Source organism: Lissotriton helveticus, chromosome 1_2 (assembly GCF_964261635.1).
Source record: "Lissotriton helveticus chromosome 1_2, aLisHel1.1, whole genome shotgun sequence".
In the NCBI taxonomy this organism is placed as follows: domain Eukaryota; kingdom Metazoa; phylum Chordata; class Amphibia; order Caudata; family Salamandridae; genus Lissotriton; species Lissotriton helveticus.
In genome coordinates this window covers 98,454,956-99,608,388 of record NC_136058.1, presented here as the reverse complement: position 1 = coordinate 99,608,388, position 1,153,433 = coordinate 98,454,956, and the positions used below count along the sequence as shown (strand labels likewise).

At 44.4% G+C, this 1,153,433-nt stretch overlaps 2 protein-coding genes and 1 long non-coding RNA gene across 4 annotated transcripts; 2 read left to right on the top strand and 1 right to left on the bottom strand.

The window, feature by feature from the left end:
• Window positions 1-495,286: 495,286 nt before the first annotated feature.
• Window positions 495,287-497,140, top strand: FOXD3 (forkhead box D3). Its single transcript, XM_078673432.1, has one exon. It carries the CDS (start codon window positions 495,443-495,445, stop codon window positions 496,508-496,510), a length of 1,068 nt encoding a protein of 355 aa, XP_078529558.1. The 5' UTR covers window positions 495,287-495,442; the 3' UTR covers window positions 496,511-497,140.
• A 157,832-nt stretch (window positions 497,141-654,972) lies between these two features.
• LOC144807777 (uncharacterized) lies at window positions 654,973-806,936 on the bottom strand. Of its 2 annotated transcripts, none has more exons than XR_013606438.1 (3): window positions 806,911-806,936; window positions 687,885-688,048; window positions 654,973-655,651 (listed from the first exon to the last, which is right to left on the bottom strand). It is a non-coding gene; the product is annotated as an uncharacterized LOC144807777 (long non-coding RNA). The 2 variants fall into 2 exon arrangements; XR_013606437.1 differs by lacking the exon at window positions 806,911-806,936 and adding an exon at window positions 787,555-787,660 and having other exon boundaries at window positions 687,885-688,045.
• A 284-nt stretch (window positions 806,937-807,220) lies between these two features.
• On the top strand, window positions 807,221-1,137,302 carry ALG6 (ALG6 alpha-1,3-glucosyltransferase). The gene is made up of 14 exons (XM_078669299.1): window positions 807,221-807,311; window positions 877,974-878,058; window positions 935,675-935,764; window positions 948,384-948,472; window positions 976,856-976,938; window positions 977,264-977,328; window positions 1,051,787-1,051,972; window positions 1,087,307-1,087,442; window positions 1,126,228-1,126,313; window positions 1,127,415-1,127,499; window positions 1,128,798-1,128,868; window positions 1,133,776-1,133,844; window positions 1,134,042-1,134,240; window positions 1,135,216-1,137,302. The coding sequence occupies exons 1-14, from the start codon at window positions 807,230-807,232 to the stop codon at window positions 1,135,411-1,135,413; spliced, it is 1,524 nt and encodes a 507-aa protein (XP_078525425.1). The 5' UTR covers window positions 807,221-807,229; the 3' UTR covers window positions 1,135,414-1,137,302.
• The last annotated feature ends 16,131 nt before the right edge of the window (window positions 1,137,303-1,153,433 follow it).

Below are 1,153,433 nucleotides of genomic sequence, written 5' to 3'. Positions count from 1 at the left end.
TCTGTTTACCGTTTGCGTTAAAGGGATTGCTCAGAATTAAAGTAAAGTAAAGTCCACATTTGTAAAGCGCACAATCACCCGTAAGGGTCTCTAGGCGCTGGGGGCCGTCGGGAAGATTAAGCGAGCTATTGCCCAGAGTCACATGGTGCTGGGCTAACCTGCCGCCGGAGCCGGGGATCGAACCGGGGTCCCCAGATTCCAGTGTCAGTCGCCCTGGCCGCGGCGCCACACCTCTGAAATAAAGTGTGGTTTACAATGTTTTGCTATTACTTTTCTTGTACATTTCCTTGTCTTTTACCCAATTCCGAAGCACTCATATTGCTGACTGTGTCTCGGTTGTTCAGTTTTGTAAGTCCCTTCACTCATGCACATAAATACCAGCAAATATTTCATCCTTTCCTACTGTCTCTTTGGTTTTCTTACTCTTCCTTTTAGCTTTTTCATGCTCTCTCATCCTCCACTAATCCTCCAACTGTGAAAACTAGTTAGCCTTCAAACCCTCCTGATATTTTTCTTCACATACTGCCTCTTTTCCTATTCTTGTCACTTTACGATCTTTGTAAAATCTGACAATTGCTAATCACCTCTGCCAAACTCCTTATTTAAAGTAGTTTGTTCTCCCACCCAGACTGATGTTCTTTTGGTTTTATTGTAATGTATTCTGTGTTTTCCATTCATGACTTTTTCCATTTTGTTCTAAACTTCAGCATCTCCTTCGCCACCCATACCTCTGTCACACATCTCCATGGGACACTCTGTCTTTTTCTGCTTTAAAGTTCAAATCCTATGTCTGGTCTTCAAAGTTATTCATTTTCTATCACACTATTAGAATACATACCCTTATCTACTGCTAATAACCCTTCTTAGCTATCCGCTCTTCTTCATAATTTCTGCATGGTTTACTAACCCATTTCCTTTGTTAGCATTGGTTTCCACCGCTGCTGCTTCAACATCATCACCACAAAATGTTAGAACTCCCTCTCTATTTATTTGCACCGTTCACCTTTCATTCAGATATTTAGAACTCAATTAAAAGCTCCCATTCAGCCTTACACCTTCTGATTTGTTATCATCTCCCAGAACTCTTTGCAATATACAGGTTTGTTTTCAAACAAAGCGTGATAGAAGGGTGCAGAATAAATGACCAAGAAAAGATAGACTGTGATGAATTATGATCACTACGAGAATCCCAGAACACCTCAAACTCCAGCAATGAAGTAATCAAGCCAGGAGAGACAACAATAAAATCAAGTCAGAAAAGCAACCTCTCCCTAACAAGGTGGTTAAAGGAGGAATAGAGTAATCCTCCTGGACCTCTCAGCTGTCTTTGATTCCATCTCCCACCACACCCTCTGTGCAAGACTCCACGACGCCGGCATCCATGACAAAGCACTAGAATGAATCCTCTCCTTCCTCACTGGCCGAACGCAGAGAGTCGGACTTCAACTCAGAACCCTGAGCCCCACCCTCTTCAAGATCTAGATGGCCCAGCTTGCATCCATGGTCAAAAGACACCGACTCAACATCGTCTCCTACGCCAATGACATCAGCTGATTCTCTCCCTCACAGATGAACCCACAGCTGCCAAGAGCAACTTCCACAACAGGATGAAGGCAGTCGCCACCTGGATAAAGGACAGCTGCCTCAAGCTTAACTCAGGCAGACTGAAGTCCTCCTCCTGGGCTCCTCCCCCTCCACCTGGGATGACTCTTAGTGGCCCACAGTGCTCAGAAGCTCCCCACACGCACAGACTAAGCATGAAACCTCTGCATTATTCTGGACTCCTCTGTATCAATAAACCAACACTGTTTCATCCTCCTGCTTTCACATGCTCTGTCTGCTTCATAAGATCTTGAAGTGGATCCCCACTGAGTCTAGGAAAATGGTCGCCCATGCGCTCCTCAGCTGCAGGCTCGACTACGGCAACGCACCCTACTCTGGCACCACCCAGAAACTCCAGAAAAAAACTGCAGAGTGTCCAGAACGCCTCCGCTGAACCTCCCACGCTGCAACTACATCACCGGCCACTTGAGAGACCTACACTGGCATCCTGTCAACAAAAGAATCAGCTTCAAGCTCCTCACGCATGTCTACAAAGCCCTCCAAAATGCCGGACTGCATACCTCGAACACAGCCCCACAATTCCACCAGACATCTCAGCTCCGCCCAACTAGCCTTAACTACCATCCCACAGAGCCGCTAGACCACGGTTGGAGGACGATCCTTCTCCTACCTCACTGTGAAGACCTGGAACTCCCCGCCTCTGCACATCAGGCAATCACCGTCCCTGCAGCAGGTCAGGAAGGACCTCATGACCTGGCTCTTCGACTGAACCGCAGACTCCCACACCCCCACTTAGTGCATTGAAACCCTCATGGGGGAGTAGTCGCGCTTTATAAGATTACTGATTGACTGATTGAGTTACTATTAAAATTAGCAGTCTCAATAAGGACCAAGTTAAAGTCACTAAGAATAGCATTGAGGAGTTCGCCTTGGATAGAGTGGATAGAGTGACTAAAATGGTGAGTGATTGGTGGCATGGGTGGCCAATTGAGAACTTCATAGATTGTACAGGATTTGCATAAGCAAGTATTAATGTCACTCAATAACACAATGGACCCATATCCTTTAATGGAGCAAGTATGTTTGTCCATGAGGCCTCTCAGCTGTGAGACACTAGCATCAAGAGGTTTAGATGGGTGACCATTGTAAAAGTTAAGAAGTAAGAGTTTACAAGAATTCCAACAGCTAAGATGCACAGAAAGTAAATTGGGAGAACCTGTATCCACTTGCTTAAGATCACAATTAAGGCTTAGTTAGATAAAAACCAAAAGACACCACCTTCCTCCTGGCTCTACTCGAACTAAACTCCAAGACAGGAACAAAAAAACCTTAAAGCCTTCCAGAAACAAACTATTAGAAGTCTCACAGGTCTCATGTTGTATTTTTTCTATAGAGATATCCATCCAGCATCACCCTTATTCCTGACCACCCATGCCACATTCCAACTCAACATATCAAGGCTGACATGAGCGGAGGGTTTCAATAACCTTTTACTAGCAGCATCATCAAGAGTAGGGTGGAAACTGTTAGAAAGCCAATCATTAGTAGCAAGGGAACTCAACAGAACAAAGGGATACCTTTAGGAAGAGAGACATCAGTAGCTCCAGATAAAGAAAAAGATGGCAGGAGGCCGGATGCGGAAGAAATAAAAGGCTTGAACAGTGATCTATAAAAGAAACCTAAAGGAAGTGTCTAGACATCAGAAGATACACCTAAACTATGAAGATAAGTCAAAATTATCCCCATTTGTAGAATTGTTGAAAAGCACCACTGCCCAGTCGTCAGCCCTGGTTAAACAAGTTCACGATTTTTCCTAAACATCCCTCGAACCAATGTATTATTTAATTTTAAAGCTATGGAAAATATTCAACCTTACCAGGCTTCAGATGGGCACATTGGCAAATAAAATAACATAGGGAGTGGCAGTTCTTCTTTCGCGGTGATGCTCATCGAATAAGTGGTTGATGAATAGCAGATTTGACAAGCAGAGAAGGCAAGGGCGATTTAGCAGAAGGATCAACTACAGAGCACCCCCAGTTGGTGTTGTACTAAAATCTGTGGTACATACGGAAGTTCCTGGGACAGAAACACCAAGGCCCAGATCTCCCTCAACTGAAACTATCTCACTGGTTAAGGCCCCAACATTAGGTGTCAGGTATATGAGGATGCTGGTACCACAACACAAAACATTTTGAGAGCCTTAAAGTGGACAATTTGTGGTTCCCCATCGCCCAGGTAGGCCCTACTTAAATAGAAGGCAGGGATCGATCTTATCAGACATACAGTTAAAAAAAAAAGATTTGTCAAGGTGCATCAATACTTAACCCACCGATTCAGAACCATAATGTCAATTCACATTTCACAGCAATTCAATATGCATTCCAAAAAAAGTGGATTTTGTGTATATGGAGTGCGATGTGCAAGTGCAAAGTGCTTCGAAATGCTTTTCAATAGCATTTACTCCAGAACGTAAATTCACATTTCACATGTGCATTCTTTAAAAAGTGCATCTTGGACATATAAATGCAAAGTGGTTCGAAATACTTTTCTATAACAATTACTCCAGTCTTTAATTCGCAGTTTTAAAGAAAAAGAAAAGGCCAGCCTTCGAGAACAAGATTGCGGTACCACTTAACCTACAATTATTCCCAATAATGCCATATAGCATTGAACATCTTTACGCTCCCCACCCACATTGCAACGACTCTTTGAATTTCATAGCGCGAATCATCTTTAACTTCCAGCCCTGAACCGATGGAATCAGGCTCATTCTCTAATTTTGCGGGATAAAGGATCCAACGCATTAGATAGAAAAAACTGTACTCCCTTATTAAACCACTTGCTCTCCGTGGAACCCCACAGTAACACTAAGCTTGCTTCTGGGATTATTCTAGAGTGTAGAGACTGACTAATGATATTAAACAATTCCATCCAAAAGTTTTTGGCAGGTAAAAAACGTATTGAGCCACTCCCCTACTCTTTATTATCAGGAATCAGCAGGTATATTTTTTGAAGAGTTGTTGGGGTATAATACGCCATCCAGCGAGATAGGAATGACATTCTTTTATAATTTGCCACACTAAAAGATTTATATCCTATCTCTGAAATAGGCATGGGGTCCCACAGGGCTCAAGTTTGAGCCCGACATTATTTAATATTTACATGGGACCCCTGGCTCACATTGTGGAATCTTTTGGAGTAGATATCGTCACATACGCTGACGATACCCAACTGATGGTCACACTTACTCAGGGACAGGATGATGCTGCAATCAACTTTTCCTCCTGCCTTTCGGCGGTGGCAAGGTGGATGAATGAGAATTGTCTTCGCCTAAATGGGGACAAGACTGAGCTGCTGATAGTCGGAAAAATTCCATCTATCTGGTCAACAGCGTGGTGGCCATCTGAACTTGGACCGATACCTTCTCCTTCGGAGACGGTTAAGAACTTAGGGGTTTTGCTAGACTCAAGCTTATCTCTTAAACAACACGTTGGCAAGGTCACAGGAAGATGTTATGGCATTCTTAAAACATTACGTAAAGTGCTAGATCTCCTGCCTATTAGTACTAGGAAAACCTTAATCCATGCTTTAGTCACGCCCCATCTTGATTATGGCAATTCCTTGCTCACAGGCCTAAGTAAGAATGGGCTCCATCAGTTGCAGTGTGTGCAAAATGCTGCTGCACGCTTGGTGCTGAATTTGCCCCGGAAATCATCAGTGAAACAGGGCCTATCATTGCTGCACTGGCTCCCTATTAGGTTCAAAGCGCTATGTATCGCACATCGCATTAACCAAGGGAAAGGCCCAGCATATCTGCAAAAGCTTCTGACTAGTTACTGCCCCAAACGCAATTTGAGATCACTTGGAACTATGCTTTGCAAGGTTCCTCGTATCCGTAAGGCGAGAATGGGGGGTCGCTCATTCAGGTATTTAGCAAGCAAATACTGGAATGAGCTCCCCATTGAACTCCGCATGGAACCTTCAGAAGTGAGATTCCGCCTGAAACTTAAAACCTACCTTTTCCCATGTATTTAATTATTTGTAGCTGGATTTTGTTATTTCTCTCAGCTTATGTCAACTGCTACTTGGGGGTTACCAGCATTCATAGCGCGGGGACACACAGTGCTTTGTGTAACCAGGCGCTTTATAAATGGTTTTATTATTATTATTATATTATTATTATTATTATTATTATTATTATTAAGTAGAATGCCAGTCCCTTTCTGATAAGTTACGTTGCGTTTTTTCAAGAATCCTGGATAAATATAAATATAATCGTTCGAAGACTGGTTCCTTAACAGTCTATACCAGTTTCCTATTCCAGTTCATTTACTTTTAACCAATGAGAAGATGATACAATTCAAACCTTGACTGCCCCCCTTGCCATTGACTGCTGAGAAGGGGACAAAGCTTTAAAAAAAAGCTTGCACTGTTTCCCACTTCTAGAGGGAAACATCTCCCAAGAAATGCATTTACCCCGTAATCAAAACATTTCCAAACTCTTTAAAACCTTTCAAATTCCAAAACGTAATCGCCCTGTTAGATAGCAACAGCCCTAGGTCTACTTACTTACTGATCAGTTAACAATCAGAAAATTACAGAGGTTAGAGTGGTGGCCCAGCCCAGCTTCCTCTGGGCTCCAAGGAGCGTGGACAGGCCCGCCCTTGGCTAGGCTTTGCCCGGGCGCAACTTGCCCGCGTCCTGTACAGCAGGAGACTGATGATCACCACATACCACAGTAGAAGTGAGGCCCCTCCTCCTCCACAATAAATAGGGAACTTGGGACTTGCAGTCTTACAGTGGCACCAGCTCTGGTGTCTGACGAGCGCTATATAGCAGTGTATGAGTGCGGTCCCTCCATCCAATGCACAGGGCTTCTGGGACATGCAGGGCTCCTGGGACTTGCAGTTCTGCAATGGCAGCAGCTTTAATGTCCTGCGCAGTGGGAGGCTAACGAGGGCTATAAAGCGTGGTAGAAGGGTGGCCCCTCCTCCTCCACAACAAACAAGGCTCCTGGGACTTGCAGTCCTGCAATGGCAGCAGCTTTGGCATCCCGGGCAGTGGGAGACTGACGACTGCTATATAGTGTGGGAGAACAACAGCCTCCTCCTAGTTCATGACAAACAGGGCTCCTGGGACTTGCACTCCACAAATGGCAGCAGCTTACTGACAAGCACTATATAGCACTGGAGAAGTGTGGTCCCTCCTTCTCAACAATATACAGGGTCTTGGGACTTGTAGTCCTGCAATGGAAGCAGCTTTGCATCTCGCACAGTGGAATACTAACGAGCGAATATAGCACAATAGAAGTGCGCCTCTCCCTCCTCCACAACAAACAGGGCTCCTGGGACTTGAAGTCCAGCAATGGCAGCAGCTTTGGTGTCTCATGCAGCGGGCGAATGATGAGCACTATATAGTATAGTGTAGTAGAAGTGTGTCTCCTCCATAACAAACAGGGCTCCTGGGTCTTGCAATCCCACAATGGTAGTAACTTTGGTATCCCACTGGGTAAAAGTGAATGATGGGGATATTTTTCCCTGAGAGATTCTGAATGACATCAAAAAGACAACAAGAGAGAAGCTTGAGTTGCCTATGATGTCACTGAGAACCATAAGGTAAAACACATCTCAATAATCCACTTTTTGGCACCTATTGGACTTTGCCTGTTCTACAGAGTCATCACAAGATGTTTTGCCTTCTTCCTCCTACTTTTTGCTGAATTCGCTTTTGCTGGATTTGGACTCTGCACACTTTAACCATTCACCCGTGCTAACGTGAATGTGCTCTCTTTTCTAAAAATGGTAAAATTGATTTATACCCAATTTTATTTATTTGTAAGTCCCTACTAAATCTGTACTATGTGTATCCAGGGCCTGTAAATTAAATGCTATTAGTGGGTATGCTGCACTGATTGTGCCACCCACCTAAGTACCCTCTTTCAAGCATGTCTTAAGCCTGCCATTGTAGCCTGTGTGTGCAATTTTAAAACTGCCATATCGACCTGGCAAAATAAACCTTTTGCTAGGCCCAAACCTTCCTTTTCAATACAGAAAGGATACATCCCCGGGTAAGCCCTGAACAGTCCAGAGGACAGGGTGCAGTCTATTTAAAAAGATGGACATGCACTTTTAAATTTACATGTTGTGGTAGTGAAAAATTCTTAAATGCATTTTTTGCTAATGCAAGATTTACCTTTCCTAAAGAATGACATTGAAGTTGCCATATTACATTTAATAAACTGTAACGTCCTAATTGGATCAGTTACCCAGTTCATGTTTGGGGTATTTGGAATTGTAATGAAAAACCCTATCTTATGGTAAAGTCAGGTTTTGAAAATGCCACTTTTAGAAAGTTAGTGACTACCATACCCGACTGATACTTGTTGGTGCTCTCAGTTGTATATTTAAAATTGACCAAATATTTTTGACTACTTTCTGCATGACCACATCTGTAGCTATTCTCTCTTTGCATAATAATTCAGTTGGTTACACAATACATGTTTTTCAGTATTGTAAGGATTCATATGTTAGCTCTTACCCTATTGATGCCTTCTGGAACATTGTTGAATGATGCAAAAACATTTAGAAAGTTGGCATTTTCCTGCCATAGCCATTTAGTGCCAACAGCCTGGCTCTGGGTCACATGGCTGGATGTAGCTACCAGTTGGGCTTAGTAGATTCCTCCTAGAAAGCCACACATATTAGAGAGCTTAAATGTACCTGGATGGACCATTACTGGTTGTATAGGAGGGAAGAGCTGGACACAGTACTACTTACACTTGAATAGGCTGTGTGTCCTGCCCCTATTGAAAGGGCTGCATACCCCCTTTCTGGAGCTAGGGCACGGGAGGCAGGAAATAGGTGCAGTTCAAAGGGAAACCTCTAGAAGCTTCTCTCACTTCAAAGGAGGCACCTTGTGGAAATATTGGACCTCAGATCCCAACTCTTCAGTACACTTCTGGACCTGTAGAACACTTTGCTGGGAAGAAGGACTGTTGTCCTGCTTAAAGGACAGCCACTCTACTGGACTTCTGCCCTGAAGGACGACTGGCTTATGTGCTGACCTGTTGCCTGCTGCCCTCTTGGCTGGATGGGAAGGACTGTATCACCAACCAGTACCCAGGACCACCAGACAGATTCCAAGGGCTAGTCTCTGGTTGCCAGTACCTCGATCTGTGAATCCTACCCTGCCAAGTGGTGCCTCCCTAGTCCTGGACCCTGAAAATAGAGCCTGCAAGCCAACCTGTGGATCCAGCAAAGGCTACTCCTCACCTCTGTTGCACTGCGCAACCCAGAGCAGAACCAACTCCTCTGCTGCGAAGATTCTACCACTGCAAGGACTCCACACCGACCTCGCAGCCCGCATCAGAACCGCTGCTGTGTGACACATCACAGACGCAGGCCCACACATTGCAAATCTCTCATCAACTTTGCAGGTTCTCACATTGCAACCTCACAGCTCCTTGGAACTAGTGCTTCACCTCGGATGTGTTAGGCATCCTCAATGCCAGACTTCATATTGCAGGTCCTCATCTATAGGATCCTCAATGATGACTCAGGCCCTCACATCACAACTCCGCAGCTCCTCAGAACTGACGCCCCACCTTGGTTGTGCGGCACACCCCCGGCACAGGACTTCGCAACAATTGGCAACCAGGACTTAAGGTACTCTTGTTTAGCTGGCCTAACTGGGTCCCTGTAGCTGGCCATGCTCCATAGCCGTCAGCCTGAATTTGTGACTTTATCCTAGGCTGGACTGACCAGATATCCACAGTTGGCGCTTTGTGCTTTTTGGAGCAATTTTCACTTAAATCTTTAAACCTGCATATCTCTAGTAATATTGAATTGATTATTGTAATTTAGTTCTTATTTAATTGATCAAAATATACTCTATTTTTCTAATCTGGATCCTTTTGTGGCCATTTTTCATTTTATTACTGTTTGAAGTGTTGCACCAGTATTTTACACATTGCCTCTAAGTTAAGCCTAACTGCTATGTGCAAAGCTACCAAAGGGTTGAGAACAGGTTAATTTGGGGTTTGCTTGCGACTTGACCCTGACAAGGATTGTGGTTCCTCCTTGAGTATGGTTTTACCCCCCTCAAACAGTAACCCAATTTCTTACAGCCCCAGAAATCATCTGCCCCTGCTTTCATCTGCTAAACCGAGGCAAAGGAGTAATGGGGGTGCCATACATAACATGGCCTCTCTTCCCTGACTCAAATAGGAAAATTAAATACCTTATCTGCCATCCATAACAAATCCCCACCACTTTCCCTGCCTTCCTCCCCCCTCCTGCAGCTTTTCTGTCTGCTTTCTATCAAAGCAGACAAGCAGCACTGAACTGACAGGCACTCAGAGAGCTTTGCCAGCGTGACCTCAAAGGCTTTTATGACATAGCAGCAGTGGGTAACGAGTTTTGTTATCTGCTGTTGCTACATCATAGCAGTGAGTTACCAGATTTCGAATCTGCTGTAAGTAATAGAGATTCTTGTTACATATAACAATTCTTCATAAGAGCCATATATCACAAAGAAATATTTTCAAAGTCCAAGTTTGCTTTTGAAATTATGTCTGCAAAGTTGCAAGGTGGTTCAATATCTGAGCAGTTAACACACTATAATTCAAAAGATCTATTTCATGCATTTAATTTGACATGAGACCGTCCATGTAGGAGGTAAGTCAAGTTGTCCTCTATGGTCACAAAAGTGGCTTCCCCAGATTCCCTTCTTTGAAGGGTCAGGCAGTACAGCAAGATCTAATATGAGGAACTTCAGTTTAAAAGAGTCTAGCAGGGAACCTTTACCAAAGAGTGTCACTCAGTCTGAGAAGAGTCCACAAAAAATGCTTATTTTAAGGCATGGCCATAAAATAGGCTCCTTTGGCAGTGAGTAATGACACAGGGTCGGGTGTAAAAGTGGCCATTATGTGCCACACAAGGCTCGTCAAATGCTTACATTTTTTATCCATAAATATTCGAATGCTTCCAGAGCTACACAAAACATGGACACTATAAAAGGCTCCGGCTTACCACAAATAATACGGAATAAATCAACAGAGGTGTGTTCTGAGACAATGGTCAACATACAGAAAGCAATCAGGTGTGAAGGAAAGATTGAGAGGCCGGCCAGGGATCTCAGCAAACCTGTCACAAGAAAGTCCTTGTTCAAAGTGGGACATCTATCATATCTGACTGCATGATTCATCGCCCTTGCTCCTCGAGCCAACCAGGAGCAATTTCTCCACTATTTATTTCTAATTGGTACAGAATCCTGCTCTGTCCCAAATTTTATAAATAGTTTTCCTTTATGAATCATCTCTTAAATATGAGCAATAACTCTTTAAATAAAAAGAAAAATGGACTGCACTGCTTGGTTATGCATTGGTAATGTCTCTGTTGTAGAACAGGTCTTACAGTCGCTCGACCTCCTTGTTAGGTGTATATTACAGCTCGGTTGCCTCTCCCTGTGCTGAATACAAATCTATGCAATTAGCAGCCCTGCTTCTCATCACGAGCCGCCTGCGATCTTATATCATCGCACATTTTTCTCCATTAGGATTGTTCACAGTCAGCAAAAACTGTTTCTGCAATGTAATGAAATAATGAAATAATCGTATGCAAAGGAGGACTTGTGATCTTTTTAATTATTCTATTCTTCATTTTTAAAAGGGCTATTCGAAAACGCACTATTGTAATTGATTGCTATAAATCAGTCAAAGCTTTCCGAGGGCCATAAATATTCAAACTTTTAAAAGACAAAGAAATGCTAAATATTCAATGAATCCCTTCAATATTCAGGAATCGTGATCCGGGGTAGAAAGAGAGCCTGCGCTCTCGAAAATAAAAAGTAAATTTGTTGTCCTGCGAAGAATAAAACCTCTTGAATGTCAGTAACGGAAATTGAATGAACAAGAGATCTTTTTATTGTTTTTTAAGGTCATTAGGCTGTGAATTCTATAATTATGCAAATTGTCAGTCCAGTTCTGTTGAATGTTTGCTCCCATCCATAAGGTGCAGGAATGTTCAATCAGCCTCTCTCGTGGGAAACTTGGGTCATAACTGCAAGTGTACCAGCAAAATTGAATTAAGCAAAGAGATTTCATTAGTGTTTATAGCCAGGAGGCATCTGTAAAAGTACAGGGCAAAGAAGTTATGTGGAAGTCAAAGGAGAGGGAAAAAAATGGGTTTCTGGCGACAAAGGCGAATCTGAGAGAGAGATCAGTGTATAATGAATAGGAGCTATTGAGCTGGCTTCCAAAGAGGGAGTCGCAAAGATGTCAAATATTGATTTTCTTCTGTATGCCTTTGGACTGCACACACAATCATTTGGATTTGCTGTCTTTATGATACAACAATATGTTTTGCCGGAGGTTACAATAGCTGGGCGTGACGCGTTCTCCCTCCAAAAGCCCTGAATGGCCTGTAGCTGGGGCTCTGGTCTGCATTTATACACATTCCAAGCACAAATTATCACAGAGAAGCATCACAAGGGGTCTTATTTACTATAAGATGCCACCCAGAGCATTTTACAGCCTGGGGCTGACTGTGGGTGGCACACATTGTCCCTCAGTCGCGAGCATTGTGCAGTATACAGCAATTTGTTAGTATTAACAAACATTTCCAAAGCCCCTTCCCTCTATTCAATTCTTTTAATAGATTTATTGGGCCTGATTCACAAAGGTAAACTAACACTTTTGGTGTAGGTTTATTATTTTCTTTTGCTATTCACAAAGGTAAGTTGAGAGTAGTATATAACGACTGCGGAGTCTCCGCAAATAAGTGGAGTCACATCTCCTGGGGTGGAAAAACCGCACATAGTTCCTGGTCTCAGGAGGTGTCACAGATAAAGTGGCAAGAAAGTCAACTGGAAAACAAAGAAAGGACAAAGAGGATGGTAGGTTTGGTGTTGTTTTATCTAAACAAAAGGTGAACCTGGATGGCAAGGAATATGTACTTACACACGCTAACAAAGCGCATAAGCTCCTAGAGGCTCATCCTAAACATGCCAGCTTATACCGCATACAATGTGCTCTGAGTTTGTATGAGTTGTTCCGTGCATGTGTTCTGCTTTGGCGATTTTAGGATTTGGCCTGAAGATTCTCCAGTAGTGGCTGGCATTGATAGGGGGTAATGGAAGGGTGGGGTGTAGAAAAATAAATATAAACTTACCTCTCACGGTGTATCTCCTCCATCCTCTCTCTGCGTCCGGACGGAACAGACGCAGGAAGCATACAGGCTCCCCTAAGCCAATCACGATGGTGTTGTTAGCAGCGCCGTGATTGGTCTGAGCACCGTGGTTCCATGCTCAGATGGGCACTACGAACATGTGCATAGTCTCCAACCAGGCTATAATACAGCCTGGGTGGAGAACATGCTAAGTGTACTTGACTCTTGGGCCGGCCAAACCGTCATGTGCACTTACAGAGTGTCCACCACTCCTCCCCCTGCTCTATTAGCAGAGCAGCCCAGCCACTCCCTGGCCGCCCCACAACCTTTCTCAGTTGGTAAAAACAAAATGATAATAAAATCGAGTTATAATGATTTTATTTAAATTTCTTTTTTACACTGCTGAAAAGCAGTGGGGCAACCCTCCTCTGCCTCAACGGAGGAGCCGCCACTGAGATATTCCCTAGACTGTTAGGAGAGAGGAGAATGTTTTTATTTCAGTTTCCATGCAGTGTTGGTGACATGGATGATGTATTTCACAGTTTAGGCTCTCAAGAGCTCAAGAGATAAACATAAACTCTCCCTCCCTTCTACATTTAGATTTGTGGTGTAGCCTGGATCGTACGATCTGTGTTGTGTAGTGGCATCAAATATGCTTTGTATGTTTTACTAGGCATGAGTAACATTCTATACTGTTGATCTACGGCCACGAAGCTGGTATGTATATGTTGCCACTGTTTGTCTCAGACAGATATATTTAGAATTAAAATATGTTAAATGGTCTCTCCATTACAATGAGTGCTCCTTGCCTGTTTTGGGGGGTATGGAACTCCATCACAAAAACCCACCAATTTTGCATACCTTTAAAATGAGTGGTCTCCTGTTCAATAGAGAGATTTGAGAATTACTGAGACTGGTAACACAGCTTCTCCTCACCACCTCGCCACCCTGTAACTGAGTCCCTCAAACCCCAGGTCTTGAAACAAAAGAAGGCACGGCGATATTGACTTCAATTACCACTGTCCCCGGAAATGCAGGAAAAATGTGTATAAAGTCATAGGCAAAGATATATAGAATTTTATTTTGAAAAAGATGCTGTCAAGCAAACTTCTGGGAGTTCTAATACCAAGAGGGATGGGTCATCATTAACCCTGTTACTGTTAATCAAGCATCCCTTTCTCCACCTGTCATGCCTCTCTATAGCCAGGAGCTACAGAGGAGGCCCCCAAATCTTCACCAGGAGGCTCTGTGTCACCTTTGACCTCGTTCTTGGGAAGAATCTCTTCTAGACCATGCCTCTTCATATGCCAGGCGCACTCTACAGCAATTGAAGATTTTGCCAAGTATTGTCATTAAGCATAAAGAGCTGAGTAAATAAAATGAAACGTTTCTCCATATTGAACTGTCATAGAGTTTACTATAATAATAATTATTGCAACGTTTGTATATACTTCTTAATATCAGTTTTGTGGTTTCTAAGCGTTACAAATCTTAAGGTCACTTTTAGGCAATTTAACGGTGCACAGATGTAAGCAGTCAGCTTTAGATCAGTGGGCGTGAAGGCGACTGTACACAAATAGTCGAGTGGCTAACTGTGCATTTTGCCGAGCACAATGGGAATGATTTATTTGTGAGACAAGTTGTGACTACCATAGACAATAAAACAATTGCTACTCAACTATTTTGGGATGGAGCACTGAAGTTCAAAGTTTCTCTAATGGGAAGGGCAGGGGAGAGTATATGCGTATCGAATTAATGCAATTAGGTCATTGTGAGATTGAAAATGTGTGCACTTTGAAACGATTCACTTCCAGGAGCAGCAAATCATGCATAGACTATCAAAAAGACTGCCACTTAGTAAACATTGTGTAGTGTAGTTCCTATTATCCCAATAGGCTCTGCGCATTGGAATAATACCTTCAATAGTATAGGCCTAGACCAGACGTTAACTAGGTCTACTACTGTCGATATTAGACTTAAAGTTTTGGGTTTGCCAGCTAGCTCAGAGTTCACTAGAAACTTTCTCGAATAGGCAAGGAGGAGTTGAACCTCCCTGGATAGACAAGAAGGGATTTAGTTTCTGACAACCATAGAACATGACAACTTTGCTCTCCCCTAATCAAGAGTGTATCTCGAGAGTCGTGTGAAAACAAAAGGCAATTTATTTTACTCAGTCAGTACGTGCATTCTTAGTCTCATCAGATTGTAGAGAAAAGGAAGAGACGGGCGTGTTCAATAAAAGATGTTATTTATTGATCAGTCTCTTTTCTCATACAAGAGAAATGGATCGATATTATTGCAATACTTATGGTTAAGTAAAGTGCATACATTAAAAGCAGAAGTATAAAATAATACTGTAAAAACATTGATATGGTTTCTAAGCCATATGAAGGTTTAAAATGAATAAGATATATTACATACACATATACATTTGACTAATCGTACTCAACTGGTGTTTCTAACTACGCCTACCCCGTGTACCTGACCTAAGTCTAATGCGTAGGTGGGAATAGAAAGTTACAGTTTAAGTTAAGTTTGTTTTGCCAAGTGACTGACTAAAGAATTCTCTGTGAGGGGTTATTCAGTTCTGTACCTGGAATCTAGGATGGATGAGGGATGGTATCTCTCGTCTCTGGTCTCGATATTCCAGGCTGCCTGTGAGGGCTACCCGGAAGCAGCGTCTCGTTCTCAGCGCGTCAGGAAAGGCGGGGCTGCGCCAGCGGGGTCTGCTCTGCTCTGGGCTTCGGCAAGTCTGGCTGCTCCGATCTCGTCACCACCGCGTGTGTTTGCATAGGGCAATATCGGTAATATTTATACCTTTAAGGTGCCGAGATTGACGTAAGGATGGACATAGATACGTCAATAAGGATGTCATACGACCAGGTCGTTAGCACATTCTTTTGCTGAAGTTCTCGGTGAAATCAAAACAATGGCCGCAGGGTTTTTCCCAGGTTGTCATAGGTTTGATTTGTTTTGAGAACTCCGTATGCCTTATCAGGGGCTGGAGGAATATCGCTTGTCTAATTAGATGGCAAGCGTTATGACCTAATCAGATAACACGCTCCTGTGCCGTAGTGTGGCTTTATCAGATAACGGTTCCTGCATCATGGGGGTTTTCTGCCTCATGGGATGGCTGCTAGTTAACTTGTTAGTTTGTTAACCAGAATAGGGTCAGGAATAGGGGGATCGATACAGAACCTATAGGAATACATCACAATTGTGAGGCTGACTTTTGGGGATGAAACCCCTTGCAAATTGATGGCATGGATTGGTATCTTTATAATCAATACACATTTCACCATTTGTCAAAGGATTTCATCATAAAATGATTACTCTCAACTCTTATCTACCAAGGTTTACAGACGTACAAGTAAAATACCCTCTGACATTGAACCCACTAGTTTTTAATGTGTTGCAACTTGTGATCGGAGTCCTTGACTACTGAGTACCAAGTCAAGTGATGGAACACATTCTAGATTTTAAAATCTCTCTGGTGTGTTAGCTGCGTTGGGCTTTGTGGTGCAGTATTGTCTCCATTATAGTTCGTTTAATATACTTTGATCCATACTCTGCACCGAAAAGCTACTTTAGCACTTACAATTTTCAAAATACCATGGCAGAATCCTTCACTGCAAGTGCAACTGGAATTTGGGACTTTCTCCCCCAGGTCTATGAACCACCACCTTTTTTCCCACCTTCAAGAACCATCTAAAACTGCACCTCTATCAGAGATTCATCTTGAATGAATGAATGAATATCTATACTACTGTTATAAAGAGAGAACACAAACATTTGAGCCAGGTAAACTCGAGAACCACAGCGCCAATCCACACAACCGATACATCGTTGTAATCCTCAGGGTGTGCAGATGGACATAGGCTATATAAATTAAAAATAAATACGTTAGTAAAAAATATAAGTTAAAAAAAAAAGTAGTCCCTTCTGAAGTAGCGCCGGCCGCGACGTGCATGCTGACATCAGGAGTGGCGTACAGGAGTGGCGGAGATCAGCTCGGGGAGGAGCGGCGGAGATCAGCGTGGGGAGGAGCAGTGACAAGGAGCGGCGGAGATCAGGGGAGCAGCGGACATGACCGCCGGACAGGCGGAGAGGATCGGCGGGCAGACAGTGAGGAGCGGCGGCGGGGAGGAGCGGTCAGCGGCGGATGAAGTAGGGCGCCAAGTTACCTGTCAGCAACGTGAGGGAGGAGCGGTGAGGGAGCCACAGGTAAAGGAGCAAAAACAAACGTGTGCAGGAAAAAGTAACGTGGGCAGGTTAACAGGAGGAAAAACAAACATGTGCAGGTGACAAAAGCGTACAAAGTGGAGCGGGGAGCAAACCGGCCATTACAGGACAAAAAAGTGAAACAGGGCATTACAGGAGGAAAAAGTGACGTGGGCAGTGACGTGGGCAGGTTAACAGGAGGAAAAACAAACGTGTGCAGGGGACAAAAGCATACAAAGTGGAGCGGGTAGCAAGCGGGGCATTACAGGATGAAAAAGCGACGTGGCAAGTGACGTGGGCAGGTACCAAACGGGGCATTACAGCAGGAAAAAGTGACGTGACCAGTGAGGTGGGCAGGTTACACAACGTCAGGGCGGGCGGGGGCCCTGAGCCATAATTGCTCCCGGACAACGTCGGGATGGGCTGCTAGTCGAACTTATAAAGTGCTAAACTTTGCCCAAGGGCGTCAAGGCGCTATTGCGGAGCTGATGTGCAGACAAAAAGGCATGCTCAAACTGAAATCTGTGTAAAAAGCCAGGTCTTCAAGGCTTTATGGGAGAGAGGATGTGACACCTGACCAGAAAGCTCTTCCTGAAGGGAGTTCCACAGCTTAGCAGCAGCAACAGAGAATGCTCTACAGCCCAATTTTGCCTTTTTAAACCTTGTTACTGTTAACAGATTTTTATCTGCGGACCGGAGCTGTCTGGTGGGAGCATAACGATGGAAAATTGCCTTAATACCATCCGGGCCTGAGCCATAATAAGCATTATGAGTTATGCACAGTGTTTTGAAGAGGATCCTACGGTCCAAGGAAGGCAGTGCAGCATCATAATGGAGGTTGAGACTGAGTGGTATTTCGGTAGGCTCATCACCCGCCTGGCCGCAGCATTCTGCACTAACTGCAGACGTCGCACCAGGCCTTTATTAATGCCCAAATAAAGGGCATTACAATAGTCCAATCGGGACATTACCAAGGCAATAACAGCCTGCTTCTGTGAGTCATTAGAGAGAAAGTGGGAAATTTTTCTGAGGATCCTGATAATCCCAAAACAGGGAGACACTGTCCTGCTGACCTGCAGGCTCACTGAGAGTGAATTGTCCACTATGACCCCTATATTTTTCCCATGGGACACAGGGCAAGGACAGACGCCAAGCATGTCAGGCCACCAATCCCTGGACCAAATGTCCAGTTTACTGCCGAAGAGCAGGACCTCAGTCTTCTCACTGTTCAATTTCATGAAGTTTTCCACCACCCAGGAGGAGACTGACCGCATACAATTCCTAGAATTAAGGGCAGAATCCCTGATACTGTGAGTGACGGACACCATTATTTAGGTGTCATCCGGATAGGACAACACCTCCAACCCAAAGGATCTCACAACCTTAGCCAGTGGGGCAACATAGATATTGAAAAGTGTTGGGCTCAGGGAGGAGCCCTGAGGAACACCACATGACAGGGGGTTAGAGGCCTAGTAGAATTGGCCGCATTTCACTGTCTGTGCCCGATCACCTAGATAAATGCATTTTCTGATATCTCTCTCTCTCCCTTATTTTAGCCTATCTTTTCGCTCATTCTCTATTTTAGCCAATGCTGCCCACCCTGCACCATCCCGCACACCACCTTTCTTTCTCCTCCTTATCTGTTTTTTTGTTTCTGTTCTGCGTAGCCTGCACCCTCCTTATAATTACTTTTCTCCTTAGGTTTGCACCACAAATGCCCACACCGATGGTCTATATCTATGGACTAGTCCTGATTGCATTGCAATCTACTCCTCCTCTTCCCTTATTCTGTTATTCTTTGCTTTCCTGTACATTTAACCATTGTTTTTGGCCATGAATACTGACTTTCTAATATGTTTTTATCTATTCTTTCGGGAAGCTCTCTAAAGCTTTTGTGCCACGTCTCTACTATACAAAATTGTCTGAACTGACAGCCTTTGGGTGGTATTCCCCAAACTTTTTGCCTGTTGTTTCACTTTTTTGATGATTTCTTTTTGTTAGCCCTAGGACTTTGAGGGGCATATTATCAAGGAAACGCGATAAATATTGCATTTCTTGCTTTGTGCGATTTTGTTCAATGTCGCGTTTGGCAGGTTTTAATTGGCGAGAGATCGCGTTATTATCAACGCATATCGCCACGGCGATAATAAATCCCGCGATATTATGCGCACATCACTGGAAATCCAGTATTAAAACAGCAGCGATTACGCTCATCCTTGGGGATAGGAAGATGTTGCCTCAGCCGTACACTCCACTTGCCATTATAAGTATGGCTAAGTCTGTTTCAAACCAGGCGTTACAAACCTGCGATAACCGCTGTTAGTACTGTTTATTTTATCGCATCGCGAGTTTGCTCGAGGCTTGCTAATATTGCGATGCCGTGTCAGCGCAGAGTTACATGGAGTGATGGAAGGGAACGCCTACTTTGCATGTCATTAGCGATATTCATCGCTGACATGCAAAGTGGAGTACAAAGGGCTGCTTACTCAATGAAACACGTGTTAGCGTGTTCTTGATAATTGACTGTAAAGAAATTTGCCGCTTTTCAGCCAAAAACGGCCACTAACGCAGCGGAATTCGGCTTGATAATATGCCCCTGAGCACTTTACCACTACCAGCCAGTGCTAAAGTGCATGTGCTTCTCCCCTAAACATGACTTATCCATAACCGACATATTTATTTATATATGGGGAGAGGATGCAGCCTTACGGCTAGAGAAATCGACCTTGAAGCTGGTGAACTGGCTTCGAGTCTCGGTAGGGATGCTCAACATCCTGTGATTCTGGGCAAATCACTTAATCTCCCAGTGCCTAACAGAAAATGAATGTGTCCTTCTGTAACAAAACCAGTGCTCATGTAAAGCGCTCTGATACCTGATATCTTTAGGTCAAACAAAATATATATATAAGCCCCTAGTAGAGTGCACTACATGTGCTTAGGGCCTGTAAATTAAATGCTAATAATGGACCTGCAGCACTGCTTGTGCTACCCACAAAAGTAGCACTTTAAACTTGTCAGGCCTGCCACTGCAGAGCCTGTGGGTGCAGTTTTACTGCCAAATCGACTTGGCATTTGAAGGCCATTGCAAGCCTTACACTCCCCATTTAGTGTATATTAGTTAACCCCTAAGGTAAGTCCTCAGTATGCCATAGGGTAGGGGCCTGTGTAATTAGAAAGTTTGGACATGTATTGCTAAGTTTGCAATGTCCTGGTAGTGAAAAACACCCAAATCAGTTTTTCACTACTGTGAGGCCTACCCATCTCATAGGTTAACATTGGGAACTCATTATTGCACAAATACGCTGTAATTCCTGATTGAGAAGGAGTAGCTCAGTCATGTTTCAGAACATTGAGATGGTAATGATAAATCCTATTTGCTGGCACAGTTGCATTTATCATAACTATTTTAGAAATGCCACTTTCAGAAAGATCAACAGGAACACATGATGGACAGAATGCTGAATAATTCAAACGTTCAGCCCCAGTCACAAAGATGGGTTTAATCCATCGTTCTTTTTCTCACCACGCCACTCCAGTTTGCTCCCACCCATATGCAAATCAGTCTTAACCTTGCTCCTCATGGGAACAGTCCAGCCTGAACTGCCGAGCCAGGTTCTTCCTGGACCAGAAGCAAGCATCCTGGGACCGGTTTCGAGGCATCACCCCATGTAAACCAGGCTGCTTGAATCCAGTGGTACAGTGAGCATGGGACCCACGTCAAGGCAAATCTCTGTACTGGGAAGAATGTTTGCAATTGTTTCAGCATTTTGTCCATCAATTGTTCTTTTGGCGTTTGTCGCCCTAAGTGGGAAGGGTATGTCCACACTTGGGCTCCATGCTCTCCATGCCACTGGAGTCAAGCTAGCCTGGCTAGTGATAGATGATCCGCTCCCTATTTTACAACTAAAGCAAGCACTATCAGGTATACCTGGGCAGATTATATGGGGAGGTGATTTTAATTTTCTACTAGAACCCGCTGTTGACTCAACAAAAAAAGAGCGAAGACAAAATAAACCACAAGTTGCCATCGCTCTGTCTAGTTGTAAGACAGATTTAGGTATCCTAGATAATTGGCGTCTCAACAACCCGGTTAAACGTGGGTGCTCCTGTTATTCGGCAAAATATGAATCAGCATCAAGGCTAGACATTTTCCTAACTTCTCATAATCTTGAAGTTAGTAAATATGAACAAATATTAAATACCTTCTCAGATCATGCCCTGATCAAGATAGAAATCCTTCTAGGTAAGACAGTTGAAGAAGCATCAAGGAGGTGGTATTTTAACAAACTTAATTTAGCAGAAAAACAATGGTGTGCAGAAATAGAGAAGGAGATTAGTTTACTTTTTAATATTAATAAGGACTCCGCCCCAATTAACGTAATTTGGGATGCTTTTAAGGCTACATTAAGAGGCATAGTTACTTCAAAAGATATACCAAAATAGAAGGCTAAAAAGGAGGAGAGAATGGCGATCGGAAATAGGCTGGCCCTTACGAATCAAGACTATTTTAGGAATAGGAACCCAGACACTAGACAAAAAGTACTGAATGCAAAACAGGAATGAGGGAATTCTAGTATGATCTAGGGGACATGGCAAGTAGGATATATCTTCAGACAGGCTATGAAGCTAGTGAGTATACAGGAAGACTGTTAGCCTGGAAAGCAAAGGAGAAGCAGGTTTGAAATAGAGTTGAATGTATTCATAACAAAGCAACTAAAACCTACGTAAAGACTGCGTCACTAATAGGCGAGATTTTTCTTAAACACTATAAAGACATCTATCAGACATCTCACCAGGTCTCCCTTGAAACAATTAATGAATTCGTACAGGAATTGCCAATCTCAAATCTGGGAAATAATATTAAAGAGCTGTTACTAGCCAAATTCACAGAGAAAGAACTAGATGTGGTCATCAACTCCTTGCCTAACTGTAAAGCTACCGGGGAGGATGGCATTCCCGCAGAATTTAAAAAAAACAAATTTACAATACTTTGTCGCGAGCTTTTAAGAGTTGCAAATTATTTACTACAAGGAGGTGACCCGCCAGTATCTTTCCAAACTGCAGTAGTGATCAATATTTTAAAAAAAGATAAAGATAGTGAAAATGTGAATTCTTATAGGCCAATAAGCCACTAAATACTGACCATAACATTTTTACTAAGCTCCTCGCCAATAGTTTAAATAAGATGGTGGGATCACTTATTGGGAAGGATCAGTGCGGTTTTGTAGAGGGAAGGCAGCTTTATACTAATACACATTTTTTACTAGAGGCATTGGATTTTTTTAATGTCAATAAGGTTGATGCACAGGTCTGGTTTTAGATGCCGAAAAAGCTTTTGACCTTGTCTCTTGGAATTGTCTTTTTATGATTTTAGAAAAGTTCGGCTTCCCAAGTGAGTCCATAGGGAAAAAAGAGCTCATACAGTCCCTGTTCATGGAATGACGTATTTATAGCTTTACGCCAATGACATTTTTCTTTTTCTGGAATAAAAAACAGACACCCAGGCGGAAGTTATGAGGGTTTTTGAATACTTCCAAAAGATAAGAGGCTATACAATCAATAGGACCAAAACAGAAATTATATTATGCAAGTGTGGTGTTAGTTCCCTATGATCAGAATTTAGACAGATATACAATACTCGCCCAAAGAGATATTTAGGGATTTATGTAATGGAGAGAGTAAAAGACCTTTTTTCCTTAAATTATACTCCATTGCTGAAAAAGGTGAAATCTCAGCTAGCACGATGGAACCAGCTCCCGCTATCAATATTAGGGTGAATTGCGTTAATTTGAATGTTCATTCTTCCACTATTTAATTTCCTTTTTTAGCGCAGTTCCGTGTTCAATGCATACCTCTTTCTTTAACGAGATAGACAGTATGTTCTCCTCTTTTCTATGGGCAAATAAGTAACCCTGGGCAAAGCACTCCGCTATGCTCGTGTAGTTTGCAAAGTTTTCTGTACTTCGCACTACAAAAATTGCACGTAGCACAGTGCAAACACGCGTAGCGTAGTACCGTGGTCATTTTTTGCTTGCTCGCGGTCCTTAACCTCAAGTTGGCGACAGTGAGCAAGCAAAATACCATCCCGGTGAGACTTTTTCCTCGTTCGTGATCAGCAACATCAATTTGCCGATTGAGAGTGTGGAAAATAAACCTCCCAGCAACATACTCAACGCACGGAGGTCAGGTTTCTCATTGCAAGTGGTCGCGTATGCAGTCCGCGTTGAGATAGTTGCAGCTCGAATAAAAATCTGCTTGAGCTGCAGAAAACTACAGCTCGCACTGCGCAAGATGCCGTTTTCACTGATTGCACAGTGCCGGATGCTTGTCCGCACTGTGTAATCATTGAAAACGGCATCTTGCACAATGCGAACAGGCTACTACGCAGTTCACGTAGTGCTACGCGTAGCTCGCGTAGTGCGAAGTGCACTTTACTTAGCTTCACGTAGCGCTACTTCGCAAACTCTGCCCAGCCCTACAAATAAGGTACCAAGATTGGCACTCAGCACTTTAAATTATCCTGTTGCAGAAAGAGGATCATCCCTTCAGAATATTAGAAATTACTATTATGCGACATTTGCACATCACAGTTTTAGATTTTTCTTTTTAGATCCTCAAGAGGCAGATAAATTCTTTATGAAAAAGATCCTAAGGGAATATAACATCATTGATCCTACAAGACTTACTAAGTACCTGAAGAAAGTACGTTACAACACCCTCCAATGGTTACTTAAACAAAAAACCCAGCTTTAGGATACTAAATTATACTAGGCTCTCGAATATATTTACGGGGGAAGAAGGTATTTTGGAGAACAATATCCTAAGGTTGAGGGGAGAAAATGTGTATGTCCAGATCCAGGATTTCATCAGGGGGAACTGTTGGAAAACTTGGACGGAGATTGAAAGGGGGCTACAAAATTCTAATACAATTTTAAAGTGGTCATTTATTAGATTAAAACCTATATTGGAAAAATTAGATATGGAACATTTGCTCTACAAAACTAGTATCAGCGAAGCTCTCAACTGCCCAATACAACGGAAGATTAGCAACTGGATTACAATCTTCGATGAGAACAAATCTCTCTCGCTATATGAAAAAGTTAGGAAAAGATGGAAGAAAAGGAAAGATATACACATGTTTAAATCAACCTGGAATAGGATTAATAAGCTTAATGCAGTTATATTCAGAAGGGCGAATTTTAAACGCATGCAATATTATTCGAAATGGTTGATATATAGAACACCCTCCTTTCTTCATAAAATATACCCGCGAATAGAAGATAAATGTTTCCGTTGTGCAGAGGAAGGCACTTGGACGCATATTATTTGGGAGTGCCCAAAAATTCAGAGTCTGTGGGAGGAAATCAAGAAATCTCTCAGATTTGCAATAGATCCCCTTATTTTAATCGATGAATCCATTGCAGTTTTGGGTTGCTCACCTGCTATCTCTGTGCACGAGGAATGCCTGTTTATTGCAGCATTAATAGCAAGATCTTTAATCCTGCAACTCTGGAGAACAGAGAAGGTACCGACCTTCAATGTATGGAGAGCAGAATTGTGTAAAATACAAGAATTGTTAAAGAAATATACAATAAGATCAGGAGCAATAAGAAAGTATGAGAAATATTGGGGTGTGTTTAAAATATAGGATAGTATGTTGTATTTGGTATAAAAGGATAGAACATATACGTACGCACGTATCCTGATGTAGCGCTTTGCACTTTACTTTAATGTGATTTTTTTCTGTACTTTTGTGGTATTTGGTATAAAAGGATAGAATATATATGTGCGTATCCATCCTGATTTAGTACTTTGCACTTTAACTTAATATGATCTTTTTCTGTATCATAGGAATATCATGATTCCACTGTTGAGCACTTTTGAAACGAGTATTTATATTTTTTTAAAAATGCATTGGATAATATTTAGCACGTTGCACTTTAAACTTAAGCCAATCTCTTTTTTTTCCTCAATATTCTGGAACATGTATTTCTATATGATATTATTGTATGTTTGTAATACCTATGAACTCTCAATTAAAAGAATTATATTAAAAAAAAGACTGATTTGTATATGGCTCGGTCTAAACTGGAATGGCATGGTGTGCAAACAAAATGATAGATTTAGGCCCAGAGCTCTGTACTGGGGGTGAATGTTTGACATTGTTTCAGCATTCCGTGCATCAATTGTTCTTTTAGCATTGGTCGCCATAAGTGGGAAGGGTATGCCCAGGCATGGATCCGTGCTCACCATGTCACTTGAGTCAAGCTAGCCTGGTTAATGAGGGGTAATACCCTGAAACCAGTCCCAGTATGCTTGTTTCCAGTCCAGGGAGGACCTAGCCTGGCAGTTCGGGCTGGACTGTTCCAATGGGAGAAGGGATATGACTGATTTGCATATGGCTGGGTCTAAACTGGAAAGGCATGGTGTGCAAAATAACAATGGGTTGAGGCCGAGATCACTGTACTGGGGGTGAATGTTTGACGTTGTTTCAGCATACCACCCATCAATTGTTCTTTTTGCACTTCTAGAAAGATGGTATTTGAAGAAGGAGTGATGTGCAGCTGCAAGGACTGCTACTCTGCTGGACTACTGCTTTGGAAGAACTGCTTTTCTGCTGTGCTGCCCTGTTGCTTACTACCCTCTGCCCTTCTGAGGAAGAACTGGACTTTGTCTTGAACCCAGAGTGATCTCCAAGGGCATGCTGGCCTGCCTCCTCTTATAAGACTCAGATATAACCTAGATTGATCCCCAAGGACATGCTGACTTGTCTCCTATTTTTGAGACTCAGGGATATCAAAGTCGTATCGCCTGTTCCTGTGCCTAGTCCATTTAAAGTGGATCCAGGTGCTTGCTCCAGTGGAACCGTCGTATCCTCTGCTGCGTGAGCAAAATCAATGCATTTCTGCTATTGCAGAAACAGAATCAGAGCATTTCACTGGGAACCAGTGCATTGCTATCAGAACCAACATGTCAGAACCACTGCATCACTGCCACTGCAGAGAGACAATTGACGTATCTCCTCGACTGCCTGAAGAAACCCGGTGCACTGGCTTCAGAACCAACGCGTTTTGCATCACAGGGATATGCTGTGTATAGGGTGAGAAATAGAGTAGTGCATTGGAGAGAATAGTGGAAGGAGGTTTGGTGTGAATAAGCCAGTGGCGGTAGAGGATATGTTGAAAGAGGTGTAGGATGAGATATAAGTTAGTGCATTGGAGATGCTGAATTAGAAGTAAAGTAATAAATATAAAAATACATAAGTACATGGAAGGTGTATATAGATACATATATATATGGAAGGTAATATATATATATATAGATTTAAGTTGTATTTAATAAACTCAGACTTTCAAATGTTGCTGTACTTTAGTATAATTTATTTGTTTTTATCATTTATAATATATTTTATTTGTGTAATCCAATAGTGAAACAATTGTAGATAAATAGTTATGATAAAAATGTACTTATTTATACAGTATCATACATACATGGTAAACATAGAATAATATAACCATAAGTAATTTGTACATTTGTTAAGCAGAACTAACGAATATCTATATATTTATAAACATAATTATTATACATGTTTATACAAAGGAATACTCATATCTAGATACATAAACATAGTCCAAATAAATGCTTATATGCACAGGGATATGCTGTGTATTTATGTTTGAGTATGTTGGTTATGTGGGGAAGACACAACTCTTGAGTAGTATTCTGAAGATAAGGTAGTTATCCATGGATCTTATTTTTGGGAGTAAAGATTTCCATAGTTTGGCTGCTTAAACAGAGAAGGGTGTGCCACCTATTGGTTTTTTTCTTGTATGTTGGGATTTTGAGGCGGGGTGCCAATCTAAAGTGGAGGTTGCTTTGTTGAATATAGTTGGTAATATTATTCCTGATGAAGAGCAGCCCTGTTCCACGTATCACTTTGTGGGTGATGCAAAGCAGCGTGAATGTAGATCTTCTGGCAGCCGGTATCCAATGAAGGGTCTTCAAGGCACGGGAGAGGTGGCTTTCTGGTTTTATATGTAAGAGTAGTCTGGCAGCTGAATTCTGAATCCATTTTAGTCTTTTCATGGTTGTTTTAAGATGGTTTGTGGTAGAGACTATTGGTGTAATCGAGTTTAGACAGAACAAGGGACATAGTAGCCTGGAACTTGTGTGGAAATCCCAGGCTGGGGAAGATGCATTGCAGAGTTTTTATAGTTATGAAGCATGATCTTGCCAGCTTGTTCACATGGGCATTCATTGATAGCTTGGAGTACATGGTAATTCTGAGGTTTCAACTTCCTTAGATACTTTAGGCTGTGTTCCCAGATCATCAGGGTAGGCGATACATGTGAGTATTTCTGTTCTGAAAGCATTCAGTTTCAGATGGCTCCAGGTCATCCACTGATCAACGGCTCTGAGGCAACTGAAAATTTGTAAGTTTCCAATATCTTTGGGGTTCCATTTTAAGGAGTATTTGTGTGGCATCTGCACAGTTTTAGCATGTGAGGTGAAATTCTTTGATCACTTCAGGTATATGTTGAAAAGCATGAGTGCGATGATAGAGCCTTAAGGGACTCCTGCTTTTGTGAAGTACAGTCTGGATGATAAAGGGGGATATAGATGACATTAGTTCTGTTTTGAAGATAGGATGTGATCCAGTTGAGAGCAGTCCTCTCTATGCTGAGTTCATATATTTTTTGTATTAGAGTGGCATGGTCAACCACGTCAAAGGCAACTGAGAGGTCCAAGAGAAGTAGTGCAGCAACCCTGTTCCAGTCAAATGTGTTCTTAAGGTCTACCCAGATGGCAATGAGGACAGATTCTGTGTTGGGTACAAAGCAATGCTAGGTTTGTGCAGGAAGCACAGAAAGGTAACTGAACAGTAATTTACTGGTGAAGAGCTACCACACAAATGAAGGTGGTGCACATGAACTGAGCACTTAAACACACAAACAAATGATTAGAGGTGGTGAGCGACTGAAAGCTTGAGCCAGGCTTGAGCCTGAAGCCTGGCTCTGGCTCAGCCCAAGCCCATAATGAGCTGAACTTTCATTTTGCTTCTCCCTATCTCCCTCTATCCGGACGTGGTGTTACAGCCAGAGTTGCTAACTATTGAACACAAGAACCAGGTTTGAGTTTCGGCATTGGCTCAACATCATGTGATTCTGAGTAAATCACTTATTTTCCCCATGCCTATAAACAATGCATGTGGCATTGTGTAATGTAAAGCGCTCTAATAACTTTGAGTTGCCTTTGCACTATATTTTAAAAACTGTAGAAGAATGCACTAAGAGGTAAAACAAAGCCTTAACACAAGGAAAAACTAATAGATATCCATTTACTGGCTGATTTGTTCAGGGTGAAACCAGAAAAAGTGAATAAATCGCAGCTTTCCTGCTTAAATTGTGTGATCATAGGTAATCATTTATTTCACCAAAACTCTTTTTTCTTCAGCACTTTCGAATATGTGAGTTTAGACTACCAGTTGTAAAACATTATCACTTTTAACAGGCACTTCTCAGAGCATTGATACAATATATCTTATTAATATCAAAGCTTCCACATGTAAAAAGAAATACACTTTTATGAACTTTGAAGAGACTGCATTATATTTTACATGGTCAGTTGTATGATTTACATAACACATGTTTTCAGGATTCAACTTGTGCATGGATTCTAAGATCCGAGCCGGGCCCTTGCCTCGGCTCTGGCTCGGCTCGCCCACCTCTACAAATGATGACTGTGGTGGTGAAATTATTCATGACACCTAAGTGGGTCACGTTTCCATAAGCCAGTGACATATGTGATCCCTGCACACATTAAAGACCTTCACGTGCACAAACACGGCTACTAGGTGGGTTCCTATTCATTACATGTAGTGCTTAACCTTGCAGAGGACTCGGATGGTGCTCTTCAATTCTAGAAAAGGTATGATTGACACAATAAACAACAAAGCCCGACATTGCACAATTATGACAAGAATACGTAATAAAGTACTTCACTGCTACATGCTGACAAAGTTATGCCATCTGATGTGAGAGAATGTGCAAGTAAAACCATGTGTACTGTAAACAGTGACACGCGTGTTACACTTACTCTATTTTCCATGTGTTTTGCTTATACTGGCTGGCACTAGTGCAATTGTCCTAGTGTTGACCTAGAAACAACACAAGGGGTGCACTAACAGTGAACGTGTACCTTAGCAAGTGTAATCAGGCAAGCAGTGCTACACTTATCCAGAGTGATCATTTGCCCCAATGGTAAATATACACAGCAACATTTACTGCATGCAATATTTACGTATGTATCTCGAATGTAGCAAACACCGTTTTGCATGCAGTACAAATTGCAAAAACAATTTTTATGGCATACAACATGTATTGCATGTGATGTGTACCCCATCCAAATGTGCATGTATGGAACAGCTGGAAATCTGTGTTTACTACCTCAGGCTGTCACTGTAGTGCAGCACAATTGTGGATGAACCAAAAACCTTGTTCATCCAAGGTAATACGCTCAGGACCAGAGTACTGCAATCTTTCTCTGCTTGACAGAATCCATTTTAGGGTAATCTGGTATTAATGTTTTGCTACCAGGTTTCCGTCTTAAAACAACAATACATACCATTCAGTATTTGGAAGGGATACCCTAACATGTCCCTTCCAAATACCGGATTGGTTCTGGGTCACACACCCTAATTGCGATTCTGTATTAAAGTTTTTGTTTCTTACATACTAAAAGGCATTTTTGCTATCACAAATGGCCTGACTACAAAAAGCCTTTGTACATCTGCCCCTGTGTTCACCCATAAGAGAACAACTACTGAACAAAAAGCAAATTAAAGCAAACGTTAGCTGAATTGGGAGCTCTGATATGCTTTGGTACGTTTTGGGAATAGCCTCCTTTCACAATTATGGGGAAAGGAGAACACTATTTATAAATGTTTCAATCTTGGCCCGGGAAAGCACAGACATAAACTATAAGTTCATGTTTTTTTAAATTAATTTTAGAGTTTGCAAGAGTTTAGCACAATGTTAAATAAAAAGCGTTTCAACTGTAATGTTAGATAATCAGAAATCATTTCACTATAACCAGTATAAACCACACAATGCATGGGTAACACTGCCAGAAATGTGATCACATTTGCTGAATTGTATTATGGTCTTACAATGTATTTAAACCCTCCATACCCAGAGGTCCCTACTCAAAAACTAAGAATATGGAAACTCTGAGTGGTGCAGTTGAAAATGACTAGTATTGCTGTCTTTGTTGCAAGCTCACTGTGCCACTATAACTAATAGTTGACCAGGGCCACTGGAATTATGCGATTCTGCGGCCACTGCGATTTTTGAATAATTATGGATTTGACACATTGGCCACATAATTTATCATCTGCAACACAATCTACAGATTTTAACAAAAAAATATTTTCTAGCTAAAATTAATCAAAAGTTACACAAAATATGGCAACTCAGGTTCCTGTGCACAGGATGACTTTTTGCATAGGTTGGCTAGGGCATCTTTCAATTGCTAATTGTTGTAGTTGTGGGTTCAATTGGTCTAATTAAGGTAAACTCTTTTCTTAGACACTGTTACCAGGTGATAAATGTCAAAATAATACAGTAATAATATATACAATTGAGGTGCATTATACAGCATAATTTGCCTTTTCTTCCCACATAATATGCTCAATCTTGCTGCATAATTTGGTCCTCCTTCGCCGCATAATTCCAGTGGCTCTGCAGATGACTACAGAACCATTGTCCTCTGAGTCAGTATGAAATACCACTGACACTGTCTAGTAGAAAGTAGAAAAACGGGCATTTTCAATAAAGGGTTTTATTGAACAGTCTTCTTTCTCAAGCAAAAGAAATGAACTGCTACAATCGTAAAACTGTTTGTAAAATATAATGCATACAGGATAAATAGTAGTAAAATAATACTGTAAGAGCATTGTATGGTTCCTAAACCATATATAAATACATACATAAATAACAGAAGCTAAAAGTACTCACCTGGTGCTTCTAAAATACGCCTACCCCAGTGTACCTAACCTAAGCTTAGTACGAGGGAAGAAGTAAGTGAGGTGTAGCATAAATGTAGTATTCTTTTGCCAAGAATCTGCTCAAGATTTCTCTAAGGGTCTAATCAGCTCCGTACCTTAGTTTAGAATGAAGAAGGTCAGGCTCAGGACTCGATTTCCCAACAACCCGCAAGGGTAGCTTGGAAACACTGGAGCTGGATTTCTCAGCAGGAGAAAAGACAGTGTCTCTCTCAGTGTGTCTGCTGGAGGGTTGGTTTCCTTTGGCACTTGCTGTAGCGGGGCGCGTCAGGCAAGTAGATAGTCGAACTGCTCCAAACCACCGTGTGTTTGCTTGGGCAAGTGTGGGCATATTTATACCTTGAAGGTGTCGACTTTGACGTACATTTGGACATAATACCGTCATCAAAGAGTCTCAGTTCTTTGAAAACTCCATGAATTCTTGGACAAATCAATATTCAAGCAAGGGGAAGTCCCCAGCTGCTGAAGCTGAGTTTTCCAAGAAATCGTTGTGGATTTTCGGAACTAGTGGAAGTAGCCCTGCCGTATTTGGACTGCATGAGCTATGCCTAAATATGGTTATGATTTCTATGCCTATATAAGGATATAGTGATTTATACCTATAAAAGGGCATGAATCGGGAAACTTACAAAAGGGTCCTAAAATGATACATAACAAGGGGGCATTGTGCCTTCTGAGACAGCCATTGGAGAAGCCTCTAAAAGAAGCAATGGACAATGTGCTGGACAATGTCTGAGGCCTGAGGTCCTGAATGACAGAGTACATGTGCAAGGCAAGCAGAAAACTGGAGGCTAGACAGGGGCTCATGAAGCACTGGTATGATCAGAAGGCTACTATGCCTGAGTATACTCCAGGACAATTGGTGTGGGTTTTGGAGCCTGTGGCTCCGAGGGCGTTCCATGACAAGCGGAGTGGGCCCCATCTAATCTTAGAAAAGTAGGGTGAGGTCACCTATTTGGTCAACCGTGGCACCCCCAGGGACCCTCATGGAGTCCTGCATGTGAACAAATTGAAACCCCACCATGACAGGGCAGATATGACCAAGTCAAAATTAAGTGCACAACAGATAGTGATCATTTAATTCAGCACATAACATACATCCGGAGAGATACCAGTCTGTTTTAACAAAATACGAGGAAAGTGCAGTAACTACCCATAAATGAGTGATTTGGTCATCTAATCGACATCCAGAACTCGCAGGCAATGCAAAAACAATATTGGAGGATAGTACAGCGTTGTCTACTACTGTATTACATGCCTGGATCAAATTTGTGATTGAAATATCAAACCCAAAATCAAATTTAATATTGGGATGGACCAAAAGCTATATTCACCCATCATTACAGAAAATTAAAGAGCTAAAAAAAGTACTGAGAGGAGAAATAGGGAAGGTAAAAAAATGAGGTAACCAACCAGATGCATGGGGCAAGCTAAAACAACTTAAGAAGGAATTTAAGAAACATGTTTAGGAAGAAAAATTAAAAATAACAGACAAGTTCTGGGCAAAGTTGGTCTACAATTGCAAACAATCAAATGCCAAAGTGTTTTGGAAAACAATAAGCGGTTTAAACAAGACTTACAAGGTAACTGTATCATCGAATGTTACAGAACAAGATTGGGTAGTGTATCTGAAAAAACATTTTATTGATGAAGAACAACTGCAAGTAAATAAAACTAACAAAATTAAGAAATGGATTGAAACTAGAGTATGTACCCACTTTAGATAATACATTGTGTGCGCTTGCAAGAGTCAAAAACATGATAAAATCAGGAAGAAGTGACAGTGCCCCATGACCTAATGGCATCCCACAGGCCATATTTAAATTAGACCCAAAATATTGGGCCAATCCGATAATGCTACTATTTAAAGTGGTGGAAAATACAGGTATGATTCCAGATAGTTTAAGGGATCAATAATAAACCTATCTTTAACGGTGGACACAAAACAAAACCATCTAATTACAGATTAATAGCCCTCATTGACTCAGAAGCAAATATTATGCATCAATAATATTGGAAGATCTAATAGAGTGGTCAAATTCTAAGAACCTGATTCCACCCCAGCAAACAGGATTTCGGAAAGGGTATTGTACCTCAATTAATATGATAACAGTAGCATTAATTGCGGAAAAAAGCAAACAGCTAAAGAAAAAACTACAACTCAGCTTTATAGATCTGAAAGCTGCTTATGATCAGGTGGATCGACCACTCCTATGGGCTAAATTAAGATGGTGAGGTATACAAGAAATTTTTTTAAGAGCAATCGAATTGTTATATATAGAAACATGGATTCAAATCAAGGTAGGGAACGGGACAAAACTATCAAGGAAAATACCAACCGCAAGAGGTCTCAAGCAAGCGTGTGTGCTTGCTCCACATCTATTTAACCTCTTTACGGCGGATTTAACCACCCACCTGGACCTAGTTAACTCACATGCTCCAGGGTTAGGTCCCCCAACAATATCCCATCGATCATACTCTGATGTTTTTGTGCTGCTGAGTCATAAAGAAATCGGACTTCAAAGATTGATCAAAGAAATAGCGGCGTGTAAAAACGTAAAAAAATAGAAATAAACATTGCCAAACCAAAATTCATGCTTGTTGGGAATAATCCCCATGCTTCTTTAAAGATCAAGCAGGATAATGTAATCGTAGAAGAAGCCAGTACCTATAAGTATCTGGGTTTTAATTTTGATAAAAAATGTCACCTTTCATGCACACCAACAGTATATGATTAGGAAAAACAATGCTTTAATACATGCATTCAGCTTGCTCGCAAAAAAACTAGACGGTCCATCCTACCAACCACTTTTCTCTGTTATTAAAGCAAAATTGCTTCCTCATGTAAACTACGCAAGTATGGGTATGCATGGTAGGGATTCCAAAATGTTGGACAGACTGCAAATCAAAACTAACAAACAGGTTTTTTGTTTTCCCTGTAATGCTTCCCCGGCCCAAATTCACTTGGAATTCAGACTGACACAGCAAAACATAGCAAGAAGGTACCCGTCCATTAAATCCATGCATACAATATGAAATTATCAGTCTAGCCATCTAATCAGCGCTTTATGGGAAACCATGACCGACGATGAGAATTCAAGTTACAATAAATATCTGTTTTCATCTTTACAACTAACCAATGCAGGTGACCTGTGGGACTTGAATTTGTTGCATCCTACATTTTGTCAAGCCATGAATAAAGCAGCAAAAATTAATTGGCTAGTTGATGGTAAAAGCATATTTTCGTGGCGAGCCCATGCATGGATGACAATTCAAATGAATGTCACATTGCAACCGGCAACTTACTTACATCTAACCTATCCAGTGTATTCTAAGAAAAAACTATTGGCCATGCGCCCAGGCGATCTACCGACTCTGTCAGACAAACCAGTAACGGGATATAAAGGATCAAAAATGTGCAGACACTGTGATGCCCCAGACGAGGACTTTGTGCATTTGGTCTGTATATGTCCCAAACTGAACAATGTGCGTCGCGCACTTTTAAAGCACTTATTTAATTAGCGAGGGATTCGAACCTGTAGAACAGAAGTCTGGACTCCACATACCCTCAGTTAAATTGTAAACTTCTGAAGTTTTTACAATCTCATGACAATGCAGTAAAACAGTATTATTAGTAGTATACCAGAGCACAAGGATCTTGTCCAGACGTAAGACTATAAGATATTGATATGATGACAAAACAATAGCAGGATGTTGAAATCTAGAACTGCGGAATGTTCTTCTTTTTCTACAGACGCATACGCTACATTAACAAAATGGTGAAGTGTACCAACAATTAAGAATTCAATGAATTATATTACGTTCTATTTTAACAAATCTAAGATATTCTTCAGTGTTGCACCAATATTAATTAATGTTTTTAAGAAAATTGATTTTTTTGTTTTTTAAAGCAGATCTTTTTAGATGTATTCAACTTGTATTGTGATGGTTTTTATTAACTAATAACAATAAACAATAAACTAACTAAACTAAACTAACTAACTGCTGGTCACTGATGATGTAGTGGAGGAGAAAACTAGTCTGGTGCCTGACCACCTCTCCAATAATGTGCAAGATGGATCATTGGAGGGAGTTGTCCTCTCTCCAAAATTGACAGGTCAACAGCATAGAGACTGCAAGCAGGTGCTGGAGCAGTTTGCTGGCCTCTTCTCTTTGACCCCAAGCATCACTGAGAGGTGTGTTCACAACATTGACACTGGTGACAGCCTACCTGTTCAAAACAAACTGTACCGGTTGTCTGACTATCTCAGAACCAGCATTAAGGCTGAGGTAGCTAAGATGCTGGAGTTGGGGGTAACTGAACCATCTGAAAGTCCATAGGCCAGTCCAGTAGTGCTGGTGCCAAAACCTAATCTCTAGGGGGGACAAAAATAGTTAAGGTTTTTGGTGGACTACAGACGACTGAATGCAGTCACAAAGATGGATGCTCACCCTAAACCTTCAGCTGATGAGCTCATTGACAGGTTAGGGGCTGCTAAGTACCTGAGTACATTTGACTTAACTTCATTCAGGTTACTGGTTGATTGCCTTCACAGATGGAGCAAAGGAGAGGTCAGCATTCCCCACACCAGAGGGACATTATCAGTTCAAGGTAATCCTTTGACTTAAAGAATGCACCTGCCGCCTTCCAGAGGTTGGTGAACAGGGTTTTGTATAGGTTGGAGCTATTCAGTTCAGCCTATCTGGATTATATAGCCGTATACAGTTCTATCTGGCGGGATCACTTAAGCCACCTGAGGAAAGTGATTCAGGCCATGCAGCAGGCAGCCATAACTATTAAGGCAAGTAAGTGCCATAGGGTGAAATTCTGTGGTGTACCCAGGCCACCTGGTAGGTGGCGGCCATGTACAGCCTCTCCAGGCCAAGATTTAAACTATTTTGGATTGGACAGCTCCTGCTACCTAGACTCAGGTCAGGGCCTTCCTTGGACTGACTGGGTACTATAGAAGGTTTGTTCAAAATGATGGGACCATTGTGGGGCCCCTAAGAGAACTGACTTCTAAGAAGTCGCCCAAGAAGGTGGATTGGACCCGAGAATGTCAGAAGGCTTTTGACAGTCTGGAAGCTGCTATGTGTTCAACACCAGTGATGCTGGCCTCTGACTATACAACTGAATGTGTGGTTCAGACAGATGCTTCAGAAAAAGGGATTGGGGCAGTGTTGTCACAGTTAAATGAAGAGAGGCTTGATCAGCCAGTTACCTCTATTAGCAGGCAGCGTCTTCTCAGAGAGCAGAAGCGGAGTGCCATTGAGAGAGAGACTTTTGCTGTGGTTTGGTCCCTGAAAAAGCTGAGACCATTTGGTTGGGTCTCACTTTTGTGTTCAAACTGACAACAGGCCTCTCATATGGCAGATGAGAGGGGAGAATCACAAGCTGCTAAGTTGGTCCATTTCCCTACAGGGAATGGGCTTTACAGTGGAACACAGATCTAGGGTTGCCCATGCCAATGCTGATGGACTTTCCAGGTCTTTCCACTTAGCTGATGAGGACTACCATGGTGTAGGGTAGTAACCCACCACATTTCGTTTGGGGAAGGTGCTATGTTGCAAAGTCCTCCTTGTGCCCTGGGCACCCCTATTTCTTGCTGACTGGTACTAGTGGTAACTGACTCTGACTGTCCCTGGGCTCTGCCTAACAAGGCCCAGGGCCAGTGCTATGCTGAGAACACACTTAGAATACTGGGAAAACACCTATATACACTAGGGAATACTATGGGTTACTAAGATTGATATGACCTCCCCTATAAGGCTCTGGTACATAATAGGGCAAGGGGATTAAAACTACCTTTAAGTCCCTAGTATATAATAGGTCTGGCAGCTTAAAGGCCAGCAGCCATTTCTGCACTTGCATGTGTGCTTTGCTGAGGCCTGAGGTCAGTTTAAAAGCAGCCCTGTGTTGCAGGACTGCTTTAAAAATGTAAATTGTGCCCAAACTCAACTTTGGTGTTTGGGCACTTAGAAATTAATATACTATAATATTAATAAACTATAATATTTTGGCATATTAGGTACCCGGGTCTCCCGTAGGTGTCCCAGTGGTGGGGGGGGGGGGGCAGGAACCTATAAGAAATAAGGAACCTATAAGAAGTATGTTTTATATGCCCTGAGGCTAATGAAATTGCACATTTCACTTCCCACATTGTAGTAAAGTAATTCCCAAAATCGACTCTTGTGCTAGGAGCACTATGGAGTGAATTTCTGCAATATTGTTTTACATATTTAGAACCCCTAAAGTCTCCCCTAGGTGTTCCAGGGGTGGGGGGCCTTGTAGATATGGGCAGGGTCCTTATACAAGATGTTTATAAACCCTGCTGTTTGAGAAATTGCTCAGTTCATTTTCCCCATAGCAGACTCCAAGCCCAATAGGTTAGCATGACAAAAAGTTATTAATTAATACCTCCCTCTAGGAAACACAGAAATATCCTTCAAGTACTTAGTAGAATGGTACTGATCATTCCAACAATATGCTATTGTTGAATTTATCCTAAAATGTACAGACAAGAAGTTATAAGACTTTGATGTCAGCCAAAATTCAGCCTTCCATTGATCTCTCCTGATTGATTGAAGTGAAGTGGATTAGCAAGGCTGCTTTGATGAAGTGATAACTGGCACCTGGGTGAAGAGCCATTCTGGGAGGAGAGGGTTCTGCTGCATAGGAATGCCAATGCAAGGAGGAGGGGTGGTAAACCACGATTTTCGAATGATGGGGGACAGGCAGAAGAAACCAGTTTCATTTACAACCCTACCCTATGAACCCAGTCAGATTTTAGGGTTCAGGAAGGAATGTGAAGATACCAGGGGGAGGCAGAGTATGGCGAAGGGCTATCCTGCGGGTTGGTTAATTCAGCTCTTGTCTATCTGCTGAGACTTCAGCCATATTGAATTTTGGAGGAATAGTGCTTTCTGGGAGACTTTGGAGTAAATGGTCATGCTCTAGAGTGTTGCTTTACACCTCATTGGACAGGAGTGCCCTCTTGTGTGACCCCAGAGAACACTGACTACGTACCTGAAAGTGGCAGTGCCTCTCAGATCTGCTGCTTGAAGCTAAAGAAAGAAGAAGGGTCCATACTGGAAGTGTGATTTACACCAACAAGGCCCTGCGCTCTGACTGCGCCTGCTGCTCAATCAGAAACTACAGCCCTGTGGATCAAACCTGCTTCAATAGGACTAAAGAATGGACTCCCTACAAGCTACTGGTTAACAGAGCTCACCTAGACTATCACCACAAGAATTCCCAACCTGTAGTACTATCAGTGGATTTGAAAAGGTTTTGTCCGAGTGGATTGTGGGAATTGTAGTCCCAAACTTTTAATGACCTTCTTGGAACTTCCAGGCCCTTGGAGTAAGTTTTGGACATGTTGAGATCCCCAAGGGACCTTCAGGAAGGAGTTCCAGATGTTTGGAGAACTTTGGAGCAACTTTGAATAAAAGCTCCATAAGTGCACCGATTCGACCTGGCCAGCAAAGCCGGAGATGCTCAACTGCGAGCCGGCCTGCCCTCCATGTTAATCCCTCTGAAAAGCTCCGGAGGTTCAACTTCCAGAGTTTTTCCAGGAGCTGGTTGAAAACCATGCCAGTGAACCCTCACTGAATCTAGCCTGGTGAAGAGCATTGAAGGATCCAGGAGAAAAAGCTCTGTAAATGTTTCCAAGTCAAGTGTAGAAAATGTGACCGGGACCAACTGCGAGAGTCAAGCCACCCACCTTCAACCGCGAGCCGGCCTGGATCTCTGGTTCACCCCACTGGAAAGCTCTGGAGGCCTGACTGCCATAGAATTGACGGGAGGTGGTTGAAACCCAAGCCGGCGATCCCTCACCGAATCCGACTGGCTGAGAGTTTCTAGGGACCCAGGAAGAAAAGATTCTAAGTCAGAAGGTAAAAACGTTTACCGAGGCCTACAGTGAGGGGTAACCGCACAGGGCTCCATCGCGGTCAGCCTGAAACTTTTACTTTGTCCCAGTCTAGCGTGACCAGATGCCCCAATAGGCCTAAAGGTTTCCAAGAGCTATTGTTGGAAATGGCCCTTTTTGCAGGATTATCCCCAAACTTTTTGCTTCTTCCTCCCATGTTTTTCCTATTGTAAATTGATGTATGGATTAGTGATTCAATGATTGGCGTGTTTGGTTTACTTGTCAGACCCTAGTAGAGTGCACTGAGTGTGCCCAGGGCATGTAAATCCAAATGCTGCTGGTGGGTTTGCAGCACTGGTTGTTGCATCCACAGAAGCAGCCTTGTAAAATATGTCTAAGACCTGCCATTGCAGAGCCTGTGTGCAGTCTGGTACTGCCATGTTGATTTGGTAAGTGCACCCACTTGCCAGTCCCTAAACCTTTCCATTTCTTCATATCAGACACCCCTATAGTAGTCCCAAGGGCAGGGTGCATTGTAAGTATACGGTAGGACATGCCCTGGTGTGTGTGGCATGTCCTAATAGTGAATTACAGCCATTTTCGTTTTTCACTATTGCAAGGCTAACTGTTCCCCATAGGCCAAAATGGGCAGTTAGATTATTACATTTTATAATCCTAACTGACTCCGGGAACATGGCAGAAATTCGAGTTTAGTATGCCTGAACTCAGAATGATAGAAAACATCTTTTAGTGAAGTTAGTTTTAACATTCTGTGTTTGAAAATACCACTTTTAGAAAGTAGGTATTTTCTTGCCTAATTAGCCAAGCTTGCCTCTGCTAGGTTGTGTATTCCTTGTCTGGAGTTTGAGTGACAGGGTTGGTGGATTCCAGGAGACAGAATGATTCTGCCCAGTGGTGAATAGAGAGATCTGCATCTAGATGGGAGGGAGCAGTTGTACCTGGGACCTGAATAGGACTGTGCCTGCCCCCCACAGTGCTGGCTCCACCCCCTGTGGTGCGTCTGATATCTCTGCCCTGCACTGTGAAAGGAGAGAAGGATTTTGGATTTTTGTCGTTTTGGTTTTGGGTAGTTTAGATAAAGATACTTTACTTTTCTAAACTGGTGTGGAGTCCATTTGTGGTGCTTTCACTGTGTTACTGTGAGTGTTGGTACAAATACTTTACACATTGCCTTTGATAAGCCTGTCTGCTCATGCCAAGCTACCAAGGGGGTAAGCAGGGGTTATCTAAACAGTGTATCCCCCTTGCCCTGACTAAAAGCAAGGGTCCCTATTTGGACATTTGGTACCTACCTCTACCAACTATAGACCCACAGATCTAACAGCTATATAGTAGTAAATCTTTAAAAATTCACATTGGTTCCCATTATTGGATGTTTTTCGTTTTGGTGTCATTTTAAAGATAAAAATATTTTCTATTTTTAAAAATTTGTGTTGGATTTTTATTGTGTGTTGTGTTTTAATTATTTACTGAATTGTTGTTTCTAAATGCTTGACATACCTGTTTCTGAAGTTAAGCCTGCCTGCTCACAGCCGAGCTACCAAGGGTTGAGCATGGGTATAATTTTCTGAGCCCTAGACTATGTTAGTGGCCTTAATGCCAGTGGAAGATATATATTTACTACTACTAATAATCCACTTTCCAACAATCCACATTTCCCAAATCCTCTGGGAAAATCACATATATAGATTACACACGTTTTGAGATCAGCACTCTAATACATTCCCTTCACCCCATGTGCCCATCCACTGGTAATGTGGCACATGCACTTTCATTGTCCCACCTCTTTTATATTCGATATGATCTTTGCAGACCATGACAGAGCAGGCTTTCACGATTCCTTAAACTCCTTTCGAAGCATGTATGAGATTAACTACAGATCATTTCTGAATTTGACAGGAGTGGGAAGTAGTAAACATTGTGTGCATTGTTTAACAATCGACCAATAAGAAGAAAATTGCAAGCAACATCTGTTTAAGAATCGTAGAGCATTTCTTTTACAAAAGCTAGAAAGTCGATGTTCTGTTTTAGGAGTAGAGTTGATCACTCAACATTTTTAAAACTTATCAGACATCTTATACACCACTAGATCAAATGATCTCAAGTAAAACTCACTAAACCCAGAGTCTGCCAACTAAACAGCAGCTTTGAACATATCCCCAAACCAAGCTTAAACCTGGGAGATGCTTGGAAGCGGTAGCTCCCTTTGTAGAGTGACTCCGGGCAAGTCAATGCCCTCGCATTGCTGGACTCATTTGATTCACCCTGCAAAAGTGAAGAAAAACACTGTTCCAAAAAGTCTCAATACTATACTCAACAACTGTGGGTCTTTCCTCTGAGGGAGCTCACTCATCAATGTCTCATTGTTTCTTCTTGGCCTTCAAGCACCTGACCATGCACAAATTGGAATGGTTAGGAAAGTTCAGCTACGCGTCTGTCTTGACATTCATCCTAATCTTTCTAGGAATACTATGCACTTATCCTTTCAGTGTGAACACCCTACAACCCTCATTCAATGGCGAACAACCCAAATCTCTTTAACATGAGTTTAAACGCAACAGCATTTTCAGCTACAGCATAATCAGCTTATCGGCGATCTCCTTTAAAGAAAAAATCCTGATTTAAGGCTTTACCCTTCCAAAAAACTTGAATACATACCTTTGGAGGAACTGGGATAGGAAACAGGTTTAAGGAGATGATAGGCATAAGAGAAACCATGCATTCCTGAATGACTGGTAACTCTTCCTAGTACCCAGGGACCCAGGGAGAATTGTAGAATGGCTGCTATAGACCATGATGGGGAAAAGACCAAAACATAAATCTGAAAATATGACCACAATTTAAGAATGCATCATTATTGGGTCAAAGTAGCTGTAAGGATCCGAAGTAGTTTCCGCAGGAGTGCCAGGAACCGCAGACTGGCCCAACCCCTTCCCCCCTACACCGGTTGTGTCTATCAAACCCTAGAACACAATGGTGATATGGAGGGAAAGGAGGGAACAAAATAAGGGAAGGCAGGGAAGAACAAGACTCCTCGGACAGGTACCCTCAAACTGGAAGCAGTAGCTAGAAAGAATGTGTGCAGGTTAATATGCAACAAGTCACAATAAAGTACAAAAAATTGTATAACGTCTGTCTATTCACCTGAATACATGTATGATGTGCAGGGTATTTCACCTCAAGACTTGCAGGATGTGCAGTAACTAATTCAAACCTTTAAGTGTATTATGTTTCTCTTCTCACTGACAGTGAAAATGGACTGTCTCCTGCCTGGTTAGAGGGATTATATTTAATTTTCTGCTTAGTACTAAGTATGGAAAAAAATGAGTCTAGATTCTGTTGTCTCTTACTTTGTAGATGCAAGGCTAATACTGGGAAGAGCAACTTGTTTAATTAACGGGTCTCAAGTCTGCCATTTATCTGAAAAACAATATCACCAACATTAATATTGTCACAACTTAATGTATCTTATATAATCATAGAAAGAGGCGCTAAAAGCGCGTTACCCGGTCTTCATGTGTGAAACACTGTGATGACTGCCAGTCTGGAATGCCAGGGAGCTCGAGTCAACACAAAGAAGAAAACAAAAATCAGGAAAATCCTCCAAGCGGGCCACCCCAAATGCCCAACCGCCTAGACACCCGACACCTGCTCCCAGCTAGTCCGGCTAACTGGCAGAACACCAGTCCGGCCAGTGAGCGGAACAGTGAGACGCAGGCTGAGGCTCCAGAGGCACGGGGAGAGGAAAGCCGGCAAGGGAAAATCCTAGTAGGAGACAACTTCCGAGTCCTCTGGGAACTTAAGGACGGAGGTGGAATGGGGGGGGCCCGGTTCCTGGGAAGTGAGCGGAATGACCCCCAACAACTATGCGGAAAGCAGGAAAAAAGTCCAGAAACAGTAAATACGGACGCACGGGTCCGGTCGCCAAGAATCCAGAGTGTGCAGTGAAAGACGGCTCAGCGGAAGTGATGTGACGAAGTCCCGAAACACTAGAGCGCGAAGCATCGTAAAATGGGGGAAGTTAGGTTTTAATCTCTGCTTGACCTCCCTCGCGCATGCGCACCATCGGGCAGTCAACATTATAAGCGATCTCGGATCTTCCCGCGAGCTGGCAGGCGTGACAGTAGCATGGTTGCTCTAAGATTCTAAGATTCATTTGCCATATTGCCCAAAGTTATGTTATACACAGAACTAATGCTTCTGGCAAACAGTCAGACTGCCTCAATTCAGAGGTTGTCAGTGAAGGTGGTACTTTCACCGAGTGGAGTGAGTGAGACTACACTCTGCCCGGGTACTAAAATAAGTAATCCCCTTACTAATGGAACTAATTAAAACAGGAGACGATGTGCTGTAATTAAAGATGTATTAGCACTACCCTTTCCCATGGTGCTGTCACGGAATTGCCAATCTCTATTTCAGTGGCATAATCCTATGGTGTCTTCATTTCAGAAAATTTGTACACCTTACTAACATGCAAAAAATGCGATTTATTGAAAACAAAAAAGAGATGCAGATCTACAGTGTTTGTGCTTGTTTTGAACTAGGAAATATTCGAAAAATCAAGTGATAAAGCTCTTACTTATGACATTAGAGTAATTCAAAATGACACACGTTAATACTCTGCCCACAAATTCTGATGTCTGCGATTGAAGACATAACATGAACTGCCATGAGTCCACAACCCAGAACAAGTTGGATTTGAAAAATATAATGGGCTCCATGCAGAAAATAATACAACAGAAAGAAAGCAAAACTCATACCATCATATAACCTCCAGCCTTCCAGCCACGCTTTTCTTTTTGCAGAAAAAATTATGATGCAATAGTGTATCCAAAATATTCAATAATATGAATATTTAAAATAATAATAGCAGACAAAAATGTGCAAATTTTAAGTACATTTAATCATAAAAACAGAGAATTGGAACACATATTTTGACCAGGATTTCATTGAAACGTACTTTTTCTGGTAGAGCAATTTGCATCCCCTGTACAAAATGCCTGTCCCTTTCGTGGAAAGCTATGTTCCTCAAAAATTCTCAGTTTTAGGCAGCTGTCTTATTTACTAGCTTAGAAGTTCCCGGGCTGGTGACAATAAAATGCTGTTTTGTTGTGCTATCAAATTGCTCATATGATCATGTCTCGGGAAAACACGAGGATAACATAGCTGTTTTTATTTACTGAGCTGTAATTAATTGCTACAATGATAAATGTAAGAAAAACAGGGCCATATTGAAATAAACTCATCACTGGACAGACGGCAGCAGGAAGCAGCGACTGTGCAGCATGGAGCAGATGGTGGTATGATAGGTATCTGAGCATGAACAAGCGACTGCAGATAGAGTTCGTAGGTCAACTCTGCTGCTCAGAGGATGCAGGGACTGGAACAGTGAGTAGAACGGCTTTGTCAACCACGCTAGTTTCTGACGCTTTTTCACCATATATTCAATAACATGCTGTTACTTCCTGCTGCTGTGAGCTTCACCGTATCTTATTACATTTGTTGTGTGTCATCTCTGCAGGTGAATGCGCATTTTTATCTTCTAGATTTGCTAGGAAGTAGAAATCACTGTCACTGTAAAGAACTTTAAAAAGAACTTTGCTACAGTATTTTTATACTTTGACTTTAAAGAACTTCAAAAATAACTTTACTACAATATTTCTATAGATTTCATCTTGAGTCCTATATAGAAAAAATCTGCACTTTATTTAATTGGACAATTTTCTTTATTTTGTGTGTTTTTATGGAATGCTAGCACCATTGTTTGTCAGTGCCGCAAAGGATTTTGCAGATTTGAACCTCCGGGTTCCCTTATTGGGTAACAATGCTAACGTTCATATTTTTTTGCATTACCTTCATTACTCCAGTTCTTACTCTTTCAGGTAAATATTCCTTCATCAGACAGGCACAGTATTGTCACGTCTAATCCTTTTCCTTTAGAACAAAACCGAATCCTGGACATCCCTCGCCGCAGCCACATCTCTGCCCACCTGAGAGACCTACACTGGCTCCCCGTCAACAAACGGATCACGTTCAGACTCCTCACCCACGCACACAAGGCTCTCCACGACATGGGCCCAAAGTACCTCAACAGCCGCCTCAGTTTCTACACACCCTCCCGCCAGCTCCGATCCCCCAGCCTCGCCCTCGCCTCCATCCCAAGAATTCGGAAATCCACCGTCGGAGGAAGATCCTTCTCCTACCTGGCAGCCAAGACATGGAACTCCCTCCCCACTCACCTACGGCTGACCCGGGATCACCTCTCCTTCAGGAAACAACTCAAGACGTGGCTGTTCGAGCAGTAGTGACCCGCCCCCCAGCGCCTTGAGACCCTTACGGGTGAGTAGCGCGCTATACAAATCTTGTGATTGATTGATTGATTGAATTTCTTTAAAGACCGGAGGCTACCATTATGCATACAACTTTTAATGCAGTCCAAGCACAGCCGCATATGTCACAAAGCAAAAGTTCCAACTTAGAATACAAAAGAACCAACAACATCAGGATGTCACTGGACAGGGGGGAATCAGTGATTCTAGTGCTATTAGACCTGTCCTCTGCCTTCGACACGGTATCACATGAACTTCTTCTCGAAAGACTGAGTGATGTGGGGGTAGGAGGAACAGCTCTATCGTGGCTGCATAGCTTCCTCTCTGACCGAACTCAAGGTGTCAGACTGGGCTCTCATTCCTCACCATCAAGAGAGCTAACTAAGGGAGTGCCACAGGGCTCGTGCCTCAGCCCCACGTTGTTTAACATTTATGTGGCCCCCTTAGCTAATTTGATAAGATCTTTCGGATTTACTCCTGTATCATACGCTGATGACACCCAGCTGCTATTCCCCTTCCAAACTCTCACACCGGCAATTCAGTCATCATTTGCCGACGGGATGAGAGCAGTAGCACACTGGATGGCTAAAAATGTTCTTCAATGCAATGTGTCCAAAACAGAGGTCATGCTATTTGGAGGGGCGACTCTTCTTTGGTCCCCAGAATGGTGGCCTCTGGAGATGGGCCCCGTTCCCAACCCCAAACAAACAGCAAAAAACCTTGGTGTCAAATTAGACCAGGCGCTCCTGCTTAAGGAGCACACCACGCAAGTGGCAGGTGCTTGCCTCCATGTGGTGGGGCTTCTGAGACGCGCCTTCCCTTTTCTACCCGAAAGCCATAGAAAAACTCTCATCCAAACTCTTATTATAAGCAGAATGGATTACTGCAACGGTCTATACATCTCAGCAAATGAAGAACAGCTAGATAAACTTCAGGTTGTCCAAAATACGGCAGCTAGACTGGCCCTCAATGCCCCTCCCAGAACGCCTTCCCGTCCTTTACTTCGCCAACTTCACTGGCTACCAGTAAAGCAGCGCATTAAATTTAAAATCTGCAATATTATATACAGATGCCTGTTTGGTACCAGCCCCAGTTATCTAAAAGAAAAATTCCTGCCCTACATCCCTGGACGCACACTACGCTCCAGCAACCATCTACTGCTTCAGGTCCCAAAGATAAGAAGAGCCAGACAGGGAGGTCGTGCACTGTCTTATAAAGGACCTATCCTCTGGAACTCCCTACCCACCGAACTGAAACAGACCAGGAACTTAGAACTATTTAGGAAGAAACTGAAAACCTACCTCTTTACCTTGCCTTAAATTTGCCAGATTTCCCCTCCTCAGCTCTAATTCTTACAGTAATCTGCCTAAATGCAAGTAACAGCGCAGAGATATCCCTTCGGGAATTGACTCAGGCGCTTAACAAGCAAATAAATAAATAAATAAATAAATAGCATGTATCACTAGGCAATCAGCCTCTTTTAAATGCGGATCCAAGCAAGATAAGTCAACATCTTTTTACCTCCTGAGAAGCCTTGAAATTTAGAGTTTGTTAAAATTATTAGCGCAATGATAATTGTTTTAGCCTTTTTAATATCTTACTGTGAGTAACCCCACTCTTATCCCTACAGCATTAGGAGTTTAGATATATCGCTTTTACAGTGTAAGTATTATTTGTTTGATGTGAATAAGGTTTATTTTCACCTTTAGACTCCTTGTGCTCGGGCTACCAACCTCCAATTTACGGAGGTTGGCTTCCGCTTTATGTTCACTTGCTCGCAATGTATTTCATAATCATTTGAGCCCTTTCGAGTTCGCGCGGGTTCCCTCTTTTATGTTCACACGCGTTTAAAGCAAACACGCACTGACCCGTTTTATGTAGTTCGACGTCTGCCTTATTGAGAATCCCATCGTTATTGAATCTTTCTCTAACGCTGTGGAGCGAGGCTTCATGAGCGCTTCCCAAAGCTCGAGTTTCACGATTAAGAAGGTTTTGAGAAATGACCCTTAGCAGCACACGCGCTCCATGCGCTGGCTGCCAGGGTACTTTCTTACACTGCCATCAAGGTAAACAGTTGTCAGGAGCCGAGCAATGGATTTTATCTCCGCTCGTGCCTCCAAACAGTCCTTGTTAAGTGCGCTTGCGTTTTTTGGCCTCATTTAGTGCGTTTGGGATATTCCCTAGCCCACACCCCCCTCCCACCTCCCAATATTACTATTTAGACAAATATAACTGTTTTTTATTTGAAAATACATTGGTTAAGATATTAAAAAAAGGGTGATTATTTACAATTTATTAGAAAAGACATTATTATAAAAAATATTTTTTTTTTAAAAAGGAGCTCAGACTTTTATAATATTTATTTAAGAATCATGTCTGAGTCAGATTCGGATTCACTCCATAGTAACACTATTGAATCAAATTTTAATAGTGATGCCATCAAAAAACTTATACATAAGGAGATGAGATCTTGTATGTCCTCTACCTTATCACAAGTTATGTCATCTAAGAGATCCTTGATCCATGATAATGATGATCTTTCGGATCCGGACATAGCAGAGGTTGATGATCTAACGCAAGAAAGGGGTAAGAGGCATAAAAAAGTAAAAATATTGAATATATCCCAGAGAGCACGGGAGGTCCCAGCACCTCAAGTTTAACAGGAGGTCCTCGCACCTCATTTGCCTCAGGTGTCCCTCGCGGCACAAACTGGAAAGGTGTCCTTAGCGGCACAAATTTGATGGGTGACCCTCGCGGCACAATAAATCAAAGTGCTCTAGACAATGGTGATGGCTCAGAATTTCCTGACGAATATATTTTTGATCTTGATGAGGATGATCAAGATATTAAATCCTTTCTCTCAAATGAAATTGATGGTCCTTCATCTTCAAAAGATAATATTTTGGATCCTTTGGGAGAGGAAATATTTTCCCCCTTTAACATTAAACACCCTAGGAGCTCTGAGTGGACCCCACACGAGCACGTATCCAAATTCATAACCAAATGGATTAGGAATCCGTTAGAGAGAGAGACTCGCAATCTCTTGAGAGCGGAGTGTAACAGACCTTCTATTGAAGGTAAAGTATGTCAGACTCCGAACCTTGACCCGGAATTGATTACCTATCTCTTTAAATTAGGAAGAGACCCTCGCAAAGGCTTGGAAAGATCACTTAAGATCTGCCAGGATAAAGTCCTTGACATCCTAGGTCCTCTAACAAAAATAATTGACGCAGCAGAGGAGAGTTACCTTAATGGTTGCCCTCTTGATACACACTCCATTTGCGGATGGAGCCAAAGGGCTCTAGTCCTTCTAGGAAACGCAAATACAGGACTTAATTGCGAAAGAAGAAGAGTGGTTCTTACTAAAATCAGCCCCAAACTAACCTATATGGCTGAAAAAGAAACCTCCATCAATCGAAAAGGTTTACTTTTTGGAGAAGATTTAATAAGAAGTCTGGGCAAATATGTATCGACCTTTACAGCCTTGGATAAAGCGTACCAAAACATGAAAAAAGTTTTCAATTACAACAGTAACCTTTTTGGAAAGGCCGGAAGAAGGGGGCAATCTTCCGGCCGCTTTAATCGACGCCCCTTCCCAAGAAACAGAGGAAATTTTGGTAGAGGTTACCAACCATCCAACCAGCCACAGTTCTATCCACCCAGAGGAAGAGGTTTCCGCTCGAGAGGATTCCGGGCCAGAGGAGCATCTGCTAAATCTACCCCTCACAGTGAGTACTCCTCCCCCATCCCTTTCTTCCAATCTAAAAGTGGGTGGGAGACTGAAGTTCTTTTACAACAATTGGAGAAATATTACACAAGACCCTTGGGTTCTAGACACCGTTCTTGGTTTTTCAATAGATTTCATCCAGATTCCTTTTCAGAGCTCGTATCCAGGACCGATTCCCCTCACACAAGATCAAGAAAAAATCATAGAAGAGGAAATTTCCTCAATGCTAAAAAAGGGGGCAATTTTAGAAGTTCCCATGGAATTCATGAAATTCATAAGTACCTTATTCCTTGTGGAAAAGAAAGACAAGGGTTGGAGACCAGTATTAAATCTCAGGGAACTCAACAAATTCCTTGTCTATCGGCATTTCAAGATGGAGGGCATCCATCTTCTAAGAGACCTCTTACTAGAAGGCGACTGGTTGGTCAAATTGGACCTGAATGACGCCTACTTTACAATTCCCATGGCAAAGGAACATCAACCCTTTCTTCAGTTCCTTTGGAAAAACCATCTCTTTCAATTTCTGGCTCTGCCTTTCGGCCTCTCCTCTGCCCCATGGTGTTTCACCAAGGTATTGAGAGCAGTTGTCTCATGTCTAAGAGAAAAGTGGATTCGTCTCATCATTTACTTAGACGACATCCTGATTCTTTCTCAGGATTATACTCAGATCATCAAAGATCTCAAGACGGTTATAGACCTTTTAGAAAATCTGGGTTTTATCATAAACAGAGAAAAATCCATTCGAGTTCCCTCAAAGAAGATGGACTTCCTGGGTTTCACAGTAGACACAACAAAATGTCTTCTCCTTCTCCCTCCCAAGAAGATTGCCAAAATCAGAAAGGAGATAAGACATGCATTAAAACAAGAAAATCTCTCCCTGAGAGAACTAGCCAGACTTTTAGGCCTTCTATCTTCTTCCATTCAGGCCATTTTTCCGGGACCACTGAATTATCGAGCCCTTCAGAGAATAAAAGCAAGGGCTCTCAGGTCGGGCCTTTGGTACGGAGATCGTATTTCCTTAAACCAAGAAGCGATCTTAGAACTAATTTGGTGGTTAGACAATCTAGATGCATGGAATGGGAGAGCGATTTTTGGTTCAGCACCAGATTTTATTCTAGAATCAGATGCCAGCCTTCATGGCTGGGGTGCTTGTCTTCAGAATCAGAATACGGGAGGAATTTGGTCGCAAGAAGAGTCCCTGCACCACATCAATTATCTAGAATTAACTGCAGGTCTTTATGCTTTAATGAGCTTCAAACGATTTCTTCAAGGAAGGTCGGTTATACTAAAAATGGACAACATGTCTGCTGTAGTGTACATAAACCGCTTAGGAGGGACCAAGTCAGAAGACCTCTCCAATCTAGCAAAGAAGCTTTGGTTTTTTCTGCCTAGAACACAGAATCTCTCTCAGAGCAGAATACCTTCCCGGGAAATCCAATATTTGCGCAGATTGGAATTCAAGATTCATCTTGGATTACAGTGACTGGAAGCTCAACACTTCTGTTTTCAACTCGCTCAATCATTTCTAGGGCCCTTTCCAAATAGACCTATTTGCAAGCAGATTAACTACCCAATTGATTTCCTATTTCAGCTGGATGCCCGATCCTGGTGCTCTAGCAGTGAATGCTTTTCTCCAATCTTGGCAAGGGATCAACGCTTATGCCTTCCCTCCATTCGCAATGATTCAGAGGCTTCTTCAGAAACTGAGACATGAACAATCCTCAATTGTCCTAGTAACTCCGTTCTGGCCTTCTCAAGCATGGTTCCCAACAGTTCTGGAACTAACGTACGATTTTCCGTTCCTAATTCCTCCTCTGAAAGATCTTGTCACAGACGCAGACGGTCAAATTCACCCTCTTATACAGACAGGGAATTTGAACCTTCTTGCCTAGAAGGTGTCAGGAGATCTAACAATCTCGCAAAACTTTCGTCAACAGCTTCAACTCTCCTTGGAGAGTCGTGGGCCCCTGGGACTCATTACAGGTACAACAACATTTGGAAAGTCTGGTCACGTTGGTGCTTGGAAAGGGACTTGGATCCCGTGGAGGCACCTATTGTTGATATAGTCAATTTTCTCGGAGAAGAATTCGATAGAGGATTAAGTTACAGATCTCTCAATTGTTTTAGATCTGCTATTTCTGCTGGACACTCTCTAATTAACAATAAAACGGTAGGTAAAAATCCTATTATTTGCAGAATTCTTAAGAGTATTAGACTTAGAAGACCTCCTCGACCTAGATATCAATCTTTATGGGATGTTAATTTAATTCTCCAGCTTTTCTGTAGTTGGCCTGTTAATTCTCTTCTTAGTAGGAAGAATCTTTCAATTAAACTAGCTACTCTTCTTTGTTTAACTTCATGCAGGAGAGTCTCTGATGTTAAAGCTCTGGATATTTCTTACAGATCTTATGATATGTTCGGAGTTAAATTTGAAATACATAGAAGAACTAAGACTATGTCTGATTCTATTTTCTATCCTCGCTTTGATAGTTGTAGTAAACTCTGTGTTGTTCAATGTATGAAAGAATATGACGTTAGAATGAATTCTCTTCGTCCTTTGGATGTTTCTCAATTACTCATTTCTTTTGTTAAACCCCACAGAGGAATTTCTTCCTCTTCTATTGCTAGACGGGTTAAGACAGTCATGAAGCTTGCTGGAATCGATCTGAATATTTTTAAGCCGCATTCTATTAGAGGCGCAATGGCCAGTAAGTCTTTCTGGTCAGGTGGTAAGTTAGATGATATTCTTAAAGCAGCTGATTGGTCTAATTCTAGAACCTTTGCTCATCATTATTGCAAACCTGTGTCTCATATGTCTGATGTTGTGTTACATGGCTACCAACATGCATAATGGTAGCCTCTGGTCTTGTAATGAAATTGCGATTCTCCTATTACCATGACCAGAGAATCTGGATTTCATTAAAGACACGGAGGCTAACATTATCCCTCCCACCCTTTCCCTGGGTGGTTGACTAATTGATTAAATATGCTCTTTTCTTTACAGGAAAAGTTGGTTATATGCTTATTTATTTTTTGCTGACAATCTTTCCATTCGCAGAAATGTGCTTTCATAATGTTGGGATTTATTAACATCCTTTCTTTTCTTTACAGATAATCTTTCTGGATGAATTTTCCATCTTTTGGATCAGTCATGGATGGATGATATTTTCGGTGTATTCTTTCTTCTTCTTCTTCTATCTTTGATGTTACTCTGGAGTTTATTGGACTTTTCCTTTCCTTTGTCACCACATTTAAAAGAGGCTGATTGCCTAGTGATACATGCTATTCTTGGTTCTTTTGTATTCTAAGTTGGAACTTTTGCTTTGTGACATATGCGGTTGTGCTTGGACTGCATTAAAAGTGCATAATGTTAGCCTCCGTGTCTTTAATGAAATCCAGATTCTCTGGTCATGGTAATAGGAGAATCGCAATTCTTCCTTATCCTTACCATGGCTTATGAAGGAAGATCTCTCCTCAACACCCTTTGTGCTGACAAAACCCCATGTTTGACGAAGGGCGAAATACTCAAGGATGTGTGATAAAGATAGAGAAGAGGAAAGAAAACTCAGAATAATGAAAAGTTCTGGTAAGTAATTTGAGATTTATCTCCTGAAGCTCTTTCTCTTCGCTGTCTTTTTATGTGAGGATAACTTTTACCACTTAAGTGCACATGCGTTACAAAAGTGTTGCCTGCTCACGTGTTCACTGTGAACTTTGTTATACCCTTCTCAGTTATTTTTGTTTTTTATGGTATTAACATTTTGGAAATGTAACTTTACTAACATGCATTTTTATTTGTTGTTTAGTTTGGATTGACTAATCATCAGATTCATACATTATGGAAATGCCTTTAAAACATCCAATTTTAGTTTATGTTATGCTGACATCATGGGCCTGATTCACAAAGGTAAACTTGCCCCTTTGTGTGAGTTTACAACTGTTTGCTATTTGGAAAGGTATTTTACAAGTAGTATCTTTACAACTGAAAAGCCCCCCCCCCACATAAATAGAAAGGACAGTCCTTTGTGCATCTGGCCGTGTGTACCCTTGCCTTTCTTCCTAACCATCACATAATTGTTAACTTTTACCTTCAAAGTTCACACAAATAATTAATAATTTTGGGACAATTTGAGGCTAAAAAGTAGAGCAGTGTTCAAGTTCAAGCTGAAGGAAGCAGACTCCAAGGTAATTCTACAAAGGTAAGTTTATTCAAACTTCTTCACCATACGGAGTTCCCTGCTTCTGCCTTCAGCAACCACCTCTCCTAGAATGACCTGACACTCTCAGAACGCAACAACATTCCAAGAGTGACATGCCATCCCTGAGGAGCAGTGAAGCACGAGAACAAAGAAGATACCATCACAACACATCTCCTTCTCTTACAACAAAAATGAGAAAGGATGGCAAATAACAATGACAAAATGCAAAAAAAATATAAAATTGAACAAGATAAAGAGAATCAATATACTGTTAGACATGCCACTGAATATAGTAAAATATTGCAAAGCAAATAAGAAAAGGAAGGAAATAATAAATGAAATATAAATCTTAATACTATAAATTAACTACAAACAAAGAAATATGAACAGCATAAAATTCAATACATTACAAAATCCTTAAATTTTTCCTGGAGGGCGAACTTCACGTCGCTTTCTAAACTCAGGACATGTTTTCCAAACATCTTGTATTTGCATTTTACGAACATTCTGTTGCTGAAACCCTGCATTATCACCGGGGGGTTGGCTACTTTTTTTTAGAATAAAGAGCAATCCTCTTGAAATTCCACTTCTGTCCATTCTCTAATACAACATGCCGCCTGTGCACATCTTTTACTTTTAGTGGAAACTTGTTCATACCTTGCTCTCTCCTGCCAAGCTTAACTTTGATAAGATCACCCACTTCAACTTTGTTACTACTGCTAGGACGAGGATCTGAAAAATTAGACACTAAGTCCTCAAGCATCCACTGAGGAGAGAGTTTAGTTTTGGGTGTTCTCCTTCTCATTTTTGCAAACGCAATTTCATTTGTAACACTATGCCCAGTAGTCTTATAAGACCACACCATGTCATCCATACATCTTTGAATATCACAACCTCCCTGAACCGCTAATTGAATAGTGCCTTGGACAACTCTATTCATATGCTCGACTATGCCATTGCCTTGAGGGTTATATAATGAAGTATACATGTGCCTTATCCCATTGCTCAAAAGAAAACTAAGCATGGCCAACGAAGTAAGCTGAGTACCCTTATCTGTGATTAAAATGCAAGGAAAACCTTCCTTCAAAAAGATGGATCTTAAATGTTTGATAACAGTATTAGTAGTGATGTTTTAAAAAAAACAACAATGACTCATCGTGAAGAAATATCCACCAAGACCATATCAAAGCTATATTTAAAAGATAGAGAATCCATGGGACCAATAAAGTATAAACAGACCTTTTCCCACTGCAAATCAGTTTGACCAACTGAGATAGAGCCTGATTCTTGAGAATTAACCTTTAATCTTTTCTCACTGTCCATACACAATGCACAATTCTCAACCCAACTTCGTACGTCATCGTCAAGACCAGGCCACCAAAAATTGTTTTTACGACTCTTAATAGTAATGGTTTGTCCAAGGTGACCTTCATGGGCTAAAAGAAAAAGTATTTTCCTGATTGATCTGGGAAGTACAAATGTATCCCCTCTCATAACGAAATCATCAATAAGACAAATGCTAAGTTCTTCTTGTAATTTAACAAAACTGCGTAAAGAATGCTTGACATCACCCTCACGTTTCCAACCCAAACTGTTGAAATTAACATGTTCAAAATAATATGGATCATCAACACAGCTTAATGCCACTTATCCTGGGAAATAGGCTTAAATTCCTCAGAACACGCATCCTCCGCACTGGCCTCAACACATACTACTTGATCCTTTTCTGATTCCCAATATTTTTCATTCTGAATTGGTAGTCTAGATAAAAAATCAGCCTGAATGTTCTTAGCCAGAGATGTACTTGAGATCATAGCTAAACTCTTGCAATCTAGCAGCAAACCTCAGTAAATGAGGAGAAGCATTGTTGACACCAGCAGGACTCTTTCGGGGTTGAAAAGGGGTGAGAATACCTGCAATAATGATCTCATCCTTGATACTTTTGAAAGCTTTAGCCTGTACTGCTTGCCAAGAAAAATGAACACCTTTTTTGAGTAAAAGATGTGATGCTTCAGTTTTATGTGCATAATTGCTGATGAATTTGGAATAATATGCAATTAATCGCGAAAAGATTTAAGTTGATCCTTATTGGAGGGGACAGGTGCTAGCCTGATCGCCTTCAATACATCCTTGTTGGGGCGTAAGTCCATTCTCAGAGATTATATAGCCTAGGTAATCTACCTCTTCCATCAAGAATATACATTTGTCTTTTCTTAACGTAAGACCTGCATTGAGTAAAATTTGAAGTACTTTAGCTAAATTGCTGTTGTGTTCACTTACATCTCTACCAGTAATCAAAATGTCATCTTGAAAATAATGCATATGTTCTGAACATTTCAAAAAAGTCTGCATCATGCGCTGGAAGACACTAGCTGCTGAGGCTAGCCCAAAAGGAAGCCTCTTAAACTGAAAAACACCTTCCATGGTTAAAAAAGCTGTAAGTTTGTGAGAGTCAGGGTGTAAAACTACCTGATGATAAGCTGATCTCAAATCAAGTTTGCTAAAAAAAATTGCTTTATCCATCAGGAGCACCATCTCAGAAATATTAGGAAGAGGAAAATTATCCACAGTGATATTCTGATTAAGGGACCTGAGGTCCACACAGAAGCGAAATTTACCATCTTTTTTTTTGGGTGACTATGACTGGAGAAAGCCTCTCAGAGACTTTGACCGGTTCAATGATATCTTGTCTCTACAGGCCCTCAAGGCTATCCTTAACTTCCTGATGAATGGCAATGGGTATTCTCCTAGGAGAATGTTTAACAGGATGGGCATTATCCTTTAGTTTAATTTCATGGACAAAACCAATTAATTTCCTTAGATCTGTTCTGAATACATCCTTATATTTAGATAAAATAGAATCCATAGCGGGAAAATCATTAATAACCAAAACCTTTTCATCAGATCTAGGATCTATCTATAATAATGTGAATGTCATGTTGTTGTGCCCAACCCAGTATGGCAGGCCCATTGCTTGAAATATAAGCTTTACCTAAAGCAGATCTGCCTTTAAATTCAAATTTAGTTTCCATGACTCCCTTAATATCGATAACTTCACCACTGTATTCTTTAGGTGTGACATTACTACCTGTAGGAGGAGTATTAGGCAAATATTCATTGAAAATGTGAAATGGAGTAATAGTAAACATAGAACCAGGATCAACCATAAGTGTGATAGGAACATTATTCAGAATGAATGTGGCTCTAGGTCTCTGCAAGGAAGAAGAACAATTGTCTTCTACTCAAAGTGAAATGTCCGGAGAAACATAATCATCATCAGCAAAGGTCACTCTGTTTCTAGATGAGTTATTGCACACACTGCTAACATGACAAGCAATCAGCAAAATCAGCAGCATGGCCCATACTGCCACACGTATAACAACCAACAAATTTGCTTTTGCTGTCAGAAGAATATTTTGACTTAAATTTTAAATTTGGAACTGTAGATGCTTATTTTTAGTTTCACAGATTTTAGCTTCATTTTCAGAGTCTTTTTCTTTTTTTCCAACGATGATCACCGTATCTTCTTTTTTAGATTTGAGCAAATGCATCTCTTGCATGCACTTATCCGATTCCTCAACTACTTTTGTGATGGAGATGGCTTCAAGTAAAATTGGATTTTTGGCAGCCCAAAGTTTTTTGTTGCATACATTTATTTTTACACTGAACAAGCAGTTGACCTCCAATACCTTGATCAGTCATAGGACCAAAATCGCACTTGATGGCAAGTTCCCTCAAACGAGTAACCATCTGAGCAACAGATTCTTTGTCTTTTTGAGGCCCAGTATAGAATTTATGCCTTTGCATGACGATGTTAACTTGCTGCTCATAATATTTAGCTAGTCTTTGCTTGGCTTCAATGTAAGGGTTGTCATTAGGTTCACCATCAGCACCTAAAAATTCTGGTAAAAATTTTAAAACATGTTGTCCAGATTTTCCCAGAGAATTAAGTAAGATGGCTTTATTCCTTGATGCTTGAAATCTAAGACCATCAATGGCTTTGAGGTAATTTTCGAAGATACCAATCCACTCTTCCCATTCAATGGAAGGAGAATCACCTTCAATAGGAAAAGCAGGAGGAGGTGCAATCGTTTGATTGGCAGCCATGGCTGAATGAATTAATAAAACGTGACAAACGTGAAACAAGGAAAGGTGGGCAAATCACTGTGAGATTTGCAAAGGAATAACTATGCAAAGTAATGCCGATATCAAAGAAATGCACAACTTAATCAACTGAATGTTGCAAGTGGTGTGCAAATCACCAAGAAATATGCAAAGATAAAACAAAGCAGGTGTGTAGATCACTGTATGAATAATGCAGGAGGTGTGCAGATCACCGTGAAATCTGCCGCATCAGAATAAGTAAGCTGAAGCCACTGAAGAACTTTAGGAGGAGAAAGGGCGATGAGGCATTGGAGGAAAGTGTAAATAAAACAAAATTGTGACAAGCGGCAAAGTAATGAGGCTTTAAATAAGTGCTGAAAGTACGTGGTTGGCAATGGTTGGCAAACATTTGTTGAGGCACAATATGGCCGCACGCTGCATAAGATTGCGTGCAGCGCGATGATGTAATGGTTGGCAGAAACTGCACAATTGGAAAGTTGTTGAAGCTCAAAATGGCCCCACGCTGCTTACAATTGCGTGCAGCGTGATAATGAAATGGTTCGCAGAAACTGCGTGGTTGGCAAGCAGTAGCGGTTCTAGGGAACGGCACTAACGAGAACAGTGCTCGCGCACGCAACCAATCCGCATAAAGAAAGATTACATTTTTTTTTTTAAAACACAGTACCATCACGGAAATCGTCATGAGGAGCGATACTTGTCACCATATGCCCAAGGGTAGCAAGACGAAGGCGTCACAGCAGGTAGCCGTTGACAACAAGGTGACACAAAGCTGGTGGGCTCAAGCTCTGCAGGAGAAGGAGAAGAGAAATTGTTGCCAAAATGTTCAAGTTCAAGCTGAAGGAAGCAGACTCCAAGGTAATTCCACAGTGGTAAGTTTATTCAAACTTCTTCACCATACGGAGTTCCCTGCTTCTGCCTCCGGCAACCCCCTCTCCTAGAATGACCTGACACCCTCAGAACGCAACAGCATTCCAAGAATGACATGCCATCCCCGAGGAGCAGTGAAGCACAAAAACAAAGAAGATACCATCACAACAAGCAGTTACCCATCCTTTTCAATGCTCTGTAGCCATGTTTAAAATATATCTCCTGTCAGAAAACCTATGTATAGAACCTGTTAAAAACTTGAATTTTCCATAGATTTAACCACATTATTCGTATACATAAGCTCTTACTATCCCTTTCCTCCTGAATACCTGATTGCATGGATATGTTTACATTCCTGTTTCATTGTAATTATTTGTAATTTTCAACATTTATAGCTAAAGTTAATTAGATATCCATAACTGACCTGATGAACTAAAAAAGTCTCTCTTTTTAACATTTCTTTTCAGTGGGTTTTGCTGACCAAGAAAGATCACAGCAGAACAGGCTCAAGAGTATAGATGTTCAGCTTGGAGGCGAGCACGACCACTTGACACCACCAGCAAGGAAGAGGAACCCATCACAACCCGGAGATTAAGGCTGAGGCTGAACAGGCAACTGGGGAGAAATGGAACTGGACACCACCTTCCAGGAGTAGTAAGATTGTGGGTCTCCTCCTGACCTTGAACAAGACCAACTTGTGGTGTCACTAGAGCAAGCCTCTGGCCCTGCACCCAGTTCCTTCTTAATTCCTTCGGCCCCCATTCAATCAAAGTCTCTAGCTGCAACCAGTGTCCTCGGATCATCTCCTCTTCACAGTGCCTGACCAGAAGCACTTTAGTACTGAGACACTTGTGCCCACACAACCCTCTTTTGCAGGCAGCCCAAACCCCTTCTCTCTGAATATGTGCTCTTAGATGCTCTCAAGGAGGCCCTAAGGCCAATCAGAGAGGTTCAGGAATGCAACCTCTCGTGATATCTGGGACTTAACTGCCAATGTCCAGATACACAGAGATATGGTTTCTTAGCAGCTCGAAACTTTATGTGGCCTCATGATCTCCTTGATAATAAGTCTTATGCCATGTTTATCTACCCAGCCTGCCCCACCTCTTGTTATCCTTTCTCCTAGTTTGTCTGTTCTCCCTGTTTCCCATGCTACCCCTGATTTGTTCTTCCAGAGTGTCTCATCCTGTAATAGTCAGCCATTTGATGCTCGACTCTTAGGAGGATTTGAACATTGTCATGATGACTGAGAGTAAAGATAACCAGGAATCTTTCCCCCAAGCCAGGAACATGTTTCAGAAATGCCCTCTGGCCTGGAGAGCATGACTTTGTTATAATTTGGGACAAATAACTCTTGTTTTGAGACTTGTTATGGACTATGGGCTTTTTATTTTCTCCTTTGTAAATAAACTGGTTCCCTCGACATTTCTTGACGTGTTTTTATTAAGTGTGGCCAAAATTCATATAATTTGCTTTTGTGTAGCTACACAAAATTATGGCAATAATATGTGGAGTTACACAAAATGCAAAGCCATAATTATGCACTATATTTTAGGGCTTAATGCATCCTGCCATCAATTTTTGGTGCAAGAACGCAGTAAAAGAAAAGGAGAGTGAACAACAGCTGCTCACTTTCTGTAGTTCACCTGCATCTGCAAAATTATTGCACATTCATGTTAAATTGCTACAGAATGGTACTTAATTATGACAACTGGTCTATTAGCAGAATTTGAGGTATTTAGCGTTACAAGCAAAAGGTGAAATTCCTGAAATAACGCAAATTATGCAATGAAATTTGAATTTTGTCTTGACATGCCTAGTTTTATTTGCCCAACTCCTTTCAGGTCTGCATTTCCTCTCTGATTAAAGTCTCCATTTTTGTTCATTTTGGCCTCTTCACTAGGACAGATTTTCAGCACTCCATAGTACATGTATATAATTTTAACGGCAGGCAGGGTTAGCGGAGGCTTGCCCCCGCACTTCGAGAAGAAGAGAAGGAATTAAGCGGGCAGACACAAAAGGAGTCAAAGAAACATCATGAAAAGTGAGGTGGAATGCCCTTGAGATGAATGTGAAAATTAACTTGCCCCCTGCATGACATGGAATTTACTCCTATGAGGCAGGAGAAGGTGGGCATTTGGGGGCATATTACCAACAACTAGCAATATTTATCGCTAAATGGGCTTGGCGAGTATTTTTTTTAACGCCAAGCATCGCCGGATATTATGGCAGAGTTAACATGCTATTAGCAACGTTTATCTCTAAAGCGATATAATATCCGGCGTTAGCGGCGAAATGCGTGAATATCGCTGGTAATCCAGCGATATTCACGCATTATCGCTAATGAGGACTTAGTAATAATATCCAACTCCCATTGGATATAATGGCTAAGAACTGGTCTGAGCAGGCGTTAGTTTTTGGAGATATTGGCGCTTAGCGCGAATATTTCCATCGCTACGCCTGCCTTGCTAATAGACGATAGAGACGTTAGCGACTGCTTTCAGTCGCTAACAGGTTGCGTATGCCCACTTTGCATGTCATTAGCGATAAATATCGCTGACATGCAAAGTGGGCCCCAAACCGCTCGCTATCGCTTACAAGCTGTCGCTAACTGCTGTTAGCGACAGCTTGCTAATAGGGCGATAGAATTATCGCCGCTTAGTTGCCGAAAACGGCCGCTAAAGCAGCGATAATCACATATCGCTCGCCCTCGTAATATGCTCCTTGGTTTTTAAGTTTATCTACTCTGGCAGAAAACTGCAATGAGTGAAAATTAGAAGGACGCTATGCTGCATTTTTGGAATACAGCCACTATGCATTATGGACATGGTAGTCCTCATAAGATAGTTACTGGAACTGAGACTTAGCGAACTCAACATTTCTTTAAATAAATGCAACAGCAATGAATAGAATAAGAGTACCAGTTGAAAGAGGTGTTTCTTGGTCCCAAACTGTGAATAAGAACAAGAAAATCAAACTGAATGACTCTCTTTTTCGAGTTTACCATTTACATACAGTGTCCTTCCTCACTGTCTATGATCTAAGTGTATTTAAAATCAAGTACAACTGATGCTCAGATTTGCATATGATTAAGACCCTGTGAAGGTCGAAATGCATTATGTTGCTACATTGGGCTGCCTGCTGGAAATAAAAACTTATTTTTACTCACTTCTTGATAGGATGGGCTTCCTTATCGCACTGTGAAGACAGCATGATTTTCATATGAGCTATATATATATAGATATAGATAGATAGATAGATAGATAGATAGATAGATAGATAGATAGATAGATAGATAGATAGATAGATAGATAGATAGATAGATAGAATTAAATACATAAATTATACATAGACATCACTGATGACATCATCAAGTGAGTGAAAGTGTTTTTCAGAGTTTATGGGTGTTAAACATATATACTAACCTACTACAAAAGTTAGATTAGTATACGAGTTGTGCTACTAATGAGCTATACTATCTCTAACGTGTGTGACTATCTGTATCAGTGTGGGAGTGTATGCATGAGTGACTGCGTGGGTGAGTGGATTTCTGACTAGGTCTGTAGGTGTGCGAGTGGTTGTGTCAGTGGATGTATCGGTGTGTGAGTGAGTGTGTTAGTGGTTGTGTGTGTATGAGTGAGTGTGTTAGTTATGTGTGGGTGTGTGAGTATGTGGGTGTGTGAGTGGTTGTATGGGTATATAAGTAGGAAAGTGAGTATGAATGAATGGATTAATTTTATTTATATTGCACAGTTACTTAAAACCATTTGCAATATGACACAAGGGAGTCACGGCCACAGCTCACCGCAGCCCACCGCAATCCAACGCAACCCAGTGCAATCCACAATCGGCCACAGCCTATCCCCCGCCGACCGCTAATGAAAGTGGGTGGCTGAAGCTGGGACGAGCTGAGATAATTCCGATGGGGGAGCGGGAGCTGCAAAGCGTCTTCCTCATCCTTGAATGCCGGGTTGCGGTGAAAATGCGAACTGGATTACTCTCTCTGCTAGCCTCATGCAGCAACACTGTCAACGCAATAATCGGTAACGCCTAGGAAAGTACAGTTATGTGGGTGAGTGAATGGGTGTGTGAGTGACTCTGTTGGTGAGTGAGTGTGTGTCTCATTGGCTGTGTGGATGAGTGAGTGGCTATTTGAGTGACTGTATGGATGGGTGAGTGGGTGTATTAGTGGATCCATGGGTGTCTGAGTGAGTATTTGGTTAAGTAAGTTAGGGTGAGAGTGGTTGTATTTCAGAGTGAGTGTCTTTGTGAATGACTATGTGTCATTGAGCAGATTTGGAAGTGCTTACATGGTGTGTGGATGGGTATGTAAGTGGTTGTGTGGGTGTGTGAGTGACTGTGTGAGTACTTGTATGGGAGAGTGAGTGGCTGTGATGAGAGGCTGTAGCAGTGTGTGCCTAAGTGTATTATTGGATGCATAAGTGTTTGGCTGGATGTGTCAATGTCTGCATTGCTGTAGGCTTGGATGTGTCAGTCAATGCATTGTTGCAACCCTGGGTGTGTCAGTGTGTACATCAGTGTGTGCCTGGCTGTGTTATTGGATGCATTCGAGTTTAACTGGGTGTATCTGTGTCTGCATTGTTGTATGCATGGGTGTGTCAGTGTATGTGTCAATGTGTGCCTGGGTGTGTCAGTGTATGCATGAGTGTGTGCCTAGGTATGTTAGGGTATGCACTAGTGTGTGTCTGGCAGTGTCGGAGCATGCATCAGTGTCTGCCTGGGAGTGTGAGAACATGCATTAGTGTGTGACTGAGTGTGTTAGTGTATGGCTAAGTGTCTGCCTGGCGGTCTCAGTGTATGAATCAGTGTGTGTCTGGGTGTATTATTGGATGCATTAATGTTTGGCTGGGTGTGTCAGTGTCTGCTTTGGTGCATGCATGGCTATGTCAGTGTCTGCATTGGTGTTTGCCTGGGTGTGTCAGTGTATGCATAAGTGTGTGTCTGGGTGTATTATTGGATGGATTAGTGTTTGCCTAGCTGTGTTAGTGGCTGCATTAGTGTGTGGTTGTGTGCCTAACTGGCCGTATCACTATGTATAGGGGTGTTTGAGATGCTGTATCAGCGTTTGACTGACTGTCTAAGTGGCTGTACAAATATGTGACTAGGAGTGTCACTGCCTGTATGAGTATGTGCCTGGGTGTGTCAAGTTCTATATCAGAGTGTGGCTGGGTGCATCTGTAGTTGTAGTATGTATCTGGGTTGTTAGTGGCCACATCAGTATGACCCTAGGCAGTCAGAGGTTGTACCAGGTGGAGACTGGGTCTGGCAGTGGCTGATCAGTGAGTGCCCGAGTGTGTCAGGTGCTGCATTGGTCTGTGTCAGTCTCTGTGTAGTGTTGTCAGTGTATGACTGGGTATGAGAGTAGATGTATTGGTGTATGTTTTTGGGTGTGAGAGTGGGTGTATCAGTGTATAACTAGGTATATGAGTCACTGTATCGGTGTGTGCCTTGGTGAGCAAGTTACTGTATGAGTGTGAATGACTGCATTGGTGTGTGAGCCATACGTCAAATAGTGCCCAGAGCACCCATGAAAACCTATGGGGACCGCAGGGTGAGCCTCAAGGTCCCTGCGGTCCCATCTGTCTCCCCTCACTTGTGGGACCAAGATTTGCTCCCACAAGCAGGGAGATGCTTTAAATAGCAGCTCCTTGCTTGCGGGGACAATGTTTTCACCTGTTTCAATATGTAAGTAGAAACAGCACTTGATGTGGGATCCGGGAGTCATAGGACTGAATGCAGCCCCATTACATAGGTGACTCCTGCCCCACTCGCAAGGTTCACTATATATTTCTAGCAGAGAGAAGCCATTTTCTCCTAGCCATTACTTTCCTATCAGGCGCTTTAAATGGCCAAACTGTTACAACCCATCTAGTAATATCGGACTGCCTGTTGAAGACTCCACAAATGTGGCTGACATCTTGGAATGGCTACCACCACAACAGCAGCCACCTTGTAACAGCTCCCAACCAATGCACAAACTGTTCTACCTATTGATGACTCCCCTAATTTGGCAGACATCTTGTAATGAGTACCACCATTACAGCAGCCATCTTGTAATGGTCTCCAACCAAAAACGGCAGCCATCTTGTAATGGCGAAATCTTATTTAACTAACACCAAAACAGCACCCAGCTTGTAACTAAAATGGCAGCCATCTTGTAATGGCTAAAACTCATCTTATAGTACTTCAGAGCATGGCTGGGCCGAGCATGATACCGAAAGGAAACAGCGCATACTCGATTCAATACCCCCATAATCTATTGAAAAGTGCCTCTAAAACCTTTAAATACAATCTTCTCAGAAAAAAACCCTGATACCTTATTCCTAGACCCCTCCTTCAATGCCAAAAAAGGCATTATAATCAATAACCTCATATTTTTCACAAGAAAAATAGCCCGATGGCGAACGGCCTTCTCCAAGCTACTAACCAACCAAGACCATAAAAACATTCCCGACAACCACACAAATCCTCAAGCTACATTGAATATAACATCCTACAAAAATGGCACCGTTCTCATTCAAGCAGCTAACAAAGACCTAGAACTATTCGACAAATACTTCCTCACTCTAAAAATCCACACCATCACATCTCCCAGGGTCGCTCAGGACATAACTACTCCCACCATCCCTTCATCTCCTGATGATCAACGATCCCTACATCATCCAGAACCGATGAAAGAAGTATCAATAACTCTCATCATCTCTGCACACTAAAAAGCCACACCATCACCCCACCCAGTGTACCTCAGGACCCAACTACTCCCACCGCCCTAGCCTCAGCATCATCCCCTGATGATCAACGACCCCAACCTCCACCTAGAACCGGGGAAAGAAGCATAATCAACTCTCCTTCCTTAACATGCACCGCATTGACATCCTCACCTATATCTGTCTGGAGAATCAACAATAATGTCCCTCCCTCATTACCCTACATCTTCTCGCCCCCTCCCTATCAGTAGGTGCAACAGGACTCACCCAAAGCCCAGTCATACATTACCTCCCGGAATTTACAAATCGTTGTCTTAGAAATCAGAAACATCTTACAACTCGCTGCAAAATCTCTTTCTACACTTTAACATCTTCAAAATTCTCTAGCAACAGTCGACAGGGTGATAGAAACTATCCTCCTGCCCCTTACCAACCGACTCCTGCACACTAGCATGCTCCCTCACAAAATAACAGACCAGGAAATCCAAACACTACTACTGCTATATGAAACTCCTCCCTGCCCTACCGAAAATAAAGAAAAATACGGTATTCTCCCGGTCCCCATCAACCCAAGCAGAACATCCTGTCTAATACACAGAGGAATAAACCTGAATAACCTTCAATCGTTAACATTTAACACCGAGATTCTTGAGCCTATCTTAAAGAACCGCTCAAACTCGATCTCCTGCCTTCTACTGTACTGCCCATCAGCACTAAAACACACCTCTGACATTGCCGACCTCGTCCTTAACACGAAAACGGAGCTAATCATCCTCACAGCAAGCTAGCTCAATGACTCATCCTCACCATGCTCAGACCTTCTAGTCCCACCAGATTACAACATTATTAGACTGGACAGAACTCACAAAATAGGCGGAGGCTTAGCCTGCATACATCGTTCTGACATCACCATTTCAAAGTTTCACTCGGAACCCCTGGACACTTGTGAATACTTGGGGATTTCCATTAAATCTTCAAGCATCCACCCCCACAAACTACATAGTCTCTACCACCCTCCAGGTTCAAACGCAGAGTTCACAGAACATCTTATGGAAATCATCCCCTCTAACTCTTCCCCTCACTCCAATGACATATTCCTTGGCAATTTCAATCTCCATTGGGAAAACTCCTTGGACAAGCAGGTTAATGTCCTCAAAACCTTCCTAGCAGAGCACTCCCTGATCCAAGGAATCTCATAGCCGGCTCACACAGTGGGTGCTACACTTGACTGGATCATCTCTAAACAAAATATGATTGAATCGCTCTCAGTTACCCCTTGTGACAGGTCAGACCATTACATAATCACCTTCCAAATTCCCTCAGCTCACAAGAGAACTTTCGTGAAACAAATTAAGCCAAAACAATGGATAAGAGACACAAAAAGCACTGATTGGAACAACATAGCCTCCCAATGTGAGAAGGCTCTCACTCCCCCCAATAACATGTCAGACGTCAATGACCTCACTGCTCTCTATAACTCCTCGATGACCAAAGACTTCGACCAAGCTGCCCCACCAAAACTAAAAAGAGTTCCGGACAAAGACAAAAACCCATAGTTCAGCAGATCAACGGAACGGAAATGGAGGCAACATCCTTTCCCCCACCATCTTAAACTTCTCCGGAAATCTAGAAACTCCTGCAATAAAAGCATTCTACAATCAAAAAAAGACTTTTTCAGATCAGAACTAGACAAGCCTAAAAATAGACCGAAGAGACTCTTCGAAATTCTGAAACAACAATCCAACAAATTTGCCAAATCCTCAATCCCAAAAGCAAAATCACAGCTGAGCAATGAAGAATTTTCCTAATTTTTCTCAACAAAAACGAACTCTCTCCAACTCGAGCTTAGTGCGGCAGCTTTTAACTCAGTCACCCCAATGATCATTCCAGCCGATTATTCTGTACCACTTGAGCTACCGCTGCCCAAAAATGACTCTCACTGATCTACTTTCAAACTATACGATCTGAATGGCATCACCAACATTCTAACGACCATAAAACTCAACAACCACTTCAATGACCCTGTCCCCTCAAATTGCCTTCCCCACCTCTACCATATCATTGCACTTCCCTAGAACAAAAATCATCAATGCCTCACTAGCACAAGGTCACATCCCGGATTGCCTGAAAACAGGACAAGTTACCCCTATCCTAAAAAAAAACCACAGCAAACACCTCCGACCCCAAAAACTTCCGACCAACAACCAACATTCCCATGCTAGCTAAAGTCTTGGAAAATTTGTTCAGCAACAACTAAACCAACACATCATGAATTTCAATCAATTGACCATCCACCAATCGGGTTTTAGACCTGGCCATACCACAGAAACAGCCATCCTGCACATTGTAGATGATGCCCTTCAAGCTCTGGACCGCAATGAAACCTGCCTACTAGACCTCTCATCAGCTTTTGACACGGTCAATCATGACAAACTACTAAGAAGACTAGAATACAGGATGGGTTTATCTGGGAAAGTCCTTCAATGGTTCAGATCCTTCGTGGAAAATAGAACAACAAAAATCTTACCGCTTACTCAACTAACCTACTAGGAGTTCCACAAGGCTCTACCCTATTCCCCACGCTATTCAACCTATATGTCGAACCATTTACTGATCTACTACAGCAGGCGAACATCTCCTTCCACATGTACGTGGATGACACCCAACTGTACATCAAGATCTCCTCCATTGAAGAGATAAAGACAATTAATCTAACTCTCAAAAAGAACGTCCAATGGCTAACAACCAACGTCCTCAATCTAACCTCACAAAAACAGAATTTCTTCTAATCTCCCCAGCTAATAACACCACGGTGACAAAGGAGTTGATCAAAATGATCACTGCTCTGAACTGCACGCCGACTCTGGTAGACTCCACCTTATCACTTGGAATCACACTGGATAACAACCTTAACATGCATAGTCATATCAACCTGTTGGCTAAAAATGCCCGGTTCCACCTCAGCCGTCGGACCTCAAAACTAAAGTTCAGTCCTTAGTCATCTCTAGGATGGAATACAGATGCACAACCCACTCAGGACTTCCCAAAATCTCTACCGCCCCTCTAAGAGCCTGTCTCAGTGCCACAGCAAGACTCATAATGGGATCTAGGAAATATGACCACATATCACCACAGGTGAAGGCACTAAACTGGCTACCCTTAGAAGCTCAATCCACCTAAAGATGGCTTGCATCACTCACAAGGCGCTACACCACAACACCCCCAGTACCTTGCCCAAAAACTTACCTTATCAGGAAGAAGCAGACACTCTAGGAGCGCAGACAATCTACTTCTGAAACCTTCATGTTTCAACAAGACTAAACCCTCTAACAGAGCATTTTCCGGAGCGGCACCAAGAATATGGAATTCGCTTCCTTCATACATCAGAAAAATCTCCTCTACGCCTTTCTTCAAAAGGGAAGCAAAATTATTCTTGATGAGCAAATTCCTACCTTGAATTTACACAATGATGACCCCAGCTATATAACCTCCTAAATTCCTTTACTGTTGAGTTAATGAGGCCGCGAAGCGAAGACCAACACTAACTCGATCTTGTTTTTATTGTTTAAGGACAATTCCCACTGCTACTATTCACCCGGACCCTTTTCTTATATGCTGCTACTTTTATGCTATGTTTTTGTATACAATGTTTTTCACTATTATGTTTTACACCATGCTCTTTATGTAAAGTGCTCTGATACCCAACTTTGGGTCTGGTTCGCGCTATAGAAAACGCTAATATTTGTTTTATAAAACCCTGCTTTCTGCAAGCCAGAGCTGTTTGACAGCTCCTGCTTGCAGAAATCAGAGTTATGTTATGTTTGTTTTTGATTTTTGGGAGCTGTCAGCTCCCACCAACCAAAAGCAAACAGCTACTTCCCAAGGGTGGGCACCTCTGGAGTTAGCATGGGCCGGCCATGGTGGTTGCAGTCCCCAGGGCCATCTATGGCACCTCGAGGAAAGGCGTGCAGCCCCCTCCTATATTTATTTTAGCCCTGGTGGGTGGTGGTCCCTGGGGCCAAGGGTCTGCGATGGACTCCATTAATTTTTAGCCCCAGGGGGTGGTGGTCCCTAGGGCATGGGATGGCCGAGCAGCCCCCGATACAATATAATGGTTGCCCCGGTTAACTTTGCCCTGGTGAGGTTGTGGTTGCCAGAGTACGGTGGCTATCTTAGTCTAGAGGAGGTGGTGGTCCCTGGGGCTATCATCAGACTTAGGTGGGGGTCCCTGTGTGTATGGCTTTTTATATTTGGAAAAAACATAAAAAGCTGATTTGTAGAGTACACGTTCAACCTCTAGATGGTCTCTTGGCGCTATTAACAGTTAACATATTTTTATTGTTATATAAATCAAGGCAACTCATTTTATCAACAAGGCTTCCACGAGCCTCTGATGAGTGACTTCTCAATGTTTTAATACTTTCCAGTCTCATGCATGGTAGCCTTGCACAATCTGATGACACGGATCCGACCACTTTTGACCGAAGATACTGGCAGCTCTATGGGAGGGAGGAGCAACTTGTAATCTGTTTATGTAATGGGACAATAGGGTATCTTTAATGTTCTTATATATTTAATTTGCAAAATTGCAAATCATTGTAAGTTGTCTCATTCTACTTGAGAAAATAGAAGAATATCGCTATCTCACTACATTATTTACTTCTAAATGTTGCTATTTGCATATGCACTGACCCCTCCACCCCCAGGCTCCCCCGCGCAAGAGCATTTAGTTTTTTGGAAAAATTCATCCTTTGCAAATTGTGAGCATGTCTGTAAAGTGACAAGCCTAAATGCAATTCAGTCTTTTGTGTCTGCCACTTTAAACTCTTAATAGCCGTGACTTTTTTGTTTGTATTGTTGTGGTGCATCAGCAGTTTAATATTGTCTAACATAAATAAGGTTTCTTAAATACGATTTCCATCTATATTGTCCCATTGGGTGTAGATTTTCTATAATTAAACTTGGCAATTATGCGGCAATATTATTGTAAATGATGTTCAGCATGATATTATGTCATGTAATAATCGGGCGAGGATATTCAGGTGCCTCAGCAATGTGACAACCCACCATGCATTGCTTCCCTGGGAAGTGCTGCTCTCACAAGCTTTGATTTGCTGTGGAACAGTTAGGCCAAGCAAAGTCCACACATCCTGCTGTCTCAGTCTCATCTCCTCCAGCCCCCTCCCCCCACCTGAGCCCTTAATACTGCAGCTTTGAAATTAGGAGAATTGCCATAATACATTTTTGATAGCCCTGTTTTGATCACTGCATGACTATGCAATTATAGGTGAAGCACAAACAACATCTTTTGTGTTTAATGCCTTCGCTTATTATATTTAAAGATGGAGCTCATTACTATTGAATATTTTATGGATACTTTCATATCTGTAATAATCTCTGTCATTCAGAGGATTCTCATTCAAGGGATTTCCTTTAAGTGACAGGTATAAGGCTCATATGGCCTGTCTCATATACTTGATGTACCATGTCATCACGTCCGCGTCTCCTCTACAGGCACCTTCGCCCAGAGAATCCTCCATGCTTAGATATTGCGTCACAGTATTGTGTGTGTTGCAGATGGAAAGGACAGAAACAGGATTTAAGCAGCCGCGGCCGGTGGTGGGAATACCGGCCGGGCAGTGACGTGGAGAGGGGGAGGGGCAGGTTGGAGGGTAGTAATGTATGGATAACGGAGTTTAACAGGTAAGTAAACATAAATAAATAAAACGAATTTCATTGCGTGCACTGCATCACCAAATGCGATGCCCCCGTACCCCCACCCTGCCCCTACCCCCCACCATGCCCCTCCCCCTCCCCACATCCCTGCCCAGCCGTTACTCCCACCACTGGCCGCGGCTGGATTTAAGCAGTGGCAGTCTGTGATTGACCTGCAGGGAGAGGGGCGTTTCAAAGGCGCAGGATGGGTTGCAGAGGCCTGTGGTCGATAAAGTTAGCTGTGGCCATGACACACGAACAGGGTTGGATTGGGAAAAGAAAAATGGCCCACATTTGCATATTACTTTTCCGCAAAACACTGCTTCAGTGACATTTCATTGGAAAAAAAAGGGGGGGGGAGAGGTAAAGAAAATGCAAGGATTAGTTTATACTGGTAAACCACACCTGAAAACAAGTGCTGCCACTTTTGCTCAGGCCCTCTGCCCTCGCTCAATATGCATACATTAATAGGCCGGCCCAGCGAGAGAAAGGGAGTGACGCCTCTGCCAGTTGATACAAGGGAGGTAATGGACGCCCATCTACCTCCAGAAATGCCACTCAGGCACCCACTGGGCTGCTGGGGGCATCCGAACAATGCAGAAACTGCCCAAATCAGGCCCCCTGGCTGCTCAAAAAAGGATCCCACACCCAGAATTCGGATACCGGCCCCTTGGGCATTTACCTAGTGCCCGCATTACCAATCCGACCCTGCGCACAAAAAGAGTTTTTTTAAACTTTTGTTATTAGGAAAATGGAAGCTACCTCTGCAGAGACCTACTTCATGTCTTCTAATGACCACTTTCCTGCACGTGCGTGAAAACTTACTTTTTCAGAGGATATTGGGCCTCATTTACAAGAAAGTGCCACAGTGCGGCAGCACAAGCCCTTTAGATATGCCACATTCTAAGCACAGGGATGCATCATATCTGCAAGGATATGACAGGTATCTTTGCTCTCCCCTTTACTGGCACACAATTTGCAAATGCTGGCAGCAATGGTGCCTGCGTAACGGGGATGATTGTTGAAAGGGACACCTTCCTGCACATAAACAATCTGAAATGGCATTTTTCAACTCCTATGTGTGCTACAGTAGCACACATAGAACATGCAAAACTTAATTTTTTTAATGATTGTTTATGTGAAGGAAGGAACACCTTCTTGTACATAAACAATCACCAGAGGTGATTTCCATGTTCTATGTGTGCTGCAGAATGAAGCACGCATAGAAAGAGGAAATAAATGAGGAGAAATTACTACATATAAGCCGTTCCCATAACCTTAGGTCTACGTTTCTTGTAATAGCTGGGTTCTAACTGTCTTAGCAGTTGATGGAACACCCTGTATAGAAGCTGGTGTTTCCTCTCTATTACTCATAAGAGCCTCCACATATGGTAGAACTGCAGCTAAGCAATAAGTTTTGAAATTTGGGAGCGCCCAGCCCCCCTTTCTCTGGGTAAGATCCAAAATATGGTTGTCCTCCTTGTTTTGCCATGAGACCATATAAATTTGGACACAAGAGTATCTAATGCTTTAAACCAAACATTCACAAACTGAACCGGAATAGATCTAAAAAGATATAAAATCTTTGGAAGGAGAAACATTTTTACAATGCGGCCAACAATAAATAAATGAAGATTATGCCATCGCTGAAATCTTGTTTTGCTTTGGCTAATATAGCTCCAATATTCTTAACCACCTGATCTACTTTTGCCGCTATCTTTATTCCCAGACAATCGGCCTGGTCTACCACCATTGGTTTCTGTGTAACTACAAACTGATTCGCTACCAGTTGCGTTTTTTGTAGGCTAAGGTAATAGCCTAAGGTTTTACCAAATTCAAATGTCTTCTGCTCCACTATTGACATAATGGACGTTGAATCTACTGATGCAACTAGGATATCATCTGCGTAAGCTAGAATTTTAGTTTTAAAACCTTGAAAATTAACAGGGACTATGGCTGAATTGACTTCTAATTTACGAAACAAAGGGTCTATATAGATAGAAAATAGCAAAGGAGAGCAGGTACACCCTTGCCTTGTTCCTCGCTCAATATCAATTAGTCCTGACTGATCTCCCATAATTTATAATCTGGCCACTGGACGTCTATTTAGTGCTTGTATTGCTTTTATAAAGCTCATCCCAAAACCAATCCTTCTCATACATTCCCACAGATATTCCCTATTGGCCCTGTCGAATACTGTCACGGCATCCAACAAGGCCAAAGCCATTGGTTCGCCCACAGCCTCCGCTACGTCGAAGAGCATAATTACCCTTTGTATATGATCCATGGTACTCTTGTTGATTCCTGAATACCAGCTTAGCAATAATTTGACTCATATGGGTGGCAAGCATTTTGGAGTACAGCTTCATATCGCTGCCGATCAGAGTAATGGGGCTATATGACCCTAGATCGGGTGTCTTAACTTGTTCAAAAAGACTACAATATCGTCACTCATCCAGGATTCAGGAGCTATAACCTGAGCAAAGAGTTCCATCATATATGGGATGAGGACTGAATACTTTTTTTTTTTAATTCCAATGGAATTTGATCAGTCCCACAGGCTTTCCCCGAGGGTAAATCTTTGGGAGATGCTCTTAATTCCTCAACAGTAAACCCTGCCCCTAACATGTCAGGTTCCTCTGGTGTTATTCTTTCCACTGGTAATGAGGCCAAAACTTGCTCAATGCTAAATCCATCCTCTTGAGATTGAGCATGACAAAGATTTACATAATAATCACAAAATACTTCCTGTATGTCCTCAGGATCGGGGACCATTTTACCACCTGTATCTTTAATTTCCTTTATATGTGCTCCTGCTACCTTCTGTTGAGTGCTGATTGCTAATAGGTGGCCAACACCATAATTAAACTCATAACATTCTAGTCTTTTAGCGAGAACATTTTCTGCAGTTTTTTAGCTGTCATTTCATTGATTTGAGCTTTGACCATAGCTATCTGTTGTTGGGCGGCCTCGACATTAGCTCCCTCAAATTTTATTTCTAATATTAGCGAGATTTCTGCTTTAATGAGGTTTTGATATAGTTCTGCTGTCTGGAGTTTCTCTTGTTTTGCCGATCCAGCCTGAACCTCAAAGTTTCTCCCCTTATCCCTGCCTTAAAGGTGTCCCATACCATTCCCGGAGTAGCACTCTCCTATTTAAATAAAAAAAATTGGGGATCCAAACTTTCATATGGGCTCTATGGCTAGGGTCTCCCAACAGGGCTCTTGCAAAGGTCCACCTACTAATATCCCTAGCATTCCCATCCATAGCCAGGTTATGGCCTGACACAACTTTCGGTTATAATTCGATGTTAGCATCCCTTAACCATTCTAATAATATCATAAAATAAGCCAACTGGGCAAAAGATTGGTGAGGAGCTGAATAGTACATGTAACCTGGATTGAATGCCTTTAACTCCTCCCAAACCCAGCGCCTCCAACATCCTCATGATTAAGCTCTCTAAATGTGTTTCTTGCAGGCAGTAACGGTCTGTACTTAGGGCTTTTAAATCCTGCAATACCTTCCTTCTTTTCCCACTGTCATTGAGGCCGTAAGTATTTACGATTGCGATACAAATCTTAGCCATTAATTTGTTGCACCTTCATCCAACTAGCCGACTATACCCTTATCCTGCTTAGTCCTTTCTGAAATAGGCTACAAGGCAGCCACATGTTCTGCAAACTAGTATTTGTTCCTGCATTTATCAAGCAATATATCTTACTGTCCCTCTTTGGATTAAAAATGAACTCCTCTCCTTTCCCTCCTTCCCATTGAGAAACCAAACTGTGTCCAATCCCCTAAAACTCAACCCCCCCTCCTGCCCTTCCTACCACCTCCCTGCCCTATTCCCTGCTTCCCCTGCCTTCCATTGGAGGCAGACAGGCCAGTTGGTTCCTCCAAATGCCATCTGCCGCCACTGTTGAGTCCCCTATCCAGGCACCCCCGCGATAATAGTTGAGAAGAAAAAAAACATTTCAAGAAATTAAGGTTCAAGATATATCTGGACGGTTGGCTTTGCGGGCGGCTTGTGAGAGTCCAGCCTCACACAACTTCAAATAATAGAAGGCCAAATAATAGAAGGCCAATGTGCTTGCCTGCCTGAAACATGAAGAGAATGTTGCGGCCACCATTTCAGGACACAGGGGCTTTGACCCTGTGTCCTGGCAGCTAAAAAAGTATAAGGTATAAGGAGGGTACGGTACGGTTACCCTGACCCCCTGGGCCTGGTGGGAGGAGGTGTAAGAGGGGCCAAATGAAAAAAAAATTGGGGGGGTTTCTGTTATCCGGTGAGACTTTTGCAGGAGTCAGCAAGGCTTCCGTGCTCCCGTGAGCACCCCTCCGCAGCACAGGTGCCATGCTGGCTCCTGCAAGAATCTCGCAGGATCAGAAAAATCCCTTAAAATATTAAAAGAGGGGGTTGAGTGTCTATAACTACAACTCACACCCTTGCCGTGCCCTGCTTAGTACCTCACATATTACTACACTCATGACATATTATGACATCATTGATAGCAGCTATGATGACAACTGAACTTACATCATTGAAGCCAATCCTGTGCATGGTGGAGGCACAAGTTATAGTTATTTGAAATAGCTATAATTGGTGAATTTCAGGTTTTTTTTGTTTTAAACGTGATGTTTAAACTGACATTATCACCAAACTATAACGTCACTTAAGTTTTTTTTTTAATTCAAAACTGTATTAAAAAAAAGATGTATATATATATATATATAAATATATATACGGAGAGGCGATTGTATAGGAACAAGAAGAAATTTTGGTGCAAAAATGATTAATTCAATTCACATGGGTCGCAGTGGCAGTGCGACCATGTGACTTGGGGCTGAACTTTGACCCTCCAATGGGGGAGAGCACAGGAGACCTAAAAGGCGGGGGCGGAGCTACAACCGGACTTACAGCGGTATCTGAGGAAGGCCACAGTGCCGAAATGCATCATGCCCATGCTGTTTCTTAATAAAGGCTTTCTCTGCTGTCCCCGATGTGGCCTCTCACCTTCTTTATTCAGAGTGGTGTGAATTGGATATTTCGCGCGCCTGCCAGAGGCGTGACAGAGGCCCCGCTCCTTCAAAGTGACAGGAGATTCTGGCATCAGCTATTGCAGCTTGTTTTTGTTCTCCAAGGAATTGGATTCTCTCCTGCCCACCTATGTTGCCGACGATACCAGGGATGCTGCTAGGAGCAGCTCGTGACTTCACGGGGAGCCGTCTGCACTGACAAGTCGACTCACAGCCCGGCTGAATCGTTGACGCAGGTTGGGAGCGTTAAGGGGACCCAGGGAGGCCTTAACTTATCATTTCTGTCTGGCCTGCTCAACTCCATACAACGCGCCTTTCCCTAGTAATTTTGCTCACGGCACCCACAGACCGAAAAAAATGCATTCTGGGACTTGGAGTTTCACATGGGTCGCAGTGGCAGTGCGACCATGTGACTTGGGGCTGAACTTTGACCCTCCAATGGGGGAGAGCACAGGAGACCTAAAAGGCGGGGGCGGAGCTACAACCGGACTTACAGCGGCATCTGTGGAAGGCCACAGTGCCGAAATGCATCATGCCCATGCTGTTTCTTAATAAAGGCTTTCTCTGCTGTCCCCGATGTGGCCTCTCACCTTCTTTATTCGGAGTGGTGTGAATTGGATATTTCGCGCACCTGCCAGAGGCGTGACAGAGGCCCCGCTCCTTCAAAGTGACAGGAGATTCTGGCGTCAGCTATTGCAGCTTGTTTTTGTTCTCCAAGGAATTGGATTCTCTCCTGCCCACCTACGTTGCCAACGACGCCAGGCATGCTGCTAGGAGCAGCTCGTGACTTCACGGGGAGCCGTTTGCACTGACAAGTCGACTCACAGCCCGGCTGAATCGTTGATGCAGGTTGGGAGCATTAAGGGGACCCAGGGAGGCCTTAACCTATCATTTCTGTCTGGCCTGCTCAACTCCATACAACGCGCCTTTCCCTAGTAATTTTGCTCACGGCACCCACAGCCCGAAAAAATTGCATTCTGGGACTTGGAGTTTCACATGGGTCGCAGTGGCAGTGCGACCATGTGACTTGGGGCTGAACTTTGACCCTCTTATGGGGGAGAGCACAGGAGACCTAAAAGGCGGGGGCGGAGCTACAACCGGACTTACAGCGGCATCTGAGGAAGGCCACAGTGCCGAAATGCATCATGCCCTGGCTGTTTCTTAATAAAGGCTTTCTCTGCTGTCCCCGATGTGGCCTCTCACCTTCTTTATTCGGAGTGGTGTGAATTATATATATGGAGAGGCGATTGTATAGGAACAAGAAGAAATTTTGGTGCAAAAATGATTAATTAAATGTAGGTATATGATGCTCTGTGGTGACAGAGCTATACATGGAGCACAGAAGTTGTTACTAGGTGTCCCTCACGAGTCAAATGCAAAACATTGAAACCCTTTCATGAAGCTGCAGTTCCACTAGTAGTTAATAGGAGTCCCTCATGAGTCAAATGCGAACACATTTGACTTGAGGGACACCTAGCAACGACTAGTTCAACAGCAGCTTGATGTCATAATTTCAATGCTTTTGCATTTGACTCATGAGGGACACCTAGTAATGACTAGTTGAACTGCAGCTCTTCGTAGAATTATTTTGATAATGGATACTATTATGTTCAATGCCCACTGCTAATCTTGTCTCATAATGCTTTGCAGGGCCTTTGGTTGGGATTGTATTTTTGCCCATAGCTGTGCTTGGGGTGGTCCTAAGAGGATGAGACCACCACTGAATCATTCAGCATGATATGCTCTTTGTGTTAAAGGCATCTGCTAGGTCCTCCCCCTAGGTTAGGGGGACCCCAAAATCATCACCTCTCTCATTGCCTGATATTTTTCATTTTCAACGTTCACTTTTGTGAATTGGTTATATGCTTTTTGGCATGTAAAGTTGCTTTATCAAAGCATTTGTGGGTGCTGTTTAGTAGCTGACTCTGCTACGTGGAGGAATGGAGTTTTTGCCTGAATTCCGTGTTTTTAATGGAATGCGTAGTTAACAAATCTCCACAAACTCCGGTTGCGTAGCAGAGTACATTGCCCAGGGTTAATTTTTTGGTGTAGAGGAAGCACATCATACTTTTAAATCTGTGCTTGAAGCACCTGAAAACATTTGCCGGATCCAAAGATTAACATTCTCCTGGTGTCTTGAATTCGATGTCTTCAATGTCACAGTTTATTTGTGTGAAAAAGTTATGTAAGTTATCCCATATATATTCTGCACAGCTCAGAGTTAGACATCAAGTTTTGGGGCAGGGTGTACAATCTTTATGATTGTTTTTTCCACACTGTTCATTGATGATTCTTTCAACAGTGCATTACTTTTGGTGCATGAGCATAGAACCAGAGAACAGTCAAAAAAAAGGAAAATGCACCCACTGAAGACATTTATACGGTGAGAAGCATGTGGCATTTCACAAAGTAATTACACATCTCACTTAAATCTTTGAAGGCAGGTACTGTTATAATGACTGCAGCTAGTGGGGGTTCTCACAAGGGTACTGGATAGGTGGACTGTCCTCATGCACCTATTTTGTCCTGCATTATTTAGTTGTGACCCCTTTCTGGAATTGTTCTTAGGTGCTTCACATGGAAGCTGTTCCATGTAAACAATGCTTTGTCGTGCCCCTGGATAACTGCTTGCTGCATGTATTGCAGTACAGATATTTATTTATAACCTTTGACGGTATTGCAAGATCCTTCAAAACATCACTTTGTTTTGTGGTTCCTGAAACACTTGTGCACAAAAGTGTATTTATAAATAGTTAAATAAGTTATGTTATGTTTATTTGTTAATTGTTTGGGTTAAATTATTTCCTAATGTTTTAATAACATTTATTTGTAAAGTCATAAACATTTATTTGAGTAATTTTAGTAATAGGCCACACATACCCACACAGGTACTCATATATGAACTTGCATACTTATAGAGTCATTTACTCAGGTACTATCACACCTACACATACACTCATACAGCCACTCAAAATCCCATACAGTCAGTCACACACGGACCTCCATCACCCAGGCTCATTCTATGTGTAATGGGTTCTCAGGGACCCACCCGGGGGCCCTAGGACCACCACCTCCCCCGGGGCCAAATTCTATTTTTTAAATGGGAGGGGTCCCCCCTTCTGTGCCTTTCTCAGCCCTGAGGACCACCACCTCATCGGGGAGGCCGTACTAAATCAGGAGGACCCTCTCCTAGAGCCAATACTGGCCCTGGAGCCAGCTCATGATTTGTCCTGCGGTGCCCACCCCAGGACATAGCTGTTTGCTGTGACAGCTTCCGCCAAGTCACAGCAAACACTCCACTTAAAGCAAGCAAGAGCTGAGAAATGCTCTTCTTGCTGGAAGCAGAGCTTTCCTCTGTTTCCCTGCTCGCTGTCAAGGATTGCTTTCACACACAGGGAGCTGTTACCTGTGTGTGAAAGCAATGCTGGCTCCCGCAGGAGGTGAGGAGCCAGCATGGACTGCAGGGGCCTTGGGGCTTCCCCTGAGATCTCATAGCACACTTAGTGCCCCAGGGGCACCAAGGAAAAATGGTCATGCCCTGGGGGATGGGGTCTATTAAACCGACAGTGGTTCAGGGAGGGGGACATGTGGCCCCCTCCCTCTATTTATGAAAAAGGAGATAGAAGGCCATGCCCCGGGGATGGGGTCCCCAAGGCTGAAATCAGCCCAGTCAGGAGGGCCGCCCTCCCTCATTTGTGCCTGAGTTGAAGCTCTACTTCTGCAAACAACTGATCATCCTAACTTCGTGAGCATGGCCAAGGCAAAGCAAGTGTGTTTTCTCTGCATTTCCACTGTGAAAAGTTATCTGCTAATCATGTTGGATGTGTTTGCATCCTTGCTTTTCTCAAGCGCAATATCTCATGTAGTGTCTGTGATGAGGGAGTTCTTTCTTGTCATATGCTGCTGAGAGCAGGATTCATGTTCTAAAATTTTAAAAACTATAAACATGTAAACTTGCCAAGAAACCCCAACCATTTGGCACTGCCACATATACATTTGTGGTAGGCAACATCTTCCCATGTTTTTCCCAGGATGTTGGACAGCTTACTAAACGGCCCCTGAGCGCCTTTCCTTACGATTTTGGAGATGGGGTCTTGATGCCTAGGAATATGAATGCATCTCCACCAAACAAAGAAGCACTTACCTCTGTAAAGTGTGAATCATCGTAGTGTGTTTCTCTGCAATTCCCCCTTGTGAAGTTATCTGATGAAGACACTCAAGGAGCAATCACATTGACAAAGGTAAAAACACACAAGGTCCCTGGAGACATTTCCTCGACGTCCCTTACACAGTTGCAGTGTAGGAGACGCACTATACATTTACCCAACAAGGTAGCATTTACTAATTATCCAGCAGAAAGTACTCCACTTGGATAGAGGTGTTGCACAAAACGGAGGCGTCTGCTTGGATAAATACCCAGGGTAGGATTGATTCTGGCACAATGCTAATTTCACGGAAATGAAACTTCAATGGGAAGCTCTTACAGACATAAACACAGCAGTTGCCCGAGTTGAAGCTCCACTTCTGCAAAGTACTAATCATTCTAACTTCATGCACATGGCCAAGGCAAAACAAGTGTATTTTCTATGCATTTCCATCATGAAAAGTAATCTGTAATCCGTGATGGAGGGGGTTGCATCCTTGCTTTTTTCGAGCGCATTATCTCATGTAGTGACAGTGACGAGGGGGTTCTTTCTGCTGCTGAGAGCAGAGTCCATGGTTCTCTCTTTTAAATACCATAAGTAATGCCCAAAATCCATAGCATCACACACTCACAGATACACAGGCACTCACACATCCACTCACAGACCAGCATAGCTACTCACACACCCACTCACAGGCACATAGCACCACTCACAAACCCGAACATGCACTCACACAACCACTCATAGACCCACACAGGCACTCACAGACCCACACACCCACTTACATACCCACTCACAGACCTACTCATGCACTGATAGCCCCACTTGTAGACCCACTCAGACACTGCCACACCCCCTAACGGACCCACTCAGACACCCAGTCACAGACCTACACTGGCACTCACACACCCACTCATGCACCCACTCACAGACCTACTCACACACTGATGGACCCACTCACAGATACACACAGGCACTCACACACCCACTCTCAAAGGTTACAGGTTACAGTTAGGAAATACAATTAAAATAAAACCTTAGAAATTCACTGAAAAAAACAAAGGTTAAAGGGACGTTAGAGTTAAGAAGTAGAACATTAAAAAACCTTCGAAATTCACAGACAAAACCCAAAGGTTTCAGGGAAGTTATAGATAGGCTCAAATTTCACCCATCTAAAAACCATTGAAAACCAGCAGTTATAGCTATCTGAACTAACTATAGCTTATGCCCCGCAATGCACTTCTTATGACCTCACATATTACGTCACTCATGACATGGTCGGTAATATCACTGATGAAATCACTGATGACATCTCAAAAGACATCACGGATGACCTTGTTTATAACCTCAGATAATAAATTACTCATGACACGTTAAATGACGTCATTGATGACATCACTGATGGCTTTGACCATGATGCTACTACTCACATTACTCGATAAATTCTAACTTGGCTTTAAAAAAGAAACATGGTAGTTATGGGACTGCAGTATATATTTAAAAGAATTATTGTGTGGACATGTATGATTGCACAGATATTAAACAGCTTAAATCTGACTGTGCTTGGTGACATTTTAAAGTGTTTCACAGTTTATATACCAATGACATTTCAGGTGCAATTAGTAGTCCATATGATACAAAAAAGAGGCTAATGGAACTGATGTTGGTTGCAAAGGCATATTTCTAAGTAGCTAGTGGCTTAAAGCCAAAGCCTATTAATAGCCAGAGTCGTTGACTTTGGAACTGGTGACCAAGTCCGAGTCTCAGCATCAGCTCAACATCCTGTGATTCTGGGAAATTCACTTAATATCCCTGTGCCTAAACAAATACCATAGAAATGAATGTGTCCTTTTGAAGGTGCTCATGTAAAGTACTCAAATAACGTTAGGTCGAGTTTGCGCTATAAAAAAACTGCAATTAAACAACAAATCTGTTAGAAAAGCCAAGGCTTCTGTTCACAATGAATTATTCACCAGTGGTTCTCTGAGCATGCAATAATATTAAGCACTTGTTATACAGTGCTATAGAGAAATTCTCTGTACATAGGATATTTATACGGTGTGGATCTTTATTTGCAGAACTTCTACGAATATTTTGAGACACTGCACATTGTTGAATAATGTAAACTATAATGTTGACCGAAAGAGAGATGTTTTTATTCACAATATGGTTGTAAGCGTGACCATATTGTGTAAATAAAGATACATGGGAAACCCTCATTCAGTGCAGTGTTCAATTGGTATACAACAGCTCAGAGGAAGCCAACATATTGAATGCCAATTCAAAAACAAATGCCATAATATGGACAGCTTTTATCTGTTTCAAAATCCTGACTATACCAAACTTACATTAAGAAATTACATTGGTATCAGTAGAGAACTGAGTACTGTCAACTGAGTTTCTCTATGGGAGAGTACTCTTCATACCACACTGTTTACTAATAGTGAAAGTCTCATTAGAAAACTAGACCACAGAGTTTTGGAAATAATCTACTAAAAACAGTGCACATTCAGTGCAGTGTTCAATTGGTATACAACAGCTCAGACAAAGCCAACATATTGAATGCCAATTCAAAAACAAATGCCATAATATGGACAGCTTGTATCTGTTTCAAACTCCTGACACATACCAAACCTACATTAAGAAATTAAGTTGGTATCAGTAGAGAACTTGGGCCCAGATGTAGGTAAAGGTCATTTCCCGATTCATAAATACCGAATTTTACCGATTCGGTATTCAAGAATCGGTAAATGAGATGTAGGGGAAAAATCAGTATTTTTTACCGAATCGGTAAAATTCGGTATCGGACTTTCGGTAGTTACCGAATCGGTATACCGAATCGGTAAATTCTGAATCGGAAAGCAAGCAAAAGGGAAACTGAAGAAAACAGCCAATCAGGTGCTACCACCCCCCCCTCCCTACCAGGAAGTGGCTACCCAGGCAGCTGCAACTAATTAGAAGGTTCTGGAGAGGCAGTCAGAGCTGAGCACAGTCACGAGCATAGTCACAGAGCAGCAGGGAGAGCTCTTTTGGAAACTTTACCAACTGAAAAATGGCAAGCAGCAGTGAAAGCCAGAACGCAGAAAGAAAGAGGAAAATAAAGTTCAGCAGCATGGAGCTGCAGGTACTTGTGGAGGAGGTAGTGAGAGTGCACAACAAACTTTTTGGCAGGCACTCCCTCACTGTTCCCGAGTCTGCCAAAAGGAAAATCTGGCAGGCAATATTAGAAAAAGTGAATGCTGTGTGAGTCACGCCCAGGAATACTGAGGATCTCAAAAAAAGGTTCGATGACCTCAGGAGCCTCACCAAAAAAAAGATGGCTGAAATCCACAAGCAGGCAGGCCTAAATGGTGGAGGCAGGAACCCAGCGCCCCCCCTGACTGACCTGGAGGAGATGGTGGCATCAACCATTGAGGCAGACAGCGTCTGCGGACTGGGAGATGTGGACAGCTCAGCCAGAGCTGCAACAAAAAAAGGTAAGACGCATGCGCTGCATTATACCCCATACCAACCTGCTTCCCTTTACCCTTTGTGGACAAGCAAACCCCAGTCCAGTACTGCTATCACTATACAGGAGCAATGCATTATGGGAAATGTAGTCAGCAAAAGTCAGATCATGTGTTACAGCGCAGACATCAGCAAGTTATTGAAATGAATGCAGTTAAATGAAAGTGACATGTGTAAAGCATTTATTGTAGTGACAGTGACACAGTAGCACTCAGTTGACATACGCTTATTTATACCTAGGGGCCAAATCAAGCAGTGGACCCACTGACACAGAAGGGACTACACCAGCGAGGGAGGAGAGTGAGGATGCAGGTCCAAGCCAAGTGCAAGCCTCGCAGGAGGAAGGTGACACGACTGCCATCTCCCATGAAGATGACAATGTACAGACCCCAGAGTTGCTGCACTCCCCACAGCTTTCCCAATCACCTCCCTTGGTATTCTCACCAGAAACTTCACCATCACTGCTCCAGTCCACTCCTGCAACCCCACCAGCCAGGAGGCGTGTCGTGGCCTCACTACCATTGATGGAGGCAGCAGAGGGTGAGGGGGAGGCTCAAGTCACCGTAGATGTGAGGTCAGCAGCACTGCAGTCCACAGGTGAGTCAGTCACTGCTCGCAGAAGCCAACGCAGACCCAGCAGTGCAGGTGGACGTGGTGAGGGCACTTTGTTCCGTGGGCTGGAGGGGCGCATGGTGCGCATTCAAAGGATGCAGGGAAAATCCATCCAAGCCTGCCAACGCCAACTCTGCACCCTGAATGTGCAAATAGGAGACATGGGGAAGGGCATGAGAGACATTGTGGAGTCAAATAAAGAGGTTGCAAAAACAAATTTGGACATAGCAGCAGGGATGCAGCAGATGAGAAACGCAGCTATGCTCCAAACTTGATAGTCAGTCACACACAAGGCGCAGGGATGCCCGTGCCCACAATGCGGCCATCAATCGTTTGGCCACCGCCACATCCCTGCTATGCAGGAGGGGCGTAAATATGCAGGAGGCTTTGAATACAGCTGAGGTCACCAGGGGCATGGCCAGAATAACGAGTGCACTAGAGGCAATGCTGATTTCGCAGACAGCACAGAATCCTGCCCTGGACGTGGCAGAGGCTGATGACACCAGTAGCCGGAGCAGCATAGCAAGCGCTATTGTGGAGACACGGAGGAGTACCAGGTGCCAAGCTGAGGCTGCAGGGCACGCTGAACAAAGCGAACTACATCCTAGTGGCTCAGGGAAGCGCGGGCGCAAGTGAAAATACCGGTCATGGGTGAAGTAACCCGGGACAGACAGTCCCCACCTGTATATTGTTTAATCTGTTGCACTTAAGTGCTTGAACATTGTGGCACCATTAAAATACTTTGGTCCCATACACAACCTGTCTGTGTCTCATTACTTACTCAGAAATAGTTGCGTGTAATCTCCTCACGTCTGTATCTGCCATCACGTGGTGTTGCCACTCCAGCAGGTTGTGTTTCAGGCACAGCAATGTCGTAATCATGATCCTCAAAGTCTGACAACTCCACCTCAGTGCCCTTCTTCACAGCAAGGTTGTGCAACATAGCACAGGCAGCAATGATTTTACAGCAGGTGATGGGGGCATACTGCCGTGCACCTCCACTCTTGTGCAGGCACCTGAACCTGCTCTTCCAAATACCAAAGGTACGCTCCACAATATTTCTTGTGCTCTTGTGGGCCCCGTTATATCTCCTTTGGCTGGGTGTTGAGGGGTTGAGGTAGGGGGTGAGTATGAAGGAGCGGAGGGCATATGCACTGTCTCCTAAAAGAAAATGGGAATACACTACTCACATGCATACCTGTACTTCTTACTGCAATAGGTGTTAATGGGGTCGCACACTGTGTCTTACCTAGGAGGTATCCTTCACCAAATTCACCTGCTGTCAGCCGTGCATAGATACCGCTGTTTTGAAATATGAAGGAGTCGTGGGTACTCCCAGGAAATTTTGCCACAAGGTCAGTGATGGCGCACTTGGCATTGCAGATCACCTGCACATTGATGGTGTTGGGTGGACTTTCTATTCCTATATATGTATTCGGTGGCAGCAGGGGGACAAATGGGAATGTGGGTGCCATCAATGCAGCCAATGATATTGGGGAAATGCGCAATCAGATAAAAGTCAGTTTTTGTTTGGAGCAGTTCTGCATGGGTTGTAGGGAAAGTTATATAATGGTCCATCCTCTGTAACATGGTGTCAAGGAATTTGTGGAAAAAGCGTGAAAGGCTGCTCTGGGTCACACCACCTACCGCAGCAACCACACTCTGGTAGCTCCCAGACGCAATCAGGTGTAGGCTGCACAGCACCTGCACGTGGGGTGGAATAGCGTGTGCCCTTGGGATAGTGTGCTCCAACAGTGGTTGGAGGTCCCTGATGAGGTCCAAGATGGTGTCTGGGTCCAACCTGTACCTCTGGAGTATCTCTGCCTCTGTGAGCATGAACAAGGTGATCCTCTGTCTGTAGACCTGCTCCTGTCTCTGCCATTCACTCTCTCCTTCCTCCCGTAGCCGTAGCCGTCTCGCAATGACATAGAATGCCGCCATTGTGAAAAAAATTGCATTTTGGGTCCTTTTTTATAGGCTGCACCTGGTTACCACCTGAGTTCAATCCATGGTAAATACCGACTCTTAAATACCGAATTTCAAGCAAATTCGGTATTTAAGTTCTTACCTATATCTCAATATACAATTTTACCACTTCTTATTTTCCAATTCGGTATTTTACCGATTCGGTAACTTTACCGATTCGGTATATTTACCGATTCGGTAAATTTACCTATTCGGAAACTTTACCGAGTCGGTAACTTTACCGATTTGGTAAATTTACCGAATCGGACGATTTTCTGTCCTCTACTTCCCAAATGACCAATACCGGTCGGTAACGGCCGAAATTACCGAATTTCGGCAGTTACCGACCGGTATTGGGCCACCTACATCTGGCCCTGAGTACTGTAAATTGAGTTTCTCTATGTAGAGAGCGCTCTTCATACCACACTGTTTATTAATAGTGAAAGACTCATTAGAAAACTAGACCATAGAGTTTTGGAATTAATCTACTAACAGCAGTGCACATTCTATGCAACAGTTGTCAAAAACACTATTTCCTCAAAATAAACACAATCTGAAAGTGCTTAAGATCATACTACATGCAGGCTTTATACTGTGGTAAAATCTTTACAGATAGCCCTTCTTCTGCAGCAAAACAAGCATGTGTACATAGGTTAGTATCTGGTTCACACATTCTTCCATGTTAAGTATAAATGATCATGCTGACATGATTCACTCTAATGACTCAAGGCTGCTTACAAATGTTCGTATCTACTACTTATAATCTTTCTTCTGTTGGAAACGTTTCCTGCAGAACCTAAACATTGAGTGGAGCATAATGAATACAAGTCAACTGTCATTCACATAGATTTACACATGAAAGCCTACATTTATAGCATGTTCAATACCTCTACACAGGTATGGGGCATGAGGAGCACACGCGTTTTATAAACACTTACACCCATTAGCTGCACACATGCTGTACAAAATTACATAGAATTAATATGGTAGTTACTTGCCACTATTTAAACTGTAAAACAAACAAGCACACTTATTGGATAATGTCATCAGTGATGTCATCCATGATGTCATTTGAAAAATAATCAACAATATCATAAGTGATGTCATAGAACATGTCATGAGTGATATCATATGTGAGGTCCCAAGCTTTGCATGGCAGTGACGCAAGTTAGAATTAGTACTGTTAACTATAACTGCTAGTTCAAAACGTTAACATTGTCGAAAACTCATATTTTCATTACACCTAACTATAGTTTTAAAAAAAAATTAAAATATATCATGAAAAACATAAATACTAAGTACTGTAAACTATTTGTTTTCACTATGTACATGTATTTTTAAGGCGTGTGATCACTCTCACGCGAGGCTTGCGAGATTGCATAGTTATACATTTTTTTCTAATCTGTTCTATAGAGTTCTTTTTCACCTGGTCAGTTATTATCGAATGCTAATGTCTTGGTCAAAGATTGCTCAAACGGTGCCAAAGTTATTAGCAAAACAAACAAGCATTGGCAAAGCCAATAGGTCTCTGCAATCTGAGAGCTATAGGCATTGTCAATGCTAATGTCTTTTATCTATGTGTTACGTAGTGGAATGGATGTATGTTTTGTGGAGTGGAATTATCTAGGTTGGAGTGGAACTGTTGTGAAATTGTGTGGCATGAAAATGCATAGCTTGGAATTGTGTGGTGTTGAGTGAAGTATTTGCATTGGAATTATGTGGCTAATAATTATGTGGTATTAACAGGAGTGGAATTATGTGGAGTGGGATTTTGTGTGTGGAGTGGTATGTAGTGGAGTGTAAGTATACGGGCAGTGGTATAGGTAAACTAATTTGGAGAGAAATTAAAGTGGAAGAGAGGATGAATTTCCAGAGTCATGTTTGAGCTGATTAAGATACACATTGATTCCTCTAAATTGCGTTTCATTCCTGCAGATGCTGCTGAGCTACCGCTTGTTTGAACCAGTGGTCAAGCCGGTCTGCTTTAAAGGGTACATTACTTTTTAGCCATGTGTGCTCTGAAAAAGCAATCAATTTGACCTTTCTCAAGCAGCACATTGTGCATGTTTATAACTTTTTTGTATTATTAAAATATATTAATATTTTCAAGCATTCACCCCATTAGAATCCAAAAGATTCCAGGTCTACAAAACGATAAGTCAAAATTAATTTGAGAATGCTAAAAATATTTAGAAAATAACCTCCAGCAAAGACCACCACTTTAAAATCCCATACCAACTGACACCCTAAGAGGTCCACTTTAGTCCTGAGGCTCTCCGGAGTAAATTGGAATTCATTCCCCAAGCAGTAGTGTACCACGAGGAGCGTCGGTGGAGTGGTGAAGAAAGGGGGCGGGGCCTCTGACGACTAAGCCGTTGTTTACATTTTATTGTTTTTAGGTAGTGTGGGCCGGTGGCCACCCTTCCCTGGGGTGTTTTGGGGCCCAGGAACCCCATCCCACGGGGCTAGCCCTTTTTTCAATGGTGAGGCGGGACATGCGGCCCCTCTTTCAGGCCAATTTCGGCCCTTGGCTACCAATCCCCTGCGGCCTGGCCCCTTTTTTTCATTGGAAAAATAATAATAACAATAATAACGGAAGGGGGGCCCAGCCTCTAGTCTGGGTGCCCTGGTCCCACCCAGGGCACCCAGAGACCCTGACACTTTGTTGGGGGCCGTGGGGGAAGTCTGGAGGCCCCACGGTCCCTGCCGACTCCCCACCTCCCGCGGGAGCCAGCATTGCTTTTTGACAAAGGGAACTGTTTAGCAGCTCCCTCTGTCAAATAGCAATTCTTCTCTGCTTCTAGTAAGCAAGAGCATTTGTTTCTGCTCTTGCTCACTAGAAGCGAGTTTGCTATGGCTAAGCCATAGCAAACTGCACTGTCCCGGGGGTGGTCACACTGTGACATTGCTGGAGCTGGCCCTGAGGCTGATGAAACTTCGAGGGCCAGGTTGGTTCTAGGAGGTGGGCTGCTTGGCCCTCTTCCTTTCTTTTTATTTGCCTGTGGGAGGAGGTGGTCAGAGTGCCCCCACATTATGTCTAATTAAATCCATGGGGAGGTGGAAGCCCCAGGGCTGCAGGGGAGTTCACACAGACTCAATGCATTATATATAATTAAAGCCCGGGCAGGTGTCAGCCCCTGGGGCTGTGGGGGGGCCACACGGCCCCCGTATTATGTGTGATTAAAGCCTCAGGGAAGTGGGGGCCCCAGTGGCTGCAAGGGGGGTTTGCACAGCCCCCCTGTATTATGTCTAATTAAAAACTCTGGGAGGTGGTGGCATCCAGGGCTGTGGTGAGGTCCGAGCAGCCCTCTTGCATTATTTTCAAGTAAAGCCCCAGGTATCAAGAGGTTCTCCCATTTATAAAATGATAAGCCCCGGGGAAGTTGTTGTCCTCAAGGCAGCAGGTGAGGCTGTATGGGCCGCCCCGCATTTTTTTTTAAAGAAGCCCCGGGGAGGTGGTGGTCCCTGGGGTGTTAGTAAGCCCTCAGGACCTGGCCCACCCATAATGAAGAAACCGCTTTGTTTTTTTAAACATTTTCAGCCAGATTCAAGGATCCACTTGAAAACTGAAAAAAAATTATGCTTTTTTAGGCCCTGCAGGGTCACGGTGGCAGCCCCCCCCCCCCCCCCCCCCCACCAAGAGACCTCGTAGTCCGGGTGTTTCTAACCTGCCCCCTTTTCTTTTTTTTACATTTTTTGTGGGACTTTGAGTTCAACTGAGTCCCTAGATGCCTAGGGTAGCGCAGTGGTCTTTGGGTAGTGTAGCGGATCGTGCTGAGGGTAGTGTTTTAGGGTTTAGGGTAGCACAGTGGTGTATGGATAGTGTAGGGGGTCGTGTTTTAGTTTTTAGGGTAGCGCAGTGTTGTTTGGGTAGTGGATGGGTCATGCGGGGGTAGTGTTTTAGTGTTTAGGGTAGCGCAGTGGTGTTTGTTTAGTGTAGGGGGACATTCCTGGGGTAGTGTTTTAGGGTTTAGGGTAGCGCAGTGGTTTTTGGATAGTGTAGGGGGTCATGCCGGGGGTAGTGTTTTAGCGTTTAGGGTAGCGCAGTGGTGATTGGTTAGTGTAGGGGGTGATGCCGGGGGTAGTGTTTGATGGTTTAGGGTAGCGCAGTGGTGTTTGGGTGCTGTAGGGGGTCGTGCTGGGGGTAGTGTTTTAGGGTTTAGGGTAGCGCAATGGTGTTTGGGGAGTGTAAGGGGTCGTGACGGCGGTAGTGTTTTAGGGATTAGGGTAGCGCTGTGGTGTTTGGGTAGTATAGATGGTCATGCCGGGGTTAGTGTTTTAGGGTTTAGGGTAGCGCAGTGGTGTTTGTGTAGTGTGGGGGGCCATGCCGGGGGTAGATTTTTAGGGTTTAGGGTAGCACAGTGGTGTTTAGATAGTGTAGGGAGACATGCCGGGATTGTGTTTTTACATATTAGGGTAGTGCAGTGGTGCTCAGGTAGTGTAGGGGTCGTGCTGAGGGTAGATTTAAGGTTTAGGGTAGTGCAATGGTGTTTATGTAAAGTAGGGGGTAGTGCTGGGGTAGTGTTTTAGGGTTTAGGGTAGTGCAGTGGTGTTTGTGTAGTGTAGGGGGTCATGCTGGGTGTAGTGTTTTAAGGTTTAGGGTAGTACAGTGGTGTTTGTGTAGTGTAGGGGGTAGTGATGTAGGGTTTAGGGCACTGCAGTGGTATTTATGTAGTGTAGGGGGTCGTGCTGGGGGTCGTGTTTTACAGTTTAGAGTAGTGCAGTGGTGTTTGGGTAGTGTTGGGGGTCATGCTGGGAGTAGTGTTTTAGCATTTAGGGTAGTACAGTGATGTTTGTGTAGTGTAGGGGGCCGTGCTGGGGATAGAATTAGGGTTTAGGGTAGTGCAGTGATGTTTGTGTAGTGTAGGAGGTCGTCCTGGGGTAGATTTAGAGTTTAGGGTAGTGCAGTGGTGTTTGTGTAGTGTAGGGGTCGTGCTGGGGTAGTGTTTTAGGGTAGTGCAGTGGTGTTTTAGTAGTGTAGGGGGCCGTGCTGGGGTAGATTTAAGGTTTAGGGTAGTGCAAGGGTGTTTGGGTAGTGTAGGGGGTCGTGCTGGGGTAGTGTTTTAGGGTTTAGAGTAGTGCAGTGGTGATTGGGTAGTGTAGGGGGTCGTGCTGAGGGCAGATTTAAAGTTTAGGGTAGTGCAGTGGTGTTTTTGTAGTTTAGGGGCTCGTGCTGGGGGTAGTGGTTTAGGGTTTAGGGTAGGGCAGTCTTGTTTGGGTAGTGTAGGGGGTCATGCTGGGGGTAGTGTTTTAGGTTTTAGGGTAGTGCAATGGTGTTTGTGTGGTGTAGGGGGTAGTGCTGGGGTAGTGTTTTAGGGTTTAGGGTAGTGCAGTGGTTTTTGTGTAGTGTAGGGGTCATGCTGGGGGTAGTGTTTTAGGGTTTAGGGTAGTGCATTGGTGTTTGTGTAGTGTAGGGGGTCGTGCTGAGGTAGTGTTTTAGGGTAGTGCAGTGGTGTTTGGGTAGTGTACGGGCCCGTGCTGGTGTAGATTTAAGGTTTAGGGTAGTGCAAGGGTGTTTGGGTAGTGTAGGGGGTCATGCTGGGGTAGTGTTTTAGGGTTTAAGGTAGTGCAGTGGTGATTGGGTTGTGTAGGGGGTCATGCTGAGGGTAGATTTAGGGTTTCGGGTAGTGCAGTGGTGTTTTTGTAGTGTAGGGGGTTAGTGTTTTAGCGTTTATGGTATTGCAGTCGTGTTTGGGTAGTGTAGGGGGTCATGCTGGGGGTATTGTTTTAGGGTTTAAGGTAGAGCAGTTGTGTTTGTATTGTGTAGGGGGTCATGCTGGGGGTAGTGTTTTAGGGTTTAGGGTAGTGTAATGGTGTTTGTGTGGTGAAGGGGTAGTGCTGGGGTAGTGTTTTAGGGTTTAGAGTAGTGCAGTGGCATCTGTGTAGTGTAGGGGGTTAGTGTTTTAGGGTTTATGGTAGTGTAGTCGTGTTTGGGTAGTGTAGGGGGTCATGCTGGGGGTAGAGTTTTAGGGTTTAGGGTAGAGCGGTTGTGTTTGGATTGTGTAGGGGGTCATGCTGGGGGTAGTGATTTAGGGTTTAGGGTAGTGCAATGGTGTTTGTGTGGTTTAGGGTAGTGCAGTGGTGTTTGTGTAGTGTAGGGGGTCGTGCTGGGTGTAGTGTTTTACGGTTTAGGGTAGTGCAGTGGCGTTTGTGTAGTGTAGGGGTAGTGTTTTAGGGTAGTGCAGTGGTGTTTGGGTAGTGTAGGGGGCCCTGCTGGGGTAGAATTAAGGTTTAGGGTAGTGCAAGGGTGTTTAGGTAGTGTAGGGGGTCATGCTGGGGTAGTGTTCTAGGGTTTAGGGTAGTGCAGTGGTGAGTGGGTAGTGTAGGGGGTCATGCTGAGGGTAGATTTAGGGTTTAGGGTAGTGCAGTGGTGTTTTTGTAGTGTAGGGGCTCATGCTGGGGGTGGTGTTTTAGGGTTTAGGGTAGTGCAGTGGTGTCTGTGTAGTGTATGGGGTAGTGTTTTAGGGTTTATGGTAGTGCAGTCATGTTTGGGTAGTGTAGGGGATCATGCTGGGGGTAGTGTTTTAGGGTTTAGGGTAGAGCAGTTGTGTTTGGATTGTGTAGGGGTCGTGCTAGGGTAGTGTTTCGGGGTTTAGGGTAGTGCAATGGTGTTTGTGTGTTGTAGGGGGTAGTGCTGGGGTAGTGTTTTAGGGTGTAGGGTAGTGCAGTGGTGTTTGTGCAGTGTAGGGGGTCGTGGTAGGTGTAGTGTTTTAGGGTTTAGGGTAGTGCCTTCTACATTGTCTACTCCCGCTAATCAGTACTGCTAGTACTGTGCTTCAACCAAAAACTGCATATCCCATAATGCAGTAAACACATGGGGGTTCGTAGAAAATCGCCTCAATCACGATGCTCCATGTACCACGTTATCTGCGAATCAACATTTTCGAAACATTGTGACAGCTGATCACCACATTATGCATAAAGTGTATTCTTTAAATGTTAGTTTATATATCAAACTAATTTCCATTTAATATCAACTCCGACTTGTACGACAAATCCAAGATGTTTCACCGGACATGTGGACTCAGGACAGTTTGCATTTTCTTCATTTCACCTTTGTTTTCTGTTGGGTGCAATCCCAGTTCAGAGCAGACTTCATGAAATGATTTAATTAACAGATGAGATGCACTCCTGGTTTTCTCATTAAATCCAACTTATCCATAATTATCACAAATGCGTGCGGACTAAGCAGGTGCCCTGCCCAAACGGCCCCTATGTAATAAACAAGTTGAAAGAGAGGAATTGGAAACGAGTTTGATATATAAACTAACATTTAAAGAATACATGTTATGCATAATGTGGTGATCAGCTGTCTGCAGTACTGATAGCGGGAGTAGACAATGTAGAAGGCCAATCAGGGAGTTGCAGGGCGGTAACACACCAGTGAAATAGGGGAGGGCTAACGTAGTGAATAATTACTTTGTGAAAGGCAGAGGAGACCTGGCGTTTTTTAAACGTGCACAGCAGGTATGTTAACTTGGTCGAGGGGTAACAGCGGAGTTAATACAGCAGTTTCGGGAGAGTGAGAGTTAGGTAGGTGATGATTGTTGGTAAACCGGGGTTAGAGATAGAGGGATGGCGTATATTTGAGTGTAAGTAATCTTTATTAACTGTGCGATTAATTAAAATCTTTACAGTATAAAACACATGAGCGACCCCCCCCAGAAAGCCCTTCGCCCAATAAAACCCTATGTACAATTTTAGAATAACATAACGAGTATTTTCACTGCTTTATGTCCATTAAAACTTCTGCAAAAAAAAAAAATGTGTTTGGTCATTGTCTTCACACCTTCGAGAATTTAGAGCTTGTGTAGGAGTTCGGCGTGGTTGTTCTCGACACAATACCAGCTGTCAGTCGGAATGTTCTTCATGAGGCCCTAAACCTACTCTGCTTTGATTTTTAGGTCCGGTGAATCCACTTACTTTGCAAGCTAAATTAACCGACAGCTTGTATGGTTGGGGTTCCATATGGTACTCCTTGCACGATATCAGGACCCTTTGGGTCTGTGGCCTTTTGGTGGAGCTCAAGTGCCATTCTGACTTGGTGGATGAACTTGCCGACCCTAGCTAGTAGGCAGGTCGTAGTTACCGAGAAGCACCAGTCCGAGGCCTCTCTACAGGTTCTGTAGCCTAGGTTCCGTAGGGCCAGGCGCAGCAGACGATGTCGATGGCTGTCCAGCTTGGTACAGCAGCACAGAATATGCAACCAGGATTCTCTGCGGTGGCTGCATAGCCGGCAGGCGATGGCACCATCCGTACGGCCCATTTTGGGTTGAAGTCCACAATCCTGAGGGCCAAGAGATGAAAATGCAGAATTTTCATCCTCGCTTGAATTGATAGCGAGTCTTGCTAGTATGGTTGAGGTCTGCCTGGGATATAAGACTTATCCAGGGCCAGAGTTGATGTATTGTGCCGAAGTGTTGAGCAGTCAAGCTCAAATGAGATGATCTGGACTTGGCGCTTTATGGCTTGGGCCCAGGCAGAACAGGGAATTTCAAGGAGGGGTAAGCTCTTGCCCTCAATTTTCAGTGAGGCAATACCTTTTTCCAACATAGCGTACCATGGGGTGCCCGCTTGTCCAAAAATTGATTTTAAAAAGTGTTTAAGGTTATTTCCGGGCGCTTTCAGCACTCTGATGTAATATTTTAACAAGTTCCCCTGTAGTGTAAGTTCTGGGCGTTTCAAGCCTATTTCTAGCCTTAGCCTGTTGTTCCTTGCCTGTTTTGGGGCATGTAGCATGAGTTTATACGCTTTCACCTGGGCCACGTTGATCTTTTTCTCAAATGCTCCTGGATAGGCTATGTGGCTGTACGTAATTGAGGGGATCAGTTTTGCCCTAAGTACGGTCAGCATGGGTTCTACTGAAGAGCTGGCTAGGCGATGGCTTAATCGTCTCAGGGACAGAATTATTCTATCGATTCTAAGTTTTAACTCCTTTAGATGTTTGAATGCTGTGGCCCTCTCTGACACCCAGACACCCAGATAACTGTAGGAAGGGGCTGTACTGATTTGGTGCTCCCCCAAGGACCATGTTGTTTGTTTTTTGTGGTGGTATTTGCCGAAGATTACTATCTTTGTCTTGCTCTCGTTGACCTGAAGGCTATTTTCCTTATTGTATGTTGCCAGACTGTTTAAAGCTCTTTGGAGCCCCACCCTGGTGTGGTCCATGACCACCGTATCGTCTGCGTACTGAAGGGTACCCAGGGCCAGCTTCCCCAGTCTTGGGGGTACTAAGTTTGCATCTTTCAAAGCTTGCCCCATGTCTGCTGTGTACAAGTTGAAAAGTAGGGGGGCCAACACGCACCCCTGCTTGAGTCCAGAGTTGGTGTCGATTCTTGCTGTTGTAATTGTTGGACTTAATTTCACCTGGACCCATGTCCCCTCATAAAGAGCTTTTATGGCTTTAAGCAGAATTTGAGGGAGCCCCCAGGTCTCAAGCTTTGCCCATAGCCGGCTCCTGTTTACTCGGTCGAAGGCGGTAGAATAGTCTATGAAACAACAAAACAGGGGCAACTTATTCCTCATGTTGGCTTGCTTCGCAAGGTAAGAGAGCGCTATGATATTGTCCAAGGTGGAACTATTGGCCCTAAAGCCAGTCTGTGAGGGCGGGAGAATGCCGTTCTTATCTACCCAGGCCTCCAGGTCCCTTAGTAGTAGGCGGGCGTATACCTTGGCTTCTATATCAAGAAGCGCTATGAGCCTATAGTTGGCCGGATTCGAGTGGTCACCCTTCTTATGTATAGGAAATAGGACCGAGCCTTTTCAAGCTGTTGGCAGGATTGAAGTAGCAAATGAGTGATTGAATAGCGGGGTGAGTATGGTTGCAAAAAAGGCAGGGGCAGTTTTAAAGACCTGGGCAGGAATACCGTTTGGGCCGGGAGCCCCATCTGTTCTTATAGCCCTAATGAACTTTAAGATCTCCTTCTCTGTGTACTTTACGGATTGACTGGGCCCTGGGGAGTCTTTCGGCGTGCTTTGAGTTTTAAAAGTTACAGCAGTGAATAATTACTTTGTGAAAGGCAGAGGAGACCTGGCGTTTTTTAAACGTGCACAGCAGGTATGTTAACTTGGTCGAGGGGTAACAGCGGAGTTAATACAGCAGTTTCGGGAGAGTGAGAGTTAGGTAGGTGATGATTGTTGGTAAACCGGGGTTAGAGATAGAGGGATGGCGTATATTTGAGTGAAGGAGCGCGGGATAAACCAAGCAGCGTAGGGAGCGGTTTGAACACAGGTGTGCAAAGCGAAGGGATTGACATTGAAGCAAAAGGTTATCAGCTTGAAATGAGGCGTACAATGGGTTTGAACAGTTGCATGAATAGTTGGATGAAGGTGGGAATATATAGTAGGAGTTGGATTAGATTAAGTTGGAAGGGTTCTTTACGTTTACTGATATAGCGTTTGGGCCGTAGGTTGGGAGCAGGAAGGAAAAGAGATTGTTTAGCAACACAAGAGTGACTAAGGAAGAGTAGTTTAGAGATAGATTGGTTCGTTATGGTTACTGGCTATGCAGGGACTGATTGTGGGGGGATAAGAGAGGGTTGTATAGTATCATGGCGTTTAAAACAATGAAATAATGTAAAATGAAAAAATGAATACTTATTTTGAAATGTAAATCTGCATAATCTGATGTTGGTCATGTCGCAAATGCTTATTGTTTTGTATTGTTGTTTTTTATAGTGACCCCTGATGAAGGGCGTTTTCCGCCCGAAATACATTGGGCTTTTTTAATAAATACACTGCCTTGGACGAATTCGGCTTTTGTCATGTTCTTGCAAGAGGTCCGGAGAGGCACAGCGCGAACATAAGAAACTTGGGAAAAGGCTTATTATTTGGTATGTGGATCCAGATATAAAGCATGAATTAAATTAAAGGCGCAGAATGATGGAGTAAATGTGATAAAAAATAATTAATTTATGGTTTACATGGGAGTAACACATGGCCGCCTAGATGGCGCCAATCAGCAGTGCGACTATTTGGGGTGAGAGGAGGCCCCTCTCTTTCAACTTGTTTATTACATAGGTGCCATTTGGGCAGGGCACCTGCTTAGTCTGCTCGCATTCGTGATAATTATGGATAAGTTGGATTTAATGAGAAAATCAGGAGTGCATCTCATCTGTTAATTAAATCGTGTAGTGTAGGGGGTCATGCTGGGGGTAGTGTTTTAGGGTTTAGGGTAGTGCAGTGATGTTTGTGTAGTGTAGGGGGTAGTGTTTTAGGGTGTGTGGTAGTGCAGTGGTGTTTGTGTAGTGTAGGGATTCGTGCTGTGGGTAGATTTAGGGTTTAGGGTAGTGCAGTGGTGTTTGGGTAGTGTAGGGGGTCGTGCTGGGGTAGATTTAGGGTTTAGGGTGGTGAAGTGGTGTTTGTGTAGTGTTTGCGGGTTTGTACTGGGGTACTATTTTAGAGTTTACAGTAGTACAGTGGTGTTTGTGTAGTGTAGGGGGGTCATGCTGGGGGTAGTGTTTTAGGGTTTAGTGTAGTGCAGTGGTGTTTGTATAATGTAGGAGGTAGTTTTTTAGGTTAGTACAGTGGTGTTTGTGTAGTGTAGTGGGTCAGGCTGGGGGTAGTGTTTTAGGGTTAAGGGTAGTGCAGTGGTATTTGTGTAGTGTAGGGGTAGCGTTTTAGGGTTTAGGGTAGCGCAGTGGTGTTTCGGTAGTGTAGGTGGTCATGCTGGATGTAGATTTAGGGTTTAGGTTAGTGCAGTGGTGTTTGGGTAGTATAGGGGGTTGTGCTGGGGTAGTGTTTTAGGGCTTAGGGTAGTGCAGAGGTGTTTGGCTAGTGTAGGGGGTCATGCTGAGGTAGTGTTTTAGTGTTTAGGGTAGCGCAGTGGTGTTTGGGTAGTATAGGGGATCATGCTGGGGGTAGTGTTTTAGGGTTTAGGGTAGCACAGTGGTGTTTCGGTAGTGTAGGTGGTCATGCTGGATGTAGATTTAGGGTTTAGGGTAGTGCATTGGTGTTTGTGTAGTGTAGGGTGTCGTGCTGGTGGTAGATTTAGAGATTAGGATAGTGCAGTGGTGTCTGTGTAGTGTAGGGGGTCATGATGGGGTAGTGTTTTAGGGTTTAGGGAAACGCAGTGGTGTTTGTGTACTGTAGGGGGTAGTGTTTTAGGGTTTAGGGGAGTGCAGTGGTGTTTGTGTAGTGTAGGGGTCGTGCTGGGGTAGTGTTTTAGGGTAGTGCAGTGGTGTTTTAGTAGTGTAGGGGGCCGTGCTGGGGTAGATTTAAGGTTTAGGGTAGTGCAAGGGTGTTTGGGTAGTGTAGGGGGTCGTGCTGGGGTAGTGTTTTAGGGTTTAGAGTAGTGCAGTGGTGATTGGGTAGTGTAGGGGGTCGTGCTGAGGGTAGATTTAAAGTTTAGGGTAGTGCAGTGGTGTTTTTGTAGTTTAGGGGCTCGTGCTGGGGGTAGTGGTTTAGGGTTTAGGGTAGGGCAGTCTTGTTTGGGTAGTGTAGGGGGTCATGCTGGGGGTAGTGTTTTAGGTTTTAGGGTAGTGCAATGGTGTTTGTGTGGTGTAGGGGGTAGTGCTGGGGTAGTGTTTTAGGGTTTAGGGTAGTGCAGTGGTTTTTGTGTAGTGTAGGGGTCATGCTGGGGGTAGTGTTTTAGGGTTTAGGGTAGTGCATTGGTGTTTGTGTAGTGTAGGGGGTCGTGCTGAGGTAGTGTTTTAGGGTAGTGCAGTGGTGTTTGGGTAGTGTACGGGCCCGTGCTGGTGTAGATTTAAGGTTTAGGGTAGTGCAAGGGTGTTTGGGTAGTGTAGGGGGTCATGCTGGGGTAGTGTTTTAGGGTTTAAGGTAGTGCAGTGGTGATTGGGTTGTGTAGGGGGTCATGCTGAGGGTAGATTTAGGGTTTCGGGTAGTGCAGTGGTGTTTTTGTAGTGTAGGGGGTTAGTGTTTTAGCGTTTATGGTATTGCAGTCGTGTTTGGGTAGTGTAGGGGGTCATGCTGGGGGTATTGTTTTAGGGTTTAAGGTAGAGCAGTTGTGTTTGTATTGTGTAGGGGGTCATGCTGGGGGTAGTGTTTTAGGGTTTAGGGTAGTGTAATGGTGTTTGTGTGGTGAAGGGGTAGTGCTGGGGTAGTGTTTTAGGGTTTAGAGTAGTGCAGTGGCATCTGTGTAGTGTAGGGGGTTAGTGTTTTAGGGTTTATGGTAGTGTAGTCGTGTTTGGGTAGTGTAGGGGGTCATGCTGGGGGTAGAGTTTTAGGGTTTAGGGTAGAGCGGTTGTGTTTGGATTGTGTAGGGGGTCATGCTGGGGGTAGTGATTTAGGGTTTAGGGTAGTGCAATGGTGTTTGTGTGGTTTAGGGTAGTGCAGTGGTGTTTGTGTAGTGTAGGGGGTCGTGCTGGGTGTAGTGTTTTACGGTTTAGGGTAGTGCAGTGGCGTTTGTGTAGTGTAGGGGTAGTGTTTTAGGGTAGTGCAGTGGTGTTTGGGTAGTGTAGGGGGCCCTGCTGGGGTAGAATTAAGGTTTAGGGTAGTGCAAGGGTGTTTAGGTAGTGTAGGGGGTCATGCTGGGGTAGTGTTCTAGGGTTTAGGGTAGTGCAGTGGTGAGTGGGTAGTGTAGGGGGTCATGCTGAGGGTAGATTTAGGGTTTAGGGTAGTGCAGTGGTGTTTTTGTAGTGTAGGGGCTCATGCTGGGGGTGGTGTTTTAGGGTTTAGGGTAGTGCAGTGGTGTCTGTGTAGTGTATGGGGTAGTGTTTTAGGGTTTATGGTAGTGCAGTCATGTTTGGGTAGTGTAGGGGATCATGCTGGGGGTAGTGTTTTAGGGTTTAGGGTAGAGCAGTTGTGTTTGGATTGTGTAGGGGTCGTGCTAGGGTAGTGTTTCGGGGTTTAGGGTAGTGCAATGGTGTTTGTGTGTTGTAGGGGGTAGTGCTGGGGTAGTGTTTTAGGGTGTAGGGTAGTGCAGTGGTGTTTGTGCAGTGTAGGGGGTCGTGGTAGGTGTAGTGTTTTAGGGTTTAGGGTAGTGCCTTCTACATTGTCTACTCCCGCTAATCAGTACTGCTAGTACTGTGCTTCAACCAAAAACTGCATATCCCATAATGCAGTAAACACATGGGGGTTCGTAGAAAATCGCCTCAATCACGATGCTCCATGTACCACGTTATCTGCGAATCAACATTTTCGAAACATTGTGACAGCTGATCACCACATTATGCATAAAGTGTATTCTTTAAATGTTAGTTTATATATCAAACTAATTTCCATTTAATATCAACTCCGACTTGTACGACAAATCCAAGATGTTTCACCGGACATGTGGACTCAGGACAGTTTGCATTTTCTTCATTTCACCTTTGTTTTCTGTTGGGTGCAATCCCAGTTCAGAGCAGACTTCATGAAATGATTTAATTAACAGATGAGATGCACTCCTGGTTTTCTCATTAAATCCAACTTATCCATAATTATCACAAATGCGTGCGGACTAAGCAGGTGCCCTGCCCAAACGGCCCCTATGTAATAAACAAGTTGAAAGAGAGGAATTGGAAACGAGTTTGATATATAAACTAACATTTAAAGAATACATGTTATGCATAATGTGGTGATCAGCTGTCTGCAGTACTGATAGCGGGAGTAGACAATGTAGAAGGCCAATCAGGGAGTTGCAGGGCGGTAACACACCAGTGAAATAGGGGAGGGCTAACGTAGTGAATAATTACTTTGTGAAAGGCAGAGGAGACCTGGCGGTTTTTAAACGTGCACGGCAGGTATGTTAACTTGGTCGAGGGGTAACAGCGGAGTTAATACAGCAGTTTCGGGAGAGTGAGAGTTAGGTAGGTGATGATTGTTGGTAAACCGGGGTTAGAGATAGAGGGATGGCGTATATTTGAGTGTAAGTAATCTTTATTAACTGTGCGATTAATTAAAATCTTTACAGTATAAAACACATGAGCGACCCCCCCCAGAAAGCCCTTCGCCCAATAAAACCCTATGTACAATTTTAGAATAACATAACGAGTATTTTCACTGCTTTATGTCCATTAAAACTTCTGCAAAAAAAAAAAATGTGTTTGGTCATTGTCTTCACACCTTCGAGAATTTAGAGCTTGTGTAGGAGTTCGGCGTGGTTGTTCTCGACACAATACCAGCTGTCAGTCGGAATGTTCTTCATGAGGCCCTAAACCTACTCTGCTTTGATTTTTAGGTCCGGTGAATCCACTTACTTTGCAAGCTAAATTAACCGACAGCTTGTATGGTTGGGGTTCCATATGGTACTCCTTGCACGATATCAGGACCCTTTGGGTCTGTGGCCTTTTGGTGGAGCTCAAGTGCCATTCTGACTTGGTGGATGAACTTGCCGACCCTAGCTAGTAGGCAGGTCGTAGTTACCGAGAAGCACCAGTCCGAGGCCTCTCTACAGGTTCTGTAGCCTAGGTTCCGTAGGGCCAGGCGCAGCAGACGATGTCGATGGCTGTCCAGCTTGGTACAGCAGCACAGAATATGCAACCAGGATTCTCTGCGGTGGCTGCATAGCCGGCAGGCGATGGCACCATCCGTACGGCCCATTTTGGGTTGAAGTCCACAATCCTGAGGGCCAAGAGATGAAAATGCAGAATTTTCATCCTCGCTTGAATTGATAGCGAGTCTTGCTAGTATGGTTGAGGTTTGCCTGGGATATAAGACTTATCCAGGGCCAGAGTTGATGTATTGTGCCGAAGTGTTGAGCAGTCAAGCTCAAATGAGATGATCTGGACTTGGCGCTTTATGGCTTGGGCCCAGGCAGAACAGGGAATTTCAAGGAGGGGTAAGCTCTTGCCCTCAATTTTCAGTGAGGCAATACCTTTTTCCAACATAGCGTACCATGGGGTGCCCGCTTGTCCAAAAATTGATTTTAAAAAGTGTTTAAGGTTATTTCCGGGCGCTTTCAGCACTCTGATGTAATATTTTAACAAGTTCCCCTGTAGTGTAAGTTCTGGGCGTTTCAAGCCTATTTCTAGCCTTAGCCTGTTGTTCCTTGCCTGTTTTGGGGCATGTAGCATGAGTTTATACGCTTTCACCTGGGCCACGTTGATCTTTTTCTCAAATGCTCCTGGATAGGCTATGTGGCTGTACGTAATTGAGGGGATCAGTTTTGCCCTAAGTACGGTCAGCATGGGTTCTACTGAAGAGCTGGCTAGGCGATGGCTTAATCGTCTCAGGGACAGAATTATTCTATCGATTCTAAGTTTTAACTCCTTTAGATGTTTGAATGCTGTGGCCCTCTCTGACACCCAGACACCCAGATAACTGTAGGAAGGGGCTGTACTGATTTGGTGCTCCCCCAAGGACCATGTTGTTTGTTTTTTGTGGTGGTATTTGCCGAAGATTACTATCTTTGTCTTGCTCTCGTTGACCTGAAGGCTATTTTCCTTATTGTATGTTGCCAGACTGTTTAAAGCTCTTTGGAGCCCCACCCTGGTGTGGTCCATGACCACCGTATCGTCTGCGTACTGAAGGGTACCCAGGGCCAGCTTCCCCAGTCTTGGGGGTACTAAGTTTGCATCTTTCAAAGCTTGCCCCATGTCTGCTGTGTACAAGTTGAAAAGTAGGGGGGCCAACACGCACCCCTGCTTGAGTCCAGAGTTGGTGTCGATTCTTGCTGTTGTAATTGTTGGACTTAATTTCACCTGGACCCATGTCCCCTCATAAAGAGCTTTTATGGCTTTAAGCAGAATTTGAGGGAGCCCCCAGGTCTCAAGCTTTGCCCATAGCCGGCTCCTGTTTACTCGGTCGAAGGCGGTAGAATAGTCTATGAAACAACAAAACAGGGGCAACTTATTCCTCATGTTGGCTTGCTTCGCAAGGTAAGAGAGCGCTATGATATTGTCCAAGGTGGAACTATTGGCCCTAAAGCCAGTCTGTGAGGGCGGGAGAATGCCGTTCTTATCTACCCAGGCCTCCAGGTCCCTTAGTAGTAGGCGGGCGTATACCTTGGCTTCTATATCAAGAAGCGCTATGAGCCTATAGTTGGCCGGATTCGAGTGGTCACCCTTCTTATGTATAGGAAATAGGACCGAGCCTTTTCAAGCTGTTGGCAGGATTGAAGTAGCAAATGAGTGATTGAATAGCGGGGTGAGTATGGTTGCAAAAAAGGCAGGGGCAGTTTTAAAGACCTGGGCAGGAATACCGTTTGGGCCGGGAGCCCCATCTGTTCTTATAGCCCTAATGAACTTTAAGATCTCCTTCTCTGTGTACTTTACGGATTGACTGGGCCCTGGGGAGTCTTTCGGCGTGCTTTGAGTTTTAAAAGTTACAGCAGTGAATAATTACTTTGTGAAAGGCAGAGGAGACCTGGCGTTTTTTAAACGTGCACAGCAGGTATGTTAACTTGGTCGAGGGGTAACAGCGGAGTTAATACAGCAGTTTCGGGAGAGTGAGAGTTAGGTAGGTGATGATTGTTGGTAAACCGGGGTTAGAGATAGAGGGATGGCGTATATTTGAGTGAAGGAGCGCGGGATAAACCAAGCAGCGTAGGGAGCGGTTTGAACACAGGTGTGCAAAGCGAAGGGATTGACATTGAAGCAAAAGGTTATCAGCTTGAAATGAGGCGTACAATGGGTTTGAACAGTTGCATGAATAGTTGGATGAAGGTGGGAATATATAGTAGGAGTTGGATTAGATTAAGTTGGAAGGGTTCTTTACGTTTACTGATATAGCGTTTGGGCCGTAGGTTGGGAGCAGGAAGGAAAAGAGATTGTTTAGCAACACAAGAGTGACTAAGGAAGAGTAGTTTAGAGATAGATTGGTTCGTTATGGTTACTGGCTATGCAGGGACTGATTGTGGGGGGATAAGAGAGGGTTGTGTAGTATCATGGCGTTTAAAACAATGAAATAATGTAAAATGAAAAAATGAATACTTATTTTGAAATGTAAATCTGCATAATCTGATGTTGGTCATGTCGCAAATGCTTATTGTTTTGCATTGTTGTTTTTTATAGTGACCCCTGATGAAGGGCGTTTTCCGCCCGAAATACATTGGGCTTTTTTAATAAATACACTGCCTTGGACGAATTCGGCTTTTGTCATGTTCTTGCAAGAGGTCCGGAGAGGCACAGCGCGAACATAAGAAACTTGGGAAAAGGCTTATTATTTGGTATGTGGATCCAGATATAAAGCATGAATTAAATTAAAGGCGCAGAATGATGGAGTAAATGTGATAAAAAATAATTAATTTATGGTTTACATGGGAGTAACACATGGCCGCCTAGATGGCGCCAATCAGCAGTGCGACTATTTGGGGTGAGAGGAGGCCCCTCTCTTTCAACTTGTTTATTACATAGGTGCCATTTGGGCAGGGCACCTGCTTAGTCTGCTCGCATTCGTGATAATTATGGATAAGTTGGATTTAATGAGAAAATCAGGAGTGCATCTCATCTGTTAATTAAATCGTGTAGTGTAGGGGGTCATGCTGGGGGTAGTGTTTTAGGGTTTAGGGTAGTGCAGTGATGTTTGTGTAGTGTAGGGGGTAGTGTTTTAGGGTGTGTGGTAGTGCAGTGGTGTTTGTGTAGTGTAGGGATTCGTGCTGTGGGTAGATTTAGGGTTTAGGGTAGTGCAGTGGTGTTTGGGTAGTGTAGGGGGTCGTGCTGGGGTAGATTTAGGGTTTAGGGTGGTGAAGTGGTGTTTGTGTAGTGTTTGCGGGTTTGTACTGGGGTACTATTTTAGAGTTTACAGTAGTACAGTGGTGTTTGTGTAGTGTAGGGGGGTCATGCTGGGGGTAGTGTTTTAGGGTTTAGTGTAGTGCAGTGGTGTTTGTATAATGTAGGAGGTAGTTTTTTAGGTTAGTACAGTGGTGTTTGTGTAGTGTAGTGGGTCAGGCTGGGGGTAGTGTTTTAGGGTTAAGGGTAGTGCAGTGGTATTTGTGTAGTGTAGGGGTAGCGTTTTAGGGTTTAGGGTAGCGCAGTGGTGTTTCGGTAGTGTAGGTGGTCATGCTGGATGTAGATTTAGGGTTTAGGTTAGTGCAGTGGTGTTTGGGTAGTATAGGGGGTTGTGCTGGGGTAGTGTTTTAGGGCTTAGGGTAGTGCAGAGGTGTTTGGCTAGTGTAGGGGGTCATGCTGAGGTAGTGTTTTAGTGTTTAGGGTAGCGCAGTGGTGTTTGGGTAGTATAGGGGATCATGCTGGGGGTAGTGTTTTAGGGTTTAGGGTAGCACCGTGGTGTTTCGGTAGTGTAGGTGGTCATGCTGGATGTAGATTTAGGGTTTAGGGTAGTGCATTGGTGTTTGTGTAGTGTAGGGTGTCGTGCTGGTGGTAGATTTAGAGATTAGGATAGTGCAGTGGTGTCTGTGTAGTGTAGGGGGTCATGATGGGGTAGTGTTTTAGGGTTTAGGGAAATGCAGTGGTGTTTGTGTACTGTAGGGGGTAGTGTTTTAGGGTTTAGGGGAGTGCACTGGTGTTTGGGTAGTGTAGGGGGTCATGCTGGGGGTAGTGTTTTAGGGTTTAGGGTCGTGCAGTGGTGTTTGTGTAGTGTATGGTCGTGCTGTGGGTAGGGTTTAGGGTTTTGCAGCAGTATTTGTGCAGTGTAAGGGGGTTATGCTGTGGGTAGATTTAGAGTTTAGGGTAGTGCAGTGGTGTTTGTGTAGTGTAGGGGGTTGTGCTGGGGTAGTGTTTTAGGGTTTAGGGTAGTGCAGTGGTGTTTGGGTAGTGTAGGGGGTCATGCTGGGGTAGATTTAGGCTTTAGGGTAGTGAAGTGGTGTTTGTGTAGTGTTTGTGGGTTCGTGCTGGGGTAGTGTTTTAGTGTATAGGGTAGTAGAGTGGTGTTTGTGTAGTGTAGGGGGTCATGCTGGGGGTAGTGTTTTAGGGTTCAGGGTAGTGCAGTGGTGGTTGTGTAGTGTAGGGTATAATATTTTAGGGTTTAGGGTATTGTAGTGGTGTTTGTGTAGTGTAGGAGGTCGTCCTTGGGGTAGTATTTTAGGGATAAGGGTAGTGCAGTGATGTTTGTGTAGTGCAGGGGGTAGTGTTTTAGGGTTTAGTGTATCACAGTGGTGTTTGGGTAGTGTAGGGGGTCATGCTGGGGTAGTGTTGTAGGGTTTAGGGTAGTGTAGATGTGTTTGGGTAGTGTAGGAGGTTGTGCTGGGGTAGTGTTTTAGTGTTGAGGGTAGCGCAGTGGTGTTTGGGTAGTATACGGGGTCATGCTGGGGGTAGTGTTTTAGGGTTTAGGGAAGCACAGGGGTGTTTGTGTACTGTAGGGGTAGTGTGTTAGGGTTTATGGTAGTGCAGTGGTGTTTGTGTACTGTAGGGGGTAGTGTTTTAGAGTTTAGGGTAGTGCAGTGGTGTTTGTGCAGTGTAGGGGGCCATGCTGGGGGTAGTGTTTTAGGGTTAAGGGTAGTGCAGTTGTGTTTGGGTAGTGTAGGGGTAGTGCTCACCAAGGAGTTAAATGGAAGTCTATTGCTGATATTGAAAGTGATTGTTCAGTCTGCATGTCAGAATTTTCAAATTAAAAAGAAGAGGATTTGAGATCTCTCTTAAAACATAGCCTAATTTTTCTTTCTACAGCACTAACCATCATTTCTATGACAAAATGAACCCCCTCATTTTGTTCCTTTGCAAATTAAATGTTTTAAGTGTTACCACTTTATTCCAATCAAGATGGCTTCAGGTGTTCCATACTTTTGTCATAAGTAAGACTGTTAGCGCTCTAGTTGTTCTTTAGAACACTCTGGGACATTCTGTCATTGGGCTATACTTGGGCTACATATGGGTGATATTTGTGCTACATTTGGGCTCTTTTGTCTCTGGTGGCCATCTTGGGAGACTTATTTGTTATGAAGTTTCCTAATTTCCTCATTTGCTACAGTCTCCTCAGTAGGAAATACTTTCAGTTTTTTACTTTGGTTCCATCAAGAAGGCATTCAGATGTGTCACACATTTGCCATACATTCTGAATGTTAGCACTCTAGTTGCCTATTAGATCACTGTAGTAAAGCTACTGCTCACCAGGGAAGTCTGCTGCTGGTATTCAAAGTGCTTGTTTCAGTCTGCATGTTAAAATTTTTTAATGAAATAGAAGAGGATTTGAGAAGTCACTCAAAATGTGCCTTAATTTTTCTTTCTGCAGCACTAACCATACTTTCTATGGCAAAATGAACCCTCTCATGTTGTTCCTTTTTAAATTAAATGTTTTAGGAGTTACCACTTTATTCCAATCAAGATGGCTTCAGGTGTGCTATACATTTGTCATATGTAAGGCTGTTAGCACTCTAGTTGTTCTTTAGAACACCGTGGGAAGCTGCAGTAGAACACAAAGGAATCAACTGACAGTCTCTGCCCTTGTTGGATGTACATGTTTTACTGAGAATGTCAGACTTCATTCTCACATGACTGAGAAAGATAATGTGAATTTACAGAAAATATGCTCTCAGTTTAGCTTATAGATCACCTTCCAACGCTCTGTGGGAAAAGCATGAGAAAATGGTTTTCTCTCAAACATGAGTCATGATATCCCAGCAGAAGGCTTTTTCACATGGTAAAATCACCTTAGAACACACCAGAGTACCTAAAATGAGTATGGTACCATCAACAAATGATTTATAATGTAACTAAAGTCTTAAAACCTTCTATTAACTGCAATGCTTTTTAATGAGGTGCTATCATGTATATTGGTCCCAAGATGGCTGCCAACACTTCTTGGATGAAATGCTGACAGCCAATCAGATCTCACGAGGAGATGTGTCCTTAGGCTCCGCCCAGATATATATATATTTTTTCCTTTAATATCTAAAAAACTACTGAACAGATTTACACCATTTAACAGAAAGGCATGAGTATGAACCAAGGACTACCTCTTTACCAAATTTGGTGTAATTCTGTTCATCAGTTCGGGCTGAAGCTGCAACTAAAGGTTCCTACGGGAAATTGCATTGGGAAAAGACATTTTGGGACCCCCTTTTTTCTCAGTCCCTGCTTGATGAATCACCCTCAAACATTCCGGATAGGAGTGGACCTCACGAGTTTTGAAAATTTTGCGAAGATTCGTCAACCGGCGCCAAAGTTATTGCAAATAGAATGTTGCAGATTTCCTATGGAAAATAGGTCCTAACTATAACTACCTACTGGTGACCGCAATGCTGGGCACTCACATCAATTGACGAAGGCCAGGTGGCCGAAACGCGTTTGTCAGTAGTGGTTGCACTTTTTGTCAGTAAATCTTAATTTGAATGCCCGTGAGTGCCCAGCACTGTATCTGAAGACTGACTTCGTCATGGTACTCCAGCAACCTCGAAAATAGGATTGCAAGAGAGCAGCAGTGAGAGAAAATAGACTATTTGAATATGGATAACACCCACTTGAGGGTTTGAAAAAACGTTGTTACACACTACAAGTTCCAGCATGCTGTGCAAATGTCCCATCAGGGTGGCCACTAGGGGCCAATAAATTATAAATTGCAGCAGTCGTATTGTGGTGTGTGGATGCCAAGGCTTCACCTTCAAAAAAGGTCAAATGTTGACCGAAATGCGTCAGGATTGCCTAGAGACACATTATCATTAAATATAGGAATTTACCTTGACCGCTGGAGTCTGGCTCATTTCTTTCCGTGAGGAGAGAGTTGGAGGATATATATATATATGACAGATTGCTGGCACGATTCTGCACTAATAAAGCACTAAGGATTAGCACCTAAACGGCGGTTTCACTCCACGTTATTTGGTCTCCATTGGAACAGGGGACATGGCGAATGGCGTTTTTCTACATGTATATATATATATGTATATATATATATATATATATATATATATATAAAAGGGAAAATCGCTCCGGGAAAGAGAGATCAGAGGCCAGAGAGGATTTCGTGGGAAAACAGCATGTTTATTCAGCAAAAAAGTGGCGGCGGATGCATTTCGGCTACATGCCTTCTTCAGCGCCCAACACTTTGAAAGAGTCATTCAGTCCGATATCCCACTCCTGCTCCTCTTGAGGTCGAGTGCAACTAGCTCCTCCCCCTTGCTGATAGAGCTCACCTGTTGTGTGTTCGTTATGAGTGAGCAGAACTTCAACTCCCAGAATGCACAATGTGGATACAACTGGGTCGGCGGTGTGGGGGAACTAGTGTCCGTGACAGCGAGCCTGTTGATCTGTTGCAGGTAGTGGCGGATGAAGCCCCAAAAGCATGCCAAAGTCCACATACAGCTCCCTTGAGTCCTCTCGAACTGCTGCAGCCCGTCCCATCAGGTAGGCGAATGAGCAGGGGCAGCCATGAATGTCATATCGCCCGACTGGCGGTAAAATACCGCCAACTGCTCGTGCTGTCCTGACGGTATTGGCGGACACCGGCCTTTTCGGTACCCCGAATTTCCAAATTACTGCAAGCAGTATGATGCTAGTAATTAGTCCGGGTCACTTTGAACAGCAGGGCCATCTGTGCTGCGCCTCTGGCCGGCGCAGTAAACATGAGGGAAAATCGCTCCGGGAAACAGAGATCCGAGGCCAGAGAGGATTTCGTGGGAAAACAGCATGTTTATTCAGCAAAAAAGTGGCGGCGGATGCATTTGGGCTATATGCCTTCTTCAGCGCCCAACACTTTGTAAGAGTCATTCAGTCCGATATCCCACTCCTGCTCCTCTTGAGGTCGAGTGCAACTAGCTCCTCCCCCTTGCTGATAGAGCTCACCTGTTGTGTGTTCGCTATGAGTGAGCAGAACTTCAACTCCCAGAATGCACAATGTGGATACAACTGGGTCGGAGGTGTGGGGGAACAAGTGTCCGTGACAGCGAGCCTGTTGATCTGTTGCAGGTAGTGGCGGATGAAGCCCCAAAAGCATGCCAAAGTCCACATACAGCTCCCTTGAGTCCTCTCGAACTGCTGCAGCCCGTCCCATCAGGTATTATTTATATATATATATATAAAACCTACTGGCAGTTGCCAGTAGGTAGTTATAGTTAGGACCTATTATCCATAGGAAATCCGCAACATTCTATTTGAATTAACTTTTGCCGGTTGACGAATATTCACGAAATCTTCAAAACTGGTGACTCCGTTCCGGTCCGCTCCTATCCTGAAAATCTTGGGGTGATTTGTCAAGCGGGGGCTGAGAAAAATGTGTTTGCCCCATACAATTTTCCATAGGAACTGTTAATTGAGGCTACAGCCCGACTGCTGAACGGAATTACACCAAGTTTGGCAAAGAGGTAGACCTTGGTTCAGACTTGTGCCTTTTGGTTAAATGGTGTAAATTCGTTCAGTAGTTGCTGAGAAAATCAAAAGTCAAATCATAGATATATCTATGGCCACAGTGGATCCGCGCATTCTGAGTGCACCCTGAGCACACCCTTACGGTCACGAGCTGCAATTGGCTGTTAACTGTTTGTTAACATTCAAAACCAGGAAGTGTTGGCTGCCATTTTGTGCCTCAGTAAAAGCGAGGCTCAAGAAATCAGTGGGACAAGTGGGCAAAAAATGTAAAGGAGGCAGGGTAGAAATATCCTGACCCTCTAGACCTGCTTAGGGGGTCCCACAAGGACCCCTTGGGCCTCAATTTTTCTTTTTTGAAACAACAGAAAAATGTGCGTAGGGTGCGCGGATCCTCTGTAAAAAACATAAAAACAAAGCGTGAGCCTCGTGGCTCCCCTCTTGGAGCCGTTGAGGGCCCTAGGGACCGCCACTCCCCAGGGGCAGCTTATGCAGTGTCTCCGGGTGCCTAGCTCTGCACTGTTGTTTGCTATGGCAGGGTGGGAGCCGAGGCTCCTGCCCTGCGATAGCAAACTTGCTTTGGATTTTGAGAGAACAGGGAAAGTGCTCGCTCTTTCAAAATGCAAAGCAGATTCCTTTTCCCCACGGGGAGCTGCATGTTACCAGTTCCCATGTGGAAAAGCAATGCCGGCTGCCGAAGGACGCGGGGAGCCAGCTGGGACCGTTGGGGCATTGGGGCCCCCCCACGGTCCCTAACGTTGTATATAGGCCCTGGCGCTGGGGGTCCCCGGGGAGAATAGAAATTAGTGGTAGGTGGTAATTTGTTTTATGGTAAGATTAGGAGTCTCTAAGTTTTGGAATGTCGACAATCCCATCTCCCACTTAAATTGCCACAAAGTATTTAGGGAAGCCCAAGCTGTGAAGCATTTCACAAAACGTGAAACAGCAGTGTCTGATTGGGATCGATAAAGAATTTCCAGCTGTTGAGTACAGAGTAGGCAAATTGCACGTGGGGTTTTGTAACGCCAGTGGCTGCTGCTCGCACCCTCTCTTGAGGTTAATTGGAAGAGTTGTGTATTGCTTTTGGTCTTAATGTACGCAGCGCTCCGTCGTCTCTGTTTGCTCTGACCTCTGTCATGTAGAGGCCCCTGGGTAAATACGATGGCTTGCCTACAAGCTGGCACCTCTGAAAAGGTAGAAGAGCTGCTAAAGAGTCAGCCCGGGTATTACACTTCAAATCATAAATACCATTATTTTCTTAGTAAAACCTTGAGCCTCGGCACTTATTCTTTTACAAATTAAGTACTGTCTTAATGTCACATGTGAATTGGGCGCGGACGGGTACAAAGACATTTTGCAGTCTAGGAGAGCATCACCTTACTGGGTATTACTTACTAATTGTTCGAGGAGCTCGAGGCTAACTTAAGTCCGCGGATCGTTATTCTCAGGATTTTATTTAAATATGCAGGGTGTGCCTCGGCCTAGAGGAAGAGAGAGAAAGAAAGAATGAGACAGAGAGAGGAAGAGACAGAGAAAGAGAGAAAGTGTGAAAGAGAAAAGAACAGATGGAGCAGGATAGGGAGTGTTGACACCGGAGAAAATCTTCGCAGCTCACCTTTCTGCACCGGTGTGTGTCCAACCACGTGCTGGGTAATAGTGCCCCCTCAAGTTTAGTGATCTGAAACATAGTATACAATTAGTAATTGCAGAGTACATACAACTGCACACGCATATTTCTATGTTACGCCTCTACGCACCCAGGCTGCTGTATTCCATCACGTTCCCCTGCGCTCTTTTCCTCCTAGGGTGCTGTATCCCATCCACTCCCACTGCACATCGGTGACTTCCCATTACTGCACACCCAGACTTCTGCACCTCATCCACTCCTAGTGTCTGGAGGTGAGTGCCCATTCCTGCTCACCCAGACTACTGCACCCCATCCACTCCCACTGCCCGGAGGTGATTGTTCATTTCTACGCACTCAAGTTGCTGCACACTATCCACTCTCTCACTGCTCAGAGGTGACTTCTCGCTGCTGCGGAAAGAAGCTTCTCTGCTCAACTTCTGCCACTGTCGTGTTCCAAAGAGGGTCCACCACGTGCTGAAGCAACCTTCTTATTATAAAACACAACGGAGTCAGGTCCTGTGACGTGTAGGCGGCTGGACCATAAGTTACTGGCACAGACATCAGTTGCCAAATAAGCCACGCAATAAATTTATGGCTTATGTTTGAATAGCGTAATATACTTTGTTGACTGCATTTATTTGCTGTTAATTTTGATCCTGAGTCTAAAGCGTGACTCTTGTCTTTTTGAGAAATCAAACACTTGTGTATAAATTTAAGGAAATTTGTGTATATATTTAAATGTTGTATTTGTGTTGTAGAATTGTACAGTCTTTATGTGTATATGATACTGGACGTTAGGGTGTTCCTTTTGTACATGTAAATATTCAAAAAATAGAAACTAAAATTTCAAAATAAAAGGGTAAGAGTAAAACATACCCAACTAACCTAGTAGTTTCACTTGGTTTGTTCCTTAAAAGTGAGGATATAAAGTTATGTGTATGAAGCAACCTTCTCAGGCATTGTTAGGATGGCCACGTATCATCGCAGATTCCACAGGTGTTGAGCTCTGGTGGTGTTGGGGTGAAACGCCAATTCGTGAAACACAACCTGTTAGATAGAAAAGAAGATAAGATTGTGCATCATTCGTTCATCAAAGGAGAGTAGAAGAGAGAGAGTGACACTGAAGAGAATATTCGCAGCTCACCTTTCTGTCACCGGTGTGTCTCTCACCAAGTGCAGGGACATACTGCACCCTGAAGCTCCACATCTAAAAGATAGTAGAGAATTAGTAATTGTAGAAAAGTCCAGTATGCAGGAATGAAAAGACAGAGACAGTAATTCTGTTCATGTGAATTGATCATCAGAACATGTCTTGTATGCAACAAATTTGAAACAAGAATGACTGAACAGTCGTTAATTTCTACTTGTCAACCTTTTCATACTTAAAACATCACATTCCGAAAGTGACGCGAAGGAGCCACGAGTTGTGACTAGAATGTCATGCTCGTGTGTCCATACTTTGCTGCTCGTAAATCACCTTACCTCTTTAAAAACAAGCATTTGCAATGCAATAGGTCTCGCATTATTAAAGTTTGAGCTAATGGTGTTGCATTATTCAACAATGCCAATAGCTCAAACTTTAATAATGCGAAACCTATTGCATTGCAAATGCTTGTTCTATGATAGAGTTGAACTTAAAATGATATTGCAGAAACCATTATGTATGACACTGATTCTTTAACAGGAATAACACAAAGGAAGATGTTATGACTGGTAATTGCCACAATCTTAATGTGGAGTATAATAACACCGCCTTCTCACACCACTCCCCCCCCCCCATTAAAAACACAACCATCTGTACGGTCCCAAGTATTTTAATGGGCTTCGATTTATCAATAATTACTAGAATTAGTAATGTTTTTCATCCAGTTATAGAAAACAAGTGGTGCACAGCCACACACGTGGTTTCAATTATCACGCCCGTGTCTGGGCACGATAATTGAAACCCCATGTCCTATTGATGTCTATTACGCGCAGGAAGAGCGTAATAGCCTCCAATAAGCCATGGCCCGAGCAATGCGTCCACCTGTGGCCAATTGCGTTCAGTCTTTTAGAATAAGTCGCATGCAAAGGGCAATGGGGTAGCACGGCAGGAAACGCACACGCACAACCGTGTGTGATTCCTAGGTTAGGTTCATATCTCGGTTTTTTCACTTGCAAAATATCTCGAACTGCGCACTGCAATGAAGGCACGAGCCGTTGCATACAGCAACGCAGGCGCGAGTCCTAAAAGAACTGAGAAAGGATAGGTTGTCAAAATAAGACAGTAAATTTAAGGGTACATAGTATAAAAAAATAAATACTCATCTACTTTGCTAGAGATGTGGGATCGACGGACATTTGGCCGACTATAAAAAGTGTCCTGCTATTGGAGAAAAAAAATCAAAATGCAATAAGACAGGGTATATAGGACTGCGTACGCCTAAATCGCTGTGTCGCCTTTTTTTATCCAGTCTGCTGTACCCAATCTACTCCCTCCGCTGCGCACCCAGGCCTCACTGCTCACCTTTTCACGGACAGAGCACATTCTACATCATGCAGTCCTGCTGTGCCACCAAGAAGTCTCACATTTGGTGCTGAGTCTTGATATCACTATGGCAAAGGACATACTTGTGCACCCATCATCATTGCAGATTGCTCACCCGCTCAGTCCTTGCGGTACTACTAACTCAGTGACCAAAGAGGGCACGCACGTGGTGGTGGGGCCCCTGTTCGATTGTTCGGGCCTACATGAGGTGTCCGAACCACCAGGACAGGCCATCACAGCGCATGGGATGGGAGCAACTCTAAAATGGCATAGAGCATGTGTGCCCCGTCTTTTTGGTAGGGTCACGTGTCTTGTGATGTCTGTGCTGGATGAGTGTGGTGTGAGTGTATACCAGCCATGAGGTAGTGGCTGTGGCATTCTGACTACTAGACCTGTGACCAGCAGATCACTACAATGAAAAGCTTGGCCATGTAGCGTTGTTGTCTTTTCCTGTAAGCGTAAGCGGAGTGGGCTGGCCTGGCGTATGCCAGTGCTGCGTGCGGCTGTGAAGAATGAGTCCGGAGCTATGGGTGTGGCTCTATCATGAGCTATATGAGAAATCAACTAATTCAAGTGTCTGTGTTGTAGTGCTGCCGACACCCGGGTCTTAAACGCAAATGTGTCATTATATCTGTGAAGTCCCTCGACATGGCCAACATGGAAGGTACGGGGTATCACTGACCCTATATTCATCCATAGTTCCATACATAGCAGATGGTGAACATGACGCATTTCTGTGGATATGAATGTTTATTGAACATGTTGTACCCATACAGGGCTATGAAAACTTCAGGTTGCAGTTTTTGGCACATGCAGAGCAGCTAATTAGAGTGAGGCTCATGGTCGGAGTTAGGCTGCACCAACATATATACTTATGTGGTCAGTCGGGTACACTGTCGAACTTGGTGCTGCAAATCAGTGTTTGAGCCTCGGAGTCGCGTCCACATCCTGTTATTGTAGACAAATCATGTAATCTCCGCGAGCCTGAAAGTGTAATGTAAATACGGTGCTCATGTAAAACACTGAAATACTTTTGGGTCGAGTTTGCGCTATATAAATATGCTTAAAAAAAAACTCCGGCAATCGCAGGCACTTATACATTTACTATACATTTTGCTTGCAGTACTGTAATGATCCAGTTTCTACATTCATACTTGTAGAATGTGCAAGAGAAAGTTACATAACCAAAGTATTTGCTACTGCCAGAGGTAAGATGGTTGCATACGCTGTTTACAGCACAATGTAATGTGGTTGGGCCCCGGAGCCGCATTTTACAAACATAATAAATACACAGACACAGATAGATAGTTGAACTGGGTATGGGCGCGTGTGCTCGACTCTATTTTATTACCAGGGTCACAAGTCCAGTGATGTCTGTGCTGGGTGAATGTGGGGTGAGTGCAAGCCATTCTTTCGGGAATCGTTGCTGTTGTTAACAAGTACAATAGTAATCATCAAATCATACACAAATATTCCATCATAAAGGGTTTATGACTTGTGCTGCACAAAGGTAGGAGCAATACATGTGAAATAATACACAAATGATTCTATCGTAAAGGGTCCATGACTTGTGATGCACTGAGGTAGGGGTGGCAGATCTGAAATCATACACAAAACATTCTATCATAAAGGGTCCGTGAGTTGTGCTGCAATGACGTAAGGTCATCAGAAGCATTCAGCGTCTGGGGACCCAGCTATGATACGTGATCTGGGCGGGTCGCACTAGGAGCATTGTCTGTTGCCTACTGGACTGCGCCATCTGTAATCGCGATTCGAACAGAAGATGCAACATGTATGCAATATATTGTCGAAACATGTAGGTTTCAGGGACATTATAGTTCAAATTGTGAGCTGTGCTGTCCGCAGTGTAGAGTGCCATTCAATGTTCCTTTGGACTTGCAATTTGGTCATTGTACTAAACCTATAACTGATATAAAACAAGTTCTTGAAGGAAGGATACTAAAAGGATATTGTGTAGGTTTGAGGGACGTTACACTTAGTTTGATACTGCAGTCTGCAATTAATGAGTGAAGAGTTAATTTAATTGTGAGCCCTGATGACCGCAGTGTAGGCAGGTGGCAGCGGTCAGCAAGGGCCCATGGCTACATGGCGTTGAGTAAAGCTGGACAGTATTAGTAATTCAGCGTGTGTGCAGCCAGTGATGATAATGGTACATTGAGTTAGTGGCACCTGAAGCAACTAGTTTGTGTGGAGCCTGCGATGATGCGTGGTTCGGGCAGGCCTCACTGGTAGCAATGTGTTTTGCCTACTGAATTTTGTCTTAATAGGCCACGTGGTGATGACTTATGGTGCACTGAGTTAGTGGTACGTCTGGGGCTCAGCGTGTGTGCAACCTGTGATGATGCGTGGTCCAGGCGGGCCGCACTAGGAGCATTGTCTGTTGCCTGCTGGACTGCATCATCTGTAATCTCAATTCAAACAAAAGATGAAACATGTATGGAAAACATTGTCAAAATATGTAGGTTTCAGGGACATTATAGTTCAAATTGTGAGCTGTGCTGTCCGCAGTGTAGTCTGCCATTCAGTGTTCGTTTGGACTTGCAGGATGAATTTGGTTATTGTACTAAACCTATAACTGATATAAAACAAGTTTTGAAGGAAGGATACTAAAAGGATATTGTGTAGGCTTGAGGGACGTTCTACTTAGTTTCGTACTGCACTCTACAATTAATGAATGAAGAGTCAATTTAATTGTGAGCCCTGTAGACCGCAGTGTAGGCAGGAGGCAGCGGTTACCAAGGACCCACGGCCACGTGGCATTGAGTAGAGCTGCACAATATTGACAATTTAGCGTGTATGCAGGTGTAGGTGCACTGAGTTAGTGGCAACTGAAGCTACCAGGTTCTGTGGAACCTGCAATGATGCGTCGTCCAGGCAGGCCGCACTGGTAGTAATGTTTTTTGCCTAGTGGATTCTGCCTTAATAAGGCCACATGGCGATGACTTATGATGCACTGAGTTAGTGGCACCTGAAGCAACCAGCCTGTGCACAACCTACGATGATGCATGGTCCGGGCTCACTAGTGCAATGTTTCTTGCCTACTGGACTGCTACATCTGCGATCGCCATTCCACCTGAATCGTGAGCCCTGCTGTTCTTAGTGTAGATCAGTCAGCACAGTCATCGAGGAATGCTTTTTGTCACATCATTTAACAAAATCTGAGGACATAAAGTACAATTGTCTCTGCATTAAATAAAGCAAGGCTTAATTCCATGCTGTCCATAGTGTAGCTCCAAAGCTGAATTCAAGTTGTGAACCCTGCTGTCCGCAGTGTAGATCGAAGGCAGTAGTCAGCACAGACAACAAAGAATGCTTTTTGTCACATCCTTTAACAAAATCTGAGGACATTGAGAGTAAAATTGTCTCTGAATTAAATAAAGCATGGTTAAATTCAATGTTGTCCGTAGTGTAGATCCACATCTGTATTCAAGTTGGGAATCTAGCTGTCCGCAGTGTAGATCGAAGGCAGTAGGCGATACAGACATAGGTCTGTGGTGCTGTGTGGTGGGTTCGCAGGGGGCGTTTGCAGAGTAGGCCCGTGGTCATGGCGGCAGCCACGTGGCTGAGTGAGGGCCATCGTTCCGGCAGACTCTTTTGTCTTCGCATAAGTGAACCACCCCCAAGGCGGGGCCTATGTATTTATACTCTTACGCTGGAGTTGCGTACATTGGACCAGCCCACTCTGCTTCCACTTCAAGGGGAGGACAACAAAGCTACATGACCGAGATATTCCCCAGTGTCTGAGATAATATGGTTGCGTCCACTGTGCAGTACACTACACGTATCAATACTGTATCTCCACATGGAAAGGTTTGTTATTTGTATAATGAGTTGTGTACAGCATATCACCGGTACACTTGGGATTGTGTGAATTATTGTTGATGTGCGAGTTTCCTCCCTTATACATAGTTGGTTGTCGCATCTCCCAACATTCCGCTATTGTGCGGTTGAGGGGATATGGTATTTTGGGAATGTTCGTTGTCCTGTTTTGTGCTGCCTCTGAGGTAGTAGAGGGGGAGTGGTCTGGGGGGGGTGGTTGTGGTGGCGCTGGGTGTTGTGATTTTGCTGGGTGTCGGAGCTGCATGATTAGTACCTCTATCACATGTTCGTCTTTAGATATGGGTGTGAGTTGGGTGTAATTCACGTAGTAGATAATCGACCACCTTGCACCAGTTAAATGTTGATGTTAATTTGTTACTGGTAAGTGGGGCTATCGTCTGTTTTTAGGTAGCATTGCAGATTTGGCTGGTTGTTGAAAATATGGGTAAGTGGTGTTTTCCTGTTTTTTTTCAAGGGGAACGCCTAGTTTGTATATCATTAGCGTTAGTTGTGGTTCTGGTTTGTGGCGATTTTTTTGGCGGAAGGAATCAATGGAAGAGTGGGGAAATTTGCAATTTTTACTAGGTTGAGAATGGGATGATTATTAAAAAAGACGGAAAAAACAGATATGCATAATGAACATTATAATTAGAAATTAGCATTTAAGAAAACCTTTGAACTTCACTGAAAAAAACATAGGTTTCAGGTATATTATAGTTAGGAATTAGCATTTAAAAAACTTTGAAATTCACAGAAAAAAACATAGGTTTCAGGGATGTTATAGTTAGCTGGACATTTCACTCATACAAAACCATTGAAATTCCTCCGTTATATTTAGTTGTGCTAACTATAACCTGCACACCCACAATCCACTGCTGATGATGTCACATATAGCATCATTCATGACATGGTCAGTGACATCACTGATGACATCTCAAATGACATCACTGATGACATCATCCAACTGACAAACTGATACACCTGATCATACACTAGTATAACCTTTCATCACTCACTAACAAATATAGAGTACCATCTTTAAAACAATGACACACCAATACAACTTCATAAAAACCCACTCACTGCTTTGTAGATCTACACACACATCTAAACACTTACGTATACATTTGCTCATACATGCTGACAAAGATCAATAGAACACTATTAAATATACTTATACACCTATATTGACAATACCCACCAGCAGACATTTTATTGACTTATATGGTCATTCTACTCACTTATGCAAATAATTCATCATTCTTACATTTACTCAGCTACACACTTATACAAAAACCACTTTATTTATTCATATAGATAGTAACTCATACTTAGTGTTTTATAAAATCTCTACTACAAGTATACAGTTTTCCTTACAGTCAGTCAGACAATGACTGACTCTTATATATACATAATTAAATACAACAACTGTCACATACACTGCCTTTTACATTTCTACTTTCTTGGACATGTATCATTGAGAAATATATTTACTCATCAACACACCAATAAAGAGATTCACCCACCCAAACAACTATTTCCACATGCAGTCTTAACCTCATATACCTACTAAATCAACTATTTACACATCTTTGGACAGTCACACACCTCCCACCCAACTACACACACATTCACTCACTTATACAAATACTCACTTAACTAATTAAAAACGAATATAGAGTTTCACATAGATAGTAACCAATGTATGCAGTAGTTTACACAACAAGAGAAAGAGTGATACAGATATTCAGACAGTTAAATCACTATGCCATACATTTGGTGAGACACTTTAAATTAGTCAGTTACATAGTCATTCACAGTGCTACAAAATCCTCCATCCAGATACTTATACATCCACTCAGTCTTCAATGCAGATTCCTATATATATATAAAACTTATGTAAATATGGGACCAAACCACATTCAATGTCATCAGTGATGCAATTTGATTTTTTTTAAATGTTTATTGAATATTAGACATGGTAACAAATTCATTTAAATATTCAAAGTTTAACATAAAGAATATCCATGTCTAACATCTCACAGTTTTTTCTATTTTCGCCCAATAAAACCACCCACCATCCCAGGAAGCGCCGCAGGAAGATAGGGAGGAAGGAAAAATACAATAAAGAATACTTGATTAGAATAAAGAAAAGAAGAGAGGAATCAAAAAATCTGGCAGTTTCATCTGAATATCTTTAGTCTTAATTTTCACAAGTCATCCATTCATTTAGAGGTTCCCAGATTCATTCTCCCTCCCTCCGGGCCCTAGGTCCTCTTCTCTTGAAAACAGATATCTCCCACCTGCTCACATTAATAAATTTACCCAACCACTCATGCACATTCGGGGGAGTTGGATCCAGCCAAACAGTGGCAATTGCAAGCCGCAAAATAGCCATGGCAATAAAAAATAGTTTGCGCTCCGGTTCGGTCATGTTCTGATCCACTACACCCAACATTATAGCCTGAGATGTCAATAATACCCTACATTTAAACATTTGTTCCAAATATTGCTCAATCTTATTTAGAAAAGGTTTCAGGCTAGGGCAAGTTGCAAACATATGAATGCTATCCACCGCGTATTCTCCACACCGGGGGCAGTTTACCCCTGCCGTACCTCCCCATTGTTGTATGCGATGTGGAGTTATATACAAGTTGCACCATGTCTTAAAGCAATGGATCTGAAGATTTGCGGAGATAGTGGCAGTTTGACTATAGCCTAGAGATTCTTCACATGACTCCTGTCCCGCATCTAATCCAATCTGCCAACGACTAAACTGTTTGTTTAAATCAACACTCCGCCGGTCATTTAATAATATATAGATCTTAGAGATGGTTGATTGTCCCCCCTTAATTGCATCTATTAGCGAAATTTGATTCCAAATGGCAGTTTTTCTGGAGAAGAAATCTCGAATCTGTAGAAATTTTAAAAAGTGTCTATTACTAATTCCAAACTTCTGTTTTATTACTTTAAAGGTCATTAACCCGGATTCCGACAATATATCTCCAATTACAGTGACCCCCTGTAATGTCCAGTCTCTAAAATATCCATCCTGAAAACTTCTCGGTAGCAGAGTGTTCCCTGCAAAAGGGGAATATATATGAATCCGACCAATATTACATAATTTCCGGACCATAGACCAAACTTTAAAGGCCCCCCACAAAACCTTGAACCTAACCCGTTTAAAGTAGGCAAAATCTATATGTCTAAATAAAAGCCCCCGAGCCTCCTCTCCATAAATTAAATGATAAATTGAAATATCCAAGCAGTCTTGATCCTGAACATCGAATAGTTCGGCAATATGCCTTAGCATTATTGCCCAATAGTATATCTGAAAATTGGGCACGGACCATCCCCCCCTCTCCCTTGGGAGTGTCATATATTTCAAAGCACGCCTGGGTCGTTTCCCTACCCATAAGAGCCAGGAGATTATCCGATCCAGTTTTCTAAACCAGCTTTGATCAAACAGTAAAGGAATGGCTCTTAAATATTACAGAACTTTAGGCAAAAATATAATTTTAACCACATTACATATGCCCATTAATGTTAATTGAAGATTATTAATCCGACAGGCATCAGCATTAATTTTATCTATCAAAGGGGGTAAATTAATCGAAATTATCTCGTCTGGATTAGCACAAATTTCGATCCCCAGATATTTAGCATGATGCACCACCCGTGGATCAGCCAAGACAATTTTATCATTATGTATGATTTGAGTTTTAATAAAACTCACGTGGTGTCCCACACTGTCAGTCCAAGTATTAATCTTGGGGACTTGTGTATGTAGATTTTTATAAGTCTTATCACACACAATTTAAATGTCTGATAATGCTTGAGTATGAAAAAAGGCGAGAGGTAAGAGATACTAGTTCACACAGTACAGCAGAATCATAAGCTCTCACATTTTTCTAGACTATCATTCCATAGTGAAACTAGAAAAAAATAAAATTAAAATAAACGAGGATGTTTTCAGAAAGTTTTTGTGAAAACATTTTTTATAAAAATGTATTTAAAATTACATACGGTTTGATTTATCGATGCATTAAAACATATATGAGTGCACATCTCAATGTATTTGACAGTTTGTAAAAAAGTTATTAAAACATATTGCTAAAACAAGAATCAGAAAATTGTCGACGCGGCGTTTCGGCTTTCTTTCATAAAAGCACCTTCTTCAGGACAGATTCTCGGGAAAAGAGTGATTTGATATGATGAACTCGAAGTTCGTGTTGCCTCAGGATCCCTTTTGGTATATGGGTCTGTTGGCTGTCAGTGCTTCTTTTGTGGATAGTAGCAACTGACTTAAGTAATGATAAGTGCGACAATACACACTGTCCAGGGGAGCCACCGATTTGGATGAGAATACTTCTTAGTGATATTTCATTTTTTAGTTTAGGCAATTGTTGCGAACACAGACCTTCTTTTGCTGCATTCAATGGCACAATAGGACTCAGGGGTTGACCTCCAGTGTTTAAACTAATGCAAACACAATCTTGAAGGTGTGCACCGGCCTCCCTGCTCCTGGCTTGGACAGCGCCACCCGTCTCTTCTTCTTGATGTGAAACGACACGATTTGAGTTTTAGCCTCATTCAAATGATATCCGGAGATCAGCCCAAACTGCAATGTAATAATCTGAATTTCTTGTAGGGCCACCTGGGGGGAATCTGTCAAAACAGCCAGGTCATCCGCATAACCAAGGACTTTAGTAACCCCCCCTTGGACTGAAATGGTTTTTAATTAAGGGGTCTATATAAATTGCAAATAATAAGGGGGAGCAGGGGCAACCCTGCCATGCACCTCTCTGAATATTAATTGTGCCTGTCTGAATTCTCATAACAGAAATTTGGGCTGTAGGTTGTTTGTACATACTCTGAATGTCTCGGACATATCTTTCCCCAGGCCATAATGCTTCAGAGTAGCCCATAAAAAAGGCCAGGAGACCCTATCAAAAGCTTTCTCCGCATCCAGCAGAATTAAGGCCATAGGGTCCCCTGAAACCTTGGTAAAATCAAACAGCGCAATGGTGCGACGTATATGGTTAATCGTTTCCCGCCCGGGAACAAACCTGTGTTGTTGAGGGGGGACTAGTTTTTTATAACCCCCAACAGCCGATTCGCCAAAATCTTGGCATATATTTTAATATCACTGTTTATCAGGGTAATTGGGCGATATGACCCTGTATCAGAAGGTTCCTTACCTTTCTTCAAGAATGTAACTATTCTGGTTCTTCTCCAAGATTCAGGGGGCATGTGCCCATTCTGGATCTTACCAAACATTTCCATCATCACAGGTGCAAGCTGAGATCGGAAACATTTATAAAATTCCCCCAGCAGGAAATCCGGACCCACAGCTTTACCCGCAGGGAGGGAATCTATAACTAGCAAGATTTCCTCCATTCTGATATCTGCGTCTAATGAATCGATCTCCTCAGAGGATAATGCATCAACCTCAATATCCCTAAGATATTCTTCAATTTCCAACTTTATTGCCTCATTTTCACTAATATCCTCTTTATAGAGCTTCTGATAAAATTTTTGGAAAGCTAACGCAATGGGACCTTCTTCCGAAACTAAACCTACATCTGGATCTAGGATGTTTTTAATACGCATTACAGACTCTCTCTCTCTGGTTCTAGCTGCAAGTAGATGTCCTGCTCTTTCACTATTTTCAAACATCTTGGATCTTCAAGCTACATATTTACTTGCCGCCTTAGTTTGTGAAATCTCTGTTATAGCTGATTTGGCCAAGATAATTTGTGTTAGAGCAGAATCACTATCCCCAGTCCGAGAAAGAGCCCGGGCTAGATTCAGCTCCGCCTTCTCTAGGTCGCCATAGGGCGCCAATAGTTCTCTTTTTTCTTTTTTCTGGCTTTCCCATCCAAAGCGGGTGGTCTAGCCCCTTATCCCAGCCTTGAGTGTGTCCCAGACATTTTTTATTCCAGTACTGCCCAGATTTTCTTCTACAAATCTTATGATCCAGACAGTCATGGACTCTGTATACAACCAGTCCCTGAGCAGGCCCTGATTAAACGTCCATAAATCCGGTTTATCCCCCCTTAATTGCACATTAATTTCAAGTAAAAGCGGATTATGATCAGACAACACTCTAGGATACTTCGTAATATTAGATTTTGAAACCAAAACTGAAGAGATTAGAAAATAATCTAGTCTGGAACAAATTCTATGAGGTACCGAAAAATAAGTGAATCCGGGAGCCTTAGATCTAAAAAACGCCCAAGCGTCTATCAGACCATGTAGATCCATCATATGCCGTAAAGCCCTATACACCTTTGGTTTTTGGCCCCCATATGTTGCCCCTGATTGATTCATCACACTGCACTCAATATTTATATTGAGATCCCCACAAACTATCAACAGGGCAGGCCACCCTACCAACTCAAGATTCAGCCATTGATATATTTCTGGATCATCAAGTACAGGGCAGTATATTGAACATAAAGTCAACTCTTTATTCAAAAATTTACCATGCACAATGACCCAAATGCCATAAGAATCCGCTGCTGATCGAATAATATTAACCCTACCACGTCTTGCCAGAATGGCGACCACTTTAGTCTTGGCTTCCAGTTTAGTCCAGGATACTAGCTGCAACCCCTCAAACTCCAAAAATGTATGCCGACTGGCTTCTATATGCATTCCGCAAGAAACGAAGATCTTCTCTCATCCGGCGATGTTTATTTGGGTCATTAAGCCCACAAATATTAATAGATGCTATTCGAATATTAGCCATTCCACTAAGAGCAAATTTCTAAAATTAAACCTGCCAGTATACTGTGTCACATTAAACCAAATTCCTCCTTCTTCAAAACCTGCCTTTCTCTCCCCCTGGAGAGGCAAGATGGCGGCCGCTTGACCCGAGTAAGCGTTACTCCCTGACCTGCTCTGGAATTAATGGCTGTTTGAGAGCGTGGAGAAGAGGATTAGCAGAGGAAGATCGAGAATTCGATCTTTTCTACTCCTGGGGCTCTGTCGAGGATTTTGTGGCGGAGGAAATTAAAAGAACAGAAGAGATCTATGCTTACGGTTCGGCGGAATCATAGGCTCTGGTTGCAGGCAGCGTGGCTCGCTGTAATCTCCCTCCAGAGCCGGGCTCACCTGTGGGCTTGGAAGGTGTGGGTTGTGGAGAGCCAACCGCGAGGAGCAGCGGTGTGCGGGACCCTGGGAGAGCGGATGCCGCAGTACAAGAACGGGACTGTCAAAGCGATGGAGGGCTCGACCCCGCCTCACGAGAGATAATGGCTACTCCGGCATCAGAGAAGGAGACAGCCGCGAAACCCGAGAGGACAGAGAGAACCGGGCTCAGGACTGCGGCGGTGAGTCTCAAGAAAGGCTTTTTAAAAGGGAAGCCCGTGGAAAAGACACAGCCCCTTCCTAAATTAAACGATGGTAGACTAAGGGGACTGGGGCTGTGACATCGGCTGTAGCGGGTGCAGTGGGTGTAGGACGGGGGAAGCCAGTAAAGGTTCCTGGGATGTTCTCAGGGAAGGCTAATGCCACGAAAAACCTCTCTCAAAATGCTAAAACACCGCCAGTGGTGATAGGCTGTACTGGAACTGGTAAAAATAGTGAGAAGCCAGGGAAATCTATAGAAGGACTAAAAGACTTAGTGAGAGACTCAAAGGACATTGCAGGTCCCATGGCTGAAAGTATGTTAAAAAATGGGGTTCCCTATATTGCCACACCGGACCCCCCTGTGGATGTGGACCTCGAGTCTGGAGGGAGCGATGGGGCCAAAAGTACTAGCTCCTTACAGAATGCAGAGAACTCTGAGATCGATGAGACTGATCAGGGCGATACATCTAATTTTTTATCCCCTTTTGGAGAGAAGCTAGATCCTGGATTAGCTAGGGGCGGCTTCCAGGATACCCAGGAGGGCGATAGCTTTTTTTCGGTGGCAGAGGAGTCTAAATCAACTGTGGACTCTTTTAATGAAGATTCAACATCAGGTGAAGAGAGTGGTAGCCCTCCTAATACTGGTGGTACTTTAAAGAGGGCGACCCAGTGTCATAGGAAAGGAAGGAAGATGACTAAACAGAAATTAATGGTTTCTGACAGTGATGGATTTGAGGCTGGCAATAATCTCAAGTGGGATTATTCACATGCTACTACCAGCCTCGCTGGAGCGGAGGAGCCAAGCACACCGGACGTACAAGTACCAAACTCTGTGATATACATGATGTTGAAATCTATACAAAGTGAAGCTCGGCAGGAGCATAAGAGGGCCCAGCTTGCTACCATGAAAATACAGGGGGCCATTCAGAAGAATACGAAGGCATGTTCTGAGGTGATTGCTAGAACAGCAGTCCTGGAAGAACGGATCGTTGGGCTCGAGGCCGGATTACAGGGGGCAGAAACAAAAACTACTGCCAATGATGAAAAGCTCACTGATATAATGTGGAAGCTGGAGGATTCCGAAAATCGGCTGCGTAGAAACAACTTACGATTATTAGGAATTGAAGAGAAGGCCGAGGGGCAGGACATCAGAGGATTTGTAGTTAATTTGTTTAAAGCGGCATTTCCGCAGCTTTCACACTGGTGTTGGGAATCAGAGATTCAAAGAGTTCACCGTTTCCCGTTTATGTTAAAGAAAAACCCAGGCTCTGAAGCAAAACCACGTGCAATATTAATATTCTTTGGCAATTTTTTGCTGAGGCAAGCCATTTTTGAGAAGGCCCGCCCTGATGCTAAAAGATCGGTAGAGGGACACTCATTTTTTGTGCGACCCGATTTTTGCCACGCCACAGTGGAGCGGAGGTGGCGACTCCGTTCCTTGATTACTCCCTGCCAGAAGAAGGGATGCGAGGTTTACTTGATGAATACGGTTAAAAGTTATTTATCAAGACACGGGTATTTACTTCTGAAATACAAGCTGGAGATTACCTGAATTAACTTTCTGATGGTTAATGGGCTATAAGATTAATTGACTCTAAATGATTTCGAATTAACCCTTTAATGGTTTCTACCACTTGTATTTCTGAGTGGTTGTATATATCTGTCCCTTATATTCTTTTCTGTCGATCCTTGTTTGATTCTTGTCTCTCTTCGCTCTCATGGATGGTTGTGCTCTGGACAGGGAGTGACCACGGGCATTTGGGAAGCGGGAGGCATCGCACGGGTCCGAGGACCCCTTTTGCCTGTTTTATGGGTGGGATTGAGAGGGTTGGGAGGGGGAGTAGTGGGTGTAGGGGGGTGGAACCAGTGATGCCATTTGAGATGTTATTAGTGATGTCATCAGTGATGTCACTGACCATGTCATGAATGATGTAATATGTAACATCATCAGCAGTGGATTGCGGGTGCGCGAGTTATAGTTAGTACACCTATAACAGAGGAATTTAAATGGTTTTGTATGAGTGAAATGTCCAGCTAACTATAACACCCCTGAAACCTATGTTTTTTTCAGTATATATATATATATATATATATATATATATATATATATATATATATATATCCAAAGAAAAACTCCGACCACCTCCAGTAACAGCTGGCGAAGAAGGAGACCCAGACCTCTGCAGCGTTTTTATCAGGCGAGAATTTCTTTATTAATCACAACCTGCGACAACGCGTTTTGGGCTGTCAAGCCCTTGATCACATACAGCGTTTAACTGCGCCATTTCTTTTTTATACATGCTATAAATGTGCACTCCTCTTTTGGCATTCATTATAGTCACATGGTCATGGTCACTAAAAACAGACTATAATCACAGTATATAATACTCAGATAATACGCCCTACAAAATGCATGTTTGCTGATTATCTGTTAAAATGTCAGTGCATTTTTAACAAAAGCAAAACACTAAAATTTAAAGTATAAATACAACTGAATCTAACCAATACATAGGTATTTGCAGATTTTAGCAATGCAATGGATAAATCCATACGTAGACCGTTCTCTAATGAATTGTGCCTATTAATGTTTATGACGTATACTATATAAGGTACAATATAGTAAAATGGATAAACCAGAATGCCAAATACCAATAAAGTGCCTAAGTGCTCTTTGTCTTTAAAGTGCAAATACAGAAATAAAGTGCATAATAAATGGTGCAAATAACAAACCTAACCCCTTCTTGAAAAGAGGAACGATAAATTGCAGTAATAAATACGTTAAGACCATAGTTAATATAATTATATCTCATAGCAAACATACATTCCCACTTATTAATAAGAAAATTCTCCGAATCGGAGAATTACAATCATTAAAAAAGATGATAAAAATTGGTTAAAAGAGTTTGCTAAAAACATTCAAAGACATTAACAATTGGTCACAGAAAGAATCATCGTGAAGCATAAATATGGGAATAATAGAAAAATACATTATTTACATATCATGAAAAACACCATAAAGCAGCAATATATGTTCTCACAACTCACAACTCACAACTATATATATATATCCAGAAAAGCTTGTGCAAGAGAGATGTCCAACTAACTATAACGTCCCAGAAACCTATCTTTTTTTCTGTGAATTTCTAAGGTTTTTTAAATTCTAATTTCTAACTATAACGTGCCTGAAACCTGTTTTTTTTTGTGAATTTCAAAGGTTTTTGAAATGCTTATTTCGAATTATAATGTTCATTAAACCTATGGTTTATTCAGTAATTTTGAATTTTTTTGGTGATATTTTGTAACTTTAATATCCTAAAAATAGTTTTTGTAATTAATAGTTTTTTGTTTGTTATTGTCATTGTTATTGTTGTTTGTTTTTTATTAAAATAATAAATTGTCTTCTGTTTTCTTAAATATATCTTTTTTGGGGGGGAAAAAAGTGGAGTTGCACACCCATCATGTACCTATCTCGTGGGTGTGCGGATTCAAGCCGCCATATTGGTAAAGTCGTGAAGGATGCTCGTTTCAGCCAGCCCACTCTGGTTACGCTTACAGGGAGGGAACTACAACGCTACATGTCCCGGGTCTTCCCTGTAGTGATCTGCTGATCACTGGACTAGTTGTCAGCATGCCACAGCCACTCCCTCACAGCTGGTTTACACCCACACCACACCCATGCAGCACAGGCGTCACAAGATATGTAACCTGCCAATAAAATGGGCCGGGTGCACGTGCTCGAGGCCATTTCCATTCTTTATCTGGGTGTGTCCATGTGGTTGTATGCATGAGGGCCTAGGGACCTACCAAATCACATTCCCCACTGCCAGAGGTGACATGATGATGTCCGCACCATGATTTTCAATCATAAAGGGTCCATGAGGTGCACAGAGTTAGCAGCAGCCAAGGCACTATGACCGTCATGGGCCTCCCACAATATGGCGATGACTTGAGGTGCACAGAGTGGGTGGCAGCCGAAACACTCTGCCGGACACTGGCCTCCTGCCACGTGCCGATGACTTGAGGTGCACAGAGTTGGTGGCAGCCGAGGCATTTTGGCCAACACGGGCCTCCTGCCACGTGGCGATGACTTGAGTTGCACTGTTAGTGCCACCAAAGCTGAGCGGGTGTACAGCCTGCGATGATGCGTAGGCCTCAATATACAATCCTGGCAATCAAGACCCAAATTGAATTGTGAGCTCAGCTGGACAGTGTATACCCCAAAGGCAGGTGGTTGTATAGACATGGCTCCGCGGCGTGGTGCAGCAGGATGTGCTGGGGAGCTGTGCCGCGGAATCACCAGGATGCATGCTTCTGGACCAGAAGCATGCATCCTGGGACCGGTTTCGGGTACATAACCCTCAGCCAGGCTATCGTGAATCCAGTGGCAGAGTGAGCAAGGGGCCCATGTCTAAGCATACCCTGCCAACTTAGGGTGAACAAAGCGATACCAAAGAGGATGATGGACAGAGCGTTTGAGCAAATCATGTAGTGTAGTTCCTATATTCCCAATAGGCTCTGCGCATTGGAATAATATAAACAGCAGTGTAGACGTAGGACTGAGGTCAACTAGGTCTCTACTGACTATACTAGACTTAATTAGTTTTGCCAGCTGGCTCAGAGGTCACTAGAAACTTTCTCCAATGTTCATGAAAAAGTTAACTCTCCTGATTTAGACAAGAAGGGATTAGCTTCTGACAACCACATAAACATGACAACTTTTCTCCCTCAGAATAAAGAGTATATCTCTAGAGTCGTGTGAAAACAATAGACAACTATTTCACTCAGTCAATCGTGCATACTTAGTTTCACCAGAGTGCAGAGGAATAGAGAGACGGGCGTTTTCAATAAAAGGTGTTATTTATTGAGCAGTCTTCTTTCTCATGCAAGAGAAATGAGTTGTCACAATTGCAATATTTATCATGAAGTAGAGTACGTACAGTAAAAGGAGTATTATGAAATATTACTGTATAAGCATTGATATGGTTTCTTAGCCATATGATACTTTAAAATGGATAAAATATATACATACATAAAAACATTGACTAACGTACTCAACTGGTGCTTCTAATATACGCCGACCCTGGTGTACCTGACCTAAGCCTAATACGTGGGAAGGAGTAAGTAAGTTGCAGTTTAAGTTAAGTTGGTTTTTGCCAAGAATCTGAATCAAGAAATCTCTTAAGGGTTTAGCCAGCTCCGTACCTTGGTTCTAGAATGTAGGAGGTATTGTATCTCTCTCTCAGGACTCGATCTCCCAGCAACCCGCAAGGGTGACTGGAAATACCGGAGCTGGATTTTCTCGGCTGGAGAAAAAGACAGCATCTCTCTCAGTGCGTCAAGGGAGGGTCGGCTTCCTTCGGCTCTCGCATCAGCTGGGCGTCGGGCAAGTAGATAGCCGCTCTGCTCCAAACCACCTTGTGTTTGCTTAAGGCAACGTTGGTATATTTATACCTGAAAGGTGCCGTGTTTGACGTAAGGTTGGACATAAGACGTCACTAAGAACTAACAGTTCTTTCTGGACTCCAGGAGTTCTTGTGCAAATCAAAACAAAAGCAGGGGGAATTCCCGGGCTGCTGGAGGCTTGGTTTGTTTAAAGAACACGTTGTGCTTTCTAGGAGTCTATGGGAGTAGCCTTGCCGTATTTGGACTGCATGGGCTATTACTAAATATGAATATGATTCTTATGCCTTTATAAGGATATTATTTATTATAACCACATAAGGGCATAAATCGGGAATATTGAATTAGGGTCCTAGATAGAAACACAACACCCACTCCACGTATTATGTCAAGCATTACTAAAAATACTAAGCAATAGTGAACATATAATAATGCATGTGTTTTCCAACCCACCCCAAAATACATAAATTGCTTCTGAAATGGTGTATGGTATATACACGAAAATGAGTATTGTTACTGTACGTTTTTTAAGCAGTGGTATCATTCAGTTAAATGCATATATATCTCAGCTGAATGAATTGCGAAAATTACACATGAAATGGCTCTAAATACAGAAAAGAAGGTCGAGACCATTCCATCACATATTTATACAAATGCTGTACATGTACTAGAGGCTGAGGTAAAATATTGTCTCTAGTTGTCCTAAAAATAGAAGCTCTGTTCTCTAAGAATAGTTCTTCTTTAAGCAGAGTACCATGTGCCAAAAAAAGTAAATATTTTGGAAGTGGAAAAAAAATAATTTCGCTTTCAGGGGAAAAATAGTTCTAAATGTTTTTCAGTAGCTGTGTTTATCAAAAACTGAAGGCCGAATTCAGAGTTCAGGGAACGCTGTGTGCTCGTTGTTTTAAAAGTTAGTCTTTTTGTTCAGGGGAGAACATCATATCAGACAGGCTTGCAAACAATTGGTCTACAACATCAGGTGAAAGTTCGACCAAGTTCGAAAATGCTGAAATTGTGCATATGTGAGAATGATTGCTATCGTCGATGTCAGGATCAGCAATGCTCACAGCAGGTTGTAGCTGTTTGGTGCTGCTTTCCTCTCGTACTTCACCGCCACCTACTCGTAGTGGTGAAGTCTCAACGAATGCCGTCATCAGAATAGGTAACCGCTGGGGACAACACGATGCATGAGTCGTTACCGGACCTAGCAAGGTATCTATATCCATTGGTACTGCTGATGGTAGTGTAAGACAGACGTACAGCAAGCATTCTTCTCCGCATAGCAGACATCGAAGCACAGGTAAGATGCAATCTTGCCAGATAGGTCTGAATGAAAGAAACCAGGTTGCACTTAGATCTCTTAGCCGGGCTAATCCAAGGACTTTAGTGATGCGGTCCCGGTAGCGTATAGCTAGGATCGTTTCTTCCATTGTAGCTGGAGTTCTGTCTGTGGCTTGGCTTGCCATATCGGAGCAGAAGGATCAAAAATAGAATTCCTGCTAGGAGTCCCAAAAGAAGAGGCAGGCCGCTGAATACAAAATGGACAAAATTCGGAAAAATGCCCAGAACTGTTTCAAAGGGTGTTAACAGTCCCGAAAAAATTGTCTTAAATACATGTGCAATGCCACTGGTATCAGACATGTTTAAAATTTGGCTTAACATTTCTACAAAATGTACGGGGCAATTTGTTGATAATAGGGAATGTATCTCTGCTGCTGTCCTTGCAACTTGCAGATCATATGTCTCTTTGGACGAGGTTAAAGGCACAGTTGTCTGTAAAAGAATGGATTTCATTCTGCTTAAAGTATCAATTCGAATAGAAGAGATATTCAAAGAAGGCCATAACGTAGTCTCCATGTCTGGATTGCTGTTTGGATACAATACTTGCATACAGCAAATGACCCTGGAAGTGACGGTTACGAGATAGGCTTTTCCAGGCACCATGCCACAACAGCTGTGGTCACTTATTAGAACATAACTGCTGTTGGAAAGCTGTCTGAAAAATGGCTCTATCTGTTTTGCAGGAGTGCCATGCAGGTGACATGAAAGGTTATTTGAAGACCCTTCGCAGGCTCCATGCAAGTTAATACCTTGACACAGGAGTGTACCGCTTAGTGATTTTTTACAATTGTTACCACTAAGGAATACCTCTTTTTTCCCTTCACTATAACATTTGTGTGTGTAGGTTAAATCCCAGGTTGATTTGATGTATCCTTTACCAAACCTTTCATACAGGCCTGCTGGTATATATTTTTGGCAATACTTAGACTGAAAAGTTGTTATTGGGATTGTAATCGTTCCATGTATTATCCATTCAATGACAGGTCTCTCTGACATTGTCAATGGTAATCTCTCAAGTTTTTCAATGCTCAGAATCGTATAGTCTGCTCCTTTTTGTGCCAAACTGATTTGTTTATCAGTAAGGTTAAAGATAGAGAATAATGACGTTACATTGATTAAACGCCATGGCAGGTAGCCTAAATGCAGATTTTGCAACGTCCAGCCAAGCTGTACAATAGAACGTAATTGGGACTTACCATGTTGTAACATTAGTAAGTCCTGCTCTATTATATCAATAGCAGATGATACAATGCTGTCCAGTGAATATATTCTGGAGGACAGAGTCGTTAACCCATTGTCCACTACAGAAAGTGATTTTTCCAAATTTATACGATCAATTTCTCGTATTTTTTCAGCTGTTTCAATTTGTGTTACTTTCCAAGCTTCGTTGTAAGCAGCGTATATACCGGCGAATATGAAACGTTTTTGAAGCTGTTTGCGTGGTCCCAGTATGAAATCCCGCAAGTCAGCACCGTCTTTAACTAAAGTCAAGTGTTGCTTAATTTCAGCCAGTGTGGATTTCTGTAGCCATTCGAGGCATAGTTTCCCTACACTGTATGTTGTAACTATCCCTGGATGTTGTCTCTGGGAGTATCTAGGGTCTGGCCTGGTCTGTTTAAACCCCTGTGTTTTGTTCAGGAATCTATCTTGACAGTTATTTGTGTCTGTTGTCCAGATCAACCATTTTTTCCAATCAGGATTTGTTCTGTTTTGGTGTAGAATATGGGATACGTCTATCTCCACATCTGTAGTGCTATTACTATCAGGCATGGGCTTCGGAATAGACGGTTTGTTTAAATCTTTTATCTTGGCTAGGCCAAGACAGGTTATCTGTTGAATGGTGTCATTCAAGAATATTATTTGTTCTGAGATCATGCAGGTTCTAAATAATGCTTCTAAACCTTGTACCTGGCAGTCTTTTGAACCCCAGGTGTTTTTTGTTTCAATGTTGTTTTTTCAAAATTCAAAACCAAATGTAGACATTTTGTCATAAAACTTTTCAGAATAAATCAATTTAGTATTTGTCAACATTGTTTTCATTCCTGTCTTATTTAACATTTTAAAATAAAACGTTTCTGGATCACTGTTGTTAAACCCTGAGAAGTATGTGAATTTCTCATAAAATGTTTTTGAACTGCCTTTTGGCGGTGTTGGACAATGTTCCCATTGATTATAATTGAAAACATTTCTAGGTTGAGCAGATATATGTAAATAGTGATCGCCAAAATGATTATAACAATATAACTCTTCATAATTTGATGAACCCTGCAAATAATCATGTTCTGTAAATTTTGCTGACATTACTAAATTGGTGTGGATATTTCAAGAGCTCAATCGGGCCATAGATTTCATAATCCGTTTTGTCCCATGCTACCCCACCGGTTTTGGATTGGCTGTGATGTTCACTGGCGACAGTTCTCTTTTCTCGATGTGAGAGGATGTGTGAGGCTTTAGGACCAAGTTGATGTTCTGACTTGCTGTATCCATTGTACTATATGTTCCATCAATGAATCTTCCCAAGCATAGAACCATGATGAGCCAAAGCAGGAGGAAAAGTACACCTAACACAATCCAAAATTCAATCCATGGTGAAATCAGATAAGTTTCTTTCAGTTGGTAAAAAAGTTCAGTCATTTTTTCTTTGAAAGTTTTTGTTGCTGGCGTTTCTTCATGCTCGCTTGGATCTTCAGAAAAGTCATTGAAATTGATGAAGTAGCCAGATTCAGTTCTGTCAATTGTTGGAATTGCTTCCGGATTTTCATTTGCCTTTGGATTTTTCTATGTTTCATTAGCATAGTCTGAGGCTACATCGTTGTAGACAGGTGTTTCTTGACGAACTGTTGCAATTTGGGTTTCAAGAGGCACAAATTCCATGGCTTTGTTGCATAGTCCTTTTTTATTCACTGCAGGTTTATCAAATGTGATTAGTCTCTCCGTTTGAACCTCTTGGATTGTAGCATGATTTGGTCTTCTGCTATTTCTTGGGAGTCCACTGGGCCTACTACTTATTATTGGCCACATGATTGTAGTTTTACCAGGTCGATGGATACAACTCGGTTCTCCTTTTTACCAGCAAGGAGCGGTAGTACAACTGATCTTGTTCCGCTGACAGCTAAGACAGGTACTGCTTTTCTGTAAGAAGGCCCAAATTCCTTCTTCACCGCGATCTTCTCTCTGACTAGATCCCCAATCTTTAGAATCCAGACAGGTCTAGCTGGGACAGGTGGTTTCTCTTCAGTGGCTGTTGGCTTGAACTTTATATTACTCAGACTTCTTCTTGTTTCATTTAAGTCCTGTAAAACAGCCAAACGGTCTTTGATATCAAAGGCTTTTTCTTCTACCACTGAAGTCTGACAATCTAGATCCTGGATGTGCATTCTAGTGCCGAACAATAGTTTGTAAGGAGTGAAACCTTTTAGAGAATTTCTTGGCAGATTGTTAAGACTACGTTGGACACTTGTTAAATGTTTGACCCACCCATCACCCGAACCTAATACCCTCGCCGTTATAGATTGCTTTATGTCACGGTTTTTCTTTCCACTACCGCATTTCCCTCAGGATGGAAGGGAGAAGAGTACCACAATGCAATGCCCATGCTGGCCATGGCCTCTTTGTAAGATCGAGAGCTAAACGCAGGACCCTGGTCAGAATGTAGCATGCCAATTGCGTATGTGCCGATAAAGACTCGCAAATATTTTATAACAGTTCTGGTGTCAGCCGAGCGCTGGGGCCACATCCAAATGAATCTCGTGCAGGAATCCACTGCGACCATGATATATTTATAGTTGCCATCCCTTTGTAAGGGACCACAGTGCTCCAGGTAAACACACAATAATGGTTTATCTGAGATTAGAAGGGGCGTCTGTGCTGGTCGTTTCACTGTTGATACTTTCATTCTTTGGCATTATTTCACAGTCTAGAACATAGTTCCTAGTTTGTTTTCTCATGCGCGGCCACCAATATCTCTGTTTTAATAGCGATATTGTGGCAGAAACACCAGCGTGTGCAGAAGCGAGCCCTTCGTGTGCCGCTAAAATTAGTCCTAACCTGTGTTCCATGTTTGGAATTCCCTATCCCCCACTCCCACTCCAGGGATTCCAGCTAAAGGAACATTATTTGCATCAGTTATGTATGAGTACTTTACTGGAAAGCCTTTCGGGAGTGTTTTTCTATCATCTTTTACTGAAGCACTGACAGCTTGCATTATATCGCTGTCTATTTTTGTTTTTGACCGGGTGATAGCAGCTACGGAAGTCGTTTGCACAGCTGCCTTCGCGGCCTCATCCGCCAATGAGTTCCCCGCAATGTGAACGCCATCACGTTGATGACTCAGTGTATGTATCACGTGAGTCTTTTGTAGTTCTTTCTGTAAAAGAACTACTTGTTCCCAAAGCGTTTTATGCTTGATTGTGCCACCTTTCGCATCTTTTAAGCCATTTTGAACCCAGTTCTGCATGTATTCAAGACTGAACGCAGTAATATGAATCGCACACTATTAGTGTGGGGAATTCGCGATCGGTATTTTCAAGCGCCATCTTAAAGGCTAGTAGTTCAGCTCGCTGAGCTGTACAATCTCCTAGAGATTGGGTTTTAGTGACCAGTGGTCTAAATTTTCCTTCATGCCAACGACCTTTAACAATCGCGCACGTAGCACTGTAAGCTTGTTTACCCCCAACTGCGGGTTGTGCTGATCCGTCTGTATATATTATACAGCCGTAATGTTCCAGAGGCAGGATTTCGGTCAGCAGAGGACATTCATATTCATATTGGAGAAATTCTTGTGTTTTTAAATTAGGATCAAATTCGTATATTACGTCTGTTGCAGCAAGAGAATTAACCCATTGTATCCATCTCGGATGTAGTGCTTTAGCATTTGGAATGCTTGCTTTTGTTACTGCTTCTAGGGTAGGTACTGGTGTAACGATTATTATTCGTTTACCTTGTGCTAGAGCTCTTTCTTTTGCTACAGCAGTTTGAACCGCAGTTAGAATTTTTTCAGTAGAACTGAATTTCATTTCAGCTTGTGTGTACAAATGTGATTTGTAAGCTATTGGTACTGTTTCTCCCTCATTAGAGGTTAGGTACGTGAATCCGAATCTTCCTGGGATGACTCGGATTACAAGGTTGCGTATGTTTTCGCGTGTTTGCAGTTTTGTTTTAGTTAACATGTCTGTTTGTAATGATCCTAAAATTTCTGTGTGTTTCTGAGTCCAATTAATTGGTTTGAAATCAGGTTTTATTAATTCATAGAGAGGTTTAACCCTCTCTGCATAATTTAGAATGTATGTTCTTCCGAAATTCAGGAATCCTAGTATTGATTGTAAATTCTTCAGCGTTTTAGGTGCTTGGAGTACAGCACATTTCTCTAAGAAATTGTCTGCTAGGCTTTTGCCTTGACTTGATAATTCATATCCTAAAAGCAGGACAGTTACATGGGCAATTCTTGACTTGTTAAAGTTGAATTTGTAACCCTCAGCTGCGAACCCAAGTATTATGGTGTTCACTCTTTTCAAGTGAGTCTCCAGGTCATCATCTGTGAGGTAGATGTCATCGACATAAGATAATGCCTCATCATCATATATTTGTAATAACTCGGTTACCCTTGCTGAGAATAATCCTGGGCTATTCTTGAACCCCTGTGGGAGTCGACAGAATTGTTTTTGCGACCCCATTATTGAGAAAGCGGTCAAATACCTGCTTTCAGGTGCAATGTTTTGACAAAAGAATCCATTTGAGATATCTAATGTTTATATTTTTTGCGCACGATGTTATTCATTAGTGCTGCACTGTGTGAGTTTTGTACTGCAAATGTTTTGCAGCAGGATTTTAGGTGTCTGTAGTCCAAAACTAGACGATATGAATCGTCTGGCTTTGAGACAGGAAACAAAGGATTATTCATTTGTGAGGTGCATGTTTCAATCACCCCCTGATATTCAAGTTGATCTAAGATCGCCCTGACTTGATTTTTAGCTTCTTGCTTAACTGGGTACTGCCTTTGTGCAGTGGGTTGATTTTTTTAACTGGATTTTGTGAGGAGGAGAATCCTCCTCCCATCCTACATGATTTTTATATAATTCAGGAGCTTGTGCTACTGCCCATTTTCTTGCAAATGTATATTTTTTATGAATTGGAATATGATTTGAGAAGGCAGGCATAATCATTTCTTCGCCATTAGGGCACTCCCTGACAAACTCTGGTGGCCAGTCTTTCTCAGCTAACATGATGTCATAGCCTTTCGAAAGGTTATCCCAAAAGAGACCCCTTACTTTCCTAGTCTTGTCCCCCTCTATACGTAATGTTATTTTGTATAAGTTATGGTGTTTGCTAACTCTGGTGTCTGCAGTTTCCACTTGAATGTATTAATTTGTGTCCACTGTCTCCAGAAGATTCATCAGGATCTTGCGAGCTATGGTTACTCCTGCTGCGCTATCTAGCATTGTCTGGGCCCACTCTCCGTTTTTCAGTTGTGTCCTCAGTATCCTCGGCATGTTTTATTTTAATACTGGCTACCTTCTTTCTTGGAAATTGTAATTTTTTACTTTGATAAGCAGGTTCCTTGTCTTTGGACTTGACGTGCTCTTCCTTGTGTTCTGACCGTCCTCTTCTTTCCGATTTCTGTGAGGAAGTCTGAAAAGATCGAGAGGGACGTGTATCAATATCTTGATATCTGTCAGGTTTCCTCAATTTATCCCTATCTCTAAGGTTGTATCTTTTCTCAGAGGGCTCCCTCTGGGGAGACTTGCCTCCTCGTTCTGGAGATCTATCCCTCCGTTGAGGAGACCTTCCTCTGGATTGGAATCGTTTTTCTTTGGGAGTGGATTGTTTATTACGCTCCCAACTCTTTTTTGGAGTGTTCAGATTATTTTTAATAAATGTTTTTTCAGGATTTTCAATTAGTTGGGGTTTTACTGGTTCCCCACCCAAACTATCTCTTCCTAGTTCTTCATAGGATTTTTCTATGATTCTGGCAAGTTCAAAAGGTTGTTCTGCTATATCTGTTTCTTTCAATTTCTGGAGGTATGTTATATCGTCCATAGCCAATTGAACTAATTCTCTATATGCCTTTGTTAATTCTTTTAGTTTAACTAAAAGTTCTTCACTTGACATCTTCTCAATGTCGGGATGTGGTGTGTAGCTGGCTAGAACCGTCCACGTGCTCCTGGTCTACCTAGTGGACCGAGCCTGGTGATGTGATTTTGATGTTTTAGGGCGCCATTAAACCAGAGCAGGTGCTCTTGGTAAGTTAGTGGAATTTCAACGTCCTCGAAAGGAGCGTATTCTTCTGGAGGTTCCCCTATTTTGTAATTTGTGTGTCACAGCGTGTGCTGCTGGAAGATTTATCCATGAATAGAATACCTCTGTATGCCGATATTCATGTGCCTCTACCACGAATATTACTGTACCACCTAGTGATGATACTCTATTTTCTATAAGTTTTTTAGTTAGAGTTCTTCTTACATTTATCGGAATGATTACAGCATTCGGGTCTTCATCTTGGAGACTTGTGTCATCCGCTAGGAGTTGAGCTGCTATTCTAGCTTTCTCCCTATTATCGTCACTTTCCGCCATTTGCTGACTGAAAAGTTTTGTTGCAGATCAAGTTTCAAGGAAACAAAGATTAGGTGCACAATATTTTGGAACACTGTATCCTTCAACGTTGACTAAACCAAAAAGCTAATACATAGGAATTTCTTCCTACTAAGTTCCGGCAGATATTAACCTTTTACAGACTCCAGACGTCTATTGGAGTTTTTACGGGAAAAGGGGTCTGTGTGAAAAAGCACGACTGAGTTACTCTAATGTCTTGCGTTAGATTATCGCCTTACCAAACGTTGGGTGCCATGTAGTGCAGTTCCTATATTCCCAATAGGCTCTGCGCATTGGAATAATATAAACAGCAGTGTAGACGTAGGACTGAGGTCAACTAGGTCTCTACTGACTATATTAGACTTAATTAGTTTTGCCAGCTAGCTCAGAGGTCACTAGAAACTTTCTCAAATGTTCAGGAAAGAGTTATCTCTCCTGATTTAGACAAGAAGGGATTAGCTTCTGCCAACCACATAAACATGACAACTTTGCTCCCTCAGAATAAAGAGTATATCTCTAGAGTCGTGTGAAAACAATAGACAACTATTTCACTCAGTCAATCGTGCATACTTAGTTTCACCAGAGTGCAGACAAATAGAGAGACGGGCGTTTTCAATAAAAGGTGTTATTTATTGAGCAGTCTTCTTTCTCATGCAAGAGAAATGAGTTGCCACAATTGCAATACTTATCATGAAGTAACGTATGTACAGTAAAAGGAGTATTATGAAATAATACTGTAAAAGCATTGATATGGTTTCTTAGCCATATGATACTTTAAAATGGATAAAATATATACATACATAAAAACATTGACTAACGTACTCAACTGGTGCTTCTAATATACACCTGACCTAAGCCTAATACGTGGGAAGGAGTAAGTAAGTTGCAGTTTAAGTTAAGTTGGTTTTTGCCAAGAATCTGAATCAAGAAATCTCTTAAGGGTTTAGTCAGCTGCATACCTTGGTTCCAGAATGTAGGAGGTCTTGTATCTCTCTCTCAGGACTCGATCTCCCAGCAACCCGCAAGGGTGACTGGAAACACCGGAGCTGGATTTTCTCGGCTGGAGAAAAAGACAGCGTCTCTCTCAGTGCGTCAAGGGAGGGTCGGCTTCCTTCGGCTCTCGCATCAGCTGGGCGTCGGGCAAGTAGATAGCCGCTCTGCTTCAAACCACCATGTGTTTGCTTAAGGCAACGTTGGTATATTTATACCTGAAAGGTGCCGTGTTTGACGTAAGGTTGGACATAAGACGTCACTAAGAACTAACAGTTCTTTCTGGACTCCAGGAGTACTTGTGCAAATCAAAACAAAAGCAGGGGAAATTCCCAGGCTGCTGGAGGCTTGGTTTGTTTAAAGAACACGTTGTGCTTTCTAGGAGTCTATGGGAGTAGCCTTGCCGTATTTGGACTGCATGGGCTATTACTAAATATGGATATGATTCTTATGCCTTTATAAGGATATTATTTAATATAACCACATAAGGGCTTAAATCGGGAATATCGAATTAGGGTCCTTGATAGAAACACAACAATCAAACACTCACCCCCAGTCAACTGATCTGGGTTGGTACCGTCAGCCTGTGGACAATGTGGCAGTGTGCACCAACTTGAGAATCAGGCGATAATTCTTTCGCCACTTTGCTGCACTAAAGTGCCAATAACTCAGCGATAAGTAACCACTGTTGGTTTATATGGTGACTCTAAAATGAGCCCTTGTGTTTATTTGGACTTTGTTGTAGCTACATGGGAATCACAAGAAAAAAGATGAAAAAACAAGAAAAGTGGGCAGGGTACAAACACCCTGACCCCCTAGGCTTGCTCAGGGGATACCACAAAAACCCCCAGGGCCCAAAAATGATTATTATTTTTTAAAAAAGTGGCTGGGTGCGCGAATCCGGATGAAAAAATAAAACAAACGATGGGGTGTATTCTCAAGGACTTATCGCCGAGCCATTCTCAACCTGGTGCAAACTGCCAATATCACCAGTTTTCCAGTGATAGCTTCCGCAAAAAACATCACCACGAATGAGAGCAACAACTAACGCTAATGTTATGCAGAGTAGGCGTTCCCGTGAAAAAAAAAACCACCACTTCCCAATATTTTCAACGACCAGCCAAATCTGCGATGCAATCCAAAAACAGGCAATAAGGCATGTCAGCAGTAAGAATTTAACATCTGCCTTTTACTGGTGTAAAGCAAGATGACTACCTACAGTATGAAAGGGAGCCCAGCCCAGAGCCACAGCTGAAGACCAAACACATGTCACAGAGTTACTGATCATGCAACTCTGACACCCAAGAAGGCCACAACACCCACCGCCAACACCCCCAGGTCCTCCCCTCCGGACCACCAGGTGCGGCTGGTATTAATGGTCAAAATGGGTGCTGCCCTCCCAACTTTAGGAGAAAGAAGAGGAGGATGAAAAATAAATAACACTGGGCAGCTTAAAATACAATTTAGGTTTGCATTTAATTTTATTTGATTCTTTGTTTTTTCTGAGGGCGGGGTGAGGGTCCGAACGAATGGCCTTTGAAAGGATAATCCTGCCCTTTATCAGGGGCCAGGGCAAGGTGCTGCTCGACCTGCAAGCATAAGCTTGAAATGTGACGTCAATAGTGATGGGAGTGGTGATTGTTCATTGCCATTGCCGTACTTCGCAATGGCCCAGGGCATGTCTGCAGCAGTGAAATTAAAGTAAATGGCAAGGGACGGGGTAGGTCTATGGAGAGAACGAGGCTGGGCGTGTCACTGGCCTCTGAAACTGCTGTTGCTCACTTTGATTGGCGGGCTGGGGCCTACTGATTGAACAACCACATCGCAGCAGCGTGTACTGCTCTTTTACGTGTGTTAGGAATCGAAGAAAAGAACCAAGCAGCAGTTTTACTAAATCAATGGCCCAGAACAGCCCGCTAGTTGTTTCACCCTGAACTGAGCATTTTGGGTTACTGCCCGGGCCTTTCAAGGTCTTGTCTTGCCAGCCTCGAACTGAAGTGCCGGCCTTAGCTGCTCTAACACAGGAGCTGCCACAGATTAGTGAGTAACCGTCCAGACCTTCCGAATTCAAACAGGAGCCAGTGCAGCTAAAATGCACCTCTAGCCGACCCCTCAAAATCATCCTGTAAATTAAAGGTAGGTTTATCACAGTTACGTTTATTCAATTTATTGTGCTACATATATTTTTTAAATAAAGGAGTCTGCGCATAGCTTCACTAAATGAAAGTTAATTGAATCATTTTCATGTTAATATATAAACATGTGAGCCATCTGTTGTGTGTCCTGAAAATGGGTGGAGCGCCATGTGTGGGAGTACACTGTGTATGGGTTCTAAGTGCACCCATGGCTTTTGATATCCGAACACCATCAGGAAACGTGGGCCCGTCTCAAGCCGCATCAACAAAAAGGTTCCGTGGTGCACAAGATTTGTGCGTGAATAACTGTGTGAGCACCCCACTGCTGCAACCCAGCAGCTGGAATTTGTATACAGAGAGGCCTACCACATAGGGCAGGAAGGGAGGGCCTAACCAGCTAGAGGCAGTGAATGTGGGGATGGACTACAATAAAATGGAAGGGGTACCACGCTTGTATACTTGTGTGTGTGAGGCTGCAGGGTGAATGATTAAGAGAGCGAGAGAGAGGTGGGGAGAGACTAAAGGGCACGAGTGAGGGAGCCAGGGAAAAATATTGAGAGAGAGACTTACAGAAGAGAGAGTGCGTACAGGGCATGAGAGAGCTAGACAGACTGGGAGAGTTGGTGATAGAGACAGAGAAAGAAAGAGAGTGAGAGAGATTGTAGAGGGCATGAGAGGGGGAGAGGAAAGAGAAGGGGCAGAACGAGAGTGTAGAGAGCAAGAGAAGCAGCCAGAGAGAGAGACTGTGCCTTGTTAAATAAGATTGGCACTAGTCTGTTGGCACATTGTTCAGAAGCTGCCCTGAAGGATTGCTGTTCTGCAATGATGAAGCAGCCAAGCACGTGTGCAGATGGAGATCTGCAGTGTAACTTAAAGGCACCTTCTCCACTTGGTGTTTAGAGAATAACATGAGGCCTAATGTTTTGCTAACGAGGTGAATAAATCGGGCTGAGAACACTATCAGTTAAAGCATGATTTTCATAGCGCTCCATTGGTTTCAAGGTGCTAGAATTGAGTCACGCAACAACCTTATAGGAAGACCCAACATCCCACAAACATAACAGACAGTGTGCCCTGCACAAAAAAGCATTCCCAATGCTTCCACACACACTTTTCTATAAAAGGCCACTGCAGGATTGTATTGTGATCAAAAGTAGGCACGGGCTATACTGAATAAGCAGATATGTATGTCGTTGTATGAAATCTATTTACTAATGTCAGAACTACACTTTCACAATTGCCTTATTAACCTTCTTGCTTGCTCAAATATGCTTTAAAATGCACCATTTGCCCAAGCTTTTTATATTTTTTTGCAGGGGGATAATCCCCTCAGACCCCCATTATGACAGTCGAGCTTGCTCGCTACAGGTCACTGATCCCGAACTTTTACGCCCTACCACTTTCAAATGTCACCAGCCACCCCTGTGGATCACCCCCCACTACTACCACCGAGGCAGCGCAGAACAGGCCAGCGGACCTTCCCAAATCAGCATGGCCACACAATAGCTGAATGGTGGGCAAGGTGGGAACCTAGTATGTGTGAAGGAGGGAAGTCACCCATCAATAACAATGCACACAATGCCAAGTGTAACGGTGATGTGCTGGACAGACCTCACTATGCAGAGCACAGACCTCTCCATGTGGACATATACTGCTGGTGCTTGTAGTGTTGTGGACAGTGAATGCAACCATGTTACCTCAGACAGTGAGGAAGATCTTGGTCATGTAGCTGTGTTGTTCCCCCCTGTAAGCGGAAGCGGAAGTGGAGTGGGCTAGTCTAACGTACGCCACTCCAGCGTAGGAGTGTGAATAAATAGGCTGGGGCTTTGGGTGTGATTCACTTCTGGGAAGGCCAACATGTCTGCCAGAGCGGCGGCCCTCACTCTGCCACAAGGCTGCCGCAATGACCCTGGCCTCCTCAACACAGGCCCCCTGTGAACCCAGCGGCACAGCACCGCAGAGTTATGTCTGTACAGACTACTGCCTTTGATGTACACTGCAGACAGCAGGGCTCACAATCCAGATTGAGTCGCGATTGCAGATGACGCAGTCCAGTAGGCAACAGACATTGCTAGCAGTGCGGCCCACCCGGACCACGCATCATCGCAGGCTGCCACACGCTGAAGGCTTCTGGTGCCACTAACTGTGCAACTCAACTCAACATCACATGGCTGTGGGCCCTTGCTGACCAATGCCTCCGACCTACACTGTGGACAGCAGGGCTCACTATTCAGATCGAGTCGCGATTGCAGATGACTCAGTCCGGTAGGCAACAGACATTGCTACCAGTGCTGCCCAACTGGGCCACGCATCATCGTTGGCTGCGCACATGCTGAATGCTTCTGGCAGCACTAATTGTGCAGCTCAACTCAACGCCACATGGCTGTGAGTCCTTGCTGACCACTGCCTCCGACCTACTCTGCGGACGGCAGGGCTCACAATTCAGATTATTGAGTCGCAATTGTAGATGATGAAGTCCAGTAGACAACAGACATTGCTACCAGTGCGGCCTGCCCGCACCATGCATCATCGCTGTCTCTGCACACGCTGAGTGCTTCAGGTGCCACTAAATGTGCAGCTCAACTCAATGCCACATGCCTGTGGGCCCTTCCTGACCGATGCCTCCGGCCTACACTGCGGACAGCAGGGCTCACAATTCAAATTCAGTATTGATTCATTAATTTTATAGTCCAGTAGGCAACTAATTTCAACGTCCCTAAAACATACATATTTCGACAATGGATTCCATACATATTTCATCTTTTGTTCCATACCCCTACACTGCGGTCAGCAGGGCTCACAATACAAATTTAGTCTTGATTTATTAATTGCAGAGTGAATTGTACTTTATGTCCTCAGATTTTGTCATGAGGAAGTGACAGAAATAATTCCTCGATGTCTGTGCTGACTACTGCCTTTGATCTACATTGCAGATGACACAGTCCAGCAGGCAACAGACATTGCTCCCAGTGCAGCCCGCCCGCACCACGCATCATCGCTGGCTGCGCACACGCTGAATGCTTCTGATGCCACTAACTCAGTGCACCACAAGTCACCGCCATGTGGCCTTATTAAGGCAGAAATTATTAGGTCCCCAGGGCCATCAAGGGCTCCAGGAGGGGGGCCGTGGCCCCTTCCTCTATTTTCAAAGCCCCAGGGAGGTGGTGGTCCCCTGGGCTTCAGGGGGCCAGCGAGGCCCCCCTGCATATTTAATTAAAGCCCCAGGGATCGCGGTCCCCGGGCTTAGGAGGGCCTCGGAGGCCCCCACTCATTACAAAACAAGCCCCAGGGAGGTGGCAGTCCCCGGGGCTGCAGAAGGGCTGTGTGCCCTCCTGAACCATAATTTACATAGCCCCGGGGAAGTGGCAGTCCCCGGGGCTGCGGGGTCCCCGCAGGGCCCGCAATATAATTATAGGATTTCCCCGGGACCTGCCCACCTGGGGACTTTTATAAATGAAATGGGGGAGCACCTGCGTCATTTAACAAAAAGGGGGGTCATAAAACGTGTTTTCCCCATGCAATTTCCCATAGGACCTTTAGATATGGCGACAGCCTGAACGGCTGAACGGAATTACACCAAATTTGGCAGAGAGGTAGTCCTCAGTTCCGACTTGTGCCCTTTTGCTTATATAGTGTCAATCTATTCAGTAGTTTTTGAGAAAATTGTGGTTAAAGTAATTTATATATCTATGGGCGCGGTGGATCTGCGGATTGTGTGAGGATTGGCATGGTAGTATAAGTGCACCGTCCCGATCACGCGCTCAATTCTAATTGGCTGTCAAGCGGTTGTAAACATTCAAAACCAGGAACTGTTGGCAGCCATGTTGTGCCTCGGTAGAAGCGAGGGTGAAGAAGTCTGTGAAATATGTGTGCAAACCACGCCAAGGGGGCAGGGTAGAAACACCCTGACTCCTTAGGCCTGCTCAGGGGGTCGTACAAGGACCTCTAGGGCAAAAAAAGGTACATATATTTTTTTTTTTAATCGCGGGATGCGTGTAGGATCCGCGCATTTCGGCGTCGAAAAATTAAAAACCGAAGTGCGGGCTCCCGCGCTTTACAGGTTATTTACAGGTTATTAGTCCCTGGGGCAGCCACATTCCGGGGCATTTAAAAAAAAATAGTGTGGGTGTCCCAATCCTCCACATAGTGCCCCGGGGACCGCCACCCCTCGGGGCTCCCACCCTGTTATTGAAACTGCTTTCCTATTTGGAAGAGAGAGTAGGAAACCTGCTCTCTCTTCCAAATAGGAAAGCAGATTGCTTTTCCTCAGGGGAAGCAACATGTTAGCTGCTCTCCCTGAGGAAAAGTAATGCTGGCTCCCGAAGGAAGCGGGGAGACCGTGGGGGCATTGGGGCTTCCCTCACGGTCTACAATGCATTATATAATTCTCCAAGAGTGTCCTTCATAAGCATTTTTGTTGTAATTTGACCAAGGGGGGGCCCAATTACGGGGGCATTAATAAAAGTGTTGGACAATAGTGTTACCCCAGCGTCTTTGTCATCACTGATGACATCTTTTTGAACTTTTGTTTATTTGAAGTCTGTTTTTTACAGTATCTTTCTACATCTTATCGCAATCTGTTCCACAGCGTTTGTTCGTTCCAGTGTTCTTAGTCTTGTTCACTTGTTGTTCTTTTGCAGACTTACCTGTTTGTGTACAAGATCTGCCTTTTTTCTTGTGTAGCATTCCCTTGTGTAACTTTTTCTTTTATATGTGACCTTTGATCTTCAGTTCTTGCTCTAGTGTTCTGAACATACTAGTACATTTGTAGATATGTTGTCTACCCCTTTCCATTTCCTTCCTCTACCCTAATTGATAAAATAATGGAGGGACACAAAGTAAGGGGCTCTGTTTGTTTCTGTGTCTTAAGCTTGCAAAATAGTGGGTAAGACACAGATTTAGAAATCCAGTCTCCACCACCCATGGACCTTACTCTCCGTTGTTGCTACCTCCTTTGCTATGTCTTATCAATCAAATCTGTTCACTTGACCTGGTCCTCTTTCAGTATATTCTCTTGATAGTCCAAGTCCATACAGTTCATTAATTCATGTGCCCTTGCTCACTCGGTGCGTGGTGGTACTGCCATTAGATATTGCACATTACACACCACCTTCGGTGTATCCGCTTTCAAAATGCTTGCACTGGCTATTGTACTGCGACATTGGTCCGTCCTTTTTATCCATTTTTGCACTTTGAGATATAATGTCCTACCTATGTTCTTCATCTTCTACTTTCTCCTTTTAAATTCTCTTGGAAAGACCTTATCAACACTTCAAGAGAAAAAGTTAGAAGGCTGGGAAAGTAGTTTATATGTTAACTCTGTATGCTATCGTAATACCCAATCATAAAATTGCATGGTTGCTATCTTTCTGTAATGCAGTTCAGTTGTTCTGTCTACTCTTGTCTAGCTGTGTGTGTCATGACAATTAAAGGGACCATTTTTTCTGCTTAAGCACTTGATACAATGCATAGTGATACAGTATTTATTTGTTGTAAATATTTATTAAATGTTTTCAAACTAATTTCTACAAGTACAAACTTTTTTGCTTTATTTCCAAAATTAATATTAGATACATTTTATAGTAAGCATCACAAAAGCAGATATTACAGTACATAAGTTGTAAAAATATTTTCAATGTATCTTATTTCTTTTTCTGATCACGTAAAACACTGATATTACAGTAAAGATGTTTTTGAAATAGTTTCAATGTATCACAAAATAGTGAATATTTTGAAAATAGTTTCCACAAGTATAAACTTTATTCCTTTATTTTCAAAATAAATATTAAATAGATTTTATAGTTAGTACCACAAAGGCTGATATTATAGTAAAGAGGTTGTAAAAATATTTTCAATGTATCTTAATTTTTTTTCCTAAGTATCTCAAACAGTGATATTACAGTAAAGAAGTTTTTAAAATAGTTTCAATGTATCACAAAATATTTTATATGAGTGCCACAAATGTGGATATTACAATAAAGAAATTGTAAAAACAGTTTCAGAGTAGCTCAAAATATTAAACGTGAGGACCACAAACACTGATAGAACAGTAAACAAGTTGTGAAAATAGTTTCAATGTATTAGAATAACTCATTTCACTTCACTGAGAACAGATTTGTTTACTTCTGATAGATTTTACATCTTACTGATGGAAAATGTCAGTTACTCAGTAATCATTTGTCCTTGGCATGTAGTGCTGTACATTGAAATGGTTTCCATAGTTCTGTCGTCTTGTGTTGTGTTGGGATGTTTGCGAGTTGTTTTTCTTTGAAGAAGTCTATCTAGTCACGTGGGTAGGCTGTGTCGTCCTTTCGATGATATTGTGCATGGGAATCAACTCTATTATTATTATATTGGGATGCAGACTGTGAGAATGGAGTTATTAAGAGTATAATATAGTTGTACCTGTGTGTCTATATGTATATAGGTCAGTAAATTCTGCAGGGGAACTTGCTTACTATACAGTGCAGGCCTTGTGCATGCGTGAGTTGGGTCGAGCAAGGGTCTCAATATTGCGAGGGGTGCAGTAGGGAGCTGCCTGTCTGAATGTCATACAAACAGCATCTTACCCATCTCACTTGTTCTCAATGTGGTTTCGTTATAGACTTTGTATTAATCTTTTAATGTACCTCAACGTAATTATTATGACCCCATCAATTTTCTGCCTTTCTCACATCTTCCTCACAACTTCTTCTGTCACACCATAATGACCCTTCCGCCACCTCAACAGATGCAATAAGACCGCCATGAGACTAACCCCTCAAGTATGTAGAAACTTTTAATGAAGCAGAAGTAGCACTACCTTTAAATGGTGGCATTAGTTTGCTCATCTAAACCATGTCTGTGGATGATAAGCTGAACTTACATATCGTTGTATTTCTTAGAGGTTTGATTTAAACTGAAAAAACGATTTGATTTTTTCAGAACTGTCTATAGCAATCTCAGTTGCAATTGTAGCTTCTTGATCAATTTCATCGTTCAACATTTTCACATAATTAGCAAAAGCACTGCTTGGTATGCTATCTTTATAAGCATTAAAGGATTCTTCATAGCTCTGGAAGTCTCCAAGTAATTCCAGTTCTGAATGCCATGGTTGGAATAGTTGTAAAAGAGCTAAATAGTAAAATTCCCTTTTATCAGCAGTGTCACAACTCAGCTTCCTGTGATTAATCAAATTTCCTTTCGTTTGTTTCACCAAACATCTTTCAGAAGCAATGACTTAATATTTTCCATCATTGATGTTCTCTGTAGTCTTCTGTTTAAAACTGTAATTTTGCAGCACTTCATAGAGACACACATTCTCAAGATGATGACTTCTGTTTGGGTAATATGTATCCAAAATATTTGTTTTTCAAATATCTGTACTTTCTGTCTCAACTATGAAATGTACTGGTTGTCTCAAGCAGATACGGGAGTAGCAGCCGACAGACAGAACCTGTCTATATCAGCTCCCCCATGACATAGGGGGGTGCACAGATACATAGGGGTCCATAGATGCATAGAACACCAGCCCTGGGGGGTGGCAAGTATATCTCTGTTTTCCAGTTCATTACACAGATGCATCAACTATGGAATGTACTAGAAGTGAGTAGCAGATATGGGAGCAGCAGCAGACAGACAGAACCTGTCTATATCAGCTCCCCCGTGACATAGGGGGTACACAGATACATAGGGGTCCACTGTAATGTTCATAGATTTCTTCACATCTTAACATATCCACTTCTTCAATTTGTCCACTTGACGTTTTAGTATCATCTGCTAAAACTATTTCTTCTTCGGCTGTATAAAAATTATTTTAGTATGTATTGTTTTATCAAATACAGTGTTGCCTTTTGCACTTTTCTAACATCCACTTACTCCTGCCAGATTTTTTTATTATTAGGGGCTGATTAGGATTGCAGTTTTTCCACATCCTCCGGGCCGATGGAAGTGTCCGCCGGCCCGGAGGATGCGGAAAAACCGCTGCGGAGCCTTCAAAGACCCCCCTCCAGATTAGGATGGCTGGGGGGTCAGGAAGACCGTCCGCCGCTTTTCCGCCGCGGTCGCCTTCCGACCGTGGCGGAAAAGCTCTAACATGTCTGGCGGTGTCTATTAGACACCGCCAGGCATATTAGGATGTCTGCATGTCTATGCCTTTCCACGGCGGCATTTCCGCCGTGGAAAGGCCTACGGATTTTTGTTTGGGGGCCCGTTGCAGGCCCCCAGGGGTGAAGGGGGTGGTGGTTGCACATGGGGGGTACCTATTGTACGCCCCTGCCTTTGCGTGCACGAAGCTCCAGGCACCACGCGATGCCTGCCGCTTCGTGCATGCAAAGGTATAAATAAAAAATTTTAACCTTGCGGTGGGTGCTGCTTCAAGCAGCACCCGCCGCAATGTTAAAAATACAGGATGTGACCGACAGGGTGGCGGTCACATCCTAATTGCACTGGAGGGAACACCGCAGCCCCTGCAGACGTTACCTCCTCCTCGGGGGTCGCGGACGGACGCAGGTCCGTCCGCGATCCTAATCGGCCCCTTAGTTGGCACACCATTAACAAGAATAAGTAGTGGTTCACTTTCTTCACTGTCTATACCAATAGTTTCAATATTTTTCTTTACATCCTACGGTAAATACAAAACTCTTCCTTTTAATCCTCTTTGTAAATCTGAAGGAGGCAATTTACCTGTTTTAGGCTCCATTTGAACAATAGCCTGAAACGGGTGCACACATTGAATGAGAATAGACTCATAGGTATTGAGATCTGTCAATTCTGGAGGAATAGCAACTAACTCTAAATTATTAGGCTCAGCTTTAGCAGGTGAAGTAATCTGATAGACAGGATTGAAGTAGAAAAGTAGTTTAATGCTGGCAAACAGCTTATACATCCACCGAGCTCTGAAGTCTCTCTCTCAGTGTTGAACTCGTAGATACAGAATGTTCAGGCACCGAAGAAACATAACAATTCTAAATGATCTACTAACAGAGAATACTACACACCTTCCCCCTTAAAAAAAATAAAAAACAATTAAAAGAAAAATAAAAAAATAAAAAAATTAATGAACAAAATCCCGCAATTTGACAGGAGTATGTTTGATATGAGAACTTTTCCTCAAATCAATCACATTGCTAGGTTCTACAATAATATTACCCACATGTTTGTCATTGTCATAAGATAAGCTAGGAACAGGATCTTGAGAATTGCTGGAACTCATAGAATTAGACGCTGCAGAATCAGAAATTGATACGTCACCTCCAAATGTATCTAATATGGCAGAATAACTTTCAGCATTGTCACCAGATTTGGATGAGCAAGGTTTTTGCGAATTTTCCATTTTACATAAAGAAATGCGTCTAAAATTCCAAATTTTGCCACCCTCTACTCTAACACCCTTGCTAAAGACTTCCAATACTTTGCATGGATCAGACCATTTAGCCCACTTATTCCCATGAAAACCTCCAAATTTGACATGTACAAAATCACCTGCATTAATTTTCGAACCATGAGTAGACGTTCGTGGCGAATTACCTCTCATCTTTTCCTGATACTTTAAAACTTTATTTCTAACTTGAGAAAAATCAAAAGACGAATCACAGGGTATTTTAAATTTCATCCACCAAGGTAAAAGTTTTGAACCAGGTTTTCTACCCCGTAACATCTCAAAGGGGGAAAAACCCGTAAAAGAATTAGGAGAAGTGCGGTATGACAACAAAGTCGCACGTAATGCTTTTCTCCACTCCAAACCACTTCTGACTGCTAATTGAATAGACTCTTTAATAACTCTATTAAAGCGTTCAATTTGACCATGGGCCTGAGGGTTATAATTGGAAACTCTTTTATGTACTATCCCACATCTATCAAGCAACAACTCAAATTCTTTGCTGATAAACTGACGACCATTCTCCGAAACAATTTCTGCAGGAATACCTTCCCTACAAAAGACTTCATCCAAAAATTCAATCACTTGTACTGAACCAATTTTATCAACAATCTTCATCTCTGGCCATTTAGAGAAATAATCGATTAACACTAAAGCAAATACATCCTTGTTGGCAGAAAAATTCAGTGGACCGATAATATCAATACCAAGTTTTTTCCACGGACTTGTAACAAGTTTAATGGGAGAAACATCAACAGCAACATGTTTGACAGATTTGTCACTCTTAGCACATGGAGGATATAACCTAACCCATTTGTCAACCATGCCATCGACTCCTGGTCACCAAAAAAATTCCCTTATATGCCTTTTTGTGCTGGACATGCCCATATGGCCTTCATGAGCCAATAAAATTATCTTTTCTCTTAACATTCTTGGAGGAACAATTGTATCACCTCTAATTAAGAAACCATGATCAAACATAAGTTCATCTTTTATTTTATAAAAGGATTAAAGATCACCAGATAATTTGCGTTCCTCAGGCCAACCTAATTGCATAAACTTTACAACATCAGACAAATCAATGTCCTGACACATAGCAGTTTTTCATTCAATTTCGGAAATAACATCAGACAAGACTTTGGAGTTCTCACCATTAACATCTTCAATCGAAAATGCTACGTCAAAGTCTGTACCAATATTGGCAATATCCAGGGTGTCAGATAACGGTAACTGAGACATACAATCGGCATGTACATTAAAACGACCAGGAACATATTCGACCACACACTGAAATTCTTGTAATTTAGCAGCTAAACGTGCCAAGCGAGCAGTCAAAGTTCTACCACCACCAGCTGCCAGCATATTAATCAATGGCTTGTGATCAGTTCGCAAACAAAACTTGGTACCCCATAAAAACTGTCTAAAGTGTTGCACAGCCCAAGTACAAGCCAATAGTTCTTTTTCGATGGTGGAATAATTATATTCAGCACCACGAAGAGTTCTTGATGCATATGAGACTACATACTCTTCACCCATGTTTCTTTGCATTAGTACAGCACCCAACCCAACATTTCTAGCATCAACTGATACAATAAAATCTTTACCAATTTCAAATGGTCGTAGAAAAGGAGCGTTCACAATTTCTTTTTTAAGCAAATCAAAAGAACACTGTTGTTCCTTGTTCCAAACCAATTTGAAATTTTCTTTAGCAAAGATCTCAAAGGATGAACTTTGTAAGAGTAATCTTGTACAAATTTACTATAAAATTCTGTGAGACCAAGAAATGATACAAGTTGTTCCTTTGTTGATGGAGCTGGGGCAATGGAAATACTCTGAATATGATTGAATTAGGGCTTGATACCTTGGGAAGAGATTTAATGACCAAGGTACTCCACTTTACTTTGTCTAAATTTACATTTAGAGAATTTTAAGGTCAAACCTTTTTCCTGTACACATTGTAATACTTTATCCAAATTTTTATCATGGTCTTCGTAGTCTTTTCCAAAGATCAAAATGTCATCCTGGAAGGTGATAGCACCCTCACACCCATCCAGAACTTCCTTCATGAGTCTTTGGAAAAAAGACGCTGCGCTGGCTAAACCAAATGGCATGCGACGATACTGAAACATACCTTCAGGTGTGATAAAAGTAGTTCAAAATTGTGATTCCTCATGCAAGACCACCTGGTCATATGCACTAGCAAGATCTATCGTGGAAAACACACAAGCACCAGAAAGTTTGGAAATTAATTCATGAATATGGGGTAAAGGGTGCCTGTCAATCCAAATTTGTTTATTTAAGCTACAAAGATCTACACACAAACCAAGTTCGCCCTTGCTTTTGAGCGATAAAACCACTGGAGAAACCCAGGGCGAAGATTCCGTAGGCTCAATTATTTTTTTTTATACTAAATCGGATTAATTTCAGTTTGTCCCGGAATGCCAGTAGTACATTCCTAACCCTATGTCGAACAGGAACTGCACCCTCTTTGAGGATAATTTTATGTTGGAAATTAACAAATTCCCCTAAATTGTCGGTGAAAATTGAAGGAAACTTATTTCTTATATTACCTGTAAACTCATCTTTCTCAGGAGGCACAACATACACAGGTGGAGATGCATTAGGATCAAGCTTAATGCCCATTTCTTGTTGATGCGGCCAACCAAGAATAGATGCCCCTTTGGTTGCAACGTAAACCTTCCCTCTGGTTGTCCTGTTCTTAAACTCAAGATCAGCCCACATAAACCCATCAAGGTCAATTTTGTGACCCAACTAACCACCTGGTTGAACATCAGGTGGTAATAATTTTGTTGCATACCAAAATTTGTTAAATACATTCCTACCTATAATAGTGTACCAAGCGAATGAGTCAATTAACATAGAAATTTCTTTACCATTTATGAAAATGTTGTCACTTGGAAAACTTTTACACTTGGTATCCCCAATACACAGTAAACTGTTGATTTCTGTCACTTGTTCAGAGTCTTCACTTTCTTCAAATGACACTAAATTAACTTTTTGCAAAGTTCTACACATCTTGCTAAAATGTCCCGGCTTTTTGCATTTAATGCAAATTTTATTCCAAGCAGGACATCCTCTGTAGCTTCCTACATGGTCAGTACCACTACATCTATAACAAATTATTGAGTTTTTTTTCCAGAAGACTTATTGTCCTTTCCAAAATTCTTATTAGGAATGAAAGGAGTTTTCCTAATATTGGGATGGTCTTTCACTACCGCCACTTCAGGAGTTACTTCCTTACTTTTAACTGCTTGACCCCTAATTTCGCTAACAAAAATTTCTGACTGTTCAATTCCTTTAGCTATATTAAGTACAGCGCTTAAGGAAGATTCTGTTCCCATCCATAAGCGCTCCTGAATTGTCTTACTCTTCGTCTTCATCATAATCTGATCCCTCAAGACTTGTTCAAAATTAATCGTTTCAAACGCACACGAACCTGCTAAAGTGCGCAATACAGCTACATAATCTTCAATAGATTCATCCACTTTCTGTGCCCGGGAATAAAATTTAAATCTCTCCATAACTGTATTGATCTTTCTACCAAATCTAATGCTCATTTGTTTGACTGTCACCTCAAAAACATTAGTATCACCAGAACCCTCTACAGGAGGTAGATTAGCTAATTCTTTCAAACCTGCTCCTCCTAAAGAATTTCTTAAAAGTGCACGTTTTCTCTTAGGAGAACAACCATATTCCTCTAATACATCTACATAGGCTAGAAACATAGGGTACCATAGGTCCCATTCCATTTTTGGTTCACCTGCCACTGCTAAGAAATGTGGAGGAGCAGTAATATTGGACATATTAAATAACCTTTGGCAAATAACCTTAAAAAAATAATTTGTTAAAAATATGCTATACACAATAAATTCCAATTTAAAAGATAAGGTTAAATGTTAAAACAATAATTTAAAATAACAAATGTAATCACCGATGTCCATGCAGTTGAAATCAGAATGTTTTCATGTTAAAGTTCAAGTCAAAGGATGATAACAGGTAGTACTCTTGCTTAATCTCAGCGTTGAGAGGAAAACGAAGTGTTGTAGACTGCTACAGAACGCTTCAAATATGTGGTACAAATTTCTTTTAATTGCAACGTTAAAATACTGATGTTGCAAAGTTACCGTGTTGCTCCGTGCTCCGCATTGCTAGGTGATAAAAACAAACACAAAATGGCAGCCAAAACGTAACGTAGTGCGTACAAATACGCGCTGATGTCACCAGGTTAGAAGACTACCTGGCGAAAACGCTGTGGCAATTTCAAACAGGCAGCGAGGCAAACCTTCGGACCACGCGATGAACAGTAAGTGTTGAATGTGCTTTTTAAATGATGCTGCATAAACGTTGTCATTAATGATTCCGCTAGATTTCACAGCAAATATCCTGCACCCACACGAAAAATAGCTTTGCCCGATAATAATGACAGCCAATGCCAGGTCATAACAATTGAGTGCATTAAACACAGATTTGGTGCATTTCAAAGACGTAGTAACTGATCTCCGTCGGACGAACGTTGATCAAACATCCGATAAGCCAAAAAAAATAGATTTCGAATGCTGATCAAGACACAGCACTTGGACTATTACAATAGCGCTTCAAATACAAGTGCTCAACAGTGCTTCAAATCAAACATATGAACGTGACAAACTTCAAAACTTCAACAAAAAAAATAAGATGTAAGTGATCAGCCGCTGGTGCAATCAAAACACAGACTCAATGAACAGCCGCAGGTGCAATCAACACACAAATCCAATAAATTAAATACCTTAGAGAGAAGTGAACGCTGTTTGCCAATAAAAGAGAGAAAAACAGTGAAAAAAAATCTTCTTGTAAGGTTCTTCTTCTTTGTGAATCCCGAATCGTCGCCAAAATTGTGAAGTACGGTAAATACAAAACTCTTCCTTTTAGTCCTCTTTGTAAATCTGAAGGAGGCAATTTACCTGTTTTAGGCTCCATATGAACAATAGCCTGAAACGGGTGCACACATTGAATGAGAATAAACTCATAGGTATTGAGATCTGTCAATTCTGGAGGAATAGCAACTACCTCTAAATTATTAGGCTCAGCTCTAGCAGGTGAAGTAATCGGATAGACAGGATTGAAGTAGAAAAGTAGTTTAATGCTGGCAAACAGCTTATACATCCACCGAGCTCTGAAGTCTCTCTCTCAGTGTTCAACTCCTAGATACAGAATGTTCAGGCACAGAAGAAACATAACAATTCTCAATGATCTACTATCAGAGAATACTACACCAGGCATTCTATTCTTATCTAATTTGTTATAACAATATTTACAAATATACTGATCAGAACCCAATTCAAAACAATTCTCTACCAACAAATAAGTTGCAGATTCATTCCACATATCATTATTTTCTTTTTCACTTTCTAAATACAGATCAACACTCCTAGTCTGATTTTTGTAGTGAGTTCGGCGACAACAAATACAAGGAAAATTTGGCCTTTCACCTAAAATCTCCAAGTAATTCTAGTTGTGAACGCCATGGTTTGAAGAGCTCAGTAGTAAAATTCCATTTTATCAGCTGTGTCACAACTCAGCTTCCTATGATTAATGAAATTTCTTTGCGTTTGTTTCACCAAACATCTTTCGGAACCAATGACTTAATATTTTTCATCATTGAAGTTCTCTATAGTATTCTATTTAAAAGTGTAATTTTGCAGCACTTGTGTTTGGGTAATCTATATCCAACATAGTCTTTTTCAAAATATCTGTACTTTTTGTCTAAACTATGGAATGTAGTAGTTGCCACTAACAGATACAGAAGCAACAGCACACAGACAGAAGCCTTCTATATCAGGTCCCCCGTGACACATGGGGGTACTCAGATACATAGGGGTACAGAGATGAATAGAACAACAGCCCTGGGGGGTGGCAAGTATATTTGTGCTTCCCAGTTCATTACACAGACATCTCAAGTATGGAATGTACTAGTCGTCACAAACAGATGCGGGAAAAAGCAGCAGACAAACAGAACGTATCTATATCAGCTCCCCCATGACATAGGGTGGTACATAGATATATATGGGTCCAGAAATGGATAGAACACCAGCCCTTTTTTTAGACTAGTGGAACGATCCACTGACTGCTCTCCATATGCTATCAGCCGTCCATACTTTGAACAGGTCATTCTAAGTATCCCAAACTGGGAACGAATATCACAAGCAGATACGGGAGTAGCAGAAGACAGATAGAACCTGTCTATATCAGCTTCTCCATAACATGGGGGGGTACACATATACCTAGGGGTCCAAAGATGGATAGAACAGCAGCCCTGGGGGGTGCAAGTATATCTTTGCTTCCTAGTTCATTACACAGATGTCTCAACTATGGAATGTACTAGTCGTCTCAAGCAGATACGGGAGCAGCAGTAGACAAACAAAACGTGTCTTTATCAGCTCCCCGTGACATAGGGGGTATACAAATACATAGGGCTCCACAGATGGATGGAACACCAGCCCTGGGGGGTGGCAAGTATATCTCTGCTTCCCAGTTCATTACAGAGATGTCGCAACTATGGAATGTACTAGTAGTCACAAGCAGATACGGAAGGAGCAGCAGATAGATAGAACCTGTCTATATCAGCTCCCCCGTGATATAGAGGGGCAAACAGATACATAGGGGTCCACAGATGGATAGAACACCAGCCCTTTTTTAAGTCTAGTCGAAAGATCCACTGACTGCACTCCATATGCTATCAGCCGTCCATACTTTATACAGGTCATTCTAAGTTTTCCAAACTGGGAACGAATATCACAAGCAGATACGGGAGTAGCAGCAGACAGACAGAACCTGTCTATATCAGCTTCTCTGTGACATAGGGGGGTACACAGATACATAGGGGTCCACATATGGATAGAAAAGCAGCCCTGGGGGGTGGTAAGTATATCTCTGCTTCCCAGTTCATTACACAGATGTCTCAACTATGGAATGTACTAGTTGTCACAAGCAACTACGGGAGCAGCAGCAGACAGACAGAACATGTCTATATCACCTTCCCCGTGACATAGGGGGGTATATAAATACATAGGGGTCCACAGATGGATAGAACACCAGCTCTGGGGGGTGGCAAGTATATCTCTACTTCCCAGTTCATTACACAGATATCTCAACTATGGAATGTACTAGTCGTCACAAACAGATATGGGAGCAGCAGCAGACAGATAGAATCTTTGTCTGCAAGTGCTTCCGTATACTTGCAGTTCCACATGAGTACTTTTTATTACGGTCTCGTTTTGAAAGCTCAGTCTTACATTTGCGGCAAGTAACTTTTGTTGCATTCACCTTTTTTAAGCCAGGTGGAAAGGTGAAAAATTTCCAGACAATGTTGGTATATTTTTTCTTTGGTGGAGGTTCAGGAAGAAATTCTTGCTTTGATGAGTACTCTGAATCAGAGGATGATGGTGGATTAGCAGCCATAGTATCTTTAAGTAAATTTGTTATCCAAAAAAGAAAAAGCAGCAGATCTTCTCAGGAGGTCTTTCCCTAAGAAAAATTCTAAGAAGAGTGATTGATATGGGTGGGGTCCTTCAATTGGCTATGTAATGAACCAATCTGTAATGAACCTCTTTTTGAGGTCACATGGGGTGCGCGTAGGATGCACCCAGCGCAACTTTGTGAAATTGCATTAAAAAGTGATATACTTTTTAATAAAGTTAAACAATATTCAGATAATCTCTTGTCTTAATATTTCTATTAAATATATATATAAATAAGTTTTTCAACAATAAAAAAATCGCGGGAGTTGCGCACCCACCACGTCCGATATGCATATTTCATCACGCGCTACCGTACTTCATTCACATAACGTAATTCGTACATCACATTATACCATGGGAGAATAGATTCTGAAAGCTAATGAGGGCTCTTGCTCATGCTTGGGCACCCTCTCACAAAAAAACCAGCTTTCAGCCTTCAGGATTGTTAATGCCTGCCATAGGAGTGACTGATGACTTTATATATGTCAGTGATGAAATCAAACTAGTGATGGTTGTACAAACGTGAAATATTATACATCTAAATCCATGGAAAAAAGTTCTGGGTGTATGAAAGGGTGCTTGGAAGCAATAGTGTTGAACATAAAATTTGTACGATTCTTGTTTTTGTTCACTCAAAATGCAACAATTGAGTTGAATTTTTGGGTTGTAGACAATGCAGAACTGTTCAATAGAATGTAAACGTAAAAGAGATGTACATTAGCACATATTAACTGCTAGTGTAAAAAGTGTAAAACTTAATTTGGGCAATTTGGTACACGTCTTATGTTTGACCATGTAGCCATTCTAAACTTTGTATTAACTACAGTTATGGTCTGCTTGCATCATAGAACAGCCTTATAGTAGGGATTCTGAAACAGTTCTTTAGCTTTCTTCTTTTTGTTATTAAAAAACATGGAGAGCGTGCTAAAATACAGCATTGGCTAATAAAGCATTGGCTGTTGACTTATGTAAGAATCTGCAAACATGGTCAATACCTAGGGCATTATCAGTGTCAGCTTCTATTCTTCGAATGTTAAATATTGATTCATAAGTGCCCTTCTACCTACCCACCAACACCTGTGGTTGTTTCATGGTATTTATTTTACATACGCAATGGGTACTCTATATTACGCTTACGTACTTCATTATAAACCTCATGTGTGAATAGAATATAACAATTGAGTCGATGCCTAAGCAGATTAATTAAAAAAGGAGGAGTGACTGCACTCCAAACTTGAAAGACCTCTTCAAAGAAATACTACTTATCATAATCTGGACATAACACTAGATGGCAGGATTATGCAGAGTATGTAAATTTACAACTAGCATGCAAACTCATCTTTACCATGGAAAGAAACTTATATTAATATATACAATTCGTATATTTGTAATTTGAATAAGGTAAGTAGGATGTTACATTTTTTTCTATGCATGAAATGTGCACCCATCGGCAGTATTCTTAACATAGAGCCTTTTGGGAAGAAACTGAAAATTGATTTGTTATTCTGTACGGATTGTATACAGGTTAATTGTTTTTTTTTGGTAACTTAAATTTATTTACATGCTAAACATAGCTCACTGTCCCCAGTCAGTGGCAAAGTCGTAATGACTCTATTACTAGGAAGAGTGTATAGCCAGTGAACCAACATGGCGGATGCAACTCAGAAAAGACCCTTGTAAATCCATTAGTTATACTGAGATCCACCCTGTATTAGATCCATCCACACAAGTGTGAATTGGAGATTATCTGCCACCAAAAAAGCCTCAAGTACTTATATCCGTTACGTTTTAACTTCGTCGTTTAGTAATATTAAGAGTATTTACCTTCACGTTATCCTCAAAAATTTGTGTCTTGTTGTCTGTATACAATACAGAAAGTTTCATCAGATTCTAAATGTAAAAAAAGATATACATTAGCGCATTATAACAGCAATGGTAAAAATTGTAAACTTAATTGGAAATATTTTCTACATGTTTCCAGGGGTTTGCGTATGAAGTACATAGGATAGTCACAACTGTTCAAAACAATTTCTAATGGCAGGATAACAAACATAACTTTAAATTCACAAACATAATTAAAATATCTTACTATACTATGTTCAAAATTTAAGCTGTGCCTTTTTATAAAAAACATTCAAAGATGTAACAAAGTACCCAGTAATCTGAAGTTTATGAGACCACTAGGGTATTATAGAGTTTGTATCATAAAATGTTAAAGTCAAACCTGATGACTCCATTAGGTCCATTGCAATTTTTATTTAGCCTGTGGCAACCAGTTTGTCCGATGGTTGAGACATCTGTATAATAAGCTAGAACAGGGGGATATACTTTCTTCAATCTCGGCAGTTGGCTGCTGACTTATGGAACATTCTTCAAACTGAAAAAAGTTATAAAAATGTACAAATGTCCAAGCTTAATTTTAATGTACAGAAAAACAATTGTTCTCAATAGGATTGGGGTTGAAAAGCAATCATTCATTATGGAAGTATCATTACCAGAATGCAAAAAACATCACAGTTGTAGCTGTCTTGTTATCTTTGGTTAGATTCTATCACTAACTGCCATTGGTTATATTTGAGACGCTTCAATATTTGTAGTAAAACCTTTTAGAGACATACGAATGATTATGTTAAATATTTTGCTTTGATTCAACATGTCGCGATTATAAGTTGTACGTAAAGGCATTTTGCTAGCATTATTGACTAATTTTACAAGCTTTTCTTGCATATCGGCAATACTATACGGTCCAGTAAAGTTATGCTCTGAAATTTCTCCTTTTCTTGTTGTTCGCTTGCAATTTGTCTGAAGTACTAACTTTCCTCCTCTGAAAGTGTACGGCTTATATATTAGTATTGTCTTAAAAATCATTTGTGGGTGATAGGTTGCACTTACAGAACGTTCTAAAAGCTTAGATAACTCTCAATTAACCTACAAAAAAATAGGTATAATTATATTTGGCAAGCAAAATAGGAAATAGCGTTGTATTATACAACTGTTAGGCCGAGATTGGTCACTCACTTCATTCACAAACTCCTGGCCTTGATCTGATAGAACCCTTTTTGGACTTCCATGATCTAGAAATAGAGAAATAAACATCAAGGAAAATTGAAAGACTCGTCTTCAAATAAAAAAATTCAAAACAACATTTTCACTTTGTATCTGAAGTGCAGGCTAAAAACGTGTAACGAGCATTTAAATGAGAAACATATGGGTTTCAGAAACAAACTTCTATAAGACTATCACAATGGAGATTTATATTTTATAAAAATATTTATAGAAGCAAGAACAATTATAATTCATACATTGTTCAATTTCAAATTACATATGTTGCCAATAAAATCGGGAGGATATGCTTTTTTTTCGTTTTCTTTATACCAGAATGCCCACTAAATCTACCAAAACATGACAGCAGCACAGTTCTGTCTTCAAACACATAAAATACACAAATGCTTATCTCAGAATGCTTTTCTATCATGAAATATTGAAAGTCAAACCTGATAACTCCATTATGTCCATTGCAATTTGCGGCTGATAGCATATGGAGAGCAGTCAGTGGATCTGGTGTGTCGAGTTGTTGACCACTAACTGGTATAGTGCATAGGCAGGAATAAACAGCTTGTGGCGACCAGTACGTCCCATGGTTGAGACATCTGTATAATGAGATAAAACAGGGGGCAAATCAAGTTTAAGGTTATTAAAAAACTTGGAGAACTTGCTAAAATACAATATTGGCCAATCAATTACATGTACATTGCATGGGGAGGAAGCAACACGAGGCACACTATTTCATAAATGATATGCGGCAGGAAAAAGTGATTTGCCCAGAAAAAGCAGCCACCAAGGTAAGTTAATCGACATAGAAGAGCTGGAAACCGTGTTAAACTACACTATTGCCATAAACATTACTTTTGCAATGCATGGGGCAAGTAATGCACTACTTACACGAGAAAAACTACATCGCATTAACTTGAACAGCACGTAGCACACTGCTGCTGGAACGGTCACGTGGTGCTTGGCAAATTAAAGAAACGTGGCAGGATTAAGTGATTTGCACAGAACAAAGGATAAGAAATCAAGTTTAACATTATTAAGAAAATATGGAGAGCGTGCTAAAATACAACATTGATCAATCGATTACATGTGCAGTGCATGGGGAGGAAGCAGCACGTGGCGCACTACTTAAAAAATTAAAGGCCGCAGGATTAAGTGATTTGCCCAGAAACATCGCCTACCAAGGCAAGATATTTGTGGTATAAGAGCTGGAAACGTGCTAAAATACACTATTGCCGCAAATATTACTTTTGCAATGTATGGGGCACGTGACGCACTGCTTACACGAGAAAAACTACATCGCATTAACTTGACCAGCACGTAGCACACTTGTGCAGGCACAACCATGTGGCGCTTGGCAAATTAAAGAAACGTGTCAGGATTAAGTGATTTGCATACACCAAACAATAAGAAATCAAGTTTAACGTTATTAAAAAACATGGAGAGCGTGCTAAAATACAAAATTGGTCAATCGATTACATGGTCAGTGCATGGGCAGGAAGCAGCATGTGGCACATTATTTAAAAATTTAAAGGCAGCAGGATTAAGTGATTTGCCCAGAAACAACGGCTACCAAGGTAACTTATTTGATATACAAGAGCTGGAAACCGTACTAAAATACACTATTGCCGAAAACATTACTTTTGCAATGCATGGGGCACGTGACGCACTACTTACACGAGAAAAACTACATCGCATTAAGTTGAACAGGACGTAGCACACTTGTGCGGGAACGGTCACGTGGCACTTGCAAATTCGAGGATTAAGTGATTTGCACAGAAACAAAAGTTCCGAAGTCAACTTTAACAATATAAAAAAGCAGGAAAGCGTGCTTAAAAACAACATTGTCAAATGGCAGAAAAATGTGCATTTACGTGGTATTTAAAGATCATTCAGATTAATTACTTTAATTACTCTTTAAAAAAGTGCTCACCTACGAAGAAGTGGATACGAACACTATCAATGGCTGTGACTGCGGAATAGTAAAAGTTCGAGAAGGTTGGCAGGTTATAAATGTTTGCAGGACGATGATTGGTTGAGCATGATGTCACTGGGTGTGAGAGCTGTGATTGGGCATGTTGTAATTGAGCATGCACAAATAAAATGAAATGCGTTAGGGGTACATAGCCAGACGTTGGGACGTATTGTGCGCATGCTTAACATTAACACGCATACGCTACCACAAACATGCGTGCACCAAGTGAAGGCAACTCCTAGGGGGTATATACATAGATGGAGTTCAGATGACGTTTGAACACCGGCTCCTGCAGAAGGGGGGGAGCCGGTGGGACAGTGGGGGAATTGGAGACCCTCCCACGCTCCCCAGCGGTGTCTGACAAAATACAATTTAAAAAAAGGCTTTCCCCGGGGAATGGGGTCCGCGGGACCTTCAAGTGGATTCAGGATGGGGGCTATGTAGCCCTCCTCCATAAAATAAAAATATATAATTAGCTATGCCCCGGGGGAAGGGGACCCCGGTGCCCAGAATTGGCCACGTGAGGGTTACCACGCAGCCCCTTCCCATAAAACACTGAACACGGATACTCCGCTTATTGTCATCGTACCATAAGCGCACCCTTCCGATCACGCTCTGAATGCTAATTGGCTGACAAATGGTTGTCAACATTCGAAACTAGAAACTGTTGGCAGCCATTTTATGCCTCTGTAGAAGGGAGGCTGAAGAAGCGTATGAAATGTGTGTTTAAAATGTGAAAAGGGGGTGGGTAAACACACCCTGATCCTCTAGGTCTCCTCAAGGACCCCATTTTTTTTGGGGGGGGTAAAATCGCGGGTTGCACGTATGATGCTCGCATGATAGCGATATTAGAAAAAAAAGAAACGTGGACTTCGGCGCCTCTTTGGTAATTTGCATTATTTTAACTGTTTAGAGGAGATACAGCAGTGCTGGATCCAGGATCCACCCCTGAGTAAGAAACGGTAATGATAACACTATTTACCTGCTAAGTCAATTTCCTTTCATAGGCTAACATTCACTGGTTTCACATGCAAAGTGTGGAGTTTTGGAACTTTGAAGTATTCACCTAAAATCATTGAACAACGAATTCCAATTTACTCACCTGTTATCAGGAGAGAACCCAGTGCTGCATCATTTAGCCTAGCACTGACCCTGAAAAGTAGTTCTAAGCATACTTACAAGTAACTTGTATTTCCTTCCATAGGAATCCCCTTCCTATAAAAAGAAAATGAATATAGTTAGATTTGGGGGTCAGGCTCTAGGGGATGGGGTTCCCAGGGCCCCCAAAAAGTAAAAGGAAGGGGGGCCACACAATGTAATGTAATTTAAAAAATAAAATATCTAAGAATAAATAGTTTAAAAAATAAATAGTAAATCAGTTTAAAAAAAATAAATATAAGAATAAATATATTTTAAAATTGTCATTTACAAAACCTTTAAAATTCATTGAAAAAACCATAGGTTTCAAACAGGTTATAGTTAGGAATTAGCATTTAAAAAAACCTTTGAAATTCACTGAAACAAACATAGGTTTCAGACATGTTATAGTTAGGAATTAGCCTTTACAAAACCTTTGAAATTCACTGAAAAAAACATAGGTTTCAGACATGTTATAGTTAGGAATTAACATTTAAAAAACCTTAGAAATTCACTGAAAAAAACACAGGTTTCAGGGGTGTTATAGTTAGTTGGACATTTCACTTGTACAAAACCATTGAAATTCCCCCGTTATAGTTAGTTGTACTAACTATAACTCATGCGCCGGCAATCCACTGCTGATGATGTCACATATTACATCATTCATGACATGGTCAGTGACATCACTGATGACATCACTGATGACATCTCAAATGGCATCACTGATGACATCATCCACGTGACAATCTGATACATCTTATCATTCACTAGTATAACTTTTTAACACTCATTATAAAATATGAAGTACCATACTTGAAAAGCATTGACACACCAATACAAGTTTCTAAAAAGCCACTTAGTGATTCCTAGACCTGCACACACATCTAAACATTTGCCTATAGATTCATTCATACATGCTACCAAAGATCAATACAACACTATTAAATATACTTAAACACCTACATCAACATTGCACACCAGCTCACATTATATCCACTTATGCAGTCATCCTACTCACTTATGCAACCAATTGATCATACTTATATTTACTAAGCTACACACTTACACAAACACCACTGTATTTATTCATGTAGATAGTAACTGTCGCATACACTGCCTTTTGTATTTCTAGATTGTTGGACATGTATCATTGAAAAATATATTTACTCATCACCACACCCATAAAGAGATTCACTCACCCAAGCACCTGTTTCCACATACAGTCTTAACCTCATATACCTACTAAATCAACTATTTACACATCTTTGGACAGTCACACACCTCCCACTCAACCACACACACATTAATTCACTATCCCATACAAATACTCACTTAACTAATTAATAACTAATTTAGACTTTCACATAGCTAGTAACCAACTTATGTACTAATTTATACAACAAGAGATAGAGTGATACAGGTATTCACACAGTTTAATCACTATCCCATATATTTAGTGAGACACTTTAAAATTGTCACTTAGACAGTCAATTTCATTGCTACTAAATCCGCCATTCAGACACTTATACATCCACTCAGTCTTCAATGCAAATTGCTATATATATATATATATATATATATATATATATATATATATATATATATATATATAAAATAGTGCGCGCAATTGGCATGTCTTGCAATCTGATCCAGTTATAGGAAAAAACTTGTCTAACTACCCTAAAATAACTTATAGGAGATGTAGATCATTAAAAGACAATTTGACTCACAGTCATTTAGAACAAGTTAAAAAGAACCCGCGGATCAGTGATTTAACGGGATTCTTTCCATGCACACAATATAAGGCATGTAAACACAGTGGCAAGAGAATAACGTATCCATTACCAGGATCGAAAATACAACGGAAAATAAATAAATGTCTTACTTGCAATACACCATTCTGTGTTCACGTACTCATATGTCCATGAAATTTATGGTACATAGGCAGGATGATTAATCCTACTAAAAAAGAATCCTTGAACATGCCAGAGCAATTGAAAAGAGAGATCCAACATATCCTGTTGCTAGGCATTTTGCGGAATGCCATTTGAGTAACAGAAATGTATTAAATTTATTTTGCATTGACCATGTACCATTTACTGAGGGGGGTAATCGTGAACTCCGGCTAAGAAGATTAGAGTCCAGGTATATAATAGAACTTCAGACAAAGAATCCGGGAGGTCTGAATACGGAAGAGGAGTTAGCCATTCACTTTCGGTTGATTAGCAATATAGAGCCAGTATCTTACTTTCTTATGAAGATAACTAAGAAATGTATTATAAGTTTGTGTCCCATCTGTAATGATGCAATGTTATGTATATTAATTTTGTTTCCTTACTATTATCCATATTTTCTTAATTATTCGATTCTAACTTTTATAACATTCTGAGTTGAAGGATCAAGCCGATAAATTGTAAATATTCAACAAATATTTAAAGTGAATATTGCTTGCATGCCCATCCAGGGCTTAATCACAACTCCTTCACGCAGATTTAGAAAAGGTGTCTTCATGGATTTTTGGAAATGAAAGAGTCCGTTTTTGATGTTGTTTCATGTTTTTTCATGGTTGATAATGTGAAGAAAAGAATATAAGTGAGTACTGACCCAGAGCCCATCTAAGGCCTAATCACAGATACATAACAAATATCATGATTGTCAATAGTATATATAGCTTAAGTAAGTATCACTGCACATTATGAAATGACACTGATTTACGGGAATGAATGTATCCGTCCTTTGTGTTAATGAATTGAATGTCATGACGCTCAGCGCTAAGAATAATAAAATAGCGATGCCTATGTGTTATGCATAGCGGTGGAAAAAGGCTTATGCTGAAACGCGTCCCGCTTTTTGAAAATAAACCTTTAATTTACATCACCCGTGAGGGCGGCACCTTTCTGGGGAACAAGGGAGTTTGGAGCATATATATATATATAATGGCGGACTGGCTGGTCGATATATAATGAAATTTCACGATTGGCACAAGAAACTGGGTGTACTCTTCGTCTTTGCTTACCACAGGCAGTTATATATATATATATATATATATATATATATATATATATATATAAAAGCTCCGAGTTACCCACAGGTTAAGGATGCACTCATCCAGCAGCCCTTGCTTGCTATTTAACCGCCCTCCGATGAGCAAACTCGTGTGAGTTGGAACGCACTGCCTGCACGCGGCAGCCCAGCCGCGAAGGGTGCAACCCCCCCCCGCGGAAGATCCATGGGGGTCACGGGTCGGAAGTTGCCGAACCTGTTGTGAAGCAGCAGCCAAGGGATCTATGGACATCTGCATCCCGGGGCCCATCCAGGGCTATGAAATGGCAGAACACGCACCCATACAGGGAAGAGACACGAACTACAAGTCCCACAAGGCAGTGCGTTCCAACTCACACGAGTTCGCTCATCGGAGGGCGGTTAAATAGTGGGAGTGTCAAAGCGTCCAACTCAAGTCGAGCCTCTGAAGACGAGCGTAGGCTCAGAAACGCGTCAGGCTTTTAATCGAGACATGAGAAGCTGCAGACTGGGGTGCGGAGATGTCTTTACCCGTTTGAAGCAAGGGCTGCTGGATGAGTGCATCCTTAACCTGTGGGTAACTCGGAGCTTTCATATATATATATATATATATATATATATATATATATATATATATATATATATATATATATATATATATATATATATATATATATATATATATATATATATATATATATATATATGTATATGTATATACATGTGTATATATATACATATATAAATAGATATATAATGAATATTTATTCGCTGAACCAATTAATGTGTTTTTTGTATATTTAAATGTAATATGTACACTACAATTCCAGTTCAATACAATATTGCATATATTATGTATTTTCATTTGAAAATGCTGGTTTATATAGATGTTCTAGTGTACTTAAAGTGACGTGCTGATGCTCATGCTAGAATTTGGCAGACCATTCCTTATCATATAACAAATGCTCTGATCACTATTAGCTGGATTACTATAAAGTGCCACATGTATTCTAATTATAAGGTGCTGGTGTATGTACATAATTCAATGTACTGAAACTGATGTGCTGATATTCAAGATGTTCATTACACCATTTGAAATCCTACAACGGGAACTCTAATCACTATTGGCTGGGATGTCATTAAGTGCCACGTGTGTTTGCTGTCCTAGACCAATTATTGTTATTCCACAGGTTAAAACATTTTACGACATGTGTCAAACATCAATAACACAATGATTAAATGTGGAGAACTTGTAAGATAAAATAGCCTGAGGTAAAGTATCAAATTTCATAGGGTGCTTAACTGAAATAATTAACAATCACAAATCCCATTGAGGAGCATACCCTACAAACAACAATCACAACACTATTGTGTGGGGATAGTGTTAGAGAGGGCACGATTCTTTAGCCATACACTATTGATCAATTATTCATTGTCCACGATGCACCTGGGGACTCCTAGGCTCATAACTGAACATATAGTTCTGAATTCGTATTGTGTCCCCAGGGGGTCTCTGTGCCTAGTGTCCTGATCAGTCATGACTCCTCTCTCCTTAATTCTTTCTCTCTCCTCCTCGCGGGTGGGCCTCACATGTTTTATTCCAAAATACTTAAAGCTTGCCAATGATCGCTTGCGGACTTGTTTGAAATAGGAATCCATGGAATAGCTATTATAACCATTCTTAATGGCTTGCATATATTGTAGGATTCTGAATTTCAACTTGTTAATGGTGCTACTCACATAAAACCTGTTGCACCCACATTTCAATATGTACACCATGTGATTGGTATTACAGGTGATCCTATATTGAATTGTAATACTTCGACCCTCAAATGTATGGTATATCTTCTGGTTTAACTCATATTGGCAGGCTTTGCAGGAATTACATTTGGTAAAGTCTTTAGTTTTGTTCAAAAGCCAATTTTTCATGTATTCAGGATGAAAATAAGTACACATTTAAATGTTGCCCGGTGAGTTATTTTTTTTTAGATGTTATTTGTTGACCAGTACAGACTATGTCCATCAAATACTCATTCTTATTCACCCCATGCCAATTTGTTTTGGGCTACATTATACTCCAGAAAGAGCCTTCTCACCACTTCATCTTTTTGGCCCTGATCATTACTATGTTCATTACTCTGTTGATACAACAGCTGGTCCATTTGTTTCTTACCATTCCTTTCTTTCTCATTCTCCAAACCACTCGAGGGGTAACGCTGTTTGGCAAATCCATTCATCATGCTCAGGATTTCATTGTTAAATTCCTCATCGGTTGAGCAGATCCTTCTTGCTCTCAGCATTTGACTGTAGGGAATGCTCAGTTTTAAGAACCCTGTATGACCACTATTAGCGTACAGGATGGAGTTCGTGGCAGTGGGTTTCCTATGAATCTTTGTTACCAGTTTCCTCTCAAGTACATCCAGTTCAACATTCAAGAAGTCACAGTGAGATTTACTGTACATGCTGGTGAATTGAATATTAAATTAATTTGAGTTCAACTTCTCTATAAGATACCTTAATCCAATCTCTTCTCCTTCCCACAAAAGGAACAAATCTTCAATGAAATATGTCCATAATGCAACCTTTTTTACGTTTTGTTCATTTTCTTTGGCCCAGGCTACCTCGTTCTCCCACCAACCAATGAACACGTTTCGGTAGGTGGGGCGAAAGATCTGCCCATTTCTGTACCCTGCTGTTGTAAGTAAAAAATGTTGTTGAAAATGAAAACATTGTGGGTAAGATATAAACTTAGCATGGCAATCATCATCTGCATGTGGTCAAGATGTTCTATGGGTCTGTCTCTTAAGAAGTACTTGCATGCTAGAATTCCATCCTTGTGATCAATCAAGGTGTAAGTTGACACCACGTCAAGTATGCCCATATATTATGTTATGTTATTAACACTTATGGAGCGCGCGATTACCCTTGGGTGTCCTGGCGCTAAGCATTGGTCTCCTGCAGTTATCCGGGGGTATCATTGTGAGAAAAGCCACGTCTTCAGGCTCTTCCGAAACATGAGGAGATTTGGAGCATTTTTTAAGGTCATTTGCATCTCATTCCAAGCTCTTGAAGCACAGTAAATAAAGCTCCTACCTCCCCAGTTGAGTCTTCTTATCCTGGGAATTTGTGTTAGTTTGGCACTGGTGGATCTCAATGTCCTCTTGGGCACATACCGTTGGAACTTATGCCTAAGGAATTCTGGACCAGTACCTTTGGTAGCCTTATAGACTACATACAGCGCCTTAAAGCGAGATCTTTATTTTATAGGAAGCCAATGTAGCTTCCTAAGCACACCTTTAACAGAGGCATATTTGGGGGTGCCAGACAGCAAACTGGCAGCTGTGTTCTGAACTAACTGAAGCCTATACATCTGACAGTTTTGCAAATTCAGGTATAGACTATTACAGTAGTCCAGCCGTGGAGTAATCAGAGCCATGACCACTGTCTTCAAGCTATTCTCTGTAAGAAAGAACTTTATTTTCCTAATGATTCTAAGTATCATGAAGCAAGCTGAGGTCACCTGGCTGATCTGGTCCCCCATGATAAGCCTATTATCCACCACTACCCCCAGATTTTTAGCTTTTTTGGTTGGTGTAGGGCAGAGCCCTAATTCTTCTGGCCACCATTCTGGTGTCCACACCAGAGGATTGTTCCTAAACTTTAACACCTCAGTTTTACTGGAGTTAAGTTTCAGACAGTTGGAGGTCATCCAACGAGATATAGCACTCATACAATCATGAAAGTTCTCACTAGTCTCTTTCTCACCTCCCTTGCTTATAGACAACATTATGGGGTTGATTCCGATCCGGTAAAAAGCGCTCCAAATTGCCGTTCAGAGTGTTTTTCCCGTACGAATCGTACCCTGCAACGTCCCCCGTACGTACGACGAAGTACGATCCATACCGGGAGCTGGACTCCGTACGAATCGTACAGGGACCGTATGAATGAAATCCCCGTACGAATCTCCCTTGGAACCCACTGTACGCGACATCTGTACGGTTCGCGGCTGCTTTTTCCGAACCGGCAAGTACGATTCGTGTCGGGTATGCACCGTACGACCCTTTTTCTACAGGAGCTGAAAACCGCCGTAAAAGCAGAGTTCGCCCCGAAACAGGTACGGAACAGCCCCTCCTGGGTACGTTGCGTACCCCCCATGATCGCAGGGGTACGCCCCATACCCCTGCGATCACTGGGTGTACGCACCGTACCCCGCGATCTTGGGGTGTACGCACCGTACCCCATGTATGCTGGGTGTACCGTGCGTACCCCATGTCTGCTGTGTGTACGGTGCGTACCCCCCATGATCGCAGGGGTATGGGCTTACCCCTGCGATCATGGAGGGGTACGCACCGTTCGGTGTGTATGTGAAGGTGCACTTTTCCGTACGAATCGCCCTTACCTGACGTGGACCGTACGAATCGCGTCCTGATACCCCGGTCCAGACGTACTCAGCGAGTCGTACGGTGTGTGTACGAGTCATATGGAAATGGCTCCGGATGCGAATCGTACGGACGGGAATTTTACCGGATCGGAATTGACTCCTATGTGTGTGTCGTCGGCATAATATACGATTTTGGAAAAGGGGGGTGGTGATGGACAGAGTTTCTGAATGATGCAGGATACTCTTACCAAGTCAAGAGATCATGGTTTTAATCCATCACCGTTTTTTAGCTCACTGCACCATCCCAGCTCAGAAATTGGCTATATGCAAATTAGTCTGTTCCTGTCCCAGTGCATGATGGGAACAGGGCAAACCAAACTACTAAACCAATTCTTATACTGGGAAGGAAACAAGCTTCCGGGGCATAATATACTCCTGTTATCAGGGGATCCTATCCAATTTCTTTAAAAAGTTAGTTGAGTCCCTCAAATAGGAAGGAAAACTGATAACATATTGCTGCAGGAACAAGTCTGGATACCTTAAACTGTTGTCCAGGAGAGGTCCAATAGAGCTTACCAGGGGCCTATCTAGTGGTACTTTAGAGTTCTTATGAATTTTAAGGAGGAAATATATTGTTGCAATCCTCGCATGTTCCACTCGTAAATATTGATATTCATCCAAATCCAGGAGATTATGATCATACCACATGCTACATTTTGAGGTTATATTCTTCCTCAATCTTGTTCATGGCATTTTGTGGAAGGCAATTAAAGTGAATTGAGTTACCTAATTGCCTCTTTGCTTACATTAAATATGCATCCTGATCCATCAGCACAATTTTTTCCCTTTGTCCGAGGGCTTAATAATCAGCGAGGTTTTCCTTCTCAGGCTTGAAATATTGTTTCAATCTTCCGGTGAAAAGTTGCTCCTTTAGTTGTTATTCTGCCATTTCTTCCTCAAGTCATTCAGATCCTCTACCACCAATTCCTGAAAAAGGTCAATCCTATTGACTAAGGGCAATTGGGGCCAAAATTGAGCTTTTGGTTTGCACACACTTTCCACTGGTTCATCAGTAATAAATTTCATTTAATTTAGGGCAGCAACCTGAGAAATTCTCTTTTCAGGTCTCTGCTTATTTCCACCATTTGCTCCTGTTTCTGCTCCACTTTCAACATATGCTGTCAATGTTCTCACTTGTTAAGATCTTATGGTTTCAATATGGACTGAAGGGGCCCAATTCACAGAATGAGCTTAAGACTCAATCCAAAACTTACTACTATTTTGGTATTCACAGAATGCACTTACTACTTTTGGCATTCACAGAATGTACTTACTACTTTTGGTATTCACAGAATGAACTTACTACTTTTGTCTTAAGACAAACTTAAGACAGACTTAAGTTAGGATTTTTTCTTAAGTCTGTCTTAAGTCTGTCTTAAGTTTGTTTTAAGTCTGTCTTAAGTCTGTCTTAAGACAAACTTAAGACAAATTCCTAACTTCTGTGAATACTAAAAGTAGTAAGTTCATTCTGTGAATGCCAAAAGTAGTAAGTGCATTCTGTGAATACCAAAATAGTAGTAAGTTTAGGATTGAGTCTTAAGTTCATTCTGTGAATCGGGCCCTATGTTCCTCTGCTGGTTCTGATCCTAATGCCTTAACGCCTCTTCCAACATATGCTATAGACCTCATACTTCAATCCAGCTCCAACTCGGCAGAGGGAAGTGTGTTACCACCAAAGTCCTGTGCGGTCTCTTCTGCAAGGTTTGGAATAGCCAATCAGTTAGGTACATCTGCAATTTTGAGCATGGAGGGCTTAGATCTAATATTGGTATGTGTGGTAAGTTTTTTTGTCTTCATTTGATAGTATTAGCGTAATGTAAGTTTCCTGATATATATTTACACAGTTCAATTCTAGCGTCTGTAGAATTGGGTCCTGGGGTTGCGCAGAATGTTAATCCCAGGTTAAGTATCCTCTCCTGATTTTGGGTGAGTTTGGTTGATGAAATATTTACAACGACGATTTTTTTTCCCCTGGAAGATTATCAGTATGTACAGCTCTTATTTCCTGCCTCTGTTCTTATATATGTCTATACATGTGGTGTGCAGAGTGCACTATGCTTTGTATTACCATTGTGGTCGGTGGGCAGAAACAGCATGTTGTCTATTTATTTGTATCCCCTCCAACAAGTCTTTCACTTATGACTGAAATAGTTAGCAGGCTTTTGGCAGAATTCTTGGGCAGCAACAACAGTAGTAAATAGAGAGGTAGATTGGGTTAATGAAGAACAACAGAGGACTGGGCCTGAGCTACACTTATACAGAGGTTGTTGGCCTTCTGTCTGGATAAGAAAAGGGGAGAGAGTATGGGCACAGGGCAGGGCCAAGGGCTGTTCCTTGTGTGCCTTAGATTCAGGCCTGTAATTGGCTGCTTTTAGTAGCTTTGTGCACGTGCATTTCCGCACGGCCCCTTCGTGTCAAATATTCAGCAAAAAAGAAATTACGGATGTGGTGTACACCAATATTGCGTGTGTGCGCCTGTGTGTGTGTCTGTGCGCCTATGTGAGTCTGTCTGTGTGAGAATCAGTTACATATGGTTCAATAAACTGTAAAGCAGGAATGAAACGTGAGTAAGGTAGTCTACAAGAGTATCATTTTCGTTGCAAAGGGGCCTGCTGGTAAGATTAATCCATATATATTTAACTGAATTGTATGTTTATTAAACTTGCAAAACAAAAAACAAACGCATTGAGTGCATCATACCATAAAAACGATAAAGTGCTCATTTTAAGCTATTGCTTCAGGCCTACCTTTGGACTGTCATGCTGACAGAGTCTCTGATATGTAAAATAAACTCTTTATGCTTTATTTTGTATCATGTACTTGGTGTGTCCAATTCAGAATTTGAAAGCTACTTTGAGAACATCTATGGGGAAATGTAGGCCAGGCATTTAACCCTAATTGAAATGCATTGGACTAGATGCATTCGGACTGAATAGATTTTCAAAAGGCAGAGAGCAGAGAAAATGTAATTGTCTCCTGTGTTCCACCTGGTTACCATAGCATCCCACTGTCACCAGAGACAGCCTCGCTGGTGCCCAGAGCTTGAATCCATTCAGGTTTCATAAACAGACTGGATTTTGTTGGTCTTCACTTCAGGTATTATATCTCAGCACCAGTCGTGTTATCACCCTCTCGGGGCACGAGAGATTTTTACCAACATAAGCTCCAGTGAATTACAGGAAAATTATTTGAGGGGTTCAATGAATTTCTAAACCGTGAGGGCAAAGTTCAAATGGACTGCAAGTTGTCTTCTTGAAACGTAAAATTTGATCCGCCATTTTCTATAGAGTTGTTATTGTAATATGGTGTATGTTTCCCATCTCAAATAATGATCAATCATGCTGAATTCGTATTACGCTTTTATGCTGTATTTTTTGTTTATGCGAGGATCATACATTCACCTTAAATTTGCTTCAAAGGCTATTGAAAGGTTTTAGGATGAGAACGTAGTGACCATTCGAATGAAAATTATGCTGCCACCTAAAAGTTGACATTAGGTAGGAGAAAAAATAAGCGAAGTATTGAAACCTATGGTGGAGTATAAAGGCAGGATTTCTTACCTTCAAATAAAAGAAATCAGAAGGAATCAAAAACAAAGTGATTACGGTCTTGGTTGCAAATTTGATCTTCGTTTTTTAGAAATTGCAAATGACCTGTGAATCGTTTTCAAATATGTCATATTTAAATATACAATGGAGAGCACAGACTTCCTTGCAAAGATTTGCTTCAATTTCCTTTCAAGTGGGTTCCTATGTAATCCAGGGATTTTCATTAACCCGAAGGGGTACAGCTAAACACACAGACAGTGGTGACTGGTACGGAATGGTGGCGGGAGGGCAGGTAGAGGGGAGGAGATGAAAATAAAAAATTAAAAATAAAATAAAGAAAACTTACCTGCTGGTCACGTCGCCAGCCGCCGCCTCTCTGTGTCGCAGGAAGGACCCGGACTCTTTAAGCCAATGACAATGCTTCAATGCATCATTATAATTGGTTCCCATAAGTTCCCCTAAGCCAATCACAATGCTGCATTGCAGCATTGTGATTGGTCTGAGCGCTGTGGTTCGGTACTCAGATGGGGACAGAGTACCTGTGCATGTTCCCCACCAGGCTGTGTTGTGCAGCCTGGTGCGGAACATGCAAAGTACGCATGAATGTTTGGCCGGCCCAAGATGGCCAGTCAAACATTCATGTGCACTTTAGGTACTCTGGCCCATGACCTGGCCAGAACCGCCCCCCCCCCAAAACTAACGTTTAGTTATTATAATAATAATAATAATAATAGCACTTATAAAGCACATGGTTACACCAACTGGTGTGTCCCAGCGCTAAGGCAAAACTCTACAGGGAAAGAAGATAGAGTAAAGGACCTAAACCTGGAAAGGCCATGTTATCATTTTATTTTTCCTCTACACTGCACTTAAAGCAGTGGGGCAATGCTCCTTAGCGGAGGAGCCGCACCTGCACCCTGAGCAGCTTAGTGATACGAGTATTCTGGTAATAAGTCCTTAAATTTAAAGCCATATTAAAAAATCCTCCACGAGCAGACTCCAGAATTAGAGCTCTTGCAATCGAAATCTTCGCCAGCAGTCATGCCATAGCAGGCTGTCATTCCCACAGGGATTTGTAGCATCTTACTGCCATGGATATTGTTTATTGGGGTGCCCCACTCTTCAATCAGAAAGGCATAGGATCTCAAATTCTTATTGTTAGTTAGGGTGTGGATCAAAATCATTATGCACATGGTATCTTCTTTGGATCCTACTCAAATATAAGCTCTTGTGTGCTACTTCTAATGGCCACTAGGATGCTGCCTTTAACTATGATCTACCTAACTTCACACTCCTCCCTGTACATATGCTGTTTGTATTTCTTCTGTTGCTTGTTTTCACTCTTAGGGGCAGACAGAAAAAAGAGATGTGGCTGCGATCTGTCAGCCATAAAAGGTTTATCAAGGGTGTTGGAAGGTGGGTTCTTAGTAAGGGTAAGTATGCACAAATCACTAGCAATAAGGCCATCAACACAATATAAGGCCCAGTCAAGGTCTCAATAAATTATTCACATGTTCAACCCTTGGTAGCTGGCTGAGTGCAGGCAGGCGTAACTTAGGGGACAGGTGTGTAAAGCATTTCAGGACACCAATACAGTAAATAAGTAAGACATAACACACAATAAAAATGCAAAACCAATTTATAAAAATAGGAAACAGGAGTATCTTTAAAATGACACCTAAATGACACAAATCAAAGTAGGGAACCGGAGATATGAATTTTTAAAGAATAAACATTTTCTAGTACTTATAAATCAATAGCACCAAGTTGGGACATCTCGTCGCGCTTGACCGGGACAAAGTCAAAGTTTGAGGGCGACCATGAATAATCCCTGGTCGGATACACTAAGCGAGAGGCTTTGATCAGAATTTTAACTTCACACTTAGAAACATTTCTGGAGGATTTTGTCTTTATGTTGAGCAGGCCTCTGCCACAAGTCGGATTCGCAGCGGATTCATCGGGAACCCCTTGTCAACTCCTGGAAGTCTTGAGCACTGGAAACTTCAGTGGGATGAACCTGAAATACAAGCCGGTCGTGGTTCGATGTGGTCAGCATGACTCTCGAATTTGGGTCAGTCACCTTATGGAGCTTTTTCACAAACTTTCTCAAACGTTCTCCAAACTTCAAGAGGTGCTTCCTGAAGTTCCTTTTGGGGGGTTCAAAGTGTCCACAAATAAAATCCAAGGTTCCAGAATCTCTGAGTTGCTCCTCGAAAGTTGGGACTGTGCTTCCCCCAATGCACCTGGCCAAATCCTTTAAAGTCCATCTCAGGGTGATCAGCTGGGTTCTTCATGCTGGAGTTGATACAGGTGGAACTCTTTTAACCTGTCGCTTTCACCAAGTCCACTTCATTTCTTTTCGAAGTAAGGCAAAGTCCTTAGGGCTATAGTTCTTTAGTGTACAGTAGGTGCAGTCATTCAGAGTGATTTCCTCTTGGTGCAGGCCATGGTTTAGGCAGAGCAGTCCTTCTTCTTCTTGTAGTTTCTGTCAGAGGATCTGAGTTGCTATGCAGCTCTCCCATATTTATCAAGTGGGTTGGGGAGACAAGTAGGGGTACCCCTTACCAATGGGGTACAGGGTGCCACCCAAAAGCATGAGAGCTTCTTCCAAATTGTGGCATATTCTTTCCACAAAGCACTGTACTTCACAATTCAAGATAGAGAAGCTTTCTCCTTGGGGTTTAGATCTGTCTAAGCCGACTTACTGGTGTGGCTCATTTACCTTACCACTCCCCTTCCGGGCCTTCTGTGCATTCCATTCCTGGAGCACCCATCTGGCTGGGGAGTACAGAAAGAGGGAGTAAGCCTGGCTTGCATCCTCACTGTCCTGCACTCTTTGAAGACCAGTTTGTTTACCCAGCCCCGTCCTGGCCTTTTCTCTGCAGCTGCTGATCTCCCCACACCAGATGTCCTTTGTCCCTGTGCAGGCCAGGGCCAGACTGGGAACACTAACCAGCCCTGGCTATTTCTTTCGAAATGGGGTTTGGTGGAGGGGTGGGGAGCTTATTTTGTGGGGGTTTGCAAGTGAGAAGCACTACTGCTGCTTTTATTACAGGGGGCTGATATTGCAGGACTGCTTCAAAACCGCCCCAAATAACAAAAACGGCCCTACCACTTCAAAAACGCCATTTGGCTAAGCCTTTCAAGGCTGCTAATCAGGAGAGGCTACAAGAAGGCTGGATTTTGGCTCACAGAAAAGAACAGTGGAAGGCTGTTGGATTTATCATTACCAATCTTATAACTCCTTGAAATATTATTTTAGCTACCTCCTGTCAATAGATATTCTTTATTACAGTATTCCTATGTTAGCCTATGTAAATAAAATGCAAAAATGGGGGGAAAACAAAATTGATAACTTTTCCCTCACCAGGGCATATAACATTTCTTTTATAGTAGCATCATGCCCTACCCTGGGGCACCTAGGGTAGATCTTAGGGGTGACATATGTAAACATAAAGTAGTTTAATACTATGGGAGTACCTTTAAATCCAAAATCCAATTTGCATCAAATTTCAATTTAAAAGCAGTGTACGGGGTTGACTTTAAAATGAAAAAGCAGGGCTGACTTTTAAACTGACAGCAGGCAGCACAACAGTGCACTCTTACATGCATTAAATCTGCTGGGGTACTAAACCTACATGCCCTATCATATACTAGGGACTTACTGGTAGGTTTCAGTACCAATTATAAGTACACCTAAATTGTAATTAAAGCTAATCTTTGCATACCTTTTAATCAGAGCACCGGCCTCGGGCCTGGTTAGCAGAGCCCAGGGCACAGTCAGAGTCTGTTGTCCGCAGTGCCAGTCACAAAATAGGGGAGATCTAGGCAAAAAGGATGACTTTCTCACAAAGGCAGTGTCCTTTTTGCATTACATGTATTATTGACCATCTTGCACATCATAACAATGAGCTCATAAGGACAAAAAGCAGAAGAGTTACTTACTACAAGATTAGTGAAAGTCTCCTCTGTTCCAGACATCAAATACCTCTAACACTGCCTGCACCTCGCCCAGACCTGGATGTTGGGTGCCTAACTGAAGCTCATCCCTTTCCTCGCACAAGCCATATAGTCCCTGCTATGTTGGTAGGGTTTACATGATCATTGCCCCCTTATTCAGTACTTGCTGACGGTAATGTGACACAAGATGTTGTTGTTTATTTTGCTTGATGAACTACAATGCTTGAGAATGAATGAAATAATTGTAACATATATTGAAAGACAAAACAAGACAGCATGCCTTTCCCATCTATGCACCCGGGATCTGGAATAGTATCGCTATATTGATAAGGACTACCCCAACGCTACCCCTATACAGGTAAAAGTTGAGGAAGCAACGCATTATAAAAATAGTACATTATAATGCATTAACCATACACTTCTGCTCCCAGAACTCAGCTGCCACTCTTATCACTGGATGTTCTTGTTGGACCATTACAGTACACTTCAGGCTTTTGGCTAGGTTTGTGCTATTCAAATCTCACATAAAATATCTACATATAATACAAATTCTAACCCTAGATGTCATGCTTTGTGTGCTCTTCTGCGCAAATCATAGAGTTTAGTGTAAAGAGATCTCATTCTTCTACTATATGCAAAAGACAATTCTTTTATTTTATGAATTCACCTATTCTCTTATTTATTTGAAGAAAGTAATGTCAGCTTTCCTGACAAAAAGATATGCACCCTGATAAACAGGGAGTCCCTCTTGAGGTGTTAAAGACATTTCTGCTACCCAAGTGAGGAGCAGATGACAAAGATAGAGAAACGGACTTGGTGAAGCTGAGAAGAGTCTGGCTGAAAGAGATGTCACGAATAGATATGCTAATGAAGATGATACATGGTGAAAAAAAACCAGCATTAATGTCCAAAAACCTGAATGTCCCTCGCCATCTTGGCAGCAGGTGGTTCGCAGCTGTGATGACCTCACAAGCACAGATGTCCCCTCACCCTCCTTTCCCATTCTAATTCTGATTCAAGGAAAACGAGAATACAATTTGTGAGGTAAGCCCAGCATATTAGGAATGTTCCCTTTTCACATTTCACCAGTGAAAATCTTGCAACTTTTGGCTGGTGAAAACAACTCACAATGGGGCAAAACAAGGGCGGCTCTAGGCTCATGGCGGTCCTGGGCAGGGAGCGTAGGTAGGGGGCCCCGGAAAAGGGGGTCCGGGCAGGGTGGAGCCCCCGGACAGGGGGTCAGGGTGTTTGGAAGTGGAACAGAGCCGGGGGCCGCCAAATCCCTGCCAGGGGCTGCCACGCTAATATGTATCCATCCTCAGAGGATTATTATATTAAGGATATATATTGGCCTGGTGGCCCCTGAGGTTTGATGGCCATGTGCAGGTGCACAGCTTGCACATGCCTAAGGCCTCCCCTGGGGCAAAACATGCAGCATCTGAAGCACAAAATCCCGATTTCGAATGCTCCGGTCTGAGCACAACAGCTCGTAATGATGTGGTGATTCCACAGCCCTGAAAAAATGTAACCTTGAGGTTTCGGTAATACCCTATACAGTATTAATGCATCATGTTACCACTGTACCTATGATGAGCATCCTAGAGAGGAACGGTGATCTGAGTACGTGGGCTGAGATATGTTGTGATAGCGCTGCATTGTGGCGCCCCTGTTGGAGTATGTGCAGATAATGAATAACAGCCATTTTCAGAACTGATCCTGGACCAGATCAGTCAATCCATCCCAGATGTCCACTCCTACCTGATGAATGCCAAGCTGGATGACCAAACCCATTAAGCTCTAAAATGGTCTAAACGACTCTACGTGGCAATCAAAGTTTAGCAATTAACTAAGCTACTTCAGAAGACATGTTTGAAATCCCAAGCATATCAGACAATATTTGACTTCTATTTGGCACCATCTAATATAGCTAAGTGAAGCGGAAGAACAGAAAAGGATCCTAGATATTAGACAAACAGAGCAGGTAGGATGCATACGTTTGTCACTAGCACAGCGCTGGAGGAATCTCGGGCTTCGATATTCCAGAAACGTAGCGGTCTAAAGCACCAGCAGATTTGACTGAATCTACTATTAAATTACTGAGATTCGAAATCATATTTTATGAGATGAAAATAACCTGCGTTTTAATAGCAAAAAAATGAAAACTAGTGCCGTACTGTTTAAGACTGGTGGAGAGAAGTCAAAGAGGTGTATGTGTTGGAGCATCAGGTAGCCAACACGTGGGGGATGCTAGTTACAATACAAAGCTATTGGGGAATTATGGTAAATCATGATACATCTTTCTCTGAGCAAAATACCTAGACATTCCTACTTTCCAAAATGCTCCTATTTTTGTGTGGATGTTTTTGCTTTTTTGTCTCCCTTGACATACTTTTGTAATAATGATTCGAGAAATGTGTGAATGGATTCCTTTCCGTGTTTTTGATAATAGCTTTAGGAATAGATTCTTCAATTGAAAAAATAAAAAACATTTTAGCAGAGCATAGTATCTAAGGAAAGAAAAAAAGAAAAGCAACACAATAGTTTCATGAATAAATATAATTCGATTTCTAAAGTCTGAACAAACAAAATATTTAATATTATACCAAATAGAAATGAAAAGATATGTTGATATAGATATACCAGATAAAGATTGATGCTACAGAGCTGTAAGTCCGTAAAGCAACATGCCTGGGATGTCATTGTTCGTGTGAAATGTCTAGTTCAGAACTCGAGGGGCGCATCGAGCAGAAACTGGTGTTTTGAGGTCGTTTTCGTGCTTTACGAGACTGTAAAACATTAGGAAGCAGTTCAGATGGGTGAGAGGCCACTGTGCTAATGGAGTGAGATTTAGTGGAACAAAAAGGAAGGTATGGCCAAGGTTCAATCCCCCTGAACTACAACAGGAAGAGTGGGTGGGGACAGTCAATCTGTTGACATATAGCTGCCCTAAGGGGGAATACTGTACAATAGCAAACAGTTTAAAGATTCTTCCCAGAAAATTGTAATGGTAGCAGTTCTACAATTTAGATTAAAGGTCTTCTCAGAATGAGCCTGAAGCCCCTATTCAAGCATTCTATATTGTTCATTGTGCTTGGGATGATTGACAGCTAGTTGCTGAGGAAAGCTTGTGACTGCCAATGGGTGTTTAGTACATCTGAGGGAGCTCCCACCCTTCCTGAGAGGGTTAGACAAGGCTTGACTGGGGTCCAATCATGATCGAGCACCCTGCCTCCTTCTCTTTGTACAGTTAAATCTCTGTTCCAGAATGCAGTATACCCTAGCTCAGGCTAACCACATTGTCCAGGTTTGTCCGGGAGCCTATCCTGGTAGAACGCAAGTCTCATGTGTTCCCTGTGATGGACAAGAGAACATGGAAAACAATCGTACTGCCTCCCAACATAGCCTGCGTAAAGGAGGTTCTTAAAAGTAGTGTGGGTTGGATCTTTTGTCGAGGCTGACCCAGGGCTAGTAATTAGTGCATTTCTGCTTCGCTAGGTTATGGGGGTGCAGTGAAGATGGGGAGTATATCCCCCTCCCTCCAAGGTTTACCAGCACCAGTGAGTTACAGTTCTGGCCATGCCAGGTCTGGACAATGGGTGAAGGCCCATGGGCAATTAAGATAATGTCGGCACATGCAGAGACAGACCCTTTTGACTCTCTGCTGGGCCTCTCAGGTCATTTGTGAGAGGAAATGTGGTCCACTACCTGAAAAGAAGCACGCTTTGTGGCAAACTGCTTTCCAATGCTATTACCTCCCATGGATGTGCAAACTGCAGAACAGTGGTGAGGATGTCTCCATTGGGGTAGGCACTATTTACCAAAAACAAGGTGTATGCTGGCATTGTGGTGCCTGGCCACCAAATAACACCACCTCCCCTCATTTTTAATTAAGGGTTAACTACTTTGATAGCAGTCTGAGATAAATAAATAACTAATGAGTGGGCAGACCCTGCCCTTACTTAACCCCTGACCCCACTTCTGTGACTCACCATTTTACTCCACTCTTCAAATTAGCATTGGAATGTGTGTGAGGCTGTGCCAAGCCTCATATCCCAAGCTCATCTTGTGCCTTATCAGTGAGAATCATATTTTTCATAAAAAGAGTTTAAAATGGGCTCTATATTTTTAACTACTTTACTCCTAATAAAGTCTATTCTATTTTTATTGGTCTGCTCCTGTGTGCCATCTCCCTGGTGGCTTATTTTTAAGTATGTTAAGCCTAGTTGGCGTTATGAATATTAGAAGAGGCCTAATGCATTTCTTGAAACAAAACCAAATGTGCTCTAGTTTGTCTAAATGAAGTCACGTTGCCGTTAATACTGTTCTTTTAAAATGTGTTCGAGGAGCTTTGTTAGACAAGACTCATTTATTGGCTCCGTTTTTATCTGAGGAGTGCGAGCGATGAAAATACAGAGCAGGAAGAAGTTCTACATTTTTTATATAATTTAAAAAGGCATTATTTAAGATCAACCAAAGAATTACATAGAAGGCATGGTATTTTAGACTTTGAGTCCACGACCTCGATTTACTAAGGGTTGCGCCCGCACTGGTGAGGCGCTGCTCAATTTCGCGATGTGTCAGGTTTTTTTTTCTTTTTTCAGTTGTGAGTAATTCGACGGCAATGCTTTTTTGCACCATGTGAGCAACCGTGCAAAAATTAAGTAAATAAACCTTACACAAAGGCCTTATTCAGACGGCCTTTACCATCTTAGCGCTGTTTTTGACAACCCAATAATTATGTGACCTTTACCATGGAGAATTATTAGAAGAGATATACAGAAACAAATACCTCAAATGGACTTGCTCCACCCTAGATAAATACATTACAAATCAATAAAATACACATGCATTATGCATGTGCGGTAAACTATGTGAGCTGTGAACTAGTGCCCTTTTAAATAGAAAGGGCACTAAATAATGCGTGAGGAATGACCAAAAGTAAGCACACATGCTGATGGTCTCCACCCATTGTATTGTATTGTATGTAGTACTTGTAAAGCGTACTGTGACCAAACATGGTATCCTGGCACTAGTTATTACCACTATGTAAGAAAAAACGACTGATGGAGATCTGAAGCTAAAACAGGTTATTAATGTGGAAACAGCTAGGTTTACAGTGATCTTCTGAATTTTAATAAGTCAGAGTGAGATCTTAATGGAGCTGCTAATTTGTTCCATAACCGAGCTGCATTCGCGGTAAAAGCATGTCCTCCTTGTCGGACTTTTTGAAATCTGAGTTCTTGGACATAGTTGCCGGTGGCCGATCGGAGGTGTCTGCCAGGAATATATTTTATTAGTTTGGCTTTTAGCGGTTTTGGTCCTTTGTTGTATATTGCCTTATGTACAATACAGAGAGATTTAAAAATAATTCTCTGTTTGATGGGCAGTCAGTGGAGATCTTTCAGAGCCTTTGTGGCAGAAGAGTATTCTTGGTCAGTTCAATGTTAACTTTGATGTAATTATCTGGATGCGTTCTCGCTTCTTTAATAAATAGCTGGAGGCTTCTAGTAAAAGGGCATTACAGTGGCCCAGCTTACTAATTATTACACCTCTAGAGATCAGTGATCTAGCTGGCAGGTCTAGCAGAGGATATAACTTCTTAAGGACCCGGATCAGTGCAAAGGAAGTCCCGGTAAGTCCATTCACTTGTTAATCCACAGGCAGACGTTCATCTATATTCACATCTAAGTTTCGTACTGCGCTAGCTTGCCCAATGGCAATTCCGTGGGTAGAGGCCAGAAGTTTAGGAGATAAAGATACCAGGATTTTATTGGACGAGCGACAGAGGAACTACATTTTGCTTCCATTCATCTTGAATGAATTTGCATTCATCCAGTCATAAAATGTCAAGGATACATGACTGAAAGTTACATTGAGTGTCCTCCTGATCTTTGTTCAATGACAGAATTAGCTGAGTATCATCTGTATAATTAATCAGCTGCATCTTGGGGGACTTAATAAGAGAAATAAGGGGTTTGATATAGACATTGAATAAATTAGGGCTGAGGGAAGAGCCACGGGGGACACTATTTGTTGTCATTCTAAATTTGGATAGAAACGGGGTGGGATACCGCCTGAGAGCAGCCTACCAGCTCATCTTCCCATTTTAGCCATTGCTTCAGTGGAAAGGGTCCAACGGAGACCCTGATTTAATGGACCTATACAAAGTTTTAGAAACCTCAACAGAGATAGGATCCAGCCCAGTCAATGTGGTGGAAGAGAGAGGCGGCCCAGACTGAGCAGGACTATTAGTGTGTGAGATAGGATGTTTTAATGCACTAGGTTTGTCAATCACATCTGAAATTGTATTGGTCTTGTTGTTAAAGTATTTCGGTAGATCATCACATAGTTTCTGTGAAGGTATAATTTCTCGCTTGAAATGGGATGGATTTGTGAAATCTTTAAGTATTTCAAATGTTTTGTTTTGCTTTATTAGGGGCTGCAGTGATCAGCTCACAATAATAATTAGTTTTTGCTTTTCTTAACTTATTAGATTGATCTTATCTTCCTTAAGATACTGACGCCTCTATTTCCTTCTCGAAAGGGGAACAAACCAGTGGCGGCTCCTCCGCTATAGCGGAGCACCGTCACCACCCTTAAAAGTTGAAAAAGGAAACGATATTAAAACAAGTTATTGTCGTTTCTTTTTCAACTTGTAGGTGCTACGTCCTGGGGGTGGGGCCATCGCAGGGCAGTCAGGAATGGGAGTGGTGGGCAGCGCTGCTATCAGTGCGCATATAGGTTTGGCCGGTCCTCTCAGGACGGCCAAATCCACATGCGCACTGAGCTGTCTCCAACCGAGTTGCATTGCTGGGCTGGAGACAGCAAAGCACAGGCTCCAAGTCTCCCTGGGTTAGCAAATAAATTCCCAGCGCTCAGGCCAGTTCTGACGTTGCTTTCTAACATGAAAGCACCATCAGGATTGGCCGCAAGGGAGGCTGGCGTCAGGTGGCAGGCGAAAGGTAAGTTCTTTTAATTTTTTATCTTTAATGTTTCTTATCGTTTCCCCTCCGTCCCCCACCTCCCTATCATCCCTCGCCCACCCCAGCCACCACCCCGCAAGGCCACTACACCCGCACAGAAGCCACTACTGGAACAAAAGTCACAACTGAATTAGAGATTTATTGAAGCAACATATTTTCTACAATTTTTCTAGTGTTAAAGTTCCAATTTGGAGCAAATCAGGCAATTTCCTGAACAAAGTGAAGAAACGATTGTGAACATGTCAGTATTTCCTGTATCAGAAGAATTTCCACACTGTAAAATGGCATTTTTGTAGGTGCAGATAAATATGCAACTTTTTCACTTTGCACTTGGCTATATGTGTAAGATAGAGCCCTGTGGCAGGCCCGGTGGCATGGACTATGGGGTTGCCAAGGGTCATAGTTGAGACCTTGGCTTGCTCTTTGTGACAGCTAGCACTGCCTGTGCGGTGACGTGGCCTCAGACGTAGCATAGGGAATGCCAGGTACATGGTGCTGTGTTGTGCACGGTTTACTTTCTGTAGGTTCAGCTGCAAACTGAGGCTTTTATCTATTAGCTCGGTTCAGGGCCGGACTGGGAACTGAAAGCAGCCCCGGCAAATTTTGGCAGACCAACCCCCATCCAGCGCTTAGCGAGCGTGTGCAGCAAGCGATCCTGACACAACTAGGGGGATTTGGGGGGGTTCTTCCCCCAGGAAAAGTTTGGAAAACGACAGACCCAAATGGTGAATTTTACAGCACATTTTTCATCACATATTCAATTGTATCAACTTTCAAAGCACAGTAAATAGTAGATGATGACCTTAAAGAGCACCAGGTTACCCACCCAGTCAAATGTACCCATAGACATTCTTTCAGAGGGTCCTAAATTGTGGGGTGGTACACAAACAGTCAATATGACACCGTAGACTAAAAGCAGAGGGCTGCCAGTGAAGATCGGCGAGGAGCTAAGGATTTACACACTTGAAGGAAACAACGTTCAGTTGCAAGGCTATGAAACAGGTCAGGTGAAAAAGAATCACAAGTAGTGGCACCCCGTGGTACAAAATACATTTGCCAATGTTAGAATATTACCTATAGGTGTAAAAAGGACCCTACATGCTTCTGAAGAGGAACAGACAGGTAGAATGTTACACAACGGTGCTAAATGGCTGCTGTAATGATTTAGCAGTTGAAGTCAAGCATCTGGCGTCCCTTGTTAATTGCTGGTACCGCAGTCTCTGAGGCGCTGGGAGGATTAAGTCATACCGTGAAATAAGAGTGAATCTGCTTGTGTGCAGGGCCGGGCAGTAGTCTCTGGTGAGGTCTCAAGTTAATCATAGGGTGTCCAGATAGAGAGGGTGCCAGGATTTTGAAGGCAATTGTTGGTGCCAGAATGGGACGCCAGGGCTAGACAAGGCCTAAGATTTGCCGCAGAGACACGAGACTGGGGCACAAGGGTCAGTTCGGGCCCAGGCCTATACATAAGGGGGATGTTAACACACACATCACTAATCCGGTCTTTTGTTACAGTAAAGTGAATCCTTCATTGTTCGCAGCCCACGCCCACCTAAGTGTTTAGGCAAAAAAATAAGCTATAAATAGAATGTCTGAGTCCTTGATGTACCACAAGCAGTGGCGTAGCATTGGGCCTAAGGCTCACGGGCTCGAAAGCAAGGAATGCCCTCAGCTACCACCAAGTGGTTAAAAAAATACAGCCATCTTTGGGGTGCAGAGGACCCCTTGTCTCCTGAACCCCTGCTTCCGGATCACAAGCTGAAGCTTTCACTACACCCTTGATGTTCAATTGGAACAAGCTGTGTGATGTGAAGTGTCAAGTTCTGTCATGTGAGCAAATAAGCGAGTGTATGTATCCATCCCGTAGAGTGATCACTGGAGGGAGTTGTGACAGTTTAAGGGTCTGATTCATTACCTCTATGGCCCTAGTCCTCGCCCAATCATTACTTATGAGGTAAATCCCACCTCCTCAACACAGACCTCCATGGAATGCTGCAGTTAAGCCACTCCAGCCATGACTGTGTGCAGTAAAGGGCTACCCTTCCCAGCATAAGCATTCCTCCTGTGTTTTCCTGTCTCGCATTGATACCAGGTGCCACCCTAAGATTCACCAACTGCAGCGAGAAGGGTGAGGGTCCAGGTGAGTGACAACAACCTGCGCATCTACATTGCGGATCTCGATAAGAGGCAGACCCATTATGCTCAAACAGCAAAACATACGACCTTCCAATGCCCGCTGGCCCCTTCTGACACCCTGTGGAATTCACAGACAAACTGATAAAAGCATTGCGAAAAGCACAGGCCCTTACCGACGGCAACATCACCTACCACTACATAACAGACACCTAATTGAAAAGCAGTTCCAGCTGGCGCTCGAGGACGAGGAGATGGTTAGCAATTGCAGAGTAAACTCGATTATCGCCCCTGGAGTCAGAGAAAGGGCGGAGATGTCGAGTGTCACTCAAGCGTAAATCGGCTGTGCAGGTAGGTAGGAGTGTGCAAGCATGTTAATACGGAGAGCAGGGTTCCGAATGATATTTGGCTGAGTGACATGCCTTTTATTTATGTTCCATCTCTCACAAACATTTCCTGGCTGTCAACAAGTAATGGCCAGTTTCCATTTCTTGTAAATCGGTCACGTACGCGGCGTGCCAAGCGTCCCAGTAAGTTGCTCCTCATATTATCTCACATCACATCTCGTATCTGCGCACTGTGCATTATCTGAGATAATGCACAGTGCGCAGATACTAGATTATCTGATTGCAAATTCAAAAATGCAAAGAACACTCACCTGGCGGCGGGTGGCACTGGCAAACCATCGGCAGCAGCGAGGGACAGTGGGACACTGGGACTGGACACTCATACTGGGACAGGCAGGGCAGGGGCCAGGGGGTTACTACGGCTAGAAATAATGAAATACTTGGGTGGCGACGGCGAGATAGGGTCTCTCGTTGTCACGGTCTCACTCTCAGTCTCTGGGTTCTGGAATCAAGGCGTCATGTGCACTTTTTTATTGTGCGAGCCCCAATGCGCATGTGTCACTACCAATAGCCGCACCCGCTCCACCCCCATATTGTGGGTGAACTAACTGTGAACTGAAGACTGAGCAGGCCGCGCATATGTGGCGGTGGAGCCATCTGCGAACCGCGCGCAACCCGACCCGACCCGACCCACCTCCTAAAATTGCCCTTACTGCTGCTGCTTTATTTATCCAGCCCTGACCAGCAGAGATTAATTAAATTGTACTTTTTTCCCTATGGAGCGAGGAGATAGTGAGAAGCAGCAGACGCAGCAGTACAGTTGTGAGTAAGTGACTACTGTACTGAGTGCAGTACAAAAAATTGGGCCCGGCCACACCCAGCAACAGAACCGCCCCCGGCCAAAAAACAACGACCCCCACCCTTGGCAGCCTACCGGGGGATTGCCCGGTGCCTGGCATTGCCAGTTCGGCCCTGGCTTGGTTAAACAAATACGTTTCTAGTAATGCAGCGTACACTCTGCTGAATAAACTGTAAAAAATAGAACAGAAAATAAATTTTTTAAGCAAGATTTTGCAAATTTTTATTGTTGTTAACATAAAGAAAATCATGTTTTTGAATAAAAGCCTGGACTATGTACTGTAGTGTGGCCTTTAGTTACAAGTGATTTTAATCAAAATACATTAACAATGCTAAGTAACAATTTATGTCAACTACATTGTTTACAATGGTCTAATAAAGAATTACAGGTGGATAAAACCAATAATGTAAAGGAAGAGGTGTGGCGCCGCGGCTAGGGCGGCTGACTCCGGGATCTGGGGACCACGGTTCGATCCCCGGCACCGGCGGCAGATTAGCCCAGCACCATGTGACTCTGGGCAATAGCTCGCTTAATCTTCCCGACGGCCCCCAGCGCCTAGAGACCCTAACGGGTGATTGTGCGCTTTACAAATGTGGATATTATTATTATTATTATTTTTATATCTTTTTGTGCGTCTTTCTGTAATATTACAGTATATTTTATACTTAAGGTATACACTAGGGAAACAAATCTTGAGTTTGAGGTATAAATATTTTGTGTTTCCAGTGCCATTTTGTGTATTAGTGGCACTATATTTTCCAACAAACACATACTTGTTCATTCAAAATATAGAAATGTGTAATGTTTTTGTCATGTCAGACCTCTATTTAAAATGCAGTGGCATATAAAATTGGCATTTATGTGTATTAATAACTTGTGTTATTATATCATTGTGCACTTAGGAGACTCTTAACTTCAGCAATGTCCGTTATTGTGATGTCATTGGGATTAAGGAGTTGTAACAACACTTTCTGTGAGGATTCAGTGTCAGATCATATGATGCCACTTCCCTTTGATGTCATTGGGTTATATTATGTAACTTCTACTACTGCTGACATTTTAGTGAATTGTCACCTATGCCTGTGGCCTCAAAGCTCTTTATTTATGTGAATTACCAATATTTTTTCATGTACATCACACGACTTGCACTTCGCAATGTTTTATACATATATATACACACACCCCTATAAAGTTTATAACCAGTTTTTGTGATTATGCAGCACATTCTCTGGGAGTATTATTTTCATCCATCTGAGGTCAAAACAATATTTTTGGTGAAATCTGTACATTTTCCAAATTTTGTTGCAAAATATGTCACAAATACAATAAATCCATTCTTATGCAGTAAACGGTGCAGCCAATTACCTGAATCCATTGACTTCACGCAAGCCATACCTCACTGGACTTCCCAGGGTCTATAGTTTTCAGAAATGTGTGGGTTTTGTAGATTAACCTAGATGGCCGCGAGCCAGGGGCTAAAAAAACAGGTGCCCCCTCCTCCCCCTGCAAAACCAAGTCATTTTATGATAGGTAATTTTGAAGTCGCCTCTTCAGGTTTAGGGCATTTCCTGTTGTGGTCACTATGCCTACCCACACAAGTGAGGTACAATTTTTATCGAGAGACTTGGGGGAACGCTGGGAGGTAGGAAATTTGTATCAGCCTGGTGATCCTACAACTTTTCCATACAAAAATTAGGGGAAAATGTGTTTTTTTTCAGCAAAATGTGAGTTTTGCAGGGGATTCTGGGTAGGGAACCGATGGGGGATCCATGCAACCCATAGTTCACTTGGCTCCCCAGGGTGTCTAGTTTTCAGAAATGTGTGGGTTTGGTAGGTTTCCCAAGATGGCCGCTGAGCCTGGGCCCAAAAACTCAGGTGACCCCCCCCCATGCAAAACCAGGTCATTTCGAAATAGGACATTTTGATGGCTCCACAATATGTTTTGGGCCACTCCTTGCTGTGGGTATTTAGCCCACCCACACAAGTGAGGTACCATTTTTATCCGGAGACTTGGGGAAATGCTGGGTGGCAGGAAATTTGTTGTTTCTTTCTTAAGCATGAAAATCATGGTACAGTAATGCAAGGAAAATGTGACAGTCACATTTTGAAGTTTGCAGGACATTGTGGGTAAGATAACTTGTTGGGATCCTCAAGAGAAACATCATCATGTACTCCCCTGGGTTTTAGTTTACGAGAATATCTAGAGTTGGTAGGTTTTTATTAGATGGAATGTATACCTTGGCAAAGAAAGACAAAAAAGAAAAAGACAAATATTACTGCACAACCATCTAGTCCTCAAGCACACACACATACTGGTTGGATTTGGCATGAGGGTGAGTGATTGTTCATTATATATTATATATATATATATATATATATATATATATATATATATATATATATATATATATATATATATATATATTATATATATATATATATATATCCAAAGAACAAGAAAAGTTCGTCTTGCGCTCTCAGGCAAAAAGGCAAAGGGATCCAGATATCAAGTATGCAGTTTTATTACACAACGCGTTTCAGCTAAGAAGCCTTGTTCACGTGTAACTTCACATCGAGGAAGCCGACATTAAAATAAAGTTTCAGTATTGCAAACCTGTAGTCAACATAGACGTAGGACTACCCAACATAAATGGCAGACATATTGGAGTGGTACAAATGTTGTCAACATGATTCTCAAATAGTTTAAACACATTCGACTTACATACGATGTTACTCATCACATCTTAGCTCAGAATATGTATATATATACAACAGATAGACAGTCTCTGTAAAATACATTATGAGTGAACATAAATGAACATAAATCAATGTCGTTACTTCCAAGTGCCATATCTCTAAAATAATAACAATTAGTAATGGAATTGATATTGCTCCAAAATGAGAGGTTCAAAAAATTATTTGTGCCTTAATGGAAAACATGTTACAGTGGCACTGGAAGGCTCCTCTTAGAACAAGATGGGTAATACATTGTCAATTAATCGACATAGTGCCAGAGGGCGAGCTTCTGAGTATAAACGTCCAAAAATACTTCAACAATCCGAGTTAAATACTCTCAGAAAACACCCGCCCCGAATTTCAAAATCTGTAATATTACATTTCGATAACTTGAACGTTCGCAGTACCTGGGTATAACGATTGTAAACCAAAATGTTCCTCCAAAAACTCAATAGAGTTCTACTTTACAAGGAATATATATGTCCCCAAAAGTCCATAGTGGTTCCTATGGTGTTCTCATGGGGAAAGCCCCTAACATCTCGGCACGCCACAAAGACTCCATATTAGAGTGTTCTGTCATGTATGTTCATAAATCTTAAGTGCACATTATAATGTATCTGTACATTCCTTCCAAAGTCTTATATATATATATATATATGCAATCAAACAAGGTTGCCTGCTGTAAGAAGATCCACACAGGTGAGTAACAATCCGCCTCAATTTTATTAAAGAACACAGCGGTGTCAAGCAGCAGAATGTCTCGCCATAATTCACTGTCCTGCCCAACGCGTTTCGTGCGCTGAAGCACTTTGTCAAGGGCTGCGGGCATCTCAGAGACATACAAAAGCACAGCAGTTTCTAGAAGCACTTATGAACAAATTGTCCCCGCCCATGTGGGCGTGGCCGTCAACACAGCCTGATGGTACTTGTAGTGCCTCTCTCTTTGCTCAAGTGAGTCGCCAGCTTTTGCGCTCTATTTGAAAACCACTTGGGTTTAAGAACAATGTTAGAACACGATTGAAACCAGCCAACTCACTGGAGTAAGAAGTGCACTACATCTCCCAGCAGGCCAAAGCAGTGGCCACGCCCACAAGGGCGGTTAAGAAAACGGTGATATAGTGGTGTGAAAAGAAGCCAGTTTCATTCCTGTGATGTCCTCCTTCCTTTGAAGAAGTGCGCTCCATGCACGAAACGCGTCAGGAACGACAAGAAAGGACGTAATTTTTGGTGCCAAGATGTTTTGAAGCAATGTTTGCCCTCGCAGAATAAAAGAATGACACATTGAAACCTAACTGGTGTTTGGACATCTCACAGCAGGCAAACTGTTTGAGGTTTGTTATTAGCGGCCCCGCCTGAGCCGCGAGATGACCCCGCTGCCTTCACGCAGCCTCGCTCGAGTGTCAACCGACATTTGAGCTATGAGACAGGAAGGGTCGATTTTGCAAGAAGGAGAGACAAGCAAGCAACGAGCATACGGTGCACACCCCACTTGGGTTTAAGAACAATGTTAGAACACGATTGAAACCAGCCAACTCACTGGAGTAAGAAGTGCACTACATCGCCCAGCAGGCCAAAGCAGTGGCCACGCCCACAAGGGTGGTTAAGAAAACGGTGATATAGTGGTGCGAAAAGAAGCCGGTTTCATTCCTGTGATGTCCTTCTTCCTTTGAAGAAGTGCGCTCCATGCACGAAACGCGTCAGGAACGACAAGAAAGGACGTCATTTTTGGTGGCAAGATGTTTTGAAGCAATGTTTGCCCTCGCAGAATAAAAGAATGACACATTGAAACCTACCTGGTGTTTGGACATCTCACAGCAGGCAAACTGTTTGAGGTTTGTTATTAGCGGCCCCGCCTGAGCCGCGAGATGACCCCGCTGCCTTCACGCAGCCTCGCTCGAGTGTCAACCGACATTTGAGCTATGAGACAGGAAGGGTCGATTTTGCGAGAAGGAGAGACAAGCAAGCAACGAGCATACGGTGCACACCACACTTGGGTTTAAGAACAATGTTAGAACACGATTGAAACCAGCCAACTCACTGGAGTAAGAAGTGCACTACATCGCCCAGCAGGCCAAAGCAGTGGCCATGCCCACAAGGGCGGTTAAGAAAACGGTGATATAGTGGTGAGAAAAGAAGCCGTTTCATTCCTGTGATGTCCTCCTTCCTTTGAAGAAGTGCGCTCCATGCACGAAACGCGTCAGGAACGACAAGAAAGGACGTAATTTTTGGTGCCAAGGTGTTTTGAAGCAATGTTTGCCCTCGCAGAATAAAAGAATGACACATTGAAACCTACCTGGTGTTTGGACATCTCACAGCAGGCAAACTGTTTGAGGTTTGATATATATATATATATATATATATATATATATATATATATATATATATATATATATATATATATATATATATATATACATATATATTACCTACTGGCGGTCGCCAGTAGGTATATATAGTTAGGATTTTTTCTCTATGGGATTTTTGAAAATTCTTTGTCGAATAACTTTGGCGTTTGAGGACGGAATTGGCTGAAATTTTCAGGAAAATTGAACATTTTCTTTCTGAGCAGCCCCTGAAACTTTGGGGGGGTTTCGTCAAGGGGGGGCTGAGAAAAAAGGGGGGGTCCCAAAACGCGTTTTTCTTATGCAATTTTCCATAGGGCGGTTGGACTCACTTTTAGCTCGAACGGCTGAATGGATTTCCACGAAACTTGGCAAAATTGTAGATATTGTTTGCCTGATGTGCCTTTGCTAGGTCTCAATATATGTGCTCCAGTGGATTTTGATAAATTAACGTTCAAAAAAATATATATATCTGTAACAGCGCTCCGGTTAGCGCCCCGGTTCGCGTACTTGACGCGTAACGGAACTTCCGGTTAGCGCCCCGATTCGCGTACCTGACGCGTAACGGAACTTCGCGAAGCAAAGCTGATTGGCTCTCCGGTGTCTGTCAACATTCTAAACAGTCCGGAGCGGCCGCAGTCTTGTCTCTCGGTAGGATCGAGAGACAAGAGGTGAAGAAAAACGAAGGGGGAAATTAATGAAAGGGGGCAAGGTAGACCCCTCCTGACCCCCTAGGATTGATGAGGGGGCTATTAAAGGGTCCCGCGGGGCAAAAAAAAAAAAAAAAAAAGTCATTTTTTCGCGGTAGAGGCGCTACCCGGTACGCGAACCGGGTAGCTAACCGGTAGCGTAACGGGAGTCCGCCATCTTGTGTTTCGGTCGAATTTAATCACAAGATGGAGGAAAAACAATGTGGGAAATGGGTATAAGGGGGCTCGGGAGACGTATCCTGACCCTCTAGGTTTTCTAAGGGTGGCTGAGGAGGCTCATATATGTCGGGGAAAAAAAATTGCATTTTTCGCGAGGTTAGCTGCCAGTTCGCGTACAGGGGCGCGAACCGGGAAGCGAATCAAAAGAAATAGAGGTTGCCAGAGTGCTAAACATTCTAGCAATTTTTTATAAATGGGAGGTAGTTCTGAAAAGAACTTTTTTTTAAATTGTTTTTGTTGTTTTATATTTTTTTTTATTTTTCTGAATTTTTTTTCACTTTTTTTGTATTTTTTGAACGGTTTTATATTTTTTTTGTTTTTTTGGGGGGGGAACGAAAATGATTCATTATAAAGAGCTCAACAGGAGCAACAAAAAAAAAAGATAATTTACTTTCTGGGGCATTTTGGACATTTATGATTTTCAATAGCTCTGTTGATTAAAGTGATGCTGCTCTCCCTATAGCAAATTAATTTGCCGCAAAAAATGCAAACTTGCTTCACGACCCCGAACTTCAACTGAATGTTTGGGACCGTCTCCCTCGCCTCTGGTCCCGTCACTGCCTGTTCAGTTGATGTACTGGCCACAGGAGGGGGGTGCCACCTCTCCATGTGCCGATGCATGGTGTAATTGCCAAAGCTGTACTTTTTGTCAGTCCCTCTGGACAGAGTTTTGCCACAGATGAGGCATGTGACATAGCGGGCATTTACTTTTTTTTGGCCCCGGGGAAATGTATAGAATTGCCAGATGTAGCTATCCTTCACATGGGACCTCCTTGGCTCTTCAGGCAAAAACTGTCTCGTCCCTTGCTCCTCTTCCTCTTCTTCCTCTTCTTCCTCCTCTTGATTAAGGATGACCTGAGGAGGTGGTCCTTTCTTCCTAGGAGGTGGTGGTGGTGGTGGGGGTGCACCAGCTGCAGCTACTAATGAAGCCATTTCTTATCAATCAAATAGGTCTTCCTCTCACAAAGTTGAAAGTCAGAGTGAGAAAAAAGGTGGGGGCTTTCATCATTTGGGAAAAAAAATGTTCTAAACCAATGAAAAGTGTTATTTTTAGGTCACATGACCTAGCCTTACATCATTAGGAAACCAAAAGTGAAATGAACCAATGAAAAGTTTTATTAACAAGTCACATGACCTGTTACGCTTACGTTACGCGCTCCGCGCCGCGCCCCGGATCGTTCCGGGGTGCTGCGCTTCGCGCCTCGGATCGCTTCCGGGGTGCTGCGCTTCGCGCCTCGGTTCGCGCTCCGGAGCACTTCCGGGTGCGCTAACGCGGCGCGTCATAAGACGCATTACGCGACAACGCGATACATCGCGCTTACGCGATGCGTCACGATGTTGTTTTCTAACGCGACAGTTGCGCAAACGGAACGTTTACCGGTTCGCGGACCGGGTCGCGGCACCAAATTGAGCTCACGGGAAGCTACCCGGTGCGCGGACCGGTAGCGAAACAAAAAAAAAATATATATATATATATACATAAAAAATTTGTATTAAAAACATACAAAATATATTTTTCGATTTAAAGAAGAATACATTTTAAAGCTTTTGATATTTGCTATTAAAAAACCATTGAAATTCACTGAAAAAACCATAGGTTATAGACCATATATAGTTAGGAATTAGCATTTACAAAACCTTGAAAATTCACTGAAAAAAACATAGGTTATACACCATATATAGTTAGGAATTAGCATTTACAAAACCTTATTTTACTCACACAAAACCATTGAAATTCGCATATATAGTTAGTTGCACTAACTATATTTCGCGCACCCGCAATCCACTGCTGATCATGTCACATATTAAATCATTCATGACATGGTCAGTGACATCTCTGATGACATCACTGATGACATCTCAAATGACATCACTAATGACATCACTGATGACATCACTGATGACATCTCATTTGACATTACTGATCACATCACTGATGACATCATTCATGTGATAATACGATGAACCTCTTCAGACTCTAATATAACCTTAGATACACTCAGTGTAAACAGACACTCAGAGACTGTCACTCATCCATGGAGTTACACACACACCTAGTCAGTCATGCAAAGAATCAATCACACCTCCATTTTCTCAACTATACAGTTATACACACCTTACTTATTCAAACATATACTAACACATATTTACTCTCTTATACAATCCCGGATACAAGTTCACAATGATCCATACAGCCACTCACACATTCACTGGCTCTTATGCACAGTTATTGATATATGTCAACTCTCAAATGTACTGTGTTTTACATATGTACTTACTTTGACATGTAGCACTGAGATATCCATTCACTCACCAATACACTCATGCACACAGTCAACCGCCCATGTAGCTGTTTCCACATGCACTCTTGAACTCATACACCTAGTGAATCAACTGCTCACACATCTATGCACAGAGTCACACACCTCCCAGCCACCCCCACACAAACTCAATCTCCCATACAAATACTTGGGCAACCAATCAATAACACATATAGCCTCTCGTATAGCTAATGATCAACACATGCAGCAGTTTACACCACAACGGACATACTGATGCACACATTCAGACAGTTTAGTCACTAACCCATGCATTTTGTACGACACATTTATTCACTCACTCATACAGTCAGTCACGCACCTACTAAATCCTTCATCCAGACACTTATACATCCACTCATTCTTCAATATGTAAAACATATTTAAACTTTACAGAAACACACAGTCACTGGATGTTGTCATCAGTGATGTCATCAGTGATGTCATTTGAGATGTCATCAGTGATGTCATCAGTGATGTCATTTGAGATGTCATCAGTGATGTCATCAGTGATGTCACTGACCATGTCATGAATGATGTAATATGTGACATGATCAGCAGTGGATTGCGGGTGCGCGATATATAGTTAGTGCAACTAACTATATATGCGAATTTCAATGGTTTTGTGTGAGTAAAATAAGGTTTTGTAAATGCTAATTCCTAACTATATATGGTGTATAACCTATGGTTTTTTCAGTGAATATATATATATATATATATATATATATATATATATATATATATCAACAAAGTAGGAGCACAATACTGACAAAAGGTTGGTTTATTTCAGCTTAAAGCACCGCAGCACACTTCCAATCATCTAACGTTTCGACCTCCTGGCCTTGCTCACAGGTGGAAGTCATGACACCATTACGCTCATGTGATGCTTTTCAGAGTTCTTTAGAGTCACATGGCTGGATGTTAAAATATAACTCCCATAGTGCATCACCAATAATATTAAAATATGTAAACTGGAAATCCTCATAGTGATTAGTATCAACATTCTAAGTTTTTACCTTGAAGGCTGTGCACTTATTTTGGTGTGGAATGATTCGCTTTGAATAGGCAGGTGAGTATGTGTCAGCGCGCATTGCTGCATTCTTTTCGAAAGTCTGAAAAAACTCAATTTCACCAGCACAATCAAAAAATGAAAAAATCAATTTCTGAATCCCTTCCAACATGCACACAGTTGATTTCGCCCCATTGGCTTCTCCTAAATAGGCTAGGCGCGTGAGTGAGTCATGCTTCTCCATCACCACCCCCTTTTGCACCGCTTTGGCCACCATAAGTGTGGCAGGGTAAGCTCAGACGTGAGTCCCTTGCTCACTTTGCCACTGGATTCAAGCAAGCCGGGCTGAAGATGGCTGGAATGCCAGAAACCGGTCCTCGGAAGCTTGTTTCCGGTCCAGGGTAGGCATGGCTTGGCAGTTCGGGCTGGACTGTTCCCATGAGGCACAGGGTCAGACTGATTTGCATATAGCCATGTCTGAACTGGGGTGGCAGAGTGGGCTAAAGAACGGTGATGGATAAAACCCAGATCTTTTGACTGGGTGTGAGTGTTTGATTGGTTTGGATGCTCCGTCCATCACCACCCCCTTTTGTACCGCTTTGGCCACCATAAGTGTGGCAGGGTATGCTCAGACGTGAGTCCCTTGCTCACTTTGCCACTGGATTCAAGCAAGCCGGGCTGAAGACGGCTGGAATGCCAGAAACCGGTCCTCGGAAGCTTGTTTCCGGTCCAGGGAAGGCAAGGCTTGGCAGTTCGGGCTGGACTGTTCCCATGAGGCACAGGGTCAGACTGATTTGCATATAGCCATGTCTGAACTGGGGTGGCAGAGTGGGCTAAAGAACGGTGATGCATCAAACCCAGATCTTTTGACTGGGTGTGAGTGTTTGGTTTGGATGCTCCGTCCATCACCACCCCCTTTTGTACCGCTTTGGCCACCATAAGTGTGGCAGGGTATGCTCAGACGTGAGTCCCTTGCTCACTTTGCCACTGGATTCAAGCAAGTCGGGCTGAAGGCGGCTGGAATGCCAGAAACCGGTACTCGGAAGCTTGTTTCCGGTCCAGGGAAGGCATGGCTTGGCAGTTCGGGCTGGACTGTTCCCATGAGGCACAGGGTCAGACTGATTTGCATATAGCCATGTCTGAACTGGGGTGGCAGAGTGGGCTAAAGAACGGTGATGGATCAAACCCAGATCTTTTGACTGGGTGTGAGTGTTTGATTGGTTCGGATGCTCCGTCCATCACCACCCCCTTTTGTACCGCTTTGGCCACCATAAGTGTGGCAGGGTATGCTCAGATGTGAGTCCCTTGCTCACTTTGCCACTGGATTCAAGCAAGCCGGGCTGAAGACGGCTGGAAAGCCAGAAACCCGACCTCGGAAGCTTGTTTCTGGTCCAGGGTAGGCATGGTTTGGCAGTTCGGGCTGGACTGTTCCCATGAGGCACAGGGTCAGACTGATTTGCATATAGCCATGTCTGAACTGGGGTGGCAGAGTGGGCTAAAGAACGGTGATGGATCAAACCCAGATCTTTTGACTGGGTGTGAGCGTTTGATTGGTTCGGATGCTCCGTCCATCACCACCCCCTTTTGTACCGCTTTAGCCACGATAAGTGTGGCAGGGTATGCTCAGACGTGAGTCCCTTGCTCACTTTGCCACTGGATTCAAGCTAGCCGGGCTGAAGACGGCTGGAATGCCAGAAACCGGTCCTCGGAAGCTTGTTTCCGGTCCAGGGAAGGCATGGCTTGGCAGTTCGGGCTGGACTGTTCCCATGAGGCACAGGGTCAGACTGATTTGCATATAGCCATGTCTGAACTGGGGTGGCAGAGTGGGCTAAAGAACGGTGATGGATCAAACCCAGATCTTTTGACTGGGTGTGAGTGTTTGATTGGTTCGGATGCTCCGTCCATCACCACCCCCTTTTGTACCTCTAGAAATACAAAACACAGCATCTCCAGTTACTCAAGCCTCCGACCCTTCAGGGCAGCCTCAAAGTCATGGGTATGGAACAGCCCATTCAATTAAATAGCAACGAAGTAGAGGCCCAATATTGTCAAAAGGTTGGTTTATTTCAGCTTAAAGCACCACAGCACACTTCCAATCACCTAACTATTCGGCCTCCTGGCCTTTCTCACAGTTGGAAGTCGTGACACACTGGACGCCATTGCGCTCATGTGATGCTTTTCAGAGTTCTTTAGAATCACGTGGCTGGATGTTAAAATACAACTCCCATAGTGCACCTCCAATAATATTAAAATGTGTTAACTTAAAGTCCTCATAGTGATTAGTATCAAAATTCTAAGTTCGTACCTTGAAGGCTGTGCACTTATTTTGGTGTGGAATGATTCACTTTGAATAGCCAAGTGAGTGTTTGTCAGCGCACATGTCTGCATTCTTTTCGAAAGTCTGAACAAGCTCAATTTCACCAGCACGATCAAAAAATGAAAAAAATTATTTCTGGAAACGTTTTCAGTATCCACTCCACACCCTGGAACACCAGTAAAGTCTGACAATGGGGACTGCATCATTCCTGGGGCAGCCCAGAAGTCAGCACTTCCAGATCCCTCTTGCTGCACTATCGGCACATTAATGTCCTCCTCTAAGACAAAAACACCAGTTGATGGACAGAATGCAGAACAATGTCATACATTCACCCCACAACAGAGATCTGGGCCTAAATCAATTGTGTGTCTTTTGCCTCCTCTAAGACAGGCACTTCATCTGCACTAAGAGTGACACCATCATCCGATGATTCCTTGTGGTCAGACAACTCACTGCCAGAATCTTCCACTGCCTTCTCTGCCTCAAATGCAGAGTCAGTCCCTTAACCATGGTCAGAGAAATACTCAAAAAGCATACCAACAACCTGCAGAGCAGTAATACTGCGGCTGTCCATAGTCCTTACAAAGAAAGGAGACTTCACAAACAAGTCAACAACAACCAACGCTGTGGAAAATAAGTAATAAGCAAAGTGTGGCTTTAGCACAAAAACCTATATACTCAAAAACAATATGACTTACTTGCCCAAGATTGCTACACTCACCGGCACCTACTCTCCAGAGACACAGCAAAAAGTAACGATATCCCACTAGAAGGAAAAAACAAAACCAATTACTCACAAAGACAACAAAATACACATCGAGCATTAATGCAAAAAGATTTTAACATTCAAAAAACAGAAGACAAATTATTATTACACCATTTGCAAAAAACACATTCATAGTGGTGAATGAAACTCATTTAGAGTAAATAGCACAAACAAAGTCTCTTAACAAACACATGCAACTATACAAACTGAAGAACCACCAGTTACGAAACTGCAACCTGGAACATCAGTCTAAAGAGCAAAAGCCTTGAACTAGAATAAAAAGGTGTAATAAAACATTACAATTGTAATTCACAAGCAATAAAACAATTAACATTATAACACACTATGACACTACCCAAATGGTCAATCTGCCAGATGGGCCTTCAAATATGGCCGAGAAAAATGGGGTTGATCTTGCCCAAGGGATCTGATGGGGTTTTCTGCCAGGCTGATCAGTCACCAGGTGGGGCAGGAATGCAGGCATGAATGTGCCCCATTGCAAAAGAAATAGATCCTTGGTGCCTAGTAGGGTTTTCTGCCCCCCTCCCATCTGGGGGCAGAAAGGCCAAATAAATGGGCAGATCTGTCCCCAAGGGGGGACAGAAAATACATAAACATAATTTAAGCCCCTTGGAAACAACCCTTGGCCAAGGGGTCGCTTCCATCTGCAATAAAAAAAGAAATATGGTGCCTAGTGGGGTTTTCTGCTCCCCTCCCCGGATGGCAGAAAGGCCAAAAACTAGCTGATCCGCCTCTGGGGGGCGGGGGGGCAGAAAAAAAAACATAAACTTAATCTAATCTCTTTGGAGGTACCTGCAATAAAAGCAATCCCTGGTGCCAAGTGGGGTTTCTGCCTCCCATGGGGGCAGAAAGGCCAAATCAATGGGCCGATCTGCCGCCAGGGAGAGTAGAAAAAACATCCATTCTTTATTACCCCCTTAGGAAGCAACCATTGCCCAGCGCTTCCCCCATGGGCAGGTGCCATGATGGAGTGGTTCCATCATAAGCACACGCCCACCATGGCTCAAGACGGAGCCACTTCATCATGATCATAGAAAGGGTTAACAAAGTTAAACTAAACCTATCAATCAAATCAATGCCCATTGTTAGCTGTACTTTGAAAAAAACAAATTTTTCAAGTCAACTATCCCTAAAAAATGTAATTTAAAAATACATTAAGGGTAGCATGTGTATTATGGTCCTATATTGCCATTTTTCAGTTCTAGTGACATTTACAAACCACTGAGCCTTCAACCACGTGGTTTATGATATTGCAGATGCATTTTAGGTCTAGCTGAGTTCTAGAAAGGTTGCACGCGTAGTATTGTGTCTGTTTTATGTTTTTTAATTTTTCTTTCACATTCACAGTTATTGTATTTTCGAATCGTGAAACCTTACAGCTCACATTCTCTAAATACATTGGGGCCTTTTGTGATCGCGGGCGGATCACCACTGCCCGACCGGCAGTGGCGATCCACCCGCCAGAACTTCCCCGCCCGATGCCCATTTACCCCCCACCACATTAGCATGGCGGGGGTACCTCGGCAGATGGAAAGACCATCTGCTGCATTTCCGCCGGCAGGCAATCGTCACAATTGCGTGCCGGGCAGAAAAGGCCCACAATATGATGGCAGTGCCTTGCAGACACCGCATTCCATATTAGGATGGGTGCGTGGGGAATGCCTTTCCATGGCGGAGATTCTGCCATGGAAAGGCATGCAGAGAATGCCTTTGGGGACCCATTGCGGGCCCCTGGGGGGGGTGGATGAATGCACTTGGGGGGTACCCATCATTGGCATACACAAGGTGGCACGCACCGCACGGTGCCTGTCACGTTGTGCATGCCAATGCACAACACACATATTTTGCATTGCGGCTGGTGCTGCTGAACGCACCGCCCACCGCAATGCATAATATGCAGGATGCGACCGCCAGGGTGGAGGGCGCATCCTATCATATTGGGCCCCATTATATTTTGAGCTTGGTTCGCCATTTTTATGGTAATGTCATGACTACTTGTTAAGCCTCTTGACTTTTGATAAACATGCTTCTCCTGGGTATTATCAATTTAATTCCAAATGTGAATATATCTTTGTATTAAACATGTGTGACCGAAATGATGATAACACACTGCAAAGCCATATACAGCTGATATTTGCGAAATACCGAACAATATTTTTAGTTGGCTGTACTCCTTTGTCATGTTATCATGCTCCATTTTATCTATTTCTTTTGACTCCAATATCTGATATTAGATATAACATAGTTTACATTATCTGCAGGCACACTGGTGCAGCATTGCAGTAATTTGTGAAATATCTTAACTGACTTGCAGTGTATGTCAGAATCACAAATGGTGCAGAGACAGAATATTGACGTGCAAATATCAAGAAGCCTGAATATCGAGGTAAGAATATCGTTGGTGTTAAATATCGAGGTAAGTAATATCGATGTTAAAAATATATAACTTGTTTTTTGTATTTATTTTGATGTGGAAAATATCAATGTAGAAAATATTGATGTAAAAATATTGAAGTTAGTGATATAGATGTTATTTTTTTATGTAATTTTTTACTGTGTAATCTTTTTAATGTTATCTTTTGTAAACTTATAATGATTTTATAATAATATTTTGTTTAAACATAATTGTAAATGTATTTATTATTAATCAGTTTAACATTTTATAAATTATTTTTAAAAAATAGACTTAAAATGTAATAATGAAATTGATTAAAATATTCAATTGTCTAATCATTTATTAATATTTTTGGGGAAATTGTATGAATGATGAGTAATTATAATTTAATAGTATTTGTGAAAAATGTATACAATGTAATTGAATTTTGGAAAGAAATATTACATTTAATAATGTATATTTTATTTAATTAATTTTATTGATTACATTTTTAATAAAAAATTGGGGTATTCTTTAATTTTTATTTAGAGTTTATTTTAATTTGGAGTTGGAATACTAAATATTTATAGTTTAGTATCCAGAGCTTTCCCTGAGTTTAGTTGGATTTGGAGTTAGAATAGTAAATCATCATGGTTTATTATCTAGCATTTTCCCCTAAGTTTAATTGGGTATGGAGTTAGATAGTAATTTATTATGATTTACTATCCAGCATTTTTCATGAGTTTAGTTGGATTTGCATTTAGAATAGTAAATTATTATGGTTTACTATCCTGCGCTTTCCCTGAGTTTAGCTGGATTTGGAGTTAGAATAGTAAATTATTATGGTTTACTATCCAGCGCTTTCCCAGAGTTTAGTTGGATTTGGAGTTAGAATAGTAAAGTATTATAGTTTATTATCCATCTCTTTCCCTGAGTTTAGTAGGGTTTGGAGTTAGAATGGTAAATTATTATGGTTTACTATCCAGTGCTTTCCCTGAGTTTAGTTGGGTTTTGAGTTAGAATAGTAAATTAATATTATTTACTCACCAGCTCTTTGCCTGAGTTTAGTGGGGTTTGGAGTTAAAATAGTAAATTATTACGGTTTACAATCCAGCGCTTTCCCTGAGTTTAGTTGGGTTGGAAGTTAGAATAGTAAATTATTATGGTTTACTTTCCAGTACTTTTCCCTGAGTTCAGTTGGATTTGGATTTAGAATAGTAAATTATTATGGTGTACTATCCAGTGCTTTCCCTGAGTTTAGTTGGGTTTGGAGTTAAAATAGTAAATTAATCTGGTTTACTCACCCGTGCTTTCCCTGAGTATAGTAAGGTTTGGAGTTAGAATAGTAAATTATTATGGTTTACTATCCAGCGCTTTCCCTGAGTTTAATTGAATTTGGATTTAAAACTGTAAATTAATATGGTCTACTATCCCGCGCTTTCCCGGAGTTTAGTTGGCTTTGGAGTTAGAATTGTAAATTATTACGGTTTTCTATCCAGCGCTTTTACTGATTTTACATGGATTTGGGTCTGTAGTAGTAAATTATTGTTGTTTAGTATTTATTATTTTGTAAGCTTATTTTTAAATTGTAATACGTAAATAGATGTATGTGTGTATTCTTTTTTATATTTTTTTAATATAAATGTATTTTTATTTTCATTCACAATTATATTTTTAATATTGTTTTTGGTTAGAGACTGTATTTTTACATAAAAAAAATATAAACCAGACACATTCATGCTATTCACATTTTATTAGTATTTAACATAATTGTAATATTTATTTATTATACAAAAATGTGAAACAAATCATATATTATTACTAGGGCTCCCGGTTTATGGTATTTATTTTTTTGTCGTTTCCGTCTGTATTTATCCATATTTATTTTTTGGGCATTTTATCTGTATTTATCCACATTTATTTTTGTGACAAGCAAAAGACGACGCAACAGCTAGTATTTTTCCACATTTATTTAAATTGACACAGGAAGGAGGCTGTAGGACATAAACACCGGTTGTGACAGAGTGAAATTAAGGTGCTTTTTACGTGGGAACATGCTTGCTGCGTCACTTATCCAGTGTGCGATGGGGGTTCACCCCAAATGAAGGTGCATTTCACGTGACAACAGACTCACTGCAGCCCTTACCAGCCTGGGGAGGTGGGTGAGTGGTGTGTTGGGTAGGGGAGGGATTTTAATCATTCGATTGGGGTGCACTCTGAAATCAAGGTAAATTTCCAGTGACAGTAGACACTTTGGGGCCCAACACCGGAGCTTCTGTTCAAAGTCCATGTGCGTTTCACATGAAAACAGACGATTTGCGACATTTACTGATAGATTTTGCTCCAAAATCGGGTACATTTCCTGCGATAAATAGACCTCTTTCCGCAGCGGCCTACCGAGAGTTTCACCCCAAAATGAACAAGCATTCGCAATGCAAAAGGTCTTGCATTATTAAAGTTTGAGCTATTGGCATTGCTAAATAATGCAACACCAACAGCTCAATCTTTAATAATGCGAGATCTATTGCATTTCAAATGCTAGTTCTGTTAAGTTGGTGTAATAACCTGTTCGGTCTGGCTTGACGACTCAGATGTACTATACCCATTGTTACCAAGTAAAAAAAATATATACACAGATTGGACTGCTGCTCCGACCGGAGCAGTATTTCTGTCAACTGATGCTAGTGCCTCTTATAGAGTGCATTCTTAGAAATGCAGAAGAGACCACTTCACATCTCAGAAGCACACTAAGGCATCATATTTTACATTTTTAATTCCACAGATACAGAACTTCAACTTATTTTCGCTGCAGCAGGTCTTTTAAATTTTGTAGTCAAGACTAAAAATGCAATCCCAACCTATTGGCTTTGCCAATGCTTGTTTAGATCTGGGTTAAAAGCACAGCCATCAATATACAATCACTCCTTGGCTGAGCCCAGTGGACTATTCCTCTCTCGCCTTTACAACTCCAGGCGTGTATACTCGTGCTGGTTTGCTACTGTAGATCTCGTTCTTATGCTAATGCGTGCATTGCCATATTAAACTCAGGCGGATTAGCTTTGTAAATTATTTTTTTTATATATATCACTTCTCAACTAGTCCAGTGACTTTGTAGGATAGTATGCAAGGTGCGTTCGATTTTTCTTCAAAACAGATGTGATTTTGAGAATTGGACCAAAGTTTGGTTACTAAAGGCTGCCTTCCCGCAGAGCTTAGAACACATCACGCCACCTGTGGTTTCACAATTCTCTGAAAACCCTTTCAGGTTTCGTTTTATTGCATATAGGTCCCAGTTGCTTACAGAACTGTTGTGCCAGTAGAACCCAGGGCAATAGTGTGCCATTTAAGACTCCAATAACAACAGACCAAACCTTTCATGTGGCCTCTGAAGGATGAAAGGCCGAACAGAAACCGCCAGTGCTTGAACCTGTGCACAAGCTACCTCCTCGTGTTCAGATTCATTGGGATGCTCGTGGTCTTTACCACGGAAGACTCTACCCTGCGGGCTGACGTGTTTCACCGCTCCCCCTGGGCTGCGCAAATCCCCACTCCACCTGCAGAATCCCGTTCGAGACATAACGGTGGGGACCATCACCAGATGTGCATTCCAAGAGCAGGGGCCTGGAGGGTTGTGTATTAAGTGCCCTCCTCCCAGACACCTTCCTGGCTGCAGTATGATTACAGACTGGTCTCCCCTCTGATCGTGGGCAGCTCCATTGTGCCCTTTTTTAAAAGTGTGATGTCCCGCTGTCAGGAAAGCGGTTGCCCAGCCCTGCCAGCATCTGCCTATCAGCAAATCTAACTCAAGGACCAGCAGGGAGCTGTTGAGAGATCTCCAGGGACCTTAGTGGGAGCAATGGCTACCCCGCACTCCGTATTCCGTACTCTTCTCTGTGGCATTCGCCATTCAGGGCACAGAGCCTTCAAGGCCCCGAGATGCAACGCCTCAGAGTCCCGAGGACGGCTTAGGAGCTCATCAGGAGCTCATCAACCCGCTGATGTGAACATGGCTTACTACCAGTATCCATTTGAGTTTGTGTTGAGTTAGCTCAGAAGGCTGCGTGTCTGCTGCCGAGACTACAGTGTAACCTTTGGTCACAGGTTCTCTCCTCACAGGATGGAATCCACCATAAGCAGCCGATACAATAACGCCCTATTATGTAAGAGCATGTGTCTTGTGATACCAAGCGCCAGCTCTGTTTCTTGCGCCTGTTAAATAACCAAAGGATGATGTGTGACAACACCGGCATGCGTGCCTCTCCCCCAAGAAGGATGTGCATGACACGACACACTGGTGCTCGGCGAGGGTGCCTGTGGCACAGAGGAAGCTGTGTTATTTAGTGGGAGGAATGTTTCTGCTCTGCTGAGCATATTCGCTTCAGCACGGCAGATAAATGTAAAAAAAAAAAACAGAGAAAAAAACGCATTGGACGTGATAAATGGACTCGCCGCCGATATTTATGGGGGATGTTACCGCAACGTTAGATTGCACCTCTCATGCTATTCAAACAATGGGCATTTGTGCGGCCTCCGTTTCATATTGATTCATTGATAAATGTGTCTTTAAAAGTGCATGTGAAATTTGTATAGCCATAAAGTGACATTTAGCCACATGCTGATAAACATCTCAAAGTGTGATTGACCGCCAGCCGCACCCAAGTACTTAACAGGTCTTTAAAAAGACCATTCACTAGATAACAAGGCTTTGTTGTTTTTTCCCCTCTTCACCCCTTCTTACTAGACTGCGGGTAGTGTCTACGGGACCCCCCCTGTGCTCAGAGGCTTAAACACAGAAACCTAAAGAACTGCCTTTTGCACGGGACAGCAGCATTGTTTATTTGGAACATTGGAGGCAAAATACCGGACTGCAGCGCTGCAAAATTTAGTAGTATTTTTCCATTTCTAAATATAAATACAGACAAAGGAAATATAGATTTCCGTCTGTATTTATATGTAAAAATCCGTAAAAACGGAAAACCGGGAGCCCTAATTATTATATATCTTTTTTTCTGGTACAGTTGTCAACAATTGTACATTTGTTGTAGCATAGTTATGTAGTGGTAAAGTAAAACATTTCAATTATTTTATTAATAAACATTTTCATTTGTATTGTTAATTTTTTTGTTAAAAAAGAAAAAAATGTGTTTAAATTTTAACAATATTTTTATATACATGTAATTAGTTTCAAAACATATACAGTTTAAAATGTACAAGATTATATTTCATTATTTAGTATATTGGGTGTTATTTTTTATAAAATAATATTTAATATATTAAATAATGTACAATATTTTTACATAATTCTTTTGAGTAATGCATATTTTTTTCAACAAATGTATATTATTTTTAGGTTAACAATGTATTGGAATAAACATATATTTTAATGTATATTAAATATTATTTTATATTTTTCTTGAATAATATAATATTTAGGGGGCGATTAAGATCCGGGTCTGAAAGCTCTCCGACCGAGCCGGATCCAAAGTGTTTTCCGACCAAGCCGGAGTCCTGCAGTACGACCGAGCAAGTACGATGCGCCCATATGCTGCCGGACTTGGTTCGGTCGGACTCCCATAGAAGTCAATGGAAGACGGTCGTACGACGCTTACATGGGCGCCCAATGGCTGAATGGGTGCCGCTCGCACAAGGGCGCCCCCTACACTGAGTATTCATCAGTGCCATCCGCACCGTACATGCCTGTGTTGGAGAGACCCTTGGGTCTCCCCCTGTGTCCAAGTCGTAGGGTTGCAGGTGACAGGGGGTCCGATGCGGACACCCAAAAGCAACTTCCAGGACGGTTTGCGAGCCTGACACTCCGGCTCTCACAAGCTGTCCGACGCGTGCATCTTACTGGCTCCGTCGTAAATCACATCCATTGCACGCAATGATTAGCTTACGGTCGAGACGTACGGAGCTGTTCGGACCCGGAAATGACTCGGTCAGTGAATTTAACGAAGCTCGCATCGTACTTGCTCGCTCGTACAGCTGTACGAGTTGGGGCGGAACACAGGAGTATGGCTCGTAGTAATCCGGCCAGATCTCGTTCGGTGCCCTTGAGATCGGAATCGGCCCCTTAATGTATATTTCACAATTTTCTATGTTTATTTTAAATATTGTGATAGATGAAATGATACATACATATATATTTTTTAATTCAATATTTTTCATAGTTGTCTATGGGGAGTTAGTCCTATTTTCATTTTAATTATGTGGCCATTTTGTTTTCTTTTTCTAACTTTTGTATCTATCTGTTTTGTTTTTAGGTCATTTTGGAAGACGGAACCTTGCGGTTGGGAGCTGCTTTTCGTCCGTGCGGGTAACTTTAGTTTTATATATTTATAAGTTAGTTTTAAGGTAGGGGTAAGTTAGTAGTAGTGTAAATGTATTTGTTAGGGCGTTATTTGATAGTTTTCGGGAGAGTTAGGTGTTGTTTTGGTAGTTTAGTGTTTTATGTGTTTGACTTAGTGTCGGATATAATTAGAATGTAATGTGGTTTTAGTTATATGTTTATTATATGTGTTTTTGTGTATTTTATGTTGATATTTGTTGTTGTGGGTTTGTATTTTTGGTCTGGGTGGGTTTTGTTTAAGTTTTATTTACAGGTCCTCAGTTTGGTGCACGGATGGAGATGTTCACAAGTTGTTGTTTTTTTAAATAAAGGACAATGTTGTTTCTTGTTTTATTATAACTTACTATACATTTTGTTTTTTTCGGGTGGTTGGAGCGTTTTTTTATAAACTATTTTCGGGTTTTTAAGGGTTAAGTTATTCAGAGGATGCGGCGTTGGATTTCCCTTTTCGACAGTTGTATTTTTATATGCTTGGAGGAGTTTCCTTATTTAATGGATTAATTTTTCCTTGGATTGGTGTGGATTTTATCGTTTTTGAGGACATTCTACAGCTACATAACTGTAAGTATTTTTTCATTGTTGTGGGTGCGAAATGTTTATTTTTTCTTTCTGTTCTATTTATATTATGTCATATCATTTTGTGTTATAATTTAAATTTTATGACATAATTATATTTATTCATTGGAAAAAAGAAAAAATCTTTGTTTTTATATTTTCTATGTTTCAAAAGTTTGCTTTTTTGTTTAACTTAAAGAATTGATTTTGCAATTATGTCTAGATATTCTGGACCTTGGGTATTTGGATACATTCTAGTTTTATGTTGGAGGTATTCATACATTGTTTTGATTTGTTTGCTTAGTTTAGATACTATTTTGCTTAGAGATTGCTCTAGTCTGAGCTCTTGGTAGCTTTGGGACTAATTAGGATGACGGGTAGACCTGAGTGTACCCGCCATCCCCGCTTAATTGGGACATGTGACGGTCCCGCACCGTAAATTAGGATGCAACCGCCACGAAGCAGTTGCATTCTGCAATTTAACATTGCGGCGGGTGCTGCTGACAGCAGCAACCGCCACAATGTTTAAATCGCATAAATGGCATTTCACTGCACCACATGGCAGGCACCACACTGTGCCTGCCACTTGGTGCAGCAAAATGTAGGGGAGTACCATCGTTACCCCCCAAGTGTACCCCCCCAGACACAAGGGGGGCCCGCGACTGGCCCCTGAACCCAATCCCCGCCAGACTTTCCATGGCGGCAAAAGTCTTTTCAGTCCCCACATCCCAATATTGCAGACGGTGCCTGCTAGGCACCACCACCATGTTAGGGGCCCTGCTCCCGCCCCAGGCAACCGTTACAACTGGACGGACTTTGCGTCCGCCACAATACCTACCGCCATCCTAGTATGGCGGTGGGTAAATCTCATTACAATGGCGGAGCAATCATGATCGTTCCGCATCATGAGCCTCTTTGTTACCTTTTAATAGCTTCAATAAAAGTATGTAATGTTGGCTGCCCTCTTCCAATTGTGGCCTGGAAGGCATTATCCCATCCTTCCACTGCGTTGTTTGTTTTGGCTTTTTGAGCCAAAGTACTGGCATACACATTCCACCAGGGTATTGGAAATTTAGGTTGTCTACGATGCCCTGATCTATGTAATCTTCCCAGGTCTCTTCAAAGTAGTCCATCAGGGGACTTGATTTTGTTTCATTGGTTTGATAGATAGGACTTTCTATTAGGAAGTTGTAGTGATTGGCTACTTCAGTAGTAGGTACGTAGGCCAGGGCAATTAATGTGTTAATTTGGTAGGCAAAGTTGCTGTTAGTTGAATATTCTGTGCTTAAAGTATATTTGTGTAGGTGACTCCATATGCTTTGGCTAAAATGGTAGTAGCACCCTTGTATTGCAGTGTGTGCGTAAAGTTTGAGTATTGCCTGAATCATTGCCTGTTCAAAATCTATTATTATTCTTTGGGGATAGTAATTTTCTGTAAATTGTTTTATGGTAGTTAGTACTTTTATGTAGGTGGTGTTATTTTTATTAGCGAGCAATGCGTAAATGAAAGGGATATTTGTCTCTTCAAATTCACCATGAATTGTATACAGTTGATAAAATGGTTTGGGACAAACGTTAAAGGTTCCGGCCATCATCCATGTTTCGCAGTTTTTAAGTTTTTGCAAATTAGTGTTAGTTGCACAGATAATAATTATTTTCTTGTGACTTTTATTGTCATAGAGTAAGAAGCTTTCTTCTTTGTGGGTGATGGTGTATTCTGGGATTATTTGGATTTCTCCAAATGTTTGGGGGTGGGTGGAGTTGGATCTGAAGTTCTCTTAGTTTTTGCTATTAATCTTTTTACGTTGGGGGCAGAAAAGCTGTGGACGGTCTTTCCGTCCGCCGCGGACCCTCCAGCCATGCTAATATGGCGGGGGCCATTCCAGTACGGATGGCGGGGGCGATCCGCCCGCCATCCTAATGGGGGCCATGGTGTCTCCCAGTGCTTGTGGTGAAACACTGACGAAGGAGCACTTCCGAAACGCGTCTGTTGCTTGAAAAAAAAACACTGCTGTGTTAAAGAAATACCGTGAGTGCTGGTATCCTTTTTTTCAAAATAAGAAGGGTTGAGGAGGGAACTCTGCTTCACACATTGTGGGTATGCCCTCTGGTAATGGACTTCTGGAAGCAAATTATGCGCACGATCTCCCAGGCTATTGGGCTCTCAATCCTACCTGAACCCCGTAAATGTCTGTTGAACATTTGGGATCCTAGTGACCTGGACAGGTATGGCAAGCTATGGGTCACATTGGCGGTCACAGTGGCCAAAAGGGACATTGCACAGAAATGGGGTGCCCCGGAATTGCCTACGGTGGCTGGCTGGATCAGGAATATTGACCTCCTCATGGTGAAAGAGAGAGCAGTTTACGTACTGCGGGCATGCCCACGTAAATGGAATAAGGTGTGGACGCCTTGGAATAAATATAGGGGAGAACCGTGTGAACTCCTGCCGGAACATGAGGACTTGGACTCTGAAGAGGAGGAGGATTAGTGAGGGTGGGCATACATATTGCATCGGGTAGATGTTGGGGTGGTGCGGGAATGTAATGATATCTTTGATGTAGTGCTGGACATGGAAATGGCTAACACATGAATATGGGCGGGATTAGCCCTCTAACAAGTGATGACTTTAGTTGGGTTTTAATGTTTACTTTTTATTTGATATAAGTTAATTTTGCCAGGAAGAAATTGTTATAACAAACTAGGGAGGAACACGAGGTGGGACATGGGAAGAAACTGATGATGTGATGAAGGACGAGAGTCTTAATAGCGAATGTCTCCTTTGTATCCGTATGAACAGGATATCCTCACCCTGTAAGATTGCAATCTAATGACCACAATTCCTATGATGTTAACTGTATTCGATGTGACGGTGTTCACTAGCAGCAATAATATTATTGTACACTTGAATTCCTGACAATAAAGAGTTTAAAAAAAATAAATAAAAATAAGAAGGGTTTCCTGGAGCTGGATATATATATATGGATATAGGGATTTACCATTAGGGGATTTACCATTAGGGGTCCCTAGGGTAAAATCTCTCTCTATATATATATATATTCCACAAAATGCAGGTTCCCATTTCGAGGTACGACCACACTAAATTCAATAACAGCTCACAGTTATTTATTGAAGGTATACCAGCAAGCCCCTAAGAGGGCACAACCATCTCTTTCATCTGCCGCCAGACGCGTTTCAGGATTACCTTTCTTCAGTGGCGTAGGCAAAAAACAGAGCTGCTGCTTGTGCACCGTCCTTTTGAATACCTGCCTCAGTGGGCGTGGCTGTATAGCATTCTGGTTCTTGTGGTGCGCAGATATTGATTCCCAGTGGATGCGCTGTTGAAATAAATAAAACTTCATCTTAGATGTGACAGCCCCTTCAGGGGACTTGCTCCGCTTTATTACAGTCAATAGGAGCTGGAGCTTTCACAGCCTGCTTCAGTTTCCACTCCATTTAGTTCCATCAACACCGCACCGGAGTGGTGCATGCACAGACCCGCTGTGATGTGGTGGGCCACACCTCACGACCGGGGAACGGCCGTTACTTATTCCACAAAATGCAGGTTCCCATTTCGAGGTACGACCACACTAAATTCAATAACAGCTCACAGTTACTTATTGAAGGTATGCCAGCAAGCCCCTAAGAGGGCACAACCATCTCTTTCATCTGCCGCCAGACGCGTTTCAGGATTACCTTTCTTCAGTGGCGTAGGCAAAAAACAGCGCTGCTGCTTGTGCACCGTCCTTTTGAATACCTGCCTCAGTGGGTGTGGCTGTATAGCATTCTGGTTCTTGTGGTGCGCAGATATTAATTCCCAGTGGATGCGCTGTTAAAATAAATAAAACTTCATCTTAGATGTAACAGCCCCTTCAGGGGACTTGCTCCGCTTTATTACAGTCAATAGGAGCTGGAGTTTTCACAGCCTGCTTCAGTTTCCACTCCATTTAGTTCCATCAACACCGCACCGGAGTGGTGCATGCACGGACCCGCTGTGATGCGGTGGGCCACACCTCACGACCGGGGAACGGCCGTTACTTATTCCACAAAATGCAGGTTCCCATTTCGAGGTACGACCACACTAAATTCAATAACAGCTCACAGTTATTTATTGAAGGTATGCCAGCAAGCCCCTAAGAGGGCACAACCATCTCTTTCATCTGCCGCCAGATGCGTTTCAGGATTACCTTTCTTCAGTGGCGTAGGCAAAAAACAGCGCTGCTGCTTGTGCACCGTCCTTTTGAATACCTGCCTCAGTGGGCGTGGCTGTATAGCATTCTGGTTCTTTTGGTGCGCAGATATTGATTCCCAGTGGATGCGCTGTTAAAATAAATAAAACTTCATCTTAGATGTGACAGCCCCTTCAGGGGACTTGCTCCACTTTATTACAGTCAATAGGAGCTGGAGTTTTCACAGCCTGCTTCAGTTTCCACTCCATTTAGTTCCATCAACACCGCACCGGAGTGGTGCATGCACGGACCCACTGTGATGCGGTGAGCCACACTTTACGACCGGGGAACGGCCGTTACTTATTCCACAAAATGCAGGTTCCCATTTCGAGGTACGACCACACTAAATTCAATACCAGCTCACAGTTATTTATTGAAGGTATGCCAGCAAGCCCCTAAGAGGGCACAACCATCTCTTTCATCTGCCGCCAGTTGCGTTTCAGGATTACCTTTCTTCAGTGGCGTAGGCAAAAAACAGCGCTGCTGCTTGTGCACCGTCCTTTAGAATACCTGCCTCAGTGGGCGTGGCTGTATAGCATTCTGGTTCTTATGGTGCCCAGATATTGATTCCCAGTGGATGCGCTGTTAAAATAAATAAAACTTCATCTTAGATGTGACAGCCCCTTCAGGGGACTTGCTCCGCTTTATTACAGTCAATAGGAGCTGGAGTTTTCACAGCCTGCTTCAGTTTCCATTCCATTTAGTTCCATCAACACCGCACCGGAGTGGTGCATGCACGGACCCGCTGTGATGCGGTGGGCCATACCTCACGACCGGGGAACGGCCGTTACTTATTCCACAAAATGCAGGTTCCCATTTCGAGGTATGACCACACTAAATTCAATAACAGTTATTTATTGAAGGTATGCCAGCAAGCCCCTAAGAGGGCACAACCATCTCTTTCATCTGCCGCCAGACGCGTTTCAGGATTACCTTTCTTCAGTGGCGTAGGCAAAAAACAGCAGAAATATTGGAGAGATGCAAACTACCCACTGCATTGACAGTGAAGTGGATCTTTGGATTTCCAGGTCATTACACAGATAGGGTGTTGGATTCCACAGTGGGAGCAAGAGAAACTAGTACAACAACTAAGGAAGAAAGCTAGTGCATAAAGTACACACAGTTGGGCAGATTTACAAGGTTGTGGGAAAAATAATGCAAAAGTGGCACAAGGGGCTTGTAAACCTGTCGCAGTGTGTGGTAGAAAAGACGCAAGAAAGGACAGAACTCTGCAATTTACCCACTGCTATTCACGGGTAGTAGTTACCAAGAAGGATGAATAAAGGGCCTGCACTTTGAATTTGAATTAAAGAAGAATAATTGATAAGCTTAGGCAAGAATGGTAGCAAGTAGATGTGTGTATTTGTGGTTGTTGTGTTCATTGAGTGGAAGATGACTAAGGTGAAAAATTAGAGAGGTTGCACAGATGCAAACTTTCCATTTCTTTGTAAAGGAAGTGGGTGTTTAGTTTTCCAGTGCGCATATATATTCACAGAAAAAACATAGGTTTCAGGCACGTTATAGTTAAGAATTAGCATTTAAAAAACCTTAGAAATTCACTGAAAAAAACATAGGTTTCAGTCACGTTATAGTTAGGAATTAGCATTTAAAAATCCTTAGAAATTCACTGAAAAAACCATAGGTTTCACCCATGTTATAGTTAGCTGGACATTTCTCTCATACAAAACCATTGAAATTCCCCCGTTATAGTTAGTTCAGCTAACACTGCAATGCACTGCTAATGACGTCACTTATTACATCACTCATCACATGGTCAGTGACATCACTGATGACATCACTGATGACATCTCAAATGACATCACCGATGACATCACTGATGACATCTCAAATGACATCCCTGATGAAATCATCCATGTGAAAGAGTGGCAGACCTCCTCTCACCTTAATATAACCTATAGTACACACATTCAAAAATAGATACTAAATGTTAGAAGCAGCTGTCTCTAGTTGGCAGAGGTATACACTTCTGACAAATAGGGACACACCTTTTCTAGTCAGGGCAAGGGGATCACACACTTAGATAACCCCTGCTCACCCCCTTGGTAGCTTGGCAAAGCAGACAGGCTTATCTCAGAGGCAGTGCGTTAAGCATTTATGACCACATACAGTAATAAAGTGAATACACTACAAATGGACACAACACAGTAGTATTATAAAAATAAGAATTTTTATATAAGGCTTAGCACAAGACCAAATAACGACAAAAATATACCACAGTCTTAATAAATACTCTTGGAAGGAAAAATAATAGTTCAAGCACGGTTTCTTCTTAGCACAAAGTCTTTAGTATCAAAAGCAACTCTTCTTCTTTAAAACACAGTTCTTGGCAACAATGTAACCCACACGGGAGTCACACGACGTCGAGGCAAAGTTAATCCAAAGGTTCGGCGTCGACCGCGAGGAGCGCTACGTCGAGCCCGGAGTCGCACAGACCCCCACAACACAGTACCTTGGAAAAGTGAAGCACTCGATGATCAGCGGCGTCGAGATGTCCGGCGTCGCGCCTCCGGCGCCGATCGGGCCTCGGAGTCGGGGCGATCTGCAGCGGCGTCGACCGAAGTCAGGCAGGAGCAGCGCTCACAAGATGAAGCAGGATACGGCATCGTCGATGTCGATGTTGCAAGAGTGAGCAGCGCTCACGGCGTCGAGAGGGCTCGAAGTCGATGCGATCAGCAGCGGTGCAGACACGAGGTCACTTGGAGCTGGAGCCGAACTCACTACTCACTGGCGTTGTTGCTGGCATCGATCGGGCCCGGCGGCCGGCGTCGAGGAAGCGGGACACTGGAGCCGTTACTCACGATGTCGAGCTGGATTCGGCGGCGTCCGTCGGCGTCGAGGTTGCTGGATTCTTTCAGAGGGGCTGGATTCACAAGTTCCAGCAAACAGCACTTTAAGCAGATGAAGTCCTTTAGCCCTGTGACTTCAACAGGAGACTGGCACTCTTCCAGCCCTTGGAGATTTTCTTAGCAAAGATTGAGAGTACACACACAGTTCCTCTCTCCTGGTTCCTTGGCAAAAATAAAGAAGCAATGCAGGATTCCCCCAACAAACAGCACTCTGGCAGAAGGGGTAGGCAGTCCTTAGATCAGCAGGCTTCTTGTCCTTGGTTCAGGTTTCCTTGTCAGAAGTGATCTAAATTCTTGGTTCAGGGGTCCTTCTCTTATACCCCTTTTTGGCTTTGATCCCTTTGTCCATGCGGGGGAATTTCCCCCCATCTTGGGTTTGTTGTGGGTGTTACCAGGCCGAAGCACCTGGCCTATTCACTGTGCAGGCAGAGTCTTCAGCCGCCCAGCAGGAGCGGAGCCAGCATTGTCACTGGCAGGGGCAGGGCCATCAAGTGCCCGGCAGGAGGTGGGCCAGGAAAGTCCCAGGCAGGCACAGAGTCATCAGCCGCCCGGCAGGGGGGCGGAGCCAGCATTGTATCAGGCAGGGCAGGCTATCAGGAGCTACTCTTCCCCTACTCTCAATGCAAATGCCCCACTCATCCCACACTGACTCATTCAGACCTCTGGAGCCACCCAGCTCCTGTCACACGCACACCAGAACCAGCAGAGACCGGTAGACAGTTAGACAAGAAAATAGCTACTTTCTAAAAGTGCTATTTTCAAACACAGAGTCCAAAAACCATCCACACAAACGGATGCGTTATTAAACCCTGAGTTCAGGGATACCAAACTCGACATTGCACCATGCTCCCCGAGCCCGCTAGGATTATAGCATTAATAATCCTGGCAGCCCATTCTAACTGATGGAGAGCAGGTTACCTTACAATAGTGAAAAACGAATATGGCTGTAATTCACTATTAGGACATGCCAACCTTGTCAGGCTTGTCCTACCTTATGCTTACAATGCACCCTGCCCTTGGGCCTACCATAGGGGTGACTAACATGAAGTTAAGGGAAGGTTTATGGACTGGCAAGTAGGTGTACTTGCACAGTCTGCGTGACAGTACCAGACTGCACGTGGTCTAGCAATGGTAGACCTTCAGACATACTTTTAATAGGCCGCTCTTGTGGGTGGCACAACACGTGCTGCAGGCCCACTAGCAGCATTTGTATTTACAAGCCCTGGCACTCCTTGTGCACTCTACTAGGGACTGACAGTAAACCAAATAAGCCAAACATGGAATTCAATCAATACAGCAATTTCACATAGGGAGCACTTGCACTGTGGCACTGATCAGCAGTGGCACAGTGCCCAAAGCATTTACCAGCAAAAACATCGTAAACAGAGGAGGCAAACAGAAAAAAATGGAGGAGAGACTCATGCCAATGATGCCAGGTCTAACACTAAACTTTAAAAAAAAATGGAGATACCAATACCAGTTACAACAACCTATTCAGTAATTCCAACGTCTACATACACATCCACTCATCCACTAACAGTTCTATATCGTCACTTAAACATGTACTCACTCATCATATGTACTCATACACCTATACATCCTGTTACACACCGATATTCATCCACACAGTTACTCACACACATACTCACACATGCAAATAAACTATCAAACATCCATTTGTTTGCATATACAGCTATACACACACCAGTACACTTACTTTTACAGAAACGTACACATACTTACTCTCTTAAACAATCAGTTATAGAAACACATACTTATTTATACAGGAACTTTTTCAATCTGTCACTGTCATATATCCTTAGTTATATACATCAATACTCACATACACTAGTTTAAAACATATGTAGTTACTCAAATACACTATTGAGGCAGTCAATAACTCACTAGCACACCCATACACACATTCATCCACCCGTACAGTCCTGCACACAGGCTGTCTTCAAAACACATACAAACAGTGAATCAGTCATTAATGTATCTGTGCCCTAAGTAATACCCGCCACCAAACCATACAGACACTCATTCTGATACTCAAAAAACCAACTAATAACCCATATAGACACTCGTGTAGCTACTCACCAACCCATGCAGCCACTTATACACAAAGTGAGACACTGATACAGATATTTACATATTTAAACATTACTTGCTAATACATGTCTTCACTAAGATACACTTAATAAGTCAGTTATACAATGAAATTTACAAAAAACATCAATTTAGAGTCTTATTTACCTATGTATTCTTCTATCGACCTTTAGATATACATATATCAAAATATTTATTTTTCAGAAAGATACACATACAGTGGATGATATCATCAGTGATGTCATCAGTGATGTCACTGACCATGTGATGAGTGATGTAATATGTGACGTCATCAGCAGTGCATTGCGGACGCGTGAGTTATAGTTAGCTGAACTAACTATAACGGGGGAATTTCAATGGTTTTGTATGAGAGAAATGTCCAGCTAACTATAAAATGGGTGAAACCTATGGTTTTTTCAGTGAATTTCTAAGGTTTTTTAAATGCTAATTCCTAACTATAACGTGGCTGAAACCTATGGTTTTTTTCAGGGAATATATATATTACCTACTGGCGGTCGCCAGTAGGTATATATAGTTAGGATTTTTTCTCTATGGGTTTTTTGAAAATTCTATGTCTAATAACTTTGGCGTTTGTGGACGGAATTGGCTGAAATTTTCAGGAAAATGGCACATTTTGTTTCTGAGCAGCCCTTGAAAATTTGGGGGGGGTTCGTCAAGGGGGGGCCGAGAAAAAAGGGGGGTCCCAAAACGTGTTTTTAACATTGAGTTTTCCATAGGGCGGTTGGCCTCACTTTTAGCCCGAACGGCTGAATGGATTTGCACGAAACTTGGCAAAATTGTAGGGACTGGTAGCCCGATGTGCCTTTTGTAGGTCTCAATATATGTGCTCCAGTGGATTTTGAGAAATTAACGTTTAAAAAAAGATATATATCTGTAACAGCGGACCAGGCAGCGCTCCGGTTCGCGTACTTTACGCGCAACGGAGCTTTGTGAAGCGAAGCTGATTGGTTCTCCGGCGTCTGTCAACATTCCAAAAAGTCCGTAGCGGCCGCCATCTTGTCTCTCGGTAGGATCGAGAGACAAGAGGAGGTCAAAACAAAGGGGGAAATAACTATAAGGGGGCATAGTAGATCCTCGCTGACCCCCTAGGTTTGATGTGGAGGTTTTAAAAGGGCCCCGCGGGGCAAAAAAAAATAATAATAATAATAATCGAACGGCTGAATGGATTTGCACGAAACTTGGCAAAATATTAGGGACTGGTAGCCCGATGTGCCTTTGCTAGGTCTCAATATATGTGCTCCAGTGGATTTTGAGAAATTAACGTTCAAAAAAAGATATATATCTGTAACAGCGCTCCGCTTCGCGTAACGGAGGTTTGCGAAGCTGATTGGTCATTCTGTCACTGGGCTATAGTTGGGCTACATCTGGCTGATATTTGGGCTACATTTGTTTTTTTGTGTGTCTGGCGGCCATCTTTGGGCTACATTGGGCTACATTGGGCTTCATTGGGCTACATTGGGCTACATTTGGGCTCCAACATATATATAGGCCAATGTAGCCCAATATATATTTTTCAAAGTTAATTTTCGTAAAAACCACTGGAGCATATATCTTGAGACATAGCAAAGGCACATCGGGCTACCAGTCCCTACAATTTTGCCAAGTTTCGTGGAAATCCATTCAGCCGTTCGAGCTAAAAGTGAGTCCAACCGCCCTATGGAAATGAAGGAAATGAATGGGTAATTTGTAATTAGCAAATAGCTAATCGCAAACTAGGAATGGTAAAGAATCGCTATTTATTCCTTAAAGTTCGCTATTTAGGAAATGCAAAAAACTTTGATGATACATATGGCGGTTCATCTCTAACAAGATAAGAAGCATAGGGATACATTTATGATGACTGGCGCATCACCAGGGATGTGTTAGTCATTCTGTGCCGCTGTTCCGTCACCTATGGTGTGCTGCATTTACAATGCGGCGCATCATGGGGCAAAAACAGCACAGATGCGTGATGTATCTGTGCCGTAAAGGTGGCGCATTGCTGGAGTTGTATCGCAAGTGTGATGAAGCTCCAGCAAGGGTCGGGGGTGCCCCTGTCGCAGGGTTTCTGTTCTCACACAGAACTGTGGACAGAGGATTGGAACCTCGGTGAATTAGGGTGTCCCAAAACTCACGTTAGTAATCAAAAACTCCTTAGCAAGCTAGGTACAGTGTCACATTGGATATAACAAACTCTCAATGTTTAGACAATCCAGAATATGAACTTATAGTACCTCAGGATACGTGGAACTCATGAACAGTCGGTCGTTATATATTTCTTAGAAACCAGAACATGGAGTTAAGAAGAACACATGTGTATTTGAAATGTTTATTTACTAATGCCGTCTTCTCAGGCGTAGTATCTTAGATAATAGAAGTACACATATTATCAGTAGCAAAATTACCAGCATAGTTACTAGTACATAAAAAGCGAATGGTGACAGTATGTTAACATGCTGTAAATGAATAAGAGTTAGCAACACTTATAAGCAGCCGCGGGCCGTGGAGGGAGTTACGGTGGGGCAGGGAGGCGGGGAGGGGGAGGGGCAAGGTAGAGAGGGCTCCACCCTGCTTCTCCCCCTCCCCGCCTCCCTGCCTCACCGTAACTCCCTCCACGGCCCGCGGCTGCTTATATCTCACCCTCCCTAATACACATATTATATTATTTGCTAAGAAGGTCTCTTTGTGTTGGTTTAGGGCGTGCCCATACTTTAGTGTCTTAGATTTGAAGGAATCACATCAGCATACACCAGCTCTCTCTTCATGTGAACCGCATCAACTGTTGTGTATGTGTGTTCGGCAAAGCAATATAAAACTCGCCTCATGCCCAGAATTGGCAGAAGTTGCACTTATGTTATGAGTATGAAGTCGTGGAGATCAGACCTCATAACAATTCTGTATCGTGTTGTTCTTGAAACTTTAGCACTCGCTGTACAGATATAGTTTAACAAGCAAAGCAGATAGTAGAGCAATAACATATTATTCTCATGTAAACCACGATGAACTACTAGGTGGAAAGCTAAAGCAACAACTAAGTGTCGTGTGCAGAAGTTGCAAAAAAGGAAAAATGGCGTTTAAACCGGTAATGAGCCCATGCTAACTTAACACGGTGTAAAGATATCCAGGACCTAGATGACACCTCCCCATGATCCGGAAACGAACTGAATAAGATAATAGAAGTGCCATCTCATGAGAGCAGATTGCAAGTTTATATGTGGACGGTCCGCAAGGTAAAGCATTAAAAACTAGGAAAATTTAATGCTAAAGAAAAATAAAACAGCCAAGTACTTTATCGAGTCTTAAGCCAATAGGCAAGGTAAATAATAAAAACTTGACAAATAAGTCAATGAATTGTCAATGAAATGCTAGTACTCAGCATATCAAACATGAAAAAGGTCTATGACATAACTGTGTATGCAAAATAAGCTGCAACAGCCTCCAATAGGAAGTCACCGTCTTCATCCGAAAACAGTTCAGCCATCCAATTTAAAAGCGGAAAAGAACATACGTGCTCTCCCAGCACCGGATCCTCTATCACCATCAGAGGACAGCTCGGTGGGTTTTCAAGAAAGCTCTGTTCCAAGAAAGACTGTGCTGCCGCCAGTAAATTCCAGGGACCAAGTAGTCCATGCATCAATGCCACAGCCATAATCCTTTCGCCAGGACAAACCAACTCGTGAGTAATGATAGGAGTCATCAGCTGATTAAAGTCGACGTCAGGAGAAACCGGTCCGCAGAGACACAAATCAATGGCCCAATCGAAATCACAGGTCAGGCAGTGAAATACAGGCTGGACACAGGTGAAGTAGGAGAATCGAAAAGATAATCCATATGCCGTGCTTAATATCGCCAACGGCATTGTGCCATAATATTCTAGCATGCGATTGCGGAACAGTGTCAGCAGCTGCAGGGTGGGAGGTTGCATAGGAGGGATATCCATATTTAAAAATGTAAAAAAGCACAAGAGCGTCCGCTGGTAATGCAAGTAAAAATGCCAATCCACGAACCGGAGTGGAGAAAATGGAATGAAAGGAAGCAGGGATGACTCCAAAGATTTTCTCAAATGAAGTCACGAGACCACTGGTAACAACTTTAAAAAAGTGCGCCAGGGTCTTTGTGGAGGATGCGTTAAAGATAGTCGGAACCATCTTGCTGAAATTGAAAGGCAAATCTGAATTAAAAGTATTCCTTTTATCGTAACAGTAAGTGAACGGGTTATTTGCTGCAGAAATGTTCTATTTCCTCCCACACATGAACATAGGGAGTTTTCAATCTGGCCACAAATACCAACCTTGGGACAGATTTCAACGGCATGGCAAGAATAAGAGCTCTTTTGTCTCAGAGAGAGGTGGCCTTGAGTTCGGCCCGTGAAACTTTCGTGCTTCACATAGCGAACACCCGTACAGAGGTGCAGACCCTTTTCAATTAACTCAGAACAATCTTCATTATTGAGCATCAAATAACTACCATTTTCCAACAACTTGAACGTGGGGATGATAGCAGGAACTGGCGTGCCTTGCAACACGCAAGCCATATTTGGTCGGTGTTTGTTGCATGAACCGTGTAACTGTATGTGCCTACACATTAGTGAATGATCTGGCGTCTCAGTGCATTCCTCTCCATTCAGATAAACTTCTTGATCATCTTTGAAACATCTGTATGTGTATGGAAGCGACCAGACCTCATGAAGAAAAGCACTACCTAAAGGTTCATAACGACCTATTGGTATATATTTCATACAATTTGAAAACTTATATAAAGCAAAAGGCAGCGTTATTAAACCGTGGATAAGGCACGTTGCCAAAAAACCCGCAATCCTCTGCTGATGATGTCACTGAGCATGTCATGAATGATGTAATATGTGACATCATCAGCAGTGGATTACGGGTAATAGTATCTCTAGTTTACTCCCCTATAGCTGTCTTTCTTTTAACATAAGTGTCTGTTTCCTTCCCTTATACTTACTGTTTTTGGTTCGCTTCTAGTTCGCGTACCGGCGAGCGAACTGGGAAGCGAACTAAGAGAAATAGAGGTTGGCACAGTTCCAAATATTGTACCAATTTTTTAATAACGGGGAGGTAGTTCTGAAAAGAACTTTTTTTTTTATTGTTTTTGTTGTTTTATATTTTTTTTATTATTTTTCGGAACATTTTTTTACTTTTTTTGAATTTTTCTGAAGTTTTATATTTTTTTGGGTTTTTCTTGGAGGGGGCAATGAAAACGATTCATTGTAAAGGGCTCAACAGGAGCAACAAAACAAAAAAAGAAGTATTTATTATTTTGGGCGTTTCGTACAAACTTGCATATGATAGTCAATAGCTCTGTTGATCAGAGTGATGCTTTTTTCTCCGTAGGAAATGAATCCATCGCAAAATACGCAGGTGTGTTTTACTTCACCAAATTTCATTTGTATATTTGGCACCATCTCCCTGCCCTCTGGTCCCGTTACTTCCGGTACAACAGATCTTCTGGCCATAATAGGGAGATTATCTAGGTCGTTCCGAAACTGTGCAGCACTGTAGTTGTTAGGATGCCACCTAGTCATATGGCGATGCATTGTGTAGTTTCCGAAACTGTATTTTTTCTCGGTTCCTCTGGACAGTCTATCTTGACATATAAGGCAAGTTACGTATCTTGCATTTACTTTTTTCTGACCTTTGGGAATTTTAAAAAATTGCCAAATGAAGTTTTCTTTCCGGTGAGACGTCCTGGGCTGCTCAGGCAAAAACTGCCTCTCTTCGTGCTCGTCGTCCTGTTCCTCTTCTTCTTCTTCTTGTTGAATTATAACTTGAGCAGGTGGTCCACTCTTCCTTGGATGTGGTGGAGGTGGTGGGGAAGCACCAGCTGAAGCTACTAAAGAAGCCATTGCTCAGTGATCACAAAGGGTCTTTCTCTCACAATGATGAAAGTCAGAGTGAGGAAAGAAGGAGGGATTTTCATCATTTGGGAAAAACAAGAGTTCTCAACCAATCAAAAGTGTTCATTTTAGATTATATGACCTAGTCTTACATCATTAGGAAACCAAAAGTGAAATGAACCAATGAAAAGTGTTATTACCAAGTCACATGACTTGCTGTGTTTACGTTAAGCGCTTTGCAGGGCCTCCCGGTTTGCTTCCAGAAACCTGCGCTTTGCGACTCGCTTCGCGTACCAGTTCGCTAACGTAGCACGTCATATGACGTATCACGCGACAACGTGAAACGTCATGCGGACGGGAGGCGTCACGATGTTGTTTTCTAACGCGGCACTTGCGGTAAAGAAACGTTTACCGGCTCGCGGTCTATTTCGCGGCATCAAGGTCAGCTAACGGGAAGCTTCCCGATTCGCGAAGCGGGAACGAAGAAAAAAATATATAAAAAAAAAAAATTATTCATAAACATATAAAATATATTTTTGGATTTAAAGAAGAATACATTTTACAGCTACAGATATTAGCTGTTAAAAAACCAATGAAATTCACAGAAAAAACCATAGGTTATAGACCATATATAGTTAGGAATTAGCATTTACAAAACCTTGAAAATTCACTGAAAAAACCACAGGTTATAGACCATATATAGTTAGGAATTAGCATTTAGAAAACCTTATTTTACTCACACAAAACCATTGAAATTCCATATATAGTTAGTTGCACTAACTATATATCGTGCACCCGCAATCCACTGCTGATGATGTCACATATTACATCATTCATGACATGGTCAGTGACATCACTGATGACATCACTGATGACATCTCAAATGACATCACTGATGACATCACTGATGACATCTCATTTGACATCAATGACCACATCACTGATGATATAATTCATGTGACAATACAATGCATCTCCTCACATTTTAATATAACCTCTGTTTCACCCAGTGTTAAAAAGAGAGTATAATTTTTGAAACCATTGACACACCAATACTAGTTACTACATACGCACTCACTGATTGCTACGTCTACACACACCTTCACTCATTCACCCATACAATCATTCATACATACAATCACTCATCTTTACAACACTATCATATGCACTCATACACCTATACAGACACTCACAGTCTGCCACTCATCCATGGAGTTACTCACACACCTAGTCAGTCCTGTAAAGAATCAATGACACTTCCATTTTCTTGTCTATACAGTTAAACATAGAGCACCTTACATTTTCAAACATATACTAACACATACTTACCTTCTTATACAATCATTGATACAAGTACAGATTGATCTGCACAGAGTCACACACCTCCCAGCTAGCCACACACACACTCAGTCTCCCATACAAATACTTGGGCAATCAATCAATAACCCATATAGTTACTCATATAGCTACTGATCAACACATGCAGCAGTTTACAGAACAACAGACATAATGATGCACAAATTAAGACAGTTTAGTCACTAACTCATGCAGTCAGTGAGACACATTTAATCACTCACTCATACAGTCAGTCATGCACCTACTAAATCCTTCGTCCAGACACTTACACATCCACTCATTCTTCAATATGTAAGACATATTTAAACTTTATAGAAACAAAAAATCACTGGATGTTGTTATCAGTGATGTCATCAGTGATGTCATTTGAGATGTCATCAGTGATGTCATCAGTGATGTCACTGACCATGTCATGAATGATGTAATATGTGACATCATCAGCAGTGGATTGCGGGTGCACGATATATAGTTAGTGCAACTAACTATATATGGAATTTCAATGGTTTTGTGTGAGTAAAATAAGGTTTTCTAAATGCTAATTCCTAACTATATATGGTCTATAACCTGTGGTTTTTTCAGTGAATATATATATATATATTACCTGAAAAAACGATAGGTATATATATATATATATATATATATATATATATATATATATATATATATATATATATACAAAAGAAACCTCCTTTCAAAGAAAGAAGCGGGAGCCTCAGAGGGGATTGACGAAGCAACACACTTTAATCTTCAAGAAATGGCGAATGCATTTCGGCCTGGATTGGCCTTCATCAGCGCCTGCAGTGTGTGTAATAGGAAGTCCCAAAAGTCCTGCAGTGAAATACACCCCACCGCACACTGATAGGTGCAAATTATTGGCTCCGCCCCTCACAGGTGAAGTTTTCAGCCGGTCCGGGGAAGTCCACGGACTACATGACCCAGGATGCACTCGTTGTTCCCAGGTAAGTGTGGCTGAGGGACGTTGCTGAAAATGTCCAGAATAGCATTGGCGGGGGTTGATGCAGGAAAGGGCACGCACAAGAAGTTATATATATACATATACATATATATATATATACATTTTACCCTAATGGCAGTTGCCATTAGACACTAGATAGTTGCAGTTAGGTATGCTTTTCCATACACTGAAGGTTTTTTCGTTCCCCAATAACTTTTGCCGCGTTTGATGAATCTTCACAAAACTGTCCCAAAAAACAGTTCATTCAACTGAGTTACATCCTGTAAAGTTTTAGGGTAATCTATCAAGTGGATGGCAAGAAAAAAAGGGGGAGTCCCAAAACACAAGATCCCCATGCATTTTCATAGACATATTTAGACAAGGCTACAGCAATACCTGCTCTATGGCTTTGCACCGAATTCGACAGAAAGATAGATCCTGGTCCACGGATTTAGCTGTTTGTGATTTGGTGTATATCTGTTTTGTAGTTTTTGAGATGTTAAGATAGAGATGTATTGTATATTTTGTCAGTTGGTTTGCGAGAGTCCTGCAGGCGTACTGCGAGAGGGCGAAATAAAAAATGGAACTCTGTGATGGGCTGTTTTTCCCATGAGCCTTCCCATCCCGCAAGTGTTCTGATTGGCTAGCTGTTGAATGTTAGAAATTAAATGGATGCCATTATTGTTTTCTTTTTAATTGGAGGTGTTGTGGAAATGAAGTAAAAAAGTTATGTAGAAAGGCATACTGTACCCCTAGATTTAGAGAGGAAGTGTCTAAGGAATGGGTTCTGTGAAGAAAATAAATGTATGTTGTTTTTAACTACTTTTTACGATCTTTTTGGACTCTTGAGGGATCGTGAATAGTAAAAAGGAGTAGATGAGTTCTCAATACACTCTATTAGTAGGAATACATATTGCTGTCCTTGTTTTTGAGAGGAAGTGTGTAAGACATAAGTATTATTTTGATTATAATGTTAATTATTTTTCTTTTATTTATAATCTTGCAAAACTCTCACAGGATAGTGAAAAGTAGAATAGAGTGGCTGATCTTTGAATAGACTGTAGTATGCACATTTGCTACTGTAGGAAGGAGTATTACTGGAGGCGTTGTGTATGAGAGTCTACTATTTACGCCCATCGGCTTGGTAAGAGTTGTGAGTATAGTACAGTCTCTTCTCTCACCCAACTATGCACACCTATTATCAGACATAGGGATGTTAGCAGTGAAGACAGACTATCTCTACTCACTGTTACACACACCCATAATTTTGAGAGAGAGGTGTCAGAAGACAGACCAGTTTCTCTCAACATAACCCTACTATGCATACCCATCATCTGAGGGAGAGGTCTGAACGGACAGGCCTGTCATTCTCCACACACTACTATGCACCGATGTCATTTGCGACAGAGGTCTAAAAGGAAAGCCTAGTCCATCCACACTCTACCTTGCACACCTGTCAACTGAGACAGAGGTATTAAAGGAGAGGCCAGTCCCACTCCACACACTACTCCAGTCTCTTGGGAGGGAAATCAGAAAGGAAATGATAATCCCTCCCTGCAGACTACTGCACACACCTGTCATCTGATAGAGAGGTCTAAGTGGAGAGGCTAGTGTCTCTCCATACACCTGACCACGCACACCTGTCATCTAAGAGAGAGAGGTCTGAAAGAAGAGGCCTGTTTCTCTCCACGCCCTACTATTTACATCCGTCATCTGAGAGAGAGAGGTCTGACAGGAGAGAGCAGGTCCACTGTCGTGTATTTCTATAGGTTCTGAATCGATCCCCCTATTCCTGACCCTATTCTGGTTAAACTAACTATCAAGTTAACTAACAGTCAGCCCATGAGGCAAGAAAACCCCCATGATGCAGATACCGTTATCTGACGCAGTCACACTACGGCACAGGAACGTGTTATCTGATTAGGTCATAACGCTTGAGATCTAATTAGACAAGCGACATTCCTCCAGCCCCTGATAAGGCATACGACGTTCTCATAACAAATCAAACCTATGACAACCTGGATAATCCGTGCGGCCATTGTTTTGATTTCACAGAGAACTTTAGTAAAGAATGTGCTAACGAGCAAGTCGTATGACATCTTTATTGACGTACCTATGTCCATCCTTACGTCAATCTCGGCACCTTTAAGGTATAAATATTGCCGACCTTGCCCTATGCAAACACACGCGTGGTGACAAGACGGCGCAGCCATACTTGCCGAAGCCAAGAGCAGAAGCAGACCCCGCAGGCAGCAGCCCCGCCTTCCTGACGCGCTGAGAGACGCGCTGCTATCTCAAGCCGAGAGACCCAGCACCGGCGCTTCCGGGTAGCCCTCGCAGGCAGCCTGGAATATCGAGAGCAGAGAAAGAGATACCATTCCTCATTTCATCCTAACTTCCAGGTACAGAACTGAATAACCCCTCCTAGAGAATTCTTTAGTTATTCACTTGGCAAAAACAAACTTAACTTAAACTATAACTTTCTATTCCCGCCCACGCATTAGACTTAGGTCAGGTACACGGGGTAGGCGTATTTAGAAACACCAGTTGAGTGCGTTTAGTCAAATGTATATGTGTATGTAAATATATTTTAATCATTTTAAACATCATATGGCTCAGAAACCATATCAATGTTTTTACAGTATTATTTTATACTATTGCTTCTAATGTATGCACTTTACTTAACTATAAGTATTGCAATAATATCGATCCATTTCTCTTGTACGAGAAAAGAGACTGATCAATAAATAACATCTTTTATTGAACACGCCCGTCTCTTCCTTTTCTCTACATTCTGATGAGACTAAGAATGCACGTACTGACTGAGTAAAATAATTGCCTTGTGCTCACACAACTCTCGAGATTGACTCTTGATTAGGGGAGAGCAAAGTTGTCATGTTCTATGGTTGTCAGAAACTAAATCCCTTCTTGTCTAATCAGGGGATTTAATTCCTTCCTTGAACATTCGAGAAAGTTTCTAGCGAACTCTGAGCTTAGCTGGCAAACCCAAAAATTAAGTCTAGTATCGACAGTAGTAGACCTAGTTAACGTCTGGCCTAGGCCTTTACTGCTGTAGGTACTATTCCAATGCGCAGAGCCTATTGGGAAAATAGGAGCTACACTACATGGCGCCCAACGCGTTTGGAAAGGGCGATAAAACTAACGTAAGACATTTAGAGTAACTCAGTCGTGCTTTCTCACTCAGACCCCTTTTCCCAAATACTCCAAAGACGTCTGGAGTGGGTGAAAGGTTATAATATCCTCCAAAACCTCGCAGGAGGGAACTCCTATGTATGGTTCTTGGTCTAGTCAACGTTGAAGGATAAAACAGTTCCAAAATATAGTGCATCTAATCTCTGTTTCCATAAAGAAACCTGATCTGCAAATAAACATAATACCATCCTGTCAGCAAAATGGACAGCGATGAAGAACGAGAGGTTACTAGATTAGCTACTGAAATAGCAGATGCTGATGCTACCATGCAAGCAGCAGACGCGGATATAATACTCATTCCGGTCGCCAAAAGGAGATCTATAACCTTAAAACTTATAGAAAATGGACTGACACCTAGAGGTGGCACAGTCATATTCGTAATCGAGGCACACGAATATCGGCAGACAGAGGTATACTATACATGGATACATTTTCCAGCAGCTAATACTATAACAAAGTACTTCCACTATTACAAAGTAGAGGAACCTCCTAATGAGTACACTCCTTTCGAGGAAGTGGAAGTACCACTCAAATTCCAAGAGCATTTGCTCTTATTTGATGGCGCCCTAAAACATAATAATCACATTACAAGGCTCGGTCCTTTAGGAAGACCAGGAGCAACGTGGCCGGTCCTAGCCGGATACACACCATATCCAGACATCGAAAGAATGCCTGCAGCAGAGCTGTTAATACAGCTAAAACAACTACTAAAAATTCACAGACAATTAGTTCAGTATGTAATGCGGACTTCAACAATTCAGCCAGCGATTAAACTTCCACAGCTGACCCCTCACCAGGGGAACACAAATAAAATTACACCACAGAACATCCAATCCTGCCTAGGTAAAGTTCCAGCTAAACGGGAACAGATACCATTCTGGTTGGCACAGAAAATTACCCAAATAGAGGCGGTGTTTCCTGACACCACCCCATTAGAAAAACACAGAATTCTGACTATATGTCTCCCAATGGGAATCGCACCACACATTGAGGACTGTGACACTTGGGGTACAGTCTTTGCTTCCATCTACACAAAAACGCACGGTGTTCCATCCATTTCGGTAATACCAGATGTGCTAAAACAAATTCAAGATGAATACGGTCCAGAACCTGCTTTAACTCTTGGTATGAAATTACTAAAAGACTTCAAGCAGGTCTCGGCTATATTACTAGCCAACATAAAGGGTGAAGCAGCAAACGTGGCGATCCGCCAGAGGTTAAAAGAGACAGATATAGCAGACCAACCAGCTGAAATTGCCAGAATCATAGAAAAATCCTATGAAGAACTAGGCAGAGATAGTCTAGGTGGAATACCAGTAAAACCGCAACTGACTACAAGTCCAGAAAAAATATTTTTTAATAATAATAATTCACCAAAAAAGAACTGGGATGGAAACAAACAATCCAATCCTAAAGAAAAGAAATTCCAGTCCAGAGGAAGGTCTCCTAGGCGAAGAGAGAAATCTCCAAACCCGAGACAAAGGTCACCTCAGAGTGAACCCTCTGGGAATAGATATAACCTTAGAAATAGGGATAATATTAAAAAACCTGATAGATATCAAGACATTGATACACGTCCCTCTCAATCTTTTCAGACTTCCTCGCAGAAATCGGAAAGAAGAGGACGATCAGAAGAGCACGCCAAGTCCAAAGACAAAGAACCTGCTCAACTGAAAAAGAAATTACAATTTCCCAAAAAGAAGGTAGCCAGTATCAAGGTAGTTAACAATGCCGAGAATACTGAGGACACAACTGAAAAACGGAGAATGGGCTCAGACAATGCTAGACAGCGCAGCAGAGGTGAGCATAGCTCGCAAAGTCCTGATGGATCATCTGGAGACAGTGGACACGAATGAATATCTTCAAGTGGAAACTGCAGATACCAGAGTTAGCAAGCCCCACAAAATATACGAGATAACATTACGTATAGAGGGAGATAAGACTAGGAAAATAAGGGGACTATTTTGGGATAACCTCTCAAAGGGTTATGACATACTTCTAGCTGAAAAAGACTGGCCACCAGAGTTTGTCAGGGAGTGCCCTCATGGCGAAGAAGTAATTATGCCTGCCTTCTCGAATCAAATACCGATTCATAAAAAATATACACTTGCTAGAAAGTGGGCAGTGGCCTTAGCACCTGCTTTATATAAAAATCATGTAGGATGGGATGAGGATTCTCCTCCTCACAAAATCCAGTTAAAATCACAACCTACTGCACAAAGGCAGTACCCAATTAAGCAAGAAGCTAAAAAACAAGTAAATGAAATACTAGATCAGCTAGAATACCAGGGGGTGATTGAAACTTGCACCTCACAAATGAACAATCCTTTGTTTCCGGTCTCCAAACCAGACAATTCGTACCGTCTAGTTTTGGATTACCGACACCTTAACACATGTTGCAAAACTTTTGCAGTGCAAAACTCACACAGTGCTGCACTAATGAATAACATAGTGCGCAAAAAATAAAAAACAACCTTGGACATCTCCAACGGATTCTTTTGTCAAAACATAGCACCAGAGAGCAGATATTTAACAGCTTTCTCAGTAAATGGCACTCAAAAACAATTCTGTCGGTTAGCCCAGGGGTACAAGAACAGCCCGGGGGTATTCTCAGCAAGAGTAACAGAATTACTACAACTATATGATGATGAAGCATTATCTTATGTCGATGACATTTACTTAACAGATGATGACTTGGAGACTCACTTGAAAAGAGTGAACACCATAATACTTGGTTTCGCTGCAGAGGGTTACAAATTCAACTTCAAAAAGTCCAGAATTGCCCATCTGACGGTCCTATTCTTAGGATATGAGTTATCAAGTGAAGGCAAAAGCCTGGCAGACAATTTCCTAGAGAAATGTGCCGTAATCCAAGCTCCTAAAACACTAAAAAACCTACAGTCAATTCTAGGCTTCCTAAATTTCGGAAGAACATATATTGCAAATTACGCAGAAAGGGTCAAACCCCTTTATGATCTAATTAAACCAGACTTTAAAAGATCCAGTTGGACTCAAGCACACACAGAAATTTTGAGATCCTTACAAACAGACATGCTAATTAAAACAAAATTAGAAACCCGTGATAATACACGCAACCTTGTGATCCGAGTCATCCCAGGGAGATGCGGATTCACATACCTAACCTCTAATGAGGGAGATAAGGTACCAATTGCATTCAAATCACATTTGTACACAAAAGCTGAACAGAGATTCAACAACAAAGGAAAAATTGTTCAAGCAGTTCAAACCGCAATAGCTAGAGAAAAAGACATAGCTGACGGTAGACATATCACAGTCAGAACAGCTGAATCAGCTTTTGAGGCATTAACAACACCGTGTAATTTACCAACAACAACATTGGATCCAGAATGGTTACAATGGGTAAATTCAATCACAACGGACAAAGTATATTACTTCTTTGATCCAGAACTAGAAGAATTGAAAAATCTAAAATATGAAAAGACGTATCCTCTGCCAATCGACATTCTGCCTCTACGACATTACGCCTGTGTAATATATACAGACGGACATGCTCAACCCTCAGTTTGGGGAGAACATGCATACAATCCCACATGTGAGATTACAAAAGAAGTGTGGCACGGAGGTAAACTAAGACCTCTATTAACAAAATCACACTCAGTAGAAACTAATTCAGAACTACAAACTGAAATATTAGCTTTGAAAATGGCGCTAGATAATGCGGATCGCGAATTCCCGACACTTATAGTGTCAGATTCATATTTCTGCGTCAAAGCATATAACAAGGATTTGCAGACCTGGATTCAGAACGGTTACAAAGATGAGACGGATGCACCAATAAAGCAGAGACTGCTCTGGGAACAGGTAGCTCTTTTGAAAAAAGAACTACCAAAGACTCACGTGACACACTCACTGAGTCACCAGCGTGATGGCGTTCACGTTGTAGGGAATTCATTGGCTGAAACAGCCGCAGCGGCAGCCAGTAAACCGGCTCCCGTAGATCGAAAAAAGCGTACATTAAAATACATTGACGGCGAAACATTGCTGGCGGTGAAAACGTCATCAAAAGGCGACTGCTCAGCGTTACCGATCAACTATCCACTCAATTACACATACATCATAGATGCAAACTCCATTCCTTTTGCTCGAATCCCTGGAGTGGGGGATAGAGTGATTCCAAACATGGACAGGAGAAACTTGTTAATCGCAGACGCACACATGGGCGAGGGTCTCAGACACCATAAATTAAAAGATTCTCTGGAAGAATTACAATCACGGTACTGGTGGCCAGGCATGAGCCTGCACTACACCATGTTTGTAAAAAACTGCCCAAACTGCAACAGAGATCGCAGTGGGGAGAGAAGCAGTTTAATACCTCGTCGTAGCAAGGCGGATAATATTACCAACAAAAAGAATGGCTTGCGATTAACATATACAGGCTAGTTTCCACTTATAATGTAGATCAACAGCACTCGGCTGACGTCCGGACTGTTATACAAGATTTGCGAGTCTAAATGGCATATACGCTAAGAGCATGCTACGTTCGACCATTTTTTTCTTTTTCTCAGGCAATCCAGCCTGGGGGGGGGAAAGAATGGCCAAATGAGCACAGCCCAGCGGGAATCTTCTCACTTCCTTCCTGAGGGTATGGGATGGTGTAAAGAAAAAACCAAGACAGAAAGCAATCTATAATAGAAAGGATATTAGGTTCGGGAGCTGGGTGGGTCAAACATCTAATAAGTGTCCAACGTAGTCTAAATAACTTGCCAAGAAATTCTCTGAAGGGATTCAGTCCGTACGAATTATTATTCGGAACTAGGATGTTGATCTCTGACCTTGATAGTCAGACTTCAGTGGTAACAGAAAAAAGCTTTGATGTCAAAGACCGTTTGGCTATTTTGCAGGACTTAAACAAAACAAGAAAAGACCTGAGCAACATACAGTTGAAACAACAGCCAACGACCACTGAAGATTCACCACCTGTCCCAGCAAGACCTGTCTGGATTCCAAAAGTCGGGGATCTAGTCAGGGAGAAGATCGCGGTAAAGAAGGAATTTGGGCCTTCTTACAGAAAAGCAGTTCCTGTATTGTCTGTCAACGGGACAAGATCAGTTGTACTACCGCCACTTGCTGGAAAAAAGGAGAACCGAGTTGTATCCATCGACCTGGTAAAACCACAACATGTGGCCGATAACCAACGGTAGGCCAAGTGGACTCCCAATAAGTAGCAGAACACCAAGGTTTGCTACCAGTACAGAGGTCCTATCAAAGAGGCTCATCACATTCGAAACGCCAACAGAAGAACAACAAGGACTATGCAACAATGCAATAGAACTAAGACCTCTGAAAACCCAAATAAAGACATTTAGCAGAGACACACCAATCTATACAGAAGTACCAAGTGAAAATGCAAGAAACAAAAATCCTGAACCAATTGGAACAATTGATAGAACTGCATCTGGTTACTTCATCAACTTCGATGATTCCTCTGACGGCTTCAGCGAACAAAGACACAGCCATCACCAAAATCCTTTAAAGACAAAGCAAAGGAACTTTTGAAACAACTAAAAGAAACATATCTGATTTCTCCATGGATTGAATTTTGGGTGGGTTTTGGTGCATTTATCCTCATACTTTGGCTCATCATGGTATTTACCTTGGGACGCTTCATTGAGGGAAAATATGCTAAAATGGACACAGCAAGTCAGAACATCAACTTGGTCCTCAAACCACACACATCTTCACACGTCGAGAAACGAGAACTTTCTTCAGAACTTTCTTCAGCCAATTTTACAGCAATTCCAATACCTGGTGGGGTAGCCTGGGACAACACTGACTATGAAATTTATGGTCCGGTCGAGATCCTGAAATATCCACACCAAATTAAGATCTCTTTGAGTGACTTTGCAAAACCAAACTCATTTGCTGATGATTGGGACTTTGAAAGTATTAACAATATGATGTCTGACTTAGTAATGTCTGCTAAATTTACAAAACATGATTATTTGCAGGGTTCTACAAATTATGACAGCATGTACTGCTATAACCATTATGGTAACCATTTCTTGCATAAATCTGCACAACCTAGAAATGTTTTAAATTTTAATCAATGGGAACATTGTGCTACACCTCCAAAAGGGAGCTCAAGAACCGTGTATGGCAAATATTCATATTTTTCAGGTTTTAACACAAGTAATGCGGAAACATTTTATTTTAAATTGTCAAACAAGACAGGGACCAAAACCATGATAACCAACACAAAATTGATTTATTCTGACTTATTCTTTGAACAAATGAATACTTTTGGATTTAATTATTGGGACAAAAATGTTGATTTGAAAAGTGTTTGGGGTACAAAAGAATGGCAAGTACAGGGTATAGAAGCTTTGTTTAGAGCCTGCATGATCCCAGAACAAATGATATTTTTAAATGACACTGTTCAACAAACCACCTGTCTTGGCTTAGCCAAAATCAAAGATTTAAATAACCTGTCTATTCCAAAGCCAACAATGTTTAGCAATAACTCTGATACAGATGAAGAAATAGACATAAACCATATACTTAACCAAAACAGAACACATCCTGATTGGAAACAATGGTTGATCTGGCCCACAGATACAAATAACTGTCAAGATAGATTCCTGAATAAAACACAGGGTTTCAAAATGACCAGGCCAGACCCTAGATATCCCCAAAGACATCACCCAGGGATAATAACAACCTACAGTGTGGGCAAATTATGCCTTCAATGGCTACAAACTTCCACACTGCCTGAAATTAAGCAACACCTAACTTTACTTACTGATGGTGCTGACTTGCGTGATTTCATAATGGGACCACGCAAACAGCGTCAAAAGCGTTTCATAGCAGCCTCTGTATATGCAGCATACAATGAGGCCTGGAAGGTTACTCAAATTGAGACAGCAGAAAGAATACGGGAAATTGACCGTATTAATTTGGAAAAATCCCTTTCTGTAGTGGACAATGGGTTAATGACTCTGTCCTCCAGAATTTTTTCATTGGACAGCATTGTGTCTTCAGCAATCGATATATTATCGCAAGACTTACTGTTATTACAACATGGTCAGTCACAATTGCGTTCTATTGTACAGCTTGGCTGGACGTTACAAAATCTGCGTTCAGGCTACGTGCCTTGGCGTTTAATCAACACAACGTCACTATTCCAAATCTTTAACCTTACTGATAGACAAATCGGTATGGCGCAGAAGGGTGCTGATTATACAATCTTGAGCATTGAAAAACTAGAAAGATTACCAATGACAATGTCAGAACGACCTGTCAGTGAATGGATAATCCACGGAATCATAAATATTCCAATCTCAACCTTCAGGTTTCAATACTGCCAAAAATATATACAGGCTGGCATGTACGAGAAATTGGGAAAGGGGTACCTTAAAACAACATGGAACCTGCCCTATTCACATGCATGTGTCAGTAATAAAGGACAGAAAGTGTTTCTTAGTGGCAACAATTGTGCTATGTCACTAAGCGGCACGCTTCTATGTAACGGTATTAGTTTGCACGGAGCCTGTGAAGGGAATTCATACAACCTTTCATGTCACCAGCAAGGCGCACCTGCAACTGAAATAGAACCATTCTTTCAAAGACTCTATAATGGGAGTTACATTCTTATTGTAGACCGCAGATGTTGCAGTCTTATGCCCGGGACTCCTTATCTAGTAACTACAACAGCGAAGGTCAAGTGCTGTGGACGTTCTTTGTTCCCCAGCTCCTTTCCAGACAGGGAGGCGAGGGCATGGCCCAGTTTGAAAATTACTTCTATTCGAATAGACACTTTAAGCAGAATGAAAACAGTGCTTCTTCAGACGCCTACAAGGCTCACGTCATCAAATGAAACGTATGATCTACAAGTCGCAAGGACGACTGCAGAGATACATACATTATTATCAACCAATTCCCCCGTACATTTCGCGGAAATCCTGAAAGAAATCTTAAATATTTCTGATACCACTGGGGTCTCAAAGGTATTTAAGACAGTATTTTCGATGGCATTAACACCATTCAAAGCCATACTGGGTATTTTTCCAGATTTCGTCCATTCGATTTTTGGCGGACTTCCCCTGATCCTGGGACTAATTGCAGGAATCCTATTCCTAGTCCTTATTTTTCGTTATGGTAACCCATGTCACAGACCAAACTCTGACGACAATGGAAGAAACGATCCTAGCCATTGGATACCGGGACCGGATATAAAAAATCCTGGGACTCTCCCGGCTTAGAGACCTGAACATGACTTGGTTTCTATCATTTCGACCAATGTGGCAAAGGTGTGTTTTACCTGTACTAAGGTGTCTGCTATGCGGAGAAGAATGCGTGTTAGACACCTGTCTGACGCTACAATCGGATGCGCCGGTGGATGCAGATACACTGTTGGTTCCTACCAAGGTTCACGCACTGTGCTGCCCTCAAAGGCTGCCAATTCTGATGACGGCATTCCTGGAATCTTCACCACTGCGATTGAAGAGTAGTGAAGTTCAAGATGAAAGCAGCATCGAACAGGTACGACCTTCTGTCAGCAATGCAAATCAGAATGTCAATGGAGACAATCATGCGCATGAATGCATGGTTACCCCTATTTCCGACTTAGAGGAACTTTCCCATGAAGCTGTTGACAGTTTATTCGAAAGCCTGAATGATATGATGTTCTCTCCGGAACAGAAATAGAGACTTTTGAGTAAACTCGCACACGGCGTTCCCTGAATTCGGCCTTCAACTTTAACAATAAAGTCACATGAACAATTACAATCCAGTTCACGGACAGCAACTTTTTTCAGCAAGCCCCTAAAATATTTTTCTATATATTTTTTCCCGGGACACTGATCTTCTGCTTAAAGTAAGAAACTATTCCTAGAGAACTAAGATTTCTATTTTTTTAGATACTTTATAGACTTTATATAGACTTTAGCTGCCCGCTGGTATGTTCACAATATATTTTATGTGATGAAATGGTTTCGACTTTTTTTCTGTATAGCCATATTAAGAGCCATTTCATGTGTATTTCTCATATACCAACAAGCAATAATGCATAACAATGCGTGTTTACTTTTGCATTTAATTCATAGCTTAAGTGCATACATTATATGACTGCAATTTTTCAGTATATTTGAAAATTTCGAAATGCATTTATGTATTTTGGGGTGGTAAGGTATACACTATACTCTATAGTATGTTGTACTATGTTATACTATGCATAGATTAGTAGATATGACCATAGTTAGCGTGGAGTGGGTGTCGTGTATTTCTATAGGTTCTGAATTGATCCCCCTATTCCTGACCCTATTCTGGTTAAACTAACTATCAAGTTAACTAACAGTCAGCCCATGAGGCAAGAAAACCCCCATGATGCAGATACCGTTATCTGACGCAGTCACACTACGGCACAGGAACGTGTTATCTGATTAGGTCATAACGCTTGAGATCTAATTAGACAAGCGACATTCCTCCAGCCCCTGATAAGGCATACGACGTTCTCATAACAAATCAAACCTATGACAACCTGGATAATCCGTGCGGCCATTGTTTTGATTTCACAGAGAACTTTAGTAAAGAATGTGCTAACGAGCAAGTCGTATGACATCTTTATTGACGTACCTATGTCCATCCTTACGTCAATCTCGGCACCTTTAAGGTATAAATATTGCCGACCTTGCCCTATGCAAACACACGCGTGGTGACAAGACGGCGCAGCCATACTTGCCGAAGCCAAGAGCAGAAGCAGACCCCGCAGGCAGCAGCCCCGCCTTCCTGACGCGCTGAGAGACGCGCTGCTATCTCAAGCCGAGAGACCCAGCACCGGCGCTTCCGGGTAGCCCTCGCAGGCAGCCTGGAATATCGAGAGCAGAGAAAGAGATACCATTCCTCATTTCATCCTAACTTCCAGGTACAGAACTGAATAACCCCTCCTAGAGAATTCTTTAGTTATTCACTTGGCAAAAACAAACTTAACTTAAACTATAACTTTCTATTCCCGCCCACGCATTAGACTTAGGTCAGGTACACGGGGTAGGCGTATTTAGAAACACCAGTTGAGTGCGTTTAGTCAAATGTATATGTGTATGTAAATATATTTTAATCATTTTAAACATCATATGGCTCAGAAACCATATCAATGTTTTTACAGTATTATTTTATACTATTGCTTCTAATGTATGCACTTTACTTAACTATAAGTATTGCAATAATATCGATCCATTTCTCTTGTACGAGAAAAGAGACTGATCAATAAATAACATCTTTTATTGAACACGCCCGTCTCTTCCTTTTCTCTACATTCTGATGAGACTAAGAATGCACGTACTGACTGAGTAAAATAATTGCCTTGTGCTCACACGACTCTCGAGATTGACTCTTGATTAGGGGAGAGCAAAGTTGTCATGTTCTATGGTTGTCAGAAACTAAATCCCTTCTTGTCTAATCAGGTGAGTTAATTCCTTCCTTGAACATTCGAGAAAGTTTCTAGCGAACTCTGAGCTTAGCTGGCAAACCCAAAAATTAAGTCTAGTATCGACAGTAGTAGACCTAGTTAACGTCTGGCCTAGGCCTTTACTGCTGTAGGTACTATTCCAATGCGCAGAGCCTATTGGGAAAATAGGAGCTACACTACACCACCACACACCCTACTACACATACCCGTCATCTGAGAAAGAGATCTCACTGGAGAGACCAGTCTCTCTCCGCACAACCTACTATGCCCACCTGTCATCTGAGAGACAGGTCTAACAGGAAAGGCCATTCTATGAACACACTCTAATATGCACATCCATCATCCTAGAGAGTGGTATGACAGGAAAGGGCAGTCCCTCTCCAGTCACTACAATGCACACCCCCAATCTCACAGAGAGGTCTGGGAGTAAAGGGTAGTCCTTCTCCACTCACTACTGTGCACACCCATCATCTAGGACAGAGGTCCCAAAGGAGAGTGTACTCCATACACACACCCTAGTACACACCTCATCATCTCAGAGAGAAGTCTCAGAGGAGAGGCCATTCCACCCACATACCCTATTATGTACACCTGTTATGCAAAAGAGGGGTTTCAATGGAGACGCCAGTCCCTGCAAATGCCCTATTAAGCATAGTTATCATTTGAGAGAGGGGTCCAAAAGAGAGGGTAGTCCCTCCTCAAACTCCAGTATACACATCCATTATCCAAGAGGGGAGGTCTCAATGGAGAGGCTTGTGCTTCCCATACACTGTTTCCTTACAATTGTGTTACGATCCTGTGAGAGTCTTACAGGAGTGAGTTTTTAAATGTTTTTGCATTTTTTAAGTTTTTTAGTATGGTAGGAAAAAACATACAACTTGAGGTATTAAACAAACACCAACAGCATCTCTTTAAAAACAAAAACAAACTAATAGCTGGAGGCACTTGTGCTCTTGGGCAAGCCTGTCCTGAGCAGACCTGCTTGTCTCTGAAGAAAAAATTATCTGCTTGTGCAAGCAGCAAAATAGCAATTTATTTTAAAAAGCAGGATTAATGTCTGCTTGGTCACTTAGAACTCACACTGGCACAGTATCCCCTGGAGCACATGATGTGGAAGCCCATATAGAGATGTCTAGCTCCCCAGCTCTGCCCATTCAAGCCTTTGTCGATGCATAGATCTAAGGTATCTCCACATCACTGTGGCACTCATTCTGTATTGTTAATTTCTGCCTACCCAACCTAACTCTTTACTGCAAAGATTACAGGTCACATACTTCGCAGATAACTTCATGGCACCTGGCCTCATTTCGAAGAATGGCCACACCAAGGATTCCTTGGGTGGCTGAGGTGGTGCAGAAGCCCCTATCTGTTCATCTGAATCAGATGAAGACATATTTCTGCTCAAAGGGAAACAGGATAGGGGAGCAAGCCAAATATGTCTATTCTCACCACAGCCCAATAATGAAATAAATCAAAAAGAATGGAATCTTTTTCTCCTAAATAAAGACAGCCATATAAATCAATCACAATCCTTCCTTAGGGTGAGATTCCTCTCCTGGGCCTCTCATGAGCTACCCGTGAGCGTCTTGCAAGATTGTACAAATAGTATTGCTTTATATCTTTCATGGAACAATTAATAATAATGTTTTCAAAGCTAATCAACATCTCTAATTTCTTACTTTTTTCAGAATTACAAGAAAGCACTGTTATTAATTTAATTCCAAATGCACAATCTTGAGAGTATAGTGCGATAGCTGAACAGGAGGTATAGCCCACTAGGAGTCCGCGCAGTGGATTGTATGTTCGACACCCACAAGTGTATCGCAAAAGTCACCCCTTTTAAAAAAAACACAAAAATGAATATTACAACCATATTTTAATTACTCTCTTTTTACATATTAGGATTAAATAATAACTGAACACGTGAAAAATCACTCTAAAGAGTTGAATAAAACAAAATACAAAAGTCTAGAGAGTAATCACACACATGCAGAATAGACTAACATAATGAAACAATGCTATCCAATATTAGAAAAATTGATAACTCTCTTTGTAAATTATAATTTCGACCTTAATGTAAAAACACATACAAAGGCTATGAAAGGTATGCTATTACAATATTATTTGACTTGCTTAGAAAATATCTCAATATTAGAGTCAGACGAACTTAGGAGACAGACATTCTCAATGCAAATATTGATGTATTACTCTGTTTTATACTCAAACATCGTTTTTTAGAAACATTTTGCAAAATGTGCATCCTTTCCTCTAAAGGTACACAAGGAAAGCAATTCCCTTTCAAAATAATCTGCGCACCCAGGATATATTATTTAGTTATTCTACAATACATAAACTTAAAAAAGCATTAAAAAAACATAGAAATTCACTGAGAAAAGAAAGGGTAAATTGATCTTATAGTTTGGTACAATAAAAGTACCTCTGTATAAACACAACTTAGAAATTCACTGACAAAACCAAAGGTGCAAGGTAAAGTTAGGTGAATTTCTCAGTGACTGTTAGATCTCACATGTAGTTTTGCAGGAGCGATATGCAAGTTCTGAAGGAAGGTGCCAACTTACCTCACCCACCAAACATGCCCACCAGAGTCAAAGCAAAGACTGGTAAGATGGGGGAAGAGGGGAAACAAAGGAAGCGAAATTACAAATGTCCCATGACTTATTCAGTGAAGAAGGTAGTTTCAAGGTAGTCCTATGTGTTACCTGCATCTAAAGAACAGAATAAGAACATTAGGGCCATGTGCCAGTATTCTAATATTAAACACAACTTATGCCTTAAGGTATATATGTTGTACTTGCTGTTGCTACTAGTTAAACTCCCCTCTTCCACATATAATTCATTGACTGCATTTTACAGGAGCAGTGTGCAATCTATAAAACAGAAAAGAGAAGTATTTTATATACCCAGCGCAGTAGAATAAACAGAGGGTAGAAATGAAATAACAGTATAATCACACAGCTAAAATCAGGATATAGCAGGGACACAAGTATAGCACAAAAAGGTCAGACATCAAAAAGAGGAACAGAAGGAGGCAATTACTACTTGCATTATTCCTCCTATTTAAACAAAATAATACACACAAGAATATGCAGGGCTATGTTTTGTACAGCTCCTAAAAATCTCAGGAGACATTAATGAGCTGTTTCACTCTATTACAGTTTCCTCAACAATGCACACAATGAAAATGGGATCTCCGAAGCCGTGAGGACTACGATCAGATAAGTACTACTGCATATATATATTGAGCTGAGCACAATTGTGTGTTGCCGCATTACTGCTAGAATCAATACTTTAATTGTTCTCCTGTATTTTTCTTTCTTTGTCTTTTTTAGATTAGGAGAACAAAGCACCGTCGATGAAAAACGAGAATTGAACAACAGGAGCTAGGAGGAGCGGTCAAACAAGCAGCCCGACAAATGAGTCAAACTCAGAAGGAACAGGTGAGTGAGCTCAAAGTGGAAGAGACGGTGCATCAACTAGAACGCAAAGCGCTCTTCTGCTGGTACGGACCGACTTTATGCCTGCACCGCTCCTCCTCCACCACAGAACAGGCCGGAGGCAGAGCAAGCCTGTCAATGACAATGTTAATTTTTTTAACTAAATAAAACAGAAATTTAGATAGCAGCACTAACTATAACCTGTCCCCCTGCCATGTACTTCTTACGACCTCACATATAACATCACTAATGACAAAAGAATCTACTAAGGACACTGTACTTTGTATGCCACAGTATGCCACAGTTTTCAAAAATTTGATCAAAATAGCCAACATCTGAAGGTGCTAAAGATCATAATAAAGGCACCCTTTATACTGTGGTGAACACTTCAAAGATGGCCCTTTTTTTTATAAAACAAAACAAGCATGCATGCAGAGTATCCCAGTACACATACTCTTCCATGTATATGTAAATGTTTTTGAGCTTGTAAAGTGCACTGCTACCCGTCCATAGGTCTCCTGGTGCTGTATAACTCTGTGGAACCCGTCCTGGCTTTCTCTGTGGGATGGTCCCTTGCTGGGAGTCCCCAAGGTGGAGCCAGGTATCCCCGGAATTGGTGGGGCCGTTGTGGAGATTAGGCAAGCTAATGCCCAGAGTTGCCGAGTGGAACCCCTGGTTAGAGTAAGCACCGAAGCGAGAATTATCGAGTCCGCTGACCAAGGTCCACGACCCTGCCGCGTCAGGAATTGAACCCTGGTCCCGGGCCAACTTCTGCTCTCGGGCCTGCCGTCTCTAACCAGTGAGCCACACTACTCCACTCCTCTTCCATGTTAAGCATAAATTATCATGGTGACACAATTCCCTCCAATAACTCAAGGCTGCTTACAAAAGTTTGTATCTACTAAATAGAATCTATCTCCTGTTGGAAACTTTTTATACAGAACCAAAACTTTGTGTGGAACATAATGAATACAAGTCAACTGTTGCTTGCACACAGAGTTACTTTTGAATACAAATTTTTATAACATATTGAATACCTAAACACAGCTCTTGTGCATTAGTAGCACATGTTGTGTAAACACACCCATAAGTTGCACTCATGCTGTCCAAACCCTACATAAAAAAGTGATATGGTAGTTACTCGCCATAATGTAAACTGTAAAACAAACTTGCACACTCATTGGATGAAGCCATCAGTGATGTCATCAATGATGTCATCGGATATTCCATAAATGATGTCATAGAACATGCCATGAGTGATGTCATATGAGAGGTCATAAGCAGTGCATGGCGGGGGCGCAAGTTATTAGTGCTGCGAACTATACCTGCTGGACTGTGGGTTTTTTTTGCTTAAAACTTTTACATTGTTACTGAGAAATCCACCTAAATGTAATGTTGATTTAACCTTTGTTTTTTTCATTATATAGTTATATATATTTATATACATATATACATTATTGATAATATCAGTGCAACATTTGCTGTCAAATTATTGATGAGAAAACTGTGCATGGCAGGGGTGCGAGGTACAGTTATCTTAGGACACTTGTTATACCTACTTGAGATAACTAACTGAAACAGATGAATTTTTATGGTTTTGTATATGGAAAATCGGAACCTAACTATACATCCCTGTAACCTTTGCTTTTTAGTGAAAAAATAATATATATATATATATGCCGCCAAAACCTGCCTTGCTGTTTTGTTCCATTCACAATCCCCTGAGGAAGTAAATACGAAACGCGTCGGGAATGAGACTTTTGAAATTCAGTGGACTGATGTTTTGCCTCACTGGTGCCATTCATTGAATAAACGTATGAAGGCTGATTAAATCTCTGTGGTGTAGCTGTCTTCTACCAGCAGGCAACTTTGGATGTTGTATATATATATATATATATATATATATATATATATATATATATATATATATATATATATATATATATATATATATATATATATTTAGTTAATATATATGTATACATACACACACATATATTTGCGTGAATATATATATATATATATATATATATATATATATATATATATATATATATATATATATATATATATATATATATATACATATATATATATACAGACCAGATTCCTATCAAAAGGATTTGATGCGCACTCAGATAGAGGGTAAAACTCGCCAAAGTTTTATTTTTCAGAAGTCGCTACGCGTTTCGAGACCCACCGGTCTCTTGATCACACGATAATTGCTTTGTCTCCCAAAACGTGCATACATAAAGTTTCAAAGTGACTGCGTGAGTAAACACAAAGAAAAGACAATCATAACCACATGCTGCAAGCTTGAAACCATAGCGGCCATTTTGTAATGGAGTATATAATGCATAATTTCATAGTCAAAGTGATATATGTCTAAATGTTTACTCACGCAGTCACTTTGAAACTTTATGTATGCACGTTTTGGGAGACAAAGCAATTATCGTGTGATCAAGAGACCGGTGGGTCTCGAAACGCGTAGCGACTTCTGAAAAATAAAACTTTGGCGAGTTTTACCCTCTATCTGAGTGCGCATCAAATCCTTTTGATAGGAATCAGGTCTGTATACATAACGAACCGGCACAATGGATCCTGCCGGATTATGCGCCACCTGACACGGGAACCATTCAAGGAGGATCTTTTCTGTATCTGGATATATATATATATATATATATATATATATATATATATATATATATATATATATATATATATATATATATATATATATATATATATTCTCCCAATCCTGGCTTTGATTATAGAAGAACAGGCACCGACTCCGTGGATGTGATCAAAGGTTCCTTTATTCACCAATAACAAGCGATCATATATATATGAAGAAAAGATCACTCCTGTAGAGACGACCAGAGGACACAGTGGGGAGTAACAAGGCAACCTTTATTCACTATTCTGCAGGGCATAATGCATTTCGGCACATAAGCCTCCCTCAGATGCTGTTGCAGTAGGTTTCACTCTGTCCCTCCTTTAAACATTTCACGGCCCTCCCATTGGCGGGAGTCTAGCTGGCTCAGCTTGTTGATTGTTCACGGCTGCAGCTCATATGAAAGACTTCGATTCCCAGCTTACATCACTGTATCAGCAGCGGAGCCAATTCATGCTTTAATAAGCGCTGTTGTGCCTTTTAGTTATAGGGAGGAAGGGGCTTACTGTCAGCCAAGTGAATCCCAAAATTAAAGTGTTGTTTGCTGGCTCGGATGGCTAACGCCTCAGCCACACATCCAGGGACCAGGTCAGGCCGTGATGCGAAGATGCAGTCATCAGGCGTCCCCGTGCAGTCACGTACTGCTAATAGCAGCGGCTTCTTTTTGAGCTCCCTTTGAGAGGCGGGCCTGTGATTCCCAATAACTTGGATAATTACGCCACACTGCCAATAATATCCCAGACCACTTGCGAGACGGGTCCTCGTGCACAAGCTATTGGCAAGCGCGTGTAAACATGAAGAAAGGATCGCTCCTATAGAGACGACTAGAGGACACAGCGGGGAGTAACAAGGCGACCTTCTTTACTATATATATATATATATATATATATATATATATTTATATATATATATTATCGCTCCAAAAGTTGTCCACCTTTAAGTAGCACACGACCAGCAGCTTGATTTATGTGTAGGTAAGGACGTGGATCCGCTTGTAGATGCCGGTCCGTAGATTCATCTCCCATAAAGCCACGCTTTAACTCATACAGAGTAGCCAATCAGGGGCATGCAATATTGCTTGAAAATGGAGGTGAGAGACAACATGCACTTTCCTACTGCTCCATCCTTTGAAAAAGAGGACTACTCGAAACGCGTCAGGATTGCAGTCACATGCTTATAACTTGCTGGCATGTGTTGCTGTTTGACCGATAATAAAAGCTGTTTGGGCAAAGCTATCATTTGTCTGAGTGCAACTTACCTGTTGGACAATCCCCTCTGAGCACGATATATATATATATATATTACCTACTGGCGATAGCCAGTAGGTATATATAGTTAGGATTGTTTTCCATAGGGAAATCGCAACATTCAATTGGGAATAACTTTGGCCCTGGTTGAGGAATCTTCCTGAAATTTTCCTTAACTTTGCCTCGCGGCGCTCCGGTCCTTCCCTGAAAGTTTGGGGGGGATTCGTCAAGCGGGGGCCGAGATAAAAGGGGGGTCCCAAAACGTGTTTTCCCCATGTTAATTTCCATAGGGCGGTTGGACTCACTTTTAGCCCGAACGGCTGAATGGTTTTCCACCAAACTTGGCAAAATTGTAGGGACTGGTAGCCCCATGTGCCTTTGCTATGTCTCATGATATGTGCTCCAGTGGTTTTTACGAAAAGTAACTTTGAAAAAATATATATTGGGCTACATTGGGCTATATATATGTTAGAGCCCAAATGTAGCCCAATGTAGCCCAATGTAGCCCAATGTAGCCCAAAGATGGCCACCAGAGACAAAAAAAACAAATGTAGCCCAAATATCAGCCAGATGTAGCCCAACTATAGCCCAATGACAGAATGTCCCAGAGTGTTCTAAAGAACAACTAGAGCGCTAACAGTCTTACTTATGACAAAAGTATGGCAGACCTGAAGTCATCTTGATTGGAATAAAGTGTTAACACTTAAAACATTTAATTTGCAAAGGAACAAAATGAGGGGGTTCATTTTGCCATAGAAATTATGATTAGTGCTGAAGAAAGAAAAATTAGGGCACATTTTGAGTGACTTCTCAAATCCTCTTATATTTCATTAAAAAATTCTGATATGCAGTCTCCCAAGATGGCCACCAGAGACAAAAGAGCCTGTGCTTAAAAACTCTGTTAGCAAAGCAGGCATTTGAGATTTAAAAAATGTTTTAATATATAAAAACGTTATCCGCTAATAGAATTAGCATTTAAAAAACCTTGCGAATTCAATGAAAAAACCATAGGTTTCAGGCCTTATATAGTTAGGAATTAGCATTTAAAAAACCTTGCGAATTCACTGAAAAAACCATAGGTTTCAGGCCTTATATAGTTAGGAATTAGCATTTAAAAAACCTTTGAAATTCACTGAGAAAACCATAGGTTTCAGGCTTTATATAGTTAGGAATTAGCATTTAAAAAAACCTTGCAAATTCACTGAAAAAACCATAGGTTTCAGGCCTTATATAGTTAGGAATTAGCATTTAAAAAACCTTTGAAATTCACTGAAAAAAACATAGGTTTCAGGCCTTATATAGATAGGAATTAGCATTTAATAAACCTTGCAAATTCACTGAAAAACCCATAGGTTTCAGGCCTTATATAGTTAGGAATTAGCATTTAAAAAACCTTTGAAATTCACCGAAAAAACCATAGGTTTCAGAAGTTATATAGTTAGGAATTAGCTTTTAAAAAACCTTTGAAATTCACTCAAAAAACTATACGTTTTAGTGGTGTTATAGTTAGCTGGACATTTTACTCATACAAAACCATTGAAATTGCTCCTATATAGTTAGTTGTACTAACTATATTTCGCGAACCCGCAATCCACTGCTGATGATGTCACATATTAGATCATTCATGACATGGTCAGTGACATCACTGATGACATCTCAAATGACATCACATCCATTTGGCTGTGGACACAAACGGTATGCGAGGTGCAGGCTAACCTTTAATAAAGGTCTATGTTAGACTGAAACGCGTCAGGACTGCCATGCTGTTTCATCAAACATTGAATTAAATTAACTCAGCAAGTTACGTGTGCGGCTCACCTTCTTTCTTTGCGGGGAGAATTGTGTTGATGTAATGTCGGCTTGGTCCTGCTGAGGAGCGACGCACCACCAACAAGAGCGCCACCATTGCCCGTCTGGGACCGAATTACTGCTTGTGAAAATGTATCAGGGTAATGAGGTGCCACGGAAGACTGGCTTCGGTATTGGACCTGTACCAACCTTGAAAATGGGTTTGGATGCGGGGTAAATAATGCTGCCAAAAGTTCAAAATTAATGAAGCAAAAGTGATCTCTTGAAACAGCGTAAAAAGCACCACCCATTGGAGGGAAACACAAGCAGGCTGCCGCTTGGAACCACATGCCCCAGAATGCAATAGAAAAATAAGACACTGGAGACGAGAATTATAAATGGAGGGCATTTGGTTGTGGACACAAACGGTATGCGAGGCGCAGGCTCACCTTTGATAAAGGTCTATGTTAGACTGAAACGCGTCAGGACTGCCATGCTGTTTCAACAAACATTGAATTAAATGAACTCAGTAAGTTGCGTGTGCGGCTCACCTTCTTTCTTTGCGGGGAGAATTGTGTTGATGGAATGTCGGCTTGGTCCTGCTGAGGAGCGACGCACCACCAACAAGAGCACCACCATTGCCCGTCTGGGACCAAATTGCTGCTCGTGAAAACGTATCAGGGTAATGAGGTGCCGCCGAAGACTGGCTTCGGTATTGGACCTGTACCAACCTTGAAAATGGGTTTGGATGCGGGGTAAATGATGCTGCCAAAAGTAAAAAATTAATGAAGCAAAAGTGATCTCTTGAAACAGCGTAAAAAGCACCGCCCACTTTAGGGAAACACTAGCAGGCTGCCGCTTGGAACCACATGCCCCAGAATGCAATAGAAAAATAAGACACTGGAGGCGAGAATTATAAATTGAGGACATTTGGCTGTGGGCACAAACGGTATGCGAGGTGCAGGCTCACCTTTGATGAAGGTCTATGTTAGACTGAAACGCGTCAGGACTGCCATGCTGTTTCAACAAACATTGAATTAAATTAACTCAGCAAGTTACGTGTGCAGCTCACCTTCTTTCTTTGCGGGGAGAATTGTGTTGATGTAATGTCGGCTTGGTCCTGCCGAGGAGCGACGCACCACCAACAAGAGCGCCACCATTGTCCGTCTGGGACCGAATTGCTGCTCGTGAAAACATATCAGGGTAATGAGGTGCCGCCGAAGACTGGCTTCAGTATTGGACCTGTACTAACCTTGAAAATGGGTTTGGATGCGGGGTAAATAATGCTGCAAAAGTTAAAAATTAATGAAGCAAAAGTGATCTCTTGAAACAGCGCAAAAAGCACCGCCCACTGTAGCAAAACACAAGCAGGCTGCCGCTTGGAACCACATGCCCCAGAATGCAATAGAAAAATAAGCCACCGGAGGTGAGAATTATAAATTGAGGACATTTGGCTGTGGACACAAAAGGTATGCGAGGTGCAGGCTCACCTTTGATAAAGGTCTATGTTAGACTGAAACGCGTCAGGACTGCCATGCTGTTTCAACAAACATTGAATTAAATGAACTCAGCAAGTTACGTGTGCGGCTCACCTTCTTTCTTTGCGGGGAGAATTGTGTTGATGTAATGTCGGCTTGGTCCTGCCGAGGAGCGACGCACCACCAACAAGAGCGCCACCATTGTCCATCTGGGACCGAATTGCTGCTCGTGAAAACGTATCAGGGTAATGAGGTGCCGCCGAAGACTGGCTTCAGTATTGGACCTGTAGCAACCTTGAAAATGGGTTTGGATGCGGGGTAAATAATGCTGCAAAAGTTAAAAATTAATGAAGCAAAAGTGATCTCTTGAAACAGCGTAAAAAGCACCGCCCACTGTAGCAAAACACAAGCAGGCTGCCGCTTGGAACCACATGCCCCAGAATGCAATAGAAAAATAAGCCACCGGAGGTGAGAATTATAAATTGAGGACATTTGGCTGTGGACACAAACGGTATGCGAGGTGCAGGCTCACCTTTGATAAAGGTCTATGTTAGACTGAAACGCGTCAGGACTGCCATGCTATTTCAACATACATTGAATTAAATGAACTCAGCAAGTTATGTGTGCGGCTCACCTTCTTTCTTGGCGGGAGAATTGTGTTGATATATATATATATACACTTTCCACAATTCTTCTAGTATTGAAGAATGCCCGGACACATGGATGCTATATATCAGACTGAATTTATTCGTCCAACACAACGCGTTTCGGCTTGCGCCTTCATCACGTATATATATATAATTCAGTATAGTTATAGTCAGGTCAGAATGACGCTAGTTGATGAATTTTCACAAAACGTTCCAAAAAAGTTAATCTACCTCTGCTCCTAATTAGAATATTTTGGGGTGCAGCATCAAGTGGGAGCCGAGAAATATGGAAGGTCTCAAAATGCTTTTTCCCAATGTTGACCAGAATTACACCAAATTTGTCAGAAAGCTTGATCTTTATGCAGAGAGCAAGCTTTTAGCGATTTTGGTGATTTGGTGTTATTCTGTTCAGCTATTTCGGAGAAACTAAGGTTCAAAATGTATAGACATCTGTTGCTGCTTGACTCCTGTGGGTCTAGATTGGCAAAAACAGTGATCGGATTGGCTGGTCCCACTGGACTTCCTATGCTGTTCTGCAGGACCATTCCTGCAGAAACTAAAATGTGGCTGCAGCAACTAAAATGTTGTTGTCACCATTACATGACTCGGTCCCTATGCCCTGAAAAACAAAAAGAGAACAATAGGGGGCAGGTTAGGAGTACACTGACTCCCTAGCCCTTGGGGAGGGGTCCCAGTCAGACCACCCTGGGGCCGTAATTTGAAATACAAAATGTAAAAGTCATCATGGTCCCACAAAACTCCCACCCATGTGAAAGTCTTGTGGGTAATGCTACTACGTACGGCCTTCATCATATATGAAAATATTCGCGGCAAGGCCATTCTCTCAACAAACCCTACTATGCACAGCCTTTGCCCTGTACAAGCGTTTATACTGACAGGAAGGTCCCTCACCAAACACTACTACACAGCGTTCTTCTATACACATGTCTTCACAGCGAGGCTAGTCTGTTATGATAAAAAAAAGTCCAGTAGCCGAGGTGAGGTTACAGATGATGGTTTCTTGATCTTATTTGCAGGGCTTAAATCTCAGGATATCCCCTCCTGCTCAGCCCATCCTCCAAATGACAATCTCAACCTCAAAGGCACCCAATCATTCCATTCCATCACCATGAACTCCAACATTCCAAACAGTACAATCATACTGGCTGAGCAGCATGGACCAGAGCACCAGGGAAAATGCATAATACAATACACAGATATAACATGTCTTCTAAGCGTGCCGTTCCGTTCGTGGAATTTGCGGATTTTTGGCAATTTCACGGTCTGCGAATCCCGCAAATGTGTCCAAAAATCCGTAAATTCACAAGCTGGTGGATTTTTTTGCTTGGTCGCGCTTGAAAAATGCAATATCGCGCGCGCGGCGTTGACTTACCGTGATTCTGTGTTCGCCGAGTTGTTTTTCTCCCGGTTTGCGTGTGCTGCGCCATTTTGGATCTTGCTGCGTGATCGCGTGAGAGTTTTTTGACCGCAATTACTTCATCGCGGCCCGCCATCCTGCACAGCGAGAGTTTGACAACGCGAGTACGTCATAAGAGCCCGCGATCACGCATCGCGGGAGTAAACAATGCCGAACACGTAGATGCGGCGCGCAGCTGACTTCCGTCGGGAGATTTCAACAGCTCGCTTTCCCGAACTTGCAAAAATTGCAATTCTGCACAAGAAATCCACCGCAGGCAGCATAAACCCTTCTGAAAATCATGATTTTGATTAGAATAACTCCTCAGATTGACATTTGGCTGCACTTTTTTGTGCAAAGAGTCCATTTTTGGGGGGGGAGTGGGAGGAAGGAAGTGCCCCAGGGTCTCCAACTTCCTGTTCCTGTCCATCAGGCTCCTCCCAGTGCTTTGTCAATGTCCTGGTCACTTTAGATTTGGATCTGGAGCTGGAAGGATTACTTTTTGTGGATGCTGCTGGATATTTGTATTTGAGGACTTTTTGTACTTTGGAGTTTGGATCACTTTTGGATTTGAGATTTTACAAGTAAGTTGGTGTTGTTTGTTTGGGGCATTGCAGTTGCTGCCACTACAATTTTAAAACTTTTTCACAGCTTTAAAAAAAATATATTGTGGGTAGCCACAGTATCCAGTAGGCCCAGGCCCATCATAAAGTTGATTCGTGCAACAGGACTGTCAAATGTAATTACATCCCAAGACATCACTTCAATAGAATTTGTTGCACCGTGTCAAGGACACACAAATGAAACCACAAAGGTCACCTGGACTTCAGCTGAGGTAATGAACATCATTTTAGGGCAAGCTGACACCTTTAAGCAATGGGGCATACTGATACAACCCGGCAGGTAGGTGAGTTACCCCCACGTTTTACAGGCACATAATAGTGAGCATAACAGACGTGCGAAGAGCGGAGCGGTGTATTCAGTACTCAGGGGTGCATGCAATAAAACCCCGACCATCAACCAAAAACTAAGGATAACAAGAGACAATGGGATCTCACCATCCAGGGATCGGGAAGAGGTCAGCACATGGTCATGGTTGGCAGGCACTCTGAACACAACTCGACTTTTACAATGACAGCCCCACACGGAACACGGCCAAGAAACGCCTCCTCTAGGGATCTGTTCATGGAACATTAACGGTCTGACAAACAAACTGGAGGACAAATCTATAATATCCTACTTTAGGGAATTTGAAATACTATTATTACAGGAGACATGGCTCTTTAAACCGCAGCAAATAGAAGGCTATATAATCCACCACATTCCTGCACAAAAACTAAACCGCTCAGGAAGAGGGAGCGGGGGCCTAGCTACCTACATATCAACAAAAAATGCAGCCGCCTCCCGGGACCTTTCAGGTTCGTCACACAGCCTCCAGCGTGTGGGAATTTCTTATACTACTAGGAAAGGTCAGCATTGGTCTCTGATTCTAATGAATGCCTAGGTTTGCCCAAACTCTGCATCAAGACAATCCTTTGCAGAAGAAGTACTAAGTGTGAAAACAGGTCCTCTTAATCAAGAAATACTTTTATCTGGCAATTTTAACATGTGGCTAATGTCAGACTTCGAGGTCACCGAATCACACGATAGCATCTGGGAGATACCACCGCAGGTTCGGCCAGGATGGCACAAGGACGACTCGAAGGGACGTTCCCTGCAAGGCAACGTAGAAAACCTGGGCCTTAGAGCCCTCAATGGGCGCTGTCCCTTAGACAAGCCTCCTCGCTTCTCCTATCTATCGAAAAATGGTGCTTCATTAATCGACTACACCTTCGCTAGCCTCCCACTCCTCCATCTAATAACAGGCTATTGTCTTGGGAGCAGAACAGAAAGTGACCATTGCCCCCAAGAAATATCACTGAGGACCAGTCTTATTCAGCACGAAGAAGAAAGGGGATTGCCATCCGAGAGCTCCACAATCAACCTAAAACGAATCAAAAATTCTGTTACGCTCAAGAGTTTGCAAATTTTCGGCAATTTCGCGAGATTCTCGGATTGTGAATTTGATGCCGGAAAACAGTAAATTTTGCGAGCGGAACTGATTTTTGGCCTATGCTTGCGGCAGGGCCATGCAGACGGTCAAGGCAGGCACCACTGAGTGAAGCAACCTGGTGTAGCATAACTAGGCTCTTTGACCGAGACAGACAAAGCATATCTAGGGTTTAGGGTTCAGTGCGGTTTACTAGGGTTTTTGGGTTTAATTAATAATTTGGTGGGGTTCCCGGAGTCTAGGGCTCAGGGCCCGATGCAGGCTCATTCATAATGATGTTGGCAAGGTTTTAGGGGGGTGTGGCGTTTTTTCAGAATTGGCCGAATTGTGGCCTTTTTTGGTGCTTTGCGGGCGCGTGTGCTGGAGTGAACTAGTCGTACACCTTACAGTGGATCGATTTTGTACTGCCTTGCTGAGATTCTTGGGAATCACTGGAACAAGTGTCCTGGTAAGTTCCAAGTGGATCAAAGTAGTGGAAGTGCTGAAAACAGCACTTTTTTGTCAAGGCACGATTTGCGATTTCCCATGTTTTGGGGACAGCAGTATTGCATGTTTTTGGGGGGCCGCTTGGGGGGTTCTATTTGTTTGGGGGTGGGTTAAGGGGTCTGGGAGCACTACTGTGAAGGTCTAATTTGATTGCAAGTGGTTTGAAGAAAATCCATGGTGGAAAAGGGGGGTTTGGGCCTAGTTGCAGACAGCGTTTTGGCACAATTTAAACTGAGGCCTAGCAGTATTGCATGTTTTGGGGGTTCTGCTTGGAGTGTTTCTAGATGTTTGGGGTGGGTTGAGGGGTCTGGGGGCACTTGCTGATTGCAAGTGGTTTTAAGAAAATCCATGGTGGAAAACGGGGGTTTAGGCCTAGCTGCAGAGTGCGTTTTGGAGCGATTTAAACTTAGGCCTCTGGAGATTCTAAGTGTTGCATTTCTGTGATGGCCTGTTTGGGGGGTTCTACTTTTTTGGGGCTGGCTCGAGGGGTCTGGGAGCACTGCTGGGAAGGTCTAATATTGAATGCAAGTGGCTTGAAGAAAATCCATGGTGAAAACGTTTTTTTTTTTTGGCACTCCTACATGTATTTGGGGAGCTGTTTGGGGGTGTTCTCCATTTCTGGGGGTGGGTCGAGGGGTCTGGGAGCACTGCTGGGAAGGTCTAATTTTGATTGCAAGTGGTTTGAAGAAAATCCATGGTGGAAAAGGGGGGTTTGGGCCTAGCTGCAGAGCGCGTTTGGCACGATTTAAAGGTAGGTCTTGCTGAGGATAGCACTCCTGTGTGTTTTTGGGGGGCTGTTTGGGGGTGTTCTCCATTTCTGGGGGTGGTTCGAGGGGTCTGGAGCACTGCTGGGAAGGTCTAATTATGATGGGGAAAGGTCCGCAAATTTCGCCCACACTTATTTATCCTTGAAAAGGAGACTCAGAGTACGCACTTTCGAAATGATGCTTGTATGTATTGTAATATTGTCAACTCTGAAAGTGAGAGTGTTATTTTGCACTACACAGCGTACCTTATATTTTTTTCTCCATGGTGTTTTAATATCACTTCCTGTTTTTCCATCAACAATTACAGGCTGGCTTTTACCCTGTGCAATGGGAAAAAGGATGAACTCAGGCTTACCATTAGCGAGCCGCAATTCAGCATCCGCCAGGCAGGCAGTGGACAAGGTGTCTTCTGGTCCCCAACATTGATCGACGGAGCGTCAGATGGAATGGAGGAGTATCGCGAAAAAGAGGAATGGCTGGATGCATGCAACTTCCCAAATTCAACAGGACAACTACAACAACTTACAGTTACAGTATCCATCTTCATTTCTACTTATCTTTTAAGTAATGTTATTGCTGTGAACTTCTATGAGTGTGACTCTGTGCATTTGTTTGCTCTCTGCTTCAATTCATCCCTCCAGCCATTGTATACTTTTTTCTTTGCTATTTTTTAAACTAATGTAATGTACTAAGTGGTTCTTCTCTCTAAGGGCAGATAGGCAAGTGAAATTGCGTAATTACTGCAGCCCTGTACTGTCACATTGTTTCCTCATAGTTAGTACATTGTAGAAAGTACAACTTACTTTGCAGTAACCTATCCATTTAGCAAAGAACTTCATGCATGCAGTAGTGCATGCACTTCCTTTATGTCCGTTAAAAGATGTATGGCTAGCTTTGTATCCAAAGATTTGTTTATCTTCATTTGTTGTTTCTCCATGCTGTGCTTATTTTTTTCCTCTCTCCACAAAACTTTCCCCACAAACCCCATTCCCATCCAAGTTTCAAACCCTAACCCTCTTCCCCCGGGCTGTGTGGTTTTCATTGAGGTGTGAGTAAGTTACAACAATAATTCAACACACTTGCTGGGGAGGATAAGGTGCAAGCAACCTCCTCAAATCAATTTTAAGGCAGCTAGATGAATCCTAGGATATTGTAATTCTGGTTAAAAAACAACGAGTATTTTAAAATAAATTCTGAATTTCATGCCCACCATCGATTGGATCCATCGTCAACATCATCCTCCTACATGTCAAGAAGACTTGTTACGCTGCTGTGTTACTGTTCTTGTTGTAGCCATAATCATCTATGCAATTCTTTTTTCCCCATACTTATCTTCAGCATTGCTTAGGCTACGGTTCCTTCTAATACTCCTCTCAGGCCACTCAATTTCTCAATGTTTTACTTTGTTTTTCATATGCTGCTACTGCTAGTGTGGTACCACTCCTACTAACACCACAACAACGGAATTTTGGTCCGGGGTGGCGTAATCGCCATTTGCCATGCAGCCAGCGCTGTGCCTAGCTCTATTCTCAAACACGAATCACAGGTAAGATAAGCATTTTGGGGAGGAAGAATAATGGGCTAGGACTCGGAGGAGAGACAGTAATACTAGTAAAGTACTAGTAGGCCAATTGAATTCACTAACTCTGTTAGTGGCACTTTTGAACATTTTTAGACGTTTTGGATAATTCATGCTGGTAAGTTTGAGGAAACCAAACGTGCCGTAACCCCGTCCACCACCCCACAAAATAACATCAACGCGTACACTATGTTGAAGTATGTAAAATAAATAATTATATATCTACCCTAACAAAAATAAACTAGTCCCACCCCTCCCTAACCCAAACAATTGTCCATTTCAAATAGTCCTCTGAAAATTCCCAAATAATCCTCAACTCCCGATTCCCACCCCTCCAACAGTCTTTAAAAAAGGGGCAAGGGACACAGTCACTTCCGGCGGTGTCTGGACAGGTGGTCCCGCCGATCCTTGCGGAGGTCCCGGAGCTGTTGCTCTAGATTGTCCACCTTGCGCTCCAGGTAGTCCACTCTGAGACGTAGGCGGCGCAGGCGTGCCATCCAGGCTCTGGGGGGCCAGCTGCTGGTGTTGTTGCAGCTGAGCGGTGGCGAGAGGCTGTCCGAGCACGGCGCCGTGCTGGAGGCTGCTGGCTGGTGGACACGTGGGCCCTGGAGGAGGTTGTTGACGCCCCCTCCTCCTGTTCCCGAGCCCACAGCCGGCGATATTCCACACAAATAGCCTCCAGCTTCCGGGTCCTGGCCCGGACAGCCATCTCCTGTCTGGTGAGCTTTTTTTGGAGCATCTATATGAAGAAAGAAAGAAAAATAATGTAACCAATACTCTTTAACAATAACACAAAATAATTCAACAGAAAGTTGTCTCACAGTAAAACTAGCAATTTGCAAGTCCAGTATAACATTTTGGCATGTATCTTTCCGCCGTCTTTGTAGGCCTGTAACAGTGGGAGTTTCAGGAATTCTACTACAAGGTAGCACTATGGACTCAATACATAGTCAGAGAGTCAGAGAGTACACCAGTATTCTTCTTTTTTTCTCTAGTTTTGCGAAAGAAATTACTTGTAAGTGAACTTGTGGAATCGGCATAATGCCAGCTCAGTTAGCTTGCACCCAAGAAAAAGAGACACAGGCCATGATGACGCAGACTTGCATGCATTACTTTAAGAAGTACATGTAGGTGGGGATAGGGAAGCTCTTACTTTTGTATAGGGGTGGCCCTGGCCATACTCGGTTACATCAAGGGCTACTGCTCAATGTAATTTATATTTCGCACTGCCCCCCCTGGGCCTTCAGTACTACAAAAGGAAAATTAAGATTATTCATTTCTGATCATGTATCCAGCCGATCACATGATCTCTTTGCTTATATGATGGATGACTTTAGGTGCTTTGTTGTGATAGATTGAGTGAACAACAGCGATGACCCATGATTAACACAGCAGAAAGAAAATTATGAACATAGGGAGTGAGTGTGGTAACCATAATTGCCGGAGGAAAGGACTTGCCTTGATATAATTGTCAACTATACAATACATACACAATATATGCTGTGCTTACAAAGTAAACTACAGTACTGTTACTTTAGGCAAGGGAGAGTTTCTGAACAATCACAACTTGTAGTATTTGGATTTCCTCTGCTTTGCTACTCTGGCACGGACATGCTGTTCGAACAAAGTAACACTTCATGCACTGAGCCTCTGCTCTACATACACCTCTGCTATGTATGAGGAAGAAGATACCATCCAGGCTTCCAAAGTAAACATCTATCATTCTTCTTAATGTCTCAACTGTAACAACTTTACTTTTTCTCAACAACCAAATAACACCCTTTTCATTTTATTTGGTAAACGACCGTCTTGACTTACATTTGAGTTTCACCCAAATGATACATTGCAATGCACACCACACATGAATTTTCGAATTCACCCACACAGGCAGTCATTTTTTCTTTCTCCTCCAACCATCCTTGCTTCAAGCAGCCATGCATCTGATTCCTTCCTATCAGCCACCTCTGCCTGCATTCAAAAACACGTATCATTCTTTACAGTCATAAATGTTACGACTTGCTCGTCCTTCCATTGACCCTAAGTTCTTTCCCTTTTCGTTCATCACATCCCTCAAGTTCATCTGATATGACTTGGCTTCACGATAAAAGTTTCCCAGCTGATTTGAAGTCAAATAGAGGGGGCCATTGCTTACTCAAGAACTACCGCCGCTAATGCTATTGCTAAGTCAAGGGTGACTGTCTTCTCTGTGATTGGCTAAAATGTAGTTCTAAATCAGTAACTTTTCTTAACAGTACAGTGTACTTGTAGTAGTGTACTGTCTACTGTACAGTACATCATACACTCCTTTGCGAGCCTACTCTAAAATGTCAATAAGTAAGGAGTATAATAATAACTTACCACCGTCCGCCGCTGCTGAGCCATCCACCTCAGCTCCTCCTGGTGGCACTTGTGGCGCCGCCACATCCGCCCCTGGAGTGGACTCCACTGCGCTGCTGGCCCCAGCACTGGTGGTGGGATGTGCGGCATCCGATGTTGTGACGCCTAGAAAATTCAAGTCATATTTTTAGATGCCATACACCACCCCCTATTTCGTCTCGTAATGGAAGAGAAAATGTTAAACAATTTTTAACTATTGGGACTGAAAAGAAGTCACGGTTTTGGGGAGGGTGTTAACTTATATGCTTAGCCATAACATGCAACTCTTTTTGGCACAACTAATGAATGCTTGCTCTTTAACGTGTAACATTTTTATAATTACAGACAGAACCAACTACTCCTCATCACCACCAGGAGGACTTGAAGTTCCAACAAGGTGAGGACTCCCGAGTCCCGCACAGTTACTTCTGACTGAGGTATGTGGAAAGTCGAACTGCACCTCTCATCAACAATGTCCTATTTCTCTTGTCCATACTTCTGTATGTGCAGAATAGTCCCTGAAACACTAGCGGTATGGTATATGCTTCTATCAAATCAAAAAGCCAAGTACTAAGCTTATTCTTGGTGGACATTGACATTTTGTTGTTGGAAATTGTCAAAGCACTAACATTAAGAAGACTGGAATAGACAGCAAGGGCAACCCAGAGGACTTCACTGAGTGCCTCTAGAGCTATTGCTGGATCAGAGTTTTGTTTAACACCGTTTGCCGACTGGGCAAGCTTAGCTACCTACACAGACCGACTCATAATATTAGTAAATAGTAGTAGCACAGAGAGTGATGGTAGAGGGGCAGGATAAGAATGTAGAAACAGTCTACAAGAAGATCAAAGACTATTTTGTAAAAAATAGAATTAGGAAACAGTTTGGAATGAATAGGAGCTGTAAAAGTTAGGGAAGTATAATTATATTAACAACAGAACAACTTACTGGGGCCAGCAGAAGAGCCTGCAGAGGACCGTTCCTGCCCACTCTGTTCTGCCGGAGTCTGGGGTGTTGCTGTCTTCTTGCCCCTGGGATGATTGTTTTTTTGAAATATTTGATTTCTTTTACCACAATATAAAATTATCTCAGGGAAACAAATTAGCAACAATTGCACTACATGTATTGACCTATCTGATCTGGTCAACTAGGAGGGTACTAGTACAGTATTGCTGGATTTGCAAACCGTCTACTTGGAAAGTTATGTAAATCATTAACTAAACCAACAACAAAAAGGTTCTACTACGACTGCCAGCACTCAGCAGCACGCGACGTGACAGACACAGTCTGTCATCATGATTGCAGACCACTGAAACATTTCCTACTACTAATAACAAGTCATAATATACTCAACCTATCAATCCATCATTATCTCTTCTTCTTAGTGGCAGCAGGAGTACAAAGGACTAGACTTGAGTCTCTAGTCTCTCTAGCATTACGCAGTTCTGTAAAGTACTACACTCATGCATATTCAGGCCAAATGAGCACAAAATTGCAAACAAGTAAGCATAGTAGCAACACCACTGAGGAGGCGAGCACCTGCAATCACAGAAGCTATTTAAACATTATTTTACCTGCAATGTAATTGAATAGGCAGCATTCTTGCTCTTCGGGAAAACCATATATTAGCAATATAACAAAGAGCATAAGAAAACAAAGTAGTTATTAAATAGCTACTCACCAAGGCCAGGGATCTCCACGCCTAGCAGGTCCTGCTCCCGGTCGAGGACGTCGGGCCACCGGTGCATCGCTTGGTCATAGGTGCGCCGGACCCCCAACTCCCTGCGCATGGCCCAGCACACCTTATCCCACCACTGGCGACGCTCTTGGACGGGCCTGCCCCCTGCTGCCACGGTCTTAGGGAGGTGGAGCAGAACAAAAAATATAAGAGCGGCCATCTCCACCGCGGTGAAAATCTCCGTGGCCACTACATCCTCCCCCCTCAATCGCGCGCATGGGAGCCGGATACGGGGTGCGGGACCCTTCCCCTTGCTCTTCCGGGCTCCCTTTGCCATGGTCCTGGACAGCTGAAAAAAAAATAGGAAAGAATAGGGAAAAAGTAAAGAAAAGTAAAGAGTTTAAAAAAGCAGCTTTAAAAGTAACCAAACGTAGAAAACCCCCCACAAATTATAGATGTAGAAAGAGAGAGGGATAGATAATGAGTAAAAAAGATTAAAAAAAAGTTCAAAGAAATAAAGGATTGGAAAGATTAGGGGAAGATTGAAAAAGCATGCCCAGAACCATAGCAGCGAATGAAAACCAAGATGGCCGCGCCCAGTGAGGACCGCGTGGGTAAGTTTGCGTGATATTTTCCCCGCGAGCACGCAAAAACGCACGTGAACACGTAATCGCGCCCCGCGCACAACACGAGCATGCAAATAGCGACCGGAAACGGAAATACGCAACGCGAACAAGATGGCCGCGCCCATGTACGACCGCATGGGTAAGTTCACGGTCGATGCGCTGCAAGCGTCCTGCGAACATGCAAAAAAGCCCCGCGAACACGCAAACAGCCCTGCGAACACGCAAAAAAAAATCCGCAAATTCGCGGATTTTGCAGGTCACAAATTCGTTTTCGCCCATACTTAATGTCTTCCGCTTTTACAGAAAACACAAAAATATTGTGAATACAAGATGGAAACATCGCATTTACATAAAGAAACATACATATGAAAATATTGCAAATACCAAAATGAAACAATGCATTTCATAAGAGAAAATGCATAGAAAACTGTTGCGAGATGAAAACAACCCATTTGAAAAGACACCAGATGTAGCACACATCTTCACCTCTTACAGAGCACCTAAACATAATTTGGATGCAAGATGGAAAAATGCAATTAAATTATGATCACGTCTTGCAAAATAAAGGACTAGAGATGGAGCACAACTAAGCCTGGGCAGAGTTCGCGGAGTGCAAAAATCTCCATCGCGCCCCGCAGTCATAGAGTGCATTAGAAAAATGCTGTTTGCTGTAATTTGCAGTGCCAGATGTTTATCCACTATGTGAAATTATCGCAAATGGCACAGTGCACAGTGCAAGTGGGAGCTGCTTCCTTTGTGCAGCTCGAGTAGATTTTCTACTCAAGCTGCAGCTTTCTCAACGTGAATGGACAGTTTCTAATGTGAATGGTCATCACTCAAGCAAGGGCATTTAGTATAAAAGCAATAAATGTGTGACCTCTAACAGAAAAATCAAACTAACATGACAGTAACATCAGTGACGATTCCATGCACAGGAAACTTGTGCACTGGTAGGAATTCACACTATCACAGGAAATCCATATATCACGTCACACCTCAAGCAAGGCAGATACAATGACAGCGAATATCACAAACCTTAAACCTTCACTTGGGTATCTCCATCTCTCAGCGCATCTTATGCACAAGCACCTATACTGGGGATTCCACTCCCATTTACCTAGTCACCGTTATCATCCCCAAAACAACTAATAAATCACAAACAGAATTTCGGAGGAGTACTCAGGTATTGCACATGAAGCTAATCAATACTTAAATACAACAAAATACACTTAGGCAGATAACGTACATAAAGTGTGGCAAAATACACATAGGCTGGAAATATGTACATAACTTCTATACATCCACGTATCAGATATAACAGTGAAGATGGCAAAACATGGCAGCAGACCGTGGCATATGCAGCAAATCATTAAGTAGTAAATACACTATGAATCGTTACGCTGTAAATACATCATGACAAGAAAAAACACCATAACAGCAACATGTCCAGAAAACAATATCCAGTTAAGGCACTCAAAGTCTCCAGTGAGGTATATCTCAACGTAATTGGTAATAAACATGAGTGGCCCATCCTTGCCAGCATCCATAGGTAGAAAATAGCTCTGGCAGTAACATGTGTCCAGCAGAAAGCAAGGAACAAAAAGGTGATTTTCCCCTCATCAGATCCGAGTTACAAACCAAGAAGTGTGATTGTTTTCCGAACACTGCCAGAAAGCTTCCAGTGTGTGTGTCCACCAATTCAATCAAAACATATTCCAGCTTTTGGCAATGACTTGACAGCAGCCAATCAGAGAAAAGAGGCAATCCACCCTTGCATGCTCTAATCCCCCTGATCCTGCTGAATATGCTACAACTGCTGTGCGAGTGTACTGAAACCACTTCATCATGGCCACTCACACACCGCAGAAGTGCATGCAGCAGACCACGCAGGAAGTACCAAACATTGCATCATTACAGTAGGTGGACACGTGCTCCACAGCATTCCACAGCAGTCCTAGGAAAAGCGCACCACCGCAGATGACCAGAGCACCAGGGAAAATGCATAATACAATACACAGACATAGCATAGTCCGTTCACATATGCAAGCTTCCTTACATAGCCAAAGCCCTTGCACATACAGTTAGGTATGATAGTAATATCTTATTTCACTTAAAAAAAAACTAAAAATAGACAAAAAAAATACAAAAGGTTAAAATGACATTATAGTTAGGTCTGGTAACAATGTATTACTTTACATTAAAAAAAACTAGAAACTCACTAAAGAAAAAAGGTTAAACTGAGATTAAAGTTAGGTCTGGAAATAATGCCATACTTAAAAAAAAAACTTAGAAATTCACTTAAAAAACCAAAGGGTAAAGTGTTGTTATATTTAGGTAAAAATGTAAATTAAAAGATGCCATTTTAAACTACAGAGTACACTGCAAGTCATCGGCTATAGTTTACTGAGCTAACTCTAAATTTTCCCCCTCCATGACCTGCTTATGACTTCACACTTTTCCGGTGGTGAACATGGCGGGCACAGACCATGAATTATTTCCTCTAGAAATAGTTTTTTCCCTATCAGAGGTGGAATTGGTTATTGTAGAAAGTTCTAATAGTAAGGCCCCAGGACCAGATGGGATTCCCATTGATATTTATAAGGAAAACATCTCTTTATGGGCACCGCTCCTGACAAATGTGCTAAATAGCTATAATAAAGTTGGATTTCCATCCACTTGGCAGGATGCGATAGTAGTGCCAATATTTAAAAAGGGCGATCGTAATAATCTCAAATGCTACAGGCCCATTTCACTGCTTGACTCCCTTATGAAGGTAGCAGGTCAAGTTATACTAAACAGACTACAGGGATGGGCTAGGGATAAAGGCATTTTATCTAAATTTCAATATGGGTTTAAGTCCGGTTTGGATACTGTTGAGCAAGCACTTAACTTGGCATTGTTGATAGGGAAATATAAGACCGCCAAAAAGGGAAACTTATTTATGACATTTGTTGATCTTAGTTCAGCATTTGACTGTCTAAATCACGATGTCTTGTGGGATACCCTGTTGCGGCTGGGAGTGGACCCAAATATTCGGAATTTTTTAATGGAACTTTACAGAGGGGCAGGGGCGAAGGTGCGCTACGGCAAGAAAGGCGAATGCTCAGAAAAGTTCCCAATAATGAAGGGCGTCCGCCAGGGATGTATCCTGGCGCCCTTTCTTTTTAACCTTTATATTAACAGTGTAGCAGATCACCTACACGTCTGGCCGTGGACTTTCCTCAAATTGATGGTACTGTGGTGCCTATTTTACTTTACGCAGATGATGCGGTTATTATGTCAAGAACTCAAGTAGGTCTCCAGAAGGCTCTAACTGGATTCTCAGTATATATGGGCTCTAGGGGCCTAAAAAGAATTATAGGGAAAACCTACACTATGTGCTGCTCATCTAAAAACAAGGTTTCTTGCTACACTTTTTTAGAGCAGTCAAAGATAGAAATGACAAACACTTTTTCATATTTGGGGGTTGTTATTAATAATAAATGTTCATGGATGACAGCCATTACTACCAGGTGCCTAGCTTCTTCGCGATCCATTGGGGCATTAATGCAGTTTGCAAACAAGCTGGGTGGCAGGTCTGTACGCATTTTGCTCGATATTTATAAAGCTAAGTGCGTATCGACCGCCATATACGGGGCTGGCATCTGGGGTATCTCAGATTGTCAGGAAATTCAGGTGAAGGAAAATAGTTTTTGTAGATATTTGTTAGCCGTTCCTAGGTCTACCCCAACCTATACCTGCCATAAGGAACTTGATTTGATCTATATTACTGATTTAATTAGGACCAGTCCAGTGCTGCTCTGGTATAAAATCTGGACCTCCACTGAAACTGATCTTAATAGGGCAACCATCACAGATTGCATGAGGCTTGAGGGGTCAAAAAATATAAAGTGGCTTTCTTATGTGCAGGATTTTCTAACAAATATAGGGCACCCAGAATTTTATCATACGCCCTTATTAATAACTTCCATTTCCAAAAAGACGCTTAAAGAAAAATGTACCTCTTTCCTGGCCGATCAACGTTGGTATATTGAGGGTAAGAAGGCTTCAGTGCTTCATCACCATTCATTATTGCAGGAACCTGGTCTATAGCTTTATTTGGGCCCCGAGCTGGGTTGTTATGATAGAATGTTATTGGCACGGCTGAGACTGGGCATCTTCTTTAGGATGGTTACTTTCCCAGACACAAATGATTGGTGTAAAAACCTAAGTAATTGCCCATTCGATGATCGTTCAGTACAGTCTACTATTCGTTGTATTCTTTTTTGTAACCTTACGGGTGGGGGAGGAGAAGATACCTAACTCCATTATTAAAGAGTTGGGACCTAAGGCAGTGCAGACCAGCTCTCTTTAAGATTCTTCTACACCAGGATGAAAAAACTATCATTACTGTGTCAAAGTTCTTAAAATTCATCATTAGATGCACAACTTCGATGAGCCAATGAATTTTGAACTGTACTAGGCACTTTCTGTAAATAGTCTGAAAATGTATTGATGTAGTAGAATTGTATTTGTTTATCTTAAATCAAAATGTAAATTTTAAATGTCTTAATGTTTTTATATGTGCTTTTATGGTTTCTATGAAATCGAATAAAGCTATCTTTGACTTTGAGTAAGTGAAGATGACTTCACATATTACATCAGTCATGACATGTTCAATGAAATCATTGATGACATCACTGATGACATCTTATCACATCTGCTACTGAACATTTCCTGAGTGATGCAATATGTGAGGTTGTAGGCAGTGCATGTCATCGGCACAACTTATACGAACCTCAGTAAGGTATAATGGGTGAATTACAGTGTTTTTTTGGTTTAAAATGGTATGATTTACCATAAATTTTCTCTTAACTAGAACAACACTTTAACCTTAGTTTTTTAAGTAGATAGATAGATAGATAGATAGATAGATAGATAGATAGATAGATAGATAGATAGATAGATAGATAGATAGATAGATAGATAGATAGATAGATAGATAGATAGATAGATAGATAGATAGATAGATAGATAGATAGATAGATAGATAGATAGATAGATAGATAGATAGATAGATAGATAGATGGATAAAATAATTGTACTCCAACTGCCTTATACGCTTTGGCAGTTTTCTACAGTTATATGACCTGTGAATCAAGAATTAGGTTGTAAATCACACTTTATTTTATGTGTCCCTTTAATCATTCAGGGAGAGGGAAACACTGTAAGAGTTTCTGTATTAAAGTGTTTTAATACATCCGACATATGAGGCCACGATGCTACCTCTTAATTTCACTCAAGTGTAATTTCTTTTGTAGTCAAAATCCCTTTTTTCTATTTCGAACTGCCATAAAAAGAAACTTATTTATTGTTAACACATTCAAACCAGCCATGAAGGGCTGGACTGTGGAGCTTAATGATTCCATCACATATGGTGGGATGTGAGGTCGACCTTGTGGAAGTGAAACCCAGATGCTGCTTGTTCTTTTAGAGTTCAAAATGTGTGAGCTTTGTGTATCTTGACAAATTGCCCTGTTGAGTATTCATATAAAAGGGATACACTTGACTACTGTTGCTCTTTTGAGTCAGACTCTTTTTTATTGAGGAGTGGATCACTGAATCTTTTTTAGATCGAGCCTACGACAGGACATGCGCTGCATGCGCTCTAACTTAGTAGATGCTGTTGTTTCAAACCCGCCCATTGATTGCCATTTGTTGGCTGCAGTGCCACTCTCCTTTGTAGCCTCCTAACTTGCCAATGCAGGCCAAGCATCACTTGCGTTCTTTCTGTGTAGTAAGGACCAATCAAAAATGAATTCAACTTAATTAGTGCCCATCTGCTGCTGGGATTTAAATAAAATGTTTCCCCCATCTCACTCTACCTTCTGGTACTCTCTCCCTCCTCCCCTGTACGCCCCTTGTTTTGTTTTCCCCTATACCCCACTTCTCCAGCTGTCCGTTATTGCTGCTCCCTCCCCTTCGCACCTCGTGTATCTTCCCCGTCCCATTTTCTTTTAACATGTTGCACAGCAGGGCGGGCTGCTATGCAACATGGAATAAAAAGCAAACGCCATCAGCGCTGCCCACGTTATAACACGTTGTTTTTTCTTGACATTAAGTCATGTAGTACTGTTGTATAGCGTTTTAGGACCCTAGTGTAATTTTCCCGATTCATGCCCTTATATAGGTATAAAGTACTGTATCCTTATATAGGCATAGAAATCATAACCATATTAAGACACAGCTCAAGTAGTCCTAATACGGCTTGGCTACGTCCACTAGTTCCGAAAATCTACAACGATTTCTTGGAAAAACCCAACTTCAGCAGTCAAGGACTTCCCCCTGCATGAATATCCAAGAACTCATAGAGTTTTCGGAGAATTAAGTCTCTAATGAGGTTTTTATGTCCAACCTTACGTCAAACTCGGCACCTTCAAGGTATAAATATGCCCACACTTGTTCAAACAAACACACAGTGGTTTGGAGCAGTTCGACTATCTACTTGCCCGACTCGCCCTGCTGCAGCAAGTGCTGAAGGAAGCCGACCCTCCAGCTGACGCACTGAAAGACGCTGTACTTTCTCCAGCCGAGAAATCCAGCTCTGGTGTTTCCAGGCTACCCTTGCGGGTTGCTGGGAAATCGAGTCCTGAGAGAGAGATGCCAGACCTCCTGCATTCTAAAACTAAGGTACGGAGCTGATTAGACCCTAGGAGAATTCTTGGATTCGATTCTTGGCAAAGAATACTGAAACTAAGCTACACCTCACTTACTTCTTCCCTTGTACTAGACCTAGGTTAGGTACACCGGGGTAGGCGAATTTTAGAAGCACCAATTGAGTACTTTTAGTCATTATTTATCAATGTATGTATTTTATGTACTATATGGCTTAGAAACCATATCATGCTTTTACAGTATTATTTTATAATATTCTTCGTACTGTACGCATTGTACTTTACAACAAGTATTACGATTGTAGCAGTTCATTTCTTATGCTTGAGATAGAAGACTGTTCAATAAATACCTTTTATTGAAAACGCCCGTCTCTCTATTTCTCTGCACCTCTGGTGAAACGAAGCATGCACGATTGACTGAGTGAAATAACTATCTATTGTTTCCGCGACTCTAGAGATATATTTTCTAATTCTTGGGGAACAAAGTTGTCAAGTTTTAAGCGGTTGTCAGAAACGAATCCCTTCTTGTTCATTCAAGAAAGTTTCTAGTGACCTCTGAGCTAGCTGGTACATACACAATTAAGTCTAGTATATTCAGTAGAGACCTAGTCGACCTCAGTCCTACGTCTAAGCTACAGGATATACTATTCCAATGCGCAGAGCCTATTGGGAATATAGGAACTACACTACATGGCACCCAACCTTTGGTAAGGCGATAATTTAACGCTAGATACAAAAGTAACTCAGTCGTGCTTTTCACACAGACCCCTTTTTCCCGTAAAATACTCCTATAGGCGTCTGGAGTGGATTAAAGGATAAAATATCCGCTTTAAACTGAGTAGGACGAAAGAATCCTATGTATTAGTTTTTAGTTTGTTCAACGTTGAAGGATACAGTGTTCCAAAATATTGTGCACCGAATCTTTGTTTCCTTGAAACTTGTTCTGCAACACTTCCAGTCAACGAAAATGACGGATAGTGACGAAGAATTAGAAAGAGTTGTAGCAGCAGCTCAAGCAGTTTTAGATGACACAACTCTCCAACAAAATGACCCGGGTGCTACACTAATCCCGATAAATATAAGGAAAATATTTACTATAAAACTCATAGAAAATGGGGTATCACCAAGAGGTGGTAAAATAATATTTGTTATAGAGGCACATGAATATCGGCAGACAGAGGTATTCTATTGATGGATTCTGTTTCCCGCAGAAAATGCAGTAACACACGAGTTCCACTTCTATAAATTAGAGGAACCACCAGCGGAATACATTCCTTTCGAGGACGTTGAAATTCCACTAACTTACCAAGAGCATCAGCTCTGGTTTAATGGCACCCTACAACAGCAAAATCACATTACCAGGGTCAGACTGATTTGCATATAGCCATGTCTGAACTGGGGTGGCTGAGTGAACTAAAGAATGGTGATGGATTAAACCCAGATCAGTTGACTGGGGGTGAGTGATTGATTTGTTCAAATGCTCCGTCCATCATTCTCTTTTGTATCGCTTTGTTCGCCCTAAGTGTGGCAGGGTATACTCAGACGTGAGTCCCTTGTTCACTTGGCCACTGGATTCAAGATAGCCTGGCTGATGAGGATTATGAATCCGAAACCGGTCCCAGGATGCTTGTTTCTGGTCCAGGGAAGACATGGCTTGGCAGTTTGGGCTGGACTGTTCCCATAAGGCACAGGGTCAGACTGATTTGCATATAGCCATGTCTGAACTGGGGTGGCTGAGTGAACTAAAGAATGGTGATGGATTAAACCCAGATCAGTTGACTGGGGGTGAGTGTTTGATTTGTTCAAACGCTCCGTCCATCATTCTCTTTTGTATCGCTTTGTTCGCCCTAAGTGTGGCAGGGTATACTCTGCCGTGAGTCCCTTGTTCACTTGGCCACTGGATTCAAGATAGCCTGGCTGATGAGGATTATGAATCCGAAACCGGTCCCAGGATGCTTGTTTCCGGTCCAGGGAAGACATGGCTTGGCAGTTCGGGCTGGACTGTTCCCATAAGGCACAGGGTCAGACTGATTTGCATATAGCCATGTCTGAACTGGGGTGGCTGAGTGAACTAAAGAATGGTGATGGATTAAACCCAGATCAGTTGACTGGGGGTGAGTGTTTGATTTGTTCAAATGCTCCGTCCATCATTCTCTTTTGTATCGCTTTGTTCGGCCTAAGTGTGGCAGGGTATACTCAGACGTGAGTCCCTTGTTCACTTGGCCACTGGATTCAAGATAGCCTGGCTGATGAGGATTATGAATCCGAAACCGGTCCCAGGATGCTTGTTTCCGGTCCAGGGAAGACATGGCTTGGCAGTTCGGGCTGGACTGTTCCCATAAGGCACAGAGTCAGACTGATTTGCATATAGCCATGTCTGAACTGGGGTGGCTGAGTGAACTAAAGAATGGTGATGGATTAAACCCAGATCAGTTGACTGGGGGTGAGTGTTTGATTTGTTCAAACGCTCCGTCCATCATTCTCTTTTGTATCGCTTTGTTCGCCCTAAGTGTGGCAGGGTATACTCAGACGTGAGTCCCTTGTTCACTTGGCCACTAGATTCAAGATAGCCTGGCTGATGAGTATTATGAATCCGAAACCGGTCCCAGGATGCTTGTTTCCGGTCCAGGGAAGACATGGCTTGGCAGTTCGGGCTGGACTGTTCCCATAAGGCACAGGGTCAGACTGATTTGCATATAGCCATGTCTGAACTGGGGTGGCTGAGTGAACTAAAGAATGGTGATGGATTAAACCCAGATCAGTTGACTGGGGGTGAGTGTTTGATTTGTTCAAACGCTCCGTCCATCATTCTCTTTTGTATCGCTTTGTTCGCCCTAAGTGTGGCAGGGTATACTCAGACGTGAGTCCCTTGTTCACTTGGCCACTGGATTCAAGATAGCCTGGCTGATGAGGATTATGAATCCGAAACCGGTCCCAGGATGCTTGTTTCCGGTCCAGGGAAGACATGGCTTGGCAGTTCGGGCTGGACTGTTCCCATAAGGCACAGGGTCAGACTGATTTGCATATAGCCATGTCTGAACTGGGGTGGCTGAGTGAACTAAAGAATGGTGATGGATTAAACCCAGATCAGTTGACTGGAGGTGAGTGTTTGATTTGTTCAAACGCTCCGTCCATCATTCTCTTTTGTATCGCTTTGTTCGCCCTAAGTGTGGCAGGGTATACTCAGACGTGAGTCCCTTGTTCACTTGGCCACTGGATTCAAGATAGCCTGGCTGATGAGGATTATGAATCCGAAACCGGTCCCAGGATGCTTGTTTCCGGTCCAGGGAAGACATGGCTTGGCAGTTCGGGCTGGACTGTTCCCATAAGGCACAGGGTCAGACTGATTTGCATATAGCAATGTCTGAACTGGGGTGGCTGAGTGAACTAAAGAATGGTGATGGATTAAACCCAGATCAGTTGACTGGAGGTGAGTGTTTGATTTGTTCAAACGCTCCGTCCATCATTCTCTTTTGTATCGCTTTGTTCGCCCTAAGTGTGGCAGGGTATACTCAGACGTGAGTCCCTTGTTCACTTGGCCACTGGATTCAAGATAGCCTGGCTGATGAGGATTATGAATCCGAAACCGGTCCCAGGATGCTTGTTTCCGGTCCAGGGAAGACATGGCTTGGCAGTTCGGGCTGGACTGTTCCCATAAGGCACAGGGTCAGACTGATTTGCATATAGCCATGTCTGAACTGGGGTGGCTGAGTGAACTAAAGAATGGTGATGGATTAAACCCAGATCAGTTGACTGGAGGTGAGTGTTTGATTTGTTCAAACGCTCCGTCCATCATTCTCTTTTGTATCGCTTTGTTCGCCCTAAGTGTGGCAGGGTATACTCAGACGTGAGTCCCTTGTTCACTTGGCCACTGGATTCAAGATAGCCTGGCTGATGAGGATTATGAATCGGAAACCGGTCCCAGGATGCTTGTTTCCGGTCCAGGGAAGACATGGCTTGGCAGTTCGGGCTGGACTGTTCCCATAAGGCACAGGGTCAGACTGATTTGCATATAGCAATGTCTGAACTGGGGTGGCTGAGTGAACTAAAGAATGGTGATGGATTAAACCCAGATCAGTTGACTGGAGGTGAGTGTTTGATTTGTTCAAACGCTCCGTCCATCATTCTCTTTTGTATCGCTTTGTTCGCCCTAAGTGTGGCAGGGTATACTCAGACGTGAGTCCCTTGTTCACTTGGCCACTGGATTCAAGATAGCCTGGCTGATGAGGATTATGAATCCGAAACCGGTCCCAGGATGCTTGTTTCCGGTCCAGGGAAGACATGGCTTGGCAGTTCGGGCTGGACTGTTCCCATAAGGCACAGGGTCAGACTGATTTGCATATAGCCATGTCTGAACTGGGGTGGCTGAGTGAACTAAAGAATGGTGATGGATTAAACCCAGATGAGTTGACTGGGGGTGAGTGTTTGATTTGTTCAAACGCTCCGTCCATCATTCTCTTTTGTATCGCTTTGTTCGCCCTAAGTGGGGCGGGGTATACTCAGACGTGAGTCCCTTGTTCACTTGGCCACTGGATTCAAGATAGCCTGGCTGATGAGGATTATGAATCCGAAACCGGTCCCAGGATGCTTGTTTCCGGTCCAGGGAAGACATGGCTTGGCAGTTCGGGCTGGACTGTTCCCATAAGGCACAGGGTCAGACTGATTTGCATATAGCCATGTCTGAACTGGGGTGGCTGAGTGAACTAAAGAATGGTGATGGATTAAACCCAGATCAGTTGACTGGGGGTGAGTGTTTGATTTGTTCAAACGCTCCGTCCATCATTCTCTTTTGTATTGCTTTGTTCGCCCTAAGTGTGGCAGGGTATACTCAGACGTGAGTCCCTTGTTCACTTGGCCACTGGATTCAAGATAGCCTGGCTGATGAGGATTATGAATCCGAAACCGGTCCCAGGATGCTTGTTTCCGGTCCAGGGAAGACATGGCTTGGCAGTTCGGGCTGGACTGTTCCCATAAGGCACAGGGTCAGACTGATTTGCATATAGCATGTCTGAACTGGGGTGGCTGAGTGAACTAAAGAATGGTGATGGATTAAACCCAGATCAGTTGACTGGGGGTGAGTGTTTGATTTGTTCAAACGCTCCGTCCATCATTCTCTTTTGTATCGCTTTGTTCACCCTAAGTGTGGCAGGGTATACTCAGACGTGAGTCCCTTGTTCACTTGGCCACTGGATTCAAGATAGCCTGGCTGATGAGGATTATGAATCCGAAACCGGTCCCAGGATGCTTGTTTCCGGTCCAGGGAAGACATGGCTTGGCAGTTCGGGCTGGACTGTTCCCATAAGGCACAGGGTCAGACTGATTTGCATATAGCCATGTCTGAACTGGGGTGGCTGAGTGAACTAAAGAATGGTGATGGATTAAACCCAGATCAGTTGACTGGGGGTGAGGGTTTGATTTGTTCAAACGCTCCGTCCATCATTCTCTTTTGTATTGATTAAAATATACAGGCAGTTGGTTCAATATGTCATGAGGACTTTAACAGTCCAACCAGCTGTAAGAATTCCACAGCACATCCCTCGCCAGGGGAACACAAACAAAATTACACCACAGACTATACAGTCAGTCATTGGTAAATTGCCCGCAAAACGGGAACAAATTCCATTCTGGTTAGCTCAAAAAATGACTCAAATAGAGGCAGTATTTCCCAATAGTACACCTCATGAGAAACACAGGATTCTAACAATATGTTTACCAATGTGGATTGCACCACACGTAGAGGAGTGCAACACTCTTTGCTTCAATCTACACAAAAACTCAGGGTGTCCCGTCTATGGCAGTAATACCAGACGTTCTGAGACAGATTCAAAATGAATACGGTCCAGAACCGGCCTTAAATTTAGGTATGAAATTACTGAAAGATTTCAAACAGGTCTCGGCTATACTATTAGCCAACATCAAAAGAGAAGCAGCATCAGTGGCAATCCGCCAAAAACTAAAGGAAACAGATATAACAGAGCAACCTTTTGAACTTGCCCGAATTATTGAAAGATCATATGAAGAGCTAGATAGAGATAGTTTGGGTGGGAAACCAGTAAAACCCCAACTAACTGACAATCCTGAAAAAGTTTTTATTAAAAATAATCTCACCACTACTAAAAAGAAGTGAGAAAATAGCAAACAGACACTTCCTTGAGAGAAGCGTTCTCAGTCCAGAGGAAGGTCTCCTCAACAGGAGCCCTCTGAAAAGAGGTACAACCTCAGAAATAGGGATAATTTGAGAAAACCTGATAGATATCAAGATAATGATACACGTTCCTCTCGTACCTTTCAGACTTCCTCGCCGAAATCCAAAAAAAGAGGACGATCAGAACAAAAAGAAGAACGAGTAAAGTCCAAAGATGAACAACACGTTCCAAAAAATAAGAAAACTTAATTCACCAAAAAGAAGGTAGAAAGCCTAAAGATCAGACATGCCGAGGATCTTGAGGACACAACTCAAGAACGGGGAGTGGGCCCAGACAATGCTAGACAGCGCAGCTGAGGTAACCATAGCTCGCAAGATCCTGAAGGATCATCTGGAGACAGTGGACTTGAATGAAAGCATCCAAGTTGAAACTGCAGATACCAGGGTTAGTGTACCACATAAGTTATCTGAAGTGACACTCCGGATGGAGGGGGACAAACCAAGAAACTTTAGAGCACTCTTTTGGGAGAAGCTCTCTAAGGGTTATGACATCCTTCTAGTTGAACAAGACTGGCCACCTGAATTTGTCAGGGAATGCCCACATGGCGAAGATATAATTTTGCCAGCCTTCTCAAATCACATTCGAATTCATAAAAATACACCTACGCCAGGAAATGGGCTGTAGCCCAGGCTCCAGCACTGTACAAAAATCATGTAGGATATGATGAGGATTCCCCTCACCATAAAATCCAGTTGAAAACTCAAACAACAATGCAAAGGCAATATCCTGTAAAACAGGAAGCTGTTCAATGCGAACAGACAAGTTAGCAAAAGCACAGTTACAAACAGGCGTCAACGTGTGTAACCTAGTGATCCGAATCATCCCAGGGAGATGCGGATTCACATACCTAACCTTTAACGAAGGTGAGACGGTACCAATAGCATACAAATCACATTTGTACACACAAGCTGAAATGAAATTCACTTCAACAGAAAAGATTCTGACAGCGGTTCAGACTGCTGTAGCAAAAGAAAGAGCCCTCGCACAGGGTAAACGCATTAAAATCGTTACACCTGTACCTGGCTTAGAGTCAGTGACAAAGGCAAGCATTCCAAATGCTAAAGCTCTACATCCAAGATGGATACAATGGGTTATTTCTCTTGCCGCAACAGACATTGAATACGTTTTTGACCCATATTAAAAAACACAAGAATTCCTACAATACGAATTAGAATGTCCTCTGCCGACTGACATCCTGCCACTTGATCATTACGGCTGTATAATATATACAGACGGCTCAGCACAATCCGCAATTGGGGGTAAACAAGCCTATAGTGCTGCGTGCGCGATTGTTAAAGGTCGCTGTCGTGAAGGTAAATTTAGATCTATGGTCACAAAAACTCAATCTCTCGGAGAATGTACAGCTCAGCGAGCTGAACTACAGGCGTTCAATAGGGCGCTTGAAAATACCGATCGCGAATTCCCCACACTAATACTGTGTCCAGTCTTACAACGAATATTTGCTGGGTTCAAAACGGTTTCAGAGACGCTAAAGGTGGCACAGTTAAGCATAAACTGCTATGGGAATAAGTAGTTCTTTTACAAAAAGAACTACAAAAGACTCACGTGATTCATACACTTAGTCATCAGCGTGATGGCATTCACGTTGAAGGGAATTCATGGCTGATGAGGCCGCGAAGGCAGCTGTTTAAACGGCTTCCGTAGCTGCAATCACTCGTTCAAAAGCGAATATAGACGGTGAAACAATGCTAGCAGTCAACTCCTCAATGAAAGGAAACTATGCAGCATTACCACTGAATTATCCACTCGGTAATACAAACATAATTGATGCAAAATCAGTTCCATTTGCTCAAATCCCTGGAGTGAAGGATAGAGTAATTCCAAACAGGAACGAGAGAGGTGCTTTGGTTCACGAGGCACATATGGGAGAGGGTCTGATACATCAAGGGATCTTAATGTCTCTAATAGAGTTAGAAAAGAGGTACTGGTGGCCAGGAATGACCGTCCAAGTCTACGAATTTGGAATTAACTGCGATACCTGTCACGAGGACCATAGCTTTGAAAACAAACAGATTCCTGACTACAGTGTAGCCTGCCCAGTACAGACACCATTGTTAGACAGCATTAGACTATCTACATGCAGACGTCATTATAGAAAAATGTGGTCCCACAAATATTAAGACAAGATTCATTTGGATGTGGCCCCAGCGCTCGGCTGACGCCAGAACTGTTATAGAAGATTTGCAAGTTTTTATCGGTACATACGCAATCGGCACGCTTCATTCAGACCAGGGTCCTGCGTTTAGCTCTCGAGCTTACAAGGAGGCCATGGCCAGCTTGGGCGTTGCATTGCGGTTTTCAAGTCCCTTCCATCCTGTGGGAAATGCGGTAGTGGAAAGAAAAAACCGTGACATAAAGCAATCTATAACAGCTAGGGTATTAGGTTCGGGTGACGGGTGGGTCAAACATTTAAATAGTGTCCAAGGTAGTCTTAATAATCTGCCAAGAAATTCTCTGGGGAGAATCACTCCATATGAATTATTATTTGGTACTAGAATGTTCATCCAGGATCTTGATTGTCAAACTTCAGTGGTGGAACAGAAATCCTTTAATATCAAAGACCGTTTGGCTGTTTTACAGGACTTAAATGAAACAAGAAGAAGTCTGGATAACACAACACAAAGCCCAACGACCACTGAAGGAAAACCACCTGTCCCAGCAAGACCTGTCTGGATTCCAAAAATTGGGGATCTAGTCAGGGAAAAAATTGTGGTAAAGAAGGAATTTGGGCCTTCTTATAGAAAAGCAGTACCTGTCTTAGCAATCCTTGGAACAAGATCAGTGTTACTACCGCCGCTTGCTGGAAAAAGGGAGAACAGAACAGTATCAATTGACCTGGTAAAACCACAATCATGTGACCGATAATAAGTAGTAGGCCCAGTGGACTCCCAAGAAGTAGCGGACGACCAAATCTGGCTACTATTCAAGACAAGAGGTTCAAACTGAAAGATTTATCACCTTTGATAAACCTGCAGTGAGAAAAGAAGGACTTTGCAACACAGCCATGGAACTCGTCCCTCTTGATACCCAAATATCAGTTCCTCAAGAAACTCCTGTCTACAATGATGTACCATCTGACTATACAAACATGTCAAAGGAGGAAGCAACTCCAGCGATTTCAAAGAATCCGGATGCAATACCAACTATTGACAGAACTGCCTCTGGCTATTTTATCAACTTCGATAATTTTTCTGAGGATCCCAGTAAACCAGAAATAACGCCAGCAAAAACACTTTTTAAAGAAAAAATAACAGAACTCCTTAATCAACTTGAGAGAACATATCTGGTTTCGCCATGGGTTGAATTTTGGATTGGATTAGGTATACGTTTTCTCCTGCTATGGCTCATTCTTGTTTGAGTTTGGGACAAATTATAGATGCAAAATACAGTACAATGGACACAGCAAGTAAGAACATCAACTTGCTCCTGTAACCTTACAAGGCATCTCATCGTGAGCGAAGAGACCTGTCATCAGTGAACATCACAGCCGTTCCTATACCTGGTGGTATAGCATGGGACACAACTGATCATGACATTTATGGCCCGGTGGAATTGTTGAAAATTCCATACCAGTTTAAGGTTTCTTTAAGTGGTTTTGTTTCATCAAGCACTTTTTCTGATGATTGGGACTTTGAAACTGTTAATAATATGATGTCAGACTTAGAAATGTCAGCAAAATTTCTAAAACATGAACACCTAGAAGGTTTAACAAGTTATGAAGAACTGTATTGTTATAATCATTTTGGTCACCATTATTTGCACAAATCTGTAAATCCTGGAAATGTTTTTACTTACAATCAATGGGAACATTGTCCAATGCCACCAAAAGGCAGCTCTAAAACATTTTATGAGACATTTCCATACTTTACAGGTTTTAATGTGACAAATCCAGAAACGTTTTATTTTAAAAATATAAATAATACTGGAATGAAAAACATGTTGACCAATACTAAACAAATTTATTCTGCGAACTTTTATGCTCATCTGTCTACATTAGGGTTTAACTTTTGGAAAGACAATATTGAGACAAAAACTGTCTAGGGCACAAAAGAATGGCAGGTGCAAGGTTTGGAAGCCTTGTTCAGAGCCTGCATCATCCCAGAACAAATAATATTTTTCAATGACACTGTTCAACAAACATCATGTCTTGGCCTAGCTAACATAAAATATTTAAACAAACCGTCCATACCTGAAGCCACACCTAACAGTAATGACACTACAGTTGAGGAGCTAGACGTAGAACAGACTTTAAAACACAACAGAACCAATCCTGATTGGAAACAATGGTTAGTTTGGCCCGTAGACACGAACAACTGTCAAGATAGATTCATGAACAGAACACAAGGGTTCAAAAAGAATAGGCCAGATCCGAGATATTCCCAGAGACAACATCCAGGGATAGTAATAACATACAGTGTAGGAAAACTATGCCTTGACTGGCTATAGAAATCCACACTTCCAGAAATTAAACAACACTTGACTTTACTTATAGAAGGTGTTGACTTACGAGACTTCTTACTTGGGCCTCATAAACAACGTCAAAAATGTTTCATATACGTCGGTATATACGCAGCGCACAACGAAGCTTGGAAAATAACACAAATGGAAACTGCAGAAAGAATACGAGAAATTGACCGTATTAATTTAGAGAAAGCACTCTCTGTAGTGGACAATGGGTTAACGACTCTGTCCTCCAAAATTAATTCTTTTGACAGCATTGTATAATCTCCCATTGACATAATAGAACAGGATTTGCTAATGTTACAACATAGCCAGTCTGGACGTTACAAAATCTCCGTTCAGGCTACGCGCCACGGCGTCTAATCAATACCACGTCATTGTTTACTGTCTTTAACCTTACAGATAAACAAATCTCTTTGGCACAAGGAGGAGCAGACTATACGGTGCTGAGCATTGAAAAACTGGAAAGATTACCATTAACAGTTTCTGAGAAGCCTGACGTAGAATGGATAATACATGGCACCATCACGATACCAGTGACGATTTTCCAATTTCAGTATTGTCTACGGCATATACCAGCAGGCCTGTATGAAAGGTTGGGTAAAGGATACATTAAGTCAACCTGGAATTTACCATACACACACAAATGTTGGAGTGGGGGAAAGGAGGTATTTCTTTGTACAAAAAATTATAAAAATTCACTAAGCGGTACACTTGTATGTGAAGGTATTAATTTACATGGAGCCTGTTAAGGTTCTTTAAATAACCTTTCTTGCCACATGCACGTTTCTCCAGTGGCTGTGATAGTCCCGATTTTCAGGCAGCTTTCCAATGGCAGCTACGTTATGCTCAACGATCACAGCTGCTGTGGCATGTTGCCAGGAAAAGCCTATCTGGTTAGTGTGTCGGCCAGGGTCACTTGTTTTATGCAAGTATTGTATCTAAAAAGTAATACAAACAGGGAGACGGTGTTATGGCCTTCAATGAATATCTCTCCTATACGAATTGATACTTTAAGCAGAATGAAAGCCATTCTTTTACAAAAAACTGTGCCACTGACCTCGTCTCTAGAGAAACGAATGAACTGCAAGTTGCAAGGACTTCTGCAGAGATACATGCATTATTATCAACAAGCTGCCCAGTACATTTCGCAGAAATGTTAGGTCTAATCTTAAACATGTCTGATACCAGTGGCATCGCACATGTATTTAAGACAATCTTTTCGGGACTGTTAGCACCATTTGAAGCAGTCCTCTGCATTTTTCCAAATTTCGTGCACTCTGTGTTTGGTGGTCTGCCTCTCATTTTGGGACTCGTAGCAGGAATTCTATTTTTGTGTCTTCTGCTCCGAAATGGCAAATCCAGTCAACGACGTTACCCAGAATACAATGGAACGGGCCCTCCTGGCCATGCGGTATCATGACAGAATTACACAGATTCTTGGCTTGGCTCGTTTAAGAGATCTGAATACCACTTGGTTCCTTTCATTCAGACCAATCTGGCAAGATTGCATCTTACCTGTTCTACGATGCCTGCTTTGGGGAGAAGAATGCGTGTTAGACATTTGTCTTACACTTCCATCAGCACTGCCATCGGATGTTGACACTTTGCCGGGTCCCGTAACGACTCATACATCGCGTTGCCCCCAATGGATGCCAATCCTGATGACGGCATTCATTGAGATCTCACCGGCGAATCCAGCTATTGGTGAGGTATGTGGAACAACTGGCACACAGGTACCATCTACAGCGAACATTGCTAATGCGAATGACGCTGACGGCGATGCTTCACATCTATGCGCATTTGATCTACTTGATGAAGTAGTTCCACTTTCACCAACTGTGGTAGACGGTTTCTTTGCCAGCTTAGATGATTTGATGTTTTCTCCTGACAAAGAGAATAACTTTTGAAAAGTGCACACAGTTGGTTCTGTTTGTAAAGCGCGCATTACTGCTAGTGTGTGTCTAGGCTCGCAGTGCGGCAATTTTTAAAAATAATTTCTTCGTTTTTACATTTAGTTTAAAAGTTAAAATCGTAACTAGTGTATTTTAATCCCTACCTCTCTGCCCACATACCTGCAGTTAAAACGTGCCCCCACCGCTTTTAGAGCGGATTACAGTGCTTAATCAGTGGTGTTCGAGGCGCCCGGCCGCCATCTTGGGACTGCCATTGGATTCAGTGGGCCACCTGTGAGAGCGCTCTAGTGCTCCGCCTGACATCAGGTGAGCCTGTATTTAAGGCGAGCACCTGGTGTAGCTCGACCTTAGGGAAAGCTGTTCTGTTTGTAAAGCGCGCATTACTGCTAGTGTGTGTCTAGGCTCGCAGTGCGGCAATTTTTAAAAATAATTTCTTTGTTTTTACATTTAGTTTAAAAGTTAAAATCGTAACTAGTGTATTTTAATCCCTACCTCTCTGCCCACATACCTGCAGTTAAAACGTGCCCCCACCGCTTTTAGAGCGGATTACAGTGCTTAATCAGTGGTGTTCGAGGCGCCCGGCCGCCATCTTGGGACTGCCATTGGATTCAGTGGGCCACCTGTGAGAGCGCTCTAGTGCTCTGCCTGACATCAGGTGAGCCTGTATTTAAAGCTCACACCCTCCCGCGCAGCGGTGACGCGCAGCGGAAACGCCTGACTCTCGCCTGAGTCAAGCCAGAGTCTGCCCGTCTGCGCCCGTCAGCGCTAAGGAGGCGCGAGAGGCGGGAGACTCTGAATATTGTAGGGTCGCTGCCCATCCGGACACCATGGCTCCAGGTATGTCACGTGACTTCCTACTATCATTTCAAGAGCACCAAACATTCTGTAATTGTGCCACTTCTCCCCCCAGCTGGCAGGCACTTTCCTGCTATGCTCAGTGTCACAGGACTTTATCTCCTGAGCCGGCGCTGGATACACCTATAGGAAATGTATTAATACGGGGCGGACTAATTAATGCTCGCTCTTTAGCAAAGAATGCCCAAAACATATGTGATCTCATCACCGAATCACACTTGGATTGGCTACTAATTACAGAAACATGGCTTAAGCCGTGGTGTAATCCGGACGTTGCCATAGCCCTTCCTCCTAACTTTCGTATTTTGCGGCAGGATAGACCTGACAAAAGAGGAGGAGGTCTTGCTATCATTTTTCGAAATACCCTCAAGTGTTCTATCCAAGAAATAAAGGACATAAAAGAGGCTGAAGCATTAGCCTTTTCTCTGAAAATACTTGATACCTTTGTTTTCTCTGGGGCTTTGATATATCGCCCACCAGGCCCCCCGCTAAGTTCTTGGACTCAGTAGGGGACGTGTTGAGTGACCTAACACTTAGGTTTTCTAATTTCTCACTGTTGGGTGATCTCAACATGCATCTTGAGTCCCCCAGTGCCCTTGGGGTGAATTGCTTTATGGACATAGTGGAAGTGTTGGGCCTTACCCTCAGAAACCGTGAATCCACCCACCAGGCAGGACACCTTTTAGACTGTGTTTGCTCAAACTATCAGAACTTGATGATCAAATCCCCTCGCCCCCAATTGTGGACAGATCATTACTTCATCCCCTTTAATATATCTGGAGTTGTGAAATCTAGTACAACTTGCACAAAAGGTAATAATTGTCACAACATTAACATCACTACAGACTGGAAGGCACTAACTAACAGGCCTGATGTTATACAAAAACTTAATGACAGTACGCCAGTCATTACTGGCAATACCTTAACAGATAATCAAAATTTATGCAACTGGATTACCGGAGCGGGTTCTTTGCTAAAAACGCCTAGAAACCAGAATTTGTCTCCTGGAAAAAAGAATGCCCCCTGGTTTTCGACAATTTTAAAACTTGAACTTGGGGAAGTCAAAACCCTTGAACGCAGGTGGCGTAGAAACTACGACATTGAGGCTCGCAAGGTCTACTTAACAGCAAGGCGGAAGTACCACATAGGTATCAAGACGGCAAAAGAAAACTACTATCTTCAGGCCATAGCTTTAGCAGGACAGGAGCAAAAGACCATTTTTAAGATTGTCAAGGAATTCATGGACCCTTCAGCTCTATCGCAGGAAATTCCTCCCTCACAAGAGTTATGTAATGCGATATCTGACTACTTCGTGAATAAAATCCTTGACATTACTAACACCTTTCCATTAATACCTGCCACTACGTCGATGGTCGAAGTTACAATGAGTACGACATCTTCTTCCTGTTTTGATAACTTTGTGCCAGTATCCCTGGAGGAAACTGCTGCACTGATTTCAGCCAGTAAATCAGGATCCCCTTTCGATCCCTGCCCCCCTCCGGTGTTGCAGCTTTTAATTGAAATGGTGAACCCAATGATCAATCGGATCATTAACTCCTCTTTAGAGACGGCAATTATCCCTAATGAATGGAAACTTGCCGCTGTTAAGCCACTCCAAAAAAAGGCCATTGCCGATCCTACTACCCTTGCCAATCTACGCCCGATTTCCCTGTTACCCATCTTATCCAAACTGACTGAAAAGGTTGTCAATAACCAACTTACCAACTTCCTGGAGAAGAATAACGTTCTCCACCCTAATCAGTCAGGATTTCGGTCAGAACATTCTACCGAATCTGCCCTACTTTTTACCGCTGAAACATTAAGGGCAGCAATGGATCGGGGAAACAAGGCTGTCCTTATTCTATTAGACCTGTCGGCAGCCTTTGATACGGTTTCACATACCATCTTAGTGGACCGTCTGGCTGCCGCAGGGATAGGAGGACAGGCTTTGGCGTGGTGTAGGAACTTCCTTACCAACAGACGCCAAATAACAGTGCTTGGCCCATATCAATCTGAGGTAAAAGAAGTCAGGTCAGGGGTTCCTCAGGGCTCTAGTCTGAGCCCTGTCCTTTTCAATCTTTATATGGTGCCCCTGATGAAGCTGATTATGTCATTCAACATCAGCTCTATCTCATACGCTGACGATACCCAATTGATATTGGAGTTGGATAGGGAGCGGCCTGGTGCCGAGGAAGAGCTAAAGGACTGCCTTACAGCAATCTTTAAGTGGATGACCATCAACCATTTAAAATGCAACACCGGAAAAACTGAAATCCTTCCTGTAGGCAAGAATAATCTTTTTTCTCCAACAGCCTGCTGGCCAGCAGAGGCTGAAGTGCCCCCTAATACTATCACATCTGCCCGCAATTTAGGCATTAAATTTGACCACCAGTTGTCTTTTAAACCCCAGGCCGTGGCAGTAGCAGGCATGTGCTTTCAGATCATCAAAGCACTAAGGAAGTTTTTCGATCTCCTTCCATTACCAGCGAGGAAAACTGTCGCAGTGGCCTTAATTAGCTCTAGGCTAGACTATTGCAATGGACTTTATGCTGGAGCAAATAAATCTGTTCTCCACAAATTGCAAATGGTCCAAAATGCGACAGCCCGTCTGGTACTGCGCCTGCCTCGTAGGTCATCGGCCTCTGCAGCCTTAAACACCCTTCATTGGCTGCCAATAGGAAAAAGAATTCTGTTCAAAATTCTTTTAATCACATTTAGGGCATTCCATCAACGTGGCCCAACCTATTTATATAATGGGTTTAAAAGACATCAACCAACTCGCTGTCTGAGGTCTGCCCATCTGAATTTACTCACCCCACCTCATTTTAAGTTGACTACAAAGGGTGGCAAATCCCTTTTTTCTCTAGGAACAAAGGCCTGGAATAAACTCCCTCCGCAACTGCGACTAATCTCCCAAGAAGCCCCATTCAGAAAAGCACTGAAAACCTGGATTTTTTCCCTGCCTGATTCCATCGTTAGAACCCTAGTGTAATGTGTGTGCAGAAACTTAGTGACATCTTTCTCCATTCTCACAACTCTTCCATCTGAGTTGTCTGGGCGCCAAGATACTCCTTGGAGTGAAAGTTGCGCGGTAGAAATGTCCCTAACATTACATTACATTACATTACACAGCGTTTCATGAACTCTGCAATTCGGCCTTCGGTTTTTCAAAAAAAAAACTCTAACTTGGGAACTCTATGTTTCTACAATCTACATTTGAAAAATGTTTCTCTCCATCCCAGAATAGAACTTTTTTCACTTGGCACAAAGTTATCTGCTTAAAGTAGAACTATTCTTAGAGAACAAGAAATTCATTTGATACTTCCTATAGACAATATTTGGCATTTTATATATTATGCTATGGAATGATCTAGACCTTTTTTCTTCTGTAAATTTAGAGCCATTTCATAAATGTCATTTCATAATTCATTTAGATAGCATTCTTTAATGACAGCTATTGCTTATAAAATACGTGCAAGACAAATACTCATGTATGTGTAAAAAACATGTTTTGATGCATTTCATGTATTTTGAGTGGGCTTATGAACACATGCTTTAGTTATGTTTTTTATGCTTATAGATTTAGAAATATTAAACATAATACGTGGAGTGGGTGTTGTATAGCGTTTTAGGGTCCTAGTGTAATTTTCCCGATTCATGCCCTTATATAGGTATAAAGTACTGTATCCTTATATAGGCATAGAAATCATAACCATATTAAGACATAACTCAAGTAGTCCTAATACGGTTGGCTACTTCCACTAGTTACGAAAATCTACAACGATTTCTTGGAAAAATCCGCCTTCAGCAGTCAGGGACTTCCCCCTGCATGAATATAATATATCCAAGAACTCATAGAGTTTTCAGAGAATTAAGTCTCTAATGACGTTATTATGTCCAACCTTACGTCAAACTCGGCACCTTCAAGGTATAAATATGCCCACACTTGTCCAAACAAACACAGGGTGGTTTGGAGCAGTTCGACTATCTACTTGCCCTACGCGCCCTGCTGCAGCAAGTGTCGAAGGAAGCCGACCCTCCAGCTGACGCCGGAAAGACGCTGTACTTTCTGCAGCCGAGAAATCCAGCTCCGGTGTTTCTCAGGGTTACTGGGAAATCGAGTCCTGAGAGAGAGAGATACCAGACCTCCTACATTCTAAAACTAAGGTACGGAGCTGATTAGACCCTAGGAGAATTCTTGGATTAGATTCTTGGCAAAGAGTACTGAAACTAAGCTACACCTCACTTACTACTTCCCTTGTACTAGACCTAGGTTAGGTACACCGCGGTAGGTGTATTTTAGAAGCACCAGTTGAGAACTTTTAGTCATTATTTATCAATGTATGTATTTTATGTACTATATGGCTTAGGAAACATATCATGCTTTTACAGTATTATTTTATAATACTCTTTGTACTGTACGCATTGTACTTTACAAAAAGTATTACGCTTGTAGCAGTTCATTTCTTATGCTTGAGAAAGAAGACTGTTCAATAAATACCTTTTATTGAAAACGCCCGTCTCTCTATTTCTCTGCACCTCTGGTGAAACGAAGCATGCACGATAGACTGAGTGAAATAACTATCTATTGTTTCCGCGACTCTAGAGATATATTTTCTTATTCTTGGGGAACAAAGTTGTCATGTTTTAAGCGGTTGTCAGAAACTAATCCCTTCTTGTTCATTCGAGAAAGTTTCTAGTGATCCCTGAGCTAGCTGGCACATACACAATTAAGTCTAGTATATTCGGTAGAGACCTAGTCGACCTCAGTCCTACGTCTAAGCTACAGGATATACTATTCCAATGCGCAGAGCCTATTGGGAATATAGGAACTACACTACAGCACAGTAGCTCGCGCTCCTTGCAATATGTCTTAAAAACATTGACAAAGCTAATAGATCTTGCTTAGGCGAGATCTATTGGCTTTAGCAATGCTTGTCGTTCATATCTTCAAAAGGAAACCGGATTTGCTGGCTGACATCTCTGCCTCATCTCTCCTTGATCACACACTTTATTGAGGCTGGACTTCCAGCTAAAGGAAGAGAACCCGGCCTTCACAGGCTCTAAACTGTACATGTTTATGTAGGTCATTCAAGCCACGTTGTATTCCACTAGACATCAGTTAGAGAACCAGTAAAGCTCTTTTGTGATACAGGGCCCTCTACAGGACCCAGCACAGCATGCCAATGCTTTTTGGCTAGGTTCACTCTATAGAAATACCAGATACAACCACGCTTTTCGAAGCATGTTGTACTAGCTTCTAAAAGCATTAACACCTTGACATTACAGCTTACAGCAGAACTTCTATAAAAACATAAATGTATTTCCCCTCACTTCCTTAGGACCTTTGCTTTGTGCTTTAAAGCACCAGTGATTAGCAGGGCTGTACAAAAGACTGATTGATTGAGTGATCTTCGTAAAGAAATATTGGGCCATATGTACAAAAACATTTTTGGGGTTAGAAACGGCCCGAATAGTTGAATCAAGCCATTTACGACTGCAAAAATGCTTTTTCATTTGTACAAAGCACAAATTGCACTTCAGTGGCATGTTATAGATTCGCAATTGTGTTAAGCGATTCCGTATTTGAATATGGCATGGTTAGGCCATCTCTTCGAAACATCGCATTACAGGGCTATGTACGAATGTTTTGAGACTGAATTACAGTTGCAAAACATTCATTTTTTATTGACACCTCAAGGAGGTGGTAACTATTCGTGGATGAGATGGGGTCCCCAGAGGACCCTTTCCCCTTTGTGAATGTGGAAACAAACATTTTTTAAATGTCACAATGGTCCCTTGTCCAACTGCATATTCTTAAAAAGTGAAACAAAAATTTTTTTATTTTTTTTTAAAACATCCAACTTTTCTGAAAGGAAAACGGACTGCCTTTCAAAAAAGAAAAAGCTTTATTAAAAAGTAGTCACAGACATGGTGGTCTGCTTACCCTAGCAGGCCACCCATCCCTTGTGATGGCGCAGTTCCTAATGGGTAGCAAACTAAAGTCACCATAGTGATTTTCATGAGGCAGTTCGATTTGCGACCCACTATCAGACGTGTACGTTTTCATACATTCCTATTTTCTGTATACATGGCCCTTAGTTGGAGATGAAGGCAGGCCCTGCTGCTTAAAGTGATGCCAGAAGCTTCACACAATACTCTTGTCTGATAATGGGCAGAAAGACACCTTGTACCTGCTTGGAATGTAGACAATACAAACACTGGCTTGGGAAAGCAATTATCTCTTTTATTTCAGACCTATGTTTGTCAACACCCTGAAGTACTCTCTTGGTAAAATAGCTTTGACATTTTGATCTCAACTTCCAACATTTGTTATTGTACGGATCATATTCCAGATTTGCCTGGTACTTTGGCCACATGTCTGCAAAGCTCTACGAAAAGGTCATTTGATGACTGAACTATGTTTGGGATCGAGGCCACATATCTTCATATCATAGCACTGGAAATTTGAGAACTGTACTATGCCTGTTATTTCTACCACGTCTGCCAAACTCCTACAACAGTTATGTTGGCACCTGAATTTGGATGTTCCTACCACGTAGGTGTTTAACATGTGAACATGTTAATCCGAAAATTGCTCTTCATCTGATGTGAACAACATATCAGCCTGTATACAGAAGATATTAATTTGCAACTGAACTGTGAATTTTTTTTTTTATAATGAATCTGTCAATCTCCTGGAATCGTTAATTTGGAAAACAATCTTTGTGTGTTAATTTGGCTACATAACTGGATAGTGACTAAACTAAATAATGAGAAATGGCATTTGCTTGCTACTTAAGGACTTTAACGTATAATTTTGATAGGGACCTATTATGGAAAAGATTTCTGGAGCAAAAGCAGTGACAAACCTGGTGTATATATATTTCTTTGTTGAGGGTTCTATTAGCTATTACATAAATTACCTTCCAGGTGTTCCAGTAAAACGAATCCTTCTAGTGCCAGTTTCACAGAGCACTGAGCTCCTTGCAAACACCCTTCCCGAGATGCCACTGCTTAGTGACAAAGAAATTGTGTCACCAGGCACAGCTAGAAATAATTCTCATAATTTGTAGAATATTTTATGGAAGATCTACAAAGAACAGCATGCCAGGTGAGACATTTCTAGTAGGCCTGCTGTGCCCAAATGGAATGGCGCTTGTATACCCCAATGAGGGAGTTCTGTAAGGGACTGTACCATGCTGATACCTGTACTCTGATATCCCAGCCAGCAGGAGGGTTCTGCCAATGTGGGGTGATCTCTCACAATGTTTGTGCTCTACAGGTATCATTTGACATCAATAAGGGCAAGCTCAAATGTGGTCTTGTTAGGACCAGGTAGTTCCAAGTGCTAATACTTCATCCATATTGCAGAGTTCACTGCACTCCTGTACACCAGGCATGTGCCACCTATGCTCCTCACCATGAACCATAAACACCATCTTATGTACCACCAAACACTTCAGCAACATGCACAGTGCACAGTCAAACCCTTATCTCATTCACATCTCCATCACCACCAACCAAAGCTGTCACATGGATAACATCGGCACTGTATGCTCTTCAAGCCTCACTCATTTTCAAAGCTTAGGGCAGACATTGCAGGCAGCATAAGTCACACCCAGGGCACGATTACCAATTCATAACCTTGGCTCTTCCTCACCTTCTTGCACATTCTTGATCTTGTTGTTCTACCCAGATACTTTATCAGGTACTTCAATCGTCCACTCGAGACTGGAGGAGGACTCATAGTCACCAAAAGACCTTCTTTTGCTGCACTCCTAGGCACTCCCTCCCCACCAGATCTGGCAAGCTCACTCATCTCAGTTCTTCTGGATGTAACTCTTCTTCAAACATTAGCTGATGTTTGTGTAGCAATTTGAATGAAGGGCCGCAGCTACTATTCTCTCTTGTTCTGTATGCAACTACTCCCTCATCCCACTCTGTATTCTGTTATTGCCCACTCTGTGAAGACAAATGGTCACATTGTACCAGGTAGCAGGCCTTTTGTAGCTAACCTAACCGTATGTACTAGAATCTCTACAAGAGCTACTTTAAACTACCCAAATGCCATTTTCATTTGTAGTTTGAATGTCCTGGTAGATGCCACCACCAAGAACAGGAAAGATACATTCCTCAACTTCCTGAAGATTTCTTGCATCAGTCACTACATCACACTTTAATTTCACACAAAAGGCAACACTTTGGACTTGCTCTCCTTTGTCATCACTGCCTCTGGGCAGACAACACAGCTATCCATATTGGGTACCAGCACACAATACAAGTACACCATGATCAGCCACACACTCCAAGCCATAAATGAATCTCATTAATTGATGAATTGCTACATTATTTGAACATTTTTGTTGTATCACGGAATCCGGATACACCAACATTCATCTCAATTGCCTCAACCATAGACTCAAAGTTATCTTGGTTACCCATGTACCCTTGAGTATCTAGTCAGCTAAGACAAGTCATCAGTAATTGGCACACCCTATAACTCCGGGAAGATGTATAGAATCAAAACACACTACTGAGGTACAGTGCTTATCCATCGCAGGTCTGAATTCAGAGGAAGAACTTGTTCTACATCTCTAAATCAAACATGTAAGTAACTGGTCATAAATACGTCCTTGCTGGATTACCTTACCAAGTCAACTTTGTTTTTTACTTTGTTTTAATCGTTACTTACTTTTGTTTACTTTTAATGCGCCACAATGTGGATGAAGGACTGATGTAGATTAAATCATTTTGTTACGTGAGAATTAGACAAAATATGACCCATTTTTGGTGAGATTTTGATATCATTTTCAGGTCAATATTCCATGGCACATAAACATGAGAGCATGTTCTGTCAATGTTTCATTAAAATCATGCCCACAGAGGCCATAGTTATATTGCCACACACCTGATATATATGTTTTTGCCATTACCTTGCTCATGAAACCATAATGTAATTGGCCAAATTGGACAACATCAACACAGTTACACGTAGGCCAGTGAAATACGGTCAATGCGGCAAAGATCACTACTTATTTTTGTAAGATTGAATTCACATTATTTACAATTCACCCACAAAAATCATCCTTAAATTTTTATTTATTTATTTATTTGTTTGTAGAGCGCCTGAATCACCCCCGAATGGGGTATCTCTGCGCTATGGACGTGCTACAGTAGGCCAATAAGGGGGCACTAAGTAACTTGAGTTAAATAAACGAGTCACTCTTACCTTTATCCTTGCTACTGAAGTGGTAAACCATTATGGTTTGGTTCGACACATGCACCAAACAGGCCACAGGCGTCAACGAAAGTAGAAAATATTGTTAATAAATTAGATAACACAAACAATGCAATAGAAGGGTGGCACAACATATTTCGAGGTTCACTGTGAAAACACTGCCCTACCCTTTACCAACCTATAGAGTTAGTACAAATAAAATCAGAATCAATGTGAAGAATAATTAGTTGTAGAATATGACAATACTGATTATATGTTGCTAGATGAGCTAATATGTATCAATTAATTAGCGATCATGAAACATAATTGGGTACTTTCTGTCTATTTAGGACCTATATTCAAAAGTAGTCATGACGATGCATTTATATTAATTTGTGTAATGTATTTGAAATAGTGTGAAAATAATTGTAATTTATCTAAAAATAACTCTTACTATTATACACTATATTCTAATAGATATCACATGAGTTTTATTTCAAATGAAGATGGAAATGGTTCCCTGTTCTCTTATGATAGGATAGGATTGATTTGTGAGTGCCCATAGTTATATTCAATTATTCCAACTATAAAACTATGAAAAGCAGTTTGAATCAATGTAGATATTCATGAATTTAAGATGCTATATTAATATTTTTTTGTGATTATAAAATGTAGTAGTTTATTTTGCTATGATTCTTAGTGGTTATGGAGATGTGTATTATATCCCTATATAGGTTGGTTATGTTTACATTAATGTTTAGCATATGTGAGAATGTTGTAAATATATGTCTTAAATTGAGTATCCTATCTATTCTTTGTATGCCTATTTCTATATACAGTCCTGAAGAAGTGGTATGGTGAATGCATAAAACACATTTTGGCTCTTTTCTAACCGATCAAAAACTACTAGGGTTCTTCAATGAAAAGTATTGTATTATTTTGACTTCATGCAATTACGTATGGTCTCATGTCTTAAAATGTAAATTAGCTAATTTTCTTCTGATAATTGAACATGCTTAATTAATGGAAACTTTTTATAAAATTGTAAAAGAAGTGTTAAGTAAAAGTAAAATGCCAATGCTGTGATTATAATGGTGATACTCATACTGGTACCAATCCTCATAAAGCCGGGACGCAAGATTGGCACTGGTGCGCCTAAGGGTTGAAGAACCTTGAATTGGCTAAATCACCTCTGATAGCCTTAAAAGGCACAAAAGTGCACACTCCCGTCAAGTAGTTACAAAGGTCCAAAACACTCCAATTCAATTCATGTTGAGTTTATTACTCTAAATGCTGAAATTAACCCAACGTTTTTCGTCGTCTCCTACGCCTTGCTCATACATTTGGAGTAGTAAACTCAATATGACTTGAATTGGAATGTTTTGGATCTTTGTTACTGTTGGACAGGAGTGCGCATTTCCATGCTGTTTAAGCTGTTGGAGTTGATTTGACACATATCTCTATTTTTTTTTAATAACTGAAAAAAACAAAGGTTTGCAGCAGCAATAGTTACCTAAGCTAACTAAAACTTATGCCCCCGCAATGCACTGCTTACGACCTCACATGGTCAGTGACATCACTGATGACATCATTGATAACATCTCAAATGACAAGGCCCCCCTCCTTCTGTATTCATGGGATGGTCATGTGGAAGTGGTGGGCATTGGGGTGTATATGGCCCAGGAGGGGAGGTCGCACAGCCTCCCTCCCACATGTTTCTTATAAGCTGGCCCCAGGGAGGTGGCAGTCCCCTGAATGTGGGGGTCTTTGTGGCCCCCACAATTTTTTGCCATGAAGCCGAGGATGGTGGTCCCAAGGGCTCAAAAAAATCCACAGAGTGGGGTCCACGTGGCCCCCCTCGAATATGTAGATTAAACCCTGCTGAGGTGGGGGTTGCCAGGGCTCGAAGAGCCTTAGGAGGGGGACCTGTGTCCCCCCTCCTTTTTAAAAAAATTGCTGCATGCCCCAGGATGGACCCCAGCAACCCAGGGGCACATTTCAAAGCAAGTACAAAAGACAGCCACCCAATTATCCCACAAGGACTGGGTATAATAATGACTAATCTACATAAATGTCCCCTCAGGAATTAATACAAAGCTCATTTACTATTTAGAAGTTGTCACAATAAGTGAACATAAGTTATACAATACATGGGATATATCACAATTCTTATTTATTCATAATGAGATTTAGTTAAGGCAACACCAATACTACTAACAGTTCAAAATTCTCTTGTAAGTAGTATGAAACATCTTTTGCTTGTTTTTGCATAGACAAATAATATACCATACAGCATATGATTTTGATACAGTATAAAAGTTGTTTTCAAAACAACACAAAGGTTCACTTCTAAGCAAATCGATGTTAGGAAGCGTCGACGTTTCGGTCCACTATGGTGAAAACATTCCCAGGACCATCCTCAGGATGAAAAATTGTTGCACATTCCTAATACTTCCAGCCGGAAGTATATATTTAATCAACTGGACCTCAATGTCCAACAGAGTTCAAATTTCGTGTTCACAATAGTTGAACGTGCTCCTGCCGTATTTGTCACTTTATACGGGGCTCTGTGTCTTTAAAGTACACTTCAATCAGGAAACAATTGCTGCCTTCTCTGACCGACGGATAATGCTCGTCCACGAGCATTATCCGACGAAATTTGAACTCTGTTGGACATTGAGGTCCAGTTGATTAAATATATACTTCCGGCTGGAAGTATTAGGAATGTGCAACAATTTTTCATCCTGAGGATGGTCCTGGGAATGTTTTCACCATAGTGGACCGAAACGTCGACGCTTCCTAACATCGATTTGCTTAGAAGTGAACCTTTGTGTTATTTTGAAAACAACTTTTATACTGTATCAAAATCATATGCTGTATGGTATATTATTTGTCTATGCAAAAACAAGCAAAATATGTTTCATACTACTTACAAGAGAATTTTGAAATGTTAGTAGTATTGTTGTTGCCGTAACTAAATCTCATTATGAATAAATAAGAATTGTGATATATCCCATGTATTGTATAACTTATGTTCACTTATTGTGACAACTTATAAATAGTAAATGAGCTTTGTAATAATTCCTGAGGGGACATTTATGTAGATTAGACATTTCAAAACAAGCAGCAATTTTTGCAAATTCATAGTAAAAACAAATGCAGAATGTTTTTTTTTTTTCCTGCCAAGGTCATCAGGAACAAGGTTAGGGGATTAGGACAATCGTACCCTGCCCCTTTTCTATTTTTTTGTTCAGGACTCAGCTAAAGCTTATTCCCAAGATGGCTGCCAACACTTACTAGTTAAAGTATTGGCAGCCAATCAGAGCTCTGCATTTCCCTAACTGAGCTTGTTATTATTCATGAATTTATCACGATCGCAGATATCCTTATTTGGTTGTCCTTTAATTTCTCAACAACTACTGAATGGGTATACACTGAATAACTGAAAGCGTGATCTTCAAACCAAAATCTCCCTTCCTCCCACATTTTGTGTAATTCCGTCCAGCGGTTTGGGCTGTAGTCGTATTCAAAGCTCCTATGGGAATTACCTTGGGAAACACTTTTTTTGCATGCTCTTTTTCTCAGCCCCCATTCGAATTCGGTATCCACGCCGGCAAAGACATGTATAAATATATATATATCACAGTTTCCTCAGTTCGCAGCGCGTTGCAAGGGATGATGACACTCTGTTCCGGCCTCAAGATAATTTATTGGGTCAGATACAAGGACGCGTTTCACCTGACCAGCAGGCTTGTTCACCAAGCCTGCTGGTCAGGCGAAACGCGTCCTTGTAGCTGACCCAATAAATTATCTTGAGGCCGGAACAGAGTGTCGTCATCCCTTGCAACGCGCAGAGAAGAAGCATATATAAAGTGCATATATAAAGTGCAAACAACTGTTTGATTCAAGAAGTGTATCAATATTCATAACAATAATCCATATCAGAGCCGTGTAATGGATTTGCTAAAATCATATAAATAACCTTCTAAAAATTCATCAGAACAGTATTATTAGTACTTAAGAAAGGATCATAATATAAATAGGAACAATAAATATGTACAAAACGTATTTATGTAAAAAGAAGGGGGGAGAAAAAAGGGGGGGAATATTTTCTCTTATTTCATATTATATACAAGTTAGTATCAAAAGCACATCATAATTATACAGGCACAGTATATGAATATATTTGATTATTTTTGAAGCTAGACTGATGATTTTGATAACGTTGGCCTACTACTCTAGTCCCTACATGTTATTAAACCTCAATATTAGAGAACCTATATATTGGGAATTTATATAGTGGCGAAAAGTAGGACAATTATACAGTTTTGTTATGTAAATGAATAGATGCGGATTATGTCAAGAGATTCCATATGCATAGATTAAAATATTAAATTATATTATAAAAAATATTTTTTTAAATAAAAAAAACTATAAAAAACTATGCCTCTCTTCAGTATTATTCAATCCATTTTGCCATTTGCTGTCAAATTCTAAAATCATTATGGTCTCAAGTTGTCTTAATAAGCGCTCACGATTACCTCCTCTTTTAAGTTTGGGAATGGCTCCAACCACATAGTATTTTAAACAGGCCACATATTTGTTATGAATATCTTTGAAATGGCGGGCCACCGGATAAGCCGGATCGCTATGCAGTACGGCTCTTAAATGTTGTAATATTCTCACATGCACCTGTAGCTTAGTACTTCCGACATAATTCAAGCCACTAGTGCATTTGAGAACATACACTGCGAATTCTGTTTTGAAGTTGAAGTTGCCTCTAATGGGCACTTCACATGAATTAAATGGAGTTGAATAATGAGACGCATTGAGGCCAAATTTACATGCTCGACAACTAGTACATTTTCTAAAACCATTAATAGATTGCAACCAAGATCATTTTTGTTTCATTTCTGGTGCTGCCTTGTCCAAGACAGACCCCATATTCCTGGCTCATCTAAAGGTATTAGCCGGACTCTCCGGAAGTCTACCATTGAGTACTGTGTCAGATAAAACAATTGGCCAATTTTCTTGACAATAGCTTCTAGTTTTCTTTCCTCACTGCTAAAGGTTGTTATTAGTCATGGACATTTATTAGTAGTGTTGGATTTAGATACCACATCAGAAATTTCTGTTTCAACATTTTCCACATCAGTCTGTTTAAACAAGCTATCTCTAGATCTAAGCTTGGCTTTATTAATAGCTTTTTGTAGAATTATATTCGTATAGCCTCGTGCCTTAAATCGTGCAATCATATCATTAAGACAGAGATCAAAATTGTGAGGCGAACTGCAGATTCTTTTCAATCTTAAGATCTCGCCGTATGGAATGCTGGATATAAGGTGCTTGGGATGCATACTGGTCGCATGCAAGGTAGCATTCCCAGCGGTGGATTTCCTATGTAAGGTTGACTTGATAATTTCATTTTCTACATATATTTCTACATCCAAAAATTCTATTCTATTTTTATTTATGTGAGATGTGAAATGTAGATTAAGGGAGTTTTGGTTGATGTCTCTCACAAAGTTTAGAGCTTGTTGTTCTTCTCCGCTCCACAGAATAAAAATGTCATCTCTATAGCGGAGGTAACAACAGATATTATTATCTGCCTAATATTTGTGTTCAATAGCCAGGACCTGTTCCTCCCACCAGCCTACATGTAAACACGCATAGCTGGGGGAGAAACAGGATCCCCTTGCAACTCCTCTTAATTGTTTAAACAAGTCTTTACCAAATACAAAGAAATTGTTATTCAAGCACCAGTCAATCAGACGGACAATCATTTTGTTGTGTTCATAGTATTCAATACTCCAACTAGATGAAAAGTGTTTAACAGCTTCAAGTCCTTGGGAGTGATTGATACTTGTGCAGAGTGATTCTACATTTAACGTTATTAAAAGCATGTTGGAATTCCATTTTAAGTTTTGAATTTTACTTAAAAAAGCACTTGTGTTACGTACATAGCAAGGTAATGCCTTAACAAAATCCTGAAGAAAATAATCTATATATTCTCCCACATGTTCTCTCATACTGTTGATGGCAGAAATGATTGGTCTGCCGGGAGTTGGATTTACTAGCTTATGTACTTTTGGAATTAAGTACAGAGAAGGCAAGACAGGGAATTCAATATTCATGAATCTATATTCTTCAAGAGAAATTAAGCCTTCCCTGCGCCATTGTCCCAACATCTTTTGTAAATTTTCTTTGGCTTTAGCATATTTCTTTTGATTTGTCTTTTCATAACAAGTATTGTCACTCAATTGTTTGTTGGCCTCTTGTATATAGTCTTTTTTTTGGCCAAATAACCAAGTTACCACCTTTGTCAGAATTCTTTACTACAATTTTGTTGTTTTCTGCAAGTTTTTTCATCAATTTAGCATATTCTCTTGTCATGTGTAGATTTTTCTTTCTCTTTTTGTTATTGATAGTTTGATACAACTTCTTGATATCATTGGTTACGCATAGCCAGGTCAATATCAGATTCAGATGATTCTGTGGAGTCCTTTAAATCATGCATTGTTAGTAAAATTTGAGCATCTGATGATTGAAAAGTTGCTTTACGCAGTTTTTCACATTTATCTATTTCGAATTCCACCCTGACCTTGGCATATATATATATATACACAAAAAGTCCATGGTCACGCTCAATCAGCCTAGCATAGCCGGTGCCTGTGACAGTCAGCCTTCCCGTCCAACATAAGCACAGAATTGTCATCACTTCGAGACGTAGTAAACAGGAGGCTGCACACCGATGCAGGTATACAAACAATTTGTTTGTGCTCAACCAACGTATTTCGGCTTCACAGAAGCCTTTCTCAAAGTGAATTGGAAGACTCAAAAACCCTTAAAAATATACGACTTAGTACATGAACATAAACAAAATACTATGTAACGATATGTCACATCAGAAAGTAGAACTTCTAAATAAATTTATAACAATGTACATAATTCAACTAAATCAAGAAGCATATTATCATAAATCAATGCTTCTGAATTGGAATATTTAAATCTACTAAAACTTTTTTAATGAGCATAAACAAAATATTATGCGATAATATATTATTTAGACAATGCACATGTATTGATAATAAATGTACGTAATTACATTCATTCCGAACAGCCAATTATTATGAATCAATATTTATATATATATTACTCAAATAATGTCCACATATATTGGTAATATGTGGCATGCAATAATCCATTAATACATATCTTCACAGTGTATCTCGCTCAATTGAGCATAGTAGTTTTGGGAATATATACAGTACATTCAAGCATTCTCATTTTGAATACAGCATGTAAGAAAAAGAACAAGTTGCATAAAATTATAGCATGTGGCATCTTCTCTTGCAAAAGTCAGAGAAATCACATTGATCTGAATGGAATACAATTCTACTGTGAAATTCATATATTAGTCTTCAATTATTTATGCACGGAAACTGAATCGTAGAACAAATCAAATTGGCCAGCATAAAATTTCAACCTGCTGAAATATCTAATCACTGAGCATGTGTGAGATACTGAAATGCAATACAAACAATATCCTTGGAAGGTTTGCCATATACATTTTTTCATCACGTGTTTCAAGTTGAAAATAAATCTGAAATCCATAATAGATGTGAATGTATCATTGATCTAATGAAGTGCAATCTGACCTGTATTGACTGTGAAGAGTGGTTTATTTTTTGTTGTCTCCTGATAAGAGCAGAGTCCAAGGTTCTTCCTTTTAAATGCCCTAAGTTTTCAAAAGACCCAAAATACATAGTACCACTCATACATCCACTCACAGAAACACACAGCCACTCACAAACCTACCCACAGACCCACATAGCCACTCACACACCCACACACTGACCCTTAGTACCGCTCACAAACCCAGTCACAGAACCACATGGCATTCACACACCAAGTCACAAACCCGCACAAGTATTCACACATCCACTCACATACTAACACAGTCACTCACACATCCACTCACAGATCCATACAGCCACTCATACACCCACTCATAGACCCATATAGCCACTCAGACACCTACTCACCGACCTCTACATCCACTCACACACCCATTCTCAAAGTTTACAGGTTATAGTTAGGAAATTAAAAACATTTTAAACATAGAAATTCACTGAAAAAAACTAAGATTATAGGAACGGTATAGTTAGGTTCAGATTTCACTCGTACAAAACTATAGAAATACAGCAGTTATAGTTACCTAAGCTAACTATAACGTATGCCCCCACAATGCACTGCTTATGACCTCACATAATACATCACTGATGACATGGTCAGTGACATCACTAATGACATCTCAAATGACATCACTGATGACATTACCCACAGAACCACTCATACACCTACTCACACCCCCATAAAATGTCTCATACACACACTCCCACCCCAACACAACCATTCACATGCCCGTTTACAGACTCATGCAGGTATTGACACAACCACTTGCTAATTCATAGAGCCACTCACACATCTACTCACTCATACAGCCATTTATAAAACCACTAACTCACCCAAACAGCATTCCATGCACCTACTGACTCACTTATGCAACCACTCACACACTGAGTCAGTCACCTATATAACTATTCAGACACCTACTCACTCAACCATAGTCACTCACATAGCCACTCATTCACCCATACAGTTAGTCACACACCCTCTTACTTACTCATACATATACTAACACATTTACTCACTCACCCATACAGTCACTAACACAAGCACACGCTAACCCAGACAAAACCCAGTCACTCATACAGCCACTCACATAACCCATCGCTTACCTATACAGCCTCTCACTTACCCACTCACCCTTACACCATGGACACACCCACACAGCCACACACACAGTCGCTCACTCGCCCATACTGTTACTCACACACCCATTCACACAACAATACCATAGAGTCACTCAGACAGCTACTCACACATGGATATACACACAGTCACACAGCCACTCACATCATATGTGTTACAAATAGTATCATTAGCAGTACACAAAGTTTACTGATTGAACACTTGTAGTATCTCACTATATTTCGTTCACACACAGAAACCTTAAGAAGACACTCACAATCACTGGATGATGTCATCAGTGTTGTCATTGGTGATGTCATCAGTGATATCATCAGTGATGTCACTGACCATGTTGTGAGTGATGTAACATGTGAGGTCATAAGCAGTGCATTGCAGGGGCGTAAGTTATTGTATAACTGCTGAAATTCTATGGTTTTGAACAAGTGAAATCTGGGCCTAATTACGATGTCTCTATCACTCATACATGTATAGCTAAAATGATATTTAATTTTTGAATGTACTTAGAAATATGTACAAATATTTTATTTAAAAAATAGGGAAAGAAAAAAGTTATCTAGAGGTCTTATTACATTTATTAAATTATTATCCTCATTTTCCTTATTCTTAATGCTCTTTACAGAACACAATATATTTTAAATACAAGTTTTTTTATAACCTACACATAAGCTATAACAGATTTATTTTTAATATAACAGTATATATAACTATATTTTCCTATTTCTATGACATTACAAAAGGTCTTAATGTTCATTGCAATTTTTTTATATCACTACATATATGTATATATGTATATATTTATACACATATATGATGTGTGCTGTTCCTATTCTATGTAAATTAAATGTTTGTATCATGTTACTGTTTTTGATTGCAATAGTAGTTGTTCAATTTCTAATTCAATTATTATCTCACCTCAAGTTTTAATTAATGTTATTTTACATCTAAATGTGTCCACATATTTTTTTTGCAATTATTTTATAACATTACAGCTTCTAAAAAGCTATTCATATGATGTATAAATCTCTTAAATTATGAACATATAATTTATATTTCACAGAAGTCAAGTAGAAACCATACTCAACCACCAAGAGAAATTGTATTTAGACACAGCTTGGGGTAGTTATTATAGGAAAGAGGTGTATGTGTGTGTATAGATATATATATACATATAGATATACAGATTAGATATATAGACATAGATATAGATACATATATAAATGTAGATATAGATATTGTGATAGATATATTTATTAGGGCCAGGTAAAAGGTAAATTAAGCTGGTGAAATCCACATTATTTCAGGCATTCTGCGATAGGCTCGCTGTAAGAAATTCAATAAATTACTCCATTACCCCATCTTGCATAATTAGACTGTGTTTGTAGCAAAATTAAAGTGTTGGAACAACACAAACAACCTAAAGAGCATGTGATGTTTGCGGCACTTGTGTTTTTCCCACTAATTCGTTAGCATGAAATGCACAATTTGCATTTCGTGCAATTACGTGTAATTTTCCTGAAGTATTACATATTTATATAAAAGCACAATATGAGAACTCTGCACAGTCCAATATGTGTGTGTGTGTCTATACATAGATAGATAGATAGATAGATAGATAGATAGATAGATAGATAGATAGATAGATAGATAGATAGATAGATAGATAGATAGATAGATAGATAGATAGATAGATAGATAGATTCTCTGAAAACCCTAAAGATTAAAGTAACGTGTTATTTATGTGTGATAAAAAAATCTGTTTTTGTTTAACAAAAAAATTTAAAATTCACTGAAAAAAGCAAAGGCTAAAGTAACGTCATAGCTAGGTAGATTTGTCAGTGACAACATTAACATTTTGAAATAGAAAAAACACTGAAATTTGCCAGTTAGAGTTAGCAGCACTAACTATAATTTGCGCCCCTGCCATGCTCTGCTTACGACCTCTCACAAGACGTCACTCATGGCATGTTCTATGACATAATTTACATACATGCTAATAGACTCGATTCAGGTGGGAGAGTCCCGATTTGCCAAGCCAAAAATGGCTTTATTCTAGCTGTCTCCTGCCTGAAATTGCATTTTCTTCAATAGAAGTCAATGGGGAAATTACATTCTCCCAATTTCTGTTTCACAATCCCCCACTTCCTTGTCCTAAAATGACCACTTATGACATCACTCATGACTTCATCCAAACTTCGTTTTCCTGTAAATTGCTCTAAAAATTACTATGGCATTAGAGGCCTGACAGTAAATATAAAATAGCCATCATTAGTGCCATTTCAGATACAACTCCCTTAGGTATAGGATCTACAAGTGGATCCCGACTGAAACAAGAAGAACGGTGACACAGGCCCTCGTCAGCAGCAGACTGGACAACGGCAACGCACTCTACGCAGGAATCCCAGCCAAACACCTACGACGACTACAGCGCATCCAAAACGCCTCCGCCCGACTGATCATCAACATCCCCCGCCGCAGCCACATCACCCCCCACATCTGAGAGACCTACACTGGCTCCCCATCGACAAGAGGATCACCTTCAAGCTCCTCACCCACGCACACAAAGCACTCCACTACGCCGGCCTAGCCTACCTGAACAGCAGACTCAGCTTCTACACCACCACCCGCCAGCTCCGCTCCACCAGCCTCGCCCTCGCCGCTGTCCCCCACATCCAGCAAACAACCTCAGGCGGCAGATCTTTCTCCTACCTTGCCTCCAAGACCTGGAACACCCTCCCTACCCACCTACGGCAGACCCAAGACCTACTCGCCTTCAGAAGACTCCTCAAGACCTAGCTCTTCGAGCAGTAGCGGCACCCCCTCCCCTCAGCGCCTTGAGAACCTCACAGGCAAGTAGCGCGCTTTACAAGTACTCTGATTGATTGATTCACAGAAAGCCATGTTCCTAAAAATAGTGAATGTCAGTTCCAGAAAAAATGACCTACTAGCACAGCTTTTATCTGTATCAAACCCCTGAAACTCACCGTACCTACATTGAGAAATGAGGTTGATATCAGTAGAGAACTGGGCACTGTTATCATTGCACACTCTATGAAGAGGGTTTACTCTATACCATACTGTTTGCAAAACAGTGAAACTTTCATGAAAACCTACACCACAGAGAATTTAAAAGTATCTATCAAGAATATATGAACACTCTATGCAACAGCTACCTGCACCGTTCATACTGTGATGAAACCTTTACTGATAGCTCATCTTCTCAAGCAAACCAAGCACATATATGTCATGCTGACATGATTCTGTCTAATAACTCAAGGCTGCTTACAAAAGTTAATATCTACTATGTAGAATCTCACTCCTGCTGAAAATATTTTCTGCAGAACCAAAAAACCTCTGTGGAACATAATGAACCTAAGTCCTGCACACAGAGTTCCAAAGACTTATAAAGTGGTGCACTAGGAGCACATGTGTTTTGTAAACACTTACACCCAATAGCTGGACACAGCCTGTACAAAATTAGGACGACAAGTAAGATGCTGCTTACCCTCCACTATGTAAACTAGAAAAGAACGAACACACTCATTAGATGATATCATCCGTGATGTCATTAGTGATGTTATCAATGATGTCATTTGATATGTCATCAGTGAAGTCATAAATGTCACAGAACATGGCATGAGTGATATCATGTGTGAGGTCATGAGCAGTGCATGGTGGTGGCAAGTTATAGTTATTGCTAATAACTTTAACTGGTGAATTTCTGTGTTTTTTTGTTCAAAATGTTATTGTTGTCATCGACAAATTTACTAATTTTTAAAAAGTGCTACATCTTTGGGGGGCATGGCACTGGGGCCCAGGACCGTCATGGGCAGGGTCCTTCCTGGCTCTTGTGATGTGCCATCAAATTGAAAAAGGTCTATAGCTAAGTAAACAAATAACAATAAATAAACTAAACTGATAACCTACAAAGTAATGGAAGGAGCCCACATAGGAAAGACTAATCACCAAATTGATAGAAAAATTATTAAATTTTTTATTTTATTTTAAGTCAATATTTTTGTTTTATAATTCTTTGTTGGATTTCATGCTGTTAGATGTTGTGAGAGTAATCAATTATAAATACAACAGCAACATAAAAATTTATAAAAAACATGACAAACAATAACATCGCATTAGACAAGAAAGACAATGGAGGCAAAGCGGTAAATGTAGAACACTACGCGCGTTTCGGCTTGTCAGCCTTCATCAGGTGACCGTCTATTGCACTACAATTAAAAATGGGTGATAGTCATTAATATACAGTGGGCATGACAGAAAAATAATAAGTCCGCCTAGAAATATAAACTCACTCAAAAGACATATATAATTACATATTTACAAAACTGCTTCAGTAGAATTTAACGGAGTCACATAGAGCATGAATTTATATCTAGCTGATATGTACATTACACATAAAAACATGTATTTAATGAAAAAATTAGGAAACACCGATCTGTTATTATCAGAACCACAAACATTACATGCATATGAAGAACTAGTACATAAAACGTGAAAACATATGTGTGAAACAGATTTCCAGGTTCCAATTGTCTGCTGCACATAGTATATATATATATATTTTTTTATTTATTTATTTATTTATTTGTTAAGCGCGGCTGCCACCCAAAGGGTATCCTGGCGCTGAGACTGCGTCTGTACTACAGGCAGGACTGCCATTACATTTTTCTTGGGAACAAGAACGTTTTAAGATCCTTTTTAAAGGAAGGGAGATCCTGTCTGCTCCTCAGCGCCAACGGGAGTGTGTTCCAAAGAGTCGCGGCCGTGAAACCAAACGCCCGGCCGCCTTTCCTCACTCTATTAATCCTTGGGACCGTCACTAAAAACGCGGAGGAGGATCTTAAGGATCTAGTGGCGCAATACCAAGAAAAAAGGTTTTGAATCGGCGTCGGCCCCTGTCCGTGCAGGGCCTTAACCACATCGATGCTATGCATTTTCCCGCTGTGTGCTGGAAACAACAAAAACACATGTTACATGACGAGCTGGGCTCGTCATCAGCGTAGCAGGAGGCTACCTCATGACGAGCCCAGCTCGTCATGAGTGTGGAAGGGGTTAAAAACAAGACATGCTGCCTTGAACGAGATTCTCTGCTGGACAGGTAGCCAGTGAAGATCAGCCAATGCTCCCGTGGAGGAGGCGGATCGAGGACGCGCTAGGGCCAGCTTAGCTGCCATATTTTGTATCCTCTGGAGTTTTAGGATTAAGATTTTTGGGGCCCCCAGAAGCAGTGCGTTGCAGTAATCTAAACGACTAAGAATAGAACTGCGCACTACTTCTGTTCTAGCCTCTGCAGGGAGGAGTGGTAAAATCTTGCGTAGGGCGCGGAGTAGGCCCATACAAGTCGCTATGGTTCTGTTCACTGAAGCATCAAGCTGCAGGTTGAATTCAAACAGGACTCCCAGATTACGGACCGACTCAGCGGCCTCTACCGTACCAGGAATAGAGGTAGGCCAAAAGTCGTCCGGGAGCGGGCGCGGTGAGCGGTCTAAGGAGCAGTGAACCACTTCCGTTTTTAAGCTGTTAAATTGGAGCGAGTTCGTGCACAGCCACTCGGCTGTAGCCGACATACAGCGATGAAATGTGTCTATTGACACAGCCTTGGCGCCCTCAAATGAGAAAATCAACTGGGTGTCATCGGCATAATTGATGACCGATATGCCGAATGACTTTATCAAAGCGACCAGAGGTTGGAGGTACAAGTTGAATAAAATTGGGCTGATCGCCGATCCCTGGGGGACGCCTTGTTCCACACGGTGAGTGGCAGATTGATAAGGTGGTAAAGCCACTGCCTGCTGTCTGTCACTAAGATAGGATGTAATCCAGCTCAAAGCCAAGCCAGTTACTCCTGTCATCTGCAGACGGCTCAGCAATACTGCATGGTCTACCGTGTCGAACGCGGCCGACATGTCAAGCAGCACTAAAAATGCTGATTTGCCCATGTCGACTCGCGCTCGTAGATCGTCCAACACGGCGACCAATGCAGTTTCCGTGCCGTGCGCCGGCCTAAAGCCGAACTGTGATGTGTCCAAGCAGGAGTTGTTTTCCAGGAAACTGGATAGAGTTCTTGTGACCCACTTCCCTACAACCTTTATTATAAAAGGCAAGAGCGAGATGGGCCTGTAATTGGCCGGAGTTGAGGGGTCCAGAGAAGCCTTCTTCAGCAAAGGTCTAACAATTACCATTTTCCAGCTTTCTGGAACCACTGCTGTACTTAGTGACTGACAGCAGATGGTGTGGAGCGGCGGGAACAGCTCATTTTGGAAAGCCTTCCAGATTTTGTGAGGCATAGGATCAAGTGGTGATCCTGAGGACACGCCGTTTGCCAGAAGGCAAAATTCTTCCAAAGAGGGGCACGGAAAGCAGGACAGCTGAGCCACCATGACGGGTGATTCTATCGGGGAGAACAAGGAAGATGTTAACTGAGCAGAACTCTGAAGTCCACTCAGAATTTTCCTAATTTTCTCCTCGAACGCATCAGCCACCGAATCACACAAGTCCTGGGAGATGGGAATGGTCGAGGCAGCACAAGGCGGGTGGGCTAGGTTGTTTACCAATTTAAACAATACCTGCGATTTATTGGCGGCCCTGGTCAAAGTGTCCGCCAAGAACTGGGCCTTGGCTTTCTTCAGCTGGATCTTATATTCCTGCAAGGTCGCTTTATATGCAACCTTGTTAGCTTCCCTATATTCTCTTCTCCAGAGTCGTTCCGCCTGCTTACAGCGAAGTTTTTGCTGGCCCAGCTCCTCCGTAAACCAGGCATTGGTTCTTCTAGGTCTGTCCCCCGCTTTTCTTAGAGGGATCAGTTTATCCAGAGATGTTACAATCTGCTGACAGAAGACCTGATAACTTTTATCCACATTGTCCTCCACCACAAAGGGCCTAGACAGCAAGGTAGGTCTAGTTGAAGATTTCAAAAGACGAGACCACTGCCTGCCAGTCCTAACAGCACCTGGGCCGCCCGTCTTCCGTGTACTAGGTAAGAGGACAGACAGCAGAACCAAAGAATGGTCGGTCCAGCATTGAGCCATGACTTCTCCCACAGAGACTAACTCACTGTTGGCAAATACAAGATCTAGAGTATGTCCTCTAGCATGAGTAGGTGCCTTAACCAGCTGTGCAAGTTGTACATTGCTACATGCTTGGCATAGTTCTCTATATGCCAGATCTTGAGGGCCAGAAGGCCAAAGGTTAAAGTCACCTAACACTAATAGTCTAGAGTGGGAGTTTGAGAGGTCGTAAATCAGGTCAATCAGAGGCTGGACATCCGTGGAGGTTGGTGAGGGTGGTCTATAACATAAAAGACCCGCCACCAAGGTACCGCCTTGGGCCATGATGGAAAAACCCATAAGCTCAAACCCTGCTACCTCCTTCACCTCCAGCTGTGTAAACGCGATTGAATCTCTGAAAATGTACCCTAGTCCACCACCTCTGCCAGTTGTTCTAGGCGAATATTTTATAAGGTACCCCGACGGGCAGGCCCATCCAAGCTCTACTTCACAGTTAGAATTTGTCCAGGTCTCTGTTACGAAGAGAACGTCAAGATGTAAAGAGTCTATCAACAATGCAATTTCCGCATGATGTTTTACAAGAGAACGGACATTGAGTAGGCCACAAGTAAGGGAGGCGGCAAAAGGGCGAGTCATGGTGCGACCTCTGACGGGGTCCCAAGGCTGTACTAAGGGATCCAACTCGCCTAGTGAGTCCATAACGGACGCACCAGACGCGCCCGAGACGCGAACGGGCGCAAACGGGCTTACCTCTGGCGCACCTCCGGCGCGCACCCGCTGCGCGTCATCGCTGCGCTCTGACCGTCTGCCCATCCTTTATAGCCCTACACGTGGAAGGAGTGTGAGGGGAGGAAACTATTCCCCTCTCTAAGATGGCGCCCGAAATTCGGCTGCCACAGAAGCCCTCTCAAAGATGGCGTCCGCAAGAGTCCCCGGTATCAGTCCCTGGCTGCCCTAATTCCTGCAAATGCAGGGTGAAACACCTTTAAATGCAAGTAAGGAGCTAGCGCTATATTAAGCACAAGGTACACGGCGCAGGGGTAGTGAGCGGCGCAATTAAAATATCGAGTGACAAGTGAGGGAGTTTTAAAATTAAACAGCAACCAGCGCGCTGCACATAGCAAATCTACCTGAGCGCGATCGTCCTGGCGCTTACATACACTCCTACACCACTCCTACACACCCTTTCCAGACGTGGGAGGAGTGTGAGGGGAGGAAACTATTCCCCTCTCAAAGATGGCGCCCGAAATTCGGCTGCCACAGAAGCCCTCTCAAAGATGGCGTCCGCAAGAGTCCCCGGTATCAGTCCCTGGCTGCCCTAATTCCTGCAAATGCAGGGTGAAACACCTTTAAATGCAAGTAAGGAGCTAGCGCTATATTAAGCACAAGGTACACGGCGCAGGGGTAGTGAGTACATAGTAACGTCATGTAAAGAAATATCATTGACAGAAAAAAAGCTAAAAAAGTAACCAATAAACACATAAGCTACTATGCAGCTGATATAACAGATCATGATGGTAGAAAAAAGGGGGGGAGATGTGCCAGCCATCACAGGAGTTTCCTGTCACCTTAGATCGCAAGATTCGGATGTGGTGGCAGGAAATGCAGAGTCGCACGTTGTGCGTGTCACTTCTACCAGCCACCGCCATGACCTTTTTTAAGCAGAGCATCGTTGTGGGAGAGGGTAAATGGTGCTCAAGTCTACACATTTTCCAATCCACCCATCTCTTTACTTTCGACTCACTGTTAGTCAGCAGAGGAATGGCAAGAACTCAAGACTTCTAATCCCAAGTTCTTTTCTAGTCACCAGAGGGGTCCCCTGGTGCATATGTATGAGAACAGTGCTGAGGGTCGGATGCAGCAGTTGTGAGCCAGCCGTAGGATGTACCCTCTGGCTTTGGGGCAAGGGCCCACTGTTTACCTGGGGTGGGCATGGGGCTGTAGCTCCTGGTCACCTAATTGCAGCTACTCTGGCAACCTGGTGTTTGAGGTTAGGTACCCCGGAAGGTGAACAAGGGTACAGAAAGGTGGGGAGCACTCCTCATTGATGCAGGTGGTTACACCTGTGTGGTCCAATGGTATTTGGGATTGCAGAATACCCCGTGGTTGAATTGTTCATTGCCAGATTTTATATGTATTCTGTAGTTTGCCATTGGATCCTAGGCCTGTTTTGATTTTGGACACATTTATCACTTTATTACCAAAATGTACTGCATTGCCTATTGTGTGTCATTATCTCACGTGAGCATTGACTTTCTATGATCTTAAGCTAATTTGGGTGTTTTTTACTTACCTGTAATGACTTTACTTACCTGTAATAAATATGTCTCTCCCACAAATCGATGTATGTCTTCTGTCAGCGCCTTGCTTGGGTTGAGTCAAGTCACCAATCAGACTGCGGGTTTAAATGAAAACAGATTTTTTTATCACACCTAACTACCAAGTTACTTTACCTTTGTTTTTTTCTGTGAATTTCTAGGTTTTTTTTAACATAAAGAAATACTTAATTACCATAGGTAAATGCAACCCCCAGCCACTCACGTTCAAAGTAGGCCTTAAGGCATGGCCCTGAGGATCCCATCACCCGTGACCTTTTCTTTTTTAATTAAATGGCCCTCCTTCCCTGAGCCTTGTTAGGCCCTAAAGACCTGATCCTCCCGGTCGATTCTAAAAAATAAAGAGGAGGGGGGCATGTAGCCCCTTCTCTGAGCCTCTTCAGACCCTTAGGACCCCATTCCCCAGGGCTGTGTATTTTCTTAAGGACAGGGTGCTACGTAGCCCCTCTCCCAAGCCACTATAGGCCCTAGTAACTCCAGCCCATGGGACTCGGGGAAGGGGCTATGCCTCCCTCTCACCATACACATTGTTTTCAGCCCCAGTGGTGGATTCCCTGAATTCTCTGGAGGCTTAGGGAGGCAGACCCTGTAGCTCCCCCCTTATGAATACAGCACAGGGGGTGGGCCCCCGGGGCTTATAGTAAATAAATACGGCTTGACCTTACAGTTTTTGAGATTTTTTTTTATTATGCCAGAGTCTCACATAATTGTGCCATTTTTGCCAGGTTTTTACATTTTTGGGGCACTGCAGGGGTCTCTCTGGTCCCCACATTAGGCCTAGGGTGTTAGGGTATCCCTACCCTGCTCCCTTTCATATATTTTTTTAACATCATGACAGGGGACTAAGTCCCTGAGTCTTTTAATGGCTGCCAGCAAGATTTTTCTCATGTTGTCAGCCAATCAGAGCTCTTACTCTCACAGGCGTCTGACTCCCATAGGAGTTAGGTGGCCAAAGAAAAATATAGCTCCCTGGACCAATCTTGAATGCCCTATTTTTTTAATTGCTGTTCTAGCTAGATTCTCTCAAGACTCTTGCAGACCCAACTGCCTAAACATATAATTATTTTTTACCCTAAATTTCTGTAAAGCTACTAAACAGTTCCCACCAAATAAAAAAAAGCACAATCCGGGGACAAAGATCTAACTTCCTGCCAAATTTGGTGTAATTCTATTTCTGCTTCACGGATCACGCCAAAACTTTCCAGGAAGGAGCTGAGGTGGATGAGCTTTGTTTTAGAAAGGAAGTTTTGTAAAGATTTGCCAAAGGGGGCCAAAGTTATTAGCAAACCAAAAAATTCTCTTTCTATGGAAAAGCAGAACTAACTATATAATCATGTAGTGGCAACCGCCAGGTAAGATAGATAACTATAACTACTTACTGCCGACTGCCAGTAGGTTTTATATATATATATATATATATATATATATATATATATACACACACACACACACACACACATATAGGTGTGTGTGTGTGTGTGTGCATATACATATATTACCTACTGGCGATCGTCAGTAGGTAGTTATAGTTACAACCTAGTTTCCATAGGGATGTATGATGTTACAACGCACACTTTTACAACGCATACCTTTACAACGCATTTTTTACACCGCAACATCCATTACAACGCACACCTTTACAACGCATACCATTACAACGAATTCTTAAAAAATACCTTTACACCGCATTCCACTACAACGCATACTACATTTACAACGCATACCATTACAACGCATTACATTACATTGCATATAAGGTAAGTGTTGGATAGTGTAGGGGTTAAAATTACTATTCTAACTCCAGGGGGTGCAACAGTAGGGAAAGTTTTGGATAGTGTAGGGGTTACAATTACTATTCTAACTCCAGGGGGTGCAACAGTAGGGTAAGTGTTGGATGGTAAGTTTTGCGTTGTAATGGTATGCGTTGTAATGACTGCGTTGTAATGGTATGCGTTGTAGTGGTGTGCGTTGTAGTGTCATGCGTTGTAATGACTGCGTTGTAAATTTATGCGTTGTAATTGATGTTGCGTTGTAAAAGTTTCATTGTAATGGTAGTGCGTTGTAAAAGTTGCGTTGTAAACGTTGTATACCTTCCATAGGAAAAGCATTTTTTGATTTGCTAATAACTTTGGCGTCGTTTGATGAATCTTTGAGAAATTCTCCCAAAAAAAAGTCTATCCAGGTCAGCTCCTAACTTGACAGTTTGGGGGTGATTCGTCAAGTGGGGACTAAGAAAAAAGGGGGGTCCTAAAACGCGTTTTCCCCAGGTTCATTTCCATAGGAAATTTTGTGACGAGCTACAGCCCAAACTGCTGAACGGAATTACCCCAAATTTGGCAAAAAGGTAGAGCTTGGTTCAGAAAGCGACCTTTTTTTGAAATGGTGTAAATTCATGAAGTAATTTTTGAGAAATTCACATAAATAAGAGTCTAAAAATAATTTTCCCATAGGAAACTTTGTGCAAGGCTACAGCTGAAACTACTGAACGGAATTACTCCAAATTTGGCACAAAGGTAGTGCGTGGATCAGAGAGCGATTTTTTTTAATGGTGCAAATCAATTCAGTAGTTGCTGAGAAATTAGAAGAATAAAAGTTTCATATCTGGGTGGAGCCTAAGTTGCGTGCGTGAGCTTCACTGTAATTGGCTGGTAGTAGTCCAAAACAGGAAGTGTTGGCAGCCATCTTGTGGCTCAATAGAAGCGAGTCACCCAAAAACGGAGAAACAAAGGTATAAAACAAGGGAAGGGTCAGGGTAGAAACACCTTGACCCCCTAGACCTGCTCAATCAGCTTAATTTGCGCTGGGGTTGGCGTTTTAATTTAATGAGGCCCTTGGGTTGGCTAGGTTCCGGGTGCATTTGTTAAAAAATAATAGCGGGGGCTTGCAGGGGTTGCGGTGTCCCTCTGTGGTCCGCGCATTTTGGGAGGTGGGTTGCGCGGCCCCCTCCTGGAGGCCTGTATGTGCTTACAACTTTAGTGTTGTTTGACAAATCTTTATGACATTATCAAAACGTTTCTCTTTTTTTTATTAGGTCCTATATTGAAAGTTTGCAGGCGAATGGTGTAGGAGGGGCTGAGAAAAAAGGGGGTCCCAAAACGTGGTTTCTCCATGCAGTTTTGATACGAAAGTTGACAGAAGGCTACATGTGAAACTGCTGAACAGAATTACGGCATATTTGGCAGGGAGAAAGGTGATGGTCCAGTAAGCACACTTTTGTTTAAATGGTATAAATGTGTTCAGTAGTTTTTAAGAAATATCTAATTTTAAAGAAATCGATATTTGAGAATTCTGACATGTGATTGGCTGTGGAGTTACAAGCACGAGCGTGCGGCTCATTGGCTGTGAACTGTTGAAATCAGGAAGTATTGGCAGCCATTTTGTTATTTACTCCGTTAGCTCGCATGTCTCTGTGTAGAAGCCATCGGGTCTGCAGTTTTACCTCTGCTAGGCAACACTGGTATCTGTGTGAGAAATGCCTTTCACTCTGCCTCTCCTGATATCACTAGGTTGGAACTATGGCTTAAGAAGCCCGTTCGTCGGCTCCCACCTCTCTACGATTGCAAGCCAGTACTTTGCTGTGGGGCGCTGGTGTCCCCTTGCGAGACTGGGTGTGAACTGTTGATAAGTCACACTATTTGAGCATTAAAAGCCATTTTGTGATGGAGTCCGTCAGCTCGAACCTGTCCGAGGCAACTCTGAAAACATACCGGAGCTCTGCCTGTGAGTGATACCTCTTTCACGCTGCTTCTCCCCACATGAGTAGGTAATGCACCCTGTTCCCATATAAACAGCATACCCTCAGTAACCGTATTAGGCCGGCAAGTCTGCCTCTGCGAACTAGTGGTGGGCTTGCAGCTGTTCCTGTGGGACTTCTTGGGGCAGCAGTTGTATCTGTGAAGTCAAGACTGGAAATATACCGCCTGTCTCTCTCTGCGAGATAACCCATTCACGCCCCCTCTGCCCAACATGACCACTTCGCAGCTATGCCTTTAGAAGCCAGTGTGTTGGCTCTGAGCTCTCTACCTTTGCGAGCTACCACGCTGCTGTGCCTCTACCTCTGCGAGCTACTACGCTGCTGTTCCTTTGGGAGCGGACGGCCCGTAGTTCTCCCTCTGCGAGTCGAGCCCATGGGCCACAGCTGTCCCTCTGCAAGCCTGGTTGAGAACTGTTCATAAGTCACACTACATGAGTATTGAAAAGCCATTTTGGGATTCAGTCCGTCAGCTGGCATCTGTCTGAGACATTTCTGAAAACATACCGGAGTTCTTCCTCTGAGAGATACCCCTTTCACGCTGCATCTCTCAACATTAGCAGGTAACATACCCTCTTCCCACATCACCAGAATACCCCAAGAGCCTTCATGGACCCGGAAGTGTCCCTGTGTGGTTGGACAAATAAGAATCTTAGTCATGTAGATTTACATATAAAACATTTTATTTAAACAAAACAAAAAACAAATAATACTATGTACAGCCGTGGCGTGTCGTCGCTGGTCCATTTGTGATTCACAGCCTGCAAGACAAAAAAAAGATAATATGGTGCGTCAGGCATCTAGCAAAGGAGATAGAGAGAGAAGGAAAGTGAGAGAGAGAGAGGGAAAGGAAGAGAGAAAGAGTGAGAGAGAGGAAGAGAGAAACACAGTAAGATACAAGAAAGAGAAACAGTGTGAGAGAGAGGAAGACAGACAAAGAAAGAGTAAGAGAGAGTAAGAGCGAAAGAGTGAGCTACAAGGAAGAGATAAACAGTGTGAGAGAGAGGAAGAAAGAGAAAGAGAGGAAGAGTGAGATACGAGGAAGAGAGAATCAGTGTGAGAGAGAGGAAGGCAGAGAGAAAGAGTGAGAGAGAGGAAGAGACAGAGAGAGAGAGTGAGGGAGGAAGACAGAGGGAAAGAGTGAGAGAGGATGAGAGAAAGAGTGAGAGAGAAGAAGCCAGCCAAAGAGGGAAAGAGGGAGACAGAGAGGAAGATAACGAGAGAAATAGTGTGAGAGGTAGGAAGAGAGAGGTATAAAGAGAGAAATAGTGTGAGAGAGAGGAAGAGAGACAAAAAGAGTGAGAGAAAGGAAGAGAGAAAGAAAGTATGAGACAGAGAAAAAGAGAAAGTGTGAGAGAGAGAAAGGAAGAGATGGAGAGGTAGTGTTGACACTGGAGAAAATCTTTGCAGCTCACCTTTGTGCCACTGGAGTGTCTCCAACCACGTGCCGGGAGATAGTGCAGAGATCTGTGCAGAACTGCGCAGCGCGCCTACTGCTCAAAATCCCCCGTAGACACTCAGTGAGGGCCGGACTGACTAGCCTTCATTGGCTACCGGTTCGGCAGAGAGTTCTGTTTAAAGCATTATGCATAGCCCACCAAGCCTTCTGGGACACAGGCCCCAGCATCACCCGCGATCTGGTCACTCATTACACCCCTAACCGCAGTCTCCGTTCCGGCCAGACCTTCTTAGCAGTGGTACCAAGAATAAAAAGATCCAGATCTGGCGGAAGGACGTTTGCATACAACGCCTCCAAGATCTCGAACACTCTGCCACTCCATCTCAGAGCCAACCCGAACCTCAATGTGTTTCATAAACAATTAAAGACCTTTCTGTTTACATCCCCCCACTAACTGCCGCTCTTCCTCCCTCTGCTCAACAGTAGGTCCTGGTTATCCTAGTGCTTGGACGCCTCCGGGCAACAATTTGCGCTATATAAATCTGCAAGTTTACAGTTTACAGTTTAGTGCAACCATCAAGTTTAGTGATCTGAAAGAAAGTATAGAATTAGTAACTGCAGAGTACATACAACTATATACACGTTTTTCTTTGTTTTGCTAGTGCTCAATAAGGCTGGTGCACCCCATCCACTCCCACTGTTCGGAGGTGTCTGTGTGCTCTTGTGCGCCCAGACTGCTGCACACTATCCACCCCCACTGCCTAGAGGTGACTGCCCGCTACTGCGGAAAGAAGTCTCTCTGCTCACCTTGTGCCATCGGCGTGTGTGTAAGAGGGTCCACCACGTGCCAAAGCAACTTTGTCGTGCAATCAGGATGGCCACGCATCATCGCAGATTTTTTGCGCGTTCAGCTTTGGTGGTGTTGGGGTGGCGGGGTGAATGCCTATTCGTGATTCACAGCCTGTTAGATAAAAAGCAAGATAAGATTGTGCGTCATGCGTCCATCAAAGGAGAGAGGTAGAGAGAGAGAAAGAAAGAAAGAAAGAAAGAGTGAGTAGAAGACAGAGAGAAACAGTGAGAGTGAGAGAAAGTGAGAGAGAAAAAGATAGAAAGGGAGAAGAAGACAGAGAGAAAGAGTGAGAAAGACGAAGAGAGAAAGAGAAAGAGTGAGGGAGGAAGAGAGAGAAAGAGTGTGAGAAAGAAGAACAGAGAAACAGAGGCAGAGTGAGAGAGAGAGAGACACAGAGAGAGAGGAAGAGAAGGATAGAGAAAGAGACAAACCGTGTAAAAGGAAGAGGGAGAAAGAAAGAGTGAGAGGGAGAGAAAGGAAGAGATGAGTAGTGACACTGAGTACCCACACGGTGTACAAAACCGTCACAGCTTACATTTACACCACCGCTCTGTCTCCAACCAAGTGCCGCGACCTAGTGGAACTCTCAAGCTCCCACATCTGAAAGATAGTACAGAATTAGTAATGGCAGATTAGGGTTAGATTAGGATTGAAAATCAGCCCGGGCACGCTAAAAAAAGTGGGCCACATTTGGATATTGCCTTTCCTCAAAACACTGCTTCTGCGATTTTTTTTTTAAGGGGGGGTGGGGGAGATACAAAAATGCACGGATTAATGTACACTGATATCTTAAAAACAAGTGAGGCCACTTCTGCTTAGGCCCCCTACCCTGCTAGGTATGCATACATTAATGGACGGGACTGCGAGAGAAAGAAAGTGATACGTCTGCCTGTTGTTAAAAGTGAGGTAATGGAGCCTATCTGCCTCCAGAAAGGCCATTAAGACACCCACTGGGCTGCTGGCTGTATCCAAAAAACAGCGACATCGCCCAAATCTGCCCCTCAAAAGTAAATGGAGGCAGCACCAGAATTGAAAGTAAATCAATGAAGCCAAAAATTTATTCCAAAGGTATTTTCTTTTTATTTTCTTATTTCTCAAGGTGCACAAGACAGCCAACGCGTTTCGCTCCGAAAGGAGCTTCGTCAGGGCTGAAACAAACGTGAAATATACATGTATATTAAAAAAACGTACTGACACAAAGTACAATAACATTTAAAAACAGATACAACATACACTGTACATAAAAAAAACCACCAAAAAGGAGATGACACATGTTCTACAAAGACTCAATAAGTACAATAACCACATTGTTTAACAAAGTTTATATAAAAAGAATCTTCTCAGGGTAATAGGGTCATTCTGGTCGTTGACCCACTTAAGGAAGCAGGTATAAGCAGAGAAATGAAATAAAAATGATGATGAAAAAGGAGAGAAAGAGAGAGGGGGGGTATAGAAGGGAAATAGCGCAGAAAGTCTTAAATGGAGGGAGGAAAGAAAGGCGAAGAAACAATAAAATGACCAATCCGTTATGCAACAAGAGTCTATAAGCATAAACATATTTAGTAGGGGAATAGTTCTTATACGGAAACAGTGTGGACTCTAAAAGTCCTAAGGTCAAAATTGACCAATAACAGGTAATCCCAAGTGTATACCGTAAGGTATCTTACCGATTGTGATGAATGATAAGTCTTTCAATAGTGCAGTCAGGATGAATAGAGAAGTTCTAACCGGTATGATAAACCACAGAACTATAAAGAAAATATTTTTTGGGTAAGTATATTAACAAAAAACTTTTTAAAAAAATAGAAAAAAAATATATAGATCACCAAATAATAAAATCCACAATAGCATGAGCAGTGACAAGAGCATCAATAGTATAGAGAAATGCTTGAACAATACGATAATCAAATAGGAATTATTCGATAGTGTGAAACAAAGTAGCAGTCTCTCACCTATGATAATTAGTCCTAGTCAGAAGTGAGATTATCACATACAAACGACTAGTCAGTCTAGATGTCATGGGAAGTCATAGGCGGACTGTTCCAGATTATGTCTGAACAAAGAAAAAAAAACAAATTGAAGATGCAAAAATGGAGAAATAAATAAAAAGTTAGGTGGGGGAACATGTGGATACCGAAACGCTTCCATATAATGACAATTCCAAAATGACTAATACCAGAAAAACACAGGCTGTGTGGTTGTAAATATACTGATAGCGTCGGGCCTGCTTGGCAATATAAATTTAACAAATAAGTCATCTTTAGCTTCATTACCCAAGTAGAGTCAATAGTTCTAAGTTTAAAAATACTCACATTAGTGTTCTAAGTATAACGCATGGAACAATGTTTGCGCAGTCCTTGATAAGCTGCCATACCACGAGCTGTAATCAACAAATAAATCATGGACTTGAATGATTGTAAGCTTTCTAGTTAGAACAAGTGCAACATTTATAGTCATTGCACGGATACGTAATTTGAAAAGAAGCCCAAGGTACCTCCCCATAGGCTTGAATAAATATAAACTTTCTAGTTGAAAAAATTGCTGCATATATAATCATCACATGAAGACGAAAAATAATCAAAACCGTTCTAGTTACTATGATCGATATACATGGCGTACATATCCATGAGCCATGTATATTTTAAGGAACCAGTTACCCCAGACGTTTAGAAATGTGACCGACAATTTCATAAGAAACGCATACAAAAAAGAACGCCACAATACTATTGTATGAACAGGGTCCATAATCAAAAAAAGAGAAAGAGGGGGGGGGTTCCCAGGGCCCTTAAAATACAGCCAATCTAAACAAAAAGAGTGGCTCGCTCAATTTAAAAGGATAATCCGAAATGGAGCCCCACAAAGCAGCTTACCTGCAGGAGAGGATTGAAGCACGAACAGCCCAACGCGGAAAAACTCGAACAGTGGCCGCGAAGACGAGACGGCTTTTTGAGAACACCCGCGCCTTAATCATGTGATCCCGGAAACCAATCCTGAAGAAAATGAAGGACAGATATATCGCGTGGGCGGCCCCACAGTATAAGGGGCATTTATGTAAGAACAAACCTTGTGACATAAATATGTTTATGCTTATAGACTCTTGTTGCATAACGGATTGGTCATTTTATTGTTTCTTCGCCTTTCTTTCCTCCCTCCATTTAAGACTTTCTGCGCTATTTCCCTTCTATACCCCCCCCTCTCTCTTTCTCTCCTTTTTCATCATCATTTTTATTTCATTTCTCTGCTTATACCTGCTTCCTTAAGTGGGTCAACGACCAGAATGACCCTATTACCCTAAGAAGATTCTTTTTATATAAACTTTGTTAAACAATGTGGTTATTGTACTTATTGAGTCTTTGTAGAACATGTGTCATCTCCTTTTTGGTGCTTTTTTATGTACAGTGTATGTTGTATCTGTTTTTAAATGTTATTGTACTTTGTGTCAGTACGTTTTTTTAATATACATGTATATTTCACGTTTGTTCCAGCCCTGACGAAGCTCCTTTCGGAGCGAAACGCGTTGGCTGTCTTGTGCACCTTGAGAAATAAGAAAATAAAAAGAAAATACCTTTGGAATAAATTTTTGGCTTCATTGATTTACTTTCAATTCTGGTGCTGCCTCCATTTACTTTTGACATTTTTCGTCTGGGATTCCAGTGGGACCCAATCACAGCAGGTCCTGGAGGTTTACAGCACAACTATATATACAATTCATGGGACTTTGGAAATCTGAGGTGCTTGCTAGTTGATCCGCTGTGGGACATTGTATTTGGATCAAATCTGCCCCTCAGACTGTTCCAAAAAGCAGCCAACAGTTGGAACTCAGCACCGGCCCCTTGGTGATTGCACCAGTGCTCACGTTACCAATCCGATGCTGTGGCAGAGTATATACGAGTGCGAATGCCTAAATCGCCCTGCCGTCTTTCTGCATTCAGGGTGCTGTACCCCATCCACTCCCGCCGCCCAGAGGTATCTGCCTGACGCCGCGCACCAAGGCCTCACTGCTCACCTTTTCGCGATCACGGCACCCTCTACATCATGCAGCTCTGTTCTGCAAGCTAACAGGTTTCACATTTGGAACTAAGTTTTGATATCGCCATGGCAGAGGACATAATAGTGCACTTATCATCGCAGGTTGTACACCTGCTCAGTGCTTGCGGTGCTACTAACTCAGTAAGAAGTGAGGCCTCGCACTCAAAACTTTAAAATGGCATAGAGCATGTGCTCCTGTTTTTTAATATTAGTAGGGTCACGTGTCCTGTGACGCCTTTGCTGGATGGATGTGGTGCGGGTGTATACCAGCCGTGAGGGAGTGGCTGTGGCATCAGTGTTGTGCCAGATTGGGCTAGATCATGCACAATTGAGCACTGTGAGCCAAGTCCCACAATATGGCCAACATGGAAGGTACGGGGAATTAATGACCCTATATTTATCCATAGTTCCACACAAGAAAGATGGTGGACATGAGATATCTGTGTCGATATGAATGTTTATTGCACATTCAGTGGAATGTTGCAGCTGTAGCAATACAGGGCCATGGAAAGTTGTAGTTTCCGTTTTTGGCACATGGAGGGCTGCCATTTAGAGACAAGGTCGTTGTCAGAGTTAGGCTGCACCAACTTATGTACTTATACAATCACTCGGACGATCCTCACGCACTTTTAAATTCAGTATACACTCTCCTTGCAGTACTGTAATGCTGCAGTCTCTACATACGTACTTGTACAATGACCGAGACAAAGTTACATAACTAAAGTTTTCCACCACTGTCAAAGGTAAGATGGTTGCATACACTGTCCAGAGCAGTATGTAATGTGGTAGGGCCTAGGGGCAGCATGTTGCATACACATTGAACACACGGACACAGATAGATAGTGGAACTGGGTACGGGCATTTGCGCTCGACTCCTTTTTATTAACAGTGTCACATGTCCAGTGACGACTGTGGTGGACGGATGTGGGGTGATTGTAAGCCAACCCTCCGTGAAATGGTTGGTGGTGGCAACAAGTACAACAGTAATCATTGGATAAGACACAGAGATTCAATCATAAAGGGTCAATGATTTGTGCTGCACTAAGGTACGGGTACCAGATATGAAATCATACAGAAAAGATTCTATCGTAAAGGGTTCATGACTTGTGATACAATAAGGTAGGATAGCAGATGTGAAATTATACACAAAATATTGTATCGGAAAGGGTGCATGAGTTGTGTTGCAGTGAGGTAGGGGCATCAGAAGCATTGAGCATGTGCACGGTCAGCGATGATGCGTGTTCCTGGGGGGGGGGCGTACTGGAAGCAATGTCTCTTGCCTATTGCACTGCATCATCTGCTATTGTGACTCAATGTGAATTGTGAGCTCTGCTGTCTGCAGTATAGGTAGATGGAACAAAAGATGAAACATTTATGAAATACACTGTTAAAATATGTAGGTTTCAGGGACATTATAGTTCAAATTGTGAGCTCTGCTGTCCTCAGTGTAGACTGCCATTCAGTATGCGTTTGAACTTGGAAGATGAATTTGGTTATTATAGTAAAGCTATAACTGACATACAACAAGTTCTTGAAGCAAGGATAATAAAAGGATATTGTGTTGATTTGAGGGACGTTATATGTAACTCTATATTATTACAAATGTATTTTTTACCCTTCATATTAAAACTCGATTTTGTGCTGCAGCAAGACCCAGACTTATTCAGATGATTCCTCTTGACTTTAAATATGAAATTGCAGATGTCTATCGATGCCAACATTCATAGGATCTAATTTCTCGATGTGAAAGCATCTTTAAGCTGAAGCTGTACTATTTTTTGCTAAGTGTACAGCAATTCGGTTATCTGCAACATATTGTATGTCCATATTTGCATTCCACATCTTCAAAGTCACCGCATTGTAATCATTAATGTACTTCGATTGTTTTGTTCTTTTTATATTATAAGTATTTTTGGGTAATTTTCGAGTGATAGTATGCCTCACTGCTGACATAAAACTGTTCACTGTTCCTTGCGATGACTTATGGAGCACTGAGTTAGTAGTACCTTTGGCGCTCAGTGTGTACGTACCCTGTGATGATGCGTGGTCCAGGGGGGCCGCACTCAGACCAATATCTTTTGTCTATTGAATTCTGTTTTAATAAGGCCACGTGGCGATGAGTTAATGTGCACTGAGTTAGTGGTAACTTTGGCACTGAGTGTGTACGTATCCTGCGATGATGCGTGGTCCGGTGGGGCCGCACTCGGACCTATGTTTTGTCTAATGAATTCTGCTTCAATACAGCCACATGGCAATGACTTATGGTGGAGTGAGTTAGTAGTACCTTTGACGCTCAGCATGTACGTACCCTGTGATGATGCGTGGTCCAGGGGGCCACACTCAGACCAGTGTCCTTTGAATTCTGCCTTAATAAGGCATGTGCCGATGACTTGTGGTGCACTTAGTTAGTGTCACATGAAGTACTCAGCATGTGTGTATCCTGCGATGATGCGTGGTCTGAGAGGGCCGCACTGGGAGCGATGTGTCTTGCATACTGGACTGCGTCATCTGCAATCGCTACTCCATCTGAATTGTGAGGCCTGCTGTCCGCAGTGTAGATCGAAGGTAGTAGTCTGTATAGACGGTGCTGTGCTGCTGGGTTTGCAGCGGGTCTGTGTCGAGGAGGCCCGCAGGCATGGTGGCAGCCACATGGCAAGGTGAGGCCCGACGCTCTGGCAGAGTTGTTGGCCTTCACAGTTCACAAGTGAACCACGCCCAGAGCCCCGGCTTATTTATTCATACTCCTACGCTGGAGTGGCGTACGTTGGACGAGCGCACTGCGCTTCCGCTTCCAGGGGAGGACAACACAGCTACATGTCTGAGATCTTCCCCACTGCCTGAGATAACATGGTTGCGTATATTGTGCACAACGCTACAAGCACCAGTAGTCTATACACACATGGAGAGATTTATCATCTGTATAGTGAGGTCTGTCCAGCACATCACTGCTGGTTGGTGTTGTGTGCATTATTATTATTGATGGATGAGTTGCGTCCTTCACCCATACTTGCTTGCCATATCTGGCAACATTCAAGTATTGTGTGGCTGAGGGACCATGCCGTTTTTGGAAGGTCTGCTGTCCTGTTCGGCGCTGCCTCGGTGATAGAAGGGAAGGGGGTGGTCCGAGGGGAAAGTCGTGAGGCTGATGGAAGTGCGTGTTGTGGCCTTCATGGGTGTTTGAGCTGCGTGATCAGTGACTCTATGACATATGTTGCGCTTCAGATGTGATTCTGGGCTACGATCCCTTGCTCGAAAACTGGAGATATTGGCTGTTTTCACTAGGTTGACAATAAAGTGATAATTTAAAATCACTGAAAAAACTATAGGTTTAAAGAAGAAAATCATTTTAAAATTAGCATTTAAAAAAACATTGAAATTCACTGAAAAAACCATAGGTTTCAGGGACGTTATAGTTGCAAATTATCATTTAAAAAACCTTTGAAAATTCATTGAAAAAACTATATGTTTAGGCCCGTTATAGTTGTAAATTAGCATTTAAAAAACCTTAGAAATTCACCGAAAAAAAGCATAGGTTTCAGGGACGTTATACTTAGTTGGACATTTCACTTGTACAAAACCATAGAAATTCCCCTGTTATAGTTAGTTGAACTAACTATAACTCGCACCCCCGCCATGCACTGCTGATGACGTTACATTTTACATCATTCATGATATGGTCAGTGACATTACTGATGACATCACTGATGACATCTCAAATGACATCACTAATGACATCACTGATTACATCATCCACGTGAAAACCTGATCCACCTCCTCACACTGTAATATAACATTTCATACACCCACTGTACCAGTTACTACATACACACTCATTGATTACTAAGTCTACATACACATCCACTCATTCACCCATAGAATCGTTTATAGATGTAGTCATTCATCAATACAACACTATCATAAGCACTCATACATGTATACAGAGACTCACATACCACCACTCAGCCCGACTTACTCACACACCTACTCAGTCGTGCTAAGAATCAATCACAATTCCATTTCATGACCTATACAGTTATACACACACAACATTAGTTATTCAAACAGAAACAAATCCATACTTACTCTTTTCTACAATCAATGATACAAGTACACACTCATCCATGCAGAGACTCTCACAATTACTGACTCTCATGTATAGACATTTGTACACTTCAATTTTCACATACTCAGCCTTTTATCTATGTAGTTACTTGGACATGTAACATTCAGACATCCATTCTTTCACCAACACACCTTACACACAATCACAGATACAGCTGTTTCCACATGTACTCTTGAACCCGTACACACAGTGAATCAATCACTCAAACATCTATGAACAGAGTCGCACACCTCCCACGCACTGCCACACACACGCACACACCCACAGGCACTCATACAGATACTCAGACAACCAATCAATACCCCATATATATCCTCATTTAGCTACTCACCAACCCATTAAACCGCTTACACACCAACTGTCGAACTAAACTCTGCTAATGTCTGTATCAGTCACTAACCCGTGCATTCAGTAAAACACATGTAATCACTCACTTAAACAGTCAGTCACATACCTACTAAATCCTCCATCCAGACACTTATACACCCACTCATTTTTTAATACACCTTGGCATATATATAATACATATTTAAACTTTATACCAACACACATTCGCTGGATGATGTCATCAGTGATGCCATCAGTGATGTCCTTTGAGATGTCATCAGTGATATCACTGACCATGTCATGAATGATGTAATATGTGACGTCATTAGCAGTGCATGGTGGGGGCGCGATTTATAGTTAGTTCAACTAACTATAACGCGGGAATTTCTATGGTTTCGTATGAATGAAATATCCAACTAACTATAACGTCCCTGAAACCTATGTTTTTTTCTGTGAATATATACATATTCATCTCCAAAGTTACCCACATGGTGGGAGTGCACTCGGAGACCAACAGATGCCCTGTAGATGCCCCAGTTCAAGAGATGTAGCCTGACATGTTTTGTGTAAAATCTCTTTCTCAAAGGCTGTTAATCTGCATACCACGGCGTCTTGTGCCACACCTTATGTTTGTTGCTGCTGCCTTCTGATAGGCTGTTGCTCAACTGAGCGTTCTCTAGAAGTTCGCACCGATTTGTGGTCCTCGTAGGTTAGTACTCTTTTACCCAAATGGGTGCCGAAAATGCAGGGTCACTAATGCTCGCCCTGGATGGGCCCCATGAGCTGGTGCATCTTGATTCTGGTGCTGCTCTCCTGGAGTAGCTGGGAAGATTCCCAGCCGCCATCCCGCTACCAATCTAGCAGTGGTGCACTCCCCGCGGCGGGGTCTGCCGCGTACAGATTCAGCTCCAAAGTTACTGGCGTGGTGGGAGTGCACTCGGAGACCAGCCGATGCCCTGTAGATGCCCCAGTACAAGAGATGCAGCCTGACGCGTTTCAAGTAAAATCTCTTTCTCAATGAATCGTAAATGATGTAATATGTGACGTCATCAGCAGTGCATTGTGGGGGCGCAAGTTACAGTAAGCTCAACTAACTATAACAGGCAAATTTCTCTGGTTTTGCACGAGTGAAATGTCAAACTAACTATAACGTCCCTGAAACCTGTGTTTTTTTCTGTGAATTTATAGGGCTTTTCAAATGCTAAATTCTAACTATAACGTCCCTGAAACCTATGATTTTTCAGTGAATTTCTAATGGTTTTTTAAATGCTAATTTCGAACTATAACGTCCCTGAAACCTATGGTTTTTTTCAGTGAATTTCAAAAGTTTTTTTAAATGGTCATTTCTAACTATAGTATCCCTGAAACCTATGGTTTTTTCAGTGAATTTCAAAGGTTTTTAAAATGCTAATTTCTAACTATAATGTCCCTGAAACCTATGGTGTTTAAACTGAATTTCTAAGGTTGTCTTAATGCAAATTTCTAACTATGCCTACATAGATAGGACATGTGCAGAAAGAGGAAGAGAGGCGCAGAAAGAAGCAAGAGAAATGCAGAAAGGGGCAATAGGAGTACAGAAAGATGAAAAAAGGTGCAGAAAGAAGCAAGAGATATGCAGAAAGAACCAACAGAGGTACAGAAAGAGGCCCTGATGCAAAGTCATCCTGTGCCCGCAACTTTTTACTGGCTGGTACTGGTGGTAACTGACTCTGCCTAACCAGGCCCTGAGCCAGTGCTATGCGGAAAGACACTTAGAATACAGTGAAAACACCTACATACACTAGGATACACTATGGCTTGGGGTACCCCTGTGATTGGCATGACCTCCCCTGTAAAGCCCTAGTACATAATAGGGCAGGGAGATTAAAACTACCTCTAAGTCAGAGGTGCAGAAAGAATCAAGAGCAGTACAAAAAGAACCAACAGAGGTACAGAAAGAGGCAAGAGGGGTACAGAAAGAAAGAAGAGAATTGCAGAAAGAAGCAACAGAGTTTCTGAAAGAGATGTGAAGGGTGCAGAAAGAGGCAAGAGAAGTGCAGAAAGAAGAAACAGAGGTACAGAAAGAGGCAAGAGAGGTGCAGAAACAGGCACGAAAGGTGCAGAAAGTGGGAGCGGGGTGCAGAAAGAGGTAGAAGAGATACAGAAAGAGAGGATAGGAGTGTAGAAAGGGGCAAGAGGAGTGCAGAAAGAAGCAAGTGAGGTACAGAAAGAGGCAACAGAGGTGCAGAAAGATGCAAGAGGGGTACAGAAACAAACAAGGGAAGAGTAGAAAGAGGAAAAAGAATTACTGAAAGAAACAACAGAGGTGTACAAAGAAGCAAGAGAAGTATAGAAAGAAACAACAGAGTTGCAAAAAGAGGCAAGAGGGTACAGAAAGAGGTAGGAGAGGTGACCAAAGAGGCAATAGAGGTACAGAAAGAGGCAGGAGGGGTACAGATAAAAGGAAGAAAAGTGCAAAAAGAAGCAACAGAGGTGCTGAAAGAGGCAAGAAGGGTGTGGAAAGAGCAAGAGAAATGCAGAAAGAAGCAACAGAGATACATAAAGATTCAAGAGAGCTGCAGAAACAAACAAGGGAAGTGCAGAAAGAGGAAAAATAATTGCTGAAAGAAGCAACAGAAGTGTTGAAAGAAGCAGGAGAAGTGCAGAAAGAGGCAAGTGTGGTACAGTAAGAAGCAGTAGCAGTGCAGAAAGAACCAACAGAGGTGCAAAAAGATGCAAGAGGGGTGCAACAGAAAAAGGTGGGAGATGTGCACAAAGAGGCAAGAGGGGTATAGAACGAGGCAGGAGCAGTGCAGAAAGAAGGAAGAGAAGTGCAATAAAAAACAACAGAGGTGCGGAAAGAGACATGAAGGGTTCAGAAAGTGCAAGAGAAGTGAAGAATGAAGCAACAGAGGTACATAAAGAGGCAAGAGAGGTGCAGAAACAGGCAGGAAAGGTACAGAAAGTGGGACCAGGGGTGCAGAAATAGGGAAGCAGGGTGCAGAAAGAGGCAGGAGGGGTACATAAGGAAGCAAGTGAGGTGCAGAAAGAGGCAACAGGGGTGCAGAAAGATGCAAGAGAGATACAGAAACAAACAAGGGAAGAGCAGAAAGAGGCAAGAGAACTGCTGAAAGAAGCATCGGAGGTGTAGAAAGAGGCAACAGAGGTTCAGAAGGAAGCATAAGGGGTACAGAAAGAAGGAAGAGGAGTGCAGAAAGAAGCAACAGAGGTGCTGAAAAAAGTACAAGGGGTGCAGAAAGAAGGAAGATAAGTGAAGAAAGAAGTAACAGCGGTGCTGAAAGAGGCGCGAAGGTTATATACCAAACTGGCCAATGCCGTAATCGTTATTACGTTATTTTGCTCGATGCCGTGATGACAGATTGTATGTAAAACTTTATTGACAAAATTGGATCACTTGACAAAGGCTAACACCAAAACGCGTCGTCCTTAATTTGGAGCACAATAAACTTAGTGTGCTGTCTTCTTGTGTGCCGCATCTTGGTTATTGTCGATTGGGGCCAATTTATAGGAACATATATAAAGTGGATTATTGGTTGGGGCAAAGGTAGGTCTGCCACTGGCAATAAGGCCACTAACACATGATAGAACTCAGCATAGAACTTAGAAATGTATTCCTATGCTCAACCCTTGGTAACGTGGCTGCGAGCAGACAGGCTTAACTTCAAAGACAGGCATGAAAAGTATTTAAAAACACCATTTCAGTAACTAATTAAGACACAACACAAAATAAAAATCCAACACCAATTTATAAAAATAGAAAATATTTTTATCTTTAAATTGACACCAAAACGACAATAATCCAATGTAGGGAACTGGAGATAGGAATTTTCAAAGATTTAACAAAATATAGCACTTTGAAGATTACAGCACCATATTGTGATACCTGCTCGCGATAGACCGGGCCAAAGTCAACATTTCAGGCCTGGCGCAATGGAGCCCTGAGCGGCTACAGCTCGCTGCAGGTCCTGGTCTCAATTTCTACCTACACACTTAGAAACTTTTCTGGAGCTTTTCTCCTCGAGGCCCCTCGAAGCTCCCAGCCAGTCTGGATTCGGTGAGGGTTCACCGGCTTGACCTGTGACGAGGTCCAGCTCAACTTCCCTAGAGCGGACTTAGAAAATTTCTCAAGATTTCTTCAGCAAGGCCACCCAGGAATCCAGGCCGACACGCGATGAAAGGCAGGTGGCTTGGCTCTCACGGTTGCTCCCGGTCACCTTTTCTACGAGCGGACTTAGAAACTTTTCAGGAGCTTTTTCCCGCAGGGTCTCTCGATGCTCCTTATGCTCCTCATGTAGCCGGATCCGGTGAGGGTACGTCGGCTTCAGATTTCTTCTACTCCCAATTAATCTCTGGAAGTTGGAGCAATAGAGCTTTTAGCGGGACAAACCTGGAGGTCCATTAGGATGGCGGACGGACGAAGTCCGTCCGGCATCCTGTCGGGGGCCGGTACCATCCGCCACAAGGGCAGAGGAACCGTGCCCCCAATTAGGATGCATCCACTACAGTGGCGGGTGCATCCCTCATTTTTAACATTGCGGCGGACGGGTGCTTAAAGCACCGGCCGCCACAATGTGAAAAATGCTTCTTGTGCGTTTCACAGCACAACATGACAGGCACCGCGCGGTGCCTGCCATGTTGTGCTGTGAAACGCAGAGGGTGCCATTGGTAACCCCCCATGTGCAACCCCCACCCCCCTTCAACCTGGGGGCCCGCAATGGGGCCCAAAAGCAGGACCCCTATGCCTTTTCGTGGCTGCATTGCCGCCACGAAAAGGCATTCCTCCCAGGCCATCCTAATATGGCTGGCAGTGTCTGATAGCCACCGCCACCATATCAGGCCTTTTCCGCCGCGGTCGCAAGGCGACCGCGGCGGAAAAGCAGCAGACGATCTTCTCCTCCGCCACGGTCCCCCCCGCCATTGTATTATGGCGGGGGAAGAAAGGTGGTGGACGAGCAAGGATGTTGGACGGATCGCCACCACCTGCATGGCGGTGGCGATCCGTCCGCCATCCTAATGGACCCCATAGTTGGCTTGGCCAGCTCGCGGTTGAAGGCAGGCGGCCTGGCTGGCCAGGTTGAGTCGGTCCTTCGATGGAGTTTTTTTTCAAAGTTGGTCCAAAGTTCTCCCAACTTCTTGAACTTCTTTCTGAAGTTCCTCAAGGGGTCCCAAAGTGCCTCAAACTCACTTCAAGGGTCCTTGAAAGTTGAGGACTTCAGTTCCCACAATCCACTAGTCCAAACCCTTACAAATCCACTCATGGTTCACCAAGGTGTAGATTTAGTTGGTGATGTTCCAGATGAGCTCTTTTAACCTGTATCTTTCAGGGAGTCCACTCTTTAAATTATTTTCAGCAAGATAATCCACAGGGCTGTAGTTTCAGATGGTGCAGTCTTCAGAGGTCAGGCCTTGGAAATCTTTGCACAGCAAAACTTCTCAACAGGGCACTTCTTGCTTCAGTAAGTTTCAAGCAGCAGATCTGGAGGACTCTGTCCCTCTCAGATACTTATTCCTAGTTCTCTGAGTCAAGCAGGAGGTCACTTCTGACCAATAGGACTAGGGTAACTTCTCCAATATATGACCACATCCTGTAGAGTGTGGCATTATTTTGTCCCAGAGTGCATCAAATCTTCCAAATCCAAGGACTTACAAAAACATATTTTATAAGTACGTGCCTTATATCTACAGGAACCCCTCCCCATGTGCAACTAGGGGAGACTTTAGGGGTTCTAAATCTGTAGAAATATTGCAGATTCTCCCTCCACAGTGCTCCTAGCATCACAGTCGAATTTGAGCAGCACTTTACCACCATGTGCACAGTTACGCTACTCAACAGCTGGTGTAGGGGTTGTTTGCACGACTGTTTGAATTACTTATCGGAACTGGTGTGAGGTGCGGCATCGAGGGCCCGCTGTTGTTCTTTATAATCTGGTTTTGTACTGTCCATTTGGGCCAGCAAGCACTCAGTACCATCCGTTGATACCAAGATGCCAAGATTTGATGATAAACGTGCAGAGATGGCCCAAGATTTTTTGGAAAGAATACGGACACTACTCCTGTAGGACAAGCTGGACAAAGGACTGCGGGACTACATACGTGCTCAGTTTCTGAAACTGGAACGCCTCAAAAAACAAGAACTTTCGAGGTCGTGGGATGGTGTAACCCTACAACAATACATTGATAACAAGAAGGTACCAAGAGGGTTGCGCATCCTTATCTTCCCCACTTTTGAGGATTTGAGCGATGAGCTCCTCCAAGAGTGGGAAGCTAATCTGGAAGGTGCATCTCTTGTTATGATGCAAATCTTGATAAGACATGCTATCGAAAAGGGGGCAAAATTGTTATCAGAAATCGAATCTATTGAGAAAGAATTGGAATCCTGTGAAAATAAGGAACTAGTAGATAAGATCTTTGAGATCCTTAAGAAGGTTATAGAGGGCCACCAGTCCTATCTTAAGGATGAAAAGCTACGTAAAATAAAACGTGATGATAGAGACTAGAGAGATGGACGCATTTATACGTTTGCCAAAAGATTTAACAATATCTCCTTGACAGATGATGTCAACAAAAAAAGAGTTAGGGAAGATAGTGAGGAAATGAAAAGAGGCAGCACATCCCTCTCTTCCCTTGATAGCGTCTCCTCCAAAGCTACCTCTAATGGACTCCCTTTAGGGGAAGGTCCATCTACATTTCAGAAAGAAATGGCCAAATTGAGAATAAGCGGGAACCAGGCAAAGAAGGGACAACAGTTAAAAAGACATGGAGAGGGGGTCATAGGAAGTAAAGGGGCAATGGGGGACGCAATTGAGGATCCCCTAAGGAGGTCCGAAAGGGCAAAGAACAAGCCAAAAGACCAGGGGAAGTAATAGAGGTAGGAGAGTCAGGCGAAGGGCCGGATGTCCCTCTCAACACAGAGCTCAAAGTAGTCCATCTATCGAATAGGGTGTTGGATGTAAATTAAGAAAATGTGTGGAAACTAACTGGGGGGCACTACCAACCAGAATATAAGATCCTTAATTATTGCCCGGCGGTGTCGCCTCTTGAACCCACAAAGAAGTTAAACTATTGAAGAGGCAGGCGCTGGAGACTGGAAGGCAGGAAACAAGGTTTTTATTCGCTCCGGAGGAGAACACAACGAAAACGGACAGAAGGTATCGTTCTGAGGTGCTCTAACTGCATCCCTGAGGCCTGGCCTCTTATACACACGTTTATCTGTTTATTGCATGTAACACATTCTCGTTGATACTTTGAAGTACGGAAAGACATCCTCAGAATCCCCCCTTTCCCAGCCCGTTCCCACGCAAGGTTACAGTGGAAGTCCCCGCCCCGTTCACAACAGGTGATGATCATCGCGCAGCTGGATATTCCGCCGGTCCACAGTGTGTGTGGGTTTCGATCGGATCTCGTGGGATGGGGGGGGGCTTTGATCATCTCGGGGGTCCTTTGAGGAGGAAAGCTTTCTATTGTATGGGGAGGGGCAAGGGATTGGTATCGGCAGAGCTGGGTGTCGGCCTGGGAACGGGGAAGACAAACGGGCACACGGGGAAATGGGGTTTGCATCAAAGGGCCGGGGATCATAAATGGGAAGAAGGGAGGTGTCGCGCTGGGAACAGGACGAGGGTCTGGGGCAGAGCAGCGCTGAAGAGGGGTTTTATGATTCGCGGCAGGTGCAGGCGGGGGGTTGTCAGTATGCGGGGGATGCCGGCGAAGTTAGGAATGGGAGAGAGGCGCGCTGGCTCTCGGCGGGAGCAGGGAAGCCATGGTGTTCAAAATGGCGGCTGTTTTACGCGCACAAAAAGGTTAAGGAGAGCAAGAGGGCGCCGATAATGTTGACGGTTTCAGCCTAACTTTCAACAGTCCTCCCTTTTCAACATATCTAGCCAACTTGCTTACTCAATGTCAATTTTCATCAAATTCCTAACTTCGGTATCATACAATGCTCTCATATGTTCGCTTCCAATGTCCACAGTTTTGGAAAAAATACAACTCGCACATAAAGAACACATAGGTGGCAAACATTGAATTCCTAAGCATAGGCCACATATTACAACTACGGGAATCAGGATAATGGTGAGCAGTCTCCAGCCCCAGCTTTTGACGGTGTCCCAGAACCAACCACCAAGCGACCATTCTTCTTGCTCTTGGTGAACTTCCGAAGAGAGTCTGTGAAGATGTTCGATGGCTTTGTACACTGAGGGTGAGTTGTCCGGTATGTATGTACAACAGCTGGCTCCAATAATGCGGCATGCTCCTCCACGGTCCGCCAGAACCACATCTAGAACGAGGCGGTTCTGGAGAGCCACCAAACGGACCGCTTGGAGCTCGGCAGTGTTGTTGGCAAAGATGCCCGCTGTGATGTTCATGGTTGTCTCGACTGCCTGAGTCAAATGTCGGATGGCACGGCTGTTTGCCATCGGGCCCCAGAGGGGGACGAGTCCTTTCATAGCATCGAGGAACTGTGCCCCTGTTGAGTCGGCTTGCTCAACGTCTTTGGCCCGTTTTTGTCTGTGGTGATTCGCTGGGGCCACATAAGTTGGAGGAAGGACGAAGGAGATGTAGCAAGTGCCCCCCCAGCCTTTGGGGAGCCAGGTGTAGGCCTTCGTGCCGCAGATGAAATACATGTTTGGAGATGACACAAAGGAAGGTGGATCCGTGGAATCCAGAGTGCTGGTAAAACGGCAAGCGCTGCGACCCACCAGCTGTGTCCCAAGTCCTTCTACACACATGTGGCCTGTGACGTTGATGACCGTCAGGGCCACAGTCAGAGTGGCAGCCGTTCGTTTCCGCAGATAGGAGAAGGTGGGTCTGGTTGGATTGTTGAACACCTGCATTTCGATTCGTTCTTTGGCCGGGATGTCCATTTGGATCGAGTCGCTGGGGGTCAGCGGGCAGAAGTGTGTCTTTGTCTTGTTTCGCCCGGCCCCATGAGAAGAATGTGCTGCAGTTCTGCTGGAGGTGGCATTTCCCGTATAGCTCTCTTGCAGGAGGATCAGCCAGGCAAGGCAGGAGCCGTGGACAGAGAAGGGTGAAGGGATGAATGGTATTGAATGTCCAGTGGCATGGGGTAGCAACCCACAGATCCAGCAGTTGGAGGCGTTGGTGGCAAGATTGTGCTGGTGAAGTAGCTGCACGAAAGAGTTGTTCCAAAACTCCTTTCGCCTCTCTCTTAGTTGAGGAGAGAGCGAAATTAGATAATGTTCCTTCATGGTGGTAGGCTGAGCAGTGGTCAGGAATGTTTCGTGAGCAGGTGCGTGTTCTTCCATAATCCAGAGCGTAGTCATGAGGAGAAAACAGAGGAGGATTACGATGAAGAGTGCAATTGTCTTTGAGCTATGGAGTCTGTCTGTTCTCGGATTTCTGTAGTGGGTATTTCCTGTTGTCTCAGTCGGCTTCTTGTTTGGCGCTTCCATCATCTTCTTATCTGGCGCTTCCATCATCTTCGTCTTCAAGGTGCTCGGTAGTGGGCAGGACCACAGACTTAGTTTCAGCCTCTCTCCAGGTAACCCTTGGTAGTTTGGGTCACCGTTCTGAGATCCTTTAACCTAGTCCGTGGCCTACTTAGCCGAAGCTCCCTCCTTTCGACGCAGGAAATACCCTTCTCGAGATGGCACAGTGGGGTCAGGATGTTTTGAAAGTTCAAGTGTCTCTGTGTCAGGATAGCAGTTCAACGATGGTCGGTCCTGGTTCAGGAGCTCTTCTTGGGTGTTGACGGTGTCTGTCGTGGCCAGGGTTGGAGAGACCTTTTTGCAGTGATGGGCGTGCAGCCAGTGTTTCTTCCCCTCCACTCGAAGTGCGGTCCGAGTGGTGATCAGCACTTGCCAGGGGCCCGTCCACCGGGGTTCCAAACTCTTTGATCGCTGAAAATTTCGGATCAGCACGAAGTCCCCCGGCTGGATGGCGTGGCCCGGACCCCTGGAAGCATCGGGGATGGCCTGCTGCACCTGCTGATGAAGGACAGACAAAGTTTCAGTCAATTTGTACAGATAATCAGACATTAGGACATCCGGAACGTCATGAATGGAAGTTGGTTTCGGGGCAGACCAGACGCTCATGGGTCGACCGAAGACAACTTCATAAGGGGTTAAGTGATGTCGGGTGGGGGTGGAGCGCATCGATAGCAATGCCAGTGGGAGGGCGTCTGGCCATTTCAGGCCCGTCGTAGCCACTATTTTGGCCAGTTTAAGCTTTAGTGTGGCATTGTGTCGTTCGACAAGCCCAGCAGATTGAGGGTGGAAGACTGCGTGGAATTTCTGTTTAATACCCAGCCCATTTAGGATGAGCTGGATAACGTTGGCTACAAAGTGGGGGCCATTATCACTCCATAGAACACGACAGAGGCCATAACGGGGGAAAAACTCCTTTAACAGGACCTTTGCAGTGGCCATAGCGGTGTTGTCACGGGTTGGATATGCTTCCACCCATTTGCTAAATGCGCACACCACGACAAGTACATATTTCAGGCCTTGGCATCTGTCTAGCTGGATGTAGTCCATCTGCAGGACTTCAAATGGGTGGTTTGGGACCCCAAATCCCCCCCGGGGTACTACAGTTCCTTTCCCGGGGTTGTGTTGCAGGCATATTAAGCATTGTTGGACCAGGCGTTTGGCGGAATCTGGGATCTTGTCATTGTGCCAAACCCTGGAGACAAGTTCGATCATGGGGGCTGATCCTATGTGGGCAGGGGAGTGTGCCATGGTTAATATGGGAATCAAGTACGAATCAGGTAGTAGCCATTTGTTCGTGTCTTTTGTCCGCCAGCAGCCTTCATCGTCTTTCAATCCCACCCGTGTCCATTCAGTCAATTCGTGCTGTGTGCTAGTCGTTTGTATGTCTCTAATTGTGTCTTTGGCGTCAGTCCAGTTTTCTGCTTGTGACCTGGTCACGTACATATGTGTTGTCGTTCTATTTTCAGCTGTCGTTCGGGCGGTAATGTCGGCTAGTGCATTTCCCTGTCCGATAATGTCTGTCACTTTCTTGTGTGCCTGGCATTTGATAACGGCAAGTCTGTTGGGGAGGAGGACAGCTTCGATTAAGGCGGAGACTAAATCCCCGTGCAAAATGGGTGTGCCGTGTGAGGTCAAGTATCCTCTCTCCCTCCAGAGGAGCCCAAAATGGTGAACCACCCCGAAGGCATACTGGCTGTCAGTGTAAATGTTCGCTGTGGTTCCTGTTGCCAGGATGCAGGCTCGCGTCAAAGCAATCAGTTCCGCTGCCTGGGCAGATCGCTGGGTGATGCGGGCTGTTTCTACTACAGTTCGAGCCGTGGTGACTGCATAGGCAGCGGAAGTGGTACCATCGGAGAGTTTGATGCAAGAACCGTCCACCCACAACTCCCCGTCGGGGTCAGGGAAAGCTGTGTCTCTGAGGTCGACCCTACTCCTGGTCTGTTCGTCCGTAAGAGTCACGCAGTCATGTACGGGGTGCACATTGGGATCGTTCTCTGGCAAGGGTAACAGAGTTGCTGGGTTCAGTGTGGTGCATCTTTTCAGGGTGATATGGGGGGCAAGCAAGGTTAGTTCGTATCCAGTCAGTCGTGCACTCGTCAGATGTTGCGTCTTGGTTTGGTTCAGGAGGGTGTCGACTGCATGGGGTACCAGTACCGTGAGGGAATTCGAGAGTACAATCCCCTCACTCTGTCGGATAGAGACTGCAGCAGCAGCTACAGCTCGAAGGCAGGCAGGCAAGGCTCTGGCGACAGGGTCAAGAGTGGCAGAGAAGTAAGCGCACGGTCGTTGCTTAGGGCCGATGGCCTGGGTCAGGACAGATAAAGCGCACCCCTCCCTTTCGTGAGTGTAAAGGGAGAAGGGCTTTCTGTAATCAGGGGTACCCAGGACAGGGGCTGAGCAAAGGGCATCTCGTAGTTCCGTGAAGGAAGTTTGACACTCAGGAGTCCAAGGGAGTGGGAAAGGGACGTCTTTGTTTAGCAGAGAAAGCAGTGGTTTTACAACGAGGCTGAAGTTTGGCAACCATTGTCGGCAGAAGGAGGTGAGGCCTAATAGGGAGCGAACCTGCTTCTGGGTTTTAGGGACAGGGGTATCTAGAATGGTTTGGATTCGATCAGGGGTGAGTTTTCTTCCATCTTTGGACAGAAGGTGGCCTAGGTAAGTGACCTGGGGTAGGCAGAATTGCAACTTCTTCTTGGAGACCTTGTGGCCATTTTCCGCAAGGAAGTGCAAGAGTTGAATGGTGGCGGTAACCGCTAGAGGGGTGGTGTCGGCTGCCAAAAGGATGTCATCGACATATTGTACCAACACCACCCCATCGGGTAACCGGACTTGGTCTAGTTGTCTTTTGAGGGCCTGGCTGTAGATGCTAGGGCTCTCCGTGTAGCCTTGAGGGGCTCGGCAAAACCTATATGAGCGGGATTTTAGGGTAAAGCCGAAGAGATATCGGCTGTCTGGGTGGATGGGGATGGAGAAGAATGCGTTCTTGAGGTCGATGACGGAAAAGGTGGTGGCAGTGGATGGAATCAAGGTCAGGATGGTGGTGATGTCTGAGACCACAGGGTACTGGGGTACCACCACTTTGTTGATCTCTCGGAGGTCGATGATGAAACGGTATGCTTTCTCATCTCCCTCTCCCTGCTTCTTGATAATGGGCAAGATAGGGCTGTTGCAAACGTTGCTAACCACTTCCTCTACCACTCCTGCGTCCATCAGTGACTGGATAATCATTACCAATGCCTTCTCGCCCTCTGGCGATATCCGATATTGTGGGAGTTTTGGGAGTGTTGCGTCTGGTCGGACAGTAATGTGCACTGGGTCAATTAACATACGCCCTACGTCCGAATCCGCTTTGGCCCACAGATACGGAGGTAGAGTGTCAAGCAGGGACGCGTCAACGTCGGTGATGGAAAACATGTGTCGGGGGGAACAATGTCTAAGCAGAACGGGGTTGTCGTAAAGAAACACTCGAACTCCATCTTGAGAACACCTAATCGTCGCTCGGAAGTGTTTCAGTAAGTCAAGTCCCATAATGGCGTCAGGGCTATTGGAGGAAAGCAAGAACGTGGTGTCGGTGGTGTTGTTTTCTACGTCAAAGAGAATCGGGGCAGACAAAGGGTTGGTGGAGGGCGTTCCATCGAAACCTGTCGATGTTATGAGTGAGCCAGACAAGGGTGCCCTTGGAATCAGTCGTTTAGATAACGCACTACGTGTTGCGCCAGTGTCTACCAGAAATGGAGACTTGGTACCCAGGACCTTAGCAGTGACATAAGGGCCCTGCTGGTCAACATAGAGCTCGACTGGATCCCTCCCTCGCCCTTGGCTGTCCTATGCAAAGGTGTGAGTGTCGTCATAGTCAGATTGTTGATATTGGTTCTGTCTGGGTCGATCGAACGTATTTGGTCTGCTTGATCTGTCGTTCGTTGCGTCATTTGGGGGCCCTCGTGGTGGTCCCTTAGGTCTCGGTCCGTTTGCTACATCCCTGGGGTCTCTGTTTCTGATCATTTCCAGAAGAACTGGGCATTGGGATTTCCAATGGCCAGTCCCTTTGCAGAAAGCGCACTGGTCTTCTCTAAGGTCTGTGCGTCCACTGTAGGGAGTCAGAGTGCGGTCCTGGGGAAATGTAGTCTTAGGGACATTTGTCTGGTAGTTTCCCCGGTATTGGTCTCGTCCTATAGTCACCCCTTGCAGTTTGGCAATCATCACCCTCTCTTTTAAGTCTTTCTTCTTTCTCTCTGTCGCCCTATCGTTTTCATTTTTCTGATGCTCATAATATTGGGCCATTTGGAGAATCGCTGTAGGTTTGGAGGCTGCCCAACTACTCTCGCTGGCCTGTAGTTTCTGGGAGATTTCCAATGATAGGCCCTTAACATAATTCTGGACAAACAGATGGTGTCCGGTTGCAGTGGTCATGTCCTGGCCGCTGTAATCGGAGAACACCGTTTCAAACCGGGAGAAGTACTCCGATACGTCCTCCTGGGGTTTTTGGCGACAGGCTGTTACTATCGACCAGTCCACTTTCTTTTCTGGGATTTGGGTTTTTAATTTCTCTACGATTTTATCTGGGAGGTCTAAAATGGATTTCAACGGCTTTTGTCCTGGTCCCCGTTGTTTGTCCAGTTCATCGAGTTGTGACCAGGTATGTCCGAACAGCTCAAGGTGGTCGACTTTCCGGATTTGCTTCCACACATCAGCTGGTAGACATAACCCGAAGAACAAGTCGATGTCAGCCAGGGTCATGATAGTTGAACCCAGGGCTGTACCCAATTCAGTATAGAAGGCAGTGGGGTTTTTACGTAGGTCGGGTAGAGATTTCCGGAATGTCAGTATCTCTTGCCGGTCCCATGGCTGGTAGACCCAGTTGTATACTACCCTTCCCTTCGCATCTTGGTTGTTTGCATCATCGTGAGTCCCTGTACCCCGAGGAGGAACCCAGTAAGGGGCAGCCTCACGTATCGGCATCATGGTGTTAGATTGCTCGGTTGGTGGTTCGGTCACTACGGGGGCTGCGGATTTAGCTCCCGGCTTTCGTTCAGTGAGGTGGCGGAAAACCTCAAGCGTACGCGTAAGGAGGTCCGACACATCACACTCGCCCTCATCCCCGATATCGACCTTCCGGTACAGAGTCCTTAGGCTCTCGGGGCCTTTGTCTCGATATCGGTCCTCGTATGCATTCAAGACATGATAACACAGTCGTACGGTAAAATGTCGTCTGTGACTCCCTGTATACGAGCTGAACATATCTGTGATGTACTCTTCATCGTCCTTCCTTTCTACCAGTGTCCTTGCTATTTTGTCGATCCCCGCTCGCTCATCTTTGTCTAGCCTGTTTGTTCTTGCAGGGCCAGCCCCTCGAGTCTCATGGTCGTCTAACGTCGTTGTTGATGCGGGTTTTAATACAAGGGGTTCGGCCGGCACAGAGGCCATTGGGGCCGACGCTGTGGCGGTACCTTTGTTTGTACCTGGGGGTGGCGCGTGCTGCGCCAAGGGTTGAGAAGGGGCATATGGAGGGGGCATGTAGATGATAGGAGGACCTAACAGCAGGTCCTCATTGGCTTGTCGTTTCGAGGGTAAATCAGGGTAGAGCATGGAGGGGGTTCTAACCGGACACTGGCTTGGCGTTTCCCTTTCTAGTTTCTGTTTAGCTTTCTCTCTTTCCTCTATCTCCTTTTTTAGTTTCTGAGCAGCTAGGTGGGCTGCTTTTTGCAGCTCTTTTTCCAACCTACTCTCAGTTTTCTTTTTACGCTGTTCGGTTTCTTTTCGCCACATGCCGAAGCTATCAAGCATAGTAGGTGTTGTCTTGTTTTTACCCAGGGCAGTTTCTAGCGTTTTTATTTTATCATCATCGAAGGATCCTATCAGGGGCCATTGACTTTCTTGACCCTTTTTTGTATATTTATGCCATAGTTTACTATAGGCAATAGCGGTCAATCCATGCTTCATGAACATGTCCTTATTAGGGGTGCCTTCCAGCGGGGCTGGATGGTCCACCTCTAATAAGCGGTCCGGGCTAAACAGGCTACTAATCAGTGGGGAGAAGACAGACATGACGGCTCGTAACGAGGGACTAAAAAGTCAGCACTGCCTATCTTATCACTAGGTGCAAAGACTGGACAGAATATTTCTATTCTACGTTGTTTGCAGGCAGTGAATACCTCATGGATCAAAAACCAAAGACCAATAAATAACAATGGGGAGAATGAGCAGGTCCGCAAAGATTTGCGTTACCTACCCTTTTCACTATCTGCAAAAAGGGTGGTCTCTTCCCTGTTTGCAGACAGGGAATCTCCAGGAAACAATAGTTTGCGAACAACAGTTCAATTTCAAGTGATTATTGGGCGGGGGAAAAAATAAGCACGGCTGCTGCCCTACCTATCCTCCACTGTTTGCAAAGAGAGAGCCCGTTGTTTCTCCGTTTGCAGACAGTGAATCCCTCATAGATCAAGATAACAAAAGACCGATAAATAACAATGGGGAGAATGAGTTGGTCCGCAAAGATTTGCGTTACCTACCCTTTTCACTATCTGCAAAGAGGGTGGTCTCTTCCCTGTTTGCAGACAGGGAATCTCCAGGAAACAATAGTTTGTGAACAACAGTTCAGTTTCAAGTGATTATTGAGTGGGGGAGAAAATAGGCACGCCTCTGGCCTACCTATCCTCCACTGCTTGCAAAGAGAGAGACCGTTGCTTCTCCGTTTGCAGACAGTGAATCTCCAAATCAACAAAAAGAGCAATACTAGTATTTTTAAACAAACAGGCAATCAAACAATTATTTCGTGACTTGTCGTGGTTACACGACCTTACCCGGACCGCATGGACAGTTTCCTGTCTTCCGAATCCAGCGCCCGATCGTCCTCTCTTCTCCGTTATCCTCGCGGCACTCCTGATGGTTCCCAGTCAGGACCGTAGATCACTCGAGAGAGGTCTGTTCGGAACCAGTGAAGTTCGGATGATCGGCTGTCAGACGAGGGTCTATCGGACAGACGCGTTCCCGATCGTTGCAGTCGTTCACTTTGTCGTCAGGACCTCTCCCACTGGATCCATGGGTCGCTGATGGGCCCCACGTTGGGCGCCAATTGTGGAAACTAACTGGGGGGCACTACCAACCAGAATATAAGATCCTTAATTATTGCCCGGCGGTGTCGCCTCTTGAACCCACAAAGAAGTTAAACTATTGAAGAGGCAGGCGCTGGAGACTGGAAGGCAGGAAACAAGGTTTTTATTCGCTCCGGAGGAGAACACAACGAAAACGGACAGAAGGTATCGTTCTGAGGTGCTCTAACTGCATCCCTGAGGCCTGGCCTCTTATACACACGTTTATCTGTTTATTGCATGTAACACATTCTCGTTGATACTTTGAAGTACGGAAAGACATCCTCAGAATCCCCCCTTTCCCAGCCCGTTCCCACGCAAGGTTACAGTGGAAGTCCCCGCCCCGTTCACAACAGGTGATGATCATCGCGCAGCTGGATATTCCGCCGGTCCACAGTGTGTGTGGGTTTCGATCGGATCTCGTGGGATGGGGGGGGGCTTTGATCATCTCGGGGGTCCTTTGAGGAGGAAAGCTTTCTATTGTACGGGGAGGGGCAAGGGATTGGTATCGGCAGAGCTGGGTGTCGGCCTGGGAACGGGGAAGACAAACGGGCACACGGGGAAATGGGGTTTGCATCAAAGGGCCGGGGATCATAAATGGGAAGAAGGGAGGTGTCGCGCTGGGAACAGGACGAGGGTCTGGGGCAGAGCAGCGCTGAAGAGGGGTTTTATGATTCGCGGCAGGTGCAGGCGGGGGGTTGTCAGTATGCGGGGGATGCCGGCGAAGTTAGGAATGGGAGAGAGGCGCGCTGGCTCTCGGCGGGAGCAGGGAAGCCATGGTGTTCAAAATGGCGGCTGTTTTACGCGCACAAAAAGGTTAAGGAGAGCAAGAGGGCGCCGATAATGTTGACGGTTTCAGCCTAACTTTCAACAAATGTACTTTCTAAGGGTCTGGGGTTCTGCCCCACCCAGGATGGTGATTTTTCTAATGTCCATGTGGATTTATTTAAATTATCTCGACAATTGAAATTAAAATATTTTTTCAGCGACAAAACACCGCAGAATGTGCTTACTGGGGTGTCAACTGGTAATGCTATAATGACAATAGCCGAGATAAAGAATTTGCATTGTTTAACATCATTGAGTGAGGAAAAAGAGGTGGGGTTGGATACGATTCGGGCTGAACATTACATATCAGAAAATGTTTTGGCGGACAGTGGTCTGCGTCCTAAATCAAGATTCACACCAGGTGTTTGCCACCGCAATATTGGCATCTTTACTGAATGAGTGAGTGAGGGGTTGTACAAACTTGAAAGGGAGAGTAGGGATCGCCGAAATTTACAATACAATCTATCAAAGGGGGAGAGGGAGGCTCTCAAGACTTCAAAAGTGACAAAAGTATAGCCATCCGGGAGGCGGACAAAGGCGGGAACGTCGTTGAGAGGAACACCTCAGATTACAATAAAGAGATTGACAACTAGGGGACTGTGATTTTCTATGAAAGAATACTACGCAATCCCACAAAAGAATTGACGATTGAGATTAACTCTAAACTCACCGATTGGAGAGATATGGGTCTTTTAAATGATTTAGAATTCCGTTATCTCAAGATCGACAATCCAAGGTTCCCCTGTATCTATATTTTGCCCAAAGTCCACAAGCAAGGCGACTTCCCCCTTGAGACACCTATCATCTCTGGAGTAGGCTTAGCAACTGAGAGACTATCCGAATGTATTGACCTCGAACTGAACAGACACTTCCTGGATTTACCATCATATATCCAAGGACAGTTAAGACATTCTAACAAAATTTCAAGACTTTGAGTGGTCAGATGACCTCTTCTTTGTGACATTCAATGTGATAAGTCTATACACCTGTATCTAACATGAGCTCGGCTTAAAAGCTGCTAAATTTTACTTGGACAGGGATGAAGCTGATCTTTTGGAACAGAACCAAATGGTTTTAGAAATGATGCAATTGGTCCTCACTAAGAACTACTTCTTGTATGATGCTACTTGGTACCACCAAAAGAGAGGTACCGCAATGGGAACCAAATTTGCCCCGTCCTATGCTTGCCTGTTCATGGGGCAATATGAAAGAGGGCATGCTTGGAGTAGAAGTGCCTCCCCCTGGACAGATTACATTGTCTTTTGGGGGAGGTACATTGATGACATTATTTGCTTGTGGTCTGGCTCAGAGACCCAGCTGCTCGAATATTTTGAGTATCTAAACAACAATGCTCAAAATGTAAAGCTAACAATTGACTACAGCAAGAAATGTATTAACTTTTTGGACCTACATTTCTAAGTTAAAAATGGATACATCCACAGCACACTATATCGCAAAGAGACGGCATGTAATGCAGTCCTACAAGTGGAAAGTGCACATGCAAGCGCCACCATTAACAACATCCCCTATGGGGAAATGGTGCGTATAAGACGCAATTGTAGTGAGGATGACACCTTCAATGCCAATATCTGTAAAGTCAAGACAGATTCCTGGCAAAGGGATATAATGAAAAAACTATATGCTCAGCTGAAACCAGAGCACGGGCGATTTCAAGGGAATCAACCCTTGTAAAGAGACCTACAAACAGTTCAATGAAAAGCGATACATGTGTGAGATTTGTAACTCAATATAATAGACATAGCAATGCCATTTTTAAAGTCCTTAAAAGTAACTGGCACCTCTTGGGAGAAATCCCTAATATTTAACCTATTATCAGATTTAACCCATCAGTTACCTTCAGGCGAGAGAAGACGCTAAGAAATTATCTGAGTCCCAGTTATGTGGTGACGGAACCTACAAAAAGTACCACTTGGCTTCCTGCCAAACCAAGCGGCTTTTTATTTGCAACACCTGCAACATCTGTGAATCTGGTTTGGACAAAACCAAGAGCTTCTCGTATAACGGCTCACAAAAATTTTAAATTTGGAGTTTCATTAACTGTGGTTCCACCTGTGTGATCTATGTGATAGGCTGTAGTTGTGGATTAATATACATTTGCAGCACCAAACACAGCTTGAAAATACGAATTCAAGAGCACAGAAGGGCCATACTTAACAGCAATATGAGATATCCACTAACCGAGCACTTTGCGAAATTGCACTGTGGGAGGCCAGAATTTTGGTTTCATGCTCTAGAACAAGTGGAAGCCGACGCAAGGGGTGGTGACCGATAGCTTCTATTGAGACTAAGAGAAGCCAAATGGATTTGTAAGTTATGTAGTATCCCATGCGGTTTTAATACCGATCATGAAATGCCCTACTTTCTAATGTAAATTGATTTCCGTATGTAGCATTCAGCTTGCCCCGTGGCTGTTATTGAGCCTACTGTTACACTCTAGAGGGCATTCTGCTTGTAAAATAATAAAACGTGGAGCTAACTGTTTTGATGCACCCGGCATTGTAACTAAACTTGTATAATTTGTTAAACATATGTTATTCGAAAAAATCGTTTTTGTAAACTCCGATGTGATCGTGGCTGAGTACGATGCTGTAGGTTGTAGAGACTATTGGGTGTAAGCTATTTCTTTGTTTCATATCATTCGTATCATTGATCTATGCCTATTTAGATTACAATCAGGGAGAAGGATTGATACTTTGGAAAAGTCCAATGACTATCCTGTTGTATGTTTACTTTGTTTCTGTCTCACCTCATTGTATGCTTCTAACCTGTTCGCACAAGTTTTCGGCTCTACCTTGAGTATTCTACTTTGGCAGCAGTAATAATATTGCATATGAAACATATGCTGAGTTCCACTATTTTCTTTCATTTCTATAAATTGCAGGGTGTACATATGTGCGTGCATAGTGTGCGTATTTTACCCCGATGGCCGCTGCGCCACTAGTTGTTTTAGTCGTGGGTGCACATATTATATTGTGCCCCTTCCTGGCGATTGCTGCAATTTAGCTTCAATAGGAGCTGCAACACGGTGTTACGTTCTTGTAGTTCAATTTTCCTTAACTACTTCGGCGCTGATGACGAGCTCAGCTCGTCATCAGTTGCGCCGCTCGCACGCTGATGACGAGCTGAGCTCGTCATGTAACGTGGCTTTTTTTTTAAAAAGCAGCGCAGCGCGAAAAAAGCCGCCGCACGCATGCGGTTAATAGGGGTATCTGCCTGATGAAGCAGAAGCTCTTTTGAAATATTATTGAACCGGCAGTCTACGTCCGCTGCAGGCAACTATGCCGTTATATTCCCTTCTCACCTATCTTCCATATTAACCCCTTCGTACATAACTGTGCGTGCGCAGTGCATCCTTGTTCGTCATGGCAACTTAAAGGTGAAGCATGGGCGCATGCGCTATCAAATGCACGTGCCCATGACAACGTATACAACAATGTATGCCGGATGTACCTTTTGTTTTTGTTCATATATACTGTTTTTTATCAATTTTTGTGTTTGTGGTCTCTGACTGGTCTAATATTTCGTACCACGCTCTTATTATCTACGTGACGATTTTTATTAATAGGTTAATAGTACCTATTTTGTGTAAACATTGCGGCCATTTACCTATACCTTGTGATCAGTATCTCTGCCGTTTTTCTATACGATCTGATATCCATCCTTTCTTTGGATATCGGCCCCACGGTCATCATGTTGCTATACTCTATTTTTGGGGGGGGGGCTGTCCCACTCTGGGCAGGGACCATGGGCATGCACAAATGCTGCCTTATGAGTAGACGAAATCTTCCCAATGAATACAGGTCCTTCCATTTAAATAAGGAGGAGCCTGGGGGTTCAAATTTATCCACGGAGGCAACACGCTACGACACGCCGCGCCACTCTGAAACTACAGGTATTTTTGGGTGTAGATTACCTTGACTGTGAAGGAACTACGATCTGTTACCCTATAGCCTGGGGCCATCCTACATGCCACTGCTGTTGGTCCCGCCTAGATTATAAAACTAGAAGGTCTCTCATGCCCTTTTTGGCTGTTAATGTAGAGGCTAAATATTGCCACATAGCTTGACACGACCCAGGTACATGGCGTACCATTGTCAGATGCTCGGCTTTTTTCTTCCTCCCCCTGTTGTCTTTGAGTGGATATAACCTGTTTATAGTTCTTCTCTTTTTTAATATCCTTCTGACACGAGTAAATGTGAGGGATTTTTTTTAGTGACTTTATAAGCAGCGGCGCATTGCTACTGCATTCCGCTCTCATCTGTGTTGGATAATACATCGTGCAACGGGGCATGTTGAGACTTGTTGTTCAAGTGGGTTGACTTTTACTGTTTGTTACAATGAGTGACCACGCGGACCGTGTCCCTTTGATCGCTTGTATTTTTCACCAATTTAAGCACGCACTTTGATGTATTTTTACACTTACACTCAATTTGTTTCGGTTTACAGATTTCTTTTGATTTCAACAGGTTCGGAGGGTTGGACAACAATACGATACAATATATGCAGATCCTATTCACTACAGGTACAATTTAACCTTGTATGCTGTGCAATTGCACTCCTTAGGCAGGGTCTGAATGTATGCCTGCTATATATGTGTTTTCTTTAACCATGGGCGAATTTTGCGAATTCGCAATTCGTGAATTTGCGTATATTTGCATATTCGCAATCCGCAAAATTCGCGGGGCGCTTTGCGTGTTCGCGGGGTTTTTTTTGCCTGGTTCTTCACTGCCACCTTCTCGTTTTTTATGCCCTTCTGCCCTCTGTACCACTTGTTTTTGTGCTTTTCTGCCCTCTGCCCCACTCTTATTTGTGCCCTTTTGCCCTCTGCCCCACTGGTTTCTGTGCCCTTCTGCCCTCTGCCTAACTCATGCCCTCTGTCCCATTTTGTGCCCTTCTGCCCTCAGCCATAAGTCAGCTTAAACAGGAAGCACTAATAGATAAAGTAAAGCAGGTGCTCGAGTTGAAGGTCAAATTAAGTTACACAGTCATTAATCACCCCAAGTTTGGGGTGATTAATGATTGTGTAACTGAATTTGAGCTTCAACTCTAGCACCTGCTTTACTTTATCTATTAGTGCTTCCTGTTGAAGCGGACTTTTGTAACTATTTTAGAGGCTCTGGCAGCTTGCCGGCGCCATTCTAAAATAGTTACAAACAGTCAGCTTTAACTTTTGACCCAATCCGTTCCGCTCGCGGATTTTGCGGGAAATTCACAAATCTCGCGGATTGCGAACTTACCGAAAATCCGCAAAATCCGCAAGCGGAACGGATTTTCCGCCCATGCTTAGTTTTCTTCAGTAGTACCACTTTTCCTCTTTCCCCTAGTTCCCCCTACCCGTGGATCAACACCGTGAAGATATTAATCCTGGCTTGTTACTGCAAGCGCACGTCTTGGACGCTTTTCCCTAGACATTTGCTAGGTATGATATTTTATTTTATACTTTTTATGGTGGTTCTGTGGTGGCTCCCTGTGGTGGGCCGGTGTCATCACTTCAGACCATCTGATGTGACTACAAAGTACAGCCATGTAGCTGCTTGGACTGGGATCTATTCTCCCCCCTCTTTTTTATAAAAAATATATTTAAAAAAAATTCTTTATAACTTACTGATATGATTTTTAGTATTTGCTGTTGCCAGTGGTGCCAATTTGGGTATTTTATAGTTTCTTGTTTTCCATTCTTGCTATTCTTTGTTTTCACTATTTTGCAGTTAACGCAAAAAACATTTTTGGTTTGCTGATTGAAAGGGATATAAACTAGTGCAATCCCTATGCACCGCCAAGATGCGGATCACTGTCTATAGATGCTCTGGGCCGGATTATCAGGTGTGTAGATCCAGGATGTTGTGCCGGGCTTATTACAATGGCCTGCTTCTCTTTCAGAGATGCATTTGGAACATAGATTAGATCTGGGATATTGTGCCGGGGCCTTTTCAATGCCCTACATTCCCTATAGAAATGCACATGTAACATGGTTTACATCTCTAGCTCATGCATAAACTCGTACCCTGGGTGTTGCATATTTGTTTTCTTGATTGGTTTTCTCTATTCCCCTGTAGAAGCACATGATCACTGTAACAGGGAATTGAGCTAGAGCCTTTCTACTGTTGTCGATACTGCAAGAACTCTATCTGGCCGCTGATAAACTCTAAGGTACGTCCATTCCCTGACTGCCCCCTCTGTGATTATGTTGTTTGTGCTTCATCTTTGACTGTCTCGTGATTTTGCTGTTACTTTTCTTTCTCCTCTTTTTTACTTTCACACTTCATAGGATCCTTTTGGATTACGGCAGGTCTTAATACTACCAACCTCGTTGCCTACGACCGAAATAGCAATTGCAACTCACGTATTAACTTTTTTTGAAACTGACTGATTGCAGTTATACTTTTGTGGTAAGCAGTCTGTCATGATTTGCACTGTACTTTGGTTAACTGATTTAGTCGTACTGTTTCTGTGCCTTGGGTGGGCCAAGAGTAATTTGCTACTTACATTAGATCTTTTCTTCTTGCCTGCCTTCGCCTTTCCCGCGGCCTCAATTTGAACTTTCTTCTTCTCTTTTTTCACTTTTGTCCTTTGCATCTAGATTTTCCTTGAACTGTTCTCTCGCTAGGAATTTTTCCTTTTTTTCCCGTTTTCTCTAAAAATCCTGGCAGGAGTTCTGATCTTTGACAGATGCAAGTATTACAATTCAGAAGGTCGGATGAATAATTCTGCCTATAAGTACATCAGCTTCAAGTACAATGCTGTTCTTTGCGTCTCATGTCATTTCACAGTCATGTTTGACGGCTATATGATGGATGTATCAGATGCACTTTATGTTTCTCCAATCAATCTATCATTTGGTTCATGACAACATTTAGAAATATTGTGATGGCTCTTGTTGTTGCTGTTTTTTCATTGTTCTTGTGCCATTTTCATGTCTTTTTGGACTCATGTCTATACATGTTGTTTTTATAATTGTTATTTATATATTTGTATGTTTTCTTCTGGTTTCAGCCCTGAGGAAGCTCTCAATGTGGGAGCGAAACGCGTTAATAAATGGCTGATTTTCTGTTTCAACTGGTTTTAATACTTTGAAATATTCCGATCTAATAAAGAAGTGACTTTTTTTTCATACATCCTTGGTCTACTGGACTTCGTAAAGTTGTGCACCCCCATCATTGTTCAACTATTTTATTAATCTCTACCAGTCTGAAAGTGCTCAGTGCAAGTGTTGAAATTAAAATCACAATAATTGAATTAACTATTAAGGATTAAGAGGTTTGTCGCATAGACTTCGCAATTCATTTACAAGTGCGTATGAAAGTTCTCTTCTATAGTCAAGGCCCCTGGGGTCTTGGTGTACAGCTCAATAATGTAATGGGACTCTAACTTCCTTAGCTTCTTTTCTGTTTCCTCCCCTGAGGTTTGATGCCACTGCTTCTACCATGAAGTATGTCAAACCTTTAACACTCTTATTATGACATGCTGCAAAATGGTGTGCTACTGGATAAGTTCTATCGCCATTTTTGATGGCCCGTAGGTGTTGTAATATGCGTTTGTGTACCTCAAGAATTGTGCTGCCCAGGTATTGAAGGCCACAAGGGCACTGCAGCACATAGAAAGTAAACTCTGTTTTGCAGTTGAATTTGCCTTTTATCTTTTTTGTCACACTGGATAGACCGGATATATATGTCTCTGTATTCTTGCCATACATGCAAGCTTTACATTTAGAGCACTTCATAAATCCCTGTTTCCGGCTTAACCATGTTGTTTTGCCTTTTTTCACATCCTTATTAGTGTTGCTCACTAGTGCTTGTTTTAATGATCTTGCCCGCTCAGATGCTTCTACATGATAGAGAGATGCCTCATGAGTAATTTCCTTCTGTTTAATTAGGAACTCTTTTATCAAGTTTGCGGTACAGCGATGAGCACCTGCTACAAATGCTGACAGTTTATGGATATAAAATGTACTATTCCCAACACACACTTAACCACATTGGAGATAGGGTTATACTTTGTGGAGGGTCTAAATTTCTACTTCCACTTTAAACTTAACTACAATGGCTAAAGTATTGGACGCTTAGTTGAAAATTACTATTCCAACTCCAAACTTTACCACATTGCGGAAAGTGTTGACTGAGTCACATATGCCATATCCACTGCACACCTAACCACATTAGGGAAAGTATAGGACTTTGGGGGGGTTCAGAGTTACTATTTTCACTCCACAATTGTCCATGTTTGGGAAAGTGTTGTACTTTGGGGATGTCATATTTACTATTCCCACTCCAAACTTCATCACATTGGGCAAAGTGTTGGAATTTGGAGGTTTCACATTTGCTATCTCTACTCCAAACTGAACCTCACTGGGGAATGTGTAGGACTTTTGGATGAGAGGTCAAATGTACTATTCCCACTCCAAATTTAAATCACATTGAAGAAATTGTTGGACTTTGGAGGAGTCTGATTTATTATTACCAATCCAAACCTAACCACATTAGGGAAACTGTTGGGCTTTGGGGAGGTTCAAAGTTACAATTCCCACTTCAAATGTAACCACATTGGTGAAATTATTGGACTTCAGGAGGGTTCAAAATTACTATGCCCTCTCCAAACTTTAAAACATTGGGAAATGTGTTCAACGTTGGGGAGTCTAATTTACTAGTCCCACTCCAAATGTAATCACATTGGGGAAAATGTTGGGCTTTAGGGGGTCAGATGTACTATTCCCACACTGGGGAATGTGCGATTGCCACTGTGTGGTTATACATGAGTCCGAACTACCACAGAAAGAGTGTTTGTTGTTTTGGTAATAACTCTGGAGGCATTTGATGAATCTTCACAAACCTTTCCAAAAAGAAGTCCATCCACCTCAGCTCCTTCCCGGAAAGTTTTATGATGATCCATCAAGCTGGTGCGGAGAAAAAGTGGGGTTCCAAATCACTTTCTCCCCCCACGCATTTTCCATAGGAAAAATTAGATTATGATACAGCCAAAATGAATGAACAGAATTCCACCAAATTTGGCAGATATCTAGATATTTATTCAGAAAGTGTTCTTTTTGTGATTAGGTGTAAATCTGTTCAGTAAATTTTGAGAAATTGAGGTACGAAATCTACAATATTACTTTACATTAAAAAACTGAAATCTACAAAAAAATAGAAAGGTTAAGATATAGTTAAAAGTGAGGAACGTAATAAAATGTTATCTTATATTAAAAACTTTAGAAATTCATGGAAAAAAACACTACCATCTAAAAATAGGGACATTTGCCAGTTATACATAACTGGCATAAGTATAACTTGCACCGCTATGAAGCTCAGCCCATGGCCTCACATTTTACAACATTGATGCAATCTGAAAATCGGGCCCTGTTTGAAGAATCATCACTAAACTTTCCACAAATAAAAGTTAAGCCAACTCAGCTCCTTAATGGAAAGTTTTAGGATGGTCCATCATCTGTGGCCAAAAAAAAAGAGGTGGGGTCCCAAAACCCGTTCCCCCCATGCAACTTACCATAGGAAAACTGAACAGCACTACAGCGAAAACGGTTGAACAGAATTACACCAAATTTGGGGAAAAAATAGCTCTTTACCCAGAGGAGAGTGTGCTTTTTGTGGTTTATGTAAATCCATTCAGTAGTTTTTGAGAAATTAAGGTTGAAAATGTATGTATATATACAACTCAAAACAACCACGGAACTACTGCAGAGTACCACTGTACCACAAGCTCAAAACATGTGGTCTGATTGTCTGGCTGCAACCTTAAAAGAAAGTTGCAGCTGCCATTTAATGACTCAGGGACTCGGTTCCTGTATTTTAGAACAAAAAAATAAGAAATAAAGGGGCAGGGTAAGGGTAACTCTATCCCATGGCCCTTATAGGGGTGGGGGCCCAGAGAGACACTCCCTGAGGTCAAATTAAAAGGAGTTTTTTAAGGTTCCGCAGTACTACTGTGGGGCTCGGTGTGGCACCCATGTAATTTCGTAGTAGTTCTGCTGTATACTGCAGCCCGCAGGGAAAAAAAGAGTAGGACCATGGGGCACTGCAAAACAATGGAGGTTAGCCAGCAAAGTGGTCTTGGTCACCCATGGGGGGGTTGGGTGCAGTGCCTACCCGCAGGCCAGGCAGTGGTGTAACAAAATGTGACGAACCCCTGCAAGATATGCTTGAGTGGTATACCTTTTTACACAAGATCAACCTAGATGGAACCTCCTAAAGTAAACTGTTGAAATCTGGAAAATTTGGGGTATCATGATTATTGGGGTACAGTTTGAATTATCGGGTACGGAGTTTCACTTCCACAAGGTCATAAGTAGTGCATGGTGGGGCACAAATCACAGTTAACTCAGTTAACTATAACTTGTAAATTTCAGAGGTCTTTTTGAGTTTTTAAATATTGGTGTTTACCTTATTTCAACACCTAACTGTAACCTCCAGTGAATATCTCACAAGCATATAAAGCTGCCAAACTAAAACAAAAACATACCTTTGCACTCAAATAGCCAGTTCCAATATACAACTAGTAGCAGCTGGAATACTCTCCACGGCAGGTCATTAAATGTCCCAAAACTTTATGTTAGCAACTAACTGAACCAGAAAGTAATTTACTAGTCTATTGGAATTCTCACCAGATGTGACATGTATCTTTGTGTGGGACTCGTGCCCATGATTGCATTGTCCTTTGCAAAAACTGCTTGCCTCCATTCATCTGTTAATGCACGGAAATCAAGTGAAATAAGAGGGTGCAAAGACGGATATCCAATCTAAGTAAACACCGAAAAGGCTACAAGTATTTGTCTCACACCAAGCTTTGCTAGGCTCTTATAACATCTGTTTGTGAAATGCGCGTTTTGCGTTTGTAAGGCCTCCCTCTGTGCGCCCATTACCGCTCATTGACATGGAGATGCGGGTAATGGCGGCTGGTCGGTTCTCAGGGGAGGCCGTGTTTGTGCTGCGCTGCTGCATCGGGAAATGTGAGCGCATCTCAAACACCTCGGGGAGGAGTTTGAGACCATTGACTAAAGGGCCGACACCTTCAGCCCCACGGGAGTTTGCATGGATTAAAAGGGATTGGTTTGGATAAATTCAAAAGGCAAAAGAGAGCTAATGTTCACAGCGAAGAAAAACCACAAAGCCCCCCGACAGACACAAGGCTGGAGCTTGGGGCTCCGCGGAGGGAACAGCCGCCTCATACTTAAGGGGCTGACCTTGAGAGTGCACACGTGCATCCTGCTATTACAATACAATGCTGTGAGTATCTAGCAAGACTGACACCTCCAATAGGTTAGGTTTAAAAACTTTTTGTCAGAAAGACATGGTTCTGTGTAACTCAAATGGAAGGTGCCACAACGGTGTCAAGTTGTTCCGAGTCTCGCGTGAGCAGTTCACCGGTCCTGTTGTGTTCTTTGCATTCTCATACGTACGACTCTGGTCTTTTCTCTGCAAGAACATAGAACAATACTACCAGCACCAAACTGTGGAGAAGAAAAGATGATGCTTGGGTGGTGGGCTACTCCCACCTGACAAGGGGCTGCGAGGAGCTGCAGATGTCCTCATGGGAATGTCGCAGCTTCCACCCCTGTGTTTGTTTACCACAGGATAGGGATGGATTGAGGGGGGAGATTTAAAACAAGACATGAAAGGTTCCCGTGGCGTTCTCTGGTGCTTCCTGGCCTGCTTTTTTTGGGGGGGGGGGGGGGGGGGCTGTCTTTTACGATAGTGGGTGAGTTGGCGATATCTTCATAGCGCTGTGAAACTCGAAACTACGACAGATAATATTTAGAATTGTGGCTTATAGATATTCGACTACCTCGAACGACCTGGAATGCCTCCCAACCGGAAGGTTCTTTTAACACAGTAAATGCGTGCATGTGGCACAGCCCCCCTCTCTCTGAGGAAGGTTCTACGGGCGCGCACTGCCTCAGCTGTCCTCGTTCAGTGGCACAATGGCTGGTATCCCGTATGATGCTCTATTCTCTGCAGCGCGTGCAGATGGTCTTGCGCTCTAGCTTTGATACACGTCTCAGCTTAGAGCGACCATTCACTTGAGATGGAGGAGCAGCGCCTCTAGAGGCCGTGCCGGGTGTTTCTAACACACCACCAGAGGTAACGCTTTCAGAAAGAATCGGATTATCAGCCTGATTCATCAAGCCGAATTGCGCTCGCAAAGGGCCAGATTCTGAGAATCTGGCCCATTGCGAGCGCAATTTTTGCATTTGGGATTCATCATCCCAAATGCAAAAATCGGTAATTGCTAATTCGCTAAATTGCGAGGAATTAAATTTAAGGAATCTCTATTTGAGATTCCTTAAATGCAATTCATCAACCATTTTTAAATTGCTAATTCGCAATTTCGGGCCGCTATTTACCGAGAGGTCAGACCTCTCGGTAAATAGCAAAAACTTGGGAAAATGCTTTTAAAAGCATTTTTCTAAGTTGCATGTTGCACACACACATGTGCTTTGGACATGTGTGTGCACAACACCAGTTTCAATTTGCATTTAAGGGGTGCTACAGGGTGTCCTTTGGACACCCCTGGCACCCTTTAAATCGCTATCTTATTTGCGAGTAGCAAATTGCTAATCGCAAATAAGGAATACTCCCCATTCATTCCTATGGGCCTTTTGGCCCATAGGAATGAATGGGGAGTTATTCCTTATTTGCGATTAGCAATTTGCTACTCGCAAATAAGGAATGTGTAGGAATCGCTATTTATTTAGCAATTCCTACATGAATACCGTTTTGCGAGTCCTTAATAGCGATTCGCTATGAATCGCTATTAGGGGCTCGCAAAACGGCCCGTTGATGAATAAGGCTGCTAATCTCTTAAGAACATCTTGCTGCGGCCTTCTGACCTTGCTACCTCACTGACTGGCCATTAGTTTACTTTATAGGACTTTCCATTTACAGTGTGAATGCATATTAAGTGAAACATTTTGGTCCTTCAGTTTGTTTGATAATAACGTGCATTTTGGTAAATGTGGTCTCATTTGCCAGCATAAAACAAAACATTTGTATTTTGACACCAAATTGACAGCACTAGTGAGCTGTAAAAAACACTTTAGTACTGGTCAGTTTATTGTTTCTCATTTGTCTGTGAAGCAGGATGAAAGCCCGAGGCACCCCTGTCGAGATTAATGTACATTCATGATGAACCATCTATCAGCGCCTAAAGAAAGAACAGAAACTTCAGATGCAGTTTCACAAAGCTTTTTTTCCAGAAGTAGGCGCGACTGACACCTTGGAAAGGCCTTTTGGTCAGCATACGTGGTCTGCGCTGTTCACTATGCGTTGCTGGTAGGTAGGATGGGTGCTTACACATTTTGCTGTTTTCGGTTTACATCTAAGAAGAACGTGTACCTTGCAGAGTGCCTAAGATAGTGCTATGCAAAAGAGCTTCCGCTCTCATATTGGTTTATTTTTACGTAATCAACTTACAGGCATGAACCTACGGGGAGTGTAGCTCAGCGAGTAGAACGTGGGCCGTGTAGCGTTTTTGAGGGCTAGCGCTATGACATGCGGCCCCGCATCGCTAATAAAACACAGGAGCCGGTATTTGCAGTTACACGCGGTTCCGACTGCCGTCCGGTAGCCCCGCCTCTTTATTTATATCATCCGGCGTCTGACGTCACGCGTCAGCGCTGGTGCACTCCGGCAGCGCGGGTATGCTAGACCGCTACCACATGCGCCGGAACACTACATTCCTTCTAACCTTTATTAAACAGAAAAATATCAAAACACAGTAGAAAGGAATAACGATGGATCTGTTACCAGTCTGTCAGTCTCAGTTCATGGAGCCACTACACCAGATAGTCGGCTAGCTAAGAGGAGGGTGCTGGGTTTCTTCGCAAACCATATCTGGACTGTCCTCCTCGTGGCAGGACCACCTCCGGCGTCATGCGGATAGGGGTGTTGTGGATTGGGGTGTTGTTTCCCCCGACTGGTAAGGGAGAGTTCGGCAGGCTTTCCCCGGGGGTGGTAGGCAGGGATTGAGTGTCTTGATCCATCGGGCCCTCCTCTTCGGAGGGATACTGGGCTGTTTCTTCTTCCTCTCTCAGTTGACTCGGGCTAGCTCGCTCTGCGTCACACCCTAGATGAGGTGGTGTACTGGGGTGTGCTTTCTTGAAGAACGAGATGTCCCTAGTGACGGTTTCGGCTCCTCTCTGGGCGGTCACCAAAGTGCCGGTCCGGTGAGTGACAGTCCATGGTTGGTGTTCAAACGGGAGTCGGAACTTGCTTCCTGGGTAACGATCTTTAACGTACACCTGGTCTCTTGGCTGTATGTTAGACTCTCTGGCTCCTTGCCTTTTGCTGGCTTGGTCATTGGAGTAAGTCCGATTAGCTAGGGTCCTTTCCTCACTCGCTTGTGCAGGCCTCCACGTTGGGTGGTTTGGGAGTGTGTCATTCACTATCGAATTTTGCAATTACATCTGTGGCTGTCTGGCTTCCTACGATCTCTACTTCCGGATACTTTGTGAAATCATCAATGATCACCAAGGCGTAGCGTCCGTCAGGGAGGTGCCCAAAATCGGCACTCACGCATTCCCACAGTCTCTGAGGGTTGTCTTCAGTCACGACTGGGTGGGGACGATCTGGCTGCCCCGCCACCTGACACCATTTGCAGGCTCTGACGGTTTGTTCTACCATTGCGTCCATCCCGGGGAACCACACCTTGGCTCTCAATCTGCTCTTGGTTTTCACCATGCCCTGGTGTCCTCAGTGCGATAGTTCCACTGCCTGGTGGGTTAGGCTGGCTGGCATGACAAGTCGGGGACCTCGTAGCAGGCAACCGTGGCTCTCGAAGGACAGTTCTTCCTTGACTCGCAGGATAGATTCCAGTGTCGTTCTGGCTTGCGGCGTCCTCCTACTCAGAGATTCTTGGATGGGGCGCCAGTTACCTGACCGGACTGCGTCTGCGGCTAGTTGAATGCACTCATCACTCTGGGAGGCTTCAATGATGGTGGCTAGGCTCATGGGTAGGGGTCGTGATCTTTCCGTTACCAACCGGACATACTCCTCTGTGTCCTCAGCCTCTTCTTTCTCCTTTATTGTGGCTTCTCGGGGGTGCCGCGATAGGTAGTCTGCCGGATTTGATGATCCCGGCTTGTATTCCACTCTGTAATCGTACCCTTGCAATTGGAGTATCCACTTCTCAATTCTTGGTGGCGGTTTTGACACCGAGCCCTAGAACAGGGGTATGAGGGGTTTGTGGTCCGTAGATACCGTGAAGGAATGGCCATACACATAAACATAAAAATGTTGGCAGGCCCAATGGATGGCGATGGCCTCTCTCTCTATCTGCGAGTACCTCTGTGCCATGTCCGTTAAAGAGCGGCTGGCATAGGCGATGGGCGCCCATTCTCCGTTGCTCTGAATTTGAGCCAGTACCGCTCCTAGGCCGTAGGGGCTGGCGTCCACGGCCACATTGGTGGGCTTGGAACGGTCAAAGGAGGACAGGATGGTGTCCGCTGACAGAGCTGCCTTCGTGTCTCGGAATGCTTTCTCCTGTTCCGGGCCCCATTGCCACGTGGTGGCGGATTTTGTCAGTTCCCTAAGGGGTTTTGTGAGATTGGAGAGGTCGGGGATAAAGCGTCCACAGAAGTTCACGATGCCCAGGAAGCGTCTCGCTTCCGAGACGTTCGTTGGGGCCGGGGCTCCTTGGACGTCCTTCACTTTGTCTGGGTCCGGCGCCACTCCTTGGTTCGAGAATGTGTACCTGAAAAAATTGATCTTGTTCTGCAGGAATTGAAACTTTTCTAGGTGCAGGGTTAGGCCGGATTCTTTGATCCTTTGGAGGACTCCCCTCAGCCTCTGGTGGTGCTCTTTGATTGACGATGCGTAGATTAGCAGATCGTCGCTCACATTTAAGACCCCTGGGAGTCCACTGAGGACCTCGCGGATCGTATTTTGAAATACCTCTGCGGCACTTGATATTCCAAAATTGAGGCGCCGATATCGTCTGAGGCCTACATGTGTGGAGAAGGTGGTTATGTATCTCGAGTCGTTGTGGAGTGGTAGCTGATGATAACCGGAACGAAGATCCATCTTCGAGAACCATTTGGCTCCGTTGAGTTCCCCTAGGATGTCGTCTATGGTGGGGGTTAGGTGTCGCTCTCTTTTTACCGCCCCATTTGGGAGGCGAATATCCACACACATGCGGACCTGTCCAGGCTGTTTTAGTTTCCGGGCGACTACGATTGGGGATACCCATGGGGTGGCTCCACTGACCTTCTCTATAATTCCTTGTTTCCCCAGTGCCTCCAATTCATCCTCGACTTTCTTCCTCAAATGGAATGCAATGCGCCTGTGCCTCAGCGCAACTGGTTGGTCCGACGGGTTGATGTGGAGGGATACTTCTTTCCCTTTTAGGCATCCAATGCCTTTGAATACTTCATCAAACTCCTCCATGATGGTGTCTAATTCCTCCTCCAACACTGCCATGGCGAACGATATGAGCTTCAGATCTTCGGCTGACTGTCCGCTCAATAGCATGCTGCTGCCTTCTTTCGTGACATAGATAGTGGTGGGTACTTTTGATTCTTGGTGTTGCAGTTCTGTTTTGAAACACCCTATCAGGGGGATGGGTGTCTTCTGGCCATACGCGAATACTCGGATCTTGGCCTCGTGTAGGGGAGGTCTTGCGCGCAGTTGGTTGTACACGTTCGCGGCCATCAGCTCAATGGACGCCCCTGTATCAATAGTGGCTCTCACCTCTTGGTGGTGAATCTTGATGCGGCACTTCGGGAGGCGGCGTTTCTTTCTTTTTGGCTGGTCGATAGCGAACACATAGTGTACTGGGTAATCTTCTGCGTCGTCGTCCATTTCTTCACTGTCCCGTTCTTCCTGTACAGCGTGTGCGGCCTCTTTCTAGGTCCTCGTGGACCTGCATACCGCCTCCGCAATATCCACACTCCTTCTTCTTGTCAGGCTGCCTTCTTCCTCCGCTTTGTCTCACTTTGGGTCTTACCACATTCACCTTCTCCGCCGTGTTGACTTGTTCTGTCTTGATGGGTCGGTGTAGGGCTGCTTCCATGTGAGAGGCTCTCGCCTGGGACAGTTCTTTGGAGCTGCCAAGTTTGAGTATGTCTGCAAGGGGCTTGCCATCTTCTTGGAGGATGGCGACTCGGAGTTTGGATGAGAAACAGCCTTGGATGATCTGTCCTCGGATTTCCTCTTGTTCGTCCCTGAATTCACACGAGCTGGCCAACTCCTTCAATCTGCCATGGAAAGCGTCTAATGACTCCTCGGCATCCTGCTTTGCTTGGTGGAAGATGAACCGCTCGTAGTCTTTGCTCGCCATTGGCTCAAAGTGGGCATTCAATGCAGTGAGGAGTGTGTGATATGTCTTCGGCGTTGCTTCTACTAGTGTCTTGTAGATGCGGTGAATATCCTTACCCCCTAGGTGGAGTAGTAGGGCTCTACGCCTCTCCCAGGATATTCCTGCCCCCTCAAAGTAGATCTGGAGGTGATCAGTCCAATCCCTCCAACGCGGGGCAAGGGACGATGGGGCTCCAGCGACGATTAATGGTTCAAGGGCAGGAATTGACGCCATTTGGCGCGTACTCAGCGCGCTGTGCAGGTTGTTCGACGCTCCCCACTTGCGTGAGACAGTATCGACCTGGTCGGTGGCGGCCTTCCTTTGCGTAGTCCGTCTTCCGTCTTCCCCTTAGCACAGATCACCTGCCAGACCCCTGGCCCCGGAGTCAGGACGGCGTGAGGTGCTTCCGGGCCTTGTGCTGCCTCGTGGCGTGGGGTGATGGCGGTCTGCGCAGCTCCTACCAACCTTTGGGCTGGGGTAGTGCTGCTACGGTCCAGTAAGCGTGGCCTCCGCCTCACTTCTGTCACACCTCCCAAACAGGGCCTTCAAGGATTGCTGCAGGCCAGAATGCTGTTGTCCCTTTTGACAAAACACCTTCAGAGCAGCAGGGGGTCTGTGCAAACAGCTTGGTGGGCTCTAAAAGACCCTCGTCGCCTGTGAAGCGTTTTTGAGGGCTAGCGCTATGACATGCGGCCCCGCATCGCTAATAAAACACAGGAGCCGGTATTTGCAGTTACACGCGGTTCCGACTGCCGTCCGGTAGCCCTGCCTTTTTATTTATATCATCCAGCGTCTGACGGCACGCATCAGCGCTGGTGCACTCCGGCAGCGCGGGTATGCTAGACCGCTACCACACGCGCCGGAACACTACAGGCCGCTACCAACTGCAGTGTTCTGAAACTCACAGATTCAAATCCCGCCAAGACAGACAACCTTCCCTCCTTCAAGGTTAGTAAACTGAGGACCATAACAGTAACATGCGTTATTATTTACAGCGATTACAAACCACAGAAGTTCTAGTTGGAAAAGCACAGTTATTTCTGACACGCATCTTTACGTCCCGTTTACACATAAACGAGCAGGCATAAGTGTTGCACAAAATGTGAGAATGCACCGGCTTGTTTAGTGTTGCTGGGGGATGAATAGAAAATAGTACAATTTCTAGATCAAAAACGCGCACTCTGACAAATAGCATAATTAATTGTTTATTATTTCTATCCCAATGTGTGTGGGGTGTATGCATCACTTTCAGCGTGCAACCACAAGATTTTCATAACTGCTCTAAATCCGCAGCGTACATCCATGCTTGAGGCAAGGACGCGTACCCCAGTGCCCACAGAGTAATACATCGGGTACGTGCGCAAATGTCATTGCGCGTGGCGTATTTTCTACGTCTGAAGCATGGCGGTTTTTTCGAACATCGTATTTCAGAAAATCTCAACATATTCCCGCCCAGCTTACCTCGTTTTACAATAGGATGCATAGGGGTCCATAACGTGAGTAGATTTAAGTATGCTGTTTGGCCCTGGCTTCTGTGCTGCACGACTCTGTTGGCAGATACCTAGCCCAGCATGTACATGTGGCCGCTCTCTCACAGCTGAGAGTGTGAGGGCTGTCAGTGGCACCAGTTGAGGGATGAATGTACCAACGGCACGCGCTAACGGATGCAGGGATCCATCCCCCATCACCCCAACCTTCCTTATCACTCACCAATCTGTTTTTAAGGCCACCACTCCAAGGTGCGGTCCAAATAGCCACATGTGACAACGTCAAGACAATGTTGGCCCAGTACAAAATGGATTCCATAGAGGTCGAAAACACAATCCATTCACAATACTATTACTAACTAGATGTGGGAAGCACATAGGTATGATTTGGGGGTGCAAGAGGGCCTCCTTTTTCAAAGAAGAATCATTTAATGTAATAGCTCAGCGCGCAATTAATCTAGCGTCAATTTTATTTTATTGGGACGTATAAAATCACAAAATCACAAGAAGTAGCTTATAACGCATACACAAATTACCGGTTCCTTGTGCATTGGAGTAAAATCCAAAATGCATACCTTAAAACTGTGCGTGTGTGTGTGTATGGGTGCGTGCATGTCTGGGTACATCTAAGAACACCAGTGTATTTTGTAGTTTACGTTTTGCTTGGCTATCTACAACAATGTTTCGCTGCTTAATAAAGCAAAGTTTGATCAGAGCTATCACTGACCAAGTAAAACATTGGGGGTGACGCAGATGCAACAGGAAATCCACAAGCCCAGCTGTGCGGCCTCTGGGGCTGGCATGTGGGCTGGTTCCTCCCCCTTGTACCCCAACAGTCACGGACATGGGATGTCTTCTCAGAACTCATTAGTTCGCAAACTCCCTGGAAGGGCTCGACACACTGCAAACCCTGGACATAATTCCATGTACACCATTGAATGGGGTAATACACGTGAGAGTTTCAATATTATAGATCTTAGGGCCTGTGGGCCTTGGGGGGGTGGTGGGGGGGAGTAGGGCTTGTTTGTGGTCTTGGTCTGTGATGTCATAGCGCGGGGACACTCTGTGGGAGTAACCAGGCGCTTTATAAGCTTAATAATAATAACAATAATAATTGTTAAATTATTGTGTTATAATGCTTGAAATATTATCAATGCATACACACTAACCCAAGTACACTTCACCACACATTCTGCACAGTGGCATAATTCTATATTTCAGAGAGCGCATAACATAACACCAAAAAGGCTCTAGTGCCATTCAAACACACATTTATACTATTTCACATACAAACACGCTCATGTACTCTCACAACCAATCTGCCCTCTCTATCTTTTGTGAGTGGGCTGTGAAATTGTAATGCTCTGGGAGCTCTGTGTGTGCGTCACGGGAACATGCAAAGAGTTTATTACTAACTCAAATGTTTGGGTCCACTAGATGGTCCAAAACAAGCAAGTATTGGTAAAACCAGTGGGCCTAGCTGGATTCTGCCAACACATGTAAACACAATCATTCGCAAATGGCTGCTGACATCTGACACAGGCACAAATGTTGTTTAGTACATTGAAGATTGCCTCATTGATTTTGCCATTGCTGGAGTAAAAGTAGCAAAAGTATTGCTTTAGCTGTAGAATGTAAACAGGAGATTAAGAACTGAATGTGACAAACAGAATGGTGATTATGTGTAATTTGCAGATATAAACTAGTCCCCATGCATTCCAATGGAATCATTACCTGGAAGGTGGAATCTTACACCAAATAGTCAATAGCAAGAGATGAGAGACTATTGATCCTCAATGTGAGACCCAAGTCCACTGTATATATATTTAAAAGGATTGGTAAAAATATGTTTTCCTATCTTCACTTAGAGGATGAGCTTGATACAATAATATTAGGTATAGGAACATTTTCATTGCACACTCATTTTTCATCATTATACATTTCATTTCGTTTTATTCGACAATTTTGCCATAAAAGCAGAAAAACACACAATATTATGTACAAATATAAAACATAGCTATAAAATATAGTAGGTACAACACTTTCCAGATGGGAAGCCTTTACATCACATCAAACCATAAAATGACGGTGAAGTTAAAACATGCAGGAAAATACCACACACATAAAGACAGCGCAATAAAATCCCTGTGGCCAGGCACTTAATTAATCTTATCTGTTCAATGGGCAGCATACAAATAAGAGGAAATGCATAAAGAATGTGACCACTAAGTGGCATTTTTTCCCTAACTCAAAAAAAAAAGTATGACCGGGGTCACTGGAATTATGCAAGCGTGCGGCTGCGATGATGTTTGCATAATTATTGATTTTCAGCATTTGACACATACTCCACCATCTGCTGCATAATCTGCAGATTTTAACAAAGACATTTTTATTTCTAGCTCAAACGGGTCAAAAGTTACTAAAGATGCAGCAACACATGTTGCCGCACAGTGGAAGGTCTTTTGGAAAGGTTCACTGGTCTCCTTTCTGTTGCTTATTGCTATATTTGGATGTTACTGGTACTAATGAGGTGCACCCAGTACGCAGACAGTGTAAAAAATACAAAATGATAAAGAAACACCAAACAAAAAATTGCCGCTTTATGTTTCTTAATTTGCATCTACTTGCCACATAATTTTCTTAACCCTGCCACATAATTTGTCTACCTGTCTCATAATTCACGTAGCTCTGAGTGTGATTTATATCAATTAGTTGTTTTCACTAATTATGGTATTATAAAGATCGGACAGTAGTAGCCAAGGTCCTGGCTCTGATAACCCATATTTTGCCCCAAAACTTTGCAACTGCACACGCAAAAACCAAGTTAGAATCTGATCTTAAAATTCTTAAAGCAACTAGGCTACGTCAAGTCCCAATAGCCTACAAATTGCTTTAATCCATGTTTGGCATATAACAACATAATCAATACAAGCAAATAGGGCATGGGCAGTTGTTTCAGGGGAGATGTTGCAAGTAGGGCATAATATAACATGACCTTGGGCCCACCTGATAGTGAATGTTTTAAGGGGTAATGTGCCAAACCTGAATTGAAAGTACAGTTTCCTATCTTGGGGTGCCCTAATGGCACCCAAGTAGGTTCCCAGGGAGGCTTTACATGTAAAATCGTAGAAAAAAAGAATCAAAGGATGGCCAAGACTAACCCTGACTGCATTTTCATCAACCCATTGCCAATAGCGTTTCTTTAGCAGTTCGGCTGTCAAAGGTGGGCTGGAATGGGAGTGTTCCCAAAATTTCCCAATTCCTATGACAGAAAATAGCTTTTGACAAATTTCGATTTGAGGCCAACAACATTCCAAGATAAAATAGATATGCCCTTTCCAGCCAAAACAGACTGGACAGAAGCAGGGTTTCTGACATTGGTCATATTATTTGAGTCAGAACCAGTATTACTGACAGGTAAAACATGACCAGTAAGAGCTGCGTGGGTCGAGTTTGTGCCTCTTAATACAGGGTAGGAATACTTGAAAAAAGATTCAGCCTGCCTGGGTCTTGGCTGATCAAATTAAGTACATTCACTTCACCTGGTGTACTGAGCGGTGGTGGTCAATCTACCAACCGAGTGGGAGAATACATTTGTAGATATATGCCTGAATACCAGAATAGCTAGGGTTAGCAGGCAGAGTCTATGTAAAGCGAATGTTTGTCTCAAACAGTGAACATGTATGTAATTCACATGCCATCAGATTGTCCACTAGATCGCTACTAGTTAGGATGAGTTCTATGTTATCAAACTTAGCACTGACAGTAGAGTTTCTTACAGCACCCAAAATGTCCTCCCGTATAACAGATCGGCAGCCTCGCACCGTCCTAATCCAGTGTTTGGATTTGTTAATTAAAGGGTCCTCACCTTTATGCATTCACAGTTGCCTGTTTTTTGGAATGTTTGTTAGGAATACCATGTCATGTCCTTTAGGTTAGTGCCATTATGTACATACCAATTACATACAATGTGTCCCATCCACATGACATAACAGTCGTACATAGGTGACCTTTTACTTAGTAGATTACTTCTGTCTCTCCGACATCAGGCTATTGGTACACAGATACACTGACTTTTTCTTTATCCATTTGTATTCTTAGCTTTCCTATGCCAAAGATCTGCATTGTCCATTCCTCCAAACGTTTACATCATTTATCGTGTCCATGTCCAAAAAGTTGAGCATCCTCAGATCCGGTGTGTGCCCACGATCCTGATCTAACCCATATGGACCTAGGGGATGCCTTAGGTCTTCCCACCCCAGAATATGGGGGTTTCTATGCCAGAATATCATGAATATTGTGGTTTACATATGTTTACAAAAATGTTGCACCATAGGGTATAGAGTTTCTGATATTGACGTCAGTGGGGTAATATTGTTATAAACAACATTCATGACACAATATTTTTGTCAGACGATATTTAGGCTACGATATTCTGATACCACACACTGGAGAGCCACCCATATCTGCCTTTCTTACTAATAAATAAGTGTTGAGAACATGTTGATACAGCTTTGGAAGCATCTCTGAGATTCTTATTCCCTATGTGAGAAACTCATCTCTGAAACTTACTTCCCTTACAAAACATCCAGGCCTGTGCACATCTTTGTGAGGAAACGCTCATTTTTGACTGAGTCTTGATTAAACAAGACCACAGTATCCACAAGCCTTTCCCATAAATATTAAACTGCACAAGAGACCACACCCTTGTTTGAACTGGTTGCATACATCTCATTCACACAAAGTAATGTACAATACAATGCACTTGGCCCCGCTCCTACAACTTGTTGCACCCTGGGCACTGTCAACTACAAGCAAAGCAGCAGCTTGGCAGGTACTGTTTTTTGAATATAACAATACAAAAAAACGTATATAAGCCAACTACCTCTGTATTAACAAAGGGGCATGTCGGTGTAGGAGAGTATTTGTAAGGCGTAACCCTAATTAAGAAGAACAAATCCAACTGTTCTGGGATGTAGTGTTCTCTGAAGATGGGTACCTCCAGATCCTTCCCTCACATCAGAAAGAATATATGGCCTGGTATTGCAGAGTCCCCTCCCTTGACATGATCAGTTGACCCCTACACCACACCCTCTCCCCCCGAGGCATCAATAATAATATCCAAACACAATTCTTTGGATTAGGGTTCGTATAACCCCGGCAATATTTATTACACATTAATAAAACATTATTACAATTCATATTCAAACACTTTCAAAAACATATAAGCAGAAAACCCAAGCATATCCAAATCACATTTAGAAATACAGATATTTAAAAACATTTTATGGCTAGCCTTAACATGAGTCTAATACATAGCCATACCTAACCTAAAACTGGAATATGTGCAATTTGTTTTCTGCGTATCCTGGATGAGCCTACTTGCAAGGTCATGACTGTTCCCAACTACTTGCCAGGTTCCACTTTACCGAAGTGACCTTGCGTAGTAGGCCCGTGTGCCCAGCAGATTCCTTTCCGTGGGTGCCCTCTATGCCCTTCCATCCTACCTCCCAGGGGGTGATGTTATGCCACGTTGGCACCCAATAATTAACAAAACACAAAATGCCTACACCCAACTTTTCTTTGAAAAAGAGCAAGTTACTTAGTGCAATAGGACAAACACAATTACTTACATTTGGCCTGGTATTTTATTTATACCTGTTTACTTCCGTATTTTTCTTTTGTTTTTATAGTTTATACAGAGAGAAAAAAAACAACATACATTCACATTATTGACAATTCAATCTATACTACACTATTTACAACACAAAAAAATGTACATTTCAATCATACAATTATCATACAATCTACATGTGATACAAAGTACAAACAAAGAGAATAATTTAAGACAATATTTCACTAATAGAACTAATCTATATTCATAAGCAAGAAAGAAAAATGAGGGGGACAAAGTCAAGAAAGAAGGAGCAAAAAATGTCTGTTTGAAAACAACTTGAGAACCAGCCTTAGCTAGTTCAAACGCTTGATGTTACAAATAGCTCCCTCGGATGTGCTGACGCGTTTCTAGTCCAAGGAAACCAGTTCCTGGACTGTCATCAGGGCTCTGTCACTTTCTGTGTCAACATGCAGAAAAACAATAAAGATTTATTATCTTGCTGCATACACCTATTATATCCAAATCACACTACCAATTGTCCACACTAAAAGTACCTGTCGTTTCTGAAATCCTGGCCTTGCTTGATGATTTCCAGGTCTGAGTATTCTATACTGCTGTACTATATCTTTGAATAAAGGACCAAACCACCTACACAGAGGGGAGGAGTTGAAAGCTTTATTAACACTCTGAAGTGCATTATTAACTTCATTCAAAAGGTCGAAAAAATGAAAAAAAATGAAAAAAAACAACACTGTGTCCTACCTTTCTCACGGCAGACTCGGTTCGAATATCGGTTGCCAATCACCTTGTGTGTCCAATTTATATAATATACTCTGCCAACAAAAGAGGAAATTGAAGAACTCACTCAGGCGCTAAGAAATAATCAGGCAGTAACAGACTCTAAAGGCCTGTTAGAAAAAATTGATTAAGAAATTCAGGTGTTCAGGTGTTCAGAGACAATACAATTACTGACAAGAGCAGTAAATTTGAGAGAGACTCTAAAGCCTTTAAAATAGACCTAGTTTATCCCTTCCTGAAAGACAATTATTACTCTCAGACAGAATCTCATAGGGCTCTGTCTTCGTTTCAAGGTAGGTCGAGAAATAGTTTAAGACCTTCTCTGAAACTTCATCCTCTGATTCATCTGACTCAGAAAAGAGAGGCAATAACACAAAAAAGCAGGTCTCTTTTTTAGACCGTGGTCAGCAACCCAAAGGCCGCTACAAAGTGCCATGGGAGATGAGAACAAGGAACCGATCATACAAGTCCTAGGGGCCCCTAGTACAGTGGTGAATCTTTCATCAAAAGTACTTTCTGTTGATGAAGAGGCTGTTCTAAATTTGGGACTCAAGTTCGTGCTATGTAAGCAGACTGATTTTACTAAACTTAAATTAGAGGCTATGGAGTTTTTTAGAAAGGTACGACTAAAGGCCTTCTTTTTTAATCAACCTACGATTACTAGTAATGAAACCACTGGCCTTAGAAACAAATCGACATTTGTTCCCAATCAAAACATTCTGAAGCAGGTCTTGGCCTTTGAACAGGTATTGCTGTCGTCAATTAACAAACTTGAATAAACAAAAACATATGTCAAACAAAATATTAGCTATAATCAACGTGTGGTGATACTGGCACTCAAAGAAGATCAGTCTGTAGTAATAAAATAGGCCGACAAAGGTGGGGCGGTAGTCATTTGACAGTGTGACATGTATGTGTCAGAAGGCCTTAAACAAGTGCAGAATGAGATGTGGTACCGTTTACTACATGAAGACCCAGTTAAACAGATCCAGGGATTGATTGTGAGTATTCTACAAGTGGGAAAGGACGGAGGGTTTCATGGACCAAAGGAGTTTGACTTCATGATGAAGAAGTTTCCAAGAACCCCTGTTCTTTATCTACTGCCGAAGATTGATAAGAGCTTACAGGAGCCCCCGGGACACCCAATAGTATCGGGGTGTGGTTCGTGTCTCGAACCAATTGCAAAATACGTCGACTTTTTCTTAAAGCCCTTCTTAAAGAATGTTAAATCATACCTGAGGGATACTACTGGTTCTTTGGTCAAGGTTGAGGGAACTCCTTTTGACCCCTTGACACAGATAATGGTGACAATGGACGTTACGTCCCTTTACACCCAGATCCCCAGGATGAGGCACTGGAAGTAATTGAGTTGTATCTCGAGAGTAGAGAAAGACCACACCAAGTCCCTACTTCATTTATCCTTAAATTAGCTGAAGTGGCCTTAAAAAAGAACTATTTCAAATTCAACGATCAATTCTTCATGCAAGTGAAGGGGACTGCCATGGGATGTCATTATGCCCCAGAGATGGCAGTCCTCTTCATGGCACAATATGAAGAAAGATTTGTTGAAACGAACAATCCATTCAGGCACCATATCAGCCAGTGGTGGCGCTATATAGATGACATCTGGCTCGTGTGGCAGGGGAGCCAGATGGAACTTTTGGCGTTCCACGGCTGGTTAAATGCAAGACATGCTGATATTACTTTCTCCATTGAATCCAGTACTGTACGGATGACATTCTTGGATGTCACTATAACAGCTGCTGATGGAAGGCTAAAGGCGTCCCTATATAAAAAGGCGACAGATAAAAACACAATTCTACACCATAGAAGTGCTCACCCTAGGAATTTAAAGGCTAATCTACCATATGGGCAACTGCTCCGAATAAGGAGAAATTGCTCTGAACTGAGCGACTATGATGAACACTCCAATACATTCTGTAGGGGTTATCCTAAGAAACTCCTGAAGCATTCTCGAAAAAGAGCAAGATTCACACCCCGTGAATATCTGTTGGGAAAAAAAAAAAAAAAGAACTTAACAGACTAGTATGCGTGACCACGTTTCTCAAGGACTGGCACCTCTTAGAGGGTCTTGAGTGCCCATTTCCGCGACCAATTTTCGCCTACAAGAAAAATCAGAGTATAGGGCAACAGATCATCAGAGCCGATATTGCTGTTCCAAAGATCAAGAACGATCTATTGAGCCAGTGGAATATGAAGTCACTTGAAGGACATCATAGGTGCGGCAACTGTGTCGCCTGCCCGAGTACGATGGAAGGGAATGAGTTTCATCATTCGGGCACCAAGTGGAAACATTTGGGGTTTACTACCTGCAAGACGAAAAACGTGGTATATGTGATTATATGCCTGTGCAATAAGATATATATTGGGAAAACAAACCAACAAGTGAACTTGAGAATTTGCCAGCATAGGTCACGAATAAAGAAGAGAGGGATGACAGCCCCCATGGTCGAGCACTTTGTTGAGAACAGGCACAGTGAGAACGACTTTAAGTGGTCGATTCTTTTTTCTATGAGCCAGACGAAATGCCCAACAGATGCTGAGATTTTTGTTGCAAAAGGAGGCGTATCTTATCATCAAATTTAACAGTACAGTAACAGGATTAAATAATTTGTTTGAAATATCTCGCCTGTAAGCATCAGCATCAGAGCGTGTGTACATACCTGTTATTTGAGCCCCCAACGAGTTGTGTCCCGGCTAAGACCAGCCAAAAAACAATTCATTTAAATAAGGTTGTCCTTTGCCAAATGATTTAGGAATTCCTTTGCCCTCCCGTGGTGATAATTAATTAAAATGAGAGCTATTATCTTCATCAGAGCCCTACCGACGTTGTGGGTGATTAGAACAGCCTTTTTATTAATTGGGAACTACATGTCCCACAATTCTGTGGGACAGCCAACAAGAGAATTAAAAAGAGTTCCAAAATGGCCCCCGCTGCACCAGTACCGAGTAAACCTACTCCTCTGAGACTGCAGCTATACAGGTACTTGCAGCGTAATAATGCCGCGTACAGCGATGGTCATGTTTAGGCGATTGGATTGACCGTAAATTGAAACTTAATGTTTCCCTAGACGCTCGTTTTGAAGACCCACGCGTGTGAAAGCAGCATGCTCTGCGCGGTAAGCGCTCCATGAGGAGAGGTTAAATCGATTGAGTACAAACAAGATATCCCGGGTATCTTCTGCTTGAAGGTATGTACGCCTAGTTAACTCTCTGGCATCATTTAGAAACGATTATAACAATTGAAGGGCTTTAATAAGATCACTTTTGTTGGCAGAGTATAATATATAAATTGGACACACAAGGTGCTTGGCAACCGATATTCGAACCGAGTCCGCCGTGAGAAAGGTAGGACATAGTGTTGTTTTTTTCCGTTTTTTTCGTTTTTTTTCGCCCTTTTGAATGAAGTTAATAATGCACTTCAGAGTGTTAATAAAGCTTTCAACTCCTCCCCTCTGTGTAGGTGGTTTGGTCCTTTATTCAAAGATATAGTACAGCAGTATAGAATACTCAGACCTGGAAAGCATCAAGCAAGGCCAGGAGTTCAGAAACGACAGGTACTTTTAGTGTGGACAATTGGTAGTGTGATTTGAATATAATAGGTGTATGCAGCAAGATAATACATCTTTATTGTTTTTCTGCATGTTGACACAGAAAGTCACAGAGCCCTGATGAAAGTCCAGGAACTGGTTTCCTTGGGCTAGAAACGCGTCAGCACATCCGAGGGAGCTATTTGTAACATTAAGCGTTTGAACTAGCTAAGGCTGGTTCTCAAGTTGTTTTCAAACAGACATTTTTTTGCTCCTTCTTTCTTGACTTTGTCCCCCTCTTTTTTCTTTCTTGCTTATGAATATAGATTAGTTCTATTAGTGAAATATTGTCTTAAATTATTCTCTTTGTTTGTATTTTGTATCACATGTAGATTGTATGATAATTGTATAATTGAAAGTACATTTTTTTTGTGTTGTAAATAGTGAAGTATAGATTGAATTGTCAATAATGTGAATGTATGTTGTTTTTTCTCTCTCTGTATAAACTATAAAAACAAAAGAAAAATACGGAAGTAAACAGGAATAAATAAAATACCAGGCCAAATGTAAGTAATTGTGTTTGTCCTATTGCACTAAGTAACTTGCTCTTTTTCAAAGAAAAGTTGGGTGTAGGCATTTTGTGTTTTGTTAATTATTGAATAGGGTCCAGCCTTCCCCAGCCCCTATATAGGACCTATCTCCTTAGTTTTCAATGTTGGCACCCAATGCGCCTGTGCAAGGGTTGGCCCAAGCGGCCTACTGGAAGCAGGACTTCCTTCCCCCATACCCTTCAGCCTACCGGGCGTAAGTGCCCTCTGGAGTGTGATGAGGGACCACTGTCCAGCCGCCCCAGGCATCCCCGTTAAACAATGGGATGCCTACCAAGAGAAGTACATTTTTCCTAGCAATCATGACCTTACCACAGACCAAGGATACTCAGAGACATAAATACAACAAGAAAATAGACATTTAACATATAATGTAAAGCATAATGAATGTCATTCTTTGGAAAATGACAACCAGTTTACAGCTTTAAAGCTTAAAAGGTAAAACCTTTACACAAGCCCGACATAACTACTTCCTAAAACATTGCTGCCCCAGGGGATGGTGGGCGGGTTAAGAAAAACAAATGGAGGCTCCCTGAAGTCCTCCACCTGCAGCTGGGGTGAAGTAGTCCCTCGCGGGCAGAGCGGCGAAGAAGAGACTCTGCCGCTGCTCTGCCGTTCCTTTAAAGGGTGTGTTCTGCCCCAGACTGGAATAAACAGGTCCCGGCGAGATCCGCGACTCGTTTTCCTTGCGTTTGCCCGGAAGCATTTGAACTGCTTTGGGGGCGTCTTTGCCTCAGCCAATGGGCGAGTGTGGGGAGGTCGGGTCCCGAGCACGTCACTAGCACTGACCCCGCCTCCCCCCACCTTGCCGGGGAATTATACCGGGGACCGACACAACCGCCATATTGGCAGCGTGACTGAGTTCCCGGTGTCGCCTTCAGATATGGCATGGTATTGCCGAGTTCCTCCCTTGACATGATCAGTTGATCCCTACCCCACACCCTCTCCCCGAGGTATCATTACAAATATCCAAACACAATTCTTTGGATTAGGGGTCATATAACCCGGCCATATTTATTACAAACCCAAAGGCCATGTCCTGTGAGTTGCTCCTACCAGCCAGGCTAGCATATTCTCCAGGAACACTTCATTGCCCAATTTAGAGGGGTGAATCCCGTAAAAAGAAACGTTCCCCCCCGGATGCAACCATGTGGGATTGTCCGTAGAATAGTAGTCCTGAAAAGCCTATCAATCCTGTTATTGATCCTTTTTATGGAGTGATACAAAGCCCAGACAGGCTCCCACCCGCCATTGGAACCTCAGGATCATGTGAGACCATACCAGGATCGCTTGGGGGCACTGCTTGGCCAACCATCCCATTTCAGTGATTATAGCCTCCACCACTCCCTTACTACCCATGTGGACCAAATCATTGCCTTCGAGATGTATTATTATCGCAGCGGGTGCTGCTGGGGACCTAAGCAACAAAGGACCAACAAGTTTCTGAAACTGATCCAATCTCAAACCCCCTTGACCATGCATTGACACGTTCCAATCCGCCTGGCGGGCCCTGTACGTGAAATTGCCTGTGAAAAAATGTTGTTTCAACATGTTCACATATGAATAGCCTATGATCCAGAATTCTCTGCGGCCTGGCCCCCCGGCGAAGTGCAGTTGACCAGCGGGTGATGACGAGTTCCCCTCCTGCGGGATGGGATGTGGAAACTGCAGAGAAATGGAAACAAGACCAACGTTATTTCCATAGGACAGCCAAACCCGTTGTGGCGCTCCGACCACCACCACACCGCGGGACTGCCTCAGTATTATGACTGTATTGGTTGGACCGCCACAGGACTGCTGCGATTGCCAGGGTTCTAGGATCCCTCTGCATTCGAGCAGCGGTCAGAGGCAGAAATATGCTGGTGGTGCAGCAGCTGCAACGTCTAGTATATTTCAAGTTGCCTCAACGCCACCCTTTTCATGGTGGTGAGCCCACTAAGAAGGCCCTAATAGGGCCCCCTGCTTCCTCAGGGCACAGAGGGGGCATGAGCGGGGACACTACAACTTGCACCCCCAGTTCCTGCACAGTATGGCATGTATGCCCCACTATGCAGAAAGGTGTAGTCAGTCTACGACCTATCTGGGCGCAAGACGGCTGAAACATGTCGACCATGTTACAAGATGTGAAGGATGTATAACTCGTCCCCAGCACATCTAACAGTTTTTTAACCTTACCCCATCCTAGGTTTATTAAAGTAGCAACTTCCTGGGATAGGAGGTAATTTTAATTTCACTGCACACTTCACCAATCCCATCACGTCTCTACACCTAGAGACTCGTCCTCCTGCTGGAGGTAAGACACGATGATGAAGCTATCAGCTACTAGTACATCGGTAGAGATAACATACTGTTGATGGAAACTAGTGTTGAGGGTCTCAATACAATTTTATAAGAGACTCGAGTCCTGAGAATAGTGTGGTTTCACTCCCTTTAACAATTATGACTGCCTTCATTTATAAAAGAGGATTGGAGGCTCACTTTTCTTCCTAACATTAGAGTTGAGGGCATTCTTGCTCTTGCTGCAAAGTGGTGGGCAACATGCCAGAGCTCATTTTTCTCTGAAAGGGACAGAGAATCTGTTCCACGATTGGAGTCATGGCCATGCATGGCAGGGAAGAGGTGAAAGAGGGACAGGACACAGGGGCATATTTACAAAAAAAATGTCGGAGCACGAAGCCGCACCGAAATCAGTTGCGCTGCACTAAAACATTTTTAAAATGCAGGGATGCTCCATATTCACAATAATATGGCATACCCCTGAGTTTCCCCAAGCACTGGCTCAAAAAAAGCTGCCTAGCACCAGCGCAGGCACCCTGCCGTCATGTTGCAAGGGTGCCTATGCTGCAGAGGCCATTGTTTATGTGCAGGAAGGCACACCTTCCTGCACATAAACAATAATTCATGGCCATTTGCTCTTTGTATGTGTGTTGCAGAATGCATTAAGGAGGGGGCCTCATGGTGCCTCCATTTTGGGCTTAATAAAATCCCTGGGAACTGCCACCTTCCGGGTAACAATGAAAATAAGAGGGCTTGCTCTGCTCCCCGCAGCCCCAGGGACCACCATCTCCCCGGGGCACATTGTTGTTTTTTATTAATGTGGGGGAAGGCCATATGGCCTCCCCCGCTGCCCCTGAGGACTGCCACCTCCCCAGGGCTATCTACAATATCAAGGAGGGCATGCTGCATCCCCTCCAGGAGCCTTGCATTGTCCCCAGGTGCTGCTATGGCATGGCGAGAGCAACACTAGCGCCATGCCATAGCAAGCTCTCTCTTCCATGAAGTGGAGCAGAATTGTTTTTGGTCAGAGGGAGCTGCATGTTACCTGCTCCCTCTGTCCAAAAGCAATGCCAGTTCCCGCAGTAGGTGGGGAGTCGGCAGGGATTGCGGGAGCTTGGAGGCTCTACTGCGGTCCCCAATGAACTGGCCATGCCCCGGGGGAAGGGTTCCCCAGGGCAATATCAGCCCGGGAAAGGGGCCACGCTGGCCCGTCCCTTTTTCAAAAAAAATTATGAAGGTCTGGCCCGGGGGAATGGGCTCTCCAGGGCGAAATAGGCCTGGGGAGGGGGATCACTCTGCCCCACTCCCTTTTAAAAAAAATAAATAAATAAAGGCTGGGCCCCTGGGGATGGAGTCCCTGGACCCCAAAGTTGTTCAGGGAAGGTGGGTCACATGCCCTCTTCCTAAAAAATGTAAAATAAAAAAATTCCCCAACTCGCGGGAGGCCCTGTCCCTTTTCTTCACTGCTCTGTAAATGCACCACCTGGCGCGCTCCTGGTTGGGTGATGAAGTCCCCTTGACTGCTGAGCATCCTGAGGGGTCAAGAAGACCTTCTGTTACCTCCAGTAAGCCCCACACAGCGGGATTGCTGAGAGGTGGTCAGAGGGCACGCCCCTTTCTCCAGCACTCTGCAAAAGCACCTCTCAGCGCACTGCTGGTGGGGGGTGACGCCCCATTGCTTTCTGAGGGCCTCAGAAATAAAGTGGACTTCTCCCCCCAAGCAGCAGTGCCCCCGGAGGCGTGTTTGCAGAGTGGTGGAGAAAAGGTGTGTGGCCTACTACCACCTCTCAGCAAACCAGCTGTGTTGACCTTACTGGAGGTAACCAGAGGGCTAGTTGGCCCCCAAGGACCCTCAAGTGCCATGGGGACTTCATCCACCAAATAGCAGTGTGCCAGGAGTTACGTTTACACAGTGAAGCAGAAAGAGGGCGTAGCCACCAAAAACCTCCCAGCCGACCCACTGTGTGAGGCTTGGTGGAGGTTACTGGTGGAGTACTTGTCCCTCAAGGACCCTCAAGAGCCAAGGGCACTTCATCCCCCAACCAGTCGTGCACCAGGAGGTGCGTTTGCAGAGTGGTGGGGAAAGGGGGTGTAGCCACCAAAAACCTCTCAGCAAACCCAGTGTGTGGGACTTGCTGGAGGCAACAGATGGGGCAGTTGGCCATCAAGGACCCACAACAGCCATGGGGACTTCATCTATCTACTAGCAGTGCACCATGAGGTGCGTTTGCAGAGTGGTGGAGAAAGGGGACATGGCCTCCTACGATGTCCCAGCAATCCTGCTGTGTGATACTTACTGGAGGTAACAGGAGGGGTAGTTGGGCCCCAAGGACGTCCTTGGGGGCCAACTACCCCTCCTGTTGCCTCCAGTAAGTCCCACACAGTGGGATTGGTAAGAAGTGTTCGGAAGACAGCCCACCTTTCTGTACTACTCTGCAAACATGGTTCAAGGTGCACTACTGGTTGGGGAATGAAGACCACTTTACTCCTGAGGGACCTTGGGGCCAAGAAGCCCTTCTGGTATCTCCTGGAAGTTGTAAACAGCAGGATTACTAAGAGCTGGTTTAAGGCTTAAGGTTACAGGGTTGTTATAGTTAGGAAATAGAATTTAAAAAAATTATAAAAATTCACTGAAAAAACAAAGATTACAGGGACGTTATAGTTAGGAAATAGAATTCACTGAAAAAACAAAGGTTAGAGGAACGTTAGAGTTAGGGGGATATTTCACTCATACAAAACCAGAGAAATACAGAAGTTATAGTTAGCTGAGCTAACTATGACTCAGGCCCCCGCAATGCACTGCTTATGAGCTCACATATTACATCACTCATGACATGGTCAGTGACATCACTCATGACATCACTGTGGAAAAGAGGTGTGGAAGCCTTAGTGAGCCAAGGCTAAGCCTGAACCTGGGCCCAAGGCAAACAAGGATGTGGCTCCTCCAACTGCCAAAGATGCACTTGAAAAATGCTTCAGATAGTGAAGATCAGTATTCCTCCAGAAGCGCACTCAGTGATAGCCTGAAGAGGAACTAAAAGAGGAAGGTATGGGATGCAGCCGCCACTCTCTGGAAAAGGGCCTCTCTTAGACCCGGAGCAGCCCAGTACACAAATCCGAGGGGCATATGTAGAAAGGGATTGCGCCACCGAAACATCACTTTTACTGCCGTTCAGGTGGTGCAATCCTGTGTTCAATATTTACAAAGTAGCGTTAAACCACTTTTTGTAAATATCGTCCCCTTTCACGCAGGTATCTGCATCAAAGGGGCGTGCAATGGGTGTTACTGTGGTCATTCCACAACAACATCCATTGCTTTTTGACACTACCCCAGATTTACAAGGATCTGTAAATCTGAAGCAGCACCAAAAACTAACGCCATGCAGAAGCATGAGTGATATTGGCGAAACGAGGAGAAATACTTTTATTTCTCCTCATTTTTGCTTTTTCTATGTGTACTGCATTTTGCAGCATACATCGAAAGAGCAAAACTCCATCAATGATTGTTTTTGTGCATGAGGGACACCTTGCTGCACAGGTGTATAGACAGAATATCGAGTTTTAAATATCGGTATACACAATACACAAATATCGAGTTGGAAATATCGTGATACACAAATATCGACAGCAAGAATATCGTGGTCGCGAATATTGACTTTAAGGTAAGAAATATGTTTTTTGAAAATATTGAAGTTAGTAATATCGTTTGCAAAGTTATAGCTGTTTAAAATATCGATTTTTAAGTTAGTGTTATATATTTTAGTATGTATTTTAAAAGTTTGTTATTTTTTTATATAAGTATTGCTTTTTAAAAAAATAGATGTGTTACATTTTTAGTAGTTATTAATTTTATGTTAATACAATTTTGTGTTTTATAGTTCTGTAGTGGGTTGTGGGTATATAGGGGAATAGGGTGGAAAGTAATTTAATCATAATAAATAAAAAAAAATATTTATTAGTATTTATTTAATTCAGATTTTATAGTGTTAATTGTGGGATACATTTATTATTAGTTGATTATTAATTGGTTGTTAATTTGTATTAATATTTAATTGGTAATTATGTTAATTGTGGGGTTTATAGGGGAATAGGGTGGGAAGTAATTTAATTATTACAAATTCATGATTTGTTTTTATTTATTAGTATTTATTTAATTTAGATTTTATAGTGTAAGGTTTGGGAATACATTTATTATTAGTTAATTATTAATTGGTTGTTGATTTTAATTAGTTAATTAATTGATAATTATGTTGATTGTGTTATTTTTTTAGGAGTGGGTTGTGGGTTTATAGGAGAATAGGGTGGGAAGAAATGTAATCATTACAAATTAATTATTTTTTTTATTTATTAGTATTTATTTTATTTGGATTTTATAGTGTTACGTTTGGGAATACATTTATTATTAGTTAAATATTAATTATTTGTTGATTTTAATTAAATAATTTAATAATTAGTAATTATGGTAATTGTTTTTTTTAGGAGCGTGTTGTGGATTTATAGGAGAATAGTGTGGGAAGTAATTTAATTATAATCAAATTATTAGTATTTTTAATTTATTAATATTTCTTTAATTTCTATTTTATAATGTTAACTGTGTGAATTCATTTATTATTAAATATTCATTAATTGGTTGTTAATTATTATTATTAATTAATTGGTAATTATGTTAATTGTGTAATTTATGTAGGAGCGGGTTGTGGGTTTATAGGGGAAAAGGGTGGGAAGAAATGTATTTATAATTAATTGTTAATTAATTAATTAAAAAACAAATATGGCAATTGAGTAATTAATTTGAGATGTGAGTTGTGGGCTTTATAGTGGTAAAGGTTGGGAAGTAAATTCTTTTAAATTAATTAATACATTGTTGCTAATTGATGTTAATTTAATAATGTAAAATTAGTTATGGAATTATGTAATGACTTTTAGGTCTGTGTTGTGGTGTCCATCTACCCCAATGTGGATGGTGGAAAGTATTTTATGTTTCATTAATTAATAGTTAGTGGCTCATTAATATTAATTAATTAATTGATAAATACTTATGGTAATTGTTTATTTTTTTAGTGTGGATTTTGGTTTTATAGGGGTAACGTTTGGTGAATAAAGTAATTTTTCTCCATTTTAATTTGTTTATTAATTAATAATATATGTTTTTTCGATAATTGATTATGTTAATTATGGAGGCACCATTTTTTTAAAATTAGAAGTGTGTTGTGAATTGTGTGATGTGATAGGGTAGGAAATAAAAAATATTACATTTATGTAACAATGTTTTTATTTATAATTAATTTCTATTAAATATAGTTATTTGTTTTTAAAAATGTTTAAAAAAATTTATAAAGTATTGTTTCTATCTTTTGAAATTTTAAATATTTTTATATATGATTCTTTTTTTTTAACATCTTTAGTATTGAAGTTGATATTTTGTTTGTTTTTAATTTTGAAATGACTTCAGTGGGAATATACATTTTTATCCTTCCGCTATCCAACACTTTCCCTACTCTTGCACTCACTGGAGTGGGAGTAGTATTTTGTACCCATCCGCTATCCAACACTTTCCCTACTTTTGCAGTAATTGGAGTGGGAATAGTAAATGTTACTCCCGCCTCTATCCTACACTTTCCCTACTGTTGCACTCACTGGAGTGGGAATAGTATTTTTTACCCCTCCACTCGCCAACACTTTCCCTACTATTGCACTCACTGGAGTGGAAATAGTCATTTTTACCCTACCGCTATCCAACACTTTCCCTACTGTTGCAGTAATTGGATTGGGAATAGTAATTTTTACCCCTCTGCTATCCAACAATTTGCCTACTGTTGCACTCATTGGAGAGGAAAAAGTAAGGTTTACCCTTCCGCTATCCAACACTTTCCCTACTGTTGCAGTCACTGGAGTGGGAATAGTAATTTTGACCCATCCGCTATCCAACACTTTTCCTACTGTTGCACTCACTGGAGTGGGAATAGTAATTTTTACCCCTACGCTATCCAACAGTTTCCCTACTGTTGCACTCAATGGAGTGCAAAATGTAAGTGTAAAAATTCTTAAATATTGTAATGTTTTAATCTATAATATAATGTTTTTTTATTAGATTTTATGTTATAAACTTCTAATTGTTATTCATTTTAACATGTTATAAATATATACAAATTTACAAATAAATATATATGTACATACATTTATTTGTACATCTTTATATATTTATAACATTTTACAATAAATTACAATTATACGTTTATTAATTGTTTTAAAGTAAATATACATATATAGGACATTTTGTATATGTATGTTTACATTTTTTAAATTACATTATTTATATATTTGTTAAAATGTATATTACATCTAAATATTTTTTTAAGTTAATTTTATATAACAAAACTATATTGTGTACATCGATATTTTTTACATCAATATTATTTTTTCGATATTTTTGTACTTTACATTATAAAGATAGGATGTCGATATTTTTTATATCGATATTTATATGTCGATATTTGTGTATGGGGATAATTTTATAATCGATATTATGTCAGTGATAAGTTGCACATATACAATTATCCCGGCAACTCAGGCACCCTGGCACTGTGGCGCAAGGGCATCTGTGTTGGTGTTAGGTAGCTATTTTTAGCGCTAGGGAAAACACATGGGGGCTCTGCATTCTTATAAATACAGCGCATTTCTGCATTTTGGAAATGGTGCAACACAGTGCTGCAAAATTGGCCGCATCACCGCGCTATGCCATTTCCTTGAAAAAATGCCCTCAAACCTTCACTGATTATAGCAAAGCTACCCACTAAAGCAGAGCGACAAGTGGAAACAAGCAAGCACTTATTTGAGGAACACACCATTTACAACAGCCAGCCTAGGAAAGTAGCACTGGATCTGTGGATGGACACAGGACGTGGAAGGGGCAGAGTGTCTTTATGTAGTCATAGTGAGGAGAGCTCAAATGTATGCTTCTCTTTCCCCCTCCGCCACGCTCTAAGTTGCTCCCTCCATATTGTGCTTGCCCATGTGTGCTTCTCCTTCTGTTGCTTTAGCCCATGCACTTCTACCTCTCGACTGCCCCCGCACTCCATATTTCTCTCTTTTGCCCTGCTTAGGTCAGGTGTGTTGGAAGGGGTCTCCCTACATGTTGCTTCCGCCCGCTGTGTTGTTTCTCCCCACTCCCGCCCTACTTTATTGCCTTCAGATAATATGAAATGCTTCCCCACCCACACCCTCCAAGTTACCTCCCCACACACTCACTTTGAAAAAAAATCTCTCCCTGTACTTCTTCCCAAGTCGGATGGGTAAATAAAAAGAAAAAAATTGACAGCATTGTTTTGTAGCAGGGTATGCATGCATGAATGCAAAATGACAGGGCTGCAGTCTCCCTGAGCCTTTTTTTAGGTCGAGCCGGAGGCAGTGCGCAAGCGCTGCTCTGGCAATCTGTTGTAGGTACAGTGCGGAGAAGCCCTGTCCCATATTTTTCATTGGCTTGTGTCTTTGTCCTTCGTAAATGCTGGCATCTGATTCCTTAATAGGCTTGTTAGTCCCACCTTAGTACGGTCATGTCGTCATTTGTATCCTCCAATGGGTACTGACCCCTTTACTTGGTTGATACACGCTATGTGTACTACTTTCTTTATTGAGTTTTTACCACTTGAGGCATGACGACTACTTTGTTTACATTCAGAGCGCTCTGCATGCTTTCAAAGGCTGCTGGGACAAACGCGTGCTCCGGAGCTGCGAGCGCCGCCTGGGTCCAGCTTTTCATTTGCCCATTGCCTCTAGCTCCTCCCTCCCCTCTTCATGCTCTCCGATCTGTAAATTGGGCCTGTTCCTTCCTGCTTTTTATTCGCCTGTTGTCCCATTGCCTTTTGCCCCTCCCTCCCATCCTCATGCTTTCCATGGTGTAACTTTCCCCCTCCCCTTGTCCATGTTGACCAGCTCCCTGGTCCCTTCTGTTCTTCCTTTTTGTGGTGTTTTTTATTGATCTACTTATTAAATGTTATTTACACACACAGTGAGTGATCCGGTTTCCGTCATAAATACAGCACGGTGGACATGGCAGATCTCTTTGCTGGCAGTGTCAGTCCTAAATGAGACACTGCGATAGTCAGCTGCTGAGGGCGGGAGGGCTGGGGAGTCTCCAGGCAACGCAGCACGTGGAGTCTGAGCCAGCATCAGCTCGGAGTCAGTATAAAGCTGAGAGTAAGAAGGGGCTCTCAACGCAGCAGCAGTTCAGAGTACGGCAGCACCGCCCACGCCCCCGCCCCCCAGCAACATCAGATAAGAAAAGCTGCCACCCAAGCATGCAAGAGTCCTAGAGGTACCGTGAGTGGAGCAGCTGTGTAGAGTTATATGCCACAGTCCTAGGCGGATGCTTAGGGCAGGAGGGGTTGGGAAGTCTCCAGGCAACAGAGCACGTGGAGTCAGAGGCAGCATCAGCTCGATTAAACACATGAAGCAGCCTGAAAAGGAGTGCACTTCCATGCTTCGATAGCTCAACATACTGCATGCGAGTGTAAATACACAGCTATTTCCTGATTGCCTTATTAGCAAACTGTCCACGAATGTCGCAAGCACAGTAGAATCCCACACAGGGGGAAAAAACTTTGCAAAACACTAGTAAATTTGCGCCAGTTAGACTTCCTCTGCAGGCGTATTCCATTGGTTTCACCAGAATGTTTCGCCCACAAGTAAGGAAAATGCTACTTACCAGTATGCATCTGTTCTTGGCATGTAGAGCTGTAGATTCACAAACTATGCATAGATTGCCATCTGGTGTTGGGCCCGGATGTTTGCAGTTTGTTATTGTCTTGGAACAAGCCTTTGGAAGTCACGAGATAGGTGACTCCTCCTCTGGACAATAGTGCGCTTGGGCATCGACTCCATTTTCAGAGGTTTTTTTTGCCAAGAAGGCAAATGATGGAGTTTTGTGAGAAACAAAAAGAGATGTCCATGTAGGTTGTATCTAATTAAGATAATACTGGAACAGATAAAGGTCGCCGGGAAGGTGGATGGGCGTGTGTGCATCTATCTGCAGCTCTACATGCCAAGAACAGATGCATACTGGTAAGTAGCATTTTCCGTTTGAGGCATATGAGCTGCAGATCACACACTATGCATAGATTGCATAGCAGTACTGTCCCTTAGCGGCGACCAGCAGTAGCTGGTGCAGTAGTCTGAAATAGTGTTTTGAGTACAGCCTGGCCCACACTAGCTTGTTGTTTTGCTTGCACATCTACACAATAGTGTTTTGTGAATGTGTGCGGTGTAGACCATGTAGCTGCTTTGCAGATATCATCTAAGGGAATGTTCCCTAAAAATGCCATAGAAGCCCCTATTTTGCAGGTACAATGGGCTTTAGGGGTAATAGAAAGTGTACGTTTTGCTTTGTGATTAAGCATGGGCGGATCTAGCGGATCTCGCGTACGCGAAATTGCGGATTTACGGATTCGCAATCCGCGAAGATACGCGAACTCTCGCGGATTTGCGGATTTTCCCGTTTTTTGTGTTGGCGCGCGTTCGCGACGATTTTGGGACAATTTCGCAATTGCGAACTTACTTTTTGGCACGCAACGGCCGCGACTATGTTGTTTCTACGTCTGGTTTATCATCACAGGTTCACAGCACCCTCTGTTTCACCACTGCCACCCTCTGGGACACCCATGCCACCCTCTGGTACATCCTCACTGCCACCCATTAGGTTTGTTTATCACTGTAGTTTATGGGGGGTGAAAAAAGCAAGCACACCTCCCCTACTTCAACTGCCATGAATTAATTGGGGGTTGATTAATGTGTCAGTTATTTAGAAAGTTCCAGTCTGGCTGGCACCTGCTTCCTTCCTTATCTGTAATTTGCTTTCTGTTGCAGTTAAAAAAATTTTCACAGGACCTTTATGGTCTACTTGTAGCTATTCTATGAGCCTGCTGTTTGGGTCATAGCAGGGTCATAGAATAGTTGCAAACTCTGGAGGGGCCCCTCAGGAAGCACTACAGTGAATGTTACAAATGTTAAGTTTGAACTTTTGCACCTGCTCATTGCTTTCAGTTTAGCAAAAAACGTTTTTTCTGCAATTTCGCGCGTTTTTTGGGGCGCGAATCCGTGCGAGATCGATTTCGGGAGCCGCGAATGCTTGCGAATACACTTATTTTTTTTTTGCGACGTGTATGTTCGCGTGCTTTTGCGCGTGTTCGCGAGGCGCTTGTAGCTGTACGTTTGCCAAGTTACCCTAGCGGTCGTACACGGGCACGGCCATCTTGTTTGCGTGACGTAATTCCGTTTCCGGCCGCTATGTGTAATCTCGCAAACTGTGCTGCTCGCTAGTACAATTTCGCGCGTGCTCGCGAGGAAAATCTTGCGCGAACTTACCCACGCGGTCGGGAACGGGCGCGGCCATCTTGTTTCTCATTCATTGCTATGGTTCTGGGCTTGCTTTCTGTATCCTCTCTGAATCTCTGCCATCCTTTGCTTGTTTGAAGTTTATTTAATCTATTTTACTTATTATCTATCCCTCTATTTTTCTAGCTGTATATTTTTGTGTTTTCTGCTACTTTTAGTTACTTTTAAACTACTTTTTTAAACTCTTTTCTTTTCTTCTTCACTATTCTATTTCTTCTTTATCATTTAAGTTTATTTCTGCCCAGACCATGGTAAAGGGAGCCGGGAAGCACCCTGAGAAGGGGAAGGGTCCCGCACCCCGTGCCCGGCTCCCGTGCGGGCGTTTGAGGGGGGAGCAAGTGGTGCCGCGGGAGATCTTCAGCGCGGAGGAAGTGGCGGCACTCATCTTCCACGTCCAGCGCCGCCTCCCCAAGACGATCCTGGGAGGCGGCAAGATCGCGACTGGCTATGGCATCCGGGAGCGCCGGAAGCGGTGGGAGAAGGTGTGCCGGGCCATGTATAAGCTCTCTGGGGTCCGGCGCACATATAACCAGGCCACCCACCGCTGGACCGATGTCATGGACCAGGAACGGGACTTGCTGGACGCGCTCGGCGTAGAGGTCCCCGGGCTTGGTGAGTACTAGTAGTAGTAGCTATTCATCACTACTCTGTTTTATCCGGCTCTGTTATTTGCAAATCTTTGTTCTTTACCAAGAGCAATAATGCTGCTGATTACATTGTAGGTAAATTATATTTCAAAATCTTCTATGCATTTCAGGTGCACTGCTCTCCTTCTCAGTAGCCTTGCTTGCTACTATGCTTATTTGTTTTGTACATTGTGTTCATTTCATTGGCCTGAGAAATTATGTATGAGTGTAGTGTAAAGATAAGAACTGCGTAATGCTAGACACTAAGGGTCATATTTTCAATTACCGGCGCATCCCTGCAAAGTAGCAGGGATGCGGCAGTAATTGTGTGCCATGCCACCACCACCCATTGGCCCAAAACGTCACAGAAGCCTTACGCATCTGTGCCGTAAAGGCGGCGCATTGCTGGAGTTGCATGCCAACGATGGCGCAGCTCCAGCAATGCTCTGGGGTACCCTATCTCCCCAATGCTGCATCAAGCCGTACGTCGGCTTCAAGCGCGCAGGGTTTGACTCATGCATCATTGTCTTAAAAGTGACTGATTGACATCTTGTAGATTTCCCTCAGCCACTTTTAGGATTCGTCCCTGCGCAGGTACGCCCTCCCTTGCGCCGGAACGCCCCCTGATGGCGCAGGGCTTTACAACGTGATGCATCGCCCATAATTTCTTTTTTTTTTATATATATACGCCGCACCAACACCATGGCGAGTCTTTTGCTCTGCCGCAGCGTCACAAAAGTCACGCAACAATGGAGGAAAATGAGCCGCAAGGGACTTCTAAATCAGCCCCAACAGACTGAAGTCCACTCCTTCCTTTAGACACATGGCTATAAGAAGAAATAGTGGTGGTGGTGGGTGGATTGATAGTTTGAGTATTCACTGATCTGCAAGCAGGATGGACTTTGTCTGTCACTTCGCGTGCTGCGGACTGCTGCCTGCAGTGCCAGGCCTAGGCAAACCTCTTTAGTAGTCTGTTTATTGAGTTACATAGGAACTTTCTAAGTCAACGGTCCGCAAATCAGGCAATACGAATAACGTAGTATACCACATGAGATAGATCCCGTGGAATAGTTGTCTATCTATTTGCTATTTCTCCAAAAAATGTTGTTATTGTTCTTTTGAAATGGTTGATTTGGTTGACAAATCTCATCCATGTTTTCTGGTCTTTCTTTCTTTCATGTTGTACATCAGCTCCCCCCAAGGGCAAGAGGACACAGGAGGAGGAGGGTGCTGTTCAGGATGCAGGCCAGGATCGGGCAGGCGAGGGCTCCTTTGCTGGCCCCAGTAAGTTTTAATTGTAATAAAGAGTACCTATTTTTTCCTAGCGTTCCTCATTCGATTTTTTCTAAATCGTCTTTGATCTTCTTGTAGACTGGATATAAATTCTTATCCTGGCTCTAATATGACTCCCTGTGGTATTACTAGATTATTCTTATTAGTCTGTCTGTGTAGGTATCTAAGATTGGACATTTGGCAATTCCATTGGACTCCCATTCTATTCAGCAATAGCTCTATGCACTGTCTCCTTACTGACTAGATAGTGTGGCAGAGTCATTCAGCTCCCGAAGTCACCGATTATTGATCCCCAATGATCTCTAGATTATCGTACGCAGGACAAGAGAGTACGGAGTCACAGCACAGTCAAGAAGTGTCAGAGGCACTCATGCTTGCAAAAATTCCAAAACCTTTAGCTCATCCACTCTAGTCTGGAGGACCAAAAACCACAGAGTCTATTTAAGTTTAAAAGCTTTATTAAAAGTAAACACATTTATTAAAATCTACTTTGTCATAAAACTATTTAACTGAAAACGGAAAAGTGGTTAGTGCTGACGATTAATTGGACACATTTCTTGTGGTCGAGCCGAGCTCTCACCTGGTTTGAACTTGATCCTGGTCGTGTTCTTAGGAGTCAAGCTTCTGTCTGTTAGGAGAAAAAGTGGTGCGTGTTAAAAATAAAAAGCAAGCATTCATCAGTTGTGCATAAAAGTGCAGCAAGACAACAGCCTTCCCTGGAAAAAGGGACATATTTACTTTGGAGTAGACAGTCACAAATTATTACATTGTATTCTGTTTTTTTAACATTTCTCCTAGACCAAATATTATATAGTAGTGAGTGGTGTATTCTAACATTCTTAAATGTACTTTGTAGGTGTAACATCTGGTGACGGGGCCAGCGCGGAGGTGGCTGTGTTGGGCGAGGACTCGGAGGACTCTGGGGAGGAGGCGGTGCAAGAGCCGGCGGACGGTCCTGTGGGGGTTCAAACGGTGGTGGCGGAAACAGGTAAGCTATATATTCCTTACTTATTGAGATTGAAGACTGCATAGTGTGCTTTCTGCACGGGTGTATTACAAATCAACCAGGTAGTAGCCTCCTCGAAATGTATTTCGACTTAGCTGTGAAGTTTTTGGTGAGAAGAATCCCAATAAGTTCTTAGACGAACGTGATGGATGGGATGAACGAAAAGCGAAAGAAGGGTGTAAGTAAGTGGGACGCGAAATTGTATGATGGCTGGCAAAGAAGAACGATATGTGTTTGCTTGGCCCCCGAGGTGGCTGGGAAGGAAAGAATATGGTATGGTGCATGGCTGGGTCAATGATGAAGCAAGGATGGGTGGAAGGACAGCAGCCTGGGTGGGTGAAACAGAAACTGTATGTGTGCGTATACTTTGACTGAATGGATGCCTGGAGCATGGTATTCTCTGACTCTTAGATAGCACATGTGTATCTAGAGAGAGTAGATGGTCGCTGGATGAACTAAGTGTTACCTTGAAGAGCATGTACCACCGCACCCGCACGTCCGTTCCAGTGCAGGGAAGGCAAGGAAAAGAAATTGTAAATGTGTCCAATACTACCATGAATAGTAGCAGTACTTTGTATTGCGTCTGCAATCCCAGCATATATCTGGTTATTAGGGACACTCCGTACCTCTCTTAATAACTTTAGTTTACTTGTAGTACGTCATTCATGTGTGGGTGTATCACTGTTCACTCAATATTAAGCAAAGCACCTAAAGTCATCCCATATGTCATCAAATACGTCCCATGTGAAGTGATAGATAATCAAATTAGTTAGCTTCTTCATTTTCCTTTTCTAGTACTCATTTCCACTGTAGGGTGAAAGGTAAATTAATTAAGCAGTAGCCCTTGTAACAGAGTATTCTCAGTGCCACCCGTAATAGAAAAGTAATAGCTTCACCACCTGCATGTACTGGACCGGTACAGTAACGCACGTCTGTCTCACTCATCATGGTGTGCAACTTTTTTTCTCGGGTGCAAGTTCACTGTGCTGTCCATGTCATTCTGCCGGCTTGCATAAGATAACGTACCAATTTTCCTAAACAAGAGAGAAGAAGAAGAATAAGACTGGTGTACTGTCATAGTCGACTGTAATGGAAGTCCATAGTGGTCGTAGAATTTGTTCATTAAACTACCACTAATGTTAGAGCAAGGATGCAGAAGTGGGAGGTTACATAGATACTGTCCTCAATAGTTATGTACTGTGCTTTCAATTTGCTACTTGTACTGTGACCCAACTTTCGTCTCAATCACTTTGTGTTATTAATGCTAAGGAGCATTGGTTACAGACTATGTCTTTCTTTCTTCATATAGTTGCTCCTTCCAAATCAACAACACGGAGGGAGCAGGCTAGAATGGCCCGGCAACGGAGGCTGGATGCCACTGTCGCCGAATATCGGCGGCTGGTGGCCCTGGAGGAGGAGGAGGACACGCAGTCGAGCGGTGCAACAACAACATCCTCGGCTGGGACCGCTGCATCCTCCTCCGTGACCCCACGGGACGCCAGCATGCGCAGTGCTCCAGCGGGACCGAGCCGGGCTAACAAAGCCAACCGCCACCGCCAAGCAACAGAAAAACCAGCTGCCCCCCACAGGAGCTGCAAGGAACGCCAACGCCGCCTACGAGTCCGAATGTCCAACCTGGAGCAGGAGGTCCAGAGGTATAAGAACTTGGTGAAGGGCCTCCGCTCCGAGCTTGCCACCCTCCGCAAGGAGTATGATGCCCATGCCGCAAAATGCACCAGCAGCACCCTCCAGTAGTGGAGTGTCCCTTGCCCTTTTTTTATAGACTTTTGGGGGGTGGGATTTGGGAGTTGGGATCGTTTTGGGACATTTCAAAGACAATCGTTGGGGTTAGGGTGGGTCTTGAGGGAGATTATTTTGTTAGGGCTACATAAATATACATTTTTAAACTTTATCTGACCATACCTGTTTTTTACTGCTTTTCAGTCTGGTGGGTGGGGGACGGGGGTGTAACAGTAACTTTGTTTTCCTGAACAGTCGTAGGACTTTAGTAGTACAACCGTCAATCTCTTGTCTACTCCGAAATAATACTCCATTATACTACCTCCCACCAAACGCTTATCTTACCTGTAATTTGTGTTAAAAATTAGGGCTAGGCCCAGGGCTGGCTCCACGTGAAATGGGGATTAACGTTGTCAATCCTGGGCGGGTGACATTTCCTCATTGCGGTGGTACTAGTGGTGTGACACAGTGGCAGTTGCATGCCTATGGAAAAAAAGAAAACGAAACCTTGTTTGTCCTTACTGTAGCATTACAACGGTTACGGTACGATCGAGAATATAGCAGGTGACAGTACACTAGAACAGTGCCATAATGTAGCCTAACAAATGGTAAAGTATTTGCTTGCAAGTATAACTAGTACTTGCGTTGAATTTATTTGACATTGGCTACTACTACTAGAAGATATAGTACTGAAGCTGAGTAAGTCTAGAAGATATCCTCGTATTCCTTCACCAGCCTGTTGCTATGACCTTATCCTCCCCAGCAAGTGTGTGGAATTATTGATGTCATTTTAGTCAGACATCAAGCAAAACAACACAGCCCGGGGGAAGAGGGTTAGGGTTTGTAAAATGGATGGGAATGGGGGTTTCTTTTTGGGTAGGTTTTGTTGAGAGAAGAAAAAAAAAGCAGAGCATGGACAAACAATAATTGAAGATAAAGACAATCTTTGGTTACAAACTAAAGCTAAGCACATGCAGTCACACTCATAGAATAAAACAATGGATACTGTATCTGTATTGCGTATGTTGTTGGAGTTGTCCTGTTGAATTTGGTAAGTAAGTTGCATGCAGCAAACAATTCCTCTTATTGGCGGCACTCCCCCATTCCAGCTGACGCTTCGTCCATCAATGTTGGTGACCACTGACAGAAGACACCCTGTCCACTGCCTGCCTGGCGGATGTTGACTGAAACCCGGCCTGTAATTATTGAACGGAAAACAGGAAGTGCTATTACAATACCACTGATAAATAAATAAAAGGTATGTACGCTGTGTGGTTCAAAAAGTGACACTTTGATTTCCCTAATAGACAGTACAATATTTTTGAAATTGCGTGCTCTGTCTGAGTCACCTTTTTAAGGATAAATAAGTATGGCCAAAATATTATAGCGGATCTTTCCCCTCAAGGTAGGTGTACTGTAAACTGTGTTTTAGAACAAAATTTGACCTTCCCTGCAATGCTCCCACCAAGACCCTTACTAAAGCCAGTCGCAAAAATGTAGAAGAACCCCAATCATATCTCCAAAAACGATGCCTAGCAGAAAAATGGTTATAAAACGTACTTTGAAAGTAACAGTAGGCCCAAATACAGACCGTGGATTGTATTCAAACCACTTGCAAGCAAGCAAAAGTATCCATAGCCAGCATCGCTCCAACAGTGCTCTACAACACCAGAACTGCGTTGCAATAGAACCCCCCGAAACACATGCAATCCTGCTGCTAGGGCTAACCCTAACGAACCCTAACTTACAAAAAGTGCCAAAACTGGTGTTTCCTTATGGATTTTGTCCAAAACACTTCTAGCCGGTATTAGACCTTCCCAGGAATGCCCCAGGCAAGACCCGCCAACCCACCCGAAAAAAACCACCCGACAACACCCCCAAACAGCGAAAAAGCTAAATCTCATACTTACAATATCTCTCGGCCTTCGGTCCAAACGCGCCGCTGTGCAGCTAGGTCATCATCATCAATCATCATGAGTCCTGTTTTCCACCACGGATTTCCTGAAAAGCAAATGCAATCAAGATTAGATTGTCGCAGCAGTGCTTCGACAGAGACCCCGGCCGCAACCCACCCACGAACAGCAGGAAGCCCCCCAAAACGCAACATTGAGCAAGATGACAGAAGAAATAGCAAAAAAAAGGCTGTTCCTTAACCACTTCAGCGCTAATGACAAGGGTAACTCGTCATGGACTTTCCATTGATTTCAATGGAAAGTCAATGGGCATGATCGGCATGCCTTAGCGTCCACGTGGTTAAGGATTTTGTCCAAAACACTTCTATCCGGTATTAGACCTTCCCAGGAATGCCCCAGGCAAGACCCGCAAACCCACCCGGAAAAAACCACCCGACAACACCCCCAAACAGCGAAAAAGCTAAATCTCATACTTACAATATCTATCGGCCTTCGGTCCAAACGCGCCGCTGTGCAGCTAGGTCATCATCATCAATCATCATGACTCCTGTTTTCCACCACGGATTTCCTGAAAAGCAAATGCAATCAAGATTAGATTGTCGCAGCAGTGCTTCGACAGAGACCCCGGCCGCAACCCACCCACGAACAGCAGGAAGCCCCCCAAAACGCAACATTGAGCAAGATGACAGAAGAAATAGCAAAAAAAAGGCTGTTCCTTAAGGATTTTGTCCAAAACACTTCTATCCGGTATTAGACCTTCCCAGGAATGCCCCAGGCAAGACCCGCAAACCCACCCGGAAAAAACCACCCGACAACACCCCCAAACAGTGAAAAAGCTAAATCTCATACTTACAATATCTCTCGGCCTTCGGTCCAAACGCGCCGCTGTGCAGCTAGGTCATCATCATCAATCATCATAACTCCTGTTTTCCACCACGGATTTCCTGAAAAGCAAATGCAATCAAGATTAGACATTCGCAGCAGTGCTCCCAGACACCAAAAATCACCCACAAACACCCGGAACCCCGCCAAAGAGCACCCCAAAGGCAAGCAAGTCAGCAAAAACGGCAAGAAATTTCCTCCTCATATTTGGTCCAAAACACTTTTGTCCATTACTAGAGCTTCACAGCAATGGGCCCAAATCCGTCAACTCACCCGCAAAGAAGTACAACACCCCCACAAGTGCTGAGTCTTTCTTCATTGGGCGTAATCCAGCACTCTGCTTTGAGGGAAATCGCAGTCTGGAGGAGGAGGATAGAGGAGCATGTTCTTCAGAACTTGTGAACCTGAGGAATGTAGACTGCGGCACCTTCAAATCAATGAGCAAACAAGTGAAGACAGTTCTGCTGATGGTCTTGTTTTTGGGATTAGGTGATTAAAGTTTGAATTAAATTAACTGTGCAAAACAAAGAAAGAGAGACACACAGGAATAAAAGTGAATAAGGATGAAAAAGAAAGTTATTGATTCATTGTCTCATTTTCAGGCCTCGGTGTCAGGGAATAAGAAGAAGATTTCGTCATCATACTCGGCGAATTCAGGCAGGATGAGGTCAGTGCCACCGAACAGAGAACAAATCCCCTCATCTACGTTGCCGTCCTCCTCGTCTTCATGCGGCGTGCTTTCTCGTACTTTGTAATCTGGTGGTATGAGGTGCTGATTCATCTTGATCATTGTCAGCCGCTCCACATTTTTGGGCGAGAGGCGGCTCCGTTTGGGAGTTACAATGCCACCAGCAGCACTGAAAACACGTTCTGAAGACACACTTGCGAGTGGGCAAGACAAATAGTTTATAGCCAGGTTGGAGAGCTGTGGCCACAATTGTTTTTTGCCATGCCAATACTGCAATGGCTCATCATTAAGAAAGACCTCTGTTGAGTCATTCAGATAGTCCTGCACCATCGACTCAAGGTCATCAACGGTTCCTCCACTTTGCTTACTTTTTGCTGTGCCTGTGACATTTTTTCGAGAACCATACCCAAGCAAACTTAGCCAATCCTCCACAGCAGCCACTGTTAGTGTTGTGTGTGGTGCAGATGATCCACTTGCCGGTGTCTTTAACGGCTGAGAGGTCACTTGTGCCCCAGCCACAGGTGCAGAAGTGGATTCTTGTGACTGGGGATGGCCTGCTGATGCTGATGCTGATGTACTGCCTTCTCCTTCAATAACCTGCTGTTCTTTTTCAAACCTCTTGGCTGACCAGGCTAGCCAATGTTTGTAATTTTGAACATCTTCATCAGCATAAGGAAAGAATGCTTCGCCTGCCAGCGCCTTTTTGTAGCGTGGATCCAGAATAGTAGCACAAATGTAATGCTGTTCTGACTTGATCTTTTGAAGACGTTCATCACCACGTAGGCGCTCTAATAATTTCTCAGACAAAATAAAATGGTCTTTTTTTGTACATCTTTTTCAAACTCAGAAGACACCGCCATCAGTTGGTGCTCCAGCATGCACAACAATGGGATAGCTTTTCCCAAATTACAGTCCTCCTGGCTGACTGCACGCGTGAAGAACTCAAAAGGACGAAGCATGTCTGTCAGGCTTTTAACTATGTCCCATTGCGCCGCACTCATCCGCAGGTCCTCCTTCTGAGATGTACCCTCTGTGAAGAAATAGTGATCGAGTACCGTATACTGCTCATACAGACGCTCAAGCATGTAGAAGGTTGAGTTCCAACGTGTTGCCACCTCCTGGATGAGTGCTTTCACTGGTATTCGACTTTGAAGTAGCAGCCTCCTCAGATGCTTCCGGGCCTTAAAAGAATGGCTGAAATGGTTGCACATTTTGCGGCAGGTGGCCATTACCGCGAACGCTGCACTGTCTCTATCACTCAAGAATTTTTGAACTACCAGGTTGATACAGTGCGCCAAACATGGCACTCTGAAATAGCCACCCTGCGACATGGCCTTAACTACATTGGCGCCATTATCCGTGGAAACATAACCAATCTTGCGTTTTTTGGGGGATAGCATTTTCAAGACCGTTTTGTCAAACTCTTCCAAAATGTTTTCTGCTGTGTGACTTTTCTCCAAGCCAAACATGGCTAGTGTTGCATGTTTCCGAGCAGCTTTGAAAACTTTGTCCGGGTCAACACCTGCGTTTAGCTTTGCTTTAACACCTGAAAAAGAGACCCAGTGTGCAGTGATGCACATGTAATCAGCGCCTGCGCCACTGGTCCACATGTCTGTTGTCAGATGTATTGTGTGAACAGCACTCTTCTGCAAAGCTGCCCCAATCGCCTCCAGCACATCTTCATGTAGTGCTGGAACCGCAACTCTGGCAAAATAGAACCGGCTAGGAACCTTCCATTTAGGGCAGAGCGTTGCCACTAATTCTAGAAAACCTACCGCTTCTACAAAAGAAAAAGGGAGAAGGTCCACAGCTAGCATTTTAACCAGCTTAGTGTTATACAGACGCGTCAGTGGGTGGTTGCGTTCATATGGCACGTCTGAAGTAAGCATTGTTCTAATGTTGCCCTGGACCAAGCATTTACGGGCTGATAATGATTTCGTTGACCCAATTTTGCTCGCTGGTGAACTTTTGTGCGTTGGTGTCTCACTCGCTCCAACACTCTTAGTGTGCCTCACATTGGGTGTGCTGCTGACAGGGGTACTGGGTGTAAGGGAAGTGTTTGACACGTCTTCTTCCTCCTCGTCATCATCAGATGAAACATCAACGTTTCCTTGAATTCGGCCTTTCTTGATCGCATCTAGGTGCGCAAACCATTTGACAGTGTGCTGTCTCCTAAGATGACCTCTCTGGCCTCCGGTACCATAGTTGGTACCTGGCTTACCACGACTAACTGCAACCTTACAAAGGGTACAAATGGCAAACTTTGGATTTTTTTGACAAACAGTAAAGAAGTCCCAAACTGGGGACTTCAAGTGTCTGTGGGACCTGGAGGAGGCGGCGATAGTGGTGGTGGTGGTCATGAAGCTAATGCCAGATGAAGTGGAGGATCTGGATTGCCCAACTTTTGTACGTTGTGCACTTTCACCGCCACTAATTAAGGTCGAGGTGGATGGAGGTCTCTTCTTGCCAGAAAGAAATATGGAAGCGGGACGAGTTGGTGTACTACTTAACTCCAATGATTGTGGTGTTTCCACTGCCTCCTCATCGACAACATCATCATCATCATCACGCTCAGCAGCTCTTCGGGATAGGGTCAAAATGTCTATTTGCTGCATGCCTGTCGTCGTTGGCAGAGTCTTCATCAGCAGCAGTATCCGCCACTTCTTGTTGAGCCTCATCACACTCCATAACTCTGAGACTTTGGACGAGCTTCCTTTTACGCTTAACTACCTTTGTCGGATCATGGTGTGCCTCACTCTCAGACGGCTGTGGTGCTTGTTCCCAAGTTTGATCCGTATCATCAGAAGGAGGTGTGCTTGAAGAAGATGTAGACACCACCCTTGATCTCTTCCTTGCTAGGGGTGTGGAAGACAATGAAGGATCATCAGGAGGAGTGGCTTCCTCAAATGATACCTCTCCTTGATTGTCGATTTCCTGATGTGCCCCTACTTCGGGAGGAACAACTATTGTGGGCACTTGTGACCCTCCATGCACCTCTGCTTGCGCATCTCCTTGCGCTGCCTCTCCTTCCACATGTACTTGGGCTTGTACTTGCACATGTGATTGTTGTTGCGGCTGTGGTTGTTCAACACTCGTCAGATGAGCTACAACAACCTGTGTTGATTGAGGGACATTGCTGCTGCTTTCTTGCGATGAGCCAACATCACTGGTCGATGGTGATTGAAGAACTATACTGGCTGCCTCTGCAGCACTCAAGGCCTTGGACTTAAGTTGGCCTGGTGGTGGTGGTGGCACTGAGCCCAATGGAGCGGGGGTGCTGCTGCCAGCTTGGTCCCCAGCAGATCCCGCTGCTGCTGCAGGCATACTTTTTTTTTTACTCCCAAAAAAAGGGGCGGGCGGCACACCAGTGTCCTTGGTAACTTGCTTCTTCTGCTCCTTACTGGCACCTTTCTTGCTAGAGGAGCTACGGGTTACTTTTTTTGGGGCCATCTTCTTCAGAGCAGGTCAGCAGGCAGCAGTTGCACGAGTTGCAGAGGGTTCTGTGTCCAGACGTGACGTCGCGTGACGTTATGCTGCACACACACACCACTGCAGGACTTCTTCCTGGCACTGGTGGTTCTCTTGAGTCTTCTTGTGCACCTAAAAGCAATGGAAGACAGAGGAACATCAGTTCAGTTATACACCCCAAAAAATCGACAAAACACAGAAAAATGAGCACAATCCCATGCCATCCATGATGTTTACATTGAAGACACCCCACAGAAAGACTAGGGACATGCAAGTATGCAACACTCACTACCCCTGGGCATAATGGATGAAAAGTAGGCAAAATAAGTGCATGCCTCAGACACTGCCTCTCTTCAAAATGGCCCCTTACACCCCAAGCACATGTTGCCTGTACCAGCCAGCACTCAAGATGGCCACCACCACCACCCACATGGCCAGTCCACATCAACAGTACACCCCCAAAAACAGAAAACAGCCAGAAATCACCACAATCCAATGCCATCCATGATGTTTACATTAAAGAGAGTGAGACCACACCACAGGCACACTCAGTCCATGCACCACCACCCCTGGGCAAAAGGCCACACCAGCAGCCCCCAAAAAACGACAAAAAACAATAAAATAAGCACAATCCCAGCCCATCCATGGCCTCAATTATGTTTAAATTCAAGAAGACACCCCACAGAAAGACTAGGCCCATGCAACACTCACCACCCCTGGGCAAAGGGCCCCACCAGCAGGCCCAAAAAAATGACCAAAAACAATAAAATCAGCACAAGCCCAGCCCATCCATGGCCTCAATGGTGTTTAAATTCAAGAAGACACCCCTCAGAAAGACTAGGCCCATGCAACACTCACCACCCCTGGGCAAAGGGCCCCACCAGCAGGCCCCAAAAAACGACAAAAAACAATAAAAACAGCACAATCCCAGCCCATCCATGGCCTCAATGGTGTTTAAATTCAAGAAGACACCCCTCAGAAACACTAGGCCCATGCAACACTCACTACCTCTGGGCATAATGGATGAAAAGTAGGCAAAATAAGTGCATGCCTCAGACACTGCCTCTCTTCAAAATGGCCCCTTACACCCCAAGCACATGTTGCCTGTACCAGCCAGCACTCAAGATGGCCACCACCACCACCCACATGGCCAGTCCACATCAACAGTACACCCCCAAAAAACAGAAAAACAGCCAGAAATCACCACAATCCAATGCCATCCATGATGTTCACATTAAAGAGAGTGAGACCACACCACAGGCACACTCAGTCCATGCACCACCACCCCTGGGCAAAAGGCCACACCAGCAGCCCCCAAAAACGACAAAAAACAATAAAATAAGCACAATCCCAGCCCATCCATGGCCTCAATTATGTTTAAATTCAAGAAGACACCCCACAGAAAGACTAGACCCATGCAACACTCACCACCCCTGGGCAAAGGGCCCCACCAGCAGGCCCAAAAAAACGACAAAAAACAATAAAATCAGCACAATCCCAGCCCATCCATGGCCTCAATGGTGTTTAAATTCAAGAAGACACCCCTCAGAAACACTAGGCCCATGCAACACTCACTACCCCTGGGCATAATGGATGAAAAGTAGGCAAAATAAGTGCAGGCCTCAGACACTGCCTCTCCTCAAAATGGCCCCTTACACCCCAAGCACATGTTGCTGCCTGTACCAGCCAGCACTCAAGATGGCCACCACCACCACCCACATGGCCAGTCCACATCAACAGTACACCCCCAAAAAACAGAAAAACAGCCAGAAATCACCACAATCCAATGCCATCCATGATGTTTACATTAAAGAGAGTGAGACCACACCACAGGCACACTCAGTCCATGCACCACCACCCCTGGGCAAAAGGCCCCACCAGCAGCCCCCAAAAAACTACAAAAAACAATAAAATAAGCACAATCCCAGCCCATCCATGGCCTCAATTATGTTTAAATTCAAGAAGACACCCCACAGAAAGACTAGGCCCATGCAACACTCACCACCCCTGGGCAAAGGGCCCCACCAGCAGGCCCAAAAAAACGACCAAAAACAATAAAATCAGCACAAGCCCAGCCCATCCATGGCCTCAATGGTGTTTAAATTCAAGAAGACACCCCTCAGAAAGACTAGGCCCATGCAACACTCACCTCACCACCACCCCTGGGCAAAGGGCCCCACCAGCAGGCCCAAAAAAACGACAGAAAACAATAAAATCAGCACAATCCAAGCCCATCCATGGCCTCAATGGTGTTTAAATTCAAGAAGACACCCCTCAGAAACACTAGGCCCATGCAACACTCACTACCCCTGGGCATAATGGATGAAAAGTAGGCAAAATAAGTGCAGGCCTCAGACACTGCCTCTCCTCAAAATGGCCCCTTACACCCCAAGCACGTGTTGCTGCCTGTACCAGCCAGCACTCAAGATGGCCACCACCACCACCCACATGGCCAGTCCACATCAACAGTACACCCCCAAAAAACAGAAAAACAGCCAGAAATCACCACAATCCAATGCCATCCATGATGTTTACATTAAAGAGAGTGAGACCACACTACAGGCACACTCAGTCCATGCAGCACTACCCCTGGGCAAAGGGCCCCACCAGCAGCCCCAAAAAAACGACAAAAAACAATAAAATAAGCACAATCCCAGCCCATCCATGGCCTCAATTATGTTTAAATTCAAGAAGACACCCCACAGAAAGACTAGGCCCATGCAACACTCACCACCCCTGGGCAAAGGGCCACACCAGCAGGCCCAAAAAAATGACAAAAATCAGCACAATCCCAGCCCATCCATGGCCTCAATGGTGTTTAAATTCAACAAAACAGTTGTATCATGCACCCCTAACCAACCCTGGTCCTACTGGATACTGTGGCTACCCACAATATAATTTATTTAATGTTCTGAAAAAGTGGGGGCGTGGCCAAGCAGCATGGCCGACAGGACGTGAGCTCTGCCAGCTCCCGTCCTGCGGACCCGACAATCCTGTCTTTAATCCTGCCCAGGCTCCGGTGTGCCACCCTGAGCGACCGGACATATCCCTGAAGGTGCGGGGACCATACTGGCAGAATCCCGGCTGGCGGGTGCAGCGGAGTGGCCGCGGAGCAGCCCCGGTGATCCGGGAGCGGCCGCCTCACCTAAGCCTCATCTACGTGAGCCCGTGGTCTGGGCCTGATCGGCCGGGAGGGCCATTTCCTGCAGGGCTCCGGTGGGCCAGCGGGGGACTTGAGGAGCTTGTCCCGGGTCTGGACTCTGACCCGGGGGACGGCGCTGTGAACGGCGGAGTGGTGGACGGAGCCGGCCCGTGTGACACACCGGGAGGAGTCTCGGCCCCGGTGCAACTGATCGCGAGCACCGGTTGGCGGTCAGGGGGGTCCGGACCCGCGAGGGCGCCCTGGCGTGCGCCTGCCCGGCTGTGCGGCTGCCTGCCTGGGAGGGTGTCTGCCGCCCCGGTGCGGGGGTGCGACTGGAGAGCTGAGGACCGGAGCGTGCCCCTCCCCCACCGGGCCGCCATCTTGGAGCCGGTCGTCGGGCCGTGGGCGCCGGAGTGACCGGGGGTGCCTGCGGGTCCGGGTCCCAGAAGACACTGTGTGGCCGTGAGGTGAGCGCGAACTGGGGGCCCTGAGAAGCGCAGACGGGCGGAGGGGACGGCGCAGGCACGAACACTGAGCCCCTGACAGATCACACGGGGCCGGCATAGCTCTCCCGGGCCTGCCTGCATCCTGGAGCGCAGGGGGGGAGGGGCGCAGGATCCCCCCACTGATTACCGACGGGGCCTTGGGCCTCTGCGAACTCTTCTGGTCGAGGGGCGCAGATTGGACTCCTGATTGCGGAGCCGAGGTGGGGCGCCTGGGGGCCCCCCCCTTCCTGACTGCTGGCTGGGAGATCGGGGCATACGACCTACTCCGCCCATAAAAGTGGAGGGGCCTCCTACCTGTGGAGCCCGACAAGACGAGGGGACACAGCGCCGCACCCACTGGGGGCCACAGGGACCCTTGACGAGATCGCGCCACCCGGCTGGCGGGGTGTGGTTACCGGATTTCTCCTTGCTGGGCCACGACGCTTCCTGACAGTGCCTGAGGGGTCTGGGCCTTGCCTGCGACTGGAGTGTTGGGGGAGTGTGGCAGCCAGACTGAATGTGCAAGGCTGGGAGCTCGAGCGCGACTCCACACGGAACTCTTTACTGACTGGGTGAAGGCGAGATTGGGCTTGCTGCTGCTTTAAAGGCAGGCCAACCCCACATTGGGATCGTTCCAAAGATGCGTAAGGACAAGGCGACCCGATCGTCACAGGCCAACACGATCACCCAGTACGCCACGCAGAGACTGCCGCCCCAACGGATTACACGCCAATCAGGCCAGGATGAGGAGCCAGGGGGCTCCGGTGAGCCCACCCGTGCGGAACTTCTGAAGGCTATCCAGGGCTCCCACTCAGCGTTGGAGAGGCAAATAGAAACGGTCTCCATCGACGTCAATCTCCTGCAGACGGACCTCCGCAAGGTGGCGGACAAAGTCACGGATGCGGAGGCCAATATCGAGCAGCTGCAGGGAGAGGTGGCCTCTCTCCGGAAGACGGTCACACACCTTACGGCGACAACTGGAGCTTTGGAACGGAGAGCTGAGGACGCGGAAGGGAGGGCCCGTCGCAGCAACATTCGAGTCCTGGGGGTACCGGAGAGAATGGAGGCGGGAGATCCTGAACGTTTTCTGGAAACATGGATTAGAGCGAAGCTGTGCCCGCAGGGTCTCTCGGAGGTGTTTGTCATCGAGAGGGCTCACCGAGCCCTGGTTCCCCCGCCACAACCAGGGGCCCCGCCGCGAGCTCTGATTGCCAAGATCTTGAATTATCGGGATCGGGACTGCATCCTGCGGGCGGCGAGGGAAACGCCAGACCTAGCTATTGAAAACAGCCGGATTTCGATATACCCAGACTATACCCACCAGGTCCAGGAGATGAGGAAATCCTTTTTGGGGGTTAAACAGAAGCTCCGGGCGATGCAGTTGCAATATATGCTGCTGTATCCCGCCAAACTCAAGGTGCTGGCGCAGGGCAAGGCACACTTCTTTGAATCCCCGGAGGAGGTATGGGAATGGCTGGAGGTTAGAGGAGATGGGGTTCCACCGGGAGCCCGTGGTGGGTCCAAGGAGACATGGGGGAGCCGTCCCCAGCGGCAGCGGAGACCCCGGGGCGGACGGAGATGACACTCTACATCGGAACGCACTGAGGAACCTCGGATCACGGTTGGGGCCGATGGCGGAATGCTCCTGGAACCCTTGCTGCAGGGGGCCGGGGCGGAGTCTCAAAGCCCGCTGGAACCTGCGGAAATCCTGGTCCCAGACACGTTACCAGCTGCAGTGCGGGACATGGCGCCGTCGGACCTGGTGATTCAGGAGACTGGGGGAGCTGGGGCCCTGGCGGTGAATGGCCCACCCTGAGGTGATGTAGGAGCCGTATGTACTTTGTCCTTGGATGGCTACTGTGGCTCCCGGGGTGGAAGGGGTATAGGTGGACACTGGATTGACTTTGTACCCGGGACCACCAGACTATGCATTAGGGGGGGAGGAGAGGGGGGCCGGTAGATTTGCAGTGTGGGAATTGCTTGATGTTCGGGAGACGGGGGTACTACTGTTGGAATTGGTCCTGTGTGGTCGACTACTGTTGGTCCGGAGCCGGGAATATTCAATGCGTGTATTGGGTCATGCGGGGAGCTGGGGGGGGGGGGTGTATGCAGTTCATAGTTGTGTGAGTGTGTGATGGGTTGTGAGGGGTGTGTGGGGAGGCTGTGCACGTCCTGGCACCAGCGGGGGAAGGGCGGGCTGACAGGTTGGGTTGTTGTCGTTATCCTGCTCGTGGGTGGGGGAGGGGGGGAATGTTTTGCTGATGTTGCAATTTTGGGGGCGGGGGAGGTGGGGGGGGAACTGTTTAAGACTGTTGGTATTGGCATCATGTGTATCACTGTTCAGGCCCCTGGGAGGCGGTATTTTGGCAGCAGACTGCATGGCCCGGCTGGGCACTTACAGGAAACATGGGATACAAATTTTTAACCTGGAATGTGCGTGGGTTGGGCACTTGTACCAAACGGTATAGGGTCCTATCCTTCCTTCGGAGGCATGGCATTTCGATTGCATGTTTGCAAGAAACGCATCTGAATGAGGAGGGGGCGCAAAAGCTGGCTAAAAAGTGGCGGGGTCAGGTCTTTCACTCTTCCTTTTCGACGTATGCGCGTGGGGTCTTGATCTGGGTAGCGCCCGGGGTCCCCCTCGCGGTACGGTTTGCGGAGGCGGACATTGAGGGCAGGTACCTACTGCTGAGGGTGCTGTTGAATGGCAGAGACCTTACACTACTTAATACATATGCGCCTAACATAGATGACGCGACCTTCTACCCACAAATGCAAGACGTCTTAGTGTCGGACGTGGACAGCCCTCTCCTGTGGTTCGGGGACTTTAACTGTGTCCTGGACCCTGTCCTGGATAGGCATCCTCGCCGAGCGGGGACGAAACCTCGCATGACGGCGAGACTGCGCGAGGTCATGGCAAACCTGGGAGCGGTGGATGTGTGGCGTCAGAGTCACCCGTCACAGAAACTGTACTCTTGTTACACCCCTACACACGACACCCATAGCAGGCTAGATAGGATCCTCGCCGCAAATATGGATGCGTCGTACTCCCTACAGGTCACCCATCTGGCCCGCTTCCTGTCTGACCACTCCCCGGTGTTGTGCGCTATGCAGGACGTCGACCAGCCTTCCCGCCCCCGTACATGGCGGATGCCCGCTGATCTCCTACAGGACCCATTGGGCAGAGATCATGTGCAGACTGCACTCACTAATTATGTCGACCTGAACTGGGTGGGGGATGACGTGCCCCTATCGACGAAATGGGAGGCTCTGAAGGCAGTGGTGCGGGGTGAATGCATGGCCCTTACTTATGGAGTCCGCCGACAGCTGACCCGCGAACTGCGGGAGGCCGAAGACTCCCTGCGGACTCGTCAGGCCTCACCGAACCCTGGGGACCCGGAATTGGCCCTGGAGCGGGAAGCCCAGGCGCAAGTCCATGATGTACTTACGCGCCTCGACAGATACACGCTGGGTCAGTTTAGACAGCGCCTCCACAGGGAGGGGGACAAATCCGGCCGATTATTGGCCTGGATTTTGAAGAAAGAAGCGGCCCCGGTTCAGATAGTTGCCCTGAGGGGCCCTGATGGGGTCATGGTCCATTCGGAGTCCGGTATATTGCGGGTTCTTAAAACACACCTACAGCAGGTGTATACGGCAGATCCGCTGGTCACGGAGGCGTCCTATCAGCCTTACCTCCGGGGAGTGACTCTTCGGGCCCTTCCGAGGGAGGCGGCGGAGGAATTGGACGGGGCCCTGACCCTCCACGAGGTGCGAGTGGCTATGGCAGGCTTACCGACAGCGAAATCCCCGGGAGGAGACGGGTTTCCTTCCGAGTTCTACCACGCATTCGGGGATGTCCTCGGCCCCCTCCTCCTCCAAGTCTTCCTTGCGGCGCTGGGGGAGGGCGCTCTTCCGCCCACAATGTACCAGGGTGAGATCTGCATGCTTCTCAAGCCGGGTGGTGATGGCTATGACCCCGCGGCGTACCGCCCTATCACAATGATTAACACGGATGTCAAGATCCTGACCAAACTCTTGGCCGCGCGATTGGCGCCGCACATGGCCCAGTTGGTTCATGAGGACCAGTGCGGGTTCATCCCCGGGCGCAACACCGCGATGAATCTGCGGCGATTAACCCATGTTATGCATGAGGTGCGCGGTAGAGAGGATCCCCAGGTCCTGGTGTCGATAGACTTGGCCAAGGCGTTTGATACGGTTAGCTGGGGGTACCTATCGGCGGTGCTTCAACAGGTGGGATTGGGGCCCGTGTTTCGCGAGTGGATCCAGATACTATATCGGGCGCCTCGAGCCAGAGTCAAACTTGGGGCTGCACGCTCGGAGGACTGGGCGTTGGGGAGAGGCACCCGGCAGGGATGCCCCCTCTCGCCACTCCTGTTCGCCCTGGCAATCGAGCCATTGGCGGTGGAGGTCCGTACCACGATGGCCCCATGGGGAATCAAGGTGGGGAGTAATATCCACACGGTGTCCTTGTATGCAGACGATGCTCTGTTTTACTTAACATCTCCGCAGGACGCGCTACCGGTTCTGCTTCAGCTACTGGACCGTTTTGGCGCAGCGTCGGGCCTGCGTATCAATGCAGGGAAGTCCCTGGTCTTCCCCCTAGCGGGATATGATGTGGACGCGCGTGGGGACTTGCCACGCCTGGGGCTGCGGTGGGAACTGGAGGCCTTCCGCTATCTGGGGATACAGGTGGCGTCGTCGGACGAACAATTGCTGGCCCGCAATGCGGATAGGGTGGTACATTCCCTACAACAATCGGTGGCATTCTGGAACACGTTGCCTCTCTCCCTGATGGGACGACTGGCGGTGGCGAAAATGGTGATGCTGCCGCGAGTGCTATATGTGTTGCAGAATTCACTGTGCCCACTTCCCCCGCGGCTGTTCCGCACCCTCAATACACTCCTCACGTCCTTACTCTGGGCAGGCAGGCGCAGTAGGGTTGCTCTGCACACGGTTGTCCGGAGCTGGGAGGAGGGGGGGTTGGAGGCACCGAGATTCGACCTCTACTACTATGCAGCTCAGCTGTCGCCAGCTGCCAGGTGGTTCGCGGACGCGGTCACCTGGGAACTACGACTCCTCGCGGGGAGCGCGGATGAAAGAACAGTACAGATGGCCCTGATGCGCGGCAGGGGAGCGGACGCGACGCTGCCGTATATAGTGCGCCACACCGCAGCCATCTGGCAACGTGTGGTGGAAAAAATCCTGCGGAGGGCCCCCTTTCACAGGGAACTGCCGATATGGATTATGGCCCCAGTGGTGGACATGGAGGTACACATGCCATTCCATGAATGGAGAGCGGGTGGGTGCGAACTGTTGGCAGATCTCTACCCGGACGACACGTTTCTCTCTATCGAACGGGCGACGGAGACGTTCAGTCTCGGTGAGGGCCAATTCCTACATTACAGGGGCCTCCATGCGTTGGCTCGAGACACTTGGCCGCAATTCCCTGATGTGCCCCCTGTGTCCCATACCCTCAATGTTATCCTTTCCTGTGGTAGGGGCAGGAAGCTGATAACCCTACTGTACTCGGCCATGCGGCTGGACTCCACCCCGCCGGTACCCCCGGCGTGGGCGGCTTGGGAGGCTGACCTGGGGGTTGTACTGGACCCGGCACAACGCAAACGCATCGGTACCCTCACCCGGAAGGTGTCGTGCAATGCACGGTTCAAACTGACACACTTTAACTTTTTACACCGAACCTATGTGACTCCGGTTGCCTTGAAGCGTATTGCCCCGGACAAGCGTGATGACTGCCCTAGGTGTGGCGCGTCGGGTGCATCATTCCTTCACCTGGCGTGGGAGTGCCCGTTGGTTCACACCTTCTGGCAATCAGTGGTGGCGCACATTCATAAGGTTACTGGACTCCGGACGGAACTGACCCCCCTTCACTGCTTGTTAGCCTTAGTCCCCAAGCCCAGGAGGTGTAATTTGTCCTACAAAATGTTACAACTGCTTTTAGTACTGGCAAGGAGGAGGGTGGCCATCACATGGATGGGGCAGAGGGCCCCGGAGATGTCGCAGTGGCTTAGAGATGTAGGGGAATGGACCCTGGCGGAGGAAACCTTTATGCAAACCGTGCGTAGGGATGTGAAGTTGCAGGACGACCTGCTTGCGTGGAGAATGATGCGAGAGGTGGGAGAGGCATCCGAGGACTCGGATGGAACGAGCGCGGAGTTGTTCACCCCTGGGGACACAGGGTCTGAGGATGAGGGTGGTGGGGAGGGTGAGGGAGGACAGTGAGTCGGGGGAGTGCCTGTCCGCACGCGCACATGTAGGATACACCTGTGCGGAATTGTGTTTTAGTATCTGTAAGTTTCATGCCTAATATACGTAATGATTGCTGCTTTATCTGCCGATGGGAGTGCCATAATGAGGTGAACGACCTGTGTACACATGTTTTAGTTACAAATGCCGAAGTTTTTGGGGGGAGGGTTCCATTGGGGAGTTGGGGGGTACCCTGTATAATAAAGAAAAAGCAGATTAGAATATCCTGCCGCGCAGTTACATAGCTAGGTTCGAGACCTGGCTCCCATGCTACCGCCTGTCGCCGCCCGGCCTTCGGGTTGTGGGCTGAGGGGCCGTGTACACAGCGGAATGTTATTGGCTATGATGTCATTGTTTTTTTGTAACTGTCGGCGCAACTGTTATATACTAATATTGTCTGCAACAAAAATAAAGTTTAAAAAAAAAAATGTTCTGAAAAAGTTCCAAAATTGTACTTGCAGCAACTGTAATGCCCCAAACAAACTTACTTGTGAAAGTTGATTTCTAATCCAAAAGTGATCCAAAGACAGTCAAAAAGGCCTCAAATCCAAATATCCAGCAGCACCCACAAAAAGTAATCCTTCCAGCTCCAGATCCAAATGAAAGTGACCAGGAGATGGACAAAGCACTGGGAGGAGCCTGCTGGACAGGAACAGGAAGTTGGAGACTGTGGGGCACTTCCTTCCTCCCCCCCCCAAAAATGGACTCCTTGCCAAAAAAAAGGCCATGCAAATGTCAACCTGAGGAGTGATTCTGATAAAAATCATAATTTTCTGAAGGTTTATCCTGTTTGCTGGTGATTTTCTTGTGCAGAATTGCAAAAGCTCTATTTCGCGAGTGCGAGATTGTTCCTTTCCGCCGCAACTACGTGTTCGCAATTGCGAACTCTCGCGAGGTGTGCTGTGCAAGGTGGCAAGCCGCGATTACGTATTCGCGGGCGCCAAACTCCCGCGGGATCACGCAGCAAGATCCAAAATGGCGCGGCACTCGCAAAGAAAAACAACTCGGCAAACGCTAAATGACGGAAAGTGAACGCCGTGCACCACGCCGCGCGCCGCAACCAAGATAAAATCCGCCGCGAGCGGATTCACTGATTTTCGACAAATTCGCGAGAGTTCGCGGATTGCGAATTTGCCGAAAATCCGAAAAATCCGCGATCGGAGCGGATTTTACGTCCATGCTTATTTGTGATAGCAAATTTGTATACATTTGTCAATCCACCTTGCAATTCCAGACTTTGATATGGGATTGCCTTTATGTGTTGGTGAGAAGGATACAAAAAGCTGTTTTGTTTTGTGAAAAGGTTTTGTTCTGTCAATATAGTAAAGAAGTGCTCTTTTTACGTCTAGTGCATGAAGAGCTCTTTCTGCTACTGTTTGTGGTTGCGAGAAGAACACTGGCAACTCTACAGATTGGTTGAGGTGAAAGGGAGAAATAACTTTAGGAAGGAATTTGGGATTTGTTCTGAGAACCACTGTGTTATGATGGAGTTGTAAAAATGGTTCTTGAATAGTTAGTGCCTGTAGCTCACTGACTCTTCTGAGAGATGTGATGGCCACAAGGAAAAAGAACTTTCCATGTAAGAAATTGTAGCTCACATTTATGTAGAGGTTCGAATGGAGGACCCATTAATCTAGTGAGGATGATGTTTAGATTCCACACTGGAGAGGGTGGTACCCTGGGAGGAATTATTCTTTTGAGGCCCTCCATAAATGCTTTAATGGCAGGTACCTTGAACAATGACAAATGTTGTCTATTTTGCAGGTAAACTGTTATGGCAGCGAGATGTAATCTAATTGATGTGCATGCTAGATTACATCTTTAAAGATGCAGCAGGTAATATATGATGTATTGAATGGATGTATCTGGAGGAATGATTGTGTTATTGGTACAGTATATCACAAATCTTTTCCACTTGGCTGCACAGCAGGCTCTAGTGATTGGGTGCCTAGCCTCTTTGATAACATTCATACAATCAGGTGGAAGATTGAGGTAACCAAATTCTAGGACTTCAGGAGCCAGATCGCTAGGTTGAGCTGTGCTAGATATGGATGTCTGATCTCTCCATGGTTCTGTGTTAGGAGTTTTTTTTTATTTTTTTTTTTTATTAAAGTTTTGTATAGCGCTAGCTGGACCCGAGGGTATCAGAGCGCTTCACAGCAAGTATAAAGGCGTTAGACAGACAATGCGGACAAAAAACAAGGCAATGAGCACGAGAGTGAGTACAGTCTTTACAATAGCAGCCAGGCGTGAAACAGGGCGGAGAGTCATAGGCAAGTCAATCAGCTCTGGGGTGAACGAGAACATGGAACTTTAAAGTCTAGGTTGAGTTCTAGTTAGTTCCGGAACGATCGAGGAAGAGGACTTTGAGTAACTTCTTGAATTTCGGGAAGGATGTGGTCATTCGGATGTGTGGGGGGATGGAGTTCCATATCTTGAGAGCATTGCCTGCAAAGGATTTGCTAGATGTTGAAAGTTTCTGGGATTTCAGATGAATGAGTAGGAGCGTGTTGGAGCTTCTGAGGTTTCTAGACTGACCGGCCCTTTTGAGCTTGTTGGCCAGGTATTCAGGTTTGCCTGTATGCAGGGCTTTGTGTGTGAGGCAGGCTGTGCGGAAGCTGGCTCATTGGTCAATAGGGAGCCACTTCAGATCCTTAAGAGCTGGGGTGATGTGTTCATATTTCTTTGTTCCCGTGATCATTCTTGCAGCGGCATTTTGGGTAGAGGTCAGAGGTCGCAGGTGCGATTTGGCTGTTCCAGTCAGAGTGGCAATGCCGTAGTCAATTCTGGAGAGCACCAGAGCCTGCGTGGCCTGTTTCAAGTCTTTTGTGGGGAGAAATGGTTTTAATTTGTAAAGCAATTTCAGGTTCAGGAAAGCACTTTTGGCAGTTTTTGAGACATGTTCTTTCATATCCAGTTTGGGGTCAAGGGTGATCCCTAGGGATTTTATGGAGTTCGATGGAACAAGAGGAACATTCAGGGCATTTAAGGCTTTGAGCCATTCAAGAATTTGGGGGTTTTCTTCTTTGTTTGAGATGAGGAGCACTTCAGTTTTTTCTTCATTGAGTTTGAGGTGGTTGGATGAGAGCCAGAGTTGAACTTCGGTAAGTGTGTGGTTCAGTCTGTGGATGTCTGAGATCGACGTGGTTTCCAGATAGAGTTGCGTGTCGTCCGCATAAAGGTGGAAGGGGATGTTAGCTTTCCTTAGAATTGCGGTGAGGGGCTCCATGTAGATGTTGAAGAGTTGTGGAGAGAGTACTGACCCTTGAGGGACTCCTCTGCTGATGGGAAGAATGTCTGATTCGCAGCTTTTAATTTTGATTCTTTGTGTGCGGTTGTTGAGAAAGGAGGAGAACCATTTTAGGACAGTCTTTTCGAGGCCTGCTCTCTCCTTTAGGACATTGATTAGCAGGGCATGATCAACTGTGTCAAATGCAGCCGATAGGTCTAAGAGGATGAGAAGGTTGCATTGGTTGGAGTCGAGCGACATGTGTAGATCGTCCAGGACGTTAAGGATTGCGGTTTCAGTACTGCAGCCTTTTCTGAACCCTGATTGATATGGGTCGAGAAGATTCGTGTTCTCTAAGTGCTGGGATAGTTGCGACAGCACACATCTTTCCAAGATTTTGGATAAGAGTGGAAGGTTCGAGACTGGTCTGAAGTTGTTCATATGCTGTAGGAGTTGTGGGCAGAGGTGTCGTTTTTGGTGCGGGACTACTGATAGTTCCAGCAATGTACCATGGCTGTCTGGCCCATGTTGGAGCAACTAGGATCAGTGTTAGTGACTGTTGTTTCAGCTTGCGTACCACTAATGGAACGAATAGGAGAGGCGGAAAAGCGTACGCAAATCTGCCTGACCAATTCATTCACATCTCATTGTCTTTGGACAATGGGTATGGATATCTGGCGGCGAAGCTTGGGCATTTTGTGTTTGAATGTATGGTGAAGAGATCTATTTCTTGATGCCCCCACATTTGGAAAAACGGTTGAAGGACTTGTGGATGAAGTTCCCACTTGTGAATCTGTGTGTCTGACGACTTAACAGATCTGCCATCTGATTCTGTATTTCTGGAAGATGTTGGGCTAAAAGGAATATGTTTTGAAGAATAGCCCATCTCCATATACTCTGTGCTAGTTGAGAGAGCTGCAGAGAGTGCGTCCCCCCCTTGTTTTTGTAAATAATATATTGCTGTTATGTTGTCTGTCCGGACTAAGACAGCTTTGCCTGAAACGTGTTTCTGGAATGATTTTAATGCCAGAAAGATTGCCAGTAGCTCCAAATGATTGAAGTGGAGTAGCTTTTACTGAGGTGTCCATGTGCCCTGTATGGTGTGATGTAGTAGATGAGTTTCTCAGCCTGTGAGCGATGCGTCTGCTGTTAGCACGTTTTGTGGAACCGTCTCTAGGATTGGTCGCCCTTTGGAAAGGTTTTGGGTGTTCCACCACTGCAGAGAGCGATGGGTGCAGCTGTCCACCTACACCAGATCTGTTAGCTGACCTTGAGCTTGGTTCCGCTGACGTGCTAAGCATTCCTGCAAGGGGCATATATGGAGTCTTGCATGAGGTACTATGAATATACAAGAGGCTATCATCCCTATTAGTTGTATAAACATTCGAGCTGGAAGTGAGTGCTGCGGCTGGAATTTTGTTACAAGGGCTTGCATGCTTGCTATCCTGGCTAGATTGGGATATGCAAGGCCTTTTGAGGTGTCTTTTGTGGCACCTAGATATTGCTGGATGTGGGATAGTTGGAGGTGAGACTTTGCGAGGTTTATTGTAAACCCTAAGTTGTGAAGTAGTTGGATTGTGGTGTGTGTGTGTAATTTACACACTGGGTATGCGACTTGGCTTTTATGAGCCAGTCATCCAAGTATGGGAAGACGTGAATTTGTTGTCTTCTTAAGTGGGCTGCTACCACTGCTAGACATTTTGTGAGGACTCTGGGTGCTGTGGTGACTCCAAATGGGAGAACCTTGAACTGGTAATGCTGACCATCCACTACAAATCAAAGATATTTCCTGTGAGCAGGGTGAATGGGAATGTGGAAGTAGGCGTCCTTGAGATCTAAGGTGGCAAGGAAATCGTCCTGTTTGAGTAGAGGAAGAACCTGTTGAAGAGTGACCATATGAAAATGGTCTGATTGTATGTATAGGTTTAATGGTCTGGAGTCCAAGATGGGCCTCAGGGTTCCATCCTTCTTTGTAATGAGAAAATACAGGAGTAAACCCCTGTGTTTTGATGATGCAGGGGAACTGGTTCTATTGCATGCTTTTGTAGGAGGGAAAGCACCTCTCGTTTTAGAAGCGTTGAATGCTCTCTTGACATTGGATGCTGTTTAGGTGGTATGTTTGGGGGAGTTGAAGTGAGCTCCAGGCAATAACCAGATTGGATGATTTGTCTCACCCACCTGTCCGTGGTAATGGTGTTCCAGTCAAGTAGGAACTGTAGCAATCTTTCCTCGACCGGAGTATAATGGTCCGGAGGAGTGACGGGAAGTCATTGTTTGGAGGTGGAGGCAGTGCGAGTATTGGTAGTTTTGCCTCTACCTTTTTTGTTATTGCCCCTGTAGCCTCCTGTGTAATAACCTCTGGTAGAGGAGGTCTGTTTGGGACTCTTATAGGAGGTGGAAGAGTTATCAGTGGGAAAGTCTCTAGAGGCGCCCCTATAAGAGGAGCGACGAAAGGAACTTCTGGGAGTTTGGAATTGCAAAGTTTACATTGATTTGGCAGTATCTGTATCTTTTTTCATCTTCTCTAAAGATGAATCTACACTAGGCCCAAATAAACATTCCTGGTCAAAGGGTAGGTTTAGTATGGTAGTTTGAACCTCAGGTGTGAACCCCGAAATACGTAGCCGGACATGTCTGAGCAAAAGAACACTGGTATTAACAGCTCTGGAGGCTGTGTTTGCAGCATCCAGAGCACATCGAATGGCGTTATTGGTTATAAGTGTCCCTTCCTGGATGAGATCATTGGCCCTTGTTTTATATTGATCTGGAAGGTGTTGTAGTAGGGTCTCTAGTTCGTCAAAGTGCGCCCTATCGTACCTAGCCAGTAAGGCCTGTGTGTTGGCAATTCTCCATATGTTGGTTGCTTGGGACGCTGTTCTTTTACCAGATGCAGCCAACAGTTTTGACTCCTTATCAGGAGGTGGAGCATCGCCTGAGGTCTGGTAGTTTACCCTTTTTCTGGTGTTGGAGACTACCAAGAAATCTAAGGGAAGCTGGCCTTGAATGTAAACAGGGTCAGCTGGAGCAGACTTGTATTTCTTTTCCACTCTGGGGTTAATGCCTCTAGCCCGTACAGGATCTTTAAAGACTTCGGGAGTGTGTTTGATTACCCCTTTTAACATTGGGAGAATGGAAGTGGAACTTTGAGATGGGGCAAAAGTGTCCATGAGGACATCTTCTTCTATAGGGTCTGTGTGTAAATTTACCCCATGGTATTCTGCAGCTCTGTGTATGAGCTGAGTGAATCCAATAGTGTCCGCTGGAGGGGATGGTCTAGATGGGTAGACATCCTCTTGTGGTATATTAGGAACATCTGGTGTGCCATAATCTTCCCATGGGTCATTTGGTATATAAGGATGACTAGGTTCCCCTAAAGGTTCATCATCCCCTTCCTTCCCAGAGGTGTCCTCATCATCAGGAGGTGCAGGAGATTGTGAGGGTACTAGAGATGGGATAGGAGAGATGTGGTGTGGAGGAGGAGGTGGAGAAGGAATTCTTAAAGGAGAAGTGGCAATGTCTCTTTTCTTTAAAGGGAGTAGAGGTGGTGCAGGTTTGTCCATTTTCCTTTTCTTGGAAGGACTAATTATAAGGTGACCTGTTTCTGGGTCTATTTCAAAAGTTTTTGTGTTAGATCAGGTCGAAAAAGCTCCTCCTCTGCAGTGTGTTGCTTTGGTGCTGATGTTTTCAGGTCTGACTGTTTGTGTGGCACAAGTTTTGGAGTTGTTTTATGCTCCTTAGGTTTCAAATCAGGAGTTTTCTTGGGTTCTGAAGGTTTAATTGGGGTGTTTGGAACCAGTTGTTTGTTTGGTTCCGATGAATTTTTCGAATCCGAAGTTTCTGTGCTAGTGGTCTTCGGAACCGGTTGTTTCTTTGGTTCCGATGATTTTTTTGGATCTGAATGTTCAGTGTCAGTGGATTTCGGTGCCAAGTGCGCTTACGTATAACCATGCTTCGGCGCGGACAAAGAGAGTGGTTTATCTTTGGGTTTGTCTTTTGTTGTCGGTGCCGGGCTGGGGTTTTGGTACCGATGGTAGGCTGGCACGATCCCGAGTGGCCTGAAGGCTTATGTGTTGACTTCTTTGCCGGGCCCGAAAGCAGGGCATGGGAAGTTTTGTCCCGATCTGCACCTAGGCCTGAAGCTGAAGGTGTTACCGAAGCCTTTTTATGAATGGGTGGGGGAGAGGGGTCGACGTCAGTACTTACGACCCGCTGCCCTGGAGTGATGTCTTCGACTTTGGCTTATTGGCTTCAGAAGGCTCTAATGTTGCGCTCTTCGATCTGCTCCTCCTCCGGTACATTGATGCTTTCTTCGAAGATATCGTCCAGTATCGATGTTGATGATCGAGCCATGCTTCTTTGAGCCCGACGATTCCAGTGTTTTCTTGAGGTGAAAGAGGCACAAGTTGGACAGTCTTTGGCCTTGTGCTCTGGTGAAAGGCAGAGGTTACACACCTCATGGAGATCGGCATGTGGAAACTTGGATCCACATTGAGGACACTTTTTTCAAGGTGTCCTTTCCATGAGATAAAGGACCTGATGTTGCAGATTGGCCCGAAGGCCTGCGTCAACGACCGGAACCGAAGAATTCAAGTTTGTAGAGATGCGCGTCGAATGGGAAACACGATCGAACACAATACCAAAGAAAGGGTAAAGGATTGCGCGTCGAAAGGTAGAACGGTAACGACACCGAACTGGAGTGAGCTGAACACATCCGAGCACGATGGCGGAAAAAAACAATCTGAAGATGGAGTCGATGCCCATGCGCACTATTGTCCAGAGGAGGAGTCACCTATCTCGTGACTTCCAAAGACTTGTTCCAAGACAATAACAAACTGCAAACATCCGGGCCTAACACCAGATGACAATCTATGCATAGTTTGTGATCTGCAGCTCATATGTCTCGAACACACAATAACTTGACAGTGTTTGAATTTTTAGAGAAGTGTAACTCTGCAACATTGTTCTGATGCATCTTTATGAAGCAATTATATGGAGAGAGAGTTTAGGGTGTTGTATTGTGCAGACCCCTGCCCATGTGCACTACAGATGGTCCTACTTTTCCACTTATTATTAACGACAACAGGAAGACAACAGGAAGACAACAAGACGGTTAGATACTGGAGGTAGGCAGCTGCACTTCAGAATAACCCCTTCACTCCACAGAACTCTCCACAGCAACAAAACCTCCCATACAAAGGAGGTTCCTTTGAGATCTTTACAGAGTCCATATGCTAAAATGCATATTCTGCCCCTTAGTACTGGCTCTAGGTCTCACCACACCCATGTCGCAGGCAGTACCACCAGATACCATGCAGGCATTTAAATCACAGATATGGTACGCTAGGGCAGGTGGTCGACAGAAAAGTAAAGCACTTTCAAAACCCCAACACACCACCCCCAAGGACAACGTGTGCAACCCAGTATTGGACTGTCCATTGCAATGGCCTGCTCACATTCTTGGCATTTTCTGTAGAAACGCTCTTGTTTTGGCCAGACATCTGGTCTTTGCTGCAGAGAATGTGGTTTAAGAGAAGGAATGAATGGGTCAGATTTGAGGTCAGCATCTTTATCAGGCAAAATCACCACTTTTAACAACACCTTAAAGTCTTCCAGTAAAGACGAAGGGCGGAAGGTTGTTTGCAGTGTGTGGTGATAGGACAGGCTCCTTCGTCTGTGGACGCTGTTAATAATACTTTGCATTCCTTTTTTAACTTTTGCTTCAGTGGATGCCTGTTTGAATTGTGGTGCTGTCGTAATTTTACTACTCGAGTGGATAACAAAAGCCGCCATCACCTGCACACTAACATCCATACTGCCCCTTCACTTTCATACAGGGCTTTAAGTGGGCCGGGACCTGCCGGTGTTCTTAAAAGCAGGTGCCGAGACGGGTCCCTATCGGGCTCTCCATTTTCGCCCTCACACTCAGAATGGATAAAATATTCTTAACTCTACAGCAGTTCACTGTTTTTGATGTAACTTTTATTTTTTTGCTGTTTTTTATTGCAACACTCGAAGTGCTTTACATGAGCACAAACAAGGCCATATTCATTTATTTTTGGTAGACACAGGCAATTAAGTGATTTGCCCAGAAATACAAGATGTTGAGCCGACACTGAGAATCAAACCTGCTTCCTCAGTTCCAAAGTTGGCAGCTCTAGCCATTACGCCAGTGTGCCTCACCCATTGGTACCTCCATTGGCCTTGTTTCAGCAGTTGTTGCTACAACACAACAGGGAACGGCAGTGCAGGATTTGCACGCACCAAACTAAGGGGTCCATTACGATGGCAGGAGGACAAAGTCCGTCCACCACCGTAAGGGTGAATGGGACTTACCGCCAGAGGTGTGCGGTCCCGCTGTGCCCATTAGGATGCGACCGCCACCCTGGTGGTCACATCCCGCATATTTAACATTGTGGCGGGCGGTGCTTTGTGCAGCACCCGCCACAATGTCAAATATGCATGTTGTGCATTGGCATGCACAAAGTGACAGGCACCGTGCGGTGCCTGCCACCTTATGCATGGCAATGTAGTGGGGTACCATAGGTACCCCCCAAGTGCACACCCACCCCCCAACACCATGGGGGCCTGCAAACAGCCCCCAAATCAAAAACCGCATGCCTTTCCATGGTGGCATCGCCATCATGTAAAGGCCAAAATCCGCAGACATCATAATATGGCGGGCGGTGCCTGCTAGGCACCGCCACCATATTATTGCCCAGGACCGCACTGCAGGTAATCGTAATGATTGCCTGCCTGCAGTAAAGCGGCTGGCGGTCTTTCCGTCCGCCGCTTTGCCTCCCGCCATTGTAATAGGGCAGGGGGTAAATGGCGTGCGGGCGGAAAAAGATGTCGGTGGATCGCCGGTGACGATCCGCCCGAAATCATAATGCCCCCCTATGTTCACAAAACTTCACAGTCCCTCTGCTTCCTGCACAAGCATGTTTAACATGTGTTGCCTGCTTTGGGAGCACTGGAGTTATGAAGCAAAGTATGACGCAGTGGTGACTAAATTAAACGGCAAAACAAAGGCTGCTGCGTAATGCAGTATATTTTCTGATACTTTAATATTTTGACATTTTTACACATGCTGACAGTCTCTGGAAAGGTTTTGCCTTATTAGTACCAGTGTAACATACAAATGCAGCAGTGAGAATTGTGACCAGTCAACCTTTGCAAAGGGCTGTCCACTTCGCAGCAACACAAGTCACATTTTTAGTTACTTTTGATCCGTTTGAGCTACAAACAATTTATTAGTTATCATTTTCAGATTATGCTGCAGATGTTGTATTATGTGGCAAATATGGCAGAGCCATAATTATATAGAAAACATTTGCAAACTAGGATATGGTGCCATTCTTGTTTGAAGTGCTCTTGTGGAAAAAGGGAGAAGTGCTGATGACAGAAACTGCATGGCTCAGACCCAAATGGCTTGTGCTTCCACTTTTAAGAGTATTTGGGGCATTCAGTGATTGGAAACATCTCCTACTTTGTGAATGTATTCTAATGTCAATAACTCATATTAAACCTTAAATAATCATGTGTATCCATTGGTTTGGTTAAATAACAATAGCTGTAACTGGTCAGTGAAATGCCAAACAAATACTAAAAATTGGGATGTTTTGTGCATTCTGGCCACACCTTTGCCTACGCCCACTGTTCCAATCCTCTGGTTATTCCTGACCTCCGATTCTCCACCCACAGTTCCCTTCTTTTTTCCCCACTTCGACCACTGCTCACATTACACAGTTCTATATTTGCTTGCATGTGTCTTCTGTATGTGTTGCAGTGTCTTATGTTCAACATGCTGCCCAGCAACCACAATGCTCTACAACATAGCTTAAAGACATTGGCAAAGCCAAAAGCTCTGGCTAACACTTATAAGGTCCCAAAGGCGAGACCTATTGGCTATGCCAATGCTTGTTGTGCATTGGATATGCTGTACAGAATTGCTAAAAATCTTTGGGAAAGCCAAAAGGTCCCAAAGGCGAGACTTGTTGGCTTTGCCAATGCTTGAATAAAATACTGTGTACATTTGGAAGTTATAGACAGAATAGAAATGTTGATGATGCTGTCTTTAATTCATCAGACGCACAAGATCAGATTACCTAAAGCAAATTATTTGTATTGCACCCATGGATAATTAAACGAGCGTTGGCAGTGTTTTGCTCACACATACTACAGCTTTAGTATGGAAAATAACATGGACACATACGATAAAGATACGGGCAATACATTGCCGACACTATGCAGCGCTGCCGTGAAATCTTCATGCACCCGAGTGGGGGGGTGGTTTTCACGCTTCCGTCTGGTAATTTGATGCAGCTGGTCATGTTACCATAAGAAAACAAAGGCAGTGTGTTTTGTCACGTTGTCTATTGCTAATTATGTGTTGGTGGTCACGATGCTTAAGAGACAGAATGCACAATATGCCTTACGTGGTTGGGTGCTTGCGTGAATGCGTGTTCCTCGAGTCTAAAGGAAACAGGTTTTCTCATATGTATGGCTAACAGATGTCCTATTTGCTAAAGGAAATTCGCCAGGAATTCCAGCACACTGTCACATTGCTTCTAGGTTGTTACCTCTCTCGGTGACGTCAACCTTCCCTAAACCTTTCTAAAAGAAACTAGATATATCATAGTGTGTCCCTTCTAGGGAATCCCGAGTGCCTAGTATTATGCATCATACTTGCAATAGCTAAGTAGGGGCCATCGACTCATTCCATGTAAACGAAACCAGATACAGCTTAGTTTGGGCTTTTCCTCTTGGTATCTGTTTAGTGTAAAATCCGCACAAGGAAACTTAAGTAATAAATTTCCATGAAATGTGGGGATGTGTAATTAAAGTAAAATCTGCTGTCCTGACAAGTGACACTTGTGTACTTAATTGTGTACTTTTCAATCAGTAATGAATGACAATGATTCTTGTGATAGAATGAATAGGGAAGGATTGTGTTTGATTTGTATTTGAAGTGTGGAAAGCCCGAGCTGTTGGGTGTTGTGCATGGCTGGACGTGTGACAGTCATGTATTTTCAATGCGCGGGGTGCTAACGAAGCAAGGAACAACGGGTGCAAACACTTCGCTAATCAGATGAATTAAAACCCCATTGACTTCGAAGTGGGCACTAAGATTTGAAGAAAGCGACCTAAAGTAATTTTATCGTCTCCGATAACGTCAGCAGCACTTCATGGCAGACTAGAAGCACGTGTGGCAGTGAGCAGGCTCGGCCACCGTGTGACCCTGGGCACGTCTGCATGACATACACAGGGTTCCCACATAAAGGGCATAGCGGCAGAATCAGCTGACTACAGATCCGAATGCAACGAACTGCAGTTGAAAAATAAAGCTGTTGAGTCCTAATATAAACTTTAGAGTTGCATATGTGCCTAAAAATAAAGCAAGCAGCTGCCTTGTCTGCTCCCCCGGCCCCTCGCCAAGGGAAAAATAACTTGTCCTAACAGCCTAAGGAATAAGGTGGTGGGAGGAGGAAGGGAGTGCATAAGAGGAGGCGTTTCCAGGGCAGCAGTGCTGGTGCAGCTCACTCTGAGAGGGCGTGGCCACGACACACAAGGCCCGCCCAGGGTCCATCCAATGAGAGGTTCCAAGCAGCACATACTCTTTGGCACCCTGGGTCAAATTCGATCACTTATCCTCCTATTTAGCAGCTGTCTTGGTTTGTAAGGCCTCATACCCCCCCCTTTCCAATTGTGACGGTCTGTCTTCAAGCTCTTAGACTGATCACAGCTAAACCAACTTTTTCAAAAAGGTAGCATCCATCTGATCCAAAGTTCTTTGTTCTGATAGCTCAGTTTGAGCAAGCTTCCCTCACTATAAACAAATCAGGCCAAATTTCCATAGGAAAACCTACTGACCAGCCGCCGCCCGTGGAGGGAGTTCTGTGGGGCAGACAGGCGGGGCGGGGGAGGGACAGGGTGGGGAGTGGTAAACACCGGAATATGGATGATTGCAGGTAAGTAAACAATTACATTAATGCAACGAATTTCGTAACACAGCCTGCATCACATTTTGAGATGCAGGGCGCGCTACGAAATTTGTTTTATTAATGTAATTTTTACTTACCTGCAATCATCCATATTCCGGTGTTTACCACCCCTCACCCTGACCCTCCCCCGCCCCGCCTGTCTGCCCCACGGAATTTCCTCCACGGGCCGCGACTGCTAGAGACATACATCGTCGCGCACTTACACTTTTGCCTATGCGGCTACTCCTGAGTGTGAATCTCTGCCTGAATGCAATTCAGATACTCAGGACCTTATTTATGAGGAATTGGCATAGAGTAGGGCCACAAATCTTCTTGCTGCTCTGCCCTACGCCAATGTGAAAGGGCAGGAATGCACGGTATTTATGAAATACGATACATTCCAGTCCTTTCCCCCTGTGCTGGTGCACAATTAGCCTGGGGCGGCCCCTCTGCAATGGCGGAAGAGTGTGGCCTCGCTGGCTCAGAGCCAGCAGGTGAAACATAAAATGATGTTCTATCATCGTTTTATTTCTCATTTGCGCCTTCTGAACCAACGTGTGCATGGAGGGCCAGGGCCGGGGCATGTAAGGGGAGAGGAGGAGTGCTATGTGTACTTCTAAGTGCGCATGTGTGTTTGGCCGGACGTCTCAGGCTGGCCAAACACACATGCGCACTTAAGTTTCTCCAACCTGTCTGTATTGTACAGTCGGGCTGGAGAAACTGCACAGACTCCCTGTCCTGAGCAAACTGGAGAAACTGCAAAGACTCCCTGTCCTGAGCAGCCCAATCAGGCCAATCACCATGCTGCTCTTATAGCATGAGAGCAGAGCGGGGACAACACAAGGAATCTGTCCCGGTGTATCTCGGGAGCCTGGGACCAGGAAGAGCACACTGAGACGCGATGCGACGCAGGAGGCCATCAGCAGCTTAAGGTAAGTTCCATTTGAAAAAGAATGATTATTAATCTCCCCCCACACTCCCTCCCCGCATGATCCTCCCTCCCGTGCTCGCTCCACCCTTTGTTTGTGGTGGCTGCCACTGAAATTTGCTGCCTAGAACCAAAGTAGGCATCCTTGCACCATTCCTGGACAAAAACAATCCAGAGATGTGTTTTTGTTCTTTCCATGTGTGCTCCAAAATGCAGCACACATAGAAAGAAGAAAAATTTTGGGAGAAATAAAAAATATTTCTCCTCGTTGCGCCTGCTCTGGGGAGGAGTAAGGTTTTGACACTGCCCCGGGGTTACATGATTAAGTAAATGTGTGGCAGTGTCAAAATACATGGGTGTTGCATGGGAAAACCCACTGCAACATCCATGGCAGGCCTCATTGATGCAAGGTAAGGCAACGCAGCAATTTGTGCTGCTTTATCTTACTCCATATCTATAAGGCCATGCAAAGCCACACAGAGTGGCTTGGCGTAGCCAGATAGGTATGATTGAGAGGCTAGCACCGACAGAGCATCAAAAAAAGTGATACTCAGACAGCGCAAGCCTCTCATAAATAAGTCTCTCAGAATGGAGACACACCCAGTAGTAGGGGATTATGAACCCATACCCTTCTATTAGGTGGTGGGAACACATTCACCTCAAAATATACCCATAAAGTTACTGTTAGTAACTTTACAGGCACATTTTAGACATAAATCCACAAAATGCTGTTGTTCTTAGTGGAGATCTCCTCCTACGGTGTGTTAACTATGAACAGCAACATACATCACACGAGGAAAATAAAATACAGTCAACAATCATCACAATTGAAAGCATTTTACTACAGCCCAAACTTTAGACTTTGCCTTCTACATCTTGTCCTGCAAGACGTCCTGGAGCTAGACATCAGCCACAGCTTCAATACATACAATGAAGAGGCGCAGCTTGGTCAGTAATATTGGGTGGGGGGAGAGGGTGGGTCAGATTTTCCATCAATCACACTAGTATATAATGTAAAAATTCCTGGTGAAATCCGACAGACACCTTCCCATACCCGACCGAAAGCACCAGTACCCATCTCTTTACCAGAAAATAAATTCCTTAGGGAGGTATAAAACCCGATACACCCCCGAAGCTATGCCCCTGATAAAAACGTTATGTGCCTTTGAATGTATGTGTAAAGTAGTATTACATGCAAATTGACTCGTTTTTATACATACTGCTACTTTCTAATTATATGCAACTGTTATGTTTACATTTTCTCAAAGTGATTTGTTTGGGTGTTTGCAATTTATAAAGTAATAGGACTATTTTTTTTATTAATTTGATATGTTACATTTTATTAAATTGCTGGAGTGCTTTTCTATGAGTGACTGCAGGGTGTCAACTTATATGACCTATTTTATTACATTTATTTTATTCTAGGTGTAGGTCTTTTTGATGGTAATGATGTTCCCTGCCTACATTAATTTCGATGGCATTCTATTGCAGTTCCTGCGAGTGGCCATGTGAGGTGTTAGACTACTCCAAGGCTTGGTTGGAGTAGATTTGAGCCTTTTTGTGCTGAAGGATTACTACAAAAGATGTACGTGCAAATTAAGTCAATTGCAATGAACCTACCCTTTGGCAGCTGCGTTTTTGTATTTGTATGTCCGCTCTTGTGTCACTTGCTTAATTTTCCCTTTCATGCTCACACTTTGTAGTATGCATTCCACACTTTCCAGGCTACTCTACTTACGACTCCCACATGTGCACCTAGAATATAAAACTATGTGTGCGTATGCCTATGCACTCTCTGAAACTTACTCTGTGTGTGAGAGATAGGCTGGGCATATGAGTGATCGACGTTTCTTAGAAAAATAGTTTTCTGGGAGTGCACGTTGAATTCTGTACAGTGTAATCGTGTGAGTAATGTAGGGATATCCTGTCGATAAATATTGTAGAATTTTGATTGTGTGTTGGCTACTGTGGTGCCGGTTATTATGATTAGCACATTGTCTTCCACCAAAGGACTCTTTTTCAATCAAGGACAATTGTTAAGCATTCATGCCGGAATTAGGGACAGTATTTATTTTCCGCCTGACTGTTGGGACTGGAAGTCTAATAAGCCACAGTGACACTTGTGTCTTTGGCCCTAGCCATTGGTCAACAACAGTGGAGACTGTAGGTCTGCACTGAAGGGCAGGATGTCTGAGGGCCCAGACAGTTCTCCAAACGTGCAGAGTTAAAAGATGGTCTCGTAGACGCAGAGCTCTTGCACAGCTTTTTTCAACATTGTTTACACAAATTGGTTGATGAAATATATTGTGGATGGATGTGTCTATATTTCCTCTGAAAAATTTAATAAATGCAGCCATATGTGTTAGTCCAAAACAGTGTTTATGCTTTGGTTGCAGCAGAGGGTTAGTCCCTGCCCCATGCTATGAAGGCCTCTGCAGAACACCACTGTTTTCTATCACACATTAGCCTGCATCTTCATTTACCGGAGATACAAGGAAGTTATCGCATTCTGACCTCCCAAGAAGAAAGAGGTTTCATTCATTATACTGAGAAGAGACATACAATTTGATCATAACATAGCTGTCAATCCTTCATTCAGCAGAAATTGGCATTCTGCTGCTCATTAAATGCAATCTTTACACACAGCATTTGTGCTTTTTGTGCACCCATAAGTTTGCAGGTGGTGTAGAGCAAAATGTCATCAAATAATGCTTGCAACACAAAAGTATTTAATTTGTGAAAATGTGACTTAAACTATGATGTCATTGACATTGATCAAAGAGGATTCCTCTCTGATATGTGTTACTACATTTTCTGCATTGGAATAATCAACAAACCAAATTAAAACAATGTTGACAATAAACAGTTAAGGCACGGACACACACACGTAGGTGGCAGAATATTGAAAGGTAAAATGAAATCAATAGGTACATTTTCCCGCGGATGACTATTCACCTCAGTAGATACTATTAAACTTTAAGGAATATCTAAGCTCGTAGACGCTAAAGAACAGGCAGAGGAAACTTTCACTATCAGTTTCTAGCTGTATCGCTGGCAGGGCAATAAAAACAATGTAAACTTTTTTTTCTTAATTGTGATTAGGCTCAAATGGCATTCCTATGCTTAAAAAAACCCATGACAAATAAACCATTTATTACAAATAAAATCTTGATAAAACGATTTATTATTCTAGCATAACAAACACTGTTCAAACAAGAGCTCATCTTTGAACTTCCACAAGCTTTGAATATAAGATGGTACAGGATGCTCATGTGACCATCTAGACATACGGGGCCGGATTCATAAACAACATTTCCAACATACACACAGGCACGGCCCGTGTAGGGCGTTATACCGGGGCGGTGACGTCAGGCAGGTGAGGGTCAGGTTGGGTGGTTGTAAAATGCGGGATATGGACCATTACAGGTAAGTACCACAAAAAAAAAAAAGTCTTTACCTGCGCTGCATCGCCAAATGTGATGCAGCGCGGGCAACAAAATTCTTTTTTTTTCGGTACTTACCTGTAATGGTCCATATCCCACATTTTACAAACCCCCACCCTGACCCTCCCCCGCCTGATGTCACCGCCCCGGTATAATGCCCTGCACGAGCCGTGCCTGCATACACATGTAACTTACACTTTTGAGTACATTTACTACTTTTATTCGCAAACTCTGAATGTAAGTCCCTATTAAAACAAAAGAAAAACAGTAGTAATTCCAGCACTACACATGGCCAACCACTGACACTACAACACCCTCCCATAGAAAACGACGGAGATAGGGACCTAAAATAAAACCTACCAGGAAATAGAGTTAGAACAAATGCAATTATTTAAAATAGTTACAAATATAGATAAATATAAAAGAATGTTAAAAAATATATAAAAAAGTACATATTTATTATTTGATTATAAAATATTTGAATAACTTATTTTGAATTAAAAAAAGAATGTAACCATAAATTGTATGAAATAATGTAATTAGTTCTACTTAATTATTTATGGCACTCTTATTAATTATAGATTCACATTAAAAAAACACATTTCCTTAGTCAGAGCTTTTTTTTCATTTGAATTCAAGAAAAGTAATGTTAAGTTAATGTAGCATAATTCCATAAATTAAAGTTTTCATTCAAAATGAATGTAATAGTACTGTGGGATTGTAGCATTTGTTTTTATTTTGCTACATTTAAAGGTAATATAGAAGATAAATTATATAAATATTTTACATAAAAAATGTAATATTTATTTTTTACTTTAAGTATGTTTTAAAAAAAAATCCCTATACTTACCATTGAAGTAGGGGGACTCTGAAGAAAGGGTGGAGATCTCTGCATCTACTTTCTCTGTGAAATTCCTTCTCAGGCGCAAAAATTGCCCGAAAGGAAGGTTGTCTTTTAAATGCCTCGAATGGAAGCTGTCATAGATAAGGAGACAGTTCCTTGCCGTGAGTTTGAAGGAGCAACAATTATTGCGCCTGAGAAGGATTTGCACAGACAAAGTAGATTACAACATCCAAGCCAAGGACCTGACAAAAAAACTAATGTGGTGCAAATCCCCCAAACACCTGGTGTCACAGGCGAAAAAGAGGGCTTCCAATAACCATAGAGAAGACGTTTTAGAACGCAACCCAAGAGAGACTAACATCGAAAACAAGAGACCAATTTGCATCACAACATTTAACATTGCATCTGACAAAGTGACTAAGATAGTCAAGAAACATTGTCGAACATTAAACAGTGGGGGCCTTAACATACCCACACCCATGTTCAGCCATACAAGGGGTAAGAACTTAAAGAACTAGCTGGTAAACACATGCCCTAATGAGACATCAGACAAAAAAGGTGGCATATGTAGGTTACACCCACTCCCACAAGGACACTACCCGTACAGTAACTGCAGTGTTTGCCACCTGACTGCAGCCACAAAAGAAGTTAAATTTAACAACAACACAACATGGGAACTGAGAAATTTTACTAATTGCAACACGACAGGGGTAGTATATTTGATCACCTGCACGTGCAATCTCCACTAGGTGGGGATGACTACCAGGAAAATCAGCACTAGGATAGTGGTATACCGTAGCAACATAAGGTATAAACGCACTACGACTAGAATGAGTACCCACTTCCTGGAGAAACAACACACGTCTAATGACATGAGGTGGTTAGTACTGGAATGCATCAGATGCAGGGAGAATGTAGAGAGGAAGCTACATGAGAAAGACAACGCTGGGTGTTTCAACTACTTTCAGATACCCAGGGGCTAAATGATGACACCCCGTGGGAGAATATTGAAAGGTAAAATGAAATCAAGAGCTACATTTTCCCGCGGATGACTAGGCACCTCAGTAGATACTATTAAACTTTAAGGAATATCTAAACTCGTAGCCGCTAAAGAACAGGCAGAGGAAACTTTCACTATCAGTTTCTATCTATATCGCTGGCAGGGCGATAAAAACAACGTAAACGTTTTTTTCTTAACTGTGATTAGGCTCAAATGGCATTCCTATGCCCAAAAAACCCCATGACAAATAAACCATTTATTACAAATAAAATCTTGATAAAACGATTTATTATTCTAGCATAACAAACACTGTTTAAACAAGAGCTCATCTTTGAACTTCCACAAGCTTTGAATATAGGATGGGACAGGATGCTCATGTGACCATCTAGACATACGGGGCCTGATTCATAAACAACATTTCTAACATACACACAGGCACGGCCTGTGTAGGGCATTATACTGGGGCGGTGACGTCAGGCGGGGGAGGGTCAGGTTGGGGGTTGTAAAATGCGGGATATGGACCATTACAGGTAAGTACCGAAAAAAAAAAAACGAATTTCGTTACCTCCGCTGCATCGCCAAATGTGATGCAGCGCGGGCAACAAAATTCAGGTTTTTTTTTCCGGTACTTACCTGTAATGGTCCATATCCCGCATTTTACAACCCCCCATCCTGACCCTCCCCCGCCTGACGTCACCGCCCCGGTATACCCCCCTGCACGAGCCGTGCCTGCATACACATGTAACTTACACTTTTGAGTAAATGTACTACTTTTATTCGCAAACTCTGAATGTAAGTCCCTATTAAAACAAAAGAAAAACAGTAGTAATCCAGCACTACACATGGCCAACCACTGACACTACAACACCCTCCCATAGAAAACGACGGAGATAGGGACCTAAAATAAAACCTACCAGGAAATAGAGTTAGAACAAATGCAATTATTTTAAAAAGTTACAAATATAGATAAATATAAAAGAATGTTAAAAAATATATAAAAAAGTACATATTTAGTATTTGATTATAAAATATTTTAATAACTTATTTTGAATTAAAAAAAGAATGTAACCATAAATTGTATGAAATAATGTAATTAGTTCTACTTAATTATTTATGGCACTCCTATTAATTATAGATTCACATTAAAAAGCACATTTCCTTACTCAGAGCTTTTTTTCATTTGAATTCAAGAAAAGTAATGTTAAGTTAATGTAATATAATTCCATAAATTAAAGTTTTCATTTAAAATGAATTTAATAGTACTGTACGATTGTAGCATTTGTTTTTATTTTGCTACATTTAAAGGTAATATAAAAGATAAATTATATAAATATTTGACATAAAAAATGTAATATTTATTTTTTACTTTAAGTATGTTTAAAAAAAAAATTCCCTATACTTACCATTTAAGTAGGGGGACTCTGAAGACAGGGTGGAGATCTCTGCATCTACTTTGTCTGTGCAATTCCTTCTCAGGCGCAAAAATTGCCCGAAAGGAAGGTTGTCTTTTAAATGCCTCAAATGGAAGCTGTCATAGATAAGGAGACAGTTCCTTGCCGTGAGTTTGAAGGAGCAACAATTATTGCGCCTGAGAAGGATTTGCACAGACAAAGTAGATTACAACATCCAAGCCAAGGACCTGACAAAAAAACTAATGTGGTGCAAATCCCCCAAACACCTGGTGTCACAGGCGAAAAAGAGGGCTTCCAATAACCATAGAGAAGACGTTTTAGAACGCAACCCAAGAGAGACTAACATCGAAAACAAGAGACCAATTTGCATCACAACATTTAACATTGCATCTGACAAAGTGACTAAGATAGTCAAGAAACATTGTCGAACATTAAACAGTGGGGGACTTAACATACCCACACCCATGTTCAGCCATACAAGGGGTAAGAACTTAAAGAACTAGCTGGTAAACACATGCCCTAATGAGACATCAGACAAAAAAGGTGGCATATGTAGGTTACACCCACTCCCACAAGGACACTACCCGTACAGTAACTGCAGTGTTTGCCACCTGACTGCAGCCACAAAAGAAGTTAAATTTAACAACAACACAACATGGGAACTGAGAAATTTTACTAATTGCAACACGACAGGGGTAGTATATTTGATCACCTGCACGTGCAATCTCCACTAGGTGGGGATGACTACCAGGAAAATCAGCACTAGGATAGTGGTATACCGTAGCAACATAAGGTATAAACGCACTACGACTAGAATGAGTACCCACTTCCTGGAGAAACAACACACGTCTAATGACATGAGGTGGTTAGTACTGGAATGCATCAGATGCAGGGAGAATGTAGAGAGGAAGCTACATGAGAAAGAACAACGCTGGGTGTTTAGACTACTTTCAGATACCCAGGGGCTAAATGATGACACCCCGTGGGAGAATATTGAAAGGTAAAATGAAATCAAGAGCTACATTTTCCCGCGGATGACTAGGCACCTCAGTAGATACTATTAAACTTTAAGGAATATCTAAACTCGTAGCCGCTAAAGAACAGGCAGAGGAAACTTTCACTATCAGTTTCTATCTATATCGCTGGCAGGGCGATAAAAACAACGTAAACGTTTTTTTCTTAACTGTGATTAGGCTCAAATGGCATTCCTATGCCCAAAAAACCCCATGACAAATAAACCATTTATTACAAATAAAATCTTGATAAAACTATTTACTATTCTAGCATAACAAACACTGTTTAAACAAGAGCTCATCTTTGAACTTCCACAAGCTTTGAATATAGGATGGGACAGGATGCTCATGTGACCATCTAGACATACGGGGCCTCATTCATAAACAACATTTCTAACATACACACAGGCACGGCTTGTGTAGGGCATTATACTGGGGCGGTGACGTCAGGGGGGGGAGCGTCAGGTTGGGGGTTGTAAAATGCGGGATATGGACCATTACAGGTAAGTACCGGAAAAAAAAAACGAATTTCGTTACATTCGCGCTGCATCGCCAAATTTTATGCAGCGCGGGCAACAAAATTCAGTTTTTTTTTCCGGTACTTACCTGTAATGGTCCATATCCCGCATTTTACAACCCCCCATCCTGACCCTCCCCCGCCTGACGTCACCGCCCCGGTATACCCCCCTGCACGAGCCGTGCCTGCATACACATGTAACTTACACTTTTGAGTAAATGTACTACTTTTATTCGCAAACTCTGAATGTAAGTCCCTATTAAAACAAAAGAAAAACAGTAGTAATCCAGCACTACACATGGCCAACCACTGACACTACAACACCCTCCCATAGAAAACGACGGAGATAGGGACCTAAAATAAAACCTACCAGGAAATAGAGTTAGAACAAATGCAATTATTTTAAAAAGTTACAAATATAGATAAATATAAAAGAATGTTAAAAAATATATAAAAAAGTACATATTTAGTATTTGATTATAAAATATTTTAATAACTTATTTTGAATTAAAAAAAGAATGTAACCATAAATTGTATGAAATAATGTAATTAGTTCTACTTAATTATTTATGGCACTCCTATTAATTATAGATTCACATTAAAAAGCACATTTCCTTACTCAGAGCTTTTTTTCATTTGAATTCAAGAAAAGTAATGTTAAGTTAATGTAATATAATTCCATAAATTAAAGTTTTCATTTAAAATGAATTTAATAGTACTGTACGATTGTAGCATTTGTTTTTATTTTGCTACATTTAAAGGTAATATAAAAGATAAATTATATAAATATTTGACATAAAAAATGTAATATTTATTTTTTACTTTAAGTATGTTTTAAAAAAAAATTCCCTATACTTACCATTTAAGTAGGGGGACTCTGAAGACAGGGTGGAGATCTCTGCATCTACTTTGTCTGTGCAATTCCTTCTCAGGCGCAAAAATTGCCCGAAAGGAAGGTTGTCTTTTAAATGCCTCGAATGGAAGCTGTCATAGATAAGGAGACAGTTCCTTGCCGTGAGTTTGAAGGAGCAACAATTATTGCGCCTGAGAAGGATTTGCACAGACAAAGTAGATTACAACATCCAAGCCAAGGACCTGACAAAAAAACTAATGTGGTGGAAATCCCCCAAACACCTGGTTTCACAGGCGAAAAAGAGGGCTTCCAATAACCATAGAGAAGACGTTTTAGAACAAAACCCAAGAGAGACTAACATCGAAAACAAGAGACCAATTTGCATCACAACATTTAACATTGCATCTGACAAAGTGACTAAGATAGTCAAGAAACATTGGCGAACATTAAACAGTGGGGGCCTTAACATACCCACACCCATGTTCAGCCATAGAAGGGGTAAGAACTCAAAGAACTATCTGGTAAACACATGCCCTAATGAGACATCATGATTCAGAAAAGGGGGTGGTGATGAACAGAGTGTCTGAATTAAGCAGACCACTCTTACCCAGTCCAAAGATCAGGGCTTGATCCATCACCGTTATTTAGCTCACTGCCCCATCCCAGCTCAGAACCTGGCTATATGCAAATTAGTCTGTCCCTGGCCCAGTACATCATGGGAACAGGGCAGACCAAACTACCAAGCCAATTCTTCACCAGAAAGGAGACAAACTTCCGGGGACCGGTTTCTGCCATTTCAGGCGTCGTCGGCCCGGCTTGCTTGAATCCTGATGGAGCAGTGAGCAAGGGACCCATGTCTGAGTATACCCTTCCACGCTTATGGTGGACAAAATGATTCAGAAAAGGGGGTGGTGATGTACAGAGTGTCTGAATTAAGCAGACCACTCTTACCCAGTCCAAAGATCAGGGCTTGATCCATCACCGTTATTTAGCTCACTGCCCCATCCCAGCTCAGAACCTGGCTATATGCAAATTAGTCTGTCCCTGGCCCAGTACATCATGGGAACAGGGCAGACCAAACTACCAAGCCAATTCTTCACCAGAAAGGAGACAAGCTTTCGGGGACCGGTTTCTGCCATTTCAGGCGTCGTCGGCCCGGCTTGCTTGAATCCTGATGGAGCAGTGAGCAAGGGACTCATGTCTGAGTATACCCTTCCACGCTTATGGTGGACAAAATGATTCAGAAAAGGGGGTTTCCTTCCCAGTATAAGAATTGGCTTGGTAGTTTGGTTTGCCCTGTTCCCATCATGCACTGGGACAGGAACAGACTAATTTGCATATAGCCAAGTTCTGAGCTGGGATGGTGCAGTGAGCTAAAAAACGGTGATGGATCAAGCCCTGATCTTTGGACTGGGTAAGAGTGGTCTGCTTAATTCAGGCACTCTGTTCATCACCACCCCCTTTTCTGAATCATTTTGTCCACCATAAGCGTGGAAGGGTATACTCAGATGTGAGTCCCTTGCTCATTGCACCATCAGGATTCAAGCAAGCCGGGCCGACGACGCCTGAAATGGCAGAAACCGGTCCCCGGAAGCTTGTTTCCTTCCCAGTATAAGAATTGGCTTGGTAGTTTGGTTTGCCCTGTTCCCATCATGCACTGGGACAGGAACAGACTAATTTGCATATAGCCAAGTTCTGAGCTGGGATGGTGCAGTGAGCTAAAAAACGGTGATGGATCAAGCCCTGATCTTTGGACTGGGTAAGAGTGGTCTGCTTAATTCAGGCACTCTGTTCATCACCACCCCCTTTTCTGAATCATTTTGTCCACCATAAGCGTGGAAGGGTATACTCAGATGTGAGTCCCTTGCTCATTGCACCATCAGGATTCAAGCAAGCCGGGCCGACGACGCCTGAAATGGCAGAAACCGGTCCCCGGAAGCTTGTTTCCTTCCCAGTATAAGAATTGGCTTGGTAGTTTGGTTTGCCCTGTTCCCATCATGCACTGGGACAGGAACAGACTAATTTGCATATAGCCAAGTTCTGAGCTGGGATGGTGCAGTGAGCTAAAAAACGGTGATGGATCAAGCCCTGATCTTTGGACTGGGTAAGAGTGGTCTGCTTAATTCAGGCACTCTGTTCATCACCACCCCCTTTCCTGAATCTAATGAGACATCAGGCAAATCATTCAGCAATCATGTTTCAGCAAATTATAACACTATCCTATTTCCCTGTCACAGAGGAGTCTAATCACTACAATTTACTAATAGAAAGCCCTTTCTACCAATAAAGTGAACACAAACTAAGGGCCATATGTATCAAGCCTTGTTCCCGTTTGCAAATGGGCAGATTCTCAGAATCGGCCCATTTGCGAGTTGGAAAAAGCCTTTTGGGATGTATCATTCCAAAAGGCCCTCGCAAAATGAAGAATTGCAAAATTTGCGATCCTCTGAATTGCAAATTGCGATTCCTTAAATACAATTCTGGGAGCACCAGAAATTTGCTATTTAGCCTTAAGGAATTGCAAATTACCACCAACTTCAGGTTGGTGGTAATCTACGATTTTCTTTAAAGTGCCATATGTTGCACATACATAACCTTAGTGCATGTATTTGCGGAAAATGTGCACACATGCATATTTCAGGTGTGCAACAGGGTGTCCTTTTGGCACCCTTGCAACGTTGAAATTGCATTCTAAATTTGCAATTCAATATTTGGTAATCGCAAATTGAGAATGTCTTCCCATTCATTCCTGTTGGCCTCCTAGCCCATAGGAATGAATGGGAAGGTATTCCTTAATTGCAAATCTCAATTTGTGATTCGCAAATAAGGAATATGTAGGAGCCACAAAATTTTAAGCAAATCCTACATACATTGCATTTTGGGATTTTCTAATTGCAATTTGAGAAAAATAGCAATTTGAGAATCGCAAAACTCTTTTTTGGTACATATGGCCCTAAACCCCCTAATTGACTATGGTGAAGATACTTGGGTTGGCAGACTACAACGCTCTGTACGCAGACGCCATCCCAAATTCCAAATATCGTGGTGGAATGCCTATAATAGCGCCTTGGCACAAGAAGCCAAAACAACCCAGTAGAAGGTTGGCACAATTCCTTCCAATCCACATTGGGCATAACCGAGCATATTCTCTATAAACTTATAGAAGCATTACAAAAATAACAAAGCTACCAACAACTATGAATGGAGCCATTTGTAACCCAAATTGGACCAAACCTTAGCAAATAAATTAAAAGAATGTATGACATGCTACAATTTCAACTAACATTCTTCATAAACAACAAAGGAGTAGATTACTTAGCTAAAAACATATTGTAAAATAAATACTAACCCACAAAACTCCCCCAAAATATAACATAATCTCAACCAACATTACATATGATTTTTATATAACTAATAAACATAATGTTCTACTATATTAGTCAACATTTTAAATAAAAGTCTAATTTTAAATCAAACTGATTTCTTTATAAAATCTAAACTTCACCAAATAAAAGGCTGAAAGGACAAACTCAATCCATTTCATAAAATAATTACAAAACATAAAATACACAATTCCAAATAATAAACACATAACACTTCCATAAATAATAAAATATACCATTTCCCACCCAAAGTATGGCTTACTGTTCTGTAGCTGCAGATCATTCTCTGTATCCACGTAGTCAAAATATATAATCCAACAAAAACAGGAAAAATGTTTCCCAAAACGCCCCCAAAAAATTGGAAAAATAAAACCAATCGATTAGAGATCCACCAAAGCAAATCAAAGTATCTAGGAACCATAAGAAAACCCGAATAAGTGTTTAAAAAAGGAACACTCCTGGAAATCTGAAGAAGGGTAAAAAAATATTAGTTTATTATAAACCAAAAGAGATTTCCTTGAAAAAAACTATAAATCCAAATGCCCATGGGACACTTTTGTAGAGAAAAACCTGAAAAATAAAATAGAAAACCCACCCGTAAAAACATTAGATTCTGAAAAGTACCTGTATTTTATGCATGTTTGTGTGACAATCAGAGTCACAAAGATTATTAAATTTGACCACAACCAGTCTTTCATACTTTTTTTTGTATTTTTTTACCGAATGAGTGCACCGCTTACATCAGACTTTTACAAATGTTTTGGAACTTGGCCAATGGTGCCTTTGAAGGTGCACTTAATTATTTATATTTCATTATCTAGAACTTTCATTCGAGGCCTGGGACTTAGCTTTTGCTGTGATTTACACTCAGCACATATAAAGTATAGCAGCCAGACTTCTACTCCATCTTTAATTCTGACACCAAATCTCTTCTGCAGTAGCCAACATATGGGAAAACATAGTGCTCTACATCACCCACAGCATTTCCCATTGTCTGGGATTAAAATGTCACATGAGAAAACTCAATCACTGCATTCCCAGTGGAAAACTGATTTCCCCTATCCTCTACTATTGTCCACCCCCTCTTCTCCTTTAACCAGGCACAGATCTGTCTCAATCACTTCTTCCCTCTTCTGGAAAGGACCATTCATCCACCTTGACCACCGGGCCTTCACAAAAGGATTCTAAAATCTGCCTCATCTACTCACAAATTAGTTTCTAAACCCATCTGCTTACACCAGAAGCAAGCACTACTTCTGTATTTTATGGCCAACGTGGCAGTGCAGCATAGTGGTGGTACCTCACCCACAAATAAAGCCTCACCACCCAGTGCCCTGGCCACTCAGCAACCACTTTCTCTTCTGAAGGCAGCCCTATACCCAACTAGGGATCTTATTCTGATGGCAGAGAGACCACCACACACAGGACATCGTGGCGGTCCCATCACTAACAGCCTTTTGGTCTGACCGCTGCATTATTATGCAGGAGGTTGGACCCCTGTTGGATGGGGACTGACCACCACCTCTGACAAGATCTACTGATCCTGACGGGCAGCAGTCAGAATCACAATACCTAATGACTTAGGTGCTGAGGCAGGCACCGCCGTCTGGATTATGATGTCCCTTTCCAACAGCCTCCTCATGGTAGCCCCACCTACATGAAAAGGTTGTCAGAAGGGGACTTTAGTGGGTCCCTGTCCCTTGTGGGCCACTGCAAAATGGCCCAGGGGGCCCATGTAGGGCCCCCACACACATCCATGAACTGTGTGCCATGCATGGCACATAGTGCATGGATGTGCACAATGTGCTCTTTTACACTGTGGCTTGTGCTGCTGCCCGAGGGCCGAAGCACAAGCCACCATGTTAAAGAGCACTTTTCCATCTGCCAGCCGGGCAGTCGCAGCATTATTGGGCGGACTGACCACCACCTGCTTGTCGGTCAGTTTCCTGACCAATGTGATAGCGGGCAGCTGTCCAACCACCCGCTAGCATAATAAGACCCTAAGTTATGCACGCCAAGCCGCTCTCTAAGTGTCATCCAATAATTTGTGACATGTGAGAAATGGGGGTACTCAGAACTGTAGGTCTTATGATGTCACCTGGCCCTACCGCCATCTACGAAATACCCCTCTGTCATTTACCAGGAGTCACTGAAAACACTTGGAGATATCTTCCATTGTTCTCTGGTAGGTGGAATTCAGTGAGAAAGGCAGATTTGTAGAAGCAACTGTCCTTCTGCCTCTGGTCCTCACTCTAAGTCATGGCGGAGTAATTCTGGAGAAGAGGACATCCTGGGCCTGTTGGAGCAATTCCATGCAGTTAGCACTTCCAGTCCGATCCTGCCACAGATTGTTGTGGTTCTAGCGAGTGCATTGCTTGGAATGCCACTGTGAACCCATCTGCAATGCCACTACTCCCTCCCTGGTGGAGCCGGACCAGAGACGATCATATGATGTGTGAACAAGAACAGGAGAAAGTGGATTTAATACCTGCTACTGGACCAACATGTATAATAGATGGAGGAGGGGTGCGTTTGCATGCACATGTGTGTATGATTTTTCAGTTTCAACAAGGGCCCTTCTTCGGACACAGGAACACAGGGTTTGCTTTCGAATACTCTTTTGGCTTTCAAAAAAAATGCTTGAAGTGGCAGCATCTTGTAGTTTGTTTCCTCAATCACAGATTAGTGGCTCATCATTTCACCCCTTCCCCTGCAGACCCTCTGCCCCAGGGTGCTCCCTGCCAGGTAGGAGACACCACCTGCCTCTGCAGAGACCAGAAGCCCCATCATTAAAGAAGACTCTAACCCAGAGCTGTATCAGGATCTGAGCTTTACCTAGGCTCCGGTGCATCCTGCCATGTAGCCAGCCAGTCCTCTGTCACCACACCCCCTACATTCCCTAATCCTTCCTCATCAAAACACTCATACTCTATCCCAGCGATTTCTTCCCACCCACGCCCATTTCTCCTCTCTTCTCCATGCACAGCCATAGCCTCCTCTCACTGCTGGTTCTCTCTCTTCCCCATTCTTATCTGCCCCACTGCTCCTTATCGTCCCATCCTCCAGTATCCTCTGTCCCACCAACCTCCCCACCCACGCCCATTTCTCCTCTCTTCTCCATGCACAACCATAGCCTCCTCTCACTGCTGGTTCTCTCTCTTCCGATTCTTATCTGCCCCACAGCTCCTTATAGTCCTATCCTCCAGTATCCTCTGTCCCCCTGACCTCCTCTGCCACTCAGCTGCCTCTTGCCACAGTCTCCTCTACTGTCCTCTTCTCTGTCTCCCAACCTCCTCTGCCCCCTAGATTCCTCTCTCCCAGCTGATCTTACTTTTTCTCCTCTGACTCCAAAACCTCCCCAGGCTCCCTCCCACCAACCCCGGAAAATCTTATCTGCCTCACAGCTTTCTATCTCCCCAGCCTCCAGTTCCCCTCAGCCACCCCCCATGGCCTCCCTTGCTTCTTGAACAGTCTCCTCTACTGTCCTCTCTTCTGTCCCCCAGCTTCCTCTGCCTCTTAGACCCCAGCATATCCTATCATCCTCTCGTCTACCTCCTGGCTCCCTCTGTTCCCCATTGTATGTGCCTCAGGACTCTCCATATGCTTAACCTCCAAAGGCCTCTCATGACACCCTGACCTCATTTACCTCTCGGCTGCCTCTTGCCACAGTTTCCCTACTGTGCTCTCCTTTGTCTCTACAACCTCCTCTGACTTCTGGTTCCCTCTCTTCCAATCTTATCTGCCTTATTTTGCCTTGTATCCCTAGCCTCCAATAACCTTCTCAGACCTCATCCTGACCTCCTCTGCCTCTCAACTACCTGTTTCCATGGTTGCCCAACTGTCCTCTCATCTGCCCCCAACCTCCTCTGCCTCCTGGATTCATATTTCCTCCGCCTGTCTTATTTTTCTCTCCACTGTCTCCACCCCCTCCTTTGGCTCCTCCTCTTTCTAACCTATTTTATATTCCTCCACTCTGTTCTCTGGCTCCCTTTCTCCCCATCATACCTTACCTTCCTTTACTCTGTCTCCACAACTCTGTCTCCACAACCTCCTCTGGCTTCTTGTCCCCTCTCTCCCAATCTTATCTGTCTCATGGCTCTCGGTCTCCCTAGCTGTAGTGTACAAATGCATAGTTAGGTATTTCTTTCATTACTAATAATGTTGCAGGCTTACATTCCAGAATTGTTCACACTCGAGGGCCTCACCCGCTTTCATCAACATGTTTACTATTAGATGTGTGGCCCCTGGCGGTGCACTTGTTCGGCGAGATCGGAATGCTTTGCCAGGCACTTGCAGTCGGATCTTCACTCAAGGAGGATGCACACCTGTGAATTCTGCTAGATGGACAATAAACTGGCTTAAAAATAACCATGCTGCCTAGTTACAATTATTCAGCTATTCCAACTTTACATCTGGCGACGAGCGGAGCAACAACTCAACCATTTTGTGCTTTTCCTCAAATTTACAGATTTCGTGGTTTGTTGTTCCAGCGTGAAAATTCTGCTTGATCTAGCTTTCTGTGTTTCGCACTCTATGGGAGCTCCTAAAAGACGCTTAATTTGTGAAATTTGCCATCCTGGGCTTCATGCGCAGATTCAGCCTTAATTAATTGTGGTCAGTAAAGTAATACCATGAAGAGGTTGTTCTTCTTTCAAGGACGGTACCTTTATTCCAATACAGCTTCAGCCCGACAAGGAGCAGAACACCATCAGAAGTTCGATCTGCAACTGACAGCTGCCGATCGAACCCCCAACTGCTCACACTCCACGTATGAGGTAAAATAGAACAAAGCATAATGACAATTCTATACAATACAAACCCACTACATGATCATCCCCCTTTACACAAAACAAGATAGATCCGAAAGAACCCCTAAAAATGTATATCTATCAAAATCCTTGAACTTGGAATGAGGTCTCCTAATGTGACTCCCATGATCAGAACCATCTAAACTCCCATCCAAGGAATTACCAGCAGGCCCACCAACTGACGGACTCACATTCTCGATCCTGGACTCAGACCTTTCACGATCATGCAACCAAAGCGTCCACTCCTCATCATGCTCCATCAATGAAACTTTCCTGCCTCTAATTAACTCAGTTTGATCCTGCATCACCTTCACCAACTGCCTCTTGTTCCACCAATCCTTACTATGAAAAAACACTGCACCCTTAGTTACTTTACAGGCTTGAACTGTATCAGAGAACACAGACTCCCCTTTTTTTTTACCTTGTAGGGTTTGTTAAGCAAAACCAAATCACCAACAGAAATCCCCAAATCACATAAATGGCCCCTTCTGTCAAACCTTTTCTTCATGTCCAACTGTTTCTCCTTGACAACATCTGCCACGCCCTTAAAACCAGAGCATCAACAACAGATGTTCTACTATCCAGCTAGGAAGGAAACAAAGTAGTATTTGCCTGTCTACCCCTCAGTTACTCAAAAGGAGTAGCTTCAGTGATACAGTGTGGCAAAGTATTGTAATTTCACTCTGTTTCCTCCAAAACCCTTCCTACGTAAAGGCCAGAAGCCAGAGCTGTTTGGATTCCTTCTTTAAGAACTTTATTACCCTGTTCCACCAGTCCATTGGAAGCAGGTGAATACAGAGCCACCTTAAAATGCTTAATATCATGTGTCTCCAAACATTTACACATCCGTTCAGACACAAAGTGTGTCCCATTATGCGTCACCAAAGACCTAGGAGGCCCCTCTAACAAAAACACCTTTTTTAGAAAACCAATTGTGCTATCTGTATCCAGTGAATCCACAAATTTGTAATACATCCACTTTGAATAGTATTCCATAGCCAAAATTAAATATCTCATATCATTCGCCAAAACATTATACGGCCCAGGAAAATCCAAACCAATTTTATCCCAAAGTTTCCCAGGAAATTCAGTTGGATTCAAAGGTAACCGAATACGTTTTCAGTGCTTGTCAGAAAATAAACATTATTCACAACCATCCACTAAGCTCCTAACATGAGCATCTAAAGCAGGCCACCAGTAATGTTGTTTAATTTTCATGGAAGTTTACGTCACTCCCAAATGTCCTTCGTGAGGGACCCTAATAATGGAACTTCTTAGACTAACCAGAGGAACAAATGTGTCCCCTCTAAACACAAATCCATCTTTCACAGAAAGTTCATCTGCCACTAAAGCAAAATTCCTCAGCTCCCCAGTTAAACTTCACACCTCCTCACACCTCACTTGTAGAGTATTCCAACACCTTGGACAGAATAGCATCTTTCGTGCAAGCAACCTTCCATTCCACTTCAGAAATAATTGCACTACGATTCTCAACTGCATCCAGCCCAGCAACACACTCTACCTCAACCTCCTCCAAATCCTCCTCATCATCATTCTCCATCAACATCCTTGACAAGCAATCGGCCTGAAAATGTATATCACCTTGAATGTGTTTCATTTCAAAGTTGTACTCTTGTCGTTTTAAAACTAATCTAGTCAACCTGGCAGACATGTTATTTTTCGGAACTTTGCTGAAAATAAAAGTCGGAGTTTTGTGATCCGTAAAGATTTCAAATCTGCTACCACAAATATACCTTTAGAATTTTTGAGCCGCCAAAACACAAGCCAGCGCCTCACGTTCAATGGTGCTGTAATTTGGCTCAAAATGTTTGAGCGATCTCGATGCGAATGCCACAGTTTGTTCCTTGCCATTCGCCCTTTGACTGAGAACCACTCCCAGACCATTCATGCTTGCATCAACCTTAATCATAGAAGCACAATCATCCCGAAAAGCATGAAGCACTTGAGCAGAAACAATTAAGTCTTTCACTCTTGCAAACACTCCATCCAGCATATTGTAAAATAAGTACTAACCCACAAAACTCCCCCAAAATATGACATAATCTTAACCAACATTACAAATGATTTTTATATAACTAATAAACATAATGTTCTACTATATTAGTCAAAATGTTAAATAAAAATCTAATTTTAAATCAAACTGATTTCATTAGTAGTGTGGCTCACTGGTTAGAGGCTGCAGGGCTGAGAGCAGAAGTCAGCCCGGGACCAGGGTTCAATTCCCGACGCGGCAGGGTCGTGGACCTTGGTCAGCGGACTCGATAATTCTCGCTTCGGTGCTTACTCTAATCAGGAGTTCCACTCGGCAACTCTGGGCATTAGCTTGCCTAATCTCCACAACGGCCCCACCAATTCCAGGGATGCCTGGCTCCACCTTGGGGACTCCCAGCAAGGGACCATCCCACAGGGAAAGCCAGGACGGGTTCCCCAGAGTTATACAGCGCCGGGACGCCCCGTTGCTGGGGCAGCTGTGCGCTTTACAAGTATACTACATTTACATTTACATTTACATTTATAAAATCTAAACCTCACCAAATAAAAGGCTGAAAGGACAAACTCAATCCATTTCATAAAATAATTACAACACCGTAACACAAAAGAGAGTATGAGGGTCGAAGGGAAATTTTAAGAGACCTGCCCGGATTCATATCCCCAATAAACTAACTTGTAAAACAACACAACGAACCGGGGGTCAACTAGCCTCAATTCAGATTCAAATGGAGAAGTGTAGCTCACTGGTTAGAGGCGGCAGACCCGTAAGCAGAGAACGGCCCGGGACCAGGGTTCGATTTCCGACGCGGCAGGGTCGTGGACCAGGGTCAGCGGACTCGATAATTCTCGCCTCGGTGCCTACTCTAGTCAGAAACCACACTCGGCAACTCTGGGCATCAGCTTGCCTCATCTTCACAACGGCCCCCCCAGACCGCCGGGGATGCTTGGTCGCACCTTAGGGACCATCTCTCAGGGTGAGCCAGGACGGGTTCCCCAGCGGTCGAAGCGTGGAGATACTCCTCCGGGAGTCGATTCCTAGCGCTATATAAACCCGCAATTAAATTAAATCAAAGGCACTCTCCTTCTGGTAAAGTGTTAGCCTATATTACATCAAAAGCCGGAAACTCAAACAGAAGAAACCTGAGACTATAAGTGATATTTGGTAGGGATCAGCCTATAATAGAATCTGGGTGACCATCAACTCTTCACGGTGATCATTATTATCATTTGGTTAGCCAGTTCAAGGGGTGATGGGTCTCTTGATCATAGAGCAGGCCATACCAATATATGAAAGGCTAGATCTTGCCCAAATTCACTCTAGAAAAGTGAAGTGAGTAATACTGTAATTACCCACTGGAAAAAGCAGAAAGAAAAAGCAGTGCAAGGAAAGGTGGTGAAGTTAAAATAGGGTGGTGTGCCCCAAGATGGAACTTTTATTCAGAATGCAGGTAACAACCCCCTAATTAAAAAAACAGAACAGTGCAAACTGCAGTATTAAACAAATAGCTGCCAAAAAAAGCTTGCCGAGGGATGGATCACTGCACGGGAGGCACAATTTCTACAGATACAACATCCTGGGATGCCGTACTTTTATATTTTACCGAAGGTACACAAGCCACAGAGACCCCCTCCTGGCAGACCCATCATTTCTGGTCTGGGTTCGGTTCTCGAACCCTTATCCACATTTGTGGATTCTTTTTTGAGACCAATTGTGCAACGTATGCCCACCTATTTACAAGATACGAAAGACGTGTTGAGGGTGATCCCTGAGATTGAGTTTGATGGAGATAGAGACTTCTTAGTCTCATTTGATGTTGAGTCCCTTTATACTTCAATCCACCAGGATGAGACCTTGGAAGTCATAACATCCATCCTGGGGGAGACGACTCTCGACACAATAACGCCGGTGCTCTTCATAATGTCCCTGGCTAGACTAGCAATGAAAGACAATTTCTTTCGCTTTGAGGATACTATTTATCTTCAAACGTCAGGGACCAGCATTGGCAGAGTTTGTGCGCCGAGCCTTGCTAACCTCTATGTGCACCGGTTCGAGCAGCAACATGTACTCACTGCCACCAACCCATACAACACGTCCATTTGATGGTGGAAACGTTACATTGATGACGTGTTAGTAATCTGGCGTGGCAATCATGACTCCATTTTAGCTTTCCATCAGTGGCTTAACACTCAGAATCAATATCTTAAGTTTACAGTGGAGATCAGCAAAGAGAGATTACCATTCCTGGATTTATCTATATATGTAACAGCTCAGGTTTCTTCTGTTTGAGTTTCCGGCTTTTGATGTAATATAGGCTAACATTTTACCAGAAGGAGAGTGCCTTTGATGAGCCTGAATTGAGGCTTGTAGACCCCCGGTTCGTTGTGTTGTTTTACAATAAAATAATTACAAAACATAAAATACACAATTCCAAATAATAAACACATAACACTTACATAAATAATAAAATATAACATTTCCCACTCAAAGTATGGCTTACTGTTCTGTAGCTGCAGATCATTCTCTGTATCCACGTAGTCAAAATATATAATCCAACAAAAACAGGAAAAATGTTTCCCAAAAAAGCCCCCAAAAAATTGGAAAAATAAAACAAATCCATTAGAGATCCACCAAAGCAAATCAAAGTATCTAGGAACCATAAGAAAACCCGAAAAAGTGTTTAAAAAAGAAACACTCCTGGAAATCTGAAGAAAAGAAAATCAAAGTAAAAAATATTAGTTAATTATAAACCAAAAGAGATTTCCTTAAAAAAAACTATAAATCCAAATGCCCATGGGACACTTTTGTAGAGAAAAACATGAAAAATAAAATAGAAAACCCACCCGTAAAAAACATTAGATTCTGAAAAGTACCTGTACATTACACTTAGGGCCTGATTACGAGTTTGGCGGTCCTACAGCGGCGGCAGCCCTCCACTGTCCACTGTTGAACCGCAAAAGCAGTGGTGTGACCTCCCGCGAGATCAAGAGTTAAATCCTGGTCTGGTGGCCAGAGTTGGGATAGTCTGACTGCAGTGGTCTGCAAGTCTCATAGAAGAGCCTATAATGCAGACCATGAAAGTCAGAACTGCCAACTGCACCTTCTTGCAATGGTATGGCATACATGCCACACCATGCAGGAAATGGGGATTCAAATACAGGGGGTAATACAGGTGCCTCTGCATGCGTCCCCTGGGCCTTGAGGCAGCAGAGGGCCCAATTAGATGCCTAAATGGAACCCTGAATGAACGCTGTGGGATCCTTGATCCCTGGCAGTCACAGCAGTCCTCTGGCAATCCTACCGCTGCAGTCGCAATACTGCAGGCGGTCCTGCTGTGCGGCGATGGTCAGACCGCCACCACGAGTTTGGCGGTCCGTACGCAATCATCAAAATCCACGTAACAATGTACGAAAACCGTCCTAAACCAACACTTTATTGAAAAAAAACTACAATTAATACAAATAAATACATGGTAAAAACCCAGAAATAACACTATAACTATCCTCTCGACCTCCACCAAGCTTCCCTCCAACCAACCCCCCCAAACGTAAAAAATACTTTCATATTCGAACAGTAAAAACCTTACCACTACCTAGATCATGGAAAAAATATAATATAAATGAGACAAATAGACTACAAAATTGACGGTAGCGGTAAAAAAAATGGCTGCTAAATGAAAAAAACAAAAAAACTATCTCCTCTTAGAAAATGAAAGGGAAAATAAATTTAAAATAAATGTTTAAATAAAATGTCAAACATTATTAACCTGTTAAAACATGTCAAATATGTTGTAAAAGGAGGAGGAGCTTCGTGGGCATCCAAGATGGTCACGTGAGCACAGAGCTCCCCGGACCCACGCCGCCCTTCACGATTATCCTGACAACATCCTGATTTCGAGGACGGGCTTTTGTTCGCACTTCCTTGCTGATCTTCGAATACTTTGAAAAATCGAATTTGGACGCCGGGGTCCACTTTTGCATTGTTTCTACTTTTTGAGGCCCACCCCGAGGTGGACCGGGGGCTCGGTTACTTCGCAGGCCGTGGAGTAGTTGATCAACAACGGCTGCAGGGGTCCCCTCTGGTCGACCCCTCCTGACTTTCGGTTTCGATTTCTGCTCCCGGCTTTGATGGGCAGGGGGGAAGCCTTTCACCACCTTCGGCTGGCCTGTTGTCTCCTTTCTCTTTGGTACTGGCACGACTACCTGCCTGCAACTCGGCCCTTTTGTGCCTAATAATACCGGAATTTGACTTGTTGACTATCTGGACACTTTGCGCCCGGCCATTTTCACCAGGTCGCAAGGACCCCTTCGGGGTCCCTTTTCCAAAATGGCCACCGGACAGCCTCTTGAGAAGCGCAAGACTAAGGCACCTCTCCGTGGCGGCCAAAATCAGACTAATATCATGGACCACTATTCGCAGGTCAAGGGGTCGCCCAGCGCTGCGGGCCGTGCTTTGGATAACCCTAAGACCCCCTTTCCAGCGTCTTCGGACCCGTCCTTGCATGACGTCATGGGAGCCATCGCCAGCATGCAGGCCTCTATGGGACAGCAGTACGAGGCCTTAGCCTCCAAGATCGACACGGTGGCCGTCGATATTACGCTGATTAGAGCGGATCTTTCAAAGACCAATGAAAGGGTCGAGTCATTGGGCTTGAAGACATCTAGTCTTACAGCGGATGTCGCAGAAGCCCAGGCTGAGATCGGCAATCTGCGTTCCTCACATGACCAAATGGCTCGCCGTCTCGAGGACTACGAAAATAGGGCCCGTCGTAACAATGTGCGCCTTATTGGTGTCCCGGAGAATCCCGAGACTAGGGGGGTCGACCTCTTGGTGGAGGACTTGATTGGCAACTATCTTTCTCCCGCTGGACTCAGCAAGTTCTTTGCGGTTGAGCGCGCTCATCGTGTTCCCGGCGGGAAGGCTAAGCCGGGCGCACCCCCGAGGCCCATCATTGCCCGGTTGTTCCACTTCAGAGACCGGGACGCTGTCCTGCAGGCCTCGCGGGACAAGGGCCCAGTGAACTTTGAAAATGCCTCCGTTTCCTTTTATCCAGACTTTTCGCCGCTTGTCCAAAAACAACTACTTGGATTTCAGGGAGTTAAGAAGCGACTGCAGGACTTGGGTCTCAAGTACTCCTTGTTGTTCCCTACCAAGCTCTGGATTGAATATCGGGAACGTGTATTCTTTTTTGATCGCCCTGACAATGTCAGTGACTGGCTCGACTCCCTGCCTATGAGAAATGAACATACTGAGCACCCCGGAGGCGCCGACGGCGGTGTGGCTGAATGAAGACTTCACCTGTGGATCCCGGCGTCTGAACGTTTATGCTGTTTCAGCTGAGTCTGGACTTGGGTCTTTTATTAGGCCTAGATCAGCCTGGGGGTGGCAGGGGTAAATGGGGACTCTTCCTCCTCCTGGGTTCTTTGCGTAGCTTAGTTTAGTAATGGGGCGACAGGCACACTGCAAGTTGGGGTGGCTTATTAGTCTTACGCAGGGGTGCAGGGTGGGGGGAGTAACGGGGTCAAGTTGGAGGGTGGTGGGGGGGTGTGTGTGTGTTTCTGTTTACTCGCAAGGCATCGTATTGTTTTTCTCATCTGTATTGATCGTGGGGTTCTGTGTGGGTCCTGCTCTTTCTACTTTTCGGGGATGGGGGGCGGCGAGTTGAGACTGTTATCCTGGAAAGTCAATGGATTAGGGGACAGAATTAAGCGTAGTATTGTTTTGCGATTCCTTAGGCGTCACTCCCCCGATATTGTCCTCCTACAGGAGACGCACTTAATAGGCAACGCTTGTCAGGCGATGAATAGGCGCGGTTATCGATTGGTGGCCCACTCGGGGTTTACTTCTGGGTCCAGGGGGGCTGGTATTCTCATTCGGTCCTCTCTCCCTTTCGCAGTTGACGAGGTGAGACTAGACAACAGGGGGCGCTATGCTGTGCTCACTGGCAGGTGGGAGGGGAAGACATTGTCCATACTGTCAGTCTATGTCCCCCCGGGTCTGCAGGCTTTAACTTATGCTGATCTGTGTCGAGTCCTTTTGGACCTTCCCGAGGGGCTTCTGATCCTGGGTGGAGATTTGAACTCAGTTGTCTCTGGCACCTCTGATCGTCATCCTCCCAGGGACCTACCCCGGGCGCAAAGGTGGTTGAGTGATTTGCTAGAGACCTTCGGGCTTGTAGACGCCTGGAGGCTACTACACCCTACACAGCTACAGTACACTTTCCATTCTGGGGCACACGGCAGCCTTTCTAGATTGGACTATTTCTTACTGCCGGCGGTCCAGTCCTCCTCCATCAGAGAAATTCGTCACCTCCCTAGGGGTATTTCCGATCACTCCCCCTTGTGGCTCCGATATGAGGTAGGGGCGGGCGATGAGGGTAGAGTAGCTCCTATTAACCCGTGGTACTTTCATAACCCCAAGACCCACTCGGACCTTGTGAAAGCTATTGATCATTATTTTGAAGACAATGTGGGGTCTGTTTTTTCTGCTGTTTCGTTATGGGAAGCATTTAAAACTGTTATACGTGGTCAGTCTTTATCCTTGATTGTCGCTGCTAAAAAGGCTGCAAATGTGGAGGTTGTGCGCATCGAATCCGAGATTGCCGCTTTGGAGGACGATCTTCGGTTGGGCGTCTCCAGTACCAAGTTGCACTCCCTTGCTTTGAAACAAGCCGACTACAAGGCTCATGGAACTGATGCTGCGAAAGTGATGTATAGGGAGCAGCAGGGACGACTGTATGATGTGGGTGATAAAGCGGGTAAATTGCTAGCGTGGTTGGACAAGACGGAGAGAGTGAATCGTGTGGTCCCCGTGATTGGGAGGCTTGATGGTGAGTGTGTCACTGACCCTGCTGGGATCGTTCAGTGTTTCGCGGATCACTTTGAGACAGTGTACACCTCCGTTTGCGACAGGGATGAGGAAGACTCCCGTTTGCTGTTGCGGGACATTGCTTTGCCTCGCCTCTCTGACTCTGACAGAGACCTCATGGACGCTCCGCTTACAGTTGATGAAATCGCGGTTGCTATTCGTTCCCTCCGCTCAGGTAAGGCGATGGGCCCCAATGGTTTGCCCATTGAATTGTACAAGCTGCGACCCGACAAAATGGCACCCTATTTACGGGACATGTTCCTCGAGGCTTAGCTGTTCCGCGCCACCGACTGGGGCGCCTCGCGTTGGGGGTAGGTTCTTCTCCTTGGCTGTTCGTGCATCAGGTACCTTACTTTTCCGAACAGCCCCACGGGAACAGACTGCGGGGCCCTTTAGGGTTACTCCTAGGGTCTCCCCTCTAGAGCAGGACCGATTGGCCTGCTCCCTGATTGACCCAGTGAGGTTGTATCTTTCTCCTTCAATTTTAATGTTTACCTTACTCTCACTGTGTAGTACCTAACACCCGAGGTCCTGAAGAATTGCCAGACAGGCAAGAAACATGTCGACCTTTTTAGAGGGTTGAGTTAGCCCACTGTAGACCTAGCAGTTCCTTTCTCCCCTCCCACCATTTTAACTAAGGGAGTCAGCCACGTGAATAAAGTCCCTTGTGGATTGACTCACCTCCTTTTAATTTCACTACTCCCTCACGACTACACCTTCACCAGACCCCTCACACGCACTCAAACCATTGGCTGGAACAAAAGATCTCCAACAAAGAGCGCCTACGGCGCCCGTCAGACATTGCAGCGCCAGTCTGACGAGGAGCAGGAGACCAATGATGAAGCTTGACACCTAGGTTCCTGGGTGTGTGAGGTCTCCTAGTTCCAATAAGGGAACACCCTGTTCCCTGCTTATGTTCTGTCTCCATATCTTTACACTTACTTCATTATCCATCCCCAGGGAACTTAGTATTCTTTTGCTTAATAATCCCTCCCCTTGGACCAACGACTTGCTACCATCGTCGTCATTCCCAAGGAGGGTAAGCCTCGGGATTGTTGTACTTCATACAGACCCATCTCTTTACTCAATACTGAACCTAAAATTTTGGCCAAACTGTTGGCTAATCGCTTGGTGACTGTGATCGGGGACTTGATCCATGCAGATCAATCCGGTTTTATCCCGCACCGCAACACTGCTTTGAATCTGCGCAGACTCCACGGGGTCCTCGCGAGAGCCGAGACGCTTACTGAACCGGCCATTTTGGCTTCTCTCGACGCCACCATGGCCTTCGACACTATCGAATGGCCCTACCTTAGGGCAGCCCTCTCGAAATTTGGGTTTGGGCCGGGCTTCATAGCCTGGGTGAAACTTCTTTATGAAAATCCCCTGGCCCAGGTGGTTGTTAATCATAGAGTGTCTTGCGTTTTTACGCTTGAACGGGGCACCCGTCAGGGCTGTCCGCTGTCCCCTTTGCTTTTTGCTCTCGCTCTCGAGCCTCTGGCGGCGTGGCTCCGTTGGGAACCTTCTGTGCGGGGTATCCGTTGGTCTCCTGATTTTGAGGATCGAGTCTCGTTATACGCGGACGATATCCTCCTATATCTCACCTCCCCTAAAAAGTCCCTTAATGTGCGTTTCGATGTTCTTACTTCTTTCGGTAAGAACTCCGGTCTTGTCATCAATTGGGCTAAATCCTGCGTCGCCGTTTTGGCTGGAGATCTCCCTCCACTGCCGCGTAGATTTCCGATTCACGTGGCGGAGACCGGGTTTAAGTACTTGGGGAATTATGTTTCCTTGGACCCCTCCAGGCTTTATGAGCTTAATTTATTGCCCCCCCTTCAGCGGCTCAAGCTTGATGTGGCTCGCTGGCGTAGGTTGCCGCTGTCGCCCCTCGGTAGAGCGGCGCTTTTCAAGATGATGTCTCTGCCTCGATTTCTGTACGCACTTCAGAATTCCTTTGACCCAATTGCCTCGGGCTATTTTCGTGAAGTGGAAAGCCTACAGAGACAACTGGTCTGGGATGGGCGTGCCCGTATTTCTCTTTCTAAACTCACGCTTCCATGTTATGATGGCGGTATAGCCCTCCCGGACATCAGACGTTACTATTGTGCATCTGAGTTAAGGGCGATTAATCATACGACCTACGCACCGGGCCCTGCCCCGGCGTTCTCCATGGACAGATTTATTTTGCCTGGGGGGACCTTCAGCAGAGCGTTGTATTCTGGTAGTCTCCGTGGAACACTGACTGGTCCCACTAAGATTGCGGTGAGAGTGTGGCGTGATGCGAATGCGGCCTTGGGTTGGTGTGGCAGGTTTACTCGGGCCACCCCTTTGTATGATTCGGAATGCTTAGGCCATCTGTGGAAAACGAAAGGTTTTGATAAATGGGACATGATTGGTATCAGTAGAGGGGGTGATTTGTGGTCGAAGGGTACTGTCAAGTCCTTTGATGTGCTGCGAGTGGAGTATGAGCTTAGTGACAATGAATTCTTTAGATACGCCCAGATTCGTCATGCTCTGTTGTCTGTGTTTGCTGCGGGTGCTGATATTCCTGAGTCTTCCCCTTTGGAGGACCGCATTTTGGATGGTCATGTGCCCGACAGCACAATCTCCTTGATTTATAAGAAACTCATCAATAACAGAGCTGACTTGCTGGTCCGCATCCGGGCTGCATGGTGTGCAGACGGACTTGAATTGGACGATGAGGACTGGCAAACTGCTTTGTCCTCGCCCAAGGAGGTCGCCATTCCTGCTCGCTTGAGGTTCGTCCAACTTAAGATTCTTCATCGAGTGTATGTCACTGGGCCTTGTCTGGTTCGAATGGGTTTTTCCCTGGATGGGTTATGTAAGCGTGGCTGTGGTATGTCTTGTTCCTTTCTCCACATATTGTGGGAATGCCCGGAGATGGTCAGGTTCTGGTCCCGAGTGCATGATGTCATGAAAAGTGTCACGGGTGTGTCCCTGCTGCCCGAGGCCAGGCGTTGTTTGTTGAATGTCTGGGAGCCTAATGACTACAGCTCAGCACAGATTGTATGGGCGACTCTTGGAAATATGGTCGCGAAGAGGGACATTGCCCAGCTCTGGGGTTCACATAGACCACCTACCCTATCCAAGTAGAAAGAAAACATGGACTGGTGCATGTTCCGGGAGAAGACTTTGTACCTTTCCCGGGGACGGCCCAGGAAATGGGGTAGAATCTGGTCCCAGTGGAATGCTTATCGTGGTACTATATGTACCCCCCCACAGGATGTGACCATTGATGTGTCTTCGTCCCCCTAATTGGCATTCACTCGTCATCTATGGTTAATGATTCCGCTTGTTTCCTTGTCCGCCCCTGCCCCCGTTCTATCTGATTGCATTGTATTCACTTTGCCTTTGAGCTTTGCCTGCACGGTCCCATGACAATGTATTATTATGTCTCTGCCTTGTGAGGTTTGGTTTGTTTATTATATGTCTGTTTCTTTTCAATAAAAACTTAAAAAAAAAAAAAAAATTAAGTTAAAAAATAAAAAATAAAAAACAATATGTTGTAAAATGTTTTAATAAAAGTGTCAAGTATAAATTAAATATACAATTATTAAATCTTTGGTAAAAATTATGTTAAGACTTTGTATATATAATATATATATATATAAATATATATATATCACACCAACCTCCTCCTTACGAAAGAGCAGAGGCCACAAGGGGGGAATTCCATGGAAGCAGCTTTATTGACATTAACATGGCGAATGCATTTCGGCGTAGTGTGCCTTCATCAGCGCCCAAGCAGTTTAAAGGCTTCCATTGCCACACAGTGTTGGTCCTGCCGCCTTATGATTGATGTAAGACGGCTCCGCCCCATTTCACCTGTTGCAGTTCACGGAGGCTGAAGTGAACTGCAACACCCAGAATGCAATGTACAGCTCCCAGGTAGGTAGCGCTTGGAAAGAATGTTGAACCAAGTGATTTGGGTGGAAAGCAATGTCCCGATATTAAAAGCCTCATCTTGCTGCTTGAAATGTCAACAATGTGCCCCCTCGGGTCCCCACACCGCTTCAGCCACAGAGTTCAGGTCCAAATTTCAGCGGGGGCAGACATGTCAATACCCTCCGCCCAACATGAAGTAAAATACCTCACGACCGCTCCGTTTCTCACCAAACGCCGTGGTGGGCCCCAGACAATCCAATCCCTTGGAACCACACGAACGAAGCCAGTGAAGTCCGGGCCAACTTTACGAAGCGGGTGCCTCTGTACTGCGTCTCTGGCCAACGCAGACAACATCACACCAACCTCCTCCTTAGGAAAGAGCAGAGGCCACGAGGGGGGAATTCCATGGAAGCAGCTTTATTGACATTAACATGGCAAATGCATTTCGTCGTAGTGTGCCTTCATCAGCGCCCAAGCAATTTAAAGGCTTCCATTGCCACACAGTGTTGGTCCTGCCGCCTTATGATTGATGTAAGACGGCTCCGCCCCATCTCACCTGTTGCAGTTCATGGAGGCTGAAGTGAACTGCAACACCCAGAATGCAATGTAGAGCTCCCAGGTAGGTAGCGCTTGGAAGGATCACTGAAATAATATCGAGGGACAGAATATCGACCAACAAAAATATCGTTGACAAAATATCGAGACAAAATATCGAGTTTCTATCTACAAACAGGTAAGTACAAAAATATCGAGTTAAAAATATCGTTTACAAAAATTTAGTTGTAAAAAATATCGACTTTAATAAAAACAATGTTTAATTACATTAATATAAAAAATTAATTACTAAAATATACTTAACAATACTTAAAATAACTTTTAATAATTAAATAATTAATGAAAGTAAAAGAATAATATTGTTTTAATCATATTTCTTAAAACATATATATATAGTAACAAAATTTAATTAAATAATAGCCAATATTATTAACGTACAAATACAAAAGAGTAAAAATTACTATTCCCACTCCAGTGGGTGCAACAGTAGGGAAAGCGTTGGATAGCGTAGGGGTTACAATTACTATTCCCACTCCAAAGAGTGCAACAGTGGATATATGACGTTACAACGCAACTTTTACAACGCACTACCATTACAACGTAAGTATTGGTAAGTATATAATAATTTTTATAATTTAAATTATTTAAAATTAATTTAATAATATTTAATTTCATTTCATTTCATTAAATTAAATTAATGTAAATTTAATTTTACTTTATTTTTACACTGTACCCCTGTACCCCAAAAACCCAAAACTGACCCTGAACCCTAAAAAAAAACCTTTACCCCAAAAACCCAAAACTGACCCTGAACCCTAAAAATACCCCTTTACCCAAAAACTAAAAACTGACCCTGAACCCTAAAAATACCCCTTTACCCAAAAACCCAAAACTGACCCTGAACCCTAAAAATACCCCTTTACCCAAAAACTAAAAACTGACCCAGAACCCTAAAAATACCCCTTTACCCAAAAACTAAATACTGACCCTGAACCCTAAAAATACCCCTTTACCCAAAAACTAAAAACTGACCCTGAACCCTAAAAATACCCCTTTACCCAAAAACTAAAAACTGACCCTGAACCCTAAAAATACCCCTTTACCCAAAAACTAAAAACTGACCCTGAACCCAAAAAATACCCTTTACCCAAAAACTAAAAACTGACCCTGAACCCTAAAAATACCCCTTTACCCAAAAACCAAAAACTGACCCTGAACCCTAAAAATACCCCTTTAATTTAACATAATTAGCAATTAATCAATTAAATTAAATTAATTACCAATTACATTTTAATTATTTAACAAATATTTTTTAATTAACAATTAATTAAATATTACTACCAATTATTAAATTTACACATTTAATTAACTATAATTAAATTACTTCCCACCCTATTCCCTTATAAACCCACAACCCGCTACAGGAAATAAATTATTTAAATTTACACAATTAGCAATTGATCAATTAAATTAAATTAATTACCAATTAAATATTAAATAATTAACACATATTATTTAATTACCAATTAATTAAATATTACTACCAATTAATACATTTACATATTTAATTAATTATAATTAAATTACTTCCCACCCTATTCCCCTATAAACCCACAACCCGCTACAGGAAATAAATTATTTTAATTTACATAATTAGCAATTAATCAATTAAATTAAATTAATTACCAATTAAATTTTAAATAATTAACAAATATTATTTAATTACCAATTAATTAATTATTACTACCAATTAATAAATTTACATATTTAATTAATTATAATTAAATTACTTCCCACCCTATTCCCCTATAAACCCACAACCCGCTACAGAATAAAATTACACAATAATTTTAAAAAAATCATTAATTAAAAATAATTATAACATAAAATGACACTTTTCACACATATTATAACATAAAAACACTATAAATAATTAAATATTATTTAAAAAACGATATTTTTTACTATCTAGATTATATACTTGGATATTTTCACTTTCTATATTATTTACAGTCGATATTACTTCACTTACCTTAAAAACGATATTTTGGCTGTCGATATTCTGTCCTGTCGATATTTTGTCCAAACGATATTTAAAACTCGATATTCTGTCTAAACGATATTTTGGAGTCGATATTATGTCTGTGCACCGCTTGGAAAGAATGTTGAACCAAGTGATTTGGGCGGAAAGCAATGTCCCGATATTAAAAGCCTCATCTTGCTGCTTGAAATGTCAACAATGTGCCCCCTCGGGTCCCCACACCACTTCAGCCACAGAGTTCAGGTCCAAATTTCAGCGGGGGCAGACATGTCAATACACTCCGCCCAAAATGAAGTAAAATACCTCACGACCGCTCCGTTTCTCACCAAACGCCATGGCGGGTCCCAGACAATCCAAGCCCTTGGAACCACACGAACGAAGCCAGTGAAGTCCGGGCCAACTTTACGAAGCTGGGGCCTCTGTCTGGGTCTCTGGCCAACGCAGACAACATCACACCAACCTCCTCCTTACGAAAGAGCAGAGGCCACAAGGGGGGAATTCCATGGAAGCAGCTTTATTGACATTAACATGGCGAATACATTTCGGCATAGTGTGCCTTCATCAGCGTCCAAGCAGTTTAAAGGCTTCCATTGCCACACAGTGTTGGTCCTGCCGCCTTATGATTGATGTAAGACGGCTCCGCCCCATCTCACCTGTTGCAGTTCACGGAGGCTGAAGTGAACTGCAATACCCAGAATGCAATGTACAGCTCCCAGGTAGGTAGTGCTTGGAAAGAATGTTGAACCAAGTGATTTGGGCGGAAAGCAATGTCCCGATATTAAAAGCCTCATCTTGCTGCTTGAAATGTCAACAATGTGCCCCCTCGGCATAATAGTAAAAAACAACTGGACAACAAAGAGTACTATTTAAAAATTATTTACATATATTTAATAATAAAAATCATTAAAAGTTGTTCCATTATCTATATATATATATATTTTTATGTGTGTGTGTGTGTGTATATGTTTTTAGCTACAAATATATGTTTAAAAAGGTTAACATATACATTAAATAACCTTTGCAAAAATTACTAGAAATTGAAAATGGGTGACATCTTTATTCTACGGAAATAAGTCAGTAATAATGTTATTATTACAAATATACACCTAAATACTTATTACATTAGCTTTCTACACCAGTACTAAATAAATGACATACACTACTCCTACTACCTAGATATTCAATTTAACAAATGAAATTGAATTTAACAAAAAAAATTCACACTAAAATAGTTAAATTAAATATTCACACTACAACGTGAACCATTTTGAAGAAAGTTTTAAAAACTAAAGGGATGAGTTGTTGGTCACTAAAGGGGATGACTGTACTGTTCCCACTAGAATCTAACCAATTTGGAGAGGGCGTTGGACACTAAAGGGGTGGCACTTACTGTTCCCACTCCATTCTAAACCAATTTAGGGAGGTGTTGGACACTAAAGGGTGACATTTTCTATTCCCACTCCAATCTAAACCAATTTGGGGAAGATGATGGGCACTAAAGGAATTACATTTACTATTCCCACTCAAATCTAAACCAATTTGGAGAAGGCATTCGAAACTATAGGGGTGACATTTACAATGTCCACTACAATCTAAAGCGTATTATGTAAGGTATTGGACACTAAAACCATGATATACACAATAAATTCTCAAATGTAATTTTTGATGTATCCATCACCACCCCCTTTTGTACTGCTTTTGGCCGCCATAAGTGTGGCAGGGTATGCTCAGACGTGAGTCCCTTGCTCACTTTGCCACTGGATTCAAGCAAGCCGGGCTGAAGACGGGTGTAATGCCAGAAACCGGTCCTCGGAAGCTTGTTTCCGGTCCAGGGAAGGCATGGCTTGGCAGTTCGGGCTGGACTGTTCCCATGAGGCACAGGGTCACACTGATTTGCATATAGCCATATCTGAACTGGGGTGGCAGAGTGGGCTAAAGAATGGTGATGGATCATACCCAGATCTTTTGACTGGGTGTGAGTGTTTGATTGGTTCAGATGCTCCGTCCATCACCACCCCCTTTTGTACCGCTCTTGGCCGCCATAAGTGTGGCAGGGTATGCTCAGACGTGAGTCCCTTGCTCACTTTGCCACTGGATTCAAGCAAGCCGGGCTGAAGATGGCTGTAATGCCAGAAACCGGTCCTCGGAAGCTTGTTTCCGGTCCAGGGAAGGCATGGCTTGGCAGTTCGGGCTGGACTGTTCCCATGAGGCACAGGGTCAGCCTGATTTGCATATAGCCATGTCTGAACTGGGGTGGCAGAGTGGGCTAAAGAACGGTGATGGATCATACCCAGATCTTTTGACTGGGTGTGAGTGTTTGATTGGTTCAGATGCTCCGTTCATCACCACCCCCTTTTGTATTATGAGTTGGGCGGATCAGCTTTGCGAAGACCACCGCTGGACCGCCAAAACTGTCAGCAGCCCGCCAACCGCTGTTTGGCCATCAGGTAAAGGTAGCCACCATAGGGCTGCACAGTGGAGCTACACCACCATGCATTTTACAAGTTGCCTGTTCCACGAGTGGACCACGGCAGTCCGACTGCCTGCTTCAAGGTGGCTGTGATGAAGGATTTGGGGTACGTACTCACCCCTTTCTTCTTCTCCCAGGCCGATTCCAATGTGGATCACTTTCTCCAGGTCCCCCCTTCACAGTAGGATCTTCACCCCTAGGATTACAACCCTGTGTGTGGCGATCTACAGGTGAATCCTTTTTGTACCCTGTACCCATTGTTAGTGCTGCCCACATATGGGCCTAACCCCAGTAATGGGTTTATGGTATTTTTCCACATATATCATGCATATGTGTCCATCTGACACATATGCTGTCAAAATGCGCACACAGGCGACGTTATATTTGGTAATAGTACTCACCACCACTGCAAGATCCCAGCCTCCACTTCACCGGCCCCATGGTTTACGCATAATATGATGGTCTTTGGACCACCAGAACCGGGGGTCGCTAGTGAGGGCAGCCATGGTCCTACGGTGGTTGGTCCGCCAAACTCTTAATAAGGCCTATGTCTTCATTAGGTTCCTATGGACTTATTGCTTTTAGTAACTCAATCCATTGAGCTTCCACTTAAACAATAAGGGGCCTATTATGATTTCGGTCGTAAAGCCTCTGACCTAGGGTCGGAGGCTTCAATTTCAACCTGCTGATTACAAAATAGCCGGTTGGAAATAAAACTGCTGGTCACCCCAGTCAGAACTGGCCTGTAATCCATATGAACAGCGTTTTATTTCTTAATTTGATATGTTCTTCACTGTAAGAGAGGAAAAAGATATATCTATTTTGAAGGTAACTGCAGTTCTTTGGTGTAAGTATGGAAATGCTTGCATCTTAGCTTGAGAACATAGGGGCTGATTACGATGGCGGACGGACTTTAGTTCGTCCGCCGTTGTTTCATATTTAGTACCGCCTACCTACAAGGTGGCCATCCCACAGTACAAATTACAACGTAACAGCCACTGAAGCAGTCACATTGCCCATGTTTTGCATTGTGGCGAGTGCTGCTGGCGGCAGACCACGCCGCAATGCAAAAAAGGGCCAATTTACATATCCCTGCACTATGTGGCAGGCACCAAGCGGTGCCTGCCATATGGTACAGGGATATGTAGGGGGGGCACCATAGGTGCTCCCCAGGTCCCGTGTATGCGGGCAGGAGGTAAGGGGGGCCCTCTACATACCTCCAAAGTCCCTTTCCGCCTGCCTGTTCATGGTGGGTTAACCGCCATGGACAGGCAGATGGAAAGGGACATTGTAATCCCTACAGCGGTGCCTGGTAGTCACCACCACCATTGTAGGGTCTACGAGCCCCATTGCTGCACCGGCGGGCTCAAGGAGCCAAGGGGATGCATGGAGGTCGGTCTTTATGACCGTCACACATTCGCCGACCATCATAATATGGCGGGCAGTAAAGTTGTTTACGATGGCGGGGAGACCACCATCAACAACCTGTCAGTGGTGTTCTCCCCGACATTTTAATCTGGCCCATATTTGTAATTGTTTTTCTTGCTGATTAGTTATCCATGTTATAGATCTATTTACAATCGATCTGATCCTGTTCCCTTTATGGTATGAACATTTTTATTTTTCTATGAAAAAAATGATTTCAATTAATTATCTTTTCTGCAATCACCTCCAGTGCCATAGAATGGAGTCTTTAATTCTTTTGCTTTGTGAAGTGTATTTCATTACATGAATTAAGGGCGAATGTGGCTGTATTTCAAGTTATTGTATTAATGTATTTGCCAAACTTTCTTCATTTTGAGAAAAATGTTGGTAATTATTATTGTCAGCATGATTTTATACATGTTTGTGTGATAATCAGAGTCACAAAGATTATTAAATTTGATCACAACCAGTCTTTCATACTTTTTTGTATTTTTTTACCGAATGAGTGCACCGCTTACATCAGTGGAAATTACACATTGTTAGACTTTTACAAATGTTTTGGAACTTGGCCAAAGGTGCCTTTGAAGGTGCACTTAATTATTTATATTTCAATATCTAAAACTTTCATTCGAGGCCTGGGACTTAGCTTTTGCTGTGATTTACACTCAGCACATATAAAGTATAGCAGCCAGACTTCTACTCCATCTTCCATTCTGACACCACATCTCTTCTGCAGTAGCCAACATATGGGAAAACAAAGTGCTCTGCATCACCCACAGCATTTCCAATTGTCTGGGATTAAAATGTCACATGAGAAAACTCCATCACTGCATTCCCAGTTGAAAACTGATTTCCCCTATCCTCTACTATTGTCCACCCCTCTTCTCCATTAACCAGGCACAGATCTGTCTCTATCACTTCTTCCCTCTTCTGGAATGGACCATTCATCCACCTTGACCACCAGGCCTTCCCAAAAGGATTCTAAAATCTGCCTCATCTACTCACAAATTAGTTCCTAAACCCATCTGCTTACACTAGAAGCAAGCATTACTTCTGTATTTTATGGCCACCATGGCAGTGCAGCATAGTGGCAGTACCCCAACCACAAGTAAAGCCTCACCACCCAGTGCCCTGGTCACTCAGCAACCACTGTCTCTTCTGAAGGAAGCCTTAGACCCAACTACGGACCTTATTCTGATGGCAGTGGGACTACCACACACAGGACATCGTGGCGGTCCCATCACTAACAGCCCTTCGGTCTGACCGCTGCAATATGATGCAGGAGGTCGGACCCCTGTTGGACGGGGACAGACCACCACCTCTGACAAGATCTACTGATCCTGACGGGGCAGCAGCCAGAATCGCAATACCTAATTACTTAGGTGCTGAGGCAGGCACCGCCGTCTGGATTATGATGTCCCTTTCCAACAGCCTTTTCATGGTAGCCCCACCTACATGAAAAGGTTGGCAGAAAAGGACTTTAGGGGGCCCCAAACAGGGTCCCTGTCCCTTGTGGGCCACTGCAAAATGGTCCAGGGTGCCCAAGTAGTGCCCCCACACACATCCATGAACTGTGTGCCATGCATGGCACATAGTGCATGAAATGAAAAGAAATGAAAAGGGGATTTGTATAGCGCGGCTGCTGCCCGAGGGCGTCCAAGCACTGAGTGGAGGGCGTAGTACTCTGAGGGGGGAGAGGGGTGCCTAGTTTCTAAAAAGAAAAGTTTTTAGTTCTTTGCGGAAAGAAGAAAGGATCTGGTTAGATCTTAGGGAGGGGGGGAGGGAGTTGCAAAGTTTAGCAGCATTGAGCTCGAAGGACCTGCCTCCTGCCCTGGATCTTTTGATTCGGGGAACTGCGGCCAGGCAGGCGTTTGATGAACGAAGTTGTTTACCGGGGCAGTAGGGGGTGAGAAGGGAGTGGTTGATCTGAGGGCCAACTCTGTAGAAAGCTTGGTGGGAGATACAGAGGGCTTTGAATTTTATTCTCTCCCTGACAGGGAGCCAGTGGAGAGATCGAATCCCTGCCTTAACTGATTCTCTACGGGGTATTTGGAGTAGGGTCCGGGCTGCACAGTTCTGGGTCCGCTGAAGCTTTTCTAATACGTATTCTGGTGCTCCCAAGTAGAGGGCATTGTTAAAATCAAGCCGAGATTGAATAAGGCCCTGAATGACGATTTGTTTGGCTTCAAGGGGGAGGATAGGAAGGATTTTTTTTAGCATCCGGATTTGTCAGGTCCGTTCTGAATGCTCCTCAGGATTGGGTTGATGCTATAAGGGGGCCCACCTCTAGATCAACCCAAGTCTGACTGTAATCGTGCCCAGACTGTTAAGGCGATCAAGCGGGGGAAAAGTTGGGTCCGGAGGAGAACAGCTGGGCTCTTGTAACCGTAACCTGCAACCACAAAAGCAAGGGATAAGTACTACAGAACCCTAAACTGAGACATATACTATGTAACAAAACCCCTGTTACCTCACCTGTATATCCCACAGGTGTGCCTGTATGCAGGAAGGATCTAAGGGCGGCTTCTATATCCCCTGGTTATATTACTGGAAAATATAATACAGAGAGCATTAGCAAACCCCCTGGTTCCCTCCCTTCCTTAGTTCTGAAAGAGTAGGCCAGCAATGAACACCTACCCTTGTGTAGGATAAAGATAACCTAAAGTTGCCCCAGAGCACCAATCGATGAAAACATATAACGATCACATTCCTGGTCACAGTGGTTATTTACAAAAGGTCTTTCTCCTCCGAGGAAATGATTAGAAGAATGACCTCAGGGTGTGCAAGACGCGACTACCCCAGGATCTCTCCAATATTCCCTATAAAGTAAGAGTTAGGAAAATAAATCATATGCCCAGCTTAAAGTATGTTTATAGCGTCTCTACAGATCCTGCTCTGTAAGCGCTTCACAATGAAAAACAGTACTGAATAGGTAAGGCGGCACCTGTGCCAAGGTGTCCTGCGCTAACCGGAGCAAGACGCTCCCTGTAAGTACACAACAAACGAATTCAGTAAACACACTCGGAATGCAAGTGCCCCACTCGATTCCGAGAAAAAACCTGTTGCTGAAATGAGGGAAGGACGTGGGCGCTTCCTAAGCCCCTCCGGGTTAATCCACCTACGAGAGGCACCACACCAAAGAACACCACATTGAAGGCGCTTCCGAAGCCCCAGCAGAATAATCCACAAACGGGTTCTGAAAACGAGAGACGCTGAATCCACACGCAGAAAGCGGCGTGTCCCTTCAGCGCAACCAAAAGCTGGCTTCCGCCGATATCCAAGAATCCTGATTAACAAGTCCAAAGTACACGAACCAAGACACAAGCAGGAATAATCGGCAGCGCGTCTTCCGCACGACTTCCTGATAATCCCTAGAAGCGTCGCGTCATAGGAGCGCGCGGCGCAAAGGATCATGGGATATGTAGTTTCCCATTCCATTTCTCAGGACCGGGCAGACAGTGATTTACCAGAGGTCGGGGAGGGTGAATCGTGACAGTACACCCCCTCTCACAACACTCACTGACTGCCACCAGGTTTACCAGGATGATACAAATGGAACCTCCGCACCAGTCTAGGCGCATGTACCGCACCCACCGGTTCCCACGAATCCTCCTCGGGACCATAACCCTTCCAAGACACCAGGTACTGGAGCCTCCCCCTTACTCTACGAGAGTCCAAGATGCGCCGCACCTCGTACTCCACTTCCTGTTCTACCCTCACAGGCGCAGGGGCTGTATGACTCGGACCCTGGGCAGGCTTGATCAGAGAGACATGGAACACAGGGTGTATTCTGAAATGTGAGGGGAGCTTAAGTTTCACCGCTACGGGGTTGACCTGACGAACCACCTGGTAAGGACCGATGAATCGGGGATTGAAAACACTGAACCTTTTGAAACGAATGTTCCTAGTGGACAGCCACACCCAATCCCCTTTCTTGTACCCAGGACAAGGCCTACGATGTCTATCGGCCTGCGCTTTGTACCTAAGCTTAGCTTTTACAAGGTTGTTTCTGGCTTGCCTAATAGTCTTCCGTAACTGCACCAATCTTGTCTGTAACTGTGGAATCGGGGCTTCAACACTTGGCACACTCAATGGGACAAATCTGGGATGGAACCCATAAGTACAGAAAAACGGGGTACACAAGGTGGAGGAATGAATTGCGTCATTATACGCCACCTCAGCCGACCATAACCATTCCACCCATGCTTCCGTAGATGTATCCACAAAACACCTCAGGTATTGTTTGAGGGTCTGGTTTAATCTTTCGGTCTGCCCATCCGTTTGTGGATGAAAGCTAGTGGACAAGGAGGAGGCAATGCCCAATCGATCACACCAGACCCTCCAAAATTTGGCGGTGAATTGCGCCCCTCTATCTGAAACAATGACCTTAGGTAAGCCATGCAACCGAACGATATGTATGAGCAGTAACTGGGCTAATTGACTAGCTGTGGGTACCCCTCTACAGGCTATGGAGTGGCCCATTTTGGTCAAGTAGTCCACGACTACTACTATAGCCGACATCCCATGATCCTGAGGGAGTCCCACCACAAAATCGACTGAAAAGCTTTCCCAAGGACTCACAGGCGTGGGCATTGTTTGTAACAGCCCTTGTGCTGGTCTATGATCGCTCTTGGCTTGCGAGCAGACCTCACATCGTTGAACCCAAGCAAACACATCCGGCCGGATGGTGGGCCACCAGTAAGTGCGTAGCAGCTTTTCCAAAGTTTTCTTCCCTCCAGTGTGTCCAGCGCAAGGTAGATCATGGCACCACTTAAATACTTGCTGTCTCAATGCAAGTGTGGGGAGAAGCAATTGAGACCCCTTCCTTGGCAGTCCTTGACGTATCTTCCATTCCGGGTGCAATCGAATCCATGTTTTCCAAACATAGGTCTGGATGCCTTTCTTGACCTTGTGTAAAAATTCCGCCGTATGGATCACCCCTATCACCCGTTGAGGTGTGATGATGCTGGTTTCAGGAGACTCCCTCAACGCGGGGTGACTTTCTTGACGGGTGAGAGCATCAGCTTTCCGGTTGTCACATCCCGGGCGGAAGGTGACCACGAAATGAAACTCCGAAAAGAAGAGCATCCATCTCAGTTGTCTGGGAGTGAGATGGCGTGCGGCTCTCAGAAACTGAAGATTTCGGTGGTCTGTATAAACCGTGATTTGGTGGGTGGCACCCATCAGCCAATGCCTCCACTCTGTGAAGGCGTCTTTAATAGCAAGCAATTCCTTCTCTGCAATCGTATAATTGCGTTCTGCCGAATTTAGCTTGCGCGACATGAAGGCAATGGGATGTAGATGACCGGTGTCTTCACTCCTCTGCGAGAGAACAGCCCCCACCGCTAGTTCCGACGCATCCGCCTCTACCACGAAAGGGAGGTGTGGGTCAGCATGAATTAGTATCGGAGCAGATGTGAATGCGGTTTTCAACCGATCAAACGCTGTTTGCTCTTTGGTTCCCCATATAAAAGGGGTGTTCTTCCGGGTTAGGTGTGTGAGAGGAGCCACCAGATCCGAAAAGTGAGAGATGAACCTCCGATAGAAGTTAGCAAAACCCAGAAGTTTCTGGATATCCTTGACAGTGGCGGGTTGTGGCCACTCCACAATGGCTCGTACCTTCCTTTCAGCCATTATCTGCCCGGATGGAGTGAGCATGACTCCCAGGAATTCCACTGTTGTGACATGAAACTCACATTTCGTCAGTTTGCAGTATAGTTGGTTTTGCTGTAAAGCTTCCAGTACTTGTTTCACATGCTGGATGTGTTCTGGTTCGTCATTAGAGTAGATTAAAATGTCATCAATGTAGACAACTATAAAGATGTCCAGATAGGCTCGCAACACCTCGTTAAGAAAAAATTGGAAGGAGGCTGGGGCGTTGCATAGCCCAAAGGGCATCACAAGATATTCAAAAGCCCATACCTGGTTTTAAAAGCGGTTTTCTATTCATCGCCTGATCGTATGCGTACTAAATGGTAGGCTCCCCTGAGATCTAATTTTGTATAAATCCTGGCTGATCTCACTTGTTCCAGTAATACCGGAATCAACGGAAGAGGGTATTGATTTTTTGTGGTGATCGCATTTAATGCCCTATAGTCTATACAGCAGCGTAATTCCCCATTTGCCTTCGGAATAAAAAAAAGGGGGGAAGCTGCTGGGGACCGTGATGGTCGAATGAATCCCAAAGCGAGTAGATTGTCCAAATATTCCCGTAGGTGTTTCGTTTCGGGTTGAGATAAAGCATAAATACGACCACATGGAACCACTGACCCTGGTGTTAAATCTATGCGGCAGTCGTATTCCCTATGTGGGGGAAGCACTTCTGCTTTGGTTTTACTGAAGACTTCTTCATACTCCTGGTAACACTGAGGTAGTTCCACCTCTTTTTCCGCTGCTGTGGAAATGGTGTGAGTAGCAGCCAATACCATAGATGGTCGGGGTTTCTCCTGGATGCAATGGGTTTGGCAATAAGAAGAGGAGAACTCCAAGGATTGTTCTTTCCATTTGATATTGGGTTCATGTTTTTTCAGCCAAGGGAGTCCCAATATTATACCGTAATTAGGAGCCTGGATGAGGTTGAACGACAGCTGTTCCTTATGATAACCCCCATACCACATCTCATACTCCGGGGTATGTTGAGTGATAGGACCGGATTCCAACACATGACCGTCTACTGCAAACACTTCTTCCATGACGGGTTTGTCTACTGGGGTTACTCCCAACTTCCGTGCTTCTGCCAAATCCATGAAGCAACCGGTTGCACCAGAATCTACCATAGCACGTACATACTGAGGGTATTGATCAATCCATAATTCAATGTCTATAAAGAACAACTGGTTTCCCACTCTGTTTTCTTCGGTTATCGAAGGGATGAAATGTACACTTGAGTCCCTCCCTTCCTTAGAACTCAAGCCTCGGAGTTTTCCGAACCCTTATCGACAGTGGATACTGCTCCTTGACCCGTACGATAGCGTCCTCCTTTCGGTTTCACCGGACATTCTCGTAAAAAGTGGCCTTTCTTCCCACAATACAAACACAGTCCAAATTTGCGACGATGCTCTCTTTCACTGGTAGTGAGAGACGCTCTCACCACACCAACATCCATAGGTTCGGGTTTACCTTCTGCTTTCTCCCCGCTAGTTGGTTTCTCCCCGAACACCAGGGGTCTGTCTCTTCTTCCAGTCTCTCCCTTCCTCTCTCTCAATCTGTGATCCAAGCGTAACGCCAAATCGATAAAGGCTGCACATGTGGTAGGCTGGGGTTCAACTTGTGCTATTACATCTTTGAGATTGTCTGTGAGCCCTTGGTAAAACAGAACCATCTGTTTGGCTTCAGGCCAATCAGTTTCAGCAATTAATCTCCTAAAATGATTTAGGTAGGTCACTATATCCGAATTGCCTTGTTTAAGAACAAGCAACTCCTTATCAGCTGAGAAGGTCTCAGCTCTCCTATCAAACGTTTTCTCAAACTCAGCTCTAAACAGATCCCAATCATAAAGGATTCCATCATTATTCCTGACTATAGGTACAGCCCACTGGGCGGCCTCTCCTCCCAAATAGGAGATCAGAAAGGAAACACGTGATTGATTGGTCAAAAAACATTTGGGTTTACAGGTGAAGTGCATCATCACCTGGGTCATAAACACCTGCACTTTCTTTCTATCTCCCATAAACCTTTCTGGGGGAGCCAAAGGTACCGGAGAAGGCATTTCAACTACCAACGAGGTTGGCTGAGGGGCAGGATTCCCTGCATCAAACGGGTTCCGCTGCATAGCATCCATGCGTGCTTGCAACGCAGCCGTTTCCTGGCAGGAGGCGGCCAACTCAGCCTGAACTAAGCCTAAGGCTGTCACTACCTCTTCTAAATCCATGCCTTAGAGCAACCCAACCAGGAGGAGCAGAACTTTTAGGCCGATTATTCTGTCAGGTCCGTTCTGAATGCTCCTCAGGATTGGGTTGATGCTATAAGGGGGCCCACCTCTAGATCAACCCAAGTCTGACTGTAATCGTGCCCAGACTGTTAAGGCGATCAAGCGGGGGAAAAGTTGGGTCCGGAGGAGAACAGCTGGGCTCTTGTAACCGTAACCTGCAACCACAAAAGCAAGGGATAAGTACTACAGAACCCTAAACTGAGACATATACTATGTAACAAAACCCCTGTTACCTCACCTGTATATCCCACAGGTGTGCCTGTATGCAGGAAGGATCTAAGGGCGGCTTCTATATCCCCTGGTTATATTACTGGAAAATATAATACAGAGAGCATTAGCAAACCCCCTGGTTCCCTCCCTTCCTTAGTTCTGAAAGAGTAGGCCAGCAATGAACACCTACCCTTGTGTAGGATAAAGATAACCTAAAGTTGCCCCAGAGCACCAATCGATGAAAACATATAACGATCACATTCCTGGTCACAGTGGTTATTTACAAAAGGTCTTTCTCCTCCGAGGAAATGATTAGAAGAATGACCTCAGGGTGTGCAAGACGCGACTACCCCAGGATCTCTCCAATATTCCCTATAAAGTAAGAGTTAGGAAAATAAATCATATGCCCAGCTTAAAGTATGTTTATAGCGTCTCTACAGATCCTGCTCTGTAAGCGCTTCACAATGAAAAACAGTACTGAATAGGTAAGGCGGCACCTGTGCCAAGGTGTCCTGCACTAACCGGAGCAAGACGCTCCCTGTAAGTACACAACAAACGAATTCAGTAAACACACTCGGAATGCAAGTGCCCCACTCGATTCCGAGAAAAAACCTGTTGCTGAAATGAGGGAAGGACGTGGGCGCTTCCTAAGCCCCTCCGGGTTAATCCACCTACGAGAGGCACCACACCAAAGAACACCACGTTGAAGGCGCTTCCGAAGCCCCAGCAGAATAATCCACAAACGGGTTCTGAAAACGAGAGACGCTGAATCCACACGCAGAAAGCGGCGTGTCCCTTCAGCGCAACCAAAAGCTGGCTTCCGCCGATATCCAAGAATCCTGATTAACAAGTCCAAAGTACACGAACCAAGACACAAGCAGGAATAATCGGCAGCGCGTCTTCCGCACGACTTCCTGATAATCCCTAGAAGCGTCGCGTCATAGGAGCGCGCGGCGCAAAGGATCATGGGATATGTAGTTTCCCATTCCATTTCTCAGGACCGGGCAGACAGTGATTTACCAGAGGTCCGGGAGGGTGAATCGTGACAGGATTAGCCCGAAGCAGATTCCTGAAGTCTTAGTTGCCTGAGTGTTAAGAGTCAGGAATTTATCGAGCCTGACTCCAAAGCTCTTTATGTCCTCCTGCGGGGATGGGGGCAAGCCCAAACTAGAGGGCCATAGCTGGGGGATGGTGGTGGGGGAGGGGGGACCGAGAAGCAGGATCTCATGGATGTGCACAATGTGCTCTTTTACACTGTGGCTTGTGCTGCTGCCCTTATTGAGGGCCGAAGCACAAGCCACCATGTTAAAGAGCACCTTTCCATCTGCCAGCTGGGCAGTCGCAGCATTATTGGGCGGACAGACCACCACCTGCTTGTCAGTCAGTTTCCAATGTGATAGCGGGCAGCTGTCCAACCACCCGCTAGCATAATAAGACCCTGGGGGTACTCAGAACTGTAGGCCATCTACGAAATACCCCTCTGTCATTTACCAGGAGTCACCGAAAATCCTTGGAGATATTCTTCCATTGTTCTCTGGTAGGTGCAATTCAGTGAGAAAGAGGCAGATTTTTAGAAGCAACTGTCCTTCTGCCTCTGGTCCTCACTCTAAGTCATGGCGGAGTAATTCTGGGGAAGAGGACATCCTGGGCCTGTTGGAGCAATTCCATGCAGTTAGCACTTCCAGTCCGATCCTGCCACAGATTGTTGTGGTTCTAGCGAGTGCATTGCTTGGAATGCCACTGTGAACCCATCTGCAACGCCACTACTCCCTCCCTGGTGAAGCCGGACCAGAGACAATCATATGATGTGAAAACAGGAACAGGAGAAAGTGGATTTAATACCTGCTACTGGACCAACATGTATAATAGATGGAGGAGGGGTGTGTTTGCATGCACATGTGTGTATGATTTTTCAGTTTCAACAAGGGCCCTTCTTCGGACACAGGAACACAGGGTTTGCTTCCATTACTCTTTTGGCTTTCAAAAAAATGCTTGAAGTGGCAGCATCTTGTTGTTTATTTCCTCAATCACAGATTAGTGGCTTATCATTTCACCCCTTCCCCCAGCAGACCCTCTGCCCCAGGGTGCTCCCTGCCAGGTAGGAGACACCACCTGCCTCTGCAGAGACCAGAAGCCCCATCATTAAAGAAGACTCTAACCCAGAGCTGTAGCGGGATCTGAGCTATACCTAGGCTCCCGTGCATCCCGCTATGTAGCAAGCCAGTCCTCTGTCACCACACCCCCTACATTCCCTAATCCTTCCTCAACAAAACACTCATACTCTATCCTGGTGATTTCTTCCCACCCACGCCTATTTCTCCTCTCTTCTCCATGCACAGCCATAGCCTCCTCTCACTGCCGGTTCTCTCTCTTCCCATTCTTATCTGCCCCACTGCTCCTTATCGTCCCATCCTCCAGTATCCTCTGTCCCACCGACCTCCCCACCCACGCCCATTTCTCCTCTCTTCACCATGCACAACCATAGCCTCCTTTCACTGCTGATTCTCTCTCTTCCGATTCTTATCTGCCCCACAGCTCCTTATCGTCCCATCCTCCAGTATCCTCTGTCCCCCTGACCTTCTCTGCCACTCAGCTGCCTCTTGCCACAGTCTCCTCCACTGTCCTCTTCTCTGTTTCCCAACCTCCTCTGCCCCCCTAGATTCCTCTCTCCCAGCTGATCTTACTTTTTCTCCTCTGACACCAAAACCTCCTCTGGCTCCCTCCCACCAACCCCGGAATATCTTATCTGCCTCAAAGCTTTATATCTCCCCAGCCTCCAGTTCCCCTCAAACACCCCCCATGGCCTCCCTTGCTCCTTGAACAGTCTCCTCTACTGTCCTCTCTTCTGTCCCCGAGCTTCCTCTACCTCTTAGCCCCCAGCATATCCTATCTTCCTCTCCTCTACCTCCTGGAACCCTCTGTTCCCCATTGTATGTTCCTCAGGACTCCCCATATGCTTAACCTCCAAAGGCCTCCCAGGACACCCTGACCTCATCTACCTCTCGGCTGCCTCTTGCCACAGTTTCCCTACTGTGCTCTCCTTTGTCTCTACAACCTCCTCTGACTCCTGGTTCCCTCTCTCCCAATCTTATCTGCCTTATTTCGCCTTGTATCCCTAGCCTCCAATAACCTTCTCAGACCTCATCCTGACCTCCTCTTCCTCTCAACTACCTGTTGCCATAGTTGGCCAACTGTCCTCTCATCCACCCCCAACCTCCTCTGCCTCCTGGATTCATATTTCCTCTGCTTTTCTTATTTTCCTCTCCACTGTCTCCAGCGTGAAAATTCTGCCTGACCTAGCTTTCTGTGTTTCGCCCTCTATGGGAGATCCCAAAAGACGCTTAATTTGTGAAATTTGCCATCCTGGGCTTCATGCACAGATTCAGCCTTAATTAATTGTGGTAAGTAAAGTAATACCATGAAGACGTTGTTCTTCTTTCAAGGATGGTACGTTTATTCCAATACAGCTTCAGCCCGACAAGGAGCAGCACACCATCAGAAGTTCGATCTGCAACTGACAGCTGCAGATCGAACCCCCAACTGTGCACACTCCAATTATGAGGTAAAATAGAACAAAGCATAAAGACAATTCTATACAATACAAACCCACTACATGACCTTCCCCCTTTACACAAAACAAGATAGATCCGAAAGAACCCCTAAAAATTTATATCTATCAAAATCCTTGAACTTGGAATGAGGTCTCCTAATGAGACTCCCATGATCAGAACCATCTAAACTCCCATCCAAAAAATTACCAGCAAGCCCACCAACTGACGGACTGACATTCTCGCTCCTGGACTCAGACCTTTCACGATCATGCAACCAAAGCGTCCACTCCTGATCATGCTCCATCAACGAAACTTTCCTGCCTCTAATTAACTCAGCTTGATCCTGCATCACCTTCACCAACTGCCTCTTGTTCCACCAACCCTTACCATCAAAAAACACTGCACCCTTACTTACTTTACAGGCTTGAACTGTATCAGAGAACACAGACTCCCCTTTTTAGGTCTCGCCTGTCAATGCGCATGCGCATTGAGCAGAGCGAGACTATGGGGGCTTAAACAAAGCTTACCTACACTGGCGATTCACTGGCGATTTGATGAAGTGCATGTGCACTTTTAACTCAATGCGCAAGCGCAATTAGTTAAAATGCGCGTGCACAGCATCAAATCGTCAGCTTAGTGCCGCCAGCAGCTCTTCCCGCTCCGCCCCCTGCTGCATCAAAGGCTTGGCGCTCTGCCTCAGCCCAGCCATTCTCCTCCCCTAATTACCCCCTGCTGCATCAAAGGCTTTTTCACGGCCGGCCGGCCGTGCTTTCAGTTTCACGGCTGGCCGGCCGTGTCTACTTTTCTTTTTTTTTTTTTTATCCGATGTTGATAATAACGATATCTGCTTGCTTTGCTTTATAACACTAATTTTATTTTAGCTCATCGCAGTGTGTTCACACTTCTATCGATGTTTCACAAAGTGTGATTTTGCAACTAAATGTAATTTTTGCACCTCTATGTGCTGGGGATGTCATACGAATACACATTTTTCACAACTCATTCATCATCAAACTAAATTTTCTCTCTATGCAGAGTGATTTTACACCTATAAGAAATGCCACACACTTGGTAACTTTGCTGCATTAGAGACTGTTCACCTAAGGTAGATTTTTGATTTTTGCTCCTACATGTGTTTTTGGAACGAAAAGTGATTCATGTTGATTTTGCACTAGGGATTGGACTAAATCTGACATGCCACACTAAGGAAAGGATTTCATGCAATGCAATTCACTGTCCACATGCGCTTAATTAAACATATGCTTGCTATCATAGTTTTGCCGTTTCTAAGTTCTATCAATCACAGGCTTTATAACCGCATCCACCACCACATCCACCGCCACATCCACCACCACCACATCCACCACCACCACCACATCCACCACCACCACATCCACCACCACCACATCCACCACCACATCCACCACCACATCCACCACCACATCCACCACCACCACCACCACATCCACCACATCCACCACCACCACATCCACCACCACTACATCCACCACCACTACATCCACCACCACCACATCCACCACCACATCCACCGCCACATCCACCACCACCACATCCACCGCCACATCCACCACCACCACATCCACCACCACTACATCCACCACTGCATCCACCACCACTACATCCACCACCGCATCCACCACCACTACATCCACCACCGCATCCACCACCACTACATCCACCACCGCATCCACCATCACATCCACCATGACATCCACCGCCACATCCATCGCATCCACCATCACATCCACCATGACATCCACCATCACATCCACCATCACATCCACCATCACATCCACCGCCACATCCACCACCATCGCATCCACCACCACATCCACCACCATCGCATCCACCACCATCGCATTCACCACCACATCCACCACCACATCCACCACCACCACATCCACCACCACCACATCCACCACCACCACATCCACCACCACCACATCCACCACCACTACATCCACCACCACATCCACCGCCACATCCACCACCACCACATCCACCGCCACATCCACCACCACCACATCCACCACCACCACATCCACCACCACTACATCCACCACCGCATCCACCACTACTACATCCACCACCGCATCCACCACCACTACATCCACCACCGCATCCACCACCACCACATCCACCGCATCCACCATCACATCCACCATGACATCCACCGCCACATCCACCGCCACATCCACCGCATCCACCATCACATCCACCATGACATCCACCGCATCCACCATCACATCCACCATCACATCCACCGCCACATCCACCACCATTGCATCCACCACCACATCCACCACCATCGCATCCTCCACCACCATCGCATCCACCACCATCGCATTCACCACCACATCCACCACCACATCCACCACCACCACCACCACATCCACCACCACTACATCCACCACCACTACATCCACCACCACTACATCCACCACCACCACATCCACCACCACATCCACCGCCACATCCACCACCACCACATCCACCGCCACATCCACCACCACCACATCCACCACCACTACATCCACCACCGCATCCACCACCACTACATCCACCACCGCATCCACCACCACTACATCCGCCACCGCATCCACCACCACCACATCCACCATCACATCCACCATCACATCCACCATGACATCCACCGCCACATCCACCGCCACATCCACCATCACATCCACCATCACATCCACCATCACATCCACCATGACATCCACCATCACATCCACCATCACATCCACCGCCACATCCACCACCATTGCATCCACCACCACATCCACCACCATCGCATCCACCACCATCGCATTCACCACCACATCCACCACCACATCCACCACCACCACCACCACATCCACCACCACCACATCCACCACCACCACATCCACCACATCCACCACCACCACATCCACCACCACTACATCCACCACCACTACATCATCCACCACCACATCCACCGCCACATCCACCACCACCACATCCACCGCCACATCCACCACATCCACCACCACTACATCCACCACCGCATCCACCACCACTACATCCACCACCGCATCCACCACCACTACATCCACCACCGCATCCACCACCACCACATCCACCGCATCCACCATCACATCCACCATGACATCCACCGCCACATCCACCGCCACATCCACCGCATCCACCATCACATCCACCATGACATCCACCGCATCCACCATCACATCCACCATCACATCCACCGCCACATCCACCAACATCGCATCCACCACCACATCCACCACCATCGCATCCACCACCATCGCATTCACCACCACATCCACCACCACATCCACCTGACAAAGGTATTAATTTTGCTATTTTCAAAACCAACACATAAATAAAAAAAATAAAAAACTTTCCTAATGCGATACCTATTGCATTTTCAATGCTTGTTTTACCTTGTAGGGTTTGTTAAACAAAACCCAATCACCAACAGAAATCCCCAAATCACATAAATGGCCCCTTCTGTCAAACCTTTTCTTCATGTCCAACTGGTTCTCCTTGACAACATCTGCCACACCCTTAAAACCAGAGCATCAACAACAGATTTTCTACTATCCAGCTAGGAAGGAAACAAAGTAGTATTTGCCTTTCTACCCCTCAGTAACTCAAAAAGGAGTAGCTTCAGTGGTACAGTGTTGCAAAGTATTGTAATTAAATACTGTTCCCCCCAAAAACCTTCCTACGTAAAGGCCAGAAGCCAGAGCTGTTTGGATTCCTTCTTTAAGAACTTTATTACCCTGTTCCACCAATCCATTGGAAGCAGGTGAATACAGGGCCACCTTAAAATGCTTAATATCATGTGTCTCCAAACATTTACACATCCGTTCAGACACAAAGTGTGTCCCATTATGCGTCACCAAAGACCTAGGAGCCCCCTCTAACAAAAACACCTTTTTAAGAAAACCAATTGTGCTATCTGTATCCAGTGAATCCAAAAATTTGTAATACATCCACTTCGAATAGTATTCCATAGCCAAAATTAAATACCTCATTTTATTCACCAAAACATTATACGGCCCAGGAAAATCCAAACCAATTTTATCCCAAGGTTTCCCATGAAATTCAGTTGGATTCAAAGGTAACCGCCTAAGTTTCCAGTGCTTGTCAGAAAATAAACATTCTTCACAACCATCCACTAAGCTCCTAATATGAGCATCTAAAGCAGGCCAGCAGTAATGTTGTTTAATTTTCATGGAAGTTTACGTCACTGCCAAATGTCCTTTGTGAGGGACCCTAATAATGGAACTTCTTAGACTAACCAGAGTAACATATATGTCCCCTCTGAACACAAATCCATCTTTCACAGAAAGTTCATCTGCCACTACAGCAAAATTCCTCAACTCCCCAGTTAAACTTCACACCTCCTCACAACCTACTTGTAGAGTATTCCAACACCTTGGACAGAATAGCATCTTTCGTGCAAGCAACCTTCCATTCCACTTCAGAAATAATTGCACTACGATTCTGAACTGCATCCAGCACAGCAACATACTCTACCTCATCCTCCTCCAAATCCTCCTCATCATCATTCTCCATCAACATCCTTGACAAGCAATCGGCCTGAAAATGTATATCACCTTGAATGTGTTTCATTTCAAAGTTGTACTCTTGTCATTTTGAAACTAATCTAGTCAACCTGGCAGACATGTTATTATTTGGAACTTTGCTGAAAATAAAAGTCGGAGGCTTGTGATCCGTAAAGTTTTCAAATATGTGACCACAAACATACATTTTGAATTTTTGAGCCGCCCAAACGGATGTATGTCAGTACAACGCGATCATTTAGATCGCGGTACATGACAACGCTGCCATTACAACGCAAGTCGTTACAACGACTTGCGTTGTAGGGTGTGGATTGTGGAATATTATAATTTTATATTCCAACACCAGTCCACGTAACAGTAGGGAAGGTGTTGGAATATAAAATTGCAATATTCCTTATACAACAGCGCCATCCAGCGCAAGTCGTAGTAACAACTTGCGTTGTAATGGCATCGTTGTAAAGGCATCGCGGTGTTTTCACCGCGTTGTAAACGATGTTCCCCGCCCAAACACAAGCCAGCGCCTCACGTTCAATGGTGCTTTAATTTGGCTCAAAGTGTTTGAGCGATCTCGATGCGAATGCCACAGTTTGTTCCTTACCATTCACCCTTTGACTGAGAACCGCTCCCAGACCATTCATGCTTGCATCAACCGTAATCATAGAAGCACAATCATCCCGAAAAGCATGAAGCACTTGAGCAGAAAAAATTAAGTCTTTCACTCTTGCAAACACTCCATCCAGTTCTTGTGACCACACACATTTCTGACTATTCTTAAGCAAGACCCGTAGAGGCTCAACAATTTGAGCATTGTTGACAATGAATCTAGCGTAATACCCAGCAAGCCTCAGGAAAGAACGGAGTGTGTCCTTATCACAAGGAGGCCTAGCTTCTTTGAGAGCCCTGATAACAGACAATGATGCTTTGATACCTTCGCTAGACACAGTGTGACCCAGATATTCCAGCTCTTTCACCCCAATCTTGCACTTATCCGCTCTCACAGTCATGCCACGCTCACCAAGGGCCGATAACACCTTCATCAATAAATCGTAATGCTCATTAGAACTTTTTGAAAAGATCAGGATATCATCCAAATAGGCTTGAACTCCTTTCATGCCCGTAAAAGGAGTGTCCATCACCCTCTGAAAAATGCTAGCAGCAGATGCCAGACCGAAGGGAAGCCTCAGAAACGTATAAGCGCCGAAAGGTGTAACAAATGTGGTCAATTCCTGAGACTCCCTAGCCAATGGAATCTGATGGTAGACTGACCTTAGATTGATTAACGAGAACAATTTAGGCGCACCCAAATTTGCCAAAGCTCATAAATTTTGGGGAGGGGATGGCAGTCGACCATGATGTTCCTATTTAGACCCCTCAAGTCCGCGCAGAGCCTAATCTCACCAGTCTTTTTGCAGGCAACGATGATGGGGGCCACCCACTGCGAGAACTCAGTGGGTTGAATAATACCTTGAGAACACAATGCCTCAAGCATAGATCTTAACTCCTCTCTAGAACTCAAGGGTACCGATCTAATATTGTGGATCTCTGGCTGGGCATGAGGTAACAATCTGATTTTGTGTTCTATTTCTTTTACACAACTGACGTGGTCATTGAATACAAGTTATAAATTCAGCCCACAGTCCTGAATGGTGAATCCCTGACTCACTCACATAACACACAGAGATTTCCCTGACCCTAACTAGATTGTCTTCCCCTGGCACTAATTACAAATCCATCCGAGCAAGATCCTTCCAGCCCACAATGGGATTTCCCTTGACATCTACGCACACTTTTGTAAAAATATTACAACCCAAAATTTCTACATTAGTCTTAAAAAAAACAACATGTCAATATCCTTCTCTCCAAAGGCCTTTCGATTTACATCCATATGTGATAAAGCACCCTTTTTGCCCAAGTTCTGGTAGAAATAAGAATCTCGAAGGATTGTTATTGGTGATCCAGAATCTGCCATAACCTTGGTTTCCATGTTAATTAAAGCATCATGTAAGGGGCCTTTAACCTCCAATTGATCTTCATTATAATCCAAAGTCAAAAGTATAAAGCACACCGGTCCAGTTCAACATTCACACTGCCTACTTGAACAGGTTTTTCTTTTGAAAATGTCCCATCTTTTTACAAATAGAACAGCGCTAACCCACAGCAGGACAACCAGGGAAGTTACCAATATGGAATTTCGAACCACACCTGTAACAAAAAATTTGGCATTTCTTTTGAACAAATTTCAGAGTCTTATCTTTTACCCCAACAGTAAGTAAGCCTTCCTCAGAGGACTCCTATTGGTCGGAAGCCAGGTTAACTTTAAATGAGGAGCCCGCTTGCATGGCTTTAGATGAAATCATATACCTCTCAATGCTCAATGTTAAATCTATTACTTCAGAGAGGGGAGGAATTTTACAGCTTAGAATCCTTTCTATAATTTTGTGAAAAGCACAATTAAAAATGAATTGGTCCCTGATGAAATTGTCCAATAAAGGCCCAAACCCACAAGTGGTAGCCAGGACCCTTAAAGCTGCACTGAATTCTTCCCCTTTTTCTTCTTCACCCTGCTTGCATTTGTAAAAATTGTGTCTTTCTAGCATTATATTAAGCGCTTCTGAAAGCTGTTCCTTACGTCTAGCAATTTCCTCGAAATAAGTGTTCCAGTGCCTGTCACCAGATTGACCCTGAGGAGGAGGAATTGGAGGCAAACTGTCAAAAATGTGTTGCACTGCTTGACCTAAACTGCCAAAAAGTAATGTAAATTTGCAAGCAGGGTAGTACTCTGTGGCATCAATAGCCACCAGGTGATTCTCAAATAAGCGAAACCACTCCGAACAAAACATGGATGGCTTACCCAGTTTCCCAAGAAATGGAGGAGGTTGTGTAATTTGCTGAGGGGTAGCCATGGCTGAACCTAAAGTTCAAAAGAGTACTTTCATTTACTTTTACAACACCACCCCACACACAAAAATAAAAAGAAATACCGCAAGGTTTGAAGGCCAAAGTTGAAGCTTCTTTGAAGATATATGTGTCCAAGGAAATTAAAAAGGTGTGCGTGTCACCGGACATACTGCTTGGTTGTAGTAAATAAGAATCAGATAGGTGTGCACATCACTGTGGTGTGTGGCCCGATGGCATGTTGTTTGTTGAAAATGACGTTGACTAAAAGGTACGCGCACCACTGAGATGCACGCGATCCGCTGACACACTTGTTAGAGAAAATAACGAAGAAATCAAGGTGTGCGCATCACCGCGATGCACAATCAGCTGACTGCAATCCGCCGCAAGACAAGCATTCACATGGGCTGAAACCAGAGGCAAGATGGCCATCGTACGTCCTGATGTAGCGTGAGCACGTTAGGCAGCGTGACCGAAGATCTCTTACGCACTAAGCAACGCCTTCCATGCGCGCGTCATTCACAGAACCTCCAGATCAGTGCACGAATCCAGCACGAGTTGTCAATCCACACGAAATCTTCAGTAAACTGACGGAAATGAAGAAAAAAAGGATCCTACCAGTCCCCGATTAACACCTGGGGCAACAACCAAGTTCCAGTTGCTAGTGAGAAAATCCTGGCAGCCAGCAAACTGCCATCGACGAGTTGACCCTAATGCGTGGGGTTCTTCGGGTTGCTGAAGCAGTTCCCAATTGTCGCCAAATGTGGTAAGTAAAGTAATACCACAAAGAAGTTGTTCTTCTTTCAAGGAAGGTAGGTTTATCCCAATACAGCTTCAGCCGCAACAATAAGCAGCACACCATCAGAAGTTCAATCTGCAACTGACAGCTGCCGATCGAACCCCCAACCGCGCACACTCCAAGCACGGGGCAAAATAGAACAAAGCATCAAGTCAATTCTATACAATACAAACCCACTACATCAATGCGTGTGAAGAGAAGCTCCCTCAAGCTTCCTGGAGCGTCCTTTGATCAGCACCCAAAGCTCTATTGTTGCGTGATGGAGTGACGTCATTGTGTACTCCACCTCTCAGCAGCCATCTTGAATTGGGCAAATTAAGTCTATTAATTGGATTACATTTTGCTCGTGCTCACAACAGATATTTCTAAAGATGGAAGGAGATGACATCAATGCGCTTTTAATGTGTCAGTGGCGTCTTGACTAGGCCAATTTAATTTGTTTTTGATCTCTTTGCACAGTGTTCAACGCGGAGAGCATTTCTAATGATCGGAGGAGCTGGCTTTCCTCAATTTAGATTGCTTCTGTGAAAGTGGTCCTGAACCATAATTTACTATAATTTAGAGTGCATAACAGGATATTTGGACCTTTTTTTTTTTACTATGGCTAATTCCCACTAAGTGGTTCATTTGGCTACATTCTTACCAACACCTGGAAAACCAAAAACAGCCTGGAGGGTTTGGTTATGCTCCTTTGAAAATTGTGTGGTAGCCATTGACGCTAAAAACTATTTGCCAAAAAGAAAGTTAGCTCTCCTCTTTAGTTATTTAGGCAGTGAAGGGGAACAGATGTATGACAATCTACCAGTTTTAACCCCACCTACAGGAGATGATGATGGATGGAATACAGAAGCTGTTCAAAAGTTAAACAAGAATTTTTTAGAACAGCCAATATCATGCTTGAGAAATTTAATTTCATGAAAAGGAAACAAGACCCTGATAAGTCGGTGGAGGAATACATCACTGCTCTAAGGAATCTAGCACTTAACTGAAATTTTGGAGCTGTATTAGATGTGTACATCAGAGACAAATGTGTTTACAGCTTTAACCTCAAAGACAATACAGGAGCATATTTTAAGTTAGAGAGATCCGTCACTTATAGAAGTGATTGACACAGCCAAAAGTATAGAACGAGCTTTTGTGTCTTCTAAATGTATTTCTTATGACAGTTCTATTACTTCACCTATTAATGCACTTCATGATGATTGGTCAGTTAATGCTTTGTCAGTTAAAAACAAAGGTTACAAGCTGATTCAAAGAAACCTTCTACAATGTGTTTTAGAATGATGTGGTTCACATGATCACTTAGGGAACCATTCCACTTGTCCTCTTTAGACCAAAAATGTGTCAAATGTCACAAATTTGTCATTTTTAGTCAGTGTGCAGGTGTTAAAGTGTTATTCAGGTTAGCAATGTTCAGACATATGACAGTAGTGATGTAGGAGATTGTGTCCATGCTGAGTGCGTGCATAGTGAAAGTTGGTCTTAATTGTTACTCTGGGATAACTGGCTTTCAGGATCAGAAAGTCAAGGGTCCGTTTTGTCAAGTTACTTTAGGTAATCTGGATATTGATATGATGGATGATTCTGGAGCTACAGTTCCAAAAATATCTGATGAACTTTACTTCAAACATTGGTCTTAAACTGTTATGCTTCAGAAAACAGACATTATTCCTAGAGCCTATGGAGACAAGGAGATTAACATGTTAGGTTGTTTTTTTGAAAATGTGACTTGCTTGGGCAGATGTGTTTATACAAAAGTGTATGTGGCCATCAAGGGCAAAAACATTGTTGGCTAGCAGGAATTAGCCAAGATGGGGCTTAAACTGGTTCCTGGTGCTGATAACTCAGTACAATTAAATTATGTAAGTGTGGCATTGGTGACCAATTCTGGGGATGAAAAAGATTTGCAAAAACTATTAAAGGCATTTCCTGTGGTATTTCATAACAAAATTGGGAATATAACCAAGTTTCAACACATGATTAAGTTAAAAGTCAATGCCATTCCTGTTGCTCATAAAGCAAGAGCCATACCTCTTAGTGTGAGAGTTGATATTAAAAAATTATTGGATATACTGATGTGTGAAGAACATATTAGTAGAATGCCTTCCACTACCCAAAATTCAAGATATTTTGGCTAGTATTTGTGGTTCTACTTGTTTTACCGTCTTGGATGTAAGGTCTGCTTACCATAAAATTCCATTAACACCTGAATCTACAGACCTCACAACTTTTGTTACACCCTTTGGAGCTTATAAGTAAGCCTGGGCTGGTAATGCCCCTCCGCCAGCAGAGTTTACGGAGTTTTGCCTACTCCTTGCTCCATTGAGAACCCGGAGTTCAGGCAAAACTACAACTCCATGGCGGAGCGGAGTTAGCCGGCCCCTCACCCTTCCTAATGTAATTATAATTTAAAAAGGCACTTACCTGCTGTGGCTGCCTCCACCTCGCCATGGTCTCAATCTCCTTCCTGGTCCTTGCCGTCCTCATTGATGGAAACCCCTACGTTGTACATCTTGCGTGTGCGCATTTGCATGCGCAAGATGTACAATGTAGGGGTTTCCATCGATGAGGACGAGGAAGGAGAGTCAGACCATGGCGAGGAGGAAGCAGCTACAGCAGGTAAGTGCCTTTTTAAAAATTATAATTACATTAGGGAAGGTGGAGTAGAGCGGAGCAGAGCGGAGTTCCACTCAGTTTCCTTCCAGCTCCGTGGAACTCCGCGTAGTGGCACTACGCCAGCTCCGCCTTGGGTTACTTATAAGTTTATGAGATTGCCTTTCGGTCTGGCTTCGGCAGCCAGCGTATTCCAAATGTTCATGGATCACGATGTTTTGATATTTTCTAAAATAACTTCTGAACATCTGACTATACTGGAAAAAGTGTTGAACACCTTTAAAGAGGTGGGAGTCACCGCGGGTTTGGACAAATGCTCATTTCTCAGGGATAGTCTAGAATACCAAGGTCATACCATTTCTGCCTCAGGTATAATACTGAAACTTTCTCTGTCATTAGCAATTTCAGATGCACCTGTTCCAAAAGAAAAAGACACATTGAAATTTTTTTTTTTAGGTATGTCCGAGTACTATTCAAGGTTTGTTTCAGGGTAGGCTCAGGTAGTCCAACCTTTACGTTCACAGATTAAAAAGAGTATCTCCTTTACTTGGCACAAAGCTGTAGACAATGTATTTCAGGAAATTAAGAAATTTATTGTCAATGCTCCTGTTCTTTCATATTTTACCCTCGGTCAGAAATGTTTTTTGGGAGTTGATGCTAGTCAACATGGATTAAGTGCTGTGTTATTGAAGGGGGTATCGGGTAAAGAACACACTATTGGATTTTTGTCAAGAGCTCTCAACGAAGCTGAATATCACTACAGCACTTTAGAGAGGGTGGCTTTTGCATGTTCTTGGACAGTAGAAAAATGTAAGACTTTTTTGTGGGGTACCCATTATGATATTTTTACAGACCACAAGCCCCCATCACACCTCCTAAATGACAATGGGACTGGGAAAGCTTTGTCCAGATTGGTACACATTTTATCCCGCCTACACATGGATATGATTTTGTGATTAAATACATTGCTGGTGGTCACAATTTTAGGGCAGATTGCCTTTCCAGATTACCATTGTGTCACACTGCTGATGATGAAACACATGATGATGTTGAATGTGGTGTAGCCAACTTTGCGGATATCATTGGTTCTCAAGGGTTTTTCCATATAAGGATTGGATAGATGCTCTTGATAACAATGAAATTCTTAAAGGTGCTAAAAATATGATAGTGAATGGCAGGCCAAAAGAACATTTCCTTACTGCACCCCTGAAATCTTTTGCTCAGATTTCAAGTGAGTTGTCTAGTGTCAAAGGAATTCTGGTGCGGGCTGATCTCTGCAGTCCTCCTGTTCGTGTTCAGGTTGCGCACAAGGGACTCTTAGGGGTTGGGGGGACTAGCAGAAAACTAAAGGAACGTTTATGGTGGCCCTCCATGGATAGGGATGTTTTGCAGTTGGTCAATAATTGTCGAACTTACCTTCTTTCTGACAAGCATTGGATGACTGTGAAAACACCTTTAAATGTGGGTCCGATTCCCGAGGCGGCCTGGTACAAATTAGCATTGGATTTTGCCGGCCCCTTTGACCTGTTACCTAGCAGTAAGAAATACATCATGGCCTTGGCTGATTACTACTCCAAGTGGATTGAGCTTGAGTTCACCTCCTCACCCAGCACATTGTCTGTAATAAAAAAGTTTACAAGAATTTTTAACACGGAAGGAAGTCCGAAAGAGTTGGTTACAGACAATGGCACGCATTTTGTCTCAAATAAAATTAAAGACTTTCTTTCATCATATCAAGTCAAACATCTTAGAGATGCCCTCTATTCTCCTTCGTCAACTGGCCTTGTTGTGAGAAAGGATAGGTTTGTGAAGAAGGAAATAGAATCAGCTGTGGCATACAATGAATCAGTTGGTGATGTCTTATGTAAAAGAATCTGGTCATACTTAACCACTTCTACCACTGGAATTTCACCTTTTCAGTAACTAAAAAAGAGAGAAGCAATGGGAAATGTGTGTCCAGATTGGTTAAAAATTCTACAAAATAAGAGTACTACGTGTGTTGCTTGATGTGATAAACAAAAGTGAAGAACACAGTTTTACTGCATTAAAACTTGCAGAGAAAATACTTTGAATTAAAGCACTGAACTGGAAATCAAGAATTCATTGTAGGTGATTGGGTCATGGTCAGGAACCCTGTTAGGGTTAAAAAAAAGTGCATCAAAATACTATTGTCCTGTACAAGTTTTGAAATTTTCTAAAGGTTCTCTTTTCTTAGATAAAAAGGGGTAGTGGAATAGAAGAACAATTGACAAGTTAGCCCATGTTCAAACTCATAAGATCATGTTAGGTAAGAACCCTACTGAAGATGAAACGGACGACAATTCTCCTCTGTTAGTTGATCAATCATCCACTGGTGGAAGTGCCACACCTGTTTCTAACGTTGTTTCTCTACCTGTAGTAAGCCCTAATGTTGCTAATGCTCAAGAACATCAAGATGAATTTTCCATGCAACAAATGAATAGGGTGAGTGATGGGCAGACCGATGCTGACAGTTCTATCACACTCAACAATAATTCCAAGCTATCTCACAATTGCTCTTTACCCACTAGGTTTAAAGATGTTTATGTATATTAGCTTTATTTGTGTAAATAGGGAGAAGATGTAGTGTACAAATGCCTAGTGGCTCAATGGTTGGAGCGACAGACCCTGAGGCAGAGGTCTGGCCCGGGACCAGGGTTCAATTCCTGCCTCGGTGGCTCTTGGACTCAATCTCCCCGGACCTGATAATTCTCGCCTCGGTGCCTACTCTAATCATGGGTCCCACTCTATGACTCTGGGCAATAGCTTGCTTAATCTCCACAACGGCCCCAGCAGCACTTAGATGCCTGGCTTCACCTTGGGGGTGCCCAGGAGTGGACATTTCACATGGAAAAGCCAGGAAGGGTTCCACAGCGGTATGAGTGCAGCGCCGGGAAGCCCCGTCGTGTGGGCAGCTGTGCGCTTTACAAATACAACACATTTACATTTACATAGTTAGGGATTTCTTTCATTGCTACTAATGTCAAATGCTTACGTTAAAGAATTGTTTGTACTCGGGGACCTCACCCACTTTCATCAACATGTTTACTATTAAAAGTGCGCTCATTCTGTGGGATCAGAATGCTTCTGCCAGGCAGTTGCAGTGGGATCTTCGCTGAAGTAGGATGCACTCCCAGGGGTTCTGCTTGTTGGACAATAAACCGGCTTCAACGTAACCCTGCTGCCTGGTTACATTTATTCAGCTATTCCAACTTTACACTAGCCTCGAAACCTTGCCTCTGCCACCTCCACGCCCTTTACCTTTCGGCTGCCACTCGCCACAGTTTCCCTTACCATAGTCACCTCTGTCTCCACAGCCTCATCTGACTCCTTGATTTGTCTCTTCTCAGCAACTTACCCTCCTCTCCACTGCCTCCTAGGCCCCGTATCCTCAGCATATCTTACTTTCCTCACCTCTCTCTCCACAACCTCCTCTGTCTCCGAGCTCCTTCTCTCCCAAGCCTATTTGACCTTCATCTCCTCAGTCTCCGCAGCCTCCTAGCTTTCTCTCTCCTCAGCATCTTACCTTCCTCTCCTTTGTCACCAACGCCTCCTCTTGCTCCTGTATTCCTCTCTCTTCAGCATCCTATCCTCCTCTCCTCTGTATCCACAGTCTCCCCTACCCCCTGGATTCCCTATCATCAGCATGTCTTACTTTCCTCTCCTCTGTATCCATAAATTCCCCTGCTTCTGAGCTCCCTCTCTGCCTAGCCTATCAACTCTGCTCTCCTCTGCTTCCACAAACTCCTCTGCTGCCCAGCTCCCACTCTCCCAAGGCTATCTTACTTTACTCTCCTTTGTCTCCACAACCTCCTCTGCCTCTTATATCCCTCTCTCCCTATCCTAATTAACTCTCCTCCGTCTCCACAACCTCCTCAGCCTCCTAGCTCCCTCTACCCCTGGCTTATATTCCTATCCTGTGTCTCCAAAGCCTCCACTGCCTCCTAGCTCCCTCTCATCCTCTCTCCCTAGCCTACCTTATTCTCCCATGTCTCCACAACCTCATCTGCCTACTAGTTCTCTCTCCCTGGACTATCTTATCTTCTTTTCTACTGCCTCCACAGCCTCCTCTACCTCCTAGCTCCCTCTCTCCCTGGCTTAGCTTACTCTATTCTGTCTCCAAATCCTCCTCTGCCTCCTAGCTCCCTCACTCCCTGGCTTAGCTTATTCTTCTCTGTCTCCACATCCTCCTCTGCCTCCTAGCTCCCTCTCTCCCAGGCTTAGCTTACTCTTCTCTGTCTCCACATCCTCCTCTGCCTCCTAGCTCCCTCTCTCCCTGGCTTAGCTTACTCTTCTCTGTCTCCACATCCTCCTCTGCCTCCTAGCTCCCTCTCTCCCAGGCTTAGCTTACTCTTCTCTGTCTCCACATCCTCCTCTGCCTCCTAGCTCCCTCTCTCCCAGGCTTAGCTTACTCTTCTCTGTCTCCACATCCTCCTCTGCCTCCTAGCTCCCTCACTCCCTGGCTGATCTTACTCTCCTCTCCTCTGTCTCTACATCATCCTCTGCCTCCTAGCTCGTTCACTCCCTGGCTTAGCTTATTCTTCTCTGTCTCCAAATCCTCCTCTGCCTCCTAGCTCCCTCACTCCCTGGCTGATCTTAATCTCCCCTGTCTCCACAACCTCCTCTGCCTCTTATATCCCTCTCTCCCTATCCTAATTAACTCTCCTCCGTCTCCACAACCTCCTCAGCCTCCTAGCTCCCTCTACCCCTGGCTTATATTCCTATCCTGTGTCTCCAAAGCCTCCACTGCCTCCTAGCTCCCTCTCATCCTCTCTCCCTAGCCTACCTTATTCTCCCATGTCTCCACAACCTCATCTGCCTACTAGTTCTCTCTCCCTGGACTATCTTATCTTCTTTTCTACTGCCTCCACAGCCTCCTCTACCTCCTAGCTCCCTCTCTCCCTGGCTTAGCTTACTCTTCTCTGTCTCCACATCCTCCTCTGCCTCCTAGCTCCCTCACTCCCTGGCTGATCTTACTCTCCTCTCCTCTGTCTCTACATCATCCTCTGCCTCCTAGCTCCTTCACTCCCTGGCTTAGCTTATTCTTCTCTGTCTCCAAATCCTCCTCTGCCTCCTAGCTCCCTCCCTCCTCGGCATCTAACCTTCCCTGCTCTGTCTCCAGTCTCTTCTCCCTCCTAGCTCCCTCCCTCCTCGGCATCTTACCTTCCTTACTCTGTCTCCAGTCTCTTCTCCCTCCTAGCTCCCTCCTAGCTCCCTCCCTCCTCAGCATCTTATCTTCCTCGCTCTGACTCCAGTCTCCTCTGCCTCCGAGCTCTCTCCCTCCTCAGCCTCTTATCTTCCTTGCTCTGTCTCCTGTCTCCTCTGCCTCCTAGCTCCCTCCCTCCTCAGCATCTAACCTTCCTTGCTCTGTCTCCGCATCCCCCTCTGCCTCCTAGCTCCCTGTCTCCTCAGCATCTTACCTTCCTTGCTCTGTCTCCACAGTCGCTTCTGCCTCCTAGCTCACTCCCTCCTCAGCACTCTATCCTCTTCTCCTAGGTCTCCACTGCCTCCTCTCGCTCCCGGCTCACTCTCCCTCCAGCCTCTCACCTGCCCTAAGGCTCGCGCCTCCCCACCCTACGATGCCCCCTGCCGCTCGGCTCGCTCTCAGCCCTCCCCGGCCGTCCTCTCTCCTCTGTTCCTCAATCGCCCCTGCCTCCCGGCTCCCTCTCAGCTCCTGAAAGGGGTTTTGTAGAGCGGGACAGATAAAAACGAGCGCCCTCATGGAGTTTGACAGAACATTCCGGGATGATAAAGCGGCCTCTCGGAAGGGGGTGAAGACGGTGAATTCCTAAACCCCGGGCAGTTCTCGCCCGGAGGGTCCCCGGCTCCCCTCACACTCTCCCCCAGCGCCTCGTCATTTTTCTACCGGCGCGGACGCGGGACCTTTCCTCGCCGCCAATGAAAAGAACAATTTTCTAGAGAAAGGCTCGTTTTGATTAAATCTGACATGCTGATAACTCCATGCTAATGTGGAATAATTAACATAATAGCCATAATTAAAAGCACGCTAACAATGCCATAAATTTATCACACAATTTTACTAGCTTTCTGCCCCTAACTGCTCTCTCATCGTTAATTAAACGTGTTGCCTTTCACGGAATGGATGTTTGTGCATTTCCAGCACAAATAAATCCCGCGCCGTTTCTGGGAGCCGGAACAGGCGCTGTCTGAGCGGCTGCCGCACTCACGACCCCGGGGTGCCTCGAGTGACCTGCACGGGAGCACCTACGGATCTAAGAAACGCCGTATTTTAAACAACACAGAAACAGATAATAACGGATATATTTTAATACTTTTGCATCCTGCTCGTTTTGTGTGTATATTTTAACGCGCTGTTTGGCCGAGCTATGGAAGGCGCCCATTTCCTCCATCTATTACAAAATTCAAACATGCTATATATTTTTTTTGTTGACCACAATATTAATACATATACAATATTTAATTAGAGCACAATATAAGTCTAGTGATGTAATTGACGAGATTTCGTTTAGGCGCCAATGGTCCACCCACCATCTTTGGATGGCAAATATGAACAGATTATTTTATATCCACTTGTATAGCGCTTGATATCATTTATATGGGGCAGGTAGCGCTTTCCTACTCATAGTGCCCTTTACAGTTTAGGAGGAAACGTTCATGGGAGTGACATTCATTGGCATTGCTTCCTTGCAGAACCTCTGTGAAGTATCCCGAAGGCGAAAGGAAGCGCTTTATAAAATTTGAAGATTTTTTTTACTTAAAGCTCCTCGGGAAGCGCTTTTTGTCCATCATGACATTACTGCTTTCTGAGCAGGTGGCGTGGGTCCACCACAACAGAGGCCGATGTCCTTGCGAGAGAGAGGGATTGTGGAGCGCGGGGGAGGGTGGGAGGGGTCCCAGAGCACATGTCCAGTGTTGTGCTTGCACGAATCTGACAACATTTACAAGGCAGGACAAATGCCCGGATAATCCGGCCCGGTCCCCGGTTTATGTAAGTCATTAGTGAAAGTAGCAGGCTTAGGGGGCGAAAGAGGACACCTTCCATTGCTTATTCCTGTAAAGCCGTGACGGGAGGGGTGGGCGAGGCCCCCTCCCACTGGACACGGAATGACACCTCTCTGGGGCCACCACCATATTACACACGCCTGAGCCATTGTGGGCACAACACGAGATCCAAACTCAGAGGGGACAACAGGAAAGTCTCGACCTCGGGGGGGGGGGGGGGGGGGGTCGTGTACCCCACCTACGTTACCCCCACGCTCCTAAGCTTTACTCTGGGCACAACACAACCTCCAAATTCAGAAGGGACAACATAACACAATCCAAGCCAAAGCGGCGCAATGCAACACCTCCACGCCCGGGGGCACAGAATAACCCACTCCGGACATCTGAAGTAGGGCGGGGGGTTTAAAATGTGACACATTTCCCACAACCTTTACACCCCCCCCCCCCCCCCCCCCCCCCCAACACACACAACCCTCAGAGCGGGACCGTGTACACTACACTGATGGGAGCGATGACAGAAGTCACCCAGCATCAAAGCATCAACACTGCACACAGCACAGAAAGATCACACTGCACACAATACCCCGGCCCTCCACACTCACACGCACACACACACACACCTCGGGACGATTTGATGTCGCATGGCTTGGGGGGGCATATCATAACTCTCCTCCACACACAAAGACGCAAGGGAATATCATATACTACCCCCCCCCCCCACACACACACACAAATTTAAGTGGGTTCAGTTTAACATACTCAGGGCAGAGTATATCCGCCAATCCCAGATAGTCGCGACATACACCCACTGAAAGTGTCACTAGAGCAACCGCGCACACCTCACACAGGGACATAAAGACACACTCTTCTCAGAGGAGCACAACATACGCGCACACAACACCCTCTTCAAACTGAGCACACAACCATCAGAGTGGCAGAAGGCTCACCCAGTGGGACACAGTGAAGCACACATTGACACACATATACAAACACACAGTGACACACACGCATACAAATGCACAATCATAGACACACACAATACACTCTCACGCGCGTCTGAGCGGCACAGAACAGCATCCACGCAAAGAGCACAAAGTACACCAGACACACATCTCACAGGGGGTGGTACGGCACTCTGTCTCAACGGGGCACAGGGCGCCCCCTCAGAAGTTCAAAAGTAAAACTCCCCTTCGGACGGGCACTGTTCAAGGCTCCTGAGTGTGGGCACATTTAAGACCCTCCATGTGGAGTGCCACCGAACAACACCCTCTCAGAGGACACAACATACTCCTGTGTACACACACATATAAGATTGGGCATGGTATAAAAAAAACATAGAGGGGCATGGTATACTCCCTTCCCTATAGCAACCACCCCACACTCACACGCACACAAACCAAGACGGTACAAGCGCCCAACTCTACAAAGGGGAAAAGTGTAGAAGGCCCCATTGGAACCCCCTCGATGAGATGTGGCATGGCCCCTCCCCCTCGCGTGCACACTTCGCTAGCCCGGATTGGTGTTTGACGGGACAGTGAACAGCCTCCAGCTGCAGGTACGGTGTTCGTCAGGTGTGTACATGTATGTCACGTGATAAGTGGGTGGCTGTCACCTTCGTCAGGATTGTACACGCATGCCGCGTGATGCCTGGGTGGCTGTCACCTTCGTCAGGAGTGCACACGCATGCCATGCCGAGTGACGCTCAGGTGGCAGCTACCTCCTTTAAGCACCTCAATGCGTGTGTTTTTAACCCCTGCGTTGTGTACCACTTCAATTTCCCTAATTATTCGTTATTGCACCCCATTATTTCCCGCGCCCCGCCCTTTGGCGTGTGAGTATATTTGGGGGAGGGGGCCCGTCTGATCCCGGCCGCTGCTTATTATTGAGAGAGGGTTTTCCACGGTAAGCCGGGAATAGTGATTGAAGTCTTGTCGGTTTAACAGCGAGTTGCAATTAGGATTAACATCGGATTTATTTGATCACAGCCAACGAGAATGCTATCCGTCCCCAGCCCCCCGTTCCGTCCCTACACAACACGCCAGCATCACACACGCTGCCCCCTGAACCCCAGTAGATCTGGGAAGTTAACGGCGGACAAACTCCCCCGCCCTGTTCTCATAAACTGAAATTAAAATACAATAGCTGAGTATAACTGAAGGACAGCTGTATAGAAATACGAGAGAAGCGCGTTTCAGAGAAGCGCCTAGGTGCCTCCTGATGGGCACGGGGTGCTAGAATAAATGTACAATACAAAGTACTCACTAATCGACTACTGAAATAAGGAAACTGCGGATTAGACGAAAGTGATTATGAGGCCATTGGCCAGTGACAGATACGAACGATATAGTAATTGTAATATATATGTGTATGCATATATAACACACATCTGTATATGTGTGCGTATGTGTACACACAACACAAATGTATGTGCGTATTTATATACACACACATACATGTGCATATATATATATATATATATATATATATATATATATATATATATAGAGAGAGAGAGAGAGAGAGAGAGAGAGAGAGAGAGAGAGAGAGAGAGAGAGAGAGATCGATAGATAGATACACACACACACACACACACACACACACACACTGTATAACAACCGGTAATCGTGTATTAGTATTACTCAAAAGCGTTTCGATCCACCCCTCTTTGGCGTGTGAGGCGCTATGGAAAAGCTACATTACAATTCATTGTACAAGTCAACCGTAGAATGAAAGTAACCCTTGGTAACCCAGAAGTGTTGGGATGTGCTAAACTAATTCTTAAATAAAATACAAACCGAGAAAAGAAATAAAGCAAACTACGTTACCATACGTGCATTGAAGCCTCCAGAGAGCATGAGGCCACTATAAAAGAGCTGCGATTCAATACACTGCATAAACCGACCACAAAATAAGGTACCCCTGACCACTCACGGGTGCTTAAAGGCTCGTCAGGGGCACAAGGCGCTATACAACTGCTACAATCCACATCAGAAGCCGGCCGTTTCCCTGCCCTGCCGGTGCAGCTGAGAGGGGCCCGTAGACAGACAGCTCCTAATGTCACTCGGATAAAGAGAGGCCCGGAGATCTGTGCCAGGGCGCGCCCGCGTCAGATGGCACGGAGGCCGACACGAGATTAGCACAAAAGGTCTCTAATGGGGAAACGCTCCTTTTCACGCTAAACACCGTAATTAATGACCCGAATCAATTCATTTGACGTTTATTGTGCTACTGTGGAAAAAGACGCAAGGCCCGGAATCGGCCCCTCCAGTTCATCATGGCCCCTCGAGGGACCCGGCAGCTCCCAGGCCAGGCCCACTGCGGGCTCCGTCCGGGGGGACGGCCCCTTCACTGCAGATGGCAGCTCGGAAATTAGGATTATTTGGATAAAGCGCGAACATCGATTAATCAAATAAAACGATTATTTTAAGGTCTGGCCCGGATCTGGCGCCTGGAGTCCGGGGGTGGCTCACTTTAAGTCATCCCGGTGTGGTGGGGCCGTGTCATCCTCTCACAGGCTCAGCCCAGCTTCCGGGTCGTAGGCAAGGAACGTGCGCTGTTTTAAGTATGCGTTTATTTAGTAACTCCGGCCCTGGCAGTGTCCACTGTCACCATAACTAACGAGTCCGTCTATCATGCGCGGCAGGTGGAGCCGCGGCGCCTCCCGGACTCGGGGAACATCAGAGCGCGGAGGAGGGACCGGGCGCATCACTGTGCGAAGGCCCACCCGGCTCCGAGGGCGGGGGCGGCACCGGGGCAGCCCTGGCACCTGAACTGCGCATCCCTGCCTGTCCGTCGGTCCGTCGTCCAGCCGCCCGGCTATCCACCCATCCATCCATCCAGCTAGCTAGCTAGCCGTCTCTGTGTGTGTGGGAGTGTCTGTCTGTCTATTCAACCATCTCTGTCTATCTATCTACTATCTATCCATCTATCTATCTATCTATCTATCCATCTATCTATCTATCTACATAGAGATATGTATTAGGAAGATACAGATATTACAGATACATAAAAGATAAAGCATCTATATATGTATATATCTATCTCTACCAGTGTACAAATAATATATTTTAGGGCTCACGCTCTCCATCTATGTATGATATATATATATATATATATATATATATATATATATATATATATATATATATATATATATATATATATATCAGACTGTACTAGTGAAAATAAATGTGCCCGTCTTGTTATCTGGTGTACTTTGATCATGTACTATTTTCGTGGTCAAAGATTCGTGTTTATTTGACGCTCGGGTGACTTTGAGAGCCTGGAGCCTCCGAGCTCACACGTGAGCCCTGCACTCCCAGACACACGGTGGCCAGGGACTTTCTTTCTTCACGTGTGTTGTGAACAGAGCACCACACGCCCTCCATCGCGCTGCTGATGGCTCCAATGGCCCGCACGTGTCCTTCTGGGGGCCCCAGGCCCCACCTCGCTGGGGGCATTGATGGTATCTAGTGGGCACAGGTACCACATCTCTGACCGCATGCCCATCGTGTTCGCCTACTCCTGGCTGGGGGACCCCTCTTTAAAAAACTGTGAGGGGCGCTTCACGGAAGGGGCAAATGTCGATGGGAGGGGCAGTGATATAAGTGGGGTGGGGGTTGCTTTGCTCGTACACATCCCTGGAAAGGTAGAGGGGGCACAGGCTGCGCATACCCCATTCGTGGGGCCTTAAGCCAGCGCTGGGAGCAGAGAAGTTTTTATTAAATGTTAAATATTGTCCCAGGACCAGCGCGGAATTTCGCGGGCGGACCACTGCTCCCTTGGCATTTTTCGTCTTCATGTTCATTTACTTATTTTGACTACGAGAAGAAATAACCCGCTCAGGCACCTACACATTTTTGTCCACCCTCTCTCTCCCTGTTTCCAATTACACGGAGTCCCGAGCCACCGCTGCCAGCCAGCACCCCCTCCCTGGTTTCTTGGGCCCAGAGGAGGGCCTCTTTACTTTCTTCCCACCCTGCTCCCCCTGGAGCACATTGCCCCCCTGGACGCCCTTTCTCCTGGGCTGAGCCCCTGGCCTCCTCGGGCTGCGCTCACCTGGCCCCACAATGGCCGCGCGGTCTTCCCATCAGGCGGTGTCACCGCCAGCGCCATTTCCGACTCGTTCATATGCTAAGGCGGCGCTGATGAAGCTGTTAGCGCCTGGACGAGACCACTTAAGGCTCCTTTATCGGCGCTTCCCCTCTGTTATTGTACCTCTTTCGTTTATCCCAGCACTCCTCCGATAGATTAATCAATAGCCATTTTGTGATCTTCGGCTCCCAGCTGGGGCTGCACACAACACACAGGAAAGTGAGTTCAGACGCAAACTGCCGCCTTCCTTTACCCCACCCGGTGCAATGTTTGCACTGCTGCTAATGCGCGCTGTTAGTGGCGACAGGGGGTGTCGAAAGCAGGCAGCGTTTCAGCGATCGCCCCCACCCCTGCAACTCTTAGTGAAGAGGAGAGTTCCTCTTTATAAACAAACACGACAATTCCTCTGAACTTTTCCTTAACTTGTTTCTTCCTAAAATGCCTCACTTCCAAATGAAATAGTGAAAACGTCTCCTCCTTTCTGGAATAAAACGTTTCTCTCTCGATTTCCCATATTTATTAAGATGCAACAAATCACCTCATTCTGTCTGATAACTATTCATTCTTGGATGAGCTCTAAATTACCCCTCTAGATTGGCTGGTGGGGCTCTCGCACCAGGTGAAGGCAGCCGCCCTGGCACGGCTCCGGGGCAGCAGAAAGGTGCGACCCTCGCCCCCATCCTCCCGGCTGCAGATTGATGGCCCCGTGTGTGCCAGTGGCCGGGGTGACGATAAGTATTCGCCACTCTTGTCTCTTTGTTGACACTCCCGTGAAACAACTTGAGTTTTGCATGGCTTCACAGGGGGGGAGCTGACGTCACGCCCCACGTGACCCGCATGGCCAGTATATCTCCAAGTGGCAAGTAATCTATCAGGCAGTCTTTTGGAGAGGGGCTTCCAAAGAGTTGGTGACTCGTCCCCTCGACAGATCCCGATGAGAAGGGAAGCGAGGTGAGGGTCCCTCCCCGGCAGATCGCAAGGAGCTTGACAGAGCGGTGGGGCGGACGCACCGTGTGATCCTCGGCAGCAGCAGACCCCCCCCCCGAGCGCTGCGATGACCCTTTCCGGCAGCAGCAGCAGCGCCATGCCCGGCCAGCCCGCCCTGACCAGCGACGACGTGGACATCGACGTGGTGGGCGAAGGGGACGAGTGTCCGGAGAAGGAGCTGAGCGAGTGCGGCAGCCCGGAGCCCCGGGACAGCCCCGCGGCGGGCGAGGACGGGGCCGCCCCGGAGCCCCCCGGGGAGGCGGAGGCCAAGTCGGGCGAGGCGGCGGCGCTGCTGCTGCAGAGCAAGCCCAAGAGCGCCCTGGTGAAGCCGCCCTACTCCTACATCGCGCTCATCACCATGGCCATCCTGCAGAGCCCGCACAAGAAGCTCACCCTGAGCGGCATCTGCGAGTTCATCTCGCAGCGCTTCCCCTACTACCGGGAGAAGTTCCCGGCCTGGCAGAACTCCATCCGCCACAACCTGTCCCTCAACGACTGCTTCGTCAAGATCCCGCGGGAGCCGGGCAACCCGGGCAAGGGCAACTACTGGACGCTGGACCCGCAGTCCGAGGACATGTTCGACAACGGCAGCTTCCTGCGGCGCCGCAAGCGCTTCAAGCGCCACCACCAGGAGCACCTGCGCGACCAGACTGCGCTCATGATGCAGAGCTTCGGCGCCTACGGCCTGGGCGGGCCCTACGGCCGCCCCTACGGGCTGCACCCGTCCGCCTACGGCGCGCACGCCGCCGCGCTGCAGTACCCCTACATGCCGCCGCTGCTGCCGCCCGCCGTGCCCCTGCTGCCCTCCGGGGAGCTCAGCCGCAAGGCCTTCGCCAGCCCCGGGCTGCAGCTGCACCTGGGCACCGCCGGCTCGGTCATCAAGGCCGAGCCCAGCAGCCGGCCCTCCTTCAGCATCGAGAACATCATCGGGGTGTCGGCCAGCTCGGCGGCGCAGACCTTCCTACGGCCGCCGGTCACCGTGCAGTCGGCGCTCATGAGCCACCAGCAGCTGTCACTGGCCAGGACCACAGCGGCCATCGCGCCCATCCTGAGCATGCCCACCAGCCTGCTCTCTGGACAGTTCCTGCCCGCCGTGTCTGCGGCGGCGGCCGCCGCCAAGTGGCAGGCGCAATAGTGCTGGCGCCCCAAACCGATGGGGCTATTCAGATGTGGGGTGATCTCCGTACAAGCCAGTGCCTCTAAAAGCACAGAGTTGGAGCAGAACCACGCGTATGTCTGTCCACACTTGACAGGTGACTGACTCTACCCCAACCCCGCTGTCCTCTCCAAGGCAATGGAGCTTGGGGGACATCTCGGCACTTACATGTTCCAGTTCAACTAAGAGGTCAGAGACAGTGCCAAAATTACCTCTGTCCCTGAACTCAAACCTACCCATTGAACTCTGAACTGCAAAAACTAAACTGTAACATAAACTTGTACAAAAAATGGAATGCTTGATGTACAGGTAAAACATTTGTAAATATTTGTAAGAAAAGTATTGACTTTGCTTTCTGGGCTTTTTATTTTTTTTAAAAAAAGGAAAGACAGATTCGTAGAGAGCTCCGAGCTTTCGTTTTCTGAAGGTTCACTCTCCAAGCAGCTTATCCGGAAAATTTAAATAGTACATTTTCAAAAACATTTTAAAAGGCTATAATTCTGTAATGTTTGTATATGAATGAAAAATTATATATATATATATATATATATGTATTCTAAATGTTATTCTACTGTGCAGTCAAAAATATTGTAAATAAATTTTATAAAATTGAAATTTTCGTCTGTTATTGGCTACATTTCAAAGTAAAAATAGGAGAATATCGACAGTAGAGGAAATCATGAGTTAAACAGACGTATGTCAAATTTCCCTTCCGATGAACGGGGGTCAATTCTTTCCTATATAATAAATAGTCTTCTGATATGTTTGTGTGCTTAAGAAAAAGAAATTGGTTTAGCTTAATTTGAGGCCGAATAGAATTGATCGAAGACCATGCCTGAAAATTGAACTGTGCCTTCATATAACGAACATTATTGAAACAAATGCATTCATTCACTGCATAAAAATGCACGCTGATATTCTAATTCAAACGAGTTTTCCTAAAAACACGCATTAAATAACCTTAACATATTATTAACAAGCTAACCCGAATAGCAAATAAAAAAATAACATAAAATAGCAAAAGAAAATTGAAACAATATTACGCAAAAAAGTAACAGCCTGAAAATGGAAAAGTCAACCAAATTAATTAAAATTAAAAAAACAAGACTTATTTTAGCTGTAGGCGTCCATAATTACAGAGCACGATCAACTTAAAAAGCACATCATTTCATGGACAATATCTCGAGATGCGGAAAATGTGACATACTGTACCAATGCTCTTTGATCAACCACCTACAATCAGAAAAGACAGGGGTGGCCCCATTAAAAAAGAAGAAGGAAATGCAATCTCACAAAATACTTATGCTATATAAATGCGTTCAGAATTATTATTTTCAACTGATTTTTATCCATTTGTTTTTACAGGGATGGCAGATGAATATTCATTCACCAGTAAGGTATTTGCATTTTGCACGCATCTACTAGTTTTTGCTTAACCAAGAATAAATCAAGCCAGTACATAGACACTAGGAAACAGCAGGTGTCCGATAATACTTTATTATTACACGCTATTACTATCACTAAAACTCAAATCTCTAAAAAAGCACCTCGAAGCTTATCCAAAATACCTTTACAGGAACCGCGGCTGTTTTTAACGTATGCCTGCCCTGTGATGAATTGGCAATTGTTGTTCCACTTATAGAAACTTTCCTTTCCTCAACCTGTGTCCAAACACGTGCAGGTCAAAGGGCAAATCACTTATCCAGCACATTTTAAAAACAGGAATTAGTCTGTCATTTGTGAGGCGCTGGATAGTGTGTCTCCTTGAGCAGAAAGTAATACATTTTTATTTTATTTTATTGCAGGCCTTATCATTTTCCAGAGCAGCAGATATCGTTTCTAGGAACAGAGTTTTTTTTAATTGCTCAGTACGTTTCTGGAAGTGCAGATATAATTTCTAAGTAAACATGTGCACCTCTGCGTGCCCACACGGAAATAAAACAAGCTGTCTAGGGGGAGGAAGGGAGGGTCGCGTGAACTTTATAAATAAGGCTCTTCAAATCATCTGACACTGAAAGCAAACGCCGACCCGTCCGCCGAGGGCATATTATGTGGCAACGGCTCCCGGGCAAGCCCCTAAATGGCCACCTCTAATCTCCTTTTACAAGGAAAACTAAACGCGGCTAAATGTGTTTGTGTGCGGCGGCTATAAAAGTAACGAGTTCCTTCACAGTTGTGTCTGGTAATCGGTTTTACACAAACAGCAAATGGCGGTGACTTGTGCACGGCGGAGGCGGCTATCTTTAGCCGGGAGCCCTGGGAAAGGGAAAGGCCGCTCCTTGGGTTGGCTTTCAGGCCGGCGGAGCTGCTGAGGTAGGGCTTCTGGGTGACATTGGATAACAGGGCCCCATTCCAGGCCTGAGCCTTTGTTACTTATAAAATTACTCGCGCATAGCTGCGCGCGGGGCTGACATACCACCGGCTCTTCAAGCTGCGCGGTACCGCGCTGGCGTAAAAATACACCCGTGCGCACCGGCGGAAAATACGCCTTCAGGAGACGTGTCCCCACGTCTAATGAAGGGGTTTTATCAGCAGGGCGGTGCAGGGAACTCACCGGCTCCTGTCAATAGCAGAAACCATACGACTTATGTCTAGTACTGGCGGTAAAAATGCAGACGCACAGTGGCTGGCGCAAAATAACCTTTTTAAGATGCGGGGGACACTGGGGCGCAAGGCGGCGCGGGCAAATCGCCCCTACCGCTGTCAGTGATCTCGACCGATACTATTGCTGTCTAGACTAGTACTAACGATGAAAATACACTTGCCCCAAAGCCGGTGCAAAACACCGCTTTACTGGGCAGCGGACCGACGCACTGGACAGCTTCCCCGCACCTCCGTCTGTAGTGTAAAACTACGCATCTCTGTTCAGTGCCGACCGTAAACATAGATAGAGCCCCGGAGGTGCGGGCTCTGGGACCGAAGGCGTTGTCCATTCACCCACCGCACGGTGGTGGCGCACACAGGCCATCTAGTCCACATGGGCACTGCCAGGGCAGAGCATCACAAGTCCGCACGCGCCCACCCACCCAGCCTCTTGCAACTTGGCATTCCGTCAGGCCATGACATTGTTCGAGCCCGTGGTTTTTACTGTGTAATCCGTTTAGGACGTGAAACCCTGCGATCATTGTATTCCCGTGCACAGATCAATACTATTAAATATGAATATTAACAGTGCCTTTTAAACTACAATATACATTATAACATCTCTAATTTCAACACAACCAATTCAACCTACTTGAACATTTCCGTAAAGCAGCTATTTTATCAAAAGAGGATACATCACTAATAACAGAATATTATTACATTTCAGATAAAACATAGAAACAGTCCAAAAGTGCGCGCGGATTGCCAAATGTATACACTAAAATTGATATTTGTAAATCCCATCAGCCTTTAATCCTATAAATATATATATTGGAAAATAGATGAGTGACTGTGTGGTATGTCTGAGTATATAAATAATAGTTACATATGCAGATGTGCAGAGTGTAAAATGCTATTTATTAACATTATAGAGGGCGGGAAGGGCCTTAATTCAATTGGAGGCAAAGCGAATGGGTCGGTGCAATTCCATCCTCACGCAAAAAGGTAATAAATAGATTATTATAGGCTGAACCCTTTCATATATGCTTTATGCCATGGCATGTGTAAAGAAAGTCGCGCGTAAAAAATATTAAACCAAAAACAGGAGATACATTTAGGCAATATGGTAAATTCGCCTGAAAGAGTCCTTGTGAATATTTGAGGAGTTGTTTTCTTTGTAAAGTAATTGTAACACGACCTAGGAGGCTTTAAACGGTGGTTTTGTGGTTCCATTTTCACTGTGCTATAGTAAAACCAAGGAATTTGCACCGGGGTAATATAATTGATAAACATGTGTGTGTTAGTACAGTGGCTAAACACCGTGTGATTGAGCCATGTTTAGGTTCAATGTTATTGCTTCGATGTATATTCATATGTGAGTGAAGGTGTGTATGGACACAGATAGGCATTTATTTATTTTTCTGTATGTATATGATTATGGGTTTACCTGTGCACGTGCCTACATCGTTGTAATATTATTGTAATTATTAAATGGGTTAGACCATAGGAAATGCACAATTGGTTTTGCTGACATTTTTGCTGCAACATTCCCAATTTTGGTTCCCCCGTCACTGCATTCCTAAGTACGCGGTTCACGTGTTTTCAGTTCAGAATATAAACACATATTTGTATGTCTGCTGTCAACTTCCCAAGCTCTGGCGGTCCTCGGTATTTTTATTCGTTATTTCCGCCCGTACCCCGGGGTCCCTGGTTTTAGGTCGTATAGCGCGGTTCGAAGTATTTGAAGGGAAGCCTCCCCTGCGCCCCCCCCCCCCCCCCCCTCCACCCCGTGGTACCCGGTCTGTGCACTTGTCTGCTGCTTTGCAACAATCGAGGTGTGTGTCCAATCTCTTCAAAAAGACAAGTCGGCATTTAAAAATTAGAAGAATATGATATTTGGTGCTGTGAGGTTTCATGCAATTCTGGTGGGGGTATTTTAAATAAAATACCACCAAATGTAAAGACCTATGTTATTTGGGGACTTTTACGTGACCTCGGGAACAGGTGAACACTGCTTCCTTCCGGCGGATTAAAATGTAGTACCGCACGCGGCCTGCAGGGGGTAGCGGGGACGGATAAAGGGATTTTAAGCCAGTCCATACAGCTTTCATCATAACACTTTCTTTCAGAAGTCAGTCCTTTTGTTTACTTTTATGACACTTCCTGATTTAGAGAAATGTGATGCTACAGTTAAAAAAAGAACCTTCGCCACATTTCGAAAAACCGGACCCACCTGAGCGAAGGCTGGGGCTGGTTATCCTTTTAAAAAACCTATTTCTGAACAACAAAAATTCTACCAAACACTGTCAGTGAAAAGCGAGAAATTTAGTTCACCTTCTTTCCGAAACCAGAGGTGGGTAGATCCGCGAATCCCGCCTGGCAGTCACTAGTTGAAGTCGGTGGGATCTATTGGGAACGGGCTGCCCAATCTGTTTTAATTTTACACTAACTGCCTTTAGTTCTTGCTGTCTTGACCCCGAATTCGCTGACCCCACCCCCATTACACCCATCATATTTCCCATACTTCTTTACGCACTTTAACTCTGCTAGGAGAACATTCCAATGCAGATGACACTCAAGAGGCCTGGTCTTGCGGTCCTGGGCTCAGCCTGAAGTATGTCAGTGAAGGCACGGGACAGACGGGAGGATGTCCGCAGACTCCCAAGAGAGCAGACGCGCCATGTGACCTGCTGCATCAGCATCGGCTTTCAATAGGACGAAGCAGCCGAGGTTGACCTATCAGGCCCGGGGGCAGTCATTGTAGGTAGTGCCACACACGAGTAGACACACGCAGGCCCGAACACACTCTCTCTCACACACACAGTCAAACATACAAAAACCTAAACAAAAACTAGCTCCACACACAGAACCACAGGGGAGCCCACTGAGGTGCAGTCATAAATACGTATAGACTTTTGAAGTGTACTCAGAAACCCACACATACACCCACTCATACCCAGAAGGGGCCGCAGATAGGCACACAGACACCCAACACACACACACTCATACAACCCACGAGTCTCTCCTGAGCCGGCCAGGATACCGGACACTCTTATCGGAGACCGGTTTCGAAATACCAATAATCGGATAAAATCACGGACAAAGCTTCAAGAAAGATTTGCGTAATAACTCATTCTCGTTTTTATCTTCTCCCGTTTATGTCGGGCCTTCCTCCATATATAAACCATAACGCATCTCTAAAACTAAATATGTGCACCTAAAAGCTACCCACTGAATGCGCGTATAATATCAGTGGTACTAGTGGTTCTGGTTCCTATACACCTTAACCACAAAGCAGAGGACGGGCGAAGGTGGCTGCATAACTGAGCGGGTTATGCAAAACTCGCTAACACGTGTGCATGAGTGTGGGCAGGGGCCCCAATTAACACCACAATTTCGTTTCCGTTGGGTGAAGGTGACTTGGTTTCACAGGTACGAAAACAACATTGATCGTATGACTGTACAACACGGGTGTGGCAGGTGACCAGGTGTGGAGATGGAAGGGAGTTTACAAAAACCGGGAAAACGCACCATCTAAGAGCAGAAATTCCAAAAAGCAGCATAATCCCCCTTTGAAGTCATTTGCCCCGCCTGCTTCTGTATCCGTGTTATTCGCCACATAAATGCGCCAGCATCTACTGAGATGTCATCATTTTTTTGTTTATTTTTTTGAGAAGTGACACTGGTGCTTTTCTAACTCCCGAAATCAAAAATCCTGAAGAATCCGATCGGGAGCACTCTGATGACTAAATAAACAAAAACAAAAAAAAATGGCGATCCTCCTCAAATCCGAAATAATCTAAAGTATCCGGATACGTCATAGAAACCCCAATTTGAGTGTCGCACGTGCCTTAGCTCACCGGAGCCCGGAGTTCAGCGCTTCGAATCGCTCTCTGCCACACATGGGCTAACGGGAGCCCGCTGGTGACAGACACCCATTAGTCCGAGGCAGCGCTCCGGGGGACGTATTAAAGGTAACCGGATCCCCAACACGGGTGCGATGACCGTCGGCTGTCCTCGGACAGTTGGTGTAGGGCAACCCCGTGCCAGCGTCTAATGTGTCCTCCACTCTGCCTGCTGCCAGGCGGCCTCCGATATCACACAGCCCGCGAGGAGACCAGAATAGCGCCTTGAAAACTCCAGCTCCAAACGAGAAGCCCTTCTTGATTGCTGCTCCGGGTGCCCGTCTCCAGAAATCGTTTCTTCGTAAAGCGAAAAAAGACGCCACCCGTAGACTCGTATGAATTCGATACAGCACATTGGCGAAAAGGATATTTTAAAATGTCTGCGTTCGCGAAATGTGCTCAGCACGATACGTCCCTCTTCCCTTTGTCTCATTTTCAAGAGAACTATTAGCCACAAAACCGCGGCAAAATAAAATGTGCGATAACATGTAAAATGTGCGGTGAATATAAATTGTACAAGGAGCACGATAATGTACGGTAAATGAGATAACATGTGGGGTGAATGAGGTAAAACGTGCGGTAATCCCGGCTCCTCATTGAACAACGGACACATAAAACCCCAGGAGAGGAAACTTCCCACCAATGAGTGAAATAAATATAGGCGCAAAAAACGTTCATTCCATCAGGACTGCAGACAGCACCGCACACCCTTTTCTGTCGCATACTCATCCTAAAATGAATTTAGTTATCTTTACCCACCTAGAGTATCCGATATTCCCGACACTGAAGCACAATGCGCCAAATGTTCCTATTTTTTTTTATTATTGAGAATTTACTGCTGTCGATTGTTCTTTCTATGCCATGGTCTTTGTATCGTTTTGCCACCCTGCGCCCAGGTTCTGTGGTGTTGTAACAGGTACATAAATACATAGTAAATACAATCGAATCCCAGACAGACAGAACTACAGGGTCTAGTCTTCAAGCAAAACGGAGTTTTGTCTGAAGAGATTTATTCTGCCTCCAGGAATGTTACAATAAGAGAGTCATGTCCATGACAGACGCTCTACAACTGACTCAACTGTCAACCATGGAATACTTTGGCACAGAACGTCCTGCAGCAGACACTCTACAACTCAACCGACTATAAATAATGGAACAATCTGGCACTAAACGTTTTATAACAGACACGCCACAATTGAACCAACTGTCAACCATGGAATACTCTGGCACAGAATGTTCTACAAAAGAAAATCTTCGACTAAACCAACTATAAATAATGGAAAATTCTGGCACAAAATCTACGAGGCCAGTATCAATGGGAAAGGAGAGAAAGGGCACAGGAAGAGGCAGGGAAAAGAAGCAAAAGAAGGTACAACACAATATTAACAACGTGCTAAGATATTTACAAAACTTGTGCCTCGTTAATAAACAAGACAATAACATGAATACAGCTTTCAGCCAGATAGAGAAGCAAGTCAATCCTACAAAATTCTCCAAGATGGGGTTCTTGAGGAACTTTGAGCATGATCTATAAAGGAACTACCATTATGTGGTTCATCTATCCCTCAAGGTTGGACCAGAGATCCCATACAATCCTATAAAAGAGGATTCATATAAAGTCCACTGTTGCTCGCACCATTACCAGTGGGAATTTTTCTCTCATTAGAAGCACATGTTGGAACATCAGAGGCAGAGTAATCCTAATCTTCACTTGAATCACTCTCAGTATCCCACTACACTCTGCTCTTCATACACTTGTCAATTATCCTGATACTCTAATATCTGCCATCCAAGGTGATAACACTTCCTTTGTTGACTTTTACTACCCCTGTAAGTTTAGAAAATTTGCAACATCCCTGTGCAACTTTAGTAGCCATCACGTCACCAATAGAGTATTTAGGGAGATTTGACTTTGGGGACTTTGTCATAGTGCAATTTAGGTTTAGTATGCTGTTCTCCTTCTCTGGCTTCCACATTTCAAAGAACCTTAACACTTTGCCCAAAATGTAATGAAACACGTTCTTAAGCTACCAATGACACATATTAGACCAAGGCAGACACCCCTTAAGAAGCTGGAATGAACTCACACCTATCACAGAGTGAGAGGATGGTCTATAAGCCTACATTAATTCCTTGATGGTCTGGAGTAATGGTGAACTATTCTAAAGGGCAAGAATTACACTGTCCTTACGATAGTGATTGGAACGCTCAACAAGACTGTTACACTGGGGATTGTAGAAAGCAGTTCTGACATATTAAATGTCATGCACATACAGAAATGCTGCCATTTCTCTAGAAATACACCATACCCTGTTTTCGCTAAGGTTTCAGGATTTCCTCGGTATAAAAATGTTTCATAAGAAACTCCAGTACTGCTGAAGTGGTGCCCCTTTCTACGAACATCACAAACTATCCTTTGGATAAATAGTCAACGAGAACAATGGCATATTGCATATGTGAAGCCCAGCTTTTGCCAGACAAATTGAGAACAAGATACAGGTTGCATGTTCGCGATGTGTGGCGTCACCTTATTTCCGGGCATCGGCTCCAATCATTCTACTCTCCAGTCTACTACCTCCATGTTTGACTTGATAGAATATGCATGACTATTTCATCACCAGATTACCTGGATAGGGAGCTATCAGATCATAATCCACTACTACTTGCCCTTTCCTGAGGCAAGGCGATCTTTCCTATTCCTACCAGACGACTGCAGTCTGCAGCCTTGGAAGATGCAATGTTCTGGGACATCTTGGCAGATGGCATCAGCAAGACTTTTGAAACTAATACATGGACGGCCTCCTCCTCTACAGTGGAGCAGGACGCCCTTAAAGTTATGATTTGGGAGATTAGAATTCAGGCCTCTGAAGGGGGTTTCAAGTTTATCCTTCAAGACTTAGACAGCATCGAAAAGAAATACACTGATACAGAGAGGCTTCAGGACTCCTTGACTCTGCTACGTGGTAAGGAGGCAATCATCATGGAACGTCTGCAGTTCCTGGATTACTTGGCCCACTTAGCCCAAGCACAGTCGGAAGGGGTCACATAAGGCCACATACTGGTGTGCCTACCTCAAAACTGAAATGCAATAGACACAAGTGACGGCGATATGAGATGCAGACTGGGTGCTATACTACTCCTCCATATGTTTCATCATTATTACCAAGATCTCTATAACTCATTGCTAGAGACCACCCTGCCAGAGATAGCCTCCTTTCTTGACGCAATACTTTTCCTCAGGCTGTCTAAGATTGATTGCACTGAGCTTGATACCCCCATCACAGTCAGGGGGACCACAGGTAAAAGCAGTGAGGCAGTGGGCGGGGCAGGAGCAGGGCGGGATATGTAAAATAAAGAAAATAAATACATAAAACCACTTACCTTGCGCTCACCGCATCGCTGGCGCACCTTGAGCGTAAGGTGAGTGTTTTTTTAATTTTTTTATTTAATTTTACTTATCCCGTCATCTGTCAACTTCCCTGAACTCCAACCCACCCCTCTCCACCGCTCTTACCTGTGCAGGACACCACTGATCACAGTCCAGGATGTTAGAGGGAGAATTGTTGGCCTGGCTGCCGGTAAAACACTAGGCTTGGACAGCATTCCAGCAGAGTTCTATAAAATATTTGCCACTACTCTGGCACCTAAGCTAGTTGAGATACATAACGAAGCCTTGGAGGCCGGTTGCCTCCATGCTGCTTTCTGGGAGGCTGTTCTGACCTCATATTAAAGGCGGGCTGTGACCCTACTGACCCTGCCTCTTTTCACCCTCTTGCAATTATGACATTGAACCACAAGATTCTCAGTAAAATCTAACAGATTCCAACAGTTGATTCAACAGCTAGTACATGCTGATCAGAATGGATGTGTCCTCATAGGAACACTTCCGGAATATCCTACGGCTATATAGAACAAGTCCTATATGTTCCATTTCCATCATGTGCCCCAGACAGTTTATTCTGAGAGATGATCAAATCCATTGGGAAGGAGTCCCCTTCCGATACCTAGGAATCCGTTTCTTTCACTCCAACTTGGACCTCTTAGATGGGAACCTGACTTTAGCAGTTACGACCCTCAGTGGTCATGTTGCATTTTGAATAATGCTCCCATCGTCTGTAATGGGGCGCGTAGAAGTGACCAAAATGGTAATGCTACCTCTCCTCTTATAGCCCTTTGCTAATCTCCCAGTATTGCGCCCCAAAATATTTTTCAGAGATGTGGAAGAACTCCGAAAGGAATTTATATGGCATGGGTCTTGCTGTTACATCACTTTGTCCAAGCTGAGCCTTCTGGTGGAGTATGGTGGACTCAGTGCCCCTAACGTTGAACATTATTATCTGGCGGCACAGCTGTAGTGGTTGGCTCCCTGTATGCCAGGATGTTCCCTAGATGAGATGTCAACTGTTTAATCACCCCTAACTCTTGGGGATGTTCTAGTGTTCTTGGTTCCGGGAGTGCCCCTTCACACGGAACTCTCTGTCTTCCTTTAGTGGAGCTACGCTGCCTGGATAGAGTCCTACTGATTACCAAATCCATCTGACCTAATGTCCCTACAATACCATTGCTGGCTTTACCTAATCATGTGGCACACTTGGTGGGTTGTCAGCTATGCTTCTGGTAGCAGGCTGCCATAATGATGTTGGATGATCTATTCCATGATGGGCACCTTTCACAGTTCCCAGATCTGATAGAACATTGTGGCCTCCATGAGGGCCAATCATTAAACTAAATACCCACACAGGAATGGATGAACTCTCTACATACCTTAGGAACTCATTGCTCCACGCTTGGCTTAAAAAAGCCTTGTTTACCCACAAATGGGTTTCACGGCATACCATACTAGACACATGGGATGGGAGGGTGAATTTGGCAGGGCCCTCTATGAGAGGGAATGGGCTCGTGTGCTAGAATTCCCACAGAAGAAAGTCTTTAGTAACGCTTGGTTGAAAATGATTCAGTTTTAGATACTACTCAGGGCTTACCTTTCACAGGCATGCATCAGTAAAATCTTCTCCTGGGTCTCGTACTCCTTCACTGAGATGAACCACGTCAGCAGCTGACTTTAAACATATTCTCAGGGATTGTCCCTCTTAACATTACTATTGGGCTGAGGTGAAAAGTCAAGTCAAGACGATTATTCTGCTACCCAAGCTAAATGTTTTGGAGCTGTTTGTGCTAGGTATCTACTGGCGTCCAAAGAAACATAATGTGTCTTCCCATTTCCTTAACTTGGTGCTTGCGATTGCAAAAACAATGATTACTACACAGTGGAAGACCTCTCGTCGCCTCGCAGCTTCTCATGGTGCTGATCCCTCAAGGTATGGGCGCAGGCAGAAAGCATGGCTCAACAATGAGAGAAGGCTAGAGGTTTAAAGCAGCAGTCGCTAGCCGCTGACTGGGATACTCTTATGTCCAAGTTGACCGATGCATTAGAAGATAGTGACCCCTCCTCCTGAACACCATTTACCTCTTGTGAGGTTGCATCACCCTCCCTATGAGACCAGCTACTCACATTTAGACCACTGCACAGCAATTTCCCTCAACTAGCAGCCCCACGTGACTTCCACTGGTTACACAACTTGTCATATGGTAGGGCTGGGACTTTCCCCCATACATTTTACTCTCCAGCTCAGTTTGCTCTGCCACTGTTCCCCCTTTGTTAGTGTTTTACAAATTTGATGTATTGAGTTGTGGCATATCCTGTGAGCTTGAGTTTTACACTGAGACCGTTGCGTCCAAATGTCGAGCTGCTCGCCTTGCTTACAAGAGTGTTCCCCTAACTTGCTGCTTTATTAACTTAATTACAGGCTGATTAGTATCGACTATAATCACTATCCCCCAAGAACCATGCATATGAAACAGCCACTCTCAATCAATGTGAGTGTTACTTCATATTTTGCTGTACATTGTTTATATAAAATGTTAATAAGAATTATTTAAAAAAAATATACAGGTTGCATGGGAGGAGTTAAATTCTTACATTTTTTGTCATCATTGTCATAAACTTTGTAATTCTTCACAAACTGATCAGCAACTGTCATTGAAACTTGCTCCTTGAGGAGTTCTTAAGAACAAGCATGCCTATGTGACCTTTGTGGATACCTAAGAGAACGAACTCTGTAATACCCTCCGGTGGAACACATCTATCATTCCTGAAAGCAAAATAATTTCCGACACTCAGGCAGAAACATGCACAAAATCATGCAAGGGAATGTCTAAACTTCTTGACGATTGGTCGCCTCTTGCAAGTGTATTCTTGTACCAAGTTAAGTACTTCATTGTTGCTGCCTTCCTCTATCTACCTAGAGATCTTCTAAAATATTTCCCTCTTGCAGTGCACAAACATTCTTCACACTTGCTACAACATCAACATCACTACCATCATATTCATCTTCCCTTGAGTTGGGGCAAGGCAACTGTTAAAGTCTATGTCTATTGTTTTTCCCTCGTACATACAAGACTTCAAAACAATACTCATGTATATTTGAGCACAGTTGTGCTATGGGAGTTGTAGAGTTCAACCCCCCCTTGGGGTCAAAATATGAACCAATGGTTTCTGATCAGCTTGAAGCACAAATTTAGCACCACAAATGAAATGCCTGAAGTGATTGTTCACCCACACACAGGTCAACAGTGCCTGTTCTATATTAGCACAGCATCTTTCTGAATCATTGCATCTTCCGGATTCATAACCGACTATCCACTGCTGCCTGCCATCTTTCTGGGACAAGCGGCAATCCCAACTCATTAGCACTAGCATTGACTATTATAATGCATTGCCTTCCAGCGAAAAAGTTCTCAGGGTTGGGGCGCCATGACTATGTGGCTTTTGATTTGCAATAAAGGATTCTTCTTTGTATCTAAATTGAACTTCTCCCCATTACAAAGATGTTTCATTAAGGGCTCCATAGCTGTGGCAAAAATCTTCACAAACATTGAATAATATTCACATAATCCTGAAAAGGACAACTGTTCTCTGTTGCTTGGTGGTGGTGTGGCTTTGATCGCTTTTACTAGTGGCACCCTGGGAAAGACATCAAGTTCTAAGAATAAATGAGCCCGGTACCTCACTTTAGTCTGGAATAGTCTGCATTTCTCAGGTGACAAAACAAGACATCCTCCTCTCTAAGCTGGGGTAAACGTTTCCTGCAACTTTCAAAAATGTTCTTCACCATGCTTGGTGAAAAACAGAATGTCACCCTGGACCACCTTTCTTTATCATCCAGGTCTTTAAACAGATGGAACATTGCTCGTTCGAAAATGGATGCTGTCGGTGCTAGGCCAAACTGCATCCTCCTGTACTGGAAAAACTCACATGGAGTGATAAAGACAGTTCAGTGACTTGATTTTGCAGCTAGTGTGATATGGTAATAAGCATATTGTAGGTCCAGGGTGGAAAACACAGGAGCCCCGTTTAGAAGAGCAGTCAGTTAATTTATCTTGGCGCAATGATGTCTGAGGCAGTATGATTTTATTGATCTTAAGTCCACACACAAGCATATGTTTCTATTGCTCTTTTTGGTCAACATTATATGTGAAATCCATTCTGAAGAATCCATTTCCTAAATAATGCCCTCTTTGAGAATGCCATCAAGCAGATTCTGTGAGTCTTTACATACATATTTAGGAACACCTCTTATCCTTTATCTTACTGGGAAGAACTTAATGCATTGAGAAAACCCTTCCTAAAATCTCCCTAAACACATCAAGGAAGGCATTGCCAATTTCAGTACTAAAATCAAGCCCACTGACAGCTAGAACAGCATCAGACGCTCTAGGGGCCAACACAATGCTAAGGAGTGTTTGGTCCTTCTACCACAAGACACACACTCCTTTACAGGTGTAAGAATTCTCATCATGTTCTCGAAGTCTCTCATACAAGGAAAACTCAAAAGATGCAATTTTCAATTGTACCACTTGCTGCATCACCAAATAGCGAATAAGGAGCAAGACACGGTCCTGTTGTGGTCCTAGGTTGTTCCCTCAAATCATGTGGTCTTAAGCATGGTGCACTAGCATTTAGCAGCATAAAGAATTGCCCAACAGTGTATAATAATTACATAATTAATCATAATTATGTAAAAAAAATATGTATTAAAAATTATGTATAAAAAAATAATTATTAACCTGAAAAACCGTCAAATCAAGCAAGTTAACAAAAAAGCCCCCTAGTTCAACGATAACCTTAAGAAATCCAAGAAGTTATGTCGCACCCTCAAGAAAGCCTGGAAAAAAAACCAACCACTGACAACCTGACCACCTTCAAGAACGCCACCCGCAAACACCACCAACTGATCCGATCCGCCAAGAAATCAGCATTCAAGGATCGATTTGACAAGAACGCCCACAACAGCAAGGAACTATTCAACATCGTCAAAGATTTTACCAACCCCACCGCCGGCATCAACGACATCACTCCCTCCTAAGACCTCTGCGACTCCCTAGCCTCTTTCTTCTACAACAAAATCGCCGACATACATAACAGCTTTGAACACCAGTCCGGAGACCAGTCCACTCCACCCACCTCCGAATCAAAACCCCCCTCTATCAACCTTTGCGCCTGGAACCCAATCACCACTGAAGACACCATCCGCCTGATGAACTCCATCCACTCAGGATCGCCAACCGACCCATGTCCCCACCACATCTTCCACAAAGCAGACTCCATCATCGCACCCCATCTCCGAGACGTCATCAACTGCTCCCTCAACTCCGCTACCTTCCCGGAAAGCTGGAAACATGCCGAACTCAGCGCCCTTCTGAAGAAACCCACAGTAGACCCCACTGAACTTAAGAACTACCGCCCCATATCGCTCCTCCCATTCCCTGCCAAAGTTATTGAGAAAGCCGTTAACAGTCAGCTCGCCGCCTTCCTCGAATCTAACAAATCCCTCGACCCCTCACAGTCCGGCTTCCGAGCCAAACACAGCACCGAAACCGCCCTCATCGCAGCAACAGACGACATTCGAAGTCTACTGGACAACGGAGAAACAGCTGCCCTCATCCTACTAGACCTCTCCACTGCCTTCGACACAGTCTGTCATAGCACCCTCATACAACGCCTCAGAAACGTCGGAATACAAGGAAAAGCATTGGACTGGATCATTTCGTTCCTCGCCGGAAGAACCCAGAGAGTCCGCCTCCCCCCTTTCAGATCAGAGGCCACCGAAGTCATCTGCGGCGTACCACAAGGATCATCACTCAGTCCTACCCTCTTCAACGTATACATGAGTCCCCTCGCATCCATCGCACGCAAACGCAACCTCAACATCATCTCCTACGCAGACGACACCCAGCTGATCCTCTCCCTCACCAAAGACCCAAACACCGCCAAAACCAACTTACACGAAGGAATGAAAGAAGTAGCCGAATGGATGAAGAACAGCCGTCTAAAACTGAACTCGGACAAAACGGAAGTCCTCATCTTAGGATCATCCCCCTCCGCCTGGGACGACTCATGGTGGCCACCGGCCTTGGGAACCGCACCCATACCTATGGACCACGCACGTAACCTGGGCTTCATCCTGGACTCCTCCCTCTCGATGACCAAACAAGTCAACGCCGTATCATCCTCATGCTTCAACATCCTACGCATGCTCAAAAATATCTTCCGCTGGCTCCCCACCGAAACAAGAAAGACGGTCACCCACGCACTGGTCACAAGCCGACTGGATTATGGAAACACCCTTTACGCCGGAACCACAGCCAAACTACAGAAAAAACTCCAACGCATCCAAAACGCCTCAGCTAGACTCATTCTGGACATCCCCCGTCAAGCTCACATCTCCGGTCACCTGAAAGACCTCCACTGGCTCCCCGTCAACAAGAGAATAACGTTCCGTCTCCTCACCCACGCACACAAAGCCCTCTACGACCTAGGACCCGAATGCCTCAACACGCGACTGTCCTTCTACACCCCCACCCGCCAACTACGATCAACCAATCAAGCCCTCGCCGCAATTCCGCGCATCCATAGATCCACCATGGGGGGAAGAACCTTCTCCTACTTAGCGGCCAAAACCTGGAATTCTCTCCCCACCCACCTCCGCCTTGTACAGAACCACCTCTCCTTCAGAAAGCAACTAAAAACTTGGATATTTGATAAATAAAGTACCCCCGCTCCCCCAAGCGCCTTGAGACCCTATGGGTGAGTAGTGCGCTATACAAATTTCTGAACTTGAACTTGAACTTAATTATGACTGGAAGGGACAGCTTTATTAGATTGTGGTTTTCTTTGTTATCATGAAGGCATATGACGCCAAACTCTGGAGAGAAAACATAAGACTTTGTGGATGGAGGACATCTTGGGATGGATTTGAACTATAAAAAGGGGTTCAACCCACAACCAACCATTAGTCAATAAGTGCTTTCACAGTAGTAGAGCGTTAAGAGTTTCTCCTGGGAAACTTTGAAATTCGGCTGCTGAGATATTGGGTAGGGGGTGTGTATTTTCTTGAACGCGGTTGAGAATCATCGGATTCTAAGCCAACTCCTTCAGCACAGTCCTTCCCGGCTGGGGTGGAATACAGCACCTCAACACCAAGATGGTTTCAAGTACCTGTAATTACAACTTTTAACAACAACAGCCAATTTGTACAGGATTGTGGTATCATTGTTGTACAGGGAATAAACTGTTTAACACCTTCTTGGAATAAATAAACTATTTTAATAGGAAGAAGAACAGAGTTTTCTTTAAAGTAGAGATGAACTTGCTTCTAAATACATCTAATTTTGACCTTGTTAAAGCCGTCAAGCAATGTTTGATTTGGAGATGAAGACCAAGAGATAAAACCCTAGAAAGAAACAATATTATTTTCATACAGCACACTTTCTAGCACTTTTCAAGACAAGCTGAACTTGAACGGGATGCACTAAAATAGTAAGGGAAACATAATGTTTTTTAGCCAAAGAAAGAGAGAAAGAGGGAGAGAGACATAGAGAGTAAGAGAAAGAGAAAGAATTTGAACTAAATGAACTACTAGCAGTGTTATTTCCTTTCCAGGTCTCAGCAGCGCCTCTATCCTGTTCATGTCATTAAACAATCATTCACCTCCCCATGGGAACCCACAAAATCCAGTAAGATTCTGTTAAACTTCTCAAGAGTAATCATATCTCATCATTAACAGGATGTATTCCTAGAGTCCCCTTCCTATTCCCCTCCCCTTTCATTTTGCCATGCTTGCCATAGTTTGTAAATCTACCACATCAAGGTAGGGGTGTGTGACGACTACCTTTGTGGTAAATGAGCCTGACAAATTCAATGGTTCATGAACATTGTTATGCCTGAGCAGACTGGAGAGTCTTGTTTTCTCACTAGCCTCTATCATTCAGACTTTAAGAAGGTTCAGTTGGGTTTAGCTGCCTGAATAGCAGAAAATGCTGCAGTGCAAAATCGATTTGACTATTTACAAACCAGACTCACAGCTTTACCTTCCCAGAGTCCAACAAATACCTTTTGCTCCAAATAATATCACTCCAGGGTTGGGATCCTCTTCATTTTCTCCACTATGGCTTCCAGGGGTAGTGGTTCGGGGTGGGGGTGCACCAAGCCGTTCAAATTCTGTGGTGGTGGGATTGCTTCCTGTACCACTGGCTATACCAGAATCCTATTCGGGGGATGCTATGAAATTTCAACAGTTTGTCAATTATTTAAATTATGCAATTATTATATTTTTAACAATATATTTTAGGTGCGGGTTTTTGAGTTTGTAGAGGCATAGGGTGGGAAGTTAGGTAATAATTGATTACTAATTAATTATGAATTATTTATTTAATTGATTAATTATATAAAGTGTGTAAATATATTTTTTAGATTTGCTTTTAGGTGCGGGCTGTTGGGTTTGTAGCAAGATGTGGTGGGAAGTTAAGTAATAATTCATTAACATTTAATTATTAAATAATTTTAATTATTTAGTTTATTAGTAACTATGTAAATTGTTCAATATTTACATATTTGTTGCATTATAACTTGGGTGCAGGCTGTTGTGTGTGTAGGGGCATAGTGCGGGAAGTTATTTATTTAGCCTATAGCTAACAAATAATTATTCATTTATTAATAATTATTTAATTGATCACTAAATATGTTAATTGTGTTATACTTCTTTATTTTAGTTATATTTTTAGCATGGACTGCTAAGTTTGTGGGAGTATAGAGTGGGAACATTAAATTCATAATTAATTATAACTTTTTAAACAATGAAAAATGAATTATTAACATTTTTTAATAATCATGTAAATTGTTTAATTGTTTTTAAAATTTTATATATATACATTTTATATTAAGAGTTGTATATTTCTGGTCAACTAATAGGGTTATTAAAATATGTTTTACATTTGCAGTGATGTACTTTCCCAACTGTTGCACAAACTGGAGTGGGAATAGTAAATTTAACCTCTCCAAAGTCCAACATTTCCCCTACTGTTGCACAGACTGGAGTGGGAATAGTACATTTAACCCCTCCGAAGTCAATCACTTTCCCTACTGTTGCACAGACTGGGGGGAGGGGGAGGGGGGGCGTGGGGATAGATAATTCAATCCCTCTAAAGTCTAACCTTTCTCCTACTGTTGCACAGAGTGGCAGGGTTGAATAGTACATTTTACCCCTTTGATTTCCAATGCTTTCCCTATTGTTGCACAGGCTGGAGTGGGAATGTGGTATTTTTTTATTTTCTTGTTTAAATACTTATTTTTTAAGTTGGTAAAATATATATTAGTATTATTTGTGTTTGTTTAATGTAACACATTTATTTACATATAGATATTAAAAAAATAGTAATATATTTAATATTTTTAAATTTTTTATAGTTGCATATTTAATACATTTAGGGGCAGATGTATCAATGTATTTTTTAGTCGCAAATGCTGTGAATCGAAAAAAACAATGTTTGCGACTAAAAAGTAAGAAAACGGTATGTATGTGTAAAATCGTATTGCAAATTAAGAAATCGCTATATATGCGATTACTTAATTTGCGAGAAATGGTATTCTGAGAATTTTTTTTGCGATTCCTTATTTTGCCTGTTCTAAGATTTGCGAATTTCGCAAACAAGAAATCGCAGCATAAGAAATCGCAACGAGATGTATGGAAAATTCGCAAATTGCGAATTTCATAAAATCGCAAATTAAGAAATCGCAGTTAACACCAACTACATGCAGGTGGTAACTAGAAAAAAAAGGCACCCACAATGCACTGAGTTTTTTTGAAAATGGCTGGACTATAGCTGAAAGACAGGAGGCTGCGTATTCAAGCTGTTGCACAGAGGAGACAGAGACAGGAGAGAATTTTCAGACTACGCATCACGCTGTTCCAGCAGACTGAAGAGGACATATATGACAAATACAGACTTCATCAAAATACCATTTTGGATCTCATTGATGAATTGAAACCTTTTTGGGAGCATCCAACAGGCAGGACACAATCAATTCCAACCCATGTGCAGGTATTGTGCTCACTGAACCTTTTGGCTTCAGGGTCTTTTCAAAGCGTCATTGCAGAGGTTGGCGGGGTGTCCCAAAGTGCCCTTTCGCAGTTTTTTCATGCCTTCCTGGATGCAATGCTGAACAGGCTTCAACATCACATCTACTTCTCAAACACCCAACAAGCCATACAAGAAACCAAGTTGAATTTCTATCAAATTGCACGTTTCCCACATGTGATTGGATGCATTGACGGAACCCATGTTGCTATCACTCCACCACCAGCCACAGAATATGTTTTTCGAAATAGGAAAAGCTACCACTCCCTCAACATCCAGATTGTGTGCAATGCCAAATACATCATCAATGATATAGTGTCAAAGTACCCAGGCAGCACACATGACTCCTTCATTTTCAGACATAGTGGAATTCATAGACGTCTGAGTGCTGGACAGTTTGGAGAGGGATACCTGCTAGATAAATCACATTCATGCATCCATCCATCCATCCATCATTCATTTGACAATGGAACACACAGTTACTCTTTTGTTTCTTCCATGCAGGTGATAGTGCCTATATAGTGCGTGACTTCATCCTAACGCCATACTTGAATCCAGCAAATGCAAGTGAGAGAAGATACAACAGGGCACACCGGTCAACACGTGGGGTCATTGAACGCACAATTGGCATTTTAAAAAGCCGTTTCTGCTGCATACACAAAAGTGGAGGAGCATTGCAATACAGTCCTGAAACCTGTTGCAAAACTGTAACTAGCTGTGCAATGCTGCATAACATGGCTATGTGCAAAGGCACAGACATTGAAGTGAGTGAGTCAGACACATATGATGATGATGCCATACCTCCATCTAGAAGGGCTGCAGCTGGAGTAGGAGCAGCGGCTGGCCGTCAAAGACGGTCTGAGATTACACGGAATTACTTTTAGGTAAGACAAGCAATTTCACAAAATTTCTCGTTTTTGCAAGTGTTGTTTTTATTCACAACACACAAACCATAGTACAGTTTTCAAACTGGAAATGTTGGTACACCGTAAGGGTAAAGTAACATAAATGTGAAAGAAAGACATGTTAGACAATGCATTAATGGAAAAAGTATTGCACTGTGAACTGTCACTTCTTGCGCTGGCGGCTTGGTGCAGGGCGTTCTTCTGATTGCATGCTTTCATGATCAGGTGCAGTGCCAGCACGCCTTCCACTTCTGCGCTGGGTCATTTTCGAAGTTGGTGTGGGGTTCCTACTACTCATGCTGGAGGTGTCCTCGCTGTCAGCTGAAGCAATGAGAGCACTTGCGCCAGAGTTTGCAGTTTGTAATATTTCAACGGCAGAGGTGACTTTATCCAAGCCTTTTGCCATGTTATGAGTGCATTCACTCATTTCCCGATGCATGTTGATGCAGCGCCTAGTGAAGTTGCATGTCATGGTACATAGCCGATTAATGGCTTTTGTATAACCATGCATTCTCCCATGTGCATGGTGTGCAGCCCTGTTGCGAGAAGTCTCAGTACTTTCGAGGGTTAAACACAGTCTGTCAATTGATGCAGCCACACTTTTCATTCCTTCACCCATGCTTTCTTGGTTTGTGTTTAATTTTGAAAGCTGTCTATTTATTGAACAAAGGGCCTTATGTTGCAGGAGCTGCATGTGAAGCATATCCTGCTCTAAACCTGCAAAAACTGTTGGTGTTTCCAGTTGACCACTGCTGCTCCTAGATGTATCCAACCTGTATGTACGTGGCCTTCTTTGACTTTGGGGTTGTTCTTGAGAGTCACGAGGGCACACTAAGTCATGGCCACTGTCTACTGTACCCCCAGCATTATTGACATCTTCTGCCAAAGGTGGCAGTGGAGCTACCTGCCTGCGCTTTCTGCGCACAATTGGAGAAGCGACAGTCTCGTCACTGTATCCTCCTTCAGCATCAGATACAACATGGGGAGGTGATTCATCACCCTCACTTTGATCCCTGGATTCCCTTGATTGTTCTGTGGATGTAGAGTGAGAAATATGAGTTTGTGTTTGTATGTGCATTTTCTGAGAAATAAAGTTTTTTTTTTTAACAACTAACTTTCACTATACTATATTTCTGCCTTCAAAGTAAAAGTACAAACTTTTGATGTGATTCTGTGATGGCAATTTGATACAATTATGAGTGCACTACAACTCCCATGATGCATTGCTTGCAATGTGTTAAACTGTCTCCCAGGACTACTACATTCCTCACACTGAGTACATGCACTACACAAATACACATGCATTAAAGTCTTCTTCTGGACTTCTTTGCATGCATCTTACCTTGTGCAGTTAGTGTAGGGTCAGAGCTGTCTATATCAGCCACTCCACTCTCACTCTCTGGCAGTAGAGTGGATTCAACAAGGACCTCGTGTGGTGTTGGTTGATCTGCTGTTGAAGTTCCACCACCAGTTTTGTTTGCTTCCTTAATTCTTTCAGCAAACCTCTCTTTAGATCTTTGACGCATGTCATACCATCTTTTTTTCAGTTGTTCTATGGTATGGTTTGTCACTCCCACAGCATTGACTTTTTGCTGAATCTCCAGCCAGATTTTTATTTTCCTTGATTCAGGAAATTTTAATGCCTTTGTCCCAAAAAGCAACTCATGGATGCACACCATTTCTCCAATTAGAATTTCTTGTTCCTTTTCTGAAAACTTGTGTTTCTCTTCCTTTTGTCTCCAGCCATTCCCTCCTGTGTGTTCTGGGACTCCATTACACTCCAAACAGGCCTGTTCTACCTCCAAACAGTCTTCCTACTGCCACTGGGTATGGCTTAAGCTAGCAGGTGCAGGTAATCACTCCCTCTTCCTGGGTGTGATGTCATCAGCATGTACCTGCATTGCAGATTCCCGTTTTTTGCGATTTCTTAATTTGTGAATTTTGCAATTTAAGGAATCGCAAAATATTCTCAGATTTTTTAGCGATTTTTACGGAATCGCAAAAAAATCGCAAAATACTACATACATGCCATTTTGCGATTCTGCACTTGCGATTCGCAAAAAATCGCAATTACAGAATCGCAAAACACAATATTGATACATTTGCCCCTTAGTAATTTAGCTTAATGTTTTGAAATTGTGTTTTCATTTTGTTTATGTTTCATTTAAAATATATATATATATATATATCTTTACATACGTTACTCCTTCTGGACTCACTCGGACCCATGGAGGTTGGCGTACACACCGGCGGAGGAAACCGGTAATCCCAATGCATCACTGCTTCCAAAATACGTACGCTCTCTGGAAATACAGAATCTGTGGATTAGTATTATATATACTGCTGTTTATCGCACACAACACGTTTCACCAAAAGGCTTGATTACATGTCCACAGACACCATGGAAACAAACCTAAATACCTCGGCATACCAACAAAATAGAAGACGGCTGTCGGGTTCTCTCCCCGCCATTGTTAAATGTCACAAATGTAATGTAAACCCACATAAAATGAAACACAAATGCAGTACTGTTGGGCAATTATACAACTTCATAGCGTATAAGTTATCAAGGTGACTACTAGTATGATCACCAATAATAATGAACCATGTTTGTCAAACATCACAATATTAATATTATTTCACTCATATAGACGCAGTGAGGCATGTATTAAGGGAAACACTAATGATAAAGGCGTGTACCTTATATCCCGATGTCGTGATACTGGGCGGAAAGAATTGCCCGCTAATGACTAATGAGTCCTACGCACTGTCAAGGACCCAGCGTGTGTTCTCAAGAGAGAACAATAAAGTTGGAAAATTCACAGGCAACGCAAGTGCGCGCAGTACGAGTCCAAGACCACAGCCAGCGGCGCTCCTGTGCCCGGGCTCTCTCTGCTGTTCTGAGGTGCTCTGCTCAGCCCGAGTGCCTAAACAGTTAACTGCAGAGACAGCAGAGCGGCTGCGGCGCCCTATAATGTATCTTAGTCTCTGTCAGGAGCTGCCTGCTGTCCGACTCCTGTGTTGCCCTGGAAACAGTCAGGCGCAAATAATGGTGCGGCGCCGGCGCGGCTACTCTCAGACTCCACACAGTGTCTGCAGGGGGGCCGGGCTGCTCTCTGAGTCGATGCTCAGAGCTGTCAATCACTTTGTGGCGCACCAGGGGGACGGGATTAAATCCGGATGTGCCGGCCGCGGTAGTGCCGTCACGTCCGGAGGAACTAAGTCAAGTGCAGAAGCGGCGGGGGATTAGAGAGTGCAGGCTGCACACGAGACGCTGTCTCTCTCAAGCACCATGGCCGCCCGCCTGCGCCCCACTAAACTGTGCTGCAGGCCGCACCATGACCACCTCCTGGCAGCTTAGCAGAGCCGGCGACAGACTCTGTTCTCTGGCCACCAGGAGGAGGACTGCGAGCATGGCCGCGCCGGGCCCGGGGCCCAGCGGCAGCCGAGGAGTGTGTCCGTCGTTGGCGTCGACTGGAGTGGACAGAGCAGCCTCATGAAGCAGGCACTGGCAGAGCCAGAGTGGCCAGTGCACATCGTGGCTGCCTGGGTGGGCAGCAGCAGATCATCACTAACATAAGTAAGTGTCACAGTCAGTGCCCACGCTGCACACGCGACGCCAGTGTCACTAGGTTTTTATTTATTTTTATGTTATGCGTCACGCGAACAGTTACGTGTCAGAGCACTTCACAATTATAGGAACAGACAGTACTGATACATGAGGAGAAAATTATGAGACACAACAAATTACACAAAAAGCAAACGTGTTACATGAGGCAAAAGTGACAATTGTGAGCAAACAAAATACAAAAGATAGCAAACGCATTACAGGAGGAAAAGTGGCATGCGTGCAAGTTATAAAAGGGTGCAAAGTAACAAGTAGAGCCAGCCTATAAGTTAGACGGAACTTGGTGCAGAGGTACCAAGGAGCTGGAATCTAGGAAATTCCTGCTTTTAAGAGTTTAGCACCTGCAATCAGGAATGATCGTACAGATCCAGTAGTGCCGGGCCTTTTTCCATGGGACCAGAAGTCAGGTGAGGGCTCTGTCTCACTCTCCCCTGGGGCTCATTCTGTGGCCCGGCGCACTGTGCTTGAGAGGGTCCGTCTTTGTACTGTGCTCTTGCTGCTTAGGAGGGATGGAGGCAGACGTTAGGGGATCACGCCCTGACTCAGGGGTGCATTGTGGTACTTCAGAGCCTGGGGTGGAGGGTGCTGATTGTTTAGAAATTAAGTAATAGCTTTTAAAGCACCTGCTGCAGAGTTTGACATCCTTGTTGCTCAAATGAGGTTAATTTCTGATATTTATCTATTTCCTATGACTTCATTCCATGATTTTGGTCGCAAGAAAGTGCCACTCTGTATTACATATTTAGTTGTTGCCAGACTCTCTTAAATCCACTGGATCACACATAATCAATCTGAAACATTAGCAGCTATACTCAAATGGATGTACTTTACGATATTTACATTATTCCCTCGTCTTCATTGCTTGATTTTGCTAGCGAGAAAGTGTCACTCATAGTTGTTGAAATGTCACTCATGATTACACTGAAAATGATGAAACTGTCACACATAGCAATCTCAAACCTTGGCAGCTATTGGAACTCCCAATACTAAGGGAGGGGATCCTGCAAACCTACCCAGTTACCATATTAATCACATTGGGTTCTCTGTGTACTTCCCTCTGGAGTGGAAGTAAGATACAGGCCTTAGAGTTAACAAAACAGTTGTTGAAAATGGAAGAAGAATCAGAGAGACAGACAGCTGCCCAGAGTCTCTTTGCAAGAGCACCAAATAAAAATCAACCTTACAACGAGACTATTAACAAAAACACTACCCTACATGATATTTTAAAGAAACTAGAGAAACCGAAACAATCAGAAATCTCCAAATGGTGGGAGGCTATATCCGTCCAGGAGTAAATTGATAAAGGAATGGTTCCTAGAGGTCTATGCCTCTATACAACCCCCTCATACGAGTCTCCTAATCCGAAGATACTAGAAGAATTGGTGGAAAATTCAGCCCAAAGTTCCAAGAACATGCTTACATTTTAGTTAAGTACGCATGGGAAGATAGGGACCAAACCCTTCAAAATCTTAAGGCCTTGGAAGAAGAAATGAAAATACACAAGAAACAAGAGGCGATGAAGAAATTCCAAGCAGATCTCAAAGGAAGATTGAGACTGTACGAAGACGATATAAGGCACGCAAACAGAGAAAACTCCACCGTGACTGCACAGACTATGAAAGTTGCAGAACCTTGACCTATAGCCAGAAATACCACCACCTATATGACAAACTGCAAACAGTAGGAGAAATAGAAGACATAATAACCATGACAAGTGGAACAGAATCCGTGACCAGCAGTGATACTGAGACCTTACTACTGCAAGAACAGATCGGCAGATATCACAGGAAGGTACAACAAAGGGTCCAACAACGTTTTTAGATGAATATCGCCTCTTGAGAACGGGGCGACAAACACCGAGGGCGACACCAGCACCAAGGACATGAGGCAGAGGACGGGGACAGAGAGGAAGGGGCAGAGGAAGAGGCCAGGACGAAACAAGCGGAAAAGAAAGCGAGAGAAACAGAGACAACAGAAGAGTCAAAGGACGTGGAAGAGGACCAGAGGGAAACAGGTCGATGGGAAAGAAAAAACAATAATTGATGATGAAATAGTACAAAAAACCATTGTTTAATCTCTTGAACCGACCACTCAAAATGCTAGAGAAAAGAACACTCTGTTAAGGGCTTTCTTTTTGCCCTTCGGGCCACTTTAACTACCCTGAGACTAGGATAGACGTTTTTAAATTTATCAGAAAACTAAAATTGAAATAATGGCACTTTCTAAAAAATTCTAGATCTATAAATCTGAATGAGACAGTGAGGAATGCCAGAGAGGAACCCGGTAACACTGAACTTAGGGTAAAATACCTCTCAACACTGCTAGCTCTGCTATTAGTTGAAACCAGAATAGAGGAGAGTACCTCCCTAGATTCCATTGATGCCAATCACTACCCAGCTGCTAACAATTTTAAACCAAGATCCACCTTTATGCCCAACATCTCTCATGACAACATTGACACCTTTCATGACACTATTATACATGACCAGATTCAAGCCAGACAACACAGAACTAAGAACACAACACGTAACAATGTATCCGTTGCTCAGAGGCAAATCATCAAATCTTTATCGGATCATACGCCCAGCAGACAAGGGCGGACACATTGTTCTGTGGGACAAAGATATATATAGAAAGGAGGCTCCACGGCAACTGGCAAGACAAAAGATTCTACACGAGGATAGACACCCAGGAATACAATGAAAGTATTCTCAGTCTGTGGAATAACTTGGAACAATGGAAGGACAAAGGTATTCTGCTTTGAGAAGAATACTGCTACCTAAAGCAAGAATATCCCAAACTGCCCATTTTTTTTCTTTTACCTGAAGCAACCAGGCCAGAGGCAATCAGTGATGCTCCTTCTTGTTGTGAGTGGGTGTTGTGTAGTTCCTACCAATCCGTAGGCCGTGCGCATTGTTCGGACAACATAAACAAAGCAGCAGTGGCCAGTGCAGGTAAGAGAGGTGGGGCGGTGGGGCGGGGTGGGGGGATTTTGACTGATGATGACGAGGGAAAATTAAATAATTAATACATTTCTCCTCGTCATCGAACTATTTGAAATCCACCCCACCAGACCTCACTGCCCCACCGCTCTCACATGCATGGGCCGCAGCTGAAACTAAGGGCTTGATGTCAAGACTGATTCCAGGCACCCCGCAGAATATGTTGGCCTATAGACCAGCTAACTCACAGTGTCACCGTAAGCCTCCCTAACCTACCAAGGAGTGAATGGTTTCTGGCAACCAATGAACAAGACAAACCTGATTCCTCGGGAATCGTGGAAAAAGTATAGAACCTTTTGCTCAGTCATTCGTGCTCACTTATTCTCAGAGAGATATACAGAGAATACACATTTGGACCAATGTTATTCTTGCATAAAATATGTGTGCTGCAATGATTAGTAAACAGAAGCATATAAACAATGATTACAAGCACCAAGAGCGTAAATACTAGATATAGTTCTACCATGGTGCTAAACACTTATGCAGGCAAATAAACAAGACATCTAGCGTACTTCTACTATGCAAACCCTACTCTGTGTACCTAGAGTGTGTGTAGGTGTGGAGCCAAGAATCCCCTCAAGGGGCGATCCAACCCCATTACCTGATGGGATAGAGTGAAGGACCCTGTCTTGGTCTCGAGTTTGACACCCCTCAAGTAAATATCAAACCAGTGCATGGTAGATTCTCAGCATGCACTGACCCTAAGTGTCAGAGGAAGTACCTCATCTACCAATCTACCTGGATGCCTATTATTGATACTAAAAGGCAGCCTTGCAATGTGCGCACTAGATTAGTGATGTTATGGATATGTAGACAGCGTTGTCGCCTCGTAGATGAAGATAGGATGACTTTTGGACCCAGTGCGAAGCGAGGCCTAGTACATGATGTTCAAGGCGTCGTGCTAATGTTGTGCGAAGCTGGTATGTAAACAGAGTAGTTTCAGAGAAACGAATCCAACATCTTCGTGCATGCAAATTTGTGCAAAAATTCACAGCTTAAATGCTATTTTCTAGGGCAATGTAAGAAATAAGTCTCTGCACAACATGGGCATAACTCAGGAATATAACTTCCACGTCTCATACTAAGGGTCGATATATAAAAGCTATCTAAAAAGCCACAATACAGTATAATGGAATAAAAGGTTAAAGCATTACTTCTAAAAACATCAAGCTTCCCCTTTGAAATATCCTAAAAAAGCCTTAAAGTCGTTAAACTGTAAAGAAGTTCCAAAGTGATTTATACAGTTTGAAATCCTAAGCACTCCAAAAGCCCATAGAAAGCTGGAAAAAAAGGAAAACAAACTGTTTTTTGATAAATTTGTTTTTTAAAGAGAAGCTGAATTGTTCCCACACACAAAAAGGCCAATTATTTCATGTGCTACGAGTGGCAGACGCAGCATTGTTTTGCATATAACCGGAGACAACGATCCCAAAGGAGCACCTTGAAGCAGATTTACGGAGCAAAGGTTATTCCATCCAGTTTCCCACAGCAGCCCTGAGGGAGGGACTGCATCCTTGTATGCCATATCGTAGAGCAAAAGCATCCCAGGGTGGTTCAAGAAATGCATTAACTAGCAATGGAAGATGCAGGGGACAACAATACCCATGGGCCGGTAACAGGTTTCAGCAGTACGTCAGTGTTCAATGGCGCAACCAATTGTTATCCTAGGCATATGTCCAATACGCATTCATGGCCGCAAAGCCAGGGCACTAGAATACAGGTTGTAGCAGTTAAGCCAATAAGCCTGCAGGACATGAACTAGAGCTCGTCCAGTTCGCAAAGTTGAAGTGTTGCCAAACATGTGAAACCATGCACTCACGTTATCGCAGCACAAGCAGTGCTAGCTCCATTCATAATTGGGACCGGGATGTTCCCATTGTGGAGCAGAAAAAATTAAAAATCAGGATTCCCCACCAAAAGTAGCAGGACAAAGCGGGAGCTCCAAAACGCTTCCCCGCACGGAGTGTATAATGATGGAATAACTCCAAAGAATTGTCTGGAAAGGTGCTAACAAGTCCAGAGCTGATACATTTAAAAAATCACTATTCTTTGTATCAGAAAGGTTAAAGGATACAATGTAACCTGAGCTCCCAAAATGCAGCAGAAGTTAGTGTGGAGTAGTGCCTGTATCTCAGATGAGGACCTTGCAATCTGGAAGATCGAACGTATCTCTGGCCGAAGTTAAGGCCACATCCTGTTAAAAAAGCCTGGCTTTCAGACAGCTAAGGGGAAATCATAGTGTATGTTGGAAACATTTATCGAGGTCACAGCATTGCCTCTCTAATTTTGCGGGCATTTGGAAGCAGTACTTGTGGACAAGTGACTAAGGAAATTAACTGTCACCAGATAAGCGATGCCCGGTTCCCTTCCACAGCAAACCTTGATCATTCAAGATCAAATAGCTCCTATCGAGAGCAGTCTGAAAACCGGATGTATCACAGGCAGCTGGGGAACCCTTCAAAGTGTCCTCACAGTCGGAAACCAATTAAGAAAAACTCTATGTGACCTTGCCTGCATCTAAACCTGAACGGTAAATTCATAATACTCGTGCACATAAACCTTCCCTAGTGCTTTGTATCTGCCTACCTGTTGGTAATGGAGACAATATTGGGATTGGAAGGTTGTGGGACCGGGATGAGTGATATAACCATGGATAATCCACTCTGTGAATGGTGTCTCAGCCATGGTAAAATGTCATTTTTGTCTAATGTTCAATGTTGCAAACATGGTGTATTTTTCATCTCTGCCTGCCATAGTTATTTGCCCTTTCTGACAGATCATATTCAAAAAAAACAGAATTGGTAAGTGTTGATGTAACGCCACAAGCACATGCCCCGAACATAGTGTTTGCACATCTAGCTCAGTATTACCCTTGATAGTAATAGTGGCTGTCATGTTGTAAAATAGACATGTCCTGCTGAATTATGTAAGATTTCAGGAAGACAAAAATGTTGCCCAGTGTATAAAATTCTTGGATGATAATGTGGGCATCCATTTGTCCCAACCCACCAGCCAAAAGTCTTTTCCATATTAACGCTGTCGATCCTTGCACAATTTTCTCTGTAGCTTCCTGATGAAGAAATCTTCAGGGCTCATTGTAGATACCATCAGGGGTGTGGAATTTAATGAAAATATCTTCTTGTCCATGGGGCAGGTTGCTTCATAAATATACTTGTCCTGTAACAAAATCTACGTGTCCCTTTGGGTGGCAAGTAGTGCGAGCCGGAGACACAAATAGCAGCAATCTCATTATATAACAGCTCTGATATAGCCCTCCCTGATGATGCCAGGGTTCATACCATAGTAGTGTTTGAATACTTTGCATCCCCCTTATGTTTCCATGTTTTCCACAGATCTACATACTGACTAACGGTAGTGGCCAAGCATAGTTCTAGGGTTTAAAATGCCATTTTGAGTCTGTGCAAAAACCTATTTACTTGCATGTTTTAAGTAACCCTGGGCGTCATGGGGCGTAGTGGGGCTCCGCGGAGCTCGCGGGAAGGCTTACGCGAGCTACGCGGAGAGGGGCGAGAAGCTACGCCCACTCCGCACTCCGCGTAGCCCCACTACGCACCCTCCCTCCCGCCCTCTCCCCTACATACTTTATTTTAGCAATTACACTGATTAAAAACAATTTTAAAGCACTTACCTTATCCGGGGCTCGTCCGGGGCTCCCTCTTTGAATAGCGTCTTTTCCTGGATACCATGCGCATGCGCAGGCGGCCGCGCATGCGCATTTCTCCCGAGAAATGCGCATGCGCGGGCGGCCCGTGCATGCGCATTTGTTTCCAGGAAAAAGGACGCTATTCAAAGAGGGAGCCCCGGGACGAGCCCGGACAAGGTAAGTGCTTTTAAAATTGTTTTAATCAGTGTAATTGCTTAAATAAAGTATCTAGTGGAGGCGGGAGGGAGGCGGGTGGCGGCCGGACTCGGCTACGCTTCACGGAGTGGGCGTAGTGTTGCCGGCTACGCTGTCTACGCAAAATGCGTAGAAAGGCAACATACGCCCTACTCAGTGGGCGTAGCCGAATCGGACGCCAGGGTAGTTTAAGGGCTTTCAACAACTCTTCTCTAATCTTTTCCATACTGAGAAAATGTTGGAAATTTACTCCTGACAATGGCAGACCTAAACCTTCTTCCAGAGTTGGGAAAAAAGTGGTTGGGGGGAAAGTGAACTTGCAAACACTTAGATTTTTCGCATGAAAAATCGACACATGCATATGCTAAATGCTCATGCCTAAAAATAAAGTTAAGAAAATATTTTCTAGGGAGTTACTATTTCTTGTCCTACTTCTATAAATTCTTAGGAGTTCAACCCAAACATTGGGCCCCTAATTGGTATTGCGTTGACCGTGACCTTTTGTGTTTATTAAAATTCTGTCTCTCTCTCCCTCTGCATTGGCCGGCTTCAGTGTATGAGACATCTTTCTGCTCTTTCACAAGTAGCGTATCAGCACACAACGTAGTTTTGTTCAATGCCAGTAACTACTGTGGCAGTGTGTGCTATTTGAGGCAAAAAAAATAATTTTTGCTTTTGCCAATGTTTGTTATAATGGTGAGGGCCCGGCAGCTCCCACACCAATAAGGTTTTACAAAAACCATGTTAAAACAAGTCACACATTGACAAAACTTAAAAGCTGACCACCAATTTCAGACCTAATGGCTCTGCCAATACTTGTTTATTTTCGTTTCCCATAATCTTATTGAAACCGGTTACACTGATTTTCTATTAATATTTTTGGGAAATACTAGCATGCATCAACACATGTTACTAAATGATGCTGGAAAGAAATGGTACCTGAAATTTTACAGAAAGGTAGCAAATGATTTTCTTTATGAACCTGGGCTTCCTTTTTGCGGAAGAATCTGTGAAAGAAATGGCCCGATATGCAGGGGCCCTTAATTTAATATAAAGGTTCAGAAAGTTATAAAGAAGGTTTTTGGAATGGCCAGCAGAATGCAGCGCCGATTCCCCGGCCGAGGTTTTGCAGTTACGCGAAATTCCTTCCCGCATTGTTATAGACCCAGAGGTTTCTAGTATTCAGGGAGATTCTCACCTAGCTTCTACCCTCAGAGACAAAGAGGAAGAGGACAGTTCATAGGAGATAGAAGACCGAGACAAGGTATATTTGGGAAGCGACCTTTCGTCTATTCAGGGAAACTTGGGTGGCAGACTCGCCCATATTTTAGACAGGTGGAGAGAGATAACCTCCGATCCTTGGGTACTACAAACAGTAAGTGGGTACAAGATAGATTTTGTGGATACTCTAGTTCAGATGAGAAGGCCAACCCCTTTGATATTCTCAAAAAAGGAAGAGGAAATTGTAGAAAAGGAGGTTCAAGACTTAGCAGAGAAGGGAGCAATGGAGAAATCAGACAATTCAACTTCAGGGTTTGTAAGCAATCTGTTTCTAGTAGAAAAGAAAGACAAGGGCATGAGACCTGTGATAAATCTCAAAGAATTAATCGAATGGGTAGAATACAATAAATTTAAGATGGAAAGAATTCACATGCTGAAGGACCGCCTAAGAAAAGGAGATTGGTTAACCCATTTGGATTTAAAGACATTTACCGGACGGTTCCTGTTTGTCTGAGTCAGAGGGATCTCTTGAAGTTCCAATGGAAAGGAACCATGTGGAGATTCAAAAGCCTTCCCTTCGGTTTAACCTCAGCTCCCTGGTCCTCCTCTCTGCTTCCATTCCAAGCAGTTTTCCCAGCTCCTCTACCTTATCGTGTATTACAGAGATTGAAGATTATATATTTAAACAGAGTGTTGAGATATTCAAACTAAGTTAAGCCAGACTCAGAAACGAGGGAAGAATTAGGGTGGTGACAGGAGAATCTAGAGGCATGGAAAAGAAAGACAATTTTCAGACAGACACTGGACTTAGTCACGCCAGCCTTCAAGGTTGGGGAGCAAGGTGTGGTTCGGTGACAACAGGGGGAAAAGGACAAGTCAGGAAAGGGAGATGCACATCAACTACCTGGAGCTGTTGGCAGGCTCCTTTGCAGTGAAGAGTTTTGTCAAGGATCATGTAAGGTGTTGTGTCCTTTTGAGGATGGACAACATTTCAGCTGTAAGATATGTAAACAAACTGGGGGTCCGCTTTCAAAGGCCCCAGCGGACTTGGCAAAGGAGTTTTGGCATTTCTGTCTAGGAAGAAACATTATGATTCAGGCACTATACTTGCCGGGAGTAAACAACACTGTGGCGGACTGGAATTCCAGATAGTTGAGGGATTTCAGCGACTGGAGGTTGAACAGGGAGGTGTTTTCATCAATAAGTTCCTTTTGGGGTCCATTTGGGATAGATCTGTTTGCAAATAGGGTGAATGCTCAACTTCCCAAATTCTTCAGTTGGAGATCAGACCCAGAGGCTGTGGATGCATTTTTGTAACACTGGGGGAATTTAGAGGGTTCTGCCTTGCTGCCTTTTTCTTTAATTCAGAGGTTCTTCTGAAAGTAAGAAGGGAATCGGCATCAATTGTATTTCGAACCCCATTTTTGACATCCCAAGTTTGGTATCCGGATGCAATGGAAATGTTGATTGCCGACCCACTTCTTCTTCTGAAGATCCCAGCCTTATTAATCGATGCTTCGGGCAAGAATCACAATTTAGTTTTGCAGGGACATTTAAGGCTGATGGTGTGGTTGATTTCGGGAGAGTCTGGAGGTGTCAGGATTATCACTGGATGCTTCAAAAGTCATTGAGGAGTCATGTTCTCCACGAACATCAAAGGTGTACAATCTGGCCTGGGGGAGATGGTTTCGGTTGAGTACCTCGAGGAGTTTGGATCCCAAATCAGCTCTGGTAGAGGTAGTGAGTTTTTTGACAGAAATCTTCCTCAAGGGTAGGTCTTATAGTACAGTTAATGTTGGTAGATCGGCAATTTCAGCAGGGCACAAATTGATTGATAGCTTACCTGTGGCTCAACATGATGTTGTAAAAAGACTATTGACAAGTATAAGGATTAAAGTACCCCAGGGTCCTAGATATTCTTCCTTGTGGGATGTGGATCTCGTTCTTAGAGAACTAGCTAGTTGGACTGAGAATGAATTATTGAACCTTAAGCAATTGTTTTTGAAGTTGGTTATGCTGTTGTGTCTTGTATCCTTTAGAAGCGTATCAGACGTTAGGGCTCTTAATTTTTCCAACCCCCTTCCAGCCAAAACGCAGGGTAGAACAATCACCACCGTGATGGACTTCCCTGCTTGGGGCGATAGAACACGGACGCGGGCCCGCAACTGCAGGGACACCCTCCTGTTCTATGCCACGGTGAACCCATGGGATTCCTTCTCAACACACTGTCTGGACCAACTGGGCTACCCCACTGGTACTCCCAAGCTGTCCGCGGCCAGGACCAGGCCCTGGGCCACCCAGGTGCCACTGGTCCTTGCCTATTCGCAGAGCGGGGAGTAGTAACCCCTGGCCCATAGGAGCCATTCTCCACTCTCCCTGTCTGCAAGACAGGACTAGACTGCCACTGGTTCTCCAGCCTAGAGCCTACAACCTCAGGCGGACCAGGAGTCTCAGGGAAGGCTCTCCTCCCCTTACCTTTTCCTCTAGGGTTCCTCCTCCTCCGGCGAGGGGTACACCTAGAACGCCATTCCAACCCAGGGCTTATCCACTCAGGTTGCACCGGGGTCAGAGGTGGGCTCTCCCACCCTCTGCACCCCCTTCCAGAGGTCTGCCCTCTCCCACCTGGAGAAGTTCCTCTGGAAGAAGAACAGGTCAGGACACTGGTTACAGTCGTCCTGCCCTTCAGGTCAGGCTGACCCTGAACCTGGCTTTCCAACCTCTGGTCTAAAACCTTCGGTGGAACAATTGCCTGGCACTCCAGGACTTCTGGGGATTCACACACAATCCCCCTGAGGCTAACAAATGACACATCTGTTGTGTGACTGTCTGTCTGGCGCAGATCTCCCGCCCTCTGTCCACCTGACAGTGCGTGACGATCTCCCAGACCAGAAGTGGCGCCACCCGGGTCACTACACGGGAACCTAGCCCAACTGGGTAGTCCCTGACCCACTGGTCCTTCCACTGGGGAACTCCCCCAATCACTCCTCACTCTGGACTCCTGTACCCTCCCTACCGGAGCGGTACTGCCAGACTCTAGAACCACAAGAGCTCTGTTTACAGACGCTCTAGGTCCTCTACTCACTAGGAGATCCTCCTCAAGTGTACTAACAGGACAGCCTAGGTCCCCAACCTGGTGTTCCCTCAAGAAACCACCCAGGTTCTGAGACAGGGCTTCAGGCCTCTGGGGACTCTCAGCCACCCACTGACTCCTGCTCCACTGAGCCAGGTAGTCAGCCTCTCCACCCTTCTCACTATACCGGGACCTAGCTGGGCTACACTGAGCCTCTTCCACCACGCTGGGCTAGAAGATCCCTGAACCACTACTTTTGGAGTCACTCACCAATGACTCTAGAGAACCTCTGGCCCTTTCCCAGCGGTCTGCTTCATCTGCAAGCTCACATGCCTCAGACAATCCACACCCCAACAGGTGTGTGCGCAACCCTGGTGAACAACAATTGAGCAGATGCTCTTTGACAATCAGACCAAACAATACGTCAAAATCATCTTTTGTGTGAACTTGCACCCAAGCCCACAGTGTATCACAACATTCATCCTCAAATTCCTCCCAAGACTGGTGAGACAGTTTCCTACTGTCCCTGAACTTCACCCTTAACTCCTCCTCTGGGGAAACAGGTACCAGACTGGGGGAACTGGGACTGGGATTTCCTACACTGAAATCTAAATAGCTGCCACCACTGGACCCAACCCTCCCTGGGGGATCCAGAAACTCAATACTGCGCGCAGGGGATAGTCTACCCTCCAGAGCTACTTTGCCTCTGGTGGCGGCCCTCTCAGCCTCCTCTATCCTTTCCTGCGCTAAGACCCTCTCGGTCTCTAGCGGTTGCTTTCTAACGCCCAGCTGTGCCATAGCCTGTGCATGCTCCAACCTGAGCTTCTCTAAAGCCAGCTGGTGCTCCCTTTCTCTCCTCCTATCTTCCAGCTCCTCTGGGGACAGGGAAAGGGATGAGGCGCTGCCTCCTAAACTGGACCCAGCAAGGGACTCCCTATCTATGGGGTCCTCCCTCTCTACTGGCATCCAGGTGCTGACATCTTCTCCCTCCTCTCCTGAATCTTCAGGGCTCCCCACAGACCCACCACCCTCCTGGTGTGAAGCCCGGGCCCTTTCCTCACTGCGCTCAAGATCCCACTGACCCTTTTGCCACAGGATCAGGCTGCTCCTAAGTTCGGACTGAGTGTCTGACTCATCCACCCCTATGTCTCTCTCTTCACAGAACCTTACCAACTCTCCCATACTGTATCTAAACAAAACACAGAAATCAAAAGCAGGCTCCATTCTGGCGGACGTTCTAGTGAAAAGATCACACAGGGGACCTAGGGGTCTGAGCTAACACAGGAGTACACAATTCACAAAGGTATCAGCAAGCTCTCTACCCCAGAGAACTCACACTCACTTGCCTAGTGCCACACACCATTCATCCACACACAACCCTCCCCTCGGACTGGTAAGGCAGTTTCTACCACCCCTGATTTCTCAACCTGACCACAAGTGACACAGGTACCGACTCTGGGCGCAGGGTAGGGGACAAATGCACTGGACACAATTACACAATAAATACCTTCAGGAGAAGAAAATATGAAACTTCCAAAAACACAATCCCCTAAAATGTGGTCATCTAAAATGCAGAGTTTTGTGGTGCAGCCAGCTGCTACTAAGGTACAAGGCAAACACAAATCCTTATCCCACCGCTGCCACCAATGTTGGAAATGGGATCCCTGGCTGGCCAGGGCTTTCGCCAAAGTCAGTCAGAGACCACCACTCCCAAGTCAGGGCAAGGGAGTTACACGCCAAGATAACCCCTGCTCACCCTCTAGGTAACGTGGCGCGAGCAGCAAGGCTAAACTTGGAGGCGATGTAAGTTAAGTATTTGCGCACGCACCCCAGCAACAACACCCAAAGGCCCACCACAAAGGAAACTCCACACAAGGTTATATAAAAATAGCCTTTGTATTACACCAAACATACATTAGATAAAACACACACTTTAAAATGTGCCAGAGGCACGGGCAGAATTTACAAGGGATTATTTACAAGACAGGGCCACCTGGACCACTGTCAGGAATCAGAAGTAGCACTTTCAAAAATAGCACTTTGAATGTAAAATTACTTTTGCACAAAATAGCACACAACCAGTAACTACTGGTAACAGGACCTCACTAGCACCACCTGTACTAGGGAGAAAACAACCACCTACACATCACAATACCTGTGGGGGTGGAAGCACATAACACATGATGCAATGCATAACATTCATTCAGAGGTGTAAAGGCACATGACGCATAAACAATACATTCAGAGGTGCATAGAAAGTTCAATTGCGCCAAACTCACAAGTCACCACCTGTGACTGTCCCTGTGTCCCAATGTCAGGGCCTAAACGTGGCAGTTGCCCACAAAGTGCTGGGCAACTGGTGCAGGGAAGGATGGGCCAATCGTGGGAGCCTCACAGGCTCTGCAGAAACAAAATGTCCCCCTGAGCCTCTCTGGGCTCTAAAAACATAACTTTGGCGCCTGGAGCCTCTCTCCGGGCCCTAAGAAATGACTGTGGCCCTCCAGAGCCTCACTGGGCTCTAAGAACAAATGGACTGCCCCTGAGCCTCTCTGGGCTCCTTAACACTGGGGCGCCTTGAGCCTCTCAGGGCTCTTAACATCTAGCAATGCCCCCAAGAGCCTCGGGGCTCTAAGAACACTTGCCCCTTCGTTGGAGCCCCCCTCCTGGGGACTCAAAGTACCTTTGGCCCTCCCAGAGCCTCTCAGGGCTCTGCAGCCAGAATGCCCCCACGACGTTGGAGCCTCTCTGGGCTCGAAATACCAAATGCCCTCCTTGAGCCTCTCAGGCTCACATACGAAATGAAGGGAGAAGGGGGCCCAGGTCACGGGGGCGGCACCGAAAGCGTGCCCGACACACCCCCCAACCGCCTCCCTCAGAGCCCCACTCACCGGTCTGGCAGGCGGCTGCTTCACGAGAGCTCCTGCTCCTCGGGGCTCTCTGCAGACTTCTGTCCTCCCTCTCCTGGGCTCTCCCTCGCTTTGGGAGCCCGGGGGGGGACAAGGGAAGACGCCGGCTTCTCTCTCCTGCTCACCGGAGTCGGCTCCCGGCAGCTTCTGGCTTCCTCCTTCCTGTCCCGGGCCGGCAGCCAATCAGAGCGCGGCCCGGGGAATGACGAGTGTCCCGCAGTACCGCCCCCGGCCTGCCTGACTTCCTGGTCGCGGCCGGGCGGCCACGGGGACAATCTCAGCGATAATGCCGGGTGGGCACCGACCTTAGAGATAAATGAAGCGCTCCCACAGCGCTAGTGGCAGAGTACAGCGCAAGATCCTTGGCAGGGTGGGCACCTGCCAGGGGACTTTAAAATCGGCGTGGGCAGCCGCAAAAAGGAAAAGTAAAGCGCTCTCAGCGCTGGGGTGAAGGCACAGCGCTCCCAAGCGCTACAAGCCAAATAAAGCGCTCTTAAGCGCTATAAGTAAGATAAAGCGCTCCCAGGTGCCCTCAGCAAGCAGGGCAGAGTCCCAGCAGTCCTTGGGCAGGCAGGGGGGGGGGCAAGGCTGGGCCCAGAGCCAGCTCACTGGGTCTCCAGGCAGGGAGACACCCCAAGTGGCGGTCCTCTGGCCCAGCAGCAGCAACAGCCCCCTCAGGATCCTGGAAGAGAACAACTTCAGTGGGGACACAGCCCCATTTTTATACAGTATTTCCCTTTGTCTGAAGGTGCAGGGTGGGGGCGGAACCAGTCGCAGCTGGTTCTTGAGTACTCTGTTTACCTCAACCACCCTCTCTATTCACTGGCAGGGCTTGGGTCATTAGACACACCACAGGGGGCGGAGCCAGCATTGTGTGGGGAAAACCCAGCCCATCCAGGACACAAGTACACTCCTCCCACACATCACTCATGCTAATCTCACACTCACCACCGGGCAGACCCATCCAGACTTCCTGGAGCCTGGCATGCCAGCCAGCTCCAGCCAATCACACTCCAGTACCCTCACTGCACACGTACAGCCATGTCTAGGAATGATACTTCCCCACTAGACACATACAAGCCGCACATACCGTTGCGCAGCATTCATTCTCATGAGTTCACACATACCAGACTCAAGCCTGTACACCCCACGCATCAGGAACTACCAGGGACACATACATTCCCCATGCATTCCTATGGGCGGGCAGGCCTAGCTCAGCACATGCACTCAGAGTGCGCACGCACTTTCCACTGGGACACAGTGAAAGTGCGCAGAACCCCTAAAATCACCATTGCCAGGTCACCATTTCAAGCAAAAAGTCTAGGGGTGAACCTGCCCTAAGGGCCAAAGTCCAACACAGGCACTATACTTGCCGGGAGTAAACAACACTGTGGCGGACTGGAATTCCAAATAGTTGAGGGATTTCAGCGACTGGAGGTTGAACAGGGAGGTGTTTTCATCAATAAGTTCCTTTTGGGGTCCATTTGGGATAGATCTGTTTGCAAATAGGGTGAATGCTCAACTTCCCAAATTCTTCAGTTGGAGATCAGACCCAGAGGCTGTGGATGCATTTTTGTAACACTGGGGGAATTTAGAGGGTTCTGCCTTGCTGCCTTTTTCTTTAATTCAGAGGATTCTTCTGAAAGTAAGAAGGGAATCGGCATCAATTGTATTTCGAACCCCATTTTTGACATCCCAAGTTTGGTATCCGGATGCAATGGAAATGTTGATTGCCGACCCACTTCTTCTTCTGAAGATCCCAGCCTTATTAATCGATGCTTCGGGCAAGAATCACAATTTAGTTTTGCAGGGACATTTAAGGCTGATGGTGTGGTTGATTTCGGGAGAGTCTGGAGGTGTCAGGATTATCACTGGAGGCTTCAAAAGTCATTGAGGAGTCATGTTCTCCACGAACATCAAAGGTGTACAATCTGGCCTGGGGGAGATGGTTTCGGTTGAGTACCTCGAGGAGTTTGGATCCCAAATCAGCTCTGGTAGAGGTAGTGAGTTTTTTTACAGAAATCTTCCTCAAGGGTAGGTCTTATAGTACAGTTAATGTTGGTAGATCGGCATTTTCAGCAGGGCACAAATTGATTGATAGCTTACCTGTGGCTAAACATGATGTTGTAAAAAGACTATTGACAAGTATAAGGATTAAAGTACCCCAGGGTCCTAGATATTCTTCCTTGTGGGATGTGGATCTCGTTCTTAGAGAACTAGCTAGTTGGACTGAGAATGAATTCTTGAACCTTAAGCAATTGTTTTTGAAGTTGGTTATGCTGTTGTGTCTTGTATCCTTTAGAAGCGTATCAGACGTTAGGGCTCTTAATTTTTCCGGACGTAGGTCTATACCGGAGGGGGTGTGCTTTTACATCACAAGGAGAACCAAAACCAAGTCTAGAACAATATTTTAGATGAAAGTAGGAAGCTATGTGTTGTGAGATGCTTACGTGAGTATGAGAAGACTGAGAATCTGAGAAGCAGCTTAAATCCTCAATTGTTAATTTCCTTTAGTAGCCCACATACGGCTGTGTCCACCCCCACTTGAACTTGTTGAGTCAAAGAAGTTATGGGGAAGGCAGGTATAGATTTGAATAAACTTGGGGATCATTCCACAGTGGAGCAGTTCTTCTAGGGGGTGGGCTAAATGGGATTTTGGCAGCAGCAGATTGGTCATCAGATTCAGCATTTATTTATTTTTATTTTAAACCTGTGGATTCTTCAGTAAGGAATATTATGGCACGGCTTTAAACATGCGTAATATTGGCCTCCGTGCCTTGCCAAAAAAATCTGATTTTCCACAGCTAGGGCGGGTAGAAAATCAGGATTTTATTAAAGACACGGAGGCTGATATTATCCCTCCCTGATTTCCTACCCTAAAATTTGAAAATGTTTTCTTTTCAGGAGGAGAATATAAAACGTAATTGAGGGAGAAGGAAGAGGAATAATTCTCTGAATTTGTCGTTCTACAAAATGCTTTGCTGGATTTTGCTTTTTCAAAGTGTTTGAAATATCAAAGTTGTTCGCATCAAAAGGAAGGAAGATGACTGCCGCACAGGGAACTAAGTAGCCTTTAGAACACTAAAAGATTCATATTCTAAGTTCTTTACATTGTTGTGTAGTTGCAGCTGTGAGATGGCAATTAAAGAGATATGCATGCATAATATCAGCCTCCGTGTCTTTAATAAAATCATGATTTTCTACCCGCCCTAGCTATGGAAAATCTGAATTTTCCATTATGAATATGTTTGGGGAATACTAGCTTGCATCAGCACATGTTACTAAATGATGCTACAAAGAAATGGTACCTGAAAATTTACAGTAGTTTAGCAAAAGGTTTTCTTTCCTACTTTCATTTTTTATGAACATTTTATTTTAAAAGCAAAGAATCATCAATCTTGCTTTCAAGCTTCTGCAAATATTTGCATCAAATCAGAGAGCATTTTGGGAGCATTATACATAGCCTCATACTGCTAAACTTTAAAAATGTGTGTACACATTCTTATACTGGAACCACTGTCAGTAGTGCAGTCAGAGCTTACAACATTTACTTAGAGTCCTCACCCTAATAAAGGCTTTCAATCAATGAACAATAAATACAAGTTTTAACAGCATTTACATATGAACAAAAATATGAACTTAACTGCAGACAGTGCCCTTCCCCGATCCATACTGTGGTACTGCAAACTAGCACCCAAAGGGTTTGTGCTGCAGAGGGTTGTGCCTACTTGTCCCAAGGACAAACTGCACATGAAAACTTGTTGCCCTTGACCGCAAACAATATGTCCTGGGTGTCGGGCTATAGGAATTCCACATCCCTGTACCATACAAAATTAGCTTTTGATGTGGATTTCTGGGACCTAGTAAAAAATCCCTGAGATCCAGGTCATCAGAAAGAAGGGACAAGTGTTGTCTCACCTGGGAAAGTTTTGAGGTCTTTAGCCAATCTACGCATAACTTCCCAACACTATATGATGTCATCACCCATGCGTGTTCTTATTGTGCATAGTGTGGGTCAGGCCTGTTGATCTTGAACCCTCCTGTATTACCCAGGAATCTAGATTTACATTTATTTGTCTCTAGAGGGCAAACCAACCAACCCTGCTGATCGGGGTCTGATGTATTATATGATACATTGCGGATCAGGGTCTAATGTATTCTATGATCCTTTGCGGAGCATGGCATCTAGCTTTTCCTCACTGTGTTTTGTGTCTTGTTGCCAATGTTCAAAACGTGCCAATGTGGGAATGCGAGGTGTGTTCAAAACTTTAGCCTTAGCTAAACTAAGACAGGTAGTCTGTTGCACTGTTTCATTCAGGAAAATCATTTCATGATGTATAAGGCATGCTCTGAATGAGGTGGCTTGTCCCTGAACCTTGCCAATCTCTTGTTCCCCATATAGACTTTGTGTCTATTGTGTCTTTCCAAAAGTCAAAACCCTGTATAGACAGTGGAAAAATAAAGGAAGCAGAGTACATCAGCTTATTATTTGTTTGCACATTCTTCTTCGCAGGTGTAGGTATAAACCTATAGAAATAAGAGGCATGGTCTGATGTGTCAAAACCAGGAAAATGTGCGTACTTTTGTGCAAATGTTTTTGAACTACCTTTCGGTGGTGTTGTTTAGTGTTCCCATTGGCTGTAATTATAAACAGCACGTGGGATACTATCTTTATGGAAAAAATGATGACCATAATGTTGACGCCAAAGTTGGATGTGGCGTGATACAATTCATTATTAGAAAATGCAGCGGATTGCTCTAAACCTGAAAGCAAATTATGCACAGTTTCAATGTTCCAATCATCAGAGAAAGTACTAGAGGTGATGATATAATTTAAAGAAATTTAAAACTAATATAGAATTTGCAAAAGTTCAGTAGGACTATACACATCATACGATACCCTGTCCCATACAAGCCTTCAGGAAATGGAACAGTTGTAATGTTCACCAGGGACAAGTCTGATGCATGTGGTTTTAGAACCAAGTTCACGTGTTTGAATGCAGAGCATTCTGGGAGAAAGTGTCCATTCAGAAGTAGAAAAAAGACAGTTATCAAACCAATCCATAATTCCAGGAAAAGTAAGCCAATTGTAATCCATAGATGTATCAAGGGTACAACGAAGTACGTCTTTTTCAGCCAAAGATAGAAAGCATAAACTCGAAGCTTGAAAGAAAGAAGCAGTGTCGGTAGCTCAGGTTCTCTTGGATCTGATAAAAAATTAATCATTATGCAGAAAGTAGCCAGACGCCGTCCAGTTTATTCTCAGCAGGTTTTGTAGAACTGGGAGATGACTCGATCTGTGGCATGTTGAAAGATATTGTTAATTTTTTTAATGTAAATTTCTGTACCTGTTGACTGTACAGTTCTAGTTGTTTCAACAGGGAGAATCATCACCTCATTTTCATTGACAGCGTCTCTTTCGTGGAGTCTTTAGTCATTATTAAAGCTTCCATCTGAACTTCCTGTACGGTAGTGAGAGGAGTACGGGAGCTACGCAGGAGCCCAAGTGACCTACTGTTGAGAATTGGCCACATAGTGTGGTTTGATCAGATCAATTGAGACAAACATTCTGTCTTGACGGCCAGCAAGAGGCTGAAGAAGTAAAGTTCTGGTTCCTTCGACAGCTAGGACAGGTACAGGCGCTCTGTAAGATGGCCAAAATTCTTTCTTGTCTACTATTTTATCTCTGACCAGGTGTTCAATCTACGGGACCCAGGCAGGACTTGCTGTTACCATTTTCACAACCCCAGTGGTGGTGCATTTTACTTGTTTGCTGCTCTGTAAAGCTCTATATTCTTTTAGGTCCTGTAAAACATCCAAACGATCATTGAGGTAAAACAGTATTTCAGCCTCCACTGTGCTGACACTATTGAGGTCGGGTACCCACATTCTTACCCTGAACAGGAGTTTACAGGAGAAGGTGTACGACCCCCCCCAGGGATTTTTTGGTAAGGTTGTTAAGTGCCCTCTGTACACCATATACGTGATTGACCCAACTACCACCCAAGCCTAATACCCTTGCTGTTAAGGACTGCTTTAAGTCACGATTTTTCCTCTTGACTACCGAATTTCCCTCAAAATGTTAGGGGAAGGAGTACCACAAGGACACACCCAAACTTCCCATGGCTTCTTTGTAAGCCCGGGAGCTAAACACCAGGCCCTGGTTGGAATGTAGTGTGCCAATTGCGTGTGTCCCGATAAAGACTCACAAATCCTTTATAAAATTTCAAGCATCGGCCAAGCGCTGGAGCCAAACCCACAGGAATCTAGAGCATGAATTCACTGCCACCAAGATGTACTTGTAAGTCCTGTCAGAGTGTAAGGGGCAGCAGTGATCCAAGTAGACACATGCGAGAGGTTTGTCTGAGAGCAATAAAGGTGTTTGTGGTAGACGTGCTACAGTAGAGCCCTTCATCTGCTAGCAGATGCCGCATTTGAGGACAAAGTCCTTGGTCTGCTTCCTACAGTCTGGCTACCAATAGCACTGCTTTAGTATTGAAACTGTAGCAGTGATCCCCTCATGTGCAGCTAGCATCAATCCTAATCTGCGATCAGAGTTTGGTATTACTCTAGCCCCCACTCCTGGAATTTGAGTATACAGAATGTTGGGCACATCTAATTTGTAGGAATACTTGAGTGAAAGCCTTATGGCAGGGCTGAGCTGTTGCACGTGGCATTGACAGCTATTATAGTTGCTCCGTTTATCCTAGTGCTAGAGCGTGTTATTGCAGCAATGGCAGCAGTATGCACTATTGCCCGGCGGCCTCATCTGCCTTTGAATTCCCTTCAACATGAACACCAACACATTGATGGCTCAATGTTTGAATAACATGAGCCTGTGGCAGGCCTTCTTTCAGCTTCACCACTTGTTCCCAGAACATCTTGTGCTTTACTGTGCAACCTTTGGAATCCCTAAATCCATTCTGGCCACAATAATGTAAATATTCATTATAGGACTGGACACAGTAAAATGAATCACACACTATGAGTGTGGGAAATTCATGATCCATATTTTGTAGTGTCAGTATCAGGGCTTTTAGTTCCACCAGCTGTGCCGTAAAGTCTCCTAGAGACTGTGTGTGTGTTTTTCCAGGAAGAAACCTTCCATCCTGCATGCTCCCTTTTACAACCGTGCATGCCGCGGAATATTGCTGTTTCATTCATACGGCCAACTGGGAAGATCCATCGGTATAAATGATACATTCATTTCGATCTAGAGGCATTATTTCATTCGGTAGAGGAATGCTTGTGTTTGTAATGTAAATTCAAATCTATAATCTACATCTGTTGGAGTGAGAGAGTTAGCCCATTGAATCCATTGTGAATGCATTGCTTTAGCATTTGGAATGCAAGCCTTCATAACGCCTCCAAGGTCGGTACCAGGGTTACAATAATTATGTGTTTCCCCTGTGCTAGTGCTCTCTCTCACTACAGCAGTCTGTACTGCTGTGAGTATTTTTTCTGTTGGTGCAAAACGCATTTAAGCTTTTGTGTACAAATGTGAGTTGTAGGCAATAGGTACTGTATCGCCTTCATTAAAAGTAATGTAGGTGTACCTGGTTGATCCAGCGACCATGCGGATCACCAGGTTAGGTGTGTAAATGCCTTGAAGCTAGCATGTCAGCTTGTACGAAACGTAAAATATCAGTATGTTCCTGTGTCCAATGGTGGACTGAAAAATCAGGTCTAATTAAGTCATTCAAAGGTTTTACCCTTTCTGCATAATCCAAAATGTAAATCCTGCCAAAATAAAAAAAATCGTAAAATCGATGGTAGTCTTTTCAGAGTTGTTGGAGTAGTGCACAATTTTCTAAAAAATGTGTCACCAGGCTTTTGCCGTCACTTGACAACTTGTACCTTAAAAATAGAACACTTAGGTGGGCAATTTTAGATTTTTTTAAATTGAATTTGGAACTCAGATGAGCTAACCCAAGAATTATGTGGTTCACTCTGACCAAGTGTTCTATTAATTCATCGCCCGTCAGATAGAAATCATCTACATAGGACAATGCCTCTTCATCAAAATTTTGAAGTAACTCTGTTAATCTGGCTGAAAACAACCCTGGATTGTTTTTTTACCCCTAGGGCTAGTGACAAATCTGGCATTGAGAGCCCAGCGCTGAAAATGCAGTCAAAAAGCTGTTTCTAGGTGCTATGCTTTGGCAGATAAATCCATTTGAGATGTCTAGTGTAGTTTTGTATTTCTTCCACAAAATGTTATTCATTAGTGTGGCACTGTGCACATTCTGTAATGCAAATGTGCACGTGTATGCATTTAAATGTCTATAATCTAAATCTAGACTATTTGAATTATTGGATTTCATTACGGGAAACAAGGGATTATTCATAGAGGAGGTGCAATTCTTAATTACACACTGATACTCAAGTTGATCTAAGATCTCCCTGACTGGTTTCTTCACCTCATGTTTAATCAGGTATTGTCTCTGTGGTTGAATATTTGATTTTAATGGAATTTCATGATGAGGTGACTGAGGAGCAAACGTCCACTTCTGCGTGTATGAATTTTTAACTGATTCTGGAGGAAGCAGATAAAAAGACTTCTTCTTCCATTGAGCAATCCGTTATGCATTCAGGTGGCCAATTATTTTCGGCCAAGAGAATGTTGTAATAATAGGTCAGGTTCTCCCAAAAGAGACCCCTTACTTTCATGGGTATGTCCCCCTCCATTTGGAGCATTATTTCATATAAACAATGTGGGGCACTTACCCGTGTATCAGGTATTTCCACAGTGATATGCTCATTCAGCGCTACTATCCCCAGAAAGTCCATTAGGTTCTGGCGAGCTATGGTGACTTCTGCAGCACTATCCAGAATCGTCACTGCCATTCCCCGTTCAGAAGCAGAGTCCCCAGTAGCCGGGTCATTTCTGAGTTTAAATCCTTTTTAAATTGAGGATTTGAAGTCTTTTGTTTGTCTTCCTATTTAATGATGTAATCTGAAGTATGATGTGTCTCCCTTTCTGGCTTGACTCGCTCTTTCGATCTGTGCTCTGATAGTTCGTCTCTGTCTCCGACCATTTTTTGGGCTGATCCTGAAAGGAACAAGAGGAACGTCTATCAGTATCCTGATACCTATCTATTTTTCTAATATTTAAGAAACAGAACAGAGGCAGCACCAAGGATAAAGTAGCCAGGACCATGTAGTGTCAATAAATAAATTCTTTTATTTTTCTCATTTATAGGACAGCCAACGCGTTTCGCTCCCAACCATGGGAGCTTCGTCAGGGCAAGTATATTGGTCAGAACTTGAAGCGACGATGAATAACGTCAATGGAGTCGTTCGATCTAAACAATACAGAAGCCTATGGCAAACTTTCGATATCCGGATAATATTCTTGCCACGTCAAGGGGATATATTTAAAAGACACAATTTGTCCAAGAAGTTCCAAAAATTAGTTGTAAAATTTCTGGTATCCAAAGAACAGTAAATGCGCAGACCATAATAAGCTGCCACCAAAATTGCTGAAGAGCCCCTTCTCAGAGCGATGTCCCCATGACGGATTCAATCGGCCTAATATTGTCATGGTTTCTCACATTATATTTTCGTTTGGTATGAACCTGTGGAGGAGCACCCCTATGACTGTGTTTTGATTTGCTTATTTTTTTTGTTTATTATCCCATTTCTGCTTTGAAGAATCGGGTGCTTGCTTGGAGTTATCTCTTTAAGAGCTACTCTTAACTATTGGTTTCCCAGGTTTGGCTCCCAGATTATCTCTGCCTAGAGAGGCATATGTACCTTCGATCGTTTTAGGTAATTCGCACTACTGCTGTGGTGGAGTGAATTCCCTCAGGCGCTGGCATATAGCCACCGCTGCTGCCTCCCCTTTTATATTACTCAACATAATGGTAGACACCTGGGCAAAATTGCCCATCACTTTCATTTCCAGATCTACGGCAGCGAAGACTGTACCTCAAGTAGCGCAATCTTCTAACTGGAGAGTAAATTGACAGTATTCTGTTTTTCTCCTGTGGGCCCATATGGGGAAAGACTGCTTCAACCTGTGCTGTTTTTTGTGCTATCCAGAACACGATTTGCTCCTGGCTGGTGGGAACCTTTCCTATAATCACATTTAGCATTTATCTTATTTGTTATGGAGATATGGTGTGCACAGTGTGGGAACCTACAAATACTCCAAGATTGATTTAACCTACAGCAAATACATAGGGTTTGCCTACTCAGCTAAGACGGATTTGTTTCCCTTCCCACTACGGACATCTACGGTTAAAATGTGAGTAGGGGTCTCAGAGAAAGCACAACTGAAGTGCCTAACCAACGTTGGCGGTGCCATGTTGTATAGTTCCTACCAATCCGTAGGACCTGCACGTTGTTAAGACAACATAAACTAAGGGCTTGGTGTCAAGACTGATTTCAGACACCCCCACAGCTTATGTTGGCCTATAGACCAGCTAGCCCACAGTGCCACTGTAAGCCCCCCTAACCTACGAGGGAGCGAACAGTTTCTGGCAACCACTGAACATGACAACCTGGATTCCTCAGGAATCGTGGAAACAGTACAGAACCTTTTGCTCAATCACTCGTGCTCACTTATTCTCAGAGAAATATACAGTGGGACGTTTTTAATAATATTTATTCAACCAACGTTATTCTTGCATAAAATACGTGTGCTGCAATGATTAGTAAACAGAAGCAGATAAACGTGATTACAAGCACCAAGAGCGTAAATAGTCAATATAATTCTACCATGGAGCTAAACACTTGTATATGCAGCCATATAAACAAGACAGTAATCTAGTGTACTCCTACTATGCAGACCCTCCTCTAAGTTTAAGAGACGATCCAACCCCATTACCTGATGGGATAGAGTGAAGGACCCTATCTTGGTCTCGAGTTGGACACCCCTCAAGGAAATGTCAGACCGGTGCATGGTAGATTCTCTGCATTCCCTCAGTGTCAGCAAAAGTACCTCCTCTACCAATCTATCGGGATGCCTATTATTTCTAATAAAAGGTGGCCTTTCCATGTGTGCATTAGATTAGTGATGTTATGGATATGTAGATAGTTTTGTCGCTTCGTGGATGAAGATAGGAAGACTTTTGTATCCAGTGCGTAGAGAGGCATAGTACATGATGTTCAAGGTGTTGTGATAATGTTGTGTGAAGCTGGTATGTTAACAGAGTAGTTTCAGAGAAACCAATCCAACGTTGTTGTGCATAAAAATGTGTGCAAAAGGTCACAGCTAAAATGTTATTTTCTAGGGCAATGTAAGAAATAAGTTGCTTCGCAACATGGGCCTAACTTTGGAATATAACTGGGGAGCAGTGCTTAATTTGTGCCGGTGCTTTCCAGTGCTTAGCACCGGTACTTATTTCTTAGGGCCGGGTCTGCACTCCATATTGACTTCAAGTTCACCTGTGTTTCCCGGTGATCGCCGTAAAATATTTAAAATTGTATGCGCCATAGGCGCATGCCTTATTATGAGGCACATTCCGTGCATGCCGATGCCCCAGCCTAAGGCTAATAATGGAATATACATTGGTCTCCCCGGCTGTAATCACGTTCCTGGTCCCTCCTGCTTGAAAAGCTGCACAGCCCCTGGAGCAGGTCAGCCTTCTCGAAAAGGCACCGCCCTCCCCCACTCTAATTTCCGCCCGCCGCTCCGCTTCTGCTTCCTGTCCCTACAGTGATCCTGACATCACTTTGATAATGGAAATAGGTGGGCGTTTTCATTTCTAGACTAGAGGGAAAATTTGAAAATAAATGATACAGTGACCAGGCTGCTGCTCTAGTCCTGATCCCAGCCTGCCACGGTGCCACCGGACTGCCCTTACAAGCCCCGGGAGCAGGAGCCACCACTGGGGCATTAGGCTTCCTAATTGGGTAAGGCTGAGGCGACCTTAGGGGAGTGGCTACGCAACTTTGGCAGCTCCTATTTCCGGGACACGGTTGCTGGAAAAAGAAAGGCGCCTGCAGCCGTGGTTATAAACAAGCACGCAGCAGGTTGGTTGGTTTACTTTTATCAGATTAGCAACCTTTAGTTCGATACAGAAGGCGTGAAGTAGTCGCAGCTGAAGTAAGTGTAATGTCTTTCTGTGTGCCATTCTTCCTACCCACCTATCACTCCTCTCTTGACACCGTATCCTGCCCCGGGCGCTAATCCCCCTGTATCTGTACAAGTGGCCCTCAGTGCCACCGCCTCCCTTATCAGGGCCTTTATGCCTGTTTGTGGGGTACACTCTATTGCTTGTTGGGATATATATTTCAGACTCACCCCCTTCCCCTTAATCTCGTTGACCATGCCACACCCCTGTGTGTGGTCCAGGAGCAGTAAACACAGACCCAGCTGTGGACATAAACAGACCTGCCCCAGGAATGCGGAGTATTTCTACGTTCGACCCCTGCCGGGCAACGGAGCATGTGTTTACCACACACTGGTGGTGGGGCGAATTGTGGCGACCACCTTGATGCCACCGTGACCGCGCCCTGTGACACAGGCCTCCAGGGCGCACTTCTGTCCGGGTCTTCTCTGGTTCGTAAAAACACTCATGTAAATGAACCCAAAGGGTCTCTTTTCTGCTGCTGTGATTTAAAGCACCTGCTTTAAATATGCGCAACAGCAAAGTGCACACTTATTTAAAGCGCTTACTTTAAAAACACACAGCAGCAAACCGGACACCCTTTCAGACAGTTCATGTACATTCGCGCAATAAACAGACCACGCAGGTGTTAAGCGTAAAAGGCCATTTATTAGACCAGGCTGCACAACTAAACAATAAACAAAACATCAACATTAATAACATCAAACCCCCATATAAACTCTTCTTGCCTCACACTCTTCACCCAGTCTGCCTCATGTCTCCAACCACTCTATGCCCATACCGTACCTCATCCATATCCACAAATCACCTCTCATCCTACCCCAATCTCCTCTGACATTCCAGCCATGCCTCCAGCTCCCCACATCATTCAAACTCCATCCCCCCAGGGATGGGTGCGCCCGCTCTTGACCCCCTATCCCTCCAAAGTACCACCTACCCGCAGCCCTGGCCTAAACTGGCACGCTAAACCAACCCATGACCCCAACCCTATGAACTGCAGGGTGGGTGGGTGGCCTTTCGAATAACCCCTCCCGATGGTGCTAAGCGCAGGAAGAGGAAGTTGCCTTCCTCCCCTGCCCTCTTATAACCTCCCCCTAACTCCACCCTTTCCCCCTAGCTACCCTGAGCTCGCGCGAATGACCCCGGGGGAAGACTACTCTGCGACTCTGCTTCCCCCGGGCCCGACAACGCACAATAAACAGACCACGCAGGTGTTAAGCGTAAAAGGCCATTTATTAGACCAGGCTGCACAACTAAACAATAAACAAAACATCAACATTAATAACATCAAACCCCCATATCAACTCTTATTGCCTGACGCTCTTCACCCACTCTGCCTCATGTCTCCAACCACTCCATGCCCATACCTTACCTCATCCATATCCACAAATCACCTCTCGTCCTACCCCGATCTCCTCTGACATTCCAGCCATGCCTCCAGCTCCCCACATCATTCAAACTCCCCGCCCAAGGGATGGGTGCGCCCGCTCTTGACCCCCCTATCCCTCCAAAGTACCGCCAACCAAGGAACCCCCTGTAGGGTGGTTACCTGCCCCCACCCCCCACTTGGGTCCCCCAGTACATTTTTCAACCACCTCTCCCATCACTCAGACCTGCAACACCAAATTGCCTCATTCCAGAGCTTACTGACCACATCCCTCATTTCCATCATGTAATAAGCATTCCCTAGGCGTGAAAGATGCACTCCGTTGTCCCTGAACAGTAATGGTTCCTCAAGTCGCAGTCCAGCGTGAGATATCACCTTAATGTCCTTGTCCCCGCAAAACAGTCTCATTGCTCTGTTGAGCTTCCTCCGGGCCTTCTCAATAGCCCCATGTTTCATTGCCCACCCCCAGACTGTCCTGGGGACAAACTCAGTCCAGGCAATGCAAGTCCCTGCAAGCCTGACTTTCAGCACCTCCAAATCCCACTGCATGAGCTGTAAGAGCGCCAAACCCGACAGCTTCACCAAATCATTCTCCCCCAAGTGTATGATCAAAAGGTCCGGGCCTCCCTTCTGGGGAACCATCTTTGCGAGCCAAGGCAATAGTGCCCCCCATTGCATCTCCCCTTTTCCCCACCAGTGCACCTCATGTTGATGTCCTTTGAGTCCCAGATTACGGCCGTACACCTGTTGCTCCACGTACTTGGATGCCCAGTGCACAAAGGAATGCCCTACGATCCATGTGACTGTCTTGGTCCCTGGTCCGCCCACTCAACCTACGAAAGAAAAATATGTTAGAACAAACCTAAAAACCCACAAAAACAAACCAGTATTCCGCCTGTACAGCCCACTCACTTCCGCACATAACGCTCACAGCACTGCGACTTCCATCTCCCAATCTGCCGAATCCTATCCCACGACCACCCCAAACGGGCCGTGGCTGTCGCAGCCCCTATGCGAATAAGTGAGTACCAAAACCGGCCGGCTCCAGGCCCAGGTGCCGCAAAGCCATACGCAACACCGCCAAAAACAACTGGCCAGACGTCACCCTAGACCTAGACTCACGACAAAATATCTCACCCTGCCCGCCCAGCGAGGCAGCCAAGAACCTCCTCCACTCGACTACCGGGCACACACCCTCACATCCCGACTCACACAGCCAGACCCACTTACCCCGTCTCAACTGATCAGTCTTCGAGTGCCTCAACCAAATCCCCAAACGCCCTCCATCCAACCGTATCTCATCATACCTACTGCCACCCTTCGACTTCGTGCACAGCCACTCAGACACTCGAAAAGCCCCAAAGAACATCCACACCATGCACAACCGAAAAACTCGCACCTCAAAAAGGTCATAGCAACAATCCGGCAAGACCCCAACTATCCGGACCAACAAGTCAAAAGTAACTGCCTCCCGCAACATCCCTCCCCCCCTCTGTCTCTCTACCCCAACCACGGAGCATCCTACCCAAAATCACATCCTTAGTAGGATCAAACCCCAAAGACAGGCTACAGTAAAAGGACACTCCTGCCGGTTTCCCAGATATCATTGCTGCAGTCAAGCCCTTGTCAATGCAACACAAAAGAACCTCCGAACACCCTGCTCCACTGCTGAACGGTCCCGCAGCACCGAATCCTGCTGCCAACCCATAAATTCTCCAAACTCTGCCCATGCCAGCTGGTATGTTCTCCCCACTGCGACTTCCATCTCCCAATCTGCCGAATCCTATCCCACGACCACCCCAAACGGGCCGTGGCTGTCGCAGCCCCTATGCGAATGAGTGAGTACCAAAAACGGCCGGCTCCAGGCCCAGGTGCCGCAAAGCCATACGCAACACCGCCAACAACTGGCCAGACGTCACCCTAGACCTAGACTCATGACAGAATATCTCACCCTGCCCGCCCAGCGAGGCAGCCAAGAACCTCCTCCACTCGACTACCGGGCACACACCCTCACATCCCGACTCACACAGCCAGACCCACTTACCCCGTCTCAACTGATCCGTCTTCGAGTGCCTCAACCAAATCCCCAAATGCCCTCCATCCAACCGTATCTCATCATACCTTCTGCCACCCTTCGACTTCGTGCACAGACACTCGAAAAGCCCCAAAGAACATCCACACCATGCACAACCGAAAAACTCGCACCTCAAAAAGGTCATAGCAACAATCCGGCAAGACCCCGACTATCCGGACCAACAAGTCAAAAGTAACTGCCTCCCGCAACATCCCTCCCCCCTCTGTCTCTCTACCCCAACCACGGAGCATCCTACCCAAAATCACATCCTTAGTAGGATCAAACCCCAAAGACAGGCTACAGTAAAAGGACACTCCTGCCGGTTTCCCAGATATCATTGCCGCAGTCAAGCCCTTGTCAATGCAACACAAAACGAACCTCCGAACACCCTGCTCCACTGCTGAACGGTCCCGCAGCACCGAATCCTGCTGCCAACCCATAAATTCTCCAAACTCTGCCCATGCCAGCTGGTATGTTCTCCTTGTGGTGTCGGCGATAGAATGTTCCACCAGGCCTATCACTCTCACTCCCCCAAGGCCCAGATGCCGTCCAGCAGCTCGGTCTTGCACAGATCCGCTCCTGGTGCCAAACGCCTGAACCGCTGCCACTGCGAACGAGACAAAGCATCCGCAATGTCATTATTCACTCCAGGGACATGCTTGGCTCTAAAAACCACATTCAAACGCAGGCATTTCAACATGAAACTCCGCAGCAACCTCAGCACTCTCAGGTCTCTGGCCCTCTGGCGGTTAACCAACTCCACCACAGTCACGTTGTCGACATGAAAAAGAACTGACCTATTCCGAAACTCCAGACCCCACATCTCCAGCCCCACCAGCAAAGGAAAGAATTCCAGAAAAGCAATGCTCCTCCCCTGTTTCAACCAGTGAGCCGGCCAGGACTCTGCACACCACCTGCCATCCCAGAAGATCCCAAACCCAGCTGACCATGCTGCGTCAGAGAAAATTTGACATTGCCAAACCGCCCTGTCCTCATCAAAGTCCAGTGACACGGCATTGAATTCCGTCAAGAACGTCAGCCAAGTCCTCAAGTCAGCCCGCACCCCCATGGAGATCCGAACCCTGTGGTTTGGAAGCACTGCCCCCGACATGGCCATGCCGAGCCATTGGCAGAACATCCGTTCCGCCCTGACTACTCTGCACGCAAAGTTCAGAAAACCCAAAAGCCTCTGTACTGCCCTCAAAGCAATCCTCTTTTCTCCGATCACCCACAACAGGCACGCCTGGATTTCCGTCACCTTATCTAAGGGGAGGCGAGCCAGCCATTGTATGGAATCCAACTCAATCCCCAAAAATGTCAAGCTGCAGCTGGGTCCAGCCGTCTTCTCTGGTGCCAATGGAACACCAAATGTCAATGCCAACTCCTGAAAAAACGACAGAGCCCTGCCGCAGTCCCCTGAGCCCGCCCTCCCCAGGAAGAGGAAATCATCTAGATAGTGAGTGACGTCCCGGCATCCACTAGAACGCGTGAAGGCCCATTGCAGGAACGTGCAGAAATAGCACATCCCATGGGCAAAACCTTGTCCACGTAGATGTCTCCCCCGAATTGCATCCCCAGGAGCCAGAAATCCGCGGGGTGTATAGGCAGCAGTCGGAAGGCTGGCTTAATGTCACATTTTGCCAGTTCCACCCCGGCCCACACACCCGCATTAGGCGAATCACATCGTCCACCGAAGCATAAAGCACCCTTGAATCCTCCTCAGTGATGAAATCATTCACTGATTGACCCTCCGGCCAAGAGAGATGGTGAATCATCTGAAACTCCCTCTCCTCCGTCTTAGGCACCACCCCCAGTGGAGAAATTATCAGGTCATCTGACGGCCAGTCGCTGAACGGGCCAGCTATCCTCCCTTCCTCCACCTCTTTCTTCAACTTAGCAGACACCACTCCAGGCAACTCCTTTGCGGACTTCAAGTTGTCAGCCCACCTCCTCACCCTGGAACCCTGATAGCCCACCCTAAAGCCCTCCGTGAAACCCAAAAAAAGCCTCAACACCGCCTCCTGGTCCGGGTAACACGAGAGCCACGGGGCCATCGCCTCCACCTTAACCAGTGTAGGCGCCCTTCTGTCCAGGTTGTCCCCTACCTTTGGCACTGCTCCAAGGGGGTGAACAGAGTAAGGCACTGTGCGAGGGCATGCTTCCCGACGCTTTTAGCGCACTCGTGTTTAAACTTACAGGGGTATCGCGAGCAATAACCTCTGTTGTAGCTCCAGCAAGCCCAAGTGTTATAGCTTCCCGGTTTGCTGACCTGTCCAGACGTAACAGTGCAGGCGGCAGCACCGCCCCGCCCCGCCGTGGGCAGGACACGCCGGAAAAGACCGATACGCCACGGGCAAACTGCTGGCTGTATGTGTAGCTGCGGACAAATGCGTGGATGCCATCCATTGCATCCAGAGTTCCTGGTCTACCTCACCCCAATTCTTGTCCGGGTTAGCACTAACTCTGGCCCTGAACTCTTCGTCATAGCTCAACCAAGCGAACCCACCAAACTGCATTTGCGCCTTCCTTATTATGTCCATGTACTTCAGCAAAGCAATGGCCCTGTCCAGGTACTTCTCGCAGTAGATGCTGGCGTAAATTAGAAAAGCGGAAGTCCAATTTTCCATCGTTACAGGGACCCTGGGCCTCCTAGTCAGTTCCCACTCTTCTTCCTTCTAACCCTCTTTCGCCTGCACCTCCCTGTGCAACAGCTTAAACACGTCTACATATTCGTTCTTCCAGATCCCACCCTTAATCTTGTCCAATAGGTGAGACCCCAAGGGCATAGCCAACCCCATGTAGGGGAGCTTCTTCTGATGTTTATAACCCCCCTTGTCCCCTTTGTCTTCCTTGTCGTCCCCTTTGTCTGTCTGCACCCCAGCTGTAGCAACCGACTTACCATCCATCTGTTTAGCCTCTGCAGGCGGACCACTATTTGACGCTCCAGGATCCCTGACAGACCCATCCCCCACACCCACTGACCTACAAGCCTTCTTCAATCAATCAATCACTGACACTTGTAGAGCGCGCTACATACCCGTAGGGTCTCAAGGCGCTGGGGAGGGGGGGGGGGGTGCCGCTACTGCTCGAACAGCCAGGTCTTCAGCTTCTTCCTGAAGGAGAGGTGGTCTTGGGTCAGGCGCAGGTCGGGAGGGAGGGAGTTCCAGGTCTTGGCGGCCAGGTAGGAGAAGGACCTTCCTCCTGTGGTCGCTCTTCGGATGCGGGGGACGGCGGCGAGGGCGTGGTTGGCTGAACGGAGGTGGCGTTTGGGAGCGTAGAAGTTGACTCGGCTGTTGAGGTAACTCGGGCCTCGGTCGTGTAGGGCTTTGTGTGCGTGGGTGAGGAGGCGGAAGGTGATTCTTTTGTTGACGGGGAGCCAGTGAAGGTCTCTCAGATGTCCGGAGATGTGGCTGGTTCGTGGGATGTCGAGGATGAGTCTGGCTGAGGCGTTCTGGATCCGCTGGAGTCTCTTCTGGAGCTTGGCGGTGGTACCGGCGTAGAGGGCGTTGCCGTAGTCCAGACGGCTGGTGACGAGGGCCTGGGTGACGGTCTTCCTGGTCTCGGTGGGGATCCACCAGAAGATCTTCCGTAGCATGCGTAGGATGTTGAAGCACGTCGAGGAGACTTTGTTAACTTGCCTGGTCATGGAGAGGGAGGAGTCCAGGATGAAGCCCAGGTTGCGTGCGTGGTCTGTCGGTTTGGGTGCGGTGCCCAGGGCGGGAGGCCACCAGGAGTCGTCCCAGGCGGAGGGTGAGGAGCCCAGGATGAGGATCTCCGTCTTGTCCGAGTTCAGTTTCAGGCGGCTGATCGTCATCCACTCGGCTACCTCTTTTATCCCTTCGTGCAGGTTGGCTCTGGCGGCGGCGGGGTCGTTGGTCAGGGAGAGGATCAGCTGGGTGTCGTCGGCGTAGGAGATTATGCTGAGGTTGTGTTTGCGTACGATGGCCGCGAGGGGGCTCATGTAGACGTTGAAGAGGGTGGGGCTCAGAGATGATCCTTGGGGGACGCCGCAGATGACTTCGGAGGCCTCTGACTTGTACGGTGGTAGGCGGACTCTCTGTGTTCTTCCGTCGAGGAAGGAGACGATCCATTCCAGAGCCTTCTCCTGAATTCCGACGTTGCTGAGGCGCTGCACTAGGGTGCGGTGGCAGACAGTGTCGAATGCCGCGGAGAGGTCCAGGAGGATGAGGGCCGCTGTTTCTCCATTGTCCATCAGGGCTCGGATGTCATCGGTGGCGGCGATGAGGGCGGTCTCGGTGCTGTGGTTGGCTCGGAAGCCGGACTGTGAGGGGTCGAGGGATCCGTTCGTCTCGAGGAAGGCGGCCATCTGCTTGTTGACGGTCTTCTCGATGACTTTGGCTGGAAACGGGAGAAGCGAGATGGGGCGGTAATTCTTGAGGTCGGTGGGGTCCGCTGTTGGTTTCTTGAGTAGAGCGCTGAGTTCGGCGTGTTTCCAGCTCTCCGGGAAGATGGTGGTGTCGAAGGATGTGTTGATGATGTCTCGCAGGTGGGGTGCGATGACGGCGTCGGCCTTGTTGAAGACGTGGTGAGGGCAGGGGTCGGTCGGTGATCCGGAGTGGATGGAGTTCATTGTGCGGATGGTGTCTTCGGTGTTGATCGGGGTCCAGGCGTGGAGGATGGTGGTGGGGGGTGGTTGTTCGGTCACGGTGTGCGTTGGTTGGTTGTTGAAGCTGCTGTGTATGTCCTTGATCTTGTTGTGAAAGTATGAAGCGAGGGAGTTGCAGAGGTCTTGCGATGGGGTGACGTCGTTGTTTCCTGCGCTGGGGTTGGAAAGCTCTTTCACGATGTTAAAGAGTTCCTTGCTGTTGTGTGCGTTGTTGTCCAGCCGGTCCTTAAATGCTGTTTTCTTGGCGGCGCGGATCAGCTGGTGGTGTTTCCGGGTGGCCAGTTTGTAGGAGGTCCTGTTGTCCGGTGTCGGTTCCCTTTTCCAGACTTTCTCGAGGGCTCGGCAGTTCTTCTTGGAGCTCTTGAGTTCGTTGGTGAACCATGGGGCCTTCTTGCTGCCGGGTCTGCTAGGCGGGGTCCTCAGAGGGGCGAGTTCGTCCGCGCAGTTGCTGATCCACTTCGTGAGGTTGTCGGCGGCCTGGCTGGGGTTCGCTGAGCTGGCAGGAGGGTGCTGGCTCAGGGAGGTGGCGAGCTGGTCTGCTGTGATCTTGTTCCAGCTTCTGCGGGCGGCCTGTTGCTGGTGTTGGTGGGTCGTCGTTCTCTTGAAGGTGAAGTGGACGCAGCTGTGGTCCGTCCATTGAAGCTCTGTGGCGTGGCTGAACTCGATGTCTGTGCTGGAAGAGAAGACTGCGTCGAGTGTGTGTCCGGCGAGGTGGGTGGGGGTGGACACCAGTTGCTTGAGTCCGAGGTTGGCGAGGTTGGCGAGCAGGGTGGTGGTGTTGCGGTCGTTGTTGTTTTCCAGATGGAAGTTGAGGTCTCCCAGGAGGATGTAGTCAGCGGAGGGGAGGGCATGCGGGCTGACGAAGTCGGCGATGTCCTCGCTGAATTGTGTGCGAGGTCCGGGGGGTCGGTAGATCAGTGTGCCTCTGAGGGTGGTGTTCGGGTTGGTGTGGATCTGGAAATGCAGGTGTTCGGCGCTGGTCAGGGTGTTGTCGGTGCTGGTCGTGAGACGGATGGTGTTCCTGTGGATGATGGCGATGCCTCCTCCCATCTGGTTGGCGTTTCGGTCCCTCCGGACGATCTTGTAGCCCTCTGGGATGGCGATGGCGATGTCGGGAGCTGAGGATGCGTTCATCCAGGTCTCCGTGAGGAAGGCAACGTCAGGGGCTGTGGCGTCTAGGAGGTTCCAGAGTTCGATGGCGTGTCTGTGGACGGAGCGGGTGTTGATCAGGATGCACTTGAGGTGGGTGCTGCTGGTGTTCGTCTTGGCGGGCGCTGGTGCGAGGCAGGTCCGGATGCAGGTGAATTTGCAGGCGTGGCAGCTGAAAGGTCCGTGGGTACGTCGTGGGGTGGCTTGGTGGCAGTCTGGAAGTCGGCCGGTGTTGAGAGCGGTGAGGGAGGCGGCGGCGTATGTCAGGCGGGTCGGTCGGGGTCTTCGTGGGCCAGGGGTCCTGGCCCTGGGCGCGGTCCAGGCGCGGACGGGCGCAGACGGGCTTACCTTTGGCGCGCCTTCTGCGCACAATCGGCGCGCCCGCTGCGCGTCAACGCTGCGCGTTCGCACGGTCGCCATTTAAGGCGAAGTGCGCGGGTGGGCGGAGCAGCTGGGAGGCGGGGAGGGTACAGAATACAAAAAGGGCGGGGAAAAGCGGCGTTGGCGGGAAGGGAGGGCGGAGGGCGGCGGGCAACAAAGGAAGGAAGGCAAAACACGGGGAAAAGGAGATTCAACAAAACAGGCACAAAGAATCGTAAAAAACAAGGGAAAAATCAGGTTAAGACAAGCAGGCACAAATTCACGTAAAAACAAAGGGCAAAACAACCGCAGCGGCGGCAATCGGTAAACGAGGCAGCAGCGAGGCACAGGGAGGCAAGGGGCACACGCAGCAGCTGGTGGCCGTGCGGCGCGGGGGTGTCCCACAAGTGGGTCACACTCACCTGCGTCGCACGGTCGCCATTTAAGGCCAAGTGCGCGGGTGGGCGGAGCAGCTGGGAGGCGGGAGCGGGGAGGGTACAGAATACAAAAAGGGCGGGGAAAAGCGGCGTTGGCGGGAAGGGAGGGCGGAGGGCGGCGGGCAACAAAGGAAGGAAGGCAAAACACGGGGAAAAGGAGATTCAACAAAACAGGCACAAAGAATCGTAAAAAACAAGGGAAAAATCAGGTTAAGACAAGCAGGCACAAATTCACGTAAAAACAAAGGGCAAAACAACCGCAGCGGCGGCAATCGGTAAACGAGGCAGCAGCGAGGCACAGGGAGGCAAGGGGCACACGCAGCAGCTGGTGGCCGTGCGGCGCGGGGGTGTCCCACAAGTGGGTCACCCCACTCTTACTCCCCTTGGGCCCACCATCCCATGCTGCCCACCAAATCCCCTCACCTGATAGTGTGGAGTGCGTCTCCCGGGGCGTCCTTTGGGGGTAGAAGCCTTGGTCGCCTCCGCCTTTTCTTTGCCCTTTGTCGTCTTAGGAACCTGCAAAACACCAAGGCCACCGTTGTCCTCCACACCCCCTGGCCAGTCCTCGTCATCCCTCACCACCCCGTCCTCCAGGTCTTCCGTCTCATCCTCATAATCCAACTCCACCACCGGCTCCACATCCACAGTTGCACACAACACTTCTTTCACTGCTCTCTTCACACCTTTACTCTTCACCGCAGCCACTCCCCGCTCCCTAGACACACACGCCGCCGTTGCCCACTCCCGCATTGGAGGGATGGCCGCCGCAGACCACCCTGCTGCTTCCGCCTGGCGTCTCGGGGCCGCTTTGCGCCCTGCCAGGCCCCCCCCGACCTCTGACGACAGCCGCCAGCTTGGAACCCCACCTGCCCCTCAGGTCGCTCCAGCCTGAGTGGGCCCCAAAGCCGTCCTGGCCATCCCTGAACTCGCCTGCTGACCTTTAAGACCCTACGCTCCCTTTCCTGCCTTTCGCCCGCCTGTCCGCTTCCTCCTGCTCAGCCCACCGCTCCTCCTTAGACGTAGGAGTGGGTGGCCCCTCCAGCTCATTCCCCCAAACCGCGCCAACCCGAGTCGCAGTCTGTTCAGCCCAACGCGCCTCATTGAGTTGTACCAGCAACCTTTGATCCCGGACCCTGTCTTCTCACGCCATGGCCCCCAACTCCGGAGGGGAGGGGGCTGGCAGTAGCCTTGAAACCCCGCTCCAGGCGGCAACAACCACTCATGGAAACCCCCTAGAACCGGGCCCCCACCCACCACCTGGGCGCCCATAAAGGCGGCCTCCCCATGCCCTACTGCCTGTGCCTCCACCCTCACACCTCCTACTGGGGCTGGAGTGTGTGACCTAGTACTAGCAGAGAGGTCAATGGGAGCATCCTCCCATTGCCCTCCGTCCATCCCCTTATCCGCAGGCGCAAGAACCTGCCGCGTTGCCTGCCCTGTCGTGTCTCCTTCCCCCCCCTGGCCCCACCACCACCTGGCCCGCCTCAGCTCCCTCCTGTGCACCCCTGCCCACCGGTTCAACGGTCCCCGCCCCCTCTGGGACGCCCGCATCTCCAGGTGCCACCTGTGCCTGCTCCCCCATTGGGGCCTGCCCACTGGCTGCCTTACTCACCTCGGGGGACACAAACTGTAACTGCGGGAAAGTGCGCGGGGGCAAGCTCTTCCGCTTTCCGCCCCGCGCGGAGTCTTTCAGGGCACCGCCCTGCCCCCTGCCAGCCGCCTGTTCAATCGGCGGCTGCGAATCTTCCTGGCAAGCCAGGACTGCCGCCGCGACCCCAGTTGAGGCCTCCCGCGGGGCCCTGGCACATCCCACCCACGCCTGACTGAGCACCCTAGGCTGCAAGAGATCCTCCCGGCCCGCCCTCGCAAGCAGTAACAGCGCCACCCTCACCTCCTCCGCGGACACGCCAGCCATAACGCAACACCACCGCAACTCTTCCCACCGCCGCAAAACCGAGTCACCGGCCAGCATCTCGCTACGCCCCTAATCACTTCTGCTCCACTAAACAGCAAAATTCGACAACGCTAACCTACGCAACAACTACCTAACTCCCTTTCGAATAACCCCTCCCGATGGTGCTGAGCGCAGGAAGAGGAAGTTGCCGTCCTCCCCTGCCCTCTTATAACCTCCCCCTAACTCCACCCTTTCCCCCTAGCTACCCTAATCTCGTGCGAATGACACCGGGGGAAGACTAGTCTGCGACTCTGCTTCCCCCGGGGCCGATATTGTGTGTTTTACGAACTTGCGCACAACATTTCAGCCCTGATGACGGAGGCACTTTCATCACGGAAGTGCTTGCTCTGAAAGGCAGTGTGGTTGAGCTCACATAGTGCTTTCCATCCCTTCTCTTACATATTGCCACTTTCAGAGCCGCAGGCAAAGCGCCTTTACCCGGCGCAGCAACATGTGTTTCTGTATTGTGTGTAACTTTTGAACCATTTGAGCTAGAAACACATTTCTATGTGCTTGTGGCAAATATATCATTATGCGAAAATCACTGTGGGCACAAAGTTGCAAAATTCTAATGGCGAGGATTGTAATAAAACTACATGGTATACTTCAGATTTCAATGCAAATAACGGTGTATGGCAAAGTTCGCACAACCGACCATCATTGATGTATCGATAACACATCACGGTGCCTTGCTTCAGCATATTCTATTTTAACGTTTTCTGGTGAATAACACTGCCGGGCATGGATCGGGCCAGGTCCCTTCGGGTCTCAGACCCGGCAGCATTTTAGAACGGACATTGAAACGGATCCCTGTCAGTGTTGGGCACTATATTCATGTCCTTAACATGACTGTGAAAAACATTGAGAATTTGTGAACAATTAATGTAATAAGTATCCAAGTGACCCAGAGCAGTGGTTTAGTTCCCGTTTTTATTTCACATCTTTTACTGAATCTTTCACCCCATTAGAGTTTTAGCTCTTCCCAGGTTTTTGCGGTTTTGGATTTTTATTTTGTGCAGCATATTACTCTTGTATAGTGCTTGCTTAGTTAGAAATGAGTCGCCCTCAAGTTGCTTGGCTTTTGGTGCTCCTCTGCTGAATACCTAGCTAGTGAAAGCTCTCATGGGTTCTCGCGGGCCTGGCCTTTGCTTAAAACTTGGAGTCTGCTGCACTTTAAACTCGGAAGCCACATTTTGAAAGAGTATCACCAAGTTCCAGCATGGTGCGCGTGACAAGATTCAGCACTCGCCAGGGCCGGACTGGCTACCGGGCAGTTAGGAATGCTGCTGAGCTGGGGGGTGATTTCTTAATGGGGACCTGCGTGAGCTAAACAAAATTCGTTTTGCTTTCAGTATTCCGCAGCGCACGCAGGCCTCCATGGACGAAATCAGCCTCCACTGCAGTACAATCAGGCAGCAGCTCGGCAGCATTCCTAACTGCCCGGTAGCCAGTCCGGCCCTGGCCCTCGCCCTTCCTGACCCCTGAGATGGAAAAAGCTGTTTGAGGTACTGTATTTACAAATGCACAATCTTTAGTCACCTCTGCAGAGAGCTGACCCTGCTGTCAGAACTGGGCCTCCCATACTTACCAGAGAGGAGAAAGTATTTGGAATCAGTCAATAGCGATAAATAACATTGATGGATAAGAATGTTTTTAGAAAGGTGAAACTACTTATGCTATAAGGCCTAGAATTTTGTTTCTGTGCAGTGAATAAAAAGCAGTTGTCAAGTAAGCATTATTTTCAGTTGTTTAACACACGCAAAAAAATACTCTTTTTGCAATTAATTCCCTTTTATATGTTTTATATGTTGTAATCTGGAAATTGACATTTGTTTACAGTCATTGAAATTCATTCAAGTCATATAATGAGCGGGCAAAGCAATATATTAGATTGTGTTAAAGCGGATTGCCCCCATTGCAGCTTACTTAAATACCGTCCTTAAGATGAGGTAAGACAGGTGCCTTACAGTGCTAACAGATAGCAAATGGGTACTGCGTTGCATCTGGGAGCTGTAAATGTGACTATTTTGCTGGTAGGGAGGTGCCAAGGACAAAATGCATTTTTGGCTTGCTGTGCCGATAATCCTGGCACGTTTTTTGTATACAACTGCATGAAACATGAATATTGTATTGCCAAGTGATAAAGTACAAAAGAGTTGTAGGTCTGTCTCCCCTATAAAAGTTATGAAAGATCACCAGAATTCACTGTGTCCCTGACTGCTGATTGCTTGAGTCTCTGGTGGTCAATTTGCTGCTGATAAAGGTTTCTTTAGGCCCCCTCACATAGTAGAACTAGTATTTTTTACCTATGGGGAATTAGTGACATCTCTTTATTAATGTAATAACTGCACTTTCACAATGGCTTTATTAACCTTCCTGCTTTCTCAAATTTGCTTGAAAATGCACCACTTGTCCACTTGTTTAAAAAAAAAATTCTAGGGGGTAGAACCCCCTCCCCGAGCCAACCATAGGTTGTTCCGGCTCGCTCACTACGCTCGCTGCGGTGCAGTATGACAATAATTTTACACCCCAACACATTCAAATGTCACCAGCCACCCCTGACAGCAGCCCCCACCCCTCTACATAATACATGTATATGCCTCGGCATCACTACTTCCTCTAGTGCACACACGTTTATTTTTTTTACCCTCTTGTGGGTGCAATAGTCATGTTACTGTTTCCACTCTTTCCCTGAATTGTTACTAACAGGTGTTTGTACCTCGTATTCCATCTGACTTTTGAGATGTGGGGGAGCTAATAAAGTGGGTGGAGCCAGTAGAGGAAATGGGTGGAGCCAGAGAAATGTTGGTGTGGCCACCTGCAAAAATTTGAGCACCTGCACTTCATATTTTACAAATTAAGCACTGCAGGGGAGGGACTTGAGGTGCTTTGACAGGCTGAAGTTGTCATGACCACAGGATCTGTGACGTCTTTAGCCTGGCAGAATTCAGCTCAGACAACCAGGCTACACTCTGAAGCTCAGGAAGGGCTGGGTACAACATCCCAAGCTAAACTGCTCAGGAGAGAAACACCGTTCCCCACACCCTCGGCCCTTTTGTCACCTGTGAAGAAATGCACATTACACCACAGAGAGAGCCATTATTATTCATGTGACGCTGGACACTGGCAGAAAGGCAAATTTGGTTTGGGAAGAGAAATGCCTGATTTTTCAAACTAGTAATTTAAAATTGTACGTTAACATTAAAGAGAATTAAGATTACAATTCAAATGAGTTCAAAAAGTATTTCTCTAACTGTACCTAAACTAGCGTCATCACTTACTGAATGTAATGAAGTAACCCAGTGTTAGTTTGTGGGATAGCTAGACTTTCTGCAGTGAAAAACGATTTTGGGGTGTTTTCACTGCTATGACAGGTAACACTTAAGTACACATTATACCTTTTAAATACCAAGCCCCTACCCTATGAGCTCTTAGGGCCTACCTTAGGGGTGACGTATACATATTAAAAGGGAAGGCTTAGGCTTGGCAAAAGTTTTATTCTGCCCGGTCAAAAAGACAGCATAAAACTGCTCTACAAGCTTTAATGGAGGGACTGAGACTTAGGGGCTCATTAGGATGGCGGGCGGAGGTTTAATATGGTGGCGGCGTCTAATAGACACCGCCAGCCATATTAGGATGGGCTGCTTTAGATGCCTTTCCGCGGCGGCAATGCCGCCACAGGAAGGCATGCGGTCTTCACTCTGGGGGCCCCCTGCGGGCCCACAGAGTAAAGGAGAAGTGGGGGGTGCACACGGGGGTACCTGTAGTGCCCCCCTGCATTTGCATAGACAAAGCGGCAGGCACCACGCGGTGCCTGCTGCTTTGTCTATGCAAATGCATTAATGCATTGTTAGCATTGTGGCGGGCGGTGCCAAGAGCACCGCCCGCCACAATGCTAAAAATGCAGGATGTGCCCGCCACTGTGGCGGGCAAATCCTAATACCCCCCACAGGATTCCCCGCCCTTATGGCGGGCGGTCCCAATCCCCGTGAGGATGGCGGGCGGGCAAAGTCCGCCCGCCATCTTAATGACCCCCTTGGTTTAAGGTGCCACTTTAATGGGTGGTACAATGAGAGCTGCAGCCAACTTAAAGTATTTCCGAGGGACTTATAAGTAAATTAAATGGGTCAATTAAATGTATACCAAATTTAGCATGTCTGGAAGGGGAGCATAAGCACTTTACCACTGGTTAGTAGGGGTAAAGGGCGCAGAGTTCTAATGCCAACAAAAAAGAGTTCTTCAAAAAGAAGGTAAGAAGGCAAACATCTGGGGGAATATCATGCAAAAGATGGTATTCCCAAACCCACTAAAACAATCAAAGTAGTTACCAATGTCTGCAGGATCAATAGACTGCATATTACAAATGTGCACCTAAGCAACATTTATAGTCTTGATACAAATCGTGCACGTTAATTGGCAGTCTTGGAAATTGCTTCCAATGTTTCTGCAGATTGTTTTGATTAGCAAAAATGTTTCACCCTTATATTTTTCCCTTTGTGGTTGAACCCAATCTACCAGTTGAAGCCCATGATCCTGCTGATCGAGGATGACGAAAATCAACTACGTCATGGACGGAATCAATCGTAAGCAATAACTGTTAACTTTTCAATTTCCATGGAACTGAAGAGTTGTAATCTTGTTTCAGAAAATTGTACGCATAGTGTCTCTTGCACTCCTGTACACTGGCACAACAACTTGCCTCGTAATGGACTGCCATGGGAACTTCCTCAGGAATGGGCACGTATGTGGCACAGTAGGCACCTCTAGATCTTACATGGGAAGGGGTTGTATGGGGTCGGTGGAGTGGGGTTGGGCTCGGGAGGAGAAGGGGGTTGGGTTTTGGCAGGGGAGCTTTTTGTCTTTTTTTATCTGAACATCTGGGTTTGGGAGGGGAAAGGGGGATTTGGTTTTCGGAAGTCAGGTTTTCTATTTTTTAGGGGTAGTCCTGAGAAGGGGAGGTATTTTTTTTTTTTAAATGGAAGTTTTTATTAATGTGGCTGGCATTAGGACATGGGCAAACAGGACATCCTCTCGGGGAAACTGGGTGGGATGTTCAGGAGGGGTTGAGGTTTGGGAGGGAGAGGTAGTGGATATGTCTGCTGTATGTGTAGTGAATGCAGGTGCCTGTGGCGCTGGTGTATGTGCTGAGTGTTTTGTGGTCTGTCGTTTGCTAGGTATGTGCTGCGTGGGTGAGTGTTGGCATTTGTGTTCCTAAGGTGTACTTCCAAATGTGTGGTGGTGTGTGCACTGTCAGTGGGTGTGTCAGTAGAGGGGTCGGTGAGTGTGTCTGTGGTGATGTGGGTGCTGTCTGTGGTGGTGAATATGGTGGAGGCATGTTTGTCAGTGTGCCTCTGTTTCTTTAGTTTTTCCTGTGTATGTGCATGTGTGCTGTTTGGGTCTGTTGAGTTGTCTGCATGCAAATGTCTGTGTGTGCATTGGTCAGGGCTGGGCAAGAGGAAAGAGGATGGGGCAAGGATGGGAGCTGGGCCGAAGGTTGGGCAGGTTGCAAGGCTGCAGTCAGAGCAGAGGCTAGAGCCTGAAACGACCACTGTAGGTCAGACATACCACTGTGAATGTCTTCCAGATGTGATGCATCTGTATGCTTAGCCCCTGGATGGCATTCAGCAGGGCAGTTTGCCCTCCAGCGATCATGCTTAGGAGGTCAACAGCCTCCTCCCTGAGCCCAATCAAGGCGGCAGGAGGTTAGGTGCCTGGGGCAAAGGAGACTGCACTCTTTTTAGGAATGCTGGGATGGCCAGATGGGGGAGCAGCATAGACGGTGGAGATGTGGCTTGGGGTAGCAGACAAGGATGCAGGTATAACACTTCCTGGTGGGTCTGCCACCATGAATGCTCACTGGTGGAGGCCTCTGAACAAGATCTACTATAGATCAAAATACCTTTAAGATTTCACATTACACCTGCTTTGGGCTCTCCAACTTTGTTCAGACATCATAATCGCATTCATGTAGGCAACATTTCCTGAAACTATTTGGTCACAGGTTGATCATTACATATGAGAGCTCCTATATCATGGATGATCTTGTCTCTCACCTAGCCATTACATTTCTACAGGAACCGTCTAACATCTCTGAATGCTTTGCCTTTGTTGCATAGAATAATGAACTTTGTTCATCTTATGGATATCAGCATAAAATACCTTTGAACAGTGCATTGACAAGCCTGTTCGCTTTGTGTGAACCTTTCACAATGCTAGTACTTACTCCAAGTCTATGACAAATATCTAAAGAGTATATGCATCCTGTAGTGAAACAGCTAATCATTGTCTGAAACTCTATGTTTTTACCTATGCTGTTAAAAAATATTTATTTGTAACACTCTGAAGGCTGGAGTGTCCTTTAACCTCCACAGCATAAGTAAATACATAGGCATTGATACACTGCTAATATACTCCAGTACATAACACAAACATTTTCACATTTTACTCATTAATCTCTCTAGTCATGAGTGGAATAAACTTGTACTAATAGAAAAACTGTGGTCATAAAACATTGGTGGCTTGCACTTTAGGTGGACATTCGTACAGTATCACAGTCAATAGTACAGACACTGATACATTTATCATGATCACTTTTAAGATACAAAGGTAAATCACAATATGCAGCATATTACATCTTGAAAGATTTCTACTTTTGACTAATGAGTCTTAGCTTGGGTCTGATTTTCTGTTTCCAAGATGGGAAATCATTATATACATCCAAAGACCTTGTAAGTATTCCCTTTCACTCAATCATAGATTTAGCTTCTGGACACAAGAAAGGACAATGGTCAATGGCTTTGTTTATCTGTTACTGTGCCATCAATGTGTACACATTGCTGTCTGTGTTGTTCTCAGCACATTTTGGATATGTTAAGAACCTAAAATCGAGCAACTAAATCTGATGGCATTAGACAATCTGGCTCACTTGCTCACTCTTGTGTGGGTATAAAACCAACTTACCAAGGGGACATCTAGAACATCTACTGTATCATGATTGAACTGTATGCTATGTCACCTCTATTAGGGCTAACCCTACATTCACAATAGAAAGGGATCATCACACCTGACACACAAAGAACCTGTGGCCTGTACAAGTGTTCCTCCTACATCCAAACAAACACTCACGAGTAACTGTTGTTTAGGTAGGCATGTGTCTGCTGCAACCAGTACATTGGTAGTGAATGTAAAGCAGGTGGTATTCTTTTCCACAAGTTCATGTACTAAACACTTTATCACACACCTTGTGCCAAACTCACACCTTCAAAAACACTTCTGCTTTGGACATTTGTCAACCTTCATGTAAATGTCAAAAATAGGTACTGTGACGAAAAATACTTAGTTAACATATTCAACTCACAATACAACTTACCCCTTTGCTGCTGCTGTTGGGCTCTCAACTGCCCATCAAGCACCAGATAGGCCACTGCAAGAATGTGGGTCACTAGGGGGATCTGTGTGAGGGAGCACTGACTTTCAGGTCCAGCGTCGTAAGTCCTCCCACCTTTTCCTGTACCACTTGTACCCTGGGGTCTGCACCTTCCTTGCGATGTCCTTCCAGGTGTCCCACTTCTGACTGGTATTGACCTGTATAAATACATGAAAAAAAGTAAAAAGAATGGCTTTGTGAGTTTTTATTTGTCAATGCTGACCAAAACAATTATCTAAATGCCCACTTTTGAAGTGACCTGTAGATGACTCTTTCCCTTGTCACTTTCTACACTCACAAATCCAGCACAGTGACAGCATGAAGGCTGGAGTCATCTACATTTTTCAGTGATGTGAGTTGCAAAACATTGTGAGCTACTCACAGGCAAGCAGCTTGCACTATGAAATGTCTGCCATGATTGTCAGTGAGACTGTGCTCTTTGGGGATGTATGAACATGTGTACCTATGGATGGGCTAACATTGTACGGGTGACAGTCTGTGTAACATTTTGTGACACGGGACGCACTTTTCCCAAATGGGGTACTGTTACATGGATGTTTATATTTTCAAGTGTCCCTGATCACCTATGGCCTGGCCGCCAGCAATTGATTCTATCTACGATTTTTAACCCCAAGTTTACACAATGCTACAAGAACTAATTATAATTTTCATCAAATTTCATTTGTAATAACTAAATTTGTCATTCTCATTGTATTACTTATGTTGATACAATTATATGATATCACATGATAACATAATTAAATTTGAACATGATCTAAAAAAACTAATAAGATGGCCTATTTAACAAATTAACATTTGGATATTTCATTTCCAATCATATGTTTGTTGTTCGATGCATTTCGGGATGAAGCTCCCTCCTTCAGGGGCCACTGTAAAAAATAACAAAAACAATGATAAGGGAGGAGGAAATATCACTAATCAATATTTTGAATTCGACTGTGCACATTTCTTTCAGTGACTGATGCAGAGAAGTGTGAACCTCATGCATAAAAACATAAATATGTATCTAAGATTACCTAAAACTGAAGAAAAAGAACGACATGCACCAGCTCTTGTTCTGTAATACCATGACTGTGAAGTTCCCTTAAATTCCGTGTTACCCTTAACAATGGCACATACATTATTCCATACTAAAAAGTGGCAAACTCACAAGAAAAGTGTGTGCCGCAACACACAAGAACTCACAACACTGAGAAGTTGCTAATCTCTGCATTTTCTTTTTGAAATATTGTGACCAACCGTCCTTCAAAATTAGATTCTGTGAGAAATTAACCAACTGTGAGAAACAGTAAAGGAAAACTGCCGCTGTCTCTACACTAAAAACGCACCACTATGCACATACCTGTAAATAACACCGTAGCAGATGCGTTGATCAGTGACCTATGGAATTTCCTTGGATTTCGGTAGTAAACTTCACTGAAGAGCAGAAAAAATATAAATATTAAAGACCTGTGTTTTTTATAAGTTCATGAGTTTTACCTCAAAGTTACTATCATAATTTCTCTGCGATTTAAATAAAAGGCTACGCTTACCGCTATTGATCCAGGCCTATGAATTCTCCAACCGGTCACTTAAAAAAAACATCTACATTGCAACACTAAATATAGTCATGACACAAACATACATTTGTATGTCTATTTGTTTTGGGGCAATGTGAAGGTGCAGATAATAATTTCCTCTGCACCATAAATTTCCCCAAATCAAATGGACATACAATTGTTAGTTTGTGTCAATCATATAACAGTACCAAATATGGGAAAATGTGTGTCCTTTTCCACAAGATTTTACCACCCAGACTCACTGTCTGCACTGTCTGACTAGCCTACTTCCTTCCAGTGGACTTCCTTCACTGAGCCATCAGTACTAATGCAAGACACAGCACCTTTTTAGATGTGACATGTTTGAAAGTGCAGAAAAATATGTTAGCAGAACACGTCTCTGCACTTCAAAAATATCATATCTAACAGAGGGATGTGTCTTGCATTAGCATGTTTGGCACAGTGAATACTAGCCACTCGGAGTAAGGGGCCTGCAGATTGGAAAGGAAACACTTCTGAATGGGAGTCTAACTGAAATGAAGTGTTTCCTCAAGAAGTGAGGTAATTCTCCATTTCAAATGTCCTTCATATCTTAGCATATAGGGGCATTTTTGGGACACACCTACAAACTTCTGCTGTTAAGGAACCCATTTTAATGACACCAATACCTCAGTGCTTCAGTGCTTTGAGTTTGTGACAACCCCAACCAGGTCCATGGTTCTGACTGAGCACTGCTCATTGCCAGGGCCTGATTTCTGCAGCATGCTGATAATGATGTCACATGAACACAGCCTTCACTTTACTTTTGTCTGGAAAACTGACCATATAATAACTTACGTCAAGACTGGTAGCTCCTAACCTGGTGTTTTGAGACCCTGATCTCAAAAGGCTGAGGGTCTTGTAGCACTATACACATAGCAAACATCAAGTTAATTTGGCAGCTACAGAAAACATTTACATGACAAGCTGTAATTACATTAGAATGTATTTTTAGATGTACATGATGCGACATTTATGCATTTCACATGTATTTAGAAGTATTCACGGATATATCTCTACATGTACAGCCAAACATTGTACTTGGGCTTTGAACACACAACACATAATACTTAATGTGGCCTTTTGATGTCTATGGGAAAGTGCTTACAAATCCCCAAGATCCTTGTGCTATGTGAGGAAATAACTATATGCCACTTCACATAATTCAGTACACTTCAGTCAGGAACTGAAAGGAACATTGCAGCTTGTGTTTCAGGAAAAATTAAAAAGTTAGACTGATCCACAAACACATTTCAAACATGTACCTGTCCTCTTGTGGGTCATAGATTTGGCCATTCAGGAAAATGACCTGTCCTGCCAGTTTCTCCAGCTCCTTAGGCGTGAAGGCAGGGGCGCTTTCCCAAGAAACTCATGCCAACATAGCCACCAGTGGCCAGAAACAGCAGCAAAATTTGGGGAGGTCTTGATGGCTACAGTATTAGAAGTCAAGTGAACTTTTTTCAAACTGCCGCATACATGTACAAGACATTTATGTGTAGTGCGTTAGTGTTGTGACATGCGAGAGTAGCGCTGTGTTAACACCTCCATTGAAGCTCTTTTAGGCAAAAAAAATGTTTCGACAAAAAAGATGTGTAAATTATACATTACAAATGTATTATTTTCAAAATCACATTTTTTTATTAATTTTCAAAGACAAAAAAAGACATTCAGATGTTAAAGGACAAACATCATTTTTATGTTTAAAAATGTGTTGTGAAAGTATATATATATGTTGTGCTCACCATGAGATTTGTGTGAATTAGCGTAAATGTATATGTGAAAAATGTACTGAAAATGTCAATATTTTTTTCAACTGCAGACATTTAAACCCTGGGAGAGTTAGGAGATGACAGCCTCAAGTCTACATCCCATTTCCAGACCTGGCCACCATGGAGGAAAGGGATATTATAAAAAAAAGTACAGATTGAATAGGCGCACTATAGTGGATTTAAGTCATCAGATGGTGCCCAATCTTCTGCCATGCAACAGAACTACCACAGCTATTACACCAATTGTCAAAGTCATGGCAGTACTACATTTTATGGCCACAGGATATTTCAAATACACTGTGCCACTATCTGGAGGGATGTCAAAACCAACATTCCGTGGTGTGCTACATGAAGTTTTTGCATCAGTGATGAGACACATAAACCAGTTCTTACAACGTGAGGATTTGGCTAATGTGATGGGGAACTTCTACGCTTTGGGTCGCCTGCCACATGTGGTTGGAGAAATTGATGGCACACATATTGCCTTAGTACCACTAAGCACCAGGGAACAAGTATACTGCAATCTGAATCACTTCCATTCAATCAATGTGAAAGTTGTCTACTTACCTGATTTGTACATCTCAAGTGTCTGTGCCCATTTTCTCGGATCTGCCCACAATTCCTTTGTACTATGGAACAGCAGCATATGTCCTAACATGGACCTGAGAAAACCTGGATTGTTGATAACTACAATCTGACATGACATTGTGTGTGCAATATTTGCACAACTAAGAAAGATGTTTAGCATTAGTCCTCATGTGAACAGTGCATAGTTCAGTTTTAAGATATGCTACTTGTATTCCACATAAACTGTTAGATGGTATACATTGTTAAGGCCAACAAATGGTGTTTTGAGGTGCTAATTACCTCAATTAACTTACAAGATAAGAATATGACATGATCCTAAAAATACCACACACTATTTTCAAAAGAGAGCATTAAACTGAGATTGATGAATGAATTAAAATTTTGCATATATAACATTTGTTGAAAACAGGAGAAAATGAGCTAAATTAAATTGCAATATGTTTTCCTTACACAGAAACAAAGCATCATGGTAGTTGTAGTTTTTTCCAAGTCAACATTCACAACACTTGCAAAATTGTAACTTGAAAATACCTTGTGTAAATCTGCAGTAGTAATAGAACAAACATAGAAATGTATATATATATATGTGTGTGTGTGTGTGTGTGTGTGCGTGTGTGTGTGTGTGTGTGTGTGTGTGTGTGTGTGTGTTATTTGGAGTATAAACACTTACAAGCACCATAACATCATCGTTAATTAATTCCTGTCAAGCCTTCAGGATGTAGGATGGACAAGACCTTCTCCTCCCAGGGCATGAGATGTAATGGGAGGCTGGGAGAACCACCACCAGTCCTGGGAGACCATGGAATGTACTCTTTCCCGCAGGTCATTCCACCGCTTCCTAATTTCATCCTGTGTGCGTAGATTGTTAGGTACAGCATTCATGCTATCAACTATTCTGGTCCACATGATCCTTTTCCGAGACAGGGTTGTATTTTGCACTTGTGCTCCAAACAATTGTGGCTCTACTTTTATGAGTTCATCCACCATGACTGACAATTCTACCTATGTAAAATGGGGATTTTGGGGCCAGACATTATGTAGAAAATTATGTACTTAAATTATATTAAATGAGCACAAGGGAACACATTATATTTAAAAAAGAGGATGAAGAAACAGGGAGAGCAACAGAAAAAAATGCTTGACTTATGGGAATCAGCTTCAGTGTTGTGGTGCTGTGGAATGGCAAAAGATCATGGTTTGAAATAGGGTGTTTTTATAGTGTAGTAGCCAGGTGTATACAACTGAGCAAATGACATTGGGTGTGTGATCCTAGCATCACCACTACAGCCACAGAAGCAGTGCAATGTTCACTAAATCCCACAACGGAGCCACTTTGTCGGCAGACCGCCACTATGAGACTACCAGGTCAACTGTGTTATCTAAATAGTAAGCATAGGCTGAAAATCTGTTCCGTTGGCGGAATTTGCGAATTTTTGGCAATTTTGTGGTCCGTGAATCACGTGAAATTGTCAAAGAATTTGCAATTTGTGAGTTGGCGGATTTTTTTTGCTTGTTCGCGCTTCAAAAATACCATCTTGTGCGCGCAGCGTTGAGTTACCGGGATTCTGAGTTCGCCGAGTTGTTTTCCTCCCGGTTTGCGTGTGCTGCGCCATTTTCGATCTTGCTGCGTGATCGCGCGAGACTTTTTAACCACGAGTACGTCATGGCGTGATCGCGCGAGACTATTCGATCGCGAGTACGTCATGAAGTACCGCCATCTTGCAATGCGAGACTTTCAGAACGCGAATACGTCATAAGGGCCCGCGATCACACATCACGAGAGTAAACAATTGCGAACACGTAGATGCGCCGCGCAGCTGACATACGGCGGGAGATTTGAACATCTCGCTTTCCCGAAATCGCAAAAATTGCAATTCTGCATAAGAAATCTATCACTGGCAGCATAAACCTTCTGAAATTGATGATTTGGATCAGAATAACTCCTCAGATTGACATTTGGCTGCACTTTTTTGTGCAAGGAGTGCATTTTTGGGGGGTTGGGAGGTAAGAAGTGCCCCAGAGTCTCCAACTTCCTGTTCCTGTCCAGCAGGCTTCTCCCAGTGCTTTGTCCATGTCCTGGCAACTTTTCATTTGGATCTGTAGCTGGAAGGATTACTCTTTGTGGCTGCTGCTGGATATTTGTATTTGAGGACTTTTTGTTTGGATCACTTTTGGAGTTGAGATTTTATAAGTAAGTTGGTTTTGTTTGTTTGGGGCATTGCAGTTGCTGCAACTACAATTTATAAACTTTTTCACAACTTTAAAAAAATATATATTGTGGGTAGCCACAATATCCATTAGGCCCAGGGTTAGTCATGGGTGCATGATACAACTGTTTCTGGGAGTTTTGTTGAACTTAAATATCATTCACGGCATGGATGGCATGGAATTGAATAGCTCACTGTTATATCTATGTGGAATTTTTTTGTAATTTTGGGGTGCGTGTTAAATGCAAGCCACATTAGCCAGTAGGCCCAGGGGTAGTCAGTGGTGCATGGGCCATGTCTTTCTGTGGGGTCTCTTGAATTCAAACATCATTTAGGGCATGGATGGCATTGGATTGGGGTGATTTGTGTGTGTATTTCGATTTTTGGGGTGTTGTTGGGGCCTGGTCCAGGGCCTGCCCATGTGGGTGGGGGCCATTTTGAGGCCTGGTCCAGGGCCTGGCCATGTGGGTGGTGGTCTAGGGGCCATTTTGAAGCCAGGCAGTGTGCTTTGTGCCATAGGCCTGCACCCAGTCTGCATTGCTTTCATCCATTATGCCCAGGGGTACTCAGTGGAGCATGGGCCATGTCTTTCTGTGCGGTCTCTTGAATGTAAACATCATTTAGGGCATGGATGGCATTGGAATGGGGTGATTTTTGTGTGTATTTCGATTTTTGGGGTGTTGTTGGGGCCTGGTCCAGGGCCTGGCCATGTGGGTGGGGGCCATTTTGAGGCCTGGTCCAGGGCCTGGCCATGTGGGCGGGGGTCTAGGGGCCATTTTGAAGCCAGGTAGTGTGCTTTGTGCCATAGGCCTGCACCCAGTCTGCCTTGCTTTCATCCATTATGCCCAGGGGTACTCAGCGGTGCATGGGCCATGTCTTTCTGTGGGGTCTCTTGAATTTAAACATCATTTAGGGCATGGATGGCATTGGATTGGGGTGATTTTTGTGTGTATTTCGATTTTTGGGATGTTGTTGGGGCCTGGTCCAGGGCCTGTACATGTGGGTGGGGGCCATTTTGAGGCCTGGTCCAGGGCCTGGCCATGTGGGTGGGGGTCTAGGGGCCATTTTGAAGCCAGGCAGTGTGCTTTGTGCCATAGGCCTGGACCCAGTCTGCCTTGCTTTCATCCATTATGCCCAGGGGTACGCAGTGGTGCATGAAACAACTCTCTCTGTGTGGTCTCTCTTCTATTAATTTAAACATCCATTTTGGATTAGAATTGCAATTTTTATTTTGGGTCTTTCCGTTTTTGGGTGTGTTGTTTTAATAATAATAAATGCCTAGTTGCAAATATTAATTGAAGCACGGCATATGCAACATTTATTTAACTGATGTTCCTCTGGCTTCCTTTGCTTTTAGGTGCACAAAGACTGAGAAGAACCAGGAATCATCCTCATCATCATCACTTGTTGTAGTGCCAGGAAGAAGTCCTGCTGCGGTGTGTGCACACCATCACGTGACGTCACGTGTGGCCACAGACAACTCTGCAACTCGTGCAACTGCGTCCTGCTGTTCTGACATCTGAAGAAGATGGGCCCAAAGAAAGGTGGCCGTAGCTCCTCTACCAAGAAAGTTGCCAGTGCCACTGCCAGTAAGAAGGAGCAGAAGAAGCAAGAGGCGCCACTTACCAAGGAGACAGGTGTGCCGACAGACACTTTTTTGGGGGAAAAAAAACTATGCCTGCAGCAGCTGTGTCCGCCGGGGACCATGCTGGGAGCAGCACCTCCGCTTCATTGGTCTCAGTGCCACCACGCCAAGTTAGGCCCAAGCCCATGAGTGATGGAGAGGCAGCCACTTTAATTGCTCTTTCACCATCGACCAGTGATGTTGGAGTTGACTCATCGCAAAGTAGCATCCCATCAACGCAGGGTGTAACTCATCTGACGAGTGTTCAACCACAGCCGCAACGACAACCACAGGTGCAAAAAGGAGAGGCGCAAGGAGAGGCCCAAAGAGAGGTGCATGGAGAGGCACATGGAGAGGTGCATGGAGAGGCGCATGGAGAGGCACAACTGCCCACAATGCTTGTTCCTCCAGAAGTAGGGCACATCAGGAAATCGAGATTCATGCGGATGTATCAGTCGAGCAAGCCACTCCTCCTGATGATCCATTGTCTTCCAGATCTCCAGCAAGGAAAAGGTCAAGGAGGGCTAGTACAAGTTCTTGTTCAAGCCCCCTTCCTTCTGATGATCTAGATCTTGATTGGCACCCACCAATGCAGGCTGAGAGGGAGGCATGCCAGCCGACAAAGCTAGGTAAAAGGAAGGTTCCCGCAAGGCTTTCAGTTATGGGTGATGATGAAGAAGAAGTAGAAGTGCTGTATTCTGCTTCTGATGAACAGTCTGACAATGACGACCCAGTCATCACAGTCTTCACTCCAGCCCCAGCGGGCATGCAGCAGACAGACATTTTTACCCTATCCAAAAATGCTGCTGTGCAGGATGTGTGCGGCGCGGCACCACTAGTACCACCACCAGCACAGGTAACTACTACACCAACACGACCTACAGCTTCCATATTTTCTCGTCAGAAGGGCCGGCAGGGACCTCCATCCAGCTCGACCTCCATAACCTCAAGTAGTGGTGCTGTAAGTGCACAACAGAGTCAAATTCCGCCACGTCCATCCTCCACTTCATCTGGCATTGAAAGTAGCACCTCCACCACCACCAAAAATCTCCAGTCCCCAGTTTGGGACTTCTTTAGTATTAGCAAAAAGGTGGAAAACCTAGTCATTTGTTCGATTTGTAAACAAGTAGTTAGTCGGGGTAAGCTTGGTACCAACTATGGTACCGGAGGCCAGAGAGGTCATCTCCAAAAACACCACATTATCTAGTGGGAGGCACACCTAAGTAACATCCGGAAAGCCAAAAGTACAAATCCAAATGTATCCATTGATATTGCATCTGATGACGAGGAGCTGATCATGCAGGGTGGAGGTGAAGAACCAAGATCATTTTTTTCTGGTACACACAGTACCCCTGGCAGTAGCACTACAGTGGTCGCGCCCACACCCTCCTCTACCCAAGCAACATCTAGGAGGCACAGTAGTCTGGTAGAGACACCAATGCGAAAAAGTACATCAATGAGCCTAACTGGGTTGAAGAAGTCTGGATCCTCATCACATATGAAAACGGTCCAGACCACCATTAAAAGAATGTTTTGGTTGGAGGCGCCATTTGAACGCAACCATCCAACGGCACGTCTATATAATGCAATGCTGGCTAAAATGTTAGCGCTGGACCTTCTCCCTTTTTCTTTCGTGGAAGGGGTGGGCTTTCTAGAATTTGTGGCAACAGTCTGCCCTAAATGGAAGGTTCCTAGCCGGTCCTATTTTGCCAGAGTTGAGGTTCCAGCACTACATCACGATGTGCTGGAGGTGATTGGGGCAGCTTTGCAGAAGAGTGCTGTTTACACTATCCACCTGACAACAGACATGTGGACCAGTTGCCAAGCCGTTGATTACATGTGCATCACTGCACACTGGGTCTCTTTTGCAGGGGTTAGAGACAAGATAGCTGCAGGTGTTGACAGTGTCACAATTTTTCAAGCTACACGGAAACAAGCAACAGTAGCCATGTTTGCCATGGAGAAATCTCATACTGCAGTAAACATTTTGGAGGAGTTTAACATTAAGGTCTTTGAATGGCTGCAGCCACGAAAGTGCATGATTGGTTATGTTTCCACGGATAATGGCAGTAATATAGTTAAGGATCCTCATGTGCGAACATATTCATATGGACGCATCCCTATGTTTGGGCACTCTCGTTTGGTTCGTCAAAAAAAGAGACAGACTCCACTTTATGATATCGTTACTTTCTTGATCCTTTTAATACCTGCTTGAATATTGACTTTGCATATTCAGATTAAATCATCATACTTCTTTCATCACATTCAATTGTATAGCAAACTGCTCCGATGCATTTCGGGCAGGTGTGCCCTTTTTCAAGGAGCTCTGAAATGGTTAAACAGAAAAACACAAATTTGCAAACATAGCCCATCATAGTAAGTTTCAAATGCACAACAATTATGTTCGTTATGGTCTTCATGCCATCATAACAAATGTAACCAAGTGTTTATATCCTGATAGGGAAACCCAATGTGTGAAAGAGACGTGCTCAAGTGAACGGGGAACCCGTGAAAACAGAGATAAAAAAACGCTTACATGTCCGAAGGAGTCCGGACGTCGGTTGAATTAAATCTAGGGGCAAAAACGCAACAACGTTAGATACCTTTGCGCACCGAACCGAACAGGCTCAGTGCTGAGTGCGTAGCGAGATAAGTCTCGACTTACTTGAATATATTAATCATTGCGGGTTCCGTGGACCGGTTGTCCTGCAACTCACGATGTGCGACCGGGGGCAGACTGTAGATGCCGTATAAACAAACTCAAAACGGGGGAAACGGAAGTGACAGAATCGTCACAAAAATAAAAATAAAAAACGGACTAACGGGATGTGGTTAGAAAATGTGTCAGCCATATTGAGTGTACATAATACATTATGAAGAACATGCTCCTTTTGTTTCAAAGGATGAAATAATAAACATAGCGGCACAATTGGTTCGTGTGTCAATGGAGCCACGAGTTGTTATCAAAGGAAACAACTTAGTTCAATACGGTCATTCAGACCAAATGGTATCTGTGACTGCATGCGATACATCCATGCAGTTTCACGCTGTAGGAGGGTTCTGTTGTTATCCCTGCCCTCCTTCTTCTCAACAATTTCCAAAATCATGAATTTGAGTTGCGCCACATTATGTTTCAGTTCTGCAAAATGTGTCGCTATACTTATTCAGTTACGCTGATGATACCCAGCTGGTGGTAGGCCTCTCCCAGTCGGCGTACCATCCCGACCGGCTGCACACGTGTCTTGAAAAGATCTACACGTGGATGTGCAGCTCAGCCCTAAAGTTAAATGGCTCCAAAACGGAACTGATGCTGCTGGGGAACTCCTCTCCATCTTTGCCCCCCAGCAGCTGGCCAGACTGTTTGGGACCGATGCCCCCCCCCAAGCAGGAGATCAAGAGCTTGGGGGTATGGCTGGAGCAGGACCTATCATTTAAAACCCATGCCAAAAAGACTGCTGGCGTGTGCTTTGGCCTGCTCCGTTCAGCCCAGAAGATTCTGCCCCTGCTCCCAGTGGCCACTCGAAGGCTTCTCATCCAGGGACTTATTATCTCGCGGCTGGATTTCAGCAATGCGCTTTTCCTGGGCGCACCCGAATCTACCCTGAGCAGACTGCAGCAAGTGCAGAACGCGGCTGCCAGGCTTTTGACGGGTCTCCCTAGGCGGCAATCTGCCCGCCCGGCGTTGAGGGCACTGCACTGGCTCCCTGTGAAGGACCGGGTGAAATTCAAGGCACTCTGCATCGCCCACAAAGTCCTGCACGGGGTGGGTCCACCTATTCTTGAGGAGATGGTCCAGCCCTATAAGGCCTCTCGTTCCCTCCGCTCTGACCACCAACATCTCCTTCAGGTTGGCAGGGTGAAAAAGGTAAGAACTGGGGGCAGAAGGTTTTCAATAAATGTGGCCTCCTTGTGGAACTCACTGCCCCTACAACTGCGCTCCGAAGCCAGTCTCTTCAGGTTTCGTAAACTTTTAAAAACTTTTTTGTTCTCTGTTTAATCCTTGCATTCTGGTAGCTGTGTTATGTTCTGATAAGCGCGGGGATGCCTATTGGTAACCAGGCGCTATACAAAACTCGGAATAATAATAATAATACTGGATTTCTCATTTTTTGTTCGTATGTTCGATTTATGTTCGTTGAGGCGAACTTTCATCTTTCTTTCTGTTTTTCCAATATAGATCTTCCCGCAGGGACATTTGAGTAGATAAATCAAATTACTGGAGTCACAGGTGGCATTGACATTCACTTTGATGTTATTGCCCTTCATCCACAGTCTGCCCCCGGTCGCACATCGTGAGTTGCATGACAACCGGTTCCACGGAACCCGCAATGATTAATATATTCAAGTAAGTCGAGACTTATCTCGCTACGCACTCAGCACTGAGCCTGTTCGGTTCGGTGCGCAAAGGTATCTAACGTTGTTGCGTTTTTGCCCCTAGATTTAATTCAACCGACGTCCGGACTCCTTCGGACATGTAAGCGTTTTTTTATCGCTGTTTTCACGGGTTACCCGTTCACTTGAGCACGTCTCTTTCACACATTGGGTTTCCCTATCAGGATATAAACACTGGGTTACATTTGTTATGATGGCATGAAGACCATAACGAACATAATTGTTGTGTATTTGAAACTTACTATGATGGGCTATGTTTGCAAATTTGTGTTTTTCTGTTTAACCATTTCAGAGCTCCTTGAAAAAGGGCACACCTGCCCGAAATGCATCGGAGCAGTTTACTATTCAATTGAATGTGATGAAAGAAGTATGATGATTTAATCTGAATATGCAAAGTCAATATTCAAGCGGATATTAAAAGGATCAAGAAAGTAACGATATCATAAAGTGGAGTCTGTCTCTTTTTTTGACGAACTAAACGAGAGTGCCCAAACATAGGGATGCGTCCATATGAATATGTTCGCACATGAGGATCATTAAAGTCGGCGTAAACGGTCGGTTACGCCACCTATTGGAGCACCCATAATCAAATTGAAATTTATTAACAAACAAAAACTACATTAAGTTCACTCGTGCTGTGCACCGCGCCTTTTCATTTAGTAATATAGTTAAGGCCATGTCTGATGGTGGCTATTTCAGAGTGCCGTGTTTGGCGCACAGTATTAACATTGTTGTTCAAGATTTCTTGAAAAAAGAAAACACAGTCAGCAAGTTACTGCCACCTGCCGAAGAATCTGCACACATTTCAGCCATTCTTTTAAGGCCCGGAAGCAGCTGAGGATCATTTAACATAACCGTAGAGTGCCAGTCAGAGGACTGATCCAGGAGGTGGCAACACGTTGGAACTCAACCTCCTACATGCTTGATCGTCTGTTTGAGCAGTACTTGGTAATCAATGAGTATGTCTTTAATGCACAGGGTGCTTCCATGAAAGACATGAGGCTAGAGGTGGATGAATGGGGCATAGTTAAAAGCCTGACAGACATGCTTCATCCTTTTGAGGTGTTCACGCATGAAGTCAGCAGGGAGGACTGTACATTGGGCAAAGCTATCCCATTGTTGCGCATGCTAGAGCACCAACTGAAGGCGGTGTCTTCAACATTCCGAGTTGATGCTGAAAAACAAGACGCATATCAGTTGGCGGAGAGCTTATTAAGCCGCCTAGTTGACAATGAAAGGCTTAAAGCAATACATTCAGAAAAACATTACATTTGTGCCACTATTCTGGATCCATGGTACAAAAAGGTACTGGCCAGCAATACATTCATTCCTTTTTATGAAGCAGATGTTTCCAAGTACAAACATTGGCTAGCTCTGTCAGCCACTCGGTTAGAAAAAGAGCGGCAGGAAATTGAAGGAACCAACACAAGTACTACTGAAGAAGCAGGCCATCCGGCCTCAAGGTCCACTTCTATGGCCGAAGGCAGTCACTGTCCCTCACAGCCGTTACCGACAGCAGCAACCGTATCAACATCATCACCTGCACCAGGCCCAGACATAATATTGCCAGAAGAGGATTGGATAACTCATCATGGGTTTGCTCGTTCCAGTGTTGATGCAAAGGCAACAGATGGTACGCAAAGTGGAGCACCCATGGAGGACCTTGAGTGGATGGTGAAGGCCTATCTGGATGACCCAACAGAGGTCTTCTTTGATCAGAACCCATTGGTGTATTGGTCTTCTGAACGTGTTTTCAGTGCTGCTGGTGCCATTGTAACTTCAAAAAGGACCCGCCTCTCGCCCAAAAAAGTGGAGAGGTTAACACTGATCAAGATGAATCAGCACTTCATACCACCAGATTACAAAATATGTGAATCCAAGAAGGAAGAAGAGGACTTAGGTGACGGAAGTTCTTCTCTGTTAGCTGACCTATTCCAGTTTCGATTGACAGAGTTTGATGATGAGCTCTACTTCCCTGGCACCTAGGCTTGAAAAATACTTACTTTTTTTTTCATCCTTATTCACTTTTATTTCTGTGTGTCTTTCTTTGTTTTGCAACTTTTAGCACAACAAAACTCTAATCACAACAAATCCATCAGCAGCCGTGTCTTCATCTTATTTCCATATTGAAGGTTGAAGAACCAGGTTTTAGAACCCAGCGGCGCCAGGGACACGCCCAAAGTCTTCGGGTTCTCCTGTCTTGGCAAACAGAGACACGGAATACTTCTAGGTGGCGTCAGAGATCAAATTTATTAGCTGCAGCTAGTAACAGTAATCTCAGCAATACAACACGGTGTACAACTCAAGAAACTGTTCAATTTTCATAGAGCAAGACATCAGTATTTATACACAATATTCTCATTATAAATGTACATCCACTGCGCAAAATTCTGACCAATAGGACACATTTTCTAACTAAGTATCACATTAACAAAAAACAAATTTACAGTAACCCAACCCAAAAGTTAATTATTAGGAATGTCCCAAATTCAATTTCCACAAGCCGGACAAACCCATAATTGAAAGCACTACCCATGTAATGAAAAGTCATAAGGAAAGAAACAATTCAGATGCTGATTAGGATAAGACATGTGCAAGGAAAATAAAGGTTAACGAGGTCCTGAACATTGATTGGTAATCTCAGAAAAGAATCAAACCAAGGGAAATTGGCTTCGTGAAGGGTCAGTTTCAGGTGAAGAGGTCAGCGTCCTGCAGTTCACTCACAAGTCAGAAAGGGCAAGTTAATATGTACATGGACAACGAAGACCATGCAACTTTGTTCGTTCGTTTACTTCCAAGGCCTACGTGACGGCAACATAAAATGGCATCTCGAGCAACGCAAACAAAATGGAGTCCGGTCCCGAAAACCACGGAACCTCAGCCCCTCCTTTTGCCATTACGTACGCAATGACCTAAACTCACGTCAATCTGAATCCAGGTCTATATCTATTTTCATCAGGTCATCAAGGTGTTGCTGTAACATCATCTTATTATCCTTCACTTCTCTCGGGATGGGTCTTCTCACACAGATTGTAGCACAAAGGCCACAAATGGCGGGACCACACTGGATGCATAAGCAACACGAGAAAAGGATCGCTAAAGCCATACCAAGGAACATCAGAATCTTCCATCCCCATTTGGACAGCAGTTCCCAAAACCATCCTATCAACGACCAGTTCCCTTTGTCTACATGTATAGACTCAGCGGACTTATGTAACCTCAAGATGGCTTGGTACACTGTTGGGGCGTTATCTGGTATGAAAACGCAGCAACTAGACCTGATCAATTTACATACTCCACCTCTATCTGTAAGTATAATGTCTAAAGCAAAGCGGTTCTGTAATGTCATAAGGCGATCCGCTTGAAGCTCGGCTGTAATATTGCTAAGGGCACCTGCAGTCTCATTTATAGTGGCCTCGACCACTCTCGTAAGCTGACGAATAGTCCTACCATTAGCCATAGGACCCCAAAAGGGCAGGAAACCCTTAATGAAGTCTCCAACTTCTTGTGCGGCAGTGTCTTTCGCATCGATAACACCTCTACCATATCTTGTCTTATGGTAGTTGAAAACAGCTGTGTATGTAGGGGGAAGCAAAAATGCCACATAACATGTGCCTGAAAAATCAGAAGGCAACCATGTATATGCTCTATCATAACAAACAAAATACGTGCCTTTAGCTGGCATGAACGGTGGAGATTTCTGGGACGTATAGACATAGGTGTGAATACACACACTCTTACCAAGCTGAGCTCTCGGATTCTGACCATTACCTTGCAGACAAAAATGACCTCGGTGGGGTACAATCCAAATCGGGGGAGACCTTTTTCGTCTCTCCTTCTCTGTCATACTAATGCTATATTCAGTCTTGTTCCAACCAATATATGCTCGTACCTCATCTTTAGGGATAGCATTATATGCATCAATATCTCTGACCATATCTACTATTCCCTGTATCAAGGCATTATTATTCGCATTATCTTTGACAGAACGTACAGGAGATGCTTCATTCGCATAGATAAACATTGACTGGAGTGCCCATACTGACCCATTAGGCGAAAAAGGCAAAACCAAATATGGCATTCCCTTATCAGTCGTATGTGGCATAAGACCACACACCCAACAATTCGTGATATTTACAAGTAGCTGATGCTGATGTAACATCTGTATAAACGAATTGTTCACAAATTCTAATCTTCGTGTCTGTTCATGTTCAGGCAACGTATGAAACTCATGTGGGGAAACAGTAGGAAAAGAAAGAGTAGGTTGGGAGGTAGATGCAAATGTCTGTTGTGATGCATAGAAAATCCAACCCACACAAACCAACGTAATGTTCAAAAGCATAAGAAACCACATTATTAAAAAACATTTGCTACAAACCAATATACACATTTGCACTCTAAAATCAACTCTTTTAACACCCTCGTTGGACTCAAAAGACTCCATCCTCTAACGTGCTGCTCACGGCAATTTTCCTTCTTCACTTAAGTGTGCGTCAAGATCGTACTAATGACCCTAAACCACAGACCATGTGTCAATATGCGGCTCACCCCTTAAGAACTTATACCGTGACCCTGCAGCTGAGTCCGGATGGTGACTCGAAAAAGAAAAAGTAAAAAAGTCTCTTGATCTGACAAGGTGTAATTCACTACATAAAAAAATGTAGATTTATTTGTCCATTTCAAACGTCCTTTTTTGATCTCAGATTGTAGCGCTCTTTGCCAGACACAGTCTGATCCTTAAAGAGGAGTTCCGGATTCGTTGTGTCGAGTCTCAGAGACGGAGGCACAGCAGCTTGCAGAACATCATCATCCTCGCGTTCCGACTGAGTCCATGTCAAATGTGCATCACTAAAAGGCAAGAATCTAGGGACTTTCTCACAATCTGTGTCAGCTATACCATCCCTCACCCCCTGATCATACGGTGCACCCAGTTCTTTTTACCAGCTACTCTAACAGAGGTTCTAGTAACCAAAAGGACTAAATAAGGACCAGTCCATCTCGGTTCCAAATTCTTGGTACGCTGAAAATTCTTGACCAGGATGTAGTGACCAGGTTGGATCGTGTGTCCTGGATCTGCAGTAGCTGTCGGCAAACTGTCATAGACCTGTTGGTGGAGAACACGTAATTTAGCAGTCAAGTCATGTAAGTAATCCACCAACATAGGGTACTCAATGTCGCTGTGTTTCTTAGGACGAGGCACACCCCAAACGTTCGCTGGACGACCAAAAACTATTTCATATGGGCTAAGTCCCACACGAGAATGCACTGTCGTCCTTGTTGACAAAAGAGCCTAACGGCAAGGCATCCGGCCATGTAAGACCAGTGCTCGCTTGTACCTTAGCTAATTCCAGCTTCAAGGTACCATTGTGACATTCAACAAGTCCAGCAGACTGGGGGTGATTCGCTGCGTGGAACTTCTGCCTGATACCCAAACCAACGCATACTTTCTTCATGATTTGACCCACAAATTCACTCCCATTGTCCGACCATACAATTCTCGGCAAACCAAATCTGGGGAAATACTCTTTGAGCAAAACCTTGGCTGTAGACAAGGCAGTATTATCCTTTAGGGGTAGGCCTCTATCCATCTGGAAAAGGCGCAAACAACCACAAGGACATACTTCAGATTATTGCATCTCTTCATGTGAATGTAATCTAGCTGTATCACTTCAAACGGATACGTTGGAGGAGCAAAATGACCAGCTGGAGTTAGAGTTCCCTTGCCAGGATTATACTTCAGACAAATCATACAATGCTTCACAACATTCTCAGCACATTTAGGAATTCCAGCATTCTGCCATACTGGAGCCAACAACTTGCATATTCCCTTCGCACTAATGTGAGCCATTCCATGAGCCATAGTAACCACTGGGAGCATATACGCATCAGGCAACAACCATCGCTGGTGTTCTGACAACTCAACCCAACAACCTGTCGAATCCAACATACCCGCACTCTCTCTCCACGTACTCACTTCTTTCTCCTTAGCTTCAGCCTGAATCATCTTCACACTTTCTATTGTGTCTTCACACATTCCACTTTCCACAACCCATCTTGAAGGACCTGCCACATACATACGACTCATCATGTCTCTCGCCGTTTCCTTCGCAACTTCATCCGCAAACGCATTCCCTCGACCTACATCGTCCACAACTTTCTTATGCGCACTACACTTCACAATTGCAATCTGCTTTGGGAGAGCAAGAGATTCCAAAAGTTCATTTACTAACTGCCCATGCTGAATTTTTGTGCCATGGGAAGTAAGGAATCCTCTTTCTCTCCACAAATGTCCAAAACTATGGGTAACACTAAACGCATACTGGCTATCGGTATAAACATTCACTCGCTTTCCCTCTGACAATACACACGCTCGTGTCAATGCAATCAACTCTGCTGCTTGCGCAGAATTCTGTGCTATGCGTGCTGTCTCAACAATTGTATGTAAAGTTGTGACGGCATATGCTGCAGTCGTTTCACCATTCGGAAGCTTAAAACACGAACCATCTACCCATAAAGTACCATCAACATTCTCAAGAGGAGTATCCTTCAGATCAACTCTAGCTTTCGTTTCTTCCTCTGTTCGAAGAAAACAATCATGCTGTTCTTGAGCATCCGTCTCTGTAGAGATCGGCAACAACGTAGCTGGATTCAACACATTACATCTTTTGATGTGAACATGGCTAGCCAAAAGAGTCAACTCATAACCTGACAGACGTGCACTAGTAAGGTGCTGTGTCTTGGTCCTGTTCAATAAGGTATCCACTGCATGTGGGACCATCACAATCAACGTATTATCCAATACCAAACCAGCAGTCTGTCGGATAGAAACAGCCGCTGCCGCTGTAGCTCTCAAACAACTCGGTAACGCCTTAGCAACTGGGTCTAACGTAGCTGAAAAATACGCACATGGACGCTGCTTGTCTCCGAACTGTTGAGTCAACACTGACAATGCACAACCTTCTCTCTCGTGAACATTCAACGTGAAAGGTTTACTGTAGTCAGGAGTACCCAATACCGGAGCCGAACACAATGCATCACGTAATTCAGAAAAAATCTTCTGACACTCATCAGACCAAGGGAGAGGATGCGGAGTATCTTTAAGAGTCAGCGCCAACAAAGGTTTCGCTAGCAGGGAAAAATTAGGGATCCATTGTCTACAATACGAGGTGATACCTAAGAAAGCACGCACTTCTCTCTGTGTGGATGGTACACTCATTTGCGCAATCGTTTGAATTCGTTCTGGGGTCAACCTTCTTCCCTCTTTCGACAAGAGATGACCTAAGTAGGTTACTTCTTGTCGGCAATACTGTAACTTTGAAGGCAACACTTTATGATGGAGGTCAGACAAATATCGTAACAAAGAAAGAGTAGCCTCTTTACAAATCTCTTCGTCATCAGCAGTAATCAACAAATCATCAACGTACTGAATAAGAGTAGCACCAGTAGGCAACACAAAGCTATCAAGCTGAGTTTTCAACGCCTGACTATAGATGGAGGGACTTTCACAATAACTTTGGGGAGCTCTCTTAAACCGGAAGCTTCGACCTCCTAAAGTGAAGCCAAAAATATCCCTACTCTCTTCAGCAATCGGAATGTTAAAGAAAGCATTCTTCAGGTCAATAACAGAAAACCAGGCTGCCGAAGCAGGAATCAGAGTCAACAAAGCAGTGATATCAGGGACAACAGGAAACTGTGGCACCACAATCCTGTTTACCTCTCGAAGGTCGATCACAAACCGGTACACAGGTGGCTGAGAAGCATCAGTACGCTTAAGGACAGGCAAAACAGGACTGTTACACACGTTACCTCTCGTTTCTTCAACCACACCCTTCTCAACCAAATCATAGACGATTGCTAGAAGAGCTCTCTCACCATTGCTAGAGATTTTATATTGGGGAATACGAGGTAGCCTAGCATTCGATTTGAGGGTGACAACATAAGGTGGAATCTGCAAAAGACCAACATCATTAGGACCTGTAGCCCAAAGTGTATCAGGAAGAGAACGCAATTCCAGTGGAAGACAATCTTTAGACACATACATCGGAGAAATCATTTTCTTACCTAGGGTAAGATGTACTCCCGAAGGAGACCAATGTAATATCGCATACAATCTTTTCAGCAAGTCCAAACCCAACAGATTCTCATTACAACCAGTCGTCAAAATAAGAGGAGCTTCCAATTCACAAGGGCCAATAGAAAGGGGCAAAGGATTAGAAATCGGGTTACAAACTGGGGCGCCTGAAAATCCTACGGAAACATTGGTCAAGCCAGACAAAGGTGCGCCAGGAAGTTTAGAGTGCATAATAGAACTCTTTGTCGCACCAGTATCCAAAAGAAAAGGTTCTGTCACACCTGATGTAATCACTTCAACATAAGATCCACTCTGGTCTACTGGAACTGACACTACTCCCTCTCTTTGCCCATGGCTGTCCTAACTATCATTATAACCAGCACTCTCACTCTCGACATAATAATCATCAACATAGTACTGTGCAGACTGACCACTCGGAACATTCTGTCTGTCAAAATAATGCGCAGAGTTCTGAAGGGAAGAGAAACGCTCATTCTGGGGTAACACATCACGTCCCCTATCCCTAGGAGCTTGCTGGAAACCACCACGACCTCTTTGACCAGATACGCCATTCGCACGCTGTAACAAAGCCGGGCAACTATTCTTAAAATCACCTTCCTCTCTGCAATAAGCACACTGATTAGGACCAGGAAAGAATCGCGGAGCATAAGGCTCAGGTTTCTGTTACAATCTCTGAAACTGTGGAGGTTGCTGAAACTGAGGCTGATTCTGACGAGGCGGATAAGCTTGCTGCAAAAGAACGTTCGTCTTTAGATCTTTAGTCTTCTTCTCTGCTTTATCCTTCTCATCTTTATCCCTATTCTCATAATATTGTGCAGTAGCCAATATCTGGGCCGACGAAGAAACAGCCCATGAACTCTCAGAGTCCTTTAACTTATTGGAGAGCTCGGGAAGCAAATTAAAGATACATTTGTCCACGAACAACCTTTGACCACCTTCCGAACTCATGTCCTGACCACTATGATCAATAAACGTTTCTTCAAACCTAGTGAAGAAATCAGACACACTCTCGTCTTTCTTTTGTTTGCATGCTGCTAACTTGTCCCAATTCACTCGTAAAGCAGGCATCATAGTTTTCATTAGATTAATAATCCTACCAGGTAATTCTGCGACTAAGGGCTCAGGTTTGGCACCTCCTACTTGCCGACCATCTGCAGCAACAATATTAGCCCACGTATCTCCTAATTCTGCCGCATGATTCTCATGACGAATCTTCGCCCACAAAGGTTGAGGAACTACATTACCCATTAACATGTCTATGTCAGCTAAATTCATAATACACGCTTCAACTGTCTGAGACAACTCCTTGTAATAACCAGCAGGATTCTTACGGGGGTCAGGTAAAGTCTGCTTAAGAGCCAAGACCTCTGCTCTTTTCCATGGAACATGTACCCATACTCGCTGAAAATGGGCTTCTGCAGCCGGAATACCCCGATTAACATCAGCCTGAACTGCCTCTCTCCAGACAGGGGGATCCTCTCTCATAGGATACTGCTTCACTTTCCTCCTAACAGATGGATCAGGTTCATACAACTGCTGAGGAGGGAGTCTAGTTCTGAAGGCAAGTATCGTCTCTACAGCATCAGTAATATCAGATTCCACTATCGTCCCTTTAGCCAATTCTGACTGAACATCAAGCACTTCCTGCGGAATCGGACCCAACTCATTATCTTCCCATTCCTGCCTCAAAAAGGCACACATTACATTAAAAACATACCTTTACTTAGGCGGCTCCCACTGAAAGAAAACATCCATAACTGCTGGCAAATTATACCTGGAAGCATTTAAAATCCATCTACAAGCCAGCAAATCCAACACTGCTCGCTCTTCGGAACTAGGAAGCTGACTACGTCTCTGCTTACGTTCCGAAACAGGGGTCATACTCAGTGGCCCAAACAATGGAGACAACAGATTAACAACAGTTTCTGTCATTCGTTTTCAAGCAGAAGGGGAAGAAGTAGGCGTAAAAACAGGAAAGTTAAAATCTTGAGACAAGTAGGAACAAGAGCAGTAGGAGTCTGAGATGCAGAAGCAGAAGGCAAAGGAGTTTGAGGCAAAGCTGGAAGCAAAGCTTGCGACCCTAGAGTGGGTTGCGCAGTAGGAGGCAAAACCATCTGTGGAGCACCGGGTGGCTGAACAACAGCAGGAGGTTGAACAACAAAGGGTAGAACAACCGGGGGTAATGGAGGCGCAGTAGCACCCTGCACATAAGGGGGTGGTAATCTCAGTAAATGAGACATCAAAGGATCTTTTTCAGGGTCTTCAGTCACTTTTGGAGGAGAAGACGGCAAGGCCGGATAACATTTATCTATGGCCATGCAACGCTGTCTATCTAAAACTTCACTCACTTGATCTTCCTCATCTGACTTAAACTGCCTAGCAGCTTGTAGTACTGACATATTCTTATCTTTCCTATCTCTCTTTGCTTGCTTAATTTCTCGCTGTTTGGCTTCCTTTCGCCAAAGGCGGAAAAAGTCAAACATTGCCTGCCGGGCTTTCTTCTTAAATAGCGCAACTTTCAGATTATCTAAAATATTTAATTCAAAACTACCATGTTGCGGCCATCGTAAAACACCATCTTTCCTAGTGTAGCGGACCCATACTTCATTATAAGTAATAGGACCCACTCCGTGTTTTGAATAGAGCTCATAAGTCGGAGTTCCAACCGGAGGTATCGGACACGAATCCTCCAATCGGGAATTCCTGTTGCAACCACAACTAAACCATTTCCTAATTTTGCTAAGACCAGGCATCTTAAAGCTCACTAATCTAGCTTCAAACTTCATGGGGTTATCAACTATCGATACACTCGTAAATATACGAGCCACTCGGCTTCGATTTTTGCAAAAATCAAATCAAAACCAAGAACCAAAACAAAGTCGTGGGAGCGACCCACTTATACTCAACCAAATATCTGTCACGCCACCAGAAGACCATCTATCGTCTCGCTCTACAAAGGATCAATCAAGGGTCCAAGACAGGGCGACAGTCAGAGCAGCAGTCCTTCGTAGTCGTTGGAAAGCGGGAAGCCTCGCAGAAAAGACCTTCGGTCCACGTCGACATGCAGGGGTCAATGAAGTGGCGGCCTTCCTCCAGAATTTCCTCACGTGGATCCTTGGGCTTGGACCGGTACCGCTGAAGTCGCCCCACCGATGGGCGCCAACTGAAGAACCGGGTTTTAGAACCCAGCAGCGCCAGGGACACGCCCAAAGTCTTCGGGTTCTCCTGTCTTGGCAAACAGAGACACGGAATACTTCTAGGTGGCGTCAGAGATCACATTTATTAGCTGCAGCTAGTAACAGTAATCTCAGCAATACAACACGGTGTACAACTCAAGAAACTGTTCAATTTTCATAGAGCAAGACATCAGTATTTATACACAATATTCTCATTATAAATGTACACCCACTACGCAAAATTCTGACCAATAGGACACATTTTCTAACTAAGTATCACATTAACAAAAACCAAATTTACAGTAACCCAACCCAAAAGTTAATTATTAGGAATGTCCCAAATTCAATTTCCACAAGCCGGACAAACCCATAATTGAAAGCACTACCCATGTAATGAAAAGTCGTAAGGAAAGAAACAATTCAGATACTGATTAGGATAAGACATGTGCAAGGAAACTAAAAGTTAACGAGGTTCTGTACATTGATTGGTAATCTCAGACAAGAATCAAACCAAGGGAAATTGGCTTCGTGAAGGGTCAGTTTCAGGTGAAGAGGTCAGCGTCCTGCAGTTCACTCACAAGTCAGAAAGGGCAAGTTAATATGTACATGGACAACGAAGACCATGCAACTTTGTTCGTTCGTTTACTTCCAAGGCCTATGTGAGGGCAACATAAAATGGCATCTCGAGCAACGCAAACAAAATGGAGTCCGGTCCCGAAAACCACGGAACCTCAAGGTGACACTCTCTGCATTCCTGAAGTTCACAAGTTCACAACTCAGTCATGCTCCTCTATCCTCCTCCTCTAGACTCCCCCTATCCATTTGTTTCACGGCTGATGGCCGGATTACACAGAATCAAAAAACTGTCGCTATGCTGACTGTTACTTCTGAAATTGACACGAGAGGCTGCCCTGTGGCCCTTCACTTAGATGCTGACAAAAAGTGGAACAGGTAATGAATGATGAGATGGTAGGCAGAGTGGACAACACTGGCTGTCTGGCTCTAATGAAAGCAATTGCTGTTTGTTTGTTGTGCATGAAATGAATCCTATGTGCTCTGTTATTATTTAATCTTTTACACACTAAATGTAACTCAAGTCTACTCTGTTTTTACCTTGTTTAATACAAATGGTACTTCTACTGCAGGGGCCACTACGTTGCATTTTTAATATGGAAATTCTCCTTGGACTCACTGTGTGTAGACTGTGACTGCATGAACAACTTTGAGTTTGCCAATACCATGATGATGATGATGATGAGTCTTGATGATCAAAGTTACATAATATCTTTACAGTCACTCACTGGGATGGATGGATCATCATCGGCTGTTTACGGAAAACTATGGCCATTTCGTGAGTGGAAAACAGGTAAACAAGTCAACAACAACCACAGCAGAACTACATGTCTGTCTAGTCGTGGTATGAGTGGTCGAGCCAGTGTAGTGTTGTTATGCCAGAGTCTAGACAGCAGTTCATGTAAAATTGCGGCTATGTGGCTTGCTGTATAAAATTAGATCTGCTATGCAGCTTGCTGTATAAAATTAGATCTGCTTTGTCTGTCTGTGTCAAAGAGGTATGCTACATGGAGGTTGGTTCACTCAGTGGTGCCTGCCTTGACCGTCTGCATGGCCCTTGCCTGCTGTGTGCTAATTATTATCCTTGAAAATGAGACTTAGAGTATGGACTTTAGAAATGATGCTTGTATGTAATACTGTCGCCTCTGAAAGTGAAAGTGTTATTTTTGTACTACACACCGTACCTTATATTTTTCCTCCGGGGTGTTTTAATATCCCTTCCTGTTTTTCCATTGACAATTACAGGCCGGGTTTTACCCTGTGCGATGGGAAAAACATTAACTCAGGCTTACCATACCAATCCGTAATTCCGCATCCACCAGGCTGGCAGTGGAGAGTGTGGTCACCAAGATTGATCGACGGAGCGTCAGATGGAATGGAGGAGTACCGCGAATAAGAGGAATGGCTGGATGCATGCAACTTCCCAAATTGAACAGGATAACTACAACACAGAGTTACAGTATTATCTTCACTTCTCCTTATCTTTTAAATAATGTTATTGTTGTGAACTTCTATGAGTGCGACTCTGTGCGTTTGCTCTCTGCTTCAAATTCATCCCTACAGCTATTTGATACGTTTCTTTGCTATTTTTAAAACTAATTTAATGTACTAATAAGTGTTTATTCTCTCTGAGGGCAGATAGGCAAGTGAAATTCCGTAATTACTGCGGCCCTGTACTGTTAAATTGTTTATTCATAGTTAGTAAGTTGTAAGTACTACTTTTCAGTAACCCAACCATGCATTTAGCAAAAAACTTCATGCATGCACTTTCTTTATGTCCCTTAAAAGATGTATGGATATCTTCGTATCCAAAGATTTGTTTTTCTTCATTTGCTGTTTGTCCATGCTGTGTTTTTTTTTCTCTCTCCACAAAACTTTCCCAAAAACCCCCATTCCCATCCAATTTTCAAACCCTAACCCTCTTCCCCGGGCTGTGTGGTTTTCATTGAGGTGTGACTAAATGACAACAATAATTCCACACATGTGCTGGGGAGGATAAGGTCAAAAGCAACAGAAAATCAATTTCAAGACAGGTCAAGGAATCCATGGATATATTCTTATTCTGCTTGACACACACCCATGAGTATTTGCAAATCAAATCAGAATTTCTTGTGCGCCATCGAGTGGATTCATCATCAGCAACATCCTCCTCCTACACGTGACGAATGCTTACGCTGCTGTGTCCTTCAGTACTATTTCTTGTAGTAGCCATACTCCATGCAACTAGTAGTTAACTTTTGATGGAATACTTTAGCATTGCTTAGGCTACAATTTATAGCACTGTTCTTGTGTACTGTACTATCTATCGTAATGTTCTAATGCTCCTCTCAGGCCACTCAATGTTTAATTTCCTTTTTTTTCATATGCTGCTACTGCCAGTGTGTACCACTACTACTACCACCACAACGATGCCATTTCATCCGTCCAGGATTCCATAGCAAACCTTAATCGCCATTTGCCATGCAGCCAGCCCTGTGCCTAGCCCTATTCTCAAACACGAATCACAGGCAAGATAAGCATTTTGGGGGAGGAAGAATAATGGAGTAGGAGGAGAGGAGAGTAGTACTAGTAAAGTAGTAGGATAATTGAATTCACTAACTCTGTCAGTGGCACTTTTGTACAAATTTGGGAGATTACTTGGACAATTTGAATCAAGCAGCCAGTTAAGTTTCAGGAAAACAAACGTACAGTTAACCCCCCCCCTGCCTCCCCCACAAAACAGTAAAAACACATATGCTATGTTTAAGTAGAAAATAAATAATTATTTTGATCCCTAACAAAAATAAACTATCCCGCAAGACCCAACCTACCCCCTCCCTAACCCTAACCAATGTCCATGAAATCAAATCTCCCCAAAAGTCCAAAAACCCCAACGCCCAATTCCCACCTCCCCAAAAGTCTTTAAAAAAGGGGCAAGGGACCGTCTCTCTACTTTCGCCAGCGGTGTCCTCCTGTGGCCAGGAGGTCACGCAGCTCTCTCCGGAGGTCCTTGAACAGTGCTTTCTGCCTCGCCATCTCCTGCTCAAGGTAGGCCACTCGCAGGGTCAATCGGTGCATACGCGCCTTGCAGGTACTGTGGATGGCAGCTGTTGTTTTCACTGCTCGGCGGCGGCAGGTGGCTGCCGGACCATGGCACCGTACCGCTGGAGGATTGCGCTGACTGTATGACCAGGGGCGGCGGAGGAGGATGCAGCTGTCGTGGATGTTGACTTTGACTGCGAGTCATCCTCCTCCTCCTGAGCCACCAGCCGCCGATATTCGGCGACAATTGCCTCCAGCTTCCGTTGCCGGGCCCAGATAGCCAACTCCATCCATTTTAGTTCAGAAGGAGTATCTATATGAAGAAAGAAAAACATACTGTAACCAATACTCTTTAAGATTAACACAAAATAATTCAACAGAAAGTTGTGTCACAGTAGCACTAGCAACTTGCAAGCACAGCGCATAACATTTATGGCATCTATATATTTAACCTCCCACTTTGTTGGCCTCTGCTCTAACATTAGTGGGAGTTTCAGGAATTCTACTAGCACTATATGGACTCACTACATTAGACACAGACAGTACAACAGTCTTCTTCTTCTCTCTTGTTTAGCGAAATTAGTACGTAAACTTGTGGAAGATGGCATAATGCCGGAGCAGTCAGCTTACACCCAAGAAAAACAGACGCAAGCCATCATGACACAGACTTGCGTTACTGTTACCAGTCCAGTACATGCAGGTGGTGAAGCTCTTACTTTTCTATTACGGGTGGCACTGGCCAAACTCTGTTACAAGGGCTACTGCTCAATTAATTTAAATTTCACCCTGCCCTGCCCCTGACTACTACAAAAGGAAAATGAAGAAGATAAATAATATGACCATCTATCCCTTCACAGGATATTTGCTTATATAAGGGATGACTTTAGGTGCTTTGTTTTTATTGATTGAGTGAACACCGATGGGCCACACATGAATGACAGTTGAAAAAAAATTACCAGAAGTAGTGAGTGATCCCCGTAATCGCCGGAGGAAGGCACTTGTGAGTTGTGACTTGACTTGATAATGTGAACTATACAATATACATAACAATATATGCTGTGCTTGCAAACTACTGTTAGTCAAGGGAGTATTCTTAAAAATTACAACTTCTACTTTCCTCAGCTTTGCTACTCTGGCACGGACGTGCGGTGTTACATGCTCTTCAAAGTAACACTCTTCATGCAGTGACCGTCTACTCTCTCTACATACACCTATGCTATCTATGAAGAAGATACCATCCAGGCATCCATCCATTCAAAGTAAATGTCAATCATTCTTCTTAATGTCTCAACTGGACAAACCTTACTTTTTCTCACCGAAAAACACCCTTTTTATTTTATTTTGTAAACCGCCAGCCATGCATCCGTCTTTGACGTGCATTTAAATTTGAACCAAAGGATATATTGCGCACACATACAGTTTCTGTTTCACCCACCCAGGCAGTCCTCTTTTCTTTCTCCTTCCACCCATCCTTGCTTCAGCCTTCAAACGGCCATGCATCAGATTCCCAGCCACCTGTGCCTGCATTCAAAAACACGTATCATTCTTTGCCAGTCACTCATTTAACTCGCTTGTCCTTCCTTACACCGTTCTTTCCCTTTTCGTTCATCCCATCCATCAAGTTCATCTCTGATCTGACTTGGCTTCTCTATAAAACTTTCACAGCTGAGTTGAAGTCAAATTTAGAGGAGGCCATTGGTTACTCGTCAACTCCCGCCGCTAATGATATTGCGACGTCAAGGGTGACTGTCTTCTACCTGGTTGACAAAAACTTAGTTCTAAATTTGTAAGTCTTCTTAACAGTAAAGTGTACTTGTACTGTACAACATATAAACCCCTGCAGCCAGCCTACTCTGCAATCTCAATAAGTAAGGAATATAATAGCTTACCACTGCCCGCCACTACCGTGGCATCCCCCACAGCAGTTCCTGCTGGCACCGCATCCGCCCCTGGAGTGACCACCTTCGCGCTGGCTCCGGCACTGGTGGTGGGCTGTGCCGATGGTGTTACGCCTAGAAAAGACATTTAATATTTTTAGATGCCATATACACCACTCCCTATTTTGTCTAGGAATGAAAAAATATGTTACAAAATAAACAAATGTAATTATTTGTGACTCTCTAGTCTAAACTGAAAATTCCCCTTTCGTAAGGGGAGGGTGTTTTTTATTTATGCTTAGCCATAACATGCTACACTTTTTGGCACAACTGATGAATGCTTGTTTTTTAACACACACCATTTTTCTCATAACAGACAGAAGCTTCCCTTCTACGAACAAGAGAAATATGTTACTCGGAGTCGTCATCATCACCACCAAGACTTTAAGTTCCAACCAGGTGAGGGCTCTCCCACAATTAATGTGTAAAATTAGCCACTGTTGAGTTTTCAAGAGTTCACCGTTTATCTTATATGAAGTTGATTTTAATAAATGTTTTTATATAATGCACAATTGAAATTTAATATAGTACACACAGAGCTAGTTGTTTTACTTTTAATAAATCTTTAAAACTTACATAGACTCTGTGGTTTTTGGTCATGAGTGAGTGAGTAAAAGGGTTTGCAATTTGCAAGCATGAGTCCGTGACTCTGAGAGGTCGGGACTCTGACTCCGTAGTCTTATGTTCTGGGTTGTATAATCATTGGGGATCATCGCTGCATTCGGGAGCTAAATAATGACTCTGCCACACTAGCTAGTCAGTAAGGAGATTGGGGGTTCAACTTCTGTTATGACTGAGGTATGTGGAAAGTCTAACTGCGCCTATTATCACCAATGCCCTATTTCTTGTCCATAGTTCTGTTTGTGCAGAATAGTCCCTATAACAGTAGTTGTAGTATGTCCTCCTATCCAATCAAACAGTAAACTAGTATCTTATTCTTGGTGGCCATTGACATTTTATTGTTGGGAATTGTCAAAGCATAAACATTAAGAAGACTTCAATAGACATTATGGACAACCCAGAGGACTGCACTCAGTGCCTAGAGCTATTACTGAATAGGAGTTTTGTTTTAACACCTTTTGCCAACTGTGCAAGCTTAGCTAGCTACACAGACAGACTAATAAAAGAGTCATAGTAGAGGCAGGATAAGAATTTAGAAACAGTCTACAAGAAGATCAAAGACGATTTAGGAAAAAATAGAATAATGATGAACGTTTGGAATACATAGGTGCTGTTAGGGAAGTATAATTATTAATATTAATAGGAAAACTTACTGGGGCCAGCAGAGAAGCCCTCGGCGGACCGATCCTGGCCTTCCTGCTCCACCGGCGCCACTACCTCCTCTGTCCTCTTGCCCCTGGGAGGAGCTGATGTACATGAAAGAAAGACACAAACATGTTTGATTGTTGTCAACCCAATCAAACATTTAAAAAAAAACAATAACAAATTATTTCGGAGAAATAGACAACAATTGCACTAAATGTATTCACCTATCTGATGTGGTCTACTAGGATATTAGTATTGCTGGATTCGCGGACCGTCTACTTGGAAAGTTATGTAACTCACTAAACCAACTACAAAAAGGTTCTACTAGGACTGGAAGGCAGCAATCCGCAGCACGCGAAGTGACAGACACAGTCCGTCATGATTGCAGACCACTAAAAAGTTTCCTACTAAATAACCAGCCATAATATACTCAAACTATCAATCCACCACCACTATCTCTTCTTAGTGGCAGGAGTACAAAGGAAGGACTGGACTTGAGTCTCTAGTGTCTAGCATTACGCAGTTCTGTAAAGTACACTCACACATAATCTCTCAGGCCAAATGAGCACAAAATTGAAAACAAGTAAGCATAGTAGCGCCTCCAGTGAGCAGGCGAGCACCTGAAATCACAGAAGCTTTTGAAACATAATTTACCTGCAATGTAATTGGCAGCATTCTTGCTCTTCGGAGAAAAAAATATATTTGCAATATCATAACACAGAGAAGAAGACAACAAAGTAGTGATTAAATAGCTACTAGTACTCACCAAGCCCAGGGATCTCCACGCCAAGCAGGTAGAGCAGGTCGTGGTCCCGGTCCAGTATGTCCGACCACCGGTGCGTCACCTGGTTGTAGGTGCACCGGACCCCAGACTCTCGATACATGGCCCGGCACACCTTACCCCATAGCTGGCGACGCTCCCGGAGGCCGTACCCAGTACTGGGCCTGCCGCGACGGTCTTGGGGAGGTGGCGCTGCACGAAGAAGACCAGTGCGGCCACCTCCACTGCGCTGAAGATCTCCCTGGGACTTATAGCCTCCCCCCTTAAGCGCCCACAAGGGAGCCGGCTATGGGATGCGGGACCCTTCCCCTTCAGATTTTTGCCGGCTCCCTTTGCCATGGTCCTGGACAGTTAAAGGAAAATAAAATAGGAAAGTAGAGGTAAAAAGTAAATAAAAGAAAAGAGAGTTAAAAAAAGTAGTTTTAAAGTAACGAAAAGTAGGAAAAAACACAAAATATAAATGTACAAAAATAGAGTGATAGATAATGACTAAAAAGATTTTTTTAAAGTTCAAATAAACAAAGGATTACAAAGATTGAAGGAGGATTGAAAAAGCATGCCCAGTACCATAGCAATGAATGAAAAACAAGATGGCCGCGCCCATTGCGACCACGTGGGTAAGTTCACACGATTTATCCCCCGCGAGGACGCAAAAACGGACGCGAACACGCAATTGAGCCCCGCACGTAGGAAATGCACAACACGAGCATGCAACTAGTGCCCGGAAACGGAAATACGCAACGTGAACACTGAAAACAAGATGGCCGCGCCCATGTACGACTGCATGGGTAACTTCGCGGTAGCCGTGCTGAAAAAAATCCCGCGAACACGCAAAAATAAAAAAATCCGCAAGTTCGCAAAAATTCGCAGATTTTGCGGACCGCGAGTACGCTTTCGCACGAATTTGGGCACCGCGAATTTGCAGAATTCACCCATACTTACTAAATAGGCTTGGTGCAACACCGCCACCCTGAAGCGATAGAGTACTATTTGCCAAATTGGAGTCTGCCCGTCGGTTGAGGTGAGTTGTTGCCGTGACCAGAACCACTCCTTTGAAGGCGGCTGTGAGTCAGCCTGCATACATACTAAATCTCACTGACGGTCCACCAGCAGCTTGACAGAGTACTGGGGACCACTTCCATGGCGGAACAGCAGTACTACCGTCAAGCTCTAAATCATGCCTTTAGTTTGGAGCGAGTGTTGATGGCTGCCAGAGCTGAAGAGCGTGCTGATAGACAAGCTGTTGAAATAGACACCAAAGGTGCACAGAACCAATCTGTCATGAGTGTGAACAGTAAGCCAAAATAAAAGACTGAAGGGCACAAAGTGATGTCTACTTGTAAAAAGAGATTGGATTTTCATTTCCACACAAACACTTGTGTGGGGCTGTGTGATTCAATTGTTGGAGAGCATATTTTAAGTCCTTGTTTTCACAAGCTATATCCAAAGGGAGGGCAAGTTCTCTGACCCCAGGGAGCTGGAGGCAGACCTTTTGGTGGATTCCAGAGGGTCTGAAGAAGCTTTTGGGAGTGATCCTGAAGGGGGTGGATAAGGTGTTCCCCAACCAGGTGAGGGAAGGGAGGTTGGTAGTGACCCAGATAAGTTCCAGTGTAGTGGGATGGGTGAGGAGTCCCATGTCCTGTCGCTGAGTACAGGGAGTAGGAATGGGCTGAGTCCCAAAGTGTCCAAAACCCAGTCCCGGAGCTGGGTTGGTTTCATGAGTAAACACCAGGAGGGGTTCTAGTCTGTACTGGGAGGCCATCCCCTGTGGGGGATCCCCAGGTGTCAATTGAGCTGGGGAGACTGCTGTAACCAGCTCCGGTGTCTGGCAGCACCTCTCCAATTGGGAGCGTGCATGACTCCAGAGAAAAGGGTGAAGGGGACGCAGTCACCAGTGGAAGGATCAGTGGGTCATGTGGTGCCAGCTCTGAGGTCACAGCACCCCAAGCCTGACTCCGATGATGCCACTTCTGGCCTGGGGGGTCTTCATGCTCTGTCATGTGGACTGTAGGCTGGTGACCTGCCCTAGGCAGACTCTCGCACAACTCATGAGGAGTGTATTTCCCTTGGGGTCGTTGGTGTAGTCCCCTGGAAGTCCTGAGTGGTCAGGCACAGGTCCAACCTAAGGGTACAGACCCTGGGCTGGAGGACCAGGTTCATGGTGCCCCCCTTACCTAGGGAAAGGGGCGACTGCTAACAGCACCCCTACCAGTGCTACAGTGCCCTAGGAGGAGGGACTCAGAAAAGAAAGCCCCACCGCTGACCTCTGACCCCTGTCCAGCCTAAGAGTACATACCCTAGGCTGGTGAACCAGTTGCAGGATAGCACCCTGAACTGGTGGGAGAATTGTGTGGGACACCTGCCACAGGTGCCCTTAAAATACTGGAGTCTGGGGGTACTGTTCCAGGTGGGAGGGCACAGAGCCCAGGGAGGAGGACAGGGTGTGGGAGAGCCCACCGCAGTCTCTTGTCCAGCCAAAGGTAAAGACCCTGGGCTGGTGGGCCAGTGTCAGGATGCCATACCTAGCTTGGTCAGAGGGAGAGTGGACAATGGTTGCCAGGCACCTGGGGCTACTGCCCCCACTGTCTGACACGACAGAGGTTAGAAAGCCCTGAGAGGCCTGGCTCTCATCACAGACAGTTGTTAGTGGCCACTGTGGCTTGCTGTCCTGGTGGACAGAGTTGCCCCTGGGTGGTGGAGAGCAGTAAAATACAAAGAAACCTGGGGGTCTAAGAAAAGCAGAAAAAAAGAGTCAACTATGTACTCTGAACTCGTAAGACTGGATGCCACAAATGTACAAGGTAAATAACCAATGAGTCTTACACAGAATTAGAAACCCAACGCATCGAACCACTAGCAAAAGTAGGTGAGACCCAAGATCCAGAGATGGATTCCCATCAAAATCTTGTTAGTGATCTAATGTTATCATCTGGTCATCCAAAGGTTGGGCTGGTGTGTCTCTAGATCATTGAGACTGCTTCCAGGCCCACCATATAGGACTGGGATCAAGCCCACGATTACTTGTAGACCATGCGTGTGATCACTAAATGGGACCAAGTGCAGTGCAAAACGTGAGTGTGTGTAAGGTGAGGATTAAAAATAGAATAGAGAATGAACAGCAAGAAAACTTTAATAGCTGTAAGCCTCTTTCTGATTAAAAACCAGAAGAGCGCAAAAAAGCAGTGTAAACAAATAACTGCTCGTGGGGAGGAGTAACATTCAGGGGGTGGGCTGGGCCACACCACTGTGTTGGCCATGTGGGTACTGTCTGCCTGTTGGGACACTTCTGTGAGCAAAGTAAGTTTAGGCGCTGCACAGATGGGGTCCACAAGTGAGGAGAAAGGTTCCCCATGGGTTAGCTTAGTGGGCCCTGAGAGTATGGATAGAGGGGTCCAACTGGATTCAGGGAGATGTAGAATGGAAATACACCCATGCTGTTGCAGACCAGGTTCATGTTCTATATCCCCAAGCAGGGGAAGCCCATCGAGGTATGGAATGGTCTACCATGGCTTTAGGCTGGAAGGGGGTTGTGTTGGACATGGTCCTTTTGGCAGGGTTAGCCCCAAACTTTTTGCTTCCTCCTTCTATTTTTTCCTGACCTGTTTTTGTTGGCAATAGGACTTTGTGCACATTACCAATGCTGATCAGTGCTAAGTGTACGTGTTCGGGTAAAATGTGTTTATGATTCATGTGTTTTCATGAGTGGCTATTTGATTTACTGATAAGTTCCTAGTACAGTGTACTGTGTGTGCCCAGGGCCTGTAACTCAAATGCTAGTAGTGGGCATGCAGCACTGATTGTGCCACCCACATGAGTAGCCTGTAAATGTATCGCAGACCTGCCACTGCAGTGTCTGCAAGCAGTTTTGCACTACTATGTCAACCCAGCAAGTGCATCCACATGCCAGGCCCTAACCTTCTCTTTTCTTACATGTAAGGCACCCCTATGGTAGGCCCTAGGTACCCCCTGGGCAGGGTGCAGTGTCCGTGAAAGGTAGGACACGTACTGGTTTGTGTGACATGTCCTGATAGTGAAATAATGCCAATTTCATTTTTCACTATTGAAAGGCTATCTGTCCCAAAGGATAGAATGGGAAATACTTTGTAACACCCAACAAGTATAACTTCCCATTGGGACAAGAAAAAGAAATAAAGTGTAGGCTCTCTGAACTCAGAATTTAATAACACATCTTTTACTAAAGATGTTTTTTATATTTAGTGTTTAAAAATGACACTTTTGGTAAGTAGGCATTTTCAGGTTTATCCACTCTGTGTGCCTCTGCCTGTTTGTGGATTGACTCTGGTTTTAGAGTGACGGGGCTGGGGATGTGCATTCACTGTAGACAGTCACTGGGGGGTTGAGGTGTGCCTGGCCTTTCCTGGATGACTCAGAGCTACGATGAATAGGGCTTGGCTGCATTTAGAGTAGTGGGAAGAGTTTTCATTGCACCTGAATAGGGCTTGTCTCCCTTGCACAATGCTGTCTCTGTCTCCTGTAGTCATACTGCACTAGTGAGGTCATAACTGGTTTGGACTGGCCTCAGAGACCCTTGCTAAAAGAGAACAAAGACAATATGGGGTATAAGTAGTAGACATTAAATCCCAGAACTTTAGATCACTTTTGGGCTCAAGAGGAAACTTTGCAAAGGAGAAAAGCTGAAGAGCTATGCGGAGGAGTACTGTCTCCTTGTTGTGTGCTGTGTGGGGCTGGCCTGCAGTTGCTGTTTCTGCCAAGGAAAGGACAAAGACTGGAACTTTGCTGTGAACCTGCTTGAAGAAGAATCTTCAAGGGTCTGCGTGTGCTGGCCTCCTATTCTGAAGTCTCACGGACACAAAGACTTAACCCCCAGCTCCCCTGAACTCTATTGCTGAGAATTCTGGCCTACCAGGAGATGCCTATTTCAGTTCTGGAGGAGGTTGCTCCTGCTGTTGGGAGCTGAAAGTAACCTAAGAGAAGTAAGAAAATCAGTCTCCGATGCTGTTAGCGCTGCCGCTGTGATCCCATGACCTGCACCGCTCGTGAAGTGTACGACATTTCGCCCGGCCTGCACCGCAGCTCCGATGCCCTGCAACGCCTGCAGTTATCGGCATTTCCCAAAACCAGCGCTCATACCAACTCCGTCATCGCCAGCGCTTGTATTCTGTTATCACAGTGACGATAACCGCAGAGGGTGACTACACAAACTTGCCGACTTTGTACCATCTATGAACCGACGCCTCACTATCGAAGCAACCATCTTCATCTGTCCTAGACTCGACATATCGCCTCCTCGCGGACACAACGCTTCACCTCCTCCATGGCAGCCAGGGAGTCAGCCTCGACCTCGGCACCCATGCCTCACCTCCACGATGCCGGGCATATTCATAGACTTCGTTTCCAAGGTACTGTTTGTTTGGGGGTCTATGTGACTCTGTGCTCAATGCCACGCTCCTCGCAGTCAGCGCCGTGCTTTGGATTTATAGCTGTCACGATGTCGCAATAGCCCCAGGTGGAGCTATTGGTTTTCTACAAGCGTTATTTTTGCAATAACTGTTCTAAAGTCATGTCTTATTACCTGTTTGTTGGACATTTGTTGTTTTGGTCTTGTTGAGTGCAGATAAAGATACTTTACTTTTTCTAAACTGGTGTGGTGTCCATTTGTGGTGTTATCACTGTATTACTGTGTGTTTTGAGTACAAATACTTCACACATTAACTTTCGGATAAGCCTGTCTGCTTGGGCCAAGCTACCCAGGGGGTGAGCAGGGATTATCTAAAGTGTGTATCCCCTTACCCTGACTAGAAGAAAGGGTCATGATTTGGACAAAGGTACTGTTGTGTAGTTCCTATAAAAAATATACAGGATCTGCCTGTTTAAACAATATACGCTGTAGGATTGTTGCCAGACGGCCTCTGATCACCCCCACCGTGTGCGCTGGCCTTTTTGTACCAACTAGCTCACAATGCCACTAGAATCTCCTCCTACCAAGTAGAGAATAGTTCTTGGCAACCATCGAACATGACAACCCAGATCCCTTAGGACCGTTGAAACAATATACTACCTTTCGCTCAGTCACTCCATTATCAAACAGTTCTTCCATATTAGAATCAAGTGAAAGTGATGAAAATAATTGTGCCATGTCAAAGTTTACCTCTGAAAAGCACGTGCATGTTGGGTTGGCCACTTGTAAGGAAAAATGTCAGTTGAGAAACTTTTGACATGCCAATGCTCCAAAGTCATTCAAATGTTCTCTGCAGATTACATTGATAGTAAATGGTTGTTTGATACCTTTCATCATTGACAGTAGTGCATCGATAAACATTATGCCTAAGGAGAAATACAGGGCCATTTGTAGGTGGCCAAATACCGGTCGGTAACGGCCGATTTCGGCCGTTACCGACCGGTATTTTGATATTCAGATGTAGGTGGCCAAAATATTACCGATTCTATATATTTACCGATTCGGTAAATTTACCGAATCTGTAAATTACCGATTCGGTAAATGTACAGAATCGGTAATATGGGATGTAGGTGGCACTGGAAACAGTGCCACAGGCCCATAGGAATTCGTTATTTACCATGAAATATGATGGCATGGTAAATAACGAATTCCTGTGTACATGCACATCTCTGCATGTACACCTGTGCCATGTGGCACACAGACATGCCCTAAGGGCATGTCTGTGTGTCACATGGCATACAAGCCAGAAACAGGGGTGCAACAGGGTGTCAAAGTGACACCCTGTCCCCCTTGTAAAATCGGTAATTTTACCGATTCCGTAATTACCGAATCGGTATTTGCTATTGAATCCTATGGGCTTCAAGGCCCATAGGAATCAATGGCAAATACCGCTTCTGTAATTACCGAATCGGTAAATACCGATTCTTACCGATTCGGTAATTGTTACAGAATATTTACCTACATGGCATTTACCGAATTGTAAATACCGAATCGGTAAAATTCGGTATTTGCGATTCGGTAAATGCCATTTACCTACATATGGCCCACAATTAAGTATTTCCATTGTTGTAACTTATGCCATCGAAATCCAAAGTATATACTTGGACTGCATTGACGCCATTAAAAAGTCAAAGTTCATTTGTAGCAATAAAGAAACACAAGAAAATGAGGATGCAGGCGCCCATCCATGTGCTTCAAGGCACAGCGTCAAGTGCCTGTCTACTCAGGTTTAGCACAGCTGCTGATATGGGACTGATTTATGTGCATTTTAACATGAATGATCACCACAAAATAGTAAGTCAGTTCCTTTCGTTATTTAATGGTTTGGGAAAGCTTAAGTCTTTGAAAGTAAAGTTGCATATTAATGAGGACGTCCATCCTGTTGCTCAGAAACCTAGATTAATTACTTTTCATTTGTGAGAAGCTGCTGAAATAGAACTTTAACCTTGACTTATGCATGACATCATTGAGCATTCAACTGGTCCAATGCCATGGGTTTCTTCCATAGTGGTAGTGCCTAAAAAGGACAGTGAAGGAGCTGTATACCTATGCATTGACATGCAACAGGCAAATAAGACAATTGAATGAGAACGACATCCGGTTCCACATATTGCTGAAATGATAACACAATTAAATGGTGTAAAAGTCTTCTTTTGCCTTGGTTTAAATAAATGTTATCAACAGTTAGAACTTGAAGAAAATTGCAGGTAAATTGCAACCTTTTCTACACATGATGGTCTGTTTTCCAAACAAAAGACCAAGGGCATGATTATGATATCGGCTGGACCGCACACCGACAATCCGTCGGTGGCAGTCCGACCTTCGACAGCCATTCGGTCCGTCTGCCGGATTACAATTCCGGCGGTCAGACCCACAGCTGTCAGAGGGAAGACTATCAGGATATGAAAAAATAAAACAAGTCACAGAAAATGCTATAGAAATGGCGTACTTCAATCTGAAGCTATCCTTGAACAGCACACCGGACACTTGAATGCTGGAATGCATTTTGTGGCATATGCAAGTCAAAGTTTATTCCAAATAGATTGTGCTTACTCAAAACCTGAAACAAATATGCCTAGCTGTGGTATGGGCTTGGAACATTCCCATGTATTCCTGCACAAAAAGCCTTTTACGCTAGTAACTGATAATCAAGCTTTACTGACTATATTTTACAATCGAAAGGCTAAACTTCCTCCTCGCATTGAACAATGGTGGCTACGGTTACAAGAATATAATTATACCATTGTGCATCATCTAGGAAAGGATCAGGACCCTGCTGACTACTTTTCCAGAGTACCTATACAAGGTAATGGTACTCCCGTCAAGAAGGCTGTGGCCTGTATCAATTTCACTGTAAAATCAAACAGATCAGCTGGTTTTTAGTTAGCCCAGATTATCACTGCCACGAGTCATTATAGTGGCATGTTAAAGCAGAAGGATATAATTACTAGGCCTGGGCGGAGTTCGCAGAGTTCTGCTATGTGGAGCTCCACGAAGTGATCAAAACACTCAACAGCGCTAAGCAGAGTTCCGCAAGTAGAGGAGTGCGTTAGGTCGCGCCGTTCGCACTGATTTTTTTTATGCGGTGTTTGTCCCATGCTGGAAATTCTGCGCGAATGGCACCATGCGCAGTGCAAGAGGGCGCTGCTTCTTTCTGACACTCAAGTAGATGTTCTACTCGAGCGGCATCTTCCTCGACTCAAACAGTAGGTTTCCCACCGTGAGCAGAAGCAGCCATCCAAGACCGCCCGCGTTGAAAAGTCTTGCTGGGAGGTGGTCTGGAGTAAGATTTTCCTCTCTCACTTTCGCCAACTTAACATTGGCGAGCATGAGCGAGGAAAAAACTCTGTGCGCTGCGTGGAGTGCAGGGTTGGAAAAACTCTGTAAACTCGGTGAGCGGAGCAGAATTTCCCACCCAGGCCTAATAATTACACATCAGTCGTGGAACCAATACACTCAATCGCTCACCAGTGTTGGTGAATATCCAAAATACAAAAATGTTAAGGATGAACTGTCCATAAATCAGGAAGGAGTTATCCTATGAGGGTCAAGAATTCCGATTCCGGAGAGTGTGCAACAGAAAATAATTGAAATGGCACATGAATGACATTGTGGAATAATTGACACAAAACGAGATCTCCGAGACTGAGTCTGGTTACCTTTTCTTGATGACAGGATTGAACAGGAATTAAGGGCATGTCATCTATGCAGCTACTCACCACACCTTGAGCATGTCAGAAATCCCCAAACATGTATGGGAGGAAATAACCATTTACTTTTAGGTCCACTCGACAATGGGCATCACCTGCAATTCCATTAATAGAAGAGCTTTCATCTACTACACAAGAACAAGTCATTGAAAGGCTAGATGGCATCTTTGCGACATGGGGTGTTGCAGCCATAGTGAAATCTGACAATGGCCTGCCTTTCAATAGTCAAGACTTTAAAGATTTCTTGGAGCATTTGAATATAAAACATCAGAAGAGAACACCTTTGTGGCCACAGGCCAACGGAATGTTTAGCGTTTTATGAGTACACTAAAGAAAGTAGTGCAACATGGTACTCATGAGAAGCTCGATTTGAAAACAGAGTTGAAACCACAGCACCAAGACAGCCCTCATCGCCGCCACAGACGACATCAGGCGCCAACTAGACAACTGTGAAACATCAGCCCTCATCCTCCTGGACCTGTCAGCCGTCTTCAACACGGTCTGCCATCGCACTCTAAAGACCCGCCTCCTAGAAGCCAGAATCCAAGAGAAGGCCCTTGACTAGACCACGTCCTTCCTCTCCGGTAGAACCCGGAGCATCCGCCTCCTGCCCTTCCGATCTGAAGCCACCGGCATCATCTGCGGCGTCCCCCAAAGCTCATTCCTCAGCCAGACGCTGTTCAACGTCTACATGGCCCCCCTCGCACAAGTGGCCCCCCAACACGACCTCAACATTATCTCCTATGCCAATGACACCCAGTTCATCCTCTCCCTCACCAAGGACCCGCACACCGTTAAAACCAACCTCCACGAGGGAATGAAGGCCGTCGCCGACTGGATGAGCAACAGCCGTCTGAAGCTAAACTCGGACAAGACAGAGGTACTCTTCCTCGGACACACCCCATCAGCCTGGGACCACTCCTGGTGGCCGACCACACTGGAAACAGCACAACACCCACCGACCATGCACGCAACCTAGGATTCATCCTTGACTCCTCCCTCTCCATGTCTAAACAGGTCAATGCAGTCTCCTCCTCTGCTACAACACCCTCCGCATTCTCCGCAGGATCTACAAGTGGATCCCGAATGAAACAAGAAGAACAGTGACACAGGCCCTCGTCAGCAGCAGACTGGACTACGGCAACGCACTCTACGCAGGAATCCCAGCCAAACACCTACGACTACTACAACGCATTCAAAATGCCTCCGCCCGACTGATCGTCAACGTCCTCCGCCGCAGCCACATCACCCCTCACCTGAGAGTCCTACACTGGCTCCCCGTCGACAAGAGGATCACCTTCAAGCTCCTCACCCACGCACACAAAGCGCTCCACAACGCCGGACCAGCCTACCTGAACGGCAGACTCAGCTTCTACACCCCCACCCGCCAGCTCCGCTCCACCAGCCTCGCCCTCGCCCTCGCCGCTGTCCCCCGCATCCAACAAACAACCTCCAGTGGCAGATCCTTCTCCTACCTCGCCGCCAAGACCTGGAACACCCTCCCTACCCACCTACGGCAGACCCAAGACCTACTCGCCTTCAGAAGACTCCTCAAGACCTGGCTCTTCGAGCAGTAGCGGTACCCCCTCCCCTCAGCACCTTGAGACCCTCACGGGTAAGTAGCGTGCTCTACAAGTACCCTGATTGATTGATTGATTGAATTCTTCCTTGAGAGCTTTTTGTTCAACACCCCACTTTACCACAGGTAAAAGTCCTGCAACATTGATTTTCAGGGGGCAATGAACACCAAGAGAAAGACTAGGGGCTAGATGTAGGTAATTCTATTTTACCGACTCATAAATACCGATTTTTACCGATTCGGTTTTATGATTCGGTAAAATAGAAGGAGGGAGATGTAGGTAAAATCTTTATTTGATTTACCGAATCTGTAAAAATCGGTATTTACCGAATCGGTAAATACCGATTCGGTATTGCCCATTGATTCCTATGGGCCTTGGTGGTAAAATACCGACTCTTAAGGGCTGTAGCACTTTCTGAAGTGCCACCTACATCTCATTTACAGAATCGGTATTTTCCCGATTCTGTATATTTACCGAATCGGTAAATTTACTGATTCTGTAAATGACATGTCCCCTACATGCCAAATCCTAAATACCGGTCTGTAACGGCCGGAATCGGCCGTTACCGACCGGTATTTTGGCTCCTACATCTGGCCCTTGGTGAACAAACAAAAGATTAAAACATATGCTGACCAAAGACGACATGCAAAGAATATTATCTTTAGGAAAGGAGATTGAGTGCTCGCATAACAGATGCGGAGAAGAAAATCTGATGCTCCATTCAATGCAGAACCTTTTCAAGTGGTGTCTACCAAGGGGCACATTGTGACTGCCCAGCGCCCTGGAAAGCTTATGACCAGAGTTTCTTCTCACTTTTAGGCCTTCAACTAATCGTTCATCAGATCTAACTGTTGAAGGAGAGCCTGAGTCTGAACTATCAGTGGGTTCTTTTATCTCTACACTGCTGATGCAGATCCTGGACATTGGTGATGATACTTCCCAGTCTCTGAGTACAAGATCAGGTTGAACATTTAAAGCTCCAAAAAGATTGATTGAAGAGATTCAATTGTACATGTCTATCTACATACTTTGTATAAAAAAGAAAGATTTAATTTAACAAATTAGGAGGTGTAGTGTCTTGCGAGTTAGTCAAGATGGAACCCATGTAGCTCCCGATTGACTCTGTAGGACTGTGACATAAGTGTTAGAATGGAATGTACTGAAGGCTGGTTTAGAATGTTGAGTTCACAGTTACATGCAGTCAAATAAAAACTTGTAAAACTATGGGGCTCATTCCGCCGACATCGCAGTGGAAGCAGAACTGCCCGACTAGTAGTCGGCAGTTCCACTCCCGGTATTTCAATGCGACCGTCAGCAAGGCAGTGGGAAATATGCCTTTTCCAATTGCAGCTTGTGCCACGGCCTGAAAAAGGGCAGCAGCACAAGCTGCAATTGAAAAAGGCATATTTTACACATCCATTCACCTTGTGCCAGGCACCACGTATGCCCCCCAGGCCGCATAGCGGAGGCCCAGTGGGGCCTGGGGGCCTGCTAGGAAAGTCTCTTTCCATCTGCCATTTCATGGCAGTTGGACCACCATGAAAAGGCATAGAGAAACAGGCATTGTACAGCGGCCTGAGCAGGCACCTCCCCTATTGCAGGGATTACTGTTCGTCTGCAGAAAAGCAGCAGCCAATCTCTCCGCCCAATGACTCTAACCACCAGATAAGAATCCAGCAGTCGAACCGCTCCTGTAGATGTCGGTGGACCTGCCACCGACGGCCTGTCGGTGGCGGGCCCACCAACATCACAATAAGTCCCTAAATTACGTGTGTGGCGTATTCATTGGCAGGTACCCAGACTGGGGAAGACCCTACAGTATTCTACAGGAAATGTCTGAAAACATGTTTACCCCTCTATATGAGTCTTGGTACCAAGGAGGAATCACAGGTTCCAAGGTTGCTGACACTCATCACTGGTAATGGATCACAGAGAGGCTTTGCAGAGTATCAGGTTGTATTAGTCACAAAAATTATTTTACCTTTTAGTTCTATTCTCATAGTTGTATACAGTTCTACGGAGTTTTAAAATTTGCCAGTAAGAAACGTTAAAGTATTGGCTCCCGAACAAAAAACTGAAATGGACAGATATAAATTCACTGAAAAAATAGTACTATAGGCGAGGTAAAATTGATCCATATGGATTGGGAAACTAGTGACCCCTTACAGAGTGACGAATCTGCTAGCCTGGTGGTAGGGACAGCTTTGTGTCACCTTTTTCCCTGTGACAGAAGTCTGTTTTTTGTGAAAGAGATAATACCACTGACAATTTAACAAACTGCCATCAAAAAACTGGTTTGCTTGATGCACGTCAGATTTTCACTGGAAAGGAAGGCCTCATCTTTAGTGACCTCTTATTTCTCTGTGATTTTACAAAAAGTAGGATTAGCATAGATATTGCATTTCCAAGGCCTTTGTGCGATTAAACACACTGTTGAGTTGAGAGTCATATCTGTTTTTTATATTCTAAGTTCCTCTCTAGCTGGTACATGAACAGTCATTGACGTTCTGGGGGTGTAATATTGTAATGCGGTCTATATATTCTGTTGATGTGAGTATGTTGCCGAATGGTTCAAGCCCAATAAAACGTAGGTTAATCATAATGTGTGTCCGTTCCGTAGGTGTCATATTACATTTTTGGCACAGATGATGTCAAGTGCACGGGCTATGCTTTGAGTGTATCAGCATGATTTACCGGTATGTGCAGCAAAATCACCTTTTTATCATGTATTGTCATTTTAGGCTACCATTTTTAATCGGTAAAGCGCTCTGCTACCCCATGGTCTCGTCAGCGCTATACAAAACCACAAGTATATTGACAAACTGTATTTCAATGTCTCGCAGTTAAAGACCTTTGTGATATTTTAATGTATTGTGCAAATTCTTATTTCTTAAAACACTGTCAACAATGAAAGAATAAGGTACGAGGTGCAAACATCACATATTACAAAGTTTACTGTTGGTACATACAAATATTTTAAACAGTTTTTACCACTGATGGACTTCAATTACTCTGACAAAAATACACATTTACCTGACACAGGCTACATCATCAAATAATTGTAATACCATCATCTCAACAGTGTGCGTGATATTGTCTGCTGTCTTTTAAGCAAGTTAGCAAACATTGTTTAATTCATTGTTGGCACGCTAAGACTTTGTAAACATCAGTAATGCTTGCCCACCACCAACCATGGCCAGGATTACGCACCAGGCGCACCTTTTAAAGGCGCACCCGGCGCAAACAATGACAATGCGCCCTATTACGATGTATGCGCTCCCAAGGGCAGCCTTACCTTGCCATGCCCTGGGGGCAGCGCATTCATGTGAAAACACTGTTCCGTGTTTTCCCAGTGCAGACGGCTACCCACCTGCACTTGTAAAGGGGATTAGAGATCTCCTTGCAGGTGGGTGCAGTCAGTGACTGCACAAGCCTGCAAGGGGGTGTCTGGGGGGTGAGTCAATAGGACACCTTCTCCCCTCCACGGGCTGCTCTCAGGGGGCGCACTAAAGGTGGCGCATTGTGAGTGTGCCCCCTGAGAGCTTCTTCGGCTTTAAGCCTGTGTCTGTAATATGGCGCGGGCGCAGAAGCAAAGGAATTCTCTCATTTGCATCGGCACATCCCTATGCAAATAAGGGAACGCCCCTCAAGGTAGTGCTGGCGCTTTAAGTGTGCCAGTGCTATTGGTATTACTGAAGGGGATGCACAAGCATCTGCACCCCCTTCTGTAATACCAAAGTGTCCTGGGGGCGCGCAAACGCCCGTTGCACCCCTGGGGCACTTATTGTAATACGACCCCATATGTTACCATGAAGCTTACAGTAGTTCTTGCTTTAGGTAAGGGACCAGTCCAAAACTTCTACAAACCGGCCACTGTTAATTAAGAAATGCACAAACATATTTACTTTCATGCAAATTCATAATGTTTTTGATGGGGACGTGTTCTAGCTAAGCTGATTTATTCATCATGGTGCTTTTCTAATTAAATTTGTGATGTGGAATACATCTACTGAACAAACTTTAGAGGCAAGCTGGAAAGTGAGCACCGTGCAACCATAATCTATGATTCGTTACGACTATGTTGTGAAGGTCTTACATAGTCACCTACAATCATGCTCTGATTGTTGTAGCATGTAGTGTGTCCTACGTGATTACAGGTTAGTTACACTGTTGAGCCACATGTGGTTTAATGATCACTGTATAAGAATTTCACATGTTGTTTATTCCCATGTCTCAGGACTGTGAATCCCCTCCAAGTTTAAGAAGTTCGTTCCAAGAAACATACAAGTATATTTTCTATGCGGTTGTGACATTTGTCATTTTTTACTCTCATATCATGGTGGTGGACACATGCATGACATGGGTGTCCTTCAATGGTCCAGAAAGGCGAGATTCATGCCGGTTTTCAGGATATTCACAATAAATTCATTTTCATTCCATGATTGTGAATTGGGATAATTTACATTGTAAGAGATTTCCGGGAAATCTGATATGGCTTTCACTCACATAGATAAGCACCACACCAGGGGTCTCCAACGAGTAGCTCGGGAGCTACTGGTAGCTTGCCAGCACCCTGAAAGTAGCTCTCAGAGTTGAAGACAATGACAATCTCAGAGAGTCTAAATGAAAAAATGTGGAGGCAGCACCAGGGATGGAGTCACAACAACCAATATGTTCTATTAAAAAATCTTTATTCTTCATTGGGTTAAAACAACAGGACAACAGCCAACGCCTTTTGTTCCTTTAATAGGAACTTCGTCAGGGCAAGAGACTTCTGTACCAGACAGGTCCCACTTTCAGAATAAAGGACGAGGTCAGCCCAGATATTGTAAATTGGGTATCATATCCTGGCCAGAGCAGGTGAGTATCCCTCTAGGGTATCAGTATGATATTCCAATTGGTGTCAGTCGCATCTGGTAACCCCCTCACAAATATCAAGAGAAGTACAACGTGGTTACGTAAGCCGAGGATTCCCGACAAGTAGATTTGGAATCGCAGTTAGAATGTCACACTCGCCGGAATACACATGTTGATTTGTAAAAAGCGTTTGTCCAAAGAAATCTGAGCAAAGAGTAATTGTAGAAAACCAGAAGGTAGTAACATTTAACTACCAGTGTCGCCCCTCAGCGAATGGAGTCAGAATCCACCCCAGACGTGGTAATCAGAAGCGCTTCGTGTAGCGACGGACAGCAGTACGCCCAAGTCTGTATCCATTCTAACTCTAAATCACAAGGAGATTGCTCTATCAGTCTTAGCACATATGTGAACAATGCACTATGAAAGAGTGTCAGTAGTAATCTGTGCTGACCCACCAAAGTGTGGGACTCTAGGAGCTAGACAGAAATTTGTTAGGAGCATGATCAACCCAAGAGCTGAGAAGAACAGGATATGAATCCAGAGCAAAGAAAAATTAAGAGTCTCATCTGCATTCATTTATGTGCCTGTCTGAAATGTTGTCCCTCCCTAAAAACAGTGCTGTTTCCGAGGAGTTACCACTAGAGTCAAGGACCAATTGTGTCCGTTCATGGCATAAAAGTGCCCATGGTATAATGATGGTCTTCTTTGACTAATACCGGTATTTTTTGGTGAAGTGTTCCCATACCAGCTGCCATCATTGACGTATTAAGAGCATGACTGGCCTACTTTTAACCACCCCTGACAGAATAAGGACTGTTCCTCGCATAATAATGTTCATAACTGATATACATTGGACATTCTGGATGTTATGGCGTCCAGCCTTGGTACGTTGGCCCTGGTATAACGGTGGCCATTATTCACATAACATAGGCATCCTTGGTGCTATGGTGAGTATCCATTACCTATGATTGTGATACCTGGGTACTTTAAGCGGAATCTGTCTATGTGAGGCATTTTTACATGATGGTACTGATATTTGGGGATTGTGTGTTTTCTAAAAATGAAAACTGATATTAATTGAGGTATGGGATATACAGGACACAGAGCATCGCTTTCCTTCACACCGATCAAACAGCGAAGCATTATTGACCCAGCGGCATGCCTAGGGGGAGGGGAGGGAGGTGGGGTTAGTTAAGGTTGGGGGGGCAGGGTTTTTTTAGACTTACATGTTATGGATGGTGTCCGGAGAGGTACCAACTGGTAGAACTCACTGATTCATACTGCAGGACGGAAGGTGGGGTACGAGGGGTTAGCCCCATTTCAGGTCACATTTTTCCCATCAGGAGGGACTTTTCCCAGATGTTGATGACTTAATGGGGAAATTTGGTGTCCTGCTAAGTTCTATTTTCGAATGCAGTTTGTCAATTTGTAACCCTATATGGGTTATTTGCTGTGCTTATGTTTTTATAACTAAAAAAAAAATTGTTTAAAAAAAATGAAAACTGATTTTTTAAAGGCAAATATGTTTTTCAGAAAAGGTTTTTATTCAGAAAACTGAGTTTGTTTGCCAAAAATGGAAAGTGGCATTTGATAGGAAAAAAATATGTGTAGTTTCAAAAACTAATATGCTGACAAAGGAAAAATATTTGAGTTCTAAAACACATTTAAAGTTGAAAGCCGGAATGTCGGTTCGGTTGCTTCCGCAGTCTCCTTATGGGAGGCTTTTAAGACCGTCCTGAGGGATCAGGTCTTATCATTGATTTCTGGCTCCAAAAAGCAGAAAGAGGAGGAAGTGGTAAAGATAGAGACAGAAATACTAGATTTGGAGTCGTAATTGGAACAGGAGGTGACCCACTCAAGACTGCATGTTTTACAGCTAGAGCAGTTCGAGTACAAATCATTAGTGTTGGACGCGGCGAAGGCTCTGAGCCGGGAGCAACAGGGACGCATCTATGATGTTGGAGACAAGGCCGGCAAACTGATAGCTTGGTTGGATAGGAAAGATAGAGCAAGTCGTGTGGTGCCGGAAATTGAGACGGAGGAGGGGGCCATGGTTACCAACCCGCGGGAGATAGTGGCGTGTTTCGCCACCCATCTTCGCACTGTGTACTCCTCCGTGTCTGATAGGCCGGAGGAGGACTCTTGTTTGCTACTTCGTGATATCTCCCTTCCAAGTCTCTCTGAGGACGATAGGGACTTCATGGACTCGGCGATTACAGCGGATGAAATAGCATTGGCTCTGCGTTCCTTGCGCTCGGGTAAAGCAATGGGCCCAAACGGTTTGCCAATTGAGTTATATAAGATCGGCCCGACAGGATTGCCCCGTATTTGAGAGATATGTTCAAGGAATCCCGCGATAGTGGGCTCCTCCCCCGCGATCAGCGTCTGGCCACTATAGTGGTTATACATAAGGAGGGGAAGCCTCGGAATAAATGTGCATCATACCGGCCGATTTCACTGTTAAATGCCGAGCCGAAGATTTTGGCAAAGGTATTAGCCAATCAAGGTCATTAGTGATTTAGTGCGTCCGGATCAATCCGGTTTTATCCCACACCGGAATACTGCATTGAATCTTCGGCGGTTGCATGGTGTTATTGCTAGGGCCGGGACGTTGCGTGAACCGGCCATTTTGGCGTCTCTTGACGCCACTATGGCGTTTGATACTGTGGAATGGCCGTACTTGTGGGCAGTGTTGGCCAAATTCGGCTTTGGCTCTGAATTTATCGGCTGGGTACGGCTTCTTTACGCCGACCCCCTTGCTCAGGTAGTGGTTAATGGCCGCGTTTCTGGAACGTTTGCTCTTGGGCGTGGTACTCGGCAGGGTTGTCCGCTATCCCCCCTCCTGTTTGCGTTGGCGCTTGAACCACTTGATGCATGGATCCGTTGGGAGCCTTCCATGAAGGGTATCTACTGGTCCCCGGAACATGAGGATCGTATCTCCTTGTATGCGGACGACATCTTCTTATATCTCACCTCCCCTAGAAAATCCCTGATAGTGTTGTGTGACGTCTTGGTCTCTTTTGGTAAGAATTCTGGTTTGATCATCAATTGGGCGAAATCCCCCCTCTACGTGCTTAGTGGGGCTACACCGGTTCTGCCGCGTGGTTGTCCTATTCAGATCACACAGCAGGGGTTTAAATATCTTGGTATTTTTATTTCACTGAACCCTTTGATCCGATATGAGAAAAACCTCCTCCCTCCTTTGGCGCGGTTGAGACGGGATGTGGCGGTTTGGCGAAAGCTACCGCTTTCTTTGCTCGGGCGAGCGGCCCTTTTTAAGATGATGTCCCTCCCTCGTTTTTTGTAAGCCTTGCAAAATACTCTAGATTTGGTTCCTAGTAGCTACTTCCGTGTTGTTGAGGGTTTGCAGAGGAAGTTGCTGTGGGATGATAGGCCCCGAATTGCACTTGCCAAACACATGCTCCCCTGGTACGATGGGGGCATTGCTCTTCCTGATATTAAACGGTACTATTGGGCATCGCAGTTGGGGGCTATTAACCATGGTACGTACTATCCCGGACCTCACCCGGGCTTCGCTATGGACAGATGGCTGCTCCCCGGAGGTAATTACTATATGGCATTATATTCCAAATCGGTAGTGGGATCTTTGACAGGGCCTACGCGTACGCCTGTGCGGGTTTGGCAGGTTGCCACTAGTGCATTAGGATGGAAAGATCGTTTGACCTTGGCTACCCCGCTGTTTGGATCGGATCGACTTGGCAAACTGTGGAATACGAAGGGATTTGACAGGTGGGACCTTATTGGTATCTCCAGAGTTGGGGACCTCTGGGCTAAGGGGCAGGTGAAGTCCTTTGTGGCCTTGCAGGCCGAGTTCAAGCTGGGTGGAGCGGAGTTCTTCCGCTACGCTCAGATTCGTCATGCGCTTGATTCGGTCTTTCCTAAGGGGGCGGAGATACCTGAATCTACCCCGCTGGAAGACCGTGTGCTGGATGGGTATATACCGGATAGTACCATCTCGCTGGTGTATAAAAAATTCTCCCCCTTCTCTCCCAACTGCGAGATCAATGGATCCGTGATGGCCTTGAACTTGATGACGAGGATTGGCAGTCGGCGATCTCCTCCCCAAAGGAGGTAGCGATACCAGCCCGCCTTAGATTAGTACAATTTAAAATACTGCACAGAGTATACGTCACGGTCCCTCGTTTGGTACAGATGGGTTTTTCGGAGGAGGGTCTGTGTAGGAGAGGTTGTGGCCAGCTGGCCACATTTCTGCACATCATCTGGGAGTGTGGTCACATCACTGATTATTGGCGCAGGATTCACCGGGTGCTTCAGGAGGTCACGGGGATCGCACTTTTACCTGAAGCCAGGCATTGTATTTTAAATGTTTGGGAGCCCACTGATCATAATGTAGCCCAAACTCAGTGGGTGAACTTGGGAACAATGATTGCCAAACGCAATATTGCACAGCTGTGGGGAGCCCAAAGACCTACTACTATTGAGTGTTGGATGAATGATATGGACTGGTGTATGTTTAGGGAAAAGACTGTCTATGTAGCCCGGGGTCGCCCCCGAAAGTGGCAAAAGATCTGGGCCCCCTGGAATCGTTATAGAGGAGATATATGTGTACCACCTGAAACAGCTATACTCGATCTCCCACATTCCCCCTGATCCACACTGTATATAATGTTCAATGTTTCATTTTGTCTTCTTCCTTTCCTCCCCCCATCCTTTTCTATTATATGTGAGTTAACTGTCGCTTGTTTCGAGGATCCGCCAATGCACAGTCTATTTGCTTGATGTAACTATCTGACACCTTGCTGTTTTTCTTTGTTAATTTTTAATAAAAAGAAATATAAAAAAAAAAAAGTTGAAAGCCGAATGATAATTTAAGCTGAGTTGGGGGAAAATTAACTGCTCTAGTTTTGTCCTTTGTGCCACAGAGAATTTGATAATTTGAATGTAACTTCATTTGTGAGGTGCTGGCATTTAATATTGAGAAATGTTATCCTGCTATTCCTGCTGGTAAGCTTGTCTGGACCACGTGGGTGATCACTACCCATAATCCTGCTTAGAGTGGTCCTAATGTAATGCAAACACATGTAGCCACTATTTTACAGTGATAACATATGCTAATACCTCGTCAGGACTTTCCTTGAGCGGAAGTAGTTCTCAATGCAGAAAAGGTTGGAGACCGCTGCACTACACACTACTGATCTTAAACGCATTTGAGAAAATCTGAGAATCTGAATATCTCTAGTCGTCATGAGGAGGACCATAATATTCAAAATTATGTGTGTGTATTATGTGTGAAATTCATCCTCATCATTGGCATATCCCTTATTGGCAAATGGCAAGCACAGGTGATATGCACTGTCAATATAGGTCAAGCTACTGGACAATGAGTGAATTTGGCAATTTACAAACGGAGACATAAATTAGATGCAGTCTGTGTATATAAACCGGTGAATAAATAGACCAAAATATGGTTGGGAATTATCGTAAATTGCGATGGCTGCAGAAGTTGTTTGACCTATATCTCATTTGCAGTGAGTACTATAGGCTGGCTGGATGAGGATAACTGACACAATATCATGGTAAAACAAATCAAAAATATTCTGTCAAAAGTATTGTTTACCATATTATCATGTTCCTCTCCTCATAATGGTAAGTACCAAAATATCAGAAAAAATATTGGTGACAGTAAGTTCATCAAAAATATACAAAAACATATTTCCCAAACATATACATAGAGTTTAAAGCAGTAAATGTTAAATATTTTAATAAATACATTTAAAATAATGTACATTAAATGAATTCAATACTTAATAATATATATAAATATATACACGCATATATTTATATTTGTGTTTATATAAATAATAAACAATTAATAAAAATATTTGCTTCACTTTTTATTTCTTAAATATAAATAGAATATGAAAGCCTCTTCAGGGCTAATAAGATACAAATACTAACCCTGGGCGTAGTGGGGCGTAGTGGGGCTCCGCGGAGCTACGCGGAGAGGGCGAGAAGCTACGCCCACTCCCGCACTCCGCATAGCCCCACTACGCACCTCCCTCCCGCTCTCCCCTACATACTTTATTTAAGCAATTACACTGATTAAAACAATTTTAAAGCACTTACCTTGTCCGGGGCTCGTCCGGGGCTCCCTCTTTGAATAGCGTCCTTTTCCTGGATACCAATGCGCATGCGCGGGCGGCCGCGCATGCGCATTTCTCCCGAGAAATGCGCATGCGCGGGCGGCCACGCATGCGCATTTGTTTCCAGGAAAAGGACGCTATTCAAAGAGGGAGCCCCGGACGAGCCCCGGACAAGGTAAGTGCTTTAAAATTGTTTTAATCAGTGTAATTGCTTAAATAAAGTATCTAGTGGAGGGCGGGAGGGAGGCGGGTGGCAGCCGACTCGGCTACGCTCACGGAGTGGGCGTAGTGTTGCCGGCTACGCTGTCTACGCAAAATGCATAGAAGGCAACACTACGCCTACTCCGTGGGCGTAGCCGAATCGGACGCCCAGGGTTAACAAATACATGCTTAATCGAATGATCACCCTTATAATTCTAAGCCTTTTAGAAGAATCCTTCCAAATAGTTGAAAATAATAGTGTCCTTCAACCATCAATGACCACTGACAAACAGATTCAACATCCTTGGTCAATGACATCATTATCTTTGTAAATCACACAGTACTCGTATCCTCAAGAACATATAAAGAACCCCATGATCAGGGAATCAGATGCTGTTGATCACCAATAAAGACCCGATCTCAAAACATTAAGTCTTAGAATATTAAATATACTATTCCCACTCTAGTTTATGCAGCAGATGTGAAAGTTTTGGACTTCGGAGGGGTTACATTTTCTATTATTACTCCAGTCAACGCAATAGTAGGAAAAGTGTTGGTTTTCGGAGGTGTTAAATTTACTATTCGTACTCCAATCAGTGCAACAGTAGTGAAACGTTGGAATTCAAAGGGATTACATTTACAATTCATACTCCAGTCTAAGCAACAATAGGGAAAGAGTTGGACTTCAGAGGGGTGAAAACATGCCATTCCAACTCCAGTCTAGGCACCAGTATGGAAAGCATTCAACTTTGGATGGGGTTAAATGTACTACTTCCACTCAAAACAGCACACCAGTAGGGAAAGTGTTGGATTTTGGAGGGGTAAAATCTACTATTCCCACTCCAGTCTGTCCAAACAGTCTAACAGTAGTGAAAGTGCTGGATTCCAAGGGGTAAAACTTACTATTCTCTCTCCAGTCTGTGCAACAGTAGGGAAAAGCTTAAGACTTCGAATGGGTTAAATTTACTATTCCCACTTCAAACAGCACAATAGTAGAGAAAGTGTTGCCCTTCGGAGGTGTAAAATTTACAATTCCAGCTACAGTCTGTACAACGGTAGGGAGAGCATTGGGCTTTGAATGGGTTACATTTATTATTCCCACTCCAAACAGCGCAGCAGTATGGACAGTGTTGGACTTCAGAGGGGTGACATTTCCTAATCCCACTCCAGTCTGTGCAACAGTAGGGAAAGTGTTGAATTTCGAAGGAGTGGAATTTACTATTCCTATTCCAAACAGTGCAGCAATAAGGAAAGTATTAGATTTCAGAAAGGTTAATTTGACTATATATATATATATATATATATATATTATCACAGTTGCTGTATTTGTCATAACTACACTGTAGAAAATATACTTGAGTGCCACCCTCCCTACGCTTCCCTTGCCCCCTGCCTTCCTCCCCCCGAGACCCTCCCCAGTAAAAACTCTCCCCCTCCAATCTCAACCCCTCCCCCCACAACTCCCCCAAAATACAAGGCATGGGGACCTTCTGTCCCTGGTGATGTAGAGCTAACCCAAATCATTCCTCCCGACAGTGAGACCTTCACCTAAACTATGTACCTTAATGATTAGAATTGCATTAGTGAATAGAGCACTCAAAAAGCCGCAAATAAGATCATATATGAGGGAGGAGTAAAGTAACGAAGAAAAAAAGGGGAAAAAAAGGACACAATACAGATAATCCAAAAGGACAAAGAGAAGTAATAGAAATTAAACTCCCTCTATATTCCTGCGACTGAGCTTTCCTTCAATTACACTGACAGAATTTTAAGACACGGTCATTGACAATAAAAATTCCTTAGCCTCAATTTCTGACGGAAGTACTGTGTATGACCCAGGAAGACCACCTTTAATTTGGCTGGACTCATGATGAATGCCTGAGCCCCTTTTGCCTGAAATTCAGATATCAACTGTCGGAGAAGCCAACACTTATCTACCGTCTTCTGGCAAAAGTCAGGGCGAACGAAAAACTCACAACCCTTCCCGGATCTTTTGCGGTCAGGTCTAGCAAGGTCGTATAGGGATTCCCTGGCTAAGAAATTATTTAGAGAATTCATAATAGCGTGTGGGCGATTGTCAGTTTGTCCCGCTGCTCTCCTTTGGTTAAAAGGGAAGTGATGTGCCCTTTGAATTTGCATCATCATGTTCCACTGTGGTAAGTCCGGAAAAGCCTCTTCAAGTAAGTCTATGACAAATTGACGAATATCGGACAGTTCTTTCCCCTCGGGAACGCTCAGTATTCGCAGGTTATTCTGTCTTGCTCGATTCTCTAAATCGGTCAATTTCATTAAGTTATCATCCCTTAACATTTGCAAAGACTCAGTCTTTTTTTATGTGTGTCAAGTTCATCCTCCAATTGGGATATCCTAGTTTCTGCCTCCCCAATTCTAACAGCGGAGTCCGCACAAGTCTTAGCAATTCTTCTAATTGAATTTTGCAGTTTTCTGAAGGCCCCTTGCGTCCGAGCGCTCTCTGCCCTGGTCTCCTCCCGATGAGCCATGATTACTTGATAGATTGCACTAGTGTTATTTCTTCCGTGCATTGCGCCGTGCTGCCAGTCTCTACCGGGAGCCCACCATTTCTCCCAGTATCTTGATTTATTCCTAGATTTGGCGAAAAGGAGTAGTCCCATGTCATACTCCCGGCGGCCCCATCAGCCCTACTAGCAGACAAAGGGAGGGTAGAAGCCTTTTTAATCGTGCCAAATTAAATCTGCATCTTCTTCCCAGTGCAAACTACTACTATAGCTTCCTTCTCCTGCCCAGTCCTTGCCCTGACTCATCTTCTGAGGAGTTAGAATGATCCAAAATGAAAAAAACTTATCAGTAAGATCCTCCTCTAGACAATTAATGTCATTGGTATTTCTCTGGATAGGTAGGTCTTCCTGCATAACTAAATCCAATCCCTCAATATCTCCTCCCATGCTATTCATTCTTTGGACTTCATCTCCCAAGATACCCTGGGATTGCAATGCTACTGCTAGGTTTGGCTAGTTGATAGAATTGTTCGTTTTTGCAATTAACACTACCTGAACAGGGTCCGTCCTTTGTTTGAAAGCTTCAGTATTAGGGCCCCCTGGAACCGGGTCCCCAGCCCCAGGGGGTATGGGCGCCATCCCTTCTCCACCTCTCTCAGTACCATTGACCTGATTCCGGGGTTCTTTTAGAACCTTCTCCTCTTGTACCTCAGGGGCCACAGCCTTGAATTTTCCGGAGGGCGACCGACCCACATTGCCAGCCACAGGATTAGTGGAATTGGCAGTGTTGCCTGTCATTTTGCTTTTAACCGTCTGAGCCTTAAACATCGCTGGTACTGACTGCTTATGGCGTGTTATGGCTTAGTTTCTCAAGTTTCTCTGCAGATCTCCTGTGTTCCCCTTCTCTGCACCAGGTAGGGGACTTTTTAACCCGGAGTCAACTCATTACCGCTACAGCCGCAGCTGTCTTTGCTGTGTCGTCGGAGCCCGAAGCAGCTCCGCGTCCTCTCACGCCCTTGCTCCCAGTTTTCGGCGGCATCCTGACGGCCCCCTCCTTCAAGCTGCCAGACACAATCCAGGCAGCCGCGGTAGAGCCGAGAGCCCTAAGCACCAGCCAACATGGAAGCAGAGTCCTCAGCTCCACGCTCCGCACTCCACAGAGTCTCCGAAGCATTAACAAAATCGATCGGCTGGGCACCGAAGCCTGCGAATGGTGTATCACTTTCCTCCTCAGGTCAGGTCAGTAGGGCGCTCACATTGCTGTCAGAGTAGGTCTGCACTGGAGGGATTGAATGGTCAGCTCACTCGGCAGAGCGTTCGGCTGCCATCTTGCCTGGTGCCTGCTTGCTTTCCACCTCAGAAGGAGTCCTGCCTCTCAGGTTTCGGAAAGGATAATTTTACTATATATACTGCAGTCGAAGGGCCTGATTACGAATCCGCAAAACCCGTAATGGAGGTGCAATGGCGGTAGTGGACTACGGCACCAGTGGTCTGACCACCGCATTACGAGTGCGTCAGTCAGACTGTGAGGAGACCGCCGCAGACACCGTGGATCCCTGACCCTCGGCAATGTTGCAGCAGTCCTGAAGCCACAATGTGCTTGGCAGTGCAGCTGCGGCACCGCCAAGCAAATTACGAGTTTCCTCCCCATCGCACTTTTCAAGGCAGTGAGCCCGCCATGAAAAGTGACGCGGGGAGGAAACAAAGGGGGTGCTACTGGGCCCCCTTGTGCCTCCTGGGATACATGTAGGGGGTCACATGGTGTGCTCCTCTGTGGGCATGAACACCTTGTGGGAACACCAAAGAATTGCCCGCCAGACTACAAAAATCCCTGTAATCTGGTAGGTAGCCAGAGGTGTGCTTTGGCGGTGTGGGAGCGGGGCATGGCGGCCCGCATGCCAACGTCGTAATCAGGCTCTAAGCAAGAGTAGGGAAAGTACTTCACTTCAAACACATTACATGTAAAACTAACACCATAAATGTAGAAAAAAATGAAGCTCCTAATGTAAAAATGATTAACTAACATAAAAATAAAAATATGTATTAGAAACATCGAAAAAACAGTTTATATCATTACTATTCAATAATAATCAATTAACAAATAATTGTAATTCATTGATCAATTTATTAACTTCCCACCTTATACTCCTACAAACCTAGGAGCCCGCACCTAAAATATAACTAAAAAATAAGTATTTCATAATTTACATATTTAAATCAATTAAATAATGAATCTACAATTGTTAATTAATTATTACATAACTTCCCACGCTATACCCCTACAGACCTAGAATCCCACAACTACAATGCAAGTAAAATAAATCAGTATTCCATATTTTAAATAATTACAAATACATTAAATAATTCATTAACACATATTATAACATTCTTTATTAATTATTACTTAACTTCCCACCTTAGACCCCTATAAACCTAGCAGCCCACAACTAAAATATAAATAAAATAAGTATGCCATATTTTAGTAAGTTAAAAATCAATTAAATATAATTGTTAATTGATTATTTCTTAATAAACACCTGAGAACCTTATGAACCTAGAGCCCACATCTGAAGTATTAGAAAAAAAAGTATTCCCTAAATTACATTATAAAAAAATATTTAAATAATTAACAATTGATAATCACTTGTTAAATTACTATTACTTAATTAACGTCTCACCCTATAACCCTACAAACCTAACAGCCTGCAAAAACATATAATAAAAATAAATCAGTATTACATAATACATATCAATCATGTAATTAAATCAAAGTGATTAACAAATTCATAATTAACTATTATCTAATGAACTACCTCACGAGCCCCATACAAACCCAACAACCTGCTACAACATTTTTAAATTACTATTAAAAAGTAAATACACATTTTTAAATCACTGAAAATGATATGCTACATTTAAAAAAAGTAATACCATCTATGTAAACATTAGCAACACATAAAATAAGTGTCAACTAAAACACATCAAAATATTTTTTAAAACTATCTTTTTAATCACTATATTACAAAAAAATTGTAAACAATATTACTTACCTCAAAAAACGATATTCTTATTTTTGTCAATGATATTCTTGTATCATGATATTTATGTATCATGATATTTTATTTCCAATATTACTGTCTCCCGATATTAACATCTACATTTTTTTCCCAAGCAACTCAGATGTATGAACCATTTGCGAATCAGAACTCAGTCGCACATAGGTTACTGACTGGTTTGGTGCGTATTCACACATTTTTCTGTTCCAGTCGCAAAAATAGTGATGTAAACTGAACCTTACCAACCCTTTATTTTTGTAACTGGAATTAGCGATTGCTTATAACCGATTCTCAATTTGCATTTTTTATTTTGGGAAGTACAATCTGTTTGCAAATTAGCTTTAAATTGAGGCAAGTGATAATCATGTGCAAACTATTAAAGGGTTGGAAACTTTTTATTTCCACAATGGGTGCTCTTTATGCTATGGTGAGAATGATGAGGCTTTTTGCTCCATACCAGCACAGGAGAAGGGGAAGACATGGGTGCATTTTCAGGGTCAGAGTGACTTTATCCCATCAGAATGAGGACATATGAGGAATATAGGCTTAGCAGGGTTGTTCTGAATTAGACCGCTTGTTGTTTGGGGACACACACGCGTGTTCCCATTCCCACACACATTCAGTTACTTTGCTTCCTTCACCTTTTAGCCTCAGGAAGCTTTGAGGGGAATGTTACCACAGCAGGAGGTGATCCCAAAGCTCACTTTCTTGTTTTCTTCTTAGTTTTTAGGATGCAGGGCTGCTAAATATTCATAAATATGTTTAATTTCCCAGTATTCAACAAGAATTGCAACGCACTGAATTAGATTTTTTCCAGTTAGCAGAATTTCCACAGGATATAGACTGTATTGACGGCACACATGTATTAATTTACCTTCTAAGTGCTATCATTTTTTATTTAGGAATAGGAAGATCCAGCGCTCCTTAAACATACAGATAGTTTGTAATGCCTGTAGAGTGCCACTCGGGCGCTTCCCTACATTGTATCAACTGGACATGCAACCCCACACTCCTCAGGGCGGGCCCGCGCCGAGGGGATAAATAAACCTGCGGGAGACCGCTCGTGGTCTTCCCGCACGTGCACAGTATAGCTGGTGTGGTGTATCATTTGTGTAATAGCAACCCCGGGCCTACCTATAGGACCGAGGCCTTACACTGGCGACGAGGCCGGTACCAGCCCACGTGTGCCTGCATCACCCGCAGCGCGCGGTGCCCACCCGCGGCTGACACGCTCCGGCACGAGCTCTGTGGGGAGAGGGCGCGAGCCCCTGGTGCGCCCCAAGGCAGCCCGAGAATACATGACGGCCGGTCCGAGCCTGCCCACGCGTCTCCCGGAGTCACGGCAAAGGGGTGAGTGAGTCGCGCGTCCCTCCCAGCGCCTACACCGCCGTGCAGCTCCCCGCTAAGGCCCACCTGCATCACCAGCGTCTTCTGCTATGTTGCCGCGCCGCAGCAACCCGTCAGGCCGCGAGCGGCCGGTGAAGACAAAGATCGACGCGTCAAAGGCCTCTGCTGAGGCTGCCCGCAATAGTGCCTTTGCTGCTCCCGGTGACGCCACACACGCCTCCCACGTGCGAAGCACGAGCACTGCACTCGTTCAGGTGTCAGATCCGCCCAGCAAGGGCAATAATTTGGCGGACGAGCTGCCGGGACCAGTGGGAGTGCGCACCACAGCATACGTCTGCTCAAACAAGCATTGGCTGAATCAACACAAAAAAAAACCAACAGAACATCATATCAAGGGGGAATCAGCAGACAGCGAGAAAAGAGGCACTGAGTAAGGACACTAGCGCAGTCACTCACAGCACGGTGCCCCGCGCAGCACAACACCACACATACCAAAATTGGCGGCAGGAAGCGCAGAAAGCGAAACAGAAACTAGTGACGCAGGCCCTCACAGAGCTACATCTAACCGAGTCACAGCACCGACATGAGCGTCCAGGCGCCAGCAGCAGCAGCGCCAGCAGCAGCAGCGCCAGCAGCGACGGCAGCAGCCCCATTCAGCGAATCTGCCGACCCAGCGACTGCAGCCCCCAGATGGAAAGCATGGGTGGGGAGGCTCAACCACTACTTCAAAGAAACGTGAGAAACCGACGGAACGGTCAAGAGGTCGCTCCTCATCTACTACGGGGGAGAGGAAATGTACGACTTGTTTGAAACACTCCCAAAGACTGGAGAAGAGGACGACTATGACGCGGCGGTCAACGCGCTGAATGCACATTTTGATCCCCAGCTCAATAATGACTTTGAAAAATTCAAATTCAAAAGGGCCTGGTAAACTGAATCAGAATCTGTCGACATGTTCTATGCAAGAGTCCGCCGACTCACTAGCACGTGCCCGTTCACAGACCCAAGAGAGGAGATCAGGGACCAGATCATCGTAGGATGCCGCTCCAAGCTACTGAGAAAACTGATACTGCGTCAACCCGGAATCTCCCTCGACGAAATCTTGGTCCTGGCTCGGTCCCACGAACTGTCTGACGCTCGGGCGGAGGTAATGGAAGCTGCCCTGCATACCCCAGTGGCTACTCCGTCGACAACCAGGCTCCTGCCGATCAAGGAAGAAAAGGTGGACGCTGTCTACAGGAGGCCCCCCAAGCGCGCCAATCGCCAAAGTCCGCGCAAAAGAACCAATGCGGATACTGCGGAGAAGACCACCCCGCGGATGCCATGTGTGGAGCAAGAGGGAAGATATGCTCCCGCTGCGGGCGGCCGAACCATTATGCCAAAGTGTGCCGAGGAGGACGTTTTCGAGCGACGGCGCCCAGGGCCAGAGGCATGCCGCAGCGTGTTCGTCAAGTGTCACTAGTCGAACAGGCACCTCCACCAGACGATCAGGCTCAAGAGAGATGCCCCATGTATGAAGACAACAACGACGAGGAGGTGTTTGTCATCTCGTATGTCAACAGAGCGGGGACCAAGAGACGATCCCCACCGATGTGCTCAGTCACCATTGACGGCACCGACATACAGGCTCTAATAGACACGGGAGCCTCAGTAAATGTGATGGACTCGGACCAATACGAGCAGTTGTCGCCGAAACCGGCACTTGCGCCCTCGAGTGCAAGGATCTACACTTACGGAGGTACAGACCCCCTACCACTGCGAGGGTCATCCAAACCACCATCGAGAGCGGGAAGCTATCCACAAAGGCAAAATTCCACGTGACGGAAGGCAAGAAAGGGACACTGCTTAGTTGCCACATGGCAGAAGATCTAGAGCTCGTCTTCTTTGCGAACCAAGTTCACGAATCTCACGCCGAGGCCCTGCTCAATGAATTTCCGGAGCTATTCCTAGGATTGGGAAAACTCAAAGGAAAAAAATTCCGACTGCACATCAACACCTCGGTACGACCTTGAGCCCTCAGGCACCGGCGCGTGCCTTTCAACCTCAGACCGCAGGTGGAGGAAGAACTCAGAAAATTGGAGGAACTGGGAATGATAGAGAAGGTATCCAGGCCCACACCATGGTTATCTCCCCTGGTCGTAGCCCCCAAGCCCAAGCAACCCGGGGCGATTCAACTATGCGTCGACATGAGGCTGCCCAATACGGCAGTGAAGCGGGAGCGGCATATCACCCCGACCATGGACGACATAGTGGCTGACCTCAATGGTGCGAAGTGGTTCTCTAAGCTTGATCTGAATGCGGGCTACAATCAGCTAGAATTAGAACCAGAAATTCGATACATAACCACCTTCTCGACTCATGTAGGGCTACGCCGGTACCAAAGACTCAGCTTTGGGGTATCTTCCGCCGCGGAAGTCTTCCAGAACGCTATTCGGGAGGTGTTATCGGGACTCAGCGGCGTCATCAACCTCAGCAATGATATCCTGGTATATTCCAACACCCTCGAGGAACATCACGCGCACCTGAGAGAGACGCTACAGCAGCTAGTGGACAGCGGCTTGACCCTGCATAAATCCAAGTGCTCGTTCTACCAGGAGAGCATAGACTTCTTCGGGTACACATTCACACGGGAAGGACTCAAGATAGACCCAAAGAAAGCCGCATTCTGTCCATCAACTGTGTTTTTTGCAATTTCACCCCGAGTGTGCTGGGGATGCTCAGACGTGAGTCCCAGGCTCTCCACACCACTGGAGTCAAGCTATCCTGGCTGAAGAAGGCTGATAGCCAGAAACCGGTCCTTGGATGCTTGATTTTGGTCTGGGAAAGACATGGCTTGGTAGTTCGGACTGGACTGTTCCCATGAGGCACAGGGTCAGAGCTGATTTGCATATAGCCAGTGTCTAACCCAGGGTGGTGTGGAGTGCAAAAAAACGATGGATTTAGGCCCAGATCCTTGTACTGGGGTGAATGTATGACATTGTTCTACATTCTGTCCATCAACTGTGTTTTTTGCAATTTCACCCCGAGTGTGCTGGGGATGCTCATACGTGAGTCCCAGGCTCTCCACACCACTGGAGTCAAGCTATCCAGGCTGAAGAAGGCTGATAGCCAGAAACCGGTCCTTGGATGCTTGATTTCGGTCTGGGAAAGACATGGCTTGGTAGTTCGGACTGGACTGTTCCCATGAGGCACAGGGTCAGAGCTGATTTGCATATAGCCAGTGTCTAACCCAGGGTGGTGTGGAGTGCAAAAAAACGATGGATTTAGGCCCAGATCCTTGTACTGGGGTGAATGTATGACATTGTTCTACATTCTGTCCATCAACTGTGTTTTTTGCAATTTCACCCCGAGTGTGCTGGGGATGCTCAGACGTGAGTCCCAGGCTCTCCACACCACTGGAGTCAAGCTATCCAGGCTGAAGAAGGCTGATAGCCAGAAACCGGTCCTTGGATGCTTGATTTCGGTCTGGGAAAGACATGGCTTGGTAGTTCGGACTGGACTGTTCCCATGAGGCACAGGGTCAGAGCTGATTTGCATATAGCCAGTGTCTAACCCAGGGTGGTGTGGAGTGCAAAAAAATGATGGATTTAGGCCCAGATCCTTGTACTGGGGTGAATGTATGACATTGTTCTACATTCTGTCCATCAACTGTGTTTTTTGCAATTTCACCCCGAGTGTGCTGGGGATGCTCAGACGTGAGTCCCAGGCTCTCCACACCACTGGAGTCAAGCTATCCAGGCTGAAGAAGGCTGATAGCCAGAAACCGGTCCTTGGATGCTTGATTTCGGTCTGGGAAAGACATGGCTTGGTTGTTCGGACTGGACTGTTCCCATGAGGCACAGGGTCAGAGCTGATTTGCATATAGCCAGTGTCTAACCCAGGGTGGTGTGGAGTGCAAAAAAACGATGGATTTAGGCCCAGATCCTTGTACTGGGGTGAATGTATGACATTGTTCTACATTCTGTCCATCAACTGTGTTTTTTGCAATTTCCCCCCGAGTGTGCTGGGGATGCTCAGACGTGAGTCCCAGGCTCTCCACACCACTGGAGTCAAGCTATCCAGGCTGAAGAAGGCTGATAGCCAGAAACCGGTCCTTGGATGCTTGATTTCGGTCTGGGAAAGACATGGCTTGGTAGTTCGGACTGGACTGTTCCCATGAGGCACAGGGTCAGAGCTGATTTGCATATAGCCAGTGTCTAACCCAGGGTGGTGTGGAGTGCAAAAAAAACGATGGATTTAGGCCCAGATCCTTGTACTGGGGTGAATGTATGACATTGTTCTACATTCTGTCCATCAACTGTGTTTTTTGCAATTTCACCCCGAGTGTGCTGGGGATGCTCAGACATGAGTCCCAGGCTCTCCACACCACTGGAGTCAAGCTATCCAGGCTGAAGAAGGCTGATAGCCAGAAACCGGTCCTTGGATGCTTGATTTCGGTCTGGGAAAGACATGGCTTGGTAGTTCGGACTGGACTGTTCCCATGAGGCACAGGGTCAGAGCTGATTTGCATATAGCCAGTGTCTAACCCAGGGTGGTGTGGAGTGCAAAAAAACGATGGATTTAGGCCCAGATCCTTGTACTGGGGTGAATGTATGACATTGTTCTACATTCTGTCCATCAACTGTGTTTTTTGCAATTTCACCCCGAGTGTGCTGGGGATGCTCAGACGTGAGTCCCAGGCTCTCCACACCACTGGAGTCAAGCTATCCAGGCTGAAGAAGGCTGATAGCCAGAAACCGGTCCTTGGATGCTTGATTTCGGTCTGGGAAAGACATGGCTTGGTAGTTCGGACTGGACTGTTCCCATGAGGCACAGGGTCAGAGCTGATTTGCATATAGCCAGTGTCTAACCCAGGGTTGTGTGGAGTGCAAAAAAACGATGGATTTAGGCCCAGATCCTTGTACTGGGGTGAATGTATGACATTGTTCTACATTCTGTCCATCAACTGTGTTTTTTGCAATTTCACCCCGAGTGTGCTGGGGATGCTCAGACGTGAGTCCCAGGCTCTCCACACCACTGGAGTCAAGCTTTCCTGGCTGAAGAAGGCTGATAGCCAGAAACCGGTCCTTGGATGCTTGATTTCGGTCTGGGAAAGACATGGCTTGGTAGTTCGGACTGGACTGTTCCCATGAGGCACAGGGTCAGAGCTGATTTGCATATAGCCAGTGTCTAACCCAGGGTGGTGTGGAGTGCAAAAAAACGATGGATTTAGGCCCAGATCCTTGTACTGGGGTGAATGTATGACATTGTTCTACATTCTGTCCATCAACTGTGTTTTTTGCAATTTCACCCCGAGTGTGCTGGGGATGCTCAGACGTGAGTCCCAGGCTCTCCACACCACTGGAGTCAAGCTATCCAGGCTGAAGAAGGCTGATAGCCAGAAACCGGTCCTTGGATGCTTGATTTTGGTCTGGGAAAGACATGGCTTGGTAGTTCGGACTGGACTGTTCCAATGAGGCACAGGGTCAGAGCTGATTTGCATATAGCCAGTGTCTAACCCAGGGTGGTGTGGAGTGCAAAACAACGATGGATTTAGGCCCAGATCCTTGTACTGGGGTGAATGTATGACATTGTTCTACATTCTGTCCATCAACTGTGTTTTTTGCAATTTCACCCCGAGTGTGCTGGGGATGCTCAGACGTGAGTCCCAGGCTCTCCACACCACTGGAGTCAAGCTATCCAGGCTGAAGAAGGCTGATAGCCAGAAACCGGTCCTTGGATGCTTGATTACAGTCTGGGAAAGACATGGCTTGGTAGTTCGGACTGGACTGTTCCCATAAGGCACAGGGTCAGAGCTGATTTGCATATAGCCAGTGTCTACCCCAGGGTGGTGTGGAGTGCAAAAAAACGATGGATTTAGGCCCAGATCCTTGTACTGGGGTGAATGTATGACATTGTTCTACATTCTGTCCATCAACTGTGTTTTTTGCAATTTCACCCCGAGTGTGCTGGGGATGCTCAGACGTGAGTCCCAGGCTCTCCACACCACTGGAGTCAAGCTATCCAGGCTGAAGAAGGCTGATAGCCAGAAACCGGTCCTTGGATGCTTGATTTCGGTCTGGGAAAGACATGGCTTGGTAGTTCGGACTGTTCCCATGAGGCACAGGGTCAGAGCTGATTTGCATATAGCCAGTGTCTAACCCAGGGTGGTGTGGAGTGCAAAAAAACAATGGATTTAGGCCCAGATCCTTGTACTGGGGTGAATGTATGACATTGTTCTACATTCTGTCCATCAACTGTGTTTTTTGCCAGAGGCAATCCAAGCAGCAAGCACCCCGTAGAACCCCACTGAGGTGAGGAGCTTCCTGGGCATGGCCACCTACTGTGGCCGATTCATCCCGAATCTGGTGGCCATGTCAGGGCCCCTGCGGACCCTCACGCGCCAAGACCGTACGTGGGAATGGTCTATAGCCGCGAACAAAGCATTCAATGACATCAAGACCAGCCTGCTCGACAAGACGGTGATGGCGTACTTTCAGCCCCAACGCAAAACGGAACTGGTCGTCGACGCGAGCCCCGTCGGCCTGGGAGCGGTGCTCATGCAAGAACATGGGGCTGAGGTGTGGAAGCCGGTTGCCTAGGCCAGCAAGGCACTGACCGACACCGAGACACACTACGCGCAGATTGAACGTGAAGCGCTGGCCATTAAGTGGGCGTGCCAGCACTTCCACCTGTGCCTGTGCGGACAAGAATTCACAGTGGTCACCGACCACAAGCCGCTGATACCGCTGTTTGCAGGTTCAACCCGGCTGGCTCCTCCGCGCATTGAGCGATGGGCGGTGCAATTGCAAGGCTATAACTTCAGAGTCGTGTTTCGCCCGGGAGCTCACAATCCGGCGGATTACCTCTCCCGTCACCCTGAATCAGATAGCTCTGGACACACCCCAGATGCCACTCATGGTATCGAGGCTTTCGTCCACATGATCTCACAATCTGCCTTTCCCAAAGCAATGACATTGGCAGAGATAGGTCAGGCCACATCAGAAGACGACACCCTGCCCGGGTCAAGGAAGCATTGGAGGGGGAACAGCTGGGCGCACTTCATGGATGGAGCTAGAACCCTCCGGCTGGAGGTAAACCACGCTCAACAGCAGCTTTGGCAAGTGAGGCACGAGCTGAGCGTGGACGAAGAGGGCGCCGTCCTGAGGGGCCACCTAATCGTGGTGCCAGAAAACCTGCCAAAAAGAATTCTAGTTTTAGCCCACGTGGGACATCAAGGAACAGCCAAGACCAAAGCGAGGCTGAGAAACAAGGTCTGGTTTCCAGCCATGGACACAATGGTGGACGAGATGGTGCGATCCTGCCATGCCTGCACCATCACCGGCGGGGACCCTGCACCCGCACCCGTGATCACGGAAGAGCCATGCACGACTCCATGGACACATTTGAGTGTGGATTTCGGCAGTTTTCCCGATGGCCATCACATGATGGTAGTCGTCGACTCATTCTCAAAGTTCCCGGTTGTGGAGGTTCTATCATCAACAGCTTTCCCCCAGGTGAAAACAGCACTGGACCAGATCTTCGCACTGATGGGCCTCCCTGCCGTGGTCAAGTCTGACAATGGACCTCCCTTTCAAGGACGAGAGTTCCAGGGATATCTAGAGAACCTCGCCGTTCGACACCGAAAGATCACCCCCCTGTGGCCCCAAGCCAACGGGGAGGTGGAAAGACTTATGAGGACTCTGAATCGAGCATTGCGCATTGCCGTTGACAATGGGGAAAATCTGGACACTGCCCTTGATCAGTTTCTGGGGGCGTATCGCCAAACGCCTCACAGCACTACGAAGTGTGCTCCAGCCCATCTGTTGTTCAAACGAGCCCCGAGAGACAGTATACCGGCTGGCCCAGGATGGGCACCGGAACCGAGGAATGATGAAGCAGTTCAGGCAAGAATAGAAACAACCAATCGGAAGGCGAGTGAAGCGCGTCATGCCAAAGAACCAATGCTGGCCGTGGGGACTCGGTGGTGATCAGAGACCGACACCCCGGTTGGAAATTCAGGACACCATACGAACCGGAAGTCTGGACTGTCGAAAGGGTAAAGGGGACAATGGTGACGGCCCGAAGAGGAAACCTACAGGTCACTCAGAACGTCTCTAGCTTCCGAGCCGGAAGCCGATGCTGGTAACGAGTCCTACCCCCACACAACACCACGGGGAGATTCTACAGGGTCATCACCAGTTTGGAGCTTAGCGACGTAAGGATGTGTGCCAGCGAGCCCCAGGTCTGGAGAACAACCAAGCACACCCTGTCTGCCCCAGGAACGCGATAATGTTACAGAACGCCCCCCCTGGGATTACAACGTCTCCAGGCCACCACAGCCAACGTTATTGTCTACAACCTAACCCAGGTCCCAGCCAGAGACTTAGAGACGTTGCCTGTGCATCCCCATAAGAGTGACTCTGATGTTCTGAGGTCAGCTAAAATAAAGGAGGGATGTAGAGTGCCACTCGGGCGCTTCCCTACATTGTATCAACTGGACATGCATCCCCACACCCCTCGGGGCGGGCCCGCGCCAAGGGATAAATAAACCTGCAGGAGACCGCTCGTGGTCTTCCCGCCCGTGCACAGTATAGCTGGTGTGGTGTATCATTTGTGTAATAGCAACCACGGGCCTACCTATAAGACCGAGGCCTTACAATGCCGACAAAGAGCAAGAGAGGAAAAAAAACACAAAAGGGGGAAAGAAGGAAGTATAGAAAGAATGAAAAACGGTGACAAAATAAAAGGATGAAAAGAAACTGAAAGACAGAGATAAATTGCCAGCAGTGTTTGGTGGTGGATGAAAAAGGTGCGAGTTGGAATCAATACTAATTGGCCTTGGTACTCAGCACCCCCACATTTGTTAGCCCAAACAGTGGACTTGTGAGCTAAACTTTGGGCACCTCAGTAATGTGGACAACTGCCTAAGGGACCGTCTGGACAGAGGATGACTTGGGTCTGCCTGTCTTACATGCTTGGGGTGAGGATCAGTGACTATCCATGAAATTTTGCTTGCTGCTCTGATGCGTTCTTCATCCTGTGCGGAGGTCTGGAGATTGCCCCTCAGACTATTGCCTCTGAAGGGCCAGCGGGGCTGGGAATGAGTCAGTCTCCTGTCAAGGGAGCCAATATATGACGGACTACTTTCACCCCTCCCACCCAGAGCTTGTGGGGAGGCCTGGAGAATGTCCAACTGGCCAGTGACTCTGAAAGGCCAGCGGGCGTGGGAATGAGTCAAAGGAGCCCAACCTGTGACTCACTCTACCCGAGTCTCCACATAGTCTATGGGCGGTCTGGAGATTGTCCCACAGGCCAGAGCCTCTAAAAGTCCAGCTGGGCTGGGAATTAGTCAGTCTCGTGTCAGGGGCACCCAATATATGACTGACTCTACCCCAACCTCCCCAGAGCATATGGTGAGGTGTGGAAATTGTCCCACAGGCCAGTATCTCTGAAAGGCCAGCAGGGCTGGTAGTGAGTGAGCATCAACAAATCATTAAACTCGAAACCTTCAAGGGACATTCACCCGGTGCGGATCTGCGACTCGTAGTCACTCTTAGTTTTACCTTGCATGTTGTAGGTCGAACCTCTGTTTTTCCAAGTTTACATGTCTGTATCATGTGTTAATATTTTGGAGGTACATACGGTTCTAGACACTGTTGTCTGCTGTGTCAGACCCCCTTAGGTTGTTTAGAAGTCAGTCAGCTAGGATGGAGCGCTGTATCTAGGACACACTACGCATTCCTTTACATACTGATGGGGTGGGGGCTCTTGTGTGGACAGTGGACTGGACTGTGAGGGGGAGAGTGCTACGCTCCTGGGGCAATAGGGCAGAGTCTGCGCACTGCCCTCTCATTGCCCTGCTGTATAAATCTCCGCTCTGTATAGGTTCCAAGCCACAATGCAACAGCAGAGTTGAGGTTAGCCCATGATAAATGTACAATGCGTTGCGAAGGGGCAGAATGTGAGAATGTACGGTACGGCATTGAGGGGAAGAATGTGAGAATGTGTGGTACGTTATTGAGGGGCTGAATGTGGGGATGTACAGTACGCCATTGAGGGGAAGAATATGGAAATTTACAGAGTGTCATTCACCATGGCGGCCGGTCTCTGGGAATTCAACCGTACCACAAATCCACACGGATGTGCATTCCTGGCCTTTTGTCTAGCAGGAAAAAAGAAAATAGTCTCCTGAAAGCATAAGAATATCGTACTAGGTCAATGCTCTAAAAGGGAGGCAATGAAGGACAACAAGAGATCCATCGCACGAGCAGCAGGAGGAGCGTTGAAGGCGGGACTTTAGCGGGACGTGAAGAACGCACTGCGATGGCTAACCAAAAGCATTATTAGGCCATATGTGGGATGGGAAGAACGCGGTGCGATAGCCAACCAAAAGCATCACTAGACCAATACTCTAGGGGAGGAGCAAGACCCTGAAAGGTGGGACAAGGAAGCAAAATAACCCACTGAATAGCAAGATTTTGCGAATGATGTTCTACTTAATTAAACCCAGATCTGTTGACTGGGTGTGAGTGTTTGATTGGTTCAGATGCTCCGTCCATCACCACCCTCTTTAGTACTACTTAATCAATCAGCATTGATGGGAGGAGTCAAACCCCACGAAGTACATACAACCTTTTTTGATTTTGAGGGCATTTATTAAGCAGCAATAGCTCAATTGTTCATTACAGATAGAGTCAGTGAAAAAGCAGACCTCAGTAGAAGATAGCAGGAAGAGACTCTGCATTGTGTAGCCAACTGACAAATATAAAAGGAAGGGATTCACATTATTAACTCACCAATAAATACAACTGTAAGAGGTTTAACATCGTGAATAATGATAAATACTGTAGAAAAATGTTTTACATTGTGAACTCAGTGACAAATACAATAATAAGGAGATTTACATTATGAACACGGTGTCAACACAAAGACTGTATCTAGGTGCTTTGCATTGTTAACACTGAGTATTTCTTGTACACATGTCTAGTTCAGGTGGCTATAGAGAGTTCTGGTTTTCAGTGTGCACATTTGTAATTTTCAGTTTAGTATTTAATTGTGTGTGAATGAAGGTATTTACATTTTTTAAAGGAAGTGAACAGTGGATTTGTTTCTATCATTTGAAAAAACAGCTGCTTCCTGTACACATGCCCTGGAAGTGAATAACACTTTGTTGTAAATGCAGAGTGTGGAGTGGCTTCGAGGGTGGTGCCCTGGGTCTAGTGTCAAACTATAGACAGGTCTACAAGCAGCAGAGTTATTTGTCAGAAGCCCCACTCAATTCACATTTATCTTTGTTTCATTCAAAAATATCAACGGTATGTTTTCAAAATCTCACAACTACAGAAAACTCACCAACTCCTTGTCGCTATGACTCATACCAATCAGATATACCAAAACGTCCACTTTAACACTCTCCTTTTGGGGAGTCACACCCAGGATATGGAATTGCATCACTAATATCAGTTGGGGGCCAGGGGGTCTTTGTTGGTCTGGGAACAGAGGCTGAATATCTGTGAGTATTAAGAGATCTAGGAGTAATTGGTTCTTGATAAGGTCAGTGAATACAAATGGTTATGTGCAGGGTGTCTGTGATTTGCAACCTTCCCGGAGAGCTGGAAGCATGCCGAGATCAACCCTTTACTCAAGAAACCCAAGGCGGACCCCAAGGACCTCAAGAACTTCCGGCCCATATCCCTGCTCCCGTTCCCGGCAGAGGTAATCGAGAAGACCTTCAACGAACAACTGACCCGCTACCTCGAGAAGAACAACATCCTGGACACTGCCCAGTCCGGGTTCCGCAGCAACCACCGAATCGAGACGGCCCTCATCGCCGCCACCGATGACATCAAGTCCGTGCTGGACAACGGAGAAACGGCGGTCCTCATCCTCCTGGACCTGTCAGCCGCCTTCAACACGGTCTGCCACCACACACTACGAACACGCCTCCAAAACGTCGGGATCCAAGAGAAGGCCCAGGACTGTACCACCTCCTTCCTCTCTGGCAGAACACAGAGCGCCCGCCTTCCCCCTTCCGCTTTAAAGCCACCAAGATCATCTGCGGCGTACCCCAGGGCTCATCCCTCAGCCCAACTCTGTTTAACATCTACATGGCACCGCCCGTCGGCACGACCTAAACAACATCTCCTACACCGATGACACCCAGCTGATCCTCTCCCTCACCAAGGACCCCCACACCGCCAAAACCAACCTTCACGGAGAAATGAAGGCGGTCGCCGAATGGATGAGGAACAGCCGACTGAAGGTGAACTCTGACAAGACGGAGGTCCTCATCCTCGGATCCACCCCTTCGGCCTGGGACGAGTCCTGGTTGCCGACCGCACTGGGAACCACTCCAACACCCACCAACCACGCACGCAACCTAAGGGTCAGCCTCGACTCAACCCTCTCCATGACTAAACAGGTCAACGCCGTCTCCTCCTCCTGCTTCAACATCATCCGCATGCTCCGCAGGATCTACAAGTGGATCCCCACTGAAACGAGAAGAACGGTCACCCAGGCCCTCGTCAGCAGCAGGTTGGACTACGGAAACGCCCTCTACGCAGGAGCCTCGGCCAAACTCCTGAGACGGCTCCAACGCATCCAGAACGCCTCTGCACGCCTGATCCTCGACATCCCTCGCTGCAGTCACATCACACCCCACCTGAGAGACCTGCATTGGCTCCCGGTCAACAAGAGGATAACCTTCAAGCTCCTCACCCACGCACACAAGGCACTCCACAACACCGGACCAACTTACCCTTAACAGACGACTCAGCTTCTACAACCCCACCCGCCAGCTCCGCTCCAACGACCTCACCCTCGCCACAGTCCCCCGCTTCCGAGGAGTGACCTACGGCAGCAGATCGTTCTCCCACCTTGCCGCCACGACCTGGAACACCCTCCCCACCCAGCTACGGCAGACCCAAGACCTGCTGAACTTCGGAAAACTCCTCAAGACTTGGCTTTTCGAGCAGTAGCAGCATTCCCCACCCCAGCCCCTTGAGACCCTCATGGGTGAGTAGTGCACTTTACAAATTATATGATTAATTGATTGATTGATCTGTGTGGTGTGGGGTTTGTATGTGTGATGGCCTGCCAGCTATTACCAAGCAAGAATTCTTGAAAGTAAATAACCTGACAGCCTAGGTCATTAATATTATCCAATCATTGGACAGCTCATTAGGAAAAGTAGACCATCAAGGTGTAAGAGTGAAGGAATATGGCTCTGCGTCTAAATTATTTCTGCAGTGTTATTCAAGGCTAAGACCCATCTATTATTAAATACAGAGCAAGCTTTCAGCTGTAGCCTCAGGAAAAAGATGTGGTCTACTGTTAAAAACCTTGAGATGGAAAAGCAGGCCACCCTAAATACTGACAGCACTTGTGCTGTCCTTGCAGACTAACAAGTTACAATACAGGATAAACTCTCAAACCCCTTACATATTATTGGTCTTGCAATACTGGCAGCACTCATCAGAATGGTGGTCACATAATACTAGAAGAACTTGCACTCCTTACAGGCTGGTAATCAGGCAGCAAAGCCAATAACACTAGACATGTTCCATTGCCAGGCACTGGCTTTTAAGTGGATATGATTAAAAACAACAGAGACACGCTCATCTAGATCCGTCAATGAGGGGTTGAGAAAAAGGGGTAGCCAAAAACACAAAATCCTATGCATTTTCCATAGCACTTTTTAGAATATAATATCGTGAAAACGGCTGAACAGAACTACACCAAATTTAGCAAGAAGCTAGATCTTGATCTAGAGAGTGTCATTTAATGTATTCGCTGAGTAGTTTTCGTAGAAATTAAGGTTAAAAAATATTTGGATATCAGAATAGTTTGGATCGAGGGTCTCTTGCAATAGTCCCACGGGCCCTGCTTAAAAATTAGAGTGTGCTGATTGGCTGAGACTTCACCATGCATGGCGGGGGCACGAGTTATAGTTACTTTAGGGCACAAATTATGGTTGCTTGAGAAAACTAGAACTGGTGAATTTAAGTGGTGTTGTTAGTATAAAATGGCATGTTTTAACAGAAATTTTCACTAACTATAAAGTCTCTTTAACCTTTGTTTTTTTCAGAGAATATATGTAATCAAAGATTACCAGAAAACAATTTTAAAAAACATTACAAATTCACTTAAAAAAAACAAAGGTTACAGAGATTTTATAGTTAGGAAATCAAATTTAAAAAATCTTAGAAATTCACTGAAAAACAAAGGTTACAGGAACGTCATAGTTCGGTTCAGACTTTACACACTCAAAATCATAGAATAAGCAGTTATAGTTACCTGAGCTAACTATAATTTACGTACCCTGCAATGCACTGCTTATGACCTCACATATTACATCACTTATGACATAGTCAGCAGCATCACTGATAACATCACTGATGGCATCTAAAATGACATCACTGATTGCATCATCAAGTTGAGTGCGAGCATTCCGTAAAAGTTTTTGACACTGAAAGATATATACTGACCTACTGCATATGTTAAATTACTATTCTTTCTGTACTACTGAGTGTTAGTATTTCTAACATATATTATTTGAACTATATACCTGTTTTTAAAGAGGGTGTTACTATTTATGAGTGAACTAGCCGCTATGCTGACACATCCCCTGCTCATATATGTGTATGATAGTGCTTTGTGACAGTCTACGCTGTTAATTGAGACTTCACTCCACGATGATGGCTAAGTATAGTTGTGTTTTACCACATACTGACCACTTTGCTTAGACCTCTCCTTTGTGATCAATGAGTGTAGTAGTAGTTTGCAATAAATTCATCTGTTCATTAAGACCGCTCCCTAAGGTGATGGCTCAGTGTGGAAGTGGTTTGCAACGGACTGACCTCTCTGCTGACACCTTTCTCCATAATGAAGAATAATTTTACTACTGGTTTGTGACACAGTGGCCTGTTCGCTAAGACCTCTCTACTGGGTATGTGTTTTAGTGGTTTGTGTAAAACTGATGTTTCCACTAAAACCTCTTTCCAGTTTGACGAAAGGTGTGATTTGCAATAGACTACCTGTACAGTTAGACATCCTACTTTGGTCATTAATGTTTAGAGTAGTGGTTTAGAAGAGACAGGACTATCCACTGAGATCTCTCTCCTGGGTGATAAGTGAGTGTAGTAGTTGATAAGGTTACAGTGATCTCTCTGCTGTACACCTCTCACCTGTCTCCTTTTCTTATTCAATTTTTTAAATATAAACCTAAATATAACGTACTTAACCTTTGGTCTTTTCAGTGAATTTCTACATTTTCAAATAAAATCTATTTCCTAACTATAATGTCCCTGCAACTTTTGGTTTTCTATTGAATTTGACTCCTTTTTTAAATATAAATTGTAGTACAATGTGACCCATAAGTTCAATTTACCAATATACATTTTCACAAGTTTATAAATGCAGTTTGTCCACACATTCATTCTTATTAGATATTTTGAAACTAAGATGTTTTAAAATGAATGTAAGGTAACTTAGGTAGTCTTTCTATAAATGCATATGCTCCAAGTATGTTTTGTCCTATTCATTTTATGGATTTGCAGATCCATTCCCAGCCAAAGGCACACATTCAATACAAACATATGCTATTGCAATTTCTGTAAGTGTATCACTGCCTGTGGGTGGGTGGCTGTGTGAGCACCTGTGTGGGTTTGGCTATATGGGTGTGTGAATTGCTGTGTGAGTGGCTGTGTGGGTGTGTAAGTGGGTGCGGGAGTGACTGTGTGGGTGTGTCAGTAGGTGTGTGAGTGGCTATGTGGTATGTGAGTTGTTTTGCGGGTGTGTGAGTGGGGGTGTGAGTGGCTGTATGGGAGTCAGAGAGGGTGTATGCGAGTGGGTGTGTGAGTGTGTAAGTGGGTGTGTGAGTAGCTGTGTGAGTGGCTGTGTGAGTGGCTGTATGGTAGTGTGAGGGTGTGTGAGTAACAATATGGGTGCGTGAGTGGGTGTGTGAGTGGTCGTGTGGGTGTGTAAGTGGGTTTGTGAGTGGATGTGTGAGCGAGTGGATGTGTGAGTGGCTGTGTGGGTCTGTGACTGGGTGTAGGAGTGGTTTTGTGGGTGTGTGAGTGGCTGTATGGGTGTGTGAGTGGCTAAGTGGGTCTATGAGTGGGTGTGTGAGTGGTTGTGTGGGTCTGTCAGTGGTTGTGTGAGTGACTGTATGGGTGTGAGAGTGGTTGTGTAAGTTGGTATGTGAATGTGTGAGTATGTGTGTGGGCCTGTGAGTGGGTGTATATGTTTTTCTAATTGGGATGTGCATCCGCAGACCTATTGTGGAGCACACAGGTGGTCACGTCTAGCCTCACAGGCCAAACACATGGTTTTAGACAATTTCTTGTCCATGAGGGGTCCCTCACAGACCCCTCAAATCAGTCCCATGGGGTCAGGGTACCACTACCCTGACCCCGTCTATCACTTTTAAATTGAATTTCCCCCCCTGGGAACCGAGTCCTGATGCACAAAATGGTAGCCACAACTGTGGCTCTGGTTGCAGCCGGCCAATCAGGGCATTGCTGTTGGCGCATGGTTCTACAGATCCATTGTGGTGGAGCCGCGGCTCTAGATATACATACATCTTTTTTTCTTTAATAACTCAAAAACTACTGAACAGATTTAACCAAAATTACAAAAACCACTTTTTCTGGACCAAGATCTCGTTTTCAACCAAATTTGGTGTAATTAGTTCAGGGGTTCAGACTGTAGTTGTGTCTAAAATCCCTTTAGGAAATTGCCTGGGGTAAACACGTTTGACAGATTACCCTGAACTTTCCAGACAGCAGCTGAGGTGACTGGCAGACGGATGTATGACATTACAACGCATGCTTTTACCACGCATGCCTTTACAACGCAGTTTTTACAACGCATGCTGTTACAACGCATAGCGCTTAGGGGTGCTGGATAGTGAATAGTTTAATTTACTATTCCAACTCCAGTCCCCGTGGATAGTGGGGAAGGTGTTGGATAGTAAATTAAATCTATTCGCTATCCTAGAGCGCCCCCCAGCGCAATGCGTTGTAATAGTTGCGTCGTAAAGGCACTGCGTGGTAAAAGTTGCGTTGTAAAGGATGTTTCCCCTGGCAGACTAGTTTTCAAACAGCGCCACAGTTAAATATGAATTAAAAACACGCTTTTCCTATGAAAGCTAGGTCCTAATTGTAACTACCTACTGGGGACTTGATCACTAACAGTGTATTGCCTTCTGCTACAAGATAGGTGTACAAGTAGCTGAGATACCCAAATAAAGAACTTGTTTATCCTTGTAGGGTGTGCATCTTGAGCCGATCCTCCATATGAAGTGTGGTGATCGTAGTGTGTGACTCGTCCTTCTCAGCAATCTCTTCAGACTATTCCCATCCTTCTCACCCCTCTCCTAAGAGCATCTCTCTATTGCCATGCCTAGCTCTCCTCTTTGCAGAAGCATGCAGGGTGACTGATTCATAATAGATTTTAAAAACTACTATTTTGCTGTGCACTGATGACCTGTTGGTGTGTTTAGGTCCCCAAAACTGCTTCTTAGCTGACCAGTCAAAATTGAGATGTATAGATCACAACTAAATTGCCACAACAGAGGAAATGAAGAAAAGCCCAAGCAGGACAGGGAGTGGAGAGAGAAGCAGCAATCTGGGGGGGAAGGAGAGCAACACGGAGGGCAGTGATTGGGAATGAGAAGGGGAAGCACCACACCAGGGAGAGAACAAGAAAGCACACACACTCACATAGGGTGCTGAAAGCAAAAGAAAACAAGTACTTCCCTGAAAGCAAGCGGTGGAAGGATACATGTAATCCAATTAAAAGAATGCTAAAGAATGTATGCTCCATACAAGAAGACAAAGGGAATGGGATTGAATAGATAGCAAGAAAATGACGGGGACCAGAAAGGCAGCCAATGGCAAGCATTGGTCTAACCCAAAGCTCACTGGAAGAACAGTTTTTTCACAAGATGGAGTTTTCAACTACAGGCAGCTAAAATGGTCAGTAAACAAGATCTTGAAAGCAACCTCCAATGCCAAGTTTAAATTGATGCATTTTAAAATATTACACTAAACGCACATGATTACAGTTTTTTCTACATTCTGTCATTGATAGCTGGGATGATAAATTACCTAAATGCAAGAAAGAATTGGGTACTTTTTTACACCTGGCGCAGTTGTGCTCCAGAGTGGTGATTTTTCCAGCAATCACCATTGACAGAATGAACTCAAATTCTGATATGAATTTGATCACTGGATGCTCGTTTGCATGGAATAGTCCCCAAAGATAAAGCGAGGAAGATAAACCACAATCCCGCCTTACTGGTGTCGCTACTTGCAAAACGGCACCTTGCTACCACAGACTGGGTAGCAGCCCACCTTGAAAAGGGATTGCTTGATGTTGAGGAGTGTCTGAAGCTGTATATGTGGATAAGAAAGAAAAGCCACAGGTTAATGCTTTTCTTTTTCTACCCAACTTGAGATCGCTGTGATCGTCGCATCTAACCCCATACATTTGCTGGTTATAGTTATATTGTGAACTGCAAAACTGCCATACATAAATTGTTTCACAGGTGAGGCCACTATTGCTGTCCATACACTAATTGTGATTGCTACATGCTGCATTATTACTATATCATTTGATCTATTCTATTGACAGGTATGATGTACCCTTAATGCCAAATGCTAGTCACTTCTGTTGTTATTAGCATGGTGAAAACTAGTGAGTAAAAGATGGTTGAACAAATAAATAACTGTAATGAAATACATCTGGAGTTAAGGTCACTTGTCTTCTAAGCTCCTACATTTTTCATGCTGCTTTAAATAAAAACATAACATCAATCACATTACCAGTGACAAAATCTAACAAATCCTTCATCATATCATCAATGATGCTGTATTTTATTACATGTTGTTGCTTAGAACCTTTTAATGATAGAGCCCTTAGGGACCTTATAGAACCTTACCAATAGACCCCCCAGGGACCTTATAGAGCCTTATCGATAGAGCCCTCAGGGACCTTGTAGAACTTTACTGATACTGATAGGGCCCTTAGTGACCTCATAGAACCTTACTGATAGAGCCCTCAGGGACCTTATAAAGCCTTACCGATAGAGCCCTCAGGGACCTTGTAGAACCTTACTGATACTGATAGAGCCCATAGGGACCTCATAGAACCTTACTGGTAGAGCCCTTAGGGACCTTATAGAGCCTTACCGATGAAGCCCTCAGGGACCTTATGGAGCCTTACCGATAGCGCCCTCAGGGACCTTATAGAACCTTACTGATACTGATAGAGCCCTTAGGGATCTCATAGAACCTTACCGATAAAGCCCTTAGGACCTTATAGAGCCTTACCCATAGAGCCCTCAGGGACCTTATAGAGCCTTACCGATAGAGCCCTCAGGGACCTTATAGAACCTTACTGATACTGATAGAGCCCTTGTGGACCTGTACCTCGTAGTGTGCCACAGAGACAGTGGCAACACCACAGCTTCCACATGTTAATGTTGCGTCAATGGCCACAGTGCACCAATAATGATTGTTTTGGGATGCAACATGGATTCAAACAGAAACTGAAGATTTGTTAAAGAAGGGACAAAAGTGGATGCTGCTGGTCGGTAACAATGTCACTAATGCTAAAGTGCATTAACATGATAAGCTCCATCAGTCCTGGAACATGCCTTCTCTATCTGTCTTCTCCTCTCTCCTTTTCTGAAGTTGGAAGGTAAGAACTATTTTACTTTTTTGTGCTCATTAGGCGACATATCCATGTTTTAGAGGCATAACCAGCGTAACCAGCCACCATCCCTATGATTACATGGCTGTAATTACTGTTCTGATTCAAGAGGCTTGAGTGGCACCATTACAACATGACCTTAGACAACAAATAACATGCAAAAAATGAAAAACATTCAACGTGCAGGGCTGAGGTGAGAATGATGTACACAAACAATTTAAAGCTCTTATAAAGGATGGCAAACACAATGAAGAAAAGGAGAACTATTAAAACCCCACGGCATACTCTGAATGTCTCCTGCTAAAGAATTACAAATTGCTCAGCATATTGAAATGTCGCTGAAAAGAAGCTACAAAGATAGAAGAAAAAATGAAGGAGGCGAGTAATATAACAAGAAAGGGAGAGAATGATGGTGACCTAAAAGATATGACTGGTCCAACTCCTCATTCTATGCCATTTAATAGTAGTAGCAAGGCTAAGGAAAATCAGTTGAAGACAGCCTTATCCAAACCTTGTCAAAAACTGGACTCGTCACTTCTTTCTTTCGAATACGTGCAAAAAGAAATGAAAAATACCTGAAGTGGTTAAACACATGTATTAGCACAAACATTTTCATCAGTCCCAAACTTGGCAAACTTTGAATTCCTTTCAAACGCCACATTCATCATCGGCCACTAACTAAATAAAGGCAATTCCTCTCTCCAATTTCTTTAAATTACACCAGCAAACAGCATCTGTAGATGCTTCACGTCCGCATTTTAGGCAGTTTGTTGGAGTACTTTGTAACAACTAATTTATTTTGCTGTAGTGTAACGGATAACACAACTGTTCTTGCCAAAGTAGCTGGTTCTACACTTCGTACTTTCTGAGGGCCTCCTGCCTATTCGGAATGTTCGCCATTTCTCTTGATCTTCATTCAGAAAGCATAGAATTAGAAGACACAATTGTTTGTGAATATTGTAGTGTTGAAGAGTCTAAGAATGTAAGTTACACTCATAAGAAGTCATATCCAGATGAATGAAAAGTGAACAAACAGAAAAATATTTGAGAGAACTAACTAATCCCTTCTCAGATCTGACTTAATGTTTACCACTTTTTTTCCAACTTTTTATTTCACATTATTTCTATTTTAGTACAGTTTATAGTTTATAGGCACACACAAGAGGCACCCTGCCATAGAAAAAAAAATCTGAGCATCATTTCTTTCAGTAATTACAAATGTTCTAAGCAAAGGCAACACAAGTTTACACCTCCGAGCTCTATATGCGACAGAAAGGACATACCCCATATCTGTTTCGTTCTCCTTCTACCATCAGACACTGTCAGGTCCCAGCGGGTGGTGGAAAGTTCTGCACCAAGATTTCGTTATAAGATCAAGACAGGTTCCAATCACACGCTTTCTGTCTGTCATTGGAGGCAACGAGTAGCGCAATCTAGATGCAGAGATACATTTCCTGATTGTGCCACTGACTAGTTGCTTTAACGCTCTAGTCTTTCTGTGGCGGCCATTTTGTGCGCTCGAGCCTTTTTCTCAGCGCACTTCAACGGTCATATTCCTGAGGATAAGACGCTTCCGTTTTAGCGCGTCTTTTCGAGTTAATCCAGTCCGTCCAATTTATGTTTGAGAAAGTCTTTGTCCCTCAGCATTACCTAGCGTTAAAGACCTTAGTTAGTCTGTTAGCGCGTTACCTGTCCTGTTCCTGATATTTCTCTTCTGCAGCTGTGCAGTTATCTTGCCTCACGGACCTGGTAGGACTCCACTTCCTTTGTGTCATAGTCTGCTAGAGGGAGGTAAGAGTTCTGTTCTACGCTGTTCCAGTTCAGTATCCAGTATTCTCCTGCGAATCTTCAGTGCGAGTGTTCTCCAAGGCACTCTGAACCTGCATTAGAGTTCGTAATTCGTCTAAGTCAGATGAACTACAGTGTATGTGATTTGGCTAACAGCCTATGACAGACTATCAACTGCATTTGAGAGTTACTATAACTTTCGAGAGCTAGAGACTCATTTGTGGAGCATGATCAAGCAGCAATTGTTCTTCATCCTTCCTGAGCCTAGATGACTTCAAGTATAGTAGTGTATATTTTGATATGCATATTAATTATACAGTAGTATACCACCGTGAATTTGAACTGCCTGAACTCAACTCAAAATTGGATTTACTCCTACTTATCTGGACTTCCACATTCCAGACTCATTTATAGAGAGGGGCTAAAGTCCGCACACATTCAGGTACTTGCAAGTAGATTATAAAGGGAGAGTTAGGAGATAGTGCCAGAAAGTAGTGGGGAACTGTAGTAATGTTTTGCTTACTTTTACAGGAGATGATCTTCCTGAACGAAGAGTAAAGAAGATTATATGTGTGGCAGTCTCTCAGTTTGTTATCCACTTCCCCTTTCCCTTTCATTCCTGGGCTCAGAGTTCTCTGGGTACAGGGGTGTAGGGGAGTTGGGAAATTCTCACCTAGCAAGAACCTTCTGGTCATCTGCTCCCACGGATTCAAAGGAATTCAGGTACGCTCTCTGACAGATTGAAGTGCCTAAAACATTTCTCTCCGTCTGGGCAGAATGGCAGAAGGTTTAGATGTGAAGGCTTTGGCAACCATTCTTGAGGATTTGCAAAAGCAGCTTAGTGAAACTAGGGAAGAGGTTAGAAAGTCCAACCAGGAGGCTAGTTACCTTAGGCAGCGGGTAGAAGAACTTTCTGTGAGTCCCAGTCCTAATTTCGGAGGGCTTAAGGCTCCAACCTTTGCTCCTACCTCTTCGTCATCATCTGCGTTAACTACGCAAGTTGTCCATGCAATGTCCCCTACCATTCCTTTGGCCCCTCCCGAAAGATTTCAAGGAGATCCGCATAAGGCTCAAATCTTTTTGACCCAGTGTTCCCTGCATTTCCTCTGTAAGCCCATTTTATTTAAAGAGGATCAGTCTAAAGTGGCGTTTGTGCTGTCCTATCTTAGTGGTGACGCTGCAGCGTGGTCAATGCCTCTGGTCTCCTCTAATGATCCGGTGTTGTATAAATTTGAAGATTTCAAGGCAGAGTTTCTTCGAATCTTTGATCGTCGTACGATATCTCAGACTACTGATAACGAGTTATTGGATCTGAAACAGGGAAACAGAGAACTAGTTGCCTATCTGGCACAATACAACAAGTTAATTGTGGAAACTAATTGGCCTGCAGCAAAAAGAGCGGCAATTTTCTATAGAGGCCTAAGGGATGAGTTAAAGGATGGGTTGTCCCAAATTCCTAGAAGACCTACAGATGTCTCTGAATTAATCGACTTGGTCCTTCAAATTGATCAAAGGCAAGCGGAACGTCGGAGTGAGAAACGAAGAGATGTCAAACCCTTCCCACCACGTTTTGATCGAGTTCGTTCAGAGGCCATTAAGAATAGTGAAGTTCATACCACTGAGGAACCCATGCAGATTGGTGCGGTTCGTGGCCCTTTGTCTCAGGAGGAGAGAGAAAAGCGACGCCTAGGAAAATTATGCATGTATTGTGGCCAGTCAGGTCACTTTGTCAAAGAATGCCCGAAGAAACCAAAGTCCAACTCATGGGTAAAAGACAAGCTCCACCAGTAGACGGAGTTGCACTGGTGGGAGCAGCCCCTGAGACAACTCCCAAGACTCAGCTACTAGCAAATGAATGGCAGGCTGTGGCCCCACATTTGATCTTGTCATGTACAGTATGGTTCGGTAAAGGTCGGAAGGAAAAGGTGTCTATAATGTTGGACTCTGGTGCCACTGGAAACTTTTGTGATCTTCAATTTGCTAAAATGGTGGGAATCCAGTTTGAAAAGAAACTAAAGCCAGAACCGGTGCGAGCAGTGGATGGAACAGAGTTATCTTCAGGCCCAATAGTTTTTGATACCGAGGTTATTACTGTCGTTGGTCCAGAGGAACATCGGAGTTTTATCAGTTTTAACCTCATTGACGCTCCACAGTTCCAGATGATTTTGGGGCTGCCCTGGCTCACCGAGCATAACCCAAGGATCGATTGGGCCAAACGTACTGTTGAGATGACTTCCGAATTTTGTACAGAACATTGTTTTCATGCACCGGCAGAGGCTTCGCCGACGACAATGTCTTCCCATTTGGCAAATCAAATGCCCATGGTTTGCGTTGTGGAAGCTCCAGAGATTCCTGAAGTTTATCTCGATTTGAAGGAGGTCTTCAACGAAAAAGAAGCCAAAAGATTACCTCCTCATCGGGAATATGATTGTCGTATCGAGTTGGAGCCTGGAGCTACCTTACCGTGTAGTCGCATCTATGCACTATCGGAACCCGAGAACCAGCATCTTAAAGAGTATATTGAACAGAATTTAGAGAGTGGTTTCATCCGACCCTCTCAGTCGCCAGTTTCTTCCCCCCTCTTTTTCATTCCTAAGAAAGATGGGACCCTGAGAACTTGCATAGACTATCGTGCTTTAAACCTGGTCACCAAAAAGAACCGTTATCCTTTGCCTCTCATTTCGGAGCTCCTAGATCAAGTTAAGAGTGCAAGAATCTACACAAAATTGGATCTGAGGGGAGCGTACCATTTGGTGCGAATGGCGGAGGGTGAGGAATGGAAGACGGCGTTTCGCACACGATTGGGTTTGTTTGAGTATCAGGTCATGCCTTTTGGGTTATGCAACGCTCCTGCAGCCTTCCAGCATTTTGTAAATGACCTTCTAATAGAGTTTTTGGATCGCTTTGCCGTTGTCTATATAGATGACATTCTCATTTTTTCAGACAACATGGAAGAACATGTTCAACATGTTCGTGTCATCTTAGAACGCCTGCTGAAGAACCAGCTGTATGTGAAATTGGAGAAATGTGTCTTTCATTCAGCCAAGGTGGAATTTTTGGGTTTCATCCTTTCTTCCGAAGGTGTCAACATGGATAATTCAAAACTGGAAGCTATAAGGTCCTGGCCTGCTCCCCGCTCCATCAAGGAAATACAGAGTTTTTTGGGAGTCGCCAATTTTTATCGGCGGTTTATTCCGAATTTCTCTGAGAAGGTCAGCCCAATTACTCGACTTCTAAGGAAAAATGAGCGTTTTGTCTGGGGAAAAGAACCTGAAGAGGCCTTTCAACAGTTAAAGGAAGCTTTTGTATCTGCACCCATTTTGCAACACCCCGATTTGAAGGAACCTTTTTTTGTGGAAGCGGACGCTTCCAATTTTGCAATTGGAGGCATTCTATCTCAGCGACAGAAACAAACGGGACAATTACATCCTGTGGCCTATCATTCTCGGAAGCTTTCGACTGCTGAAATAAATTACCCCATTTCTGACAAAGAACTTCTGGCAGTCAAAGAAGCCTTTAAGATTTGGAGGCATTATCTGCTTGGAGCTCAACATGTCATCACTGTGTTCACAGATCATCGCAATTTGCAGTTCTTAAAGTCTGTCAGAACCCTCTCCCCTCGTCAGTTGAGGTGGTCCCTTTTCTTCGCGGACTATGACTTTGTTTTGACATACAAACCTGGATCGGCTAATGGAAAAGCTGATGCCCTTTCTCGTCTAAGCCTGGGAGATGTTTCAGACAAGAAGGAGGAAGGCTATATCATTCCACAGAATAAGATTGTAGCTGTTATTGTGGAGGATGAGCTGGAAAAGCGGGTGCGTGAAGCCTTCCAAGGGAAAGAATTCACAAATTGGATTTCCGAAGGTCCTGAAAGAGAACTTAAGGATGGGAAACCATACTTTCAAGGGAAACTGTTTGTTCCAGTTGAAGAATTACAATCAGTAATAATCCAACAGTTTCATGATCATCCATTGGCCGGTCATAAAGGAGCAGTCAAGACGCTGGAACTGGTGAAGAGGATTTATTTTTGGCCAGGCATGGAAGCACAGGTTAGGCAGCACATCGCCACTTGTGAACAGTGTATAAAGGGGAAGAGTTCTAGACAGCCACCTCAAGGGTTACTTAGGCCTTTGCCCGTAGCACCTTCTCCTTGGCATACCATTTCCATGGATTTTATTGTAGAGTTACCCTCTAGTCAAGGTTATTCTGTAATCTGGGTGGTGGTTGACCAGTTCACGAAAATGAGTCACTTTGTTCCCCTAAAAGGCCTCCCTACAGCTTCTCAATTGGCAGACTTGTTGGTTCAACATATTGTGCGACTGCATGGAATCCCTAAGATTGTGATCTCCGATCGAGGTTCACAGTTTGTTTCTCGATTTTGGAGATCTTTTTTGAAAGGTTTGGGGGTGGATTCTCGTCTGTCCACCAGCTTCCATCCAGAAACGGACGGACAGACGGAGAGGGTGAACCAGGATTTGGAACAGTATCTTCGTTTGTATTTGATGGATCAAGAGGGAGAATGGCCCTCTCTATTGAGTACTGCGGAGTTTGCTTACAATAATTCAGTCCATTCTGCCACCGGCTACTCCCCATTCTTCCTGAATTCAGGTAGACATCCAAATATGTTAGTGGGTAGAGTAGAAGTAGAGGTCCCTGCAGCAGAAGAGGTAATCCAAGATTTACATAAGGCTTTTCAGTCAGCATCTGCGAATCTTGTTAAGGCAAAACAGAACTATAAAAAGCAGGCAGACAAGAAGCGAAGGGAGAGTCCAGAGTTTGAGGCAGGGGATTTGGTTTGGGTTTCCACTCGCCATATGCGGTTGATGGGGAACAGAAAGTTTCAGCCTCGATTTGTGGGTCCCTATCCAGTAGTGGACATGGTAAATCATGTTAGTGTTAGGTTGGCTCTTCCCAAGTCTATGAAGATTCATCCTACCTTCCATGTTTCCTTGATTAAACGCAATCCCCCAAATTTTCGACGTTCCCATCCCCCTGCTCCAGTTCAAGTCCAATCCGCAGAGGAGTTTGAGGTTAAGAGAATTTTGGACTCTAAATTGAGAAGAAACACTTTGTTCTACCTTGTAGATTGGAAGGGTTTCGGTCCTGAAGACCGATCATGGGAACCTAGCAAGAATGTTCACGCCCCGCGGTTGGTAGCTGAATTTCACAAGACACATCCTCAAAAGCCTAGAGAGGGGGCTTTGGTGGGGGGTACTGTCAGGTCCCAGCGGGTGGTGGAAAGTTCTGCACCAAGATTTCGTTATAAGATCAAGACAGGTTCCAATCACACGCTTTCTGTCTGTCATTGGAGGCAACGAGTAGCGCAATCTAGATGCAGAGATACATTTCCTGATTGTGCCACTGACTAGTTGCTTTAACGCTCTAGTCTTTCTGTGGCGGCCATTTTGTGCGCTCGAGCCTTTTTCTCAGCGCACTTCAACGGTCATATTCCTGAGGATAAGACGCTTCCGTTTTAGCGCGTCTTTTCGAGTTAATCCAGTCCGTCCAATTTATGTTTGAGAAAGTCTTTGTCCCTCAGCATTACCTAGCGTTAAAGACCTTAGTTAGTCTGTTAGCGCGTTACCTGTCCTGTTCCTGATATTTCTCTTCTGCAGCTGTGCAGTTATCTTGCCTCACGGACCTGGTAGGACTCCACTTCCTTTGTGTCATAGTCTGCTAGAGGGAGGTAAGAGTTCTGTTCTACGCTGTTCCAGTTCAGTATCCAGTATTCTCCTGCGAATCTTCAGTGCGAGTGTTCTCCAAGGCACTCTGAACCTGCATTAGAGTTCGTAATTCGTCTAAGTCAGATGAACTACAGTGTATGTGATTTGGCTAACAGCCTATGACAGACTATCAACTGCATTTGAGAGTTACTATAACTTTCGAGAGCTAGAGACTCATTTGTGGAGCATGATCAAGCAGCAATTGTTCTTCATCCTTCCTGAGCCTAGATGACTTCAAGTATAGTAGTGTATATTTTGATATGCATATTAATTATACAGTAGTATACCACCGTGAATTTGAACTGCCTGAACTCAACTCAAAATTGGATTTACTCCTACTTATCTGGACTTCCACATTCCAGACTCATTTATAGAGAGGGGCTAAAGTCCGCACACATTCAGGTACTTGCAAGTAGATTATAAAGGGAGAGTTAGGAGATAGTGCCAGAAAGTAGTGGGGAACTGTAGTAATGTTTTGCTTACTTTTACAGGAGATGATCTTCCTGAACGAAGAGTAAAGAAGATTATATGTGTGGCAGTCTCTCAGTTTGTTATCCACTTCCCCTTTCCCTTTCATTCCTGGGCTCAGAGTTCTCTGGGTACAGGGGTGTAGGGGAGTTGGGAAATTCTCACCTAGCAAGAACCTTCTGGTCATCTGCTCCCACGGATTCAAAGGAATTCAGGTACGCTCTCTGACAGACACATTGAATTAATAATAAGATCCAGTCTCAGTGTTGCCAATTCTCCCGATGTTGGAATAAATCTATTTGGCCCAGGAAATGACAACTAATATTTCTTGTTCTTGCAGTTCTGGATTACCAAATAGGCAAAGTAGGCATTGGCAAATGGCCTCACTCATTGTAGGGGCACCACGACAACAAATCAAAATAATATTGATTTGATCTTGAAAGAAAATAACAACCAAGCTTTCTTAAATATTGTTTCCAAAAGATAGAAAAAAAAGAATCCACTCAAAGAAATGATAACTTTACATTAAAGACTCTATAGAGAAAATACTATATTAATGTAATGTACCCATTATCAACTTAAAGTACAATCACCAGAGAAAACAGAATCACATAGCAGTTTGTCTCTTAAAAGCTAATTTTCTGGCAGCTGTCACTTTGTAAAACAAATCCTCTGCATTGGGTATAAGAAGATAATTTGCGAGGTGGGGCGAAATTTCGACTGCCTTGGGATCTCCACAGGGTTTAATCAGGCACTGTGTCCTTGGCCACTCAACAAAGGTCTGACAGGACACAGCGACTGTTTTATCAAAACAAATCACCCACCTGCAAATCTCTTCCCTTCCATGCTGAAAGTAAACCCTACTCAATGCAAATTCTGGAAATGTACAAGTAATCCAGATATATAAGCAACTATCCAAGATATTTGTAACATGCCCTTCCATGTATCAAAGAGGTCATGCATGGTGATCTTCAGCCCCACCTTCTTGCTCGGGTTGGGAGATTAGAAGAGAGTCCTGAGCAGACACCATCCGATGGTGTAAATAAGTATGAATCAATAGCAGAAGCAAGGTGGATTCTAGCAGATGTCTTCAAGAGCGGCCTGGCTAGATCACATTTTTGAGGTGCAGATTGTTGGACGTGGACTAAAACAAAAAGTGACGGCTGCACAGGTTTCCATTTTGTAGCAAGCACTAATCTTTGGAAACTAAGACTCCAACCAGGGGAGCTAAGGCCCCTGATATGCTATTCTTGTTGCAAGGCGACACCTGTGTTTAGAAGCTGAAGGACACATGACTGAAAGAACAAGATGAGCAATTTCTAATTAATGTTACAAAAGTATTCTAAAGATATCTTTATGGGAATGCCTGGCAAGGACTGGCTTGTTCTGCTTAAGAATTCCCCGAGTGGTTAAATAAGTTGCTCATTTAATGTATGACCTACTAAGTGAGGGACATAAGTCCATAAATGGGTAGACAGGAGCAAACTTGGGGTCTTTTCACTTCGTACTGCTGGTCTTCTTTACTGCTCCTCGGTGTCCTTTCCTGGCTAAGCTAGTGATTCCTGGCTGTCATGCTGCAACTGTTAGGGACCTAAACAATAGGCCTCTTGTTATTCTCCGAAATGCCAATAGTCCTGATTTTAGCTTCCTCATCCAGAAAATACAAAAAAATACCCGAAGTAGGGAAAGCTAAGCATCAAAGCAATGTATATGTTTCAGTGTGTGCCATGCCCATGTTGTGAGGAGAGTCCCTTATTAATTTGCATACTTAAAAGCTTCAATATTCTGGTGAGTAGTAAATCATTTTCAAACATCCATTATTAGAAAGAAAACTCGCAATTCACACCATTCTTCCTAAAAAGTAGAATTACAATCTTACCCGTACCTTTCATATATTATGTATATACTCTATCAATAGTTCATTGCAAAGGCCCAGATAGCCACACATACCATGACTCTTGTCATATTATTAGTGTTAAAATAAAAAACATGTTGCTTGTATGCACACTTTTGTGCAGGTACGAAAAATCTTAGCCTTTCTCGACTGAAATGTTTTCCTGTCTAATGAGGAGCACAGTGATAAGGCGGTCACATTTCTGACTAGACTGGGTTTACGAGTTATTTTTGTTCAGCTAAAAATTGTCATACAATAATTTAGGGAATGACGGATGAACTGTATTTGTGATTTAGTTCTACAGAAAATTGTTTAATGTTTAACTTGAATGCACATTTTTTTCTAAAACAACTTTTAAGTTAGTTACTTTCAATGTGTACGAGTGGAGAAAAAGCAGGTTTGTATTTTTTGCCTGATTTAGCCAGAATTGTAATATATAAATGCACATTTTTAAGCATGTAACAAAGCTCTTAATTTTATTTGTGTTTTAAGTAACCATTGAGTTAAATAAAAATTAATGGCTATTATTACAAGTAGAAGTAGTAAGAAATCTTTATTCAGTTATAGAAAATACCATAAAAGAGCACAGTACAATTAATTATGTGCAATATAAAATCACATCACATACAAATCTCTACCATTAAGAACATCAACAGACATTTCTGCATATAGAAACAGTTCATCAATATCCAGGTACAATGCCCAAATACAATAACAATCACTAGTAAAACCAAGCAAACACATTTTCAGTTAATAGTCAGAGATAGATATCCAGAATCCCACTGACAGCTTTAAGCACATTAAAATGCTTATCCAAAAGTTAACTGCAATTGACACAATACAAAATTAATGGAGGTGGCAAAACACAGTCATTCAGTATAATTATATCACCCCACACCAAACACAGAAGATATAACAAGATATTAACAATTAAAAATGTAAAGTGCTTATGTCACAGTACAATTTTTTTTACCACCATTTTACGCAGCCTTACAGTGGCTGTGATAAACCTATATACAGTGTGACACACCCTTTCTGTTTGCAACAGTTGTAGGTGTACTACAGCTGGTCTATGTCAATACTTGGAGGAGTGAGAAGCATCAAACTGGGTTGGAACCCTCTGCCTCCCGGAAATATACTCATATATATCATAAAGGAGGGTTACCCTTGATTTGCGAACCAAGTTAATGTCCGCAAGATTGTTGCGTGGCTCAGTGTATATCTCTACTGCTTGTACGATCTACACCCAGCTAAATCAGTGTGATCTGTACACCGTGTAGGATATATTGTTGGGTCCTCACACATAGGTACCACACATGAGCTGCTTTATAATCAGACCCATGTCCCAATCACCTAATGTGAATGGACGGGCTCAACAGGTTTGTAAGTGGAGCATTTACTATAGATGTTTAGCTATTGAAGTCTAAAATTGCCTGCCAGATCCTATTAAAATTCTTTCATGTGTTGGTCCTTTCGCAAGGTTTAAAACTGAGCGATGCTAGGAGAGTATTTTGACTCCATACATCTGTGGTCAAAATGCTTCAGCCGTATTAAATGCCCCCTAGGTCAGTCAGCTTTCTTCAGGATCGGTGGTTGTTATTATACCTATATCTCAAGGTAGCCTATTGCTCCTTCAATTACAAGTTTTCATACAGTAAGACAAACATGAACGCAACTGATACAGACCATGTTTTAGGAACTTTTCCTTATTTATGGTCAATACTGAAATGAGAAAGAAATTGGATAACATTTTCAGTTTTTTTATGCATTTTCCATATTCAATGCTTATTCTCCCATGCTATTGCGGTGCTCTGCATGCACACGTGTGGTTTACTCCCTCTATCTAAATGTGTATGTGCTATTAAAAACATTCATAAAGGCACAAAGGACGAACAGTGAATGACAATCATGCATATACTGTACAACCTATACTATACAAAAAGCATTGGTTGTTATCGTGAGTAAAACTTATACTGAATTTCAACTACATGGCCTATGTTTTGTTAAAGCCACAGGATTATCAGGAGGGCCGGTTCTTGTAGTCACACTCTGCCAAGAAAAAGCTTCAAAGAAATGAGCATGAGAAAATGAGGCTTGCTCAATCCGTGGTGACAGCCTCTGATCTGCAGAGGTTCGTATTACACCTACTTCATCAAAGGACTTCGTAAGCATTCTCACCTAACTCGTGGCCCCAGTACCCTGCATGTTAAAGTTCGGTCTGTCGCTTCCGTATTTGAAAGCAGCAGCGTTTCCTGTCAGGTACTCCCATACTCCCTTAATTCTACCTAGCTCACAGTGATGTAAAATACATTCCAAACATGGAATGCATCAACACCACAGTAATCGGGAGGCAGTCACAAGATTTCGCTCTGCTCCTAAAAAAAAGTGCTCAAATTAATGCGTTTCAAGAAAAAGACTGTGGTACCGCTCACCTCAATTGTTATTACCATGGCTCAAGCGTCAGTCGCCTGCTTTATGAACCACTTGTGGAACCTGTTTACAGCCGGTAGAGACTACAAGTACTGGTAGACAAGTTCTGATGTTAAGCTTTCTAAACAAAAGGATTAGGATATTTTTCCTTGGCACCCTGTATAGATCGCAGAAAAAGAAAAATAAGATCTTTTTCGCAGTGATATGAAACCAACAAATGGGCCATGTTAAGGCGGACTCTTACTAGGTAATATCTCTTGTCACAGGGAATGCTGTAAAGATATTGCTCCATACGATAGGTCGTGGATAATAACGCATAAACCTCCACTATCTTTTTACCACGCTCAACTACAGCTCATTTTCTAGCTATAAGGGCCAGTAGATCATTTTTAGGTCTCGCCTACGCAGCGCGCATGCGCTGCTTAGGCAAAAAGACCTTTAGCAATGGCTAAGATTTTTCAGCCAAAAACATGCACGCGTGCCAAGGCAAGACGTGCACGTGTGGCGATTCACTTGCGGGAGCGAGCGCCGCCATATGGTATCAATTATCGCTCCTGCAAGAAAATCGCACCCCCCCCTGCTGCCGCGCGAGCTTGTTCCTGTTCCCTCCGTTTCTTCCTGCTTCTGCTAATCATTTCTTTTGACTGGTTCTATATTTCTTCTTCTGCTCTTCCTTTTGCTGCAGCTGTTCTTCCCTTCGTCTTGCTGCTGCTCTATTTTCTTCTTCCTGCTCTCTTCTTATTTTTGCTTTTCCTGCCCCTTTTCCCTTTTTTCGTCCCCTTGCTCGTCCTCCTTCCTGATGCTGCTCTTACCTCTTTCTACTTGCTCTCTCCCATGCTCCTGTTTAGGCGCTCGTCCTACTACTCCTCTCCTCCCATCTGCCTGACGTTCTTGCCTTCTTTCTGCTGTTTCTCTCTTCCCTTCTTCCTGCTGTTGCTCTTTCCTTCATCCTGTTGCTCTCTGACTTATTCTTACTGCCGATCTCTTCTTGCAGATCCGGAGCCCTCCTTCCTGGTATCACCTTGCATGGTTTCACCCATGCAGAGCCTCTCCCAGTCACAGTAGTCTTCTCCATCAGCCCCCTCCAGCCTCACCCGCCTCTCCCTGCAACTAGCAGCCTCCTGGCCACAGCTGAGGCTGATGAGGAGTATTTTTATGGGGTACTATTATCTGCTGTAACTGCATCACCGGTCTGTGCCCAGATCCCTGCAGCCTTGGTTCACACCTGCCACCAAGCCAGTGTGTGCCAATGAGCCTTCTCTCTGCGTGGCATCTCAATCAATGGCCACTGGCCAATATCGCTGCCTCAGAAGTTATAAGGAATGGGCAAAGTGCGCAATTGCTCAGGGCCCTCACCTTCCAAGATGTTTAAAGGCAACCAGTCAATAAAATCTATTTTTTGTCCTAGACTACCTGTATAGGTTCTATTAATGGTACATTCACAATTAAGATGATCATATAGGCTATACAATAAAGGAAAAAAAGCAATGTAAAGCATGTTTTGTTTTACATGAACAAAGGGTTTAGTCGGTGGTGTGGGGGCGGTATAGCAGTTTTGTATATCATTTCATTTTGGGAACAGTCTTTCAGAAGTGAAGTGCACCATTTTAGCCTGTGTTGTGTTGCAATGCTCTTACATGGTACAGTGTCCACTGTTTCAAATGGCTCATTTGCTTCATTTACAGTTTGTATGTCGCTGATGAGCCGACGCCAATGAACAGTGCTCCTAAGAGGTTGGGTCTGGTCTTAACTCATGTTTACGGATTTGCACCCTTAGTTTATTTGAGCTGACTGATCCTGGAAGTGTTTGTTTCTGCTTCTCTAATCTATGTTTCGGCTTCTATTGTTCTTCCTAGTAAGCAACGTCCAAATATTATTTGTTCAAGGTCTAAATCTCTCGCACCCGGGTGCTGGAACCACCCTTATCCATGACCTGCCAGACTCTACACTGGCCTCTCCTATGGGTGCCCTAAACACCGGAGCATATATCATATATTGGCTTAAAATATATAACAGCATAATGATGGTAATCCACTGATTCCCCTTATCATCTCACACTACCTTCAAAATCAACTGACATGTTTACCATGTTCGGTACATATTCACTCAACCACAACCAGCAGACCATCAGACTCAAGAACTGTAAAAAAAGGGGGGGGGAACAAGGCAAGAGGTAATCTTCACCAATGCACCCAAGAAATGAAACAAGCATATCTTGGTCCCAAAAGTGAGACCTATTGGCTATGCCAATGCTTGTTAACACATGCTTTGGCTTGTGTTTCAAGATTCTGTGATCCTTCATGTACTGAAGCCCCTGGATATTACATGCTTTGTCTACATTCCCTACAATTGCTGCATGTTTACCGAGTGACACGTATCCGTGTTTCCTCCACGACTCGGGGTTCAGACTCCCCACTTCTCCTCTTTATAGGCTATGGTGCAGGGGGATCCTAAGCAGCGATGTCTCCGCTTTGAGAGAACGAAAAACTCGAAAGCCACGCAACCACCAGATATGGCAGTGGGGAACTCCCTTGTGACACTGGCCAGCAGCAGCTGGCTGGTACAGATTCAAATATGGCCTAATTCAAAGCAGGTTTCAGGGCCATTGACAGCCACTTTGACACCCTCGCCATATGCCTAGATTCCATGGGCGAACGCCTTGACCGCATCGACAACCGACTGGAAGCCACTGAGGGTAGAGTGTCAGACCTAGAGGATGGGGCGTTCCAAACTATGAAACGCTTAGAGCAAATGGAAAAATGACTTCAATCTGTGGCCATGAAGAATGAGGATATGAGGTGAAAGGCAGGCGGAACAACTTATGCATTTTAGGGGTGCCTGAATCCTCCAACATTGGTCATCTTGATCAGTTTGTCGAAGGGCTACTGGCGGACCAGTTGGGCGAACAAAACTTTACATCCACATTAGTGGTGGAACAGGTACATTGCTCACTGGGCTGCGCCCTAATCCTGGCCTCCCCCAAGGCCCATAATAACTTGCCTCCTAAACTTCAGAGACCGCAATGTCGCCTTGAGACTTGAGACTGGCCTGTAAACATGGCTCCACCATCTCTTTGTTCCCTGACTTAGTAGCGATGGTCCAAGAGGCACGCTGGAAACGTACAGACGTCAAGCCCACTCTACGGAAACTAGGACTCAGCTATGGTATGATCTACCCAGCACCCCTAAGACTCGAGGTCAATGGTGACCCGCATTTCTTTGACCCCACACTGCGGCCCAAACATTCTGCCAGCAATCATCAAGTAAATGACCATCGTCTCACCGCTCCACTCCAGATAGATCCCCACTGGACATTAATTCTAGCGCCAGCACTGATTTTTCCCCACAGGCTGAAGGCTGGATTTCCCTCCTATCCTACTACTGTCCAACTTTGCTGTCAACAATCTTTATTTCAACTTTCATGTAGACACGTTCTTATGCACTCTCAATTTATACTTGTAGGTTCACAGGATCTCATTAGACAATGTATTTATTGATTTTATATGTATGGGTATCCACAATAGCGTTGCCACCCCCTTGTGGTACAAACAAATATGTTTCTTATATTGTTGTTTTGCTAAATTGGAAGTGGTCTGTACTGGGCCTTTCTGAGCCTGGGGTGGGTGGGAAGGTTCAGGGATGACCTGGCTTGGCAGTTTAGGCTGGACTGTTCCCATGAGGTGCAGTGTCAAGACTGATTTGCATACAGCTGGGTCTGAACTGAGGTGGTGAAGTGAGCTAAAGAATGATAATGTATTCAACCCAGATCTGTGATGGGGGGGTGGGGGGTGGGAGTGTCTGAAAAATGTCAGCGCTCAATCCATCATCTCTTTGTGTTTGCTTAGCTCTCCCTAAGTTGGCAGGGTATGTCCAGACGTGGGTCTCTTGCTCACTTTGCCACTGGATTCAAGCTAGCCTGGCTGATGAAGGGTGTTACCCAGAAACCGGTCCCAGAATGCTTGTTTCTGGTTCAGGGAAGGCCTGGCTTGGCAGTTCGGGCTGGACTGTTCCCATGAGGCACAGGGTCAGACTGATTTGCATATGGCCATGTCTGAACTGGGGTGGCGGAGTGAGCTAAAGAACGAGATCTGTGACTGGGGTCAGTGTCTGAAAGGTTTCAGCGCTGTGTCCACCTTCTCTATGTGTTTTCCATGGGTGGGAAGGTTGTCACGGTCGTATTTCCTTCAGGAAACACATCTACCACCTGTTTGACTACACATTTATGCATCCACCTGGGGTTCACATCATTTCGTTTCTTTTTTAATTACAGATCCTATTTCAGAGATGTGTGTACTCTTGTACACAAAAACATGCCATTCCGCCCAACCAACACTGTCATAGATGATGCTGGCAGGTATGTTCTAGTTGCCAGTATCCTAGCAGGTCACTTCATGCTACTGGCCAATAATTACACCCCAATGTAGACTCCCTGTAGTTTTTTTGGTCTCATATTGGACCGATGGAATTCGAACACCATATTGTAGGGGTAAAATTCAACTTCCTCATGGAACCTACCGCTGACACCACTGCACTGTCACCTTCCACCAAGATGAGATCACTCCTCATATTAAATTATATCTGTGACACACATGCATTGTGAGACACCCGGCACCTAAAAGGCACCTCCAACCTGAAGTTCACTCATCACTCGGCCCCACAGAACACTTGGTCCCACATTGATTACTGCCTTATATCCTCCATCCCGTGTCTATGGTTGCTGTTCACACATCTCTCTCATACACTATCAGATCACTCTCCGGTACTGGTCCTCTTTGATGTCCTATTTAGTGGCACGCGCAAGAGACATTGGCGCTTCTCTACCTTGGCAATGCAAGATAAACTGTTTTGTTCAGCAGTTCTAGAATATTTCTGCCTGAATGAGGACTCAGTAGCCTCCCACTTCAACCTTTGGGAGGCGTTAAAAGTCTATGTTAGGGGTATTTGCATCTCTAAACACTCTGAGGTCTTACGGGACCTTCGTGTGAGCCTCCAGCACCTCAAGAGGGACTTGGCCGTTTCGGATCTTCAATCGACGCATGGCACTGATATGCCTTATGCTCATGCCAGAGCCTCCCTTCTAACTGAGTTCTGAGACCTGGTGGAATGCAAGGTCATTCTCCTAGGCAAATATGCCAGAGTGTGCAGATACGGTGATGGCGAATGACCAGGCCCTACTCTATCTCACCTCCTCTGTCCACAGAGTGGCAATTCCAACATTTCTGAGCTGAGTGGAGATGGGAGCACACAGATTACCTCTAATTATGTTATCCTTGATACCCTACAACAGTACTATATCCGCCTTTACTCTAACTGTCTATCAGAGGATACCTCTGTTCAGATGGCCTACCTTGATGAGGTGGCAATGGTCTGGCTCTCTGATCCCCAGCATCAATTCCTTAGTGAACCCTTATACTGTGAGGAAATGATACAAGCAATAGACTCCCTTGACGGCTCCAAGGCTCCTGGCCTTGATGGCTACACAGGTGAATTTTAGAAACATTTCAAACATATACTGGCGCCGTGTCAACTAGCGGTCTATGAGGAATCCCTCTAGTCGGGAGCTTTGTCACCTTCCATGTGTGAGGCTGTAATCACCCTCCTCCATAAACCTCGCTAAGACCCCTTACACTGCCGCTCTTTTTTTTTTCAAAACACTTTTTATTAGTCTGCACAAATATAAATGCAAAGACCCGGTCACCGGGTTCTGTTGCATACATCAAGGAAGCAATCTCAGTAGTGTCAGACAGTTTCATGTAACACAAACACCCCCCCACCCCCACTACCCTCCACCCCCCCCGGTTGCGCTGCTACCAAGTCCCAGTCTACTGAGATTAATAAAGGAAACAATGATCATATGCCAAAACCGTCAGAGCAATTCCATCGTGCTCCAACCCTCCTTAGTGATTAAAATGTCAGAGTGGTATCATTTTCCGGGGGGATCAAGGTCCAGCCCCCTGTATTCCGCCCATCTTTTCCAAATCCGAAAGTGCTTACGGGGGCACCCCCTGGATAGAAAGACAGGCTGCTCCAGCCCCATACAGAAGTCCATGCCGTTCTTCCAGGCGGTCAGAGGCGGGGCCAGAGGTGCCTTCCAAGCTCTTGCTATATCCCGTTTGGCCAAGGTCAAACCCAGCAATAGCAAGTGACGTTTATATCGATTGCCTCCAACCCCCTCCATAACATGCAACAAAGCCAAATTCGGTTCCCTGGACAGTTCCCACGCCAATACTTCTGACAAACATCGAAAGACCCCGGTCCTGAACCTATGCAGCCCCGGGCAATCCCATGTTGTATGTAAGAGTGTGCCTACCTCAGAGCCACATCGCAGGCACTCAGGGGACCCTATCATAGCATACACTGCAGCTCTTATTGACCCTTGTTGCTCTTAAATTTAGATAACAAAATATTGGCAAAAGTCCTTGCCAACTGTCTCTCTCTCCTAATGGAGCAAAGCATGTCCCCGGTGTAGTTGGATTTTGTTCCCCATTGCTCTACATTCTTGAATCTGCATGCCGTCTTCTCCGTACTGCACAGAATTTCTCCTTGAGGTCCTCGCTGTACTAGCACTCTTTAACGGGGAAAAGGTGTTCAACTCCTTGGAGCAGCCTTTTCTCCGTGCAGTGCTTCACAAACAAGGCATCCCTCTTGGTTTTTCTCCTCTGATAAACCTTCTGTTCACACAACCCTCAGCCCGACTCAGAGTCAATGGATCACTTACGGCTCCCTTTCCTATAATGAGGGGTACCGGTCAGGGTTGCCCATTGTCACCCTTACTATTCATAATTGCAATGGACCCACTGGTCCGACATCTCGATCTACGCCACCTTCATCACGATTTCCAATTACAAACGGGCCCCTTTCTTATACCCCTCTTCTGCAGATGATATCTTACTCTTCATCCTTCAACCACAGGACAATTTAACCCCCATTTTGCACGAACTGACACAATTTGGGACCCATTCTGGCCTTCGGATCAATTGGTCCACATCAGAACTTTTCCCCATTACCTCTGCCACCCAAACACCCTGTGTGCCTTCCCATTGACCTGGTGCGATGGGCCAGTTAAATAGGTCGACATCCTCCTTCACCCCGATAGGGAACATGTGGCGAGGCCACGCTATTGACACAGTGTCGACACAAATCAATCAATGGGTACGTCTTTCCCTTTGAATGGGCGGCAAGATTGCGATAATAAAAATGGTGATCCTCTCCTGCTTCCTTTATCTGTTCCTTAACATCCCGATTCCACTTACAAATACATTTCTTTTCCTCTATGCAGTTTACTTCTTAAGCTTATTTGGGCTGGCCGGAGACCTCGCATGAGCTGGGACACTCTGGTGCTCCCATCCGAGAGAGGCAGGTTTGTGGTACCTCACTTTCAGCTTTATTACCTGGTCGTGCAATGCCAATACGCTTATTTTTTGTATCACCCTGATGCCAGGCTGCTATACACCACGCCAGAAGTGGACCTGGCGGTGGCTATGCCACTCACCTCCATACTTCCTGGGAGGGAGGGATCCCATTAGACCCCAAAGATATGCAAACACTTTCCACCACCTGCTGGGCATGGAGGAAACTCCAACAGCTCTCGAGGGTACTCTTCTTAATTCTCTTGTCTTAATACTGGTGGATAATCATTGGCTCCCTATAACCTGCAAAACCCTGGTGAAATGCACTTTGTCACAGTACAACTCAACACTTTGAATAATCTTTTCCCTGATGGACATGCACGGTCACACTCCATGGACCAACCCTTTAACTCATGGATCGTTTTGTTCTTCACCGCATCAGTAATGCATTGATAGCCACCATTGAGTCTTATCCAGTAGCACCAGATGAGTTCACTCCCCTGAATTTGCTGATTTATGATTCTGGTGGGAGTCAGCTAGTATCCAAACTGTACTGTGCCAACACTGCACTGTTTCAGACTAATGATGTAAAACTTAGATCATATTGGAAGCGCGACCTGGGGAGGTCTATCACTAATAAGATTTGGGAGGCATGCTACACCCAGACCCAACAATCGCCACAAACTTCTTCATTTTAAGGTTTTACGCAATGCTTAAATACCTCCCAATGACCAACATAAATATGACCAAACTCGATCCTCACATTGCCCTAAATGTCACACCCCAGGACGAGACTTTCTCGATGTGACATGGATTTGCCGACAGATAACACACTACTGGGGTTTTTTCCCTGGTAACGTAAATGTTAAAGATTAAACTGGATGCTGATCCACTGATCACCCGGTTGCGGCACGTCCAGGACCTCCACAAAAGAACTAAACAATTCACTGCCATGGCCTTGCTCCTAGCCAAACATGAGATAGCAGTACACTGATGTCAACGTCTGCCACCTACTACAGCTAACTGGCTTACTAGCATGACGTACTGCGCCACTACCAGTGAACTACATGCCTCTCTCCAACCCCCAACCTCTAGATCAAAGGAGATTATTTGTTGTCCGCTGTTGATCATTCCCAGACAACATGTCCCGTCATTTTGGTGTCCTCCCCCCTCTATGCAGTAACTTATTCTGTGATCGACACACACTCCATGCCCCTCCACTAGCCCTTTGAGGTTGCCACGCAGTGGTGGATTGTTGGGATCCCACATCATGCTCGCCCTCTTTCACCACACACTCCCCATCCCCACTCACTCCTTCTTTATATACATTCCCTCCTCAGAGCGTGAAGGTTGACTCGTCACCCGACAGTCCCTTTAGAAGGTAGGGCTCTAGAGAATGAGTATCTTCCTACTTGAGGTACTGGCAGGATTTATTGGATTTTTTTTTGTTTACGTTCATCATTTCAGGTAATCTTGTGGCATTCATGGACTACACATTGTCTATCATTGACATTCCATTTCTCTGTATTACTGGTCTTTGTACTCTTGCTTCATACAATGCTGTACTTTGTTTCGACTATGAAGACCATTCATGCATTACTTGTATTATGTAATGTACATTTACATTACATTTACTTGTATATGTTATTACAAGCTCACCCCATTATTAATGGCCAATAATACACCTGTATGCTTCTGTACTGTTGATTTTTCTTCAAAAAAACAGTTTAAAAAAAAACTTCAATATTGATGCCCTGGTCTGCTCAAATTGCATGTTCCTCATTTTGATCAGATGTTTTCAAGTACTCTTATTATCAAATTGGATCCCCAGATATGTAAAGGACGGAACGGTCTGCAGTTTGGTACCGCTAACATAAAATGGACTCACCTTGCTCTTAGATTAACCACAGAGCATAGTAAAGGTTTCAGATTTATTTGTTGACAACCCCCAGCCCATCCATAAACTCCACAAATCTGTACAGCAGCCATTGCAGGCCTACCTCTGTTCTGGACATTAGGACACAATCATCAGCATACATAAAGACTGGGAGACATTTGGTTCCAGCCTTGGAGGATCCTACTCTACCCCTAAAAGAAATGTCTCAAGATCATTAATGTAAAGGCTAAACAAGAAGGGGCGAACAACGCCCTGTGTAACACCTAGTTCGATCTTAATAGGGGGTTTACATTCGACTTTGGACCCATATCTAACACATCCCTCCACAGCCTCATGTAATTTGGAAAGTAGATACACAATCTTAGGGTTTGCACCCATTGCTAACACCCATTGTTTACCTCTGTCAACATTGTCAAATGCTGAACTGAGGTCCAAGAATGCAAGGTGTAGACACCCACCCTTAATATGTACGTATTTGCTAATCATGAGGTGCAGATTCAGGCACTGATCTGTGGTTCCCAAGCCGTGTCCTAACCCATAATGTGCTGCCGTTAGAATACTTTTCTCAGTGACCCAATTCTCCAGGTGTTCTAACAGGATCCTGCCTATCACTTTTGCGATTAAATCGATTAGCAAGATGGGGTGATAAAAACCAGGATCTCTACTCTCTTGAAGACTGGGACAATAACTGCAATGGACCATGGCTTGTGTGGGAAGCACACAATTGCACTACGCAGTACATTGACTAACCGTGGGGCCCAAAGATCAAGATTACTGTCCAAAAGATCAAGTGGGAACCCAACCGAGGCGGGAGCTTTGTTACTTGGGCACAGTTTCACTGCCGATATGACCTCTTTTAATGAAATTAGAAGAAGATCTCCTTCCTCTGGGATTGATATACTTTCCACTGAATAATTATTCATGTTTCCCATTTGTTTGGATTTAAAAGCCTTGGTGAAATGTGTCTCCCATGTTGATGACAGTAAAAACACATCAGTACTAGCATTGTAACTACTTTCAAAATAGGAGGAATTCACCACTTTCCAGAACAAGGACACATCATTGGTGACGCTCACCTTCTCTAACTTTTCCCAGGATTCCCTGATTATTGTTTCTTTTTTTGTCTTGATCATCTCTTTATAGTGATGTCAGCAAAATTGTACTTCAAACTTGATTACAAATAGGATTTGGTATAGGGTGTTCTTATTTGTTCTAGATTGCAGGAAAGCTGACATATTTGGATTAATTAATTAGATAATTTCCTTTGGAATCTTGCTGGTACAGTGTGTGGTGTGTTTTCAATATGGTATTGATGGTGAAAAGTTCTGAATAGATGCCACACAAGTGGGAGATATTTGCATGGTACTCCTGGTGGATGGGTATGCAGGATTTAGTTGGAACAATAAACTTGTCTTGAATAGTATGGGAGCCTTTGAACTCTCCTACGTTCATTGAAAAGACCTGAAGAACAAGTTACATATCCTCGGTAATGTTCCTTCTGGTTACCAAAGGTAAATGTAAATGTAAATGTGGGTGTACTTGTAAAGCGCACTGCGACTCCATGGAGTATCCTGGCGCTGAAGACCGCTGGGGAACCCGTCCTGGTTTTCCCTGTGAGATGGTCCCTTTCTGGGTATCTCCAAGGTGAAACCAGGCATCCCCGGCGTCTGTGGGGGGCCGTTGTAGAGATGAGGCAAACTTAATGCCCAGAGTTGCCGAGTGTGTTCCCTGGTTAGAGTAGGCACCGAGGCAAGAATTATCGAGTCCGTTTTTTGACCCTGGTCCACGACCCTGCCGCGTCAGGAATTGAACCCTGGTCCCGGGCCGTTCTCTGCTTACGGGTCTGCCGCCTCTAACCAGTGAGCCACACCACTCCACAGGTGAGTAAATAGTTCTTCTGATTGTTAGACCTGGCACCATTGGCGTGGGTCTACCTTCCATTTTTCGCTTTTGTCTCCTTTGTGTTGGCTGATGTTAGATGCTCTGGGCGCTGTGCCACTGCCATTCAGTGGCACAGCACGAATGCTCCCTATTGTAAATTGACTGTATGAATTGGTATAATCCTAATTGACCCAAGGAACATGATAGGAAAGTCGAATTTAGTATGCCAGAGCAACGAATATTAAAGTACATCTTTTAGTGATGATTATTTTTATATTCTGTGATTGAAAATACCACTTTTAGGAAGTAGGTATTTTCTTGCCTAATCCTTCCAGTGTGCTCTGCTGTTATGTGTATTGGCTGTCTGTTTTTGTAGGGTCAAGGCAGGCTGAGCCCGACCTGGATTGAATAGAGAGATCTGCAGTGGAGTATGGGGGAGGGGTGACCCTTTGATCTGAGCAGGGCTGTGCCTGGCAAGGTGAATGATGGCTCCACCTCCCACTGTGCATCTGATGGCAGACCCCCTCTTCCTCAAAGGCAGGATGCAGCCTTGTAAACAAAGTGCTCCAGGACAACACCAAACTGGTTCTGACTGGGTTCAGTGATTTGTGACATTTTGAGAACAAAGACTTTTGGGGTATATAAATCTGTGCTATAACCCCTACATGGGGTGTTACTTCTGGATGTCAAGCCAAACCTCTGTTCATGTAACTAGAGGGAAAGGACTTTCCTCCTTCTTGCTCAAGCAACCACCCGAGGGCCTGATTTGAGCTTTCCTCCTGCCGAAGTCTCAGGGACATTAGACTTCACCCATCAGCCGTCCAGATTCTTATTTGAGGGAGATTCTACTCGCAGGTGATGCCTCTGTTGAGAATGCCAGAGCCTCTGGTTCTACTGCCGGGAACTCGGGCTGAAAGTCATAGTTATCGCTTTTGTTGGCTGCCGCAGTTGAGGAGCTGTTGCCGCTGAGAGACCGCATTTGCCTGTGTTACCAAAGTCATCGTTATCGCTACTGTGGCCCACTGCAGCTGAGGAGCTGTTGCTGTGGAGAGCCCGCATTGCTTGTGTTACTAAAGTCATCTTTATCGCTACTGTGGGCAGCTGCAGTTGAGGAGCTGTTGCTGCTGAGAGCCCGCATTGCTTGTGTTACCAAAGTCATCGTGAACGCTATTGTGGGCCGCTGCAGCTGAGGAGCTGTTGCTGCTGAGAGCCCGCATTTGCCTGTGTTACCAAAGTCATAGTTATAGCTATTGTGGGCCGCCGCAGCTGAGGAGCTGTTGCCGCAGAGAGCCCACATTTGCCTGCGTTACCAAAGTCATTGTTAAAGCTATTGTGGGCTGCCACAGCTGAGGAGCTGTTGCCGCAGAGAGCCCGCATTGCTTGTGTTACCAAAGTCATCGTTATCGCTACTGTGGGCAGCTGCAGCTGAGGCGCTGTTGCTGCTGAGAGCCCGCAATGCTTGTGTTACCAAAGTCATTGTGAACACAATTGTGGGCCGCCGCAGCTGAGGAGCTGTTGCTGCTGAGAGCCCGCATTTGCCTGTGCTACCAAAGTCATAGTTATAGCTATAGTGGCCTGCCGCAGCTGAGGAGCTGTTGCCGCAGAGAGCCCGCATTTGCCGTCCTATGAGAAATCATTGTTATCGCTATTGTGGGCTGCTGCAGCTGAGGAGCTGTGCCGCTTAGTGCCCGCATTTACCGTCCTACGAGAATCATCGCTATTGCTATTGTGGGCCGCTGCAGCTGAGGAGCTGTTGCAGCTGAGAGCCCGCATTTGCCTGTGTTACCAAAGTCATAGTAATCGATATTGTGGGCCACCGCAGCTGAGGAGCTGTTGCCGCTGAGAGCCCGCATTTGCCGTCCTACGAGAATCATTGCTATCGCTATTGTGGGCCACTGCAGCTGAGGAGCTGTGCCGCCGAGTGCCCGCATTTGCCGTCCTATGAGAATCATTGCTATCGCTATTGTGGGCCGCTGCACCTGAGGAGCTGTGCCGCTGAGTGCCCACATTTGCCGACCTACGAGAATGATCGCTATCGCTATTGTGGGCTGCTGCAGCTGAGGAACTGTGCCGCTGAGTGCCCGCACTAGGCACCACTTTGAGGATCTTGTTATCACCTGTGTGTGCCGCTGGGTGCCCGCCTTTAAGCCCCGTCCCAGGATTATCGTGAGTGCAAGCCGCAGACCGCTACAGCTGGGAGCTGTGGCCACTGCAAGTCTGCCTGTCATCATCACGGCTTCCTTGTTAGGCTGCGTGCCATGCCCCTTTAAATCTCAGGTACATTGTGCACCACCGGGTCGCATGGACCCTAGCCTCGAACTAAGTTAGTTCCACACACTTTTTGAGTTCCTTCATTGCTTTTGAAGTGAATCTATAATTATGTGCATTGTGGCTCCTTGAGCACTTTTAAGACTTTTGTTCAGTCTATACAAAGATAACTATTGTTCTATAACTGCTTGTGGTGTTCGTTTGTGGCCTCTCTCCTGCGTTATTGTGTATGGTCATAAATGCTTCACACTCTGCCTCTGAGATAGGCCTGTCTGCTTGTGCTACGTTACCACAGGGTAGAGCAGGGGTTATCAAAGGGTGTAGCCCCCTTACTCTGATTTAGGAAGAGGGATCCCTATTTGGACCTCTGCGCTAGCTGCTGCCAACTAGAGATCCCCATTTCTAACATTGCTGGTCAGCAGTGAGGATCAGAATTTATGATCCACATACAATAACTAGTGTATGCTACTAGTGAGTGCAGGCCTAGGCGCAACCACATACGGTTTGATTTTGTTCTATCGTTGATTGTAATTGCCAGTTATGTCTACAATGGGTAGGCCAACGTCCAGTGCTTCGCAGGATCTCATCTTTGAGGATGACAGGTTAGAAACCTACACTGCCTAACAGCTAATGTATTTTTGCAAACGATTCACAGTCCCTGTTGCGGATCTCTCTAGGAAGGAGGAGTATCAGAAGGCCCTTAAGGCCTGGTTAGAAGCGAGAGAGTCCACTAGGCATGAGGGAGAGAATGCTGTAGGGCAGCAGGATGACGACGTGGATTTAGTGGGAGGTAAAGCACTTTCCAATCCAGGTACTAGTGTGTCCTCAAAGGGTCTGTCTCCAGAAGAGATGGAGGACAGTGAGAGAGATAGGAGGCATAGTTTGGAGATGGCCAAATTGGAAGGTCAGAAGGACCTAGAGAGTAAAAAGTTGGATATTGAGAATAACAGGTTGGCATTTGAACTTGAGAAAATGAAACTTGAGCATCCGAGAGTATTGAGGGAGTTGGAGATCAAGGTTAAGAGTCTAGAGATCTCCCCCTCTGGTGGCAGCATACCTTTAGTACCTACTTAGAGTAGAGTTTACATACCCAAGGATATCATCAAGGATTTCCATAAGAGTGAGGATATTGGGCAATGGTTTGCCGCATATGAGATAGCCATGGTGTTCCACTGGTTCTCTGAGAAGGATTGGGGAGCGGGGTTGTGGGGACGCTTTGTGAGTGATGGGAGGGATACCCTGTTGGATCTGCCTGAAGAGAGCAGGATGGTGTATGCCCTTATGAAAGAGGCCTTGATGACACAATATGGTTTGACCCCAGAAATGTACAGGCAGAGATTTAGAACCTGTAAGAAGTTAGAGGGTACCACTTGGTTTGAATATGTGTCTTTTTTTTGCAGAGCAATGGATCGCTGGGTAAACAGTAGCAAGGTGGAAACTTTTGAGCAATTGTATGATCTGTTTGCATGGGAGCATTTATCTAGTAACTGTTTTCCGGAGCTAAGCCAGCACCTTATTGATAGCAAGCTAACTCACCCTAGGAAGCTTGCTGAGGAGGCGGACCGCTGGGTGAACACCTGTGTTTGCAAAAGTCTGGTGGGAGAGTTCGCCAAAGGTGGGCAGGGTCCCCAGCAGAGAAGTGGGGGGACAGGGGTAAACAAAGGGAGTTCCAGAGAGGGCCCCAAAGTAATTCCCAAGGGAACCAAGGAGTGGTGTCCCAGCCTCCCCGTGAGAAGACGCGAGTGCCCCCCACAGGTAGGCCTGTTCAGAGGGGGCCTCTTACTTGTTTCAAGTGTGGTCAAGTGGGCCACCGGTATTACGATCCCCAGTGCCCCCAGAGGGACTCCAGTGCACCACCCCGTGCGCCCCCGCCAGATTGCCAGTGTAGTCCTGGAAGGGGAAGAGATGGGTGCCCAAGGTAAGTGGGATCCCGTAGAATTGACCCTTGTCTCGCTAGGAGACTTGAGGAGGTCCCTATCCCCACGCTGCCTGATAACACTAAGTAGTATAGGCAGTGGGTGACCATCAATGGCCATAGGGTGGAGGCTCTGAGGGACACGGGAGCTAGTGTGACTGCTGTCAGCTACTGGTTGGTGTCCAAAGAGTAGGTTGTCCCCCATATATTCTGCCCAGTAGTGTCAGCAGACAACTCTGAGAGCCAGTATGAGGTGGCTCAAGGTCCCTTTGAGTGGGGGGGTTCTCAGAAACTCTTCAAGTAGCTGTGAGGCCAGCCATGCCAGTAGACTGTCTGTTGGGCAACGATTTAGAGAACTCCCCGAGGGCTACGGTGGAGAGGAAATCTCATTTGGAAATGTTGGGTCGGCCTGAGTGGGCGTGTGTGACGACTCGGTCCTTGGAAGCCAGTCAGGATGTTCAGAAGGACCTGGAGCCTGAAAGTATGGCCCAGGCCCCTGCCTTAAAGAGAAGGGGTAGGGGGCGCGGGAAACCGGCCCCTATGGTTCCCACAGTCCAAGAGGGAGCAGACCTTGGGGGAGATGCCCTGGAGCCTACAGGGGAACAAGTCGCCTAACTGGGGGACCTGCATGAGCTGACCCATTGAAAGCAGGACATGTGAACCTTGCCAGTGAGAAGAGTGGGGGGAGATCAAGGCCCCACTCCAGCTCTTTCCAGTTGTCAGTACCCCATTCGAGCGAGTGGGCTTTGACATTGTGGGTCCCCTGGATTCCAAGACAGTCATGGGTAACAGGTTCATACCCGGGAGCCATCCCACTCAGGACAGTGACAGCCCCCGTGGTGGGACGTGCACTGATGGGGATTTTCTCCCGTGTGGGGTTCCAGAGAGAGGTGGCGTCTGGTAGGGGTACTAACTTCATTTCCAAATATATGAAGTCCCTGTGGGAGGAGTGTGGGGTAACTTACAAGTGTATGACTCTTTACCACCCCCAAGGTAAAGGGCTGGTTGAGAGATTCAACCGGACACTTAAGGGCATGATTATGGGCCTAGAGGAGCCCATGAGGCTAAGTGGGACGTCTTCCTGCCATGCCTGATGTTTGCTTACTGTGAGGTGCCACAGAAGTCCTTGGGGTTCAGTCCCTTTGAACTGCTCTACGGTCACCTGGTAAGAGGACCTCTGAGTATGGTCAAGGAAGGCTGGGAGCAATCTCCCAGGAAACCTCCTCAGGATATGTTTAGTTACATGCTGGCCTTCAGGAGCCAGACTCAGAGTTTCAGAAAAAATGCAGAGGCAAATCTGGAAGCCAGCCAGGAAGAGATGAAACGCTGGCACGATCAAAATGCCACTCTGATTGAGTTTCAGCCTGGTCAAAAGGTTTGGGTCAAGGCCGCAGTGGAGCCCTGTGTGCTCCAGGATAAGTGGACCGGCCCCTTTGAGGTGGTGGAGCACAAGTCCTGTTACCTACATGGTAGACTTGCGGTCTCCCAGGAACCCTGCGTGTTAACCGCCTGAAGCCCCACTTTGAGAGGTCTGAAGTGGTCATGCTTCTGGCCACAGATGCTGTAATGGAAGAGGAGAGTGAGCCTCTTCCTGACTTCCTGTGTGCAGAGGAACAAGATGGGTCAGTGGTGGGTGTGGTCCTCTCCACCACACTGACCCCTGAGCAGCAGAGAGATTGTCACCAACTGTTGGGACAATTCAGTGATCTGTTCTCCCTGGTGTCTAGTGTCACTGATTGGTGCGTCCATGACGTAGACACTGGGGACAGCCCTCCTGTCGAGCACAAGGCTTACTGAGTGACTGACTGGGTCAGGGCATACCTTAAGGAGGAGGTCTCTAAAATGTTTGCTTTAGGGGTGATTGAGTCCTCTAGCAGCCCTTGGTCCAACCCAGTGGTCCTGGAACCAAATCCTGCAGCGCCTCCTGCCACCCCAAAACTTCGGTTCTGCATGGACTACCGAGGTCTCAATTCAGTCATGAAGACTGATGCAAACCCTATCCCCAGAGCGGATGAGCTCATAGATCGTCTAGGAGCTGCACGGTACCTCAGCACATTTAGATTTGCCATCTGGGTATTGGCAGATTGCCTTGACTGATGGGGCAAAGGAGAGGTCAGCATTCTCCACACCAGATGTGCACTACCAGTTCCGAGTGATGGGATGAATAATGCCCCTGCCACCTTTCAGAGGTTGGTCCACATGGTGTTGGTTGGGCTGGAAGATTTCAGTGCTGCCTACCTGGATGACATTGCAGTGTTTAGTTCCTCGTGGGAGGACCACCTACACTACCTCTGGTAAGTGTTGATGGCACTGCGAAAGTCAGGCCTCACAATCAAGGCAAGTAAATGTCAGATTGGGCAGGGTTCTGTGGTGTACATGGGACACCATGTGGGGAGCGGCCAGGTGGCACCCCCACAGCCCAAGGTTGAAACCATCCTGGCTTGGGAGCCCCCAAAGACCCAGACACAGGTGTGAGCCTTTTTAGGACTCATGGGTTATTACAGGAGGTTTATCAAGGGGTATGGCAACATTGTTGTACCCTTGACTGAGCTGACTTCTAAGAAGCAGCCAAAGATTGTGAACTGGACTGAAACCTGTAAGACAGCTTTTGACGTCCTGAAGACTGCCCTGTGCACGGCACCGGTACTTCAGGCCCCCAACTTTTCAAAAGAATTTGTTGTCCATGCAGATGCTTCCAAGCATGGTGAGGGGGCCATTCTGTCACAGATCAATGAGGAGGGCCTAGACCAACCTGTAGCCTTCATTAGTAAGAGGTTACTTCCACGGGAACAGAGGTGGAGTGCAATTGAGCATGAGGCATTCGCTGTGGTCTGGGCACTGAAGAAGCTGAGACCATACCTGTTAGGGACTCACTTCCGGGTTCAGACAGACCACAGGCCCCTCAGATGGTTGATGCAGGTGAGGAGAGAGAATCCAAAGTTGTTGAGGTGGTCCATTTCCCTACAGGGTATGAACTTTACGGTGGAACACCACCCTGGTACAGAACACACCAATGCTGATGGTCTGCCCAGATTTTTCCGCCGTAGTGATGAGAACTCCCAAGTGGGTGAGTAGTTTTCCTCACATTTCAGCTGGGGGGGGAAGCGTGTTATACCTGGCACCATTGGCGTGGGTCTCCCTTCCATTTTTAGCTTTTGTCTCCTCTGTGTTTGCTGGTGTTAGATGCTCTGGGCGCTGTGCCACTGTCATTCAGTGCCACAGTGCGAATGCTCCCTATTGTAAATTGACTGTATGAATTGGTATAATCCTAATTGACCCAAGGAACATGATAGGAAAGTCGGATTTAGTATGCCTGAGCTCCGAATATTAAAGTGCATCTTTTAGTGATGATTATGTTTATATTCTGTGATTGAAAATACCACTTTTAGGAAGTAGGTATTTTCTTGCCTAAACCTTCCAGTGTGCTCTGCTCTTATGTGTATTAGCTGTCTGGTTTTGGAGGGGCAGGGCAGGCTGAGCCCGACTTGGATTGAATAGAGAGATCTGCAGTGGAGTATGGGGAGGGGTGACCATTTGATCTGAGCAGGGCTGTGCCTGGCAAGGTGAATGATGGCTCCACCTTCCACTGTGTAATCTAATGGCAGACCCCCTCTTCCTGAAAGGCAGGATGCAGCCTTGTAAACAAAGTGCTCCAGGACAACACCAAACTGGTTCTGGCTGGGTTCAGTGATTTGTGACTTTTTGAGAACAAAAACTTTTGGGGTATAAAGATCTGTGCTAAAACCCCTACACGGGGTGTTACTTCTGGATGTCAAGAAGAACCCCTGTCCATGTAACTAGAGGGAAAGGACTTTGAAACTTTCATTCTTCTTGCTGAAGCAACTACCCAAGGGCCTGATTTGAGCTTGCCTCCTGCCGAAGTCTTAGAGACATTAGACTTCACCCATCAGCCGTCCGGATTACTATTTAAGGGGATTCTACTCACAGGTGAGACCTCTGTTGAGAATTCCAGAGCCTCTAGTTCTACTGCGGGGAAAGCGGGACTAATCATCGTTATCGATATTGTGGGCCGCCTCAGCTGAGGAGCTGTTGCCGCTGAGAGCCTGCATTTGCCTGTGTTACCAAAGTCATTGTTATCGCTGTTGTGGGCCGCTGCAGCTGAGGAGCTCTTGCCGCTGAGAGCCCGCATTGCCTGTGCTACCAAAGCCATCGTGATCGCTGTGTGGGCCGCCGCAGCTGAGGAGCTGTCGCCGCTGAAAGAGAGAACTTGCTTGTGTTACCAAAGTCATCGCAATTGTGGGCCACCGCAGCTGAGGAGGTGTTGCTGCTGAGAGCCCGCATTTGCCAGTGTTACCAAAGTCATTGCGATCGATATTGTGGGCCGCCGCAGCTGAGGAGCTGTTGCAGCTGAGAGCCCGCATTTGCCGTCCTACGAGAAATATTGCTATCGCTAATGTGGGCTGCTGCAGCTGAGGAGCTGTGCTGCTGAGTGCCCGCATTTGCCGTCCTACGAGAATCAGCACTATCGTGGGCCGCTGCAGCTGAGGAGCTGTGCCGCTGAGTGCCTGCACTAGTCACCACTTCGAGGATCTTGTTATCACCTGCGTGTGCCGCTGGGTGCCCGCCTTTAAGCCCCGTCCCAGGAGTATCGCGAGTGCACGCCGCGGACCGCTACAGCTAGGAGCTGTGGCCGCTGCGAGTTTGCCTGTCATCACAGCGGCTGCCTTTTGAGGCTGCGTGCCGTGCTCCTTTAAATCTCAGGTACATTGTGCACCACTGGGTCGCATGGACCCCGGCCTCAAACTAAGTTGGTTCCACACGCTTTTTGAGTGCCTTCATTGCTTTTGAAGTAAATCTTAATTTATGTGCATTGTGGCTCCTTGAGCGCTTTTAAGCCTTGTGTTCAGTCTATATAAAGATAACTATTTTTCTATAACTGCTTGTGGTGCCCGTTTGTAGTGTCTCTCCTGCGTTACTGTGTATGGTCATAAATGCTTCACATACTGCCTCTGAGATAGGCCTGTCTGCTTGTGCTACGTTACCACAGGGTTGAGCAGTGGTTATCAAAGTGTGTAGCCCCCTTACTCTGATTTAGGAAGAAAGATCCCTATTTGGACCTCGGCGCCAGCTGTTGCCAACTAGAGATCCTCATTTCTAACATTGCTGGTCAGCGGTGAGGATCAGGACTTGCATTTATGATCCACATACAATAGCTGGTGTATGCTACTAGTGAGTGTAGGCCTAGGCACAACCACATACGGTTTGATTTTGTTCCATTGTTGTTTGTAATTGCCAGTTATGTCTACAATGGGTAGGCCAACGTCCAATGCTTCAGACGATCTCATCTTTGAGGATGACAGGTTAGAAACCTACACTGCCTAACAGCTAAAGTATTTTTGCAAGCGATTCACCCTACTCTGACTTAGGAAGAAGGATCCCTATTTGTACCTCAGCGCTAGCCGCTGCCAACTAGAGATCCCCATTACTAACATTGCTGGTACAGTGTGTGGTATCTTTTCAATGTGGTATCTATGGTGAAAAGTTCTGAATAGATGCCACACGAGTGTGAGAGATTTGCATGGTACTCCTGGTGGATGGGTATGCATGATTTAGTGGGAACAATAAACTTGTCTGGAATAGTATGGGAGTTGTTGAACTCTCCTAGGTTCATTGAAAAGACCTGAAGAACAAGTTACATATCCTTGGTAATACTCCTTCTGGTTACCAAAGGAGAGTAAATAGTTCTTCTGATGGATAATTTTAACTCCAGATTCCTCAACTTAGAATAGATACCAAGACAGTACCTTCTCAAGGGCGAGGGTCTATGAAATGGACTTAAACTAAAATCTCCTGCAAAACCGAGCAGAGAAAGTGTTATTCCTGCCCGAACAGACTGTCAAGGCAGTAGTGTTTTGTAAATGTATGCACTGCTACACACATCTCAGTCCATCGCAGCCTGGCAGATATCAAGGATAGACTAACCTTGAGACCCTACGGGTAAGTAGTGCGCTATATAAATGTCTCTGATTGATTGATTGACTAACCTTGCACGCAGTGGTAGCGGCCTTGGCCCTGGTGCAATGAACTCTCAGACCTTTTGGGTGTGCTTCTTGGTTAATGCATAGCAGAGCTTGATGCACAGGACTTTTCACCTTAACAGGGTGTGCTTCTACACTACCTGCCCTTTCTTTGTTCCAGAAAACCACAAAAAAAGCAGACTGTCCACTCGATGGTCGTTGGTACGAGCAATGTAAAAGATTACAGCCTTGTTGGGTTCTAAACAATAGAGTGTCACCTCCTCCTTGACACTGCACATTATTGATGGAAGCAAAAAAATCTAGCCAAAGTCCTCTGCACTATTTGAATATGTCCAACGCCACCTCTGGATGTAGACACCTGATGTAATCTGGCAGACAATGTCTGCTCAGTTCATCTCTGGCATTCAGGGACCCTGACAGGAAGATGGTCTAATGTTCCAGCCACCTCCAGTTGCACACATCCTCCTGGCACATGGACCAGGACCACAGTTTGCCTGCTTGTTTCAGTACCACATGGCAGTAGGTTGTTTGTGAGAACATGCACCCGTCCCGACTGACAACAGAAAAGACTTCAGCAGCAAATGGGTGGCCAGTAGCTCCAGCAGACTGATGTGGTGCTGGCCTTCCACTGGAGATCAGAGGCCTAAATGCATCCATCACCACTGTTGGCAATGGATGAGGGAGGGACAGTGACAGCACAGGACAAATTGAGGTCGATCAGCTATCACTGCAGATCCTGTGCCATCTCCCTCAAGATCTAGATAGTTTGGAAAGGAGGCCTTCATGCTGGATCCACTGGGAGTTCAGGTTTCACAGCAGGACTTGCATATGCCACCTGGCATTGTTGGCAAGATGCACAAGGCAAGGATGTCAAGAAGCCTCAGAACCCCCCACAACAGTATTGGGCCCCATCATATCTGCAGGTGGTCCATAACAGACTGTGGCAGGCCTGCTTTAAACAGCCTATCATTAAGTATAGGAAAACAGCAATGAGAGGCCAAGAGGGTCATTTTCATCCTTGCACTGGAGCCCACAACACACTGGCTATGCCATTGGAAGCAAATGCAAGTTAGTGGAGTTAGTCAATTACACCTATCCTGCAAATTTGTACAGTGAGCTATTGCTACTGCAATTTATGGCGTAGAGGTTTGGGGCTGTCAAAATAATGGGAAAATCCAAGTCGTCGAGAACAAGTTTTCAAGATCCTGACTCCGGATAGGGCTAGCTATGCCATTAAAAGCCTTGTGTTTAGAAAGGCGTAAGGCCTATTTCAGATACTATTTCTCTGGCACCAGTATTTTACGGGGTGAGGCTAAGTAGAAATCCTCTTGTCAATGTTGTCATAAGCTCTGTAAAGAAGTGATGTCACCTAATAGCATGGCCCACAACCAGTGAATTTCCCAAGTCAAATACATACGGACTACTGTTGACAGAGAACCATTAGAAGTTAAACCTGCCCTACTCAGTCTCAATAAAGCATCTTTGAAGAAAGAAGATTACTGGGATATGAAACTCATTAAAATATGGAGTACAGTTTGACCTGGTTCACGGATACAAAGTTATTCATCCCACAAAGAATGCACTGGATTTATCCTGAGGCAGGGTGCAATATATATCTGAAGTGTCGTCTTGGTATACTCATATCCATTGATTATTATTATTATTATTATTATTATTAAGGGAAATTTATAAAGCGCCTGGTTACGCACAGATTGCGTGTCCCCGCGCTGTGGCGAGTGGGGTCAGCAGAGTCGTGCCGCAAGGTCAGCTCGGCTTACTGTATGTAAAGGTGGGTTTTTAAATTCTTCCTGAAGCCAAGTTCAGATGGCTCCAGGCGAAGGTCCAGTGGCAAGGCATTCCAGCTTTTCGCGGCCAGATATCTAAAAGACCTACCTCCCATGCGTGCCTTTTTTATCCTGGGGACCTTTAGTAGCCCTACAAAGGAGGAACGCAGAGCACGCGCTGGCGCGTACCGGGTGATCAAACCCTGAAGGGGAGCTGGTGCCTTACCACCCAAGATGCGGTGGCATGTGCAAAGGGCCTTAAATTCAACCCTGCTCCTTACTGGAAGCCAGTGAAGGGTCTGGAGGGCTGCCTTGGATGCTGATCTCTTGGGGAATTTCAGAATCAGGCGAGCCGCTGCATTCTGCAGCACCTGGAGGCGGTTAATCACCTTACTGGTGGCTCCCAGATACAGCAGATTGCCATAATCCAGGCGCGAAGTGACGAGGGCATGCACCAGCGTCCTGCGGGTTGACGTGGAGAGAAGATCTAATACCTTCCGCAGGCTTTTTAGGACGCTGAAGCAGACCCCCACCACACGGCCTATCTGAGGTCCAAAAGACAGGTCAGCGTCAAGCCACACTCCCAGGTTCCTGGCTTCTTGACAGGGTATAGGGACCTCCCCTAGACATGATGGCCACCATGCCGATGACCAGTCAGATGGGCTCCCCCCCACCACGAGCACCTCAGTCTTGCTGCCATTTAGCTTAAGACAGTTGGTGGACATCCAGGTAGCCAGTTCCTGCATGCAGGCCCTAAATCTGTCCACCGCAAGACCGGGCGCGCGCAACAGGGAGATGACCAACTGCGTGTCATCGGCATAGGACACTATGTGCAAACCATGGCTTTCAGCGATGGGCGCCACCGGGGAGACATAGAGATTAAATAGGGTTGGGCTCAGCTATAGCTATAGAGTAATGGCATTTATGACTGTCGTTTGGGCGCAGGGATAGACATAAGCACTTGTTGCTGTTTTGCATCAAGTCATTAACAGTATGCAAACATTTGCTCTTTCCATTACCATGTGTTAAACAGTGCTGACGCACTCGCATTTTGCAATATATCTGACGATCCTTTTAGTTGTAATGCAGTAGTGTCTTACCTATTGGCTACAGGTGCATTAGGAAGAGAGCAATATATACATCTTCCACCCAGTCTACATTAGCCAGAACAATCCCTTTGGGCTATGGCAATATATCAATTTTAGAGGAAGAAGGTTTCTAATTTTGAACACCAGATTATTGTGTTTTTGTATTTGTTATAATGTATAATTGCTTATTAGCGAAGAAGAAAACATGGGTTTTGCACGTTTTACCTGTAAACATAAATTGTTATTGTGTTTACCATTTGTAGAGGGATTCATTGTAATCAAATTCAATGCAAGGTGCTTGGATGCATGCCATGGTATGAGGTACTTGGGGTGGCTTCATGGAGTGTCCCTTGGAAAATGTAAACAGGTGCTGAATACCTGTTTAAAGGTCTATCTTTTAAAGACTAGAATGCTTTGTGGTATCCCATTCTAAGATGTTGACTGCCAACCACTAATACTAGTTTTTCCCAATCCACATTTCCCATTCCTCTTTCGTCATTTCTTCTTACTGTTTTGGTCATGTTGAAGAGTACATACAGCATGAAGAGCTGCTACATTTCACAACAGTCAAGAGTGTTGTTCGTGGTCTACCATTTCTGTCCCTTTTTTCAATTTTCCATACCAAGCTTGAGCTGGTATGGAACTATATTTGCGTAGCAGTATGCGTGTCATTCGTCTTAGAACTTAGCCCCAGACTTTGATCCTTGAATATTCATCTTAATTCTTTGATTTTTTTTTACGCCTTTGAGGCTTCACCCTCCTATATGGTATTCCTTCCTGCAGACACCAGCTCTTAAGAGATATATTCCATGTGTGGAACAATATGGCTCTTTCAATCAAGGATACAAAGCAGTTGTTTCACATCCAGTCGTTTACAGCCCGATTTCGCTTTTATCAAGGACTCTGGCTTTTGGGGGCTTTGCACAGTAAAGGTATGTTTGACTTTAAACATTTATATGTCCTACTTTAAAAATACCATGCACAATGCCTTATAGGAATTAAGGTCTATGTAAGAGTTACTTATTAATATTTGAAAGGAAGGTTTAGGCCTGTCAAAAGGGTTTGACAGGTCGAAATTGCAGTTTTAAAACTGCACAGCAAGGCTACGAATGGTAGACTGCAGTCATGCTTACACTGTCACTGATGTAGATTTCAGAATGGGTGCTGCAGCCGACTATTTACATTTAACTTATAGGCGCTCAATACACATTTGTACCATATACTAAAGATTTATAAGTAAGCTAAATATATTAACTAAACGTATGCCAAATTAATCGTAGTTATTTGTCGATATGATTATTCCCTGGCTAGGAGTGGCGCTCACAAATTCCGGTTGGTATCTGGTAGTTATGTATCATTTATAGGTGCCTAGGGTGGAGGTAATCATCCAACAACTCCCCATTTAGATCCACAGATCTGTAATAGCTTTGTACCATGCCCCGGCACACCACAATATGCAGATTATGACAAGTTAAATCACTTCGAGATTATGACAAATACAGTAACACAAAATGCCAACTGCGTGCTGGTATGAGCAGCGTGCAGTCCCGTAGTTTTCCCTTCGGCACCTCGGTATGGGCACAATGCAATTGCGGCCATACCGAGGTGCCGAAGGGAAAACTACGGGACTGCTCGCTGGTCATACCAGCACACAGTTGGCGGACCAGATATAGAGTCCGTCTTGGAGCACGAGACGACTTGTACGTGCCACTTGGAGATACTTACCCGATCTGAATTACTCATGGAATATTGTCAAGTTACCCAGCCACATTTAGGCTGGGACGGAATTATAACCAGCCAGAAGGTACTTTAAAACTCGCTCAGATATTGGAAGCCCTGAGGAAGTCGCGGGTGTCTTGTCCCGTTCGACGAAACACGTGTTGGCTGGAGTCAGAACAAGAAATTAATATTAAATGACGTGTTGTGTTACTGTATTTGTCATAATCTCTTAGTGATTTTACTTGTCATAATCTGCATATTGTGGTGTGCTGGGGCTTGGTACAAAACCAAATTAATCGTGTTGAAAGGGGGAGCACAGACACCGCACCACTGGTCAGCAGGGCTAAAGTACTATAGCCAGCACTAGGCCTGACATATTTATTGCAAAAAGCATTTGTTAAAGTCAATAGGCATTTTAGTGTGGATTGGAATTATTCTATATTAAAACCTAGAGATAGGTATTTTCTTGCAGGGTATCTCACAGATTACCATAGTAGGCAATGGTTTTGGTGTTGGTTACTCGGTGACACAAAGTGTGCATATAGGTTTGCTCTGTGAGAATCCTTGTTAGGCCCTCTTAGCAGAGATAGTATTTTGCTTAGCCAACTGTAATTTTGTATACTTGTCTAATTTTATGACTGTGTGTCTGATATTTGCCTTGTGGAAAAGCTTACACTTAATACTGTAGGTTTGCATTGGTTGTGGTGACTAGCTGTAGGTCTGATTAGTGCAAAGGGAAATGTTATGTCTGATGTCAAAGGCCTGGTTTGCTTATTATGAAACATTATGACAAAGACATTTAGTCTAGCATATTAATTGTAAAAAGCATTTGTTGAAGCCAGTCAGCCTTTTACCTTTATAGTTTATTGTATTGTGTTAAAGGCTGTAGACAGGTATTTTGTTACATATAGTCTCGCCAGGCCCGGTTCTAGAGGATGGATGGGACAGCTCACCCAAACATCACCTGTGGCCCTCCTAGGCACAGCATAAAACCAATTGCAAAATGCACATGTTAAATTCCTCTTTCTCTGTGTCATTGTTCCGAACGTTGTGGTGTTCTTGAGCTGCTGTGGGCTCCGCAGAGCAGTGTCTGGCAACCTATCTCAACCACAACTAAACTTTTCACAGCTCTTTAAAAGACCACTTACATGTATTTGTGAACTGGTTAACAAGGCCTTGATTTTTTCCACTGGTTCCAGTACCCCTTCCTTACATTTGGATTTTACTTTTACTGCCAGAGGGAGAATACATTTCATGAAAAGGCATTTCACGAGTAGGGCTGCCATCTGTCCAAGAGAAAAATATTGGCCATTTGCTGTTTAAAGTCTGCAACGGCCTAGCTGTGATACTAAATAGGGCTGTAAATAAAATCGTATGAATTCATGTGTAATTTGACTTTTCTGTCTTTATTTCCTTTAATTATTAGTCATGGCTCATTAATGCAGCTATAGAACACCGTCTATTTATATGTGCTGTTTGAAATATGCACAGATAAGGGCTAAAATTACCAGCTTTAGGTGCTTTTTGCAATAGCAGAGACATAAAAATACCAGTGGTGCCTGTAGAAATCTTGTCACCTGGCAATCCTAATCATGAGCTTTAATTTGTCGCAGGATGAGCAAATTATTTATTTCCTCCACCCTCCATCCCTGATTGATGCCATAATAGCAATAGTGTAACTTACATCTGAAACACTACTCGCCAACCATTATTAACATGCTGAGTTACTCCAAATGTCTGGGCATACATCCTCCATTCAGTTAACTCACTTCTCATTCTCACACTGCTCTCATAGCAAACACACTGCACTCATGCTGTTACCCTGCACTCACACCATTCATCCTCCTCTTACCCCACACTCACAAGAGCACACTGGTCCCCCTGCACTCACAATGACCATATTGCCACTGCATTCTCCCACTTGCCATGAAATCACACCATTCTCCCTCCACTTACCCTGTGATCAGATGAGTACACCGCCCTCCCTGCACTCAGAGATCACACTGCACTCACACCACTCGCGATGCACTCACACTGTTCACCCTGCCCTCACTCTGCAGTCACATAAGGACACTACTCACCCTGCACTCATGTGACACTTCACTCACTTGTCACTCTCACTGATCACCCTGCAATCCCACTCAAACAAGCACATCACTCACCATGCATTCATTCCTCCCACTCTGCACTTTCACCCGCACCCAAACTCATATGTTCACTTCACACAACCTGCAGTCACTCCTCTCATCCTACTCCCACACTGGCATGTCACTCACCGTGCACTCACATAAGCACTCCCACAGCTAACCCTTCGCTCTCATGGGCACACACCTCAACCCGCACTTACACCACGCAAACGCGCATCACTCACCCTGGAGTCACACCACTCAACCTGCACTCCCTCTTCGTACTCTGCCTGCACACAGACACACCTTTCAGTGTGCACTGATACAAGCACTCTGTACACCGTACCTGCACACAGGCACAATAGTCTGCCGGAACTCATGGGGACACACCACTCACAATGCGCTAACTCCTCTTACTATGCACTCACTCGTGATTCTTGTCACTCACAGGCACACAACTCATCTTTCATCTACTCTGTTCACACCACTGTGCACTCTTCATCCCACTCTGCACACACTCCACTCACTTGACACTCACATGAGCCCTCCTATTGTATTGCATTCATGCAGCTAACATGACACTCACATGGGCACCGTTTTCACTCTACACTTGCACCACTCAAGCTGCCATATCTCACAATATTCACCATCACCCAGCAGAAGACAAGGGATAGCAGGGTGCAGCAAATGCAGTGGCACCAGAGGCCAGAGTGGGCTACTAAAATCTGATTATTGATGTATTTCACAGTTCCAACAGAGGACCCTTTTTGATTCTAACCTGATTGATTGATTGATTGTGGGTTTCTAAAGCGCTAGAATCGACTCCAGAAGGAGTATCTCTGCGCTGTAGACCGCTGGAGAACCAGTCCTGGCTTTCCCTGTGAGATGGTCCCTACTGGGTATCTCCAAGGTGAAATCAGGCATCCCCGGCGTATGTGGGGGGCCGTTGTGGAGATGAGGCAAGCTAATGCCCAGAGTTGCCGAGTATGATCCCTGGTTAGAGTAGGCACCGAGGCGAGAATTATCGAGTCTGCTGACCCTGGTCCTCGACCCTGCCGCGTCGGGAATAGAACCCTGGTCCCGGGCCGTCCTCTGCTTCCGGGTCTGCCGCCTCTAACCAGTGAGCCACACCACTCCAACTGGGGAGGACAAAGCAGATGCCTTGAACACAAAGAGCACATCATGCTGAACGATTGGCTGGTGGTCCCATCCTCCAAGGACCACCCCAAAGAAAGTTATGGGCAAAAATACAATGCCAACCAAAGGCCCAGCAAAGCATTATGGGGCGAGATTCTAGAGTGCAGTGAATATTATAGTATTAGCTCTCAGCTGAGCCTGCTGCTTAAGGAATGTTTTGATATTGGATACTATAATATTTTCGGTAATTTAACTTCTCCTGCCACTAAGAGTTTTTAAAGTTTTCTTTCAATTTTATAAAGATTTTAGTTAGTTAGTTTTACTTACTGTGAGACTTTTGAACCAGAATAATTTATGGCATGTTTCTTCCTATTACTTCATTGACCTCCAGATACAATGGCACGGTAGGCAGCTCCTTCCTTTGAACTGGAGTCTGTTTCTAGGCTCCATCAGCTCCGGTGGGGCTGTCTTTTCAGGTACAGGTTCTTCTGCTAAGAAAATAAACGTTTTAAGAGATCATTACTCAATGGCTAACAATATGTAGTAATAAGTAGGGAAAGGCTCTTGCATAAACGTCAATTCACCTAAAAGCCTGGGGTAGTGGAAGTGACATCACATGCCATTTGACCTTTACATTCGCTCAAACACACATGCTTCCACATACAAACAAAATCACACACACACGCTCTCACATAAACATAATTTCACCTGCACACAAAATACATTTAAAAGCATTTTTTACTTACATCAACTGCTACAAAGGGTCATAATCTAGCTACTTGTACACCATTTCTATTACACTTTTGTGAATAATAGGTTATTCATTATTAGTGCAATAAAAATTGACAAAAACAAGATGATTGCAGTCCCAACCGATGTCCATAAGGACAAGCTTTGTGTTTCTGCCACTGTATTTGCTACCTGAGGCCAGAGGTTGCAAGAGGTCACGCCCATGGGCTGTTGCTATGTATCTTTTTATAAGGGAAGACAACAATGATGCCCCCGCAGTACAAGCAAATATTTTATGCATACTGACGAGAACACAAGCCCTTCTTGTACAAACATTATTCTGAAATCTGCAAGGAATTTTTCGATGGGTCAGGAAAATTAGTCATAACACCAAGATTTAATTGCGGCAAAATTCTCAAGCTGCTCACCTACACGAATAGGGAAAGTAGCTAGAGAGTAGCTGTAGGGGAGCATAATCTCTTAAATCTCATTCAGCCTGCTATGGTGCTCAGCTCTAGGAATGATGGCCACAGTACCAATATTAATGAGGGTGCCATGTGGAAGGCAGCATTGTTAATAGAGCCCGAGTAACAAACCTGATAAATAAGTCACTTGAATGGCAGTCTTAGCTTTAAGGGCAGAGTTAAACAACTAACAGAAGTAGCACGAATTACACAACTTAGGGAAACTCTCCCACATCCAGTGTCCTTTTAACTGAACCAACTAGTCTCACATGCCAGAGTTTCCTTTGCAGCCACTCATTGCCTTTCTACGCTGATTTGTGACAGCTCAAGGCCTCCTCGAAGCCAAGACCCAGTGACTCACGTGCTGCCTTTTGTCTGTGCCTTCTTACAATTCATTGGAAGCACCAGTGTCTTAAGAACATATGAACTTAGCCTGAGAGGCCTTAGTACTTGCAGACATAGGTAAATAGAAGATGGGGCAAATTTATTTGTGATCTGTTGGAAGCTGGATGAGATTTCCCATCTTTGAAAGCTACCATTATGAGTTATCAATGGCAGTGGTCTGATCAGAAGCCTTGCTCTGGGTGACTCTCCATTGATATGTACATACGGCCTCTTTGTGCTAATGGTCACCAAGCACACACCTCTTTAGCAGAATGATCACCGCCATGCTTTCATTGGTTAAAATACTGTAATGCTATAGGAAGGTCTGGCTTTTTGCTTCAATGCCTCACTCAGTGGATTCTGACACCTACAGTGTGAAAAACAAAGTGCAGCATTCACCAACTGAACAGCATTGGGGAAGGTTAAGAGCCCTGAGAGAACCGGCACTTTATGCAACCACTTACACATTTAATCACTGCCTTTCCAAAGTGTTTCACTTTAGAGATAGGGAGGCGACTTATGCTATTTAGCATGGTCTGGTAAACAGATCCTGTAAGGTGATAATTGTCCAGCCCTCATGATCTACAGGCCTGTTATCCCTACTTTCTTTGTTCCTTGAAGTAGGCAGGGCCCCAAATAGAGAAGTTCAAGAAAGGGACGTTGGCCTAGGAAGCTGTGCAGGTGGATGGAGACAATCCACTACATGGCATTTTTTAATAAGAGCAGCCTGGTGTCAGCTCTACTCCTTGGAGCGGTGTGCTGACGAGCTCGGGATCCCGCACCTGCGTGCCTTTGTGTGGTACTATACCTGGTAATATTTGGCAGCACGCAGCAATCCCAGAAGATAGCCTAATCCCTGCTGACGAGGGGTAAATACCCCGAAACACGTGTACAGGGATGGCGAAGATTTGAAGATACGTGAGAATTCGAAAGAAGATGCATCGCAGAAAACAGTACTACAATTACCATGGTCCTTAGGGGCGATCCCGCTGGTGTATTAGCAGTGTGCGACCCCATTTTGTGAAAGCTCTACAGCAGGGGTTGAGGGATTTATCCGAGATGGCTGACTTAGGGAGGCTTAGCATGAACTGGCAGCGCACCAACATGTCATCATCACTTAGGTGTTTTCTACCTGGATAGAGCGAAACAGACCTGAGGGGATTCTCAAGCAGGTCGGGAAGGAGATAATAGGCTGACTTGTTGGGAGAAAAAGGGGTTACCCATCTTTCGCGAACTGCGTCGCTCTTGTTCGAACCTGTTTTATGGCCCAGCACTAGATTATATGGCATCCTGGCTGTGGTTGTAAACATGAGTAGTAATTAGAGGTCAAACACGTCCTGAGAATTCAAAGACTGCAGTTATTGTACATGTTGGTTTGGGGGCCATGTGTAACACTAGCCACAGGAGTTTTTTAAAATCCACTTTAGCCAACAACACTGAACTGTTTTAAAACAACATATGAAGAAAACTGCAATAGCCCAATTTGTGTTGGGCTGTTGAAAAGAGAGGGGTATCCTGTGTGACCAATTAGGCCGAAGTAAAAGAAAAAAAAATCAAGAATATAATCACAAGTGCATATTACATTATTAAGAAAACAGTCTCAGGCAGTAATGCAAACACATGCAAATGATACATTCACTAGGGAGGTATGAGAAAATACAGAGGTGCCAACAAGCAAAGCTCTCCACCTGTTTTATGATGGAACTTTAGTTCATCACAAGCTTGTGACACTTTATATGAGGCTTAGATGAACGACAGATACAGAGTGTGCTAAAAACACATACCAGCATTACTCCGAAGTAATGGCAGACGACTGTAATGGAGCATGATTATTTGAAAATGATTCTGCTTGATCAAATCCCACTAACTGGATAAGAAAATTACTAAACAGTATTTAAGAAACATGTCTAACATTGTGTCCTGTTCAACATCGTATAAGCATGCAGAAGGGTTCGTTTTCAAATGTAAAAGTGATTTGAGATTGAGTCACTCACAACAGAGAAAGAAGAAAAAACTGCAAAAACTAATACATGTATTATGATAAATAATGGAAAAGTGAGTAACGTTTCAGAAAAAGCATTAATGAAAAATTTCCTTCTATAATATTTCCGCTTTACACATAGAATATGAAACTGCAGAATGTTATTTTGATTATTAATAAAAAATATAAGAATAAGTAGATAGTGCTTTTAGAAGCATTTGCTTCTTATGTGTTTACATTTCCGTAAATAGATTTAAAGTTAATATGCTTTTACTAAGAAATATAGTGGTTTGTGTGGTTTTCTGTGTTGGCCTCAATTTTCATTCTGACTTTACTATTGCAGGCCTAACCAATGTATTTTGTCCTTCATTATTTCCTTAATGCACTAGAAAGGCTGACTCGATTATTTTAGCAGCGAATGTTATCACTGAAGTTTTCTTTCCTTCAGTTGAAATGTCCATTTGTTGTGCAGATAATGCTAAACTTGTTGCTAGCTGAATTGGAAATATACACGTGCTAGCGATAAGTTGCAAATGTGCTTCCTAGTTCCCAGGTGAAATACTTTTTCATATTCTTAGAGGTCAAATAAACACAATTCAATTGATTACGTGAGGGTTCCAGATGATTTGGACTGAAGAGTGATCATTCTATGATCACACCATGAAATCATGTCCAGTAGAAATCGTGCAAACGGAGTACACGCTCCATTGTGGGCAGGAACGAAGAACATTTTGAGGTATAATTGCCCCGTGAAAAAAAGACATGTGCTGGCTATTTTCTGCAATTTCTTGAACACGACATGCTGTCGGTTTGAACTCTGATTTCCCTTGAACTGAACTTTCCTCATATCCTCCTGCATTTCCATATGTTGGTGATCTTGAGTAGGTTAAAACCTTTCGGCTGAAGGGTCGACTACTCTGACTATTGCACGCTGTGCTTTAGTCTATTTTGCGTCTCGGTCTTGATTATCTACAACCGAATCATGGTTCAATGATTCCTAAAATTGCATACTAAATTTTGCAATGTGTGTTCTTTCTTTCTCACTCTCTCTGTATCCTCTCACCAGGCATTTGATTTATGATGTATTTTGCTTAAATTGTTATTGAACTGTGTTTTATCTGTATACATTTGAATAACTAAGTATTAAATGATTTTAATTGTATTTTTGCATTTTGACCATTTCAGTTCTAAAAGTTAGATAAAGGTACCTCGATAAGAATTTCAAGTTTCTTTCTTTACTGATGATGTTATTGACAGTTTATGATTATTGATTATTGTTGTCAGATTGGCAATTCTTCATTACAGGTCCTCATGAGGGAGTGGCAGCTGTCTCTAGATTACCTGAGTCCCTATTACCTCTTACCAAGATCTATCAGAGGACCTCATGGTGTGTAGGTGTTGCTGAGTTTCTATGGGCCAAACTCTATGATAATGTGAAATATTTTACTGATTTATTTGTGATATGTTGGAGTGTGAAACTTTAGGTTTATGATCGTAATTTTTACACCGCTTCCGCTGGATCATCTCCATACCAACATCTTTTGAAGCTTTCAATCACATAACGAATCTTGCATGCATGAGAGGCGCCAATAATGCCACAAACAGTGTAGAACATCGATAAAAACAAATAAATTGACAAACATTTTTATTGGGCTACAGGGGTTTTTATACGTAGTATGCCATTAAATAGCCTGTGTACTTCTTCTGGCACTGCAAAAGCAATTCAAACCAAAAGAATTTAACAATTTGTGAGTCGTGCTGTGACGTACAACATATAAGGGGGACTGACAGTGGGTTGGGACTCCAAATTCGAAATACCTGCGCAATCCCAAGTCCTCCTGATGTAGCATTTCTTTTTTATCTCCTCAGACAAATAAGTGAATTCAAACTTTAATGGATTTGATTGTGATCATTGGAAAAAACTGGATCAAAACATACACACTGAGATGGTTTGAGTTAATTTAGGCCCTTTCCTTGTTGAGAAAAAAGTTAACGGACTATCCTGGAAAGAAACATGGCTGCATACAATATCAGCAATAAAATGTGGGATAACCTAAATAAAGGAACATAATTTGTCAACCTGCGCAGGATAAAGTCAAGGAGCAGCTGGTTTACTCTTTTGTCCATGAGCGTGTCCTCTGACCCTGAGTACAAAGTATGAAGGCCCAACTTTGATACAGCACCCACATGTGTGAAAGCCCATATGGTCCTAGGAAAGGCAAAATGCTGACTACAGACATGTTTTACTGACCTGTGCCCCCGGCATAGCAGGAGTGTTGGCATGATGCAAGGGTGAAAGGCACTGAAGTGACTCGTTAGATAGCAAGAGCAAAACTGGTCCTCTTAGGGGCACTGCATGTGATAATAATACAATTTGGTCATGGAATCAGTGGTTACACTGTGACAATGATTCCTAACTACACTCAGCATTGTTACTGGACCTGTTTCAGGTTTGTAGAGAGCCCCGGTGTCCTTAGGGTGTAGGGAGGATGCACTTTTCTCCCAGTTCAATAATGTGGGGGCAGTTCCTAAGCAGTATGGAATGGCTGGTCAATGCTGGCCAGGTAATTGCTAGTGTGGAAGCCTGCGTCGTCCCCAAAGTCTACCAAGAGTCTCCAAAGGTTAATTCAAAAGCTTAGGGAGGGTTAGGGTGGGGCCACAAGGGAGACATTCTCTTCTTGCCCACATGCTGAAGTGGCTTGTGCCTTGTTGTAATGTAGAACCTCAGTATAACATACTGAGGTTCTTGTGAGGAACGTTGTGGTTGTGTGTTCTACCGGCTTCAGTTACTCTGAGGCTGGCGAAGGAGAATCACACCATATGTTGGCCAACAAATAAACGAAGTCTACAACTTGATACCGTTTCGTGGTGGTGTCATTACAACAATTTTTGCGACGATCACTAGTCACCTGTTTTGACACCGGTATCAGCTTGTGGCGTGAGGAGTATGGACAGTTACAGGAGCCCTCTGTAACTGTTCTGTGTGTGGTGCAGGATGGCATGCTGATCAGCATAAGGTGTGGCGGCAGGGGACGTTGGTGGCAGTGTGTTGTGCATGAATTTGGGCAAAGCTGCCATCGCTTCAAGGGACTGAAGTCTGAGGAGTACTGGATGTCTTCTCCAGGATTATACCGACCTCCTGACGCCTTTCGTGCAAGCATTTGTTGCAGGATGTTCAAGGCGAACGCACTGTCGTTTTGAAGCACTGCTTTGGGACAAAGGCATTCTGTGCAGTGCTTACCTTGTAGTCTCCTGGGAGCACATACCGAGAGCAGCAGGAGGTGTCATACGTGACTTCTGCAGAGTGCAGGTGTCCTTGTTTTGTCTTCCTTTTTTTTGAAAATAGGCTGCTGCACCACATGACTGGTTAGAGGAAAGACCCATAGCTGGTTAGAGCAAAGGCCCTTAGCCTTTATCTCTTGTGAATACTACTGCTACTATTTACCTGGTTTAGCATTCAGCATCAGCAACTGTTTGTGATTGCATTATCAAGGTCAAACTTCCATTCAGCAGGAAGAATGGATTGACCTTTTTGACAATTACATTGTACGCTTGATGGACTCGAATTTACTCATGCAAGGAAGAAGGCGCTGTTATTAGGCACAATTGGTAAAAAGGTCCATAATATTTTTTAAGTGCTCAGATGTTAGGTAGCAACAATCAACCCATTGAGGATTTGTATAAGGAGGCAAAACCTGTGATTGGAGAGAAGATTTGTCAAAGAGGAGAACATGGTCTTATCGCGGAGTAAGTTTTAAACTAGACTGCAAAAAACAGATGAATCGAGTGATGATTTTGTTTCCGTTCTGCGTGAGTTGTCAATTAAATGTAAATTTGGACAAATGACTGATGAGATGATAAGTGATCAACTGATTATTCAGTGCAATAGCAGAAAAATGCTGGAGCGCTTGTGGGCAGAGAAAAATCCATCAGTGAAAAATGTAATCGCAATTGCTATGGTTGTTGAGCAGTCTGAGAGATGCATGAAGGAGTTGGGCAAAAGAAGGTGATGGGTGGCCTGGTTGCAGCAGTGGCAAAAAGGAGGGTGTGTCTAAAAGATCTTCCAGGAAGGTTTCGGCTAGATTCCAGAGAGGGGGCAGATCGAAGGTCTGTTCACGTTGTGGGAGTGATTACCACACCAGTGATTCGATATGGTGTTTCACATCTAACAAGGAGTGCAGGAAGTGTGGGCACCTGGGTCATTATGCTCATGTGTACAAAGAATCATCTAAGTCCCGTGTGGCTGTCACCGAGGACATATTTTTAGAAGATGACAACCAGAATCGAGTGTTGATGGTTCAGCCTGAGGTGGAGGAAGGGAACAGGAAGATCAGACCTAAAGTCTTGTTTGGTATTCGAGGCAGACTAGTGGAACTCATGGTGGACTCCAGTTTATTTTACACCATCATACCGAAGGCGATGTGGAAGAAAGAGTGGCCGCAAAGGTCTCTTCTGTCTAAAGACCTAAATCCCAGGGGCTACCAGGGGGAACAGATAAACGTTCTGGGATATTTTACTTCTCTGATTGTGTTTAAATAACTGCAGGTTGAAGGGAAGGTCTATGTGGCAGAGGATGGGCCACCTATTTTTGGGTGGGTGCATAAATTTGATTTGCATATAGTAATCTATCCCCATGCCTCAGACCAAATGTTAGTAGTCACGGATGTTACCACTGAAGAAGTGTTGGCAGTAATGAAGGATGTATTCAATGAAAAGCTGGGTGAGATAAGGGACTATGTCCACAAAATAGTTTTGGAGAAAGGTACTATTCCAGTTAAATACAAATTGAGGAGGGTGTCAGTTGTAGTGAGGGCTAGGGTCAAGAAACATTTAGATGACATGCTCAATGAGGGGGATCATAGAGCCTGTTGAGGCTCTCCAGTCATAATTGCCAAGAAGAGCGATGGTAAACTTAGATTCTGTGTGAATCTATGCAGCTTGAACCAACATGTGGCGACAGATACTTTTCTTCTCCCAAATATAAACAAGCTGTTAATGTTGCTCAAAGGTGGTAAGTACTTTTCCAAGATTGACTTGAAAAGTGCTAAACACCTGATCAGATTGCATGATTATTCACGCAATCTGACGGCATTTCTCACCATGGAAGGAACTTTTAGGTTTACCAGAATGCCGTTTGGGTTATCCTCGTCAGCAATCATGTTCCAGCAGATCATGTCTGAGGTGTTTAAAGGGTTGGATAATGTGAAATTCTTTCAAGACGACATCTTGGTTTTTTGTGGGTTCCTCCAGGAGCATAAGATCTCTTTGAGGTCTGTGTTGGGTAGACCTAGGGAGGTGGAGCTCACTTTGAGGAGAGACCAATGTAGGTTCTTGGTGGAGGAGATTAAATACCTTGGCCATAATATATCCGGTCAAAGGGTTTGTTCCAAGGTGGACTTGTTGAAAGCTATTTGGTCTGCACCAGTTCCCCATGATAAGTATCTGTTATGATCATTCATGGGTTTGATTGAATATTACGCTAAATTTGTTAAAACCCTTGGTTGGCAAGACTGAAGATATGAGGGAGTTGCTAAGGGAGGGGTGTACGTTATTGTGTGGCGAGAGCCAAAAAAAGAGCATTTGATGATGAGCATTTTGTGATGCGGAGATCCTTGCACCATATGACACCCAACTTAAAACATTTTTTTTCCTTGGGGCACCCTCTTGCCACATAAACAGTTTTCTCCCTAAACATGCACCAATCAAGGGTCCGCTTCCACATGACAATAGTAGGGGGTGTGAGCCCTCCCCATAGTTGAGCAATATCTCTTTTAGCAACCGCGGCACCCACTGTGACCAACAGCCTCTCTGCCCCCACCAAGTCAGTGGGCTCCCACACATTGAGTAAACATCTCTTAGCCTCTGGGCGGATAGTTTTAGGAAGGACCTTACTCATGACCATGTGTATTCCCCTCCAATATCTCTGAATCTGCTCACATTCCCAAAGAATGTGCATAAAGGTGGCAATCTGTCCACACTGTCGCCTGCAGTCTGCGCTTTCCCCACGCCCCATGTGGACCAGTTGCGGTTGAGTGATGTAAGTCCTGTGGAGAATTTTCAATTGTACCAGACGGAGACGTGCAGAGATCGCCACCTCCCTGGGGGAGGCAATGCCTCACCCCACTTCTCGCCGTCCAGTAAGAGGCCATCCCTCTCCCATGATTCGTGTAATTTAACCAGGGGATCTGGTGTGTTATTAAGATTTTTATAGGTTAGCGAGATAGCTTTCTGCGAAAGTACCCTATCCAACAAGCTATCCTCTAGGGGGGAGGAGTCAGGGAGGAGGGAGTCCCTATCTATGGCGGGGGTCAGTGCATGTCGGATCTGCAGATAGCGATAGAACTCAGAGTCTGCGAGCTCATACTGTTGTTGCAACTGGCCAAAGCTGAGAATGCTACCCATCACCCCATGGTCAACCACCCGAGAGATACCAATGAGGTCCCACTTATTGAAACCTTTGGAGGAGTGTAGACTACCCAGTTGTTCCGAATCCCACAAGGGGGTCACAAGCGTTAGTTTACGATTCCACCCTAAACTTCTGTTGACTGCGTGCCATACTTTGACCGAGTGGGAGGTGGGCCCAGTCAAGGGGAGTTTCTTGGGATTGGCATATAGGGCTCTATTGTATGTCCCACCCGGCAGCAGCCATCTATCCATGGCATAGTACCCTGGTTGATGGCAGCAAGGTGAACAATATTTATTTATGTCGGGGAGGCTAATGCCATCGTCATACCAATTGAGGGTTAGTTTGTGAAGTGCTATTCTTGGTCTGCCATCCCATAATAACTGCCACTGTAGGTCCTCGATCTCTTTAAAATATCGCACTGGTACTGGGATGGGATTGTTTTGTAGGGCATAGAGGAAGCAGGGTAGGGACATCAACTTAAAGAGAGTGGCTCGACCGAGCAGCGAGAGAGGGAGCGCCCTCCAGTTGGCAACATCACGTCGCAGGCGCTGTAGGAGCGGGAGCAGATTTCTCTCATAACGGAGCCGGGGGTCGGCGGTAACAAAAAATCCCCAAGAATCGCAAACAGTCGGACACCACCTGTATAGGACAGTATCTGGGGAGAGACGGAGTCTCACCAGACAGGATTTGAAGGAGCGATTTCTTCCAACTGATGGAGTAGCCTTAAAATCTACCGCAGGATGTAAAGATGTCTAAAACACATCGGAGGGATTTCTTGGGGAAGGCCAAGTAAAGGAGAATATCGTCCGCGTAGAGCATGATACGGTCCTCCCACTCCACTGACCACCGCAGCCCACGTATGGCCAGATCGCACCGGATCCAGGCAGCTAGAGACTCTGAGGACAAAGCGAGGAGCAGAGGCGACAACGGGCACCCCTGCCTAGTACCTCGACTGAGAGCGAAGGAGTCGGACCGTTTATTGTTGACCACCACCTGTGCGAGAGGAGCGGAATAGAGAAGCATGACCCATGATATAAACTGCAGCCCAAACCCCATTTTGAAAAGCACTGCAAAGAGGTAGGACCATTCAATAGTATCAAATGCCATGGAGGCATCCAATGACAAGATTACAGCATCCTCTTGGATAGTGTCAGCCCGCTCTATCATCCCATGCACTCGTCTCAGATTTAGAGCAGTGTTGCGGTGAGGCATAAAGTCAGATTGATCCGGGTGCACCAATCACTCGCGATAGGCGGGTGGCCAGAAGTTTGGCGAGGATTTATGGTTCTGCATTGATCATGGAGATGGGTCGATAGGAGGCGCATCTATCTCTAGGTTTTCCTTCCTTGGGGATGACCACTATCGATGCCAGCCGCTGCTCAGGTGGTAGCTCCCCCACTTTCCTACTCTCCTCGAACATGGTCTGCAGATGCTGGGCAAGCTTGTCTGGACGCAGTTTATAGAGCTCAATGGGCATTCCATTAGGCCCCATCATTAGTTATGTCGCTATCCAAATAGCTCCGGGCGTCCTTGGAGAGGACCGGGAGTTTGATGTCTCTGAGGAGGCCAGCAGAGTCTGCCTCGAGGAGGGACGACTGCATCCGATATACAACGTTATAGTGCACGGCAAACTCGTTGGCAATGTGAACTGGGTCTACGATCTTTGCACCCGAATCGGTCGTCAGATCAGGCACAATGCGGTTGGCCCTTTCCTTCTTGTCCAGCCAGGCAATGAGTTTCCCAGCCTTGTCCCCCCATTCATACACCCTACCGTCTCTCTCCCTCCCCAGGATCTGGCCCGATCGGTTGCAATGGCTTTATACTCATCCGTCTTTAATAGCAAGAGATGCGCTGCCTCTTGGGTGCCCCCCTCCCAACGTCTGCCTCTAGTTGTAGAACTTCTCTTTTGACCGCCTCAAGCTCTTTGGTGTTTTATTTCCTAACTCCCGCTATGAGAGAGAGGGCTGCCCCTCAAACAACTGACTTGAATGCTTCCCAGAGTGTCTGTGGTGAGTCCACTGAGCCAAGGTTCTCCTGAAAATAGCAGTCAATCACCTTTTGCAGGTCTGTGCGAACCTTGGAGCTTTGCAAGTACCAGGGGCTAATGGGTGCCACCACGTCAATTCGTTCGTCCCCCAGCACCAACCTAGTCCATACAGGGGAATAGTCAGATATGCCGCGTGCGAGGTGACGGACCTCGTGCAAGTGTAGAAGTTGAGAGGCTGGCAAGAGTAAATAATCAATGCGGGAAGAGCTATGGTGAGCTCCAGAAAAAAAAGGTGTATTGTGAGTCCCCGGGGTGAAATGCCCTCCAAGCGTCCGAAAGGCCGAATGCCTGGAGGAAGTCGGGGAGCCAACTATTGGAGAACCCCATCTCACAAGGGGGTTGGCTGTCCAGTGTACCAGATGCCACAGCATTAAAATCGCCCCCCACTAGGTGTAGGCCGTCTGGGAGGGAAAGGAGCAGAGTACCCAGATCCGTAAACGTTTGACATTGTAGTCCCGGCGGGACATACACCGACACCAGAGTAAATGCCCTACCCTCCCATTGGCCAGTGAGTGCGATATACCTCCCGCGTTCATCAGTGTGTGAAGACTGAATAGCAAAGGGGAAGGAGTTTTTAGCCATTTTGCCCACTCCCCTAGACCCAGTGGTGAATCCCGATTGGGCAGGGAGCCTGTATCATCTATTTAGAGCTTTACACATATTTCCGACAAGATGCGATTCCTGAAGGAGAACCACATCTGGGGAATGCCGTTTTATGTACTGCAGGATGATGGTGTGCTTTACCTTGTCGCCCAGCCCATTCACGTTCCAACTAATTAAGGTGAAACTTTTGTCACAGTGCATTCCCATAATGGAGTGCTAAATGTGGACCCGTATCCCAAAGCCATATTAATAGGTGATGCTGAAAAAACAACAGTGAACACCCCAGAACCCCTAACCCCAGAACCAACACCCCCCTCCCAGCCCCCAGCACACCGGGCATGAACCAGCCCAATGAACGAAATGTGCAGAGTGCCTGTTGCCCCAACGTGCCAACAGTAGCTAAGTGTGGGGAAGCGAGCTCCATCTCCCCGACCCTCCACCCACCCCCTGAACCCAGGGAAGAGAAAACAGAAAAATAAAACACCAGTCCACAAAGGGGTGACCGCTAGAGCTTAACAGTCAAGAATACAGAGTCATTGGTCCCCACATGCACAGATCCGCACAAACGCGAGGCTAGCGGTTCTTGGGGCTTAAGCAGATAGTGTACACATGGGCCCCCAACGTGGGATCAGTCCAAGCGGGCCCAAAACGGTAAGTGGCACCGATGGATCAATAATCAGCTTGGGTTGTGTTCTCTGGCATCTCTCCAGCCCTCCAGCCAGTCAGCCGCCGCCTCCGGATGGTAAAAAAAACAGGCCTTACCGTTTGCTTCGACCCACAGCCGGGCGGGAAAGAGCATGGCGTATTTCAGCCCCCTGTCCCTGAGTGTTTTTTTAACGGCCAGGAACGACCGTCGCTGCTTCTGCGCGGCTTGCGTAAAATACAGAAAAAAGGTAACTGTAGAGTTCTCATATTTGAGAGACTGTGAACTTCTGGCACTCTGCAATATTACATCACGATCTCTGAAGTTCAGAAGTCTCACTATGATTGGACGAGGTTGCGCCCCGGATTTTGGGCGCCCACCCGGGACTCTATGGGCCCTCTCCACCACAAAGAACTTCGAGAGGCCCTTTGGCTTGAGGTGTTGAAGCACTAGGTCCTCGAGAAACAGGTCTGTAGCTTGCCCCTCTGATTTCTCCGGCACAGCCAGGATGCGAACGTTGTTGCACTGATAGCGCCCCTCGTAATCATCCAGCTTCTCTTCCGCGAATTTCTTGAAGTTGTGTAGGCTCTGGACCTCATTTTGAAGTTGCGATACATCGTCTACTAAGCTCTTCGTGGTTACCTCCAGCTGTTTGACTTTGTCTTGCATTTTATTGAGGTCTGCCCTAAATAGGGTCATTTCCACTGTAATAGAGTCTGTGCGTTGTTCCATGGAAGTGCGCACTCCAGCGATGGCCTCCATAACGTCCTTCAAGGTGAGTTCAGGGATGTCACTCTCCAACTCACTGGTAGGTCCCCCCCAGGAGGCTCTGGGACAGTGCCCTTTGAGTAGGCATACTTGTCCAGTTTGTTTTGTTGCGTCACCCTGGGGCCCTTTCTCCCTAACATTGTGGCCACGACAGTGGAACTCAGGCCGGAAAACGTCACTGTCCTCGTCGAGGTCTCCACCAGCCTCTTCGCAGGATGCAAACAAATAGTGGGTCACACATCAGCAGCAGGATCGTCACCACATGGGAGCTGGGGGCCAGAACTCCTCCGCGAAGCCCCAAAGAGTTAGGCTGCAGCACTGCCAAGCCGTCCCAGACTCCCGCTCCTTCAGGATCTGCTGCTGCCTACCGCTGGCACCAACTGGGTGGGGGCGGACCACAAAGCCCCAAGGATGCATGGGCAGGACCAGTGTCCTCCCCAAGGGCAGGCAGTCTCACCATCACAGGAGCAGGGCACCGCAGGCACAAGGGTGGAGGATAGATAGCCTCTGTAGCCGCTTCAAATCAGCCCACTCCTCGCGGACTGGCCCGCGAGCCGCGGTGTAGACCGGCGGTGCGCCCCAACATTGGTGCGGTCACAGTGCCGATGTGGGGGCACACCAAGAGCACTCGAGGATGAGGCTGCAAGATGTGGTCGTCTGTTTGAGCGCGATTGGGCGGAATAGCAGGTCGGCAGAGTCTTGGACACCTTAGAAGGCAGTCCCCCACTTCTGGACTCGGATGAGTTTGGCGGGTTGATGGGTTTCGGCTGGCGGGTCCGAAGTTAACTCAAATTGCGGCCATCACTCTGCAGCGCGTCTAAAAACCTTTTTAACTATGGATGCAAGTGCGTGCGGTCTGGGGGCTGTTCTTTCTCAGGCACATGTTGGTACAGAGAAGACTGTGGCTTTTGTCATGCATTCTGACAGATTGTGAGAGCAACTATTCTGTCATAGAGCATGAGGCTTTAGCTGCTGTTTGGTTTGTAGAGCATTGTAGGACCTTTTTATGTGGTCTTACTTTTTGCATTCGTATAGTCCATTAACTTTTGGTCAAAGTTTTGAGACCTGGTAGGTCTGGCAAGGATTCTGCTAGGCTGTGCTGGGCTAACTTCAAGGCTTCAAGAGTATAAGTACCAAACTGAACACAGGGTGGAAGAACGCAGAAGCTGATTGCTTCTCATGCTTATCTTTGGAGTGGTCAGAGGGTGGACAACCATAGTACTTCAGCTTGGGTAAAGGAAGGAGCCGTGGCATCACAGTGTGATGTGGAAGAATGCGTAGGAGATTCATTATCGGCAGAAGAATGGTGGAAGTTTCGGGATCCTGTTCTTCAGAATGTGGGGCAAATGGGTGTGTATGGGGGCATAGAGAGAGCATGGTGCCTCCGTCTACTGGACCGTTTGTGAAAATTCTGGATGAATTTACTTTGACAAGTGCCAAGGATGTACTGATGAGAAATGACAAATTCGTGCCACCAGAAGGATTGAAGCATAGGATCTTTAAGCTGGCTCTCGAGGGGCAAACGATGACCAAAAAATGTCTGAGGGAAAACTTTTGGTGGCCATGTATGAATGGTCAGATCACTTCATGGGTGCAGAACTGTGAGGTGTACAGAGAGAGTGAGAAGAGACTTAAGACAGGTGTACAATCTTCCCATGGGCATTGAGCACCTGTGATGTTTTCTGGAAGTTTTTGTTGCATTAAACATCATCGCACTTCTCTTAACAACCCCCAGGCCAATGGCATGGTGGAAAGGGCTAACCGATTGGTTAGGGGTACCATTTCTATGGATATCCAAAGTGCGAAGGACTTCAAGGCTATGGTAGGTGATATGGTATAGGCTCATCGCACCACAGTTCAGTGTGTGACCAATGTTTTGCCCTTAAACAAATTTGGGCAAAGAAAGCCGGGAACTAAAATGATACCGGCTAGGCTCATTGATACTGATCAAAAAGGGATTGGGGATGTGACGGGTGTAAGAAGAGAGAGGCTGTGTGTTGGTGAATGGGTCAAGATTAGGCATTGAAAGCTAAGCAGGGGTGTAAGTAAATTTTGGGGCCTGTTCAGAGTCAAGCAGGTGTATGACAGGTATGTGGTGTTGGACAAAGGTAACAAGTGCAATAAACGAAAAGTCACATTGTACCAGAAAGGGCATCGTGGGGATGGGAGAGAATGTAAAGTAACTGTTGAGCCCCTGCGTGCGGGCTTAAACGGTTTCATGCTTATGAGTGATGAAGAGTTGGCCAGCAACAAGGTAGGAGAAGAGAGTGGGCATGTTGAGTGTGGAGGTGGAAGTGGTGATGCCAGAGGGATCATGCACACCAGTTTTGTACCTCATGTGGAGGGTAGAGGAAGCCGCACTTCTAGACTTCATAGACCTCCCGTTATTTGGAGGATTACGTTACGCTCTACTAAGCCTTAGCTGTGTCTCATGTCTTCTGCTTTATGGGCTCTTTCATGTATGGCAACAATATTCTGTAATTTTGTTGCAATTTTCTTACAGATGATGTCATGTTTTTCATGTTTTTGTTTCTTTATGTATTTAATTTTTAGTTTATTTTTGTGTCTACTCTTGTGTAGAAGGGAAGGGGATGTATTGTAATGTAGAACCTCAGTATGACATACTGAGGTTCTGGGGAAGAAAGCTATGGTTTGAATTTGAATTTGAATTTAAAATTATTTATTAAGCGCACGTTCACCAGCGGTTTCATGGCGCTGCAACTAGCATATGACCGGGCAGGAATGGTAAAAGCTAAGCTAAGGGAATTAGTGCTACAGGAAAACTAATAAAAAACTTTGGTGAACAAATGAGCTTTAAGCTGTTTCCTAAATTGCGGATAAAGAGTCAAGGCTCTAAGCTCTGGGGGCAGGGAGTTCCAAAAAAGTGGAGCAAGGGTCGCAAATTTCGATCCTCCCCATTTCTTCCTCCGGAACCGCGGGACTGTAAGAAGGGATTTGGTGGATGACACAGTTCCCTGGTAGGAACGTAAGGAATAATCTCGGATGAGATAAAAACCGGTGCCGTGCCCAGTCGAGCTTGGAAGGTGATAGAAGCGAGCTTGAACTGGACACGCTCACGGACTGGAAGCCAATGCAGAGATTTGAGGAGGGGGGTGACATGGTGAAACTTTGGCAGTTTAAACACCAAGCGCGCCGCCTGGTTCTGAATCTGCTGCAGCCGCCTTAGACTATATGCGGGTATACTAGCATATAGGGCGTTGCCATAATCCAGGCGGGAGATGATCATTGCTAGGGTAATCAATTTCAAAGCATCAAAAGAAAAAAAACGGGACACCTTACGTATAGTGCGCAGTGAAAGAAAGGACGAAGACACCACAGAGCTAACCTGGGAGTGAAGGGTGAGCTGGGAGTTGAGTTTGATGCCTAATGTTTTTACTGAGGTAGAGGGGACGGGTGGGGACCCTAGGGAGTGGGGCCAAAACAGAGAAGACCAGGGGCTGGATGAACCACCCGTCAACACCAGCTCAGTCTTGTCTGGGTTGAGTTTCAGATGATTGTGGTTCATCCAGTCTCGGATGTGAGTCATAATAGATTGAAAGTTAAGGACAGAAGAAGGAGAAGAAGACAGATTAAAGACAAGTTGGAGGTCATCCGCATAGTTATACACGGAGACCTCCATCTGCTGCAAAGAAAAAATAAGAGGGGCGATGTAAAGGTTAAACAGAAGGGGTGAGAGGGAGGAACCTTGGGGGACCCCGCACTGAACTTTCCGGAAGTCCGCAGAAAAGTCACCCAGGCGAACCGCCTGGGTGCGGTCCCTCAGGAAGGAGGATAACCATACCAGGGCGGTACCCCCGATCCCCGCCGCCCTGACACGGGAAAGTAAGATGGTATGGTCAACCGTGTCAAAGGCGGCTGAGAGATCGAGGAGGACCAGGGCCTGGGTCTGGTTGGTATCCATTCCCTCCCTGAGGTTGTCGAGGACCGAAAGTACTACGGACTCCGTAGAGTGTGCGGGGCGGAAACCGGCCTGACGGGGGGCTAAGACCCCATGCGTCTCAACAAAAGAACTCAAAGTGCAGGTGACATGGCGCTCGAGTACCTTTGCCAAGAATGGCAAGAGGGAGACAGGGCGATAGTTGGCAGGAACCGAGGGATCTGCGCCCGGTTTCTTTAGGATGGGGACAATGATTGCTGTTTTCAATGGGGCAGGTACAACGCCCTGAGAAAGAGAGCTGTTGAGAAGGTGAAGGGGGGGGTCAGGACAATAGGAAAAAATGTGACGGAGGATGTGGGAAGGGCAAGGGTCTAAGGGGGAACCAGATTTCACTAAAGGAATTATTGAAGTTAAGGATTCCTTGGTCAAGAGGGGGAGGGCACCTAGTTGTCCCTTGGGGGGGGACACTGAGGATCCACAAAGGTAGGGGAAGGGGGAGGAATGTTGGCTTTGATGGTAGCAATTTTCTGGATAAAAAAGTTGTTGAGGGAGTGACAGAGTTCCGGAGAGGGGGTGGGCTTCAGCGTGGTTCTGTCGGAGAATGCCAGGTTATGCACAATCGAGAAAATTTCCCTCGATTGGTTCTCCGCAGCGAGGACTTTGGAGGAGAAATAAGTTGTTTTCGCCACCAGGATGGCCTGTTTATATTGGGTCAAGATGTTAATAAACTCCAATCGGAGTAAGGGGCAGTAATTTCTCCTCCAAGCACGCTCCGCTCTGCGCACCGCTAATTTGATGGTCTTAAGGTCCTCATTGAACCACCGATTTGCGTCCTTCTCCCGCTTTGAAGTGACCCGCTTCAGGGGGGCGATGGAATCGCAACCCGAAGTGAGCCACTGATCAATGGACGTGACCTGGGAGAGAGTAGACAAACCTTGTAAAAGGGGGTAAGAAGCGGTGAGCAGAGCAGATAAGTTGTCGGGGTTTACTCGCCCCCAAGCCCGGACCCAGACATTTTTAGGAAGTGGGGGCTTAACCGGGGGAAGGGTGGGGAGGGTAAATGAGATCAGGTGATGGTCCGACCACGCACAGGGCGAGATTGATATGGACTTTACAGGGCAATTCAAGGACCAGATCTGGTCTAAGGTGTGTCCTTTAGCATGGGTAGGGGAATGGATATGGGATGTGAAATTAAGAGATTGGAGGGTTTCTGAGAATTCCTTAGAGGAAGGACATTCTGCGGGGTCAGAGGGCCAGAAATTAAAGTCACCCAAGAGCAGAATGGAGGAGTTATTAATCGCGATCGTAGCTAGTACGTCCAGAAAACTAGGGAGAAACAATAAGGGCGATTGGGGAGGACGATAAATGAGTAGACAGGTGAGGGGGGGAGTAATAGAGGTGGTACGGATAGCCAGGTACTCCGTGGTGGCAATATCTGGCAGGGAAAGAATTTGGAAAGGGAAGTCGGCTCGGGCGATGACCGCTACACCTCCCCCAACCCTGCTATTAGGGCGATCTGAACGTAAAGCATAGAATGGGGCTGGTAAAGTGGCCAATAGGACAGGGAGGGAGTCATCGCAAAACCAGGTTTCTGTGAGAAACAGAATATCTGGTGAATGGAGGTCCAGCAGCACCGACAGTTCGTGTGAGTGGGCTACAGCGGACCGGGTGTTCAAATAATAAGCCGAAAGGTTGCGGATTCTACCGGCATCAGTTGCTTTGACTGGTGCAGGGAGAATCCCACCATATGCTTGTCAACAAATTAACGAAGTCTACTACTTGATACCGTGTTGTGGTGGTGTCATTACTATATGCCTCACTCAGCGGGCAGGTTGTGGGTGAGGGACAGGTGTGCTGTTGACAAATCTTGACTCATTTGGTCTTGTACGTGGCCCTGCCCTGCCGCAGACTGGCACTGCCCTGCTTGCTGCACAGTATGTACCCACCCTGGTGTGCTTCAGGTCTGTCAGACATACCCGGCGCAACCTCACCACAGACTTGAGGCTGGCAAGAATATTGAACTGAAGGTTCCAGAACCAGGAGATCTTCGAGCTGCTTCATTTGAGGTTCTGAAGGCCTCTGTGATGTCACCTGGGAGTGGAGGGTTGAAGCCCGCAGTACGGGAGACCAGTAGAGTAGGAACATGGAGCGCCGAACCTGCTGTGATGGAGGCAAGGTGGTAGAAGATTGAGCTTAGGGGCCACCATGGTGGGGGTCCGAGGGTAAGGAGGTGAAGTGCTGAACCACCACCATGCTTAAAGGTGATGGGACGATGCTTGTAGTAGGTCTAACTACTGGCAAGCACTCAGTTCAGAAAGGCCCTGGCTTGGCAGTTCAGACTGGACTGTCCCAATAGGAGCATATTGAAAACTGATTTGCATGTGGCTAAATCTAATCTGAAGCAGCAGGGTGGGCAAAATAATGATGGGTTGGAATGCTACCCCAAGCAATTGTTAGTGGTTAGATGCATTGTAAGCTTCCTCCCATAAGCTTTTATGTGTTTAATGCACCACCCTAAGTGGCCCGGGTATGGCCAGAAGGGGGTCTCTTGCTCACTGTACCATAGGAACCAAGCCACAACTGACTGCAGAGCTCCAATCAGGGCAAAACTGGTCTTGGTTACTTGTGTTCTATTTCAGTGGAACTAGCTAGGCAGTTCAGGCTGGACGATTTCTATTGGAACAGGGTCAAGACTGATTTACAGACAGCTTGGTATAATCTGAGGTGGCCAGGGAGGCAAAATAATGATGGATTAGAATGCTACCCTGAGCGATTTACAGTGATTAGACTTATTGCAAGCATCCTCTCATCAGTTGTTATGTGCTTTACGTACCGCCTTCAGTGGCCTAGGGTAAGCCCATGCATGGGTACCTTGCTCACTGTACCACTTGAACCAAGCTACACCCAATTGAAGAGCCCCAATTAGACTTGCTGCAAGCATCCGCCCATCACTTTTTGTGTGTTTGGTTTTATACATAATCACATTAATATAAGGCTGTAGGAAGATGTTGTACAGTACTTTGCTTTCTCCTCGAGCTAGCACTCTAGATCTTTTCTTGTATTCTGTGTTCTAGAGCTCTCCTCCGCCAGGCTGGCAGTTGGAGCTCTGGTCGGACAGGGAGCTGATCTACAAATCTCTGTGCTGCAATAAAGCCTATACAAACTTACTTGTTCCTGTGATCTGCAGACTTATTTACATCATTTGGCGACTTGGACTGGAGAGTTGTCTGGCCATTGTCCTCTCCTGGATGCTGCAGCCTGAAAAATTTTCCAGAGATGTAGAAGCGCATCAACTCCCCAAAGAATCCACGTGTAATCTCCATCGTGAAGACGGAGTATCGCCTCCGTTTCCTCAGTGAAAGCGACTTCGTGGTGAACATTGAAGGATTTTTAGGTCGGTTTTCTGCTTGTGGCACTATGCGTGACGTCATCCCAACCAACGTCTGGCATAACGCGTCTCCTAGCAACTAGCCACAGACAGCCGCATCACCAACCTACGTCCTCAATCACCGTAAACGGCAACGTCACCAGAGCCAACTTCCATTCTCCGGTGAGTCGTCTAGCAACGCAACGTCACTGAGCGCGCCCCAATACGCACAGTCACGGTGTAATTGACGTGAAGCGTCTGACGTGTGACGCACACGCACGACGCTGTCGGCCATCTTGATAACATTGCCGTTACCCTGGCTACACGCCGAAGAATACAAAAATTAACGCGCATACTTAAAAGCAGGAGTATATCGTTCTTGTGACCGGTGTGCAAATAGCGCTTGCGCAGAAACGCATACATATTGTGGAAAACCTAACTTTGCGCAGATTTTCGTTTTGGCATCATTGGAAATACTTGTGGTGAACAAGTAAGCATCAACCTTGTGTCACAATTAACTCGTGAAAACAGTAAGCATTTAACATCATAATATTGTTTTTCTATGCTGTTTGGTGTATAGTATTGATCTGTTAATAATTCCTAAAAACATGGCTCAATCAATCAATATTGCCCTTCCCCCTCAATTTTTGTCAGAGCCGGGCAATCCCCCTATAGCTTGGGAGGATTGGATAGTCATGTTCCATAACTATATTGAAGCTCTGGATGGAGAAGACTATTCACCCAAACGAAAGAAAGCACTGTTAATGACCACGTTGGGTAAAGAGGGACAGCGCCTATTCAGATACCTTCCACAAGTTTTACCTGAAGGGTCACAAGCTGATTTTGACGAGTTTAAAGAGGCTATACCAAGATTAGAAACTCGCTTTGGTAAAGAAGAGAATCTCATTTTACAGAGATATAAGTTTTATAAGAACAAACAATTAACTGAAGAGAGCATTGATGAGTTTGTTGCAAGACTGCGCGAGCTATCGATTAAATGTAACTTTGGCCAGATGGCTGATGAATTGATAAGAGATCAATTGGTTGTTCAAGCCAACAACAGGAAAGTGCAAGAACGTTTGTGGGCGGCTAAGAACCCAACATTGAAAGACGCCATAGAGCTGGCCAAAGTCGTAGAGGAAAGTGAAAAGTGCATGAGAGAACTACAAAAGAGTAGCTTGGAATCCAAAGTGGCTGAAATCTCTCATAAGAGTTCCTTAAGTGAAATTAGTGACGATGAATCTGCTGCCATTGCAATCGTCAGGAAGAAAGGCTACGTTCTTCAGAGAAAGAATGTACCACAGACATCTCATAACAAGAATAACCAGAAAATGTGTTCGAGATGTGGTAGTTTTTCTCATCCTTCGGATGGGAAATTTTGTTTCGCTAACAACAAAGAGTGCCTACGATGTGGCAAAACAGGACATTTTGCTAAAATGTGTAGGAACAGGAATGACTCAAAAGTTACAGTTGTTGATGATTGTGTTGTTCTGAGGCGTGATATTAACAAAATTTTAGTTTTAACTGACACGGTGTGCGCATGTGATAACCAGAGGGGTAATCCTTTTAAAGATGACTTTATTATTGATGGAAAAATTGTTACTCTCATAGTCGATACCGGCTCAAAGTGGACCATAATTCCCACTTCCATGATGAAAAATGTATGGGGAGAAAGAACCTTGAAAACGTGTGACATTTTCCCATCTGGCTACCAGGGTGAGAGAATTAACATGCTGGGTTTCTTTGAGGCAGAAATTATCTTCAAGGGCAGATCAGCTTATGGGAAAATATACATATCAGCTGATGGGCCAGCCATTCTAGGCCGTCACCAACAAAACGATCTGCATATAGTGGTTGATCCCAGGTCTGATAACCCTGTTTCAATAGTTGAGACCTCATCTGTGGAGGATATATTAGTCAGATTTAAAAATGTGTTTAGAGACCAGCTAGGTGAGCTTATCGGATACTCGCATCGCATAATCCTTAAGGAAGGCAGCTCACCTGTTCAACACAAAGTAAGAAGAGTGCCCTTTGCTTTACGCAATGAAGTGAAGGCTACTCTTGAGGAGATGCTCCAAGGAGGCATCATCGAACCCATCGAGGCGTCTCCTTGGATTTCGCCTGTAGTGATCTCACAGAAGCCGGACAACAAGATCAGGTTCTGTGTGGATCTTCGTTCTCTTAATAAGTGTGTTGTAGCCGACGTATTTCCCCTCCCAAACATTGGCGAATTGGTGTCAACCCTTAGAGGAGCAAGGTTCTTTAGTAAGTTGGACCTTAAACACGCATACCACCAAATTTGTCTTGATGATAACTCAAAGCACTTAACCGCATTTATCACCAGCGAAGGTACGTTTCAATTCACCAGACTACCTTTTGGACTAGTCTCAGCGGCTAGCGTATTTCAGAGGCTTGTCTCTGAAGTGTTTAAGGGGCTTGATAAAGTACTGTTTTTTCAAGACGATATCTTGATTTATGGTAGCTCACTACAAGAACACAACAAAATCTTGCATGATGTGTTACTTAGAGTAGATGAAGCTGGGTTGACTTTAAGAAAGGAGAAGTGTGCCTTCCTATTGAAAGAGATAGAATATTTAGGATTTTGTCTGTCTGAAGAGGGCATTAAACCCAAAAAGAATTTGATCGAAGCTATTGAACTAGCACCCTCCCCGGTTGATAAGGATCAACTTAGGTCCTTTATGGGCTTGATCGAGTTTTACTCGAAATTTGTAAAGGATTTTTCTTCCAAGACGGCTTCTCTTAGATCCTTACTAAAAAAAGGTGTCAAGTTCAGTTGGGATACAAAACATGAGTCCTGTTTCCAATTGATCAAAAAGGAGCTCAAATCCGCAAATGTTCTCACCCCTTTTGACACTACTCGATCCTCCATTTTAATGGTGGACGCGAGTGCCATTGGTCTGGGCGCAGTTCTTTTACAGAGACATGGTAGTGTTGAAAAAACAATTGCATTCGCATCTAGACCCTTGTCCTCTTCTGAGTCAAACTACTCAGTGATAGAACGTGAGGCTCTTGCCGCAGTCAGGGGTACGAGTTATTTTCGAACCTACTTGTGGGGCTATAAGTTTGTTTTACGTACCGATCACAAACCCCTTGTTAATGTTCTAGCTCCGGGTGGTGCTGGCAAGGGTTCTCCGAGGTTGGCGAGACTAGCTTCTCGTTTGCAAGATTTTCAGTGCGAGATTGAATTTATTCATGGGTGGAAAAACATCCAGGCTGATTGCTTGTCTAGGCTCCCTATGCCCTCCACTGATTATAGTTTTGAAATCAAGTCCGACGACCTTGAGGTTGCTGTTATGGAAGATGTCTTGTCTGTAAGTGGTGGTACATTTTCCCGTGATGAATGGTCCAAAGGTATGGAGGAAGATCTGACTTTGAAGGCCGTTATCAGTCTCTTGACTAGTGGTACTAGGAGAGAAAGCACTGTTAGTCCTTCCGTTAGACCCTTCCTGAAGATTTTGGACGAACTTTCTTTAGAGGGAAAAGATGTTCTGATGCGAGGTGATCGCTTTATTCCCCCTAGTTTGTTAAGAAAGAGAATTTTGGACTTGGCCCACGAGGGACACTTAGGTCAAAGCCTCACTCAACGCCGTGTCAATCAGAACTTTTGGTGGCCCTCTATAGATAATGAAGCAGTAGATTGCGTGTTAAGGTGTAGTTTCTGCAAGGAGGGTGAGAAGCGACTCAAAATTTTAGGCTCACAGTCCACTCACAAGATTGTCTTCGAGAACACTCCCTGGCATAGTGTCTGTATAGATTTCATAGGCCCCATGAGCGAGCTTCCCAATGATCACCGCTTTGCAATCGTTCTTATCGACTGTTTTTCAAAGTGGTTGTGTGTACAGTTCGTAAAAGAAATTACTACCGATGCTACCATTAGGTTTTTGAAGGGCATATTTAACAATGAAGGGTACCCCTCTGTCCTCATTTCAGACAATGGGACTCAACTCACCTCCTCAAAAATGATATCTTTTGTTAATAGTTGTGGTATCAGACATCAGAAGACGAGTCTTTACAATCCGCAAGGCAATGGACTGTGTGAGAGGGTGAATCGCCTCATTAAGGGCGTAATTCAGATGTTTGTGGAGTCTGGCTGTTTCTCTGATGAGCGTGTCCAAGAATTGGTCTGGGCTTATCGCTCCACACCCCATAAGACTGGTGAAAAGTCTCCCTTTGAGCTTATGCGTGGTCGCTCACCAGTGAGTAAGTTGACCCCTTCTTGGCTGAATTCTAGTACTGATATTCCCGCAACTCATGACAATGCCTCCTTGCCCATCTCCGAGGGTGATTTGGTTAAAGTTAAGCCTGGCAGACTTACCAAAGGTCTTGGCAAATTTAGAGGACCCTACAAAGTCAAGAAAGTCTTTCCCAACTTCGTTTTATTGGCCAATGGTGAGAGTTGGAATTACCGGAGGGTAGCTCTCTACCAGAAATGTAAAGATTCTTCTTCTGATGACCTGTCTCTTGCCAAGGTGGATGGTTGTAATGGTTATTTGTTGTCCTCTGGTGGTCCCTCACCTCCCATTCCCTTGTCAGCTGGTCGGGGGGAGGTGGGTGGTGGTGATGCCTCCACTTCCTTGCGTACCTGTCATAGTAGTTCTATGATTAATTCAGGTTTTACTTCTATTGCTTCTTCTTCAGTACCTTGTACCCCTGCTCTTTCTTCCTCTTCCCTAGCTGATGTCCCTTCAAGGAGCTCTCGCTCCCGCCGCCCACCCTTGTATTTGAATGACTATGTTCATTAATGTTTCTTTCTTCATTGTTCTTATGTTTCCTTCCTCTGCAAGGAAGGGAGATATGTTGTACAGTACTTTGCTTTCTCCTCGAGCTAGCACTCTAGATCTTTTCTTGTATTCTGTGTTCTAGAGCTCTCCTCCGCCAGGCTGGCAGTTGGAGCTCTGGTCGGACAGGGAGCTGATCTACAAATCTCTGTGCTGCAATAAAGCCTATACAAACTTACTTGTTCCTGTGATCTGCAGACTTATTTACATCAGAAGACCTCCCAATATAGGAGAGATTCCCTATATCAAAGAATATATTTTCAAACTGAACACATGCATGTTTTATCCATTCACTGCAGTTTTCTTTGAATGCCTATTTTAGTGAGATGCTTATGTTATTTTATCCAAGTTACATATACTTTGAAAATTGTTATAATTTTAGGTGTGACTTACTGAGTTACCAGTCCCACTATAGTTAAGAGCAGCACTCATATAAAGCCCACTGAACTTTTTTTTAAGTAAATACACAAAATCATACTTAAGTTGGTAATCGAAATTTGCCTAGCATCGTAACGGAAAGTTTCAATTCTATTAAGGATACAGAGGCAAGGATAATGCTTTTCTTTGTCCGCCTTTATTAAAATTCAAATTACATAGCAGCCAGAAAAACTACATTATCCTTTTTTTTCTGAATTGTCACAAGAAAAACATGAATAAAATCATGAGTAAAAACATGAATACAAAACTGCAACTCCCATAACACCAAGGGAGGTTCCACAATAAGTCCTGTTATAGTGTCCATAACCAGCACATGGTCCTTCCATTTTGACTGTCCCTCCTCTTTCTTCGCACGAGTCTCGCCACATCCTCTCTGGTCCTGTTTCGAACAGTCATTCCCTTAAAAAAAGCAGAGACAGCATAAGGGTTTCTAAGAACAACAAGCATTGGCATAGCCAATAGGTCTTGCCTTTGGGACCTTATAAGTGTTTAGTTATCCAGCACAATATTCTTGGTGCAACAACATCAACGGTCGCATGGCTAAATACTTATAAGGTTCCAAAGGGGAGACCTATTGACTATGCCAATGCTTGTTCATTTAAGATGTGTGCATTATATTTCATATCAGTTACCTGTAGGTGAAAGATTAACAAAAGAAGTTACAGAAGATGTTGTTGCTTTCAGACTGTCCCCTTTACAGCTAGTATCACAGGTCCCATGCTTTTTGTTTCTTCCACCGCTGATTAAAACTCAGTTAGCCTTAATGAGCTGAAATTCAGTATCGGGTTTTTTTCAATAAACCTCGTAATCCTCTGTGCTTGATCAGTGTTATTAGAATCCCAGCCTCGCTGTAAATGAATTTCTGCTCACTTTGCTAATCCTATTGCACTTCCAAAGTTTTATGTCTCGGCGTCCTTCCACCTTCACCACAGCGTTTGTCTGCTGAGTCGGCTTGCAATAGTCTACCGCAGCCTGGCCTCCTTCGGGGTGGGCTGGAGAAATGAACTCGCCTGAACAGTGCCCCTGTGACCTGCTGGAGATGCAGATGCAAGTATCAGAAACCTCCAGCAAACCACGGGACCTAAAACGTCCAGGGAACTCTAAAGGGGCAGCCGAGAATAAAACGCTGTCTGTTACGATGCTGCCCTTCAAAAACTTGTGGAGACGGAAGTCTGGATTTATTTTCCTCCCCAATACGAGAGCGGCCATAGTTCAAGAAAGGGGGACACACTTCCCACACCAGTGTGGGCCAGTAAATCTAGCTTCCGACCTTGAATCACTGGCAAACAAAGGTTCGAATCCCAACTTCAGCTCAGCAGCATGTGATTTTGAGCAAAACACGTATTCACTTTGTGCCCAGGAAATAATGGTAACGTAAACCGGTTCTGTTGTAAAACGTTCCAGTGCCCTAGGCTCGTGCAATAAACAAACTGTAAACAAGCTCGCCACCAAGTAGATATTTGCAATAAACAGTAGAAAACAATGTCAGAGGCAACTTGGAAAAAATTCTAGAAAATAAGCATTATCATAGAGAGCAAAAAAAAGGGCTATGAAACCGTCTGAGGGAAACAAGAAATAGCAAATGAGTCTTGCAGCAGCAAATTAACCAAAGAATATCACAACAACAATATCCAGTAGGAGGGCTGGGAGAAAGGCACAAGGATGAAAAGAGCCTGACTGAGTAGTGAGGAGTGTGGGAGGGCAGGATGGAGGAAGCAGTGAGGCAGCGGGGAGAGACAGATGAAATGGAAAGCAGATAGTAATCAAGGTCAGAGGACAGACACATTTTGAAGAGGAAAGAGGGGGCAAAGGGGGCTCCAGTTGAGTGTGGGTCAAAATGCAATAGACAGCAGGAGAAGGATCGGCGTGAATCAAAACAACGCAGAGTTGGAGACCAGGAGGAGTGCAGGGCTGAAGGAGACTGCAGACACATGCACTGATACACTCTCAGTGCATGTGCAAAAGTAGATAAAAACAAGATGTGTGGCCGCGAACAGGAGTGTGCGCGTGCGAAAGTGGAACGGGAGTGCGTACGCGCGAAACTGGAACGCGAAAGTTAAACTGATTCCGGTGCAGATGGCGCCTCAGATGGTGAAAGCTGGCAGATGGGCGCGTGTGCACGCGCTTGGGAACGCAAGCGCTAAGCCATCAAAAGCATGGGGTAGCACTTTCAAAACCCTGCATGCGCTGGCTCAGGCGAGACCTAAAAAGCCCTATTCAAAGCAGTCAACCAAATTTCAACAATTGCCAGCAATAGACTCAACCATAATAATCACAATAACCCAGAACATTGGTGCCAATAACCAAAAGCTGTTACGACAGTACAGTAAACTTTATTTGATCCAGACCTCAACTGAGATCAACAAATACAAAATTTAGAATAATTTTAAATACTCATAAAAATGCTTAGTGAAAACACTTTTGCTTTTTTAGGCTCACTACGAAATGGTCAGTGACGATATTCAACCACCAACTCAAACAGCATTAGAATGAATTTGGTAAAATAAAATCTTCGAATTGTACTTCTTGCTTAAAACAGCTTCAAAAAGCTTTTTAAAAACTTAAACAGATTATGGCAGACATATTCATTAACCGGAAAGTTACACAATGTAATTAAATCTTGAGCAGAGAAAGCGTTATACTTTAATTGAATTGGGATTATATAACGTCGTCAGGCCTTAACTATGCTTTCATTAGGACTGATTAATAAAGTGTGGAACAAGTCTTGTTGGCCACCTTTGCAGAGTTCACATAAACCTTTAGGGTTATTAGTACCATCCCAGCTAGCTAAAAAAGTGGCTTAAGGGAGTATACCCAAGCGTAAAAGTAAAATACAGCGCCTTACGCCGTGCTCTAATTGAAAACGCAAGTGAGGGACAGAAGTTTTGAATTCTTTTTGTTCAGGAAACCGTTTATAATGCTTCAATTGACAGCAGTGATCTTTATCAGATTCAAAACTGATTCTAGGGGCCGAATGTTTTAAAAACAATTTCAGGTGTGCTGGGGACCACTTCTATAAAAGTGCAACCGTGCATTGTGAGACCTCCAAGGCCTGTACCATATTCCTATTAAAAGTATACCCAGGCGCTTCCTCTCTAAAAGTCTCCAATTTTAACAAATATCTTAAGGTACCTGGGGCTGCATGTAGTAAATTGTAGGCCCACCTGATAATGTTAGATATTACTCTGGCAAAGATTCCCGTTACTGATAGCTCGAGTCGTAGGGCTTGAACTGGGACCGACTGTGCCACTTTCATCAGTTTACGGAGTATGATCCCTTCTTTTACTTTTAGAGATTGCCATGTTTTACTTACGAACATACGGGTGGGTTCGCACAAGACCGTGCTCTGGGTGAGATAATCCTCGCCTCCGTGTCCTTAATAGAATTGAAACTTACTGTTACGATGCTAGGCATATTTCTATTCTATGTCAGGACCGGAGGCTCAGATTATGCTAGCTTAATGTTTACTTACCGCCAACGGAGCGACCTCCAATACCGGTTTGAAGTATAATCTCGTGAAGGTGGAATCCGAGGAACAATCCGCAGCATGCATCAAGTCCTTTAGACGGGCCCCCAGGGAAAAAGCTTTAGAAGCCATTGCACCCCTGGTCGAGTGAGCCCCAAACTGCTCTGTGTCAATGCCCGCTTCTTGAATGACCTAACGCACCCACCTGACTATAGTGGGGGAGGAGACAGCTTTAAGCAGTTTTCTCAAGGCGATATTTCCTCATATGCCTTGAGACAGTTCACGACACATCATTTTGGGACATCCGGATAAACTGGATACGAGACCGCCCAAGTAAGAGACTTAGTGCGACGTCTCACCGTGAACACTACCCAGTCTGGGGGAAAAACTCTCGCTGAAATATCCAAATCACGAAAACTCTCCTGCAGGAGATTAAACATAAAAGCATAGCCAGCTTGGATGAGATTTCTTTCAAAGAAACATATTTATTTGGTTGCCAAGACAGAAAGAGATTCAAAACTAAATTGACATCCCTGAATAGTGTGGTTTCGGGGGCAAAGACAAACGTATACAACACAGGGCCTATAGGCCGTCCGTCGTTAACTCCGCAAGAAAATTCAAAATTGGAACGACACCTGTGACCAAGGGATCCAAATCCCTTCGAAGACACCAACTATTCCACCTTGCCCAGGCAGACCGATAACGCTTCGTGGTGAGGTCTGCCTATGCCTTTGACAGGAGAGCTTCAGCTGGTCTCGAAAGGCCCAGGAGCAACCATTGCTGCCTGAAAGCCACCACGCCATGAGGTGAAGAGACCCCTGGGTGACCAGATGATGCTGCTCCCTGTCTGGATTCAGAAGGAGATGAGGAAACAGGGGGAGTAGGATTGGAGAACCTCAAGAAAGTTCCAGAAGAACCGGAAACCAAACTTGAGACCTCCAACACAGCATTATCAACACCACCTCTGCTCTCTGACGGCGAATCTGGGCCACCGTCCTCACAATCATTGAGAATGGGGGGAATGCTTAACCCTTCTCCTGACTCCAATCATGTATAAATGCATCCGTGGCAATAGCCATTGGATCCGGCCTTTATATGAAAAATGAGGGGGGCTGGCGATCCAGACGCAACGCGAAGAGGCCCACGGATAAAGGACCCCACAGGTTGTCTAACCACCGGAAGACCTGAGGGTCCAGTTTCAACAGACTGGAATCGTGGAGCTGTATGATTGTCCTGGCCTGGGAGGTATTCTGCCCTTACCGAGATGTGATGAGCCAAGCAGAAACCCCAAAAATCCTTTGCCAGGTTTGCCAAGGCCCGGGAGCGAGGACCTCCCAGATGGTTGACATACCGAACCGCAGAAACATTGTCCATCTTTAACAGGACACACAACCGCACTCTGTCCCTGGTCCAACATCGAACTGCGAAAGAACCTGCTAGGAGCTCTGGACAATTGATGTGAAGGATCTGCTCTTCTAATGATGCAGCGCCTCCGGTGGAGAAATCCCCGCAGTGGGCACCCCAAACCGGTCTATGCTCAGCCGTTCCACGCCTCCATGTGAGTGAGCCACTATGTCATCTCTTCCTTTACCACCGCAGAGAGAGGGACTGACGGATTGTATGATAAACCTCTCCTTAGATGGTAAGCTTTTAGGTGCTGAAGGGCCCGATAATGCAGGGGTTCTGGGAAAATTGTCTGGATGGAAGACGAAAGGAGACCCACCAGCCAGGCAATTTGCTGGAGAGAAGTAGGAGTTTTGGAGATGGTCTGTCGCAGCTCGTGATTAATTTTGTCCATCATCCGAGATGGCAGGCTCAAAGAGGAGTGTACGGAATCTACCACAAACCCGAGGAACACTACACTCTGAGAAGCGCTGAGGACCAACTTGTCCATGTTGAAAAGGAACCCCAGCCCCTGTAAAAGAGACACCATCTGCTGGAGCTGTCTGAATAAATTCCTGGGACACTGCGTCATGAGATGAATGTTGTCCAGGTAAACAATCATGGTTATGCCCTGGGCTCTGAGAAATTCCACCGCTGGGTGAAGCACCATGGTGCCGAAGATAGACCGAATGCAAGGGCGGTGAACTCGTAAATCAGATCCCTCCAGCAGAACTGCAAAAATACGACGATGAGGGAGATGAATGGGGATCACCAAGTAAGCGTCCTTGAGGTCCAGCCTCTCCATCCAATCGGACGGGAGCAGAACGCCCCAGAAGAGATGAATCCCCTCCATCTTGAAATGCCAGTAGATCAACCACCCGTTGAATTCCTTGAGGTTGATAACCGGGTGAAGTCTCCTATCGGGTTTGTCCACTAAGAAGATGTTATTTAGAAACACCTTGGGATGCAGAGCTGACGGGCAAACAGCCCCCTTGCGAAGCAGAGTGGAGACATCTTTGTCAACTAGCTGTGCATCGAAAACTGAGAAGGAAATGGGGTGAGGAAAATTCTCCTGCTGGGGGTGCTTGTAAAACTCGATATGAAATCCTTGAATGGTTTGCATGACCCAAGCGTCTGCTGTAATAGCTGCCCAAGCGTCCTGGAAGGCCGCTAGCCAACCCCCGATAAGGACCTGCGCCACTGGTAGTACACTTACCTCTGGAATCTTCCACGGCCCTTGAACTGCTAGCCTCTTGTGTTGTAAAAGTTATTGTAGTTGGTGCTGGTATTGTACTGACCACAACCGGAGCCTTGTCCCCTGTTGGGATTTTGTTGGAAACCACGGCCGGCCGAGGGGCCCCTACCTCGACTGGCCCCGTGGAAAACCCGGGGGAGGAAAACCCTTTTTATATTGGACTGGGCCTTATCCAAAGAGGTAAACGCAGCTACAAATTTACCTAGTTCTTTCACAAAAGGGTCACCGAAGAGGCTCCCCTGCGCAATACCCCCTGCCTCCAAGGCGGCCAATTCCAAGAGTTTGGGGTCTAGCTTAATCAACAGGGAGCGGCGACGCTCAGTTGACAGGGCACAATTTGCGATGTCCATGAAAATTATAGCTCGCTGAGCCCAGTTGGAGAGCACGTCGGGGGAAATAGGGGATCCTGACACCTTAGCCTCTTCTGCCATATCCAATATCTTGGTCATAGAACCAATGGCATCTAAAAGTTTATCTTGGCAGGAACGCCAAGACCGATCAAATCCCCATCTGAGGATCCTTCATATATTTTACCAGGAAAGTGGCCATTTTGGAGTCTAACTACCAGCTGAAGTCAACCCCCCCCCCCAGATTGGGCCTCGGGCACTCCACCCTTTAGCAACCCCAAGCCTCCTTTTCCAGGGGCTTGCGGAGGCGACGGCGACAAATTTGGCCACCTGGAGCACAAGGCCTAGACCGGGGATGGATAATCTCATCCGGATCTAACATGCTCGAGTCATCCTCCGGAGTTGAGGAGGGAGGAACTATTGGGCGACAAGGGTATGAGGGACCTGCCTCATCATCTGAATCACCTTGCGAATCCTCTTCAGGATCCGGAGTGGCCGGGTCCGGAGTCCCCAGGGGCTCTGTAATGGGAGGGGGCACAGGGGAGGAAGGTGTTACTTTGGCAAGGAAGGCGCTTTTGAGGGCTGCAAACGCGTCTTTATCCACGCCTCCAGAACACTGCTTTTCCTCAGGGCAGGTCTTGCTTTTCCTCAGGATAACTCTTTATGTGCAGTGGAGGGCCCTCCCCAGATGCGGGATCAACAGGAGGAGCAGGAGGTTCAACGCCTGTGCTAATTTTGAGCACTGCCGAACAATCCTGTCTGACAGGCATTGTTCCATGGGCCGAACCACATTGTGCACTACCCTATAAATGGAGGAGTCTAAAGCCTAAAAAAATTCATCATCCCATGGAAGGTACTCCTGGACCTCCTCCTCCTCATACACATCATTGTGCTCCGTACTACAAGAAAAACTCGATTATAATGGGTTATAATGGGTTAAACAGGATAACTCTGCAGGTGCAGTAAGCCTGAATTTGGAGCTGAGAAACCCCAGAATAATGAGAGGCAGACCGGAGGACTACAAAAATCACTGCGCAGCCCCAAGGACCGAAAATAAGGCTGCACCTGCCTTCACGCGCACCAGACCTCAGAAGAAACTGACAGGGCTAAGCTGCCTCCCTGCGTGCCAAACTCAACCAAGAAGTGCAATCAATTTCGCCCGGAGGCGTCACCGCGGAACAATGCCGCAATACAGAAACCTGCTGGGCCGTCTTTAAATTAGTAACGCAAGGGATACAGACCCAGCTGGGCGTAATCAGTGAGGACAGCAAGGGACAAGGCTCGCCTAGACTCGACTCACGCAGAGCGGTTCCTCGTCTGAGGAAACCGTGACGTGGGAGCAACGAGATGGGGAGGAAGCCCTAGCGGGCCTTCAAAGCACCGCAGTCAAGATGGCGCCGTTCAAGTAAGGACGCAAACGCTCCCGCAGCCGGCATGGAATCTGCAATCAAAGCAAAGATTAGACAATGCCACAATATTCAATACCAGTCCCCGGGCGAAGTCAGAATGAAAAAACTCCACAGGGAAGCCTATAAATAAACACCGAAAAATGGCATTACAATAATAGACAGAAACGAGAAACAAAAAGTTTGACTTAACTGGCTGCAAAGAAAGAGGAGGGACAGTTAAAATGGAAGGACTATGTGCTGTTTATGGACACTTTAATATGACTTATTATGGAACCTCCCTTGGTGCTTTGGGAGTTGCAGTTAGGTATTCATGTTTTTACTCATGGTTTTATTCATGTTTTTCTTGTGACAATTCAGAAAAAGGATAATGTCGTTTTTCTGGCTGCTATGAAATTTGAATGTTAATGAAGGCGGAGAAAGAAAAGTATAATCTGAGCCTCCAGTCTTGACATAGAATTTCTTTAAACTGGCAAGGGTGCTCGATATACAATATAACTAGTATCAGTGCTGCACTTTTTAATTTAAGAGGTAACTTAGAGCGGATGTGGTAAGATTTAGAGAAGAGGGGGAAGATCAAATGGCAAGAATGACATTGTGTAAAACATACAGTATATAGTCCATTAGTGGAATCTGCGATTTTAACGTGGCTTGTTTGTGGGTGAGTTTGACTAGCATTCTGGTGATGCTTCTTGGATAATAGAATTATGGCAGTTCGATCTTCTGCAGGTAGTTGTAAAGACTGCCCCATGTGGGGCCAGTCCTCCCATTTTCTCTTGGAGAAACTGCAGTATACTTTGAACTCCTTGTAGGTAGGTGAGCAAAACCCATCAAAGTTGGAGAGATTTGTTGGAGGATTTGCATTCTGTGAAGATTAATTTTGTGGCAAGGGCCAGCTTAAGATTTATGATTCTTAGGTCAGATGCCAGTTGAGAAGTTTAGAGGGGGTCAAAAGAGTGTCTAGCATCACTGTGTCAAATTTAGGTCAAACATATCTTGAATACATCACTGATGTCTGCATTAATGCCTTCCCATAATGGGAGAGTGTATTTACAGCTAAAGAAAACCTGTTCAAGGCTACCCTTTTTCCCACCACAACTCCAACCTATATTTGATGGAACACGGCCCAGTTTGAAATGTTTTGCAGGGATCCAAAATTCTTGGTGCAGGGAAAAATGTTTGCACTGGGATAAGGTAGGAATTATCTTGTCTTTACAGCAGTGGTCACCTACAGCAGCCCAAGACTCTTTAAGAAAGGGAGTTCTTTTTAAAGCGCCATCCCCCATCTGAATTTCACAGGTTAGGGAGCTTTGGAGTTTGAAAAGCTGAGAAGATTATATATCTTGTTCAGTAAGAGGCCCATAACCCTCAGAACTTCCTCAGGAGCTCTGATAGGTCGGCTCTTTAATGAGGCCTAGTATTTGATAGTAGAGTGCATGGGTGGTTTACAATTCTGTGAAGGAGAGGGTACCAATGGCATTTTCTAGATCCCTCACCAGGGAGATGACATTCTCCTCCCTTAAGGGCCAATGGATGATTTTATTGTTTATTGTTTATGCCACAATCATAGGACTGGATTGAGAGATGTTATTTGTTTCTGTCCAGTAACAGCAAGGCATTAGGTGCATCAAGTAAGATTTGTTTAAAGTGACAAGCAATGCTTGGGCTTATTTAGGGACAGTGAGAATAGGATAAGTGTGAAGTAAGTCTTTCAATCTCTATCCATGAAGGTTGGGCAGAGAAGGATTTTGGAGCCAGTGTGAGCCGTGTCATGCAAGGAAGGCAGACTGATAATTGAACCAGTTTGGTAGTCTTCTATGTCCAGCACTGTGTCAAAAGAGGAGTTTCTTTAATGAGATTCTAGCCTCTGTAATATTCCATAAGAAGTTAGAACTTAATTTGTAAAAGACAGACAAAATATTTGGTGAAATTCTGATTTCAACCATGCTCAGCACAAAGCTGGCTATTGGCCTAATCATCATGTTTAGAGATCCAAGTTTATCCCATCTCAAAATATTTTTGGTGACCAGGTATCTGAAAGTTCTTTAATTTTGGTGAGGGTAACTCTTTAATTTCGCTAGATTGATTCATGCAAGCCACTGAAGAACTTGGATATTTTAGACATGTTGACTGCCATTGTAGAGCGTTTTTATCATTTCATGAAAAAAAGCTGGTAAAGTAGAAGAACTTTTATTTTATCCTACATTAGGGAGTAGCCTAAGGACTTTCGAGTATTTTCCAATGAGATCAAGTAGGGTTGGATTTGAAGAGGTGATGGTCAATACATCATCAGCGTACTTTGCAGTTTAAAGGGTAAATGATTTAAAATGAATACCCGTAATTCCTAGATCGATATTAATGGAATATAGCACAGGATCGCTAACCAACAGAAATAAGAGATGCAAGCGGGGGCAATCTTGTCATGTTTGGTGACCCCTGTCTGATAGCACTCCATTTGGATCTTGGCTCAGAGACGTGCGTTCAGGAGCCGTCACCATTTTAATGAAATCTTCACCTAGTGAAAGTGATGAAGAGTTGCTTGCAGATAAAACCAGGGTACCATATCAAAGGCCTTATCTGCACCCAATGCGTTGATTGCCATTGGTGAGTTAATTGATTGGGCTCTCCTAGGGCAGGTGCTGCACACCATGGACCTAAATGCAGTCAAAGAAAGAACCACACAAATTATTAAGTATTTAATTGCTTTTATTCATTCACAACGGTCTCCCAAATACAAACTGAGCACATTTGCACAAATGGTTTCTGAGAGTATGATTAACCTTTAGGGGCTTATTTATAAGCCTTTTGCGCCGCCGCTGGTGCGTCACTTTTAACATGGGTAAAAGTGATGTACCAGTGGCACAAGGAGCTTGTAAATAAGCCCCATAGTTTACTACCTCATATGTATGTGATCTCATTATCTTAATTAAATCTTGTTACAACTTTTACATACTTAATCACTAAAACCATTGCCTAAGAGACTAAACTATCTGGCAGAAAGAACCCCCAATTGTGCACTGAATAGATATTGCAGGTCACAGAGGAGCATAGGAAAAAAAGCCAAATGTAGAGTTCCTACATAAGGTCATAGAACTTTGATATGACTTGCAATTTGCTTTTATATATTGTTTATTTTGTATAATACAATGCTGCACTGTCACTCTATCTGAATATTGTGGTAAATCCTTCACCTCTAGCTCAATCTGATGAAACATGTTTTGGTTGCAGATAGATTAAATGATGTGGTAGTGTTACTTTTCCTCTTCTTTCTGTGCTCCTCTTTCCCCTTGCTGTTCAGCCTGAGTGTGGGTGGAATGTTGATGAGGTCATGGAATGTTGGGTTCCTGATGTGAGTCAGTTGGTGTCAGCAGGCTGAGCAGCTAGGAGGCTGCTCCTGGTGGGGTGTACATATTGGCCTACTTACCATCTTGGCTTTAACTAAAGCTTCTGTAACTTGAACTTGAATAAAGTTACATCTTGGAACTACAACCAGGTTTCCTGTGGACTTTCTATCTACAACAAATACATCCAGAATCTGGATTTTAAATACATAAATAATAAGTACACCAATATGTGTCTTATAATTTTCACCATCAAATCCAGTGTTATGTTTTAGAATGTGTGGTAACAGACGGCAGGTGGTAGATCCCCTTAGAGAACTTCAGTAGTGCAGTACCTAAACATGCTTCCATAAATGTCGCCTTCTCAGCTAATGACAACATTTTTAGGGAAAGAAAAAAGAAAAGCAGCTGAAAATCTAGTCTTCCTCTGTTGATTAGATTATATGGAGGCCTGCTGCTGCTTTAATAAATCCTGCCTCAAACCACTACATTCACATGTAACTGCAACTTCACTAACCTGTAATAAAATAAAAATGATTACACTTCTGTTGTGATATTACAGCAGCTGCAGCTATGGAACATCTTTATTTGTAAAGCATCACCTTAAATACTAATTGAAAATACCAACTGTTCAATTTACAATGGGTCAGCAATCAATTTGACAGTGATCAAATCTGCTTAATAGCACTTCTAACCTAATGATGTTATGAGAGTACTTGGTCTCAGAACAAAAGAAATGTAATAAATAGTTGTCATATATGAATGTCCACTTTCTACTGTAGTCTAAATGGTTGAAGGAATATTAATGATTTGTTTCTACAGTAGTATATTAATGAAAACCAACACAATATCTGGGGATGTTGGCTATAAATGGTATGAACCTTAATTTCTCAAATGTAGTTGATGTAACATTTTTATATATTCAGATTTGAGAATAGAGTGTGAGGATAATTCAGTTATCTATACACATGCAGGAACAAACAGTACATAATGTCCTAAATACAAAGAGTGTCTACCCATCTACTTCAAATCAAAAGCCAGTGTTTTGTAACAATCCTCCAAGATTATTGTTCTCTATGATAAAGAATGAGAACACCGCAACACTAGCTAAGAATGCTGAGAATTATTAAGAGAAAAGCCATTAAAAAAGTCAAGAAGTGAGTTGCATAAACTTCAGCCCCAAGCCAACCAAAGACAAGTACATAAAAGAAACTCTATGGCATGGATTAATGATATTAGAACTCTGTAAGAGGGTCCAATGATTTCTTATAATGTATGCTTCCGCCAAGTTCATTTTGGTTTATTGAAAGAAAACAGATGACGTCAAACTGATCAGACCAAATAAAACCTTCACTGATTGCAGGTTATGGCAGCTGGTAAAGCGGAATAATTAACACATATACCCAATAGGAGTTTCCATACTAAATCAGGTATTTTATACAGGAAAGATCTTTTTCTTTTCATAATTTTGATTCAGATTTCCAAAAACGCCTATATGTGATCAATAAGAACAGCAATAATAACATAAATCAAAAACAGATGATCATGCCAAGTACACATACACAACACAGGCATAGTTTACAATGAAATACTGATAAAAAACAATTGCAGAGAAATAAACCATCAGAATTCAAACAATGGGGTCCCGCTTGACACTGGGCTGGTAAGAAGAGAGTGATAAAAGACAACTGGCCTGACTAAAGGGAGAGTATAAGATGGCTGTCCAGAGTTGTCATAAAAGCGAGAGGGCAGTAAGAAGGGAAGACCAATTTAACTAATCCTACAGCATGCTGCCTCTCTCCTCTTCTTTTCAAAATTACATTTCTAAACTGCCCAATTATTAGCTGCTGGCAATCTTTAGTCCCTTAGGAAATAGTTCTGTCAAAAGATCACTTACTCTTCGTGCGAAATGGGCATTGCTGAAGAACAGAACGGATTCAAGAAATACTCTATCGCCTCTCGCAATGCTTTAGTGCAGTGCCATTTGGAAAGGAATGTGATGCAAAGGGAATCTACAACAATGTACTTTGCTTCTACTGCCTTGGCAATAACCTTTGATAACATCTGTATATATCATTCATGAGAAAAACTGTCCATTTAGCTTTATCTATGTCATTGCTGAAAAAAGTTGAACTTTTTAATATCAACAACTGAGCCAAGATTTGTCTAAACAGAGTATCTATAAAAGCAAGATAAGATGTACAAAGTCATTTTGTACTGTATATACATTACACAGTAGTGGATGCAACTGTGTAGTTATAGTTAGGTCAGGAAAAACTCCTAGTATTTCACTAATAACTTTGATGCCTTTTTGAAAAATCAGCATGAAATGTACCAAAAGAAAAGCTAATGGTCTCGACTACTTTATGAAATGTTTAGTCATGATCTGTTAAGCGGGCTAAGAAAAAGGGTGTGCGACAAAAGTACAATTTCCATGTTATTTTACTTAGGAACCTTTGCTCTTTGAAAAATAGCTGAATAGAATTACATAAAATGTGGCAAATAGATAGGTAAACCTTTTGTGATTTGGTGTAAATCTGTTCAGCTGTTTTTGAGAAATTGGCATTTAAAGAAGGCTCAGGGTTGGCAATGTAGAGGGGGTAGAATTTAGGTATATCTGGACCATTGGAGTACAGATATGCTCTGATTAGCAGCAGCCTATAATTTAAGTCCTTAATGATTAAGTGCAGATGCATCACAGAGTTCTAATGAGCAACTAGAGTACTAACATTCTGCATTTATGACAAAAGTGTAGCAAACCTGAATTGCACCTTGATGGAATCAACGCTGTACAACTGACTGCATTTCTTACAGAGGAGACTTCAGGAAAGGAACAAAAACATGTGCTTTTTGCCATAAAAATTATGGTTAGTCAGATAGAAAGCTAAAATGTGTATACATTTTCTTTGACAAATAACCTTCTCATCCATGTCAGTGAAACACTCTGCCATGCAGATGGAAACATCTACTGCCAACACTAGCAGTAGCAGCAGTCTGTCAGTTAACTCCCAAGTAATCAACTGCAGCATCATCACATTAATAAGCCACATCCCTAATGAACAACAAGAGTGCTAACACTTACTATTGAAGGCTAAAGTGAGGCACTCCTGAATGCCGTTGTCGGAAAAAGAGTTGTTGAATTTAAAGCTTTTCCCCAGAAGCAGGTGGGCATAAATGGCCATTGAGATATTAATGCAGAGAATCAACCAGTGGGTTAAAAATATGCGGGGGAGAATGGGTTTAAGTAATTTGAGATATTATGTATTTTTAAAGAGGCTAAAAACAGTTAAACAGAGAGAGATCTGCTTAAGTATAGCATCCCCTTTCCACATCTGTTTACTCACCCTACCCATTTACTCAATCACATAACAGCTTCCTAATTTTAAAATAGTAACATATATATATATATATATATATATATATATATATATATATACACACACACACACATATATATATATATACATATGTTACTATTTTAAAACTAGGAAGCTGTTATGCGATTGAATAAATGGGTAGGGCGAGTAAACAGATGTGGAAAGAGGATGCTATACTTAAGCAGATCTCTCTCTGTTGAACTGTTTTAGCCTCTTTAAAAAACATAATATCTCAAACAAAAACAAAAGATTAAAGTGACAATGTATTAAAGTTAGGTGCTAAAAACTTAGCTTATGTTTAAAAAAAACAAATATACTGAAAAAAACAAAAGTTAAAGTGACGTTATAGTTAGGTTTTGGAATGTTAAAAAGCCCTGAAAACCAATTAAGTATGCCAGATACAGTTCAGCGAACCCCTATAACTTGCGCTCCCATCAAGCTACTTATGGCCTCACATTTTACATTACTCATGACATAGTAAATGACATCATTGATGACATCGCTCAGAAATCATAGTCCTCTCCTCTCACCAGGCCCTGCATCCAATCCATAGCAGTACTTAGACTCCGTTTCTGGGCTCCGACAAGGCCCTGCATCCAACTTTCCACAACCATCAAACCTTCTTTGTGCAAAATTGTGACCATAAGGAGAAAAAGTTGGACCCAGGACTTAGATTGTGGCAACCACTCCACAAGAAACCAACCCACGCTATGGACGGTCTTTGGATATGCACAGTGGAAGTGGTCTGCAAGGTCTGGTGTCACACCAAACTCTGCATTCAACATACATTGAGAGTTGCGAAGTGGGCTTGCCCCATGTCCAGACCCTGCATCCAAGCCTTTGCATGTGGCAAACTCTTGATGTGCTGTGCATGTGGCCAAGCTCTGCACCCACCCATCCATGACCACCCAAACCCTTCCTGCTCAGCTTTCAGTTCTTCACAGCAAAAGGTGACCAAGAGTCTATTGCTCAATGATGTTAAGTGGCCAGCTCTCCGCAAATGACTTATCCCAGTGCACTCATTCTTCAGTTGAATACAAGCAAAAAGTTAATGACATTTATGAAAAGTGCTTCACTTCTGAAATTACCAATTTGTTTTGCATCTTATTTTAATAAGAGTCCAACCATTGTTGTACTACTCACAAAAGAATAAACTAGTTCCCTTGAGACATATACTACAGCAAGCTAAGATATAGCTATAAAACAACTAATGATAGAATCACGAACTCATACAATTCTACACTTAAGATACACATACATTTATTGGAATGACAGAAATAAGAACAATTTACATTTGTACATCATACATTTCATAAAAAACAATTAAAATTTCGACTAATAAAACAATTTCTTGTGACCTGCACAATATGACGGACAGACAAAAGTTTGTTGCAAAACATAAAAATTGTGAAATACAAAGTGTACATTCAATACTGTAATTTCATCACTCCCTAGTCTTATAAACTCAAATTTGTATATCAACATGGGAGGAGGGGGTTTGAATTGTACTGAGATTGGGCGTCGATGCGTTTCGGTGGTTCTGAAGTATTGATGTTCCACCTTTGTCAAGACTAAAAATTCGATGTCTGTCTTGTTTCTGGGTCTTTGCAATTATCCTATAATAGATATACATACAATTACTACTCGGTTTACATCATTAATAAATGCAGTTATATTGTTTGATTAATACATTGCTAGTAGATGATCCTGAATTTACCCATCATTTCTACTATAGGCAACTTTAGTATGTCACATAATACATTCATTTATTCCTCTGTAGCTTTCTTACTACTCTATCTGCTCTTACACACTATGTTGGTAATCTGGCGAATGGTCAAGTCTAGCTTCCTAGGAGTCTAGCAGACGAAAACACCAATCCTGTTGTCACTGAGGATATAACAAGAAAGCACTGGTATCCTTGTCCTAAGCTGATTGCTCTGTTATTTCGCCCTTATGCAATTCTATGGGGGTACTCAACCGTAAACCGGTTCCATTCTCATCTACTTTCCTGATGGGTATGGTAGTACTTAAAGATAAGTGAATTGCTATTCAAAGTAAATCTTCTGATACCTTTAGACTGATCTGGAGCCCCTCATTCATATTTACTATGTTGTTGGATTAGTTGTCTGAAGACTTAAAGGGCTGTTCTTATTCTCAAGATTATTATAAAGAAAAGTTTTTTGTGCATCTTGCATTAAATGAGTGAGTTAAAAATCTTAATATCATGTTGGCACAGGGGTTGGAATTATACTCTTACCGTTATGCTTCTTTGCGGTACAGTAGATTGATCTGTCTGTTCTTAATCACGTATAAATTAGAGTATGCAAGAAAAGAAGAAGTACCTGTAATTACAGATAGTTGGTATTAAGGGTATTTGTGGAAATAGGCCTATTTATAAATGTTAATCATTGCACTATTATTAAAATTAAAGTTAAGTTAGAATGTGGAATCCTAGGTTAGAGCTTCCACTATTTTGTTGGGCAAAGAAAGGGAAAGGTTCCTTTTAAACTCCACTTTGGTCTGCGACTATGGGAATATCTTTACCAGTTATGGTGGAAGGTAACACAATTTATAATAGTTATACCTGTATTCATAATAGTTATACCTGTGTTCAGGAACTTCGTCAATGATTTTTAAAAGAAGGGATTGCGACGGTAAACAGGTGAAGTAATTCTTAATGCTGTCCATAGTGTTCCATCTGCTCAAGTAAACACACGAAACCACTAAATTAGAGGACTGCCCTGGTGTTATTACCGGGATGTTGTCTATGTTTTAAAGCGTCAAGGTACGTACCTTTAAAATCGATTGGTGTTGAATGGCTTATATAAATTTGCAGTTTAGGCTGAGTAGCGTGGAACCGCTGGTTCCTCCTTTCGCTATCAGACGGTGTTGGAATTTAAGATGGAGCGCCGGGGCAGTTTCTTCGAGTGAAGGAATAGTCTCCCCTAACGAAATTAAAATAATATTATTAGAACATCGGTCTCTTTAATGGGAGACCTTTGTTCTTTTCCTATAACTCGTAGAATGCGAATCTGGGCCAAAACGGGCTTACCTGCTCAAGCGGATCAATCGCGCTGCATCGAGGGTTCAGATACGAGTGGAGTCTTTACGCGCGGCGGGCCATGTTTAAGTATGGAACAGTGTGCTGTGATTGGTCTACAGCGCGTTATTTATCTTCCAATCGTTCCTACTTATCCAAAGGTTAGGCGTTTGCATAATGTGCTTGTTATGCACATAACTCTATTGGTCCTTTGTTTCTCCAATAGGAGTGTCTTGACAGTGTGTTAACATAGGTTCCACTATGGTCCTCACTAAAGGATGTTTCAGGTGCCCTCCCTAAGGTTAAGGTTCCCAATGGTAGGTTATTTTTTACTAGGGCAACCGTATACGATGTGAGTTGGGCGGGGATATATTATTACCTTCATTATTTTTGCAAAAAGCGCGCTGCCTTCTCCCCTCATGTCCTTAGTATTACAGCTCTGATAAATTCTGCGTAGTTAAAGGGAAAGGTTTTTTATAGGTGATACTACTATTGGCATAATTCCACATTGTACATTTTAGATCATATTACCCGATCTCTACAGGTTTTAGAATGGCCTCTTACAAAATACATAGAATATCTAGCGGACTCAGAAAAGTACGAGAACAATGGTACTTTTGTTATCTTTACACCATAGACAAAGGTCTTAATACCAGAGAGGATTGGGCAAAATGCCTATAAAGGAGGTTCCATAGTTAACTATGGATGATCCCTAGGCCTTTCTTCTTTTTGTTGATCATAGACACAACCACTCTGGTTCTATGATACTGTGTATAATTTTAAAATCATTATTTCTCCCTCTTCCCTGGGACCGCGCAGGGAGGCAAGTATAAGTCTACTTTGCTTCAAACGAATTTCTCTACCCTGTGAGATGAACCGCTAGATATTCTATGTATTTTGTAAGAGGCCATTCTAAAACCTGTAGAGATCGGGTAATATGATCTAAAATGTACAATGTGGAATTATGCCAATAGTAGTATCACCTATAAAAAACCTTTCCCTTTAACTACGCAGAATTTATCAGAGCTGTAATACTAAGGACATGAGGGGAGAAGGCAGCGCGCTTTTTGCAAAAATAATGAAGGTAATAATATATCCCCGCCCAACTCACATCGTATACGGTTGCCCTAGTAAAAAATAACCTACCATTGGGAACCTTAACCTTAGGGAGGGCACCTGAAACATCCTTTAGTGAGGACCATAGTGGAACCTATGTTAACACACTGTCAAGACACTCCTATTGGAGAAACAAAGGACCAATAGAGTTATGTGCATAACAAGCACATTATGCAAACGTCTAACCTTTGGATAAGTAGGAACGATTGGAAGATAAATAACGCGCTGTAGACCAATCACAGCACACTGTTCCATACTTAAACATGGCCCGCCGCGCGTAAAGACTCCACTCGTATCTGAACCCTTGATGCAGCGCGATTGATCCGCTTGAGCAGGTAAGCCCGTTTTGGGCCAGATTCGCATTCTACGAGTTATAGGAAAAGAACAAAGGTCTCCCATTAAAGAGACCGATGTTCTAATAATATTATTTTAATTTCGTTAGGGGAGACTATTCCTTCACTCGAAGAAACTGCCCCGGCGCTCCATCTTAAATTCCAACACCGTCTGATAGCGAAAGGAGGAACCAGCGGTTCCACGCTACTCAGCCTAAACTGCAAATTTATATAAGCCATTCAACACCAATCGATTTTAAAGGTACGTACCTTGACGCTTAAAAACATAGACAACATCCCGGTAATAACACCAGGGCAGTCCTCTAATTTAGTGGTTTCGTGTGTTTACTTGAGCAGATGGAACACTATCGACAGCATTAAGAATACCTTCACCTGTTTACCGTCGCAATCCCTTCTTTTAAAAATCATCGACGAAGTTCCTGAACACAGGTATAACTATTATGAATACAGGTATAACTATTATAAATTGTGTTACCTTCCACCATAACTGGTAAAGATATTCCCATAGTCGCAGACCAAAGTGGAGTTTAAAAGGAACCTTTCCCTTTCTTTGCCCAACAAAATAGTGGAAGCTCTAACCTAGGATTCCACATTCTAACTTAACTTTAATTTTAATAATAGTGCAATGATTAACATTTATAAATAGGCCTATTTCCACAAATACCCTTAATACCAACTATCTGTAATTACAGGTACTTCTTCTTTTCTTGCATACTCTAATTTATACGTGATTAAGAACAGACAGATCAATCTACTGTACCGCAAAGAAGCATAACGGTAAGAGTATAATTCCAACCCCTGTGCCAACATGATATTAAGATTTTTAACTCACTCATTTAATGCAAGATGCACAAAAAACTTTTCTTTATAATAATCTTGAGAATAAGAACAGCCCTTTAAGTCTTCAGACAACTAATCCAACAACATAGTAAATATGAATGAGGGGCTCCAGATCAGTCTAAAGGTATCAGAAGATTTACTTTGAATAGCAATTCACTTATCTTTAAGTACTACCATACCCATCAGGAAAGTAGATGAGAATGGAACCGGTTTACGGTTGAGTACCCCATAGAATTGCATAAGGGCGAAATAACAGAGCAATCAGCTTAGGACAAGGATACCAGTGCTTTCTTGTTATATCCTCAGTGACAACAGGATTGGTGTTTTCGTCTGCTAGACTCCTAGGAAGCTAGACTTGACCATTCGCCAGATTACCAACATAGTGTGTAAGAGCAGATAGAGTAGTAAGAAAGCTACAGAGGAATAAAGGAATGTATTATGTGACATATTAAAGTTGCCTATAGTAGAAATGATGGGTAAATTCAGGATCATCTACTAGCAATGTATTAATCAAACAATATAACTGCATTTATTAATGATGTAAACCGAGTAGTAATTGTATGTATATCTATTATAGGATAATTGCAAAGACCCAGAAACAAGACAGACATCGAATTTTTAGTCTTGACAAAGGTGGAACATCAATACTTCAGAACCACCGAAACGCATCGACGCCCAATCTCAGTACAATTCAAACCCCCTCCTCCCATGTTGATATACAAATTTGAGTTTATAAGACTAGGGAGTGATGAAATTACAGTATTGAATGTACACTTTGTATTTCACAATTTTTATGTTTTGCAACAAACTTTTGTCTGTCCGTCATATTGTGCAGGTCACAAGAAATTGTTTTATTAGTCGAAATTTTAATTGTTTTTTATGAAATGTATGATGTACAAATGTAAATTGTTCTTATTTCTGTCATTCCAATAAATGTATGTGTATCTTAAGTGTAGAATTGTATGAGTTTGTGATTCTATCATTAGTTGTTTTATAGCTATATCTTAGCTTGCTGTAGTATATGTCTCACGGGAACTAGTTTATTCTTTTGGGTCTAATACCCCATTTCCCTTGACAAATTCAAGGGGTTCCTCTCTCTCTTTATAACAGTATTACTCACAAAGCCTATAGCACACTGGCAGAATCATTGGTTTATCAAAACAATAGTACTTTTAACAATGATGCTTAAACATAAGCAATGATGTCATCATATATGTCATTTAACATGTCGTGAGAGCATGTAATATGTGAGTGTATAAGCAGTGCATGATGAAGGGACAAGTCAGATCAGTTATAGTTTAGTGAACTGACTATATGTAATTGTTTTTTGGGCTTTTAAAGTTAGCTCCTGTCTCATTCTATGACCTAACTATACAGTCACTTTAAACAGTGCTTTTTTCCACTGAATATGAGTATGTATGTATACATGAACAAAATCCCCTCCAATTCTAGAAAGACTGGGCGCGGACACCAATTTCAATTTTACTGCTCACAGAATTGTATTGAAAAATGCTGATATGATGCGTTTTTGCCAGTCCTGGTCTTGATCACATACGCACTGCGTTTTTCAAAGACAAATTTAAATACACCACATGATGTGTAGACAGAGAGGATATATTTCGCAAATCACCGCTTAAAGTGCAAAATAGTTGTGTTTTTCTTTTTTGTGTACAATACCTGCAAAAATATGTACTTACTGTTGCAACAGTATTAATACATTTTAAAAATTATTAAACAAATATATCTAACTAATCACTTTCTCGTGAATAATTATTTTGAAATGGCAATTCAAAAAGAATACATTCATTTTAGCATAGCCACACTAATATGATAAAGCATCATAGAGGCGCATTAAGGGCTGACGTTATGTCCATAATTTATGCACATATTTGTCAATACTTGTAATTGCTAAATTGGCCTTGCTGTACAAGACTGTAATGATGAAGAATACATAATATGGTATTGTCCTGTTATTGTTCTGCTTGATTTCAACAGTAAAAAGATGGTTAAAAAAGCATACTTGTAATTGCTGGAAGACTATTGCAATATTTTCTCTTGACTAGTACCACACTTATAATAATTCACAATAATTTATAATATTATTGGCTAAATCCACATTCCTATTGCTAGTGGGTCCCTTTTGGAGATTGATCTAGCATCCATCATTTCAATCTAAAATCAATCTTCAGTTTATAGATCTATTCACTCCATTTGCTAAAATTCACTCAAACATCTTACATGGCTCATGATATTATATCACATTAAATTGGAGAATTAGTAAAAACAGATTTTTTGAAAATCATCAGACAAAGATTTATATTAATCTCGATCCCAACCCTCATTTAAGACTGCATAAATGCAAATAATTAATAATCCCTTATCATGGGCATATATGTTGAAACATTTAGAGAATGTCAAAATTGCATATGGGAATGAGGCACTGAACATACATATTACAAAGAACTGATTCAACCAATGACCTATGTGACGTCAGTATCTAATATCAGAGCATATAGATATCAGATATCAAAACCACTTTATTCGATTAATAAAAATCATAAAAGTATGCTATACAATTTTGTTTCTATTAAAAATAGTATCAAAAAATAAAATTCCATTAAAAACAGTAGAAAAATACTTTCATTGTAAAGATCAGTTAATCACTGTCATTAAAATTATTTTTTTGTTTAAATATCCTTTATTAGAGTCATAGGAGGAGTAAAACATGAGTGTTACACTATATACAGCATTACATCTCAGAGATGTCTGTCATGTTTACGGGGCATATCACCCAATGCATCAGTTCTCCGCTTCATACATCATGGCTATTTTTCCATCACAAATGTTCCAAACCATGTCAGCGCAACAAAGGATATAACTTTCTGAGATAAACAGTGAGGGAAGGAGGGAGGGAGAGAGAACAGAGGACTTAAGGGGGGAATTGGGAAGGGCTGGCTATGGTCATCGGATGCGAGGCTGCTACGTGTGCGTCTAGTTGTGGGCGTATCGATGTGGGGGGGGCGTGTGGGCGTCGTTCAAGATGGACTAATGGAGTGAGCATTGCTGTTGGGGGGACAATGTTTTAGTTGTAGTAGGTGTTCTGTGTGAGGGGAGCGTTGGAGGGGTATCATCAAGTGTGCCCGCATGGAGTATCAGCAGGGGGTGTGTCGTTGGCACCATCCGGGTGGTTGACAGCAGCTGGGTTCCGTATTAGATGGCATTCCCTATGAAAGGAGTGGAGCATTACATCCCATAATACCGCAATCGGGAACTGTCGTAGACCTGCTGTTTCTTCGTTATGGAGGGTGGTGCTTTCCGCTTTCGCCCAGGTGTCTAGTGATGTGTGCCAGTGTTCCGGTAGTGGTGGGGTGGCTCGCTTCCAGTGTTTCGTGATCAATCTTTTTGCCGTGAGGAGGCCAAGGTCCCAGAAACGAGAGGGGACTTTATTTAATGCAGTTCGTTGATAGAGGCCTAGTATGCATGCCTCCCACGTGTGCGGTATCGTCATGTCCGTACATTTGTCTAGTATCATCAGTACCGCCCCCCAGTATGTCTGAATCTGTGGGCACTGCCACAGCATGTGTAGCAGGTCCGCCCCTTCCAGCGTACATCTCGGGCAGCTAGCCGCAGCGCCCGGGAAGTATTGGTTGATTTTACTGGGTGAGAGGTACGCTCTATGTAGTATGTAGAACTGTATCAGTTTGAAGCGTGCGTTGCGGGGAATGTGTCTGGGGCCCAGCAGTATCGTTTTCCACTCCTTATCTGTCCAGTCCCTCCCCCTGTCAGTCGCCCATTTGTCACGCAGCGGTTGCAACGAGTGCCGTGTGTGTGACAATAGCGCCTGATGCAACCAGTGCACCACGTGTGCACCGTTTCCCATGACATGGAGGCTCTGTATCAATTGATGTGTCGGTAGTTCTTCAGCGATGCTGCCCCACCGCTGCGTGTATGCTAAAAGTAAGGAGGTGTGTTGTAAAAACTGTCCTGGTGGGAGACCTGTGTCAGCAGCTAGTGTCGCGAACGGTATCAGGACACCGTCGGCGTATAGGTCTGCCATGGTGTCTACTCCAGTGCGTGTCCAGTGTTCCAGTGCTGTTTCCGTGACTATAGAGGTGGACTTGGGGGTGCCTAAGAGTGGGAGTGCCGGGGCATATGGTTTAGTCAGTCTCGTGAGTCGCAGGCTTCTGACATAACATCGTACCGCTACACCTACATGTAGTCGAGCTGTTTTCCTTGGGTGTGTCAGGGGGTGGAATAGGGTATGGATTTGTGTGGAGGATAGCACATCCGTAATCGTGGCCGTGTCCTCCAGGTGGTTTCCCGCGAGCCAGGCAGTGACCCATTGTAGCTGGGCTGCCAGATAGTAAAGTTCGAGGTTCGGTACCGCGAGGCCACCCTCATCGACTGGTGCATATAGTTTTAGAGGGCCACTCTGGGTCGTCCAGTGTTCCATATCAGGTCCCTGATCATGGAGGCCAGTTCTCTGAAGGTGTGTGCCCGCACGTATACTGGTATGTTGGCGAAGTAATATAAGAGCCTGGGGAGTACGATCATTTTTGTCAGCGTCACTCTGCTCGGGACATTGAGCGGTAGGGATTTACAAAAGGCAATCTGGGACCTTATAGATGTTATGGCGCGTGTCAGGTTGCCGTCTATTATGTCCTGTGGCGTCCTGTATATGTATACCCCCAGGTATTTGAACGTGGTGTGGTGCCATGGCAGTCGCTCACCATTAATCATGATTCCAGGGTCTGGGATGTCTGGGTTGAACGAGTATGCCCCTGACTTGGCCCAGTTTACCTTGAGACCTGACATGGTCTCGAAGGATCTGAAGATCTCCGAAAGGTCTAGCGGTATTTGAGTAAGGTCCCTGACGTACAAAAGGAGGTCGTCTGCATATAGCGAGACTGTGTGTGTGCCATCTGCCAGTGGGATCCCCCAGTGCGTGCCCTTGGTGCGCAATATTTCAGCAAGGGGTTCAATTGCTAGTGAAAAGAGTAATGGGGATAATGGGCAGCCCTGTCTGGTGCCGCGTTGCACTTTGATGGCATCAGATAGTAGCCCGCCTGTGCGGACTCGTACCACTGGGTGTCTGTATAGCAATCCCACCAGTTCAATATAGTCGTCCCCAAGGTCGACTTTGCGCAACACAGCCAGCAGGTAAGGCCACTCGAGCGAGTCGAATGCCTTCTCTAGATCAAGGACTAGGCCAGTCTTGCGTTGCGTATGTTTGTATTCGGAATAGCCTCTGTATGTTGTGGGAGGTGCATCTGGTGGGCACAAAGCCGTTCTGGTCGTTATGTATCAAGTCAGGCACCAGTCCTGCTAGTCGTCGGGCGAGAGTCGAAGCTAGTATCTTATAATCAGTGTTTAGTAGTGCTAGGGGTCTATATGAGCCGAGGAGTGTGTCATCTCTACCCGGCTTTAAAAGGGACACTAACGTTGCCTCATTCATTGACCGGGGTAGGGTCAAGTCCTCTAGCGCCGCCGCATATACCCTTAGGAGCTCTGGAATCAGGATGTCTGAGCATGCTTTATAATATTCCGCCGGCAGTCCATCAGGGCCCGGTGCTTTGCCATTCGAGAGGGCAAAGATGGCCTCACGGAGTTCCTCTGCCAGCAACAGCGACCCCAGGTCATCCCGTTGATCATCCGTCAGGGCAGGCAGCGTGATATCCTCCAAATACGCAGTTATGACGGGTTGTGTGGGCAGCAGACGGGATTTGTATAGCGCGCTGTAATGTGTCACAAAGGCCTCGTGTATCTGCACCTGTGTGTATACCATCGGGCCAGCCAGCGATTGTACCGCTGTCACTGGCGTTACGCGGTTCTCACGTTGTATCAGCCACACCAGTAGCTTGCCGGGTTTGTCTCCAGCGTGATGTGAGCGGGCTGAGTGGGCCTTGTAGTTGATGTTTTTCAACCTGTCAAGCAGTTTGTCATGTTCTGCCCGCGCCTGTAATAAATCAGTGTTTGGGTCTGTGGCTGTTGTCTGCTCCAGTCGTAGCAAGTCTAATTCTAGGCGTCGGAGATCTGCCTCTAATTGCCGTCGGGAGTGGGCCTGAGTGCCTAGACATTGCCCCTGAGGACCACTTTAAACGCGTCCCACTCTATCTGCGGAGTCGATGCCGAGCCCGCGTTGTCTTCGAAATATTGTGCCGTCTGTGTGCTTATGGAACCCCTAAATGTGCCGTCTAGTAAGAGGTCAGGTTGTAACCGCCATGTGGGTATCGGTGGCCTAGGTTGGTCCCACATCAGGTCCAAGAGGTGCGGGTTGTGGTCGGAGTGTGTGCGTCCCATGTAACAGGTGTCCGTGACATTAGGTAGAAGCTCACTGGAGACCATGTACCGGTCAAGGCGTACATGTAGGGCGTGCGCTCCCGAGTAATATGAGTAGACCCTGGAGTGTGGATTGCGAGTGCGCCACGCATCTTGTAGGCCCCATTGCGTGGACCACGCCTGCAGTGCTTTCGTAGTGGTCTGCACCTGTGAGTTGGGTGGTGTAGGATGGGAGCGGTCTAGTGCTAAATCCAGTGAACTATTGTAATCCCCGCCAAGTACCCAGGGGGTTCCATGCCAGGGGGCCAATGTGTGCGACAAGTGGGTAAGGAAGTCTGCCAGCCCCGTGCTGGGTGCATATATTGAGGCTATTACCAGTGGGTTGCCATCCAGCCTGCCGTGGATTGCTACGTATCTGCCCTCGGGGTCTATGTGTACATCCTGCCTGGTCCATGAAGTGCCCGGCTTGACCCATATCAGTGTCCCCCGAGCGTACGACGAGAACCCTGCGGCATAGAGCTGTCCGCGCCACCTGCGTCGTAGCGTGGGAGTTTCCGTGTTATTAAGGTGCGTTTCTTGTAGGAGGGCAATCTGTATGTGGTGGCGTTTGAGGTATGCATAGATTTGGTAACGTCGGGATGGCGTATGTATACCCCTCACATTCCACGTGCATATCTTAATGGGCGACATTACGATATTGTAACAAATCCCCCCATCCATCTCTTCCTCCACCCCCATGCAATTGTGTTCGCCGTCGAGTAAACGGCCCCCGCCACCCAATAAACGCCCAATGTGGCACACCACTGCACTGTGACCATAGGAGGGGAAAACAAAACCATGGCTAATGGAACAACAAGCCAGTGAACAATATGAACATTGAAAATACCAAAAGGTCGGATGCGAAACGTGCTCCCGTCCATACTCTCTATGAGAGCAACAAAATTTAAGTCTAAGGGGGTGGTTGTGCTATACGCACGAAAGCAGTTGGTCTGTGTCAATATAGTTGTTGAGCGAAGGCTTATTGCCTTCCCGGGAGGAATGTATCAGTCTAGGCCGCCTTTGCAGACAGTGAACCCATCATGTACATGCAGAAAACCCCATACATTACGTGTTCCAATCGAACCGCCACCAGGCAAGGCAAAGCGTCCTTGTAGCTGCGCACCAGTCGAGCCCAGGTCATCACCACCAATTCCTGGACTCATGTTCATTGGTGGGTTGTTTGGCGTGTGCATGCCACGCGCGTAGCATGGAGGGTTGGGGGTGTAGTCCGCTGCCATGATCAGGTCTCGTTGTGGCTGCGTTGCCCTAGGTCCGTTGTGGCGGTCAGTTGCAAACGTTGTTGTAGAGTGCCGTGTTCATCGCGTGGTCAGCTGATGTAGTCCGCCGTTTGGGGAGTGACATCAGATCGGTCCTCCGAGGTCGGGGAGTCCGGTACTCCATAGATGGCTTCGTCGTCACTTTGGAGGTCCTGTGCGCTGCCGCCCGCCACCTCGCTCTGTGCAGGGGATCCGCTGAGTTCCATCACCAGGCGGAGGGCGTCTTGTTTCTCCTGCCGTCTGGCATCCGCTGGAGGGGAAGGTCTTGTCGCTGCTCGTGATACCGGTGGAGAACTCCGGCGGGGTCGTCGTCTTCGCCTGTGATTACCGGATTGTCATCGGGGCACAGGACCCGCTGTCGTTTTGGGTTCTGTATCTACTCCGCTGTCCAGCCAGGTTTCCACCTCCATGGGGTCCGTAAAGAAATGAGTCCGTTCTCCCGCTATGACCCTCAACTTCGCGGGAAATAGCAGTGAGTACTGGAGGCCCATCTGTCTCAGTCGCTTTTTCACCGCCATAAAGTCATGTCAAAGTCAAAAGTCAAAGTCAAAAAGTTTTTTATTGATTTGGTACTCAACTGAGGACCACAATTTATAAAACAGAAATTTTCAATGCAATTCAATATAATGATAAGAGGGGTTTTAAAAATGTATAAAGATTGTAGCAAACAAATTCATTAGGGGGGTGTTTGCATGCGGTTACAAAATCTTTTGCAGTAATTATTTTACAATTGCGATATATGGGGTCTAGATATCTAGACCTTGCAGTTACTACATTTGCAGAAGGGCATATGAATAAAAGATGCTCTATGGTCTGGTTTCCCCCATGACAGAGAGGACATGACGGGGATCTACCCGCAAACCATCTACAGGTAAAAGTTAACACTGGCAGAATACCCAGGCGCATCATTGCAATTGTTCTCCTGGCGCCATGGGTGAGAGAATACCCTAAATATGGATGTTCTTGCTTGTATTCCAATAGTTCAGTGAATGGTTTGTACAGAGATAGTTTACTACAGTGGAAAAAATCCAGATCAAAACTCAGTTTGGGGGTAAAACATTTTAAGAAAAGTTTGAGCTGTGACGGTGTCCATGACAACAAAAGATCAGAAGTAATATTGGCTAATTGGAATGCCGCTGTCATGTTGCTTCGGAATATTGAATATGGAGCTTTTTCATCGAGAGACTCAATCTTTAGTAAGAATCGTAGTGTACCTTCTTTAGCATGAAGGATGTTATAGGCCCACCTAATTATACTAGCTACCGCTGTTGCATATGCGCTGGTGATCGAAAATTCAAGTCTTAGCGCTTGCACCGGTGTTGATGTTGAGACTTTCAAAATTTTCTTTAATATTTTTCCTTCTTTTAGATCCATATAGGACCAATGTTTGATGGCAATGTGTTCAGTGGCGTACGATAAAACCGGGGGTATCTTTGCACTGTACACCTTTAGTAGTGTGGAAAAATGTCTATTCCCTGTATTGGAATACAGTCTCAATAAAGCACCGGCGTGTAGGTCTGATTTGATTTTTAGATGATTAATTTGTCTGAGATTTTTCAGATTCTTTGAAAAGATCCTACCTAAGTATGTATATTCCTCGACCTCTTCTATATATTCCTCGCCCAGCTTCCATCGGTACTTTACTTTCTTTTTCTTAGTGGTAAATGCGACCACTTTTGTTTTGTTTAGATTGGGTATTAAAAAGTTGTCTTTCGAATATTTGTGTAAGCTATCAAGAAGGCATTGTAATCCAAAGGGCGTTAAATCCAACATGACTATATCATCGGCATATAGTAAAGCATGTATGCTTTGTGTAGCGATCTTTGGGGGCAAGCTGGAGCTTTGTTGCAAATAAATTGGAAGGTCATTAAGATACAGAGAAAATAAAATCGGTGCTAAGAGACATCCTTGTTTAAGGCCATTGAACGTGCTAATTTTATTGGTCAAACCTTTTTCTCTCCCCATCTGGACTTGGCACCATGTGTTGTTGTGGAGATTGACAACAACCCTTAGTAGTTGTTCGGGGATACCCAGCCTCCTCAATTTATTCCACAGTGTTGGTCTATCCACCCGGTCAAAAGCTGTTGAGTAATCGATGAAGGCTGCGTATATTGGTTGTGACCTACCTACTGTGTATTTGTCTAATATAGACTGAAGAATTGCTATGTTGTCTATCACAGAGTGGTTGGGTCTAAATCCTGCTTGGAACATTGGTATGAGACCCTGCGAGAATGCCCAAGATTTTAAATGGTCTAATACTTCTGCGGCAAAAATTTTCCCAGACGCATCCATCAAAGCTATTTGCCGATAATTGCTGGCTGTATTTTTATTCCCTTTTTTATATATTGGAATAATTATACTACCCAGCCAGGATTTCGGTATTTCTCCGGTTTCAAAAACGTAGTTAAAAAGAGGAGAAAACAGCAGGCTCCATTCCTTGGGATCAATTTGAAGGGCCTTGATGGGTATTTGGTCGGGTCCGGAAGCAGCCGTGCTTCTCGCTTTTCTAATGTGGCTTGCGATAGAGTTTGACATGGTCTTAATGGTTTTAGTGTTGTTCCATTCCGGTATGAGATCGGAAAACTGCCCTGAAGGGTTAGGTAAGTTGGGTTTATATAAATCGTGTAGATATATTTCCCAGTCCTTTGGTGAGACTGGAATAGCATCGAATTTCTTTTTGGATCCAGTCATATTAGCTATTAAAGACCAGTATTTTCGTTGGTTATGATCTCTAGCGGCTATTTGAATATCTACCCAGTATTGCAGTATTTTTTTCTGCTTGTTTTTTTTTCTTTGTCTTTGGTTTTTAAGTCGATTAATTTCTGCCTGTGTTGTTAATGAAGGATTCAGATGTTGTGCTCGAATGAGTTTATTGAGTTTTTTTGCAGCCGGAAAATTCCGATTTTTATTTTTATTACTTGTTATACTTTTCCCATGTTTGGTTTGTTGTGTTTTATTCAGAAGTGCGTTTTTAAGGTTTTTAATTATATATTCAAAGTTTGTGATAAGGTCATCTGAGTGAATAGTAGATAGTAATTGAGTATTAGTAACCAAAGTAGTAGTGTTATCCAAAGTAGAGGAGTTCCAAAAGATCCGCCTCTGGCTGATGTCAATTTCAGTTGTGCTTTTCTGAAATGGTGCCTGTTTAGTAAAGGAGGTATATGCCATCCATAGAGTAGTTAGATGTAACAATGCGTGGTCACTTTCCTTGTTAAAGTAGATATTCAGATGCGTGACTGAGTCCTTTAGATCCAACCCACAAATTAGGTAATCGAGAATAGAAGGTGTTCCGTTTCCCCGTCTGGTCTGTGATGCAGGTATATCGCCGTCGGTGTTACCATTGAGTATTATCCCATTAATACATGTTAATAAAGATAAAAGCGACCTACCTCTTTTATCAGATTTATTTCCCTTAGGGAATTTTGGAAATGGCATTAACAATGATTCTTCTTTAGCTGTATTGGCCCATTTTCTGATTTCGCTATTTGAAATTTTTCCATTCAAGTCGCCCATTATTAGGAATGGCGTTTGTGTACGATCGTCAAGGACATAACTGATTTTGTCCATTATTTCGTCAAAAAGGACATCGTAATTGTTCCCCGGTGGAGCGTAAATATTGAAAAGCAAGATTGCTTTTCGAGGACCTGTGGATAATGAGCTCAATGACACCTTGATACACTGCAGGTTTTCACACTTTGTGTCAATATGTTGTTGGTACCATAGATATTTTTCACTTAGGAGGATTGCCAATCCTCCCCTTGCGTGGCCACGATTCGATTTCTTTGCGAAGATGTCGTAAACATAATAACCTTTCTGACAGAAGGTTGTGGTTGCCCAAGTTTCCTGAAGGGCCAGGATATCAGGATGGTTTTTTATGGCATCGGTCATTTTGTTGATGGTTTTCCCCGCCATATTCCATGATGTGATGCTCAAGCCGTTACTAAACAGAATGTTGCTGTTGGTTAATTATTTTGTTACTGTTAAGTGTCTCTGATATCCAGTCCCAAGATTTAGGTGATTTTTCGACAGTATTTCCTTCTGAATCTTTACTCCATACTATCCTTTCTCCTTCGTTTACTTGAATTCTTAAAGTGTTATTGCCCAGATCGTATGGTGTCAAATCTTCCCAGTTATTGAGGGATTTGTGTTGTCGTTTGCTTAATGTGGGAGGATAAAAAAGTCCGTTAAATCCTTTGTTATATTTAATATTCCTGGGATCAGATCTTGCAATTACGTCATAGCCGTTTTTGTGTAGTGTTTCTTTCTCACTTAGAATTATCCCTGGGAGTACTGGTGACCAGAATAGTACCAACGCTAATTTGTTATTTTCTTTTTTTGGAAAAGTCACTAAATCTATCTCATTACTTGTGAGCAAATGTAGGGAAGGTATTTGTTGTAGGAGGTTGACTATTCTTCCACGGTTCAGTGGCACATTGTCAGTGGGAAAGAGTTCTTCAATTAGGAGATATTTTGATGTTATTCCTTCCCCAAGTATAGATTTACTGGTGTCTTTTTCTGCTATTCCTTTAGTTAACAGTCCAGTTTTACAGAGTGGTGTGACCGGAAAGTATACATCTGCTCTTGGGTTTAAAGGTATCGCTTTCAGTGTAGTTTAGATAGAAAAGGATACCTCAGTTTTTATAGCATTAGAGTTTATAATAACTTTTTTTTCCTCAGTAGTTGGTATCGAATTTGTTTGTTTTTGAAATCTAAGTTTGCGCGCCTTTTTTTTGTGAATTCTTCTTAATAACTTTCTTTTCCTTTTGTTTCCTTTTGTGCTTATGACTCCATCTGTGTCTGAGGGTTCATCCTTGGGATCATTTTCAAGGACTTTTGTGAGGTTATTAGATGAGTATCACCAACCTGCTCAAGTTCGTGCGAGGCAGATTTATGCGTGGATTTCGAGAAGATAGGATACTGCTTAGTGTTATTTTTTGGTTCTTCTTTGAAGAGTTTTTTAAGTGAGTAAGTTGTAGTTGATGTGTTATTTCTTTTTGATTCTTTTGTTTTTGTATACAGTTTTTCTACTTTGAATGTTTGTGTGCTTTTATCATGTTTGTCAGGGGATTCTGTTTTTGTAGTACAATTGACCAATTGACCGTCGGGGTTTAACATTTTGTCGTGCTCTTGTTGTTTTTTGGTTGCATTTGATGAGTCGTTTTTCCTTTTTTCCTCAACCAGAAATTTGAGTATTCCAATTTGAACATCAAGGGTGTCGTCTGAATTTACTAGAATATGACCTAGATGGGTCAGAACTGATTCCAGTATTTCCTGCAAGATAAAAAGGGCTTTTGACGTAGGTGTTACAGGTGTTGCTGAATTTTGGTTTGGAAAAAAAGGATCTAGAAAAGACTCATGTGATGAGTGTTGATGAATTGATTTTCCTACAGAACTGATATTTAAAATATCTTGAGTTAATGGAATTTCGGAGTTATTATTTAATGACTTTGTGTTATTGCACAAAGAAACTTCTAGGCAGGTTTGACTCCCTGAAGATTTTATCGATTTTAAGGGTGTAGAATGAGATATCTCGTGATCCATTTTAAATTTGTCCTCAGTTAGCAACTTTTCTATTTGGTTACCCTCACAGTCTGTGGCACTTGAATTGTGTGCGCGTTGTTGGTTCGGAGACAAAGGAGGTTGTTCCTCCTTGTTTTCCATGAGGTCAGTGATGTTTCCTGCTTCAGTCTTAGTAGAGAGTATTTGCTTATTCGGGGATAGAGCAGTAAAGTATTTTGTGATTGCAGAAGTACTAGATATTTTATCGTGCTTCAATGCTTTCACAGAGGATTTCCTAAGGGCTTCTTCAGTTCCCAAACGTTTCATATATATAGTACGCGATCGTAGTTTTTTCAAGGCCATTGAAGTTACATGAATGTCCGCTGATGAGAGGGAGGATTACTATGGCTCCACTAGGGCAGGTTCAAACAAATTCCTGCAAATTCCTAGGCTACTTGCCGCGACCCTCTCTAGAAATTTTGTGTTAATTTCTTGGCTTTCACTGGGGTCTGATGCGAAAATGGGGTGGCCCGTCCCGTCCTCGGTCGTCCACGGACGGCCACAGACGGCCCGCCCTTTGCCCGGGCTTCGCCCCGAGCTTCGACCCGCGCGCGTCCCGCGGTGCGCGTAACAGGACTGTTTAAGTAGTGTTAGTGTATCTATTTGTTGGGGTGTGGCACTGGGAGGGGGCGCGGCTCACGCGGGAAGAGGACCAGCTGGGAGGTGTTGAATGCTGGTCCTCGCAGTCCCGGGGCCGGCGCCTCTCTCTCCTCTGCGGCCACCGATGCCTCTTGCAAAGTCCAACGATGATTTTAGCAGTTAAACTGCTTCACGGGCTCCAGGGAAATTACGAGCAAAGCACAGCAATTTAGGTAGGCAGACAACAGCGTCGGTCTCACGAGCGGCCCCCGCGAAGCGGGGGCCGCGAGAAGTTATCAGGCTGGCTGGGGGTGTGGCACTGGGAGGGGGCGCAGCTCACGCGGGAAGAGGACCAGCTGGGAGGTGTTGAATGCTGGTCCTCGCAGTCCCTGGGCCGGCGCCTCTCTCTCCTCTGCGGCCACCGATGCCTCTTGCAAAGTCCAACGATGATTTTAGCAGTTAAACTGCTTCACGGGCTCCAGGGAAATTACGAGCAAAGCACAGCAATTCAGGTAGGCAGACAACAGCCGCTGGACCTGTACAGTGTAGTCTGGAAAGAACATCACTGACACGTTCTCGATCCGGACCTCGTGGAGCTTGCGTGTTTCTCGCAGGATGGAGTCTCTGTCCCGGTAGTTCATTATGCGGAGCAGCATGGGCCTCGGGTTGAAGCCCGTCGCCAGAGGTTTGGTGGGGACCCTGTGAGCTCGTTCTATCACGAAGTGCGGGGAGAGTGATCCTTCCGGTAGGATGCCCTTCAACCACCGCTCCATGTGTTCCTCCGGGGATCTTCCTTCCCATTTCTCCGGAACCCCGACCAAGCGTACGTTGTTCCTACGGGTCCTACCTTCCGCGTCTTCAGCCCTGTCCTCCAAGAACTCCACCCTGTTCAATAAGTCCTGTATGTGTTTATGCGACTGGTCAGCTTGAGGCTGAAGTGTCTGCAGTGTGCCTTCAAGGGTGGTGGTGCGGTCCGCTAGTTTTTTATGATCTGCCCTGAGGTGCGTGAGGTCGATGACTACGCTGTCAATTTTGGTGGCCAAGGAGGTGCGGGTTAGGGTTATTAACTCCTCGAGCCTCTCCATCGCCGCCAGCATGGTGTCCAGTTTAGCCGCCGTTTGGTCCGGGTCAGTGTTTTTCCCGGTTTTGTCCATCTTGGCCTTCTGGTTAGCGTTGCCGGTTCCAGTTCTCGTTTTGGGCCCGTTAGACATCTGAGCCTCCTCGTCGTTTCTGGTCCAGTAGCTTGTCTCACTCCCAGAGGACCAGCCCGGTTGCTTGAATGTCCAGCCGTGGGGTAGGCGACCACCGCACAGTGTCTGTGGCCCTCAGGTGGGCGTGCGCTCGGGCAGTGGCCTGTGGGGCCTTGTGTCTGGCGAGTTGGTATGGTAGGGCTGGTGTGTGGCGTAGGCTCAGCGCGTGTCGCACTGCGGTGGGCCATGTGGGTTGTCGCGGCACTCCCGAGGCGTAGGTGGTGCTGTGGGTGCTCCGTTTCCTGGACCGAGGGTGCCCGTATGGTCCCACTGGCCCTGCCCAACACGAGGGTGCGTTTTATTATATGCGCCGTTGGTGAGGTTGGCGCTGTCGCAGTGGCGCGCAGTACGGGTCTCGCCAGCGTGGCCACAGCCGACCACTCGTGATTGTGTCTCCGGCTCAGCGCTCAGGGAGGGGGCACCTGGTCAGTGGACCGTCCAATCAGGCCAGGCCAGGCGTCGCAGCCCGTTTCCGTACCTCTTCTCAGCGTCGCGCAGCCTCGGTGCGTGCAGGCCTCAGCCTCGGGCCTGCGTTTCTAGCTGGAGCCTCGGTCTATCCTAGGCGCTGCCCGGGACTGGAAGCGACGTTCGCGGCCACCGGTCCGTGTAATCCGCGGTGCCCCTCGGGTGTTCCGATTTTCCCCAAAGTTGGCTGGGTAATCGGCAATGATGTCCGGCGGCAGCGCTGGTGGGTTGCTGCCGTCTGCAGGCTGTGGTTTACCGGATAAATGTGCCGGGAAGGTGGGCTCGGCACGGAGCTCTACTCCGAGGCGGCCATTCTCGTTGCGTGCCTAGCCACGCCCCCCCATCACTGTCATTAAAATTATATAAGCTAGTTTTCCGTCTCCTGTTGTGCTGCCAGTCTGATCCTCCTAGTTCTAAAAGACGTGACAAGAAAACTTGCAACACGAAACATGGTTACAGGGGATACCATTAATTGTAAAAACAATAAGGCAGGTTTAGACTGTATAAATGCATTCTCTTTCAATACTGGAAAGATAAACCTTTTTCTAGCTTCATGATACAGGGGACAAAAAAGCATAAAATGCATGGTATCTTGAGGGGAAAAATCATCACATTTACAGACAGCCATATCCTCAAGCCTACTCCAACCCTTCGAATCACCCAATACCAAATGAATCTGGTTGAAACGAAATTTTGTCAGTAGCCATCTATGAAAAGGGATTGTAGCAATAGAAAGATACGATTGCATGGCTAATGACGAGATGAGCAAGAAGGGAGCCCTGACTGTTGCTTTAGTTAACTCTTCAGATTCCCGCTCTAGCTCACTGAGCTTGATGAAATTTACTTTAACCCATTTGAGGTCAGCCTTACATAGACCTTCAGGATCTCTGGGCGCCCCAATTTCCTTGTTATCATTTTAATATAGGACAGCCAACGGATATCCCTCGTTTTATCTAAATTCATACAATCCTTCAGGATCTTATGATTCAGGGTAGGGTTTGAATTCAACCAGATTCTAATCCAGAGCAGTATTGGGGCCATGTTTATTATGTCTAAAATGTAGCCTACCCCCAACTCAAGGTGGACCGAATGGCTTGCTGTCGATTGTGGAAGGCCGAGGAGGGCACGGAGAAATTTGTTTTCTTCTCTTTGAATAAGGTCAGATTTGATATAACCCCATATTGCGGCTCCGTATCTAGCAATTGATATTGTTTTTGCTTTGTATATTGCTAGGATAGCTTCGCACGGTTTCCCGCCCAATCTTTTGGCAAAACCTAGTATTGCCGCTGAGGAGCTTCTCACAGCTTTGACTTTAGTTGAGAGTTGCGGTGTCCAAAGACCTTTGTCGTCAAAGACGACACGCAGGTAAGTAAACACTTTCACTCTTGAGATTGCTTCCTTGTTGCAATAAAAGGATTTGATGTTATTTTTCCTCTTGCCTAGAGACATGATATGAGATTTACCGTTATTAATCACAAGGTCCAGTGATTGCATAAAATCCCCGAAAGAGTCTGATAGTCTTTGTAAGCCAAGGGGGGTCCGTGCCAGTAGAACGGCGTCATCCGCGTATAGGAGTACAGGAATGGGCGTTCCTCCCATACGCGGAATATCTAATGACGCCGTTAACAGGTTTTCTTCCAGGGCATTTATATATAAGGTAAATAGCATGGGGGCCAAGATACATCCCTGCCGCACCCCTCTGCCTGATTTAAAACTTGCAGTGCATTTCCCCTCCTGCGTCATCCTTATTGACGCTATCAAGTCTCTATGTAGCTCGGCTAGAAAGTACACCAGAGGCCGGTCAAGTCCAAGGTCCAGCAACATGGTCCACAGTCTTGATCTATTGACTAGATCAAAGGCTGTGGACAGATCCACGAAGCCAAGAAAGATTGAACCCTCAGCTGCCTTCGTGTATTTGGAAGCAATTAGGTGTAAATTCAAACATTGGTCCTCCGTCCCTCTCCCAGATCTAAAGCCATACCGGGCGTTACATAAGATGTCTTTCTCCGTAGCCCAGTCTGTGATTTTTGCTAGGATAACCTTCCCTAAGATTTTAATTGAAGAATACATTAAAGATATTGGTCTATAACATCTGGGATCTCCCCTTTGGCCCTTCTTAAATACGGGGATTATAATTGATCGTGACCATGATTTTGGGAACCCTGTGGCGGCCGATGTGTTGAAAACATTTGTCAATATTTTTGCCCAGTATTTGGGATTAGTCTTATACATATCCGAAGGCACACCATCAGGTCCTGGCGCCTTGCCCCCTGCCGTACCCTCTATCGCTTTCTCAACCTCTGTCGTATTAAAGCTGATAGGTGACAGCGGTGGATCAGAAATTGGTGCCTCAAAGGATTCCAGCTCAATGTTACTCCCATAGATCTTTTCAAAATGGGTAAACCAAGCCTCCTCTGAGATGTTGACTTCTAATACGGAGTTCTGGGTACCACTAAACAGAGGATTGTTAACAATTGCCCAAAACTTAGTACTATCTTTCATTGTTGCTTTTTCCATTAATGCTGCCCAAGCATCTTGTTTAATTTCATTTTTTCGAGCCTGGACTATTTGTGAGTACTCTTTCTTTAGCTGAGCTACCAGACTTTTATTCCTAAGTGATTGGTTAAGAGCCTCTTTAAGTAGATTATGTGCTTTAGTGCATTTGTGATCGAACCAGCCAACGGCGGATTTAGTTTTAACTCGGGTATTAATTGCAAGTTCTTTAGCCACTTGCTGGCAGATAGTTTCATATGAAGCTATTACATCCCCCCCAAAAATGAGAGGGTCAGCACATATGTTTAGTTCCGACTCAACCTTTGTCGTAATTGTGTGAAGAAAATCTTCAGGAGTAACCTTACTCCATTTTAATCTTCTCCCTTGATCTTTTACTTTTAGGTCAACTTGCACTAGTATCAGTGGTGTTTTATTCAGGATGGAAAGACCATTATCCAGTTCGATCACTACCGGATTGTGGTCCCTAAAAGAAGAGGGTATAGCAAAATAAAAAATAACGTAGTTTAAAAGTCCTGGGGATAGAAATATGTAATCTATTATAGATTCACAGTCCCTAGCTCTGTATGTTGGAACACAGTAATTCTCATCAATAAACCCCGCCTCAAACAAATCATTATTGGACAAAAGAGCCTCCAATGCTTCCCCTTTGGAGCTATGTTCAAAATGTTGAGGGGTTAAGAAAGCAGGGGCATCACTGCCAGATTACATAAATGTACATTAAAATCACCCATTAGGATATATTGAACAAAAGTGGTTTGATTCTCCTTAGAAGTAGTTAAAAAATTTGACAACGAATGCAAGTGCTCGTTTGGGGACTCCCCTTGCAGTGAGTTGTAACAATTGATAAGAATTAGTTTAGTGTTATTTACCAGACTTATTTCTAATATTAAATAATTAGAGGAAGTACAGTCGACCTTTTTAACACTTCCTGTTATGTTTACTGAGACCAGAAACATAAGCCCCCCTCTATTTCTCCCTGCTGACGAGCTCAAGGCAGGTACATAGTAAGATGTAAAACCATTAATCCAAAAGTCACAATCCTTAACCCAAGTCTCTTGAAGTGCGACAATATCATATTGTTTCACCAAATTTAACCAGACATTATCATCCCTTTTGGACCGAAGGCCAGCAATATTCCAACTTATCATTTTTACCTTTCCGGCCACGCCCTCAGTGATGCCAGCACATTTAGATTGGGTATTATTATAGGACATTTTTACTTGCACAGATTCCGTGCATCCCTGATTAGCGGGTCTCTCCCCTCCCTGTTCTTCACAGACCTCATAGACCTCGCGTCAATCACACGCCTCTAGACCCGAAAGTAAATCGAATCTATTTTGTGTCATGACATTGGGCCCTTCCCTACAGGGATTTTCAGCATTATAGAAGTGTGAAACTATAGGGGCCTGAGGCACAGTAGGGGTAAACGGTCTGGATCTCCCGGGATTAGGAGGAACTTTAGTGTAATGCGTGTAAAAGCAGCCCAGTGGTCGCACACAAAAACTGTTTGAATCATAAACCAAGGAGGCTGCCCTTAACAAAACTGTAGCGGCATGTTGAGGGTATTTAAAATTTACAATAATTCAGTCCCCACTACAAGTCTTCCTGGACGGGCCAATCCAGTTTGCCCTTCTTGTGGACAATATTTGGTCGGAAAATTTAATTGGGAAGCCGCATCTCCTATTCAACCATGCCACTGTTTTGTTTTTTAAAGATTCGTGTGGTTCCTCCTGTGACTGAGCAGAGTGGTGATCTGGAGGCGGGACATTAGTTAGGACAACCACGTAGGGTGCACAATCAGGAGGAAGATGTGAGAAACGACTTTTCTTTGACTGTCTAGATCCCAATGTACTATCTGGCCCTGGAAGATGTTGTTTAGTAGTACAAGATATTGGAGTAAGGACAGGGGGGGAAACTACCCTTGCAGTTGTTTGCTAGCTTTGTTGCTGCATGTTAACTTTACTAATTCCCTGTTCCACATCAACAGGACCCTTTACGACTTCCTTCACTCTCTCGACCGAGGCCAAGTGTGTTGCTAACAAACCTCCTAGTCTCTTAACTTCTGCGGTGACAGAATCTAATTTGAGCACTAGGGGGTTGATGATGTCTTCCATCTTAGCCTCAATTTATAGCTTCTATAGTGCAGACCAGTAAAGCAAACTGCTCTGAGCTGATGTTAAAAGTGGCTGCACTATTTCCTTCCTGTAGGTCAGTACCAACAACACGACCATTTTGAATTGATTGGGAAGTTTCTGCTCTTTTTTTACTGAGTTTACCCCCACGTTTGGGTTGTGATTTTCTGCAGGATCTTACTAGTCTAGGAGCTGGCGGAACCTACTCTATCTCTTCAATGGAAATATCAGGTAATTCCTCCTGCAACTCGGAGTGAACCTGAACTTCAGCCCTTACCACCACCGATTGCTCAAATCAAATGTATCATCAGTTAGGGTTTCACCTGGGGGGTTAGGGATATCTTGGGGTAAAACAGGTGGGCTCCCTAGACTTAACGAGGCTCTCCTGGCTTTGTTGATTTTATCCACCATTTTTACCAGGTAATTATCCATTGTGCCTACACCAGGTACAGCCTTATCAGGTTTAGCTTTAGACATGGTCAAGACTTAAAAATAATAATGCCTATGTGAGAGATGAAAAGTCCAAGCGTGCAAGAAGGAGTAATATGCCCTGGTACAAGGTTACATGTATATCCAGTATGTCCAGTATGTTAACTAGAATAGTACCTATAATCTCAACCAAGTTCAAAAAGAGGGTACAAAGTCTCACTTGTGCCAGAGTATCCTGTGTCGCAGGACCAGGATCCGTGGCCCTGCCCGGCCTCCTTCGGCCCCGGACGGCCACAGACGGTCCCGCCCTTGTACCGGGCTTCTCCCGGCACGCACCCGCACGCGTCCCGTGGGACGATGGACCGAGGGAGCCTTTATGCGCCTCCTGGCGATTGCCTCTGACCTCCGCTGCAGGTGGGAGGGGCCCGGCGGAGCCAAGCCCGGCCGGGAGAACAAGCGGAGCAAAGCCCGGCCCTTGAGTGCTGGAGCTGCGGGGATCGGTGGAGCCTAGCCCGGCCGAATGGAACCGGCGGAGCTGTGCCCTGCCCCCAGGAACAGCCAAAAATGTCAGGTGAGACTCCCCCCGGACTCCGCACCGAGGGAGCCTTTATACGCCTCCTGACGCCTGCCTCCGACGTCCGCTGCAGGCGGGAGGGGCCCGGCGGAGCCAAGCCCGGCCGGGAGAACAAGCGAAGCAAAGCCCGGCCCTTGAGTGCTGGAGCTGCGGGGACCGGCGGAGCCAAGCCCGGCCAAATGGAACTGGCGGAGCTGTGCCCGGCCCTCAGGAACAGCCAAAAATGTCAGGTGAGACTCCAGAGCATATAGGAATGTAGAGAGATCATATTCTTGATTTAGCCCATTAGGTGATTTAGAATCAATGTTTAAAATGTATTTAGTTTCCAACTGCATCAACATCTGTTCTCGATAACTACCCCTGGCTAATTTGGGGATTGAGTCAATGACAATGATCTGATTGAAACTGCGACTGTGATGTTCAGCAAAATGGCGTGCAATAGGGTAATTTTGGTCGACCTTCGTGATTATCCTAAGGTATTGAAGGATTCTTTTGTGGACCTGTAGTTTGGTGCTTCCTACATATTTAAAATTAAATTCACTCTCCAACACATACACTGCAACACACTCCATCACATACACCGCATATTCAGTTTTACAACTCAATCCAATGTAGCGTGCTACTCGCCGTAAAATCGCTTCGACGCCTCGTCAATACAATACAATATATATGTTAAAAAAAATCACCTATGTCCAAAATAAATGACGGAAGGTTTTTCACAAATTTCTGGATAAAAAAAAAGTCTCTGTACCGTGAAGTGTTTTCAAATGTACGGTTCATAGCAGCTATAGGTCTTACCAGGGGATGTAACTTATTTTTATGGACCTTCGACAGTAAATACAGGTGAGGGATCGTTGGAAAATAATTTTTTAGAAATTGCGATTCCTGATAGCTTAGCAGACCCTCATCTCTCCATGTAGATAGTTGCCTTCGATATTGTATTTCAATGGCTGTTACGATCTCCAAATTTCTTGTCATGTAGCAACCAGTATCGGTGAGTTGATTATACGCCTCTTCAAGGTATTCCTTTATGGGCCATAAAACACTGTTTCCTCCTTTGTCTGCATTGCGTTTGACCACATCATTTTGTTTTTTTAAATTTTGAATATGCTGAATGTAGATTTTTTTTCTGTGGGCTCGCTGAGTAGTTTTAATTGTTTTATATCTTCCACTGCATGAAATGTTGCCATGTTTAATTTCCTGATGTATTTGAATACATCGATTCAGTTTTGTGCATAATTGAAATTGCTTTCAGGGCAGTATGTCAAGCTCAACGATAATAGTTGTAATTCCGCTTGGTTTAATTCAATCTGTGACAAATCGATGACTGTATGATCGGTATTCATATCAGTAGTTACTACTACTTGACCCATTCCTTTTTCTGTGTTGACTTTTTTTTATCTCTTCCTGGCACATTTCCTGTGCCATGTTCTCTTGGCTGCAATGTTATAAATAAATCTATATATCAATACATCCTCAAAATCTGCCACACCGCTGGGGGAAGCGCACTCGAAAGATCATGTCTCACACTTTAAACTTGTAAAAAGTGATCAAGGTATGAAAGACGTCGAAACGCCTTGGGTTGTTTTCACTGTGGATGAGCGATTGAAAATAAACTTTTTACAAGTTTAAAATGTGAGATGTTCTGCTTCGAGTGCCCTGCCCCCACCGGTGCGGGGAGAGATTATATATCTCTAGCCAGTAGTTAGTTATAATTAGGTCCAATCGTTTCATGTTTTGCTAATAACTTTGGCACCATTTGATGAATCTTCATGAAATGATCCAAAAAAATGTAGCATGTGTTGCATAGTTCTGCATGGAAAGTTTCTGGGTGATTTATCAAGCAGGGCCAAGAAAAAGGGGGGTCCCACAATGATTTTCTCCATGTAATGTCCATGGGGATTTTGCAATTTTTAGACTCGGCTACAGGCCAAACTGCATAAGGGATTTACACCAAATTTGGCAGAAAGCTAGCTCTTGGTCCAGAAAGAGCCTTTTTTGTAATTTTGGGGTAAATCTGTTCAGTAGTTTTGGAGTTATTAATGAAATAGTACTTTGTATATCAATGGACGTGGATCCTCCGTGGATACCCGTAGATCCAAATATATATTATTTTACATTAAAAAAAACACACAAACTCACCGTAAAAATTAAAGATTACAGGGACATTATAGTTAGGTTCATGTTTTACCCACACAAAACTATAGAACTTTATCAGTTATAGTTGTACTTACAGTTCTATTTATCTAAAGAAACTACAACTCGTGCTGTGCGGTAACTGTTGTGAAAAAACAAAAAGGAAAAAAATGGACTGAAAGCTGAACAAATCAAGCTTTCACTCCCAGTCACAGATCTTGTTTTAATCTACTGTTTTTCTGCTCATAACGTCACTCCAGTTTGGATCCAGCCATATGCAAATCAGTCTTGACCTTGCTCCCCATAGGAACAGTGGAGCCTGAACTGCCAGGCCAGTTCCACCCTGGACCAGAAACAATCATTTTCGAACCGCGGTCGGGGTATCACCCCTCATTTCCAGGCTAGCATAAATCCAGTCGCACAGTGAGCATACCCTTCCAACTTAGGGCAACAAAAGCAAAAAGAACAAATGATGGACTGAATACTGAACAAATGAAACATTCATACCAAAAGTAACTTTAGGCCACAAATTTTAGTTTCTTAACATAAGTATAACTAGGAGTATAACTATAACTGCCACATTTCTATGGTTTTGTGTGGGAAAAACATGAACCGAACTAGAACGTCATTGTAAGCTTTGTTTTCTTCAGTGAAAATATATATACACACACACACATATATCTTTATTTACACATACACACACAAACAATTACCTACAGAAAGAGACAAAACAGAGGTCAGAAACCTGCACCAAGAGGCTGAATAAATGTGAGAAACGAGCAGAAAGAGGATAAATAAAAAGGTGAGAAACTAGCAGAAAAAGCCAAAATGCAGGTGATAAATGTGCGGAAAGAGGCAGAATAAAGGTAGCAGAAAGAGGCAGAATAAAGGTGAGAAATGAGCAGAAAGAGGCAGGATAAAGCTGAGACTAGCAGAAAGAGGCAAAATAAAGGTCAAAAACGAGCAGAAAGAGGAAGAATAAATGGTAGACGGGAGGAGAGAGAGGCAGAATAGAGGTCAGAAACCAGCAGCAGGAGGCAGAATAAAGGTCCGAAATGAGCAGAAAGAGTGAAAATAACAGTCAAGAGCGTGCAGAAAGAGGCAACATAAAGGTCAGAAACGAGCAGTAGGAGGCAGAATAAAGATCAGAAGCAAGCAAAAAAAGGCAAAATACATGGCAGAATGAGCAGAAAGAGGCACAATAAAAGGCAGGAGTAAGGAGAGAAGAGGTAGAAAAACAAGCATAAAACGAGTAGAGGAGGCACAAAACCGAAGGCAGAAGAGGGTAGCGGATTGCAGGCAAGCTGGACAGGAGTACCGTCACAGGGGGAGCTGGCACGAGGACCTGCTCTTGAGTGCCGCCCCTACTTTTTTACTGCGCAACCACTCACAGACCCACTCACGCACCCACTGTCAGACTCACTCACACGGACACACCCACTGACAGGCACACTCAGAAGCTCATGCACCCATTCACAGATCCATTCGAGCACTCACTCACCCATTCACAGCCACTGAGGTACTCACACACACTCACATGCTCATGCACCCATTCACAGATCCATTCGAGCACTCACTCACCCATTCACAGCCACTGAGGTACTCACACACACTCACAGATCCTCTCAGACTCAATCACATGCCCATTCACACACTCATGCATCCACTAATACACCCACTCACAGACCCAATGAGATACTAATGCACCACTCACAGACCCACTCACTCTTGCACTCTCACACAGACCTACTTTGACACTCATTCGCCCAGTCACACACCAACTGACTGACCAACTCAGACATCCACTCACAGACCCACTCCGATTCAAAAGTTCATAGACACATGCACCCACTAAGACTCATCTATCCACTCACAGACCTTCAAAGACACTCACACACTTACTCACAGACCATCTCAGGCATTCATGCGCCCGCTCACAGACCCACTCGGACACTTACACATTCAGTCACAGACCCACTCAGACTCATGCACTCACTCACAGACCCATGTACTAACTCATATACAAACTCACAAACCCCTTTAGACACTCACACACCCACTCACAGACCTATTTGGACATTCACACACTCACTCACAGACCCACTCAGAATCTCTAACACCCACTTACAGACATACTGAGACACTCATGCACTCATTTACACACTCACTGTCAAAGGTTAGTGGTTAAATTTAGGAAATAACATTCAAAAAACCTTATAAATCCACTGAAAACAACATTAAAAAAAACAGAAATTCACTGAAAAAAACGAAGGTTACAGGGACATTATAGTTAGGCTCAGATATCACTCGTACAAAACCAGTGAAATTCAGCAATTATCATTAGCTGAGTTAACTATAACTTATGCCCCCACAATGCACTGCTTATGACCTCACATATTACATCACTCATGACATGGTCAGTGACATCACCCAGCGAGTGTGTTTTCTAAGAGTTTATGAACAAAAGTTAGATTAGTATACTAGGTGCACTACTGGGTGATACATCTAACATATATTATGTGAGTGGCTGTGTCACAGTGTCTATCCATGTTGGAGTGTATAAGTGGATGTGTGAGTAGCTATGTGGGTGAGTGAGTGTCTGTATGAGTGGCTCTATGGGTGAGTGAAAGGCTGTATGGGTGGGCGAGTGGATGTGTGAGTTACTGTGAGTGAGTGGTGTCTGAATAGCTGAATTAGTGAGTGCAGGCAGGAGCAATAGCAGCTCATGCACCATTCGAGGAGCCTGTTGGGGCGGCCAGGTACCTTGGAGCTCCCCTCATGGCCCCCAACGTGTTGCATCAGGGCACTCATCTTTAAGAAGAGGCCCTGTGGTATATGGTCCATGGGCCAGAGAAGGCTTAGGGATAGGGGGCTGCCTTCCCTTTTTAATAAGATGCAGACCAGAGGGATGTACTCCTCAGAGGCTTGGCAAGGCTCGGAGATGGGTCTGCACATCCCCTCCCCTTAATCATATGGTTTTGCCCCAGGGGATGAGGTCTCTTGGGCCTAAAAGAATCGGGGTGTAGCACAGCCCTATCCCGTTTTTCCCCCAATTCATCCAGCCCCAGGGGTTGTTTTCCCCAGGGCTCACGAAGACACAAGGAGGGCTGCGCAGCCTCCCTCCCCCTTTTTATTGGTTTTGGCGCAGTGACATGGGGTCCCCAGGGCTAATAAGGCTCAATGAGGGGACAACGTGGCCCACCCCTTTTTTATGAAATTCAGCCCCAGGTCCACAGGGTCTAATAAGGCAAGGGGAGGATCGGCAGAGCAGCTTTACCTCTGTGTTTTATGGAATTTGGCCCCAGGGGATGGGGTCCGTGGGACTAATAAGACTCTGGTGGGGGCTGTGCAATATTCCCCCCCTTTTAAATAACATAAGTCCCCGAGGGATAGGACGGCATAAAGCTCCGGGAGGCTGCATGCCCCCTCCCCTTAGAATTTGGCCCCGAAGCATAATAAGGCTCAGTGAGGGGGCCATGCAAGCATTTGTTCTACCAAGATTAATTTAAACCAAAATTTACTGCAAGGGGCGCTATTTGTGTAGCAATGTAAAATCAAACTGAAGATTGCTTGTGACTATTAGAAGAGTGGTTTCCGTGTGTAAAGTAATTGTTAAATTAAATCTGTGAGGTCGAATGCAATACTCTTGTTCCACAGCCTGGCTGCCTTTCACTGAGAATGCACATTCACCCAATCTAGCTTTCCTGAACCTAGGGACAATCACCATGCTCTGCCCTGCGAATCTCAACTGTCTGTTTGGTATGTACCAATTGAAGGCAGTTCTCCGATACCTAGAGCCCTGCTGGTGAACAGTCTTATAAACCAGACAAAGGCCTGCAAAAATCAACCCATTCCTCACTGGGAGCCAATGGAGTGTCCGCAATATCTCCCTTATTTGAGAGAGAGATGTTATGGAACACCCAGAACCAACCGACCCATCGTGTTTTGGATGACTTAGAGTTTATTGAACGAGTACTGGTTGGCATTTAAATACAGGGCATTGCAGTAGTCAAGGTGAGATGTCATATGCGCAATGATCACAGATACTCTTAACTACGAAGTAGAAGGGAAAAAAATCTTCTTCAAGCTCTTGATAATCCAGAAGCAGGAGTTCACCGTTCATTTGACCAGAGTGTAAAATGTCTCAGGCCATCACAGGTCAGCCCACAGCAAATTCTCTGCCCCAAAGAACAGAATCTCCTTCTTCTCTGTGTTCATTTTGAGCCAGTTCTCCCTCATCCAAGTGCTGAGTATTCTCATGCAGCCCCTGAACTTGTCCGCCACCTCTGCCAGGTCATCAGGTATGGAAACAATAATTTGGGTGTCATCTGCATAGTACAACACCTGCAACCCAAAGGATCGCACCAGTTACAAGGTAGGACTGAGGGACGATCCTTTTTGGAAAGATTTAGCCGTTAAGTCCCCGCTGCTCACCGTTAGGGTCCTATTCACCAGAAAGGATTCTAGCAGGTGTCATGCTGAATCCCTAGCCCACCCTGCCGCACTCTTTGCACCAGCTGAGATGGTGATATTGTGTCGAAGGCTGCAGATACATCTAGCATAACTAGAACAGCCATGCCTCCCTGATCATTGTGGCGACAAATAGAGAATTTTGCAGTTCATACATCCACAATGAGCAAGAACTCAATATGATAACAGCAAGCATTGAATGCTCCCTCACAATCATATACACATAAAGACAAATGTAATAAATGTCAAGTGGTTTTGGTAATGCAATTTGTGTTTGAGGGCAGGTTAACAGGAGTGGACCCTTACTTTTAGTTTAAGAGTCGTACTCAATACCAAATTGCTGTGACTCAAATAATGCCAAGGTAACAGCCTGCACTTGCTAAATTGATGCAATTTAAAGTTAAGTATTGAGCAACTAACTTTTAACTTGTGGTGGGTCCTCATGCTTTTTTCACTTTAGCAGTTAATCCTATCAAGACTGAAGATCCTATATTGCAGTAAACCTTGGACATCTGCACCTCATTTCAGATTGGGTCAAGACTACGTTCATGGAAGTTAGGGGACAATTTTCTTCATAATTTGTCTTGTATGTGATACACTACATTATGGTGAGTGAACTAGATGGAGCCAGGCAAGCATGATAAACATGTGTAATTATTAAGCGGTATGCAGGAGAGTGAATATCAAAGGCAGACAGGCAACAATAACAACTAGATATGAATATAAAATAGGTTCTTGAGTCTTCAGTATTGTATCTGTGTCCTTCTTTAATATTCTTGATTCAAAACATGCGCAGCCAACGCGTTTCACCCTAAACAGTTTTTCATCAGGGCAATACGGGATTTACTTGGGTGACTTGAGTAAAGTATAATGTCTTCAGAATAGGCGAATTTCAAAATTGAAACCCTCCTTAAAAATCGAAAGGTCATGTCAACCGTGTGGGCGTAAGATGTACTTTGCCTGATCATGTGTTCAACCAACGAGCGGGAGAGTTACTGATTCTGTTCTGCAGTCATCACCTCTCAACTGTAACTGCCACAAGAGAACTGTGGCAGGTCTACATAGCAAACGTTCTTTAACATCCAATGCATAGATATGCTAAACAAGTAAAGTATAACAATGAAGAACAAAGTAAAGTATAACAATGAACAATAAAGTAAAGTATAACACTACATAGTTTAGTCGCTGTCTTTAACTCCGCCTATGATTACATTCCGTTTGTGTAAACTTGGTGTTGAGTAATCATTACAAGAAGTATTGTTGTGATGCCCATTTTATTAAACAAGAAAGGAGAATTCTTTTTTGGAAAAATATTGCTCATACTGATAGATTTTACTGAAATACAATTTTTGGTTTCTAGCTCACCAATACGAAGTTGTTAGTCAGATAAAATCTTTTGCACAGAAGAGCATGGCTTATAGTTTGTGCAAACTGAATTGTTCGTATGGTGTGGATGTTATTTAGCTTAAGTAGGCATAATCTGATGATTTTATTAATTGTTGGAATTTTATTTCATTTACTGGTGTATTGATTTTGTTTTTCATTGCACTATAGTCATATTGCATACAAATCGATACAATAAAATACAATTATACTAATATAATAAAGGCTAAGGTTTATGTCTTATTCAACTACCTGCCTACTGTGTATACTACATAATATAAAGATACCCTCTTTCAAATGCTAAAATAGTACATAAAGGTAGAGAGTTAGAGAAAGTCTCGTTGATTAATATTGTGAGTGGGCCAAGTAGCAGAATCCAAGGATCATAATATGAAGGTGGAACTAAGCTTGCCAGGTCTTTATGCACGCCGAAATCCATGTATCCCACCATGGAACCTTTTTCATCAAAATAGTGTTTTAGGGAGTTCTGGGAGTTGAGTGGCCATTTGCACACCATTACAATTGGAACAGTAAACCCAATTTGTAAAAAGAAACCCAAGCGCACAGGTACATGATGTACAATATCCATGGTGTGAGATTGCCACTCTAGTTGAACTGTCTCACAATGGGTTTCTTTAAAGGAACAAAAGAGTCTTGGTAATGAACCAGTTCCTCCCTTTTGTCTTCAGCCTTTTCATATATTATAGCAAGACTATGTACCATTTCTTCTGATCTATATTCATTACTATGGGAGGGAGAAAAATAGTAATATTCAGAGGGAACTTATGTAAAGGCCACTAATAAACATGATATCGTCTGGAGTCTGTTGGTCCTTTTGTGAGCGTTTTTCTCTTTTGTGGTCTTCTATTAGTCCTGTAGTAGTGTCCAGCTGGCTTCGGGAGGATTTGCCTTTACCTATGGCAACAGCTGTTTTTACACTCAAGCAGTTAACAAGACCCCATCTGTCTTTGATCTTTGCCTGTCAAAGTTCTAGCCAGTGCATGGGGCAAGAGTGAGACAGGCGAGAAAATAATTTAATATATTGTCTGATCCCAAAAAACATGGAGCGTTCCAAGTTATTTTCCATGGTGCTCTCACAAGGATAGTCATCTTAGTCATCACAAACTATATTCTTTATTCCAAAGCTAGTATTGCCATCTAATTTCTTAGGGCTTAGACGCTAGCATTCCAAGACCACTGCTATTTTATGCCAGATGTGGTTGCCTTTTCTACTGTTTGCGTCATCTTGCATGCAAATTTTAAGTAATTTTTAGGTCTCGTCCTAGCGTTGCAGTGCGCAGCAGTGCACGCGCAGCAAGAGACTTTGTGTAGTGGGTTTGAAAATAGGTCTAGGAATCGCACACGCTCGTGCGTGTGCTTTTCCTTTTGGGCCAGGCTATTGGCCTTTGCGTGCGTCTTTTTAGGAAAGACAGCACGCAATTGGCCAAAGCTGGTCGCATTGCTCCGCCCCTGGCCTATTGGTGTCTATGATGAGCACCGGCCGTCATGTGGTTTCAATTATTGTGCCCAGACACGGGCACGATAATTGAAACCACATGGTTCATTGGGGCGCGTGCGCGCTCTCTCATTTTATATACGTATTAACTGTAGAAATGCCATACACATTTAGCGCTTTACTGTCTTTCGTTCTATACAGATACTAAATACATATGCTGGTCATCATTTGGACTAGCACTTAGAGACGTCAACATCACTTAAAAATGTGAGGGCTAAGGTTAATGTGTATAGATTTTACACATAACCCCTCATGCCCCTGCCCTCCTACATACTGCATCTTAATGTCTCACCCTTCGTTCCAACTCTTCCGAGCACGAACAAAAATCTATTTTTAGGCTACATCGACTAGGCTAGCCTTCTTGAATATTTGCAGTGTTTTTGCGATGTTTATAAAACAAAGTCTACCTATTTTTATGTGGTTGGCAGGCGGTGAAATCGTTAAGCTTCACAGCAGACAAAATTCGTAGCATATACATGGTCACCCATGGAGGTTGCTTTGGTCAGCGCCTGGCTTCCTTCCAGAATCACCTGTAGCAGATACCCAGACTGTGTCCGATTCCTCAGAAGGCAGATCTGCTCTTTAAGTAAAGTCAACAGCAAGATCTTTTCAAAATCTGCAGAAAGACAACATAATCCGAACAGGCACCACATTTCAGTGTTTTCAAGACCTGTTCTAAGTGAATAGGAGTAACTTTGATGACAGCAATGGGACTAGTGATGATGACAATTAAAATAGCACTGATGATACCAATGGGACTAGTGCTGATGCGAACAATGAGAAAAGCACTGATAACCATGGGACTAGTGTCCATGCCAACAATTAAAATAGCACTGATGATATCAATGGGACTAGTGCTGATGCGAACAATGAGAATAGCACTGATGATAACAATAGGGCTGGTGCCCATGCCAACAATAAGAATAGCACTGATGATAACAATGGGACTAGTGCTCATGACAACAATGAGAACAGCACTGATAACCATGGGACTAATGCCCATGACAATAAAGAGAATAGCGCTGATGATGCCAATGGGACTAGTACTCCTGACAACAATGAAAATAGCACTGACGATACCAATGGGACTAGTGCTGATGCGAACAATGAGAATAGCACTGATGATAATATTGGGTCTAGTGCCGATGCCAACAATGAGAATAGCACTGATGATAACAATGGGACTAGTGCCGATGCCAACATATGAGAATAGCACTGATGATACCAATGGGGCTTGTGCCGATGCCATCAATGAGAATAGCACTGATGATAACAATAGGAATAGTGCCGATGCCAACAATGAGAATAGCACTGACTATACCAATGGGGCTGGTGCCGATGCCAACAATGAGAATAGCACTGATGATACCAATGGGACCAGTGCCCATGCCAACAATGAGAATTGCGCTGATGATACCAATGGGGCTTGTGCCGATGCCAACAATGAGAATAGCACGGATGATAACAATGGGACTAGTGTCGATGCCAACAATGAGAATAGCACTGATGATAACAATAGGGCTGGTGCCCATGCCAACAATAAGAATAGCACTGATGATAACAATGGGACTAGTGCCCATGACAACAATGAGAATAGCACTGATAACCATGGGACTAGTGCCCATGACAACAAAGAGAATAGCGCTGATGATACCAATGGGACTAGTACTCCTGACAACAATGAAAATAGCACTGACGATACCAATGGTACTAGTGCATATGCGAACAATGAGAATAGCACTGATGATAACAATGGGTCTGGTGCCGATGCCAACAATGAGAATAGCACTGATGATAACAATGGGACTAGTGCCGATGCCAACAATGAGAATAGCACTGATGATACCAATGGGGCTTGTGCCGATGCCGACAATGAGAATAGCACTGATGATAACAATAGGACTAGTGCCCATGCCAACAATGAGAATAACACTGATGATAACAATAGGGCTGGTGCCAATGCCAACTATGAGAATAGCACTGATGATAACAATGGGACTAGTGCCCATGACAACAATGAGAATAGCACTGATAACCATGGGACTAGTGCCCATGACAACAATGAGAATAGCACTGATGAAAACAATGGGACTAGTGCTCCTGACAACAATGAGAATAGCACTGATGATAACAATGGGACTAGTGCCGATGCCAACAATGAGAATAGCACTGAAGGTAACAATGGGACTAGAGCCCATGACAACAATGAGAATAGCACTGATAACCATGAGACCAGTGCCCGTGATAAAAATGAGAATAGCGCTGGCTGATGATACCAATGGGACTAGTGCTCCTGACAATAATGAGGATAGCACTGATGATCACAATGGGACTAGTGCAAATGCCAACAATGAGAATAGCACTGATGATAACAATGAGACTAGTGCCGCTGCCAACAATGAGAATAGCACTGATGATAACAATGGGACTAGTGCTGATGCCAACAATGAGAATAGCACTGATAACAATGGGACTAATGCCGATGCCAACAAAGTGAAGAGCACTGATGATAACAATGAGACTAGTGCCGATGCCAACAATGAGAATAGCACTGATGATAACAATAGGGCTGGTGCCCATGCCAACAATGAGAATAGCACTGATGATAACAATGGGACTAGTGCCCATGACAACAATGAGAATAGCACTCATAACCATGGGACTAGTGCCCATGACAACATAGAGAATAGCGCTGATGATACCAATGGGACTAGTGCTCCTGACACCAATGAGAATAGCACTGACGATACCAATGGGACTAGTGCTGATGCAAACAATGAGAATAGCACTGATGATAACAATGTGACTAGTGCCGATGCCAACAATGAGAATAGCACTGGTGATAACAATGGTACTAGTGCCGATGCCAACAATGAGAATAGCACTGATGGTAACAATGGGACTAGTGCCCATGACAACAATGAGAATAGCACTGATAACCATGAGACCTGTGCCCATGACAATGAGAATAGCGCTGGCTGATGATACCAAAGGGACTAGTGCTCCTGACAACAATGAGGATAGCACTGATGATAACAATGGGACTAGTGCCAATACCAACAATGAGACTAGCACTGATGATAACAATGACTATAGCTCTGATGATAACAGTGGGACTAGTGCTAACGAGAACAGTGAGAATAGCACTGATGATAACAATGGGACTAGTGCCGATGCGAAAAATGAGAATAGCACTTATGATAACAATGGAACTAGTGTCGATGCCAACAATGAGAATAGCACTGATGATAACAATGGGACTAATGCCGATGCCAACAAAGAGAATAGCACTGATTATAACAATGGGACTATTGCTCATGACAGCAATGAGAATAGTACTGATAACCATGGGACTAGTGCCCATGACAACAATGAGAATAGCCCTGATGATATCAACGGGACTAGTGGTGATGATAACAATGAAAATAGCTCTGATGATAACAATGGGACTAGTGCTCATGACAACAATGAGAATAGCACTGATGATAACACTGACAATCACTCTGATGATAACAGTGGGGCTAGTGCTAACGAGAACAGTGAGAATAGATCTGATGACAACAATGAGACTAGTGCTGATGACAACACTAATGACAACAACGAAAATAGCGCTGATGATAACAATTAGACTAGTGCTGATGACAACGAGACTAGTGCCGATGAAAACGAGACTAGTGCCGATGACAAGACTAGTGCTGATGACAACAAGACTAGTGCTGATGACAACAATAAGTATAGCACTGATGATAACAGGACTAGTGCAGATGGCAAAACTGCATGATTAAGAGACTGTTACTCAGGGTTCGCACTGCTCATTTATAGGAGACACTGTCCTGGGCTCGCATGCCTCTCATCAATGTGCACACTGATCTTTAACCATATTCCTCCAACGGATTCTAGCACCACATTATTACAGTTTAATATATTCCTTGTGAGGCCTTTTGACTCCTGCCATTAGGATTTAAGTTCTGCCATTGTGTGGATTATAATTCCAGTGCTGGAGCATTGTGCTTTTGGTAACACGAAGCCATCTCGTGCTTTACCTGTACTTGTTTGCTTTTGTGAGTAACGTTAAAGGAGCCAGTATGCACTGTGGAAAGGGCTTTTCGGTAACAACAAGCATTTGCAATGCAATAGTTCTCACATTTACACAAGTTTGACCTATTGGTATTGTAAATGACAATGGCTTTCATTTATGTTTCAAAAACCAAAATATAAATAAAAGGCAATGTCATTTACAATAAAAATAGCTCAAACCCTCGCAAATGCGAGACCTATTGCATTGCAAATGCTTGTTAATATAAGCCTTTACGGCCATGCATAATCTGAAAATAAAAAGGTTTGCGAGATAGCGAATTATTCTACACAGCACATCAATTTTACTCTAAATAGAATGGCTGGTAGGATTTTATTTATTCTTTCAAAAAACTTTCAATTGAATCATCGTTCATAGATGAACATTTTTTCAATGCATGACATAATACAACGCTAGCAGCTAAAAAATGGTCGGTATTTATACACTGGGACGAGAGATCACCATAATAAACAGAAAGATAATGTCAAGAACACATAATGGCATTTTGGATTGAGGGGGATCATGTGGTCACATGCATTCTACGCTGGCCTTTTTATGGACACCCTCAAGTTCAAACATGGCAGTCAGTTTTCTCCTTGGGTGACACCATAAGTGAGCTTCATGCCACAGAATTGTGTCAAAATTTTTTTCATTTCGTCAAATGTATGAATAGTAGCAGGACTCAATTCTCAATATTAATATTATATGGGTTAGCATCTCTCTGGGTTGCCAAATTTCTCAGAAGCAAACTAACTCTCCAGATATATTAAGAATCTCCGTTAGGGGGCCATGGAGAGGGCGAACATTAGAAATATTTAATATCTATGCCAGGGGTACAAAAGGTAGTTCCCCATCTCCGACAGTCACTATTATTGAGAACGAACTTAGGCAGTGCCATGATAGCATGCATGTCCTGGTCGCGGGGGACTTCAATTGTACATTTGAGCCCCTCGCGGCAGAGGACATCTTGGATATCTCCGAAGAGGACGCCAGGATGGGTATACCCGCATTAACAATCCAACCGATAAAGAGGTGGTCCCAACGGGCCATACAGTTGAACACCTTAGCCTTGGAATTCAGCCTAAGGGCGGCAAATGGCAGAACCACCTCAGATCCATCTGGAGCACATACATTCAATAGAATTAATCACTCCTCAAGGATTGATTATATCCTCTTGGACTTCAAGCTTTGGAGCTTTATGTAAGATATGGAAGTCTTGGCCACTGTGGACAGCGACCATAACTTGCTTTCTCTCACTCTACACCCTTTGTGGCCTTGTACAAATGGACCGGTCGAACCTCCTAAACCATTGTCAACCCTAGAAGTTTGTCCATCATATTGTGGGAGGCGCCTCAGATGGTGTAGAGTTGCTCTAGAAGAGGGGAAAGTTCAGAGTATAGGGGCCATTCTGGCAGTTGCCCAGTTAAAACTGGACACTGTTGCCCCGGACTATTCGGAAGCAACAGTGGTCTTTTGTGATACAATTAAGGCATTGGGAAACTTATTTGTGATACCAAACAGAGGTACTGCACAAAAGGAGCACCAAAGGCTTAAGGGCAACCCGGGCTGGTACACAAAAAAATGCCGACTTAAGAAATCAGTATTAATCAAAGCAGTTAAATGCGAGTGTCTAGAGCTGATTCAGTTGGCTAGGAAAGATTATAAGCAGAGTATTGTGGAGGTGAAGAAAGAGTGTGAGGACCAAGCTTTAAAAGAGGCCAGTGCTGGGAGGGATTCTAGCAGTTTTTGGAACCTCATAAGAACCAGGAACAGGTCTGTTAACACTCTTATCACATGTAACATCACTGGTCAAACGTGGTTTAACCACTTCTCTTCATTATATACGAACCATCTGGATGAAAGGCAGGGGCTGATCACACTCACCTTAATGGACCCCTTAGGGGAGTGTGAAGGCCACCCTTTTACAGTAAAGGAAGTGGAAAACGCGATCAAATCCATGGTGCCACGAAAAGCAGCAGGCCCGGATGGTATCCCGGGAGATCTGCTCCGTCTCGATCCCACTCAATGGGGGAAGCTGATCTCAATTTTACTTAATGCTATTAGCAATGGTGCTGCAATCCCAGATTCATGGAAGGGGGCAGAGGTCGTCCCAATTTATAAGAAGGGGTGTCGGGACGACCCTGCCAACTACCGCCCAATAAGCCTAATTGACTCTACCCAGAAGGTCGTTGGTAAGGTGGTACTTGGGAGACTCTTACAGTGGGCTGATGATAATAAAATCTTATCGGATTATCAAGCAGGATTCAGGACTGGCACAGGGACCATCGAACAGGCATTTAGATTACTTCTTATATATTGGAAGGTGGTCTTAATAGGCAAAGGCAGTCTTCACCTCGCGTTTATCGACTTAAAGACTGCCTTTGACCTGGTATCCCGGGATCGTTTGTGGAGGGTACTGTCCGAAATGGGGATCCTGGTGTATATTTTGTCACTACTAGTGAGGCTCCATGCTGGAAACTTTGCACAGGTGAGGTGGGGTACACAGGGTCAGAAGACTAATAGAATACCAGTGAATAGGGGTGTCCGTCAGGGATGTGTCCTTGCCCCCACTCTGTTCTCATTATATGTGAACGGAGTGGTGGAGCATCTGCTGAAAAACCCATCTGATGCACCTTCCCTGGAGGGCAAGCGAATCCCAACTCTCCTATTCGCTGATGAACCCTCCTCATCTCTAAGTCCCCTGTGGGCTTACAGAGCTTCTTGGATAGTTTCCAGTCCTTCTGTACCTGCAGAGGGCTTATAATCAATACCGATAAGACAAAATACCTGATGTTGAATCCCCCAAGAAAACTCGGTCGACCCCCAGCCCTGAACCTTGTGCCCCTGGAAAGGGTTGCGGAATTGTATTATCTAGGCATTCGCTTATCAGATACAATGCAGTGGAAGCCACATTTACAAAAGATGTTACTCAGCCACAAAAGGGGTGTGGGGGCACTCCTTAAAGAGCAGCGCTCTTCCTCAACTAAACCAATCGCCCCGGTTATTGACATCTACAAGGCGAGAGGTGTCAGTTTGGCCCTTTACGGGGCGGAAGTGTGGGGTACAACCAATATAGAGCAGCTTTCTAGATCAGAGAATAAATTCTTTAAGCACTTAATGACACTCCCACAGAGTACCCGTACGGTTCCATTGCTACTTGATTTGGGGTGTCATTCGATTAAAGACCAGGCACAAATCCGACCACTCCTACTATGGGCCCAGTTATGGCGAGTCCCGGAGTTAGCATCTTACGCGGACAGGTTTACGGAAGTAATGTCAATGTCGGGCTGGTCTAAAGTCAGATGGTTAAAAGGTGTAAAATTCCTGCTTGGCGAGTTGGGCCTCGGGGATGCCTGGGAAACCAGATCTGCTCCCCCCAAAGCAGTTCTGAAAAATCTTTATTGGAGCTGGGTAGCCGTTAAAAACAGCTCTGATCCTAAGCATAGCAGAGCAACTGTTGACTTTCTGATGATCAAGGATGTGGCAGTACGGGAACTTTACCTCGATATTATTTCGAAGACCATTGATAGGGCTTTGTATTTTAAATTCAGGGTTGGAACTCTCCCTGTATGTGAATTTACTGCACGCTGGAAGGTTCCGCTCCAAACCTCACCCTTTTGTCAGATTTGCCAGTCCAGAGTAGAGTCTTTTGCCCATATTCTGTTTGCATGCCCGGCATACATAATACCAAGGAATTGCTGGTTAAAACCATTATGCCGAGAATTGGGCACTAGACATCATATTGTAGCACAGTGAATCTTGATGTTGGATACTCGACCATTATTTGTATGTGGACTGTCAACATTTTTAAGATGGGCTTGGTCCATAAGATCTAAAAGGCTTAATGAAATTATTTAATTAGTTATTTTAGACTCTTTTTATCTGTCCTTAAATTCCAATTGTTCAGTATCTTTTATCAAACTGTAAACTGGGTACTGTATTTTTTATTGTTACTAAACTGCTGTATTATGTTATGCTTTTATGATATGTTATTTTATCGAAATAAAGCCTATCATGATCACGATATTAAAATGTTTAAATGTATGTAAGAAATAAATTACACTTCAAAACTTTAATAATGGCATTAATTCACTATTTAAAGAAGCTCGATTTACAATTCGTCTCCTGCACTGTTCTCTTTGTTTAAATAATTTTGCAAAAGTTTGTTTTTCCTTTTACCATCAGCCTGTCTGTGCCTTGGACCAGTGCTGAGTTCTGCAATTCATTTACAATAAAAAAAAAGTTATATAAAGATTAATGAGCCAACTTACTTACTCATGAACGTGTGTACATACATTTGTTCCTTCTAAATGGATTCCACACCCACAGCCCCCAAATTCTAAAAACCCCTTTTACCAGTATCAAAATCTAATGTACTTTAACATGAACTAAACATTCGAAAGGCACGTTTAATAATTAACATCATTGACCTTAAATATCTCTTTGAACCATACAGTAAACATAAAAAAAGAGAATGTGATAGTGTGGCCCCTTTGAAAGGAGTGCAGGCAAATTCTAACGCTATTGTTCGTCGAAAGCGGTCAAGCAGCATAAAACTAATTCTAGTGTTTTTGAGTGCTTGGACGAGTTGCTCCTCAAGAGAGCCACTCTTAGTGCGGGATACACTCATATCGTTGCACCAGGTATCTTAACCTAATAAACCATTTCATAACTGCTGCACTTACTTATCATGGCTGGTAAAATATCTCCATGGTCGATGTTCTTATTGTGGGAAAATGATTGCAATCTGAAGATTGCATGCATGAACTTGTGGCAGCTATCTCAGACTTTCAATCTCTTTTGGCGAATAAAATTATCATCACTTAGAGGGCCATTCCAAACCCCATGCTAATGCCATGTTTGTATCTGAATCAGGTTGCATAAATTCTACCCTATTTGCATGCAGTGTGGGCAAATATCCAAAATTCTAAGTTTGCACATGTAATTAATGCATTATTCTAAATAGGTCCAATACTCTGAATGCTGTGGAAACTGCACACCACGTAAGTACCACAGCCAGTGGTCCCACTATTTGTTGGGAGGACAGTTATCACTTGGGATTGATTACACAAAGTCTGACATGAAGTCTTAAATCAGTGTAAGATAACTGCTACTAAACTACAAAGTTGTGGGAACAAATGGCATCAAAACGACACAAATAAAAATGTGCGAATACACCTACACTCTTAAGAGAAGTAAACTTCTGTAAATTTTGATCAGGGTGGACTTTAACCCATTTAGTGCGGTGGATGAAACATTCCCATCCACCACCCTATCTCCATGGTGCAGAGGACATGGGCAGTTTGTCCACTGTGGAGGCAGTGAGGGAACCTCCAGTGCTTGCTTCGGAGACTTCCCCCTATTTAAATACTCAGGGCGGCTGTCGCAGAATCTCTTCCAAGTCAACCTCTTACACCCCACTCTTCCTCATCTACAACATGAGTGCACCTTATGGTGCATTGACGGCACTGGACGACGCAGCCATCAGAAGTGAAGACTATGGTACTTGTCTGATTGGCCTCAGGACATCACAGAGCATGGGAGATGCACTGGTGGAAAGGATAGAATATCCGTTTCCAGTGGTGCCTCTCCCAAAAGGACTCATGCTCTTGGGTAAAGGAGGAGGGTCTGCCTTCCTCAACCTGCATGGGTGAGGGGCAACCTCCCAAGGGGCATAGATATTTTTACATTTTTCCCCATTACCAGGCTTGGGAAGCATTGAACATAGGCCCTAACATGGTGCAGTAGCTCTCCCAGGGAATAGAAAATGTGGCGGCCATTCTATTTTATAGTTGCTCTTGCCTGGGAGCTTTGTGCCAGTCCTTGGCCAGGAAACTGGACAAATGGGGCTCCACTGGTAAGGGGAGAGTCTTAGGATGAATGGTGGGTGTTTGCCCCCTGGAACTGGGGCTTTACGTGTCTTTGATCCACAACAGTATACAGCACAGGGCAATAGGTCATCTCATTTGAGCCACTGGCTAACTTCGTTGTGAGTTATAGCATTGCATACAACATGCGCTTTCAGCCAGCCTTCTTCACCCATTGATGTATTGTGTCTTTGTCATTTTCCTTTGGTACACTACAGTATATTGCATTGAGCAATCGTTCAACCTCACTCCAGCCATTCGCTAACGTCACTGTGGGTGAAGTCATTCTATATATGTTGCAGGGATTCAGCCACTCCTCTTCATCCATTGGAGTATTGTTGAATGTTGAATTGTTAATATTGGTCTTTGGCTCACTGCAGCATGGGGTAATGAGTCAGTCTACTTCAGCCATTGGCAAACTTCAATGTGAGTGATTGCATTATCCCCTTTCAGGAATACATCCTTTCACAAAGTAGTTGCCGTCAGTGTCAGGGACTGGTATGGCAGTATGTTCTTTTTGAGACCGAGAAAAGGTTTGCTTTTAGCCAATGTTTTGTTTAAGATGGACCGGGGCCTGGCAGTTTCCACAACAATAATTTTACCCAAACCACAAATCTTTGGGGGTATGGGAAGTAGAAAGGGTTGACCAACATGGGGTCACAATACACAAAGTGCCCTGAGGGCAAAACAGGCATGTGCGCCCGCTTTGTGTGACCCCAGAGCACGTTCATATTACAGAAGGGGCTGCAGACTCTTTGCAGTCCCTTCTGTAATATTGATAGCACTGATGCATATGTAGCACCAACACCATCTTTCATTAAGCTGCAGGCGGGTGCCACCTGTACAGTGAAACACAGAGCAGCTGATTATTATTATTTCACATGAATGCGCTGCCCTCAGGGCAGCCCTGCGTCCACAGCTGCCCTGGGGGCAATACATTCATTGTAATCAGGCTCACTGTTCAGGTCTGTGCCCGGCACACCCTTTTAAAGATGTGCTTTGGATCAAACACGAACAGCGCGCCAGATTCATAATAGGGCCGCAGGAGGTCATAACTATCTTTCAGCATTTTCTCTTCTGAAGCGATCAGGCTAGAGAGAAAAGGGAAAATGGAAGACTGTAATTGGGGTTGAGTTTGCATTATTGTGGATGTTTCAAGTTGAAGTATTTTTTCCCTCTTTCAGGTTTTATTCAACTTCTTGGGGTATCCTAAAAGCTACGCGTTTTTACTTCTTTATTTAGGCAATTGTTCTCCAGTCTCTATTACTTTTGTAGTGCACAGAACTGCATTTTATCTTTCCACTCATACAGCACTCTCCGTGCTTTAACTCTTCTATGTGTACCCTAGCATTCTCCCTGGTACATAGTATTTGAGGAAGAAAGTTTTAGATTGTTACCTGAGGAAAGAACAGGCCAGGACCATGCAACGATTACATTAATTTTTTATGGTCACAGTTTCCATCTGTTCCTTGTGTGGATGATAGGCCCAGCCACATGGGGAGGGGAGGGGGGGTAATCAGGAGATAATTGGGAATGCTTGGTGGTAGTAATTTTGGAGAACCCCACGGATTATGGTAGTTTCCCTCAAAGAAATTTGAGAAAACTATGTGATTGTGTCCAAAGATAATGGCTTGAAGGGAATTGCCTGTAATAACTTGTAGTTTGATACACTCAAGTCACACCACCCTGGACTTCCATGGGACTATAGTTTTCAGAAATGTCTGGGTTTAGTAGGTTACGTTGGGTGGCAATCGAGCCTCAGCTACCCACAATGCCAAAATTAGCCAATTTTCAATGTGAAATATTGATGTCCTCATACTCGCTTTAGGACCATTCCTTTTGCAGGTAATGGGGCTGGACACACAATTTTATCGGGAGACATGGGTTACATAGAATAATAGAACATTTGTTATTACTAATTGATTATCTTTTTACATTTGGCTTCCAAATGTATGTCAGTGTGAAAGAAGGAACAAAATGCCCTCAAATACTGATAACCCCTAATTCATAGTTGTACAAATAACCACTATTCCTAAACTCAGTATCTAGAGCAAATTTAAAAAACGCATACAGTTCCTTAATAACCAATTCTAATTAATTGCAATTTACCTTAATACCTGCAATTCAGTTCCTGGCTTTGGGCATTGTGAGTTTTTGTGCACCCAACATCACACACTCCTGCTACTAGAAGGGTCTGACATCTGTCACAGCATATTAATTTTGGAAAACAGTTATCAAGTAAAATAATCACAGAAGAAAACTTTTTCACCTACTTCTAGTTATATCAAAGACTATAGTAAAATGTGTTCCTTTTATGTTTTTTTTAACAGCTCTCATTGTTCCTGTAACCTAGGAAGATGCTACTAGCATAAAATCTGTGTTGAGCACATTTTTCGAAAAAAAAAGATATTTTCGTGCACAACACTTTTTAGCCCTTTTATAAGAATATATAGACTTTTTCTGCAGCAAAATCACAGCGATATACAACAACTAGGACTCACAATCTGACCCAGTATCATGGTAACAAGTCAGCCGATATCGGGCAAAGGACCACATGGAACACCATCACCGCAAAGGAAACTGCAACAATCAAGTTGGGGCCTCGTCAGACCCTTAACCACACCATGATTTCAATAAAAAGTTCCACCCTGGTCACCGAAGCTCTCACGCTCGTCCTCAACACCTCCATGGACACAGTGCCTTCCCAGAGGCTTGAAAAAAACGCAGCTTTCATCTCTCTACTGAAAAAGCCCTCGGAAGACCCAGCCAAGCTTGCAATCTACTGAATGATCTCTATCCTACCATTCTCAGGCAAAGTCCTTGAAAAAGCCATCAACTGATGTCTTGGTGACCATCTTGCTAACCAACAGCTCCTCAAGTCCATGCAATAAGAATTCAAACCAAACCAGCCAGCCCTCTTTGCAGCAAGAGATGACATCCGGATGATCCTTGTCAGAGAAGAAACAGCAGTGCTCATCCTGCTCGATTTCTCTGTGCCCTTTGACACAGTCTCCTACCTGCCCTGATCAAATGACTGCACGAGATTGGCATCCAAAGACCTGTCCACCAATGGATATGCACATTTCTCACCGGAAGAACACAAACCATCAACATGCTGCCTCCCTCCTCAGAAGCCTGGGAACTTATTAGTGATGTCCCGCAGGACTATTAGCTCTGCATGAGCCTCTTCAACATTAACTTGACTCTGCTTGCAGATATCATCCGAGCACACATTATCAATATACTCACCTACCCCATACCATCCCTCTAGGACAAAACAGACACCACAAACCAAAATTTAAAAACTCTTGCATGACCGAACTGGCCATCTGCATGAAGTCCAAATGCCGCACACTGAACACAGACAAGACCGAAGTAGTGAGCTTCAAAAAAGATACCTTGCTGTGGGACTCTGCCTGGGGGCCTACAGACTTCGGTCCCACTCCCTCACCACAAACAAGAAACCTCAGAATCATCAATGACAGCAAGCTGGACATGTCCGGACAGGTCAACTCTGTTGTCACATTCTGAGGAGGCTGAGAAAAATCTACACGCATTACCAAGCGACATTAGGAAGAGTAACACAAGTCCTCATCACCTGCACACTGGATCATGGAATGGCCTTCTATGCAGGACTTATCAAACAACGCACAAAAAGACTACAGAACTCAGCAGCCAGACTCATCCTTATGCCGGTCTCACACCACCTCACACCTGATGTAACTCCACTGGCTCCCGATACACAAGCATGCACAGTTGAAGTTTCTCACCCACAGATAAAAAACACAACACAGGCCCAGTCTACCTGAACAGCTACATACATTTCCACCAACTCTCCAGGCACTTCTGTTCAGCTGAACTCTCACTAGCATACAACCCATACATACATAAAAGCAGGTGAGGAGTTGCGCCTTCTCATACATCGCTCCTAAAGCATGGAATGAACTCCCACACCATATCAGAGCCTCCTCCTCACTTCTTGACTTTTGTAAGAAACTGAGGACCTGGCTCTTCAAGTAATCCCCTCCAGGCTAACCCACACGTTTAAGATGTCCTAGGTATCCTCGAAGGTGATAGTGTGATATAAAAATGCTCATAACATAACAAGTTTCCCTGCCTTCAGAAGACAGGTACAGATATTGTAGCAAAAGTCTGAAGAGAACAAGGGGAGAGAGATGTCAATTACAAATCTCTCTTTGGAACCTAATAGTGTCCCATTTTGTACCCAGACCACACAGTTGATCTAGAAAGTTAACATTGTTATACCCAAAGACATGAGAGGTAGAGAAAATAGAGAAGATACAGAGTCAGAGAAAGAATACCCATCAGCCCACTCATAAGTGGAATCTCGTCATCTGGGTATATGTTGGCAAATGGTGTCCTGTAGGTTCTACCTCGGAAAAGATTTACGAGGCTCCCTAATAGCGGACCCAGAACATTACACCAACAGATGGCAGTATATGAGCGGGAGGGGCTAGAAGTTTGCAGTGCTCAAAAAGAAGAAAAGAAAGGAAAATGATCCAAGTGATTCTAAAAATACCTACTGTGATGTCATAGAAAACTTTATTGGGGCTGACCATCAAAGTGGTATGATTAAAAAACAGTATGTTGATAGCATGCAAGGAATTGCTACCCACCAGTGATGTTATTCGGTCAACATGTTTCAGCCTAGAAACGGCTTTCGTCAGGACCTCTATGGTGCTACTGCAACACTTACTTTAGTGATGTGATGTGTAATCTACACCCGCTTTCCAAAATGAAAAAAGTGTATCTTCTCCTGTATATACAATGTACAAAAAAGACAAAACACAATGTCAACAGAACGGGATTATTGGTATACAGTTCATATATCCTTGGTCTCTGTAGTGTAACTATAATCATTAGTAAGACACTCACCCTTATTGCAGGGAGAGAAAACCTCACCTCACCTGGCCACTGCTCAGGATAGAAGGAGGCCACGCACTGGAAATAAACAAATCAATTCTAAAGTTAAATCCAGAGGCAATTGAGAAAAAAGAGAAAAGGAATTAATTAAAACATCTGTATTGGTGACACACATGGTTAAACAAAATGGCCAGAGTGGTTTTCCATTGCATCAGGGTAATACGCCCAAAACAGAACTGACTACACTAGCATACGCTGTCCTGCATAGTAAAATGGAGCAGCTAGCTAGCCAGAATATCAACAGTGTAAGGCGCCTGCTCCTGTGCTGTAAAATGGTACTTTCAAAAAGCCAGGTACCAGCAACATCTATCCAAGTAAACCGCCACCACTACCCTCTCCGTCGTTGCCTCGGGGTAGAAACTGAGCCGAGGGGGAGGCGATGATGAGAGGTCGTGCGCGGTTTAAGTATACAACGTGGCGGACCTAAAAGGAAGCTATCGCCACAATGGATGTAATTGGTTTACAACCTCCTCGTGGGGTGACCAATAGCAGCCAACCTCACATTGAGCCACAACAACAAACGCGGACAAATCGGAGCCTGCCGCTCTGGCAGTCAATAGTATTAGACAATGCCTCCGTAAATCCCACATAAATTATTGCGAGAAATGTTCCAAGTGAAGGAGTGTTTAAAGGGAACATTCAGAGGATCTTGAGATTGCAAAGCACACGCATACCCAAACAATATCGGTAGCGGACCTTGGTGAGAACTCATCTCTAGGACGTAGCTGGAGGCTCGCGCATTGGTTACAGCGGAGCCAATCAGCAGCGTCCATTTGTCTTCAGACAAACGCCCGCTTTTCAAAGGCAAAACGGATGTTCCCAACTCAGATTCGTACCAAGCTCAGCCGAGCCTATCATGGTCTGTGTTCAAACACTGAAAATGCGAGGAATTCACAGATGCAGTAAAGGCAAAACCATCAAGATGTAAGCGGCGGATGTAAAGAAGACACCCAACCGAAGACGTCACTGTCGGCTCCCGCATTGGTTATGGCAGAGCCAATCAGCAGTGATTCTTGGTTTACCAGCAAATGTCCGTCTAGGGAGACGGGTGTTTATTAGTCGCTCGTATGGCCTCAGTCACAGCCTATATTGGCCTAAATCATTTACCTAGAGTCTATCTGTATGTTTGAACATTGAAAATGATTGTTGCAGAAGCGAAAATTTGACCAGCTCGTTGTCAGGTAGAACGGACTGGGGTCAGCAAAACACACTGTTGGCACATAATAAACACCTAGAAAAAGTCACATGCTCTAAAATAACAGGACCTCTAAAGTGCCTGATTGGTATCTTAGTTATGGGCATCAAAGAGAAGTTCCAAAAAGGGTGGATAATTAGCCCTGCCTTGATAGTTATAATGGATGTGCATGACGCCAAATGGACTGCAAAGGCATCCCCTTAGCCTATATTCAGGAGACACCTGTTTGAACAGTAAAGGATCTTTTGTTATCCACTCTTGATTGTTTCATTAATGCAGATGTCGTGCACTAAAATAGATCGATGGGCATCATGAATGCGACGGTGGTTTGGCATCAGATGTGTTGTGTTATGCAAATATCGATTTGCTCAAGTGTACACTCACAGCTGCATCCATGGAATGTCGTCGTTGAGTCCCTCTGTATCACTACGGAGTTTGTAAACCCATCTTTGCTCTTTTCTTAGTAGAAAAAGTGAAACATCAGTAACGTGACTGGGTATATACGGTTGTTCCAGGATCAACCACCTGAGGTCGTCAGGATTGTGTCTTTTATCAAGAAAATGAGTGGTGAGCCGTGTTGCCTGTTTTTTGCGCCTCATGGTGCTCATGTGTTCCTGAATACGCAATTTTGCTTTTCTTGTGGTCATACCTATATACCTTAAACCACAAGGGCAGGTAATCTGGTAAATCACTCTCTCGCTATTGCAATTTGTGTGGCGTTTTAGTTGCCATGGTTGGGAAGTCCCAATGTCCACTGCAAGAGTTTTAGTGGTTAGCGAACACACTGAACAGTTTCCGCAGGGATAATGTCCTTGTACTGGTGGCAAATTCCAAAGGGTGGGTGTTGATTCACCCATTTCTTGTCGAGGTCTTGTGTGAACAAGAGAGTCTCTCAGGTTGTTCCCTCTTTTAAATGAAAAGAGTGGAAAGGGAATGCTCTCACCCGAACTGTTCAGGATGCGCCACCTCTTTCTGATCATCTTCTGAATTTTGGAAGATGATGTATTGTACGTGGTCACACATACCAGCCTGTCCAGGGGTGGTTTTTTGACTGGAGGCTCCAACAAGGCTTCACGATGATTGTTCGCAGCGCGTTTCAAAGAAATGCGGACTAGAGTGTTCGGATAGCGCCGCATTCTCAGCTTGGTGGAGAGATCTTTCGCTTTGAGGCGGAAATCTGTGATATTCGAACAATTCCTCCGGACCCTCAAGAACTGCCCAAAGGGGAGGTTCTCACGGAGGGAACGGGGATGATGACTATCGAATCTCAACAAAGAGTTTCGAGCCATGGGTTTCCGATAAAGAGAACTTGCCAGATGCCCGTCTTGTGGAAAAATGACCAAATCCAAAAAAGGGAGCTCTGTCCTACTGTACTCCAGAGTGAACCTTAAGTAGGCATTCTGACCATTCAGCCACTCCTGAAAAAGCAAGAGGGATGGTACATCGCCGCGCCAGACGACAAGAATGTCGTCGATGTACCTCTACCCACCAGTGATGTTATTCGGTCAACATGTTTCAGCCTAGAAACGGCTTTCGTCAGGACCTCTATGGTGCTACTGCAACACTTACTTTAGTGATGTGATGTGTAATCTACACCCGCTTTCCAAAATGAAAAAAGTGTATCTTCTCCTGTATATACAATGTACAAAAAAGACAAAACACAATGTCAACAGAACAGGATTATTGGTATACAGTTCATATATCCTTGGTCTCTGTAGTGTAACTATAATCATTAGTAAGACACTCACCCTTATTGCAGGGAGAGAAAACCTCACCTCACCTGGCCACTGCTCAGGATAGAAGGAGGCCACGCACTGGAAATAAACAAATCAATTCTAAAGTTAAATCCAGAGGCAATTGAGAAAAAAGAGAAAAGGAATTAATTAAAACATCTGTATTGGTGACACACATGGTTAAACAAAATGGCCAGAGTGGTTTTCCATTGCATCAGGGTAATACGCCCAAAACAGAACTGACTACACTAGCATACGCTGTCCTGCATAGTAAAATGGAGCAGCTAGCTAGCCAGAATATCAGCAGTGTAAGGCGCCTGCTCCTGTGCTGTCAAATGGTACTTTCAAAAAGCCGGGTACCAGCAACATCTATCCAAGTAAACCGCCACCACTGACCTCTCCGTCGTTGCCTCGGGGTAGAAACTGAGCCTAGGGGGAGGCGATGATGAGAGGTCGTGCGCGGTTTAAGTATACAACGTGGCGGACCTAAAAGGAAGCTATCGCCACAATGGATGTAATTGGTTTACAACCTCCTCGTGGGGTGACCAATAGCAGCCAACCTCACATTGAGCCACAACAACAAACGCGGACAAATCGGAGCCTGCCGCTCTGGCAGTCAATAGTATTAGACAATGCCTCCGTAACTCCCACATAAATTATTGCGAGAAATGTTCCAAGTGAAGGAGTGTTTAAAGGGAATCAATACTGACATTCTAGCAAGCTTTGATGTTGAATCACTGTACACCTGTATACCTCAAACTGAAACATTACAAACTGTACAAGAACTACTGGAGACTTTTCCTTCTGACTTGGCAACACCCATCCACTTTGTCATGGAACTGGCTCGGATTGCCATGACCGAAATTTTTTTTGCCTTTGAGGAATCCCTGTATCTGCAAATATTGGGGACATCGATGGGCAGCAAATTTGCGCCTAGCTTGGCAAATTTGTATGTCCACCATTTTGAGACCCACCACGTACTGAGTAACATCAACCCACATCATCACCAATTGTTGATGTGGAAGAGGTACATCAACGACATTCTTGTCGTCTGGCGCGGCGATGTACCATCCCTCTTGCTTTTTCAGGAGTGGCTGAATGGTCAGAATGCCTACTTAAGGTTCACTCTGGAGTACAGTAGGACAGAGCTCCCTTTTTTGGATTTGGTCATTTTTCCACAAGACGGGCATCTGGCAAGTTCTCTTTATCGGAAACCCATGGCTCGAAACTCTTTGTTGAGATTCGATAGTCATCATCCCCGTTCCCTCCGTGAGAACCTCCCCTTTGGGCAGTTCTTGAGGGTCCGGAGGAATTGTTCGAATATCACAGATTTCCGCCTCAAAGCGAAAGATCTCTCCACCAAGCTGAGAATGCGGCGCTATCCGAACACTCTAGTCCGCATTTCTTTGAAACGCGCTGCGAACAATCATCGTGAAGCCTTGTTGGAGCCTCCAGTCAAAAAAACACCCCTGGACAGGCTGGTATGTGTGACCACGTACAATACATCATCTTCCAAAATTCAGAAGATGATCAGAAAGAGGTGGCGCATCCTGAACAGTTCGGGTGAGAGCATTCCCTTTCCACTCTTTTCATTTAAAAGAGGGAACAACCTGAGAGACTCTCTTGTTCACACAAGACCTCGACAAGAAATGGGTGAATCAACACCCACCCTTTGGAATTTGCCACCAGTACAAGGACATTATCCCTGCGGAAACTGTTCAGTGTGTTCGCTAACCACTAAAACTCTTGCAGTGGACATTGGGACTTCCCGACCATGGCAACTAAAACGCCACACAAATTGCAATAGCGAGAGAGTGATTTACCAGATTACCTGCCCTTGTGGTTTAAGGTATATAGGTATGACCACAAGAAAAGCAAAATTGCGCATTCAGGAACACATGAGCACCATGAGGCGCAAAAAACAGGCAACACGGCTCACCACTCATTTTCTTGATAAAAGACACAATCCTGACGACCTCAGGTGGTTGATCCTGGAACAACCGTATATACCCAGTCACGTTACTGATGTTTCACTTTTTCTACTAAGAAAAGAGCAAAGATGGGTTTACAAACTCCGTAGTGATACAGAGGGACTCAACGACGACATTCCATGGATGCAGCTGTGAGTGTACACTTGAGCAAATCGATATTTGCATAATACAACACATCTGATGCCAAACCACCGTCGCATTCATGATGCCCATCGATCTATTTTAGTGCACGACATCTGCATTAATGAAACAATCAAGAGTGGATAACAAAAGATCCTTTACTGTTCAAACAGGTGTCTCCTGAATATAGGCTAAGGGGATGCCTTTGCAGTCCATTTGGCGTCATGCACATCCATTATAACTATCAAGGCAGGGCTAATTATCCACCCTTTTTGGAACTTCTCTTTGATGCCCATAACTAAGATACCAATCAGGCACTTTAGAGGTCCTGTTATTTTAGAGCATGTGACTTTTTCTAGGTGTTTATTATGTGCCAACAGTGTGTTTTGCTGACCCCAGTCCGTTCTACCTGACAACGAGCTGGTCAAATTTTCGCTTCTGCAACAATCATTTTCAATGTTCAAACATACAGATAGACTCTAGGTAAATGATTTAGGCCAATATAGGCTGTGACTGAGGCCATACGAGCGACTAATAAACACCCGTCTCCCTAGACGGACATTTGCTGGTAAACCAAGAATCACTGCTGATTGGCTCTGCCATAACCAATGCGGGAGCCGACAGTGACGTCTTCGGTTGGGTGTCTTCTTTACATCCGCCGCTTACATCCTGATGGTTTTGCCTTTACTGCATCTGTGAATTCCTCGCATTTTCAGTGTTTGAACACAGACCATGATAGGCTCGGCTGAGCTTGGTACGAATCTGAGTTGGGAACATCCGTTTTGCCTTTGAAAAGCGGGCGTTTGTCTGAAGACAAATGGACGCTGCTGATTGGCTCCGCTGTAACCAATGCGCAAGCCTCCAGCTACGTCCTAGAGATGAGTTCTCACCAAGGTCCGCTACCGATATTGTTTGGGTATGCGTGTGCTTTGCAATCTCAAGATCCTCTGAATGTTCCCTTTAAACACTCCTTCACTTGGAACATTTCTCGCAATAATTTATGTGGGAGTTACGGAGGCATTGTCTAATACTATTGACTGCCAGAGCGGCAGGCTCCGATTTGTCCGCGTTTGTTGTTGTGGCTCAATGTGAGGTTGGCTGCTATTGGTCACCCCACGAGAAGGTTGTAAACCAATTACATCCATTGTGGCGATAGCTTCCTTTTAGGTCCGCCACGTTGTATACTTAAACCGCGCACGACCTCTCATCATCGCCTCCCCCTCGGCTCAGTTTCTACCCCGAGGCAACGACGGAGAGGTCAGTGGTGGCGGTTTACTTGGATAGATGTTGCTGGTACCCGGCTTTTTGAAAGTACCATTTTACAGCACAGGAGCAGGCGCCTTACACTGCTGATATTCTGGCTAGCTAGCTGCTCCATTTTACTATGCAGGACAGCGTATGCTAGTGTAGTCAGTTCTGTTTTGGGCGTATTACCCTGATGCAATGGAAAACCACTCTGGCCATTTTGTTTAACCATGTGTGTCACCAATACAGATGTTTTAATTAATTCCTTTTCTCTTTTTTCTCAATTGCCTCTGGATTTAACTTTAGAATTGATTTGTTTATTTCCAGTGCGTGGCCTCCTTCTATCCTGAGCAGTGGCCAGGTGAGGTGAGGTTTTCTCTCCCTGCAATAAGGGTGAGTGTCTTACTAATGATTATAGTTACACTACAGAGACCAAGGATATATGAACTGTATACCAATAATCCTGTTCTGTTGACATTGTGTTTTGTCTTTTTTGTACATTGTATATACAGGAGAAGATACACTTTTTTCATTTTGGAAAGCGGGTGTAGATTACACATCACATCACTAAAGTAAGTGTTGCAGTAGCACCATAGAGGTCCTGACGAAAGCCGTTTCTAGGCTGAAACATGTTGACCGAATAACATCACTGGTGGGTAGCAATTCCTTGCATGCTATCAACATACTGTTTTTTAATCATACCACTTTGATGGTCAGCCCCAATAAAGTTTTCTATGACATCACAGTAGGTATTTTTAGAATCACTTGGATCATTTTCCTTTCTTTTCTTCTTTTTGAGCACTGCAAACTTCTAGCCCCTCCCGCTCATATACTGCCATCTGTTGGTGTAATGTTCTGGGTCCGCTATTAGGGAGCCTCGTAAATCTTTTCCGAGGTAGAACCTACAGGACACCATTTGCCAACATATACCCAGATGACGAGATTCCACTTATGAGTGGGCTGATGGGTATTCTTTCTCTGACTCTGTATCTTCTCTATTTTCTCTACCTCTCATGTCTTTGGGTATAACAATGTTAACTTTCTAGATCAACTGTGTGGTCTGGGTACAAAATGGGACACTATTAGGTTCCAAAGAGAGATTTGTAATTGACATCTCTCTCCCCTTGTTCTCTTCAGACTTTTAGTACCTTCCGTGTGTTTTATTGACTAGTTGGGGGACTAGGTACTAGTGGGTCTATAAAAATTTCTCCCCTTGGACCCTCTACCACTTTTTTGTTTCTCTGTTCTACAGATATTGTAGCAGCAGCGCCATCATAAGACAGATTTGCATTGGGCAGCAGCAGCGCAAGCCTACTTTCTCACAGGAGGCAGTAAATGCAACCTTCTGTTCCCCAAGAACAGATTCAGCAGGGTAGACAAGTAGGAGTTTTCATCACTCACAGAGCATGTGCAGCCACGGACAGTCAGTGGTTGAAGTGGGCGGGATCGGCAGGGCTCGGCCCCTACTTCTTTAATTTTATGCAATCCGTTCCCCTACTTTTTTTTATTTTAAACATGTGTCCCTGGACGGCAGAAATAGTCAAATCCTATAGATAAGGCTCGGTGTTACTGGCCGTTCAGGGACAGGCGGGGCAGGCGGGGCAGGCATAGAAGCAAAAGGGCTCTGTCTCTTGCTTCTTGTCCAGAGAAGACGAGGACAGTCCGTGTTCACTTCTCCTGCTCTGCCGCTGCCCTGCCTGTTTTTCTTTCTCTTACTCGCTCTCTGTCACCTCCTCACTTGATGAAACCTGTGACTTCAAGAAACAGCTCCTACCCTCTCTTTTCCTTCATTTGTTCCCCTGTGCAATGGATCCAAAATAGAAAAACACTTTTGCTGGAAATGTCTTTTTCTGACATTTTTCTATTTCAAAATTGCAGCTGGGGGAACGGAGAGAAAAAGAAAAGGTTCAAAAGATGTAAAATAAGCAAATAACTAAATAAATCTAGACAGAGTGGCCAGTTTGGTTTTATGGACTACCACACACATTAGTGCCACTTTACAAAGTTTGCCAGTGAAGCAGTACTTTTGCTTCCTTGTCTTTCTTTGAACTGTATTGTTTTCCCAGAGTGGGGAAGTGCACCCTTCCTGGAGGTACTGCAATACCTAGTTGATGGATGGATTGGAAAACGCTTAATATGATCATTATCAGCTGTATTCCTTATTTTAGTTCATAAAGTGTGTACTGATGCTCTCTTTTCATGGATGTGGTCTTTTTAAACCATACTGCATACGTTTGTATGGATACAAGGAATGGACATTGAAACATGCCCCCTCTGAGCCGTGTAGTCCTGTCCTTGACTTTTCATGCAAAAACACTAATTGATTTCTAAATAATGAGTGTAAAAGCATTAAGGTAACCATGTTGCTCCTGCTTACATTTCACATGCTTTGCTTAATCTTGCATTCCCTATGAGTTTGCTTTTTCCAGGATGTTGTTACTTTTTTTTAGGCAGCATATTGCGCTTGTCTAGTGCTTAATTTGAATCCAGTCGCATCCAGGCACAATTGGATTATAGCTGAAGGCAGTACGAGTTTCTCTCACTGTGGCAGTATGGTGTTCAGCAGGGGAGAGGGGTGGCCAGAGCTGCTGAATTTGGAACTGGGGAATCAGGTTCAGCCTTCATGACCAGTCCGCTAGACCACTCTCCTAAGGAAGCACATTCCCGTACTGGACATTAGAAGGCCCTGCTAGACCTTAGAAGCCGTGGTGTATTAGCACCAGCAGGTGGACCCTAGACGTGGCAAGTGTGGGTTAACCTTCAAGACCTGTCCACCACAATCCATGCTGAAGTTCACCACCAGTCTTGTGGGTAGGTCTACGGAGCAGCACACCCTAGAGCGACAGTGAATCGGTCACAGGACCCTTGAGGCCAGTCGTCTCACCCATTGATACCTCCATTGGCCTTGTTTTAGCAGCAGTAGCTGCAACTCACCAGGGATCAGCAATGCAGGATGTGCATGCACATCAAAGTACGTTTGCAAACTTCCCTGTCTCCCTGCTTCATGCACAAGCATTTTAACATGTGCTGGCTGCTTTGGGGCCACTGGAATTATGCAGCAATGGAGGACAAAATCATGCCGCCGTGTTGACAACATTTTGCAGCAATTAAAAAAGGCTGCAGTGTAATATTTTCTGATAATTTATTTTGATATTTTTACACATACTAAAAGTCTCTGCAAAGATTTTCCCTCAGTGCAAAATACAAAAGCAGCAGTAAGGTGACCAGTTGACCTTTGCAAAGGGCCCTCCACTTTGCAGCAACAGAAGTCACATTTTTAGTAGCTTTTGATCAGTTTAAGGTACAAACAATTAATTAGTAAAATTAATCCGATTGTGCAGGAGATGACGTATTATGTGGCACATATGGCAGAGCCATAAATATGTGGAAAACAGTTGTGAACTAGGATATCTTGCCATTCATGTTTGAACTGTTTTTGTGCAAAAAAGAAGTGCTGATGACAGAAACTCTATGACTCGAAGACAAATGGCTTGGTTTTCCACTTTTAAGCGGATTTGGGACATTCTCTGATTGGAAACATCCCACTTTGTCAATGTATTTTAAGGTCAATAACTCATATTAACCCTTAAATAAACATGTGAATCCATAGGTTAAATTAACCTAATGAGCTATAACTGGCCAGTGAAATGCAACACAAATAATACTAATTGGGATGTGTTGCTCTTTCTGGCCACACCTCTGACTCCGCTCATGGCCCCAATCCTGTGGTTATTCCCAGCCTCTAATTCTCCGCCCACAGTTCCCCTACTTTTTACCCCCCCCCCCCACGTAGACCACTGCTGACAGTAATGCATAGAATAATAAGCTCTCAAATATGCGAGCTCTGATTAGGGTGACCAGGCTGTTAAGTCAAGAACGGAGAATGAAGTCAATTCAAGTATTTATTGAAGGAATGAGTCCATCAACGGAGCAGCCTTCCTCCAGTCCTTCTCTCCGAACAGCCGCATCAAGGAATGCAGAATGTCTGGTGAGAACAACTGAAGCAAAGAATGCTCTATTAAACAATAACAAAGGCAGTATAACTAAAACATATCTCGTGCTACAACACAAGGAAGATATTACTTAAAGAAATACAACACAACACATCTTCCTCCTAATACAGGAAAAAATAAACCATTAGTTAGAAAGTTCATCACAAACAAAATGTTTTAACCATACAGGTTTAGTGCGAGTGCGCACAGAACGATTAATAAAGGTGTCACCACCTTGAGAGATGTTGTTATTCAAAGGGACACCAGTATCAACAACATATTAGGTGTTACAGAGTCTGATGATCTAGTGCCAGATGTTCCAGCACAAACACTAGTATCACCCATGTTGCTCTTCATAGAGGAAAGATCAGCAATTTGATTCAAGTCAGTATTAACACTTGAGGTAGAACTCATATCCTGAGAAACAGAACATCTTGGTGAAAGTACTCTTGTGTTATCATTTTTTATAATGTCATCATCGATGATAAAATGTTGAGAAGTCTTTCTTGATCAACCAGAATTTTCATTTTTTTTATACAAGTGTATATCACTCCTAAGAATAGCAATACATTTTAAATTCCATACCTTTCCGTCACTTAATTGTACAGCATTTCTAAAAAAAAAATGTTGACTTCCAAAGGTTCAGAAAACTGGCTTTCTCCTTTTTTGACCTTCCAAGGTTTCTTAACCTTGACCCAGGAGCCCACACTAATATCACACAACTTAACAGTATGTTTTAAATCATAGGTTTCCTTGCTTTTAAAGTGTTTATTTCCAATTCTATTCCTCAACACACCCAAAGGAACTGTAGATCTTAAATTGTTAGCCATCCATTCTGTATTGCATTTTGTACGTACTGTTCTCCCTCTCATAACTTCAAAAGGCGATGTACCTAAGACATCGTGAGGTGAAGTTCTAGACATCCAAACAGTCTTATACAGCTGCAGTTCCCAATCACAGTTATTGCTTACAGCTGATTTATGGCATTCTTTAGCACTCTGTTGAAATGCTCAATCATGCCATTGCCACTTGGATTATAAAGAGATGTAGTACAGTGTCTTATTCCAACTTTCTCAAAATAATCCTTAGCATTTTTTTATGTGAACAGCATACCATTATCACTAATTAGTAAAGCAGGTAATCCTACAAACACACAATCCAAAAAAGTAATTACTACTTCGGAGCTTACTTTCTCAACAATTTTTAAAACAGGCCATCTAGAGAAAAGATCAATCACTGCTAAAACATATTTATTTTGAGAACCAATAGGTCCCCTTATATCAATTGCAATTGTGTGCCAAGGAGACTTAGAAACAATTGGTTCAGACATTGGTGGTTTTAAAGTCACAAGAGTTTTATATGAATTAGCACACCATATACAATTCCTAATGATTCTTTCGATAAATAAATCCATACCTGGCCACCAATACCACTGTTAAATTCTTTGCTTAGTTTTAACTATTCCACTATGACCTTCATGGCACATTTTAACAATGACTTCACAAAGAATGGTGGGAGTAATAACTTTATCATTACGCATGATATTATCGTTTAATGTAGAAAGTTCATTGCGAACTTCCCAAAAATGCTTGAATTCATCTGGCAGATTGCATTTAGAAGGCCATTCGTTAGTGATGAATGAAAATAAATCCCTCAAGATATGGTCTTTTTTTACAAGCCTTTTCCCACTCACTTCTTCCAACACTGGGTAACCCATAATCATTTACTAAAGCTACCTGAAAGTTTTCCCATTCGTGATCAGAACTGTCAGACAAATTGATTGGCATATGTGAAAGAAAATCAGCTACATCATTCTCCTTTCCTGTTACATAAACTACCTTATAAATATAGTCCCGTAACCTCAAAGACATCCTTGCAATCCTGGGGGGAGCATTACTAAAGGTTTATGATCATTCTTGAAAGTACATGGTTTGCCCCATACATAAGCTCTAAAATGCTCAAGTGACCAAATACAAGGTAATGATTCTTTCTCTATCACTGAGAATCTTTCTTCAGTTGGTGATAAAGAACGAGAAGCATAAGCATTCCATCTTGATCAATCTGGGAAAGTACACCCCCTAACCCTTTATTGCTTGCGTCCACAGTTATGACATTTTCAAGGTCCGGGTCAAATGCACTTAAAGCAGGTGCTTTGGCAATTTCATTCTTAATGTTCTTAAACTCTTCATTGCATTCTACAGACCACAAAAAGTTGGATTTGTTTTTTAATAATTGTTGAATGTTAAAAATGTTACTCAAAACATTTCTCACAAATTTCGAGTGAAATTCAACCAATCCAACAAATAATCTTACCTCCTCTTTGTTTTTTGGGTGTGGAGCATTCAGCACAGAATCAACAAGAGAGGGTTTAATAGAAATTCCTTCACCACTAATGACATGTCCAAGATAAGTGATAGATTTCACAGCGAATTTACATTTAGAATGTTCTATTGTTAAACCTTTTTGTTCTAAGATATCTAAAACTTCTTTCAAGATATTATCATGTACTTGTTTATCCTTCCCAAATATAAAGATATCATCCTGAAAGCACCTAACATTGTCAAAATTCTTGAAAAGCTGGTGCATCAATCTTAGAAAAATTGCAGCAGCTGATGCAAGAACAAACGGTAAGCACTTGTATTGGAAGCAACCTGAAGGTGTAATAAACGCTGTTAAGGGTTTGCTCTCATCAGTGAGGGGAATCTGATGATATGCAGCAGATAAGTCTATAGTAGAAAACTAATTAGCATCCTTAACTAAACTCAACATTTCTGGAATTTTCAGCAAAGGAAATTTGTCAACTACAATATTATTATTCAAATGTCTCAAATCAATGCACAATCTTAATTTGCCATTGCTACAGCGTGCAACAACAATGGGAGAAATCCATTGTGATGATTCAATCGGTTCGATGATGTCAACCTTTACAAGTTTTTCAAGTTCAAAATCTACTTCTATTCTCAAAACAATGGGAATATTCCTAACTTTGTGTATTTTTGGACAAGCATCTGGTTTTAACACAATATGATGTTTGAAATCATTTAACTTACCAATTTCTTTGCTGAAGACTTTGGGATATAAATTTAAAATCTCTTTATAAAAATCAGTATTATTATCAATGAGCATCACATGGTCTTCACTATTGGGATTAAGGATTATCCCAAGGTTGCCCTAATCCATCCACCCAAAAACAGAGGGACCTTTTTTGAAACATACAATTTCCCAAATGCTTCTCTTCCTTTAAACCTAAATAAGAGAGACCTGTAGCCAACCATATCAATCTTTTCACCCGAAAATCCTTCCGGTCCAATATCAGGAGGTAATAACTCATTACCTAGTTTTTTAACAAACTTACTATTCCAAACCTCTGTTTACTATTGTGGATGGGGATCCTGAATCCGCATAAATTTGGATATTAACACCACCTAAAGATAATAAACACAAAGGTTTCTTTTTGTTGTTCTTCTTGTCAATAATGTTAAGTAAAAGTCTAGAATCCAAGTTGTCATTAGTGATATTGTCATCTAATACAGTGTGAAAAGAAAGTTTCTTAACCAAATTATCATCATCATCTGAGCTACTCTTATTTTCATCCACACATTTCACTTTCACAGATTTCTTCCTATGACACACTTTAGCGAAATGTCCAACAATATTACAATTTGAACACTTTTGTTTTAAAACAGGACAAAGTTTGTTGTTAGCCAGATGTGAACTACTATCACAACGAAAGCATTTTAAGTTTTCATTTTTCTTTGATGAATCATGCTTCGAAGATTTAATGTTGGATTTCTTATTCTTGTCAAAGGACTTTTCTTTAATTTAGTTTACAGTAGTTTGATTCTTTTCATCATTTTTAACATCATTCTTTAAGGCTTTGACACTGCGACTGGAGAGTCCCGCTTTCCTCACTAATGCTAAAATGTCTTTTAAATCAGAATCACCGTTAATCCATAAACGGTCCTGAATAGATGAATCACTGGCATGCATAACAACTTGATCTCTAATGAATTGGTCTTCTAAATGGTCAAATTTGCAGTCTTCCGCAATAAGTCTTAGAGCTGAAACATACTCATCAATAGTCTCATTAATTTCTTGTTTTCTATGGAAGAATAGCGATTCTCCTATTAACATGACCAGAGAATCTGGATTTCATTAAAGACATGGAGGCTAACATTATGCATTAATCCTTTAATGCAACTCACAAACAGCCGCTTACATCATAAAGATAAGAATAAGAATGTGATGACAACATAGCAACAATATAAGGCATGAGCAGGAGTAGAGCTGCCTCTTTTAAATGTAATGAAGCAGGGAGAAAGTCAGCAAAGTTGAGGTGCAACTTAGAACTGAAAGCGATGAAGAAGGTGAAATCCAAAGAAGGAAGAGAAGGCAAATTCATGAAGATCCGTTAGGTCAAATTATCTGAAAATAAAAGTGAAAAATTAAAAGGTTGAAAGAACCTTGCAAAGAAAGCAAATTGTAAACTTGAACATGAACAAATAACAACATCATATGAAATGCAGATAGATAACAACATCATATGAAAAGCAAGGCATAAGAATAGATAAACCGTCCAAGGGAGGGATAATGTTAGCATCCATGTCTTTAATGAAATCCAGATTCTCTGGTCATGTTAATAGGAGAATCGCAATTTCATTACAAGACAGGAGGCTACATTATGCATGTTGGTAGCCTTGAAAAACAACGTCAGACATATGTTCAATAGGTTTACAATAATGATGAGCAAAAGTAGAGGCGTTGGACCAATCAGCAGCTTTAAGGATAACATCCACCTTACCACCAGACCAGAAGGACTTGCTAGACATAGCACCCCTCAGAGAATGTGCTTGAAATTTGGAAAGATCAATACCAGCAAAGCTCATAGCTAATTTAACCCACCTGGCGCTAGACCAAGAAGAGATGGGTTTAAAGGGTTTGACAAAAGAAATGAGGAGTTGATTGGCATCAGGAGGGCGAAGATCTCTCATTCCGGTATCGTATTCCCTAATACAATCGTCAACACAAAGTTTTTTGCAGTAGTCAAAACGAGGGTAAAAAAAAATGGAGTCAGACATGGTTTTAGTTCTCCTAAGGATTTCAAACTTAACACCAAACATGTCATAGCATCTATTGGAAATATCTAGAGCTTTCACATCTGAAACTCTACGGCAAGAAATTAAACATAAAAGAGAAGCAAGTTTAATGGAAAGACATTTCCTGTTAAGAAGAGAATTATCAGGCCAAGAGCAAAAAAGGTCAAGCATAAGTTTAACATCCCAGAAAGATTGGTATTTAGGCCTAGGAGGTCTTTTTAACCTAATACTTTTTAGAACTCTACAAATAATAACGTTCTTACCTACCATTTTACCGTTGACAAGAGAATGTCCAGCGGAAATGCCAGATCTATAACAGTTAATCGATCTATAGGAAAGACAATTTTCGAAAAGTTCAACATGAAAATTAACTATATTGACGATAGGAGCCTCCACGGGATCCAAGTTCCTCTCCATGCACCAACGAAACCATTTTCTCCAGATGTTATTATATCTGTAGTGAGTCCCTGGTGCCCAGGATTCTCCGAGGAGAGTGAGAGCAGATGACGAAAGTCCAGACAACTCGTTAGATTGCCTGACACTTTCCAAGCAAGAAGGTTCAAACTCCCTGAAAGGACCAGGTGGTGATCTTCTCCGTTTGTGTTTCGAACCAGACCTCTCGTTGCAGGAATCAGGAAAGGATTGTCGCAAGAAAGTTCCAGAGCTGTGGGGAACCACCCCTGAGAGGGCCAGAAAGGAGTTATCAGGACTAGGGAGCACTGATCTTGTCTCACTTTCTGAAGAACCCTCTGAATCATGGCGAACGGAGGAAAGGCGTAAGGTCGAAGAGGGGACCATGGTTGGAGAAAGGCGTTCACTGCAAGAGTGCCCGGGTCTGGCATCCAGCTGAAATAGTGGGGAAGTTGGAAAGTCAATCTGCTGGCAAAAAGGTTCACATCGAATGGACCCCAAAAAAGAGATAAGGAATTGAAAACATTCACATCCAGTTTCCAATCGCTGAAATCTTGAAGGAATCTCGAGTTCCAATCCGCAGAGAAATTTGATTTCCTGGGGAGATATTCCGCCCTTAGAGAAATTTTGTGTTCTAAACAGAACATCCAAAGTTTCTTGGCCAAATCGGAGAGGTCTGCTGATCTTGTCCCACCGAGACAGTTGATACAGGAGACTGCAGAAACATTGTCCATCTTCAAAACAACGGATCTGCCCTGAAGAGAGTGTTTGAAACTCATAAGGGCATAAAGACCGGCAGTCAACTCTAAAAAGTTTATATGGTGGGAGGACTCTGTCCGAAACCAAACGCCACCGGTATCTTTGTCGAGGAGACGTGCACCCCAGCCATGAAGGCTGGCGTCTGACTCTAAGACAAAGTCCGGAGTTGAACCGAAGATAGCTCTTCCGTTCCACGCATCCAAATTGTCCAGCCACCAAGAGAGTTCCAGCCTCGCTTGTTGATCCAAGGAAACAAGGTCCCCGTACCACAGACCTGATCTGAGGGCATTGGCTTTCACTCTCTGGAGGGCACGATAGTTGAGGGGCCCGGGAAAGATGGCCTGAATCGAAGAAGAAAGTAAGCCCAGAAGTCTGGCTAATTCCCGAAGGGTGAGGGATTGCTGTCTAAGAGCAAACCTGATCTCCTTCCGAATCTTGGCGATCTTTTTGTTGGGAAGTAGGAGGAGACATTTGGAAGTGTCCACAGTGAATCCTAAGAATTCTAGAGACTTTGAAGGGATAAGAATAGATTTTTCTCGGTTTATAATGAAGCCAAGATTCTCTATGAGATCCATGGCGATCCTGAGATCTTCCAAAACTTGAGAATGAGTTTGCAACATGATGAGAATATCGTCCAGATAGATGAGGCGAATACCTTTCGCTCTCAGGAGAGAGACAATTGTCCTCATGACCTTGGTGAAGCACCGGGAGCGGATGAAAGCCCGAAAGGGAGGGCCTGAAATTGGAAGAGGTGACCGTCCCATATAAACTGGAGAAAGGGTTGATGTTCTTCTGCCATAGGGATGGTAAAATAAGCGTCTTTCAAATCCAATTTGACCAGTCAATCTCTTTGAAGGAGAAGGTCTCTGAGGAGATGGATGCCCTCCATCTTGAAATGTCTGTACACAAGGTATTTGATTACCTCCCGAAATTTTATAACCGGTCTCCAACCTTTGTCTTTCTTCTCGACTAAGAAAAGAGTGCTCACGAATCTTCTTTGAGACCAAGGAACCTCGATAATAGCACCTTTCTGGAGCATAGAGGAAATTTCCTCTTTGACGACTTCTAGATGTTCCAAAGGAAGAACCAAAGGATTGGGTGCAACAGTTTGACATGGAATATCCACAAAATCTATTTTGAACCCTTGAACTGTCTCTAGGACCCACGGGTCTTGGGTCAAGGATTTCCAAACGTGATAAAAGTGTTTGAGACTTCCCCCGACCCTGGGAGGGGAAGAGAGAGAATGACTTACTTGGAGGGTTGTTGTTGGAAGCTCCACGGGAAGAGAAACCTCTGCCGCAAGAACCTCTTCCTCTCTGGGGGTAGAACTGTCGGTTGGAGGGGTAGAACCCTCTGCCAGTGGTACCTCTTCCTCTATTGGATGAGAAGGGCCGGTAGTTTCCACGACCAGAAGAACTGCGCCTTCTTCCGGCCTGTCCAAAAAGGTTAGTTGAGAAGACACGTCTCATTATTCTGTGCCTTATCCAGGGCGTTGAAAGTAGCAACGTACTTTCCAATGGTCTTGATCATATCTTCGCCGAAGAGGAGACCCTTGGGTTTGTTGGAAGGTTCCTTCTCGGCAAGGTCACCTAGTTTAGGGTTAATCTTGTTGAAGATAGTCTTCCTCCTTTTGATATTAAGTCCAGAGTTAGCGTTACCGAGAAGGACTATCTCCCTCTGGCTCCAGCCCCTAATTAAGTTAGTGTCTAGGGGTGAATTTGAGATATGGGATTCTTCGGCCAGGTCGAGGATTCTAGTAAAGGGGCCGAGAACATCAAGGAGACGATCCTGACAAGCCTTAAGGGCCCTCTCGAGGCCTTTCTGAGATCTTTACCCAGTTTGAATAAAAACTTAATGAGGTCAGGATCGAGATTGGGGATCTGGCAGACCTTATCTTCGATGCATGGCCTAGGACATTCTCATCTCATGATATTGCGTGTTTCTCTCTCAAGAGAATTTCTCTGCCATTTAGTAATAAATTTGGCGACATGGTCATGTGGGAACCATCTAGAACTATTAGGGTGGGAGATGTCATTAGGGGAAAACATTTCCCCACCCAGAGGGTCGAAAATGGCGTCTTTAGAAGAGGGGGAAGAGTCAGCCTCCGAAAGGGCATTAAAATCTAAGTTGTCTAGATCTTGGTCATCCAGGTCATGGACGAACTCGTCGTAAGGGTCATTGAAAACCTCGTCTTCATCTGAGTTAGAGTCTGTGTCAACACGTGCACTATGAACAATTGTGACGCTGAGGACACCCGCCAAATCTGTGCCGCTAGGGACACCCATCCTAGTTGTGCCGCTAGGGGCACCATTACCTTTTGAGGCGCAAGGGCCTTCCATATTGTGCGAGGTGCTGGGACCTCCTAGGTCATGTGAGGTACCGCGACCTCCAATAGTGCTTTCACAGTGTTTGACTTTTTTAGAAGGCTTAGAATATACACTTTCAGGATCACGAGGAGTGTCGCCATCATTTAGCAAGGATCTCTTATGCGACATGACCTCCTTCAGCGTGTCCAGCATACAGGATCTCATCTCCTTCTGTAGGAAAGCTTTAAACGTATCATTAGTGTGGTTAGGGGAGCTCGCGACAGCGTCATCTGACTCCATGTCAGACATGACAGGTAAGTAAATCTGGACAGATTGTTTTTTTTTTTTTTTAGGTAAAAAGCGGGAGAATTCTGTCAATTATTGTTAATCCGGTAATTTTTTATTTTATTTTTTATATAATTCTATAATTGAAATATGAAAATCCAATTCAATTTCCCCCCTTTTTTTAATGAGAATCTTAGGTTAAGGTTAACCAGAATGTTAGAAATAAGCTCAAGAACATGAATAAACAAGTTTAAATTGGCCAAAAACGAGGCGAGGGAGCAGTCGAAGGCAGAACAGCTGATTGGTAATCTCGGAGCGAGTGGCAAGAGTAACCGACGCGCTCGAGTCAGCCTTTGTCGAAAGATCAGAGGAATGAACCTTGAGAGGCAGGGGGAGTTACGCCGCCGTTGCTGAGGTTCATTCCTCCGTTGTTAGTTGAAAGACGCGCTCGGGGAAAGGAGCGAGCGCTCAAAAGGCTGAATAATAGGCTAGTAGTAAATAATAGGCAAGTAGGGGCCAAAACGTGAAGGCGCCGAACGAGGGCATGGTTAAGGAGTGCACGAGAAAGAAAAATGCAGGCGATCTTCGAGGGGGGCGAATTGAAGGAGAAAGTGCAGGGCGATCCAACACAAGGTGAGGAAGGCAGGGTGGAGGGCGGGACAACGACAACCATAAATTGGAAGTCGAGGGAGGGTAGAAGGTTTAGGGAAATAAACCAAGGTCAGTGGAACAATAACAAACAACAATCAAGTAACAAGTAAGATATTAGGTAATCAATATATTGCAAGTAACAATCAGTATCAACAAAATCAATATCTTCTAGTTTAAATAAAAACAAGAAGAATAAGGAGAGCCAACGTATCTGTTTGCGAGCCGCATTTAAAAGAGGCAGCTCTACTCCTGCCTTATATTGTTGCTATGTTGTCATCACATTCTTATTCTTATCTTTATGATGTAAGCAGCGGTTTGTGAGTTGCATTAAAGGATTAATGCATAATGTAGCCTCCTGTCTTGTAATGAAATTTATATTGTGTTATTCCAATACACACTTTAGGTGTGAAATGGTTATCAAAATCCTTCAGAATGGCCAAGAATTCATCAACATCTCCACTGACAGTGCTCTTTTGCATACGATCATAAGCTTTTAAACCAGCGGGGCCAATTGAATATAGAAAAAGAGTTTTCTTTCTATCTGCAGGCATTTTTTTTATCTAAGTCAATAGCTTTGATGAAATTTAAAAAATAATTCTTCCACTCTAACCACTTAATAGAAGGTTCAGAACCTGAGGACCAAAATGGTAGTGGGGGCTGAATATTGAAGTTTTGTTGCGATGCCATATTGCAATATAAAATCAAAAGTTCAAGCAGGTATCAAGAAATGCACAGTTTAAATTAATTATTTTCTCAAGCGAATTAGAAAAAAAACGGTACCTTAAAATAAAATTAGCTGAAATCCAAAGGCTGAAGAAGGCTTTTCATTTATAAACGATAGAAAAGTGATCGGTAAGTAAATAAGCTCGAATTGTGTAAACACAAAGCTTTCTTTCGACTTCCCGATGTGAAATCACCTGTTTACGTTTTTCAAAGATGGCGGCACGTAGGCTGACCTGTGCGTGACCTTAAACTTGCGTGAGTGAATGCGGATTCTATGTCAGGAAGCGGAGGCGAGGATTTTGCTAGTCCTTTCTCCATTTTATTGGACAGCAAGTTAGTAGTAAAGAAAAAACAACACATCCAGGACTGCCCAAACCAACATGGCAGCGGTAGTCCTGGGAACCTAACAACCAATCAGAGTCCAACAGTTCGTATATATGGAGTTCCAGCTGTTAGTCCTTCCTCTTTCTCCATTGCTGCCTCGGCAAGATAAGTCACGCTCTTCATATCTTTGTCGTGGCAGTTTTGTTGTGATTGTTGACAGCTTTACTTGATTTCGCTTGTTTGTAATTGACTTTGCCTTGTTATAGGCTGTGTTTATAACGCGGTAGGCTTTCAGCCCGAGCGTTCATTCTTCGCGCGTGCGCGATCTTGGTGTCGGCTTCTGACGCCGATCAGCTGTTCTCCTCAGCGCTCTTCGCGCTTGAGTAGACACGCGCTGAGGCACTGCGCTTCTGTCATTTTCCGGCCTCTTCCCTCACACCGACGCCGTTTTAGACGGCAAGAAGTATTTTCTGACTGAAATTTTTTGAATTTAATTTTAATTTCTGTCAGAACTTTGGTGTATCAGGTTTTCAAGTGTGTTAGCCTGTCTGGTACCTGTGTGAAGGGATTTCCCCTTGTATTTAGTTGGGGTGTTTGTGTATGGGTACCAGTTTTTCTGCTAATATGCAGTCCAGTCCTTCAACTGTTGAGGTGGTGGCTCCTAATGTTCAGCCACAACTGACCCCTTTACACCCTCCTGCAGAGGTTGACAGGCTTCTCTCTTCGGCGATAGCCCAAGCTCTGGCACCTCTGCAGGACAGTGTAAACAGACTGTCAGCCCATGTTTTTAAAAATGATACTGGTGTTTTTGGGGACAGTGGGGCAGGGCCCAGTGGTGTTCCGTGTGCTCTACCACGTACGGCCAGGAAGCGTGACGCGGGGCACCTGGAGGGCTTCAGTAAATTATCTGAAGTGTTCCGTAAGAGTGCGCGCACGCTTAGAAGCGCACCCTACCGGGGGGAAGACTCACCCGGAGAGACTGGTGGTTATGCCACCCAGGACCTTGACCCGGAGGAAGGGTTCCCCATTGAGGGAGATGATGAGGAGGACGAATACGTAGATGAGGATGAGGATGCTTCCTCAGAGGATTTTTCTGATGTGAGCAGGTCTTGGCGCCCTAAGCCCAGCGCTCCTAGTCTTACGGAGGGTGATCTTGCGCCTCCTAATATGTTTGACCCATCTACTATTATAAGACCTAGGTCATCGGAGTGGTTTCCTGAGCAGTCTACTGCTGATTATGTCGCAGCTAAGCTTCGACAGCCTTTACCTCAGGATGTCCGACTCCGTCTGCGTTCAGAGTGCCCTCGCCCTTCCCTTCCCTTTAGAGTAGCTTGCACCCCTGAGATTGATCCCAAGTTGTGTACCTTCTTCGCCAAATATATCAAGGACCCTAAAAAGGGTATAGATAGGTCATGGAAGGCCTGCCAAGATAAACTCTTAGATGTGGTGGGCCCTCTCACTAAAATTATTGAAACGGCCCAACGTTCTAAGGAGTCGGGCTTACCGATGTCTGTTGATGACGTTGCTGGTTGGTCGCAACGAGCTATGTGCCTTCTTGGCAATGCCAATTGCGCGCTTTCTGCAGAGCGGCGACGTTCCTTACTGCTTAAGATTGACCCGAAACTAGGGGAGTTGTCGTCTTCGGAGGCAGGCCCTATTGCACAGGGTGCTTTGTTTGGTGACCCCTTTGTTAAGGAGTTGGGGAAGTTTGTGGCAACCTTTTCGGCTCTGGACAAGGCTCAGGCTTCGATGAAAATTTTTTTTCCCAGAAAGGTTTTTGGCGGGGCCGGCAGAGACAGGGGTCGCTCTTCCGGCCGTCAGGTCCAGCAAGGCCCCAATAGAGGCCAATACAAACGAAATAACGGCTGGAATGATGGACGACAGGGTACCTTCTACCCCTCCAGAGGAGGCAGAGGCCAGGGCAAAGGACGTGGTGGATTCCAGTCCAACTCCAGAGGATTTAATGGTAAGATTTCGAATCATCTCTCTGGTTCAAATGGGGGGAAGGTTAGCGTTGTTTCCCCAGGCCTGGGCGTCATTAACTTCAGATCCTTGGGTGCTGGAGACGGTTCAGGGGTTTCACATCGAATTCTACGGTTCCCCCGTTCAACTTTCTCGTCCTTGTCCTCTAGTGTTTTCTGTCACAGACCAAGAACTTGTAGATTTAGAGGTTCGGGCGATGTTACAAAAAGGCGCCGTTATCCCCTCGGCGCTTCACCCAAACGGTTTCCTCAGCAACATCTTCCTGGTGGAAAAGAAAGGCAAAGGGTTCAGACCAGTAATCAACCTCCGCTCCTTCAACGAGTGGCTGGTTTACAGACACTTCAAGATGGAGGGCATCCATCTTCTGAGGGACCTTCTGTTACAGAACGATTGGTTGGTTCGCTTGGACCTGAAAGATGCTTATCTTTCGGTTCCAATCTTTCCTCCTCATCGTCGATTCCTCCAGTTTCTGTGGAGGAATCAGATTTACGAATTTCGTACGCTTCCCTTTGGTCTTTCCTCAGCACCTTGGTGCTTTACCAAACTCCTGCGCCCGGTGGTAGAACATCTCCGTACCCTGGGGATTCGTCTGATTGTTTACCTGGCGACATTCTTTTAATGTGTCAGTCCAAGGACCTCCTTCTTCACCATCTTCAGGTTACTATAACCCTTCTTCAGTCTCTGGGATTCATCATCAATGCCCAGAAGTCGGATCTCTTTCCCCGACAGGAAATGACTTTCCTTGGCTTTATGATCATAACTACGGATGCGACTCTTCACCTCCCTTCCGAAAAGATCTCCAAGATCAAGAAGGAGATTCGCAAAGTTCTTCGGCGGGATCGAGTATCCCTCCGCCAACTGGCCAGGATTGTGGGATTACTCTCTTCATCGATCCAGGCCATTTTTCCAGGCCCTCTTCATTACAGGGCTCTTCAGAGACTGAAGGCATTTCACCTCCGCAAGGGTCTTACTTACTCGGAACTGATTTCCTTGAATCTGGAAGCCCGATCGGAGCTCCTGTGGTGGTTGGATCACATGGATGCCTGGAACGGGAAGGCGATTTTTGGTTCCCGTCCGGATCTGGTGATCGAGTCAGATGCCAGTCGCCAGGGTTGGGGCGCCCGTTGCGGCTCTCTCTCGGTGGGTGGCAGATGGACGGAGGAGGAACTTCATCTCCATATCAACTGTCTGGAGCTCCTGGCGGGCTCGTTTGCGATCCGCTCCTTCACCTCGACCAAGGTTTCGTGTTGTGTGCTTCTTCGGATGGACAACACGACTGCGGTCAGGTACATCAATCGATTGGGAGGCACGCACTCCAAGGTCCTAGCGGACCTTGCGAAAGACTTTTGGAACTATTGCCTTCTTCGCCAGATCTCTGTCACGGCGGAGTATCTCCCAGGCGACCTGAACACGGTTGCGGATTGACAATCCAGGAATTTCCGGGATGCCAGCGACTGGAGACTGGATCCTACAGTATTTCAGAGAATTTCGGACCTTTGGGGTTTTCCAGTAATGGACTTATTTGCGTCCAGATGGAACGCCCAACTACCCCGTTTCTACAGCTGGAAACCGGATCCGGGGGCGGAAGCAGTGGATGCCTTCCTACAGGACTGGTCCCTGTTTCCAGCTTATGCGTTTCCCCCCTTCCTTTTCATTCAAAGGGTGGCGGCTCAAGTCCGCAGGCAGAGAGCTTCTCTGATTCTGATCACGCCAATCTGGAGGGCTCAATGCTGGTTCCCTTCTCTTTTGGAACTATCCTGGGACAGGCCTCTTCGGCTTCCGTCGTTCGACCACATTCTAACGGATCCATTGGGTCACCCTCATCCGCTGGTTCTCCAGGGCCATCTACGTCTTATGGCATGGAGGATTTCAGGGGACGTTGGTCTTGTGACTCGCTTTCGAGAGACGCTGAGCTCCTCATTCGAGGAGCCTGGGCTCCTAACACCACTAAGCGGTATAGATCAGCATGGAACAGATGGGTTCGTTGGTGTGTGGGAAAACACCTGGATCCCATGGGCTCCTCTGTCACCGACGTGATTAACTTCCTCGCTGATCTTTTCAAAAAGAAATTGGCGTACAGCACCATTAATTCTTTCAGGTCGGCAATTTCGGCTGGGCATGCCCTCGTTGATGGCTCTCCGGTTGGTGAGCACCCTTGGGTTTGTAAACTCCTTAAAGGTATTCGCCTTTCGCGCCCCCCAGAACCTCGTTATTCAGGTTTGTGGGATGTTAATGTGGTCTTGAATTTTCTAAAGTCCTGGCAGGATAATCAATACCTTTCCCGCAAGGAGCTTTCGGCCAAATTAGCGATTCTCCTCTGCCTGATCTCATGTAAACGTGCCTCAGATGTTCGTGCACTGGACTTATCAGCCAGGGTTTTTTCCCCAGAAGGGGTTACATTTACTGTATCAAGAAGAACTAAATGTAATACCAGGTCAGTAACTTACCCGGCTTTCCCAGATTCGCCAAAGCTCTGTGTTGTTCGTTGCCTTAAGACATATGAGGATGTTACTCTTGAACTCCGCCCTCCGGGCGAGAGACAATTACTTATTGCGGTTAAGAAGCCGTTCAAGGCTGTTTCCTCTCCCACCATTGCCAGATGGGTCAGGTGGATAATGTCTGAAGCTGGAATTAGCGTCACTGACTTTGGGGCTCATTCCACTAGAGGTGCAATGGCTTCCAAGGCTATTCAGGTAGGTGGACGCCTGGAGGATATCATGAATGCAGCGGATTGGTCCTCAGATTCGACTTTCAAAAAGTTCTACTTTAAGCCAATCCATGAGGCTGCTTCGTTGGTGGTGAGTAGGCTTTGAACAAGCAAAATCCTCGCCTCCGCTTCCTGACATAGAATGAGAAATTTCCTAGTTACCACAAAGGAAAGTTTCAATTCTATTAAGGAGGCGGAGGCGAGGATTTTCCCACCCAGGCTTTATCGAGCCTCCCCTCCCGTGACTGGATTATGATTTTTTACTTCGTCTAAGGGAAGTATACTTTTTTCTGAGTTTTAATGTTTTCATTGATAAGCTGTGCAATGCTGATTAAGTTCTATCTGCATTCCGTTCTGTTTACTCCATTGCAATGTTACTGAATTCTTCAACATTGTTCTGGACAAGATATTATTATTATTGTTCTCTTCCCTAGGCTCCGATCAAAAGACGGAATAGTGGTTGGATGACTTCTTTCCTGCGGCAGCTCCCACGAAAGAGGAAGGACTAACAGCTGGAACTCCATATATACGAACTGTTGGACTCTGATTGGTTGTTAGGTTCCCAGGACTACCGCTGCCATGTTGGTTTGGGCAGTCCTGGATGTGTTGTTTTTTCTTTACTACTAACTTGCTGTCCAATAAAATGGAGAAAGGACTAGCAAAATCCTCGCCTCCGCCTCCTTAATAGAATTGAAACTTACCTTTGTGGTAACTAGGAAATTTCTCAGCACACGTCAGCTGATGATTGACAGCTAGCGTGCTCAAACACGTAACGCGTCAGCGGTCACACACAGAAAAGTTCAGTTACCTTCAGGGTTCCACAGAAGGCTTCGCGCTCGAGGAAACTCTTAAAAAAATGCAGGTCAGGCAAAACTTCTTTAATATCCTGTCCACACAATTCTTTTAAGAAATTCTTACCGCAGTATGTAAATGAGCTGCGCAGTGATCTCGAAGTACTCAAGTTGAAATTCAATTTGAAATAAATACGGAATTATTTAAAAAAAAAAAAAATCCAAATCTTTCAATCTTCTCTCCGTTGATGAAAGACGGAGAATGAAGTTGATTCAAGTATTCATTGAAGTAATGGGTCCATCCACGGAGCAGCCTTCCTCCAGTCCTTCTCTCCGAACAGCTGCATCAAGGAATGCAGAAAGTCTGGTGAGAACAACTGAAGCAAAGAATGCTCCATTAAAGAATAACAGACAGGATAACTAAAACATATCTCGTGCTACAACACGAGGAAGATATTACTTACAGAAATACAACACAACACAGGCGTCCCCGTTTTGCCAGTACGGTGCCAGGTTTTAACCAGCAAATTTCAAGAAATGTAGCTCATGTCCCTGTTTTTAAAGAGGTCGACTGAAAATGGTGGGAGATGTTTTTTATGTTTTACAAAGCAGTGATAATTAAATTGCTTTCTTGAAACAACTTGTAACTAACAGGCAAGCTACCGGTTTTAAAAATTGTATTTTATGTATGTTCTTACTGTCTGTTCTGTAGTTCTCTGCGGAGGAGCACTCTCATCGCTTGAAGTAAAATTTGTAGTCCTTCTTTTTTTCTGAAATGTCCCGGTTTTTGGCTTTAAAATTCTGGTCACCCTCGCTCTGATACAATTCAGAAATAGGTGCTGCCATCACTCGTAGGGTCTGCTGTTTGTGTGGATTCGCTAGCGTGCCGTGTATTGAGAAGCAGATAACAGTCATTTTTGGAGCAGTAAGGTTTTGAATGCGCGCGCACTAGACTCAAATATCAGCCTCGAACTTTCACCTGTTCCAGAAATGTTTAAAGGCCGCCACAGAACTCGAACCGCCCCGAAAAAAAAACCTCCACTGCATTGCCCCCCTGCTAACGCCTCCGTACCAGTACAGCCTATTTATGCTAGCTATTCACCTGCGGCTCAAATATTACTGCTTCGTCAGTTGCACCCAGCCACTATCGTAGAACACTTACATGGGCAGTGTTTATGCTGAGAAGCACTTGCGAGCTCCATGGCCAATACGCACTAGGATTGGTTGAGGTGCTGACAGTACTCCAATCCTAGGTCGCTTTACACATTACCAAAATTGTATTCAGCCAATGCCACGTAACCCGGAAGTATTCACATAAAAAACACATGTTTGTCAAAAGAGAGATAACCGACAACGGATTTATATGCAGATTTACTGATAGTCTTTCTAATTAGCGGCCAGCGACTTTACCTGTAAGCAGAATGGACAACTGGAGCTGGTTGGCGCTGGCAGTGCTCACGGGTCTGAGCGTTCGTTGGACGGTCTCTCTAAACTCTTACTCTGGTGAGGCATTTATGCGATATGTGAGCTTTCCACCTCAGATAGAATTTGCTGCAGGACTGATAAGGGCAAAATTCACTGCTTTCGCTCTTTTATAGGTGCCACGTTTTCTGTGTGCATATGTTTCGGGTGTGCCAATGGTGTGATGTTTTCATGAGTCAAGCGCTACACTTCATTGGAACCAGTAATTCGGTTTGCTTGCATTCGGGAATACGCAATTTTGTATCTAATTGAATTTTTATTTATGGCTCACATCTAATTGAATTTTTATTTATGGCTCACATTTGCCTTGCTGTTACATGAGAAGCGGATAATGAAAACATCATAACTACAAGTAATCACTCAATCAACTACTTGCACTGGACGTGGGGCAACTGGAGAAGTCAAGCGGAGACCGCAAGTTGTTCATTGCCGGGTGCTAATTCAGCCTTGCTACTTGTAACCTGGTTTATTATAAAATTGGACTACAAGTCCCAAAATTCTAAGAAAATACCTTGACTGGAGCAGCACAAAGTTTTTTTTTTGGCTTAGACACAATTTTCTTTGACATCGTCAAAAAAGTGTTTCAAGCTAAAGCAACAACATAGAGGCACGATTAAGATGAAACATTTTTTGGAGGTTCGTGAAAAGCAGCCCCCCTACATGTTGCCAGAGAATACTAAATACTCATTGTCGTACACCAGAAGGGAACAACCTGCACGTCGAAGGCAAGATTTATACGCTACCCCCTATGCTGGCATTGCACCAAGATTAGAAAAAACCCAAAAAGAGAATACCTTTGCCACCTTTGTGCAACTAGCATTTCGAAAGCAGATTACTACTCTCCAAGAAAACAAGGCCACGGATATTGCTGGAATCAGAAGAGCAGGGGACAAGATCTCTGCAACCACCTTCTTCTCCAAGCACTCCCCACTGCCAATTCTGTCCACAAGGCACTCCTCCTTCATATAAGTCAGGTGACCCTGTTCAAACGGGAGATTCCCGAGTTTTATGGCTTTACACCTGGCGTTCTCCCGCCTGAAATTGTCCCTACTTCAATACAAATCAATTGGGAAAATAAACTCACCTGACTACTTTTTAAAATTCTCCCTCCAGCTGCTTTGCAAATGTTGGCATGTATGCTTCTTAACCCATCTCATAGGGTACCTGATGGTCTCCCATTCGCAATCGACATCCTTTTCCTGGTATAACATACAAATCGGATTTAAAAAAATGTGGCAACTATATATTTGATATAGGTGCTCGCAAAGTTACCGAAGACTTAAAAACTGTATTACTTTGTACGTTCAGCTAGAATGTTCAGCTAGATTTTACATTGAAAGGCTAGAGTGTGATAAAACCAGTTAGCGTCTTTGCCTGGATAAATGCGAGAAAAATAATTCAAAGTTCTTTATTTATTTAAATTTTTCTTATTGAGAATTTAAAACACAAACAACAGTTATCACTGCATTTAGCTACCAAAACTGCACCTCAGGAGAAATTAATCATACATTACCGCAGTTGCAGGCAGGCTGGCTACCCTTCTGAACCATACCTGTTCAACCCAGACATCAGCTGCATACATTAGGTATGGTCTTATAGCCCCCACGTATTCACTTTCAAGGTGGACTGTTCATTGGAGGGTCCCTAATCCTACATAACATCTCTCCCCTGTCAGCCAGACGTTCTGTAATCTTGTCATCAGTCCGAAGTCACTTTCATGTGCTGCGTAGTAGCTAAGACATAGTCCAATAAATCTTTCTTCCAGTTAGTCACCACTGGTGCCTAGGAGCCACCCAGTGTATAACAATCCTACGCTTCAGTAGCACAGTTCTCAAGGCCATCATTCTGAATTTCATTTTGTTTAATTTCCGTTTTGGCACTATGCCAAGAAGGCACATTATTATTGACCTTTCCATTTCCAAACCTGTAATGTCTTCCATAACCTAACACCATACCCCAGAAACCCACAGTTCACGGGCAGACCCATGTTTTTTGCTAAAAGTCAACTGAATTTTATCCACACCTACCACATGCAGCGGGCCTTTCAGATAGAACATAGCATGTTTCCTCAGTGTCAGGTATGTCATGTGTAGCAAATGAAATTTAAACCTAGCATTGGAGGATTTACTATTAAATTGTTCATGAGTTTTTTTTCCAGTCTGCTTCCATCAACTTGTCTGGGAAATGTACACTCCCACTGCCTTATCAGTCTTTTCCACCCGTCAGTCACTAGTGTTGTGTGTAAGTGTATTATTCATTTTCTACACCTAGCTAAGTTTAGTATCCCCTGCACTACAGCATGTTCTGAGTGGCTCTCAGGGAAAATCCTGCAAACTATGTGAGCTAACTTTGCATGCCGCATGAACTGTCCCGGCCCCACTCCAAGCTGCTTCTGCACATGTGTGAATGATGTAAATGTATTATTTATAAACAAGTCTCCCATTTGGTCGCAACCATCATCACACCATCTAGTAAAGGACATATCTTTTAGCATGTTGTGAAATGGCTGCAATGATCACAAGGGTATGTTCACCACAAAGGGCGATCCCCTCATTATTTTACTCACTACTTTTAGAAATTGGGCCCTCCTCCTCCATTGGCAGCCTTTTCTCCTCCAAGGCTCTCTCAGCCTTCTCTTTCTCCAGTTTTAACCTGGCTAGCTCCAAATTCAGCTTTCTCTCCTCCCTCCTGTCCTACAGCTCCTCCATAGAAAGGCCTCTAAATGACACACTGCTCACTGCCCTGGGGGGAACCACTACTCCTGGCAGAATATTTAACCCCTGTCCCTGATTCTCCAGTAAATCATTGTCCTGCTCATCATCGTCATCCAGTTCCCCATCATCCTCCTCTGAGATTACAGTTGCTGCATCACAAGCTTCTATCCAGGCCATAAGCGCCTTTTGAAGTTCCACCTTCCTGTTGAAGCCTTTAGTAGTAGAAAGCTGAAACCTCTTGCAGAAATTCCTGACCTGGGCCGCAATATAACTCAGGGAAAATAGAAAAGTAAAAAATGGCAATCAGGAAGGGCAGGAAAAATCATGTCAGTCAAGAAGAATTGATTCAAATTGGTCTTAGGTATGGAATAGTAGTGTACACCAAGTTACTGTAAGGCACAGCACAAACAAAAGTCCAATCCTCACCGCTGATCAGCAATGTTAGAAATTGGGTCGCTAGTTGGCAGAGGTATGCACCCTGTCCTAGTAGGGACCACAATCCTAGTCGGGGTAAGTCAGAAACACACCCTAAATTAACCTGTGCTCACCCTCTGGTAGCTTGGTACAGAGTATCCAGGCTTAACCTAAGAGGCAATGTGTAAAGCATTTGTGTCACACTTAAAACTGTGAAAACATCACACAAAAATATTTCAGTTTAGTAAAATGGAGCTTTATTTATTAAACCACACAAGACCAAAAAGACAAAAATTCTAATATAGCCGAAGTTATGAATTTTTAAAGAATATCTACAATGATAGTGCTTAAAAGCATAAGGAGCCAACTGGGGCTATCTGATCGCGCTTGACCGGGTACAATTCAAAAGTTCAGGCCAACTGCAATAGAGCCGGAGTTTGATATAGGGACCAACCTTGTCTCGCTGAAAAAGTACCTTGGTTGGAGGATACGTCGAAATCGAGGGCGAGATGCAAAGAGCAGTGTGGTGGTGCATCGGTTCCGATCCTTAGAATTCATAGGCGATGCGTCGTTGTCGAGCAGCGCACTTGGTGGTGCGTTGCTGTCGAGCAGTCCTGGATGTAGGTGATGCTTTGTCGTTGAACTGCGCATCCAGCGATTTGATGCCCTTGAAGCCGGTGATGCTTCAGCGGTGAAGGAGATGCGTCGATTCCGACCGGTGCAACGACAGCGATGTGTGCATTTTGCAGGTACACCGCAGAAAAACCCACATCCAAGGACCCAGGACTGGATTTGCACCACTTGGCGGGGTAAGACTCGCAGTTGGTAGAGTCCAGGTGCTGTAGCAGGGTTGTTGGAAGTCTTAAATGTCCCTGAAACTTCAGAGCAGGAGGTAAGCTAGCAAGCCCTTGGAGTCACTTTGTATTTTGGATGTAGAGATGCAGGTCGAGACCTTATCTCTCCCAGGCAAGGAGGGCAGCAGGGCAGGCACAGCAGAGCAGGAGTCCAGCCGAGTGACAGTCCTTTCCGCAGCACAGCAGTCCTTCTTCCTGGCAGAATGTCCTCAGGACCAGAAGTGTACTGAGTTGGTGGTGTAAATGTCCAGTACGTTTACCCAGTTGTGCTTTAGAAGTAGGGGAGACTTCTAAGAGAGGTTTTTGAAGTGCACAGAGTCAGTGCCCTTACTGCTCTGGATTCAGGCTCACTACAGGGGGGTATGCAACCCTTTATGTGTAGACAGGTATAAGGATCAACGCCTCCATCCCATCCTGCCCAGTATGGCCCACCAGGATGTTGATGGCCCATCAGTCACACCTAAGCTTCCTTTGTGTGTGGCAATGTCAACTTTCGAAAAGTGGCATTTTCAGACTTACAATTTAAAATCACAACTTATGGTAAAGTTGTATTTTAAGTTGTGAGTACAGAGACACCAAACTTGAAAAGTCAGTCTTTTCCCAATTGGAAATTACAATTTAAAAAAATATAATAAGGTAACCACAATGTTAACCTATGGGACAGATAGGCTTTGCAGTAGTGAAAAACAGATTTACCGTATTGTCCGGCGTATAAGACGACTGAGCGTATAAGACGACCCGCCTACTTTTCTTGTTAAGATATAGGGTTTGGGCTATACTCGCCGTATAAGACTACCCCTCTTCCAACGCACACCAAATAAAAATTAAAAACATCAGATTTGATTTTAATATGGTAATTTTAATTCAAATGCTTATGACATGCAGGTACTTAGTAGGAAAACTGTCACTTATAAACATAAGGCTGTTTGTCATCAAACATGTAAACATAAAACAGTGCAAGTGTATTAAACTTTTCCTAATTCACTCTAAAGCGGTAAGGAAGGATAAGACAATAAACCCATGGGCGCTGCCATGCTGTTTGTTTTCTAAGCTGTCAACCAAACTGGAACTGATGATGATAGGAGGAAGATAAACAATAGAGAGAGAGCAAGTGCCGGGCAAGTACCTGGCGAGTCAGCAACGCCCATCCTAACTCCAAGCTATTTTACAGGATTTGCGGGCGTGACAGTTTCCCTTTAAAAACCTTCAAAATTCTCCTGTTCGTCATCTGATATCATAAGTAAATCCGAGATCTTGTGATACATTTGTAAAGCAGTCATCATATGGATCTAATTCCGTATCAGATGGTGTGGTCTCGGCTTCGGTTTCCTCTTTATCTTGCCACAAGTGGTCGTCCTCCATACCATCTAATGAATTTGATATGCCACACTTCTTGAAAGACTTGATTACTGTTTCTGCATCAATATCATTCCAGGCTTTTATGACAAACTTGCACAAAACATCCAACTGTGGAGCACGCATGTTTCCTCCTTTTGTGAATGACTTTTCGCCGCTAACCATCTACTCATTCCACTGTTCTCGAATGCGATCTTTAAATGGCTTGTTTAGGCATACATCCAGTGGCTGTACCAACGATGTCAATCCTGCAGGAATAACTGCTGCATCTGTGTTTATTCTTGCCAGCCTTTGCTTGGTGCTCGGAGTTAAATAAGCCCTGAACATATCCCACACCAGTAGACTATGTTTTTGAATAAGTCCACCTGGTCGCCTGCTCCATACATTATCAAGCTATAGCTTTATCCCTTCTTCATCATCCATCCTTTTTCATTCACATGTACAAAACAACCAACATGAAACTTGAGTTTCGGCATTGTTTTTCTTTTTAAAAAAATCATTGGTGTCAGTTTGGCGCCATCAGTTGTGCATGCTAGTATCACTGTAAAACTGGACTTCTCATGTCCTGATTTTATTAAAATAGTTTTTTCACCTTTTGGATGGACAGTTTTATTTCCAACCATATCAAAATTCATTGGAGTTCCATCCATATTTCCGATACTACTTAACGCATAGCCATGTTTATTGTGCTGTTGTATTACATACCAATGGAAACTATGTACTTTGGCATCAAGATCTGCAGGTAATTTTTGTGCAATTTTCGTCTTTTGCCTCAGTACCAGATTATGCCTTTCCAAGAATCTAGTACACCAGGATACAGTGGCCTTAAATCTGTTGCTGTGATCTGGGTTAGATTTGGCCCACTGAACCGCTTTGGCGATGCTCATTCACCATGTCTGCTACATGTTTTTCGAGTTCTGGCCAATGTGGGGTGCCTCTTCTTAATGCACACTTACCCCTTGGCATACTCTTTAATGCTTTTTCGTTTGCTTTCTAGTCCCGAACCAACTTTTCTATTACTCCGTATTGTCTTGCAGCAGCACAGTTATTATGTTCCATGGCAAAGTTTACAACTTTAAGTTTGAAATTGGCTTCATATTTCTTTCTTCTTGCTGGTGGAGCCATGATGGGTTCTTGACTGTTAGACATTTGTATACTGTACTGTACTAGTGCTGTACTGTATGAACCGGTACAGATACTGGTGCTGTGCTGTACTGTATTCACCACCACATGTATCTGCTAACCAGATTGACTGCCTTCCCTGTTTACAACAACCAGCCAATCACGGCAAACGATGTACTGGTATTTCCTGTGCACACTGCATACAAAGTCTGTTTGGATTGGGTGGGTCAGCTCTCCCTTCCTGTCTGCCCAGTCCTCCCTGTCTCCAAGACGATCCGAGCAATAGTACGCATGGGAGCAGGGAGAGGGGGCAGCGCACGGTGGCTCAGCTAGAGGGCGCCTGTCCCTGTCTCAGAGCGGCATTGATCAGTGCGGCAGCGCCCGTTATCAGAGTGCACCCGCGCTGGCCTGGCAGCGGCCGATGTGCGCTATTCATTACGGCGCCTGTGAAGTTACAGCACACCGTATACCAGCATATTTATTTACCAGTATTTATTGTATACTTTTTTTTATAGCGCGGACTTTACCCGAAGGAGCCAGAGCGCTTCACAATAGGAACAGAACTGATACATGAGGAGAACATTACAAGTGAACAAATTACAAATGCAAACGTTAACTTACATGAGACGACACCCGGCGTATAAGATGACCCCCGACTTTCGAGAAGATTTTCATGGGTTAAAAAGTCGTCTTATACGCCGGACAATACGGTACTAGTTTTTCACTCCCAGGACATGTAAAACTAAAAAGTACATGTCCAACTTTTTTAATATTCTGCACCCTGCTCTTGGGGCTGTCCAGGGCCTACCTTAGGGGTGACATTCATGTATTAAAAAGGAAGGATTGGGCCTGGCAAGAGGGTTAACTTGTCAGGTCAACATGGCAGTTTAAAACTGCACACACAGGCTCTGAAGTGGCCAGCCTGAAACCTGTTTAAAGGGCTTCCCAAGTGGTTGGCACAATAAGTGCTGCAGGCCCACTAGCAGCATTTGATTGACAGGCCCTGGGCACAAGTAGGGCACTTTACTAGGGACTTATAAGTAAATTAAATATGCCAATATTGGATAAGTCGATGTTTCCATGTTTTAAGTCGAGAGCACTTGCACTTTAGCACTGGTTAGGAGTGGTAGAGTCCTAATGCAGCAAAAATGAATTCAGCAAAACAGGAGGTCAAAAGTCAAATAGCCAGGTCTAACAACTACGATGTGCCATATTTCTGACATTTGGCTAATTAGATAGGGAAGTTCACCAGGCCCCACCACCCGTCCCAAGATTAATAATTCCAGAAGAGGGTGCGCCTGCTAGGAGTGATTTTCCCACAAAGGGCCATCTAACCATGTGTTCCACTTGCTTTGCTGAATACTATAAGAATAAATCAGGGAGTTTCAGTCCACCATCCAACCACAGGATTTACTCAGTTATTTTTAACTTTTACAAATGTGATTTAATTGAGAAATCAGAATTTGTGATAGCTGTAGCTCAAATGTAACTTTAACTTTATAAAATTGTTCTTTGGGCTACCTGAGTCAGAACTGGCTTAACACAAGTTTTGCCACACCTCATTCCACCAGAGGCCAATGAATAGTCCTAACTGGAGTTGATGGCTCAGCATACCTGTGGCCTCTCGACTCGAGGAAAGCTGAGGTGTGTCAGCAACTGGCCGCTTAGCAGGGATTAGCCATCTGTAAGAGTTACCAGGCACCTGGCAAAACAAAAGACAACCTTAATATTTCTTTTAATTTTTTTAATGACACTGATGGGATCTGCTTCGTTCCATTCCTAGAGCCCTCTTAGATTAGTTATCTCCAAGTGCAGTAGAAGGAAGAACCAGTTCTCACTTAGACAGAAAGGAGAAGAAATCATCTAAATAGGGGCTGGCTAGTGTCAGCCTAGAGTTCTTTACAGGGATGAAAGGTTCAGCCATCTTGGATTTCTGGGGAATTTTTACAATAAAGCAAAGAAGTGCTGTAAGAGGAGCTCGTCGTAAAGAAAATAGGATCTGTGAGGAAAAAGTCTTTGATCACTGGCTAATGCATAGCGTGAGCCTAGTACCTCCAAACCACCACCACCTTATAACATTCCGGGACTTGGGAATACTACAACTGTAGAAGAATGACCTGCTGGAAGAAAGAAGAAACCTGATTCCTGCAGGAAGAAGGAGACTCAATGACTCTTCACTCCTGCTGTCACACAGGGACTGTAACTGTAAATCAGAAGGGTTCCTGACTCCTACAAGGCCCAGCTGACCACAGAAGACTGGTCCCTGCAGGAGCCCTAGTTAGAGAGAAACCTAGCGCCATGAAGCATGACCCGTGGGCTCCAGGAATGGTGAGAAGGCATTCCATCAGTTGGAAAAAAGTTGGATTTAGAAACTGTTTGACCTTCAGAGGACAGGGACAAGGGGCGGAGGCTTCCTTAGGAGGTTATGCCCAAGGCTGAAAAAAACAGGCTTGTCCAGTTCTAAAACGTTTGCCATGCAGAAAACGGATTGTGAAGTCCTACATGGCGATAGCTTCCAGCCTTGCCCCACTGTAGGATTTTGAGAACTGAGAAAGTGACTAAGTTTGAAGGTAAATCCTTGGACCAAGGCAAGATGGTAAATCTGTACCAGAAGCAAAGGGACCTCTGCAACTATAACATTCAGTTGTGTTCCGCTCTGTGCGTTGGGAGCCAAAATTTGCAATTTTATCGGGAGCTCAACAACAACATATCTGACTTTGACGGACCCTCGCTTGCCACCGTTGGAAGATTTTGGCTTCCATAAAAACGATTAGGTTAAATTTGACAGTAATTACTCACTTGGTGTGCCAGGCTTCATCTCCATCACAGTCGACTTGAAATCGCACCATGTTGTTGTTCAATCACCAACTGCTGTTCTTAAATAGAAATCACATCTTTAGGCTATTTTTGCTTTAAAACTTTAAAAATTAATCTCCCAGGGTCCCCATATCTGATTTTATTTATATTCATGTATGTTTTGCCTGTAACTATTTCTTTGTGTGTCTAAATATGTTTCGGAATTTTATTGTGTTGTGTTCTATAGTTTTAAAATATTGGTATTGTTTAAACTTACCAAGCATTTTCTGGTGAATTGAGTCCTGCTTTCATCATAGATACCAGAGTTTCTCTAGGACTTATTTAGGCTCATTGATCTCATCATCACATTCTCATTCTCTCTTTTTCTAACTTTATCATCATCTGTCTACATCCCTCCCTGATGTCTAACTCCATTCTTTACCCTCCTGTTCTTCATATCGCCTTGCTCTTGCCTTCTTTTGTCAATCTTCATCTTCTTCTTTTGATCCCCCCTAATTTATTTTCTCTTTCCTTCATTCTCTCTTTCTCCTTTTTTCCCTCTTCCAATTTCTCTTTCTTTTCTCTCTTTCCTCTATTCTTTATTTCTCTTTCTCTCTCCCTTGTATCTCTTCCTGGTACTAGGTCATTTTAGTTTTTGGCAGTGAATTTCTTGTCTGCAAGGTTGGTGTCCCGGGTGAATTCAAGTCACTTTGCATTTAGTGAAAGTTGTGGTTCAGAGCCATCGAGGGTCATGTCTGATTTCTTGTTTGTTCTTAGCAAAAATTAAGAATTCGGTCTTGGTTGAGCTGAGCTTCAAGTAGGTGCTGGACATCCAGGTCTGGATGATGTGCAGGCAGTGTTTGAGTGTGTTGGATGTCGGAAGCAAAGTAGACTTCCAAGTAGAATTGTGTATCATCAGCATATTGGTGTATCCTGATGCTGTTATCTATGGGTGGGTCCTGTAGAGGTTAAAGATGATGAGACAATATGGAACTCTGGGAGAGTCTGCAGATGATATGGATCTTTAAGGGCCTCAATGCACCTTTACACAAACTGGTGTTGACTGGAAAGGTAGGTGGATGCTTACTTTCACTATATTTGGAAAAACATCTGCCTAAAACTAAACACAAACAAAACTGAAGTACTCATCATGGGCCCAAACCCAGAGGCCAGGAACGACACCTGGTGGCCCCTGCCCTCGGAAGCCCGCCCACCCCCACGGACCATGCACGCAACCTGGGACTCATCCTGGACTCAGAGCTCAAAATGGACCGCCAGCTTAACTCCGTCTCGTCGTCCTTCTTCCACACCCTCCACCTCCTACGTAAAACCTCCGAATGGATCCCCCTCGAACACAGAAAGACTGCCACTCACACCCTGGTCACCAGCAGGCTCGGCTATGGCAACGCACTCTATGCAGGAATTAACAAAACCTCACCGCAAGCTACAGAACATCCAAAACGCCACCGCAAGACTGGTCCTCAACCTGCCAAGCCATTGCCACATCTCCCAGCATCTGCGCACACTCCACTGGCTCCCCATCAAAGTTAGACTCACCTTCAAGATGCTAACCCACGCTCACAAGGCCCTCCATGACACCGAACCAGCATACCTGAACAGCCAACTCAAATTCCCCGCACCTCAAAGGACCCTACGATCAGCCCAGCTCTCCTACTCCGTGGTCCCCCACACCAGAAAGACCAGATCGGGAGGCAGATCTTTCTCCTTCCGCTTCACCTCAGACAGATAACATCGCTCCCCATCTTCGCAAGAAACCTCAAAACCTGGGGAATGAAAAAGGCGGACCGGGCGGAAGAGGGATGAAACCCGGAAGACGCCAGTAGCCAAGAGGACGACACAAGGACCACGGATGAGAGGAACCTGACATCCCCACAGAAGACTACCGGACGCAATGAAGACCAACCCAAGTACAACGCCTTCGCCGAAGCGGACGAGGACGACGTCGCCACCAGTGAAGCGAAGGCCAGGCTTGAGGATTGGTGGACGTCCCCAGAGGACGCCTGTATGCTGCTGTAACTCCGAAGAGTTACAGCTTTCGCGAAGAAACCGGCCGAGGAAGTTCAGCGCCATCCAGAAAACCAACCCCCACGAAGACTCCCATGTGTTTGTTTTTTTGTGTGTGTTTGTGCACTTTGATCTGAATAAATACGCCAAAATAGATCCACGCATAAGACCTCCTAGCTTCTTTTTCCGCCCGTCCCTCTCACATCTGGTGTCAGAAGTGGGATCCGGGAAAATGGAGGCTGCGTTTCAAAAAATGGAGGAAGGACAAGAAAGACTGGGCAAGATAATGGAGAAATTACTATCGGTTGCTGAGGAAGACCGGGAGAAACTCAACAAAATGCTCTCTGCCCAGGGCCAAGCCCAGGAAAATGTTATAGGAAAGTTAGCTGATACGTTTAGTCAACCTCGAGGACATACAGGCTTACCCTCGGTTGTTTTGCAGAAATATGTCAAGATAGAAGATCCTGATTTTTTGTTTTCCAATTTTGAGCGAATGGCTAGAGCTGCGGATGATCACTAAATAAATGGGGGCAGTAACTGGGTCCCCTTCTTTCAGGGGATTTGCAGGCAGCCTACCAGGCAGTTAACCCTCAAGGACTCACCCCATATGAAGATGTGAAGGAGAATATACTGAAGAGACTGGGGATTGATGAGGACACCTATCGTATAAAATTGAGACAAATTCAGGAGGGACCACAAGAAACCCCCAGGGCCCTGGCTTATCGTATAAGGGATATGACGGACAGATGGCTAAAACCCCCAAACAGCTACCAAAGAAGAGATCATGGAAAACACCTATTTGGAACAGTATTTGAGTTTGTTATACCTCAACCAGGACCTCAGTGTTATAACTGTGAGGCTTTTGGTCACATAGCTAGAGTGAGCCCCCAGAAAGAGGAGCCCATGGAGGTTGGCCTCACTCCTACCTACTATTGTAGTCCATCTGGCTCTAGTTTTCCCTATCACAAAGAGGTCCTAGTTAATGGTGAGAGAAGACAGGCCTTAATAGACACTGGTTGTCTACAAAGTGTAATACAACCCCAAGCCATCCCCGAAGACATCCCTCAATCCATGGGTCATGTTAACATACAATGTGTTCATGGTCATACCCAAACGTATCCAGCCACTGAGGTACAGATACAGCATGACCCATCCATAGATTCCCTTCCACTACGGGTAGGTCTTGTTCCCAAACTACCTAAAATCCTAGTGCTAGGGAATGACTACCCCCATATGTCAAAACTAGTGAAAGAGACATGGACCGAAGGGGAGAAGTGGAGACTCACTGCTCCCTTTGCAAAAGAGCCAGAACTGGGGTTTCCAGAAAGCAAGCAGAAGAAAAGTGGAAAACAGAAAAAACGAGAAAAAAGAGACTGGTCCAGAGTAGCTTTAACTTGTAAGACCCGTAAGACCGAACCGCCCATTTGGCAATATGATCGAGGATTATTTTCCGCCCAGAGAGAAGATCCCACCTTAAGAGAGGCTTGGAACAAAGCCACGGAAGAGGAAGATCCAAATCAAGTAGGTCCTCAGTTTTTTTCCAAAAAGGGATTACTGTATCGGGTAGGGGGGAGGAATATGCCACATCAGCTATTGATTCCCCAACAGTATAGAGAGAAGGTGTCCGCCCAATAGTCCCCTATTGGGCGGACATTTTGGCAAGGAAAAAACTGAAAAAACTATCTTAGAGAAATTCTACTGGCCAGGTATTTACCGACAGGTGCGTCAGTACTGTAAGGAATGTCCCATATGTCAAAAAAATAGCAGGACTCTACCCCCGAGAGGTCCCTTAAAACCCTTGCCACTTATTCAAGAGCCTTTCTCGAGGGTGGGACTGGACATAATAGGACCCTTACTTCCCTCCCGCAGTGGATGTAGGTTTGTTTTGGTGTTAGTTGATTACGCCACACGTTTACCCGAAGCAGTAGCTTTGCGTCAACCCAATGCAGTTCAAATTGCCAAAGCAATGATCAATATATTCTCTAGGGTGGTGTTCCCCAGAGAAATTATCACAGATCAAGGGGCAACATTTATTTCTCGACCTCCTGAAACAAGTCTGTGTTATGTTAAACATCAAACAAACCAGAACTGCAGCCTACCACCCCCAAACGGATGGGTTGGTGGAAAGATACAACGCTACATTAAAGACCACCTTAAAAAAACGGTTGAATTTTGAATCTCGTAGGTGGGAAGACATGCTACCTTTGGCCCTTTTTGCCATAAGGTGCAAAGCCCAGAAAAGTACAGGGTACTCCCCTTTCGAATTGCTGTACGGCCGCCAGCCTCGCACCCTGCTGGATATGCTCAAAGAAGAGTGGGAAGAAGACCCTGAAGGAGTAAAACCCGCTCCCTGAATATGTCCTCAACCTAAAAACACATCTGGGACAAATCCGTAGTATTGTTGCCTCCCACATGGAACAGGCCCAAGCGGCCCAATACGACAAAAAAGCTAAAGAAAGTAGTTTGGAGGTAAACGACTTTGCTCTACTGATGATACCCTCTTCCGACCACAAGTTACTAGGACAGTGGCAGGGTCCTTATCGGGTTGTAGAAAAGGTTACTCCAGTGACCTACTGGTTAGAATTGGATCCTAAAAAGAAAACACATACTCAAATATATCATATCAATTTACTAAAAAAATGGGAAGGAGCCGTTCCTGTTTTAATAGGGATTCCTCCAGAACCTATCTGTTTATTCCAACAAAGTATTGACTGTGATCTGCCAGACAAACTAAAACAGGAGTTAGAGACTAGGTTAAAACCCCTTTCAAAGGTATTTTCCCTCGAACCAGGAAAACCCCCGCTTATAGAACATGGCATCACAACACCCCCAGGCAAGAAGGTGAAACTAAGGCCGTACCGTATCCCTGAATCTCGTTGGCAAGCCATAGAACAGGAAGTTCAAAACATGTTCCATATGGCCATTATTGAGCCCTCTAACAGTTAGTTGAACTCACCCATTGTGCTAGTGCCTAAGCCAGATGGGTACATCAGATTCTGCATCGACTTTATGGAGGTTAACAACATTTCTCAATTTGATGCCTACCCTCTCCCGAGAGTCGATGAAATGGTGGAACGACTGAGCACAGCAAAGTACATCAGCACCTTAGATTTATGTAAGGGGTATTGGCTGGTGCCCCTGAAATCCCAAGATCAAGAAAAAACAGCGTTCTCCACTCCTAGTGGATTATATCATTTTACAGTATTGCCTTTCGGCCTGCATGGGGACCCGGCGACTTTTCATAGATTAATGAATCAGGTTTTAAGGCCCTGTGCAGACTTTGCAGCAGCATACATTGACGATATCGTCATCCTTAGTTCGTCATGGGAAGACACCTGTCTCACCTTACTAGAGTAATACAGGCACTGAAAAATAGTGGGTTAACCATAAATCTGGCCAAAAGCAAACTAGCAGCACGTTCAGTAAAATATTTGGGATACCTTTTGGGAGAAGGGTATATAAAGCCACAGGAAGAAAAGATAGCGGCCATCACCTCTATCCCCTTTCCCCAGACGAAAAAAGAACTGAGTGCTTTTCTTGGGGTTCTAGGGTATTATAGAAGATTCATACCCAACTTCCCACAACTAGCTTCACCCATGACAGATTTATTAAGAAATTAAGAAATATTAAGAAAAGAGACAAAACCCAAACAAGAGTTGAGGCAACCTTCTCCTCAACCTTCTCCTGCCCTTAAAAAATGCCTTTATGCAGCTAAAACATGCCCTCACTTCCTGACCGGTCCTACTCAGTCCTGACTACTCTAAGCCCTTTGTGTTACAAACAGATGCCTCGGATGCTGGCCTAGAGGCAGTATTATCTCAGATCGACTCCAAGGGACAGAAAACTGTTCCCACGAGAGAAAAGATATGCTGTTATCGAAAAGGAGGCCCTTGCCATCAAATGGGCAGTAGAAACCCGTATGTATTATTTAGAGGGCCGGGAATTCACCCTACATACAGATCACGCCCCACTAGAATGGTTGGCCAAAACCAAGGGACACAACGACAGGATACTAAGATGGTTCTTGGCGCTGCAACCATATTGATTCCAGACTGAACATCGAAAAGGAAGAGAACAAACAAATGTTGATTATATATCTAGATACCTGCTTGAACCTTTTTTTACTAGCAAGAAAGTTAGGGAAGGGGAATGTGAGGAGGAGCCCGCATTCACCCCTGTGTTAGACCCCCGCCGGGACTCTCCGGACGTGTGGCCATCTGCCGCACCAGACAAGCGAGGGTTAACTAACCTGAACTCCTCTGCCCTACAGGAACATCCAGGGAAGAGAGCCGACCAATAGGAGGAGGCCTGGGGAATGAAAAAGGCGGACCTGGCGGAAGAGGGACGAAACCCGGAAGACGCCAGGAGCCAAAAGGACGACACACGGACCACGGACGAGAGGAACCTGACATCCCCTCAGAAGACTACTGGACGCAACAAAGACCAGCGCAAAGACCACGCCTTCGCCGAAGCAGACGAGGACGACGTCGCCACCGGTGAAGCCGAGGCCTGGTTTGAGGATTGGTGAATGCCCCCAGAGGACGCCAGTATGCTGCCGTAACTCCGGAGAGTTACGGCTTTCGCGAAGAAACCGGCAGAGGAAGTTCAGCGCCATCCAACCCCCACGAAGACTCCCCTGTGTTTTATTTTTGTTTTTGTGCACTGTGATCGGAATAAATACGCCAAAATAGATCCAAGCATAAGACCTCCTAGCATCTTTTTCCGCCCGTCCCTCTCACACCCCAGCGCCTTGAGACCCTTACGGGTGAGTAGTCACGCTTAACAAACACCTGATTTGACTTATATTTTGGTAATCAATATTCTGGCTATAATATTTTTGTAGTACAATGCTTTTTGTACTCCATAGCGTCTGTCACATAAACAGCTGTGTATCTAGCCCAAAGTGCTTTAAAACGCACCATTAGCTACCTATTGTTCCAAACATACGTTATGTACAACTCCACTGTAAATCTGTCTTTCAGTACTGTTGGTGTTTGCCAGTGAAAATATTCCATCAAACTTTTGACTATCTAATTTTGACTTCAAATTGTCAGACCCCAATGCGCCCTGTTAAGTAATCTATAAATACTAACAGATTTCATCTTTCTGACCCAGTGTGGGTTAAAATGCACCACAAGCTTCTATCCAGCACCCTTCCTGTCTTAGACGCTCTACTAACATAGGTAGTGCCAATATCTTTAAATGCTTTAAAGTTCTGAACAATGCTATTGGTCACTTATAAGATCCTCAATCATATTTGCAAATCTATCACTGACATTTAAGAACACTACCTTATATGGTGGCTTGTTTATACCACTACACCCATACCTGGGACACGTATCTGTTCTGGGTTGATGTTCCACCCGGTCAAGACACCTTGCGGCTGGCTAAGCTCTCGTCTCGAACTATCACATTTTGTTAAAATATTTCTTTAAAATGTTCATTTATTCCTCAAACTAGTGCTACTCTCTATTATCTGTTCCGGGTTATCAAATCATGTGTGCCTACCAAGAGTACTTGGAAAGTGGTGATAATGAGACTTTCTGTATCATCACATCCTGTGCTATTACCAAGATGTGCAGTCATTATATGGATTTTTGCCGGTCAGTCAGTATACCTTGTTTTCTTCTTCAGTATCTGCAGGCAACTGTTGCGACTTGATATTGGTGCTGGTTGTTATCCTTGATTTTAATGATTGTTCAAATATTTTATTTGAGAATCAATGACCTGGCCAAAACTCAAAGACTAGCCTGCTCTATACGATGTTTGGGATACTTTATCCAATTCTCTGCAGCAACAGTAGGTCTAAAAGGTAATTTCCTTTTTAGGTCTTGGCTGCTAGACTGTGTAAACTGTCTGTTTGCGAAAAAACGAATATGAACTTACATTGGTCCCATTGCCCACCATTGATTGGCTTCATGATTACTCTAATTTGCTTGCTTCTTATTCGATGGCTTGCCTTTCTATCTTTGTGTGTGTCCCTTCTTTGAAGCATAGACTCTTTACCATCCTTTTGATAGGCTGACTTGTAACCTTCCACTGTTCGCTTTTAGGAAACTACTTTTGTCTTTTTGGTCAAGTATTCTATGCGAGTACATGTATTTTCCAGCTCTTATCCTCGTGTGCTTCTCTACAGCTAACTACCAACCCTCTTGGCGAATGTTGCTCTCTCCCTTGTGCAATTCTTGCCCTGCCCCCATATGGCTGTCACTCTCTTTCACCGCCTCTCCCTGCCATTTGCGCGTTCAGTGTTGTTCTTTGCATTGTTTGCTCCTCCCCACCCCATGTTGCTGTCTCATGTGCTGCATTTCCCTGCTAATCCTCCATCCGCTCCTCCATTGCTCCCAAAGACGTGGACAGTTAAAACAAATTTCAGTTGGTGCATATGTGCTAAAAACATTTTTATTTACTGATCTGAAGTTGGTTCTGGACTATGTCCTCCACCTCCGAGAGCCTGTTTTCCACCTGCGTCACCCTCTCAGAGAGATTACAAAAGTCTTGGCGCAAGGTGGAGACTTCTGAGCATACCTCTCCTACCTTCCCCTCAAGCACCTCACGGAATGGCTGAATTGCCTGTAGTAGGTAGCGTTGTCGGGCATAGTATGAGGGTCCCCCTCTGGATCCTATTGAGGGAGCCACGACCATGGTGTAGCGATCCATCTTTCCCTCTCTAGGATGTTTAGAAACTTTATCTTTGGCCATCACTTTGGAGGCCCAGTAGTATCACTGATGTTAGGAGTAGGCAATGCAAAGGGTCGATGGGCAGAGTGCGGAGAATTGGGGGTTTCCTCTACCTAATAAACACTCCCTTTGTGCACATCCACTGCACCCGCTGTGTCCCTGAAGAGAAGAGGGGGTAAGGGGAAATTACAATGGTTAATTGGTCACTTGCAGGCTGTCGGGGGGGGGGGGGGGGGAGCACCCAAGGTGGTTTTGTGCCTGGAGAAGGATTTGTTTAATCTCATTGCCTCGGAGGGGCCCATCACTGTCCTCACCAGGACTCTACCAAAGCTGGACAAGGTCTCTATTGCAGAACAGTGGGAGGTGGGGAGGTATGAGTCTTTTCCCTCTAACCCCCCCAGCCTCCTCCATTGTCAGCAAGTCTCTCACTTTGTCCCGATGCGCAAGTGTTGTACGGATATCCACCCTCTAGTCACGGGATATTGTGTGGCATGAGTGGGGGTGGAGAGAAGGGGTTCATTGACCAAAGGTACATGCTCGGGAAGGGGGGGTACAGGCCACACACCCCCTGTCTTGCAGTCACCACACTCCCTCAGCCCAGCACGCTACCTGTCGCTTGGTCTTACTTGTGTCTGTATGGAGCCTCAAGCTTTGTGGTCCTGGCGTTGAATCAATCAGCCCCAGGTCTCCGGGCCATATGATGCGGCGCTATCGCTCTGCATACGTGGTCTGTGCCGTCCATTCTGCCAAAAGAACACCGGGAGCCTCACACGCTCCCTGGTAATGGGCCTCAGTGTCTGGTCCAGGACACCGTCAAGGGGCAACCATGTCCATTCAGTGTGTAGGGCGCCGAAGGACACCAGGCTGAACCAATGTCTGCAGAGGGCACCTCGTCACTGTTGGGCTCTGTGTGGTGTGGTGCCGCCGTTCTTCCCCTCAAAGCACGCTGCCAATAGCACCGCAGGGACCCAAAAACGCTGCACTTCACTCCTGCAGCACGCCTCCACCCTCGATCGATATGGCTGGGCCTACGTGTCCAAGGATATTCCTCGACCGCTCAGCCGCTGTCTCCCCACGCGGCCTTCGAGCTCCGCTTGGAGTCAGCCATGTCGTTTTTGGGTAGGGGACACCAAAGGAGGACAGTCTGCCCCCTTGTTGATCGAGGGTACACTCACTGCTCTGATCCGGGTGGTCCCCATGATAACAGACAGCCGGGCAGGGAGTCACTGACTCTTAACACATCGCTATCTTGGACCTCATCGATCGGCTCCTGGCCTGCAATCTCACTGATGTCAGCGTTCACCGTTCACAGGGTCCAGAGTCACAAGTTGTTGATTCAAGGCGGCTGCTCTTTGGCTCGGTCAATGAAGGATGTGCCGTCCACTCCACAGACCACCTGTCAGTGCCAGGAAGACCGGGTTTCCCTTTCCATCTTCCCACCTATGCCTTTAGCGACATCACTGGCAATAACGAAGGGTCTGAAATCTGGCTCGCTGGTTGACCCATTCCCGGCCAAGTTTTTGGCATCTATGGCAGAGATTTTGAATCCCACCATAAACTGCGTTTTGATCACGTCCCTCGTTAATGGCCAGGTCCCAGCTGGTTGGAAGAGTGCGAAAATAATTCCATTATTAAAAAAACCCATGGCTGATCCTATGGTCTTAACTAATTATAGACCACCTATTTGTCTTCAGCCGTTTTTTGCAAAAACAGTTGAGAAATATATTCAGTGATCAGCAATTTCGCAGAGACGAACAACCTGTTTCATTCTAGCCAGTCTGGCTTCAGGCAGAATCTCAGTACAGAGACGGCACTACTGGTAGTATCTGATTCCATCAAAAAGACCGTGGGTGCAGGTGTCAAAGCTGTCCTGGTCCTCTTAGACCTCTCTGCGGCTTTCGACACCATGCCCCACGGCCTCCTCCTGCAGAAGCCAAGGGAGTGTGGTTTTGAGGGCACGGTGTTGAAGTGGTTCACCTCTTTCTTAGACGGCAGAAATCAGGAGGTCTGGTCACCTCCTTTCTCAGCCAGTATACCATCCTTGGGTGTGGGGGTGCCACAGGGCTCTATTTTGAGTCCTGTACTTTTCAATCTGTACATGGCCCTCCTGGCTACCCTGGCCGAAGAGAATGAGGTCACAATAATATCATATGCCGATGACACTCAATTGCTATTCACCTGTAGGAAGGGAGAGAAATTCAATGAGGAGAAGATCAACAATTGCTTGAAAGAAACGTTTGCCTGGTTTAAATATAACCAACTGAAATGTAACTCAGACAAGTCCGAAATCATTTTTTTCGGCTCTCCGCCGCTGGATACCTGGAAACAATGGTGGTCCCAAGACATGTCTCCTTCCCAACCGGCAGTCAGGACTGTAAATAACCTGGGAGTAAAAATGGATGATACCCTTTCTATGGCATCCCAGGTTCAGTCGGTAGCTGGAATCTGCTTCAGCCTCCTAAAAATACTACGGAGGATTCTGTTTTTATTACAGACCTCACATAGAAAAATAGTCATTCAGGCCCTCATCGTTTCTAGATTGGACTATGCCAATGTCCTGTATTTGGGCCTCCCGGAGTTCCTACTAAACAGAAAGCAGGTGGTGCAGAATGCGGCAGCCAGGGCTATTCTAAGTCTTGGGCCTAGAGATCGGACCTCGCACCATCTTAAGAATCCGCATTGGCTACCTGTTCGCAGCAGAATTCGCTGTAAGACTCTGGTCCTGGCTGTCAAGGCTCTGCATGGCCAAGGAGCAAAGTACCTCTGCAAAAGAGTCTCTTTTTACGTACCTGCCTGATCTTAGATCCGCCCATCAACATCTCATGATCACCCCAAAGTATGTCAGAGCCCACAAAGGCGGCCGCTCTTTTCAAGTGCAAGTGGCCAGACTCTGAAATTAGCTGCCTCTTCCACTTAGGCAAGTTACTAACTTGCTGACTTTCAGGAAACAACTGAAAACCTGACTGTTCCAACAAACAATATAATTGTCTTTTTTCCCGGGCTCTTTATTTAGTTTTTCTTTCACTCTTGTTTTTCTGTCTCAGCGCCGGGATACTCTTTTGAGTAGCTGTGCACTCTATAAATCTAATTTAACATAACCTACCATAACATAACATTTATTTTTAAAATTTACTAATAAGTTAAAAAGCAAAAATCTGTAACCTTGCTTTCAGGTTATGCATATCATCATAGAGTATTCTGGGAGCTTTATAAGTAGCCTCAAAGTGTTAAACTTTCTAAACATGTTTATAGGTTTTTATACTGGAACCACTGTTAGTAATGCAAGCTGAGCTTCCAGCTCACTGCATTTCTTTAGATCACTCAAACTAATTGCAAAGGCTGTGCAGTAATGAGCCATTTATACAAGTTTGAAAAACTTGTATATAAGCACACAGATGCCTTAGTGGAAGGCAATCCTCTTTCACAGATCCTTGCTTAGGTACTGTAAACAAGCAGACACAAGGGATTGTACTACAGAGGCTTGGCCTTCTTGTCCATTACTCAAAATTAAGCTGGAAACGTGTTGCCCTTGACCCCGAACAGTATGTTCTGGGTAAGTGTTAGAAATTCCACATTCTTTTGTTCAGTCTTAAAGACTGCTGTACACTAGAACAATAACAAAGATGAGGGTTCCAAAAAAGAAGCTCTTCTGAATACAGTCCTATTAGCTCGTGAACCCTAATGAACGAATGAATAAATGAAAATGTATCACAAAAAACAGCTGCTTCCAAAGGAAACATCATGGTGCTGAGCAGATATCTGATAATGACTAAGAAAGCACTCTAATTGGGGGCTTGGCTTACCGCCAAATGAAGATGGTCGCTGCCAAAAGTGGCTCCACACTTCGATCTCCCAAACCCCTACATATATGTAATAAATCTGATGACCGCTCGCTCCATGAATCAGGAGAAGGTGACGAAGTAATGGGACTGGCTGCAGACCACTCTTTCTGGCTGTCCGGCGACTGCCTAGGTGGGCTGGCGGCATGGGTCCTAGCTGTCTGGAGAGGAATCCCGGCCTAAATTTTGAAAGTGCGGTGTTCCCCGGACTATTCCTGAGGTGGTGAGGGGGGCAGGACAGCAGCCATGGCAGACAGTGAGAAGAGACTGCGGACCGCGGAGGGTTTACCCTCCCTCCCCTCTACCACTCCTCCAAATGGACAAATTAAACAGGGAGGTTGAACCGGGATGATTCCCCAGATGCCACACCTAGCCTGGAACGAGAGACAGACTCATCAGAAAAGAACCCCCTCTGCCAGAGGTGTGCTGAAGTCGCTGCCGGGGTGGGGGAGAAGAGTTAGTCCCGATCGTAGTTCATGCTGAGTACAGACTGTGGGGGTGGCGATTCATCACCCTATTTATACAACAACAAAACTTGAAGGTCTCAAAGGGGCTGAGTGAAGCCTACCAAAAGTGAACTACAAAAGATCAACTCCCACGTTGTGGTGAGACACAGTCAGGTACTTATATAAGTCCTATCAGCCCACCCATATGGCGTCGCTTCGTCATTTAGGACATCTTGAACCAGGTCTGTGTATCCAAGCCTTGATGTATTGGCTTTATTTCACTAGGCCATAGTTCAGAAGTTGCATGTGTCCTCTCCGCAAGTGGTGCTGATGTAGTGCAGTGCAGGGAACAAAATGTGTAGTGGTGATAATTAAGATGACCGTCAAGGTGAAGAAAATGTTTAATGGTATTCACCTAGGCGTCAGATTAAAAACAGTGTGGTAACAGTGTGAAAGAATCACTGTACAGCATGCGTGGAAAGTATTAGGGCCAACATGTTTCTGCCGACAGGTGACGATTCACCAGCATTCTTCAGGGCCAAGCTGACAAAATTAGCTACTGCAAACTACACCGTGATGGGTGTTTAGGAAAATAAAGAGTGGTTTAAATAAATGAATTGTGACTCGGAAAAATTGGTGTGGTCATATGAGACCACCCTACCGTATCCTCGTTGTTAATGTGTATGTCGAGGAATCCTTTCCCAACTCTGTGTGGGAAGGTAGCCTCACCTCACCCGGCGACAGCTCGGATTATGAGGCCCCGCTCTGTCCGTCGGTACCTCGCGGCGTATTCCAGAGCCGGAAGGGAGGCCTCGACATACACATTAACAACGAGGATACGGTAGGGTGGTCTCATATGACCACACCAATTTTTCCGAGTCACAATTCATTTATTTAAACCACTCTTTATTTTCCTAAACACCCCTCACGGTGTAGTTTGCAGTAGCTAATTTTGTCAGCTTGGCCCTGAAGAATGCCGGTGAATCGTCACCTGTCGGCAGAAACATGTTGGCCCCAATACTTTCCACGCATACTGTACAGTGATTCTTTCACACTGTTACCACACTGTTTTTAATCTGACGCCTAGGTGAATACCATTAAACATTTTCTTCACCTTGACGGTCATCTTAATTATCACCACTACACATTTTGTTCCCTGCACTGCACTACATCAGCACCACTTGCGGAGAGGACACATGCAACTTCTGAACTATGGCCTAGTGAAATAAAGCCAAAACATCAAGGCTTGGATACACAGACCTGGTTCAAGATGTCCTAAATGACGAAGCGACGCCATATGGGTGGGCTGATAGGACTTGTATAAGTACCTGACTGTGTCTCACCACAACGTGGGAGTTGATCTTTTGTAGTTCACTTTTGGTAGACTTCACTCAGCCCCTTTGAGACCTTCAAGTTTTGTTGTTGTATAAATATAGTTCAGTAGGGGTATGAACTTGAATGGTCGATAAATATAGTCCCTTAGACCCTCCTTTTACAGTTGTTATTCCGATTCCTCACCCTCCCAGAAGTGAGGTGATATCGGCAGCGGGAGGCGTTGCGGTCCACAGAAGCGGACCAGTGCTGGACAACAAAAAAAAGATATCTGAATGAGACACAGCACATGCCTGATGCTGCGGTATACCTAAGCTGATTGCCGCCCGCTGGGCTGCTGATTCCCATGTCACATGCTATCTCAGGGAGGAATGGTGATAGTGCTGAGAACCCAAAAACCATAAGGCAACTCTGACAAAATAGGAGCACGCTTCCAGTGATAATCATGCCTCCTCAAGATCACAGCAAGTGAAGCAAATTTAAATAGAACATAAGCTGGCTCCCGTGCTTCCATTGAGCAGCCTCCGAGCTACATGCAATCAAAAGCAGCGACCAGTCCCGTGGTTGTCGGCCTCTGCCATTCCCGCAGCCGGAAAGAAAAGAGAATAAACTACTCTGGTTGAGACGCTCTTTGGGGTACCGGGGATCTGGCCGCTCACGGATCATCAAGAAGTTTGGGGGGAGCACCAGCGACACGGGGAAACCCTGACAGGCCGCAGGGGTTGTCTAGGCGACTACTGGCAGGCGGCAACAGCTGTGCCTGGGTCCTACTTACCCCGTACTGCGCACTGCATACTCACCTAAGGACTCACTCCAAGATGACAGGAGGGAGTAACATGAAAAGCAGCCACCAAAGTAAACTGGATAAATTCATTTTCCCGAAAGAATCGGAGGTCCAAGAGATTCCCCGGAAGCGCCAACCCCCTCTCCCTGTCAACCTCCAATGAGGGTACAATATCCCACTACGGTATCATGGCAGCCATTTAAGGGGTACAAAACTCTTTGGAGAGCCGGATAGACTCCGTCATGACGGAGGTATTGCTGATACGAGCAGCCCTACCAATATTGGGTTACGAGTACATTAAGTAGAGGACTCAGCTAAAACCGTACTCCAAGACGCTCCAGCTCTTAAGGCTCAAATAAAGGAAACGCAAGCACTCAACGCTAACCTGGAGGCCAGACTAGAAGATCAAGAAGGTCGGTCAGGATGCAATAACGTTCGTATTCTAGGTGTCCCTGAACAGACAGAGGGACCAGCAACTGACCTGTTCGTTGTAGGACTCTTCTTCAAGCATTTCCAGCACTCTCAAAATGTTTTTCAGTGGAAAGGGCATATCGAGTGCTGGGGGGGTCAGCCCCGCCCCAGGGCCCCACCAAGAGCTATCCTAGTACGACTCTTTAATGATAGATATTTGTGATACTCCAGACTGCCCGTAATGCTCCACCGGTCCTATTCGAAAATGTACATAATATCTTTTTCCCTAAAGACACAGAGGCTGTGACGCAGCTTTAGCAGTGAAGAAAGCACTAAGAGATAAAGGGGTAAAGTACTCAGTGGTTTGGGGGCTGGAGGACAGTGGATGGCCCAGGCGCTAAGGAGCGCCTTCAAGACAAAGGAAAGCAACAATGATGCCTTTAGATTGACCACCAGATGATACCTCTCTGGGGACGATGCATAGGTGCGTCCACTAACAACATACTGACTGTCGCTGACGGTGCGGGAGGGATGCCTCTTTACGGACTCCCTGCAATACTTCCATACGGATTGACTTTGGCCTCCGCGTGGTGCCCCAAGCTTACTATAATAAGATGGGGCCTGAACTTTATTTGAATCTCACAATGGACTCAAGCCATAATTGGCCTAGAAGGGGAGGACTTATTTAACCTTTGCTGCGCCACTGACGTATTCTTTGTATGGGGATCAAACTTAGGGCCAAAATGTAAGGTAGGGAGAGTTAAACGGTGGGCCTACGTTCCCTATGTTGGGGTGGGAGGTAGACCTGAAAAGGGAAGGGAGGGAGGGAGTTCAGATTCTTTTAATGGTTTTGTTTTGTATTTTTCTATGTTCAATGAGACTAGTAGACGTTCAGCAGCGTGTTTCAGGTATCATGACTAATACCTCTTGCTTGACAGTGACTCGCTGGGCGAAAAATCCTGAAGGGCCGCAGAACCGGGTCAAAGCATATTTAACACTAGTCCGCATATGACCTGTAGTGTAGTTCCTATCATCCCAATAGGCTCTGCGCATTGGAATAATATCTTCAATAGTATAGACGTAGGACTGTGGTTAACTAGGTCTTCTACCGACGATATTAGACTTAAGGTTATGTGTGTGCCAGCTAGCTCAGAGTTCACTAGAAACTTTCTCGAATAGGCAAGGAGGAGTTTAACCTCCCTGGATAGACAAGAAGGGATTTAGTTTCTGACAACCATAGAACATGACACCTTTGCTCTCCCCTAATCAAGAGTATATCTCTAGAGTCGTGTGAAAACAAAAGACAACTTATTTTACTCAGTCAGTACGTGCATTCTTAGTTTCACCAGATTGTAGAGAAAAGGAAGAGACGGGCGTGTTCAATAAAAAGGTGTTATTTATTGATCAGTCTCCTTTCTCATACAAGAGAAATGAATTGCTATTATTGCAATACTTATAGTTAAGTAAAGTGCATACAGTAAAAACAGAATTATAAAATAATACTGTAAAAGCATTGATATGGTTTCTTAGCCATATGATACTTAAAATGGATAAAAGTTATATACATATATACATTGACTAATCTTACTCAACTGGTGCTTCTAGCTACACCTACCCCAGTGTAACTGACCTAAGCCTAATACGTGGGTGGGAGTAGATAAGTAGCAGTTTTAGTTAAGTTTGCTTTGCCAAGGATCTGATTCAAGAATTCTCTGTGAGGGGTTATTCAGTTCAGTACCTGGGATTTAGAAGGCTGGAGGGCTGGTATCTCAATCTCAGGACTCGATATCCCAGTTACCCGCAAGGGCGGCTGGAAACGCCGGGGCTGGATTTCTCGGCAAGAGAAAAGGCAGAGTCTCTCTCTCAGCGCGTCAAAAGGGAGGGGCAGCGTCCGTGGGCTTCCTGCATCTGCTGGGCTCCTCGGCAAGTATCGCTGCTCCAATCTCGTCACCACCGTGTGTTTGCTTAGGGCAATGTCGGTAATATTTATACCTGAAAGGTGCCGAGATTGACGTAAGGATGGACATAAATACGTCAATAAGGATGTCATAAGAACTGGTCGTTTGTACATTCTTTACTGGAGTTCTTGGTTAAATCAAAACAATAGCTGCGGGGGATTTCCCAGGTTGCTGGAGGTTTGATTTGTTTTGAGAACTCGGTATGCTTTCTATGGGGGTTGGGGGAATAGTGCTTGCCTAACGTGGTAGCATGCGCTATGACCTAATCAGAAAACGGGTTTCTGTGCCGTTGTATGGTCACTATTGATTTATTAACCGGACAAGGGTCAGAAACATGAATATTGATACAGTTCCCATAGGAAATACATCACACCCACTCCACGGAATCTATGTAAATATTTACTAACCTAAGCATAGTAAACATAACCAATATTGTATGTGTATTCAAACCCGCCCCAAAATACATTAATTTTGCATTAACTTTGGATTTGCGTAACACATGAAAAATGAAAATAGTTACTGTATGCATTCAAGCAGTGTAATCATTCAAAGAGGATGCACATTTTATATCTGCACGAATGATTTGCGAAAATAACACATGAAATGGCTCTTAGTACAGAAGAAAAAGTGTGAGTCCATTTCATCACATAGAAAAACAATCGTATGTGTAAATAACCTAGAGTTCGAGGTAATGTCTCCTAGAGGTACCTAAAAATAGAAGTGTCTGTTCTCTAAGAATAGTTTACTTTAAGCAGAAGATAAGTGCCTGAAAGGTAAATATTTTGGATGTTTGGAGAACGTTCCTGTTTGCAGGAGCAGACTCGAAGAATTCTTAGTGGCTTTATTTTGAAATTTGAAGGCCAAATTCAGAGTTCGGGGAACGCTGTGTGCACGTTTGCTCAAAGTCATTCTTTCTGTTCTGGTGAAAACATCATATCATTTAGATGTTCGAAAAAACAGTCAACAGCTTCTGGTGAGAGTTCGACAAGGTTGGAAAATGACGCTACCATGCAGTCATGAGCATGATTGCTTTCAGTGTTGGTTTGATCAGCATAGCTGACAGATGGTCGTACCTGATCGATGCTGCTTTCATCTTGTACTTCACTACCCTTCATTCGCAGTGGTGAAGTCTCCACGAATGCCGTCATCAGGATTGGTAGCCGCTGGGGACAGCACAATGCATGAGCCTTTACTGGACTCAACAAAGTCTCCGCATCCAATGGCACTTCTGATTGTAGTGGGAGACAGGTGTCCAACACGCATTCTTCGCCGCATAGCAAGCACCTTAATACAGGCATAACACAGGTCTGCCACAAGGGTCTGAATGAAAGAAACCAAGTCATATTTAAATCTCGTAGCCGTGCCAATCCAAGGACTTTAGTTATGCGGTTCCGGTAGCGGATAGCTAGGATTGTTTCTTCCATTGTTGTTGGAGTCATGTCTGTGACACGGTTTGCCATATCGAAGCAAAAGTAGCAAAAATAGGACGCCTGCTACTAGTCCCAACAGGAGAGGTAGTCCGCCAAAGAGGGAATGGACGAAGTTTGGAAAAATACCCAGGATCGCTTTGAATGGTGTTAAAGCGCCTGAAAAAACTGTCTTAAATACACTGGCGATACCACTGGTATCAGAAATATTTAAGATTTCGTTCAACATTTCTGCGAATTCGTTGATAGCAGTGAATGAATCTCTGCCGTTGTCCTTGCAACTTGGAGATCATACGTTTCTTTTGATGACGTCAACCTGGTTGGCGTCTGTAGGAGCACAGTCTTCATTCTGCTTAAAGTATCAATTCGAATAGAAGAGAAATTAAAACTGGGCCATAACCTTGCCTCCCTGTCTGGAGTATCGTTTGGGAACAATACTCTTTCACAGCACATGACCCTGGTAGTCACGCTTACGAGATAAGGTTTTCCGGGCATTAGGCTGCAACATCTGCGATCTACAATTAGAATGTAACTCCCGTTCGAGAGTCTCCTAAAGAATGGTTCTATTCGTGTTGCAGGTGTGCCTAGCTGGTGACATGAAAGGTTATTTGAAGTCCCTTCACAGGCCCCATGCAAACTTAAACCCTGACACAGAAGTATACCACTTAGTGATTTTGCACAATTATTGCCACTAAGAAATACACTCTGTCCTTTATTACTAACACATGTGTGTGTATAGGGCAAGTCCCATGTCGACTTAATGTATCCTTTACCCAACCTTTCATACTGGCCTGCCTGTATATATTTTTGACAGTATTGAAACTGGAAAGTAGTTATCGGAATATTTATTATCCCATGCATTATCCATTCAATGACAGGTCGTTCTGACATTGTCAATGGTAATCTCTCAAGTTTTTCAATGCTCAGAATTGTATAGTCAGCACCCTTCTGTGCCAAACTGATTTGTTTATCAGTAAGGTTAAAGATATTAAATAATGACGTCGTGTTGATTAAACGCCAAGGCACATAGCCTGAACGCAGATTTTGCAACGTCCAGCCGAGCTGTACAATAGAACGTAATTGAGACTGACCGTGTTGTAACATCAGTAAGTCTTGCTCTATTATATCGATTGATGAAGACACAATACTGTCCAGTGAATATATTCTGGAAGACAGTCATTAACCCATTGTCCACCACAGAAAGTGATTTTTCCAAATGAACACGGTCAATTTCCCGTATTTTTTCTGCTGTCTCAATTTGAGTTTCTTTCCAAGCTTCGTTATAAGCTGCATATATAGAGGCCGCTATGAAACATTTTTGACGCTGTTTGCGTGGTCCCATAATGAAATCGCGCAAGTCAGCACCTTCTTTAAGTAAAGTCAGGTGTTGCTTAATTTCCGCCAGTGTGGATGTATGTAGCCATTGAAGGCAGAGCTTTCCCACACTGTAAGTAGTTACACTCCCTGGATGTTGTCTCTGGGAGTATCTTGGGTCTGGCCTGGTCAATGTGAACCCCTGTATTTTGTTCAGGAATCTGTCTTGACAGTTATTTGTGTCTGTGGGCCAGATCAACCATTGTTTCCATTCAGGATGTGTTCTGTTTTGGTTTAAAATACTGGTTACGTCTATCTCAACATCAGAGGTGCTATTACTATCCATTGTTGGTTTTGGAATAGACGGTTTGTTTAAGTCTTTGATTTTGGCTAGACCAAGACAGGTGGTCTGCTGAATTGTGTCATTCAAAAATATAATTTGTTCTGGGATCATGCAGGCTCTAAATAATGATTCTATACCTTGCAGTTGCCAATCTTTTGTGCCCCAGATCGTTTTCGTTTCAATGTTATCATTCCAGAAATCAAAACCAAATGTATTCATTTTTTCAAAAAATGAGTCTGAATATATCAATTTTGTGTTTGTAAGCATGGTTTTCACTCCTGTCTTATTTAACAATTTGAAGTAGAATGTTTCTGCATTACTTGTGTTAAACCCTGAAAAGTATGAATATTTATCATAAAATGTTTTTGAACTGCCTTTTGGTGGAGTTGCACAATGTTCCCATTGGTTAAAATTTAAAACATTTCTAGGCTGAGTTGATTTATGCAGATAATGGTTACCATAATGGTTATAGCAAAACATTTGATCGTAATTAGATGAACCTTGTAAATAACCATGTTCTGTAGATTTAGCTGACATCACTAGATCAGACATCATATCATTAATACTTTCAAAATCCCAATCATCAGCGAATGTGCTTGGTTTTACAAAGTCACTTAATGAAATCTTAAATTGGTGTGGATACTTCAGGAGTTCAACCGGACCATATATTTCATATTCAGTTTTGTCCCATGCTACCCCGCCGGGTATAAGATTGGCTGTGAAGTTGACAGAAGAAAGTTCTCTTTTCTCGACGTGTGAAGATGTGTGTGGTTTAAGGACCAAGTTGATATTCTGGCTTGCTGTGTCCATTTTAGCATATCTTCCCTCAATGAAATGTCCCAAGCATACTACCATGATGAGCCAAAGTATGAGGATAAATGCACCAAATGCCACCCAAATTTCAATCCATGGAGAAATCAGATAGGTTTCTTTTAGTTGATGAAAAAGTTTCTTTGCTTTGTCTTTAAAAGTTCTTTTCGTTGGATGATCGTCAGGTTCATTCAGAGCTTCAGAAAAATCATCGAAGTTGATGAAGTAGCCTGATGCTGTTCTGTCAATTGTTTCAATTGCTTCTGGATTACTTTTTGTTTTTAGGATTTGCTTTGTTTCATTAGCATAGTCCGTGGTTACATCACTGTAGAGTGGAGTTTCTTGATGTAAAGTTTTGATTTGGGTTTTAAGAGGTTCAAGTTCTATTGCTTTGTTGCATAGTCCTTGTTGATTCACTGTAGATTTTTCAAATGTGATTAGTCTTTCAGTTTGAACCTCTGTGGATGTAGCAAACTTTGGTGTTCTGCTACTTCTTGGGAGTCCACTTGGCCTACTACTTGTTATCGGCCACATGATTGTGGTTTAACCAGGTCGATGGATACAACTCGGTTCTCCTTTTTACCAGCAAGGGGCGGTAGTACTACTGATCTTGTCCCGTTGACAGACAAGACAGGAACTGCTTTTCTGTAAGAAGGCCCAAATTCCTTCTTTACCGCGATCTTCTCTCTGACCAGATCCCCGATTTTTGGAATCCAGACAGGCCTTGCTGGGACAGGTGGTTTCTCTTCAGTGGTTGTTGGCTGTTGTTTCAACTTTATGTTGCTCAGGTCTCTTCTTGTTTCATTTAAGTCCTGTAAAATAGCCAAGCGATCTTTGATATCAAAGCATTTTTCTTTAACCACTGAAGTCTGACTATCTAAGTCCTGGACTAACATTCTAGTCCCAAACAACAGTTCGTACGGACTGAGACCTCTCAGAGAATTTCTTGGCAGATTATTAGGCCTACGTTGGACACTTATTAAATGTTTGACCCACCCAGCTCCCGAACCTAATACCTTTGCTGTTATAGATTGCTTTATGTCACGGTTTTTTCTTTCCACGATTCCGTTTCCCTCAGGATGAAAGGGACAAGAGTACCGCAATGCAATGCCCATGCTGGTCATGGCCTCCTTATAAGCCCAAGAGCTAAAAGCAGGACCCTGGTCAGAATGTAGCATGCCAATTGCGTATGTGCCGATAAAGACTCGCAAATCTTTTATAACAGTTCTGGCGTCAGCCGAAAGTTGGGGTCTACATTACAAGTGAAAATAGTCTCTACATGTTAATAAGTCGCATTATTCATACTGGGTGAGTTTATGTTGTTAGCCTATTCCTTATTGAGCAAAAAGCCGTGGGAATACACCGTTTCGTTCACCACTGCAATCTCTGTTGCAGTTTGAACAGTTTCTCGCGAATAGGTGTTGGTCCAGACTCATTCCTGGCCACCAGTATGTTGATTGTAATTCTACTAGAGAATCCTTAATTGTGCGATGTCTAAGACCCTCGCCAATATGTGCGTCTACTATTAACAAGCCTCTCCTGTTCATGTTTGGAATCACTCTATCCCCCACTCCAGGGATTCGAGCAAAAGGAACGGAGTTTGCATCTATTATGTATGTATAATTGAGTGGATAGTTGATCGGTAAAGCTGAGCAGTCGCCTTTTGATGACGTTTTCACCCCCAGCACTGTTTCACCGTCAATGTATTTTACTGAACGCTTTTTTGTAGCTACGGAAGCCGATTTAGTTGCTACCGCTGTGGCTGTCTTAGCCAATGAATTCCCTGCAACGTGAACGCCATCACGTTGATGACTCAGTGAATGTATCACGTGAGTTTTTGGTAGTTCTTTCTGTAAAAGAACTACTTGTTCCCAAAGTGATTTTTGCTTTATTGTTGCACCTGTGTCATCTTTGTAACCGTTTTGAATCCATTTCTGTAAATCGTTATTGTATGATTTGACGCAGTAATACGAATCGTACACTATAAGTGTCGGGAATTCGCGATCTGCATTATCCAGCGCCATTTTTAACGCTATTATTTCAGTTTGTTGTTCTGAGTTATTTTCTACTGAGTGTGTTTTTGTAAATAGAGGTCTCCGTTTACCTCCGCGCCACACGTCTTTTACAATCTCGCATGTGGCGTTGTATGCTTGCTCTCCCCATACTGAGGGTTGAGCATGTCCGTCTGTATAGATTACACAGGCGTACTGTCGTAGAGGCAGAATGTCGATTGGCAGAGGATATTCTCTTTCATATTCTAGATATTTTAATTCATTCATTTCTGGATCAAAATAGTATTTCACTTTGTCTGTAGCAACAGAATTTACCCACTGTATCCATTCTGGATTCAGTGCCGTTGTTGGTAAGTTACATGGGGTTGTTAATGCCTCAAAAGCTGATTCTGCTGTTCTGACTGTAATACGTCTACCGTTAGCTTGGTATTTTTCTTTTGCTACATCTGTTTGAACCGCATGAACAATGTTTTCCTTAATGCTGAACTTCTTTTCAGCTTCTGTGTACAAGTGTGATTTGTATGCTATTGGTACCTTTTCTCCCTCATTAGAGGTCAGGTATGTGAATCCGCATCTTCCTGGGATGACTCGAATCACAAGATTGCGTGTGTTGTCACGTGTTTGTAATTTTGTTTTAACTAACATGTCTGTTTGTAAAAGATCTCAAAATTTCTGTGTGTTTTTGAGTCCAGTTGATTCTTTTAAAATCTGGTTTTATTAAATCATAGAGGGGTTTAACCCTCTCTGCGTAATTTATAATATAATTTCTTCCGAAATTCAGAAAACCTAGAATTGATTGTACGTTTTTTAGTGTTCTAGGTGCTTGGATTACCGCACATTTCTCTAGGAAATTGTCAGCCAGGCTTTTGCCTTCACTTGATAATTTATATCCCAAAAACAGGACAGTTAGATGGGCAATTCTTGATTTTTTAAAGTTGAATTTGTAACCCTCTGCTGCGAACCCAAGTATTATGGTGTTCACTCTTTTCAAGTGAGTATCCAAGTCATCATCTGTTAGATAGATGTCATCGACATAAGATAATGCCTCGTCATCATATATTTGTAGTAACTCTGTTACTCTTGCTGAGAATAATCCTGGGCTGTTCTTGAACCCCTGTGGTAAACGACAGAAATTCTTTTGTGCGCCATTTATTGAAAACGCGTTCAAATATCTGCTTTCTGGTGCTATATTTTGATAAAAGAATCCATTAGAGATGTCTAATGTGGTTTTGTATTTTTTGCGCACTATGTTATTCATTAGTGCTGCACTGTGTGAGTTTTGCACTGCAAAAGTTTTGCAACATGAGTTCAAGTGTCTGTAGTCCAAAACAAGACGATATGAATTATCTGGTTTGGAGACAGGAAACAAAGGATTGTTCATTTGTGAGGTGCAAGTTTCAATCACCCCCTGGTATTCAAGTTGATCTAGGATCTCTTTTACCTGTTTTTTAGCTTCTTGCTTAATTGGGTACTGCCTCTGTGCAGTAGGTTGTGATTTTAACTGGATTTTGTGAGGAGGAGAGTCCTCATCTCATCCCACATGATTTTTATATAATGCAGGAGCTTGGGCTACTGCCCACTTTCTTGCAAGTGTATACTTTTTATGTATTGGAATATGATTAGAGAAGGCAGGCATAATTATTTCTTTGCCATGAGGGCACTCCCTGACAAACTCTGGTGGCCAGTCTTTTTCAGCTAGAAGGATGTCATAGCCTTTAGAGAGATTATCCCAAAACAGACCCCTTATCTTCCTAGTCTTATCCCCTTCTATACGCAATGTTATTTCATATATTTTATGAGGTTTGCTAACTCTGGTATCTGCAGTTTCCACCTGAATGTATTCATTCGTGTCCACTGTCTCCAGATGATTCATCAGGATCTTGCGAGCTATGCTCACTTCTGCTGCGCTGTCTAGCATTGTCCGAGCCCATTCTCCGTTTTTCAGCGGTGTCCTCAGTATTCTCGGCATGGTTGATTACTTTAATACTGGCTACCTTCTTCTTTGGAAATTGTAATTTTTTATTTTGATGAGCAGTTTCCTTGTATTTGGACTTGACGTGCTCTTCCCGGGGAGAGGTGTGGCGCCGCGGCCAGGGCGACTGACGCTGGAATCTGGGGACCACGGTTCGATCCCCGGCTCCGGCGGCAGGGTAGCCCAGCACCATGTGACTCTGGGCAATAGCTCGCTTAATCTTCCCGACGGCCCCCAGCGCCTAGAGACCCTTACGGGTGATTGTGCGCTTTACAAATGTGGACTTTACTTACTTTACTTCCCTGTGTTCTGATCGTCCTCTTCTTTCCGATTTCTGCGAGGAAGTCTGAAAAGATTGAGAGGGACGTGTATCAATATCTTGATATCTGTCAGGTTTCTTTATATTATCCCTATTTCTAAGGTTGTATTTTTTCACAGAGGGCTCCCTTTGGGGAGACTTGCGTCCTTGGTCCGGAGATCTATCTCTCCGCCGAGGAGACCTTCCTCTGGTTTGGAATCTTTTTTCTTTAGGGGTGGATTGTTTATTTCCATCCCAGCTCTTTTTTTGAGTGTTTAGATTATTTTTAATGAATACCTTTTCAGGATTTTCAATTAGTTGGAGTTTCACAGGTATTCCACCCAAACTATCTCTTCCTAGTTCTTCCTAGGATTTTTCTATGATTCTGGCAATTTCAAATGGTTGGTCTGCTATATCTGTCTCTTTCAACCTCTGGCGGATCGCCACATTTGCTGCTTCTCCCTTTATATTGGCTAGTAATATTGCCGAGACCTGCTTGAAGTCTTTTAGTAATGTCATACCAAGAGTTAAAGCCGGTTCTGGACCGTATTCATCTTGAATTTGTTTTAGCACATCTGGTATTACTGACATGGATGGAACACCATGTGTTTTTGTGTAAACGGAAGCAAAGACTGTACCCCAAGTGTCACAGTCCTCCACATGTGGTGCGATTCCCATTGGAAGACAGATAGTCAGAATCCTGTGTTTCTCAACCGGGGTGGTATCCGGAAATACCGCCTCTATTTGAGTGATTTTTTGTGCTAACCAGAATGGGATTTGTTCCCGTTTTGCGGGTACTCTCCCTAGACAGGACTGTATGTTCTGTGGTGTGATTTTATTTGTGTTCCCCTGATGAGGGGTCAGCTGTGGAATTTTAATAGCTGGTTGGACTGTTGAAGTCCGCATTATATATTGGACTGATTGTCTGTGTATTTTAATTAGTTGTTTTAGCTGTGCTAAAAGATCTGGTGCAGACATTTCTTCAATGTCTGGATGTGGTGTGTATCCGGCTAGGACCGGCCACGTTGCTCCTGGTCTACCTAGTGGACCGAGCCTGGTGATGTGATTATTATGTTTTAGGGCGCCTTTAAACCAGAGCAGGTGCTCTTGGTATTTGAGTGATATCTCCACTTCCTCGAAAGGAGTGTAGATATCCGGTGGTTCCTCTATCTTATAATAGTGGAACTCTTTTGTTACAGAGTTTGCTGCTGGAAAGTTTATCCATGAGTAGAATACCTCTGTCTGCCGATATTCGTGTGCCTCCATTACGAATATGACTGTACCACCTCTCGGTGTTAGTCCATTTTCTATAAGTTTTAAGGTTATAGTTTTTCTTATGTTGACCGGGATGAGTATTGCCTCCGGGTCTTGCTGTAGGAGACTATTGTCATCCGCTAGGAGTTGAGCTGCTATTCTAGCTGCCTCCCTTTCTTCTTCATTGTCCGACATTTTACTGACAAGAAGGTTTTTTGTTGCAGATCAGGTTTCCACGGTAACAAAGATTAGATGCACAATATTTTGGAACAGTGTATCCTTCAACGTTGAATAAACCATGAACCATACATAGGAGTCTCCTCCTACGAAGTTTGGCGGATTTACCTTTCACCCACTCCAGACGTTTTTGGAGTATTATGGGAAAAAGGGGTCTGTGTGAAAAAGCACGACTGAGTTACTCTAATGTCTTACGTTAGATTTACCGCCTATCCAAACACGTTGGGCGCCATGTAGTGTAGTTCCTATCATCCCAATAGGCTCTGCGCATTGGAATAATATCTTCAATAGTATAGACGTAGGACTGTGGTTAACTAGGTCTTCTACCGACGATATTAGACTTAAGGTTATGTGTGTGCCAGCTAGCTCAGAATTCACTAGAAACTTTCTCGAATAGGCAAGGAGGAGTTTAACCTCCCTGGATAGACAAGAAGGGATTTAGTTTCTGACAACCATAGAACATGACAACTTTGCTCTCCCCTAATCAAGAGTATATCTCTAGAGTCGTGTGAAAACAAAAGACAACTTATTTTACTCAGTCAGTACGTGCATTCTTAGTTTCACCAGATTGTAGAGAAAAGGAAGAGACGGGCGTGTTCAATAAAAAGGTGTTATTTATTGATCAGTCTCCTTTCTCATACAAGAGAAATGAATCGCTATTATTGCAATACTTATAGTTAAGTAAAGTGCATACAGTAAAAACAGAATTATAAAATAATACTGTAAAAGCATTGATATGGTTTCTTAGCCATATGATACTTAAAATGGATACAAGTTATATACATATATACATTGACTAATCGTACTCAACTGGTGCTTCTAGCTACGCCTACCCCAGTGTACCTGACCTAAGCCTAATACGTGGGTGGGAGTAGATAAGTAGCAGTTTTAGTTAAGTTTGCTTTGCCAAGGATCTGATTAAAGAATTCTCTGTGAGGGGTTATTCAGTTCAGTACCTGGGATTTAGAAGGCTGGAGGGCTGGTATCTCAATCTCAGGACTCGATATCCCAGTTACCCGCAAGGGCGGCTGGAAATGCCGGGGCTGGATTTCTCGGCAAGAGAAAAGGCAGTGTCTCTCTCTCAGCGCGTCAAAAGGGAGGGGCAGCGTCCGTGGGCTTCCTGCATCTGCTGGGCTCCTCGGCAAGTATCGCTGCTCCAATCTCGTCACCACCGTGTGTTTGCTTAGGGCAATGTCGGTAATATTTATACCTGAAAGGTGCCGAGATTGACGTAAGGATGGACATAAATACGTCAATAAGGATGTCATAAGAACTGGTCGTTTGTACATTCTTTACTGGAGTTCTTGGTTAAATCAAAACAATAGCTGCGGGGGATTTCCCAGGTTGCTGGAGGTTTGATTTGTTTGGAGAACTCGGTATGCTTTCTATGGGGGCTGGGGGAATAGTGCTTGCCTAACGTGGTAGCATGCGCTATGACCTAATCAGAAAACGGGTTTCTGTGCCGTTGTATGGTCACTATTGATTTATTAACCGGACAAGGGTCAGAAACATGAATATTGATACAGTTCCCATAGGAAATACATCACAGACCGGACAATCCCCTGCTGAACTCCAGATTAATGACCTGGAATGTAAACGGGTTAGGAGATAAAGTCAAATGGGGCATAGTACTCCACTTTATTAAAATACACTCCCCATATATTGTTTTATTGAAGGAAACCCATCTTATGGGTAATATGTGTAATTCCCTAAGCCGATGTGGATATGAAATGAAAGTACATGCAGGTTACACGTCTGGGTCGAGGGGTACAGAGATTCTCCTCAAGAAAGGACTCCCCCCTCATAATTGAAAAGACTTGGTTGGATAGATTAGGTAGATATGCGGTGCCATACAGACAGTGGTGCCCCGTGGGATGACCCTACTAGAATCGTCACTATTAGAATATAGACTCCTTGAAGAACACCTAACCCGCAGGGCAGTTTCACTCATATATCAGAAACTCATTAACAACTCCCCCTGACACGCTTACAACCCTGAGGGAATCCTGGGTAGACATCCGACCTACAGGAAGACAACTGGCCAGAAGGCCTGGCATCCCCAAGAGAGGTAGCCATTAGAGCCTGATTTAGGTTGGTTCAGCTCAAAATCCTCCATAAAGCTTACATCTCCTTTGTCACAATGGTAAAAATTGGCAGAAAGGGGAGCAGAGCTTGCTCGCAACCGCGATGGCCGCTTTAACGCGCAGCTCCCAAATTCCGCCACACTATCCTGAATTTACTTACTTCCCGAGGCGGCTAACATTCCCAACTCTGCCGGATTTGGTGACCCGAGCGGCTGGAGAGTCGATTTGCTGCCGTACCCGTCCCTGTGGGACGTCGGACAGCGGAGCGCGATCTGGTTTGCAGATAAGCCGGAAACTGGGCTAAAGTGCCAGCCGAAGCCGCTCTGCTGTACATACTGCTGCAACACTTGGTGGCACCCAGCAGCTGGCGTGAAATCGGAGCTCTTCCCCCCTGGTGGACGAGGTCTGCATCACTGCCCTTGAAGTCCTGCCCGCAGTTGGACACCTTTGCTGAACACTGGGGAGGTAGTTCATGCGCGGCACGTTAAAGGTGCCTTAATGCCTTCGATTTCTCTTGCTGTTGGGCCGGTGAGGAGTCTGGCCCGTGAGACTTGCCTCTGTGCATGTGATTGCACTGCTGATCTGCGGCTTGCTGATTGAGTGTGGTGCCTGCGTTGTACTGTGGGAGGTGCGAACTCCACCATTTTGTTAGCTGCCATCTCACTTCGCTCCTTGCTGCTCCCTGCTGCTGTGGTGAACTAAGTGAGGCTGTCTTTGCAGGATGAATGGACTTGACTGGGGGATGAGGTGGAGGCTGCGGTCCTCACTGCCGCTGTAACTGGATGGGTCGCCTGTTGTCACCCTCCTGAGACGTGCAGGGGGAAAGTCAGTGTCGTGGCTGCCTGGTTGGTGGCCTGTTGCCCACACCTGCTGCCCTACTTGACTCCCTCCTCTTCTGGCGCACAAATGGCTCAGAACTAGTGTGGCGCGACCTCTCCTCCACTGGTAGACTGCTGTGGGTGGTGCACTGCCCAGCCACACTGGCCCTGAATTGCATAGACATACCCTTGCTTCCTCCGGAGCGCAGTGACGCCAAACATGGGTAAGGTCGACATAATACAGCCAAAGCTCACCTTTGACCAGAAGAGATCCAAAGGCCGCGAGGCAATCATGGAGAAGGATGAAACAGCGCAGGATCTGCCCCAGGAGGAGACAGCGGGCGACATCCGCACTATGCTGGCGGCGATGGAGAAGGGCCTACAGGGTAGCCTCTCCGTGCTGGGCTCTAAGATTGACTCTCCCTCCTATCGCATGGATAGGATGTCCGAGCATTGGACAAACAAGCCCAGTGATTAGACGTGGTAGAGCGCCGCAGGCCACTCTTGATGTTGGCCACAAGCAGCTTAGGAAAGTGCTTCAGATCCTCCATGATAAGACGGAGGACTTGGAGGCAGGCTCGAGGTGGAGCAATCTTCGGATCATAGGCCTTCCGGAGTCTACCACGACTGGAAACATGGAACAGTTCATTGAAAAGTTGCTGGTCTTACTTCTCGGCCAGGAGATTTTTTCATCCATGTTTGTTGTCGAGCGAGCACACCGCTCGCTAGGCCCACGTCCGGTGCCTGGGGCACCCCCGAGACCCATCATTGCTAAGCTCCTCAACTACCGAGACAGAGATTCTGCACTTCGAGCAGCTAGGGACAAACAGCCACTGCAATATGAGGGCTCCACTATATCACTGTACCCAGACTTTACTTTTAAGTTCCAAGAAGCACGCCGACAATTTGCTCCCTTGAAGAAGCAGCTAAAGGACCACAATATTGACTACGCTATGCTCTACCCCACCAGACTCCGGATTAATCGCCAGGGTCAGTCACATATTTATACAGACCCGAAGGCCCTTCAGAGGACCATGAAAGACTGGACGAAGGATCACCGCCACGGTTCGCCCCAGACTCTACTGGATGAGGTGGCGGGAGGGGCTCTAGAAGAGTAGGACTGAGGTGGCATCTTTGATCCAGACCGATAAGATGGTTGCTGTTGGGGTTGGGAACGGGGGATGATAAGGGATTTGGGCTGGAATTACTGAAGTGTTGTCTGTATAAGCTTTCTATATTTGGTGCTGTAACGTTCCAGGATGACGGGTGATGGGATGTAATGCGGGTGTGCTAGCCCGATTATGTTATTACAGTCATGATGAGTCTTCTAATGTGCGGGAGGGGTAGTGTTTTATTGTGTATATTTAGCCTCGGGATTTTTTCAATTTATGGGCAGTATGAGGGCGTGAACCAGTTGTGGTTTCTTACAGTCTATGTTTAGGGAGTGAGCCACCTCTGCCCAAGTGTGTCTTACACTAGGAACGTTTTGTTTTGAGATGGTAGGAGGGTTGGGTCCTTCTTGTGTTCTATTGGTACTTCTATATTGGTTGTTATCCTGTGTAGCTATGCATGAGGGCAATTGGTCAGTTCATCGTCTAGGCTGGGTGGGGGTAGGCCTGATGGGGGTGGGGGTTGGGTTAAAGGACGCTTGAAGATGCGCAACACTGTTAGTGAATACTATCCACATTGCACAGAAATGATGTACATGTTGGTACCTTATGGTTGGAATTGGTAGGGCTGATGCGGCAGGGTCTTCTGCTGATGATAGCACGCCCCGCAGGATAGATACACAGGGCACACTGTGTGCACTCACGTGGAATGTTCGCGGTCTTAATGACCACAGGAAGCTGCAGAAAGTTTTGGCATACCTGAACAGTCATGAAATTGATCTTGCTCTCCTGCAGGAAACCCACCTGCCTCTTTCCAGCTCGCTACTCCGTCACATAGGTCTACAGGGGAATACACATGCTGCAGGCTTCACTACACACTCAAGGAGAGTTATTACATGGGTGCGCCCTAGGCCATCTCTCACACTGCAGCCCCTACATACAGACGTAGACGGCCGAATTGTGGTATCCAGCTGTAGGGTCAGGGGGTTGGATCTAGTGGTAATTAATATGTATGGGCCCAACTATGATAATCCCAACATAAATTTGTTCAGTCGTGTACAGGATCTCGGGGATAGGCAACAGCTATGGGGTGGGGACTTCAATTTTGTGCTCAACCCAGATTTAGGCCGTTCCGGGGGACCGCCTAGGCGAGTTACTGCCTCGGCTCGTACTCTCGCCGCTTCCATGGTGAGCGCAGACTTGCGAGATGTTTGGAGACAGCGGTTTCCTGATAAAGGGGGATTCACACACTATTCGTCTTTCCACGATTTTCACACATGTATTGATTATTGTCTAGCCTCCAGACAGCTGTACAATCGGATACGAACCTGTGAGTTGCTTGCACGCACGCTTTCGGACCACTCCCCGATTCTGGTCGTCTTGGATACCCCACTAGGATCATCCCTCCATAAACGTGGCGGATTCCCCCCTATTCTCTCCTCAATTAGGTTTTTAGGGCTAAGCTGGTTGAAGCAATTGAAACATATTTCGATAAAAATGTGGGCTCGGTAGAGAGTTTCCAGGTAGTATGGGAGGCGTATAAAGTCTATTTAAAGTCTATGTCCGTGGGGTCACGATATCTAAACATTCGGGAGTTCTCAAGGCATTGCGTAAAAGGTTAAGTGTCCTGGAGGCCTCGCTGTCGGTGCTTGAGACACAGCTGCAGCACGGTGCTGATGAGGGAGTGTTGACTGACTTTGAGACTCAACTGGTAGAGTTTCAGGAGAAAGCCGATGCTGAAATTAAGCATCTTGGGAAAAAATATGCAACAGCACGCGTTTATGGTGAGGGTGAGAGACCAGGCAGTGTACTTGCACTGTTGCTGAGGTCTCCTAGGGATCGCTCTGGGGTTGCCACACTGAACTCTGCGGAGGGAGAAACACTAACAGCAGAACAGGCCATAGCAGAGAGGTATAGACAATTTTATTCAACAAAGTACTCCTCGCGTGGCATGGGATCCGAAGCTGAAATATTGTACTACATGTCTCATATTAAGCTGCAAAATATACAACGCTGGGAATCAAAGCATAAATGCCTGCACAAGTTCAAAACGTCCCTTATCTGTATTTAGACCAGCACAGAGGTGCAACATGGGCTGGAGGCACAATTCCCTATACCCCCTCAATTCAGAAGCTGATTCAGAGAACCTAGCATTCCTCAAATGTACAATACGCTTCCGGATTTGCGATAGGACGGACCTTGCCGAGGACGTGTGCGGGACTGGACTACATTGTCCGGGATACTGTGCTGATTAAAACAAGAAAAATTTCCTGCCCAAAACCACATGGAATATGACAGTTAAGGAAGTGTATTAAATCTGAAAAATCTTCTGTCCTGACTCAATGAGAAATTAATTATCGAAATACGCTCACTTTACATTGCAAGCCCTGAAGAAGTCCCTGGATGGGACGAAACGCGTTGGCGGTTTCAAAAGTGTTTTAAAGAATGAAAAATAAAGAAAGAATTGAAATACAACATCGACTCGCCTTCGAAAAATTTCTGCATTACTGACTGTATACCTGACTGTATACCTTTTGATTTCTATGTATTGAGTGTGCTGGGCTAACATATTCATATTAAGCTGCCGTGGCTGACTGACACACATCGTGAGTTTTTGATGAGGCCAATAGAGCGGGAGGAAATACTTCTTGCGTTATCTTCTATGTAGCGCCCCTGGAATGGATGGTCTAACGGTGGCTTTCTATAGGGCATTCCTGGACATCTTACTGCCACAACTGGCGGCCCTGTTGGATGATATATGTGTATCTGGCTCAATGCCGCCCTGTATGAGAGAGGTGATAAAAGCTGCCATTTTGAACCCGGGTAAGCCCCCTGAAGAATGTCCGTCATATCATCCCCTTTCCCTCCTCAACGTCGACACCAAGCACTATGCTAAGATCCTGGCTAACCGACTGGTTCCCCTGGTCCCTATCCTAGTAGCGCCGGAGCAAGCGGGGTTTGTTCCAGGCCATAATATTACCTACAATCTGCATACGGTATTTGGGGAGCTGCAACACACTATTCTGTAGTCGCATGCTGTTGCGATATTCCTAGATATGGAGAAGGCGTTTGTCGAATGGCCCTTCATGCGACAGGTGCTAACATGTATGAGTTTAGGACCGGTCTTTCTGCAGCTGCTGGGAGTGCTCTATAGCTCGCCTTCGGCACGTATTAAATTTGGAGACTTGGTAACAAAACTAATAACTATTTCGCAGGGCACGAGGCAGGGCTGTCCGCTCTCGCCGATTCTTTACTCCCTTGTAGCGGAACCCCTGGCGTGTGCGTTGCGGGAGTACCACGGACATCAGGGTATTCGCATACCGTGATATAATCTCATAGTTTCGGTTTATGCCAATGACACGCTTCTCTATGTGCGTGAGCCTGATAGGAATCTCTTCTCTGTATTGCGCGAGGTGGTGCTTTTTGGAGGTGACTCGGGCCTCCAGGTCAATTGGACTAAGTCCCTCGTATTCCCCCTCACGCCGACCACATCACAATTTTGACCTGGATTACCCACTCCAATGGACGACCGACTCAGTGAGGTATCTTGGGATACAGGTGCACTCCGATTCGGAGGTGGTGTTTAGGAATAACTATGGAGTAATGGTGAGCAAACTGGAAGACTATATAGATCGTTAGATACGGTTACCCTTGACGCTGATAAGCAGGATTTCTATAAAGAAAATGGGTGTTCTCCCCTGATTTCTGTTTCTTTTTGAGAACATTCCTATGGTCCTTCCTGGTATATTCTTCAAGACCCTCACTGCGCTGATGGTTAAGTTAGCTTGGGCGGGCAAGCAGCCGAGAGTCAAATGACAAATTCTTACTCTACCTTACTACATGGGTGGATTGGGAACTCCGGATTTAGACCTTTATTACAGAGCCTCACAATGTGCCCACGCTCCGCTCTGAATACATGGGTTACTTGATATTCCTCACCTGCGAATTGAGTGGGAGGTGGCAGCTCCGAAACCGCTTCCCTTGCTGCTTTTCATACCCAAGGATCGCAGGACTAGTATCCTTGACTCGATTAACAAAACTAACCACGCCTGGCATCATCTGCTGAAGTTGCAGGCAGGGGTTCTACTGTACTCACCTTTGGCGCCGCTTGACTGCTGCCACTGGTTGCTGCCGTGCAGGGATGGAGGTGTCGTTCGGGCGCTCAATTCCATTGGGGTCAATACTATAGGCGACTTGTTCACAGACTGCATTATGAAAGACTGGGACTCAGTTGCTGAAGGAGTTAATGCGCCCCCGCTCCTCACTAAGTTTCAATATCATAGGACACGACATGCGATTATTGCACCTCCTGGGCACCGATCTGGCGGAACAGCTGGAGGTAACTTCTCTCTCCCTTATCATAAAGACGCAAACCACGACGGGTATGTGTAAAGACGACTGACACAGAAGGTAAGTGTAAGGTCTTTATTATAATAACCTGACACCAGGGCACATCTGTTCGCTGCCACCATAACCTAGTAACTGACAATCAACTGCCAACCTGCCGGTGGTCAGTTAGACATACTGACGTCACAATGCACCGGCAGGTCGCTCGTGCAGAGACATGGCACGAGAGCAATGCATTAGAGGAAAGAACTTTATTAATAAACACAACACATCTCCCTTCCCAGAGCAACTTGTCAGAAAGAGAATGTCCTGGTGAAACATGAGGAAGGGAGGAATGACCACTGCTAATCACAAATGTAATCTTGTAATTTAGCTGGTGGTTTCACCACCCTTCCGTACCTGCTCACAGAAGGTTCATCCTGACCACTAGTGTCTTGCGCCATAACATCTTCATAAATTGAGTCATCGGAATCAGAATCTGCTTCACTGTTTGTCTGGTACCTATATTCTTCACTTGCCTCCTTACTCAGACTACTACCACTGTCTTCTACCCGAGAAGCGTCCGAATAATTCTCACTACCCGAAGGTACATCATTCATACCCAGAGATACAATATTGGTACCACTCGGTTGAGAACCTTCCCCATCCTCTCGGTCTAGAATCCACTCATAGTCTTGAGAACCGGAAGCCCCTTCCTCATCAGAAATGGATTGAAAGTCAACCATTCCTTTCCTTTCTTTGCATAATGATAAAGCAGAAAAATGCCAAGTTTTCCCATCACTCAAAAGGGCGGAATTACAAAACACTTCTTTAACTTGCAACGGTTGTGAGTAGTGGTGTTTCCCATTGATGACACTTTTGTTATTCCTCACTCTCACATAGTCTCCTGCTTTAATGTTAACCTCTTTACATGAATGTTTTTTGTCATAGTATTTTTTTTCTATGGTTTGACATTTTCTTACATTCTCCTTTATCTCCTCTGGAGACCACATTACTCTTTTAGGAGTAACCCATCCTACATTATCTTTTGTAATGGGGGTCCTCCCTCTCAGAATCACAAAAGGACTAGTACCAGTAGACACACATGGCGTAACTCGGAATGACCAAAGGTTTTTCATAAGTTGCTTCCTCCATGACATGTCATTCTGATTAGCCAATTGAATTATGCCTTTGATCACCCGGTTAAACCTCTCTACAGCTCCGTTCCCTGCCGGGTGATACACAGATGTGGTTTTATGTTCTATTCCTTGGTTTCTCAGGAACTCTTTAAAAATTTTAGACTTGAATTGTGGACCATTATCTGACACCATGCAATTGGGAAGGCCTTCTCTAAGGAATAGCTTCCTCAAAAATCCTACAACACTTTTAGCATCAGCTTCCTTCACCACCTCCACCTCTGGCCACTTTGAGAAATGGTCTACTAACACTATTAGGTACAGCATCTCACCATGTTCATGAATAGGCCCACAAATGTCAATTCCCAATCTTGTCCAAGGCATATCAGGACATGACAACGGTTGAAGGGGTGGTCTCAACGTGTATTTTGTCTTGTCCGAGTTTTCACAAGCTGTACACTCTCTGACACCCCTTTCGATTTCCAAGTCATACCCAGGCCACCAGTAAGAATTTCTGACCCTGCTCTTGGTTTTTCCAATGCCAAGATGTCCCTCATGGCAAATATCCAACAGTTTTTTACGTAACTTCTCGGGTGGAACTACTCTTCCATTTCTCAAGATAAGATCCCCCTCTACAGATAACTCATCTCTTACTTCCCAAAATGGACGCAAAAGGGGAGACAATTTTTTCTTTTCTGGCCACCCTGTTCTTATTTTCTCCTTCACTTCAATCAGAATGACATCTTTTCCCATCTGTTCACTCCACTCTGCCCCTGAGATACATGGTACTTCTTCCGTGATATTAGCTACACAGAAGGTGTCAATGTCCTGAATTTGGTCATCTCTGATTGGAAGAGGTAGACGGCTTAGACAGTCCGCCACCTTGTTTCTCACACCCGGAAGGTATTCAACTTCGTAGTTGTATTCTAACAATTTCATTGAAATTCTGGACAAGCGAGGAGAAGCAACCTGAAGACCCTTGGTAGAAAGCACTTTCACCAAAGGCTTATGATCACTTCTAAGGGTGATTTTGTACCCCCAAATGTATTGCCTGAAATAGTTCAAAGCCCAAGCACAGGCTAGTGCTTCTCTCTCAATCACAGAATATTTTTCCTCTGTGGTAGTGATAGAACGAGAAGCAAAAGCAACAGTGACCTCTTTGCCGTTTACATCAATTTGTGACAGGACTGCACCCAAACCCTTGTTACTTGCATCAGTTGTCACTATGCTTTTTAGAGAGGGGTTAAACCCTTGAAGAGGTGGAGCCTCACAAATATCCTCTTTAATCTTCTTGAATGCCTCTTCGCACACAACATTCCACTCAAACTTGTTTTTCTGTTTTATTAGTTCCCTGAGGTGTAAGGTCTTAGATGAGAAATTCTTAACGAATTTTGCATAAAACTCTGATAAACCTAGAAATGCTCTGACTTCTTCCTTATTCTTAGGTGAGGGAGCTTCCCTGATGGCTGACAGTAGTTCTTCTTTTGGTTTAATGCCATCCCCATCAATCTCGTGCCCCAAATATGTGACTTTATTAGTTGCAAACCTGCACTTACGCAGATCGGCTGTAAGTCCATGATGCTCTAGCAACCCTAGGACTCTGTTTAATTTAGCATCATGTTCACCTCTACTTTTGCCCGTGATCATGATGTCATCTTGGAAAATTAATAGATTTTTCTCCTTCTTGAATATTTCACTCATTAACCTCTGAAACATGGCCGCAGCAGAGGCCAGTCCAAAAGGTACTCTTTTAAACCTAAAACATCCCAGAGGAGTTACAAATGTAGTCAAGCTTCTACTCTTGGGATGCAAAGCCACCTGGTGGTAAGCAGAGCTAAGATCGATAGTTGAAAACCACTTAGCACCATTGGTAAGGGACAGCATCTCATTAATCTTTGGCAAGGGAAATTGATCTACCAATATGTTTTTATTTAGATCGCGAAGATCAATGCATAGCCTGAGCTTGCCGTTAGGTTTCTTCGCGATAACTAAAGGTGAAACCCACTCAGCCGATTCAACTGGCTCAATAATGCCCTCCCTTTGTAATCTCTTCAACTCATCCTCCACCTCACTAATTATAGAGAACGGTATGTTCCTAGACTTGTGTATGCAAGGTATGGCATTTTTCTTAAGCTTGATTTCATGTACAAACCCTTTTAGTTTCCCTATGCATTCTGTAAACACCATAGGATACCTTTTTTTAAAGAAATTGTTACAATCTTCCTCAGTTTGTAATATGAGAACTGGGTCAAGACTGTTCGGATCAAGTATTATACCTAGTTCCCCTTGGTCCATCCATCCCAACACTGATGGACCGACCTTGGATATATAAAGCTTGCCCATAGCTTGGCGTGATTTAAATATGAACTCCAGTTCCCTGTAACCTAGCATTTCAATTGGTTCGTAATTAAAAGACTTAGGGGAAATATCAGGTTTCTTCAATCTTGTTCCAATGGCTGGAACAAATTTCTCTAACCATACCTTTTCATTTACAATAGTATACGGCGAGCCTGAATCCGCCACAATTGACATGTCAACCCCGCCAATGTTCATGTCGCAAATAGGTTTTTTCTTCTTAGTAACACTGTCTTCAACATTTAACACAAACAAATTCATGTCATATTCATCTGAGGATGTACAATCTTCTTCTTCCTCATAAATTACAGCTTTTACATTCCTCCCTCCTTTTTCTTTCTTTGGACACATAGCACCAAAATGCCCCACCATACTACAATTTGAACACTTTTGCCTCACTGCTGGACATGACCTGTCATTGGCCAAATGGTATCTACTGCCACATCTGTAACACCTCCTGTCATCTGAGAGTTTACTCTTACTACTAGAATCACTACGTTGTGCATACCTTGAACCCGGCATACTACTTGACTTTTTAGAACTAATCACTTTTGCTACCATGGACTTATCCTCCGTAAAGGATTTTTCCTCTTGTAAAACAGCTTTGGCACACCTTCCAGTTAATTCTGTACATTTAACTATTTCCACAACCTCTTCCAATGGTAATTCTCCCTTCGCCCACAGTTTCTCTTGAACATGTTTATTTGAGGATCTCATAACAACCTGGTCACGAACCAGTTCGTCATGTAATGCCCCAAACCTGCATGTTAATGCCAAACTCTTCAGCGCAGCAACATAATCCTCCACAGACTCTTCCTGTGTTTGCCTGCGTTGAAAAAATTTGAATCTATTCACCGAAATGGAAATAGTAGGTTTAAAATACATCGTTAAATCTTCCAAAGCAATAGTATAAACATCTCCTGGTCTTGCTCTTTTGTTTATGCGATTGTAGATTTTCATAGCCTTTGCCCCCAAACAATGAAGAAGAATATTTTTTTTCTTTTCAGGAGTCAATTCATCTCCCTCAAAGGTGGATAAATAGTTTTCAAAATACTCTCTCCATTCTTCCCATTTTAGGGCGTCATCCCCCGTAGATGGTATGAAAGGTAAAGGTGGAGATAGATTCCAAACATTCCCTGAAGCCATAGTCAATACCTAACCTTAAGCGGTAAGTACTTATTTTCCAATTCAACTTTAAGCTGGAGAACACTTATTCTATTAAATGAGGATAGTAGTCCTTCTTTTATTTTTCCACGTTTTGCTATTTATGACAAACTTATGTGTTCCCTGTCCACATAGTCCACACCAAGAATAACTTCCAATGGTGTGCGTGTCACCGCTGTAAGTAACACGCAATTAGAACATTTCTTTGAAAACGGCGCGTTATTTGCTTAAAAAAAAAACGCCTCCTCTCTCTTTTAATTTTCCTCCGTGAAACTGACTGAAACTCCTTTGCCGGATGACAGACACGCATAAAATGGCCGCCCAACGTCGTCCTGCGTTGCGTTCCACTGACGTCACTCTGCCGGCTGACAGGAATCTCTCCTCAGGTTACCGTGCCTGCGCAGAGCACAACCGCTGAGGTGAAATCTTCCAGAACTTCTCACACGCCGGAGACTCGACTCGCTCTCCCCAATTATCCTCACGCAGCTGTACAACAGTACAAGTGCACTCCTATGCGCAACAGACAACCAACAGCGCAAGGATGCGGAAGAAGGACCGCTCTTCAAATTCTGACCAAAAGTCACAATTGTGGAATCTTCATGCGGAACACTCAACGCTCGCAGCGCTGGCACCGAAGGCTGGGAAACACTGACTCACCCTATTTAATGGCGTTCAACAAGACCTCCAGACCTTCTTTCCTTCCAGGCGTGTTCCAGGAATGAACACAAAACTGCAAAGCCGTTCGCCGATCCCCGACTCACTCCCACATGCTCAACGTGCATGTATAGAAAAGCTGCATCCTGGAAATTCCGCGGAGTGCGGAAAACGATAAACAGGTGGACACCACTGCGCCAGATGCACCCAACACAAACCGGTCCAATGGCCTCCCTGTGGGTTCTTCGTGGTGTCAGGAGCCTCGTCGCCAAGTTGTAAAGACGACTGACACAGAAGGTAAGTGTAAGGTCTTTATTATAATAACCTGACACCAGGGCACATCTGTTCGCTGCCACCATAACCTAGTAACTGACAATCAACTGCCAACCTGCCGGTGGTCAGTTAGACATACTGACGTCACAATGCACCGGCAGGTCGCTCGTGCAGAGACATGGCACGAGAGCAATGCATTAGAGGAAAGAACTTTATTAATAAACACAACAGTATGGTCTCTAAGATTTACAAGCAAGCTATGTCGTACAGAGCAAACCACATTCCCCCAATCTCGCCTTGCCTGGCAACTGGATCTAGCTACGGATATAGACGATGGCATTACATAAAACGGGTTTCCCTCCATGGCAAACACCGTCTAATTCTCTTACATTTTTTAAACAGGGTCTATTATACTCCAGAACGACTATGTAGATACAGGCTTCATGAGAACTCGCGCTGTGAGCGATGTAGCGAGCCAGTAGCTGATTTTGCTCATCTAGCTTGGCTCTGCCCTGGGGTGGCTGAATTTTGGAGACAGGTGTTTGTGGAATTGACAGCTATAACTGGGCAGGTGCGGCAATCGGATCCGGTCCTAGCGCTTCTGGGATTCTCGAAACCATTACCTAAGGGGCTGCACAGGTTGGTTGACATGGGCTTACTCATGGCAAAACGCAGAGTGGCCATCTGTCGGTTAAGGGGCCCTCTGCCTATGCTGTCCCACTGGTCTACTGACATGGTATATTGTTCCACTCAAACGGAACATTTCAGTGACCTCCTTCCCCCCGCAATAGACCCAAGAACTTCTGGACACTGTACAATACGTATAGAGCCACCAAAACTAATGGGGCTGGGGACACGTCGACAGGTACATAATTGTATGTCCTTTGCCTTGTTTCTGCTTATAGTGTGTTACAGTTTAGACACTGGGGATCGCCCCTGGTATAGAGCTGTAAGTGCAAACTGGGGAGTGTTACAGCTGCTCTGTCAAATCAAGTCAAGTCCATAATACTTTATTCGACTTTGTTACAAAATCATAAAAGCACAGATGAAAAAATGTAAAAAGATCTTTACATGATTAAAAATACATGATTAAAATACAGATTATAAATTCATTAGGTAGTCAAGATATGCATTACATGAGGCTGTAACCAGTATGAGAAGGAAGAACATTATATATGGATTAACACGTTCAGTTCAAATGTAAAATAGTGTATATTCACTACGTGCAGTCACTCAAGTTGTATTCCGAATGATAGGGATCATATTCGGGCATGCATAATCAAGACCAATGTGAATAAATATATATTTACTGGTTGCAACCCTTCACATTGTATTTCGATAGCTAAGACTAGCTTTAAAAAGGAAGATACTGCCTTGATTACGATTTCAGTTTCTAATTGTTGTAGTTTTAAAAATTCAACCCTGCACCTATTTAGCCCCCAACTTTTGAATATAGAGATCAAAAACCTTTTTCTTGGAACTGAGTAAAATGTACTAAACAGAATACTGTGGATGTTAGATTGATGGGATTTATCGTCACATGGACGGTTTGGCAAATCCTTTGACCAATCATTACATTCTGGGTAGGTTATCAATCTATAGAATGAGTCGGTGCGAAAGCGTGCCAATAACATCCGAGAATAACTGCTTGATTCAAGTACCAAGTAAGGTTGAATCCCCTCGCAGTTGGTGATCAGCTGATTTTCAATAACTGTACGTTTCACCTTTTCCGAAAACCACCTTTTATTCTCTAAGTATTCCAGGGCCACCTTTTTTTTAATGTATTTCTGGTACTGATTCCATGCTTATTGGTTTCTCAAAGTATTCTGGATGCCCGATCTCATGCATCATGTTTTTTATATACATGATCCATTTTATGTTGGCAACTCTGGTAGTGGGCACTTGTATAGGCCTGCTGCGACAATTGAGGAAGATCTCTGCGTTACTCTCTTTTTCCACCATGAGACACGTGGTCTCAGCCACAATTCTGGCTAGGCTGGACTACGGTAACTCCCTGTATATTGGCCTACCTCAACGGCTGTTGGATATGCTACAGGGGGTTATGAATGACGCAGCCCGGCTGATTTACAAAAAAACCTAGGACTGCCCACTCTTCCCCACTGATGCAGGAGCTACATTGGCTCCCGATTAGGCAGAGGGTTGTTTTTAAAGGTTTGTGCATCGTACATAAGGCGTTGTATGGTAATGCACCGAGATACCTGAAATCTCGCCTGTCCCTGTATACACCGAGCAGGACTTTGCGTTCGTCGGACGCGACCCTCTTGTCCCAATCCCGTTTTAAACTGGCCACGGTGGGGGGACGTGCCTTCTCCAACACGCTTCCTGCTTTATGGAACAAATTGGCCCCAGAACTAAGGAAGGAATGCAACTTGCTATCCTTCAGAAAAAAGTTAAAAACCACTCTGTTTAGGCAAGCATGGAGTAGCCTTTAGGCGCTGTGTTAAGATCAAGTAAATGCCGAACCCCCACTACGTAATCTGGACAAACAGCGCTTAGAGACCCCGGTGGTTATAACGCGCTATACAAATTAAATAAATAAATAAATAAAATAAATAAACTCTATCTAGGTTCAGGCAGTCTGTGATTATATCTCTATTTAGGCCTGTTTCTGGTGTTACCCATGTTTTGTGCCACAACAAAGGGGGAAATTTTGATGGTATCAGTGATGTGTGTTAAACCCAATTCACTATGGCAGCTGTAAGTAGCCGTGGATCTGGGTACTGCTAATAAGTAATGGGCTAAATAATTTTCGCATCATTGTATGTGTTCCACCTTTTCAATCCCCAAATTCCAGCCCCATAGGTAGCAGTAGAAATGCACTTAGATTTGTAAATCTGCAGCAGTTCTGGGACAGGTCTCCCACCCAATTTCTTAGCAAAATTTATCACAGCTCCTATAGCCCTGGAAAATGCTAATTTTCTTGCGGTCATGGCCGCCTGCCATGTTCCATTCCTGTCAAAGTTGATTCCTAGATAGGAGAATCTTTTGGAACTCTCAATCTTGTTCTTGTCCAGAAAAATATCACAGGTGGTCTTTATCCTATTTCCACATGCCTTTGAATAGGTCTTAGAAACATTTACTTTTAACCCTCTAAATTTCATGTATGCTGCAAATTGTGTTACCGCCCTCTGAAGACCAATCTTGGTCCGTGACATAATCACGGCGTCATCCGCATACAAAAGGATTGGGGCAGGGATACCTCTGAATGTTGGATAATCATACTGAAATTCACTGAGGTGGTGTCCTATGCTGTTAATATAGAGAGTGAAGAGAAAGGGTGCTAAAATGCACCCCTGGCTCACACCTCTCCTTATTTCAAATCTGGTTGAGCACTCTCCTCTCCTGCCATACCTTACCCTAGCTCCCGCTCCCTTGTACAGTTCCTTTATAAATAAAATAATCTGAGGGTCTACACCTATATCGTTAAGTATGTTCCATAATTTTTCGTGATCCACGCAATCAAAAGCAGAGCTTAGTTCAACGAACGTCAGGAAGAGATTCCACTTCTGTGTATATTTGTCTATTACCAATGAAAGGTTGAGACCCTCTTCAATCGTACCTCTCCCTGTCCGGAATCCATACTGCAGGTTAGAAATAACTTCCTTCTCCTCTGCCCATTCTTGTATCCTATTTAAAATTATCCTACTGGCCACTTTCATTAAGGCGTCTAGTAAGGATATGGGACGGTAGCAATTTGAATCGTTTCTGTCCCCCTTTTTAAAAATGGGAATCACAATGGCTTCTGACCAAGTTAAATTGTATTTATAACGGTTCAAACAATTTAACACATTAGTTAACATTGGGGCCCATAAATCTATTTCAGATTTATAGACATCAATCGGGATGCCGACCGGTCCTGGCGCTTTTCCTGAGGCACTTTCTTTGATGGCTCTAACAACCTCATTACATTAGAAAACAATATCCAGAGGGAACATCCTAGATAGGCTATTATCTTCTGTTGTTTTAGTTGGATTGCCCATGTTACTACCATCTATTGTGGCCTTATCATAAATGCCAGTAAAATGTTTAACCCAGATTTCTCCAGGAATAGCTAGATCTATTATGTCTGTGCCCTTATTTGATAGGAAAGGGGCATTAACCGCTTTCCAAAAGGATATATTATCGTTCCTTACCTATGCTTCGTGTAGCATCTGCCAAGCTTCCATTTTTAATCGTTTTTTCCTTTTGGCGATGGCTGCACTGTACGATATTCTAGCTTTCTGCACTATCTCATTCGACTTTAGCCCATTTAATGGAGTACCCGTTTGAACTCTCAAGATTAATGGGAAGGTTATAGACGACATCTCCTTTCGTGTTATCCTCCATCCCTTTAGTTTCCAAGAGGAAGGAGATAGGGTAATGATCGCTCAACAAGATGTCAATTATTTCCCATGAAGACACATTTACCGAATACCTTGATGAAAGGAGTGCAAAGTCGATTATCGAATTGCACCCTCTCCCATTGAAGGTAGGCTGAAATGGTACCGGTGGTAAACATAATTCATTCACATGGGACAAATTGAATTGAAAAGTCAAACTATTTAACAGGTCCCCTAATTTTGAATGTATAAAATGCGTGGGGATATCCTCCTTGTTATCACCTAGGCCGCAAGTACCCAAGGCACTGCATGGACACAGTGAACAATTAAAATCACCCAACCATAATAGAGCCATATCTCTTGTCATTTGTTTCTCTAGACTTAGCAGATTACTATTAAGATTTTTTAGACATTTTCCCAGAGTAATCTAGGGATATTATTATAGAAGTTTATTATGACTATGTTTTTTTTTCTCCTCCCCAAGTGACTATTAAGATCTGGAAGTACTCTGTTGTAACAAATTTTGCAACTGTAGCTCCTCCTGAGGTTGACACGTAGGTGCATAACCCCCCTTTATTTCTCCCCTGTGTACTAATGCTAGCCGGAGTATTCAAGGTTTGATACCCAATTATGTGGATTTCTTGGGCAGACCAGGTTTCTTGGAGGCATATTATGGAGTATTCTTTTTATTAAATCTGACCATTGGGGGAGGCCTACTTTGTCAGAGAGCTCGGCGATGTTCCAGCTCAAGATTTTTAATTGCTTAAGTGTTTTCCCATTAGGAAAACCCCTTTCAGGGACCGTCTCTTTATTTCTAGCCTTTACTCCCTTGGATGGTATCAGTTCTACTGTTGTGGGGGCATATACTATATTCTGGAAATCCTTTTATTTCTCTAGATGTGTCTTCTTTTGGTCACTGTTGACCTCTATATGTGGTTTCTCTGTATCCCCCTGTTCATTCTGGTCCACAGCCCCTCCCAAGTAATCACTCCTATTTGATTGTGTCAGTAGTAAATTAGTCGACTTTGAAGGTACCTCCCCCCTACTGTGGCTACCCTGTCAATCTTGGTCATCCAGAGATGATAATAATTCATATTGGTTGTGCAATGGTATACTCCATCTTGATATATGCCCCACCCGCTGGGTTCTTTCGTTATGATTTATGTCATGCCTACCTTAAATGAACTCGGGGAGTAAAAAGCCCCCAGTGGTTGGACGCTTATGGCATTACTATCTATCGGGATATGTCCAGTACTTGAGTGGAAAGCATGGACGAGTCTGGGGTCGCTAAATGTCAGGACTGTACAGTCTCCGGGGGTTGTCTTGCGTTTCCTACCAACCCATGCAACCCTTCTTGCCATCTTAAAACATTTTAAACAATTTATTTTTTAATCCAGTTTTGTTTCCTAGCCAGTGAAGTGACTTATTCCTAAGTTCCCTCCATGTTTCGTGTTTCGCTGTCAGTAATACGGGAACATTAGTCAGAACCACTATGTACGGGGTAGCGGCAGGTGGTAAATCAAGACGATCCACTACGTGGAGGTCAGTCGGGTTGATTTGCCCTTTTGGAGTTATAGCCGAGCTTCTACTATGATTGGGGCCGCATACCTCAGTTGAGGATTTAATTGTATCGGGATATACTTGTTCCTTATTCCTGTATACTGTTGATCTGGGGCCTGGTTGCATGATGTTTACTTGTTGGGGTTCTACAATTAGTGTTGGTGTAGCAGATGTAGTATGTGAACTTATAGTTACTGTGTCCTGAGTACATGACTGTACAGGCGTATAGTTACTCTCTCTACTCATAGTATTTTTCCCATTAAGCACCGCCTCCAAATTTGTCATTCTATTTGATAGGGACTGTAGCGATTCAACCAAAGTACAACGAAGTGTATCTATTCCCTTTGTGAGGTTTTCTATGGCCGCTATGTTGCGTTCAGATTGTGTGGGCAAACTAATTTTACGTGAATTTTTATTAGTCCTACGGGCATATGATTTATTTAAAGGTTGTTTCCCTTTGGACTTTTTTACCATAGTACGCTCTTTATTTGAGCGTGTGTGGGGGATACTTAGGTCTAAGATGGAATTACTTTCTCCCTCAATACTGTCCGGGTTCTTAGGACGTTTTGTGGGTGGTTGCGCTTCTTCCTCTGACAAACTCGCTTCTATTACATCTAAGTGCTGTTGTATACATCCATTACATAAATTCCCCCTCAAGTGATTCTCACATATAGGAACATCCAATGTCTGGGTGGGTGAACTTGGCTCCAATTCCAGATTTCGTTTCCCTTTTACCAAAGTTTCTTCTACAGTATTAATCTGTTTTTCAATAGCACCCATGGCCCCCACGAGATATGATAACAGTGACGTTTGGCCCCCTGTTTGTGTCTCTATAGTTCCCTTTGGGTCGACTTGGCTCTTCTTTCTTTTGCTCATCTTTCCACCCTTATGATGTCCACCCAATATCACCGATATTTGCTTACTTGTCCAGGTGAATCGAGGATGAAAGATGTACAAATTCTCGGTCCGATGCTAGGGAATAGGCCCAGCCCAGCCTGCTCCGGGCTACGACAGGCGTGGACGGCCGCTCCCGTCTTAAGCCCCCGGTGACTCCGCCCCTCCTCTCCTCTCGCGAGACCGCGCTGCCTTCTGGATGTTGTAGTTGGCGGTCCGCATCTACGGAGGAGAAGAGATTGCGAGGCGGCAGGGATGTGGCATCAAACAAAGTCCCCTCCGGTTAGAGTCCTCCTCAGGAGCAGTCAAGTGGGGCCTGAGCAAAAGCAGGCAAGTAAAAACGGCGTCCTCCTCAGCAGCAGTTAAGTTGGGTTTGAGCAAAGGCAGGCAAGTAAAAAACGGGCGTCCCCTGAGGGGTATATCAAAAAGGAAACCTCCCTTTAAAATGTTATTATGACTGCAGCAGCTACAGTTGACCGGATAAGAATCTCCCTTTTCAACTACCCAGCCGAAAAAAGGTCTCTGGAAGTTAAACAGTTTAGGCAAAACAATGTAGCTCCTCACCGTTCACAATTGCCAGTTTTTACGAGCCAAAGTGAAAGTTCAAGCAGTTAAGGCAGTTTATATGAAGAAATGTAGCTGCTCGCTGCTACAGTTAACGTTATTACCGGAATCTAGTCGCCATGACTGTTCAGCACTTGATCTTCTTACGCATACCAGGTGTCCTACTGTAGTTATCACTACTTCAGTCGAAACCTCTGAACCTTCATGAACTCCCAATCCCCGCAGCTGCTCTGTCACTTGCAGAGGGTTTTTTTGGTTTTTTTTGCCCAAGAACAACTTGATTGAACTCGGCCTACATATATATTCTCTGAGTGTCGCATATGCTGCCGATAACAAGCTTGGTATGTAACCCTGTCACATCTTATATCCACAGTCACTCTTCTTTAATCAACTGTCATTGAATTGCTTTACAATTGTAATGTGCTGATTTACTGGTGTATCTTTCGCATCTGATGCTCCTTTTGTTCTTGTTTAAATGCAATAAAGAGATTAAATACAATTTTTAAAAATGGGCAGAAAGGCCCACTTTGTTATAGAAGTTGTGGTGAGGAAGGATTGTTTCACCATACCCTGTGGTCTTGTCTGATAATTCACTCCTACTGGGATACAGCATATAGTGTCCTGTATGCTGGGGATATGTGGGGCAGAATTAATACTCTCTGCCAAATGATGTCTCCTTAACGTTTGGGAAAATGTAGATCTGAGACGAGCAGATCAAACATTGATCACCCGAGGTCTGATGTTGGCGAAACGCAAAATAGCCCGTTATTGGGGGGCAGAGGCCCCACCAACCCTTTGGGAATGGAAGAGAGACATGGATTGGTGTATGTTATGTTATGTTATGTTAGGGGGGGTTTTGTATAGCGCTCAGCTACTCCGAGGAGTGTCCCGGCGCTTCAGACCTAACACGGACAAGGAAACAGGCAGATGGGAGATGAGCACTACTGGACAAACAGCCATGATTTTAAATCCTTCCTGAAAGTTAACAGATTGACGTTCTTTCTCAGAGACACCGGAAAGGTGTTCCATAGTAGGGGCGCCAGGCGTCTAAAAGACCGGCCTCCTATCCGCGCTCTCCTAATAACGGGGACCGAGGCCAAGGCCAGGGATGCTGACCTCAGAGATCTAGATGGTTGGTAAAAAGCCAACCGTCTTCGGATGTATTTAGCACCGATGTCATGGAGAGCCTTAAAGGCAAGAGTAAACGCCTTAAAAATAATTTGTTTCCGGCTAGGAAGCCAGTGAAGTGTCTTCAAGATATCAGAGGCTCTGGCTCTCCGCTGGAGGCCAAAGACGGCTCACGCAGCTGAGTTTTGGACTACTTGCATGCGTTGGAGAAGATACTGTGGCAATCCGAGGTACAGGACGTTGGCATAGTCAAGGCGAGACCCAATTAGTGCCTGCACCGTAACTTTCCTATGTACCTGCGAAAGCAAAGGAAGGAATTTTCGGAGCATCTTGAGGAGGCCAAAACATTTCCCTATTAGGCCAAGAATCTGGGGCTTTAACGAGAAACCATTATCAATCTTTACTCCAAGGTTCTTGGCCATGGAAGAAGCAGCCAACGGAGGGAACATGTCCACAGGCCACCAAGACTGCCACCTAGGATCTGACCGGCAGCCGAAAAATAGCACCTCCGATTTATCCGAGTTGCACTTCAGGCTGTTTTGCTGGAACCACTTGAACACCGCCCCCAGGCAGCCTCTGATGCTCTCCCCATCGAAATCAGACCCCTTATCACAAGTGAACAGGAGCTGGGTGTCATCGGCGTATGACACGATCTGGGCGCCAAACGACTCCGCCAGGGGCGCCATAAAGATGTTAAAAAGAGTCGGGCTCAGAATTGAGCCCTGAGGGACTCCCACCTCTAATGGCGGCACCACGGCAGAGAACGGAGGGGCCCAGATTGTTTGACGCCGACCCGCTAGAAAGGACTTAAACCAGCTGAACACACCCGCAGACCGATCTCACTGAGTCTTGTGAGGAGACCACCGTGGGGGACGGTGTCGAAGGCCGCCGACAGGTCAAGCATCACCAACATCGCCTTACCCCCCGCATCCAAAACCTCCTTGATTGCCTCCGTTACTTCCAGCAACGCGGTCTCCGTGCTCATGTTAGCGCGGAAACCCGACTGAGTGCAGTGCAGAATGTTATTCACCTCAAGGAAGTTGGAAAGGGAGGAGTGAACATGTTTCTCAACAACCTTGGCAAAGGCTGGCAGGAGGGAAATAGGTCTATAATTGGCATGGACCACAGGATCCACATTAGGCTTTTTCAGAAGCGGTATAATAAGGGCTTGCTTCCAGGCTGAAGGAACCACACCCGTGCTAAGAGAAAGATTAAGCACGGGATTGATTAAGGGATTAATCACTTCAGCCATTCTAGCAAGAAACTTGGCCGAACAGGGATCAAGGGGGGAGCCAGATTTTAATTTGGTAAGAAGATCCAATGATGTTGGACAGCATAATAGAGGAAATTCCGAAAGAGTGGAGTCCCCACCCATCAGAGAAGAAGAGGGAAGAATGCTAGCACCAGAGTCTGTCACTACCCCGGACAGCAGAAAGGAGTCCTGAATGGACTTAATTTTATTGGTGAAAAAATCAGCCAATAAGATGACCCACAATTCAGAGCGAGAGCATGGAGCCGTGCTCATCGTAGGAGAAGTGAATTCCTTCACAATAGAAAACATTTCTTTACTGGTGTTTGTGGCAGCCTCGATTCTTCCTGAAAAATAAGCTTTCTTCTCTAACATAATGTCGCTGTGATATGACTTAATGGATATCCTGTATGCCATCTTAGCCGTGGTGTCATAATGGCGCCGCCACACCCTTTCAGCTATCTTACATTGCCGTCGCTTCACTGACAAGGCTGCAGTGAACCAAGGAGCAATAACCCGGCAGGCGGGCTTGCGGGAAGTTGTTACCGGGGCTAGTTCATCTAGTCTTTCCACAAACCATGTCTGCAGGCGATCAAGGTCCTTCTCCAAAGTGCCAGACAGCGGGCAGGGGTGGGAAAGATAAGCGTGTGCTAACATCTCAGGGGTGACTTGATGATAAGCACGAGAGGCAGAAACTAAGTCTATGTATATAGAGGGTCCCCAAGGGAATGGGGGAAAATATGGGACAAATGGAATGCAAATAGAGGGAATCCGTGCACTGCTCCTATGGGAGGGACAATACATCCCCTGAATAATCCAGACAACAACTAAAAGGTGTCCCAGACGAGATGAAGGTGGAAGAGTTACCCACTAGACCCCAGAGGGCCGATTATTAAACAATACTATATTGTTGCACTCTATTGTCATGCTGTTCAGAATAGTGGTGCGATGCTTGTTTTACTGCTTTGTCTTAATAAAAAGATACTATAAAAAAAGCACTCTAATCCCTTCTAACCATCTATATTTCATTAAACAGGCACATTTTCAGATTAGCCTTGATGATTGGCTCTAATTCAAGACAGTGAAGCTGATGCGGCAACGAGTTCCATAGCCTAGCTGCCTGGAAACCGAAACACCTACCCCCTATCAACTCTTGTGTATTCTGGGAATATTAAAAAGATTTTGATTTGCTGAAAGCAAGGCCCTCAAAGGAGTATATATATACATGGAACTGTGTGTAATTATTAAGCCTTTAAAGATTATTATTTGCTTGACTGGAAGTCAATGAAGTTGTTTCAACCCTTTTCGAACAGACTGGCATTTAGGGATATTTAAAACCAGTCTAGCAGCCCCATTTTGCACTGTTTCTAATCTACTTAACAGTCTCATTGGTATTCCCAAATACAGAACATTTGCATAAACCAACCTAGAAGTGATTAGGGCGTCTACAATACATTTTCTGGTTTCAAATGAAAGAAATGTTAGAATCTATCTTAAGGGCTTTAATAAAGCGAAGCAGACTGTAACAGTAGCTTCCACCTGTGGTTGTTAAGATAGTTCTGGGTCTAGTTTTATCACCAAATGTTTGGCTACTGAGGTTGGCATTGGGGCAATCCCCAACTCTAAAGGCCAAATCCTTTGAATATCCAGATAAAAGGTGGTAAAAACACTGATTTTTTCTGTTTGACAAGCAAGAACTAATCCATTGTAATGGAACATCTGAAATGCCTACATTTTTCACTGTCTAGAGCAAAATATCCTGAGAAGCTGTATCGAAGCCCTCTGATAAATCAAGGAGAATGACCAACAATGTGTTTTTTTGTTTATCCCCCCCCCATTTTTAATACATTCTGTAACCTCTAAAAGTGCTGTTTTAGTGCTGAAGCCAGAGTGAGACCTGTGTAGGATATTGTTCCTTTCTAATTGGTTTTTAATTTGGACATTAACTATAGCTTCTAGCGTTTTCTTCATTGCTGGTAATAATGAAATATGTCTGTATTTACTCATGAATAATGGATCTGTATTTGTCTTTTTCAGTAAAGGCCTGACTAGGGCTTTCTTCTAAATATTTGGATATTTTCTTTTCATGAGTGACAAATTAAATAAAGAGTTGACCAACCCATTTGTAAAAGAAAGTGTTCTAGATAAAATATGAGGTGGACAGACATTTTACAATTTTGTAATGCCTTCTTTCGACTCTTATAGCAATATCTGTTAAAAAGATGACAACAGGGATCCATAGTGTTTCAGGTCAGTGAAAGTTTGAAGCTGTGTCGTTGACCCTTCAAAGCTTGAATAGATCTTTTCTACTACAAGATGCAGGAATTACTTGTTTCGCTGTTTCTAGATTTAAAACAGATGTTATTATTTGAAAGATAGCTTTTGAATAGTTTTCTGTATTCCAATTTCTCGTGTAAACAACTCTGCTTTTGCTTTCTTTTTTTTTTTTTTTTTTGGGAATCAAAAACTTTTATTGCATCATGTGTAGTACACTGCGGAATGCCTACAACCCGATGGGCCGGCCGCTATGGGTTATTCGAGTTGTCAATATAACATTACATAGATTTCAAAGGATTATTCATCAGTGCAGAATATTATACAGGTGTCTCATTGGCAGGGTGTGGCATTTATCGCAATTTACCAGAAATAAGTGGTCTTTGATTTCCCATTTTCATAACCAAGAAAACAACAAATTAACAGTGTGAAACACAGGTGTGGTCATTTCCATTTGAAGATTGATCAGCTATATTCAACTTCCCTAGGGTTCCCATGCTAGAACCTGGCGTCAGTACCTCAATCCCTGCAAGGGGTTAATCTATAACTAGTCATGTATGCCATGGGCTCATCATCATATGCAGTTCTGGCCCTGAACTCTGGCAAGGTCACCTAGGAAGGGTGTCCTCTTCTAAGTCCCATCCCTCCTGCTCTCCCGGAACGTGTCCCAACCCATCACTCCTCCCCTTCATCATCTGATTCATCTGGTTCAGTCTCCGGCAAGGGGTCACATATTTCACCTCTATACACATTCCACATAGACCAGATCTTATTCCACTTCCCCGGGCATGCACGGTTGGAATATACCGCCCTCTCCGTCACCATCACCTTATCCATATTTGAGCACCAGAGCGACTTGGTCGGTACCTCTGGCACCCCCCAGCGCTGCGCAATATCTCTCTTCGCCACCATCAACCCCACCGTAACCCAAATTCGTCCGAATCTGGAGATATCTGTTGGTTCCCATACATTAATGAGGCACCTCTTCGGGTCAGGCAACAGTGTCGTTTCCAGTGTCTGTGAGATCGTGCGAAGTATCTGTTTCCAGTATTCTTGGATTCGGGGGCAGTCCCATATAGTATGGAAGAATGTTCCCTCTTCCCCACACCCACGAAGGCAGTAAGGGTGCTCTATCCTGTGGATGCGGTGCAACATTGTTCTGGTGTAGTATACCCTATGTAGTATTTTTAATTGTACCAGCCGTAATCTCGCAGAGATGCCCACCTCTAGGCGATGCCAATGCCTCATTCCACTCGTGTTCATCCATCTCGCCAGTGTCTTCCTCCCACTTTAGTTTTAACGTCAATGTAGGGTCTGGGAAATTGTCTAGCAGTTTGCGATAAGTGAGGGATGTTGCGCGCTCGACCATGAATTCTGTAAGAAGGCGGTCCTCCAGTGGGGACGCTTCAGGCAGGTCAGTGCCTGCGGGTAAAACCGCCAGTAAAGCATGCCTGATCTGGACGTACCTATACAATTCCCTCTCACTGAGATCATACAGTTCTTTCAGTCTAGTGAAGGGTACTACCCCTCCCTTTTCCCAAAGATCTCCCACCGTGGAGATCCCTATAGTGTCCCAGTGGGAAAATCCTTTGCTGTTTCGTAGGTGTCCGAGGACTCGAGAGTCCCACAGTGGAGTTAACTTGGTGATCTTCCCTTTCCAGCCCAGAGCAGCTGTCGCTGTGTGCCAGATTGTGACCGTTAACCTGGTGGGTCCCACTAAAGCGCGGATTTTACGGCGGTCATATAGCGGATTCAACATGTTGACCGTGCCCAGTTGTCCCCTGTCGGCCTGAAAGGCTGGCTCGACGTGTGAAGCGTGAAGCCAGTGGTTGATGGGCTTAAGGTGCGCCGCCCAGTAGTAAAGTTTTAAGCTGGGCAGAGCAATGCCACCCTCAAACCAACCTCTATGTAGTTTCGATTGGGCGATGCGAGCAGGGTGGGTCCCCCAGAGGAGGCTGGAGACCAGCGCCGCGACCGTCTGAAAGTATCTAGGGGCTACCGGGTAAGGCGTGTTCTCAAGGACGTATAAAAATCTGGGCAGAGCCATCATCTTGTAAAGTGCCGCTCGTCCCAGGAGTGTTAGTGGAAGCTCCGACCAGAACTTGACATCACGCCTGAGCCTATCTAAGTGGGGTTTCAGATTTTTGTCAATGAATTCTGCGGGGTCTCTAGTGATGTGGATGCCTAAATATTTGAACGATGAGCCCGCCATCCGTAGAGGACAATTCAGGTCGAGGGCTGGTGACTGTCCCTTCAGAACATAAAGTTCCGATTTATTCCAATTCAGGGTGTAGCCAGAGATCTTGCCATGAGCGTCGCAGAGCCGTAATAGGGCTGGCACTCAATCGTCGGGATTAGTTAGATAGATCAGCATGTCGTCTGCGTACAGTGACAGCCGATCCTCCCAGCCCTCCCTCCAGCAGATGCCCTTAAGCAGAGGGGAGGTCCTAATGAGCGTGGCGAGTGGTTCCAGCGAGATCGTAAATAGCAATGGGGAGAGGGGACATCCCTGTCTCGTGCCTCTTCCCAGCGGGAACATCCGCGAAGTATGGCCATTGGCTACCACTCTTGCCATCGGGTCAGTATATAACAGTCTGACCCATGCAATAAATTGGGGTCCAAATCCCAGGTGGGACAGCACCTCAAACAAGTACGGCCATTCCACCAGGTCAAACGCCATCTTGGCATCAAGGGCCAATATCACTGCCTGGGACGGTATTGAGTCTGCTCTGGCTAGTACCCCGTGTAGGCGTCGCAGATTCAACGCAGTGTTTCTGCGTGGCATAAACCCTGATTGGTCCGGGTGTATCAGAGAGGACAAATGGGGCAGGAGTCTCATCGCCAGGAGTTTAGCGAGTATTTTTGCTTCTGTGTTAAGCAGTGAAATGGGGCGGTACGGTGAACAATCTTCCGGCGGTTTGCCCGGTTTGGGGATAGTCACTATAGTCGCTACTCTCTGGTCCGGCGGGAGCGTGCCATTTTTCTGACATTCTTTAAACATTCCCAGTAGATATGGACTGAGAGTCTCAGGTATTGCTTGATACCATTCTACCGGTATCCCGTTAGGCCCCATAGCCTTACCCGGGTTCAAGGCACGAATAGCCAACTGGATTTCTTCCGCGGTAATATCTGCCTCTAGTTCGCCGGATACCTCCGGGGACAATGTTTGGACCTCGATCGGCGCTAGCACCTCTCTGGCCATTTCTGGGGTGATTACACGGTCAGGGGTATATACCTGTTCAAAGTGGTCCGCTAGCAGATCCATAATTTGGTCTGGGTCAGTGTGTAACGTTCCGTATTCGTCCCTTAGATGTGGGATCCCCCTAGAATTCCCTTCCCGTTTGTCAAGCCACGCCAGTAGTTTTCCGGCCTTATCACCCACCTCATAGATCCTGTTCTGGGTGTCAGTCAGACATCCCTTAACATGCATACGTAGGTGGTCGTTGTAAAGCTGTTGTTGCAGAGTCAGTGCGTGTAGTGTGGAGGGAGTGGGGCCCTGCTCGTGTACCTTTGTTAATTCCTGCAAAGTCAGGTCTATACCATCTAGTTCCCGAGAACGTTCGCGCCGGTAACCAGTGATCGTGTGTATGGCTTCCCCCCGCAGGACCGTCTTATATGCCTCCCACAGTACCTCGGAGGAGCTTACTGAGTTTACATTTTCCGCGAAGTATCGTGTCGTTGCCTTTTTGAGAGCTTTACGGACTTGGGGAACCTTGAGATAAGTAGCCTGTATGGGGTACATGCGCCTGTGCGTTCGTGTCCGTGAGGAGAGTGTGAGTGTAAGCGGGGAGTGATCCGAGATCCCTCTCGGGTGAATTACCATTGTATCTATCTGTTGGAGACCGTCTCCCAGAGTCAAAAAGTGGTCTATTCTCGACAGACTCCCGTGTGCTGTGGAGTGAAAGGTGTATTGTTTGGCGCTGGGGTAGAGGTGCCTCCAAATATCTGTCAGGCCTATGGCTGTTAAGAATTGTTGGAGGCGGGGGATTCCTCCCGTGGGGGGCGGTATGGGGAACCGGTCGAGTTGGGTGTCCAGAATTGCGTTGAAATCCCCACCCAGGATAACTTCCCCTTCAGGGAGAGACAGAATAAACTCGCCCAATTTAGGGAGTTGTACTGAGTGTAGTGCTGGTGGGATGTACACTGAAACCAGGTTAAGTAGTTTCCCCTCCCATTGCCCCTGAAGGGCTGCAAAACAGCCTTGGTCATCAGTTTTCGTAAGTAGGGGGATAAAGCTTGCGTTTTTCTGTATCAGGATACCGGTCCCCCTGGATCCAGACGTGAAGTCTGAATGGACTACCATCTTGTATCCTCGTCTATCTAAGGCTTTAACCGTACCCCCTGTTAAGTGTGTTTCTTGTAGTAATGCTATCGTGGGTTTCTGTCTCCTTATCGCGGTAAGGACCAACCCCCGTTTAACCTTGTCCCCCAGCCCTCTCACGTTCCAGGACATGATACTCAATGCAGGGCAGTGTGTCTCTACAACTACCTCATCCCTTTCCGGCCTTAACGCAGTCGCCATTGGATATTCCGGGGCTAATAATGTAGTGACGGGGAAGTGCGGTGCGGGTGCCGGGTGTAGAAATGCCCGCAAGTGATTCTGAAGGCCAAATGAGAGTCATCTACCCGTGTTCTCTTCCCACCTTGGGTTGATCTACTGTCCAATGTTCTGTTGGGAGTCGTACCCTCCTGCTCGTTGCTCTTGCCTAGTCCAGATTCATATGGAAGTCTAAGTACCTTCTTTGACCGTGAAAGTGTGTTCCTAACCGTAACAAACCCCCCCCCCCCCTGCATCCCTGCCTAACGGACTTTCAACTGCCCGCCTCCCCAACTGAGCAGAGCGCTTTACCCATCCCACAACCAAAGTACTTGCGTGTATGGGGGAGAGTGTCTCCCCGAGCGGGCGGCATCCCTGCGTGCTTCCGGGATAGAGTCGCCAGAGTCCAAATGCAGCTGTAGAGTGATGTGTCGACATTCAGCAAGCTTCACCAAAGCCTTTTTCCGGGGAAATGTCATTCCTCACCGCCAGGTCCTGCAAATCCATGTGAGGGAGATCCCTCTGCTCCACCTCGACTGGAAGACTGGGAGCCCGAACCGTTGTTCCCTCCGCGTTCGTGATGTTGTCTGGGTGGTTTCCGCTGTCGGTCCACAGTATGCCATCCCTCCAGCCAGTCCCGGGCAGCCTCGGGGGTGTCGAAAAACCACACTTTTTTGTCTGCTACCACTCACAATCGGGCTGGGAATTGCATCGAGTATTGTAATTCCTTGTCGCGCAATGTTTTTTTTACCTCCAAAAACGTCTTCCTCCTCCTAGCGACCTCCGCTGTGTAGTCTGGGAAGAACGCTATCTTTGAGTTTTGGACCTGGATGGCCGGTGCCACTCTTGCGGCCTGAAGGATGGCGTCACGGTCTCTGAAATTGAATAGTCTTGCCAAGATCGGCCTAGGTGGCCCTCCAGTCTTAGGCTTCCCCCCCGGTACCCTGTGGGCCCGTTCCACCGAGAAGAAATGTGAGAGCCCCTTAGGTTGGAGTCTGGTTTTAATCAGTTCCTCTACATAGAGGTCCATTGCCCCAGTATCTTCCGATTCCGGTACCCCCAAAATTCGGACATTGTTGCGCCGGGAGCGCCCTTCCTGGTCATCCAACTTGTCACGAAGCAATTTATTGTCCGACTGCAGACGCTCCATTGCCGTCTGCAGTTCCGACACATCCTCGACCAAGGATTTAGTAACAACTTCCACCTGCTTGACCCTTTCGGAAATTTTGTGGAGGTCTGCTCGGATCAGGGTGACTTCGGTAGCTGTAGCCCCCACAGTCGCCTGCACCTGTGCCAGTGCCGCTAAGACGTCTTCAATAGTGGCCTTCTTGGCCCCCTCCGTCTCCGTCATTTTCCCGGCCGTCTTGCGTTGTTCCTGGGGCGGGGAGTGCCTGTCATATGCGAATTTATCTAGTTTGGCCTGAGTGGCATTTTGTCGGGGGCCTCTGTGCGTCATTCCTTGGAGCGTGTCTTGGGCAGGGCACCCCAATTATGCCTCGAATAGTATGGCCTGTTCTGAGGATATACGGTAATACCTCTCGTGTCCGTGACTGCTGGCCCCGTTCACCGCCACCAGCCCGGGTAATGCAGGGCGTTACACCCACAACAGCAATTGGCGCGATGTCTCTCCTCGCCTCTGATCAAGGCCCGTTGTGCACAGCTCCTGCGGCTAGCGGGGCGTAGTGGACCTAAACTGGTTCTGGTGTGTGGTCCCTAATGCCGTTTATCGGAGGCGTGCCCCCTGGCGCGTGTGCCGCCGACGGATTCAGCGCCCTGGAGAGAGTCTTAGTAGGAAGGGAAGGGGGGGGGGAGAATGGTCGTCCCCCACCGTCCGTGGTCTCCGTTGGTCTTCCGCCGTCAAGGGTGCGATAATTGGTACAGCGGAGCCTTGTGTAAGCATCCGCGATCCCGGCCCGACCAGCGCCATGCTGAGGCCGCTGCCGCTGGGCTGTGACGTACTTTTGGCGTGAAGAAATGATGGCGCCGTTCTTTCTGGCCTGCGGCGTAGGCGGGGACCCTGGGTCTGTTGTTACTGCCCCCTCGGTCGGTGCCGGGGTTCGCGGGGCTCCGTCTGAGTCACTGGGTTCCCGGGGTGCAGGCCACTGAGGACTCGGCAACTCTCCCGACGAACCGGCACTTCCGGCTGGGTGCGGCCGGTGAAGGTCAATTTCCGGTTGAGCCACAGGGTTACCACAGCTCCGCTGCCTCCCGGCTGCTGTTAGGCCCCACCTCACCTCGGGCCGTGTCCGGTCTCCAAGTCTGCCGCTTCGCCGGTTTCGTTTCAAAATTGTAGCGCTGAATGCTGCAGGGACTCTGGGTCTATTCCACCCCTTCTGCCACCATTGAGTTCAGGATTAGTGATCCGGATGAGTGCGGGAAGCCACCACCGCTCGGGAGCCTCTCTAGTCTGCGGCCGCCATCGTCGAGCGCTAGCCACGCCCCCATGCTTTTGCTTTCTTAATATTTGTGCGGAAGCCCTTAACGCTTTTATAAAAAACATTTCCATGCCTTCTAATTTATAGTAGCTTGTCCAAGCCCTTTCCAGCTGTTTGGATGTGCGTTTTTCCAGCGGAAGGGATGCTGAAAACCTTGTAACTGGGGGATTTTCTTCTTTTCACACCGGTTTCAGTTGATGTTTAGTTATTGCACTCACTTAGTTTATCAAATGTATTCGCTAAAGGTAGTTCTTTTATGGTGTGCTACCCTGTCAGACTCCTTTGCACCTAGAAGTCACAAACATCCAATAGGGATTGTGCGTTCTATACTGTAGAATGTGCTACAAGGTGCTCAGCTCTAGTACGAGTTGCCTCAATCTAGTATAATCCACATATTCACATTCAGCAAATCTTGTCTCCGATATAATTCGTATGCGCTTCCTTCTGCGAAGAACCATAAAAATGTTTGTAATTGAATATTTTCTATTAAGAGTATCCAGACACTCCATCCATACCCATATGCATTTTGGGGACACCACAAACCAGGGGACTGAATAAGGATTCATCAACACTGTGGTTAAATACATATAAACACTGTATTGACAATCTAATTTTTACACTCCAGTATCTCAGGGGAATCACTATACATTTCAAGACCTACAGAACATTGACAAAACATGCATTGTGAAATACGATGTGGTCAAGCGAATAAATACGCAGTGATCAGATCATTAAATGAACCTTCAGATGTGAAACAATTTTGTGAAGTACGAGGTGGTCCGACAAGTACTTAGTGGTCAAACAAATGTAGAGACCTCGTGGTATGAAGCAACTCTGTGACATGCACTGTAAGCATGCAGTGGCCCTACAAATAAATACACAATGGTAAAGTAATTGAGTCTTTGGAGGCAAAACAATACAATGACATGCACGAAAATCACATATATAATGCTGCTGAAATTATACAAACCCAAGATGTACCAATTGTTGCAGCTGAATATGGCTACTATTAAGAATAACTTGCCAGAAGCGCAGTGAAAATCCAAAAGTAGGGTCTTATTAGTCTATGAGAGAGAGACCGTTTTAAATGTTACGCTGTGGGACGCACTCACAGCTGGGGAATCACTAATCGGATGCAGATGGATTTAACAGAAATGTGTCCAGAACTGGTGCAATGCAACTCCAGAAGGGAGCATAAGAATATAATCTGGAATCTGGACATACCGCCACAGCATTGTGGCTGCTTTGATAACAGAACTCAAACATTGTTCTATGAAATAAATAGATAAATGATTAGTAATGTTAGAAATAATCCCATATCTACGTACTTACAGGGTAAATTAAAACTAAGGTGCTACTGTTTTTGTCTTCTTTTTCTTGCTAGGTGCAGGGAAACCACCAATGTACGGCGACTATGAGGCCCAAAGGCATTGGCAAGAAATTACCTACAATTTACCGGTCAAGCAGTGGTATGTGTGATTTATTATTTATTTGTACAATTTGCCAAATTTTACATGGTCCCAAATATGGCTCACGTTTTACAAAGTTTGTTGCTGATCCTTATTTTGTTCAGTGGCTTTATCACAAAAACCAGGTGATGTGAACCTATTTGTGGTTTCAGAAAACAGATTGAGCATTGAATAGTTTTCACACCCATGCAGTGGCCCTAGATGAACTTGATTTCCGGGATATGCTTTAGGGTTGATAGAGATCAGCTTTCTACTTCTTTTTAGTCGCAATAGAGGAAATACAGTTGCTGTTTTCACATTCTACCAATTGGTGGACTTAGGGTAATTGTTTTTCCGATGCACATGGAGTACTTTCACACTCATTCAAACTTTATTTGGGTATTCTCGACCATAAAAGTGCAAGTGCGTACAGTACAGAATTGGAAAATTGAGTTAATGGAAATAATACATTAACTTATTACAATCATACAGTATAAATCTTCAAGTTTGAATACATGTCAAAAATGCACTAAATACATTTCTTAAATCATTAATAAGAAATATATCAATTAGATAAAAAGGCAATTGGGATAACACCTAGAAGAGATAAAAAAAATATGGCCAAGAAAAAAGCCCAGTTTAAGTACATTATGGATCCCACTGTGAAATTACAATAAGAGAATAAAACCTTGTACTAATTTGCAAAGGCCCAGCGTTACTGCCTAACTCTTGTTTAGAGTGTTTGGAGAGTGAAAAGGATAAACCTTAAGGCACGCCAATTCACGTCAGCATAAATCATTAGCAATTATCATTAATTTTGTTCAGTTAATAATGAGGATTAAGTTGAGCTAAAGGGTTTTATTTTAAATGTCTTTGTAATTCATTATTTTATTGAATTATTAGTCTCCTATTTTCATCATTGAAGGTTAACTGATTTGACCAATATTAAGTAAGAATGTGAGTCAATTTAGTAAATCAAACAAAGCATCAATACAATAAATGCAACTAGTGTGTTCTATAAAGAAACTTTCCTAAGCTTATTTAAGATAAATGTGAAAGGGATTTAAGATTTCAGCTCCGATTCCTATGACTGGTTCTGATGAGAGAATGGAGCATAATCATAAAGCTTCAGCAAAATAAGTTGGAAAGTATTCCCAGCTCAAATAACAGCCGACCAAGAAATAACTAAGACTTCCCATAAAGAGAGATCCAAGAAATTCAGTGCAGTCTCCTCTCCGACAGTCAGCAAAAAGGAACACCTTATGTGCTCTCTAAACAGCAGTGGTCGAAGAATCGATCTACTCTGCATTAAAGGTTGGTAGAAGCTGCTTAACTCTAGGAACACACACTAATATACATTTTTTTGATGTTGCAGCATGAACATTCTTTCTTCTTCATGTTGACCAATAAGATTTCAGCAGGCTCCTGGGAACAGGTCTATTGCCCATGTTCTTTTAACCATGTGTCCTCGAATGTTGCGGCACATCCTTTTTTTGTTTCAGAAATATTCTTTTCATGAATCATCATCCCTGTCATCTACATCTCACTATCACCACCTCACTATCAATTGTCCAATATAACAAATGTCCATTCATGAACTAATAAACAGCAGCTTCCGAAACTGCAATGTCTGTAACAAAAGAAGAAATAACACTTGGACAACGGTCAGTTAAACTGAAAAATATGCATTTTAGTGTTAATGGGCCTTCACGTAAAAATAGTATCTTTACATATGTAAAGTTAATATGAAATCCAGGCCTCTTTACCAGATTACATGCCTATAGGTCTAAATCATGGTTGCCTACTACAATGGTTGGCATTATACATACTTCATTTTAAAATGTAAATTCTGCACATTCTATTTTTAATAAGCATTATTTAAATAATTAAATTGACGTTAGCACATATCACCACATCTCTGTATCATCCCAGAAGCGATGGTTTGGTTAAATGTTGTAACAGGGTAATTAAGGAAAGCATTCAGTTATCTTTAGTGGGTGGATTGAATTGGATGTTGGAAGTGACAAATCTTCCATGGGCAATTCACACTACACCTAATTCAGAAACCAAGGTTTCTCCTTTTTTAATAATGAAAGGAAGAGTACCGGGTTCTAAAATGAACTGAATTTGGATGAATAAGGAGCTACCATCTGTAGAGACCATGCAAGGTGTGAGTGAAAAAAGAAAGGAAGCTCATGAAAAATATGTCAAGGAGGTTCCTAGAAGTTTAATTTTAGTGGAGGTGGGCGATAACGTAAGGTCAGGAAACCACAGTCTATAAAGTGAAGGGGTTGTTTCTCCAGTTTTGGAAGAGTGGGAACTGTTTCTATGACGCTGGATGATGGAAGGTGTTGGAACAAAAAACGAATATCAGTTGTTTATGGAGAGAGCTTGAAGTGTCAGTGTAAGGATGGAATGGTATGGTATAGGATTTTGTTAGTGCTTATATAGTTTCCATGAAGTTAGTTTTATTTTGCATATGTTAGTTTTGTAATTTGTGATTCAGAATACATTTATCAATTTGCATGAATCTAAATGTTTTAGTTTTGAATATTTGTATATGTGGAATGCATAAAGGGGGAGATGTTTCTTAACTGGAATTGTATGTGTGGCTTAGAATGTGCATGCATCACAGTGTGTGGATTGGAATGTTTAAATTCAAAAGGGTGCGTCAGTTGCAGTTAGCCTGCCTCCCTGTCATTCATGTTATGAGGAACTCAATAAAAGTAACTTAAGATACCTTCATGTATGTAAGGTTCTTTTCAGAAGGTAACATGTTTTACTTTAAAGTTGCAAGATTAGTTCATAATCCTGTCTGATTAGCCTTTCTACAGTTCTCGAAGGATATTCTCTGTACTCTAATACTGCACAAGGTATATTAATGTTTTTTCACTTCGAATGGCGTTCACCAGAATGGAAAACTAAGCAGTTGGAAAGCTCTTCCTGGTTAAATTTACTTTGCGGACGGTTTGTTTTCCTTGTTTTATTTTTGGATGTCTTTTCAGGCAGTAACTACGCATCCCCTTTTTCCTCCTTCTTTCTGACTTTAGTTTTGGGGAAGGGGAAGTTACCATCCACCCAGCGCAATTTCACCCTTGCCGAACCCCTACTCCTGCTGTCCTTTTCCTTATGTTTTGATGCTCTGCCCTCGCACCCTTCCACATATGTTTAGTGCTCATTCCATCTTCTCTGTTCTCCCTTCACATCTTCATACCCTCCACCAGAGTCTCTTTTTTACTACACCTTGCTCCTGTGCCCGTTTGCTTCCTGCCTCCTCCACTCATACCCTGATACTGCCCATTGCTTTGTTTACTTACCTTTTTCTTCTGTTTTTTTTTTCTGCGGCCCGACATTTGGCACTCTTTTTTGTTCAATCACAGTAGACATAGACAATTAACTTCCAGGACCTGTCCTTTTCTTCTTTTTTCAGCTACTGGTTTTATTTTCAGGCAATCCCCAGCCTAGGTGTGTTATGGCGGTGTTCTCCATTATTGATTTTAGTTGCGATATCACTGTGTTAATAATTTAAAAATTCAAAAGAAGTGCTACAGCAGTAAACTACTTTCAGTGGGAGGTGCAAAATGCTTGATATTGCTTACTTATGTAAAACATTTAAATCTGCTTTATCTACCTGACAATTTGAGGAATCAAAGGAATGTGGGATACCTGTTTTATTTTTAGATTTAAGGGCCATGAAAATAAGCCTAACATTGGGAAATACCATTTCACAAAGCCTGTTGGTGCTGTGAGTTGCGTTTCCCCACATCTGTTTCTACACTTCGATGGTTCAGTATAATACTTTTTGTACTTTTTTTTAGGGAAGTGGAGTGTCAGCCATTAGAGGGAGAAGTTGGTTGTCCAAATTCCTCTCTTGAATTATGAACATCGAGTTTGTGCTTGGTAACAGTGGTTGGGATTGTTGTCTGCACTTCCAAGTTCGTGAAAGAAACTAGGGCTGTGTTTCAATCTACGCTGGTAGTGAAAATGAGTGTTGAAGTTGTGGTGAATGGTTGGCTGATGAGCAGAAATGTCCGGTGGCTGAATGAATGATTCTAAAAGAAGGTATTTTAATTTATTAAGCTCAGAAAGTTTACTGTTAACTTTCTCCAAGAGACACATTTAATACAATTTGAAATTGATAAACTACGTAAAAATAAAGAGGAAAGTTATTTGTTGCGAACAACTCCTCCTAATTGAGAGGGGTGTTCATGTGGATAGAGGGTGAGGTCTCCTCAGTCGCGGCCAGTCCATTGGATCTGAGGGGCCACGCCCCTCCATCTTTTGCCCCTCACGAACAGTGTCTGTTAGGCTGCACAAAGGTCAGCCTGACAGACACTGTTCATTTTCAGGTCAGGCAGGCTCCTGGCTGCCTGAGCTGAACTTTGCTGGGCTTAGGCAGTCACACCTCCTGTGGGCGTAATGTCCTCAGCTCAGCAAAGGTCCCCGAGGCCCTCCCCTCAGTGATGAGGTGTAGCGTCACTGATTGCCTCGCACTTGGGTGCTTCAGTTTTAAGCCCTGAAGCACCCAGGGGCGAGTGTCAATCAGTGACACTTCATCACAGAGTGAGGTGAGGTTAGCAGTCTCACTGACTCCAACACAAACTGTGATGATGTTGGGACTGCTGCCTTCCCTCAGTCAGCCAATGAGGGAAGGCAGCAGTATCAAGCCTCCCGAAACCTCAGAGGCAGCGCTGGATGCAGGTAAGTCTGTGTTTTTATTTTAAAAATTATGTATGGTGCGTGCGTGTATGTATGTATGAATGTTTGGTAAAGAGTGTTGTGAATGGATGTGTCTGTGTGCGTGCGTGTGTGTATGCATGGCTGTGAGTGGTATGTGTGCGTGTGTGTGTCCCGTCTTCCCCCTCCCTTAAAAACTTACCGGCCGCCACTGGGTCTCCCTAAAAAATGTCAGGAAATTAAGACCAGCAATGTGTTTTAATTGTAGGTCTGCTGAATGACCATGATATAGGCCTGTTAAGTGTGTATGCACCAAGGATTCCAGACTCAACATTTTTCCCGAAGCTCTACAAACTAGTATCTTCATATGCAAACTTGCTTATGATATGGGCCAGAGACCTGCTGTATAATCTGAAACACACTTGATATGACCCCTCAGAGATAAAAAAGAAATGACTCCACAATGACAAAGCATAGGATATATACTATTTCCTACCTTCACTTAATTAAAATTTGACAGTAACACCACCTGTCAAGGTTGTATTATTCCTTTTTCTAACTCCACCAGTTCCTATAGTAGACTGACTAGATCTTTGGTACACCTATGCATGAATCCTGAGAATTTAGACAGGGTTGTATCTATTCATTCCCTGCAGACCTTTACATACTCTTAGAGGAGTATCGTCCAGTGGTACCACCAAGGAGGTTACATCTGGAAACCGTGAAAGACCTGGGGTTTAGACAAATGGTAAGTGATAAACTACTTTATGCACATTGAGGGGTTGACCCCTTGATGTGTGGAATTCAGTGGGATGCAAGTAATAAGGTATTGGGAGGCGTATCAATAGATTAAGCATACAGGGTGCTGCTCAAACTAAAAAGCAGTATATCTAAGGTGGACCATTATAAGCTGATTTTGAGTTGGCGGTGGCACATCAGTCAGAACAGATGGTAGAGAAGTTTGACCTCTGACATAAGCGAACTTTCCATTGCCCTGGAAAAGTTGTGTTACACTTCCGATAGGCAGCATCTGTGGTGTGAAGTTGTCTAGTTGGAAAGCTCCTTGCTTAAATAAATGTCTGGGTACAAGACTCCTGGCCTGTATCCCTACTGAACTACAGAAATTGGCCTTAATCACTTTGAGAAGCCCCATGCGTTATGCCTAGAAGCATACGAAAAAGACAGATTCCCAAACAAAATGAGAGAAGCTTTGATAGTGGTGGTCTTGAAACCTAAAGAAGAACCCTACCATGTGCATGCCTTACAGATCTTTGTTGATGCTGAACTTTTATATAAAAGTTATATCAGTGTGGTCCAGAGCACACCATAATAGTTGATTTATCATCCAGGTGAAGTAGTGTGGCTCACTGGTTAGAGGCGGCAGACCCGAGAGCAGAGGACGGCCCGGGACCAGGGTTCGATTCCCGGCGCGGCAGGTTTCTGGACCAGGGTCAGCGGACTCGATAATTCTCTCGCCTCGGTGCCCACTCTGATCAGCGATCACACTCGGCAACTCTGGGCATTAGCTTGCCTCATCTTCACTAACGGCCCCACCAGACCGCCGGGGATGCCTGGTCTCACCCTGGAGATACCCATTAAGGGACCATCTCTCAGGGAAGCCAGGAAGGGTTTCGCAGCGGTCGAAGCGCCTTGGGACCCTACGGGTAAGTAGTGCGCTATATAAATGCCTATACATTTACATACATTTACACATCCACTCTGGAAAAGAGTTTTGGCTTTTTTAAACAGAACAAAGCATTGCAAAAATCCTAGAAAGTCCATAAGAAATCCAACTGTGATAACACTAGAAAAAGTAAATGAACAGGACCAATACTGTGGTCTTTTAGCCGTATGCCATTGAGAGCGTCACAAGATGTTTTTTTTTATTGATGCAATAAGAAGGTATTTGTACAGATTGAAGATTTCCCACAGGAAATACACAGGCATAAATACAGTGAGAAGGTATTTGTACAAGTTAAAGGCTTCTTGAAAAAGAGCCTGAGCCAACACGTGTTTCATCCAGGCGACTTTCCCAAAGCTTTAGTCCTTTATTATACTAGTCTTACACAACCTACTGGGGCCAAGCACAGATGTGACCTTGTTACTCAAGTCCCTTGTTACTTTCTTTAAATAGCATATGATGTCACATACTGTATGAACATTCTTTTCTCATTTGTGGTACTTGACTACATTGCATACATTTTCACACTACAAACTGCCTTCGCTTTGACTTGCATAATAAAGGGTTTGTTTCAAGAGGGTTGCCAAGCAAATGTGGCCATTAGGTTCATTGTTGTTGGACCTGGGTATGAAGCCTCTGGCAGTGCTGTTCTGGAGAGACCTAACAAGGTGGGGTTATCAAAATGGGATGGACCAGACTCATGGCCGCTATATAAGTGAATAGCACACTGGTGTACTTGCTGTCTCCCAAAGTGTTGATTTTGCACATGTTGATGCCATTATATGTATTTGTGAAGATATCCGGGCTATGAATCAAAGCCTCTAATAACGACTGTTACAAGAGGGAAGTCTATTCTGGAGACCTAAGATTGGTCCACTAGATGTGGGAATGGAGTGGCAAGTCGACTGCTTCATATATCTGGGCATACAGATGATGCCAGATGCCAGAAAGCTATTGAATTGTAACATAGGTAGAATGCTAGAATAGATTAAGAAATTGATTTCTGACCCCCACCCATTGTCAGTAATGAGAATGATAGCAGTAATAAAAATGATAGTACTGCTGGAATGTTTACACCCTATAATATCTTTATGGAATGGGAACAGCTATTAACCTTCCTAGTTTGGAAAGATAAGAGACCTAGATGACAGTTAGAGCTACTGAAATTATCATACAAGACAGCTAGCTTTCCTTACTTGAAATGTTATCTTGCTGCCTAGTTGCAGCACCTAGTATATTGGTTGGATCCGGCAGCTAACCATGAGACACTGACTTTTGACCTGGTGTCATGGGGAAAAGGAGTTGAGTCTGTTCATGCTGATGCCAGAGATGGTCCAGTGGAGCACAAACCCTATTAGACATATGGACCTGGATAACTACAAGCCTTGGGAAGAGGAGGCCATTCCATGGCAACATGTTTATATGGAAGAACTCTGAATTGAAGTCACTAAAAAGGGAGCTATATAGGGCACAATGGTTGTAGGCTGTTCAAAGTTGAAAGATCTGAATGTAGACTATCGACTAAAACATTTGAGAAGGCCTGACTGGAGTTCAGTTGGCGGCGGGGCAGTTCTTGCTTTATGCACAACTGACAAAGAAAATTGGGGTGCCTTGTCCAGAGTTCCTGGGTAGGCCCTTGGAATCAGAAATTATAGCCACATTGTTAGGAACAATGATTTATCTCATCCTTTGACCGATAAGAATTGAAAGAAAGGCCTTTCATACAACTCTGGGAGCTCTAGCAATGAGATGTTCACGCACCTCCAGTTGAAATACTTATATAAAATTACCTTAATTCCTTTGACAATTTACAGCATGTACCCACTCCAACCAGCACCTCTCCCACATGTAGTGCTCCTAAAGCTGACTTTTTCCATATTGTTTGACATTTTGTGATTTAGCAGAACTACTGGAATGATGTGATAAATATTCTGCAAAAGCTGTGGCTGGCATGATACAGAAATAATTACCTTTGCCTGTTATATCCTTCTCCCCCAGAAGACTGAAATATACGTTCACATAAATCTGCTGCTGCAGACTACTTTTTGAGGGCTTGCTTGTCAGAAGTGTCTTACTGGATAGACCTCAATTGCCTGAAGGTAAAAGCAGGTAAGACGGAGGTCCTGAACCTCGACAAGCAGCTCCTTAACCTTGTCCTGGGCCTGGTGGGCGTAGTCTCTGGGTCCTTTTCTTCAGCCTAAACCCAAGGATTTGGTTTAACAATAAACTCGCTTTCGAGAGTCAAATAACAGCCTTCGCAGGCAAGTGTTTTGGTATTTATTAAATCTTTCAAAACCTTTATTCATCTTTTGCCTGCTTCAGCCCAGAAGACCGTGATCCAGGCTTTAGTCTCTGCTAGACTATTGTAACATCTTATATCTGGGAGCTTTACCATACCAACAGGGGTCCCCACGCATTTCCATGGGTAACTTTGTGCCCAGCGCTATGGAGGCATCTGGGATGACTAGTCCCCAGCAGCGGGTGTTTTTACCGGCTGCACATCAAGAAATGATTGCAAGTGCAGACACTTATAATATCCTGTCATGGAACATTGCAGGTTTGATGGGAAAATTTCAGGACCCCATATGGGTGCAGTTCATCAGACAATTCCCTGTGATCTGTTTCCAGGAGACTTGGCTCGTGAACTGTAACCTGTTTCTGGAGGGTTTTAAAGCCTTTCTGCGTCCCCGTCTCCATGCGGCAGAGCTAGGGGCGGTCTGGTGATTTATATATCGTTGGCTGTGACCTGTAGGATCCAGCAACTTCCTACTGGTAACAAGGGTATTGCAAGTTGTTGTTCTAAAGAGAGGATACGACAGCATGGGCATTATTAATTTTTATAATGCAACAAGCGCGCAGGGGGAGTGCAAGATTGCCCAGCTGGGTTGTCTTATAAGGCAGTCCTGCGGTTCTGTCGCTCATATTCTCATAGTGGCGGGGGATTTCAATTTGCACCCCTGTGGAGATCCCACAATCAGATGCATGGCTGAGCTGGGTTGTGCCAGGATGCAGGGATTCCACTTTGAGTATTCTGCTCAGGGGGACGCACTGAATAATTTGAGCAATGAATTCGACCTGTTATCATCAATGTCTTTATCTGCCCCTTTCGCATACAGTCCGTCCCCTCTTTTAAAGGATGTAGTGATGGTTCTTTTATAGATCATATTCTGAGCTCCACTGGCCTCCAGTCTAATTTCCGCGGGTTTATAATCATGGATAGCGTCTTTAGCGACCATAACCCCATTTGCATGTACCTTGAAGGTAGGCTGTTGTTAACACAAGCTAAGGTTACAGTCCCAGGCATGTTGAGACCCGTGGATGGTAGACGCCGCCTAAAATGGTCGCAGATATCCCCACACTCATTTTATGTCGAGGTACAAGTGTCTTGTGCAATTGAATTAGCTTTTTGTGTGTCATCTGGTTCCCACTCGGGAGTGTCCTCAAGGCTTTTGATGTCATTATTACTAAGGTTGGGGCACTCTTAAGCGCCCCCTCACATAGGACGGTGCCATCCGACCCTAGATGGTTTGACCCACTATGTTCTAAGGCAGCGAGACAATTAAAAGGTGCCCTAAAAGCTACCCCGAGAAATCGATCTTTGATTTGTGTCCAACGTCATGAGTATAAACGGGTATTGGCCACCCGTAAGGGCGAACTGAAGGAGGAAATGTGGAGAGATCTATTGGAGGCTAGTACCTTGGGGAACAGCACAAGGTTCTGGGGCATCATTAGCCGACCTTTATTTGAAAAGGCTGGGGATGGAGAAGTAGGCACTAACATAACTGAAGATGAATGGGTGTCTCATTTTCAATCTATTTTCAGATGCCCCATGGTTCATCTCCAAGGCAGAGTCACCATCAACGCTCCAGTAATGTTTGAGCAGAAAGAGGTGGAGAAGGGCATTTTAGGGCTGACGTGTAACAAGGCCCCAGGCCCGGATGGCATTCCTCCAGACCTTTTTAAATCAAATCCACTTCTTTGGGCTCCGGTACTGACGGCTGTCCTCAACGCGGCGGCCAGGATCGGCTGCCCGGCCTCCTGGGGCACCTCAACTATTGTGCCGGTTTTCAAGAAGGGCGATCATAATAGCACCGATCTCCCTTCTTGACTCTGTGGTTAAGGTTGTGGGTGGGGTGATATTGGGAAGATTATCCTCCTGGACGGCAGAGAACAAGATCATCTCCGACATACAATACGGGTTTCGGCCAGGGCGGTCCACTTTGGCCCACCCAATCTTTCCTCTGCTTTTGATTGTGTCAATCAGGGGAAACTGTGGCAATCCATGAGGGCCATGGGGGTGGAGGATAATTTGGTTGACTTCCTGGAGGATCTGCACAGGGACACTAAGACCAACATTAGATATGCCCAGGATCTCCGTGTATCTAGGGATTTTAGAATGGAGAGGGGGTTAGGCAGGGCTGTTTCCTGGCCCCCTTTATATTTAATCTATACCTCAATGATCTGGAAAAAACGTTGGTATAAACAAGGGTCGATTTCCCATAAGTGGGGCGACGAGGTCTGCCCATCCTGCTAAATGCGGACAACGCGGACTTCGTCGCTAGGGCGGCAAGGGGACTTCAGACCCTGCTTGAAACATTCCAGAGCTTCATGAAAGACCGCAACCTTGCAATTAACAATTCTAAATCTTATATCATGCAGGTCAGGACTCGCCCGAAGAACCAGTACCCTTTTAAAGTGGGTAATGAGAAAGTACCAATGACCACAATATTTTCTTACCTGGGTATCTTATTAGATGACCGCTTGAACTGGGGGGCCCTGATGAAGAGGAAAAAAGTGGAGATCATAAGGGCGAATGCTGCAATTTTCAACTTTGCCGAGAAGATGGGTACAAGGGATTTAATTCACAACAGTCTTAAGTTATTCAAAGATAAATCAGGGAGTTCGTCCTAACGGAACAAACGCCAAAGTGTCATTAGACAGCATTAAACACAAAGAAGAAATCATAACATAAAAAGCACTGGAGAACCTAGTAATTTGAAAAATATCTTATTTTATATCATTTTTTTCAACAAAAAATATAAAAAATAAGATCTATTTTGTGTTTAATGCTGTCTAATGACACTTTGGCGTTTGTTCCATTAGGACTAACTCCCTGATTTTTTAGGTCTCGCCCTGGAATTAGCATCCAAAGGATGCTTCCAGGGTTGGAGACGTATAGTTAGCTGTCTCGAGGGAAGGACGGACGAGAAGGTGCACGAGTTTGTCCAGGCTGGATTGGTGTGCGCGAACGCGCACGTTCCGTCCTGCGCCGCCCTCCCAGCCTACCGCGCATGCATGCATGCACACAGACAGACACAGACACACACACACACACACACACACACACACACGCGCGCGCACTCGCACTTACACTTACACAGACACGCAGGCACCCAGACAGGCAACCACCTCCTCCTCCTCCCCCACAGTCAGACACGCATACACACAGACTCCAAGACACACGCACACACGCACGCTCACACACATACACAGGCCGCCGCCGCGCACGCGCCCACACATGCCCCCCTCCCGCCCTCGCAGGCCAGCCACAAAGCGAAGCCCCACTCACCGGCAGCAGGACTCTTCCTCCATTCTTCGGCACCGGGGCGCAGGGTAGGCTCCTGCCTGCTCCGGTGCTGCAACCAATCGCGGCTCTTCCGGCTCTTCCGTGGGAGGCGGGGTAGGCTCCCGCCCTCCTACTTCCTGTTTCCTGTTGTCGCGCCGGCCTGCCTGACTTCCTGCTCGCAGGCCGGCAAAGTGACGGCGGTGATTTGCTTTATTTACATTTTTAGTTAGTTATGCATTTATATATAGCGTGGACTTTACCCGAAGGCGCTATTTATTTATTTATGTATTTACAGTAGGTGAGCAAAGTGTTGTGCACGGATGTTGCTGGTTGCCCACCATGTTTTGAAGAATATCACCCGGGATAATAAAATAATGTTATCTAACTTGTAGACTACTAATTCTGACTTGATATTTTTGAGATCTAAAGCCATATCATATCGTCTATTCGTTAGTCCATACACTGTGTGGTAATCTAAAAGTTATTTGCAGTCTCTTAGATCCAGCCCGACTTTGGCAGTGTAGACCATCTCTACTTGCAGGAGGCTGGGCTATGTGCAGACGTAGTATGTACGGGTCATCATGCCCTGGAGGTAGATTTCCAGTCCCTGGAGTGACGGTGTACTCATATCGGGTTGGTGCATTAAAAGAAGCTACATTGAAAATGTGAACTTTTTCTATATTTGATTGTGAATTAAACAAAATTGTGTATACCTGTTTGTATTTATTTTTTGAGGTTCAAATAGAAACTGCTTAGGCCGGGCTTCCCTCGGCGTCCAATAATGACTCCCTGGGGACCACAGAAGTCAAATGGTTAAGAACCCTTGCAGGCTTGCACTGCACTAAACCATATGGTCAGGTGCCTAATGACTGTTGCAGGCTGGCCCGGACAGTGCCCATACTCTCCTGCTCGGACTGACTTTGGATCTGGGCCCAGGCCTTACCGTGGGAACGGCGCAGACCCTATGGGAATACCCAGTGGCGCCAACATCGGCATCCAGAGAACTCCGCTGGTTCTTGTAACTGGAAGCAGTCCTGTGCAGTGGTGTGCTGCGATCACACGGCGCGCAGTGCAGCTGTGCAGCGCCAGGAGGGGCGCCTGAAACCGCCGTGACCAGCACCTGCTGTATGTCAAGAAGGGAGACGCTGCTCACTTTGGCACCGCCTGCTTCGCGTCTCATTGACCGAGAAGCGCGGATGGAACTTGTGTTATTAAAAACCCTTATCGGTGCAGTTTGAAATGTCGGCCTCCTCCACTGTAGGCGGGAAATTAGCCTGCGCGCTAAACCCTGGAAAAGAGCAAGTCATTCGAGAAAAATCCGAAATTTGCTGCAGTGATTTAACATTTCTGAATGGTCGAGCTGTGAAGTCTGCAGAAAGGATCGTAATGTTTATTAACGTTATTCAAACGATCAGGAAGAATGAACTACATCAGAGTGCATTCACTGTATTGTCAATATCATTGGTTGTTTAGAAAGCAACCTATGTGAAATTGGTATGGACCCTGCCCCCTTGGTGCACATCTCTGCTGCGTCTCCTTTCCGCTTCTTGATGTCTGGTCCTCGCGTGCGCACCTCACGACCGCGTCCTGGTGCCAGGGTGCCTTCGCATGTACCGCCTCGTCCCCTGTGCCTTCCCTCTAGGCGCACACCTCCCACGTGCACACTGAGGCTTAAAGGGGAGGGGAGCGCCCCCACCAGTCTATTGTTTCATTGGCTGGGCTTGACCGTGCCGAGCCCGTCGTGATGCCCGCTGCGCACCTTCGAGTTGCCTGCACTCTCGTCCGGAAGATGGCTCAGCGAGTCGAGCACTCACCTCTTAAATGTATGAGTTTGCCGTTCACGTGTTCGAATTAATGCAAGCCTTAAACTTCCTTCGAGATCGGTAAATACTATTACGCTGGGTAATGGAAACATTAATTATTTACAGTGCTTGTATGCGGAAGAAGTGTGGTATGATGTGCAGCATAATCTTTTCTATTCTTTGTTCACATCCTGTTTCCTGAAAATTCAGACCAAGAACGACCGGGGTTTGGAGGCTAGTTTCCAATATCTGCTGGAAATTTCCAAAGTGTCAGGTTTGTAGGGAATTGGGAAATTCCCTGTGCCGGGCAATAGGACTGACCCTTCCTTCGTTTAAATTTCAGAAATTCTGGACCATTCTAAAACAAGGTAAATCGCCTCTGTCCAAAACCTAGGTTGAACCAGTGCTTTTTAGGTCTCGCCCTGGAATTAGCATCCAAAGGATGCTTCCAGGGTTGGAGACGTATAGTTAGCTGTCTCGAGGGAAGGACGGACGAGAAGGTGCACGAGTTTGTCCAGGCTGGATTGGTGTGCGCGAACGCGCACGTTCCGTCCTGCGCCGCCCTCCCATACTACCGCACATGCATGCATGCACACAGACAGACACAGACACACACACACACACACGCGCACGCACTCGCACTTACACTTACACAGACACGCAGGCACCCAGACAGGCAACCCCCTCCTCCTCCTCCCCCACAGTCACACACGCACACACGCATACACACAGACTCCAAGACACACGCACGCTCACACACATACACAGGCCGCCGCCGCGCGCGCGCCCACACATGCCCCCCTCCCGCCCTCGCAGGCCAGCCACAAAGCAAAGCCCCACTCACTGGCAGCAGGACTCTTCCTCCATTCTTCGGCACCGGGGCGCAGGGTAGGCTCCTGCCTGCTCCGGTGCTGCAACCAATCGCGGCTCTTCCGGCTCTTCCGTGGGAGGCGGGGTAGGCTCCCGCCCTCCTACTTCCTGTTTCCTGTTGTCGCGCCGGCCTGCCTGACTTCCTGGTCGCAGGCCGGCAAAGTGACGGCGGTGATTTGCGTTATTTATATTTTTAGTTAGTTATGCATTTTTATATAGCGCGGACTTTACCCGAAGGCACGCAGGGTGAATAATTTACTCTGCAGATACAAAGAGATAACTACAGTGCAGTTCAACAGGCAAAGTTTCCAGCTGCAGCGACTGTTTTTTCCGGAGCAAACAAGAACTCATGGAGACCTCTGGAAAAGTAAGCATATAACTAACTTTCAACTGCAAAAAGATAAAATACTTAAAACTAGACTTGTTTCTTCCTTTTTCCCTACAGGCATTTTTAGCCTCATGCATAAAACTAAGTCCTGATGATGTTAGCAATATTTAGGTTTTATAAATGTGACAGTATTGGTACTCTAATCAATTGTGACTAGATTGTTCATTGTATTTACAGTCACTAAAAAAGGTCTCAGCTGTACATTTATTTTTCAGTTGTTTCTTGTTGTTTCCCACTCACCCCTTTATTTTTGTTTGTTCCTTTTCTGTTATGTAATTGAATAAATACTTGCATTTTTTCATTTTTTGTAATTTTGTTGACATAGAATGTATTGTTCTTCTATGTCGGATATTTAGTTCTTAATTTAGATGAAGGGAGCACTTGTTCCTTGACAAATACTTGTTCCATGGTCTCTGAGAGAACTCTGGGGTTCCTTTGTTTACGAAAACACAGGTGATTACCAATAGCAATCCTATATGAGCACTCAACTAATGCACATAAACAAATATTTATATATTCGTAATATAGAATTTTCTAGAACGGTCCTTGTTGTGACCAAACATGACGAAGATACATTTTTTTAAAGTAATATTCAGTTCTATTTAAGAAAAATAGTAATAGAAGTGAACAGCCGAATTCTCTTTTTAAAAAAAGCGTGAAACATCCACATTTTAAAAGTCAGTCAATAAGTCAAAATATATTTCAAAAGTACGTAATCTCCTAGAACGATCATGCAGTAAAGTGAATATTTGCGGTGTAAATAAAAAAAAAAGTAAAAAAAAAAAAGTAAATAAAAAAAATGTAATTCACAATACCAATGGCTCAAACTTTCCTAATGCGAGACCTATTGCATTGCAAATGCTTGTCTTTGAATAACTTGAGACTGTTTTGAATTAAATCCCTTGTTAGCTCCTTTTACCATTTACATTGTCGCCCAAGCCTCCAAGGGTATATTGTGTTCCCCAAACTATTGATTGAGAAGATGGGTAAGCGCCCAATTGAAAATATATCAGGCCAAAAGTGTTGCTATAGCCAACTATGGGAGCGAAATCTGGGGCTTTGTAGCAACTGATGCTTTGCAGGTAGCGGTGAATGCCTTTTTAAAATGTCTCCTAGGAGTGCCCAGCGGAACATCAAACTTGGTGGTACATGAAGAATTGGGGTTGTCATTTATAGGGGATATTTAGGCTATGCGCCCTTTGTTGTTTTGGCTCACCTGCTGGCTAAATAAATATCTAGCTCTTAACCATCGGATTTTAAGAGAAAATATGAGCCTCGACCATATGACACACATTCCATGGTTAAAATACATTAGGGACGTTTCGAAGAGCTGGGGCGGCTGGACCTTTTTTTTAAAGCCTGACTCTATTACTTTGAAGGATGTGGAATTTGTAAAGAAAACTTTCCCTACCCTAAAAAAGCTTGGTAGAGACGACTTAGGAATTGGAAAATCTAGCGTATGTAAACATATGTTGCTTAAAACAGCCCCATCCATTGAGCCCTATCTCCTGTGGTCACTGTCATCTCATGAGCGGTTTTTATTGATTAGATTCTGATTGGATTATTTTCATCTGTTGCTTGGTGACCCAAAAGGGAGCTGCAGAGGTCAGGTGTTAGCATTCTGTGGCTGCGACGGAGTGTCTCCTCAGGATTTGCTACACTTTGTTTTTTTGTAAATTTTATGAAGTACCTCGCAGATATTTTTTAACATCTCTTTTAAAGCAGTTGAACTTTACTCAGGTCCGCCCAGGTCTTTTTTATTTACAACTGCTGAAACCAGAATGTATATCTTTTATAGAAGGCTTTCTGAAATCCTCATTGAGATCCAGGATCTGTATGGAGACCTAGTAAACCCTCAACATTGGTAGGCACCCCCCATTGTGTGTTTTCTCTATCCGATTATTCCTTGAACTAGATGTATATATTGTTGTCTTTTTAGGGATTATTTCCCTCTGTTTTTACGGCTATGATTTGTATGTTTTAATTGCTACATGGAGTTGTGTTTCTTTTATGGTTTTAAATCTAAAGCCGAATAAAGTATTTTGAAATTGAAATTGATATATCTGGGAGCTTCTCAGGCTAGGATCAAGAGACTTCAGTGTGTTCAAAATTTGGTGACTCGACTTCTGCTTAACCTCCCTAAGCGTGCATCCATGGGCACGGCATTTCAGAAACTGCTCTGGCTCGTCTCTCTTTTAAAGCCCTCTGCTTCTGTTATAGGATTCACAGAAATACATGGGTGGCCTATTTGCCTCCTTTTCTCACTTCCTATTCTCCTAGGAGGTGCCTCGGGTCTTTAGAGGTACTGTTCATGCAGGTGCCCAGAGTCAAGAAAACTCGCTCAGGCGGAGGATCCTTCTGCTTCCTTGCATTTAAACTTTGGAATTCCCTACCATTGCAGTTGAGATCATCCCTGACAGAACCTCCGTTGTGGAAAAATCTGAAGACTTGGCTTTTCTAGATAGCCGATAAAAAAAAAGGAACCTACCGGTGAATTGCTTCTGACCTCTTAGCGCTGGAATACTCCTTATAGCGAAGCGCTTTATAAGACTCAAATCTATTCATTGACTGCACTGGGTTTAGTGCTGGTGACGAGGCATATTGCCATACACTACTCATGACCTGATTGCTCAGTGGCAGGGAAACTGGAAAAAGGTCAATGTGAAAGGGTGCAGGTGGAGGAGGAAGGAATGTCTCTGAGTCGTACTGTGGGTAAGTTATCAAATTATTTACATGATTGGGGATCATTACCAGAAAAATATATGGACTTGAGCTGGGGCCGAGCCTTCCTCATAGATACAGGACAAGTCTCAGTGATGTTTAGCAAATTAACTCAAAGCCAAACGGGTGCTCCCTGCTGCCCTTACATACCAACACAACTCCACCAGCCTTGACTATATGATCTCAATTGGGGATTTTAGGTTGTTGGTTGTCCTGCTTGCACAGCATACACATGAAGCACTTTGTTTTGCGATGCATTAAAACAATACAAATTGTTGGGGAAAAATATTTAACCAAGTATTCCTTTCCCCATGGCCACTAAGTTCAGCAGAAATTTCATGTATGGCAGCACTGACACTACAGCTTGCCTTAGGTAGTAGAACATATTAGAGACTTTCCCTACCTAAATTGACAGATTTAGTTTTATGAACAAGTGTGAATCTTGGAGCAGCAGGTGTGGCAGTATAGTTTGTAGCCATCAGCCAAGATAGTAAGCTGAGATTAGATTTGATTCTTTATATTCCCCGTGTTCGGTTTCAACCCAATCTGCAATCAAATTGGGTCTGCCACACATCACCAGCAGCAAAACAGTGTACACTACAAACTGGAGGAGATAAAGGTTCCGTTGTTGCTGAGATGGTTAATTCAACTTCTACTGACTTTTACCAGGACCTACCATTTGCTTAGATGTTACAATTTAGGGATAGAAAATGTTCTTTTCAAGATCAAATGTGTCTTGCCCATATCAACGAGGCTCATGGAAAAGTGCTGAATTCAACCATTACTTAAATGGGCACATAAGTTGCATAGAATGGTCTTGCTCCCTGTACACAGGGTCCAATGCCAGAATCTGAAATTCCAATGCCATAATTGACAAAATCTTCTCTGTGAGCATCATGCGTCCTTTACATTCTTCATTTATCTCCCCCAACAATAGGTAACCTCTAAAGCCGTCCAGCTATGAAGCCACATTCACTTTCAAATTAAACCAAATAATGCTTAACGGAGGAGATGTAGCGCTTTAGAACTGGAGAACCATGTTCAAGTCCAACGTCTGCTCCTCATCCTGTGATTCTTGGCATATCCAATCTCCCTGTGCCCAACAAAACATGAATCTGTGTAATGCAATCTGGTACTCATGTAAAGCTCTCAGATGCCATTGGGACACGTTTGTGCTGTATAAAAACTGCAAAAATAGAAAAAGGCAGCTGGTCTTCTTTCTATAACATGCGCTGTCAATTCTGACCCCTACGATGCAACTCAAAGGCACTTTCAGGAAAATATTCCACTTAATTTAACACCTTGTCTTGTTTGACAAAGCTGTTTTCATCATGAGTTGATCAACACTTTACAATATCTGCGTATATACCATCTTAGCCTGGGACTCTACACAGTGACCATCATTTTGGATGTTGAGAAATCTTTAGAATTTGAAAATATGTGTTTAGTATCGATATGACAAGCTGCTGTCTCAAAGGAATTTTTATACTGTAAATAAGACATTGGGAAGGCATATTAAATGTTGGAGAAAAATCTTCCTTATTAAATGGTCTAGTTACTAAAGAGTTTATTTTACTTTGTATCGTTTTCATTGTTCTTTTGTATTGTCACCCAGTTGTAAATTGTGTGGCCTTCTAGTACCATTATCTTGTATCATAGTTTTGCAAGCCAGTAATTGCATATTTAGATGGGATGTGTATGAGGGAACGGTAGTCTATAAGGAAAGAATTATATGTGGTGTTTGAGGGTCAGAATTGTGCTCAGATCATGTTGTGACATGTCACTGTGGCTGTTTCCACTTGAGTCTCAGAAAGGTGGGTGAGGCGGAGGCTTGCATACGTATCCTGTTCAAGTTGTCAGTGAGTTCCATAGTTTGGCAGAGAAGAGCGTTCTATCAATATATGTTAAAATTAGGGTTTCAAAGTGTCTCAGAACACTTTTTAGTGGACCTCATGGCAATCAATCAATCAATCAAAGCATTATATAGCGCACTACTCACCCGGAGGGTCTCAAGGCGCTGGGGGAGGGGGGGTCCGCTACTGCTCGAACAGCCAGGTCTTGAGCTGCTTCCTGAAGTCGAGGTGGTCCTGGGTCAGGCGGAGGTGGGTCGGGAGGGAGTTCCAAGTCTTGGCGGCGAGGTAGGAGAAGGACCTTCCCCCCTGTGGTGGCTCTACGGATGCGGGGGACGGCGGCGAGGGCGTGGCCGGTCGATCGAAGCTGGCGTTTGGGAGCGTAGAAGTTGAGGCGGCTGTTGAGGTATCCTGGGCCTTGGTTGTGCAGGGCTTTGTGTGCGTGGGTGAGGAGACGGAAGGTGATTCTCTTGTTGACCGGGAGCCAGTGCAGGTCTCCGGAGATGTGGTTGCGGCGGGGGATGTCCAGGATGAGTCGTGCTGAGGCGTTCTGGATCCGCTGGAGTCTCTTCTGGAGTTTGGCGGTGGTACCGGCGTAGAGGGCGTTGCCGTAGTCCAGTCGGCTGGTGACGAGGGCCTGGGTGACCGTCTTCCTGGTCTCGGTGGGGATCCACCGGAAGATCTTCCGTAGCATGCGCAGGATGTTGAAGCACGACGAGGAGACGGCGTTGACTTGTCTGGTCATGGAGAGGGAGGAGTCCAGGATGAAGCCCAGGTTGCGTGCGTGGTCTGATGGTTTGGGTGCGCTGCCTAAGGCGGGGGGCCACCAGGAGTCGTCCCAGGCGGAGGGTGAAGATCCTAGGATGAGGACTTCCGTCTTGTCTGAGTTCAGTTTCAGGCGGCTGTTCTTCATCCATTCGGCTACCTCTTTCATCCCTTCGTGTAGGTTGGCTCTGGCGGTGGCGGGGTCGTTGGTGAGGGAGAGGATCAGCTGGGTGTCGTTGGCGTAGGAGATGATGTTGAGGGTGTGCTGGCGTGCGATGGCTGCGAGGGGGCTCATGTAGACGTTGAAGAGGGTTGGGCTGAGCGAGGAGCCTTGAGGAACGCCGCAGATGACTTCGGTGGCCTCTGATCTGAACGGGGGGAGGCAGATTCTCTGTGTCCTTCCGGCGAGGAAGGAGATGATCCAGTCCAGTGCCTTCTCCTTGATTCCGACGTTGCTGAGGCGCTGCACTAGGGTGCGGTGGCAGACAGTGTCGAAGGCCGCGGAGAGGTCCAGGAGGATGAGGGCCGCTGTTTATCCGTTGTCGAGCAGGGCTCGGATGTCATCGGTTGCTGCGATCAGGGCGGTCTCGGTGCTGTGGTTGGCCCGGAAGCCAGACTGCGAGAGGTCGAGGGATCCGTTCGTCTCGAGGAAGGCGGCCAGCTGTTTGTTGACGGTCTTCTCGATGACTTTTACCGGAAACGGGAGCAGCGAGATGGGGCGGTAGTTCTTGAGGTCGGTGGGGTCGGCTGATGGCTTCTTTAGCAGAGCGCTGAGTTCGGCGTGCTTCCAGCTCTCCGGGAAGGTGGCGGTGTCGAAGGAGGTGTTGATGATGTCCCGCAGGTGGGGTGCGATGACAGCGTCGGCCTTGTTGAAGACGTGGTGAGGGCAGGGGTCGGTCGGAGATCCGGAGTGAATGGAGTTCATCGTGCGGACGGTGTCTTCGGTGCTGATCGGGGTCCAGGCGTGGAGGGTGGTGGTGGGGGGCGGTGGTTCGGTCATGGTGTGCGTCGGTTGAGTGCTGAAGCTGTTGTGTATTTCCACGATCTTGTTGTGGAAGTAGGAGGCGAGGGAGTTGCAGAGGTCTTGCGAAGGGGTGATGTCGTTGTTTCCGGCATTGGGGTTGGAGAGCTCTTTAACGATGTTGAAGAGTTCCTTGCTGTTGTGGGCGTTGTTGTCCAGTCGTTCCTTGAATGCAATTTTCTTGGTGGCGTGGATCAGTTGGTGGTGTTTCCGGGTGGCGAGCTTGAGGGCAGTCATGTTGTCCGGTGTTGGGTCTCTGCGCCAGGCTTTCTCGAGGGCTCTGCAGTTCTTCTTGGAGCAAGCAGGAGTTACTGGGCCCAACTGTGGAAGTTGAGACCTTTTACTCCTGATGTCCTGGGGCTCGACCTACTATGGGTTGTGAGCAACTGGACCAATTACCCCTTCCGCACTTGACTCTCAGTGATGTCGCAGGTCAAGCAGTTCAAGGCATTTCGGAGAGAGGTCGATACAGGAGGTGAGTACAGGCTCACAACTCAGCAATAAATGATTTTCTAGACAAATACTTTCTTTTGTGACAAAATTATTATTTGTACACAAAGTGAAATAGGCATACACAAACAATTCACACAGCCCCCTGACGTCCGGGCTTTACTGTTCAGTAAGCAGGTCCCAGAGTCCCACTTCCCTCTCACTAGCGGTAGTGGTTTTTCCCTATTCACTATAGGCAACATTCAGGTTAGGCCCCCACTAGTAGTCCAAGTCCCTGGAGTCCAGCTCTGATAAGTCTAAAGTGTTCATCGCCCAAAGTGCTATGTAGCAGAACAAGTTTCCCTAGGGCCTTCTGGTTCTGTGATCAGTTTTACCTGCTCCTGCGAGGATGGTGTGACTGGAGCGTCCACAGAGAGCAGCAGCTATTGCTGTTGGTGAGTAGCATTCATTGCTCAGTAGGAGCAGTGGCTGGGCATCCACAATGCATCCTCTCGCGAAACGGTCATTTCCCCTGATCCTTCCCACAGGTGGTGGGGAGGTGGATAGGTTGCTTCAGTTCCAGTCCTCAATCGGAGCTTGGACCCCGCATGCATCACCAAAGTGGACTCTCCTCACGAGATGACTGCTTGAACTTGGCAACGTTTCCAGTGGCCCCCACTGATTTATGGGGTCACTGACCTTACTCCGCACATTGTGACGGCCCTCCTTGCATATGGGACCGCCAACATTACTCTGCATAAAGGTTTTGCCCGATAGGCACAGCAGTAATCTCCACAGCATCGCCACCTAGCAAATGGAATCACTGGGCTCATCCTGCAAATGGTCTATAGCCCAATCGGCATGGCAGTAATATTCATGGTAGCCCCACCTGGAATACAGGGTTGGCCCGATCAGCATAACCGTGATGCTGACCATGGCTAATTTCACGGCAGCCCCCTTATGGGGTCACTGACTTGAACCTACACACTCGCAACAAGCCAATCGGTGAAGCAGCTGTCTCCTCACACCGCGCTATATGGATTCACTTGCCAGAATCCCCCACTGGATCCCAATATGTCCAGTGTTCTCCTCTTCCTTACAGAGGACTCTAGTCTTGGCAAGCAGACAAAAACTGGTGCTCCAGGGGCAGGTTGTCTTTGATGTCCCTGGTTGATGTCCCATCACTCAGCATGGAGAACATATGCTAGCTATGCAGGCGGCTACCCATCATCGGTTATATGAGCTGGGAGACAGGGCAGGGAAGACGCTGGCTTGGCTGGAGAGGAAGGAGCAGGGTTCAAGGTGGGTGCCCAGATTGCAGACGCCTAACGGAGAAGTTATATCTCGCCCGGATGAAATAGCAGAGGCATTTGCTGACTGTTTCGAAAACGCATATTCGCCTTCTGCCATATATATACTGAGGAAGAGTAGCATCAACTTTTGGCGGAATGTGAAGTGCCGACTCTTTCGGACGAGGACAGGGAGTCCCTAGAGGCAGATTTCTCTGATGAGGGAAATCTGGAGAGCCATTGGCCAAATTAAATCGGGTAAGGCGATGGGGCCAAATGGTACCCCGGTGGAGTTTCTTAAGGTAGTGGCCTCACAGGTGGTCCCACATTTACGGGGAATGTATCAGAAGAGCTGGGAAAAGGGAACCCTACCCCCAGATCAACGGCTGGCAAGCATTGTCGTTATATATAAAAGGCGGTTAAGTGGTGGAAGATTGCCATTCCTATAGACCGATTTCCCTAATTAATGTAGAGGCGACAGTTCTGGCAAAAGTACTTGCTACGCGATTAGGGAAAGTGATATCCTCCCTGGTGCACCCGGACCAGTCTGGCTTTATGCCTGGACGAAATACAGCTATTAATATCCGTCGACTTCACAACGTGCTGGCTCGACAGAAATACCTAGAAGAAGACGCAGTCATACTATCCCTAGACGCTTCCATGGCTTTTGATTCAATTGAATGGTCATATATGTTTGGGGTCTTGGAGAAAGCAGGATTGGGCCCTAAATTCATGCGATGGGTGCGGCTACTTTATACTGACATATCGGGACAAGTCAGAGTGAACAACTACACATCCAGACAGTTCTGTCTCCGCAGAGGCACCAGACAAGTTTGCCCTCTGTCGCCATTGTTGTTTGCGCTGATGTTGGAGCCCTTGGCGGCGTGGATACGGCGGGCTGTTATGACCAGGGGTCTGCGGTGGTCCCATGATTGTGAAGATAGAATATCACTCTACGCAGATGAGAAAGTGTTATATCTTGCGAACTCTTACAGATCCATTCATTTTTTTTTAAACTCTTTATTTGTGACTGCAGTCAAACATTACATTGCTTTTGCAGTTAGATTCTGCTACATACAGTCTTTTCATTTTTCTCCCATTAAACTTTGGCATCTGACTTGGTGACTCTCATAAAAATAGTCAGATAGGTCGCCATCTTCGGCGAAGACATTAGTGTGTAATAACAAGAACTCTTTACAAATAGGTTCATATTGATAGCAGTACACCTCTCAGTAGTATGTATGCGACTTTGAACCCAGAGTTTAAGTCATATCCAATCCCCATCCCTCCCTCTATCCCTCCCCGTTTCATACGTCTCCCAGCGTCTCGACACAACCTGTTCTACCAGCCTAGGCCTAGGAACTTCAGAAGGCAGACACTTCCAGTTAACCGTGTCCATCTTCCCCTGGCAAACCTGTACGCGACTCGGACAAGGCCCCGTTCATGGCCATCCCATCATCCTTCCAACAGTGCCTACTATGATGTCTCCGCCTGAGAGGGCGTCAAATCCATGGCCTCTAGTTCTAACAACATCCGTTCCCAGTCTAGCGCAATCGGATGTTTCCGAAGTCCTCTCTCCTCCTCCCTGCGGAGAACCACGCCCTCGGCCCTGCCCCACTTTAATAGTTCAGCTCGCCAGGTTTCTACAGTTGGGGGTCTTGCAGATTTCCACCTCATAGTCAGAGCCCTGACTGCCAACAACAATGCTAAGTCCAGGATCTTCAGCGGGGCCTTATGCCCTTTGGGTCTTTTCCTATGCCTGAGCAGGCAGGGCAACGCTCCCTCCGGAATCTGCATGCCCGTGACAGTGTGAAGTATGTGACGGACCTGGCCCCAGTAGTCTCTTAAGCGTGGGCAAGACCACAGCATGTGGAGAAGTCTGTCTGACACCGGGGACAGCTATGGGGAGAGGCAGGGAACATCCTATGCAGTCTGTGTGGGGTAAGGTATGCCCTATGGAGCACCATAGCTTGGATAAATTTGAATTTTACATTTCTGGACACTCTCCTAGGGTGTTCCAGGACAGCCTTCCAGGCTCCATCTGTCATAACCTCTCCCGTGTCCAATGTCCAGGTGTTCCTAAGTGGGGCAAGGGGCGTAGCGGCGTGTTCCCTAATGCCAGTGTATAACCACCGTACCAGGTGTCCCCCCGTCCCCATGTAATGAAGGAGGTGCACCAGTTCGTGTTGTTCGGGTCTACTGCGCTGTGGGGCCCATGTGTTCCGTACGTAGTGTGTCACGTTGGCATGCAGAAGGTATAGTCGTGGTGGAGCTCTCGTGGCCTGTACAAAGGAAGCGTGATCCAACAGCGTGTCATCTCCGAACAGATCCCCCACTCTATTCACTCCCGCATCCGTCCAGGGCCGTAATCTGCGGTGAGTCAGTCGCCCCTGCAGTGTCTGGATTCCCAACAGGGGGATATTGTCGGCATAAGGCGGGGTCATTGACGTGTACGCCAAAGCTTTCCGCCAGCATGTCAGGGCGGTATGCAAGAGGGGGTGACAGTCTCGGGGTAGCTTGGTCTTGGGTAACAGAAGGGAGTGCAGCATTTTTACCAATTTTGGAAAGTATTCTGGATACGCTATTAATTGGGGCAAGTCAGTATTATATGTACTTCATGAACAGACCCCACGTCTTCCAAAAGACTGTGCCCTGATGTTTGCGGAGGAAGGTTTTAGATACCTGGAAGAAGAAGAAGAAGGTGTCCGCATTCTGTACACGCCAGTAGATGTTCATAGGAAACGGAAGAGTGTCTGGCATAAAGCTTTCTACTGGGGGGGCGGGCGGGTAGGGGGGAGAAGGAAGAGAGTGACCCAACAGAAAGGCATGCTCTTTTCTAAGTCATAGTAGAGGCTGACTGTAACTAAATATGAAACACTAATGAAAAGCACAACTGTAGAGTCCAGAACATTCATAATTCACTCTCCCATCCAAAAGTAATCCAGTGGCGGCATTTGATACATCGAGTCCCCAAATTCCCACTCTCCCACAATTAGGTACACATCTGAATGTCCTTGAGAGTTGCATCTTCCTATCACACCGGATGCAGGAGGCTCCTTTCACCGGCATCGCTTCACTTCTGCTGGAAACAGCATACTAGCATAAAAGTAAAGTAACGTAAAGTGTAAAATACTCAGCTAAAGTCTTAATCAGGCTACGTTTACTCTAGATTCAAAATGAAAGCACATTACAGTATTATTAATCCTTAGCAACCATCAATCATTATTAAAATATAAGTAAGTATGGTTGCATTCTATATCTTTTGATTTAGAATATCTTCTTAGAAGGCTAAGATGTTGTGACCTAATGAAATTCTAATTAGAGTAAAACACGCAGTTTAATGAAGTTAGACAAGCGTTGGATATATGTATCACATCTCTCGCCCTCTCTCTCTCTCTCCCCCCCCTTGAAGTGAACTGAAGAGCCTGGCTGTTCTTCCTCCAGTGTGTGTTCCACCCAGCTCAGAGGAATGCAGCAATCCACAAATCTACTAGGGGGGATTACTCTACCTCCTCATACTCCTGCCGTCAGCCCTGGCTCTCTCAAAATGGAATTCATAATCGTTAATGTATTCACAGGCACACATGCACCTACCACATGCATACAACATGTGTGTGGCACAGTACTACATACTAACTTGAAGTAGGCAAAGGGTGATTGAGCACACAGCAGCAAAACTTTACATGAGTAAGTCTGTAGTGTTCACTCCAGTGACTCATGTTAAAAGACCTGTTTACTTTTACTGATAATTACACGGTATGCTGCCAACACCGCACTTGTGCTACTTAACTCCTGGCAGAGGCAGTAGCCTTTCACCACTATGAAGATAGTGCTTTAGGCGCCTCCCTCCTGGCCCAAAAGTCAAGCAATCTGTGGTGCATGCGCATGATTGCGTTTGCCCTTGATGGCAAAAACCAGCATCCAAGATCAGAAATCCTTGCAATTGGGGCACCAACGGCAGAGGTACATGTCCATCACCATGCACGGGACTTTTCTCTCCCAACAAGATGTAGCTGGGTTTTGCGGTGAAGACTCTATATAGGATAGCTTCCGTTGCAGGAATTCTCGTCTATTCCATGGCTAACCTCATATGAAATTCAGAAGTGATTTGGTGGACCACTAGCACCCATCAAGTGTTTGCAAGGGGCTTGCAATTTGTGATGCCATGGACAGAGATCAAAGAATGGTATCATTGCTGGGCTCTAAGTGTCCCGAAGTCTAATAATTTAGTCTTTCCATTAGCCTTTTTGCTATAACATGTACCCTTATGTTATGATTCATTTTGGTGGGTAAGTAGGTATAGAATGTTATGATTCTGCAGTAAAGATTGTTTTACTATTTCTGAACAGTGAAAGATATTGCTTGGTCACCTAGCATCTAGGGGGCTTGCAATTTGTGATGCCATGGACAGAGATCAAAGAATGGTATCATAGCTGGGCTCTAAGTGTCCCGAAGTCTAATAATTTAGTCTTTCCATTAGCCTTTTTGCTAGAACATGTACCCTTATGTTATGATTCATTTTGGTGGGTAAGTAGGTATCGAATGTTATGATTCTGCAGTAAAGATTGTTTTACTATTTCTGAACAGTGAAAGATATTGCTTGGTCACCTAGCATCTAAGTGGGCTTTTACAAGGCCTGTACCCCACATGAAGACACTGTGCACAGAGACTGCTGAGGCTCTATCTTTTATTCTTTTAGTTGGCAGGTATGCTATTCCTCAGAGATTTAATTCTGCTGACTTTGATGTAGCTTTCAAATTTTTTTGTCATGGTATTCTCTGATATTTACCTTGGATTTGGGTGATCTCTTAATTGATAGTATCTTGCTGTACTAAGATGAATTAAAAAGCTGGAAAATGCTCCTTTACTAGCCCCTGCCAATAGAGGAGTAGAGAAATGTAACAATACATTTCCATCAGCTCCTGTATCTGAGTCCCACCCTGGAACCAGGCCCTTCGCCTCAATTCCAAATTGTAGCTGTGTTTCGGTAGGGGTATTTAGAAAGCTGCAATAACTAAAGTGTGTCATTTACTCCAGGTCTGCCCTGCTGCATAAAGTGAATGTGTGAACTATTGGAGTTAAATTATTTTGTTTAACTTTATGTTGGGCTCTCAGCCTGTTATAACAGTACACTCCAGGGAGTTCAGAACTATGTAATTACTTACATTTTTTTGGTGTAAAGTGTAGCACTCTCCTAATACTCAAAATGAGTATCCAAATATTTAATTTAGCTTCCCAGGTCAATTCCAGCACCTGCTGCCTTAACACGTAAAGCCCAAAAATCTAGGAATACCACTGGGGGTGGATGGATGAAGGGGGGCTGAGAAAACTCAAATCCGTGTCTCACACTGTAACAGAGTCCCTTCCATTGTATGCGCGTTAGGAAGTGTGTAATATTTCAGAGCCATTGTCTACATTTTTAAGCGTTTACCTAAGCACCCTCCTTTTTACCCGAGAGAAATAAATCTTATTTGTCAATTCTTCCTGTGTTTTCTGGTTTTACATAATTCACAATTTAAGAAAAGGGACTCAAACTTTGATCTTCACGCCTTGTCCCTCAGAGAAATAAATCCTATTTGTCAATTCAGCCTGTGTTTTCTGGTTATACAAAATTTACAATTTAAGAAAAGGGACAGAAACGTTGATCTTCACGCCTCTTTGCGACTAAATTCAATACAACCAGAGATTTAGGCACTACCCAAAATGATTCAGTTCAGAAAGTCTTGAAGAGTCAGATTTTGAGGTCCTGTTAAAAGAACATTTTCCAACTTCTGGAGGAAAATGTAACTATGAAGTAAATTCTGCTGGCTTAATTTGCTCCTCAGTAATGTTCCTGTGGTGGAGGAAATTTAGCCTCTGAATGAAATATTTCCTAGTAATCATGTCGGTAAGTTTCAATTCTATTAAGGATCAGGAGGCGAGGATTATGCTCAAACTTTCTTTATTCCTTTTCCAGCAGCTTCAACTTTAATCAATAAAAACGAACATTTCCATAAAGCAGGTAGTAAATGTCATCCACGATCTACAAATAGGCAGTCCACATGGTCTACAAGGTCTTCCTGCGTGACTTCTCTTTCTTGACTACAACCTTATTATCCTAGAGTCCTGTCAGTCTGCCTTGGAACTCTCAGAACCTGGAAGAAGTCGAAAACAAAGCAATGACTCCGATCTCAAGGTAAACCCAGGAAAGCATCACTGGAACATAGTGCAATGATATCACAACATGAACAATAATGGAAAGCATACATAATCCCTCCCCCCAAGGGTCACAAACTTAGAAGATTAGACAGCACCAAAAGCACATACTTATACCATACAACAGGGCTCCACCTTGATGGTCATATGTCCTAACGATTCCGTGCTGGGATCAGGTCTCTCGGCGCCTCTGGCGGGAATAATCCTAATCTCCGCATCCTTAATAGAATTGAAACTTTCCGTCCTGATTACTAGGACATTTTTCATTCTATGTCAGGACCGGAGGCTAGGATTGTGCTCGTTCAAAGCTTAGCCACCCCCAACGACACCATGTCCATTACTGGTTTAAAGTAGAATCTCTTGAACATGGAGTCTGATGACCAGTCTGCGGCGTTTATAATATCCTCTAACCTGGCCCTCAGGGAGAAAGCTTTTGAAGCCATTGTTCCCCTCATGAATGGGCGCCAAATTGCGAGACATTTATACCTGCCTCCTGCATCACCCATATGATCCAATGGACTATGGTTTGTGACGTAACTGGCTTGCAAGGCTTCCTTAGGGAAATCATTAACTGGCGTTCCCCTGGTGGACGAGTTTCTTCCGTCATACTCTCATATTCTTTGAGGCAGCGGACTATGCACAACTTAGGGGAATTATCAAATGCTGGATAGGACACAATTCTGCAATCTGATTGGGTTCTACGATCAATATGGAAGGTGACCCCTTACGGGGTGAAACCCTTCCAGAAATGTCTAGAGCTCGAACATTGGACACTCGCCGACATGACACCAGGCACAACAGCATGGGCAGTTTAGCTGACAGTTCCTTACAAGACAAATGGGTTGCCACGATTGGAATAGGTGTAGAACCTTATTGACATCTCATAATGACGAGTACCTGGGCTCCAGAGAAAGCGTGAGGTGAATTTCTCGCATCAATTTACAGATCATCTGATGTTCCCCAACTGGGGGCCCTTGAATGGGCACATGGCCTGCTGAGCTCACCGACCTATAAGAGTTGAAAGTGCGGTACGCTAGGCCTTGGGCCGCTAATGACGCTAAGAAATTCATAATGGCTACCACTTCGCACCCCATGGGATCTTGGTCATTCCAAACACACCAACCGACCCATCTGGTCCATGCTCATCTGTAGCGCTTGCTTGTGTTGTCGGCCCACGCTGCTCCCAGTAATCTCTGTGCATTGTTCGATTGGCCTGCGACGCTCCAGGGATACCTGAAAACCACAAGGCCACCAAGAGCATTTGCCCTTGCTGGACTAGAGAATGGGAATTGCCTTGGGCATCCCTCAGAATAAACGGAACTCAGGGTAGAAGGATTGGAGAATCCCAGGAAAGTTCCAGAAGAATTGGAAACTACACTTGAGACCTCCAATACTAAGTAATCAACACCACCTTCGCATGTTGTCTGCGGACCTGTGCAGTGAGTCTCATTATCATTGCAAACGGGGGAAAAGTGTACCTCGTCTCCCTGGACCAATCTTAGAGAAAGGTGTCCGTCGCAGTAGCGAGGGGGTCTGGCTTCCAACCAAAGAATCGTGGTAGTTGGTGATCCAGACAGGATGCAAAGAGATCTATTGAGAACAGACCCCACATGTTGTGGAGTGTCTGAAAGGACGGTGGATGTAGTTGCCACAGGCTCATGTCTGACCAGCTACTGGAGCATCGATCTATCACATTGGAAGTTCCTGGGAGCTATTCCACGGTCACTGAGATGTTGTGGCAAGAGACAAAAATGTCCTTGACCAGGTCCGCTAGGACCTTGGACTTTGTTCCCCCGAGATAGTTGATGTAACGGACCGCCGAAACATTGTCCATCTTCAGGAGGACGTTGCAAGACACCTTGTCCTTCTTCCAACACTGGTTTGCGAAGGAACCCACCATCAGCTCTAGGCAATTGATGTGGAGTTGGCTTTCCTCTGCGGACCACTTTCCTCCTGTAAAGAATTCGCAGCATCAAGCTCCCCATCCTGATTTGCTGGCATCGCATTCTATCACTAAGTCTGGATCGCAGCCAAAGATGGCTCTGCCATTCCAGGCTTCCATGTGATCCAGTCACCACCTCATCTTTATGCACGCTTACTCTGTAATGGGCACTTGGTCGGAATATTGCAGCCCTCTGCAAAGATGAGAGGCCTTCAGGCTTTGAAAAGCTCTGTAGTGGAGCGACCATGGGAAGATCGCCTGAATTGACCCGGCGAGAAGGCCTATCAACCGAGGTATCTGCCTTAACAAGATGGAGGAATGTGCAAGCATTCGCCTGAGTTCCCTGCGAATCTTGGCCGTCTTCCTCGCTTGGATACTCGGGGTGCAGGTCACCAAGTTCACGACAAACCCCAGGAAGGTCACCTGTTTGGCTGGCTTCAGGAGCGTCTTCTTGACGTGGGTCACGAACACCAAGTTTTGGAGAATGTCTACTGTTTCCTTTGGTCATTGCTCGAGGAGCAGAATGTCATCTAGGTGAATGATGAGACGAGAGCCCCTCGCTCTTAGTGTCTCCACCACTGGCTTGAGAACTTTGGTGAAGCACCATGGGCCAGAGAAAGACCGAAAGAGAGGGTTGCAAACTTGGGCGCCTGATCCTTCCACTGAAACTGTAGAAACCGTTGGTTTTGGGAAAGATAGGGACCACCAAATACGCGTCCTTCAAATCCAAACGGGCCATCCAACCGTCGGGTTGAAGGAGGTCCCGCAGAAGATCGATGCCCTCCATTTTGAAGTGGCGGCAGACCAACCATTGGTTGAACTCTCTTAGGTTTATCACCGGTCGTTTACCTCAATCTGTTTTGTCTACAAGAAAAATGTTGCCGATGAAACTTCTTGGGTGGAGACGTGTTGGCACAATCGCTCATTTTTGCAGCAGATCCTCCACTTCCTGATCTATGAGGGTGACCAGATCTTGTGCAAAAACCAGCGGACGGGGGCTGAAAATCCTGTACGGGAGAGCCGTAGAATTCTATCTGAAAACCTTGTATGGTCTGTAACACCCATGCTTCGGAGGTGATAGACTTTCAGTTGTGTTCGAAAACCGCCAACCTGCCACCCACCTTTAAATGGGGAACGGGGAAAGGCTCACCTGATGTGGCCAGGGGTGGCTTCTGGTTGCTCTTCTACCACCGTGACCTCTGTAACCTCTTCTTGATTGGAAGAACTCTTGTCCGCCTGGATCTTGGGCTTTCTTGCTGCCTTTTTGAGGCCCTTGGCTGTAGGAGCGACCAGCTGAGCGCCCTCTGCCACGGTGGCCCGACAAAAATTCTAGGATGAAGAACCTTTTTAATGGAGGCCTGCACCTTATCCAAAGATGTAAAAGTGGCGACAAACTAGGTCCCTGCAGAGCCTACCTTGTGCCACTGTGCCCACTTTAGAGGAATTCAAGTCTCCCAGTTTGGGATCAACTATCAGGAGAAAGGAGGCAGCGCCTCTAGGTAAAAAGGGCGCAGTTAGTGTTACCCAGGAAGACTATTGCGTGTTGCGCCAAATTCTGAAACCCTTCCCGGGAAAAGGGGGGTACCTACCAGTTTGCCCTCCTCCACCAATTACAAGATCTTAGTAATGAGGCCTGAGATATCTAATAGCTTATCCTGGCAGGATTTCCACGATCTGTCTATCCCATATTATGGGGCCCGTATATGTTTCTGCAGGATAGTGGCCATTTTTGGGTCAACCTCTGGCGCTATCGCCACCTTGCTCGATAGGGCGGGTGCATTCCGCTCTGAGACTAGCTTGTACTTCCTTCTCAAAATGTTCGTGAAAGCGCCCTGCCACAAACACTTAGACCTTGAGGGGAGGGCGCCCGCTCCAAGGACCGGGGGTGCACAAGATCCTCGGGGACCAACATGTCCGAGAGCTCCTCTGAGTCCTTGGGTATGTCTAAGGAGGGCAACACTATTCCCAAGGAGTCCTCCCCATCTTCGTGTAAACTGGTAGCCTCTGGGATGGTATCCTGTGACCTTGCATCTGGTCTGGCTAATAAAACCCTCTTCAAGCGCCCATATCCATGCCTGAGAGGCATTTACGCTTCGGGGCGCTGGGGTTGATCTGCCTGGTACGCATTAACTACTTGCATTATGCGGCGCTCAAAAGGTCCCATGGCTGCTACCACTGCCTGGTGGATGGAAGCATTCACCGCATCGCAAAACCTATCATCAAGGGGGAGAACATGCAGAGACTCCTCCTCTTTGTATTCGTCCTCCATGATGATGAATGCAAGCACTACTGTAGTTAGGGCAAACAGGCAAACTGTATATCTAAGAGTTCTATGTGCTCGTAGAGGTTTTACTGTAGCCCAAGGCTGATAGTAGCTTGATTGGCGTCACTAACTTTGTGCACGCTGAGTGTGCTAGTCTGATTTTGGTAAACAAAAGAAATGCCAGTACTGTAACAACCAGTTCTTTTTACTTAATCAGACCATAAGGAATGTGCACTATGGTCGAGCAATATTTGAATGAATCTTTTATTTTATTTTTAAAGTTTTTGAGCAAGGATTATTGGTTATTATTTCACCAATTCACTATACTTTACACGACCTCTTCTATATATACATATATTTACATTCACAAAAGATTTTTTACAATATCATCATTATTATCCAAACCAATTACAATTTTGAAACAATCATACCCTCACACATTCACACCCATACACAACGACAAATGTTATCATAAAAACCTGGAATCAAAAATATTCACAGTAAGCCATATACAATACATTTTCAAAGATAAAACTTTTTATGGAATTTTTTTTTATATATCTTCCTCCTTTGTTTATATGGCAAAAAATTGTCTACGCGTTTCGAACTCACACTGCTCGCGGAGTTCTCATCAGGACAAAATAGCTGTGGAAGAAAGGAGAAGAACCTTCCTTTAGGGTCTTATCAAAAATGCTGGTAACCTTACTCACAATATCCATTACTCAAGCCACCGTGTTTTACCTCTAAAATCTAATAGAGCAGTCTGGGGTTACGTAGATCACCCGTCGAATCCACCAGTTATCCTAATCAAACCATCTGTATATGAAAAGACAATCAATCACCAACCCATCTCAATGCCAGTCTTTCTTTCTAAACAAACAAAGTGTGGATGAACTTACTTTTATTTAAGATGGAGGTCGCATATGGAACATGGAGTGCGGCCGGTCCTGTAACAGGATGAATATTTTGAGGATCATTACTTTAAAAAAAAATATATATATTCTTTTAAAACGACCTTCTAGGCGAGCATGAACATGTTAATGCTTACTTGTCAGATGTATTACCGCTGTCCGCGATGGCTAATCTCAGGACGCGGGAGCACACTGAAAAGGAGAAGTTGGTGAACGGTTAGTTCTACCAAAACGTTACGATTGTGAGCGCAAGTGTCGCATTAGGTTGTCACACTAGGTGCCTACCTGGTTGCCCAGAGTTGGGGGTTTCCCCGCTGTGCTGGAAAACTCTCGACGCTGTAGTAAATGGCAACGCTCTTCCGTGGGATGGATTTCCTATCCCCGCTAGCCTCGAAAAGAATCACGAGGGGCTTCTGGTCTCTGAAAAACGAGTGTGAAGTGAATATTACAACCGTCCCTTTTCTAAGACTCCATACAGTTGCCGTTAGTTCAGTTCTTGCCTTGTTGCACAATAATCGCGCTTACCAGTCTTAGTTAGAAGGATGTCACTGTCATCAGTCACAATCTCGGGAATCGCTCGTGGCCGTACTTCCGGTTCAGTAAGAGGATCCTGGGAGTTGTAGTTGCGATACAGTTTGTGCCTTATATTCACAACTCGGAATTGGATGTCGGTGCATGGCCACTATGTTTGCAGTATAATGCTAAGTTAACTGCAACCCACCTCAATTGTGGTTCAATACAATTTGCACAATTATACCATTCGTATCGTGTGTCATGAAATGGTTATCGTGTCGGCCATATTTGAGTGGTTTCCACAGTGACTTAATGCCTATGTTTCCCGGGTCAGAAAATCAGCACAATCTCAAAATCGGTTCAGCTAGGTTGCAGATGCTGATTATCCAGGGGGATCTATTTTTTCTCAACTTAATTTATATATTTCAGAGAGCTCATTGAGTCCATGGGTGGCGGTGTTAAATTTCACAATTAACATAGCCTCTTGTTTGGACAATTTCAGGTCCTGGTCTCCTCCTCTTATGTCTTTCTCTACTTTAGAGATAACTGTCCACATTACGTCTGATTCCTTATGATTGTTTATACGCCAGTGGTTCACCAATGGAGCTGTCAAAACGTTGTTCTTAATTCTTGATTTGTGTTGTTGAATCCGTACCCAAACTTCTTGGTTTGTCTTTCCAATATATATGAGTCCACATGGACATTTTATACTGTAGACAACATATCTTGATCTACAATTAGTGAAGGCCTCATGTTTCCATCCTATGTTGTTATGGCTGAAGAATGTACCCTCCACAGTTGTGTCACAACAGTTACATGACCCACAATTGTGGTGGCCCTGAATGGGAGGTAGCCTCAACATTGTTCTCAAATCGGAGGCTGTTGTCTTAGGCAATGCAGCGCGAATTAGTTGATTCGCAATACTTACATTTTTCTTGAATGCAAAAAGTGGCTCTTTGCTGAAGGTTTCATCCAAGTTTTTGAGTAGATGCCAGTTGTTCCTAACCACTTTCTTCAACATGTTTGAGTTGGGACACCAGGTGGACACAAAAACCATCCTGTCGGATTCTTTTTTTGCTTTTCTTTCTAGAAGGCATTCACGGGGGGTCCCCCATGCTCTCTTCATGGATCTCCTTAGCAATTTATTGGGGTAACCACGTTGTTTTAAATTGTCCGTAAGATTTTCAGCATGTCGTTGATACTCCTCCTTGTCATGACAATTGCGGCGGATCCTGAGATATTGCCCGAAAGGCAAATTATCCTTGAGGCTGCGTGGGTGGTTACTCTTATAATGTAAAGCTTTATTCCGGTCAGTTGGCTTTTTGTATAAGGTCGTCACTAGCCCACCCTCATGGGGGTAAATTTCTACATCCAAAAAAGCCATTTTGCTTTTCGAGTGGCTAGTGCTGTATTTGATGGTCGCAGTTCTATTGTTGATCCAATCAAAAAATTTCAAAAGATCCTCCTCAGTGCCTGTCCATGCAAAGAAAATATCGTCGATATATCGACTCCAATTCTCAATCCATTGTGCATATGGATTATTTGTATACACAAAGGTTTCTTCATACTTTGACATAAAAAGAATTGCCAATTCCGGGGCGAAGGGACAGCCCATTGCTACTCCGCTAATTTGTAGGTAGAAATCCCCATCAAAACTAAAATAGTTTTTTTCAAGTGCAACGGCCGCCAGTTTTAGGATGAATGATGTGGGGATCCTATGTGGTCTGACCCTCTCGTCAAGAATGGACTCTAAGACATGTAATCCTTCCTCTTGCGGGTTCTTTGTGTACAGGGACGTGATGTCCATTGTCACCATCCAAGATTTTTCTTTGTCAAATTGTATCTCTGATATTTTATTGATAAAATCCATTGTGTCTTGGATGAATGATTTTATTGATGTCAAAAATGGTTTAAGGAAGAAATCTACAAATGTTGCCACTGGTTCGATCAGGGAACCGCAACCAGAAACCATTGGTCGGCCCGGCGGTGTTTTCTCATTCTTATGTATTTTTGGTAATACATAAAATAGTGTTACTCTCGGATGTTTAGTTTTTAGATATTCCATTTCCTTTTTCCCTAAAAATCCTTGACTAAATCCTTCATCTATCATGGCATGAAGTTCACCTTTAAACTCAGCGGTGGGATCTTTTTTTAGTTTTCGGTAACAGGAGATGTCCTCAAGTTGTTTTTTTACCACAATGGTATAAAGAGGCCTATCCCAAACCACGATTGATCCGCCTTTGTCGGCTTGTTTGATCACCACTGATGTGTCCTTTTGCAAATCCTTTAATGCTTCCGATTCCTTTTTGGTGATGTTATGTTTAACCCAGCTTTTTTTGGTTTCCATGTCAGAAATCGCTGATAAGATTGTTTTTTCAAAGGTGAACACCTCTTTGGGGATTTTATTTGGTGGAGGACAAAACACTGATTTGTTTCTCAGGCCCGTTGTTTCCATTGGGGTGTTGTATGGGTTGTCCAAGAAGAAAGTTCTTAGTCTCACCTTGCGGCAAAATTCTAACGCCTCAGTTTTGAGTTGGACAAAGTCTGTGCGTTTAGTGGGGACAAATGTGAGACCCTTGCATAGTACACTTTCTTCCTCAGTTGTCAGAATTTTTGAAGATAAATTAAATATTGGTGATAAAGCTAATTCTTGTAATTCTGACGTCTTGTGGACATTTCCCATGGTTGATTTCTGTATTTCCCTTGTGGTTTTGTTTGTCCTCGTCCTAAAAAAGACGACTGGCCCTGTTGTGCCTGATGGAATGTCCCTCTTCGAGTATTGTTCCTCCTTGGGTCAGGAGTTTCACTTTCACTATTACTCCCAGATGACGACGTGTCTGAGAATGTAATAAATTTAGATTGAGATCTCCCTTGATGGTCCTGGAGGTATCTACGCGATTCTGGTCTGAGGTAAAAGTCTTGTAGTAAAAATGGATAGACTTTCTCTAGATTAAAGGTCTTCTGATCTTTCTCGAATTGCGCAGTCTTTTGATTTATGGTGTGATCCCTGAAATCGCCAATCTCTTTATCAACTTTTTCCAGTAATGTTTTTGAATCAGTGATCAGTTGGTTGGTAGAAATGGCGTTTTCCAATACTCCTATTTCCTCAAGTTGTTCCTTGGAAAGTCGTTGGGCTGTTTCGATCGTTAACACCATAAGGTCACGGCTACATTTTGTCTCAATATAGCTGTAGCCCTTTTTGTAGATTGGGTCATCTGTGAAAATTACGGGGACATTCTTAATCTGTAAACCACCTGGAATGGTTCCAGCTCTGAGATGTTGCAATAAGAAATGTCCGTGAAGGTCCGTTCGGATTTGTTTTTTCTTTAAACGGATTAATTTATCTGTTTCATTTTGGTTTTGTGCAGAGGTACTTAAAGACGCGGAGGCGAATAACGGAGGCGCTGCAAGAAGGTTTTTTATATGTTCCTCACTGTAAGATAAGGTTTCATTTTCGGACATACTCACAAACAGTCACTCTATACTAGACAAACTGAGGTCGACAACACATAAATCCAAACAACCGGACGTAGGATTCTATTTACTACTAGTCCTTAATCCCACAATAAATTTTATTCACAATGTTTCCACTTGGAAAACCACACAGGCCAGTGCCTGCAAATACAATCAAAAAACCACCACTGGGTCTGTGCCCCCAACAGCAAGGCTGAGCCACAACGTATCAATAAACAAAAGAAATGCCAGTACTGTAACAACCAGTTCTTTTTACTTAATCAGACCATAAGGAATGTGCACTATGGTCGAGCAATATTTGAATGAATCTTTTATTTTATTTTTAAAGTTTTTGAGCAAGGATTATTGGTTATTATTTCACCAATTCACTATACTTTACACGACCTCTTCTATATATACATATATTTACATTCACAAAAGATTTTTTACAATATCATCATTTTTATCCAAACCAATTACAATTTTGAAACAATCATACCCTCACACATTCACACCCATACACAACGACAAATGTTATCATAAAAACCTGGAATCAAAAATATTCACAGTAAGCCATATACAATAAATTTTCAAAGATAAAACTTTTTATGGAATTTTTTTTAATATATCTTCCTCCTTTGTTTAGATGGCAAAAAATTGTCTACGCGTTTCGAACTCACACTGCTCGCGGAGTTCTCATCAGGACAAAATAGCTGTGGAAGAAAGGAGAAGAACCTTCCTTTAGGGTCTTATCAAAAATGCTGGTAACCTGATCTGATTTTGGGGCTAAGGCTGACCTGACTGGGCTCATCGTCGTGTGCAGAAACAGCGTTGGATTGTGTTCCTTTGCTCCCCGGTCGCGGCACCCGCTCCTCGGCTGCTGCTGGACCCCGGACCCGCCCACTCCGCCCACACCGCTGCGGGACTGCGAGGCGATCTCCACACCTGCAGCCTCTTCCCGCAGCGGCAACGCCCCCTCGCCTGGGAGGATAAAAATACCATAGCCGCCTCGCGCAGCGGGACGCGCGCGGGTGGAGCTCGGGGCGAAGACCGGGCAAAGAGCGGGCCGTTTGAGGCCGTTCGAGGACAGTAGAGGACGGGCCCGGTCCACACCCACTGACCGCAAATTCCAGCTAAAGAAAGAAACGATGTGTACCAGGGAAACCAGGAGTAAATCTTCCTTGGCTGCGGCTGGAGCCGCTAAAGGCACCATCGACAATTATTTTGTCAAAGCTGGATCACTTTTGATCGAGGAAATAGAGGTCTTGGAGAGAAGAATCTCTCAGGAAATAGATTGGGTTAGGAGATCCTCATTGGGGCCAATGGCTCAAGCTAGAACTCCTGACGGGAGACTAGAACCTCCAAACAATGTATCGAGGGATAGGGGGGTAAACCAGTTATCTAGCGAATTAACCACCAACCCAGATCTTACATTAGAGGTTCCCAGCGACCTTGATGATATGAGCCTAATGGCTCTGCCTAAAGCCCAAACACCCCACAATTCACCAGTAATCCCGCCCCTGACCCTTGACCCAAATATAGCCATTGTTAACGATAAAGAGACTAGCTCTGACCCAACTAGGGGCACTAGGGAAGGTGCAATTCAAAAAAAGAGAAAGGGGGGCCTACACAAGGAAGGAAGTAGGACAAAAGCCCTAAAATCTAATCCATTAAAGGGTAATGTTACCAATGGCACCAACATCGATATCAACCAGAACATCCCTAGTATAACAATTTCACCTTTGGCCCCCACACATACAGCGAAATCTGCTGATTTAAACAACTTCGCAGTGGAAGACTCTAGTGATTATATCACACTGGCTGATATAGGTGCACTTTTTAGGTCCTTATTGAGTCCCCTTGAAGCTCGCTTAATCAAGATCGAAGCTAGGTTGGTCAATATAGAAAAATCCACTGTCCAACTAGCAGATTCAATGAAACTTGAATCGAAAGGAGCTGAGGGGGCCACAGATTCAAAATGTACAAAAGGAATTGAGTCCACAACAATCTTAAACAAAAAGGCCCCAGCTATAGTCAATCGGGATCCACAACCAACAGTATGTCAAAACAAGACCCCCAAATCTCTGCCTAACCCTAACACAAGTATCGCCCCTCAAAAGATCCAGCAGTCCACGATTCCTACTCCCACTATTGCTCCCCCACCCAAAGACCCTGTTACAATCCAAACTACACCTCAAATTGAATTAACTCTCTCTGGGAAGAAACCCATCATTCCCCGCAAATCGAAACCTGTGAATCTCCCACCAGAGGCGTCCCCTTATACTGTCATCTTGACAGGGGTCCCTGAACTAAAACCGACGACACAAGAATCAATCCCCTCTCTCAAAAATAAAGTCATTAGTTGGCTGTCTGTAAATAGACCGCTTCCACAAGGCATAACTAGTGACATAATCATGGTCAGGCGGGCCCCGTGGGTGGGATATTCTAGAAAATCAATCAGTGGAGACTGTGTTTTGGTTACTTTTAGAGAGCCAAACACAGCCTCCTACATTTCCACATGGCCCTCCGATGATCAAGGTACTAACATCCAAGTCCTCCCGCTCTCGTTCTTCTACCCTTCAAACTTATATAACTCAGAGGATCAGAGATGGGGGCAACATCAGGAAATGTTGGACGACTGGGGTAGCTGTCGTAGGGAGAGAAGGGATCCACACTACCAGAAACTCAGAGTTCCCGATCACTTTTTACCATACGGGGAGGAGGTTGGATGGGAGCACAAAGTTGGGAGGAGGGGGGCGGGGGTGGAATTAGGAGAGGAGTTCCAGGGCCACACAGAATGCACTACCCAGCCCATTTCCCAACCTACAACAGATACAGTAGTCTGGAAATGGTTGATTGACAATCCAACTCACAGGGAAGAGAGTCCTCTCCAACTATTGGGACAGGGAGGAGTACATCCCTAGAAAGACCGCAATCCACAGAAGCATATAGGGGAACAACACCTTACCACACATCAGAGCTTCCCCTAGTGGATATATTCGAGACTAATTCCAACCACGCTCTGGGTCAGGGGAAACTGCCGCCTCTCCCGTTGGTCAACCATGAGAATAATGGTTCCAAGGCCCCAAATACAGGGTCACCTACCAGCAAACCATTATCCATGACAATGATTTCATGGAATATTGCTGGGTTGGCCAATAAAATTGATAATCAGGAGTGGGTCTCCTTTATAAATTCAAAGAGCGTATGCCTCTTCCAGGAGACCTGGGCTAGAGAAGAACTCATACCACAAGGTTATGCCGTATTCTCTAAACTAGCCAAGTTGGGGGGACGGGACAGACCGTCAGGAGGTTTGGCAACTTGGGTAGCTTCAGATTTGGGCTGCCAGGCTAGATGTATGGCGCCAGGCTCTGATGACATCTTAGCTGTCCTCCTTGAGTGGCCAAACTCCATGAAACTGGTGGTAGTTAATGTGTATTCGAGACCTGTACCCACATCACAAGAATCCACCACTATAGAGGAGCTCTCGGCTTTCCTAGTTAGTATTCCAGGTGAACTCCACTACATAGTGGGTGCTGACTTAAACTCGCACTTTGAACCACTACCAGGTCTTCGTGATGGATCCTCCTTTGAAGAAGACTCGCGATGGCTAATTCCGGCCACGATGGCCCCGCCACCCAGAGCCTGAACTCCCCTCGCCCTGCAGATAACTGCCCTTACTTTAAACCACGGTTTAAGGGCCTGCAATGGGCGTTGTAAATCAGACATGCCTAGTAAACATACTTACAACAAACCAGGCAGCGAATCGAGACTCGATTATATTCTTGTTAAACTACAGCTGTGGTCACAAATCATTGATTTCAAGGTCACTGAGAGATGGGACAGTGACCACAACGCCCTAGAGCTCGAATATGTCTTGCCAGCAAAAGAGGATATAGCCCCCGGTTCGAGTAACAATAAGTCAGGCCTGCTCTTGGAAAATAACCGGAGAAGAGTAAGGTGGGAGAATCTGGTTACTAGTACTAACAAGCTACCAAAGTTGTATGCCAGAATTACCCCACTCCTAGAGAGCGCATTCTCCACTGGGGTGAAATTAGAAGAAGAGGGTAACAAGGAAAAGCTGGGTCAGATTCATGTAGATTTAATTAGTACCTTGGAGCTGGACCTTTTTTCAAAACAAGGAGGGAAAACCGGCCCAACAACTAAGAGGACATGGTACAATGCTACATGCAGGGATGCAAAAAACTAATCTGCTATCCGCAATAAAGGACCACAAAAGTAGGGAAGAAATTCAATCCTGGAGAAGGGCCTATAGGAAACTCCTGGTGAATGCCAGGGCTGAGTGGGACCAACAATACTGGGAGGAACTAGTAAGATCACTTACCATCAGAGATTCTAGTAAATTCTGGCGTATTGTGGCAATGGAACGGAGGATTCATCCCCGGCTATTGAACCTAACATAGCGCCTAGCATATGGCAGAATCACTTTCAGTCTCTGTACTCAATTGAGGAGGGGGCATTGACCATATCACCCAACAGGGTAGCATCAGACTTTAAAGGGGACCAATATACAGAAAAAGAGGTGAGGATAGCCTTGGCTGGGTTATCAGCAGGGAAAGCCCCAGGCCTTGATGGGGTACCCGGCGACCTATTTAAACAAGAACCTGGGATATGGGCCCCCTACCTCACATTGATATTTAATGCTGTCTTGGGGGGGATGGAGGTCCCCGATACTTGGCTGGGGGCAGAGGTGGTTCCTATCTTTAAAAAGGGATCCCCTCTGCTCCCATCCAACTATCGCCCGATCAGTCTTATCGACGTATCCCAAAAGCTTTTTGGGAGACTGATCCTGGACAGGTTACAGAACTGGACCGATGAGATGGAGATCTTGACTCCTTACCAGGCAGGATTTAGGCAAGGGATGTCCACAACCGACCAAATTTTTAGGCTCAACCTATTATATTGGAAAACAGCACTAATTGAGGGCGGCACTTTGTACACAGTGTTTGTGGACTTACGTGCCGCCTTCGATTTGGTCCCAAGAGCGAAATTATGGCAGGTTATGGAGGAGATGAATGTCCCGGGAGACATTTTGGCAATCCTTATGAGACTGCACCATAACAACTATGCGAGGGTTAGGTGCGGTAGAGGCGGCAAACTAACAGGAAGGTTCCCCGTTTCCAGAGGGGTAAGGCAGGGCTGTGTGCTTGCACCAACCCTGTTCTGCCTCTTTGTGAACGGGGTAATCGCGCATTTGGATAGGATTCCCAATATTGATGCCCCAAAATTGACCGGCAGCAGGGTGCCTGCAATTATGTTTGCAGATGACACCCTGCTGCTGTCTAAATCCCCGATGGGCATACAACGAGTCTTGAATGGTTTTCTGGAGTTCTGTACAGATAGGGGACTCGAAATCAACCCGCAGAAAACCAAATTCATGATTCTTAACCCCAAGCCCCTCAACCGCCCACCACCCACCCTAGGCACAGTCCAACTGGAACGGGTCCACACCATCGAATACCTGGGGATTACGCTCAATGAAAATCCAACGTGGCTACCCCACCAATTAAAGGCAAATATCAAACTGGCACAGTTGGCGGGTGGTATTATGAGATTAGCGAATAAATCACCCTATCGGCCGCTTACCCCCGTTATTCAAATTTACAAGGCACAGGCCCGGGGAGGTGTTATTTATGGGGGCGAACTCTGGGGCCATATCCCATCACTAAAAATACTCCCCACTGAGAACAAGTTCCTGAGGCAGATTACTGCTCTTCCATTGAGCACTCCAATTCTCCCTTTAAGGTTGGATCTGGGCCTCCGGCCCATAACGGAGGAGTTGGGGGTTCAAACCCCTTGCATTCTGGAGACGCCTATGGAGTAGCCCAGATCTCTGTATCTACAGAGCGGAGCTACAGGAATTCCTAACATTGCCGAATGCCACAAGAACCCCGTGGCTAAATTACATCAAGAGTACTTTTGAGGCAATAGGATTCCCTGAACTATGGTCAGATCCGGTTAACACAAGTAATAGGATCTCCAGAAAAGTACTATCGAGAGCCTATTATGACCAAATGCTCTTACAATCCATTGATGGCATCCGAGACGGATCTTTAACCAATCAGTTCATAAAAATTAAAGACTCCTACCAACTGGAAAGTGTCCTAGATGCCATGACTCCGGCAATAACTAGGAAACTATTCCTTCAATGGAGATATGGGACTCTCCCTTTGGCATCTTTCACAGCAACATGGTCTTCCCACTCCTCTACAGAAAATTGCCCTGCGTGTCCCCATGTAAAAGAGAACGATGTACATGTGATTTTTTCTGCCCAGCCTATGAGAGGAGCAGGAAGTACTGGCTCGTTCCTTTACTTAAAAACATGGGATTCAGAACTTTCTTGCCTGCCTATAGAGTTTTAAAGACTGATTTGGCCCCAACTCTGGTATTTGCACTATCTAAATTTTTAACTTCAATGTGGTATGCCCGTAAACGCTATATCAAGAGACTTGGTGAGTTAGTATAGTCTCGATTTCTGGCATACCTCAATCATATTAACTAACCATGATCACTACTGTTATTTAATCCGTTCTTAAATTGTAAATGAACTGTTTTATGATGTCATATATATCTTTTATGATCATGTGATCGAAATAAAGATTTTCGAACTCGATTTATTAATCCGCTAAGGGGAGACTCACCCTTGACTGTACTGTGTGTCCTAAATGCCTGGGCACGCCTCCATCAGCCTCCTCGAGGAAACACACACTCGCCCCTTTGCGGCGTTTAAATTATAGACCCTCTGAGCAGGCGTCGGGCTGAGACAATGTGAATACTGACCCGCAAGCTGCGAAGGTAAGGGCTTCCAGGCGGCTCGGGCAACGTGTGCGATTGCAGGTACTGTGTCTGGCACTCGTTGATCCTGCCGACCAGCGTGACTCGGATCAAGGAAACGCGCAGACACCCGCCCCTTGCTATTCCCATGTGTGCACCGCACTGCTGTCTGAGACTCGTCAGTTGAGGGAGCCGTGAGCGGAGCGTACGAAACCACTCCCGCGGCCCCAACTGGCTTAAAACAAAGAGAATCAAACTCTTACATACTCAATAACGTACCGCTACCCAAACTAAATACATTTACGCATAAAATATACCCTAAATTCCCCGGCACTAAACAAGCGAGAGGGAAAGAGTACTTATCTGCTGGAAGCAGGAGAGGAAAGAGGAAATCACGCAGTAAGCATACACCCTTGTAGACCATGTGAACTGCCTATTGGTGGATTGTGGATGACGGTGACATTTACTACATGCTTTATGGGAATGTTCGTTTTCTGTCGGTTAAAGTTGAAGCTGCTGGAAAAGGAATAAAGAAAGTTTGAGCATAATCTTTGCCTCCAGCCCTGACATAAAATTCTACTTCATATTTATAATTTGCTACATAAATTGGAGGAGTTTTAGTTACCGCTCAATTCTAAATAAGTTCTTAAGATGTATCTTTTTAATTGACATGATGGTTGTTTTATATGGGAGATTGTTTTTAGAATTGGCTCCAAATATTGTATCACACAAATAATAACATCCTTTAATCTCTAGACTGGCAACACTTGCTTTGATAGTGAGAAGTGATGGTACTCTGTTTTCTGGATCCAAACTTTATTACAAAACTATGATCCTCCAATTACTATACTTTAGAGTGTCTCAGATATCTTCATTGATGTAGTGAACTTGACACATTAATTATCTTAATTATAAGATTGCACAATACCCTTGGCTAAAATCAAACCAAATTAGAAGATTAAACAATGCCTCTGGTCTTTAGAGCTAATATTACTCATTAACCAGTTGACTATTTAAGAATACATATATTGCTGTCGAGCTGTGAAAACAAACTGCTCAAAAGCTTAGGATGAATAATCAGTATATAAGTGAAACATGATTGCCTTTTCACCAATCTGTTTTGTGGTAAATTGCTTAATGTGGATTAGTGAAACAACAAACACTCTGAGTCATACAATGATTTAAAATTAGATCGCTCATGCCCATCTCCATTCTCAGTGCGGCATCACTGCAAATGAGGATAACATTTGAAATTAAATGTTCAGATTTAGCGAAATAAAATACACGAGTTCTTGCAAAAAATGTAATCACACAAAGTATTTTAAACCTAAATTATTAACATATCTTTCCCGAGGAGAATTGCTGCACAAACTGGGATGGGATTTATATGTTACCTGTACATTAAATTACCTGTGGAAGAAGGCAGCAGTATTTAAATTCACCCCTTAACTGATGAGGGCATGACCCTACTACTGGGACTTTTAGAATTATACCATGTTACTAATCTCTATTTCAAATATCTACTTACTTGCTAGAGTAATCCTAAAACAAAAAGTGATCAGCCTAGGTAATGAATCAACGTCTGTGCCTTATCCAGTTTAAAATACTACACATGGCTTAATATGACTGCCAAAAACAACATACAATAGGTAAGGTCCCCACATCCATATGCCTGCGAGGAACAGGTTAAAATGGGTTCCTTTATACGCACCTTTTGGGTTGCCCCTTCACACAGTCATATTGGAAAGAGATCATTAGTGATCTTTCACACATACTGGAGGAACTCCTCCCACTGGACCCCAAATGCATTACAGTAGGGACACCTAATGATGTAGATCTCCCCCGAGGCAAACTCTTATGAAGCGCATTAGACCTGATTGTGGCCAAAAGAGATACTGTGAGGTATTGGGGTGTAGCAGAGACTCCTTCCCTGCAGGAATGGCATTGTGGGATGGATCTCTACATGGCGGCAGGGAAGGTGACGTCTAGTAGGGGATGCCCACGTAAATTCACTAAGATCTGGGGATGGTGGCGAGCGTACTACGGAATGTACAAATCAGGCTATAACGCTGCCCCATCAGCAGTTCCTGGAGGGGATGGAACCTGATGAGATTGGCTGGTTCCTTACAAATGCATTTACAATATGTTCCTGTGCTGGCACTGAATGTAATGGTGGTGATTGAACTGTTTTTTTTCGATACGCAATTGCATTTATATATCAGTGATGCCTTCTAGTTGTAAAGGGCGCATGTTGCGTGGAATTGTTGAATGCTTCCTGTTTGTTTCATACATAAAGCCAATAATAATATATATTTTTTTTAAACTTGGTAAAGTCAGTTTGAGAATGAAGAGATCAATAAACAATTTACAAAGAAGGTAGAGTTTGACTGGGAATGAATATTAAGTACAAGATCTTTAAGAACTTGTTTATAATGGGATGATGATTTCATTTGCTATTCATCAATAGAGGAATGGGAAAATATTGTTTATATTGTGCGATGCATCATCATGCAGTTACATGTGTGAATTTACACTGCTATAATATTTGAATACTTGTTGACTATATTGGACACCTATGACTCTAAAGCATTGAACCGGATGTGAGGCAGATGCAAGACATGATTTAGATCAAGGATGCAGTTAGCAAAAGCTAATGCTATCTTAAGCTGGTCAGCACACCTGCAAACATTGTGGAGATAAAGACAACCCCTGCAGTGATGAGGGAGAAACACCACCACCTTCAGCCAACAGAGAGAATCCCCATTGCATGCTGCCACAGAGAGAGAGCAAGAAACAACATAACCTGCAGTCCCAGTGGAGAAGGTGAATTCGCTGCAGTCATAAGAGACTCCTCGCCATCTGTAACCATAATGATGTAACCTAAACCCACAGGGGTAGAGGTTTCACCTTTCAGCCACAGACAGATGTTCATTTTGAACTTCAGAAGCCATATTAAATAAAGTGCTGCAGATGGGGACTGTGTGCCATAATTATTTTATTTATTTTATTTATTTATTTCAAAGGTTTTATATAGCGCTACTGGACCCAAGAATATCAGAGCGCTTTACAAGGCAGGTGAAAAACAAACAATGAAATAGACTAAAATTTAAGCGAGAACGAGTTACAAAATGATAGTGTAGCCAGCATGTCTAAAGGGGCAGAGAGAGTAGAGATTAAGATGGAAAGGGATAATGAAAGTTAGGAGAGAGAGGGGGAGTAAGAGTACGAGGGTATAGAGAGGGGGAGTTAGGAGGAGTGCATAGTAGAGGAGAGGGGAGTGAACAGGTAAGGAGTCATTACATTAGATATCCCAATACTTGGAACATGTACAGTGTCAGTAACATTAGATATCCCAATATTTGATGAGAAGAAGTATTTTTAGTTCTTTTTTGAAGAGAGGGTAGGAGGGGTTGCAACGGCTATCTTTTGAGATAGAGTTCCAGATAGTGGGAGCGTTACCAGAGAACGCACGGGATTGGGTTTTTTGACATTTTAGTCTAGGAGGGATGAGGACAAGGGAGTTTGTGCTCCTCAGGGATCTAGAGCAGCCTGCTTTGTGTAGTTGTGTTGCAAGGTAGGAAGGGGTGTTTTGGTGGAGAGCTTTGTGAGTGATGCAGCCAATCTTGTAGGTGGATCTACCTTCTATTGGGAGCCACTTGAGATTCTTGAGGACGGGGGAGATGTGATCAAATTTTCTACAATCAGAGATGAGTCTAGCAGCAAGGCTGAGGACAGATTTAATTGGAGCAAGATGGATTTTAGGGGTGCCAGCCAAAGTGGCGTTGCCATAGTCAATCCTGGAGAGGACCAGGGATTGGAGAACAAGTTTGAAATCTTCTGCAGGAATAAAAGGTTTAAGTTTCTTGAGGTTGAGAAGGGTGAGAAGAGCGCTTTTGGATGCATTTTTAATGTGAGGGATGAGATTAAGATTCTGGTCAATACTGATGCCTAGGGATTTGACCGAATTGGAGGTGGAGAGAGGGCAGTTTAGAGCTTTGATGTCATTTAACCAAAGTTGAATGGGAAGAGAATTATTTTTGGGGGAGAAAATTATGATTTCAGTTTTTTTGGCGTTCAGTTTGAGATGGTTCAGAGGGAACCAGGTTTGAATTTTTTTCAGAGTCTCATTGAGGTGAAGGATGTCTTTGTGAGATTTGATCTTGTAGTATAATTGGGTGTCGTCAGCATAGAGGTGGTAATTGATATTAGAATGTTTGAGGATGAGGGTGAGCGGTTCCATGAACAGATTGAATAGGGTAGGGTAGGGGAGAGGATGGATCCTTGAGGGACGCCAAGTGAGACAGGTTGAGGTTTGGAGAGGAAATGGCTAAGCTTGATTTTTTGAGATCTATTTTGTAGGAATGAGGAGAACCATTTGTAAATGGTGCCTTCCAAACCGAATCGATCTTTGAGAGTGCTGAGAAGGGTGGGGTGGTTGACGGTATCAAATGCAGCTGAGAGGTCTAGAAGGATTAGTACTGAGGATTCTCCTTTGTCAAGGGAACGGTGAATGTCATCAATGATATTAAACATAGCAGTTTCTGTACTGCATCCCTTTCTAAAGCCAGACTGGAAGACATCAAGGAGGTTGAAGGAGGCGATATGTTTCTCAAGTTGTAATAGGACATATTTTTCAAGGGCTTTGGATAGGAATGGAAGGTTAGAGATTGGACGAAGGTTGTTAGGATCATTGGGGTCAGCTGTGGTGTTTTTGAGAATAGGCGAGATTTGACCAAGTTTAAGGGAGGCAGGGACACATCCAGTGGAAAGAGAGGAGTTGATAATTTTAGTCCATATGGGGGCAATTATGGATTTATGTTCTTGAACCAGAGGGGCGGGGAGAGGATCTTTGGAGTGGGCAGAAGGTTTTAGTTTGACAATGATATTAGTGATCATAGATTCTGTTACTGGACTGAAATCGCTCCAGGAGGCATTGTTTTTAGCAGTGGAGTTTGTTTTTGGAAGGGTATCTTGTTGGAGTAGAGCAGGGAGGGGAACGGAGGTATCGAGCGGTGCAGAAAAGGTGGTCGAAGGAGAGTTATGAGTGTTGGGGAGGGTGTGTAGGATGGTGGAAGGTTGGAGTGAGGGTGGGAGGGAAGAGAACGAAAGTTCGATCATGTTGATTTTGTTCGTAAAGAAGCTGGCAATTTCTTCGCATTTGTCAATGGAGGCTAATATTTTAGGAGGGCCAGTGGAGGTTTGTTTTTTTACAATGTTAAAGAGTTCTCGAGGGCGGTTTCTGGCCTGATCTAGTTGAGAACGTAGGAAGGAGGCTTTTTCGTTAAAAATGTGTTTTTTGTACTGGGATCTAGCGGTTCTAAGAATAGCCAGATTGTCTACGCTTGGATGAGTTCTCCAGATCCGTTCAGAATGTCTAAGGGACCGTCTTTCATTGTTAAGTTCGGAATTGAACCAAGACTGCTAATTTGTTGTTTATTGGGTACCGGAGAGGGAAGGGGAGAATCAGGAGGGAGCAACGGGGGGAGGGAGAAATGAGGGGGATGTATGCAATAAAAGTTGGGGACGGTCAGAGGAACACGATAAGAGGGAGGGGGATGGAGTGGGGGTTTGGGGTGTAGTGCTAAAGTGTTTTTCATTGAGTGTAGGAGAGGGAGGGGTAGAATCGGGAGGGAACGATGGGGGGAGAGAGGAATAAAGGCAGATGAAGGCGCTGGTTGGGGTAGTATTGTAAGGAGCAGTGATCTATCTCTCAAGGGAATGTGGTATGTGACTGCACCCACTTGCAGTGGAATGCCATGGGAGTTCCTGAGACTTGCAGATGCTTCCGCAAATGAGGGAATTGATCTCCTCTGGATTGTTCAAGCTTAAAATGTACAGTTTGGCCTTTACAGCAGAGATTGGCCAAAGACTGGGTGCCCAACCTCCTGCTGGATGCTTATGAACTTGCGAGTGGTTGGCCATTTATATATAACTGGCTCTTTCTTCAGGTGCTGCACCAGCCTTTGTGCCACCAAACCAGCTGTGCTTGACCTTTGGTCATATGCCGTTGATTCTGGGATAATGGCCTTTAAGGCTCTCCACGCATCCGGGGCAAAATACTTGCAAAGGAGTCTCGCTTTCTACCATCCGGCACGGTCTCTGAGATCAGAATCGTTGTCTCTTGCTCTGGTTCCTCGTGTGAAGAAGGCCTGTATTGGAGGGCGCTCCTTCAGGCTGCTGGCCCCACAGATTTGGAATACTTTGCCCCTCGCATTGCGTAGTGCCCCGAGCCTGCTGGCTTTCAGGAAGGGCCTGAAAACCTGGCTCTTTGCTCTTTAGATTCCCTGTTTTTAACAGTTCTTGCTTTTTTTTCCGTGGTTGTGTTTGTCTTTTTTGGGGTGTTAATAAAGTGCCGGGACACTCTTTTGAGTAGCCGTGCGCTATAAAAGACAACAAATAACATAACATAACATGGTTTGTCTCCTATGGCCGGACCCTGAGCCAGTCAGGGTTCACAGAGTTCACAGGGATAGAGTGACACTGGAACTTAGACACTCCGGTACAGTATCTGGCGCGAATGCATGGACACTGGAACTTGGACATGCAGGTACTGTAACAGGCACGGATTGACTGACTTAGACACTCTGGTGCAGCAATAGGCATGGATAGACTGACACTGGGATTTTGACACACAGGTACAGTAACAGGCACGGAAAGACTGACACTCGGACTTAAACACGTACAGTAACAGGCGCAGAAGCACAGAGACTGGGACTTAAACATGCAGGTACAGTAACAGTCACAAATAAACGGACACTGGGAGTTTGAGTCACAGGTAAAGTAACAGGCAAGGATAGACTGACACTGACATTTAGACACATGGGTACAGTTACAGGCATGGATGTACGGACACTGGAATTTAGAGACAGACACAGGGGCAAAAAGACTTGGCAGGCTGCCACTAGAACTTAATATAGACACAGGAAACTGACATCAAAATGTAAGGTATAAAGACACGGGCAGATTGGCACTGACAATTACAAATATGGGGGCTGAAAGGCATAAGGACCCTGAAACTCGGAGTCAGACAAAGGGGAGAAAGTCATTGAGCCGCTGAAACCAGTATGTAGAACTAGGAAATGTGTCATAAAGACACAGATAGAAGGATTTAGACATACACATACCATGACAGACAGTGATGCACTGACATTAGAAGTTAAAGAATTAGACACATGAGGAGACAGAGAAAAATACACTATGGGTCGGATTCCGATGCGGTTAGAAAATCTTCCCGACCGAATGGGTTTGGGAATGGTTTCCGACAACTCTGATCAGGAGAGTCCGACTGACTGAGTACCATGCATTCGAATGCTTCCAGATACGATTCGGTCGGACTCCCAATGAATTCAATGGGAGCCTATGTTCTGACCGAATGCATAGGCTTCCATTGAAGAAAAAGGTGGCTGGGGAAAATCGGGCACCCCCTGGTGCCTACCACACTGTGCATGGCTGGTAAGGGGGGACCCATGGATACCCCCATGGGCCCGATTGGGAAGGCTCTGGGTGCTGTCAGATTCAGACTGCCGATTTGAGTCAGACGGCATGATTCGGAAAGCCTGTCCGAATCCAGCATCATACTCTGTCGTTCGGAAACGCGGCCGTAGAGATGTATGGTTCAGCTCCGTATGGCTTGGTCATTCCAAATGCCGTCGGGTTCGGATTGGGATATTCCTAACGCCTAACTCGCATTGTATTCGGTCAGTAGGAAACCTTTCCGAGTCGATCGGAAAGACACGTTCCCGATCCAATTAGGACTGAGGAAATGCCGTTAGGAGACCTTCCTAACCGCATCAGAATCGGGCCCTAAAATGTATAGAGACTGGTTCGGGAATTAATTACATGTAGACACGGACACAAGAAGGTAGAGACATAGATATAGGGCACAAAGACGTGGATAAGCTCGAACTAGAATTAAAGACAAAGGCATGGTGGCAGAAAAATGGATAGACTGGCACTGAATATGAAGACACTGACACGAGGACATAAAGACGCTGATGTCCTGACTCTGGAAGTTAGAGATATTGGCGTGACACTGAGGAAGGCAGATATGAGAACACACGCTGAAGGAGAAGCACACCGAGAAGGGAAGCTTCATCCTAGCTCCGATAACTTAAGATATGCTTTAACCATGGAAGTACATGAAACCAATTTTCCTTGTACACTGTGATAAGAGTCTTGCCTGAGCCTGACAAACATCTGCATTCTTGTTGGTTACCCTTTTTGTATTTCAGATCTCCTTCCCTGGTTTACCTAACCTAATTTCCCTTCCTCCCCGTCAGGCCCCCCTGTTACCCTGTTCTTATGTAATCAGAGTCAGAGCTTCTGGAAGGTGGGTCTGTGGGATGGGGGGTCTGTTCCTGAGGATTTCAGGCCATGAAAAACATACAATGGTATACATCTTTGCGCATAGGTTTTAGTGCCTGGTACGGTCTCCAACACCACCCCCCTAACCCCCAATTTCTATTTTGTACCCTTAGCCGCTGTCCGTGCTCTTTTTTTTTCTCTCTCAATATTACTGTCTTCTATAGCACTAATTGGACCCAAAGGCACAGGAGTGCTTTTACAGGCGCATCAGGTACATTACACAAGGCTGGATTACTTCTTGCTCATAGTGTCTTTTTCAAATATATAAATATATATATATATATATTACCTACTGGCGATAGCCAGTAGGTATATATAGTTAGGATTGTTTTCCATAGGGAAATCGCAACATTCTATTGGGAATAACTTTGGCGCCGGTTGAGGAATCTTCCTGAAATTTTCCTTAACTTTGCCTCGTTTGGGGGGGATTCGTCAAGCGGGGGCCGAGATAAAAGGAGGGTCCCAAGACGTGTTTTCCCCATGTTAATTTCCATAGGGCGGTTGGACTCACTTTTAACCCGAACGGCTGAATGGTTTTCCACCAAACTTGGCAAAATTGTAGGGACTGGTAGCCCGATGTGCCTTTGCTATGTCTCAAGATATGTGCTCCAGTGGTTTTTACGAAAGTTAACTTTGAAAAAATATATATTGGGCTACATTGGGCTATATATATGTTAGAGCCCAAATGTAGCCCAATGTAGCCCAAAGATGGCCACCAGAGACAAAAAAAACAAATGTAGCCCAAATATCAGCCAGATGTAGCCCAACTATAGCCCAATGACAGAATGTGCCAGAGTGTTCTAAAGAACAACTAGAGCGCTAACAGTCTTATGACAAAAGTATGGCACACCTGAAGTCATCTTGATTGGAATAAAGTGGTAACACTTAATACATTTAATTTGAAAAGGAACAAAATGAGGGGGTTTCATTTTGCCATAGAAATTTTATATATATATATATATATATATATTCACTGAAAAAAACATAGGTTACACACCAGTTATAGTTAGGAATTAGCATTTAAAAAAACCTTTGAAATTCACTGAAAAAACCATAGGTTTCACACCAGTTATAGTTAGCTGGAAATTTTACTCGCATAAAACCATTGAAATTCCCACGTTATAGTTAGTTGGACTCACTATAACTTGCACGTCTGCAATGCACTGCTGATGACGTCACATATTACATCACACATGCATATATTTAAATATTTAAACATTACTCGCTAATATATGTATTCACTAAGATACACTTAATAAGCCAGTTAACCAATCATTTTTTTTTTAAAACACTGAAAAAACCATAGGTTTCAGGCCTTATATAGTTAGGAATTAGCATTTAAAAAACCTTTGAAATTCACTGAAAAAACCATAGGTTTCAGGCCTTATATAGTTAGGAATTAGCATTTAAAAAACCTTTGAAATTCACTGAAAAAACCATAGGTTTCAGGCCTTATATAGTTAGGAATCAGCATTTAAAAAAACCTTTGAAATTCACTGAAAAAACTATAAGTTTTAGTGGTGTTATAGTTAGCTGGACATTTTACTCATACAAAACCAATGAAATTGCTCCTATATAGTTAGTTGTACTAACTATATTTCGCGCACCTGCAATCCACTGCTGATGATGTCACATATTAGATCATTCATGACCTGGTCAGTGACATCACTGATGACATCTCAAATGACATCACTGATGACATCACTGATGACATCATGCACGTGACAATCACATACACCTTTTCATACACTATTACAATTTTTCATCACTGTTTGTAAAATACAGAGTATCATATTTAAATCCATTGTCACAGCAATACAAGTATCTAAAAATCCACTCAGTGATTCATAGATGTATACACACATCTAATCACTTACCTATGGATTCACTCATACATGCTGTCAATGAACAATAGAACACTATCAAAAATACTTATACATCTATATCGACATTAAACAGCACGCATCCTATTCACATATGAAGTCATCCTACTCACTTATGCAAACAATGGATCATACTTACATATTTACTTAGCAAAACACTTATACAAACACCACTTCTTCTATTCATTTAGATAGTAAGTCATACTTAGTGAATTATAAAATCATTATTACAATTATACAGTTATCCATACAGTCACTCACACAATCATTGTGTCTTATGTATACTTATTTATATACAACAACTGACACATACACTGCCTTTTCTTTTTCTAGTTTGTTGGACCTGTACCTTTGAGAAATATATTTGCTCATCACCACACCCATAAAGAGATTCCCTCACCCAAACTGTTAGAACATGTAGTTTTAACTTCATATATCTACTGAATCAACTATTCACACATCTTTGGACAGTCACACACCCCCCACCGAACCACACACACTTTCACACTCCCATACAAATACTCAGTTTACTAATCAATAACTAATATAGACTTTCACATAGCTAGTAACCAACTGTAGAATCAGTTTACACAACAACTGACAAAGTGCTACAGATATTCACACAGTTTAGTCACTATCCACTATATTTAGTGAGACATTATAAATTGGTCAAGTAAACAGTCAATTACACTGCTACTAAATCCTCCATCCAAATATTTATTTATATATATCCACTAATTCTTCAATGTAAATTGCTATATATATATAATGCATATTTAAATAACGAAGCAAACCACATTCACTGGATAATGTCATCAGTGATGTCATCAGTGATGTCATCAGTGATGTCATCAGTGATGTCATTTGAGATGTCATCAGTGATGTCACTGACCATGTCATGAATGATCTAATATCTGACATCATCAGCAGTGGATTGCGGGTGCGCGAAATATAGTTAGTACAACTAACTATATAGGAGCAATTTCATTGGTTTTGTATGAGTAAAATGTCCAGCTAACTATAACACCACTAAAACTTATAGTTTTTTGAGTGAATTTCAAAGGTTTTTAAAAACTAGTTCCTAACTATATAACTCCTGAAACCGATGGTTTTTTCAGTGAATATATATATATATATATATATATATTTTTTTTTTTTTTTTTTTCTCACTTAAAGCCATGTTGAACAGCATGTTACAATAGCATTGACACAGCCAATAGAAGTCACATAGACGAAACCTATTGGCTTTGCTAATGCTTGTCATTGATCTTTCCATTTCGGTACTCATGTAGATTTTAAAGGGCATCTTTACCATATTTACTAAAATAATTTTCTATATGTAGAAAGTAAATGTAAATGTAAATGTAAATGTTTTTCAGCTTGTAAAGCGCACTGCTACCCGTCCATAGGTCTCCTGGCGCTGTATAACTCTGGGGAACCCGTCCTGGCTTTCCCTGTGGGATGGTCCCCTGCTGGGAGTCCCCAAGGTGGAGCCAGGCATCCCCGGAATTGGTGGGGCCGTTGTGGAGATTAGGCAAGCTAATGCTCAGAGTTGCCGAGTGGAACCCCTGATTAGAGTAAGCACCGAAGCGAGAATTATCAAGTGCACTGACCAAGGTCCACGACCCTGCCGCGTCGGGAATTGAACCCAGGTCCTGGGCCGACTTCTGCTCTCGGGCCTGCCGCCTCTAACCAGTGAGCCACACTACTCCACACCAGTGAGCCACACTACTCCAAGTACGCTACACCATTAAAGCAGGGATTGTTATAATTCTTGTTTAGTCTACTCCACCTTCCCCTTCTAAGCTAAGTATTGCCTCTTTAAAGATAACTTTTAGAGATCTAGGGATTGCTCTCGCAGTATAGGTATTTGTAATAAAAAGGTAAGTTTAGTACCCTTCTATATACTGGAAAAAAGGCCCTTCCGCATCACTATTTTGGTAGATGACTTCTGTTCTGTTCATTTGATTGAAATGTTGCTTTTATGTTTGGTGGTTTAGAATAAAGATGAGGACAAGCAGTGGCACATCTTTATGCTACTGCACAGATTTTCACTATGCTGTTGGAAGTGTTGCTCTTTTAGTAAGAGACGAAATGTCCGCTATAACATTACTCACACTCCTTGATTAGAACATGGCTTTCAAAATGAAATTCTTTTTTGAGTGTAAAGGTTTTCATCTTTAACATATTATAGTCTCATTATTGGTTCTACTGCACTCTAATGAGAATATTTTTGCTTATTTTTTTACTATGCTGTAGGTACTTCAACACAAGTGACAACAATCTACAGTACTGGGGGCTTGACTATCCACCTCTTACTGCCTATCACAGTTTTCTGTGTGCATATGTGTAAGTATGTGTTACAATGCTTTGAGAGCTAGAATGGTGTGTTACAGTATCATTTGTAATGTGTGTTCATTATCTTTGTGGTTACTGACTGTGGTTCAATTAATGAACATTTTTTCTTCACCACTAGATAGCGGAAATCATATGAAATCGGCATTTCCGATTCAAAAGACGGTCTTCTGACAGACCACTTATCACTGGTCATGATTACACTCCAACAAACTTTATTTAAATACAGGATGTCACTAGGACAAAAATTCTCAAGAAAAGCTTATAGGAGCCACTCCTTTGGAGCAAAGATTTCCAGAGTTTTAGCTGTTTATAATAAGGAATAGCGCCCATTAATTAGCTATGTTGATACCACGTGTATGTGTGTTTTTCAGTTTGTACAAGTGAATTTTCCCTAGGTTTACAGAATGCTAAGCACATTCAGTCATGAGACCATTACAGTGTGTTTTTCATTTATCATACTTTTAAGACCTAATCAATGGGGCAACTACCTTTCAGACGCAAGTTACTTTTGGAGCAAACGTGAGCCAACATTGAAAGCAACTTGACGTGTTAAGTGTTATGGCCTACCATGAATGTCGAGCATCTTTTGCGTTTTGCTCAAACAGGGATGTTGAAATAATGTACCTTACACTTGATAGCATACAGCCAACCTACTTCCCCTTAAATAGAAAAAAACAATTCTGTGATCAATTTTAAGTGTGATTTTTTTTAAAGTACATTCTTGTAGTTCCTTAGATTCAAAATTAGTCTTGCTGCTTTTTTTTATTTGTGGAAATGATAAAATATTTTTAGTAAATTGATGTAGTTTCCTGCCCAGGTGGAACATTTTTCAGAACAACTGTGGTTAGAATTTTCTTTTGAAAGGAGGCAGGCAGATGTATGGCCTTCCTGACTTGCAACTGTAATATAAGAGGTTTTGTAAGGGCAAGTATGCAGGCCAAATCTATAGCTTGTGAGTACCTAATAATCTACAATGGATCACGTCTCCATTTTACCAAAGCACAAATTATTAGGGGTAACACCAGGCCAGGATCATAGAGACATTGTTTATTATGGCGAATCCCAAAGTCTGACTTTGTTAACTGAGATTTTTATGTAGAGATGGTATGGTTACGTTCAGATAAAGTATTTTCAGCATTTGTTACTGTTCCGGTGTTGTCCCACTTTGAGAACCTAATATATCCTGTTACTTGTATATTCTGGCCTTCTCATGAGTCACGGTGTTTAAGTGTTTAAAGGTCTTCGGTTTTGTATCTGCTTACCCTCCAGAGGGAATTTGCAAGATTTCTCTGATTTTATATTGGGCCTAAATAATAGGCCACATTATTATACAATTTCCAGCATCATTGGTACCAAGATTTTGGGTTGACTCGGCTACACCAATTCGTCATCTGCATAAAAATACCTTTTGTATACTTTCAGTGCTCTCTGTATGCTCGTGTATCCACTGGGTATTTCGTAACCTTTATGATGTACTGGAGCAAATGATAACTGGACATAAGATATTCCTTCCTGGTACCCCTCTCTAATTCCAACTTTCAGAATATTGACATCTTCTATTTATGCGCTTGCATGGTTTGTAATGTGGTATGTTTTCCATGTTTTTAGTTTTAGGACAAAGTTTAAACGTGAATTCCTAACCCACAGAGGCAAATGGCGTTCAATTTCATGTTCGAGGCATGTGGGCTGCTGAATTCATATCTGTGCATAGATCGCCGCCTAGTGTGTTGGGTCCGGATGATTGCACTTTGTTGTCTTGGAAGAGTCTTCGAAGTATCACGAGATAGGGGACTCCTCTCCTAGACTACAGTGCGCATGGGCATCTTCTCCATCCTCAGATTGTTTTTTTCCGCCATTGGGTTCGGATGCTAACTCCAAAACTCCAACTTCGGAATCGAAAACAAAACTTTCTAAAGGCCTTCGACTTCGACGGTATTGTTCTCGTTCGGTACCCCTCTACTCGATCAGCTTTCTATCTTCCATCGGTCGTCGACGTGGGCCGTTGGGCCTTTTCGACGCCACGTGAGCCGACCGTCAATGGAAAGAAGCCCTTTTTAAAGGTGCCCACAATGCCACTCCAAGTACCCACATACTGACAAACACTCAGTATTCAACAAGTGCCTTTCCCAGACCATAGGGAAGAAACCTGCCCGGTCTGCGCCCAGTTTCGGTCGAAGAAAACAATATGGATCCGACGGGCCGCCAGGCAGGAAATGCAGCGACAGGCAACATCTTCGATGATGACCAGGAACTACCGGACGCTCAAGACTCGGACCTAGAGATCGTCACCATCGAGGACTACTCGGACTCCGATGACGAGATCCCGCCGGGGCAAATCGTGAGTACACAGCCCCCGACACCAATAAGCCCGTTACCAAAGGCTCCGGTCGAGGCATCGCCAAAAGGCCTTAGCCAAGACCCTAAAAAAGTTTCGCCAGCCCCTCCATCCGGCTCGGCTCCGAAATCGAAACCTTCAGAGACCCCCGGGCCAAGTACCATCACCCCGAAGAAGGTTCCAGAGTCAAAAAAGGTTGCCGACCCGAAGGGCGTCGACCCGAAAAAGGCCGTACAGCCAAAAAGCGTCGACCCAAAAAAGACTGTCGACCACAACAAGGCCGCGCAGCCTAAAAACGTCAACCCCAAAGAGGTAGTCGAACCGAACAGGGGCACGCAGCCTAAGGGCGCCGAACCGAAGAAGGTCGCCGACCCGAATAAGCCTACCGGTCCAAAATCCACCGACCCGTCGAAGGTCGCCGAAAAAAAGGGGACCGTACCGAAGCCCGTAGCACGGCCGGAAAAACCTGTCGACCCAAAGATAAGTGCTCCGAAAACACCGGTCGATCCAAAGAAGAACGTCGACTCGGAAAAGGACACTCATCCTAAAAAGCCTACGGAGCACAAAAAACGCATCGACCCGAAAGCTCCAGTCGACCCCAAATCACTCGTCGACCCCGGACAAGGGCCCAAGCCGAAAAAAAGCAAAAAAACACCAAAGGTCGTCGAAAAAGAAAGTGTTACCGACCCAAAAAAGGCTAACACTCAACCCAGGACTGTGGAGGAAGAACTCTTCCACCCAGATCCATCAGACGACCAAGCTAAAATATACATCAATCCAGACACTGGTAAAGTTACCATCCTGCACAGAAAGAAGAGGCCTTTGGACTCTGGCTCACATTCCCCTATTCCATTGAAGAAAAAGGACTTTGGGACTTCTCCCTCTAGACCCTTCATTCCTTTTCAGCCTATCATGCCTACTACACCCTTTAATCCTTACATTCCTTACTCTCCTTCTCACCACAGGGACAATGAGGGTAACATGGGGGATGAGCCACAACCTCAATATGATTTCCCACAAGATTCTCAACCACAAGAGGAACCATGGGAGGAGCCAACAGACCCTTACAACACCCACCCCAGCCCTGATGTACCCTCAAATCCTACTAAGCCGTCACCTACAGATGACACCATAGTCTTCAATCAACTCATAGACAGGGCAGCACAATTGCACAATGTAGATATGCATAATGACCCTGTTGAGGAAGACTTCTTATTTGACACCTTCCCCACTTCAGAAAAAAGTGTTAGAACACTTCCCATGTTAAATGGAGTCCTGAAACATGCACCTGACATATTTAAGGATACAGCCAGGGCATGGGTAATTAACCCCAGAATAGAAAAGAAGTATAGGGCAGCTCCTACAGACCCTACTTACATCAGGGGACAGTTAACACTAGACTCACTGGTAGTGGCTAATGCACGTAAACGGGCCAACTCCCAAACAACAGGGGAAGCACCTCCCCCTAACAAAGAGTAAAAAATACTGGAGGCATCAGGCAAAACGGTAGCAGCACAAGCCTCCAACTCATGGAGGATTGCTAATACACAAGCCCTACTGGCTCGTTACGACAGGGCGCATTATGATCAACTCGAAAGCCTAATGCAACACCTGCCTGAGCCCTTTAAAGCACAAGCTGATGACCTCATACAAGAGGGAAAATTTATAACAAATGCCTCCATCAAATGTGCGCTTGACGCAGCAGACACCGCAGCTAGGTCAATAAACACTAGCGTCTTATTACGCAGACATGCATGGCTGCGTATTTCCGGTTTTAAAAATGAGGTGCAGTCCACCATTCTTAACCAACCTGTCAATCAAGATTTTTTATTTGGCCCTGCTGTCGACACCATTTTGGATAAAATTAAAAAAGACACAGAAACCGCAAAATCAATGGGGGCATTGCAAGTTCAGCAACACAGAGGCTCCTTTCGGTGCTCCTCATACAGGGCAACTACACGAGGAAATACCTCGCAAACATCTGCCTCATACAAAAGTAACACACAAGGTTCCTTCAACAAGAACACAAACAGAGGAGGTTATAGGGGCAACAGTAATAAGGGAAGAGGACGTGGAGGCAATAACACCAGAGCCTCCACTGCCACAAAACAGTGACTTCATTACGCTGCCTCCAGACCACTTAACACCGGTCGGAGGCAGACTCCAACAGTTCCTACCTGTCTGGCACGCAATTACCACGTACAGGTGGGTGAGAGAAATTATCCAGTTTGGTTATTGCCTAGAACTGACTTCTACACAACCAAACATACCACCCAGACATTGTCCTATGTCGAAGGAACGCATCACCCTGCTCCAACAAGAGGTGAAATGCATGCTGGAAAAGGGAGCCATAGAGCCAGTCCCTTTCCACCAGCAAGGGACAGGAGTATACTCCCTGTACTTCCTTATTCCCAAAAAGGACGGCTCCCTCAGACCAATATTGGACCTCAGACCCCTAAATCAATATATACTATCGGAACACTTCCATATGATCACACTACAGCAAGTGCTCCCGTTGCTCCAACAAGGAGATTTCCTAGCAACACTGGACCTCAAGGATGCGTATTTTCACATACCCATCCATCCAGCCCACAGAAAATACCTCAGGTTCACAATAGAAGGTCAATACTACCAATTCAAGGTTTTGCCCTTCGGGGTTACCACGCCTCCAAGAGTGTTTACAAAATGCTTAGCGACAGTGGCAGCACATCTCAGGAGGCAACACATCCATGTGTACCCCTATCTGGACGATTGGCTTATACAAGCGAAATCGTACCAACAGTGCGCAACGCACACATCTCAAACACTTCAGTTGCTACACAGTCTAGGGTTTTCCATCAACTACCCAAAATCGCATCTGCAACCATCCCACGCACAGCAGTACCTGGGAGACACTATAAATACCTCAGTGGCAAAAGCATATCCAAACTCAGCAAGGATAGCCAGCATGCAGATATTCATTCGCAAATTCCTGCCACAACACTCTCTGCCAGCTCGAACCTTTATGCAGCTCACAGGCATGATGTCTTCCTGCATATTCAATGTCCCCATTTCCAGACTCCAGATGCGCCCATTACAAGAATGCCTAGCACGGCAATGGAACCAAGTTCGAGGACAACTAAAAGACCTAGTGTTGGTAGACAGTCGCGCTCACAACTCTCTGCAGTGGTGGAACCCACAAAACCTTTCCAAGGGGCGACTGTTCCAAGAGCCGGTTCCACAACTAGTACTAACAGCGGACGCATCACTGACAGGCTGGGGAGCCCATCTCCTTCAATACACAGTACAAGGGCTCTGGACAAACAAACAGAAGAAGCTGCATATCAACCAACTAGAATTGCTAGCAATATTCCTAGCCCTGAAAGCATTTCAGAAGTACTTGTACAGCAAGACGGTGTTGATCCGGACGGACAACATGACTGCAATGTACTATATCCAGAAACAGGGAGGAACGCACTCTCCACAGCTGTCCCATCTGACACAAAGCATATGGAAGTGGGCGATTCCCAAAAACATTTTTCTCCTAGCAGAACACCTTCCAGGAAAGGACAATCAGATTGCCAACCTGCTCAGCAGGCACAGCCAACAACTTCACGAATGGGAGATTCACCCTCAAGTTCTCCAACCATTCTACCAACAGTGGGGTTACCCAGAAATAGACCTGTTTGCCACAAAAGAAAACTCCAAATGCCAGTACTTTGCCGCCAGGTTCCCACATCCGTTGTCACAGGGCAATGCGATATGGATGAACTGGTCAGGTAGATTTGCGTACGCTTTTCCCCCAGCACCGTTGATCCCGCTGGTGGCACGCAAACTGCGGCAACACTCACTCACGCTAATCCTAGTTGCTCCCACATGGGCGAGACAACCTTGGTACACAACGTTCCTAGAACTTTCAGTAGTTCCTCATCAAAGACTGTGCCTTGCTCCCCATCTTCTAACTCAGAACCATGGAGAAATCAGACACCCAGATCCCAATCGGATGAACCTAGCGATCTAGCTCCTGAGGTCTTAGAGTTCGGATACCTTAACTTGCCCCCAGACTGCATGAACATCATTAGGGAGGCAAGACGACCAACCACACGAGCGTGCTATGCAGCTAAATGGAAGAGATTTGTTATTTACTGCAACAATAACCAAATCAACCCATTAGACGCTTCCATACAAAACATTATATGTTACCTGCTGCATTTACAAAGATGTAACTTAGCATACTCTTCTATACGACTACACCTCGCTGCTATAGCAGCATACCTTCAAAACAGGCAACACCTTTCACTGTTTAGAGTACCAGCAATCAAAGCCTTCATGGAGGGTTTGAAAAGGGTGATCCCTCCAAGACACCCCCCTCCCCAGTCTGGAATCTAAATATAGTACTTACCAGACTTATGGGCCCTCCTTTCGAACCTCTACACTCATGCAAACTACAATTCTTAACGTAGAAGGTTGCATTCTTGGTTGCCATTACCTCACTCAGAAGAGTGAGAGAATTACAAGCGTTAACAATCCAAGAACGTTTCATGCAAAGAACATGCAAACAGGGTGGTTCTTAGAACCAACCCCAAGTTCATGCCTAAGGTTGTATCCAATTTCCATATCAACCAATCAATAGAACTGCCAGTATTCTTTCAAAATCCACAGTCAGTAGCTGAGAGAGCCCTACACACATTAGATGTGAAGAGAGCCCTACTTTATTACATAGACAGAACTAAATCATTTAGAAAGACAAAACAACTATTTGTTGCTTTTGCACCACAACACAAAGGAAATCTTATTTCAAAGTCAGGAATAGCCAGATGGATAGTTAAATGCATTCAAACATGTTATCAAAAGACAAAACACACTTTAACCGTCCCCCCAAGAGCACACTCTACAAGAAAAATGGGGGCATCCATGGCTCTCCTAGGAAATATTCCTCTCGAAGACATCTGTAAGGCAGCCACATGGACCACCATACACACCTTCACAAAACACTACTGTGTAGATGTGCAAGCAAAACAGCAAGCTGCTGTAGGCCAGGCTGTCCTCAAAACTCTTTTTCAAACTTCTGCAACTGGAACAGGTGGCCACCGCTAGAGGAGATACTGCTATACAGTCTATGCACAGATATGAATTCAGCAGCCCACATGCCTCGAACGGAATATGCTACTTACCAGTATGCATCTGTTCTTGGCATGTAGGGCTGCTGACATTCATATCGCCCGCCCTCCTCCCCGGTGCCTGTAGCAGCTGCAGCATTATCTTTGGCATGGCCATCTCTTACTTTCCTATCTCCATCTCTGCCACAATGGCGAAAAACAATCTGAGGATGGAGTAGATGCCCATGCGCACTGTAGTCTAGGGGATGAGTCACCTATCTCGTGATACTTCGAAGACTCTTCCAAGACAACAAAGTGCAATCATCCGGACCCAACAATAGGCGGCGATCTATGCACAGATATGAATGTCAGCAGCCCTACATGCCAAGAACAGATGCATACTGGTAAGTAGCATATTCCTTTTTTGGTGAGCCTGTTTGGTGCAGTATTGTGAAATGGTATAAAGCCACTTTGATCAGTAGGTACTAACAGAGCATTAAGATGATTCTTTTTCTCCATCATCTTTGTCAGTTTGTTGTGGTCTATATTTAACATTGACAAGGGCCCATTCATCCCACAGTTGTTTGCATCCTCAGAGATGCCAAGTTGTCTCTGTCCACATCTGTATGCTAACGAGTGCTTGCTTTATAGTGCATTGTGTTGAAGTGCATGCAAAGTGCTTGACCAATGGGTGCTGTTAGCTAACGTAGTCATCATTCTCTTTAAAATATTTGTCTCCTCTTAAACTACCACAATATGTGGCATCTGTCAGCCTCTTGAGCCTCTGTCACCAAGTGGCATCACAGCTAGTTTTTTACTCTCCATGTATGTCGACTGCAACAGAAAGTGGTCAGTGTAGGTCGGGCTTAGATTCTCTCCCAGCAAATATTTTCGTAACTCTCCTTATCTATAATTTTTTGGATAAATTATAGTGGAAACCCGTACATACGAAAAGAATGATTGTTTGTCCACTGGATTCTTCGTATGCCATCCTTTTGAGGTTCTCCATAATTTCCCATACGCATGTACAGCTGCCTCTGTTTTCAGAGGGCAGGATATATCCCTTTTCTCACTCATTGCAGAGTTGTTACCTTCCTCACCCCGAGATCATCAAAGACCCAGTAAAACTGAAGTACTATTTTCCGCATGGTGCTCCTCCTGGCCAGAGCCTGGCGCTCCAACCCCTGAGATCAATTCGGGCCCTCAGTTTGAAGACGCCTGTTTTAGAATGATGTAACTCCCATCTTTGTACACATCCTGCCTGCAAGATCTGATTAATATCCACTGTGTGATTCAGACTACAACTACTTTAACATAGTTTGAATAAGGTGTAATAGAGCTTACATCTCCACTTTCTGGTCACCCGGGAGAAGGCTTGCCTCCTGTAAGCATGCTAGACACATCCTTCTCTTGAGCAAGAACAAGCCAGTTCTTTTAGTCTTGGTATTAATATTTGATTCTCTGATATGCCACTGCTTCAGATTTATATTCTTCTCACAATGGGCAATTTATGAGTGAACAACATTGGTTTGGTCCAAATCTCCCAACTCCAAACCCTATTCACAATTCTGCCTTATGGTTCCTGCCTAAAATGCACAATGGTACCAGCTGTTTATCCTCACTCTGTATTTCTCTAATCCTGTTTATAAAATATGGTCTAAGAAATTTTCAGTACACAATGCTTTGAACTCTTCACAAATCCCACAACTTGGCAGCTGCATTGGCCTCTCTGACTTTGTATTCTAGTACTTTAGTTTTAGTTGTGTTAACCTCCTCCATTGTCTATAGTGTTTCACTGTGTCTCTTAACTGAGAAGATCTTCCTTTTTCACCACACTGCCTAAAATAGTAAGGAGATCCTTTCTTAGTAGGTTAAATTAAAAACCCACTTTCCAGTTCACATTGAGGAATTGTTATTTATTCCCATGACTCCTTTAAGTATATCAGCAGTAACTACCTTTTTTGCCAGTTCTATACACACAGTTTATTTTGTTTTTGGGATCTTCATTCTGCATCCAGATTGTATGTTGGTGTAATGTTCCATCTTATTTGATAAGAAGCTCTTTTGTGGTTATCCTGATGATGATAATGATTCCAGAGCATAGCTCAGATTTCTACAGTTAGGAGACGAATGCCCACCACAATTCATATGTATGCATCAAAGGGGCAAATCTGCCCTAAGCCAAACCCAGAATTTGATACAGATAGATCAACCAATGAGTCTAGTGTCTTAGGCCAAAGGTAGAGGCCCCAAAATACATAGGGTGCCACAGAATCATGATTTCAGATTTTTTCAAAGTGTATATGAACATTTTAATTCATACATAATGCAACAATAACCATGCATTTCTGAAACCTTTAACAGTACCACCCAAATCACTGATAAGTTTAATGATCTAGGTGTCCCCAGTGTGAGTGTAGAATCCAAATAAAAAAGGTACCCTACTGCTGTTAGAGACAGAACATAGACATTAAAGAACATATGGCTTGAAGGTTAACCCCTGTATGTTAGCAGTCCAAAAGATGATGAAAAAGAAGAACATTAAACTGCCTCAACCCTATCCACCAAAAAGTAGGCAATTCATTTTCACTTCATACCTCAAATACATATGATATGCAGTCTGAAAAGCAAGATTTTATGGTAGATGGTCCACAAAAGTAGTCGAAACCATGATTATGGTCTATTGAAGTACAAAGGTCTGATATTACGTTATGGATATTATTTATTTGTTAGGAGAAACGTTTTAGTACTTCACTAGTGATAGAACTGTTTCCTTCTATAAACAGTTCATCCAGAGGGAAAGATTTCATTTCAGGTACTGTACCTCACACAATATGTGGTAGTAGCAGTTTATATCTAGAAATGTAATATTAAGTTGATTCTCCTTCATTTTAATTCATACTTTTTATTCCTTACTCACTTTTTTTCTCATTAACTCTTATTATTTCTCATTCTCCCTCTTTCTTACCCATTTTCTCTCATACTCACAAACTCTCTCACCCATACTCCTTAATGATTGATTTAAAGCTATCTCTCTTCCTCACTCTCACTCCCAATGTTTTTCTTTCACTGTGAACTAAATTCCTACTTTCATCTCGTCCCACACCTCCAACGAAGCCTGAGTCCACCAACGATGTCCAAAAGGCCCTGAAACAGATTAGACGCAATGTATACGGGGAACAGGCCATATAATTTCCCTTTGGGAAAGTGCACCACTAATGCATTGACTTACACAGACTTCAGTGTCCTCCAGCTCTGTCTGAAGCTCATTTAGATGTCCGTCATTCAAACATTGAAGAGAGAAATGTTGACCTGGTGGTCAAGGACAGGAGCTTGGCAGCAGCGCTGTTTGGACATGCATTGGCATAGCTAAGTTAAGCTCCACGAAAAAACACTAATCCAGGGCTGCTATGGTAGGCCCTTTGCATTATGACAGTGTATGGTCTGTCTTCTGCAGCTGGGGGTTTGAAGGCTTAAGAGTCGATTGTTTGACATTTTGTTAATGCAACCTATAGATGGTAATGTCCTGGATCATAAGTAGGCTGTGCAAACTTGTGCTCTGCATGGTCTTGTATGGCCTGTGCCTGCACTTGATCGCTGTATCAATGGAGTGTATAGGGAATTCCATTGTGGCTAGAGAATCACTGTTCTTGTTTTCACGTTATTCGGAGCAACTAACAAAACAGATTATTTTACAGTAAATTGCAGACTTTTTAATTAATGAAGAAGCATTGCAACTTTGGCTTCCATATGGACAAATCTTCAAGGCTAGGTCCTCAATGTCTATCAGGGTCTGACTTAAGATATGTCTGACTGGCATGTAGTCCAATAGTTGAGATAAAGAAATGGCAATGGAGTGCTTGGAAAAAGAAAGCATGGAGACACAGCCTTGTGAGAGTCTGGGTGCATGCTTGGGCTGTGCACCAAGTGTTACCTCAGAATTCTTAACAATTGTTTTTCTGTGGCTTCCCTTCTTTGGCCTAAAAGTATGCCCACTTGGAAATATGAAATTGTTCACTTAATTTATGCAAAAGGTAGCAAATACATTAGTGTGAAACTAAGTGTGTTCCTCTTTGGAAACTTCCATACATACAAGTTCATTAAAGCCCAATCTATGGGTAGAGCATACCCTTGAATTTGTAATTTGGCTTTGGTTTTCAAGTGCCTGAGATGTACTAATATCCTAGTTTCTGGTTGAGGTAGCCTTTTGCCTTGGATACTTACAGGGCACTTTTTAACAGTATGGCAATTTCTCAGTGGAGATGTATGAACCTAGTTGTTTTGCCATCTTTTCGGTAAATTTCAATATTGTAGTGTAATCTAAAGTCCTTGTGTTGCATTTATGCCAGGTGATTGCTAACACATGTGATGTTTAGGTCTGACGTGTAGACTATTTTAACTGCCTCATTGAAAAAAAAATTAATAGAAATACCTACATAAACACATACATACAGGAGTTTAAGTTTCCCCTCTTCATCCACTGGTCTGTTTAGATGTAATTCACATTTTGGCCACGGCCCACCACAGAATGCATAATGGCCGTGGGTTAGCTCACTTCATCCACTGGCTCTCTTGCACCATCAGTGAAGGCATTTTCCTGATCACATATGCACAGCTGCCTGATAAGTAGTTCGCTTGAGTGCCAGATCTTGTGTGCCTGGGCTGCTGGCCTACTTATTTATTTTATATTTGTTATTGTGCACTCATTTTTTTTCATTTTACATAGTTTACAAAAAAATTAATTTATACAGAAAATTAAATTAAACAAAAAAGATGAAATTTAAAAATGACCTATTAGCTAATGCTTGTCTACGTTGTTACACCTATCGCCATTACACAATTAATCAAGAAAAATATTGTTACCTTAACAAAATACAGTTAACTCCATGTATGTGCAAATATAGAATTGTTTCATTTCAATTGGGGAATAGTTTTCTTCTTGAGAAGTGTATTAACAACGTCCCTTTTCTATTTTGCACACATTCGTAGATGGTCAATAATTGACTTTTATGTGTCATTTGAGTCTGAGTAGTTAAGATAGAATATATGAGTCTGCCAAAGGATGGCAAAGCAAAAGCAACACCTTGAATTGTTTTTTGCTGTTGCCATGTTTCTTCGTGTATGTGTTTGTGAGAGATCACAATTTAGATGATAATTTTTATTTATGTTATTGTGTTGTTATTTTACTTTCTTCCAGTGCCAGCATTGTCGATCCCAGGTGGATTGCCCTGAACACCTCTCGTGGCTATGAGAGCCCGCAGCATAAACTGTTCATGCGCGCAACAGGTGCCGGCAACTCTTTCCCTCTTCACAGAATGCTTCTGATTGCTTTGTGTTTTATTAGTCATGCATTTTGGGACTTGTTTACACATGATTATATGCTATTTAACACTATATCATTTTATGGAGTACGTTTTTAATATTGTTATCCTAATGCTGTCTTATGAATTATCTAGTGAATATTTGCTAGCTGTTTTTTTTAACTACGAAATATAATTATTACTTACTCAGTGCCAAGGTAACCTCTCTGACGGTGTGCACTTTGCAACTCGTGTTAGTCATTTATTTTAACAGTACCTCTGGACGCATGTTCCTCTCTAACTATTTAGAGGCTTTTCTCTTTAATGCTAGTGATGGGTGGGGGCTTTTGAAAAGGGTAGTTTGACAGGGCTTTTCAAAACACACACGCATATGGATATATATATATTGTTACAGAGGCCCCTGCACGCAAGTTGGCCGGATCAACACTGGCTCCTGTATTTGCCTCGGCGGAAACCTACCTTGCTTCAAGTTATTGAATGGATCTGGCCCACCATTGCAAATAGGATGAAACAAAGCGGTGTTGGAGTTATATAACTCTGCGCTGGGAAAGACGCATTGCCGGACTGACCCCCTTTAAGAAGAATCCTGTAAGCGAAGGTTGTGCAGTTGGGGACTCGAGAAGGTTGCTTGTTCATGTGGGCACGGCCACAATGAGAGATATGGTCCTGTGTCACCCTGTAGTTTGCGCAACCACTTGGCCGCCCTATCTCGGCAGTTTGCTGCATGCTGGGATATGCAGTTCACCTGACTATCAAGGTACTGTGAATGGTGGAATTTTTTCATCAGGGTGGGCGGAGCAATCTACATTTACTTCAGCTGTTGCTTCTTCAGCAACTTAGTGGCACTTGGCTTTTCCTCCTGTATTATGCTGGGCGCTGAAGAGGCTACACAGCCGAAATGCATACGCCCGTTGTGCTTTATTTTGCAACAATTACACCTTCCAGTTGTTCCCCTATCGTGATCTCTGCCTTTTCTTTGGAGGATTACTTGGACATATATATATATATGTTCACAGGTCCGGCCCAGCACCGGGGGTAAGGAGGCACACAAGCAGGCAGATGTAAAGCTTAAACCATTAGCTTTATTTTTCGCTCATTCGTCATTAGCCCAACGCGTTTCGCCTTTAGCCGAAGGCTTGATCACGGGTACAGAGCTCTAACACGAGCTTTCTTTTATGTTTAGTGCACAGTGTAAAAAAACAATAAATATGATGCAACTGCATTATGGGAAACGTAGTTTACAAATGTGTTCTGTGTGTTAAAAAACTCTTGTTCAAATTCACATTGGAGCGGGATAGCAATATTGTAGCATTAGTCAATAATTCATGAAGGAATGTTTATGTTTAAAGTTCTAGGACTATGAATTACTGTCCAGTCAGTTTCAAGTGATTTTGGTCCCATTCTCTCTGGTGAGATTTTATATGCCAAATGGTGCGTATTCCTTGTTTTATTCCTCTCTCTGGTGAGTAGATTATTCCTCCATGTTCCTTTTACAAATGCACATGTAGCTCTTCTGTTTGGTTGAGACCTCTTGGCTCCAGGGTCCTGAATGCGATAATGTGTCGCGATTCCTTTTGTCTCAGGGATTTCCTGCGGTTGCCTCCCCTTTCTGAGTCTGCTAGTTGGTCAATGACACAGAATTTGAGACTTTCCCAGTTGTGGTCATGGTATAGACTCATGTGTTTTGCAATTGCGTTTGACTGATCGCCATGGGTGGTGGCTCTTGTGTGCTCGAGGATGCGTTTTTTTGCCTCAAAGATCGTACTGCCAAGGTATCTTTTGGCAAGGGACACATTACCATATACACGACAAATGTGCTTTTGCACGTTAAATGTTGCTTGATCCTCCACTTTTTACCTCCATCCATTTCGATTTCCCTGGTGGCTGATGCTATCTTACAAACCTTGCAATGCTTGCAAGGCCAGAAGCCTTCACGGTGTAGCCAGGTATTTTGCGGTTTATCCCGGAAGTGGCTGTGCACTAGCTGATCTCCCAGATTTTTTGCTCTCCGGAACGAAATGTTGGGGTGTGCTCTGATGATTTGTGCTAGGGTCTGATCTGCACGTAATATGTCCCAGTGTTTCTTGATTATTTTGACCAGTGTCTGTTTTTCCGCATTGTAAGATGTTATGAGTCTGATCTTGTCATCTTTTGGTTTGTCTTTTACTTTGTGCAGGATGTCCTTTCTGTTTGTTTCAGTCACCTTTTTAAGACATTCTTTTACTGTCTTGGGTGGGTATTTTCTTGTATGGAACCTTTCTGTGGCTTGTATACTATTTTGATGGAATTCTGATTGTTGTGAACAGTTTCTGTTGAGGCGGAGAAATTCCCCATAGGGGATGCTACTTTTCAGTTTTTGGTCATGAAAACTTTGTCCATGTAAAATGGAGTTAGTTGCTGTTTTTTTGCGGTGTAGGGTGGTTTCCAAATGATTGTTTTCGACATAGATCTCTATATCTAGGAATACCACTTGCTCACTGCTAATTTCATAGGTGAATTTTAGGTTAGTAGTGGTGTTGTTTAACCTTTCAAAGTAGTTTTCAAAGTCAGATATTTCTCCATCCCAGAATATGAGCAAGTCATCTATAAACCTGAGCCATGTAACTGTTTTTTCTTTCCATGCATAATGTTCCATTTTCCAGGCTTCATTTTGTTCGTACCACCCCATGGTTAGATTGGCATAATTGGGCGAAAATGAAAAGCCAATGGCGCAGCCACGTATTTGTTTATAGATCTTTTTGTTAAAAAGGAAAGTGTTATATAAACATAACTGGATCATTTGGTTTAGCATTTTGTTATGTTCCTTGTATTTTATATTCCTTTTAGTTAGATAGTATTTGCATGCCTTTATGCCAATATGGTGTTCGATGTTTGAATACAAGGACGTGACATCCATAGTGATTAATTTAAAAGATGGTTCCCAGACAACTCCTTCTAGATGTTTCAGAAGATCCGTCGTGTCTTTTATAAATGATGGGAGGTCCCTTACCAGGGGCGTCAAGAACTGATCGATATAATTGGAAATCCCTTCTAGTAAAGAGTTATTGGCTGAAACAATGGGCCTTCCAGGCGGGTTTTTGGCATCTTTATGAACCTTTGGGAGGCAATAGAACGTAAGGAATGTAGGATATTCGTTGGTCATGTATTTTCGTTCGTTCTCGCTTATAAGGCCCGCGTTTACCCAGTCTTTTAGTAGTCTGGTGATTTCAAGTTGTAAATTTTCCGTCGAGTCTGTCTGCAGCAATTCATAGCAGTTCGTGTCCCCTAGTTGGCGTTGGGCTTCTGCTACATAGTCAGTCTTGTTGATGATTACTTTGTTCCCGCCCTTGTCTGCAGGCTTTATTTCTATATTTTTGTCCTCTGAAAGGTTTTTGATGATTGATTTCTCTTTTGACGTGAGGTTGTCTTTGGTTCGACTATATTTGATTTTATATAGTTCTTCAACCACTACTTCCTGGAATGTGTCGATTTTGTTCCCAGGTGGCAAGGTGGGATTAAATTTTGATTTTGGTTTTAAGCCGCTTTCTGTAGCTCCTTCTTGTGCAAGGGTTTCTTCCAATTCGATTAGTTCTTCTTCTTCCTGGGAAATTGCCATTTATATACAGTTTAATTTATGTAGAGTAATCTGCAGATGTTTCACTTCATGTGGTATCGAAAAAGAGACATTCTACAAATTGCGGTAAAACACTTGGTGACACAAATGTCAATTCTAGAAGGCTCCTCATACAGAGTGGTGCATAAAACATTTTCTCTAAAGTTAAGTTACCGTTCAATTTCCTGACTTTCTTGAATCTTCCATTTACTTGGGTGTTGGCTGTAGAAGTGTTTTAAATGTTTGAAACCAGAGTTTTAACTTGAGGTGGGATGACTTTTTATAATTTCCAAAATTACAATCATCCATTAATTGGACCTGAACAGGCCCAGAGTGCCTGATAAATTTTGAAATAAAGCATGTGAAATACAGTGAAAAGATCTCAGTATGATAACCGGATACACAAAAACACATTGCAAAATCTGATTTGTCATTTGGTACCCAGTATATAGCATATGGTGTGGTAAAGCAAAGCCTACTTCTCCATTTTATCTCCATTTATTGAACAAGATGAGCAAAGTCTTGCCCACAGCAAACAATTGTTGAAAAAGAAAATTTCTAGAACAGGGCTGGCAGTAGGTAGAGTAGAGTACAGCAAAGTAGAGGAGCTGATTGAGAGTACAGCAAAGTAGAGGAGTTGATTGACTGGTTCACACATGGTTAATTTAATACTCAACTTTGTCCAAAATTCAGTCTCGACCTCTGGTTGTCAGAACGTTCAATGTTAAGAATACTAAACGGAATTATGTCCCGCCCTGGAAAGCGCAATAGGCAAATTAAAAGCCTTCAATGTTTCTCAGTGCTCCAGCTGTGTGATCCTTGACTTGTGCCTCAAAACAAAGGGGTTCCCCCATTGTGGGGGTGGCTAGGCACTACCCAGTGCTGTGTTCTACTGCAAGGTAGGATAGCTTTCTTTCAGATTTATTTTGCTAAGCCAATCCATGTAGTGTTCTGGGGTATGATGAAGAAACATCTGTACTTTTGTAGCTATTGATTGCAAAATGTGGGTTTATGGAGGACGGTTTGCTTTGGTTGGGGTCTATAATGATCTTCACCCCTATTTAATGGCTAGGCTTGAGGTGGCACCCTAGTTGATTGGCTTTCAGCTCGTTTGTATCAGGAAACATGATTGCTCCCCTGAATAGGATGTCACCTGTACTATTTTGTGATGCCACTGGTGCCGACAGCAGTACTACGCATTTCTGGCCCAACCAGCCCAATCCTTGCCTGCTTTAGTCTACTAAAAGGATGAAGACTGTTTCTGCAATTGACAAGCTTAACTTTGGGTGACGTTACTATGGCTCCTAGGGCTCTCCAGGACAAATGGAGTGGATCCTACCCGATCACAGAGAGTAAAGGGAAAGTCACCTATCTAGTGGACCTTGGCAGTTGCAGGAGCTCCATGAAGGTCACCCATCTTAACCAACTTAAATCCCATCAAGACAGGGCTGTGGCCATGCTCATAGTCACAGATGAGTGAACCTCTCCCTGACTTCCTCTCCAACAAAGCTAAAGATGGGTCAGTTGAAGGAGTGGTCTTTTCAGACACCCTCATTGCCCAACAGCAAGTCCTACATCAGTATGCTGAGCTCTGCTATTTGACCCCTGATCAGACCAAATGGTGTGCACTTGATGTGGAAACTGGGGACAGCCTATCTGTCAAAAACAACATTTACAGGCAGTCTGATCATGTCAAAGAGTGCATCAAAGCTGAAGTAAGCAAGATGTTGGAAGTGGGAGTCATTGAACCCTCTGAGAGCCCTTGGGCCAGCCCAGTTGTCTTAGTCCTGAAACCTGACACCCAGGGTGTAAAGAAAGAGTTGAGGTTTGTGTGGACTATTGGGGCATCAATGCTGTAACAAAGACTAATGCACATCCAATTACTAGGGCTGATGAACTAATTGACAGGTTAGTGGCAGCCAAATATCTCAGTAATTTTGATCGGACATCAGGGTACTGGCAGATAGGTCTGAACCCTGGAGCAAAAGAGAAAAACCCATTCTCGACCCCAGATGGTCATTATCAGTTTACTGTTATGCACTTTTGACTAAAGAATTCCCCTGCCTCCTTCCAAAGGTTTGTGAATAAAGTCCTTTCTGTGTTAGAATCCTTTAGTGCAGCTTATCTTGACAATATTGCCGTCTTTATCTTCACCTGGTAGGATCACCTGATCCACGTTGGCAAGATCCTTGAGGCTCTGAGAAGTGAAGGCCTCACTATCAAGGCAAGGTTCAGTTGTATACTTGGGCCACCTTGACGGTGGTGGCCAAGTTCAACCCCTACAACTCAAGACCCAGATAATTCTGGCTGGGTAGCTCCAACCACCCAGACCTAAGTCGGGGCATTCCTTGGCTTGATTCGGTATTACAGGAGGTTTGTGAAGGGATATGGGGCATTTGTCGCCCCCCTCATAAAATTGACCTCCTAAAAGATGCCAAAGAAAGTTAACTGGACAGTGAACACTCAAAAGGCTTTTGCCACTCTGAAGGAAGCAATGTGCTCACCACCCACTCTAAAAGCTCTAGATTACACCAAGCAGTTCATAGTTCAGACAGATGCCTCTGAACATGGGTTAGGAGGTGACTTATCCCTAACAAATGATAATGGACATGACCAACATGTTGCTCTCATTAGGAGGAGGTTACTCTCCAGAGAGCAGCGTTGGAGTGTCATTGAGAGGGAAGCCTTTGCTGTGATTTGGTCCTCGAAGAAGCTGAGGCTGTACTTGTTTGGTTCTCACTTCTTTGTTCAACCTGACAACAGGCCTCTAAAATGGCTAATGCAAATGAAAGGTGAAACCCCCAAACTGTTGATGTGATCCATATCTCTACAGGGAATGGACTTTACAGTGGAACACAGACCTGGGACTGACCGTGCCAGTGCAGATGGCCCTTCCAGGTTCTTCAAGATAGAAGATGAAGAATCTTGGGAAAGGTTAGAGGTTAGTTTCATCCTCTTTAAAAAAAAAATGTTGGAGGGTTGGGGTGAAAGGGTTGTAAGAAAGTGCTCTTTTTTGACTTGGACACCCCACTATTTGCCTGGTACATGATGGGATTTTGACTGAAAGTGCACTGGGTTCCTGCTAACCAAGTCCCCCAGTGCCAGAGCTCTATCCCAATTGGCAAAACCATTAGCACCCTCTGTAAGTCCCTAGTAAATAGTACCCTGATCCCTAGGGCGGGGGGAGGGGAGTACTAAAGAGGGTCCTTACGGGCTGCAGCATGAATTGTGCCACCCTAAGGGACCAGTCACCAAGCACATGCAAGACTGCCATTGTAGGCTGCGTGTCTTGGTGCAGGCAAAAGTTAAAACGTGACATGTCACACATCCCTGTGTGTCCCCCACCACTGCATGTAATATTTGTAAGTCAGCCCTACAGCAGGCCTGACAGGGCTAAGGCACGGTGCTGCATATTACACGTGATGGCATACCTGCATGAGCAGCTATGCCCCTGTGCTGGTCAGTCCTATTACTGCCAGTACAAGTGACCTGGGAAGCCATTTCAAAACATGTGCTGGACACCGGTAAAAACAAGTTCCCCAGCTACGTTATGGATTGACTGAAAATAGAGATGTTTCGTAACAAACATCTCGTATTGGTAAACCCACACTGATGCCAGTGACGGATTTACCAATACATGCATCCAGACGGCACCTTAGAGGTGCCCCCTGAAAACCTACCAGCCTCTGGTGTCATTGCTGCCAGCCTGCCACTTGAGATGATTTCTGACCTCCTAGGGTGAGAGGCTTTTCTCTCAGGAGACCTAGAACACCCCCTTCCACAAGATGGCCTGCTGATTGGCCTCTTTGTGCTGGTGAACTTCAAAGAAACTGCCGCCTTTGGAATGTGAATCTGCCTCCACGCACAGGAGAGGAAGCCACCCTCCTGTTCAGAGCCCCCTTGGCACCTGGACAGGCAGGAACATTAACTAGTCAGGTAGGCGTGCCACCTCCAGGCTAGTGCCACCCTTAAGGTGAGAAAGCAAAAGACATACAATTGATGGTCGGAATGCAGAACAAATCAAAACATTCACCCCCAGTCAAGAGATCTGGGTTAAATCCATCATTCTTTTCTTCATTAAGCCACCCCAGTTTAGACCTGGCCATATGCAAATCAGTTTTGACCCTGTGCCTCATGGGAACAGTCCAGCCCGAACTGCCAAGCCAGGTCCTCCCTGGACCAGAAACAAGCATCCTAGGCCCGGTTTTGGGGTTTCAGTGGAATGGCATTGGGATAAAAAAATGATGGAGTTAGTCCCAGATCTCTTTACTGGGGTGAATGTATGACATTGTTCTGCATTCTGTCCATCAATTGGTCTTTTTGCATTTGTCACCCCGAGTGGGACAGGTATGCCCAGAAGTGGGTTCCGTGCTCTCCATGCCACTGGAGTCAAGCTATTGTGGCTGATGAGGGGGTGAAACTCCGAAACCGGTCCTAGGATGCTTGTTTCCAATCCAGGGAGTACCTGGCCTAGCAATTTGCGCTGGACTGTTCCTATTGGACGCAGGATCAAGACTGATTTGCCTATGGCTGGGTTCAAACTGGAATGGCATGGGGAGCAAAAAAAACGATGGATTTAGGCCCAGATCTCTGTACTGGGGTGAATGTATGACATTTTTCTGCATTCTGTCCATCAATTGTTTTTTGCATTTGTTACCCCTAAAGTAGGCTACAGAGAGGTGGACACGATTTTTCAGAAGTAACCTTCTTTGTGATGGCATACATAGGAATTCTGGAACAGGGTTATGCCCACTTCCCACAGAAAATGGTCATATAGGGGGCGTAGTGACCCCAAGGGTCAGTAGCCCATTGGCTACTACTCTACATTCCCCTAAATTCAGTATTTAAGGGAGCCCCTGGCATAGCGGTGGCTTTGGGTGTCAGGTTTCAGCGGTCTTCAATCTTCTCTTTTGGAGATTCCTTAGAACAGGTCCGCTGTTCATGGGAGGTCTTGAGACTTTTTCGAACCAGGCAGTCCTGCCAAGTTTCTTGAGTCACAGCTTCAGAACAAGTTACCTTTGGCACTATTTTCAACGAGGGATGGAGACAGGCTGCCATGGTTGGCATGAGGTCATCTGCTTCTTCTCTTCTTGGCCTTTGCAGCTCTTCGTATCCTCTCTCTTCTTAGGTATTCAGGATCTGCTTCTCTGGTGCCAGCTCCTGTACATAGGAGTCGAACACAGAATCATGGTTGTTGATGACAATGTCTGACACAAACATCAGCAGCTTCTGTGAAGATTCTGCTAGCTGCAGTGGATCAATGTGTGAAATTACGGTGTCCGTTAAATGCATTTGGAAGTAAACAATGCCAAGCCAATGAAACAGATGCAACAACAGGTGAAAACCCAAACAAGAAACAGCAGAGTCTACTTCTGAATGGAGAACATGAAAAGCGCAGACAAACTGAACACAGCTGAAGAAGATGAAGACCCTCACGAAGGAACAGGAACAGGAGCAGGAAGGAACTCAACAGAAACAGGTTGCAAAATGTAATGTTTCTTAAAAGAGGCTTACACAATACCTGAGCAGAAAATATGTTAGCATACATTCTAGAGGGGAAGTGGATGAGCTAAAATGATGCCTCTCGATCAGAGCAAAACAAGAACAGACATGATATGACATATCTAATGGTTGATAAAGGGCTATAAATTGCTTCACTTCCACTTTTTCTATCGCTCTGTTGAAGACGAAGGCATCATGTGACAGTAGCCATCTTATTTTGTGCCTGTAACACCAACCTCCCGCAACTGCCCCCTCATGCCATTTCCATGACTCGAGAAAACGAATCCAGGACCATACTTGAAATTCGATACGCAAGGGGGCAGAGAGTGGTTGATGCAGTGTTTTTGTGACTTTCTATAGAAAGCTGTAAAGAGAACACACATTATTAGACGGGGATAGGAAGTTTCCCTTAATAAGTAATTTAGCCTTGCTATACCGATTGACCTAGATGGAGACCAACTACATCATTCTATAACAGTGTAGGCAATTGTGGAGGTTTTCTCATAAATGCAGACTGGCAAAATGGCAGGCCCCAGTGCATTCCCACTCGAGTTCTTTAAGCAATTTAATACGCTTTTAGCCTCGCACCTACTTGAATTAATCAATAGAAATGGAAGCTTTGCCACCCAACCTAAATTTAGCTACAATCACACCCATACTGGAAACAGGCTGGCATTCTGATGTCTTAACATCCTACCACCTAATCTCCTTAATTAACACGGATTTTTGCAATTTATTAGCCAATAGACATGTCGAATTTATTCCCACACTAATACACCAGACCAAAACGTCTTTGTGCCATGCCGAATTGCAGTGCACTGCATTCCAAGAGTCTAAATGGCATGGTGCTAGTTGGTTTTGAGAAAGTGTTCAGCATTCTAATTGGACATTCTTGTTTCAAGGGCCTACAGAAATTAACTCTGGCCTTTCTTCCTACCAAGTGTACACATACTATGCAGTTGGCTCCAGTGAATGTGAATGTTACAGCATCGACCCCATTCGAGCTCAGTTATGGCATGAGACTGGGTGTCTTATCTTGTTGCTTCTATTCGCCTCGGCCAAGGACCCCCTAGCAAAGGGGAGCCACACAATTCCCAAGTGCGAGAATTCCATTGTGACCTGGGAATAAAAGACCAGATTAACCTCTATCATACAACATGCTCCTCTTCACGGCAAACCACGGTTGGACAGGACCAAGGTTGATGGACATGCTCAATCTGTACCGAAATTATAATAATGATAATATAATATTAAAATAAACGAAGGCCTTAGTCCTGAAAGTTAATTGGGTTAAATCCATCATTATTCCTGTAAAGGATGGTCCTGACGTTACAAATCTGCAATTCAATCTGTTCAACCAAACTGATATCTTCAAATATCTGGGCATGCACATAGTTATGGATCCCAAGCGTATCCAGGGTCTCAACGTGACTCCCTTAGCCGTGAGACTGAAGATGTGTTGCAACTTACCATCGAATATCTTGGGCAAATTGACTCTGTATAAAAGTATCATCCCCTGCCCCTGAATTTCTGTAAAACATACAAAAAATTCTGTTTCAAAATCCACAATATTGGTTTTACATCCCACATAGAGCAGGAAGTACATTCCTATGGGTGAGTAAAAACCTGTGAATAGCATTCAACTCATGTACCCAATAACACAAGAGTGTAATTGGATGGGTGATATGTGGCTGTACTACTGGGCTGTTATGGATAATCATCATAAAAAAATGGCATTTTGTAAAAGAGTACTCTGCATTTAGGTTCAAGATAGAATAGGACTTCTCGGCCCACTGTATCCTATACCCTCCCATCTATGACTAAGATATCCATTGTATGCTAGTATAAATCTCTTCACTGGATTTTATGTCTCAGAAAAGCAACGCAAGAGGCCCTTCCGGTGCAAGAACTGGTTAAGGCACACTGATGTATGGGAAGCTGCATGAAGTCATTCTCGATACTACATGATTTTGAGTTACACAAAACACATTTGTTTCAGTGCCTGAATCTGAGGCACGCCCTTGCTGCCCACCAAGCAGGTTAAATTTGACTCCAGCCCCCGAATACCGCCCATTAGAGGCTAAGGGTACTGAGTCACATGGGCAGGAGATAAGTTATATAGCTCTCTGTTAGCCAACATCCCAGAATGTTTAACTGAACTAAAGTTGAAATTGGAGAAAACCTGAAACCCTTAAATTCAATGGATTCTGTAGACACTAGGGTGACCCCATAGAAATTACAGTATCTGGGGTATTGCGACTAATGCAGCTTTACAAAACATACTTTACTCCAGTGCAATTATGTTATATGGGTAATCTTACCTCACCATTCAATGCTTGATGGTATGACATTGTAATATTGAATCAGAGAATTCTTTTATCACAGTACAAATACTATGTTAAGTACTGTGTAGACCTGGTTAAATCTGCCCCTTGGCTTTCACTAGGCATCCTGGATGTTTTGGGGTGTAGCAACGGAGAAGGAACCTTGACACCACCTGTAAGTGACTGGCAAAGAGCTATGGACCACCGCTTTAAGATGAAGGAGTTAAAGTTCTAGGCAAGAGAATGCCTGTATAAACACAAACTAATTTGGGGACAGTGGTGAGAATGCTTCAATGTTTCACTTATATGGCTTCGTAACTGTATGGGAACAATAATAATGCCAAATCGTCTGTGTTTCACCTTCAAGTGACTGCTGCCAAATGTACACTTGTGCCTAGCACAATGCTTATTTACAGGTTTCAAAAATGAAAAAATGTGCTTTATAAAAAACGAATTTGTGGACTGTGCCTCTTATACCCTGATAATTCACTCCTCAGAACTACACTCACCTGGCCTGACTAAACCAATCTTTACCTGGACTTTTAACAACCAGTAACTCCTGGTGGTCTGGAATGTTCCCTGCCTAAAGCTCGTCGTCACCAGCAAAACTCACAAATTCATCTATGATTGAAATAGGCAGCTCTTGGCTCTGCACCAGTGTACCTCTTGAATCTCCTTAGGACTCAGTTGGTACCTGATAAAGTCATGGCAGTATTTCTTCTAAAGGAGTGGATCTTTCTTAACATCTTAGTTTGGAAATTGGTATTCATTGTAATTGCTCTGATCATGCCAGGGGCATAGAGCTCTTGACTGAAGCACAGCTCTTGCTTTTTATAGTTCTCTGCTTAACAGATGTTTGTTCCAAGGTCCAGGAGCCAGAGGTGTCATACGGTTTCTCAGTAGGAACTGTTTGTTTGTTGGACAACATAAACGTTGGGATGGTGCCAGACTGATTCTATGCACCCCCTCAGGATATGTTGGCCTGTAGATCTGCTAGCTCGTTTTGCCACCATAGGTACCCCTAAACCTAGGAAGGTAACAAATGTATTGCACAACCTCAGAACATGACAACCCTGACTCCCCAAGAAATCCTAGTAACCGATCTAGAATCTTTTCGCTCAGTCACTTTTACATACCCAGAGAGATATACAAGAAATACACAAAGGGGCTTTTCAATATTTATTGAACCATTGTGAATCGTGTATAAAATATATCCACTGCAATGATTAATAGACAGAAGCAGATAAAAGTGATCAGCAGTATGAGAACAGTGAAAAGGATAAAAAAGTTTCACCATCATGCTAACACAGTGTATTTACGCTGGCATATAAGTACTGTCTATTGTGTACTCTTACTATTCTCTCCCTAACCTAGTTTCCTAGGGTGAGTGAGCTCCCAAAATACCTTACTGGATGATCTAACTCCCTGTTACCTGTAAGTGAATGTGTTCAGGTCCCTGTCTTGATCACAAGTTGGACATCCAAAGGGAAAACAGGAATCAGCTGGGCTGAGACTCCGACAAATGTGACCTCGCAGTGACAGCAGAGAGCTCCTCTCATTTGAACATGGAAATGCGTGTGAATGTTTAATAACCGTATCCTTGCTTCCATGTCGAGGCTTCAGGTGGGCTGACATTGTTTATCCTCTTGTGATAGCTATGTTGCTTCACAGACGAATAACAAACAACCACATTTGCACAATATACGTTTAGGCCTTGTACTAAATGTTCAAGGTGTCCTGATAGTGTACTTACAAAGTGGAAAGTAAGCAATGTGGTTTCAGAGAAACTAACCCTGCACTGTCATGCAAGCAAATGTGTGTCAAAAGTCGTTGTGTAGAAAAGAATGTAACTTTAAAAAACGTGTGCATGTAAAATGGCAGTGTTTCTTCGTGGGCCTAACCAAGCCACGTGACAGAAGAAAGGTGAGATCACTGATCTATGTCATGCATATTTCACAGACGGGCACCCAAAACGAGCCAGGAAATTTGACAGCCCAGAAGACCATCTTTGCCACCTATCCTGACACAATGGTTGATATCTGCCCAGCTTGCAAGGACACACCTGGCAGCTGAACTAAAAAATGAGGATGCAAAGTCTGGCATAACCACCGTAACCCTCAACATTGACATCAGGTGTCAAGGGGCGGAAATCATGCATAATCCGGAAGGCTGTGAGATTATGCCAAGGGAAGCTTTCCCGGGATGTTCCTGTACTGCACTGAGTGGGAGTTTTGCATTGCAAAATAATAATGTTAAAAGCTCATGTACATCACAGGACTAGTGAACTCTGGCAAGAGGGCAAATAAAGAACAAGAAAAATACTGATCTTACCTTTCATGTATAGTGGTTATTCTGCAATTCTAAGGGGCATAATAAAGGTCTGGCCCCAAGCGGCAGCTCGGCAAGTACAGACATAACAGAGAATACGACTGCCCGAGAACCAACTCCTAACCACTTCATCAGTGGTCCAACTGACATGAGCGATGCAAATAATACTCCACGCCCAAAAACAGATACATCTGCGCAGTGCAATAATAGCCAAGGATCAGACAAATCGAAACGAGAAAAAAATGCAAGTTAAAAGGAAACGGAAACCTAAGAGGAAAAGTCGACCCATGAATGGAGTAGCTGAAGTGCCTCAGTTGGTCAGGCTATCTGATTCAGGAACATTGATGACGAATGTGCAGGACTTGGGTACCGACCAACCAGGGAGCCTGGGGGCTTGCCCCCCAAAGGATACCTGGACCAGCACCCAGCCTTAACCCTCTGCCCCCAATCTTTCCAAAATCAGGAGACGATGTGGGAGGCCAAATTGCAAATAATGGCTCTATAACACTACCACAGCTGACTGGAAAGCAGTTGATTGCTGCCTGGAATTTATCGATCTCTTCCCAAATATTGGTTGTGTGTAGCCCTTAAATAGGTCAAGATTGTTAGCCATTTTTTATGCAATTTCTGAGCTAAGAGTAGTCTTGTCTAATTATATGAAGATAATGAGACTGTTCACTCAGCAATCTGGGCCAAGCTCAAGAGGGAATAATGCCCATTCCTCCAAGGCCGAATTTGCATCACCCGGCATCACCAAACTGGTACTCAGTCATAAAGATGATGTTTATATTATGGGGGTTGATGTTTTGGTCTGCTTAGGTTCTGACTGAGAAGAAACCGCTTTACCAGTGCAGCACTGCCTACTTACAGTGCGCTCCGGACTTGAGCGCCTTTTTAACCATGTCTGCGGGGTTGTTGAAGAGCGACCTATTGATGATTAATGGAGTAGCCCCTGAGAATCTACGTATCACTGCAAGGAATAATATCAGGACAGTTAAGCTCCCGAACCATGGGGTCAAAGAGGCCAAAACTGACTGTAAAGATTGGTCATGGATAGCTGCAGCACTCGCTTCCAACCTCAGAGTGTCCACCAGAGGAGAGTCCGATTGAGTATGGAGGAGCTCGCCCTCCGTGTCTGCTGCCATGACTGCAACTGCGTTAGCCAAGGCCAGTGTAACAGGAAGGACTGGAAATGATTATTTGTCTGTTGTATCTTGGAATATTTCGGACTTGGCTAGCAAAATGGAGGACGAAGACTGGCTCAAGTTTATCGAGCAATACGCTAAATACTGCTTTCAGGAAACGTGGGCCCTCAAGGGGATTGGTGTAAACGTGTTCCTCGACATCAGCACTCAGACTGTCCGCCCCAGGAAGGGGTGGCCCTCGCGAGGGCTTACTTTGTGGGTGTATCTCAGATTGAAACACAAAATAGAGCAAATGGGGGAAGCGTATCTGCCAGCTAATGTGCAAAGTGTGAGGATCTGGTTTATGGGCCCAAGAGAGATGTTTGCGACATCCTGAATGTATATGTTCCACTGGGGTGGTCCCCAAGTGTCCAGGTGAAATATGGGGATTTTAGGCCGGTAGCGTCAGGGAGGACGTGGCTAACTGTAAGTTGACAGAGGAGGGTGAAAGGGGGAAGTATTTGCGATTGATTTGATGGAGATTTTAATACACAACATCTGATGCTATCACTAACAGTGAAGTCCTAATGGAAGATCGTTGCTTAGATATTCCCGAAACAGCCATGAGTAGTTTTAAATCCACCAAGAAGGGTGGTGCATTCTCTGATTTTCTCTAAACAACCAGCTGTGCTTTATCAATGGTTGCACTCTTTCAGATAGTACTGCTATGGCGACTTTCGACAATGGGAGAAGCCTGTCATTAACTGACTATATTATAGTCAGTATGGAGGGGTAGGAATGTGTGCGTGGTTTGACTGTTGTCAGAAGAGTAGAGAGTGACCATGACCCTGTGGAACTCAGACGGAAGCTGTGCTCGAGGCAGTGTGCCAGTGTGAAAAAGCCAAGAGATGTAATCGCCCCAACCAATAGCAGGAGGAGAATTAGATGGAACCGTGAGAAGTACCTACTCGAACTCCCCCTGCAAGAATGCATAATGGCCAAGTACGGAGCCACAATCTTGTCCCTCTGATGATAATGGGGAAATCTTAGCAGCTTATGATGGGATGGTAAATGAGCTGAAGGCTCTGTGGTCTAAGTCCATCGGTCCCAAAAGCGTCATCTCTAACGGAGTTAGACGGAGTGCAGGGGTTAACTTCTATAATGAAGAATGCTTTAGAATGAAGGGAGATGTCTCATTTGTCCTAGCGCTGCAACACTGCAGCCCCCAAAGTGAAATGTTATTTCGAGAGTGGAGGAGCGAGTACAAACATCTTCTAAGAAATCGCTGCACCAACTGGTATTATGGGTGGAACTTGGCGAGGCCGCGCACAACAAAAATGGCAGTCAAAGGTTTTGGGAACTGGTAATGCTGGTGGAGAAGGGGAAAGAAATATAATAGAAAATTAAATCTCCCCACCAATGTGGACCAGTCACTTCAGTACCATATACAGAGCCAATATTATAGGCCCATCTGGTGCCCAGATGACACACGGGAATCTTCGTATGGGGTCGTGTGCAAGTAATGTCCTCGTGCCAGAGGTGGAAAGAGCACTGAATGCAATGAAGAAAAACAAGGCACCAGGCCCAGAACCTCTGCCTCCTGACATTTATCGTGAGGAGCCCCACTTATGGGTCTGTGTTCTTGTTACAGTGCTTAATTCAGCGCTCGCTGGCAACGCCGTATTCCTTTGTGGTGCTTTGCCATTATAGTACCGATCCATAAGTAAGGCGATCGGTATAGCCCCTCCAATTGTCGGCTGATCTTCCTCTTGGATAGGGCAGGCAAAGTCCTGGGAAACGTTCTACTCAACCTCCTCCAGTGCTGGGTGGACGCCCATATTATTATGACAGAAGTGCAACGTGGCTTCCAGCCACGAATTGGGGCTATCGACCAGGCTCTCCGGCTATACATGATTTCATATACGTTTACTGTTATTAGAAAGTCATCACTATTTAATATTTGTGCATCTGAAAGCAGCATTCCATTTAGTGGACAGGGAGAAGCTGTGGAAATCCCTGATGGATTAAGGAGTTGATATCAAGCTGCTAGTGGCTATAAAGGCTCTCCACACCAGAAACATGGCTAGAGTTAGGTACGGCCCAGGTGGGGAGTGAACAGAACCTTTCCCGGTTGAAAAAGGTGTTCGGCAAGGGTGTGTGCTGGTGCCCCTTCTTTTTGCCTTCTTTTAAAATGATGTTACGGACTACCTGGCGGAAGACATCCCCACCATAGCCGGAAGGAGGGGGCCGATAACGCAGTATTGATGACGTGGACAGAAAATGCCACTTATAAGCTACTAAAACACTTTAAGGAATACTGTGACAAGAAACGGTTAAGCAGTTTGATTACTTGGGTATTAGATTCTCAGATAACCTGCACTGTGGTAGTTACATACAGAAGGCAACTGTAGACAAATGGCTGGGGTGGTCCTGAAGTTCAGGCATAGGGCAGGTACCTGAAGCATTAGTGTTATCCTGCAGATATACAAACAAAAGGCACTCCTGTATTGGCGCTCAATACGTAGCTCAATTTCACTCCTATATCAGAAACAGCAGCCCTCAGACCAGTTCTCAATTAGGTCAGGCTAATAAGAAACCCTAAGGCAGAAATACTTGGAAACCCTAGAAGAAGTTAATTTCAGTGCTGAGGATGGGGAGGTGCACATGGTTGTCCCTTGTACAGAATATTTTAAACAAGCTACAGATGGAATCCTTGTGGACAGATCACAGTAGAGTAAGGCAGGACTCTGCAGACCTGATCAAAGATCAGTACTATGAATTTGTGCAGACAAGGAAGTGCCAGGCGTTGAAACAAGAATCTATTTTGTATAATTATTTCAGCAACGCCTATGGTTCTCCTTCTACTGGGTATCTGGATGTGATCTACCCCGAACGTAAGCGATCTCTGGATGAAAAATACAGACTGGGTAGCCTGCCGACCAGGGATTAATTAATCCGAATCCACAGGCTAGCTGCTGGATCTCACCACCGTGAATGTAGCTGTGGAGGGTTATACTACTTAACCCATTTCCTCCAGTTCTGTAAAAAATACAACCCTGATCTGCGGTGATGACTCCTTCCCCTTTTTAAAAACTATCTGGTTAGATGTGTCAAGTCGGTATTGGCGCTTTCTATCAGGCTGGATGATGTTATGTATGCCGTTAACTCTGTAGCATCTTTTCTATGGACTGCCTGGCCTCGTTTGAGAGCTGTCCACCACGCTAGGTATCCGTTCAATCAGATAACCCATGTGGATTTATGCACACCCCTTTAGGCACTGTGCTGCTAATTGCTGTTCGTACTGCATGATTCCCCAATGCTCCTCTGCACTTCCCCTTTATATGTTTGGTGAATTAGTTGATTGTCTTTATGGGATGGTATATCGTACAGTATATGTTTTTAGGAAGTAATTCTCCGACTGTAAACGTTTTTTTAACGTTTGTTGCACTTGCACGGATACATATTTGATTAGTTTTGTTGATCGTTTGAACTAGAATGGAGTGCTGTGCTTGAATGTTACCATAACGCTCTGTTGACTGTGCTGGATATATATATGGTTCTCTCCATTTGCACGTTTATGCATTTGATTAATTTGTCGATTTGTCTCTATTGGAATGCAAATCAGTGCTCAAATGTTATGTCGCCCAGTTGATTTGTATTGTATATGTTTTGAAGTAAGTCTTTTACTTTTAGCTATTTTTAAATCAAATGTGTAATTATTGTAAGGCTGACAGCTCAAACAATAAATAAATAAAGTAATTAATGAATGTTGATATGTTTGTAATTTAATATTCAGGATATAGCTAGTAAATTATATTTATGCACAAGGTTTTGTGAATTTTAGTTTTTTTACTTTGAATCAATCCTGAAGTATTCACTCATAATATAGACTTTTGTTTTATAAAAATACTTAAAAATCAAGGGCACCGAACGCACCATTTGCTTTCCTGGCAGGAGCTCCGTATGGACCGGAGAGTGCGGCCGACTGACAGCGGCCTATGCACCACCGTGCAGCCGGGGACTGATGTGGCTCCACGGCCGCCGGAGGCGAGTGTGGACTGAGAGGCGGCGGGACGCACGGCGGACGCCTGAGCGGACCAAGGGGAGAGACGCATACTGCGCTTCCTTGAACCGTAGGGCCCCACTGTGGTTCCTCTTCGCCTCGAAGGAGCTGTGGTGGGCGGGGCTCCAGTGGGAAGAGTGCGGACCCCGAACCTTTGAGGCAGCGCATCTGGGCTGCAAAATGGCGGCAGGTGTGAACGGGCCCGGAGGTAGCAGCCGGCGGACGGGAGGTACGAGAACCTCCGTTAAGATGAGCAGTGCCCACTAATGAATGGTGAGTGCCCCCAAAAACAGCCGGAGCGCCTACCGGCCTACACGACAGGGAAGTGGGGACAGTGACTTTCGCTCTGAGCACGGGCGCTCTGCAGATCCGAAAATAAGGGGCAGCCGCCTGCTATCTGAAGGCGGCAACCTGCAGAGCTCACATGCTCCTGTGTGGCCTAAGGGGCATAGCGCTGTGCGGAGCGACCTGGTTGCTTGGGACTGTGGCCACTTACTACTAGATTAAGGACATACTGTGCCCCAGAGCCCTGTTGGCCCGATAAGGCGGCACTGTTACACACATCGGATAAGACGGAGTCATACCCCAAGGATTGGGGTGTGGGTAGCGATCAGCTCGTTGGCTGGTGACCCCCGGAGGCTGCAGAGAGGCACGCTGAGCGGAGGATTGTTCTGAGTATTTCACTACACCGGTGTGAACACACCAACAACGGTCCAGGGCCTCATAAAGTTGGAGTTAGCGGCATGACGGGAAAACCGACAGGCCGCCCTTGGAGTGGGGTCCGCGGCAGGCGGCGGTGACTACCGGCCTGAGCAGCGTACAAGGGACAGAGATGGGGGTAGGGGCCCTTGCACACAATCATAAGTCAAACTGGACAAATACGCTTATAATAAAGCCTTCCGGCGCTACCTGAGCGGACAGGTACCCCTGACAAGGTCTCCGACCAGGAGGGGGCGACGAAAGTGACACTAGAAGATATCATGTCGGCCCTCACTAAGGTTCAGTCGACGGTGGGGTCCATATCCACTGATGTCTCGTTCTTGAGGGCGGATTGTCAAGAAAATGACACCTAGAGCCTCTGAGGATGAGCAAGTGACGAATTCTTTGTCAAGGGACACCACCATGTTGCTTAACAAGGTCAGCCGCCTGGAGGCAGAAAATAAACTCATGGCAAAAAAGCTGGACGACTAGGAAGGGCCCTCCCGGCGGAATAACGTAAGAATCACGGGAATTCCAGAAAGTGAAGGGAACCCGGCCATGGACCTCTATGTTGAGGAGCTTATAAAATCTAGACTACTGACCAGAGGACTCCAACTTTTTCTCTGTGGAAAGGGCACCTAGAGTGCCCGGGGGTAAGCCTAAACCTGGGGCGCCCCCCAGACCGGTCCTGGCCCGTATTTTTAATTTCCGTGACAGGGACGCCATATTGCAAACAGCTAGGGTGGCCCCACCACTCCGTATTCAAAACTCGGTGGTATCTTTCTTCCCAGACTATACAGCGGCGGTGTCTAAACGTCGCAAAAGCTTCCTTGAAGTAAAGAAAGAACTACGACGCAAAGAGCTTCCATACTCCATGTTGTTTCCCGCAAGACTGTACGTGGTGGCGGACGGAAAGACCTGGTTCTTTGAGTCCCGTGAGGAAGCACACGACTGGCTCAAGGGATGGCGGCGTGTCGAGGGATCCAGGTGGACGGGGAGAAGACCGCAACAGCGCCGAGAAACAGAAGACGCAGCGGACCTCAGGAGGAGGATGGCGGGCGGCGGATGGATAATGAGGACTGACAGCGCCGAGTGGCTGAAGATTTAACAGACCGAGGGCAAGTACAGGAGGAGGGTACGCAAGGGAGTGGAAATGATGACTGAAGAACGGAGTCATTGCACTAAAGAGTTGGGCCAAATCAGAAAGATGACTACACGATTTGATCATGGGCGGGGGGTGAATGGTCAGTTGTTACAGCGGTACGGCTCCTATACTCCTCACGCTCTTGGGTGTTGGGCCAAGAACCGACGCAGCGAGACAGTGCACTGAACTGCAGCAAGTTCTAGACACCAGTTGGTCTTCGAGGTGGGGATAACCTACGGAACTCCAAGGACTTCGACCCCCCTTACACGCAAGTACTGTTGTCGGGATTGAAGCACACTGCTAAGTTGGGATGGCGGATAGTTGGGGGTCCGTCTGGCAGGGAGTGGGGTGGCTGGGGGGGAAAGTTTTACATTTTTGGTTATTTATGGTTTTATGTTCATTATGTGGGCTACCCAAAATGTGTTCATTGAACAGACACAAGTACAATGGAGGAGGAATTGTCCCCACTTGGCACTAGGTGGGTGCGATGTCTCAGCTGCATTTATCCCCTGTGGCCAATTACTTCCCTAAGAGACACCGGAAGCAATACCTTAAGGGACTCTTCTCTGTAGCCCGTTCTTTAATTCAGAAAGGTTTGGCGTTAGGGTGGGAGTTGGCTGGAAAAGGAGGGTGGAGAGGGTCTTCTCTAACTGTTGGAGGAGTGGGGGTCGGGGAGGAGGGGATGGGTCTGTTTTATTGGTCAAGTTTGTTCTTTATGTTAGTTTATAATGAAACTTTTAGGCATGTCGCTTTCTTCCACATTGTCCAGCAACTACAGTGCACATGGGAATCCCCAACGCTAGTAGCACTTGTTATCGATTATGACAGCACGACCACGAGCGAGCAGCCCCTGACCCCAGAAGGTACCCCACAGCCCAGTTGACGCCCCTGACAATGCTTACTTGGAGCGTACATGGTCTGGGTGACAAAATAAAGAGGAGTTTAGTCTTACAGAGTTTAAAGCGGTGCTCCCCAACAGTGGCCCTATTGCAAGAAACGCACCTTACTGGTACAGCATGCAAGGCGTTGGACAGATGGTGTTTTAAAATGATAGTACACTCTGAATTCTCCTCTGGCTCAAAGAGCGTGGGTCTCCTGGTTAAGAAGCAATCCCCACTTATAGTACTGAATACAAAAACGGACTAACACGGACGCTTTGCGGCCCTAATGGGTCAATGGGAAGGGCATCCTATAAATATAGTCTCCGTCTACATTCCTCCCGCACTGCATAGTATAACGCTTCCAGCTCTTAGTGAGTTCATACTTGATCTCCCGGAGGGGGAACTGTTATTTGGGGGGGACTTTAATGCAACTCTGGATGGTACCCTGGACCGACACCCTGCGAAGGCTCATGCACCCGGCGTCACCGGCCTTGGGAGTTTCTTGGAAGCACTTGGGTTAGCTGATGTATGGAGATGGTATCGCCCCACGACACGACAGTTCACCTTCTACTCCGGGGTACACAATAGTTTATCTAGGATAGACTACTTCCTGGCTTCAGTGGATTGTTTAAAGAATATTGACAGTATAGAGATAAGACCCAGAGGTATCTCCGACCACTCCCCAGTGGTACTGCAGTACACATACCACCACATGACTAGGCGGCGTACCTTCCCCATCTTCCCTTCCACAATCAACTGGGGTGTCGTTAACACCAGAACCCAGGAGATGCTTGTTAAATATGTGGTAACCCAATGACCTCACACACCCTGGGCAGGATTGGGCCACGCTGGGGATAATGATTGCTAAACGAAATATTGCACAGAAATGGGGGGCGATGGAAGTGCTGACACTCACCGCATGGTGCAAAAACATGGACGCGACAATGGTGGCAGAGAGAACAGTATTTATCAATCGAGGTTGTCCTTGAAAATGGAGCAAGATCTGGGGGACCTGGAATGCATTCAGGGGTAATATTTGTGAACCACCGGAGGCGCAGGGTGATGAAGTTTTGGGTGATGAATTTTAGGGAGGGTGACGTTTATGATTTGTGGGGTTCGGTTTGCGAATAGGATGCATTAATTACCAATGACACGATGAATTGGGACTGTGATTTGCTGGGTTTAATGGATATGTATATCAACTGGAAGAATTTTTGCCTTGTTGATGTTGCTTATAATAAAAAGAATTAAAAAAACAATCAAATGATACATTGTTGTTAGTGTTGTTGTGAATTAAATCTACTTTCTATAAATTGATTAAATATTGGTAAAGAAATTATAATGCACAGGAGAAGCATTGTTAAGGGTAATAGTAAAGGAAGATAACCGCTTTTCCCTCGTGCTTTTGGAATTGTCAGGTTCATCTTCCCCCTAGCCTGAAAAGCCGTTTTTGCCTGACAAAGTATAATAACAAGCATTTACAATGCAATAGGTCTCCCAGCATTAACGTTTGAGCTATTGGCATTGTATATTACAATGTGTTACATTAATTTGTTATCAAACTCTGAATTGTTGTATAAAGATCATTTGCAAACTGTCAAATGTTGCTGAATAGTAAGCAACGTTGTGAATAATATTGTTTGCTAGTCATCCTTGGGTACCAGAGTACTTCACTTGAGGCAGCTCACTACTCTGCACTCACTACTCTGCACTCACTACTCTGCACTCACTACTCTGCACTCACTACTTTGCACTCACTAATCTGCACTCACTACTCTGCACTCACTACTCTGCACTCACTACTCTGCACTCACTACTCTGCACTCACTACTTTGCACTCACTAATCTGCACTCACTACTCTGCACTCACTACTCACTACTCTGCACTCACTACTCTGCACTCACTACTCTGCACTCACTAATCTGCACTCACTACTCTGCACTCACTACTCACCACTCTGCACTCACTACTCTGCACTCACTACTCTGCACTCACTACTCTGCACTCACTACTCTGCACTCACTACTCTGCACTCACTACTCTGCACTCACTACTCACTACTCTGCACTCACTACTCTGCACTCACTACTCTGCACTCACTACTCTGCAGTCACTACTCTGCAGTCACTACTCTGCAGTCACTGCTCTGCACTCACTGCTCTGCACTCACTGCTCTGCACTCACTGCTCTGCACTCACTGCTCTGCACTCACTGCTCTGCACTCACTACTCTGCACTCACTACTCTGCACTCACTACTCTGCACTCACTACTTTGCACTCACTACTCACTACTCTGCACTCACTACTCACTACTCTGCACTCACTACTCACTACTCTGCACTCACTACTCACTACTCTGCACTCACTACTCTGCACTCTGCACTCACTACTCTGCACTCACTACTCACTACTTTGCAGTCACTACTTTGCAATCACTACTCTGCACTCACTACTTTGCACTCACTACTTTGCACTCACTACTCTGCACTCACTACTCTGCACTCACTACTCACTACTATGCACTCACTACTCTGCACTCACTACTCTGCACTCACTACTCACTACTCTGTACTCACTACTCTGTACTCACTACTCTGCACTCACTACTCTGCACTCACTACTCACTACTTTGCACTCACTACTCACTACTTTGCACTCACTACTCACTACTCTGCACTCACTGCTCACTACTCTGCACTCACTGCTCACTACTCTGCACTCACTGCTCACTACTCTGCACTCACTACTTTGCACTCACTACTCACTACTCTGCACTCACTACTTTGCACTCACTACTTTGCACTCACTACTTTGCACTCACTACTCTGCACTCACTACTCTGCACTCACTACTTTGCACTCACTACTCTGCACTCACTACTCACTACTTTGCACTCACTACTCTGCACTCACTACTCACTACTCTGCACTCACTACTTTGCACTCACTACTTTGCACTCACTACTCACTACTCTGCACTCACTACTCTGCACTCACTACTCTGCACTCACTACTCACTACTCTGCACTCACTACTCACTACTCTGCACTACTCTGCACTCACTACTCACTACTCTGCACTCACTACTCTGCATTCACTACTCTACACTCACTACTCAGCACTCACTACTCACTACTCTGCACTCACTACTCTGCACTCACTACTCACTACTCTGCACTCACTACTCACTACTCTGCACTCACTACTCACTACTCTGCACTCCCTGTAGTGTGCTGTCTCTCTGTAGTGTGCTGTCTCCCTGTAGTGTGCTGTCTCTCTGTAGTGTGCTGTCTCTAGTGTGCTGTCTCCCTATAGTGTGCTGTCTCCCTATAGTGTGCTGTCTCCCTATAGTGTGCCTTCTCCCTATAGTGTGCTGTCTCCCTATAGTGTGCTGTCTCCCTATAGTGTGCTGTGTGTATGAGACTACAGTGAGTGTTGATGGGCTATGTAAAACGAGGAAGGGGCTAAACAATTGGATTCTGTAAAAGGACAAAGGTATATACTTTTACATTAGATCTTAAATAATTGTGCATATTATTTTTTGTGTGTGTTCGTTGTGATTATTATCATTAATGCTTATCTGTCGAGATGTGGCTATGACTTTTGTGTTTGTCTTTATATATGTAACAATAAAAGGACCAACCCGAGAGTTCACAGGATAATATAAGGTGTATGGGCCAACAATAAAGAATCTATCGAAGGGTAAAGAGGTAACTTCTTAGCAACTCGCATCCCAGAAATATTGGAGAGAACTTCATGAAAATGATTATGGTTTTGAAATACATATACCTACAGCAGCCTAATAACTCAGCTTTAATATGAGCGGCTTCCACTCGAGAACTCGTTTGTCTTCCCCAAACACCACAGTAAGTCTGTTCGCCTGCCCCATCAAAAGCTGAGTATTCAGATTCAATAACATCTTCCTGTAACTTTCACTTCAAGCTTGTGCAGCTGGGTTACCCTGCCGAGAATGAGGAGAGATGTGTACTTTACTTCCTTCATGTTTTATATCACACGTATTGAATCTTCTCTATAGACTATTTTGCTCTCCTTAATGCTTCGGAAGACAGTGATGACTGTGAAACCATCACCGCTCCCCCTCTAGACCCTTTGGCGTGGACTAGGAAAGCTTTGGACGGTACTGTAATGTCTCGCGAGTGCCTTATTGAAAAGGAAGCGCCTGCTGTTCTTCTACAACAAAACAGGCCTACACTTTCTCCCAGCACTGGAAGTTCACATGTAGGTTTATTAGACAATAACAGACAACTCTCAATGACATCCAACAACCACAGCCGACTTCTGTACTATTTGAAACTCATCACTGCTATTAATTTGACATATGCTGACAATTTTACTCTTTGCCATGCAAATTAAAGCCGCTGGTTTACTCCGAGTTTTTGAAATCGTCATAAACCTGACATGTCGTTGGGCTACAGGTCTCCTAAAAGGATTACTCACAGCATCATAATTCAGCACAAACCTCCAGAAATGTTGGTATCATCAATGCCTTAGTGCAGTATCTCATCGTGTAACAGTAATGTACAAAGGACGGCGGAACGAGACGGGAGAAGCCCGGAGCTGCTGACACGGAGGACGACGCTACTGCGCGCGCACTCCTAAAAACGAAACCTATGGTGGGGGCGGGACTTCCGTTTTGTGAAGCCCGCGCCCAAGGAGTGCCTGGAGGAGCAGTGGTGACGCGGGGCTACCATGCCCGAGGAAGAGCCCCGCGGTTGAAGGCTGCAACCGTCCTGAGTGCCGGTGAGCGGGGAAGGGGGGGATGCCTGTATGTGTGCGTGTGTGTGTGTCTGTGTGTGCGACGGCGGAGGGGTGGGGGGGGATGTCTCTCCGTGCGTGTATGTGTGCTTGTGTATGTGTGTGCGCATGTGTGCAGTGGGAGGTGTGCCTGTGTATGTTTGCGCTTCCCAGGAGACAGCCACGGCGAGCGCGTTCGCGCGCGCGTGGCCTTTTGCGAAATGCGTGCGGCCAGGTGATGTCTCCTGGGAAGCAGAGTCAGCGACAAAAGATCTCCTGGCGGACACAGCGCTGACGCGCTGTTAAACGCCAGGAGACCTAAAAACTGGGTCTCTCTCTCTCTGCCTCTCTCCCTACAAGAGATGAGAGACTTTGTCTGTCATGGTTCAGACCCTGGCAATGAGTGTGGCATACTAGCATGGTAGCCACTTTGAGATGAGCGAATGTTCTGCCTGGGAGATGAGAATAATCTGCTGACGGAGTGCTGTAGTGTAATCAGAGGTGCAGGAAGTTTTTGATATTTTTAGGAAGAAGGCAGTGTTAGTGCTGAGAAGGAAGCTGCCACCTACAGTAATAGGTTCATAGAGCCCCAGTGGTAATAGGTAATGGGGGGTGAAGGGGTGATGAGGAGTCCTGATAATGACACATTGTCAGTGGGAGAGTGTGATTTGAGGAAGTGCATGTTGTTTTTGTACACTGATATGAAAACAAAATTGGCAATATATTTTAAAAAACTCTAAGCGCAGTTGAACGGAAGACGCAAGTGCTTGTGGAGTAGTATTTTTGATGGTCAAGTAGGTAGCGAGGAAGGCTTTAAGGAAGGTTTAGAATACTTGAGTACCAGCACTCCATTATGGAGGAATCTATGTGGCATTCATTAGATATGGAGCAGTGGGTGATTGGTACCGTCCTTTTAAAAACCAAAGAAGAATCACTTGAAAATGAAATGAGTGGCTACATCTGTAAGCTTTAGGAATAATGTCCACAGCCCAAGATTGAGATTTACTATTGGGATGGAGGGTTTGACCGTGTGGCTAGTGGAGCGGCAACAACATTATTAGAATCCCATTACATTGCAGGTATGTAGATTGCCAATGAAGATCCCAAAACAGTGGGAAGAGGCATGATTCTTTTCATCGTAAGATCTAGCGATCTCTGAGAACTGCTTCTTGAAGAGAAGGATTACAGCGCAAGGGGAAGCGTGTGCATTTGGTCCAGGGCTTGTGCCATGAAACATTGCAGAAACAGCATATCATTTTGGTAGTCAAAAAGGAACTCCTTACCTTGGACGTTAGGGCCTAAAAGTACAGCAACCACTCAAAACTTTACATTTTTTCATCCGAAGGGGGCTGCTAAGGCAATCTTTGAGGTTAATCGAAACATGAAATTTTGAGCAATTCAAGTAGGGGATTTGGCATTATGGCAACTGACGGAGCAGTGTCCAACGGATCATTGCTACTGCAGGTTTAATTTCTTAGAGGGAAGAGTGGGACATAAGGGATCTTATCCAGTCATGTACATTATGTACTTACTTTTTTCTTGGTCCCGCTCCTCTTGATCTTGCTTCTCCCTCCTAGTTTCACTTTTAGACTTTTTTTAATGTTAAGATTATGAACAAGATATTCCAGTACAGGGGGCATGGGATGTTGAGTCTTAATGTGTAATACAGAAGTGGAGGACAGTCAACAGTGCTGTTGATTTTTTCTGAAGGTTCACTGAACGCTTTAGTAAAAACAGTTGAAATCTACGCAGTTGAAATCTAAGCTATTGTGACAAGCCCGAATCGCACTATCGTACCCTATGGATTTATATTTCCATTGTGCCTTACGCATTGATTTGACGGAATATTCAAAATTAATACCTACTTCACTTGAACTACTACTAGTGTCAGCCTTTCTGTTGTCACTACTACTTATTTTAAACTTTTGTCTTTCAGTCTTCATTGTGGACATCCTCATCTACATACCTGCAGTAGTTCTATACTGTTTCAGTTTATGGGAAACTTCCATCAAACAAAAGGCAAGTGTACGATTGTCCATGTGGAATTATTTTTTGTTCCGGCAGCACATAAAGGATAAACAAAGTTAGTATTCACATTGAATGTTAAAAGTGGCAAGGACATGTTGGTTAATAGTAGTAACTTTTGTTTGGCAATTGTGTTAGTAAATAAAGCTATGATGTTTGATGTTGTATCATGTGCTAAAGTAGCTGAGAATATGTTTTTATAATTCTGTGCTGAATACTTGTAGAGCAGTGTTTGACCATTGTATTGCAACGAAACATATTGATTGTGTGAAGTTTTCATTGTGACATTTTAAGAAATCTGTTTCCTGTTGTTTTTCAGATCTCAATGGTGTTTTGCATCTTGCTTTATCCTGGCCTCATTCTTGTTGATTATGGGCATTTTCAGTATCCTTTCACTTACATAACCCATAAATGCTGTACAAAATAGTAAAGTAAATAGATATGGTTAGAAGTATTGCTTGTCCCAGGATCTCATAATTTTTGTTGTGTGCAATACGAACGGTTGAGGAAGAGGTTCTTCTAAATGGTTTTTTGTAGGCAAAAAGTTTGGAAAAAATGATATGGCTTGAATAGATTAAGGTCATCCGAAAATAATGTAAAAGTACAGTTGCTTCACTGTGGATTATAACCTTAGCTGTCAAACTTGCACTCGTTTTTTATTTTAATTTGAGAACACCCTATGCATAGATCCATCCATCTCTGGCACGTGTCCTTTTTTGGAATTGTCTCATGTAATACAAACATTTTTCAGTCACACTTTGTTTGTGTTTAATTTAAAAGTGCGTGTGGCACTTGATGGGCACTTGTAAACATACATTTATCCTCTAGAGCTCTCTACTTTTGAAATAGCTTCCCATGCAGAATGGATGCACAAGCATTTGCAGTCACTAAGAGGTATTGGAATAGAAACAAAAGAAATCTGGTGTGTTTTCGCTCCTTTCTGGCACCATCATTTCTGAGCGTCTGTCGATCATTCACCACTGGCAACACTTACAATTATGATTAAATAGCTTTCTCAATATTTTTGTTCCAGTAATCTCACCCTCTAAGTTTATGGGTCCTCAAAATTCTCCATGGACCGCATCCACCACAAAGCACATGACATATGTTTCAGTGTAGCCTAGCCCCTCTTTTCTTACAGAGAAGACTGTGGTGTTTAATGCATGTCTCTTCCACATTTTAATTAGCCATAAGGACTCCTTTCTTCTAAATTGCTCTTCTGGTTTCGGTTCTGAACCCTGCACCAGGTTATCTTAGCCTGGTACAAAGACATTTTAACTTATCAACATTGGCTTAATCACTTTGAGAACAGAGACCATTTGTGTGGCATTCCAGCAACTATAGTGCAATTTTGTACCTATTGCAAAGATTCTGACGATGCAGGAAGTGATATGCTTGCTTTTGTATGAAACCACTCCAACTCTTATCCTAAGTTGCTTTTTCCGTTCCATACCTATCATCTCCTTGAACTTTGCAAAATGTTATTCTCTACGTTTGAAGGATTAGTCTTTGTTTTTCGGGGGCTACTACCTCCAAGTCTTCAGGCTTTATGTCTTAAAATCATTAGGAAAAGAAGTTTGTTTTAATCTGCACAGATGCTGCATGTAGCGCCTGTCCTCCAAGTATGATAAGAATACCTATTCTTTGTTTGCACTCCACCACCTTCAGTGAGAGAGCTTCCAAAGTTATAAATGTGCTTCCAATATATTTGGTTGCATCCCCCTGTTTGCACACTCCTTTTTGTCTCTCTACCAGAGAGTTTCAATAAAGTTCCAGAAAAAGTTCAAAAAAAAGTTGAAAGAAAAGGTCGATTTTGTTCACGATATTTTATTGTTGTTTTTCCTTCTATTTGAAATTCTTTTGTTTTATGATATTCTGTTTTTTAGATCAGCATTTCACACATTATTATTTTTCATAATGCTCCAATGCATTTCGAGCCGTAGAGCTCTTCATCAGGGAGCCACTCTATAAAGAACAGAATGAATGCACTCATATAAACACTTCTGTGTTAATACAAGTAAAATGCAATTAATAACAGCAGCTGTTTGCCCCACATACTCTCTATGAGATCTTCTCGTGTGTAGTGATGTTTCAGGTGACTCATTACCACCGCATATTTTCTACGTGATTACCTCGTGTAGCGATGTATAAAGTGACTTAATTACTGCCCCCCGGCATGCCGGCAAACGTGGGTGTGAGCACTATACGGATGTGAATATCACACTTTAACCCCTTCGATGCTCATGACGGAACGGTTCCGTCATGAGCGTCGGTTGAGCTGTGCTTATGACGGAACCGTTCCGTCATGAGCCCATAGGCTCATTAAAACGTTCAGCACAGCGCAGGAATCTGCGCCGCGCTGAAGGTGTTAAGTGACCTTTTATGAGTTTACTTACGAGATCTTCGTTGTATAGGATCAATGCTGATGTCTCTGAATGAAAATAATAGAGCCGAATTTAAATTTCGGCCAATATAGATTGTGTTTCCGTCAACTATCACAATATTATTACCGTTAGCACTATGGTCTGCACTTACTTTGAGTTATCATTTGCTGAAACTGCAATTTGCTACTCTGCTTCCCGATCGGTCTCCGCTGTCAGTGTAATTGGTGTGCGTCAGACGTGATGCCTGAAGTAAAAGTAGGACTACAGTTTCGGCGGCCATCTTATAGTGGCTATTCTGTCTAAAACGATCCTTGTGGCGTGGTGAGGGCGATTTCCGTGACGATTTTAGTGCGTCAGACGTGATGTCTGAAGTAGAGATAGGACCACAGTTTCGGCGCCCATCTTACAATGATACATGTGACAATAAGTTTCGCGAGATAGAGACAGGACTACTGTAATTAGCTACCATGTTGCGAATATATAACATGGTCTGGATATTTTGATCAGAATTGGCCGGTCTAGTAATCTGGGGTGTAGGAATAGAAATTAATATGTGTGTGTGTAACATGTCCTGTTATGAATAATGAACATGAGTAAACAAGTTCATAGGGGTTGACTCAATGTCAGTGCATTCAATTATATTGGGCAACTACTATCTATCCTAATTCCAGAACATACATTCACTTCATATTTCAGATATATGTATTAATATTTTGCAAATAGCACGCAAATTCCATTCTCTCATTCAGACCGTTCGGTCTGCTTGACTGAAGTCTCATAATCCAATAGTTCTCTCTCCTGAGGAGACACTTATTATTGTCTTTGACTTCCTCTTTAGAAATTACTTCAAGAGCTAAAAATCTCAATTGGGAAATGTTGTGTTTAGCTTCCATGAAGTGTGCTGCCACTGATGATTTCATATTTTTCATTCTGATGTTGAATTTGTGCTAGTTTATCCTGGTTTTATGTTTCCTTTCTGTTTTCCCCACGTAAACTTTTCCGCAGGGACACTTCAGTAAGTAAATCAAATTCTCTGTGTCACATGTTGCTGTCACTTGAAGTTTTATTTCATTACCTTTCATGGGGTGATTGATTTTGTTGCCTCGTATCACACCATTGCAATTATTGCAGTTCAAACACGGGGATGGCCCTTTGATTTTAACGTAAGTTTGCTTTTGGTTTTCAGGATTTCTCCTATGTTTTTGTTTCTTGTGTAGGCCACAATCTGTGTTTGTACAAAACTTTGTTTGAAATCAGGCTCCAGCGCTAGCATATTCCAATGCCTGTTGATAATTTTTTTTAGTTTGTGACTTACAGTTGAAAATCGTGTTACCATCACCATCCTGGTGTTTATCGGTTTTTCTTTGCTCTTAAGCAAATCATTTCGATTTAGTTCCAAACATTCTGATTTTGCTTTCTTTAACAATGTTGGAGGGTACCCTCTTAATTCAAATCTTTTTTGCATTTCCGTTAATCTCATTGAACATTTGTTCGGGTCAGATACTACATGCTTTATTCTCATCATTTGTGACGACGGCATGTGTGTTTCAGTGACATTTGATGGTGACTGTTGAAGTGCAAAGTGTTGTTTCTGTCCGTGTTCTTACGATAAATATCTGTCTCTAAACCTTCATTTGTTCTCATAATCAGAACGTCCAAAAATTAGATTTTATCCTTTGATATCTCGTTGGTGAATTGTATGTGATCGTCTATTGAATTCCATGCTTCTAGCATCTCTTTAGCTTGGTCTTCTGTTCCTGCCCATACCAGGAATATATCATCGATATATCGATTATAAGCCTTGATTTGTTCTTTCCACAGTGGGTGGGATAAAATATATTGTTCCTCAAATTTTTGCATGACCAAATTCGCATAGGCCGGTGCTGTACAATTGCCCATAGTTGTTCCCGTGAGCTGTAGGTACCACTCATTTTGCCATTTAAAATAACTCTGAAAGAGAGTGTAGTGTACGAGTTCCATTATGAATACTTGCATAGGGGTCTCCAAATCTGTATGTACCAACGTGTGTTCAATGGCTTCCAATCCCATTGAATGCGGAATGGAGGTATATAAGGATTTTACATCCGCTGTGCAGAGTAGTATGTTTTCCCACAAGTCTGGTTGTATTTCTTTTATTTTCAAGAGAAAGTCTGTGGTGTCTTTAATGTATGATCTTATTTTTTTGGCACTTGGCTGCAGGTACTTATCAATAAATTGACCCACTGGTTCGTGGACACTTCCACACGTTGAAACAATTGGTCTATAAGGTGGGTCCTTCTCGTTCTTATGGATTTTAGGGACCATATAAAGAGTTGGGCTTTTGGGATTTTGTTTGATGAGGAAATTCCTTGTTTTTTCTTTGATGGTGCCGTTCTCATTAGCCTTGGTGACTAGATCTTTCAATAAGGTTGTGAATTCTCTGGTTGGGTTACCCTTTAGCTTCATGTAGGTAGTTGTGTCTGCTATATGTTCCTCCACAAGGGCTTCATATTGAGACTTGTTAATTATAACCAGAGCTCCTCCTTTGTCGGCTTTTTAGCAAACAATGTTAGGGTTGTTTGCTAATTTTCTCAATGTATCCCTTTCTTTTTGTGTGAGACACAAAACACTAGATCTATTCGAGACGTTGGTCAGACAAGATATATCGAAGATCAATTGTAAGACTAACACAAAGAAAAACATCACACAAAAAGAAAGGGATACATTGAGAAAATTAGCAAACAACCCTAACATTATTTGCCAAAAAGCCAACAAGGGAGGAGCTCTGGTTATAATTAACAAGTCTCAATATGAAGCCAGTGTGGAAGAACATATAGCAGACACAACTACCTACATGAAGCTAAAGGGTAACCCAACAAGAGAATTCACAACCTTATTGAAAGATCTAGTCACCAAGGCTTATGAGAACGGCACCATCAAAGAAAAAACAAGGAATTTCCTCATCAAACAAAATCCCAAAAGCCCAACTCTTTATATGGTCCCTAAAATCCATAAGAACGAGAAGGACCCACCTTATAGACCAATTGTTTCAACGTGTGGAAGTGTCCACGAACCAGTGGGTCAATTAATTTATTGATAAGTACCTGCAGCCAAGTGTTAAAAAATAAGATCATACATTAAAGACACCACAGACTTTCTCTTGAAAATAAAAGAAATACAACCAAACTCGTGGGAAAACATAATACTCTGCACAGCGGATGTAAAATCCTTATATACCTCTATTCCGCATTCAATGGGATTGGAAGCCATTGAACACACGTTGGTACATACAGATTTGGAGACCCCTATGCAACTATTCATAATGGAACTCGTACACTACACTCTCTATCAGAGTTATTTTAAATGGCAAAATGAGTGGTACCTACAGCTCACGGGAACATCTACGGGCAATTGTACAGCACCGGCCTATGCGAATTTGGTCATGCAAAAATTTGAGGAACAATATATTTTATCCCACCCACTGCGGAAAGAACAAATCAAGGCTTATCATCGATACATCGATGATATATTCCTGGTATGGGCAGGAACAGAAGGCCAAGCTAGAAGCATGGAATTCAATAGACGATCACATACAATTCACCAGCGAGATATCAAAGGATAAAATCACATTTTTGTACGTTCTGATTATGAGAACAAATGAAGGTTTAGAGACAGATATTTATCGTAAGAACACAGACAGAAACAACACTTTGCACTTCAACAGTCACCATCAAATGTCACTGAAAACACACATGCCATCGTCACAAATTATGAGAATAAAGCGTATAGTATCTGACCCGAACAAATGTACAATGAGATTAACGGAAATGCAAAAAAGATTTGAATTAAGAAGGTACCCTCCAACATTGTTAAAGAAAGCAAAATCAGAATGTTCGGAACTAAATCGAAATGATTTGCTTAAGAGCAAAGAAAAAAACGATAAACACCAGGATGGTGATGGTAACACAATTTTCAACTGTAAGTCACAAACTAAAAAAAATTATCAACAGGCATTGGAATAAGCTAGCGCTGGAGCCTCATTTCAAACAAAGTTTTGTGCAAACACCGATTGTGGCCTACACAAGAAACAAAAACATAGGAGAAATCCTGAAAACCAAAAGCAAACTTACTTTAAAATCAAAGGGCACATCCCCGTGTTTGAACTGCAATAATTGCAATGGTGTGATACGAGGCACCAAAATCAATCAACCCATGAAAGGTAATGAAATAAAACTTCAAGTGACAGCAACATGTGGCACAGAGAATTTGATTTACTTACTGAAGTGTCCCTGCAGAAAAGTTTACGTGAGGAAAACAGAAAGGAAACTTAAAATGAGGATAAACGAACACAAATCCAACATCAGAACGAAAAATATGAAATCATCAGTCGCAGCACACTTCATGGAAGCTAAACACAACATTTCCCAATTGAGATTTGTAGCTCTTGAAGTAATTTCTAAAGAGGAAGGCAAAGACAATAATAAGTGTCTCCTCAGGAGAGAGAACTATTGGATTATGAGACTTCAGTCAAGCCGACCGAACGATCTGAATGAGAGAATGGAATTTGCGTGCTATTTGTAATATATTAATACATATATCTGAAATATGAAGTGAATGTATGTTCTGGAATTGGGATAGATAGTAGTTGCCCAATATAATTGAATGCACTGACATTGAGTCAACCCCTATGAACTTGTTTACTTATGTTCATTATTCATAACAGGACATGTTACACACACACATATTAATTTCTATTCCTACACCACAGATTACTAGACCGGCCAATTCTGATCAAAATATCCAGACCATGTTATATATTCGCAACATGTAGCTAATTACAGTAGTCCTGTCTCTATCTCACGAAACTTATTGTCACATGTATCATTGTAAGATGGCCGCCGAAACTGTGGTCCTATCTCTACTTCAGACATCACGTCTGACGCACTAAAATCGTCACGGAAATCGCCCTCACCACGCCACAAGGATTGTTTTAGACAGAATAGCCACTATAAGATGGCCGCCGAAACTGTGGTCCTATTTTTACTTCAGGCATCACGTCTGACGCACACCAATTACACTGACAGCGGAGATCGATCGGGAAGCAGAGTAGCAATTTGCAGTTTCAGCAAATGATAACTCAAAGTAAGTGCAGACCATAGTGCTAACGGTAATAATATTGTGATAGTTGACCGAAACGCAATCTATATTGGCCCAAATTTAAATTCGGCTCTATTATTTTCATTTATAGACATCAGCATTGATCCTATACAACGAAGATCTTGTAATTAAACTCATAAAAGGTCACCTAAAGTGTGATATTCATATCCGTATAGTGCTCACACCCACGTTTGCCGGCATGCCGGGGGGCAGTAATTAAGTCACTTTATACATCGCTACACACGAGATAATCACGTAGAAAATACGCGGGGGTAATGAGTCACCTGAAACATCACTACACACGATTAGATCTCATAGAGAGTATGTGGGGCAAACAGCTGCTGTTATTAATTGCATTTTATTTGTATTATCACAGAAGTGTTTATGTAAGTTCATTCATTCTGTTCTTTATAGAGTGGCTCCCTGATGAAGAGCTCTACGGCTCGAAATGCATTGGAGCATTATGAAAAATAATAATGTGTGAAATGCTGATCTAAAAAACAGAATATCATGAAATAAAAGAATTTCAAATAGAAGGAAAACCAGCAATAAAATATCGTGAACAAAATCGACCTTTTCTTTGAACTTTTTTTTGAACTTTCTCTGGAACTTTATTGAAACTCTCTGGTAGAGAGACAAAAAGGAGTGTGCAAACAGGGGGATGCAACCAAATATATTGGAAGCACATTTATACTTTGAATAGGACGTCACAGAAGGGTGGACTCGTTACCCCTCGAGCACCCCAAAAGAACAACTAAATTTAATCATCAACAGAATTAAACTATCAGGTTGTGCGCAAGCAAACTCTTTGAGAGCTTCCAAAGTTATCATCACCTTCTCTCATATAGGCAAGGAGAGTTGCTTTCTGTCTCTCCAGAACAGGTGCTCGTCCACAGTCATTAATCTCTTGAACCAATACTAAAACAAGCATTGAAAATGCAGTAGGTTTCGCCTTTGATTAAGTTAAAGCCATTGGCTTTGCTAATGGTATTGTATAGCAAAGCAAATGGCTTTAAATTAATCAAAGGGGAGACCTATTGCATTTTCAGTGCTTGTTTGTACTGCTGATGGCTGCATCCAATGGTGTGGGGTAGGGTGGTTCATTGTCTTAGGGATACTGCCAGCATTGGAATTCAGCACTGGAGATTTGGAAAACTTCCACATTTCAAATGCAGCAGCATTCAAGAACACCTACTTTTAGATTTCCAACTGACCAGTCGTCAATCGGATGTCCCCACGTAACAGGAACACCATTTACTCGCTATTGGGGTTTCAAACCAGTCTTTTCTTCGGTAGCTGTAGTTGATTGAATATGTTCACTCGATGTGAAAAAGAGGCCACAAATGCAACACACTAATTGCAAAATAAAACCCGGCACTTTAAGGGTAGAGCCCGGATAACGCACCCATTTTCAACATAATTATTATTTCATTGGAGGCGCTGTTCTACCCAGATAGGAAATGAATGTTGTGGCACTATCTGATTGTAGGAGCAGTTAAGCTGGCACCAATGTATAAAAGGTAATGCGAACAGAGCCTGTGCCCACCTCTCGGATATCGGGGTCCACGGTGAGATAACCATGCAGGGCGGCGAACAACTCACTGACAGAAATGACGAAAGCAGGGCCGCAGAATGGAAAGAAGAGCGCAATTACAGTAGTAATATCAGGTTGTATTCTATTGTACGAGGTTCAGACACCACAGCTTCTCCAGCACTACTAGATAGATACCTGTTTCACAAGCCTTCTGCAAAGGCTCAAGGGTGACAAATACAAATACCTTCCCAACAACAACACCATCTTGATACGGCGCTGGTACACAAGTTAAGCAAAGACACAAAACAAAAAAGGAAAAACAAGCAATGTTCTCAATGTTATGACATGTTTTTACAGTGATATATTACATGGTAATTGGTGTCTAAAATACGATTGTTCAATATATAAGGCAATGTCGCCGGTATTATTTGTGAATAAACGACGTACAAGTAATGGTATACATACAAAATAGAGACGAAACAGTCAAATGTTCCTTTTTTGCCAGCAATTTTGTTGCATTTTAAGGGATTAGCAAATCACGAATTTTCGAATGGTGGTTTAGCTTAGAAAGCACCGGAAAATACCTGTTTGGAAATCTTCTTTTTAGCATTTTTCTATGAGCGACTTTGACGCGCTTTCCACGGACATGCGAGAACCAGTCGGCCATGTTTGAGCACTCAAGAGCCCGTCTATTCGGTAATAGTACACGTTTGGTAAAATCTCTGCAGTAGTTTTTTCAAACGTATGTAGAAATCTAAATGAATTACGAACAGGATCAGTGGTTGTCGGTAAATTTGTAGATTACATTTGGTTTAGATTTCACAATTATGTATTGTTTAATAAGGCGATTTTTTTTTTCTTTTAATTGATGAACAGCATTTTAAAAAACAATAAAAAAGACAGTTAAATCCCACTCTTGTATTGTGCACCACTGGACTGCACTGAAATGTTCCCTACACGTGAAATTTGACCTGGATAGGCACAGGCTGTACCAGCAAGAGGCCTGACAAGCTTGCGCTGAGCAGCACCCCCTTCTGGGCATGCGGAGGGACAGAAGAGACAATAGAAGTGCTTGTGGGGATTGGATGCTTTACTGGTGGCAAAAAAAAAGTCTCCAGAGTGTCACACTGCCAGTAAAGCATCCAATCCCCGCATGCACATCTTCTGTCACTTCTGTCTCCCCGCGTGCATGCTTTGGAATCCGTATCAATTCCAAAAGGCCCTTGTCATGGCGCTGCTAATGCCAGATGAGACCTAAAAATAAGAGATCTAATGTAAGATCCCGGGGAAGGTCTTTTTAACGCAGGCATCACTCTTCCTCCTTACCACTCTGCTCCTTTTCAGGACAATGCTTAACTCCCAGTTCCTTGCCTGATTCCTTTGAATCTGGTCTTTACTTCTCCAGCATTAGAGCCATTACCATCACTCACTTCAGAGCAAGTCTGGCCAATGCCTTTGGAGCAGCATCCGGTGATACTTTAGAAACATCTGAAGTAAAGCTGCCTAAAGGGCAACTCTGCCTCTTTTTTTTGTGTCAGTTCTTTACTAACTATAGTACCCAGGAAAGAGTTGACCTCTGTATGGTACTTGAAGTTAGATGAGATTAAGCATAATCAGTATGGTTTTAGAAAAGAACATGGTGGTGATGAGTGAAAGGATCTGGCCAGTAGGTTTCTGCCCACGCCTTTCGATTATGGGCGTGTACAATACATACAAAAGACTAATGGGTTGTTTAAGTGCGCCCAAATGTACCCCAAGAACACTCCAATTGGATACAGGTTGCAGTAGACTGCAGTGAAAAAAGAGTCGCTAAAGGGGAAAACATTTAAACAATTACTTGGAAGTTGGATACATAATATAATCAGAATTGTGTTTTATTAAAAGATAAGTATATCACAGCATATTAAGCAATCTGCCTAAAAATTTAAAATTAAACACTAAGACATGGAAATTACTATTATTGGCAAACAACGCTTTTTAAAGAAAAACATTTTACAACAAGCTGCATAAAAACCGGAAACGTGGCAGAATTTCACAGTAAACTCTTGCTTCACAATGGTTGTATGACTGAATAACGCAGGCAAAAATTGCATGCCCTTACAATGCATTTTTTACCCCGCATTTTTTAGCACGCATATGCTTTTACCTCGCATACCATTACAAAACATCATTAGTCTAACTAAGAGAAGTATTAGTATGGTAAGTTGAAATATATATATATCTATCTATCTATCTATATATATATATATATATATATATATATATGTGTGTTAATATATATATATATTAGGCGTCATGGCGGCAGCGCTGGCATCCGCTGAATAAACCACGCTTTGCACCAGCAACTTTTGAGTCGACTCTTCGTCATTTTGTACTTGGCAGTACGTTTCTGTGGCGTATGACGAATTACATAAATATATATATATTCACTGAAAAAACCATAGGTTATAGACCATATATAGTTAGGAATTAGCATTTAAAAAACCTTATTTTACTCACACAAAACCATTGAAATTCCATATATAGTTAGTTGCACTAACTATATATCGCGCACCCGCAATCCACTGCTGATGATGTCACATATTACATCATTCATGACATGGTCAGTGACATCACTGATGACATCACTGATGACATCTCAAATGACATCACTGATGACATCATCCAGTGACTGTGTGTTTCTGTAAAGTTTAAATATGTTTTACATATTGAAGAATGAGTAGATGTATAACTGTCTGGACGAAGGATTTAGTAGGTGCATGACTGAATGTATGAGTGAGTGATTAAATGGGTCTCACTGAGTGCATGGGTTAGTGACTAAACTGTCTTAATTTGTGCATCATTATGTCTGTTGTTCTGTAAACTGCTGCATGTGTTCATCAGTAGCTATATGATTAACTATATGGGTTATTGATTGATTGTCCAAGTATTTGTATGGGAGACTGAGTGTGTGTGTGGCTGGCTGGGAGGTGTGTGACTCTGTGCAGATCAATGTGTACTTGTATCAATGATTGTATAAGAAAGTAAGTATGTGTTAGTATATGTTTGAAAATGTAAGGTGCTCTATGTTTAACTGTATAGACAAGAAAATGGAAGTGTGATTGATTCTTTACAGGACTGACTAGGTGTGTGAGTAACTCCATGGATGAGTGGCAGAGTGTGAGTGTCTGTATAGGTGTATGAGTGCATATGATAGTGTTGTAAAGATGAGTGATTGTATGTATGAATGATTGTATGGGTGAATGAGTGAATGTGTGTGTAGACGTAGGAATCAGTGAGTGCGTATGTAGTAACTAGTATTGGTGTGTCAATGGTTTCAAAAATTATACTCTGTATTTAACACTGCGTGAAACAGAGGTTATATTAAAATGTGAGGAGATGCATTGTATTGTCACATGAATGATATCATCAGTGATGTGGTCATTGATGTCAAATGAGATGTCATCAGTGATGTCATCAGTGATGTCATTTGAGATGTCATCAGTGATGTCATCAGTGATGTCACTGACCATGTCATGAATGATGTAATATGTGACATCATCAGCAGTGGATTGCGGGTGCGCGATATATAGTTAGTGCAACTAACTATATATGGAATTTCAATGGTTTTGTGTGAGTAAAATAAGGTTTTTTAAATGCTAATTCCTAACTATATATGGTCTATAACCTATGGTTTTTTCAGTGAATTTTCAAGGTTTTGTAAATGCTAATTCCTAACTATATATGGTCTATAACCTATGGTTTTTTCAGTGAATTTCAATGGTTTTTTAATAGCAAATATCATAAGCTGTCGAATGTCAAGTACGTGGTAAGTGAAAACATTTTCGTGTTTATGCACACTGATCTGCTTTGAATGGTGCCCCCCCCCCCTCATTTCTATTAGGAGTACTCTCTCTTTGCAGATAGTGAAAGGTAGTTAACGCAGGCCTTTGCCCCCGTTGTAATCCGTCGTGCCTGCTTCTCTCTCCATTTGATTGATTGTTATCCAAGTATTTACTATTTTAGAATTAGTTCTCTTTGGTTCATTCTCTATTTACAAACAAACACAGAGTCGCAATACTCTGTTTAGTCTTTGCAGATAACGAAAAATCGTGTAAAAAAAAAGAAAAAGAATCGAGTAAAATCAGTAGGCCACTAATGGGATCTCTTTTTGACCTCGCTAAAATAGAAACATTAGGAACAACCCCTCATAACAAATACAAAACTAGTGAGATGAACTGAACTCCACACAATGATGGCTGCAAAACAGCTCGGCTCCGCCACCCACCCCGCCCAAAATAACGATAAAGAGCGGCTGCCATGATTGGTTGCGGAATGGCCACAACGGAGCTACGAAATGGTGGTGCTCTCATGCTAACCCCAGCTTCAGTCTGAAACATCCAGAAACACTGTAGACTACCAATTCGATCAGTTCCGGTAGCGCCCCAATGTAACCCGGTAGACAAGAACTAGCCCTCCCCTCTTTGACTGATGGTTCTTGTTGCCTGTCCCTTCTGTTGTCATTTAACAGAACTATTTAGCCTGCTGAAAGGGGTTGTGTTTCGACCGCTGGTTGGTGGAGACATTTTGACTATATTCTGGACCTGCGTTGTCGCGTAATGCGTCATATGACGCGCCGCGTTAGCGCATCCGGAAGTCATCCGGGGCGCGCAGCGCGTAACGTAAGCATAACAAGTCATGTGACTTGTTAATAAAACTTTTCATTGGTTCATTTTACTTTTCTTATTCTAATGATGAAAGCCTTGGTCATATCACCTAAAAATTACGCTTTTAATTACTTCCGAACATTATTTTTTCTTAAATATATGTTATAATGTTCCAGGCTAATGTACTTTCCCGGAAATTTTACAACTGTCCTGCAAGTAAAATATATTCTTTTTTCGAGAAAAAGAGCGTTTCTTCGTCCCATGACGGAGCCGTTGAGCAAAAGAGGGTCGACCTGCTGTCTTAGTCGCCGATACGCCTGAATATGAGATTCTTATCGATCACTTTATGTTGCAGGAATAGAAAACACAACAGCCCTTGACCATTTATCTTTACTGCGTTCCTTCGTATTATACCTTTTACCCTTCATGTAATTGGTCTGCTTTATTTCACTTGCCTTTTAATGATTCTAAAACAGTGACTATTATTAAAAACTTTACCAATGTATATACTACTACCATGTTTTCTTTTAAAAACCTTTATTGTGAAAATTTCATTATACAAATACGAGCCTATAACCACGTGGGCCTGCCACGCAGCAAACTGTAATCGTATATGATGAATAGACATTTACACTGTAGAGGAACGTAACGGGCGGGCCATTAGGTTGCAAGAACTAAGGTGTGTAACAGTTACGGAATCGGTGGACGTACATTTTATAATTAAAATACGACAGGGCCAGTTACAATAAAATTATCTAGATATACATTTGCGGGCAAGTACCATGGGTGACGTTAATTCGAATTTTCAACAGTACAGTAATCAATAACACATCAGAACTTAATATCAATAGGGATGTCGAAATATTCAATCAATTCTCGTCCCCGCCCGCCATGTGCTTCAAAACTGCATACGTATCTCGTGATTTCAAGGTTCTGCAACCAGTACACAACAAGGAGTTACGAGTCCCATTTATTCCGGCGCCATTTTGGGCGAGGACGGGCAGGTCCAGGATATAGTCAAAATGTCTCTACCAACCATCGACTATGATGATGTTCATATGCTGTATTTATTAGAGTAACACTCATCTGTCCACATGAAATTAATTTACCACAATCTAAACATGTCATTTTAATCTTTCCAAAGTTCTTCTAAATATTTGGGACCGTTTCCCTTGCCTCTGAAGCTCTCAGTGCCACTTCTTTGATGAATGTACTAGCAGGTCAGGGGTTCTCCTCCAAATCTCTCTTTTATGCAGCACTATAATTAATTGGTGCCACCTCTCCATATGACGATGCATGGTATAGTTACCACAACTATATTTTTTTTCGGTTCCTCTGGAGAGTTCATCGTGGCAGATGAAGCGTGTAACGTACCGGGCATTTACCTTTTTTTGCATGTACAGGAAAGGAAAAAAAAATCGAGCGTCCGAGTTCTAAGGTGTCCCAGGGCCATTTTAGTGGACCAGGCCCAAATCCAAAGAACAGGCCGCCATTTTGAGAGTCCTCTTGCAGCCGCCTGTCGCTATAGCATCAAGAGCAGCCGAAACTCAGCTGAATGGCAACTGAAACGGTAAATGGGCGCCCCACTACATTTCAGCATTGTAGGATGACCACACCAGTACAGCAACTTGCTAGACATCACCTCGGTGCCATCCGGATCTCTGCGCCCCACTGCGGATGAAGTGCCTCTCAACTATGAAACCACCACGGTGACATCCGGATCTTGGCGCGTTGTGCTGCCTTCGGCCTATTCGCACATCGGTCCGCTACTGACGCCATCTCACAGGCTAATGGGGTGACCCACGCCGAGTTTCAGCATTGTAGGATGACCACACCAACTTGCTAGACATCACCTCGGTGGTATCTTCCATACAGAAAATATTGTTACGCTGCCTTTGGCCCCATTCGCACATCAGTCCGCAACTTAGACATCACCTCGATGCCATCCGGATCTTGGCATCTCAGCGCCTTGTGGTGTCAGTCAGAAAATATTGTTGCGCTGCCTTTGGCCCCATTCGCACATCAGTCCGCTACTGACACCATCTCACAGGCCAATAGGGCGCCCCACGCCGACTTTTACCATTGTACGATGGCCACACCAGTGGCACAACTTGCTAGACATCACCTCGGTGCCATCCGAATCTTGGCATCTCAACGCCTAGTGGTATCTTCCATACAGAAAATCTTGTTACGCTACCTTTGGCCCCATTCGCACATCGGTCCGCAACTTAGACATCACCTCGGTGCCATCCGGATCTTGGCATCTCAGCGCCTTGTGGTGTATTCTCTTCAGAAAATATTGTTGAGCTGCCTTTGGCCCCATTCGCACATCGGTCCGCAACTTACACATCACCTCGGTGCCATCCGGATCTTGGCATCTCAGCGCCTTGTGGTGTCTTCTACTCCGAAAATATAGTAGAAAATATTGTTGCGCTGCCTTTGGCCCCATTCACACATCAGTCCGCTACTGACACCATCTCACAGGCCAACAGGGCGCCCCACGCCGACTTTTACTATTGTACGATGGCCACACCAGTGCCACAACTTGCTAGACACCACCTCGGTGCCATCCGGATCTTGGCATCTCAGCGCCTTGTGGTGTCTTCAAATCAGAAAATATTGTTGCGCTGCCTTTGGCCCCATTCGCACATCGGTCCGCTACTGACGCCATCTCACAGGCCAACGGGGCGCCCCACGCCGACTTTCAGCATTGTAGGATGGCCACACCAGTGCGGCAACTTACTAGACACCACCTCGGTGCCATCCGGATCTTGGCGCGTTGTGCTGCCTTCGGCCTATTCGCACATCGGTCCGCTACTGACGCAAACTCACAGGCCAACGGGGCGCCCCACGCCGACTTTCAGCATTGTAGGATGGCCACACCAGTGCGGCAACTTACTAGACACCACCTCGGTGCCATCCAGATCTTGGCGCGTTGTGCTGCCTTCGGCCTATTCGCACATCGGTCCGCTACTGACGCAAACTCACAGGCCAACGGGGCGCCCCACGCCGACTTTCAGCATTGTTGGATGGCCACACCAGTGCGGCAACTTACTAGACACCACCTCGGTGCCATCCGGATCTTGACGCGTAGTGAAGCTGCAGCAGCTGCAAATAAGCTTCAGACAGTGTTACAACCGCTGCTCAGAACTCTCAACTATGACACCACCTCGGTGCCATCCGGATCTTGGCGCGTTGTGCTGCCTTCGGCCTATTCGCACATCGGTCCGCTACTGACGCAAACTCACAAGCCAACGGGGCGCCCCACGCCGACTTTCAGCATTGTAGGATGGCCACACCAGTGCTGCAACTTGCTGGACACCACCTCGGTGCCATCCGGATCTTGGCGCGTTGTGTTGCCTTCGGCCTATTCGCACATCGGTCCGCTACTGACGCCGCCTCACGTGCCAACGTATTTTCTCCTAATTTTACACCCTATGCCGCATAACAGGTCATGTGACTTGTTTATAAAACTTTTCATTGGTTCATTTTACTTTTGGTTTCCTAATGATGGAAGGCTTGATCATGTGACCTAAAAACAACACTTTTCATAGGATGAAAACTTTTTTTTTTCCCCAAACGATGAAAGCCCCACCTTGTTTCTGGATGTTTCAGACTGAAGCTGGCGTCAGCATGAAAGCACCACCATCTCGTAGCTCAGTCGTGGTCATTCCGCGAGCAATCATGGCAGCCGCTCCCCACCAGAAGCCTGCAGGAGTCGGAGCCCCCAAAACTTTTGATGAATTCTCAAGGCGGAGGGGACGCTTTCGAGAATGAGGTCCAAGACCTAGCAGACAAGCGTCCGATTTCCAAGGTGTCCCAGGGCCATTTCAGTGGACCAGGCCCAAAAAGGAAACAGCCTGCCGCCATTTTGAGAGTCCTGTGACAGCCGCCTATCGCTGCACCGCAAGAGTGGGCGCAACTCAGCTGAATTGCGGCTTTTGACACAGTGGACCAAAAACGGACAGAATGGCAACTGAAACGGTAAAGGGGCGCCCCACTACAACAGACGAGACTCCACCTGGAGAGGCCCGTTCACGCCGCCTCCCCCGGGGCGCTCCACGCCGTTATTCGGAGCAGCATTGTAGGATACCAAAACCAGTGCGGCAACTTACTGGACATCACCTTGGTGCCATCGTTCTGCTGCCTTGGAACTATTCGCGCAACAGTTTGCTACTAATGACCCACCCCCCGCGATGCCCCATGCCGTTATTTGCTGGGTGGCAACTTACTAGACATCACTTTCGTGTCATCTAGATTTCGGCGCGTTCTGCTGCCTTGGAACTATTCGCACAACAGTTTGCTACTGATGACCCACCCCCCGCGACGCCCCACGCCGGAAATCTGGACGTTGTGCTGCGTTGGGACTATTCGCACAGCCGACCGCTACTTCGTTGTTTTTCCCTAAAAATGTTTATATGTTATTACTATTTTTGTTTTCTTGTATATATTTATAAATTATTAAAGTTTTATAATCTTACTACTTTGTCGGAGTGCTATATATTTTTAATGTGACACATAATTGTAAAAACTTTGATGTACAAAGAGTCATCCCTGGAATCTTCCGCTTCAGGCTCGGTCCCCTCCCCAATCACAATACAGGATGGTTTTCAGATAATAGCAACGCTTCTGCTGTGACGGATCTCATCGAGTGTGGGCCTTGATCTACTATAACTCCTTTGAAGAGGGGTGATTCTTTACAGCTGTGGCCATAAACTACATCTGCAGGGCTAGCTGATACCCTAGGACCAGCCTGGACAATCGGACACAGAGGAAAAGGAGTGTCAGAGGGTGCGGTAGTGAATAGGGCGAAAGGGAGGTGTCGGGCGGGCACAGGGTGTGATTCTCAGGGAACAGCAGCGCAGATGGGGGAGGTTTATTACCCATGCATAAGACAGAGAGCGGGGGTGACCACTGCCTGGGGGAGATGCTTGCGAGGGTGGGGAGCCATGCTAAGGATCGACAGCGTGCACAGAGTGGGTCTGGTCAAGGCATCTAAAATGGCTGCCGTGCACGACAAAAGTGTGGCATTTGAAAAAAGACAAGATGGCGCAGACAATGTTTTTCAACACTTCCTGATTTCCTTCGAATCGAACGTTAACAGACGTTGGGGCATATTACCAAAGTTAAGCGATATTTATCCCTAACGATGCTTAGCAACGATTTTTTTACCGTCAGAAATTATCGCAGATAAACCTTGCTATTATCAAGGTTTATCGGAAATACGATAAAAAACGACCGCAATGCATTAATATCGCTGAAAACTCAGCGATATTCATGCATTACCGAGCTAATGCTCTTAGCCATGTTATCCACCTCCCATTGGATAACATGGCTAAGAACTGCTCAGGGCAGGTGGTAGCTTTTAGAGATATTCGCCCTTATCTCGAATATTTCCAAAAGTTGATAATAGGAGATAGCGATGTTAGCGACTGTTTCCAGTCGCTAACATCTTGGCATGCCCACTTTGCATGTCATTAGTGATAAATATCACTCACATGCAAAGTGGGGCCCAAGATGGTCGCTATCTTCTACTAGCCGTCGCTAACTGGTGTTAGCAACAGCTAGGTAATACACATATAATTTTATCTCCGCGAAGCGGAGCGCTGTTACAGATATATATCTTGTTTCTGAACGTTAATTTCTCAAAATGCACTGAAGCACATATATTGAGACCTAGCAAAGGCACATCGGGCTACCAGTCCCTACAATTTTGCCAAGTTTCGTGCAAATCCATTCAGCTGTTCGATCCTACCGAGAGACAAGATGGCGGCCGCTACGGACTGTTTGGAATGTTTACAGACACCGGAGAGCCAATCAGCTTCGCTTCGCAAAGCTCCGTAACGCGAAAAGTACGCGAAGCGGTGCGCTGTTACAGATATATACCTTTTTTTGAACGTTAATTTCTCAAAATCCACTGGAGCACATATATTGAGATCTAGCAAAGGCACATCGGGCTACCAGTCCCTACAATTTTGCCAAGTTTCGTGCAAATCCATTCAGCTGTTCGATTATTATTATTTTTATTTTTTTTTGCCCCGCGGGGCCCTTTTAAAACCTCCACATCAAACCTAGGGGGTGAGCGACAATGTACTATGCCCCCTTATGGTCATTTGCCCCTTCGCTTTGGCCTCCTCTTGTCTCTCGATCCTACCGAGAGACAAGATGGCGGCCGCTACGGACTGTTTGGAATGTTGACAGACGCCGGAGAACCAATCAGCTTCGCTTCACAAAGCTCCGTTGCGCGAAAAGTCCGCGAACCAGAGCGCTGCCCGGTCCGCTGTTACAGATATATATCTTTTTTTAAACGTTAATTTCTCAAAATCCACTGGAACACATATATTGAGACCTACAAAAGGCACATCGGGCTACCAGTCCCTACAATTTTGCCAAGTTTCGTGCAAATCCATTCAGCCGTTCGGGCTAAAAGTGAGGCCAACCGCCCTATGGAAATTAACATGGGAAAAACGCGTTTTGGGACCCCCCTTTTTTCTCGGCCCCCCCTTGACGAACCCCCCCCCAATTTTCAAGGGCTGCTCAGAAACAAAATGTGCCATTTTCCTGAAAATTTCAGCCAATTCCGTCTACAAACGCCAAAGTTATTAGACATAGAATTTTCAAAAAACCCATAGAGAAAAAATCCTAACTATATATACCTACTGGCGACCGCCAGTAGGTAATGTGTGTATATATATGTATATGTGTGTGTATATAAACTTGCCTTAAATGCGTGGTAAAGGCCTATACGTGGTAAAAACATTTGTGGTAATAAATGCGTGGTAAAGGCACTGCAATGTAAAATTCACGTTGTAAAGACTGTTTCACCCTTCACAACTGTTGTTTGGTGTAAGGGGGCTAATATGATGCCTTCATTAGTAGAACACAGTTAGAAACCTAGGTACGTGGCTTGAGATTGCTGCAAGGTTTGTATCTGTACTTAGAAATATATATTTATTAATTCCTCACAGAATAAGTTGCAACACATTCAGCACATCGTAAGTGAATTAATAGCCACATTATTTGGCCCCATAATTTCTCTAAAATATTATACCATCAATTTGAATTAATATGTAGTAGATCTACCTAGAAACAATTAGTACATATTATTCTAACGCCCCTTGTAAAAATGTGGAGAACACAAGTATTATACAAGTGTAATGCCGCCTGTTGAAAAATCCGGTTCAGGATTTATCAAAACGTTTTCCCGAAAACATAAAATGGCTGCCTTGAACAATGGATCAAGCTAGTTTGAATCTTGTAGTCCACGCGTACTGAGTTTTCTGTGTATAATCAGCAAAGAAGCAACGTTTCCCAAAATTTGCCAGCTTTCTTTTAACTCCTTAATCCCCAACCATTTGAGAAGGCAAAATCCACATCCAACACATACATATCATAGCCTACCACTTGTGTACAGACATCGAGATGTTGTGGAGGGCTTTCACATTACATACGCATGCTGAAGTTCACTTAATCTACTTAATAACATGGGTCTTAAATTGATTTACATTGTTAGGGACAGTCATTAAATCTGATCCTATCTTTGAATATGCATCCATTTAGGTAGGAGACCTGTTTGTGTGTGAGCATCTTTAAAAGTTATTGCAATAGGTGCTTTCTCCTGAATATCCTGATGTGTAATATATCTTGAAATACAGTACATAGATCTCCTTACTGGACCGTTGCACCTTGGATCTGCTTCTCTCTACAAATGTTCATGGCTTCCAAAAGCTCTGCCTCTTTTTCCGCTCTAAATGATTATGTTGCGAAATGAAGATCCAGACCCTTGCCTTGAAGTGAAATTCTTTTGTTTCCTTTTAATACGGAATATAAAAGTTTTGTTATGTTGCACACCACAATTTTTTATATAGTGCCTGTCTGTCAATTACTGGGACTCCATAGAGCCTTTCCTTGCAGATGTGTATTGTCGCTTGCCAACAGAGGCCATGTGCTGTCCTTGGACAGAATATGAACAAAATAGTGACAGTGGTGTTGTCTTGGGTGTTGGTGTTTCCCCTGTTCTTGTGTTAGGAGTGGGGTGGGTTGAAAATGAGACAATTGTGACCCCCCTGTCCAAACCTGTATGACAGTGAGAGGTTCCGAGGGATGCCACTGCAGTGTGTTTTACAGTGGTGTTGTAAATCATTTGGACCTCCACCTAACAGCTGTCAGGTGTGCCTGTCAGCCTGCCTCCTTGGGATCTGGTAAACGTGTGCTGAACCTGTTATGATTGTAATTTCCCAGGTGTTAGTGGAGTGTTTATGTGAGTGGGCGTTTAGGGTCGATGAGGCTTATTTCTTATTGAGTGTTTTAGTTTGGTTACTATGTCTTGCAAGCTTGTTTGCTGATCTGCCTAATGTTAGAGGATGGATTTTAGTGTGTTGTGTTGCTGTAGTTGTGATTTAATCAGGTCAGTACTGTCCAATTATCTTCCTATCCCGTGTCCCCTGTTACCGTTCAGATGTGTGCTACAGTATTGGACCATTTTTGAGGGCGGAGGGACACCCGGTTTGTGCACCTTACTGAACATCTAAGTTGAACTATCCCTTCTCCTAATTCTAAGCATACTCTACAAAGAGCAAGGGTCCTGTCCTTCTTTCTCCCAGACTCCACCAGGAAAGCATGTAGATTGTGCTTCCTATGTATTACCCGGTCTCTTCCATTTTGCTACCTGTTGCTGAATTGATTTATTGATTTTTGGCCTGTCTTTTGCCATTATGCCATGCGCTAGTTTATAAGTCATAGATAGGTGCATTAAGGAATTCATATTTGCTGTGTGCGAAGGGTTCTATTCTGTGCTGTAATATTACTAACTGTGAATGTATTCAAATTCATAAAGCTTTATTCGGAGCATTAAAAAAACATGTCCATAAAAGCACATACAGTTGCAATTACAAAACATTTCATTAAGAAGAAAACACATAATACATATATAATCCAGAGGGGGATGGAATAAATATTTAAAATAATTAAAAACTCATACTTTTCCTGGTGCTAATTGCTTTAAGCAGAAATGTAGCAGTAAAAAAGCAGATGTCCGGATGATGCAAATTAAAAAGCAGTTTCATAGAGTCCATGATTGTTCTTACTCCAAATCTATTCAAAATAGGCTTTAGATAGAATTTCCGTAGTTCACTATACAATTTGCATGATAAAAGAAAGTGCTTGGTGCTCTGTTCCGTTTTATTGTCACATACACAGGGACCATTAGGGCGCATTTTAATATTAGGGCACGCAACAAGATAATGTACTATTCCCATCCTCATTCTGGTTAGTACAAACTGGTGCGAGACTCTGGTAACCTGCGTCAAATACGGATGGAATCCAGTAAAATCATTCATGCTGTTGTACAGTATACATGTGGATAATTTGGAATCCTCCAAAAAATGCCTTTCGTTACAATAGTTCAAAAAAGTTATTTTCATGTTTAATTTAGAGATATCCGAGGCACTATATGGATCATTGATCACCTTAAGCCCAAAAATCTTTTGGAAGCAGTCAATAATATATTCAATCCAAGGGATCTTTAAATGCTGGTCCAAAGAGAGGCAATCCTCAATAATAGCTCTGTTCAATGAGGTGCCATCACTCAGCCAAATAGAGCGCCACAATAATAAGGGTCTTAACATAATCATATAATTTAGGGCTTGAATCCCTGTTTCCTTATGAGCCAAGGAATTGGAGGTAGATTTGGGTAAGCACAGGAGCCTTTTCAGGAAATTGTTCTCCTCCACCTGAAGGCTCCCTGCTGATGATACACCCCATACACCTGCCCCGTAAAGGGCTGCAGAAAGACATCTAGATTGATAGATTTTTAACATGTCTTTAATGCGTCTACTCCCCAACTTCTTGGCAAATACAAAGACCCCGTTAGCACTCCTAATCATCTTTGTTTTAACAGCTTTGTGTTCAAGATCCCAACTACCATTGTTTGAAAAAGTGATTCCCAAGTAGCAGAAATTTTCAACTTTTTGGACCGGTTCACCATCAATAAAATAATGGGATTTACCTTTCGGTTTAGCTCGTCCAGGCCCACACTCCATCACATATGTTTTGGATTTATTGATCACCAGTTTCCTGTTTTTGATGAACTGCGCGAAGCAGTCCATCAAACGTTGGAGACCCAGGGGAGTCCTGGACAGTAACACGGCATCATCCGCATAGAGCAACACGGGTATGTTAAGATTGTTAACTCTAGGGGCATCCGCCGTGACTGTCTGCAGGACAGAATCTACCTCATTTATAAAGAGGGTAAAAAGCAGGGGTGCTAAAACACACCCCTGTCTAATTCCCCTCCCAATCCTGAACTTGGTCGTACACTCCCCACTAGGTCCGTATCGGACACTGGTAGTGAGCTTTTCGTACAGGCGGGCTAAGAAATAGATTATACCTTCAGGTGCCCCCATTTCTATCAGTTTGGCCCATAATATAGTGTGGTCTACCATATCGAAAGCGCTGCTTAGGTCAGCAAAACATAAATAAAGCGACCCCTTTTTGGCCTGGGTATATTTCCCTACCAAAAGCTCTAGGTTCAGACACTGCTCAATGGTACCACGTCCTTTTCTAAAGCCAAACTGACAATTAGTTAAAATCTCATTAGTTTCTGCCCATTCCTCTAGTCTTACTAAAAGGACCGACTCATAATTTTGACAGATGAATCCAGTAAGGATATGGGCCGATAGTTTTTGGCAACGCCCCGGTCACCTTTCTTATAAATAGGGACGATTATTGATTCCTCCCAAGTAGACGGTATTTTACAGCAAATAGCTGCATTGAAGATTTTAGTCAACAATGGGCCCCAGATCTCCGGTGCGGTCTTATACACGTCTATGGGTACTCCATCGGGTCCCTGGGCCTTTCCTCCCTTACTGGCTCTTATACTGACCATAACCTCGTCTATAGTAATATTTAAGGCTATGATAGGCCAGCTTTTTCCATTGGGGACAGGTCTATTGCTCGAATCAAAAATAACAGAGAAATGTTGAATCCAAGATTCCATACTCACATTTGATGTGAGTTCTGGGACCTTTTCATCTTTTAGGAATGGGCTATTCACCGTGGACCAAAACAAAGTACAATTCTTCAATTCTGCTGCTTGTCTGAGATTATCCCACGCTTCCTGCTGTAATTCAGCTTTTCTACGTTTAAGGATCAAATTATAATCCTGCCTAAGTTGAATCACCAGACTCTTATCTCTTGGCTTCGCTGCTAAAGCATCTTTAAGGTCCCTGCGGGCAATAGAACAAGCATGATCAAACCATCCCCTTTAAAATCTATTTTTGTGCCCACCCTCTTTAGTAAACTTCTTATTGATGGTTGAATTAATTCCATCAAAGTGGTCAATACTGGTGGCCGAGGTTTCATCCTGTTCTAAGATTGCTATGATTTCCATCAGACAACTAGTAATGATAAACTCAGATGTTATGTCTGCTTTTTCTCCCTTCCACCTCAGTCTACAGCCATTCGGCCTATGGGGTTCAATATTAACGATACTACCCTGTTCGTGTATATAGACATGGTTCCATATAATTACTTCAGTAGTTAAGCAGTTATGATCACTTAACATAACATCAACCACCTTGGGCGCTGAACATAGCGGAATAAGGGTTGAAGACATGCATATAAAATCAATAATAGTATTAGCGCCCCTTCCTTTAAAAGTCGGTATATTCTCACCCTCATCATTTTTAACATTTTCCATAATTTCCATATCATAATCTATCAGAAAGTTATTCAAGGTCTCTCCATAGGAGTGATGGGGAAAATGAACCTCAACATCCCCCAAACGATTGTACATACCACATAACTTCTGACATGATAATGGGCATACTGAGACGTTAAAATCCCCCACAAAAATAAATTCAAAAACACCATTAAAATTTTTAACACAATTATTCAATACCCTATCTAGTTCGTTAATTGCAACATGTCTAGTGCCATCAAATATATTATTGTAGAAATTAATCAAAAGTATATTTCTACCCGTTTCTTGTGCTAGCCATAGAATTTGTGAATGAGCCCCCACTTTTACATATTTTTTGACTGAGATAGGTAACTTGACTGAAATCAACACCAACAGCCCTCCTTTTGCTCTACCATGAGGTGAGGCCAAGGCAGGGAGTTCATAGGATACAAAGCCATCAATGCCCTTAAAGTTTTTACACCAGGTTTCCTGAAGGCAAATGATGTCAAATAAGTTCACAAAATCTTTCCATCCTAACATATCCTCCTTGGCCACTAGGCCTGCAATATTCCAGCTTGCGATATAACAAGTTACCCTATCATTCTCATGGCTTACAATCGGTGGTACATCACTAAATATGGACGTGTTATCCTCTAAGTTAAAAGGCTCTATGTTATACATTGAATTTGAGACTTCTCGCCCTACCAACATACAATCTATAATCGCATTATCGTCCAATTCATTTACGGACATAATAACTTCTCCATGAGTATTACTGTTTGCATCACCCTGGAAAAGATCAATCTCATGTCAATCATTATGTTCCAGAAAACTCAACGATTGATATCTATTCTGAATTGGGACTTGGTAAACCATCCCATTACCAGACAAGGGGGTGCTACCATGAGTTGGAAATGGGTTGGGGGTATATGTTATAGATTTATTCCCGCCTGTCACAGGGTACACCATATGCATTAGCGGGGTAAATGTACCATCCTGAGAACCATGACAGAGGTTAGGCAACACAGGTCTATTTACAAAAGATGGATAAGTAAAGTTGCTCGTTACCCCCTCCCCGCCATCAACAGAAGGCAGCTTACTAAGATGGTTGTAAAAATATCCTAGTGGTCTAGCAATAACATCTGTCTCTGACTGTGTAAGTGAGGCTGCTCTGAGCAGGACGGTCGCAACGTGTTGCGGGTGTTTAAAATTAATAATCACACAGTCACCCCCACATGTTTTTCTGGTATTACCAATCCAGTTGACTCTTCTGATAGAGATGATTTGATCAGAGTAGCCAACTGGATAACCACAGTGACGGTTTAACCAGGAGATGGTTTTATTCTTCAGAGAATCCGCTGACTCTTGGGTAGTAGGAACCTGGGTCAAGGTCGGGACATTGGTTAAGACCACAACGTAGGGTACACAATCGGGTGGAAGATCTACTGGTCGCCTACATATCCGTATGGGTACCCCATTAGTCCCCCCAATAGCAGTAGGCAAAGCTAAGGCAGCAGGTGCCATAACTGTCTTAGCACTATTTGAAGCTACTATAGGTCTAACATCACTCTGTATGGTACCCGACACTAAGCTTGTTGACCCTACAGTAGTTTGCTGTGAGGGTCCGCCTGCCTCCTGAGCCATAGTATGTGTTGGCACAGGTAGCTTCTTAGGTAACTGCTTCCCAATATTAGTAGAAGGGGCACTATTTGTAGATCGTGATTGTACCCTATCCTTTGTAGAGACAATGGTTGGGCATGCTGTTTTTTTTATATCTGAAACAGATTTTTCTAATTTATCAGCATGCTGATCCACCACGGCCCTTAGTCTTACTACTTCTGCCCGCAAATCATCAATTTTAACTAACAAAGGCTCTACAACCATATTAAATTTGTCGTAAATAGAACTCAGTAACAGGTCAATTTGGTCAGGCTTAATGGAGACAAAATTGTCATTTAATAATGGCCCTATTTCCTCAGAGCTCTCCTTGGGTATGGCGTCTTTTTTATTCTTTCTGCTAGGATGATTTCCCCGCTTTGATGCCGTTTTCCTACAGGCTCTCATAAATTTTGTAGCCCTTACGGACTGCTGAGGTGTGCCTTCGGAGTTCTCACACGGGTCATCTTCCAGCCTAATCAAATTGTCTGGAGCGGTAGTTAAATCAACACTGATATTATCATACTCCACTGCTGTACCAGTATCATTAGCGATATTGATATCTACATTATTAGAATCCTCGGATAGAGTCAGTGGGAGGTCTGATACAGTACTTTTCCCCAGAGATTTCCTTCTATCGCTATTGATCCTGGAAACTACTTTCAGCAAATAGTTATCCGGTCAAGTAGTTTGGACTGACATATTGGGGTTGATGAGGAGTCACAAATAAGTGTGTGTTAAAATGGGCAAGTTACTTCCACATAGAATCACCTTCCAGTACTCACATAACGAACCAAGAGGGGTGGCCCGGCCCGTCCTCAATCGGCCCTCGACGGCCACAGACGGCCCCTCCCTTGTCCCGGGCTTCTCCCGGCGGCTCACGCGCGCGACTCGCGGGGCGAGAGGGGTGTCAGCCTTTTACTGGCGCCTTCGGGCGCTCCTGGCGCGTCACGGGCGCGCTGCCGCTCCAGAGGCTGCTGGGGAGTGTAGTCCGCTCCGTCCGGTCTGCCTCCCGGCGTTCTAACACTGCTGCCGTTCCCCTCACGGCTCCACCCGATGGTGCGTTAGTGTTAGCCTCCTGGTGTTCCCCCCTGGGCTCCCGGGGGTCAGCCTTTTACTGGCGCCTTCGGGCGCTCCTGGTGCGTCACGGGCGCGCTGCCGCTCCAGAGGCTGCTGGGGAGTGTAGTCCGCTCCGTCCGGTCTGCCTCCCGGCGTTCTAACACTGCTGCCGCTCCCCTCACGGCTCCACCCGATGGTGCGTTACTGTTAGCCTCCTGGTGTTCCCCCCTGGGCTCCCGGGGGGTCAGCCTTTTACTGGCGCCTTCGGGCGCTCCTGGCGCGTCACGGGCGCGCTGCCGCTCCAGAGGCTGCTGGGGAGTGTAGTCCGCTCCGTCCGGTCTGCCTCCCGGCGTTCTAACACTGCTGCCGTTCCCCTCACGGCTCCACCCGATGGTGCGTTAGTGTTAGCCTCCTGGTGTTCCCCCCTGGGCTCCCGGGGGGTCAGCCTTTTACTGGCGCCTTCGGGCGCTCCTGGCGCGTCACGGGCGCGCTGCCGCTCCAGAGGCTGCTGGGGAGTGTAGTCCGCTCCGTCCGGTCTGCCTCCCGGCGTTCTAATACTGCTGCCGTTCCCCTCACGGCTCCACCCGATGGTGCGTTAGTGTTAGCCTCCTGGTGTTCCCCCCTGGGCTCTCAGGGGGTCAGCCTTTTACTGGCGCCTTCGGGCGCTCCTGGCGCGTCACGGGCGCGCTGCCGCTCCAGAGGCTGCTGGGGAGTGTAGTCCGCTCCGTCCGGTCTGCCTCCCGGCGTTCTAACACTGCTGCCGTTCCCCTCACGGCTCCACCCGATGGTGCGTTAGTGTTAGCCTCCTGGTATTCAATATGTTATGTTATGTTATACGTTTTTATTGTGCGCACAGCTACTCCAGCTAAGGAGCGTCCTGGCGCATTTGACAAGAGAGTGCATAAAAAATATAACACAGCTAAAAAGAGAGGACCAGGGGGACCACTCTAAAGCACATAACAGAGACTGGGGGTGAAAAACTAAAACAGGAATGTTTTCAAGGCTTTCCTAAAAGCCATAAGATCCTCTAACAGGCGCAATTCCACCGGGAGAGAGTTCCAGGCTGAGGCCGCCTTTACACCAAAGGAGCGGCCGCCCATGCGGCAAAGCCTGTATCTGGGGACTACAACCAGGGCCTTGCCTTGGGAGCGAAGAGTACGAGTAGGAACATAGAGGGAAAGAGAGCCAGACAAGATTTCAGGGCCAATGCCTCTCAAGATCTTAAAAGCCAGGCAGAGTACCTTGAAAAGAATACGCTTCCTTATTGGGAGCCAATGTAGGGAGCGAAGAACATTCGCCACCGAGCAGAATTTAGGGAGGCCGACAATCGCCCTGGCTGCGGCATTTTGTACCCGTTGTAATCGGGTAAGCTCAGCCTGATTGGCCCCGGCGAGAAGAGAACTCGCGTAATCCAGGCGAGAGATGACAGTGGCCTGGATTACTAACTGTCTAGTTGGGGCATCAAAGTACTTAAGAACAGGTCTTAAGCCTCTCAACAGACCAAAGCAACAGGCCGCTGTTCTTTTAGTGTGTCCTACGAAGGTCAGACCCGAGTCTATCCACACTCCCAGATTTTTCAGCTCCAAAACTGGCACCGGGGATGGTCCCAGCTCAGATGGCCACCATTGATCACCCCAGAGTTCCGCTCCCCTACCGACAACCATGACTTCTGTTTTAGTGGCATTCAGCTGGAGACAGTTTCCTGTCAACCAGCTAGCCACCGCCTTCAATCCATCCTGAAACCTGGGGGCATCTACTTCCGCATCCCCGCTGAGAGTAACCGCCAGCTGTGTGTCGTCGGCATATGAGACCAAAGTTAGGCCCCACTGCCTAGCGACATCAGCTAGCGGTCTCACGTAGAGAGTGCTGATCGGTTCCAGACTCTGAGCTGTGCATTTAGTCCACTTCCTGTACCCTCTTATCCACCCTTATTGTCATGTCCTGGATTATAAAGTTCTAAACAGGATAACGTGAGAATAGTAGCTTGAGAAAGACACAGGCATGTGTTGTAATGAAGGACAACATAAATAGAATAACTTCAAGTGTGAAGTTTATTGCAAGATAGAAAATTAAAGATATAAATCTTAATCAAGAGAATAGAGCTTTGAATGAGTTGCTGATCGGTCCGTGTCCAGGAGAAGAATGCCGATCATCAAGTCCTTCAAAGAGAACACAGAACATGGAATACTGAATTCCTCCAAAAGGTAACAATCTAAATAATTAAAGACACAGGATACAACAGCATGTTAAAATGATGCAATTCACAAAATGAATATCGCTAGAATCTTCTTGTACATTGCACATTTCCTTAACATGCGAGCTGGCCTGGTTTCTGCGTTTTTTAGTTTCAAATCTGAGAGCATGCTGTACTTGCTTTGATTATAAATTCATAGGAACGTGCAAGTCTCAGAGTCTGGGTGGGGGAAATTATACTCAAATAGAACAAAGTGACCACTTCACTGGTGATGTGTAGTCATCTGTAAATGTACTTGCATATTTCCCTCTGACTGTCGGCTCTGCCTTTAAGAAACTTTGAAGTTAACAAGAATTTTCAGAAACTGAAATGGTGGAGTGTTTTTGCCTGAACATTGTTGGACACTGCCTTTGAGGCGTGGAGGGAGCGCACTCAGCAGGGTGTGCTGAGTCCTCTATGAAATACTACCAGCGCCCTTGCACTTGAAAACTCAGCTTAGAGAATGATCGTTTTACTAGCATCATAAGTCAGCTGGAAACTGATGACTCGACACACTTTTTAAAGGCTATTACACTTCAATGAGAGACACATATTTACGCTCCACTCACTGTACCACAGCGGAAGTAAACCGAAGAAGGCTTTTATGCACTACTAGGAATACCTTATGCACTTTAAACCGTTCTGAATTTCATGGCAAATGTTTTGCATGATGAATTTCAGAAGCAGAAACAATAGCATGTCATGCAGATTCTAGATCACAATGGTATTTCCACTTTCTGGTAGAGCCTCAATCATCCACAATACAGCTTGATGGTGCATAATAAACCTCCTTTCTTTTTGATACTGCCTGTAGCTACTTCCTCCCCGCAAAGTAAGCTACCTGGCGTCAAGTACAATGCCTCAGCCTCCCATTTGGTACTTGCCTCCGCATATAGCCTAAAATGATGCCATGTTTTGCATCACAATTTATTGATACGGCTTCATTAGTTTTTTTCTTTGTTTTGTTATATATTTTATTAAATGGTGTTGACATCATTTGCATTGAGTGCAATCTGTAATGTTTCTAGCCCCAATCTTCCCTCTAAAGGAGTAGACTAAGGCACTGGTTCACCAAACATTTTGTAAGTATGGTGAGAAAGGGATGTTAGGCACCGGAAGTTCATGAAATGTGTAATGCCCCCTACTACTTGTTTGTACACGTGCACCGGGTACACGGTTTTGCATGTATGAAGAACACATATTTTTACATGGGCTTGGAGAGTTGATGCAGGTCTCAGAGGTTGCTAAAGGCATTCGATGCAGATAAGGTTACAACCCACAAAATGGGCACATTCTGTGTTGGGCTTACACCCAACAGTGCCTATGATGTGGACGGGGAATACGTCTGTTCAGTTTTAACAGGCAGTATAGGTAATGGTGCAATGGATAAAAAAATTATTTCCGTGCATTAATATAAATGTGTTGACATTTTGCATAATTCTGCGTGTCCCAGACTTGTATGCTGTAGACCAGTGGTTCCCAAACTTTTTTGACCTGTGGCTCCCTCGACCTAATTGGCAGTTGCCCATGGCTCCCCATCAGGTCAACTTTTTTTTACCGGGGGAGGGGGGGGGGGTGTAAGCCCGTTTTTAGGTCTCACTTGCAGGCAGCCCACTATGGTGATGATTGCTTGTGTCTAAAAAAAAAACCTCTAAAATGGGGCTTATAGCCCACCCATTACTTAACATTTTTTGGCATCCTTATCACTCTTTTTTGCTGCCTTCTAATTCTGCAGAATATTTGAGACGTCACTTTGTTTTGTTTGTGAGCGCATGACCAAAGCCAAAATACAGATAAATTAATGTTAATTAGTGTCCATTGGCTGCTCGTGCTGTGATTGATGTACCATTTCGGCATTTTATGTTATAGCGCAAACTCGACTTGAAGGTATCAGCGCTTTACAGGAGCACCAGTTACATTCCACAAATTCATATTTTTTCTTTTTTTTTAGCGCTGCAAATGAGCACTAATTACATCAAACAACTTCACATTTTTTATTTTTGGAAAGAAAAGGTGATTGAGTGATTGGCCCAGATCCAGAGGATGTTGAGCTGATGTCGAGACTCAAACCAGGTACTCCAGTTCTGAGGATGGCAGCTCTGCCTTAGCGTCACATCCTACTTCCCCCTCCCATTCAGTATCCTGCCGACCTCATTGCTTTTAGCAATGGAGCACAGAAGCTGTGCTGCTGTACAGCATGGCTCAAAAGTAATTGACAAAGCCAATAGATCTCGCATAAGTGACACCTAATTCCTTTGCCAATGCTTGTTGCTCACAGCAAAGTGGAACATTTCACAGGACACCGGTTCTTCCCGTCTAAGATTCTGATATGTAAAAAAGCGGATTATACATCCAGGACTGGATATTTTTATTGTTAAGCTATGGGAGGTTTGAGTTTTTCTGTGCCCATAGTTCCAACTCACTTCAACCTTCATCCACATCTGACACTCCCTGCCCCTTTTACATATGAAAACAAACACAGAAACGAGGCATTTAGATCTTTTGTGCTGCCCATCACGATGCCAATAGCTGTGCAGACCAACGAGGAGATGAGAAGAATTAATTAACTATGAGTGATGCATTATATATGGCCTCTTGGAGCATCTGTAAAACCCATCAGCCATCCAATTTCAAGTGTACCTTTTCCGGTGAAAGAAAATAGGAAAAATACCAGTTCCCGGTTCCTTGTATCAGAAAACGCTAAATAGGGATAAATGCTGATAAAATGAGGAAAAAATATAATGCAGACTCAAACAAATACAGACTAGAGTGGAGCCCTAATTAGAGAGCAGTACTGCAATTGATGGTGGAATCCGTCAGAGGGCGTCAAAAGAAGCATCATTTTTTAATTGCTACATTCTCACATGATGAGCTGCTACCTCAGCATAAGCTCGTGCGCGGCGCCCCTGGCAACTCCTAACGGCGCACCAGGGAGCTGTGGCGCACAGTTTGGGAACCACCGCTGTAGACAATATATGCACCATAGAAATATAGGGTTGTGAAAACAGGCAGTAGTGTGTAATGTAAGGCAATACTATACAGATGTAGGAAATGTTGATAGGTTTATATTTTTGTCCATCATTAACAATGTGCAGAATTCATTTTTCACACTCGATTACACATGTAACATTGATATACAACTGTTTGAGCTGTAGAGGTTTTGAAACAAATTTTCTGTAATGTGTAGAAGTGCGTTTTTCTGATATATATTGAATAGACTACATTTTTAGTGCTAACGCCATCTTGTTCAAGATGGAAGTCATGTCTTTCACTCAGCCTGTCTTCCCCTGCCCATTTTCTCTCTTCACAAACTCTGCAGTACACAGTCAAGCTGAGATGTAATTTTATATTTCAACTGTTATTGTTATTCTGCTCTCGAGGAATCCTTCCCAGTTCAGATATAATTTGAAATACTTACAAAGTTATTTCATGTTTTCACTTTGCTCTATTCATTCACATAACATGTTATTGTAAATGTATCTAGTAGTGTCTGAGCATCTCTGGACGACATCAATATTGAGGGTGCTGAATAATTAATTATTCATGTAGTAGGTTAGTGCGTAGGTGCTGAGGCAATGTAACATTTATTTTTCATGTGCTCTGATTTGCTGATATGCTACATTTACTCAAACCACAGGGAAAGTGTTGATTTTAGTATTTTCATATGGAAGAATAATGTATAAACACCTTTGATTTTCGGGATGAGCCAGTGTTTTCATGAATGCTACTTAGGATTGTCAGTTTCTTTACTTATTTTGCTGCCCATTTGAGACTTGGAATATTATCTGATTTGTTGCCACTCTATGCAACTGCAATTGAGAGCCTTCGTGGCTTTGACTCTGTGTTACTTCATTTGCGAATTCTGTAATAAAACCCTTTAACTTTTTCATTGATCTAGAACTCAGATATTGAATGCCCCCATTCAGTCTCAACCATTTTTCTCAAAATTGTATTTTCTGATTTGGATGTTTTGGAAATGCCTTTATGCAGGGACACATTGCTGTACATAACTGAAGCTTAACTATGTCTCCAATCCAGTAAAAAGTGGGAAAGTGGGAGCTTTAATTAAGGTAAATTTTGGGGTGTACAGATTTAGGGGGGTAACCATTTTACTACCACACATACACATACATGAATCTATACTACTATTATAAAGAGAGAGCTGAAACCTTTGAGGCGGGTAAGCTCAAGAAGTACAGCACCAATCACAACACCCAATACAGCATTGTAAAGGGGAGTTGCAGCAGATGGACATAGGCTATACATCTGCCCACCATATACATTACAAAGGTCAAAGAACCTTAGGGGTAAAGTAGTCCCTTGTGGGCGGTGGCGTGGGCGTGTCAAAGTACACTTCACATTATTCCTTTGTGGGCGTGCAGCGTTGTCAGAGGGGCGTGGCACAAATAAAAAAAAATGACTGCGGAGTTCAGTAGCGCGGCTTTCACAAGCAATGTGCGCGACAATTCACGCTCCACCCTGGCGTTGTGCTCAGTTATCACACGACCGTCTCCAAACACCAAGGTGCACCGCATTCACGCCCATTGACATTCAGGCGGCATTACTCATATATAGTGCGGCGCAATCTTTGTGGGCGTCAGCGTTGTCAGAGGGGGCTGGACACATTTTGTTTTAAAAAGGGGCGCGGCTTTCACAAGCAATGTGCATGCACATTCACGCTCCACCTTCGCATTCTGCTGACTTCTGACACGGCCGTCTCCAAACACCAACGTGCGCCGCATTCATGGACCTTGCCATACTGCGTCGCAAATTGGAAACTAATACAAACCTTTACTCCTTTCTGGCTGTCAGCTTTGTCAGAGGGGGCTGCACAAAAAAATAAAATAAAGGGGCGCACAAGCGTGCCATTTACTCAGCGCACCATTCACGCTACAACGGCTCCGGCGGAGACTCAAGGTAGGCAGCGTACCACACGATAAAAGCCACTTCACGATTGAAATTTAGTCTGGGGCTCAGGCGGGGCCTCAAAGCACTCAAACTACCAGCGTGAATCACACACGCATTCATCCCCGGACAACGTCCGGACGGGCTGCTAGTGTATAAATATATATATATATTTAACGCGTAGTGGCAGAGCCTTTCTCTGATGTTACCATGTTTACAGGCCAAGGACGACATTTAAAACCCTCATATGTCACATGATGCACAAAAATCAACAAAGGACTGTAGGACTTATACACGAGCGCCATCTTGGAACATGTCTAATGTAGCTCAATGCACAAAAAGTCCTAATGCTTAATAAAACCCTATGCATTATAACAATACCATCGCTCATATCGAGCAAAAGGAATATGGACATTTCATTATATAAACGACATTGTGCTAACATCAGCATCATTTTCGGGCCGTATATCAGCCTTCGCAATCAGTTGTTTATATTCCAATTTACAGTCTCCAATGTAGTGCGCATGTGAGTGAAATCTCGCTGTGTATCGGCCTGTCTAATCTTAATTCTTCATGCATAAGTGACCAAAAACCATTAGAATCTTCAATATTATATGCATGTTACAAATCTTACACAGAACTTATTAATTCATTCATAATCCCTTCTTTACGTATAAATTAATCTCCCAGATGTAGTGCAAGCTCCTCTCCTATATTCATCCCCTTCGGGGTCTTTGTTTCCAGATCAATAATATATCTAGATTCAAGTCTGCGTAGCTTCCTGATCCTATCCCCACCTCTTATACTAGGTGGAATTGTATCTAACCCATAATACCTTAGAGGTTCCCTGTTATTGCCATGTTTCTCAGCGTAATGCCTCGCCACCGGATAGGTCGCATCATTTTTGGCAATCACCCTCATATGTTCTAGCACCCGCATCTTAATGGAATTAATAGTGCTCCCTATATATCTCAGTCCACAAGGACAAACCAGGCAGTACACTACATAGGTAGTATTGCATGTGATTAACTTCTTTATGGTTCTAGGTTTTTTAAGTCCTATCACCCCTTATGTCAGTGTTCTTTTACTCCCTGTGCCGGCCTTGTACTTGCCGCAAGGATAAAAGCCCCTAAGCTCCCTTAGGGTACTACCCGTGCCGGGTCTGGTATGAAAGTGACTTTCTACTAGATTATCTCTTAACGATCTTGCTTTTCTATATGTTATCATTAGGAACAGATGGTATATCCGGGCATATCACATCATCAGATTTCAAAATCTTCCAATGCTTTTTCATGATTTTTCTTAGATCATTGGAGAAAGTGGTTATCATCCTGAACTTGCTGTCTCCTTTATTGGTTTTAGCTTTCTTATTCTCATCATTGAGAAGGGTTTCCCTGGATATATTATTCACCCTATTAAGGGTTACCTCTAGGAAATCCCTATTATAACCCCTGTTGACAAATCTTTGTAAACTGGCTTGTGCGGCTACTCTAAAATCTGAGTTCTGTGTGCTGTTGCGTTTCAATCTTAAGAATTCACCATAGGGGATACTTCTAACCAGCCTAGAAGGATGATTACTCGCCGCATGTAATACCGAATTTCTGGCTGTTGGTTTTCGGTACAGTGACACATTTGGTCTGTTATCAATCACACTTATCTTGAGATCTAGAAAATTCACTGAACTGGGACTGACCTCACCACTGAACTCCAAATTGACAACATTGCTATTGAGGCTTTTGATGAACTCATATGCCGAATCCATCGAACAATTCCAAACAATACACAAGTCATCAATATAGAGGTACCAAGAAATTACCCTACTCATGTCTGTACTACCTTGTGCTTTGGACACTTGCTCATCCCACCGGCCCACTAATAAGTTCACGTAACTGGGGGCGAAGCAAGTGCTCATCGCAGTACCAGAGATCTGTCGGTAATAGTCATCTCCATACACAAAAATATTGTTCGTCAAACAAAATTCTGTGAACTGCAAAATCATCTTGTGTTCAGTGAACTTCAAAGGTCTTTTATTAAAAAATTGTGCAATTGCCTCAAGTCCTTGTTCATGATTTATCCGGGTGTAGAGACTCGAAATGTCCAGGACAATCAGTTTGTATTGACATTCCCATGTTTATTTCTCGATGCGTTTCAAAAATCCAGAGAGTCTTTGATGTATGCAGGTAAGTCTTTAACGAAAGGAAAAAGGAAAAAATCAACAAAAATAGATTAATGTTCAGTGAGTCCCCCTTGCGAGGAGACAATCGGCCTCCCCGGCGGTTTTTCACAGTCCTTATGAATCTTTGGAATAATACTAATAGTTACATTTGTAAAGCTTCTGGTTACACTGAGGCCAGTGTGTCCCCGCGCTACGGTAGCAGTAAAAACAACAACAATCAGCTAAACAGAACAAATTAGGAGGCAGGAAACAAGTGAGTTTTTAGACCCTTCCGGAAGATAGATTCAGAACACTCCAGCCGGAGTGCCTGAGGGAGCGAGTTCCACAGCTGGGCTGCCAAGTAGCAAAACGATCGACCGCCCATTCTGGCTCTCTTGATTTTAGGGACATGCACCTTCCCTTTCCCGCTTGACCGTAACAGTCTAGTCGGAAGATAGGGAGTTAAAAAATCATGCAGGTAGCTGGGCCCCTTTTTCTGTAATATCCGGTGACTCCCACACAAGGCCTTGAACTTTACTCTCTCCCTGATGGTGAGCCAGTGTAGAGAGGCCAGCGCACCAGTGGCAGAGGCCCTCTTTGGGAGCATAAGAACTAGCCTTGCTGCTGCATTTTGGATGCACTGCAAATGTTGAAGACATCTGACAGTTGCACCCAGATACAGAAGGTTGCTGTAATCTAGGCGTAAAGGTTAACAGGGCATGAACAAGGATTTTTCTAGATGCCGTGGGTAGGGTGTCCAGGGTTTTCCGTAGTCCCCTCAAGATACCAAAACAGACGCCTGTCACCTGCCTGGTGTGGTAATCAAAGGACAACTTGTTGTCCACCCAAACCCCAAGATTCTTCGCTTGCTCGCAAGGAGTAGGAGTAGGACCCAGTGATTGGGGCCACCATGCCGAAGACCATACTGATGGGGCTTTCCCTATTACCAATACCTCGGTCTTGCTGCCATTCAATTTTAGGCAATTATTTGCCATCCATACAGCCAGTTCTTGGAGGCAGGATACAAAATTGGAGGCAGCACCCGACCGGGCTTGGGTCAGAGAGACCACCATCTGGGTGTCATCAGCATAGGACAGGGCAATAATCCCAAATTTATCTGAGTTCTTAGCCAAGGGGGCGACATAAAGATTGAACAATGTTGGGCTCAAAATAGAGCCCTGAGGCACCCCCTGGGTCAGCTTGATGCTCCTAGAGTAGTAACTACCCTGCATGACTCGGAAACTGCGCTCAGATAAAAAGGATTCCATCCACTTTAATGCTCCGCCACCTACACCACCACTCTCTAAATCATGAAGCAGGGTATGGTGGGCGACAGTGTCAAAAGTGACACTTCAATCTAAAAGAATTAAGGCCGCTGTATGCCCTTCATCCACAAACTTCCGGATGGTCTCAGTGGAGTACAGCAGGGCCGATTCAGTAGAGTGAAAAGCCCGGAAGCCAGACTGGGAAGGTTATTGTTCGAAATATGTGCAGTGAGTTTGGTATTCACAATCTTTTCCGCCACCTTGGCAAAATACGGAAGCAGAGAGATGGGGCGCAAGTTGTCAAGCTGGTCAGTGCTAATATGAGGTTTCTTCTGTAAAGGGAGTACCACAGCCTCCTTCCACATTTCCGGGACCACTCCTGAGATAAAAGACAACTCCACAAGATGTCTCATAAAAGGCTCAAGTACATCAATACTACCTCTGAGCACCCTAGGAGTAGCCGGGTCCCTGGGCGAGCCTGACTTGATCCTAATGGCAATCTTTTTAAGAGTGTCCTGGGGGTGCACAGTCAGTTCAAACAGACCCTGTATTCCGGAAGCACCCATGGATTCCTTCTCCACTCTTATGCCAACGTGCGCAGAGTCAGGAAAAGAAGAATAAATCTTCTTGACCTTCTCTGCAAAGTACTCAGCAACTCGATTGCATGACTCATCAGAGCCAACGATAGGCTCTGCGACGGATGGCAAGGAGGAGATTTCTTTAAAGACCTTAAACAGCTCTTTTGTAGAATTCTCCGCTGTTTGAATCCTACCATTAAAATAAATAAGCTGCCTTCGCCTTCCTAATAAGCGAATGGTAGCTCTTGAGGCTGATTTTATATTCTACTTCCAAATGGGCCGAGAAATCGTTTCTCCAGCGCCTTTCTACGTGTTTACAGGTTGATTTAGCGGTTCGTAGCTCTTCACTAAACCAAGGGGCTGATTTGCGTCTGTTAATAGATGTTTTAGTTGCCCATGGTGCGGTGGAGCCAAGAGCATCAATTATACGCCTCTCAAGATCTTTACACACCCCATTTACATCCCGACCAGAAGGGGGGACCCTCCCTTAAAAAGGCCAGATTAAAAGCCCCCTGTGAAAAACACGCCCACTTCCTTCTTTTTATACCGGGCTTAGCTTTCTCCTGTATTTTAGACCGGGGCAACTTTATTCTAAACGTGATCAGAAAATGATCTGACCACAACACCGGAACGGAAGCAGAGGCTCCAATTCCAGCACATCCCAGTTGGCAAAGATAGGGTCAAGTAAATGAACCAGCTTATGGGTGGGGAGTGCGGATTTTTAAAAAAGTTGCAGCACTTCCAATTCGTGGCGCAACTCTTGTGCCCCCGAGCTGAGTGCATCATCAAAATGCAAGTTTATATCGCCCAGCACCAGTAATTTTTCATACCGTAGGGCAGGTTGGACAAGATAGTCAATGAGGCTAGGTATAATCCTCAAATTGGGTCCCGGGGGTCTATAAACCAATAGCCCCTTCACAACATAATTAGTTGCTGTGCAGATAGTGAAAAAGTCTGCCTCACCATCAGCTATGTCAGCAGGTGTGAGAGAGCATCGAATATCATGCTTGTAAATTATTGCAATGCCCACTCCCCTCCCTGTCTGTCTATCGACTCTCATGATCCCATAACCATTCGGGAGTGCCTCCAAAATTTCAGGTGCAGAATCAGTGTCCAGCCATGTCTCCGTGAGGAATATGACATCTGTTTTACCTTCAGATAGTAGATCGCATATCTCAAATCTATACTTCCTCAAGGACCTACAATTAATTAGAGATAGCCTGAGTGAGGGGTCTCCCTCCCTCATTTCTGTTCGTTCAACCGCTCCGAACGAGCAGTGGCTACATTGCCAGCTCTCACCCTCCACCTTTATGCTGTGCTTACATTTATCTGCCAGGCTAGGACGAGGAGCCCAAAGCCTCTGAGGGCTGTAGTGGCGTCTTAATTTAAATCCAACAGGGGTACTGGCCCCTAGCCCCGGTCGGCCGCGTACGGGCGCAGACGGGCTTGCCCTTGGCGCGCCTGTGGCGCAGAGGCATGTTGAGTTTCAAGGGGAGCCCTCCCAGCAACTAGACCGCTGCCCTCCCCAACCAGAAGTACCTTTCTCCAGTATTAGGGGTGTCTTTCATAGATTCACATGCTTGAATATTCCCCGTCGTCGAAGTGGGAGTCCCACGGTACATAAAAATAGCAATAATGCTAATATATATATATGTAATAACATAATACATGATAACCTAGAGATAATATACACTGAAAAACCTCTACAATGGTTCTTCCATAGGAATACATTATAAGAGAAAAAACTAATTTGTAACATATCAGAGTCATTATGTTAGTCCAAACTGCAGCCAATCAGGCTCAAGCACCCTCTAGAACCTTCTCCTCAGAAGCTCAAGCCCTCCGATTTTCTACCGCACGTCGTGTGAAGGGAGTCTCCCTGAGCTCTGCTCAGTTTTGTTCAAGTTTTATTACTTCAATTGTTCGTTCTACAAGATGTCAAGTAAGAAGTCTTTGTTTAGACCTTGCTCTTCCTGTGGGAAGCTACGTTTGTTTGAAAAGGACCCCCACCAAAAGTGTATTTACTGCTTATATCCAGAACACAAGGTGGCTGACTGTAAATTCTGTAGAGCTTTTCCAGCCAAGACTCTCAGAGACAGGGAAGGTCGTCTTCTTCTGTGGTTGAAACGCCTTCAGGACAAAGAGGATGTCTTATCAGACGCAGAAAGTTTTCAGTCAGGCTGTTCTACTGTCGCTTCCAAGCGTGGCAGTGTTCAGGAATTACCTTCTCCTTTTATGAAGAAGAAAAAGCTGGCTTTGACAGTGGCACAAGTACCATCTGTGGCTACGCCCACGAGACCTGGCTCTCAGGCGGCATTTCCAGCCTCTATAAGTGTTGTTACACTTATAACACCGCGGTCATCGACGGGCTCGTCGACGACCATTCCATCGACGAAGTTGGCTGCGGTGTCTTCGTCGATGACTTCAGTGACGACTTCGTCTGCTTCCTCGTCGTCGACGATTGTTTCGTCGGCGTCTTGCACTTCGACGAGAGCTTCTGTCTACTCTGTCTCGTTGACGATCCCTATTGTCTCGTCGGCGAAGAAACTGCCGGCGACGAAGAAATCATCGTCGACGGTGAAGGTTCCGACGTCGAGTTCCGCGTCGACAGCTCCGTCGACCAGCTCGTCGACGACTTCCGTACCTTCGACGAAGGCTTCGTCGACGAAGAAGATGACATCCAAGGATTCGTCGACGACTATTCCATCGACGAAGATTCCGTCGACGAAGATTCAGTCGACGAAGATCCTGTCGACGACGGCACCGTCGACGGCTGAGCCAAAACGCTCGTCGTCGACTATTCTAAAGAAGGCATCGTCTCTGACTGCTCCATCGTCGACGACCGCTGTCGACACAACTGGCTCGTCGACGACGACGTCTACGCCAACGACAGTTTTGCCTTTACCTTCAGGTTCACGGCCGGAACGTGAAGCATCCACGTCAGTGATGGGTTCTTTCGCCACTATGCCCCTAGTGCCTTTGCCTTCTACGACCAGTTGCAAGGAGTCTACTCTCCAATTGCCACCTCCTACTCTCCAGCCACCCTCACCAATGATGGCTACTGACCACGAGACAGAATCCATTGGGGATGATGATGATGTCCTTGGCGATGCACATAGTCCGTCGGACTTAATCATTAAATGTCAGGACTCAAGTTCTGAGAATGATGAGGAGGAGGACGTTGACCAGCAAGATGTACAATATGTTCAGGTTCCTATGGCAACTTTTCCGGTGTCTTTGTTTTCCAACCTCCAGCACATGCTGGACGACTACAATAGAAGATTTCCTCGGACACCTCAGGGTACACCAGCCCATGCTACATCAGAGACGCCTGGCCCTACTCACGTTCAGCACTCTACAGAGCCAGAACGACCCCGACCTGCTGTTCCCACAATTTCGCATCATGTTGCTGCGGATGAGGCGGAGTCGGATAGAGAGGAAGGGGAAGTACCCCAGGATACTGATGAGGACCAGGACCCAAATATGGCGGACTTCGATGATTATCGAATACAGACGCCCTCTCCTCAGCAGGCAGACGCTGGTGATTCACCTCCGGTTGACATCGCTAGCTTCCATGTTTTGATGAATAAAGCGGCGGACCGCTTTAAACTACCGAGAGCACAGCGACAGGAAGACTGTTTTCTCTATGATTTCAAAAACCAACTTTACAAACAAATCCACACCATACCTATTATCGAATTTGTATGGAAAGAGGGTATAAAGATCATGCACGCTCCTAACTCCTTGCCTGCTCAACTCCCTCGTCTGGAGAAGAAATACAAAGCTCCAGTTGGATCCCCCGCTTGTTTTCTTTCGCATCCTAAGCCAGATTCCGTGGTAACACAGGCGGCGCAACGACGATCACGTAACCCTGCGACTCCTATCACCACTCCACCTGATAGAGAGGGTCGACATTTGGATGCAATTGGGAAAAAATGTTCATCCATGGCGTCTACGTCAGTCCGTGCCGCAAATGCTTTGGCCATTTTGGGTCGTTTCGACCGGCAAATGTGGTCGGATTTTTCTGCCCTAGTATCCCTAATTCCAGAGGCGTCCAGAGCGGAGGCGCAACAGATCCTTCAAGATGGCATGAGGGCATCAGAAGAGATGATCGACTGTGCGATTGATGTGGCAAGTACTGGTTTCCGTATCCTTGCCAGTGCTGCGGCGCTCCGCCGTCAGGGTTGGCTTAAATCCACATCATTTAGACAGGAGGTACAGTCGAAGATACTCGACATGCCATTTGACGGTGAGTCTCTCTTCGGCTCTCACATTGATGAGGCACTTGAATCAATAAAGAAAGACACCGATACGGCAAAGTCCCTGGGATCCTTGCAATTCAAGAAGCAGCCCTTTCGTGGTGCGCGTGGACGAGGCTCGTCTTCAACCACTTTTCGAGGAGGACATTCTCAGTACCGCCAGTACAATCAAGGAAATCAGCGTTACTCCAACCAGCAGTCTAATCGACAGCCACAGTCTAAACCCTATAGAGGAAAGTCAACTTATAGGGGCTCCACCAACAAACGCCAATGACTTTCAGGTTGCACACGGAGTTGGAGGGAGAATCTCGCAGTTTTATTCCCAATGGTCTCTGATAACATCGGACCAATGGGTATTAGACATTGTACGCAAGGGTCACGCCTTGGAGTTCACAGATTTTCCTCCAAATTCTCCTCCATCAGGTCCGCCACCTCCCCATTTCGAGGAATTGCAACATCAAGTTCGTCTTCTAATAGAGAAGGGTGCAGTCGAAGTGGTTCCTATATCTCAGCGAGGGACAGGTTTCTACTCACGGTTTTTCCTCATTGTCAAGAAGACGGGGGAGTGGCGGCCCATTCTGGATTTAAGAGCACTCAATTTCTTTCTAAAACAACAATCTTTCCGCATGCTGACATTATCGGAAGTCTTGCGACTTCTCTGCAGCGGAGATTTCCTAACAACAACAGACCTGCAAGACGCCTACTTTCATGTGCCAATTCTCCAACAGCATCGCCAATTACTGAGGTTCAAAGTGGGGCACATGCACTACCAGTTCAAGGTGCTACCTTTTGGCCTACGATCGGCACCTCGTGTCTTCATGAAAGTTTTGGCCCCGGTCATGGCTCATCTGCGTCTTCAGGGAGTGCAAATCTTTCCTTATCTGGACGATTGCCTTCTGAAATCCCCATCCCCTCAACAGCTGGCTCACGACACAGATCTCTGCCTGCAGACGTTCGAGTCACTGGGGTTGACCATCAACATGGGAAAGTCACACCGTGCTCCGTTGCAAAGAAGAAACTTCCTGGGAGCGATTCTAGACACGGACCTGTCAAAAGCCTTCATCTCACAAGAACGACAGCAAAAGATAGTCCGTCTGGTCACCCTCATCCGTTCAAAGCAGTCAGTTTCTGTGCGGACGTTGAAGTCATTTCTGGGGATGGCATCGTCCTCTATCGGCCTGATCCCGAATTGCAGGTTGCGCACTCGCCCTATACAGGAGGAATTGGACCTGCAATGGCGCCAAGTGTCAGGGTCTTTCAACGACCTAGTGCGAGTCTCATCCCGCATGAGGGACAGTCTGCTTTGGTGGAAACAACCATCCAATCTAGACAAAGGAACTTCATTTCTAGTCCACTCCCCGGATCTAACGCTGACCACAGATGCATCCATGGAAGGTTGGGGCGCTCATCTCCTGGACCTTTCAATCAAGGGCAAGTGGACGACGGCACAGCGAACCTGGCATATCAACAGGCTGGAGTTGATGGCGATCTTCCTAGCGCTCCGATCCTTTTTGCCCGTAGTGCAGGGAGAGTCTGTGCTGGTGCAAACGGACAACACCACCAGCATGCACTACATGAACAAACAGGGCGGCACAAGATCTCAGCCACTGTCTCGACTAGCTCAAAGGATCTGGGATTGGGCTCTTCGTCATCAAATTTCTTTAACGGCGGTCCATCTGCCGGGGGTATCAAACATCCTAGCGGATTCTCTGAGCAGGTCCACGTCATCCACTCACGAGTGGGAATTACATCAACCTACTCTGGACATGGTCTTCCGCCGTTGGGGTCATCCCATGATAGACCTTTTTGCAACCCCACTAAATCGGAAGTGCCCCGCCTTTGCGAGCTGGCATCCCCATCCAGAGTCCAGCGGAAATGCCCTTCTCATGGATTGGAGCGGCCTGTTTGCTTATGCATTTCCTCCAATCCCGTTGGTGCCGAGAACGTTGTGGAAGATGCGCAGGCAATCCTGCCACTTGATCCTGATCGCCCCTCGTTGGCCCAGACAGGCTTGGTTCTCAGAACTTCTTCTGTTATCCCTATGCGCTCCCATTCGTCTGCTTCCACGTCCAGACCTCCTGACGATGGACGGAGGTCAAATTTGCCATCCAGACCCAACCACGCTTCAGTTATGGGCATGGAACCTGAATACATCGAATTCGCAAATTTAGATATGCCCCAGGAATGCAGAGACATTCTAGCTTCTGCTAGAGCTCCATCAACCATTAAAGCTTACAAGCTAAAGTGGAAGCGTTTTTGTCATTGGTGTGCTGCATCCGATATCCATCCAGTCAACTCCACTCCGGAGCAACTTTTGCCTTTCTTTTTGAGCCTTGCTCAGTCTGGTCTCTCTCATGCCACCTTGAGAGTCTTTCTGGCAGCTATTTCGCGTTTTCGACACGATGGTTCAACGTCTCTCTGCTCCTCCAGAATAATCAGACAGTTCTTTAAAGGTCTCTTCAGGAAGTTTCCTCCTATTAGGCGGCCTCCTCCGGCATGGCACCTCAATGTGGTCTTGTCACAGCTTATGAAGCCTCCTTTTGAGCCAATTCACAGGATAGACATCAAGTTTCTTACCTGGAAGGTTGCATTGCTTTTGGCCTTAACATCTTCTCGTCGTGTAAGCGATCTTCACGCTTTCACGATCAAGCCTCCGTATTTACAATTTAAACCCGATGGAGTGTCTCTTCGTACCAATCCCTCGTTTTTGCCAAAAGTACCTACTGATTCCCATTTGAACGAACCTGTCTTCTTGAAGACTTTTTTCCCGGATCCAAGATCACCGGCAGAACAACGACTACATTCCTTAGACATCAAACGTTGTCTAAAGTTTTACATTTCAAGGACTGCCCCTTTCCGCAAATCCGATCAACTATTTGTAGCATATGGAAGAATGCAGAGGAGACACTCAGTGACAAAACAAACAATTGCAAGATGGCTCTCAGCAGCCATATCCTTCTGTCACCAACAAGCTGGCAAGCCTTTACAGTGTTCAGTAAAGGCACATTCGACGAGAGCGATGGCGTCATCCACCGCTTTGTTTGCTGGGGTGCCTCTTCACCAGATTTGCCGGGCGGCGACATGGTCAAGCAGGCACACCTTTACCAGACATTACTGTTTGGATTCCATCAATGAAGCGGATACCGCAGTGGGGCAAGCAGTGCTTCGTTATCTTTTTAAATAAGGTGAGCCTCTGTTCCCTCCTCCATTTCTTTCTGTGATTGCTATATGCTTTTAAGCTGTATTTTTTCTTGTCTTCCAGTTTGGAGAATGTGTTAGCAATCCCAGCTCTAGGAGGTTACTGCTATCTATTCTATTCAAGCATGTGAATCTATGAAAGACACCCCTAATACTGGAGAAGAACAATTGTTACTTACCTGTAAACAGGTGGTTCTCCAGTATGGGTGTCTTTCATAGATTCACATGCGACCCACCCTTCCTCCCCTCAGAGGCTCTCTTCTCCTCATACGCTATTATTACTAGTGCTACGAAAATCTGAGGGCTTGAGCTTCTGAGGAGAAGGTTCTAGAGGGTGCTTGAGCCTGATTGGCTGCAGTTTGGACTAACATAATGACTCTGATATGTTACAAATGAGTTTTTTCTCTTATAATGTATTCCTATGGAAGAACCATTGTAGAGGTTTTTCAGTGTATATTATCTCTAGGTTATCATGTATTATGTTATTACATATATATATATTAGCATTATTGCTATTTTTATGTACCGTGGGACTCCCACTTCGACGACGGGGAATATTCAAGCATGTGAATCTATGAAAGACACCAATACTGGAGAAACACCTGTTTACAGGTAAGTAACAATTGTTCGTCTCTTGTCTCCCCCGCCCTCCGCGCAACGGTAAACACCGCGTCGGACCGAGGCAGGGAGACCAGGTTATTGAGCACAGGTAAGCCTCGCACACCCACTTGAGACTCCTCACACAAAGTTAATTTAAAAACAGTACAGTGCCCAAGGCTTAAAAATCTAATTTAAAAAGGATTGCTGAGTTTCAAACTGCCCCGCCAGCGGACTTAGAACACTGCCACTGTCCTGCATCCGCGACGCGGCTGCAGAGTCAAGCCGATTTTAAAGGAGAGTCCTCCCAGCAACTAGACCGCTGCCCTCCCCAACCGGAAGTACCTGTCTCCTCCGCGCAACGGTGAACACCGCGTCGGACTGAGGCAGGGAGACCAGGTTATTGAGCACAGGTAAGCCTCGCACACCCACTTGAGACTCCTCACACAAAGTTAATTTAAAAACAGAACAGTGCTCAAGGCTTAAAAATCCAATTTAAAAAGAATTGCTGAGTTTCAAACTGCCCCGCCAGCGGACTTAGAACACTGCCACTGTCCTGCATCCGGGAATGTGGTACAATGTTGGTACCACTGGATTTAAACAACGAAGAAACAGGAATTCATCCATGTTGAGCATCGATTTATCTAGCCACGATTTTATAGGATCATGATATCTTTGGATGCTTTCCAAATATACATTCTTGGTGATGATTTGGTAATTGCTGTTATCTGACAGTTGTCTCAATGCTTTAGCATTGTAATTTTCTCTGGTTTGAAGAACTATATTCCCTCCTTTGTCTGATGGTTTATATATAGTCTCTGTGTCTTTGAGTAAGTTCTCAATGGTCCCTCGTTGTTCTTTCCTCACATTCTGAGTTTCACGAGTGCGTCCTCTTCGTTGTCTGAATATTTGAAGATCTTTAATTACTGCCTCAGAGAATATATCTATAGCATCAGGAGTTAACTGTGGTAAAAACTGAGAAGTAGGCTTAAATGGACTTTCGTTTAAAACCCAATTGGACAGTCCTTTCAACTTGATCCATCATTTGGATGTTTTCTTCTCGATTATCAAGTCTGAGTGACTCCATCACCTCTAAGGCTGGCAAGTCTGCTCCTACCAAGGCATCCATTGCTTCACTTGCATTGGTTGATTTCTTCTGTTTAAGGAAATTAGGTTTTGTCTTGAAATACTTATGAAGTTAGATTTTACGGGTCATTTTGAAAAGATCAATCCACGTTTGCGTGTACTCTCATTTATTAGATGGGCAAAAAGATAGCCCTAATCTCAGGACTTGCTGTTCTGTAGTTGTTAATACTTTTGATGTTAAGTTCACAATGGTTAGAATATCTAATTCCATTTCTTAGTTTTCTTGTTGCGAGTAAATCTTTTCTGCACATTTGACCCTTCTGCTCCAGCTGCCTCTCCTTGTTTTTCTTTTGCTGTTTCGGGGGTCTTGTCTTGCCCCCTCTTAGCCAAGTTTGTCGCACAATACGAAATTCCTCCTGAAAAGGGGTCTTTGTAAATGTTGATTTATTCGACCCGTCATCTGAGGATTCTTCCCCTGTGACTACCGATTCTGAGGCCTCAATTCGCACCGTTTCAGGTGTACTCTCCTTGGCTTTTAATTCTTTGCGTTGGCCATCGAATTTCCTCGCAAAGGTGAGTACTCTTCCCTGGGCATAATTGTGCTCATCACGTTCAAACTTTTCCTTCTTCCTTTGCTTGATTTTCACTTCATATTTTACAAGACGTTTTTTCATTTGGTCTCTAAGTTCTTCGATTTTGCTTTTGTCTTCTTCCTTATCAATTTCTGCCTCCATCCTTTCAATCTCGAGTAACGCTTTATCCCTGTCGCTCCACTCAAATTTTACAAGGATAAACAGCATCCCTTTGCTCGATTCAGCCTTGTGTGCCGCCCATTCATCTAGTAGTTTAGGTTCTGGGTTTTCATACGCAGGTATAGTATAGATATGTAGACTCCTTGGTATCCGGTCTACATTTCGCTATCAAATTGGTGGCCACTGATGGTATGTTGCTGTCTCGTTGTTGGGAATCAGTTTGTGTAATTTTTTTTAAACATTCCTTGTGCCGCCTCTTTACACTCTCATACATTAAACATGTTTGCAGGCTCGCCTGTTCAGACTTGTTTCAAAGCCCCCTTTGTTCTGCCTTTCGTTTGACGGGAAACGCGAGTAAACAAATTTAGACTCGCTTAGCCATAGACACTTCAGGGCAACAGGACCCCCCCACCCCACACTTAGCATGCATCCCGGAAATAACACACTAAACACCAGTGTTACATTGGGAATAAACTGCTGCAGGTTTATTTTATTACATTACAACGTTATGTAATCATAGTGGGTTATCTTACGGGCAATCCAAGGGCAGGCCGCATTCTCGCCACCTGCCCGCCTGATGAGCCAGGCAGCACCGTGGCGAACCACCATGTGCTGCCCCTTATGGTAAACATAATACTCACGCCCCTTGCGGGGCGTACTAGGCCAACCCCCGATTGCACAGGCCCACAACCGCAGGACGAATGGGGCGCCGACACTCTGCTTCCGGATTGCCCTGTAACTCCGCCTGCAACGAAAATTAAAACATTAAAACGTTCAAACTGTCCTCCACAAGCTGACACACAGGGTGAGAGGTCGGGAGGGAAAATGTGTGTCCCCCCCCCGAGCACACTGCGACGCGTCCGGTGCGGCAAAGAGGCAGAGAAAATGGCGAGGGGGACTTAAGTACCCCTCGCCCTGCCTGCCGCACCGGACGTGACCACCCAGCTCCTCCTAGCTCCCCTCGGGACTCCGCCTGCCCGGGGGAGAAGAGAGGCTAGAGAGGGGCCGGGGGAAGCCCTCAGTGTCTAAGGGGCCACCCTCCTGATGGCCACTGCGTGGCCTCGGGCAGCCGCATAGACACTTCAGGGCAACAGGACCCCCCCACCCCACACTTAGCTTGCATCCCGCAAATAACACACTAAACACCAGTGTTACATTGGGAATAAACTGCTGCAGGTTTATTTCATTACATTACAACGTTATGTAATCATAGTGGGTTATCTTACGGGCAATCCAAGGGCAGGCCGCATTCTCGCCACCTGCCCGCCTGATGAGCCAGGCAGCACCGTGGCGAACCACCACGTGCTGCCCCTTATGGTAAACATAATACTCACGCCCCTTGCGGGGCGTACTAGGCCAACCCCCGATTGCACAGGCCCACAACCGCAGGACGAATGGGGCGCCGACACTCTGCTTCCGGATTGCCCTGTAACTCCGCCTGCAACGAAAATTAAAACATTAAAACGTTCAAACTGTCCTCCACAAGCTGACACACAGGGTGAGAGGTCGGGAGGGAAAATGTGTGTCCCCCCCCCCCCGAGCACACTGCGACGCGTCCGGTGCGGCAAAGAGGCAGAGAAAATGGCGAGGGGGACTTAAGTACCCCTCGCCCTGCCTGCCACACCGGACGTGACCACCCAGCTCCTCCTAGCTCCCCTCGGGACTCCGCCTGCCCGGGGGAGAAGAGAGGCTAGAGAGGGGCGGGGGGAAGCCCTCAGTGTCTAAGGGGCCACCCTCCTGATGGCCACTGCGTGGCCTCGGGCAGCCGCATAGACACTTCAGGGCAACAGGACCCCCCCACCCCACACTTAGCTTGCATCCCGCAAATAACACACTAAACACCAGTGTTACATTGGGAATAAACTGCTGCAGGTTTATTTCATTACATTACAACGTTATGTAATCATAGTGGGTTATCTTACGGGCAATCCAAGGGCAGGCCGCATTCTCGCCACCTGCCCGCCTGATGAGCCAGGCAGCACCGTGGCGAACCACCACGTGCTGCCCCTTATGGTAAACATAATACTCACGCCCCTTGCGGGGCGTACTAGGCAAACCCCCGGTTGCACAGGCCCACAACCGCCCGAAGGACGAATGGGGCGCCGACACGTGTTCCCGGAACCTCCCATGAGGCCCCAGGTCTTAGGCTTTGGCACCCCTATGTGCCCGCTGAGGTCCAGTGCTGAACTTCTCTGCTTTCGGATTGCCCTGTAACTCCGCCACAGCCCGGCGGGCGGCAACCGTCGCCGCCCGGGCCCCCCACTACTTAGCCTCCTTCCTACCTGCCACCTTTGTACGTATGTCTATCCAATAACCTTTCTCAGATAGCAGTGCATCCATATTACCAGACTGCTTCCTGCTGGTCAGGCGAAAGGTCCCTCCCACAACGGGGGAGAGAACCTATCCCTGCAAATTAGGCCGAAGCTGTTACCCAGAACATTCCTGCCGGCCTAGGCCACTCAAGCTGACATAGAAGGACTATGTAATCCTACGCTGTGCACACTTGATTTACTTAAGACTGAAGGGTTAATGCTATCCTTCTGCCCTAGGAAGTTATGCAGCTGAGTTCCATAAGGATCAAACTCTGACCCCCGTGAGAAGTGTGTAGCACACACTAACATCTCTAACATAACTGTGAGGTATGCGGCATAGCCTACATATAAACATGATTGCCTGCACAGGCATCTCACTTATTCCAAGGCAAACGGCATAGTAAGCCCAAGATATCTGTCAGTCCGCGAGAGCCGGGGCATAATGTACTCCTGCTGTGCTCGAGCCTCGTACACATCAACTGCCCACAATGCTTGCTTGATTCCTGTTGAACAGACATAATCGCCGGCCAAGGCCCAGACACAACTGCCTCAGGGTGAGGCTGGCGTACCCAGTACTTTGGTATAAACGCTTGTGCTTCTATACTCAAGAATACAGGCGATTATTGTAGGGATAAATACCAGAGCATTTGATAAATAACTTGTGAGGTGTATCGCCATAATATAAAACATGATAGAAAGGAAAAAACAGCTGGCTCCACATGCCCTCTTGAGTTTCGCCTGAATACTGCTTAGTCCATGCTACCTCTAAGATAGCTTGTCTAAAGTTGACTTACAACCACCCACGTAAGGGATTGCTTAGACTGGTACAGGGTGCCTCCAGGAATTGGAGACATCAAACATCAGGCCAACAGCTCACATTTGGGAGGGGCTCTATTAGAATCTAAGGATACTCCAGTATACACACGAGGCTGTTCCGACACAAGCCAGGGGAGCCCAGCCACACGTAAACGTGTTTGTGACGCCGAGCGTCCCATTCCTGAAAGAAACACTCTGAGCAGAACCACCCCCCCTCTGAGTTAAACAGGCAAAAGGTGTGAAAAGATACCCGACCGAGCAATCAGATCCCCCGCAAAAGCTGGGAAAAGTGTGAGGGCCACTTTCCAATGGGCGCCACAGGCAAAAACGCTCTGACGGCAAGTATGTTAAATGTATAATTTCAGGTGGCCAGGAAATTATCGCACAGCAGTAAAGGCTGCCAAAAGGCTGATAGGGCAATACCAATAGCTAAATACACAGGAGTGTCCAGCATTAAATGAACCTCCTTGTACACCTAGGAGAAGACCGCGTGGTGTTCAAAGGGATTTACAGGTCCAGGCTGGCCTCCCGTCTGCTCGGGCAAGGACGCCTCCACTCCGTTACTCATAGTGAGGCTGCCAGAGTCAGCATGCTTGGCCCCAGACCACGCTGCTTGCCGACAACAGATGCAATAATGCCCAGTCAAGCAGGACAAGACCCGACACATCCAATGTACTATAAGAGCACACATAGGGATTTAGTGCAGGAGCTACCTCTAAACCCCGGGCCCAGATGACTACACAGTAAAAATCCCAGGGGTGGCACCTGGGGGGAACCAAAACAGACCCAAAACCTGGCGGGCTGCCCCCAATGAGCTAACCTTGCACCGGATGGTGGTTCCGTTGCCCCCCCCCCCCAAGGGTAGGGCAGTTCTCCAACTTTGGTCATGTATTGTAGAGAAAAACACCATTAGAAGCCCCGCCCCCCTTCATAAACCAGTCTGTAACTCAGAGGCGGAAAAGGTGCAGTGGATGCCCCCATGCTACCCAGGCCAGGCCTGATTGTCCGTTACAAGTCCTAGTACTAGTACTAACCTTTGGCAAGTGCTAACGTACCTCCAGCGCCTGATGAAGAGGTAAGGTGAAGGCGTGCTCGAAGTGTGCCTGTGTGAAAACAATGCAAAGCTCCGCTACTTTGGGAGACCCAGTGCCAGGAGTGGTGTGAGATTGCGTAGCTTCAGATGGGGCAGAGACACACAACTACACAAACATACTGAAATGCCTGATACCGTGATACAGGAGATGGGCACATGCAAACTATGCCTTGCGTGAAGCCACACCTTGGGCTGAACCTTGCGTTAGATCACTACTGACCTCCAAATGAAAGTTGGAAGAGTCACCCAATATTTCCTATACTATTAGGGAGCTGTTGCGTAAAAGGTAGCAAAGACGTAACCATCCCTGAAAATTGTATGGCAACCCATTCTGTAATAGAAAAAGTATGCCCAGGCACAGTTGGTAACACTTCCCAAAAAAGACATGAAAGAGCTGGACTGTATACAAATACCAAGCTGAACCAAAGCAGGCCCCCAACTAAGTTTCTACCAAGGACAACAGATTATACTACTGCATGTGTGTTGTTCCGCGTATGTACTCCTGACCTGATTGGAATAAGCTGAAATGTGTCCACTGTGGCGCCAACGCACCCTTATGCGCCGTGGCAAGTTAGGCCGAAACCCCTGCCTGACCCTGTTGCTTAATACAGCCCAATGAAGCCCCTGCCTGTCAGGATGGGGGGGGTCCCACATACCAGTGTGCATTATCCAACAGCCAAACAGAGGCTCCAGTTCGAGTAAAGCGTGAGTCGCTGTAATGGCAAGGCACCAGAAAACCCTTCCCCCATCCGTAAATATTGTAATAGAGGTGTCGCTTGATCCTAATTAGGTGAATTTGCAATATCCGCTGTATTTGAAATCCAGGAGGCAGCTACTCCAAGAAGGTTCAAAATTGACCAACAGTGTAATGCTTGGTCTGAAGAAAGGAGGTGGAAAAGTATGTTATAGTCTCGCCCTGTCCCTTACGTCATCAAGTTGCAAAATGTTGCAAAGGACAGAGGAAGCAACTGTCTCCCATGTGGGGGGACCCCTACAAATCCCCTCAAGCTTACTTGCCTTGGTCTTGACCAAGGAACACAACCTACAGGCCACAAGACCCAAGTTGGGGAACCCACCATGACCAGGTAGGATAGAACATCCCGAAAGTGCCAAATGCATATTTGATGGTATACCATGCCCCTACTAACCTGCATGGTCATAGCATGCTGAACACCGCAAGGAGCATGCCAAGGAGTTGCCTCCTGCATAGGGAAAGGAGGAAGACATGCAAACTTGCCCTAATGAAATGCGCAGTCATTGATGACAAATGCCCATGGGAATGAGTGATAAATGTTTGCCCCTTACTCGTCCCCTTACCATTCTAGCCAGAACACCTCTTCCCAGGCCTTCAAATTGACCCCAACCAAAGACAATTATGCCCTCTAATAACGAAGGGGAACTGTAAAAAGGTAGAGCCGATGTCGACCAAGAACCTTCAGTGTTTGCCCGGCGTTAGCCGCCTCTCATACCATCCGATATTACCAAACAAAGAGGCAGACGCTGGAGACTGGAAGGCTAGAAACAGGAGTTTATTCCGACGGAGCAGAACACGTCAAATCAGACAACAGGGTATCTTCTCGAGGTGCTCTAACCGCATCTCTGAGGCCTGGCCTCTTATACACAGGTTTATGGCTTTATTACATACACTGCATCCGTAATGTTTCTTTGAAGGACAGAAAAGACATCCTCGGAATTCCCGGTCCAGGCCCGTTCCCACACACATCTACAGTAGAGTTCCCACCCCGATCTCAGCATGTGGTGGTTATCGCGCAGCTGGACATTCCGCTGGGAACGGGGATGCGTGTGATCAGTCGGATCTTCGGGGTGCGAAGGTGTTGATTAATCCCCGCTCCTTTGATGGGGTGAGTTCCTACTGTAGGGGGCAATAAACTACATCTGAGGGGCCTGGCGGTGGCCTGGGAACAGCTTGGACAATCTGGCAGGGAGGAAGAGGATATCAAAGGCTTGTTCCTGTGAAGGGATGAAAGGGTTATATGGTTTCGGCTCGGGATATTGCGCTGAGGCAGGATCGCGCTTATGGTTCGTTTATAGTTCAAGGAGGAGAGATCGGGGGTTGCCGGAGCGCGGGGGGGATACTTGGGGAAACAAGAGAGTGAGGGGGGAGAGACGCGCTAGCTATCGGGAGTGGGCAGAGAGGCCATGGCAATCAAAATGGCTGCTGCTTACGCGCACGTATGGATCTGAAAAGGACAAGATGGCGCTGATAATGTTTACGCCACAATCCAGATTTTAACAGTCCTCCCTTTTCAACATATCTAGCCAGCTTGTCAATTTATGTCTATCCCCATTATATTACGTATTTCGATATCATACAAAGCTTTCATACGTTCAGCTTCGAAGTTCGGAGTCTTAGGGCAAATACAGTTAGCAAACAGTGAGCACAGAGGCGGCAAGCATTGAATACCCAGGCAGAGTCCACATATTACGACGATTGGTATCAGTACGATCATGAACAACCTCCATCCCCAGTCTTTTACAGCACTCCAGAACCAACTCCCAAGTGACCATCCGTCTTGGTCCTGATGAACTTCTGAGGAGAGACTGTGGAGGTGTTCAATGGCTTTGTAGACTGAGGGCGAATTGTCTGGTATGTAGGTACAACAGCTGGACCCGATGATACGGCATGCTCCTCTACGGTCCGCCAGAACCACATCTAGAACAAGGCGGTTTTGAAGAGCCACCAGACGGACCGCCTGAAGCTCGGCTGTATTGTTTGTGAGGATACCAGCTGTAATGTTCATCGTTGTTTCGACTGCCTGGGACAAATGCCGAATGGCACGACTGTTCGCCATCGGACCCCAAAGTGGAACAAGTCCCTTTATTGCATCCAAGAATTGTGCTCCAGTAGAGTCGGCCTGCTCAATGTCCTTTGCTCGTTTTTGTCAGTGATGGTTTGCCGGAGCCACATAGGTCGGAGGAAGGATGAAGGCAATGTAGCAGGTACCTCCCCAGCCCTTTGGGAGCCAGGTGTAGGCTTTTGTACCACAGACGAAGTACATGTTTGGAGAGGTGACAAAAGAGGGTGGGTCGGTTGAGTCCAAAGTTCTGGTGATGCGGCAAGCGCTGTGGCCCACCAGTTGTGTCCCATGGCCTGTGATGCATACAAGGCCCGAGACATTGACGACAGATAGGGCCACAGTCAGGGTGGCAGCCGTTCGTTTCCGGAGGTAGGAGAAGGTGGGTCTGGCTGGATTGTTGAATACTTGCATCTCCACCCTTTCTTTGGCGGGGATGTCCATGTGAACAGAAGCATTGGAGGATAGAGGGCAGAAGGGAGCAGCAGTTCTTCCGGTTTTGTTCAGCCAGACCCCATGATAAAAGTGCGACATAGTTCCGCTGGAAGTGGCATTGTCTCTGTAGCTCTCTTGCAAGAGGATCAGCCAAGCAAGGCAGGAACCATGAACAGAGAAAGGTGAAGGGATGAAGGGGATGGAATGTCCGGTGGCATGTGGTATCAACCCACAGATCCAGCAATTCGTGGCATTGGCAGCAAGGTTGTGTTGGTGCAGCAACTGTACGAAGGAGTTGTTCCAGAACTCCTTACGCCTTTCTTGGATTTGAGGTGAAAGAGAGACCAGGTAGTGTTCTTTCATGGTGGTAGGCTGTGCAGTCGTTAGAAATGTCTTATGAGCGGTGAGTTCTCTTCCACGATCCAGAAGGTAGTCATGAGGAGGAGGCAAAAGAGAAGAGCGATAAGAAGAGCAATAGTCTTTGAGCTGTGCAATCTGTCAGTTTTCGGGTTTCTGTAGTGGGTCTTCGGAGTCCGGTTGCTTCCATCATCTTCGTATCGGGCGCTTCCATCATCTTCAAGGTGCTCGGTAGTGGGCAGAACCACAAACTTCGTTGGGCTTCTCTCCTGGCAGCCTTAGTAGTGTTAGGCCACCAGTCTGAGAATTGTAACTTAGTCAGTGGTCTGCTTAGCCGAAGCTCCCTTCTTTCGTCGCAGGTTATACCCTTCTCTGGATGGCACAGTGGGATCAGGGAATTTCGCCAATTCGAGTGTCTCTGTCTCAGGGTAGCAGCTCAGGGATGGTCGGTCTTTGTTCAGGAGCTCTTCTTGGGCGGTCACGTCTTCGGTCGATGTCAGGGTCGGAGAGATTTTCTTGCAATGATGTGCATGCAGCCAATTCCGCTTCCCCTCCACTCGAAGAGCTGTTCGGGTGGTGATCAAGACTTGCCAGGGGCCCGTCCAGCGGGGTTCCAGACTCTTCTCCCGCTGGAAGTTCCGAATTAGGACGAAATCTCCAGGCTGGATGGTATGTCCGGGGCCCCTGGAAGCATCGGGGATGGCCTGCAGCACCTGATGATGAATAACAGACAGTGTTTTAGTTAGGTTATACAGATAGTCAGACATTAGGACGTCCGGGACGTCGTGAATAGATGTCGGTTTGGGTGCAGACCAGATACTCATGGGCCGGCCGAAAACGACCTCGTAAGGGGTCAAGTGGTGTTTGGTGGGGGTGGAACGCATTGACAGCAATGCCAGGGGAAGAGCGTCTGGCCATTTTAGTCCTGTGGTAGCCACTATTTTCGCCAGTTTTAGTTTTAATGTGGCATTGTGCCGCTCGACCAGTCCAGCAGATTGGGGGTGAAAAACTGCGTCGTACCCCCAATCCTTTCAGGATAAGCTGGATAACCTCGGCTATGAAATGGGGGCTATTGTCACTCCATAAAATACGGCAAAGCCCGTAGCGAGGGAAGAACTCTTTCAGTAGTACTTTTGCAGTGGCAATGGCAGTGTTGTCACGCGTCGGGTAGGCTTCCACCCATTTGCTAAAAGCGCATACAACAACAAGTACATACTTCAGTCCTTGACATCTCTCTAACTGAATATAGTCCATCTGTAGGACTTCAAATGGGTGGTTGGGGACCCCAAATCCTCCTCGGGGTACGACAGTTCCTTTCCCAGGGTTGTGTTGCAGACAAACTAGGCATTGTTGGACAAGACGTTTGGCTGAGTCTGTAATTTTGTTGTTATGCCACACTCGGGAGACAAGTTCAGCCATAGGGGCTGCTCCTATGTGTGCAGGGGAGTGAGCCATGGTCAGTATAGGGATCAAGTATGAATTGGGTAGCAACCATTTGTTCGTGTCTTTTGTCCGCCAGCAGCCTTCGTCGTCCTTCAGTCCCACCCGTGCCCATTCAGTCAATTCGTGTGGTGCACTGGCTATCTGGATGTCCCTAATGGTCTCCCTAGCGTCCTTCCATTTTCTGTTTGTGACCTGGTCACGTATATGCGTGTTGTCGTCCTATTCTCTGCTGTCGTCCGGGCGGTGATGTCCGCCAGTGCATTCCCCTGTCCGACGATATCTGTCACCCTTTTGTGTGCCTGACATTTGATCACAGCAAGTCGTTTGGGACGGAGAACTGCTTCAGTCAGAGCGGAGACTAGATCTCCGTGTAGGATGGGGGTGCCGTGTGAGGTCAGGAATGCCCTTTCCTTCCACAGGAGCCCAAAATGATGCACCACCCCGAAGGCATACTGGCTGTCCGTGTAAATGTTTGCTGTCGTCCCTGCTGCTAGGATACAAGCTCGTGTGAGGGCAATCAGTTCTGCTGCCTGTGCAGATTTCTGTGTGATGCGGGCGTTCTCAACTACAGTTCGGGCTGTGGTGACTGCATACGCAGCTGAGGTGGTGCCATCGGTGAGTTTGATGCAAGAGCCATCCACCCATAGCTCTCCGTAAGGATCTGGGAAAGCTGTGTCTCGAAGGTCCACTCTACTCCTAGTCTGTTCGTCCGTGAGGGTCACACAGTCATGTATAGGGGGCACATCGGGATCATTCTCAGGCAGAGGCAACAAGGTGGCTGGGTTCAGTGTGGTGCATCGTTTCAACGTGATGTGAGGTGCGAGCAGTGTCAGTTCGTACCCAGTCAGTCGTGCGCTGGTCAGGTGTTGTGTCTTGGTCTGGTTTAGGAGGGTGTCAACAGCATTGGGCACTAGTACAGTGAGGGAATTCGAGAGTACGATCCCCTCACTTTGTCGGATAGAGACAGCAGCAGCAGCTACTGCTCGAAGGCAGGCAGGCAAAGCTCTCGCTACAGGGTCAAGAGTGGCAGAGAAATAGGCACATGGTCGTTGTTTGGGGCCGATGGTTTGGGTCAGGACAGACAAAGCGCATCCCTCCCTTTCGTGGGTGTAGAGAGAGAAGGGTTTTGTATAATCAGGGGTTCCTAGGACTGGTGCTGAACAAAGGGCGTCTCGTAGTTCCTTGAAGGAGGATTGGCATTCAGGGGTCCAAGTGAGCGGGAAGGGGACATCTTTAGCCAGTAGGGAAAGTAGTGGTTTCACAATGAGGCTGAAATTTGGCAACCATTGTCGACAGAAGGAGGTGAGGCCTACCAAAGAGCGGACTTGCTTCGGGGTTCTAGGGATAGGGGTCTCTAGAATAGCCTGAATTCGATCGGGTGTGAGTTTTCTCCCATCTTTGGACAAGAGGTGGCCTAGGTAAGTGACTTGAGGTTGGCAGAATTGCAACTTCTTCTTGGAGATCTTGTGGCCGTTTTCCGCGAGGAAGTGCAGGAGTTGGATGGTGGCTGTGACTGCAAGTGGAGTGGTGTCGGCCGCCAAAAGGATATCATCGACGTACTGTATCAGCACCACTCCATCCGGTAACTGGACTGCATCCAGCTGTCTCTTGAGGGCCTGGCTGTAGATGCTTGGACTTTCAGTGTAGCCCTGGGGTGCTCTACAAAATCTATATGAGCGGGATTTTAAAGTGAAGCCGAAAAGGTAGCGGCTGTCTGAGTGGATGGGGATGGAGAAAAATGCGTTCTTGAGATCGATTACCGTGAAGGTGGTGGCAGTGGAAGGAATCAGGGTCAGAATGGTGGTGATGTCTGAGACTACAGGGTACTGAGGTACGACTACTTTGTTGACTTCTCGTAGGTCGATGATGAAGCGGTACGCTTTTTCATCTCCCTCACCCTGCTTCTTCACAATGGGTAGGATAGGGCTGTTGCAAACATTGCTAACTACTTCTTCTACCACTCCTGCGCCTACCAGGGACTGGATGATTTTTACCAATGCCCTCTCGCCTTCGGGCGATATCCGATACTGTGGGAGTTTTGGGAGCACTGCGTCCTGTCGAACAGTTATGTGTACAGGGTCTATCATCATGCGTCCTACGTCCGAGTCAGTCTTTGCCCATAGGTACAGAGGTAGGGTGTCGAGTAAGGACAAGTCAGCGTCAGTGATGGAAAACATGCGTTGTGTGTGACAAGATCTGAGCAGCGTTGGGTTGTCGTACAGAATGACTCGAACTCCGTCTTGTGAACACCTAATAGTAGCTCGAAAATGTTTCAACAAGTCAAGTCCCATAATAGCGTCGGGGGTGTTGGAGGAGAGCAAAAACGTTGTGTCAGTGGTGTTATTGTCCAAGTTAAAAGAGATCGGTGTGGACAAGGGATTAGTGGAGGGCGTTCCATCAAAACCTATTGATGTCACATGTGAGCCAGACAAGGGTGCCCTGGGAATCAATCGTTTAGACAACGCACTACGTGTTGCACCAGTATCTACCAGAAATGGAGACTACGTACCTAGGACCTTAGCGGTGACATAAGGACCTTGCTGGTCAACATAGAGCTCGACTGGATCCCTTCCTTGCCCTTGGCAGTCCTATGCAAAGTCGTGGGCATTGTCGCAGTCAGACTGTTGACACTGATTCTGTCGGGGACGGTCAAACATGTTCGGTCTGCCAGGTCTGTCATTGTTGGTGTCGTTTGTGTGCCCTCATCCCTGTCCTCTATTTCTCGGCCCGCCCGCTACGTCTCTCGTGTCTTTATTTCTGAGTGCTTCTTGCAGAGCTGGACATTGAGATTTCCAATGGCCAAATCCTTTGCAAAACGCACACTGGTTCTCATCGAGGTCTGTTCGTGGAGCGCCGGGTGCGGTTGTGCGGTCTCTAGGGGGTGGATTTCTAGGAGCATTCGACTGGTAGTTCCCTCTATACTGTTCCCTTCCTATAGTCACCCCTTGCAACTGAGCAATCATCACCCTCTCTTTCAAGTCCTTTTTCTTTTTCTCAGTCGCTCGATCGTTCTCGTTCTTTTGTCGCTCATAGTATTGAGCCATCTGAAGGATAGCTGCAGGCTTGGAGGCCGCCCAACTACTCTCGCTAGTCTGTAGTTTCTGCCAGACTTCTGGTGTCAGGCCTTTCACATAGTTCTGGACGAACAAGTGAGAAGTTGGCCTGATATATGATGCTCACTAGTTCTAGTGATCACCTTGTATCATGCCAAGCAACCCTTATGGTGCAGGTTGTAAAGTCAACCTTATAGACAAGCTATCCTAGGGGTAGCATGGACTAAGCAGTCTTAGGCTAAACTCTGTAAAGGCATGTGAAGCAAGCTGTTTTACCATACACAATCCCTTGAATACCAAATGAAAGGACACCACACAGATATATATTGAAAATATATATGGATTTATTACTACAAATGTCCCTGATACTCTTTATGAGCACAGAAGCAAATGCGTTAAAACAAAACACAGTTAAAATATACAAAAGTTGCACAATTTTGGATGAGCCCAAGGGGCCACCTAAACCATATACTAAAATAGTGGTATAAGAACCACTATGGGGAAAGTGAAGAGGCCTAGGGCCTGGGGAATCGCTGGAGCTGTTCGGGACTAACAGTGAAGAAGTCGGGAAAGGCCAGCGGGACTCGGGTGCAGTGTTTAAAGTGCATGCACTCACCAATGCAAAGTCTATGGTGCGTAAAAAGTACAAAGTTAGTTAGGGAGGAACCTTCCGAGTGACCTAGAGAGCTGAAACTTGAGACACAGACACTAGAGGTGTGTACCAGTGTGGGAACACCGGCGGAGCTGAGTTACCCTCACACCCTCTGAATCACACTACCCCACACCCTTCTTCTCCCAACTCATCCTCTCCCTCCCTGAACTATACTCTTCCCATTAGCTCCCCCCTCACTCCTACACCATTCCGCAACTGTACCTCCTTGCTATCCCCAAACTTCTCTTCCACAGAGGTCTCATCTCCCCTCTACCCCGACATGCCACTCCTTCTCCCTTTTAACTACAGCCCTCCCTGCTCTCCTGCCTGCTTCGGCTCATCCCCTCCTCAGAACAGGCCTCCTGCCTGCATCTGCTCACTGCCTCCTCAGAGCAGACCCCCCTCTGCAGCTAACTCCGAACCCCATTTGTCCTCCTCCCCCCCACACTCTATTTACTCCCTCACTCTTATCTCAAACTCCCTTCGCAACATCGAACTTAACATCTCCACTCTTACCAGAGATCTTTCTAGTCTTAGGAACGATTTCCTCAACCTCAAATCCAGCGATCCCCGTCCCCGAAGAAACACCGCTAGACCCGGTCTAATAAACCCCACCACCTCCAAACGGTGGAAAACGACTCCCTTGCTTTGCCGGGCTCAAAGACCACTCCGCACTACTTGCACCCTCTCTCACCAGGAGATCTCCGACCTTCAAAATTCCTACCCTCCATACTCATCTACCATGAACACGCCTCCCCCCTTCTCAAACATCCCCGTCATATTGGGGACTAGTCGGATTCCCCTTTCACCTGTCTCACCTAGACCCCCTCCTCTTCTCACCTCCATCCATGCCCTCCCATCCCCCAAACCCACTCCCAAACCCCTCACCTGCATGCTTGTTAACTGCCGCTCCGCTGCCCGACATGCCATAGAAATCTCTGAAACCATCCTTAGCGAATCCATCGACATTGCGTTCCTTACAGAATCCTGGCTTAATGACCACTCTACAAGCATTCTTGACATACTCTCACCCCCGGGCTACTCCATCATTAGGAAAGATAGACCCATCCGAAAAGGCGGTGGTGTAGCTATCATCTTTAAAGACGAATTACAGCTCTCCCTTATCAATAACGCAGAATATGCCTCCTTTGAATACCTCTTAGCCGAACTCAAAATACAGGGTTCTCCCCCCATCCGCCTTCACAATATATATAATCCACCTGGAAATCACTACCCATTCATTGATGAGCTATCTAACCTTCTTACCCAATCCTCAATTTCCAAATCTAAAAACATCTTCCTGGGAGACTTTAATCTCCATTGGAATGATACTAAAGATCCCTCAATCTCCCTCCTCTCTGACCTTCTCGAAATTAATGACCTCAATCAAATCTGTCAGTGGCCAACCCATTCCAAAGGAGCCACCCTTGACGCTATCATAACCAGCAAAGATCTAGCCCTCCTATCTAACATCATTCCCATTGACTGGTCCGACCATCACCTTATCCTGTTCACCATAACCACCTCTGCCTCCCCCCCTCCTTCCAAAACTATTAAACCCATGAAACTGATCAGAAATCTCAGTCTTATCCCTCCCGACTTACTTGAATCCAAACTTCATGCCCAGCTTCTCGCTATCCCACCCTCCCTTAACACGAATGAACTAACCGAACAATATAACAAAGCTGTCACTGCTACCCTTGACCTTCTTGCGCCTCTCAAACTCAAAAAGCAAAGAAATATCCCCTCCAAATCATGGTTTAACACAGACCTTAATAATGAAAGACGTAGACTCAGACTGACTGAAAGATTATGGAGACAGCACCCCTCTCCTTCTAACCTGACCCGCCTCAGACTTGCTAGATCGTCCTATAAAAAACACATCTTTAGACAAAAAACGTCCTTCTTCAGATCACAACTAGATCAAGCTCAGAATAGGCCAAGAGAACTATTCAACATTGTGCGCAATCAAACTACTTCCGCCCCCCCGTCCCACTGGCCTCGACAACTAGATGTGAAGAAATAGCTCTCTTTTTTTCAGACAAAATTAAACTTATTGAGCAATCCTTCCTCTCTACTGTGATCCCTCCCACCAATCCAAACATCTCTCTTAATATCCCACTCTCCACCATAACTCCCCCTACACCCACTACTGCCCATCAAAACTCTGATCTCCCTCACCCCCCCTGCCCTCCAATTTCCTTGACTCCAATCATCCTAACTCTCTTACTAAAAATAATGCCACGTGGCTTAACTTCCAGCCAGTCACTGAAAGAGACGTCTTTAACATCATTTCCAAACTCAAGCCTTCCTCCCACACCAAAGACCCTCTCCCCTCCAAACTTGTCCAAAACCTCAAACACATCATCACCCCTTACTGGACCTCTATTATCAACAGCTCCCTTGCCACTGGCTGTGTCCCCACTTCATTGCAACTAGGCCAAATCACCCCCATTATCAAAAACCCTTTGGCAGACCCAAACGACCTCAATAACCTCCGTCCCATCTCCAACCTTCCCCTTCTTTCTAAAGCCCTGGAAAAATGTGTCCTTCTCCAACTAGATAGACACATTGAACACTTCAACTTACTAGACCCCTTCCAATCTGGCTTTAGGAAAGGATGCAGCACTGAAACCGCCATGCTAAACATTATTGACGACATCCACCACTCACTTGACAATGGTGAATCTAGCCTGCTGATCCTCCTTGATCTCTCTGCAGCGTTTGATACTGTTAACCACTCTGCTCTACTAAATGTTCTTAGAGATCGATTCGGCCTGAATGGTACGACACACAAATGGTTTGTCTCATACCTACAACACCGTTCTCAACAAATCAAAATCCAAAATTGCCTATCTAACCCTACCTCCATCTCCTTAGGAGTTCCGCAAGGATCCATCCTCTCTCCCACTCTCTTTAACCTTTTCATGGAACCCCTCACACTCATTCTTAAACAAGCCGGGATCAACTACCATCTCTATGCTGACGACACCCAACTCTATTATAAGATTAAAACTCATGCCGACATCCTTCAACTCAACAACACTCTCATCAAGATCCAATCCTGGTTCCACAGTAACCACCTCAAACTCAACCCTAAAAAAAAAACTGAAATCATTCTTTTTTCCCCTAAAAATAACCAGCTCCCCATTCAGAAGTGGATCTCTGACCTTAACGCCCTCAACTGCTCCTTAACTTTGTCCTCCTCAGTCAAATCACTAGGGATCTCCCTGGACAACCTCCTAACCCTCAAGGTTCACATCAATAATTCTGCCAAAGGAGCCCTCTTCACTCTCCGCCACCTTAGGAAAATCAAGCCCTTCATCCTGATCGATGATTTCAAACTAGCAGTCCAATCCCTTGTTCTTTCTCGCATCGACTATGGCAATGCCATTCTCACCGGAATTCCCAAGATCCACCTAGAACCTCTTAAATCTGTGCTTAACCTTGCAGCTAGGCTTACCTCAGACTGCAAGCGATTCGACCACATATCCCCTGCCCTTAAAACCCTTAAATGGCTCCCCATTGACGGTAGATCCATTTACAAAACGGCCTGCATTACAGACAAAATTCTCCATCAGAATACACCGACCTACCTCGCTAGCAAACTCACTAAAGCCGGTTGCTCCCACTCCTTGAGAAGTACTAACACCCTCCTTCTTATCCCCCCCCTTCAAAAAAAGAAAACCACCCAGTCCAGATCCTTTTCTGGCAACGCTCCTTGCATTTGGAATGCCCTTCCAACTGACCTTCGCTGCAACCCTTCCTACTCTTGCTTCAAAAAAGAACTCAAACTACATCTCCTTAATAAATACTGGGGACCCTAATCCATATCTGTTCTCTTCCACTGGCTACATCTGTCCGACCCTAGATGCATTCACCTTCCCTTGTTTTTAGCCTTACTCGCCCTTTCTCCTCGTCACTTCCCCCTCCCTGTTTACCGCCTTCACTCCTCCTTGCTCCCCCCTTCCCTTGTCCACCCTCAGCCCGCATCCCCTTCAACCCCCTCCCATTTCTACCCCTCCCGCTTCTCTTCCTTACCAACCTAACGGACCACTAACCTTCCTATCCTGACCCTGCAATTTTCCGCTTTTTTTCAATTTGTGCCTTTTGATATGTTTGATTTATCACATCTTACACATTTTGTTGTGCTTATTTCCCATATTTATCTTTTTGAAATCTGTCAGACTGAGACTTTTATGTTGTTTATTTACATTGATGCTATGTATGTCCCCTGTTTTACTGACCTTTCTTGTCTCTAAAATTGTAAAGCGCTCTGATACCTCCGGGTCCAGCCAGCGCTATATAAAACCTCTAAAATAAATAAATAAATAAATAAACAAGTGATGTCCGGTTGCAGTGGTGGTCATGTCCTGGCCGCTGTAATCGGAGAACACCGTTTCAAACCGGGAGAAGTATTCTGATACGTCTTTCTGGGGTTTCTGGCGACAGGCCGTTACTATCGACCAGTCCACCTTCCTTTCTGGGACTAAGGTTTTTAATTTCTGCACGATCTTATCTGGTAGGTCTAGAATGGCTTTCAAAGGTTTCTGTCCCGGCTCTCGCTGTTTGTCTACGTCACCGAGTTGTATCCAGGTATGTCCGAACAGCTCAAGGTGGTCGACGTTCCGGATTTGCTTCCACACATCAGCTGGCAGACATAACCCGAAAAACAAATCGATATCCGCTAGGGTCATAATCGTCGAACCCAAAGCGGTGGCTAATTCTGTATAGAAGGCTGTAGGGTTCTTTCGCAGATCAGGCAAGGACTTTCGGAAAGTCAGGATGTCTTGCCGATCCCATGGTTGGTAAACCCAGTTGTAAACTACCCTCCCTCTCCCATCTTGGTGGTTAATATCGTCGTGTGTTCCCTGTCCTCGTGGGGGGACCCAATAGGGAGCGGCCTCCTTTATGGGCATCATAGTGTCAATTTTTTCTACTCTGGCTTCAGTCGCTGCAGGAGTCGTGGTGTTAGTCTCTGGTTTCAGTTCCGTGAGGTGGCGGAAAACTTCAAGCGTACGCGTGAAGAGGTTAGTCACATCACACTCGCCCCCATCTCCGACATCAACTTTCCTATACAGAGGGCCTTTTCCTTGGTATCGGTCCTCGTAGGCATTAAGGGTGTGGTAACAAAGGCGTACGACAAAGTGTCGTCTGTGGCTATTGGCATATGTATTGTACATATCCGTTACATAATCCTCACTTTCCTTTCGCACCACCAGTGTCTTTACAATCTTATCGATCCCAGCTCGTTCATCCTTACTTAATAATCTATTCGATCTCGCAGGGTCTTTCCTCCCAGCTTCGGGATCATCTGAAGTCGCTGCTCGCGCTGCGCTGAGTGCGAGGGGTTCGGTCGGTGCAGAGGCCATGAGGACCGAGGCTCCGGCACTATTCTCGCCTGTCGTTGGGGGTTGCGGGTGTTGCGCTAAGGGCTGGGAAGGGGCATATGGAGGGGGCATGTAGATGATCGGGGGACCTAGTAGTAAATCATCGTTCGTTCGCTGTTTCGAAGGTAGCTCGGGGTAAAGTGTAGAGGGTGTCCTGACGGAACACTGGCCCGATGATTCGGAATCTTGTTTTAGCTTAGTTTCCTCTCTTTCTTTTATTTCTTCCTTCAATTTGTTAGCGGCTAGGTGAGCTGCTTTGCGTAATTCCTTTTCTAACCTGACCTAATTTCTCTTTTTCCGCTGTTCTGTTTCTTTGCGCCACATGCCGAAGCTATCGAGCATAGTGGGTGTTGCCTTATTGTTATAAAGGGCTGTTCCCAGCTCGTTTATTTTATCGTTATCAAAGGATCCTATCAGTGGCCACTGATTTTCCCGATCCTTTCTCGTGTATTTATGCCACAGCTTACTATAAGCCACGGCGACTAGTCCATATTTAGTAAACATGTCCTTATTAGGGGTGCCCTCCAGTGGAGCCGGATGGTTCACCTCTAATAAGTGATCCGGGCTGAACCAACTACCAACAAACGGGGCGAAGATAGGCATGACGGGTTACAAAGGGGACAAAAGTCTGCACTACCTATCCTTCACTATCCGCAAAGACTAAACAGAGTATTGCGACTCTGTGCTTATTTGTGAATAGAGAATAACCCAAAGAGAACCAATTCCGAACGATCAATGTTCGGATAAACAATCAATCAAATGAGGGATAAAAAATAGGCACGACGGATTACAACGGGGGCAAAAGCCTGCGTTACCTATCCTTCACTATCTGCAAAGACTAAACCGAGTATTGCGACTCTGTGCTTGTTTGCAAATAGAGAATGATCCAAAGAGAACCAATTCCAAAACAGTAAATGCTTGGATAACAATCAATCAAATGGAGAGGGAAGCAGGCACGACGGATTACAACGGGGGCAAAGGCCTGCGTTACCTACCCTTCACTATCTGCAAAGACTAAACAGAGTATTGCGACTCTGTGCTTGTTTGCAAATAGAGAATCTCTCAGAAACAATCAAATGAGTAATACTAGTATTTTCAAACAATCAAACAATCAATTCGCAATTCGTCGTGTTACACGACCTTACCCGGACCGCATGGACGGTTTCTCGTCTTCCGCTTCCAGCGCCCGATCGTCCTCTATTCTCCGTAATTGCTGTGGCACTCCTGATGGTTCCCAGTCAGGACCGTAGATCACTCGAGAGAGGTCTGTTCAGAACCGGTGAAGTTCGGATGATCGGCTGCCAGACGAGGGTCTATCGGGCAGGAGCTCTTCCCGATCGTTGCAGTTGTTCACACTGTCGTCGGGACCTCTCCCACTGGATCCACGTGTCGCTGATGGGCCCCACGTTTGGGACGCCAATTGTAAAAAGGTAGAGCCGATGTCGACCAAGAACCTTCAGTGTTTGCCCGGCGTTAGCCGCCTCTCATACCATCCGATATTACCAAACAAAGAGGCAGGCGCTGGAGACTGGAAGGCTAGAAACAGGAGTTTATTCCGACGGAGCAGAACACGTCAAATCAGACAACAGGGTATCTTCTCGAGGTGCTCTAACCGCATCTCTGAGGCCTGGCCTCTTATACACAGGTTTATGGCTTTATTACATACACTGCATCCGTAATGTTTCTTTGAAGGACAGAAAAGACATCCTCGGAATTCCCGGTCCAGGCCCGTTCCCACACACATCTACAGTAGAGTTCCCACCCCGATCTCAGCATGTGGTGGTTATCGCGCAGCTGGACATTCCGCTGGGAACGGGGATGCGTGTGATCAGTCGGATCTTCGGGGTGCGAAGGTGTTGATTAATCCCTGCTCCTTTGATGGGGTGAGTTCCTACTGTAGGGGGCAATAAACTACATCTGAGGGGCCTGGCGGTAGCCTGGGAACAGCTTGGACAATCGGGCAGGGAGGAAGAGGATATCAAAGGCTTGTTCCTGTGAAGGGATGAAAGGGTTATATGGTTTCGGCTCGGGATATTGCGCTGAGGCAGGATCGCGCTTATGGTTCGTTTATAGTTCAAGGAGGAGAGATCGGGGGTTGCCGGAGCGCGGGGGGGATGCTTGGGGAAACAAGAGAGTGAGGGGGGAGAGACGCGCTAGCTATCAGGAGTGGGCAGAGAGGCCATGGCAATCAAAATGGCTGCTGCTTACGCGCACGTATGGATCTGAAAAGGACAAGATGGCGCCGATAATGTTTACGCCACAATCCAGATTTTAACAGAACCATACATAAAGCAAGCGATAAACCCCCTGACTAAGGAAGTGTCTTACTAGTGTGTTCATGTGCTTCGGAGTCTGCCATATAGTGCAGTGATGGCCTTCTACCTGCGTTTGGTACTCTTATGTAACATGCACACAACACTTATCTCTTGTAACATAAAAAGTACTCCTTCTGTAACATGGTTTTTGCTTAAAGTGCTTGCCCACGTGCCAATATACCTACGGAAACTTTTGTACATGAGTTTGACTGCCTTTCAAGCATTCCAGAAAGTATCTCTACCTGAACCTTTAAAGCTTCTGTAACTTGTATACATGACACATTACGTCCTGTAATGTACCTTTTGCTACCTCTAGTGTGGCATAAATAAATTCAAGCCATGGTCATCTTAGTATCTCACAACTTACTTCCATTTCGCAGGCGGATGACATAAGTTCCCTATATACCTTATGATACTTGGGAAGTGGGCCTCCAAATGGAATATCGCAACGTTACGCGTACGACATCCTCATGCGTGCTGGCTCCGCACTATTGCCTGCCACACTGGAAGACCGGAGTCTGTCACCCCTGGACCTAAATTGTGAGACATGCTAGCGAAATCTGTACAGAGGTGTACCCCAGAGCACCTTCTAAGCTGGGGAAGAGGTAGAATGACCTGAATTAAATTCCGGGAGTAAATTAATTCTCCATAACCTCCTGGAGCTACTGCATTAATGAAACGAGGTTCCTCCTCAGTCCTGTCGTACTGCCTACAATAATCGAGTCTCTACACTGGCCAGGGCACCAGACTAAATGCACACAGAAAAGACAGCCGATCAAAGGCCGCGCGCGGTCAATATACCCCCGTAGAGTAATAATCCCGCGTCGTGCAGAAGTCCAACCATGTCCTTCCAACACCTATGTTTGCAAAACGCACCGTAACCGATACACGAGCCTCAAGTGGGGCCAAGATCCTCCACCTATCGTGCGCGGATATGATCTCGTGACACCTCTCTTGCTACCTCTTGTAAAGCAAGCTCACGAAAGACACCTAGTGTAATGTAAATAGCAGGTGGCCACCACAGAGCGCGCCTGCAAGCCCACGAGTTAAGACACAGGGATGGTCGCGCAGTGACCACCAGGGCTCCAGCTGACCCCCGAACCCACTGCCCCGGACTTAACGATGCAATGCATAACCATGAGGGCTGGACAGGCATAGTGCATAGCCGGGCGGCATTGCTCCACTTCAACCCCGAAACCGCCAAGTCACATGGCCGAATCTGTTGCAAGTGGCAGGCGATACAGCAAACCGGTACCGCAAGGTTGGTCTGCACACGCCCAAATATATGCTATTGAAATATATATCTTTACGCCTCTAAAAAAAGGCGCGTGTTCACCCCGCAGGTGATGACACGCCGGCATGAGCCCCTGGTGGTGCTCGTAAATGCCCCAACGCTTCACTTAAAAACGGACAGTGCAGCGGCCGCAACCGAAAGGCCTGCTCCCCCCCGCGAGACAAGCCGCAGAGATAAATGCTTCTAAACAAAGTTGTGTACAAAACGCGTGATGTGTAACTCGCCCGACCACAAAAGGGACCAAAACGAGTAACATCCACAGCCGCCTTGAACACCATACCTCGCGGAGCTCTTAAGTCTGCGCACGCCCGTTCTGGGCCGCTCGGCCGACTTCGCAGCGGTCCAAACCTTCATCCTCTTTTTGGAAGTCAAACGCAAAGAAATTACAAGCTGTATACTAGAGAGCGCAAGAACCCTGTTCCCAAGATGATCTGCCCACCCCATCCATTAAAACAGATGTTGACCGAAAAGGCTCGTTACGCCACATCCCACCTAGCACGAGGCCTCACCTGGGGACGAAGCGCCAACCACCCGAAATATAATCAAACGCCTGCCAAAATTGTTAACAATGAAAAGTTTAAATGGAATGCCCCCATAGATGTGCCACGCCAGTGAAATGAGAATGTGCTCCACATGATAAGCAGAATCAGGAAAATTTAAATGTATTCCATATTAGGAACAGCATCATGTGACGCCTAACATGCAGCTGTGCGTAAAACCTTCCTCCGCAAAGTCCCGGTGCATAGCCCCAACAAGGAAAGAGAAGCCAAGATGGCCGCACCCGTGCGGCATTACCCATGTGTGCCGCACCCATATGTCGCTTGAGCCGCAGCTGAAACCAAGATGGCCGCTCCCGGGCGCCATTACCCACGTGTGCAGCAACCTATTCGCAAATGCATACACATGCATGCAGTGACCCATCACCGTTCCGGGCCCCCGCACACCACACCTACGAAACCGTTGCACCTGGTTTGCACACCGAACCGGACCCAAGCATGGACAACAACATAAATTCGCCCAGAGCAGAAGGCCCAATGCAGAGCACTGCTGATACTGCAAACCAATGCGGGTAAATGATCGATAAAAAGTATTGAAACATAATACTATCTGCAAAAGTGTCCATCTTTGAGGCGCCGAATCTAAATATTAAAATCCGTGGCTAGTTTCCCGGTGTACGCATGTAAACTGAGTGCTTTAAGTGCCTGCACTAATACCTTCTAGCATAACTGCCCCAGCAAGTTGCTTACCCTCATCCACGCGGACACTGCACTGATAGCATGTGCGAATCTAGTGCAGATACCGAGCAGGCTACCGAAGCCTATAATATGCCGGGAAAGATACTACTTTTACCCAATGAAGTACACGGTAACTTCGTCAAACGGTTAATAAAACTTGATGTTTGCAGTTTTGCATTTCGCTCTTGGCACCTATATCGCCCAAACAAAACATTTTTGAAAACGTCCTACCTTATGTCCACAAACTGCTGGATGAACAAAACTGCATAGTCGGACGCAACAGAGGCAAAGCCTAAAATTGTTGACACACAAACAAGAAAAAACCAGTACCAAGCAATTAACGACCTAATCAGCATTGTCAAGAATTCATCCGATAGTATGCTCGAACCCGCGTTGTTCCGTGCATGCAAAGCACGGTGAGATAGGCCTCACGCCACCATCCACTCGGGATGTTATCGAACTTTCGCCCAGCGTACCCCGTGACTCTCGCGCCCGCTCAACTGCAAGCTCTCCTGAACGGTGCCCTCTGCCCTTGAAGCATGGGCCTAACGAGCTTCCTTGTTAACCCCGGCTGCGCGGGCTGACCTGAAACAATTGCTAGCACACACAAGGACCGCTCAAGGTACCCCGCACCAATACCCAGGCAACGAAAATCGGGCAACACGCGCGTTTCCACAAGCCCTCATACTACCGAGGCTGTATCATGGAGAATCCCCCGGGGCGCTTGGCAGCGGCATGCACCCCCGACCCGCGCAGGGGCAAATCCACCACCACTGCCCCATTACATGAAGACGCCGAGACCCCCGCAAGCCTCCCGACTCACCGCAAGTGAAACACGCCGGCGGAAAGCCACAGCACCCGACGCTAGACAAGCCTCGTCTAGACCGGCCTCCGGACGACCTCCAGAGGCACACCAAAAGGCATAAAGTGAGGAAAAAATGTGTGTCCCCCCGAGGACACTGCGACGCGTCCGGTGCAGCAAAGAGGCAGAGAAAATGGCGAGGGGGACATAAGTACCCCTCGCCCTGCCTGCCGCACCGGACGTGACCACCCAGCTCCTCCTAGCTCCCCTCGGGACTCCGCCTGCCCGGGGAGAAGAGAGGCTAGAGAGGGGCGGGGGAAGCCCTCAGTGTCTAAGGGGCTGCCGCCCTCCTGATGGCCACTGCGTGGCCTCGGGCAGCCGCAATCCTTGTCGCTGCACTTAGGGCATCCTCCGACACTCCCACTCGCTGCTCACCTAGTCGGGTGTTCCTTCGGCAGTGCACCGGTTATCGTAATTGTCGCTCCTCTACAACTTGTTCCAGCGCACTCTTGAACGGGTGCTGTGACACGGAAGTACCAACCTCGTTTAAAATACACGCTCTCTCTTTTTGTCCCATCCGGGATAAAAAGAAGCACTCACAGGGGTCTTTGATTTCTTTCGAATGTTTAATTAATCTTGCCAGAAGTTAACATGACGTGTTTCGGCTTCTGCCTTTCTCTAATGTTACCATGTTTACGCGCCATGGACGACATTTAAAACCCTCATAAGTCACATGATGCACAAAAACAACAAGGGACCATAGGACTCATTCATGAGCGCCATCTTGTAACATGTCTAATATAGCTCAATGCACACAAAGTCCTAATGCTTAATAAAATCCTATGCATTATAACAATACCAGTGCTCATATCGAGCAAACGGAATATGGACATGTCATTATATAAACGGCATTGTGCTAACATCAGCATCATTATCGGGCGAAGGCCGATGTACGGCCCGATAATGATGCTGATGTTAGTACAATGCCGTTTATATAATGAAATGTCCATATTCCTTTTGCAGAGGAGCGACAAATATATATATAGTGTTCAACCCTTATAGCACTGAATCAACTAATACTGGATTATATGCTCACCACTTACCCTCAGGTACACCAATCACGTGTATATTTAGGTCAAAAACGTTCATTGTTATTAGAATAATATCCAGTCTAGCTACTGTGGGCTATCTGCTCTTGACAATTCACAATCATTTGTTATACTTCAGCCCCTTGCACTGCTCATACGAGACTTGCAAATCGATAGAGCATCTCTGATCATACTGAGTGATGTTGTTTAAGGAAACCACTGACATCTCAGAAGTTGGCATCAAGCAACATCTTGCAAATTGTCAACAAAATGGCCAGCCATACAGTGAAAACAATGTCCGATAGAATAATGCTTTACCTAAATGTAACATACAATGTCTCCCATATTCTATTCTAACAGCCTGATCGTTAAGGACACATATTACATATTTTCAGAGGAACATTAATGATTAGCAATGATGAATACCTCCTCGTTCTTTTGAATGTTTACCAGGCATTTCTGAAACCCCTGTTCACAATACTTCGTAAAATGTAAAACTCGGTTTTGTTTACCCTATTTTTCAATATTGTAGCATTTTATTTTTTACAGAATGTCCTCTGCTTGTTATTTAAATATCAATAATGTTGTGTCAAATAATTCTCCTTAACTCAAACACATATACAACGCAGTGAGCCTCGGCTTGGCTCTCTGGGGAGTGGTCGGTTTGTCATGTGAGTGGGACCTTTTGGGTTCATTTGCATTTTGCCTGGCCTTGAATTACAAACAAATGGAACTTTATCACTCGTTGCCTTTTTTCTGCTACTTGATTGGAAAGTGCCTTAAACGTGGCCTCAACGGGAAAGGGTGAGTATCTCATTAAAGGCACAGACAAACTGGTTTAGTTTTGTGGTACTTTCTGGCTGTCTGAGGGAAATCCTCATCTTTTCCCCGGAGTAACTAGGTATTTTATCAATTTATTTTCTTTAAACTAAACTCTATACTGTTTGCTAGCTTCAAGGCTTGTTATGAGTAATGGTCTCAAGTCTGCTTTTAATACTTCATGTTTATTGTGATTATTATTATTTCAGTTTGAAGAGTTACGAACACACATGCCATGTAGTGTTTAGTCACAAACCCAAGGGACAATTCTGCCCAAACAATAGAGTTACCTATCAGATATTAGATCATTCACAGATATTTGATCATGCACAGATATTCATACCTTCTCATATCACCCCTGTAATAAAGATTCACATGAAAATGAAAGAAAGACTAATTTGTGACGTCCCTATTTACCAATCTCAATAACACTGACCGAGAATACACAAAGGGTGAAAAATACAAACAATAGGAAAGGGGCTGGTAGCCCTTCAAGTGTAATTCTCATTCCAAAAAAACTTAAGTTAAAACCGTTAGTCATAATATGTTAGGAAAATAGATATGTTTCAAAAGACGTTTGAGGGTACTGCAGAACTAGTTATTCATTATTTTCCTTAATAGTTTCAGCAGTTTCTGCTAAAGTAGAATAAAACTCAGCCTGGCTGTTTTCCCGATGGGTATGCTCTAAGACTTCCTCTATGTAACTTGAAGGTTTATATTGCCCTCAAATAAGCTGAACTAATCCTGACTACCACCGCAAACCCAAAGAGCTAAATTTGGTTGACCGACCGACTGACCGAAAAAAACTAAAGTTAAAGTGACGTTATAGGGGGTCATTATGATGACGGACAGACTTCAGTCCGTCCTCCATTGCATTGTATTTGGAACCACCTGCCTACAAGGCAGCGTCCCACAGTGCAAATTACGATGCAGTGGCCACCGTGAAGGTCGAATTGCCCATGTTTTGTATTGCGGCGGGTGCTGCACTCTGCAGCACCCGCCGCAAGACAAAACAGACACCCCACACATATCTCTGCACTACGTGGCAGGCACCATGCTATGCCGTGCCTACCACATGGTGTGGGGATATGTAGGGGGCACCATAGATGCCCCCCAGTGCCTATGTCCCTGGCCCAGAGGGTTAGGACAGCCCGCTACAGGCCCTCAAATCTGTTTCCGCTGGCTGTTTTGCGGCGGGTTGACCGCGCAGAACGACCGGCAGAAAGGGATATTGTAATCCCTACGGCGGTGCCTGACAGGCACCACCGCCATTCAGGGGCTACAGGAAGGTCCCACAGGCGGTAAGATACAGACCACCTGTCAGGGCCCTGATGGTCGGACTTTCCGACTGCCACCCGTCCAGAAGCCATTATAATAATGTGGACGGACATCCCTGTTCCGACGGCAGAGAGACCGCCACCTACAGCCTGTCGGTGGCGGTCTCCACACCATCGTGATCAGGCCCATAGTTAGGTGTTGAAATAAGGTCAAAACTAACACTTGAAAACAAAAAAGCCTCTAAAATGCACTAGCTATAGTTTACTGAGCTAACTATAACTTACATCCCTATTGTGCACTACTTATGACCTCACATATTACGTCACTCATGACACGTTAAAAGATATTACTGAGAGCTTATCTGGCTCCAACAGTCCAACTATCATTATCTTTTTAACCCCTTCATGATCACATCAAGCAGCTCTTTAAAAATAAATTTCTTAAACAGCTGAATGGATTTACACCAAATAATGAAAAGCACTTCTGAGTAAAGTTCAAACTTTTTGCCAGATTTTGTGTAATTCTGGTTTTTCTGTATCACTTCCTACATATTTCTATGAGGCTTAACATGAGAAATTAATGTTTTGGGATCCCCACCCCTTTATTCTGGGCTCCCCACTTGACAGATCTGCGCAAAAATTCAAGAAGGAGACAAAGTTATTAGCGAAACACAACATGCTCTTGCTATGGAAATTCTGACCTTCTTAGAACTACACAGTTGTGACCACCACTGTGTCATATGAATATACACACAATTTATATTCATATATATGTATATAATATATTCATGAAGCCAGAACCTTCTGTATTGAGGCCCTCATTTGAGCTGCATTTTTCCTGTCAGATTTCGTAGTGGCTGAGACTTGTTCAGTTAGTAGTATACCACAAAAGAGTGGTTTTTTCAATTATCGCACATCCTGCTTAATATCAATCACACAAAAAATTTGATAATGTGTCCTACTCTCCTATTGAAAAGACAAAGCTCAAAGGGAACAAGTCTTATTTATCATGAAAGAGAAAGTATCACCCACAAATGTGTGGCATGTTTCGTCATTGGCTGACTCATCCCACCCTGATTGGATGATGCTATGAGGGTGGCATTAACCTATTTACCTTTGTGAGAGGTCTTTCAAGATAAATGTAACTGGATAAACAAGGAATCTTGAATTGGTGCTCAATCTACCTTTATGTATACTCAAAGGAATTCCATTTAATGCAGAGTACATGGGCAGAATTAACAAATCAATGGTGGATGAAACTAAGAGTAATGTTTCAGTCATCCTTTTATGTTCCAACTTGTTTCAAGCCCCAAATCAGCCCCCAACAGGTCTTGAACAGTCATCAGGGCTACTGGGATCCCTATTCTAACTACTCTGTGTACATCTATGCAGGGGTAAGAGAAAGTGTTGCCTTTAACACTAGTTGGTATGTCTTAACCCCTTAACTGCTAGGCTCCCCCCAGGCCCTCACCCAACCCCTAGTGCGGAGTCCTCTTTTTTGCTATTTGCGGTATCACATGAGGTATTCATGCCAATTTTTCGTCCTTTTTTTCCAACATCATGGAGATTCTAAAGCTACCCAGGGTTTGTACATTCCCTTGGGGGGACCAAGAAAAGAGACAAAATATACCCACATTTTGAGTTTGGGGGAAAAAATGAAGCAAGTGCTCAGGATAAAGGTGTCTGTGTTTTCCCTAGAAATGGCATCAATAAATTGTTTTCTGTGCTAAAGTCACTATCTTCCCAGCTTTCGGGAACATTCATAGCTGAATTAAATAAAAATCACCATAGTTTTAGCATTTTTCAAAGAGGTACCCCATTTGTTTCTAATTTTTGTGCTTTCATCCTACTTCCAGCTTGTGGTGGAAAACAGTGTGTAAGCCGTGGGTGATCCAGTAAAGCTATAGATTTCCGAAAAGTAGTAAAAATTCTGAATTCAGCAACTGGTCGTATGTGTAGATCCCTCAGGGTTTCCCAAAAGCAACTAACTGTTGAAATAAAGAAATATTGAAATTGAGTAGGAAAAAACAGCCATTTGTGACATCATTTTTATCTGTAATTTTTTGTCACAATGGACGATTTATTAAAGCAATATACCGTTACATCTGCTAGACCGTTCTGGTTGTGGGGATACACAGGGTTAGTAGGTTCTCCAAGAACCCGAAGTACCCAGAGTCAACAAATGAGCAGCACGTTATGATGGTTTTTCTTTCAAAGAAGTGTATGTATTTCTGAAATGAGCTCCATATATGGAGTTTAGAAGCAGTGGTTATTTGTACATGTCTGAATATTTGGGCACCCATACTAGCATGTGATTCAGATGGCATTTTTCAAAATATGGCTTCTTTTTACACACTGGCTTATATTTGGAAGGCACAAATAAAGTGAAATCCAATTGGTATTGAAAAATATTCTACTACCCTATGTTCCTTAAGGGAGAGGTCCTTGCTGTGCTGAAGAAAGGTGTACAGGATTGTACTCCCTTTGTTTCTTGGTTATGAAGAAAGAAAGACTCTTGAGGCCAGTACTGCACCTTAATGCTCTCAACTTTGCCAGTGGTCAGGACAAGTTCAGGATGTTGTCCTGAGTTAGGTTATGTTGACCCTGAAGGCGGTTGATGTACCTGGACCTCCAAGACACCTCTTTTTATCATCGGAGTCTCCCTGCCCACAGACCATACCAGTTTCCTATGGGGGTCTTAGAACTGTCAATTTGTGGTTTTGCAAATTAGGCTGACAGCCATGTCTCTTGTTTTTCCAAAGTTTTACCATTTATTGCTAATTCACTGAGATGGTCAGGAGTCTGTGTATTACGATACCTGGATAACTTGGCTTTACCATCAATGCCTAGTGCAAAGGTTGCTGCACACTACCCCCTCAAGTGGGCGTCACCGCCTTCTCCGAGCATCATGGCTATTACGGACATAATTTAGAGGTTTATAACTCTTGCACATCTGTTTGTACAAATCTTACATCTGATAGGCCACATCATGTTGGTCTCACATAACAGATGACGAATGAGGGCCTTCCAATGGTGTGTACAACCCCTGTGGTTCACAACATCTGGGGAGCCTCTCACTAAGGAACTGACCTTTCAGTCAGTCAAACCAGGGTTGCACTTGTGGATGAACTACTCCAATCTTGAAGTATATCGACTGTTGAACCCTCCACAAGCGCAGGAGACTTTAGTAATGGATGTGCCCTTGCTGAGGCATCCCTCTAGGCAACATAATGGCCCTCTTGTTTGAGTCCGAGCAGAAAATGCTTATAAATGCACCAAGAACTGTTGGTGGTCTGCCATGCCTTGAAGGCTTTTCTCACTTCAATATCTGCCAACACGAATCACATTCTGTTGGGCAGCACCACCATTTGCCTGTGGCGGTGGGTGATTTTACTTCCTCATTGACTGTCTTCTTCTAAATATCAATGTTGTGTACACTGTGTTACAAATTTGGCAATTTAGCAGATAGAGTGTGACATTTATCCTAGTCTTTCTTGTTGTTATCCTACATAGTGGAGACTTCATTGGCACCTAATGAAATATATACAAAATTTTCAGTGTTGCAGTCCATAAAGGAGGACTGTCATAAAATCACATAATATTATATCCTTGCTCAGAAGAGAGCAAGGTTGGGTTTTTCAAATGGGTTTGCATACCAGTTGTCCTTTGTGTTGAAATATCATGCGTTATTGTGTAAGACTATGTTACACAATACTTACCTTCCCAGAGTCTTTCAAACTCAGGACAGTTTTAGATAGCTGCATTGAGTCCATTTTAATCCACCGATAAACATGGGAGTTGCACCAGATGAGAATACCAAAGCAATAACTAGAAGATGTATTTATCATATGGTTCATTGGTTAACCTTGAATAAGCATCTTGGATATCCATCTGACTGTTTAGATGTACTGCAATATCCACAGCAATAATATGTGTGTGCCAGTGGTATATGCAAGCTATGACTCCCATTACAACAAGCAGCTTTTCACATGTGCTCTTGATTTCATCAAGATGTGTCTATGTTCTGACTCTGTGAACAGTAGAAGTGGTAGCTTGAAGAGCTTTAAAAAAGTGACTTATCCGATACGATGGCCACATTCTAGCCACTTGCTGAAAGTTTAAAGGTGCGGCTGTTTAAGACACTGTTAATTGAATGTAGGAACTCTGAATCTGATTGCCATTCTGAGAAAATAAAGTACAGCACTTCAAATCTAACCATAGTACTTTATTATGGTGTACTTTTTAGACACATCTCCATGACATAAATTTGAATTCCCCTCACCGCCCATGATATAACTGCTTGGTGTACATTCTAGATACCAGTGTGTGGCTAAAGGGTGTTTTACAGTGTCACATGGTGATGGTAAGAGCTAAGCGTATTACAATAATAATATACTTTGCTCTAAAAATTTAGCAATATTTTTGGTCACAGGGATTTGACAGTCCTGATGTTTTACATTTTAAATATATAACACTAAATAGTTTTAATACTCTGTGGCCAGTGGCAGATGACACATTAAAAAAGACAGTGCAAATTTCACAATAGCTCATTGAGGCAGTGTATCGCCTGAACAAGGCTTATTTTGAGCTTGTGTGTAATGGTAGAAGCAAACATATGATGAAACATGTCATCTTGTGTGGATGAGGATTTTATCTTTCTTTTATAGAAATTAACTAACAGGACTATTTTCTTTGAATTGGGTGAGGCATTTGCTTTATTAGCTCCCTCTCTACATTAAGTGTGTATGTTCCTATATGTCGTGAAGGAGGATGATCCTGTACTGCCCTGGCTACTTTGACAGCTCTAACCAGAGGCATTCTACTGGCTTTCATATGCCAGGTGGTCATGTGGTAATTAGCCTGACAAACCACATAAAAAAGCCAATTACGGATTTGTTCAACTATTGTTTGGATGCCTCCAAGCAGATCCTGTTGTTTGTGGACACCATGGCTCAATCCATGGGGACGACCACTACTTCATCACTAGGCCTGGATTTATTCCTTTGGCCGTGTCCAGGCAACACATGTAGGTTTGCCCTTTGATGGTGGGCCACTTGGATGCAGACTCCTCTCTGGAACTCAAAAATAAAAGTCCAGCTACAGTTCTCTTGCTGTTCCTGGCCTCTCTATCAGGACATTTCCACCAAACATAAAAGAAATGTCAAGACTATTCAATGCCATCCTGGGAGATGCAATATTCTGAGCTGATCCGGACACTTCAACAGCTGTGTTGCTCCGTTCGGGGCAGCGATGGATCTAGAGGATTTTATCACCAGCAATAACAGCAGATCCAGTCTACATCATTTTGGCTCTGCTGCCTCTCCCAGTTGGAGACAGGTTCTCCCATTTTGGCCCTAACAGGGAAATTATCAAAACAGATTATTGGGTCATTGAGCTAATCTGCTAAGGGCTCTTTCTGTCCAACCTATAGGTTAATAACTTGCACTCTCAACATACACCTGTTACATTTTCCAGGAGACTAAGCAGAAACATTGGTGGGTTTGTGGTGGTACAGTGGGCTTGTGGTGGTATGTGTCTCTGGTATTCACAGTGAGGCAGGATTGGCCACATTTTCCTGCACTGCTCTGTCAGTGTAGGTGACACCACAACTCGTCAGATAAGTGTTCCCAAGCCATATCAGGAGTTAGTCTGGGAGTTAGAGCAGTGTGAAAAGAAAAGGTATATCAGACAGAGGGGGTTCTTACTATCCCTGAAATACTCCATTATCCTGAAAATGGTGATGCGAGCCTTATATATATTCCTATGGAAGAAACTTGCGTTTTCAAAGTTAAACCTCTTTCCTGTGATGTAATTTACTGCGTGGACCAAGGCTTTACCTTGAGATGGACACAGTGCATTTGTTCCCCTATTCCCCCCCTGTGTTTTTCATTTTAACTGGGGCCCTCTTAAGGAGACACTTGACAACTTTCACTTAAATGCTTTTTCAGGGTGGCACCAGGGCGAAATGGAAGAGTCACCCTTCTCTTTGACAGAGGATGAAAAATAAGACCAAAGAAAGGCCGATCTTTGGGCATATTGTGGTGATTATGGTGGGCAGGTGATTTCAACCCTTTCTATACTCCATTAAAAGGACCAAAAATTAAAGGTCAGAGAATAGAGAACTTCTTCATTGGCTAGCTTAGTAGATCATCCATGTGTGGCACTGATAGCCAAATGTGAGACATTGGATTGTTGGTTGACTGCGGTGGGAGCCCTGGTCAATTAACAGCCACAATTCCTGGCAGGGTGACCCACAGAAGGCCAGTAAATTAACCTGTGCTTAACACTGACACTGACAGTCTACCTGACACCTCCTGAGGCGAAAGCCGGGAGCGCGTTTCTGCTGTTGTTTTTAATTTGCTGATATTGTTCGTTTTCACTTGTATGCTCAGCCTATTTTAAAATCACTTACCCTCTGACTCGTGTTCCCCGCGCAGCCGACTTAACGCTGCCGCGGTAGGACACCCTTCAATTTCACCTATTGACGCCATTACGGCGAGCGCCGAGGCCACGCCCCTTCACTGAGGCCACGCCCCCCACCAGCCTCCTGTCCACCATAAATCATGTGCCACTTCCGGCCGCGCAGGGGACGAGCGCAGCGGGCGCGACGACTGCGCGCCAAAGGCGCGCTTAAGGCAAGCCCGTCTGCGCCCGTCCGCGACCGACCGGGCCCAGGGCCACCCCACTATGCCCAACTGCGACATTATTCATCGTCGCAACTGCACGGACTCCAAGGCCCCTGGCCGATTGATGCCTCCGTGACCAATTATATTAATAGTTTGGGGCTGACCGCCTCAACCCCTTCCCCTTCTCCCCCCGCTCCCCTCCACCTTTCCCTTCCTACTCTCGTTCCCATTCCCCTGCTGCACCCAAACCCACCTCTCTGTCCATTTATTATCTTAACACCCGTTCTGCAGTCAAGCATTATCATGAACTCTCTGTCCTTCTGGACCTACACAAACCTGATCTCTTATTCCTCACAGAGACCTGGTTTCGCGATAGCTCCCTTCCCTCTTTACTGGCATCCCTTCCTTCTAACTACTACGCTCTCCGCACAGACCGACCAGCTGGCAAATTGGGCGGGGGCGTCTCCCTGATCGCCCGCAAAGAACTTCCCTTCCAGCCTCTCAATTTCCCATCTATCGGTTCTTCAGACTTCCTAGTTGCCCGTTCACTTTCTTCTGATATGCCTCTCACCTGTCTACTTATGTACCGGCCCCCGCAACCCTCTCAATCTTTCCTTGCTGGATTTCAAGAGCTCGTGGCCACCCTGGCGGTCAACAACTCCTCCACGATGGTGCTAGGTGACTTCAACTTCTGGCCCTCTGATCCAGCAGAATGCTCCACTTCTAAAAAATTCTCCGAATCCCTTCGATCCCTCAATTTCAATTCCCATGTCACCACTCCGACTCACACTCATGGTCACATCCTCGACCAGATTTGGTCCCTCAATTGCCCCATTGGGTCCCTCTCCATTTCCCCCTCCTCCTGGTCTGATCACTCCCTGATTTCCTTTTCCCTACCACTCAGCCCTGCCACCAAGCCCTCGCTCCCCAAAAACATATGGGCGTGCTCTTGGGGCCGGGTTGATGTGGCCTCACTGGCAACTTCTCTCTCTTCCTCCAGCCCAGACCTTTCTGGTCTGTCTACCTCAGAACAATCAGATTCCATCAATTCCTGGCTTCTATCAGGTTGTTACTCTATTGCCCCTCTCAGGCGAGTTTCTTCCAGACGGACCAACGACTCCAACCGCTGGTTCAACGATGAACTGAAAGCTCTCAAACTCACAGTCCGCCACGCCGAACGAGCCTGGCGACGACAGTACTGTCCCACTCTCAAAGCCCAGTTCACCTCTCTCCTGTCGCTTTATAAAAAAAAACATTTTGACCACCAAAACGGACTATTTCTCCTCAAAAATCTTAGCGGCCGAGAACCAGTCCAGAGAAATTTTTTCTATTGTCCATAAGCTCGCTTACTCTGACAGAACCACCCTCAAACCCCTTCCGTCACAGTCTTTATGCGATTCCTTGAATACCTATTTCTTGGATAAAATCGCAATCATTAAAGCCAACATCCCTCCCCCTTCTCCATCTTTCGTTAATCCCTCCTATCCCCCCCAGCGGCTCGGTTAGACTCACTCCCTCTCCTAACGGAAGAATCCTTCCTGTCCCTTCTTCCTTTGGTCAAATCAGGGTCCCCGCTTGACCCATGTCCCGCTCACATCCTCAGGCACATTTTCACGACCTGTGCACTACCCCCGCTCACCTTTCTTAACAGCTCCCTCTCTCAGGGCGTTGTTACCCCAACTCTCAAAACAGCATTAATCCTTCCCATTCTTAAGAAACCTGCGCCGACCCCTCAGCTCCCCTCAATTATCGCCCCATCTCTTTACTCCCCTTCCTAGGGAAAGTACTGGAGCGACACGTGGCCAGAGTATTGTGGGGTTTCGGGAGGGTTGCCAAACAGATCCACGGACACCTGGATGGTGGGTAAAGCCGGTTTTATTGATTTATACAATTTCCTCTGTTGTACCGGGATTCGGTAATAAGGAAGCGGATTTGCTGCGTCCTCCGTCGCCTCCCGTTCCAGTCCAAGTCTTCGTAGCTCCCGTTGTCTTCTGGGAGGCGTAGTCCTGGCTTCCGCCGTTGTGGCACACGGGCCGGGTTCCGACGGAATACAAACAAAAGGGAGACCAATATTACTGGGCTGTCCGCTACCTGGTTTACAAAAAAGGGGGGGGTCGGTGAGGGAACACTCGTGCAACTAAGTACCCCGCTATCCTTGAGGTGCAAAGTGAGGGGAATCAGGGGGTTTAAGTGCGCGGTTATGGTCGCTGGTGGGTGTCCCGCCTACGTCCCGCCCAACCCAGGAAACGTGACCGTACCTGTCCTAGCCACACTTCCCGAGAAGCGTGGCTGGGCGATGCGCCTTCCCGTAGGCCTCCTGGCTTGTCGCGGGGTCTCTCTCCTCCTCCTCCGCTGCTTCTCTGGTTCTCTGACCTTCGTGGTCCGTCGGGTCTCCTCTCCCGCTCTGCTCCTCAGCTCCTCTCCACTCGACTGCGTCCTCGTTCTTCTTCCCGACCTCCTCCTCGCGCCTCCTCCACTCCGAACCGTCCTCTCGCTGAATCCTCGCTTCTCCGTCCTCACTCCTTCTCCACTCCTCGCCGTCCTCTCGATACTTCCACTCCTCTCCGTCCTCGCTCGACCTCCGCTCCGCCTTCGCTCTCCAGTCTCCACTCGCCTCCTCCGGGTGTAACACACACCTGTCTGGTTTCTTGGGTGTGTTTTACCTTGTCGAAGGGGGCCGGTCCCGTATCCGGATCCGCCCACTTAAAGAAACAGGCTTCATCGGTGTCTGTCACCGGACTGCATACGATGTCGGCAGTCTTCCACGCTTCTGTGTGCTGTGTAGAGAGAGGAGATATATGAGTAGGTATACCGGGGGGGCCCGAGTCAGGGTCCCCCCCATCACACACCTCCCCCCTAGGATTCTCCCGATCGGGGAGAGGAAACCTGGACAGGAAGTCCGCGTTGACATTGTCACTTCCTTTCCTATGGCGCACCTGGAATCGAAAAGGTTGTAGGGCAAGGAACCATCTCATAACCCTTGGATTGTTCGAGATGTTCCTGCTCATCCATAACAAGGGGGCGTGGTCGGTGTATAACACAAACGGATGCCCCTCCAGGTAATAACGTAGCTTGAGAACAGCTCCATGAACTTGTCCGCTATGTTCCTGGATGTTGGATTTTTCAGGGGAAATGCCTCAGGAAAACGCGTGGCGTATTCCACGATTACCAGTGCGTATTTATGTCCCCTCTTCGTCTGGGGTAATGGTCCAATGAGATCCATACCGACCCTTTCAAACGGGGTTCCGATTATGGGAAGGGGTTGTAGTGGTACGGCTGGGGCTCGGTGGGTGTTTTTCCTTTGACACAAGTCGCAGGTTTGACAGTGTTTCTTGATATCGTGGTAAATACCTGGCCAGTAGAAGCTCCTAAGGACATTCTGCGTTGTCTTTTCGCTCCCTATGTGACCAGCAAGCAAATGAGTGTGGGCATAAAACATGATTTGGTCACGAAAACATGTTGGCACCAACAGCTGCATGGGTTCATCCAGTTTGGCTTGTCGGTATAGGAGGTCCTCTTTAATCAAGAAGCGCGGGTATCGGGGTTGGGGATCGTTCTGCTCCCTGTGGGCTTGTTCCCAGGCATTGAATAAGCTGTGGTCGTTGGCCTGTGCAAACCTGAAGCTCCTATCCCCCTCCCAGGGATCCGGGGAGGTCAGGGCTGGGATCGCCATCCCATCGTTCCCCCTATCCTGCTGCAGCCGGCCCTTAAAGTGGTCAAGGAAGTGGGGATTGTCCGTCCCTAGTATAAGATTCTCGGGGAGGGCGTCCAAGACACCCACCTTTACAACCATGGTCTCTTTTCCCTCTACTGTTATGGGGACATACGCCACTGGGTACCCCTTAACATCCCCGTGTACACATTTGATAAACACTAAGGCATCTGGCGTTACCTGGAGGGGCTCCACATAACAACCCTGTATAACCGATTGCTTGCAGCCCGAATCCAGGAGGGCCCGGACCATCACACCGTTGACCCCAACACTCACGTGGTAAGCTCCACCCAGCTCCGCGGAATACATGACTGCCTTTGGTAAATAGCTGACATCCATGGGTTCTTCCTGGTGTCTTTTCTGTGGGCATAGTCGGGCGATGTGCCCCCACATTCCACAGTCGAAACACTGCGGACCACGAAAAGGGGGGTTCTCTGCTGTCACCGGTCTCGGTAGAGGTAGCCCAGGGGGGGGGCCTCAACCTCCGTTCTGGTCTGGGCGCAGGTTTGGATGGTTTTTCTGGCTCCGTCGTATGTAATCGTGGTTGGGCGCGGGCGTACGTGGTTGCCATTTCCATGGCCTGGATAGTAGACAGATTGGAGTGTTGGCGGAGCCACCTCTGAGTCCCAAATGGTAGGGCTTCGAGGTATTGCTCCAGATAGATCTTATCCATGATCTCCTCCTTTGTGCTGGTTGTCGGGGTGAGCCACTTGTCTGCTGCGGTCTTTAAGCGGAAAAACAACGTTTTTGGGTTATCCCCCGCCTGCCCCCTTTCCTTCCGGAAACGCACTCTGTATGCCTCTGCATCCAATCCCAAGTGATCAAGGATAAGCGCTTTAATTTGTCCGTAAGGGGTCTGTCCGGTACTGTTGGCGACCTGATAGGCTGCCTGGGCCTCTCCGGATAATAGCGGTGCAAGAAAAAACGGCCATTTGTCCAAAGGCCATCCACACGCCAGTGCCACTCTCTCAAAGTTAGTGAGAAATGCGTCCGGATCCTCTCCCACAACATACTTCTGTAGGGAAATACCGGGTGGTGTGGCTGGAGGTCGGCTCTCTCTTACTTGAGGGATGCTGGGGTCGACTGTAGAGCGCATTCCCTCGAGCTGGGACACCACGGTGTGTCTGAACGTATCTCTGTCCAATTGGGCGGCGGCAAGCTGCTGTTCTACCGCCCACCCCAACTGCTCCTGTCCCTTTACCAGCGCCTGGATCATTTCTTCCATCTTTGTGTTCCTGATGGATTCCTCCTCTATGCCCGCATTCTCCACCACTTGTGGGGTTTCGGGAGGGTTGCCAAACAGATCCACGGACACCTGGATGGTGGGTAAAGCCGGTTTTATTGATTTATACAATTTCCTCTGTTGTACCGGGATTCGGTAATAAGGAAGCGGATTTGCTGCGTCCTCCGTTGCCTCCCGTTCCAGTCCAAGTCTTCGTAACTCCCGTTGTCTTCTGGGAGGCGTAGTCCTGGCTTCCGCCGTTGTGGCACACGGGCCGGGTTCCGACGGAATACAAACAAAAGGGAGACCAATATTACTGGGCTGTCCGCTACCTGGTTTACAAAAAATGGGGGGGGTCGGTGAGGGAACACTCGTGCAACTAAGTACCCCGCTATCCTTGAGGTGCAAAGTGAGGGGAATCAGGGGGTTTAAGTGCACGGTTATGGTCGCTGGTGGGTGTCCCGCCTACGTCCCGCCCAACCCAGGAAACGTGACCGTACCTGTCCTAGCCACACTTCCCGAGAAGCGTGGCTGGGCGATGCGCCTTCCCGTAGGCCTCCTGGCTTGTCGCGGGGGTCTCTCTCCTCCTCCTCCGCTGCTTCTCTGGTTCTCTGACCTTCGTGGTCTGTCGGGTCTCCTCTCCCACTCTGCTCCTCAGCTCCTCTCCACTCGACTGCGTCCTCGTTCTTCTTCCCGTCCTCCTCCTCGCGCCTCCTCCACTCCGAACCGTCCTCTCGCTGAATCCTCGCTTCTCCGTCCTCACTCCTTCTCCACTCCTCGCCGTCCTCTCGATACTTCCACTCCTCTCCGTCCTCCCTCGACCTCCGCTCCGCTCCGCCTTCGCTCTCCAGTCTCCACTCGCCTCCTCCGGGTGTAACACACACCTGTCTGGTTTCTTGGGTGTGTTTTACCTTGTCGAAGGGGGCCGGTCCCGCATCCGGATCCGCCCACTTAAAGAAACAGGCTTCATCGGTGTCTGTCACCGGACTGCATACGATGTCGGCAGTCTTCCACGCTTCTGTGTGCTGTGTAGAGAGAGGAGATATATGAGTAGGTATACCGGGGGGGCCCGAGTCAGGGTCCCCCCGTCACAAGTATTAACCACCTTCGTGGAAAAAAACGAGTATTAGCCCCTCGTCAGGCCGGTTTTCGCCCCTCTCACTCCACTGAGGCTGTTGTGTTGTCGGTCCTCGACAACCTCAGAGAAGGCTTGGACACCAACCTCCCCCAAGCCCTGGTCCTCCTCGACCTCTCCGCCGCCTTTGACACGGTGGACCATTCCATCTTACTTTCCCGTGTCGGGGCGGCTGGGGTCGGCGGTTCGGCCTTGGTCTGGTTGTCCTCCTTTCTAAGCGATCGCACCCAAGCGGTGCGCCTGGGCGACTTCTCGGCCGAACCACAGAAGGTCCTTTGCGGGGTCCCTCAGGGCTCTTCTCTTTCCCCACTACTTTTCAATCTGTATATAGCCCCCCTCATCTTTGCTCTGCAGCAAATGGAGGTTTCCGTATATAACTATGCGGACGACCTCCAGCTCATCTTCTCCCTTTCACCATCTTCTGACTCTAAGTCCAACTTCCAATCCACCATGATCTTCGTCCGGGACCGGATGAATTACAACCACCTGAAACTAAATCCAGATAAAACCGAACTGGTCCTGACAGGTGGTTGTACCAGTCCTTGGTCCCCCCTCTTTTGGCCCTCTTCCCTTGGTCCCCCCCCTTACCCTCGACCTCCGTTAAAACCCTTGGTATCAAGCTCAACGATCAACTCACTTTGCACTCCCAGGTGAGCTCAGTGGTGTCCTCATCCTTTCTCGCACTCCGCACTATCCGCAAGGTCTCCCGCTTCTTCTCCGTCACTGCCCTAAAACTTATTGTATTAGCCATGGTCGTCTCCCGCTTAGACTATGGAAATGCCATATACTGTGGCATGCCTGCCTATAGCGTACGACGACTACAGCTGGTCCAGAACCAAGCCGCCCGCCTGGTTTTTAACTTAGCCAAATCCCATCATGTCACCCCTCTTTTAAAATCATTGCTTTGGCTCCCCATCCGTGAACGTTTCCAGTTCAAGATGGGCTGCATCACCTTCCAGGCCCAGCTAGGTTCCGCCCCTGCTTTTATCTCGTCGGAGATTAACGCCTACTCCCCCGCTAGGAAACTGCGCTCTTCCTCTCAACACCTGTTGACAGTTCCCCGTTTTCGTCGCAAAAAATGGGGAGGCTCCAAATTTTCCACACTAGCACCTACATTTTGGAACTCTCTTCCGGATCACCTCAGATCCTTAACCCAATATTCTCACTTCAGAAAGGCACTAAAAACCTTCCTATTCCAACAAGCCTTCCCACAATAACTTCCCTCTGTCCCCCCCCCCTTCCCGCCCTCTGAGGTATCAGCAAACTGTTGCGCCATGAGACCGCCAGGTGTACGCGCGCTTTAGAAATAATTTAAAACTCAAACTCAAACTCAAACTGAGTAGCTAGGCACAAAAAGTAGTCTGTTTTCACTTACAGGCAATGTGTGAAGTATTTATGCAGCGCACAAACAGTAATGAAGTGAAAACACAACACAGGAAAAATCCCACACCAATTTAGAAACATAAAGTACATTTTAACAAATTATTTGCCACCAAAACTACAAAAATCCAATCAGTAGAGCTGAAGTTATGAATTTTTAAAGTGTTTAGTAAAATCTTTCGCCTAAAAGATCAAAGCACCAACCACAGACATCTAGTCGCGCGAGACTGGGTGAAAGTAAAAAAATATGGCCGATGGCAATGGATCGTGGGTTGGTTACAAGAAGTAGATTGGGCCGGTCAGTGTTTACCTTCGGACTTGGAAGAATTTTTATGAAAATCATTATGAGAAGGTAAGTTCAGCGGGGTATGGCTGTGGGCAATGTCTGAGGAGTAAGCGCAGGGGCATAACACAGGCCCCGGCAGCCCCCGTGTTGTAGGGGCCCTCAAGCTCCAAAGGGCCCCCTCAGCACAGTACTCTTGTCGAAGATCAGATCTCCTGATTGTGTCCGACGCCAGTGAGAAAGCGTCATCATTGGTGAGTCTTGGGTCGAAGATACAGTGAAGATTTGTACATCTGGACTTAGTCTCTTTTTTGGAAGCCACAAATCTCCACCGGGATAAGGCAAGGGGCTGTAGTAGAGGACAGTTCCAGGGGTTCAGATACTCGTTTAGTGAAAGACCGCTGTGCAGGATTTGCTGCTGCAGAGAACTTAGTGGGAGCAACCGCTAATTCGGTCCGACATGTGATGCTCTGTAGGCGGCAGGTTGGTCCCGGTCGCCCCTCTGGTCTCAGAGCAGTTTTTAGCCCAAAATTTTCTAAGTCCTCAGTTTGGGATTTTGGCTCTCTGGGCACCATTAGCACCACAACCTAGGGTCCAGGACTGGTGGGACAACACTTGTGGGTTCAGGACTCACAGGCTGGGCTCAGTTGCGGTTTCAAGATAGTGGGAGCATTTTATGTCCCTGTGGCTCTAAACAGGAGGCCAGCAAACTAGCCGATGGAGTCACTCTGATTGTCCTGGGTTCAGGTGTGGATACAGGTCTCAAACAGCAGGGCTGGCCTCTGAGGGTTAGCCAGAAACCGGCCCCTGGATGCTTGTTTCCATTCCAATGTCTGAACTGGCTGATGAGGGTTGTGAACCCGAAACCGGTCCCAGGATGCTTGTTTCCGGTCCAGGGAAGACATGGATTGGCAGTTCAGGCTGGACTGTTCTCATGAGGCACAGGGTCAGACTGATTTGCATATGGCCATGTCTGAACTGGGGTGGTGGAGTGAGCTAAAGAATGATGATGGATTAAACCCAGATCAGTTGACTGGGGGTGAGTGCTTGCAATTTTCAACACTCCGTCCATCATCCCCTTTGGTTTTGCTCTGAGGGTTAAAGGCAGGCTCCAGGCAGCAAAGCAGTCCTTCCAGGTACAGCGAAGCAGTTATTGCAGAGTGTACAGCAACAAGCAGTCCTCTGAGAGTCCTTCCGCAGCTCCAGTGGTGAACTGAAGAGTGGGTCGGATGGTCCTATTTTTATACCCATTTCTGCTTATGAAGTTGGGAGACGTTTCTAGCAGTTTCTGCTGTGAAGTACATGGAATGTCCTGGCTCCCCTGTCCTGACTCCAAGCTGGCGGCAGTGACAATGTGGTGCTGATAAGGCCTTTGTGTGAACGCAGAGCACAGCCTATTTAGGTGCAAGTGGAGCGTTGCTCTGCTTGGGCCCCCCAACCTGCCAGCAGATGGCACATTCAGGCACGCCTAATTCCTCCATTGTGTGACTGTCAGGAAGTAACTCACAAGTCTGTCAGTTTAACCCAGTCATGTGACCCATCAGCGGCTGCAGGCACCAAATGGTTAAGGGCAAGAAAATGCCAATCTTCTAAAAGTGGTATTTTTAGACTGCAATCTAAAATCGACTTTTCCATTATGTTATGTTATGTTATGTTATAAAATGTTTTGTAGCGCGCTCTGCTACTGCAAAGTATCCTGGCGCGATATGTGAGATTGACCAGAGAAATCAGTCAAAGGGGGAAATTAAATGCTGAGATTGAATAAGTGGGTTTTGAGCCCTTTTTTTTAACCCCGCCAGTGTGGGTGAAGCTCTCAAAGAAAGCGGCAGAGAATTCCATGATCGAGCTGTTTGAACAGAAATGGATTGACCGCCCAATCTTGCGTATCTGACTTTGGGCATTGTCATCAAATGCAGATTAGCCGATCGGAGAGCGCGGCGAGGGTTGTACAAAATGAACCTTTTATGCAGATATTGTGGCCCAAGTTGGTGCAAGGCACGATAGGCCAGGACCAGCGATTTAAACAAAATGCGATGGGCCACTGGGAGCCAATGAAGGTCCCGGAGATGGGCACGCACACTGGTTCTTCTCGGGAGATGAAACAGGAGTCGCACAGCCGCGTTCTGTATAATCTGCAACCGTTTTATGAGGTATGCGGGGAGACCACTATACAGTGAATTGGCATAGTCGAGCCTTGCCAAAATCAGGGCCCGCAGAACAGTCTCTTTTGCCTCCCTAGGGAGAAGCGGAAATAACCTCTTGAGTGACTTGAGGGTGGCGAAACAGGTCCCTGTAAGTTTTTTTAGGTGGACTTCAAACTTAAGGTCCTGTCCGAACCATACCCCCAGGTTTTTTGCCGGGCCTCCGAAAGAACTGGGACACGGAAGATCAGTCGGCCAAATGAGATCTCTGAAATTGGCCGGGAAATTACCGTAGAATAAAATCTCAGATTTGTCCTCGTTACATTTTAGCTGAGCTAAAGCAAGCCAGCGAAAGACATGGGACAGACGGGTACGGACCATTAAGGCATCCAAACAGTCCTTTGGCCAGGTGAACAACAGCTGCGTGTCATCAGCACACGCCATTATTTTTGCTCCGCACTGCTCGGCCAAATAGATTAACGGGGTCATATAAACGTTGAACAGCAGAGGACTCAATGTAGAGCCCTGCGGCACCCCAGTGGTGAGCTTCTTGGGTAGCGAGGCGTGTGGTGGCATCCATACCTGCTAAGTCCGATCAGACAAGAACGACGAAATCCAGGCAAGGACCGCACCCGTCAGGCCTACCTCTGCCAGCCTCGTCAGCAGCTGAGTATGGGGCACCGTATCGAAGGCGGCAGAGAGGTCCAACAGAACCAGGACCGCCCTGCCGCCCCCGTCCAGGCACTCCCTGGTGGCCTCTGATACCTCAACCAGTGCCATCTCGGTGCTAAAGGCAGCCCTGAACCCCGATTTTGCCGGGTGTAGAGCCTGGGAGGACTCAATGAAGTTGTTCAGTTGCCTGAATACGACCTTTTCGCATACTTTCGCAAGGGCCGGGAGCAGCGAAATCGGACGATAACTGGAAGTGGCCCGAGGATCCAAGCCAGTCTTCTTTAGCAGGGGGAGAAGTTTCGCCTGGTTCCAGCAAAGGGGCATGGAGGCAGAAGCCAAAGACAGATTCACAATCTGGGTAACCTCCTGATAAACTAGACTCGCCACTCCCCCTAAGACCCTTGCAGGACACGGGTCAGAGGGAGATCCCGACTTTAGAGCTTCGAGGACAGCCAACACATCCGCTTGCTGAGCTGGCTCAAAGTTAGAGAATTGAGTAGCAGGTGGAGTCGGTCCAGAACCAGTGGCGGCCGGTAGGGGCTGTAGGAAACCACAGGAGTTTTGAAGCTCCTCTTGAATTTTGGCAATCTTATTGTCAAAAAAACATGACAGTTCCTCACACCAAAGATCGGACGCTGGGAGAGCTGGTAGAGCAGCACAAGGGGAGAGGAAGCTCTGGACAATGGCAAAGATTTCTCTGCCATTGTTGTCCGCCTTCTCAATCCTCCCTGCGAAATATCTGCTTTTAGCAACCTTAATCTCCGCATAGTACGCCTTCTGGGCCCTCCGCAGATTGCTCTTCAGTTCAGGCCGGAAATCAAGGCGCCAAGCTCGCTCCAGCATGGGAAAACCAGGGTTTAGAAGGGGAGGACCTAGTCCGCCTGCTGCTACCTTTATTATTGGGCAAGGCGGAGCCTTGTTCGACCCAGGAGTTGAAGGCCTCAACCGCTGAATCAAGTTCCGACGGCAAAGTCGGGCGATTAAGCACAAGGGAGTCCGAAAAGGAGGCCAGGTTGATCCGCTGAGAATGCGCTTGAGGGGGGGGCAGTCCCCTCAACCCTTCTTTGCTCAGGGGCCAGGTGAACTGAATTAGGGCATGGTCTGACCAAGGAACCCCCCTAGGGGGAAACATAGTGATCTCAAAATTCGAGCACACCAGGTCCAACCAGTGGCCGGCCTCATGGGTGGGAAAATTCACCCATTGCGTGAGGTGAGCCAACGAGAAGGCTTCGGCTAAGCGCACCGCTTCCGACGAATCCACCGCGTCCATATGGATGTTAAAATCCCCCAAAATGGAGATATCTGGTGAATTTCAGAGCTTGGGGATCGATCACCTCCTCAATATTAGCGACAAAACTGCCCGCATGTCCCGGGGGGCGGTAAAGAAGGGTGCCTCCCAAGGTGAAATGGGGGGAGAGGACCACTACAAAGTGTATCATTTCCGTCTCACCCAATTGGTCAGGAGGATCACTGACAACTACCCAGTGATCCCGATGAATCACCGCCAGGCCGCCACCCCTACCGGAGGGTCGATCAGTCCTAGTAATCCTGAAGCCCCGTGGTATAGCAAGCTCCACCACCGGCGAACAGGACTCGGAGAGCCAGGTTTCAGTGACGAAAAGGAGATGCAGCTCATTCTCATCCAGCAGCTCAAATATGTCGGCCGCGTGTCTGACCATTGATTAAAGAGGATTTTTCATTACATTGTATAAATACCAAACACGAAATGCTACCTGATCTCGCTCAAAAGTTGGCACTTTCTAAATGTATTGATGCAACACAAAGTTATTCTATGCAACAAGTAGGCCTCACAATAGTGAAAAATTAATTTAGGAGTTTTTCACTACCTGGACATATGAAACTTAAAAGTGCATCTCCAACCTTTTAATTACAATGCACCCTTTCCTATGGGCTACCTAGGGCCTACTTTAGTATAGCAAGCGGGGGAGAAACGGGATTATTGCCAAATCAATTTTGCAGTTTAAACTGCTTTCTGATTGCAGTGATTCGCCTGGGACATGTTACAAGTACTATTTAAGTGGATGTCACAATAAGTGTTGCAAGCCCACTAGTGGCATTTAATTTATAGGCCCTGAGTATATGATATATTTTAACAGAACAAGGGAAACCCAAAAGGAATAGCACTAGGGTCCTTGGGCAGTAATCTATTGTACAGAACAGAGGACCCTAGTAGTTAAGGATCACACGAATGATAGACATATACTAGATAGTATATATGACTTCTGTCCAGCCGGACAGGTATTTTATTTTTCAATTTTTCATGTAAATATTGTAAATATAAAATTTATACAAAAGTGGGCACAGCCTGTGACCCACAGAGGACAAGACAAAACAGGTGACAAAACAATTATGTAAAGGCGCACAAAAGCGGTCTATACTATTATTCAGTTTTACAGACAGAAATTAAGTCATAGCAACCCATTGTTTTACACAATACGTGAATTCAAACAAACATATGGTGCATAAAAGTCGACGGCGTTTCGATGCAATTAGGGAATACATGCATCATCATCAGGACAAAAACTGGTGTGTCATGTTTGTCTTGAGAGTCTTTTACAATTTCATTACCCCTATGGCAATTTACATAATGTTAAATAAACATTTAGAAAGAAAGGAAAAAATGGAAGAAAAAACATAAACAAAGGGATATTCATTAGAACTTGACTAGGCATAAGTACATTTTTTAGTTTATAAAACCTTTCAGCAAATTTCTCAGTGCTGTGGTGGGATAGTGAAGATTAACGACTATTCGGACTAGTCGGACATGGACTCAGTGAATTCTGGCACATGCTTGTGAGCACCCAGCAGTGATAGAGTGACGATTTCCAGTGTATTTCAGTATTTATTAAAAACCGGCGCAGTGAGAGGAACATGTGATATTTCGGCGCATTGGGTTTTGGCACATGCTTCTAACCATACATCATGGGGAAGTGGCGAGTTGCCGTTTGTTTCAATGTTTTAGCAAGACGGCGCAGTGAAGGGGCAAGTGTTTAACCTACGGCGCAGTGTGCTAGACTATGTTTGAAACTAAAGGCGGGCGGTGTTTCAGGCCCCGAGGAGTGAGATATGTTAGAAACAATAAACGGCGGGTAATTCCTTGGTTTTACCTCATATATGCATGAATGCAAACTTGGCGGTACTTGGACTGTCAATAGTGATATATATCTGTAGAGAACCAAAGACTATCGGTTAGTTTAAGTCCGCGTTCGAGGAAAGTGTAAGTAGTGCCCATGAACGTAGATTGTTATACTCACAACATCATCGCCGGTGAAAGGAATAATGCGGGGGGCTAAAGGAAAGAGATATGGGAGTCATCCCTGGTAAAGCAAAGTACTCATTTGAGAGCATAATGCATTAGATGTTCTATGTGACAGTGTCTGAGCAAAAGCAGAGTTGCCGGGCTCAACTTCTCAGCCTGAAAGGATTATTGTTGGTATCAATAACCTCCGTTTTTAGAGTCGGAGAGCTTTAGGCCCACTCGGTTCATCCACCTTTCACAGTTTTCTTCTTAGACATGTTGGTATCAACTCATCCTTCCTACCAAATGTGGTATCTGCATTTCATAAGGATATCACTATTACTCTGATTTTGGAAAAGGGGGGTGGTGATGGACAGAGTTTCTGAATGATGCAGAATACTCTTACCAAGTCAAGAGATCATGGTTTTAATCCATCACCGTTTTTTAGCTCACTGCACCATCCCAGCTCAGAACTTGGCGATATGCAAATTAGTCTGTTCCTGTCCCAGTGCATGATGGGAACAGGGCAAACCAAACTACCAAGCCAATTCTTATACTGGGAAGGAAACAAGCTTCCGGGGACCGGTTTCTGGCATCACAGCCTTCTGTGATGGATTAAAACCATGATCTCTTGACTTGGTACGAGTATTCTGCATCATTCAGAAGCTCTGTCCATCACCACCCCCCTTTTCCAAAATCGGTTTTATCCACACTATGTGTGGGAGGGTATACTCAGACGTGAGTCCCTTGCTCATTGCACCATCAGGATTCAAGCAAGCCGGGAGGAAGAAGGCTGTGATGCCAGAAACCGGTCCCCGGAAGCTTGTTTCCTTCCCAGTAAAAGAATTGGCTTGGTAGTTTGGTTTGCCCTGTTCCCATCATGCACTGGGACAGGAACAGACTAATTTGCATATCGCCAAGTTCTGAGCTGGGATGGTGCAGTGAGCTAAAAAACGGTGATGGATTAAAACCATGATCTCTCGACTTGGTAAGAGTATTCTGCATCATTCAGAAGCTCTGTCCATCACCACCCCCCTTTTCCAAAATCGGTTTTATCCACACTATGTGTGGGAGGGTATACTCAGACGTGAGTCCCTTGCTCATTGCACCATCAGGATTCAAGCAAGCCGGGCCGAAGAAGGCTGTGATGCCAGAAACCGGTCCCCGGAAGCTTGTTTCCTTCCCAGTATAAGAATTGGCTTGGTAGTTTGGTTTGCCCTGTTCCCATCATGCACTGGGACAGGAACAGACTAATTTGCATATCGCCAAGTTCTGAGCTGGGATGGCGCAGTGAGCTAAAAAACGGTGATGGATTAAAACCATGATCTCTTGACTTGGTAAGAGTATTCTGCATCATTCAGAAGCTCTGTCCATCACCACCCCCCTTTTCCAAAATCGGTTTTATCCACACTATGTGTGGGAGGGTATACTCAGACGTGAGTCCCTTGCTCATTGCACCATCAGGATTCAAGCAAGCCGGGCCGAAGAAGGCTGTGATGCCAGAAACCGGTCCCCGGAAGCTTGTTTCCTTCCCAGTATAAGAATTGGCTTGGTAGTTTGGTTTGCCCTGTTCCCATCATGCACTGGGACAGGAACAGACTAATTTGCATATCGCCAAGTTCTGAGCTGGGATGGCGCAGTGAGCTAAAAAACGGTGATGGATTAAAACCATGATCTCTTGACTTGGTAAGAGTATTCTGCATCATTCAGAAGCTCTGTCCATCACCACCCCCCTTTTCCAAAATCGGTTTTATCCACACTATGTGTGGGAGGGTATACTCAGACGTGAGTCCCTTGCTCATTGCACCATCAGGATTCAAGCAAGCCGGGCCGAAGAAGGCTGTGATGCCAGAAACCGGTCCCCGGAAGCTTGTTTCCTTCCCAGTATAAGAATTGGCTTGGTAGTTTGGTTTGCCCTGTTCCCATCATGCACTGGGACAGGAACAGACTAATTTGCATATCGCCAAGTTCTGAGCTGGGATGGCGCAGTGAGCTAAAAAACGGTGATGGATTAAAACCATGATCTCTTGACTTGGTAAGAGTATTCTGCATCATTCAGAAGCTCTGTCCATCACCACCCCCCTTTTCCAAAATCTATCACTATTACTCTTGCATGTTTATTCCCTTCTCCTCATCTAACCAAGGAGGTGAAATGGTTGAATAGACTCGACTCCAGATCTGCAGTGTCATATATTAGCAGTCTGGATAATACTTTGTTTGTGGGCTTTGACAAATCCAAGAACGGCAAGTCAGTGACCAAACACATTGTTTCGGATATGTCATCCTCTTTATCAGATCTGATACCCTTTAATCAAGAAAGATCCTCCATAGTGCATTTGTATCCATTTCACTCAGGCCATGGCTGTCAACAAAGGCATCAAGGTCGCTGACGTGCTGGGCAGCCACGGGGTCATCATTTCAAACTTTTGCCAAACATTGCTGCTTCACGGCCCAAGCACACAGTGAAAGATACTTTAAAAAGTCTGTGTTGCATGACCTTCTTGGTTACTTTGCACTTCTCAATCATACCTCCCGTATATATGTAGTATCTTGGGACTCGCAAGTTGAGTAATCTACAGGAAACTCTAACCATCAAAGTAAATGTATTTGCCTTGGGTAACTATATTTCTGATGGATATAGAATCTTTATGCAGATTTCGCACCATCCCCCAGATCCCTGCTGCGTTAGTGCTGTGATTAGTAAGATCTCAAGATAATGCAAACATGTCATGTGCTGTTATTTATCGTTGTCATTTTCGCTTTTTTGGGTCCTCTCCACACACCTTAAATAGGTGCAGATAAAGTACCTGGAACTGATGCCAGTTATCTGGTATCCGGACCACTCTGACACCCGGAAGGATATGCACAAGGTGAGGAATATACAGGAAGATTATGTATCCCCTAGTGTTATTCTTACAGTGTTTCGTGTTCCGAGGTCCTTGTCCTGGGGCACAAACCCGACCTATGGACCTCGAGGCACTGGCCTATTGAACTCGGCCCCCTTCCAGAACCTGTGGAACAGGTACATAATCTCGGTGTTGTTATTGACAAGGATCTGACAATGTAATGCCAGGTAAACAAGGTATCATCCACATGCTTCACCATTATACGTTGGTTGAGAAAGATCTTGTGGATGTTGCCTGTGGATACCCGGCGTTCGGTCGTGAGTGCCTTGGTCACCTCCCGGTTGGACTGTGGTAACATACTCTACCTGGGGGCGGCCAAGGCTGTCACGCGCCGCTTCCAGTTGGTACAAAACGCCGCAGCGCTCCTGCTTAGCGGCCGCCGTAAAACCGACCATGTATCCAGCCACCTTCGTGAGCTTCATTGGCTGAAGGTGGAAAACCGTGCGAAGTTCAAGACGCTTACCTATATGCACAAGATCAGACAGAAGGTGGCCCCAAGTTATCTTCAGACCTTGGTGTAATCGTATTCTCCTACCCGTTCCCTCCGATCCTCCTCCCAAATCCTCTACTCTGTGCCGAGGGTCAAACTTTCTAGAATGGGAGGCCGTTCCTTTGCCTATCTGGGGCCTAAGTTATGGAACTCTCTTCCTCTGATCATTCGGTCGGAGGATAGTCACACTCGCTTCCGCAAAGCCGTTAAGACCTGGCTCTTTGATCAATAACTGCATCCGCCTCTACCTGACTTTATTAGTTGCACAATCTTAGCGCCGGGAAACCCTTAGGGGTAGCTGTCACGCTCTACAAACTCAAATAATAAATAAAAATAAATAAATAAATAAATTTCGTTTGGTTCATAGAGAAATGTGGGGACCTTGACTGTTAATGTGATCTGTTGCACGGGTTAAGAATCTGCTCTGAGGTTGTCTCTACCAAACTGGCATTCAAGAGTCTTGACCATTTTATTTTAGAGCAGTATATTTCGGCCATAACTGCTTCCTCGTGATTATGAGCAATACCAATCTGGCCCCAGTGCTCATAGTTACTAATCTAAAGCTTCATGGGTAGGCAGGCAGAAGAGATCGTCAAAATTTTGAAAGCTATAGCTACAGCATAATTTCAAAAAGTAATTTAATGGAAAGTTCCGAGACTTAAAATAATCAAAAGGGGTAGGAAAGGAGAGCCCCCAGTGATATTCCCCAATAAGCAGGATTAGGGAGTAACAAACAATAGAACAGTGCTGGTCAGCACGAAGAGTGTAGACAGACTGGAAGAGTTACTCTATGGCAGCACTGAGGGTTTACATCCCACACCATTGCCTCAGAAACTGAACAGGAAAACTAGCAGTTTTAAGGTAAAAGGTGAAGTAGCATAAAGCAGATCAGACATTGAGTATAGTAAGATGAGCCTTTTTTCATGTTATATAGTTTGTACTGAAGTATTTGCATTATGACATTACAGTACTAAAGTAGTTGTGGCCCATTCACTTACCCTCACTCTCCTTCCACGAAGTGAAAATCCTCCCTGTTTTTCCTACCCTTGGTAGTTGCGATTCCTGGGTGAAGGATGAAAATGATATTTAGATTGACCTTTTGTTAAAGTCTCTCTCTTACGGACAAGCCATTTAAATATACTTAATTGGCCTTTTGTATCGTCTCCACTTTAAAATCTCCTTGCCAGTAGCGGCCGGCATGGCTCGCGGGTGGGGTCACGCGGGGAAGGGGGTTCAATAATAAAAATTTAAACCTACCTTTCCGCTGGCCAAGGTCCTGCATCTTCACTGCTCCTGCTCTCATTGCCTCGGGCAGGAACAGGAAGCAGGCAGCTAGGCTCCCTCCCTCTAAGCCAGTCACAACACTCCATTGGAGCGTTGTGATTGGTCGGGACGCCGCCCAGCCAGGGGCTGTAGGGGATGACATGTTCCTGCATGCAGAAGTGCAGAGTGCGTGGTTTGGGCAGGCCGAGAGGACCGACCAAACAGTCTCTGCTCTCTGAGCAGGGCAGGTCCGCCCACCTGCCCACACACCCGCAATTCACAAAAACATGAAAATACAAGCAATGCGTTGGAACCAATATTCAATGAGAGATAAGTAGAAGGATGTGAGTGACAAAGCTGGAACCGAGAGGTAAGTTCCGCGTTTTGCTGTGTATAAAATTACCGAATTATTGGAAGGTGTCTGAAGTGAAACTTCACTGATCCTGACAACCCGACTTTGCGTATTTGAATTGAGGTGCATTGTCGGTATTGAATTATCGAACCATCGATTTATGCCAGTTTAAGTTGACGGATATGTATTCTAGAGTGTAGTATTACCGGGATCATTGAAAGATTGGTGTCCTTATTGAAAGGCATCCTTATATACCCCAGTCCTGATGAGGCCCAAGATAACTGGCTGAATCGCGTTGACTCCACAAATTGGAGAAGCCCCTATTAAATTGAAATGTCTTCAAAAAATATTAAAAAGTACTAAAAAATCATAGAGGGCGGAGTGTTTCCCTCGCTTCACTTTTCCTTTTTGTTATTGGACGATCTCTAGTAAATGGAATGAGAGTGAGAGCATCCATATTAACCAATAGGGTAATAGGGAATAGGAGTTACATTTCTATGATTATCTTGGACCTCTTTGATGGCCTCCGACACCTCCAGCAGTGCCGTTTCGGTACTCATATTCGCCCGAAACCCGGACTGGGTGTGATAGAGGACACCATGTGTCTCCACAAACTCCGAGAGAACGGACTGCACGTGCTTTTCCACGACCTTCGCCAGGACCGGGAGCAAGGAGATAGGCCGATAGTTAGCATGAATACTAGAGTCAAGGGTCGGCTTTTTCGAGAGGGGCAGAACCAGCGCTTGTTTCCAGGCCTGCGGCACCACACACAACTCAAGGGATTGATTTGAAATCGGATTAATGAGGGGGTTGATGACGTGCGATTTTGGCTAAAAACTTAGCGGGACAGGGGTCCAGCGGGGAACCCGATTTCATTTTGGATAAGAAATCCAACAAAGCTTTAGGCCAGAGAGGCGGAAAGTTAGACAGTGACGGCCGCCCAGATGCGGGCAGAAGCGGCAGGGGCACGAATTAAAGGCTCCCACAGGTGCGACAGGCGAAAAAGACGCCTGAATGCTCTGGATTTTGTTGGTAAAAAACCCGCCAATTGAGTGACCCATGGTTCATCGAAAGAGCACTTAGGTGTAATAGAGGCAGGCGATGTGAATTCCTTCACAATCATAAAGATTTCCTTGCTGGTGTTATTAGCCTCATCAATCCTCCTGGCAAAGTAGGATTTATTTTCCAAATAGATTTCTTTATGATAAGCCTTAACGCACAACCTATAGGCTTCCTTCAGTGGTTCCTCGTAGTTCAATCGCCATGCTCTTTCGGCCTTCTTACAATGCCTGCGGCTGGTGTTAAGCACCGGCGTGAACCAGGGTGCCGAGGCACGAGTGGAGTTTTTATGAACCGACTGGGGAGGTACTAGCTTATCAAGACACTGCACTAGCCACGTTTGAAAGAGCTCTAGATCTTCCTCTAGATCGCCAGTGAACGAGCAAGGGTGTGCCATCAAGTACTGTGCTATCGAATCCGGTGACACCCTGTGGAAAGCACGAGGGACCTGGGATTAACGACCAGGACCCCTGGTGGTGGACCTGGATTTCTACAGAATATCAAAGTTCACCAGCATGTGGTCGGACCACAACACTGGTTTAGGTGCAGCTACTACAATCGGAATAGTAGAAAATATTTGATCCAGTGTGTGGCCTTTATTGTGAGTGGGTGACGCAAGAGAGGGCAACAGGCCCAGTGGCTTAGTGGTATTAAGGAGATTGATGGTATCAGCCGCATCAACCAGATCCATATGGATGTTAAAATCGCCTAAAAGTAGGCAGTGTTTAAACTTCACACACATGGAGGACATCACTGTATAAAGCTCCTCATGAAAAGAACCAATTGGGCCTTGGGGTCTGTAAACCAACAGCCCAGCACAGGATTGGTAAGGTGAAAGTGTGAAGCAGAAGCCCAGCGCCTCTGCCCCATGAATGTCATCCGTCGGGACAATGGAGCGCTCAAAACGTTTATCTATCACCAATGCAACCCCACCTCCCTTACCGGATCCCCGATCTTTCCTGATCATAAAATAGTTAGGGGGAAGGGCGTTGGCAATATCCGGACCTGAATACTCACCTAGCCAAGTCTCAGTCAGGAAGACATGAAGGTTTGCATTCTGGTAATAGATTAAAAAGATCCAGAGCATGTTTACTCAAAGACCGGGTATTAGGAAGAGCACAAGTGGCATTTCTTACCGAAGCTCCCATGCTCAGCCTCAGTTTACATTAGTTCTCCAACTCCAGGGGGGCCCTCTTAGTTAAGCCCCTATTCAGTGTCCATCCACAACTGGGGCAGCAAAAGTTGCCCCTCAAGCGGTGGCGCTGAACTGAGCAGCGACCAATAATGTTTCCTCTTAATCCTAGGAGTTGTGCCGAAGTGTACCTAAGTATTTTATCCGAAGAGTGCATCAAGACAACTTCCACCCGTCCGCCACCGACCGCCTCCAGGACGCTGATGGGCGCAGACAGGCTTTCCTTAGGCGCTCCTTTGGCGCGGGAGAAGCGCGACCGCTGCTCGCGTCCGCTGCGCGGAACCATCCCCGTCTTGATTTATAGTGTCCGCCCGTGAGGCAGCAAACCTAGTCCGCCGACTAGCAAGCCTGCCTCTCCTAAGATGGCCGCCAAACTTGCGCGCAGCCTCCTAGTTCCACAATGCCCCTCAGCTCCTAATCGGCTGAGAGGGGGCAACGAGGCAAAATGCGGCAAAGGGTGTCAAAGAAGCATCACGGCAATCAGAGGTGGCAGGTAGGGGATACAATGCCCAAAGTAAAATTTACAATTTTAAAATCTGGCGCAAATAAACATCTCCCGGCTTCCGCCTCAGGAGAGAAATGAAGAGAAAGGCAGAGATGCGGTGCAGGTTAGAAAACAAAGTAAAGGTAGAGATACAGTGCCAATAAAAACAACGAAGCGAAGGTAGTAACACAGTGCCAATTTTTAAAATCTCAATGCGTGCACCTCGCCCCTCCCGGCTTCCGCCTCAGGAGTGACCTCAGGAGACACCTGCCAAGCAGTTTCCACACCAATTCAATAGTTCAGAGGCTTTTTCAAGGAGTTGGTATATATAGAGGCAAAGATAATCTTCTTAACCACTACAGTAGTTACTTTAGCCCCTTCAAAGCCGTGGATGCAGGTCTGGCAGACTTTGCATGGGGCAGCAGGAGCATCAGTCCTGGCATTCCTGTTCCCCTGCTGAAAGAGCTACCACACCACATTCAATTTGCCCTTAGTGGTGCATGCCCATCCAGCAGGCGGCAGGGTCCATCATTTCCTCCCAGGGTGCTAATCCATCATGTCCAACAGATGGGTCCTACAGATCATTCAAAATTGCTATCCCTACCTTTTCTTTTTACCCTGCCAAGTAGTCCCTCCACATCAGCCTTACCAGCACCCCTCCGATAGTGATTGCCTTGGCCTCTGTCCACCTTCAGAAGTCAGAGCTACCAGTCTTTCCTGATCTTGACAGTCAGTTGTAGACCACCTCCAGATAACGGCAAACCTCCTGACATTATTGAGGTTCACAATAAACAAGCACTTGACTCCTTTGGAGACGCTTCACTTCATTGGAGCTGTCCTAGGCACAATGTAGTTCAGGGTCTCCCCTCCGCCTCAATAAGTTGACATTCAGGCTACAATCACTATATATTTCAACTTTGTTTCTAGATCACGGTTAGATAAGCTTTGAGGCTTCTTAGCATCTTCGCCTTCTGCATCCTCCTTGTCACTAGGCTCTGCACTTGCATCTGAAGTTCCAATGAGCCCAGCATTAAGAAAACACATATCATCCATATCTCTGAGGTGCGAGCTCACAATCTACAGTGGTGACTGTTTGAATGAAATTGGTCTAGTGTACGCCCCTTTCCTTTCCTCACCCAACTCTAACATAGTGACAGACTTGTCCCTGCTGGGCTGGAGAGGTCATCTGGGGGAGCTCGAGATTAGAGACTGTAGTTTCCAACCGAAGCCTGACTCCACATCAGTCTGTTGGAGTTACAGACCATTTATCTACCTCGAAGGCATTCCTGCAGTCCATCAAGGAGAGGCAGGTGAAGGTTCTCACATACAACACCCCTGCCATGTGGCATTACAACAAGCAGAGCGGAGTGGAATGCTGAGTCTTGTGACAGAACACTGTGCACCTCTGGGTTGATTGGAGAGCCAGAATCCAAACCCCATGCCAAGATCCATGAATGCCGGAGTGGATTAGCTGAACAGGTTGAGTCTAACAAAAAGATTAGTGGCATCTCCGTCCCATGGTGACGCAGGGCATCTTCCAACAGCAGGAAGAATCCTGGATGGATCTTTTAGCCACTGTCAAGAAGGTGCAGTGTCATAAGATTGGGACTTTGGAGTTTCTGCCAGAATGCTCTTTTAGAGATGTATTCCGTTTGGAATAGACATGGGACACCTGCATATCTAATTGGCATGATCTGTCCTCTGATCATGACACCACTTCACCAGGATCTTCTATCACAGCAGCAGAACAGGGCCCTTCATTTTAATCCGTGCAATCTACACCTACTTATCTGTTGAGTGAGCGGCAGCAACTGAAGCTGTTGATGTCATCCTTGCCAATAGGCGCGCTTCCACAAAATGCATTTATACCGGCTCTGGGACAAATTTATTGCCTGTTGTACCATTAGTAAGCTGGATCTCTTGCAACCAAAGTTGTTGGATGTCTTTTTGATTATTTTATCTTTGGGCCAGCAAAGCCTTGTAGTTGGCACTATTAAAGGTTATTTGTTGGACCTTTAGCCTTTTTACATTTACTGAACCACCATCCTGTTTTAAATCACCTGTTGTGAATAGATTTATTATCGAAGGTATGACATATATATGTTCCCTCCGAAGCAGTTTATGATGTGACTGTGGGATCTTTACTTGGTCTCAACATTTCTCCTGCGCATGCCATTCGAGCTGATGTATTGTTGCTGAGTCTCCTAACTTTGAAGGCAGTCTTACTGACATCCGGGCACTTTCAGTGCAACCACCATACACCATCTTTTTCATGGACTAGTTGATGCAGAGGACTCAGGAGGCATTCTTACCAGAAGTCATGACTCCCTTTCACGTTGTGCATTCTATCACTCTGCCAGGGTTTTTTGCTCTCCTTTACCCCTTGTAAAAAGAGGAGAGGCTCCATTGACTGGACCCTAAAAGAGCATTCATCTTTTACAATGATTGTACCAAGTACCATTGTGTGGATGAGCATCTTTTTTATGTAGAAATGGAAGGCTGTCCAGAGGGGCAGACCCTGTTGAGGTAGATAGTATTCTACCGCAAGATCTGCAGGCCAAGAAGCAAGACATGGAAAGTCCGAGAACTCATTCCACCAGGGCTAAGGCTACTGTCACTGAATCATGATGTTGAGAATAGGTAGCAAGCCATGCCATTCTATGAAATACAGCTTTTATCACTTTCTCATCCTCCCAGTAATCCAATAGAGGGCGTTTTCACTTAGCGTTTTAGTGGAGTGGATGAAGAGCAATTGTACAATGAGAGCTGAGCTTCATTTGACACCTCTGTAGTATATGGGGCCCACAACTCCCTACATCATTGTCTGTGGAAAAGAAATTGTCATATTGATATGTTGTGCCTTCACACTGTGTTAAGTTAGCATGAGCTTATTAGGAGTTTAAACGCCATTTTACCTTTCTGCTGCTTCTGCACACGGCATATATTGTTATTAGAGCTTTGAGCCTAGTAGAATATTTTGCTTCACACGAGAATAATATGTTTTGCTATTGTATCAGCTTTGCTTGGTAAGCTATGTCTGTACAGTGAGTGCCGAGGCCTTCAAGGTTATTTCAACACAGTGGTTGTTGTGAGGTCTGATCTTCGCACGTTCTAGACATAACATATATGCAGCTGCGGCCAACTCTGGCTTTAGGCGCGTTTAATATTGCACCGCACAGAGCATGCCAACACACTTGATGATTCTTCGCATGCAGAGAGCTGGTGGAAGATGATGTGATCCCTTTCCACTAGGATCAGAGGTATGGGGCTGCCCTGCTAAAACCCAAAGAGACCTTCTTTAGATATAATATAATATACTAGCAAGGGAGGGTAAGACTTAGGTGCCATTTAGCCTTCTTCCCTCTAGCATTTTAACATGCTTTCTCCCTTTGTATTTTATGGACTAGTATCTATGCTGATTACTTTGTTTCTTATAATATGTTTGCTTGTATTAGCTAAGGTACTGCGCTTGAGAACACTGCATTAGAAATAAACCTTTCAAATGTACACATGTCTTAATTTACTCCTAGTTCTGGATTGATATGTTGGTATAACGAAAGAGTGTTCATGTGTTCCACGTTACCTGAGGTGTTCTAAGTCCATGTTCTGGGTTGTCTAAACATTGGGAGTTTGTAAGAACCAATGAGACACTGATTGCTAGTCTGGTAGGGGATTTTGGGTACTAAAGTGAGTTTTGGCACACCCTAATTCACTGAGGTTCCAAGTCTCTATGCACAGTTCTGTGTGAGAGCAGGATCCCTGTGACAAAATCATTTTTCAAATTGTCCGAGTGCCACTGCACTGTGCATCATGAACACCTTGTGAAAGGACGTCTGCTTAAATGGTAACATATCCTTACAGGCAATCATTGATTTAAGCTCATTCAGCAAAATCCTTGCAAAGGATTTCACTGGAGGATACAGCATGGCTTCAATACAGAAATCTTGTGTGTCAAGACAGTTGCCTTTTTTTGATTCTGGGGTTTGTCAAGACCTCTTGGTTTCACTAAAAATATGTGTGTAATATACTTACTCAAGGGGCTTTCATCCATCTCGGTACATTCTTTGGTCTGTTGTTGTGTCATTCACATTTTGCTTCCGCCCACTACAGCATACAGCATATGGCAGTGGGTTTTCCTCCTTCAGCCACTGACTAACTTCGCTTGTAGTGACTGAATTGTGCTGTGTGTCAAGGAACAAACCACACCAGTGCTTTTGTCTTTACTTTATTATTACTTTAGTGTTAAGTTTGTGTTTATAGGCTGAGTTCGTAGCAGGATGTTTCCTACTAGCTATTCCCCTTTGCTTTTGATGTAAGCGCATGACATATTACAGCTATATCAGTTCCTGTCTCCTGCTAATGCTTTTAAAAATCCTTTTAGACTCGTCTTTGTTTATCTGACTGAAGTTATCCCACACCATACCAGATTGTGTATACTTAAAATTCTTAGTTATAAAGCTATCCTCTTTTTAGTATGCATGCAACAAAATGCTTTTATAACTTCACTCCTGTATATCATGATGGTACGTATTTTAGTTGAGAGGTACAATTATACTTGTAACCCAATTTAGGCTGTATGTCGTGCTTGTGTGTCTTTCTAGTTTGCATTCAGTACTCTTGTGTTTTGTGCTTGTATAGCTAGTTGCCTATTCAGTTACTAATTGAAGTTATACTATTTATTCCAATTTCCTATCTATCTACCTGTTTCTTTAGCTGTCTGTCTATCCATCCCCCTCTGTCTATCTATGTACCTTCGCAGCACTATTTCTCGGTCTATGCAATTCTATTTTTCTTTGCAACGCTATAGTTATAACTCTATCTCTCTAGGCAACACACTCCATCTATGCAACCTTCACTATGTGAACCCTCTCTATCTAAGCAGCCGTCTCTATCTTTCTCTATGTATACAAGCCTCTCTAGCTGTCCTTGCAATCCTCTCTATCTAACTTTACCCTCTCTATCTATTTGTAATAAAGATTGCAAAAAAAACTATTCACAAAGGCAAGAGGCTGGCAGCCGATGCTAGACCGATTGGCTTTTTTATAGTGTGAGCCAGAACGTTTTTTTAATAAACTTATGTGTATAACATAGTTATCTACTGGGATTTTCATCCAGACTTCACCCATTAGTCTGTTGTCATTCACATATTTATTGTACCCACTCCAACATGCATCATGGAGCTATGGGTCAGGTTTTTCAGGCATTGGCTGACTTCAGTGTGAGATACAGCATGTTACCCTTTCACAAGGAGCACATCGACACATAAATGTCCCTTTAATGCCAGGGACTACTATGGTAATGTGTGCCTTTTTTACATTTTTGGGACCCAAAAACGTTTTTGTCTTTAGCCTGTGTATTTTTTCGTTTTTTTGTCTTCAATTAATGAGCTTCACCATGAATAATGTTTTCCAAAAACCAAGAGAGAACAAAACACAAATTGAAAGGCTGGCGGCCAACACCAGACCTATTGGCTTTGCCAATGCTTGTTAAAATACGAGAACCAGAAAAGCACCAATCTATTCCTAAGGGAACGCCACACCAGTCACAATTAAACCACTTATTGGAGTTAATATCGTGGCCAACCAAAGTGAAGATGGAATGTTTTTGAAAAATCAAATGATGGCGTGAATCTATTTCTGCTCTGCAGTGGGTGACCAGCAATATCTTCAACCGTAGGCTGTTGTTTATGCGAACAGGTGTTGATTAATCCCTGTTGCTGTTTTTTAGTATCCTTACCTATGTAGGAGTTGTGTGCTGTTAAGAATATGAAACCTTTGCATTATCAAGTAATCAAATGTGTCCCTCATTTAATTGAGAGCCTTCTTACTGTATGGATGTTTCTAATAAATTTGTCTCTGTTTTTTAGGTTATTCTTTTTCATTAAAATTGCTTGCACCGTGATGGCGTCCTTCGCTCTCTGTTGGTTACCATTTTTGTCGGATGTAGAGCAAGTACTTCAGGTGCTACGAAGACTATTCCCAGTTGATCGAGGATTGTTTGAGGTATGTCTACTTTTATGTTTTAGTTCAACTATCATGTTTTTTTTTGTCTTCCGCATCTGTGATCCTTTCCAGTTACTTTAGAAATGTCTTATTAAAAGCACGAGTGAACACAGAAATATTATCCCATGTTACTTTTTCAGTACACATGTATTTCCTTTTCCGAGCATAGTTGTCTTTGGACGCAATATCCAATTAATAGCCGCTTGGAGCATGTGGAATGCTCTTTTATTTCATGTCAGTCTCAGTCCAAATATGTAGAATTTACAGAAGCCACTGAAAACAAATTTACTCGGCACCGTTTTCCAAACCATACGACTCTCATTGTTGTATTTCAACTTGGCATATTGCTAGCTGTATAAGTGCGTGTTTCACTGTGTATAATGAAAACACCTATTGCTGCCACGGTACAACGTTCACTTGCTGCAATCGCCTAGACAAAAAAATACATAACTCCAATAAAAGTATCCACTTACTCCAGTTTTTACTCCAGTTTTCAGGTCTTCAAGAATGTCTTCAATTGTCAGTGTGTTAGTAGTGCTTCACATGCGGCCAGATTAATTTGAATGTTTGGACGTGTAATTCCTTTGACTAGATAGAATTATTTTTAAATTACAACCAGAGTATCCAAGTTGATGGGTGTGAAATGGTGTCCTCTGACGGGCCCTATTCGGCCAGGAATCATTGTATATCTGTAGGTGAATCATCTGAAAAGACCTTTTAAGAAACCTCGGGCCAAATTTTTCTTGAGGGCATCAATTTTCCACTATTCTTTTCAATCCAAATAACTGATTAACATATCCACCACTCAAATTACTTTCATATTTTCACTATACTAATTCACCACTAATCATTTATGGTTTGCAGAGTAGTATGCTACATGCCGAAAAAGTGCTTTGACGCCTCATCAGGGAAAGTAAGCGCTATATAAATGCAATTACAATACAATACAATTTGCGCTTGCCCCTTTTCAGGTACGTAGACTTTTTGGACAGTTTAATCTATCAAGCCAGTCTGTTCAACTTTAATCTGCTATTGTATGTGAAAGTTGAGTATACTTGCAGTGTGTTAGGTTCTGAAACCCATACATAATTTTATAGATAGATAGATAGATAGATAGATAGATAGGTACTCTAAAATACAGTACATCAGTTGTCCCTTCAATGTGAAGGCATGACGTACCAGTTATGCACAAAGAGCACGCACAGTGTTAGCATACATTCTCTAGACGTTTCTCCGGATATTTATGATGATTTATGTGCGGTAAAACAAGAAACGAATATGCAGCCAGAACAGGGAAATATTTATAAAAATATGACATGCTTCTGCTCTAAAGCATTTATTGCAATAGCACTCAATTTGAAAGGCTCTTCATCCAGAATGAAGTACCCTTCTTGTGAAAGCCACTTGCAGAACGAGCCATACTGCCTCTTGCATCCCTTGGCAAAAGCTACACTTGTAAGCTGGGGAGACTGAGGACAAGATATACAATGCGGCTGGAGTTCCATGGTCTGTCACTTTACACCCACACACAAGCAGTGCAACGTTGTGAAATCTGACGGGGGGCAGGGGGTGTTCATTGGTTTTATTTATAGTTTTCTTGTATAATGTGAACTTTACCTGTTCAGAGCGCTATGTAGGCACATTGATACATAACATGATTATCTATTGATTATATCACCTACAAAAATATCATTAGTACACAGACTTTAATTAATGATGAAGCAAAGCAGAACTATCCATAAAATTCACTGGGAACCTAAATGAAAACTGATTAAGACGGTTGATAGGCAGATCAAAATAAGATATAAATACATGCTATTGCTAATTATTTCACAAATTATAATTGCTGCTGCAATCCAGAGTAGGCGTGGCCACGTGAAACTCGTGCCACGCAGGTTAACAAGTCATACTTAGTATTGACTCCGAAAATTACAATTGGAAGTTGTTACACAAATAACAGTTACTGTTGCGGGTCAAGGCAGCCATGTCCTATATGCATCGGGCAACTTAAAAGTCGTATTTACCAGTCATTCTGCAGTCTAATATAGTCAATAAAGATAGACCAAGAGCTGGTGGATGGGTAATAGAATATATGAATGTAAAAACGTGATTATCTTTCATGCATTAATAACAGCCCTTCCCCCACGACCTTCGGCGATTTCCGGGTTCAGAAAAAGCGTTGTGGCAACAAATAGCGCTGAGAGGAAATGTGTGTTTTGTAGCTAATATTAGCCCAAACATTTTCAAAGTTGAAGAGGTCGGCGGCTTATTTGCCCGTTAATCCGGATAAACTGAGAAATCGTCTACGCAAGCAGTGGCGGTAAGTTTATCCTGGTGTGCCTATAACGGGCCCTTTGACATGGATCCCAATTACAGACGCGCAACACATGCTGAGGGGTGTGCAATCCTTCATTGGCTATTAGGCGGCTTGTGTCTTTACTGGCGCTGCCAAACTCCCCTGCTCACTTGTAATCTTCAGCAGATTTGAAGAGCATGTTCTGTACTGCTCGAGGGGGCCGGAGAAAGATGGATTACTCGTTGGTGCTCTTGGCCTTCTTTATGTTATGTCTACACAGCTGTGACAAGCAGCTGTGGGAGGGCTGAGTTTCATGAGCAAGATCGCTGTGGTTACAAATTTAATTTTGAAAATGATCCCAGCGCAAGTGCTAATGTCTTTAGAATTCTTGATTTATTACTGTTTAACTCTGTCATTGCAGCAACAAGGTTTAAATAAGCTCAGATATGTAAGCAATGTATCCCTTATGTAACCGACCAGAGGTATAGTGTGTCCTCAGATCTAAAAAAAACATTTGAATGTTATAGGATTTTACTTTCACATTTTTGGTGTAGACAGATGCCTGCGAGACATGCTACTGTCGGTCCGGGCACATTTCAGGAACATGCTAATTGACAATACCATGTGCGGAGCACGTTCTACTAGTGTGGATGTGTTTCAACAAGAGATCCCATTAAACTACACTTTTCGAGGCCCACTGAGGCTTTGCACATGCTTGTTTAGATAGTCCTTGTGGGATAATATGTGAGCAGAAGTTAAACACTCCCTCTTGAAGTTAGGACTGCCCAATCCTGTCTGCACTGTCTATGGCACTTTGTCACACGACCATAGAACATAGGCATCTAAAGCACTAGTATACTCTGGTATATATTCTTGGCGCTTTTATTGAGACATTCAGACAAGGGCTGTGCGAAGTTGTGGTTTTTCCTTCTTGCATATAACTTGAAATTTTACTGAGAAGTCCTGTATCTGATGGAGAGTTCTAACCGCATATTCTTTACCTTAGAAGTATTGACAGGTGTCAGACTGGATCCCAAATATTTTCATGAGCAATACTGCTGCACGCCGGTAGGAGACATTGTTCACCTCCACGTGGTCTCAACCATGCCGGAAATTAAGTACACCATGCCTGTATAGGCGTGATCCGAGTGCACTGAAGTCTGTCCTTTTCTTTCTGCGCCAGTCAGCGCGGATTCCGAGAAGCGCTACCCGTAGTCACTTTCTGACTGACATATTATTGACCTTTTTTTTAAAGATTGTTGAAACATTGTCTTGGTGTGGCAGGGATGTCCACGAGGAAAGCTGGTTTTAAGCCCTGTTGTGCCTGTGTCCAGCAATTGTCAGTGACGGACCCACAACTCGTTTGCTTCTGGTGCCTCAAGTCCAACCACAATGCCAAGACCTGCATCAATTGTTCCGCCATGTACCCCAAGGTCTTGAGGGAGCAGTCCCTCAAGGGCTCAAGTGCCACTCGATGTGTGGCTTTGCAGCGGTCTTGATCCCGGTAGAGAGGAAGGTCCTAAGATCCGTTGCAGAGCCACTTGCAGTCGTAGTTGTTCCGGCGTTTGGGTGAATCCTACAAGCTCAAAAATAACAAGAAGTTGAAGAGGTCTTCAACTTTGCCACGTCCATCGCAGGTTTCCGGCGAGATAAGGGAGGCCTGGCTCTGTAGTTGTGCATGTGCTATCTCCACAACGCTCCAAGTTTCCAGGAGCCGGAGCAACCCCCGCCCAACTCTGAGAATTTTATGAGGCTTTGCACCTAATTTTTGGGTGGCCCGTCCCTCCTGAAGCATCTTAGGGCCTTGTGGGCTCTGGAGGGGCTCCTCTTGGTCTTCTGCCCCAGCACAAGTCAGGCAGCTTGGATCGATGAACGGATCCGAACCGGTGCTGGTCAAGCCATCTTGACCTTCCCTAGTGCTGACCCCACTGCCGACGTCCCCATTAGCACCAGTGGCCCCTTCCCTATATTCATCCCAATTCCGACACGGAGCCAAATGGGCATCGCCAAATGCCGACTGGAGGCATTCTATCAAGGCTGGAGCCTTTGCCTTATTCCTATGGCTAGCACTTGGGGATGACTGGGACAGACCACTGGACTCTGATGAATAGCAGCCCCTAGATGTCAAAAGAGAAGACCTGGAGTGAGGATTTGGTCGATGCCTCTCCAGATACTGGCTTGGTTTCTCGTTCTACCATTGCTAGGGAGGAGGGAGCCTTATTTGCTCTGGTGATGAGGGGGTGGCTGAGGTCCTGGAAGTTCAGCTGCCCTGCGTGGCTGTAAGACGAATGTCTTGCCTGAAATGCTTCAGTCATGAGGCACCCCTTCTGAACCTCTTCTGCCATTTATTGAAGCCCTCACCAGCGTTCTACTCAGTCTGGTCCAAGACCTGCACAGGTACTCTTGTGAATAAGACAGTTGCCCACCTCTGTCGTCCCTCTCCAGGAGCCCCCAACTTCCTCACCCAGCACCCCACCCGGGAGGGCTTGGTGGTCCAAGCCTTCACTTCCAGAGTAAATCCTGGTTCATGCTCTATCACTCCACCAGAGAGGAAATCCAAGAAGCTGGATACCTTGGGAAAGAAGATGTTTTCTTCTGCCATTGTGGTCAGTGAACACCTCATCTTTTGGGCCGATACTCCCATTCGCTCTGTGGCTCGATTGTGCAGGTGCTGTCTATGGTTTTGGAGGAGGCCCTGGACATACTCTCCAAAGCTACTGCTTACAGAAAGGATGCAGCTACGTTCGCTATACGCTGTGAGCTGGATACAGCCAACTCACTAGGCAGAACAGTTTCACATGTGTGGCCTTTAGGTGCCATGCCTGGTTGAGAACCACTAGTTTTTCGGGAGCTGTCCAGACCTCGCTCATGGACATACCCTTTGATGGCTCCCATCTCTTTGGGGACAAAGCAGACTCGGTGCTAGAGCGCTTCAAGGATAGTAGAGCTAAAACCAGGTCCTTGGGCCTTTTCATGCCCCTCGCCAATTCCACCCTTTGCTCTTTTTGTGGCTACAGAAGGAGATTCCAGCTGCATCTGTACCTACTCAGCCACCAAGGCACGCACTTTTTCACAGCCCTTGCGTGGCAGAGGATGTGGTACCCACAGACCTTGTGGGTCAGGCTGCCAGATGTCTGACCAGTCCATCTCCCCCAACCACTCCCCTGGCAGCTGCAGCTTCCAAGCCTCTTTAGTTTACCCTCTAACCATCATGGTCATCCAGTGTGAGGCAGGATATGCCATCACCTGCACCACTGGAGGTGGATAGCATCCGACCACTGGGTTCTCCAGATTTTCGGAAGGGGCTACGCCCTCCCTTTCATGGCTACCCCTCCAGCAGTGCCACCCGTTTGCTACAGGCTGACTGAGGACCACACCTCTTTACTCTGCCAGCAAGTGGCGGCTGTCTTGGCCAAGGTAGCCAGAGAGAGAGTGTTGACACTAGAAGTAGGTTGTGGTTGTTGTTGCCGGTACTTTCTGTTGCCCAAGAAGAACGGAGGTCTTCGTCATTGCCTAGACCAGCGCCCTCACAAATTCTTCCTGAAAAAGGAGAAATTCAAAATACGTTATAGGACGCATACTTCCACAATCCCATCCTGCCTACCCACAGACGTTATCTGCAGTTTACGGTAGTCCACAAAGCAATTTCACTTCACTGTACTCCCCTTTGTCCTTACCAGTGCCCCATAGGTATTCACCAAGGTAATGGTGGTGGTTGCAGCTCATCTGTAGAGTTCAGGGGTGCCAGTCTTCCCCTATCTCAACGTCAGGCTGTTGAAGGCGGGCTCGCTCCACGCCAGTGTTCCGTCTTCCAGACTACAGCGACCTGCCTGCACTTGCTGGTATTCACTATCAATGTGCCAAAGTCACACCTGACCCCCCTTCTCAGATGCTCCCTTTCATCTGAGCTCTTCTGGACACAGTGCAGTTTTGGGCTTATTCTTCCAAATGGCAAGTATATTGCAACTATGATACAGATATTTCAGCCTCTATCCTGGATTACTGCGAGACTGACTCCGAGACTGCTGGGTCTTATGAATTCCTGGTGTGCATAATAGACACCAATAGGCCATGTGGTTTCAGTTATCATGCCCAGGCACGGGCGCGATAATTGAAACCACGTGTGTCGCTGTGGCGCGCGCGCACCACTCGCGGGCGCGTTTTGTACAATAGCGATCGCTTTCGCGATCGCATTTACTGCCGCTTGTTGTTCAAACTAGATTAACAAAACAGGGTCTTGGCTCCTACCATAGCAAGGCTAAGCCAGATATATGAAATAAACAACACAGATGCCAATACTGTATTTTACTCTCTAGAGTCTGTTAAAACCCATATGAACAAAACATACCGGTCTGTTTAGTATAATGTCACTAGTTTATTGGTTTATTTGTTCCACTAGACCGTAATTTATTTTTTAACTTTTTTTTCTCAGAAACATTTTTTTGTGCATATACAAAAATTTACAATTAAATACAATCTATAATAATAACAAACAATCACTGTACATATTTACAACTCATCCACTCCAGACTTTCAGTCCAATACATTCATCCTACATTCATACCAACCCTTACAAACAAAAATGGAAAAAAGTGTGACCCTGTGTCAAAACAAACTTTTAGCTTATACACTTGATGTACCCTAAAGGCCGTTTCAATGCAACAGTGTTACATAAAAGTGTTCAATTGGAACCATATCCTATATTTTCCTAACATAGTCCTTCTAATCTTTATTATTGACACTAGGCCAACTACAGTCGACTCGTTTCGAACTCCCTGATTGCGGGGTTCTCCTCAGGACCATACAGTTCTACAAAAACAAGAGACAAATGCGCCAGATTAAGTCACCTATTCCAACATATATGCATATTTAGAAAAACAACATGCCGCCACCAGCCAGCTGTGGACTACCTACCTTAATCCTAGTGGGATGAGTATCCCAATGGGGGGGTCGTGTAGTGAGGTCACAATGTTCTAAACACAAAGGAGACACTGATATACACACATAACTTTATACGTCTGATCTATATACTCGCTGATTGACATCAGACCACCTATGATGACAAACCAACAGTTTTAGACACTGACCCTATTCACGCAGTGTAGTCACAATAGTCTAAATGAAAGAAAACGGGTGGGTATTAGTGGGGTCAGTTCAGGGGTGGAACAACTGTGATGCGTATGAGTCTAACACTGACCTTATTCAAAGTGGCGGACCCGGGGTACCTGGAAACAAACCATAAAGCGGGGATTAATTTCAGATACCACCGCTGTAAAAAAGCATTTTTGCTTACGAGAGGCAGTTCGGCACTTACCCGGTATCATGCGTGAAAAATCCAGCCCGGGCTTAAAGATTGTTGCCGGCGGTCGCTTTTTTTACTCGGTCCTGCGAAGTCAAATCGGAACAAATTATTAATCCTTTGGTGATACGGTGTTAAGAATACAAAACTATTAAGGAGTTCTTAACTTCTTTATTGACCAACACATTTGCTCCGAACATGGAGCGAAGCGGCAGTCAGCTCGGCGATCAGCTGGTAACTGTCATGTGTGACAGTTATCAGCTGGTGACCTCACTGCTGGAACGGTGTCCTCGCAGGGACACTGGGGAGCACGTCTAGTAAGGTGTCCTAGGAGGGACACAAGTATTATGAACACAACACATCCCCCTCCTTTGGGGGTAATGGGAACAGTAGAAACAGATAGAGAACGTGGGGCTCCACTATCCACAAATGTAGTCTTTAGTTTAGCAGGCGGTCCCAACAGTCTGCCGGTCCTGCTAATGTCCACTGGTCTCGCCAAGTCACAGGTTGGAATGACAGGTAGTCTGCGCCTTGCGCCTGCAGGTCTGGATGAAGGAACAGAACGGTCCGCTGGCTGGGTGTCTTCATGTATGCCTTCATCGCTCCTGTCACCTGGGGTGGCAGGAAATTCAATGTCAGATTCAGTGTCAGAAAAATAAAGTCTTGCAGCACTCCCATTGTGTGCCCTGGATTGCCCTGTAGTGGCATCTAAAGGTGTGTTGTCCACTCTGGCGTTCCCAGGATGTTTTTGGGCCGACAGTGCAGAGAAATGCCAGACCTTCCCATCACTCAGGCGTGCGGAATTACAGTACACTTCACGGACGGTAAGAGGTTTGGTGTATCTCTCTTGACCCTTGCCGACATGTCCACTCCTTCTTACCTTTACCACATCGCCCGCCCTGATTTGCACAACCTTGCAACCGTGTTTCTTGTCATAGTAGTTCTTACTCCTGGTTTGTGCTTGGGCCAGTTTTTCTTCCACCATTTCCGAAGACCAGTGTACTCTGCGGGCAGCCTTAACCCAACCCACATTGTCCTTTGTAAGTGGGGTCCGTCCGCGCATAAGTTCGAAAGGGCTGTGGCCAGTAGATTCACATGGTGTTATTCTGTAAGCCCACACAGTTTTCATTATTTCCTTTTTCCAATCCAGTTGGTTTGAGGTGGCTATCTGTATGATACCTTTTAGTACTCTGTTAAACCTCTCTACAGCACCATTTCCTGCTGGATGGTATATAGACGTTGTCTTGTGTTCAATGTGGTGCCTTTCCATGTAGTCCTTGAACAGGTCTGAGGCGAACTGTGCGCCATTGTCACTTACTACTTTCTTTGGCAAACCTTCGCGCGTGAAAGTGTCTTCCAAGAATTGGACCACGTGCTGTGAGTCTGCCTTTTTGGTGATTCTCACTTCAGGCCACTTAGTGTAGTGGTCAATTAATACAATTATATACTGCAGATCCTTCTCATCTGACACCGGTCCCATAATGTCTACTCCTATTCTTTCCCAAGGCATGGACGGGCTCTGTATTGGCTGCAGGGGTGGCCTGTAGGTCACTTGTGTTTTGTCAGCTTCCACACACAACTTGCAGTTCCTTACATTTCTTTCCACGTCTCGGCTGATACCCGGCCACCAATACATGTTTTTTATCCTGTTCTTACTTTTTGCGATGCCCAGATGACCCTCATGGCATACATCCAGTATCTTCTCCCGGACACTCATCGGCGGTACATATCTTCCGCTTCTCATGAGTAACCCGTCTTCAATGGACAGTTCATCCTTCACCTCCCAGAAGGGTTTAATTTCGTCTCTTAATTTATTCTTGCTAGTCCACCCTTCCTTGACCAACTGGATTACCATGCCAATGTCTTTGTCCTTCATAAATCCTTCCGACCATTCTTCTTTCGTTATCTTGCTGGAATTTTCCCATACTTTGGCTACGCAGGAATCATCTATTTCGTTTGTTCCTGTGTTTTCGTTGATCATTAAAGGCATCCTACTAAGAAAATCTGCGACCACATTCTTTATGCCGGGGACATATTGTATGTCGTACATGAAATCAAACAGTCGCACTGAAATTCTCGCCAGGCGTGGTGAGGCTGTGTGTAGGCCTTTGGTAGTAAGCACCTTAGTTAAAGGTTTGTGGTCAGTACACAGGTGTACCTTTCTACCCCACAAATACTGTCTAAAATGTTCAAGGGCCCAGACGCAGGCCAGTGCTTCACGTTCTATTACCGAATATTTGTCTTCGGCTGGGGTAAGAGACCGTGAAGCAAAAGCGATGGAATATTCTGTTCCCTTAGCATCTTTTTGTGTTAGGACTGCTCCAATGCCCTTGTTGCTGGCGTCTGTCGTCACATAGTTGTCCAGGGTAGGATCAAATCCTTGCAAAGGTAATGCTTTGCACATATTGCATTTCAGGTCTTGGAATGCTTGCTCACATTCGTCCGTCCACTCAAATTTGTTTTTCATTTTCAGCTGTTGCCTTAAGGCGTAGGTTTTTGTTGAGAAGTTCTTGATAAACTTGGAGTAGTACTCTACTAGTCCGAGGAATGACCTCACTTCATCCCTGTTGGTGGGTACTGGCGCATCCTTGATGGCTTGGATTAGTTCATTTTTGGGACTGATGCCTTCGCCTGTTATCTGATGCCCCAGATAGTTGACAGTCTTGCACGCAAACTTGCATTTGGCATGCTCAGCAGTTAGACCTTTTTTGTTCAATAAACCCAGGACTTTCTCCACTCGACCGTCATGTTCCTCTCTTGATTTTCCCATTACCAGTATGTCGTCTTGGAACAACAGTATCCCAGTGACGCCCTCAAAAATGTTAGTCATCAGTCTTTGAAACATTGCAGCGGCTGAAGCTAACCCAAAAGGAACGCGAGTGAATCTGAAACAACTGAATGGTGTTACAAAGGTGGTCAAAGATTTGCTGTCCCGGTGTAGCTGGACCTGATGGTATGCTGACTTAAGGTCGATGGTGGTAAACCACTTCACTCCCTTGGTGGTGGACAACATCTCGTTTATTTTAGGGAGTGGGTACTGTTCTACAATGATGTTTTGGTTGAGATCGCGAAGATCAATACAAAGTCTTAGTTTACCATTGGGGCGTTTTGCTACGACAAGTGGTGCAACCCACTCAGAAGCCTCCACCCTTTCTATTATACCATCAGTTAGCAGTTTCTCCAGTTGATTTTTTACTTCCTCCTTTATTGCAAAAGGTATGTTCCGCGCTTTATGCACTGTGGGAGTGGTGATAGGTTTCAATTGTATTCTATGCTGATAACCCTTAAGTACTCCAATGTTCCCACTGAACACCTTGGGAAATTTCGCCAGTATTTGTCCTGCGTAGTCGTCAGTGTCCGACATGCTGAGCACAGGTTCATGGCTGTTTGGATCCAGCCTGATTCCCAGACTACCTTGGTCCATCCACCCAAGTACTGATGGTCCTACCTTTGATATGTACAGTTTACACTGTGCCTCCCTGCTCTTGAATATGAACCTGAGACTCCTGTACCCCAATATTTCAATTGGTCTCTCATTGAATGATTTAATGATAATGTCTGGTTTATTGAGTCTCCGACCGATTACTTCCTTGAATTTCGCCTCCCAGACCTTTTCGTTCACAATTGTGTAAGGTGACCCGGAGTCAGCTGTTATGTTAATCTCCACCCCTCCAATGGTCATGGTACACATAGGTTTTTTTGTCTTTGCTCCTTTTCCAGTTTCTTTTGCTTTCTCTTCTTCGTCGTCTATGTTGAGGATGTACATATTGATGTCTTCATCCGTGTCTTCATCAAACTTGACCTCATCTTCTACTACTGCATTTACATTCCGCGCTTTCCTTCTATTACATGCTTTGTTAAAATGTCCAATCAGGCCACAGAACGTGCATTTTGCCTCGCCGGCAGGGCACCTAAAATCGTACGCCATGTGTGCAGTGCTTAGGCATCGGTAACAATGTCCTTTCCCCCGTTTCTCTTGCCTTCTTTCGGGTTGAAAAGTTTCTTTCTTTCTTGCAGCTTGCTTGCTGTCCCTCCAACCCTTATGATCAGTAACCTTGCCGACAGGATCACTTTCTTTTTTAATTTTTTCATCCCTCAACACAGCTTTCGCACAGCGTCCTGTAAGTTCGGCTTTCCTGGCTATGTCTATTATGTTCTGCAATGGGTACTCCCCCTTCGCCCAGAGGTTATCTTGGATGTTTTCATTCGACCCTTGCATAACTATCTGATCCCTTATCAGCTCATCATGGAGACCTCCGAAACGACAGTTAATTGCTAATTCCTTTAGGGCAGATACATAATCATCTATAGTCTCCTCCTTCCCTTGTCTCCTATGAAAAAATTTGTATCTGTCTACCCCCACACAAACCGTAGGTTTATAGTAAGCGTTCAAGTCGTCGATTGCATTTGAGAACACATCCCCGTCATTTACACTTCTTGTTTTCTTATTTATGGAATTATAAACCTTAATTCCTCCTGCACCCAAGTTGTGCATTAGCATCTTATACTTTTTTTCAGGTTTTAATTCCGCATCTTCTTCAATTGTGGAGATATAATTGAGGAAATAATCCCTCCATTCTTCCCACTTCAAGGCTGGTACACTACCTGCCCGCAGGAATGACTCTGGGGGTGATAGATTCCAAAAGCAACCAGTTGCCAGGTCACTCATTTTTTTTTTTATAGAGTCCTACCTTTAGTAATGAGAAAGCTTTTAGAGAAAGCACCAGATTAACCTTTCCTTACATTAGCTAGGTTGATTGTCCACACATTCCACTCATCATTTTGTCTAATACATGAAGTCACTGTGTTATTGGTTTAAATGTTAGTTTATAGTCTTGGATTACCGTTTTATTCCGTTTTCTTTTTTTTCCACCAATTAGCCGGTACACCTCCTGTTATTGAAGTGATAGCGTTGTGCGCGTCGTTTTCTGCGCTCGTCGTTCACTTCCTCGTAAATTTTTTAATAAGCTAGACTGCCTGGTCAAAAAGCTTTTTTCCTCATTCAAAATGGCCGCCAACGTTGTTTGCGTGACGACGCGATGACGTTTTTGCCGGCTCCGATTCACTTCAGCTGTTCGTTTGAAGTGACAGTTGACAGCAACGGCCGGTTGTTTTTCCTGTCAGGCAGTTGTTTTCACAGCTCACAGAAATTGCTGAAGTGATCAGTTCTTTTCACAAATAAATAGTTTCCAAGCTCAAATCTGCTTTCTTTCCATTCTCGCCACTGCTAGCCGCTTTAAAATTATCACAGCACACTGCTTGTCAAACACAAAATCGACGTTTAAATCCACTCACAGTTCATTTCGGTTTTTTTTATGGTATTTCAGCACGTCGATGTTTCATGCATGCGCTTGTGTTATTCCTTTTTATTTGCTTTCTCGCTTTGTCTTTTTTTAAAAAAGCAGAAAGGATTAATTCTTCATCTTTTTGCCGCTTGGTTTTTCCTGTGGGTCCGCACGTGTTGGCCCCTCGTCGCCAGTTTTGTTAAGAATACAAAACTATTAAGGATTTCTTAACTTCTTAATTGACCAACACGTTTGCTCCGAACATGGAGCGATGCGGCAGTCAGCTCGGCGATCAGCTGGTAACTGTCATGTGTGACAGTTATCAGCTGGTGACCTCACTGCTGGAACGGTGTCCTCGCAGGGACACTGGGGAGCACGTCTAGTAAGGTGTCCTAGGAGGGACACAAGTATTATGAACACAACATACGGGGGGAACACCGCTTTAAAGGTGCAATTTTAATCTTTATGCTCCTTACATTATTCCACGATTTCTTCTCCGTTAATGATTCCAAGCATTTCGTGGTCGAAAGTCCCTTCTTCCATTTCTACATTGCTCGCTAGTCACATGATCGTCATAGTCTTAAAGGTGCAGATCCCCGTGAGTATTGTGGAACTTTATTCATAACAAGGGGTCACAGTTTAAACACGAATTCTTTCCATAGTTTGACGATGCAAAAGAATGTAACACCTTTGAAATGATTTGTCAAGTCTATTTACTGACGTTTGAAGAGTAAGTCTTCATGAAGAGTGGAATTGCATTATGGTCTATGTATTTCTGGGTGATCAATCTGACAAACCATTCTACAATGCCCAATGCCAGGGTTGACATAGGGAAGCATTTTAATGTTGTTCAAACTAGGCACCTCCTCGGGCTGCCCAGACTTACGCCCAGCATGGAGCGAGTATGCAGCCATGCAGCAATCCTGTTCCTGATACTAAAGGCGTCTTTATTTACACAGGTATATAAACTGGCTCTCCAAAGGTTGGTTTAAGAGGAACGCAGGACTGGCTGAGGGAGCAGAACTTCTGCTCAACTGGTATATAAGGAGTGATACCAAGGGGTGCCGACAGACCAAACCCCGATTTTTAAAGCCAAAATAGGGTTTTACTTTAGCTGTCTCCCGCTTAAAAGTGCACCTATTTCAATGCAAGTCAGTGTTTGAAAAGAATATGCCTCTTTTTTCGGATTCCAAATATGGCGATGCGTTGTCCCAGTTAAGCCATTTTTTATTTTTATTTTATTTTTATTTTAGCTGTTTTGTAGCGCGCTCATATACTACCAGAGTGTCCTGGAAGTATATGAGCGCGCTACAAAACAGCTAAAATAAAAATAAAATAAAAATAAAAAATGGCTTAACTGGGACAACGCATCGCCATATTTGGAATCCGAAAAAAGAGGCATATTCTTTTCAAACACTGACTTGCATTTTAAGGTATTGTTACATCCAGAAAAGACAAAACGCAGCCAAAACATGCCGGAAGTCAAATAATGCCCGCAGTTTGCATTTGTTTACATGTTGCCTTCCAGATATGGAGCCTCTGAATTATTCTTGAAGTAGCAGTTTAAGATCCAGTTCTAGCCTTTAGAAGCCCCCCACCTCTCAGTTTCCAAAGTAAGTTTGATACAAGGCTCATTTGACTGCTTACCCTACATTTGGCTCTCATAATCAAAAACTAAAATAAACTGGTAAATACACAAATATATCCTGAGCTTGATTCCACAGAAACAAATGTCCTTATTAAATCAAAGCAAAAAAGGCGATCGTCTTTTATCCTTCATTTATTCATCACAAATTATGTCTAAACTTGATCCTAGCCAACACCTGTTTCGTCTTTCATGGTGTCAACCTCAGACTTAGTCAGGGCTAAAATATCATAAAACAGACAATCATTACATCAGAGCCTGAATACAGGTTTGAATTTTAATACATAAGAGGGGGGAACCACCAAATGCAAACCTGACACCCGAGTAAAAATAGAAGTGTGTCGTCACACATAGGCAAAGAAAAAACCTCAATTCCTACTGAGAAGTGAAATAAGGTGACAGAGGAGTCAGGAAAAGAACCGTATTTTGTGTGCATAAATATAGAAAAACGCCACCAGAATTGAGCATCATTAAACTATGTTAAAAAAATAAAAGAGAATAGCGTTTAGAAAAGCGCTATAGCACAAGTGATATCCACAAGACTCGCTGAAGTGCGTTTTTAAAGCTATCATCTCCGTTGCCAAATGGGCTTAAGTGTCCTCTATAGTATAGAGCATGCAGTCTATTCCACAACAAAAAAATGGAGAAAGGCTACTGCAACTGAAGACTCACCTATTCATATTATGGGACTCTATTTATAACCATAACCATAGGACAAAAGTTGTGTATAATGAAAATAGGTGTATTCAATCATCACATATCTGTATTAAGAGTAACATTATAATCAAAGGTGTATCCTCTCCAAGCCGAAAAAAACCAATCTAAGATAGTGACACATATCGTAATATGTATGGAGTTCAATACTCAAGAGATAAAGTGTGGCCTCTCCTAGCAGTCTTCTGTTCCCAAATCATTCAGTATCAATCTATTCAAGGTAAAAGAGGGATGGTATTTCTAAGACTTTGATAATATACGAGGTCCACTGATAAGTAGCTTCATATTCATTCATGTGACCAACGTAACCTAGAAACCATAAAGGGCCACACCCTATTTCAGTTCTCACCCGCCAATATAGTGCCGTCATAAATCTAACTTTAAAGTGCATATTAGGTTGACAAAAAGACCGTAATGCAGTTGGAGGTAAAATATAGAATACGAGTCTGTTGTGGCTGCAAGTATTAATGAAATATTGTAATCATGTCAAAAACGCTATTGGTGATACTGGGCCAATTTAAATATTTGCACTAAATACGGTACGCATATGTGATAAAACATTGAACTGAGTTTATGGACATGATTACAATATTTTGTTAAGTCTGAGGTTGACACCATGAAAGACGAAACACGCGTTGGCTAGGATCAAGTTTGGACATAATTTGTGATGAATAAATGAAGGATAAAAGAAGATCGCCTTTTTTGCTTTGATATAATAAGGACATTTATTTCTGTGGAATCAAGCTCAGGATATATTTTTGTATTTGTCTATAAAGTAGAGAATTTTCCCTGCTGTTTAGTTGATGGTGGATGACCATCACTTTATCCTTTGAGCTCCTTTGAGATTGCTATTAACATTACTGTTTGCGACCCTGCGCATGTGTCACCCAGTCATCTGGTCGTTATTGTTTTGTAAAATAAACTGGGCTCCACCTGGCATTTCACCCACCCATTGACTTTTGCTTTTCTACGTACGGTGTTAGCCACATCCGCTTGATTATACTGTGTATTTATTATGGAGAGTTTAAGGTGGTGAATTGCCAAACTTCCATGTTTACTGCAGGGGCCCTGCCTCTTGCCTGTCGCGCATGCACGAGGGGAAGTGACACGTCCACTTCCCGTGTGAAGCTCTGCATGGTAGAACCTGATGCACCTCTCCTCCCACTCCAAGCAGCAGTGGTGCCATCACGTGCTAGTAGAGGACCACTGTTATGTTTTGGTGGGTTTGCCCCGTTCCACACGGAAGCATAAGGGGTGTACCTCGCCGAGTAAGCTCAGTGTCCGTGTACTTCTGTACTTTACCTGATTGTGGCCCACGTGTCTGTTTACCAGTGCTGGTGCACTGCACCACCACCAATTCCATTAACGGAACAACCACCTCACACGGGCACCCCTTTCTTGGGTGGACCGTGAAAAGAATAGAATAATGTAGACAGAGGTTGTCCCACGCGGCCTTGTTCCCCTGGACTCTGGGGCAACAAGGGGAAGGGCTGGCTCTTAAACACCCCTGCCCTCCTGGTGACTCATTCCCAGTACCTGGATCTCATGGTATGACGCAGGGCCCTTTTCAGTAACCTGCTAGGGCACACAGCCCCCTGCACCCTTCATCCACCCGGCGCACTCCGTATTCAGCCTGGGATTCCTCTCACTATTCTCGAATAAAGTGTGCACGACTCGATCCATGTGTGATCTTGTGTCATTGCGTTGATGATATTTATTTCGCTGAATCACATTGGTCTCCAACACCGCAATGATCGCCCACCGTGCGGAACACTTCTAGGATCGTCTAGCATTTTAAGGTCAAGCCTGGGCAGCGCATGCGCTGCTGTGAGGCATGCAGTAATGGAGTATGGAATAGAGTTTCCGCCCATATTTGTCATTGGCTTGTGTCTTTGTCCTTCGTAAAAACTGGCTTCCAAGTGGTTATTAGGCTTCTTAGTCCCTCTTTAGTACCACCTTGTCTTCATTCGTAACCTCCCATGAGGACTTGCCCTTTTACTTTGGTTGTTACACGGTAAGTCTTATTTAGTTTTTAAGCACTATTTTCTTTAGTGAGTTTCTCCTACTTCAGGCACAACATACTTTCCTGCAACATTCAGCGCACCGTGCGCACTTTCATTCTCAAGCATCCCCGGACAATGGCGGACACTTCTTTGAAGTGAAATAGGTCTCGCATTTACAAGAGTTTGAGCTATTGCCATTGACAATAAATGACAATAGCTTAAACTCTTGTTTTATATGCACTGCTTAAAGCCTAAACAGGCAACTAAACCAGCAGTTACAAGTAAAGTCACCTTGCACAACAAAACACATTATAAATAAATTGGTACAGCAAATGTAGTACCACTAACCTATAGTTCTCATACGTTCATCCCTACATAATATTACTATATTTTATCATAATACAAGCACAAACAATCACACTCTATAAACTTTCCTCCACTTTACTCAACTCAACACCACTCCACGCTAAACTACTCAACTCCACTACACTCTATAATAATTTCCTCTACTCTATACTACACCACTTCACTGTACCACACTACACTCTATAGGTCTACATTAACAAAATTCGAGCTAGTAATGTTGCATTAATATTTGCTACGACTTAAACTTTTACTAATGCGAGACCTATTGCATTGCAAATGCTTGTTAATTAATCTTCTTATGTGCACTGTTCTATGATCCAGGTTTTTAACTATTTTAGAATCCAATTCAATAAAACCTATAAAAAAAGAACACCTGTTCCTTTTTAAAAAAAATACTAGGCATGTTTAATAATCATCTAAACTCATCTGAACTGCTAACAATTATTTCACCTTCTGCACATAAATCGTCCACTATGTTAGACTCTGGCTTGTTGCTCTTGCCATAGTTCTTTCACCACCAGCAAAGTGACTCATTCTACTGCAATTGTTACACACAATCTTCAATGCCATAAACCCTGTTAAAAGTGGAGTGTACCAACAGACTGCTTATATAACTTAAGAGGATTTTTATTGTAGTTGACTCCAGGTAAGTGAGTGAAAACACACTACCATAAAGGCTTCCCCCGGCCTTGGTCTTCCCTCTCCGGGCTCTATCTGAAGCTTGTTTCTCCCCTTCTTGCAGCCGGATACTGGGAGTGGAGATCCTTGGGGAAAATCCACAAGAACAGGATTAATAGGCTACTCCTTAGCTATTTAGTGCTTTTGTGCCACCATCATCTACCCAGTGAGTGCTCTATTGTGCCTTCCTCTCCCATTGCTGGTTCCCTTTACCATGTACGTCTGTATTTCTTTTAGGGTGTTTCTCCCACCTTTCCCTCCCCCTACTTATACCACCGCCTCCACAAGTGCGTGAATGCAAAACACAGCATTTGCCTGTGCCCACGACCTGTCTCCAGGGCTGTGGCTGTGGTACCTGGAGTGTTCTCCTCCCTCTCTGGGCCGCCGTCACAGTCCCATCTTGACACAAACAATTACAACACAAAAAAGGAAGGGCGAAAAGGGCCCTAATGAGAGCAGGGAAATTGCACCCTTCTTGCCACAGTTTGGTAGCGAAAGACATAATTTGGGTCCAGGTGGCCTCTCACACATCCGAGTGACCTTTCCAGGTTTTCAGTATGGCTATGTATGCTATTTCAATGTATTACACTTTGATTGACACTTTTTTTTTATTTATTAGCAAAATAAAGTAGAAATTTGAACAACAAAAATGTAGTCTTCTCTGGCGTCGCTGATAGATACTCAACATCCCTTGCGGCTTCCTCTCCTCTCTCCACTTGGTCCGACGTAGCTCACATCCTGAGGGTGTCTCCTCTATACACCTCTTGCGTTTGCAAATTGTTCCCATTTTCAGTGTCTTTTCTTTTCACAGCTGTGCGGTACCTCTTTACGATTCGTCTCAAGCGCAACTAGAACGTAGGCGCTTAAGTTCCTAGAGTCTCGCTGGTGGCCATGTTGGAATCCCTGCTCGACTCCAGGAACTTCCCACAAATCCATCAAAATTTGCAAAATGTTTCTCACTCCCATACCAGACATATCCTTTTGCATTCAGTCTCTTTCTTCTATTTTATAGTTTAGATATGTGGTTCTTAATGTGGTCCTGGGATTTCTGTGGAGCCGTAGAAAATACTCAAGAGTTCTGCGACTGCTTAGAAAAACAAATAGTATTAACAAATAAATAAAGTGTATATAAATAAAGAAGCAAAATATAAAATTGGAGGCTAAAAATTAAGTTAAGTGCATCAAACAAGATATAGTATGCATGATGAGTGGCCTCAATTACATTTACAAAATCTCCACCATTCCTGTTAAAATAAAATGTTGATATTTTCTATATTTGCTTGTGAATTAAAAATATTTGTGTATTTATTAGATGCATGCTTGTTTCTGTATGTTTGTGTGTTGTTACGCAGTTCACATCAAAAACATTTAAACCGGAGCCCCTGGCTTCCAGTAATGATTCAGTGGGGGGTCCCCGGGTTCTACTAGTGATAAAGTGGGATCCAGAGGAATCAAAAGGTTAATTTACAAGCTCCACTTAACAGTTTAATAAATCCAGGAAACTGCATAAAAATTGCAGAAATTAAAAAAAGCTTTTCTTCATATATATATATATATATATATATATATATATTTATTTATTGATCATGTGATCAAGCCTCTGGCTAGAGGCGAAACGCGTCATGCGGCTTGCTTGGGTGTAACTCGAAAAATAAAATTGCGCTGTTGCACAAAAAATTGGGTCTCACTTGTTCGTCTTTTGAACCAGCTCGATACTGTGACTGGGATGCTGTGGCGTCGGACGGAGTAAAAGTGGGATTTATTTATTGATATATATATATATATATATATCTATATATATATAGATATATATATCTATATATCTATATATATATAGATATATATATATATATTGATATATATATTCACAGAACTCCGTTTATTTGTCCTGAATTCACCAGAGAAACGAAAACGGACCCAGACAGGTAATTTGCAATATTTTATTTCGCGTGCAACACCATGACTGCCATGACGCGTTTCGGGCCCTATGAGCCCTTGTTCACATAACGTTGTAGAGGCAAGCCCCACCCATATAAAGTGCAAGTGCAAGTCATCTGACCACCAGGCCTAAGGACATAAAAAACAGACTTCCGCAGCATTTCATCATACTTCATTAGAAAGTTCTATTCAATTACTTTTTGAAACATTAATATTCACATTTCTAAATGGATGTAATTAAAACCACCTAAGCCCCACAACTTGTTAAAAATCATAGATCTAGCAGCATCAATGAAGAAGTGCAAAATGTTCACGTGTGCAACATTCCGCAAATAAATATACAGCAATATAAATAAGTATTTAAAATGTGCAAATTTGCTTCAGAGTGTGCAAAATACGCTATATTTGTGCAAAATATACTGAGGTCTAGGTAACATTGACTTCTAGCTGACTCTACAATCATAAAATCTGCGCACAATTTACCTAGTTATATCTCACTTTCAATGCTGATCAAGGGGTCTTTTATTGCTAATGTCATTTAACCATCCACAGTATGCTTTTTTCATCTCAGCTGCTTACTATGTATTAAGTCTATGACCCTGTATTCGTGGAGCCCTGGTGTCATAATAAAGCCCCTGTGGTGCTGATTACTTTTCATGAGAATGCTGCGTCCTAACTGCCTGTCCACAGTGGTCAAACATTGCTGTACATCAATATGGATAAAAGAGAGAGAAAAAAGCGGGAAATCATTCTGTAGGTCATATAGACCAGCCCTTGTGTGTCAACTCTTTGCAGCCATGAGACCTGTACAATCATGATGTGTTTTATTACGCCAACTACTGGATCTGTATAATCTTTTTGTTGTCGTAATATGTGGTTTATTGCTAAAATAAGCTATCTGTTGAATACTATATATTGAACTATGCCTTTTGCAATTCTAATTGTTTCAAACCAGTAATGACTCGGAATATGTATGGTTTGGATAGTTATAAGACTATGTAAAACGCTCTGATACCCTGTACAGGGTCATGTTTGCGCTATAGAAAACACAAAAAATAAATAAAATAAATAAATAAACGTATAAATGTGTTCATAGAAAATGTGAAACTTCTCTTGCATACAGCCGTACACAAGTTGATTCCTAATACTAAGTAGGCATGCAACTTGTTAATCCACAATATGTACCTATTTGCCATCATCTTAATCCTCACATCCTTGGGCCTCTAGAGACACGTATACATATCATCACTTGAGTTCAAACCGTTCGGTGTTTTGGAGTCCAACTCAAGGATGTATCGTGTCTCTAATAATCTCAGTTGGGCCTCTCGGTCTCCCCTTCTACGCAATTGTGGGACCATGTCAATGGCAAAGTAGCTCAAACACCCCAGATCATTTCCATGGCAAGATTTGAAATGCCTCGCCACTGGGTATGCCTCATCCTGATTACTGATTGCCCGTATTTGTGCTGGAGTATGCGCTTGTGGACCTGCAACTTGGTGCTCCCAACATATTGCAGGCCATACGCACACTCCAGCATATACACCGCATATTCCGATTTACATGTTCATTTTTTAGAGATGGGCACTGGCACATCACTAAAGGGAGTGATGTAAGAGATCTTATTTTTACCCAGCTTGCACGCTTTACCTGAGGCGCATTTGATTAACCCTCTGGTGGTTTGTAACCAAGAGCTACTACTGCTCACCTCCGGACTGCTTTTTACGAGCATATCACTCATAGAGCGTGCTCTGCTAAATGTAATAGCCGGAGTTTTGGACAAAGTCCCTCCAATAACGGGGTCACCCTGAACAATAGGTCAGTTTTTACGGATGATGTTGCGCAATTGTTTATGCTGCCTGCTATAGGTGGTAATAAGCCTGGGTTGATCCAGAGCTGAATTATCAGGGATTGATGGTATCCCTGTTACCTACACCCTGGGTTAGTAGGTGTGAATTCAAATTAGCTCTAGAAATAGCTCTATCTATCACATCTGCTGAATAGCCTCTGGCCAAAAATCTAACCTTACTCCTCTGTTGGGCCTGCCTACACCTGTTGTCCGTGCTACAGATCCGCCTAATCAGCAGCATCTCCCCGTAGGGGATGCTGCGAACCAGATGACCCGGATAATGGCTGGTGGCATGCAGGACAGTGTTCCCTGCTGTGTCCTTGCGATGCAACCTGGTTTCCATTTTGCTATTCTCAATATAAACTTCCACATCGAGGAAGTTCACTGATACCCTGCTCAACTGACCAGTGAACTTAAGATTTAAATTGTTCACATTGATCCCTTCAATACATTTCTCTTCTATTGACTCCGAGCCTTTCCAGATAATAAATAGGTCGTCAATATATCGGTACCATGCTATTATGTTGTTAGACATGGCATCCTCAAATTCGGTTCTGAGGACTTGCTCTTCCCACATCCCCATTTGCAAGCACGCGTAGCTGGGGGAGAAGCAAGCCCCCATCGCCACTCCCCTCAATTGCTGGAAAACCTGACTCTGGAAGAGAAAATAATTATTGTTACGGCAGGTCTAAATCATATCAATAAGCATTCTATTATGATTCAACATATGGACAGGTTTAGTTCGCAAGAAATGTTCCACTGCACGTACACAATCCAGATGGTTAATACTCGTGTACAGTGCAGTTACATCAAGCGTAATCAGTAGGAAGTCTTGCTGCCATTCTATTGTTCAGATTTTCTTTAAAAAATCCCCAGTGTCCCGCAAGTATGAAGGCAGGCCCGTAACATGTTCTTGGAGGAAGTAATCTATGTACCGGGAGGTATTTTCAAAAATGCTTTGTCTGGCCAAGATGATCGGTCTCCCGGGTGGCTTTGCAGGGTCCTTGTGCACTTTCGGGATTAAATAAAAAACTGAAATTACTGGATAATTGGTTTTCAAAAATGTAAACTCATCACCACTGATCAACCCCGCACTTTTCCAAGATTGTAATTTGGAATTGAAATTGTTCCAAGCTGTTTTGACTGTTGGCCAGTCACTACATCTATAACATTGTCGATTGCTAAGATGTTGCATAGCCTCCTCCATGTACATAGTTTTTGGCCACTGAACAATATTCCCACCTTTATCAGACTGTCTTATTATCATGTTGTTATTGCTCTGTAATTTCTGCATCAGACTCCCATACGCATTGTTTTGCTTGCGTTTTTTGTTCTTGCTTGACAATGTGACCGTGTGTAGATTCTTGATTTGTATGGTCACTAATTCATTAAACACATCAATGGTGTCATGCATGAGAACGGGATTGTAGGTGGATTTGGGTCTAAATTGTGTTGACCCTGGTGCATTTAATCTTGGTTGTGCCGTGGTATCTGAGCTACTCCCGTCTGTACTTCCTTCTCTGTGCGGCTCTTGCAGATCACAATATTCACCCGCTAAGATACTAGGTGAGCCGGGATTGGATGTGGTAATGGATTCCAGTGTATTACGTGTCCTGTTTATGTTAAGAAGATGAAACTTCCTTAGCTTGAGTTTGCGGGTGTATTTAAACAGATCCATTCTGTGCGGGCATAATTAAAGTTGCTGGGAGGACAATACGATAAACCTAGAGACAGTGTTTTTATTTCTTTTGGACTTAAGTGCACATATGTCAAATTGATTATCGACAGAGACTCACCAGTTGGATCGCCTATCTGCGCTTCTACTTCTTTTGCGATTTCTTTTTGGGAATTGGTTTGTCTGCGCTGTTTGATCTTATGGCAGCACCTGCGCTCTCGGCGTTTGATGTTGTTTCTCTGTTTTGTTTTTGATTGGGGATGCGTGGTCTTAATGTCTGCCTGCGGTCCTGACTCGGGCAGTCCACTTCCTGAGCCAGTGACAGCTTGGTAAACCCCAACCGCGCACTCGAAGAAGCCTGTTCACTGTCTGATTCACTCCCAGGCACTGAGCTCAAATCGGACATGGAGGTAGTGTAGTGTAGTTCCTATATTCCCAATAGGCTCTGCGCATTGGAATAATATATTCAGCAGTGTAGACGTAGGACTGAGGTTATCTAGGTCTCTACTGACTATTTTAGACTTAAGGTTTGCCAGCTAGCTCAGAGGTCACTAGAAACTTACTCGAATAAACGAGGAGGAGTTTAACCTCCCTGGATAGACAAGAAGGGATTAGCTTCTGACAACCATAAAACATGACAACTTTGCTCTCCCTGAATAAGAGTGTATCTCTAGAGTCGTGTGAAAACAATAGACAGCTATTTCACTCAGTCAAATGTGCGTACTTAGTTTCACCAGAATGCAGAGAAAAGAGAGACGGGCGTTTTCAATAAAAGGTGTTATTTATTGAGCAGTCTTCTTCCTCATACAAGAGAAATGAATTGCCACGATTGTAATGCTAATGGTAAAGTAAAGTGCGTACAGTAAAAGGAGGATTATAAAATAATACTGTAAAAGCATTGATATGGTTTCTTAGCCATATGATACTTTAAAATAGATAAAATATATACATACATATATACATTGACTAATCGTACTCAACTGGTGCTTCTAAATACGCCTACCCCGGTGTACCTGACCTAAGCCTAATACGTGGGAAGGAGTAAGTAAGTAGCAGATTAAGTTAAGTTTGTTTTGCCAAGAATCTGACTCAAGAATTCTCTGTAAGGGTTTAGTCAGCTCCGTACCTGGGTAATAGAAAGCAGGAGGTTTTGTATCTCTTTCTCAGGACTCGATATCCCAGTAACCCGCGAAGGTATCTGGAAACACCGGAGCTGGATTTCTCGGCAGGAGAAAAGACAGCGTCTCTCTGTGCGTCAAAGAGGAGGGGCAGCGTCCGTGGGCTCTCGCATCAGCTGGGCTCTCGGGCAAGTAGATAGCTGCTCTGCTCCAGAATCACCACAGTGTGTTTGCTTAAGGCAACGTTGGTATATTTATACCTGAAAGGTGCCTGGGTTTGACGTAAGGTTGGACATAAGACGTCAATAAAGATGTCACTAAGAACTGGCCGTTCTTACAGTGCTTTACAGGAGTTCTAGAATGAAATCAAAACAAAGCAAGGGGGATTTCCCAGGTTGCTGGAGGCTTGGTTTTGTTTAGAGAACTCGGTGTGCTTACTAGGGGGCCGGAGAAGTAGCCTTGCTTAATGTGACAGTATGTGCTAGGACTGAATTATGGATATGATTATTATGCCGTTGTATGGATATTATTGATTAAAGCCGGACAAAAAAATAGGACTTGACGTGCTCTTCCCTTTGTTCTGATCGTCCTCTTCTTTCCGATTTCTGCGAGGAAGTCTGAAAAGATCGAGAGGGACGTGTATCAATATCTTGATATCTATCAGGTTTCTTTAGATTATCCCTATTTCTAAGGTTGTATCTTTTCTCAGAGGGCTCCCTCTGGGGAGACTTGTGTCCTTGGTCCGGAGATCTTTCTCTCCGCCGAGGAGACCTTCCTCTGGACTGGAATCTTTTTCCTTTGGGAGTGGATTGTTTATTTCCATCCCAGCTCTTTTTTGGAGTGTTTAGATTATTTTTAATGAATATTTTTTCAGGATTTTCAGTTAGTCGGGGTTTTACTGGTTTCCCACCCAAACTATCTCTTCCTAGTTCTTCATAGGATTTTTCTATGATTCTGGCAAGTTCAAATGGTTGTTCTGTTATATCTGTCTCTTTCAATTTCTGGCGGATCGCCACAGATGCCGCTTCTCCTTTTATGTTGGCTAATAATATAGCCGAGACCAGCTAGAAGTCTTTCAGTAATTTCATACCCAGAGTTAAAGCAGGTTCTGGACCGTATTCGTTTTGAATCTGTCTTAGCACATCTGGTATCACCGCCATGGATGGAACACCATGTGTTTTTGTGTAAATGGAAGCAAAAACTGTGCCCCAAGTGTCACAGTCCTCTACATGTGGTGCGATCCCCATTGGAAGACAGATAGTCAAAATTCTGTGTTTCTCAGTAGGGGTAGTATCCGGAAATACTGCCTCTATTTGAGTGATTTTTTGTGCTAACCAGAATGGAATTTGTTCCCGTTTTGCGGGTACTTTACTCAGACGTGATTGTATGTTCTGTGGTGTAATTTTGTTTGTGTTCCCCTGATGAGGGGTCAGCTGTGGACTGTTAATAGCTGGTTGGACTGTTGAAGTCCGCATTACATATTGGACTAATTGTCTATGTATTTTAATCAGTTGTTTTAGCTGTGCTAAAAGTTCTGGCACTGACATTTTTTCAATGTCTGGATGTGGTGTGTAGCTGGCTAGAACCGGCCACGTTGCTCCTGGTCTACCTAGTGGACCGAGCCTGGTGATGTGATCATTATGTTTTAGGGCGCCTTTAACCAGAGCAGGTGCTCTTGGTATTTTAATGGGATTTCCATCTCCTCGAAAGGAGTGTATTCATCCGGGGGTTCCTCTATTTTGTAATAGTGGAATTCGTGTGTGACAGCGTTTGCTGCTGGAAAGTTTATCCATGAATAGAATACCTCTGTCTGCGGATATTCATGTGCCTCAATTACGAATATGACTGTACCACCTCTCGATGTTAGTCCATTTTCTATAAGTTTAAGAGTTATAGTTTTTCTTATGTCGACCGGAATGAGTATTGCATTCGGGTCAGTCTGCAGGAGACTTGTGTCATCCTCTAGGAGTCGAGCTGCTATTCTAGCTGTCTCCCTTTCGTCTTCACTTTCTGTCATTTTTACTGACAGAAAGATTTTTGTTGCAGATCAAGTTTCAAGGAAACAAAGATTAGGTGCACAATATTTTTGGAACACTGTATCCTTCAACGTTGACTAAACCAAAAACTATACATAGAAATCTCTTCCTACTAAGTTCCGGCGGATTTTTTAACCTTTTACCCACTCCAGACGTCTTTTGGAGTATTTACGGGAAAAAAGGGTCTGGTGAAAAAGCACGACTGAGTTACTCTAACGTCTTGCGTTAGATTTATCGCCTTACCAAACATTGGGCGCCATGTAGTGTAGTTCCTATATTCCCAATAGGCTCATCAGCAGTGTAGACGTAGGACTGAGGTTATCTAGGTCTCTACTGACTATATTAGACTTAAGGTTTGCCAGCTAGCTCAGAGGTCACTAGAAACTTTCTCGAATAAACGAAGAGGAGTTTAACCTCCCTGGATAGACAAGAAGGGATTAGCTTCTGACAACCATAAAACATGACAACTTTGCTCTCCCTGAATAAGAGTGTATCTCTAGAGTCGTGTGAAAACAATAGACAGCTATTTCACTCAGTCAAATGTGCGTACTTAGTTTCACCAGAATGCAGAGAAAAGAGAGACGGGCGTTTTCAATAAAAGGTGTTATTTATTGAGCAGTCTTCTTCCTCATACAAGAGAAATTAATTGCCACGATTGTAATGCCCATGGTAAAGTAAAGTGCGTACAGTAAAAGGAGGATTATAAAATAATACTGTAAAAGCATTGATATGGTTTCTTAGCCATATGATACTTTAAAATAGATAAAATGTATACATACATATATACATTGACTAATCGTACTCAACTGGTGCTTCTAAATACGCCTACCCCGGTGTACCTGACCTAAGCCTAATACGTGGGAAGGAGTAAGTAAGTAGCAGTTTAAGTTAAGTTTGTTTTGCCAAGAATCTGACTCAAGAATTCTCTGTAATTCTCTGTAAGGGTTTAGTCAGCTCCGTACCTGGGTAATAGAAAGCAGGAGGTCTTGTATCTCTTTCTCAGGACTCGATATCCCAGTAACTCGCGAAGGTATCTGGAAACACCGGAGCTGGATTTCTCGGCAGGAGAAAAGACAGCGTCTCTCTCAGTGCGTCAAAGAGGAGGGGCAGCGTCCGTGGGCTCTCGCATCAGCTGGGCTCTCGGGCAAGTAGATAGCTGCTCTGCTCCAGAATCACCACCGTGTGTTTGCTTAAGGCAACGTTGGTATATTTATACCTGAAAGGTGCCTGGGTTTGACGTAAAGTTGGACATAAGACGTCAATAAAGATGTCACTAAGAACTGGCCATTCTTTCAGTGCTTTACAGGAGTTCTAGGACGAAATCAAAACAAAGCAAGGGGGATTTCCCAGGTTGCTGGAGGCTTGGTTTTGTTTAGAGAACTTGGTGTGCTTACTAGGGGGCCGGAGAAGTAGCCTTGCTTAATGTGACAGCATGTGCTACGACTGAATTATGGATATGATTATTATGCCGTTGTATGGATATTATTGATTATAGCCGGACAAGGGCATAAAATAGGAATATCGATTCAGGTTTCCTAGCTAAAACACTACAGTAGAGGATTGGGCTGCATCATTTGTACCTGATGTTGTATATTGTACATGAGGTGTGCTTTTATCTTGTTTGAAAGAGTCATACTTCTTAGCAAACGTAAAGATGCGCCCTTTCTGATAATCTAGTTTATCTCTTTGAAACTTAAAAGTTTTGCGCTTCTTAATCACATCCACCTCCTTTGCTAGCCTCACGACCATTTCCTCTCTATATTTTTTCTCCAGGTTCACATCCCCCAATTCAGTAATTTGCCCATTCAGTTCTGTTATCTTGATTTGTAGAGCGGCTCTATCGCTCTCCGCATACTTAATCAATATCCTCAATAACGGGCAAGACGAATCCAAATTGCACTCGGCCCATTCGGATAGCATGTTAGGGTCCGGGTTCTCATAGCTGGGGGCCAGCATAATGCGCAATCCACGTGGGATGCGTCCCACCTCCAAGTAGCGAGAGAGTGACTTGTGTCCCACCACTTGGCTTGTTCTGTGCGCATTGCCTTTCCCAGTTGTTTAAAAATATCCTTCATTTTACAGCCCCTAGCTTTGGCCTGCGTTGGAATACTTTTTAGTTGCGCCTCAGTCACCGGTGAATCATCAAACATGCCGACTGCTGCTTCCTCTCGGCTTTTAACAACGTCAGCGGCGGCCATTTTGATGCGTGCATTCTTTCAATAAACTAGCCAAAGTGCCATACGAGCCAATACCCCCAAATGGCAATGCTCGTTTCACACTCCTTACTCCTACACCGGCAAAATTGTTCCCAATCGTGTAAGACCAGCACTTATTTTAGACTCGGACTCAATCACAGCCGTGAGAGTCCTCCGTCCGTGCGTGCCAGTTCATCGTGGATGTTGATAGCCGGGGGCTGATGCGGCTGCTCCGTCACAGGAACTGTAGAGGCTTCCGGGTTAGTGGGAGCTAGCTTCCTGCCGATTCGCCCTGAAGGTAGGAGGGGTCCGTTCAACACCAAGGAAGCAGGAACGGTGTAACACATTCACAGAACTCAGTTTCTTTGTCCTGAATTCACCAGAGAAACGAAAACGGACCCAGACAGGTAATTTGCAATATTTTATTTCGCCTGCAACACCATGACGCGTTTCGGGTCCTATGAGCCCTTGTTCACATAACATTGTATAGGCAAGCCCCACCCATATAAAGTGCAAGTGCAAGTCATCTGACCACCAGGCCTAAAGACATAAAAAACAGACTTCCGCAGCATTTCATCATACTTCACTAGAAAGTTCTATTTAATTACTTTTTGAAACATTAATATTCACATTTCTAAATGGATGTAATTAAAACCACCTAAGCCCCCCACCTTGTTAAAAATCATAGATCTAACAGCATCAATGAAGAAGTGCAAAATTTTCGCGTGTGCAACATTCCGCAAATAAATGTACAGCAATATAAATAAGTATTTAAAATGTGCAAATTTGCTTCAGAGTGTGCAAAATAAGCTATATTTGTGCAAAATATACTAAGGTCTAGGTAACTTTGATTTCTACCTGACTGCTACAAATATAAAATCTGCGCAAAATGTACCTAGTTATATCCCACTTTCAATGCTGATCAAGGGGTCTTTTATTGCTAATGTCATTTAACCATCCACAGTATGCTTTTTTCATCTCAGCTGCTTACTATGTATTAGATCTATGACCCTGTATTCGTGGAGCCCTGGTGTCATAGTAAAGCCCCTGTGGGCTAATTACTTTTCATGAGAACGCTGTGTCCTAAATGCCTGCCCACCATGGTCAAATATTGCTGTACATCAATATGGATAAAAGAGAGAAAAAAAGCGGGAAATCATTGTGTAGGTCATATAGATCAACCCTTGTGTGTCAACTTATAAATGTGTTCATAAAAAATTTGAAACTTCTCTTGCATACAGCCGTACACAAATTGATTCATAATACTAACTAGGCATGCAATTTGTTAATCCACACTATGTACCTATTTGCCATCATCTTAATCCTCACATCCTTGGGCCTCTAGAGACACGTATACATATCATCACTTGTATATATATATAGTTCCATCCTCCAAGTACAGGAGCCCCCGACCCTACAGGGCGGCCTCAAGGCACTGGGCACAGAGCAGCCCATCAAAACACAGCTGTTTACAAAAGATGATTGAGGCCCAATACTGGAGACCAGACTTTTATTCAGCGCCCAGCAGCACAGAATGCTTCCATTTCCCTACGCGTTTCGGCGCAAATTGGCCTTGATCATGGGTAGAAACCAACAGTCAAATTAAAAAAGTGTGCAGTTGACCAGACACTGTCAACTGGGAAATCCAGGGTTTTTGACACACGTCCTGCCTTACCGGTTTATGTGATTGCACTGCCTAAAGTCTGTTACATAGTTGTTTTTGTTTTGTTTTCTCCAGAAAAATGAGGATTTTTGTACACTGGAAGCATTTTATCGGTAATTCAAAATATATCGGTATATATTATATATATATATGAGCACCAAACAATTGGAAAGCCTCACGTTACGTGCTGAAGGATTTCTTTATTGACAGTCTGCTGAAGACAAACACTGCTGAAGACAAACACTGCAGCTCCCGCAGTTACATAGTCCATGTGCATTGTTACGCCATGCGCGTTTCGAGAAGCCTTTCTCTTTCTCACTGGCTGAGCACAGAGGGAACTCCACAAGCTAAGATGATGTTGCACTAGCAGCGTGGTTTTGTATCTTGCAGCAGTGGGTATGGTTTCAGTGCATCTTGGTAGTTACAGTTCCAAAGTTTCAACCCTTAGTGGGAGCCTGTTAATATGTTCCTCAATTCAAATAATCCTTTAGTAGGTTCACAGGCAACTCACAGTGTAAGTATTCAGCCTTCTGTAAATGCTGCCAACAGTAACACGTAACTCTGTATTCACCACTTACTTTCATCGGTGATACGGACTCGCTTGGATCGCGATGGTGCTTTCCATGACCGTGGCAGGCCACTCAATATTCCATATGCGAGCACCAAACAATTGGAAAGCCTCACGTTACGTGCTGAAGGATTTCTATATTGGCATTCTGCTGAAGAAAAACACTGCAGCTCCCGCAGTTACATAGTCCATGTGCATTGTTACGCCATGCGCGTTTCGAGAAGCCTTTCTCTTTCTCACTGGCTGGGCACAGAGGGAACTCCACAGGCTAAGATGATGTTGCACTAGCAGCGTGGTTTTGTATCTTGCAGCAGTGGGCGTGGTTTCAGTGCATCTTGGTAGTTACAGTTCCAAAGTTTTAACCCTTAGTGGGAGCCTGTTAATATGTGGCACAGCAACCTACTAATGGTAAATACAATGAGGTTTAGAACTAGCGGCAGCAGCATCTACAAATGAATTATCGAGTACAGACTTCAAGTACCAGAAGCACTATGCGAACACGTCTATGGGGGCGGGACTTACCTTCCTGCTAAAATTCATGCTGCGATCCACCCGTTCATGGAAGCCATCCCCTGTGAACAATTGCTACTTGATGCCAGAAACGCGTAAGATCTGCGGTTTACACGGAGGTGATGTGGCATGGCTGCCTGGCAAAAATAAAGATTGCTGCACAACGTTTTGTGGGTCTCCAAGTGTGGGTGTTTACATATGGATTATATGGCGGCCTGCCCGGGTCGCGGAGACCCAGTGCTTAATTTGTAAAGAAATGAAGTGCCGGTGCCGAAAATGCTGCCAAGGAGGCTACAGCCCACCTCCAGTGTGCCCAACTTTGAACATCCGCACTGCCTCAGTCTCTATCCTGTAACCATACTCTGCTGTCGGTCCCCTAAGTCATGCGTTTTACTTCTTTACCTACACCGACAGATGAATGCGAAAACAACATTTACACCAAATGAAACTGTTTTTTTTAAACATATTAATCAGTGCGGTCTGACTGGGTTTGTTGCAGGTCAGGAGTCATGTCACTGCTAGTGCTGCCTGTAAATAGTTTGTTCCAAATATGACGACGGCATAGGCATCCACTGCTCAGCTTCATGTGACCCTGCCTGCTACAGCACAAAGCACTGTCCCTAGCCGCAATGCTGCAATGCTTGTGAGTGTGGCTGTTGCACCTACTGGGCTCAAGCACACTCAGCAATTAGCATGTCTGGAGGCAGCGGATGAAACTGCAGGTGACTCCATAGCGCACAAAAGTTGCGGTGGGCCACAGCCAAATCAAGCATGTTGAGGATAGTAGCCATGCAGGGCTGCAGGCTATACTACTCTGGCTACACAGCAAGTGGCAAGTTCCCACTTACTTTTGTTTATTCTTTCTAAGGAGCCCTCACTCCCAGGTTAAAAATGTGCTCTCGCAGCTTCCTTGCCTTAACCTCGGCCATAAACCAGCCCCCACTACAATTATCCAATGGGAGGCTTAGGCCCAGGCAGTGGCAGGGTGCAGCAGACTAGGGGAATAGAATGCAAGCCATTTGTTAATGATGCCTTCTTGGATTCATGACAGGTGTGACAACATCATCACTAACATAGTGATACACAATCATGCCTATCTGAACAGATGTACTTCTGCCAATGAAAACATACCAGCTCATCACCATGCAAGGTATGTGGTTCTTTTTATTTTAAATTGGGCAATTAATACTGAGACCACCACTTGCAGGACCAGAAATCGTAGCCCAGGCCCTGTGAAAGAAGTGCTGGTGCTGAGCACTGGAAAGCACCTGCTCAAATTAAGCACTGCGGAGACCCCACCCTCGGATGTGCGGGTTCGGCGAATTTACTACAATGACGCTAATGAACTTGGTGCTGTTTTTGCAAGTGAAGAATAGAGCCTTGCATGAAACTCCGTGTGGCACAGCAACCTACTAATGGTAAATACATTGAGGTTTAGAACTAGCGGCAGCAGCATCTACAAATGAATTATCGAGTACAGACGGGGCTTTAAGTGGCATGAAAAAACTGGGGGGGGTCTCTCAAAGGGGCGTGGCCGATGTAATTAAAACCATGTAAGCTAAAAATCTGTGGTTAGGATAGTGTTCCGCCCAACTTCTTATTTGCTGTTTCTGGTATTGCATTCAGATATATGATACAACAAGTAACGTCATACCTTCAACAAGTCAGGACTATTGGCTTTGTCAATGGTTGTTAGTTGCATAAGATAAATAGGCAGCAGCTACGGCTCGTATATATTATTGAAAAAGCTTCCACTTCAAGCCCTGGTGACACCACAGCGATGTTGCTGCTCCTGAGTTTCAAAAAGAGAAGGGAAATCCAGAGAGAAAATGACTCTCTTTAAAGCATTTCCCTTCCCCAATAAGGCTCTCCTGGCATGACGTCTTGCCATCACTTCTCCAATAGTGAGAAGTGTGCAGTGTGAGCACACGCACACTAGTGAGAAGTGAGCAGTGTGAGCATGGCTGTCACTGCAGTCTGGAAATAAACGGACCCCAGGGCACAAAACAGAGCCCGATAGAGACCCGTTTCGAGGCCCGCTTTAAATAACTGCCGGTCCTCAGACCCGGAGAGACCCGGCCCACTTAAAGCCCTGAGTACAGACTTCAAGTACCAGAAGCACTATGCGGACACGTCTATGGTGGCGGGACTTACCTTCCTGCTCAAATTTATGCTGCGATCTGCCCGTTCATGGAAGCCATCCCCTGTGAACAAGGGCTACTACTTGATGCCAGAAACGTGAAAGGGAGTAAGATGGCAGATCTGCGGTTTACACGGAGGTGATGTGGCATGGCTGCCTGGCAAAAATAAAGATTGCTGCACAACGTTTTGTTGGTCTCCAAGTTATATATATCAAACCAAAATGCCTTAGATCTATAGAGACGTCACTCCACAAGGTAGCTGGTTTCAAACCTTTTATTTGCACGAAGCTGTGCATTACAACTGTTGTAGTTAAAGTCCCGATGCTTTTCGCAGCTCACGCTGCTTCTTCATGGGACAGCAGACAAGGATGACTGGAGCCTGCAGCTATTATGTATCCAGCGCGCATGCACTCTTTGGTGAGTTGCATGCTGGTAGTTGCAGTGTGCTTTATCCCCCTTCAGTGGGGTCCGTCATTCAAGCTTCAGTATTTCTGCCTTGATAATTTCCAGGCACTTTTGTCCTTTGTTGTAGGTGCTCTAAGGAAGTGGTCCTGATGCAAGAGATACAGGATACTAAATATGCTCAAGGATGCTGTTGATGCGGCATGCTTTTGTGTGGGTCTTCTGTAGTTACTCCTCTGTCTGAGATGGGGTGGAGGTGGACCTGGACACATGGTCGACATACCTTGAATTCCTCATGGTCCCTGCAGAAGCCCAGTCACCTCTGGACTATCAGTCGCCCGGTATCGCGGCCACATCCAAATCGTTCCCTGGGCGATAACTTGTCTTGTTGGCGACCAAGCTGCACTCTGATGACTCTCTCGAATGTAGCAGATTCTGGTGCTACTTTGAGCATCTGGTCCTGGGGTCTGGTGCTACCCGGCGGCAGTTGGTGGCAGTGTGAGGATTCTGGGCTACCAACGTACCCCCACAGGTTTCTTCCGCTGTTGTGGTCCTGTGAACAGGAGGTGAGCTAACTGAACCTTGGAGTCTCTTGTTTCAGCTAGATTCATGGGACGACTTCTCCATGATCAGGACACAGTAGGCACAGTTCCTTTCCTTTGCTATCCAGCAGGCTCCGCAGATGCAGTCCATGTCAGTGCAGCTTCTCTATGTTTGTTTGTCGGAGCAACAGGGAAGTCCTTCTTCCAGTCCAGACACGATCCGTGTTCTGGGTGCCAGGGGTGGCCTTTTTATGCATAGAAAGTGCCCCCAGGGTAGATACGGTGAGTAGCCAGTAGGCCACTAGGTTCCCAAATTCATGGAGAGTGTTGCATCGGCCTATCCCAGGATGCACAATTCTGTCCACTCCCAACATGCCAGAAACCCTCTCCGCGTGCATAGCTCCTCTAGCCTAACCCAGAGTTGTGACTACCAAGGGGGATATACGCCCTTGAGAAACTGTTTTTGACTTACTTGTCCCTAGTTCCAGCCCGTCTACCTAGACAATGGAGCAGCCCCTCTCCCAAGTGTTACCAGTTTGCCCTTCAAAAACAACTTCTTTTTTGAAACTCACCTTTTTGGCCAAGTCCTGTGTGGCTTCCTGTAGGACGGATGTAACAACTCTCTCGCTCTAGTGCAGGCTTCTATTTTATCCTTTGCTGGGAGTCCTTAGCACATCTCCCAAGGTATTGTCAAGGCACACTATGTGTCAGGGACAGGCTTCTTGTGCAACAGTGAAGGGCACAGGAGATTACAGTCATCAAAAGGGCAACTTTGTTAAAGTTGAACACCACAATCTGTTACATTAAGTTCGACTAGAGAATCTAGTCGGGCTTAAGGTAATGAGTGATTTGATACCTCAAAGTATCAACTTTGGTCGCACCATTCAGAAGTTAGCACTGCTGAAGGGTCAGCCTGTAATCCTGTACTCGCCAAGTACATGAGACACGCTCAAGGTGGCACAACCAGTGCTGCAATCCTTGCTGTGACCCTGTGATTTACATGCCCTGGGTACCATATCAGGGTCTTTCAAGTAAGTTAGCTTATGGCAATCTGGTATAGGCCATTTCAACATACAAGTTTTATAGTCAAGACACTGGCACCGAGGTCTGATTAGCAGGTCTCCGTAAACTCGGAGTCAAAAACCAACAGCATTAGTCCAAAAACATGGGGGTGATCATGCAAAAATTGACATTTCCTTAAAACAAAGATGTTTATTTTGATGTCCCTGTGCACCCACCTGACTTTTAGAGGGATTATGATTCTGTAAAGGCACTGAGTCCTTCTGTCTGGTCTGAGCACAGCGTCATAGCCTTTACCAAGTTTAAGGCAGAGCTGGACGACTTTCTTCGTCATGAGAAAATCCATTTTTATGCATACCTAGAGGACTGGTTGATCAGGGCATTATTTGCCCAATGATAAAAAAGCATCCTCTCCCAGATGGGTATTACTGTCAGGTGAAACAACCTCCTGATAAACTAAGCTTCCAGTTGACAAGACAATATTCGCTCCAATTCCTTTTTCATAATAGTTAGTACCATATGTTTTATGATGTGTGGCCAGCCTTTCCTCTTCTGAAGAGCAACCTAGGCTTGCAGGAGGCTTTAGACATTTTAACAGGAGAGTGCTTGTCAGCAGTTTTACTTCTATGTTCTATATCAACAAACAGGGTGGAGTCCATTACCTAGAGCTCTACTTGCTTGCTGTGGAGCTGCGGATGTAACTAGTCAAATAACAAGCTCCGGTTGACCTCTTACCTACCAGGAACGCGGAAATCAGAAATAGACCAGTTCTTAAGGTTACGCACAGTCAGACATGTATACTCACAGAAACACTTATTCTTGCTAATTCGCGCACACACATGCCCTCTCACTTTTCCTACACATCATGAAAACTGTACACCGGTGTGAAATGTTTTGTTTGCTCCTGTTTGGCTCAACAGCTTCTCAGACATAGTAGATCTGCAATGTATTCTTGTGATTTGCCACCTGCTTCAGGCTGTGATGCTGTGCTTTAAACCTGAAGAGATCCAGCTAAATTGCAGACTAACAAATTATTTTGTTATAGTGGCCAGAAGACTCAAGAGCTAGCCATACGGTTCATCCGAAATACAGCAAGCAACAGCATTTCAATCTAATAAAGGAACAGTCAGCTTAGACACTTGCCAAGTCACAACTACGCTTTGGCATACTGAGGCACATTCACTTTACAAACTTAGAAAATGACTATACCGATAATGTAATTGAGACTTTTATGATTTTATAGAGTGTAAAATACTTTTCTCTTCTTATTCTTGTAACATAAATGTAAAACAAGGCTTAAATGATATTTTAAGATGGAAGTTTTTAATATTGTGAGTTTTAATTAACTGTACAATAAAGCTATTCTATTCTATTCCTACCTGCTTCAGGAAGATCTACTATTCCAATAACAGGGTTAGGTTTTGAATCACTCCATTCTAATGTGGAGCTTAGCCGCTTAGTGCCTGAGAAACAAGACTGTTGCCACATTGGTATTTCCAAAGGCAATCAGACGAGTGTTGAATCAGAGAGACCCCTTTTAACAATTCAGCAATACATTGAGTTTAATATTTTGTGAATCCCAAATAGATAAATGTTTTTTCCCTCCATGGTTTTGTTTCCTCACTGACAACTTTCGCTGTCCAAGTTGACTCTTGCAGATCTTAATTGACCTTCTCAGGAGTCCACTCTTGGATGTGAAGTAGTGTTACTATTCAATACATTACTCATGCTTTCCCAGCGTCCTTGATTTAAGTAAGCCCATCCAGTCTAACATTTGTATATATTTTTTCACTTTTGAATCATAGTCTCTAATCCACTGTGGACTAGTGAATAACGTCTGGTAAATTGAAGTAACCTCAGCCATTTAGGGTGGGGAAACATCAAATGATGTGTTCCAGTGAACCTAATACAGTATTTCATTGACATTGAGCTGTGGTATTAGGCTCTGCCCTCCATTTCTACTCACATTTTGTGTGAGTTCATTGTTAACCAGAAGAGAATTATTTCTTTGCTTTCTCCTAATTACTTTTCAGTTAGAGAGAAAGACTGATGAAAAAAGACAGATAGAGAGATGCTTCCTTTATGAGAAAACCTGTCAAGCACTCCAGTTCTGGCACCAAGGCACCTCATTTTCAAAGGCTCATCTATGGAGGTAATCACAAGGTCGGAGGTCCAGTTTGGCTAGAACTTTCTGAAATATTTATTTGGGTAGACCCCTGGACTCTAATTATGTCATCTGCTTTCCTAAGATTTTGGTCTTTTAGTGTTTGGATGAGATGTGTGGCCGGGGGGGCCAGTGTGGTGCTATCAAGATTGCAGATCATGATGTTACCTCCATGTAGTTGCAAGAGGACTAAGGGCATGATTTAGATTTCAGTGGACTGTTTACTCCATCACAACGTTGACGAATATCCCGTCCGCCGATATCTAAATCCCATAATATCCTAAGGGATATTTATTCCGGTGGACAATATATGCAGCACCGTTGTAACGTAGTAACCCGTCCATCTAAATCAGACCCTAAGATTTAGACTTTTTTGTCTGAAGTTGTTCAAACAATTTTTATGTAAGGATTAAGAACCTTGTTTACTGTTCTTCTCTCTAGTCTATGGCTCTCAATGAATGACTCAAACTTGTAGAGTTTACTCATTTTTCCAACAATCCCAAATGTGATTTCCTCGAAAAGTATTCCATTTATGATGGTAAGCCAGCTCTCGATTTGTGGTTGATTTCCACTTTCCAAAATAATCCCTTGTATTGCAATATTTAAAGTGGATGAGGAAAATGTGTCTCACTTTGACATCATCTATCTTTTTAAATTAATCTGGTTCAAAATGTATTTCAGGATAAGGTAGCCAATATTTGGTGTAGCATGAGCATCCTTCTGAAAATCAAGAATGTACTGTCTCCTCAAACTCAGCTAAAACTCAGGTGAGAAAGAACAAATTCCTTAGACACTTAAGGTCTTGTTTCTAGTGGTAGCAGTGTGCTATACAAATGTCAATTTAGCAATAAGAATGAAAAGTCCTATCTGTAGCAGTGGGTTAATGTATGCAAAGTTCAAGCTTTAAATCTTAATTTCAAAATGTATATTAGATCATGAATACATTGAAGTTCCTACTGTTTAGCATATTTAACCCGTTGTGTGCTCATGGCGAGCTCAGCTCGTCATGAGGCACGGTCGCGCTTTGCTCATGACGAGCTGAGCTCCTCATGACCGTTGTGCCTCGCCCAAGCGGGGATAATTCCCCTGCTGTGCTGGGCGTTCCATTGGAACGGGCGTGGTCGTGACGAGCTCAGCTCGTCATGAGCACAGCGCCACCGTGCTGCATGACGAGCCGAGCTAGTCATGAGCACCGCGGCTCTGCGCGGGACCCCCCTCCCCCCATCACAGCATGGGAATGAGCCCCGCGGTGGAGGGGTTAAAGCTTACTCTGATGTTCTTTCAGGGGTGACGACCATTGATGCATGAGGCTGGAGCTGACTCACATTTCAGGATACCCCCATAAAGGAGTTATATGCAACTTATCAAACCCATAATCTTTTACTTTATCAATGGTTATCCTGAAAAGCTGGCATAGCAAGGCTCTTGCATGCCAAATTTACACAACCACATTTGTGCACATCAAGTATGTTTGCATAAATTACCGGAATCACTAAAAGGCTTCCTATCGCTGGGACTGGTAAAGGGGATGGTTCCCTGGTGTTAATGTCTCTGACGGTCTAACTTCACTTGTCATGTTTATAAAAAAAAAAAAACAATCGACTGTCTGATATTGTTCTTTCTATGTAAGCATTTTTGCCTAGTCTGTATGCTATTTCCCTTTCTATATAAGCATTGTTTCCACTTGGTGCCCAATGACTTTACATTTTATTTTATGCATGTTACAGAATAATATATATAGTCATCAACCTAATTTCATAAGTGTTATTTTAAGAGTATTAAGTAATAAATGCAGCTATTTTGTGATGGCCAAATTGATTGAAATATGTGCTGGGAAACATATTCATTTGTTGCATTTTATTTTTTAGCATCGCTCTCTCGTTTTCTAGTTTGCTCCCGGCTTGTGTAAAACTAACGCGTCAGCCATCTGTCAAAGGCTTTAAGTTTGCCCTGGTAAGTTTACATTGCCATTATCATGTTTTTTCAAGAAATCTCAAAATATAATATCCATTTCTATTTTTTACCAATGTGCAATGTACTCCTGCAAGTGCTCTACCCAACCCACCTCGTACTCTGTTAGAACTGACTAGAGCAGAAGAATTGGAAATCTTTTCCAAAACGTTTTCATAGTATAAGCACGATTCAGTATTGCATGTTTTCTAGACTGCGCCATTTGGTTGTTAGAGCTTCTCAGCGCTAACTTCTCAGTCATCCAATCACTGCTGTTTCAGCAGAAAGCAACCCTAACCCCTTTGCACCATCCATCTAGTCAATTAAATGGAAATATGTTTACAATTTTGCTTTTATTTACAAACTACCTAACATTCCAGATCCCTCAAAGCGCCTTATAGAAATAATAGAACATACACACAAGGAGCCCTAGAATTAAGGATCTTGCATTAACTTCTAGAAGGTTGTTGTTGCTTTTTCAAGCGTTTATAATTTACAATCACGCAATGTGATTTTTGTCACTAAGATCACTTGGTTTGAAATTAAATGAAGTGAAGGTTTTGTAAAGCGTGTGTTTGCCGTGGCGTCTTAGCGCTAGCTGTCATTAATCTATGCAACTGGAGGTAAAAACGGCAATGGTTTTGGGGCAGATAGCCATGTTTTCAATGCTTTCCTGAACAGCAGTAAGTTGGTTTGGTTCCTAAGACTGATGGTTTCGTATGTCATGTACACTGTGAAAGCCACATTCACTTGAAATGATTGCCTGAATTGTGCACTTTATACAAACTTAGCCAATACACTTGGCCGAACCTATAACTTGTAAGGCAGTGTGGTCCTGTTGTGAATTATGTCCGGGGCATACATCTCCTAGGGCAAGCGCATTCTAGAAAAGGCCCACACATGGAATAACGTGCTGCATAAGTGGAGCTGCGGGTTATTCTTGTGTCTTCCTCTTTTGGATCTGGGTTGTCCACACTCCTGGCTCGGACATGATTAAACGCTCCTTCCAGGCCCACTTTAGAACATGAGGTAATGGCGGGGACGCGACTGTGTGCTGCTCGTGACCCCAGACATGCTAGCCACGAACCCTGTGATCATAACACCTCGGTTAATGTTACCCTGCTTTGCCAGGAAGTGTTACGATTATTATGCGCTTTATCTAATGATTTACCTCGTACTTTAAACTGTTAATTTGATGTAAATGCAGGATGATTTTTCCGAAATTATGACAGTGTATGAAATCTACATTTTTCAAAGGACTCTATATGTGTAACATCATTGTCTGTTTTTATTTTTTCAAGGTGAACTGCGCGTTGTCGTTCTTTCTGTTCTCCTTTCAAGTACATGAAAAATCCATTCTTCTAGTATCACTGTGAGTGAATTATGAGTATGCTATTTGATGTTTTTGCAGAGATCAACAAGGTTTTGAAGTGTTATTTCCACATTCTTGCTCTATTACACAGTATTCAAGTATTCAGGTAACTTCACGGGTTCAGAACTACCACTGACCAGGCCAAGCAGAGGTTTTCTGTCCAGCTCACTAGACTTCGTTGTAGTTGAGCCCCTGCAGTTTTCAGCCCGTCTTCGGAGTTTGCAGGTATCCAAGCCATGCGTCCTCACTGATCATCCGTGAACTCTCCATGCCTTTTTGCACTCTGCTTCGCAGCAGTCTGCTCCACTGGGTAAGTGGAATGGCAGTTCAGTGCTAGAAGTCATTCCTATGGAACCCTACCCACCAACTAAGAGTAACATCTTAGTTCTCATCAATTACCAATGAGCCTTGTGGTGTGTTCTAGGATGAGCAAGGTTACTGGTCCTCTTAAATGTCTACACGGCTCCCCTGATGACCATCCTTGACAGCGCAACATCCATTTAGTTGATATCAAGGTTTGTGAAATTGCTATTGATCACCTAATTTACTCCCAGCAACTGGCTCGGAGTGGAATAAAAATAGGCGTTATTACGTCCAGATGATCATACTCTCCACCATTAAAATAATTTTTTCTAAATGCCTGGTTTAATTAGTGATTAATGCAGGCAATCTAGATACATATTGTGGGGTAGAAGAGATAAACATCCTTCATATAGGTTTGTGCAAAGCAGCTACAGAGAAGGTGGTCTATAGTTAGAATACAAATGTTATGTTCTCGTAACTTTTCAGTTTTGTGCACGGTGAGAGAAATGAATATTAAATATCAAAATATGCTTTCAAAGAAATGTGTCCCTGTCCCGCAGCCTCCCTGCTCCTATGTTTAACTTTATACATTACAATTTGCCTCTAACGATCTTAAATTTCTGCCCTCTAGCTATTAGGTTCATCTGACCCCATGACACCCTGTCCTAATAACTAACAATATCTTGTTATTTACATAGCACTTTAGCCAATACTATGTCCTGTAAAAACAAGTGTTACTATTACACAAGTTGACGATTTTTTTACCTCAGTTGATAAGTGTGCTTTGCCGGTATTCTAACAAATAGCTTTAACTCAATGAGTCAGTCTGCTGACTAAGTCCCAATGTTTCTAGCTCCAGATCTGTGTCGTTCCTTCCTCCTGATTTATAGGCACAACAGTCGCCAGTTTAGCCTTATGTTAAGAGGTTATCCACCCCTTGTCTATGTTACTTCTTCCCTACAGTATAAGACCAAAGATTTTACTTCCATTCCTAGAGGCTTATTTCGGCCGTATTCCTTTAAGGCAGTAGATTTCATTTTTTGTTATAGTTCTTGGTATATTGCTTTAGACTCCAGCGGAACAGAATACTGCCCAAGTAATGGAAATGCAAATAAAGCAACAGTTAGTAACAATAAAGACTAGTACATAAATTACAAACGTATTTATAACACAGGGCAAGGAGTTCCCAACATATTGGGTTTAATGGTAAAATAAATTATTCATACATGTGGTAGGTGGTCCTATAGATGAAGGTAAATGCACACACTCAGAATACTCTATTGAAACTTGAAACATTTGGTGATCAGGGTGATCAGGTGGAGAAAAGGAAGAGAAAGAGAAGATGGATCAAGCTGACAAAGCTATGGATGATAGAGATCTAGACTGGGGTATTCCCATGGTGACAAAGAGGAAAGTCGTAATGAATCGGTGAGGCAGGCAAAGTCTAGGCAGAAATTTTAGTCATGGGATTAGAGGTATTTTTAGGCTAGTGTTTCTATGAGCATTGCAAGATAGGAATCTTTTGAGAGTTTAATTTTTCCTAAAGTGAGGAGTATTATGGTATAGAAATTAATAGCTTCTTGAAATTTGCTATTGTACCCATCACTTAGATTTTTGTGAGCGATGTGAAGGGGAATTGTGGTGCATGGTGTTATAGATGAGGAATGCACTCCTATCCGGTTTCCTGGTATCAGTGTCCACCTGGCATCTGAGGGAAGTAGTGCTCTGAAACCAGATTTGCAAATCATAGAAGGGCCAGTGTATAAGGCATTATTATACTCAATAATGAGTGGAACTGTGTTGGCGGTGAAACTCACGGTTCTACCCAGGGCTTTAAGTGGGATGAAAAAACTGGGGGGCGTCTCTCAAAGGAGCGTGGCCAGTGTAATTAGGGGTGTGGCTTTAAAACACGCTAAAAATCTGTGTTTAGCATAGTGTGCCGCCCGACTTGTATTTTGCTGTTTCTGTAATTGCATCTAGATATGGAATACAAAAAGTAACATCCTACCTACAACCCGTCAGGACTATTGATTTTGTCACTGATTATTAGTTGCATAAGATAAATAAGCTGCAACTATGGTTTGTTACATATAATATTGAAAAAGCTTCCAATTAAAGCCCTGGTGACCCTACCACTATGTTGCTGCTCTTGCATTTTAGAAAGAGAAGGAAAATAAAGAAAGAAAATGGCTCTTTAAAGGATTTCCCTTCCCCCACAACGCTCACCTGGCATGACGTCATGCCGCAACTTCTCCACTAGTGAGAAGTGAGCAGTGTGGGCAGCGCACATCCATGTGCCTGCTGTCTCCAAATGGGTCTCTATCCGCTGTTTTGGGTCCTGGCACTTTTTTTCCGGACTGCAGTGACCGCAAACTGCTGTCACTGCAGTCCGGAAAAAAATCAGACCGCCTGTGCCAGGGCTCAAAACAAAGCCCGAAAGAGACCTGTTTCGAGCCCCCCTTAAAAAAACTGCCGGTGCTCAGACCCCTTGAGAACTGGCCCACTTAAAGCCCTGGTTCTACCAGTGTGGCCTCCTGGGATTTCCTAGGCCACTGGACTGTGAAAGCAGGACTCGTTTCACGTCATGGGTCCAGGAGGGGGGATCGGGGTGCTGATAGGATTTCTATGCTCACAATTGGTCAGGGATATTTGCCTACGCTTTTTCGCCTCTCCCACTAATTCCATTATTGGTTCGGAAGCTCACACAAACATCCCTCACATCTGATCTTAGCCACCACATGGGCTCGTCAACCTTGGTACAACATCCTGTTAGAACTGTTGGTGGTTCCACATCAAGAGCTACATCTCGCACCCAGTCTCTTCACTCAGAGCCATGGAGAAATCACACATCCAAATCCCAAAGAAATGAGCTTAGCGATTTGGCTCCTAAAGTCATAGGGTTTCGTTATTTGCAGCTACCACCACACTGTATGAATATTCTCAAAAAAGCTAGAAAGCCTACTACTAGAGCGTGTTAGGCAGCAAAATGGGAACAGTTTGTTATCTATTGTAACAACAACAGTATCAATCCACTTGATGCTTCTGTACAACATTTCATTTGTTATCTGTTACATTTTCAGCGATCTGGATTGGCTTACACATTTATTTGTTAACATCTAGCAGCAGTATCCGCATACTTGCAAAACAGACAACTCTACTCAGAGTACCAGTGATCAAAGCCTTCATGGAAAGATTACAAAAGGGTGATACCACCAAGAGTGCCACCTGCACCAGAATGGAACTTAAACATAGTCCTTACAAGACTAATGGGTCCACCTTTTGAACCAATGTACAAATGTCAGGTTGCCTTCCTCATACCAATAACTTAACTAAGGAGAGTTGGTGAACTTCAGGCATTAACTATACAAGAGCCTTTCTTTCAACTTCACAAAGTTAGAGTGGTTCTTCAAACCAATCCTAAATTTCTCCCTATTTTCTGCCTTTTATATCAATCAACTAGTTGAGTTACCAGTGTTCTTTCCTCAACCTGATTCCGTAGCAGAAAGAGATCTACACACACTTGATGTTAGACGAGCTATAATATATTACGTAGAAAGAACCAAAGACTTTAAAAAAACAAAGCAACTATTAGTTGCTTTTTCGCCACCACACAAAGGCAATCCTAAATCAGGTATTGCTAGATGGATTGTAAAATGTATCCAAACATGTTATGCCAAAGCAAAAAGATATTTGATAATTCCCCCTCTAGAACATTCCACTCGCAAAGTAGGGGCTACTATGGCCTTCTCAGGGAATAGTCCCCTAGCCGACATCTGTAAGGCAGCAACATGGTCTACACCGCACACATTCACCAAACACTATTGTTTAGATTTGTTAGCGAGACAACGGGCAAATGTAGGCCAAGCAGTACTTAAAACACTCTTTCAATCAACTACAACCACTACAGGTTAGCCATCGCTTTGGGATGATACTGCTATGTAGTCTATGCAAAGCATGTAATCTACAGCTCACGTGCCTTGAACGGATAGTGTTACTTACCCAGTAAGCATCTGTTCTTGGCATGTAGAGATGTAGATTCACATGCTCCCACCCACTTCTCCAGTCTCCTGTAATTGTTGTAGTTCTCAATTTACATTCATATGCATGGACATCTCTATTCTACACTCACTCCATTCCACTCTCAGCTGGAAAACAATCTAACAATGGAGTCGATGCCTATGTGCACTATCACCGACAGGAGGAGTCACCTTACCTTGTGACTGGAAAGACGTATGCGAAGAAAAACAACTTGCATACATCTGTACCCAACACTAGATGGCAGGAGTATGCAAAGCACGTGAATCTACAGCTCTACATGCCAAGAACAGATGCTTACTGGGTAAGTAACATTATCCATACAATGGAACATACTCTGATGAAGCTCTTGCAGTAAAGTACCTAATTATGAATGTGATGATGCAGAATAATTTTGAAACCAGTGTTCCTAAATAGGCATTAATTTTTACTTTCATATGCATAAGAAATCTGTTGTTAAGGTATGAATATTTATCATTGTAAATTGTTTGCTCTGCCCTCAACAGTGTTGAGCTGATTGACACTGAGGCTTAAAATGTTTTTTTTCTACTCTTATTTCTTCCTCTCAGACCAGTCTGCTTAATCATAAACGAGGTCCCTTTTGCATCTACATGGTTTCTACTTGTTTCTACGTTTAGGTGAGTGTCATTTGTAGGTGCATTGAGTGAGCTTTGAGTAGAAGTATTTTCACAATTGATCATTGTAAATGCATGTTTTTTAATTCTGTGTTTACATTGACTTCCAGCTTGTTACTTTTGTGGTATTTAAAAGTATATTGGGAAGGACTCAAAGATGTACTTATGGATTTTTCTTGTGTCTGCACTTGTCTCAACAGCATGCTTCCACTCCTATTAAAGGACGCTCTGTTACTCCCTTACGTTGCCACGATGCTAGCCTTTCTCTTAGCATGCATTGCTTTCATGGAAATATATGAAAAAACATCAGAAGATGATTTGAAGCTGAAGCCATTCTTTCTTACAATAAGAAATTACATTCCATGGTTTACATTGCCTACGACCCTGATAAGAAGCATTGTAAGTATTTTAACACTCTGTCCACAACACTATTTTATTGTTACATTTACAGTGTTCACTGTGCCTTAATTGGTAAACAAATTGTGATTTAAATTAAAAACAATTGGAGCATCAATTGAACACGTCACCTGTTTTGTAATTTGCATTGATAGCATGTTGAATCAATTTAGAGTCAACAGACTTTCTTCTATGTGATAAAAAAATGAAAATGTAGGGGTTGACACAATGCATATAGTAGAAGTTATGGAGAAATGATCCTTTAACTACATCAATGCTACAGCAATTCATCCTCTGTGCTGCAGAGCCATGATTCCCATTGTTCATGACGAGCTCAGCTCGTCATGAGCACACAAGCAGTGTACCTGTCATGAGCATGGAAGGGGTTAACTGTCCTTCCTTAAAAATGTGAGTGAACCTTAGACAATATTTTGTCAAGTTGTGTGCTTCTGCCTAGGCTTTTTGTATCCTAAACTGTTGTTTACATAGAAGAATGTTGTTGTCACCTCTTACACCTCATATTGATCTAGTTAAAACGGTGCCATCTTTGTAGCATCTGCAGATATTGGGGGGTGGAGAGGTTGACTTCCAGTGTCGGCTTCTTACAAATATAATTCAGGATACATTGCCTGGTACCCAATTCTTGCCACATACTAAGTGCAAGCTGCTTCTCATTCCCAACGAGACCCATTTTACCTTTCATCATCAGATTCAGAGGTATTTTAACTAAATACAGGAAGTGGCTTGGCAGGAGGGACGGTATTTAATGATGGCATTCAGTGTAGTCTCAAATGAAAAGAATTGTTTAAATTGAATAAAGTGTTAATGTAGAGAACAAACAGTTTGACGTCTTGTTTATTTTGTGTTTCTTGTTGCTCTCGTAGAAATAGCTTTGAAATCTTTGATAATGGAAAACAGTGCTAGATGTCACACTTTAGTAAAGTGCAATATACTGATTGTTGTTCTTCTTTTTTTCAGTTCCTGATCTCTGTAACTGCAATGGTTTTGCTGACTCTGTTGACTGTTACCGTATTGCCTCCATCACATCTTCCAGACTTATTTCCAGTATTGGTGTCTCTTGTTTCTTGCATCCACTTCTTAGCATTCCTTGCATATTTTAATATCATTCACATTTGGGATACGATTAATGGCAGTAATATGAAGAAAATCAGCTAAGATGGAGCAGCACCCAAAATATTATCTTGGCATTCCTGTCCATAGGTATGTTACCAGATCAAAACACTGGTACTTCGTCCCTTCTACTTGTATTGTGGGTACCAGGAATTGTATCTGCCACCCTGATCAACTTTCCACCACTTCTGTGCCCCTAATGCTGTCGTTCAGAGAGACCAGACCAAATGTAACATTTGAAAATGAGGACTTGCATGAACAGGAAGTGGTGTCTAGGAACGCATTTTTAAAAAAAAAATAACTTTGAAAGTACATGATCTATTTAACATTCCTATACTTAACTTTGTTTTACCAACTGCCCTGGAGAGCTCTGGATTAGTGTAATCAATTTTAAGGATTTCAATCTTGCTTGGTCAAGAGAACAAACACGATAGTGCTAATAAGTGATGGTATACATCGCACTCACTGTGTTTATTAGACTGTACGGAAATCTGAAATCAGCAATAATCACTGACTGTTGAATAGATGTTTTCTGATTATTGACAAGCTTTCTTCATGACCGAATCATGATTGTTCCTTTATGTGGCATTGATATACCTCAGTCTTCTGCCAAGTTTTACGCAAAATGTGTCGAATCGCACAAGGTTTTCCTAATTTTAGAAGAGCTAAGAATGTACTTGATTCCCTGCCACAGGGCATTGTATATGATGGGACAATGCATTACCATATGATATCCAAATAGGTTTTCAGTTTGGTTATTTCTGGCTGAAGATGCGTTTTGGCTGCACCCCTCAGTTAGTAACAATGGGTTTGGTGTGGGAGCATCTAAAATATGTTGCCATTCATAAGTGCTCTTAAATTAGACAAATATTTAGTAGAGACGTTATGCACAGTGGGGTATTTTCTAAGCACAAATTTAGAATAACATTGCTTAGGAGGTCAGTATTGGTACTAATGATTTTGGAAGTCATAACCTATTAGGTCAATTCCATTCTCCTGTTGGAAAATGATGTGGTTTGTATGCATCTTAAATACTACACAGCTAGAAAAAGATATCTAGGAAGAATCAGTAAAGAGAATGCTTTAGTTCAGTACAGTCTGCTGTTTTACAATAACTAGAAACAAAACGTATTCTTTATCTGTCTTGAAATCAATTTCTATTGTGTGATCATCTTCGTGTTTCTTATTGTAATTAGCTGGCACTACCAAATTATTTACTTTGGCACCAGCTATCTCCCGTTTTCTGCTTTTGGAAACTGCCACCTCTTGGTGAGTGATCTGGCAATCACTCCTTCGTATTCTGTTAATTGCAAAAAAGAGCCCTCCACAGGTTGGGCACTTCATTTAATGTTCTTGTAGTTCACTTGCAATCAGCTGAATACTTCAAAGCTTTTTAACGCTTATGAAGTTCTGGATAAGTGTATTTTAGGTTTTGGTATGACAAGAATGTCTGTAAGTTCTGGTGATTAGTCTGCTTGTAATGGGCTCTGGCCCAGATTCACTGTTTTTCTAAGTTATGACGTGACTACATGTCTCTACAATCTGAGCTTTTTCTGTATTTCTGCTCAGAGTATCAAGAGAATACAGGAATGGCATATGCTGTTTGCTATTGCTTTTAGACTCCAATGATAAAAACATGAAAAAACATTGTCATAACAGACAGAAAACAGGGAGAACTAACATTTAGGAGCGAATTGGCGAGCATTTTCAAGGCTTTTACTGAGTGTCCAGCTCTGTGGAGCAAAAAGTGTTGGATATAATAATCTGCAATGATATACAACCGAAGACGCAAATTCACTAAAATATACAAGATTACTCTGGAATGAACAGACCTGAATGTAAATTAAAATGAATACTGGTCCAGAGCAAAAGGAAATTACTGCAGAATGATGTGAAATTACTTAAAAGATTCAATAAAAAATCTCTAAAAACTACAACAATACTGAACAATTAACTGTATTTGTTTTGAAAGCCAGGTACACAGAAAGACCTCTGACACTAAGGGTTTTTATCTCCTCAAAATGCTTGAATTCATGACTTCTCCAGGCTAATGGGACTGGTGCCATGCTTTTGGGAACAAGCAGCCTACTGTCCAATATGTCCAGACTTCCACAACAAGGAAGAAGCATTCACCCACTGTTGCAGTAATCAGAACAGCCTTTTTAGTCAGTGCATTTTGGCTCTCCTAGAGCCTTTCCCAATACATAGAAAGCAATGTCAAATTTTACAAAAATTGCCTTTTCAAAATACGCATTCTCTATAAATGAGAGGGATTGGTTAACCTTTTTTCTGCATGGTTTAGCTAAGAATGTACTCTGTAACTAGAATGTTCAGGTTTTGGTTACCTTTGCTAAATAGAATGTTGATTTGCCAATGGTAAAGCTTTGTAGGATGATTGAGACAGTAATTTCCATGAAACATGGAAAATATTTCTGGTGTCCTTATAAAATGTAGGCTTTTATACCTATGCATTTCATGCAATAAATCAGCCAAACGGGAACGTAAAAATAGACTTCTCAGTAAAGGTATCCTCACAGAAAAACGAGTGGACAATGGACTCTTTATAAAGTATGGATCATGTGCACATTCCAATAAAATAAAATAAAAAACACTATGTGGGCTGGATGGGACACCTCCTCTAACCGACTGGCTGTTCTGAACTGAAATAACATTTGTTTTAAAATATAGAAAACAGTATACTTCTAACTACCCAATTGTGTAATCAGGAGGAGAGTGATGCACAGACTCAAATGCCTCAACCAATTCCATTATTCGAGAACACAATAATCTAGGAGTAGCTCAGTTCGTATCAGTTATTTACATATATATTATTTGAAGCACAATTGTGCTCATGTCATCATCTCTTAGCAAGAATTTCTCCTTTACAGTAATTTGTTCCTGTGTTTGAGAATGGTCAATGACTGAAAGGTAAAAAAGAAATATCAGGACTCTGGTACTGCGACTAAATACCCTCTCTGTACCAACGCAATCATCACCCCATTAACAGCGTAATACAAAGTGTTATTACTGCAAGTTTTCAACGTTATGCTTCTGCAGAGATTAAACATGGGATACACATGCAGGAGTGGTATTCAGCATCATGGTTGGACCAACACGTGGCACTACTCGCAACACAAGCAAGCGTCCATTTAACGGAAGGGAGCATGTGAGCTTCGAATACATAACTTCAAATCTATGTGCAGCCTGGAACCACCGGTTTGAATCCCATTTGACCAACTCGGACTATCTGCATCTTAACCTCTTCCATGCTCATGACGAGCTGAGCTTGTCATGAGCCACGGCGCTCCGGTGCTCATGACGAGCTCAGCTAGTCATGAGCCGTGGAACGCTCGCATGCGGGGATAATTCTCCTGCTGTGCTGAGCGTTCCGCGGCAGGTAATGCACCTGTGACAAGCTGAGCTCGTCATGAGCACAGGAGCGCCGTGCCTCATGACGAGCTCAGCTCGTCATGAGCATGCGGGCGCCGTGCACGCCCCCCTCCCCCCAGCACAGCGGGAAATTAACCCCCGCAGCGAAGGAGTTAAATTGATTCAATTAATACAGAGCTACAAATCCACAACATCAGCAACATGTAAAAAGAATGAATGTGTCTTGTGGTGGACAAACTGGAGAGTTTAGTCTAGCAGTTGGTTGCTTATGTTACGTAGGATATTGCTTCAGTTCTCAAATTTGACTTTATTTCGCCACATGTGGATGTATTGTGTGATCCTGCTCAGGATTGTAAATTCATCTTTCACAAACTTTCAGAATCAATGAGTTGGAATAGCGGAAAGACTGTAGATTTTCAAGCACAGGCCAGGATCAATTAACTAACATCTCTTAAAATAATGAAGGTTACAGTGTTTTTGAATTTAAATTGATATATTAGTTTGGTTTGTAAAGACTTATTTTTATAAGATGTCTTTACTCTGAACACTACATTTTATGTGCAGCGGTTTTTCAAATCATATGTGTTCTGTTTTAGGGTGTTTGCATTTTCTTTGTGGGATGCTTTGCTTGTAGCAAAGAAAAGGAAGGACAAATATCAGAAGCTCCGCATCAAACGGGCTTGATAATAGTTGGTTGCTCCTAACCTGTGTCTCTTCAAGGAATATATTTTATATGAATTTGTGCAATGCAGTTCATCATTTTTGGACATCATCGTATTCTATGGCACAGTTAAAAGGACCAAGGCCACCTGAGTAATAACGAAGACTGTCTCAGAGGACCTGCTGATGTAATCATCTTGGTATGGAATCAGATCCTTTGACATAAATTCTGTTCCTGTCAACAGAGAGTTTTTACCCAATTATAATCTCCTTTGCAGAGTTCTTTTTATACGCACAGCTGGTAGGTAGCCCATGATGGTTTTCACAGTTTTAGAACTTAATACATTCTAGGATACATCAGTTGAGTAATGTACAGATGACGATAGGACGATATAATATGTATGTTCTTTCAAATAAACATTCTTTTGTAAAACCAGTCTCCTTTGAGTCTGCAGACCTTTCGCCATTCTATCAAAATTATACTAGTATACGTAAAACCATTATGTGAATAATGTTGAAAACATTTTCTTAAATTGACAAAAATAAGGGGAAACACGTGCTCTCGTAAGGCAGAGAAAAAAGTCAGTATTTCTAGAGTGCAAGCTGGTTTGCTCGAGGTGCCTATCTGATGCATCTGGAAGTCATTTATTTAATTTTACAGGGAATCAGAATGTTGGAGTGCCTGATTCACAAAGGTAACTTACACGTTTGAGTTTGAATGCACCTACAAACTGCACCTTTGTAGTAAGTTAAACACTTTTGTTGTAATTTACACTTTTGTAGTAAGTCTTGCACTACCCGTGACCAACCACTGGCACTACAACACCCTTCCATAAAAAATAATGGAGGGAGGGGCTTAATACAAAAGTGTAAGTTGCTAGAAAATTGCAGTTTCTGAATAGCACTTTGTAATTTGTTCTGTAGTTTTACTGTAGTGCTGTTAGTAAATCAGGCCCTGAGTGTCCCTACTTTAGACTTCAGATCATCAGTAGGGCGTCTTCCAGTCATATTGACCTCAGAATCGATTAGCACAGTGGGTTGCTGAGCCTTTTAGTGCTTCCCACATGCAACATTCTGGCACACTATGGGCAATTCTTGCCATTTGGGATACCTGTGGCAAAATACTGACATATTAGACATAGTTCTTGGCAAAAGGCCATCCATGTAACAGTGCTGGCATATTGGAGGTGTTGGAAAGTGGGTTATTAGTAGTGGTAAATCTGCATTTACCCCTGGCAATAAGGTCACTAACCCAGTCTAAGGCTCAGTATAGGTCTCAATAAATTATTCCCATGCTCAACCCTTAGTTGCGAGCAGGCAGCCTTAACTTAGTAAACAGGTATGTAGAGCATTTAGAAACACCAATTCAGTAAATGATTAAGACACAACCACAATAAAAATAGGGAACCGGAGATATAAATTTTTTAAGAATTACCACTTTATAGTGCTTAAAAACCTATAGCACCACTCTGGGACATCTGGTTGCACTTGACCGAGCCAAAGTCAAAGTTTGAGACTGTCCGCAATGGAGCCCTGCACGGCTACACTAAGCAGGAGGCGCCAGTCAAACTTTTTTACCTTCGGACTTGGAAAGCTTTTGGGAGCTTTTTCTTCTGAGGTCCCTCCATGCTCTTCACCAGTCTGGATTCGGAGAGGGTTTGCTGGCTTGACTTTCAGGGAGCTCCCATTCAAGCTCTGGAAGATGGACATCTGGAGTCCATAGCTGGTTGAACCTGGAATCCGGGCCGAGCAACGGTTGAAGGTGAGGTCTCACAGTTCAGTCGGTCACCTTATGGAGGTTTTTTCCAAAGTTGCTCCAAACTTCTGGAACTTCTCCCTGAAGTTCCTCTTGAGGGTCCAAAATGTCCAAAACACAATTTAAGGGCCTGGAAGCTCCAAGATGGTCCTTGAAAGGTTGGGACCACAATGCACCTGGACAAATCCCTTAAAAGTTCACTGGACACACTCCAGGCAGGGGACTCTAAGGTTGGGACCACAATGCACCTGGACAAATCCCTTATAAGTTCACTGGACACACTCCAGGCAGGGGACTCTTGGTAACCAATGATGCAGGTGAGCTCTGTTAACCTGGATATTGCATAGAGCCCACTCTATAATCCTTTAGAAGCAAGGTACATCCAAAGGGCTGCAGGCACAGTCAGTCAGAATGCAGGGCCTAATTGTGCAAATCAAGTTTCCAGCATGGCAATCCTTTTTCTTCTCTTAGTTTCAAGCAGCAGATCTGAGAGGCTCTGACCTCTCACATATTTATTCTGTGTTCTTTGGGGTCAAGCAGGAGAGCTCTCCTATCCAATGAGGTGCAAGGCAACACCCCTGAGCATGACAACGTCCTCCAAAGTGTGGCATATTCTTGTTCCAGAGAGTACTATTCCTCTAAAATTCATGATGGCTGAAATCTCAACAGAGGAGCAAGAATTAGTTAAACCAACCTCCTGTTTGGCTAATTTCCATAGCTCTCTTGCCTCTATCATCTTCAGATTCCTTCTTTAAGCCTACTTTCTGACTGGGTCAGAGGGGATGGGGGTAGGCAGACCTGGCATTCCTTGCCTGTCTTGTTCTTCTTAGAAGCTTCATGCTTTACGACCCTTCCCCCTATGCTGTGGCATTCCTATATAGCAGAGCCCTCTCCAGCTGATAGCCTCATCCCTGGTGAGCCACTTATCAATTCATCAAGGCAGCCTGGTTAATCTTGTTAACTCTGACCAAACAGGGAAGACTGCAAGAAGGCTGAATTTCGGCTTACAGACAGAAAAGTCTTATAACTTCTTATCTGGACAATTTAAGATATATTCAGGAAAGGCCTATTGCTGGATTTATCAAAACAATTCTTCTGAACCTTTGAATGATATTTATCAAGTCCTAGCAATAGTTATGCGGGCATAAGCTATTGCAATGATACCCTTTTGAGCTAGGTATGTACAATGGGGAAATTGAAAAAGGTAACGTGGAGCCTCAAACCAACAACGTCCCCCCCCGTGCTCATAGCACCAAACTCTACTTTGGGAAGGACTTAACTACAATGGGGGAGTGAAATGTGCAATTTCTACATCCCCAGGGCATATAAAACATCTTTTTTAAGGACCCTGCTCATAATTACATGACCCCCACCCCTGGGATACGCTGGTGGTACCTAATAAGTCAAAATGATGTAGATTATCACTTTTTAAGTGCCCCTACCACCAAAAGTCGAGTTTAGGCACAATTTTCATTTAAAAGCAGACCTGCAGAGCAGGACTGCTTTTAAAATGACCTCAGGCACTCGGCAGTGCATTGGATTAGGGTTAATGTCCTCATTGGTTGAGTATTTGAGGGTTCTGATTGGTTTCTGGGTCTGTGATTCAATCATTGTAGGGTTGGGACTAGGGTTAGGATTTATATTGGAAGTAGGGACTAGGGCTTTCTATGTTACTGGATGTTGGGAGTAGGGTGGGACTAGGGCTAGGGTTAGACCTTTAATTGGAAGTAGCGATTAGGGCTTCTGGTGTGATTGGTTTCTGGACTAGGTGTGGGACTTTGAGTAGGGTTAGGCTTTCTATTGGAAGTAGGGACTAGGGCTACCTGTGCCATTGGTTGCATGGACTTGTCTTGGGACTACTGGTAGGGCTAGGGCCTTTATTGGACGTAGAGATCAGGGTTTTTGAACTGATTGGGTGCTTGGACTATGGCTAAGATTGGCTGTAAGGTCTTGGTCTCCTATTGGTTCTAGGTTTTAGGGCTAGTGTTGTGATTGGATAGTGTTAGGGCTAAAGTTCCCATTGGCTGAAGGGGTCACCTGATTATTAGGGCTATAAAAGGCCAGGCTTAGGGCGTCTCAGCCCGGGCGTCGAGGCTAAGGGCAGAGAGGACAAGGGCTGCTGCCTGTTTGAGCCTGTTTGAGACTGGTCGGGACTAGGACCAGAAATGCTACCCTTTTTCTCATTGATGAACAAGGGATCACTGCCTAAAGTATCAAAGGAAGTAAGAAACCTCAGAAAGACCATGGACTCCAAGCTGTCGATGAATTCCCAAGTGGATAAACTAGCAAGATCAAGCTTTGCTACTATAAAAACGCTGCGCCGAATTTTCCCTCATTTGGGATTTTCACACAAGGTCCAAGCTACCATCTCCCTTGTTCTGTCCAAACTCGATTACGCCATTAGCCTCTACCACGGATCACCTTTAACGACCATGAAAAGACTACAACGGATTCAGAACTCGGCTGCCAGACTACCCTTGCATATCAAACCACAAGACCACATCTCCCCTGCCTTGAAAGCCCTGCATTAGTTACCGGTTGCCAGAAGATCCACGTTCAAGCTGCTTGCATCACCCACAAAGCAATACATGGAATGGGACCACTCTTCAACAGGAATAAAATCACCAAACACATTCAACAAAGGAACCTCCGCTCTAAAGGAGCATCTCGCCTCAAAATACCACCATACAAGAAAAAAACCATGGGTGGCACATCCTTCTCTGTTCAAGCAGCCAAACTATGGAACTCTTTACCCTCCACCAACAACCACCTTATCTTCAGAAAACGACTCAAGATTTGGCTCTTTCAAACATAAGCACCATACGCAAACAGAAATTAACAACATTTCCCTCTGTATACAAGAATTTTTTTTCACTATAGATATGTACCTATCTTTGTATATTACTTTGTATAAACATGTAAAATAATTATGTTGTTGAGAGAAAAAATAATAATTTTAAATAAATAAAAATCATCTTTGGTCTACATGTACATACTCAGAGGCGTAGCTAGAGCTTGTGGCGCACTGGGCCATCTCTCAGATTGCCGCCCCTGGAGGGGTGCGGCACTGGTGGCCCATTGCGGTGGCCTTTATAATTTATTTGGGGACTGGGGACACTGACTGACACTACTGTAAAGTGTCAGACAGTGAGTGTCCCCAAATAAATTAAGAAGGCCGCTGCAATGGGCCACCAGTGCCGCGCCGCCACTGCCCCCAAAATAGTGACGCCTGAGGCGGTTCACCCCTCCCTAGCTACGCCACTGATCTGCAGCCTGGGAGGTTATTTTAATGGACTTGTAGACCAATTCAAGTTACATTTGACCAGAACCACAGAATTAGTTCAAAACTGTTAAGAGTTCCATATCTTCTGTTGTTTCAGTATTGAGTTGCATAAAGAAGAATCAATGCACCATGCTTACAACAGTGAAAGTACTCTTGTAATAAGAATCCACTAGCATTCCTTAGGTTGAAGCTAAAGCGCCATGGCGTTGAAACTTAAAAAGGGCAGCAAGTGTTTGCCATTGGTAAAAGCAGCGGACAGTGCGCTGAGCTGGAATTTCTGGAAGCTATACTGTCATTCTGCAGTCATTTTGCAAGCAGGCCTCCTCTTTGAGCCCAGACAAATATTTTATTACACGAAAACCTCTGACACGTCTGCCCCGTGAGTACCATTGTATTGTTGTGAGGCAGGGTCATCAATATATCCTCTACATCCACTCTCATTTATCCCAAACCCCATACCACTACTATGATTGCCAAAATAACCCTTTCTATACTCACTCCTACTCTACCCCGCCTTGCTTCATCTGACACCTCTTTTACTATACCGATCCCCTAAAACAAACCTTTGTAAACTCTTCCCTCTGTGTCCTCCCCTCCAAAACTCTTTTTTACTCATCCAGAAGCCTCCTCCTACTGCTAAGACCTAAAAAAAAAATCCTTCACTCTTTTATCCCTCCACTAGCCTTTTCAATCGAAATTAACAGACTAACATGTTCACTTCTCAAATTCCATATTAAACTATACTAATATACTACCCAAATAACTGAATAACATATCCACTACTCAAATTACTTCATATTTTTTACTATACTAATTTTCAACAGTATTCCTTTATGGGTTCCGGAGTGGCGTGCTACTCGCCAGAAAAGCGCTTCAACACCCATCAGGGGTAACAAGTGCTATATGAATGCAAATCTTTCTTCCCCTTTTATCCCTCCGCTATCCTTCTCACTCCAAGTAACTGACTAATATCCACCACTGAAATTACTTCATATTTCACCATATGAATTCACCACATATCCTTTGTAGGCTTCCTGAATAGCGTGCGTCAACAAGCGCTATATAAATACAAACCTTTGTCCTCCTCTATCCTTCTGCTATCATTCCAAATACGAATAACTGACTAATCTATCCACAACTAAAATAGACTTGCATGTTTCACTATACTAATTCAACTAATTCAACACTAATCCTCTATGGGTCCTGGAGTAGCGTGCTACTCGCCGAAAAAGCGCTTTGACGCCTCGTATGGGGTAGTAAGCGCTATATAAATGAAAATACAATACAATACATGCAAGTGCAACAAAGAAAGCTGGCTTCTAAACTTCAATGCCCTAAAATATCATAGGGACTTAAAGGTAGTTTTAATCCCCTTTTCCTATTATCTAAAGGGGACTTATAGGATATGTCAGGCCAATTATAGGTGTACCCAAACGCATGTGTGTGTTTTCAACATAGCTCTGGCCCTGGACATGATTAGACACAGCCCAGGAGCAATCAGTCAGTTACCACTAGTACCAGTCAGCAAAAAAACTGGGGGTGCACAGGGCATACAGGATGACTTTGCAACAGGAGGTAATTCCTGGTATACGGGACACACAAAATGCGGCACTCAAATTTTGGATGTAATTCCTGGCATATGGCGTACCCCTGGCTATTACTAGGAGATGGCATGTTGTTGTTATTTCTTAACATTAGGGATGACAACCTTGACATGGGGGAGCGGGGCGTAGGCAAACATGACAAAATGCTGACTCTAGCATACTAGAGATAATATTTTACCTACCATAACAAAATGCTGGTCCTGACACAATTGAGCTAGATAACATATGAGGCAAGAGGGCTCACAGCTCATTATGAAAAATAATGGGACCAGCTCTCGAGAAGCAACAGCTTAATTTGCTATATTCTGAACAACTGTGTGTGAAAATTGTACTTTAAAATGCAGTACCTAACTTAATTTCCCCACTAAAAGCAGTGTGACTCACTTGCTGGAATCTAGGACAGGTATTATGTCTAACAACTTTCAAAAATCAATAGCTGATAGCTGCCACTGCTTGAAAACCATTCATTCCATCCTCTCCACAGTATCCGTCAGTACCCAAGACGAGTACTGTCTTAGTTTGGAAAAAGAGTCTAATTAGAGTTTTGTTTTGTTTTTGCAGTTTTATATAGAAACATACCTGGTCCAAGGCAATCAGCAGTGTCGGCTGCTACCTTTTAAAAGTGGTGAGCACATAAAAACATACATTCAACTACCTTTTAAATATAAACTTACCTTGCTTAATGATCTTCTGCAGCACTTATTCAGCTGCAAACACATCTGAAGTTCCTCTTGGGTTGCGCTAGTTGTTGGACAGTAGCCTCGGGGCCAATCCAAGCACTGCTCTTATGCTTCTTACAATGCTCAACAGCATAAGAGCAGTGGTGGGATTGTCTGGAGCAGGCAAAAACAGGGCTCCGTCGGACACCTACGGGGCAGTGCCTCTGCTTCTCAGCTGCCTGCCAGCTGTTGATTGCATGAGCATCAACTGCGCATGTCAGGCTGGCCAATCTGACATGGGCAGTACAGTTAACAACTTTATGCCTTCCCACTGAACTGCTATGATGCCGACAGAGAGACAGACATATGGCCCTGCCCCATAACAGGTGAAGGGAAAGCGTCCAAGGAAAAATGTGTGATGTAGTGGGGTGGTTAGGTGATCAACACCCCCACGCTCCTATGGATGAACTGCCCTTGGGAATCAGAGCACTTTACCAGTTACATTACACAAGATCAGATTCATATGTTATTTTAAGCACGTGAGTTGCCCACAATCACGGGCTGTAGAGACGACTCCCTTCCTCAGTTCAAAAGTCTGCAGCTCTGGCGTAACACAGCCTCCTTTCCTCTGATTGTGTTGGGATGCCTTGTGAAAGCAGTATCAGTCAAAATGATTGATAGGTGCACAACGAAATAAATGCAGAAGCTAGAGAGAAGCACGTGAAGCTCATAAAGAGCGGTCGGAGAGTATGAGGAAAACTAAATATATTGCCCTCAAACAGAATTCAACCAGGGTCATGCGCCTTCAAGTGGATTTCACAGTTTTAGCATTTATATCTCTGGTAGGGAGGCAGGCTACGCAGGCCTGTATTCATTCAGAGGTCCCTGAATGCAAAAGAGAACTATAATTAACTATATTGTGCATATTGGACAGTGCAAGTACTACTAATCGTACGTTCCTCATGAGACTTTTAATTATTTCATGTATTTACTCGGAATCGCTCAAAGATGGTAGAATAAAGTGCAAGGGCAGGTGGGTGTGAGCAGGCCATGCAATGCATAGGAAACATCATGTTTCTCATAGAAACTTTTAACTGCATTTTCCGGGCCTCTGTGAGATTTTCATAGCAACTTCCCTGTGCACGGGTTAGTGGTGTCTTGCGGCTCAACATCATTTCCTTCCCACCTCAGGTATGATGCGAGGGCCACTATATTAGTGCCAACTCCGCACTGACAGAAGTTGCTTTCTTTCTGTGCCTTCTGAAACAGTTCCGGAGCTCGCTCCCTCACATTGTTGGAGTCCTAACTGTGATTTTTTTCTTCCTCAAATTCTCCAAGGTGCTAGGGACATGTCCCTACCTAAAACAACCGGGTTCAACCTGTGTAAGGATTGCCATAATCAGAGATCAGTAACTGTTTCACACAAGGTCTGTCTCTGGAGCCTCAGCTCCAAGCACGATTCTACTTCCAAAGATTGTACGCATAGAGGAACCCAAAACCATCTGCGAACATAAAGCCAAGCTCTAAGTCACAGAACACTGAAAGAAGTGAAAAACAGGTCAAGTCATTGCATCCAACATCCCTGACCCCACGGCGATTGCACAGCAAACCATGGACCGATTATTTTGTACCTGATTGGATCCCTCTGGGTGATAAGGATCTGAGGTACAAGTCGATCTCCTGCTGGTGGTTCCGTCCCCTACACTGACTGTGTCACTAGACCGTGTCTTGAGGTTGGTTTCTACTACAGGCTCAATGCCACACCCACACCTGTTTTGGCACCTCAGTCCACATGCAGCACCAAACATCAACGTTAATACTGCCGGAGGGGGAGCCGATACTTCTTTCAGACTCCAAAGTGAACCAGGAGCAACTTTTACCAGTGTCTCAATGCGTCCATCCTTTTCCAATGTCTGATCCGGAGTCGCTTCCACACCGCCTACATGAATAGGACCATGATGGCGATCCTTCACCCCTCTCCAATGATGAAAACCTATTTTATGACTGCAGGACGCCAGAGGCTAGATACCTCGCCTGATGCTGGCCTCCACTCATCCTTACCTGCTGCAGCAGCTGAGCAATTGGCCTCCTTTGCTACTGTGATCAGGAGAGAAGCTCAAGATGCTCTTCTTGACTGAAGTCTAGACTAATTTTCTTACTAAGGTGCTTCACCCAGGCAAGCCATGCAAGAGCCTCTCCTGCCATTTAACGAGGCATTGACAGACACACTGTCGAGCACCTGGTCTAAACCAGGACCTTGTCTGCCAGTCAACAGGGAGATTGTAAAGCAGCACCTGCCCTGCCTTCCTCCTGCAACACCCCTGCCCAGAGAGTCTAGTCATCAGCCGATTAAACACCAATACGTTTTTGACAACCCCGCCGGATAGAGTCAAAACATATGAAGACCTTTGCAGAAAGGATGTTTTGATCAACCTTACACTAAAGTCAATCAACACTGGCAGCCCCTTGGGGGGATACTTAAACAGGGTGGCGGACATCTTGCCAGTCGTCCCAGAAGATGTTCAGCCAAATCTACAACACCTTATTCAAAATTGTCAAGACCCTGCAAAGTACTCCCTAAGATCGGGCATGGACACAATCGACTGCCTGATTAGAGCAATCTACACCAATGTCATGCTTAGGTGCAATGCTCCATGGGAGCATGTCCTATAATCTCTTATGGTCATGCCCTTCGATGGACCTCATCTCTTTGGAGACAAGTTGGATTCAGTCCTTGAATAATTGAAGAACAACAAGGCAACAGTGCGCAGTCATGAGCTCGTTTTGATTGTGCACAAGTTTCCCCAACAATTTCTCCCTTTCAAGGCTTTGAAAGAGGATACTAACAGAGGCAATGCCTGAACATACCTCAGCCACAACAGGCTTCTCAGTCCTTTTGAGGTAGAGGTATTATGGAACACTGATACTTCCTACCCTTCCTGTAACATCCCTCAGATATGCCACCCACACAGAACACCTTGTGGAGGACCACTTGTCCAAACTCCGAGGAGAAGTTCGAGCTCTCTGGCCCAAATTCTGTCAGTCCTAGATCCAGAAGGCTGGATGGTAAGATTGGATTTAAAAGATGGCTATTTCCCCTTCCTGCTGGCAATTCCACAGGTGTTACCTGTGGTTTCAAATAGGCCAAGAGCACTTTCAGTTCTCAGTACTTCCCTTTGGTCCTACCAGTGCATCTTGGATGCTCACAAAGGTGATGGTAATGGTCACAGCCCATCTGCAGTGGTTGAGAATATCAGTGTTTCTGTATGTCAATGACTGGTTGCTGAAGGCTGGCTCACCTCAAATAGTCGTAAGCCACCTCCAGATGACGGCTGACCTATTGACACTATTGGCCTCTTCCAGTGACATCCCTAAGTCACACCTGACTCCTTCACAATGCCTCCTCTTCATTGGAGCCATTCTGGACACAGTGTGCTTCTGAGCCTTCCCTCTGCCCCAGTGTGTCCAGGACATGTGGGCTATCTTCCTGGTATTTCAACCTTTGCCCTGGGTCTCACTGAGAATGCCTCTGAGGCTTCTTGGCATCTTGCATCCTGCTTCTGGACCCCACCAGATGCATATACTGTCGCACCAAGGGAACCTTTTGGATTCCATCAAGGTGTTGGGGGACACTGCAAAATACAGTGGTGTCTGTTTGCCCACAATTGGACCAGCGGCAGATCCCTCCTCCAACCCAATCCGTACCTAAATGTCATATCGGATGCAGCCTTGCTGGATATGTGAGTTCATATGGGAGAGATGGAGAGCAGAGGACTTTGGTCTCCATTGGAGACCTGTCGCCACATCAACTTGTAGTTACACGTGAATTGCTTGCCACTGAAGATGTTCTTTCCATCCATCGAAGGGGAAGGGTACAGGTTTGTGAGAAGTTGGCCTGGTATATGCTGACCACTAATTAATAGTGGGCACCTTGTACCAGTCCAAACAATGCTTATTGATGACTAGGTTAGAGACAACCTTTATTAATAGCTATGCTAGTGGTAGCTATGGAGAGCAGCCTTCAGGCTAAGTCTCGAAGGAATGTAAAGCAGCTTGTTTTACCAGATCAGAACGTCCTGAATGATCAAATGAAAGGAGAACCACACAAGGAATATATAAAATATATGTATTTATTACTAAAAACTCTCTATTAACCTCTTTATGAGATTAGAGAACAAAGCACACAATATTAAATCACTAGAACAACAGTAAATAGCACAATACACTGCAGGCTTTAGGGGGAGACCGAACCATATATTAAGAAAGTGGTATAACAACCACGACTTGACTATACACAGTGCTTAGAGCATGTAGAATCACTGGGACCCCAAGGAACCACCCAAAGTAGTGACACAGAGGACCCATGAAGGAGAACGGGTGCAGTGTGAAAACACAGGCGCGAGCACCTACATCTCTATGAGAAAGTCGTGGTTGGAATTTTAAAGATTAAGGACTCTTCGGAGAGGACTTTGAGCAAACCCTTTCAAACATAGAATGTTCTAAGGCCAGCACACTTGTGAGTACCGGAGTACCTGTGTTACCTATCCCAGGGGAGCCGGGTGCATAGGTGTCAAGTGATGTTGGGAATCTTCGTTGTTTTCACTGGCGTGATGCGGAAATGTGCTGCTGCCGGGAAGATGAAAAGTGTCCGGTGGAATCCAAGCCTGGATTAGATATGAGAAGAACCTTAAAGCAGAGGGTACAGATTATGGATCATTTCAGGGTGACCAGGGGCTAGGTAGACTAATGCCCACCGATGTCGGTGCTTCAGGTGAGTTGATGTGAGGCTTGACTATGCAGCCATGGGGAACAGGAGACTTCGACAATGACCAAAGTCCAGAGGTGAGCTGTCCCACGAAGGATGTCGAGTGCTGGGGGGTCAGTGTCCGGATGGAACACCAATAAGCCTTCGCAACTGCAACCCACACGGTCAGAGGAAATCTGCTTCGGTGAGGATCAGCAAGGTCCTGGGGACTCTCCAAGCAATGGAGAGTCGGGGCTTATCTGGAGCAACCAGAAATGCCCACGGAAAGTTAAAGTTAACTGCACAGGGACCCACAGGCCAACGGACCAGGGATTGCGAAGGGACCTCGAGATTAATCACAAAATGCCAGCCCACGGAACACTCGTGGAGTGTAGGCCGGATTTCTTCAGTGCAATTACTGCTCAGGGTCAGGACTATAAGTAGCCCAAAGCACAGCCTCCGGGATCAACGAAAAGCATATGCTGCTGCAAAAGTACACAGTGCACAGGGGTTTGGGTTGCACGGTCCCCACGAGGGATACAGACCTCAGAATTGCTGAGAGCACAGATCAACCTCAGAGACCTCGGGAACCCACCTCCTGTGAGACAGAAATCTTCGTAGTCCTCAGGAGCTTGGGAGATGCAAACAGGTCAGATGCGTTTAGGTGCCTGCCTTGCAGGGGAGTAAATCCTTTACTCCAAGGGAGATTCTTCAGTCATCCAGCGTAGTGTAGATCGTCGAAGTACTTGGTTTCTGTAGCAGAGTTTATTCCAGGTAAAATCTTAAGTCCTATAGTCAGGGGTTCCTACTTTATACCCAAGGAAGGGGTGGGACGAACTCTGGGGACACACCTATGGTAGGGTCAGGACAAAGGGGTGGTTACACCCATGTCCTTTGTCCAGTTTCGCACCAGAGCAGGAGCCAATGGGCCCTGCAACCGGTTTGAACTGGACTATGCACAGGGACACCAAATGTGCCCCCAGTGCAGACTTCTAAACACTTTCAGAGTGCACCCACCCAGCCCCAATACACTAAAGCCTGTCTGGGAGGTGGTCACACCTCCCTGTGACAGGAAGCCTATTGTACAGTCTCCCCTGCTCGAGCTCAGCAGCAGGAGAGCAGACGCCTGTCTGTGGCTGGCAGCGTCCATTTTGTGATCCTCAGGTCGAGAAAGCTGGTACCTGGTGACCCGGGTGTCGCATATGTCCCTTTAGGAGGGTGGAATCATACCTCCCCCGCCAGTTACTGACGGGGGAGGTATGATTCCAAGGTGTTTGACACCAAACACTACATGTTTCTAAGCAGAAGTTTTAAAGTTACCATTTACCATGAGGTTATAATGCACTTAAGTATTTATGGTTGGCTGCATCACAAACAACCCCTGAAAATAGGTTCAGAAGGCTGCAGAGGGGCTCTACTCATGCATGGGCACCCTCTCACATAAAACCCAGCACCGTGCCTTCAGGATTGATAAGGCCTGCCATATGGGTGACTGATAGGTTTATATGTGCAGTGATATATGATAGATATAGTGAACCTATATCTAAGTAAGGGGTGCATGCACCACCTTATACAGGCTGCAGTAGCAGACCTGTGGTGTCAGTTTGAGTGGTCTCCCAAGGGTGGCACAATACATGCTGCAGCCCCTGGGTGGCCTCTGGGGTACCTATGCCCTGGGTACACAGTATACCATATACTAGGGTCTTATAAGGGTACCCCAGAATCCAATCTGGAGTGTACCTAAAATATATGCAATCAATTTAGGGAGAAAGCAGATAAACTGGGGTCCTGATTAGCAGGATCCTAGTCAGACTAGTCAAAAACCAGCAAAACACCAGGAAAAAGTGGGGGTAACCATTCAGTTAGATTCCACCTTCGTACAACGTTCTCAAGACAGCATGACCGCCATGAGGTGCTGCAAAAAACAGGGTGGCCTGGGGGTCTTGGATCCCGTGGCAGGAGGCTCTAG

Coding starts and splice junctions, on each gene's coding strand:
- FOXD3 (XM_078673432.1), top strand. CDS start 495,443: ATGACCCTTTCCGGCAGCAGCAGCAGCGCCATGCCCGGCCAGCCCGCC.
- ALG6 (XM_078669299.1), top strand. CDS start 807,230: ATGGACAACTGGAGCTGGTTGGCGCTGGCAGTGCTCACGGGTCTGAGC. Junction 1,051,973..1,087,306: donor CGTGGCCTCAACGGGAAAGG/GTGAGTATCTCA, acceptor TCTGTTTTTTAG/GTTATTCTTTTTCATTAAAA. Junction 1,087,443..1,126,227: donor TTGATCGAGGATTGTTTGAG/GTATGTCTACTT, acceptor AATGTATTTCAG/GATAAGGTAGCCAATATTTG.